The 1152457-nt window shown below is 43.1% G+C and overlaps 10 protein-coding genes, 1 long non-coding RNA gene and 2 pseudogenes across 13 annotated transcripts; 4 read left to right on the top strand and 9 right to left on the bottom strand.

Annotated features, from left to right (window-relative positions):
* Nucleotides 1–37373: 37373 nt before the first annotated feature.
* Nucleotides 37374–73284, bottom strand: PDILT (protein disulfide isomerase like, testis expressed). Its single transcript, XM_040356859.1, has 11 exons — nt 72994–73284; nt 61319–61525; nt 59516–59649; nt 57371–57508; nt 54081–54191; nt 53841–53966; nt 50353–50550; nt 48244–48364; nt 45473–45654; nt 38757–38843; nt 37374–37478 (listed from the first exon to the last, which is right to left on the bottom strand). Exons 1-11 carry the CDS (start codon nt 73190–73192, stop codon nt 37422–37424), a joined length of 1560 nt encoding a protein of 519 aa, XP_040212793.1. The 5' UTR covers nt 73193–73284; the 3' UTR covers nt 37374–37421.
* Nucleotides 73285–91562: 18278 nt separating this feature from the next.
* THUMPD1 (THUMP domain containing 1) lies at nt 91563–101815 on the bottom strand. Its single transcript, XM_040356857.1, has 4 exons — nt 101518–101815; nt 95512–95698; nt 93246–93494; nt 91563–92035 (listed from the first exon to the last, which is right to left on the bottom strand). The coding sequence occupies exons 1-4, from the start codon at nt 101716–101718 to the stop codon at nt 91731–91733; spliced, it is 942 nt and encodes a 313-aa protein (XP_040212791.1). The 5' UTR covers nt 101719–101815; the 3' UTR covers nt 91563–91730.
* Nucleotides 101816–101856: 41 nt separating this feature from the next.
* On the top strand, nt 101857–172111 carry ACSM3 (acyl-CoA synthetase medium chain family member 3). 2 transcript variants are annotated; one of them, XM_040356855.1, is made up of 14 exons: nt 101857–101896; nt 127577–127809; nt 128245–128455; nt 128623–128830; nt 128906–129049; nt 131823–131979; nt 136226–136305; nt 138184–138307; nt 158542–158622; nt 165000–165101; nt 165520–165647; nt 166064–166163; nt 170171–170290; nt 171953–172111. In XM_040356855.1, exons 1-14 carry the CDS (start codon nt 101872–101874, stop codon nt 172037–172039), a joined length of 1800 nt encoding a protein of 599 aa, XP_040212789.1. In that variant the 5' UTR covers nt 101857–101871; the 3' UTR covers nt 172040–172111. The 2 variants fall into 2 exon arrangements, with proteins under 2 accessions (XP_040212789.1, XP_040212790.1); XM_040356856.1 differs by lacking the exon at nt 101857–101896 and adding an exon at nt 122348–122455.
* Nucleotides 172112–181121: 9010 nt separating this feature from the next.
* Nucleotides 181122–221553, bottom strand: ERI2 (ERI1 exoribonuclease family member 2). The gene is made up of 10 exons (XM_040356852.1): nt 221467–221553; nt 216968–217023; nt 204476–204546; nt 204313–204393; nt 199679–199806; nt 197805–197961; nt 195466–195566; nt 191153–191234; nt 183224–183312; nt 181122–183052 (listed from the first exon to the last, which is right to left on the bottom strand). The coding sequence occupies exons 2-10, from the start codon at nt 216988–216990 to the stop codon at nt 181721–181723; spliced, it is 2064 nt and encodes a 687-aa protein (XP_040212786.1). The 5' UTR covers nt 216991–217023; nt 221467–221553; the 3' UTR covers nt 181122–181720.
* Nucleotides 221554–221599: 46 nt separating this feature from the next.
* On the top strand, nt 221600–314351 carry REXO5 (RNA exonuclease 5). The gene is made up of 20 exons (XM_040356850.1): nt 221600–221722; nt 224537–224670; nt 226750–226862; nt 229465–229591; nt 234086–234209; nt 247922–248059; nt 249887–249975; nt 252121–252236; nt 264118–264256; nt 264337–264431; nt 269724–269826; nt 277363–277496; nt 280256–280376; nt 287155–287259; nt 291523–291660; nt 293725–293817; nt 302862–303081; nt 306357–306523; nt 310219–310325; nt 314247–314351. The coding sequence occupies exons 2-20, from the start codon at nt 224554–224556 to the stop codon at nt 314302–314304; spliced, it is 2304 nt and encodes a 767-aa protein (XP_040212784.1). The 5' UTR covers nt 221600–221722; nt 224537–224553; the 3' UTR covers nt 314305–314351.
* LOC120943513 lies at nt 239590–241989 on the bottom strand. 2 transcript variants are annotated; one of them, XM_040356853.1, is made up of 2 exons: nt 239841–241989; nt 239590–239674 (listed from the first exon to the last, which is right to left on the bottom strand). In XM_040356853.1, exon 1 carries the CDS (start codon nt 241834–241836, stop codon nt 240172–240174), a length of 1665 nt encoding a protein of 554 aa, XP_040212787.1. In that variant the 5' UTR covers nt 241837–241989; the 3' UTR covers nt 239590–239674; nt 239841–240171. The 2 variants fall into 2 exon arrangements, with proteins under 2 accessions (XP_040212787.1, XP_040212788.1); XM_040356854.1 differs by lacking the exon at nt 239590–239674 and having other exon boundaries at nt 239715–240558; nt 240623–241989.
* LOC120943514 lies at nt 245877–246840 on the bottom strand. The gene is made up of 2 exons (XR_005750291.1): nt 246503–246840; nt 245877–246334 (listed from the first exon to the last, which is right to left on the bottom strand). It is a non-coding gene; the product is annotated as an uncharacterized LOC120943514 (long non-coding RNA).
* Nucleotides 314352–348110: 33759 nt separating the features above from the next.
* On the bottom strand, nt 348111–384271 carry DCUN1D3 (defective in cullin neddylation 1 domain containing 3). The gene is made up of 3 exons (XM_040356848.1): nt 384129–384271; nt 351279–351809; nt 348111–349174 (listed from the first exon to the last, which is right to left on the bottom strand). The coding sequence occupies exons 1-3, from the start codon at nt 384155–384157 to the stop codon at nt 348691–348693; spliced, it is 1044 nt and encodes a 347-aa protein (XP_040212782.1). The 5' UTR covers nt 384158–384271; the 3' UTR covers nt 348111–348690.
* A 65-nt stretch (nt 384272–384336) lies between these two features.
* Nucleotides 384337–420606, top strand: LYRM1 (LYR motif containing 1). Its single transcript, XM_040356849.1, has 4 exons — nt 384337–384456; nt 394992–395169; nt 415502–415594; nt 419529–420606. Exons 2-4 carry the CDS (start codon nt 395011–395013, stop codon nt 419643–419645), a joined length of 369 nt encoding a protein of 122 aa, XP_040212783.1. The 5' UTR covers nt 384337–384456; nt 394992–395010; the 3' UTR covers nt 419646–420606.
* Nucleotides 420607–423443: 2837 nt separating this feature from the next.
* On the bottom strand, nt 423444–906935 carry DNAH3 (dynein axonemal heavy chain 3). Its single transcript, XM_040356847.1, has 61 exons — nt 906700–906935; nt 856265–856363; nt 844384–844606; nt 841744–841804; nt 833377–833560; nt 818102–818291; nt 800490–800685; nt 799093–799218; nt 797027–797222; nt 784427–784606; nt 778473–778609; nt 776188–776293; nt 772731–772909; nt 768494–768678; nt 755508–755631; nt 749852–750005; nt 740372–740516; nt 735305–735516; nt 729411–729502; nt 717579–717693; nt 700508–700624; nt 695535–695714; nt 683877–684013; nt 678429–678630; nt 671521–671613; nt 668147–668257; nt 659248–659362; nt 620852–621050; nt 620406–620514; nt 618658–618771; nt 615502–615678; nt 613003–613094; nt 600090–600309; nt 595422–595556; nt 586892–587003; nt 582992–583233; nt 582165–582265; nt 581942–582047; nt 576010–576139; nt 573857–574093; nt 573533–573636; nt 572151–572445; nt 568688–568867; nt 559430–559553; nt 553085–553241; nt 552595–552738; nt 547912–548578; nt 545546–545711; nt 539922–540138; nt 518288–518470; nt 506906–507104; nt 502412–504553; nt 498505–498730; nt 488473–488717; nt 484518–484634; nt 466200–466354; nt 459022–459189; nt 449635–449777; nt 445806–446010; nt 427292–427429; nt 423444–423961 (listed from the first exon to the last, which is right to left on the bottom strand). Exons 1-61 carry the CDS (start codon nt 906730–906732, stop codon nt 423608–423610), a joined length of 12195 nt encoding a protein of 4064 aa, XP_040212781.1. The 5' UTR covers nt 906733–906935; the 3' UTR covers nt 423444–423607.
* A 38652-nt stretch (nt 906936–945587) lies between these two features.
* Nucleotides 945588–1094361, top strand: LDAF1 (lipid droplet assembly factor 1). The gene is made up of 5 exons (XM_040356846.1): nt 945588–945799; nt 981246–981386; nt 1052692–1052860; nt 1069775–1069913; nt 1093917–1094361. The coding sequence occupies exons 2-5, from the start codon at nt 981294–981296 to the stop codon at nt 1094014–1094016; spliced, it is 501 nt and encodes a 166-aa protein (XP_040212780.1). The 5' UTR covers nt 945588–945799; nt 981246–981293; the 3' UTR covers nt 1094017–1094361.
* Nucleotides 1094362–1113481: 19120 nt separating this feature from the next.
* On the bottom strand, nt 1113482–1113588 carry LOC120944509 (annotated as a pseudogene).
* Nucleotides 1113589–1137815: 24227 nt separating this feature from the next.
* LOC120944522 lies at nt 1137816–1137946 on the bottom strand (annotated as a pseudogene).
* Between the last annotated feature and the right edge of the window lie 14511 nt (nt 1137947–1152457).

The following is a 1152457-nucleotide window of genomic DNA, read 5'->3' as shown; positions in this document are numbered from 1 at the left end:
TGTTGATGTTGGCCATGTTGGGCCTGGAAATAAAGCATTTGAAAACCTTCTTTTATTGACTGGACATTCGCTCACTAGTACACCCCTTGACAACACTGAGAGGTAACTTAAATATGCTGATTCCCAAATCAACCAGCGGCCCCTGAGGGGGTATCGCTACACTACTATTTTCCATAGCCCTGTAATTTGCGCTCGCAAAGAAACACATCTACATCATGTTCGTAGAGAAAAACTATCCCATATTTTACAAGTGTCATCATAGCATGTGATTAGACTCAACAACAAAGAGTGTCTGAATCCTTATTTTATTTATTTTTTTTTTTTTTTTTTTTTTTTCACGTCAGACTCTGCTCACATATAGCCGAGAGGCTAGCTCACGGTTCGCCCGCCCTTAGCGTCTCTCTTGCGGCTTCGCATCATTCGTGGGTTTTTTTTTTTTTTTTTTTTTTTCCTTTTTTTTGACATTACGGATTTAACATTTTTAAACTGTTAGGTTAATATTTTCACGCTTAACGAATCTAACTGCGTTCTTTGATAGCATATCATAATTAGCATATCATAATTAATCCCCCCCTTTTTTTTTTTTTTCCCCTCCTTTTTTCCCCCTTTTTCCTCCCCCCTTTTCCTTTCCCCCCCCCCTCCTCCCCCCCCCCCCCCGATCTGTGTGCCATGCAATCTTCTTTATGGTTTCTCAGCTTTCTGCTTCTATCGTTCCCTGGACGAACTTTTCTGTGGATTTAAACACTTTCCACTTTTCCCAAACCATCCTGTTTCTGTCCTCTTCTCCTAACTCTCTGCAGGCAAGATACTCCATCTCTTCTATATATTCCACCCTTTCTATCCACTCTTTAATTGATGGCCTCTTTGGGTGTAGCCAATTTTTGGGGATCAGAGCCTTAGCTGCGTTTAACAACACTGGAACCAGAGTTGTTCCATATTGTTTTTTTGTTTTTTCAGTTCCGTGAAACAAACAAGTCAGCGGGCTACATAGAATCGTCTCTCCTGTTATTTCTACTATATATTTCAAAATTTCTTTCCAAAATTCCTGCATTCTCGGGCAGTCCCACCATATATGTAGCGTTGTTCCTTTTTGTTTACAGTTTCTCCAACATAGCTCTGAATTTCTAGGGTGGATCTTATTCATTCTTGATGGGGTCATGTGCCATCGCACCATACATTTATAGTTTGCTTTTATGGTGGTAATGTCCGCAGCATGGTTATATACTGCACCTATCATTTGTGTTTTATCAATTTTTTTACCAATGTCGCTTTCCCATTTTTCTAAGAAGGGCAATGCTTCCTGGGTCTCGAGTTCTGTTAGTATCCCGTATACCTTTGATATACCGTGTATCAGGGGCTTGTCCATGCTGCATATTTTTTCTATTGGATATAGTGTCTTGTCTTCCCTAATTGGTTGTGGTAGTGTGCTCACAAAATGTTTTAACTGCATATACTCCCATTCACTCATGCTTTGTTCCCCTTCCCCTATTTTTATCTCTTGTCTAAGTTTAATTTTTCCCCGTGTAACAATATCTTTTAATTTTTTCTCCCCTAAGTGTTTTCCAAAACGTGTTCCGTTACCTGGTGGAAAAAAATTTGTGCCTGCTAATGGGATTAATGGGGAGTTATACTCCCATTTTTCCCGTCTAAATATTGTGTCCCATATCCTAAATACGTTCCTTGTTATGTTGTGTGTGTTCGTGCTCAGTTCCCTCATTTTCGGTGGTATCCATACGTTTCTATTTAATAGTGTCCTACTTAATATTTCTTCCATACGTACCCATTTTTTTTGTGTATGTGCGTTTGTCCATTCTACCAGCCTGGCTAAGTTTACAGCAAAATAATATCTTTTTATATCAGGGAGCCCCAACCCCCCTCCTTTTTTTTTCATGCTCAACAATGAATAGCTTAATCTAGCCTTTTTACCTGCCCATATATATTTCAAAATTACTGTTTTAATTACTTTAAAGAAGCTTTGCGGTATTTTTATTGGGAGCATTTGAAGTTTGTATGTTATCTTTGGTAAAATCATCATTTTAAACGCGTTAATCTTGCCTATCCAGGAGATATGTTTTTTTGCTAGGTTTTTCAGGTCTTGGTTAATGTCGTTAATTAAGGGGACAAAGTTGGCCGAGTAGAGTTTTTCAACTTTAGATGTAATTTTTATACCCAAGTACGTTATAGCTTCTTTTTCCCATGTAAATGGAAACTCTTTCTGTAGTTCTTCTGCTTCTTTTTTTTCTATCCCCAGATTCAAGATTACCGTTTTTATCGGGTTTATTTTAAAATTTGAAAGTTCTCCATATCTTTTTATTTCCTTTATAACATTAGGGAGAGATACTCTAGGTTTGGTCAGATATAGGAGTATGTCATCCGCATACGCCGCCACCTTGTGTTCTTCATCTCCCACTCTCACCCCTCCTATCCCCGGGTTTTCCCGGATTTTTGCTAACAACGGTTCCAAGGCTATTACATATAGGAGAGGTGAGAGCGGGCACCCCTGTCTGGTTCCGTTTTCCATGTTGAACACAGATGACACACTCCCATTGACCTTCACCCTTGCCGTCGGGTGGCTGTACAGGTTCTTTACCCATTTCATGAACCTTGGTCCCAGGCCTATATTTTGTAAAGTTTCCATCATGAACCCCCAGTCGACTCTGTCAAATGCTTTTTCGGCATCTAAGGACATGAGTACGACTGGGGGTTTCTTTTTTGGATCTTGTTGTAACAGTAACAGGGTCCTTATACTATTGTCTCTTCCTTCTCTGCCTGCTACAAAGCCCGCCTGATCTGAGTTTATTAATTGCGGCATTAAACCTTTTATCCTGGTTGCTAATATTTTCGAGTATACTTTCAGGTCTGCGTTTAACAGTGCTATTGGACGATAGCTGGAACACAACGTTCCATCTTTTCCCGTTTTAGGGATAATAGAAATATTTGCCAAAAGAGATTCTTTTCTTATTTCTTCTTCCTCTCCTATTTTGTTAAAATAGTTACACATCTCTGGGACCAGGAGTTCGCTAAATGTTTTATAATATTTGATCGGCAAGCCATCGGGGCCTGGACTTTTCCCGCACGGGGTTTCCCGGAAGGCTCTATATACCTCTTCTTGAGTTATTGGGGCCTCTAGGGATTCAATGTCGTTTTGAGAAATTTTAGGTAATTTCGCTTCTTCTAAGTATTCCCTGATTTTCCTTTTTCTCATCTTTTCTTGCTCTTGTGTTTCCTTGGTTCTTATTGAATATAATGAACTATAAAAAGTCCGAAAGGATTCCGCTATTTCAGACGTCTTATATTTCATAAGGCCGTCTTGATTCTTTATTTTTTCGATGTAGTTTTTTTTTTTTTTTTTCCCTGGATATTCTGGCTAAATGTTTCCCTGGTTTGTTCCCCCATTTATACCTCTCCTTTCTAACATTTTTGAATATGTCTCTTGTTTCAACCTTCATCAGATCTCTAAGCTGGGTCCTCTTTACAATAATTTCATGATATATTTCATTTTCTCCTCGCTCTTTATGCTTTTGCTCCAGTTCAAATAGCTCAGTTGTTAATTTTTTCATGTTTAATTTCCTTACCTTTTTTTTCCCTGCTCCTATTGAGATTAATTTCCCTCTGATGTATGCCTTATGGGCCTCCCAAACGGTAGCTACCCTTACTTCAGGTGTGTTGTTAAGGGTGAAATATTGATCCAGATCCATTCTCACTATGTTGTTTACCTCTATATCCTCTATAAGTTCTTCATTCAAGTTCCATGATCCTTTTCTTTGCTCTATTTCTTTGAATCTAATTTCCGCTATTACAGGAGCGTGATCTGAGATTGTAGATACCCCTATTGAAGTTTTAACTACCTCTTCCAATAACTCATGGTCTACCAATATATAGTCCAGTCTTGAGTATGTTCCGTGCACGGAGGAATAGTAGGTATAGTCTCTTTTATTTGGATATGTAATCCTCCAGGGATCTATTAAACAGTAGCTATGCATTTTTTTTCTTAATATTCTAAGCTGTTTAATATTTCGCCTCTGAGCCCCGGATGTACTATCCAGTTGATAGTCCATTGAGAGATTGAAATCTCCTGCTAGTATTACATGTCCTGATTTAAAGTCCATTAAGGCATTCAAAATCCCCCTCAGATATTTATATGGTTGGCTGTTTGGGCAGTAAATATTTGCTAACGTGTATTTTTTCCCTTGGAGTACTCCTTTTAGGAACAAATAACGACCTTCCGGGTCTACTTTCCTATCTTCTACTGTAAAGGAGATATTCTTCCCTATTCCTATGGCGACCCCTTTTGCTCTCTTCTTTGGGGAGTCCCCATAGTACCAAATAGGAACTGCCCGAGAATACAATCTAACATTAGAGTCCAGTGTTATGTGTGTCTCTTGCAGGAAAACTATTTCAGCGGAATACCTTTCAACTTCTCTTAGTACCATATGCCTTTTTTCAGGGCAACTGAGACCTCTTACATTGTATGTTAAGAAATTTATGTTTGTCATGTTTTTTTTTTTTTTTTTCCCTCTGTCTTAGGTATATATGTTCTTTCCTGCTGCATGACACACAGATCTGAATCCCTTTCCCCCCCTCTCTAATCTTCCCCTCTCCCTTCCCACCCAAACTCCTCCCCCCCCCTCCCTTCTCCCTCCCCCCCCTCCCTTCCGTTTGTACCTTGCCCCCTTGTTCTTCTTTTGGGGCTTTCTCCTCCCCTCCCCCCCCCCCATTCGATCCCTGACCTTCTGGTCATTTTTAGAGCTTTTTCTATTTGGCGCTCCTGGCGCTCTTTTGCTCCTCAGGCTGAGGTGGAGTTCTATTTTAGCCCGGTCTCCTGTCCCCCTATACTAGGGAACTGGTGAAGAAGCACTCTCTGGGTCTCCCTTCTCCCTGGTCCCACTCCGATAGCTTACTATGTTGGCCCGCCCCATTTCCCTCCCACCCACAACCCCCCCCCCCCCCCACAATTCCCCCCCTCCCCGGCCGATCAACACTAATAATTTTTTGGTATTGGGATGCCTAAACTATGACAAAATTCTGGTATTTCCTCCAAAAACCTCAGTCTTGCCGAAACACCATTTTTCCTGCCTATTAGGCACGCTGGAAACCCCCAATTATACTGAATTTCCTGCTCCTGCAGAACACCTAGCAATGGTTTTAAACTTCTTCTTCGTTTTAACGTCTCTTGTGACAGATCTTGATAAATTTGAATATTATGTTGATCGTATTCTAACGGCGATTTCCCTCTCAGTTTTCTCCATAGCTGGTTTTTCTCTTCCCAACTTTCAAAACGCACAATAATGTCCCTTGGGTAATCCTGTGCTCTCTCCCTAGGACGTCTTATTCTGTGTGCTCGTTCTATTCTGAGCGGGGAAGTTGTTTCTCTCTCTAATATTGGATTGCAGATTTTTCTTATTATTTCTGGGAGGTCCTCGGCTTGTGTCGTTTCCGGAACACCGCGTATTCTTATATTCTTTCTTCTATCTCTGTTCTCTTGATCTTCTAATTTATACGCCTGTTCTCGTTGGTTTATTTTTAATGCTTTTATTTCATCTTCTAGTTTTTTAAATGCGATTACATTGTGGTCAACTTTTTTCTCCACTTCTTCCACTCTTTCCAATATATGCCCCATGTTTTTCTCCATTTTTTCCATTTGCGTTTTGAGTGATCTTTCTAAAGCAGCGAACATTCCTTCCATCTCCCTTTTTGTTGGCAAAAGTGTCATATCCTGCGTTTCTTCCTTATTTCTCTGTTCTAGATCTATTTCTTTGTCTGTTTCCCTATCTTGGTCTGTTCTGCTCTCTAGGAGTGATTCTGAAAATGTTTCTGAGTCCGCCAAGGTATTAGCTGGCCCCTTTTTCTTATCTTTTTTCTTTTCTTTTTCTGCTTGGCCTGCTCTGCCAATCGATGGTTTTTCTATGTGCTGGTTGTCGCCATTTGTCCCATGGGTCACAAATTTACACATCGGGCCTGGGCTTTGACTTAAACGGGGTACCTTTGGGGTTGCCCCGCCTTTCACTATTTTTCCCCTTGTGGTCATCCTTGCCCCTAAGTTGTAACTACGTCACTTTAGAGCGGTTCCGAGGGAAATCCGTTTGCACTTGTGATAGGTGTGTACTCCCCTCTCCTCCCCGTCTCCAGCGCCCGTATATCTTGGGAACCTTCTCCTACGGGTTTTCCTGGCTCTGTAGTCAGATTACCCACAATGTGTATAATACTTTTACCGGTACTTTTACCGTTATGTTATGGCTTTTAATGTTTCATTTATCGCAATTTAAGGTTATAAGGTTGTTGTAATATTTCTGTTCTTTATCTTTAACTTTATATAAAGATATTCAGAGCCAATCAGAGCCATATACATGTATACTGACCCCCCTCTTCTATCCGACTCCAGTGTCCATCTACCAAATATAGTACAAAAAATTCCGTGTATCTTGTTCACTTATTGATCCCCATAAGAAGAAAGAAAGTATCAAGAGGGGGCCACAGGAGAAACTATGGGGTTACCGACCTCCTTACAGGAACACAAAAAAAAAAAAAAAAAAAAAAAGCAGTGCTGAACTCGTGGCTCTCATGTCACATTATTCCATGTTATCATCACAGTCCCATCCTTTTATCATTCTCCACAGAGAGCAGTGTCCCATTTATATATTTCTTTTTAATACTTCTTATATATTTTTTAATAAGGAGTTTGTACTCACCACTTCAATGGTTGAAGTGCACTCGTAGTGTGTACTCACCGGTCCAATGGTTGATAGGGGGGCTTACCAGCTGTTGTAGTAGGTTCCAGGATGGTTCCCCACCTACTATTGTGGCTGTGATGGTGAAGCCAGCTGCAGACTACGTCCTCTTAGTCTAGGACTGGTGCTCCATTTCACTGGGCTGCAGGGCTACGGAGCTTACAGAGCCTTACAGAGCCTTCCCAGCACTGCATGTCAGTCCCCCCCCCCCGAGCCCCCCTCCCGGAGCCGCGCGGCGCGCCTCCACAGCGCGTCCACTCGCACGCTCCGGGGGTCTGGGCGGACCAGGGAGATGTAGCACCTGGACGCAGCACTGCTGCTATCAGCCAGGAGAATCAGGGGGGACGAGGGAGACGCAGCGCCGCCACTAGCCTGTCAGCCGGGAGAGACAAGGGACCCGGAGAAGCCGCCCACGTGTCAGGTAAGCCGTCCGGGGGAGACCCGTGCAGATCTGCCCCGAGCGGCCGAGCGGCCGGCCAGGAGCTATGTTCCGGAGAGGGAGGGAGGAGGGAGGGGGGCACCCGCGCCTAGTGGAGGAAGCGGAGGGAGCGGAGGGAGCGGGGGGTCCGGCTCTCACTCAGTTCAGCGTGGGTTCGGAGCATGGCTGGAGAGCGGGCGTCCCATCTAGCTGCTCCTCCACACTGACCGTACCATCTCCAGACTCCTCCCTGTAATTTGCGCTCGCAAAGAAACACATCTACATCATGTTCGTAGAGAAAAACTATCCCATATTTTACAAGTGTCATCATAGCATGTGATTAGACTCAACAACAAAGAGTGTCTGAATCCTTATAGCACAATCTGTCAATTGGCACTTTGACAACCTCCTCAGTAATGGTTGTGTCTTACTCAGGGCCGCCATCAGGGGGGTACAGGCAGTACACCTGTAAGGGGCCCGGAGGTTCTCAGGGGCCCGAAGGCCCACAGGGCCCCAGATGGCAACCCCCCTTTTTTTATTTATTTTTTATATATTTATTTATATTTTTTTATTTATTTTATTATTAAAGAAATTAAAAAAAATATTTTATTTCTTTTTTTTTATATATATATCTTTTTTATTAAAGGGCTCAGAGGTCCCCAGGGCCCCATGTGGCAAACCCCCTTTTTTTTACTTTATTTCTTTTTTTTTATATATATATTTTTTTTTTTATTAAAGGGCTCAGAGGTCCCTATGGCCCCATGTGGCAAACCCCCTTTTTTATTTTTTTTTATACATTTTTATTTTTTTTATTTTTGTTTATATATATATATATATATATATATATATATATATTATTAAAGGGCCCTTTTTTTATTTTTTATAAATGTTTATTTATTTATTTTTTATATATTTTTATATATATTTTTATATATTTTTTTAAAAAAAATTTTATTAAAGGGCCCAGAGGTTTCTTTTTTTTATTATTTATTAAAGAGCCCAGAGGTCCCGGATGGCAACCCCCCTTTTTTTGTAATTTCTTTTTATAAAAAAAAAAAATAATTTGTGTGTATATATATATATATATAAATGTTTATTTATTTATTTTTTATATATTTTTATATATTTTTTAATTTATTTTTTTATTAAAGGGCCCAGAGGTTTCTTTTTTTTTTTATTTATTAAAGGGCCCAGAGGTCCTGGATGGCGAACCCCCTTTTTTTGTAATTTCTTTTTATAAAAAAATCAAATAATTTGTGTGTATATATATATATATATTATTATTAAAGGGCCCAGAGGTCCCCAGGGCCCCAAATGGCAACCCCCCTTTTTAAAAATAAATAAATATATATTTTTTATTTCTTTTTATTAAAGGGCCCAGAGAGCTACCCCCCTTTTTTTATATATATTTTTCTTTATTTCTTCTTTTTTTTGTAAAGGGCTCCCCCTTCTCAATTCGCGACAGCACCCCTCCCTTCCTGGAGGGCCCATGTCTGAAGCTGTGTAAGGGGCCCCATAATTCCTGATGGCCGCCCTGGTCTTACTTGTTAAAGTTTCTATTAGGTTACTCTAGCCACTCTTCTATGTCCGTAATACTAATCAACTTAATTATTAGGTTTTAGTCCAACTGAGGATAGACCCCTATAATTATGCTCTCTTAATAATGCAGCGCTGTGTCACAATAAACCATATTTAAAAAAATAATTATATTAATTGATATATATATATTCCTAAATCAATGTACATTGTGCAACCAAACTATATAAAAATTCAATCAAATTATAAAAAGAAAACAGTTTGTCTGTATCAGTGCTTCCAGAACAATCACCACTGTGTATTTTCGTCCTCAAAAGGATCGATATTCTATGTACACCTCCACCAGCTAAAGTGCCTAGTCACCTCAAAGATGAGTATAATACTCATAAATGAATCACTCCTTGTATCCTCCACGATCATTTTCCTTTACTTCCTAATGGTGGTAAATCCTGCAGTCCACAGACTGCACATCTATATTGGTAATTCCATTTGAATTGCATCCAAGAAACACCTTCCTTCTCACACTCCTTAATGCTTCGCTCTGCTTTTAAATCAGTTGGTTAATGACATGCAAAAAACAAACACAGGTACCATAGTTGGAATCCCCTCAGCACCCTGAGCGTCCATGTGGCCGTAAAATCATGGCCATATAAAGCCAGGGCACACCGTGTAGCAGGGCCCCTCCATCTAATTGGAAACAAAGGTGGGGTCACTCAGAAAAGGGATTGCGGGGGCAGCCAACCAGCAAAGTGTGACCCGCAGATCATGGTGAGTAGGACAACAAGAGAATTCATATATGACACAAAGACTAAAGTTGGGAACATTACATCCCAATACAATAAATGACAACATATGTACAGTAGCATACACACCTTTAATATAGAAATAATGAAATACAAAATACATACAAAAAACAAATAAGGAAAAATAGTATAAGATCAGAAGGGAAGAGTGAACAGGGAGGGTAAAAAAACAATGACAATGGATGTTAAAGCTAAAAAAAAAGGTTTGAAACTTAGTGTTTCATTAAAACCTGGGTATTGTGTGGCCTTCAGATTATAAATCCATCGGGCATCAAGTTGTAGTAATGTTTTGTCAGTACTGCCCCCTCTTACATGTGTAGGAATATGTTCCAGGGACACAAACCTGATCATGTCAGGGTTGAAATTCTGGTAAAGGCCTACATGCCAACTGATAGCTGTTTCCATTTTGGCTTTAAAGGGGTTGTAAAGGAATTTCTTTTTTTCCCCAAATAGCTTCCTTTACCTTAGTGCAGTCCTCCTTCACTTACCTCATCGTTTGATTTTGCTTTTAAATGTCCTTATTTCTTCTGAGAAATGCTCACTTCCTGTTCTTCTGTCTGTAACTCACCACCGTAATGTGAGGCTTTCTCCCTGGTGTGGAGAAAGCCTCTTGAGGGTGTAGGGGGCGAGCAGGCAAGTCAGGACACTCTCTACTTTGCAGATAGAGAAAGGAGCTGTGTGTTAGTGGGCGTTCTGACACTCCTGCTCACCCCCTACCCCCTCAAGAGGCTTTCTCCACACCAGGGAGAAAGCCTCGCATTACGGTGGTGAGTTACAGACAGAAGAACAGGAAGTGAGGATTTCTCAGAAGAAATAAGGACATTTAAAAGCAAAATGGAAGGATGAGGTAAGTGAAGGAGGACTGCACTAAGATAAAGGAAGCTATTTAAGGGGGGAAAAAAATCCTTTACAAGCCCTTTAAATATTGGTTTAACATGATCACGAATACGTTTCTAGAAAGGATGTTTAGTTTTTCCAATATAAAAGCCACCACAGTGGCAGCTAGCTTTGACAGGTTTGAGAAGTGATTCTATGTCTCAAAAGGTGCGTACGGCCATAAGGTAGAAGAAAAGTAATACTATTAATTAACCAGAAAAGGGCAAATATTGCAGTGCCCACATGCAAAGGTCGTGGGTTTGAACACTCAACAGGGTTAGAGGTTTCGAAATGACTGTGGACAAGGCGGGATGGTGAGAGAGGGTGCTCGTTTAAACGTGATTTCAGGATAGTCCCTACATACTTATTAATAATAGGGTCAGCTGACAGCAATGGCCAAAATGTATCAACAGTTTTTCTAATTTCATGATGTTCAGAGGAAATATCGTGTAATTATTCTCAGTTTCCATTCATTTGGTTGTTTATTGGAAAAGATTAACAAGCTTCTATCTTTTTTAGGGCTGTTACTGATTAAAATTTTCGTGTTCGATTAATCATTTTTTTTAATCGATTAATTATAATGAACATACATTTTTCGGATCACCACCATATATAGTCCCCACTGTAATATCCACAGACATCTCCCCCACTATAATATCTACAGACATCTCCCCACTGTAATATCCACAGACATCTCCCCCACTGTAATATTCACAGACATCTCCCCCACTGTAATATCCACAGACATCTCCCCACTGCAATATCCACAGACATCTCCCCCACTGTAATATCCACAGACATCTCCCCCACTGTAATATCCACAGACATCTCCCCCACTGTAATATTCACAGACATCTCCCCCACTGTAATATCCACAGACATCTCCCCACTGTAATATCAACAGACATCTCCCCCACTGTAATATCCACAGACATCTCCCCCACTGTAATATCCCCAGACATCTCCCCCACTGTAATATCCCCAGACATCTCCCCCACTGTAATATCCCCAGACATCTCCCCCACTGTAATATCCCCAGACATCTCCCCACTGTAATATCCACAGACTTCTCCCCACTGTAATATCCACAGACTTCTCCCCACTGTAATATCCACAGACTTCTCCCCCACTGTAATATCCACAATCTCCCCCACTGTAATATCCACAGACATCTCCCCTACTGTAATATCCACAGACATCTCCCCCACTGTATTATCCACAGACATCTCCCCACTGTAATCCACAGACATCTCCGCACTGTAAATATCCACAGACATCTCCCCCACTGTAATATCAACAGATATCTCCCCCACTGTAATATCCACAGACATCTCCCCACTGTAATCCACAGACATCTCCGCACTGTAAATATCCACAGACATCTCCCCCACTGTAATATCCACAGACATCTCCCCACTGTAATATCCACAGACATCTCCCCCACTGTAATATCAACAGACATCTCCCCACTGTAATCCACAGACCTCTCCGCACTGTAAATATCCACAGACATCTCCCCCACTGTAATCCACAGACATCTCCCCACTGTAATCCACAGACATCTCCCCACTATAATATGGTTCACATCTCCCCCACTGTATAGGAAGATTAGTGCTTGCTTAGTCTTACTAGAGAAGCCGGGCGAACACGAGCAGTTGTATTGGGTGGAATTGGTGGACGGTAGGGGGCGCTAGTGAAAATTAAAAATAATAATGCTACAAATCATACATACAGTGAAAATGACATAAACAATATATATATAATATGACTTGCAATAGTCACAAAGTGTGAAATATAAGTCCATATATGAATTCAACATAAAGTGATAATGCAATGAAGGTGCACTATCCCAGTGATTGCACCAATCCTTATTCAAAAGTCCTCGGTAGTGAATACATAAATAAAATATTGCGTGCTGAAAACAAATCCACTGTGTAAAGGGTCCACCTTCACCCGCTGCAAACAAAAGGATCACCCAATGTGCTCAGAATATGGATGGCACCTTACCAACAGTTGTTGACCCTTTTGGTTAGAAAGAGGTCAATTATAGCTTGTTTACACAAAGTGTATTGCTCCATGCAAATCGGGGATTCCTTATAAATCGATCGTAATCCAGTGGAAAAACCATAGGACATAGCATGAAAGAGAGGAAGGACCGCAATAGTATAATTCTGATTTATTAAATACATTTAAAAACAAAACTGCCAAGTGGCTCCTTACTATTTGCGGTGCCTGTATCCCGCCACTGAGGCTGCTGAGCGTGTAGTAAGGAAAGATGGCCCCCGTCGCTGGAAGAGCTGGCGTGCGCTCCACCACCAGAAACCAGCTGGACCGGAAGTACGTGACTGTGCGTGACCAAGTTGCGCCTCGATGTACGTTTCGTGTATTACGTCATCAGGAGGCTCCTTCACCGCTCCAAAGATGCAGTTAGCAGGACTTTTTTTACCGACCTGCTAGCACACCACTCCAATGTGAAAGCCCTCAGGCCTTTCACACTGGAAAGACAGCAGCGGCTGTTTAGGGTCGGTTTGCAGGCGCTATAGCGCCTGCAAACCGCTCCAGTATGAAAGGGGTCTAATGCAGACTCGATGGATGATTAGTAACGCTCTATTAATTACCTGTAACGGCTCAAGTGGCATATCTGAACTTGTAGGCTTCCTTGGGTTGCTTGGTCAATAGTTATGGGGAGAGGGGGGAATGTGAATGTGTATATGTAACGTGTACTTAATTTCTTTTCATAAATAATTAAAATAAGCTACAGTATGTGGAGTATCTGTGGAAATAGAAGAATACTTTAGATAATCTGCACAGGTGGTTGAGTGTACAGTAGTTCAGTTGTTTATTATTATTTTAGTTTGTGCGTGACTGAGCCTGGGTATGCCCAATAGGCTCTGTATTGAATTTTTTTTTTTGACCATGAAAATTACAATAAATACAACTTAAAAAATAAATTAAAAAAAACACTATCTTTCAAAGTCTGTGGGCCGGATTCAGGTAGATTTGTCTATCTATCTGCGGGCGTAACGTAGCTGCGATACGTTATGCCGCCGTAACTTAGGGCGCAAGTTCCGTATGCAGAAACAACTTGCGCCCTTAGTTACAGCGGCGTAACTTATGTGTGACGGCGTAAGCCCACCTAATTCAAATGGGGATGATGTGGGCGTGTTTTATGTAAATTCACTGTGACCCCACGTAATTGAATTTTTTCCGTCCGTGGAATTTCCCAGTGTGCATTGCTCCAAAGTACGCTGCAAGGGCGTATTGGTTTCGACGTGAACGTAAATTACGTCCAGCCCTATTCGCGAACGACTTACGCAAACGACGTAAAATTTTCAAAACTCGACGCGGGAACGACGTCCATACTTAACATAGGATACCCCTCATATAGCAGGGGTAACTTTACGCCGGAAAAAGCCTAACGTAAACGACGCAAAAAGATGCGCTGGCCGGACATACGTTTCTGAATCGGCGTATCTACCTGATTAGCATATTCATCGCGTAGCTATACGGAAGCGCCACCTAGCGACCAGTGTAAATATGCAGCCTAAGATACGACAGTGTAAGACACTTACGCCGGTCGGATCTTAGGGAAATCTATGCGTAACTGATTCTCCGAATCAGTCGCATAGATACGACGGCCCGCACTCAGAGATACGACGTCGTATCTCCTATCTGAATCCGGGCCCTTATCTTTAAAATGTGGATTCTGTAGTACCTATATTATTATTATATTTGAATAACCTATATTGTGTCACATAATGCTATACCTTTTGTACCCTTTTTTCTTTTTTTATAAAATTTGCTAATAAAGAATGTATGTCAATTAAAAAACATAAAGCTGTTAAAACCTAGTGAACCACACAGGTCTTGTAACCACACTATTGCTGAGTAAATTAGATAAAGAAAAATAAAATTGAACCACATCCATTTCCTGTGCATCTATGCTGCAACCTCAGAGGAAAAAAACTCTTAGCAGATGGCAATGTTTTATTCCACAATCCCTTATGTTAAAGAATGTTAAAAATAGCTCTGTTGGTTTTACAGTGTCTGCCTAATTTAACATTGACTGATTAATTACAAGCTCGACCTTTAAAAGATTATGGTTAGATGAAGCAATGTGATTATCTTCTCCAAATGTAGTGTATAAAATAAAATGATTCAATCGTCTTAGAATTCTGAATGAAATTTAATCTGCTATTCTAAGGATTCTGCATATGATTTATAATAATATAATTACACAATCCCTGCAAAAAATTAATCTTTCCAATGATCTACACTTTACAGATATCCTCACAAAATAAATATAAAAGTATTTTTCATTCCAAAGCTATTTTTATGAATATTTAAATAGGTAATATTTCTGCTTATACTCGAGTCTCTCCCGGCGCTGTACCCATCTGCAGCCTAATCCCCCGGCACTGTGATACATCTTTAGTCTTGTATCTCCCAGCTCTGTGCCCATCTTCAGACTTATCTCCCGGCGCTGTGCCCATCTTTAATCTTATTATGTCCCGGCGAGGAGGAGGCGGCGCTTGGTTACACTACGCAGCTTACACTGAATGTATCACAGCGCCGGGACATAATAAGATTAAAGATGGGCACAGCGTCGGGAGATAATAAGACTGAAGATGGGCACAGTGATGGGACATAATAAGATTGAAGGTGGGCATAGCGCCAGGAGATAACGCTGATCAAGGTACCGTACTTGGGACACAGTGAGGCTTGGGCACAGTGAGGCATGGGCACAGTGATGCATGGGCACAGTGAGGCACAGTGAGGCTTGGACACAGTGAGTCATGGACACAGTGAGGCATGGGCACAGTGAGACACAGTGAGGCATGGGAACAGTGAGACACAGTGAGGCAAAGTGAGGCATGCACATGGACAAAGTGAGGCATGCAGATGGACACCCTAGGCTTATACTCGAGTCAATAAGTTTTCCCATTTTTTTGTGGTAAAATTAGGTGCCTTGGCTTATATTTGGGTCGGCTTATACTCAAGTATATACGGTATATAGGTTCAACACTATTGTATAAATATGTACATGCTTTAACATACATACCGCAGTACAGCCTTTTTCAACCAGGGTGCCCAGTCACCCTGGGGTGCCTTCTGTGTTCTTCCGGGCTGCCTTGGAAAAATGCTTAAAAATTGCCCAAAAATTGTCAACAAACTGGCGTGTGGATAAAACTTTCCTTTTTGTTACAACGGGACACAGGTTTTTATTGTGCAGCATCACAATCTTGGACACTGCTTGGGCCAGTGTTCTAACCACCAATAATGTCATTGGTTGATAAGGAGGACTTCTGCACAACATCCTTGTTTGCTCCTCTCTATCAGCACTGGGGTCACTTTAGCTGAGGGAGGGAGAGAAACTGAGGGTGAAGAGTAATGCTGGAATTCTAGTCAGTACCAGTGTGCAAAGGTATTTGCTTAATAATAAATCACCTCTAATGTTGGGTGCCCTACATGTGTGGATGGTGCTGCAATGTGAACTATTAGTTCCGTTTTTAATTTTTAATGGGGCCTTTCAAGATTGTGCATAATTTTAAAGGGTGTCGCGAATGAATAAAGTTTGAGAAACACTGCCATAGTATATGCATGGGCTTTTTTGTGATAGCATAGGTAAGCGTTAAAACCCCTGTGTTTTTTTTTTTTCCTGTCTGTTTGCTCCCTGAGGAGAATACCCTTCACCTTCTGTACTGGAAATGCAACAGGGAATGAAAGAAAATTCCCTAAAGCAAGGGTAATTCCCATCTTAGACAGTTGACACCCAAACATTTTCCCCAACTGGATGATTTAACTTTACACTTTTGCTGTGGTGACAATTTTAGATTTACTTTCACTTTCAGTCTTAGTGACAATAGGCTCTGTGGTGGGACTGGGGGCACTTTGGGCGGAGGGGCATGGGGAACCCAGCTTCCCTTGGAGAGGCTGGGAAACCCTTGTTTCAGCTCTACATGTCTCTCTTATGTGTAAGAAACCCTGGGCCGGATTCACAGTGAGAGTACGCCGGCGTATCTACTGATACGCCGGCGTACTTTCAAATTTGCCGCGTCGTATCTTTATTTTGAATTCTCAAACAAAGATACGAAGGCATTTGGCTAAGATCCGACAGGCGTACGGCTTCGTACGCCTTCGGATCTTAGGATGCAATACTTCAGCGCCCGCTGGGTGGAGTTTGCGTCGTTTTCCGCGTTGAGTATGCTAATTAGCTGTTTACGGCGATCCACGAAGGTACGAGCGGTCGTCGCATTCTCTTACGTCGTCGCTAGTTGGCTTTTCCCGGCGTAAAGTTACGAATGCTATATCATGGCTTATATTTAGACCAGCCATGTTAAAGTATAGCCGTCGTTCCCGCGTCGAATAAACATTTTTTTTTTTGCGTAAGTCGTCCGGGAATAGGAAAGGACGTAACGCACGTCGCCGTTCAAAAAATTACGTCGGTGTGACGTCATTTCGCGCACAGCACGGCGGGAAATTACAAAACGGAGCATGCGCAGTACGTTCGGCGCGGGAACGCGCCTAATTTAAATGATACACTCCCCATTACGCTACAAGTTTACAGGCAAGTGCTTTGTGAATCAAGCACTTGCGCTTAAAACTTGCGGCGGTGTAACGTAAATGACATACGTTACGCCGCCAGAATTCTATGTGAATCTGGCCCCCTGTGTCTATTAGGGGCACAGGGTGACTGTGAAAAGGATGGACAACTACTTAATGGATATTGAGAATGTGGTTTGAATTACTTCAGATGGGACAGTAATATTTATTAACTATATTTCTCAAGAAATATATGAAGACTATTCCTGGTTTGTTGATTCTGTTGATTCTGAACTATACATGTTCATTGAAAGAACAGGTCACATTTGCCTCTGCTCCATGTTGGTGCCGGACAGTCTGTAACTGGTGGTCTCCTGCTATTGTCTGTTTATTAAAGTGGAGGTTCACCCGAAAACTTAATTTTTAACATTAGATTGATGGTCATTTTGTCAAGGGGAATCGGGTAGTTTTTTTAAAATCGAAGCAGTACTTACCGGTTTAGAGAACGATCTTCTCCGCCGCTTCCGGGTATGGGCTGCGGGACTGGGCATTCCTATTTGATTGACAGGCTTCCGACAGGCTTCCGACGGTCGCATACATCGCGTCACGATTTTCCGAAAGTAGCCGAACGTCGGTGCGCAGGCACCGTATAGAGCCGCATCGACGTTCGGCTTCTTTCGGCTACTCGTGACGTGATGTATGCGACCGTCGGAAGCCTGTCAATCAAATAGGAACGCCCAGTCCCGAAGACCATACTCGGAAGCGGAGGAGAAGATCGCTCTCTAAAACGGTAAGTACTGCTTTGATTTTAAAAAAACTACCCGATTCCCCTTGACAAAATGAGCCTCAATCTAATGTTAAAAAATGTTTTTCGGGTGAACTCCCGCTTTAAGCGGTTATGTTTTCTGCAATGCATGTCTGTCAATTAACTCACCTAATGTCTCTGTCTGCTAGCAAATCATTGTGGGTTGTGTTTATACTTGTAATAATGTGTATTGTTTTTAGTGAGCTAATTGTTAGGTGGCTAATTTAGGTAATGTTTATAGTATATGTCAGTTGTTGTAATTATTATTCTGTGTGCAGTTTTTATTGTTAGGGTAAAATGATCAGGAGGGGGATGTCCTCCTGTGGGGTATATATTTTGTGTGAGTTTGTTCAAATAAATCAGTTCCAGGTTCATACAAGCTATTATCGGCTAGTCTTGTAAGGTTAGTTATAATATCTGATGTCTATATTCAGACTGGAGGAAGCGGTGTACTGAAGGAAGCACTCAAGCTGAGTGTGGGATGGGATTCCGTTACAGTCTCCATGACAGATAGAATGGTGAATCTCTCAAACATGGACACAGACAGCGATAAATAAGAGACAGGGGTCTAACCCTTCCTTACTCTATACAAAACAAAACATAAAAGACCTGCCTTTACATACAATTTAAGTATTGCTATGGAGTCTGTGCATACAAAAGGTTGGGCTAGTCACCAGATTTACCTGTGGTCTCCTTGCAGCTGATTTTGTCCCTACTACTCCATTTACCTTGTTCTGCACGGTGTCCTTATGTGGAGGAGGCCAGCTATTTTTTTTTTTTATCAAAAAGGTTTTTATTGAACAAGTAAAGATACAACATTCTCTAGTGCACAATTCAAGAAAGGGGTTTTTCAACCATACGCATAAACAGAATAGCCCTACAGGTACCACACAGCTGTAAAGTCCAGGCAATTACAAGACACCACTCCATCCCTCCACCAATCACATCAAGTATATAGACTTTTTACTTGTGAAAAAAAAAAAGTATATAGACTTTAAAGGCTCGTTTGGCCCTACTTCTCCTGTGACCCAAATTCAGCTGACAGCGGGTTAATGTCCGCTGTCGGCTGACATCACTCAGCTGGACCCTGTCCTGGAGAGATCCTGACTTTAATGTTGATATCCACCCAGATCCCTGACCGGCAGCTGGCTAAGCCTCTCAGCGTGCTGCTGAGAACTGAGCCAGCTGCCCCCGTCCCTGAACAGCCTGGTGCTTAACCACTTAACGCCCACCGCACGCCTATTTACGTCCACAGAATGGCACGTACAGGCAGATGGGCGACGGCGCGGCTATTCGTTTATAGCTGCTCCGTCGCGATCGCTCCCCGGAGCTGAAGAACAGGGAGAGCCGTATGTAAACACGGCTTTCCCGTGCTTCACTGTGGCGGCGTATCGATCGAGTGATCCCTTTTATAGGGAGACTCGATCGATGACGTCAGTCCTACAGCCACACCCCCCTACAGTTGTAAACACACACTAGGTGAACCCTAACTCCTACAGCGCCCCCTGTGGTTAACTCCCAAACTGTAACTGTCATTTTCACAATAAACAATGCAATTTAAATGCATTTTTTGCTGTGAAAATGACAATGGTCCCAAAAATGTGTCAAAATTGTCCGAAGTGTCCGCCATAATGTCGCAGTCACGAAAAAAATCACTGATCGCCGCCAATAGTAGTAAAATTTTTTTTTTATAAAAATGCAATAAAACTATCCCCTATTTTGTAAACGCTATAAATTTTGCGCAAACCAATCGATAAACACTTATAAACACTTATTGCGATTTTTTTTTTACCAAAAATAGGTAGAAGAATACGTATCGGCCTAAACTGAGGGAAAAAAAAAATTTATATATGTTTTTGGGGGATATTTATTATAGCAAAAAGTAAAAAATATTGAATTTTTTTCAAAATTGTCGCTCTATTTTTGTTTATAGCGCAAAAAATAAAAACTACCACCAAAAGAAAGCTCTATTTGTGGGGAAAAAAGGACGCCAATTTTGTTTGGGAGCAACGTCGCACGACCGCGCAATTGTCTGTTAAAGCGACGCAGTGCCGAATCGCAAAAAATGGCCTGGCCATTTAGCTGCCTAAAGGTCCGGGGCTTAAGTGGTTAAGTGAATGCTGGAGGGGCAGAGCATAGAGTCTGTGACTGACAGTTATTTTAACGCAGTGAATTACCGGTAATTTAAGTAAAAAAATTATATTTTTATGTCAGAGTTTAGAACTTTCCTGTGTACTGTGCCTACTTCCGGCTTTATCTCAAGGCATCTAATTTGCCCTCCTATTATATAGAATAATTTGTGTCTATATTATAGATAGGCGAATAGGACATTTGGAGTAGTTTAACCAAATACAGCTGGCGGAGCTGACACCATTTAGCCTTAAAAATTTGTGTTTTCAGCCCAGAGCTGTCTGGTGTGATTCTTATTAACTACTTGCCGACCAGCCGCCACAGTTATACGGCGGCAGGTCAGCTCCCCTGCGCGAGAGCACGTAGCTCTACGTCACTTCGCGAAGCGGCCACTAGGGGCACGTGCCCCCCCCCCCACTCGTCCCTGACGCGCGTGCCCGGCTGGTGCGATCACCGCCAGGCACCCGCGATCGCTCGTTACAGAGCGAGGACCGGGAGCTGTGTGTGTAAACACATAGCTTCCGGTCCTGTCAGGGGGAGAAATGCCTGATCGTCTGTTCATACAATGTATGAACAGCGATCAGTCATTTCCCCATGTCAGTCCACCCCCCCTACAGTTAGAACACACCCAAGGAACATACTTAACCCCTTCCCCGCCCCCTAGTGTTGACCCATTTTGTTGCATTTTTTTTAGCACTGATCGCTATAAAAATGCCAATGGTCACAAAAATGTGTCCAAAGTGTCCGCCATAATGTCGCAGTACGGAAAATAAAATCGCTGATCGCCGCCATTACTAGTAAAAAAAAAAATATTAATAAAAATGCCATAAAACTACCCCCTATTTTGTAAACACTATAACTTTTGCGCAAACCAATCAATAAACGTTTATTGCAATTTTTTTTAACGAAAAATATGTAGAAGAATATGTATCGGCCTAAACTGAGGGAAAAAATTGTTTTTTTTATATATATTTGGGGGATATTTATTATAGCAAAAAGTAAAAAATATTATTTTTTTTCAAAATTGTCGCTCTATTTTTGTTTATAGCGCAAAAACTAAAAACCACAGAGGTGATCAAATACCACCAAAAGAAATAAAGTGAAAGTGATGAGCGCAAACTGAAAATCTAAAAGTGAATATAAAGACGGTCAAAAGACTGATACCATCTATAGATCAACGAAAATTGGCAAAAGGTGAACCATAAATAAATTCCAAAACTTAAAACTTAGGTAGACGTGACCGGAAGTGACGCAATACCCTGACCGTCCACCGGAAGTGCCGCTGTTTTTGGCGTTTTATTTGTTTCTTTGATGTAAGCACATTTTATCTTCATAAAATTTCTTTAAGTGCTTACTTACTTCACGATGAGAGTTTTTTTATCTCCATTTTGCTCCTGTTAAATACTTGTGGCCACCTGTGAGCTGACTCTCTTGGAAACCATCCCAACATCTCAAGGATTTCGTTGACACGCATTATCCTCTTATTGGAGGTAAGCGCTCTGTGAGCTCAATCATTGTGAAGTTCCATACAGATTGTCCATATTGATGTCCAAGGGCAGAAGCTTTTACACAAGTTGATTCACTGGATTTATACACATTGGACTTTATCCATATGTTTTGATACATTAGTTATTTGGTTTTAAGTTTTGGACTTTATTTATGGTTCACCTTTTGCCAATTTTCATTGATCTATAGATGGTATCAGTCTTTTGACAGTCTTTATATTCACTTTTAGATTTTCAGTTTGCGCTCATCACTTTCACTTTATACCCTATATTTGTTGTTAGCACATTTTAGATTTGAGCAGCATTTTGAGTTATTGTATTGGTCACTTATCATTTTCACTGTTGGCTAGCGCTTTAGTTAATCACTTTTTTTGCACCACCAAAAGAAAGCTCTATTTATGGGAAAAAAAGGACGAAAATTTTGTTTGGGAGCCACGTTGCACGACCGCGCAATTGTCAGTTAAAGTGACGCAGTGCCGAATCGCAAAAAGTGCTCTGGTCTTTGACCAGCAATATGGTCCGGGGTTAAGTGGTTAAGATGTATTATTCGCCAGTAATGATATGTTAACTTATGTAATGTTTCTTTTGTCATACAAGTAATTTTTTGTGCTGATAACAGAATTTGTAGCGATTAAATGTATATATATATTTTTTGAAAATATCTATATATATATATATATATATATATATATTGTGACAGGAAGTCAGGTAAATCTGTGGGTGTTGTCACAGACAGGACATACATTTCTGCCTTGTTAGACAATACACCAATTGTTATTAGGCGTCGGCTGCGAGAAATAGCCAGAAAAGGTTGGAGGGCCTTGGAAGACTTCAGCTGTTTTAGAATGAGACAATTAAGGCCTCTATAAGTAGGGTTTATTTTATGTTTGATTTTGTTTATGCTGTTTGGATGCTTGCACTTGTTTCCAGCAAGATCGAAGAATAAACCAAAATCTTTGTTTTCAACCGTCTACGACTGCCTGTCTGTATAAATTCAGTGTGTGGTGAACCCATCCAAGGGGTCACACACCCCGCTATCGAGCTAACCCCTTACAATATATATATATATATATATATATATATATATATGTATATATATGTATTTTATTTATGTAAATTCTTATGCATTTTTTATTCTAACATTGATGGTCAGTGGAGAAAAGCTCTCTTACATTGACAGTCAGTGTACAGTGCCTTGAAAAAGTATTCATACCCCTTGAAATTTTCCACATTTTGTCATGTTACAACCGAAAAGTTAAATGTATTTTTGGGGGATTTTATGTGATAGACCAACACAAAGTTGCACATAATTGTGAAGTGGAAGGAAAATTATAAATAGTTTTCAACTATTTTTACAAATTAATATGTGAAAAGTGTGGCGTACATTTGTATTCAACCCCCCTTAGTCAATACTTTGTAGAACCACTGTTTGCTACAATTACAGCTCCAAGTCTTTTTGGGGTTATTTTTACTCTCCCCCGCTATGTGTGTTACGATTGCACATCTAGAGAGTGAAATTTTTGCTCTTGTTTGCAAAATAGCTCAAGCTCTGTCAGATTGGATGAAGAGCGTCTGTGAACAGCAATTTTCAAGTCTTGCCAAAGGTTCTTATTTGGATTTTGGTCTAAGGTCCAGCAGGTGTTCACCAGAGCCTCTAGTGGTAAGGATGGCCTTCGCTGCAGCTGAACCCAGGTCGCGACCCCTGGGGTCCCCCAGGTCAAGCGCCGTAGGGAGAGAGGGGAAGCAGCCACCGAGAACACAAGGGATAGTGATGGGTAAGCCGAGGTCGGGGCAACAGGCTGACAAAAATAACCTGGGGACAGGCCAAAAGGTCAGGGTCACAGGCAAACAAGAGTAGTCAGGGACGAGCCAAAATCGGTACACAGAAAGGTTAACGTATCACACGGAAGACAGGAACAGCTAACAAACAAAGTTGAACAGCAAAGCAGACCTGCAGTGCAACATATAATATAGACTTCCTGGGATGGCCTGGCATGGGGCCATACAGGAAGGAGAGATGATAAAAAGGCAGCCAGAAGAGAGTCAGGCCTCTAATGGAGACATGAGGAGAAGGTAAGCTGCCAGACATTATTGCATGTCCATGACACTGAGCCATTCTAACACATGAATATGCTTTGATCTAAATTATTCCATTGGAGATAGTTACATAGTTAGTCACATACAGAGATCTGGCTGTATGTTTAAGGTAGTTGTCTTGCTGGAAGGTGAACCTCCACCCCAGTCTCAAGTCTTTTGCAGACTCTAAAGCCGCGTACACACAACCATTTTTAATGTCCTAGAAAAAACGACGTGATTCTTGTCAAGCCTGCCCTGCATACACACGATCGTGAAAAAAAAAAATGCTTGAGCAAAGAGCGGTGACACAACACATACGACGGCACTATAAAGGGGAAGTTCCGTTCATATGGCGCCACCCTTTGGGCTGCTTTTGCTGATTTTGTGTTAGCACATTCGGCACGCTCACCAAACTTTTACTATCGCCATTACAAATGCTAGTTTTACCAGAACAAGTGCTCCCGTCTCATAACTTGCTTCTGAGCATGCACGTTTTTTTTCACGTCGTTAAAGCCTACACACGACCATTTTTCACGTCGTGAAAAATGACAACGTGCAAAACGACGTGAAAATTTAGAGCATGTTCTAAATTTTTAATGCCCATTTTTTATGTTAAGAAAAATGCTCTGGAGCCTACACACGATCGTTTTTAATGACAATTTAAAAATGTAATTTTTCACATCATGAAAAACGGTCGTGTGTACGCGGCATAACAGGTTTTCTTCTAAGATGGCCCTGTATTTGGCTCCATCCATCTTCCCATCAACTCTGACCAGCTTCCCTGTCCCTGCTGAAAAAAAGCACCCCCACAACATGATTGTAAGAGAACTGTGACCCTACGTTCAAGGCGCGCTTTGGCGCACATAGGCGCCCGGAGACGTTTGGTGCACCAATGCGCATACGCACGCACATGCGCACACGCGCGCCAATGCGCATGCGTGCGCACAACGAACGGCGTGCACGCAACAGATGGCGTGCACGCGCAGGTACGCGCCCATAGCGCTAATTGGCGCCAGACTGCCTATATTAAGAAATGCCTGACACCAGACTCTTGCTGATCGGTCTTCAGCTAGTACCCTGATACCCGGAATCCCTGCTATTTGCCTGCTTACTTCCCGTTGCTGAACCTGGCTTGACCTGACTCTGATTCTGAACTCTGTTATTGTCTGACTACCGGTTCCTGATCCTGGCTTCGACTTGACGTTTCTTCTGCCTGCTGCTTGGTACCCTGCTGCCCGCCTGTTACCGGACCCGGCTTCCTTATGACCCGCCTCGGCTGTCTGAACCTTCACCTGCAGGCACTCGTGTTCCTCCTGGCCCTTGGTGTCCTCTGTTCCATCTCCAACGGTACCAGGGCTGGAGATACAAGAGAGGCCGACCTCGTCATCTCAGTCTCCCATCAGGTACGTTACAATGATGCTGCCACCACCATGGTGTGTTCATGATGATGTGCACTGTTTGTTTTCCACCTCACAAATTGTTTTGCCTTTAGTCCAAAAAGTAAAATTTTGGTCTCATCTGACAGAACACCTACTTCTACATGTTTGTTTTGAACTCCACATGGCTTCTCACAAACTGCTTATCATGGCTTTCTTTCAACAATTGCTTTCTTCTTGCCACTCTTCCATAAAGACCAGATTTGTGGGGTGCACAACTAATAGTTGTCCTGTAGATAGATTCTCCCACCTGAGCTGTGAATACCATGTCTTGATAGATTTGCAGCTGTGCCATACTCTTTCAATTTTTGGATGATGGATTGAACAGTGCTTCATGAGATGTTCAAAGTTTGGGATATTTTTTTATAACCTAACCCTGCTCTAAACTTCTCCACCACTTTATCTCTGATCTGTCTGGTATGTTCCTTGGCATTCATGATGCTGTCACTAAGATTCTCTAACAAACATCTGAGGGCTTCACAGAACAGCTACATTTATACTGAGATTAAATTACACAAAGGTGGACTCTATTTACTAATTAGGTGACTTCTGAAGGCAATTGGTTCTACTAGATTTTAGTTAAGGGTATCAGAGAAAAGGGTGCTGAATTCAAATGCACACCACACTTTTCAGATCTTTATTTGTAAAAAAAAAAAAATATTGAAAACCATTTATCATTTTCCTTGCACTTGGCAATTATGTGCCACTTTGTGTTGGTCTATAACATAATATCACATATTTTTGGCTATAACATGACAAAATGTGAAAATTTGTAAGTGCTCCCTTACAAACTGTATGTGGTTAGTACAAAATGCCCTCTTTACTGTGGTGATCAGTGGAAAAGTGCTTTCTTACATTGGTGGTTAGGTATTGCCCCATTATACTGGTGGTCAGGAAAGAAATCTTTCCTTACATTTTTGGGTTGTCAAGAAATGTTCCTCTTAAATTTGTGGCCAGTGTCATAAAATGAAACCAGAGCTCTCCGCAGAATGCTGGAGGTGTGGTGTCTCCCCGGGGGAATTTACACATATTTTCTGGGCTTGTCCTAAGATCCAGCAATATTGGACTGAGGTGCTGGATCTGATTAGCCTGGTCGCCCCCGTTTACAGTGCCAATGACGATGAAAGTGTGTCTTTTGGGCCTGATAGGGACACTGGTGCCAACTGCTGCAGGGAGAACTTTGATTGGGTTATTACTCTTTTATGCTCGGAAAAATATAGTTATGCATTGGAAGAAACCCACGATGCCTTCTATGGCTCAATCAAGGGCGGATCCAGAGTCTAGTCTCGGGAGGGGCACTGCCAGAAAATAAGGTGCTGCTTACAGAAATCAATTAGGTGTCCGGTGTGTCCGCTGCAATGTTGCAGTACCGCTAAAAAATCAATGATTGCCGCCATTACTAGTAAAAAATATTTAAATATAAATACCATAAATCTATCCCACAGTTTGTAGACGATTGTCAGGGACTGCAGACATGGTACAATCGATGGTCAGAGACTGCAGACGTGGTACAAGAGATGGTCAGAGACTGCAGACGTGGTACAAGAGATGGTCAGAGAATGCAGACATGATACAGGAGATGGTCAGAGACTGCAGACATGGTACAAGAGATGGTCAGAGACTGTAGACATGGTACAAGAGATGGGCAGAGACTGCAGACATGGTACAAGAGATGGTCAGAGACTGCAGACATGGTACAAGAGATGGTCAGAAACTGCAGACATGGTACAAGAGATGGTCAGAGACTGCAGACATGGTACAAGGGATGGTCAGAGACTGCAGACATGGTACAAGAGATGGTCAGAGACTGCAGACATGATTGATTGATTGATTTAATGGATTTGTAATGCGCCAAATACTGACCCATCAGGGAAGCGTCTAAGCGCAGAAGACATACCTGTAAATAGATAAATCAAGTCAGGGAAAGAAAATAGAAGGAAAAGAAAAAAGGAGAGCACAAAAAAGCAAACTACCAAGGAACAACAGGGAAAACTAACGTGACTCAGCCTGCTTTTCCCTCAAAAAAACAAGTTTTTATCCTTTTACGAAAGGCCATAATGGAGGGGAGAGACCGGATAGAAACAGGGAGACTATTCCATAGGGCCGTTGCTCTCACAGAAAAGCGTCTACCCCCGAAGGTAAGCAGGCGAGCAGATGGACAAGTGACGAGACCAGCTGTAAGTGATCTAAGTCCTCGTGCAGGGGTGTATCGCGTTATCAAGGAATTCAGGTATTGTGGGCCCGTCCCATGATAAGCGCGATAGGCGAGACAGAGAGCCTTAAACTCAATGCGATCTACCACAGTGAGCTAGTGCAGTGATCGCAGGGTAGGGGTAATATGCTCCCGCCTATTTAAGCCAGAGATTAGTCTAGCGGCCTGATTCTGGATACATGGTACAAGAGATGGTCAGAGACTGCAGACATGGTACAAGGGATCGTCAGAGACTGCAGACGTGGTACAAGGGATGGTCAGAGATTGGAGACATGGTACAAGAGATGGTCAGAGACTGAAGACATGGTACAAGAGATCAATGCAGCCTCATCAGTGCCCATAATTGCAGCCTCACTGTACATATGAACGCAGTCCCACTTTTGTATATAAATGCAGCCCCCCTTTTGTATATAAATGCAGTCCCACTTTTGTATATAAATTCAGTCCCACTTTTGTATATGAATGCAGTCCCACTTTTGTATATAAATGCAGTCCCACTTTTGTATATAAATGCAGTCCCACTTTTGTATATAAATGCAGTCCCACTTTTGTATATAAATTCAGTCCCACTTTTGTATATAAATGCAGCCCCACTTTTGTATATAAATTCAGTCACACTGTATATATATAAATGCAGTCCCACTTTTGTATATAAATATAGTCCCACTTTTGTATATAAATATAGTCCCACTTTTGTATATAAATGCAGTCCCACTTTTGTATATAAATGCAGTCCCACTTTTGTATATGAATGCAGCCCCACTTTTGTATATGAATGCAGTCCCACTTTTGTATATAAATTCAGTCCCACTTTTGTATATAAATTCAGTCCCACTGTATATATAAATGCAGCCCCACTTTTGTATATAAATGCAGCCCCACTTTTGTATATAAATGCAGCCCCACTTTTGTATATTAATGCTATCCCACTTTTGTATATAAATGCAGCCCCACTTTTGTATATGAATGCAGTCCCACTTTTGTCTATGGATGCAGCCCCATTTTGTCTATGAATGCAGCCCCATTTTGTCTATGAATGCAGTCCCACTTTTGTCTATGAATGCAGTCCCACTTTTGTATATTAATGCAGCCCCACTTTTGTATATGAATGCAGCCCCACTTTTGTATATAAATGCAGTCCCACTTTTGTATATAAATGCAGCCCCACTTTTGTATATCAATGCAGCCCCACTTTGTCTATGAATGCAGTCCCACTTTGTCTATGAATGCAGTCCCACTTTTGTCTATGAATGCAGTCCCACTTTTGTCTATGAATGCAGCCCCACTTTGTATATGAATGCAGCCCCACTTTGTATATGAATGCAGCCCCACTTTGTATATGAATGCAGCCCCACTTTGTATATTAATGCAGCCCCACTTTTGTATATGAATGAAGCCTCACTGTGCATGGCACTCACCATGGCATTGCCTCGATCACACACAGCAGGTATCTCCTCTCCCGACGTGTGTCATGGAAAAAACAGGAGCTGTAGGTCTGTGTTCGGCAGGGCAGTGTACTCTAGCAAGGTCCCCCCCCTAGACAGGCTTGTGTGATATTCAATCAGTGTTCCATCTCCATCTACTATCACATGAGCAGGTCTAGCACAGGCAGCACAGCCGAACACAGATCCAGCTCTCACACACAGCGAGAGATGCCCGGTGTCATACACGCAGGAGAGAGGGGGAGCGCTGCAGTCAGCTACAGCTCAAAGCAGCCTCAGGACAGGCAGCCTACCGGGCTGCGCCAGATCGGCCCTGGTGATGACAGAGAGAGAGTGAGAGACTCGGCAGCGGCAGCTGCAGGCACTGCAAAGCAGTTTAAAAAAAAAAAAAATGTAACCTCTTCCCCACCGCGCCATAGACAAAAGACATCTACAGCGCAGTGGAGTTATTCTGGGAGGACGTCCCTGGGACGGAATCATCTGTGAGCGCCGGGTCTAGAAGACCCGGCGCATCACAGATCGCGGTAAATCGCCGCTGATAGCGGCGGTTTACCACGTGATCGCTCCGTCAAATGACGAAGCGATCACTTGTAAACAAACCGGCGTCATGTAATGATCGGTACAGTGTGAGAGGAGAGGGGGAGAGCGGAGGCAGCAGCAGCTGCTGTGGCTGGATCTGTGACAAATGCAGTCACAGATCCAGCCATCCTTCCCTGTGCAATACTCGGCAATAAAATCAATACTCTGCAATACCCCCATACTCTGCAATAGCCCCCCAATATTCTGCAATAGCCCCCCCCCATACTCTGCAATAGCCCCCCATACTCTGCAATAGCCCCCCCATACTCTGCAATAGCCCCCCCATACGCTGCAATAACCCCCCCATACTCTGCAATACCCCCAATACTCCGCAATACCCGCTAATATGACAGAAACAAGATTTTTTTTTACAGAATTGTCAGTGTTTTTTATTTTTTAGCGCAAAAAATAAAAAACCCAGAGGCGATCAAATACCACCAAAAGAAAGCTCTATTTGTGGGGAAAAAAGGACAAAAATTTCAGATGGGCACAATGTTGTATGACTGAGTAATTGTCATTCAAATTGTGAGAGCACCGAAAGCTGAAAATTGGTCTGGTTAGGAAGGGGGTTTAAGTGCCCAGTGGTCAAGAGGTTAAGCCAATGTGACATGATTGTCTCGGGGGGGCAATTTCCCTGTTGCCCCCCCCCTGGATCCGCCGTTGGGCTCAATGGAAGCGTCTCGTAAACGAGAGCCTTCCCCTATATAAGGATACATATGGAAATAGAGGGTGCCCCCTGAAATATGAAAACATCTGGCTTACGTGGCTAGCAGAACCTACAACGGCTTGAAGAAGTTACGGAGTAGTTTGTATTTTTTTTTTTTTGTCAACTTATAGGTACTATGCAAAAACGGGGTAAAGAAGGATTGTGTGCCTGATTGGGGAATAGTTGCTTCTGATGATGGAGGAGACGTCTGACATACTGGGTATCAATCTGTGTCCCGAGTACGCATATTCTTGTCATGAGTTGTTAAGATTGCAAGCTAAAAATACGGAGACTTGTTAAGCACTATCGGACATGCTGTTTATGTCTCTGATGTTTTTTTTTGTTTTCTTTGTTTGTTGTTGTTGTTTATTGTTCAAAAATGCAATAAAAAAAGATTTATCAAAAAAAAAAATGTGTGGCCAGTGGAGAAATGAGCCCTTGCATTGATGGTCAGTAGATAAGTGTTCCCTCATATTGGTGGTTAGTGAAGAAATGCCCTGTTACATTGATGATCAGGTCAGAAGAAGTGTTTCCTTACATTGTTGGTCAGTTATTGCCCCTTTACATTGGTGGTAAGGAAATATCACCTTACATTGTTGGTCAGTCAATAAATGGCTCCTTTACATTGGTAGTCAGTGAAGAAGTGTTCCCTTATATATTTGGTTAGTGGAGATTGGAGAAATTCCCCCTTACATTGGCGATCAGTGGAAAGGTGCATCCTTACATTGGTGGTATTGCCCCATTACATTGGAGGTCAGTAATTACAAATTACCAGTCAGAGCAATTGAGGAAATTAGGGAAACAAAAATAGTCTTATAAATTCAGGCATTAGGGCAACTCTGCATTTCAGATTATTCACATAAAAGTATAGGAACAACACATCAAAAGAAAAGGCGCATAGATGAGTCACTAGCCTGTGTGGCAGAACATGAGCACATGTTTAATTTGAAGTGACTATTAAGAAATGTATGGACTCCAGAGAGAGAGATATCATTTTGCCCCTGTACAAATCATTAGTAAGATCCTCATCTGGAATATGCAGTTCCGTTTTGGGCCCCAGTTCTCAAGAAGGATATCGGGAAACTGGAGAAAGTGCAGAGAAGGGCAACCAAACTGATAAGAGGCATGGAGGAGCTCAGCTATGAGGAAAGATTAGAGAAACTGAATTTATTCACTCTTGAGAAGAGGAGATTAATGGGATATATAATCAACATGTACAAATATATAAGGGGTCCATATAGTGAACTTGGTGTTGAGTTATTCACTTTATGGTCAACACAAAGGACAAGGGGGCTCTCTTTACGTCTAGAGGAAAGGAGATTTCACCTCCAAATACAGAAAGGTTTCTTCACAGTAGGAGCTGTAAAAATGTGGAACAGACTCCCTCCAGAGGTGGTTCTGGCCAGCTTAGTAGATTGCTTTAAGAAAGGCCTGGATTATTTCCTAAATGTACATAATATAACTGAGTACTAACATTTATAGGTAAAGTTGATCACGGGAATATCCGATTGCCTCTCGGGATCAGGAAGGAATTTTTTCCCCAGCTGTAGCAAATTGGATCGTGCTCTGCTGGGGTTTTTTTGCCTTCCTCTGGATCAACTGTGGGTATAGAATTGGGTATATGAGATTGTATGATATTATTATTATTATTATTATTTTATTTTTTTATGGTTGAACTGGATGGACTTGTGTCTTTTTTCAGCCTGACTAACTATGTAACTATTTAGCACACAGGGCCAGACTCATTACTTGGGAACATGCACAAAATGAATCAGCTACGGTAAATATCATGAAAAGGTACACACATTCTAATATTAGCTTGTATACCACTTCATCTCTAAACCTAGTATGGAACATAAAACTGTTATCTTATTCTTGTGTGCTTTCTGTGAAGTTAGTTACCTGGGAGACCATCCCTAATGGATGCAGAGCTGCCAATGATAATGATGAGAATGACCTCAGAACACTGATGCACCTGACAGATTCGACAGCCTGGGATAAACTAGTTTTTCCCTGTGGACACAAGTGTTGTATTACAGACAACCTTTTCTGCAGATTTTAAGCTTGTGGCAAGTAACCTGTTTTCCATGGCTAGAATCTGTACATAATTGCTGTCCCCTTGAGTAATTAAAATCATGCCTGCAAGGAATCTTTTTGTAGTATACTGCTCTGTCAGGCCCTGCAGGCAGTTGCAGCAACGAGGATTGAAAAGCCATAGATTTAGGGAATTAGCATCAACCTTCAGACTATGAATTACACTCCTGTGGAGCATGACTAGACCACATAAAACATCTTTTAGAGAGTGCAAAAATAAAAGAAATATGTGTCATACATTCCTTTTTTTAGGACATCTGCATGAAGTACTAAAAAGAGCTTTGGCCACAGGTGGCTCAAATATGGGCCCCTAAATTAATCTAAAATGTGGGGTCTAAAGTTTAAAAAAGATCTATAATTAGCATTTTTATTTTTGTTTGCAATGTGTTTATTATGACTTCCATGAACAAAAAAGGCAAAGATGGAAAAGTACAATAGATCAGATGGTCGTGGTGTTAAAAATGGTAGTCAGAACACAATAAAATACAAAAATATTAAGAATCCTTGAGTAATGCATAGACTACCATTATTAAAGTCTCCTCCTACTTAACTAGCTAACTCAAGGGGTCCAATATCTCCAAAATTATGCTATTTAAAAGTCAGTATGGCATCAGAGTTTGCCATAGATAATGCAAAGTCTCAAACAACCGTATGTACTGTAGGTCAAGGAGATTCCTCAAGTAAACAGGGATCTAGAAAGCCATAGTAGTGAAAGAAGGAGAGGAAAGAAGGTAGCAGGTGCAGGGGAGATGTTTCTAGTTCAACTCAACTGGTATCATCTGTCAAGTGTTGGATCCAGGAATCACATGTGTTTTCGAACAACGGAAGTTTATAATTTAAGAGCGCTAAAAGGCATTCGTTGATCATGGCCCAATACAACTTTGTCTTCAATAATTCAAACTGAACTACTGGAGACTTCCAGGATCTTGCAAAAGTGATACGTGCCCCTATAAATATAAATGTTATCGATCCTCTTATGGGTTTCGAGGCTCCCTCCACTGGACGACCCAATAGTAGGGATGAGCTTCGTGTTCGAGTCGAACTCACGTTCGACTCGAACATCGTATGTTCGACAGTTCGTCGAAATACGAACATTACGGGCCGTTCGCACCAAATTCGAGTGGCGTGTCACGGCCCATAATTCACTGTGGCATCGCAGTGCATTGCTGGCTGATGATTGGCCAAGAATGCACTATGACCCGCATGCTTGGCCAATCACAGCTTGCAAAAAACGGAGAGCCATAATTGGCCAAAGCCAGGGTGGCTTTGGCCAATTATGGCTTAGGGGGTTTAGTACACGCCCCACACTATTAAAGGCCGCCTGCAAGTCGGCCTTGTGTAGTGTGTTGCGGTAGTTAAGAGAGAGAAGACAGAGAAAGAGAGTGTCATTTTTTGTAGGTAGATAGAGCAGGCAGGCTAGTCAGTTAAAGTTACAGTGTGTAGAGGATATATATGCATCCCAGGTGTTGTATATATATTTATACACTGTATAGTTTAGCTAGATCCGCTCTTCCTAATTTACTGGCAGGCAGGTGATTGTGCTAGCTGCAGTATTCTCACGTTGTGTACTGCCTGTGTCCTCTGCAGTGTGCACCTAAAGCTATGTGGTGTGTGTACTGCCCGTGTCCTCTGCAGTGTGCACCTAAAGCTACGTGGTGTGTACTGCCTGTGTCCTCTGCAGTGTGCACCTAAAGCTATGTGGTGTGTGTACTGCCCGTGTCCTCTGCAGTGTGCACCTAAAGCTACATGGTGTGTGTACTGCCTGTGTCCTCTGCAGTGTGCACCTAAAGCTACGTGGTGCTTGTACTGCTGCGCTGCTCTCAATCCATCCGCTCTACCCAATCAGCGGCCAGGCTGAGCGGCGAAAAGGATCGCGGGACTTTCGAGGGGTCAGGTAAGTATAACGGGGGCTCGGGGGGGGGGGGGATGGCATAGATTGCATTAAGGTAAAAAAATTATTTCTTTACAACTCCTTTAAGATAAAAAGCCTTCTGTGTGCAGCAGCCCCCCCTCAACCCTTCTAATACTTACCTCTAATACTTAACTGAGCCCCGTCTCTAACCAGTGATGTTGTAGGAGTGTCCGGGCTGTCCCGGCTCATTGGCTGAGACAGCAGCACGCCGCCATTGTCAAAGTCAGTCAGCCAACGAGGAGAGAAAAGCGGTGGCTCAGGTGCCTCCATAGCAAGCTGCTTGCTGTGGGGGCACTCAACAGGAGGGAGGGGCCAGTAGCACCGAAGAGGGACCCGAGAAGAGGAGGATTCGGGCTGCTCTGTGCAAAACCACTGCACAGTGCTAAGAATGACATGTTTGTTATTTGTTAAAACAAGACTTTAGTATCACTTTAGGGTCATCACAAAGGACAAAAGGCACTCTCTACGTCTGGAGGAAAAGAGTTTTAATCTCCAGCTATGGAAAGGCCTCTTCATAGTAAGAGCTGTAAAAATGTGGCATAAACTCCCTCAAGAGCTGGTTCTGGCCAGCTCAGTAGATTGTTTTAAAAAAAAAGGCCTGGGCTCTTTCCTAAATGCCCATATCATAACTTGTTACTAATATTTATATATTTAAATCTGGGAGGAAGTCTACCTTATCCAGAAGGTTTTTCAGTTGGTCTCCCACCGGTATAGCCAGTGATTTCTTATGTGCCCTTTCTAAAGGATAGATTTCCGAAAGTAGGGAGTCAATCTGGGAGTTAAGATGATCAGAACTCCCCCCCCCCCCCAGCATTTCCACTGATCCCTAATCCCCACTATCAGTGCCACTCATCCCATTCCCCCCTTACCCCCCCCCCACCCCCCATCCCCCACCAAGGAGTAAGAGAAGGAATACAAATAGAGAATACATGGAAGGGAGAGGAAAAAGGGGGAGAAACAAAGAAAAAGGGGGAGAAATAATAAGAAAGACGGATGAGGGAAAAAAAAGAAATTAGGTTAGAGAGAGATAAAGGGGAAAGAAAGGAAAACAAAGAGAGAGTGGTACATCCTAAAATGTACCACAAGGGGGTTCAATACTGTTTGAGTGGAAGGGACTCAGGGAGGGAAAATTACTTGTCTTGCCTTGGGTGCTGACAACCTATGCTACAAAAATAATTTTACTGTTAGGGGTCCCCACACCTTGGGAAATTTTATCAAGGGGTCACAGCATTAGAAAGGTTGAGAACCACTGCCCTAGCTTAAGGAAGCAATGTGTGAGGGCATGGTCCAACATTGTGAAAGAGCCAATAGTGTCAGTAGAGAGCACGGAAGGGGTACGCTGCAAAATAAAGATGTAATCAATTCTGGTATACGTCCTGTAGAAAGTTTAGTCCTTGACATGTGTATTGAGAGTCCTCCAGCTATCCACTAATTGATGGTCATGAAGTAGCTTTTTAGGCTTCTGCAATGTTGAGGTAAATGAGAAGTTCCCTTCAAAACCTCCAATAGGGGATCCAACGCAAGTGGTCTTTTGATCGTACAGAAAGGACTACAAATCCCATAGTACTTTGCTGCCTGCAAGCTGTGATTCATGTATTTGTTGAAAAACCAACAGCTTAGTAGCTTTGTATACTGTGAACTATACATATGCATTATACCTATCTATACCAGCAGGTGGCGCTGCAGTATTATATTGTGTATCTATGACATGATGTAATGGGAGGAAGTACTGTTTTTCCTCTGTGTGTTCTTGTTTGTGTTTCTGTTCCTGTCTCGATGCTGAAAAGATATGTTATGATATTTCTCCATAAAAGTAAAGCTGTATGCTGTATACAAGAAGCTTCCAGTGCATTATTTCAATACTCTGCACAACAGTATTGACTCCGCCTCATGAAACGCCTCCTTTTAACACCTCTGTAGTTGAGAAGGCATGCTCTGTGAATTCTTTGATAAAGCAGTGCCAACTCACAGGACACCGTAAATACAGTATCTTTTTCAGAACTCAAGGAAGTAAATGTGTAGGGATCTTCACAAAGTAAGTTTTCAAACTTCAAGATCATTCAGGTTTATAGAAGTAGGCTAGAGATAATTGAAATGCATAAATTGCCATATAATTTTACATTTTGACCATAGATACATTTTAACAAAATTTCTTAGGCGTTACTCTCTAAGGGCTGGTTCACACCATGAATCGCACAGGAACACACTGTGTGCTCTTGTGCGTTTCACATGCGATCCAGGTGCAGTGTGATTTCAGCACATTTATCTGGAAGGGCTGAAACTACAGCAGACTGCGCTAAAAGTAGTGTATGCACTACTTTAAAAAACTCACAGCAACTGGATCACATGGTACTACTGTACCATACAAGCAAGCAAGCAGACACACTGGGAGTTATTTACAAAAGGCAAATCCACTTTGCACTACAAGTGCAAACTACAAGTGCAAAGTATACTTGAAATTGCACGTGCTGTAAATCTGAGGGGTAGATCTGAAATGAGGGGAAGCTCTACTGATTTTATCATCCTATCATGTGCAAGCTAAAATGCTGTTTTTTTTTTTTCTTTGCATGTCCCCCTCGGATCTACAGCGACTGCACTTCCAAGTGCACTTTCAGTGCAATTTCAAGTGCACCCCCACTGTGTTTAGGCCTCCATTTGGCATGTCATTAAGTTAACACTGACACCCACTACAGATAGCAAGTGCAGTGCACTTTAAACACTGTGCAGTAAATGTGGGTTTCCCACACCACGCCACACCACCCACACCACGTTCTGGCGGGAACTGTCCCTCAGGCCCTGTTCACATGTATCAAGTGTATTAGTAATGCATGTAAAAGTGTGCAAATTCACAAGGTGCATACAAAGTCATGTACCTACAATGCATCTGAAACTTGCAGAAGCATAGTGGCCCTAATACTGTAATGGAAGAAAAAGTAGAATTAAGCCTCATGCACACAGGTGTTCATTTCAAAACATTTGTTTAGTTAAGAATATGAATGCATGTGTATTGTTTTTAATGGGGACATGCACACCGGTTTGTAAGCATGCTCTACATTCAGGTCCTTAAAGTGGATGTAAACCCGAAAATTCAGTGTAAGGGGAGTGTAGAGGAGGGCGGGGAGTCTACTGACATCACGACTCCACCCACTGAGCTCCAGACAACAGATCCACCCACAGAATCTGCAGTTTTTCAGTTCTTATAACAGACAGAGGGGAGACATTTGAGAGGTAAGGATACATGCAGGAGGCATGTATATCCTTATAGATCAGCACTATATCAGTCGTTTGGAAAGAATGAGAGTGGGTTTACATCCACTTTAAACCAAGATCAAAAAATCTGCATCTGAGGTCATGTATTTTAGGTGCTTACAAGTGTAAATGTGTACAAATGTATATATACTGTACATGTATACCCGATGCAAAAAGTGCATTATTTTGAAAAAAGCCGGAGGAAATATAACAACATTTTTACGCATTTAAAACACGTATATAAAGGCAAGCATTTTACACGGGTTGAATAATACATACAAGGGAACAAAGATTATAGTTTGACATTTAATTCAAAAGTTTGAAGTTTGAATCTTAAAATAAATTGGGGCATTAGGAAAACAGATACACAGCTACAACTCTTCCTTAATCTTCTTTGCATCATCATCGCTGCTTGTTTCTGAAGAGTCCTAAAAAAGTGTGAGTTGTTAGAAGTTGTTTTCAGGCAATACAGTATGGATTGTAAAATACTATAATATAGTAAATAAAGGAAAAATGTCATAGCAATATTAAACAAAAAATTGTTAGAATGTGGTGGCTGCTTTTTGTTCTCTTTTTTTGGGCTTTCTTCTCTGCGTACACTTCCACCACTGTGTGTAACTTCACCACGTTCTGTACACTTCCTCCACTCCATGTACTTCCTCCACTCTGCGTACACTTTCTTCACTATGCGTACCTCAACCACTTTCCGTACCGTTCCTCCACATTCTGTACACTTCCTCCACTCTGTGTACCTCCACCACTCTCCGTACACTTCCTCCACTCTGTGTCCCTCCACCACTCTCCGTACACTTCCTCCACTCTGTGTACCTCCACCATTTTGCGTACACTTCCAACACTCTGCGTACCTCATCCACTCTCCGTACCCTTCCTCCACTCTGCGTACCTCTGCCACTTTCTGTACACTTCCTCCACTCTCCGTACACTTCCTCCACCACTTTCCTTATGCTTTCTCCACTCTCTGTAACTCCACCACTCTCCGTACACTTCCTCCACTCTGTGTACCTCCGCCACTCTGCATACACTTTTCTCCACTCTGTGTACCTCATCCACTCTCCGTACCCTTCCTCCACTCTGCGTACCTCTGCCACTTTCTGTACACTTCCTCCACTCTCCGTAAACTTCCTCCACCACTTTCCGTATGTTTTCTTCACTCTCTGTACCTCCACCACTCTCCGTACACTTTCTCCACTCTGTGTAACTCCACCACTCTCCGTACACTTCCTCAATTTTGTGTACATTTCCACCACTCTACATACACTCCTCCTTTACCTGCCCATTATGAAAGCTAGCACTAAGCACCTTCCTATTATACACTTGGCTGTAATGATTTTCTCTTTTTTTATATGTAATGCTGGTTTTGTCAACTATCAAAAAAGGATATTTTGTAGCAACAGTGGCAGTTTCTTTTAAATGGTGTGAAATATTTGTGTTTTTGCTTGTTATATGTCCTAGGCTCTCCATTGGTGAGTTGTGGGTGTGCACACCTTCTATGGCCATTATAATGGGGTTCTTCGTGTGTAGCACATTATTCCAATGGGTTGCAGACTATAGACTCCCTTGACATTATACTTATAAAGATTTACTATTGTATGCAAATCAGTGATATTGGATGATGGGAGTTTGGTGATTACATACATTTTTATAACAATATCTGTTAAAGATCATAAAATATAGATGTACGTTACCTCCTCCTTGGTGTTTGATGACCTGAGTTCATTTTCTAAGAACTCTGTGAATGCCGTGATTGTTTTGTCTCCTGTATAGCGCACAGACTTTAAAGAAAAGGAAAAATTAGCTAGTGGAAGTGTTTTCCCAGCCAAAAGAACATACAGGGTATCATAACTACCAACTGTTCCTGATTTCAAGGGACTGTACCTGATTTGGAACAAAGTCCCTCTTTCCTCCTCATCTGTCCCTCATTTTAGTCTGAGCTATATACTATATAGTTAAATATTAAAAGAGCTGTAGTTAAAAGTGTTTTTATTTGAATGCATTTAATGCATTAAGATTAAAAAAAACTTCTGTGTAGCAGCCACCCCAGCACCCCCTAATATTTACCCTGAGCCCCTTCTCTATCCGGCGATGTCCACAATTTCCTCGGCTGTCTGGGACTGTCCTCTTGATTGGCTGGGGATCAGCCACGACGCCATTGGCTCCAGTGGCTGTCGATTAAAGTTAGTTAGCCAATCGGGGGGAGAGAGGGGATGGGACCGGGCCGGGGGTCCGTGTCTGAATGAACATACAGAGCTCTGAATCAGCTTGGGTGCCCCCATAGCAAGCTGCTGTCTATGGGGGCACTAATAAGGAGGGAGGGGCCAGGAGCAGCAAAGAGGGACCCAAGAAGAGGAGGATGCAGACTGCTCTGTGAAAAATCAACTGCACAGAGAAGGTAAGTTTAAAATACCTGCTTCCTCCAGGTTCCTGTGGCACTGCATAGGGCTGGGCTCTCGGCTGCTTCCATCCAAATTCATATTTTGCCGGCAAATGCAGGCGATAGCACATTTCACCACCAGCACTAGATCAATCCGCTACTGATCCAGGCTCACCACCCAACCCCTGCCAAGTTTAACTGATCATTAATGGCGTATTCGGCTGTATCCTTCCACTTTACAAAAGAGTCCCTAGCCTCTTGCACACAGGATTCACAGCAGTTCAGATTAATAATGGAGGAATAAAAATTCACTGGTGAAACAGAGAAAGTGACCGGTGAAAGGCTGTATGGACATAGTCAGCTTTATTGATATTTTTTGGAGCAGTTCCATTGTGCCCTCCAAATCCCTATAGGGGTCTTTCTCAACCTAAACTACCTCAACAACCCATTGGAAACAGGGTGGATACCCTGTGAGCTCTGGTCTGTTCAATCGATCCAGGACACCATCCATCCAGGGTCTTCTGTTGAGGATTATTGGGTTCCAACCATCAAGTTTGTGGTTTCAACTGCACAGAGCCTCCAATTAAGTTAAGCCGATTTGCTTTGAGATTTCCTATGCCTACATAATCTGCTGTCGCTGACAGGTAGATCCATTAGTTCTGGTAAGCGCAATTCAACTGTTTATTTAGTCAGAAGGAATATTATTTCCCATGATAATCTACGTGGCTGCACGTTTAATTTCTTCACCGTTTATCCACAAGTTCTGTTGATGGACATTTTTTTTTTCTTCTTTTTCACATGTGGACTTATTAGCATATTTATTTCACATATTTTTGGTTGTTTGTTTATATTATCACTGTTTACAGTATAGTGATCACATATGAGATATTAATGTTTCTCCTCATTTACCAGCGCTACATTTTATATATATCAAGTATAACATGTTTTTTTTTTTTTAAAGCAAGACTTTAGTATCACTTTAAAGGCACTTTTATCTTTTAAAAACTGTTTTCCAGTGCTAAACCTTTCCTCCAATTTCTAATTTGCTGCATCTGTCAAAGCCAGTATAAAGTAATAGTAAAAATAGGAGCCAGTAAAAAGCACTTGTGGGTTTATCTAATCATTTTTTTTATTATTATTATTATTATTATTCTAACAGGGCGTGACGGGGAGGGGATGTGATATGCCTACATAAATTTGCTAATAGATGGCCATCGTTCCCATCCCAAAAAGTTGGGAGGTATGGGGTATGACAGAAACATGCATCTCAATAACAGCATGCAAACACCACCCACATGTATTAAAGCGGATGTCCGCTGAAAAAAAAATATTAAAAACCAGCAGCTACAAATACTGCAGCTGCTGACTTTTAATATTAAGACACTTACCTGTCCTGGAGTCCAGCACCGTCCACAGCAGAGGAAGAGCGATCGCTCGTCATTCTGCTAACCCCCCCCCCGCCATCCTCGGTGAGGGAACCAGGAAGTAAAGCGCTCCGGCTTCACTACCCGGTTCCGTACGGCGCATGCGTGAGTCGTGCTACACCTGCCGATTGGCTCCTGCTGTGTACTGGGAGCCGAGTATTCCCAGAACACAACGGGGGGACGGGAGGTGACGTCATGCCCGCAGTCTGCCCGAGACTGTGTGGCCGGCAGTGGGTGCAAATACCTGTCTTTAGACAGGTATCTGCACCCCCCTCCCCCCTGAAAGGTGTCAAATGTGACACCGGAGGGGGGGAGGGTTCCGATCAGCGGGAGTTCCACTTTAGGGTGAAGCTCCGCTTTAAAATAGAAAACAAATTTTTGTCCAGACATTGCTGCAGATTGAGGTTACCCCGTTATGTTTTGTTGGTAATCAGGTTATCTAAAGCTGGCTATACACTAGTAGAATTTACTTTAAAAATGTTTGTTTTAGGAGTGTTTTTTGGATTTAATTAATAGTGAGGCCAAACTGACGTCTGGTTTAGACTGCAGTAACAAAACATTTGAAGAGGCAATATGGAAATTTGTTCTTCAACGAACAAATTTCAACATGGTTTTCATTTGAAAAAGTCCCTTCATTCCAAAACCAAATGTTAAAAGCAAACAATTTTTTTACTTTTGGATGACATTCCTCAATGTACGCAAGTGTACTGATCAGAATGTTCATACGAATATTCATACTAGTGTTTGTTTGAAAATCTACTACTGTATGGCCAGCTTAAAGGGGTGGTTCACCCTTAAAACTATTTTTTTTTATTACACTGGCCCCCCACATTACAATACGATTAAGGCTATTATTATTTTTTTGATGCTGTACATACCTTTGTACAGCATATTCACCCGTGGCATCCGGCTTGCGAGTCCCGCGGGAGTGGGCGTTCCTAACATGTCTGTGATTGACGTTTTGACCAAAAACGAGCTCCCCCCCGTCGCGTAAGCCGCGTCACGATTGGCGAAAGGAGTCGAACGTCGATGCGCATGCGCAGTATAGCGCCGACTCGCCGTTCGGCTCCTTTCGCCAACCGTGACGCGGCTTACGCGACGGGGGGAGTTCGTTTTTGGTCAAAACGTCAATCACAGACATGTTAGGAACGCCCACTCCTGCGGGACTCGCAAGCCGGAAGCCACGGGTGAATATGCTGTACAAAGGTATGTACAGCATCAAAAAAAATAATAATAGCCTTAATCGTATTGTAATGTGGGGGGCCAGTGTAATAAAAAAAAGTAGTTTTTAGGGTGAACCACCCCTTTAATGTGGAACTAAATTCCAACTAACAATTCTACTCTGTCCCTCCCTCTTACAAAATTGCTAGAATTTTTCTATTTTATTTCTTACTTTATTTTTGTGCTGCAAGGCAGTTGGTTTCCGGCCTAGGTTGGTTCCCACTGCCTCCTGGGATTGTAACATCACAGCTATCCCAGATAGCAGTGGGGTACTAAGTGGTGAATCTGTGCACACACACATCAGATTTCTGCACATGTGCACAAATGATGCTGGGCGCTATATTGCCTATCCACCAGAAGTCGTTGCCATTTGTGTGCATGTGTGGAAATCCACTGCGTGTGCACAGATGCACCACCAGCCTCTTCCAGCTCCCAATCCTGGAAGAGACCAGTGGTGTATCTGTTTTTTTTATAAATGGTGGTACAGAAGAGGAGTAGTGGGAAGTACAGTGGAACCTCGGATTGCAAGTAACACAGTTAACGAGCGTTTCGCAATACGAGCACTGTATTTTAAAAAATCCTGCTCGTTTTGCGAGTGTTGTCTCGCAAAACGAGCAGGATTCAGACCAAAGCGGTTTGCAGTACCGCTTAGGCCTGAGGTGAGGGGGCGCCGGAGCCGAGCGGAGCCGATCCCAGCCAATCGGTGCCGTTCGGAACTGTTTGAAAATGTTCGGAAAGACACGGAAATACTCCGTTCCCGAGCCTTTCTTATGTTTGTTGAGGTCAGCCGAGCTGTCCTCTGGCCTTTCCGGCTGTTTCCGAGGCTGTCCGGCGCCCCCCCCCCACCTTTGGCCGCATACAGTATTGCATGCCATTGAAGTCAATGCGTAATCTATTAATAAAGTGTAGCTTCAGCTGAAAAAAATCAATTTTTAAGCTTTTTGAATAGCATAGGGAAGGGTTATCACCCCTGTAAAATTTGTTTTGCAGTCGGTGCCCCTGTTCTAAAATATTTCACCTCACTTCCTGTCCCAATGACAATTGGATTTAGAACATTTTGGATTGTTAGGGAAACACGGACTGGTGATAAAGCATCAGTGGAGACACCTTTTTCCCTAAAATAAATCTTAGGCCCCATGCACACGATAGAATCCATCCGCTGAAAAATCCCAGCGAATGGGTTTCAGCAGATAGATCCTATGGTGTGTACACTCCAGCGGATCGGTTTCCGCGGATATTTATCCCCTGGGATGGATTCCAGCAGATCGAATATTCGCTGACATGCTAAACAAATCCATCTGCTGGAATCCATCCCAACGGATGGATCCGCTGGTCTGTATAGACTCACCGGATCCATCCGTCCGAAGGGATCCCCCGCATGCGTCGTAATGATTCGACGCATGCGTGGAATTCCTTATATGACAGCGTCGCGCACGTCGCCGCGTCATAATCGCGGCGACGGCGCGACACGTCATCGCCAGAGGATTTCGGCGCGGATTTCAATGCGATGGTGAGTACACTCCATCGCAGAGAAATCTGCTGAAATCCTCGAGAGGATTTATCCGCGGAAACGTTCCGCTGGAACGTATTCGCGGATTAATCCTCTCGTGTGTATGGGGCCTTACAGGAAAGAATTTCCCTTCCTAGGGGTAGATTTCCACTCATTTCCTGTTGTCTTCTTCCGTTTGTAAGTAGGAGTTGTTTGTAAGTCAGATGTTTTTAAGTATGGGACCGCTTGTACTATATCAGAAACTGGAGATGCCCAGGAGATTGTCCTGACAAGTCTATGAGGGCTCACTACATAAGCACAGCCAGCAGTAAAGATTTCTGCTGGAGGAACTAGTTCATGCTGTCCTACTCAGGAAAGTTAACATGGGGGGGTGATTAGTTTACATCATGAGGTATGGTAGGTAAGTGTACTTTTCTGAAAATCTTTTCATCTTCAATAGAAAGTTAGGGGAATATAAATGAACTGTCAAGTTTGGTATTGTTATTGTATATTGATATTTCCATAACATGGCAGCCTGGGTTTGGTGGATCCTGCAATGCTTTAAAAAAAAAAAAAAAATGCATGCATCTCAACCTACATAAAAAAAAAAAAAAAAAAACTTACATGAGAATCTTGCTGTTAATCTGGCGATGCATGGTTTGAAGTTTGGCTGGTCCAGCTCCCTACTCGCAAAATGTTGAATATTTAATCAACTTCTGTCGAAAGGGACACAACGGAAAATGTTCCATTGATCAGAGGCTGCATCCAATCAGCGCATGTTTTGACCGTGGTGGTTGCTGCTCTTATGATACAATGTCCCAGTAGGTGGATGATGGGATTCCTCCATCCGTCTTTTTTGGATGGAGAAACCTGCAAGTTTTTTTTATTTCAGGCTGAACAAAATTAAAACTAAAGCCGGCCATAGGTTGGAATCTTGGCGGGTTCAGCAGGGACTGGCCAAGACTTTAACTATCTAAGGGCATGCTGAATGTATCCGGATGATATATCGACTTGGGTACAACCAGCACGCCAAATTTTTACATGTGATTACTGCCAGTGGCTATAGCCACCAGCAATATTCATTATATTCTCCCGGCAGTGACAGCTCCCTCTCTAGCTCCACAGGAGGGATTCCCCCATCAGCACTGATGCCCTGTACACACGATTGGTTCATCCGATGAAAACGGTCTGATGGATTTTTTCAGCAGATATCCGATGAAGCTGACTTTCATCAGTCTTGCCTACACACCATCAGTTAATAAACTGATCGTTACTGTAGTGTAATTGTGATGTAATGCTGATTTGTCTAATAAAGTTTTCCCTGTTAAAAAAAAAAAAACTGATTGTGTCAGAACGCGGTGACGTGCTGAGAAAAATGAAGTTCAATGCTTCCGAGCATGCGTCGACTTGATTCTGAGCATGCGTTTTTTAACCATCAGATAATTTTAAAACAGGTTCTATGTTTTTTCACCGATGGGGAAAAAAAACGATGGGGCCCACACACGATCAGTTCGTCTGATGAAAATGGGACGTTTTCATCAGACGAACCGATCGTGTGTACGCGGCATGACTATGTTGATGGGGGAATCAAGTGATTTTCTTTCTTGCAACCCGTGGACGGCTTTAGGCAAGCCATAGATGATTCAATTTTCTTTCCTGCAGCCACTGGTAATCGCATTCCAAAAATCCAACAGGCGGGTTGTGCTGAAATGGATCAACTTCAGCAACCAGCCTTCTCATACGTGGATTGAATCTCAGCCGGCCTCTGCAGAACCGGCTCAAATTAAATTCATCTATGGCCGGCTTAATTGTTTGTGGCCAGCAGTAGTTTCAGAGGACAGGTTCACTTGAAACAGAGGTCTCTGATTGTGTCACATTCTCAGATTGTTTCCTTACCCTGTTATCTGATCCTGCAGGGAAGAAACGGACATAGGGGTAGCGATCCAGCACTATAAGCTGAATGTCATTGGCCGTACAATCTATTTTAGCAATTGTCACATTTGTATTATTCATATATCTTTTTCCTAATTCCTCCCACACTGGTAATAGCTCTTGAGATTCCTTGTTCCAGGGAGCATCTGTAATGGGGAAGAAGAAATAACAGTCATACTAAATGAGCAAGTTATTTATGTGTACACGGATGTTAATGCGATGCCTCCTCCATGTTTTATTCCTGTTTCCAGCTTCCTTCAGAGGTAAGGAAAAATATAGCGGGTAGGTGGAAATTAGCAGCACAGCCCAGTATCCATTTCTAATGTATACCATAAGACGAAAAAAGCTATGAAATAGACATTTCTACTTCGGATTGCAAGCTAGTCAAGTGTACAGGGCTGCTTTGGTGCCTAAAATCCTAGGCCCAGATCCACAAAGAAATTACGCCGGCGTATCTATTGATACGCCACGTAATTTCTAAGATGCCCCGTCGTATCTTTGTTTTGTATCCACAAAACAAGATACGACTGAATGTGGGCTCGATCCGACTGGCGTACGTCTTAGTACGCCGTCGGATCTTAGGTGCATATTTACGCTGGCCGCTAGGTGGCGCTTCCGTCGATTTCCGCGTTGAGTATGCAAATTAGCTAGATACGCCAATCCACAAACGTATGTCCGCCCGGCGTTTTTTTTTTACGTCATTTACGTAAGGCTTTTTTCGGCGTAACGTTACCCCTGCTCTATGAGGCGTTCGCAATGTACGTCGGGCCAGCGTATAATTTTCTGTTGTGTACGTCGTTTGCGTAAACTGTTTGCGAATAGGGCTTTGCGTAAATTACGTTCACGTCTTCTAGGCATTGAGCGGGCGTAATTTAATTTGAAAATCCGACGTGATACTGAGCATGCGCCGTACGAAAAAAGCGTCATTTACGTGGGGTCAGGCTTGTTTTACATAAAACACGCCCCCCTGTTCATCATTTGAATTCCGCGCCGTTACGCCGGGAGATTTACGCTACGCCGCCGTAACTTTAGAGGCAAGTGCTTTGTGAATACAGCACTTGCCTCTCAAAGTAGCGGCGGCGTAGCGTAACTACGATACGCTACGCCTGCCTAAAAATACGCCGCCCTACGTGGATCTGGCCCCAAATGTTTCTATCTAAGCCTTATTTATATCCCCATCTTTGAATGTGGAAATAATTATAATATTTATTTTTTGTTTTTATAATAATCATTTATTTATTTTTTATTTGAGAATTATCTAGAGTTGGGCTCATGGGACATAAACTGAAATTCTAACTTTTGTGGTGGTCAAGCCAGTCAGTGTTTGTGTGGCGCATTATAGACAGATATAGACCCTGAACCATTACACAACATGTTGGAGAATAGAAAAAGTGGTAAGGCTAAAGCCTCATACTCACGATCGGATTATCTGACAGGAATTGTATGATGACAGGCTGTTGGCGGAAAATCCAACCATTTGCACGCTCCATCGAACAATTGTCGGATTTTCCATGGACAAATGTGGGATAGCATGCTTTAACCACTTAATGACCGCCTCCTGCACATATACGTTGGCAGAATGGTACGGCTGGGCACATGCACGTACAGGTACGTCCTGTGCTAGTGCCCAGTCGTGGGCGGGGGCCCGCCACCCGGTCCGAAGCTCCAGGACCGTGGGACCCGTGGACCCGATCGCTGCTGGAGTCCCGCGATCAGTCCCCGGAGCTGAAGAACGGGGAGAGCTGTGTGTAAACACAGCTTCCCCGTTCTTCACTGTGGCGGCGTCATCGATCGTGTGATCCCTTTTATAGGGATACACAATCGATGACGTCACACCTACAGCCACACCCCCTACAGTTAGAAACACATATTAGGTCATACATAACCCCTTCAGCGCCCCCTTGTGGTTAACTCCCAAACTGCAATTGTCATTTTCACAGTAAAGAATGCATTTTAAATGCATTTTTTGCTGTGAAAATGACAATGGTCCCAAAAATGTGTCAAAATTGTCCGAAGTGTCCACCATAATGTCGCAGTCATGAAAAAAATCGCTGATCGCCGCCATTAGTTGTAAAAAAAAAAATTAATAAAAATGCAATAATAAAAAAATAGGTAGAAGAATACGTATCGGCCTAAACTGATGAAATTTTTTTTTTAATATATATTTTTGGAGGATATTTATTATAGCAAAAAGTAAAAAAAATTGAATTTTTTTCAAAATTGTCGCTCTATTTTTGTTTATAGCGCAAAAAATAAAAACCACAGAGGTGATCAAACACTACCAAAAGAAAGCTCTATTTGTGGGGAAAAAAAGGACGCCAATTTTGTTTGGGAGCCACGTCGCACGACCGCGCAATTGTCTGTTAAAACGACGCAGTGCCGAAAGCTGAAATTTCGCCTGGGCAGGAAGGGGGTATATGTGCCCAGTAAGCAAGTTGTTAATACAGGATACAGAGAGATGGTTTATACTTTTTTCTGTAGACTGTTTATTTGTTTATAATTTTTTTGCACATATACAGCACTGCATATATTTTATGCTTATTTTGGGGGTTTTGGTAAATTACTTTTTTTGCTAGCAGCTGTGTAATAATGTACATAATGCTCACTATTTATATTTTATAGTGAAAGTCCTTTCCCATGAGAGACCCAGCATCTTGTTAGATAATGAACTAAATGCTATTTAAGAGGACCTAACGTCTCTGTACTGTAATGGAGGAAAAAATAGCTATACTTACAAAACATGACAAAGGCATCATTTGATTTATTGAAAGCAACTTTGTTGAAATTCTTCCCAACCAGCACTTTAACAGGATGTTTGTCCCAGTCGCTGGGGATCTCTTCACTATTTGTTTGCAGCTGTTTTAAGAAATAAAGTTGTTTATTACACTTGCCGAAATAATAATACAAGAGTGCCAGTCAAAATATATAAATACCATTAGGCTTCACTCACACAGCCATAAAAAAAAAGGCATATACAAGTGTTTTTTAATTATGGATCTGAATGCAGCTGCATTTTTTTCAAAGGGGTGATTGACACAGGTGCGTAAACATGAGCTGCTTTCAGATATGTAACACAGAATCCAAAAAATCTGTGCCTAAGAACATGCACTTTATGTGCTTGCGTGTATAAACCTATGTATATGCCCTTGTAGGCGCGTAAATTAAGTCTAACAAAGTTATCAGGAAAACAAGTTATGTACACATTTGCGTCTTTACATGTCTTTAATTGCATTTAAAGACATCTATACGCATACTATAAGTATTTTACTGATCACTAGGCAGAAACTTTTTGCCTAGAAAACACACGTAGAAACCCCAGTAAAATATTTACGTCCTTGTAAATGAGACTTTATACTAAAAACTGTGTCCCAAAGAATATATGAAAGTTTGCCGACACTCTGAAACAAGAGATAATTGGGTTATTTATAACAACCAATCAGGTGCTTCCTTTCATAATCTCATACTGCATTAAGAGAATAACAGTAAAATGTAATTGGTTATTATTAGTATCTTAGACAGTTCTTCTTTCAGACTGTCTGTCTGTCTGTCTGTCTTATTGGAATGTACAGACCAAGTACTTGTACTCTAGACTAGTACTCTAGACCAGTGGTCTCCAAACTTTCTAAACAAAGGGCCAGTTTATTGTCCTTCAGACTTTAGGGGGGCCGGACTGTGGCCAGCAGGAGTGGAAATTTTCCTTGCATCAGTGGGAGTAAACATTGCCACATTTGGTATAGGGTAGAGGAATAGTGCCCCATCATTTGGAGGCCCATTGTTGGGGTCAATGAGAAAAATGGTGCCCCATTGTTGTCAGTTGGCAGAATAGTGTCTCGTATCAGTGGGAGAATAGTGCCTCAAGGGCCGGATAATGGCAAGCAAAGGGCTGCATTCGGCCCTCGGGCTGCAGTTTGAAGACCGCTGCTCTAGACCCAGATAGACTTAAGCCTCATACACATGATCGGACTTCCATCAGACTTTTCTGTGGATTTTGCTCCGAAGGGTGTTGTCCGTGGAACTTGGTATGCATACACACGGCAGGACTTTTTCAGCCAACAAACACGAGCGTAGTGACGTAATAGACATATTATGTTTTTCTTGCTCTTTAAGGCCCGTACACACGATCAGACTTTTTGACAACAAACCTCCGATGGACCTGTTTTTGCAGATCGTGTGTATGCTCCATCGGAAAAACTTTTTCGCCCCCTTTTTTTTTTTTCCAAAGGTGTTTATTAATTTTTTAACAGAAGCAATCGTTAGAACAATTTGCATAACAAGTGACAGAGCAGTGTTCACAGACACACAGTGCAAAAACCTGCGGGCGCAGCTGCTACACGGTACATAGGTTTTTCGTCCTTTTATCAGACAAATGTTCGCTGTGTTTCGCAGACAAACTTTCCGGCAACATATGTCCTACGTCGGCTAATCCGATTGTGTGTACCCAAGTCCATCGGACTAAAGTCCAAAGTACAAATACGCATGCTCAGAACCAATGTGAAAGATCAGACAACAATAGGACAAGTTGCCCAAGGGGTGGCAGTAGAGATCAGAAAAACCACGTCTATTACGTCACTACATTCATGTTTGTTGGCTGAAAAAGTCCTGCCGTGTGTATCACAGACATCGCCCTTCGGAGCAAAATCCACGGAAAAGTCAGATGGAAGTCCGATCGTGTGTATGAGGCTTTATTGTTCATCACACAGAAAAGCAGGAAAGTTACACAATTATGTGAATTATAAAGAAGCATAAATCAGAAGGGGTTTAAAAACGTTAAATTGAGTGTATTTCTTTTTTATATTAGCAGAGCAGTGAATTATTTAATAAGAAATCCTAAATCTGTATATTACCTTGGCTTTTCCATCCAAATAACTTTGACAGAAACTTCTAACATTTTCAAAGGTTACATCATCAGCGGGCATTCTGTATTTGGTATCACTTGTTATGTTTAGAATACGAATTGCTGGAGTGTCAACTTCTGTGATGCGGAAATATTCAAAGAGCCGACCGTTACGAGTTTCATCCGTGTCGACCAAAATAAAAATGATCTGAAAGATCAATAATGGGCAAGCTTCTGTAAATATTTTCTTATAAAAAAAAATGCCATAGCAAACCTATACTACTTACTATACAGACTTCTTTATCCATAGTAAAGTGGTGGGTGTACACCACACCGTCCATTAGTATACCTACTCTAAGTTGTTGAATGATAAATTTATTGGTGAACATCTTTTTTTTCTTAACACTACTGCTGTTTAAATTCTGATAATCTCCGAAAGCTCTAGCTCTCCCCCATCCTAATATAGAAAAACATTTTTGATACCATTAGGATTCATTTACTCAAGGCAAATAGACTGTGCACTCAGTCCAGCCTTAGAGCCGGTTCACACTAGGGCGGCACGACTTCGGGGGTGACTCTGCAAGTGGTCCTGAAGACGACTTCAGAGGCGACTTGCAAAATGACTTCTGTATAGAAGTCAATGCAAGTCGCCCCAAGTCGCCCCCAAAGTCATACAAGAACCTTTTTCTAAGTCGGAGCGACTTGCGTCGCTCCTATTAGAACGGTTCTGGTGAATAGAATGGGACGCGACTTGTCAGGCGGCTGAGTCGCCTGACGAGTTGCCCCAGTGTGAACCAGCTCTTACTTCAGCTTGTTCAATTAATCTCTGACAATAAGGCTATGTTCACACTGTTCTGACATGGAAGTTGCATGACTTCTGATCTGACTTTGCTCTGCAACTTCCTGTCTGACTTCCATACAACTTCAATGAATAGTGAACAGGATCCAACTTTGAGTCTGGTATACATCTTGAGGGGGGAACCCACAGCAAAAAAAACAAACAAACGTGTCCCCCTCAGATCATAGCAGACCGAAGTGGTATGGAACTTAAGGGAAACCCCTATGCCCAAAAAACAAACAAACAGCGTAGGTCCCCCAAAAAGTCCATACCAGACCCTTATCCAACCATGCAGCCTGGCAGGTCAAAAAAGGAGGGGGGGAGGAGTGAGCGCTCCCCCTCCTGGACCATACTAGACCACAGGCCCATAAAACGACACTATAGGTTAGTTTTTTATTTTTTTTTAATAAAAAACATGTCATACTTACCTCCACTGCGTTTTGCACAGTATAGCCCCAAACGCCGTTTTTTGGGGTCTCCCAGGCGGCTCTCTCGGCTCCTCCCCGCATCAGATAACCCCCTCTGGGAAGCGTTCTTCCTAGGGGGTTACCTTGCGGGTGCGCTCCTAAATCCTGCATTCGCGTCCATAGCTGCCAAATGCAGGACTCGGCTCCGCCCCCCGGAGCCATTGGATTTGATTGACAGCAGCGGGAGCCAATGGCTGCGCTGCTATCAATCTATCCAATGAAGAGCTGAGATCCCTGGGCAAAGATCCAGCGTGTTCTCGACACAGGATTTTCCAGGGCTCAGGTAAGTAAAATGGGGGGGGGGGGGCCAGTCAGAGTCAGATGTTTTTTAAGGTGAAAAAACAGGAAGGTTTACAACCCCTTTAAGGCTCGGTTCACACCTAAACCAGCCGCAGATCACACAGAAATGCTATGCGTCCCTGTTCTCCGTTTCAGGGATGAATCTGGGACAAATCTTTGCCTGAATTTGGCCCTGAAACTGAACCAAAGACACACAGTGCAGTGCACTCCGCAGCCGCCCCGGAAATATGTGAACCGGCTCCGAACCGGCTCCATAGAGAGCCCGTCACATTCTCTTGCTATTCAAATTCAATACAGGGAAACCTGAATCCAATTCGCATAGGTGTGGACCCAGCCTAACATGGGGGTGGGTGCTTTGGGGCTCTGCACCCCCCACCCTAAAGCACCTTGTCCCCGTGGGGACAAAGACCTCCTCCCGACAACCCTGGCCGGTGGTTGTGGGGGTCTGCCGGCAGGGAGTTTATCGGAATCTGGAAGCCCCCTTTGACAAGGGGGGCCCCAGATCCCTGTCCCCCCATGTCAATGAATATGGGGTACATTGTACCCCTACCTATTCACCCCAAAAAAAAGTGTAGTGTTATAAAAAAATAAGGGACAATTTTGGAAAAGTCCTTTATTAAAAATTAAGAATTTTCCTGCACGTGGCTCTGTGTCTTTTTCCTCCGGTCTTCTCCCTCCGCTTCTTCTCCCTCCACTTTTTTGCTGCTAGCGGGGCGCTTTTAACCCCCACTAGCGCCGAAGAAAGGATTAAATGCGCCCAAAAAAAGCCGCTGCCGAAGCCCTTTCCAGGGGCTTCGGCAGCGGTGCCCATTCATTTCAATAGGCAGGGTTGGTGGGGGAGCGATGTATACACCGCTCCAAAGATGCTGCTTGCAGGACTTTTTCTAACTCCAGTGGGAAAGCACTCAAGCTTTCACACTGGGGCTGCAGGGGAGCCATCTTTCAGGTGCTATACAGGGACCATTTTTAGCCCTTTAGCGCTTGAAAAATGCCTTCAGTGTGAAAGGGGTCTAACTTTCCCCACAGATCCTTGTGCGACAGATACAATGCATTGGGACCCTTCTCTCATCCATTAGCATGCAGCAACAGGTTGGTGGTAGAATACTAGCAACCATTTTTATTATTTTTTATGCCTCTTTAACACTACACTTCTGAATGCCAGTTAACAATAGACATATATATTGATTTTATCTTCATGTTTACTTTTATTTTTATTTCATTTGGCAATGTGTTTCTGTATCGATACTCAGTTATAGCATCTGATCAGCAAATTTAGACATATGTATATTTGTTCTGTACAGCCCTCATTAGTTTTATTGCATTTTACCTTTTGGCATATAACTATCTAAATTATGTTTTTAGCTGCTACTTTTCCATTCCTACAAGTTTATATTGTTCCATATATATGTTCTTGTTTACCTCTTTGTCGAATAGTCTTAAGAAGAGAGAGTCACTGTTCTCCTGAAATGCATTGGCTTGATTATACATGTTACTACCTTCAATAAACGGCTTTAAAACCCATTTTCAAACTCATATTTACTGGATACCAGACTCTCCTCTTTATCTACTTTCCAAGGGCAGAGGACAGGGATCGCCATTGGCAAGGCATAGGACAAGGGGCACCGCTGGCAGAAGGTAGGACAAGGGGTCACCAATGTTGGGGTAACAAACGCATAAAGTTACTTTATGAAGGGATCAAATTAGAGTGAACTTTCTTCAAAAATGAAAAACTACTTTACATAACGTCTACAACTGTTTTGTGAAACCAAGAGTATATAATACCAGCCTCCTTTATGGGTCTGTACAGTATTGTCCTGATTAGTGTCAATGATAGTTACACAAAATACTAACACTTGTATATCTTTTGAGTAATTACCGTATTACAATACATACCTGTCCTCTAAATTCTAAAGCAGCGGATTCAAAACTTTCATATATTGGATTAAAGTTTTCTGATGTTTTTGATGTGAAGAGCAGAATGTGATTATTAACAGGAGCATCAAATATAGTCACAGATGTCTGGAAAACAAAATCAGTAATCTAGCCAGAGGCATTTCTACTTAAAAGACTCCTTATACATCGTAGTTGCAATGTAATTTAATCTAAAAATGCAAACTGTAGTAGGTCAATTACCTCCAAGTTATACTCTGTTACAACATCCATGATGTAAATTCTTATTGATCGAATTAGGTCCAGTTTGCTTTTAATTTCCTCTTCTGATAATAAATAACGGACAGGTTTTTCCTTTAGTAACAGACAATAAAATAAAAAACATATATTTTAAACAGATATAATTTCTATCAATTACACGAAAATCTTTTCTCATAAAACACAGTTATTGTGAGATCCAAAGTAACGTTGTGTCCATTTAAAACAATATTTAACTAAACAAGCAAAAGGTGAACAATCATACAATTCAGAATGCTGCAGCTACCATTATTTTACACATAAATCTTCATTGTGGAAAAGCAATGCACCACTATGTAGTTTTTTAATGGACCTGAAGCATAATTTCAATGCAGCACACATTAATTGTTTCTACTGTCTCCCACTTCTCACCCAACACAGGCTCCAGCTCACTTAAACAAACACTGCCTGTGGGTCCTTCTCTAAAGCAGGAGGTCTACTCTACAGATGATCCTGAAAATGCCTTGGGACCCACCCTGGCGCATATGCTGTATGTTGTCAAAGAATGTAAAATCCCTGCTAGCTTCACAGGTAGAGGGGGTGAACATAGACTTATCATTGCTCAAAAAGGATTTGAACAATTTGGGGGATAGAGCCAAGGAAAAGGAGGGGAGAATCACTACACTCACGCAGGTTACTCAATTATTTAAAAGGGAACTCTCTGGCATAGAATCACGTAGGACGGCGTAAGGGAAGGAAGAGGTGGGCGTGTTTTATGTAAACTAATCATGACCCCACGTAAATGACGCTTTTTACGAATGGCGCATGCGCGCGCATGCTCAGTATCACATTGAATTTTCAAAGTAAATTGCGCCCGCTCAATGCTTAGTCGACGTGAACGTAACCTACGCCCAGCCCCATTCACGGACAACTTACGTAAATAACGTAAAATACGACGCTGTTCGTACGTTTCCGACGTCCATACCTAACATGACTTACCCCTGCTTTATGAGGGGTAACTTTACGCCGGCGTATGTCTTATGTAAACGACGTATCTTGATAGGCCAGGCGCGCACGTATGTTCGTGAATCGGCCTATCTAGCTATTTTGCATATTCTTAGGCCGAAATCTACGGAATCGCCACCTAGCAGCCAGCGGAAATATGCACCCTAAGATACGACGGCAACTGTGAGGCAACTAGGCAACTGTGAGGCGTATCTGATTCTATGAATCAGGGGCTGAGTTGCGACGGCCCGCATTCAGAGTTACGCTATTCGTAACTCCTTTGTGAATCCGGGCCTCTGTGTGTAAACTTAAACTTTATGAGTGAGAAAATCATACCAAGAGAAATCATTTCCCATTGATTGGTTTTCTAGAGAGATCTGATGGCAATACTCCTGAACCATTTCTTTAACATGGCTTCAAAAATACCCTGGAAATTCCCTTCAACTTCCTCCACCCAGAACAACTACACAAGGGGCTAACCCATGCCAACCCATAACCCCTGACTGTAAAGTCTTCAACATAAGAGACAAGGCTGCAATATTGTTGGTAGCTGACATTGGTTATGATGACTTACAAAACCTTTATCTTTCCTGGCTTTTTGTCCAAAGTGCAGAAGCAGATAGCCTTTAGAAGTTAAAAAGAGAGGAAAATATATAATATATACCATTGCTATATCCAGTCAAGCTGGGAATAATAGCCAATGGCAAATCTGCATTCTTTGCCAATCAGGGCCTCAGACCAGTTAGATCAGGGGTCCTCAAACTACGGCCCTCCAGATGTTGTAGAACTACACATCCCATGAGGCATTGTAACACATTGACATTCACAGACATGACTAGGCATGATGGAAATTGTAGTTCCTGAACAACTGGAGGGCCGTAGTTTGAAGACCCATGAGTTAGATGGTAAAGACCTGCCTTGGCAGAGAAAACATAGGTTCAGAAAACATTATCTACACTCCTAGCTATACTCTACAAGCAATGCAGAGGTGACCCCCTTCTTCAAAACTTGTGTAAATATCAAGCCCCCACATCTGTTTTTGTGGAATTATGGGGCTTACCCCCTTTCCCCTTTTCTTACTTAAGGTCTTCACTTAAGGGACTAAAAAGGGCACATTCTCCCTCAACCCAATTGCAGGTGTTTTATATGGATAGGGTTATTCCAGCTTTGACAGTCCATATGATGCTTCCTCCATGATATGTGCCTGTTTTTAATTTTCCTGCTACAACAGGACAAAATTGTTTTACTTGTGATGTCTCTTTCCACCTGATGTTACACCACCTAAATGGCCATGTCTTATTCTAATATGACACTGAGCTACTACCATTACAAATCTTGGATGGGCAACCTGAACCTCCAAAGCAAGAATTTATTACATTACAGCTAACCAATTCTTAGGCCTCGTACACACGGCCGAGGAACTCGACGTGCCAAACACATCGAGTTCCTCGGCCAGTTCAGCCCTGAAGCCGCCGAGGACCTCGGCGGGACGAGAGCTCCCATAGAACAACGAGGAAATAGAGAACATGTTCTCTATTTCCTCGCCGAGCTCCTCGTCGGCTTCCTCGGCCGAAAGTGTACACACGACCAGTTTCCTCGGCAGAATTCAGCCAGAAACTCGGTCGGAAGCTGAATTCTGCCGAGGAAACTGGTCGTGTGTACGGGGCCTTAGATGTGGTGGTTGGATTTAGGCCTTCTCAGAGTCCTGGCACTTGGTACAAACTAACAGGGAGGACAGAGGAAAGTGAAGCACAATCACTGGCAGCCACAACATACATACCACATGTAGGTGACAGAACAGCAGATGGTGGATGGACATCAAGGAACAGCTCACCTCTCCTGGTCCTGATTGGGCCCCCCTCTCCCCTGGGCTCCATAGAGGCTGCATGGCTGGCTGTGGCGGCAGTTTTTCTCCTGATTGGGAACCAATTCATCCCAACACCCAAACTAGGACAAGAGCAGTTTTGATTGTAGAAGAGATGTATTGAATCTCTTCTGCAATGACTGACTGCTAGCAATTTTTGTTTTTAGCTTTGTTTAAAAAAGAAAGAAAGAAAAAGAACCAAATCAATGCCTTAATCACATTGTGGTTTCCAAAGGAGCTTAGAAGGCTGATACCGATATTTATGCAAAGCCAGCCACTCAGATATATTCTGGCTATGCCGTTTACCCATATGCCTGTGTGGGGTTATCACTATCCTCTCAAAGAGCAAGCTCATGTTTTTAAATCTGAATAGGTATCTTTTAAAAATTGTAGAGTACACTTTATAATAGTATAAAGGGCTTCTTACCTTTTTATGTATAGCAACCATGTTCCCTGTAATGCCAACGTATGACAAAATGTCTTCATTACTAACAAATCCAAAAGGAAACTCAGAGACATCTTTGGCTGCTTCTGTGAAATGCTGTATCAGATTACTGTTCAGATCCTGTATAAAACAGTGGATTATGTAAAGAGACATAATCTCTTGTATTCTTATATATGACACTTATATGAGCATATGCAATAAAGCCATGTAAGGAGTAATGCTCATGTGCAAACAGAACCAGCCTTATGTTATATGGTGCATGTTGCAAAAACATTAGTATGGTCCTCCCATGTGCACTTCAAAAGCAATGTTACCATTTTCTGAAGCCATGTACACACGACCGGGATTCCTGTCGGTATAAAGTCCGCCGGGAATCCCGACGGGAAAAAACCGAGAACCTGTCGTGAAAACTGGGGGGAGAGCTTTGGCCGGGAATCCCGGCCGTGTGTATGCTCCCTCGCAGTGTTTCCCCATAGGAAAACTGCCAGGTTTAAAACTGCCCGGAAAATAGAGAGCAGGTTCTCCATTTTCCCGCCGGGATTCCCACCAGTTTCCCTGTCGGGAAAACTGCGAGGAAGCATACACATGGCCGGTTTTCCAGGCCAAAAGCTCTCCTGGCAGTTTTTCTGGCAGGAAAACTGGTCGTGTGTATGAGGCTTGACGCTAATATCAAGAAAATAACAGCCAAATCAGGCCAATAGAGCAGAAAATAAGGTCCCCCAGTCCTACTAGCAGCTTGTAGTGTTGCTTATATGTTGTAATTGTCTTTTGGAATGGTAAGGCACGAAGACATCATTCTAGAACAGTTAAACACATGGGCCTAGATTCAGGTAGCAATTACGCCTGCGTATCCATATATATGCAGCGTAATTGCTAAGTAGCGCCTGCGTATCGACTTTCTGTATTCAGAAAGCTTGATACGCCGACTGCAGCCTAAGATATGACTGGCATAAGGCTCTTATGCCGTCGTATCGTAGGCTGCATTCTTACGCTGGCCGCTAGGTGGCCTTCCCGTAGTGGTCAGCGTAGAGTATGCAAATTGCATACTCACGCAGATTCACAACCGTACGCGCGCCCGGCGTTCGCATTTTACGTCGTTTGCGTTTGTCGGTTTCTGCGTAAGGCTGCTCATGCTATTAGCAGGAGCAGCCAATGCTAAGTATACCCGTCGTTCCCGCGTCGCGATTTTTTTAAATTACGTCGTTTGTGTAAGTGAATCGTGAATGGCACTGGACGCCATTTACATTCACGTTGAAGCAAGCATGTTTCCCGACGGAGCATGCGCACTACGTTCAGCGCGGGAACGCGCCTAATTTAAATGATCCACGCCCCCTACGGGATCATTTAAATTACGCGCGCTTACGCCGGCCAGTTTTACGGAGAGCGCGCGCAAATTACGGAGCTACTGCTTCGTGAATGAAGCGTAGCGCAAGTAATTTACGGAGGCGTAGTGTTAAAACGGTGCGCAGCCCTACCTGAATCTAGGACATGGCCTTTTTTTTATTTTAGCTCCTGCCCTTGAAGAATTTCCTTCATATCCCTGCTGAAATTAGATTTTTTTTTTGGAAGTTTTTAAAAAAGTTTATCTTTTTATTGTTTCCATCCCTGCTTGAAAGGGCTAGCAGAATTTGTAAAAACAACTCTAAAAGGCATAAACATATCCAATGGCCATTAAGAGCTTCAGAAGACATGTGTAGATGCACATGTTCAAAATGTGAAGCTTTCAAATATACTGCTAAAATTTCCCAAAAAGCCAATCTGTTACAACAACACAAAGTCTATGAGGAACAGAATCTTAGGTCATATGGACCAAGCTCTCCATGGTAAAGGCATTTCCATACTACAGGCCTATGTAGCTGATAATAAGTACAGTTTATAAAGTGTTCACAGCCATGAGCAACTAACAACTGTTATATGGTCTAAACAAACTATTTAAAGTTAAATGAAATCTTCAACAAAAATCAACATGTGTGGATACATGTATTAGTGGTATGATTAGAACCTAATACAACAGTTTTGTGCAATTTATAATCCCTGAACATCGCATACTGATTTATTATAATGAATAGAACTATAACTAGGTTCTATCTGCCGTATATTCCACATAAAAAATTATTTTGTTCATACCTTAAAAAATCCAACCACACTAACTGTATCTGACTGAATAAAAGATTCATACTGTTCAGTAGTGTTGAGTAACACAAAACTATGTCCAATTCTTCTGTTTATCCACGTCACAAAGGCTGCGCCTGTTCTGACACCTTTTGGAGAAAAAAATACATTGAAGCATATTAAGAAGCCGGTATTGTAATTTTTATATATAAATTAGGCAATCAAAAGAAGTATAGTAACTGTCATTTTACATAATAGGTCAGAATACAAAAGCCTCAGCTGCTGGGCACTAAAAAAAAACTCATCAGGATAAAAGTATGGGAACTGCAGGGCTAAATTGTCTTTGAATGTCTACATTATAGTATAAAGTTTAAAATAGACAGTCTGATTTACATAAAAGAGAAGTATCCACCTAAGTGGATGCAGCATTGGTCTGATGCTGCATCTGCCCCCCGCCGCCTCTAAGACTGATGCCGCATACACACGACCGTTTTAAACATCTAGAAAAAACAATGTTTTTTTTCAACGCACGATCGTAAAAAAAAAATGCTCGAGCAAAGCGCAGTGACGTACAACACGTACGACGGCACTATAAAGGGGAAGTTCCATTCAGATGGCGCCACCCTTGGGGCTGCTTTTGCTGATTTTGTGTTAGTAAAAGTTTGGTGAGAGACGATTCGCGCTTTTCAGTCTTCGTGCTTTTCAGTCTGTTACAGCGTGACGAATGTGCTATCTCCATTACGAATGGTAGTTTTACCAGAACGAGCGCTCCCGTCTCATAACTTTCTTCTGAGCATGCATGTTTTTTTCACGTCGTTAAAGCCTACACACGACCGTTTTTCATGACGTGCCGGGACAAGGGGGAGGGGCTGTATATGACGCCGCACGGCGGGGAAACACACAGCTATTGTAATGAAAGCTGTTACGTTCCCCACTCCCCAGCGCTCTAATCAGCCAGGTGGCGGCTCTCCTCTCTCTTCCCCTACGATTGCTGGGACAAAGGCTCCCATACAACCCGGGCCGACGGCGGTGCTCGCCCGCTCCCAGGCCGCCCACACTCGCCCCCCTCAAAATCCACTCGCAAAATGTGAGCAGGCGAGTTTATTTTTTAAGGGCTGGTTTAAATGTTTGTATAAAATGATGCCTCTAAATACCTCATCTCAGATCTTTTCTGACCGTTCACATGACCTCCGGCCACTCTCCTCCTCCGATTTAAGGGCTACAGCGAGAGGGGCTGAGCGAACAGCATAGTGGAAGGGGCTGAGCGGACAGCACAGCAGTCACGTGACCATCCTGGCTAACATCAGAAGGGAATCTTGGCCCCTCCCACTGTAGCCCTTAGATCGGAGGGGAGAGCGACTGGAGGTCACATGACCAGCCAGAAAAGACCTGAGATAAGGTGGTTAGAGGCATTGTTTTACACAAATATTGTTTTGACCACTTTAAAGTGATTGTTAACCTTCGTGTGTAAAAAAATTAATAAATAACAAACATATCATACTCGTCTTCTGGGGTCCCCGGTGGTGCTCTTGGCTCCTCCTCGCATCGGTAAATATAGGGAGAAGCGATCTCGCTTGGGCTTACCTTCCGGGCGTGCTCCCGAGTCCAGCATTTGCGTGCAAAGACACAGAATGCCGGACTCTGCACCACCCCCGGTGCTAACGTCACTGGATTTGATTGACAGCAGCAGGAGCCAATGGCTGCGCTGCTATTAATCTATTCAATCAAGAGCCGAGAACCCCGGGCAGAGAGGAAGCGCGCATAAGATGCATTAAGGTGAAAAAACACAAGGGTTAACAACACCTTTAAGTCACTTACCTTTGCAGTCTATAGGCTGTTTCCTGTCACCATTAATAAACAGTTTGAATGTTGGGAAATCTTGGATTTTAAATTCTTTACCAAGATTTTTTTCCTGAGTGATGTCAACTTGGCCAAGCTTAACTTCAGATTTTTCTCTCTTGAGCTGTCCAGCAGCTATTGAGAACTCTTCTTTCACTGTCTGTGATGGTGCAGACAAAGCAACATCTAGAATTAAAATGGAAAGCAATTACTAAAATAAATATTTTAAATATTACTTGGATATTATCTGTTCTACAGAGAAGCCCTAAACCATATGTATAGTTCTTTCAAATCTGAGTCAAGCAAAGTTCTACTTTGGTCCAGTGGTTGCTCGGAGTACATCTGTTCTCATAGGGATGAATTGGCTGCAGTGCAGAATTCAGATGAGCCAGCCAGGACCAGGTCAGTTGCTGAAGGCAAGTATAAGCTTGAGCTGTCTGCATCCATGGCGGTGGGGGCTTTATTAAATGACAACTCCAAGGTGAAATTGTCCTTAGGAGCATCTACTAGGACTGTTGAATTACAAAGTGCAGTCACACACGACCACAGATTTCTGTTTAGAAGTCAGAGCATCGAAAAGTGAATTCTGATTAGTTGCTAGGAATTTCTGCAGTTTCTACAATATTGCTACTATACATAATTGTTTATGGGAACATCCCAGCTATCTGAAAAGGTAACATTTAGAGCTGGTTCACACTAGGGCGGCACGACTTCGGGGGCGACTCGGCAAGGCGTCCTGAAGACGACTTCAGAGGCGACTTGCAAAATGACTTCTGTATAGAAGTCAATGCAAGTCGCCCCCAAAGTCATACAAGAACCTTTTCATAAGTCGGAGCAACTTGCGTCGCTCCTATTAGAACAGTTCTATTGAATAGAATGGGACGAGTCGCCCCAGTGTGAACCGGCTCTCATTCTACATATATATATTAAAAAAACTATTGTGGTGTGTAACACTCGTAAGCAGGAAAGAAAGCCTGTAAATAGCAGGGCACATGTTTGCAAATGTACAGCTTTCCTTCCCATACACGTTAATATGAAGACAAAATCATCACAAGGCAACTTAGAAGCAAAGTTAACAAAAATAAAAGCACATCAGAAGCAAGTTCAAAGAAAGTGAGAGCAACTCAAAAACAAGGCATTTTCCACTTAAATAGTGCACTTGAGTCTGATGCCCCTTGCACAAGCTCTCAAAGTACATATATGTCTGCCTCCATTTATTATAAGTATATACCGTATTTAGAGTATCTCACAAAAGTGAGTACACCCCTCACATTTTTGTAAATATTTTATTATCTTTTCATGTGACAACACTGAAGAAATTACACTTTGCTACAATGTAAAGTAGTGAGTGTACAGCTTGTATAACTGTAAATTTGCTTTCCCTTCAAAATAACTCAACACATTGAAACTGATGGCAACAAAAGTGAGTATACCCCTAAGTGAAATGTCCAAATTGGGCCTAATTACATTACTTTCCAGACCAGCACTGCCTTAACCCTCTTGGGCATGGAGTTTACCAGATATTCACAGGTTGCCACTAGAGTCCTCTACCACTCCTCCATGACGACATCATGGAGCCGGTGGATGTTAGACACCTTGCTTGGCCAGTCCATCACCTTTAACCTCAGCTTCTTTAGCAAGGCAGTGGTCATCTTAGAGGTGCGTTTGTGGTCATTATCATGTTGGAATACTGCCCTGCGGCCCAGTCTCCTAAGGGAGGGGATCATGCTCTGCTTCAGTATGTCACAGTACATGTTGGCATTCATGGTTCCCTCAATGAACTGTAGCTTCCCATTGCTGGCATCATTCATGTAGCTCCAGACCATGACACTCCCATCACCATGTTTGACTGTAGCAAGACACACTTGCCTTTGTACTCCTCACCTGGTTGCCGCCACACACGCTTGACACCATCTGAACCAAAAAAGTTTATCTTGGTCTCATCAGACCACATGACATGGTTCCAATAATCCATGTCCTTAGTCTGCTTGTCCTCAGCAAACTGTTTGCAGGCTTTCTTGTGCATCATCTTCAGAAGAAGCTTATATTCTAGGATGACAGCCATGCAGACCAATTTGATGCAGTGTGCGGCGTATGGTCTGAGCACTGACAGACTGACCCCCCCACCCTTCAACCTCTGCAGCAATGCTGGCAGCACTCATACGTCTATTTCCCAGAGACAATCTATGGCTATGATGCTGAGCATGTGCACTCAACTTCTTTGGTCGACCATGGCGAGGCCTGTTCTGAGTGGAACCTGTCCTGTTAAATCCATTTTGGTAGCTTTATCGACACATGCGGCAGATTTGGGTAGTTCTTCAAGTGGTGGTAAAGGCAGACTTTTTTTAATGTAATGCATTCTATGCATTTAGATACAAAGCCTTCTGTGTGCAGCAGCCTTAGGGATTTGTTCTAACTGTAGGGGGGATCACTGTTCCTGATGACAGGGATGTCAGGGACGAAATCAGAGAAGAACTGGCAGATATGCCAATATCCGTTATGGACGCGCTAATTCACACATGCGCATTCGCAATTGGCGCGTAACGGCGAACGTACGTTAGCAACGGCTAACGTTAGTAGGCAAACGTGCTAATTACCAGTGTTTTGCTGGCCTATTTAAGGACATAAATCGCTGGATTATCAACAGCTCTGTATGCTGTGTTCCTTGCTCCTGTTTGATTACCTGTTACCGACCCGGCTTACCCTGAATGGCTTACTCTGGATGGCTCCTAGGTTCTGAACCCTGCTTGTTTCACGGACCTGCTCCTTGCCTGTTCCAGATTGACTTCCCGTGTTTGCCCCCCGGCTTGATCACAATTACACCTCCTGCCTCTGCTTCGGACTGCCTTCCTGTGTTTGACCCCCGGCCTGTCTTTTGACAACGTCACTGCTTTTGCACCTGCTAAGAACCGCCAATACCTCCAGGGAATCATTGGCTGTAACCACCGTCTCTGCTCCGGTGTGTCTGCTTCTGGAACCATCAGACGGCTTCATCGCCAGGCAATGAGGCATCTCTGGGCAGAGCATCCTCTGTCTCCAATTCTAGGGGTACTCTGCTCTCAGCCGCAAGGAGAGTCCTCTCGTCGCCTCAGCCTTCAGCCTGGTACATTACAGGGAGCTGTAGATCCCTGTCATGTTGCTAGGCAGAACAGGGAAATGCCTTGTTTACATAGGCATCTTGCCGCTCCGCGTCACGGTCGCAGGCCCCTGGCGGACATCGAGTCCGTAGGACCCGCGGGCGCACTCACGGAGTACACGGCACGCACCCACTAAGGTGCGATTTAAAGGGGACGTACAGGTATGCTCATTTGCCCAGCTGTGCCATTGTGCCGACGTATATCGTTGTGCGCTGCTCGGCAAGGGGTTAGTTGGATTACTGTTTAATTAGGTTGTTGTCAGCCACCTGCTGTTCATTAGATGCACTGTTAAGCCTAGTACACATGGGCCGAATGCCGGGCGACATTGTCAGGCTCAATAGAAACTGGCTGACATTCCGCTTGTGTGTATGGCAGCTGGTTCAACAGTTCGGCCGGCTTCTGTCGGACGAGCATGCTGAAAAAACAGCAGCCGACTGCCTCCCGATCAGCTCTTTCAGCCAATGGCAGAGAGCGCTGACCAGAGTGTTCCAGCAAGAACACAATTGCTCAGTGGAGGAGATCGCTGTACCGATGTTGGATTGTTAGTACAGCGGCTCCGACCTGAGCTAAAAAAATTGACAGTGTGTACTAGGCTTTAGATGTACTGATGATTTTACTGTTTAAAGTTTGCATTGTTTAGGATAATGTGATCAAGCTCTTATATCATTTTGCGTGGTATAAATTACCTGTGAATTTTCATTAACCACTTGCCTACTGTGCACATACACCCCCTTCCTGCCCAGACAAAATTTTAGCTTGAGTCGCTTTAACTGACAATTGCGCAGTCGTGCAACGTGGCTCCCAAACAAAAGTGACGTCCTTTTTTTCCCACAAATAGAGCTTTCTTTTGGTGGTATTTGATCACCTGTGCGTTTTTTTTTTTTTTTCCGGCTATAAACAAAAAAAGAGCATACATTTTGAAAAAAAACACAATATTTTTTACTTTTTGCTATAATAAATATCCCATTTTTTTTTTTTACATTTTTTTTTTATCTCATTTTAGGCCGATACATATTCTTCTACATATTTTTGGTAAAAAAATAAATAAATAAAATCGCTATAACCATATAGTGACTGGTTTGCGCAAAAGTTATATTGCCTACAAAATAGGGGACATAATTATGATTTTTTTTTTTACTAGGAATGGCGGCGATCTGCAAATTTTTTTTGGGACTGCGACATTATGGCGAACACATCGGACACTTTTGACACATTTTTGGGACCATTCACATTTATACAGTGAACAGTGCTATAAATATGCATTGATTACTGTATAAATGTGACTGGCAGGGACGGGGTTAATCACTAGGGGGCGGGGAAGGGGTTAAATGTTTAGCCTAGTCAGTGTTCTAACTGTAGGGGGAGGGGGTGACTGGGGGAGGTGACCGATCTGTGTCCTTATGTACAAGGGACACAGCATCGGTCTCCTCTCCCTGACAGGACGTGGATCTCTGTGTTTACACACAGAGATCCACGGTCCTGCTCAGTTACTGGGCACGCGCATTGTGTTCACGGTAACGCGACGGGTGCGCGTGCCCCCTAGCGGCTTTAAATGACAGGACGTCATATGATGTCCTGTCAGAACAACAGGGTATTCCGCCCGCCGTCATTTGACGGCGTGCGGGTATAAGGTGGTTAAAAAGAGTTGCTGTTTGAAACCTAAGCTAGTGTTGTCTAATTCTTGGGTGCAATTCCCAGCTATAATACCTTGTTTCTGTGTTCCAGTGGCAAAAAAACACTTCTCTGGCAGAGATACCCTGTCAGACACCCTTCCAGAACTGTGGCCGCCTTTTGGCTATAGCGTAGTCGGTAAGGGGTTAAAGAAGTTTAGAGTGATATTTTGCTCAAAACCATATAATATGAGGTAAAATCTTAAAGCGGGAGTTCACCCATAAAAAAATGTTTACCCTTAGATTGATGCTCATTTTGTCAAGGGGAATCGGGTAGTTTTTTTAAAATCGAAGCTTCACTTACCGTTTTAGAGAGCGATCTTCTCCGCCGCTTCCAGGTATGGTCTTCGGGACTGGGTGTTCCTATTTTGATTGACAGTCTTCCGACAGGCTTCCGACGGTCGCATCCATCACGTCACGAGTAGCCGAAAGAAGCCGAACGTCGGTGCGGCTCTATACTGCGCCTGCGCACCGACGTTCGGCTACTTTCGGAAAATCGTGACGCGATGGATGCGACCGTCGGAAGCCTGTCGGAAGACTGTCAATGAAAATAGGAACGCCCAGTCCCGCAGCCCATACCCGGAAGCGGCGGAGAAGATCGCTCTCTAAAACGGTAAGTACTGCTTCGATTTAAAAAAAACTAGCCGATTCCCCTAGACAAAATGAGCAGGAATCTAAGGTTAAAAAATGTTATTTCCGGGTGAACCTCCACTTTAAGAGATTCATTTTGTATGCAATCAGGAAGGCCCTTGCTCTAAATCAGTGGTTCTCAACCTTTCTAGTGTTGTGACCCCTTGATAAAATGTCCCAAGTTGTGGGGACCCCTAACAGTAGAATTTTCGTAGCTTTGGTTGTCGGCACCCAAGGCAAGACAAGTAATTTGCGCCCCTAACCCACGGACATTTAGGACTCGCTTACACTCGTACAGTATTAAAACCCTTCTGGTACATTTTAGGATGTACCACTATGTTCTCCTTATTTCCCTTTTATCTCTCTATCTTAATTTCTTGTTTTTTTCCCCCTCCCTGTTCTTTCTCTTATTTTTTCTCTTCCTTGTTTTCTTTGTTCCTCCCCCTCTTTTCCTCTCCCTTCCATGTATTCTCTATTTTTATTCCTTATTTTACTCCTTGGGGGGAGAGAAAGAGTTGGGATCAGTGGCAGTGTTGGGGGGGAGTTCTGATCAGCCAGCTTTGGTGCTCTTGATCAAGGTCATCTGCTGATCTGAGAAATGTAGTGGGGACTTTAAATGGCAACTCTAATCACAGGTAGTGTTACTCACTGTGTCTCCAGCTCTGTGGTGTCTCGCCACAAGTGACACCTATGCCGAAATCAGGAGATAGGGTCTCCTCCAGCCCCTCCCACTTCACATTTCTCACCAGTCAGCTGACCTCTAGTGTCTGCCCCACAGCCATGCTGTGAACTGAATGGGCGGCCACAGGCTCCAGGGACTGCCCTGCTGGGCGGCTGCGAGTGCTGCAGGCTTCAGGAACAGCCCAGGATTCCGTGACCCCTGGCAAATCGTCATTTTACCCCCGAGGGGGTCCCGACCCCCAGGTTGAGAATCACTGCTCTAAATGGTTTTGGTAAATCTGAAGAAAAAAATCTGCAGAAAATCTAATAGTGTGTATGGGGCTTAAGGATTGCCACATATAGGGGTACAACTTTTGTTACAATTTAAAAAAAAAAATTATACAGATTTTAATGTTAAATAAACCTTTGAGCATAATCCTTGTGCAATTTGCAGTTGTTTTTTGCATGTATCTGCGTTTTTGCAAGCAGTATCATCATCTCTGTGTTTATTTCTATGACTAACTGCTAGAGACGCAGGTAATTCCTTCATGGGATAGTGAGAAACAAAATCTGTGAATGCCCAAATGTCTAAGTTTTTGGTAAGTCTGCACTTTACTTACAGTGGAGATTGGAGAAAGTTTATCCTGAGCAAGAAGTGTTGCACTCACAAATGGCTTAAAACTCACAAAGGGTAACTACTTTCCTGGAGAAATATAATATTTCCCTATGGGTGATCTATATACATTGCAGGGATATTAACAAACACATTTCTACCATTTGTTATTCTGAAGAAATAGCTGTTTGTCTGTCTGTGTCCATGTGCCAAGTGAATCTGTATGGGAGAGGTTTTAACATTTTCAATCGGCTGCTACACCTGCGGGGCTCCAATGAGTAAATTGGCGAGGTCTGCATCCCTTTAGATGTGGTTTTCGTTTGGGAGGATCTCACCAAAAAATGTAATTTTGTTATAGGGGATGCCAGAATGCTGACTTCTTAGGCCCCGTACACACGGTCGGACAAAACCGCTGAGAATGGTCCGACGGACCGTTTTCATCGGTTCACCGCTGAAGTGGCCTGATGGTCTGATGTGTGTACACACCATCAGTTCAAAATCCGATCGGGTCAGAACGCGGTGACGTAAAACACACGACGTGCTGAATAAAACGAAGTTCAATGCTTCCAAGCATGCGTCGACTTGATTCTGAGCATGCGTGGGTTTTGAACCGATGCTTATCTGTACTAACCATCGGTTTGGACCGATCGGGCAGCGGTCCATCGGTTCGTTTTTGAAGCATGTTTTAAAATTTTGGACCGAAGGAAAACAGACCGATAGCCTATACACACGGTCGGTTTGGTCCGATGAAACTGAACTTCGGTTCATTCTCATCGGACCAAACCGACCGTGTGTACGGGGCCTTAGTGCAGTCTTCTGGGAAAAGCAGTATGCCAACTTCTGTGGAGCTTTTTGTACACCACCTGTGTACAGAAAATTAAAGTTCAATTACAATATGACTTGATTTTCAATTGTATACGCTATCTGATTTAAAAAAAAAAAAAAATGTATATATTTTTTTCCCCATGAAAGTGAAGTTACCCTTTAAAAACACTTAAAAATAAATATATGACATTGTTGCTTAAAATAGCAGTTTACACAAGGTTAAACAAGGGGAAATCATCAAAGCACTTTTTGGATGAATGCCTAAAAACGTATCACCTATTAGCGGAATAAAAGAAAATAAGAGAACTTAGCAAATATTTGTATAGGAAGGCTATGTAAACTATGTGTGTTAAAATATGATTGGTCTAACACATTGTGAAAATAAAACAGAATCAGTTTAATCGTAGTTCTAAATTTAAATGTCACATTTTGTTAATCATTTTATAAATGTGGTTTGGATATAAAGGGCATTACAACCATCTATTGTACAAAGATAACATACAACATAAAAAAAATACCCAATGTTATCTGTGGCAGAAATAGTCAGTCCACACAAATTGAGATTTAGCCCAAGTTCACACTGACAGCGGGAATGAAATCGTGCTGAACTCGCACAATTTCATTCCCGCCTGTCAGTTCCGACTTCGGAGGAGAATTTCAGAGACATCTGTGCGGGTTTCTGCACAGATGTCTATTGAAATCGCACCCAGAAGTCGCCAAAAGTAGTACAGAAACTACTTTTGGGAATCGGTGCGGTGCCGCAAATCCTATTCAGACGGTGCCATTGCCAGCAATAACTGTCGATTTGGTGTAAAACTTGACAAATCGCTGCAGTGTGAACCAGGTCTGAGGCCCCATACACACGATAGAATTTATCCGCAGATACGGTTCAGCGGACCGTATCCGCGGATAAATCCTCTCTAAGATTTCAGAGGATTTCAATGCGATGGCGTGTACACACCATCGCATTGAAATCCGCGCTGAAATCCTCTGCCGATGACGTGTCGCGCCGTCGCCGCTATTATGACGCGGCGACGGGCGCGACGCTGTCATATAAGGAATTCCACGCATGCGTCTATTCATTACGGCGCGTGCGGGGAATCCCTTTGGACGGATGGATCCGGTAAGTCTGTACAGACGAGCGGATCCATCCGTTGGAATGGATTCCAGCAGATAGATATTCTGTGCATGTCGACAAATATTTATCTGCTGGAAATCCATTCCAGGGGAGATTTATCTGCGGATAAATATCCGTTGGCGTGTACACACCATAGGATCTATCCGCAGAAACCCATTTGATGGGATTTATCTGCGGATAGATTCTATGGTGTGTATGGGGCCTTAGAGTGGAACTAAACCCAATAATTTAACAAATTCCCAAAACAGTTACAGTAAAACCTTGGATTGCGAGCATAATTCTTTCCAGAAACATGCTTGTAATCCAAAGCACTTGTATATCAAAGCAAATTTCCTCATTAGAAATAATGGAAACTCTAATGATTCGTTCCACAACCAATATAAAATGATTATAGCAATGTGACAGGTTGTGTAACCATAAAATGTCCATCCACAAATGGAGGCCTCCACAAGGGGATTAGAAGCAAAATCCAGCAGGAGCTACAGAGTATAAAAGAGAAGAAAGGCGCCTCCAAGTGTACCAATATGTTGCTAAATGTTGTACCTTCATTAAAAAATTAACCATATTGCTACACTTAGAGGCGCCTCTCTGCTCTTTCATACTGAGTTGTGACTTGACACTACTTGTATATCAAGACATCACTTGTATATCAAGTCAAAAATGTATTAAAAAATGTTGCTTTTCTTGCAAAAGGCTCTCAAACCAAGTTACTCTCAAACCAAGGTTTTACTGTATATTCAAAGCATTCCATGAATCATAATGGCCACAGTTGCTTGTACTCTCAGTCGAACTATTAAGCCATCGAATGGCTGGTGGCATACTTGATTACATGGCAGCTGTAGATCACACAGAGGCAGCTTACAAAGTTTAAAATAGCCGATCCAGGTGAGTTGAAAAGAAACACAATATGAAAGTGGTGCAAGGGTGCCAGCATAGCCCGTCTATAGATTCACATCAATGAAAGGTTCAGGAATTGCTGCACTCTTTGATATCCTTTATGGTAGTACCTTGTCTGACCTTCAATGTGCGGTCTTAAGGCCCGTCCGTACACATGATATGAAAATCGTATGGAAAAATTCATACGACAAGCTGTCTACTATTTTCGGATCGTTAGTATGATGCTTTCGACAGCCGATTCGCTTTTTCGGCAGACAAAAGCTGGATGTGCAGACTATACAATTTTTGTCAGCTGTGAACTCAACGTCTGATTTTTGTTTCATTAGTAGGGTTTTTAGTACAAAAAAAACGTAAGAGCAAGACTACGCATGCTCATAAACTAGAAACGAAAGAATACATACAAAACTTTTCAACGCATTACGTCACTTCTGACATTGTATTTTGTCTTATGAAAATGTTTGTATTGTCAGTAACCTCTTCACTTTCGACATGCCACAAAAAAACGGACGTTCGGTTGTCCGAAAATCTAAGCGTGTGTACGAGGCTTTAGGTTAGCTATGAGGTCAGACAGGGTACCACTCCTCCCTCCGTGGCCATTTAATAACGCAGCCAGCAAGGAGACAGCTGCTTTAACAGATGGCATGAAACAAGAAAAGCTGCACCAGATGAGTGAGTCTCTGGTTAATCCCCACACACACTAGTCAGGTGCTAGCCCAGCTTGCATGCTGTGTAACATAAAGAAATAATTCCAGGCGGCTGCATCTCCAAGAATCCTTTTATTGAAGCTTCATATGACAAGTGGTTGACAGATGGAGCAGGGGACAAAGAGGTAGACGCGTGGAGCAGGGGACAAAGAGGTAGACGCGTTTCGTGCAAATGTCAACGCTTAGTCATTACCTAGGTGATGAATAAGCACTGATATTTGCGCGAAACCCGTCTACCTCTTCGTCCCCTGCTCCAACTGTCAACCACTTGTCATATGAAGCTTCAATAAAAATATTTTTGGAAGTGCAGCCGCCTGGAATTATTTCTTCACATTTAACAGATGGCACTTTTCTCCATCTGCAAGCACTTGCCTGGTTGCCTGCAAATTTTTTTTTAACAAGTCAGCTATTGCCTGGAACATTTTAGCTGAGAAGTCCCCTTCCCACTACATTCCTTGAAAGACACTTGTCTCTGGCTAGTGCTTGGAGTTGGAGAAACGAGACATCTGTCAAAGCAACCATCTCTTTGCTAGCTGAGTTGTTGGACAGCCATGGAGGGATGAAGAGTGCCATGTCCGACCTGGCAGCTAGCCTTAGCCAGTACATAGGCAGATGGGACTACATGTATTTTGTCCCCTGGGTAACAGAATACATTAATGACAACCAATGAGGGACTTCTTTCAACACAGTCTAAGCACATAAGGTATGCTTTTTTACATCTTAGACATATTCAATACTTACATTACTAAAGGCCCAAACCCAGTAAACCAGTATAGCTTATAACTTGAGAACACCAAATAAAATCTTGGGAGCCAAGTACAGAGAATTTATACATCATAATATATGGCATTGGGTAACAAAAACAGAACCAAAGCAGATCAAACAGAAGCTCAGAGAGGTTATTACTTGTCTTTCCTAAAAAAGAGGAACTGTGAACCAAAAGCATGTGACTGTTACAGAGCACTGTATATGTGCAGATTCAAGTGCATTTAAAACTATTACAAATTACAGTAAAACCTTGGTTTGCAAGCATAATTCGTTCCAGAAACATGCTTGTAATCCAAAGCACTTGTATATCAAAGCATTTTTTTTGTACAGGGTATAAAAGAGAAGAAAGGCACCTCTAAGTGTAGCAATAAGTTGCTAAATGTTGTACCTTCATTAAATGTAACCATATTGCTACACTTAGAGGCGCCTCTCTTCTCTTTTATACCCAGTTGTGACATGACACTACTCTTATATCAAGACATTGCTTGTATATCAAGGCAAAATGTATTAAAACATTTTGCTTGTCTTGCAAAAAGCTCTCAAACCAAGTTACTCTCAAACCAAGGTTTCACTGTACTTGTATAATATTGAAAATAATTCCATTGTACTTACAGAATTTGACCAACAAATACTTATTTTCCTTGAGTGCCCTAGAGAAGTTGGAGCCTGTAAGTACAAGAACATTGTCCTCCTCCTTGAACTTTGGTGCCTTGTGCTTCTTTGTTTTGGGCCCTATTCCCGCTTTTTGTTCCTCTGCTATGATGAGAGCTGGTAAGGATACAAGACAACATACAAGCAGCAGAGTCTTCATTCTGGCTGGACACTTAGGCAAAGAAGAAAAGTAAGTACATGTGTTCAGCCTCGTGGTGACATTCCCAGTGAAGGAGAACAAGTGGTAGTTTCACACGTCACATTAACTGATTAAATCATTGCCAGGAAACAATGCCAAAAAATGCCACTGCTTTCCGCATTAATCACTATCCTACAAAGGGACAAAAAAGGCAGCAGCCTAAAGCTGTGTATGACCTGTACCTAAAGGCGTCTTGCCCACTGCAGCTATTTTTTTACTGAGCTAAAATTAATTGTAAAATGCCTATGCACACAGGCGCATAAACAAGCGCCGTATATTCTTCAGTAAAAAAAAAAAATAGAAAAATCTGCATTTTCGGTTAGTAATTTACTAATGCGCATTTGCGCACATTTCTGTGCCAATTCGCACAGTTTTGTCCATTTACTTTGCAACGCGAGAACAAGCTTCCACGCATATGCACGGAAATGCGTAAAAATGCATACAAAAAGACATCTGAGAAAGTAGATGCTCAAACAGGAGTATTGGGCCAGATTCACCAAAGAGATACGACGGCGTTTCTCCTGATACGCTGTCGTATCTCTGTTTCTATCTATGCGACTGATTCATAGAATCAGTTACGCATAGATATCCCTAAGATCCGACAGGTGTAATTGTTTTATACTGTCGGATCTTAGGATGCAATACCGCGGCCGCCGCTGGGTGGAGTTTGCGTCGTAAACCAGCTTGGTGTATGCAAATTAGCAGTTACGGCGGATCCCCGACGGATTTTCGCGTTCGCTACGTCGTCCGTAGTCAAGTTTCCCGTCGCAATTTTAGTCGTTATTTTACCTGCCTTAACTTTAGTCAGCAATCGTATTGCTGTCTAAAGTATGGCTGTCGTTCCCGCCACGAAAAAATGACGTCACGGCGCGCAAAGCGCGGCGGGAGTTAGGAAACGGAGCATGCGCAGTAGGTCCGGCGCAGGAGCGCGCCTAATTTAAATGGCACACGCCCATTTAAATTGGCCCGCCTTGCGCCGGAGGCCGCCGGCATAGTTTTCATCGCAAGTGCTTTGTGAATCAGGCACTTGCGATGAAAACTTGCGGCGGTGTAACGTATCTACGATACGTTACGCCGCCGCAGTTCTATGTGAATCTGGCCCTTTGTGTGCAAGAGGCCAAAATGTGTCTCATTCAAGTGTTTAAGGGATCAATGAAGAGTATCTGAGACTGTTAGAAAGTTTAACACCTGCATAAAAAGTCCACGAGGGACACTGATGTCTACCAATTCTTGGTCCACATACTAGTACCAGAACAGTATTATATTATGTTGCCAGTCTTAGGCTCGATTCACACCAATGCGTTTTTTGATGCTTTTTGCATTTTTCAGAAATGCATACATTTTTTACCATGATTTTGCCGCAATTAGCGATTTGTGTTTTTTTTCATACATTCACTGTATATAGCTGGTTGCTAAGGAGCAGGTCGGGAAGCCGCTGCATCCTTAACAACCGATGACAGCTGAATGGAAGAAAAAAAATGACGTGGCCCCCCCCCCCCCATGACCATATCAGACCGGTCGGTCTGGTATGGATTTGGAGAGGACACCCCCACTCCAAAATTTAAAAAAAACATGGCGTGGGGTCCCCCCCAAAATCCATACCAAACCCTAATCCAAGCATGCAGGCCAGCAGGTCATAAAAGGGAGGGGATGAGTGAGCACCCCCCTCTTGAACAATACCAAACCATATGCCCTCAACATGGGGGGTGGGTGCTTTGGGGCGGGGGGCACCCCAAAGCACATTGCCCCCATGTTGTTGGAGACAAGGTCCTCTTCGTGACAACCCTGGCCGGTGGTTGTCAGGGTCTGCGGGCAGGGGGCTTATCGTCCACACCCCCATGTTGAGGGCATGAGGTCTGGTATGGTTCGGGGGGGGGGGGGCGCTCACTCGTCACCTCCCATTCCTGATCTGCCGGGCTGCATGCTTGTGTAAGGGTCTGGTATGGATTTTGAGGGGGACTCTATGGCATTTTTCAAAAATTTGGGTGGGGAGATGTCCTTTTTCTTTTTACATACAGCTGTCAGCGAGGAGGCCCGCTGACAGCTGATGACTGTTGAAAACGTTTTAGCTTTAATCCGTGCCTATGTTTCAGTTTAAGCTGGTGCCATGACTGCTGCCCAGGTTTCCTACCAGTGTCTGTCCTTTCTCTTGTAGATACCCTTACATGCAGGGACTAAAGTTTCATATCTCTGCCCTGTGTGCAGGACAATAAACACATAGCCCCCATAGTCTAGGTTGGCCAGGCACTCCCCTGCTTCTCCCTCATCAAAACTAACAGAATGGCTGGAGACTGCCTTTTTCTTTTGAATACCAGAAGTTCAGGGAAGAAGCACCGATAAGTCATAAAAGTGCTGGAATAAGGATTTTAAGAAATGGTTTACTGGGGGGTGTTCATTTTATTGTGCTCATTGTGTTAGAACATGAAGTGCTAAGGGTTTAATACTACTTTACTTTTGCATCAGTACTATTTTAGAGAAGCAGAGGAAAAAAAATATGAATCAAGCTGCAATCCTTTAGTAAATCTGTCTCACAGCTCCTGTTTAAGATAAGCTTGCTGTTCATCGGATTTAATATTTGAGTCCTGGGTTGCGCACTAATAGCAATTGACCAGGTTTGTGCCTTTTTTTTCTTTACAAAGCATCCAAAGGAACTCACTATTGCAGGTTCTGGATCGGCTATTTACCCCTTGCCTCTGAGATGCAGTAAACCACAGAAGCATTGCTAGGAAATATCTCTCATGGTCAGAGGTTGCAGGGCCGCCAGGGGCAGTGCACAGCTGCCCACTTATGTTGCCATCTGGGTAAAATAAAAGGTTCCAAATTGCAGCCCTGCCTGCCAGTGTCATCTGGCTAGGTCCTCATTGTCCTGGCACAGCATGTTTGTTGGTGCAATAGTATATTGTGTGCTTACATTTCCCCAATCTGGGTCCTCACACCTAGAATAGAATTTACAGGTGAAACTCGAAAAATGTGAATATCGTGCAAAAGTTCATTTATTTCCCTAATGCAACTTAAAAGGTGAAACTAATATATGAGATGGACTTATTACATGCAAAGAAAGATAGTTCAAGCCGTGATTTGTCATAATTGTGATGATTATTGCTTACTGCTCATAGAGTTTATTGGCTTTTTTCTGAACACCCGAAATTTGCGTTCAAAGTGCCGTTTTTTGGCGGGGAAAAACGCTCAAAAACGCAAAACGCTCAAAAACGCCGGTGCCAGTGTTTTTTAATCCATCGAAAAAAAAAAAAAAAAGCTACACTTCAGTGTGCATGGAGCCTAAGCATGCAAATGTGCTCAGTACTTGGTTTGGGCCCCTTTGAGCCTGTGGCACTGCTGAGGTGTTATGGAAGACCAGGATGCTTCAATAGCGGCCTTCAGCTCTTCTGCATTGTCTCTCATCTTTCTCTTGGCAATGCCCCATTTTCTATGGGGGTTCAGATCTGGCGAGTTTGCTGGCCAATAAAGCACAGTAATCCCACGGTCATTGAACCAGGTTTTGGTGCTTTTGGCAGTGTGGGCAGGTGCCAAGTCCTGCTGGAAAATGAAGTCAGCATCCCCATAGAGCTCGTCTGCAGAAGGAAGCATGAAGTGCTCCAAAATCTCCTGGTAGACGGCTGCGGTGACCCGGGACTTATGGAAGCACAGTGGGCCAACACCAGCAGATGACATGGCTCCCCAAATCAACACAGACTGTGGAAACTTCACACTGGACTTCAAGCATCTTGCAGTGTGTGCCTCTCCATTCTTCCTCCATACTCTGGCTCCTTGGTTTCCAAATGAGATGCAAAATTTGCTCTCACCAGAAAAGAGGACTTTGGACCACTGAGCAACAGATCAGATCTGTTTTTCTTTAGCCCAGGTAAGACGCTTTTGACGTTGTTTGTTGTTCAGAAGTGGCTTGACAAGAGGAATACGACATTTGAAGCCCATGTCCAGGATCCGTCACGTCACGTCCCCCAGTCCATTTGGATGCTATTTATCGCTGCTGGTTTTAATTTTATGCATGTAAGCGCATATATTTTTTATTGAATTGGTTTTATCTCTGCATACTTCATTATGGGCATTTTTTTCTTTGTTCTGGTCTGGTCTGCTCACCATTTGATCCGTTTGGGAGCCTCCATTTTACTGAAGCCCTCTACAGCCTGAGTTTGGAAATTTGTACACAGAAGCCACCACTTGCCTGAGAGGCTGAAATTCAGCCATTTAAAGCTGTTATAACCCTGCTTCAAAGTAAGTGCTCTGTGAGCCCATCCACCAGGAAGATCTGTATTTGAAACTCTCTCTTCTTCTTTTAATTCAAGCAATTATATCATGGACTGTTGCATATGATGTGATTTCATTGATCATACTGTTATTTGGGTTTCATCAGCAGTCAGTGATCTGGATTTGTGTATTTGCACTGTTACTTTTTGTATTGGCCACAGTCATTGTTTCAGCATGCATAAATTCTTATATGGTTCTTTAAAAAAAAAATTGTCCATATATAGGGCCGGATTCAGAAAGATCAGCGGATCTTTCTGCTGGCGTAACGTATCTCAGATACGTTACGCCGCCGTAAATTTGGGCGCAAGTTCCGTATTGAGAAAGAACTTGCTCCCTAAGTTATGGCGGCGTAACGTATGTGGGCCGGCGTAAGCCCGCCTAATTCAAATGGGGATGTTGTGGGCGTGTTTTATTGAAATTTAACATGACCCCGCGTATTTTAAGTTTTTTGTGAACGGAGCATGCGCCGTTCGTAAAAGAATCCCAGTGCGCATGCTCGAAATTCCGCCGCAAATCGTCAATGCTTTAGACGTGAACGGAACTTACGTACAGCCCTATTCGCGAATGACTTACGCAAACGACGTAAAAATTTCAAAATTCGATGCGGGAACGACGTCCATACTTAACATTGCGTACGCCTCATAAGAGCAGGAGCAACCTTACGCCGAAAAAGCCTAACGTAAACGACGTAACAAAATAGCGCCAGCCGTACGTACGTTTGTGAATCGGCGTATCTACCTAATTAACATATTCCTTGCATAAATCGACGGAAGCGCCACCTAGCGGCCAGCGTAAATATGCAGCCTAAGATACGACAGTGTAAGACACTTACGCCAGTCGGATCTTAGGGAAATCTATGCGTAACTGATTCTATGAATCAGGCGCATAGATACGACGCCGCAACTCAGAGATACGACGTCGTATCTCCTACCTGAATCCGGCCCATTGAGTTTTGGACACAGTGTTGGATTCCACAGATTTTATCAATTTTTTGGGACACATTTAAAGGCACACACACTGTTTCACAGTGATTATATCTGACACATTAGGTGTAAATGAGATTGCGCTCATCAACCTTTTTTTACTTTACCATATTCACAGTGATTTGTATTCACATAGATTTGAGCAGCATTTTCATTTATTTACACATTATCTTACAAGTTATTCACATAACACTTCTCTATTGTTGGCTTTCCCATTTATTCACTTGGCCAGCGCAGAAGATTCCCTCACATATTATCATCTCATATATTAGTTTCACCTTTTAAGTTGCATTAGTGAAATAAATGAACTTTTGCACGATATTCAAATTTTTCGAGTATCACCTGTATAGCAGGGCAGAGTGGCAATTTGCAATAATATTTTACTCTGTAACTGATGGTATGTTGCTACTTTGTGGTCCGAACACCGTGCCTGTATTCTGCTGTAAGATAACATTTTGTGCAGCACTCAAAAACTCATGATGATACAAATTCATATGTATACAATCTAATATATACTGTGCAATGACCACAAAATAAATGTGATGTGAAATTCACACCCAAACTAAAGTCCAATAGGTAGATTCAGGTAGAGTTATGCCGGCATATCAGTAGATAAGCCGACCTAACTCAGAATCTACGCCGACCTATGTTTAAGCGTATGCTAAAACAGAGATACGCTTAAACATATCTAAGATAGGACGCCTTGCGCCGTCCTATCTTAGATTGCATTTTTCGGATGGCCGCTAGGTGGCGCTTCCATTGCGGTCGGCGTTACCGCCCGGTTACTTTTAATGTAATGTGTCTTATGACAGTACTGATTGTTTTCGTTAATTTATATGCTTTGGTGGTGGGTTGGGGCCCTTCCCCCGGCTGCATTGTGGCCTGGGGGAATGGTCCGGGGCTCCTATGTTTGCTTTATCCTCCTGTGAGTTTTTCGCCGGGTCACTATGGCGACCCTTGAAGTCCTCTCCTGGAACACACGGGGCTTAAACTCGCCTATCAAGAGATCCCTTGTGTTTCAATTTATTAAAAAACATGCTCCTCATGTCTGTGTGTTGCAGGAGACGCATCTGGTGGGTAGCAAGACCCTTAGTCTTAAGAAACCATGGGTGGGTCATCACTACCACTCCACGTACTCCAACTATGCTAGAGGGGTCAGTGTCCTGGTGCTCAAATCACTCCCTTTTAAACTGCTTGATTTGGTCTTAGACCCGGATGGTAGGTTTGTGCTGGTGCATGCGCTGATTCATAATCTCCCGTGGGTTCTGGTGGGGTTGTATCTCCCCCCTCCTGCCTCCTTGGGGGTCCTGGGTGTACTTGCGGCCAAATTGGCGCAATTCCCCTGTGACAATGTAGTCCTGATGGGTGATTTCAACCTGGTCCCGGACACTGGTATGGACAGGTTCACCCCGTCGGGTACTACTCGCCAGGGACTGGCAGAATGGGCGGAAACATACGGCCTCACAGACGTCTGGCGGTGGAGATACCCGACAACTCGGGCCTTCACCTGTCACTCGGCCAGCCATAGATCCTTTTCACGTATTGACTTGGCGTACGTGGGGGCGTCGGTTCTACCCAGGGTACGGGACATTACTATTCTTCCCCGCGGGATCTCGGACCATGCCCCTTTGCTCCTTTCGTTGACCTTGACGACTGAACCGAACAGCACCCTATGGAGGCTCTCCAGATTCTGGGTCTCTGACCCGGAGGTGGATCCCAAGTTTAGTGATACCCTGCGGTCTTACTGGGCAGACAATCCGGGTACGGCTGCGGAGGCCACGGTGTGGGATGCCTTTAAGGCCTCCTCCCGGGGCCACTATCAGTCCATTATTTCGGGGGTGAGGAGGGAGCGTAGGGCGGAGCTCACTAAAGTGGAAGGGGAGGCAGTTAGGCAGGAGGCCCTTTATGTTCGTACCCTGTGACTCTAACCACTATTCCCGTCTTCAATCCCTGACGCAACAGGCTGTCCTTTTACGGTCAGTCCCAGCGCATTTTCGAGCAAGGGGAGCGGACGGGGAGGCTTCTGGCCTGGCTGTCCAGGGAACAGTCGGGCGCGTCTGCTATAGCTCAGATTAGGGAGGGGGACCTCCACTCGACTCCACAGGAGATCAACCAATGCTTCACGGATTACTACCAACAATTGTACAGCTCCAAAATGGCATATGATGTGGCCGACCTGTTGTGTTACCTGGAGGAGGTGGATGTCCCGGTTCTCACTCCCTCTTCTGTGCGCAAACTTGATGCCCCATTTAAACTAGAGGAGGTACAGGCAGCTTTAAAAATGATGCAGGGGGGAAAGACCCCGGGACCGGACGGCTTCCCGGTCGAATTTCTTTAAACTCTATGAGGAAGACCTGGCCCCCAGGCTACAGTCGCTTTTTGCTGGGGCATCGGAGTCGGGAGCTCTCCCGGACTCGATGAGCGAGGCAATAATCGTGGTCATCCCCAAACCTGGTAAGGATCCAACCCTGTGCACCTCGTACCGTCCAATATCTCTCCTCAACGTCGATGCGAAACTTTTTGCGAAGATCCTGGCCAACAGGCTCAACACTGTAATCACAGCCCTGGTCCACCCTGACCAGACGGGCTTCATGCCAGGCCGTGGTACTGATATCAACCTTCGTCGACTGCATACCCACCTGGCAGTGGCTGGCCCTGGCGACCTCGGGGTGGTGGCCTCGCTCGACGCCGAGAAGGCTTTCGACTCGGTCGAGTGGGGCTACCTCTGGGCGGTTTTGACGCGCTTCGGTTTTGGTCCCCGTTTCATGTCCTGGATACAAATGTTGTATGCTCACCCTAGGGCGCGTATTCGCACTAACGGGTCCTTGTCTGCCTCCTTTCCCTTGGAACGGGGGACCAGGCAAGGTTGTCCGTTGTCGCCAGCATTGTTTGCCTTGGCCTTGGAACCGCTGGCCCCGCATATTGTCCCTCTATGCCGACGACGCCCTGCTGTACTTGGCGGACGCTTCCGCCTCCTTGCGAAAAGCGTTGTCACATTTTGAGACGTTCGGTCGGTTTTCGGGTGTGCGTATCAATTGGGACAAATCGGTTCTGCTCCCGCTCCACCAGTCGCTGTCCCGGGCAGACTCTCATACTCCTCTCCGATGGGTGGATGAATTCACCTATCTGGGGGTGAGGGTGGGACTCGAGTCGGGGTCATACCTGGACAAGAATGTTCTTCCGATGCTGGATCATTTGACGAAGCGGTGTACGACATGGCGTAACCTTCCCCTTTCACCGGTAGGTCGAGGGAACCTCATAAAGATGGTAATACTCCCCAAATTGCTTTATTTTTTTCATCAGACCCCTGTCATTATCTGTCTGCTCATACAATGTATGAACAGCGATCAGACATTTCCCTCAGTCAGTCCACCCCCCCCCCTTCAGTTAGAACACACCTAGTGTTAACCCCTTCCCTGCCAGTGGCAAGTAATCCAAGGCATTTTTATAGCACTGATCGCTATAAAAATGCCAATGGTCCCAAAAATGTCCGCCAAAATGAAGATAAATGAAATGACGATGACGATGACGATGACGATGATGATGAGTGATCTGTCTATCAAAGTTTCCCGAACAAGGGGGGAGGGGCTGTATATGACGGTGCGCGGCGGGCAACACAGCTATTGAATTGAAAGTTATGTTCCCCCGCGCTTTGAATAACATAGTGGCGGCGGCAGCGACTCTCCTCTCCTCTCCCCTAAGATCACTCCCACACTCGCGGCGGCGGCTCTCCTCTCTCTTACCCAGCACAGGTAGGCTACATTGGGGACACATGGCTGCACTGGGGACACAAGGCTGCATTGGGGACACATGGCTGCAATGGGGACACATGGCTGCATTGGTAGACATGGGCAGGCTGCATTTTTGGGCACGAATAAAGTTGTTGTTAATATTTATAACTTAATTCTGCATAAAACATTTAAGTGTCATTTCATGAGATAATTTAGGAGGGCGGGATTAGGGGCGGGACATGGTAGGGGTTGGGCAGGGTAACTGGTGGCGAGTAACAATTGAGGCCTGGCTAGTAGCTCAGGACTTGAAATTTTGAGCACTGCACTAGTTTATAGTAACCTATTTAGAAAATAAAAAACGAACCTTTACAACCCCTTTAAACACCTTTGCCATCTCTCAGTCTTTTTTTAACCAGATTCCCTTCATCATTCTTTATGGGGCCAATATGATCCGACCTCCCTCTTTTACAATTGATATACTTAAAGAATTTCTTGTGATTTTTTTTACTCTCCTCCGCTATATCCCTTTCGTGTTCTATCTTAGCCGCCCTGATTGCACTAGGGCCGAAACAACTAATCGATAAATCGACAACTAATCGATTATGAAATTAATCGATTCCAATTTTCATAATCGATTAATCGGCCAGTAATATAATGGGATTAAAAAAACTAAAATTAGCCCTTTATAGTACAAAAAAGAAAATCGCTACTGTAAATATTACTTTCACTGTCCCACAGTAAAAAAATGAACCCCTTACAGTAGCGATTATTTGCTCTTTTTGTACTTATTTTTGTGTTTTTTTAACCCCATTATGTTACTAAACATCTCAGGCCCGGGGTTCACACCTGTTTTTTGGTGCTTTTTGCAGAAACACACTACAGTTCATTTACATGGTTTCCTATGGGACACGTTCACATCCATGATTTTTTTTCAGCTGCTGCGTTATTTGGAAAGGGCAAGGACTTTTTAACGCAAAACGGTGGGTCTAGTAACGTATTGCTTTTTTTGCTGTTGGTGCAATTACCATCTGATCAATAAATTGTCCTGAAAGACATTTAGCCGAATGCAGGGTTCCTTCCATCCAGTCTATGTCTGGGTAAATAAAATCCCCCATTATAATGACAATTCCCATCCTTGCCGCCGTTCCAAACTGTGATAGGAGGTCCGCCTCCCCCTCCTCCCTCAGGTTAGGTGGCCTATAGCATACTCCCATTATTACTTTCCCCTTTGGTTTGGGAATGGCCAGATCAAAGTTGGATCCCGTTCATTGAAGTCGCATGAAAAAGCTGGACATGAAGTCATAGGGCAAAGTCACCAAGCTGCTTACTATGGGAGCACTCAGCAGGGATGACAGGGCCAAGGAGAGGAGGATCGGGGCTGCAGTGTGCAAAACCATTACCCAGAGCAAGTATAACATGTTTATTTTTTTTAAATCACTTTAAACCTCTTTGTACTGGCTGCCAGTACTAGGGGGTTGCATTTCACTGCCACTGCAATCCCCAGAAGTGGGAAGGGGTTTAAATAGCACTACTACTGAGTGGCAGTACAAGGGGGGGGGGGGGGTAATAGTACTGACACCAATGCTGGGGGTTATTATTACGGTCACAATGTTCACTTTCTCTTCAAGGTGCACTGTAAAAAATGCAGGTGCAAAAATATTTGTGCATCAATGTATGCTATAGCACTGCTATTGGGCAGTCATCTAGGACAGTGTTTCTCAACTCCAGTCCTCAAGGCGCCCCAACAGGTCATGTTTTCAGGTTTTCCATTATTTTGCACAGGGCATTTGATCCATTTCGCTGCCTTGGTAATTACCACAGCAGTTTCATCTGAGGGAAATCCTGAAAACATGACCTGTTGGGGCGCCTTGAGGACTGGAGTTGTGAAACACTGATCTAGGATCAGGGGGTGAACTTGAGGCACTCAAGTTATAAGTTATTTTGGATTACTTGTTAGCTTCAGCAAGCCTTGCCTTGCCTTACTTAATTGAAAATTGGTAGTACAACAAAATCCAGAAATCAGCCTATACAAAATTGCTTGGATCACAAAATATCCTATTTTATCTTGGCGTCTTTCTTCCAGATCTCTTTTATAATGCCTCAGGGAAGGTATTTCCTGTAATATAAAACAGTGACTGCTGTTCTTTCTCATTGTGCAGTGTGACTGCTCTTGTATTCGCTCCCTTCTGTACTTATCTGCAGGGAACCTCTGTAGGGTTGACCTGCTGGGCCCCTCCGACTGCTTTGCTCTTAGCACAGGCTATGTGCAGCACAGTGATGATGTCACTGCTGCTTTTACAAGGTGACCTAGGTTTTTAACCACTTCACATCCGCAGGATATATATATATATATATATATATATATATATATATATATATATACACACACACACACACACACACATCCTGGGCTTTGTGGTGGTATATCTGAATGATGGGTGCAGCTACAGGCATCATTCAGATATTCCTGGTTTCAGCCAGCGATTCCCTACACCATAAGAACGATCATAGCAGCTGTTCCGCCGCTTGTCCCCGTGTGCTCGCACGCAGAAGCGAATGCATACGTAAGTCCCGCCCACATATGAAACCGGTGTTCAAACCACACATGTGAGGTGTGGCCGAACGTTAGAGCAATAGTTCTAGCCATAGACCTCCTCTGTAACTCAAAACATGTAACCAGTAAAAAAAAAATTAAAGCGTCGCCTATGGGGATTTTTAAGTACTGAAGTTTGGCGCCATTCCACAAGCGTGTGCAATTTTGAAGCGTGACATGTTAGGCATCTATTTACTCGGCGCAACTTCATCTTTCACATTATGCAAAAGAATTGGGCTAACTTTACGTTTTTTTAAAGCATGAAACTTTATTTTTTTTCCCCCAAAAAATGCGTTTGAAAAATTGCTGCGCGAATATGGTGCGAGATAAAAAGTTGAAATGACTGCCATTGTATTCTCTAGGGCAGGAATATGCAATTAGCGGACCTCCAGCTGTTGCAAAACTACAAGTCCCATCATGTCTCTGGGTGTCATGCTTGTGGCTTTCAGAGTCTTGCTATGCCTCATGGGACTTGTAGTTCTGCAACAGCTGGAGGTCCGCTAATTGCATATCCCTGCTCTAGGGTCTTTGCAAAAAAAAAAAAAAAAAAAAAAACACACACACACATGTGGTAAATACAAAAGGGGATTTATATCCTTGGTGACTATTGAGGAATGCATTTAAATGTTAACATTTTTTGGGCCCAGAGTTCAACGTTTTAGAGACAAGTAGTCTTATTTAATTAGGCTGTGCAGTACAGATATCTGAAGGTCAGTAACCCATGGACAACCACATTTTAGATTACTGCAGCCAGCTAAGCGATCGTTTCTACAGCCTTGTACACACACGATAGGACTTTCCGCAGACAAAGTCTCAGACTTTTGTCTGAAGGGCGTTGGCCAGGAACTTGTCTTGCATACAAACGGCAAAGAATTGTAGGCCAACAAACACGAATGTAGTAACGTACTATGTGTTTTTTCAGCTCTTTAGCGCCACACTTTGGATACCTTCTGCTAATGTGTTTGGTGAGCATCGCTTCCGAGCATCCGTGTCTGTACTTTTGTCCAATGGACTTGTGTACACACGATCAGAAAATCCGACGACAAACAGTTGTTCACGGAAAATTTTAAAGCCTGCATCCAACATTTGTCTGCGGAAAATCCGAAAATTGTCCGATGGCGGAAAATCCGACCATTTGTACGCTCCAACAGGCTATCATCACACAATTTACTTTGGAAAATCGGATTGTGCGTACGGGGCTTTACTTTGCATATCCACTGCCCGACTATGGTCTAAGGCAGTGATAGCGAACCTTGGCACCCCAGATGTTTTGGAACTACATTTCCCATGATGCTCATGCATTCTGCAGTGTAGCTGAGCATCATGGGAAATGTAGTTCCAAAACATCTGGGGTGCCAAGGTTCGCCATCACTGGTCTAAGGGAACCTAAAAGAAGAGAAATATAGGAGCTTTCTTTTCTGACATATTTTATCTAGATACCAAATATGATATGATGTACATTTAATGTTCCAGGTCAGTGATGCCTCAATTAAAAATAAATAAATATATAGGTCAACAATGACAGCTTTAATATTTCTGTCCTTACAGATTCATATTAAGGTTTGTTTTTTGTACCTGTAATATATACGACTGTTTGGGGGGCTTATTTACTAATAATGGTGCACACAGAATCTGGTCCAATTGTGCATATTAACCAATCAGCTTCTAGGTTTTATTGTCAAAGCTTAATTAAACAAGCGTTAGAAGCCGATTGACTATTATGCAAAGCTGCACCAGGTTATGTGTGCACCAGTTTTAGTAAATATCCCCCCCCTTTGTGAGAAAACCCGGATCTCAGTTTTGTTTTTTTTAAGATTTTTTTATTGTGCACAAGAGAAGAATAATCATGCAAAACCATCGGACAGGTATTACATAAAAAAAAAAAAAAAAAAAAAAAATTTGAGCAGTAAATACACATTTGTGCAGATAACAGTGCGAGCATCAAGCTGTCGTAACTGAACCATTTGGATCCTGGATCTCTGGTTTACTTTAGCAGTGCCAGTGATGTTGCATTTGTGCACTGCGCTCTTACTTACTTAAGTAAATTATTATAATTTTTTTTTTTTTTTAAAACAAACATGTTATACTTACCTCCACTGTGCGACTTGCTTTGAACACAGTGGCCCCCGATCCACGTCTTCTGGGGGTCCCCCGGCGGCTGTCTCGGGCCCCCCCGCTAAAGCTTTCCACCTTCATGCGAGCGAGCGCCCATGGTTGAAAGCTCTTGCGTGCATGCTCCCATGATACAGCGGCGGCCGTAGCCGCCAACTGCATCACTTAGCCCCGCCCCTGGCGCGCTGCATCATTGGATGTGATTGACAGCAGCGCCAGCCAATGGCTGCGCCACTTTCAGTCCATCCAGTGTAGCCAATCAACGGCCAGGCTAAGAACTGAGGATGACGGGGATGAGCGCGGGACTTTCGAGGGGTCAGGTAAGTAAAACGGGGGTTCGTTACTGTCGGATGTTATTTCACCTTGATGCATTAAGGTGAAAAAACATTTACAACTTTAAGTATACCTTCTAAAATAAATGAGTGAAACAGAAGATTTAAAGCTGGACCACACAACTTAACCACTTAAGGACCGCCTCCTGCACATATACGTCGGCAGAATGGCACGGCTGGGCACATCCACGTACGTCCAGGTACATCCAGGTACGTCCTGTACTAGTACGCGCCCGGTCCGTAGTTCCGTGACCCGCAGACCCGATCGCCGCTGGAGTCCCGCGATCGCTCCCCGAAGCTGAAGAACGGGGAGAGCTGTGTGTAAACATGGCTTCCCCGTTCTTCACTGTGGCGGCTGCATCGATCGTGTCATCCCTTTTATAGGGGGACACAATCGATGACGTCACACCTACAGCCACACCCCCCAACAGTTGTAAACACACTTCAGGGAACACATAATCCCAACAGCGCCCCCTGTGGTTAACTCCCAAACGGCAACTGTCATTTTCACAATAAACAATGCATTTTAAATGCATTTTTTGCTGTGAAAATGCCAATGGTCCCAAAAATGTATAAAAATTGTCCGAAGTGTCCGCCATATTGTCGCAGTCACGAAAAAAAAAACGCTGATCACCGCCATTAGTAGTAAAAAAAAAATGTTTTTTTTTTATAAAAATGCAATAAAACTATCCCCTATTTTGTAAACGCTATAAATTTTGCGCAAACCAAATAGATAAACGCTTGTTGCGATTTTTTTTTTTTACCAAAAATAGGTAGAAGAATACGTATGGCCCTAAACTGAGGGAAAAAAATGTTTTTTTATATATTTTTGGGGGATATTGATTATAGCAAAAAGTAAAAAATATTGAATTTTTTTCAAAAATTTTCGCTCTATTTTTGTTTATAGCGCAAAAAAATAAAAACCGCAGAGGTGATCTAATACCACCAAAAGAAAGCTCTATTTGTGGGGAAAAAAAGGACGCCAATTTTGTTTGGGAGCCACGTCGCACGACCGCGCAATTGTCAGTTAAAGCGACGCAGTCCCGATTTGCAAAAAGGGGCCTGGTCCTTTAGCTGCATTTTGGTCCGGGTCTTAAGTGGTTAAATAAAGTTTTTTTTTTTTTTTTTTAAATAACACAAGCTTAGCAATCCACTACTTGTATTAGAAACGGTTATATTTTTGTGTTACCAGAATATATTTATGTTGCTCCAGATCAAAAATAAAACTAGAAATTCAACACCCATCAATGCAAAGTGTTACATTTTAACATGAAGCAGCTTGCTGTCTAAGCACACTAGAAAATGTACTTTTTAAATACATGTCTTCTTGCATGAGATTTTTTAACATGTCACAGATTTTTATATATATATATATAATCTCTCTACATAAATAAAAAACTGTACCTTTTATTAATAAAAAGCAATCCTTATCTTTTGGATATGTGCCACGAATCTAACAAACTATGGGGCTGATTTACTAAAGGCAAAACCACTTTGCACTACAAGTGCACTTGGAAGTGCAGTCACTGTAGATCTGAGGGGAAGATCTGAAATGAGGGGGAAGCTCTGCTTGATTTTATCATCCAATCATGTACAAGCAAAAATGCTGCTTTTTATTTTCTTTGCAGGTCCCCCTCGGATTTACAGCGACTGGACTTTCAAGTTCACTTGCAGAGCAAAGTGGCTTTGCCTCCGTAAATAACCCCCAATGTGTCAGCTTCTTTTACTCAATCTCAGGTCTTGACCTTCTTCATATTGCTGCGACAGGTTTTGTATTCTTTGTTTATAAGTCTGATATTCAAAAAAAAAACTATTTGAGAAAAAAAAAAAAAAAACAGTCCCTATGCTGCAGGCAAGTGAGTTTTCCTAGGCGGAGGCCATGTCCCAAAGTCAGACTCTGCAGAAGGGGCTGATCTGTTTTAGACATTGTGAATACAACCAAGAACCATAAAGGCCCCAGAATGTACGTAGCTGCATAATCTTTAAACTAGTACATATGCAGGAAGCAAACGCTGACTTTGGACACCTAAACAAAGATTGCTTTTTTTTTTTTCTTTAAAAGGGGGAAAAAAACAGAAGCCAGCATTAGGAGGAACACTAACCTCTGATAAAGTAATAAATACCTGTAAGTTTTCAAAAATACTTAGCATGTATACATTTAAATGTAATACATACATCTGCAAGAACAAACACACATATATATTTCATGAGTAAAAATGACTCTAGATGACCACTAGATGGCAGTAAATACAAAGAAATTACCTATCTGGGTAATTTTAAACACAATTCACAATATTAATCTTCTAAGCTAAAAAAAAAATGGCATAGAAACGTAGAAAGAACAAGCTACCTCAAAATGGCAAGGTTGTCTAAATTAAAAATATATAAAATCAATGCAAAGCTAAACTTTAAAGTAGTAATAAACCGCAAAACATAACTAAAACAAAGTCTTCTCCCTGCAAATGAATGTCATAATGTGCTAGTATGCATCACACACTAGTACATTATGAAAAACTTACCTGAAAACAAAGCCCTCCATTGGTGGGCTGTCACTGCTGACAGGGCTTCCATCTTCACCCGGTCTTCCTTCCGGGTTCACGGGAAGCTGACGTGGGCATGCTAGTGGGGCTGCGGCACGACTCTCTCTATGGAAGGCACGCCGTAAACTAAGAGCGCAGTGCACAAATGCGCCGGTGACATCACCGGCACTGCTAAAGTAAATAAAACCGTGCAGGTTTGGTTTAGGAGATATTTACTTTACCTACAGGTAAGCCTTTTTATAGGCTTACGTGTAGGTACAAAAATAAATAAAAAAAAAAAAAACACAACATGACTAACATATACTAGTAAAGAGAAAACACAGGAGGTGCCAGTGGCCCACTGGCTACAGCAGCTCTGAGTCACAGACCCTGTACAAGTATGCAGATTGGGAAAGTTTGAGAAAAGTCAGAACTTTAGTTCAGATCAGCATGACTGCCAGTCAACAAGCATTTTTAGAAGTCAGAATGGGCAGCTCCCTTTCATAACAGAAACAGGGAAATGAAAGCAAGGAATAAGGAGAGGGCCATCTGTAACACACATGCTATTTTGCATTGCTCTAGTTCACTGGTTGGCGTCTCTCCATTCAGGAGTAAACCTAAGACAAGAAGGTAGACGTCATGGGGCAGATAGAGATACGACGGTTGGATCTATGCGGCCGATTCATAGAATCAGGTTCCGCATAGATCTCCCTAAGATCCGACAGGTGTAAGTGACTTACACCGACGGATCTTAGGTTGCAATCTCCCACTGGCCGCTAGGTGGCGCTTCCATTTCTATACGCGGCGAATATGCAAATGAGGAGATCCGCCGATTCAGAAACGAACGCCCGCCGCTTTTTTTTTTACGTTGTTTGCGTTCGGCTTTTTCCGGCGGATATTTACCCCTGCTATATGCGGCGTATCCTATGTTAAGTATGGCCGCCGTTCCCGCGCCAAGTTTTGCATTTTTTACGTCGTTTGCGTAAGTCGTTCGCGAATACGGATGGACGTAATTTACGTACACGTCGAAACCAATGACGTCCTGGCGACGTCATTTGGAGCAATGCATGCTGGGAAATTTAGCCGGCGGCGCATGCGCAGTACGATCGGCGCGGGGACGCGCCTGATTTAAATAGTAAACTCCCCCTAGCCGCGGAATTTGAATTCCGCCGGGGGATTTACGATCCGCCGGCGCAACTTTAGAGGCAAGTGCTTTCTGAATATAGAATTTACATCGTAAATAAGATAGATTACGCGGATCTAAAGATCCGCTGATCTAGCTGAATCTACCCCCATGTCTCTGTAGGTTTTTTGGGGTCAACAGCAATAAAGTGAGGAGTTTTTCACACCACAGTTAACTTATTCATATAACACTGACCAAAGCTAGACGAATCCTTCAAGTACAAGACAATGGGGTTGATTTACAAAAACTGGAGAGAGGGCAAAATCTGGGGCAGCTGTGCATGGTAGCCAATCAGCTTGTTCAATTAAGCTTTGACGACAAAAAAAAAAACAAACAAACCTGGAAGTGGATTGGTTTCTATGCAGAGCTTCACCAGCATTTGCACTCGCTAGTTTTAGTAAAGCAACCCCAATGTCTCAATATTGACTTGATGGGCTAGTCTTGCAGCCAAGTGTAAACTCCGTTATTTACACAACAGAGCACTAGTAGTTTCCAGAAACGCAGGCAACCGACACCCCAGCTACAGTGCAGTGTGTGTAGGGGGGTGAAGGAAGCAATTTTCTACAAAGCTACAACATAATCTTTTTGCAGACAAGCCTAATATTACCAACGTTTACAATGTTAAATTATCATTTAATTATAGCGACCCATTTCTCCAGACTTGAAAATGGTTGAGTGAGAACAAGGAAAGTACTAAAATGGTCATAGGTCCCAGTCAAACATATTGGAAGGTGGCAGTTTCTTAGCGTTGGGTCCCTCCAGTCCTGAATGCTAGTCTTTTTAGGCATCAGCGGCTGGCACAGGCTCCTCTTTGCTCGGTTCTTGTGCTTTTATCTCATCATTTGCTGGTTGTTGTGGATTTTCCTCTTTGTTCGGTTCTTGTGCTTTTTTCTCATCATTTGCTGGTTGTTGTGGATTTTCCTCTTTAGTGGTCTTGGCTACCTCCTGCAGGTTATATTTCCTGAACAAGTTATAGTCCTTCACTACACTCAGACAACCAACGTTTTTGATAATTTCAACCACAATTGTATACTCTGGGTTGCTGAGGTCCACCTTGTTCTCTGGATTTAGGCTGACAACAATTCCTGAAGCAAAAGAGAAAAGTTAAAGTAGTACAATTACAGTAGTAATCAGTCAGAGACCTCTGACCTCCTACAGCAATATTGAGTTGCATATGAAGTAGGGATGTCCCGATACCACTTTTTTTAGGACCGAGTACAAGTACTGATACTTTTTTTTTTTTAAATGCAGCCATGTGTCCCCAAATGCAGTCTTATGTAGGTCTCCCCTCCATCGTCTAGTTGATGGGCGCTCGGGGAACATACACAGCTTTCATTTGAATAGCTGTGTGTTCCCCGCCACGCGTCATCATATATAGCACCTCCCCCTTGTCCGGGCACTTTGATAGACAGATCACCCGTCCAATCCTGGGATAGGTGGTCTAGCAAAGTGCCCGAACAAGGGGGAGGGGATATGACGACGCGCGGAGGGGAACACACAGCCATTCACATGAAAGCCGTTATGTTCCCTGAGCGCCGATCAACTAGACGGCAGCAGCTCTCCTCTCCTCCAGTGGCATGCTTTACATACCCAATGACTGCTCTGCTCTCCACCTTCCTCTCCGCCCCCTCTCAGGAGGAGGAAGAAAGAAAAGAAAAAAGTATCGGTGAAGCATCGGGAGCATTTGCACGAGTACAAGTACTCCCGCAAATGCTCAGTATCGGTCCCGATACTAGTATCGGGACAACCCTAATATGAAGTATGGAGCTTAAAGTATCATCTAATCCAAATCTTTTTTGTTTGGGGTTGGATGATGGAAAATGTAATCACCAATATTTTTTTATTCCCCTGGAGGGAAAGCATGGAGGGTATGATCCATCAATGAGAGCAAAGTTAGAATTTAACGTATTTTAAAGGTCATTTAGTGAACACAAAGTAGTTAGAGAATATATATATATATATATATATATATATATATATATATATATATATATATATATATATATATATATATATATATATATATATATATATATATATATTTTTTTTTATTTATTTATATATATATTTATTAACAACTCCTCTGTTGTACAATGGAAGGGACAAGATCTTAAACCGCACTAAAAACATTGCGAATGGTCGGTCTGTAGTTCAATCATAATAGGAGCTTTGCAATGCCAAATTTGACCAGTAGCTAACAGTGTCATTAAAAGAACTTAAATTGGCTCAAGGTTTCCCTGACATGCATGACATTTGATAGATCATCAACTGATGGTCAGTTTAAGAGAACAATACCTGCTAAGTCTTTGATGACTTCATCCCGATTCATATGGTTGTTGTTCCTTGCTTTGTACATTATCTGGAAGGTGCCTTTGTTGGGGGCCTTAAACCAAGGCTGAAAGAAAGTCTCTGAATACTTTTTGAGATCTTCAGGAAAAGCTTTGCATGTGCCAGTCACTGGCAGCATACGGAGGATTACACGGGATTTCTTCTTCTTTGTGGTGTACAGATCTTTTAATATGTGGTGCACCAACTTCTCCGGCTCTAAAGCACAAGACAACATCACAAAAACAATAAATACAACACTAAGTTCCTTAAAACAGAGGCAAAACTAGGCAAGATGAGGAGAACTAAAAACCTTACTGTTGAGTGACTGGAATTTTTTACTATACAGCTTTTATAATGTAAACACGTTAGAAAAAAAAATCACAGCAATCTCCCTCCCAGCTCTCTCAGATGGTGGAATCCACAGCACTTTAACAGCAGAGTTCAAAGAGGCAAGGACATTGAGCAGCACATTACTATGTTTGGGGGACAGGTCTGCTTTAATGTGGCATTAACCCTTTCACGCCAAGCGTACACATATATGCAGCCTTGTGTTTAGGGGGTTATACTGGGATGATGCCCGCAGCTGCAGCCATCATACCCGTACCGTTTTTTCTTTTAGAGCGGGCGGTTGGCTTTCCAGGGATAACAACCGATGCGGCTAAAAGCTAAAACTGCTTTGTTACAGTGTCCTGTATGTAAACACGGAAGCGACGTCAACACGTCACTTCTGGTTTACTTGGCTGCCAATAGCGCAGGTTTTAAAAAAAATATAGTATTCATAATCGCTGTTTTCGGTGATCTGAATACTTTGAAGTGCAAAGGAGGGATTTGGAGTCTTTTAGAGGTAAGAGTACCTGTCACCACCTACTACTGTCACAAGGGATGTTACATTCCTTGTGACAGCAATAAAAGTGATTTTTTTTAAACACATGTAACAAAATATAAAAAATAAAAAAAATGAAATGTGAAGAAAAAAAAAAAAAAATTAAAGTGCCCCCGTCCCGCGAGCTTGTGCAGTAAAGACGACGCATACAGAAGTCACGCATATGTAAACGGTGTTCAAATCACACGTGAGGTAACGACACAATCGTCAGAGCGAGAGCAATAATTCTAGCACTAGACCTCCTCTGTAACTCTAACCTGGTAACCGTAATTTTTTTAAAGCGTCGCCTATGGAGATTTTTTAGGTTCCGTAGTTTGTCACCATTCCACGAGTGTGGTGATTTTAAAGCGTGACATGTTTGGTATCCATTTACTCGGTGTATCATCATCTTTCACATTATACAAAAATAACTGGGCTAACTTTACTGTTTTGTTTTTTAAGTCACGAAAGTGTCTTTTTTCTCCGAAAAGTTGCGTTTAAAAGACTGCTGCACAAATACCGAGTACCAAAAAATATTGCAACAATCACCATTTTATTCTCTAGATTCCCCTAAAAAAATAATAATAATAATAATAATAATAATAATAATAATAATAATAATAATAATAATAATAATAATAAATATATATATATATATATATATATATATATATATATATATATATATATATATAGTTTGGGGGTTCTAAGTAATTTTCTAACAAAGAATACAGATTTTAAACACCAAAATATCAGAAATAGGCTTAGCCATGAAGGGGTTAAACCCCAAATCAATAATTTTATATTTTTCAGCTTATCAATCATTAGATGTGGTGGCTGCATTTGTTTTCTTTTTCACCTGGTGATCTGGTCAGTAACACACCTCCTGTCTGGATGAGGGGACACATTTGGACAGCAGCATCATCAGTCTGGGGGGCGGGGGGGGGGAGTGTTAGATGTCCTAGCAGATTTAAATAGACTAATACATTGAAGCCGAATGCTAATACTTTATAAGCAGTTACAAAGTTTATTATTCCATTTGGGATAAAGGCTTTACATAAATAAAAATAAATTGTAAGCACCCCTGTCAGTGTTAAAATTGGTTTGCCTCATCTCTAACTTTATACACCTGCAAGAGAGCTTGTTCCTTTAAAAAAAAAAAAAAACAAAAAAAAAAAAAAAAACAGACTTACTGGTTGGACCACCAGATGAAAATAATTGAAAGCCAAAAAAAAAATAAAAAATAAGAAAAAAAAATAAAAAAAATAAACGAATGAATGTAGCCATTATATCTAAAAAATTGATGAACTGAAAAATAATGATTTGCCTTTGGATTTAATATTGCTTTAAGTGCTGTATTAGAGATCTTACCAACATTTAGAGTCCTTATGAAGACAACATTATTGGCTCCACTCTCCACTGATCGAAACCTGTGTAGATTTTTCTTTGTTGATGTGCGAATCTGATCTACTTCTTTTTTCAATGCTGCTTCAATATCATCTTCATCCACCTCTTCTTCCTCCTCATTGCCTGATGCTTTGTCATTCTTTTCACCTAGCTGAATGAAAAGGAACAGGTTTTTCCTTATCACGGCAATTATTTCTAGACTAATTGGATCAGACATTTTTCAGGACAGTGCAAAATAACACATGAAAATTATTTTCTGGGATGTTGCATATCTGCAACCCCCCCACATAGACATCGGCGCCTGGAATTACTGTAAATATCTCCTAAACCCGTGCAAGTTTAGGAGATATTTCTTGCCTTAATCTAGGCTTACCTGTAGGTGCAAGATGTGTGGTTGGGTTTACAACCACTTTAAAGGGCGTTTGTTGTCAGTTACTGCAATTAGCAAATTATCACCCCCACAACACATCTTTACTTAGTGGGCTCCATTCACAAAGCGGTATCTTATTGCATCCGAGTATGTGGTAAAATACTGTACAAGTTATTGTAGTTTTTAAGTAGTGAAGGTCTGCGTTAAAGGGTTTGTAAAGGAATTTTTTTTTTTTAATCTTAATAGCTTCCTTTACCTTAATGCAGTGCTGTTTTCATGTCCTCATTGTTCGTTTTTGCTCTCAAGTTGCTGTAATTCTTCTCTGATCTCCACACTTCCTGGTTGTCTGTTTCCTGATAACCACAGTACTGGGAGCTTTCTCTCTGTGGTCACTAATCAAGGAGGTATGATTACTGTGTGTCTAAAACCCCTCAGCACCAATCAGTTTCGTTTTCCAAACCATCACTGCCCTGTATTGGCTCTGTGGCTCTGTACAGCAGAGGCAGGAAACATGCAAAAACGAAACTACAGGTACATTATATGATTGATTTTTATCTATTTTTAATCGTTTTTAAAAGAAATCAGTTAACTATTATGTCTCTATACCCTGTAAACAGTAATTTCAGCAAAAAATTACTGTTATTTACAACTCCTTTAATTTACCACCGGCAGTAGGCGGTGTCCTTACCACAGGCTATCACTAGCTGGTTGTTAATCAGGAGCTCCAGGCTCCCCCCAAAAGAATACACAGTCAGCAGCTACAAATACTGTAGCTGCTGACTTAATAATATTAGGGCATTTACCTGTCCAGGTTTCCAGCAGTGTCCTTACCCGAGCCAATGCTTCAATTGGCTATCGAGTCCTGGCGCCACCATCTTGATGAAGGGAAACTAGAAGTGAAGTCCTGGGGTTCACAGCCTGTTTTCTAGTGCGCTGTGCTTTGTGAATGGGCCACAGTCTTCTGCGACTTGTGAAGTGTCCCAGAAGGCTGCAGGGGGGGGGGGGGGGGAAACTTCTGGATCGCTGCAGAGAAATGAGCCGGAAGTGAGAGCGAGTACCTGTCAAAACCAGGTACCTACTCCCCCCAAAAAGTGCCAAATGTGGCAGCAGAGGGGGTGGCGGCTGCCAGTCCTTAAAGTGGTTGTAAACTCTCTCATATACCCAGTGAAGTCTTTTTACTTGTACACCCCAGGAGAAGGAAGTGAGAGATTCTCAAAAGGCAAACGTTTTTTTACCTTGCTATAGGGGAACTCTGTACACTACTTTGTTTAGGCCTGCTATAAGGGCATTCTGATGACAAGAGGAGGTTGAAGCACTGGTGGGGGACCCCAGAATTGGAGCTTCTCTGTGCAAAACCATTACACAAAGCAGGTAGTATGGCAAGTTTAATATCCAATGTTTACAATCACTTTAAGGGCTCCGTGCAGGCAAGATCAGCATCTGAACCCTGATAAGGTGGAGGCTGATGGACTGGATGTAATATAAGGCATTACAATTACATTTAGTGGTAGTTCACACCAAATGCAGTTCCGTTTTTTCTGCACCAATACAGTCAGTTCCGGTCAGTTTCTGCACCGGAAACTGACTGCACTGGTGTGAACTAGAGTCATTGGAACACATGGAAAACACTGTGCATGCATTTTTAGTAGGGCTGTGGAAATTAAAGATTAATTGTCAATTTTTTTAATCGGTACTAGTGGTGCAACGGATCGTAAATGATCCGTGATCCGAACGGGGTCACCATATGCGGATCGGCACACAGTGTGATCCGCTGCTGCCTCGGCCATAGGAAAGGCCACGGCTTCAGCCTAGCTCCTGGAGCGGCGGCCATCTTGGTCCACCCGGCGACGGCCTACAGTGGCGCGCTGACATCATCACCCGGCATTCTTTGTACATAAGACGAATGCTGTTCGAAAATTTCACTTGCTTTTAACATTTAATTTTAAAATCAAAGTAATTTATTAAAGAAAATTACATACACTCTCTGAAAATAAGAGAGGTCGAGAAATTTTCTATTCTGTTCCTCCAGATTTTTCCCATTTCCGCCAATTTTTTTTTTTTTTTTTTTTTTTTAAGGTCAGCAGCTACAAATACTGCAGCTGCTGAATTTTAAAATATGGACACTTACTTGTCCAGGGTGCCTGCGATGTTCTCACCTGAAGCCAACCTGTCACTCGGCTCTCGGGTGGAGGCGCCACCATCTTTGGTAGGGGAATCAGGAAGTGAAGCCTTGCGGCTTCACATCCTGGTTTCCTAATGTGCATCCTCACTGGTCCCTGCTGTCTTCTGGGACATGTATGTTTCCCAGAAGACAGTGGGTGCAGGGGGCGGAGGAGGGGCCAGACATGGCATAGATAGCTGTGCCGATCTTTGCCCAGAAGTGGAAGAAAATACCTGGATTAAACAGATCTGCTCCCCCTGAAAGCGGAAGTTCAATTTTTGGGTGGAACTCTGCTTTAAAACTAAAATTTTTGTAGGATAAATTTGTTTGTGTATGGCCAGCATAAGTGACAGCAGGTGCAGGTAGCTTGTATCAAAACTACCCGTCTATGACAAGGGAGTCTGTCACGAATATTACTATATACCAACCTTGTCTGAAAATCCACAAAACAGCGTCTTTAGGTCTTTTTAACAAAAAATCTTGATGCGAGTCCGATATGTACCAAATTCAACCTCTAATAGTATTTACAGTACATCTCTTCTGTTATCCTCAGAGTGGATTAGATATTTTATCCCCAACAATATAGCTGGTTATTTAATTTATATTTACCACTACATATAGATATTCAAGAATAATTGTATTTTTTTTCAACTTTACACCAATTTCTTTTACTTTTTATCCGATTAATTAAAGCAATAAATCAGCCAACTAATCGATTATGAAAATAATTGTTAGTTGCAACCACAGGGATAAGTGAACACCACAGATATACTGTATGTGCTTTGTTCAAATTTTATGACTGAGGTTTCCAACCACTTTAAATATCGCATGCCAGGACCACTAGTTTAAAAAAAAAAAAAAAAAAAATTGTGACTGGGCTCACTCCTGTTATATGCTGAATTTACAAAGCGTTTTTACCATAATACCACATAAAGCAGTAGTAAATTGACATTTTCTGGATCACATGCCGTATTTGGGAGAACGCCTAAACATGGCATGCGATCAGGTCCTGTGAATGAAGCCCAGTGTGCCTATTATTGTATGAAATTACGTGGCTGTGTAACTGATCACCAGGCCACCTACAAGTATAAAATTAACCACTTCAGCCCCAGAAGGATTTGTCCCCTTAATGGCTAAGCCATTTTTGCAATACGGCACTGCGTCGCTTTAACTGAAAATTATGTGGTCGTGCGACGTTGTACCCCAAAAAAAATAAAAAATTCCCCACAGAGTACTGTCATACATTGCAACTGAGGGCTTATAGTCCTCAATGAACTGCAAGGGCACTGGTGAGCCATTGATTCTTCTTGCCCATATTGGAGGTATGTGCAGACAGCTTACCAAGAGCCTGCAGGATCCAGGCATTGTACCTGAAATCTGCTGATCATGGGTGCAATACTTTACAGGATGCAATGTAAAAAAATAATAATAATAATAATAATAATAATTAATGCACATTTCTTCACCGAAAAGATGTGCATTTATTTTTTACAAAAAGTGAACTTAGCCTTAAATTGAACAAGATGAAGTTAGAAGCAAATTAGTTACTATGCACAGCTGCACCAGATTCTGTATGCACCACTTTTAGTAAATCTCCCCCACACTGTACAATCTACCAATCGAATGGTGGTCATACACAGAACAATCTGAGTAAATCTTATTGAAATTATTCTGATCCATCGGGACAGAAAAATCTGATATGCTTGTTAAAGCGATTGTAAAAGTATATATATATTTTTTTTAACAAACCTGTTATACTTACCTGCTCTGTTGCAGGGGTTTTTCAAAGAGCAGCCCAGATCCTCCTCTTCTCGGGTCTCTCTTCTGTGCTCCTGGCCCCTCCCTCTTGTCGAGTGCCCCCACAGCAAGCAGCTTTCTATGGGGGCACCCGAGCCGAGCTGCAGCTCCCTCCCTGTGTCCAATAACACACAGAACTGCCATTCAGCTCTGTGCCAAGGGAGCCACTGCTGTGAGCTCTGTGTACAATTTTGTACTGGACTAGTTTGTCCCGTGCTGAGACCAGAGGGGAGAAGGGGAAGTCCCACATCTCCCTCCAGTCATCCTCGTCCAGCTCCTGTATATCCCCCATCCATTTCCTGCGGAGGGAGGACAACTCGGGAGCGGCAGCAACCAACAGGGACTCAGAGTTGAAATGTGGGATTCTCCAAGTCTTTTACCCGAAGAGTGGTTTCAAGCTCAGAATACGCCAACTCAACTGGCCGGCCCAAAAACTGACACCTATAGGCATGCACTATTTGGGAGGTACCTAAAGTGGGCCTGTGCTGGCACGCTAAACTTGGCACGTAAAACATGGAAGGGGGAAAGCTCTGCGTTAGTGATCACATGTTCAAGGGTCAGTATTTTATATTTGGCCCAGGATGGTATTGAACTGCGGTAGGTTGGGGTTCAGCCACAGGGGGGGAGTGAGGAGACCAGGAGTTAGGCTGGGGCGCCCTCAGCGCCTCACCCACCTTCCACACCCGCAGAGTGGATCGCATGGAAGGGGTGAGATAGTGAGGCGTCTTAGGCCCCCTAGGATGTCAATTTTGTTTGGGAGCCACATCGCATGACCGCGCAATTGTCAGTTAAAGCGACACAGTGCCAAATCGCAAAAAGGGGCCTGGTCCTTTAGCTGCATAATGGTCCGGGGCTTAAGTGGTTAATATTTTGGTAAAAAAAAAAAAAAAAAACACACAACGCAATACGCGTATATTGATTTTTTTTTTGCGGAAAATTTATAGCATCAACAAGATAGGCGATAGATTTAGGGCATTTTTTGTTATTTTCATTTTTTTTTTTTACTAGCAATGGCAGTGATCAGCGATTTTTAGCAGGACTGCGACATTTCGGTAGACAGATCAGACACTTTTTTTGGCACCAGAGACATTTGTAGAGCAATCAGTGCTAAAAATAGCCACCGATTACTGTATAAATGACAGTGGTAGGGAAGGGGTTAACACTAGCGGTCTCTCTACTCCCCTGTCAGAACGGGGATCTGTTTGTTTACATTGACAGATCCCCATTCTGGCTCTCTGTGGAGCAATTGCGGGTGGCCAGCCACACGCATCAGCTCCCCCGCCGTGCAGCGGGCACGCGCCTGCTATAGCTGTAACACAGACCGTAGTACAGCTACGGCAATTTGCAGGAACAAGCCGACCTGCAGCAGTATAATAATGGCAGCTGGTTGGCAAGTGGCTAAATAAGCGTGTCTTCACCACTTAGCTCAGGTGGGTGAACTCTTGTGTGAACCCACCCATCTCTACTGGCCAGGTAAGTCTCCCATAATGTATAACACACTGGGCACACTAATACATTACGGCTTGAAGCTTCTGGGACTTATTTGCTTTCACTGCTCCTTCCAAATCAATGTAAAATAAGAGTGGCGTTAGATGTAAGAGGTCATATGGTGGTGAAGGTGTAGCAGTGTGTTGTCACTCACCTTCTCAGCTCCATACAGCAGGTCCCCATACTCGCCGAGCAGTCTGTAGGCTTCTCCCACACACTTCCCCTCATTCATGTTGCAGGTAATGAGGATTCCCTGCATGCCCACTTCCAGCTGTCTGCCGCCCCTGTGCCGCTTGGCATTGCTCAGGTACTGAATTTTCCCTCTCTTCCTCCCTTTCTGCATCTCAGAACTCATCCTGGCCTCCACACCTTCAGATACACTCACTCACGTGTCCGCTCCGGCGCTTTCCTATGACGTCAGCACAGGGCGCCTGTGTATTGGATAAGCCACGCTGTTGTGGAAGGCTGTGCTGTGAGTGTGTTTTGTGGTGGAGCAGCTGGAAGTGGGATGGAGGGATTGTGTACTGTAGGCTGTAAGTTCCTTACCAGGGGAGGGGTAAATCCAGTCCCTGAAATCTTAAATGTGACGCTAAACGCTTTTTTAACCACTTGCTTCCCAAGACTGTTCTGACGCTTCTCAAATAGGTGTAAAAAATCAGCTTTCCATCTGATCTCTGTCATGTCACTTGTACCCCCCCCCCCCTGTTAGAATCACTCCCTAGGACACACTTAATCCCTTCCTTGCCGCCTAGTGTTTAACCCTTTCACTGCAAGTGTCATTTACACAGTAGTTAGTGCATTTTTATAGCACTAATCACTGTATAAATGACAACGGTCCCAAAATAGCGTCAAGTGTCCGATGTGTCTGCCATAATGTCGCAGTCACAATAAAAATCGCAGATCGCTACCATTACTAATAAAAGAATAAAAATGCCATAAATCTATCTCCTATTTTGTAGACGCTATGGGCCAGATTCACAGAGCAGATACGATGGCGTATCTGTTGTTCTATCTATGCGACTGATTCATAGAATCAGTTACGCATAGATAGCCATAAGATCCGACAGGTGTAATTGTTTTACACTGTCGGATCTTAGGATGCAGTACCGCGGCCGCCGCTGGGGGGGAGTTCGTGACGTAACTTTATACAGCAATCGTATAAAGTATGGCCGTCGTTCCCGCGTCGAAATTTAAAAAATAACGTCGTTTGCGTAAGCCGTCTGGGAATACAGAATTACGCTATGCGCATCGCAGTTCGAAAAAATGATGTCACGGCGCGCAAAGCACGGCGGGAGTTTGGAAACGGAGCATGCGCGGTAGGTCCGGCGTGGGAGCGCGCCTAATTTAAATGGCACACGCCCATTTAAATTGGCCCGCCTTGCGCCGGAGGCCGCCGGCGTAGGTTTTCATCGCAAGTGCTTGGTGAATCAGGCACTTGCGATGAAAAATTGCGGCGGTGTAACGTATCTACGATACGTTACGCCGCCGCTCATCTACGTGAATCTGGCCCTATAACTTTTGCACAAACCAATCAATATACGCTTATTGCGATTTTTATTACCACAAATATTTAGAAGAATACGTATCAGCCTAAACTGAGAAAAAAATTGCTTTTTTTTAAAAAAAAATGGTGATATTTATTATAGCAAAAAGTCAAAAATATAGTTTTTTTCAAAATTGTTTCTTTTTTGTTTATAGCGCAAAAAAAATAAAATCGAAGAGATCATCAAAAACCACCAAAAGAAAGCTCTATTTGTGGGGAAAAAAGGACGTCAATTTTGTTTTGGTACAGCATCACACGACCGCACAATTGTCAGTTAAGGCGGCGCAGTGCCAATTTGCAAAAAATGGCCTGGTCATTTCAGCAGCCAATTCTTTCAGGGCTGAAGCGGTTAAAAGGTTTTACATTTTTACACTACACAACCAGTGATAGGTGCTCTTTACTGAGATACCTCAGGTCAATTAGACCCCAGATCTCTCCTCTGTACTTAACCCCTTCATGCCGACCGTATGTGGCTTGAAGGGTTTATAGCTGTAGGCATCCCCCGGTACCGTTCCAGTTTGCTTGGCTGGCTGCCAATGGCACCAATTTAAAAAAAATGACAGTATTCAGAATTGCAGATTTTGGCGATCTGAATAGTTTTAAGTGCAAAGGAGGGATCGGGGGTCTTTTAGACTCTCCATAAAGAGTACCTGTCACCACCTATTACTGTCACAAGGGATGTTTACATTCCTTGTGACAGCAATAAAAGTGATCAAAATAAAATTTTATTTTTTTAACCACTACGTTCTGCACTATAGCCGAAAGACGGCTACAGCACGGACCTGAATTGCCAGGAGGGCGTCTCTGGACGTCCTCCCGTGCTCGAGCGGCCTGCGTGCCCCCTGCAGGACGCACGGTGCGCTCTATGAGACTTGGCTGATCACAGATCAGAGTATGGGGTCGATCCTGACCCCTTACCACGTAATCAGCTGTCAGCCAATGACAGCTGATCATGTGCTGTAAGCAGAGCCGGTAATCGGCTATTTTTTCTCCTCGCGCTAATAGCGCAAGGAGAAAAAAAATAGCCGATCACTGGTGGCTATCAGAGGGACATCGGTCCAAATGAAGGAGAGCCACCTGCCAGTGACCACCAGCGCCACCCACCAGTGCCCACAGTGCCACCCACCAGTGCCCACAGCGTCACCCATCAGTGGCCACAGTGCCACCCATCAGAGCCCACAGTGCCACCCATCAGTGTCACCTACCAGTGTCCACTACCAGTGCTCATGAGTGTCACCTACCAGTGCCCATTAGTGTCACCTACCAGTGCCCCCCACCAGTGTCACCCTTCAGTGCCACCGTATCTGTGCCCATCAGTTCCGCCTTATCTGTCCCTATCAGTGCTGCCTTATCTGTGCCTATCAGTGCCCACCAGTTTAGCCTATCAGTGCCCACTAGTGCCGCCTCATCAGCGCATATCAATGAAGGAGAAAAATTACCTGTTTGCAAAATGTTATAACAAACTATGAAACATGATTTATTTATTTTTTCAAAATTTTTTATGTTTTTTTGTTTAGCAAAAAATAAAAACCCCAGCAGTGATTAAATACCACCAAAAGAAAGCTCTATTTATGTGAAAAAAAATGATTAAAATATCATTTGGGTGCAGTGTTGTATGACCACGCAATTGTCAGTCAAAGTGCGTCAGCGCTGATAGCTGAAAATTGGTCTGGGCAGGAGGGGGGCTTAAGTGCCCAGTAAGGAAGTGGTTAATGGGACAAAAAATAAGATAAATAAGAAAAAAATAAAACATTTTAAAGCACCCCCATCTCCGCATGCTTGCGCAGCAAAGAAAACGCACGCATAAGTCGTGCCCCAGAAAATTTAAACAGTGTTCAAATCACACATGTGAGGTATCACCGTGATCATCAGAGAGAGCAATAATTCTAGCAAAAGACCTCGGGGTAGATCCACAAAGAAAGTATGCCGGCGTAATTTCAAAATTCCTGTGTCGTATCTTTGTTTTGAATCCTCAAAACAAGATACGACGGCATCTGGGTTAGATCCGACAGGCGTACGTCTCCGTACGCCTTCGGATCTTAGATGCAATTTTTCGACGTCCGCTGGGTGGCGTTCCTGTCGTAATCCGTGTCGAGTATGCAAATTAGCTATTTCCGACGATCTACAAACGTACAAGCGGTCGTCGCATTCTTTTACGTCGTTTCCGTTTGGCTTTTTCCTGCGTATAGTTAAAGCTGCTATCTGGTGGCGTACTCAATGTTAAGTATGGCTGTCGTTTCCGTGTATAATTTTGAAAATTTTACGTCGTTTGCGCAAGTCGTCCGTGAATGGGGCTGGACACCATTTACGTTCACGTCGAAAACAATGACGTCCTTGCGACGTCATTTGGAGCAATGCACCCTGGGAGTTTTGACGGACGGGGCATGTGCAGTTCGTTCGGCGTGGGGACGCGCTTCATTTAAATGAAACACGCCCCCTACTGGCCGCATTTGAAATCCGCGCCCTTACGCCGCGAGAGATACCCTACGCCGCCGTAACTTACGGCACAAATTCTTTCAGGATTCAAAGAATAGCAAATTAAGTTACAGCGGCGTAGCGTATCTCACATATGCTGCGCCCACGCAGATGTATGTGGATCTGCCCCCTCCTCTGTAACGCTAACCTGGTAACCATTATTTTTTTTTAAAGCGTCGCCTATGGAGATTTTTAGGTACCGTAGTTTGTTGCCATTCCAAGAGTGTGCAAAATTTCAAAGCATGACATGATCGGTATCTATTTACTCGGCGTAACATCATCTTTCATATTAAACAAAAAAAAGTGGGCTAACTTTACTGTTTATTTATTTTTTTATTCATGAAAATGTATTTTTTCCCTAAAAATTGCGTTTGAAGGACCGCTGCGCAAATACCGTGTGACATAAAATATTGCAACAATCTACATTTTATTCTCTAGGGTCTCTGCTAAATATATATATATATATATATATATATATATATATATATATATATATATATATATAAAACATGTTTGAGGGTTCTATTATGTAATTTTCTAGCAAATAATACAGATTTTAACTTGTAAGCAACAAATGTTAGAAATAGGCTTAGGTGTGAAAGGGTTAAAAGCATCTGCCTATGTATTTTACAGTGAAACCAGAAGTGACACAATAGTTGTTTCTGGTTTCTTAAGGCCCGTACACACGATCAGATTTTCCGACGGGAATTGTGTGATGACAGGGTGTTGTCGGAAAATCCAACTGTTTGTACGCTCCATCGGACAATTGTTGGATAGCATGCTTTAAAATTTTCCGACAACAAATGTGTGTTGTGGGATTATCCGATCGTGTGTACAGAAGTCCTTCGAACATAACTCCAAAGTACAAACACGCATTCTCAGAAGCAATGCTAACCATAACACAACCTTAGCAGAAGTTGCCCAAAGGGTGGTGCTAAAGAGCTGAAAAAACCCATAGTTTTGTGTTTGTTGGCCGACAATTCTTTGCCGTTTGTGTGCAAGACAAGTTCCTGGCCAACGCCCCTCGGACAAAAGTCCTACACTTTGTCCGTGGAAAATCTGATCGTGTGTACCAGACTTAACACACTGTGGGGCACACATTTAAAAGAGATGTATGGAATTTTTTTCCCCGAATCATATTTACCTAGGTAGATGCAGCATCAGTCCCCTTACGGCTCTAACACTAAAAACAAGCAATCAAACATCGCCGATCGCTTGGTTCTCAGGGCTCTGTGAGCAGAGAGCTGGTGGCTGTCAGCACCGCTCTGGCTCCGCCTCGCTCAATGGAGCGCTGAGCTGTGGAGGGGCCGGGAGCAGCTTGGCTGAGGCCAGCAAGTGTCATTAGTACAGAGACAGTGTATAGCATTAGCACTAATCACTGTATTAGTGTCACTATTGATGTAAGTTAGTGTACCCCCCAGCCAGCATCAGCTAGTGTCAGATTGGCCGCCACACTATCACAGTCCCAATATAAATCGCTGATCACCGCCATTACTAGTAAAATAAAAACAAATTCCAGACACTATACCTTTTAACGCATACCAAAAAAATATACACTTATTGTGACTTTTGTTTACCAAAGACATGTAAAGCAGGAAGTAAAAAAAAAATATATATATATTTTTAAATCTTCTGTGCATATTGCAAAAAAATAAAAAATCCAGCAGTAATCAAATGCCACCAAGAGAAAGCTATATTTCTGATGAAACCTTAATTTGCGTACAGTGTTGCATGACCGCGCAATTTCCAGTTAAGGTAGCGGCGTGTTAAAAATGCTCTGGTCATGAAGGGGGTAAAATCTTCCAGAGGTCAAGTGGTTAAAATCCAGTAAAACACACTGTCACTTTGCTCTGCACATGCTCAGTTGCTCTATATTCCTAGGCACAGCCAAGTTTGTAGAGGCCGATCTGCCCTCCTATCCTCTTCAGCCAAGAAAGCAGCTATCTTAGCTACTGTTTGAAATGCAACTGCCATGGTTCTGTACATCTGATCAGTTATGACATGCCACCAGCCATTTAATGGTTTGTCAGTTTTGTTGAGGACAAAAGCAAATGTGACAGTTTGCAATCTCAGCATTCCAGGAATGTAACAGTTTTTTAAATTCATTAAATCAATGGGTTTTTAGTTCGCTTTATGATTTACTGCTGTTCAGGGGCTCTGGGCTTCAGCAAAATGGCAACCTCCAGCAATAGGAAACAGGAGCAATGCTGGAGGCAATTTACAGCACACACTAACTTTGGTACCGTAGCATAATTATTAATGTGAAATGTATGTTGCTTGCTAAAGAACATTATTTTTTATCAAGTTGTTATGGGTAAAGTTCCACTTTAACCACTTAAGACCCGGACCATTATGCAGGTAAAGGACCTGGCCAGTTTTTGCGATTCAGCACTGCGTCGCTTTAATTGACAATTGCGCGGTCATGCGACGTGGCTCCCAAACAAAATTGGCGTCCTTTTTTCCCCACAAATAGAGCTTTCTTTTGGTGGTATTTGATCACCTCTGCGGTTTTTATTTTTTGCGCTATAAGCAAAAATAGAGCGACAATTTTGAAACCATTTTTGGGACCATTGTAATTTTCAGAGTAAAGGGGGCTGAATACAAATGCACACCACACTTTTCATATATTTATTTGTAAAAAAATGTGGTCAATTAGATAAAAATCCCAATAAAATAATTTTTTTGATTGTAACATGACAAAATGTGGAAAATTTGAAGGGGTATAAATACTTTTTCAAGGCACTGTAGCATCAGAACTGGACCACTGAGCAGTGAATTCAAGTATGGTTTAAGGAGCACAACGTTTTTTTTTGGTGCTGACTTGGCCTCAAAATTCTCCAGATCTCAATCATGCATCTTTGGGATGTGCTGGAAAAACAAGTCCAATCCATAGAGGTCCCACCTCGCAACTTACAGGACCTAAAGGATCTGCTAGCGATGGCTTGATGCCAGATACCATGGCATAGCTTCAGAGGTCTAGTGGAGTCCATGCTTCAGCCGCTTATGGTGGGTGGTCATAATGTAATGGCTGATCAGTGTATGTTAGTAGGAGCATGTATAATGCTTTGTGGCAGAGCATGGGGCTAATAAGCCCACCAGTGAAAAGCGAAACTCTTTAACCACTTCCCGCCCGGTCAATATACAATTAACGTCCGGGAAGTGGTTGTGAAATCCTGACCGGACGTCTATTGACGTCCTGCAGGATTTCATGCCGGCGCGCACCCGTGGGGGCGCGCAGCGCGGCGATCGGTGATGCGGGGTGTCAGTCTGACACCCTGCATCTCCGATCTCGGTAAAGAGCCTCCGGCGGAGGCTCTTTACCACGTGATCAGCCGTGTCCAATCACGGCTGATCACGATGTAAACAGGAAGAGCCGTTGATCGGCTCTTCCTCACTCGCGTCTGACAGACGCGAGTAGAGGAGAGCCGATTGGCGGCTCTCCTAACAGGGGGGGTTTGCGCTGATTGTTTATCAGCGCAGCCCCCCCTTGGATGCCAACACTGGACCACCCGGGAGTGCCCCCCCCCCCCCGGTTGCCAAATGGGGCAAAAATAAATAAATAAAAACAATCGATGCCAATCAGTGCCCACAAATGGGCACTGACTGGCAACATGGGCACTGACTAATGATGCCCAGCAATGCCATTAGTGCCCACCTATCAGTGTCCATCTGTGCCACCCATAAGTGCCCATCAGTGCCGCCAAAGAGTGCCCAGTGCCGCCTATGAGTGCCCATCAGCGCCGCCTATGAGTGCCCATCAGTGCCGCCTATGAATGCACATCAGTGCAGCATACCAGCGCCACCTATCAGTGCCCATCAGTGCTGCCTATCGGTGCCCATCAGTGCCACCTCATCGGTGCCCATCAGTGCCGCCATATCAGTGCCCATAATTGAAGAAGAAAACATACTTATTTACAAAATAAATGTACAGAAAAAAATAAAAACTTAATTTTTTTCAAAAATTTCCGTTGTTATTTAGTTGTTGCGCAAAAAATTTGAATCGCAGAGGTGATCAAATACCACCAAAAGAAAGCTCTATTTGTGGGAACAAAATGATAAAAATGTCATTTGGGTACAGAGTAGCACGACCGCGCAATTGTCATTCAAATTGCGACAGTGCTGAAAGCTGAAAATTGGCCTGAGCAGGAAGGTGCGTAAGTGCCTGGTATGGAAGTGGTTAAATACCAAAGGAAGTACATTTCTGTATCATCTTCAATGGTAACTAAAAATTGACAGGTTAACAATATACTGTGTATTTTTTTTTTTTTTTATAAGCTCCTTATTGCATCGGTTTGGAAAGTATCTAGCTCTTTTTTTAAACAATATTGTATCTGCTAGGGCCATTTCCTGTAGAAGATCATTTTACATTTTCCCAGTTGGTACCATTAGGAACCCTTTCTGAAACTGGAGATTAACCACTTCAGCCCCGGAAGGATTTACCCCCTTAACGACCAGGCCATTTTTTGCGATACAGCACTTTGTCGTTTTAACTGACAATTGTGCAGTCGTGCAACGTTGTACCCAAACAAAATGAATGTCCTTTTTTTCCCACAAATAGAGCTTTCTTTTGCTGGTACTCGATCACCTCTGCGGTTTTCATTTTTTGCACTATAACAAAAAAAGAGCAACAATTTTGAAAGAAAAGCAATCTTTTTTACTTTTTGCTATAAAAAAATATCCAAAAAAAGGAATTTCTTCATCAGTTTAGGCCACTATGTATTATTTTACATATTTTTGGTAAAAGAAAATTGCAATAAGTGTATATTGATTGGTTTGTGCAAAAGTTATAGCGCCTACAAAATAGAGGATAGATTTATGGCATTTTTATTATTTATCTATTTTTTACTAGTAATGGTGGCGATCTGCGACCTTGATCTGTACCCAGCGTTCCAGTTAAAAAAAATATAGACTTCAATGAAAAGAGGCGAGGAGGGTTAGAAACCTTTCGTTTTTTTTGTTTTTTTTCTGCGGTCTCCTCATTAGGGAAATTCATATGCCTTTTGTCACTAGGAATGAAAGTGAAGGAAAATCCGTAATTTTGAGTTAAAAGATAAGTCCGGTCTAACACTAAAATCGCTACATCTACAGACATGCACAATATAAGCCTAACCTATCTAGCCCTATAAAGACGAAATCAGTATACTTACCTTTTTTAACCACTTCCATACTGGGCACTTACGCACCTTCCCGCCCAGGCCAATTTTCAGCTTTCAGCACTGTCGCACTTTGAATGGCAATTGCGCGGTCATGCTACACTGTACCCAAACAAAATTGGCGTCCTTTTTCCCCCACAAATAGAGCTTTCTTTTGGTGGTATTTGATCACCTCTGCGATTTTTTTGTAAATAAGTAAGTTTTCTCTTTCAATTACGGGCACTGATATGGCGGCACTGATGGGCACCAATGAGATGGCACTGATGGACATTGATGAGGTAGTACTGACGGACACAGATGAGGTGGCACTGATTGGCGGCGTTTGTATGCGGCACTTATGGGCACACATAGGCGGCACTGATGGGCACACATAGGTGGCACTGATGGGCACACATAGGCGGCACTGATGGGCACACATAGGCGGCACTGATGGGCACTCATGGGCGGCACTGATGTGCACTCATGGGCGGCACTGGGCACTCAAAGGCGGCACAGATGGGCACTCATGGGCGGCACTTATGGGTGGCACTGATGGCTACTTATGGGTGGCACAGATGGGCACTGATAGGTGGGCACTGGGCATTGATGGGCACTGTGGGGTGGCACTGATGGACACTGTAGGGTGGCACTGATGGACAATGTGGGGTGGCACTGATTTACCTATGTTGCCAGTCAGTGCCCATTTGTGGGCACTGATTGGCATCTTTTTTTTATGTTTTTTTTTATACAGACTTTCTGTTTTTTTTTTACAGACTTTTTTTTTTTTTTTGGGGGGCTTTTTTTTTTTATCTGCCCTTCCCTGGTGGTCCAGGGTGGGCTTTCCTGGTGGTCCATGTGGCGATCCGAGGGGGGGGGCTGCGCTGATAAACAATCAGCGCGAACCCCCCCTGTCAGGAGAGCCGCCGATCGGCTCTCCTCTACTCGCGTCTGTCAGACGCGAGTGAGGAAGAGCCATCAACGGCTCTTCCTGTTTACATCGTGATCAGCCGTGGTTGGACACGGCTGATCACGTGGTAAAGAGTCTCCGTGAGAGACTCTTTACCGAGATCGGTGTTGCGGGGTGTCAGACTGACACCCCGCAACAACGATCGCCGCGATGCGCGCCCCCGGGGGCGCCCAGCGGCTCAGAATCCTGAGGACGTCATATGACGTCCAGTCAGGATTCTACAACCACTTTGCCGACGTCAATCTGTCATTGGCGGGCGGCAAGTGGTTAAAACCGATCTGGTCTCTAGCGACAGAAGCTCTGCAGAGGACACAGCCGACAACTGCTTTGTAATGTATGGGGAGTGACGTCACCCATAGAATTACTATGGGGCTTCCGTTGTCGGCTGCCTCTTCTGCACCAACCTCCACAGCGAAGCCGCAGCTTACAGCTCAGTGTGGGACCAGATCGGATCGGCTTCAGATTTATTTTTTATAGGCTTAGATAGGTTAGTGTTAAATCATGTCTGTAGATGTAGAGATTTTAATTTTAGGGTGCACTTATATAACCAAAACAGGAACAGGGGAACATTTTAATTGCAGTTTATGGGGCAGATCCACAAAAGGATTATGCCGGCGTATCTATTGATACTCCGGCGTAATTTTAAATTTCCTGCGTCGTATCTTTGTTTTGTATCCACAAAACAAGATACGACGGCATCTGGGATCGATCCCGACAGGCGTACGTCTTAGTACGCCATCGATCTTAGATGCAATTTTCGGCGGCCGCTAGGTGGCGTTTCCGTCGAAATCCGCGCGAGTATGCAAATTAGCTATTTACGGCGATCCACGAACGTACGTCCGGCCGGCGCATTTTTTTAAACGTCGTTTTCGTTCGGGCTTTTTCCCGGCGGTATAGTTAAAGCTGCTGTTCTGAGGCGTACTCAATGTTAAGTATGGCCGTCGTTCCCACGTACAATTTTGAAATTTTTACATAGTTTGCGTAAGTCGTTCGCGAATAGGGATTTGCGTAGAATGACGTCACCGTCAGAAGCATTGGCTTTTTCCAGGTTCATTTCGAGCATGCGCACTGGGATACCCCCACGGACGGCGCATGTGCAGTAAAAAAAAAACTTTGTTTACGTCGGGTCACGACGTATTAACATAAAACACGCCCCCATTACATCCATTTGAATTCCGCACCCTTACGCCGCCAGAGATACACTACGCCACCGTAACTTATGGCGCAAATTCTTTTTGGATTAGAAATAAAAAAAATAAGTTGCGGCGGTGTAGTGTATCTTAGATACGCTGCGCCCGGCGGAAGATTACGCGCAGGTACGTGGATCTGCCCCAAAACCTATATGCACTGTTGCTGCCTTTTCTGATTTATGTGTTAATTCCAAAATAATGGACTTTATTCACTTTGGCATATCGATTATTCCGTCTAGCAGACTGTGTCTCAACCTACCTTCTGTATGCTCATTCATGCTCAGCCCATCATTTACTCTGATCCATACCAATACACTGAGTTCATTTACCACTAAATGGTCTTGTGTCTGTTTTCTGGTACTAATTCACAGCCACTTTAAAGTTATCTATGCTCCATGTTCTTATAAGTACTTGCAGTCATTTTCATTCAACCAGATGTGTCAGAGGGGCTGAGGTTGTTCTTGGAGTCAAGGCACAGAACAGAGAACCCAAATTACCAAGCGGCTTCTGCGGGGATAGCAATACAATACAATAGCTAGTTTTAACTTGGGGCTCAAACACCAGCATGGGCTAGAGCTAGGCATCCAATAGCCACTTCTGGTAGTTGGGGGTCCAGTTGCATGACATTAGAAGCTACTAGAGACTAAGACACAGAGGCTGACTGTGAGTTCCAGTACCACACCACATTTTCTACTGGTGAGAATCTGCATTCCAGGCTGGTTAAACGATGGTTGGAAGATCTCCCCATCACTGTTATTGTGAGGAGAGTCTAATCCCCACAACCCTTGTCTGGTGGTTGTTAGTGTTGAGCAGAATATGCCATATTCGATTTCGCGATATATCTCGAATATATATTCGAATATTCGAGATATATTCGCTAATTCGAATATTCGTGATATTTTATCGAAATTAAATGATTGCGATTTTTCGCTATTGCGAATGCGAAAATAATTGCGATTTTTTGATAACTGCGGTAGGAGCACTCTGATTGGCTCAGAATATTCGTGATATTTTATCGAAATATCGCAACATGCGAATGCGATATTTATTGCGCAATTTCGAGAAATGCTGGAGGAGCGCTCTGATTGGCTCAGAATATTCGTGATATTTTATCGAAATATCGCAACATGCGAATGCGATATTTATTGCGCAATTTCGACAAATGCTGTAGGAGCACTCTGATTGGCTCAGAATATTCGTGATATTTTACAATACAAAATAATTGCGAATATCGGCAAATGCTGTAGGAGCACTCTGATTGGCTCAGAATATTCTTGATATTTTACAATACAAAATAATTGCGAATATTCGGCAAATGCAGAAGGAGCACTCTGATTGGCTCAGAATATTCTTGATATTTTACAATACAAAATAATTGCGAATATTCGGCAAATGCGGAAGGAGCACTCTGATTGGCTCAGAATATTCGTGATATTTTACAATAGAAAATAAAAAGTGTTTTGCATTGGTGGTGATTCTTTACTCTATCCATCTGTCACAGCCGTTTGTCAATCAAACACCTTGAAGATTGAACACGTTCATGCTGCATGCTTTGGACTTTTTTTCACTTCACATATCAAAGACATTTTTATGAAAGATTATTTTTCTATTATTGGGACTATATTTCTTTATATATTTGTTTCACTGTGTATTTCACAAGTTATTTGCGCTTGCTTATTTTATAATTTGCCCACATGTCTTGTCACTAGACATATTTTTTATTCTTGTAGAGCGACTCCATTTTCTGTCTTCTATTAATTTATGTTGTATAACATTTTTGAGTTGCTGCTGTATTCTCCCCTTTTTTAAGGTATGCGCAATTTTTTCCTTCTTACAAAAAATAATAATATCAAACATACAAATATTCATAACATACACATACACAAAGCCCCCCCCTTTTGCATCAGAGACAATCAGAGTTCTCCTACCACAGTTATCGAAAATTCGCAATCATTTTTCGCATTCGCAATAGCGAAAAAAATCGCAATTTTTTTTTTTTCAATTTGGCAACATAAAAGGATCGCCTCAGCTTAGCTACTCGGCCCAGGGTCTCTAATCATACCAGCAATGCTTTTAGACGTCGATAGGATGTGATCTGTTTTAAAAATCAAATTGAAAAAAATGCGAATATTCGGAATTGCGAATATTCACCGCGAAATTCGAAATATAGCGCGATTTCTCGAATATGCTATATTCGAGTCGAATATTCGCAATGCGAATATTCGTGAGCAACACTAGTGGTTGTGGGGTCTGCAGGCAGAGAGCTTATCAGAATCTGGAATCCCTCTTTAGTATTAGGTGGGACCCCAGATAGCCCCCATGTGAAAGGGTATAGGGTGTAGTATCCCTACCATGCCCGGACTGGCCATAGGGCATACCGGGCATATGCCCGGTGGGCCGGTAGCGGCCCGCGAATGGCCCTTGGCGGGCCGATCGAGGCCCGCGAACGGCCCTGGGCGGCCCACGAACGGCCCGCGGCGGCCCGCATGTCACTTCTACCCAGAGGTGTACCAAGGCCCTTGGAGCGGACTGGGCTGGGTTGCAAGAATGCATTTGCCCCCTGGGCTGCTCTAATGTCCTGCAAAAAGGCCACTGAGCTGGCCGAGTGCGCCACCTGCCACAAGTTGTGGATTGTCCACTGGCCACGTCACCTGCCACAAGTTGTGGATTGTCCACTTGCCATGTCACCTGGCCACGTCACCTGCCACGTCACCTGGCCACATCACCTGGCCACATCACCTGCCACAAGTTGTGGATTGTCCACTGGCCACGTCACCTGCCACGTCAACTGGCCACGTCACCTGCCACAAGTTGTGGATTGTCCACTTGCCACGTCACCTGACCACGACACCTGCCACAAGTTGTGGATTGTCCACTTGCCACGTCACCTGCCACAAGTGGATTATGCACTTGCCAAATCACCTGGCCACGTCACCTGCCACAAGTTGTGGATTGTCCACTGGCCACGTCACCTGCCATGTCACCTGGCCACGTTACCTGCCACAAGTCGTGGATTGTCCACTTGCCATGTCACCTGGCCACGTCACCTGCCACATCACCTGGCCACATCACCTGCCATGTAACCTGGCACAAGTTGTGGATTGTCCACTGGCCACGTCACCTGCCACGTCAACTGGCCACGTCAATTGCCACAAGTTGTGGATTGTCCACTGGCCACGTGACCTGGCCACGTCACCTGCCACATCACCTGCCACGTCAACTGGCCACGTCACCTGCCACAAGTTGTGGATTGTCCACTTGCCACGTCACCTGCCTCAAGTTGTGTATTGTCCACTTGCCACTTCATTTGCCAAGTCACCTGGCCACGCCACCTGCCACAAGTTGTGGATTGTCCACTGGCCACGTCACCTGCCACGTCAACTGGCCACGTCACCTGCCACAAGTTGTGGATTGTCCACTTGCCACGTCACCTGACCACGACACCTGCCACAAGTTGTGGATTGTCCACTTGCCACGTCACCTGCCACAAGTGGATTATGCACTTGCCAAATCACCTGGCCACGTCACCTGCCACAAGTTGTGGATTGTCACCTGGCCACGTCACCTGCCATGTCACCTGGCCACGTTACCTGCCACAAGTCGTGGATTGTCCACTTGTCATGTCACCTGGCCACGTCACCTGCCACGTCACCTGGCCACATCACCTGCCATGTAACCTGGCACAAGTTGTGGATTGTCCACTGGCCACGTCAACTGGCCACGTCAATTGCCACAAGTTGTGGATTGTCCACTGGCCACATCACCTGCCACGTCAACTGGCCACGTCACCTGCCACAAGTTGTGGATTGTCCACTTGCCACGTCACCTGCCTCAAGTTGTGTATTGTCCACTTGCCACTTCATCTGCCAAGTCACCTGGCCACGCCACCTGCCACAAGTTGTGGATTGTCCACTGGCCACGTCACCTGCCACAAGTTGTGGATTGTCCACTTGCCATGTCACCTGGCCACGTCACCTGCCACATCACCTGGCCACGTCACCTGCCACAAGTTGTGGAATGTCCACTGGCCACATCACTTGCCACGTCAACTGGCCACGTCACCTGCCACAAGTTGTGGATTGTCCACTTGCCACGTCACCTGCCTCAAGTTGTGTATTGTCCACTTGCCACATCATCTGCCATGTCACCTGGCCACGCCACCTGCCACAAGTTGTGGATTGTCCACTGACCACGTCACCTGCCACAAGTTGTGTATTGTCCACTTGCCATGTCACCTGGCCACGTCACCTGCCACATCACCTGGCCACGTCACCTGCCACGTCAACTGGCCATGTCACCTGCCACAAGTTGTGGATTGTCCACTTGCCACGTCACCTGACCACGACACCTGCCACAAGTTGTGGATTGTCCACTTGTCATGTCACCTGCCACAAGTGGATTATCCACTTGCCAAATCACCTGGCCACGTCACCTGCCACAAGTTGTGGATTGTCCACTGGCCACGTCACCTGGCCACGTCACCTGCCACAAGTTGTGGATTGTCCACAATGCAATGCAAGCAATTAAATTTTTTAATGTTTTTTTATGGTTTTTCATAATTTGCCATCATTTTTGAGATTTCTAATGTAAAAAAATAGGTCACCTTTAAAAACGCCTATAAACGAAATCGCGGCAAAACGCCGGTACCGCGTTTTGCCGCGTTTAGCAGCGATTTGCCGCGATTTGCATCTGAAACGCTAAAACTTTTGCGTCTGAACCCAAAATTTTGCTTCTGAAAAAAACGAGCCTAAACCCAACTGCTTTAAAACGCAAAAAAATACGAATGTGTGCATGGACACATAGGATAACATTAAATGTGTTCAGGGGCAGTTGAAAAAAATACCCAAATGGCCTGCTGGCCTGCATTTGATGGGACAAAGTGGCTGCATTTGATGGGGCACAGTGGCTGCATTTGATGGGGCACAGTGGCTGCATTTGATGGGGCACAGTGGCTGCATTTGATGGGGCACAGTGGCTGCATTTGATGGGGCACAGTGGCTGCATTTGATGGGGCACAGTGGCTGCATTTGATGGGGCACAGTGGCTGCATTTGATGGGGCACAGTGGCTGCATTTGATGGGGCACAATGGCTGCATTTGATGGGACAAAGTGGCTGCATTTGATGGGCACAGTGGCTGCATTTGATGGGGCACAGTGGCTGCATTTGATGGGGCACAGTGGCTGCATTTGATGGGGCACAGTGGCTGCATATAATGGGGCACAGTGGCTGCATTTGATGTTTTTGTTCAGTTTGATTGCTTCCCCCCAAAAAAAATGTTGAGCACCAGTGTGAGCCAAAAGGCTTGCACTCACAGATACTCCACTGAAAAGTTATCAATTCTCAGGTCACTTTTCAGAGGCATTTGACAGACAGTAAGGAGGTGATACCTAATTTCCTCCATGCCTGTTTTAACCTCAGCCAGTTCCTCCAGATATTTCACTTTGTACTTCACCTTATTTTCATTACTCTTTATAGGTATTAGATGTTCTCTCACCTTATTCTTTGCACATCTAATACATAATGAGAGTTCTGGAATTAAGGTGGAGTTCAAAGTGAATTTCTACACCTAAGTTGAGAACCCCTTTCAGAAGATTTGAGGATATTATTAAACTCAGAGACTGGTGGACTTAGGCCATCATAAATTGAAATTCTGCCAGTTCAGCAGAAATTTCAATCTATCAATGTGCAGACTGGTTATACAGAATCCGATCTATCAACTGACTTCAGTACAACAATGGGAAATGTCGACCGATTTCTCTCTGTTCCAGCAATGTGGAGTGATTTCTCTCTCTGTGCCACAAATGTGGAGCAGTCTCTCTCTCTGTGCGGGCATCCCATCATTAACCCCCGCCGCGTGACCCCCCCCCCCCCCCCCCGGGCTGCTCAGTCTAAAATGCCCGGGCCTATTTTTTGTCCCAGTCCGGGCCTGATCCCTACTCATTCACACACAAAAAAGATGTCGCCTAGAAATAAAGACACCCAAATGTTTGACAAGTCCTTTATTAAAAATATAAAAATTCACCAAAAGGATCCCTTGTTGTAAATTCACTGTCAAAGCCGATGACCCACTACGCAGTGCCAAACCCCTATGGTAAGACTAGCTGAATGACAGCTCCATGAGATGTCATCAACTATATAAATGAAGGGGCAGGGATAGTGGTCACATCAATGTCCAAATATGGCCATGTGACCATTTGTATATATGGCTGGGGTTCCCAACAATGTTAGTAAATGGGATGGGTGACATCAGTGGTTGGTAAAGATGAAGAAGGCACAAGCAGCTGCTGCTTCCTGAACAACCACTGACAGCCAGAAGCTGTCAAGCCATAAACATTCAGACATTTGAACGAACATCCGAATAGCCAGTGTTCGGTCCAAAATTACATTCAGACTGAACACTGAGTTCACCCCTAGTCCAAACCTGACAAATAAATGAAAGACAAAAATATACATTAAGACCTCATTCACACTGCGGTAAAAAAAAAAAAAAATTACAAGTGTTTTTTATTCAGCGCCAGTTTACACCAGATGTAGTTCTGTTCAGTTTTGTGCGCTTTTTTTATGCACTAAAAATGCATGCACAGTGTTTTCCATGTATTTCAATGGCACTAGTTCACACCATGCAGTCAGTTTCCGGTGCAGAAACTGACTGCAAGGCGTGAACTACAGCCATTGGAATACATGAAAAACACTGTGAATGCATTTTGTACAGAAAAAAAGTGCATGGAAACTGAACGGAACTGCGTCTGGTGTGAACTAGCACTTAAAGAGGAAATAAACCCTCTTGAAAAAAAACCCCTGCAAGAAATAGGCATAATGAGCTAGTATGCATAGCATACTAGCTTATTATGTATTACCTGAGATCGAAGCCCCCGCAGCGGTGATCGTTCCTCACCTCCGCCGCCGCCATCTTTCCCCGAGTGTCTTCCTCGCATCGCGGCTCTGGCACTGTGACTGGCTGGAGCGAGAGTTATATGGACAAAAAATAGAAAGCTGGGAACCACACTGTTTAAATACAAATATTAATGAGAGCTTGCATCGACTCACTATCCAAAAGGAAGTGGGACTAAGTGGCCAAAAAGCTACATACAAGGGAGAAGGACTGTGCCAGGGAGAAGGAATTGGTCAAGGTGCCACAAAATAGCACACAGGGATATAGCAATCAAAAAAATAGAAAACAAAAATGATGGGAAATTAAATGACAAAAATGTATTATTAAAACAAGTGAAATACAAAAAGATGCTTTTCCACCTACAACCATCTTAAAAGACAACGTTGTCTAAAACAAAAACATTTAGGCACCGTTATGCATCCACATACCCAAACAATCGTGCAGTAACCATATAACCATGGAATGTATGGCTCGGTATCCCCAATTCTGAGCATAATGCACTCCTGATCCTAGCATTCTGAGCATAACGCACTCCTGATGCTAGCATTCTGAGCGTAACACACTCCTGATCCTAGCATTATGAGCGTAACACACTCCTGATCCTAGCATTATGAGCGTAAGACACTCCTGATCCTAGCATTATGAGCGTAACACACTCCTGATCCTAGCATTCTGAGCGTAAGACACTCCTGATCCTAGCATTCTGAGCGTAACACACTCCTGATCCTAGCATTCTGAGCGTAAGACACTCCTGATCCTAGCATTCTGAGCGTAACACACTCCTGATCCTAGCATTCTGAGCGTAACACACTCCTGATCCTAGCATTCTGAGCGTAACACACACCTGATCCTAGCATTATGAGCGTAAGACACTCCTGATCCTAGCATTATGAGCGTAAGACACTCCTGATCCTAGCATTCTGAGCGTAAGACACTCCTGATGCTAGCATTCTGAGCGTAACACACACCTGATCCTAGCATTATGAGCGTAAGACACTCCTGATCCTAGCATTATGAGCGTAACACACTCCTGATCCTAGCATTCTGAGCGTAAGACACTCCTGATCCTAGCATTCTGAGCGTAACACACTCCTGATCCTAGCATTCTGAGCGTAAGACACTCCTGATCCTAGCATTCTGAGCGTAACACACTCCTGATCCTAGCATTCTGAGCGTAACACACTCCTGATCCTAGCATTCTGAGCGTAACACACACCTGATCCTAGCATTATGAGCGTAAGACACTCCTGATCCTAGCATTATGAGCGTAAGACACTCCTGATCCTAGCATTCTGAGCGTAAGACACTCCTGATGCTAGCATTCTGAGCGTAACACACTCCTGATCCTAGCATTCTGAGCGTAAGACACTCCTGATCCTAGCATTCTGAGCGTAACACACTCCTGATCCTAGCATTCTGAGCGTAACACACTCCTGATCCTAGCATTCTGAGCGTAACACACACCTGATCCTAGCATTATGAGCGTAAGACACTCCTGATCCTAGCATTATGAGCGTAAGACACTCCTGATCCTAGCATTATGAGCGTAACACACTCCTGATCCTAGCATTCTGAGCGTAACACACTCCTGATCCTAGCATTCTGAGCGTAAGACACTCCTGATCCTAGCATTCTGAGCGTAACACACTCCTGATCCTAGCATTCTGAGCGTAAGACACTCCTGATCCTAGCATTCTGAGCGTAACACACTCCTGATCCTAGCATTCTGAGCGTAACACACTCCTGATCCTAGCATTCTGAGCGTAACACACACCTGATCCTAGCATTCTGAGCGTAACGCACTCCTGATCCTAGCATTCTGAGCGTAACACACACCTGATCCTAGCATTCTGAGCGTAACACACTCCTGATCCTAGCATTCTGAGCGTAACGCACTCCTGATCCTAGCATTCTGAGCGTAACACACTCCTGATCCTGGCATTCTGAGCGTAACGCACTCCTGATCCTAGCATTCTGAGCGTAACACACTCCTGATCCTGGCATTCTGAGCGTAACACACTCCTGATCCTGGCATTCTGAGCGGAACGCAATCCTTTAAAAAACACACGTTTTTTTCTGGGCAGAATCGTACGTTTTTGGTCCCTTAGGGCTTATTCAGAGGGATGATCAGTCCCATCATCTGTACAGAGCCGCTGGTAGGTTTAATTCTGTGTTGGCACTTTGAAAGAAATAAGTTGGTTTTGCGTCGCGGTTTGGGCACTCGGGTCCAAAAAGGTTTGCCATCACTGCTCTAGGCTTACCTGTAGGTAAAAGTGGTCTGTAAGGGTTTACAACCACTTTAAGGATCTGAATGCAGCTGCATTCTTTTTAGTGAAAACATTTACACAGCTGAAAAAAAATAGCAGAAAAATGTTATGCATTTAAAAAAATGGATTAAAAAGCAGGTATCATTTTGCCGTGGTGGAAGTTGCTGTCGCCATAGTAGTGATTCAGAGAGCAGGCTCAGCTGAAAATGGTTCCATGTGTTTTTTATATGGTTTATAATCTCCTAAATCTATGATGACAGGAATTCTCTTCTGTCCCAATGAAAGCTACCCCTGACATACAGTATAATTTATTTACCACTAGATGGGAAGTTTTGGTCTAGAGCAGGAGTCTCCTTATTCTCAGTACCACAGGTCCACAATGTATATTTTGCATATATTCGCAGGCCAAAAAATTTCCTGAGTCCCCCTGTAGATTGTGTATATTCCTTTTTGGGGTTTTTAGTCAGTCATTTAACTTTACACATGAACTATATAGTTAATAATACTGCCTCCTAACTTGTGCAAGCTCTGCTCTGACCTCTCCCACAGTGACAAGTAACAAGAATACTTTGAACTGAGTCAGGAAATAGACGGATCACATATCTATGATCTTGGCAGGCGGTCTGTGAGTATTCCAATTAAAATGACCTGTTTTCTCTAAACTCTGAATATCCGACATTGCTTGTGTTGTTTTGTAATTGCTCTAGGAAATTTGTAATGAAATGCAAGAGATCTGTAATTAGCTGCAGGCAGAGTAAAATATCACTTTCTTTGCGGGACACGAACACCACACAAAATAAGGTCTGTTTTTATCAATGCAATGGGCAATGTGCTGGAGGAACCCACAACAATGTTTTGTTGTTCTGACTTCTCGACACTGGTGGAAGGTGAAATATATGCTTTTCTGGAGAAGCAAGCCTGAAAACTTAGGTCTAAAATAGTTAAGAAGGGTGTAAACAACATGTGCTTTCAATGAACTTTTTGTGTCTAGCTGGGGTCATGTTCACCAGACAGAAACTGAGTTGTGTAGTAAATAAAAGGAGAGGACTAGCATGCATGGTCCAACTGCCCCAGGGAAGAGTGCTGCGGAGCTTGCTCTAACGTTACATGTGTGTACAGGGTCAAATCAGGGCAACAAAATTCCACATGCTCTGCGTAACATTTGGTCTATGGTAACTGTGTGTTTCATTGCTACCTGAAGACCCTTCACTAGGGGAGCAATTTGACAGACGATGGAACACTGCTCTGACAATGTGGTTGGTGAATGATTTTCTGCCTGCTAAACCCATATAATTCCATCCTTAGACCCCTTTCACACTAGGCGGACTCTGTCTCAGCGGAGTCCGCCAGCTCCTGCCAGCTCAGTGGGAGATCTCTCTGCTGAGCCGGCGGATGACAAGTCTCTCTCTGCTCACTGAGCGGGGAGGGGTTTGTGCAGCGCTGCTGTCTCCTATGGAGAGATCTGATGAAAACGGACAGCATGTGCGTTTTCATCAGATCTTACCCGATCCGATCCGCCATGGACGGATGGTGATATATCGCCATCCGTCTGATTTTAGGGGATCGGATGTCAGCGGACATGTCTCCGCTGAAATCCGATGCTCCATAGAGATGTATGGAGCGGCCGTAAAGGTCTGCCGACAAATATGACAGGCGGACCTGAACGGTCCGACCGTGTGAAAGGGGCCTTAGGCCGGCTATAGATTGTTCTAATCGTGTATAGGCAGGCTGTATGTAACAAATTGATTGATCAATCAACTTTGGTTAAACCAGTCTGGCAGATTTTACTTGTGATTATTGGTGCCCCCCCCCCAGGAAAATACAATGTCTCGGCAGGAGGGATTACCCTGTCAGCACTGTCTTCCCAGATCTTTACTTGGCAAGCTGCAGGACCCTTGTGTGTTGGAATGAACCTTTGTCACCATGCTGATACCATACACTGCTGTCTGTTGAGCTGGACCTTGTAGTCTGCTTTACTGGTTTGTGTTTTTTTATATACCGTATTTATCGGGGAATTGCGCGCTCCGGCGTATAGCGCGCACCCCTAAAGTGGACCCGCATTCCTGTAAAAAAAACATTTTAGTACTTACAGTTTTGGTGTCTTGCGCGGCGTCCATCGGCGGCCTCGTCGGGCTCGGCGTCCGTCTGCGGCTTCGGTGGTGTCCTCCTCTTTGGGTCCGGCGTCCTTCTGCGGTGTCCTCCCCGCTCGATCCCCGATTCCCGCGCTGAGTTTGAACTACTGCGCCGGCATATACCGAGCGCAGTACACTCGTGAATAGTCGGGCAGGCTCGGCTCCTCTCGCGGTCACGTCCTGTGCGTCCTGTACGTCCAGGACGTGACTGCGAGAGGAGCCGAGCCTGTACGAGTGTACTGCGCTCGGTATATGCCGGCGCAGTAGTTCAAACTCCGCGCGGGTATCGGCGTATATCGCGCACCCACGATTTTGCCCTGAATTTTAGGGCAAAAAAGTGCGCGGTATACGCCGATAAATACGGTACTTTGTCCGTGTTGATGGGGGAATCGTGCAAATGTCTTTCCTGCAACCCGTGGTACAATAAGCCTGCCCATACACGGTTCGAATCTCGGCCGGTTCCTCAAACTGGAACATAGATCAAGAGGAATGTGGTCACGCTTTTATTGTTGCATCTTTAACCACTTGACAACCGGGCACTTAAACCCGCTTAATAACCAGACCAATTTTCAGCTTTCGGTGCTCTCACAGTTTGAATGACAATTACTCGGTCATACAACACTGAACCCAAATGACATTTTTGACCTTTTTTTTCACACAAATAGAGCTTTCTTTTGGTGGTATTTAATCACTGTTGGGTTTTTTATTTTTTTGCGCTATAAAATAAAAAAGACTGAAAATTCGGTAAAAAAATGAATTTTTCTTTGTTTCTGTTAAAATTTAGCAAATTTGTTCTGTTAAAAAAAAAAAAAAAAAAAAAATTTAGCAAATTTGTAATTTTTCTTCATAAATTTTATCCAAAATTTATACTTCCACATATCTTTGGTAAAAAAAAGTACAAACTAGTGTATATTATTTGGTCTTTGTGAAAGTTATAGAGTCCAAAAGCTATGGTGCCAATATCTGAAAATTGATCACACCTTAAAGCGGTTGTAAACCCGCATGGAATTTATTTATTTTTTTCCTCCTGTAAGGGAAAAGTCATAATGAGCTAATATGCACCGCATATTAGCTCATTATGAAATACTTACCTCGGAACGAGGTGCGTAGCACTTACCTTGTTCACGCCGAGCGAGATTTCATCTTGCCTCGGCGTGTCTTCCGGGTATCGCCGCTCCAGCGGTGTGATTGGCTGGAGTGGCGATGACGTCACTCCCGCGCGTGCGGGCGGGAGATTTAAAACTCGGCAAGGTCCGGCGGCTGCCGGTCCTTTCGCCGTAGATCCCCCCTGCGCATGCGCAGCGGCGCATTGCGAGGGGAATATCTCCTAAACCGTGCAGGTTTAGGAGATATTCTCCATACCTACAGGTAAGCCTTGTTATAGGCTTACCTGTAGGTAAAAGTACAAAAAGTGGGTTTACAACCACTTTAAGTACTGATTTCTTGAGACCCTAACATGCCAGAAAAGTACAAATACCCCCCAAATGACCCCTTTTTGGAAAGAAAACATTCCAATGTATTTAGAAAGATTCATGGTGAGTTTTTTGAAGTTGTAATTTTTCCCACAATTTTTTGCAAAAATCAAGATTTTTTTCCCCACAAAATTGTCATATTAGCACTTGCCCTGGGCCCAATCTTTGCTACCTGTGAATTTGGGGCCCCGATGATGGCTTTGCAGAGAAGACACGGGAGGCTGTTTTTCCCGAGCTAGCCAGCTGAGAGGAGGCGGAGCCGGGCGCTCCACTAACGCTCTGACCCCGCCCCACGCAGCCTGTATGCTCAGAACAGTGATGGATTGGGCGCGTCAGTGGAGCTCCCGACCCTGCTCCCTCTATATTGGCTGGGGAATACAAAGGTGTGGGACGGGGCCGGGAGCTTCACTGACATGCCCACTTCGATCACTGTTCTGAGGATACAGACTGCGTGGGACGGGGTCAGAGCGCATAAGTGGAGCTCCCGGCCACACCACCTCTATTCTGGCTAGCTCGGGAATACAGCCTCCCATGTCTTCTCTGCACTCTGCAAAGCCATCATCGGGGCCCCAAATTCACAGGTAGGGCAGGCCCCCCAACAAACGTCAGTGGAGCTCCCGGTCCTGCCCCCTCTATAATGGCTGGGGAATACAGAGGTCTAACCCTGTCCCATGCAGTCTGTATGCTCAGGGTGGAGCAGAGAGTGGAAGCCCCGCCCACAGACCTCTGAAAGTATGTAGAGAGCTTGGCTGGTCAGGTATGTCCTTACACCCATAAAATGTCTGACTGCTTAAACACTGAGCTGTGTTATTCAACTGTAAAGCTGTGCGTTGCTGAAAGTTCTCTGACCGTCTCCTGTAGCATGTCTGTAGTCTTTAACTGTCTCCTGCAGTATGTCCGCAGTCTCTGGTTGTCTCCTGCAGTATGTCCGCAGTCTCTGGTTGTCTCCTGCAGTATGTCCACAGTTTCTGGTAATCTTGTGCAGTATGTCCGCAGTCTGGTAATCTCGTGCAGTATGTCCGCAGTCTAGTAATCTCCTGCAGTATGTGAGAGATGATACCAATCTGAAAACTGCTGATCCCTTGGCTTTGCTTCCATCCCACTAAACCAAAATGGTGCTGGCTATGCACAGGTGCATTGGATAGAAGAAGATCCTGGACTGCCGCACTCCTTAAAACGATATCTTTATTGTACAAATGAAATCCAAAAAACAACCAAAATTATGCAGTCAAAATGAAGTGAACAACAGGAAAAGGATGGCTGACATGTTTCACATCATGTGATGCTTACTAATTATGAGTGATAATGCAGATTATGGACACTCCCATGTGCGCGCACAGGAGGTGCGCGGGAGCGCGATACTGGGAGGACGTTATATAATGTCCTCCCAGAGTTAAGGAACCGCCCTGTAGCCGTTATTCGGCTATGGGCCGGTTATTAAAGCGGAGGTTCACCCTAAATCGAAACTACTGTTTAATCAGAGCAGCTCAGTATGTATATATACAGATTGCTATCCATCATTTTATATACCATTGCAATACCTTTAATCCAGAGTCAATTGCAGGCACTTCCTGGTTTCCCTCCCGCGGGAGTGGGCGTGTCGTTTCATCTCTCAGCGCCCCAGTGTCTGCTGGGACTATTTTGCAACGTCTCCTGGGAGCACAGTGTCACGCTTCCCAGGAGACGATTCAAGAACCTGTGCCTATCGTCACAACGGGGCGTGCACTATTCATGACGCCGGCCCATTCCCAGAAGTATTTGCTTGTGGGGTTTATAATGACCACAAGCAAGATGGAACTTTCCTGCATGAAATTTTAAAGTCATTATTTATGGCCGAATGTCATTGCGAAAGCCTAGAAAATACAGACAAGTGAGTACACGATAAACAATGTTAAAAGCAGTAGATGCACATGTAAAAAAAAAAAACTCATCCAAAACACAAATAGTCCAACAGGCATATTGAGGCAGGATTGCTGACAGCCCAGGGATGAAGGGCAGAACTAGCTTTCTCTCGCTTCCTGGGTTCTCCTTTAAATTCATATAGAGTATAGAATATATAAGAAGGATAGGACTTAGCATATGAAGGACAGGGCTAACTTTATTATTGATTATTTTATTTGTATTTCTTATTTTTCTCTATAGATTCATCGTTTGACAAAGCAATTGTTACCATGAATATTCTTCTTAAAGTCAAGCCATTCACCCACCATTTCACTCCAAGAGTTTGTTGCAGATTTTTCAGCAAGGATAAGATTTATTTTGTCCCTCAAAATTTCACAGACTATGACCATATTCAACAGATCTATAAACCTGAGGTGCCAGAATATTTTAACTTTGCAAGTGATGTCTTAGACAAATGGACAGCTGCTGAGAAGGTAATCTGCTCATTATCCATTACAGTAAAACCTTGGTTTGAGAGTAACTTGGTTTGAGAGCGTTTTGCAAGACAAGCAAAATGTTTTAATAAATTTTGCCTTGATATACAAGCGATGTCTTGAAGCATGAAGATGTCTTGAAGATGTCTTGAAGCGATGTCTTGAGTAGCGTCATGTCACAAATGAGTATAAAAAAGAAGAGATGGTTACATTTATTGAAGGTACAACATTTAGAAACGTATTGCTACACTTAGAGGCGCCTCTCTTCTCTTTTATACCCTGTAAAAAAAATGCTTTGATATACAAGTGCTTTGGATTACAAGCATGTTTCTGGAACAAATTATGCTCGCAAACCAAGGTTTTACTGTATTATTAATATTTTTTTATCTCACTATCAGACACATTTTCTAAATGTTACCACTACTTCTTTCCTAGGATGGCACTAAGAAACCCAACCATGCTCTATGGTTGATAGATGGTACTGGAAAGGAGATTCAGTGGAGCTTTGAAGAGCTGGGCTTCCACTCTAGAAAAGTGGCTAACATTCTTTCTGATGCCTGTGACCTGAAACCAGGAGACAGAGTTATTGTCATTTTGCCCCGGTTACCAGAATGGTGGCTGCTTAATGTTGCATGTTTAAGAGCCGGTATGTACATCGCAGCCTTGGAATTTTTAAATTGCACCGATTGTCATTTAGCATTTTGGATGAGCAATATTGCTGTGATATTTGCTTTACCTAAAGAAAAAGAATACACAGTAAGTATAAATACAATAACTATGAGGCTTTTACGGTGATAATGATTTCCATTACAGGTCTGGTTTTAATTCCTGGGACAACGCAGCTTACAGCAAAAGACATTCTACACAGACTACAGGCATCAGAAGCAAAGTGCATTATTACTCACGATGACCTGGCACCAGTAATAGACAACATTACAGCACAAGCTCCATGCTTGAAAAACAAAATGGTGGTATCTGGAAGTCCAAGGGAAGGTTGGCTGAGTTTCCAAGAGCTTCTCCAGTAAGAATTTTTAATAAGCCTTTTCTGTTGTAACACTAAAACGGTGATATTAAACCTTCTTTGAACTGGTTTTAGGGCAGCTAGTGACACACACACCTGTGTGAGGACAAGGAGCACCGACCCAATGACTATCTATTTCACTAGTGGAACGACCGGCGCCCCAAAGATGACAGAACATAGTCACTGCAGCTTTCCAATTGGATTAACTGTTAATGCAAGGCAAGTAGCGTGATGTTATATATGATTCTTCAATACCTTGCTATCAGGAGAATGCAATATTGGAAGTACCAATAAACAAGTTACCTGACATTACTGTTAAAAATGTAGTGAGTACAGTCTAAGGATATTTTCTGATGTATCTTTTACAGCCATTCTGGATGAATTCTGGTGATTTTCTCACCTAATGCTTTTTCCAGCTATCAATGGAAATGCATTGAATTTTAATTCCAGGTATGGTTTGTATTGTGCTAGACCAATGTTAGTATGCATATTCTATACCCGTGGGATCATTGTGGAAATGGATAACCACTGTTGTAGTCAATACTGCTACAGTGGTTGCCTTGGTCTTCAGAATCCCATGCTCAGTGGCTGCCAATTCAGAGAATTCCTTACTTTTCCCTCAATGAATGCAACATGCTCTCTGATTGATGAGGCAGGATGGTGGCATTACATAATTCAACTGGTACAAGCAGAGAAGGCTTTGCATTCAGTGACAGAAATGCAATGAATATTTGTGGTTTCCTCCAACATATCCAGGAAATGTGACAGTTCAGATACCCTGATCTCTTTAACCCCTTGCCACCCACGCTATAGCCAAAAAAAGGCTACAGTGCGGCTCTCCAGTTCTGGAAGGGCGTCTTCCCATGTGCGCGCCCCCCACGCATCCCCTGTGGCGTGCATCAGGAGCGCTCTGAGTGCTGTATTCTTTGGCAAAGGACCCATAACAGCAGCCCTTTACCCAGAGGCGATTAAGTTTGCATGTGTTGCGCTATATAAGTTTTCATTCATTCATGTGATCAGCGGTGTCCAATCACAGCTGGTCACATATAAACAGACTTGCTGGTTATCAACATTCCTTTCCTCACACACTGGGCCGGATTCAGAAAAGAGATACAACGGCGTATCTCCTGAGTCCGGCCGTCGTATCTATGCGACTGATTCATAGAATCAGGTTACGCATAGATATCCCTAAGATCCGACAGGTGTAAGTATCTTAGGCTGCAATTTTACGCTGGCCGCTAGGTGGCGCTTCCGTTTGTTTACGCAAGGAATATGCAAATTAGTATTTACGACGATTCAGAAACGAACGACCGCCCGGCGTTTTTTTTTACGTTGTTTGCCTTCGCCTTTTTCCGGCGTAAAGTTACCCTTGCTATATGAGGGGTATGTGCGGCGTATCCTATGTTAAGTATGGCTGTCGTTCCCGCGCCAAGTTTTGAAATTGAAAAAAAAACGTAAAATACGCGGGGTCAAGCCTAATTTAAATAAAACACGCCCCCAACATCCCCATTTGAATTACGCGGCCTTGCGCTGCAACACATACGTTACGCCGCCGTAAATAAGGGCGCAAGCTCTTTCTGAATACAGAACTTGCGCCCAAAGTTACAGCGGCGTAACGTATCGGAGATACGTTACGCCGGCCGGACAGATACGCTCAGGTATCTGAATCCGGCCCACTGTCTCTGTGTGAGGAAAGGAGAGGCGATAACTGGGAAGTCTGACAGGGAACAGTGAGTACATTGTTTACACTAATAATCAGGGCACTGATCATCAGCGCAGCCCCATTAATGCCAATTAGTGCCCATCAGTGCAGTCTCATCAGAGCACATCAGTAAAGAAGGAAAACTACTTATTTGCAACATTTTATAGCAAAAACTAAGATTTTTTTCCCCTTTGTTTAGCAAAAAAATTAAATAAAACAGCGGTGAATAAATAGCACAAAACAAAAGCTCTATCTGCCTCCAAAATATGATATAAATGTAAATTGTCATTCAAAGTGTGACTGCGCTGAAAGTTAAAATTTGGCCTGAGCAGGAAGGGGGTGAAAGTGCCCGGTATTGAAGTGGTTAATCAGACTAGGCCAATTGCTTGCAGCAGAAAGTGATTCTCACTGATAAAGACCAAAGACAATGGGAATTATAATATTTTCTCACAATTCTGGGTAACCTGAGGCTATTCGCCACCAGTGTGCATGCCTGGGACACGACTACTGTTTAGGGCTAGAGAAAAGGCAACTGCACAGGCCTATGTACTATAGACATGGTAAGCATGTGGAATTCCTGACATATTTAAAGGATCAGTAAAGGAAAACATTGTTTTTGCTGAAATGACTGTTTACAGGGTATAGAGACATAAAAGTTAACTGATTCCTTTTAAAAATGATTAAAAATAGATAAAAATCTATCATATAATGTGCCTCTAGTTTCACTTTCGTTTTAAAACTGGTTTCATGTTTATGTGAAGTAAAGAGACCCACAGAACAAAAACAAACAAATCCAGGGCAGTGTTTTGTTTTTAAAATGAATCTGATTGGTTCTGTTAAGTTTTAGACACACAGTAATGACAGCTTAGACCACCGTGAAAAGCTCCCAGTATGATGGTTATAAGGAGCCAGACAAGCAGGAAGTGTGGAGATCAGAGCAGTTTTACAGCAACATCAAAGCAAAAACGAACAATAAGGACATGAAACCAGTACTGCAGTAAGGTAAAGGAAGCTATTTAGCAAAAAAAAAAAATTCCTTTAGTGACCCTTTAAGTATTGTCAAAATACTTTTTTGTGATGTTTTGAAAGTCCTATGTTTGGAAAGATTTTGTTTATGCTTATATAACCTGCCATTTTATAATGGTCACACTTTTCTGGTATATTTTTCTCCATGTATTTCCCCATATGTACAGTATATACAGCGGGTAAAATAAGTATTGAACACCTTTATCAATGAATTAGAACTATGTTACCATAAAAATAGTAAGCAGTAGTGGTTTCCTTTTGTAGGTATTGGTTGGACTTGTTACCCTCAGATGTGTTTTGGAATGCTTCAGATACAGGCTGGGCAAAGTCAGCTTGGAGTAGCGTATTTTCTCCTTGGATCCAAGGTTCATGTGTATTTGCCCACAGTATGCCAAGATTTGATGCAGCTGTCATTTTGGAAGTAAGTCTCATGAAAGTAGTGTAATGGAACAGTGATCATTATATACCAGATTATGAATCATTAGTAAAGATATTTTTGAAGAGTAAAAGTTCACATTCCCAAGGCTTTCAACTACAATGGCGGTGCGTCCATAGTGAGCGCAGGAGTGCCGCCCCTTCCCTCCTGCACCTGTCAATCATCGATAGATTCATGCATTGCATGAATCTATTGTCGCCGCTGCCGCCCACAATTCAGGTGTCCGGCCCTATGTCGAGCGGTGGGGGTGTTTTGGAAGTGCCTGATTAGAGCCGTAGGCTCTAATAGGCTTCCTGATTAGAGCCCTTCTAAATCGATAAACAGTGGGCGCACTACTGTGCTTTCGGTGTTTAAACAGTGCTGTGTTAGGGAATCGCTTCCCTAACACTGACCCGCCTCTCAGCCAATCAGGTGCACCGGGTCTGGTTACCTGTCACCTGATTGGCTGAAGCGACAGGCGTCCAATCATAGCAGAGATGACATGAAAAGATCAAGAAGGGAGCGTGGAGTACAGCGTTGACCCGAGAAAGGTCAGTGCCGGGCGGGGGAGCAAACTGGCTGCAATTGATGGGGCGAACTGGCATCATTTGATGGGGCAAACTGGTGGAATTTGATGGGGCGAACTGGCATCATTTGATGGGGCGCACTGGCATCATTTGATGGGGCAAGCAGGCATCATTTGATGGGGCAAGCTGGCATCATTTGATGGGGTGAACTGGCATCATTTGATGGGGCAAGCTGGCATCATTTGATGGGGCAAGCTGGCATCATTTGATGGGGTGAACTGGCATCATTTGATGGGGCAAGCTGGCATCATTTGATGGGGTGAACTGGCATCATTTGATGGGGCAAGCTGGCATCATTTGATGAAGCAAACTGTCGGCATTTGATGGGGCAAACTGTCGGCATTTGATGGGGCCAACTGGTGGCTATTGATGGGGCCAACTGGCATCATTTGATGGAGAAAACTGTTGGCATTTGATGGGGCAAACTGTTGGCATTTGATGGGGCAAACTGTCGGCATTTTATGGGGCAAACTGACAGCTATTGATGGGCACAGTGACTGCATTTGATGGGCACAGTGGCGGCAATTGATGGGCACAGTAGCTGCGTTTGATGGGCACAGTGGCTGGCTGCAATTGATTTTTTTTCTTTCAGTTTTTTGTCCCCCCCCCCCCCCAAAAAAAAAATTTGAGCACCAGCCGCCACTGATAATTAGATGAATGTGTCTGCAAATTTGTTTGTGTTCACCTGATTCGACCCATTTACGCTCTTATCGGGAAACATTCATATGTCTGTAGGCCTTCTGGGTTGACCCTTTGTTTAGAAGAAAGGATTGGGCAAAATAGATTTTACTGGCTGTTTGCCAGTCTTCCCAATTGGCAGGCTGGAACCTGCAGCGCCCCCCATTACCTCCTCCATAGGAACAAACATGCAAGTTTGCTTAAAATGAACTTGTAGGTTTGTACAACAGTCATTTTAATAACAATCATTAGGTGGTTAGCTTGTATATGCACAGCCAGCCGCCTTTTGGTCTTTAGGCACATTTATATGGCGTAGATTCAACAGGAAGCTTGGGAAATGTAAAGCACATAAAATGTTTTCTAAGCTCTTATATGCATTTAGTTTTCTGCTCAAAAACTCTATTTCCTTAAGGGTTAGTCCTGTTTATTGTCCTTTTTTTACCGTTGTCGGAACGCCCCATGTACATTTACTGAGGCAGGGCAGCCCAGGTGCGCAAAATCACATACCTGTACGTGATTTTGTGCACACGGTTGACGGGGCAAGCGTGATTCACGGGGCCTGCACTGCTCCTCCTGTGATTGGACACAGTGGGAGCCAATCAGTGGGTCCGGTGGATAACAAGACCCGCCGATTAATCTCTCATGAAACAAGAAAAGCTGCTCCAGGTGAGTGAGTCTCTGGTTAATCCCCACTAGTCAGGTGCTAGGCTGATTAGCACCCAAACACATTTTGGCTTTAATCTGTTTAGACTACTTGGTGAAAGAATTGTAATTGGGTGCAATATTTGACATATACACACAGTAAACACACCTATTGTCTGCACTGAAACCTTAGGTCTGATTTACTAAAGCAGAACCCTGTTTAAATACAAGAGGCATGTGTATGCTTAGATGAATCTTGGTGTGTTTTATGTATCTTCCAGATATGATATCCAGTGTGAAACTGTACCTCTATGCAAGCGCTTCCTGTAATAAAGACCAGTCATGGCTGATTTCTCTCCATGTGCAGGGTGACTGGTCTTGTATCCTCCCACTTCTGTAGTTTCTGTAGGCAGACTGTAATGGGTGGGGCTTGCTGTATCCTTCCCACAGCTCTGCTTTCTAAACAGGCTATGTACAGGACAGTGATAATGCCACTGCTATTTTTACAAGGTAATAACTGGATGTATAAAGGCATTTGATGTTCACAAAGTGGAGGTATATTCTTTGTGGCTTTTGAAAAATAGAATTCAATTAAAGATTTTGTGCCTGAAGATCTGATTAAAGCGGAGCTCCACCCTAAAGTGAAACTTCCGCTCATCGGAACCCTCCCCCCCTCCGCTTTCACATTTGACATCTTTCAGGGGGAGGGGGGTGCAGATACCTGTCTAAGACAGGTATTTGCACCCACTTCTGGGAGTCCTCTCTGCTGGGATTCTGTGGGCAGGGATGGACTGGCCATTGGGACTACAGGGAGTTTCCCGGTGGGCCGATGGCTCAGTGGGCCGGCTTCAGTGACAGCGGACCGCCGCCCCCCTCCGCTCCTCTGTCACCAAACTGATTATTTGCCCCGGGTGAAATAATGTCTAGCTTCCCCACTGGTACTGCCTATAAGAGTACCAGTATCTAATAAAGTAGAACGGCTAGTGGCTAGTGAAGGGGGAGAGGGGGCTTGGGTGGCTGGGGGGGGGGGGGGGTTCCGGGGTTGTCTGGCCGCCATGGGAGAGACCTGTCAAAGTGGGCCAGTCTGGGTGAAGTCCAGGGCCAAATTTTTGTCCCAGTCCAGCCCTGTCTGTGGGTAGTGCGTCACTTCCCGCCCCTGCCCGTTGTGTTCTGGGAAACACACGGTTCCCAGAACACAGCAGGGACCAGTGAGGATGGCTCTGCGCGACTCGCGCATGCCCTGTAGGGAATCGGGCAGTGAAGCCAGAACGCTTCACTTCCTGATTCCCTCACAGAGGATGGCGGTGGGGGCATTAGATAGACGAGCGATTGCTCGTCTTCTGCTGCTGACGTCGCTGGACTCCAGGACAGGTAAGTGTCCATATATTAAAAGTCAGCAGCTGCAGTATTTGTAGCTGCTGGCTTTTAATATTTGTTTTAACGGCGGAGCTCCGCTTTAAGGAAATAAGTCTAAAAGAAGACTTCCTGTATTACTTCCATCAACAATCACTTGCTCTATTAGGGCCCTTTCACACGGGCGGATCCCGTAATAATCCTCCCCATAAACATCCGCTTGCTAAGCGGGGGTCGCTCCGCTGATCCCCGCTGAGCTGGTGGATGACATGGCGATCCCCGCACACTGTGCAGGGACCGCCCTATCAGATCTACGCTCTCCTCTATGGGGGGATCGGAGGAACACAGAATGTCTGACCGTGTTCCTCCGATCCGTTCTGCAGACGGATGGAAAAATAGGATTTTCCTCCCCTTTTCATCCGTATACGCCTGTGTGAAAGGGGCCTTACTCTGCTTTATTGTCCTTGTTGAGGTTAAACTTTTGAAAGAAAGAGCTGGCTGATTTGTAAAGGAAATGCACACAATTTTCTAAAGTTTTGCAAATAGTAACCTTCAAAAACTAGCCAGTCTTATCTGTTCTATATTTTACTTTGCCTGGCATTGTTTTTTTTTTTTTTGTACACACAAGTAGTAGAATTTAGGCTTTGGTAGGCGAGCGTATTGTTCTATGTAAAGGCAGTACAGTAAATGTATTATGTAAACAAGCTATTTTAATCACAGATGTTATATACTACTGTTGTCTTATGAGTCTTATGAAATCTCCATTAATAGCTGTAAAATATTGTAATTAGGAATATATTTCATTCATTTAGCTTGCATCTATAGAAGGTGTGCAAAATGGCGTCACAGAAGTGCTCTCATTTAACCCACATCATATGTCTGAGATATAAATCTCAAATATAGACATTTAATATTATTGGACGGTTAACACTACATTAAGTAATATATTGTATTTCATGGAAATGTTTTTTATGTTTTTCTTTTTTATACAGACACTTGTCAAGTACCCAGTCACAACATTCTGCTCGGCTCCAACTCTTTATCGCATGATGGTGCTACACAACCTTGATAGGTAAAAATATGTTTTGCACAAGATAGAATAAAAAACGTCACGTGTGAACGCTTTAACGAGGGGGAAAAAACTTGCATGCTCAGAAGCAAGTTATGAGACAGGGAAATTAGTAGGGTTGTCCCGATACCACTTTTTTAGGACCGAGTACAAGTACCGATACTTTTTTTCCAGTACTCGCCGATACCGAATACGATACTTTTTTTTAAATGTGTCCCCAAATGCAGCCATGTCCCCCCACAGATGCAGCCATGTCCCCCCCTTATGCAGCCATGTCCCCACACATATGCAGTCATGTCCCCCCACAGATGCAGCCATGTCCCCCCCATATGCAGCCATGTCCCCCCACAGATGCAGCCATGTCCCCACACAAATGCAGCCATGTCCCCACACAGATGCAGCCATGTCCCCACACATATGCCGCCATGTCCCCACACATATGCCGCCATGTCCCCACACATATGCCGCCATGTCCCCACACATATGCAGCCATGTCCCCCCACAGATGCCGCCATGTCCCCCCACAGATGCCGCCATGTCCCCACACATGCAGCCATGTCCCCCCCCACATGCAGCCATGTCCCCCCCATAAGCAGCCATGTCCCCCCATATGCAGCCATGTCCCCCTTATAAGCAGCCATGTCCCCCTTATAAGCAGCCATGTCCCCCTTATAAGCAGCCATGCCCCCCCTTATAAGCAGCCATGTCCCCCTTATAAGCAGCCATGTCCCCCCTTATAAGCAGCCATGTCCCCCTTATAAGCAGCCATGTCCCCCTTATAAGCAGCCATGTCCCCCTTATAAGCAGCCATGTCCCCCTTATAAGCAGCCATGTTCCCCCTTATAAGCAGCCATGTTCCCCCTTATAAGCAGCCATGTCCCCCTTAGAAGCAGCCATGTCCCCCCTTAGAAGCAGCCATGTCCCCCCTTAGAAGCAGCCATGTCCCCCTTATAAGCAGCCATGTCCCCCCTTAGAAGCAGCCATGTCCCCCTTATAAGCAGCCATGTCCCCCTTAGAAGCAGCCATCTCCCCCCCCATTACCTGCATGCTGCCGCGCCGCATGGTTAAACAGCGTGCGGGGAACATCACAGCTTTCATTTGAATAGCTGTAATGATTCGCGCTGCGTATAGACACTCCCCCTTGCTCGGGATTGGACAGATCACCCGAGCAAGGGGGAGTGTCTATACGCGGCGGCAAACACTACAGCTATTCAAAGGAAAGCTGTAATGTTCCCCGCACGTATTAACCAAGTGGCGGTGTAGCGGCAGCGATGGCGGTTGCGGCGGCGGCCGCTGGGGGGGGGGGGAGCTGTGGGATGGGGTGCATTTGGCTGAGTATTCTATTTAGGCATCGGCAGTATTTGCGGGAGTACGAGTACTCCCGCAAATACTCGGTATCGGTCCCGATACCGATACTAGTATCGGTATCGGGACAACCCTAGAAATTAGCAAAAGCAGCCCAAAGGGTGGCACCATTCGAATGGAACTTCCCCTTTATAGTGCCGTTGTACGTGTTATACATCACCTTGCTTTGCTCGAGCATTTTTTTCACGAACGTGTGTATGCAAGGCAGGCTTGAGAGGAATCACGACAAATCATGTCGAGAAAAACGTTGTTTTTTTGCATGACATGAATAACGGTCGTTTTTACGTGGCCTTAGAGATGAAGAATGTACCTAAGGTGGCACAGGGAACACTAAAAACCTGACAGTTGTTTCATTCACTCTCCACTCTAAGCTAAAAAGTAAAACAAAAGTTTTGCCTTTGGTTATTCCTAACTCTTGTCATTACTGGGAACAAATAATAATGTACTCCACGTTTTATATTGTAAGTGTTTTATAGAACAATCTTAAACAAGAATCCAATATATATTTTTCTTTAGTTATAAGTTCAAGAGCCTTAAACACTGTGTAAGTGCTGGAGAGCCCATCAACCCCCAGGTAATGGAGCAATGGAAAGCCGCCACTGGACTAGACATTTATGAAGGCTACGGCCAAACTGAAACTGTAAGTTACCTTTTCAGTAAAGCTTATTTTTACAGCTAGACTGCTACAATTATTTTTAGGTTTACTGCACTTATAGCTCATCCGATTCAGAGTGGAATTAACAGAGTGTTCCCCACATTGCTATACCAGTTAACCTAGAAAAAAGGTCCCAATTACAATCATACTTTAGTTAGGGCACCCAGTCTTGCATGCAAATTACCCAATGGACCAGGCACTCCCAGAAGTCATGCCAACATACTGCAACAGACTACTCTCAGCAGAGGTTATCATGATAAGATTTTTCTATTCCAAGAAACAACTCAGTTGAGTAATATCTGTGATACGATTACATTATTAGGACAAACATTCACGGGGTACTCCCTTCTTCTAAGGTCAAAGCAATACTAATACGCAAACCATTAGCAAAATGTTAAAGGGAAGTTCCACCCACAATTTCACGTTTTAAATATAAATACCCCTGTAATACACAAGCTTAATGTAGTCTAGTAAAGTTAGTCTGTAAACTAAGATCCGTTTTGTTAGGTTGTTAGAGCATTTAGTTAGTTTATAATCTAGAAATAGACCGTGGCTATCTTAAGTGTGGGCATTATGAAGCCAGACTGTATGACTTCCTAGATTTCAGCCTTGCAGATCTCGCACATGCTCAGTGCTGCACAAGCGATGTAATAGGTTTCAGTCAGGTTTCCATAGCAACGGGAGTGTCAGAGGTAGTTGCCGCCCCTTCTCTATGCAAATAGGCTATTTGCAAGGACTACTGGGATACATGATGCCTATCCCAGAAACCCTTGCGAATAGCCTTGTGACTTAATAGCCTAGGCTAATAAGGAGGAGGAAGTAATGAAGGACTACAAAATAAAGGTATTTACAAGCAACAAAATAAATAAAAATTGTCCATTCTGAACACTATGAGATTAGGGCATGCAGCACAGACAAACATAAAAAATGGGTGGAACTCCACTTTAAGAACAGCAATTTTTGAAAAGATCAAAAACAAAACATAACACATTACATAGTAACTAAAGATGATAAAAGAATTGTCCCAAATGGGGTTATTGCGCAGCTCAAAAACGGAGAAGTGATACCATGTGGTAAAAAATTATATTTATTCATATGTTAAAAATCGAACAATAGTGGACAAGATTGGATAGAATTTGTGTAGCTGAAAAGGAACACATAATGATTAGGCATCTCATGGGGTTACCATGAGATGCCTAATCATTATGTGTTCCTTTTCAGCTACACAAATTCTCTGAAGAAGACCTCTAAAGGTCGAAACGTTCGTTAGACTGTTTATACTACAATGCACATTTTTGATTGTATAAACACGATTTGTGTACCATTATTTATACATATATGTAAACGCTGTTTGTGTACCTGTTGCAACTCATGCTCTATCAAATTTTGCTATCCAATCTTGTCCACTATTGTTCGATTTTTAACATATGAATAAATATAATTTTTTACCACATGGTATCACTTCTCCGTTTTTGAGCTGCGCAATAACCCCATTTGGGACAATTCTTTTATCATTCTTATCGGGGTGAGCAGCCGCATTCTCTCCACCATAGTGTTTTGTCTCTTACATAGTAACTAAAGGGGGAACATTAGTCAGATAAAAAGGAGAGCTATGGAATTGGAGGGGAAGAGAAAGAGTGACTGAGGTCCTAAAACTGTTTTGGTAGTACAGTAAAACCTTGGTTTGCCAGCATGCGTTTATGTTGTTTATGCCTAATTCTGACCCCACCATCTGAATGTCACAGCTGAAATCGAGACTCGTCAGACCAGGCAATGTTTTCTCCAATCTTCTATTGTCCAATTTTGCTGAGTCTGTGTCAATTGTAGCCTCAGTTTTCTGTTCTTATCTGACAGGAGTGGCATCCCGTGTGGTTTTCTGCTGCTGTATCCCATCTGCTTCAAGGGTCTATGTGTTGTGCGTTCAGAGATGATATTCTGCATATCTTGGTTGTAAGGATTGGTTATTTGAGTTACTGTTGCCTATTTATCATTTAGAACCAGTCTCCCTATTCTCCTCTGACATCAACAAGGCATTTTGGTGCACACAACTGCCGCTAACTGGAAATTTTATTTTTCGGACCATTCTATACAAACCCTAGATAAGGTTTTGTACAAAAATCCCAGTACAAAAGCAGTTTTTGAAATACTCAGACCAACCTGTCTGGCACCAACAACCATGCCACGTTTAAAGTCACTTAAATGTCCTCTTTATCCCGAAAGAGGACATTGCAGTCGTGGTGGGAACAATCATCAATTCCAGACTCGACTACGCAAATGCCCTCTATCTAGGACTTCCCAAATACCAAATCACTCGTTTGCAAGTCGTTCAAAATACGGCCGCTCGACTAGTGACTGGGAAAAAACCATGGGAATCAATCTCACCTTCGCTGAGATGCCTTCATTGGCTGCCAGTAAAAGACAGAATCACTTTCAAGGCACTCTGCCTAATACATAAGTGTATTCAAGGCAACGCCCCCCAATATCTATGCGAAAAAATAAAAGCCCATAACTAGGGTTGTCCAGATACCGATACTAGTATCGGTATCGGGACCGATACCGAGTATTTGCGGGAGTACTCGTACTCGCGCAAATGCTCCCGATACCTAAATAGAATACTTTTTTTGTATTTATCAACATGTTCTATGAAAATTCTTTGAGTTTTTTACTACTGCGTGACAAGCAAATAAAACATTTTTATTCATTTTTACTCATTTTTATTCTTTTATAATAATGTCTTGAGTTAGAGTTCTTCATAATTCTAAAGAAAATATCCTTAGTCTGTATTGTGGTTTGAAAACTGTCACATGACATTTAAAAAAAGTATCGGTATTCGGTATCGGCGACTACATGAAAAAAAGTATCGGTACTTGTACTCGGTCCTAAAAAAGTGGTATCGGGACAACCCTACCCATAACCCCAATCGCATTCTGCGATCCACCAATCAAAACCTCCTCCAGATACCCAAAGCCAGATACAAGTCCAAAGGAGATCGAAGATTCGCAGTCCAGGGACCTCGCCTGTGGAATGCACTACCAACCACCATCCGACTGGAGTCGGACCACTTGGCCTTCAGGAGAAAGATAAAAACCCATCTCTTCTGAGGTCAAGGGGTTCCTTACCCATGAAATGGATACAGCGCCCAAAGGCGATTCAGTTCGCATGTGTTGCGCTTTACACGTCTCGCTCTCTCTCCCTTTCTTCCCTATTCTGATGCTCGGTTTGAACTTCAGCAAGTCGTCTTTACCACGTCTAGATGCCTAAATTCATTGAGTTGCTTACATGTGATTGGCTGATTAGCAATTTGTGTTACGAAGCAACAGGTATACCTAATATAGTGGCCAGTGAGTGCATATAATCAGACAGGTTTTGTTAAAATTTTAACACATTTGAATATTTTATTGATGTGAGTTAGAAGGTCTCCGCGTCTTCTTGTACATATATTACATCGGTGTCCTCAGCCCTTCTTTTTTTTTATTTTTATGGCTGTGTGGATCTTTCTACCCCCTCCTTTTAAAACTTGGCACTGTACCATATTTGTTTTCATACTGAAGGCTTTCTCACCCCTTTCCATTTAGGTTAATGAGTGATCTATCGTGTTATATATCTACCTTCCTTAATGTCAAGGGTTCTAGGTGTCCTACTTCAACCTTCAGTTAATTTTTGATCTGGACATTATTTGTCTAGCATTCCTTCACCTGATGTCAAGGTTAGGTATCTTAGAAAACATTCATATTTTTTTCACCACTACAGCAGTTGATCTACATTTTCTACCATCCGTTTTTTTTCCTATGGTTGTTAATTGATTGTTCTCTGCCTGTGTGTTACTTTCATGTTTCCTTTTACGCAGGGCCGGCGCTACCACTAGGCGACGGCCTAGGGCGTCCGACCGCTAGTTATATTACTTCCGCACTGTCCTCCACACAGAGCTTCAAGTTCCACACAACCTACCAGCGCCCTGACATCATGTCAAGCAGCGCCGCTTAGGCAGAATGCGTCTTGAGTTCTCCGCTCTGAGTCTGACATTAGTATCACATGGCATGGATGGATAGGTCCCGGCTACAAGCCCCCCCCCCCCCCCCCAGGGCGCTCTCCGCTGTTTGATGTGTGTATATTACAGTACTGTCCTGTGTGTGTCACCTATCAGCATCCCTGTATGCTCCGCTCTCAGATGTTTTCAGAATGAGCAGAGGCAAGCAGCAGCCCCTCCCTTCTCCTCTCTCTGTCCACACTGACTGTGTGTGACAGGTGTACAGCAGCACCCCCCCCCCCCTAGCCTGGCCGTGTCAGTGTGGACTGGAGCAGACATGGAGGATGCCGCGCGATGCATCATGGGATTAGTGTGGCGCCTGGCAGCGGCTCCCCGGGCTTGGGGGACAGGTGTAGCATTGAAGAGGCACCGTGCCACCGACACAGAGGCAGCAGGCAGGTACACAGCAGAGGTGATGTGAGCGAGGAACAGGCAGCCACCACAGGGTTCACCGTTCAAGTTGGTGTGGTGAGTTAGTAAAACTTTTTTACATTGTGTATGTGATGACAATGACATTTTTTTAAATGTATGTGTATATTAAAATATCTGCCCCCCCCAGAGATTGATTTGCATTGATTGGCACTGATGTAGCAACATTGATGGGCGCTGGTGAGGTGGAATTTGATGGGTGCGGGTAAGGCTGTATTTGATGGGCACGGGTGAGATGGAATTTGATGGGCACAGGTAAGAATTTAATGGGCGCGGGTGAGGCTGTATTTGATGGGCGCGGGTGAGACTGTATTTGGACGAGGCTGTGTTTGATGGGCGCAGGTGAGACTGTATTTGATGGGCGTGGGTGAGGCTGTATTTGATGGGCACGGGTGAGATGGCATTTGATGGGCACGGGTGAGATGGAATTTGGGCGCTGGTGAGGCTATATTTGATGGGCACAGGTAAGACTGTATTTGATGGATGATGGTGAGATGGCATTTGATGGGCATAGCTGAGATGGAATTTGGGCACCGCTGAGACTGTATTTGATGGGCACAGGTGAGACTGTATATGATGGGTGCTGGTGAGATGGCATTTGATGGGCGTGGGCGAGGCTGTATTTGATGGGCGTGGGTGAGGCTGTATTTGGACGTGGGTGAGACCAGGGTTTGACAAATTTTCTTGGAATCTAGGAGCCAGCTAAAAAGTTAGGAGCCAGAAAATGCACCCCGTCCCGCCAAGCTCGCACGCAGAAGCGAACGCATACGTGAGCAGCGCCCGCATATGTAAACAGAGTTCAAACCACATATGTGAGGTATCACCACGATCGTTCGAGCAAGATAAATAATTCTAGCCCTGGACCTCCTCTGTAACTCAAAACATGCAACCTGTAGAAATTTTTAAACATCGCCTATGGACTTGCAGACGCAATTTTGAAGCGTGACATGTTGGGTATCAATTTACTCGGCGTAACATTATCTTTCACAATATAAAAAAAATTGGGATGTACATGGGCAGGGCAAAGGGGGTGGAGTCAGGGGTGGAGCCAAGTGGGGCGGCAAAATTAGGTTTCGCCTAGGGTGTAAAAAAAATCCTTGCACTAGCCCTGCTTTTACGGTACTATCTGCTCTACTCTGGAACACCAGAAAGACATCACTGCCTTTTCTTGTTAGTGGCAATATCTTTATAGCTTCCGTCTCTTTTTCTCTAGCCTTGTTTAGGCAACGATTCCTTTGCACGCTTTATTGTCAGATCTCTATCTACTCGATTTCTCCGATGCTACTGCCCACCCCTCATTTGGATTGCTTTTGGTCACCACATATTCAAATAATTTCTTCATTCCTTTGTCCCTTGATTGATGATAAATAGAATAAGATTTTTGTACTCACTGTAAAAAAATATATATTTGAAGGGTAAGTTCACATTTACAGAATATTCTGTAAGGTGAACTTACACAGGCCCACAGGTGAGGAGGGGGTCCAGTGTAAGTTCACCTTACAGATTTCCTGTAAAGGTGAACTTACACTTTAAGTCTATTGAGGGACACAGGTCCTGCCCCTTCATATTTTTGGTGTTAAGTACTGCTTTCTTACAATAGTCAGGGTTATATGGGGCTGGCTTAATTCTATTTGTTTGTCAGTCAGTGTCCAAACCTCCTGGAGGCAGCAGTATAACGCATATGTCATGAAAATACTTCATTCCTGTGTCCCTCAAACGTTATGAAAAAGATTTTATGGTAAGTACAAATATATTTAAAGCCCTGGTCCGCAGCGATTTGGCATGCGATTTGACAGCTACTGCCGGCAATGGCACTGTCTGAATCAGTGTGCCACCGCACTGATTCCCAAAAGTAGTTTTATTACTACTTTTGGCAACTTCGGGGTGCAATTTCAACAGACATCTGTGCAGAAACTCGCACAGATGTCTCTGAAATCGCCCCCAAAGTCAGGACAGACATGCGGGAATGAAATAGTGCGAGTTGAGCTGAACTTGCACGCTATCATTCCCGCTGTGAGTGCGAACCTAGGCTCAATTACTCACAATATTTCTTGGTGGGAATGTATACTTCTGAGGAAATAACAGATAAAGACAAGTCTCCTGCGCTCCGGAATTTTCGAGAGGTGCTATGGGGTGGTGTAGTTCAATTCAAAGCTATCTTCTAGAATCTTGCAGCCCTCCTCAGAATCGTGGGAATTCATAAAACTAGGAAAAAAGAAAAGAGCGGAGGGCGCACCGACCTAGTGTGATATTGCTAAAATGAATTTATTCAAATGTAAAAATCAATCATTGTACTCACAATGTGAAAATTAAAATCAGGCTTTCAAAGACAGCAGCAATCCAGCAACATCAGTGGAACACGACAGTCTCTTGAACCAACGATCGATGTTGAAGCTGACGCGTTTCGGGGGCGAACCCCTTTTTTCAGAGCTAGGTGGTCTGCAGTGCTCCTGCACTGCAGACCACCTAGCTCTGAAGAAAGGGGTTCGCCCCCGAAACGCGTCAGCTTCAACATCGATCGTTGGTTCAAGAGACTGTCGTGTTCCACTGATGTTGCTGGATTGCTGCGTCTTTGAAAGCCTGATTTTAATTTTCACATTGTGAGTACAATGATTGATTTTTACATTTGAATAAATTCATTTTAGCAATATCACACTAGGTCAGTGCGCCCTCCGCTCTTTTCTTTTTTACTTCTGAGGAAACACAACTAACATCAATGTGTTCACCCCAGGCCAAGAAATGAAGACCATGGCCCGGATTCTCGAAGCACTTACGCCAACGTATCTTTATATACGCCGCGTAAGTGCACAGATGCGCCGTCGTATCTATGTGCCTGATTCCTATGCTAGATACGCCTGAAATGGTGGCTCCATCCGACCAACGTAGGTTTCCTACGCCGTGGAGCCTGTGCGCATATTTACGCTAGCCACAAGGGGCGCTTCCATTGATTTACGCGGCGAATATGCAAAATGACCGAGATACGCTGATTCACGAACGTACTTGCGCCCGTCGCAGTAGTATATGCCGTTTATGTAAGGCGTACGTCCGGCGTAAAGTTATTCCACCTATAGGAGGCACATCCCATGCAAAGGTATGGACGACGGAACAGCTGCCGTATTTTACGTCATTTACGTAAGTCGTACATGAATGGGGCTGGCGTAGGTTACGTTCACATCATAGGCATTGAGCCGTCGTATCTTAGGGAGTAAATTTGACGTGATTGTGAGCATCGGCACGCATACGCCGTTCGTTCGGCCCATCATTTGCATGGGGTCAAGCTTCATTTAAATGGATCACGCCCACTTCCTTCCTACTTTTAATTAGGCGGGGCTTACACCGGACAATTTACGTTACGGCCGGCGCAACGTTGGGAGTGAGTGCTTTGTGAATACTGTTCTTGCCTCTCAATGTTACGTCGGTGTAGCACATATGAGATGCGCTACGCCCGCACAAATGTACGCCGCTCTACGTGAATCCGGGCCATAGTTTGAGATGATTAGAGCTACTTAGGAGTTACTTTCCAACTACCAACCAACAACTGTTGAGACCACTGACCCAGCATGTTCTCCATACTAAATGGAGGATATTCTCATGAGCACAGTTACTTGTGAGGGAGAAATCTGAAAATTCCTTAGCAGTAGTAAACCGCTGCAGAATAATACAAAGGCATAATGTGCTAGTATGCATCACATACTAGCACATTATGAAATACTTATTTAGAAATAAGCCCTTCCAGCCACTGTGTTCCCCTAGCCTTTTTTCCCAGGTTCGCTGGTTCCAGCGTTGTGAGTGGCCAGTGCTGCGGTGACGTCCCTCCCACGCATGCGTGTTGGAGCCCTGCCTGGTATACCGGACCTTCAGAGCAGATGCGCCGGTATTGTTAGCGGCTGCATGCAGGGTGAAAATTTTCTAAATGGTGGAGATATTAATTTTACCTACAGATAAGCCTTATAGCAGGGGTGCCCAACCTTTTTAAGAGCGAGGGCCACTTAAGCGAATTGGTAACAGGTCGTGGGCCACAATGAGCGGAGCGGGAGGATGACTGGTCTGTGTCCACGGACACAGCCCACTCTACTCTATGGGCCCTCTGATCCAATCTGATTCGCCCAGATGGAAGGGAGCAGATCCCTTTCTATTTTTTTTTAGGTAGGCTGGTGTAAGCAGACACAAGTCTGTTTACATCTGCTGCTCCATAGAGGTGAATATTAAGTCTGATTGGGTCGGACCGATCATGTGAAAGGGGCCTAAGGCTGCTTTCACACTGATGCACTGCACTGCGATTTGCCCAAACCACGGGTGCAGCTTAGTGCACCTGTGGATTTTCTGCGGGTTAGCTGCACTTTGCCGTAAACTTCTTATATCCTGCAGGTATGGCACACTTTTTAAAAGCGCAACAAACCCACAAGTAATAACATAAGTCAATGGCTCAGGGCTTGTTTCCTCTAGCAGCGGCTTCATTCACAAAACTGCTGCTCTGGGATGGCGGGTCAGCAACCCATGATCTGGGCTTGCCACCTGCCATCCCAAAGCAGGAGGTTGAGGGCCACGTCAGAGGGCTCCGCGGGCCACTGGTTGGGCACCCCTGCCTTATAGGCTTACCTGTTGGTACAAATAATAAAATGGGCTTTACTAGAGATTTAAAAGCGGATGTGCCACGGGAAAAATATATTAAAAGCCAGCAGCTACAAATACTGCAGCTGCTGACTTTTAATATAAGGACACTTACCTGTCCTGGAGTCCAGCGGTGATCGCAGCAGATGACGCGCCGAGTCGCATCGTCACCCTGCTGCTCCCCCTCCATCCTCGGTGAGGGAAACCAGGAAGTGAAGCGCTCCGGCTTCACTGCCCTGTTCCCTACGGCGCATGCGCGAGTCGCGCTGCGCCCGCCGATTGGCTCCCGCTGTGTGCTGGGAGCCGAGTGTTCCCAGCATACAACGGGGGGACGGACGGGAAGGAAGGAAAAAACCCGTCCTTTGCCCGTATCGTAGGGCCGGAAGTGGGTGCAGATACCTGTCTGTAGACAGGTATCTGCACCCCCCTCCCCCCTGAAAGGTGTCAAATGTGACACCGGAGGGGGGGAGGGTTCCGATCAGCGGGACTCCACTTTAGAGTGGAGATCCGCTTTAAGGCCCACATGCAGCATTGGTTTAAACTAAAATGAATTGTTAATCAGAGGCAAGGCTGACCTGTATTCTTTTCACATTGTCTTCTGTTTATCACACCAGAACTTGGCTTGGAAATGTATTGTCCCTATAGCTTCACGTGAGTTTAAATTAAATAGTAGCAAGTAAAGTACAATATGGATAGGGACACAAATACACGTTGAGACAACAAAAAACAAAAATTTATCATATTGCAGCTTACCATTTCTTAGGTGTGGAGGCTGTATTAGCTTTCGTTTTTTGGTGTTTTTTTCTTTTTTTTCACCTGTGATCATGCAGCAAGTCTTTTGTTCTTCACCTTCTGTGGCACCGTCTTCTAGTTAGGCTGCTAGGTTCAGTTTAGTATTTGGCTCCACTGTAGTGATGAACAGTAGTTGATTGTTTTGGTCTGAGCAGGGTTTTCTGAGCTTAGAGTTCGATTCCTCTTACCTGCCTCTGAAAGAAGTTTTCAGAGTATAGAGCAGGGAAAATCAAATGATCAGTTGAATAATTATCATGCCCCAGCCAATCCCTGAAAAGGAGGCATTCAGAAGGTGTTTGGGAGGTGATAAATGTGCAGGAGGCCTGAACAGAGAGATCTTTTTCCTCCAAGAGGGTTCAAGCTCACTTGGGGGCTGCTGATCCTCGAGGCAGCTCCACTAATTAAGAAACTGCAGTCTGGGCTTCAGCAGCTGCTGGCTGAGGGCCTGGAGAAGATTGCCGGGGGGTTACATTTGCTGAGGGTTCTGCACTGAGGTCTTGGAAGTGATGCAGCGGAAGTCATGGAGGGGACAGACCGAGTGAGACACTGATCATTAGGCATACTTGGCAAGGCTGCACCTGACTGTTTGCACTTGAATACTTTGATGGAACACTTCGGATATGTTTTTGCTTACAAGTAAGATTTTAATTGCATGTTCATAAAGCCAAAGTGTTAATGGTACTACACTATTAGAATGTCTTTCTTTTAATGTGCACTGCTTGAGAGACCCTGGACGTCTGTGAGTATGGAGTACTTATATCCCAAATGCGATATTGCCTATCAGTAAAATGACAGACATTGTAATCGCAGTTATTTGAGTGTTTGAGGAGTGGTGTGCACGTAACACAAGGTGAAGTGGCTTGCATCACCTAGAAAAGGAATTTCTGAAGTGTACTTATAAGAAGTTTAATGAACTTTAAAGAGGAAGTAAACCCTGCCCGCAATGTCCCCGCTGTGGAAGCATCCATCTTTGCCTTTCTTCTTTCCGAGACCGTGTACTCCGGCTCTGTGACTGGCTGGAGCCGTGTGACGTCACTCCCGCACATGCGCATGGAAGCCGCCAGTCACAGCACACGCTGTGGAAGAACGGCACGGAGGCCATTTTTTCACACACATGCTTGATGACGTCATCGACACACTACAAGGTAAATGTCTCCTAAACGGCGTATGCTTAGGAGATATTTTTAGTAAACACAGGTAAGCCTTATTATAGGCTTACCTATATGTAAAAATGTCTCGGGGGTTTACAACTACTTTAACACTGTGTCACTGGTGGAGTGCACTGCACTTACAATTTTGGACTATTTGATTTGTACCTATTGTTATTAATATACACAATTTATATAGCGCCAACAGTTTATGCAGCGCTTTACATGTAGATTGGGGGACAGCACAATTACAGTACAGTTCAATACAGAAGGGACAGGAGAGCCTTACTCGTAGAGCTTACATTCTAAAGGGAGGGGGTGGTGGTACAAAAGGTGAATGATTTGATGGGGGTGGCTTGCGGACAGTTGTTAGGTTGGTATGGGATATAGTTATGCAGTATTTATATTTAGTATTTTTTTTATATTTCTTAGATACATATATTATGTATTTATATTTAGTATTTAAACTTTAGTTTTGTAGTATTGTAAATTATTTCTATGTATCACTACAGTTGTAGTATGTGTATATATTAATAACGGCGCTACCTCATTTCTTTAATGCTTGGAGCATCAGGTATGTTGGTTGGGATTTGTATTTGTGATAAGGTAGCAGCAGTGAATATATAGATACACATGGTGTGTGTTCTAAAAATATATATTTTTAACCACTTGCCGACTCGCCTCACGACAATATATATCGGCAGAATAACAGGGGCAGGCAAAGTAACGTACCTGTAGATTACCCGCCTCCCTGCAGCGGGGGGGCGCAATCGCACCCCCCCCGGTACCTGAAGGCAGTCGTATTAGTTTCAGGAGCGATGGCCTGCCCCTCTTGACGAATGATATGCTTCCCTTGTCTGTGAAAGTGTAAACATAGACAAGGGAAGTAAGTCATCTCTCCTCGTTGCGTTCTTTTCATTCCGGAGAGATGACATCCCATAGTAAGTGCACCAACACTACACTGACACCAGTACACATAGGTACACTTTTTCCCCCCTCTGATCACCCCCCCACCCCCAGTTAACCCCTGTGCTCCCTGTCACAGTGTCACCAATAGCAGTTTTTTTTTTACTGATCACTGCATTGGTGTAATTTGTGACTGTAATAAGCGTTAGGGCAATTAGTGGTAGGGCCCCGTTAGGTTTAGGGTACTCCCTAACCCCCTTAATAAAGGTTTAACCCCTTGATTGCCCCCAGTTAACCCTTTCATCCCCTGTCGCCAGTGTCACTAATAGATCTTTTTTATATTGCCGTATTTGTGTCACGGGTGATGCTAGCTAGCCAGTTAGTTGATTAGTTTCACCGTCAGATTTTTATAGCCTCTGGTACCCCCATATACTACCTAATAAAAGGTTTAAACCCCTGATTGCCCCTAGTTAACCCTTTAACCCCCTGTCACCAGTGATCACCGTATTAGTGTTACGGGTGACGCTAATTAGTTAATTTGTTTTTTATAGCATCAGGGCACCCGCCGTTTATTACTCAATAAAGGTTTAACCCCCCTGATCGCCCGGCGGTGATATTAGCGCACTCCATGCAACGCACCATACACCTCCCTTCGTAGAATAGTATCTGAACGGATCAATATCTATCAGATCTATACTAGCGTCCCCAGCAGTTTAGGGTTCCCAAAAATGCAGTGTTAGGGGGATCAGCCCAGATACCTGCTAGCACATGTGTTTTGCCCCTCCGCCCAGCCCACCCAAGTGCAGTATTGATCGATCACTGTCACTTACAAAACACTAAACACATAACTGCAGTGTTTGCAGAGTCAGGCCTGATCCCTGCAAACGCTAACATTTTTTTTAGTAGCGTTTGAATCAGTCCGCTGACAGTCGGGAGCTTTTTTCCTGCGAGTCTCACTAGTGTACCAGTAAGTTTAGAGACCAAAATTCAAATCGAAGGTACACTGGTAAAGAGGCATACCCGTTTTCTGAGCATGACCGATAGTGAAGAGGAAGTCACCCATCTGTCAGATTCAAGCTCAGAATACGATCCTATGGACAGCAGTGGCACCCTGAAAGATAGCTCTGACAACGGAGTTGTGGTCCCTGCCAAAGGTGAGGCTTAACCAACCTTGTTATTCTGTCTTTGTCGAGTGTGCAAGAACGCATGGCTCTCGTATGGAGCAGGGAGCCAGTACTAGTGCCGCTCATCCTTCTGGTGAACTGGCAAGCACCAGTGGCCTAGTACACCCTGGTCGTACACCCAGCACTGCAGTATCCACATGATGACGTGCGAGTCCCATAAGTGCAGTTCAAGCTGGTGAGGTGGCTAGCACGAGTTAGAGTCCCGCAGCCACCAAGAAGACAAAGACAGGCCCATCGTGCCCTTCCTGCAGAATTTGGCCAATCCTAATTGGGAGCCCACCACTTCTGCAAGCACCCATACTTCCCCCATTCACTGGCCAACCCGGAATCCAGGTGGAAACAGTTGATTTTATGTCACTTGATTTTTATTCACCGTTTTTCAAAGAAGATCTCTATAGATCTATTGTGGACCAAAGCAATTTTATGCTGGTTAATTCATCGCTGCTAATCCCCAGTTGTCCCTTGCCAGAGAACGGAAACCAATTACGGTTTATGAATTTAAGACCTTTCTGGGCCTATCCCTCCTCATGGGCATAACTAAAAAGAGTGAAATTCAGTGATATTGGTCCACTGACCCAATTCATCATATGCCCCTGTTCTCTACCTCCATGGCCAGGGCATGATACGAGCAGATCTTGCAGTTCATGCACTTCAATGATAATGACCTCTGTCGTCCTCGGGGTGATCCTCGATACGATCGGCTCTACAAAATTCGGCCCCTCGTAGACCACTTCAATCAACGTTTTGCAGCCTTGTTTAATCCCGATCAAGGTTGTCTGTATTGATGTGTCCCAGGTTAAGTTTTCTGGCCACATGTCTTTTCAAAAATATCTTCCCAGTAGACATGACACTACTGAAAAATAATTTTTTTTTCGTTTTATTCTTTTTTTGCTTTTTTTTCAGGAATCCGATAATTCGTAACTTCAGATGAATTTGTATTCCTTACATTCACTAACAGCCAAATTTGAAAGGAAATTTCAATACCTTATCTCCAAATTTCCAAAATATAGAATTTTGAATTTCCGAAATTTTGAATTTCCTAAATGTGTTCATTTCCTGACTTAGTTGGGGTAGGCGGTAAAATTTGTTGGGGGTGGGTCAGCCATGCCTTGTGACCATTGACCTCTGACCATTTCCTGAGTCCTAGCCTTATTCTTCAAGGGGAAACCCTAACCCTATCCCTTACACCTAACACCCAACCTTAACCCTAACCCACAACTCCTAGCCCCAAGCCCCTAACCCTTTAAACCTAACACCCTAACTACTAATCCTAAGCCCCAACCCTAAATCTAACACCCTAACTACTAACCCTAAGCCCCTAATCCTTACCCCAACCCTAGCCTTAACCCTCTAACCCAAACCCCTAACCGCTAACCCTAAGCCCCAGCCCTAACCCTAGCTGTAGCCCTAACCACTAACCCCAACCCTCTAAACCTAACACCCTAACCTCCCAACCCCCTAACACTAACCCTCTAAACCTAAATCTAACACCCAAACCCTAACTACTAACCCCAAGCCCTAAACTCCCAACCCCAACCCTAGCTCTAACCCTAACTACTAGCTCTAACCCGAAGCCTTACCCCCTAACCCTAGCTGTAGCCCTATCCACTAACCCCCAACTCTCTAACTCTAAACCTAACACCCTAACCCTAACTGCTAGCCCTAACCCCCCAACCCTAGCCCTAACCCCCCAACCCTAACCCCTAGCCATAACCCTAAGCCTCTAACCTTAACCCTCTAATCCTAACCCCCAACCCTAGCCATAACCCTAACCCTCTAAACCTAACTCCTAACCCTAATTCCTAACACTAACCTAGCCATAACCCTATCACTAGCCCCTACACCCAACCCTAACCCTCTAACCCTAAACCTAACACTCCCATCCCTAACCCTAACTTCTAACCCCTATCCCCTAACCCTCTAACACCCTAAACCCTAAGAATTTCCTAACTTCAAATTTCCGAATTTTGAATTTTCTAAATTTGCAATTTCGAATTTTCTAAATTTCCAATTTTCAAATTCGAAATCCGAAATTTCCAATTTTCAAAGTGAAAAAATTCGGAAATTTCAAAATGAACTAATTTGTTAAAAAACTTATTTCAAAACTAAACAAATTTGCAAGCGTGTCAGATATGGGGTCAAGATGTATAAGCTCTGTGACAGGGCAACAGGCTATACATGAGTTTTATGGTTTACAAGGGAAAGATAGTTACGTAGAGCCGAGAACTGCCCAGACTACATAGGGAGTGCTGGCAAGATTGTTTGGGACTTGGTGTCACCCATATTCAAGAAGGGTACCACTTGTATGTGGACAATTATTACATGAGTGTGCTACTTTTTAGTCACTTGTTTGATCATCAAATTGGCGCATGTGGCACAGTGCGATCTAATTCTGGGGCTTACCCCAGTGGCTTGTAGATTCCCGTCTTAAGCTGGGGGAGAGAGCCTGCTTGAAGTGTAATAATTTGCACACTGTGAAGGGATATTAAGAATGTTTTCGTTCTGTCCTCCCTTCACGCAGACACGACGGTTCAAATTCCTACGGCAAATATAACCTTAATATGGGAGGAGTGGACCTCAACGACCAGTTGTTGGCGCTGTACCCAGTTGCCCGTTAGGGCCAGATGCTGGTACAAAAAAGTGTCTGTATACTTATTTCAATTGGCTTTGCTGAATGCTTATGTGCTATACAAAGCTTCAGGACAGACTGGATCCTTCCTTAAACCCACCTTCTCAACGCAAATGTAGTAAGCTGGCTGCAGAGAGAAGCATTTTCCGGTATTTCCTTCCTGGTACCGCACCTACCCAACGAGCCCCCAAAGAAGATTTGTGTCTGTAGCAAGCGCGGATATAGGCGTGAAACCCCGCTATTATTGTCCCTCCTGTCCTGACAATCTTGGTCTTTTGCAGTGGTGAATGTTTTGAACGCAGACCATAACACTAGTGGAGTATTAGGGTATGGTACAGCCCTGCACAGACTAGGACACACTAACAGGGTCTCCCAAAATGCCATCGCATTTTGAGAGACCCGAACCGTTACAGTTACAAATAAAAGTGTAAAAAAAAAAAAACACATAACAAAAATTATAAAATACAAAAAACTCTAATAGTTGTCGTTTTATTGTTATCTCTCTATTGTTCTGCTCATTTTTACTGTATTTTATGCGTAACTGCACTGTTTTATTGTTGTTTGCTTTTCAGGTATATAATTATTTTATACTTTACTGTTTACTGTGATTTATTGTTAACCATTTTTTTGTTTTCAGGTACGCCATTCAGCTGCAGCACTGATTTATTTATCTTGACAGCAACAGCGTTTGCTCCCTTGATACATGAAGCCGTGACTCCAGCACTGTGGTGATTTCACCACCACAGTTAAAAGAGCATATATGCCAAAGCATGGGGGCAGGAGTGGAGGGAGCAATTGCTCTAACATAGGGGGGATTGCCCCCATGCTTTGGCATATATATATTAGTTATGGCACAGATTGCGTTAAAAAATGTATTTTTATACTATGTTTTTTTTTGTATTTGCTTTGTAGGTATGGTATGTCTTACTGTTTACACTGTAATGTTACTTTGGTTTTATTGTTAACCATAATTTGCTAAGCAGGTACGCTATTCAGCTGCAGCACTGATTTATTCATCTTGACAGCAACAGAGTTTGCTCCCACATACGTAAATCAGCGACTCCAGTGCTGTAGGAGGTGATTTCACCACCACAGTTAAAAACAAAATGTGTGAATGTATCCATCATAGAAATGGGTGGATGAAGGGCGGTATTCCAATGGTGGGCATACCCATGATCAGATCTCTTTTTTTGTGCAGCCCACAGGCTGCACGAAATCGCTGCGCAAATTACTGTATGAAAAAAAAAACAAGCACCAATTTTAATTTGTAAGGCCTTGGCTTTAAAAAAAAATTATATAATATTTGGGGGTTCAATGTATTTCTTAATAAACTTCTAAATGTTTGCATAAAATTGTCAGGACAGTTCAAACCCCCCCAAATTGAAGCCCATTTGGAAAGAAGACACCCCAAGCTATTTGCTGAGAGGCATGGTCGAGTCATGGCATATTTTATATTTGACACAAGTTGCGGGAAAAATATTTTTTTTTGCACAAAGTTGTCACTAAATTATATATTGCATCAAACATGCCTTGGGTATATGTGGAATTACATCCCAAAATACTTTCTGTCACTTCACCTGAATATGGGGATACCACATGTGTGAGACTTTTTGGGAGTCTAGCCGTGTACAGGACCCCGAAAACCAATCACTGTCTTTCAGCTTTCTAAGCTTTCTATTGGTGAATTTACACTTCCTCACTACCTATCACCAGTTACAGAGCCATGAAATGTCAAGATAGCACAAACACCACCCCCCCCCCCCAATGACCCCATTTCGGAAAGAAGGCACTTCAAGCTATTTGCTGAGAGGCATGTTGAGTCCATGGAATATTTTATATTTTGCCACAAGTTTTGATTTTTTTTTTTACAGAAAGTTGTCCACTAATGATATATTGCTCAAACATGCCATGAGCATATGTGAAATTACACCCCAAAATACATTCTGCTGCTTCTCCTGAGTACGGGGATACCACATGTGTAAAACTTTTTGGGAGTCTAACCGCATACAGGACCCCGAAAACCAAGCACCGCCTTCAGGCTTTCTAAGGGTGTAAAATGGTAATTTTACTCCTCACTACCTATCACAGTTATGGAGGCCCTGAAATGGAGGCCCTGGTGTAATTCCACATATAACCATGCATGTGTGAGCAATATATCATTTAGTGACAACTTTGTGTAAAAAAAAATTCTTGGGGTAATTTTTTTTAATCACTTGGGACAAAAAAATTAAATATTCAATGGGCTTAACATGCCTCTCAGGAATTTCCTTGTGGTGTCTACCACAACGGGGTAATTTGGGGGGGTTGTACTGCCCTGCCATTTTAGCACCTAAAGAAATGAGATAGGCAGTCATAAACTAAAACTGTGTAAATTCCATAAAATGTAACCTAGTTTGTAGACGCTATAACTTTTGCACAAACCAATAAATATACGCTAATTGACATATTTTTACCAAAGACATGTGGCTGAATACATTTTGGCCTCAATTTGAGTTTATTGGATTTTTCTTATAACAAGAAGTAGAAAATATATATTTTTTAAAAAAAATTCTGTCTTTTTCCGTTTATATCGCAAAAAAAAAAATATTGCAGTGGCAATCAAATACCATAAAAAAAAAAGCTCTATTTGTGGGGGAAAAAAAGGATGCAAATTTTGTGTGGGTACAACATTGCATGACCACGCAGTACCAGTTACATGCAGACGCAGTGCCAAATTGTAGCCTAATCCCATTTTGTAACCAGGTTTTAGTTTATATAGCACTATAGAGGGTGAAGGTACGCAACTTACCAGCTACGACCCCCTGAGTGCTGTGTTTTTATAGTATATTATTATTTTGAGGTTACATCTAGCACTACCACCAGCTACCCACTCCCCGAGATTGACAATGCTGCATGTTCAATGGGTGCGTCAATTGGGCCTTCTCCATCCAGAAGGGACATACCTTAAATTAGTTATCCAGTCCATAGGAGAAAGTAAACAGGGGTATTCTTTTCTAGATGATTGGATATTTGAATAAAATCCTCACAGACATTTTATACCTTTAGTAAATTAGGCCTCAAGTAAATTCTATTAAGGTTTATGAAGATGGGACAAATGCATTTAAGTTGCTGTGAACTTTGGGGTGTTGTTTAGGCTCTGCAGGATTAAGTGCGTAAACCGTTAACGTTGAACCAAAAAAAGGGTTTTATTTGTAACCAAAAAACAACGCTCCATTCAGCACACGGGGAAAAATATAAAGTAAAAGTCCACTTGTCTTCAGCAGAAACAAAAAAGTCTGCTTGTCTTCAGCACAGCAATAAATCAAAGCAAAGGCACATACTGTTTTTTAGGCAGGTCTTCACCCCAGAACTTTCCAGTCCTTGCTGAACCTTTATCAGCTTCTCATGCTGATATAGTACACACGTACACGTAAAGTACACACGTACACACGGGTCGTTTTTATCATGAAAAAAAATATGTTTTTTCAAACTTTATTTTAAAAAACGACGTTGCCCACACACCATCATTTTTTGAAAATGCTCTGGCAAAGCGCGGTTATGTACAACACATGACGAGCGGCACTTCTGTTCCATTATCAAGCTCGCGTCATAACATAACTTGCTTCTGAGCATGCGCGGGTTTAAAAACGTTGTTTTAGAGCCCACACATGATCATTTTTTATGACACAAAAAACGACATTTTGAAAAACGACATAAAAAATGACACGCATGTTCGAATTTTTTTTGGTCATTTTTTTTTAAAAAACAAATACTATGTGAAGCCCACACACACGATCATTTTAAATGACGTTTTAAAAACGTTGTTTTTATTTCATCACAAAAAACGACCGTGTGTACGAGGCCTTAGAGATACACAGCTTCTTCAGACAGGTGCACTCCCATACTCCTCAACACTTCCTCTATCAGGACTTCCTGTCTTTTAATCTGTTCTTCCGGAAGTTCTTAACTCCGTGGGTGCTGACTGCCTGTGGTCAGGAGAGGAGGCTCTTTCCCTCCCGAACGTCACTTTAGAGCCTCCGAAATTCTGGGCCCCAAATGACACTCTAACAAGGACAGAGAGGAATGTACCCCCATCCTCTCTGGATTAACTTTTATTGCCTGGAATTTCTCACCCCCTCTGGATGACCCCCTGAACACTATACCATTGCTTTAAAGGGACCACAATCCAAATATTGGTGCAATATAGCGTCCATCCAGGACCCAACCCTGGCGTCCTGTACAGTGCACTCAACTTGTGATCAGTTTTTGATGCTTTTTTTTGGGGGGGGTTGTTCCGATTGCCGAATAGACTACATCAGGCGTTCATTTATTTCCATTGATTTGTGTGAGGAGAAAAGCAGTTATGATATGAACAAATGCCCATGCTCTTACCAGTTCAGCTAAAGGTTTTCTCAACTACAAGCAAGCAGATATACTGCTTTCTATTCTATATACACATTGACATATTGCAGGTGCTGGACACATATTGTATGACAAATCTTGTTACTCTATAGGTGCTGATATGTGGAAACTTCAAAGGAATGAAAATAAAACCTGGATCTATAGGGAAACCTTCGCCAGCCTATGATGTCCAGGTACTCACTGAAATAAAATATTTTGTGTTATTATTCTGCATAACCTAAAATAAAATTATTTTATAGCCTTGTATAAAACATATTTTAGAGACTTTGTTAGCCTGTGACAACCTGGGCACGTGCCACAGATCATCCTCAGAGTACACACGGGTCTGACAAAAGAATACAGAGACATACATATGAAACTAACTTAAAGGAGTTGTAAAGGCATTTTTTTTAATCTTAATGCATTCTATACATTAAGATAAAAAAAAACTTGTGTGTGTGGCAGCCTCCCCGGCAACCCCTAATCACTTACCTGAGCCCCTTCTCTCTGCAGCATTGTCAACAAGTGTCTTAGCTAGACCAGACACTCCTCCTGATTGGCTGAGACGCAGCAGTGGCGCCATTGGCTCCCATGGCTGTCAATCAAAATCAGTCAATCAGGGGAGAGAGGCGGCAGGGCCATGTCTGAATGTATAATACACGGAGCTCTGACCCGGCTCAGGTTCTGCCTGTAGCTAGCTGCTGGCTGAGGGGGTACCCACCAGAAGGAGGGGCCAGGAGAGCACAAGAGGGACCCAAACAGAGGAGGATTCGGGCTGCTCTGTGCAAATCTAACTGCACAGAGGAGGTAAGTATAACATGTTTGTTATTTAAAAAAAAAAAACAGCTTTACAATTAACTTTAACATTTCAGTTTAAATCAGTCAAACAAACATAGGCCAGATTCACAAAGACTTACGACGGCATATCTCTCAGATACGCCGTCGTATGTATGAGCCTGATTCATAGAACAAGTTCTGCATAGATTGGGCAAGATACGAGCGGGCGTAAGTCTCCTACGCTGTCGTATCTCGGGGTGCATATTTACGCTGGGGCCGCTAGGTGGCGCTTCCGTGATTTCCTCTGTTGAATATGCAAATGAGCTAGATACGCCGATTCACGAACGTACGTGCGCACCGTCGCATTTAGTACGCCGTTTTACGTAAGACATACGCCGGCGTAAAGATAAAGCATGGTCTCTAGTGGCGCAGCCCATGCAAAGTATGGATGTCGAACAAGCGTATCTTTTAGGTCTTTGCGTAAGTCTTACGCAAATAGGGCTTGCGTAAGTTAGTTCACGTCGTAGGCAGTGTTCGACGTATCTTAGGCATTCTATCCGACGCATGCACACGGTTAACGTCTCGGACGGCGCATGCGCCGTTTGTTCAAAACATCAATCACGTCGGGCCACGATTCATTAGCATAAAACACGCCCACCTCTTCACAATTTGAATTAGGCGCGCTTACGCTGGCACATTTATGATACGCCGCCGTAACTTAGGACGCAAGTGCTTTGTGAATACAGCACTTTCCTCTCTAAGTTGCGGCAGCAAGCGTAAATACGATACGCTACCACCGCCCACACTTACGCCGCCCTACGTGAATCTAGGCCATAGTGCATCAAAATGTGCAAATCTTTTTTTCTTCGGGAAAGCAGACAGACCCCGAATAGAATAGGCTGCTTCCTACCAGCAGACTGTTAAGAAGGACCTTTGCTGTCTGTGGAAAAACTGGTCTTTCTGCTGACGTTTGACTTGCCCTTTACTGAGTTAGACCAATGGCTATGCAATCGGCAAAGCTCAGGCTCCCTGCAGATTCCAGGTCTAGCTCAGCAAGAAGTGTTTTGAAGTTCTGCAGAGAGGACACTGCTTCCACACAGCGGTCTTCTACACCAGGGGTCTCCAAACTTTTCTGTACAAAAGCCACATTGCATTTTTTTGTTTAGCACCTACCTAGCGTATGATGCTAGGTAAAGTTAGTTGTTGGCTCCTTCTGTAATCAAGGGAGTAGTATTTGTTAAGCCTCGTCTACTCCAGGGTTGAACAGGCTGAGAGATTGATTGCTCTCCTCTCCACATGGTGTCAGTTGTTTGATAAATTACTATCATGTAATGTATTATGCAAACTATGTGGGTTATACGCCACCTATAGGTGAATGGACACTGGTACACTCCAACGACAGGAAGTCCCCCTTCCATACAGGGAGTACCTCAGTTTTTTCAACAGTGTCTAAAGTGTTGGTCACAGTTAATGAAGTACTAAGAAGAGCTCCGCAGGTGATCCTGGATAGGATCAGGAGGGGCTATGCAATCTGATGCATTCAGAGAGCCAGAAACAAAAAAAGGCTAAAACGGATGATACCCGAGCCTCGAAACAGAAGAACATACTTGGACCCTGGGACCGAGCGCCTTGGTCACATTTCCATACCGCAGGTTTGCTTCGGCAGGGTGCTGTACAGGTCCAAGGGAGTGGACCCTATATGCAAAGGGAACCCGATCCTTGAAGATCTATCATGACACAAGCTATCCGTGATGAGTGAAGATTGGACTGCAGTGAGGAATGGTAAGTCTGCATTTGTTTGCAGTTTCTCTTTTAAAAAAGAGACCTGACTGTCTGTTCTCCCGGTGGCCACTGGTAGCAGTGTGCTGTTCAAGCATGCTATGTGCTCTTACTCATGCGGGCTGATGTTTCTCCCCCAGCCACTAGAGGATGCAGGTTTGCTGAAGTCTAGCTTATTTTTTATATAGCCAGGAAGAGGAAGGGCGGCCATGCCATATGGTGACAGGTTCAGATAAGCCTTGGAGACAGAACGTCGCCCCATGACTGTGCGAGTACTTGCTTGGGGGAACTGGGTGCAGACAAGTCATGATTACATGCTGCATATTTTCTGCCTGTCCGAGGGGCCTTTACATCTGTAAGTAGATACACCACTGGATGATTAGCAGTTCACTTTAAAAGTGTTATATTATGTTGTTCCTGCCTACAAGCAGATAATAAGTGCTTGCAAATTTATTTCATGTTTTAAAGTACGATTGAAAAAACATGAGCATGGGTGCATTTTAGGGAGTTGCATCTCAAATATAGTGCATATGTGCTTGGTACTTAAACTTTTTATACAGTCTGCACCCAGAGGCGCTTCCTGTTCTTGTGTTTTTCCAAGTATGGGACCAACTGCAGTTGAGCAGGTGCTTGCTTACAAACTAGCTAAAACGCACAACTGCTGGAATGCACAGTTGCTGGAGCACACAGTTGCTGAAACGCACAGTTGCTGATGATAACTGTTTTTACCAGTTCACATGTTTGCATAAATATACATGATCATAGGTGTACAAAAGGCATGTTTGGACATGTTTGTGTACAAACAAACAAAACATGTTTATTATTGATCACATAAAGACGTGTGATCGCATAAGGTAACAGGATCACTTAATGATACATTGTCACATAAAGATGCATGTTTGTTTGTATAGACATACATGGTTTTTACATAGTCGCATAAAAAAGCTTGATCACATAAAATGCATAGTCGCATAAAGATGCTTGATCGCATAGTTGCATAACGAGGCATGTTAATACTTATGATGGCCACAGGACAAGCCTGAAGACTCCACACATTCTGCTATCTTCACTTCTAAGCAGCCCATGGATCCGGGACGAGGACTACAGGATGTTACAGATGAGCCTTCTTTCCTTACCTTCTTGTAAGTGTGTTTTGTACAATGTGTCATTAAAAGAACCTCTTTAATACTGCACTTAGGTGGCGCTTCCTTTCTCTACCCCTCTATAGTTCTATTAGCGACCAGGTTCAACAGAAAGGGATCCACTCGCATACGGGACAGATGCGTTAGTGACCCTGTGGGATCAGTTTTCACAGATTTATGCATTCCCCCCAGTTCAGCTGCTACAGCAACTTCTTCGTAGAATCATAGAGGAATGGAAACCGGTATTTCTAGTAGCCCTGGCATGGCCCAGAAGATCCTGGAATTCAGAGATCGTAAGGATGACAGGGAGTATATGGACTCTTCCATATCGCCTGACCCTGCTATCTCAAGGGCCAATGTTCCTTCCTGTCTTATAATCGCTAAAATTTAACGGTTTGGCTATTGAAGCCTACGTTCTAAAGAATCTGGGGCTTTTCAGGTTCAGTGGTAGCTACCCTGATTAATGCAAGGAAGCCGGCTTCCAGGACCATTTATTATAGGGTCTGGAAGGCCTATGTTTCTTGGTGTTAAACCAAAGGATGGCATCCTTGGAAATTTGTCATAGGTAGAATTCTTGCCTTCCTACAGTTGGAGGTACCGGTATAAATAAAGCTGACCTTGAGTACAATCAAGGGTCAGACTTCGGCCTTGTCACTGTTTTTTTTTTTTTTTCCCAAAGGGCCGCTTGCTTCGCATTCTTGGTCTGGGCCCTTTATACAAGGGGCTCTGCCGGTTAGGACACCCTGGTGCCCATGGGATGTGAATCTGTTCTGTCAGACAGCTTTGAGCGTATGCGCAAGATTTCCTTGGTTCTCTTAAACAAGGAACTAGTGTACTAAGTTGCGGTATCTTGCGCAAGAATGGTGTCAGAACTGTCAGCTTTCTCTTGTAAAGAGCCATACCTAGTTGTTCATAAGGATAAGGGGGTGTTGTGTTCTCACCCAACCTTTCTGCCAAAGGTAGTGTCAGGTTTCCATCTGAACAAGATGTTGCCCTGTCCTTCCTTTTTCCAAAACCTCATTCTGCGGAAGAAAAATTGTGACTCTCTCGAGGCAGTGAGGGCAGTAAAGGCTGCCAGATGGCCCCAGGAAAGAGCAGGCAGCATCAAAAGCGACTATGTTCAAAGTGGATTTGTCAGGTTGTTATTCAGGCCTATGGTCCTGAAAAGGAAGTGTTCACCTTTCAGATTAAGCACACCCTACCAGGGCAGTCAGTGCTTGCACCAGGTTTCTGCCAACTCAGATATGCAAGGCTGCCAACTTGGTCGTCGGGCATACATTCACTAAATTCTATCAGGTGGATGAAGGATGGCAAGGGGATGCAGCCGTGCTGCCAGGCAGCAGTATAGGTCTTTCGCGCTGATGGCGGCCTGCGTTTGAGTTGTGTCTCCCTCACCCTCAGATGGCATTGCTTTGGGGACAATCCACATAGTTATTACTATGGCTGCTCTGTGTCTCGTGTTGTACGATGAAGAAAATAGGATTTTTTTAACAGCTTACCCTGTAAAAAATCCTTTTTTTGAAGTATATAATGGGACACAGAGGTCCCGCTCCTCTTATTGGAATATATATATATCTATATTTTTCTACAAAAACTGGAGGTACTCCCTATATGGGAGGGGTTATATAGGGAGGAGAGGACATCCTATCTTGGAGCGTACCAGGTCTATTCACCTATGGGTGGCATATAACCTACATAGTTATTACTATCGCTGCTCTGTGTCCCGTGATGTACTCCAAGAAAGGATTTTACAGGGTAAGCTGTTTAAAAATCCTATTATTCTCCTGCAAAGTCCCTCAAATACCAGTCAACCTAATGCAGCTTTCAGCCTTTTTTCCTTCCCTGTGCTATGAAAGCGGTCATCATGAAACAGTGTCGAATACTCTGTAATCTTATTAATATATACTGTATTGCCTATTCCTTTTGAATATGGTTTAATTAAACACAGATTATGTAAAAGTACAGTTATCCCTTGATATCCTTCCTCACCCTGGAAGTAACACATCTGTCCTCACTTGCCTCAAATAGTGGGGCCTATATAATACCACAGCTTTTCTTGAACATCTTCACTGCCAGGTCCTGCTCTTCCCATGCATGCATATTGTGATCTCTGTTCACCTGGATGAAAAATCCACATTCTGAAGTACAGAGGAGTACAAACTGTCTATTAAAATGAATGGCGATCTTGGCATTCATATATCCACTAAGTATAAGTCCACTAAAAGTGGACATTTTAAATCAACCATAGGATAGAGCAGTGTTTCCCAACTCCAGTCCTCAAGGCACACCAACAGGTCATGTTTTCAGGCTTTCCATTATTTTGCACAGGTGATTTGATCAGTTTCACTGCCTTAGTAATTACCACAGCCGTTTTATCTGAGGGAAATCCTGAAAACATGACCTGTTGGTGTGCCTTGAGGACTGGAGTTGGGAAACACTGGGATAGAGGGTATGTTGCTACATTCCTAATAGCAATGTAATCTCTCCCTTTACACTTCCATGCATGCAGCTGGGGTTTTGATGAAGAGGCAGCAGCTTCCATGTTCCTCACTGGATGTATTTAGTAGCCATTTTTTGATGTAGGCAGGGGGAGTGTCTAATCAATGGGCTGCTCTCAAAACTAAGGCCTGGTTCATACCTATGCATTTTTAGTGCTTTTTGAATTTTGCAGATTTGCACTGCAGCCCATTTGACATGGTTTCCAATGGAACACATTCTGTAGTGCAAAAAATGCAGAAAGCACTAAAAATGTGTGAGTGTTAACCAGGCCTCAGTGAACAAATGGTTATTCATGTTAACAGCTTTAAAAGCATTGTCACTGTTCAGAGAAGCATAAAATGTCTTAACTTTTCAGTGGCACTTTATCATTTTAGATTGTTGATGGTGGTGGCAATATTTTACCCTTACATCAAGAAGGTGATATTGGAGTTCGGATATCACCCCAAAAACCATTTTGTCTCTTTTCGCAATACACGGTAAGAAAGCTTGACGACAGCATTGCATTCATTTTGAATGTTCTCTATGAAAATCTAAAGAATGCAGTAAGTTAGAGCTTTATATAAAGTAATGTCTAGTAGGGATGAGCTCAGGCGTGTCTGTCTTCTCGTCCGAACCCACCTGAGTGAGCCCACCAGGAAGTGGTCATTTGTATGGGCTAGTCGTGTGCCTGGAACATTCCCCACCCTGCAGCCCCACATATAAAAGGGGCATGTGTACATGCAGCTGTGAGTGAGGAATGCCTTGGCTGCTTATGACTGGCCAATACAGTGACAACTTCCTGGCGGGCTTGCTCAGGTGGGTTCAGGCTAGGATCTGAACACACCTGAGATTATCCCTAATGTCCAGTCTGAGCACTATACAAAAGCTATATGATAAGATGTTCAATGTCAATAGGGCGAACCGGAAAAAACAGCTTCAACACAAAGGGGAGACTTTTACCTTACTGGAGACAGAGCCATAAAAGATGAAGATGGCTATTTTTGGTTTGTTGGACGATCCGATGATATTATATTGTCCTCTGGGTAAATATATTTTTCAAATAGATAAAGATTATGTCATTGGTCTTTTACAGCATTATTTGTTCACTATAAACAGTAGATTTTAATGCCTGAAGTAAAAAAAAATCTTAATGCCAAAACTACTTGGTGTATTTAATGATATATTGGACCTTCATTTGGTAGTAGATATTAATGGCTATTTCCGTATTATTAAAGCAAAACTGGCACACAATAGTAATTAGAAAATAAAATGGAAAATATGGCTCCGATAGAAAAGTTGTTAAACTAACTTCAGCCAAAACTTTTTTTTTTTTCCTTTCTAGTTTTTGATAGAGGGGGAGGGTAACAACATCTGTTGAGTTTTTTTGTTGTCTGTGCCCTCACTGGGGAGATAACTCTGACTGAGATTATGATTTAATAGTTACATTTCTGTTATTTAGGTATCGTATTGGGCCATTTGAAATAGAAAGTGCTCTCATAGAACACCCCGCCGTTATTGAATCTGCAGTGGTCAGCAGTCCAGACCCAATCAGAGGAGAGGTATATGACAATACTTTCACAATATACTAATAATATAATTCACCTTTATAATAAAGTTGATTCACATACGTTTACAAAACCTCATAGTGAACCTGCACAGGACCAAAAAGTTGACTTTGAAGAAAACCGACTACTTGGATTGCCCAACTGTTCATTGTTTAAGGAGACCCTGTCACAAGACTGAGAATATTTTAATTTGTAAATAGAATAGTGCTTTTTTTGTACACACCATTGGCCTCTCTGAGCAATGATTTTTATTAACGTATTGCAGAGTTAGTTGATCAACAATTAGAAAAATTAGAATTTCTTACTGGTAACGTCTTTTTTCAATATCGTCTTTCAGGGCAGCAACCTATGAGAGGATAAGCGAGCACTTACCCTTATGGTGTGACTACAGCTTACAAGACTCTGTGTCCAAAGAGCCTGATCCCTTTGCTGACAACAAGATCAGCCTCTAGTGTCAGGTGAAAGGTAGGAGAGCTGAATCACGTTGCCACTGCACAGATCTGGCATGGAGTAGCATCAGCTTCTCTAAGATCTCCCTACATATAGGCTTGTCCGATTGTTAGCTAATGTAATCTTGCCCAGGTACTGCTAGAGATTTTAACCCTTACTTTTAGTCCCTGCGAAACAAGGAAGGAAACCCCATATTGACACATGAACCTAAGTTCAAAGGAAGATCCCACAAGGGCCTACAATGAGTAAAGTTTGGTCCTACTTGGAAAACTGCAGACCTAACACTTGTCCAGCTGCAGTAGTGCCTCCAAATCTCAGGTAAGCGGAGCATAAAATATAATCTTAAGGGACTCCTCTTACCATAGTAGCCAGCCCACCAGGTTCCCAGAGCCTTCAGGAAAGAAAACTGTGGTCCTTTAAGCCAGTGTGATACAGACCGAAGTGTTCTATGCCCACCGGTAAGACTGGGTGGGCGAGATGGCATAGCACCTGGGGAAAATGCCAGCTCTGAACAACAGCATCTACCCAAGAGTGCCAACCCTTTACTGGTTTAGGCCCACAGAGGAGGTTTTATGGGAGGAAACCAGAGTTCCCTGAGGAAACTAGAGATCCCAGGGTTACCCCCTCCCTATAGACAGTTCCTATGGAAGTGCCTGTAACTGCAAGAAGAGAACTCCACTCAGTTTAGTCATAACTTCCGTCACCAGATGAGATCGGGTGCATTCAGGGTGCTGTGCCCATAGCTCAGCCTTCCTTCCTGGGTCACCCTTTTATTTCACAGGAAGGGCTCTGTTCCTGTCTGCTATGCAATTCAAGAATCGCCTCTGGCCCAGGACAAAAAACAGGTCCCCTCTGGGAGGGATATCACACAGTCTTGGACATGCTGTTTGTCACCCACCACTTGGGGGGCTGCCTGTCCTTTTACTGACCGTGCATCAATGTGTGTCTGCAATTGTGTCAGAGAATATTCTGAGATGCGCGACACCCCTTTCAGAAGAGAGTTCATTCTCTTGAGCATGGAATCCAACAATACCCCTACGTCTCCCAGGACTAGGCTGGCAAGTCTGGATCTGGAAAAAAAAAAACAACAACTGCGTCTGGAGGGAGCAGAGGGTACTGAACCAAAGCCTTCCGAGAAGCTGGACCCTAGACTTCCCCGGCTTCCATTGGACCTAATGAACAGGAACACCCTTTTCCACTGCTCTATCCCTGGTCATGGAGCAGGGAGTGTTTTTTCATGTCCTCCTGCAACCACCTCCTCCAGAGAAATTTTGTAATGAGGGGGGGTCTACTGGATTCACCATCCAGGCCTTCTCCCACTTCTTAAGTGTTCTAGAAACATGTGCATCTTACTAGGGTCTGGTCACCTGAAAGCCTTTAACCCTCCGTGATGCCATACATGGGGCCACACCCTGATATTGGGCCTTGGTCACCAGAGATCCCCTGTTTAGTTTCCTATATCAGAAGATGTGGCCATCAGGCACTATCCGTCCGGCAATCCTGTAACATCAAAACACTAGTGAAACATGTAGGGTGCTAGCTTAGTTGGGATTCAAACTCATGACCTCAGTATTTAAGGCACAGCTTGGGTGCAACACCTTTAATGCAAGCTCTTTTTCTTCACGGTTTGAGAGTCGACCAGGAGAACCTGAAGACCCCTGCCTGAAAATTTTAGGCAAGCTGGTTTGCTGGTCCTACACAGGCAATGTTTTCACTGCAGTGCCTATAGTGCACTCTGTATGAGCTGACCCATCATGAGTGCACTTTACCCAGCCAATGTGTCAGGTATATCAAATGCCAGCCTGAGTTTGGGGCATGTAAGATATCTCACACAAACACAGGGAGAACCCACGAATTGATACAAGTACTAGAATGTTGGGGGATCTTAACTAACCACCCCAGTGTTGCCAAGCAGAAGTGTCAACTACCCATGCCTTTGCCCCTGGCTAGACATGCCCAAGTCACCAGGAGACTGCTCAGGGAACCGATTTTCAGCCCCATCAAATCAGGGACCCAGAGCTGAAGTGTTAACTGCTGAGCCACTGCATAAAATGACTTGTAAAAGGTCAGAAGGAGCGGACATGAGGACAAGATCCTATGTCTCCAGGCAGACTCCCATGGCTGCACTGATTGTGAGCCATGACTTGTCTTTCTGCGACTAGCCTAGTGTTTTACCACACAGTGCGATTTCAGCCATACCCACTCCATACACCTCATGCAGGAGGGAGAAAAAAAAAAAAAAAAAAAAAAAAAAAAAAAGATTCCCCTTCACCCAGTCCCTGCCAAGGGGGAACACTCAAAGGATAGGCATGGAAAGTACAACCACTTTAGGCTTACCTGTGAGGTGCCGGTGCCCGCTTCAGCTGCCTGTGCAGGTGTTGCAGAAGAGTCCATTCCCCCCTTTTGGTGGTCCGCAGCCACTGCTGGGTCTTCCCCTTTTGAAAACCAGACCAGCAGGGATGCGAAGCCAAAGTTCTCACCTCTAGGCCACAGAGCTGCCACATGTCCAGCAGAAGGTGCAGGTGCAGTACAGTACCTAGGATACGAATGGCTTTCCCTCATTGGGATTTGAACTCAGGTGCCAGCAGACCAATCAGAGCCCTTAAGCCTCTGAGCTACCATCCATGTTCCCTGTTTGTGCCACATGGAGACTGTAACCAGCGTCTTCGATGCCCCGCTCATGACATCATACGCCCGGAAGTGACCCCGCTGGATGCCTCCTGTGGGCCAGCTTGGAGCGCAATAGCTCCGCCCCCTGGCACGCTGCGGTTTCCTTCTTTCCCCTAGACATACCAGCCATGCTGTCGGAAGGGAAAAGTACACCGACATGTTGTCTATGCGATCGCGCTAATGGGGCCGGTTTGTATGTAACCAAAAAGGGAAACCTCCGGTCCCCCCGGAGGGGGTGACTGGAACAAAAGGGTATGGTACCCTACTACCGCTGGTGAGGTACAGTCTGGATACAAAGACAAAATAATTGAGCGCACTCCTGATATGTACCAATGTACCAATTGGGGAAGGGAGGGGGAGAAGGCACAATTCACAAGAAACGATTGGTAATAGGGTTAATGGAAATACACTAGTCCATGATAAATGTCCATTAAAATCAAGAAATGTTTAAAACTTCCGCTGAGTGGCAGCCAGCTGTCAGATGAAGTGGTCTGAAGAGTAAAAAAAGAAAGAAAAAAGCGGCGCCTTCTAAGCGTAGCAGGTAAGTGTTTATTCTGGTAAAAACATAAGTAAAAATATTGTACTCAAAAACAGAGCTACAAGTATGGCTTCATAAAGTGTATGTTCGTCCGCAATAGTCCCGGGAAAGGCTGTTGTCACTCGTTTTCCTAAGGACTGGATCAGCTGGTCCCTTGCCTCGGATGGCGGCGACGGTGGGAGCCGAACGCCCTCGGAACACAAGGCCGTTTTCAGGAGTTATATTACCTTTTAATTTACCCATTTTCTTTATCAACTGATTTGATTTTCCTTTTCGACAGCATATTATTTTGTGCAATCAAAAAGAACACAATAACGTCTAAATCGAAATGTTCATCCCACAGGTTGTGAAGGCATTTATTGTCCTTTCTCCTACATACAGTGGACAGGATCCAGGGAAACTCATATCAGAATTACAGGAACATGTCAAACAAGTGACTGCCCCCTACAAGTATCCAAGAAAGGTAACCTACAAATACAAAGAGAATGTTCACCCTGAACCGATATTTGAATGATTGGTAGATGCTGGAGTGTTAAACTACCTATTGGTTAGATCGGTTGCCAGGTCTGCAAACCTATTGTAACCATTATGAGGGTTACCCACAATTCTTGTATTTATTTTTTACCATAGAGAATGCAACAGGATGTGCTTTATCACCCAACACTCACAGATCTACTGGAATATCTCAGAGAAATCTGACCTACAAATAAACATACTAAAATGTCACATTGGGTGAAAGAAAAATATGCTGTTATAATACTTTTTTCAATTCTATATATGAGTAATCCAGAGGTAAAGGATTACTGCTGTACTCCATAATCCTCAAAAACACCTTATCTGTAATGATGGTGTCCCAGCATGCATGGCATGACTATTGTTATTTGCATAAGATGCCCATGATGTGAACTTTGTTAGGTGCTTTAACCTGCTGGCCATTTTTTTACATTCATTTCTGCACTCATTCTAGTTCCAGACATACTCCTTTATTAATGGAGCGATGCAAGCTACCCACCAAGGAAGTACATGCCAAGGTGAACCCCTGACTCTGTGAAGATGCACAGTAGTCTTTAACAAGGCACTTGTGCACTACCATGTAGTAATGTATGTTGAAAGTTGGTAGTTTGGTCAATCGGTGACAAAGCAGGTCAAAAGGTGATGTAAAGTAATATTTAAACAATACATTTATAGTCACCATTAGCTCATTTACTGTTAGTTTTAATGTGTGCCTGAAATCCAGCTTCAAATAACAAGCTTTACCTTTTAATACGAAAACCTGTAAAACATTACACCAACGAAACTATACCAAGTGAGGCATCCATGTAAAAGCTTTAATTCAAATCTGGTTAATTTAAACTTTATTTGACATTTCCCTCTACAAGAGACTTTACAGTATAAAATACATCAGAATATGATTGCATTCTAAATAAAACGTCCCACATACACCATAGGGTGGAAATACCCTGAGGGATCCAGATTTAAAAGGGTTTTATTATTTATTCTTATTGAGTATTGAAGGACCCAGGCATGGTATTAGGAGTACATCAATGTATCCAGGCCTTTTGTTAAGAGTGCACTGAGGGATCCAGACATGGTATTGTGAGTACATCAGTGCCGTGAAAAAGTCCCCACCAAAATCCCCACCCCCTTGTTCCCTTTTGACCCACAAGTTTGATGTACATTGGTCTCAAGCAGCCAATGATATTCTAACAATCAGGTCTCACCATTTTACATACATCAGTGCTTCACAGGATTTTGTTGTGAGTGCAATGAGGGATCCAGGTATAGTATTACAAGTGCACAGCTTAGTAAAGGTAATTGAGAACAGAGGAGGAGAGTTGTTATACTTTGCACAATATTACAATATGTTATAATATAAACGACATGTGCAAGGCACTTTTTTTTTTTTCTTCATATATATATATATATATATATATATATATATATATATATATATATATATATATATATATATATATATATATATATATATATATATATATATATATATATATATATATATATATATATATATATATATATATATATATAATGCTTACTAAGCTGCCATGTGTTTTATTTATTTTTTAATAATTGCTTAATTTGTCTTTGTGAAAAAAAACAACAGATTGAATTTGTTCAGCAACTACAGAAAACAGTCAGCGGGAAGATTCGAAGAAATGAACTTAGAAACAAAGAATGGGGAAAAGCCTAAAAAAACAGTAATCACTTTTACAAAAAGTTTTAAGCTTAAAAGCGGACAATAAATTAGCATTTTTTTCACTTTCATCATTACCACACGGATTAGACAAATTTACTGCACGCACATTGCCTTTTAATTTCTTTCAAGTGTTTTGGTTGTTTCTTAAAAATGGGTATGATACAATTATTTACCCTTAAAAAAAATAAAGAAGAAGTATATTTATTGTAAGATATCAATAAACATTTACAACAAAGCTTCCAGTGTGGTTGCTTGTACAGTAATATACAGTACAAAAAAAAGTGTATATATACACCTAGGTACAGCAGTAAAAACTAAGTTACTTACTGGTAACGTTCTTTCCTAGAGTCTCAGGACAGCCACCTGAGAGACCTTGGCTCCTCCCCTCTGTAGGAAACACCGCGCCAGCCTCCTATAAATTTCCTCCTCCCCTGCTGGCTCCTCAGTTCTTTCAAGAGCACCTCCAGTTGCTAGGGAGACACAAGAATATACGATACACACAGTTAACTATATCACATTTCCTGTAAGAAAATCTCAATACACGTTCGGGTGGGTACCCAGCTGTCCTAAAAAAAACACCGGGAAAGAACGTTACCAGTAAATAACTTCATTTTTCCCCTAATCGTCTTTCAGGACAGCCACCTGAGAGGATAACCGAGCACTTCCCCTTAGGGCGGGACCACAGCTTATAAGACCTTGCGTCCAAAAGGTCTGATCTTTAGCTGACCAAAGATCCACCCTATAGTGTCTTACGAAGGTGGCAAAGCTGGACCATGTCGCCGCTTTACAAATCTGTTCCGGCGTTGCTCCAGCTTTTCTGCCTGTGAGGCTGCCATTGATCTTGTGGAGTGCGCTCTGATACCCTCTGGGATCTGTATGCCTCCTAATTTGTAAGCCTGTTCAATGGCTTCTCTTAGCCATCTCGCTATGGTGCATCTAGTTGCTCTGTGCCCTTTCCTAGCTCCAGAATGTAAAATAAATAAGGAATCTGTCTTCTTTAGTGTCTTAGTTACCTCTAAATAATGCAAGACGCATCTCCTGATGTCTAAATTATGAAACTTTACTTCCTGTTCTCTAGAAGGGTTCGAACAGAATGAAGGTAACACGACCTCTTGTTCCCTATGGAATCTCGAGATTACTTTTGGCAGGAATCCCGGGTTCATCTTCAAAATGATGCGGTCTGCAAAGATCTGACAAAAGGGGGGTTCTGATTGATAAGGCCTCTATCTCACAAACCTTTTGCTGTGGTGATTGTTACCAGGAAGACTGCTTTTAGCATCAGCGTCTTTAGGTTGCAATTTTCTAGTGGTTCAAAAGGGGTCTGCTGTCAAAGTTTGCAGCACTAGTGACAGGTCCCACTTTGGAAAAACTGTATTCTGTATAGGTCTTTGTCTGCTCAGGGATCTGAAGAGCTTGATTATCCATGGATCGGATGCTAATCTTTTTTTCTTGAAAAACTAAAAGTGCTGACACTTGACTCTTTAAAGTGCTAAGGCTTAGCCCTTTCTCTGCAAAAACTCTAGGACGGCCACTGAACTCTGTGGGCCAGATTCAGATAGGTTACGTGGATCTAAAGCTCCGTTGACCTATCTGGTTTACGTTACGTCGCCACAAGTTTTTGAGGCAAGTGCTTTATTCAGAAAGCACTTGCCTCGAAAGTTGCAGCGGAATTCAAATTCTGCGGCTAGGGGGGCGTGTAGAATTTAAATCAGGCGCGTCCCTGCGCGGATCGAACAGCGCATGCGCCGTCCGCTAATTTTCCCAGCGTGCATTGCTCCAAATGACGTCGCAAGGACGTCATTGGTTTTGACGTTAACGTAAATTACGTCCGGCCATATTCGCGAACGACTTACGCAAACGACGTAAAAAATTCAAAACTCGGCGCGGGAACGACAGCCATACTTAACATAGGATACGCCGCACTTACCCCTCCTATAGCAGGGGTAACTTTCCACCGGTAAAAGCCGAACGCAAACGACGTAAAAAAAAAGCGCTGGCCGGTCGTTTGTTTCTGAATCGGCGTAAATGATACGGAAGCGCCACCTATCGGCTGGCCAGGAATTGCAGCCTAAGAGCCGACGGTGTAAGTCACTTACACCTGTCGGATCTTAGGCATATCTATGCGTAACCTGATTCTATGAATCAGGCGCATAGATACGACGGCGTATCAGGAGATACGCCGTCGTATCTTCTTTCTGAATCCGGCCCTGTGTGTTGAAGGTCTTTTTTGTGCACCAATTGTTAAAGCACTTACACACTTTCTGATAGATCTTACGCGTCTCCACTTTCCTGCTTTTTAGCAGAGTCGTGATTAAGCGGCTCGAGAACCCCTTTGCTTTTCGCAGCTGCTCCTCAGATACCATGCGGCTAAGCTCCACCTTTTCACTTGGGGGCAGTATATTGTGCCTTTGGGAGAGTAGATCTTCCCGGACTGGAAGTAACCAGGGGGGGGGGCTATATAGCGAGTTCTTTCAGCATAGAGAACCACGGTCTCCTGGGCCAGTGAGGTTGTGTTCTCTATGCAGAGTTTTCTTATTACTGCTGGAATTAGCACTGGTGGAGGAAAAGCATAACATATCTTGAATGTCCACCTCTGTGCCAACACATCCACTCCTAGTGCTCCGTCTTCTCTTTTCAGCGAAAAGAACGCTCTGACTTTTTTGTTTTCTCTTGATGCAAATAAGTCCACCTGAGGTGTTCCCCATTTTTGTGTAATTTGTTTGAACACCTCTAGGTTTAACGCCCAGTCGCCTTCTTTCACTTGTCTCCTGCTGAGAAAATCCCCTTTTAGGTGGAGTTGGATGATCTCATTCTCTCTTCCTTTTCCCACGTCCCTTGTGTTATCTGGGAGCCTAGATGTGCTCCCCATCCTACGCCACTTGCGTCTGTGGTAAGGGTCTGGGAAATGGGAAGTCTCGACAGCCGACCTTTGGTTACATTTTCTACTGTCCTCCGCCACCATAGGGTTCTTTTTACCTTTGTTGGTATTAGAACCTGAGTGTCCAAGGACTCCTGCTTGTGATCCCATATTTTTAATAGGAACATTTGCAGTGGCTGAAAATGTAAGGCTGCCCATTGTACTGCTGGGATTGCAGACATTAGTAACCCCAGCGTTGACATCACCTTTCTGATGGTGCATGGTAAGTTTGCCTGGATTGCACTTGCTTCCTTTTGGATTTTTTCTATTTTATCTTTGGGTAGAAATATTTTTTGTTGGACTGAATCTATTACATATCTCCAAGTATGTTATTCGCTGAGTGGGTTGTAGGTTGGATCTTTCCACATTTATTAGCCAACCCAGATTTTTTTTTAGAAAAGTCTGCGTGATTTTGAAGTTCTTTTGTAACCTTTCGGGAGATTCTGCAAACAGGAGCAGATCGTCTAAATAGGCGATGATGGATATGCCTTGGACTCGCAAGGGTGCCAGGGCTTCCGCCAGAATCTTAGTAAAGATTCTGGGTGAAGAGGAAAGGCCAAAGGGTAAGGCTCGGAATTGTAGGTGCATGGTTTTGTTTTTTGTTTCTATTGCTATCCTTAGAATTTTTTGACAATCTCTGTGTATTGGGACGTGTAGGTATGCGTCCTTCAAGTCTAGGGAAACTAGAAAAAACAGTTTGGGGGTAGTAAGGCCTTGACTGAATATATTGAGTCCATCCCGAATCTTTTGTAGGTTATGGACACATTCAGGGGTTTGAGGTTTAGGATTGGTCTGACCTTCCCCGTGTGTTTTTTTTTTCTCCGAATATGTGGGAGTAAAAACCTTGTCCTCTTTCTTCCTTTGGCACCTCCGTGATTACTTCCTGTTTCCTGAGATCCTCTATGGCTCTCATTAACCCTTCGGCTTTTTCTTTGTTTTTTGGAAGTTTGGTTAAGTACAATCTGTTTGGTGGTGGTTTTAAGAACTCCAGGTGATATCCTTCCACTATTGTTCTCAAAATAAAGCGATTGGAGGTTATCTTTTCCCATTGCGGGAGGAAGGCCCCCAGTCTTCCTCCTACTGTAACCATTTTGTCATTTCTTGTCGTAGGTTTGTTCAGGACGACGAAAAATCACTCCTCCTTTGCCTTTCCTCTTCGGGACCCAGGGTCTTTTCTGGTTATCTGCCTTGGGTGATGTATAAAACGGGGACCTTTTGGAACCCACTTTTTTGCCTCCTTTTGCTCTGTTGCGGCTGACTCCAGGGCGCTTTGCATTTCAGCGGAAAGGCTTTCTTTTCATCCGCTGTACGATCTAGCACCTTCTCCAAACCTGGCCCAAATTGCAAGTCCCCTGTAAATGGGATGCCACATACAGTGCCTTGCAAAAGTATTCGGCCCCTTGAACTTTGCAACCTTTTGCCACATTTCAGGCTTCAAACATAAAGATATAAAACAATTTTTTTTTTGAAGAATCAACAACAAGTGGGACACAATCATGAAGTGGAACGAAATTTATTGGATATTTAAAACTTTTTTAACAAATAAAAAACTGAAAAATTGGGCGTGCAAAATTATTCAGTGCCCTTAAGTTAATACTTTTGCTGCGATTACAGCTGTAAGTCTCTTGGGGTATGTCTCTATCAGTTTTGCACATCGAGAGACTGAAATTTTTGCCCATTCCTCCTTGCAAAACCGCTCGAGCTCAGTGAAGTTGGATGGAGAGCGTTTGTGAACAGCGGTTATCAGTTAGTTCCACAGATTCTCGATTGGATTCAGGTCTGAACTTTGACTTAGCCATTCTAACACCTGGAAATGTTTATTTGTGAACCATTCCATTGTAGATTTTGCTTTATGTTTTGGATCATTGTCTTGTTGGAAGACAAATCTCTGTCCCAGTCTCAGGTCTTTTGCAGACTCCATCAGGTTTTCTTCCAGAATGGTCCTGTATTTGGCTCCATCCATCTTCCCTTCAACTTTAACCATCTTCCCTGTCCCTGCTGAAGAAAAGCAGGCCCAAACCATGATGCTGCCACCACCATGTTTGACAGTGGGGATGGTGTGTTCAGGGTGATGAGCTGTGTTGCTTTTACGCCAAACATAACATTTTTCATTGTTGACAAAAAGTTTGATTTTGGTTTCATCTGACCAGAGCACCTTCTTCCACGTTTGGCGTGTCTCCCAGGTGGCTTGTGGCAAACTTTAAACAACACTTTTTATGGATATCTTTAAGAAATGGCTTTCTTCTTGCCACTCTTCCATAAAGGCCAAATTTGTGCAGTATACGAATGATTGTTGTCCTATAGACAGAGTCTCCCACCTCAGCTGTAGATCTCTGCAGTTCATCCAGAGTGATCACAGGCCTCTTGGCTGCATCTCTGATCAGTCTTCTCCTTGTATGAGCTGAAAGTTTAGAGGAACGGCCAGGTCTTCGTAGATTTGTAGTGGTCTGATACTCCTTCAATTTCAATATTATCGCTTGCACAGTGCTCCTTGGGATGTTTAAAGCTTGGAAAATCTTTTTGTATCCAAATCCGGCTTTAAACTTCTCCACAACAGTATCTTGGACCTGCCTGGTGTGTTCTTTGTTCTTCATGATGCTCTCTGCGCTTTAAAACGGACCTCTGAGACTATCACAGTGCAGGTGCATTTATACAGAGACTTGATTACACACAGGTGGATTCTATTTATCATCATTAGTCATTTAGGTCAACATTGGATCATTCAGAGATCCTCACTGAACTTCTGGAGAGTTTGCTGCACTGAAAGTAAAGGGGCTGAATAATTTTGCACGCCCAATTTTTCAGTTTTTTATTTGTTAAAAAAAGTTTGAAATATCCAATAAATTTCATTCCACGTCATGATTGTGTGCCACTTGTTGATTCTTCCAAAAAAATGAGTTTTATATCTTTATGTTTGAAGCCTGAAATGTGGCAAAAGGTCGCAAAGTTCAAGGGGGCTGAATACTTTCGCAAGGGACTGTAATTTGACTTTAGACGCGCAGTCCTCCTGCCATGTCTAACCATAGGGCCCGTCTTGTGGAGTTGGCTAGTGTGGATGATCTAGCTGCCATCCATACTAGTTCAGCTGAGGCATCTGCAATATAGGCTATGCCTCGCAGCAGTGTGGGAAAGGAGGATAGGATTTGCTCTTTCGCAGTTCCTTCCTCAATGTGTCTGGATCTGGTTTAACCAGAACTCCATATTTCTGGCCATCACCGTGTCTGCCATTGCTGGTTTTAAACTTCCCAGTGTGGAGTCCCAAGATTTTTTTTAATAATGAATCTATCCTTTTATCCATTGCCTCGGATAAGATGCCCATATCCTCGAAAGCTAAATCTGTATGCCCTGATACCTGTGAGAAGGCGGCATCTAGCTTTGGAGTTTACTTCCATACTGAGGATGGGTCATCTGAAAATGGAAAACGCCTCTTTAAAGCTTTAGAAAAAAAATGGTTTTCTGCCATTCCTTATTAATTGCTTCTATTAACACCTCGTGAACTGGAAAATTCCTCTTTTCCTGTTCTCCCAATCCCTCATACATCTGGTCATGTAGGGATCGGGGCTTTGTCTCTGTCTGTATACCCAGAGTGGTGTATATGGCTCCCAAGAGGTGATCGACATCCTCTAAATGAGATGGCTTCCTGGAATCACCTTCCTGAGCCGCCTCCTCCTCTTGGTAACCAGACAGTGTGCTGTCAGGTTCCACTTCTGCCTCCTCTCTAGGAGTAACTAAAGGGCCTGCACTGGTGGACGGTATTAATCCTGCCGACTGAAGCTGCGGGATTTGAAATCCTTCAAAAAAGGTTTTAAAAGATTTGGATAAGTGTTGGATAACTTTTTAACAGATGATGCTAGCTCATTCTGTTCTGTTTTTGAAATTTGCGGCCAGAACCGGAAGCCGCGAACCCGGAAGTGCATGCCCCCGTCTGTCGGACATGACGTCACCCGCCGCCGGCTCCGTGCGGTCCCGATACCTGGCGTGGTGGTGCTCTGGAATCCCCATTCCTGCTACACACACTGCTTGATGCATGGGACGCCGGCTGTGCACTCCTCTCCACCGCACTCAGTGTTACAAAACAGAGCCGTCCCGACCAGCACTCAGGAATGTGAGGGCGGCAATCTTACCCAGGTTGGTGATCTGGCCTGTCCCGAGAGCCCCTGCTCCCTTTCCAGACTGTCTGCCTGAGCCTCCCTTGGCTCTCCCTAGCTGGTTCCTAACTGTGTCTCCCCTCTGGAGGAAACATAAATAACTGAGGAGCCAGCAGGGGAGAAGGAAATTTATAGGAGGCTGGCGCTGTGTTTCCTACAGAGGGGAGGAGCCAAGGTCTTAGGTGGCTGTCCTGAAAGACGACTAGGGGAAAATGTTAACTTTAGAGGACAAGGAAGGTGCTCATCATTGTAAATACTGTACCTAGTATGCCAGAGTTGGATTCATCAGTAAGGCAAGTTTCAATCTGACATTGTTAACTCAGAAGACCCTTGAGCAATATGCCTGTAGGTGCGCACATGTCCAAAACTCCTGTAACAATGTTCCAATTTCTGTAGTGCATCTGGGCCATATGTTGGAGGGTAGATCTGTTGCAATCTCTTTGTATTATATTCCTTGTAGGCTTTGCATATTCTAAAGTTCTGGCTAACAGATTTTCAGTTTACTTACCTCAAAGATGAACAAATGATTTCTTGTAGAGCTGAAGAATACACAAAATCCGTCACACTTTAAGGTGTGCAAGATGCCTGGTCCCTTCCACAGACATCTATGTCAATACAGGACACATAAGTGATACAGAGGCTAGTGTATAGAACCACAGCATGTACCAGGGAGACACATGCAGCCAACATTTTCAGAAGGGTTTTAAATGCTGAAAAATTCTTCAGCTGTCCTAGCATCTCAAGATAGAAATCACCATACACTGAAAAATGTATTTGTCATCTGTGTTTGCTAAATGAGCTGCTAATATAAGAACTTGCATGCTTTTAAATTTATAATTTCTTATTTGAGCCCCCCCCCCCCCCCAAGCTGTGTTGCCTTACTCCAGTCCTGTGCCTGCCAGGACCTATGGAGTCTACAGTACACGCTACTGGCTCCCTCTTGCTACTAGTCTGATGTGCAGCAGTTCCCAAGAGGGACAAAGAGCAAGAGCTACACCAACTTGGGAGCCCCATAAATCATTGCTATTGAGGGGAGGAGAGGCATGGCTTTGGCTCAGTGTCCCATTCCGTCGGCTTGTGTCTAGCGCTGGAAATGGGGGTGCATGAAGGCATATAGTTATAAGCAGGAGATAGTGGAGACTTCAGTAAGGCCCCAAAAGGTACCCACATATCTGGAATCAGGCAGTACAGCCAGGTGGCATAATGAGGTGGAAGCCATGGGCATTGGTCCTGCAATAGCACCTGACCACCAACACAAATGCAGTAATGTTGTATGTTAAAAAAATATTCATGATATCAAGGAACAGTCTGCTTAAGTGATGCTTCTTACTTAATGGCGTATATTTCAAAATTGAGGGCAAAATAGAAAAACATTTTTTGTTTGGAGGACTTTTGTATTGTACCAAATTAACATATTTGCTTAAAAACAATTAAAGTTTCTAGAAAATGGCCAGATGCTCTTGAAGGAAACATGAAATGAAAAAATATGAAAGCTGCTATTGCTGATCTTGTAAGAAGAATAATTGTCAGATTGTCTCTAGTTTCTATACTTTGAGCCACTTGGGTGGAATGAGCATGCAGGTTAGAAAATTATAAACTGTTGCAGGTCTGTGCTCAAGACTGGCCCCTAGCATTTTCAGTGGGAGAGAACAGTTTTAAAAATAGGGAGTGATTCCCTACTCAAGAATATATAAAAAAAAATAAAGAGGGGGGGGGGGTATATAGACACACTTTAGTAGTCTGAATTATTGATCTGAAACTAGAAGGCAGAGAAAAGTTATTTGGCTGCATGCTTGCTTTGGTCAGTGACTCAAAAAACAAACCCAGAAGCGAAAGTGTCACCAAGACAGACAACTCATGATTTCAGGAGAGGTAAGATGTTGAAGACTCTCAGCACATTTTTATTTGGGGCCCCAAAAAGTCTGGCACTATTAACATGTATCAAGTGGATTTTAAGATTAACCAGTCATTTCATAATGCAAGCTAGAAAAAAAAAAATTTTTATTTTTTTTTTTTTATATAAAAAACACAAATGGGAGTGCAGGAGAACATTTCATTCATACAGACATTTCATGTTAAAAACTTCAAAACACATAAAACATAGATTTCATTTAATGTATTACTGTTAAGACCGAGTTAAAAAAATAAAAATAATCTATGTCATGCTGTAAGTCCTTCCAATAAAATCATCAGCATAAACATTCTGTAATGTATAATTTCAAAGATATGGAGTAACATGTTTAGAGCATGGCAAGAATTTTTTTTTTGCTTAACACTTTTCATGACCTGGCAGCCATGCCCGAAGCGGATATTTCATGGTAATCACATAATATATTAGGTGTAAAAAAGTAGGAGCAACAGACTGCTTCAAGAATTGTAACAGAATTATCAGGCATATTCAATAAGGCAGTGCAAGGAGCATTAATCAAGTACAAAGTGTAATAACTCACAGCGAAATGATAAACACTGACGTATAGTTGCTGTGAAAGCTTATAACTTGGGCCCTACACAGCATAAATAAAATCATCATTTAAAATATCAAAATCAGGAGTTCAACATTATTCTGACTAAAAACAGTCCCACAGTGTATCCTTAAATATTCTTTAAAAACTACGTTCTTAATGATGGTCTTAGCTTAAGGGTTTTGTGAGTCTCAGAACATGCTGAAGAAGCTAGACTTGTATTTGAAGTAACGGATATCCTACTGGAGAATAAAATGGATGAAGAGTGTAGAGACTTTTCCTTCAGAAGTGTATCTTCCCATTTGAAATAGCTACAGCCTTTCCCATCCTCATCTCTCTTTCGTACGGCACAGCTGTAGAAGACCCTATCTTGATTTGGACCTCCATTAGACACAGTAAGTTTCTTTGACCTTCGGCCACAGTTGCACATTGGAGCAGTAATACCGGTACGTTTTGTTGGCCTACTATTACTACTCATATTTACAGTGGAGTTTAAGACTGTTTGAGGCACTTTACGAGAAGGCCCGCTAACAAATGGTAATGTCTTGTTACTCTGATCTTCATGGATGGTAAAGGGTAGTTTCTTTGGTGGTGAAGAGAAGCTTACACTAGAAAGTTTCCTCTTTGGAAAGTAATCCAATACTGAAGGGGTTTTACTTGGCTGCCTGGAAGTTTGAGGAGTCACACCAGGTTTGTTTAGAGCAGTGGGGAGTTTAAATGTGGAGTTATTGGACACTTGCTTCTTCATACTGACATTATAAATTGTGGTGTCTGGACTTCTGTACACAACTGATTTAGAGTTCAGAGTGGATGGGCGACACTGAATACTTTTGGTATGGGGCTGCAGATTTAGTTTATTGTCATTAGGTCTTAAAACACTAGCTGATAGCGAATCAACTTGTGGTAAAACGGATTCTTCATTCTCGCCAGAGCCAACACTTTGTTCTTCTTGGGAATCTGCTATTACACCTGCTTCTTCCCAGTCAGCCAAAATGGACAAATCTGAACTGGAGTCCACTTCCATACCTGACACATCATTTACAGACACGATAGTGGTAGAGAATAACACATGACTGGGACACTGGGGTGCATTGTTGACAGGTGTAGATGTAATAGTGCCAGTTTGTATTCTATTTTGCAAAAGGCCCAGAGAATTTTGGTTTGAGTGTCTGTATTTACTTCCAAATCCAAGTATAGTAGTAGAGAGTCCATTGAGTAGATTTTGTGGTGGCTGTACATCCACACGCGCTACTCCCAACGTGCCATCTTGTTGTCCACCATTGATTTTATTATTGATTTTGCTTGGAGGAACAAATGGAGTAAATCGGACTTCATTAATAGTATTTGAATGTGCAGAAGTTGGATGTCTTTTAAAATCTTGCTTGTCATCTGAAATCCCATTGCCGTCTTCTTGAACAGATCGATTGGTTTGCTCGATCAAAACCATCCCATTTTGCTCTGAAGGTTTGTATGGCCGTACCTAATTTCACAAACAAAACCCAGAACCTTTCAAAATAGATCAGCACAGCAACAAGTCTGAGAAATTCTGGTTTTATGCAACCAATGGTTCAGATATTTATTTGTATCTTGAACATTAAATATCAGGATGAATGGACTGGAGGAAAAATGGAGACCTAAAAAACCAACTGACCTTATCTAAAGATTTGGTAATTTTCATTACACACCCATCACAAATCATTCTCCAAGCAAGTGTTGCTGTGTTTCGGGAATCATCCAGACCTAGAAGACAATTTTTTTTATAGTATTTAGGCAACATGCAACTCTAAATGCAATCAAATTCTAAAATAAGAGATGGCAGATGTAAAAGTTCCAGTCAGTCGTCCATTTTTCAAGAGGCTGAGAGAATTTTGGTTTGAGTGGCAGTATTGATTTCCATAGCCAGATATAGTAGTAGAGTGTTCATTGAGTAGATTATGTGTGTCTGTACATCTACACTCAATGCACTTCTGACAAACACAATCTTGTAATCTGCATTTTAAAACAAGCCATCATTCTCTGCATCTACAAGCATTGTGAATACATTTTCAAAAAATGTCACAACATAGGCAGTGAGTTTTTCTATGATGATATCTTGGCACCATGCCAGCTCTCGAATTTAAAGCTGTTAGAAACCAACTGAAACAGACTTTTGCCTCACGCATAAAATATGCCCATTATAAAAATTACCTAACGCCAGAGTAAAATTCGTTAAACAAAAGCGAAAGTAAATGCTTTGTTACTGCTTTGTGTGGATTGCTAGAGAGCTGTGACATGAGAGCTTAGAACAAATTTGATGCACATATACTGCAAGGACTTGTTTACACTTGCATTGCCCCTCTGAAGAGCAAGCTGTGGTATGACAGGCAGGGAGGATGTGTTAGGTTTTGTTTCCTCCTCACTGCCTGCTTCAACCCCTTAAAGCCTGCAACCACATGCATTGCAGGAGCTTGTGGCGCAGCCCAATTCACTTAAATAGATCACATTGCTGGGCCATTTGGTGGTAGGGGTAAGCTTAAATACATTCCCCCAACTGCAAGTGTAATCTAAGCCTTTGGTGAGAAATCAAGAGGAATAACAATTTTCTTTAATGTAGTGTTAAACACCGAAAACAATTATTTTTTATATTGCAACTTACCAATTCTTAAAATGTGATGGCAGCATTCGTATTCGTTTTCTTTTTCAGGCTCTCATCCCTTTATTGTCACCTGGTGATCTGGCCAGCAAGTCTTGTTTTACAACAGAAAAAGATGTTCTGCAGATGTAGCATTTAGAGCAGGGATATGCAATTAGCGGACCTCCAGCTGTTGCAAAACTACAATTCCCATGAGGCAAAGCAAGACTCTGACAGCCACAAGCATGAAGCCAGAGGCAGAGGCATGATGGGACTTGTAGTTTTGCAACAGCTGGAGGTCCGCTAATTGCATATCCTTGATTTAGAGGGTTGAGACTAACCATTTACTAGTGACGGAGGTGCTTACAATGATTAGCTTTTATTTATGCAAGACCTTTATCCCAAAAGTTTGCTGTAACTGCTTATAAAAAGTGTTGTTAGCTGGAGCTCAGCTTAAAATTGCTACTGTATCCAAATCTGCTATTACATCGAACACCCCCCAGACTGTTAATACTGCTGTCCCCCTGTGCTCCTTCATCCAGAGTGGAGGCACTCTAATATAGGTGGTGTGTTACGGGCTAGATCACCAAGTAAAAACAGTGGGGAAAAAGGCCTAACACAAGAAAACGAATGTAGCTACATCTAATGACTGGTAAGCTGAAATATATAGAATTTGATCTGGCCGACTTTAGTAAAAAAGAGAGATTGATGACAATGGCTGAAATGTCTATGCGGTGACATCACTTGTAATTGACTGTCCCTCCTCTACACTGAAGCCGGTGATGGAAGCCAATCATGTGACCAGACCTGAACACCCTCAGCATACACAAGTATAGACATCTTTCCTTTACAGGGTCGTTCGAATAGGCTTAGCATGGGCGTGGGAACAGGTTTATGTATAGTTAGAATTTCACCGGACTTTCACTTTAACCACTTCCCCTCCAGGGTACGTCATATGACGTCCTTGACTTTCAGTGGGGATATCTGAATGATGCCTGCAGCTACAGGCATCAGATATTATCTTTACATATAATGTTTGGGGGTTCCGAGTAATTTTCTAGCAAAAAAAAAAGGATTTTTGTACTCACCGTAAAATCCATTTCTCTGAGTTCATAGACGGACACAGCATCCTTTGACCTTCGGGTTATGTTCTTCCTACCAGGAGATTTTAGGCAGAATTTCCACAGCACTCAAGGTGTTAAAACTTTCCCTCATGCCGCTCCTCCCAGGGGGCGTGGCTCCCCCAGGCATAACCCACACCCTGCTCCAGCAGCTTCAGTTCGTAACAAGCAGTACAAACCAAGGAGGGGTGGGTGCTGTGTCAGTCTATGAACTCAGAGAAATGGATTTTACGGTGAGTACAAAAATCCTTTTTTCTCTTTCGTTCATAGACGGACACAGCATCCTTTGACCTTCGGGACGTCCCCAAGCAGTGTCAAAAAAAAAACGAGGGGTGGGAAAAATAACACAGCAAACAACAGGTTACACCCCAAACAAAACCGGAGTTACTCAACGGAGGAACTCCAACCTTAAACTGCCGCCTGTAACACCCTGCGGCCGAATGAGGCATCAGAAGATGCACTCACATCCACCTTATAAAACTTTGAGAAAGTGTGGACCGACGACCAGGTCGCAGCCTTACACACCTGTAACACAGAGGCTTGGTGTCGGAAAGCCCAGGAGGCTCCAATCGCCCTGGTCGAATGCGCCGTGACCCGAAAGGGAGGCGCCCGCCCCTTCAGGGCGTAGGCCTGAAGCACAACCTGTCGGATCCACCTGGAAATGGTGGCCGACGAGACTGCCAGGCCCTTACTGGGACCGGACACAGACACGAACAGCGAGTCCGACTTCCGGAACGGAGCTGTCGCCGACAAGTAAACTCGAAGGGCCCGAACCACATCTAGAGAATGTAAAACGGCTTCCTTCGGGTTCTTCGGCTGAGGACATAATGATGGAACAACAATGTCCTCGTTAATGTGAAAGGCCGAAACGACCTTCGGAAGAAAAGAAGGTCGCGGGCGCAGCACCGCCTTATCCTGATGGATGACCAAGTAGGGGGCCTTGCAAGACAAGGCCGCCAGTTCAGACACTCGTCTGATAGAGGTAATAGCTACCAGAAAGACCACCTTCTGCGACAAAGTCAGCAAGGGGATCTCCCGAATGTCCTCAAAGGGGGCACGCTGAAGCGCCGAGAGGACCAAGTTCAAGTCCCAAGAAGGTAGCGGAGGGCGCACCGGGGGGGCCACATGCCGGACCCCCTGCACAAACGTGCGAACCAAAGAGTGCGCTGCCACGGGACGCTGAAAATAAACAGCCAGAGCAGAAATCTGACTCTTGATCGTGCTCAAGGCAAGAGCCTGGTCCACTCCCCGCTGTAGGAACAGCAGGATCCGGGACACCACGTAAGTACGGGGGTGCCACTTCATCTCCTCACACATAGAGATGTATGCTTTCCATGTACGATGATAAATTTTTCGAGAAGTGGACTTCCGTGCACGCATCATGGTAGAGATTACCGGACCCGACAGGCCCCGGTCCTTCAGTACCTGGTTCTCAACAGCCACGCCGTTAAAGCCAGTGACCGTAAAGCAGGATGGAAGATCGGGCCCTGAGACAGGAGATCTTCCCTCAGAGGCAGGCGCCAGGGGGCGTCCGCCACCAGACGTACCAGGTCCGCGTACCAAGAGCGACGCGGCCAATCTGGGGCGATCAGGATCGTTGGAATCCCTTCGGCTTCCACCCTGCGCAGCAGGCGGGGTAGGAGCCTTAGAGGAGGGAAGGCGTAAATCAGGTGATATTGACCCCAGGGAGCCACTAACGCGTCTGACGCGTCTGCCCAGGGGTCCCTTGACCTGGCCACAAACCGTGGTACCTTCCGATTGAGACGGGACGCCAGAAGGTCCACGTCTGGAGTGCCCCATTTTTGGCACAGGATCTGAAAAACCTCCGGGTGGAGAGACCACTCCCCTTGATCCAGAGTCGTGCGACTTAGGAAGTCGGCTTGCCAATTCAGAACTCCCGGAATGTATACCGCTGACAGGGCCGGAACGGACCTTTCGGCCCACCGAAGTATGTGAGCGACCTCCGTCGCCGCGGCCGAGCTCCTTGTGCCGCCCTGATGATTGACGTACGCCACGGCCGTGGCGTTGTCGGACTGGATCCTGACAGGACGGCCCTGCAGCTCCAGGGACCACCTGACAAGGCACAGCTTGATCGCTCGGAGCTCCAGGATATTGATCGGCAGGCGGGACTCCTCCTGAGTCCAGCGCCCCTGGGCTGACTGGGTGCCCCAGACGCCCCCCCAGCCGAAGAGGCTGGCATCCGTCGTGACCACTGTCCAGCGGCACGGAAGAAAAGACTTCCCGGACCGAAGCACCGGAGACGTCAGCCACCATGCCAGGGAAGACTTGGCCAGATGGCTCAACCGAATCTGGCGATCCAGCGAAGATGGGACCCTGTCCCATCGTGACAGAACCTCCTTCTGTAGTACCCTGGTGTGGAATTGGGCATACGGAACCGCCTCGAAGGAGGCCACCATCAGACCCAGAACCCGCATGCAGAAGCGAAGAGACGACCACTTCTGGGTCGACAACTGTCTCACTGCAGATTGCAGGGTCCGCAGTTTTTCCGATGGGAGGAACACTTTTGCCTCCCCCGAATCCAAAACCAGCCCCAGGTGTTCCAGTCTCTGGGACGGAACCAACACTGATTTTTTGAGATTCAGAAGCCAGCCGAACTCCTGCAGAGTCCGACACGTGATGGACACGTCCTCCTCTAACTCTGAGCTTGAAGAAGCTCTCAGGAGAAGGTCGTCCAGGTATCCCACGATAGCGATCCCTCGCTGCCTTAGCAAGGCCAGGATCGGGGCGAGCACCTTGGTGAACACCCGTGGTGCCGACGCCAGCCCGAACGGGAGGGCCACAAATTGATAGTGGTCCTCCCCGATCGCAAAACGCAGATATCTTTGGTGGCTTGTGCAAACGGGGACATGCAGGTATGCGTCCATGATGTCCAAGGACGCCATGAAGTCCCCCTGGTGGAGGGCCGCTATGATAGAACGGACCGACTCCATCCTGAATCGCTGCACCTTGACAAAGGAGTTGAGGGCCTTTAGGTCCAGGACAGGGCGAACCCCTCCCTTCTTGGGAACCACGAACAGATTGGAGTAGAACCCCCGAAACCGTTCCAGCGAGGGAACCGGCACAACCACCCCTCTGTCCAGAAGATCCTGGACAGCCCCGGATAGGGCTAGCCGCCGATCCTGAGGAAGCTGGAGGTTGGATGGAAAAAATCTGTTTGGGGGACAAGAGAGGAACTCTATCTTGTACCCCGAGGCGACCACCTCGCAAACCCAACGGTCGGTCAGAAGAGAGTTCCACCGATCCGCGAAGTCGTGAAGCAGTCCCCCCACCCGAGACCCGGGCGGGGGCAGACCTTCATGCGGAAGCAGGCTTGTCCGCAGGCTTGTTTGGTTTGTTAAACCAGGGGCGCTTACGCCCGGCAGCAGGGGCTTTTGCCCCTTGCGGACCTTTTCCAGCCGCGCTGGGCGCACGAAAAAACCGCTTAGGGGTAGTAAAAGTAGGACCTTGCTTGCGGCGAGGTTCCTTACCCTTCCCCGACTGAGGGAGCAAGGTGCTCTTGCCTCCAGTGGCATCCTTAATGATGTCATCCAGGGATGCCCCAAAGAGCCGTCCGCCCTTAAAGGGCAAATCCACCAAGGCCTTTTTCGAGGACTGGTCAGCCGACCAGCACTTCAGCCATATAAGGCGGCGCAGAACCACTGCGTAGACAGAAGCCCTGGAAAGCAAAGGAATCGAATCCATAGCCGCCTCACAGAGAAACTTCTGACCCTGAATCAACTGCTCAGCCAGGTCCCTAGAGGACTCGGAAGCACCCTGGACCTCCAGATCCTGCAGCAGGAGCTTCGCCCTTTCAGTTAGCGTCTGAGCAACCAGGGCGCCGGCCAGAGCCGGCCTTACCGCCGAACCCACCACCGAGAACAGGGAGCGGGCCACGGCCTCCACTCTCCTATCAGCGGGGTCCTTGAAAGCAGGAGCCCCCTCCACAGGCAACGTAGTAGCCTTACTCAGTCTGGACACAGGAGGGTCCACCGACGGAGGAGTGACCCACTTTTTTAAAAAGTCCTCCTCCAGGGGGTAACGGGTAGCAAAGCTTTTAGGAACAGTAAAAGCCTTTTGCGGTGTATCCCATTCCTTATACAACAAATTGTCCAAATAAGGAACACAGGGGAATACCTTAGCGGTACGCGGTGGTTTGCGGAATCCAAAGGGGACCGACACCGCTGGTGTCTCCGCCACATCCTCTAAATGAAGAGTCTCACGTACCGCAGTAATAAGAGCTCCAACAAATTCCTTGTCAGCAGACTCCGCAGCAGAGTCATCCTCGCTGTCCATGTGGGTTAAGCCCGCATCCTCTGACATGACAGAACCAGAAGCAGCAACAGCGTTATCAGATTCTGCGTCAGAGATATCCCCAGAAACAGCCTCCGGGGGGGGGGCGCTTTTTACCCCCCAACCGAGCACTGGCAGCTTCAAACCTGGTGAGAAAAGACTCCAGGACAGCCGACACCGATTCAACAGATGTGGCAGGGGGAGGGGCGCTTAGGGTTAATTCCGGCATTGTGAGGAATGAGGGGCCTGATTCAGGCTCCATATTGCAGCTGCCGTGTCACCCCCACTGCCAATGGCAGGAAAAAAGTCCCCCACAGGTCACCTCCCGGCCGCTAGAGCACAGTCTGGGGCCCCCTGAGACTCACCACCCCCCTGGTACAGCGCGGTCTGTGAAGGACAAGTGTGTGCTGAGGAGAAGCTGCAGCGCTGCGTCTGTCCCCTCAGATGATTCGCGGTCTTTTTTCCCCGCCGAAACGGCCACTAGAGGCCGAACTAGTGCTTAAAACGGCGCCGGCCACAAGAAAATGGCCGCCGAATAATACAAGCGCGGCTCCGGCAAAATGGCCGCCGTTGTGCAGTTTTAAAAAGACAGTGTACCCAAAAATGACAGTACACCAAAACAGCACACAGCACACACAAAAATGCCCAGAATGTCCACCACAGTCCCCTGCAGTGACACAGAACAGCCCCAGCCATACCCGAGTGAAAAAAATATGAGCCCCAGGGAAAAAACCCCCTGCACAGCCGTCACCCAAAGGGGGAAGAAGGGAGAGGAATAAGGGAGAGAGGAAAGCAGGGGAAAACCCTCAGTCGACCTCCCAAGGGAAAACATTCCAGCCAGACCACTTACCTGAGTAAGGGGCCACTACTTACCTGTCCTGCGACTACCCGGCTGGAGGTATCCCAGACAGAACCAACGTCCGCGAACGGCATGGCTGTCGGCCAGACACACTGTGACAAGGCCATAGAGACCGGTCATATGTGTGCCCTAGAACCAAAGTTCCCCGGCCGCCCCTGGAGCAATGGGGCCTGTCGTGGACGTCCCAAAGCGGAGCTGAGGGCCGGCACACGCTCGAAGGCCGAACCTGGGGGGACTACAAGGGTCGAGGACCCAGCCTGTCACCCAGTCGGCTGTTGATAGAAGAATCGCAGGATTCAAAAATAAAAATAGAATAAAAAAGCGAGGAAAAAACTCGCAAAATGCAAAAAAATTTGCAAGAAAAAACTCCAGAGTCCAGGACTCCAGAGAGAGCCTGACTCTCCTGACGGTTAGGCAGAAACAAACTGAAGCTGCTGGAGCAGGGTGTGGGTTATGCCTGGGGGAGCCACGCCCCCTGGGAGGAGCGGCATGAGGGAAAGTTTTAACACCTTGAGTGCTGTGGAAATTCTGCCTAAAATCTCCTGGTAGGAAGAACATAACCCGAAGGTCAAAGGATGCTGTGTCCGTCTATGAACGAAAGAGAAAATATGATTTTTACATGTAGGAGAGAAGGAGTGCCAAAATAGGGCCGGACAGGAAGTGGTTAATACAGAAACATAATTAAAAAAGTATGTGAACCTGAATGTTCTCTTCCAGAAAATTCGATCCCCACATCCTGTAAAGCTCCATTTAAGCCCTTTGGTTTGCGATTGTAGAATAGCTGAAACAAGATATAATGAAACATAATTATCCATAAGAGACTGAACTCAAATAGGTCCCAACATATTATATATTGTATAGAACATATCGTACCCTGAATGGTACAAAATAGGAACTATTCACCTTTGTCATAGATACTTGAGGGATAAAGAGAATCTAATCCACTACTTACGGCAATGCCCAAAATGTGTTTTAATATCGGTATGATAATAGATCAGTAATACCGTGAGTGCAATCACCGATAGGCTAAAATCATAAAAAATTTTTATAAAACGTATCCAGTTGCATAGGGAAAGGGAATAGCAGCTCCAGGTGAGAACCCAGATGAATATCCTCCGTTGCAGACAACTCAGGTGCAGGCAACGCACTTAGCAAAGCAGGAACAAATCGTCTCTGGCTAGCCGCACTCTGAACAAATTGTAGCCTTTTATTGAAAGAAAGACAGCACTACAAGTCACAGCAAAATAAAATCTGATGCGTTTCGCACTGAAACTAGTGCTTAGTCATAGCTCTAAGACTAAGCACTAGTTTCAGTGTGAAACGCGTCAGTCAGGTTTTATTTTGCTGTGACTTGTAGTGCTGTCCTTCTTTCAATAAAAGGTTACAATTTGTTCAGAGTGCGGTAGTATCCAGTTGCATACCTTGGGCCTCTTACAAAACATCCATAAAAACCCCTCCCCTGTACAAAGGATCTTAACGCCTCCAGCTCAGCTAATGAGCACAGCCTGTGAAATCCTATGACCAAGAGCTAGTCAGAAGTCTTCCTCACTGAATGATCACTCTGATAGTCAATCTCAGTGAGAATTCAATGTAACATTTTAAGCCAAAACAAAAAAAGTAACATAGTAGCCATCTTATCTCCTGCATTCCATCAGACAGATTTGTGAGTGAGAAAGCTGCAGCTGACAGAGAAACGTTTTTATTGTGTGCACAGGGAGTTAAAGTGGAGTTCCACCCATAAATATAACATTACATCAGTAGTTTTAAAAAAATGTCATTAGTCCTTTACGAAAAAAAATTTTTTTAGATGACTTCAAAGTGTTGTTGCTAGGCAGAATAGTTAATATTCCCACTTCCTGCACCTAGGTGCTTAATGCTTCCTAACCTACACCGCACAGACTCCTGGGAATGTAGTGCGTGTAACTTTCCTCAAAGAATCATGTGACTTGGACAGCACAGGTGCTGAAACCTGATCTGACACTGCTTGTGCAGCACTGAGCATGTACGAGATCTGCAAGGCTGAAATCCAAGAAGTCATACAGTCTGGCTTCATGATGCCCACACTTAAGATGGCCCCAGTCAATTTCTATTTTATAAAAAGTGTCTAAATGCTGTAACAACCTAACAAAACGGACCTTAGTTTACAGACTAACTTTACTAGAATACATTAAAGCTTGTGTATTACAGGGGTATTTATATTTAAAAAGTGAAATTGTGGGTGGAACTCCGCTTTAACTCTTAACCAAGACATGCTTGTTTTTCTACTACTTAACCCTTTCATTTTAACCTATATTTTAACTATTTAACAGTTACATCTGCTGTTCCATGTTTCCGTTTTAAATTATTTGCTGGAAACATTTTTATTAAAGCACATATATACATGATCTTTAAAGATTTACTATTAAGAATACCTGGTTTAGGGTATATCTGTTTTGTTTTAAAACGGTAAGAATTATAAAATTACTGATGCATTATGAGAAAAATTAAATGTATGAACATTTATTTTTAGAGATGCACATCAAGTTTAAACGCAGGGGGGGACACTGTATTTCTGCCATTCTTATTTATTTTTGTATATTATTTACTTAAGGGGAACATATACACATTTCCTAATTATGGTGTATATAGTTTTTATGTATAGATATATTTTACATTATCACATGACCGTTTTGTTTGAGAACTGTGCGGCACGGTTTACATATTTTCTAATATTGAGAAGTCAATCAACTTAACATTTGATACTGGTATTTGAACCCCTTGATATACGTCTTGGGCTGGTTAGAAAGCCCTGAAGACAATCGATTACCAACTATCGCCAGGAAGCTACTAAATTGGCTCTCAGCTGCCCCTCCTACAGTTGCCCAAAGACTTAGAGAGGTTAACACTATTCTGCGATTAGAGATACTGACCTATCAGAAGATGGGGTGTCTGAATAAGTTTCAGAGAATGTGGGGGGCTTAGACGGGAACTCCCAGTGTGTAGCTACAACAGTTCGCAAAAGTTAATAGATGGTTCAGCTTTGCATTTTATTACTGAACTGTTACTGTACAGATGCCGTCATGACACACATTATTGAACTATTAACCACTTAAGGACAGAAGGTGTTTTTCAGATTCGGTGTTTACAAGACTAAAACAGTTTTTTTTGATAGAAAATTACTTAAAACCCCCAAACATTATATATATTTTTTTTCTAACACCCTAGAGAATAAAATGACGGTCATTGCAATACATTTTGTAACACCGTATTTGCGCAGCGGTCTTACAAGCGCACTTTTTTTTGAAAAAATGCACTTTTTTTTAATTAAAAAAATAAGACAACAATAAATTTGGCCCAATTTTTTTATATATTGTGAAAGATAATGTTATGCCGAGTAAAATGATACCCAACATGTCACACTTTAAAATTGCACCCGCTCGTGGCATGGCGTCAAACTTTTACCCTTAAAAATCTCGATAGGCAACGTTTAAAAAATTCTATAGGTTGCATTTTTTGAGCTACAGAGTAGCTCTAGGGCTATAATTATTGCTCTCGCTCTAACGATCGCGGCGATACCTCACTTGTGTGGTTTGAATACCGTTTTCATATGTGGGCGCTACTCGCGTATGCATTCGCTTCTGCGCGCGAGCTCGTCGGGACGGGGCGCTTTAAAAAATTTTTTTTTTGTTTTCTTATTTATTTTTATTGATTTTATTATTTTTTACACTGAAATAAAAAAAAAAAAATTATCACTTTTATTCCTATTACAAGGAATGTAAACATCCCTTGTAATAGAAAAAGGCATGACAGGTCCTCTTAAATATTAGCTCTGGGGTCAAAAATACCTCAGATCTCATATTTAGACTTAAAAGCAAAAAAAAAATAATAAAATTTGTCATTTAAAAAAATAACAAAAAAATTGTCTCTTTAAGAGGCTGGGCGGGACTGACGTTTTGACGTCACTTCCGCCCAGCAGAGCTATGAGGACGGGTGGGGGCCATCTTGCCCTCACTCAAGTCCTCACACACAAGCTGGCAGCATCCGATCTCCTCCGCCGCTACCGACGGCTCCGGTAAGGGGCGGAGGGCGCGGAAGAGCGGCGGGAGGCCCTCTCCCGCCACCGATAATGGCGATCTCGCGGCGAATCCGCCGCGGAGACCGCCGTTATCGTTTACACGGCCGCCCACTGTAAAGATGGATACCTCAGTTGTGGCAGCAGCTGCTGCCGTTACTGAGATATCCATCTTTAAAAACAGGACGTATATATACAGTGGGCAGGCGTTAAGTGGTTAAAGTGGTTGTAAAGTCTAAACTTTTTTTTTATCTTAATGCATTCCTTGCATGAAGGTAAAACATGTTTAGGTATCAGAATCCCCCCCACCACCTTCTAGTTACCCGAGCCCCTCGTCTGCAGCTCTTGGCTCCCAGTGCATGCATGGGGGCACTGGAGAGAGAGGAGGGGCCAGGAATGACAGCGAGGGGACCGAAAAGGGAGATTCATGGCCACAATTTCATTGCAGAGCGGGCAAGTATAGACAGGTTTGCGATTTTTTTCTTTAATTTTTACCTTTACAATCACTTTAAGTCTGTTGCCTATCTGCACACAGTAATGAGTCCTGTGTCTCCGTGCGCCCCCACCTCCCCTGCCACGCGTTTGTGGCGGGCCCGCCGGTAATTGAGGCCGTGGCTTTGCAGCCTTCTGCAGGCCTAAGCTTCCTTCCGGCGGTCGCAAGTGCCAGGTCACAATTGCGACCGGGCACCTGGATTTTGTCGAGCCCTGGTTTATACCATGTACAACATATATTTGATACTTTGTGTATACAGACATTTCCATGTCATCTCCTCTGTCTTCGATCAATGATTGATGTGCAGCGTGATTCAAAAATGTATTTTTCCAATAAAAAAAAAAATATCAGATTATAAAAAATAAAAATAAAAAAAACACCACACACAAAACATTTCCTTATATAACAATGTTTACTCGCAGACCAAGAAAGCAACACAAGGTTTGTCTTAATGCTGGGTCAGCATACCTTGTAAGTTAGCCGGAGATCAATCCACGAGTTCAGAATTTCTGTTTTTCTCAACTGTTTCCTTTTACATTCGTACAATAAACAAACGCCCAGATCCCAGTCTGAAAAAAATTGGAAGCTCAAAAAAAGGGGACACGTACCATATATCAAAGAAACACATCAATACTTTTATCTACAGAGAAGTGTAATAATCTGACCTTAACGTGCAACTAAAACTCTCTCAATCAACATTATGTATATTTATTCCTTATGCCATTAGCAATAGTAAAAAGAAAAAGTATATCATATTTACTTTTTAACCTTTTTTACTTCAGTCGCTTCCTGGTTTCTGGCCTAGGCAAAAATGTTGTCATCCCATGAGTCTTCATAGGCATTTGTTTTCCTTTTATCTTGGGGGGGGGGGGGGGGGGTTTCCTCAGCCAAGCACACCCTCCTGCCAGCATGCCTGAGCTAAGGGTAGTAGGGATTCCAGGAAGTAAATGCTACATGAATTATCTGCCCTTACTTAAGATGGCTGTGGCCAACCATTCTAGGGGTGTTTTTCAAAGTGATTTCTCGACAAAATAAAACATTGAGAAAGAGATGGATCGGCAAGTTTGCTTTGATTATTAAAATTAATTTAAAAGCATTTGTGGTGCTTGGATTGTATTACTTCAGCCAAAGCTTTAAAAGCTGTGGATAGAGTGGAGCAACTACAACCTCTGCCAACATTAGATATTTTTCTGTGAATCCCTTGGGGAACAATAATGATATGACAAGAAGTGAGAGAAAATATACCGTTGACATTTAAATGGATAAGCGCACTTTTTAGGGGAAATAAAAAAAAACATTAAAAGCACATCATTTTTTCCTGCAGGCGCCTGGAAAGCACTGTACCAGTAATCAGTGGATCAGGGGTGCAATGTCATGCTTCTGAGACAAGCCCTGCTGCTTTCTGCCTCCAATATGGGTTGACAGTTTACAAGCTGCAGAATGTACAAGCTGCAGAATGAACTATGAAAGTGCTCACCAGTGCCCTTGCAGTCCATTCAGAACCACAAGTCAGGGGCGACAGCTGAGGGTAGTCGTGAATGAATGATGTGTCCATGTAGAAAGAGTCTTGCATGGCCACAGCGTTTTTAATTGCTTCAGCGGGTACAGGAGAATATATCCCATCTGCAGTCACACTGGGGCAAGAAGCAGGGAGGGGGGGGGGGGGATTTGTTTAGGCTGTAGGAGCTGGAACATGTTACATTTTTTCTCTTGCAGTTAGGGTGGAACATGTAACATGTTCCAAAAGGTGAACTTGGCCTTTAACCTTTGATATACTACTCTGGTCACATTGCAAACTGAAAAATTTAGGATTTCCCCTCACATTCTGTCCTGAAGACAGTTGTTACCAGGACGGATAGTGGTTTTCCCTATGGGGCAACAGACTCAACAAGTGACAAAAATGCATATATAACCAATTGTAACCCCCCCCCCCCCCCACTTAAGGAGTCACCATAACACGTGCATCCACCACCCAGAAGATAGAGCAAACACTCTTATCAGAATGTAGGTACTCAGAGACAAACAAGCAGGAAGTTGAAAGTGTCAGAATGGTGGTCAAGGAGGGACTTATGTTCCAGCCTGACAGCTTCACTTCCTTCAAGAACTCTGCTTCAACCAGCCACAAGCCTGCTGAGCTCTGCAGCCTCATGTAGGTCTATACGAGTCTACGACATGCCTTGATCTACTATTATCTACCATTCATGACATATGAAGAGAGTTACTTGGTGTGGAGAGTCACAGTATCAAACCCTTAACGATCCCTCTTCGACCACTATTCTGACATTTTCAACTTTATGCTTGACTCTATTGAGTCCATACATTCTGCGAAGAGTGTTTATTCTCTCTTCTGGGTGAATACACGCGTTATGGGGAACTCCTTGAGTTGACATGGATAGTTCTTTTTGAACACCATTAAAACTGACATTTTCTATTTTTATTTGGACTGTCCCACCACACAGTGGTTATATTATATTCACATTTTCTCCATGAAGAAGGTTTTACTTCTAGATTTATTGCACATATTCACGTATTGCACTTTATTACCTGCATTGTTTTATAGAAATATTTAGAATTGGTTATATATTTCCAGCACTGCATTTTTGTCACTTGATACGTTTTGCACAATTCTCTGTTGGGTTGTGGTATTTTTACATATGACTTTAGCCCAGTAATTTTTATGATTTGTACACAGCAATAAGAACTCTCTAAATGCAAAACTAGAAAATAAATGGATTAAAGATTTACATTAAAGTAGCTTTGCTATGCAATCATTTGCAGGACACTTGTCAATAAGAGCTGTTCCCTACCTGACCATGTGACAAACGCGCACATCTTTTGCTCAGGGCAGGGCTGGTTTGGGAGGACATTGGGAAAAATGATTCCTCTTTCCTTCTGGAGTTTTTGAATCCAATTGGAAAACTGAGATAAACAAATCTTTAAAGGAATTCCATCATCTACTTGTTGCTAAAAAAACAGAAAAGTATTAAACAGCTTTTTAAACCAAAGTAATGATTAGCTTTTAAAAGGGATTGAAACAGTTATGTTTTCTTTTTATATAAAATACAAAAAAAACAGGAGATAGGACAATGGCACTGTACAGGAAGCAGGCGAGGGGGATAAAAAAAAAAAAACAAACACACACAAAAAACACAATTTTGACCCCAGCCAAAAAAAAAATAAAATAAAAAAAAAGACATATGGTTTCAGGAATTGAGTGGGAGGCATGGCTTTTTTAAGAACATTTCCAACAAGTACAGTAAAAGTCCAATAATGTTGCCAGATATGCCACGTCACTTCCTGTGAACTGAACTGAAGAAACAAACAATGTTATATTTCTTCTGTAAACCATTACTCCCCATTAAATTCACAATGTATGGTGAATAAAAAAAAGGCAGACATGTTGACATCTATACCTTTGCCAGGCTGTCACTTATGAAGAGATATTTGTTGTTTGAGTACTGTAAAATGTAACCCTGGTATGAATCTTTAAAGTGTATCCACAAAAACAAAAATTTTAAATATTGCAGTTTACCAGTTCTTAGATGCGGTGGCTGCATTATTTTCTATTCTCAAGGCTTCCCCCCGCCCTTTATTTTCACCTGTGATCCTGCCAGTAACACTTTCTGTCCTAGGCTATTCCACTGGGCTGAACTACAAAACACTTCCCCCTCATTCAATTATGTAGAAAAGGAGGGGTTTTGCACCGTACAGGAACTGGGATGACATATCATTTGATATTTCAGTTCTGTGCATAGGAAGTTACAAGGGCACCAGATTTCTGGCAGGATCAATTTTTTTTGCAGTACTGTAAAAACGTACTTCGCCTTAAAAAGAATAAAAAATAAATAAATAAATAAAGTGTACTTCATATGAAAAAAGAAAAAACGAATGCAGCCACCACATCCAAGGACTGGCAATTCGAGAAAGTGAAAATGCATTTGGGTTTAATTTCAAGGAGAAGTATAGCCAAAGCTCACAGGAGTACAGTTATTTATGCATTCCTGTGACCTAAAACCTGCTGTCTGCTCATGTCACAGGGCTGGCCCAGGCTCTGAAAAGAAACAGAACATATGATTAGGCTCCACCCAGATGACTAGAAGCTGGCTCAGCCTCTCAGTATGCCGCCAAGAGCGTGAGCCAGCTTGCTCTTGCCCCCTCCATAGCACAGCACTCCAGTGAGCACTAGAGGGACAGAGAAGTACCGGTGACTGACAGTCACCAGCTCTCTGCAGGCCGAGGACTGAGAGCTGAGCGTTTGATTGCTTAGTTCTTAATCAGGAGCCAGAGGGGGGCCGATGCTGCATCCACCCAAGTATAATTTTTTTCATGAATCCTAAGCTTCTCTTCTAAAGTAAAGGAGCGGTGCCAATTTGCTAATTTAGATATACACAATAAAAGATGTGCCAACAATGTTTTGTTACTGTGGAGAAATGGGGGGGGGGGGGGTTACTACAATTCACACCAACTACCTGTAACTCACATGAAATGTATTATCCTATATAAAGAATGGCCCAATGCCTTGAGGGGTGCAAACAGGTCATTTTGTTGGCAATCTCATATTTGAAGCACTCCATGTGTGTGAAATTCAATATTAGAGAGTGCATGCCTGCTTTCTGTGTGTCAATTCCTGAAATCAATAAAGTAAAAAAGTGCAATTTTTCAACTTTACCAACAGATATACCTGATTTATTCCTGTCAGCTCTGTACAAAATTCAGAAAGAATTGGGTGCTCTTGTGGTTGTACATAGGTGTGAAACTCGGATTCAATCTCTCCACTGGATGTATTCAATAAAACTGCAGGAAATTCAACTGAAAAACAAGACAGTCGTTCAGTGAGCATCATTTACAAAGTTTGCCGAATATTTGGTAGGAGTAAAAAAAGGGAGATAACAGAAAATTCAAATATTCCTAAGAGAACATTGTCATTCTGCTTCATTTTGTTTGGTAGCCACTGTGTAATTTCTGTTGCAGAAATATCTCAAAATGCAATGAATGTCAATTTAATTGCTTAACCACTTCCTTACTGGGCACTTAAACCCCTTCCTGACCAGAGGACTTTTTGTGATTCGGCACTGCGTCGCTTTAACTGACAATTGCGCAGTCGTGCGACGTGGCTCCCAAACAAAATTAACGTCCTTTTTTCCCCACAAATAGAGCTTTCTTTTGGTGGTATTTGATCACCTCTGCGGTTTTTATTTTTTGCGCTATAAACAAAAATAGAGCGACAATTTTGAAAAAAAAAAATTTTTTTTACTTGTTGCTATAATAAATAGCTCAATTTTTTTTTTACGTTTTTTTTTTATCCTCAGTCTAGGCCGATACGTATTCTACATATTTTTAGTAAAAAAAATAATAAAAAAAAAAAAAAAAAAAAAAAATCGCAATAAGCGACTGGTTTGCGCAAAAGTTACAGCGCCTACAAAATAAGGGACAGAATTATTATTTATTTAATTTTTTTACTAGAAATGGCGGCGATCTGCGATTTTTATTGGGACTGCGACGTTATGGCGGACACATAGGACACATTTTTGGCGCCATTCACATTTATACTGCAATCAGTGCTATAAATATGCACTAATTACTGTATAAATGTGACTGGCAGGGAAGGGGTTAACACTAGGGGGTGAGGAAGGGGTTAATGTGTACCCTAATATTAGTGTTCTAACTGTGGGGGAAGGGGGGGTGACCGATCTGTGTCTCTATGTACAAGAGACACAGATCCGTCTCCTCTCCCCCCTGACAGCACCGCTGTCTGCGAGAGCCGGGAATGAGAGATGATCTCATATGTAAACATATGAGATCATCTCTCATTGGCCGCACAGATCGCCTAGGAAACGGCCGCTCCGATTGGCCGTTCACGGCGATCTGTGACTGGCTGTGTCCAAGGGACACGGCCAGCACAGCAGTTCCCCGCTGCGCGCTCGGGAGCGCGCGCGGGGAACCTGCAAAGGGGCGGACGTAAAAGACGGCCTGTTAGAGATTGGGAGCCGCGCTGCGGCCGTACAAAGTCGTACGGCCGTCAGCAAGTGGTTAAATGATGTATTAAATAATGGAAATCTGTTCTATTTTACCAACTTAAAATAGAAGTATGGGAATACTTTTTATAAATCATACTTACCTAGGTGGATGCATCGGTCCGATGCTGCATTTGTCCTCCGCCAGCTCCAACATTGAGAGCCGAGCGATCAAACACACAGATCCATGAGCAGAGAGCTGGTGCTCTGCCTCCCCAAGCTCACTGTAGTGCTGGGCTGTGGAGGGGGCATGAGAGGCCAGCTCAGGCTCTCAGTGGCTCGCTGAGAGGCTGAGCCAGTCCAGGGATGTGGGGGAAACCCCAACCATATGGTCCCAATCTTGCCCGAGCCTGGACCGGCTCTGACATTAGGCGACAGCAGGTTTCAGCCCGCTGAAAAAGCATCACAGGAGTGCATAATGAAATGAGCTTTGGTTGCACTCTTTTAAAATTACAGAAATTAAAGTCAGGGCTATAAATAAATTTCAGTGCCGTTCCAAAATTATGAATACGTGATGGTGACTACATGGCTCTGTTGCTCCATGCTCACCACCTGATTAAATTATTAATGACATGCAATTGCGCAATTGGATTCTTTCTCTTCGTCGTACCTCTACTTTTCCTTTTCGAACGACTTCTTTTGAGCACACTTGTCTACATTCTCCGGGGTCCCCAGGTCTTATTTCTTTGCTTTATGCATCTCTTAATAGTAGGTCGTCCTTATCGACCCTCTCCTATGTGACTCAATGGGAGCGAGACCTTGGTTCTAGTGTTGAGGGAGAGGACTGGAGCAAAGCTTGGACGTCAATTGCGAAGTGTTCATTTAACACTTCCATTCTAGAGGCCGCCTATAAAGTACTTCTGCGGTGGTACTGGGTTCCAGCTAGACTAGCCCACGCTTATCCTGGTAGCAGTGACAGATGCTTTCGGAATTGTGGTCAACGTGGGGACGTCTTACATGTATGGTGGTCGTGCCCACGCTTGATCGGCTTTTGGTCAAGGGTCTTTGGCCTATTACAGACATTATTTCATGTGACGGTCCGTAGGGATGCCAGACTGGCTCTTTTACACTGCCCGATACTGGGCCTATTTGCGCCCCAACAGAAATTGGCCACGTATCTTTTTATTTCTGCCAAAAGGACTATTGCTCAGGCCTGGAAGACTCCGTCGGTTGCTTTCCAGGGGGTGAGATCCAGAATGACGGCTATGATGATTAATGAGCAGATGTCCAGTATATTGAAGGATTCGCATGCAAAATTCTTGAAAGTGTGGGAACCATGGATAAGTTATGCTTTTCCATCCCTGCCCCCGACCAGTTATGGTCGGCTTTAGGAAGACTTGCTCCGGCGGGTCCCGTGTCCGTGATACTTGCCCTCTTCTGGGGCTTCTCTTTCTCTCTACTCTTTCGTTTTCCCTTCTCCTTCTTTCCTGTTTGCTTTCTCTGTCATTATTCTTCGTTATGAGGACCAACAATGCAAGCTGCTGTACTCCTAGGTACAGAAAGATATTTGTGTTTATGACATAGGTCTATGTTTCAACCTGGTCCTTTATGGCCTGGGTTATAATTGATCTTGTTGTCTATTATGTGTTCATGCGCTATTTCTTACATTTTTTATATTTTTTTTTGTTGTATGTTCTATGTCGCCCCTGCGTGGGCAAACCACGGCTTGTTAAAATTTTTTTAAAAATTTAATAAAAAATATTGGACAAGAAAAAAAAAAAAAATTATTAATGACATTGCTGTATTACATATTAATGCAATTGTGTATAAATCTAATTGTGTAGTTCAGCCGTTCTTAACCCTTTTAACATGAAAGAACCCTTGAAATAACTTTCACTTACATTCGCTTAGTGGTAACTGAAAAGAGTGCTTCTTCAATTGGTGGTATATGGGAAGAATGCCACGTAAAGAGTTGAGTAAGTGGTTACTTATATAAGCAGATATTTCTCACTGCTTAAGAAACCCCTAGTAAGCTCTGGGCGACAAAGCTGCTCTGCTTGGATGCATAAAACTACCCCCCCTCCACCCTTGGCATGTACTCCATGGCCCCATTCATTCCACACACTTTGGAAAGAAGGCTGTACAGCTCTATGCAGAGCTTGTACTATGCTTGTCCTAATAGAGAATGAACTCTTCATAGGACTGCATAGAAATAATGGGACCTGAATATCTTCCAGCAGGGTGCACAGTGAAAATCTGTGCAGAACAGGGAAATAATGCTCCCCTTACAGATATCTAAAAAAAAAAAAAAAAAAAAAAAGATAATAATTTTTATTGATGTCAATGGTTACTTATCTGAAAGGCAGAAATTGCTCAACGAACCTCAAGGTTCCACAGAATCCTAAATGAGGATGTCTGGCGTATATAGTGCAGAAATAAAATCACACTGATGTACCACAATAACATTCAGGGTATTTTCTTTGCTACCATATAGGCTTTCTTGTAGCTGTATCTGGTTCCTTGGAAATCACACAGGAATTGTGTTTATTTAGGACTTTTTAACCTCCTCTCTATAGCCAAATGACAGCTACGGCGCAGACCTACATTGCCGTGACGCCGTCAGAGTACGTCCTCCCCTTTGCACGCGTTCTGTGATCACTGAGGCAATGAGGCGCGGCTGATCACAGATCGGAGTAAGGGGCCGATACCAGCCCCATAACACATGATCAGCTGTCAGCCAATGAGAGCTGATCACGTGATGTAAACAGAAGATCGGTAATCATTTTTTTTTCCTCTTCACGCTGACAGAGTGAGGAGGAAAAAAAAAAAAGCTGATCAATGGCTTCTGTGACAGGGACATCGGTCCCAATAGGAAGAGCCACCACATCTGTGCCCACCATTGCCACCTACCAGTGCCTCATCAGTGCAAAATATAAAACTTTAGTTTTTTTGTTCAAAATTTCTGTGCTCTTTTAACAAAAAAACAAAACAAAAAAAAACCAGCAGTGATTAAATAACACCAAAATAAAGCTCTATTTGAGAAAAAATAAAATGACAAACATTTCATTTGGGTACAGTGTTGTATGATCGCGCAATTTTCATTCAAAGTGTGACAGCGCTGAAAGCTGAAAATTGTCCAGGGCAGGAAAGGGGTTTAAGTGCCCAGTAAGCAAGTGGTTAAATACTCAAGTTATTAAACAGCCCAAATATTTTAAATGTATGGCTCCATCTGAAATGTGCAGAGACTGGACGTTCTATGCAGTCTTCACATTTACTTGCGGTGTTAGAATGAGAAGGTGTGTGCTCTATTACAGTATAAACCACTGATGGCCGATGATGTAAATACAAACATATTACTTACTGATTTCCTGGCCATAGTGCTTGATGTCCTTCCAGCATGTGGACTCAAAATCAATGATAATCAAGTATTGAAAAAATTGTTCTGCAAAGCATAAATACAAGCATGAGTGTGGAAAATCTCTTGTTCCCTTATACAGAAATTAGCTACAGAGAGATATACTTACTAGATTTGGGGCTGCTGCCATTCTTACAGTTCAGAGACAACTTAGAGCTTCTTCTGATCAGACCCAGCTGCCTGTAGAAACATCACTTAACATCTGTAAATTTGTCTTTTATCACCAGTTGGCATCAGTAGCTGTGTCATTATTTACAGTTAGCTACACATTTTTCAATGTACGGTTAATTATTTCTATTATAATCATTATATGCTTTATATAGGCCACAACTGACACACACTAAAAAAAAAAAAAAAAAAAAAAAGGTGAATTTACGAACAGCCTGCCAACATAATGCGTATCTGTTTCAGTGTCGTTACTACCCTGGATTTTTATTTTATTTTTAACACTGAGACAAGTGATCCATAGGGATTTTAATATGGACAGTCTGCATACAAGCCGTGTGAAAAATGTTTTGGCTGGGAGACTTCCGTTTCCGGGGACGGTAGCGTGAGCATGGAGGAGTGAGAGCGCGCTAATTCTGCATAGGTCCGTGGTGCACCTCGATAGGAGAGCGGAGGATTTGAAACCCCGACCAGCACTGGAGACGACAGACAGGGAGAGCGGCTTCCGTAGCGCCAGCTGAGAGCGGCTGCAGTAGCTTCACCTGAACAGCTGATGCCGCGGCGGGGAAGGAGAGCTGGAAGCTCGGGAAGCATACAGACGCCTAGTCACACGTACATAACGAGGTATATGACGGTGAGGAGGGAGAGCACAGAGCGGGCAGACGCTGGTGGATACAGCACTCTAAAAAGGAAATCCCTCATAGAAAGCTCCTACCAAGCCGCCGCTGTGACACTTGGAGTAGCGGCAGAGGTGAGAGCTGAAGGAAAAAGGCTGGACGCCGGAGCGGTGAGGTCCATAACATCTATAGCCCCAACTACAGCTCCAGGGGTTACAGCGCAGAGCTGGGAGACGCTGAGAGAGACAGTCGCAACAGGAAGCTCTACAGTACCCCCTGAGGTGGAGACAGAGACGGAGGAACAGCTCAGAGGAACCCCATACCCCTCTGCAGAGGTACAGATAGTATCAATAAGTAAAGCATTAACTGTACAAGATACACGAGACCTGGCAGGGGACTATATTGTAATGCCTATGGAAATACGTCCTGTAATAAAAACACTTGAAGCCAGGAGTGGGGGTATGGACAATAAAGTGGATAAATTAAAGCAGGATGATGGCCTGGTGGGGGGGAACATGCAGCCGGATCCCCAGAGGGCAGGAGGGATGACGGAGGTATGTGAGCAAGGGTTACCCCCTGATATGAAACAACTAAGTAGGCTTATCCAGGCCCTCCCATCAAAAGAGGACATACAAAAAATGCTGATGGATATAACTGGCATGTTGAAGGAGGAGATGGAGGAGGTGCGGGTAAGAGTATCCGCCGGTGAACAAAAAATATCGGTCTTAGAGAGCCAGCAAGCCACAGGGGACTGTAGATTGGAAGCACTGGAAAGAAAAGTCCAAATACAGCAACAGCAGCTGATCAGATTGCAATTAAAGACAGAAGAAGCTGACAATAGAAGCAGGAGAAACAATGTTCGCATAAGAGGCATACCGGAAAGCTGCGAGGGGCTGGCATTAAGGGAGGCTGTCCCAGCAATCTTTAATAAAATCTTAAAAAAAAGCCCAGGATCACCAATAGAGCTGGATAGAGTACATAGGATTCCCGCAGCAAGGAATCTGGATCAGAGTGACCCTCGAGATGTACTGTGTCGGATACATTTTTTTGGAATAAAGGAGGATATTATGAGGGAGACCTGGAAAGCTGGAGAGGTGGAATGGGAGGGGTCGAATATACAGTTGTTCCCAGATTTATGTTGGCAAACAAAGGCAAGACGCCGCTTGTTACGGCCGTTGCTTGAGCACATACGCTCCCAAGAGGCCACATACAGATGGGGGTACCCGCTGGCTATTAATATTAAAAGGGGTGGCAGAAATTTTAATCTAAGAGAACCATCACAGCTTCCAGCACTTTTTGAATTTCTTGGTACAATGCCCATAGAGGTACCAAACTGGTTGGACTTGACGCCAGCCGAGAGTGGCTTCGAAAGGATATGAGATGAGACGAGAATAACAGTGTGCATTCCCCCTTCCCTCTTCCTCAAGTCGCGGACCCTGGACCTCTCTCTCTCTTTTCTCCTTTCTCTAAGGGAAGGGTCCTTTTTCTTTTTTTTTTAGGACTCTTTTCCTTATATAAAAGTTTTTTCTGCTTTTTTTGAGAGAGATATCTCATATTTTGAGTAGAGAAGGGTAAAACCTGAAACCTGAAAGCTGGAAGTCGCTGGTTTTGGATTAGGAAACCCTTTTTCTTTTTTTCTTTTATCTCTTCTCACCCTTTAACCCGGAAAGGGCATAATTTTGTGATTTTCGCATAGATATTGAATAAGAAGTTCTATTGATGGCGTAATAATGATATGCAAGCGTTTTGGGTTTAAGAGTTGCGGATATGATTGGTCTTCTTGCCCACTGTAGGGAGGGAAGGGAAGGAAAGGGGGAGGGATGGGTGGGAATGGGTGGGAAGGAGGTGAGGGTTTGGTGTATTTTGGGGTTTGGGGGGGGAGGGGGAGGGATATCTATGGGTTTCTCTCCCATTTTTTAGGATTTTCTTGTTTGGGCGGTTGTAATTTTCTTTTTTGGGGGGGTTCATGTGTGGTATTTTTTTATGCAGGGGGGCGAGGATAAGGGGGGGGTGGATGGGTGGGTTAGGGCGGGGGGGGGATTAGGGGAGTTCACTATTTCACTATGACACTAATTCAATCATAAGGGGGGCCAACACTATATGATTAAGGTAGAAGGGATCCAGGGGTGCATGAGAGTAACCCCTCACAAGGGTACTAATTAGAGGGATATAGGGAATGTCCAGTATTATTTAGAGACACTAAAGACACTAAAGACAAGGGGTATATAAGGCCTTTATAGGGTCAATTCACAATTCACTGAAGTAACAGGGGGGGGGGGATAGGGAATGTTAAACCTGGAGGGAGGGAGAGGATGGGGGACTGGGATAGGAGGGTAGGGGGGGGGGGATCGATGGGCAAGGAGGGGGTAATAAGCAATCACCAAAGCGAATGAAAGGAGAGGACGGGATTAATGGGAGCTAAAGAGTGGAGGGAGGAGAGAGAGGGGGAAGAATGGGGGTGGAGGGGAACGTTATGTATAAAAAATTTATGTATAATATTGTATAATACTGTGATCATGGAGAAGCGGAGGTTGCTGTGGGTGGATGAGCGGGGGGGGGGGGCGGGGCGGGTGGTCAATTGGGGGGGGGGTATGCTCCCTCCAGCACCCGGTTCCTCCCCATTCCCTGTTTGGGCCCTACTCCTTCCCCACCGGATAGATTGGAGGAGGGGGGGGGGTTTACAAGAGATAATTAGATGAGGTGCACCCGGTCCTATGCGAAGGCGTGACTCGCCTCGGTGCTCATATACTGATCCCCATTTTTAGCGCCTCTCCTCCGTGTGGAGGGAAGTCAGAGACGCTAGGGGTTTTTTTTTTCCTAGGGGACTATTCGGTGCGGGCCTTTTTGTTCCGGTGGTTTTTTTTTTTTCTCTTTTTCCTCTATCTCTCCTCCTTTGCTCTCTCTCTCTCTTCGCGCGCACGGCGCTCCCTCCTCTCCCCGCCCCCTACTCCCCTTGTGGGACGGGCGTTCTCGCAACTGAGGGGACCGAGGGGAGCCTCCTCTCCCTCGATCCCCAGCTTAGGGGGAACACGGTAAAATTTAAAGGGAGAAGAGAGGAAAAAAAAAAAAAAGGGGGAAAATGTCAATCACAGTAATGTCCTATAATGTCAAAGGACTGAATAGTCCGGAGAAACGATCTAAACTAAGGGCAGAATTATGGAGAGCGAAGGCACAAATAGTATTTCTCCAAGAGACTCACTTTAAAAAAAACAAAACACCAAAACTAGAAAATTATAGATTCCCAAAGGTGTATCATAGTTCTTCAACTCTAACAAAAACAAAGGGAGTATCAATATTGCTCTCTAAAAATATCTCATGGAAAGAATTAAGCGTAATACAGGAAGAGGAAGGAAGGCTCCTTATTGTGAAAGGATACATTGACGACCGGAAGGTGACCCTGGTAAATGTATACTTGCCCAATGAGGGTCAAGTTGGGGCATTAGAGAGATACATAAACAGGATACAACAGAATATGGAGGGGATTTTAATAATGGCAGGAGACCTAAATATTGCCTTGGATCCAATTCTAGATACATCGAGGGGATCCTCACACCTGGCATACAGTAAACTAAGCAAAGCTAATAGACTCTTGCAAGAGATACAGGTAGTAGATTGTTGGAGAACCAATCATCCCTATGAGAAAGATTACACCTTCTTTTCAGCTAAATATAGAAGCTATTCTAGAATAGACTATATATTTATATCACAAAATTCCCTACAAAGTATAGAAGAGGCTTCCATTGGGTCATTTTCAATATCAGATCACGCACCGACAAAATGTACATTAAAATGGGGGAGTACTGAAGCACGGGAATGGCAATGGAAAATTAATGAGTCCCTTATAAAAGACCCAGAATATGAAGGAAAGATAATCCAGGAGATGAAGATGTTTTTTTCCAACAATGTTGCAGGAGAGGTGTCCCCAATGTGTATTTGGGAAACACATAAGTGTTTTGTTAGAGGAATCCTGATATCTTTGGGGTCCCATAGGAAACGTAAGACAGAAGCACAGATGGAAACCTTGCTAGGAGAAATTCGAAGATTGGAAAAAATGCATAAAAAATCATTAGCTATACAGGTAGAGAAGAAGTTGAGGAAGACACGAGAGGAACTGAACTTATTGCTAACGGATAAAGCAAAAGCATCGCTGAGAAGGTGTAGACAAGCTTTCTACGAATTTGGCAACAAACCAAGTAAAATGTTAGCAAGAGCTTTAGGAGAGGTAAGAGCGCAAAACCATATAGAGGGTATAAAATCAACAGGAGATAAGATAATAAAATCCCCACAGGAAATGGCGGAAGTATTTAGGAACTATTATGTGGATCTGTACCAGTTGAAGGGGGAGCAGGAGTCAGAAAAAACTGGGGAGAGGGAGAGAAAAATAAAAGAGTATATAGAGAAGTCGGAAATGCCAAAGCTATCAGAAGAAATAGGAAGAAGTTTAGAAAACCCAATAACAGCGGAAGAAGTTAAAAATACGCTAAAGCAGTTAAAACCAGGTAAAGCCCCAGGACCAGACGGTTTCAACCTCCTGTACTATAAGACATATGTAGAAGAACTGATGCCGAGATTCTTAGATGCATTTAATTCGATACGGGAGGGACAGGAGATGCCAGAGGAAACTCTAATGGCACACATAGCGGTCATAAAGAAAGAGGGTAAAGACCCAGCGCAATGTGCCAACTATCGCCCAATTTCATTGCTGAATGTCGATCTAAAAATCTTTGCAAAGATTCTTGCTAATAGAATAATACCATACATTCCTGGGCTGGTACACCAAGATCAGGTGGGCTTCACGCCAGGAAGAGAAGGCAGGGAAAACACCCAAAGAGTAATAAATGCTATCCACCTCTCGCAGACATATAAAATGCCCTTAGTACTAGTATCTACCGATGCTGAAAAAGCATTCGATAGGGTAGATTGGAAATTTTTAAAAGCAATTATACAACATATAGGTCTGCGAGAGGGGATGCAAAGATGGATCACGAGCCTTTATTCCAGACCCAAAGCGAAAATTAAGATAAACAGCATGATGTCCAAACCCTTCGAAATACGAAACGGAACGCGGCAGGGATGCCCCTTGTCACCATTGATTTTTATTTTGACGTTAGAACCTTTTTTGAGGACAATAAGATTATGTACAGATATTAGAGGTATAAAAGCGAAGGGGGGAGAACAGAAACTAGCGGCATTTGCTGATGACTTAATGTTTTTTGTCTCGGAACCAGCACTATCTCTACCCCCACTGTTAGCTGAGATAGATAAGTATGGCAAACTTTCAAATTTCAGGGTGAACTACAACAAATCGGAAGCGATGGGGGTAGAGATAAGCATTATACAACAACAACAATTGACTAACTTTTTCCCATTTAGATGGACAAACTCGCATATAGGTTACCTGGGGACTAATATTCCAAAGAAATTAAGCAGAATACATGAGTTAAACCTAGCACCTTTGGTAAGACAATTGAAAAAGGACCTACAGAAATGGGATAAGGAGGTGTTTACCTGGTTTGGTAGGATAAACATTATTAAGATGAATGCAATGCCGAGAGTGCTATATTTATTACAGACACTACCAACAAAAATATCTCAGGGAGTCCTCAAAGAAATCAGAGGGAAGTTTGTAGGATTCATATGGGCAGGGAAACCAGCTAGAGTAAGAAGAGATATCCTTACATTATCTAAGGAAAAGGGGGGAGTAGGATTTCCAGACCCGCTAGCCTACTACGAGGCAGTACATTTATCGAGAGTGCTAGACTGGTGTGTAAGGCCAAAAAATAAACCTTGGATTCTACTAGAACAAGAAGTGACAGAGATTCCACTGGAGGGACTAATATGGCTCTCGAAATCGGTGATACCTCAGACAGTGAAAAGACATCCGATGATAGGGACGACAATTAACATTGTGAAAAAAATATTTAAAAACGTAACAGATGAAAACGGAGCGAACCCGATGACTCCAATCCTAGGGAACCCAGCGTTTGTACCGGGTATGAAGGACTTAGGGTTCGCGAATTTAAAAAATAGCGGACAAACCAGACTGATACATTTCCAGAGAGAGAATCGGATAATGACAAAGGAAGAAATAGAAAGAGATTTATCAGAGTACATTGATCCCTACAGGAGGAGACAGTTAGGGGGATTTCTTCGATCTATACGGGGACATATTAGGATGAGAGAAATACCAACAGAGTTCGAGAAAATGTGTCTTAGGGGAGAATCGGTGAGGCATTCACTTTCCATATTCTACTCCTTGATAAATGAAATGAAAGCACCGCGGGAGATAGGCTTTATTCAGAAGTGGGAAACAGACTTAGGAGTTAGATTTACGGAAATTCAGATTTACGGAAATTCAGAAAAAAAAAATCTTCCAATTTAACCATAAAGCATCAATAGCGTCCAAATTTCAAGAAGGAGGATATAAGATACTGAGCCGATGGTATAGGACACCGGAGGTATTAAACCAGATTTACCCTCAGGTGTCAAATACCTGCTGGCGATGTCAAAAAGAAGAGGGAACACTCTTACATATTTTTTGGAACTGTGAGGGGGTTAAAGATTTCTGGAAAATGGTATCTGAAGTGATAGAAGAAATAACGGAGACAGCACTAGGAGAGGAACCGGCGACTTATCTGCTATTAGACATACCTATGTCAATAGAGAAATACAAAAGATCCCTTGTGAGACATTTAGTGGTTACAGCTAGATCGTGTATCCCGATACTTTGGAAGAGCACATGCTATCCAAGTAAGGCACAATGGCTAGCTAAAATCAAGGAAATGCAATGCATGGAGAACCTTACGGCATCTCTAGGGGAGAGGGAGGAGATAGTGAGGGAGACATGGGAACCCTATGTGAGATGGGAGCGGGGAGAGGACTAGGGAGGGATGACGGGGTGTGGGAGGAGGGGGAAAGGAGAGAGAGGGAGGTTTTTTTTTTTTTTTTTTTTTTTTCTGTTTGGTGTTTTTTTTGGGTGTTTTTTCTCTAAGCCCGGAAGAAGAGCTTGGGGGCAAGGGGGGGAGGGGGGGGATGTGAGGTTTTGAACCAGGGGAGAACACGAGTAAGGGGACGATACGATAGGATGAAGTGGGATAGAAAGGAATAACAGTTCTTGGAAATGCAAGAAACACAGCAATAGAAAACTGTTTATATTGTGTGTATTGATACTAAACTGAGTTCAAGACAATGTAAAGGTGAAAAATGTAAAATAAAGAATATATAAAAAAAATGTTTTGGCTGTGCCATTACCTTGGTCCTGTAAAACAGCTAGGGGGTAATCATTTGTAGCAATACATGAAGGGCTGGTTCATACTTTGTGCACGTTACAACATTTTTTTTTAACCATTAAGAAAGTGTCAGTCCTGACTGGCACCGTTTACATTTTATTTTATTTTTTTAAACTTTAATTAAATGTGTGACATTTGCCTCATTTCTATGCACTGCAGTGTCTGTTAAAACGCAGGGAGAAACAGCTCACCCTAAACCTTCCTTCAGGTGTGAACAGGCACATGGGGAGGTGACAAGTTTAATGCTAGTTAGGTGTAAGCTGGAATTCCTTAAGACTCCCTAGTTACATTCTTGTAGTGCATTTGTGTTCTGTGTGCCCTTGAGGAGATGCGTCTCTGCACAGGTGTTATATGGTCCGTTCACACTATGTGCTGTCACTGGCATTTTTTTGCACTGGATAAAACGCCAGTCACCGCCCCTCCTAACACCTATGCGAACTATTATTTTTTAAATAAAATAAATATACAGTGCTTTAAAAAAGTATTTATATCCCTTGAAATGTTTCACATTTTGTCATGTTACCAGAAATGTAAACGTACTTTATTGGGATTTTATGCGATAGGTCAACACAAAGTGGCACATAATTATGTGGAATTAAAGGGGAAATGGTTTTATTTTTTTTACAAATACATAAATATATGGCGTACATTTGTATTCAGCCCCCTTTACTCCGGTACCCCTAACTAAAATCTAGTGAAACCAATTGCCTTCAGAAGTCACCTAATTAGTAAGTAGAGTCCACCTGCATGTAATTTAACCACTTGCTTACTGGGCACATAAATCCCCTTCGTTCCCAGGCGAAATTTCAGCTTACGGCACTGCGTCGATTTAACTGACATTTGCGCGGTCGTGCGACGTGGCTCCCAAACAAAATTGACGTCCTTTTTTGCCCACAAATAGAACTTTATTTTGGTGGTATTTGATCACCTCTGCGTTTTTTTTTTTTTGCGCTATAAACAAAAAAAGAGCGACAATTAAAAAAAATATATATATATTTTTTTACTTGTTGCTATAATAAATATCCCAATTTTTTTTAAAAAAAAAAAACATTTTTTTTTCTCAGTTAAGGCCGATACGTATTTTTCGTCGTGTTTTTGTAAAAAAAAAAAAATCGCAATAAGCGACTGGTTTGCGCGAAAGTTATAGCGCCTACAAAATAGGGGACAGAATTATGATTTTTTTTTTATTATTTTTTTTTTTTTTTACTAGTAATGGCGGCGATCTGCGATTTTTATTGGGACTGCGACGTTATGGCGGACACATCGGACACTTTTGACACAAATTTGGCGCCATTCACATTTATACAGCGATCAGTGCTATAAAAATGCACTAATTACTGAGTAAATGTGACTGGCAGTGAAGGGGTTAACACTAGGGGGTGAGGAAGGGGTTAAATGTGTAGCCTGGGTGTGTTCTAACTGTGTGGGGTGACCGGGGGAGGTGACCGATGCTGTGTCTCTATGTACAAGAGACACAGATCGGTCTCCTCTCCTCTGACAGCACGTGGAGCTCTGTGTTTACACACAGAGCTCCACGTCCCTGCTGTCTTACCGACGATCGCGTGTACCCGGCGGACATCGCGGCCGCCAGGTACACGCATCGGCTCCCGAGCGATGCGCCGGGACAGTGTTTACCCGCTGTGCGCCCCCCAGTGGCGCGCGGGTAATGCTTTCAAATGACGTCCAAAGACGTCCAGTTGGCACTTGAGAGCCGCGCTGTTGACGTATTTTGTCAATAGCGCGGGTCTCAAGTGGTTAATCTCAGTAAAAAAAAAACCACGGCTGTTCTGTGAAGCCCTCAGATGTTTGTTAGAGAACTTTAGTGAACAAACAGCATTATGAATACCAAGGAACACACCAGACAGGTCAGGGATAAAGTTAAGAGGTTTAAAGCAAAATTAGGTTAAAAAAAATATATATATATTAAAAAAAAAAAAAAAAAACCCACACACACAACATCCCAAGCTTTGGACAACTCACAGAGCACTGTTCAATCCATCATCAGAAAATGGAACGAGTATGGCACAACTGCACACCTACCAAGACATTGCTGTCCACCTTAACTGACAGGCCGGACAAGGAGAGCATTAATCAGAGAAGCCAGACAAGAGGCCCATGGCAACTCTGGAGGAGCTGCAGAGATCCACATCCACAGGTGGGAGAATCTGTTCACAAGACAACTATTAGCCGTGCAATCCACAGATCTGGCCTTTATGTAAGAGTGACAAGAAGAAAGCCATAGGAAGTCCCATTTACAGTTTGCGAGAAACCATATGGAGGACACAGCAAACATGTGGAAGAAGGTGCTCTGGTCAGATGAGACCAAAATGTAGCTTTTTGGCCTAAAAGCAAAACGCATTGTGTGGCGGAAAAGGAACACTGCACATCACCCTAAACCCCACCCAACGGAGGAGAACAGTTTTAAGGCTAGTTAGGTATAGGTTGAAATTCCACTTTAAAGCAGAGTTCCACTCAAAAGTGGAACTTCCGCTCATTTGTCTCCTCCCCCCTCCAGTACCACATTTGGCACCTTATCTTGCTCCCACTTCCGGGAGCCCGGGCTGCTGTGAATTAAGTCACAGCTTGGCTCCCTCCTCCTCCGGGCCAGTAGGAGAGCGCAGCCGTGCCTCGTGCATGCGCAGTAGGGACCTGGTGTAAAGCCGTAATGCTACACTGCCGTGTTACTTTATCCGCAACGGCAGTACCCGACAGCTGATTGAAACATCAGCTGCGGTGCCGACATCGCTGGACTCCAGGACAGGTAAGTGTCCTAATATTAAAAGTCTGCAGCTGCAGTATGTGTAGCTGCTGGCTTTTACATTTTTGCAGGGGTGGGCAGACCTCTTTAAATAAAACCCTTTTCCCATATTAGCTTCCTGAAATACCCTGTACAGTAGGCTGGGAGAGGAAGGTTGGCATTTTTGGCCAACCAGTTCTAACATATGCACAGTGCTGTCAGCCTTGGTGCTGACAAGAGAGTCAAGCATAAAAGATCTCACTGTGCAGCTGCACCTTTATATTCCAGTCAGAGACTGGAGAGAAGAAGTGGTGGCCAAGAAAGACCTCCGCAGCCTTTTTTTTTGGTCACCTTTTAGAAGAAATTAATACTGTTCCCAGGATTTAATGGGGGGAGAGTTTTTGAACTGTGTGGACACATGATATTTACAGCTATAGTAAAGGAGGGAAAGACCTTTGTAAACTGAAGTCCAATTTGGTTAACATGGACTGCTGCAAGCTGTACATTATCACTGTTTCTTTTCAGTTATTTTTTCAGAAAACATATCTGGCCTCCCAGAGTAAAACCGCCTAAGCACATTGGCCCGGATTCACAAAGCACTTACGCCGACGTATCTCGAGATACGCCGTGTAAGTATGCGCCATCATATCTATGCGCCGTGCCCATAAACTGAGATACACCTGAAAATAGGCTTCATCCGACCGACGTAACTTTCCTACGCCGACGTATCGTGGGCGCATATTTACGCTGGGCGCATTTGCCGCTCCCATTGATTTTCTATGCACATATGCAAATGAGGGAGATACGCCGATTCACGAACGTACTTGCGCCCGGCGAATATACGCGGTTTGCGTAAGTCGTACGTCCGGCGTAAAGTTATTCCCCATATGGGAGGCGCAACCCATGCAAAGGTATGGACCAGGGAACACAAGCCGTCGTATCTTTTGTCATTTACGTTGTACGTGAATATGACTAGGTGTATGAGCGTAAAATGAAGGATGGATGGCCGCACTCCAAACCAAACAGGTTGTCTTTATTTAAACGAACAGCAAAACATACCAGATCACAGCAACAGAAACAGGAGGATAACCGACGTTTCGCACTGACTTAGTGCTTATTCATTCAGCCATGAATAAGCACTAAGTCAGTGCGAAACGTCGGTTATCCTCCTGTTTCTGTTGCTGTGATCTGGTATGTTTTGCTGTTCGTTTAAATAAAGACAACCTGTTTGGTTTGGAGTGCGGCCATCCATCCTTCATTTTACGCTCATGCTTGCCTAGTGCACTGCCAGCACCCTTGGAATCCTACACCTGTGTATGACCCTATAGCAGACCCACCTTGAGCGGTGATTTTCCTTCTTCTATGACTAGGTGTAGGTTACGTTAACGTCGTAGGCAGTGATCCGTCGTATCTTAGGGAGTAGTTCCGACGTGATTCTGCGCATGCGCACTGGGATGCGGCCACGGGACGGCGCATGCGCTGTTCATTTTAAGTACTTCTATGGCGCTTGCCCCATCATTTGCATGGGGTCACGCCTCATTAGCATGGCTCACGCCCACTTCCACCTACGCTGGCTTACGCAGAGGAAACCCAGCGTATCTTCAAGAGCGAGTGGGAGCAAGTGCTTTGTGAATCCAGTGCTTGCCTCTGTGCGCTGCGCCGGCGTAGCGTATATTAGATACGCTATGCCCGCATAAATATGCGCCGATGTATGTGAATCTGGGCCATTGTTTCTCATTTTTAAAGCATTCTAACATCAGTAAAATGCAGTAATAAAATTGCTCAGAACTTACTTTGCAAGCTGTTTTGTAGTCATTTCTGTATTCCATGCACCTTAAAAATCCTGGAGCTACAAGAGGAAAAAAAAAAAAAAAAAGACATTTTTTAATAACATCAAACATGGTCAAAGTTGAAAGATGCAACAACTATCGGCGTTGAGCCGTTTCCTTTAAATAGCTTGGAGCTCTGCAATTGGCAAAGTTTCTGCTTCCTGGAGAGCTCTAGCTATGACTCTGCAGGGGACATGTTCAAACTCTGCAGAGAGACTGCTGCTTCCACAGAGAACAAGGATTCCTCTCTGCAACATGCTGGCTGGGGACAGGCTTTTCTACTGCAGCTTCCTGTGATGGAGTAACACCACAGCAATGAGAATTAAAAACCAGGCGATGTTTTTCACTCCATCACAGGAAACTGCAGTAGAAAAGACTGTCCTCAGCCAGTGTTCTAAAATTTGAAGGCCTCCTTTACATTTAGACCCCTTTCACACGGAGGAGTTTTTTTAGGCAGTACAGCGCTAAAAATAGCGCTGCTATACCGCCTGAAAAACTCCTGCACTGCATACTCAATGTGAAAGCCCGAGGGCTTTCACACTGAGGCGATGCGCTGGCGGGAGAGAAAAAATCTCCTGCCAGTAGCATCTTTGCGTGTATACCGCTCCTTCCCATTTAAAACAATGGGAAACCGCGGCAATACCGCCCGCAATGCGCCTCTGCAGAGGCGCATTGCGGGCGGTATTAACCCTTTATCGGCCTCTAGCGGGAGTTAATATCGCACCGATAGCGGCCGAATCCCGCGGCAAATCCGACGGTATATCACTGCTATTTTTAGCGGCGCTATACCGCCACCGCCCCAGTGTGAAAGGGGCCTAAGATGCGTTTAGAACATGTTTGCATTGTGATTAAGTTTTCCAGGTGCCTCCTTTGTGTTGCTTTTCTATTGTATGGATTCTTGTACCATCTCAGCTAATAACGCTTTTCAAGGCCTTGTTTACACATGTGTTTGAGGGGGCTGTTAACCCCAATGGTTGAGCTGCATTTGAGCCCCTCAACCGAGGCTGTTTACTTCACTGGGTATATGTGAGGGATTACATCCAAAATTAAGGCAGTTCTAAAGGCAAAGGGGGGGTCCAACCTGGTACTAGCAAGGTTTACCTAAAAATGTGGCTGGCGAGTGTATATTTCAAGTCTACATTGGACTGAGCGACCACTTCACTGAGAAGAAAATTCTTGATGCCCTTCAGTCTGGATTTCACCCACACGCTACAGAAACTGCTCTCCTAAAACTCACAAGTTAATAACCAACAGGCAAAACCAATGGACTGTACGCCAACTCCTGGACCTCTCGGCTGCCTTTGACACAGTGGACCGCCCCTCCCCCTCAAAAAACACTTGACTCCTTCGGTCTTCGCTACTGTACTCGTCGCTGGTTCTCATCCTACCTATCCCACCGCCCTTAACTATCACTTACAACTCTCCTTGCTGTTACTTTCTCCATTGTGTCCCCCCAAGGTTCTGTTCTTTAACCTCTCCTATTCTCTATCTACACCTCCTCTCTGGGTCCCATGGCTTGCAATCCCATTTTATTCTCCTCACACATCACTAGTATAACAGACAGATCAGCCTGGATCTCACACCACTTCCTCCAACTCAATCCATCCAAAACTGAGCTCATAATATTTCCTCCCCCACGTGCCACTTCCCCCTGACTTCTCTGTCAAGATCAATGGCACCAATATCAACCCATCCGCATGCCAAGGTCCTTTCAGCCCCACATACGAATCTTGCTGCCTCAACCTCCGAAACATCTTCAAAATATGCCCCTTCCTAACCAATGACACTACAAAGCTTCTAATGAACTCTCTGGTCATCTATTGCCTCACCAACTGCAACTCTCTCCTCATTGGATTTCCTTTACATAGGCTATCCACCCTTCTGTCCATCATGAGTGATGCTGCCAGACTCATCCACCTTACCTGCTACCATTACTTTGTCGATCCCTCCACTGGCTTCTGCTCTAATTCAAAATACTAACAGCTTATAAGGGCATCCACAGCTCTGCCCTCAGCTACATCACTAGGATTAAGCACCAAGCATGGTGTGAAACACATTAGCTGTATGGACTGTCATTTTTTAAGATTTTTTGTGTTTAAATTATTTTTATTGTTTTCACATAAATAGAAAAAAACTTTACATACTTTCTTAAAAAACATTTTTAAAATCATCACCATTATAAAATTCACAAGTTCTTCATACATATAACATTAACATATACAAACTACATGTTACAAAAATACAAAAAAACATTTGTGTGGGTACAGAGCTAGGTCCATCCTTATAATACTACCTCTATAATGATGTTCTTTAAGCTAGGGCACATTCCCCTCTTCTCTCCCCCTCCCCCCCCCTCAATGAACCCTAAAGAAAAAAAAAAGAAAGACAAAAAAGTGAAAAATGGAGCAGGAGCGAGGGGGTTTTATCCAGGTACTTCCATATAGTCTGTACCTGCTCCCTCACCTGCACCCAACCCATTCCTTCATATATATATATATACCCAAGTGTCTCTTGTCATCAAACCAAGAGAGGAAGAAAAAAAAAAAAAAAGGGGGGGGTTTGAAAATCGCCCCCCTCCCTTTCTTCCCTCCAAACCCTGGGGAGATTATCCCTTTTATAATATAACCCATACCTATCCCTGTGTCCATATATGTGTCATTACTTTTTAAGGAAGTGTCTCTCTATTATTTCATATTGTGCAAAAAAAAAAAAGGGAAAAAAGGGGGGGGGAGAGGGACCAAGAGGAGGAAGGAAGGGAGTGAGAGAAAAAGACAAAAAAAAAAAAAAGGGGGGATTTCTTTCCCTTTCTAAGTACCAGCCCTCGAATTCTCTTCTCTCCCCATAATCTCCAGATAAATCTGGGATTGCTTAAAATTTGTCCATTTTCCCCAAATTTCTTGGAATTTTATTTCTGCCTCTTCTTGAAAGCTTATTAACTCCTCCATTACTCTTATTTTATCTATCTCACTAAACCAATCTTTTATCCTTGGGGGATCCTTAATTCTCCAATATCTCAGGATTAATGCTTTCGCTGCATTTAATAGAAATGGGGTAAGGGATGCTCTATATTCTTTTTTAAGATTTTTTGGATTCAAAGGTGATTTCATTGGAGTACGGCCATCCAGACATCTTTTCTTTACTCCAGACTTTCTGCTACATGCAGGGCCAGCACCCTTTGCTTGTCCAGTGGAGGTGGACCTTTAAGGGTGAAAGCCTTGGGCGGTGTACTACTTTACATCACCAACCCAATCATTCTCTTTGTTCTTAAGAGCTCCTGCTCTGTCCTCAGATCCCTGCCTCTAGGACTTCACCTGAGCCTCTCCCATCCTCTGGGACGCTCTACCCCAATCGGTCAGACTATATCCTACTCTGTCCACTTTGACGATCCATGAAGACCCTCCTCTTCAGAGAAGCCTATCCCGCCCACACCTAACAAATGTACAGTGAAACCTTGGTTTAAGAGTAACTTGGTTTGAGAGCATTTTGATTTGCGAGCAACTTTTTTTTTTTTAAATTTTGGTCTGAGGTACGGGGGCGTAGGAGCCAAAAAAAGCCAAACATTGGCCTGCAGTACCTCATTTGACCTGAGGTACAGGGGTGCAGGAGCCAAGGTGTCCCTTTTTTGGCGCTCTCTGGCGTGGCCCCCCCCCCACCTCTGGCCGCATTCGGTATTGCATCCCATTGAAATCAATGCGGAACAAATTATTTTTGTTTCCATTGACTTCAATGGGAAACCTCGCTTTGATATGCAAATACCTTGGATTACGAGCATACTCCTGGAACGGATTATTCTCGTAATCCGAGGTTCAACTGTACATTTATTTTCTCCATCAATCTATCCCCCCACGGTTATTATCTTGACCTTTCAGATAGTAAGCTCCAATGAGCAGGTCAGAGGGATTTCTTCTGTATTGTAGTCGCAATTCTCTGCCTTTATGTTGTTAAGCGCTGCGCAAACTGTTGGCGCTATATAAATCCTGTATAATAATACAAATATTATGTCAGATTAATTGTGGCGTGATGCGACACAAACACGACCATCTGAACAGCACTGTCCACTGCAATGCACATCATTTAATGCGTTTATGACTCTGAGTTTTTAAAAACACAGAAGAAACGCCTGCTTTGGATACTCGTGTAAACTTAGACTGACAGACAGAAAAGAAAACACAATCTGGCAGCAAAGATTGTAACCCTTCCACATTATCCACAACGACAGACATTCCCTTCCACAACAACAACAGACATTCCCTTCCACAACAACAACAGACATTCCCTTCCACAACAACAACAGACATTCCCTTCCACAACAACAGACATTCCCTTCCACAACAATGCTATGACTCCCTCCGTGCCCTGCCTGCTATCTACAGCCTAACAATCCATGCTGAGACCCGGCTATCCGCTCCATGGACTGGGGAAGCCTAAGTTACAGCAGTGACCGCTCAGAGCCTCCTACTCACCCCCTCCGTACACAGACCGCCGACCCGAGTCTCTGATAGTTCAAATCCCCCGCTGCTACACCACTTCCGCTTCGTCACCACTGTGCGACAGGACGTGAGCCTATCAGAATAGTCTGCTGTACAGTGTGTGAGGGCTCCGGCAGGCTGTGCAATCGATCGCGGCTGGAATGGATGTTGTACGGCACACGTGCGGATGCTTTGCGGATTCTTATTGCTTCTGTCAGTGAATTTCCTGTACGGCCGCTGATATCGTGACGTGAGTGCTTCACCTATGACATCACACAAAAATTATTGATGTGATGATATACCAGGCTCCAATCCTAAACTTCTCCCTGTATGATGACCTGGGGCTCACCAGGAACACTCAGCATAGTTCCGAACTGTCCCTGATCCTCTGTCCTCCTCATTTTTGTCTGATCTGTATAGTTGTATATGAAAAGCACTTTTTATCTTTCTAAAAATGTTTCTCAGTGATAAACCTTTCATCCAAATTCTAAATTGCTGCAGTAGTAAATTTCAAGAGCCGATATAAAGCAGTGGCGGCTGGTGGTATACATTTTTTTTGGGGGGGGGGGGGCGGCAAACAATCAACCTCCCCGGTCGGTCACCAGCCCCACACTTACCCCATCTAGATTGCGGCAGCATCTTCTCCTCCTGCAGCTTAGCTTCCCCTGCATCTAGGATCGCTTCTCCTCTCAGCCAATCGGGTGACAGGTGTCAGGACTCGCTTCCTGATTGGCCGGCGGAGAACCGAGAAATGGCTGATTCTGCGACGTAAATGCAATTGAGTATGCCCCATAACTTTTAGGGCCCATTCTCACTTTGCCCTCCTGGTACATTAAAGACGAGGCCCCCCCCCCCCCCCAAAAAAAATACAAATATATGCTGACTTTTAATGTTAAAGCGGAGTTCCACCCAGGAAAACAACATTTGGCCAAAAGTACTAAAAAAATAAAATAAAATAAAAGTGAAAAAAAAAAAAAAAATTATACTCACCCGAAATACCTGTTGCTATGCGGAAGTCCGTAATCTGCCTCTTCGGCACCGCGGAATGTTTTCTTCTTCTTCTTCTCCTAGTGAATGGGGCGCGCTGCTTTCTGGGAACTGTGTGTGTTCTCAGAGAGCAGCCGCCCATTCACAAGCCGGCGCGAGACTCACACAGGCGTAGTAGGAAATGGGCAGTGAAGCCGTAAGGCTTCACTGCCTGTTTCCCCTAGTGTGAATGGCGGCGCGGGACCTGCATCGATCGTGGGATCGGCATTGGGGGGGGGGGGGGGCCATCAGCGCGGGCACGTAGGACAAGGTAAGTGTCCTTAGTAAATGTCAGCAGCTACACTGTTAGTAGCTGCTGACTTAAAAAAAAATAATAATTGCGGGTGGAATCCCGCTTTAAGGCACTTGCCTGTCCAGGAATCCAGCGTTGTCGTTACTTAAAGCGGAGGTTCACCCGTACAATATACTTTTTCCCCTTAGATGGATGCTCGTTTTGTCTAGGGGAATCGGCTAGTTGTTTTAAAATATGAGCTGTACTTACCGTTTACGAGATGCATCTTCTCCGCCGCTTCCGGGTATGGGCTGCGGGACTGGGCGTTCCTATTTTGATTGACAGTCTTCCGAGAGGCTTCCGACGGTCGCATCCATCGCGTCACGATTTTCCGAAAGAAGCCAAACGTCGGTGCGCAGGCGCAGTATAGAGCCGCACGACGTTCGGCTTCTTTCGGCTACTAGTGACGCGATGGATGCGACCATCGGAAGCCTCTCGGAAGACTGTCAATCAAGAAGGAACGCCCGCTCCCGAAGACCCATACCCGGAAGCGACGGAGAAGATGCATCTCGAAAACGGGTAAGTACAGCTCATATTTTAAAACAACTAGCCGATTCCCCTAGACAAAACGAGCATCCATCTAAGGGGAAAAGGTAAAAAAATAAATAAATGGGTGAACTCCCGCTTTAAGGTACCGCCATCTTGACTAAGGGAAACCAGAAGTGAAGCCTTGCTGCTTTCTCTGCCGGTTTCCAACTGGGCATGTGCGAAGCGCACTGCACTTTCTGAATGGATCGGCTGCGGGGGGTGAAGTGGGCAGATGGGAGCTGTTATGCGTTGAAACCAGAAACCAGGTACCAGCTCCCCCCCCCCCCCCCCAAAGGTGCCAAATATGGCAGTGGAAAGGGGGGGAGGCAGACGAGAGCTTACCCTCTGCTTTAATGTACGCGTCTTAAAGTATATGTGAACTCTTACCTTGTCAAACAACCCATTCGGTTTAAAATAGCAATGAACGGCAACCCATATGTGTATAGATGTATAGAATATATAAATAACTTTTTTTTATACATGATCAGATACAATCTGTTCTCAGCACATATGAGGTGGAAAGTGCATGGGGCGTGTCAGCAAAAGGCAGAGAAAAAGCAGTACGTTGATCTTCCCAGTGAATGGCGTGTCAGCACAAATCTGACCATTCAAGCTGTTCTCCCAGCACAGGATAGAGGGGCATCTATGCCTAGCGTGGTCAGTTTTAAATAGGAAAGCAGTGGAACTGACAGGATCACCAGAAGTGCAAAGAGAATATGATACTTTTTCCATAAGTAAATGGTACAACAGACACACATCAGAAATATGAAATGTTGCGCTAACAAACACTTTAGCATGTTTTCAACAACAAAAACAGATAAAAAAATGTACATGTTGCAGTTTTTCCAAAGCAGAACACCACAGTGCATGGTGAGAAGATTTTCCTTTACTTCCTGCCTTGTACACAAAATGAAGGAAATTCCCTATTAGATAATTGTCACCAAAACAGGTGTCCTTCATTAGTTTCTATTATTTTTCTGGTGTCAGCAAATTTCTGGTGTCACAGCGCTCACTGGGACAGATAGCGTGAATCTCGCTAGTGTAGGCAAATGCTACAATAAAAACCTGGCGGAGGTTCTAACCCCCCTCTATCAAAACTATGATTTTGCTATAGATACATTTTAACTAATATGTATCCTTTTCCGGTCATAATATTTTTGGAGGATTTACATATTCTAGTTCCATTACATCGGATGATAATCTTCATTCTTTTTGCAGGTCTTGGGTGGCTTAAAATGAGTCAGAAAAATGTAAGGAAACACAAGAGGCCACAGAGTGATGAAGAAGAACAGACAAGTAAGAAGAGGAAAATCCAGCTTGAAACATCAGCAATAAATTCACAAATTGCCAAGGTAAAAATGTATTTAATCAAAACATATCCACTGAAATTCAGCCACTTTGTATAATGTGCTGGATTATTAGGGGTTAAGTCCAATGAGGTGCACGCCACCTCGTGGTCTTATCTCTTTAACCACTTGAGACCCGCGCTATTGACAAAAGACGTCAACAGCGCGGCTCTCAGGTGCCAAGTGGACATCTCTTAAAGTGCATTACCCGCGCGCGCCTCTAGGGGGCGCGCAGCGGGTAAACACTGTCCCGGCGCATTGCTGGGAAGCCGATGCGTGTACGTGTACCTGGCGGCCCGCGATGTCCGCCGGGTACACGCGATCGTCGGTAACACAGCAGGGACGTGGAGCTCTGTGTGTAAACACAGAGCTCCACGTGCTGTCAGAGGAGACCGATCTGTGTCTCTTGTACATAGGGACACAGCATCGGTCACCTCCCCCAGTCACCCCCCTCCCCCCACACAGAACACACATTTAACCCCTTCCTCACCCCCTAGTGTTAACCCCTTCCTTGCCAGTCATATTTATACAGTAATTAGTGCATTTTTATAGCACTGGTCGCTGTATAAATGTGAATGGTCCCAAATTTGTGTCAAAAGTGTCTGATACGTCCGCCGCAATATCGCAGTCCCAATAAAAATCACAGATCGCCGCCATTACTAGTAAAAAAAAAAATCATAATTCTGTTCCCCATTTTGTAGGCGCTATAACTTTTGTGCAAACCGGTCGCTTATTGTGATTTTTTTTTTTTTTTTTTACAAAAATACGTAGAAAAATACGTATCGGCCTTAACTGAGAAAAAAAATAGTTTTTTAAAAAAAAAATTGGGATATTTATAATAGCAACAAGTAAAAAATATATATATATTTTTAAAATTGTCGCTCTTTTTTTGTTTATAGCGCAAAAAATAAAAACCGCAGAGGTGATCAAATACCACCAAAAAAGGACGTCAATTTTGTTTGGGAGCCACGTCGCACGACCGCGCAAATGTCAGTTAAAACGACGCAGTGCCGGAAGCTGAAATTTCGCCTGGGCACGAAAGGGGTTTATGTGCCCAGTAAGCAAGTGGTTAATTACTTCAGGCAGTTTCACCCCCCTTCCTGCTCAGGCCAATTTTCAGCTTTCAGCACTATCACACTTTGAATGACAATTGAGCGGTTCATGCAACACCGTACACATATTACATTTTTATCATTTTTCTCACACAAATAAAGCTTTCTTTTGGTGATATTTAACCACTTGCCGACCAGCCGCCATTATACTGTGGCAGGTTGACTCATTTGCCCCGAATCGCCATAGCTGTACGGCTGTCCATTTTTACAGCCATAGAAGCGCTGCTTGATGGGGAAGCTGATGCCCGTGGCTGGCGGCCACAATGTCAGCCGGCCACCCGCGATCACCCCACATAGAGCCGGAACGGGGATCTATCAATGTAAACAAACAGATCCTCGTTCTGGGCGGGAAGTACAGTGTGATCGTCTGTTCCTAGTGATTTGGAACAGCGATCTCTCTCTACTCCCAGTCAGTCCCCTCCCCCCACAGTTATAAACGCCTCCCAGGGAACACATTGAACCCTTTGATCACCACTAGTTAACCCCCTCCCTGCCAGTGTCATTCATCAAGTAATCAGTGCATTTTTATAAATGTCACTAATGCCAACAAAAAATGTCAAAATTGTCCGATCTATCTGGCGCAATGTCGGAGTCCTGTTAAAAATCGCTTATCACTGCCACTACTAGTTAAACAAAAATGCCATAATTGTATTACCCCTGATTTTGTAGACGCTATAACTTTTGTTTGTGCACACAAGTCAATATACGCTTATTTTTTTATTTATTTTTTACCAAAATTATGTAGCAGAATACATATTAGCCTAAACTGATGAAGAATTTATTTAATTTTTTTAATAATTTTTTATTACAATTATTTTGCAGCGGTCAGCAAGTGGTTAACGTTGCTCTTTTGAACATATTTACAGCATATTTAAAAAGTTGATGAGATTGTTCAGTGTGTTTTAGGAATTGATTGATGTTTTCTAATATGCTCGTAGGTTTAATATTTATGTTGTGTTTCATTTCCATAAAGGAACCAAGATTATCCCCGGCATTGTTTAGTGATACCTGTGAGATTCAGCACGGATCGTTGCACCAACTTCTAAAATATGCTGTGCTAGGAAAAGCGCACTCAACACAGGCAAGGTACATCCAGAAGCATTTTGATGCTTTGTGCTGAAACATTTTAAATGTAACAATATTTTTGTCATTTTAGAATTTAGTGAGTTCTGCCAGGACAGCTTATAGTAAAGGGAAGTGGAGAGGCGTTTGTTATTTAAAGCGTAGTTCCACCTAAAAATGGAACTTCCGCTTAAAGCGGGAGTTCACCCATTTATGAATTTTTTTTTTTTCTCCCATAAGGTTCCTGCTCGTTCGGTCTAGGGGAATCGGCTATTTGTAGTAAAATATGAGCTGTACTTACCCGTTTTCGAGCTGCATCTTCTTCCGTCGCTTCCGGGTATGGGTCTTCGGGAGCGGGCGTTCCTTCTTGATTGACAGCCTTCCGAGAGGCTTCCGACGGTCGCATCCATCGCGTCACTCGTAGCCGAAAGAAGCCGAACGTCGGTGCGGCTCTATACTGCGCCTGCGCACCGACGTTCGGCTTCTTTCGGAAAATCGTGACCCGATGGATGCGACCGTCGGAAGCCTCTCGGAAGACTGTCAATCAAGAAGGAACGCCCATTCCCGAAGCCCATACCCGGAAGCGACGGAGAGGATGCATCTCGTAAACGGGTAAGTACTGCACATATTTTAAAATAAATAGCCGATTCCCCTAGTAAAAACGAGCAGGAATCTAAGGGGGAAAAGTGCCCTCTAAGGGTGAACCCCCGCTTTAATCCACTCCTTCCCCCCTTACATGCCACATTCGGCATGTAATTTTTTTGGGGGGGTAGTGGGGGCGTCAGGAGGAGGACTTCCTGTCCCACTTCCTCCTTCCGATGAGGGGCTGGTAAGGCGATTAGCTTAATCGCCTTATTGCAGCCCCTCCCTGTAGGCGAGCGCCTGTCCAATCGGACGGCGCCGCTCGCGCATGTGCAGTGCCGCTCGCGCATGCGCAGTGGGTGCCCGGCTGTGAAGCCAAAGCTGTCACTGCCGGGTGCCCACACTAGGAATGAAGACGCCGACGAGGGGGGGCGAGGAGCGGAGCCCCGGCCGGCGCGTCGCTGGAACCGTGGAGCAGGTAAGTGTCTTTTTATTAAAAGCCAGCAGCTACACTTTTTGTACCTGCTGACTTTTAATAAACTTAAAAAAAAGGCAGGAACACCCCTTTAAATATTATAAACCTATGCTGCCGACTTCTGAGACAGGGGAGGGGGGGGGGCAGAGATGAGCCTCTCCACAGCTACACAGAGAAGTGCAGGATCTGGCAGAGGAGTCTGTCCTCCTCTCTGCTGCTAATTGCTGAGACAAAGTTGGGGCAGAGATGAAGGGCTACCACAGGGGAGGCGCAATATCCTGGAGGGTTGGCTTCAGCCCACTAGCCTTGCATTTGACACGTGTGCATTACAGCAACAGTTTTTCTACCTTTTTGGGATAAAGTTTTTGCATAGATGAATAAAAGTTGACCATTGTAAGCACCCGTGTCTATGAGAAATGGGTTGTCTTCACCATGTAACTGCCAGTTTTGTTAGACAGTTTGGTCTGTTAATGGAAGTGGGAAAGTAACAGACTTACTGGCCAGATCACCAGGTGAAAACAAAGCAAAAAGGCCTAAAAAAAGAAAACCAATGCCTACTACCACATTTAAAATGGTACTAAAGGCAAAATGAAAATGATGTATTATGATGCAGTGTTACCAGCATTGCCAGAGCAGTCTTACTAGATTCTTTTTTTTACCTGTTCATCCTGTCAGTAAGTCTGTTATTTTTTAATTTCCTTTAGCAGACTAAACTGTGAAGCAAAAGTGGCAGTTAAAGGGTTGCAACAAATCTTTTTATATTGACGTGTGCTTACAGCGGTCAGCTTTTATTAAAGTGGGGTTCCAACCACAATTAGCATTTTTTAAATGTATGTCCTTTCATCCTGCGTTTTTATAATATAAATAGGCTTCATCCGACCGACGTAGCTTGCCTACGCCGGCGTAGAGTGGGAGCATATTTACGCTGGACGTATTTGGCGCTCCCATTGATTTCCTATTCAAATATGGAAATGAGGGAGATACGTCGATTCACGAACTTACTTGTGCCCGGCACATAATATACGCGGTTTGCGTAAGTCGTACGTCCGGCGTAAAGTTATTCCCCATATATGAGGTGCAACTCATGCTAAGGTATGGACCAGGGAACACAGCCGTCGTATTTTACGTTGTTTACAAATTACGTGAATAGGGCTGGGCGTAGGTTTACGTTCACGTCGTAGGCAGTGATCCGTCGTAGCTTGGGGAGTAGTTCCGACGTGATTCTGAGCATGTGCACTGGGATACGTCCACGGGACGGCGCATGCGCCGTTCGTTTTAAGTACTTGTATGGCACTTGGCCCATCATTTGCATGGGGTCACGCCTCATTAGCATGGCTCACGCCCACTTCCACCTACGACGGCTTACGCCAAGGGAATCCAGCGCAGTTTGGGAGGCAAGTGCTTGGTGAATTCGGTGCTTGCCTCTCTGCGCGGCGTATATTAGATACGCTACGCCGGCATAAATATGCGCCAATGTCTGTGAATCCGGGCCATACTGTGTATATTTTCTACATTACGTTGTTAGTCAGTAAGGATAAGTATATTTACACAAGTTTTCCTTTCTTCAAGCTGGTGCAGCATTCATCATCAAAAGCGTCTTCGAGGTGTTGTTGTCATTGTCTTGGAGGACCTGAGTCAGCACCACTTTTACCAGTTTTATATGCACTTTGTCTGTCTTCGGGGACTGTTCCAGCATGTAAGTACAGACCTGAAATTGGCCTGCACACTACTTGTACACAACTACAAAATATGGTAAAATTAAAATCCAGGCAAACAAATGTTTACTTTATGAACAGTATTTACAAAATGTTTTACCTGCCAAAGGATTTGTAGTTCCTCTCAGTCAATTTTTCAACCCGACTACCACTGCCAGGCACAGACTAGAGTAGTTGCAAAACTTGGTTAGCAAGTCTGTTGACACTGAAAAAATAAAACGAGCGTTCTGTCAAAAAAGACGATTTGTACTTTCTAGCAGATGATGAGTGAAAGCCGAACTCTAGGATTCCAGTTATGCTTTATGTGTATTTTATGTAAATAGGTTGTTCTAAATCAGGGCTCGACAAATCCCGGTCGCCATGGCGACTAGAAATAGGGTCCTGGCGACTTGGCTTGTGAGCTGGCGCCATCTGGTGGTGAGCCGTTGGTATTACAAGTTATTACCACCAGATGTGTAAGCTGGCGCCATCTGGTGGTGGCCGTTGGTATTACAAGTTAAGCATTACAAGTTAAACAGCAATTCTAATGTTATTTTTCACTATTTTGACTGCCATCTTCTTCCCTCTAATTAGAACCCCCAAACATTATATATATTTTTTATCCTAACACCCTAGAGAATAAAATGGCGATCGTTGCAATACTTTATGTCACGCCGTATTTGCGCATCGGTCTTACAAGCGCACTTTTTTTGTGAAAAAATTACTCTTTTTTTAATTAAAAAATAAGACAACAGTAAAGTTATCCCCATTTTTTTTTTATATTATGAAAAATAATGTTACGCCGAGTAAATTCATACCCAACATGTCACGCTTCAAAATTGCGTCCGCTCGTGGAATGCCGTCAAACTTTTACCCTTTAAAATCTTCATAGGCAACGTTTAAAAAAATCTACAGGTTGCATGTTTTGAGTTACAGAGGAGGTCTAGGGCTAGAATTATTGCTCTCGCTCTACCAATCGCGGCGATACCTCACATGTGTGGTTTGAACACCGTTTACATATGCGGGAGCTGCTCACGTATGTGTTTGCTTCTGCGCGCGAGCTCGTCGGGACGGGGCGCGTTTTCTGGCTCCTAACTTTTTTAGCTGGTTCCTAGATTCCAAGCAAATTTGTCAACCCCTGTCCTAAATATATAGCAGTGGTCATCAACCCTGTCCTCAGGGCGCACTAACAGGCCAGGTTTTAGGGCTTGGGGAGATGCAGACTAGAACACTACAACCACTGAGCAGCAAATGATATCACCTGTGATGTATTTCAGTTATCTTGCAAACCTGGCCTGTTAGTGGGCCCTGAGGACAGGGTTGATGACCACTGGACTATAGCATGTTTCTTGTGCGTCTAGGAATTTTGCATTACAATGTAACATTTTCCTGCATGGACCACCACTTTCTCAGTGGCTGTTGATGTGTAATGTACAGCTGGGTGTAATAGGTGGAAAAACTTGTAGTATACTCTGTGCTAAATACACCTCAGATTACATTTCTAATGCCTTGTACACATGGTCAGATTTTCTGTCGGGTTAAACTCAGATGGATTTTTCCGACTGAATTCCGCCCAAGCTGTCTTGCATACACACTGTCGCACCAAATTCCGACTGTCAAGAACGCGGTGACGTACAACACTACGACGAGCCGAGAAAAATGAAGTTCAATGCTTCTGAGCATGCGTCGACTTGAACCCGAGCATGCATGTTTTTTTTCTCCGTCGGAGTTCCCTACTTGCGAATGGAATTTCCGTCAGAAAAAAAGAGAACATGTTCTCTTTCTAAATTCCGACGGAAAAAAATAAGTCGGAAATTCCGATCATGTGTACAAGGCATAATAGATCAGCCTTGATGGAGATACATAGGAGTAGTGACGTTCCACGTGTGTTTGGTCTAATGTTTGGCCCTAATGTGGTGTGAGTTATAACATCTACCTGAACTTCATTTTTCTCTGCACGTCGTTGTGTTTTACGTCACCGCGTTCTGACACGATCGGATTTTTAACCGATGGTGTGTAGGCAAGACTGATGAAAGTCAGTTTCATCGGATATCTGATGAAAAAATCCATTGGTTTTCATCAGACGAACCGATCGTGTATACAAGGTATAACAGTCCGATGAAAAGATACAGTATAGAAACTCTATGGAAGAATTTATAACCCACACAACAAACTTTGTCAAGACTTGCTATACAGGAGAGGAGCCCATTCTTCACTGACGCACCTTCATACTGTATCTTTTCATCAGACTGTTATGCCCTGTACACACGATCGGTTCGTCTGATGAAAACGAACCAATGGATTTTTTCATCAGATATCCGATGAAGCTGACTTTCATCAGTCTTGCCTACACACCATCGGTTAAAAATTCGATCGTGTCCAACGGGGTGGCGTAAAACACAACGACGTGCAGAGAAAAATGAAGTTCAATGCTTCCGAGCATGCGTCGACTTGATTCTGAGCATGCGTGGATTTTTGACCGATTGATCTCCCCACAGACGATCGTTTTTTTCTATCGGTTTTTTAACCATACGAAAATTTTAAAACGGGTTCTATTTTTTTTTCACCGATGGAAAAAAACCTGATGGGGCCCACACACGATTGGTTCGTCCGATGAAAACGGTTCATCGGCCTGTTTTCATCAGACGAACCGATCGTGTGTACAGGGCATTAGTTGCATCAAGTTATGATAATACAAAGATGGGGTTTGTTTTCTCTTGTTACATACCGGTATATGTAGTACAATTTTTGTGGTAAAGAATTAATTTATTTTTACATATACCGGTATATTTAAATTTAATGTGAAGGATGTGTCTGTTTTCGAGAGCAAATCAGATTGAAGCGAGGTTCAGTTCACAAGGCTTGACAACAGATTTTCACTTCCTACAAAGTTGTCAGGGTGTTTGGAAGGTGTCTATTGAGAGGGGCATAAAATGGAGTAATTTGAGGTGGAGATACAATACCAGTTATTCCATGCAAAGAAATAAACAGTATATTGCTATATAGATTTGTGAATTGGATGTTTTGATCATAAAGTTATCTTGAGGTAAAATAAACTTGGTTTACTCAGCAAAATAACAGCATAATAATAGCATAATAGTCAATTCATTTTTATTGCCAGGGTTCTGTTTGGGCCTAATGTTGCGCAGTTTGTTAATGATACAGACATACTTACTGTAGAAGGTGGTTCTGGTGAAGTTGGTACAGACAGAGGTTGGTACACAGGTACAGGGCATGCGCTCTCTTTAGAAAGGAACGTTGCAGCCTCTCTAGTATGGCCTTCTATTGCCCATGCTCTAAAAAAAAAATTGCCATTTCCTCTCGGTGATCCACTTTCTGGCAGGCGATGCGTTTCACGCTGCGCTCCAACCATTGCAGACGGCTCCTCGAAATATCCCACGGCATATAGAGCTGCACAATTAATCGTTAAAGAATTGAGATTGCGATTCAATTCTCTTCAAGATCTTAAAACGGCATTTCCTGATTCTACGTAACAAGTGCAGAAAGTTCTCTGCTCACTTCTGACAGCTGGCTAATATCAGAGATAAAGAGAAACATTGTAACATGTAGTTCTTAAGATCAATGGGATGAACTTCAGTCTCTAAATGAGGGCCAGATTCACAAAAGGGATACGACGGCGTATCTGCTGATACGCCGTCGTATCCCTGTTTCTATCTATGCGACTGATTCATAGAATCAGTTACGCATAGATATTCCTAAGATCCGACAGGTGTAATAGTTTTACACTGTCGGATCTTAGGATGCAGTACCGCGGCCGCCGCTGGGGGCATTTCGCGTCGTAAACCAGCGTCGGGTATGCAAATTAGCAGTTAGGGCGATCCACGAAATGTTTTCCCGTCGTTACGTCGCCGCAACTGTTAGTTAGCCGTCGCAAAGATAGGGCTGCTTTTACAAAGTGTAAACTTAGTACACCATGTAAAAGTATACCCGTCTTTCCCGCGTCGCTTTCAATTTTTTTTTTAATTTTTTATTTTTCCCGGCGCAAGTCTTTTTTTACCCGTCGCGATTCACAAAACGTCTGCGCGTCGTAACTTCGCGCAAAGCACGTCGGGAAATTTGCGACGGGAGCATGCGCAGTACGTCCGGCGCGGGAGCGCGCCTAATTTAAATGGGACTCGCCCCATTCGTTTGGGCCCGCCTTGCGCAGGACGGATTTAGGATACAGCGCCGCAAATTTCCAGGTAAGTTCTTTGTGGATCGGGCACCTAGCCAGAAAATTTGCGGCGGTGTAACTTAAATCGGTTAAGGTACGTTGCGCCCGGGCTACGTGAATCTGGCCCTTTGTTCTTTCATTACAGTGGGTGTAATAGGTGAAAAAAAAAAAAAAAAAAGCAACTATTATCATTGTACGAGATATTTTATAATGATGTGTGATTGGAATAAACTGTTGTTTCACATAAAAAGGCAAATATAACAAGAACAATCCAAAGATTTTAAATTGTTTCTATTTTCTTTCTGCTTGTATCACCATAAAGAGGTTCAGCTTGCCGCCTCCTCCCACTGACTTCATTTCTTCCCTTGTTGGGCTGGATCTTGATGATGACAAAGCCAGGACAGAAGCACGAGCCGGTTCAAATCATTTGCACAGGAGGCTAAATGGTAAGGCATGCTGTAATAATCCCAAACATTATAAAAACATTGGGCCAGATTCACAAAAGGGATACAACGGCGTATCTGCTGATACGCCGTCGTATCCCTGTTTCTATCTATGCGACTGATTACGCTGGACGGGTTTAGGATACACCGCCGCAAATTTCCAGGTAAGTGCTTTGTGGATCGGGCACTAACTTGGAAAAATTGCGGCGGTGTAACTTAAACCAGTTACGTTACGCTGCGCCCGGGCTATGTGAATCTGGCCCATTATCTTTTCCTAGGAGTTTCTCATGTATTGGTTGAACTAGATGGACTTGTCTTTTTTTTCAACCTGACTAACTATGTACTGTGCAAAAGTCTTATTCATCGGATATTCCGACCGTGTGTGTACCCCATCTGACTTTTTCTGTCGGAAATTCAGACAGAATTAGAAAGAGAACATGAACTCTTTTTTTCCGCATGCTCGGAAACAAGTCGACACATGCTCAGAAGCATTGAACTTCATTATTCTAGGCTCAACATAGTGTTGTACGTCACCGCGTTTTGGACGGTCGGAATTTGGTGTGTTTGTGTGTATGCAAGACAGCTTGAGCGGAATTCCGTCGGAAAAACCGATCGTGTGTACGCAGCATTAGAGAGGTGTGGAAAAAAAATGCCGTAAATTAACCCCTTCCCGACCGCCGCATGTACATATACGTCGGCAGAATGGCACGTACAGGCACATTGGCGTACCTGTACATCCCTGCCTAGACGTGGGTCGGGGGTCTGATCGGGACCCCCTCCCCCCCGCGACTTGCGGCGGTCGGGTCCCCTCGGGGAGCGATCCGGGACGATGGCGCGGCTATTTGTTTATAGCCGCTCCGTCGCGATCGCTCCCCGGAGCTGAAGAACGGGGAGAGCCGTGTGTAAACACGGCTTCCCCGTGCTTCACTATGGCGCTGCATCGATCGAGTGATCCCCTTTATAGGGAGACTCGAGCGATGACGTCATTCCTACAGCCACACCCCCCTACAGTTGTAAACACACACACAGTGTACACCAAATCCTACAGCGCCACCTGTGGTTAACTCCCAAACTGCAACTGTCATTTTCACAATAAAGAATGCAATTTAAATGCATTTTTTGCTGTGAAAATGACAATGGTCCCAAAAATGTGTCAAAATTGTCCGAAGTGTCCGCCATAATGTCGCAGTCACGAAAAAAATCGCTGATCGCCGCCATTAGTAGTAAAAAAAAAAAAAATTAATAAAAATGCAATAAAACTATCCCCTATAAATTTTGCGCAAACCAATCGATAAACGCTTATTGCGATTTTTTTTTTTTACCAAAAATAGGTACAAGAATACGTATCGCCCTAAACTGAGGAAATTTTTTTTTTTTTTATATATATGTTTTTGGGGGATATTTATTATAGCAAAAAGTAAAAAATATTGCATTTTTTTCAAAATTGTCGCTCTATTTTTGTTCTATTTTTGTTTATAGCGCAAAAAATAAAAACCGCTGAGGTGATCAAATACCACCAAAAGAAAGCTCTGTTTGTGGGGAAAAAAGGACGCCAATTTTGTTTGGGAGCCACGTCGCACGACTGCGCAATTGTCTGTTAAAGCGACGCAGTCCCGAACTGTAAAAACACCTTGGGTCTTTAGGCAGCAATATGGTCCGGGGCTTAAGTGGTTAAGAATGCTTTCAGAAATATAAGTGTTAAAAACCTGCGCATGCTCAGAATCAAGTCGACGCATGCTTGGAAGCATTGAACTTCATTTTTCTCTGCAGGTCGTTGTGTTTTACGTCACCGCGTTGGACTCGATCGTTTTTTAACTGATGGTGTGTAGGCACATCGGACCATCAGTCCGCTTCATCGGTTAACCGGTCCTTTGGACCGTTCTCATCGGATGGACTGATCGTGTGTACAGGGTTTCAGAGAACTAATCACAGATCTTCTGTGCATGTAGGCTTCCTCATATCCTTCTGTTTTATGTAATCCCAGACGGACTCCATGATGTTGAGATCAGGGCTCTGTGGGGGCCAAACTATCCATTTCAGGACTTCTTCTTGTTCTTTATATCAAAGATGGTTCTTAATGACTTTGGCTGTATATTTGGGGTTGTTGTCCTGCTGCAGAATAAATTTGAGGCAAATCACACTCCTCCCTAATGGTTTGGCATGATGGACAAGTATCTGCCTGTATTACTCAGCATTGAGGACACCATTGATCCTGACCAAATCTCCAACTCCATTTGCAGAAATGCAGCCCCAAACTTGCAAGGAACCACCACCATGCTTCACTGTTGCCTGCAGACACTCATTATTATATAGCTCTCCAGCCCTTCACGAATAAACCGCCTCCTGCTACAGCCAAATATTTCACATTTTCCCTCATTAGTCTGGTGCAGTGTTTCTCACTCTTGTTTCAGACAATACACCCTTTAAAATTATGGACAGCCTCGAGGCACCCTATTTTAAAATGTAAAAAACTATTCTAATAGTTTTACATTCTGCAGCAGCATCAACACATGTGGGAACACCCAAAGTTAGAGGTGATTTATTCTTCCAAAGCAAATACACTTTTTCAGACTGGTACCGACTATTATTCCAGTGTTTCTCCTCTCCCTCCGTTTCTCTCTATCACTCAGCTAATGTGATCCCAGGGTTGGCAGAGAGGGGCAGAGGAAGGAAAAACATTTGTTGTTAGGCTGCAATAAATCCTGTGGCCAAGTGTAACTAAAAGGCAGGCTTGATCCACCTACTGGCTTGTATACATTTTTTGGGCAATTTTTAGGCATTTTGCCAAGGAACCCCTGAAGAAACCCCAAGGCACCCTGGTTGAAAAAGGCTGGTATCTCGCCAGGGCTGTCCCGTTTCTCCCATGCTTTATGCCTTTGCTGTAGAGCCCCTCACCATAGCTCTGCGCCGTCATCTCGGGATTAATGGGCTGCACTGCGGCCGGGTTACTGAGCTTCTCGGTCTCTACACTGACGACATGCTCCTCTACCTCTCGGATGCAGGCCCTTCACTCTAGACAGCCCTTCAAGTTATAACACAGTTCGGGAAATTCTCGGGTTTACAGATAAACTGGACCAAGTCCCATATCCTCCCCTTGGATCTGGGCCCCCCTACTGCCGCTCAGGCTGCCCTCCCTCTGGTATGGACAGATGTCATCAAATATTTAGGTGTCCACATTTCTAGATCCCCCCTAGATTACATACAACTTAACATCGAGCCCCTGTTTAATACCCTGAAAACCAAAACGCAAACATGGTCCCGCCTCCCCCTTGGAGTCATGGGCCGCATAAGCCTGGTTAAGATGATCCTCCTCCCAAAGCTGCTGTGTGCCTTCTGGCATGCTCCGCTGTATATCCCCCCCGTATTTTTAAAGCCATGGAGTCCATCATTAATTCATTTATCTGGGGCCCCTCGCGGCATAAACTGTCGTGGCGGGTGCTGAAGTGCCCAACCGGCCAGGGTGGCGCCTCGGTTCCAGACCTCTTCCTTTACTACGTTGCGTCCCAACTCTCCCACTTTTATTACTTTCACCACTCTGACAGGGAGCGTTACCTGGCCATGGTGTGCTCTCGGGCCCCTGGCCCCGTCTCGCATCCCTTCCAGATCCTGTTCTGCGAGCCTCGCGGTTTGCGACGGGCGGGTGACAGAAATCAGCTGCTCTTCCATCACCGCAAAGTTTGGCAAATTGCCATGTCTGTTGGCGAAGCGCCGTCCCCACAATCACACACACCCCTTTGGGATAACCCTCGCCTGCCCGAGCTGGCCACGGTCCCTGACCACGGTATTTGGATTAGGAGTGGAGTCATTTATCTCACACAGGTCATTGCACATGGTTTGGTCAGGTCCTTCCAGTCCCTTAAAGATACCCACACCCTGCCTAATCACATGTTTTTTCGTTACCTCCAGCTTCGTCACGCACTCAATACACAGTTTGGTGCTAATATCCCCATCCTTGAGATCCCGCTGCCTGTTGACATCGTCTTGGGCAAGGACCCCAAGAGACTGATCTCCCAATTCTATTCTTACCTTCTGGTACCCTCGGCGGCTGCTACTATCCAGCAGGTGAAGTCCTGTTGGGAGCCTGATCTGGGTGTGGTGCCGGCGGAGGACTGGGACGAGGCCCTTGTCAACTGCAAAATAGTTTCTCCAAAAATCTCAGATCGCCTCACCCAACTCTATATCCTACATCGCTCATACCTAACGCCACACCGTATTTCAAAGTTCAGACCGGGAAGCAGCCCCAACTGCCCAGGCTGTGACTACCCCGACGCTTCCTTTTACCACCTCATCTGGGAATGCCCCTGTGTGCAGGGTTTCTGGACCCAGGTGGTCCGGTTCCTTCACGACCGCATGGGATCCCCACTGTCCCTATGCCCCCGTCAGTGTTTGCTCTGGCTCCTTTCGCTGTCTGAGGCCGAAAAATACCTCAATACCTTTCTGTAAGAGACGTTATTCCTCGCTAGGCTTCAGATAGCTAGAAATTGGTTGAGCGGCCCCCCTCCTACACTGCAACAGTGGATTAGAGCTGTTAATACAACTTTGCCCTTCAAAAAGCTACTTTATGTTCACAGGGGCTGCCCCAATAAATATCATAAGGTTTGGGATAGATGGTTGGGGGAGGCCTCCACCTGTGTTGCTCCTGACGAGTAGTGCTCCCTAGTGCGCCTTTCGGGTGTTCCTATATGCCTACCTGCAATCTCATTTTGTTTTCATATGTTATTTTGCCTTCGCCCATGTAACATGCCTTCCCTTTTTTATGTGTCTGCTGTGTCTGTATACTTGACATTGTTATGTATCCTTGTTTGTGGTGCATGTTGCACCGGTTATTCCCATGTATGTAAATCCTTTTTTTATGCTCATTAAACGTCGTTTTTTCGTGTATAGCTGAGTTTTTCCGTCTTGTTCTCTCCACTTCATCCAAAACTTAAAAAAAAAAATGCCTTTAGATATACTTTCATTGAGAAGCAGCAGAACGATGAGGTCTTCTCTCTGTCACTCTGATTGTTCCTACTATCTCCAAGCTCCTTGTTGGCACTGCAGCACAACTGTCTGCCTCTTTGGTGCTACCTTTCCCAGTCCAAGTCCAACTTTACAAGAAGTTGCCAGAGTCCAAATCAAATACATGTAATTTCAATGCTTTTATACATTTTTTGTGTGATTTTATGCATAAATACCGAGCTGCCTTAATTTGTCACTTTTATATCTGGGGTTCAACTTTAATGTGTCAGTGTCCTTTTTGTTTATCAAAATATAACCAAAGTCCTCTGAACATCAAGTGCATACAGTCTTTTCTTAGATGAGGAGTGTTTTTTTTTTTTCCCCTATGACTCCTATACTGTCCTCATACACGTTAGCACGGTGTGTAATCTGACATGTAGCTAAACCGATCCCGTATTCATGAAGAGAAGAAATTGTACTGCTTTAACTTCCTCTTTTATTGATAGTAGAATGACAGGAAAGCGGTGAAACTACAGAATAAAACAGTAGCATTTAGAACATATCTGGTACATGGCCTAAGACACAGAATATATCTGCAATGCATGCAGCACATGGCAATACGAATAATAGCAACTAGCTATGAGAGACTAGTAACACATTTAGGCTAAGATAAATGTCACAAGATAGTGACCTTACCGACTATGCTTGAAAACAGGCTCAATAACTGGCTGATGAGGTAGGAACCAAGGGATGAGGATTAGGCTCCTGAGACAAGATGGTGACTGCATGCTGTATAAGACAGGACTGAGGAGAAGAAGCAGGAAGTTCCCACAATACCTCTGGAGGCTCCCACAATACATTGCAAAAACGAGACTAAATGCAATTCTGAACTGGTCAGTAGATGGTGCTGTTGCCACACAATAATAAAGTAAATGAATTATAAGACAGGTAAAAAGAATGCAATGTCAACTAATAACATACAAACAACTGGACCTGTATCTAGGGACAGAACACTCCCCGCTTGACGTCAACCGACGTCATTATTGTATTCGTTGGGTGTAAACAGTAGAACGAGTTCTCCTACTGGTCTGAGAAACAATTTGGTTTCTCCCTGTCTGCGTATTTTCAGTTCTACTTTACGTGTAATTCCGTCCTTACTTGGGAATGTCTTAGTCACAAGACCTAACGGCCACTCGTTTCTTCGTGACTGGCAGTCTTTCATTAGGACTACATCGCCGGGCTGGAGGTTAGGCTTGCTGGTTTGCCACTTTCTCCTTGGTTGCAGAGTGGGAATGTATTGCTTTTTCCACTTATCCCAGAACGAGTTTGAGAGACTCTGTACTTGTCTCCATCGATTTCTGTAAAGATCTTTGGAATTAAATTCTCCAGGAGGAGCACAAATTTGTTCAGTCTTTTGTGTAAGCAGTGTGGCAGGTGTAAGAACTGTTGGGTCATCAGGATCGCTAGAAATCGAAGTTAGCGGTCTAGCATTTATGATAGCCGATACTTCCGCCATGAAGGTAGTCAGGCTTTCATGAGTCAACTTTGAAGATCCTTCTTGTAAGAAGATTGAGTCAAGGATTCTCCGTGCGATGCCTATCATCCTCTCCCAAGCACCTCCCATGTGTGAAGAGTGTGGTGGGTTGAAGGTCCAAGTGCAGCCTCGCTCACTGAGGTATCTTTCTATGTTGTTGACATCTAAGTTGGAAGAGAGTTGTAGTTCTCTCGCTGCTCCGACGAAGTTTGTGCCTCGGTCAGAACGAATGTGTTTGACAGGTCCCCTGATGGCGATGAAACGTCGGAAAGCATTAATGAAACAGGGAGTATCCATCGATTCAATTACTTCAATATGGACAGCTCTGATGGACAGACAGGTGAACATAATCGCCCAACGTTTTCCATGCGCACGGCCTCCTCTGGTTTGACGGACAACAACAGGCCAAGGACCAAACACGTCTAAGCCAACATTAGTGAAGGGTGGATCCGTACTTAGTCGGTCATACGGGAGGTTTGCCATCTTCGGTGGTTGCGACATACCACGAAGTTTCCGACAGGTAACACATTTAAATATGAATCTGCATACACATCTTTTAGCTCCAACAATCCACAGTCCAGCCACTCTTAGAGCTCCTTCTGTGAACAGCCGACCTTGGTGCTTTGTCTGTTCATGGTGGTGTTGCACGAGCAGAGTGGCTATATGATGCTGTCCAGGAACTATCACAGGGTGTTTCTCTTTTAGGTCCACATTGGCTTCCCTAAGACGTCCACCTACTCTCAAGAGCCCATCTTCGTCAATCACTGGGTCAAGTTTCCTTAAAACACTTCCTTTGGGCACGGATCTTTGGCTGACTATACAGTCGATTTCCGTTGCATAGGTTTCACGCTGTACAGCTCGGATGATTACATTCCTTGATCGCTCTAGCTCAAGAGCTGTGTAGACACGTTTACAATGATGCCAGCCTCTACAGGTATTTTTATCTGCCGATGAGGTCGCTTTGTACGACCGAACAATATGAGTCAGACAAGTGATGGCATGGACAAGAGATATCCAAGTAGAAAACCTATTGAATCTGTGGGATTTCAGGTCGTGGTCCAAAGTCTCTGTATGTAGCGCAGACACCTGAGGACGTATCTCAACATCGGTATGCGGGTCTACTAGTTCAAACATGGCAGTTTCTGTTGTGTTGGGCATCGGCTTATACAAAAAGGTGGGGCCTGTAAACCAAATTGTATCCTTGAGATGGTCAGCAGCGACGGATCTAGTTGCTAGGTCCGCAGGGTTGAGATGTGTAGGTACATGTTTCCATTGTTCAGGAGAGGTAGATCTTCTGATCCTTAGAACTCTGTTGTTAATGTAGACATAGAAGCGTCTAGCTTCATTACAGATATATCCCAGTACTATCTTGCTATCTGTATAGAACTCTGAGTCTTTAATCTCTAGGTCCATTTCTACAACGATGAGTTCGGCCAACTCCACCGCTAACACAGCGGCACATAGTTCCAGGCGTGGTATGGTGTGTTCCTGGAGTGGCGTTAGTTTCGCTTTACTCATGACGAATCCTACATGACAATGTCCGCTACAGCTGCAATTGCTTTGATTGAAGCATCGCAGAAAACACACAGTTTTTGAGTCTTAACCTTGGTAGTTGGTACAGAAACATATGGACGAGCTATGTGAAGATTGGATAAGGCTGTAAGGGAATTCTTCCAGGCCATCCACGTGGTTCTTTCCTTCATGGGAAGAGGAGTATCCCAGTTCGACCCTTCTCTGGTGAAGTCTCTTAACATAGCTTTACCTTCGATGAGTATAGGAGCTGCAAATCCTAGTGGGTCATATAAACTGCTTATGGCTGACAGTACTCCTCTGCGAGTAAAGGGTTTTTCTTCTCTGTTAACCTGGAAAGTGAAGGTATCAGCTTTTATATCCCAGAGTAGGCCAAGGCTCCGTTGCATCGGAGGCGAGTCAAAGCCTAGATCTAAGTCCTTCAAGTCTTCACAATGGTCTTGAGAAGGAAAGGCTTCCATCAATTTCTGGCTGTTAGAAGCGATCTTGTGTAGCCTCAGGTTAGACAGAGAGAACATCTCTTGGGTTCTTTTGAGGAGACTGATTGCAGTCTCATCTGAGGGCATTGATTTCAGACAGTCATCCACATAGAAGTCTTTCTCTACAAAGAGTCTGACATCCGCTCCATACTTTTCTTCTGCTTTCTGAGCTGCGCGTCTCAATCCATAGATGGCGACTGCAGGAGAAGGACTATTGCTGAAGATGTGAACTTTCATACGATACTCTGTAACATCTTTAGAGGGATCGTTGTCCTTGAACCATAGGAATCTCAAGAAATTTCTATGTTCTTTCTTAACTAGGAAGCAATGGAACATCTGTTGGATATCAGCTGTGAATGCAATGGAGTCTCTGCGAAAACGGAGAAGCACTCCTATGAGCTTGTTGTTTAGATCTGGGCCTGACAGCAAAACGTTGTTCAATGATACGCCTTCATACTTGGCGCTTGAGTCAAACACCACTCTGATCTGACCTGGCTTCTTCGGGTGATACACCCCAAACATGGGCAGGTACCAGCGTTCTTCCGATTCTTGAAGTAAATGTGCTAGTTCTGCATGACCATTCCGGAATATCTTTTCCATGAAGGTAAAGAAGTGATCTCTCATCTCAGGTTTGTTTCTCAGGTTGTGCCTGAGAGAGACAAATCGTTTGAAAACTTGCTCTCTATTATTGGGTAAGCGCTGTCTTTGAGGCTTAAAGGGTAGAGGTGCAACCCAGCTTCTTGCTTCGTCCTGCACCATACCGTGCTCCATTATATCTAGGAACAGTCTATCTTCGAATGACATCGCCATACGATTGTCCTCTTTAGTCTTGCGGAAGACTGTGGATCCTAGGTGGTCTTGATTGACATCCCAGATGAAGTCATCGTAGGCAGGACCTGCAAGAGCACCTAATGATGAAGTGCTTTGAGGCAGTTCCTTAATGAAAAGGTGATTTTCACATGGTTGTAGGAGAGATGGACGTCCATTCTCAAGTGTACTGGTAAGCATGCTGTTGACAGTTGTTGGTCTGTGTACACCTCCCAAACATACTTCTCCTACAATGACCCATCCTAGGTCGAGCCTCTGGGCGTATGGAGCATTGTGAGATCCATTGATCTGCTGTCTAACTTTGTGGACCTGTAAGATATCCCTCCCGAGGAGTAGGACTATCTGAGCTTCGGGATCAAGGTTCGGGATCAGGTGTCTTATACGCTTCAGGTGAGGGTGATGCTCTGCTACTTCTGGCGTGGGTATCTCAGACCTGTTGTCAGGAATCTGGTTACATTCTAGGATAGTTGGTAAAGGCAGACGCACTTGACCATCACTGGATTCAATTATGTAGCCGCTTGCCCTCCTTCCGGCTGTTTCCACAGTACCAGCACAAGTTCTTAGAGAGTAGGGGGCACCGGGTCCTCTGATGTGGAAGCTATCAAAGAAGGCAGACTTCGCTAACGACTTGTTACTTTGATCGTCTAGAATTGCGTACACTTTGATGGCTTTGTCTCGGTTGTCTTCTGGGTAAACCCTCACTAGGGAGATTTTAGAGCAGGATCTGCCTCCTCTGAGGTCTCTGCAAACCTCTGTACATTTAGAAGTAACTGCCAAAGTGTCAGTATTCTCTTCTTTTCGCTCCCCGCTTTGCTCTTGGGTTTGGGGTGAAGCCCACGGTGGTGGCCCAGGGTGTAGAGCTGTGTTATGATCTGTGCTGTCACATTTTGCACACTTTGCACTAACCTCACAGTCCCTGGCGAAGTGCGAAGTTGAAGAGCAGCATTTAAAGCAGATGTTGTTCTCCTTGAGGAAGGTCTTGCGGTCTTCCAATGACTTTGCTCTGAAGGTTCTGCACTTAAGTAGGGAATGAGGCTTCCTGTGTAAGGGACACTGACTGCTCGGGTCCTTGGGTTTGTCTCCTCTTTGATAAGAGCTGAACCTTTTATGGACTGAACCTGTGGAAGAAACGTTAGTTTTGTGGACCTCTATCATAGCTCTACGTGGTTTACTGACTGAAGGGGTGGCACATGACATCATGAAATCAAAGCTAGGATCATTCCTAATTTTTGCTTGTTCAGAGACAAAATCTACAAACACATTAAATGGAGGAAATGGTACATTATAAGTCTGTTTATACCGAGAACCATGCATGACCCACTTCTCCTGCAGGTTGTATGGGAGCTTCTGGACTATGGGATTCACCCCTTTAGCAGTGTCAAGGAATGCCAATCCTACCAGATCCCCTTCTGCCTTTGCTACACTCAGCTCCATTAGTAAGTCACTTAAATCTCTAAGCTTTGAATAGACTTTGTTTGCTATTTTGGGAAAGTCCTCAATTCTCTTGAATAAGGCATTTTCTATAACCTCTGCTGCGCCATACATCTCATCAAGTCTATCCCAGACCCTTTGTAGACCAACATCTGGATAATTTACATTGATGTCTCTAATCCTTTTAGCGTGTTCGGCAGACTCATTTCCCAGATAACTCACCAAGACATCCAGTTCCTGACTATATGACAGATTTAAGTCTCTCATGGTATTTTGGAAGGAAGCTCGCCAAGCTCTATAATTCTCAGCGCGGTCGGTGAACTTTACAAGTCCCTTGATGACAAGCTCATGTTGAGCAAGGAACCTTGCAATGTCCATAGTGGCTTGATTAGCGCTGGGACCGGCTGGTGTTGTGTTGTCAGAGTGAATGTGTGGTGCACGGCCATACCTGTTGGAAGTCTCTGGTTTAACCGGATCTGTGTAATAACGTTCTGAAGCGAAAGGCATCTTTCTTAGCAGGGGCCGATTTCTGATTCTCTGTTCTGGAGAGACTTTGATGTAGCTGGTTTCACTCTGATGAGTATTCTCTAGTTTGGTGCAAGGAGACTGATAGTCGACTTTCTGATGATCCGGATAAGCATGTTGGCTTGGCTCGTCAACAGACTGCTTTGTATTAAGCTGTGGAGCTGGGTTGTCATCTGGCTTGGAATGCTGATAGACGTATTGTGAAGTTCGCTGTTGTGGATCTTGGGATTCAAGTCCTGGATGGACGATGCTGCGATGACTCTTGGTTTCCTGAAGTTCCGTGGCTTCCAGAAATTCTGCTTCTGCGATGGCGGCTGCTGTTTCTTTATCTGCAGCGAGTTTTTCTAGAGTAACTTCAAGTTGCACTTTCTCCATATCCAGAGAAGCTTTCTCCATCTTTAACTGCATCTCTTGTTCTGTGAAGCTGGATTTTGCCTTTGCAGCTTCTGCCTTTGCACGGGCAATGGCGGCGGCTTCTCTGATTGATGTCCTGCTAGAGCCACTTATCTGAGACCTTGTCTTGAGTGAAGATGCCCGACTACTAGACATGTTGCGACTGTTAGGAGACCGCTGCGACATCCGTATGCAGGCTCTGCGTGGATAATGGTGGGCTCCGTGTTGTGACTGTTAGGAGACTGCTGCGATATCCGTATGTAGGCCCTGCGTGGATAATGGCGGGCTCCGTATAGTCTAATCGTCTGAGCTTATTCTCAGCAGTCGTTTCACTATACTGTCCTCATACACGTTAGCACGGTGTGTAATCTGACATGTAGCTAAACCGATCCCGTATTCAAGAAGAGAAGAAATTGTACTGCTTTAACTTCCTCTTTTATTGATAGTAGAATGACAGGAAAGCGGTGAAACTACAGAATAAAACAGTAGCATTTAGAACATATCTATGGTACATGGCCTAAGACACAGAATATATCTGCAATGCATGCAGCACATGGCAATACGAATAATAGCAACTAGCTATGAGAGACTAGTAACACATTTAGGCTAAGATAAATGTCACAAGATAGTGACCTTACCGACTATGCTTGAAAACAGGCTCAATAACTGGCTGATGAGGTAGGAACCAAGGGATGAGGATTAGGCTCCTGAGACAAGATGGTGACTGCATGCTGTATAAGACAGGACTGAGGAGAAGAAGCAGGAAGTTCCCACAATACCTCTGGAGGCTCCCACAATACATTGCAAAAACGAGACTAAATGCAATTCTGAACTGGTCAGTAGATGGTGCTGTTGCCACACAATAATAAAGTAAATGAATTATAAGACAGGTAAAAAGAATGCAATGTCAACTAATAACATACAAACAACTGGACCTGTATCTAGGGACAGAACAACTCCCCTCAGTTCACCTACATCTTCTTACCTCATGTTTAGAGGGAAGGTAGAAGGTCATGAACACATATGGAAAAGGCACAATAAACTGCAGAAACTTCAGAAATATATACCATTGCCCTAGCCCAGGGTTGGCCAACCAGTGGCCCACGGAGCCCTCTGATGTGGCCCGCGACCTCCTGCTCTGGAATGGCGGGTTGGCAAGCCCAGATCTCAGATTGCCGACCCGTCATACCACAGCATCAGTGTTGTGAATGAAGCTGGTGGTAGAGGAAGAAAGTGGCTGCGGAGCAGAGTCCCATAAGCCAATGTTTCCTCTACAGCGCTGGCTTTTGCTACATGAGGAGTCTATGGCAAAGTTCAGCTAACCCGCAGGATAGACACAGGTGCACTACGCTGCACCCGCGTTGTGGGTAAACCGCAGCACATCAGTGTGAAAGCAGTCTTAGGCCCTTTTCACACAACCAGCCTGGCCAAATGGGACCCTCAATTCACCTCTTCAGAGAGTCAGGTGTCCGTTTACGCCCGCCTACCTCCAATCCGAAAAACAGAAGGGAATTCATCCCCTTCCATCAGGGCGGATCAGAGAGCCTATAGAGTAGCCGTGACCTGTCACCCGCCCGCTCCGCTCATTGTGGCCCGCGACTGGTTACCAAGTTGCTTAAGTGGCCCTCGCTATTCAAAAGGTTGGGCACCCCTGCCCTAGCCAAAGTCTGCTGCAGTGTTGCTTCTTGTTACGGCTTACCTGTTATTAGTAATAGTAAGTAATCACATGACCATGACTTTGTCCTCAGAAGCCATTGAAGAACATGGAAGTTTTTCCAATGGGGGACATCTCTTCCTGTGACAGCTTTAGAAAGTGAGATTTCCCTAAATTTGGAGAGATTTTCTGTGTTTTTCTCTGGGACAGGAAGTAAAGGGAAAGTTCTCCAGTGGTTTCTACACTTCACCTCGCTGTCCAAACCTAGAAAAACAATGTTGGCTTGAGTTGTTTTCACGCTTCAATCTGCCTGCCATTCCTCTTGATGAGATGTATAGAGTTGGATATGACCAACTTATAGTGTTGACAATATTTGATTAACCAGAACTTTTCTTTCTTCTAGATCCAATTAACAAGCGCAATAGTTCTTCAGCAACCAAATGTAACCCCATCCTACGAAAATATGGAAAGGAAAGGCTTGGCCTGACAAGGTATCTACTTTCTGAGGAAGAGATGAGGACAAATGATTATCCATGTGTAGGTCAGTCTTCACCCCTAAACGTCATCAAATCCAGTTCCAGTGTACATAATACATGAATGAACATAAATCCAAAATAATCTGTGAATGGAGGGAATGGGCCTTCCATTAATCTGCCCTTCCTCCATTCATAGAGCCCCTTTTATTCATTGAAGCTATAGTAGAGCTTCTCTGAATGGAGGTGGTGGGTGGAAAGGGCAAAATCGACACTCAATGATGAGAAATCTTGTGTTTTTTCACCTTAATGCAGCAGGGTTGCCAACCTCACCCAGCATTTTTTTATTGACAAAACATGGGAAATTTACTGGCGGAGCACATTTTTTACTGGCAACCAGAGAAATTACAGAACTCCTATTGTAACAGTAAATATTTAATTAGTATAAACATGATATGAAAACGCTGACACTACATATAACAAAGTAATTTGCTTGATTTACACTTAAAAAGTAGGGCTGTGCAAATTAACTTTTAATAAATCGATTAATCTTAAATTTTTTTTGATCGATCAAAATCTTTTTGATTGGTACTCACCTCTCCGCCGGCTTCTGGGCCTTCAGGGAGTTCCGTCGGAGATCCAGTAACGTCACGGACACCGGCGGGGCATGCCGTGTCCATCTGAAGGGCTCCTTTGCTGTGCTTTCATATCTGCATGCCGGCGGGACCTTACTATCTGCCACACACAAGGGCTGTTACACTTCCCTCTATCACCCTGGGATGATACAACCATCCACTGGGAGTTGTGATAGTTCTCTTCATGGGACATCTACATGCCGACGGACTGATGTTAACCCCTCCTCATCTGGATTCAGCAGTGGTATCGTTGTACACATTTTTATACCAGTATCATACTAGGCTACATGTTTTTATGACTGCTTTTGCTACCGTTTGGTATTACTCGCACCATTTTTACAGTTTATGTAGCTACATCGTTTTGATCTCCAGTGAAATATTTATTTGGTTACCTACTTGAAGACTATAAAAGTTTTAATGCTATTCCCATCGAGCGCTGCCTTTGTGTGTTTTTTGTATCCTGCTATCCATGTTTCCAGTGGTTGGTAGCTGCACTGGGAATCAGCCTGCAAGGAGATCAGCTAAAAGTAGTTGGATCTGTATGTGCGTTATAATTAATCAAAATTAATCGATTAATCGATAAAAAAAAAAAAAACGATGAATCGAACAGAAATTTTTTGATCAGTAACAGCCCTATTAAAAAGTCAACACAGCATGAAATTATCAGCCCCTGATATTTACTGGCAGTTGTAAAAAAAATCACCGATTTTTACAAACTGTCAGTAAATTTACTGGCGGTTGGCAACCCTGGCCAGAAGGCTTTGCCCGTCCTTCAGGTTTTGGTAGGTTTTGGTAGAGCCCTTCGGCACATCTGTGCATGCGTAGGTAATTTTCCATGCATCTGCTAACACAGTGAAGATTTGGGACTTCCCTAATAGCTGTCATTGCGCGTGCATGGGAAACCTTGTGTGTGCAGATGTTTGGGGGAACCCACATAGAGTTGCCTCAGACCTCACTATTGATCTGAAGCCTTGGGTCACACCTGTGCCACACTCAGGAGAGCAGGGGACAATAACATAATTCTCTCCTAGGTAAAACATGCTTAATTGCTGCTTTGCAGCACAAATACATGGCATCAGTTAAATGTGTCTTATATTTCCATTTGTAAGAGAGGAAGAAAGCAGGGCAACATAACATATATTTTGGGGGAAGGTCTGCTTTAAATTAGTCCACTGAGCCCTGTATTAGTCTTATTAGCTACTGAATTATGCATTCATTTGTTTTGTTGTATGTTATATGATCTAAGTATATTCTTTGCAGGGTCCCCAGATACAGAACACTTTGTACACTCCAACTGCATGGAAGACCCTACTGATAGTAGCTCATTATTTGGGTTGGACTGTGAAATGGTAAGTGACAAAACCACCATGTACAAGTAAATCTGGAACTGTGCATCCTGATTGGTTCATACCCCTATTACTACTATATACACTGTTGCCTCTACTGCTGTTTAACTAGTTATTATGGCAGTAGATCTGTGCATTGTACTTTGCCACTGGCACTTGTGCCTGATCAGTATAGGAACATTTTATGACTTCTGTTACTCAGTTGGTATTACAATTGTTTACTAAGGCTGGCCATACATACACCATTTTCTTTGGTTCAACCATCGGGTTGAACCAAAGAAAATTACCTAATTCCCCCATCCACACACTCGGGGTGGATGAGGGAATCCATCCTGCGGAGCCTTTGTATTCTGACAGAGGAGAGACTTTCCCGCTGTCACAATACACTGATCAGCATAGCAGACTTCCAATAACTTGTCTATAACCAGCCTGCCTACAAATGGATTGAAATTCGTCTGGTCCCTGCTGAACCGGCCGATCTATCCATGTATGGCTGACTTAACTTTGTTTTGGGGGATCACTAAATGTATGTGTCCATTGAATATGATGTTAAAGCAGATCTAAACCCTAAAACAAAAATGTAATATATGGCAGCTTAGCAGTCCTTAAAGCAGAGTTCCACCCATTTAAAAGTCAGCCGCTACAAAAAGTGTAGATGCTGATATTTAATAAACAGACACTTACCTGTCCCACGGTCCAGCAATGCGGCCGCCCGAAGCCTCACTTCTCTCCCTCTCCTCTCTGCAGCGCTGGCTTTGCAAGTATGGGCGCCCGGCTGTGATGTTTTCCAGAAGATTGCAGGGAGGGAGAGGTGAACTTTCTTCTGGCATAGCGGCGCCAGGAGAGAAAGTGGGAGCTATGTACCCATGAAAACTAGGTACCTGCATTTTTTTTTTTTTTTTGCATTTTTGTCTAAATATGAGATCTGAGGTCTTTTTGACCCCAGATCTCATATTTAAGAGGACCTGTCATGCTTTTTTCTATTACAAGGGATGTTTACATTCCTTGTAATAGGAATAAAAGTGACCCATTTTTTTTTTAAATAACAGTTTAAAAATTAATAAAATAAATTAAAATAAATAAGAAAACCCCCAATTTTTTTTAAAGCGCCCGTCCCGACGAGCTTGCGTGCAGAAGCAAACGCATACGTGAGTAGCGCCCGCATATGAAAACGGTGTTTAAACTGCACAAGTGAGGTATCACCGCAATCATTAGAGCGAGAGCAATAATTCTAGCCCCAGACCTCCTCTGTAACTCAAAAGATGCAACCTATAGAATTTAAATAAACGTCGCCTATGGAGATTTTTAAGGGTAACAGTTTGACGCCATTCCACGAGCGGGTGCAATTTTGAAGCGTGACATGTTGGGTATCAATTTACTCGGCATAACATTATCTTTCACAATATAAAAAAAATTGGGCTAACTTTACTGTCTTATTTTTTAAATAAAAAAAGTGCGCTTGTAAGACCGCTGCGCAAATACGGTGTGACAAAAAGTATTGCAATGTCCGCCATTTTATTCTCTAGGGTGTTAAAAAAAATATATATAATGTTTGGGGGTTCTAAGTAATTTTCTAGCAAACAAAAATGTTTTAATCTTGTAAACACAGAGTCTGAAAAACAGGCACGGTCCTTAAGTGGTTAAAGCGGAAGTTACATTTTTGGGTGGATGTGATGGCTGCATTAGTTTTCTTATTAAAGCTTTTTTCCCTTTATTTTGACCCGGTAATTCTGCCAGTAACACATTTCTGTCATTAGGTGACCACACTTACTCACTGCACTGTATCCATGGAGGAGCAACCGATCACCCTAGGCTGCTGTCCTAATGTGGACTACAAGCCCCTTCCTCTCTTCTCACCTCAATTATATAGGGAGGATGGGTTTTGTAGTCTACAGAAGATAGCTGGAAATGCTGTTAACATTGTTTGAGATTTCAGTTCAATGCACAGAAAATTACATTGATACTTTAAGGATATACAGATTTTGTTTCTGCCCTTGAAGAAAATGTACTAGCCTTAAAAAGGAAAATGAATGCGCCCATTACATCTAAGGACTGCTAACCTGGAATATATTTACTTTTTGTTCTTTGGGTTTAGTAACTTTAGGAGCCATTTTTCTGAAACTAACACATGACTTTATCTATTTGCAGTGTTTGACCACTCAAGGGAGCGAGCTGACCAGAGTCTCCTTGGTGGATGCCAGTGGTTGCTGTGTTATGGACGAACTAGTAGTGCCTGACAATCCCATTAAAAACTACCTAACCAGGTATTTTTATCTCAGATGATTTCTAAACTTATGTTACAATAAGTATATATATATATATATATATTTATATAAACATTGCTGTATACTAAATTAGAAGTATAAAATACCAACTTAAAGGGGGAGTATACTTATGCAGTCACCTTTTTTGTATTTTTCCATTGTAATAATTTAAATCATCTTGTTGAAATCTGTTTTCATTTTGTCATGGTAATCTTTGTCAAAGAAAAAAAATTAAATGCACGGGATTTAATAAATCGCTAAAATCAAAGCAGGTGAATATTTTTGATAGGAACTCTGGGCCAGATTCACAGAAGAGATACGACGGCGTATCTCCTGATACGACGGCGTATCTCCTGATACGACGGCGTATCTCCTGATACGACGGCGTATCTCCTGATACGCCGTCGTATCTCTGAGATACGCTTGTCGTATCTATGCGGCTGATTCATAGAATCAGTTCCGCATAGATAGCCCTAAGATCTGACAGGTGTAATTGACTTACACCGTCGGATCTTAGGATGCAATTCTAGGCCGGCCGCTAGGTGGCGATTCCATTGCGGTCGGCGTAGAATATGCAAATGACTAGTTACGGCGATTCACGAACGTGCGCTTTACCCGTCGCTCTAACTTTACTAAGGCTGCCCTCTAGGTGGACTAGCCAATGTTAAGTATGGCCGTCGTTCCCGCGTCGAAATTTGAAAAAACACGTAGTTTGCGTAAGTCGTCTGTGAATGGCGCTGGACGCCATTTACGCTAACGTCAAAACCAATGACGTCCTTGCGACGTCATTTAGCGCAATGCACGTTGGGTAATTTGACGGACGGAGCATGCGCAGTACGTTCGGCGTGGGAATGCGCCTAATTTAAATGGTGCCCGCCCCATTTGAATTAGGCGGGAATTAGGCGGGCTTGCGCCGAGCGGATTTACGTTACACCGCCGCAAGTTTACAGGTAAGAGCTTTGTGAATCAGGCACTTACGCTTTAAACTTGCGGCGGTGTAACGTAAATGGGATACGTTACGCCGCCGCTGCGCAACGTAAATGTACCTGAATCTGGCCCTCTGTTTATATACACTACTGGTCAAAAGTTCTAGAACACCTACATTTTTTTCAGTTTAAATTATTATTTATGCAGTTTATTGTATTGGGTAGCCTGTAATCCAAAAATATAAAAAATTTGAGAAAAAAAAATAGTCATTGTGCTGGACAAATTTTGAATCCTCAAAGTAGCCACCATTTTCAGATATAATAGCAGAACATAAGAAAAATATAAATTGCGCTACCTCAAACACCCTGCTTGCTATAGACACAGGCGTGTGCAAGTGGGTGATCTACAATGATAGAAGTGAAAAGGCGGCTGCTATGTTAAGAGCGACTTCTAATGGCCACTAGGGTGCAGCATGCAGCCACCTCAAAATCCCACACCAGTGATATCATAGTAATTTACAAGTGAAAACAAAAAAATTTAAAATATTAATAATATAACAGACACTAGATCAAAAAGACATTGCCTAAATGTGAACTTTGGCTATAAATGAGTTAATAGTCCAAAATATTAATAGCAAAAAGTCAGTTAAACAGCAGATAGTGTGTCAAACACCCGTGCATCTGTGCCACATTACAGATTGGTTGTAAATGTGTCCAAAGGAAAACGTGATATCTCCTCCACCAAACTTATAAATTGGCCTCTTACCGAATTCCCATGATCCTCTATTACAGGGGATCAGAAACAGCATATAATAGGTCCCAATCTCACAGTTTCGGATATACGGTCCTGTTGGATCTTGTTCCTCAAGAAAATGTCAGCAGTAACATTGTCCACCATGTAAGAAACAGTGACCGCTCCACATAGTGCGTTTAAATGTGTAAAAAATGTATTTAAAAAGATAAAATTGCACTTACAATTATGCAGTTTAAGATTTGCCTTGAATCTAATGTGCCGGCCGGTACACAAAACTCTCAGGCTCTCGTCCACTGGGGGAACGTCGGGAGCTTCTTGGGTGACGACAGCGCGCTGCTCGCCCTACGTCCGTTTCGTAAAAAACGTGTACGTTGTACAAGCAGGGCCGCCATCAGGGGGGTAAGGCAGTACACCTGTAAGGGGCCCGGAGGTCCCCAGGGACCCGGATGGCAACCCCCCTTAAAAAAAAAAAACATTTTTTTTTTTTTTTGAGGTCCGGAGGCCCCCAGGGCCCCAGATGGCAACCCCATTTTTTTTATTTATTTTTTATAAAAAATATATATTTTTTAATATATTTTTATTTTATTTTTTATCAAAGGGCCAATTTTTTTTTTTTTTTTAGGGGTCCAGAGGTCCCCAGGGCCCCAGATGACAACCCCCCTTTTTTTTATTAAAAAAAATATTTTTTTTATATATTTTTTTTTATTTCTTTCTTTTTATATATATACAGTACAGACCAAAAGTTTGGACACACCTTCTCATTCAAAGAGTTTTCTTTCTTTTCATGACTATGAAAATTGTAGATTCACACTGAAGGCATCAAAACTATGAATTAACACATGTGGAATTATACATAACAAAAAAGTGTGACACAACTGAAAATATATTTCATATTCTAGGTTCTTCAAAGTAGCCACCTTTTGCTTTGATTACTGCTTGGCACACTCTTGGCATTCTCTTGATGAACTTCAAGAGGTAGTCACCTGGCGCAGAACCCCATCACTCTCCTTCTTGGTCAAATAGCCCTTACACAGCCTGGAGGTGTGTTTGGGGTCATTGTCCTGTTGAAAAATAAATGATGGTCCAACTAAACGCAAACCGGATGGAATAGCATGCCGCTGCAAGATGCTGTGGTAGCCATGCTGGTTCAGTATGCCTTCAATTTTGAATAAACCCCCAACAGTGTCACCAGCAAAGCACCCCCACACCATCACACCTCCTCCTCCATGCTTCACGGTGGGAACCAGGCATGTAGAGTCCATCCGTTCACCTTTTCTGCGTCGCACAAAGACACAGGGGGTTGGAACCAAAGATCTCAAGTTTGGACTCATCAGACCAAAGCACAGATTTCCACTGGTCTAATGTCCATTCCTTGTGTTCTTTAGCCCAAAACAAGTCTCTTCTGCTTGTTGCCTTTCTTTAGCAGTGGTTTCCTAGCAGATATTCTACAATGAAGGCCTGATTCACACAGTCTCCTCTTACCAGTTCTAGAGATGTGTCTGCTGCAAAAGGTGGCTACTTTAAAGAACCTAGAATATGAAATATATTTTCAGTTGTTTCACACTTTTTGTGTGGTCCCCAGGGCCCCATGTTGCAAACCCCCTTTTTTTTTTATAAATGTTTTTTTTTTTTTTGTATATATATATATATATATATATATATATATATATATATATATATATATACATACATACATACATACATACATACATACATACATTTATTTTTTATTAAAGGGCCCAGAGGTCCCCAGGGCCCCTTTTTTTATAAATGTTTATTTTATTTTTTTATATATTTTTTTAATTTATTTTTTATTAAAGGGCCCAGAGGTTTATTTATTTTTATATTTTTTTATTGGGTCATTGTCATGTTGGAGTACCCATCCACGACACTTTTTCACTATGTTCACTTTTTGCCCGAAGAGAAAAGAAAATAAACTGCGCTAGGAGATTGGAAAACAAATATTGACAAAAGGAAATGCCTGAAGCTCTGGTTATGAGCAGCAACTGACCTGAAAACATAAAACAGTGGATAAATGATAAAAAAAATATATATATAGTTGCGCTAAACCTTAAAGGGGTAGTAAAAGTAAAACATTTTTCCCTAAATAGCTTCCTTTACCTTAGTGCAGTCCTCCTTCACTTACCTCATCCTTCGATTTTGCTTTTAAATGTCCTTATTTCTTCTGAGAAATCCTCACTTCCTGTTCTTCTGTCTGTAACTCCACACCGTAATGCGAAGCTTTCTCCCTGGTGTGGAGAAAGCCTCTTGAGGGGGCGAGCAGGAGTGTCAGGACGCCCACTAACACACAGCTCCTTTCTCTATCTGCAAAGTAGAGAGTGTCCTGACCCTCCTGCTCGCCCCCTCCCCCCTCAAGAGGCTTTCTCCACACCAGGGCGAAAGCCTTGCATTACGGTGTGTAGTTACAGACAGAAGAACAGGAAGTGAGGATTTCTCAGAAGAAATGAGGACATTTAAAAGCAAAATGGAAGGATGAGGTAAGTGAAGGAGGACTGCACTAAGGTAAAGGAAGCTATTTAGGGGGAAAAAATGTTATCTTTACAACCCCTTTTAATAACGTTAATAAAGTGTGTGACTGTTAGCAGTGGGTAATCCTGGCGAATCTCCACTGCCCAAATCCCCAAAAAGTTAAATATGAAATGACACAATTCCAAAAACATAAATAGTGTATGGACAAATATAGTGAAAACGGTGAAGTGATCATCTAAAAATCAATCCATAGAAGAAGTGAATCATAAAGTGCATGAATTATATTCCAAGTGCGACATCAATAAGGTGACCACATATCATAAAGTGCAAAAATAGTTCATATGTTGTAACAATACAGTCCACCCGTAAAGGTATCCAAGTGACTACTGGCTGTTCCGCTGAGTGATTGACAACCAAAGTGCAATCCACCACCATAGAGTAAGTAGATCTGCTTACCAGAACAACTTGGTCCCCTATGACAGAGGACCTAAGATCACATGTAATGAATCCCAATTAGATGATTAACCACTGTGTTTGCAGCCTCAACGATCAGCACCTCTCACAGCGTTAATTGTCAGCACATCTCATAGCATTAATTGTAGAAACATGTAAAAAGAAGGGAGGTGGAGCCTCGATAGTGTAAAACCCTTGGTGTTTATTAAATAAACAATACATAAAAGCACACTCACAAGCACACTCACATTTGTTGAAAGAAAGAAGAGCCTTAAGCCTGTTGCGATGGCCGGCCGCAAACAGGCAAACACGTCTGTGTGGAAATCGAGCAGTGGATGGTGATGACGTCAGCACGCCGCTCGTTCTGACTGCCCCTATCACGAAACGCGTAGGATGGAACTGGAGCAAAATGGACAATTTAACCACTTCCGCCCCGGACCATTTTGCTGGCCAAAGACTAGAGCACTTTTTGCGATTCGGCACTGTGTCGCTTTAACTGACAATTGCGCGGTCATGCGACGTGGCTCCCAAATGAAATTGACGTCCTTTTTTTTCCCCACAAATAGAGCTTTCTTTTGGTGGTATTTGATCACCTCTGCGGCTTTTATTTTTTGCACTTTAAACAAAAATAGAGCGATAATTTAAAAAAAAAAAAGCTATATTTCTCTTATCGTCCATGGACGGACACAGCTCCTTAAATCTTGACAAGTGGGTTATGTTCCCTGTTTACAGGAGAGGACTAGGCAGAAACATGTTAAATAGTTAAATACATGTTACATTAACAGAGTTGAACAGCCCCGCCCAGGGGGCGGTCCCTCCAGACATAACCCTCCTCACTGCAGCTTGCAGCCTCAGTTTCGTTCTGCCTAGCAAAGGAGAAGGACGTATGGCTCCCTTTGGGCCCAGCGCCCTGAGGAGAAATTTTATTTTATTTTACTTTACTTTTTCTTGAAGAATCTTCTTTCAACTGTTGGCTGAGAGACAGGCTGGATATTATAGATCCTTGTAGTCTACTCAGTCCGACCAGCAAGCGTGGGCACACCTTTGCAAAGAGGCTTGGTCTGCCACGCCATACCCCATGACTCCTGGGGGGGCCGGTGAGCTTTGCTCCGAGGTCCACATATGACTGAGCTGTGGTGTTGTCTCAATCACAGTGGACCGGGCCGACAGCTACCTCCATTGCGGTTGTAGGTCTGTCAGGAATGCGTCAGCGAGTCCTCGCTCGGACGGGTAAGTACAGTCCCTCCTGCTTCGGTGGGTTGGTACAGCTGGGCATTCCTGGGGTTCGGGGGTCCCTTCCCCTTACTTCCATGCTCCTTTCCCTTGCTGCATTGCTAACATTGCCGCTGTCAGGGGGGAGGGGGCCTTCCTGAGGGGACTGTTATCTGGCCTGTGTTTTTTCTTTTTTGTATTGGGCTTTCCTGTGAGGTAAAAAGCCCTGTGATGAGCACAGATGTTTATGATTATACTTCAGCAGACGCTGACTGATTGGTGACACCTGTAATGGTTTTGCTTTTTATGCTGTATCTGTGACTTGTCCTTAAATAAAACAGCCCTATGAGGCTTTTCCTGTTTAAACACAGGTCCCTGCAAAAGTTACCTCACGGTTCTTTTCCTCACAGGCAGCGCTGTGCAGTCTCCTCCTGAGGGAGTCCCCTGGTTACCCCTGGTCAGCGCAGCAAGTGGGTGAGAGGCCCTGAATAGGGCTCTAGGAGCTTTTGTCTATTTGTATGGACAGGTGTGCATATTATAATATACACTATATGTAAATATTGGAGTCAGTATCTGGGTCCTTCCCCACATGCTGGTGGTGGCAGCAGGTGTTAGCACCTGTGATTCCCACAGAGTTTTTGTTAGTCCTGGACACAGTTTGTGCCAGGGTGGGGGTGGACTGCGGGCGGGCGGTAAAAGAGTGCCCCCTTCCCCCGTTATCCCCTGGGGAATGCTCTGTTATGGAGCCATGGACTAGGTACCTAGTTAAAAAAAAAAAAAAAAGGCAGAATAAGGCATTTATGGGTGCGCTTTTTACTGCTGCAAGGGACTCTCCTAAGCTGCATAGTGCAGCTGGGTTTCCGCTGAGGGCTCGGTCTTTTTTGGATCACACAAATCAGACCGCTGTGTAGGTTTTTTCCTTCTGTGCCCTTCTTTGATAACTTCTGAGATGCGGAATGAGAAAAGCCACTGAGGGCTTTTGTAGTCCCTCACCGCCGGGCGGGAACCCCTACTTGTATGGATCTGACTGATAGAAGATCCGAAGTACTGACCCGTTCCATGTTTACCATGCTGGGGTCTGGCTTGCGGCCTATTGTGGCCACTACACTGGGGTCTCAGTGGTCGCTGGCGCTATTTTTTTGGGAGATTTTTCAATTACATTGAAAACTCCCATTGGCGCCCATTTTGTCGTAGCCACGCTATGGCGCAGCTTACATTGTGCTGGCCTTTTTCCTGTGGCCGCGTTCTGAACGCTCGGCGGCCATCTTGGAGTAGTCCTGACCCCTAGTGCTGTATACAACTCACAGAGTGAGCATTTTGCACCAGACAGTGGAGGAGCACCGACTCTCTCCTGAGGTTATTAGCCTAGCGGACCAGCTGGTCCAGGGCCTCATATAGGTCTGTGATGCTTCATTGAATGCTGCGCCCTTGTTATCCAGGGCGTCTGTTTCAGAATGGTTTTATGCACACGGTGGTGTAGTGCTTAACTCCATTACTTGGCAGCAAAAGAGTCATTGGTTCAAATCTGCACACTGACGCCAATCTGCCTGGAGCTTGCATTGTCGCTCCCTGTGTCTGTGTGAGTTTCCTCCGGGTACTCCGGTTTCCTCCAAAGACATGTGTGCATACACCTACATAATATACATACACACTATGTGTGTGTATTATTTAGGGGCAACCCTCCCAGGCCGTCAAAGGCCCAGCTGGGGGACTAATCTGTCCCTGGGTGCATAAGCCGATCACGCCGGCACCCAAATCCTGCCAATGTATATAGCCTTCCCTCCCTGTCTCTAGGTGGGAGGGGCGGCTTGCAGGTTCACAATTCAGTGAAACCTCCCTGCTCTCCGACTAGTGGGTCTGCGAGGTGGTCTCTTCGGAGTACTAGATAGGGTTTCCTCCTATCCACAGAACAAAGTTCTGTCCTTGTGTCTTCCCCTCCCGGCACGTCGGTCTGCCTTGGGCAGTGTGGGATTTGCTAAGCTGCAAGGTAATTTTACCTTTCCTGCAGGACGAGAGTTTTGGGGTTTTCTATGGGCCTCAGGCCCTAAATACCTTTGTGAACGTCGGGTAGTTCCGCATGGAATCCATTTGTTCGGTGGTAGCTGCGCTTCATCCGGGGGATGTCCTGACGTCCTCGGACATCAGGGACGCATACATGCATGTCCCGTTTTGCACATGTCAGTGTTTTTTTCTGTGCTTCGTGATGAGAGAAGGGTCTCTGTCAGCCTGTGGCCCTCCCTTTTGATCTGGCGTCAGCACCATGGGTTTTCAGCTAGGAGCTCGCACTTATTTGAATTTTGTTGGGACAGCGAGGCTTTGCCTCATTGGCTACTTTGACGACTTTCTTCTGAGAGCAGCTTCTGTCTCCGACCTAGTGGATAGGTTATTCCCATTCAGACCCTCCGAAGATTCGGGTGGATGTTAAACGTTTAGGCCAGAAAGTGTAGCTCAGTGGCAGCAAGCCTGCCCTACATGTGTGCGACCCAGGGTTCAAATTATGGGCATGCTAGGTTCCGACTCAGCGTTGGAGTATCTAGTGTTGATCCAGACTCCTCAGTGGCAAAGGTCCTTCTTCCCCTGGAGAAATTGCAGACTCTTCAGTCTGCGGAGAAGGTATTGGCATCACGCAATCGGTCTTCTCTCCGGGCGCCTGCTGGTTCAGGGTCTGTGGGTAGCCTCCTTCAAGGTGGTACTGTATGCCCAGTTCCACACCCTGGTTTTCCAGTGGAACTACTGTCCAGGTGGTAAAAATCTCTTGTCTCTGAAATCATTAGATTCCTGTGCGCCACCTAGTCAGAGTCTCTCTGAGTTGGTGACAGAGATTCCCGACTCTTCGGTCCGGGAAGTTGTTCCTTCCTTCCAGTGGTCGGTGTTTTCGACGAATGCCAGCTCACGGGTTGTGAACCTGGAGGTTCACAAAACTGGGGGGTCCAGTCGGCCCTGAGTCGCTGGACTTGCGTGGACCTATGACCACACCTCCTTGAATGTGTCTGGTCTCGGTAGCTACCCAGGGTCGGGCCTGGCTAGTGCCTGGTGGAAGACCGCCTGGGAATACCAGGTGCTGTCTACTGTTCATTGTCCTACTATTTTAGGCGATCAGGCTATGCTTCTCCTTGTGGTCGACCAATCTGGTTTCAGCCGGACAACGCCACGGCCGTGGCTTCAGTCTACCATCAGGTATGCCGGCAGGCAGACTACTGGAGTCGCCAGATGCTGGACCAGGGCGACTGGTCTTTGTGCTTGGGGTGTTTCGGCTCCCTTGCAGGAGGTGAGCCTCACATGGCATGGATCTCCTGGCAGCTTGTCTCCGCCGCAAGGGTGTCAGTTAGTGGCCAGGTCTAGTGATCTTGTACAGACGCGTCAGTCACGCTGGTGGCCCTGTGTTGTCTGTATCGGTGATTTTTTGCCATTCCTCCATGGTAGTTGCTTCCTCGGCCGCTCCACAGAGTGGATGCTGAGGAGATCCCGATGATTCTAATCGCTCCAGATTACTCTCGGCGTCCTTGGTACGCTGATATCGGGCGCCTGGTAGCGGAGGCACCCTGGCGATTGCCAGGGCAGGAGGTTCCTGTCTCAAGGTCCCATACTTCCTCCTGTTGTACAGTCACTGACTTGCTTAACATGGTTATTGGAAGCCAGACTTTAGGTGACCAGGGTCTGTCTGACTCGGTCATCTCAACAGGGCACCGTAGTCTTCTTCCGGAGGATCTACCGTCGCACCTCTCTTGGTGCGAAGGGATGGAGTGACGTCCACGGGCGTACTTTCAATGTCCAGGGTCCTGCTGTTTTTAAAGCTTGGATTGGATCTAAAAATTGCTTAAAGCACCGTTTGGGGGCAGATTTCAGCCTTGGCTGTGTTCTTTTAGTGGCCTTTTTGCGGCCCGTTCCCTGGTGGGTCCCCTTTTTTTGTGTGCAAGGGGTTTGTCATATACTTTCCCCTCTTGGCCCATCTCTTCCCCCATGAGTTTTGACTCTGGTGCTCTCGGTTCTTCAGGAACCTTCCTTTTGGAAACATCAGAGAGATTTTCTCTTGACACTATCTCAGAAGGTGGCCCCTTTAGTGGCCTTTACCTCTGTTAGAGGGGTTTCTGAGTTGGCGGTCTTGTCTTGCAAGCCGCCATGCTTGATCCCCCATAAGGATTAGGTGATGGTGCGCCCGCGACCTTCCCTTCTTCCGAAGGAGGTTTCGGCCTTTCATACTTTAGGCGTGGTACGCGCTTTGCGGGTATACCAGCCTACTACGGCTCCATTTCGGAGCTTCTGACTCTCTTTTGTGTCGGTGTCTGGTCCACAAAAGGGCCTGGCGGTCTCGTCGACCACCATTTCTCGGTGGATCGGGCAGGCCGTCATACAGGCCTATGCTCCTAAGGGCGGGCCCCCCTTTCCGGTCACGGCACTTTCGACCAGGGCAATTGGTGCTTCCTGGGTTTTTTTTTTTTTTTTTTTTTTTTTTTTCTTCCCGACATCATGCGTCGGTCTCACAGGTGTGCGAGGCGGCGATTTGCTCGTCCGTTCACGCTTTTTCCAGAATTTACATGGTTGCTGTGAGTGCATCTTATGATGTTTTTTTCAGCCGCTAGTTTTTGCCGGCGGCTGTTTAAAGTTGCACCTCCTCCGTTGAGGAGCTCTGCTTGTTTTGGGGTGAAGTTAAAATTGTTTTTACTGATATATTTCCCACCCCTCGTTTTTTGACACTGCTTGGGGACGTCCCACTTGTCAAGATTTAAGGAGCTGTGTCCGTCCATGGACGATAAGAGAAAATAGGATTTTTTGTACTCACCGTAAAATCCTTTTCTCTGAAGTCCATGGACGGACACAGCTCCCACCCCTCCTTTTTAGGTTTGTACTGCTTGTTACGAACTGAGGCTGCAAGCTGCAGTGAGGAGGGTTATGTCTGGAGGGACCGCCCCCTGGGCGGGGCTGTTCAACTCTGTTAATGTAACATGTATTTAACTATTTAACATGTTTCTGCCTAGTCCTCTCCTGTAAACAGGGAACATAACCCACTTGTCAAGATTTAAGGAGCTGTGTCCGTCCATGGACTTCAGAGAAAAGGATTTTACGGTGAGTACAAAAAATCCTATTTTTTTACTATAATAAATATCCCCAAAAAAGCTATAAAACAAATTTTTTTCCCTCAGTTTAGGCCGATACGTATTCTACTTATTTTTGGTAAAAAAAAATCACAATAAGCGTTTATTGATTGGTCTGCGCAAAAGTTATGGCGTCTACCAAATAGGGGATAGTTTTATGTCATTTTTATTAATATTTTTTTTTACTAGTAATGGTGGCGATCAGTGATTTTTATCTTGACTGCGACATTATGGTGGACACATTGGACACTTTTGGCGCTATTTTGGGACCATTCACATTTATACAGCGATTAGTGCTATAAAAATGCACTGGTTACTGTTTAAATGTGACTGGCAGTAAAGGTGTTAACCACTAGGGGCTAGGAGGGGGTTAAGTGTGTTTTAGGGAGTGATTCTAACTATTAGGGGGCACGGCTATGAGTGAAATGTCACTAATCACTGCTCCCGATGAGAGGGAGCAGACATGATTGATATGTCACTAGGCTGAAAGGGGAGATGCTGTGTTTACACTGGCATCTCCCCATTCTTCAGCTCTGTGATACGACCCCGAGACACCGGCGGACATCGGGTCCTGCGGGCACGGTCACGGAGCTCGCGGCAGGTGCGTGCTCCAGTGGCGCGCGCACGGCGGCAAATTCAAACTAACATACAGTATATACACGTTGATTTGCCCGTCTGTGCCATTCTGCCAACATATATGTACAGGAGCCAGTCCTTAACCGGTTAATTTTTTTTTTATTTTTTTTGCTGCGTTCCTCTGAATCCGCTGTGGGTTTTGGATAGTGTATATAGAGGTTTTCTATTTGTGTCCTTTTTTCAACCAGATTAACTACAGCATGTAACTATGTATCTGCTCATTATGATTCTTGATATGTTTCTGTAATGGTAACCATAAGTACACGTTTTCCTGTGAGTGTATGCAGCAAAATAAACCAGATGTTTGTGCCATACAGGTTCTCTGGGATTACAAAAAAGATGCTTCTTCCAGTAAAAACAAAGTTAAAGAATGTCCAGGAAAAACTGAAAGAGATTCTACCCAAAGATGCTGTATTGGTGGGTCACTCCTTAAACAATGACCTCCGAGCTTTGCAGGTAAGTAGCGATTTGAAGGTAGCTAATGTATGAAGATCTTGTGTAATCCACCATTTGTAATGCTCATTGTGTTTTTACAGATGATACATCCGAATATTATCGACACGGCACTACTTTTTGCTCGAGATTGTGGAAGGAAGTTTAGATTAAAATTCTTGGCCCAAGAAGTATTACAGTATGTACTTGTATCTAGATATATTATTAGACACTTTCCTCTGTTGTGTTTTCTTATTTAGCTTTGAATGTAATAAGAATCAATGTGTTCTTTATTTCACTTTATATAGCACTAAGAATTTAATAGAGATGACCTTTTTATTTAGATAAAGTACATTTGTCAGAAGCCTCGGTAATTGAATCCAAACATATGATGAAGAAATGCACAAAAGATCAGCAGCTCTAGATCAGAAGTTATAGGAATGTTTTCACTTTTCATGTGACTTAAGCTGTATTTGGGGTAAAAATAAGTACACAACACAAGCTAAAGTGGATGTAAACCCGATTCATGAAATTTGAGCTGGGCACATATATCTGCAGTATTTTGTTATCTCTCTTCAAAGAGCTAAGTCCCATAGTTCTCTGCTGAGCCGTTTTTCTGTTATCAGCCTGATAACTCCTGACATATTCTCGGACACATCAGATAAAAGCAGCCTGAAATTTCAGAGGAGGTTGCTATAAATAGATTAGCAGGGAGCTGGCCCTGTTATAAAACACCTCTGAGAGTCTCTGCCAATGATGAGAGGGGGTGTGTGCCTTTCCTCCAATCGGCTATTTTAGCTATCTTGGCTGTATGCCCAGACATCACACTCTGGGGCAGATTCACAAAGAGATACGACGGTGTATCTCCTGATACGCCGTCGTATCTCTGACTTACACTGGTCGTATCTATGCGACTGATTCATAGAATCAGTTACGCATAGATATGGCTAAGATCCGACAGGTGTAACTGTGTTACACCGTCGGATCTCATTTGTAATTTAAAAATGGCGCGGGGGGCGTTCCCGCTGATTTACGTTGAATAATATGTAAATCAGCGAAATTCACGAACGTACGCGAACCCGACGCAGTGTTGTTACGACGTTTCCGTAGCGGTTTTCCCGGCGTATACTTACCCCTGCTTCTATGAGGCGCAGCCGATGTTAAGTATAGCCGTCGTTCCTGCGTCGATTTTGAATTTTTTTACGTTGTTTGCGTACGCCGATTCAGAAACCAGCGCGTCGCAAGTTACGCTCACGTCGAAACCACGGACGTCCTAGTGACGTCAGTGGGAGCAATGCACGCCGGGAAATTTCGCGGACGGTGCATGCTCATTTAACTCGGCGCGGGAACGCGCCTGATTTAAATAGTACACTCCCCCTAGCCGCGGAATTTGAATTCCGCCGGGGGATTTGCGAGACGCCGCCGCAAGTTTGGAGGTAAGTGGTTTGTGAATTACCCACTTGCCTCTCAAACTTGCGGCAAGGTATCTTAACCTCTTCCATACAGGGCAGTTATACACCCTTCCATACCAGGCCTATTCTGGCACTTCTCTCCTACATGTACAAATCATAATTTTTTTGCTAGAAAATTACGCAGAACCCCCAAACATTATATATTTTTTTTTAGCAGACACCCTAGGGAATAAAACGACAGTCATTGAAACCTTTTATCTTGCACGGTATTTGCGCAATAATTTTTCAAACGCCTTTTTTTTGGAAAAAAATTGTTTCATGAATTAAAAAAATTAAAAAACAGTAAAGTTAGCCCAATTTTTTTGTAAAATAGGAAAGATGATGTTACACCGAGTAAATAGATACCTAACATGTCACGCTTTAAAATTGCGCACACTCATGGAATGGCGCCAAACTTCGGTACTTAAAAATCTCCATAGGCAACGATTTGAAATTTTTTACAGGTTACCAGTTTAGATTTACAGAGGAGATCTAGTGCTAGAATTGTTGCTGGCACTCTAACGCACGCGGCGATACCTCACATATGTGGTTTAAACGGCGTTTACATATGTCGGCGGGACTTGCGTGTGCGTTCGCTTCTGCGCGCAAGCTACCGGGGACAGGGGCGTTAAAAAAATAAATTGTATTTCTTTTTTTCTTTTTATACATTTATTTCTTTTTTTACACTTTTTTTTTTATTTTTATTTTTTTTGATCACTTTTATTCCTATTACAAGGAATGTAAACATCCCTTGTAATAGGAATGTGTGTGACAGGTACTCTTTATGGAGAGATGCGGGGTCAATAAGACCCCACATCTCTCCTCCAGGCTGGAAAGCATGAAATCGGTGAAAAAAAATTCACCGATCTCATGCTTGCTATTGCTTAGCAGCCGCAATCGCGGCTTTGTTTACTTACGGGACCCGGGCGTGACGTCATCACATCGCGCCCGGGTCCTCCGACGGTCATAGAGATGACTGGTGACCATCTGGTCACCAGTCATCTCTATGCTTCCTGCGAGCGCCGGACGATTCGTTCTCCGGGCCCCCGATGGCACGGGAGAGCCCGGAGAAGCACCGGATGGCGGCGGGAGGGGGGGGATGTCCCCTCCCGCCGCCTGTAAGAACGATCTAGCGGCGGAACCGCCGCTATGATCATTCTTACGTTGTGCAGAATCGCCGGCACAAGAGAAGGATATCTGAATGATGCCTCTAGCTCCAGGCATCATTCAGATATCCCCCCCACAAAGCCCAGGACGTCATATGACGTCCACTCTGAACGGCAGAGGTTCTTTGTGGACGTCATTTCACTATGGGCCGGTAGGGAAGTGGTTAAATCAGATAGATCACGCGGATCTAAAAATCCGCTGATCTACCTGAATCTAGCCCTATGTATTAAGCAGGAAGAGAACATTTCCTAATGCGATCTAAACTTTCTAAACAGTATATAAATTTGAAGACAGCAGATATACATGTAAAACCTATGTAGGGAGATTTAGTTGATCTCTGTGTATCATCTGAGGCTGTTTACTTCACTGGGTGTATGGATGGTTTACATTCACTTTAAAGCTTAACCCAAATAAAATAAAAAATTGCATATTTCCCTAAAATTTGTATCCCCAATTGTGTCATCTCGTTTATTTAAAATTCTGTAGGCAATTAAAACCCATAAATACCTTTAGAATCATTCTAGAGATCACTGCCTGCATCCATTTCCCTAATACCCGTGTCTACAATTAATTCTGCTCTCTCAATATCTTCCTTTGTTATTTACACATTCAGATACACTGAGAACAGAGTGTAAGTGATGATCAGGGATGAGCTTCAGTGAAATAGCACATCCTTGGCATCCCTTTAGATCAGGGGTGTCAAACTCAATTTCATTGCGGGCCGTACCAGCATTATGATTGCACTTAAAAGGGCCGATTATATCTGTAAGATTAGATGTCCAGCGCATCCCCTTCACTATTTTAGATGTCAAGAGCCACCCCACCATCAGAAGTTGAGTCCCCCACTCTCCCTTGCATCACAGTGCACCCCTCTTTTCTTTATGCTGCTGCTGGGAAGAAGCTGGATGCATTGCTTGAAAGCAGAAAGTAAGGGTCTGATGGAGGACCAGAGGAGGGCTGGAGCTCTCCTGCAGCTGCTGGAGAGGTGCAAGGGCCACATGAAATGGCCTGGATGGCCGGATTCAGCCCACGGGCCTTGTGTTTGACACCTGTGCTCTAGATTGTTCCTCTCTGCTGGTTTTTGGATGGTGCAGACTTTAGGTGTGCTGATCAGTTGCTCGATTACTGTTCAAGAAGCAGGTCTGAGAATGTAATCAAGCAAATGATAGGCAGATTGCATAGTGAAAGTCTACACCATGCAGTGTCCAGCTCCCTATCTGGAACATACATGTCTTTTAGGGGGCCCAGGGATGTTTTCTTTCACTTTTGCCATCAGCTAGAATCATAGGCGTGCGCACAGGGTGTGCCCAGGCACACCCTAATCACCCCGTGCAGTACAACTTCCCCCTACCGCTCCTTCCCTCTGCAACACTACCGGCATCCCTCCTCTCCTCTCGGTTTTTGCGGGAGAGATGTTTTAGGTTGAGTGAGGGAAGGGGCTGGTAAATATGTATTTAATAGCCTCTTGCCGCTTTGAATGAACACAGTGAGTGATCGGTAGTGTGTGTTTGAGCTTTGGGGTGCACACCCTAATGCAATAGGCTGTGCACACCTATGGCTAGAATTAATGTCCCTGCAGTCTGTTATGAAGAGCTGCAGCTACAGGGATTGACTGAGGATATGCTGATATTTCAATGTAAGAAAGTATACAACCAAACTAATACAACATTTTGTGTCAGTGATTGTTAATACTTAATGTAATGAATGCCACTTTAGTACTTGATTGCTTTTGTCATGTTATCACATGATATTCTCATCAAAACATTCAGCTCATACTCAAATATTTCATAGGCGTGGATTTGGATTTTTCTTTTCGTACTAAATTTACCTCTGAATCCCTTTCTTTCTCCTGAATTGGTATTTTATCTGATGAAAAGTAATTTAAATTACTCTATTTCTAATTTCCTAATTGGACACCTTGTGGAACCTCACAGTTAACTCCAGCCAAAAGGTAGAGGAATTTTAGCACATGAAAACCGATGGGTTGGTCTTTAGAGTTGACATTTCCATATACAACACCAAAGAAAATCTATATGCATGTGATAATATTTTTCGATGAATGTAATAAAATCTTTACTGAATTGAAATTAAAACTTACAAAAGTAGTAAGCAAGATATGGTAATTAAAATGTATGCATTGGTAAATGCACATTTTCTCTGGATCTGCTGAATATTTTGACAAATAGGGGTTGATTTACTAATGGTAAACAAATGCGGTGACATCATCGACTACGACGAGCATGCGCTCGTCACATTCGATGCCGTCGCCGCCATCTTGCTACACCCTACCTATGCCTAGGAAGCTACCGCGCATGCGTCAAAGTCATTTTGAGCATGCGCGGGTTTCCACGGCGACAGGTAAGTAAACACACTCTCGGGTTTCTCGGCAGGAAAACACTGCCGAGAATCTCACAACGAGAAAATAGAGAACATGTTCTCTATTTTTCTCATCTAGATTCTGGGCAGTTTTCTTGTCGAGAAACCTGAGAGCCTCGTACACACGCTCGGTTTACTCGGCAAGAAAGCTCTGCCAGCAGTTTTCTTGCTGGTTCTTGCAGAGTAAACCGAGCGTGTGTACGAGGCCGAAGGGAAAAATTCTATTGCAAAGCGAACAGTCAGTTTGCCTTTAGTAACTTTTACCCCCATATCCTTTTACTTTTAGATTATTTTTTTTCAGTTGAACTAGCTCTTGCTTGTGCCAGGTTTTCTTTAACTGAACCAATGCTGACCATGTTAAGCAAAATTGTCATAGGACAAGGTATAGTAGACAAGGAGCATGAGATGATGTGGACATCAATATTGTGCAGTAAAAGCAGCTTAGGTGTAAAGAATACAGACTGTACTTCTTCTATTTAATCTCATTGTATTCACAGGATCGACATTCAGAATAAAGATTTGGATGGTCACATGCCCATAGAGGATGCTGTTGCTGCTTTGAAATTGGCGCAGTATTTTATTGAGTTTGGTCCAGAGAAGGTATATGGCTTTTTGTAAATGTCCCTTTATTTTTCAGTAGTATGCCCAAAGGTTTGGACCCTCGTGCACTGCCATCACAACCTCTGCAATGTCTAAAGAACACCTATACCAGTAAATGACACTTACATACTACTATTCACTGACTTATTCAAAAACACTTATACAAATGTATTCTTGTCAAACTCTTTTGGAATACGTTGCTTAAGTGTATGTCCAGTCAAAAACGTGTTTTCTTCGTTTTCAATAGAATAAAGTAGGATTAGAACCCCTGTCAGGCTTTTATTGCTAGCCAGGGCTCCTATTGATAGATTTTTCCTTTTCTTTCCACAATGTCTCATCCAACAGGTAGTGAGAAATTCTTCAATAGCAACGCAGAGAGAAAATTACAATGTTTTTATAGAGTAGGGGAAGGCTACAAACCTTGTAATATGATTTTTTTTTTTACTTTGTGCTTTTTGCAGGCCCACATTGCCTGTTTGGTGAAACATTTGTCATCCGGACAGAATTGAGGGGGAATCTCTTTAACAGAGCTCTGGATAGTACAGGCATATCCCACTTTTAAAGTACACAATGGGGATTATTTACTATCGCTGGAAAGCGCAAAATCAGGCTCACTTCTGTATAGAAACCAATGAGCTTCTAAACCCAGCTTGTTCAATTTAAGCCTGGTAATAAAACCTGGAAGCTCATTGGTTTCTATGCAGAAGGGAGCCTGATTTTACGCTTTCCAGCTTTAGTAAATAAACCCCATTGTGTACTTAAAATGGGGTATGCCTGTAGTAAAAACTGAGCTTCTGGATAGTAGTAAAAACCATGCATAAGTTTTTATCCTTCCTCACCCTACCAAAACTAGAAAAATAATTGCCAATGAGCTGCACTTTCAGAAAGTCAGTATCCATTTAAGACATTACAGCCTTCCAAAAGTGCCACAGTAGTGTACCTACACACAATTTTGGTCTACACCAGTCTGTTTCCTCTAATGTTGCCATCACTGAATTAACCATATTTTCTTACGAGGCAGTCCTAGGTATACATTTTGAGCTCCATTAGTTACACTAAACTCCAAATGAAAAAAAAAGTATGTTTTATTATTTTTAAAATACCCTCAATTTAATATTAAATCAGCTAAAGTGTGACGTCATCGGAATGGAACTTCCCCTTTATAGTGCCGTTGTACGTGTTGTACGTCACCGCGCTTTGCTAGAGCATTTTTTTTTCACAATCGTGTGTAGGCAAGGCTGTTTTAATTTTAAAGTTGAAAAAAAACGTTGTTTTTTCTAGAGCCTGAAAAACTTCGGGCCAGATCCACAGCCAGCCGCCGTAACTTAAATATTCCCATTTAAGTTACACTGCCGCAAAATTTCTACCTAAGTGCCCGATCCACAAAGCACTTACCTAGAAATTTTCGGCTGTGTAACTTAAATCCGGCCGGCGCAAGGCGTTCCTATTCAAATGGGGCGAGTCCCATTTAAATAAGGCGCGCTCCCGCGCCGGACGTACTGCACATGCTCACGACGTCATTTTCCCGACGTGCTTAGCGCGGCTTTACGTTGCGCCGGGTTTTGAGAATCGCGACGGGCGTAAAAAAAAAAAATACGAGTTGCGGCGGAAAAAAAAAAAAAAAAAGACGGTGACGCGGGATAGAAGGGTCTACTTTTACAAGGCCTAACCAGTTTAGGCCTTGTAAAAGCAGCCCTAATTTAGCGTTTGCAAACTAATACTTACGGAGAAAAAACGAAGCGCAAAAGCTTTGTGGATCTCCGTAAGTGCTAATTTGCATACCTGAAGCGGCATTTCGACGAGAAATGCCCCCAGCAGCGGCCGAGGTACTGCATCCTAAGATCCGACAGTGTAAGTCCCTTACACATGTCGGATCTTCTGCCTATCTATGAGAAACTGATTCTGTGGATCAGTTCCATAGATAGAAACAGAGATACGACGGCGTATCAGTAGATATGCCGTCGTATCCCTTTTGTGGATCTGGCCCTTCGTTTTTTACAACCCGAGAAATGATCGTGTGTACGCAGAATTAGTCTGTCCAAAATTACAAAAAAAGGTTTGCCTTTAATATGTAAATAATAAATGTGGATAACATGTATACATTATAAACCCAAATGGAAAACAATCATTCAAGCACACCACGTGTTACAGCTTGATTGGTAAGATGTGTGCCAGATACTGAATGTGATTTGTTTAAAAGGTTCAATCGCATCTGATCTAAAGCAGCATCGTATGCAGTCACAAAACAATTGACTTTGAAACAGGAAACCTTGTGATCATTGGAAGATGTGTGGACACCTTCGTGTGCATCTTTTGTCTTTCTTTACTTTAGTCGCCATCATTCAAATTTCAGAACTCGGTCTACCAGTTTTCAATAGAAACCATTGGGTTAAAATGCCCTGTGAAACCCCATGACTTATGAACATAGCCAAATGTGTGGATCCAAGATCCTAGGTGTTATTAAAAGCGTCACCCTTAAGCCGCGTACACACGATCAGATATCTGATGGAATCTAATCCGATGGATTTTTTCGTCGGATAACTGACGAATCTGACTTTCATCAGTCTTGCCTACACACCATCAGTCCAAAATCCGACCCTGCCAAAACGCAGTGACGTAAAACACTACGATGTGCTGAGAAAAATGAAGTTCAATGCTTCCGAGCATGCGTCGACTTGATTCTGAGCATGCATGGATTTTTCTCCTATGGACTTCCACACAGACGATCGTTTTTTTTCTATCAGGTTTTTATCCATAGGAAAAATTTAAAATATGTTCTAGTTTTTTTACACCGATGGAAAAAAGACAAATGGGGCCCATACACGATCGGTTTGTCCGATGAAAACAGCCCATCGGTCTGTTTTCAACTGACAAATCGATCATGTGTACAGGGCTTTACCTGTTGTTTTTCGTTAATTCTTTTAAAATTAAACACAATTAAACGGGAGAAGTGGGACTAATTAGTAAAGGTCAGAGGTGGAAACTCTAGTAGAACGGAAAACCTTCTTCTGTTTGTCCTTTTTATTTATTATTATTATTATTATTATACAGGATTTATATAGCGCCAACAGTTTACGCAGCGCTTTACAACATCAGGGAAGACATTATAGTTACAGTACAATTTAATACAGGAATGATCAGAGGGCCCTGCTCGTTAGAGCTTACAATCTAGAAGGGAGGGTGAAGTGGAACAGAGGGTAGTAGATGTGGGGGGTGATCAGGTGGGCAAAGTTAAAATACAGTTGTTAGATGTGGGTAGGATAGGCTTCTCTGAAGAGGAGGGTTTTCAGGGATCCTCGAAAAGCTGAAAGAGAAGGAGATAGACGGATAGTTTGGGGTAAGGAGTTCCATAGGCTTGGAGAGGCTCTGGAAAAGTCCTGTAGACGAGCATGGGAAGAGGTGATGAGAGAGCTAGAGAGCAGGAGGTCTTGAGAAGAACGAAGAGAGCGATTAGGTTGGTATTTGGAGACAAGGTCAGTGATGTAGCAGGGGGCAGAATTGTGGATGGCTTTGTAGGTTGTAGTTAGTATTTTGAATTTAATTCGTTGGGCGAGCGGAAGCCAGTGGAGGGATTGACAGAGAGGAGTAGCAGAGACAGAGCGGTTGGTAAGGTGGATAAGTCTGGCCGCGGCATTCATGATGGATTGAAGGGGGGTTAGAGTATGCAGCGGTAAGCCAATGAGAAGGGAATTGCAGTAATCAAGGCGAGAGATGACCAGGGAGTGAATTAAGAGCTTTGTGGCGTCATTGGTTAGAAAGGGGCGTATTTTGGAGATGTTGCGGAGGTTGAGGCGGCAAGATTTGGACAGTGATTGAACGTGAGGCTTAAAGGAGAGTTCAGAGTCCAGGACTACACCTAGGACCTTGGCATGTGGGGATGGGCTGATAGTTGTGCCATCAATTTTGACAGAGAGATCAGGGGAAGAGGCACGTGGGGGAGGGAAAATGATAAGTTCGGTTTTGGATAGGTTGAGTTTAAGGAAATGACGTGACATCCAAAGTGATATATCTGATAGTAAATTAGTGATACGTGAGGAAAATGCAGGAGTGAGTTGAGGGGCAGAGAAATAGATTTGAGTGTCATCAGCGTAGAGGTGGTATTGGAAGCCATGGGAGGCTATCAGCTGACCCAGGGAGGAGGTGTAGATTGAAAATAGGAGGGGTCCAAGAACAGAACCTTGGGGGACCCCAACAGAGAATGGTAGAGGAGAGGAGGAAGTAGAGTTGTAAGTAACACTGAAGGTGCGGTTGGATAAGTAGGTAGAGAACCAGCGAAGAGTAAAGTCACAGAGACCAAAGGTGTGGAGTTTTTTGAGGAGGAGTGGGTGGTCAACCGTATCGAAGGCGGCAGAGAGGTCCAGGAGTAGGAGCACAGAATAGTGTCCGTTAGTTTTGGCCGTTAGTATATCGTTTGTTAGTTTTAGGAGAGCAGTTTCAGTGGAATGTTGAGGACGAAATCCAGACTGAAGGGGATCAAGAAGGTTATTGTCAGCAAGGTGGACGCTCAGTCGGTTGTAGACTAGACGTTCAAGGAGTTTGGATAAAAAGGGGAGCAAGGAGATGGGGCGTAGGTTGTCAAGATTGGATGGGTCCAGTGAGGGCTTTTTAAGTATGGGGCTGACTAGTGCATGTTTCAAAGAGTTAGGGAAGATGCCAGAAGAGAGGGAGAGATTGAAGATGTGGGTAAGAGAGTGTAGAATAGAGCAAGAGGGTGAACGTAGCATTTGTGAGGGAACAGGATCCAGAGCGCAGGTGGTAAGATGGACATTGGTTAGTAATTTAGCGACCTCCTCTGTAGTGGTGGGGTTGAACGAGGGAAGTAATGACTGTACCTGTGTGCATGAGGTGTGAGGTTTGGAGGATGTCTGAACAGTAGAGATCTCCTTGCGAATTGTATCAATCTTCTGTTTGAAGTGATTGGCAATCTCCTGGGCGTTGATTGAGTTAGTGGGTGGAGGCAGTGGAGGACGAAGGAGAGAGTTGAAGGTAGAGAAGAGTTGACGGGGACGGGATGATAGGTTTTTAATGAGGGTGATGAAGTAAGTCTGCTTGGCAGCGAGAAGGCTGGAATTGTATTTTTGGAGGGCAGATTTATACTGGACGAAGTCTTCCTGGGACTTAGTCTTGCGCCACTGGCGCTCGAGAGCACGGTTGTGTTTTTTCAGACTTCTAGTATCATCAGTTTGCCAGGGTTGAAGGGGGCGGGGTCTTATTCTGCGTGTGGTGAGGGGGGCCAGTCTGTCCAGTGATGCTAGAAGTGAAGTGTTGTAGACAGAAGTGGCTAGGTCGGTGCAGGACAGGGGTGCAATTTTGTCATAGAGGTGGTCAGTCACAGAGTGTAGAAGAGAAGGGTTGATATGCTGAAGGTTTCTACGAGTGACTGTTAGGTATTTGGAGGGAGAGGAGACGGAGGAGAGGGAGAGAGTGAAATTAATAAGGTGGTGATCAGAGAGGGGGTAAGGATCGATGGAGAGGTTGCATGGAGTGCATAGGTGGGAAAAAACAAGGTCAAGGGTATTGCCTTCAGAGTGAGTAGGAGCATGTATCCATTGCTTCAGGTCAAAAGAGGAGGTTAGACTGAGAAGTTTGGAAGTTGCATGAGTGTTAGCATTAGTAGGGATGTTGAAGTCGCCAAGAATAATTGTGGGAATTTCAGAAGAGAGAAAGTAGGGTAGCCAGGCAGAGAAGTCATCAAGAAAGGAGGATACTGGACCGGGGGGGCGGTAGATCACAGCTATCCTTAGAGAAACTGGGGAGAAGAGACGAATGCAATGCGCCTCAAATGAGGAGAGTGACAGAGAGGGAGGTGGGTGAAGTACCTGAAAGGTGCTATGTGGGGCTAAAAGGATTCCAACACCCCCTCCTTTGCGTCCACTGGGTCTGGGGGAGTGAGTCCAAAGAAGACCACCATGGGATAGAGCAGCAGAAGAAGCAGTGTCGGATTTGTGAAGCCAGGTTTCAGTGATGGCGAGTAGATGAAATGAGTTTGCAATAAAGAGATCGTGGAGGGATGTGAGTTTGTTACAGACGGAGCGAGTGTTCAAAATGGCGCAGGAGAAAGGGAGTCTGGTCATGGGAAGAAGAGAAATGGGAACTAGATTGTGTGCATTGCGGCTGCACCCAGAGGGTGTAGGGTAATGGGTGCGTTGAGCACAGTTGGATGAAGGAGGTCCAGGGTTTGGGGAGATATCACCAGAGGATAGGAGAAGCAGGAGGGTGAGGGAGGTAATGTGGGAGTGCGATTTATATGAGTGGACCTGCCCCAGTGATTTGGAGCATTGGGCGTTTGACTTTAGAATTAGCATGAGTTGGTGAGTGCAGTAATAAGGAGAGGACAGAAGTGAGGGCGATATATAGAGGGTGTAGGGTGGACCAGAGGGGTGACTGGAAGAAAGTTTGAGGATAGAAGACACAACTGTCAGAAGGAGTGGTAGAGAGTGCATTTTCGAAGGGAAAGAATGTGAATTTAAACAATAAAAATAAAAAAAATATATATATATACCTGGATCATCAACAGCAAACTAAAAGTTTGTTTTGCTTTGTGCAACCGCTGAAGTGCATAGGCAGAAGTGTTTCCACTTATAGAATAGCCCCACTTGAAGAAGAGCCCCAGGCGCAATTGATCATGGTTTCCCATTAATGCCAAATGTTTAAAGGCTAACTCAACATTTAACATGTTACACCTGTATTTAGGGTGTAACATGTTGCTAAGCACCCCCCTGACAGGGGGGCAAGAGGTTTACTCAACTGTGGGGTTTTACTGTCCCCCCAACCACTAGTGTAAACAAGTCTTAACTCAAAGGGTATGGACAAGAAGCTGGAGGAAGAATTTGCAAAAGCCTGACATTCCACTGATCACCGGTGCAATGCTTTGCAGGCTCATGTGGGAAAAAATAATAAATGCACATTTTTTCCTGCAAAAATATGTGCATTTATTTATTTATTTTCATGGGGGAACATAGCCTTTAATTTCCCAAACATAATGGTTAGATGCCAACCCTGGCTAATCACCACCAGGGGGAGCTCTTGTTGGGCAGGCAGGTGGAAACCTGGTAGGTTAGTTCCAAAAGTCAGGAAATTCAGCCCTAGGTAATAGCTCAGAGGGAGGCAAGATTTTAATTGAAAAGTTTTTAAATGGTTGTCAGGTTCACATTACAGGTAATATGTGTTTGTGGTATTTAGGAAAAAAAATAGGAAGTTCTGCTGCTATACAATCTCACTATTTTATGTGTATCCTGGTGTGCAGTCTTAGAGCCGGTTCACACTGGGGCGGCACGACTTCGGGGGGTGACTCGGCAAGGCGTCCTGAAGACGAATTCAGAGGCGACTTGCAAAATGACTTCTGTATAGAAGTCAATGCAAGTCGCCCCCGAAGTCGTACAAGAACCTTTTTCTAAGTCGGAGTGACTTGCGTCGCTCCTATTAGAACGGTTCTATTGCATAGAATGGGACGCGACTTGTCAGGTGTCCGGCCCCCTGATGAACCGGCTCTAGTGGTTGCCTGATGTACTAATAGGTATGTAATTTTCTTTTCAGGTAGCTCATCTTAATCTGGAATCAATGTTTAAAGATGCATACAAGGTATTAAACACAGAAGGTGATAAAATCTCAGAGATCAAAGAGAATGGGGTTGCTCCTCACCTGCAATCACAGCACACAGACAAAAGCAGGTAAAATCATGGCATATGAATATAAAAGTGGATGAAACAAAACTGTCTGAATTTCCATTACCAAGTAGAGCTCAGAGAACAGCTATTATATATAATATATATGTAAAATATATATATATATATATATATATATATATATATATATATACATACACACACACACACACTACATCCCAGTCTTAGTCCGTAGGGTTCAATATTGAGTTGGCCCACCCTTTGCAGCTATAACTGCTTCAACTCTTCTGGGAAGGCTGTCCACAAGGTTTAGGAGTGTGTCTATGGGAATGTTTGACCATTCTTCCAGAAGCGCATTTGTGAGGTCAGGCACTGATGAGAAGGCCTGGCTCATAGTCTCCGCTCTAATTGATCCCAAAGGTGTTCTATGGGGTTGAGGTCAGGATGCTTTGTGCACTGGGGCGCAGTCATGTTGGAACAGGAAGGGCCATCCCCAAGTTGGGAGCATGAAATTGTCCAAAATGTCTTGGTATGCTGATTCTTTGAGTCCCCCCTCACTGGAACAAAGGGGCCAAGTCCACCCCCTGAAAAACAACCCCACACCATAATCCCCCCTCCACCAAATGATTTGGACCAGTGCACAAATCAAGGTCCATAAAGACATAGATGAGTGAGTTTGGTGTGGAAGAAATTGACTTGCCTAAACAGAGTCCTGACCTCAACCCGATATAACACCTTTGCAATGAATTAGAGTGGAGACTGCAAGCCAGGCCTTTTTATACCACATCAGTGCCTGACCTCACAAATGTTCTTCTGGAAGAAAGGTCGAACATTCCAGTAGACACACTCCTAAACCTTGTGGACAGTCTTTCCAGAAGAGGTGAAGATGTTATAGCTGCACAGGTTTGGCCAACTCAATATTGAACCCTACAGACTAAGACTGGGATGCCATTAAATTTCATGTGCGTGTAAAGGCAGGTGTCCCAATACTTTTGGTAAGTGTGTGTGTATATATACAGTATATATATTTATATATATATATATATATATATATATATATATAATTTATTCATCCACCTACATTGTCCCTAGTCACAAGGGGGACAAGCAACTTCTTGATTTGGGTCACATGCGTGCCTAGCAGTGGCGGCCCATCCAAAGGGGGCGCACGTGCGCCGCCTCCCCTATCCATGCGTCGGGGCCCCCTGATCTACAAATCGGTGGTGCCGAACCATGGATTCCAATGCAGTGGGATGTTTTTTTTTTACACACCTGATTAGAGACAGAGGGCCTAATAGGCTTCAAAAAACGTTAGGCTCGTAGCGCAGAGCATTGCGCTCCTAGCCCACCCAGTTGTGTGAAGATAAGCAAATTAATTTTTTGCTATTATCACACTAAAGTTCCTCCCTGCCAATCAGGAGACTGGTCTGTCAGACATGTTTCGCTATTGGCCAAAGCGTCAGGCGGTCCTATTGGATGCTAAACGCTTTGGCCGAAGAGGAGACACCCGACGGAGGAAGCTGGAGGATCAGACACTGGAGCCGTTGTGCCGGCCCTCCGGGAGAGGACACCACAGCCACGCTCTGGTTCACCAGCATGCTAAGCTCTGTTAAGTGCTACACCAGCACTAGACTGAGGGACCCAGGGATTGTGGGATATGAAGTTTCTTCACAGAAAGTGTCAGTTCTCAGACTACAGAGTTTGTGCCTCAGAGTTTAAACATAATATTTGACACAGTAATGGAAAGATTTACTCTATAGGATGTGTGTACCAGCCAACAAATGACACCAAGAAAATACACGATCAATTCACAGTCCTCTACAAGGTGCAGGTAGAAAGGCCCATGATGCCTTTTAAATATTTATGTTTTGCGATTATTTAAATAGTGTCCCATTTATGTTGTCAGTGGAAGAAATTTTGCCCCTTTATTGGTGTCAGTGGCAGGAATAGTGCCCCATTGTTTGTTTCAGTGGCAGGTATAATGCCTCAAGGGCCAGATAAAGGCAAGCAAAGGGCCGCAGTTTGGAGACCACTGCTCTACTGCAATGTTACAAAGTTTTTACATTCCTAAACTAAAGGCATAACATGTCCACATCGATACATCATTTAACTTACTGGCCACTATAAAATTCCCCCTCAGGGTCTATTCATACCACATGTGATGGGACTGTGTTGGGTGGCTATTCCAGTGCAGTGCCACCGCATAACAAGGTCAAATGCCATGTCTCCCTATCTGCCCTGTGGATTCCTCCCCCCCTCCGGTGTCACATTTGGCACCTTTTGTGCAGCCCAGTGCCAGTGCAAGGCAATCCACTGCCCTTAAACCATGCAGCCGGCAATTGAACATTATGAGATGTCTTTGTGTCATCTCAATAAAGTTTGGCTAAAAGACAGAAACCGTGCGATGCACTGATCTTGGCTGGACCGCCCTGCACACCAGCCTCTGGGTTACGACTCTCAATGGTATTTTGTACACTCCTAATATATTGATTGCCTACACCATGAGATAAATAACAAATTTGTCTTTCTCTAAACTGTTTGACTTTATTGATTTATCTCAACTTTTATGTAATATTTAATTCACATTTCTCTCAAATTTGCAGTGTTCACTGCAAATTCAATATTTTAATTTGCATTGACTCTTTTATCATCTTTTATTATCACATGCGATATAAAATATATATATTGAATGCAATAACAGTTAGTGAATAGACCCCTTAGTGATCTCCCATGTCATTTTACTTGTCATAAATGTTTTAACTTATTGAATTATTCTATTAGTAATATTGCACATGTATTTTCAGTCTGGTGGATTCGCTGCAAAAAGTTGGACAAAAGATTAGTTATGTAACCCGAATGGACGCAGTGAACAGCCCTACCTGTTTAGCACAATTTGAGAATGTTTTGTGTGCATCAAATGAGGAGGTGAGTGAATTGTTGTGTACTGATACCTGAGCACCAAAGTAAATTAAATCTCTTTTGCGGGTAAGGGAACCCGGCAATATAGCCTTTTGGCTTCACGCCGGGAACCCTACTGCGCATGTGAGAGGCTCTGGTCCTCTCTCCTACTGGCCCGGGGGAGGAGGAGGGAGCCCCAGCCGTGACGTCAATATCCGCGGCTGAGGCTCCCAGAAGTGGGAAAGGATACCTTTCAAAGACAGGTATCCTGTCCCCCCTCCTCCCCAAAAGGTGTCAATTGTGGCACCGGAGAGGGGGAGGAATCAGATGAGCGGAAGTTGCACTTTTGGGTGGAACTCCGCTTTAAGGCCCAGATCCACGAAGAACTTACGGCGGCGTATCTATTGATACGCCGCGTAAGTTCTACGATGCGCCAGCGTATCTTTGTTTTGTATTCACAAAACAAGATACGCCTGAATGTGGGCTGGATCCAACTAACGTACGTCTTAGTACGCCGTCGGATCATAGGTGCATATTTACGCTGGCCGCTAGGTGGCGCTTCCATTGATTTCCGCGTAGAGTATGCAAATTAGCTAGATATGCTGATTCTCAGAACGTACGTCCGCCCGGCGCATTTTTTTACGTTGTTTGCGTAAGGCTTTTTCCGGCGTATAGTTACCCCTGCTCTATGAGGCGTACGCAATGTTAAGTATGGACGTCGGGGCCAGCGTCGAATTTTCCGTTGTTTGCGTAAAACGTTCGCGAATAGGGCTTTGCATAAATTACGTTCACGTCGTCTAGGCATTGAACGGGTGTAATTTAATTTGAAAATTTGACGTGATACTGAGCATGCGCCGTTCGAAAAAAGCGTCATTTACGTGGGGTCATGCTTAGTTTACATAAAACACACCCCCCTGTTCCTCATTTGATTTAGGCGCGCTTACGCCGGAACATTTACGCTACACCGCCGTAACTTTAGAGGCAAGTGCTTTGTGAATACAGCACTTGCCTCTCAAAGTTGCGGCGGCGTAGCGTAACTACGATACGCTACGCCCATTTAAAGTTACGCCTATCTACGTGGATCTGGCCCTAAGTGTACACAAATCCCCATATTGGGAATACAGGCCTGGTCGGTTATTATGTGTGACTGATAACCATTTGTGGTAAATATTGTCTAGTTTAGCTCAAGATTTCTGATCTGCTTCTGAGCTGTTAATAGTGTTCCTCCAGTCAAATATAATGTTATTGTAATGTACAGTGTCCAAAAAAACATATGATCTAGAGCAGTGGTCATCAACCCCATCCTCAGGGTCCACTAACAGGCCAGGTTTGCAAGATAACTGAAATACAAGACAGGTGATATCATTTGCTGCTCAGTGATTGCAGTATTCTAGTCTGCATCTCCCCAAGGCAGTACATTAAACCTGGCCTGTTAGTGGGCCCTGAGGACAGGGTTGATGACCACTGATCTAGAGGGATGTACAGTGCCTTGTTCATATTTGATTTCCAATATTGCTTCAGATTTTCTGTTCAATAAATTTAAGTTAAAGGTATGTCAAAAAAGGTTTATATTACAGTACTTTACTGGTCACCAGTGGGGAACCTGAGACAGCTGAGATAAAAAATAATCTACAACAGTAATGGCGAACCTTGGTACCTCAGATGTTTTGGAACTACATTTCCCATGATGCTCCACTTTACTGCAGAGCGCATGAGCATCATGGGAAATGTAGTTCTAAAACATCTGGAGTACCAAGGTTTGCCATCACTGATCTACAATAATGATGAACCTAGAAGGTTTTAAAAAGGCTTATTGTAGCCTCAAGGTTCTGGTGGGCTGTAACCAGGAGATACAATACTCTTTCATTTGTTAAGTATCCTAAGATTGCATCAGTCCGTTTTGGGTGAGAAATGTCCAGTGTTCTAGTGTGGTAGAAGCAGGGCTGTCTTAATAGCATCATGGGCCCTTGGGCAAAGTAATGCTCTGGGGCCCCTACAATGATGACAGTGTAGGTAAACCTACATCAAGTAGGTAGGAGGCAGACTACCTCCCCTGTGTATCTATCACTCTCAGTGCCATCTTGGGGCCCCCAATTTCGGGGCAGGGTGGGCTCAAGGACCAGCTGCTTTGGGGAAAGTGCAGGGGCCCCCTATGTAGCTGGGGCACCTGGGCAGTGCCCAGGTGTGCCCTCTCATTAAGACAGCCCTGGGTAGAAGAGGTGAGGAGCTATCCTTACTGCAGTGGAAGGGTATTATGTGGGGAGGGGTGCAGGGAAAAGAGACTAAAAGATATGAGGATGGAAAGGAAATGAGAATGGACCCCATTTTAAAGGTCTTTAAACAAAATGTGTGGGTAAGTATAATTTGTTAAACTTATATTACTTTGCTGAATTAGGATGGCTAAGCAGCATCAACCAGCACTATGTGAAAGATGGCTTGTCTCTATCTGTTAGAACCTATGGATTCAGCCAGGCCTGATTACAGACAGCCCAGTTCAACATATAGAGCTAGATTCAGGTAGCTCGGCGCATAGTTTTGCCGGCGTAGCATATCGAATATACGCTATGCCGACGGCGCGCACAGAGCCCAGAGCAGTATTCACAAAGCACTCGCCCCGTACGTTGCCGCGGCGTAGCGTAATATGGTCGGCGTAAGCCCGCCTAATTCAAAGTAGGCTGGTAGTGGGCGTGTTGTATTGAAATTAATTGTGACCCCATTTAAATGAAGCGCCGTACGAACGGCGCATGCTCAGAATCACGTCGCATATACTCCCTAAGCTACGTCGGCTCAATGCTTTCGACTTGAACGTAGCCTACGCACAGCCCCATTCCCGTATGACTTACGTAAACGACGTAAAAATCGACACTTGTTCCGACGTCCATACCTTAAAGGGGTTGTAAAGACAAAAATAATTTCCTCTTAAATTAAAGTCTGACAGTGGCTGATAAAGTAAAAAGTAATGTTTTGCATTATAACTAGTTTGATACCTGTTGAAATCGAGCTGTTTTATTCACCTCTGTCACTCCTGAATCGTTATTCTCACGGACTTCCTGGTTTGCGGTGCGCATTCATTTTTGCTACATCACGGCCTAATGGGAACTACAGTTCCCAATAGGCTTAGCCTCCATGCCTGTGAGGGATAAGAGAGCATCTTCACGCAGGGCTGTAGTCATAGGGAGGGGGTGAGCACATTCTGCTTTCCACCATGCAAAACGGCTCAGATGCTGGTGGAAAGCAAGAAGAGGAGTGACAGGAAATGACATTTTCAAACCTGGATTACTGTATTTTGGAGGTCAAAAGGAAAAACGAGGTAAGTGATATTTAAATGCTCTAGCTTACAGCAATCAATTGATCTAATAAAAAACAAACCTTTAGTGTTCCTTTAACATTATCTGCGCCTCATATAGCAGGGATAACTTTACGACGGACGTACGCCTTACATAAATGGCGTGGATTACAGCGACGGGCGCAAGTACGTTCATAAATCGGCGTATCTAGGTCATTTGCATATTCGACGCGTAAATCTACGGAAGCGCCCCTAGCGGCCAGCGTAAATATGCACCCAAGATACGACGGCGTAAGAGACTTACGTTGGTCGTATCTTGGACAAATTCAGGCGTACCTGATTCTTGGAATCCGACGCATACATACGACAGCTCACATTCGGACTTACGACGGCGTATCAGTAGATACGTCGGCGTAGTCCTTTGTGAATCTAGCTCATACTTGGCAGATAAAGGTGAAGACATGGTGGTATCTCCCTGTCTTTGCGGGAGATACTCCAGTGCCCTAATTCAAGTTTTATTCCCACTTAATGCTAATAGCATCACAACAACCAGTATTTTTTATCCTCCTCTCTGTCCCATAACAGCGGACAGGACCAAGCCTGATCACTGAAAGTTTTTCCACGGGGTTGGAATATTTCTCTGTTCAACAGCAAGCTGTCTATGGCAACTTTTACTATTTCAGCCACATTACAAGCACATACCAAAATCAAAGGAATTTTGAGAAAAGATCAGAAAAGGTTAGTTAGTGCTTTTTACAGGGCGCTATCTTCTGAATCAAGCCTTACCAGTTTTCATTCCTCTGTCCATTGACAGTAACATTAAAGTGGCTGTATAGGCTCTAGGTTTTTTACCTTCATGCATTCTAGGAGAGAGAAGGGGTGGGGCCGAGCTTTGGCTCTGTATGTGAATGGACACGCAGAGCAGTGGCTCGGAAGCAAGCCTGATTGGGTGCCCCCAGAGCAAACTGCTTGCTCTGGGGGCACTTGACAGAAAGGAAGGGCCAGGAGCGCCAGCGGAGGACACGAGAAGAGGAGCATCGGGGCTGCTCTGCAAAAACACTGCACAGAGCAGGTAAGTATGACATGTCTGTTATTAAAAAAAATGCCTTTTAATAACACTTCTTTCTCTATTATCAAATTAAAGCCCTGTGTTGTATACTTGTCATTCAGTCAGGATACATAATAAGTAAGGAAAACTGCATTATTTTTTACTCTGTGTGTATATAATATATACAGCAGCCCTCAAAGGAGGAGCAGGGATCGACCAGTCTGACAGCTTCCTGGCTGATCACTTCTGGAGGCTTTTTTTTACAGGACATCAGAGCGGCCCGGAGGGGGATTCCCTGATCGATACTGCCCCCCCGCCTCCGCCGCCGCTCTGATGTCCTGTACAGAAGCCTGCACTGCTTCTGTCAGAAGCGATCAGCTGGAGGACACAGAGCAGAAGGACCTGACTGAACTGGGGCCACTTTGAGTGGAGGCTACAGCGCTCCCCTCCCTCTCTCCTCCGTGTGTCACGGAGATGCATGCTGTTTATTTCAGAGCGCGTCTTCCTGATCGAGTCCGCCGCCGCCGCTCTAAATGTCCTGTACAGAAGCCTGCACTGCTTCTGCCAGAAGCGATCAGCTGGAGGACACAGAGCGGCAGGACCGGACTGAACTGGGGCCACTTTGAGCGGAGGCTACAGCGCTCCCTCCCTCTCTCCTCCTCCGTGTTTCACGGAGATGCAGGCTGGCAGGCTGTGTGTTACAGAGCCGGTGTTCCGGGTCTGTGTTCGGCGACGCTGTAGCAAGGTCGAGCCCCCCTAGACCATCTCTTGTGATAGTGGGTTAAATCAGTGTTCCGCCTATCGCACGTGCCGGTCTAGGGGGGTGGGACCTTGCTACAGTGCCGCCGAAAACACAGACCCGGCTCCATGACACACACCATGGTGAGTGCTTTACTTACCTAATATATAATAGCCAAGATGCCTGGTCCATGATGCCTCACTCAGTATCATGTGTGTACCAATGTGTCTCTATGCACTGTCAAATGTGTTTTGTCACCTGGACTTGGCTTCACCTGCATCTCCACTGATGGACCGAGTGAGGATACATTTAGTGAGCAGTATTCATGGGCACAGTGTGTCTTCGTTTATGGGCACAGTGTGGCTATGGTTATGGGCACAGTGTGGCTATGGTTATGGGCACAGTGTGGCTACGGTTATGGGCACGGTGTGGCGAGTAACTTTCAAGGCCTGGCTAGTGGCTCGTGACTTCAAATTTTGAGCCCTGTATACAGTATATTGGTGTATGCATGTATTTAAGTGTTCTAAGCTGTCCTGTGTCAGTAGCATGCTAGAGAGCTGAACCATTGCTCTCATACAAAGCGCTATGGTCCTATACACCACTGAAAGAGTGCTTCATTCAACAATGCTCATGCTCCTTGAGCAGCATTTATTCATTGGAGTTTGGCTCAGGGGGTTTGTTGGATCACTGGAGACATAGCCCTCTGCGCTCTGTGTGAGAGTAGCAGTCCAGTTTTTCAGTATGCTGCTGACGAAGTACAGCTTAGTACTGCACACCCTTATACATACATGCAGTAAACATAATTTAAAATAATGCAATATTCTTTTTTGTTATGCTGCCTGATTTTACCCATAAATCTGTACCGTCAGTTGGGCTTTAAGGCTACCTGAGCTTATTTGATAGGAGGATTGCAGTTGGCACAACCTGGACGACCAGGACCTGGAAGTCTGGGAAACCATTCCTGTAAATACAAAAAAATGTAAAACATTAAAAAATGTAAAAGCCAAAGAAATTTCAGAGGTAAAAAATAAGGGTTTCTTGCTAACAAAAGTTAATCTTATCAAGAGTGCCCAGCTTTCCTGTAGGTCATCAGGGAAGTCACAGAAGTGATTTTTTTTTAATAATTAAGGATATGAAAAACAAATGCCTTTTCGTAGCTCAGCTGTATACTGTATTCTCTTAGCAGTTTAAACAGCTAAATAAAGATTTTTATTGCTGAAGGGTAAACCTTTATTGCACATTGTAAAAAGCTGATAAGGAAGGTGGGGATGTCTTTGGATTTGGCACTGGAGCTGGGTGTAGGTAGAAGAGTCTCAGGTATATTGTATGGGGGGGATCGGTTGTGCTCTGACCCATATCGTCATTTCCATCCATCCTAGCCCGTTCAGCACCTGCTGACGGGGCTCAATGTGAGCATTTTGGTCCCCCCATTCCTTTCCCCCCCCCCCTCCCCCCTTCCCCCCCCCCCTTTTTTTTTTTTTTTTTTTTTTTTTTTCTCCCCCCCCCTCAGTTTTTGTCATGTTTGGGTTCTGTACACCGGTCTCTGTGTTTTCACCGGTCAATGTTGGTCACATATGTGGCCTGTTATTGTATATGTGTTTTGAAAACTTAATAAAAAATAATTTTACAAAAAAAAAAAAGGAAGGTGGGGATTTCCATTTAAAACTGAAAATTCACATTTATATAATAACCTATTCCTCTATAATGAAAACCTCCCTTTTTTTTTTTTAAGGTCCTGAAAAGAGCTAATGAAGTAGTACCTCTGTCTCCACTTACTATTGTTAATTATCAACCTGGAGACATTTTCAGGAGACACAATGTGGGCACTAATGAAAAAGTAAGTTGATGAACTGTGTATTGTGGGGCCATTGCTGTACCTTTCATCAGGTCCTGGTGGAAAGCACCCACAATTTCCATGGCCAACATTATAGATGTACAGTTGTGCTGATAAGTTTACATACCCTGGCAGAATTTATGATTTCTTGGCCATTTTTTAGAGAATATGAATAACACAAAAACTTTTCTTTCACTCATGGTTAGTGTTTGGCTGAAGTCATTTATTATTAATCAACTGTGTTTACTCTTTTTCCATCAAAAAAGCTTTTATTGAGCAAAACAACAACGCACAGGGAATACAAACGGCGTACAATTACAGTAAGCATCAAATGATCTCAAATAGAATGCATATATGGGCAAGACAATAAAAAGAAACGGACAATGTGGCAATGCTTACGTGTTTACTCTTTTTAAATCATAATCACAACAGAAACTACCCAAATTACCCTGATCAAAAGTTTACATACCCCAGCTCTTAATACCATGTATTGGCCCTTTTAACATCAATGACAGCGTGAAGTCTTTTGTGGATAAAGCACTTTATCTACTCAGATGGTAAAGCTGCCCATTCCTCTTGGCAAAAAGCCTCCAGTTCCTGTAAATTCTTGTCTTGCATGAATTGCACGTTTGAGATATCCCCAGAGTAGCTCAATGATATTGAGGTCAGGAGACTGAGATGGCCACTCCAGAACCTTCACTTTATTCTGCCGTAGCCAATGACAGGTCGACTTGGCCTTCCTGAGTGATGAATGCAAATGTTCCTCCAGCATTTTTTGATAACATACTGCATTCATCTTGCCAACAATTTTGACCAAATTTCCTGTGCCCTTGTAGCTCACATATCCCCAAAACATCAGCGATCCACCTCCGTGTTTCACAGTAGGAATGGTGTACCTTTCATCATAGGCCTTGTTGACTTCTCTCCAAATTTAGGGGCAGATCCACGTAGATCGGCACTTCTCTCCACCGGGCGTAGCGTATCTAAGATACACTATGGCGCCGTAACTTTTTTTCAAAGAATTTGCGCTGTAAGTTACGGCGGCGTAGTGTATCTTTGGCAGCGTAAGGGTGCGGAATTCAAATGGCTGTGATGGGGGCGTGTTTTATGTAAATACGTTGTGACCCGACGTAAACAACGTTTTTTTTTGAACGGCACATGCGCCGTCCGTAGGGGTATCCCAGTGCGCATGCTCGAAATTAAACCGAACAAGCCAATGCTTCCGACGGTGACGTCATTCTACGCAAATCCCTATTCACGAACGACTTACGCAAACAACGTAAATAATTCAAATTTCGATGCGGGAACGACGGCCATACTTAACATTGAGTACGCCACCATGTAGCAGCTTTAACTATACGCCGGAAAAAGCCGAACCCAAACATGTATTGTAAGCAAGATACTTTGTGGCAGTTGTGTAGTAATGGCTTTCTTCTGGCGACTGGACCATCCAGCTCATCTTTCGTCAAGTGCCTCCTTATTGTGCATCTTGAAACAGCCACATGACATGTTTTCAGAGAGTCCTGCATTTCAATTGAAGTTATTTGTAGGTAGTTTCTGTTGTGATTATGATTTAAAAAGAGTAAATACAGTTGATTGATAAGAAATGGCTTTAGCCAAACACAAACCATGAGTGAAAGAAATGTTTTTGTGTTATCATTCATATTCTCTGAAAAATGGCTAAGAAATCATAAATTCTGCCAGAGTGTGTAAACTTATGACCACAATTGTTTAAAGGCATCTGTCGTTTAAAATTCTTTTATAATTAAGTATCCGTTGTTGTAATGGTTTGGACTCATACTCCACATACAGCTTCAGGGTTCTCTTCTCACCCACTCCTGATAAAACTTCTCTGGACTACAGATGGGTTTTTTAGGATTCATGATTTTGCAGTTCTGAGCTGACAGCAATGCTGGACATTTTCTGGTTTCCATTAATTTCTTATCTGCTGCACCCAGTTTCAATTCAACCACAGCATTGCCGGTCAACCTTCTATCAGGTTACTGTAGATCCCAACATTCACTGTCTGAGCACAAAAATAAACATTATAATGCAGAGTTGGTAAAAGTTGTATATGTGTATTATAATGTTAATCACCTGATATTTGTGAAATGGATTCAATAAATCATTTTCAACAGATCCAGGAGTATAGGTCACGCAAACATTTCACTTCTGAGAGAATAACTAGGAGAGGTGTGGCTGGATGCTCTTTCTGTGAGATGAAAGGGAGAGTTTCCAGCAAGAAAACAAGAACACTTGTGCTTGTACATCAGATCCTAATCAATGCAGGTGTAAAATAGTGCATCTCCATAACATAAAGTGTTCTACCCAACCAGTGTTAGCCTTCTTTTTTTGTAAAAACCCTGTTGTTAACAAAGCTCAATAGCTCAAGTTGAAATTAATACACACAAGTGATTCAAGTAGGGTTGAGACTAATTGCTTATCTGAGGAGGTTGGAGGTTTCCGTTAAAGTGAGCCATAATTTATTGCTTTGTTGCCTCTTTAGATGACCCACTCTTTAGATGACTCGAGAGCGAGAGCAACAGATAAAAATGTAACATATAAAACTTCCTTTAAAAATATTTAAACTTCAATATTTAATAAATGTAAACATTTTAAATAAAATTGACCCCAAACCCACCCAATTTTCCTTTTTAGTATTTTAGTAATTAAGTATTTCTCACAGAAAAGTATTGCAGTAACACATGTTTTGCTATACACATGTTTATTCCCTTTGTGTGTATAGTAACAAAACAAAAAAAGGGTGGAAAATAAGCAAATTGGACATAATGTCACACAAAACTCCAAAAATGGGCTGGTCAAAATTCTTGCCACCCTTTCAAAATTGTGGATAAATCAGATTGTTTCAAGCATGTGATGCTCCTTTAAACTCACCTGGGGCAATATAAAAATCACACCTGAAAGCAGATAAAAAGGAGAGAAGTTCACCTAGTCTTTGCATTTTGTGTCTGTGTGTGCCACACTAAGCATGGACAACAGAAAGAGGAGAAGAGAACTGTCTGAGGACTTGAGAACCAAAATTGTGGAAAAAATATCAACAATCTCAAGGTTACAAGTCCATCTCCAGAGATCAAGATTTGCCTTTGTCCACAGTGCGCAACATTATGAAGACGTTTGCGACCCATGGCACTGTAGCTAATCTCCTTGGGCGTGGACGGAAGAGGAAACATTTATGAAAGGTAGAAACGCAAGACGGTGGATAAGCAACCCCGAACAAGTTCCAAAGAAATTCAAGCTGTCCTGCAGGCTCAGGGAGTGTCCGTGTCAGCGCCAACTATCCGTCGACATTTAAATTAAATGAAACACCATGGCAGGAGACCCAGGAGGACCCCACTGCTGACACAGAGACCTAAAAAAGCAAGACTACAGTTTGCCAAAATGTACTTGAGTAAACCAAAATCCTTCTGAGAAAACATCTTGTGGACAGATGAGACCAAGATAGAGCTTTTTGGTAAAGCACATCATTCTACTGTTTGCTGAAAACGGAATGAGGCCTACAAAGAAAAGAACACAGTACCTACAGTGACATATGGTGGAGGTTTAATGATGTTTTGGGGTTGCTTTGCTGCCTCTGGCACTGGGTGCCTTGAATGTGTGCAAGGCATCATGAAATCTGAGGATTACTAAAGGATTTTGGGTCGCACTGTAGAGCCCAGTGTCAGAAAGTTGGGTTTGCGTCCGAAATCTTGGGTCTTCCAGCAGGACAATGTGCTGGAGAGTTCTAAAGTGGCCAGCGATGAGTCCAGATCTAAATCCCATTGAACACCTGTGGGGAGATCTTAAAATTGCTGTTGGGAAAAGGTGCCCTTCCAATAAGAGAGACCTGGAGCAGTTTGCAAAGGAAGACTGGACCAAAATTCCGGGTGAGAGGTGTAAGAAGCTTCTTAATGGTCATAGGAAGCGACTGATTTCAGTTATTTTTTTCCAAAGGGTGTGCAACCAAATATTAAGTTAAGGGTGCCAAGAATTATGACCAGCCAATTTTGGAGTTTTGTGTGACATTATATCCAATTTGCTTTTTTTCCTCCCTTTTTTTTGTTTTGTTCCAATACACACAAAGGGAATAAACATGTGTATAGCAAAACATGTGTTACTGCAAAACTTTTCTGTGAGAAATACTTGATTTTCTGAAAAAAATCTGGGGTGCCAACAATTTCGGCCATGACTGTATCTAAGCATATGTAATATACAAAATAAAAGTGCGTATTGTGTTTTGTTACTGTGAGTTGTGTTCATATCACCTAGGTTATACGGAAGTATGAGGAGATGATGACAATATTTGCTGGACCATTCAAAGAGCCCGTGTGCCTAAAATCTGTGAAGGTGCATTTCCAATCCTGTGGCCCTATCCACTCACTAAATATTATACTAGACACTTGTCAGGTAAGACTGTGATTTATCTTGGGAGACTGTAGGTGGGAAAATGTTTACACTACAATTGCGCATTCTGGCTCTTACTATGATATGTACCATATCCCCTTGCCCAGTGAAAATGAAACTAGTCAGGATCACATTTAAGGGATTTTCCAGAATACTATGTAATTTCATCAACTGCTTCTGCTCTTTGGTTTTGATCATACTAATATATTGACCTATTTTAATTGACTTTTTCTTACTTTAAATGGGTTTATAAGTCTATAGAAATGTAAAACCTGCTTGCAGCAGATCAAATGCAGGTAATAAATAGTTTAGATACACCTGTCTGTAAACTCTGAATGATCTCAGAAGCATCTCAGTCTGGTGGCATCGACACAGTGCAGGCCTTTTAAATGATCGAAACAAGGCTTATAGCTTGAAAAACGTACTAGAACATTTTTACATAGAGACCACCATTATCGTAAACCGGACCGCCCGCTGAAAAGATGGATACCTGGGTTATAGCAGCAGCTGCTACCATAACAGAGATATCCATCTTTAAATTGCCGACGTATATATACAGTGGGCGGTCCGGAAGTTGTTAACCACTTCCAGACCTGCTCATGTACATATACGTCCTAATTTTAAAGATGGATATCTCGGTAACAGCAGCAGCTGCTGCCACAACCGAGGTATCCATCTTTAGTGCCAACGGTCCTGTACACGATAACGGCGGTCTTCGCGGCGGATTCGCCGTGAGCTCGCCGGTATCGGTGGCAGGAGAGGGGCCCACCCCTCCCGCCGCTCTTCCGCGCCCTCCGCCGCTTGCCGTCGGTAGCGGCGGAGGCGATCGGGACTGTTCGGCAGCTGACTGGGGTTGCAAGTGAGGGAAAAATGTCCTTCACCCGTCCCCATAGCTCTGCTGGGCGGAAGTGACGTCAAAACGTCAGTCCCGCCCAGCGTCTTAAAGAAACATTTTTTTTTTTTGTCATTTGAAAAAATGACAATTTCAATTTTTTTTTTTTTTTTGCATTTTAGTCTAAATATGAGATGTGAGGTCTTTTTGACCCCAGATCTAATATTTAAGAGGACCTGTCATGCTTTTTTCTATTACAAGGGATGTTTACATTCCTTTATAATAGGAATAAAAGTGATCAAATTTTTTTTTCAGTGTAAAAAGTAATAAAATAAATAAAAATAAATAAGAAAACAAAAACATTTTTTTTTAAAGTGCCCCGTCCCGACGAGCTCGCGCGCAGAAGCGAACGCATACGCGAGTAGCGCCTGCATATGAAAACGGTGTTCAAATCACACAAGTGAGGTATCGCCGCGATCGTTAGAGCGAGAGCAATAATTCTAGCCCTAGACCTACTCTGTAACTCAAAAAATGCAACCTATAGAATTTTTTAAACGTCGCCTATCGAGATTTTTAAGGGTAAAAGTTTGACGCCATGCCACGAGCGGGCGCAATTTTTAAGCGTGACATGTTGGGTATCATTTTACTCTGCGTAACATTATCTTTCACAATATATAAAAAAATTGGGCCAAATTTATTGTTGTCTTATTTTTTAATCCAAAAAAGTAAATTTTTTCCAAAAAAAGTGCGCTTGTAAAACTGCTGCGCAACTACGGTGTGACAAAAAGTATTGCAATGACCACTATTTTATTCTCTAGGGTGTTAGGAAAAAATATATATAATGTTTGGGGGTTTTAAGTAATTTTCTAGCAGAAAAAACTGTTTTAGTCTTGCAAACACCAAATCTGAAAAACACCTAAGGTCTTTAAGTGGTTAAAGAGCAATGCCTTTACCTTTTAACGTCCACATGTTTATTTAACAAAACAACATAATAGCCATTACCAAAAGCAACCTTCACTTGAAGATAGTTTCTGTTGCTTTCTGTAGTTTTGCATTTTGGCAGTTTGCTTATTAAATCAAAGCCTGGAACTGTATCAGAAAATAAAATCGCAAGATGTGAAAACGTTTGCTTATTACTTTGAATGCACTCTCATATAGTTACATATATTCGTTAGGTTGAAAAAAGACGTCCATCTAGTTCAACCAATATAATAGCCTAATTTCTTTTTCCTCAGCCTTACGTTTGTATTAAGTACAGTGTCTTGGAAGCTGCTCAACTTGCTGTAAAACATTTGGATGGCACATATGTTAATGGATGCTGTATTAAGGTAAGAGGCCAAAGACATGGGCACAAACACACTGAAGCATCCCAAAAGTGCTAAAAATCATAGCAACCAATTATTATAATTATAGTAGAGTTTAATCATTTTACTCACCAGCTAACTTTACTACCTCCCAGGTTTAACCAGTTGTGCTTGTCTAACTTTCTAAGCATATGTAACCATAAGTTTAAAAGTATTTTGAAAAAAAAGGCTATGCCCTCCAATACCTTTATTGGGTGAAAGAGGTGAAAAGGGGAATGAGATCAGAAGTACTGCACTGTATTTCTTGGTAGCAGAGGAGGCCTGAAATAATACACTTATAAGATAAGTCAGTGGTCATATTTTATAGCCCCAAGGGCGGCGTGGCCGGGATGGCGGACTGAGCAGACGTGTTCTCTGAGCTCTGCTGGAGTGAGATCCGAAGCACCTATCCGCAACTAGTGACTGAGAGAATTGGAGAGGCCCTGAAGGCTGGATGCCTTCTAAGTCCTCCGGACTTCTGCTGAGGGTTAAGAGGCTGAGATTCCCCCCGTGTGACCCGGTGGAGGCCAGCCCGGTCTCCCATGCTTCAGGATCACCTGCGCGCCTTTGCAATATGGCATCGCGAACAGGACCGTTAGGGGGACTCTGTCTGAGCACCGCCCGGCATACCAAAGGTCATGGCAGCTATTAACTTCTAAAAAAAAAACGTGAAAAAAAGGGAAAAAATTGCGCTTGTCTAAATCTAAAAGTGAGCAGCTACACCGCAATGTGACAAAAATTGAAAAAGTGATGTGAATATAAATGTAGCGCTTGTAATAGTATAAAGCACTTAGACTAAACTGAGTGACTGAAAACAAGTAATGAAAATACAAAATCCATATATGTGAAATATATAAATGAATGGGTGACAAAAAATGTCCATCAATGTGAATCGTAGATAAATGCTGCATGGATCATCATGGAACAAACATCCCTTCCGGCTAGGTAAAGTAGATTAAATACTCTTACCGAATCCAGAGGATCTACCTGTCAGCGACAGCAGATTGTAAAAGCATGGGAGCTCCCAGAAGGATCGATTTGGCTTGTCTGACGGCTCTGAGGAACCACACACTTGGCCTAGTAGGACTGGAGAACTCTTGATAGGTGAAAGGCGATCCAAAAAGGAAGGAAGTGGCCCAAACGAAAAGGAGGGGGGAACCCCTTGCTTCCAAACGATGTCGAATTGTATGACAAAACAACACCCACAAGGAGTGTAACAAAGCACAATGATGCCCCAGTTGAAGTCCCTTCGGACGAAACGCGTAGGGCTTGGTATGCCTACTCTCCTTATTGCTTTTATTCTATTTTTTATCATATTTTGTGATCACTTTTATGTCATTACCTCCAAAAAAGCTTTAAATCCAGCAAGTCATGCAAAGAAAAACAGTGATCCATAGTGCAGGTCAAAAATAATGACATGGGTTTTATTGTAATAAAACCAACAAGGTAATGACATAAAAGTGATCACAAAATATGATAAAAAATAGAATAAAAGCAATAAGGAGAGTAGGCGTACCAAGCTCTACGCGTTTCGTCCGAAGGGACTTCAACTGGGGCATCATTGTGCTTTGTTACACTCCTTGTGGGTGTTGTTTTGTCATACAATTCGACATCTTTTGGAAGCAAGGGGTTCCCCCCCTCCTTTTCGTTTGGGCCAATTCCTTCCTTTTTGGATCGCCTTTCACCTATCAAGAGTTCTCCAGTCCAGTACATTCGGGTTCCTACTAGGCCGAGTGTGTGGTTCCTCAGAGCCGTCAGACAAGCCAAATTGATTCTTCTGGGAACTCCCATGCTTTTACGATCTGCTGTCGCGGACAGGTAGATCCTCTACTTTACCTAGCCGGAAGGAATGTTTGTTCCATGATGATCCATGCAGCGTTTATCTACGTTTCACTTTGATGGACATTTTTTGTCACCCATTCCTTTATATATTTCACATATATGACTTTTGTATTCTCATTACTTGTTTTCAGTCACTCAGTTTAGTCTGAGTGCTTTATGCTATCACCAGCGCTACATTTATATTCACAGCTATTAACTTCTGCCAGACTGCCTTAACATCTAAGATTGAGGAGGTCCAGCTAGATGTGGGCTTAATTTGACAGGATTTATACAAAATGCGCTCCAGGGTTGCTGAGACTCAGCGGCATGTGGGGGAGTTGGAGGACACGGTAACTAACCACGCAGGTTAAGGTCCGCCTCCTGCACATATACGTCGGCAGAATGGCACGGCTGGGCACAAGCACGTACCTGTACGTCCTCTTTAAGTGCCCAGCTGTGGGTCGCGTGCCCACGACCCGGTCCGAGATGAAGAACGGGGAGAGCTGTGTGTAAACGCAGCTTCCCCGTTCTTCACTGTGGCACTGTCATTGATTGTCTGTTCCCTGATATAGGGAAAGGCGATCAATGATGTCACACGTCCAGCCCCGCCCCCTGCGGTTAGAAACACATATGAGGTCACACTTAACCCCTTCAGCGCCCCCTAGTGGTTAACTCCCAAACGGCAATTGTCATTTTCACAGTAATCAGTGCATTTTTATAGCATTTTTGGCTGTGAAAATGACAATGGTCCCAAAAATGTCAAAATTGTCCGATGTGTCCACCATAATGTCGCAGTCACGAAAAAAATCGAAAATCAAAATTGTCGCTCTATTTTTGTTTATAGCGCAAAAAATAAAGACCGCAGAGGTGATCAAATACCACCAAAAGAAAGCTCTATTTGTGGGGAAAAAAAGACGCCAATTTTGTTTGGGAGCCACGTCGCACGACCGCGCAATTGTCAGTTAAAGCGACACAGTGCCGAATTGCAAAAACTGGCTGGGTCCTTTACCTGCATTTTGGTCTGGGTCTTAAGTGGTTAAACTTGTTCTTTAACTACTTGCCGACCAGCCGCCGCTCCCCTGTGAGAGGTCACGTAGATCTCCGTCACCTCGTGAATCGGCCACTAGGGGCGCGTGCGTCCGCTCGCCCCTGGTCCCGACGAGCGTGCCCGGGGGGTGCGATCACCGCCGAGCACCCGCGATCGCTCGTTACAGAGCGAGAACCGGGAGCTGTGTGTGTAAACACACAGCTCCCGGTCCTGTCAGGGGGGGAAATGACCTATCGTCTGTTCATACAATGTATGAACAGCGATTTGTCATTTCTCCATGTCAGTTCCACCCCCCTTAAGTTAGAACACACCCACGAAACATGGGTCCCAAAAATTTGTCAGAAGTGTCCGCCATAATGTCGCAGTACCGATAAAAATCGCTGATCGCCACCATTACTAGTAAAAAAAAAAAAATATTAATAAAAATGCCATAAAACTACCCCCTATTTTGTAAACGCTATAACTATTGCGCAAACCAATCAATAAACGCTTATTGCGATTTTTTTTTTTCACCAAAAATATGTAGAAGAATACGTATCGGCCTAAACTGAGGAAAAAAATAGTTTTTCTTATATATTTTTGGGGGATATTTATTATAGCAAAAAGTGAAAAATATAAATTTTTTTCAAAATTGTCGCTCTATTTTGTTTATAGTGCAAAAACTAAAAACCGCAAAGGTGATCAAATACCACCAAAAGAAAGCTCTATTTGTGGGGAAAAAAGGACGCCAATTTTGTTTGGGAGCCACGCCGCACGACCGCGCAATTGTCAGTTAAAGCAACGCAGTGCCGAATCGCAAAAAGTGGTCCGGGCATTGACCAGCAATATGGTCCGGGGCTGAAGTGGTTAAATAGTGCGTATTTTGAAAACAATATCTAAATTCTTTTGTATAGAAACTCATGATGTCGCAATTTTTATTGCTCATAATTTAGTCTTTATTATGGGTGCAGCTGTAGTAAAAGAGACTAACATTGTGTCCTGTCATTTCTTAGAAAGAGTGATCATAGTGCATGACTTTGTGCTGAGAAAATATATTTTATTTGGTAACATCTGGAGATTCAGCAATTCAGAGTAGAGAGAAAAAAAACTTTGCTCCCCTCCATGTTAAGTGTTGCATATATTGAACCTTTTATTAATGAGATACTGACTGCTATTCTAAATGACCCACATGATGGGTTCCTCTCGACTTGGCAGCCATAGCTCAATTATTCCTCACCCCCTCAACATACTGCACGGCTATCCCAACTCTGTAACAGGCTCTTTGAATCATGTCACGTATTCTTGACAGCCTCTGGGGACTTTCCATGTCCTTTCTTTCCCTTTCCTCTTCCTTACAGAGCATTGATTCTTATCCCCTTTTACAGTCAATACTTACAGTTCCGTGATTGAGGGACAAGCTGTGTACAAAGACTGACAAATTCTCTTTTGCAACAATCTTCTAACATCCTTTAAAGGGTTTATAAAGGTTAGTTTTTTATTTTCTAAATAGGTTCCTTTAAGCTAGTGCGTTGTTGGTTCCAGGGCTGTGGAGTCGGTAGATAAATGTTCCGACTCCGACTCCTCAGTTTTATGTACTTCCGACTCTGACTCCGACTCCCCGACTCCGACTCCTCTGTATTAATATGCGAATGTATTTTATACATTCCCTGAGGGAAAGAAACGCAACCTACCACAGGACTACTGGCTGGGAAGCCAACAGTCTACTGTATTGCACAGTTTAAGCAAAAGACAAACACAATGAAAACAACGTTTTTTTATTCTAAAACATGATTTTCCTAGGAGAATCCCATAGTCATGTTTAAAGTTTAAGCTAACAATCGGAGTTTACAAGTTTTTATAGCCTTCGCTAAATGACAGCAGTTTTTCCAATGGTTTACAGCTTCAGTCTTGAACTATTGGCCCTCCATTCCCTTCACTTATACAAGTGTCTCACTCTCTAGTCCTGCAAAAAACATATTTATTTAATCCCTTATCAGTGAGAGGCTAGGTTACACATGGACGCTGCGTTCCCTGTAAAAGCAGAACACAACACTATGGAAAGTATAAGTATTGCAGCTCCTAATTGTGCGTTGCGTGCCATATAGTGAAGCACATGAAAAGCATGCTTCTTAACGGTCACTTAACGTGTTCGTTTTGCGGTTACGTGAGGCACTGCATGCATTGGTCTTTATTCTTACAGTAGAGAAGTCATTAATTATAACTTTTTGTGAATTGGGACATTTAAACTTGCTTTTTTTTATTTTGTATTCCAATCTAAATTTAGTAGGAGTCGGAGTCGGTGCATTGTTTGCCGACTCCGACTCCAGGTACCCAAAATTTCCCCCGACTCCGACTCCGACTCCGACTCCACAGCCCTGGTTGGTTCACTTACCTTTTCCTTCGATTTCCCTTCTAAATGTTTTTTTTATTTGTCTGAATTTCTCACTTCCTGTTCCTCCTCAGTAAGCTTGCCCCCATCATCCGAGCCGTTCTGGCTGGGGGTTAGTCAGGGAATACATCCCTGCGGGGAGACGCTGTGCTTACAGCATCTCCCCGCAGGGTTGTAGTCCCAACAGAGGGGGAGAACACGCTGACTAACCCCCAGCCAGAAAGGCTCGGATGATGGGGGCAAGCTTACCAAAGAGGAACAGGAAGTGAGAAATTCAGACAAAGAAAAAAAACATTTAGAAGGGAAATCAAATGAAACGTGTAAGTGAACCAACAATGCACTAGCTTAAAGGGTCACTAAAGGAATTTTTTTTTTTAGCTAAATAGCTTCCTTTACCTTGCTGCAGTCCTGGTTTCATGTCCTCATTGTTCGTTTTTGCTTTCATGTTGCTGTAAATCCTCTCTGTTCTGGACACTTCCTGGTTGCCTGTTTCCTGATAACCACAGTACTGGGAGATTTCTCACGGTGGTCACTAATCAAGGAGCTGTGTGTAAAACGAAACTGGATTGGTGCTGAGGAGTTTTAGACAAAGTATCACTGCTCTCTATTGGCTGACTGCCCTCTAGTGGCTCTCTGTACATCAGAGAACCAGCAAACAACAGCAAAAACGAAACTACACTGCAGGCACATTATATGATTGTTTTTTTATCTATTTTTAATCATTTTTAAAAGGAATCAGTTAACTATTATGTCTCTATGCCCTGTAAACAGTCATTTCAGCTAAAAAATTTTTTTCCTTTAGTGACCCTTTAAAGGAACCTATTTAGAAAATAAAAAAACTAACCTTTACAACCTCTTTAATATCAACCTTTTAACGAGGACTTATGCTTTGAGACACGTACTGACTATCCTCAATGGGTAAAGTGATCTTGTTCTTTAACTATGATAATACCCATATCTCATGCTCCAATGTTTAACTTTTATTTATGGTTGGAGCCCTACGGCCGATACGAACATGGACACAGACTGACTAGGACTCACAACATACAATGGGCCTGAAGTGTGCGCTGGCCCTGATGGACGGTACGCCAAAATAAGGGGGCATACCCTGTTAAATGATGGATATTGTGGAGAGGAATAAACCTGGGAATTCCTGTGCAATGGGATGGGGGGGGGGGGGGGCGAAGTGCGCCGGAAGCCTGTTGTGAAGCAGGAAGCCTACGGAGCCCGGAAGCAGATGAGGGAGTTATATAGGCTGCCAGGCTCCTCCCATAAACACAGGCCGCTGCTTGGCCTTCTTACGTATTTGAATATCTGTATCATTCTGTACATGATTTACAATCAGATACTAGATCCCCCCCATCCTCAGCCAAGTTTGTCAATGTCTCATCAACATAACTTTTGGTAAAAGAAACAACCTTTGCTCTGTGTCTTCCCCATCTCCTAGTAGAGTTCAGTTTTGTGGGGCCCACTGTATTTTGCTGTTTGTTCTTATGTAAATTATACATGATGCACTTTACAAGAGGTTGGGATGAATTTACAGGCTTCTGGTGCCTCACTGCCCAAATTGACTTCTGGAGTAAGATGGTGTGAAGAACCCGGGTCTGCTCCCCCCCAATTTTGCTGCTCAGTTTAGCCCCTAGTAGGTTCTGAAGGCTTTCCAACAGTAGTGAAGATGGCAATGTCTGCTTCAAACTCTGTGGCATTAGTTTTATTCTACTATATGAGGCGTCAAGAGTCTTGAAAGATAGACGTTGACCCTGGCCAACTTTATTGCTGCTGCATGGGAAAAGATGGACCTTGTGTTACATCACATAAGGCCTGGGCAGGCTTGGCTTTTTTTTAAGTGAGATTGATGGAGGCCCTTGCATCTCACACCATACATTTTAATATGTTCTGGTCATAAATATTTCATAGGAAATATGATAGTCCTAATTCTCTTTGATAGCTTCTTCTAGAGATGAAAATATTCTGGATTCCTTTGTATTATCCCTGCTTGTGGCTAGCTACATGCTTGAATATTAACCACTTGCTTACTGGGCACTTAAACCCCCCTCCTGCCCAGTCCATGTTTTTCCCACAAATGCAGCTTTCTTTTGGTGGTATTTGATCACTTCTGCAGTTTTTTTTTTTTGTTAAAAAAAATTAAAATAACTGAATTTAAAAATAAATATATATATATATTTTTTATACAATTTTGCAAACAGGTAATCTTTTGTCCTTCATTGATGTATGCTGTTGAGGCTGCACTGATGGGCTGCACTGATGGACACCGATAAGGCGGCACTGGTGGGAACTGATAGGTGGCACTCAGAGGTGACACTGATGGGTGGCACTGAAGGGCATTGATAGGTGACACTGAGAAGTGGCACTAATAGATGGCATTGATAGGTGGCAGTGATGGGCACTGATGGGTGGCAATAATGGGCACTGGTAGGTTACGCTGATAGGCAGCACTGCTAGGTGGCACTGATTGGCACCAATGGAGGGCATTGATAGGTGGCACTTGTGGGCATTGATGGGTGGCACTGGTGGGCACTGTGGACACTGGCAGGTGGCACTGGCTCTCTTTGGGACTGTCCCTTGCCGGTGATCTGCTCTTTTCTCCTCACGCTGTCAGCGTGAGAAGAAGAAAAAATTATTACCGAGCTTTGTTTACATTACGTGATCAGCTGTCATTGGCTGACAGCTGATCACATGGTAAGGGGCCGGGATCGGCCCCTTACTCGGATCTGTGATTACCCGAGTCTCAGTGACTCGGGTGATCACAGGGCGCGCGCGCGAAGGGGAGGACGTCTATTGACGGCCTCCCGGCAATTGGGGTCGGCGCTGTGGCCGTCATTCGACTATAGCGTGGACCCCTAGTGGTTAAATATATCTTTTTGAATGTGGTTCACCAGCCAACATGTTATTGGAAACCCCTAAGTTCTGGGATTTACCTATCAGAAAAGATTTGTCTATGAAAAAAAAGGAACTAATTTGGAAAGTTTTATTCCTTTGTGACCTTTCTAAAAAACCTTGGAGATTCCCAACATCTGAGGTTGTAAGACCTAGGTGATTTGAGAAGAAAACATAAACAATTCAGGTATTTGTAAGGCTGGGTTCACACTACGATTTTCCCGTCCGTCAGCCGCATACGATTTCAGTATTGAAAACGTACGGGCCCGGACGGGAAAACGTATAGATAGACAATGCATTGCAAATCGTATGCACTCAGATGCATCCGGGTGCGTACGATTTGCTGGCAAAACGTTTTTTAAACGTACGCAAAACCGTGTTCAACCACGGTTTTGCGCCCGTTTTTGAAACAGTATGGCAAACGCATACGTTTTTTTTAACATTAATGTCAATGGAAAACGCACATATGTGCGGTTCCATACGTTTACGTCCGTTTCAGCCGCATACGTTTTTTCATATAAATCGTATGCGGCTGACGGACGGGAAAATCGTAGTGTGAACCCAGCCTAAGCAATGACTATACTGTGAATCGAGTTTAAAAACAATTCGCATGTTATCCCTTCAAAAGTGACACTGGCAGAACCAAGTATCGGCTGCCCAAATATTTTATAGGCAGGCAATGCCAAATGTAAAGATTTTAAAATCGTTTTTGATGCTTGTTCCTCTTTAAATTTGCACACCTTTACACCAACATACATTTAGAAATAACTTATCCAATTTCTAGACATGCATTTATAGATTTTGGTACAAGTTCATAAATATATCAATAGATGCATCGTAGAATGCCATGATATTTCAGGGATCATTTTGACCATGTGTTTTCCTGTTTGACAGGTTCAGAGGCTGATAACCAGGATGACACTTGATTATGAGGACATTATAAAGGAGATGGAGGAAGATCCAGAAAACAGGGATACTATATATGTCTCTGGATTTATGAAACACTTGACTGAAAATTTTCTTCAACAGCAGTTCGGTCATTTTAAAGAAATTAAAGCAATTTTTGCACCGAAGAATCAAAGAAGCCAACAAAATGAAAAATACTGCTTTATAAGTAAGTAGCTGGTAGCAAGTAATAAAGTGAATTTTAAGGTTTTTGGCCTAAAGAATGAATCGGATGCATTTTAACTATACACAAAAATAAGGTAATTTAGTGCTTTACAGAAATACAGTATTCATGTCTTCTGTACTGACAGAATGGAAATCTGCCTTGTTTACATAGCAAGACTGCAATTCTGTCAGTGCACCGAACAGTCAGCGGGTGCCAGCGGACATCTGGTCTTCAGGACCTGCTGTGTAAAATCACACTTGCACCCGATACCCAGAAGTGCAGGATCACTTATATAGAGTCAATCCAGAAATGATTTACAGCGCTTCACTTTTTCCACATTTTGTTGTGTTACTGACTCCAAAACCAGAATGCTGTCACCACCATGCTTCACTGTAAGGATGGTATTGGCCAGATGATGAGTGGTGCCTGGTTTCTTCCAGACACGACGCTTGCCATTCAGACCAAAGAGTGCAATCTTTGTTTCATCAGGTCATGGTGGGTCATCATGTGCCTTTTACTGAGGAGTGGCTTTCGTCTGGCCACGCTACCATATAGGTCTGATTGGTGGAGTGCTGCAGAGGTGATTTTTCTTTTGGAAGATTCTCCTCTCTCCACAGAGAAATGCTGGGACTCTGTCAGAGTGACTATCGGGTTCTTGGTCACCTCCCCCGATCGTTCAGTTTGGCCAGTGGTTCCATGCTTCTTTTATTTATGGATGATGGAGGCCATTTTGCTTATTGGGACCTTCAATGCAGCAGAAATTTTTCTGTACCCTTCCTCAGATATGTGCCTCGATACAATCCTGTCTCGGGGGTCTACAGGCAATTCCTTGGACCTCATGGCTTGGTTTGTGCTCTGACATACACTGTTAACTGTGGGACCTTGTATAGACAGGTGGGTGCCTTTCCAAATCATGTCCAGTCAACTGAATTTACCACAGGTGGACTCCAATCAAATTGTAGAAACATCTCAAGGATGATTAGTGGAAACAGGATGTGCCCGAGCTCAAGTTTCAGTGTCATGGCAAAGGCTGTGAATATTTTTTTTTCTTTTTTTAAATTTGCAAAGATTTCAAACTTCTTTCACATTGTCATTATGGGGTATTGTTTGTAGAATTTTGAGTAAAATAATCCATTTTGGAATAAGGCTGCAACATAACAAGATGTGGAAAAAGTGAAGCGTTGTGAATTCTTCCCGGATGCACTGTATACATGATCCTGCGCAGCGCAGCCGCCCTGTAGCAGTAAATCAGCTATGGGGCGGTCGGGAAGTGGTTAAATTAATTTGTTTTAGTAGAACCACTTCTGCCGGAACATAGACTGACTGGCATGATACCATTGGACCCGATATGGTGCCTATATGTAAAAAGAGATCAAAGTCTTTACCAAGTAACTACAGACTTCTATAGTTGGGAAGATACTGGGAAGTTGAATAAAAGAGCAGAGTAGGTTTTGTTAGTAAATAATATTTTAAGCAACAGACAACAAAGATTCACAAAAGATATAAGTTGTCAAACAAATCTGATTTCTTCTTGTGAGGTAAGCAAAACCTTAGACAAAGGAGTGGCTGTGGTCGTAGTACCATGTTTCCCTGAAAATAAGACCTAGCTTTACCACTTGCCACCCGCCCACCGCCAAATGACGGCTGGGCGGTGCGGCTCTCATTTTGGGTGGCCGTCTTATGATCACCACCCAGAACGGGCGCGCCATGTTGCTAGGACACGGCGTGACCCTAACACCCTTAAAGAGCCTAGGCTCTTTAACCATGCGATTGGCTGTGTCACATGTAAACAAAGAGATTCCAGTAATCGGCGCTCCTTGCCTCACACAAACGGTGTGTGAGGAAAGGAACTGACGATCAGCGGCATATCTTCCCAGGGGGACATCTAAGGCCCCGTACACACGAGAGGATCGATCCGCTGAAATTGATCCGCGGATCGGTTTCAGCGGATAGATCCGCTGGTGTGTACGATCCAGCGGATATTTATCCGCGGATATATTTCGGGCCGACCGATTTCCAGCGGATAAAAATTTCTTAGCATGCTAAGAAATCTATCCGCTGGAATCGGCTCCAGCGGATCGATCCAGTGGTCTGTACAGACTCACCGGATCGATCCGTCCGAACCCATCCAAATCATTACGACGCATGCGTGGCATTCCTTATATGACAGCGTCGCGCACGTCGCCGCGTCATCATCGCGCCGACGGCGCGACACGTCATCGCGATGGGAATTCGGCGCGGATTTCGATCCGATGGTGTGTACACTCCATCGGATCAAAATCCTCAGAGGATTTATCCGCGGAAACGGTCCAGAGGACCGTATCCGCGGATAAATCCTATCGTGTGTACTAGGCCTTAGTATGTAATCAAGGCACTGATCATCAGTGCCCTGATTACAATTAAGTGTCACCAGTGCCCACAATTGCCAGCCATCAGTGCCCACAATTGCCAGCCAGTGGCCATTAGTAATGCCAGTCAGTGCCAGTTAGCTATCACTGCTCCCCATCAATGCCACCCATCAATGCTGCCTATCAGTGCCCACCAGTGGCACCCATAAGTGCGGCATATTCATGCCACCCAATTAGTGCCCATAAGTGCCGCCTCATCAGCACCCATCAGTGAAGGATAAAAATTACTTATTTACAAAATTTAGTATTAATGGCCTTTCCCCCCAAAAAATCACATACACTGTGCATTCTATGCATTAAGATAAAAAAAATTGTGTGTAGCAGCCCCCCTATCTACCTACCTGAGCCCATCTGTATCCAGCGATGACCACGAATGTCTAAACCATGACTATGTCTGAATGGACACACAGAGCTTTGACTCGACTCCAGTGCCCCCATAGGAAGATGCTGACTTTGGGGACACTCAATAGGAGGGAAGGGGCCAGGAGCAGCAAAGAGGGACCAGAGAAGAGGAGGATACAGGCTGCTCTATGCTAAACTAACTGCACAGAGGAGGTAAGTATAACTTATTATTATTATTTTTTTAAAGAGACTTTACAATAACTTTAAGCCTGGCTTTCTGTCTTGCCCTTAATTCTTTTAATAGAGATATGTGGAACAGTGCCTAATTATTATGCTTTCCAACCAGCATCACTGAAAATCTGCTGAATCTAGATGTAATGGGAAATTGCGTGGACTAGTTAACTTATGCACACTGGAAATGTTTTCTGTGAAGCATTGCTTGTTGCCTGAAATCCCTCTTCAAGGACTGTTAATTTACAGGCTGTAAGACCGTTGCAGATTGTAATGATGTTTTCTGACTTCTTGCAGAATTCCAAAGCCCACGTAGTGCTGCTGTAGCTGCTGCCGATATATGTACCCATGGTGGATTCATGTGTCAGAAGGCAGTCACCTCCAGTCACTTTCTTCACTGGTTTCAAGATGCAGTGCTTAGTACTCCCTTACACACAGAGCTTATGCTTGAAAACAACCCTAAGGTAAGAAATGTCCTGTAATCCTAAGAGCAGCAGCTTATCTGTACCCATTTGACCTCATGTTAGAAACGTAAATGGTTCTGCATACCTAGCCTATGACCACATCTTTTATTTTAAAAAACAAAACAACAAAAAACAAAAAAACTTAATGGATCACAGAATTGAAATCAGACCTATGAAGGAGCTGCAAATTTAGCATAAAATACTCGACACAAGAGGGTAGATGCCACCCGGAAGGGTTTGCCAAGAGTATGTCAACTAAAACCATTAAAGGAGAAGTCTAGCCAAAGCTTGTTTTGCATTCCGGTGACCTGTTTTTAGCAGACAGTGGACTGAAGTCCGTGACATGAAAGACGTGACCAATCACAGCATGAACCAGGTAGTGCCGGTAAACGACTTTCCTTGGTTTGCGCTGACAGGAAGAGCCAATCCCTGTCAAAGGAGGGGGGGGGGTCTGTGCTGATAATCAGCACATTGATTATCAGCACAGTACCCATCAATTGTACCCATCAGCTGCCAATCGGTGCCCAGTCTGTGCCCAATAAAGTGCCAATTAATGCCCACCATAGTGGCAGTGTCCATCACAGTGCCAATCAATGCCCAGCATTAACACCTGTCCAGTACCTGCCCAATCAATGCTGCCCATCAATGCCGCCTGTCGGTGCCCATCAGTGCCGCCTGTCAAGGCCACCTATCGGTGCCCATCAATGCTACATATCAGTGCCACCTTATCAGTGCCCATCCGTGAAGGAGAAAGCAACATTTTATAACAGAAACAAAAAAAAATTTGGTCTTTTTTAGTTTGTTTAGCAAAAAATAAAAACCACTGAGGTGATTAAATACCAAAAGAAAGCTCTATTTGTGGGAAAAAAATGATAAAAAATGTTGTTTGGGTACAGTGTTGCATGACCTCACAATTGTCATTCAAAGTGCGACAGCGCTAAAAGCTCAAAACTGCTCTGGAAGGAAGCTGCAAAAGTGCCCGGTATTAAAGTGGTTAAAGGATTTGAAGATTTCTTGTTAAAAAAATAAAAGGAAAAAAAATATTGTCTTCAAGCCTTCAGTTTGCCCAAAAAAAACAACATTGCTATTGTGAATGGGCTGCACAACCTCTTAACCTTGCTTGAAAGTATTTTGTTCTCTTCTAGTACCAATATTCCACCATTATTGTAATTGTACCCATTATGGGTATACCAAGTTTAACATACATACTGTATACTGTAGATCTTGCTGCCAAAAATGCAATAGAATGAAATGTTAAAACTTGTACCGACCCCAGGGGCGTACCTACAGCGGTCGCAGGGGGCCTGTGTGCCCCCCCCCCCCGCGCTGTATGCCTGGATAGGAGGAGGGGGGCTGCATACAGTGGAACCAATTTCTCCATTGTCCTGCATCCACTGAATGCCTGCAGGAGGGAGAGGAGAAAAAATGACATTCAGTGGCTGCCGGAGGAAAATGGAGTGATCACTTCCTCTCTATGCAACAACCCCCTCCTCCTATACAACTTCCTTCTGCTGCCCCCCACGAGGAAGGGGGTTGTAAATGTGTTATATACCGGCCCCTTCTTTTTCTGAATGGTGAGTCAGTGATCCGTAACGATCACTGACTGCCGATTCATAACCGAGTCATAGTAAACTGTTTACTATGCTTCAGTTTGTGATTAATGGGAAGCTCTGCACAGAGCTATTCCTGTCCATTCATTTTGTGCAGCTGAGGCTGCAGAGAAAAAGATTGAGGGGTATGTCCTCAATCTCCTTTCTCTGTCTCAAAGGTGGATCAGGGTGAGGTGAGGTTAGACCCCTCATATTTCACCAACTGGGCTACTAAAATTTTTGAAAAATAAATATATTATTGTAAAAATAGAAAAAAAAAGTAAAATAAATAAAAATAAGCTACTGACACCAGTGGTGGAACTTCCAGGGTCACAAGGGTCCCACTTGCGCCCGGGCCCTGGTGTTCCACCACCGAGCTAGGAGGGAAGGGCCCTGTGTCCCCGAAGGTTCTAGTTACGCCACTGACCCATCTTACTTATACAAAGTTATTATCTTGTTACTCTAATATACATTTCTCCCTCTTCTGAGGCTCTGTGGATAGAGGAAGGAACATGTCACTCTGAAGATTATCCATCTTCACTTCATATGGACCATTTTATATGCTTTGATTTCACTTTTATCACAAGTGGTTAATTTATAATATTTTGATATAAATGTATTTTAGTTTTGCGCCAATAGGAGTTTCTCAAGATTATTGTTGTGCATGTAACAATTATTGCTATTTTTCATCTAGCCACTGGGTGGCACTATTTTTATTGATAAAGCATCACCTCATTTATTCATTGTATGTTAATATAGGTAGCGCTTCACTTTTATATTTATAAATTATCATAGTTATGTGGATACAGTTTTTGTGTTAAGCAGCCGCCAACACGCACATTTTACATTTTATTGATTTTGATAAATTCACAGTAGTGCAGAAGCCCTTTTAACCACTTGGCACGTAAACCCACTTAATAACCAGACCAATTTTCAGCTTTCGGTGCTCTCACAATTTGAATGACAATTACTTAGTCATACAACATTGTACCCAAATGAAATTTTAGTCCTTTTTTTCACACAAATAGAGCTTTCTTTTGATGGTATTTAATCACCGTTGGGTTTTTTATTTTTTGCGCTATAAGAGAAAAAAGACTGAAAATTCTGTAAAAAAAAATGAATTTTCCTTTGTTTCTGTTATAAAATTTAGCAAATTTAGTATTTTTTCTTCATTCTTTTGCATAAATGTGAAAGATGAAGTTACGCCGAGTAAATAGATACCCAACATGTCACCCTTCAAAATTGCACACGCTCGTGGAATGGCGCCAAACTTTGCTACTTAAAAATCCCCATAGGCGACAATGCAGGGTATTGTGGGGTATTTCAGAGTATTTTGGGGTATTTCAGAGTATTTTGGGGTATTGCAGAGTATGGGGGGGTATTGCAGAGTATTGCACAGGGAGGGATGGATGGCTGGATCTGTGACTGCATTTGTCACAGATCCAGCCCACAGCAGCTGCTGCTGCATCCGCTCTCTCCCCTCTCCTCTCTCACACTGTACCGATCGGTACAGAGAGGGGAGGGAGGAACCAGCGTCATCACACGACGCCGGTTTGTTTACAAGTGATCGCTCCGTCATTGGACAGAGCGATCACGTGGTAAACTGCCACTATCAGCGGCGATTTACCGTGATCCGCTGGGTCCGGAGGACCCGGCGGTCACGGACATTCCTGTGTGCGCGCGGGAGCGCGATTCTGGGAGGACGTCCATGAGAGGACGTCCCAGAGTTAAGCAACCCCCTTGTAGACGTATTTCGTCTATAGGGCGGTTGTTAACTGGTTAATATTCTTAGCTACCATTCATATGATGCAAAAAAAAAAAACAGTACAGGCAAAACACTTTCATGCCCCCCCGCCCTTTTTTTTCTCTTTACAAAGAGAAGATTTACATAGGATTTAATGGGAAATAGTTTTCATGCGCTTTTGTTGCCATGGTAAAGCACGGCTAAAGCGCACCAACATGAAAATGGGTATTCACTTTTGCTGGATACATACTTGAGATCTTATCCCTTTAAAAACAAATCCGCATTAGTAGTTGTGATATTTCTGTTCAGAGTCCTCATTAATAGATGTTTTGATAACCCTGTTCTTTTATTTGTTTTCTCAGGCTTATCTTTCAGAAATAATAAAGAACACGGATATGAAAATGAATCAGATTTATAAGAATCTTCCAGGGAACACCCTGTGTCTTCTCCTTTTCCCTGGTAACAATAGGTGAGAAAAATGTGTCCGTATCGGGTCAGGAGTGTTGGCTTCTTTTACTATCAAATCACAGTCTAAGAAGCTAAACTGGGGAAAACTGGCTGAACAATTAGGGCCAGATTCATAGAGAATTACGTTACGCTGCGGCGGCGGCGTAACGTATCCCATTTACGCTACACCGCCGCAAGTTTACAGCGTAAGTGCCTGATTCACAAAGCTCTTGCCTGTAAACTTGCGGCGGTGTAACGTAAATGCGCTCGGCGCAAGCCCGCCTAATTCAAATGGGGCGGGCACCATTTAAATTAGGCGCGTTCCCGCGCCGAACGTACTGCGCATGCTCCGTCGGGAAAATTACCCGACGTGCATTGCGCTAAATGACGTCAAACGGACGTCATTTGCTTAGACGTTCACGTAAATGCCGTCCAGCGCTATTCGCTGACGACTTACGCAAACGACGTGAATTTTCAAATTTCGACGCGGGAACGACGGCCATACTTAACATGGGTTAGTCCACCTAGAGGGCATCCCTAGTTTTACGCGGCGTATCTCGATGGAAACGACGTAAAGTTAGAGCGACGGGTAACGCGGACGTTCGTTAATCGCCGTAACTAGTGATTTGCATATTCTGCGCCGACCGCAATGAAATCGCCACCTAGCGGCCGGCCTAGAATTGCATCCTAAGATCCGACGGTGTAATTCAATTACACCTGTCGGATCTTAGGGCTATCTATGCGGAACTGATTCTATGAATCAGAGATACGACGGTGTATCAGGAGATACGCCGTCGTATCTCGGCTGTGAATCTGGCCCTTATTCACTACTCTTTATAGCAAATTGCACCATTTATCTACACTTGCACTATAAAGAAACCCTACAGATAAATTATAGCCCTGAACTACTTCACCACCAGGCTAGTTTTCAGATTTCTGCGCTGTTAAGTTTGATACATAATTACTCAGTCCAGGGGCATAACTAGAAATCACAGGGCCCCGTAGCAAAATGTTGTATGGCCCCCCTCCCCCCCATTTGCCACTACTGTGACCCATCAGGTGCTGCCCGGCACTTACCTGTCTACCTGAATTCCTTCGCTTTGCTAACACACAGCTGAGTGAACAGCGAACGCCCACCATGGAGCCTGCTGTGCACATTTTTGGGTGCCTACTAGAACCTATGGCTCTAATCAGGCGCCTCCAAAAAAAACACCCCAACGACCATAGATAGATTCATGCAATGCATGAATCTATCTATGGTGATTAGAGCGGTGCAGGAGAGAGGGGGCAGCGCTCCTGCGCCCTTACATTCCTTATCCTCACCGGGTCCCATAGCGCGCGTGTGTGGGTCGCTATGGCGGTAGTTCTGCCCCTGATTCAGTCATACAATATTGTACCCAAATGCAGTATTCTAATACATTTTTTTAGATGGATAGAGATTTTACTTGGTGGCATTTAATAGCCACAGTTTTTTTTATACTATGTGAAGAAAAAAGTATCGAAAAAAATAGGATTTTTGTACTCACCGTAAATTCCTTTTCTCCGAGTCCATGGACGGACATAGCCTTAATCTTGACAAAGTGGGTATTGGCCTTCCTTTAGGAGTGACTAGGCAAAAAGTGTTAACAACTTCAAAGCTGAACAGCCCCACCCAGGGGGTGGTCATACTGGCTATTTCCCCTCAGCCTGCACTAAGCAGCTCAGTTCGTCAAAATCAGTACAAAAAAAAAAGAGGGGTGGGTGCTGTGTCCGTCCATGAACTCAGAGAAAAGGTTTTTCACGTGAGTACAAAAATCCCATTTTCTCTTTCGTTCATGGACGGACACAGACTTAATCTTGACAAAGTGGGAAGTCCCAAAGCAGTATCAAAAACGAGGGGTGGGAACAGCATAAAATTAAACTTCACCCCCAAAAAAAACAGAGCTCCTCAACTGAGGAGTTGTAACTCTAAACAGCCGCCTGCAAAACCTTGTGGCCGAAAGAAGCATCTGAAGATGCACTCACATCAACTTGTAAAGTTTAGTGAACGGGCGACCAGGTCACCGCCTTACACACCTGGGAAACAGACGCTTGATGTCAGAAAGCCCAAGAGGCACCAATTGCCCTGGTCGAATGCATCGTGACAGGAAAGGGGGGCGCCCGACCCTTTATGGCATAAGCCTGATCACGATCTGTTGGATCCACCTCAAAATGGTGGCCGATGAGACCTCTGGGCCCTTCTTGGGACCAGCCACCGAAACAAACAGTCTGGAATAAAAAAACCTCCAGGCCTATGGGCCCAAAGGGAGCCATGTCTTCTCCTTAGCTAGGCAGAAAAAAACTGAGCTGCTTAATGCAGGCTGAGGGGATATAGCCAGTAGGACCGCCCCCTGGGTGGGGCTGTTCAGCTTTGAAGTTGTTAACACTTTCTGCCTAGTCACTCCTAAAGGAAGGCTAATACCCACTTTGGCAAGATTAAGGTTGTGTCCGTCCATGAACGAAAGAGAAAGATAGATATATTTCGGTTGAAAAACACATCAAATTAAAATTCTGGAATAGACAGGAAAATGTTGCACCTTTTTTGACAGTCCAAGACACTCCAAAATGTTATAACAACTCACAAAGTAAATATGTAGTCAAATCCATATCTACAGTGTCCGCGTCCCGCCAATGATGTACCCCGGCCACTAGAGGTGCTCACAGGGTTGGAGGAGATGTCAGGCATCCTCCCCCCCCCCCCTCAAGCTGCCCAGAACCCCACTTTAAGTGCCAATCAGCACTGCCTCATCAGTGCTCAACAGTGAAGGAGAAAACGTGCTTATTTACAAAGTTTTATAACAGAAACACCTTTATATATATATATATATATATATATATATATATATATATATATATATATATATATATATATATATATATATATATATATATATATATTTTTCGGTCTTTTATTATTTATAGTGCAAAAAATAAAAACAATTGTCATTCATAATGCGACCACGCTAAAAGCTGAAAATTGGACTGGGCAGGAAGGGGGTAAAAGTGACCTTGTTAGTGTTAAATGGTCGGTCTCATCCCTGTAACTGCACAAGAGTTTTTCTGTTGAAAAACAACAGACTGACTGGTTAGATCACCAGATGAAAAAAGAAAACCAATACAGACATCACAACTAAGAATTGGTAAGTAAATGTTTGCTTTGGGGTTTAATACTGCTTTAAACATAGTAGTAAAAGGGTAAAAGACTGGAGCTTATTATAGAAACTGAGAAGGTGTCACTAAAGAGAATTAAAGAGCATTTGCACTCAGTTGTAACTGAGCTCAACCAAGAGCATCCCTGTGTGTGCATAAAACTTCACCACTGAGGCCTTGTACACACGGTCGGACCATACAGATGAGACTGGCCCGACGGACCGTTTTGATCGGTTCACCTCTGAAGTGGCCGTACGGCCTGATATGTGTACACACCATCAGTTCAAAATCCGATCGGGTCAGAAGGCGGTGACGTAAAACACACGACGTGCTGAATAAAACTAAGTTCAATGCTTCCAAGCATGCGTCGACTTGATTCTGAGCATGCGCGGGTTTTGAACCGATGCTTTTCTGTACTAACCATCGGTTTGGTCCTATGGGGCAGCGGTCCATCGGTTCGGTTTTGAAGCATGTTTAGAAATTTTGGACCGAAGGAAAACAGACCGATATCCTATACACACGGTCGGTTTGGTCCGATGAAAATTAACTTGGCTTTATTCTCATCGGACCAAACCGACCGTGTGTACGGGGCCTAAGGCATTGCCCTCTCTGAATAAGTGTAACAACGCTTTTAATCCAAAGAGATTGGTTCTTTTTTTATATAATCTCTTTTGGGGGGTGGGGGATAGATCATTTTGATAGTTTTCAGTCATAAAATCATTAAATATTGACAGTGCCATAGTTTAATGAATATTTGCTTATATTTCCATTCTAGGGACGGTGGAGTCCTTCCAGGCTTTGGTTTGATGGGAATAAAAACTGACCACATGTAATTTATAAATATTATTTTTATCATTGTACATTTTAAATTTTTATCATGTAAAAATAAAATATCTTTTTCAAACTGGTTTAGGGATTACTGTTTTATTATATGGTACAGTTGTTAACTGGTTGCCGACCAGCCGCCGTAGTTTTACGGCGGCAGGTCGGCTCCCCTGCGCAAAAGCACGTAGCTATATGTCAGCTCTCGCGCAGGCCACTAGGGGCGCGGGCGTGCGTGCGCTCTCCGACTCCCGTGCACATGCCCGGCGGGCGCGATCGCCGGCCGGGCACACGTGATCGCTCGTTACAGAGCGAGGACCGGGAGCTGTGTGTGTAAACATACAGCTCCCGGTCCTGTCAGGGAGAAAAATGCTGATCTTCTGTTCATACAATGTATGAACAGAAGATCAGTCATTTCCCCATGTCAGTCCACCCCCCCACAGTTAGAACACACCCAGGGAACATACTTAAAGGATCACTAAAGGAAAATATTTTTTTAGCTAAATAGCTTCCTTTACCTTACTGCAGTCCCGATTTCATGTCCTCATTGTTCGTTCTTGCTTTGAAGTAGCTGTAATTCTGCTGTGATCTCCACACTTCCTGCTTGTCTGGCTCCTTATGAAAAATATCATGGCAGCTTTTCACTGTGGTCTAAGCTGTCTGTCTAAAACTCCTCAGAACCAATCAGATTAATTTTAAAAACAAAACACTGCCCTGGATTTGTTTGTTTTTGTTCTGTGTCTCTCTCTACTTCACAGAAACATGAAACCAGTTTAAAAGTGAAAGTGAAACTAGAGGCACATTTTATGATTGATTTGTATCCATTTTTAATCATTTTTAAAAGGAATCGGTTAACTTTTATGTCTCTATACCCTGTAAACAGTAATTTCAGCAAAAAATTGTTTTTCCTTTAGTGAACCTTTAACCCCTTCCCCGCCCCCTAGTGTTAACCCCTTCCCTGCCAGTGGCATTTTTATAGTATTTTCTAATACATTTTTTTAGATGGATAGAGATTTTACTTGGTGGCATTTAATAGCCACAGTTTTTTTTATACTATGTGAAGAAAAAAGTATCGAAAAAAATAGGATTTTTGTACTCACCGTAAATTCCTTTTCTCCGAGTCCATGGACGGACATAGCCTTAATCTTGACAAAGTGGGTATTGGCCTTCCTTTAGGAGTGACTAGGCAAAAAGTGTTAACAACTTCAAAGCTGAACAGCCCCACCCAGGGGGTGGTCATACTGGCTATTTCCCCTCAGCCTGCACTAAGCAGCTCAGTTCGTCAAAATCAGTACAAAAAAAAAAGAGGGGTGGGTGCTGTGTCCGTCCATGAACTCAGAGAAAAGGTTTTTCACGTGAGTACAAAAATCCCATTTTCTCTTTCGTTCATGGACGGACACAGACTTAATCTTGACAAAGTGGGAAGTCCCAAAGCAGTATCAAAAACGAGGGGTGGGAACAGCATAAAATTAAACTTCACCCCCAAAAAAAACAGAGCTCCTCAACTGAGGAGTTGTAACTCTAAACAGCCGCCTGCAAAACCTTGTGGCCGAAAGAAGCATCTGAAGATGCACTCACATCAACTTGTAAAGTTTAGTGAACGGGCGACCAGGTCACCGCCTTACACACCTGGGAAACAGACGCTTGATGTCAGAAAGCCCAAGAGGCACCAATTGCCCTGGTCGAATGCATCGTGACAGGAAAGGGGGGCGCCCGACCCTTTATGGCATAAGCCTGATCACGATCTGTTGGATCCACCTCAAAATGGTGGCCGATGAGACCTCTGGGCCCTTCTTGGGACCAGCCACCGAAACAAACAGTCTGGAATAAAAAAACCTCCAGGCCTATGGGCCCAAAGGGAGCCATGTCTTCTCCTTAGCTAGGCAGAAAAAAACTGAGCTGCTTAATGCAGGCTGAGGGGATATAGCCAGTAGGACCGCCCCCTGGGTGGGGCTGTTCAGCTTTGAAGTTGTTAACACTTTCTGCCTAGTCACTCCTAAAGGAAGGCTAATACCCACTTTGGCAAGATTAAGGTTGTGTCCGTCCATGAACGAAAGAGAAAGATAGATATATTTCGGTTGAAAAACACATCAAATTAAAATTCTGGAATAGACAGGAAAATGTTGCACCTTTTTTGACAGTCCAAGACACTCCAAAATGTTATAACAACTCACAAAGTAAATATGTAGTCAAATCCATATCTACAGTGTCCGCGTCCCGCCAATGATGTACCCCGGCCACTAGAGGTGCTCACAGGGTTGGAGGAGATGTCAGGCATCCTCCCCCCCCCCTCAAGCTGCCCAGAACCCCACTTTAAGTGCCAATCAGCACTGCCTCATCAGTGCTCAACAGTGAAGGAGAAAACGTGCTTATTTACAAAGTTTTATAACAGAAACACCTTTTTATATATATATATATATATATATATATATATATATATATATATATATATATATATATATATATATATATATATATATATATATATATATATATATATATTTCGGTCTTTTATTATTTATAGTGCAAAAAATAAAAACAATTGTCATTCATAATGCGACCACGCTAAAAGCTGAAAATTGGACTGGGCAGGAAGGGGGTAAAAGTGACCTTGTTAGTGTTAAATGGTCGGTCTCATCCCTGTAACTGCACAAGAGTTTTTCTGTTGAAAAACAACAGACTGACTGGTTAGATCACCAGATGAAAAAAGAAAACCAATACAGACATCACAACTAAGAATTGGTAAGTAAATGTTTGCTTTGGGGTTTAATACTGCTTTAAACATAGTAGTAAAAGGGTAAAAGACTGGAGCTTATTATAGAAACTGAGAAGGTGTCACTAAAGAGAATTAAAGAGCATTTGCACTCAGTTGTAACTGAGCTCAACCAAGAGCATCCCTGTGTGTGCATAAAACTTCACCACTGAGGCCTTGTACACACGGTCGGACCATACAGATGAGACTGGCCCGACGGACCGTTTTGATCGGTTCACCTCTGAAGTGGCCGTACGGCCTGATATGTGTACACACCATCAGTTCAAAATCCGATCGGGTCAGAAGGCGGTGACGTAAAACACACGACGTGCTGAATAAAACTAAGTTCAATGCTTCCAAGCATGCGTCGACTTGATTCTGAGCATGCGCGGGTTTTGAACCGATGCTTTTCTGTACTAACCATCGGTTTGGTCCTATGGGGCAGCGGTCCATCGGTTCGGTTTTGAAGCATGTTTAGAAATTTTGGACCGAAGGAAAACAGACCGATATCCTATACACACGGTCGGTTTGGTCCGATGAAAATTAACTTGGCTTTATTCTCATCGGACCAAACCGACCGTGTGTACGGGGCCTAAGGCATTGCCCTCTCTGAATAAGTGTAACAACGCTTTTAATCCAAAGAGATTGGTTCTTTTTTTATATAATCTCTTTTGGGGGGTGGGGGATAGATCATTTTGATAGTTTTCAGTCATAAAATCATTAAATATTGACAGTGCCATAGTTTAATGAATATTTGCTTATATTTCCATTCTAGGGATGGTGGAGTCCTTCCAGGCTTTGGTTTGATGGGAATAAAAACTGACCACATGTAATTTATAAATATTATTTTTATCATTGTACATTTTAAATTTTTATCATGTAAAAATAAAATATCTTTTTCAAACTGGTTTAGGGATTACTGTTTTATTATATGGTACAGTTGTTAACTGGTTGCCGACCAGCCGCCGTAGTTTTACGGCGGCAGGTCGGCTCCCCTGCGCAAAAGCACGTAGCTATATGTCAGCTCTCGCGCAGGCCACTAGGGGCGCGGGCGTGCGTGCGCTCTCCGACTCCCGTGCACATGCCCGGCGGGCGCGATCGCCGGCCGGGCACACGTGATCGCTCGTTACAGAGCGAGGACCGGGAGCTGTGTGTGTAAACATACAGCTCCCGGTCCTGTCAGGGAGAAAAATGCTGATCTTCTGTTCATACAATGTATGAACAGAAGATCAGTCATTTCCCCATGTCAGTCCACCCCCCCACAGTTAGAACACACCCAGGGAACATACTTAAAGGATCACTAAAGGAAAATATTTTTTTAGCTAAATAGCTTCCTTTACCTTACTGCAGTCCCGATTTCATGTCCTCATTGTTCGTTTTTGCTTTGAAGTAGCTGTAATTCTGCTGTGATCTCCACACTTCCTGCTTGTCTGGCTCCTTATGAAAAATATCATGGCAGCTTTTCACTGTGGTCTAAGCTGTCTGTCTAAAACTCCTTAGAACCAATCAGATTAATTTTAAAAACAAAACACTGCCCTGGATTTGTTTGTTTTTGTTCTGTGTCTCTCTCTACTTCACAGAAACATGAAACCAGTTTAAAAGTGAAAGTGAAACTAGAGGCACATTTTATGATTGATTTGTATCCATTTTTAATCATTTTTAAAAGGAATCGGTTAACTTTTATGTCTCTATACCCTGTAAACAGTAATTTCAGCAAAAAATTGTTTTTCCTTTAGTGAACCTTTAACCCCTTCCCCGCCCCCTAGTGTTAACCCCTTCCCTGCCAGTGGCATTTTTATAGTATTTTACTAATAAAAAAAAAAATTAATAAAAATACCGCCTATTTTGTAAACGCTATAACTTTTGCGCAAACCAATCAATAAACGCTTATTGCGATTTTTTTTTTACGAAAAATATGTAGAAGAATACGTATCGGCCTAAACTAAGGAAAAAAATGTTTTTTATTATATTTTTGGGGGATATTTATTATAGCAAAAAGTAAAAAATATATATTTTTTTCAAAATTGTCGCTCTATTTTTGTTTATAGCGCAAAAACTAAGAACCGCAGAAATACCACCAAAAGAAAGCTCTATTTGTGGGGAAAAAAGGACGCTAATTTTGTTTGGGAGCCACGTCGCACGACCGCGCAATTGTCAGTTAAAGCAATGCAGTGCCGAATCGCAAAAACTGCTCTGGTCTTTGACCAGCAATATGGCCTGGGGGTTAAGTAGTTAAACTGATTGTAGAGTCGTGTTTATTTTTTCTCTAAAAATAACAAACATGTTATACTTGCCTGCTCTGTGCAGTTGGTTTTGCACAGAGCAGCCCGGATCTTCCTCTTCTCGGGTCCCTCTTTGGCTCCCCTAACTCCTCGCTCCTGTCAAGTGCCCCCACAGCAAACGGCTTGCTATGGGGGCACCCGAGCTGAGCCACAGCTCCCTGTGTCAATTCAGACACAAAGACACAATTTGGCCCCGTCCCCTCTCTTTTCTGATTGGCTAACTGACTTTGACAGCAGCGAGGAGCCAATAGCGCCACTGCTGTGTTTCAGCCAATTAGGAGGGAAGTCTCGGATGGCCAAGGAACTCGTGGAGAGAGATGGAGCTCAGGCAAGTATTAGAGGGGGGGGCTGCTGCACACATACGTTTTTCTTTTTTATCTTAATGTATAGAATGCATTAGGATAAAAAAAACTTCTGACTTTACACCCCCTTTAAAATGTTTTCTTTCTCTTGTTTAATTGGAAATTAATCTGCATGAGGTTTAATCTACCTGGATGATTTGAGATTGTACTAAACACCAGACATAAGGAGGTAAGTAATACAAAGACATGAATATGATGGAAATTCATGCCAAAAACCCTTTTCAGAGGGCCAGTCTGTCTAAACATTCTCCAGACCTAGCCTTGGCCACCAAACCCTACAGTGCCTTGAAAAAGTATTCATAGTCCTTGAAATTTATGTGATAGACCAACACAAAGTGGCAAATAATTGTGAAGTGGGAGGAAAAAGGCCCCTTTCACATTTGTACGACTTCAAAGTCGTGCGACTTTGCAGCGATTTCGCAGCTGCGATTTTGGATCAGTACAACTTTGGCATTAACCAATGAAAACATACATAGTGTGAGGTAATTCCTTTTCCTGCCATAGTTGTTTCCAGTTCCTGTTTGCTTCCTGGTTGTTGTGGTGTGGTGTGTTGTGACAGAAAATGTTTGCTACTCACTATATTGCCACAGTCATTGCTGCTGCAGCAGTACATGAGGAAGAAGAGGAGAACAAGGACGTCTTTTTTTTGGGGCTGTTTGGAGCACATTGTTCCTGAGGGAATAACCAGGAAGTGAATGTGTGCTAGAAAAATGTGCTTGGGAGGGGCTACTATGTTGAAAGGATTGGGTGGGACAAGGGTCAAAAAACTGCCTGTGCTTACAAAGTCGTACTGAAATCGTATCTATATTATTCAGGTACGATTTGCATGCTACTTGAGGGTTTTTACATTGAGGTCTAGGGACATCAACTCGCATGGAAGTTGGACCAAAGTAGTGCAGGGACTACTTTGAAGTCGGCACGACTTAAAGTCGTGCCAATATGAATGGAAGTCATTGAAAATCATGGAGAATGACTTGCCATGCGATTTTTGCAGTCCAAAATCGTGGTATAAGTGTGAAAGGGGACTAAATGGTTTTCAAAGTTTTTTTACAAATATCTGAAAAGAGTGGCGTGCATTTGTATTCAGCCCCCCTTAAGTCAATACTTTTTGCAAATGCCAAGCCGACTTTCATGTGTTCACTGAGGAGAGGCTTGTGTCTAGCTACTCTGCCATAAAGCCCAGATTGGCAGAGGGCTGCAGTAATGGTTGTCCTCCTGGAACTTTGTCCCATCTCCACACAGGATTTCTGGACCTCAGTCGGAGTGACCATCGCGTTCTTGGTCACCTCTCTTACTAAAGCCTGGTACACACAATCAGTTTTTTTCCCATTCAACCCAGCAAACTGAGTGAAAAAAAAAACTGAGGTGTTTGGGAAGAGTTCCTGTAGTAACGATTCCGATGTTAGTACAGCAATTTCTCCTGTTGAGCTACTTCTGTGTTCCCCCCGCGCCAGAACACACCGGTCAGATTGGATACCGATCTGTAGACCTTTTTCAGTCAAAAGCTAGACTGGCTGCCATACACGCTGGCCGAATGTCAATAGAAAGGACTGATACCGCCCTATATTTGGCCCCTCCTGTAAGAGTCCTGGTTTTGACAAACTTCTTCCATTTGAAAATTATGGAGGCCACAGTGCTCTTGGGAACCTTCAGTGCAGCAAACTTTTTTGTAGCTTTCCCCAGATCTGTGCCTTGCAATAATACTGTCTTTTAACCACTTAAAGGCCACCATCGTACATTGGATGTTTGAAGGGGAATACCGTTGTTATGGCAGCAGCTGCCAATACCCCGGTATTCTCTTTAACAGTGGGCGGTCCATTTTCAGATAAAAGTGGTCTCGGCTGCGAATTCGCCACAAGATCACTTTTAATCTGCGCCGTTGAAAGCGGTGGAGACAATCTGGTCGTCTTCCCTCACAGGCTGGATACCAAGTGAGGAAAAGATGGCCCCCGCTCGGCTCCACACCATTGGATTGTGAAAGTGACCTCAAACGTCACTTTCGCCCCATTGATCTTAAAGGGTCACTAAAGGAATTTTTTTTTTTAGCTAAATAGCTTCCTTTACCTTACTGCAGTCCTGGTTTCATGTCCTCATTGTTCGTTTTTTGCTCTGATGTTGCTGTAATCCTTCTCTGTTCTGGACACTTCCTGGTTGTCCGTTTCCTGATGACCACAGTACTGGGAGATTCTAGTTTCATTTTCCAAACCATCACTGCTCTATGGCTCTGTCTAGCACAAAGGCAGGATAAGATGCAAAAACGAAACTAGAGGTACATTATATGATTGATTTGTATCTATTTTTAATCAATTTTAAAAGGAATCGGTTAAAGGGACACTAAAGGTATTTTTTTTTTTAGCTAGATATTTTCCTTTACCTTACTGCAGTCCTGGTTTCATGTCCTCATTGTTTGTTTTTGCTGTAATCCTTCTCTGTTCTGAACATTTCCTGGTTGTCTGTTTCCTGATGAAAAAAGTCATGGGAGCTTTCTCTCTGTGGTCACTAATCAAGGAGGTGTGATTACTGTGTGTCTAGAACCCCTCAACACCAATCAGTTTCGTTTTCCAAACCATCACTGCCCTGTATTGGCTCTGTGCAGCAGAGAAGCAGGAAACATGCAAAAACGAAACTGAAACTGTAGGTACATTATATGATGATTTTTTATCTGTTTTTAATCATTTTTAAAAGGAATCAGTTAACTATTATGTCCCCATACTCTGTAAACAGTCATTTCAGCAAAAACAAATGTTTTCCTTTACAACTCCTTTAATTGCAGCAGTGGAGAATAGCAGGAGATTGATTATTCTCAATAGCTCTTCTGTAAATGAGTGAGACCAATGTTTGGAGATAGGAGTTGCTGACCTGCAGCATCAGAGGCTCCTAATCCCAGAACACAGGGTTACTTGCAACCATAGAACATTTACAAAGCTAAAATGGGAATCCAGAAGCCTTGGGCAGGGGGAAGGTTATTTTCCGATTTACAATGTAACATGAAAAGAGATCACTCACTGTACTGTTATCTTGTGTTCTTTGACACAGGGTTTCAGCTAATCCGATATTTCTGCAGTCAGAATTATTTTGTAGGCCAATTACTGCAAGATCTGACATATGAAATAACACAGGGCATGGGAGTAGCTAGAACTGCTTTGTACTAGTCTGACATTCTTTGTTCAAAGCTCAACAATAGAATTATTTTCTCTATACACAGCAGAAACTCTGAATCCTCCCAGTTTATTGGCCTGATACTGCAGTGAATGAATCACTTGCTCACTTTGCTGCTGATAGCATGGAAAGCTACAGCAGAGTAAGCAGAGCTAGATCAGTTCAAAAGGCAAACTGTTAAAGAAATAATCCAGATGTACCTGTATATGCAAAACATTCTTCCTTTTGAATTTTCAAAATCATTATGAACATATTTTGCAAGTTCAACTATATAAGGGCCCTTTCACACTGAATGCAGTTGGCTGCATTTTGAACTGCACTCCAATTGCATAGATATACAGCCCAAAACCAAGGTAATCCTATGGGCATAGTTCACATCCTTGCATTGCAGTTAAAAAAAAGCAGAGCATGCTGCATTTTTCTGCACTGTAAATGCAGGGAACACGCTACAAATGCGTTCAGATACATCACACTGTAAGCCAAGAAAGCCTACTGTATTTGCCGGCATATAAGACGACTGAGCGTATAAGACGACCCCCTAATTTTGCAGCTAAAATGTTGGTTTTGGGATATACTCACTGTGCCATCTCTACATGCCTCATTGTGCCATCTATACATGCCTCACTGTGCCATCTCTACATGCCTCACTGTGCCATTCCATTCCCTGCCTCGACGATCTCCCTGCCTTCTCCTGTTTGCAGATTATGTCAGACGGCGGCGATTCCATTATTCAAAAGCCGCGCCTCCTCTTCAGGCTGTTCTGTGATAGGTGGAACACTAATTTTCCCAGCAGAGCCTCTGTTCAGTGTTCCGCCTATCACGGATGTCCTCTCATCCGAGGCTGAAAAGGCATCCGTGATAGGCGGAACACTGAACAGAGGCTCTTCTGGGAAAATTAGTGTTCCGCCTATCATGGAACAGTCAGAGGAGGAGGGCTTTTGAATAATGGATGGCCGCCGCCTGACAACAGGTACCCGGCGTATAAGACGACCCCCGACTTTTGGGGCATGATTTTGGATGCAAAAAGTCGTCTTATATGCCGGAAAAGTATAAAAATGCATAGGAAAATGCACTGCAAAACACATTCAAGCGCACGTCAAATGCATGTGAACATGCAGTCAAAAAAGCGCAGTTATGTGCAGTTTCTGGTGTTAATGGGCCCTTACCACATTTACTAAGCTCTGGGAAAAATGAGCGCAAATGCACTTTCAAAGCGCACTGCAAAAGTGCATTTTCCTTTAACCACTTAAGGACCCCTTCACGCCGATATAAGTCGGTAGAATGGCACGGCTGGGCATAATCACGTACCTGTACGTGTCTCTTTAAGCCCAGCCGTGGGGTCCAAGCTCGTCAGCACGTTACTCGGGAATAGCCAGCTGACATCCTGAGGGTACTGTCTCCCTTCAAACCACACGCCTCTGACGGAACCTTTGCGGCCACCTGACTACACGTGGAGCCTTATGCACGGCCGCTGCACGGCACTGATCACACAGTGGGGAAATCGTCTCTTGCTGTGTGTGCAACGAGCAGCCTACTGTGAGCCTTGCACCTTGCTGTAAGAACTGTGGGGTCCAGAGATCTTATCAGGAAGACTGCAACCGAGGATGCGGTGAGAGTATACAATTTTACCCACCGCTTGTTGAATATGGACGCGTCAGTCTGACCTGCAAACATCATTCTCTCCCCACACTTGCCTCTGGACCTGTGATTTCCACGTGTTATTCAGAAGTTAATACATTTAGAGCCAATCGTTCCTTGCTGTGTGGTTGATTCCCTGTATTGTGCAGATCTGCCCTAATCACTTATGTGACATTTCATGGATCATCTTTAAATATTATTGTCACTGTGATTTGCCAGCACCTCTTTAATATCTGGGACAGTCATACCCTCACTCATCCACCCACCCAACACCCATGTTCAGGAGCAACCTTTTTTGAATAATAGCACATATAGCCCATCAGGAACGTTACTACAGGACTGCATGAATTATTATTTAATTTAGCCCCTATTAACGAACTATATTAGTTCCTGCGGTACCTCCTCGATTTGTGCTCTACTGATAGTACCTGAATGTGTTGAGTGTGCTGATTGGGTTATGAATGTGAGATGCGCAGCTGCGATTCCCCTGGTTTTTAATCAATTAGACAACGTTGTCTTCTTTTTAACTGTTTAACCACTATTTATCTGCCAAGTTTTTTGCTGTATGTGTGCGTTTTCTTTTTTCTACTTAATAAAATTCATTGTACTAAGAGTGCTCTGGTTTTGGTCTTCTTTGAGAGAATCTCAGTCTCCCATGTTTTTGTTATATACAACCTCAGTCTCGGATGACACTTCCTCAATTAAATCATTCCTCTCTCAGATCCATTTTCCTCAACTTACTGCGGAGCATGTCGCAGAATTAGAGGCCCCACTGACGGCAAAAGTAGTTTGCCGGGGCCATAGCTGTAATCCTCAGATCCAAGTGACTGGGATCGGATGGCTTACCTATAGAATTTTATTCAACATACTCAAAACTCCTTGTTCCAAAGCTTCTCTTGCTGTATAACTCTGTACACGAAGACTCAAAATTTACCTGCCTCCATGGGAGAAGCATTAATCCCCAAACCTGGCAAGGACCCAAAACTCCCAGAATCATATCACCCCATTTCTTTACTCCAGGTGGATGTCAAGATTTTGGCAAAGGTTCTTACCATCCGCCTCAATAAAATCATTTTATCTTTGATACACAAAGACCAGTCAGACTTCATGCCAGGCAGGAATACCTTGTTCCAACTCAGACGGCTATTTATAAATCTTTAGACATCCCATGAAAATCCAGGATCCAGGGTGATTGTAGCCTTGGACACAGCCAAGGTGGTCGAGTGGCATTATCTATGTACCTGCCTGGGAAAATTTGGCCTAGGGCCCAGATTTATAAAATAGGTGCAACTACTATATCAGGCTCCAGTTGCTAGGGTACTGGCCAATGGGTGGTCCTCTAAACAGTTCCCTCTTACTAGGAGGTACACAACAGTGATGCCCTCTATCTCCACTGCTCTACACCCTGGCAACAGAACCACTGGCGATCGCAATACGTGCATATCCTGCCATAGTGGAACTGAGCAAAGGGCCTATTATAGAGAAGATCGGCACCTATGCATATGACACCCTGCTCTATCGAGACGACTCAGTTAATTCCCTACCCACGGCCCTGGCCTTGATGGAATGTTTCCGTTCCTTCTCAGGTCTTCAGATCAATTGGGATAAATCCCAAATACTCCCTCTGAACAGTTTCCCACCGCCAAAAGACGGAGCCATGTTAACTTTACAGAGAGTAGATCACATCAAATACTTAGGACCCAGCTGACTACGTCCTGCTTAATATAATACCATTCTTTGAGATACTTAAACAGAAAACTCACATTTGGACCGGACTCCCTCTAGGAGTAAAGGAACAAATAAATCTTGTGAAAATTGTAATATTGCCCAAAATATTATACAGTATATGATATGGCGCTCACCAGTGTACTTGGTGCTTAGGTATTTCAAATCTATGGAAGCAAATACTTTTTTTATATGGGGTAACAGTAGACAAACTTCCCTGGAACAAATTAAAAAATCCCACTGACCTCGCCGGAATGGCTTTACCAGACTTCAACATGTTCCTGATCTTTCTATGACCTAAATGGTCACATTCAACCATAGATCCCTTTGTTGCAATAAAGGGAGGAATAAGGGGTGCAGAGAGGGTGGGTGACCGCAAATTCTTGCTTTACCAATTCAGACGGGTATGGAATATCGTATCGGACAGACTCAAAACATGACTTCACTCCTCTGTGGCATAATACAGCTCTCCCAGAATTTTACTCGATCCCAGACCCGTAGTTGTGGAGCTACAGGTGAATAATTTATTTGTCTCACATTACATAAAATGGGGAATTAAAGACTTTTAACAGACGGAAATCCGAATCTAGGCTACCAAACCAGATGTTTTTCAGGTACCTACAAATCCGCCGCACCTTTAGAACACAATTCCCCTCTGGCAACCCTTCCCTAGAAAATAATCCTTTAATGGAAGCGATCAAAAGCACTGACCCCAAAAAAAATGATTTCTCACTTTTATAACACGCTGTCACTCCCCCAGGCATCTACTTCAGCTTGTGCATGAAAGACTAGATGGGAGGGAGATTTAGGATCCACAGAGGATGAGGAGTGGAGCGAAGCCTTAGATACCTGCAAACTAGTTACACCCAAACTCTCTGATCGCTTGACTGATCTTTATCATGCACCAATCATACCTTACGCCACTTAGAATTTCTAGGTATAAACAAGATCAATCCACTATATGCTCAATGTGCAATCAAGAAACAGGAACATTCTATCACCTAATCTGGAGATGCCCAAGAGTTCAGGGTTTCTTGACACAAATAGTGCAGTTTCTACATTATACCATGGGTCCCCCTCTGACACTAAACCCCAAGCCGTGCCTTCTGGGTATTTTCCCAGAACCAGATATGGATAAATGTATTAACATCTTCTTAAACTAAACCCTCTTTTCTGCGAGAAAAGTCATTGCCAGGCTATGGATGAGACCTAACCCACTGGAGCTCACCAACTGGATAGTAGAAATGAACAATCTGTACTATAAAAAATAATCCCATCGAGGATGCCCTTCAAAATACAATAAGATAAGGGACAGGTGGCTACAGACCCCTGAAACCTGCACCCAATAGGGAGTTACTACACTATAAACCGTCGGACCTCCAATGTCCTTACTAGCATTGTGTGGAGAAATTGTGTGGTTATATAACTTTGAAAGTTATATAACCTGACATAGCTTAAATGTCAAAAAGTGTCTGACGTTTATGTCTGAAACATCATGGGATGTGATAGTTAGTGATAGTTGCTTATAATATTGACGAATGAATGAATGAATGAAAAACTTATAAAGCGCGGCGCATGCGAACTGAATCGCTTCTGGGCGCTAGTTGTTCGTGTCTCATGACATCAAAAGAGCAGAGTTTTGATCTGTCTTCTGAAAGTCAGGTGGTTTTCCTCCAACCGAATGCTAGTTGGTAAAGCGTTCCATAGTCTAGGACCCTGAAAAGCAAACCTTCTTTCTCCTTTGGACTTGTATTTGGTTTTTGGTTCCCTGACCAGATTTTGGTCGGTGGATCGCAGAACGCGATTCGAATTGTGAGGTTCTATCTTGTCGCAAAGATATTGCGGAGCCTTCCCATGGATGCACTTATGTGTCAGGCAGAGTGCTTTAAATGCAATTCTGTCTTTTACTGGCAGCCAGTGAAGGGTTCTCAACGAAGGTGAGATTGATTCCCATTTTTTTTTCCCAGTCACCAGTCTGGCGGCCGTATTCTGAACGACTTGCAGACGGGAGATTTGGTACTTTGGGAGTCCGAGGTACAGGGCGTTAGCATAGTCCAGTCTGGAATTCACGATTGTTCCCACCACGACTGCTACGTCTTCTTTGGGGATAAATGGAATAAGTCTGCGTAGTAGGCGCAACAGATGGTGCGCTCCGTTGACTACTGACCCTATTTGTGCGTCCATTGTCATGAAGGTGTCGAAGATGACCCCGAGACTTTTGACTTTGGAGCTAGGGGTGATGATTTGGCCCAGAATGGGCGGGGGTGTCCAGGTTGTTGCCAGTTGACTCTTTCGGCTGGCGTGAAACATAAGGAGTTCTGTTTTTTAACTGTTGAGTTTAAGATAACTCTTTGTCATCCAGTTTTCTATCAAAGAGAGACATTTCTCTAAACTGGGATGATGATACTTTTTGTTGCAGATGCGAAAATACAGTTGCGTATCGTCTGCATAAGAGTGATAGAGTAGTTCTTGGCTACTGATAATATCAAAGAGAGGGCGAAGATAGATGTTGAAAAGCACCGGTGACAGGGGGGATCCTTGGGGGACTCCACATGACACCGTGCGCTTTTCCGACGTGAAAGAACCCAATTTAACTGTTTGTGATCGGTTTTCAAGAAAGGAAGAAAACCATGGTAAATCACCTTCTGCGACTTCTGCTACCTTGGCTAGTCGCATCAGTAACAGTTTGTGGTCTACCGTGTCAAAGGCTGCGCTTAGGTCCAGCAGAACCAGGAGACAAGATTCTCCTTCGTCTGCGGCCTCGAGGGCATCGTCCCATATTTTGAGTAAGGCCGTTTCTGTCCCGTGTCCGGGACGGAAGCCTGATTGTAATGGATCCAGTAGATTGTGGGTATCTAGATGCTGTTGCAGCTGTTGTACCACTACTTTCTCCATTATCTTGGAGAGAACATTTAGGCCTGTTATGGGACGGCGGTGAGTTGGGTCCTTGGGATCCAGGTTAGGTTTTTTCAAGATGGGCTGGATTGTGCCCTCTTTCAACAGGGATGGCACTGTGCCTTCCTTAAATGACTGGTTTATAAGCTGTGTGATGGGTGGTGCCAGGATGTCGGCACATTCCTTCAGCAGTTTGGTGGGGATGATATCATTGGGCGATGTGCTGTTCCGCAAAGCACCAATGATATTTTTTGTGGTATCGATGGAGATCGGTTCCAGAGTGAACTTTGTTGATTGTAGAGCGTTTCTGTGGGTGTTTTGTGGTTGATTGACGGTGGGGTTGAGGGGGGTATTGTTTTGCAAGATGCTTTCCCGGATTCTTTTAATTTTGTTGATGAAGAAATCCGATAGTTCATTACAGAACTCTTGGGTGTCTGAGTTGGGGACTTCAAGACATCCTGGATTCATGGTCTGGGTGACCATCTTGAAGAGTTTGCGGGGGCGGTTTAGAGCGCTGTTAATCGCCATAGAAAAATGATGTTTCTTGGCTTTGAAGATTTCTTTATGATATCGTGTTGTTATTGCCTTGTAGATGATGAGGTTATCCTCTGCAGGGCTTCTTTTCCAGGCGGCTTCCGCCCTTCTGCGCTCTTGCTTCAGAAGCGACAGCTGGTTGTTGAACCAGCCAGACTTTCTTTTTCGGATGCAGGCTTTGCGTTTCGGTGCTACTAAATCGGCTGACTGTAGCAGGGCTGCGTTTATGGCATCCAGTGTATCTGCGGCTGTTTGATGTGGATGGATTGTTTTGATTCTGTTTCCCAAGGTAGATTTAAAGAGTTCCGAATGGAGCTTCTTCTGAGATCTAGCCCAGTGTATTGTCACCGGCTTGGGTGCTTTTATCACTGGGGGAATTTTGGAGATTATGAAATTGATTGCATGGTGGTCTGTCCATGGCAATGGTTCATTTTCTAAAATGCTTATTTTCAGATTTTGTCTGAAAATTAGGTCGAGTGTGTGACCTGAAGCATGTGTTGGCCCGCATATAAGTTGCTGTAGCCCTAATCCCTCCAGGTGATCGATGCAGGCGTCCGCAATGGGATCCTGTGCGGAGTTGGCCCACAGATTAAAGTCCCCGAGCAGCAAAAGGTGTTTGCTGTTAAGGGTATAAGTGGATATAAACTCCGTTAAAGATGGCAAAAACTGCGATTTTGGCCCAGGTGGCCTATAGCAGAGGAGAATGTGAACAGTCTCCTGGGGGGAAGTTTGAAGTTGAAGAGTAAGGGTTTCCATGAATGGAAGAGGATTTTGAAGGGCTGGCTTAGTGATTGTAATGTGATTCTTGTGGATCACCGCCAGGCCTCCTCCTCTTTGCCCTATTCTGTTTTCCGTTATAATGCGATAGTTTTCTGGCACCAATTCTCCAAGAATGGTGTTGCAGTCGTCTGAGAGCCAGCTTTCTGTAATAAAGAGGCAGTCTAGATCGTTTTGTAGTAATAAATCGTGGATTTCTAATCGGTGTTTTACTGCCGATCTTGTGTTGATCAAAGCATATGATATGTGCTTGAGCTGGGTTAAATAGTTTACATTTTTGATGGTCGATCGTCGATCGAATCTCAAAATTTGCTCTATTTTTAAGCCCTGGTTCACACTGGGTACGATTTGGAACAATTTGAGATGCGATTTGACATGTCAAATCGCATCTCAAATCGGCGGCAATTATCGGCATTGGCACTGTCCTAATCAGTGCGACGCCGCATCTGCGATTTCAAAAAGTAGTTCCTGTACTACTTTTTGCGATTTCGGGCCGCGATTTACATTAAATTGCGGCCGAAATCGCGGCCGCATCGCGCATTTTACCGCGATTTTGAATTCGCAGCAGTGTGAACCTAGGCTCAGGCCTTTTTTGTGACGGCTGGTAATGCTGTTGCGAATTGTCTCAGACCCCGAATAGAGTCCGCAGAGTATCGCAGATTAGCCATTGTCGCCAGTCACATTGTCGTCAGTCTTTCCTAATTGCGGCGGCCGCGAATGAGGCCTGGTCTGGCGCGGATGCGGGAAGAGCCGCGAGACGCCGGACGTGATGGGTGGAAGACTGTCCAAGTGAGCCGTCACTCGTTGAGTCTTCTCTCCCCGATTGGTCCAGAGGAAGGCGAAAAACCCCAGGCGTGCAGCGATCGGGGGAAAAAATTCCTTCCTGACCCCTTAACGGCGATCGGTGCAACCCTGGATCAATTGGCTAGGGGGGTCTTAGTCCTGTTTTTTTGAGCTGTGTCTGCAGCACCTGAGAGCTGGGAGGACCCTGCCTGGCTGCACTATCCCTGGGGAGAGCCGACTCGTTTGAGAGCGTCCTGCTCTCACTATCCCTGGGGTGAGCAGACTAAGATGAGAGCGTCTGCTGCACCGCTGAATCTATATAGCAAGAGTTCCAACTTTATTAGCTGCAAGCTTGTTCTGGATCAGTGATTGAAAAAAAAATAATGAAGACTCCTGTCTTACCTCCTGTTAATTGGGAGCCAGCTCCTCTGGGAGCTTGTACAGCCACTTTATACTCACCTGTGAAGACCTGTGAACAAACACACACCTGTGAACAATTAAACCCTCCCCTTAATTAGCAGAAAGGAAAAAGAAAAAAAGCTGTTTAAAAAGTGTCAGAGAAAAAGAGGGGGAAAAAAATCTGCAAGCAGAAGCAGATAATAGCCAACTCCTGGTTTTTAACTCAGGCACTTTTGATCAAAGAATGCACTTCTGATCAGAGAGTCCACATGTGAAGCCACCATCATTGGGAGCCAGCTCCTCTGGGAGCTTGTACAGCCACTTTATACTCACCTGTGAAGACCTGTGAACAAACACACACACTAACATATTGTACATTTGTTATGCACATTTTATATATGTATATTTTATTTTTTGTTCAATAAAAACAGTTTTAAATGAAAAAAGAAACCCACGTGACAGAATCTGGATACCCTGTTGGGTACTTCCGCTAAAGAAGCTGCTTCCCAAGTCCTGGAACACCAGACCAAAGGATCTGGCTATAGTAACCCCAAGGACCAGACTCATTATCTCAGACAATTGTCATCTTAGACAGTAGAGATAATCCTAGTATCATAACAATGACCACCCCAGACAGCCCGGTTCTCCCACAGGACTAACTTTTGCATAAGAAGCTCAAAGCAATTAGTTACCAGCTCTGCCTGGGTAACTTAAGAACACATTAAAACAGTTCTCCATGCAATGGTTCTCCTGCAGCCCAAAGTACATGAAAATACTCCCCTCCTCTGTTCCATAGTCCTTCAGACCTGGCTAGATTTAATACGGGTCAGCTTGGGGATGTCCGATAGGTATAGTACAAGCAAAGTTCAGTTTGCTGTGAAAGTCCATCTGCGTTGCCCTTTTGTCAGCCCATACTGCACAATAAAGTTGTAGCGTTGCAGGGCAAGACTCAATGTTAATAAAGCATCCCTTTTCCCCAGATACTCGATTTAACCAGATCAAAGGTTTGTGGTCAGTGAGCACCGTGAAGAATCGTCCATAGGAGATACGGTTGAAGTTTTTTCAAGGCCCACACCAGTGCCAAACATTCTTTTTCTTTGGTTGCATACCCCACCTCCTGGGTAGTTCCCTTGATGAAAACCACGGTGAGTGGTTGAAACATGTCGGGCAATCAGTCCTTCCGTGACGACATACTGTTACAGTCTGTCTACACGACCGGATACATGCGCCTAGCACTGGAAATGGCTTGTTATTAACGAAGGAATGTAGCTGGAAAAGCAGTTTTTAGCAGCAGACCAACATTCTGAGACACATTGATTGGGAGCACCTGGATCCCTCCACACAAGAGATACCAACGGAAGCTTCAAATCCCCAGGGACGGGGGTGAAGACTTTCCTGGCTACATTACACTGCACATGGCAGTAAGCCATCTCTTGATTCTCTATTAGAAGAGAGGAAGACTGCAACATCAGATGATCTCCACATACAACCTGGTTTGGTGAGCGGACTTAATAGTCCTGTTTTCATCCGTGTCTCCTTTCTTTGATTATGTTGGTACCTTGCACATAACCACATTGCTTTGTGACTGTTGCTGCATTCAGCTGATCATCCAATTACCATGCTGATGAACTTGATCTTTAAGCTGCTATTTTGCTGACCTGATTTCTGCTCATATGACTTGGCTGCAGTGTCCTTGACCTTCATGAATGCTATACCATGATAGCCCTCTCATACTGAATTGTGTGTTATTGAGCTGTGATATTCAGGTCACGACATCATTCATTGGTCAGCCACAGCGCATAGCTAACTTATCCAATTTTACTCTGATATATGTCCTGTTTGGACTTGATCAGCTTATAGGCTGATCATCCAATCATATGCTGAATAGTCGGGTGGACAAATTCCAGCTGATTTTTCCAGTCTGAGTAATTTGCATGCATGCATCCCGTAGGTAGTCAGTGTCTATTTAAACAACGTTATCTAATTATTTAAATTTTTATATTGGGTGTTGGTGATGGGTGTCAAAGTGTCTGATTTATGTGATTGCTAAATTTTTGTATCAATAAACCCCTTTTTTTTATGTGGCACGGCCCACTTTTTGGCATCTTTATCTCCGGGGGGATGCACTTTTTTGTTTTTTCACCCCCGGGGGGGGGGGGGGTTCTTTTTTTTATTGTTCTGTAATCTGCCAATGGACACCGCACCTTAATTGGTGAGTCCGCAACTAACGGGTTGCTGTGACAGAAATAATATCCTACACAGTTAATTAACATAGTGAGCATAGGACCTGCTTCCCCCCTTCTTTTCTTGTGCATACCCCACCTCCCAGGTAGTCGCTTACAACTGATGTAGGCAACAGGGTGCTCACTGCCGTCGGCTCCCACTTGGCTTAGCACTGCTCCCAACTCGAAGGTAATAGTATCTGTATGTACACAAAAAAAACGTTTGTTTGAGTCGGGAGCAGCCAAAACTGGGGCAGAAATCAAAGCATTTTTCAGGCACTGGAAAGCATTTTCACACCCTGGGGACCACAGGACCTGGTGGGGAAGATTATTTCTGGTCAGGGGTTTAGCTATCGTGCTATAGTCGGGAACAAGCTTTGCACACTGCAGTGCATCTAAAATGCTGTTGTGCAATTTTAGTAAAGAGTTTTGAAATCACAGGCAGAATCATGGCAATGCCACCCATGATTCAAAATGGCCAGGTGTAAATGCAGTCCTAAAGTGATACCAAAATCTTAATATTTTTGTTATACTGACCTGCTCTGTGCACTGACTTGATTGACAGCAGCGGTTGTTCACACACGTCCGAGTACACAGAACATGGAAATGTACTGGGTTAACTCCATCTGATTGTGAGACCTGAATAAGAGGATATTGGAGACAGGATTGGCATCCATCCTATCTTCTCGTCTGGGCTTTACAGTACTTGTTGATATACTCCGTCTGGTAAGTTTGAATTGCATGTGGTGATGGCAGAGTAACACACGGATTCAATTTATTGCTACCATCACGGGTGATTCTCCAAACTTTCCCTTCCAGATGAATATATCCACTATATATATATATATATATATATATATATATATATATATATATACACACACACACACACACAATAAATAAATATATATATATATATATATATATATATATATATATTTATTACACACACTGCACTATGATGCATTTTTTTTTTTTTTACTATGGAGGTAACAACGATTGACAACATTTAAAGATCTGTTTACAATTTTTTTTTGGCATAATGCGTGCACGCCGTTCTCTTGATTAAGACAGCATTTGGATCTGATGAGTAGTCATTTCTCCCAGTCTGTTTATTCAAGGAAGCACTGCATTTTTTTGGACTTCCACTGTGGACTTTAACACACCATTTGATTTTGATTTAGTTGTTTTAGGAAGGATTTATCAAATTCCTTCCTTTTTGATTTTCATTTATTACTTTTTTAGGTTATTAGTTTATTTAGTTGCAAATCTTTTTGGGGATGTCTCCAATAGCTTTTCACATTGACATTTTTGCCCATTCCTCTTTGCAAAATAGCTCAAGCTCTATCAGATTGGATGGAGAGCACCTGTGAAGAGCAATTTTCAAGTCTTGCCACAGATTCTCAATTGGATTTAGGTCTGGACTTTGACTGGGCCATTCTAACACATGAACACGCTTTGGTCTAAACCAGGGTAGGCAACCTAGGGCCCTCCAGCTCTTGCAGAACAAGTCCCATCATGCCTTGGAGTAATAGTAACTGCCAGCTTTGCAATGCCTCATGGGAAATATAGCTCCACAACAGCTAGAGGTCTCGAGGTTGCCTACCCCTGGTGTAAACCATTCCATTATAGCTCTGGCTGTATGTTTAGGGTTTTTGGCCAATTTCTTGTTGGGCAGATTAAAGAAAAAAAACAAACACACACAACATGCTTTTCTGCAGCTTCTCCTTTGAAGTATATTGAACCAAAAAAAGCACCATTTTGCATTGAAAAAAATAAAAAAAAATAAAAAAAAATAAGTCCTTGACCCTTTCCAAATACACAGCGGCTGAAAAAAGCATAGATGTGAACGTGTCCCATAGGAAACCATGGTAAATGAACTGTAGCGTGTTTCCACAAAAAAAAAAAGCGCATAGATGTGAACCAGGCCTAATGGGGCGTACAGACGATCATTTTTCAGCATAAAAAAAAACAAAAAAAAAAAAAAAAAACAATGTTTTTCGGCATGTAGAAAAAAACAAAATTTTTCTAACTTCATCATTAAAACGACATTGCCCATACACCATCGTTTTTAAAAAATGCTCTAGCAAAGCACGGTAACGTACAACGGCACTCTAAAGGGGAAGTTCCATGCGGATGACGCCACCCTTGGGGCTGCTTTAGCCGATTCCGTGTTATTAAAAGACGATTCACTCTTTTCTGTCTGTTACAGCGTGATGAATGTGCTTACGCCATTACAAATGGTAGTTTTACCAGAACGAGCGCTCCCGTCTCATAACTTGCTTCTGAGCATGCGCAGGTTTTTAACGTCGTTTTAGCCCACACACGATAATTTTTTTACAACCCGAAAAACGACATAGCTTAAAACGACGTTAAAAAATGCAGCATGTTCGAATTTTTTTTTTTTTTTCGTTTTTCAGAAGCCGAAAAATGATGTGAAGCCCACACACACACACACACGATCATTTTAAATTACATTTTTTTCATGCTGAAAAATTATTGTGTGTACGCGGCATAAATACATTTAGTAACATAATGGGGTTAACAAGAATAAAATTAGCCCTTTAGAGTACAAATAAGAGCAAATAATCGCAACTGTAAGGGGGCAATTTTTCTGCCGCCCGCATTTTTCTTTCCCCGCTACACGATGCCCAAAAACAAATGCCCTACACCTAATTATACGACTACATACAAAAAAGTGCCCCAATTTTTTTTTACAATGTTGGCAACAATGCATCTAAATGATTCAGAGAAGGATTGAGAGAAAATGCTGTGGTCAGACAAGGCCAAAATTGAGCTCTTTGGCATAAACTCAACTTGCCATGCTTGGAGGAAGAAAAATGCTGACTATGGCCCTAAGAACACTATCCCTACAGTCAAGCACAAAGGTACAGGCAGACTTTGCCACATTGCAGGGACATGTATTGTAAAATCTTGCATGAGAAGTATCCTCCCTCAGCCAGAACACTAAAGATGGGTCATGGATGAGTCGTCCAGCAATGACCCAAAACATACCACCAAGGCAACAAAGAAGTGGCTCAAGAAGAAGCACATTACGCTCATGGAGTGGCCTAGCCAATCTCCAGACCTTAATACTATATAAAGTGTATGAAGGGTGCTGAAACTTCGAGTTGCGAAGCGACAATCAATGAAACCTTAAGGATTTAGAGAAGATTGAGTGGACCAATATCCCTCCTGAGATGTGTGCAAACCTGGTCACTAACTGCAAGAAACTTCTTACCTCTGTGCTTGCCAACAAGGGTTTCTCCACCAAGTACCAAGTCATGTTTTGCTTGGGGATCAAATACTTATTTTATGTACTGAACTGCAACTCAATTTATAACATTTGTATCATGTGTTGTTTTTTTCTGGATTTTTGGTTGATATTCTGTCTCTATCATTTGAAATACACTGGGTGATAAAAACCATATACCCTTAATTTCTTTGTAAGTGGGCAAACTTACAAAATCTGCAGGGTATCAAAATAATTACTGTTTCTCCACTGTATATAAAAGGATTTTTTTCCTGTGATATTTGCCTCTATACCAACACTTTGGGGTTTATAAAAACAAAAGGATGGATAGACTGTATAAACAATCCTCGGGTCTGTCACTTGTTCTTGCCTAAATTAATCCTGGTACTTGCTTCCAGTTAATCTCAGATTGTTGAAGATTTTGCAAATTCTAAAGGGCAGAAGCCTCAACAGGAAAACACAACCTTAAAGGAGTTGTAAAGGAAAATTTTTTTGGCCTAAAATTAATGTCTGCAAGGTAGACAGACAGAATAGTGTAATGATTCTGTTAAAAATGAGTAAATACCTATTAAAATTACTTCATCTATATCACCTCCGGCATTCTAGTTTCTGTTCTCTCATTCACTTCCTGGTTTGCATCGCTCGTTTATGTAAGAACTACATTTCCCAGTATGAATTGCGGCACGCCCAGTAATTCTCACCTACTTGAGGTCTCTAACACGTAGAGAGCGTCCTGCCACACAGATGTAGTTCCCAAAAGGGGGGTGAGCACGTAAACCCTCCCGTCACGGTGGTCAGTAAAATCAGACAAGCAGGACGTGAACAGAACAGAGAAGAAATAGAGCAACTTCTGAGCAAAAACGAACAATGAGGAAGTGAAAAGAGGAATGTCTGCAGGTAAAGGATGCTTATTAATAGGGTTGTCCCGGGACCGATACCGAGTATTAGCGGGAGTACTCGTACTCCCGCTAATACCGCCGATGCTAAAATAGAATACTCCCCCCCAACACAGCGGCGCGGGGAACATTTCAGTCAGCTTTCGTTTGAATAGCTGTTTTCCCCGCCGCGCATAGACACTCCCCCTTGGACGGATCTGTCCAATCGCGAGCAAGGGGGAGTGTCTCTATACACAGCACGGCGGGCAAAATAGCTATTCAAACGAACGCTGACTGTAATGTTTCCCGCGCGGTGATTAACGCGGCAGCGGCGGCATCACAACAGTAGGTACGGGGGACGTGGCTGGATATGTTTGGGGACGTGGCTGGATATGTTTGGGGACGTGGCTGGATATGTTTGGGGACGTGGCTGGATATGTGGGGGACATGGCTGGAATATGTTTGGGGACATGGCTGGAATATGTTTGGGGACATGGCTGGAATATGTTTGGGGACATGGCTGGAATATGTTTGGGGACATGGCTGTGTATGTGGGGGACATGGCTGCATTTGGGGACACATTTAAAAAAAAAAAAAAGTATCGGTATTCGGTATCGGCGAGTACATAAAAAAAAGTATCGGTACTTGTACTCAGTCCTAAAAAAGTGGTATCGGGACAACCCTACTTATTAAGAAAACCTTTTTTTTCCCCTTTACAACCCCTTTAAGGGCTCATTTCAATGGATACAGATGTGCTCCAATGGAAAACGAATTTGACAAGAAAAAGGTCAATTTTTTTTTGCTTTGTCTATAGTGCAAACACACCTCAATAGGAAATACTTCATATATAAAATGTAGTGCAATGCAAAGCAAGTCCAATGAGTCCTCTGAACAGTTATGTGTACTGTACAGTTTAAATCAATGGAATTTTGCAAACCTGCATTTGATGTGGTTCAAAAACACAGCACACGTGTACATCAGCAGTCTGCACACGTGTACATGAGCCTTAAACTCAAAGTAAAAAGTACTCCCTTTTAAAATTTCCCAATAGTCACATAGGATTTAAACTCACTGTGTGCACCAAAATGCCTTTGTAAACTCGGATATTAAATTGTAAAAGTTAGTGGTGACAATCGCTGCTCATAGCCTGTGCAGAGAGCCTGGCTGGCTGCCTGCAGGAGGGTGGATACAAAACCAGTCACCGTGCACAAGGAGGGAGAGCAGAAGTCACCAATCTATAAACAAAAGCAAAGTGCAGGAGTTGTTCCAAGCTGGAATTCTGTACAGCTCTAGAAATACAAATACAAATGACACCAAGATTCAAGTACGAATAGACATGGCTCTTTTATTTAGACAATATTTGTTTTGCCCGGATTCAGCTTTTTAAAAAAGAATGCTGTACTGAGAAAAAATACAAGGGCAGTCATAGCTTAACCTCCAAATTTTAGTTACCTGGTTTCCCTTGGCTTCAATGATTTCGGAGTCACTGACCCAGAAAAAGAATACAGTTAGACACCAAAGAAAACGCTGAAAACTTGTTCGGAGTTAGTGATTTAGAAAGCATAGAGGTCTTCACGTCAAAACACGTCAGGCAGCTAGCGTTTACCAAAAAAAAAAAAAAAGTTTAACAATGGCAGTCAATGTATTTTCTCAGTAGGAGGAGGAAATTCAAGATAAAATGCACACCAGGATCAATGTATTAGTATTATCTATAGCCTTGAAATCAGATCTGATCAAGCCCTCATCCATTTAGCAGCTTGCAATGTTAAAGCCCAACTTGAGACAGCCAATATTCCCTTCTACAGAGACGGGAAGGGGTAGAAGGGACAGCAGCAAAACTATTTTTCTTATAATACAGCATGTGAGGTAAGGAGGATGACCATTTGTTCTTGTATCACTTGCACTCCAATTTTCATTTCTGGTGTCACCAACTGCAATACAAATTATTTAACCAAAATGCTAAATGTTCCCCTCTATATAAATATAAAATATTGCTCATTTTTGGCCAATGCTTTGTTTCCCCATAGAAATTGTGTTGCGTTTGCCTTTCTGGTATCTTTTAGAACAGAATTTGAAAGCAGAGAGGGAGGAAAGTTGCTGTATGACCTGGACTCATGACACGCTTGGCTCAGTACTACCAACTCCACCATGTTTTGCCCTGTAATAGGTGCTTAAAGTATTACTAAACCCACAAAAGTAAAATCTGCCTGTATATGCAGAATAGCATGCGTGTTATACTTACTGTGGAACTTAGAGGGTTAATCCTTTAAATTGTGTAAAAAGGCTCTTTGATCCTATATGGACAGATCCTTCCCTCCTGCACTGTCTCTCGTGGCAGGACAGAAAATACATCGAGTCCTCCTGCACATGCTTAGTTTAGGCTCTATTGCTGGAGAGAACATTTTTGTTCTCAGAGCTAGCCAGGTCACATGATATTGACATCACATATGTGGGTGTGAATACAGGCCATAGTGGAAATCTCCTCCTACCTGAACACACTGTGGATTATCATGTGACCGTGGTCTACAGATCAGCCAAAAAGGTATATAGTAGCAGTATTGTAAGAATATTTATAAGCTGTGGGCACTGAGTGGGCAGATGAACTATTTTCATATTACTGGGTTTAGTAACACTTTAAAGTGAAATATAGTATGACAATATGAATTCTCAGGCCCCATGCACACGAGACGCTGGTAAACTCGAGTTCAGAGGCATTTGGGCATTTTTTTCAACTGCCTCTCAACACATTTAATGTTATCCTGTGTGTCCATGCACACATTCACGTTTTTTGGCGTTTTAAAGCAGTTGGGTTTAGGCTCGTTTTTTCAGCCGCAAAATTTTGGGTTCAGACGCAAACGTTTTTGCGTTTCAAAGCTTTGGGAGGGTCTACAATGTCTTTGTTATGAACGCTGATAGACGCAAACGCTGTAAAACGCCGCTAAACGCGACAAAACGCAGCAAAATTAGCGGCAAAACGGGGGTTTTAAACGCCGGTTTTTGCCTTTGAAAACTTGAGTTTACATGTGTTTGCATTTGCTTCTCGTGTGCATGGGGCCTAAATCAACTGAACTGCATACATTTTAAACTAGCAAATGGTTCACATGGATAAATCTACCCTCTTCTCTCCACGTCATCCTGTTCATTAAATCTTTTTGGCAAAACAGATGAGCAACAGGGACAGATGCTTTCCCCTCACAGACTGCACTAAGCCTATGTAAATTAGTTCCCCCTTAGCATGATATCTAAACCACAGTTTTCAAAAAAACTATAGAATACAAAGGGGGCCCCCTTCTAACTTTTCCCACATGCATGCTTAATACAAGCAAAATTAAGCTTTATTTAGGGCCCATAAAACGTCATCCAGCACCTGTATGGCTCTAGGACACATTCCACAATGCTTGTAAATGCTCTTGCTGTGGGAACAACATTAGTATACAGGTCGGCAGTGTTGCATGCAGCCTAGACACTGCAGACAATAGTCCTGCTGACATCCCAACAGTGCAAAGCATAGCTGATCTTTCTCCAAACCCTGGTGTGTGACGACTTTCATAGCTTTATATATTAGCTAGGAGACCTTACAGTATGTCTAAGGGCACACTATGCATTTAAAACATATGCCAAATGCCCCCTTTTAAAACTCATACAAGATCTAGGACCACATCAGTTGAATTAAAAGAAGTTTGTCCTGAAGACACATACCTGTATGAGAAGCCTCTGGCAGCAAGAGGCCCTCTAAGGCAGTGGTTCTCAACCTTCGTCCTCAAGTACCCCTAACGGGCCATGTTTTGGGAGCTTCCCTTAAGGTCCATACACACGATAGGACTTTTTGCCAACAAACTTAAAAAAATCCGACCGTGTGTGCGCTCCATCGGACAAACACTTTCTGTTTTCATCGGACAAAAGTTTGCTCTGCAAACAAACTTTCTGCCAACAAAAAGTCCTATGGTGCAAAGTCCTGCTGTGTGTACAGAAGTCCATCGGACTTAAAGGGGAGGTTCACCCTAAAAACGACTTTCTAGTATTACATTGGCCCCCCACATTACAATACAATTATGCCTATTATGTTTTTTTGTATGCTGTACATACCGTGGTACAGCTAATTCACCCGTGGCTTCCGGGTTGCGAGTCCCGCGGGAGTGGGCGTTCCTAACATGCTGGTGATTGACGCGATGACAAAAAACGAGCTCCCCCGTTGCGTAAGCTGCGTCACGATTGGCGAAAGGAGCCGAACGGCGAGTCGGCGCTATACTGCGCACCGCCGTTCGGCTCCTTTCGGCAATCGTGACGCAGCTTACGCGACGGGGGGAGCTCGTTTTTGGTCATCACGTCAATCACCAGCATGTTAGGAAGGCCCACTCCCGCGGGACTCGCAACCCGGAAGCCACGGGTGAATTAGCTGTACCACGGTATGTACAGCATACAAAAAAACATAATAGGCATAATTGTATTGTAATGTGGGGGGCCAATGTAATACTAGAAAGTCGTTTTTAGGGTGAACCTCCCCTTTAAGTCCAAAAACGCATTCTCAGAACCAATGCAAAAGATCAGACAACAATACAAAAGTTGACCAAAAGGTTGGCGGTATAGAGCTGAAAAAACACATGATTTTGGGAAAGTTCGCTGAAAAAGTCCTGCCGTGTGCATGCATACCAAGTTCACGGCCAACGCCCTTCGAGCAAAACTCCACGGAAAAGTTTGTTTGAAGTCCGATCGGGTGTATGTGGCTTTAGATTAAATAGCTCTTATCAATACCATGTCATTGATATTGATTTAAAGCAGCTGTGCAAAGTAAACAAAAACATGGCCCGTTGGGGGTACTTGAGGACTGAGGTTGAGAACCACTGTTATAAGGCACCAGTACCTGTATGAAAGGTCCATGGCAGTAACCCCACAGTACATCTGAACACGTGCTTTAGTGCACTAAAACTAGTATACACCTTGGTTTTGACTATAACTTCCATCAGAGTCTTCTCACATACAGGTAATATAAATTCAATGCAGATTTGTTTTGTCAGAACAGGTAGTAAAGAAAAAAGAGTTTACTGCAAAAGGTTGTACTGATGAAGACATAACTATTCAAATAAAAATTTGTAAATCTTAGTTACAAATATTATTTAGCTAGTTATAAGCCATCCAATGCTGAATTTTCAGGTTATCGTAATCCTTAAAATCCACATTTTAATGGCAATTATAGGTAGTAATGCTGTAACTAACCCATGTTAATTAGATTACAGTCCCCACCACTATTTTGTTATTATTACAACTCCAATTATTTTACCAAATACAACATGAAGGATTTATTCTGTTACATATAACCCTTTTTTCCTTGAGGGACACTTCCGATAAGCACTTCCTAGTAGAATGCAAAGTTTTGCCATTTTTTCCTTTTTCCTCAGAGCAAACATTCAAAACCTGTAATAAGCTCCACACCACAGCCTTACACTACAAAAGGCATTTAAAAAACACAACCAAAGTGGAGTTATATTTTAACATGTGGCTAAAATAGCTATGCTCAAATCAGATCCTCGACTGTCCCTGCGATAACCATGTTCAGTGTAGCTCTGCAATAATGTACACAGGCTTTTAATTTTAAGTGTGATCATAGCTGAAAACAAAATCTGTTTATTTCTTGATTGTGTTGTAATGCTGGTGTCACTAGCTGTACAATAACAACTAAAGTACGTTCCGCTGATTCCTTCTACCAGTCGAGACATCAATTTTTTTACATCTCGCATTTGCAGTTTTATGCTGGCCATACAAGTATAGATTTTCATTTAAAAAATATTTGTTTTAAGAACATTTGATTTTCTAATTATTAGGAGGGTCAAATCAAAGTTTGTTCTCAACCACAGTCACAAGAAGGTTTGCAAGAGCAGAATGGAATATTTCTTGAACAATGAATTTACGGACAGCATACATGGTTTTCATTCAGGAACTACATTCAATTTTAAAGTCGAATTTGGTTGAACTAGACGGACTGTCTTTTTTTTTAACCTGACTACCTATGTAAAATATGCAACTATGAATTTTAAAAGAAGCAATTTTCAAAATGACATTCATTCATTGAACGTACAAAGAATTTTCGTACGAATGTTAGTCCGAAATCCTACTAGTGTATGGCCAGCATTAAAGCGTACCTCTAGCCAAAACTTTTATTTTTGGCTTTTAGTTTTGAACAAAGTGGAGTAAAAAACACATTAGCTGTCAGGTTTCTATTGTTTTCAATAGACCAAATGGGAGACTTTGCGTCACTTCCTTTCCTTCTGAATAGGACAACAGTGGAACAGGAAGAGGGGTGTTCTTGTCAATGGCTGCAATGCAGTGAAATCGGAAAGTAGGTTTGAATTCTTTAGCCAAACCTAAAACATTTTGGCTCAAAGTTCCACTGCCTCAAAAGTATATTTGAATGGGCAATGACAAAACTAGTAGGATAACTGAAACGCGGCAGGCATCAAGCTAACAAACAATGAAAGAAATAAAGGTTTCACTGCAAAGAATTCATGTTTGGTATGTCAAACCTGAGCTTACGCTTTAATATTAATGCAAAGAGCAATGGTGTGCACCACACAGGCCGCAAAGGCAGATCACTTTCAGAAGGAACTAAAACTAGTCACATTCTTATTGGTTGGTTGTCACAGGAGATCATTACGGCCCGCAGCAAGTTATTAAATAACATCCATTCTAAAATTACAAGGGTCATGATAAACTGCAATAAAAACAGATTAGGATGCCAAAAAGAACCCCTCAAAAACGTATGGAGTGCACAGTCTGACTGTTAATCTGTTAATTTCATCATGCACAAGTTATTTGCTTGCCGAGACATTAATACATGGCAGCCAAATTGATAGCCAAGACCGACACGACATCAGGAAATGCAAACAAATATTAAACATACAAGGGATAAGGGGGCAAAGTGCAATAAGTTAAAAATAAAAACTTTGGGAAAAAAGTAAAAAAGTTTTTTCAAACTCTGATTGGGACCCCATCTAAGCTACAGGGTCAAATTTCCTCTTCACATTTGCTCTACTGTCCAACAAAGCTGTATTACAGTGCTCCTAAATCAAGATTACAAACTTAAAAGTTAGACAGGGATGCCAAATTTTGGTCAATATTAGGACTGAAATCTGAAATAATGCCTTCCACATTTTATGAACTGAAGGTGAGGCAAGTGCAGAAGGGAGGAATTTTCTAGGTTACAACAGGGAAGTCAAAAGCAGAAGTGAAACGTTATGTTGTCTTGGAAAACCCCTCCACAGCATCATCTCTCTGATACATCTATGCAGAGATTACTTGAGAGTTATGGCATTAGAACATTTATCCATGGGGTCCAAAAAAAGTTCACGCCAATATAATTCTTACATTTCTGCTTTTCCAAAACACGGCATCAAAACCATTTCATACAAAGTAAACATGGACTTGTGAATTAAAGTGATTCCAAATGTTTTTTCCTTAAAATAACAAACATGTCAATACTTGCCTACTCTGTGCAATAGTTTTGCATAGAGCAGCCTTGATCCGCCTGTTCTGGGGTCCCCCACTTGCGTCCTGGCTCCTTCCCCCACCAAGTGTCTACAGAGCAAGCCGCTCTTATGCCTTGCTGTCTGAGTCTATTGATACCTCACAGCCCATGGCTGTGATTGACAGAAGCAGGAGCCAATGGCTTACGCCGTTTCTGAGCTAATGAAGATGGAGAGTAGCCTCTGCTCTCATGAACAGTGCTGGATCGAGATTGTGTTCAAGAAATCTGTAGTGTTTTCGTATCTCTCTCCAAAAGCACCAAGTCCCAAAATTTGTGTTGAGGGAGGTTGCTATAAATAGATTAGCAGAGAGCATGCCTCGTCAAACCACAGCTCTGCAAGTCTCCGCTTATGTGGAGGGGTGTGTGCGCGCCTTTCCACTAATCAGCTGTCTTGGCTGTATGCCAAGAATCCACTCCCAGTGCCGAACAGGAAGAGAAAATCTTTAACACGATGTGCACTTTCAAAAGGATATAGAAATCTGAAGACAGCAGATATACAAGTAAAACTTGTATAGGGAGATTGGTTTAATCTCTGTGTATCATCTGAGGCTGTTCACTTCACTGGGTATTTGTGAGAGTTTACATCCACTTTAGAAAGGGTTGCAAAGGTTTTTTTTTTTTTTTTTTATTCATGTCACTCTTACCTTTGTGCAAGGGTTTTGCACAGAACGACCTATATCCTCCTCTTCTCGGGTCCCTCAGCGGCGCCCCTGGCTCCTTCTCTTCTCAGATGCCCTCAAAAAGAGCAGCTTTTAATGGGGGCACTCCAGAGTCCTGCTGCTGCGGCCATCGACACAGACACAAACTCTTCCCCGCATCACTGGATTTCATTAACAGCAGCAGTAGCCATACAGTATCAATCTATCCAATGAGGACCCAAGACAGCGGCTGTGCTCACCTCCGTTGCTGGAATGATCGGGTTCAGATAAGTAAAAGAGGGGCTTTGGGGGGCTGCTGCACTACAGAAGGTTTGCATTAAGGTGAAAAACCTTGTGGGTTTACAACCCCTTTAAGGGGAAAAAAAAAAAACATCTGCCTTTAGAACCACTTAAAAGCTAGAGGGAAGGGAAACAAAAATAAACAATGATCATGCCAAATTGGTTCTCTTAATTAGAAGAGAAAAATACTAATTTAGCTGGCTTGGCAAATTATGTTCTTCCCCCAGTTTTCATACAAGGCTTAACCGCTTAAGGACCGCCGAATGACTAAATACGTCGGCAGAATGGCATATGGACGGCCAGCGGCTGGCCATGACCCGGTCCTGTCCTCAATGACCGCGCCCGCGGGACCCGATCGCCGCCGGTGTCCCGCGATCGGGTCACAGAGCTGAGGAACGGGGAGAGGCAAGTGTAAAGTGCTTCCTAGTGAGCCTGTCACTGATCGTCTGTTCCCTGTCATAGGGAACGACGTTCAGTGACATCACACGCCCAGACACGCCTCCCTACAGTAAGAAACACTCATTAGGGTACACCTAACCCCTTTAGCGCCCCCTACAGGTTAACCCCTTCACTGCCGTTTTCACAGTAATCAGTGCATTTTTATAGCACTGTTTGCTGAAAATATGACAATGCTCCCAAAATGATGTCATTATGGCGGACACTTTTGACACCATTTTGGGACCATTGTCATATTTACAGCAAACAGTGCTATAAAAATGCACTGAATCGCAAAAAAGGACGTGGTCCTTTAGCTGCATAATGGTCTGGGCTTAAGTGGTTAAAGTGGTTGTAAAGTTGTAAGGCGTTTTATCTCTCGAAGATAGAAAGCCTTCTGTGTGCTGCAGCTGCCCCAGCACCCCCTAGTACTTACCTGAGCCCAATCTTCCTCCAGTGATGTTCACAAGTTCGTCGGCAGTCCGGGGATCTCCCGATTGGCTGAGACACAGCAGTGGCACCATTGGCACCTACTGCTGCCAAGCAAAGTCAGTTAGAGAGAGGTGATGGAGTAGAAATGGGACTCCGTGTTTGCATGCACACAGGGAGCTCTGACTCAGCTTGAGTGCCCCCATAGCAAGCCACATACTGTGTAGACAATCAACAGGAGGTATGGGTCAGAAGAGAAAAGAGGGACCCAAAAAGAGGAGGATCTGGGCTGCCCTGTGCAAAACCAACTGCACAGAGCAGGTAAGTATACATGTTTTTATTTTTTTCCCTAAAAGTAACAAAACAAGACTTTGCAAATTACTTTAAATAAACCTGCACATCTGTTAGGAGGAAGCCATCGGAACTACACTTGCTCGACTGGGAAGCCTGCAACTGAAAAAAATCTCCATTAATCCCTGGACCACATTCTAATCCCAGACCAGTCACATCAGCTAAACTGAAACTTTACTACCTCTAGTACACAGCTTGGGGGGGGGGGGGGGCTCTTTTCACTAGAGAATTCTCAAAATATTGTGACGATAGATTTACTTTAATAGAAAAACCATGTCCTTTTTCTGTTACGATTGCAAATAATGCAAATATATTAATGCTCCAATATAGGTTTGAAGGAAACGTGTTTTTGATCCAACCCCACTAAAGAGTGTCACAACTCAAACACCAACAATGTAAACACCACTACACACTGTACACAACTGTCCTGATAAAGGATCTGGGAGGGAAAAACAATCCTGGCGCTCTTACTGAGAACTGCATTATTTGTTTTTGATCCAATCCTGCATGTGCCAAACTGACATGTGTTGCAGGCCTCTTTGGCACTGGAGGGGTTAGTATAAAATATTTAGCTTAAAAAAAAAAAAAAAAAAAAGAAATAGGCGCAGGACACTGCAATAAGCAGAACAGTCACCACCTGGCTGCCCATGTCCTACAATGCTAATTTTCCCATTTCCAACCTGAAACGGTCAATTGGGTTTAATTAAATAAACTGGTCACAAACCCTGCCCCCCCACCCTCTTACCCAAGCTCCCATTTAACTTAATTGGAGCCAGATAAACCTGAAATATAAGGTGAAACACTTTCTGGCACTATACGATAAAATATTCCTATTAAAAAAAACAAACAAAAACAAAGAAACAAAGAACTAAAATAACCAAATAGTAAGAAAGTGCCTGAAACATGTTACCAGCATTTAGAGCCCTTTCAGATACAAGGCAGAAATAGGTGTAAAGTAGTTTAAGAAACCAAAACAGAACAAAATATATGGATTTTCCATTAAAATTTCCAGGGAAGGTCCATAAATGTATATTAATGAAGGTCAACCGGGTCCGATGTTCGCACTGCGCTAAGTCTGTTCATCTATACTCAGATGATCTGTGTCTGAAGATCTTAAACATTTGGTTTCCTCTTCCTTTCTCCGTCTTTCTAGTTCCCATTCAACAAAGGTGTCAAAGAGGCTGGGCCAGGCCTCATCCTCACTGTAGTTGCTAAGGTCGGGTCCAATCACCTGAGTAAAGTTTAGGAACATGTTCCATGTGTCTCGGGAGATTCCCTTGATTCCTGAGGGGTTCTCAGTTAGGAAGTCTAACCAATGGTCCAAAATGAGGGGTTTGTTCTGGGTGAATACTAACTTCCAGAGGGCGATGGCTATTTCCCGGTGAAGCGACCGCTGCCCTTCTTCTGAGTCCAGGCCAAATTGAAAAGTGAAGCGATAAAGATCTTTAAATTTATCTTCTTGCTTGGCTTCATTTAGGAGGCTGGAAAACCTGTTGCATATTCCTTCAATGCTGTCTGCGTTTATTGCCTTGCATCCTTCAAAAAACTCTTTCCTGCAAGGAAGCAAGAGAAAAAACAAATCTGAAAGGAGTTCAATTAAAAACGATTTTTTTGGGGGGGAAAATACCAACTGTATAAGGATAGACAAATATTGGTTAGCAGGGAGGAGGGGGTGGCACTAGGCAGTTAGGAATGGTACCCTTGTAGCAAGCTTTGCTGAGGACATTTCTACTGTTGCATTCAGGAGTCGCAATTTATACACAGTCCTCAATGAAGTAATGACTTATTTTCTTCTATACAGATTAATATACTGGAATAGCAATTATAGCTGTTCCTGTGGGCAATAGAAGGACAATGCTTTTCCCCTTCACTACACTGAAGTATGCTGGGGGAGCATTTTAACCACCTCAAATCTGGGCACTTTTCACCAAAAAAAATGCAATAAACGTATATTGATTGATTTGCGCAAACGTTATACCAGCTACAAAATAGGGGATAGATTTATAGCATTTTTATTTTACTAGTAATGGTGCCGATCAGTGATTTTTATTGTGACTGCGATATTGTGGCGGAAATATCTGACACTTGACACCATTATGGGACCATTCACATTTATACAGCTTTAAATATGCATGGATTACTGTGTAAATGTGACTAGCAGGAAAGGGGTTAACACTAGGGGGCAATCAAGGGGTTAAACGTGTACCCTAGGGAGTGATTCCAACTGTAGGGGGGACCGATTGGTGTCCCTATGTACAAGGAACACACCATCGGTCTCCTCTCTCTGACAGGACGTGGATCTGTGTTTACTGGGCAATCGCAAGTGCACATTGCGGCCGCTGGGCACACGCATCAGGGTCACAGTGACGTGGCGGGTGCACGCGCCCCCCTAGTGGCTCGGGAAGGCGGAGACGTCATATGGGTCCGCCCAGAACGAGAGGCTTATCGTCTCGCCGTCATCGAATGGCGGGCGGTAGGCTAGTTATAGTTTGGGGTGGTTGCGATTTGTTTGTATAGTTGATGAATTGGTGGTCCTGGGGCACACTGGATACCTTTGCTGCCATTTTACTATTACTGGATGACCAGTGTGTCCCTGTAGCTTTGAGGGGAGGGGTGGGCTCCCTCTACAAATGCCTGCCCTTAAAATCTATACATCATTATATGTGCTCCAACTTTAGAGACTCCAAAATTATAGAGTTAGGACTGCAGTACACTGGGGTGCTGCAACGTGGCTTCTGCAGGTTAGACATGCATTTGCAAATTTGAGGAACTAAACCCCTTGTTTTTAATGTGAACTGTTAGACAGGGTCTATTTGGTTTGTTGCAGGCTGGCAAGTGAGCTGGGAATGTTTTTTTTACAGCTTCGTATATTATGACCCCCCCCACACTTCACCCTCCCTCCTCCAGCCGCAAATTTCTCAATCTTATCTCGATCTCCCCCTGCTCCCAAAAACCACCCTCCCCTTCTCATGTGCCCTCTAGAATGCCCGCTCTGTCTGCAATAAGCTCACTTCTATCCATGATCCTTTTGTCTCCTACTCCCTTAACCTTCCTGCAATCACGGAAACATGACTTCAAGAGACAGATTCTGCCTCACTTGCAGCCATCTCACATGGAGGCCTCCAATGGACTCACCCACACCCAGTGGATGGAAAGGAGGTGTAGTTGGTTTGCTTCTATCCCCACTGAGCACCTTTCAAGTCCTGTCTACCCCTCTCCTTCTCCTCTTTTGAGACACAATCACTTTTATAAATTGCAATTTCAAGAAACTTTTACAAGTACTAAAAATACCTGCTGATCTTTTCAGAAATGTCCCTGCCACCACCTGTGAGCTCAACTGCAAGCAAAATAATATCTTTATTTTGTAAACCATTTCATTCCTCATGTAATTGAGATTAACAAAGACATATTTGTAGTTACACCCAAGTGTCAACTAAGGCTGCCTCCATACAGTGCATTACTTGGGAGTACCACCCAGGGACAGAGATTGTGTTATTTACAGGACCATCAGGTGAAAATAAACAGAAACAAGCATGCAAGACTAAAACGAATGCAGCCACAACATCTAAGGACTGGTAAACTGCAATGTATTACTTTATTGTTTCTGGCTTTAAATTGACTGTCATTATGTGATGTTCTTGCATTAAGTACACGTACCTAGTAAACTTGCACATGGTTGCAGCCTGAAATTTCCAAGCCAGAACTAACACTCTGAACTCCGTCGGGTCCACACTCAAATCATTACAAAACCGTTCCATGCCTTCTTCTAAGATGGCATCTTCCCTCTCATCCTTGTATCTCCGAAATAAGTCTTCAATCCTTTGCAAGGATGACGCTTCTGCTCCCAACCCTGGTTCTTTCTTCTTTCCATCACCACTTGGTGCCTGAGGAGGACATGACTCTACTGTGGCATCCTGTGCTTTCTTTGTTCCATTGACCAAGATGTCCCCTGAGGCCTTACCACCAGCAGATGTGTGTTCTTCCTTGTGTCCTGAGCTTCTCTTATGTGACTTGTTGGAGTCCCTTTCACCGTTTTTACTGCCTAGTGTGGATGATGGATTTTTACACTTGGTGACACACTGGCCCATGTTGAGTGTGTCCAGTTTTAGAGCAGTCTGTCTTGTACCAGACGCTGTCTCGGCCAATGTGCAATACACGTCAACATACCATCCTGAGAAGCTGTCTAACCTAGAAAAAAAAACAGAAGTAAAATGTTAGCCAAAGAAAATACACATTATACTATCAAAACACACCATTTGGAACCATCATCTGTTCCATTCTTCTAGATGCTACAACTAGAGAAATAAGAAAAATAATGTTTATAGATACTGTGTAACAACTCTGTGCACTGTACAATGATATCACTTCATCCATGTGCAGTTTGAGCCTAGGCTCAGACTAGTGCGATTTCAGATATCGCATGTGATTCGCACCCCCACCGCAGGTGCCGATCACATGTGATGTCTGAGCAACGCGAGTTCAGTCATACAATTGTATGGCTGAACTCAGATTGGATTTGTACTGAAAAAGGTGCAGGGACTTTTTTTCCCCCACATTGGAATCGGATTGCATGGGTGTTCTCACCTATGCAATCCGACTCCTGTACGAATCCACAGGTCGCACTGCAATCTGTGAATCGTTCTGGGTGTGTCATTAACATTGTATTGACACCTGCAGCAGCTCACAGAGGGCAGTGTGAACTGCCTGCGGGAGAGAAGCGATGCGGGAACTGGCGCTGTAATCGCGCAGGTTCCTGCATCGCATTAGTCTGAACCTAGGCTGATAGTAAAGCCTATGTGCACGGTAAAGAATCTACACACACACACACATACATACATACATACATACATATACACATATATATATATATTACACACACACACACACACACACACACACACACACACAAATCACTGTAGGCATTTTCCACAGAACACAATCTGAATCTGCTCTAAGGAGTTATAGTTGAAGTGTGCTCCCTCTCATAATACTGCAACTGTTCAAGAATGGACCAATGGCTGGTATATTAAAAACAAAGAAGATATGCTACAATCAAGTTGCTCTATACAAAGGAGTGTCAAAATAACACACAAAGCAAAATGGTGCATGCTTTGATTTTAATTTGGTGCAATTAGGTTGCACCGATGCTAAGCATTTGCACGAATATCGATACTCGTGCAAATGCACCAATACCTTCAGGTACGGTTCTTTCATCCGTTAGCGGGATTCCACTGCTGACAGATAAAATGTACACAAAAGAATATGGCAATTATCGGTAGTTAAAGCGGTGTTTCACCCTAAAAAACAAGTTTCTAGCATGCCATCAAGCATAGTAGCGCGAGCTACAGTATGCCTTTCTTTTTTTTTGCGCCGTACTCACAGTTTAATCCTGTAGTGAAGTTTCAGACTCCCCGCGGGGAATGGGGGGTTCCTATGCAGAGGGAAGATGATTGACGGCCGGCTATGGCGCGTCACGCTTCCCGAAGATAGCCGAAATAGGACTTGCCTCTTCGCGGCGCTATACGGCGCCTGCGCACAGACATCGGAGCTGACTGCGCAGGCGCCGTGAAGAGGCAAGTCCTATTTCGGCTATCTTCGGGAAGCGTGACGCGCTATAGCTGGCCGTCAATCGTCTTCCCTCTGCATAGGAACGCCCGCGGGGAGTCTGAAACTTCACTACGGCAGTAAACCGAGTACGGCGCCAAAAAATAAAATAAAGGCGTACTGTAGATTGCGCGAGTATGCTTGATGGCATGCTAGAAAAAAAATACGTTTTTTTTTTAGGGTGAACCCCCGCTTTAAGGAGCGGGGCCGCTGCGTCCTTAACAACCAATGACATTTTAGCTGCGAGTAGGATTTTCCTTCCCCGCCTCCTCCGTGACCAGTCCCTGGAGTTCCTACTGATCCTATTCTACTGGAGGTAAGTGGGTTTATCCCCAGGCAGGAGACTCTGTACGGAGCCAACAGATGAAGGGGCAGGGAGCCATTCACTTTCTTGGGCCAGTGCCAAGCCTGGAGTGGAAGGGAGCTTGATCGGAGGGGGAGCACGGCGCTGGAGGGCGGCAGGTGGGAGAAGAAGTAGAATGGCCCCTGTGGACTACGGAGCTCTGAATTTTTCTGTGGAAAATAATGAAGAAGCATTGTGTGGTGCGCCATGACTGTCTGCTTCACCAGGAGCCTGCCGGAGCGGTGCTAAGCGCTGTAGTCCAGGAGGGGAGCCTTCTGATGAAAGGAGTCAGCAGGAATGGGGTGAGGAAGGGCAGAGTGCGGACCATTCTCTTCATACCGCCTGGTAGAGGGAATTTAGGGTGAATGGATGACCGAGTCATCAGCTTGTCACAGGGGACCAGGCTCACAGCTTATGACAGGGCATCGGGCCCCAAGGTGTGACATGTAGGAGTTTTTAACCCCCTCCTACCTACCCACCCACTGTTGCCCTTTAAGCAGAACTAAATGCTTCTATCCTTTACTATAGTGGTGATCAGGGATTAGCACTGGTGTGTTCAGACATGAGTCCAAACCATCCTGAGCTATCCCAGTAAGAAGCTGTCACTTCAGACATTAAAAAAAAAAAAACACACACACACACACACACACAGGTAAAATCGGTAATTGGTATCAGCAAGTACTTGACGAAAAGTATCGGTATTCGTTCTTAAAAAATACTGGTATTGGTGCTTCCCTAATGCAAAGGCTTAGAACATTAAGTGTTCTAAACAGACCACTGTACATAACTGGTCCCCTTTAAAAAAGAAAACTTCCCCAAAAAACAGACATGTTTAATTGACCCACAGAAGTCCCCAATTAGGAAAACAAGCAAATGATTTGTGAAAGAGATAGCCATTTTAAAACTGCACCAATCAGTATGGCTTTAAACCATAAAATGAGCCATAACCATGACTGTGAGAACAAGCAGCTGTCACACCTTCATTTAACAGAGCAAGTTATTTTAACAAGGCCCTTGTGACCTTGGCACAGTTGAACAGCAGTCTGTTTATGTCAGGCCACAGCAGAATTGATACCTGAATACCAGGCTTAAAGTGGAACTATAGGCAAAATAAAAAACACATATGATGCAGTCGGTCAATAGCCTTAACACAGCAGTCAGTTTTTTGTGTCCCACGATAATATGGTTTTATTACCCCCTTATCCTGCTGGCAAAGGCAATGCATGCTGGTTCCTGAGGAATCGGACATCGCAGACTGGCCTATCAAGTGGCTGCAGGCACGGGACCCAGAAAGAAAGACCAGCGAAAGTGCTGGGGGCCCACCAGATCGGTGCCAGCGCTGTGCTGGGAGGACACCATATGACAGGTAAGTATGCCATAATGTACTAACATGCTGTGCACACTAGTACATTACGGCATAACTCACCTGGGGGCCTTGAAGAAAAAAGGGGGGAAGATACAGCGGCCTTTACTTCCATTTTAACTGAAACAAACGGCTTTGTAGGCTTAAAACTGGATGAGGAACAGCCAAACTCTGCACTCCATACTGAAAATGATCACAGTGCCATCTTATAGATGCTATTCATATCAGAAGTTATATCAAGTTTATGTCTGAAGGTGGCCATACAAACTTTGATTTTATTATCCCAAAGTGCAATTTGATAAAACAATTGAATGGGCAAACAAATAAAATAGGCATAACTTCCTTTCTGAATAATTTAGATAAAATCTGGTCAAACAGTGCATTGGTCAGGGTGGAAAGCAGCAATGAGATGCTCCGTTCATGAATTTGATCAATACGATCATAAGATTGCATGGCGATAACCAGGGCTTTTTTTTTTTAGCCGGAACTCGGTGGAACTCGGTTCTGCCACTGGCAGAAGCTCACTGCTTGAGTAACTCCTCTCTCCCCAATGTCCCCTAGCAGTGCACTCCTGAACCCTGCACCCTGTATGCAGTAAACTCCTGAACTCTGCCATAGGGCACTCCTGACCTTTACATAGTGCAAAGATCAAGATTGTACTATGTATATAGCACACTTCTGATCTTTGCACGCTGAATGTTGAGCAAAATGCGCTAATGGCAGTTAACAATGCCCCATTAAAACCCTCCCACTGTTAGGCGGTGGGGCCTGGTTAAGTTCCTGCACCTATTGTCAGAAAAGAAGCCCTGGTGACAACAGAAATGTGATTGGTAACCTAATCGTATATTACAACTTCTATTTGAAATCCAGTTTCTAGTATGTGTCATTGACCAAACGAGTTGACAACTATAGAGCAATTGGAAAAGGAAATGATCTTTTCATCACCGAGTGTATGGGCCTCCATTACAGGTACAAAAAAAAAACCAGACACAGGAAAGTCTATACAATTCCCTTTACGTGCCCAGGCTGCCTGGAGGACTCTGTTCGGTGGCACACAGCCAGCACAAACTAACAATATAAAGTTTATCAGCTGAAAGCCTAAGGTTGCAAAATAATGTACATAAAGTTCTTTACAAACCAAATTAATAATTGGCCTCCTAAGAGCCGGTTCACACTGGGGCGACTTGCGATCCGACTTCATGTCGCCTCAAGTCGTCCCAAGTCGCGCTGTAGAGAAAAACAATGGAAGTGAATGGGAGCTGTGTTAATACACACGACTCAAGGCGATCCGACTTCAGAAAAGGTTCCTGTACTACTTCAATCCGACTTGTAGGCGATTTGTACCCATTGATTTCAATGGAAGTCGCCTCAGAAGTCGGATCACTGTCTTATCTGAAGCTACTTTCCAGGAAGATAACATACATTTCTCAGGCAAATCTCTCCTGCCCCCTTCCCTCTTCCAGAGCTGATTGTTGTTTTATTGGCCACTGGAAAGTCTCCTGTCCTGGAGACGACTTCAAGTTGTGTTGTAAATCGCCCCAGATCACCCTGTGGTTCATGTTCAAGTCGTGTCGGAGTCGCCTCTGAAAGTCGTGCTGGAAGTCGTGTCGCCCTAGTGTGAACCGGCTCTAACCCTTCCTAGGACTAGAAACGTTTACAGGAAAAACAAAGCAATTGTGTAAATTCACTTCCCACTTTGAGTCTGCGGTTCTCTATATTCCTAGCGACTGAACATAGTTTGTCTCATGAATCATACTCTCAGAATGGTACAATCACAGCTGCTCTTGGACCATGTATTGTGCATTGAACACAATATGTGTTCAGAGGCCAGAAATAAAGTAACATATTTTTCCCGCAGACACACTGAGAACCTGGGGTGCAACACAGACAATGAGCTTTACTGGCAGTGTATTGTCTAACTTGCTAGACTGACAGCACTTGTAGTAACAAACTTTACACACACACACACACACACACACACACACAGGGCTTAATTTACCAAAACTGGAGTGTGCAAAATCTGGTGCACCTCTGGACAGAAAGCAATCAGCTTCAAAGGTTTCTTTGTTGAAGCTTAAAGTGATTGTAACCTTTCATTTTTTTTATTAACCACTTTACATCCTGCCCATAGTCATATGACATCCACTGATGGGATTTCTCATCCTAGGTGGGCATCATATGACGTCCACAGATCCATTTCCTGTCAGGGGAAAGGAGACCGATCGTGTGTTCCTTGTCCAAAGGGACATCAATCAGTAACCCCCACAGTTAGAATCACTCCCTAGGTAACGCATTAAACCCCTTGATTGCCCCCTAGTGTTAACTCCTTCCCTGCCAGTGAAATTTATACAGTAAGCAATGGCTATTTATAGCACTGATCGCTATATAAATGTCAACAGTAAAAAAAAAGTCAAAAGTGTCTGATCTGCCCACCGCAATCCTGATAAAAATCAATAACTTTTGCGCAAACCAATCAATATACGCTCATTGCGATTTTTTTTACCAAAAATATGAAGAATATATAAAATCGCCTTAATTATTTTATTTGGGTAAAACGTCGCCCAACCGTGCAATTGTCAGTTAAAGAGACGCAGTGCCGTATCGCGAAAAATGGCCGGGCAGGAAGGGGGTAAATTCTTCAAGGGCTTTAGTGGTTAAAAAAACAAACAGGTTATACTTTCCTCCTCTGTGCAGATGGTTTTGCACAGAGCCACCTGGATCCTTAACGTCGCTGCTCATGACCCCTCCCTCCTATCGAGTGCCCATCAGCCAGAAGCTCTCTATGGGGGTACCTAATCTGTCAGAGCTAACCTTATCGATTTGTTACTTTTTAATAATAAAAAAAATCGCGTTTGTAAGAACGCTTCACAAATACGGTGTGACAAAGTATTGCAATGACTGCCATTTTATTCTCTAGGATTATATATAATCTTCTAGCAAAAAACAAACAAACCTGATTTTAAAGTTGTAAACACCAAGGGCCAGATTCCTAGAGGAGATACGACGGCGTATCTCCAGATACGCCGTCGTATCTCTGCGTCCAGCCGGTCATATCTATGCGCCCGATTCTTAGAATCAGTTACGCATAGATATCTATTAGATCCGACAGGCGTAAGTCTCTTACGCCGTCGGATCGTAACTGCATTTTAACGCTGACCACTAGGGGCGAGTATGCCGATTTACGCGTCGAAATATGTAAATCAGCTAGATACGCGAATTCGCGAACGTACGCCCGACCGAGGCAGTACAGTTACGCCGTTTACGTTAGGCTTTTCCCGGCGTATAGTTACCCCTGCTATATGGTGGCATAAGTGCGGCGTACCAAATGTTAAGTACGGCCGTTGTTCCCGCGTCGAAATTTGAAAAAGTTACGTCGTTTGCGTAAGTTGTCCGTGAATGGGGCTGGACGTCATTTACGTTCACGTCGAAACCAATGACGTCCTTGCGGCGTACTTTGGAGCAATGCACACTGGGCAAAAAAGTCAATCACGTCGGGTCAAGCCTGTTTTACATAACACACGCCCACCTCTTCACAATTTAAATTAGGCGGGCTTACGCCGGCCTATTTACGCTACGCCACCGCAACTATTTTTTGAGAATACAGCACTTGCCTGTAAAAGTTGGAGGCGTAACGTAAATAGGATAGTTCACCCCCCCCCCCCCCCCGACACATTTTACCATCGAGACAGGCATTGTAGCGCGAGCTACAGTATGCCTGTCCCGATTTTTTTAACCCCGGACTCACCTTGTAATTGGACATCGTAGATTTCGGCTCCCGCGGGGAATGGGCGTGCCTATGGAGAGGGAGGATGATTGACGGCCGGCCCTGGCACGTCACTCTCCCCGAAGACAGCCGGAGTAGGTCTCGGCTCTTCACGGCGCCTGCGCACAGGCTATGCGCACGCGTCGTGAAGACCAAGCCTATTTCGGCTATTTCTGGAGAAGCGTGACGCGCCAGAGCCGGCCGTCAATCATCCTCCGTCTGCATAGGCACGCCCATTCCCCGGTATCTTCGATGTACGACTACAAGGTGAGTACGGGGGTAAAAAATTCGGGACAGGCATACTGTAGCTCGCGCTACAATGCCTGATTTTAAGGTAAAAGAAAAAAAAAATTTTTTTTTTCGTCGATAGGGTGAACCCCCGCTTTAAGTGGTTAATGGAACAAGCTGATTGGCTACCATGCACAGTTGCACCAGATTTTGCACTCTCCAGTTTCAGTAAATCAACCCCCAATGAATTTAACTATTCTAGAAGTGTATTAAAAAATCAGCTTACATACTCTCTGCAAGCTACATACAGTTGAATAAATACTGGGAAACTCTGGCTGACTTTGCCGTTACAATGTGATCACCAATACGTGGATTATATACGAGTGCTAGTCATTACCATCTTGGTCTTTCAGTCTTTGTTATAAATAGAAGTAGTACAACTGGCAAGCAAAATGAAAAACATGTCTTTTTGTTCAATAGTGCCCATTAGGTTAACCAGGCTGTGAATTTAACTGAGAAGTATGGGTATTTTTTTTTCCGATTCACACTTACCTAGGTGTATGTGGCATCGGTCTGATGCTGCATCTGTCCCCCAGCGCCTCCAACAATGAGAACTGAGCAATTGAACATCGCTGATCGCTCAGGGCTCCCCAAGCAGAGAGCAGCTATCTGTCAGTCACAGCTCTCTGCTCTGCCCCCGCCTTGCTCACTGGAGCGCTGATCTGTGGAGGGGGCAGGAGCGGCTGGCTCAGGCTCTCAGCGAATCTGGGCAGATCCCGACTCAGTGGTCGTGATGACACCGAGCCTGGACTAACATCATCGGAGAGCAGACTACATCCCGCTCTGTGCTCCTGTGATCCGCAGAAGTACAGCCAAAACTAGCTTTGGTTGTACTTCTGCTTTAGGCTCGGTGCACACTGCAAATTTCCACATTGCACCCGAATCGCCATCGGGTCACACTGTCCTGCGAACTGCTGCGGGTGTCAATACAAAGTTAATGACAGCCCCAGATCGTTTCCCAGATCGCAGTTTGAACAGGAATGGTGCGGACAAAAAAAAAAAAGGGTCCCACACGAGTTTGGTCTGAATGCGATGCAAATGAAAAAAAAGTGTTGCCATTCCTTATAGGTTATTGACTGAAAGTAATGAAGCTAACGCATTAGTAAGATAGATCAGGCAGTCAACAACTGACTTACCATTGTTGATAAACATACTGTAAACTTTTAAAAACCAGCCTAAAGGAGTTTGCTGCAATTGAAGACTTGAGATTAATCGAGAACAAAAATAACTGAAAGGAGAAGTACAGCCAAAGCTCACATGGCTGTACTTCTCCTGTGGATAACAGTAGTGCAGTTTGTTCTGCACTCCTGGGACTCATTTTTAGCAGACAGTGAGCTGAAGTCCACTGTTTGCTGACATCATAGAGCCAGTCCAGGCTCGGGCAAGATCGTGACAATGAAGCCGGATTCTGCCCACATGCCTGGACAGCCATCCAACTTAGCCTCTCAGCAAGCTGCTGAGAGTCTGAGCCAGCCGCTCCCGCCCCCTCCACAGCCTTGCAACTCTAGTGAAAATCACCAGCTCTCTGCTCTGGGAGGCAAGAGAACAGATTCCCCCCCCCCCTCCGCCTCCTTTCCCCCCCTTCCCTTCCCCCCCCTCCCCCCCCCCCTCCTCCTCTCACCCTGCTTTTCCTTCCTCCCTCACTTTCTTCCCCTTCCCTCTCTGCACTCACTACCTCACTTCCACCACTATACAAAATCCCCGATTTTTTCACGCGTGTTCACGATTCACTTCCCTCCCTTGCATCAGGCTAGTTCAGTAGTCTTAATCTATATTCTATATCACACACATTAGACTAGCAGGACATTCCCTCCGTGTGTCCACCATGGCTACCGCATGGGACCCTATAGGGCTACGCACGCTGATTCCATCTTGGTGGGACCTGTCTAGGTGAGCAGCTCAGCCCGATACCTCCCCATTTAAATGATGTTTGTTATTGTATATGTATCTCAATTATTAATTGACTGTTTAATAATTTTTAGAATTTCTCCTGAGGAAGCGGAATATTCCGCGAAACTAGTTGAGACCGTCATAACCCTCAACCCATTGTGTCTTTCTCCTTATCGGGGGTTCCTCAATATGGTGTTGTCATAGGTTATGAGTATTTTAATTGTGTGATGATGTATGTCTATGTTTTCAATAAAATTTATTTTTTGTTCTTTTAAAATGTACCCTCACTTGTTCCTTTCTTTATCTGTACCGCGATAGTCCTAATTGGCCCATTCCTCCCCCCTTGGTTCTCTGGTTCGGGGACCTCAGACCTAAAATATCTTAAGAGAACAGATTCAGCAGTGTGCCATCGCTCGGTTATCAGTGTTAAGCACCAGAAGGGGACCGATGCTGCATCCACCTAGGCAAGTATGATTCTGCAAAAACAAACCACCATGCTTCTCTTTGATATATTAATGTACATGGATAGATCAAAGCCTCGGATATCACAGAGCCTTCAAAATGACGTTAGCAAAAAAATACAGGAAGTACTGAGGAAAGACTTAAAGCGGAGTTCCAACGACAGACATATAATGCCACTCCTTCTTATACACTGCGCCGCTACATTTACTATTTTCAAACAAAAATTACCTTATATTTTTCTTTGTTGGCAGTTCCCATCTTGCTTGTGGGCATGTGATGCCTACAAGCATAATCTTATGGTGCTGCTAAATAACGAGCATGCACCGTCTGTACTTGCGCATGTGCAGTATGGACAGCTCGCAGCGCAGGAAATGTCTTTGGTTGCCATCACAACGGATGGCAGAGTCGGAAGTGCCCACCCCCGTTGTGATGGCAACATCTTGCGACGATGAGCGGCGGCGATCAACACTAACTCCTGGGAATTAAGACACAAAGCTCCCAATAGATCGTGCGCCACTGGATATGATGGAGATATCCGTGGGTGGGAGAAGGCAGAAGCGATATGGAAAAGCTTATAATCATGGTAAGCTACCTGAAAAAAAAAATGCCCATTGCTGAAAACATGGCCAGCAATATATAGATTGAGAAGAAGTTTATAAAGTGGGTGGAACTCTGCTTTTAAAAAAACAGGGATTTGCCGTGGCAGAAAAGAAGGATACAGAGAACCAAAAATATATGAAAACAACTGTACCTATCTCTCTCTCTCTAAGACCAGCATATAAACCTGGGGTTTAACTGGGTGTAAATCCGCTCCCATGGGCCACAAGTGGTTTGCATAATGCTGATAGTCAACTGAGGCATAATACTGCATATTATTAGTATCACTGAAGGAACACGGGGGGACAATCTATATACAGGCCTCAACTGATATTGGACTGTATAGGACGACCGTATAGGTCGATACTAAAGTCGGATTATAAAAACTCCCACACACATAACAACCCACAGTGGATTTATCCGTATGGGAAGCATTGGAAAAACCTACCCAGCTCTTTAATATAAATACATCGGCTGTTATAGTGGAGAACTATTCCATCCCAGGTTAAGGATACTAAGATATACTGGGGTATACAGGGGGCATCTGGGATACCAAAGGAACACATTCCCAAACTACTTAGAGCAGGGATATGCAATTAGCGGACCTCCAGATGTTGCAAAACTACAAATCCCATCATGCCTCTGCCTCTGGGCGTCATACTCGTGGCTGTCAGAGCCTTGCTATGCCTCATGGGATTTGTAGTTCTGCAACAGCTGGAGGTCCGCTAATTGCATATCCCCGACTTAGAGGGTCAAGATACCCGCCGAGAAACCGCGTCTGAAGAGTGGAAATAAGCGGATTGTGAAACTGGGCAAGCGAATAAGACAAAACCAAAAAAAAAACAAAATGGAGTAAAACTACAAGTAAAATTACGAAGGGTGCAACCCCAAAAACCCCTAAAAAAAGTTCAGCAGCCAGTACAATCAAACAGTATATGACACAGGATGCAAGTCCAAAGAACTCAGGATCGATCACACAACAGCAAGATGAGAACGATAAGAAAATAGAAAAGAAAAAGAGTGCAACAAAAAAAGAAGCAGGAGCCGACCAATCAATTGACGATCTAACAACAGAAAGTGAACAAGAAACTAGCAGATTGGAAGAACAAAGGGCAGACGCACAAATCCCAACAAAGGGAGAAATTAACAAGATGCTGATGAGGCTGGAAAACGCGATCAAGGCAGAAATTAACACCCTCAGATCCGACCTGGGACACCTCCTGACTAGGGTCGAAGCGACGGAAGAGATAACGGAAAAACATGATCAGGATTTAAGTAAATTAAAGGAGCAAGTTAAATTAACACAACAAAACCAGAGGATGATATTATATCGATTAGAAGACCAAGAAAATAGAAACAGAAGACAAAACTTAGGAATCAAAGGGGATTTGTGAGAAAGTTAAAAAAAAAAAAAAAAGGGTTTATATATGGATAACTAATCAGTCGCCCAATATTGAAATATGTTTTTTGTCTTAAAATAAAAATAAATTTATATATATATATATATATATATATATATATATATATATATATATATATATATATATATATATATATATATATATATATATATATATATATATATATATATATATATATATATATATATATATATATATATATATAATATCACACACACATACAGTACAGACCAAAAGTTTGGACACACCTTCTCATTTAAAAAGAGTTTTCTTTATTTTCATGACTATGAAATTTGTACATTCACACTGAAGGCATCAAAACTATGAATTAACACATGTGGAATTATACATAACAAAAAAGTGTGAAACAACTTAAAATATATTTCATATTCTAGGTTCTTCAAAGTAGCCACCTTTTGCTTTGATTACTGCTTGGCACACTCTTGGCATTCTCAAGAGGTAGTCACCTGGGGCAGCACCCCATCACTCTCCTTCTTGGTCAAATAGCCCTTACACAGCCTGGAGGTGTGTTTGGGGTCATTGTCCTGTTGAAAACGAAGTGATGGTCCAACTAAACGCAAACCGGATGGAATAGCATGCCGCTGCAAGATGCTGTGGTAGCCATGCTGGTTCAGTATGCCTTCAATTTTGAAAAAAATCCCTAACAGTGTCACCAGCAAAGCACCCCCACACCATCACACCTCCTCCTCCATGCTTCACGGTGGGAACCAGGCATGTAGAGTCCATCCGTTCACCTTTTCTGCATCGCACAAAGACACGGGGGTTGGAACCAAAGATCTCAAGTTTGGACTCATCAGACCAAAGCACAGATTTCCACTGGTCTAATGTCCATTCCTTGTGTTTTTTAGCCCAAACAAGTCTCTTCTGCTTGTTGCCTTTCTTTAGCAGTGGTTTCCTAGCAGATATTCTACCATGAAGGCCTGATTCACACAGTCTCCTCTTAACAGTTCTAGAGATGTGTCTGCTGCAAAAGGTGGCTACTTTGAAGCTTTAAATCACCTATAATCTGCTGACATATTGCACTAATAAAAAAAGTGTTGAATACAAAACCAACACAACTGATATAAGTTAAAAGTATTTATTCTTCCAGTTATTTACCTGTAAAACCCGTTTTATCACTTGCTGAGTATTTTTATTCCCCCGTAGGGCATTTCTAGAAAGTTTTTCAAGTTGCCTGCAGCTTGCAAATAATTCGGAAAGTTGTATCATGCTGTAACTAAACATGGTATCTTTATAGTAGGGTTAAACAAATGTGCATTAGCCCTTATTAACCAATTTGCGTCTACTATAAATTGATGAAAAGGTAAACGCTATTTGTTTGCGAGGTCTTATTGCACAATAATGCCGTTTGCATGGCATTACTTAGAAAAACTAAGAAAAAATTTGCAGACGTTTTTCCCCATTTTGGGTAGAGTAAAAAGGGAGAATTGTAACTTTTAGCCATCTGTGTTCAATTTGGGACATTTCTCTTCACTTCCTGTCCCATAAAAAAAAAAATCACTCTTCTATTAAAAAAGATAGTTCTATGAACCTGAACAGCTTAGAGAGCATGTTTATTCGGAGGTACACCTCCATCAACATGTATTGCAGAAGCCTGCTGGGGACTTGTGATAGCAATATACAGTGCAACCTCAGTGTGGTAAACACTGGAATTTGTGGATCAGGTTGGGCAACACAATGCGTTTCCAGCATTCATTCAAGGAAAGTAAAAGGCAACCAGACAGCCCTTTACTTGTTTTGATGACAATCTTGATAGCCGTACAGCAAAACAAAAAAAAGCACACATTTTAAAATAAAGATATAGACATCCTAGCTGACTCAGATGCAGCAAGCATTCAATTAGCAAAAAGGTATTTATCTGCAAGATCTGGTCCTGAGTGCTGCCATGTTGGCAACGGTACCTGACCCTCTGCTGGACAAAAACTCAGTGCCACATTTCCAGCCACCGGAATGTCAAACTAGAGTTGGCAGCTGGCTTGGCAAGGAATTCTGAATATGGGACATTACTCCCTATAATAAACAGAACATTGGTTTATAAAAAGGTGTCCAATGCAGGGCTTGACAAATTTTCTTGGAATCTAGGAGCCAGCTAAAAAAGTTAGGAGCCAGGAACGCACCCCGTCCCGCCGAGCTCGGGTGCAGAAGCGAACGCATACGTGAGTAGCGTCCGCATATGAAAGTGATGTTCAAACCATACATGTGGAGGTATCACCGCGATCGGTAGAGCGAGAGCAATAATTCTAGCCCTAGACCTTTTCTGCAACTCAAAACATGCAACCTGTAGAATTTTTTTAAACGTCGCCTATGGAGATTTTAAAGGGTAAAAGTTTGTCGCCATTCCACGAGCGGACGCAATTTTGAAGTGTGACATGTTGGGTATCAATTTACTCAGCGCAACATTTTATTTTTTTTTATTGTGAAAAATGTAAATCGGGCCAACTTTACTGGTCTTTTTTTTTTTTTTATTATTAAAAAAATAAGTATTTTTTTTCCAAAAAAGTGTAAGACCGCTGCGCAAATACGGTGTGACACAGTATTGCAACAACTGCCATTTTATTCTCTAGGGCAGGGATTTGCAATTAGCGGACCTCCAGCTGTTGCAAAACTATAAGTCCCATCATGCCTCTGCCTCTGGGTGTCATGCTGGTGGCTCTGAGTCTTGCTATGCCTCATGGGAATTGTAGTTCTGCAACAGCTGGAGGTCCGCTAATTGCATATCCCTGCTCTAGGGTGTTAGAATAAAAATATATATATATATAATATTTGGAGGTTCTAAGTAAAGGAAAGGAGATGGGCGGGCAGTGAAAACAGGCAGGGGAAGCTTCATTAGCATTGGTGGTTGTCTGGTCATACCAACGGCCACCACAAGAGGGCGCCAGATTCCAGAAGGAACCATAGGACTGCAGAAGGCCGCAATTACCGGCCAGCGTGGCCCAACGCGACTGTGCCAGGGGTACTGCTCACGGAGACGAGATACCCCAGCTGTGCCACCCCAGGTCGCCAATTCTAGTCGCAACCTGGTCTAATGGACTATTTCAAGTCGCCTTTTGGGACAGCATGAGAGAGAAAGAGGTTCTTCCAATCAGATAACAACAAAAACCTGGGGAATGCCCAGGGAAAAACCAAGCCTACTTACCGACCAGCTAGCAGACAACCAATTAACCTGTCTAACACTATGCGTTAAAAACAGGGGTCTAGTCCGCACGCATTTGCAAACGCATGCGTGAGCCACAGAGCCGCGCCAAGGCACCCTGCAATATCTGTGGTCCTAACACTAAACAATGAGTGTCCCCACAGTGGAGGCACATGCATTTTAATGGATAGATAGGGGCAGGTGGACTGAGGGGGAGCCACCCCTTCTTAAAGGTACAAGAGCACACCAAACATCCTGCTCTTCCAATCAGAGCAGGAAACAAAAACACAAGAAAGTCCTTCCACAACACCCAGTAATAAAAAAATAAAAAAAATAAAATAAAAATAACCCTGCTGTCATGGAAGACCAAAGGAAAATAAGGGGGGGGGGGGAAGAGTCCAGGTTGCATAGAGGACACCCCAGCTTACACAACCTGACTGGTCTGCGTTTGACTAGGAGCAGCTTCCAAGAACTTCATTGGAAATTAAAAAACAAAAAAGATGAATGGAACAGCACTATCTGCTCTAATGCAAGAATCCCAAAGGGAGGTTAAAAACAAGCGTTTAGCAGATAAGGGAACGACCACAGCTTGGTAGAAATTCCACCTGAATGACTGGTCAACAAAACATACAATAATGTAGTGAGATAAAAGTGGGAAGTTGCACCATATATAAATGAAAAAAAAAAAAAAAAAAGTTTTTGCAGGTTGCATGCAATCCATAACTGCCAATATTATCCAGTTATCAATTCAGAGACTCAGTGGGTTTCTTCTCATCAATTTTGGAGGGATGTCCAGTTCTTGGAAATGTCACTGTTGTGTCATATTTTCTCCACTTGATGGCTGTGTTCACTGTGTTCCATAGTATATCTAATGCCTTAGAAATTCTTTTGTATCCTTCTCCTGACTGATCCCTTTTAACAATGAGTTGCATCTTTTGCACTACAGAGGAGGTCTAGGGCTAGAATTATTGTTCTCGCTCCAACGATCGCGGTGATACCTCACTTGTGTGGTTTGAACACCGTTTTCATATGCGGGCGCTACTCACGTATGTGTTCGCTTCTGCGCGCAAACTCGTCGGGACGAGGCGCTTTAAAAAAAAATAATAATTGTTTTCTTAATTTTTACAACAAAAAAAAAAAAAGACCTCAGATCTCATATTTAAATGCAAAAAAAAGACAAGAAAACATTGCTTTAATAAGCATGGGCGGAAGTGACGTTTTGACGTCGCTTCCGCCCTGCTATGCTATGGGGACGGGTGGGGGCCATCTTGCCCTCACTCTTATCCCAGCCGAGCAGGAGGAAGCACCCGATCGCCTCTGCTGCTGCCGACGGCTCCGGTAAGGCAAAATGAGCTAGTATGCACGCAAACTAGCTCATTATGAAATACTTACCTTGGAACGAGGTGTAGAGAACTTACCTGGTCCACGCCGAGTGAGATGTCATCTCGCCTCGGCGTGTCTTCCTGGTATCACCGCTCCAGCACTGTGATTGGCTGGAGCGGCGATGTCGTCACTCCCGCGCATGCGCGCAGGAGACTTCATTCCGGCAAGGTTCGGCGGCTGCCGGCCCTTTACCCGAGGATCCCCGTTTAGTAGATATATTTCATACCTACAGGTAAGCCTTATTATAGGCTTACCTGTAGGTAAAAGTGGTAGTAAAGAGTTTACTACCACTTTAAGTGGTTAACTGACAATTGTGTGGTTGTGCGATGTGGCTCCCAAACAAAATTGACATCATTTTTTCCCCAAAAATAAATATTATAGCGGCTACAAAATAAGGGATAGTTTTATGGCATTTTTATTAATACTTTTTTTACTAGTAATGGCGGCGACATTATGGCGGACACATCGGACACTTTTGGCGCTATTTTGGGACCATTCACATTTACACAGCGATCAGCGCTATAAATAGTCACATTTACACAGTAATGAGTGCATGTCAGTGAAGAGGTTAACCAGGAGGGGCGCTGAAGGGGTTAAGTGTGTCCTAGGGATGTGTTCTAACTGTAGGGGGCGTGGCTACGTGTGACACAACACTGATCACCGCTCCCAATTACAGGGAGCTGTGATCAGTGTCCTGTCACTAGGAAGAATGTGGAAATGCTTGTCTACATCAGCATTTCCCCGTTCTTCCGCTCCGTGAGACGATCGCGAGTATCCCCGCAGACATCAAGTCCACTCACAGAGCTCGCAGTGGGTGCACGCCCACAATGCATCTCAAAGGCGACGTACAGGTACGTTGATGCATTTTACTAAATTACAGCATTGCAGATTGTAAAGTAAATAATAATAAAATTGATAATAATCTATACGTTATTTTTTTGCCATTTTTTTCTCCCCAAGAAAGTGGAGATACCATGTAAGGCTTAATTTAAAACAGATGAAGATATTCCATTTCATTTTTGTTCATATTCATTGTTTTCACAGTTTGCATCCAGATAATAAATCTTTCCCTGACCTGCAATAATATGACTTGTGACAAATTTGCAACCACAATCCTTAAAATATTATTGATAAAGGCCCCCCTGGTTGCATTTAATACAATGCCTAACATAAGGTTTTATACTCACCAGCTATAGCTAAAGCTCCTTTTTATAATCCAAAATCTAAGAGAACAAATGGAAAAGCTCTGCTAAAATATCAATTATACAAAAAAAGCTATTTAAAAAAAAAAAAAAAAAAAAAAAAAAAAGGAAAAAGACACATGCTCCATGTTGAGTTATTGGAAAGTGAGCAACAGAACTTGTGATGACAAAAGGCCGGTTCTTCCTGCGGGGATTACATAGGAGTTATAGGGGAACAAGTCGTGACATGTCATCACTGAATTTTGGATGGAGGTATCTGTGGGAAAATAAGGCCTTATTGCTTCCGAAATATTAACCCAAGAAATGCCATCAAGTCTAGGTAAAAGATCTCAAACACTGTTTACCATCAACACATTTCTTTTGTTTGCCTTTTCCCTGTATTTTCTACTCGCAGATACAGATTGATCTGAACACATTCCACAATGTGTAAACAGAATAAGTCAATCCTGCTTTTCTGTAAAAAAAAAAAAAAAAAACAAGAAAAGAAAAGAAAAGAAAAAAAGAGATATGATATAGATAGATAGATATTTATTTTTTTATGCCGATAAGCGTGTCAGGGGGCACAAAAAGTTGGGGCACCGTGTAAAATCTTCATAAAAACCAAATGCAATGATTTGCAAATCTCATAAACACAGATTATATTCTCAATAGAAAACATATCAATTCTTTAACCACTTCCCACTCGCATGGCGTCATATGACATCGCTGACTTTGAGTGGGGATATCTGAATGATGCCTGCTGTTACAGCCATCATTTAGATATCTTTCTTTTACAGCCGGCGATTCCCTGCACCGTAAAAACAAATCATAGCCGCTGTTCAGCCTTCTTATTGTTTTTACAGGTAGAAGGGAAAGTTCCCCTCCACCACCGGTGTTTCTACCGACTCGCCTTGTGCGTTCAGCGAGCCGGAGAAGGAATCCGCTGGCGCCGGAAATTCACCATAGAGGATAACCGCAGGCCAGATGGTCCCCGGCAGTCTCCATGACCTCTCAGAAGCCGGGCACAACGTTATGACGTCACCTCTGCAGTTGTAAACACTGCCGTTGCCTCGGCTGAAAGGCCGAGATAGTCCCCACATATCGAAAAGAAAAAACTAATAGACCCCAGATCTCGCAGTAAAGAGGACCTGTCATGCCCTATACCTATTACAAGGGATGTGATCCAAAAAAATGTAAGTTAATTTAAAGCGCCCCGTCCCCGCGTGCAGAAGCGAATGCATATGTAGGTCGCGCTCACATATGTAAACGGCGTTCAAAACTACACATGCAAGTATTTCTGAGCCTATGCAGTGATGTCCATCACAGACTCATGCCTGTTTTTAAGGCAGTACCGTCAAAATTAATGAATATCACAGGCATCCAATTTGGCGTTTTGGCCTTATGCCTTTCATATAGAATTATCTCCAGTTTCTCTTGATATTATGTAGTGTAGATGACAATATATTTATAGCTTTTGCAATTCTACTTGGAACATTGGGCTCCATTCACCAAGCAATATCTTACCTCACATTACCTACACCTACCTTACCTACAAGTTTGCAGTAAGGTACCGTACATCGGTTTTTAAGCATTCACTAAAAAACGCTACTAATACAGACAGAACAAGTTATTTTATGAAGTCATGTAGTATTTTAGTAGTGAAAGCCTGCGGTAATTCAACGCCGGCATCCTTACACACAGGCTGTCAATAGCTGTTTGCTGTGCTATATACCCCATACTCATTCACATGGGGGGGGGGGGCCTTATTAAAGAGGGCTTCCATATTCCGATAAGCCCTCTGCCCGCAGACCCTCACAACCACAGGGCAGGGTGGTGGGGAAGAGGCCCTTTTCCCCATTAACAAGGTGCTATGTGGGGGGGGGGGGGAGGGGAGTGTGTCAGAGCCCCATCTGCCCCAAAGCATTCACCCCATGTTGAGGGCATGTGGCCTGGTATGGTTCAGGAGGGCAGGCTGCATGCTTGGATAAGGGTCTGGTATGGATTTGGAGGGGGCCCCATGCTGTTTTTTCCCCCTTAAATGTACATGTACCGCTTCTTAACAACCAGTTGTTTACTGGTCAAGGATGCCTGCGGCTCCCGGTTCCTAAAATATTGCATGCCGGGACCACTACTTAATTACCACATACATTTTTTTTTTTGTGAATTGACTTTCAATCCTGTTTTAACCGGATCGCATGCAGTATTTAGGCGTTTTCCCAAATACCACATGCAATCCTGAAAATGTCAATGGTTTGTGTTTGAATTTACTTTAACGTGTGAGCTTTAACACCCTGTGCGTAAGCACAGAAACATCAGTCACCCAGTGATGCATACGCACAGGGTGTTAAAGCTCACACGTTAAAGTAAATTCAAACACAAACCAACTATATAAAAACATTTTTTATTTAAAGTGTTAAAGAGTTCCACCCAAAAATTTAACTTGCACTTTTTGGATTCCTCTCAGGGGGGAGAAGATACCTGTGTAATACAGGTATTTGCTCCCACTTCCTGGCATATATCACCGCGGTGACCTACGTCATGTCCGGCGCCTACACTTTCCTCCCCTGCTGTCTTCTGGGAAACACACAGGTCCCAGAAGATAGCGTGGACCAGTGAGGATGTGCAGCGCGACTCGCGCATGCGCGGTAGGGAAACCGGAAAGTGAAGCCACAAGGCATAATTTCCCGATTCCCTCACCGAGGATGTCGGCGGGGGCAGTCGAGAGCCGAGCAATTGATCGGCTTCCGCTGCAGAAATCCTGGACACCATGGACAGGTAAGTGTCAGCAGCTGCAGTATTTGTAGCTGCTGGCTTTTAATATTTTTTTAGGCGGACCTCCGCTTTAAGTCATACCAGAAAACTTTCTCCATAGATACTACCTACCCTAGGGTGACAATGCTTACCTAGTTCAGTCTTAGGCTTCATGTACACGGGACATTGTTCAACCTCTCCTGAAAGATTTAATTGGACAGCTAGAAACCAGCGTCTAAAAACGGCCGTTTAGCCTGCCCCGGCGTCCCCTTAAAATGTGCTCAACACCCAGAGGATGACAAGAATCAGTGATTGTGTGGCCGCTCTGAATGGCTGTCCCCCCCCCCCAGCAACCGCTCATTTGTGGGGACCAAGAGCTGTCTTTGACAGCTCAGTCTCTGTGCTGAGAGCATGCAGTGAGCTTCACTGGGTGACTGATGTTTCTGTGCGCTCACTGCATGCTCTTAGCACAGAGACTGAGCTGTCAAAGACAGCTCTTGGTCCCCACAAATGAGTGGTTGCTGGGGGGGGGGCAGCCATTCAGAGCGGCCACACGATCACCGATTCTTGTCATCCTCTGGGTGTTAAGAACATTTTAAGGGGACGCTGGGGCAGGCAGGAAGGGGTTACAAATCTGTATATTTTACTCCTATCAACATACATTTGGTGACTTCATGACCAGACTGTTTGCATAAAGACAGTTTGACATTTTTTCATGTAAGTGATGCTAATTTTGACGTTTTGTCCATGGTTAAGAAATTATCCGACAGGATTGTTGGTTTCAATCAATGATGAACTGACTGGTGAATGATTTTAAGTGGACCTAGCCAAAAAAAGTGCATAAAACACAGGGCGACTAACTACTGTGAATGCAACTATTTGAGTGTACCAACATCCCAATAATATGGAAGTGGAAATTAGTCTGGACTACTAGAATGGACTTTTGGCGGTACAAGTAATGAATGTAAAAAATCTATAAATATTTATTCATAAAAAAAAAAAAAAAAAAAAAAAAAAAAGTATATAAGAAAAGATATACATAATTTCGTGGGAACAGTACATTATCAGCATATTATCTCAGTACATATTATTAAGAATATAACAAAAAAGCTTATACTTATGCAAATATACTCATGACATGAGACTATATAGCACAGAAGAGTATATATAAACTTTTAATCCTTGGAACTGAGTTTGATATGCGGAATGGTAAGTCTTGCTTTTACTCTCGACATGTTTCGCGTACAGGACGCTTCATCAGGAGCATAGAGTTAGATTAAACAGGTCTTCGCATAGGTTTGTGGAAACGACCGTTAATAATAAAGTATAGTATATACAGCGTTGTTGCCTAAACAGCCTTTTGGGCATGTATTAGGTCCTTTAAAACACTGTTGTATATGACGGTAAAAAGCTTGGGCAAACGCACGCTTGGTTGAAAGACGGTAGTGGAGGGTAGGCAACCGGTTACCCCATCCAAGGTCCCTAAACCATGTCCCTGGAATTGGTGTATCTCCAAATGTAAAGTTGGTTGGACATCAGGAGGAGGGGGGGGGGGGCTGGGGAGGCAGGGTGGAGAATCATAACCCCAGCACAGAACCGGAGATAGTCCTTTGGATAGTGCAATATTATCTTGATATCCAGGGAGTAAGAATCCAGCCAGGACCGGTAGGGAGCATGGAGGGGATACTGTATCCTTGTTGCACTAACGCGTGACTGGTGAATGATGTTATCAGAAGCTGGATTTCATGGGCTCTGCTGCAGGTATAGCGCCCCCAGAGACTGAATTACACATAATAGGACCCTGGGGGCACAGGGAGGCATGACACAGCTGTGTTTAGGATTGTCACTGTTATCAAATAGCCTGCAGTCTGAGAATATCTCACAATAAATGTCTATAGACAAAAGACAAATGTCCGGCTTGACCAACACTGGCTTAAAGCAGCATTAAACCCAAAAACTTTATTATATTGCATCTCACTAATTCTAAGATGTGGTGGCTTCATTACTTTTCTTTTTTAGGCATCCCCCCCCCCCCCCCATTGGTGATCTGGGCAGTCTGTTATTTTTTCACTTCCTTTAACAGGCCATGCTATCCAGACAAAGTGACAGAGGGTTGACACTATGGGCTAGATTCAGGTAGGGGCGCGCATTGTTACGGCGGCGCAGCGTTATCATATTAACGCTGCGCCGCTGTAAGTTAGAGAGGCAAGTGCTGTATTCACAAAGCACTTGCCTCCTAACTTACGGCGGCGTAGCGTAAATGGGGCCGGCGTAAGCGTGCCTAATTCAAAGGAGGATGAGGGGGGCGTGTTTTATTTAAATTAATGGTGACCCCGCGTATTTTATGGTTTTTTAAGAACGGCGCATGCGCCGTTCGTGAAAGAATCCCAGTGCGCATGCTCGAAATTCCGCCGCAAATCGTCATTGCTTTCGACGTGAACGTAAATTACGTCCAGCCCTATTCGCGAACGACTTACGCAAACGACGTAAAAAATTCAAAATTCGAAGCGGGAACGACGTCCATACTTAACATTGGCTGCACCTCCTAATAGCAGGAGTAACCTTACGCCGAAAAAGACTAACATAAAAGACGTAACTAAATTGCGCCGGGCGTACGTAAATTTGTGAATCAGCGTATCTAGGTCATTTGCATATACTACGCCGAAAACGACAGAAGCACCACCTAGCGGCCAGCGTAAATATGCACCCTAAGATACGACGGTGTAAAAGACTCGGATCTCGGAGTTGGATCTTAGGCTAATGTTGGCGTATCTTGCTTTCTGAATGCAGAAAAAAAAGATCCGCCGGCGCAGCTTTGAATTTACATGGCGTATCTATAGATACGCCGGCGTAATTCAATGCTGAATCTGGCCCAAAGCATTGAATACTTATAAAGGTATTCATGTAGGCCCTGTTCACACACATACTGCTGTGACTGGCATTTTACCGCACTGAATGAGCGCAGGTCACAGCTAGAACACGCAGAAAACAATTAATTTTTATGTGTCCTGTTCACACAGCCTGTAGGTGCGGTACAGAGAGAGACATGCTGCATTTTAATTGGAAGGCATTGCATGTCACTGAACCGCAGAGTGCTGTTGTGCGATGACATGAATGAAGTGTCACTTGGTGCACTTCAAATAGATTTTCTCTCACTCTCTCCCCTTGCAGCCCACAATATACAAGGGTTCTGGAAAGTCAGTTTTTTTAGCTTTGCAAATGGTCAGAAGTGATTCCTCATTGAAAACGCCTATAAAAAAACGTAAGTTAATGCGTTTATAAGCTTCAAATGCCTCTGTAATTCCGTCCTTCTAAGAGTTGTAAAAGAAAATGTTTTTTCACCTTAATGCAATCTATGCATTAAAAAAAACATATGCTGTCGTCCCCCCCCCCCCCCCCCCGAGCCCCCGTTATACTTACCTGACCCCTCGAAAGTCCCGCGCGGTCCCGATATCCTCTTCGCCGCTCAGCCTGGCCGCTGATTGGCTAAAGCGGATGGATTGAGAGCAGCGCAGCCATTGGCTGGCGCTGCTATCAATCACATCTAGTGACGGGCGCGCCGAGTAATATAGTAAGCGGCTATGGCCGCTCGCTGTATCACGGGAGCGCGCCCGCAATTAGTGACCACCATGCGAGCTCTCGCATGACTGTGGTGACTAATTGCGGGAGGACCAGAGACAGCCGCCGAGGGACCCCAGAAGACGTGGATCTGGGGCACTCTGTGCAAAACTAACTGCACAGTGGAGGCAAGTACAACATGTTTGTTATTTAGAAAAAAAAAATCCTTTAGTGACCTTTTAAAGCAAATTTTTGCAAAAAAACACGCTTCCAACCTCAACTGCTTCTAAACTAATATAAAACGCCTATAAAGTGTAAATGTACCCATAAAATAACATTGAAGAGAGTTTAGGGGCTGTTGAAAAAACGACCAAATGCTCCTAAACGTCTGTTTGCCATCTGCAGTGTACATGAGGCCTAAAGCTTTATAGCCACGGAAGCTGCAGCCTTGGCCTATGTATGATCTGCACTTTCCAGTCAGGCAAGAATCTGAACCTGCCTGAACTATCCTGCCAGAAAGCAGTCACTGTGGACAGCCAATCATTAGTGGCTAAGGCATTCCCTTCAAACAAAGCTGCTCTCCTTGGATATATGTGGCTTTAGGGCATGCCTCCTCCGTTTACGATTGGCTGTTCACAGTGATCGCTTTCAGGCAGGAGTATGAACTCGCCTGATTTCATCCCTACTATCCAAAAGGTGTCTCCATTGCTTCTCTATCCAGAGTGGAGACACCCCAAGACAGGAATTGTGTTGCTGGCAAACAATGAAAAAACAAAACCGAATTCAGCTACCGGGATAAGCTGAACTATGCGGGGCGTTCAAGTCAAACCAGAATCTTTGAGTTTATATAATAAAAGAACGCATTTTCAAGGAGTGAAAACTGAATTTTTCTCTCCTGTGACATTTCTACACTTCTCCCAGCATAACTAATGCTTGGAAATCTGTCAGTACGCCTGAACCATCCTAGGACAGCCTGCTTACAAAACGCAATTGTTGGAAATTTGGTGGAGAGTCTGCATGCTTTCACTGCTTTGATTCCGGAGTGAAATGATTTGCTCTGGTTTCATCACATCCAGAAAATCCTGGTCTTCCATCACAACGCTCCCATAAAGCAGTAAAGGCTTCAACTCTTCTGTGCCGGTCAAAAACGGAAAGCGGTCCCCAACATGCGCTATTTTCTTTAAACGTTTACACCATTCAAATGTTTTACTGTGGCCAAGCGTCTCATCACTGTGCTTGAAGTCTTCTGTAGATATCTGCGGCTTTTATGCCTTCCTTCACAGGAAACGTCATCACCACACGCTGTTCCACGCACTAACACTGTTGTCTGCCATCTTTATTAACGATTACAGGACTGGCCCGCGACATGTGCGCTGCCTATCAGTAATAAGACACTCTTGCCACTTACTACTGCGTGTAGAACCACCACCATGCTAGAATCCCTTTTTATATCTGTAAAATTAAAGGGGTTGTAAAGGTTTGTTTTTTATTTTCTAAATAGGTTCCTTTAAGCTAGTGCATTGTTGGTTCACTTACCTTTTCCTTCTATTCCCCTTCTAAATGTTTTTTTCCCCCTTTGAATTTGAATTTCTCACGTTCTGTTACTCCTCAGTAAGCTGTTCTGGCTGACTAATCCCCAGCCAGAACGGCTCGGATGATGGTGGAAAGCTTACTGAGAAGAAACAGGAAGTGAGAAATTCAGACAAAGAAAAAAAAACATTTAGGCCCCATGCACATGAGACGCTGGTAAACTCGAGTTCAGAGGCATTTGGGCATTTTTTTCAACTGCCCCTGAACACATTTAATGTTATCCTATGTGTCCATGCACACATTCACGTTTTTTTTTGCGTTTTAAAGCAGTTGGGTTTAGGCTCGTTTTTTCAGAAGCAAAATTTTGGGTTCAGACGCAAAAGTTTTTGCGTTTCAAAGCTTTGGGAGGGTCTACAATGTCTTTGTTATAAACGCTGATAGCCGCAAACGCGGTAAAACGCAGCGAAATTCGCTGCAAAAACTGGGGTTTTAAACGCCGGTTTTTGCCTTTGAAAACTTGAGTTTACATGTGTTTGCATTTGCTTCTCGTGTGCATGGGGCCTTAGAAGCAAAATAGAAGGAAAAGGTAAGTGAACCAACAATGCACTAGCTCAGGGATCCTCAAACTACGGCCCTCCAGCTGTTGTAGAACTACACGTCCCATGAGGCATTGTAACACACTGACATTCAAAGACATGACTAGGCATGATGGGAATTGTAGTTCCTGAACATTTGGAGGGCCGTAGTTTGAAGATACATGCACTAGTTTAAAGGAACCCATTTAGAAAATAAATAACGAACCCTTTTAAACTCCGTGTTTAACTTGAACATTCCTTGAATATTAAGTTTTTTTTTTTAGGGTCCAATATTGGTTTAAAGGAGTTGTAAATAAAAAAAAGTGTTTTGCTGAAATGACTGTTTACAGGGTATAGAGACATAATAGTTAACTGATTCCTATTAAAAACAATTAAAAATAGATAAAAATCAATCATATAATGTACCTGCAGTTTCTAGTTTCGTTTTTGCACGTTTCCTGATTCTGTGATGTACAGAGCCACATAGCCAATACAGGGCGGGCAGTGATGGTTTGGAAAACGAAACCGATTGGTGCTGAGGGGTTTTAGACACACAGTAATCACACCTCCTTGATTAGTGACCATGGAGAGAAAGCTCCCAGTACTGTGGTTATCAGGAAACAGACAACCAGAAAGTGTGGAGATCAGAGAAGAATTACAGCAACTTGAGAGCAAAAACGAACAATGAGGGCATGAAAACAGCACTGCATTAAGGTAAAGGAAGCCATTAAGATAAAAAAAAAATTCCTTTACAAACCCTTTAAGGCAGTTAATTAATAATATAATTGCCAAATTCCAACAAAGATAACACTAAGCAATTTGTATGCACCCAGTAAAAATATAAAAAGCTCAAGCTCTGAGGAAGGAGATGCGTCCTCGAAATGCATCAGTCTCCCGACATTGCCTATCATTCGTTCATCTGTTGCCACGTTTGACCATCAGGGAATGTCATGCGTATTTTATCTGTTTGCGAGTATAAATTTGGCGCATAATCTATGTCCGTACAATCGTAAACATATTCCAATGGCCAGAAGAAGTTAACATTCTGGCCAGTAGAATGCATTTATACGCAACACTAAGGTTGCCCCGATCCCGTACCAGTGCCGACACAAAGCATTTGCATCAGTACTTGTACTGATGCAAATGCTCCGATACCCAAAACTGATAACTTTGCGGTGGGATTGGAGCCCACACAAAATTAATGGGCTCAAATGGCACTGCAAAGAACCGCATGCGATTTGGACAGGATTTGTGGTGCGATTCCTGTCCGAATCACATGCAGTTTCCTCCACCGCTCCTGTGTGAACTCGGGCTGAAGTCAATTTGACAAGCCTGGGTTCACACAGTAGCAGTGCGGGAAACTCAAGCAAGAATCACACACAATTCTTTACAGTGCGATTTCAGCTCATTCATTTTGTATGAGCTCAAATCGCACCGCAAAGGTATCGGTAACTGGTACGCATCGGTAAAAAACAGGTATCGGCGCAACTTACTCAACACCATACTCACATAAATGTGCGTACGTACACATGACGGAGGCATTTCTTTCTGCCAAGCCCCGCAGAAAAAATGCAGCATAAATGAACGTGCTTGAGCTCTCATCTACTCTGTGGCAGTCTTATAGGTTGTCACTGACCTCTGGCATGACACCCGACATCTCCTGCCTCTGACCACCTCCAAGACTGGTACACAGAAGATGAGAAACATGGTCAATTCTTTCTGGTACACTACCTTACATCGCCTGCCTCTGACCACCTCTGTTAGATTGGCACAGAACAGATTATATATGATCATTCCTGTCTGGGATGGCACACATCTCTTGTCCCTGACCAGCTCCTAATAATTGGCACATAGCAGCAAGTGGCATGGTCCCTCCTGTTTGGTTTGATACAACACCTGGCATCTCCTGCCTCCAACCACCTCTGGTAGACTGGCACATAGGAGCGTATATGTGGTCACTGATGTCGAACATGATACACCAGACACAGCCTGACAACTCTTGTCCCTGACCACTCTTGATAGACTGGCACAGAGCAGATTATACGTGGTCACAGATTTCAAGTATGATACATCAGACACACAGCCTGCCATCTCCTGTCCCTGATCACCTCCCATGTACTGGCACAGAGCAGAAAGGGGCATGGTCACTGATAGCCGATATGATGCACCACCTGGCATCTCCTGCCTCCGACCACATCTGGTAGACTGGCACAGAGCAGCGTATATGCGTTCACTGATGTTGAGCATGATACTCCAGACACAAAGCATAACAACTCCTTTGACCACCTCTAATAGACTGGCACAGAGCAGATAATCACTTATGGTCACTCATGTCTGGTATGACAACTCCTGTCCCTGACCACATCCTGGTGTACTGGCACAGAGCAGAAAGTGGCATGGTCACCGATGGCCGATATGATGCACCACCTGACATCTCCTGCCTCTGGTAGACTGGCACAGAGCAGCATATATGTGGTCGCCGATGTTGAGTATGATACATCTGACACATAGCCTGCCATCTCCTGTCCCTGACCACTCTTGATAGACTGGCACAGAGCACATCATACATGGCACCCCATATACACAGCCTGCCCTCCCGTGTCCTGGCACAGAGCACATCATACATGGCACCCCATACACACAGCCTGCCCTCCTGTGTCCTGGTACAGAGCACATCATACATGGCACCCCATACACACAGCCTGCCCTCCTGTGTCCTGGTACAGATCACATCATACATGGCACCCCATACACACAGCCTGCCCTCCTGTGTCCTGGTACAGAGCACATCATACATGGCACCCCATACACACAGCCTGCCCTCCTGTGTCCTGGTACAGAGCACATTATACATGGCACCCCATACACACAGCCTGCCCTCCTGTGTCCTGGTACAGAGCACATCATACATGGCACCCCATACACACAGCCTACCCTCCTGTGTCCTGGTACAGAACACATCATACATGGCACCCCATACACACAGCACATTATACATGGCACCCCATACACACAGCCTACCCTCCTGTGTCCTGGTACAGAGCACATCATACATGGCACCCCATACACACAGCCTGCCCTCCTGTGTCCTGGTACAGAGCACATCATACATGGCACCCCATACACACAGCCTGCCCTCCTGTGTCCTGGTACAGAGCACATTATACATGGCACCCCATACACACAGCCTGCCCTCCTGTGTCCTGGTACAGAGCACATCATACATGGCACCCCATACACACAGCCTACCCTCCTGTGTCCTGGTACAGAACACATCATACATGGCACCCCATACACACAGCACATTATACATGGCACCCCATACACACAGCCTACCCTCCTGTGTCCTGGTACAGAGCACATCATACATGGCACCCCATACACACAGCCTGCCCTCCTGTGTCCTGGCAAATCATACATGGCACCCCATACACACAGCCTGCCCTCCTGTGTCCTGGCACAGAGCACATCATACATGGCACCCCATACACACAGCACATTATACATGGCACCCCATATACACAGCCTACCCTCCTGTGTCCTGGCACAGAGCACATCATACATGGCACCCCATACACACAGCCTGCCCTCCTGTGTCCTGGTACAGAGCACATCATACATGTCACCCCATACACACAGCCTGCCCTCCTGTGTCCTGGTACAGAGCACATCATGCATGGCACCCCATACACACAGCCTGCCCTCCTGTGTCCTGGTACAGAGCACATCATACATGTCACCCCATACACACAGCCTGCCCTCCTGTGTCCTGGTACAGAGCACATCATGCATGGCACCCCATACACACAGCCTGCCCTCCTGGGTCCTGGCACAGAGATCATGCATGGCACCCCATACACACAGCCTGCCCTCCTGTGCCCTGGCACATCATAAATGGCACCCCATACACACAGCCTGCCCTCCTGTGCCCTGGTACAGAGCACATCATGCATGGCACCCCATACACACAGCCTGCCCTCCTGTGCCCTGGTACAGAGCACATCATGCATGGCACCCCATACACACAGTCTGCCCTCCTGTGCCCTGGCACAGAGATCATGCATGGCACCCCATACACACAGCCTGCCCTCCTGTGCCCTGGCACAGAGAACATCATGCATGGCCCCCCATACACACAGCCTGCCCTCCTATGTCCTGGCACATCATACATGGCACCCCATACACACAGCCTGCCCTCCTGTGCCCTGGCACAGAGCACATTATACATGGCACCCCATACACACAGCCTGCCCTCCTGTGCCCTGGCACAGAGCACATTATACATGGCACCCCATACACACAGCCTGCCCTCCTGTGCCCTGGCACAGAGCACATTATACATGGCACCCCATACACACAGCCTGCCCTCCTGTGCCCTGGCACAGAGCACATTATACATGGCACCCCATACACACAGCCTGCCCTCCTGTGCCCTGGCACAGAGCACATTATACATGGCACCCCATACACACAGCCTGCCCTCCTGTGCCCTGGCACAGAGCACATTATACATGGCACCCCATACACACAGCCTGCCCTCCTGTGCCCTGGCACAGAGCACATCATACATGGCACCCCATACACACAGCCTGCCCTCCTGTGCCCTGGCACAGAGCACATCATACATGGCACCCCATACACACAGCCTGCCCTCCTGTGTCCTGGCACAGAGCACATCATACATGGCACCCTATACACACAGCACATTATACATGGCACCCCATATACACAGCCTACCCTCCTGTGTCCTGGCACAGAGCACATCATACATGGCACCCCATACACACAGCCTGCCCTCCTGTGTCCTGGTACAGAGCACATCATACATGTCACCCCATACACACAGCCTGCCCTCCTGTGTCCTGGTACAGAGCACATCATACATGTCACCCCATACACACAGCCTGCCCTCCTGTGCCCTGGCACAGAGAACATCATGCATGGCCCCCCATACACACAGCCTGCCCTCCTGTGCCCTGGCACAGAGATCATGCATGGCACCCCATACACACAGCCTGCCCTCCTGTGCCCTGGCACAGAGCACATTATACATGGCACCCCATACACACAGCCTGCCCTCCTGTGTCCTGGTACAGAACACATCATACATGGCACCCCATACACACAGCACATTATACATGGCACCCCATACACACAGCCTACCCTCCTGTGTCCTGGTACAGAGCACATCATACATGGCACCCCATACACACAGCCTGCCCTCCTGTGTCCTGGCAAATCATACATGGCACCCCATACACACAGCCTGCCCTCCTGTGCCCTGGCACAGAGCACATTATACATGGCACCCCATACACACAGCCTGCCCTCCTGTGCCCTGGCACAGAGCACATTATACATGGCACCCCATACACACAGCCTGCCCACCTGTGCCCTGGCACAGAGCACATTATACATGGCACCCCATACACACAGCCTGCCCTCCTGTGCCCTGGCACAGAGCACATTATACATGGCACCCCATACACACAGCCTGCCCTCCTGTGCCCTGGCACAGAGCACATCATACATGGCACCCCATACACACAGCCTGCCCTCCTGTGCCCTGGCACAGAGCACATCATACATGGCACCCCATACACACAGCCTGCCCTCCTGTGTCCTGGCACAGAGCACATCATACATGGCACCCTATATACACAGCACATTATACATGGCACCCCATATACACAGCCTACCCTCCTGTGTCCTGGCACAGAGCACATCATACATGGCACCCCATACACACAGCCTGCCCTCCTGTGTCCTGGTACAGAGCACATCATACATGTCACCCCATACACACAGCCTGCCCTCCTGTGTCCTGGTACAGAGCACATCATACATGTCACCCCATACACACGGCCTGCCCTCCTGTGTCCTGGTACAGAGCACATCATACATGGCACCCCACACACACAGCCTGCCCTCCAGTTTCCTGGCACAGAGCACATCATACATGTCACCCCATACACACAGCCTGCCCTCCTGTGTCCTGGTACAGAGCACATCATGCATGGCACCCCATACACACAGCCTGCCCTCCTGTGCCCTGGCACAGAAATCATGCATGGCACCCCATACACACAGTCTGCCCTCCTGTGCCCTGGCACAGAGATCATGCATGGCACCCCATACACACAGCCTGCCCTCCTGTGCCCTGGCACAGAGCACATTATACATGGCACCCCATACACACAGCCTGCCCTCCTGTGCCCTGGCACAGAGCACATTATACATGGCACCCCATACACACAGCCTGCCCTCCTGTGCCCTGGCACAGAGCACATTATACATGGCACCCCATACACACAGCCTGCCCTCCTGTGCCCTGGCACAGAGCACATTATACATGGCACCCCATACACACAGCCTGCCCTCCTGTGCCCTGGCACAGAGCACATTATACATGGCACCCCATACACACAGCCTGCCCTCCTGTGCCCTGGCACAGAGATCATGCATGGCACCCCATACACACAGCCTGCCCTCCTGTGTTCTGGTACAGAGCACATTATACATGGTCCCTCCAAGTTGTAATACCCTAGCCCAGGTGTAGGCGCCCCCCTACAGAGAGGATAAAGCCTCACACAGAGCAGTGTGTTGGTGGGAGGAATAAAGCTGCCCTCACCCCATTATCTCACCATATCTGCCGTGTCTGAGTCCCCCGCATCACTTCCTCCTTTCCCACATTGTGTCAGAGGTGCAGGGGGGGGGCTGGGGATCCCAATCAGCTGTCTCTCTGCGACGTCCGCACCTCTCCCTCCTCTTCTCCGCCCGTCGTGACGCCACCGGCGCGACCAGCGCACTCCGGGTGACGTCATTAGCTAGAGGCGGAGGGAAGAGAAAGAAAGTGGCTCCTTTCCTCTGACCCCCGCCTCTCAGCGTCACGCAGGGAAACCTGTCGTGTATGTAAACGAGGTGCAGACGTCGCAGAGCGTGTTGCGTCATCAGAAGTCGGCAACCTTAGAGGTGAGCGCTGCTGTATTGTGCTGGGTCAGTCTGCATGTATATAGAAGACTATACTGTGTCTGAGGTCTCTACTGAGAGAAGGCTGCCATTAGAACTATCACAGCTCTTTATTACTCCTCAGTGGGGCCATATACTGAAATGTGTATGAAGACAAAACTTTGTAATCCTTTTTGGAAAGGGATGAGAAGGGTTAAAAACTACTTTTAATGTTTTTTCAGCATTTGTTACCCCCAATATTTCATATTTGTGATATTTGGCTGCTGAACCATGTAATTAGATGAGCAAATATCCATGTTCTCTTTGTATTGCTTCCCTTGTGTGGAATCTCTGGTGTTCCTGCCAGTCCCTCTGCTTTCCTATTAAAAAAAACTGACCATACTAAGCAGGAGAGCACGGCATAGTCCTCTAGCTGTTCTGGGAAATCGGTATGCTCTCCTCCAATGATCAGAAATGTCCTGACACGCCCCCTCTGCACAGCATTTCACTGGGAAGCTCAGTGCACTGCTGCTTCTCCTCCCTCCAGCTCGTATGCAGCTGAGAACAGAGGGAATGTGATCACTTATGTTTTTTGTATATCTATACGAAAATGGTTTGCCTTTTCATCTCTAATTTAACCACTTAAGGACCGGAGGATTTTACCCCCTTAATTACCAGGCTATGTTTTGCGATATGGCACTGTGTCGCTTTAACTGACAATTGTGCGGTCGTGTGACGTTGTACTAGGGTTGTCCCGATACCACTTTTTTATGACCGAGTACAAGTACCGATACTTTTTTTTTTTTTTTTTTTTCTCAATTACTTGCCGATACCGATTATCTATCTATCTATCTATCTATCTATCTATCTATCTATCTATCTTATACATACATACATTTTTTTAATAGGGGGATCGGGGGGGGGGGGGGGGGGGAGTGGATGGTGTGTGTGGTTTTTTTTTTAAGCCCTGTTGGGGGGCTTTGGTGAGATATCAGGGGTCATAACAGACCTCTGACATCTCAGATTCTCCAGTCCCTTTCTCAGCGGCACTAAAAATGAATGGACAGGAGACAGAGGCTCCTCTCCATTCATAAACTGAAGCATTGTAAATACAGGTTACAATGTTTCGGTTATATGAATGGTCAGTCAGTGATCACTGACTCTGTTCATTCAGAGAAGGAGCCGGGTTTACCGGCTCCTACCCCCGCTCTCCATCCTGACAGATTGAGGTCAGAGGAGGACATGGACGGGGACACTGAGCACAGAGGGGAAGAGCAGCACAATGGAGGGGGACACGGAGCACGAAGGGGGGGACATGAAGTGGAGCACGGAAGAGGAGAGCAGCACAGTGGAGGGGGACACGGAGCTCAGAGGGGTGACACGGAGCGGGGCGCAGACGGCGAGAGCGGCACAATGGAGGGGGACACAGAGCATGGGAGGGGGGGACACGGAGCGAAGCACGGATTGCGAGAGCAGCACAATGGAGGGGGACATGGAGCACGGGGGGGGGGGGGGGGGCATGGAGGACGGACAGGGAGAGCAGCACAATGGAGGGGGACATGGAGCATGGAGGAGGACAGCAGCAGTACGGAGCAGGGACTGGAGAAGGATACAGTCAGCAGTGATCAGTGTGGCTTTGGGGGGAGTTGCAAGCACGATCACCGCTGTAAAGATTTTACTAAAGCAGCTGACAAGGGGAGGGGGGGTCCAGGGAGAAGCTGTTAGGCTTTATAGAAATCTTTACAGGGAGATCAGTGTTTATAACTCCCCCCGGCCGCACTGATCATCCCTGACTGTACATTAATTGAGATGTCGGTAAGGAGCAGACATGAGTCAAAAAGGTTCCTGGATTGGAATTGGGGGCATGATGGGTCATTATGGTAACCTCTGCATCTTGAATAGTACCCAACGAGCAGGAGGTATCTACCAATGGGATCTGCGATCTGTTTAATACAATTTAAAAGGCACCGATTTGGGAAAGGCTATCAGAACTCCCCTCTGGTAAGGCCAGTAGCCAAGAACACCTGGGGGTTTTGCACATCAAAATACTTAGGGCTGGAGGTAGAGGAGAAATGAGTTTCCTGTAGACCAGGGTTTGACAAATTTGCTTGGAATCTAGGAGCCAGCTAAAAAAGTTAGGAGCCAGAAAACGCACCCTGTCCCGACGAGCTTGCGCGCAGAAGCGAACACATACGTGAGCAGCGCCCGCATATGTAAACGGTGTTCAAACCACACATGTGAGGTATCGCCGCGATTGGTAGAGCGAGAGCAATAATTCTAGCCCTCCTCTGTAACTCAAAACATGCAACCTGTAGATTTTTTTAAACGTCGCCTATGGAGATTTTAAAGGGTAAAAGTTTGTCGGCATTCCACGAGCGGACGCAATTTTGAAGCGTGACATGTTGGGTATGAATTTACTCGTCGTAACATTATCTTTCATAATATTAAAAAAAAATGGGGATAACTTTACTGTTGTCTTATTTTTTTAATTAAAAAAAAGTGTAATTTTTTCCCAAAAAAAGTGCGCTTGTAAGACCGCTGCGCAAATACAGCGTGACAGAAAGTATTGCAACGATCGCCATTTTATTCTCTAGGGTGTTAGGATAAAAAATATATATCATGTTTGGGGGTTCTAATTAGAGGGAAGAAAATGGCAGTGAATATAGTGAAAAATGACATTAGAATTGCTGTTTAACTTGTAATACCAACGGCCACCACCAGATGGGGCCAGCTCACATCTGGTGGTAATAACTTGTAATACCAACGGCCACCACCAGATGGGGCCAGCTCACATCTGGTGGTAATAACTTGTAATACCAACGGCCCACCTGCCAAGTCGACCAGGACACTATTTCTAGTCGGCATTGCGACCTGGCGCCCGGGATTTGTCGATCCCTGCTGTAGACATGCTATGTCTATGTGTGTGTGTTTTTTTTTTTTTTTTTTTTTTTTTTTTTTATTATTATTTTTTTACGAAAGGCAAATCCACTTTGCACTACAAGTGCACTTGAAATTGCACTGAACGTGCACTTGGAAGTTCAGCCGCTGTAAATCTGAGGGGTATATCTGAAACGAGGGAAAGCTCTGCTGATCTTATCCAATCATGTGCAAGCTAAAATGCTGTTTATTTTCTTTGCATGTCCCCCCTCGGATCTACAGTGACTGCACTTCCAAGTGCAGTTTGCATTTGTAGTGCAAAGTAGATTTGCCTTTCATAAATAACCCCTATATGTTGCTCTTTAAGGTACTTAAACACTTTCACCCTCTTTTGAGGCGAGTTCATACCCTGAACATTCAATGACAACCAGTGTAGCATAATGGTGGTAGCGTCATATGGTTGAGAGCTTATTAATGTCTCCGGAAGCAACCCCCTTGGACTCAGGAAGGCTAGGGAGAGATGGGAAAGAGAAAAGCACAAAAGGCAGAGAAAATCTCGGGGTAATAAATTTGGATTAAGCAATAAGCAAGTTGTGTTTTTTTGGTTCCATATACTGCAATGGAAATGCAATGGAAACCTAGGCATTGCATTTTTCTCTGCGCTTTGCTTTTTTTTCACCTGCATGACAACCAAGACCTTCCCCCGAACAGCAACAAACTTCCCAGACTGCCCAAAAAGACAGGAAGTTCCTTCCTGCAAGCAAAATGGCGAGGCCTGAAGTATTGATCAGTCTGGGTAGGCCATGACTCTATTTTTACAGTCTTGTGGATCCAGATCATAAACACTATTCCAAATGGGAGTATGGATGGCTGGAGATTGCAAAGGAGATATATCCAGCATGGGGGGAGTCCTCCAAAGAAGCAAAAATAATCTAAATGTAAGTGGTTGTACCTATGCAAGTGCAAACTCTGCAAGTTTAAATGGTGTACTTTCTGTCGCTTTCAATGCATTGATAGTAGCAATCATTTTTTATCATCACTGGTCTCCAAACTACGGCCCCCCCCCCTTTTTTATATATATATATATATATATATATATATATATATATATATATATATATATATATATATATATATATATAATCTCTGCCCCTTGGTGCACTATTTCATCCATTAAGTCCAAAATGCACTCTTTCCTCTACACTAATTCTACCAATGACACCAAAGAAAGGGGCGCTATTCTTCCCGCTGACATCATAGATGAGGCATTGTTTTGTCCCACTGACACCGACGATTTCTACTCTCAATGGCCACAATCTTGCCCCCAAAAAGTATGAAGGAGAGTAAATGGCCCTTTTGTTTAGAAAGTTTGGAGACCCCCTGCATTGCATGCATGCACAATGCCAAGCAAGAAATGTTGTTCATTGCATTCTTTCTAGTACAATGGTAGGGAGGCTAATGAGCTAATGCGTTTCTATCGGGTATATGACTGTGTGGTGCTGGTAATATACAATGTTACTGTTTGTAACATTTCTGTTCCTTGTCCTATACCCTATGGTTTATCTGAAGTATGCTAATACCGCTCTCTGCTAGTTATGACTGCAGGTAGTATAACACCAGCAATACACGGTTGAGGCCGCATATGTTCTTTTTTTGTTGTCATACTGGCCATGCGACCGCATTTTTATTATCATCAGAGATATACTATAGGTGCTAGTATTTATTTTCTGTTGATTAGAAGACTGACTACGGTCAGAGTCGGGAATAGACAACACGAAAGTTGTTCTTGTCCTCCTGTCTTGTATCTATTACCTTGGATCCAAGCACATAAGTGAAACACAGCAGTAGAAGGTGTATGTGTCCTCTGTGTTTAATTACTCAGAAAAACACCAGATTGGCTAGTGGCCTCTCTGTTGGATGTAGGACCTATAACCTATTGAGCATCAGAAGCTCACATTTGGAGCTTCTGTCCTTTCTCTGGGCTTGGGTTATATGGTATCTTATTACATATTAGAAATACACACCTAAGGTTGGTTGTGTCTTCTCTATCCTACAGGTGTCTGTATATCGGAAAACACAGCAGTGAAGGCTGGGGGGTCTTGTTTTGTGTTCCATATTAAGCCTGAGCTTGCTGCCCTTCGGAAATACAAGATTTATGACCTGTATATCGGAGATATTTCGGTCACTTTATTTCAGACCTTATTTTCCATTTACATGGAAGGAACAGGATTTCTGATTACAGGCCTTTACTTCTAGGCATGCTAGAGACATTCCCTAGACCTGAACCCAGTAGGGTTATAGGACACTGGAAGGAGGTCATAGAATCACCTATCATGATTTTTTAGTAGGAAAGGGGTTACGCTGGTTGGAGCTATTTGCTTAAAAATTCAGCATCAGAATTTTTTCTGACTGGTTCTCCCGATCCGATAGGTTTATAGCTCGGTATATGTCCTTCATGTCACCCCCTTGGACGAACTGGATGGGAATAACCAATATTCGTCTTTTACTCCTACTATAGCATTGGTCCCTTTATGGTAGGGGTCTGCTTAACTTAACACTCCTTGGTGCTTGGAGTGGATCATGACCTCAAACACTGGATATTTACAGTTTTTCTTTCCCCGACACCTTTGTCCTTTTCTGTTTTATATACCGATAAATGCAGTGGTTACTCGCAATTTCGTGACAGGCTCCTTTCTGCGTAGTTTAATATATCGACCCGCAGGGCTATAAGGAGCCTGGGGTATATAGAACAATTGCACATCTGACATGTCAGCATTCAGATGGGAAGATACCCAGAAGTTGGGAATGACCAGGATGAGACCTACTTGCCAACCGGCTTGCAGAGGAGCCGTTTTGACCTGTCTAGCAGTGTGCGTTGGAGACAGGAGTTGTCCACGCGTATTGGCGGGCGCATGAATGAGCCACGCCAAGGCATCCTGTGGTCCTAACACTGTCCAATAAGTGTCCTCGCTATAGAGTCGCATGCATTCCGATGAATGGAGGTGGGCAGGAGGACTGAGGGGAGCCACCCCTCCTTGGAGGTGCAGGAGCACACCAAACGCCTTGCTTGATCACACACCTGTCCAGTCATTTGAGTCAAGGGAATAGGCTTCCCTTAATCTAGTAACCTTGAGTGGGTTTGTTTCTTTGTTTCACCATGACTATGGCAAACAAAAAGGGGACCCACAAGGATTGTCCATCAGGAGACCTTTTTTCTTTCTAAACCACTCTCCTGAATAGGCTAGTGGCTTAAAACCAGATGTTTTTTTTTCCTTGGTTGATCAAAGTAGTTCCTTGTTTCACAGAACAAATCTCTGATTAAACTTTTGATGGTCCTATGCAGCAGTTGCAGACATTATCGACCATGATGGCTAGAATTTTGGCACAGCCAACCTTTCTATCTTAAAAAATACTCAGGCTCTCAGAATTATTTTCTTTAAGAGCATGTGCCACCTAGACCTTGCATCCAAAGAGGAGACAAGGGCATAGGTGGAGCAGACCTGCAGGTCAATTACAGGATCCAGCTAGGTTACCTTCATCACACACTAGTGAGTTTAGGTGGTGAAATAAAGTCAGATTCTGACATTTAGCAGAAAGACCTTGCAGGCAAGGATCCCACCCGAAAGTAGGCCTGTTGGTTACTCGATTATCCTCTCAGGTGCCGTCCTGGAAGGTGATAGGAGAAAACCTACGTTAGACTTACCGGTAACGGTATTTCTACGAACCTTCCAGGACGGCAGGCCTACTTCCCGCCCTATGTGGAGGGAAAAGATAAGCTAAACGCTAGGTGGTGAGTACCTATACGGAATAATGTCCCTTGTGAACCAGTTCAGGATTACTTTTATTTATCATGGGAGTCTATGGAAGGGGTACCCAGATGTGAAAAATCGGTGCTCCCCCACCTGTAGGTCCTCCCAATCAACAAACTTTGCATACTTGTAGAGGAGAAATGGGGCTACATGTGCGCCAAGTCCTTCGTCCAGGGGACCTACGAACAGCCAGTACCTGGTCACCAGAGAAATTACCGTTTAACATGGGAGTCTATGGAAGAGGTGCCCGGCTTTGAAAAAACGGTGCTCCCCGGCCGTAGGTTCCTCCGGACAACAAACTTTGCACACTTGTAGAGGAAGAGTGGGGCTACTTTTGTGCCAAGTTTGGTACCAGGTCCCCAAAGTCCGGAAGATCAGGTGCAAAAAGGTGACTCAAGCCCTGGTGACTCAAACACAAATGAGAAACGTTTTACACTCTACTGCTACTGGCTTAATTATGCAGATAGGTTTCCCAAATATCGCTCCCTTGCAATTGGGATAATGGAAGTGCTCTGAGAACAAATCGGCTATCTTGGAATATTCTTCTGCTGTTGGTTTCTTGAAGAGCACACCCTTCAGTAATTCCCAAATGACTGAGCAGGTGTCCTGGACAATATAGCTTGCAGTAGACGAGCACTTTAAAAAAAAACAAAGTGTGAGGAGTGGTTAAGCCGCAAAGACGTTCACTCACTACATGTATGCTAAGGACTTAAAACGAATTCTTGAGATGAGAAGGTAAGCTAGGATCATTCAGTAGCTGTAATCTGTGTATATTTTAAGCAAACTAACTTTTAAAGAATTTTTTTTTTTTCTTTTTGAATTTGCAGCACAGACACCTGACAGGACCGTGATAAACAAGACCATCTGTGCTAATGCAGGAGTTCCTAACTATAGGGTCTCTTACTTCACTGATAGCTGAGATGATGATGATGTGGGAGATGGAGAAGTAGCCCTCCTCTCCTCAATCTAGGAGGAGAGGTGGCTCAAAACACTTGTCAGCTAGGGATATTGACAACATTGTTGACATTTGTACCATATATTGAACAGGTCCCTCCAGAGCTACAGGAGGAGATGCAGATTGCACTGATTCAATGTGTAAAATATTTTTTTTTATTCTTGAGTTAAAAAAAATACTGCTGTATACTGAAATGTTTCATGCAAAGTTTATTAATAAAAAAAAAAAAAAAAACATTTTTTACCTGTGTCTTATTTATTTGTAATATGGTTTTGGGTGGAAAAGTCTTGGCAAAAATAAAACTGCTCACCTCAATGTGATTTAGCCTGTTAACTGGTGGAATACTGTTCCTGAAGAACGTGTCCTTTCGCTCCAGCTTGCCTCTGAGTAAATCCAACAATGTTCTTTTTTTTTTAACTTTGTGGAAAAAATAAATGGCGATTAAAAAATAAATCCCCCCCCCCCCTGTAACTGTATGCGCAGCCTCTATTGTTATCCTATTTCTATTGTCTAGATGCGCTTGTTATTCGCATTGATTTATACGCATGGGGGGTTTACCCCATGAATAAATCAGTTGATGAAACATGTCGGGGTGTGATTGCTAAAGTCACAACCACTACCTTAACCTGCTAGTTTGGACGTGGAATGGTCTATCTTTTGCTACCAGCTTAATTACCTGAGCAGCAGCTCCAGTACTACCTGCATAAGGGCTGTGAGTAATAACTTGGGCTATTCGTTGGTCCGCTGTGACCACTAGTTCACCTGAGGAAAATATTTTCGTTTGTGTGTACACCGTGTTACTTTTGGATTCATTCACTTTTGACAAGAGTTATGTTTGTGAGTGCAACTTTTGGGAGATTTCTAGTGTGTTATTAAAAGTTGTGTTACAATATCACACTATTGTGCTCTCTCTCTTCATTTCATATGGCTGTCATCTTGGAGTTTTCTGTTTGCATCGGATCTTCATCCTTTTAACTGAATGCTCCACTCTACTAAGAAGGAGCTCCATCAATTAAACTGAGTGGGTCAGTTAAAAAGCCTGTGTGCCTAAACACGAGAGTGTCAGGCCATTTGTTGTGGTGAGTTTGCATTTCTGGTGGTGGAAGCACGTAGTCACTGTGGTGTGGTGAAAGCACTCACTGAAGATTGTGAAGGAATTTCTTCTGTTTTCCACTTATGAACTTTATTTATGTTCACCTAGTCAGTTAATGGACTTTTTTGCCAACCTGTTATTTTTGGTGCAATTTTTGCACATATTTTGGACACGTATATATTATCTCACTTAGAGGGTGGATTATTCACACATTTTTCACTGTGTCACTGTACTAATATTATATATGTTGTTTTATTATTTTTCACGTATTAATTTTTGAGCGCTGTTTAATATCACATCTGGTACCTTTTTCACATTAGGTAGCACTGTACTTGCATATTAACAATTTTTGATATTATAGTAAAAAATATTGCTTTTTTATTTTTTTTCTAAATTGTCATGCTGCGTACACACGACCGTTTTTCGGGTTGTAAAAAATGAAGTTTTTAATGGTCTAGAAAAAACGACGTTTTTTTTTTCAACCCGATCGTTAAAACGGCCTTGCCTACACATGATCGTGGGAAAAAAAATCCTTTAGCAAAGTGTGGTGACGTACAAAGGCACTATAAAGGGAAAGTTCCATTCGGATGGCGCTACCCTTGGGGCTGCTTTTGCTGATTTTGTGTTAGTAAAAGACGATTCGCGCTTTTCAGTCTGTTAGCCCCCATTCACATTGTAACGCCGCGTACGCAGCGTATTTTGCCGCGATTAGGTTACTTTTTTTTTCTTCACAAAGAATTGCCATTGATGTCTATGGCCGAACGCCAATGCCGCCTGAAAAAAAGGGTCCGGGACTTGTTTTCAGGCGGCAGGCGTACGGCATTTATGACATGTGAACCATCTCATAGACATCAATGGCAATTCTCCCCTCCAGCGGCACGAGCGTCGGGCGTTTTGTCGCCAAGGTGTGAATGGAGCCTCACAGCGTGATGAATATGCTAACTCCATTACGAATGCTAATTTTACCAGAACGAGGGCTCCCGTCTCATAACTTCTGAGCATGCATGTTTTTTTCACGACGTTAAAGCCCACACACGACCATTTTTTTACTACGTTAAAAACGTTGTGAAACATTTGAGCATGTTCTAAATTTTTAATGGCCATTTTTTTACATCGTGAAAAATGCTCTGGAGCCCACACACGATAGTTTTTAATGACATTAAAAAAAAAACTTCATTTTTTACAACCCGAAAATGGTCGTGTGTGTACGCGGCATCACTCTTTGTTTATAGCGCAACAAAAATAAAAACCGCAGAGGTGATCAAATACCACCAAAAGAGACCTCTATTTTGTGGGGGGAAAAAGGACGTAAATTTTGTTGTCAGATAAAGTGACACCGTGCCGAATCACAAAAAGTGGTTTGGTCTTTGACCAGCAAAATGGTCTGGGGCTTAAATAATAAATAGTGTTGGGAGCTGGATCATAAGCATCTAGTATTTTTATGCTGGTATGGTGATGAGAGTGACCCTCGGGATGTGGTCTATAGAAATCTCCAAAGAACTGATCATTGCTATAGACCAGTTGCATCCTATGCCTGCTGCATTACATTATTGTGTTGACAGACTATATCCAGGATTTTTCCATGGCTTATTAGGACAGTAAGATTACTTAATAGGGACAATAGGTGGGCTTGGTTCCAAAGTCAAGCCTTTAGAAACGGGACACACCCAAGATCAGAGGGTTTTCTGTATAATAACAATAATCACATTTTGATGCCTGCTGGTAGGAAGGAATTTAAGGATAAGTGTAGAAGAAAATTCTGAAAGATTTTGATGCAATTAGGCTGTGTTCAATGTAATACATTTTTATGTTCATCTCTTTGCAGTTATACATGGCTTGCTAAGATGACTGCAAATACACGTCAGCAAGTTCTTGGTCTGTATCGCAAGATTTTCAGGATAGCAAGAAAATGGAAGTCTGCGTCTGCACTGGAGGAAGATACTATCAAAGAAAAACAGTATATAGTTGAAGAAGCCAGGCACTTGTTTCACAAAAATAAAAACGTATGTATCCTACACTTTGGATTGGAAAGGTTACTTACACTATGTGACAATATTCGGGCCTGTTGATAGTTTGCATGTGGATCTCATACTAGGGCTGAAACAACAATCAACATGATCGATTATGAGAAAAGTTGTCAACCATTTTCATTATCGATTAGTTGGTCAGCCGATTTAGTTGTCCTGCATACAGAATGCATTATTTGTTTACATATCAGGAAATGCAGTGCAGCACACATACAGCTCAGTACACTACCCATACTTGTCAGTAAGTGCCTGAGAACTTGTGAATGTGTGGGAATGCAATGCATCATGGTACATGTAGTCCTGGGCAGGAGAAGGAATTGAGTGATTCTAAAGACAGAAGTTTTTTGTTTTTCTGGTACGATCTTCTTTTTTTTGACATGCAAAAGAAAACCAGATTCCCATGCAGGGGATATAAAAACGGGAACATAATACAGATTTTCGCATGAGTAAAAATGTGTTCTAGGATTTAAACTATAAACCAACAGTGACCCTCAGGCCCGGGACCAGGGGCCAACACGAGATGCCCGAGCCTACAGACTCAGGGGCTAAGGTGGACAGGGGAGCGGACCTGTCTGCAATAACTGAGTAAGCAAAAATAAACTAAGCACAGGACACCGAAGTGAACACAACAAAAAAAGGAGGGAGGGACAAAGTGAAGGGCTAGAGGCCCAGAAATAGAGAATAGGGAAAGGGAAGGAAGAGGTAGGTAGGAGAATAGGCGAAGAAGAGGTGGAGAAAGGAAGTTCCCCTAAGATGGGGCCATGGTTATGCTAGTTTGGAAGGCATAGGCTGATTGGGTGTAAAGCTGGAAATGCATAGGACCACCGCGGGGCCCATATCCTGAGAAATCTGGCATGGTTGTCGTGGAGGATACTGAGCATTTTTTCGTGGATCATAAGTTGTCAAGGTACTCTTCACATCTGAAAAGGATACAGCCCCCCCCCCCCCCCCAGGTCCTCGCTATTGTGCACTTAGCCATGATTAACAGGTAGCTAGTTTTTGCTGGTAAGAGAAGAGGCCTGGGATTGGGCAATGGTGAAATGCAAGTTTAGGGTCCTTATGAAAGTGTACATTAAAAAGGGTAGACATGAGCCCGAAGACCCTTGACCAAATCCCATGAGGCGGGGACCACCAAATGTGTATTTCAACTCCTCGCTGACCACACCCGATCTATCATCATGGGATAGGTTTGACTTGGCAATGTGGGCTGAAACCCAGTATCGGCGGAGGACCTTGTAGGCAGCCTCAACCGTGGCTGTGTTAAAGGAACATTTGACTATGCTAGACCAGGCTTTACTCCAGTCTGCGAGGTCAATGTGAGACAGGTCTCGTTCCCATTTTAGCATATCTGAAATGATGGTTGAGGTGCTGTTGGCATGCAGTGAGGAGTAAATGGCAGAAATGGTGCCCGGGGCACCTGAACAGTGCAGACAGATATGTTTGAAGGCAGTCTTTTGGTCGGGAAGGTGTCATGATGCCGGAGCGAAGTTATCCAGTGTCGCAGCTGAAGATGGCGTAAGAGGTCGGCTGGAGGAGCTTTGTGGGTCTCTTGAATCGAGGACCATGTGGGGGAAAGTGCGGGAACTAAGAAAGGGATCAACCTGTGAGAACCTATATGCAGGCCATCACGAAAATACATGCAGCTGTTGCAAGCCTGGTGGGAAGGAGTAGAAGGAACGGAGACATGAGGTTACCGGAGTACTGTATTGAGTCAGTTTACTTTTTTTTCTTGCAATGGGGCACTCAGAAGTTGGGGGACACCAGAAGCACTGGTGGGGCTGCTCTGTGCAAAACCATTACACAGAGCAGTCAAGTATGACTTGTTTGTTGTTGGGGAAAAAAAAATCAATTTACAATCACTTTAAGGGCCCTGTGCAGGGAAGATCAGCATCTGAACCCAGAGAAGCTGGAAGATTTGAGGTAATATAAGGCATTTTAATGAAAAAGTTTACCAGTATTGTGCATTATATTTAAAATGATTTCTATCTATGAAAAACGTGTTTTTCGTACTACTTTAATATAAAAGGTTTATATCGCCCCTCCACCCTTCATATCACTTGTCTGACTCCCAGTTAAAATACTCTATATGTACAACTTCTGTGTATATGTACAACTTCTGTGTATATGTTTATGTATGTATATTATATATTTTAGTATTACCGTATTTTCCGGCGTATAAGACGACCTTTTGGGCTTAAACTTGCCTCAAAACCCGGGGGTCATCTTATATGCCGGTACCAGACCTCGGGCATCCATTATTCAAAAGCTGCGCCTTCTCCTCGTGGTGTTCCGTGATAGGCAGAACACTTGGTTTTCCAGCAGAGCCTCTGTTTGGTGTTCCACCTATCACGGATGTCTTCTCATCCTCGGCTTCAGACGAGAGTACCTCAGTGATAGGCGGAACACAGGCGCCTATCACAGAACAGCATGAGAAGGAGGCGCGACTTTTGAATAATGGACGCCCGCAGTACAGGACTAAAGTTATGGCACAGTGAGGCATGTAATGGGCACAGTGAGGCATGTAATGGGCACAGTGAGGCATGTAATGGGCACAGTGAGATTTGAAAAGGCTGAATAAAGCATGTTCCTGTCAGCGTTTTTTCTTGTCAGCAGTTGTTCTGGCTACCCCCTCAGCTTCCAGACAGACTAGTAGGAAGGGGGTCGTCTTTTACGGCGAGTATATCCCAAAACCAACATTTTAGCTAGAAAATTAGGGGGTCGTCTTGTACGCCGGCAAATACAGTACTTTTTCCATCATTATGATTGATAAACAAAAACCTGCTGCTGCTGCTAAAATGTATGCTGGACAGTGGCCACATGAGTATCAATTTTTTGGCAAAAATATTCGTATGGAAATTCTTTGTACATTCGATTTAATAGACAAATGTCGTTCAAAAATTTCACTTGCTTTTAACATTCAATTTTAAAATGAATGTCATTTCTGAATGAAAACCACATATACTGTCCAAAAACTTGTTGGATTAAGAAGAGTTTTCCATTCTGCTCCTTCAAATTTTTCTTCGACACTGATGGAAAAAGACCGTCACTTTGACTCTAGTAACTATTAGAAAATTGAACAAACATTCTTAAAACAACACATTTCAAAGGAGAAATTAATTCCTATATGGCCAACATAAGTGACAGCAGGCCCAGGTAGCTTGTATCAAGCTCCCTGCCTATGACGAGGGATTGTGTCATTCATAATAATAAATTAAACTCTTGTCTGAAAATCTACAAAACCAGTCTTAATTTTAATATATATAATAGATGATGATGATTGTGTATATATACACTATACATTCCTAACCTGCTCATTTTGGGGTGTGTAATAAGTTGGGAAGATGTGTTCTGACTGTATGGCTGCTTGTGTGTAAAGCATGGAAGTCAAAACTTCCTTCTTCCTCCACAATACTCAGCCAGCTTCGCGCTTCTCTCTCTGATTCTCCACCTCTGAGATGGTGAATCAGAAAGTGAGAATTCTGTCACAGATCGCCAGTGAGGTGCTGAGATCACACCTTCATAAACTGTCCGTTTCTGTGACAGTCAATTAGGCCCCTTTCACATTGAGGAGTTTTTCAGGCGGCACAGCGCTAAAAATAGCGCTGCTATCCCGCCTGAAAAACTCCTTCACTGCAGACTCAATGTGAAAGCCCGAGGGCTTTCACACTGAGGCGATGCGCTGGCGGGAGACAAAAAAATCTCCTGTCAGCAGCATCTTTGGAGCGGTGAGAGGAGCGGCATGTATACCGCTCCTTCACCGCTCCTTCCCATTGAAGACAATGCGAAACCGTGGCAATACGCCTCTATAGAGGCGCATTGCGGGTGCTATTAACCCTTTATCGGCCGCTAGCGGGGGTTAATACCGCACTGCTAGCGGCTGATTCCCGCGGCAATCCTGGCGGTATAGCCCTGCTATTTTTAGCGGTGTTATACCACCACCGCGGCTCCCGCCCCAGTCTGAAAGGGGCCTTACAGATTCTCACTGTGCTAAGGTAATCAGTGGAGAACATGTTCTCCGCTTCATAAACTGTGTATGACCTGAGATCAGCGGTGAGAATCGGGATCACCGCTGATCTCACTTTCATAAAAGGACACCTATATGTGAATTGCTTTTGTTACATTAAAAAGGATGTTCGTGTTTTTTCACCTTAACCACTTAAGGACCTTGCATGTTTTTCAGAGTCTGTTTTTACAAGTTTTAAAACATTTTTTTTTGCTAGAAAATTACTTGGAACCCCCAAACATATATTTTTTTCTAACACCCTAGAGAATAAAATGGCGGTCGTATTTCCAACGCACTTTTTTTTTGGAAATTAGTTTTTTATTTTTTTATTAAAAAATAACACAACAGTAAAGTTAGCCCAGTTTTTTCTTTTTATATTGTGAAAGATAATGTTACGCTGAGTAAAATGATACCCAACATGTCATGCTTCAAAATTGCGTCCGCCCTTGTAATAGAAAAAAACATGACAGGTCCTCTTAAATATGAGATCTGGGATCAAAAATACCTCAGATCTCATATTTAGACTAAAATGCAATAAAAATAAAAAAAAATTGTTGTTTGAAAAAAATAACAGAAAAATTTGCCTTTTAAGAAGCATGGGCGGAAGTGACATTTTCACGTCGCTTCCAGCCCTGCTATGCTATAGAGACAGGTGGGGGCCATCTTGCCCTCACTTGTATCCCAGCAAAGCAGCGTGAAGGACCCAATCACCGCTGCCGACGGCTCGGTAGAGGGGCAGGGGGGGGCCCCCTCTCCTGCCGCCAATCTCACTGCGAATCCGCAGCAGAGACCACCGTTATCGTTTTACAGGACCAGTCACGTTAAAGATGAATATCTCGGTTGTGGCAGCAGCTGCTGCCGTTACTGAGATATTCATTTTTTTAAGTGATAACGTATATGTACGTGAGCCGATCCTTAAGTGGTTAAAATGGAGTTCCACCCAAAAATGGAACTTCCACTCTCCGGAATGCTCCCCATTCCCCCCTCTGGTGTCACATTTGGCACCTTTCAGGGGGAGGAGGGAGCAGATGCCTGTGTAAACCAGGTATTTGCTCCCACTTCCAGGCATAGATCACTGCGATGACCTACGTCACATCCGGCGCCTACATCGTCCCCCACGCTGTCTTCTGGGAGACACACATGTCCCAGAAGACAGCGGGGACCAGTGGGATCACGCAGCGTGACTCGTGCATGCACAGTAGGGAACAGGGAAGAGAAGCCGCATGGCTTCACTTCCCGATTCCCTTCTTGAACATGGCGGCGCCTCCACCTGAGAGCCGAGGGACAGATCGGCTTCGAGTGAGGACATCACGGGCGCCCTGGACAGATAAGTGTCCTAATATTAAAAGTCAACAGCTGCAGTATTTGTAGATGCTGACTTTTTTTTTTTTTGCCGGGACTCCGCTTTAATGCATCCTATGTATTAAGGTAAAAAAAAGCTGTGCAGTGTCCAGCCCCCCGTTTTACTTACCTGAGCCCTGAATTCCCGTGGGCGGGATCCCGTGTCGCTCTTTCCGTGGCTTTTCTGCTTTTTATTGGATAGATTGATAGCAGCGCAGCCATTTGTAATCATTGTTGGTAATCCTCTAATTTGTGATGCATGTATTTCAGTATATTAAAGATAAGATGATTTCCACAAGATGTTGTAAACCATCTCATCTATAGCATGAGTTATCTGTTTAGCTAATTCTGTATCTTTTCCTGTCTGCGGTTAAGTTTGTGCTGTGCATTATTTGACCACTGGGTGGCACTGTTTGACCAGTTTAGAATGCAACTTTGGAAACGTTCAGGTGTTTCATTTTGGCGTCACATTTATGTTACAGGAACGTTTTTTTCCCTCCGTTTATGCACGATGTGTATGTCATGATATAACCACTTGGGAAAAGTGTGTACTGTGATCATAAAATTGATAAATTGATAATAAAATTAGCAGAGCTTTCCCTCATTTCAGATCTACCCCTCAGATCTACAGCGAGTGCACTTGTAATGCAAAGTGCAGTTCCCGTTAGTAAATCAACCCCTATGTGTCCCATAGTACCTTGCTACCTGCAAGCAGTGATTCTTGCACTGGCTCTGCCTCCTGAAACTCCTCCCCTCAGCACCACTGTAGGCTCTAGGAAATGTGTGACACAGCAGTGCCTACCTATCCACAGGGCATAGAAATTGTGTGTCACACAATTTTTAAGGAAGTAAATGTGTGGGTGATCTTCAGATTGCAATGTGAAAATGTAATGTATGATTTTAAATCATACATACGCTTTAAGAACAAGGAGCTATTTTAAGCAAAGCCCTTGGTTTTGATGAATGTGGAGGGTTTCAGGGGACCAGCCTCCCATGACATCGGAGTTTAGCTTAAAGTGGTTGTTTAAAAGCGGTGTTCCTACTAAACATATTAAAAGTCAGCAGCTACAAATACGGAGGCACATAAACTGACCAGGGTGTCTGGTCTTAGCAGTTATGATACACCGTGGTCAGTTTACAGAGGGGTGGGGAGAAACTGTCAGGATCAGCAAGCACTGTGTCATATAACATGCTTTGACCACTTCCATACAGGGCACCTATACACCTTCCCGCCCAGATACATTTTTAGCTTTCAGTGCTGTTGCACTTTGAATGACAATTGCGCGGTCATGCTACACTGTACCAAAACTAAATTTTTATCACTCTGTACCCACAAATAGAGCTTTCTTTTGGTGGTATTTGATCACCTCTGGGATTTTTATTTTCTTCAAAAAAAATAAAAAAAATGACCGAAAATTTTTGAAGAAATTTTTTTTTGTTTGTTTCTGTTATAAAACATTGTAAATAAGTAAGTTTTCTCCTTCACTAATGGGCACTAATATGCGGCGCGGATGGGCACGGATAGGCGGCGCAGATGGGCACGGATAGGCGGCGCAGATGGGCACGGATAGGCGGCGCAGATGGGCACGGATAGGTGGCACTAACGTATGTGTTGTACTAATGGATGCCAATCAGTGCTAAACAATGCCTGCCAATCAGTGATGCCCATTGATGCCTGCCAATCAGTGATGCCCACTGATTGCCATCCATTGCGGGCACTGATTGGCATCAATTATTTCTGTCATTGTCATCCCTGGTGGTGTAGGGTGGCATACCTGTGTTTTGCATCCCTGGTGGTCTAGTGGCATCCCTGGTGGTCCAGTGTGGGCATCCTGGGGGGGGCTGTGCTGATAATCGATCAGCACAACCCCCCCCCCCCCCTGTCAGAGGAGCAGCCGATCGGCGCTCCTCTTCCGGCTTTACCTGTTTACATTGTGATCAGCCGTGATTGGACACGGCTGATCACGTGGTAAAGAGTCTCCGTCAGACTCTTTACCTAGATCGGTGTTGCGGGGTGTCAGACTGACACCTTGCAACAACGATCGCCGTGATGTGGAGCGGGGGCGTGCAGCAGCTCAATATCCTGAGGACGTCATATGACGTCCACTCAGGATGTTGAAACCACTTTGCCGACGTCTTTTTGCATAAGGCGGGCAGCAAGTGGTTAAAGGAGCAGGCTCCATTATTTTTTTGAGGGGTTAACAAACGCTTTAAAGTGGTAGTAAACTTTTTTTTTTTTTTTTTTTTCAATTTTCACCTACATGTAAGCTTGTGTCGCCACTTTTTTTTTTTTTTTTTTTTTTTTTTTTTTTATTATTCCCCCAAACATCAATATCCTCATTCCATATAACTAACTTAGACGGGTGTTTACACATCGATCATCTAACACAGACCTGGGCAAACTACGGCCCGCGGGCCGTATACGGCCCGGCGGACCTTTTAATCCGGCCCACCCCCGCCGCCGAAACCGCCGCCGCTGCTATGTTAATCACCGCGGCGGGGAACATTAGACAGCGTTCGCTTGAACAGCTGTTTTCCCCGCCGCGCATAGACACTCCCCCTTGGACGGATCTGTCCAATCGCGAGCAAGGGGGAGTCACATAGACACTCCCCCTTGCTCGCGATTGGACAGATCCGTCCAAGGGGGAGTGTCTATGGCATAGACACTCCCCTTGGACGGATCTGTCCAATCGCGAGCAAGGGGGAGTCACATAGACACTCCCCCTTGCTCGCGATTGGACAGATCCGTCCAAGGGGGAGTGTCTATGCGCAGCGGGGAAAACAGCTGTTCAAACGAACGCTGTCTAATGTTCCCCGCCGCGGTGATAACAGTAGGCAGGGCCGGGAGGGGTCACACGCAGCCACTTGTGCCAACACACGCAGCCACTTGTGCCAACACACGCAGCCACTGTGCCACCATAAATTGTCGCCACTGTGCCAATCACACGCAGCCACTGTTCCCAAACACAGCCACTGTGCCAATCACATGCAGCCACTGTGCCAATCACATGCAGCCACTGTGCCAATCACATGCAGCCACTGTGCCAATCACACGCAGCCACTGTTCCCAAACACAGCCACTGTGCCAATCACATGCAGCCACTGTGCCAATCACATGCAGCCACTGTGCCAATCACATGCAGCCACTGTGCCAATCACATGCAGCCACTGTGCCAATCACACGCAGCCACTGTGCCAATCACACGCAGCCACTCTGCCCATCACACGCAGCCACTCTGTCCATCACACGCAGCCACTGTGCCAATCACACGCAGCCACTGTGCCAATCACACGCAGCCACTGTGCCAATCACACGCAGCCACTGTGCCAATCACACGCAGCCACTGTGCCAATCACACGCAGCCACTGTTCCCATCACACGCAGCCACTGTGCAATCAATTGTTGCCACTGTTCCCAAACACAGCCACTGTGCCAATCACATGCAGCCACTGTGCCCATCACACGCAGCCACTGTGCCCATCACACGCAGCCATTGTGCCAATCACACGCAGCCATTGTGCCAATCACACGCAGCCACTGTGCCCATCACATGCAGCCACTGTGCCATCACATGCAGCCACTGTGCCAATCACACGCAGCCACTGTGCCATCACATGCAGCCACTGTGCCAATCACATGCAGCCACTGTGCCAATCACATGCAGCCACTGTGCCAATCACATGCAGCCACTGTGCCAATCACACGCAGCCACTGTGCCAATCACACGCAGCCACTGTGCCAATCACACGCAGCCACTGTGCCCATCACACGCAGCCACTCTGCCCATCACACGCAGCCACTCTGCCCATCACACGCAGCCACTCTGCCCATCACACGCAGCCACTCTGTCCATCAAACGCAGCCACTGTGCCAATCACACGCAGCCACTGTGCCAATCACACGCAGCCACTGTGCCAATCACACGCAGCCACTGTGCCAATCACACGCAGCCACTGTGCCAATCACACGCAGCCACTGTTCCCATCACACGCAGCCACTGTGCAATCAATTGTTGCCACTGTTCCCAAACACAGCCACTGTGCCAATCACATGCAGCCACTGTGCCCATCACACGCAGCCACTGTGCCCATCACACGCAGCCACTGTGCCCATCACACGCAGCCACTGTGCCCATCACACGCAGCCACTGTGCCCATCACACGCAGCCATTGTGCCCATCACATGCAGCCACTGTGCCATCACATGCAGCCACTGTGCCAATCACATGCAGCCACTTTGCCATCACATGCAGCCACTGTGCCATCACATGCAGCCACTGTGCCAACACACGCAGCCACTGTGCCAACACACGCAGTCACTGTGCCATCAATTGTTGCCACTGTGCCCATCACACGCAGCCACTGTGCCATCAATTGTCGCCACTGTGCCCATCAAACGCAACCACTGTGCCATCACACGCAGCCACTGTGCCATCACATGCAGCCACTGTGCCCATCACACGCAGCCACTCTGCCCATCAAACGCAGCCACTCTGCCCATCACACGCAGCCACTCTGCCCATCACACGCAGCCACTCTGCCCATCACACGCAGCCACTGTGCCAATCACACGCAGCCACTGTGCCAATCACACGCAGCCACTGTGCCAATCACACGCAGCCACTGTGCCAATCACACGCAGCCACTGTGCCAATCACACGCAGCCACTGTGCCCATCACACGCAGCCACTGTGCCCATCACACGCAGCCACTGTGCCCATCAAACGCAGCCACTGTGCCCATCACACGCAGCCACTGTGCCAATCACACGCAGCCACTGTGCCAATCAAACGCAGCCACTGTTCCCATCAAACGCAGCCACTGTTCCCATCAAACGCAGCCACTGTGCCCATCACACGCAGCCACTGTGCCCATCACACGCAGCCACTGTGCCCATCAAACGCAGCCACTGTGCCAATCACACGCAGCCACTGTGCCAATCACACGCAGCCACTGTTCCCATCAAACGCAGCCACTGTTCCCATCAAACGCAGCCACTGTTCCCATCAAACGCAGCCACTGTGCCAATCACACGCAGCCACTGTGCAATCAATTGTTGCCACTGTTCCCAAACACAGCCACTGTGCCAATCACATGCAGCCACTGTGCCCATCACACGCAGCCATTGTGCCAATCACACGCAGCCATTGTGCCAATCACACGCAGCCACTGTGCCCATCACACGCAGCCATTGTGCCAATCACACGCAGCCACTGTGCCCATCACACGCAGCCACTGTGCCCATCACATGCAGCCACTGTGCCCATCACATGCAGCCACTGTGCCCATCACATGCAGCCACTGTGCCCATCACATGCAGCCACTGTGCCATCACATGCAGCCACTGTGCCATCACATGCAGCCACTGTGCCATCACATGCAGCCACTGTGCCAATCACACGCAGCCACTGTGCCCATCACATGCAGCCACTGTGCCATCACATGCAGCCACTGTGCCATCACATGCAGCCACTGTGCCATCACATGCAGCCACTGTGCCATCACATGCAGCCACTGTGCCAACACACGCAGCCACTGTGCCAACACACGCAGTCACTGTGCCATCAATTGTTGCCACTGTGCCCATCACACGCAGCCACTGTGCCATCAATTGTCGCCACTGTGCCCATCAAACGCAACCACTGTGCCATCACACGCAGCCACTGTGCCATCACATGCAGCCACTGTTTAATCAATTGTTATTGATTTAACAGTGGCTGCCTGTCCCCAGCCTCTGTCCCCCTCCTGTGTCATGTCCCCAGCGTCTGTCCCCCTCCTGTGTCATGTCCCCAGCCTCTGTCCCCCTCCTGTGTCATGTCCCCAGCCTCTGTCCCCCTCCTGTGTCATGTCCCCAGCCTCTGTCCCCCTCCTGTGTCATGTCCCCAGCCTCTGTCCCCCTCCTGTGTCATGTCCCCAGCCTCTGTCCCCCTCCTGTGTCATGTCCCCAGCCTCTGTCCCCCTCCTGTGTCATGTCCCCAGCCTCTGTCCCCCTCCTGTGTCATGTCCCCAGCCTCTGTCCCCCTCCTGTGTCATGTCCCCAGCGTCTGTCGCCCTCCTGTGTCATGTCCCCAGCGTCTGTCCCCCTCCTGTGTCATGTCCCCCTCCTGTGTCATGTCCCCAGCCTCTGCCCCCCTCCTGTGCCATGTCCCCAGCCTCTGCCCCCCTCCTGTGCCATGTCCCCAGCCTCTGTCCCCCTCCTGTGTCATGTCCCCAGCCTCTGTCCCCCTCCTGTGTCATGTCCCCAGCCTCTGTCCCCCTCCTGTGTCATGTCCCCAGCCTCTGTCCCCCTCCTGTGTCATGTCCCCAGCCTCTGTCCCCCTCCTGTGTCATGTCCCCAGCCTCTGTCCCCCTCCTGTGTCATGTCCCCAGCCTCTGTCCCCCTCCTGTGTCATGTCCCCAGCCTCTGTCCCCCTCCTGTGTCATGTCCCCAGCCTCTGTCGCCCTCCTGTGTCATGTCCCCAGCGTCTGTCGCCCTCCTGTGTCATGTCCCCAGCGTCTGTCCCCCTCCTGTGTCATGTCCCCCTCCTGTGTCATGTCCCCAGCCTCTGCCCCCCTCCTGTGCCATGTCCCCAGCCTCTGTCCCCCTCCTGTGCCATGTCCCCAGCCTCTGTCCCCCTCCTGTGTCATGTCCCCAGCCTCTGTCCCCCTCCTGTGCCATGTCCCCAGCCTCTGTCCCCCTCCTGTGCCATGTCCCCAGCCTCTGTCCCCCTCCTGTGCCATGTCTATAACATGTACTCGTACCAGTTTTCCAACAATGATATTTACTGCTTTTTATAAAGAAATACAATTGATTTTATGCAGTATTGAGTTTAGCCTTTTGGCCCGGCCCTCCAAAATATTTTTAGTTTCTCATGTGGCCCCATCGAAAAAATAATTGCCCACCCCTGATCTAACATGTTTCCTGGAACAAGGTCTGCTTTTTTAAGGATGCATGTGCGGATGGCAAATTATATGCAATAAAGAAACAATATAAGTTTCATAAATGTATACACCTTTGTCTCAAACCAATATTGTAAAAGTTCCTCCAAAGATACATCAATATATTATACACACCTCATCAAAAGACATGTGTTTTTTTTTTTCGACACGGCATGAACATAGATTAATTGTTTGATTTTCATGCTGTGCTGAAAAATGTTTAAAGGTTTCTGTTCTATATTGCTGTATCTTTTTAAGACCATGTACAATACTATTCTTCATCTATAGATTTGTATGTTGGACCCTTCCTTTCATTTTGTATTGAGTATTTCTTTTTCAGCAAGATATATTTTGTAATGACGCAATATTTTCTTTATCTATATATCTTATTTTTGGTGTATTGATGTTCTGCGCCTCAATATCTCCTGTTCTACTTCTTTTTCTTTGTGCTTAAACTTATTTGGAGATAAGATGTGGAAAAGAGTGAATGACCTCCTGTAACCACCATCTTGTTTTTTATTCTCGAATAAAGTTTAATTTGATGTAAAAATCATTACATCGCGCATGTGCGCGGCGCCGAGGACGGTCATGAGCTGATCGAGCTCCGCACAGCCGCGGCCCTTCAAGCTATAATCAGCACCTGAGCGGGCGGATCGGACCCTGGCCAGCACACCCCACTACTGGGACTCGGACCATGCAGCGGAGGACCGCCGGCAACAAATTTAATCAGCGCCGACCCTCACAGCATTCCCGCAAGACGCGCTCTCAGGCCCAGCAGCAATCTCCCCAGCCTAAGATGGCGCCGGGCAGGGGAGACACTACACGTGGCGGCTCCCGGGACAGGCCGGAGGATCGAGCGGAGGAGGTGAGGAGGGGAGGGGGAGACGCGGAGCGGGACACTCTGCAGACAGGGGCACAATCGCCCTGGGGACAGATACAGCCTGGCCATACAGCTGGAGGAGGAGGTGGCTCTCCCTTGCATCAGGCCCCCCTAAGTGTGATGGCGCTGGGTGGCAAAGTAGCGCTGACAGGCGGAGGCCTAGACCCAGAGACTGACACTCATGGCCCTGGCAATATAATGTCCATCCAGGCTGAAGTACATAGAGACCCCTTCTCTTCACAGTCACAAATTGGGACCCCCTCCCCATGCTCTGACCAGGGCCTAGGGCCTCACCATCTTACCTTGCCTGGTTCCCCTGATGAAGCACCACTGCTGTTTACCACATCCCCAGCTTCGTCCACAGACAGACAGATGGCTGAATTAGCTGAGATCACATTCAGCCAGGGGAGCTCCGCGCTCCTGATGTCCCCTGCCCATGCCCCTGCCCCTGCTTCCTCATATTCTGGAGACACTGTGCTTCTGGCCAGATTCTCAGCCCTTTTACAACAAGAACTGACTAAAGCATGCACAATGATTACTTCTGGGATAAAGTCAGATTTCCAAAATATTGGAGCACGGCTGGATAGCATTGAAACCAAAATGGACGGCACGGTTAGACGCGTTAATCAAAACTCCAAAATGATCATGTCCTTACAGGACCAATTGGATGACGCTAACGCAAAGATTGAAGATTTGGAGAATAGATCTCGCAGGTACAATTTCCGGGTGAGGGGCCTCCCAGAAACGGTCCTGAACCTGGAGGAAACAGTCCATGCCTTGATGACACAGCTAATCCCGGACATTTCTCCCCACCAGCTAGAACTCGATAGAGTGCATCGCGCTTTAACGGCCCTCAGGCCGGACGGCCTGCCACGGGATGTTATAGTCAAGCCACACTACTACAGGATCAAGGAGAAAGTGATGCTGGAGGCCAGGCAGCTAGGCAACATAACCGTTATGGAACACCCGGTCCAAATCTTTGCGGACATTTCGCAATCCACGATCCAGAAGAGAAGAGCGCTTAAACCCCTCTTGAACCATCTTGTTAATCGTCACATCAAATATCGCTGGTCTTTTCCATTCAAACTCTCGTTCTCATATAAAGGCAGATCCTGCTCTTTCAATTCGTTTCAATCGGGAGAAGCGCTACTCCAAGAATTGGGACTGATCACCATGGATCCCCAGGCTTCCACCAGTGCCCCGGGGGGTGGAGACAGGCCTGTGTCCCCCCTATGGTCCCAGCAGGGCCGCTCCAGGGCCAGAAGGCCCCCTCCGAATACTTGATGATTGGACACAATCCGTGCCTACCTCTTTACCTAAATACCCCCCTGCAGGGCCCCCTCACAGATTTCTGGGGCTGACCCCTCCAGAAGTGAGGGTTGCAATAACGGGGACGAATAGTTCTGACGTGTCTGTTTTGTTATGCTCATTTCGTTATGTTATCCGCATACGAGTTGCCGCGAGAAGGGCCTTATTCTAAATTTTTTCTTCTTCTTTTTCGCGTTCGTTTTTTTTTTTTTTTTTTTTTTTTTATATATATCCTCATGGTCACTTTTGTTTCGCGTTTTTAATTTTTCCGTTGCTACGCGATAAGACCAAGTAATCAGCTTATGTGCTGAGTTGGTCCGGTCCGGAATGGAAGCTAGAAACTGCTTTATACACTACGGGTGTGTGGTTGGCGGGGGGGGCTCCGCCTGCTCGTATCGGGTTGCGAGGGTGAAGGGCCGGGGTGGTAACGCATGCCACGAATAGCGAACTTGCCTCTCCTGGTTGGGTGAGGGCAACTTCGCGCAGGTTAACGGGCAATTTTGTTCTCTTTATGCCCATGACTACGCGCCGTTTTTCGGCGGACCCGGGGGGGGGGGAGGGGGGAGCGTTTATTTCTCGCTCTCCCCTCCTCCTCCCCCTTCTTTCTATTTCGTCATTTTTTGCGCTATGGTTTATTTTGAATTTTTCCTTATTTTTGTTTTGGCAGCGATCGTCTTTTGGGTGGTCTTTGTCGAACTGTAATGTACTGAACTCAGATTTACTTCTTCCATGCCTTTTCTTCTTTAACCAGACTTTCTTTTCTCTCTCCCGTCCTCCTTTTGGTGCATCCCCATCCCGAGATCAGATTCCACTACAAGGTCCGAGACCCTCGGGGACTGAACCCCTGTTTCTCCAGAACCGTGAGTACAGACTACCGAACCAACATGGCGAATAGGTCCCTTACTAAATACACCATCCTAACACACAATGTGCAGGGTATTAATTCCCCTACAAAACGAGCGAAGGCCTTCCAACAGTACCACAAAATGGGAGTTGATGTTCTGCTCCTACAGGAAACGCATTTTTCAAAGACCTCGGCCCCCAGGTATTTAAACGCTAGATACACAACGGTCTTTCTATCAAATGGGCCTGACAAAAAGAGAGGGGTAGCGATATGTTTTGCAAAAAAGGTCCCATTCACGCCAATCACCGTCATTAGAGATAAGGAGGGTAGATACATCATGGTAGTGGGGAAAATCAACGAGAGCGAGGTCACTTTCCTATCGTATTATGCCCCCAATGTAGGTCAATTGGCTTTCTTTCGTTCTATGCTGGAGGTCATAATGCCCCACGTGGCGGGCCATGTGATCCTCGGCGGGGATAGTAACACCTCTCTTGATCGGGTTCTAGATAGATCCAATCCCGGGAAAGCAATACTGAAACACGCTACTAGACGAAGCGGAGTAATGGCGCGTCTTCTACATAGCTATGATCTGGTAGACGTGTGGAGAGACGCCCACTCTACTGATAGGGACTTCACGTTCTATTCCCATGTGCATAAGACATATTCACGCATAGATCATGTGTTCACGTTCTCTCCCCTGCTTTCATTCGTTTCGTCTGCTACGATAATCCCCATGTCTTGGTCGGATCACTCTTCGGTACAAATTGTGTTGACTGACCTCTGGGCAAAGTCAGGCCCACCATCGTGGCGTTTGAACGAGTCTTTACTGAATGACCCTGCCTTCGAAAAGGAAATCGAGCGAGCCATAAAACAGTTTTTTGAGGAAAACTCCTCGTCGGTCTCCTCTCCGGTGACACTGTGGGCGGCCCATAAGGCCACCGTGCGGGGAACGCTTATACAGCTTTCCTCTAAGGTTAAGAGGGAGCGTGAACACACGATTCGGCAGCAGGAAGATGAATTGCGTCGGGTAATGCGTGAACAGAAGTCTAACCCACACCTCGATTTTAGAACCCAAATAGACGAGGCGCGTACGGCTCTGAACCTGAGCCTTACTACAAAGGCGGAGAAATATCTTAGGTGGTCACACCATAGATTTTATTCTTTGGGCGATAAGCCGAACAAACTACTGGCGAGAAGGTTGACCCCTAGGCCATTTAACCCCGCTCTTCCCAAACTGAGACTGAAGAATGGCCAGGTTACCCAGAATCCCCACAAGATCCTCCAAGAGTTTGCCGATTTCTATTCTAAACTGTACGAATCTCCAGGGGACTTTAGCAGGACTCAGGCAGAGGCTTTTTTGGGTAATCTTTCTATCCCCAAGTTATCTAGCGACCACGTGGAATTGATGGAGGCAGAATTCACAACGGAGGAAATTCTGGCGGCCATTAAGTCTCTGAACCCTTCTAAATCACCGGGCCCGGACGGGTTCTCGGGCCACTACTACCGTAAATATGCGGAAATCCTAGCTCCGCATTTATGTGCTCTCTTCAATGGTTTACGCGGAGGCTCCCCCCTCGCGCCACATGAGAATAGGGCGTTTATACATGTCATCCCTAAGCCCAACAAGGACCATAGCGACTGCTCAAACTACCGCCCGATCTCGCTGATCAATGTCGACCTTAAGCTCCTGACGAAAATATTGACCACCCGAGTGAACTCATTTTTAGCACGATACATACACCCTGACCAAGTGGGATTTGTCCCCCATAGACAGGCCCCAGACCAGACTAGAAGAATCATAGACATCATATCTGCGCTAAACTCGGGCTGGGATGGGGGAGGACAGAGAGGGGCTTTACTACTAGGGTTAGATCTGCAGAAGGCGTTTGACTCACTATCCTGGGATTACCTTTTTTTTATTTTAGAGAGATATGGGTTTGGGTCACATTTTCTGACGACACTTAGAACAATATACAACGCTCCCGTTGCCAACTTGGTGGTCAAGGGCTATAGGTCTCAAGACATCCCTATACATAGAGGTACCCGACAAGGCTGCCCACTGTCCCCAGTGTTGTTTATCTTGGCTTTGGAGCCCTTGGCGACCAAGATTAGAGCACATCCGGACATATTGGGGGTCTGCTGTGGGGGACGGGAGCATAAATGTGCGCTGTTCGCGGATGACATACTGATGCTCCTCTCCTCTCCGGTTACCTCCTTGCCAATCCTGAAGGGGGTACTGGGACATTTTGCGACGTTTACGGGTTTGCGGGTAAATCATTCCAAATCCCAGGCTCTCGGCGTCTCCCTGAGGCCCCACATAGTCCGAGCCTTGCAAGGTCAGTACACTTTTAGATGGCAAGAGGAAGCCCTCCCTTACCTGGGTATTTATTTAACACCTACTCTTACTACACTATATAGGAAGAACTATCCCCCCCTGTTCCGCAAGTTGTTAGAGGACCTTCAGAGGTGGTCAACTAAACCCCCGTCATGGTTCGGTAGGCTGTATTCGGTCAAGATGATCATCCTGCCTAAGGTGTTGTACCTATTTAGAACTCTCCCATTAGCCGTTGTGAGTGCGGATCTTAGGAAGTTTCAGACCAAACTACTCGATTACATATGGGACCATAAGAGGCCTAGGGTGAACAGGAAAACATTATACACACCTAAATCGGGAGGAGGATTAGGTGTGCCGGACCTCCTTAAGTATTACCACTCAGCCCAGTTGGCTCAGCTGATCCGTTTTCACACGGGTCGATCCAAACCGCTTTGGATGGGATTGGAGTCTTCCTTGATTCCAGACAGAGAGATCAGCCACCTGATGTGGCTGAGGGGACGGAATAGGCCGTCTGTGATGTGTCCGTCTCTGTCATTCTCCCTGAGCCTCTGGGATCGCCTAGCAAAAACATACCAATTTAAATCACCACACACCCCGATGGCTTCACTATTCCACAACCCCGAGTTCACCCCGGGTCTCCGGCCCCAGGACTTTAATTGGTGGATCAATAAGGGTCTACTGAGGATAGCGGATCTATGCGACCACAAGGGGGCTTTGTCAAAGTCGGTTCTACAGGAGAGGTATGATCTTCCAAAAGCTGAATACTTTCGATACGCTCAGATTGCTCACTTTTTGGGGACTTTGAACCGCTCTTCGGACCTCTCCACATCAACGGCTATGGAACAACTTTGTAGAACCTTTGACAAACACTCCGGTCACATATCAATAATCTACAGCATGTTGTCCTCTAATACTCAAAAGTTGGTTTATATGCAAAAGTGGGAACAGGATCTTGGCACGGCTCTTGAAATGGCGGAGTGGAGCAAGCTGATACAGGGGGCGTCTAGATCCTATATTAACACCTCTTTAATTGAGGCCAATTACAAAGTGTTGTTACGGTGGTACATGGTCCCTGTGCGAATAGCCACCTTTGTCCCAGGGGCGTCTCCGCGGTGCTTTAGAGGGTGCAATGAGGACGGCTCCATGTACCACACTTGGTGGATATGTCAAAAGGTGAGGCGATTCTGGATACGCACCTACAATTTTATCTATTCTATAACCCAGGTGAACCTCGTTAAGTCGCCTCTGCATGCACTGCTGGGACGCCCGGTGGAGGGTACGTCAAAGTACATGAAAAAACTGATAGCTTTTATTTTTGTGGCAGCTAGAATTTCCATCGCCAAGTCATGGAGATCCCCCACTGTCCCTTTTTGCCTCTTGAAGTCTAAGTTGTCATGGATCATGGTGAACGAGAGGTTGTCAGCCATTCTGAATGACAAAGTCAAGGTTTTCGATAAGGTGTGGGATCCCTGGATCACTTACCTCACGAATGTACACTGATCCAACTCGAGGCTGGTGGATGGGGATGCGCCATCCCTCCCCCCCTTTTTTTTTCTTTTTTTTTTTCTTTCTCTCTCGCTCTTCTTTCCCTTCTCCTCTTCTATCCTTTTTCCTCCTCTTCTTCCTTCCTCTTTGCTCTATTACTGATATGTTACCAACTCAGAGGTAGTGGGCTGGGGTATGTTGGCCCTTTGGGCCTGGATAGCGCCACAACTGGGGGATCCCGGGCTAAGTTGACGATTATCCCTGTTGGGAGATGGTTCTGGGGGGAACGTTATGGATTCTGGATACTAGATATGTAACTGTTATGTGTAAATATGCAATAATCTGTATTGGATTGATGGCCCCCCAGATGTGGACTGCGGGTGCATATTTCCCCCCCCCCCCCCCGCTCCTAACTTTCTTTGTATACCCCTCTCCCTGATTTTTATTTCTCTTTGAAAACTCAATAAAAATATTGGAAACATCATCGCGGTCATGTACATTTTTTTTCACAAAGCATTTCAGGCCTCTTCATGCTCTGCTGGGGTTTTTTGCCTTCCTCTGGATCAACTGTGGGTATAGAATTGGATATATGGGATTGTATAATAATAATCATAATAATATTATTCGATTTTTTTTTTTTTTTTTTTTTTTTTATGGTTGAACTGGATGGTCTTGTGTCTTTTTTCAACCTGACTAACTATGTAACTCTTAAGCTGGCCATACACTGATCGATATTTGGCTGTTTCAGCAGGGACCAGATGAATTTCAATCCATGTGTGGTTGTCCCTGTCTGGCAGAAGTTGATTGTTTTCTCAAAGGGACATGCTGGAAAATTGCTGATCAGCAGCTTCTGATCAATGGATTCTGACAGCAGTGGGTCCCACTGATATAATACAAGGTGGTTTTCTCCATCCACCTTATATGAATAATACAAACTAATCATCTATGGTCAGCTACTGTAAATGAAGTCCTGTGCAGACATTCACTACAAAGCCCAGTGTAACTAACTTGGTGCATCTTTAAACCTTTAGAGGCCGTAGTGCTGGTATTTATCAATGTCACTTAATGTCTCTGGATCAAGTTATATCTCTAGACCTTGTTTGAATATTGGTCTTTTATCTTTACTTTGCTTGCAATTTGCCTATTACTATTTGCTGACTTATCACTCTTTTTTTTTTTTTTTTTCTTTTTTAGATAACGCACAAAGAAACTATCGAGCAATGCAAAGAAGAATGCAATGCAAGGATTGAAATTGGTTTACATTATGGAATCCCATACCCCAGACCTGTAAGTTTTATCTACATTGAAATTCACTTTTATCATAACTAGCAAGTGTGCCCTGTCCAGAACTGGAAATGCTGGGGATATAACCGTGCTAAAGAAATATCTTAGGAGGCTATTTGTGCAGAGGATATGACAGCAGGCAGTATGTAGGAAAGTAGTGCGGAGGATATGACAGCAGGCAGTATGTAGGAGAGGAGTGCGGAGGATATGACAGCAGGCAGTATGTAGGAGAGGAGTGCGGAGGATATGACAGCAGGCAGTATGTAGGAGAGGAGTGCGGAGGATATGACAGCAGGCAGTATGTAGGAGAGGGGTGCGGAGGATATGACAGCAGGCAGTATGTAGGAGAGGAGTGCGGAGGATATGACAGCAGGCAGTATGTAGGAAAGTAGTGCGGAGGATATGACAGCAGGCAGTATGTAGGAGAGGGGTGCGGAGGATTTGACAGCAGGCAGTATGTAGGAGAGGAGTGCGGAGGATATGACAGCAGGCAGTATGTAGGAGAGGAGTGCGGAGGATATGACAGAAGTCATTATGTAGGAGAGTAGTGCGGAGGATATGACAGAAGGCAGTATGTAGGAGAGGAGTGCGGAGGATATGACAGCAGGCAGTATGTAGGAGAGGAGTGCGGAGGATATGACAGCAGGCAGTATGTAGGAGAGGGGTGCGGAGGATATGACAGCAGGCAGTATGTAGGAGAGGAGTGCGGAGGATATGACAGCAGGCAGTATGTAGGAGAGGGGTGCGGAGGATATGACAGCAGGCAGTATGTAGGAGAGGGGTGCGGAGGATATGACAGCAGGCAGTATGTAGGAGAGGAGTGCGGAGGATATGACAGCAGGCAGTATGTAGGAGAGGAGTGCGGAGGATATGACCGCAGGCAGTATGTAGGAGAGGAGTGCGGAGGATATGACAGCAGGCAGTATGTAGGAGAGGAGTGCGGAGGATATGACAGCAGGCAGTATGTAGGAGAGGGGTGCGGAGGATATGACCGCAGGCAGTATGTAGGAGAGGGGTGCGGAGGATATGACAGAAGTCATTATGTAGGAGAGTAGTGCGGAGGATATGACAGCAGGCAGTATGTAGGAGAGGAGTGCGGAGGATATGACAGCAGGCAGTATGTAGGAGAGGAGTGCGGAGGATATGACAGCAGGCAGTATGTAGGAGAGGAGTGTGGAGGATATGACAGCAGGCAGTATGTAGGAGAGGAGTGCGGTGGGAATGACACGGGTGCAGCCTGTGTGTAGAGAATTGTGGAAGGTATGACAGTGGGTAATATGTGTAGGAGAAAAGATTGGGGGATATGACCACCGTAAGAACAGTTTATCTTTTGACTCACAAATAGTGGTTACTGATCTTTCCATAAATAACAACAAAAGCGCTAATCATACAGGTACATGACAGGGGTGGAGAAATGTTTACCAATATGTATTTGGCAACCCTTTTACAAAATTGAGTAATTATAAAGGTGATGTCTGATTTGAATGAGGACATTGCCTTTCTTCCCCTATGCCCGCATGCTTTACATGCTAAAGAGGTTGATTTACACGCTAGGATGACCTCCATGCAATTGGGGTGTATCTGTCTGCTACGGATTTTATTCAGAGATCGGATTCTCTTTTTGCAATCACGGATGAGTTATGGAAGGTCTGACAGCCTCCACTGTTTCTAGGTGGATTAGGCAGATGGTGGTTCAGGCTTATACCATTAAGAATGAAAACCTGATTTATGAAATTCGAGCTAAGCACATCTATCTGCAGTGTTTTCTTATTTCTCTCCAAAGCCCTACGTCTCATGTATTTTTTCTGCTGCTCTTTCTTATGTTATCAGCATGATAACTTCTGACAAGTTCTCTGACAACCGAGATAAAACCAGCCTGAAATTTGTGTCAGGGGTGGGTGCTCTAAATAGATTTGCAGAGAGAGGGTGTATGCCTTTCCTCCAATCGGCTATCGCACAGTGTATGCCAAGAGTTCACACCCAGTTTTGAACAGGAAGAAAAAATCTCTAACACAATGTTCACTTTCTAAAGAATATAGAAAGCTGAATACAGCAGATATACATGTAAAACTTAGGGAGATGTGTTTCAATGTAAACATCCCGCAATAGAAAAAAAGCATGACAGGACCCCTTAAATGTGAGATATGGGGTAAAAAATACCTCAGATCCCATATTTACACTAAAATGCAATACAATTAAATAAATTCAATTAAATGTCTTAAAAAAAAAAAAAAAAAAAATCCCCATTAAGATCATTGGGCGGCTGTGACGTTTTGACGTTGCTTCCATTATCCAAAGTTATGGAGCCAAGTAGGTTCCATTTTACCTTCACTCGGCTCCATGCCTGTCAGAGGAGAGGACGCGATCGTCTCCGCCGCCACCGAACGGCTCAGGTAAGTGGTGGAGACAACCGGAGCGCAGCAGGAGGGGGGGTCCTCTCCGCCCCTGATAAGTGATCTTGCGTCTATTCCGGCGCAGAGCCCACCTTTATCCCAAAGAGGACTGCCCGCTGTTTCTGAAAATACCGGGTTATGCTAAGGTACTGGCGTACAGCTACGGCTATTTGCGGCAAGTGGTTAAGGGCCGGATTTCTCCCTTTTCCAAGTAGATGTTCTTGCATCTGTGGATGCTTGTTTGGGCCGCAAAGTGTTACAGGTTTCTGCTCCCTTGTGGGGGGGGTATTTTATTTATTTTGACCGGGCTTGCTTTTACCTGTTTGAGCTATTGTAGGACTGTTCTGGCTCTGGTTTCCCACCCCTCACCTTTTGGAACTGCTTTTGGGACGTGCCTGTGTTTGAGAATAAGAAGCTGTATCCATCAATGAGCAAAGAACATTTTTTTTTTGTTACTCACCGTAAAATCCCTTTCTCTGAGTTAATTAACGGACACTACACATTGTTTTTTATTTTCTTTGTTGGTACTGCTTTATTAATAACTGGTTTGTCTATAGCAGGGGTCCCCATACTTTGGTTCTCCAGTTGTTTAGCAACTACAATTCCTATCATGCTTAGTCATGTCTGTGAATGTCAGAGTTTTACAATGCCTCATGGGACATGTAGTTCAGCAACAGCTGGAGGGCTGTAGTTTGGAGATCTCTGGTCTATAGCTGAGAGGGGGATTTATACCAGCTAGGACTGCCCATATGTGGTGCTCAGTTTCTTTTCGGCCTAGTATTCTACTCCTGTAGGTGGCGCTATAAACGGGGCCGGATTCCAAACAAGGCCAGTCCTCGGGGCGGCACTGCGGCTGAGAGGAGAGGACACTTTCACTTTCATATCGGGAGTTCCCCCCTGTCATGCGGATGGTGAGAGGAGAAAAAATTGAGGGAAGAGGAGGCGATATAGTTCTTGGCAGCAGCAACCCCCCTCCTTCTAAATGTAATTTTGTCATTTTCAGCAGCAGCACTCCCCAATGCTCAATGTCTTTTTTGGAAGCAACACCCCCCCCCCTTCTCAGTGTCCTGACGAAAAAGTCCCCCGGCGGATATTGTCCCCCCCCCCCCTCCGTACTGCGCAGGCGGGGGCGGCATTGAAGGACCCGGCCTTGGGGTGGCAAAGGGAGTAAATCCGGGCCTGGCTATAAACATTATCTTCAAGAATAAGAAGCTGTGTTTTCAATAAACTCAAAGAAAGGGATTTTAGTGAGTAACAAAAATCCCGATATTTACAGTTTTTGATTGTATGGGAAGGCTTGGAACCTCTGTCAGTATTTTATTTCTCAGCCCTAATACAGAGACTTTACCTCACTTTATGTACCTTTTTGATAGCGGTAAATAAATGTCAAGGACTGTAGTTGTTTCGACTCTGTCCAAAAAAAATAAGATGTACTTTTACTTTACACTGCAAACTGTTTAATGTGGTAGCCTCATCTGCGAAATGTTGAAATAAATCTTTGAGTACTTTTATAGAGACTAACCTATCATTTCTTGTATTCTTAGACCCACCTACCTCCCATGGGGCTGTCAATGTCTCACAGTAAAAAACTGAACAAACAAGATAAGCTGAGGAAGCAAGCTAAGCCTCTGTACCTGAAATCACATGATGAGATCTCATAGTGCCTATGGGAAGGGGTAGGGGGGTGGAGGGGCAGAAATCCGGCTGCCATCCTTTTCTGTGGCCCTACTCTTGTATGCATATTATACAAGCCAGACAAATAGAAGTGCAAAATCGCAATACTGGGACTGCAAAAGTAAGCATGAACTACCGTGTGCGGATTATTATATTTGTCATCTTCCTGCACATTGCTTGTAAAAAACAAATGTAACAGCACATCAGTGTATATGTTTTTTTAATTTAACAATATTGTTTACGCTATGCACAATGTGTTGAGATGCCCTGCCGTGCTTTGTAATTTGATTCTGCATTTTAATGCAATGCACACCAAATGACCTGCATGAAACGGGGCACAGAAATATTATTCTCAGTCTTGCATTTATCTGATTAACACAATTAGTGTAAAGTTTGTAGGGCAGTTCATACACCGTTACTGCAATAAAATTCACATTTGTGTGATGCACAGCAACATGTTGTATGTGCTGGTGCAGCGAGTTGCCATTCAGCCTCAATGGCACCCCTGTGCACCCTCTCGTGGACGTATGTAATGATCAGGAGCTGGCAGGTTGAGCTCCTCCTGATCAGCCAATGACTGTGGTCACGTGATCAGGCAGCCTGTCCCACCCCCTGGGTGTGCAGACCCACTTAAAGCGATGCTTGGGCCAAATTTGTTTTATACTGTATGCTAATGTTTTAGAATCCTTGTTGCCATGTGTACTTTATATACATGGATGCGGCCATTTGCAGGCTTCTTATAGTAGCTAATCTACAAATGTCTGCATTTTGTAAACTATGAACATGGAAGGGCAGAAATGTAAAAATGGGAAAGTCATAATAACAAGTTACTGTAAGCACTGCAGTTATATATTTTTTAATTTGTGTTCTATATATATGTATATATTCATCCTTTAAACAAATGCCTTTTATGAAATATATATGAATAAACTGAATCTATTTATGTGACTCTCCTGATTGCTGTAGTAGTTTATGCAGGTTTGAAAGGATAATATGGCTATAATGTTTTCTAATGTCAAATTATCTGTATTAAAGTAAAATTTCTTATATGAAACTATTTCATATCTAAACTTTTTTTTTTTTTTTTAAAGGTGTGACTGGAGTTGTCCTTTAAATAAAGTTATAACCATTAACTGTAGTAATCTGCTGTCAGTGCAGTTTTACTTTTAGCAGCTAGAAGTTATATTGCCTAGAGCGAAAAGCAATGTTGGGATTTACTTTCTCTAATTACCACCTCTGCTCCATGTAGTGTGGGGTCCGGTTTATTTTGATTGAGAGTAGTTTCCTGTCCACTTTTGAACAAGTAGAAGCCAGATAATTTGTCTTCATAGATGTCCCTGAACACAACCTGAAATTTACTTACATCAGCAATAGTGCCTCTTGGAAGGCTCTGTGGTTGTATCCATGGAAACACATTTTTAAAAGAATTTAGCCAAGTTTTTATTTTATATTGGCCTAGTTTCTATTTTAGTGTAGAAATAAAATTATCATGTCTTTAATTTGCAGATTTTAGGTATTGATGTTAAAGTAAAACTATGGGCAACCTATAAGGGAGAGTTACTGCATAACCCCCTGTCATGTTTTTGTTTTGCCATTTGTATCCCATTGGGGAGACTTCTCTTCACTTCCTTTCCCATAGCCAAAACAGGCAGTGAGGAAATCCATGGTTGCCCCCAGAGCTAGTGTCCCCAAAACTTACTTTAAAAAATAAAAATGCCTCTAAACTAGTATCTCAAAAGGAAGATTTTCCCCTCTATACCTACTTTGGTGGCAACCCAAATATTTCTTTTTTTCACTCTTGGTAAACAGGATAAGTAGAGAGAGTGAATTTCCCGAACGGGAATAGATAGCAATAAAAACTGCCTGGTGTTCTAAACCCACTATCCAAGACAAAAAAAAGTTTTGTGTTTTTTCTTATACTTTCTTACCCCTTTCGCACTGCTCGCTTTAGCACTGTTTAAGCAGTGATTTTTGGCCACTAGCAGGTGGCGCTTTTAACCCCAAAGAAGCCTGTGTTGCAGTGCTTCCGAAGCACTTTTCATTCATTTCAATGGGCAGGGCGTTTTGGAAAAGCTAAATACAGCGGATGCCTAAGTAAATAAGCGGGCCCTGCTATATTACTGCAAGATCCACTTTAAAGAGACTAAAGCTGTCCGTAGATGGATTGAAATTCAGCCAACTCAGCAGGGATTGGCCGGATTTCAATCCATCTATGGCTGTTCCCGCTAGAGGGAAGTTGATCTAAAGATTGGCTTCTCTTGAATTGGGAATGTTGGGAAAATTTCCACTTGATCAGCACATGCTGACAATTGGTGTGATTTGACAGTGGAGGAAGATGGAGAAGTCCCTGCTTTCAGAATACAATGGCGCAGTGGGGGGGGGGGATTACTTTATCCGCCTTGATTGTGCACATGGGGTAATCCATTTATTTGTTTGTTTTTTTAAAATCGGCAAAAAAACATCCTCAACTGTTACTAGCCCAGACCCTGACCTTCTTGTGCCTTTAATAGATTGCAGTGTTCACATCTGGTGATTAGCCACACAGGTACAAGTTCAAATGCTCCCAATACCCAGAAGCATTTTGCAATGACACCATTAGAGTGGCTGGGAGCCCAGGAACGTGAGTATGTGGGTTAGGGGTCGGTGAGTAAGAGACTCTGTCCTCTTTCCCTAATGGGTGACATAAGAAAATCTGCTATAAGAAAAATGGTTGGTATACTATATCTGAACTCTGTCTGAAAATAATTACTTGCTTTTACAAATGTTTTAGTTTTAACACCTTTGCGTAACTCATTTGATGCATCCTTGTCTGAGACTATGGTTTGCCAGGAGACTGAAAGTTTTGTGTTATGTTTTATGTATACACTTTGAGGGAAGACTTTGTCCTCAAGTTTGCTGCCAAAGAATAAAACCAAGGGGAAACCACTTAAAGGGGTTGTAAAGGAATTTATTTTTTCCCTAAATAGCTTCCTTTACCTTGGTGCAGTCCTCCTTCACTCACCTCATCCTTCGATTTTGCTTTTAAATGTCCTTATTTCTTCTGAGAAATCCTCACTTCCTGTTTTTCTGTCTGTAACTACACACAGTAATGCAAGGCTCTCTCCCTGGTGTGGAGAAAGCCTCTTGAGGGGGAGAGCATGTGTCAGGATGCCCACTAACACACAGCTCCTTTCTCTATTTGCAAAGTCGAGAGTGTCCTGACTTGCCTGACTAGGGTAAAGGAAGCTATTTAGGGAAAAACGTCTTTTTTTTTTCCTTTACAACCCCTTTTTAAAATAAATTTTCTGTCTTTTGCTATTTGACACACATCTTACATCTGGTAAAACATAGCGAGAATGTTACATATTAAAACACCCTACAACTCTAATACTCTGGCTAAACCTATATCCATAGAGTATACCTTAATCTTTATCTCTTCTTTTTTTCTACGAGAGAAAATCTTTTATTCAAAACTTTACATTACAAGCGATGCAAACAGTGACAAAACAGCAATATTGTTAACCACAGGATCGATGGGATCAAAATCCTTATATCATACAAAACATTGGCGCAGGAGGTAGACATTCCAGCACGATAACCCAGAAGGGCCCGACTTGGGGGGGGGGGGGGGGAAAGGAACTTCGTGCAAGTGGGTAAATTACATACCATGACAGGTCAACAACTCGCAGGAGAACAAACCTAGTGATTCGATCTTTATCTCTGATATGTGGTAAGAAAAGTATGTAAAAGGCTTTGTCAAGCATGTTGCTTATGGGTCAAGAAACAAATTTACCCTGACTACAAAATTGGATTAGGTTCAAATTTATTAAGATTTGTACAACCAATTGTACATAGCAGGCTGGTTTTAGGGCACATACTATGTGACATCTGAAATGTATAAATGTGTATAGCAGTAGTGAAAATAAAAGAACTACTATGAAGAGAGAAATCCTACAGTACTCTGTATAAATTAATCATCCAGCTGGCAGAGGGCTGCCACACCACGGTTAATCCAGTGTTTCTGAGGTTTGTCTGTGGGAAGTTCTATAGGGAGGACATAGTTGGTGGAATGGCCGGTGGTTGAGAGTGTTCCCCGCCTAGCGCTGGTTTTATATACTGGACAGAAATATAAGTTTTTGTGCTCAAATTTTGCGCTTTCTCCTGGTTTCAGCCATATGACAGGTAGAGAATCATACAGGATTTTGGGAAGAGATTCTCCAATCTGCATCTGTTGTCTGTCCCAGCGTGCTCCCTCTAGGAAGAGTCCTCTGATGTACGCACCATCTTCTGGAGAGGTGTCTATGGTGTGTTCATAACTGGTCACCTGAAATGGAAGACAGATAAAAATGTATACAGATTTGTGCAGAATACAATCAAAATGTAAATGAACAACGTTGTGGGTAACCAAAGCAACCATAACAGTACATGTACTTTCAATATAGAAGATATTCTCAATAGCACAGGTACTGGTCAGATAAGGAATCATTCTAACACAACTGGCAAGGTAAATATGTATTTTAGTAGGTAGGATAATGCAAAGGCAGCAGTTGTATTAACATTGTGTATTAGAATAATTTTAATGTCTCAAATAGTGAGGTATTTTGTTTTGGAACATGGGGGTAGTGTGGTAGGTTGCCTGGGTCCCCCAGTGAAAGCTGAGGAGATATGGACAAGAAAGTAGATGGATATGGCAGTTGAAACACAGTTCCTCCCAGGTTTAAATGGCAAACTCCATTCCTATGAAGCACAATCCAAGATTTTTTTTTCCTACTGTCTTTAACTGTAGTGTGTAAGATGTGAACTTTTTTTATTGGAATTCATTTGAAAGATGCTGGATATAATGTATGAATTATTACTATGTAGTATAGAGGTTCTTTTCACAAACATTATAACACACTGTACATTTCCTGTTTGCACATCTAGCCCCATCAGAGTAGGAAACAACCTTTATTTTCTCATGTATTAGAATGGGTAATACGTTAATTGTGCTTGTGTGTACTATTTTGGCAGATGACTCAGAGTTTACTAATCTTTTTATATAGTTAGGCTAAATTCTACTTCTGCTGTATCTACATATAATGATCACTCAACTTTTTCAAATTGTAAAACTATACTCTCATCTCAGTTTATTGCACGTCCACCTAAAGTCGTCCTTTACAGGATAAAAGCAATCAAATTATATATTCCTCAAATTAACTTTTGTAACACATTTAAAGATAATTCTCCAGTTGCCCTCTTCATTGTAGATAAGGCCCTAGCTTAATTCCCTAATGCCCCGTACACACGATCGGAAATTCCGACAGCAAAAGTCTGATGTGAACTTTTCGACTGTATGTATCATCGGACTTTTGCTTTTGAAATTTCCGCCAACAAAAGGTTGAGAGCTGGTTCTCAAATTTTCAGACGGAAAAAATTCCTATTGGAAAATCCAATCGTCTGTAGCAATTCCGACGCATGCTTCAAAACAATTTGACGCATGCTCGGAAGTATTGAACTTCATTGCGTTCTTGACGAAAAAAAGTTCTGAGAACTTTTGTATGAGCGAGTGTATGCAAGCCAAGCTTAAGCAGAATTCCGTCGGAAAAACCCTCCAAGGTTTTTCTGACGGAAAATCCGATTGTGTGTATGCGGTATAAGAGTCATCCTCCAAAGTGAAAAAGGGCTAAATCATACTAACCAACTGAAACAAGCCAAATTCGTGGCCTCATCATGGATTAAACCATTGTAAACTTAGGCCCAAAATGTGCAGCAAATAATATAGAATAAAATTCAAATAGTCGCCACTGGCATGTGCCACCGAGGGGTTATTATATAGCCTACTATTGGCACTTATTGATTAAGTTATGTATATAGTTGGTCTGGAGTACTCCTTCAAGGTGCAGAATGGAAGGTCTGATATGCGGGATAGAGAAGGTTGCACCCACTATAACGGGGGTGGAGGGATGATGAAATCGGATACCATTGAAGGGAATGGCACAAGCACACATATATTCCTGTTTTCCTGAAGCAATAGTTATGGTTCCGACCTGCAGGCGGCCTTTTATAGTGTGGGGCGTGTACTAAACCCCGTGAGCCATAATTGGCCAAAGCCACCCTGGCTTTGGCCAATTATGGCTCTCCGTTTTTTGCGCGCTGTGATTGGCCAAGCATGCGGGTCATAGTGCATGCTTGGCCCATTATCAGCCAGCTATGCGATGCCGCAGTGAATTATGGGCCGTGACGCGTCACTCAAAATTGGCGCGAACGGCCCGTAATGTTCGTATTTTGACGAACGGTCGAACATACGATGTTCGAGCCGAACATGGGTTCGACTCGAACACGAAGCTCATCCCTACTTAGAAATTGTGGTCCTGAACACTAACAGCTCACTAATCTACTTATATTATCCAATCAGATTTTCTTTACGTTTTTGCTACTGTCCTAGCTACTCATTTAGAGAAATATCTATACATTCAGTCTACTTTATCTTTATCTTTTTAAAGCAGGGTTCCACCCGCGATTTTTTTTTAAAAGTCAGCAGCTACAAACACTGTAGTTGCTGACTTTTAATAAGGAAACTTACCTGTCCTACTTGCCCGCGATGTCAGCTGCCCCAAGTCCAATCTCTCGATGCTAGCAGCTCCCGGCGCCCCTATCCACAGTAAGGGAAACAGGCAGTGAATGCTCTTTGTGAATGGCCCGGCTGCTCTCGGGGATACACACAGTTCTCAAAAGGCAGCGCGCCCCATTCACAGGAAGACACCGCAGGAGGACGGAGGAAGAAGACCCACTGCGGACGATGAAGAGACAGATTACAGACTTCCGCATAGCAACAGCTATTTATTTTTTTGGGGGGGGATTTTTGGCTCCAAAAAAAATTTGAGGGTGGAACTCCACTTTAAAATGTAACAGTGAAACCAGTTTATAAAAACAGAAGAAATCGGTTTATGTTTCCACCCAAGATAAAGTCATTTAAATGTAATTTATTTTCAAACCTGAAAAAAGGTGACACATTCTTTTTCTCTAACTGTCGGTAATCAGCCTCGTTGAGTGTTTATTCAAATGTCACCAGGGCTATGAAAGAAGCTGATTGTACAATGTAAAAATTGATTTGGCTCTATCAAACCTAGGTAATGGGAAAGGGACACGTGTGGAAAAGTGTGCTGTGAGGATACATTATGGGTATTGTCAATAAATATACAGGCAGTTTCCATATATTGTATTGTACAAAGACAACTAATCCATGTGCTTTAGTCCTCTTGAGGGAGCCATCCTTTCACCATTTAAGAATGCAGACAATCTTTGATTTAATAATGCTTCTAAACTTATAGTTCCAGCAGGACCAACCCAGAAAGTTTGGGACCTAAAGCAACGGATGAATAATGGAGCAAATTAAATGCATTTACAAACACAACACTGCCTCTAGTATTATGTTATTTAAAATTGTAAGCCTTTGATTTACTCAACCAGCCTTTGGTACCTCTAAATAAATAATGCCATGTACCAATACAGTGTGTGTGTGTATATATATATATATATATCCCCAGATGTTAGAAGATGACTTGTCATTGTTTGCATAGATAATCTCCACCACATTATATAAACCATGGGACCTAAAATCAGTGTATAAATAAATAAATAGCACATGCACAAAATGCTAAATGCATCTACTTACCTTATACTGAAATCCAATATGGTCAATAGGGATTGTATATTTTCTAGCATAATTCTGGGAAACGCCAGTCAAAAATGATTGGGTGAAATAAAATCCTGATATCCAGAATACTTTGGGTGGACCATTGTCTATCCAATCCTGTCCGGAAATAAAAGTTATCAGATTCAGACATTGGCACAAGGAACCACACATTTAAAGCATATAGTGAACCCTTCCCTTTAAATAACTATTTATGTTTAAAACAGAAATGAAAGTCCAATTTTTTGTGTATACATTGGAACCTCGGTTTACGAGTAACTCAGTTAACAAGCTTTTTGAAAGACGAGCAACTTTTTTTAAATAATTCTGACTCGGTTTGCGAGTGTTGTCGCAAAAAGAGCAAAATTCAAGCTAACGGAGCCTGCAGTACCGCATTTGGCCTGAGGTGGGGGGGGCCCTGTAAGCAGAGCCGAACGTCGCCGATCACAGCCATTCGGCCCGTTCGGAAATGCATGAAAAGTCCAGAGGACAGCTCGGCTAACCTCGGAAAATCTCGAGAACCAAGTCTTTTGCCGAGATCAGCCGAAGTGTCCTCGGACTTTTCGGATGTTTTCAAGGCTCTCCGGCGCCCCCTGCCTCTGGCCGCATGTGGTATTGCATGCCATTGAAGTCAATGCCGAACAAATTATTTTTGTTTCCCATTGACTTCAATGGGGAAACTTGCTTAGATATGTGAGTACTTTGGAACACAAGTACATGGTACAACAGACATATATGAGCAATATGAAATGTTGAGGTAACATACGCTTTAAATATATAATGACCCTTCAAGATAAAATTTCAGTACAGTTATACTGGCTTGCAGTATTAGCAAATCTTGAATAGTACATACGACTGTACATTAATTTCTTAAAAGGTTTTGCAAACATTTTAAAGACCTGTGTTAAGCAGTTGCATTTAAACCAAGAATATGGTAAGAACAATTGTAAACCAAGAGTTTTATGGCCAGAAGTTTGTGAACACCTGACTACACCAATGTGTCCCTAAATCATGGACGTTTATATGGAGTTGGCTTTTCATCTGCAGCCTATATCCCCTCTGAAATGTTTTTTTTTCTGTGGGAACATGTGCCCAATGCCCATTCAGCCAAAAGAGAGTACTTGTGAGCTCAGTTACTGATGTCGGACAAGAAGAACTTAGCTCTCAATTGGTGTTCCAGTTCATCTCAAAGGCGTTCAATAGGGATGAGGTCAGGCCTCTGTGCAGGCCACTCAAGTTCCTCCACACAACCCACAATATAATACAAAAGACATAACCATTCTGGATTAAAAAGGTCCTCCCCAAATGTGCCACATGGTTGTTCACAAGCATAAAATTGTCTGAAATGTTTTTCTATTTTGTAGCATTAACCGTACTCCTTACTAAAACCCCTAAACTCAATAAATTGGAGTGGTGTCCACATACGTGTGGTCCATATAACATAATATGAAATATTTATTGGACATTAATCATGCACATCTAAGGCCCCGTACTCACGACCAAACATGTCTGCTGAAACTGGTCCGGAGACCAGTTTCAGCAGACATGTTTGGCCGTGTGTAGGCCCGAGCGGACCATTTTCGGGCGGAACGGACAGGTTTCCAGCGGACAACTGTTTCCTGGACTTGCTTTAAAACAGTCCGCTGGAAACCTGTCCCCCCGACATGTACGGTCGTCTGTACCGCCATCCCTCGCATGCGTCGAATGACTTCGACGCATGCTTGGAAGCATTTTAAAGGCAGGCCACCATTGTCGGGGCGACACCGCGTCATCGACGTGGCGACACCGCGGACACGCCCCGCGTATTGTTTACACGCGGACCTCTGTTCGATGGTGTGTACAGCCATCGAACAGAAGTCCCCGGGCAGACATGTCCGATGAAAACGGTCCGCGGACCGGTTTCATCGGACATGTCTGCTCGTGAGTACTCGGCCTAAAAGTATCACAAAAATGTCTTGACCATGCTTTCTCATGTCAGAACTGATAATAGTTGAGACTGGCACAGCCCGCACACAATAGAGTTGATTTACTAAACCTGGAGCGTGCAAAATCTGTTGCAGCTTTGCAGAGAAACCAATTAGCTTGGCTACTTTGCATAATAGGAATCCCCCCAGCTTTAGAGATAATGTATATACACCATGTGCATGATTATTAGGCGATTAATATGACTAAATCATCATTTTGAATTATATTATCCAACTCCAAGCTGTATAAACTTGAATGCTTATTGGATTTAAGCATTTCAGGTGATGTTTATTTGTGTAAAGAGGGAGGATGTGGCCTAAGGGGATCAAAACTCTATATATCAGGATGTGCATAATTATTAGGCTTATTTTCCGCAAAATGGGCCAAAAAGGAGATTTAACTGACTCTGAAAAATCAAAAATTTACTGGAAGCAACAGAAATTGCTAAGATAATGAAGCGTGATCACAGAACCATCAAACGTTTTGTTGCAAATAGTAAACAGGGTTGCAAGAAACGTGTTGAGAAAAAGAGATGCAATTTAAAGTGGTTGTAAAGGCAGAGTTTGTTTTATCTTCGTGAATTCTATGCCCCCTAGTGTTAACCCCTTCCCTGCCAGTGACATTTACACAGTACTCAGTGCATTTTTATAGCATTGATCGCTGTATAAATGACAATGGTACCAAAAATGTGTCAAACGTGGCAGATCACCTCCATCACTAGTATATACTGTATTTATTGGCGTATAACGCTCACTTTTTTACCCTGAAAATAGAGGGTAAACTGTGCCTGCGTGTTATACGCAGGGTGCTTTGGAAGTTTTTTTTCCCTGAATCTTCCCTCTTAAAGTTAGGGTGCGTGTTATACGCCGATAAATACGGTATATAAAAAAAATAATAAACATGCCATAAATTCAACAGGTTGCATCTTTTGAGTTACAGAGGTGGTCTAGGGCTAGAATTATTGCTCTTGCTCTAATAATTGTGGCGATATCTCACATGTGTGGTTTGAACACCGTTTTCATATGCGGGCGCTACTCACGTATGTGTTTGCTTCTGCATGCGAGCTCGTCGGGACAGGGCGTTTAAAAAAAAAATAGTTTTCTTATTTATTGTACTTGATTTTATTTATTTTTACACGGTTTTAAAAAAAAAAAAAAGTAACTTTTATTCCTATCACAAGGAATGTAAACATCCCTTGTAATAGAAAAAAAACATAATAGGTCCTTTTAATATGAGATCTGGGGTCCAAAAAAACTCAGATCTCATATTTACACTAAAATGCAATAAAAAAAAAATTGTCATTTAAAAAAATGACAACAAATAAATGTGCCTTTTAAGACGTATGGGCGGAAGTGACGTTTTGACGTCGCTTCTGCCCTGCTATGGTATGGAGACGGGTGGGGGCCATCTTGCCCTCACTCGTATCCATACACAGAGGAAGAAGGACCCGATCGCCGACTCCGGTAAGCGACGGAGGGCACGGGAGAGCGGCGGGAGGGGGGGCCCCCTCTCCCGCCATCGATAACGGTGATCTCCATTATTACCATTATCGTTTACAGCACCGCCGCCTGAAGAAATGGATATCTCGTTTGTGGCAGCAGCTGCTGCTGTTACCGAGATATCCCTCTTCAAAAAGAGGATGTATATAGTCGTGCGGCAGGGCTTAAGTGGTTAAATTTGTTTAGCAAAAAATAAAAACCGCAGAGGTGATCAAATACCACCAAAAGAAATCTCTATTTGTGGGAACAAAATTATACAATTTTTGTTTGGGTACAGTGTAGCATGACCGCGCAATTGTCATTTAAACAGCAACAGCCCGGTATTGAAGTGGTTAAGGACTAGAACCTTGCATATTTGCAATTATACATTGTTTTTCTTGGGTTTAGCTTTAACAAGTGCATTGTTAATAACAAATAGCGTCAGAAGGTGGCAGCATGATCCTTCAGGTAATAATCAAAGATTACAAAGTGTAATTTCTCAATTTGCGCAAACATAGCTTTCTGATCTTCTTTATTAAGTAACACGCTAGAATAAAAAGTAAAGCAAGTCTTTGCATGTATACAGTATACTTTTCTTTTCTTGGAAAACAAAGAATTATTCTGCTTTGCAGATGGTTTATCACAATTATCTATTTGCTACAAGAAAATAAAGATTTATCATTTCTAGCCGGATAATTGACTTTAGATTCTAGTACGACTAAAGCACCCGTTTGTTATATATTATCTAGAGTGGTGCTTCTATACTTTGTTCTGTTTAAGTTGTTCAGTATAAAACTACCTCCTCCCCTCTCAAAATAAAATATATATTTTTTCTATAAATCACAAAGCTTTTTATTGTTTGTCAGTGGCAGGGCAGCTAAACCTACCAAAAACCCAGTAATAACACAAACCTGTTCCAAGAAACTAATTACATGCTACAAATAGCTGCTGGAGGATGCTGGACTGTCGTAGATTGTATTTCCCAAGAGAGACTTCAGAGGTCATGTATTACAAATGACAAGCAGAGATGACTTGGTGCTATAGGTGTGTCAGAACCTGCTGATGTATTCCCAAGTTTTACTCTAGAAGCAATGGCTGACTTCACCTTGATATACAGAAAAATGACCCAATAGGACCCTCAAATAACACAATTCACGCCTCCATCCCTGGATACAAAGAAAGAAGAAGAAGGGGTCATGGGACTTTATATGAGGCGAGGATGTGTGTCTGAAAATATCTCAAAGGTCATAAAATGGATCATATGTCACGATCCTGACCAGAAGGTCTCTGTTGCCATATGAGACTGCTAGGTCATCAAATCAATACGAGAAATAACAGTGTGTGCTAAATAAAAAACGAATAAAATGAAGACCATTCAGTGTGCCACAACACTGATGCATATGAAGAGCATAGGGAATAAAAAGTGTGAAAGTGTGTGTGTAGATCAGGGATATGCAATTAGCGGACCTCCAGCTTTTGCAAAACTACAAGTTCCATCATGCCTCTGCCGCTGGGTGTCATGCTTGTGGCTGTCAGTCTTGCTATGCCTCATGGGACTTGTAGTTCTGCAACAGCTGGAGGTCCGCTAATTGCATATCCCTGGTGTAGATGAATGTGTAAAGTAATAAATGAGACAGAACTATGAATGAGTGTGGGTAAGTGAGTGTAGGTGTAGAGAACCACAGTACCTGAAATTGCGATGGGGGCGGGGCCGGACCTCGGCATCATGCCTAGCACGTCGCACCCCCGGCGTCTTTTGACGCCGATCTGTGTCTCGCAGACTTTTCTCCATCCCGCTTGGCTCAGTGATTGGGGTGATTCCCCGCTGAGGTCTCTGTACTGTAGGTGGGTGTTTCTTCCATCCCCTTCCACGGCCTATGCGATGATGCTGGCGGGGGACACGCCCCAGGTTAGTGGTATTTCAGCCGGGATGTCACCTACGCATCACTCTCTTGCCTCCAGACTTGGGAGAGGCTTCCTGGATTTCCATCCACATTTCAGGTACTGTGGTTCTCTACACCTACACTCACACTCACTTACCCACACTCATTCATAGTTCTATCTCATTTATTACTTTACACATTCATCTACACACACACACACACACACACACACACACACTTTCACACTTTTTATTCCCTATGCTCTTCATATGCATCAGTGTTGTGGCACACCGAATGGTCTTCATTTCATTCGTTTTTTATTTAGCACACATTCTTCACATAAACTGCCACTTTTAGGTACATTTTTATATTTTTCATATTATTATATTCATACACTGCTTGTATCCACTTCTTGGATCTCTTGTTTCTTCACTTATTTCTGTTTTCCTTTTCCTTCTTTTTCTTTTTCCATTTTCTTGTCTTGGCACCTTTTTCACTCTTCTGCCTAATGTCCTATCACTCATTCGTTCCTTTCTCCACAAAACCTGTTTTGTGTTCCCTGTTTGCCCACATCCTGGTCTGGTAGTGCATCGGAGCGGTTCGTGCTTATCCTGGGCTGACTTTTCCTGTCACCATAGATTTTGGACTCTTTTTTATCTTGAGAGCCCTTTCTGTGGGGGCCTCAACCACCGCCTCTACCTCGGGGGAGACAGCTCATCCCGGACCGTCAGTTTATTCCCAACTGTGGGACCTCTTGGGTTATCCACTTTGGGCTTTACCACTGGTAATGTATTTAATTACCCACTCTGCTCTCCCATTGAAAGCATGATCCAGCCCACTTAAGACTTTGTTGACCTAATTGTCTATTCATTTATCTATTTACCATTCTAGTTGTCAAGAAACGCGTTGAGTCCACACTCAGGGATGACAAGTCAAGTCTGTCCATTAATGAATTTTTTATTAATCTTACTGTCTATATTTCTCTATATGACAAGCATGTTCATTATATCTCGATGTCCATTTATTGATTGTGACTGCTTTATTAATCATGTATATTCAAGATGATAATTAAATATGTTATTGTAACCACTGTGATTTTAATTATGCCTTTGTTTGCATGATCTGTGTATCATTTAATATGCTACACATTACATAATTTCATGTTTACTACTGTTATTTCTCGTATTGATTTGATTACCTAGCAGTCTCATATGGCAACAGAGACCTTCTGGTCAGGGTCGTGTCATATGATCCATTTTATGACCGTTGAGATATTTTCAGACACACATCCTCGCCTCATATAAAGTCCCATGACCCCTTCTTCTTTCTTGCTGACTTCACCTTATGGTCAGCTTAATTTTATACACCGGATTAATATACCGTATATACTGGAGTATACGCTGACCCGAGTATAATGCCGCGTACACACGATCATTTTTCGGCATGAAAAAAAAACGACGTTTTTAAAAATGTCATTTAAAATGATCGTGTGTGGGCTTCACATCGTTTTTCGGCTTCTGAAAAATGTCGTTTTTGTGTTGTTAAAAATCATCGTGTGTGGGCAAAAACAAAGTTTTAAACCCGCGCATGCCCAGAAGCAAGTTATAAAACGGGAGCGCTCGTTCAGGTAAAACTACCATTTATAATGGAGTAAGCACATTCATCACACTGTAACAGACAAAAAAGCACAAATCATCTTTTACTAACACGGAATCCGCTAAAAGCAGCCCAAAGGCGAATAGAACTTCCCCTTTAGAGTGCCGTCGTACGTGTTATACGTCACCGCGCTTTGTTTATCATTTTGAAAAAACGATGGTGTGTGGGCAACGTCGTTTTTAATGATGAAGTTGGAAAAGGCATAAGCCTAACTTTACCACAAAAAACTGGGAAAACTTATTGACTCGAGTATAAGCCTAGGGTGAGAAATGCAGCAGCTACTGTAAGTGGAAAAGAGGGTCAACAATGCCCATTTGAAGCCTCACTGTGCCCATTTGCAGCCTTACTGTGCCCATCTGCAGCCTCACTGTGCCCATCTCCCTTCCTCACTGTGTCCATCTGCAGCCTCATGTACCTGATCTACAGAACACCGGCACTGTGACATGCAGTCAGTCTAGTCTGCGGCCGTCCAGTGTAACACAGCCCCGCATCCTTGTCCGTGACGGAACACTGATTCAGTTTCCCAGCAGTGAGTCAGTGTTCCGCTTATCATGGACGAGAGAGAGAAAGACTCGAGTATAAGCAGATGGGAGCTTTTTCAGCACAAAAAAAATGTGCTGAAAGACTCGGCTTATACTCAAGTATATACAGTACTCAACGTACTTGAAATTATTCCAATACATTTATGAGATGTTTGCATCTTAGTATTTTATGTAAAGCAAATGTATGAAGCCTCCTGGTTTTATTTAGATGCTAGACTTACAGAACAAGTTCCCATACTTAGAGGTTTAATAATAGACTACAATTACCCATGTACAAAGCAACCAGGGGCTATCTTCTCTTCAGTTCTTTGTTTTTATATATATATATATATATATATATATATATATATATATATATATATATATATATATATATATATATATATATATATATATATATATATATATATATAGGGATTTTTAATACAGCTTACCTGTAAAATCCTTTTCTTGGAGTACATCACGGGACACAGAGCGGCATATTCATTACTATGTGGGTTATATGGAGTACCTTCAGGTGATGGACACTGGCAATCTTAAACAGGAAGTGCCCCTCCCTATATAACCCCCTCCCATAGGAGGAGTACCTCAGTTTTGTAGCAAGCAGTATGCCTCCCAAAAATGGTCCCCATAAGAGGGGTGGGAGCTCTGTGTCCCGTGATGTACTCCAAGAAAAGGATTTTACAGGTAAGCTGTATTAAAAATCCCTTTTTCTCTATCGTACATCACGGGACACAGAGCGGCATATTCATTACTATGTGGGATGTCCCAAAGCAATGCTTTTAATGAGGGGAGGGAGACATCTTCCCAAGACAAAGGATTTAATTTAGAGGTATACTCAAATAATAATAATAAATCCAACTTAGTCGAGAAAAATTAAACTTAAATTTAAATTTTAACTCAAGGGTGCCCCGATTCTGAGGGTCTTAAATCGCAGCCTGCAGCACTGCCTGCCCAAAGGCTGTATCAGCATTCCTTATAACGGCCACCTGGTAAAATTTAGTAAACGTGTTGACTGAAAACCAGGTTGCCGCCTTGCAAACTTGAGCCATAGAGATCTGATGGTGTGCTGCCCAGGAGGCGCCCATGGCCCTGGTAGAATGAGCCTTTACTGACAAAGGAGGAGGCAACCTTTTCAAGCCGTAGCCCTGAGTGATTAACTGTTTAATCCACCTCGAGATGGTGGATTTTGCAGCTGCCTGCCCTCTCTTGGGCCCATCTGGCAAAATGAACAACACATCTGTTTTTCGAATCTTCTCTGTAGCTTTAAGATAGGCCTTCATGGCCCTGACAATATCCAAGGTATGCAGCAACCCTTCCTTTCTGGAAGTAGGTTTTGGAAAGAAGGATGGTAGTACCAAATCCTGGTTTAGATGAAAACTGGATATAACCTTTGGTAGAAAGGAAGGATGAGGACGGAGAACCACCCTGTCCTTATGCAGAATAAGATATGGCTCCTTACACGATAAGGCTGCCAATTCTGACACTCTTCTGGCGGAAACTATTGCGACCAGAAATACTAACTTCCTTGTCAGTAAAACCAAAGGAATCTCAGCCAACGGCTCAAAAGGTTGTTTCTGCAGAGTTGACAGAACAAGATTCAAGTCCCACGGACAAAGTGGTGACTTAACCGGAGGATTAATACGTAAGACCCCCTGTATGAAGGTCTTAACCAGCGAGTGGGTGGCCAGCGGCCTCTGAAACCACACTGACAAAGCTGAAATCTGTCCTTTGATTGTGCTTAATGCCAGGCCTTTATCCACTCCTAGCTGGAGAAAACTTAACACCCGATCAATGGTATACTTGCGGGAAAGCCATTTCTTGGACTCACACCAGCCTACGTAGGCCTTCCAGACCCTGTAATAAATCACCCTGGAGACCGGCTTTCTAGCCCTGATCAGGGTAGAGATTACCTGCCTAGACAGCCCTCTACCCCTGAGAATCAGGGATTCAGCCGCCAGGCCGTCAAATTTAGACGCCGTAATGCAGGGTGGAGGATCGGGCCTTGCGAGAGTAGGTCTGGCCGTAGAGGAAGCGTCCAAGGGTCTCCCACTGCCATCTTTAGGATTAGTGAGTACCATGCCCTCCTGGGCCATGCTGGAGCTACCAGTATGACTGGTTTGTGCTCCACCCTGATCCTGCGCAACAGGCGGGGTAGTAACTGTAGCGGGGGAAAGGCATACAGAAGTTTGAACTGATGCCAAGGGCACACCAACGCATCGGTTCCGCAGGCCATCGGGTCCCTTGTCCGAGACATGAACCTGTCTAGTTTCTTGTTGAACCTTGATGCCATGACATCTACGTCTGGCACACCCCACTTCTGGCAGATTGTCCGAAAGACCTGGGGATGTAGAGACCATTCCCCCGGTGACAGAGTTTGGCGACTTAGGAAGTCCGCCTGCAGGTTGTCCACTCCGGGAATGAATATTGCCGATATGCAGGGTACATAAGCTTCTGCCCATAGAAAAATTAAGCTCACTTCTCTCTGAGCGGCGCGACTCCTGGTTCCCCCTTGGTGGTTTATATATGCCACAGCTGTGGCATTGTCTGATTGTATCCTCACCGGGGACCCCTGCAATTTGGATGTCCATGCCAGGAGGGCTAGCCGAGCCGCTCTGAGCTCCAGGATATTGATGGGCAGCTGCTTGTCCGCCTCTGCCCAAGTACCTTGGCGAGTGCAACCATCCAAGACCGCTCCCCAGCCTTTCAGGCTGGCATCTGTGGTCACTATCTTCCAGGCTATGGGGGTGAAAGATTTTCCCTTTAGCAGATTCTGAGGGTTTAACCACCAGCCCAGACTTTGCCGGACTCTTGATGATAGAGTTAAAGGAAACTCCAAGGCCTGGGCCTTCTTGCTCCAAGCTGTGAGAATGGCTGCCTGTAGGACGCGAGTATGGCTCTGTGCGTAAGGTACCGCCTCGAATGTGGCCACTAGCTTGCCTAGTAAACGCATACATAGGCGAACAGTTGGTTCTCTTTTGCTTAGAACCAATCGAATCAATTCCTTGATAGCTTTGACCTTTACCAGGGGCAAAAATACCTTCTGCTGAGCCGTGTCTAACCTCATGCCGAGATATTCCAACTGTTTTGAGGGTTGAAATGCTGACTTTTCTCGGTTTAGGACCCAACCGAACCTCTCCAGGTACTGAACCGTGAGGGCTACTGCTCGCTCCAAGCAAGGAGGCGAGTGATCTATGATTAAGAGGTCGTCCAAGTATGCTAGGACCGTGACCCCTTGGATTCTTAGATTGGCTAGAATTGGAGCTAGGACCTTCGTGAATACCCGGGGGGCCGTAGCCAGCCCGAAAGGGAGCGCCACAAATTGGAAGTGACGCTGAGCCACCGTGAAGCGTAAAAATCTTTGATGTGGCTGAAAGATCGGTATATGAAGGTAAGCGTCCTTTATGTCTATAGACGCCAGAAAGTCGTCCTTCTGGAGCGCGGCGGCTGCTGACCGAACGGATTCCATCCGAAATGACTGGACCTTTAGGTAAACGTTTAGACTCTTTAGGTCCAAAATTGGTCTGACATCGCCGTTGGGTTTTGGTATGACAAACAGATTGGAGTAGAAACCTAGCCCTATCTCTTGGGCTGGTACCTCTACTATCACGCCCTGGCGAAGCAGACGATCCAATGCCGCTAGCAACAAGGCCTTCTTTGCTGGATCGTTCGGAACCCTTGATTCCTGGAAATGAGGCGGAGGAAACTTTTGAAACTCTAATCTGTAGCCTGTGGCCACAGATGACTGGACCCATTTGTCGGGGATGTTGGCTTCCCAAACCTCTGCAAAGAGACGAAGCCTTCCCCCCACTCGAGTGAGTGGGGGTGCCCCTTCATAAAGCAGACTTAGGGGCTGGCTTTGTTGGTTTGCGATACCATGGCTTCTTGCCCCCAGGGGCCTGTCCCTGCGACTTATTGTTAAAGTTGGATCGCGCAGGAGGCCGTCGATACTGCCTGGAATTTGAGGTACTCGGCATTGGGGAAAGCTGCCTTTTAAAGGCGGGCCCCCGGAACTTCTTTTTTACTGGTAGAAGGGTACTTTTGCCACTTGAAATAGTCTGAATGTATTTATCCAGATCTTCTCCGAAGAGTCGCCCTCCATGGAAGGGGAACCCTGCCAGCAGTTTCTTGCATGGGGGTTCGGCCGCCCAGTTCTTTAACCATAAGAGCCTTCTCATATGCACCAAATATAGAGATAAACGAGACGCCTGTTGGATGGAGTCCTTTATAGCATCTACCGCAAAGCACAAAGCTCTGGGAATATCAGATAACTCCTCTGCCTGCTGGGCAGGAATGTCTTTAAGCATCTGTTTAGTCTGGTCCTTTAAAGCCTGACAGACCCCGATAGCCGCCACCGCTGGCTGTACCACTGCTCCTGCCGTAGCAAAGGAAGCTTTCAAAAGTGATTCTAAATGTTTATCCACCGGGTCTTTAAACATTTGTATGTTTTCCACCGGGCAAGTTAATGATTTATTCACACAGGAGATGGCTGCGTCCACGGCTGGGAGCGCCCATTTTTTGGCAAATTTCTCCTCCATAGGGTACATAATAGAAAATCTTTTAGGCGGCAGAAAAACTCTGTCCGGCCGTACCCAATCCTGGAAGATTAACTCCTCTAACAGAGGATGGACCGGAAAAACTGCGTTGCTCAAGGGCGCTTTTAAGGAGCCCAAAGAAGAAACTGCCGGAACCCGAGGCTCTGGTAAGGGCAACTTAAAGGCCGAGCGGACCATGTCTGTCAAAGACTGTATCCATAAACCCTCCGCTTGGGAGGCTGAAAATGGTTCCTCTACAGTAGATTCCTCAATCTCTGAACCCTCTAGGTTCTGGTCCAATTGATCCTCCTGATCTTCTAACTCCTCCGGGGAAAGAACCTCATTATCCGAGGATACACACTTAGGCAAACGGGATCTAGTCCGCTTCTTGCCTGGCATGGATTTGGTGATCATAGCTGCCAATCTTTCCTCTAGCCCTCCTAGGGAGACGGCTAGCATCTCCTCTGTGATAAACACAGGGTTGGGTGGATCTGGGCCAGCCTCAGCACCAGACCCCCCTAATGGCACAACCAAGGCACCCACCACTGGGTTGACAGGTGGGGAGAGTACTGGCATAGCCTGACTCGTATCCTCAGAATCCGAGGGGGAACCCTTTGGTTTTTTGACCCCTTTTGCCCCTTTTGATCCCGAGCCTTTGGGAGCCATGGTACAATACCGAGGTACCCCTGTATACAACAACTGACTGTTGTGGTCAGGAGATAATATATGTGGTTTAGGGAACAGCAGTACTACTGATGACCAAAAACCTGGTGGGGAGCCCAGTCAGTGCCTTTTTCTTTTTTTTTGTTTTCAAAATTTTTTTTTTCAATTATTATATATATATATATATATATATATATATATATATTTGTTCTTTTTTTTTTTTTTTTTTTTTCAAAGCACACTGTCCCCCACACAAAATTGCTAGTATCCACCCGCTGCCATAAGGATTTTTTGGCTAGACAATTTTAAGCTAGTTCTGAATTCCAGAACTGCAATACTCGCTTGCGCCACCGGGTGTCACTCTTCCTCAGCCGCAGCGCTGCCGCTCTGTGTCGTCCTGTTCCAAGCTCAGAACTGAATGAGCTGTACAGCACAGAGGAAGGGACGCCCCTTCCTGCTATGAACCTGACATCCCCGCCCCCCCCCCCCGCAATGGTGCGAAATTTGGACATATCCTCGTGCACGCGCCCGTGAACACGGGGGGGGGGCAAGCTGGAAGTCACCAGGAGCCCTGCTACAGCCCTGAGCCAGAGGAAGCGTTTTGAGCCTCTTTTCCTCTTCTCGTTACCGGACACAGAGCGGCCTAGATCCTGCAGACTGACACCCAGCCAGGTAGGAACTTTTGGTAAGTTAAAACCTAAGTTCTGGTAAAGGTATAGGCCCACAGCCCCTCCTTTGCTCACCTAGCGCGCAGCCAGATGGTTACCTGCAAACAGACCAGGGAAATCCAATATTTGGGAAGCAAAATACACAGACCATCCTGTCTTTCCTAGACATAGTGGCCCCTATTGCCAATGCTAGAGCACATACAGGCTAACTTCCCCATAGATCTTTCCCTGGAGGGCCTGCTGTCGAACCAAGTCCCGCAGGCCCCCCCTTCTTACCTGCTCCACGCCGCAGGACCTTGCACAGCAAGCGGTCCAACCTTCCCCCATCTCCGTGGGTAGCGTACTAGACCTTCAGGCCCTGGGGTCCTGGAAGGAACCCACTGTCCTGGACCTATACAGCACCCTGGCAAACAGGTTACTTTAGGCACTTTAACAAAAAAGGCTCTAAGTCCTGGGCCCAGGGTCCAGCTCTCTAAAAGAGAAGCGTTATAGGCAAAACCCCTCGGTTTGGGGGCCCGGGTACTGTCCACTTTGGCACTGAGGCACCTTGGACAGATCCGGTTAGCCTGCCTTGATCCCAAGGATGTGGAGGCAAAGCTATTCCATGACCAACACCTAAGACACTGGCGAAAAAACTGAGGTACTCCTCCTATGGGAGGGGGTTATATAGGGAGGGGCACTTCCTGTTTAAGATTGCCAGTGTCCATCACCTGAAGGTACTCCATATAACCCACATAGTAATGAATATGCCGCTCTGTGTCCCGTGATGTACGATAGAGAAATATATATATATATATATATATATATATATATAAAATATAATTTTATTGTTTTCTTACACCAGTCTTTAATCAAAATTCTATCAATGGGTTCTAAGATCTGCCACTAAACCCAGCCCTGCACTTCTTTTCTGAAAAGAAACAGAGACCCACCATCTTAAACAGCACAGAATTTTGGGGCCCTGTTTTTAAAAACTGTGGTCAAGGAAAAAAAGTGGATAAATATTAAATCCCAGCAATTAGTGTTTGTAGGAAGTAGTCTGCAATAGTAGCCCTCTAATTCACTTATGTCAGGGTTACTTCAAAAATTGAATTCTTCTTTTCATTCCTCTTATTGGAGAATACAGTAAGGCCTCGTACACACGATAGGTTAACCAGAGGACAACAGTCTGAAGGACCGTTTTCATCGGTCCAAACCGATCGTGTGTAGGCCCCATAGGATATTTAACCTTAGGTTAAAAAAATGGCAACTTGCTTTAAAATTTAACCAATGGATTGCTAACCGATAGGTCAAAACCGATCGTTAGTACGCACAACCATCGGTTAAAAATCCATGCATGCTCAGAATCAAGTCGACGAATGCTTGGAAGCATGTTTTACGTCACCGCGTTCTGACACGATCGGTTTTTTAACTGATGGTGTGTACGCACGACGGACCATCAGTCAGCTTCATGCTAGGACAACGGTCCTTCAGACCGTTGTCCCCTGGTTAACCTATCGTTTGTACGAGGCTTAAAACCCTGGTTTGAGAGTAACTTGGTTTGAGAGCATTTTGCAAGACAGGCAATTTTTTTTTATAAACTTTGACTTGATATACAAACGATGCCTTGATATAAGAGTAACATCATGTCACAACTGAGTATAAAAGAGAAGAGAGGCGCCTAAAAGTGTAGCAATATGGCTACATTTAATGAAGGTACAACATTTAGCAACATATTGCTACACATAGAGCTGCCTCTCTTCTCTTTTATACTCTGTAGCTCCTGCTGGATTTTGCTTCTAATCCCCTTGTGAAGGTGTCCATTTGTGGATGGACATTTTATGGTTACATAACCTGGTCACATTTCTATCATCTTTTTATATGGACTATAAACTGAAGGACCTATGAATAAATGGTTGTGGAACAAATCATTTGAGTTTCCATTATTTCTTATGGGGAAATTTGCTTTGATATACAAGTGCTTTGGATTACATGCATGTTTCTGGAACGAATTATGCTTGTAATCCAAGGTTTTACTGTAAATGCAAAACTGTAATTGGATGTAAAGTGCAACACAGTGATGCAAGTGGACCAAGACGAAGTATTACTGTACATCTGAGGGACAACGGCTCCATCTACCCCCTTTAATTTCTCTACTATTTCTCTGAGCTATTGCAGTATATGAAATATTCAATATTTTCTCCAAACACCCCCATCTGTGTATCTTTTACAGCAGTAAATGTATGCAAACTAGAAGAGAGAAAGGATATTGCCATATGGATAATCCATGTGGGATTTGCAATTACAGTTAAAGCTGCACACCAGGTAGCTACACAGGAAACTATTTAATGCAGCTCCTTAATTATTTATAGGTCATTAAATATATTTTTAAATACAACTGGTGTAGGAATCTAACATGTGAACAGCTTCTTACAATCCTCTGCACATTAGTACTTCAATTTGGAAATTGCAGGGTAGCCCCAGGAGCCAATCAGGTGTGCAGCAAGCAAGCGTCTGAAGGCAAAAACAGCAGATGTAAAAACATCCAGTGTGCATGAGGCCTAAGAGACAGGAGGAGAGACGGTACTGAGTCTGCTCCTGCTCCTTTATTGTCCAGTCAGCAGGCTGGGATCAGGTAGAGGGCACCATTGTATTCCTTATCTGTAAGTGTTGCCACCCTCCTGGTGATTGTTATGGGATGGGGCTGTGTAAACCACTGGACTAAATGTTGTGATATACAGTGCCTTGCGAAAGTATTCGGCCCCCTTGAACTTTGCGACCTTTTGCCACATTTCAGGCTCCAAACATAAAGATATAAAACGGTATTTTTTGAAGAATTAACAACAAGTGGGACACAATCATGAAGTGGAACGAAATTTATTGGATATTTCAAACTTTTTTAACAAATAAAAAACTGAAAAATTGGGCGTGCAAAATTATTCAGCCCCCTTAAGTTAATACCTTGTAGCACCACCTTTTGCTGCGATTACAGCTGTAAGTCGCTTGGGGTATGTCTCTATCAGTTTTGCACATCGAGAGACTGAAATTTTTGCCCATTCCTCCTTGCAAAACCGCTCGAGCTCAGCGAGGTTGGATGGAGAGCATTTGTGAACAGCAGTTTTCAGTTCTTTCCACAGATTCTCGATTGGATTCAGGTCTGAACTTTGACTTGGCCATTCTAACACCTGGATATGTTTATTTGTGAACCATTACATTGTAGATTTTGCTTTATGTTTTGGATCATTGTCTTGTTGGAAGACAAATCTCCGTCCCAGTCTCAGGTCTTTTGCAGACTCCATCAGGTTTTCTTCCAGAATGGTCCTGTATTTGGCTCCATCCATCTTCCCATCAATTTTAACCATCTTCCCTGTCCCTGCTGAAGAAAAGCAGGCCCAAACCATGATGCTGCCACCACCATGTTTGACAGTGGGGATGGTGTGTTCAGGGTGATGAGTTGTGTTGCTTTTACGCCAAACATAACGTTTTGCATTGTTGCCAAAAAGTTTGATTTCGGTTTCATCTGACCAGAGCACCTTCTTCCACATGTTTGGTGTGTCTCCCAGGTGGCTTGTGGCAAACTTTAAACAACACTTTTTATGGATATCTTTAAGAAATGTCTTTCTTCTTGCCACTCTTCCATAAAGGTCAGATTTGTGCAGTATACGACTGATTGTTGTCCTATGGACAGAGTCTCCCACCTCAGCTGTAGATCTCTGCAGTTCATCCAGAGTGATCATGGGCCACTTGGCTGCATCTCTGATCAGTCTTCTCCTTGTACGAGCTGAAAGTTTAGAGGGACGGCCAGATCTTCGTAGATTTGCAGTGCTCTGATACTTTTTCCATTTCAATATTATCTCTTGCACAGTGCTCCTTGGGATGTTTAAAGCTTGGGAAATCTTTTTGTATCCAAATCCGGCTTTAAACTTCTCCACAACAGTATCTCGGACCTGCCTGGTGTGTTCCTTGTTCTTCATGATGCTCTCTACGCTTTAAACGGACCTCTGAGACTATGACAGTGCAGGTGCATTTATACAGAGACTTGATTACACACAGGTTCATTCTATTTATCATCATTAGTAATTTAGGTCAACATTGGATCATTCAGAGATCCTCACTGAACTTCTGGAGAGAGTTTGCTGCACTGAAAGTAAAGGGGCTGAATAATTTTGCACGCCCAATCTTTCAGTTTTTTATTTGTTAAAAAAGTTTGAAATATCCAATAAATTTCGTTCCACTTCATGATTGTGTCCCACTTGTTGATTCTTCAAAAAAAATTACAGTTTTATATCTTTATGTTTGAAGCCTGAAATGTGGCAAAAGGTTGCAAAGTTCAAGGGGGCCGAATACTTTCGCAAGGCACTGTATGCATTTCATTTGTGTATTTGGATGTGTGCCTGGAGTTCAGGTTTAGTCTAATTGCTTCTCAGCGACAGTTGCAAACACTCTGGAATGGCTCTGTTGTGACCACCTACTGTATCATGAGTCCCTGTGGAACGTGTCATTTAGACAACTGCAGATAGTTACAAAATCCACAATTAAAGCGGTCCTCCACCCTAAAGTGGAGTCCCGCTGATCGGAACCCTCCCCCCCTCCGGTGTCACTTTTGACACCTTTCAGGGGGGAGGGGGGTGCAGACACCTGTCTAAAGACAGGTATTTGCACCCACTTCCGGCCACACGATACGGGCGAAAGACGGGCATTCCGTCACATCCCGTCTGTCGCCCGTTGTGTGCTGGGAACACTCGGCTCCCAGCACACAGCGTGTGAGCCAATCGGCGGGCGCAGCGCGACTCGCGCATGCGCCGTAGGGAACCGGGCAGTGAAGCCGCAGCGCTTCACTTCCTGGTTCCCTCAGCGTGGATGGCGGGGGGAGCAGCAGAGTGACGAGCGATCGCTCGTGCTCTGCTGCGATCGGCGCTGGACTCCAGGACAGGTAAGTGTCCTAATATTAAAAGTCAGCAGCTGCAGTATTTGTAGCTGCTGACTTTTAATATTTTGTTCCCGTGGCACATCCGCTTTAATGGTGTGTCAATTCAATATTTTTTGCCCACAGTTTCTGTGTAGAAAATTACAGCGTAACCAGTGCATTTATGAAAATGGTTTTACCTAATTCTTCTTGAGTCTTACCTGTAGGAACTGCAGGCGGGAGAGCAGGTCAGATACATAGCTGCCCAGGGGTTTCAGTGAGGGGTAGGATTTAGCAGCCCACATGGTAGGTACTTTCCCAACCAGCATACTGTTAAATACATTCTCCAGCTCTGCTGACATCAACACTTGGCCTTTGATAGCTTTACCTAAATTGATCAGACTGCTCCGTACAACATCTGTGAGCCTGGGAAAGGAAACAAGATAGACATTAAGTAAAAATGACAATATATTCTGTTGCCATTAAATTAGATATGACACATGCAGTCTGTTTAAAGTTAGAAGTGACTCTGGTGACACTAATGTCTAAAGCCAAGGCAGATTAAACAAATGCAAATCCAGCAGCAATGCCGCTAATTCCGGTCAGTGCAGTCATTTTAGATTCTTAATATAACAAGGTCAGCAAAGTCACTTGTACACAAATGCTTGTCACTCAGCTAAACTAAAACCTTTCACAACCAACAAATAGCTCTGACTTTTTTTTCTCCAAAACATTAAGGCTCACACTAGTGCCAATTGGATGTAGGTGGTGCTGTGGACAAATATCTTGACTTCGGCAAGGCATTTGATACAGTTCCACATTTTCAGATTTTTCCAGAGATGTTCAATCAGGTTCAAGGCTGGGCCACTCAAGGACATTCACAGGGTTGTCCCATAGCCACTTCTTTGTTATCTTGGCTGGGTTATTGTCCTGTTGGAAGATGAACCTTCAACCCAGTCTGAGGTCCAGAGTGCTTTGGAGCAGGTTTTCATTAAGGGTGTCTCTGTACATTGCTGCATTTATTTATCCCTCAATCCGGACTAGTCTCCCAGTTCCTGCAGCTAAAAAACATCCCCACAGCATGATGCTGCCACCACCATGCTTCAATGTAGTGATGGAATAGGCCAAGTGATGAGCGGTGCCTGGTTTCCTCCAGACATGATGCTTGCCATTCAGGCCAAAGAGTTCAATCTTTGTTTCATCAGACCAGAGAATTTTGTTTCTCATGATCTGAGAGTCCTTCAGGTGCCTTTTGGGAAACGCTAGGATGGCTGTCATATGCCTTTTACTAAGGAATGGCTTCTGTTTGGCCATTCTACTATACAGGCCTGATTGGTGGAGTGCTGCAGAGATGGTTGTTCTGAAAGGTTCTCCTCTCTCCACAGAGAAACACTGGAGCGTCATAGTGACCATCGGGTTTGGTCACCTCCCTGACTAAGGCCCTTCTCCCCCCAACCGCTTAATTTGGCCGGACGGCCCACTCTAGGAAGAGTCCTGGCGGTTACAAACGTCCGTTTATGGATGATGAAGGCCACTCATTGGGACCTTCAATGCTGCAGAAATGTTTCTGTACCCTTCCCCAGATCTGTGCCATGATACAATCCTGTCTCGGAGATCTACAGAGAATTCCTTGGACTTCATGGCTTGGTTTGTGCTCTGACATGCACTGTTAACTGTGGGACCTTATATAGACAGGTGTGTGCCTTTCCAAATCCTGTCCAATCAACTGAATTTACCACAGGTGGACTCCAATAAAGTTTTATAGAAACATCTCAAGGATGATCAGTGGAAACAGGATGCACCTGAGCTCAATTTCTAGTGTCATGGCAAAGGCTGTGAATATTTATGTGATTTTTTTTCAATAAAGTTGCAACGATTTGAAACAAACTCCTTTCACGTTGTCATCATGGAGTACTGTTTGTAGAATTTTAAGGAAAATAATGAATTTAATCCATTTTGGAATAAGACGTGAAGTGCTAAGAATACTTTCCAGATGTACTGTATGTGCATAGAATGTACTGTATTAATTAATGCGTTACAAACCAAAAAGTATAGTGCTTTATCCAATATATGTATGGTGCAAAATAAAGCAATTAATAAAGTGCTTAAAGCTTATACTTCAATTTGCAATGCATAAATACATTTTAATGTGTGCAATAAGTGAAGTAAAAGTGCTATTTTATATGCATACAAAAATGTCCATAGAAGAGCCCATACAGCAAGATAAAAGAGTCCAAAGACATACAAATCCACAGAGAGAGGTGAATCTCTACAAAAAACAATCTAAGTCAGGGATAGAAACCTTTCAGATCCCAAGTATGTATTAATCTGATATTATTTATTGCATTATTTTGCACCATACTTTGTAATATTTGATATGGCACTATACTGTCTGGTTTGTAAATTTTGTATACTGTGGGGCAGATCCACATAGATCTGTGCCGGGCGCAGCGTATGTCAGATACGCTACGCCGCTGTAACTTACTTAGGCTTAGTTTGAATCCTCAACGAATTTGCGCCGTAAGTTAAGGCGGAGTAGTGTATCTCTCGCGGCGTAAGGGCGCGGAATTCAAATGCGGCGGGTAGGGGGCGTGTTTCATTTAAATGAAGCGCATCCCCGCGCCAAACGAACTGCTCATGCGCCGTCCCTAAAATTTCCTGCCGTGCATTGCGCTAAATGACGTCGCAAGGACGTCATTGGTTTTGACGTGAACGTAAATGGCGTCCAGCCCCATTCATGGACGACTTACGCATCCAACGTAAAATGTTCAAAATTAGACGCGGGAACGACGGCCATACTTAACATTGAGTACGCCACCATATAGCAGCTTTAACTATACGCCGGAAAAAGCCGAACGGAAAGACGTAAAAAAATGCGACGGCCGCTCGTACGTTCGTGGATCGTCGGAAATAGCCAATTTGCATACTCGACGCGGATTACGACGGGAACGCTACATAGCGGACGCCGAAAAATTGCATCTAAGATCCGAAGGTGTACGAAGACGTACGCCTCTCGGATCTAGCCGAGATGCCGTTGTATCTTGTTTTGAGGATTCAAAACAAAGATACGACGCAGGAATTTTGAAATTACGCCGGCGTATCAATAGATACGCCGGCGTAATTTCTTTGTGGATCTACCCCTGTGTATCCAAATATTTTGTTAGCTGCTTATTTTTGAGTTTATTTAGGTCCTAGCACAATTTTTTTTTTTCTTTAAGATTAATGAACGCTTGTTTGTATAATACAGTCTGTCCAGAACACTGGGTATAAATAAGGCAATGTACATGAGTATTAATAACTTGATTATGAAGAACAGAGTGAGGTGCTTTGCATCTATATTTATAAATTATATTTACTTCACATTTAAATATATAAAAAGAAAAGTGTTGAGCACTGTAGCTGGTTAAACAACCAAAAGTTTGAGGTGAAATATCAGCATTTGGCTGACAAAAATAATAATTTTAATGTCTGTTGGCTTTTTCTAGTTCATGCAAGGTATGTTAGTAATAATATTAATATTACATACACGTTGTTTTAACCAATATCATTTGTTTTGCTATTTAACAAGCTTAAAGTGATTGTAAAGTCTAATAAAAAAATAATAATAATAAACATGTTCTACTTACTTGCTCTGTACAGTTTGCACAGAACAGCCCGTATCCTCCTCTTTTCAGGTCCCTCTTCTGTGATCCTGTCCCCTCCCTCCTGTTGAGTGCACCCGAGCCGAGTCACGGCTCCCTGTGTCAATTCAGACACAAAGCTGCGACCCAACCCAGCCCCTTCTCTCTCCTGATTGGCTGAATGATTTTGATCGACAGCAGCAGGAGCCAATCGCGCCCATGCTGCTGTCTCAGCTAACGAGGAGGTGAGTCCCGGCCAGCTTAGTCACTCCTGCAATATCCCTGGATAAAGACGGCTTTGGTAAGTATTAGGGGGGTTGAAGCGGGCTACTGCACACAGAAGCTTTTTTTTATCTAAATGCATAGAATGCATTTAGATTAAAAAAAAACTTCTGCTTTTACAATCCCTTTAAATAAATTTCCATTTTACCTGTTAAAGCGAATCAGTTCCTGTCTAAGCACTGTATTCATTGATTCCTCATAGACCACAGGATATTTTTCTATCACTTCATCCAGGTTAAAATCATTTGGCAATTTATTGAGTATATCTCTAGCCAAATCTTCAACAATCTCCTATGAATGCAAAAAGAATAACAAATATTAACAACCAGTTGAATGTCACATGTATCTAAGGTTCACAGACAATGACTAAGGCCCATGTATAATATACAGAATAGTAAAGCATTATCCTATAAATTACATACATGTCTGTATTTGAAAGGACAGTATATTGTCTCGAGCAAACAATCAGTTTCAACTTCTAATTATATTTGACCGAAAGGTACAAAATAGACACTTTTTTTGACGTATAAGACTGCTTGCATTTGCAAACAATCCACCTAAAAACCAAGACCCAACATAAGATAGGTGACCAATGAAATAGCTAAATATAGGCAACTAAGATTTTTATCTCATTTCCATGCAGTATGAAAGCACTTAATGTGCAGTCACACTTCCACCCTATTCATATAGTTTTTTTATTCATATAGTGACACCATAGGTAACACAGGAAAAAAAACAGGTAAAGCTTGTGTTTTCTCATGGATGAGAAATATGAACCTCTAGGAAAAAGGAGGAAGATTGGCCTAAGAAAAGCTGAAGATGTCAACTTGTATCGAGTAGTTAAATGCATGGGAAAACCATAAAAAGTAAGAGTTGTTTTCCTGAAATGATTTACCTTTTTTACAAGGTAATTTGTTTCAGTGGATTTTCCCAAACCACACTGATACAGTGTGATATAAACAACTATATTCCAACAAATATATAGAAATCAGTCTCTGAAATATATTTCAATCCATGGTGTTTGAATAGTGTTAGCAATCACTGGATGTCTAGCTTTATTCTAATGTCCGTTCTCTCTGGGCGAATCTCACTGCCTGGTGAATACAAGCCTCAAATCACAGTTTTGGGAGTAGGAGAGGATCCATCCGCTGAAAAATCTCAGCGGATCGGTTTCAGCGGATAGATCCCCTGGTGTGTACGTTCCAGCGGATATTTATCCGCGGATATTTCCGATTTCCAGCAGATAAAAATTTGTAGACATGCTTACCTCGCATGCGTCGTAATGATTTGACGCATGTGTGGAATTGCTTATATGACAGCGTCGCCGCGTCATCATCGCGGCGACGGCGCGACACGTCACCGCGGTGTAAATTCAGCGCGGATTTCGATCCGATGGTCGGTACACTCAATCGGATCAAAATCCTCAGAGGATTTATCCGCGGATACGGTCCGGCGGACCGTATCCGCGGATCAATCCTATCGTGTGTACCAGGCCTAAGGTATGACAGGAAAGGAAGGGAGAGCATGCAATAGGTAGGTCGAGGGGAGGCATGAGAGGATATGGAAGGCACTAATTAAATAGAGAGATTGAAGAAATATGAGGGCAGAACAGGGGGACCAGGATAGCGGGAGACAGGGAGGGGGCGGGGGATCGCATGTGTTTCACTGGCATTACAATATGGTTAGTTCTTTTTAAAACAAACTTTCCAGCTGAAGAGAGGAACCACCAGCCCAGACTGACACAATTGGCTTAACAAAATGTTGCTGTAGGTGCACTTCCTAGTGCACTTTCAGTGCAATTTCAAGTGCAAATAAAGTAATAAATACTGCGCTCCTCCTAAACCAATGTCTATAGTTGCTGCCAACACAACAAAGGGATAACAAAATGTGAAAATAAAGTGCAGCGTCGCTAAGGCAAGAAAAAAGCAGAACTCCTAACGTGATAGGAGTTCTTAGTAAAGTGAAATGAATCACACAATGGGGCAGATTCATCAAGAGATACGACGGCGGATCTCCTGATCCGCCGTCGTATCTGTGAGAGCCGACGGTCGGATCTGTGAGATCCCACGGTCGGATCTATGCGACTGATTCATAAGAATCAGTTCCGCATAGATCTCCCTTAGATCCGACTGGTGTAAATGACTTACACCAGTCGAATCTTAGGCTGCAATCTCCCGCCCGCCGCTAGGTGTCGTCGCTTTTTTTTAGGTGTCGGATATGCAAATGAGTTGAACAGCCGATTCAAGTCCGTACGCCCGCCCGTCTCTTTTTTTTAACGTCGTTTGCGTTCGGCTTTTTCCGGCGGATAGTTACCCCTGCTATATGAGGGGTAGCTAATGTTAAGTATGGCCGTCATTCCCGCGCCGAGATTCTAAATTTTTACGTCGTTTGCGTAAGTCGATCGGGAATACCGATGGCCGCAATTGACGTACCCGCCGCTAACAATGACGTCCTAGCGACGTCATTTGGAGCATGCGCACTGGGATATTTCGCCAGCGGCGCATGCGCAGTTAAATCGGCGCGGGAACGCGCCTGATTTGAATTGTACACTCCCCCTAGCCGCGGTATTTGCATTCCGCCGGGGGGAGTTACGATCCGATGGTGCAATTTTCGAGGTAAGTGCTTGATGAATCATGCACTAGCCTCGCTAAATTGCACCGGCGGATCGTAAAAAAAAAAGATCGAGCGGATCTAAAGATCCGCTGATCTACATGAATCTGCCCCAATGTGTCTGTAACAGAATGACCCATGACACCCAGAGACTTTTGAAGGATGAGTGGTACTCCTGTGCCAGCGTCACTAATAACTCTTGGGTCTAGGTTCACCCTGTGCCCCTTTTGGGCATAGGGTGATTGAGAACTGATATCTCGGATTACATGAGATGGGACATTAATGATAATTCATATATTGCAGGATATCTTGAGATATTACAAGTTGTTAAAGTCTGACTCCAAATGGAGTGTTTTCATTCAATGGGGGGACATATGCCTTTGAGGTGTTAATTGGGTTTGCTCCAAGACCTTTCATTATGTATGCTAATAACACTGTTTGTGTGAAGATGCTATTGATGATAGATATGTGTTGTGAGTTAGCAATCTAAAGGTCAGTCTTCTTTCAGGGGTAGGGAATTAGCATGTCAATTATGTTTAGTAAAGGAATGTGTTTGTGCGAAAAGTCTATTGATGATACTACGTGATATGAATAACAGGTGAGGGGAACTTGTCAAGCTGTAGTAATTAACCCCTCTAAATGCGGAGACGGGACGTCTAGGGAATGACTAATTAATCAACTCAACTGAATGTCATTGTCTAAGATAGTTTGTATTGAAGAGCCGTGTGGGTGGAGTTGATTCATTGTTCACTTGGGTTCTAAAACTGTATATAAGAAAGCTAACCATTAAAGATTGGTTCATTCATTTGAAACCAGTACCAGAGCTGTGTGAGTCTCAGTTATTCTGGGAAATGGAATGGATCGTGCCTGTCAGATTGTGGAGTGTCAGATAAGCTGACGTGGGCGATGGAATGGGAATATCGTAAACGGTGGTGACCGTTACAGTATCAATAATATGGGGTACCAAAACATTAAAACAAAAACATAAATGAATTTATCAAAGGATGGTGTGTGAACACACTAATCTAATTCAGAAATATAGTGCAAGTGTCCAATAGACCAAATGAAAAAGTTATTCTGGGAATTGGAATGGATCGTGCCTGTCAGATTGTGGAGTGTCAGATAAGCTGACGTGGGCGATGGAATGGGAATATCGTAAACGGTGGTGACCGTTACAGTATCAATAATATGGGGTACCAAAACATTAAAACAAAAACATAAATGAATTTATCAAAGGATGGTGTGTGAACACACTAATCTAATTCAGAAATATAGTGCAAGTGTCCAATAGACCAAATGAAAAAATTGTCCATAAAAAGTGACAGTGAAAAAAAACATCAGATTAAACACGGAGAGTGAGACATGATTCCTTGCGATATCCACGCGGAAGGTTTCCCCTCAGGAGCATAATCCCCATCCGATCAAAGAAAAAATAAGGTACTCTTACCAGATCCAATGGACCCAATACACTGTACGGCGGTGGGTCTAACGAGCATGGACAGCCAAATGATTAGTCTAGTTGATTCTATCAGACTTCTCGCCTTGCTACGGGGTGCAGATCTCCACGATGGATAGTTGTGTTATCCAACCTCAAGGTGGCCAATTCAGATCCACTTGTCATGATGGAATGGGACAACTTCCAACTTTCAATGAACGTGGTACGCTCCAATCATAGGGAAAAAAAGGAACAGAAAGAGCGCCTCCTCATAGTGTAAAAATGGCTAAAAAATGTATTCAAGTAAAAAGTTCCAAGCACAAAGTAAAATTCCATTAAGAAAAACATCCACATCAAAAAATGAAAAGAGATGAAAAAAAGTTTGCGCAGTGTTGGAGAGGCTGGGGCCAGTGTATGTGCCCAAGGGGCACTGCAAATTTTACTTTGTGCTTGGAACTTTTTACTTGAATAAATTTTTAGCCATTTTTACACTATGAGGAGGCGCTCTTTCTGTTCCTTTTTTTTCCTTATGATTGGAGCTTACCACGTGTACTTTGCCCTTGTAGTTTGCACTTGAAGTGAAAAGTGGATTTGGTCTTGCTAAATAACCCCCACTGTATCATGTGAACAGGGCATGCCTTAGCACCGATTTTCCTAAAAGTTAATATTTGCATACTATAGGCACTTCAGGTGCAAGTACCCTGTAGCAACATTTTACTAAACCAGTGGTACCAACTGGAACTTGGTGATGCCTAGACTTTGTAATTTTTTTTATAGGATTTATTTTCAAAGATTAATGAAGTGACAGGTATACTTTAAAGTTAACCTGTAATGAAGGTCATCTGGGGTCAGGCTAGCTGACTTCTGAAGAGAGAGATTAGTTAAGGTAGAATGGGGCACTAGGCAAGGTTGCAGCTTTCAAGTGATCCATAAAACGTACAGGCTGGCAACTCGACAGCTAGGTTGCAGCTTTGGTCTCCTTCATCTATTTAACTGACATTGATTAGGACTACAATAGGCACAGAGAAGCTTCCCCATCTGTATTGTCTGTACAAGCATGGCCCCATCAGACATTAACTGCCTATAGTACATGCCCCCTTGTAGAGTGACAGGTAGGTGCACAGCTTCAACCAAGTACACCAACCTCCTGACTAACTGCAGAAACATAAACTACCTGGTTGAACATCCACTAGCCCTAAGCTCTTTCATAGAATACCCTGTGAATGACCCAACTCTGTCTGAAGATAATAGTTGCCTGCCTGGCTCCATTTTTCAAACACTTTTTAAATACTGACCTGGGCCAAGTATATAACAGGTTAAGTCAGAACTGATCTGAAGACTTGTTCTGGATCACTGATTCAGAAAGTATTAAAACCCTTAGATCAGCATTACTACAATGGCGCCCTACAGATTACACTCAATATAGGTTTCCTTTAAGAAGAATTACACAGAGCAGCTTTTTAATTGTGTTTATATCATATTCAGTCATGGGTGACATGCCAGCAAACACTGTAGTAGAAATGAGTCTCTGGAAGGATCATTAGATGTGCAAAGGGGAAAGTGAATACAATACAGTTTACATGATGACAGTCCAGTAATGACAGGGTGAGAAGGAATACAGATATATGATCCTTCTGCCCCTTTCCTTGCTAATTCCATCAATCCCTGTCTATATCTCATCATAATGTAATCAAAGCCAGAAAGCAGTGGCTGACAGTCATGGTCATTTATGATAAATAGGAGCTTTCTGTTATAGGGTCTTTCATGCATATAAAACAGCTTTGTAATGAATACTTTAATAGTCAGATCAGCAGTTAAAGCTTCAGCAAAACCTTGGTTTGTCTGCTTTATCAGGATGTAGAAAGAAGAAGGAAAAATAAGATGAGATAATAACTGTTATGATGTGCTCCAAATACTGCATCTAAAGTGTATGTATAGGAACGTTTTTTAGTTTTCAATGGAGTAGGGAAGGGTTAGAACCTCTGTCAGCTTTTAAGTGAGGTCCATGTCCCCACTGGGAAAAATCATCCTCTCTATCTGTCCTGCAATGTACCTTCTTCAAATGTCCAGGCTGGAGGCCATAAGGTAAATTGACATATTTTATTATGATAGAATTACATGATCCTGCTCAGCCACATTAGCAGCTTCGATATAAAGAGCTATGTACACCGCCACAGGATGGTGCTGTGGGTGTACCTAAAGTAATACAGTGCCACGCCCTAATCATAAAATATTAAAGATTGAAAGATGGAAAGATTTACTTTGTAGACACCACTGATAAAAACGTTTTTTTTTATTTGTAACAATTCACATATAAGTTCTAAAATAACAATACTGTAGCAGCCTTCAGTTTTGAATACTTGATATCACCAAAATCGGGATATAGGATCAAACCACCCCGATACATAAAACACGGCTGTAGAGATTTAAGCTGTAGCATGAAAACAAGCTCTACATCTTTCACGGGAACCGCTTCTTCAAGAGCTTATATACATTTTCTCCAATAAGGTCAGTAAGATCATAAAAAGTAATATTAGTATTATGGCAGCATAGATGTTGGGTGGGCGGAGATTGTCCGAGGACTATGGAAAGGTAAACGCTAAACTTGCCACCTGAGAGTAATATGTTTAGTGCATAATATTCCATTTGATCATGGTAACATAGATAGAAGGTCACAAAGCCTTTCAGAATATATACCAAACTTTAGGGGTATTTGGATTTCTCCACAGTTGGATAGTATGCACTAGTAAAAGTTCACCAAATGGAGTTGTATCTAGACAATCTAGAGATGTGTGTAAATCCACGACAAGCCCAGAAATCCTGGCTCTCAGAATAGGGAGTCTAATGCCGCGTACACTGGATCGGAAATTCCGACAAGAATACTGTGGATTTTTTCTAACAGAATGTTGTCTCAAACTTGTGTTCCATACACATGGTCACAAATATCTTGTCGGAAATTCTGAACGTCAAGAACGCGGTGACGTACAAGACGTACGACAAGCCGAGATTAATGAAGTTCTATAGGCAGTTTGGCTCTTCTGCTTAATTCTGAGCATGCATGTTTTTTTTGCTCGTCGGAATTGCATACAGACGAGCGTTTTTTTCGATAGGAACTTTTTCCATCGGAAAAATAGAGAACCAGCTCTCAATCTTTTGTTGGTGGAAATTCCAACAGCAAACGTCAAATGGAGCATACACACGATCGGAATTTCCGAAAAAAGCTCACATCGGACTTTTTTTGTGGAAATTTCCGATTGTATGTACGAGGCATTAGGCAGTAGTTGCTGAAAATCGAATTCTGCTTCTACATTTTTGACTAGTGTAAATAAATAATTTAGCATTTTCAAATGAATATATGCTCCCTCAGATGTCTTTTATTTGCGTTACCTGTCATATAGTGACACTTTACACTTCTGCAGAACCCGATTTCCTTCTAGTATTTACACCCCTCACATTTTTGTAAATATTTTATTATATCTTTTCACTGAATAAATTACACTTTGCTACAATGTAAAGTAGTGAGTGTACAGCTTGTAGAACAGTATACATTTGCTGTCCCCTCAAAACACACAGCCATTAATGTATTTTATTGGGATAGACCAGCACAAAGAGGCACATAAGTGGAAGGAATATGATAAATGTTTTTCAACATGTTTTACAAATAAATATCTGAAAAGTGTGGCGTACATTTGTATTCAGCCCCCTTTACTTTGATACCCCTAACTAAAATCTAGTGGAACCAATTGCCTTGAGAAGTCACCTAATTAGCAAATAGTGCCCACCTGTGTATAATTTAATCTCAGTATAAATACAGCTGTTCTGTGAAGCCCTCAGAGGTTTGTTAGAGAACCGTAGTGAACAAACAGCATCATGAAGGCCAAGTAACACCAGACAGGTCAGAGATAAAGTTGTGGAAAAGTTTAAAGCAGGGTTATGTTATAAAAAAAATCCTAAGCTTTGAACATCTCATGGAGCACTGTTCAATTCATCATCCAAAAATGGAAAGATTATGGCACAACTGCAAACCTACCAAGACATGGCCGTCCACTTAAACTGACAGGCCGGGCACGAAAAGCACTAATCAGAAAAGCAGCCAAGAGGCTCATGGTAACTCTGGAGGAGCTGCAGAGATCCACCAGGTAGGAGAATCTGTCCACAGCACAGCTATTGTTCTGGGGATGCTTTTCTTCAGCAGGGAAGCTGCTGTTGATGGGAAGATCAATGGCAATACACGGCAATCTTAAAAGAAAACCTGTTAGAGTCTGCAAAAGACTTGAGACTGGGAAGGAGGTTCACCTTTCAGCAGGACAACGACCCTAAACATACAGCCAGAGCTTCAATGGAATGGTTTAGATCAAAGAATATTCATATGTTAGAATGGCCCAATTAAAGTCAAGACCTAAATCCAATTGAAAATCTGTTGAAAGACTTGAAAATTGCTGTTCACAGGCACTCTGCATCCAATCTGACAGAGCTTGAGACATTTTGCATAGAAGAATGGGCAAAAATGTCACTCTCTAGATGTGCAAAGCTGGTAGCGACATCCCCCAAAAAGACTTGCAGTTGTAATTGCCGTGAAAGGTGTTTCTACAAAGTATTGACTTCATGTTGATCTATCACATAAAATCCCAATAAAATACATTTACGTTTTTGGTTGTAATATGACAAGATGTGGAAAATTCCAAGGGGTGTGAATAATTTTTCAAGGCACTGTACATGGGAGCTGTTTTACTGTAGAAGGATTTGTTTTTGTTCCTCCAGTCCTGAGATCTACACAACTCTGCCCTACAGCACAACTCTGATCTGGTGTACAGAGGTACTCAGAGTGGGCCATGCCTGTGCTGGGAAGCAGTCATATATGTGACAGCTTCCCCCAAAGTGCTGTACCCCCTGCCTCATTTAGCTGTTCGGCAGGTCTTTTGCTGAAAGCTAGATGTAAACAAAAAGGCCAGGGATACAGCTGGTGTCATTATCCAAATATGGCCAATGCCCATATTTTGGAAATGACTTGTCACTGGGTGGGCGGAGTCTGATGGAGAACTAAGAGACTAGTACCCCATCAGGTCCACTTTACTTTTCAGTGTGTACAGCAGTGGGCGGATTGAAAGTTGATATTGGACTGAATAGCAGCTATGGATCTGCCCACTCCCATGCGCTGTAAATCAAAAGTGGAACAGACTTGATGTGATGTAAAATAAAACTCTTTGGCCAAGCGCTTGTCAGGGTCTGTAACGGTTACAAGAATTTAGTGCAAGCACTAACGCTTTCGGTGCTGCGCCCCAAAAGAATTCTAAAGGGTGCCTACTACACCCTTTATGAATTGCCCCATATGTACAGTATGTTAGCATTTCCATGTCTATGACCAAAAAAATGTACTTTGAAGAAGATTAGTGCTTTTCTGGTCTTACCTATGCATGTATAAATATCACTGTATCTAGAGCCTTGTTATCTTTTCTAATAAACACAAATTGTTAAAAAAAAAAATCTTACTTGAGAAGATTTACCGCTCCCTGATGTTTGCCTGGGCAGAGTGAGAAGGACCCCTTCAAACAGCTGGTTAGTCTCCTGGTTATCTTTGGTGATGTCAGCATTCTCATGCAATCCAAACACCTCTGGGTGAGCGATAAGAGGTAAATTTCTTATGTAATCCACAAAGGACTGAAATAAAATAGAATACCTGGTTCAATTTATGAATGAATACCGCAAGTAAGAGGTAATACAGCACCTTAGCTTCACAATCCAAGTTGTATTATCTAACAATAGCTCATCATGGTTGGCTTACAATGAAAAAAAAAAAGCCTGACAATTGAAAGAGCTGCCATCCTATTTATTACAATTCATGAAAGAAGTGCCAGAAAGAAGGCCAAGTCACTTGACCTGTACAACTCTTATGATTCTGTCTCAGCCTTTTTTTTTGCCTTCATAGCTTAATAAAATACTGGTATGATATGTAAAATATAGATATGCAAGTGTTCTAAATAATGCTTTTAAATTAACATATTTATATAAAACATGTGAATCCCAAAAAAAAATTGTTACCATTAAAGTGATACTAAACCCACACTGTTTATATTACGTTGTTCCTTCTATTTCTGTATATGGATGATAGCACTGTAATTATTTTAGTAAAAAATCTCAGTACCTGTTTCCTAATCAATACACAGCTATCACATAACTCACCCCTTTTCCAGCCTGTCTGCAGGAAAACATAAGCAGGAGGAGCTTCTAGTCCTCTGCTGCTGGTCACATGTTTAAAAAAAATCAAAACAGCCTTTGGAATATGTAAAATAAATAATTAATATAAATTAACTTTTTTAAATTGTCATAGAAATATATATTTGAGATAAAATATTTATAATTTTTTTGGCAATAACATGATGTGGGGGGATTTCTGCTAGTCACAGTATTTGTCACGCCCCTCCAGCCTGTGTTTTTAGAATAAGAGGGAGATGAAGCTTGCATCAATCTACATGTAATATCCCACCCCCATTGTGTTTAGCTTGTTAGTGGGCATGGAGGAGGAGGGAGGGAGTGGGCTGTCATTTACCACTGTGTATATGCCCACATTTTTTTAAAATGTTGCTGTGATTTGTAGTGCTGTCCAGAGACAATCTTTGTTCCTGCTCCTCCAATGTTAATGAAAAAAAAAATCACAAAAAATAATACAGGAGTATCTGTACCTTTGAAGTTTCTGAAGAAAAATCCCAGGTGTGCAACATTAAAGTAGAACCAAAGGCATTTTTTTTCATTTTGAATAGAGTAAGGGAAGGTTATACCCCTGGCAGTTTTTTTTTCATCCATCTCCATCTGTGTCTCATTGGGGATATTTACCTTCACTTTCCGTCCCATAACCAAATGAAGAAGGGAGAGGAATCCCTGCAAATTAAGGGAGACAATAGCCCCCAGGTCACCAGAACTAGTGTCCTCATTGGAAGATATCCCCTCTATTACTGTTCTGGGGATAACCCCAAATTTTCTTTTACTTTTGATGATAATGGCAAACAGGACACATGGAGAGGGTTAATCGACTTCGTTGGGGCAGAAGTAGCAATAACAACCTAACAGGGGTTCTAACCCACTACATTCAAAAGAGGAAAAAAAATTGCCTTTAGTTATACTTTAACAAAGAGTACAGAGAGTGTAGGAAAGAGGGTATACAAAAACACCAAGCAATCTACAGGATTAGCAGGCCATGAGTTTGTGAATACCTCATTTTGTGGGTGCTAGTAGCTGTGCTAATTATCAAAGTCACTCTATCATGGCAGGAGTATGGGGGCCTGCCATTGCAGGCCTTCTGAAAATCACCCGGGGGATTTTCACAGGGGGCCAGAGAACTTCCCCAGGGGGGACGAACGAAACGGGGGACGAGAGGGGGGAGGAGGGCCAGGAAGAAAAAGGAGAAGAGTGTAACATTGGCGGGAATTTTCAACTTAAGTTCAGCTGATTTCACCAATGCAGAGAAAGTGGTTTTAGACAAGGGCCTAAAATTTGTCCCGTCTAGAACTCTCAATAAATTCAATACCTTTATTGATGTACAGAAGTTCGTGAGAAAAATGAATATTCAAAGGTATTTTATTTTCAACCCCTGTAGACCGAATCTCCCAGAGGTTTCTACACAGATTATACATACGGGGCTTTCTAACCCTTCCCTCTTTAACCCTTCATGTCCAATAGCACCTAGTATCAAAGTGTTCAGGGATTTGGTCATCAAAGATTTGGAAGAACTTCCTGTCAAAAGGAATTACTCTGACCCTAATATTAAACTTGGTTTACTCCGCATACCCCGCTTTAAATACACTCACTTTACATACACTCGCGAGTAAGGACATACCCGTGAGTGTATGTAAAGTGGCTTACCAGGACTGTACAGACATTTTGCAGCCGCAGTAGAAGGAGCTGAAGCTCAGAGAGCATAGCCCGCCTTGTTCCAGTGTGCCCCTGACACCCCCACTACAGCCCCTGAGACCTTAACTACAGCTCCTAACACCCCAATTACACCCCCTGACCCCCCACTACACCCTATAAGTGAAAAAGGGTATTGTTTCACTTTAAGTACATTTTCGTTTTACATACATGCTCTGGTCCCATTGTGTACTTAAAAGTGGGGTATGCCTGTATGTGAAAGGAGGGATCTGGTGATCCGCCCTGCGGAGAAAGGGGGAGGGATAGTGGTTCTTGACAAAACTGCTTACAATGAAGAGATGTATAATATTCTGGGGGACAGTTCTACATATACCAAATTACCCTCGAACCCCACTTCTAAATTCAAGGTTTCGTTGAAGAAACTCATTGATATTGGGGCTAGAAAGGGAATATTGGATAACAAAGAGAAGAGTTATCTTGTGCCTAAAGTTCCGCGTATACCAGTCATGTACTACTTGCCCAAAGTACACAAAAATAGTACCCGCCCACCGGGGCGGCCTATTGTAAGCGGTATCAACTCAATAACATCTAGAGTAGGGAAGTACATAGACTACCATCTCCAACCGATTGTGAAAAATATCCCCTCCTACCTGAAGGATACCAGACATACCATTGCCAAATTACAAGAGGTACCCTACACGGAAGATCTTTTACTAGTCACAGCCGATGTGGCATCTTTATACACCAGTATTGCCCATCATTTAGGTTTCCAAGCTGTGGACTGTTTTTTGGATAGAGTGGAAACCATTCCTTTGGTACAGAAGTTATTCATCATGGACCTGTTGAGGTTCGCAACTTCTCACAATTATTTCTGGTACGGAGGTGACTTTTATTTACAACAGAAAGGTGTAGCGATGGGGGCCAAGTTTGCCCCCAGCTTGGCTAATATTTTTATGGCCAAATGGGAGGAGGATGTCGTCTATGCTCTAGAGCGACCTGAGATCGTTCTGTGGGCTCGATATATAGACGACATCCTCCTCCTATGGAAAGGCGATCGTACTTCTCTTGATATCTTCATGACTGTCTTGAATGATAATCAAGTCGGGATTGGTCTCTCCTATGAGGCGAATCCCTTAAGTATACACTTCCTCGACCTTGAAATCTTTGTTGAAAACCATCAACTTAAAACTAGAACATACTTCAAAAGCACGGACCGCAACGGGTTTATCCCACAGGATAGTTGCCATCACCTGTCCTGGCTTGGCTCCGTACCTCGTAGCCAGATGCTTAGACTAAGACGGAACTGCTCTAATTTAAATGATTTCAAGGTCCAGGCACAAACTTTGAAAAAAAGGTTTGTGGATAAGGGATACTGCAATCTGGCCATAGAAGAGGAAATCAAGAAAATCTCTACAGTGGATAGGTCCACATTAACCGTGGAAAAAGTCAAAATAGCACAAGATAACAAATTTAAACACTCGTTCTTCACCACTTTCTCTACCCAACATAGACAAATTAAAAGTATTATTCAAAAACATTGGGCAGTTTTGAAAAATGATCCCTTGTTGGGACCAGTTCTTCCTGTACAGGCAGGTGTGATTTATAGAGGAGCTGTCCCTCTAAGAAATCAACTTGCACCAAATATACCAGACCCTCCAGTGAAAATTTCCTTTTTCCCTTTGTCTAAAGGCTATCACCCTTGTAGAAAATGTAAGGTATGCCTACATAATTCTAATAAGAGAAAAACAGTTAGCTTTACATCAACAGTAACTGGTCTTGTATTTCCCATGAAAGTATTTTCCACGTGTGCTACTAAACACGTGGTTTATCTTATTACCTGCCATTGTGGGAAACAATATGTGGGCCGCACTATTAGAAGTTTCACCATAAGGGTAGGGGAACACATAGCCAAAATTAAGAAGGGGTGAACAAAACATACTGTACCCAGGCACTTTCTTGAACAACATAATAAAAGAATCGAGGGGACGACCTTTCAGGTTATAGATCACTTCGTCCCCCACTGGAGAGGTGAGCCCAGTGTTCGGGGAGTATCAAAACTTGAAGTCTTCTGGATCTACCAATTGAAGAGTTACGTCCCCCACGGCCTCAATGTGGAGTGGGACGTTAACTCTTTCATCAATCAGTCCTGATTTATATGACCAATAGCAATATATTAGATATTTATCAGTTATTATTTTTTCTGTTTTTTGAAGAATTTTTCCATTTTTACTTACTCCCACGACACCATCTCTATAATCCAAAAATTAATTATTTTTTGTAGATTTTTGACAGCGTAATAGTATGGGATGAATAGATGGTAATTTTTCCATTTTTGACCACTAGGTGGCGCCTTACATATGAGAATTGTGTTATGTAGCAGCCCATGATTATAGTTGGGATGGCGACTTCTAGTTGCTGTTTCCCACCACTAGGAGGCCCTCCATACACGTCTCTATGTTTTAGCCATCCATTATGTTCCTTTTCCCTGCCATACTCCTATTAACCGCCCTGTGATCCTTCATAGATCAATGAACCTCCTCGGTGCACTATTATGTAGGTGCGGTTGTGTTTACACACGGGCGCAACGTCTGCATATCTCCTTGCTGTGGGGTCGCGTCACGAGGGGGCGGGGTTTGCGTCGGTCGGTGACGCGCTCCGCCTCACTAGACCTACACATACAGGGAGTGGTGCCGATTGGCTCAACCTCCTGGAGGGGAGGGGAGTGGAGGGGAGATCAGGGTGATGGGCGGACACATAGGAGATGTCACTTCCGGGCGCCTGGAGCGCACAAGAAGACCATAGAGAATACAGGGATTTATCAATTGGATTTAATATTTGTCATTTCCGGGCGCCTGGAGCGCACGCAAACCGGAAATGTCAGCAATTGGAACGCACGCCAGTAACGGTGAGTGCCAGTCCTATGGGGGTAAGTAGAGATGTTATTTAAAGCGCAGGAGGGCGAGATGATTCAGATATGCACCCCAGTAGAAGTATTTTGATACGAAACCAGTCGGGCATCTGATCATATCCACCCCAAACTGCGCACAGTTACTTTATCCTTCTCTGAAGTGTGTGTGCCTTGATGCTGAGATTGCTTTTGCAGTGCTGTTCTTTTTTGGTGTGATAATGGTTTACTGAGATCCCCTTTTTGAGACTTTTGGGAGCTTGTCCTTATTTTGAATTTTTAAATAATTTTTTTACGCGATGAGGAGGTGTTTTCTTTTCTCTTTTAATTTTATACTGGTACACTGGATCCCCTGAGAACTCCAACTACCTCCAGGAACATCATCATCATCATCACCAGTTCCAGATTTCTGGTCCAATCAGAATGAAAAGGTCCTACCGGAAAAGCGCTTTAGGAGTGTCTGGAGAGTTACCCCTGTAAGGCAATCGGCCTACGCAAGCCTTGAAGACCCCCCACCGTACAGTGAGATGTGGGTCTACTCCATCCGGTAAGGGCATAATTTATTTATTTCTACTGCTGATTCTTTCTGGAGATAAGACACCGCTTACCAAAAAGATTGATGTTCCTTTGGACTCTATAAACTTTATGAATACAAGCCACTTACATGCAGGAAATGGGACTTTGTGGTTCATGACAATCATTGTCCGTTTCACATATTACTGACACCTTATGAATACCGCAGTCATTTGTTTTTATTCATGTGCACAGTTTTTTGTATTGTGAATTTCACCGTTCCTGCTGATCTGGAATGCTGTTTGGGTTGACACACTCAATATTCACTGTTTTAGTGATCTAGGGACCCACCCTATTGACCTTCAATGTAGTGGAGCCCCTTTTGATCACTCCTTATGTATTCACTGTTCAAATCACATTGATCTTGCTGAGTCTACATTCATTATTGCCCCACAGGGCATTTGTGTTTTTATTGGCGCCGCATTTTTTCTTTATCTTCTGAAAATGTTAGATGCCTGGCTGTGTCTCATTTACAGTCACAAAACAAGCATGTTATAAATAGGTTTCAGAAAATGTTTAAAACTACCTATTTCTTTACTTGTTTCTGGGTCAGCAACTCAGAAAGCATTAAAATCAAAGTATCAGCATAACAGCCAGGGAACCAGTATTCTCAAAGGAAAGTGCAGCAATGGCAGCTTCCATTAATCTCTCATGACATTGTGCCATATATTATACGCACATGCACAATAATTCCTATTGTTCTTTTAACATTTTACACAATACTGTTGTAATTGTGAATGATGAACTATTATGGTTATGTTTTTACTATAATTTACCTATTTCACATTTCCTAAAATGCAATGTTACTTGTACCACATGATTAATTTGTGCATCCTGATCTTTGTAGCTTTGATGAAGAAAATGTAGACATTTAAAAAGCATTGTCTCCTCCCAACTTTTGAAAAAAATATCTCCTACTATCAAGACTGAGACCTCTTCCTTTGGGAATAAGGTTGGCCCTCACAATTGATTAGTTTTCTTGCTATTTGCTATTCTGCTTTGATATGTAATTTCAAACACAAGGAAAGTGGGGAAGTGGTAGGGTGAGACCAATCTAAATTTTTGCAAGAAAAGTCCAGATTTTCATATAGCTTTATTTATCTCAGAATCTGAGCTTTATTTATCTCAGAATCTGAGCTTTATTTATCTCAGAATCTGAGCTTTATTTATCTCAGAATCTGCCGATTGTTTTTTGTCATATGTTTACCAGGACATTTAGAATGCAGAAATAAAGCTATCTTTTCAAGTCCCAATTCTTTCCTACCTGCTTGTTATCTTACCAATTGAATCAATAAGTTAACATTAAGCTCATGTATAATTTCAGTACCTGATATGTGCCGTATGGAGGCATATAATAAAGGTCTCCGGGGGAAAGTCTGTAGTTATCTTGCTGTATATCCTCATTGTAGAATATGGAAAGCAGGGACAGAAGGAGGCGCCTGTCCTTGTCATCGGTTACTCTTCCACCATAGTTACATTCCCCTGCAAAAAAAAAATTAGACTTACACTTTGCAGGTACTTTGTAAACTTGCTTTCTCTTTCCTGCAGCATGTAGCATGGACCTTGGTTCATATACATCATGTTGGTCCATTTAAACCTTTTAACACAATGTTTCTGCTGTTCTTATTATTTTTTTCAGCTAGAAAGCCTCTGAGCACTGAAACCTATGTGAGCACTTCTGTTGCTGGTTTCATTTGGTTATCAAGGGATTGGCATTCCTAATAACGGGGCTAAGAATAATCAGTGCCTCAAAGTCGAGAAAGTCAAACCCTTAGTAACAAAATGAAAACAACTTAGCAGCTATAGGGGATGGTTTTCTAGTTATTAAAGGCAATTGCAGACACCTTTGACACAGATTTTCGTTAATTGATGTAATGTGAGGCACCAAGTATATTTATTTGTAATGGTCTCCAGCTAAGACACTGCAGAAGTCAAAAGCTAATAGCTTTAGTTGAGCCCAAAGACTGAGATTCTTTATATATCCAGTAATTTATGGATACAGAAACTCTGTATGTTTATATTTTCTTAGATGTGCCCGGGTGTTGCAGAGCAGATCTAATGTGCATCTTTGATGACTACACATGAAAATTACAGTGGTTTTACAAAAGTGCACCTGTCATACAGATGGATTGTAACCCACGTAATAAAAAGTGTGAATATGAATTAACAGGTGATTTACACCAGAATTATTGCATATTTTATTTTTGATATATAAAATCAAATGCTTGTGATACCTATCAGCAGGAGTCTTTCCAATGTGCATAACTACACAAATTAGGAATATAGATATGCCGCTACAGCAAAAAGTAGGATAAAAGTCCAAGAATGAGGGAGAGAGATAATGTAATATAAATAAATCGTAACTAATTTATTGAATTTGAGACCCTTTAAAAATATTGAGGCAACAGTATTACTAATCACATTTTTAAATAAAATGTAAGTTAAAATTATGTATTGATTTTTTTTAATCTGTATTAAATAAAACTAACCAAATAGAAGACATTTAGTTATTGTTGGGCTCATAAGTTTACATACCCTGGCAGAATTTATGATTTCTTGGCCATTTTTCAGAAAATATGAAAGAGAACACAAAAACTTTTCTTTCACTCATGGTTAGTGTTTGGCTGAAACCATTTATTATCAATCAACTGTGTTTACTCTTTTTAACCACTTCGTTACCGAGCCTGTTTTTCAGATTCAGTGTTTACGAGACTAAAACAGTTTTTTTTGCTAGAATATTACTTAAAACCCCAAACATTATATATATATTTTTTTCTAACACCCTAGAGAATAAAATGGCAGTCATTGCAATACTTTTTGTCACACCGTATTTGCGCAGCGGTCTTACAAGCGCACTTTTTTTTGGAAAAAAAACACTTTTTTGAATTAAAAAATAAGACAACAATAATTTTTTCCCAATTTTTTTATATATTGTGAAAGATAATGTTACGCCGAGTAAAATGATACCCAACATGTCATGCTTAAAAATTGCGCCCGCTCGTGGCATGGCGTCAAACTTTCACCCTTAAAAATCTTGATAGGCGACGTTTAAAAAATTCTACAGGTTGCATTTTTTGAGCTACAGAGTAGGCCTAGGGCTATAATTATTGCTCTCGCTCTAACGATCGCGGCGATACCTCACTTGTGTGATTTGAACACCGTTTTCATATGCGGGCGCTACTCGCGTAAGAGTTCGCTTCTGCGCGCGAGCTCGGCGTGACGGGTCGCTTTAAAAAATTTTTTTGTTTGTTTTCTTATTTATTTTAATTTATTTTATTACTTTTTACACTGAAAAAAAAAAAATTTGATCACTTTTATTCCTATTATAAGGAATGTAAACATCCCTTGTAATAGAAAAAAGCATGACAGGTCCTCTTAAATATGAGATCTGGGGTCAAAAAGACCTCAGATCTCATATTTAGACTAAAATGCAAGAAAAAAAAAAAAGATTGGAAATGTCATTTTTTCAAATGACAAAAAAAAAATTGTCTCTTTAAGACGCTGGGCGGGACTGACGTTTTGACGTCACTTCCGCCCAGCAGAGCTATGGGGATGGGTGAAGGAGATTTTTCCTTCACTCGTAACCCCGCTCAGCTGCCGAACGGTCGCAATCTCCTCCGCCGCTACCGATGGCTCCGGTAAGCGACGGAGGGCGCGGGACAGCGGCGGGAGGGGGGGGCCCTCTCCCGCCACCGATAACGGTGATCACGCGGCGATCACCCGTCGGCACTAAAGATGGATACCTCAGTTGTGGCAGCAGCTGCTGCCGTTACTGAGATATCCATCTTTAAAAACAGGACGTATTTTGACTATGGGCTGGAAACCAAGTGGTTAAATCATAATCAGAACAGAAACTACCCAAATTACCCTGATCAAAAGTTTACATACCCCAGTTCTTAATACCCTGTATTGCCCCCTTTAACATCAATGACAGCTTGAAGTCTTTTGTGGTATTTGTGGATGAGGCTCTTTATCTTCTTAGCTGCCCATTCCTGTTGGCAAAAAGCTTTCAGTTCCTGTAAATTCTTGTCTTGCATGAACTGCACGTTTGAGATCTCCCCAGAGTGGCTCAATGATATTGAGGTCAGAAGACTGAGATGGCCACTCCAGAACCTTCACTTTATTCTGCTGTAGCCAATAACAGGTCAACGTGGTCTTGTGTTTTGTCATTGTCATGTTAGAATGTTCAAGTACATCCCATTCCTGGCTGATGAATGCAATGTGTTTTACAGAAGGAATGGTGTACCTTTCATCATAGGTCTTGTTGACTCCTCTCCAAATGTAGCATTTATGGTTGTAGCCACAAAGCTCAATTTTGGTCTCATCACTCCAATTTTTTTTTTTTTTTTTTTTTTTAGATTTAATTTCTCTTTATTGTTTTCCGTTTTCTTTTTATAAAAAAAAGGGATCAAATTACATGTGAATGATACACATTATCTGATACACCATATACATGAATAAAGCAATAGTATAATTTATGAATCAGCTAGTTTCATGTGTTCCCTCCCTCCCCCCTCCCCCCCCCCGTCCACCCCCCAATTAACATTATAGACACTTAAAGGAGAAGAGAAAAAAAAAAAAAAGAAAGGAAAGGGAAAAAGAACCTAGGAGGAGGTATCCTCGTCTGGGTTGTCCATTGATCAAACGCAGGAGAGTAGATTAAGAGGAGAGCAGGAGAGAGAAAGCTCGAGGGGCATTGCCAGTAAGCAAGCCAAAAGTATTGGAGAGTGGGGAGACCTTGCTTTTCTTCAGCAACAGTCCATGGCTATAGAGAAGTTTTGGCACCCAATGGGGAAAGAGGATTTTCAGACCCCCTGTACCAGTTATCTATCCAAGGGGAATCCCATTTCTCTTAGCCAAGGTCCCCACACTCTTCTAAATCTACCATAATTTCCCTGCTTAATAAAGGCCACCCTCTCACACCATACCAGAGCATTGATGGTTTCAACCCAGTTCTCAACAGATGGAGGGGCATGCGCTTGCCATCTCTGAGCTATTAACTTCCGAGCTTGGAATAAGCACCTAAGTACACTTTCCATAGCTCCTGGAGGAATTCTATGGTCTTCCATACCTCCTAACAAGCAGGTTATAGCCTCTGGCTCTAAAGAAGTTTTAAAGATTTTGTTAATCCTATTTATCACTTCTATCCAGTATCTAAAAAGCTTGGGGCATCTCCAGAACATATGAATAAGATCCCCCGATGTCTTGCACCTGGGGCATTCATCACTCTGGTTCCAACCTAGAAAAAACATTTTTTTAGGGGTGTGGTAAACCCGGTGCAATAGAAATAAATGGGACAGGCTCTGTGCTGGAGCGATTGACACCAATGTCCCTCTATATAAAATATCGTTCCATTGCTCCGAGGTTAGCAACCCAATATCTTTTTCCCATCTTTCTCGGCTCTTAGAAGCCCCACTTTGGCTTATAGATTTAGTGCCGAGTTGGTCATATAGTGCCGAGATTTGGCCTTTCGTGATATTCGTTTGAATTGTCTTAAGAAGCACGGGGATATGTGTCCTAACCATTGGGTAAGCCTTAAACTGAGTCTGGAGGGCATGTCTGATCTGTAAATAATTAAAAAAAGTTTTATTTGGTACATCATATTCTTCTCTCAATTTCGAAAACGTTTTGATAAGGTTGCCCTCATACATATGTAGTAGCCGTGTTATTCCTTGGATCTCCCAAATTCTGGGGATTTCTAAATCTTTAAGTTCCGTTAAGTTCTTATTGTGCGAAAGGGGAGCAAACTCAGTTATCCCAATATAGCCCAACAAAGCTTTCGTAGTCTGCCACACTTTGTTAATTAGCCTTATAGTCGGGCATTGGTAGACAAATGAGTTTGCCTCCAGGGCTTCTATTAGAATTTTATGTGGGGCCCTTGATAACATTAACCTAAAGCAGTTATTACCAAAATTTAGATTGCCACAGCCCGCTAACTGCTGTAGCTGAGACGCCAGGAAATATGATCTTGGGTGTGGAACCGCCACCCCCCCTTCCTTCACCGGGAGCTGCATCATCTGCAATCTAATTCTGGACTGGCCTCCCTTCCACATTAACTCCCTAAATAATGTTTCAAACCGTTTAAACCATATTTGGTTCAGCCAGATTGGAGAGTTGTGTAGCACATATAGTATCTGGGGGAGCCAGATCATTTTTATCAGGTTGCATCTCCCAGCTACAGAGAGGGGGAGCCGGTTCCAAATGTCTTTTTTTAATTTCAGTTTTAACAATAGTGGAGCTATGTTGTTACTGGTGTACTCCTTAGCCTCGCTAGTAATCCAGACCCCTAAGTACTTCAGTTTTGTTGTAATTCTCAGCTGGGGTATCTCGGCAATTGTCTGTTCACGTATTGGATCTATTGGAAGTAGAGCCGATTTATCCCAGTTGACAATTAGTCCCGAGAACCTTCCAAATTCCCTTACCATTCGAACCACTGGAGCCAGCGATCTATCCACGTCTCCTAAGAAAAACAAGACATCGTCCGCGTAAAGCGATATCTTGTCTTCCTCCGAGCCCCTTCTAAACCCCAGTATGTCTTTGTTTAGTCTAGCTTTAATAGCAAGAGGTTCCATGGCCAATGCAAACAAGAGTGGGGAGAGGGGACAGCCCTGTCTCGTTCCCCTTTCAAGTTTGAATGTATCTGAGGCGTCACCGTTAATTTTTATTTTTGCTCTTGGTTCGTTATATAGGAGTTTGACCCACTTGGTAAATATTGGACCAAATCCAAAACTTTCCAATACCTTCCATAGGTATGGCCATTCGATGCTGTCAAACGCTTTAGCGGCGTCCAAAGCCAACAGTGCTCTAGGCCTATCGATGTCAGTGGGGATCTGGATATTTAGGAAGGCCCTTCTGATGTTTATGCTGGTTGACCTGTTCGGGATAAACCCTGATTGGTCAGAATGGATAAGACTCTCAATGCACCCTTTTAAGCGATTTGCCAAAACCTTGGCAAGGATTTTTGCATCTGTGCAGAGCAATGAGATTGGGCGATAAGAGGAAGGGTCTAATTTATCTTTTCCCTCCTTATGGATTACCACAACCGTTGCCTCCATCATAGAGGGCGGGAGCTGTCCCTCCAAAAACGCGCTTTTCAATGTCTGAAGCAGTTCTGGTAGCAAAATTGCACCATACCGCTTATAGATCTCTATTGGGAGCCCGTCAGGGCCAGGCGATTTATGGTTAGACATCCCCTCCATCACCAGCCGGAGTTCCTCCAGTGTAACAGGGGACTCCAATTTCTCCCTATCGTCGTCTGACAGAGTTGGAACCGGAGTTCCCCGAAAAAAGGACTCCATACCTTCATTTCCTCCCTTAGACTTATAAAGAGATTTATAAAAATCATAGAATACATGTCTTATCTCCCTACCATCAGTGCAAATATCCCCTGCAGGGGCCCTGATTGCTACAATATTGGAAGAGGGAGAGTTGGCCTGTATCAGCATGGACAGCACTCGTCCAACTTTCTCCCCTTCCCCAAATTGGGTTTGTCTCTGGAATATTTGATGATTCTGTGCTTTCCTCATAGTCGCCATTCTATAAACCTCTTGCTTGTCCAGCCACTCTTTTTGGGTGTTTAGAGACGGGGCATCGATAAATCGTTGTTCGGCTACCATCGCTTCACTCCTTAGATCCTCCTCCCATGCCCTGGACTCTCTGCGCACTCTAGCCACACTCTGAATCAACAAGCCCCTTAAGTAGGCCTTCAGCGAGTCCCAGACCACTCCAGGCTTTGCCGAGCCTGTATTTATTTGCACATATTCATTCAGGCTATTGAGAAGTTCCCGTGGTTCGCCCAGTAACTCAAGCCAGCATGGGCTAATTTTCCATTCTCTTGGAGAAGTTCTCATGTTTGTCCTAATAACTAACTCCAAAGGTGAGTGGTCTGAGACCCCCCTTGGCCCGTACTCTACCTTCTCAACCAGATCCAATACCAACTCATTGCCCAGGGCCAAATCGATTCTCGACAAGGTAGAATAGGAACTAGAAAAACAAGAGTACTGTCGGATATCAGGATGGCGAGTGCGCCAGATGTCCATTAGTCCTGTCTCGTCTAGGAATTAGGTCAATCGGCTCACTTGTTCTAGCTTTGGTTCGTGTGTCAGAGGAAATCTATCATAGGCTCTATCTAGAACTTCGTTATAGTCGCCTACCGCAATCAGGGGGGTATCGATTTTATCAAGCATAAATTCGACCAGCCTCTGTAGGATGTCAAATTTAAAGGGGGGGGATATAAATGTTGGCTAGTACAAATGGCCTGTTCCCAATAGAGCAGGCCAAAAATATGTACCGACCTTGATCGTCGATCCAGCTTTTCTCACAGGTAAATGGCACATCCTTTCCCACCATTATGCTCACCCCCCTCGAATAAGAGGAGTGAACTGAATGATAGCGAAATGGAAATTTCCGTGAGCCCAACTGGGCCATTGTATCTTTAGTAAGGTGTGTCTCCTGTAGGCAAAGTATCCCTGGCCCCCTCCCGTCCATTGATGCTAGTACCAAGGCTTTCTTAATGGGGTCCCCCAATCCACGTACGTTCCATGATCTAACCCTCAAAGCCATAGACTGTAGAGAAACAAGCAATTATAAAGAGTAGCAAAAGTAGAGATAGTAGAAAGAAAGCCACCTCTTCTGGTCTCCCCTCTCCTCCCTCTCTCCTGCCCTCCCCCCCTCCCCCCTCCTCCAGACAGCCATACAGGCTACAGCTCCTCCTTTTTCCTGTGTTAATTAAGATAACTCCCTTTCTCAGAACTCCCTCCCAACTTCCTCCCCCCCAACCCCCCCTCCCTCTCCCCCAAACCCCCCTCCCTCTCCCCTCCCCCCCCCCCCTGCCCACCTGGGCTCCCCCGTGGGGCTACACCTGTGGCCTCACCTCTCCCATCTACCCGCAACCATACTCTCATTCTTACACTCATGTGCCTCTTGCCCTCTATTGAGGTGCGAAGATCTCCACCCTCCCTCCCCATCAATTAAATCAAAATCGAATTATGGCTAGGTGTAACATCTCAAGTCAAGTAGAACCTTTAAAAATACAAAGAAACAAACTTAAATAAAATATAAAAGTGTCAATTGATACATAGTGCCCCCCCCCCCCGAGCAGAAAGGAAAAAAAAAAAAAAAAAAAAAAAACCCTTCCTTCCCCTCCCCTCCCCTCTCCTAAAAAAAAAAAATAAAAAAAAAAAAACCCCTTAGTTAATAAAAATTAAGTGCAGTTCATCTTGTAGTGCAAGTTTTCTTGTGCTAATTTTTCTTGTGAGGACAATCTAAAACAAAAAGGGGAGGATGAATAAGTCCAAGTACATGTGCATCTAGTAAGTAAAAGGTAATTAAATCAATATAGTCTACCCCCCAAAAAAAAAAAAAAAGGGAAGGAGAAAAGGGGGGAAGAAAAACACAATAATAAGTAATAAGTGCAATTCATCATGTGGTGAAAATTTTCTTATGCTGAATTTTCTTGTGAAAATGATCTAAAAAAAAAAGGATTCAAGAAAAAATCCATATGGACTTTCTGTGCACCTAACAAGTGAAAAATTGTTAAAGTCAATATAGAGTCTCCCCTCACAAAGGAAGGGAAGGGCGGCCCTCCCCAAAAAAAAAAAAAAAAAGGGGGAGAGAGGAGGGTAAACAACTATGTTAATGTCTATAGGTCCTTGGAGTTTGCTTCCAGCCACTTTATCCCCTCTGCCGGGGAGTTGAAGAAAAAGGTCCTGCCCAAGGCTGTAACCCGTAAGCGGGCTGGGTACTGTAAGGCATATACCACCTTGTGCTGTTGTAGGGTGCGCTTTATTGGCATAAATTCGGCCCTGCGCTTTTGTAGGTCAGGAGAAAAATCGGGGTAGAATGAGATTCTGGCTCCCTTGTACATGATATCTCCCATTCCCCTAGCTTTTTGAAGGAGAGTGACTTTGTCACCATAATAAAAAAGCTTGAAAAGTAATAGTCTAGGCCGCTCTCCTTCCTGCGGGGGTTTAAAGGGCACACGGTGCGCCCTCTCAATAGAGAAAAAAGACGATAAAGTAGCAGGGCCAAAAATTTCCTTAAGCCAGCCCTCCATGAAGGCTATAGTATTGGGCCCCTCGCTCCGTTCTGGTAAACCGATCACCCGGACATTATTCCTTCGGAGCCTATTCTCAATTTCGTCTATTTTTGCTGCTTGTTGTTTCGTTTTCTCCTGTAGACCTCTGAGTTCATTTTCAAATGGATATAAGGTATCTTCAACTGTACTCATTCGTTCTTCAAGGGTGGTAACGCTTTCAACAGTTTTACGCATGTCTTGATGTATTGAGACAAGCTCTTCTCTCAGAGTCTTTAGCTGGTTATCAAAGCCCACCATAAACTCTTTACAGTCATTGACAGCCCGCAGAACATCTTTCAATGTTGGCTCTTCTGCTAGCTCCGGGGCGGGTGGGGTAGTAGTATCCAGTACCACTTGTCCAGCTAATGCAGGCGCAGTCACGTGAGCCCCCCCCGAACCCTTTAATAGTATTCGGGCCTTTGGTTGCATTTGAATTTGTGGGGTTGGTCGGTTTAGAGACTGCTGTCCCCAGACTTTTCCTAGCCCCTGATGGTACTGCAGAGCCCTTGGACTGTGTTGCTGGAGGTGATGGTGATGGGCCTCTTTTAGTAGGGGATTGAGGCATAGTCTGAGAAGGGTGAAAAAAGCGCTCCAGCTTAGCTGCTGCAGCCTGGCTACCCTTATCCTTTCCCTTGGCGGACCGTGTGGTCGGGGCACCCTCTATATGTTGCTGGTCCTCAGCCCTGCGTTTACTAGTCATAGTAAACATATTGGGGAAGAGAGAGGAAAAAATATAAAATGGAGTGACCCCCTAATAGTGAGAGAGAAGAAAAAAAAAAAAAAAAAAGGGGGGGGGAGGGTGACAAGACTCTTAGGAGCCCCTAAGGCTTGTCAATAACCCCCGTATCTCCCAAATCCGCAGCAATATATATGTGAAGACAATACCCCTTAGAGGTTAAATGGGCTGCTAATTATGACAAAATACAGTAAGGAAATTTTTAAGTCCACTTCTCTCTCCTCTCTCTTTCCCCTTTCCTTTCCTCTCCCCCTCTTCCTGGCCAGGAATTGAAGTCCTTAATAGTCACAGTCTGTTGCTACAAACGAGGGGGGAGCCACATCCATTAATCAAAGTCCCAAGTACCAGGATCCCAGGCAACTGGCCGGGAGCCGTGAGATAGATATACTTGCACTCTGGAGCAGACGTCTCCTTACCAGTACCTCCACGCGTAGTATCTCCCCTCTGCTGGCTCCTCTTTTCCCCTCCAGAGATGACGCTGATGGAGCAAGTCCCTTTCCTCCGGCTCTGCGAATCGTCTCCCCCGCTCCGACCAGCTCCGATCAGCGTGACAGGCGCCTTCGTGAGGTTCCGGATTCTCGCAAGATCTCGGGAGTAGCGTCCGGGAGACCCGAGTCAAACACCGCTTCCTCGTGTAGTGGGAGGCGACTCCCCACCTGAGCAGCACTCGGGGAGCCAACCAGGGAGCAGCCGGGGAGCCCGTCCAACACCCAGCAACCTCGGCTCCTCCGATTCCTCCGACCACAGCCGGCCAGTCCCAGCCAGGTAGGTGATAGCAAACAGGGATGGTAATCGTCCGGGGGTTAGGGATCAATGCTTAAACACCATATTTTCCGTCCTGGGGCGGGGAGGTGTAGAGACCTTCACACTCTCATGCTCACACCAGTGCTATCACTCTCACTCCAAATTGACTTTGTGTCAGAAGGTTTGAGGCTTGTCTCTGTGCTGTTTGGTGAATTGTAAGTGGGATACTTTGTGGCATTTGCATAGTAATGGCTTTCTTCTGGCAACTCAACCATGCAGCCCATCTTCCTTCAAGTGTCTCTTTATTGTGACGCTTGAAACAGCGAGGCCACATGTTTTCAGAGAGTTCTGTATTTCATCTGCAGTTATTTGTGGGTTTTTATTTGCATCCTGAACAATTTTCCTGGCAGTTGTGGCTGAAATTTTAGTTGGTCTACCTGACCGTGGTTTGGTTTCAACAGAACACCTCATTTTCCACTTCTTGATTAAAGTTTGAACACTGCTGATTGGCATTCTTAATTTCTTTGGATATCTTTTTATATTTCTTTCCTGTTTTATACAGTTCAACTACCTTTTCCCGCAGATCCTTTGACAATTCTTTTGCTTTCCCCATGACTCAGAATTTAGAAACATCAGTGCAGCACTGGATGAAAGATGCAAGGGTCTGTCAGGCGTCCAGAAACTCATTGACCTTTTATACACACACACTAATTACAAGAAAACAGATCACAGGTGAGGATGGTTACCTTTACTAGCCATTCAAACCCCTTTGTGTCAACTTGTGCGCATGTTATCAGGCCAAAATCACCAGGGTATGTAAACTTTTGATCAGAGTCATTTGGGTAGTTTCTGTTGTCAATATGATTTAAAAAGAGTTTGCACAGTTGATTAATAATATATGGCTTGAGACAAACACTAACCATGAGTGAAATAAAAAAAATTGTGTTATCATTCATATTCTCTGAAAAATGGCCAATAAATCATAAATTCTGCCAGGGTATGTAAACTTATGAGCACAACTGTATGTGTCAAATGTTAGGGTTAGGAAAAAAATGAAAACATAACCACGTTATGCAAAGAGCACTGTATTACTTTTGGTACTTTTCCAGGACAAGAAAAAATACATTACATTTTCATATGTTATGTATCTTCATAGAAATCTGTCAGTATGCTTGTTTTTAAGAACAAAACAGTAATGTAACTATCTCTAATTGCATGTTGGGTTCTATATTTGAACAAAATTGCATGCTCTTTTTATGCACTACAAAATGCATTTTACCGGTGTCCCTTGGAATATAAATCAAACAGTGAAGAATGAAAATGGAACATTTATTATTGTCAGAATGTACCCATTAATGCAGTGTATTTCAACAAAATGTGTTTCAAAAAAATATTTGTATTGTACTCATCTAACATGAACAAAATTATGAAAATCAATCATTTTGAAACAGATTAAGATGTAAAAATGTGGATGAAGGAATATATGCTTATGTAAGCATTTTTTAAATGTTTTCTTGAAAACTGAAGTATTGTTGGCAAACAGAACTGTATAAATAATTGCATAACTCTGGGAAGTAGTGGATGTATCCAGCTTCCATCAGCACAAATAGTAAATTTGATTTGCATACTTTCATTAAAAGATTTATACTTGTTCCATGTTACACATAGTGATCAAACGTAAAGAGTTTTTACACTTTGAGCTACACTATATTGTCAAAAGTATTGGGACACCTGCCTTTACACGCACATGAACTTTAATGGCATCCCAGTCTTAAGCCTCGTACACGCGCTCGTTTTTTTTCGGCAAGAACCAGCAAGAGTATACCGTGCGTGTGTATGAGGCTTTGAGGTTTATCGTCAAGAAAACTGTCCAGAATCTAGACGAGAAAAATAGAGAACCTGCTCTCTATTTTATCGTTGTGATTCTCGGCAGTGTTTTTCTTCTGAGAAACCCGAGCGTCTGTATACTTACCTGTCGCCGTGGAAACCCGCGCATGCTCGAAATGACTTTGACGCATGCGCGGTAGCTTCCAAGGCATAGGAGACAGGGTGTGGCAAGATGGCGGCGACGGCATCGAATGTGATGAGCGCATGTTCGTCGTAGTCGATGATCTCACTGCGTTCGTGCAATTCAAAAGAACGGCGGTTCTTTTGAATGGAGCGGGTGTACACTCGACCGGCAAGAGAATCTTGCCAAGAATCTCATCAGGAAAAACAATGTTTTTTTCCTGACGAGATTCTGGGCCGTGTGTACAGGGCTTTAGTCCGTAGGGTTCAATATTGAGTTGGGCCACCCTTTGCAGCTGTACCAGCTTCAGCTCTTCTGGGAAGGCTGTCCACAAGGTTTAGAAATGTGTCTGAGGGAATGTTTGACCATTTTTTCTGAAGCGCATGTCTGAGTTCAGGCACTGATGTTGGATGAAATAGCCTGGCTCGCAGTCTCCACTCGAATTCATCCGGAAAGGTGTTCTATTGGGTTGAGGTACAGTTCAGACAAGTTTCTCCACCCCAAACTTGCTCATTCATGTCTTTATGGACCTTGGTTTGTACACTGGTCCAAATCATTTGCTGGAGGGGAGATTATGGTGTGGGGTTGTTTTTCAGGGGTTGGGCTTGGCCCCTTAGTTGCAGTGAAGGGAACTCTTAAGGTGTTGGTAACCCCCAAAAAATAAATAGATATCCTGGTCCCTTAACCACTTGCCAACTGGCTCACGCAATATACATCGGCAAAGTGGCACGGGTGCGCAAAACGACGTACCCGTACTTTGCTGCGTCATCGGCGGCTAACGGTCGCTCTACAGGTCCCGCAGGCTCTATGTCCGCCGGTGGCCCGCAATCGTGGCATGGAAAGGCAGAACGGGGAGATGCCTATGTAAACAAGGCATTTCCCTGTTCTGCCTAGCAACATGACAGTGATCCACTGCCCCCAGTGATTGGGAGCAATGATCTCTGTCATGTCCTAGTGAGCCCATTCCCCCTACAGTTAGAACACACTGAGGGAACACAGTTAATCCCTTGATCACCCACTAGTGTTTAACCCCTTCTGTGCCAGTGACATTTACACAGTAATCAGTGCATTTTTATAGCACTGATCGCTGTATAAATACCAATGGTCCCAAAATAGTGTCAAAAGTGTCCGATCTGACTGTCGCAATGTCACAGTCATGATAAAAATCACAGATCGCCGCCACTACGAATAAAAAAACAATTATAATAAAAATGCCATAAATCTATCCCCTATTGTGTAGGCGCAAAATTTTTTGCGCAAACCAATCAATATACGCTTTTTGCAGTTTTTTTTTACCATAAATATGTAGAAGAATACATATCGGCCTAAACTAAGGAAGAAATTATTTTTTTTATATATTTTTGGGGGATATTTATTATAGCAAAAAGTACGAAAATATTGCTTCTTTTCAAAATTTTCGTCATTTTTTTGGTGCAAAAAATAAAAACTGCAGAGGTGTTCAAATACCACCAAAAGAAAGCTCTATTTGTGGGAAGAAAAGGACGTAAATTTTGTTTGGGTACAACGTCGCACCGCCGCACAATTATCAGTTAAAGCGACAGTGCCGTATCGCAAATAAGGGCTTAGTCAGAAAGGGGGTAAATCCTTCCGTGGCTGAAGTGGTTAAAGCAGATTAAATAGCACAGTGCTTGTGCTATGTAATCTGCCCCCCTCTAAACTGTAAAAAAAACCTTCCTGAACCTGCCACTTCCTGTATCCCCTCTCTGCTTTGACCATGAAAATCAGGGCTGCTGAGCCCTGACCATCGTTGTTTGAGACTTCCCTGCGTCATCCACAGCCCTGCTCTGCTCTCATCTCTCCCCTCGTCCCCTCCTCCTCTACACCGGTCAGCTCCTTGTTGTGTGTCTCCGTCTCCGCCCCCCCCCCTGTCGCTTTTAGTACTAATCCAAAACTTTTAAATGGTCACTGGCAGCCCGTCTGTGATACTTAGGCATAGTGCACAGTATATGTATTTTCTAAAAATCAGACTTGTAAATACCTATTTAGAGCTATCTTCAGGCTGGTCATGTGACTCGCGGCCACTCTACTGCTCCAGGACAAGGCTTCTGTGGGAGGGGCTTAGTGGCCACGTGATCTCCCTCACTGATGTCAGAGAGAGATCTCGGCCCCTCCTGCAGTAGCCATGTATCGGTGCTGAAAAGCGACCGCAAGTCACGTGACCAGCCTGAAGATAGCTCTAAATAGTTATTTACAAGCCTCGTTTTTAAGAAAACACATATACTGTGTGTTATGCCTGAGTATAACAGAGGAGCTCTGCTCTCAGTGGGCACATGCCCCCCTCTTTTCTACCCACAGCAGGCTACCATTAGAGGGAGAAGCAGGCAGCTGGACAACAGAGCAGGAGGAGCCTACAGGAAAATCGGACATGTCCAAGAGAAAGACAGTTCTCAGGTGGTGAAGCATCCCACCATACAAAATATCTCCACCACAATCTTTCACATTAAAACACCCCCCCCCCATCCTTATCCCAGCTCTGGAAGTCATCTTAATGAAACACTGCTAGCTGTCCTCTGTCATTTACAGCGGTATTTACTGCTGAGGACTGAAATGATTATCTGTAGTAGTGTAGTATATTGCACCTCTGCGATAAATAAAACAATACAGTAAAACCTCGGATTGTGAGTAATGCGGTTAACGAGCGTTCAGCAATACGAGCATTTTTTTGTTTAAATCCTGACTCGGTTTGCAAGTGTTGTCTCGCAAAAGGAGCAGGATTCAAGCCACAGCGGTGTGCAATACCGCATTTGGCCAGAGGTGCAGGGGTGACGGAGCCGAGCAGAGTGGAGCGGAGCTGTTTGGAAATACTCGGCAATACTCAGAAATACTCTGTTTCCGAACCTTTCCGAGGTTTTCCGAGTTCAGCTGAGCTGTCCCCGAGCCTTTTTGAGTATTTCTGAAGCTCTACAGCGCCCCCCACCTCTAGCCGCATGCGGTATTAAATGCCATAGAAGTCAAAGCGGAACTTTTTATTTTAGTTTCCATTGACTTCTATGGGGAAACTCGCTTTGATAAACAAGCGCTTTGGATTACGAGCATTTTCCTGGAACGGATTATGCTCGTAATCCAAGGTTCCACTGTATTAAAACTAAAACCCCCAAAAAATGTACTTCCTCTGTTTTCCCTGGTGATCTACACAGCAACAAATCTCCTGTATTCAGGGCCGGCGCTAGCGCAAGGCAACAATGGCACTTGCCTTGCGGCGCCGGCGCCGCCAGGGAAACAGGGCGGAAAACTGCAGGATCGTCCGATCTGAGATGACTGCGCGGGGTGAAGTTCACCCTGGAGCCACAGAGATGGGGGCGCTCAAGCGCCAAAGTGCTCACTGCTCCCCTACCTCCTCCTCCTCTCCTTGTCGGCGTCTCTCTGGACACCACAGCCGCTCTCTCCACCAGTCACCGTCACCGTGTCAGTATCTTCTTCTCCACCCAGGCGGCGTGGCTCCACACTGTCCTCTCCAGCGGGTGGTGTTTGTACTGTACCAAACTACCAACGGAGGGCGAGGGGAGGGGGGGTCTGTACTTCTGGAGGGGATCAGATAGCTGTCCATCTGCCAACAGATTATCTGCTACTCATATGTCTGAACTGTGTATGAAGTAATAAAGGGTGGAGGGGTCTGTACTTCTGGAGGGGGTGTCTGAACTGATGTATGAACTAATGAAGGGAGTCTGTAATAATGAAGGGGGGAGGCTGTACTAATGGAGGGGGGAGGCTGTACTAATGGGGGGGGAGGCTGTACTAATGGGGGGGGGAGAGTCTGTACCAATGGAGGGGGGGAGTCTGTACAGATGGAGGGGGGAGAGTCTGTACCAATGGAGGGGGGGAGTCTGTACCAATGGAGGGGGGGGGGGAGGCTGTACCAATGGAGGGGGGGAGAGTCTGTACCAATGGAGGGGGGAGAGAGTCTGTACCAATGGAGGGGGGGAGAGTCTGTACCAATGGAGGGGGGAGAGTCTGTACCAATGGAGGGGGGGAGAGTCTGTACCAATGGAGGGGGGGGGAGAGTCTGTACCAATGGAGGGGGGGAGAGTCTGTACCAATGGAGGGGGGAGAGAGTCTGTACCAATGGAGGGGGGAGAGTCTGTACCAATGGAGGGGGGGAGAGTCTGTACCAATGGAGGGGGGGAGAGTCTGTACCAATGGAGGGGGGGAGAGTCTGTACCAATGGAGGGGGGAGAGTCTGTACCAATGGAGGGGGGAGAGTCTGTACTAATGGAGGGGGGAGAGTCTGTACCAATGGAGGGGGGAGAGAGTCTGTACCAATGGAGGGGGGGAAGAGTCTGTACCAATGGAGGGGGGGATAGTATGTACCAATGGAGGGGGGGAGAGTCTGTACCAATGGAGGGGGAAGAGAGTCTGTACCAATGGAGGGGGGGGGGAGTCTGTACCAATGGAGGGGGGGAGTCTGTACCAATGGAGGGGGGGGGAGAGTCTGTACCAATGGAGGGGGAGAGAGTCTGTACCAATGGAGGGGGGAGAGTCTGTACTAATGGATGGGGGGAGGTTTGTCCTGAGGGGGGGTATGTACTAATGGAGGGGGGGTGGTTTGTCCTGGGGGGCAGGCGGGCAGCAGTATGTGTGGGCTGCCGCTGCGGGCGGCATCTGAAGGACGAGTTCGGGCCGCCCTCACCACACAGGCCGGACACACGCCTGCAGAGCCGCCGCCGCCGCGACTTACAAGGCTTCAGAAACAGGTAAGGGGGATCTGTTTTAAAGTTTCCTGTTTAAAAAAAACACCAAATCCCTGCAATAATATATTAAGCAGCCTGTATTAGAACTATCATTGCTGGGATTTGCAGTCCTATGTAACTGCTGGTCTTCTGCATTGCATTTTATATAATGTGTGTGCGCGTGTGTACGCCGGGGGGGGGGGGGGATGTCAAAATGCACCTTTGCCTTAGTTGGCAAAAATCCTTGCACCGGCCCTGCCTGTATTATACAGACACCATCTCTGGATGAATGAGCACAGGGCACAGATTTGAACAGCAGCATTATCAGTCTAAGGGAGGGGGATGTTGGGAGTACTAGCAGTATTAGATACACTGACAACTCCAACTAATACTTTATAATCAGTTAGTAGAGAAACAGTTTCTTTTCTATTTAGGATAAAGGTTTTACATGAATAAAAGCTGCCAGTGGTAAACGGGCTGTTTCATCCCTGTAACTGCAGAGAGCTTTTACTAAACAAAACAAACTAATGCCGCCATCACATCTAATGCCGCGTACACACGACCGTTTTTTGGGTTGTACAAAATGACATTTTTTTTTAATGTCATTAAAAACGATCGTGTGTGCGCTTCAGAGCATTTTTCACGATCTAAAAAATGGGCATTAAAAATTTCGAACATGCTCTATTTTTTCACGATGTTTTTAACGTTGTCGTTTTTAAGGTTGTAAAAAATGGTCGTGTGTGGGCTTTAATGACGTGAAAAAAACGCGCATTCTCAGAAGCAAGTTATGAGATGGGAGCGCTCGTTCTGGTAAAACTACCGTTTGTAATGAAGTAAGCACATTCATCACGCTGTAACAGACAGAAAAGCGCGAATCGTCTTTTACTAACACGAAATCAGCTAAAGCAGTCCAAAGAGTGGCGCCATCCGAATGGAACTTCCCCTTTATAGTGCCGTCGTACGTGTTGTACGTCACGGCGATTTGCTAGAGCATTTTTTTTTCACGATCGTGTGTAGGCGAGCCCGTTTTAATGATCGGGTTGAAAAAATTTTCGTTTTTTCTAGACCCTTAAAAACTTATTTTTTTAGAACCCGAAAAACGGTCGTGTGTACGCGGCATAAGAATTGGTAAGCTTCAACATAATAAATGTTTGATTTTTGGGTTTAATACTGCTTTAATTTAGTGAATGAAAAATGTGCAGAGCTGTGGATACAACACATTTAACAACACTAGTGAAAAAGAAATGTCCTTTAAAAAGAAAAAATTGTATCCCTCTCCAGTCCCAATTTTTACACAACTACAATGTTAATTTGGAATCCAGTAAAAAATAAAATACTTTAACAACCCAGAAGGTTTTGTGTATAACATGGGAGTGTGAATTGCGCTGGATTACCTGTCAGGTATGTAAGAGCCTCAAAAGGAACCGCTTTATACTCATTGAGGAACATCTGAATCTGTCTCATGCTGATTCTTAGGTCTGATTCATTGAACTCATACGAGATATTCCAACCTGGAAAAATTAGGAAAGAGAAAATGAAAATCACATTAGAAAGCAAGACTTCAAATAGATGCACATATAGAAGACCAAATCTTAGATAACTTATGTAAATATTCATATTATTACACATGTATTGTGTTTAAATAGGAATACATAGAAAGGAACACCCTCAATCCACAAGTCTCCCGGGAGACTGCAGTCTCCCGGGAGACTTGTGGATTGAGGGTGTTCCTTTCTATTACTACCTTAGGACTATCTGGTGTCTATCAGCCAATGCAGGCTATTATTTAGGCATACCGCCAGTCTTCCTCTATATATACACTATAAATCAGGAATGCCATCCTTTGGTGTCTTTCTTCAGCTAAACACCAATTGCTCTCCACTAAGATTGCTTGCCCTATTTTAGGGCTTATTATACATTATTCTACGTCCAACAGCCAGGACTTGGTCAATTAATCCTATATCAGGATTCTACCTTTCCTAATTTTTGCTATCCATGTTTGGATTAGTAATCTGCCTCCAATTCTATCTCTAACCACACTGAGACTCCGTGAGGAAGCGCTATAACAAGCGTGAAACAGGTCGAGTCAACCAAACTTTGCAAACTTCAACATCTCAGACAATCTTCTGTCTGTACCTCCATTACTACGCAGGACTAAGAAACTACACATGGGGTGCTCTTTATGTGAAAGTGTTTCACTCCATTTTCAAAATTTTGTTCGTTACTTTTGATTATTTACAATTTCCTGTCAACAGTTTGGAGGTTTTGCACTGTTCAGTTCAGATGGTCTTGCTGTGTTTGGCAGATAATGCTTTTAACGTGTACCATATCTTCTATGTCTTAATAAATTTGTAATATTTTTTTAGAAAATTTACTCTTTGTATGACTATACTTTGACCAGTTACTAGTGCCTGAAAAGTCCAATCAACTCGCCCCCAGTTATCTCTTTATTCAACTTTTCCCCCCTGCACATGACCGGTTTTCCCAACAGGAAAACTGTCATAAGAGCTTTGGTCGGAAATCCCGGCCGTGTGTATGCTCCATCGCAGTGTTTCCCATAGGAAAACTGCTGGGTTAAAAAACGCTGGAAATCCCGGCGAAAAAAAAAAAAAAGCTGGCTCTCTTTTTTTCCCCGGCAGTTTTCTTGTCGGGAAAACTGCGATGGAGCATACACACGGCTGGTTTTCCTGGCCAAATGTTCTATTGGCAGTTTTCCCTACGGGAAACCCATACACGTGTATGAGGCTTCACACATTTCACTGGGCTTATGTATAGAGATTGCCATGAGTAAGCCCTTTCAGGGGAGATCCTAAAGGTGAGGACTTCATGGTGATTATTTGCTTCAGTAAATCGGATCTATGTGATATCAGAGTGTGGAGAATGTCTGTTTGTTCATTTGTTGGAGCATGGATGGCTTCCTGATTCTCCTGCACCCAGTGCAGAGACCAGAGTGGGGCTTGGGGTGGAGAAGGTTCATTCTATCCATATACCAAAAATAACTATTGTTATGATGTTATAACAAGACTGTTTATGCTGTGAACAAAGATTTAATGTAAACTTTCTTTCTTCACAAAGGATTCTGGCCATGCTACCTGGCAATTCTCCATTCTCTAAAGAGAGCCAACATCTGAATGATCAGACCACACCAGCTACCCATGGCATGTGATATTACACAGCCCCAGTCCAGCTGCTCGTGACACAAGGTAATTCACAGCTTATTCCAACTGTAAATTGTGTGTGTTGGAGTGAAATTCTGATTCATCTTCAGTGTTATATGTGCCACACACCTGTGCAAAACTCTAATTTGGCTGTCCAGAATTGCAGGTGCAAGGGTCACCCATATACCCTTTCTAAACATAAAATTTGTTGTGTAGATTTTACAAATGTATGATTTGTATTCTAGATTATATTGGTACATGCTAATAAATATAAGTCTACAAATAAGTATGTGCTGTATAGATATCTCTAATGCCTTGTACACACGATCGGAATTTCCGATGAAAAAAGTCAGACGTAATTTTTTGTTCGGATATTCCAACCGTGTGTGTGCGCCATCTGAGTTTTTCCTTCGAAATTTCTGATGCAAAAAAATTCTATCAAAAATTCCATTTGTCTGTATGGAACTCCGACGGAGAAAAAAAACAAGCATGCTCAGAATCAAGTCCACGCATGCTCTGAAGCATTGAACTGTGTTCATGGTGTGACAGTGTGTTTGACAGCTTGAACTGAATTCCCTTGGAAAAATCCATCGGAAATTCTGATCGTGTGTACAAGGCATAATAATATGGATACAAAACATAGACGAATATAGTACCATGCTAAAAATTATAATACAACAATTAGTGCAAAATATATAAAATCACAAACAAATCTGTAAAAATTATCTCCAAATATAAAATGCACAAACATTGAGAGAAAAAAAATCCATACAAACCTCCGAAAGGAATCTAAAGCTGGATACACACTAAATTTTCTTTAGATTTGTTCCATTAGATTTACCAAAACCATATAATAGGGGGTCAAACCTAAACACTTTAAATTTGTATGCAATCAGGCAGGCCCTTGCACTACATAGTTGAAGGTAAATCGAAAGGAAATCGAACAACAAAAGTTGTATAGTGTGTATCCAGCTTCATTCTCTCAGTGCATGGAGGTTTGCTCATATAAAGTGATGCTGAGCTAGAGATGGAGGCACAGGGACCTTCCAAAGGACACTGGTACCAAGTTTGGCTTGAGCGTAGACAATGGTTGTTGAAAAGACTAAAGGAAGGGGGGCAAAGAGATATATCAATGTAGAATATGGCCCGGATTCACAAAGCACTTACGCCGACGTATCTCGATATACGCTGCATAATTGTAACTATGCACCGTCGTATCTGTGCGCCGTGCCCACAGAACTAGATACGCCTGAAGCTAGGCTTCATCCGACCAACGCAACTTTCCTATGCTGGCGTATCGTGGGCGCATATTTACGCTGGCCGCCTCATTGCAAATATGCAAATGAGGGAGATACGTCGATTGCGCAAGGCTTACGTCCGGCGTATAGTTATTCCCCATCTATGAGGCGCAACTCATGCAAAGGTATGGACCAGGGAACAGCCGTCGTATTTTACGTCGTTTACGTAGTAGTACGTGAATAGGGCTGGGCGTAGGTTACGTTCACGTCGTAGGCAGTGATTCAACGTATCTTAGGGAGTAGTTTCGACGTGATTCTGAGCATGCGCACTGGGTTGCGTCCATGGGACAGCGCATGCGCTGTTCATTTTAAGTACTTGTCTGTCACTCAGCCCATCATTAGCATGGGGTCACGCCTAATTAGCATGGCTCACGCCCACTTCCACTTACTCTGGCTTACGCCGAGGAAACCCAGCGCAGATTTGGGGGCGAGTGCTTTGTAAATCCAGTGCTTGCATCTGTGCGCTGCATCGGCGTAGCGTATATTAGATACGCTACGCCCGCATAAATATGCGCCGATGTATGTGAATCCGGGCCTATGTTTCTTTTTAATCAGGGGAAATGGTGAAAGAAATGAAAAAGGTGTGACAACATTTTCAGTGTAAAGGCTGGTGTGTTTTTTTTTATTGTTCTTTTTTATTTATTTTTTACATACAAGGACACTTTTACCTTCTACTTCAGTTTATGACTGGTGACTGAACCAACTGACATACTGAGTGGTAGGCTAAAAACTTACATATTTCTATAAGAAGTACAGTATCATTTTGAAACAATGGCAAATCAAGCAAATAAATTAAAGCATGTCAAAAATGACTAATGGATACATTTTACAATACTAGCTTGAAATTAATATTTACTAGAAACACAACACAATTTTGACTAAAACTGTCATACCTAATGGGCCAAAGGTTCTTCTTTCTTGAACTAGAGCATGAAAGAAGCACAGGCCAAATAAGAGTTTTTGCCAAATCCTGGGGTTCTGGCAGCTGCTGAAGAAAACTGGGTCTGATATAGGATTGTTCAGGTATGATCGCAACAGATTAGCCCTCAGTCCTTTAGGGGGTTCATTGGTCATTTTTATACCATTCTGGAGGATGCTTACAGGAAATTTGTCTGAAGGATAACTAGTTAACCAGAGCCTGAAAAAGAAATCATTGATATGCATAATAAAATAAAGACATTTGTATTGATCAATAGTAACCAATCATATTTATATTTGAAATTAATTCTTAGTAAGAGTCGGTTCACACTAGGGCGACACGACTTCCAGCACGACTTTCAGAGGCGACTCCGACACGACTTGAGCATGAACCACAGGGCGATCTGGGGCGATTTACAACACGACTTGAAGTCGTCTCCAGGACAGGAGACTTTCCAGTGGCCAATCAAACAACAATCAGCTCTAGGGGAGGGAGGGGGAGGGAGAGGTTTGCCTGAGAAATGTATGTTATCTTCCTGGAAAGTCGCTTCAGTTAAGACAGTGATCAGACTTGGAGGCGACTTCCATTGAAATCAAAGGGTACAAATCGCCTACAAGTCGGATTGAAGTAGTACAGGAACTTCTTTTGAAGTCGGAGCGACTCGAGTCGTGTGTATTAACACCGCTCCCATTCACTTGTATTGTTTTTATCAAACAGCACGACTTGAGGCGACATCAAGTCGGATCCCAAGTCGCCCCAGTGTGAACCGGCTCTTAAAGCCGGTTCACACTGGGGCGACTTGTGATCCGACTTCATGTCGCCTCAAGTCGTCCCAAGTCGCGGTGTAGAGAAAAACAATGGAAGTGAATGGGAGCGGTGTTAATACACACGACTCAAGGCGATCTGACTTCAGAAAAGGTTCCTGTACTACTTCAATCCGACTTGTAGGCCATTTGTACCCATTGATATCAATGGAAGTCGCCTCAGAAGTCGGATCACTGTCTTAACTGAAGCGACTTTCCAGGAAGATAACATACATTTCTCAGGCAAACCTCTCCTGCCCCCCTCCCTCTCCCAGAGCTGATTGTTGTTTTATTGGCCACTGGAAAGTCTCCTGTCCTGGAGACGACTTCAAGTTGTGTTGTAAATCGCCCCAGATCGCCCTGTGGTTCATGTTCAAGTCGTGTCGGAGTCGCCTCTGAAAGTTGCGATGGAAGTCGTGGTGCCCTAGTGTGAAGCGACTTTTACTGTTCTTGGCAGTTTTTTATTTACGTTATTTCATTTTTTAAACTTGTTTTTCCTCCACCTTGAACTAATGCTTTGTAAGGGATCAGCACACACAGATGGCAATACAGAGACCTCGACATAAAATCTTCCCACACGTGGGTACTTTAAACAGGACACTTTTCTTTGTCTCCTGGCCAGGTAAAAGAAACTTAGAATGAAGTGATGGCAATGGAACCTACCCTCTCCTGTCTTGGCCAGACTTCAAAGCCCTACCTAGACAGAAATACAACTGCCTGTCTATTCTTCTGTCTTCCTCTGAAGCCCTTTAACTTACAAAGCACCAGATGCACGTCCTTTACCACCTATTCTGTCAATTGAGGGCCTTTTGTGACAACCATGAAAATCCAAAAAAAAAATGTGCTATGAGTAATCACCTTCATAATATTGAATTCTTTTACTTCTCTGCATATCAGTGAACATTTTCAATCTCAGATTCCAGTTAGAGAGCCTCTACTGGCTTCTGATCTTAAAAAAAGTTAGATGCCAGTGTGAGTGGCCTACAGATAAATACAGATCCTACAGATAAATCCTACTTCTACAGCCAAATAAAATATGGGTACACTCTTTTTAACATATGTAAGTTACCATAGCTGACCTCTGCCTCTAAAGTTACCAGTTGCTTGGCTGTCATGCTCATGCAATGGCTACAATATTATCTGATTTACTGATTTGTACCAACTACAAAGATAGGAAATCTTAATTTTTCCTTGGCATTTTCTGCTTGCTTTTTTCGTTTTTTTTTAGGAAGTCACACACAGCCAAGTAACTAACATTTTCAGAAGGAGACCCCATATTTATTTCATTGCAGATGTACTTGAATAAAGGTAATGAGACAGAATAAGTGACTTCAAGTGGACTCAGGGACAGTCAATCCATGCCTCTGCCTGTACAAAGATCCCACCTCCCATCATGATTTCCCCAGACTGCCAGCCCACTGGTATTTTTGAGGAAGCCTGAACCTTTTAAGGTATAAGTATTTCCTATGCCAGTAGGAAGCAGTGAAGGGTGTGTAAATTGCTAAACCTCTTCTTTAGACATTCAGTATGTAAAAGAAAAAGATTCACCTGGACTCCACAAAAAAAGGGACTCTGCATACTGTGTGAGCTGGCTGGCTCTTCCCCCGCTGGTGCAGTGTGTAGTAGCTGGAGTGGAGCTGGGCTGCTTTTTTCTCTATTCCCCTCCAGCCAGGCTGCTGTGTTTAAAGACTCCTGTGTGACCGGACAGCTGGGCTGCAGACAAGAGTGGGCCCTGTCTCAATCCCCACTCACTCCTCTGCTCCTCCCTCTAGGCAAATTAATCGAATCATATCAGAGGGCAGGAGAGATGGAGCCAGTGGAAGCATCAGTAAGGACTCACTGTACAGGTACTATGGATGATGAAAATTGTAGTTATGATCGTGGCAGTCCTGGGAAGAGAGTAACAGGGACAGACCTGCTGTTAGGGTATGTGCCTCACAGCCAAGGGGCGGAGCCATTAGAGAGGAGCTAAGAGGACCTGTTACTGTGCCTGTACCCCCATGTCAGGGAGACAGGATGGACCTGCACCTGGGAGTACTAGAGCTGCCCTTAATTCAGAGAGAGAGAGGCTGCATTGTTATGATCCAAGCTGAGAGACTGTGCCCTCTGTGAGGATCTGGGCCCTGATTGCTGGGAACTGCTGATTGCCAAGCCTTTGGGACCAGATTTAACTGAATTACATGTCTTAAACACCTGCCGTACTCTGTTCGCCCAAACTGAGACTGCTCCCACTTAGCGGCTTAGCCTCTGTTATCTACTACAATCTTAAAGGGACAGTACACCACCTAAAAAAGGGCCCCACTGAAAGCTGGCCAATGTTGAATATCAGGCACCAAGTATGTTCAGGTGTACCCCATTCACTAGAGACGCAAACACCCACGCACTATAAAGGTTACATACAGAGTGTGTGCACAAGGACCGTTTTGCCTTTTATTAGCTAGTTGATTTCACTACAGAGATTAGTTGCATCTGTTGTTGTTTAACTTAACGTTGCTATAGACTTTGAGTGCCAGTTAGTGAGTCATTGACCAACGTGCCTTTATGTCTGTATAATTGTCTGTTTGCTGATTTATACCATGTTGGTTTGAATTGCCATAACATTTTTAATTGATTTACCACTAAGCAGTTTGTCACCTTCTTCTTGTGTATTCTAAAAAGGGTGGTCGACTGCTAATCCCCAAGTCAACAGATGTTGATGGCTTTAGTATATGACCAAGTGCGTCAGTGGGGACTGAGTAGTTTAGAGAGTCGTGGCAGAATAGAGGAATCATCATCACTAGCATCTTCTGCAGGGGTCAGCGTTACAATTGAAAAGCACAGAAAAAGTCTAGAAGTAGTTAGCCTAGAGAAGTGAATTGAAAACCAGTACAGAATCTAAGTCCAAGCACCTTTCCTTTTTGCCCTGACCTAAACTGCTCAGCTTTTATATACTGATGATAAACAGAGTAGCACAACCAATAATATATGTGCAAGTTTCACCATATGTAACTGCCAGTTTGGCCTCATGCCCACAGGGTGTTTATACAGCCGATTTTAGCAGTGTCAGACATTTTTTTTACAGCTTAAAAACGCCTCTCCACTTAACCACTTAACGCCCGCCGCACGCCTATTTACGTCCACAGAATGGCACGTACAGGCAGAAGGACGTATATATACGTCCTTGCCTTCTAGCCGGTGGGGGGTCCGATCGGGACCCCCCCCTGCTGCGTGCGGCAGGCGGCTTACCTCGGGGAGCGATCCGGGACGACGGCGCGGCTATTCGTTTATAGCCGCTCCGTCGCGATCGCTCCCCGGAGCTGAAGAACGGGGAGAGCCGTATGTAAACACGGCTTCCCCGTGCTTCACTGTGGCGGCGTATCGATCGAGTGATCCCTTTTATAGGGAGACTCGATCGATGACGTCAGTCCTACAGCCACACCCCCCTACAGTTGTAAACACACACTAGGTGAACCCTAACTCCTACAGCGCCCCTGTGGTTAACTCCCAAACTGCAACTGTCATTTTCACAATAAACAATGCAATTTAAATGCATTTTTTTGCTGTGAAAATGACAATGGTCCCAAAAATGTGTCCGAAGTGTCCGCCATAATGTCGCAGTCACGAAAAAAATCGATGATCGCCGCCAATAGTAGTAAAAAAAAAAAATGAATAAAAATGCAATAAAACTATCCCCTATTTTGTAAACGCTATAAATTTTGCGCAAACCAATCGATAAACACTTATTGCGATTTTTTTTACCAAACATAGGTAGAAGAATACATATCAGCCTAAACTGAGGAAAACATTTTTTTTTATATATGTTTTTGGGGGATATTTATTATAGCAAAAAGTAAAAAATATTGCATTTTTTTCAAAATTGTCGCTCTATTTTTGTTTATAGTGTAAAAAATTATGATCAGGTGATCAAATACCACCAAAAGAAAGCACTATTTGTGGGGAAAAAAGGACGCCAATTTTGTTTGGGAGCCACGTCGCACGACCGTGCAATTGTCTGTTAAAGCGACGCAGTGCCGAATCGCAAAACCTGGCCTGGGCATTTAGCTGCCTAAAGGTCCGGGGCTTAAGTGGTTAAGTGGCATCAGCGTTTTAAAGCTGGAAAAAACCCAGGGCCAGTGCAAAGTAGCTGCGTTACATCTGGAAAAATGACTGATGCATCTAAACGTGTGTTAACACTGTATACTGCGTCAGGGTTTTTTAAATGGTAGTAATTGGATTTGGGAGGGCAAAGAAACGCTGCTAAATGGTAACGCTGCACATTAACTCCAATGCAAATCGATTTTAAAAGTGCGTTTTTACAGCCGCCTTTTCCTGATGTCGGTACTGGCTTTGCAGCTTGTTTTTTTAATGCCCTGTGTGCATGAGGCCTTAGGGGCACAGAATAAAATTTGATCCACAGAAATGGTTACACTTCCTTCTAGGATATAAATGTGCTTATGTTGTGTGGCCATATTAAACATTGATAAACCTCAGAGGATATCCTTTTTAAATGTCTTGTATGATTTGCTTGTGCTGCAGATCATCAGAAGACATCTGTAGTTTAATTAATAAGCTCAAGGCATCCATGTGCTATTACACAAGACTTGCTTAAATCACCAACAAAAGCCTTGAAACAAAATTTGTAAACTAGGCCATACCATTCCTCAAAAAAGCAACACATCATTAAAGTGAAATATAATCCAAAACTTTTTTCTTAGTTTTATATAGAGTAGAAAGTGACAAGGTCCACACAGGGCCGTCTTAATAGCATCATGGGCCCCTGGACAAAGTGATGCTCTGGGATCCCTACAATGATGAAAAAAGATGAAAAAGACGGCAAAAGCCTTAGCTGTGCACGTTTCCTTATGAGACTGTGTGAAGGGGGGTGTTCTTTCCCTCCACTCAGGGCTCAAATTACACTCAGGTCCCTCCTCTATGCTGTGTAGCGTGTAACATCATAACCCCGCCCTATTCCATTTGGAGCCCAGAAATACTTTGCAAACCCTATACTTTTATTGACTGTAAAGGAGGAGACCCTGAAGGTATAGAGGTACAATTTATGTAAGATGATTTGCTTCTTGAATAAAAGTAATCTGTGTTTTTAACTTCTGGAATATTTGATTATTCTACAACTCTACTAAGATTTTTTTTTTGTTTTGGTTTGGAGTTGCAACAAAGTCTATAATGTTGTATTGTTTAACCACTTCAGGCCCAGGCCAATTATGACACTTCGCTCCTACATGTAAAAATCATATTTTTTTTCCTAGAAAATTACGTAGAACCCCCAAACACTATAGATGTTTTTTTAGCAAAGACCCTAGAGAATACAATGGCGGTCATTGCAACTTTTTATCTTGCACAGTATTTGCGCAGCAATTTTTCAAACGTGTGGGGAAAAAACAGTTTCACGCTTTAAAATAAACAAAATGGTAAAGTTAGCCCAATTTTTTTGCATAATGTGAAAGATGAAGTTACGCCGAGTAAATAGATGCCTTACATGTCAGGCTTCAAATTTGCACATGCTCGTGGAATGGCGCCAAACATCAGTACCTAAAAATACCCATAGGCAACGCTTTCATTTTTTTTACTGGCTACATTTTTACAGTTACAGAGGAGGTCTAGGGCTAGAATTATTGCTATCGCTATAACGTTTGCAGCGACACCTCACATGTGTGGTTTGAACACCATTTTCATATGTGGGCGGGACTTACGTATGCGTTCGCTTCTGCGTGCGAGCAAACGGTGACAGGGGCACTTTAAATTGAAAAAAAAAAAATGTGTTCACTTTTATTCCTATTACAAGGAATGTAAACATCCCATGACAGGACCTCTTTACAGTGAGATATGGGGTCAATAAGACCCCACATCTCACCAATAGGCTGGGAAGCCTAAAAAAAAAAAGATCACCGCTTCATTGCCGAATTGGCGCAGTTTTTTTGAATGCAGAGGCCGGGCGTGACATCATAACATCGCGCCCGACCTCCGACGATCATAGAGACTCCGGCGACCATCTGGTCTGCCGGAAATCTCTGTGATCATCATTCGGGGCCGGTGGATCCATTCCCTGACTCACCGATCGCAGCGCTGAGTCAGGAGAAGCACAGGAAAGTGGCGTGGGGGGAACGCTCCCTTCGGCTGCCCGTAAGAATGATCAATCGGCCGAACAGCCGCTATGATCATTCTTATGGTGCAGGGAATCGCCGGCTGAAACCGGCAATATCTGAATGATGCCTGTAGCTGCCCAGAACGTCATATGACGTACCCTGGGCGCCAAGTGGTTAATTATGCAGCCTAGTTAAAGTGAACTAGTGAAGATAGAAATATTGCACCAATACTGAGTTGCATCCAATGAAGTCTGGCAATTCTCTGCATTCTCAACCTATATACTTGTTCCAAAATGGTTAGTCACTAGGTAGTAAAGGCACGATCAGGACGCAAGGCATGATTCCCTCTCCTGCTGATATTACCCAGCTTTTAGATTGCTGAATCATTATTCAACTCAGACATTATTTACAGATGTTTTGGAGAGCTCACTGCACCCCACGTAAACTCACACCTTTCAAATTGATTTGCAGGAAAGTGGAACCGTCTAAGCACATGCTGTCACTCCTATATGGTTACCTGGCAGCGCACACTGATGACCCGTACCCGGCGTTCATGCACCAATGGGAATCAGATCTGGATTCCAGTTCATGGCACAACAAGCTGAAAAAATACTCCTTTTAGCCCACAAATCATCTAATGCAAATTAGTACCAGGAAGTTGGGTACAAAATACTTTCTATATGGTACTACATACTTTACATGCTCCACAAAATGGATAGTAAAGTTCCAGACATGTGACAGCATTGCAATAGGGAGATAGGCAAGATGTTCCATATTTTCTGGTAGTGTTCCAGCTTAATGATTTTTTGGAGGACGTGGAGACCACCATTAAACACTTATGCCGCGTACACATGATCATTTTTCATCATGAAAAAAAACGTAGTTCTTTAGCATGTCCAAAAAACGTTTTTTTTTCAACTTCATCATTAAAAACGACGTTGCCCACACACCATCGTTTTAAAAAAATGATGAAAAAAGCGCAGTGACGTACAACACGTACGACGGCACTCTAAAGGGGAAGTTCTATTCGCCTTTGGGCTGCTTTAGCTGATTCCGTGTTAGTAAAAGACGATTCGCACTTTTCTGTCTGTTACAGCGTGATGAATGTGCTTACTCCATTATGAACGGTAGTTTTACCTGAACGAGCGCTCCCGTCTCATAACTTGCTTCTGAGCATGCGGGGGTTTAAAATGTTGTTTTAGCCCACACACGATCATTTTTTTACAACCCGAAAAACGACATTAAAAAATGCAGCATGTTCAAATTTTTTTTTTTCGTTTTTCAGAAGCCGAAAAATGATGTGAAGCCCACACACGATCATTTTAAATGACGTTTTTAAAAACGCCGTTTTTTTTCATGCCGAAAAATGATCGTGTGTACGCGGCATAAGCCTCTGCTGATTTTAGTGGGAATACAAAAAAAAGGTTAAAAACAAAAACACGATTTTAGTGGGAAGCCGGCTGCCTGCTTCTTCCATTTGATGGAAAGACCCATCCGGAAATAGAAGAGATCTCTCACTATCCACTTACTTAATGCAGAAAAAGCCTATGTTAAGTCTATTTGTAAGCAGACACAAAAACAAAAAAAAAGGGACCCAGCATGTGTGGTAATTAGAAAAGCTTGCGGGGACAGCCCAGTGACTCGCGGTTTAAGTTAAACCCACAGGCTAACATCCGACATTTTTCGTATTGGAACACAGGGACAACCACACTTTATGCGCTGCATACACATGTCTGCCTGACTTGATACGAAAAATTTCAGTTGTTAGCCTGTGGGTTTAACTTAAACCGTGAGTCACTGGGCTGTCCCCGCAAGCTTTTCTAATTACCACACATACTGGGTCCTTTTTTTTTCTGCGGCTGAGCTTTTTGCCCCAACACGGTTCGGGAAATGTGGACAAGGACCTCACTTTCCATATGTGGGGTCTTATGTTGATTTCTTCAGCATTGGCTGGATAAAGAGCTGGCTACCCTGCACTAATTTCATGGTCACAGTGTAACCCCTGATGAAGCCATTTTGGTGAAATATATAGGGAATAACATCATACTTGACCACCTATACTTCAAGTTGGGAAGTCCAGCGACCCAGACAACTCAATATTTGTGTATTAATTCACATGTTTTTAGATAATGTGTCTATCATGTAATATACTAACAATTTCATAAAATTGTTATAAATAATTAAAATTGAATATGATGTTTGTATTCTATTAATTTAGCACCGCTATAATCCCACCATCCTCTCTTCCTATACAACTCTGGGGAACAGTTCATGGATAGTCGAAGACCCTGGAGATACTTTACTTGTACTGATGGCTATCTACAGGAACTGACCTGTTCCGGGTTAACATCGAGTTGAACCACCCATTGGCCTCTTTTTAGTAAGTTGGCATGTTGCTGTAACTTCCTACAGTAACCTGGTTGCTTTTTCTTTATCCATCTATTCCTTTTTGCTTTTTCCCCACATCTGTCCCTTAATAGTCAAAGCTTTCAAAATCTGTTTGTTTTTTTCAAAATCTGTTAACATCTCTTTACCCTAAATGATATACAACGTGTTTTGATAATTACATGCAGCTTGTGTACTGGCTTGTGAACCTTCTCTCTTTTGCTCAGTGTATCACTCTTTTATCACAAGTTCTGTTCTCTCTGATATATCTGGGTTATGGCCATCACTGGTCTTTAGGAAATCTTAGCCTAGCAGACCAAGTGATATGGTGTTTTCTTTGACTTCTCTAATTTTACAATAATTGTTGACGTGCTGCATTTCTATTCTATTGAATTATGTCCATTATATGCAGTGCTGTGACCTATCCACAATAATAAATAAAAAAAGCAGGATCAGGGCAACGATTTGGCATTAACTGCCTATCTTTCCCCATAAATTCAATATGAATGCACTAGGAACTTAATGCAAATCAGGGATAAATTGAAAAGACTCCTTAAGCTCCAGAAAGCATATTGCATTTGACTAGCTTCCATGTCCGAAATGCAGTTTCTCTTTCCATACAAGCCCTTAAAATAAGTCAGGAAAGGCAGCAGCCATACTTCTATCCACAGTTCCCTTTAAATTGTTCCTCCATTGGCCCACAACTGCTTTAACATGGCACAGACTAGGGCTCCATACCTGAACTTCTCATTGGTATTTTCTGGTACAATAGTCTCCTCGCAGATCTTCTCCAGAGTGGGCATCCAGCTGGTGGCAAGGTGACAGTTCTGGAGGACCACCCAGGTCCCATCTTTTATGGCCTGATTGATCATACTTTCTGCTATGGGCCCTTGACCCTGCCCAAGTGATATGGTCTGGATGTTTTCCCCTCCCATGCCAAGGTCATCTGCAAATTTTAACAAGCCTAAGAGAAGAAAAATATTGAGGTTTAGAATAAAATTCCAGTTTTCTTTAACTATGGATACACAATATAAAATTGCTACACAAGTCACTTTGCAATTTAACAATGTTTGCCAGAAAGTCCCTTTCCATTGTTTACAATATTTTCTTTTCCTGGCTTTCTATTTTTCTAGAAGTCTGCACAGTGTACAAATTCAAATCAGGCATCCTTAGCAAAGTCCAAATGGTTTACTGGACAAGGGGTTTAATTGTTTGACAGTAGTTTTTTTTACATGAACTCTAAATTTGTTATAACATTGCAGCCAACATTTGATATAATAGGCCTGTTGTGTTGCGTACTTGTATTCTCACCTGTTAGCCCCATTTCTGGGTGAAAGGAAGCTGACCCGTTTCCTGCCTGAGCTCAATTGGTCTTCTGGGAGAGGCTAAAACTGTCAATTACAGTTTTTTTTTATGTGATTTTAACAGCACTTTTGTATTTTAAGTGTCTGTTATCAGCACTGAGCTTATACTGGACACTAGATAGCCTTATATAGCCTTAAAAAGTTTGCTCTGATAGGGAGAGAAAACAAGTACAGTGAAACCTCGGATTGCGAGTAACACAGTTAACAAGCATTTTTTTTTAAATCCTGACTCGGTTTGCGAGTGTTGTCTCGCAAATAAGCAGGATTCAATCCTCTGCGGTGTGCAGTACCGCATTTGGCCAGAGGTGCGGGGACGCCGAAGCCGATCGGAGCCTTTTGGAAATACTCCGAAACACTCCATTCCCGAACCTTTCTGAGGGTTTCTGATGCCGCGTACACACGATCATTTTTCGGCATTTAAAAAAATTAAGTTTTTAAAAAATGTCATTTAAAATGATCTAGTGTGGGCTTCACATAATTTTTCGGGTTCTGAAAAAACGTCAAAAAAAAAAATTCGAACATGCTGCATTTTTTAACGACGTTTTAAACAGTGTCGTTTTTCGGGTTGTAAAAAATGATCGTGTGTGGGCTAAAATGACGTTAAAACCCTGCGCATGCTCAGGAGCAAGTTATGGGACGGGAGCGTTCGTTCTGGTAAAACTACCGTTCGTAATGTAATGTGAGTAAGCACATTCATCACGCTGTAACAGACAGAAAAGTGCGAATCGTCTTTTACAAACACGAAATTAGCAAAAGCAGCCCCAAGGGTGATGTCATCCGCATGGAACTGCCCCTTTATAGTGCCGTCGTACGTGTTGTACGTCACTGCGCTTTGCTAGAGCATTTTTTTTTTAAGATCGTGTGTGGGCAACTTCGTTTTAATGATGAAGTTGGAAAAAAATGTTTTTCTAGAGGCCGAAAAATGATCGTGTGTACGCGGCATGAGTACAGCCGAGCTGTCCCCAAGTATTTCTGAGGCTCTCTCAGGCGCCACCCACCTCTGGCCACATACGTTATTGCATGCCATAGAAGTCAATGCGGAACAAATTATTTTCATTTCCATTGATTCTATGGGGAAACTCGCTTTGAAATGCGAGTGCTTTGGATTACGATCATTCTCCTGGAATGGATTATGCTCGTAATCCAAGGTCCTGCTGTAATTAAAAATATCAAGTATTCCTGAGAGATAAGTCCCCTGCATTATAACAATTCAAGATTGAAGAGCAAAGCATTTGTAAAAGGCTATTTTTTTAAATTTAGATAGGGTATGATATTTTTGGTTGCAGTATTTGTCCATGTTGGGGATATTAACCCTGCTATTCACCCTGGTCACTATTGTAACTAAGACAGAAAGTCTTTTGGAAATCCAAAACTTTAGTTGGAGATGTTTTGGTGTCTATGGGGGAACTCCACACTTTGGTGAGATTTTCTATAATTTCCTGTTGCTTCCCCAGCACAGGACGCAAATGGAAATCCCCCCTGCAGAATACATAAAAAAATGATCCTGGTTTTTAACAATCCCCTCATCTAATTGTAGCACCCTCTAGTATGTGCTACTAGAAGTGAGTTTAGGAAAAAGCATTTTTCCTGGCCCAGGGATAAACTCACAGAGTCGCAGGGTCTGGGTCAGGGTTATTAGAGGCCAGGTCTGGATGACTTATCCTGGCAGCTATGTGGTGCCTCTCCTGTTTCCTAGAATATTGGAGAGTGTTCTGGAACTAGTTGGCGGAGGATAGGAGGAGCTGCATTGAATATTTATGGGCCCTCAGCCATTCCCCAGGAGTGGGCCTGACAGGGGACTGAGAAACCCATAAATAGACATAGGCCATGTCAGCAGGGGAGTTGGGTGGAAGATGAAGAAGCAATGCTGAGGGAGGCTGTCGTGGCCCTTGAGGGACCCCTTACCAGGGGGGTGATCCATGGGCTGGGAGCAAAGGAAATCTGGCCTAGAAGGATCCTACCACAGGAGGCAGTTGGAGGGAAGCCACAGAGGCAGTGGGAAGGAGCAAGCAGAGATAGTAAGTAGTTTAGCACGGTGCAGGGACAAGACAAGGGGAGGGACGGTCAGCTGTAACAGAGCTCTCTTGGACATCAGCGGTGTGCCAAGTCTTCATCTAACAATGCCCTGGGGAATCTCCATGTGTGTGGCAGTCGGGCAGGACTGGTGCAGAGAGTCAGTCGGTAGGAGTGGGAGAAAGCAGCCAGGTCTGGCTAGTGGCAGCCAGGTCCGCTAACATTCTGCAGGCAAGTGAAACTGGGATCAGTGGCCACATGGAAGCAAAAGGAGAGATGGTATGCTGTTCACTCCATTTGTGGTACTTTTGTCAAGGGACTGCGAGTTCTTGCCTGTAATGGGCCTTTTCTGAACTAGCAATATACTGCTAGTTCCACCAGGAGTGAACAGCAGGTGCTGTAAAGAGGAACCAAGTTTGTGCAGGAGGAAGGAAAAAGAAGATCTGTGTAAATGGGGAGGAAGTTGTCCCTGTGTTTGATAATTTTCAACATTTTCAAGTTGGGCATCCCATAATTTCCTTAACCCATCCAAGTTATCATAATGGTTATCCTGTAATTATCTTAAAGTGTATGTCCAGCCAAAAGGTAATTCTCTTTAAGGGGCATATACTGAATAAACTCATTGTGTTATGTGTTTACTATTTAGGCATGAATGATTGTGTTATGTAATGAACTATATGTATCCTAATTATTATTGAATGTGATTTTTTTTTGTATAAAAAATACCTTTAACTGTATTGTGTTCAGAAGTTTCTCTCCATCACATGGCATGAATACATATTAGTATGTGTCAGTTAATTTATCTAGAATTCTTTAACTATGTGCTTTAAAGTCTGAATGACACTTTAATGGCTTCAGTCTGCTGGCTGCTGCTGTCAAAGTGACGTTCTGTGAGGCACCTTGACAGCTAAGCCGACTTGCTTGTACATAAATGTATATGGTCACATAATCTGGAACTATTCAGAGTGGTTACTGATTATTCAACAGAGCTGTCAGAGTGTGGTTGCAGATTTCTAGTTCTAAAAGAGTGTAGTTCATCATTCCCTTAGCATTAGGTAGGAGTGGAGCATTCATTTTCAGATTGGTGCAGGAAGCAAATAAACTTGTTGTTTATTATTTTGATCTTTTTAATATTTGCTGGCTTTTTGTACTGTTAAAGGTATACAGAGCCTACACAAATTAGAGAATGTAAACATGTCAGCCAAAAACTGCATTATATTACGCTATTATAAATTTGCCTAAACAAGAAATGATGTAAAATCTTTTACCTGCCATAGGATCAGCACCAGGAGATAGCACAAAAATCAATGGAGCACAACAGTTAGAATCATTATAACTTCCTGTAAGGTCAAATGTTGGTGGCTCAATATAAGCTTTGCCCATATTTTCTGCAATGAATTCTTGTATTGCTGGAACCATTTTGTCAGGTCGTAGGCATCTGAGTATCACCATGCGACTTATTCCTGTCAATTCTTGCCATTTATCTGGAAATGTTTCTTCATGAGGTTTAAAGGAGTCATAAATCATCTTCCATTTCGAAATATTTTTTTTAAAATGATCCATTAAGCCAGTAAGTGCTTGAAGGTTAGATGCTCGAACAATTTCTGCCCAGGATTTATCAGACAACCACTGGGGAACTGGGTTTGGGTAAGGGTTGTCAAGTGCTACTCCGCCAGTCAAGAGGAAGCGCCATACTTCATCATCTATTTTATCTTCTCCTTTCATTATGCCAATGGTAAAAAGAAGAGAAAACAAGAGCTTATCTTTTTCAAACAAGGACCTGCAGACATTCTTATAAATGCTTTGAGTAAAATGTTGTATAATATTTGATATTCTGGTGTTTAAGTATTCACTCCTTTCACTATGAGCAACTGAGTGAACATAAAGGTTAATGAACCAGGTAAGTGAATATTGGTACATTGGCTCAATGTTGGCCAGATCAGAAATGCAGAAAAATGCAATGGATGAATGAATAGCAACAGGTTTGTATCCCATTCGGGTCTCATCAATTTCCTTTTCAGTGGCAGAAGCAATTTGCTGTTTCTCTGAAATTTCTTCAGAAAGCAGTTTTGATGAGGACAAAACTTTGATAGCAGTCTCGTCTTCTAATATGTTACCTTTTGAAGATGACAGTACCTCCAATATTTTGTCTTCTATCTCCTTTAGCTGCTTTTTGTTGGCTGCACTTTCAATAATTAGTTGATTCTTTTTTTCTTCTAGTTCAGGCTTTTCTTTTGCAGCTACAATGCCAAGAAGTTGGTCCTGAAGACCCAAAGGGGTAATCATGAAGTTGAGAAGACACACTTTCACAGCCACCTCTGGGAGATAATGCGGGTTTCTTAATCGAGTGGTTATGTAAAGCCTAAAGTCTTTTGAGTATTCTATAATATTTTCACCAAGACGAATATAGTCAACCCCTTGCTGTTTAAAAGTTTGTTTTAAAAGCAAAGGCTCCAAAATGGCATCTATTTCTTCCCCAATATTTTCAATTAAAACTGGATACCCAAACTGTATTGCATTCTCCAATGTTCTCGTGTATGTTGAATCTGACAACTTGATGACAGAGAGTTTGTTGGTTTTCTCCATATTCTTTATCCACTTGTTAGCTTGCCCTTGAGGATCAATCATTAAAGCCCATCTTCTTGAATTTGAAACAATAATTCCATTGTCTATTGAAAAAAAATCAACTGGGAGACCAGCTATCTGCCAAGCACGGATTTTAATAGGCTCGCCCAGGGTGTTACTCAAGCTAAAGTCATTTGTGCAGGGTATTTTCTTCTCTTTGCACAATACATGCCATTGACTTTGACACTTTTGACGATAATCTACAGTGAAAGCACCTAGATAGGCCACAGTTCCCGAAGATAGGAGGACATCTCCAGTAAGATTTATGTACGTATTCCCTAGGAGTCGTGCAGCTTCTGTCCACCTGTCTTTCTCTCCACCAAGTCCACTGATCAGTTTCTCAGCACGGACCAGTTTCTGAGAACAGATTTCAATATTCTTTTCCAGTTCTTCCTTCTTGTTATTCATGGCATTAAAATCATCATTTAAAGCTTGCAGGCGGTCTTCCACAGCCTTTAGTTCAGCTCGCTTGATGTTCAGCTGTTCCATCTGTACAGCCAGCTTAGCCTCAGCTTCTTTAAGACGTTCACGTTTAGGAGCAACTACTTTTGCCACACGATCGTACACCTCCAAAGCTCTGACCCACTTGCACAAACCTTCACAAGCTGATGACACATTCTTAATGACAGATGGCTGAAAGTCTTCATTGTTGATAAATTTCTCACGGATCTTTTTCATACAGGCAGGATCAATGTTGTCTTTATCAAACGCTTTTAAACTATCCAGAAACTTCATGTCTCCAAGTATTTTTTTTGAAGGACCCCAGAAGTCTTCCACCATTTTTCCTAATACAAACAGAAACATATAATGAAAAATGTGGCATGCACATGAACACACCTAAGAAAACGCATACAACACAATCTCAAGAACAAAAATGTCATGTGGTGTCTGCATTTGTTTTCTTTTTCGGGCTAAGTATCTGTTCTGCAAGTAAAAAAAAATACCTACTGATCCTACCAGAAATCTGATGTCTTTGTAACTGCCTGTACACAGAACTGAAATCTCAAACAATATTATCCTTCTCAGTTCTCTTCTGTGGATTACAGAACACATCCCCCTATGTAGCAAGATAAGAGGGGAAGGGGTTTGTAGTCCAAATAAGGAGCTAGCAGCCTAGGGTGAAGATACTGCTAATTTCCCATACATACTGTACATTAATGCCGCGTACACACTAATGGAAATTCTGCCAAGAAAAGTCTGATGTGAGCTTTTGGTCAGAAACCGTGTGTAGGCTCCATCAGAATTTTTCTGTCGGAATTTCCGCCAAGAAAAATTTCCGATCGTCTGTATGCAAGATAAGAGGGGAAGGGATTTGTAGTCCAAATAAGGAGCTAGCAGCCTAGGGTGAAGATACTGCTACTTTCCCATACATACTGTACATTAATGCCACGTACACACAATCGGAAATTCAGCCAAGAATAGTCTGATGTGAGCTTTTGGTCAGAAACCGTGTGTAGGCTCCATCAGAATTTTTCTGTCAGAATTTCCGCCAAGAAAAATTTCCAATCGTCTGTATGCAATTTCGACGTGCAAAAAAAACATGCATGCTTGGAATCAAGTCGACGCATGCTCGGAATCATTGAACTTTGTTTTTCTGGGCTCGTCGTAGCTCGTCGTAGTGTCCGCGTTCTTGACGTTTGAAATTTTGTGTGACCGCGTGTATGCAACACAAGTTTGAGCCAAAATTCCGTCTGAAAAAAATCCACGATTTTCTTGACGGAATTTCCGATTGTGTGTACGTGGCATAAGCCTTGTCAGCCTAAGACAGGATGTTGTGTTACTAACAAGATCACCAGGTGAAAATAAAGGGAAAAAATACCGGACAAGCCTTTAAAACACAGTTTGGACTGGCATCAACATCACTAAAAATGCATCTACCATCTGAGCTAACCAATCCCCATATTACAGTGCCAACAGATACATTTTCAGTACAAGCTTTCGGGGTATCTCCTGCATTGAACTACGAATGATAATTCTGTTTGATACAAGGGATAACCGACTAAATGTGAACCTCAGCCTTTGAAACCACTATAACCAATTTTATGACCATTCTCACCTTTATAGCCCTCTTCTCTACTCCCTGACTGACTTATAGTGTATTGCCTTGTGTGTGTCTGCTTTTTTCCCAGCGTTTCTTGCCTTTGTAGATTTTTTCTTAATCAGTTGCTAAATCTTTGTGTATCAGTACTCTAAGAAGAATGGGACACCTTAAAAGATTCTGCTGAAAATATAACTGGTATGCCCTGTACACACGATCGGATATCTGATGGAATCTAATCCGATGGATGTTTTCATCAGATATCCAATGAAGCTGACTTTCATCAGTCTTGCCTACACATCATCAGTCAAAAATCCGACCGTGTCCAACACGGTGACGTAAAACACTATGACGTGCTGAGAAAAATGAAGTTCAATGCTTCCGAGCATGCGTCGATTTTTGACCGATGGAGTTCCACACAGACGATCGTTTTTTTCTATCAGTTTTTATTTATAGGAAAATTTTAAAAACATGTTCTATTTTTTTTCACCGATGGAAAACAAACCCCCACACACGATCGGTTTGTCCGATGAAAACGGTTCATCAGTCTGTTTTCATCAGACAAACCGATCGTGTGTACAGGGCTTAAGGCTCCTTTCACATTCTCCATTTGAATCACGGGCAGAGTGCTGAGATTCTGCACGCGATTACAAATGGCGGCAAAATGTGGGACACGTTTGTAATGCTATTACTTCCTAATGGCACCCAAATTGCATTGCAATTGTCAAGTGATAAATAGTGCTGCAATCTAAGCAAATCGCAATGCTGTCACCCAAAAGAATCTTCTGCTCCTTTTTGAGTGACAGGCTTTGTGCATTGAAATTTTGCTGCGATTGTAGCGTGATTTATCACAAATGGATTCCATTAAGAAGTGACAGCATCGTAAACGCATACTGGATTTTGCTACAATTTGGAATCGTAGGCAGACGCACTGCGATTCCGCCCACGATTCAAATTGCCTAGGATCATAAACAGTGTTGATCTGTATTTATTGATCATAGCATTTGGTGGTATTTTCGTTTTAGTTGTAGTCTTCTATAAAGAAAAATCAATGAAAGCAATGAGAATAAATCTCATTATGTAGCACACACATTCTCACCTGTTCCAGTTGGGTCAGGCTTCCTCTCAGGCTTTATGCCTTTCATCACACAGATGCTTTCCATGACCAGCTTCACAGGTGCTGGAGGATGCTGCATAGCTTTCACAAGTGTAATATCAGAAGGGTTCAGCGTGTCAAGAGCTGATATTGCAGCTTTCAAAGCTGGCATGGCCTCAGCCAAGTCTCCTTCACATTCATCCTACAGAGATGAAAAGTTTCCACAAATGTGTTAACAGAAAGAACAAAAAGGATTTTTTGGAAGGAATTAGACAGGTATACCAACCAGTTTACTGTAGTCAGATCAGATATATTAGGTTTTTCTGTGATGAATATGAGATCTTGCATTTTTTACACCCTCTATCCAATACAGTGCATTGCAACCAATCAGAAAACAGTTGGCTATGATCAGAGCAATACAAGATAAATTCCGATTGGCTGTTGAGGGTTCTTGCACTTAAAGGAAACCAGTGGGACTTAAGTAAGCAACATATACTGGCCCTTGAGAAAATGGTAGATAACGCGCTCCAGATGACGTCAGATCGACGAAACCGGTAGAGCAGACGCTACTCTAAGCTACAGCACGTTTTTATGTTATGTGTATTAACCTTTCTACCAAATTGTGAGTACCCTGTATAATGTGAATAAAAATTGTTCCTTTTTAAAAACGATATCACACTATTGGGCAATCCATTTGTCTCCTCCTCTTCTGAGCGGTGGAATTTTAGATTCTGGGAAGATCCAGGGATCTGTCAGTATTTATACTGTGAACGCCTGTTACCCCTGTAGGGGTTCAAGTATCTGGTGAGTGCGGGACCATAGGGAGCGAGCACGGTTTTTTTGCACAGAAGATTTATACCTACTTTGCTCTCACGTGGAAGAAGCACACAGCACTTTTAATATTATATTTTATTTATTTATTTATTTTTGCATGATTTTTTGCATAAAGACTCTTTTACTGACAGTATGGAAACTGTTTGTTGAAAGCACACTGCACTATATTTATATTTTTACTTTTATATTTATATTTATATTTATTGATTCACTCAATTTTGCATGAAGCAGAGATGGAATGTTTTTTCAGCACTTGAACACTTTTTGAGTTTTTTGTTTCTTGAATAGTTTTTTGAACAGTTTGTTATTTGGATCACCACGCAACAATTTTGTTGTTTTTGTTTTTGTTTTTGTTTTTGTTTTGGCTTTATTATACCACCCATACAACATTCATTATTTTTTGATATTTAATCTACACTTAAGGTTGGCGCCACCACCTGCTTCCCATATTTCACACTTTTTTCTCCATTCTGTGGGGATTTTTCTGCAGGGGCAGCCCCTCACACTTATTATATTATATACCTTATTTTTAAATATTCTGTAGCGCAGATTCACATTTTTCCTTTTCCGGTAGATAATGATTGTCTGAAAGTTTGCAACAAGTCAAATCAGAGTGTAGTTTTGCATATTTGTTCTGGGTCAATGAATTAAATTAAGGAAATTACTGGATTAGCATAACAGGATTCTTTACTACATATGATTGATTGAATTTTCTTTATACAGACTTAAGCCTGATTTAAAGGTGCAGTTAAATCTCTTTGCCATGGAGAGGTGCAAAGTGTATGAAAAAAATGTTTTTAAAATGCTGTCCCTTTTGGTCCATACCATAGGAAGTGTATTTTTTTTCAAATATAATCTTTATTAACACCAACACTGGGCAGGAAGTGTATATTTTAATTGACCAAAACAAATACATATTGATCCTGTAAGAAATTAACAGCTGGTTCTGTTCACCCTGACTGTGTAATTTCAATGAATCTAACCAGCTCCCCCAGTTCTTCTCTTGAACTACAATGCAATTATACCATATGCTCATATGATGTGGTGATAAGGTGAGGGATCCTCTAGTGTAGTACAAGACAACTGGGCAAAGCCGATACAATTTCTGAATTCAGACAAGAAATTTCATCCACAGTGGAAAAATAGGACCTGGGTGCATTTCTGCTAGGATCAACAGGTATCTTTTGTTCTTGCATGGTCTTTAAATGGATATAACCCTGGGACACGTGTATGTATTGCAGAGATTGAATGCATATATTATTAAAATGTTGACAGTCATCTCATTAGCATGGCCCTGATTTCAGCATGCTGAAGACGAATTGGTTGCCAACATGAAGTTCTGGTAGTAAACGTATTAAATATCTATTAGGACAGCTTATATACATATGAAAAACAATATAGAGTAACAAGAAGAACCCCTACCAGGCAACTAATAACAGTCCATTTATAATATCCAGGTCTATAAAGAAGCCATTTGCTCCCTTCATAATCCAAAAAGAAAGTGTTGGAAATACACTCCAAGAAAGAAACCATGCCTCTCCATTTTAAGCAGATGTCAGGGGAATAATATTTATAAAATGTTACAAATTGAAAGACTGCAAAAGTCAATGCAACTTTTTAGTTTTGGATAGGGAGAGGGGTAAGGTTCGAACATCTGCAAGGTGTTTAAATGTTGTCTGTGTACATGATGGTGGTATGTCCACTCAATTCCAACTTGGTATCACCATAAAAGGTGGCATAATAACAGCAATCTTACCTACTGTGTTTAACCTATAAAAGTTGTCTTTATTGCTGTGGATTATATTATTTGAAAGATTTTTCCCTTAAATTGTGTTCTACTAATAGGAAAAATGTAGCACAGTGCAATGTCCGTTCCCATTGAAAACGTCAGACTGTGACGAAACGTGCATGAGTGCAACGTACTGACGTCACCACGCTGCTTAAGAGGAGGACGGGCTCCTGCATTTGCTGGCCGGCAACATTTTTTATGTGATCATTTATTCTAATTCATGTAAGTGCAATACTTTTATATATTAAAACATTTAGATGGTATCACGCTATGGTCCATATTCTTTTTTCCTTATGTTATCCATCCTACGGTCACGTACACCTATAATATGGTGAGGAACATCTAGCTGGTCATTCCGCTTCCTGGTTCAATCCGGATCCTTCCTACTCTGTGTGCAAGCCAAAGGCAATGGCTGTGCTTGCCTTTTGGTAAGCGGCCATTTAATACAGTGGTGGGCACTTGCAATTGTGTGAATCCCTTGGGTGCTGTTTAGGGAGATTGGATTGAATTTAAGGACTTCATTTTGCATCGCTCAGTATACAGCCTATAGATAATTTTTGGTTGGACATTATCGATTCAAGACATGGGCTTATGTGGAAATCATCATAATAATATTTTTTTGTGTAATATCACTTCATGTGCTAATTATTATTTATGTCATTTTATATATGCCCTTTTTATGGTTAAAGCGGAGGTTCACCCATAATATTAACTTTCAATAATCACGATCTACAGGGCTTATACTTTTGAAAACGACATTTCTTATTTTTAATTTCTATGTAATTACTGAGAAGGTATATGCTGTGACTTCCTGGTATTCTTCCCCGCGGGAGTGGGCGTTCCTTTCCCTTTCCCCGACACCCCAATGTCTCCTGAGAGTCCTGTGTCATAATTCCCAGGAGACGATCTGTAGCACAAATTTTCGAAATCTCACGCTATCTCCCTCGTCACGAGACTCGACAAGCAAGTCACGTGTCTAGGGCGGATCCGAAATCGCCATTTTAAATGAGGGAATACAGGTAGAAATCATAACGGGCACATATTTAAATGACGACACCCGTTGTCATGGTAACCCTGAAGTGTTGACGGCGCAGCTCACCCTGCTACCCGTCAACACGGCGCATGCGCAAAATACTGCGGTGCAAGACAGCGCACGCGCGGTGAATGCTGGGATTACTAGCATCATCCTCTTCCCGGAAGTGTTTGCTTGTGGGCTTCACAATGCCCACAAGCAAGATGGAAAACTCCAGGCTGTTTTTTTAAAAGTTTATATTTCACACGGATATCGATTGGATCAGTTTCAAAGGGGCTAGCAAGTGAGTGTTTTGATTTCATCTGTAACTCTATAAAATGCACATGAAAAGAAAAAATGAGAAACCGCGGAACCTCTGTTTTAATGTGGCTTATTGGCGCAGTTTTCTACTTTTGTTTTCCAATTGATATGTGTGTTTCCCACTTTAAGCTGCTGCCTACATCTTGTTAACAGTCTAGCGCGTTTTTTCTTTTCCTATTACAAAGTCTGTTCCTACTTTACTAGTCCTACTCCCCTAAAATCAGACTCATAGATAGAGTTTCCGAATGCTGGTATTTGCAAAAGAATACACATGCCTGCCCACATGATAGTACTTAGGCATCAATAGTTTGCATAGGCACCAATGCTACTAGCTGTGTAAAATGCTGCTGGAGATAAAGTGCTACTGGATGATCTAGTAAATATACTACTATTTAAGTAGTATAATTCCACATTGAGTGGTATAATATAATTCTATATTATCCAGCCATACTCAGGTTATGTGTATATTTGGGCAGCCTGTCAACTGCTACACACACCTGACTAAGCTCTGTCTTATTTGATGACATATAGCCACATAGCCAGAGCCATGCTGATACCTACTCCCCTCTTTACCCTTAGAGATTTGAAATCTGGAACTGTTCCTTCGAACTGAGGCAGGTTGGAGTTCGGCAATGCACTTTCTAAAGAATCTATGCAGTATATCCTATACTATATTTACAGTACAGTTGTTATAGCTAGTTATAATAACCAAAAATAGTTAGGCCTGTATAATTTTCAAAGCACATTTAAAGTGGCATATCTCTAAACAGGAAAGTGGAAATATTTTTTTTTGTCATTTATATTCCCTCTGAAATATTCTTAAATAACATCTTAAAAGGGCATAGAATGGAAGGCATACAATTCTGACAATAACTTTGGTAAAGCAGCACATTCTATTAAAAAATCATTACAGACATTGGAAACGACTGCTGACACTGGCTGCCTTAAAGGCCAAAGTAATGGCTATTCATAGTAAGTAACAGAGTATATGTCAAAACTGTATTGCTAGGATATAACTTTTTCCCCTTGTATTGCCACACTATTCACTTATCCAAAAGAGGCTGCCAGTAGAAAGGCACTGATCATTATGAAAAGGTTACAGTGTGAATGAGGTATATACTTTACAGGAGGGTTGATCTTAAGGACCAATTTACACCTGAGTATTTTGTAAGTTGAAGCTCCAAAAACACTCAACATATAAAATCACCTATTTTTTAGCTGTGCCCAGTAAGGCCTTGATCACACAGGCACACTTAGGCCGCGTACACACGGTCGATCCATCCGATTAGAATGGTCCGACGGTCCGTTTTCATCAGTTCACCGCTGAAGCAGACCGATGGTCTGATGTGCGTACACACCATCAGTTCAAAAACCGATCGGGTCAGACATAAAACACACGACGTGCTGAAAAAACGAAGTTCAATGCTTCCAAGCATGTGTCGACTTGATTCTGAGCATGTGCGGGTTTTGAACCGATGCTTTTGTGTACTAACCATCGGTTTTGACCGATGGTCAGCCGTTCATCGGTTCAATTTGAAAGCAAGTTCTCTAATTTTTGTCTGAAGGACAACAGACCGATGGGCCGTACACACAGTCGGTTTGGACCGATGAAACTGGACTTCAGGCCGTTTTCATCGGTTTGGACCGACCATGAGTACGTGGCCTTAGGCATACACCTGTGTGAGGGCCATGTTTGCCTGCAAAGGATGCACATGTGTTCTGTGCTTCCTCATGCAGGAAGTCAAATTGGAAGCAGCTGCTGTGCCCGTGTAGCTGTTGCGTCCCAGTTGACATGAATGTGACTGACTGCATGTGGAAGCACAGAACACCTGTGCATCTTAGGGGAAACATAGCCCTCACATAGGTAAATGCTTAACCCTTTCATGATGGAGGGTAAAAGAAATTCTAACGCCTGAACACAGTTTTGAAATTTTGACATGAATTAGTAAAGCTGTACATATCATTGCAACCAATTACCGTATCCAGGTGAATTATACCTTGTCAAATCAAGCTTTTATTTGGTGGTAAATGGTAATGGGTATCTCCTGTTTTTTTGTATCAAATGAAAACTGGCCCAAAATAGTTAAAAAAAATATATATATTTTTTAATTTAGCTGTATATTTCTTGCTATTATTATAGCCTATTGCCAAAGAACAACCCCAAATTAATTCTCCTGCTCCTGACGATACTACATATGTGTATATTCTTTGTTGTTTGTACCTGTAGTAGGGCCCATTTTGCTTTTTTTATCTTACCTAAAACACGCTAAAAAACTAACTGACCCTGATAGTAATCACAGAGTTGGTCAAGGCTCGGGTGTTATCACGACCATAGAGTTAGGATCCACCTAGATCCCTGGACCGACACCCAGCTCAGCCTCTCAGCGAGCGAGGAGGTGGCAGAGCAGAGAGCTTTGACTGACAGTCACCAGCACTCTGCTCGGGGAGCTGTGAGAACCAATCAATCGGCAGTGTTCGATCACTCCGTTCTCAGTGTAGAGGCACCGGAGGACAGCTAGTCGCATGCATCCACCTAAGTAAGTATGAATAATAATAAATAAATAAAAAAACATACTTCTCTTTTAACTGGGATTTTTCAGTTTGGTCAAAACAATGCAGAGTACATGATAGGTGGACAGCATGTGCCAAGGTGCAAACCCCATTCTTTTTTTTTGGGTGTCTCTACTATGCAGAATAGGAAACGATAAGCAATCACTCCAGAAACATAAGCTCATTATACTGTATTAGACAGAGAGGGTTGAACTCGTACAAAAACAAAAAAATAAAATTTGCATAGAATTAGGTTTTAACTAAAAAAAGCTGGAGTTGCAAAGACAATATATGACTGAAGGAACCATGACTGCAGTGCTTTCCTGAGCGTTGTAAGGCCAAACAAGAACTTTTAAAGGCACAAAATAGATGGAAGCATGCAAAGTAATTTCTTGCTGAAGAATGCACGACAGCAGAATTTAACGTATCATTTTGTGATGGGCAGAGATGAAATTCATACATTTCTTTGTTATTTGCTATACTATAGAAAAATCTGGCAATTTTAATAGTGGGATATTACATTGTCAAATGACGAATGGAGAGTTAAAGTTTAAATCTTGGTGGCTGCTGAACATTATTGACCATTCTTACATCACACTTTTACAAACTTCCCTTAAAGCCTCCAGCATATTTGATTAGAGAACACCCATACATACAAGCCTTATATACAGTGCCTTGAAAAAGTATTCATACCCCTTGAAATTTTCCACATTTTGTCATGTTACAACCAAAAACGTAAATGTATTTTATGTGATAGACCAACACAAAGTGGTACATAATTGTGAAGTGAAAGGAAAATGATAAATGGTTTTCAATTTTTTTTTTTCAAATTAATACGTGAAGAGTGTGGTGTGCATTTGCATTCAGCCCCCTTTACTCTTATACCCTAACTAAAATCTAGTGCAAACAAATTGCCTTCAGAAGCCGCCTAATCAATAAATAGAGTCCACCTGTGTGGAATTTAATCTCAGTATAAAAACAGCTGTTCTGTGAAGCCCGCAGAGGTTTGTTAGAAAACCTAAGTGAACAAATAGCATCATGAAGGTTATGTAACACACCAGACAGGTCAGAGATACAGTTGTGGAGAAATTTAAAGCAGAGTTAGGTTATAAATAAATATCTCAAGCTTTGAACATCTCACGGAGAACTGTTCAATCCATCGCCTAAATATGGAGTATGGCACAACTGTAAACCTACCAAGACATGGATGATCGTCCACCTAAAGTCCTAAACTGACAGGCCGGGCAAGGAGAGCATCAGAGAAGCAACCAATAGGTGCATGGTAACTCTGGAAAATCTGTCCACAGGACAACTATTAGTTGTGCACTCCACAAATCTGGCCTTTATAGAAGAGTGGCAAGAAGAAAGCCATTGTTGAAAGAAAGTGTGGCAGAAAACTAACACTGCACATCACCCTGAACAAACCATGCCCACCGTGAAACATGGTGATGGCAGCATCATATTGTGGGGATGCTTTTCTTTTCTAGAAGGAAACCTGTCAGAGTCTGCAAAAGACTTGATACTGGGGCGCAGGTTCGCCTTCCAGCAGTTCAACAGCCCTATACAGCCAGAGCTACAATTGAATAGTTTAGATCAAAGCATATTCATGTGTTAGAATGGCCCAGTCAAAGTCCAGACCTAAATCCAATCGAGAATCTGTGGCTCGGGAGGGGGATGAGGCTGAATACAAATGCATGCCACACTTTTCAGATATTTATTTGTAAAAAAATCTGAAAACCATTTATCATTTTCAAAATGAGACAAAATGTGGAAAATTTCAAGGGGTATTTTTCAAGGCACTGTATTGCTGGCTGCAGACACGTCACTTCCTTTTCTGAATGACACCAACTACCTGGAAAGGTGGTCAAGGGGAATCTCCCTATAGAAGGCACAATGAGGTTCTAACACTTCCCCACTCTAATGCCGCGTACACATGGTCGTTTTTTGTGATATAAAAAAACGACATTTTTAAAAACGTAATTTAAAATGACCGTGTGTGGGGAAAATATCGTTTTATGTCTTCTGAAAAACGAAAAAAATAAAAAAATTCGAACATGCTTCAATTCGTTTTTTGTGTCATTTAAAATGATAGTGTGTGTTTAAAACAACATTTTTAAACCCACGCATCCTCAGAAGCAAGTTATGACGCAAGCTTGAATGGAACAGAGTGCCGTTGTACGCGCTGAACGTAACTGCGCTTTGCTAGAGCATTTTGAAAAAACGATGGTGTGTAGGCAACGTCGTTTTTTAAAATGAAGTTTGAAAAACGTCATTTGTTTCATGATAAAAAACGTTGTTTTATTTTATCACAAAAAACGACCTTGTGTACGCGGCATAAAAGAAACATTGTTTTTTACTCTCTGAGCCTCAGTTTCTAGAGATTTCCTTTACTGTCTTGTCCAAAGAGGAAGAGAAAGGAAATCTCCCAATAGTAATAAATAGATGACAGATGTGCTAACCGTACCACACTCTAAAATGTACGTAAAAACTAAGCAGCATATTTTAAATTTAATGCTATGTGAATGAGTACATGTAACAAATCTAATACAGTAATGGGCCCAGTAAACAAGAGTATGGGGCCTGATTCCCAAAAGAGATACGCAGACTTAACTGCTGTTCAGTCTGTGCCTAACTTTGGAAACGATTCTCAAAAGGCTTTTTCCAAAGTTAGGCAGAAAATCTGACATGTGTAAGACACTTACACGGTCAGATCTTAGGATGCAGTACCGCATCCGCCACTGGGGGCATTTCTCATGGAAATGCAGCTTTGAGTATGCAAATGAGGACTTAAGCAGATTCTCAAAGCATTTCATCCTTGTGATTTCTGCGTAAGTTCCGAATTTGCTTGCGCAAAATTAGGGCTGGTTTTACAATGTGTAAAGTTAGTCACACCTTGTAAAGGCCCATTCAAGCGACGGCATTTGGTATGCATTCCTGAGGGAGAACTCAACGGCAATTTTTAAATTCAAAACCGGCATGGGTTCCCCCCCAGGAGCATACCAGGCCCTTAGGTCTGGTATGGGTTGTAAGGAGACCCCCCCTACGCCGAAAAATCGACGTAGGGGGTCCCCCTACAATCCATACCAGACCCGTATCCAAAGCACGCTACCTGGCCGGTCAGGAAGGGAGTGGGGACGAGCGAGCGCCCCCCCCTCCTGAGCCGTGCCAGGCCGCATGCCCTCAACATGGGGGGGTTGGGTGCTCTGGGGCAGGGGGGCGCACTGCGGGCCCCCCCACCCCAGAGCACCCTGTCCCCATGTTGATGAGGACAACATGGGGACTTCTCTTCGCCGCTCACCGCTGTTGATTTGGCGAACCCCGGTTCTTCTGCAGCTGTCCGGTGCCTTCTTCTTCAGCGCTGGCTGCCTGCTATCTTTGTGTGTTAGCTCAATTTCTAACAGGCAGCCGGCGCGGTCTTCTGTGACGTCAGGGTCTTCTTCTCCCCTCTTCCGATGTTGCCTCGTCGCCTCTTGTCGCTGTAATGATGGAAGCGCGCCTTGCATCCCATTTATATAGGCATCACCGTCCCATCATGCTCCGGTAGGTACCCACGTGGTGGGTGCACGTGGGTAGGCACCCACCACGTGGGTACCTGCCGGAGCATGATGGGACGGGATGGGCAGCCAGCGCTGAAGAGAGAAGAAGACCCCCGGAGAGCGGAGAAGCCCCCCCCGGAGAGCGGAAGAAGAAACCCCCCCCGGAGAGTGGAAGAAGACCCCCGGAGAGTGGAAGAAGAAGCCCCCCCTGGTAATAGAGCTAATAAAGAAGACAGGGGGGTGCCTCCGGAGCAGAATAATAAATTATTTTAAAAACCCTTGTGTTGTGTGTTTACTAACTTTTACTTTTTGCCTCCAGGTGAATGGGTAGGGGTACGATGTACCCCATATCCATTCACTTAGGGTGGGGGGCCGGTATCTGGGGGCCCCCTTATTTGAGGGGACTCCCAGATTCCGATAAGCCCCCGCCCGCAGACCCCGACAACCAACGGCAAGGGTTGTCGGGAAGAGGTCCTGTCCTCATCAACATGGGGACAGGGTGCTCTGGGGTGGGGGGGCCCGCTCGTCCCCACTCCCTTCCTGACCGGCCGGGTAGCGTTCTTTGGATACGGGTCTGGTATGGATTGTAGGGGGACCCCTACGTCGATTTTTCGGCGTGGGGGGGTCTCCTTACAACCCATACCAGACCTAAGGGCCTGGTATGCTCCTGGGGGGGGGGAACCCATGCCGTTTTTTTCTTTGAAAATTGGCATGGAGTTCTCCCTCTCAGGAATGCATGCTGAGCGACGCTGTAATTTTTTTTTATAATTATTTGTTTTCCCGGCGCGTATATTTTTTTTCACCCGTCGCAACTTTAGTGTCCCGTCGCAATTCTCAAAGCTGCCCGGCGTCAATTACGTTCGCGCGCTGCACGTCGGGAAAATGACGTCACACGCATGCGCAGTACGGCCGGCGCGGGAGCGCGCCTCATTTAAATTTTAAACGCCCCCCGGAGAGGAGGACCGCCTTGCGACGGCGGCACTTAAGTTACACGGCCTGAAATTTCTAGGTAAGTGCTTTGAAGATCGGGCACTTAGGTAGAGATTTTAAGTCAGTGTAACTTAACTGCTGAAAGTTAAGTTAGGCAGGTTTTTTGAGAATCAGGCCCATGGTGCTTAGATGATTTACTTTACATCTGGAACAAAATAAGTAGTGCTTAGCTACAAGAAGTGAGTGGAAAAGCTTCTTTGCCTAGATTTAGCCTCAAGTTCAACACTGCCAAAACTGGTAAATTGTGTTACATTTGTAAACTTGTTGACAAAATTGTTTAAAAATCTCAGTTAACAGGTAACCACTAATACAATTAACAACACACTATAACCAAACATTGATCCCGTGATTACCTTAATTGCTTGAGAGGCTGCAGCTGCCTCATTAGCCACCTTCTCGTCAGCAGACACCAATTCTCTTTTAGCGTCAACGTCTACAGTCTCCTTTTCTATTTTAATCATCATCTTCTCTGTGTCTGCTGAAGTTTTAATCAATTCTGGTTGAAGCGCAGTGAGCTCTTTCTGCATAACTGAAACCTAATACAAATTACATCAAGAATAGTACTGATTAGCAAATGTAAGGCTTGATAAAGATCAGAACATAACACAACAAAGGAGCTGAACACAGCTCACTCCCACTGTTACTTCATTCCATTATTTATACATTATAAGTATTTTTTTTCTTTGTACCCATTCCTAAAAGTTGAAAAAAAAAAAAAGCATAGAGAAAAAATGAACATAACAAAAGATATTAAAAAGTTGTCAGATACGTTAATAATTTTTCAGTTTTCAGAATGATATTACATTTTTCTTTTATACTGTCACACTTCACTCAAATCCTTTATTTTATCTTTCAATGTTTTTATTGGTTTTATAAGAGCAAGATTATACATGAGAACGAATACATTGATATTCTGACACCCACCAAATTCATATAATATATACAATTAGAAATGCAAATCTAAGCGATTTTAACTTCCCTCTCCATGTAGTTGTTCCCTGGTTATCCCCACAAATCCTTTATTGGGAAGACATAGTGCAACTTATAGCAATTAAAAGATAAGTTCGCTTTTGAGAACATGTTACATATTACACCCATTTTTTAGGGTGGAACATGTAACATGTTCCAGCTCCTGCAGTTGCTTGATGATCCGACCCCTGTGTGTGGCAGCAATATGGGGAGAAGTTCCCCGCTCTAGCTGTCACTTTTTGTAAAGAGTGCTCCATTTGCTGCGCCAACATCATTTATTCACAGAGTTCTGTGAATGAATGAACTACAAGCACCAGTTGTTGAGTACTGTGGTAGTGCATTGAGTCTTTCTGTCAGTGTGAAACTGCCTGCCAGTAAAATGTATGAATTGACAGATTACACTCATAGGGCTAGATTCAGAAAGAATTTACATCGGCGTATCTATTGATACACCGCGTAAGTTCTAGGATGCGCCGGCGTATCTTTTTTCTGTATTCAGAAAGCAAGATACGCAGAAATTTGGCTAAGATACTACCGACGTAAGTCTCTTACGCCGTCGTATCTTAGTTGCATATTTACGCTGTCCACTAGGTGGCGCTTCCGTAGATTTATGCGTCGAATATGGTAATGAGCTAGATACGCTGATTCACGAACGTAGTTGCGCCCGGCGTAGCGTATATGCGATACGCTACGCCCGCCTAAAGATAGGCAAATCTCTCTGAATCTAGCCCATAAGAGTCCTGCATAGCACCAGCCATTTGCGGATTGTTGGTGCAATGCTTTACTTGCAAAAAAAAACTTTCTTTCTTTCTCTCTTCACTTCTTTCCCTCTTTCTTCCTCCCTTTATCTTGTTCTTTCTACCTTTATCTCTTTCTTTCTCTATTTCTTTTTTACCCTTATAAAATATTTTTAGAAGACAAAAATACTATTTTGAATCTATTCACATCAGATATGTCAGCATGTGTTTATCAATGCATGTCAGCGCATATACATGGTATAAATGTACTTCATTAATGTACTTATGCTACAATAGTAGCATTTTACACCAATGCATGTTGCTCATGGGGAATTGGTATAATTGGTGTTTTTGCAAATATTTATGGTATAAATTGAAATATATTTTGCATATAATGGCAAGGATTTCTGTAGCTGATATGTAAAGACAAGGGATGAACCGAACACCCCCCAGTTCGGTTCGCGCCAGAACCCGCAAACGGAACGAAAGTTCGCGTGAACTTTAGAACCCCATTAAAGTCTATGGGACTCAAACGTTCGAAATCAAAAGTGCTAATTTTAAAGGCTAATATGCAAGTTATTGTCCTAAAAAGGGTCTGGGGACCCGGGTCCTGCCCCAGGGGACATGTATCAATGCAAACAAAGTTTTAAAAAACGCCAGTTTTTTCGGGAGCAGTGATTTTATTGATGCTTAAAGTGAAAAAAGTGAAATATTCCTTTAAATATCGTGCCTGCTGGGTGTCTATAGTATGCCTGTGAAGTGGCACGTGTTTCCCGTGTTTAGAACTGTCCCTGCACAAAATGAAATTTCTATAGGAAAGTCATTTAAAACTGCTTGCGGCTTTAATGTAATGTCTGGTCCCGGCAAAATGGATGAAAATCATTGAGAAAAATGGCATGGGTAGCCCCCCCCCCCCAGCCCATTACCAGCCCCTTTGGGTCTTGCATGGATATAAAGGGGAACCCCGCCCCCCAAATTAAAAAAAAAGAAGGCCCTATATACTCTGAACAGGTAGGTTTGTTCTTAAGTAGAATCTGTTTGTAATTTTGAACTGGTACATTTTTAAAGTGCAGCTCCAGCCAAAAAAATCTATTTTTAGGCTTTTTGGAAAACATTGGGAAGGGTTATTACCCCTGTAACATTTGTTTTGCTGTCTGTGCACCTGAAGATTTCACCTCACTTTCTGTCCCAATGACAGATGTTTTTTTGAACATTTTGGGTTTTTAGTGAAACAAGGATTGGTGATAAAGCATCAGTGGAGAGGAGAAACCTTTTTCCCATATTAACTCTTACAGGAGAGAATTTCCCTTCCTAGGGGTAGATTTCCTCTCACTTACTGTTATCTCCTTCCGTTTGTAAGTAGGAGTTGTTTTTAAGTTGGATGTTTGAAAGTAGGGGCCTGCCGTATATACTCTGCAGAAATTTGGGCCTTAGGTGTTGGCGTTGCCACAACACTGTAAGCCCTCACAGTTAGTCTTGGTGGGCGCTGGAACGGGCCCTGCTGTGAAATATAATATCAATAATTGTAATTACATGCCCCTGTTGAACAGAGGCAGAAAAATTGGGCCTTTGGTGGTGGTGGTGGTGCTGGTGCCACAACACTGTAAGTCCTCACAGTTACACTTGGCGGGCGCTGGAACGGGCCCTGCTGTGAAATATTAGATCAAGAATTTTAATTACATGTCCTTGAACAGGGGCAGAAAAATTGGGCCTTAGGCACTGGTGCTGGTGCCACAACACTGCAACCCCTCACAGATACTCTAGTTGGAGTGCAAGAATGAGCCCTGCTGCAAAGTATTGCATCAAAAATTTTAATTACACGCCGTGGTAAACAGGGGCAGACAAATTGGGCCTTAGCCACTAGTGGCGGTGCCCAGAACCAAAAATGTTCTTTACAAGCTATCAGCATGATCATTGAGGAGGAAGAGGATAGTCACTCAGCTTAACAGGATAGTCACTCAGCATCAGCATAGGCAGTCTTGAAGGGATCTGACATTTAAAAAAAAAAAAATTGGTTACATCAGCATCAGGTGCCTGGTAGCTGGTGGTGATCCATGACTGATTAATTTTTACGAAGGTCATTCGATCGACCCTGTGATTGGTTACAAAGCCTCCAGCAGCACTGAATGTGCGTTCCGAAAGAAGGCCTTCCCGAAGATGTTTCATCCTCTGCTCCCTCTGCGACGGCAAGACAAGGTTCGCAACCTTACCCTTGTAACGTGGATCAAGGAGGGTTGCCAGACAGTAATGATCCCTCTCCTTGATAGCACTAATACAAGGATCCTTCCGCAGGCTTTGCAGGGTAGGTTTGCTGAGGCATTCGGTGCAGAGTCCTCTGGGTTACTGAGGACGACAGGATCCGCAGCCACCTCCTCCCAGCCACGTACAAGTCCATGTGTTTCTTGGGACTGTAATTGACCCCTTGAAGACTGCTGCTGATGCTGAGTGATAGGCTCCACCTCCATGCTGACACAATCTTTCTCCTCCTCATCCTCTTCCTGTGTGATAGGCGGGCCAGCAGGAACACTGTCTGGATTAAGAGGGTCTTGAGAGATAAGGAAGTCCTCCTCTTCCTCCCTCTGTTCTGCCCTTAAGTGCCCTGTCCATTATTCCATGCAGCGTGTGCTCCAACAGGTGGACAAGAGGGACAGTGTCACTGATGCATGCACTGTCACCATCCTCGTGGCCTCCTCAAATGGTGACAGGAAAGTGCATGCATCCCTGATCATGGCCCACTGGCGTGGGGAAAAAAACAAGCTCCCCTGACCCTGTCCTGGTGCCATATTGGCACAGATACTCATTGATGGCCCTCTGTTGCATGTGCAGCCACTGCAGCATGGCCAACGTAGAGTTCCACCTGGTGGGCATGTCACAGATTAGGCGGTTCTTGGGCAGGTTGTATTCCTTTTGGAGGTCACTGCATTATATGACCGTTGGAAATGCACACAGAGTTTCCTGGCCTGCTTCAGGACATCCTGTAAGCCTGGGTACCTGCCCAAGAACTGCTGCACCACCAAGTTAAGGACATGAGCTAAACAGGGCACATGGGTCAGTTGTCCCTGTCGGAGGGCGGAGAGGAGGTTGGTGCCATTGTCGCAAACCACCATTCCTGGCTTAAGCTGGCGTGGCGTCAACCACCTCTGAGCCTGCCCCTGCAGAAGCTGACAGAACCTCTGCCCCAGTGTGGCTCCTGTCCCCCAAGCACACCAGCTCAAGCACCGCATTGCATCTTTTTGCCTGTGTACTTGCATAGCCCCTTGAACGCCTACGGAGCACCGCTGGTTCCGAGGACAAAGCACAGGAAGAAGCCATGGAGGAAGAAGAGGAGGGGGTGGAGGAGAGAGGTGTGTCAGCTGAGCCTGGGTGAAAGAGGATGAGTACGGCTTGGTCATCCACTCTACCAAGTCTTCGGCATGTTGCGGCTCAACACGGCCAGCTGCCAAAAAAAGGACAAGCGTGTCCCACGGCCACGTGCTGATGAGGATGCACCATGTCCACGACCAGCACTGTTGCCTCTAGACGCAGAGCCTGCTTGCCCTCTTATCGGCTCGTGACTGTCTGCCTCTCCTTGTTGTCCTTCCAGACATACTAATGGCCTGCAGGGAGATGTAGCTGCACAAAGCTGGGATGTATATATATATACTGATTAAACTGCAGCTAGCAGACTCGACTGCCTGCTTGTAGTATTTTTAGTAAGAGAACACCAGCAATTGTCTTCAGTTAGCTTTAGTTGCACACTGTGCAAAGGACACAGTACACTAACTGAAAATAGTTGCAGCTCCCTGCCTGTGGTATTATTCTGAGAACACCAACAATTGTATTCAGGTGGCTTTAGGTGCACACTGTGAAAAGGACACAGTACACTAAGGCCCCGTACACAGGACCAAACATGTATGCTGAAACTGGTCCGCGGGCCAGTTTCAGCATACATGTTCGGTCGTGTGTAGCCGCGAGCGGGCCGAATTCCAGCAAACATTTGCCCGCCGGGCCTTTTCCCAGCGGGCAAATATTCGTGGACGTGTTTTAAAACCGTCCGCTGGAATCCTGCCCGCTCGGACATGTACGGTCGTCAGTACAGACCTACCGTACATGTCCAGGCGCCCGCCGTCCCTCGCATGCGTCGAATGACTTGCCCACGTCAGGCTTGCTTAAATGTCAGGCCCGCCCACGTCTCCGCGTCATCGCCGCGTCATCGTCGCGACGACGCGGACACTCCCCGCGTATTGTTTACGCGCGGACTTCTGTACGATGGTGTGTACAACCATCGTACAGAAGCCCTCTGGCAGGCATGTACGGTGAAAACGGTCCGACGGACCGGTTTCACCGTACATGTTTGTTCGTGTGTACCCGGCCTAAGTGAAAATACTTCAGCTAGCACAATCACCTGCCTGCCTGTCAGTATATTAGGAAGAGAATACAGGAACGGATCTAGCTAAACTGAATACAGTGTATAAATATATATACACCACCTGGGATGCATATATATCCTCTACACACTGCAACTGCAGCTAACTGACTCGCCTGCCTGCTCTATCCAACTCAAATGAAATGACAAAGTCTCTCTCTCTGTCTTTCACCACCGCTGCAACACACTACACAAGGCCGCCACGCAGGCGGCCTTATATAGTGTGGGGCGTGTACTAAACCCCCTGAGACATAATTGGCCAAAGCTTTGGCCAGTTATGGCTCTCTTTGCCTATGGCGCTGTGATTGGCCAAGCATGTGCCAGCATCAGCCAGCAATGTACTGTGATGCCGCAGTGAATTATGGGCCGTGATGCGCCACTCTAATTTGGTGCGAACGGCCCATAATGTTTGAAATTTGGCGAACGGCCAAACAGATGATGTTCGAGTCGAACATGGGTTCGACTCGAACTCGAAGCTCATCCCTAGTAAAGACATCTCAGCCATATTTTAATTAGGTATATTTGCTATAACCTTCATGACCAGCTGAGCTTGCAATAAGACTGTTTTCAGGTTCGTAAAGCCAAGATTACAGTAACTGTACGCAATGGAAACAGTTGTAAAGAATTTTCTTCTAAATAAACCTGTTTAGTTAAGCGCCATGACAGATGATCTACAAATTTGAATATTTTAGTTCAATCAGAAACCCATCCAGTGTTAGTGATTGCCATTAAAGCGGAGTTCCGGCCACAATTTCACTTTTTAAATATAAATACCCCTGTAATACACAAGCTTAATGTATTCTAGTAAAGTTAGTCTGTAAACTAAGGTCCGTTTTGTTAGGTTGTTACAGCATTTAGACACTTTATAAAATAGAAATTGACTGGGGCCATCTTAAGTGTGGGCATCATGAAGCCAGACTGTATGACTTCCTGGATTTCAGCCTTGCAGATCTCGCACATGCTCAGTGCTGCACAAGCAGTGTCAGATCAGGTTTCAGCACCTGTGCTGTCCCAGTCACATGATTCTTTGAGACTGGGGAGTGCACAGACTCCTGGAAAGTTACACCCACTACATTCCCAGGAGTCTGTGCGGTGTAGGTTAGGAAGCATTAAGCACCTAGGTGCAGGAAGTGGGAAGATTAACTATTCTGCCTAGCAACAACACTTTGAAGGCATCTAAAAAAAAAATGTTTTTCGTAAAGGACTAATGACATTTTTTTAAAACTACTGATGTAATGTTATATTTCAATGTTATATTATATATATATATATTAATATTTTTTTTTATTTCAAAAAGGCCTCAAATACATACCATAGCCCTACAAATCAAACTTGAATCAATTGTATAGTAACCAATAACAAAAAAAACAACAACTGTTGTATAAATAGAATGTACTACACTTCCACAGTTCAACACTGTAAGCAAAAAAGAAAAACACAGAGCATAACCTACACATTTTACAGTTACTTCCATATTTGAGAGTCCTATTTCTGCATTTGGAGGAATATTATATATTAAAGAGTGTGTGCCTGTGTGGAGAAGAACTTGTTGTAGTATCCCAAAACAGGCTATTATCAAAGGATATAGATTGTTAAAAATGGGTTTATTGCAACAAATGGCAATCTTCCAACAATTGGGAATGCAATTGCAGTCTAAGCTGACAAGTTGTGTAAAATGGGCCCTCTGAAGTAAAATGTAACACACAGTGTATACCAGCACAGAGTAAGTTAAGAAACGTAGGATTCGTATAACCTGGGATAAAGGCTGAACAGCCCAACATAGAAGATAGAAGGAGTCGGAAGTGAAAAAATCTAAGCAATTTTTTTGAGCTACCATACATGTAGGACCAATCAACCGGTGCTTAAAGTGTAATTTCACCTTTACGGAAAATCTGTGAGGTGAACTTACACTGGACCCCCCCCCCCCCCCGGTCCCGTTGTACCCGAGTCCCATGATCACCCACTGTGAGACATCAGGTTGCCACTTCCAGGTCCAGGAATTTGAAATCCCAGTGGCTTTCTCTCCTCTTTTCCAGTGCTGACAGGATGGGCTAGGTGGGTCCTGATTGGTTGGCGCCGACCAATTGGAATGCCTCCTATACGTACCTTTATGAGGCACTTTAGGAGATTAAGCTGCTGGGATTTCAAATCCCCTGACTGGTGAAGCGGCTATCTGATGTCTCACAGCAGGTGGTCGCGGGACTCCGGTGCAGTGGGACCAGGGGGATGGGGTACAGTGTATGTTCACCTTACAGATTTTCTGTAAAGGTGAACTTACCATTTAAGGTTCAATTGAAGCTGTGCTGAGTTCCAAGAAAGGCCAAATTCTTGGATCCAGGGATAAGGGATCCATGGCTAGGAATGAGAAATTTTCCAGTCCAGTATTCTAGCCGGATGAGAGGCGTTGTAAAAATCTTACTGGGTCAGAGAAGTTGATCCCCCCTATCCTATGTTTCGAGGAGCTAAGAATATGGAAAGAAATTATTCTTTTTTTGGCCCAAAAAAAAAAGACTAGAAAAGTGGCCGGTAGGTCTTTGAGGAAGGAGGAGCAAAGAGAGATTGGTAACTTCTGAAAAAGGTATGTTAACCTGGGAATTACATTCATTTTGAGAATACTGTTATGACCAAACCAGGTAAAGGTACCCTGTTGCCAATTGGCAAGATCCCTTTTAATATTTTGCAACAAAGGTTTTAAAATTAAATAAAAAAAATGTAGTTCAAGTTGGCTGGAACATTAATACCCAAGTATTTTAATTATGAAGCAGGCAATTTAAAATAGAAATTGGTTTTAAGTCTGTTAACTGTCTGTTGCAGTAATAGAACACCTAGGACTTCGGATTTGTGAAAGTTTACTTTATAGTTTGATAGTTATAAAATAATTGAAGTTGGGCCATAAGTACCCGCAGTGTAGTTTCAGGTTTAGTAAGATTTAAAATAAATGGTCATCTGCATGGGCAGCCACCTTGTGGTAGCCAGATCGAGTGGAGATGCCTTGAATGTCTGGATTATTACGGATCATTTGCAACAGGGGCTCCATTATGAGCACACAAATTAACAGAGACAAGGTACATCATTTTTTGGCATGAAAAAAACGTTGTTTTAAAAAAATGTAATTTCAAATGATCGTGTGTGGGCTTCACATCATTTTTCGGGTTCTGAAAAACGACAATTTTTTTTCCGAACATGCTGCATTTTTTAACGACGTTTTAAACGATGTCGATTTTCAGGTTGTAAAAAATGATCGTGTGTGGGCTAAAATGACGTTAAAAATCCGTGCATGCTCAGAAGCAAGTTATGAGGCGGGAGCGCTCGCTCTGGTAAAACTACCGTTCATAATGGAGTAAGCACATTCATCACGCTGTAACAAACAAAAAAGCACGAATCGTCTTTTACTAACACGGAATCAGCTAAAGCATGGTGTGTAAGCAACGTCATTTTAATGATGAAGTTGGAAAAACTTCGTTTTTTCTAAATGCAGAAAAACATCGTTTTTTTTTCATGCCGAAAAATGATCGTGTGTACGCGGTATAACACTTTTTCTGCATCAGTAGAAATGGCACTTTTAATGTAGGGTATTATCCCTAGACTCCCTTTAGTGTAAAACCTGTTTGATCAACATGTATTAATGATGACAAGAAGGGCTGTAGACGGTTAGCAAATATTTTAGTGGACAGTTTTAAATCAAAATTTAACAGGGCTATGGGGTGGTAACACAGTCATTAAGATCCTTGCCCTTGGAATCACCAAAATGTGGGCTGATAGAGCATGTCAGAAGGAGGAACCCTCTAAAGCAGGGATATGCAATTAGCGGACCTCCAGCTGTTGCCAAACTACAAGTCCCATGAGGCATAGCGAGACTCTGACAGCATCAAGCATGACACCCAGAGGCAGAGGCATGATGGGAATTGTAGTTTGGCAACATCTGGAGGTCCGCTAATTGCATATCCCTGTTTTAAAGGGAGTTGTATGCTCTCAAAAATACTGGAAACATGTTTTGTTGAAATGTCTTATAATATATTCATTTATAACCATCTGGTCCGGGGGGGGCTTTACCCAATTTCATAGATTTATAAGCAGCCGTCGCCTCTTCTTCCGAGTTGCAGGATTTCAATTTGGCCCTATCAGTCAGTTTAAGTCTGGGAAGGGACGGTTTCTTTAAGTAGGCCTGCATAGTGTTTACATGGGAAGACAATAAATGTTGTGATCTGGACGGATCTAAATTATAAAGAGTTTGATAATAATCAGAAAAAGCATGAGAATATATGATTTGGAGCAGAGTTCCTTCAAAGCTTTTGCCAATAATTTGCCTGGTTTATTGGAATGTTCGTAATAAGTCCTACGACATTTAGCCAGGTTCACTTTGACCTTTCCTAAAAGGGGGCTATTGAGTTTTCCCCTTGATATCAAACTACTTACTCCCTTTGATTTTGACAGAGAGCGCGATAGAATAACGATAATTAAATAATTTGGAAGTCTTTTGAATAGTGAAGTGAGTCTCTTGTAAAAAAGCTATATGAGTTTTCATCTACCACAAGTCATTCAGTAAGCAAGTGCATTTTTAGTGGCACTATTGCTGGCATTATAAAAGGGAAAAAAAACCCTCTTAAGGACCCGCTCATGTACGTATACATCGGTACTTTAAAGACGGATATCTTGGTAACGGCAGCAGCTGCTGCCACAGCCGAGATATCCATCTTTTCTTTGAGCGGTCCTGTAAACGATAACGGTGCTCTCCTCGGCGGATTCACCGCAATATCACCGTTATCGGCGGCGGGATAGGCCCCCCTCCTGCCGCTCTCCCGCACCCTCTGCCGCTTACCGGAGCCGACGACAGCGGCAGAGACGATCGGGTCCTTCACTCTGCTGTGTGTGGATACGAGTGAGGGCAAGATGGCTCCCACCCGTCTCCATAGCATAGCAGGGCAGAAGCGACGTTAAAACGTCACTTCCCGCCCATGCTTCTTAAAGAGACATTTTTCGATTGTCATTTTTTCAAATGACAATTTTTTTTTTATTGCATTTTAGTCCAACTATGAGATTTGAGGTCTTTTTGACCCCAGATCTCATATTTAAGAGGACCTGTCATGCTTTTTTCTATTACAAGGGATGTTTACATTCCTTGTAATAGGAATAAAAGTGACCCATTTTTTTTTCTTTTTTACAACAGTGTTTTTTTTTTTAAAGCGCCCCGTCCCGAAGAGCTTGCGCGCAGATACGAACGCATACGTGAGTAGCGCTCGCATATGAAAACAGTGTTCAAACCGCACAAGTGAGGTATCGTCGCAATCATTAGTGCGAGAGCAATAATTCTAGCCCTAGATCTCCTCTGCAACTCAAAAGATGCAACCTATAGAATTTTTTAAACGTCACCTATGGAGATTTTTAAGGGTAAATGTTTGACGTCATTCCACGAGCGGGCGCAATTTTGAAGCGTGACATGTTGGGTATCATTTTACTCGGCGTAACATTGTCTTTCACAATACAAAAAAAATTGGGCTAACTTTACTGTTGATTTATTTTTTAATTAAAAAAAGAGATTTTTTTCCCAAAAAAGTGTGCTTGTAAGACTGCTGCGCAAATACGGTGTGACAAAAGGTATTACAATGACCGCCATTTTATTCTCTACGGTGTTAGAAAAAAATATATATATAATGTTTGGGGGTTCTAAGTGAAGAAAAATGTTTTTTCATTTAAAATAACTAACATGTTATACTTATCTCCACTGTGCAGTTTGTTTTGCACAGAGTGGCCCCGATCCACATCATCTGGGGTCCCTCGGCGGCTGTCTCTGGTCCACCCCGCAAGTACTGACCACAGTCATGCGAGAGCGCTCGCATGGTGGTGAGTAATTGCGGGCGCGCTCCCGCAATAGCTGCTCACTGTATCACTCGGATGTGATTGAAAGCAGCGCCAGCCAATGGCTGCGCTGCTCTCAATCCATCCGCTCTAGCCAATCAGCAGCCAGACTTTCGACGGGTCAGGTAAGTAAACCTTAATGCACAGAGGTGAAACAACATTTTCCTTTACAACTCCTTTAAGTGGTTAAAAATAGCCAAAAAGAGGCACTTCAAATAAAGTAAGTGTGGAACTCTCCTACGAGGCTTTTGAAAGAAAAAAGAGAAAAAGAAAACAAGGTAAGAAAAAAAAATCAAACAGAAACAAGCATGGTTAGAAAAGGTAAAGAGTCAATAACAGCCATTGATAATGTGGGCAGTAGCATTTGAGAAATAAAAATGTAGTCGATACGCGAGTAAGATTGATGGACACTAGAAACATTTTTTAAATCTTTATCAGCAGGATGAACTGATCTCCAGGTATCAACCAATCTCAAATTATGTAAAATTCCTTTAGCTTTGCATAGTTTTTGATGTAATAAATGCGAGGTTCCCTTAAATGTATCAAGTAGTGGGTCTAAGGCAATTTTAATCTCTCCCAAAATCAGCCCCCCCTTACGTGGAATAATTTTGTCTAGTAGTGTTTCTAGAACGTTGACCTGATTGCTATTTGGCAAATATAGGTTCACCAGCGTGACATTTTATTCAAGAAGAGTGCCCTTGACTATTAATAATCTGCCGGCCTCCAAATCCACAAATCCAGCACTTCAAATCAATTCACTTTCAATTGCCAGGGAACTTTGCGAGATATCAAAATACTTACTCCCTTTGATTTTGACATTAAAAGAGAGTAAATGATAGGAGATAGGATAATGATAATTAGATAATTTGAGGGTCTTTTGAGTAGTGAAGCGAGTCTTGTAAAAAAAAGCTGTATGAGTTTTCATCTGCCACAAGTAATTCAGTAAGCGTGTGCGTTTTTTAGGCATATTCAGTCCTTTGAGAGTATAGGAGGTCACCACTATTGCTGGCATTATAACAAAAAAAAAAAAAACTTTTAAAAATAGCCACAAAGAGGGACTTAAAGTGTGGAACTCTCCTACAGGGCTTTTGAAAGAAAAGAGGAGAAATAGAAAAGAAGTAAAAAAATCAAACAGAAACAAAGCAAAAAACTGTTAAACTAACAAGCCTAGTACCCTGGTGTAATCCCCACTTGCCTCCACCCAAAAATTAAGTAGAGAGTGGGGCGATACAGGGAGGAACCCCAGGTGACCTAAGTGGGGGCAAAGGAAGGCAATGGGGCATATGTGAGATGCATAAGCATAGCCCCTAACATATAATTACAGGGAGTGCAGAATTATTAGGCAAGTTGTATTTTTGAGGATTAATTTTATTATTGAACAACAACCATGTTCTCAATGAACCCAAAAAACTCATTAATATCAAAGCTGAATATTTTTGGAAGTAGTTTTTAGTTTGTTTTTAGTTTTAGCTATTTTAGGGGGATATCTGTGTGTGCAGGTGACTATTACTGTGCATAATTATTAGGCAACTTAACAAAAAAAAAAATATATACCCATTTCAATTATTTATTTTTACCAGTGAAACCAATATAACATCTCAACATTCACAAATATACATTTCTGACATTCAAAAACAAAACAAAAACAAATCAGTGACCAATATAGCCACCTTTCTTTGCAAGGACACTCAAAAGCCTGCCATCCATGGATTCTGTCAGTGTTTTGATCTGTTCACCATCAACATTGCGTGCAGAAGCAACCACAGCCTCCCAGACACTGTTCAGAGAGGTGTACTGTTTTCCCTCCTTGTAAATCTCACATTTGATGATGGACCACAGGTTCTCAATGGGGTTCAGATCAAGTGAACAAGGAGGCCATGTCATTAGTTTTTCTTCTTTTATACCCTTTCTTGCCAGCCACGCTGTGGAGTACTTGGACGCGTGTGATGGAGCATTGTCCTGCATGAAAATCATGTTTTTCTTGAAGGATGCAGACTTCTTCCTGTACCACTGCTTGAAGAAGGTGTCTTCCAGAAACTGGCAGTAGGACTGGGAGTTGAGCTTGACTCCATCCTCAACCCGAAAAGGCCCCACAAGCTCATCTTTGATGATACCAGCCCAAACCAGTACTCCACCTCCACCTTGCTGGCGTCTGAGTCGGACTGGAGCTCTCTGCCCTTTACCAATCCAGCCACAGGCCCATCCATCTGGCCCATCAAGACTTACTCTCATTTGATCAGTCCATAAAACCTTAGAAAAATCAGTCTTGAGATATTTCTTGGCCCAGTCTTGACGTTTCAGCTTGTGTGTCTTGTTCAGTGGTGGTCGTCTTTCAGCATTTCTTACCTTGGCCATGTCTCTGAGTATTGCACAACTTGTGCTTTTGGGCACTCCAGTGATGTTGCAGCTCTGAAATATGGCCAAACTGGTGGCAAGTGGCATCTTGGCAGCTGCACACTTGACTTTTCTCAGTTCATGGGCAGTTATATTGCGCCTTGGTTTTTCCACACGCTTCTTGCGACCCTGTTGACTATTTTGAATGAAACGCTTGATTGTTCGATGATCACGCTTCAGAAGCTTTGCAATTTTAAGAGTGCTGCATCCCTCTGCAAGATATCTCACTATTTTTGACTTTTCTGAGCCGGTCAAGTCCTTCTTTTGACCCATTTTGCCAAAGGAAAGGAAGTTGACTAATAATTATGCACACCTGATATAGGGTGTTGATGTCATTAGACCACACCCCTTCTCATTACAGAGATGCACATCACCTAACATGCTTAATTTGTAGTAGGCTTTCGAGCCTATACAGCTTGGAGTAAGACAACATGCATAAAGAGGATGATGTGGTCAAAATACTCATTTGCCTAATAATTCTGCACTCCCTGTATGTCTACTCCCAAAGCAAAACAAACCATTAAAAAAAATTACTACATATAGACATTGGCCCGGATTCAGAAAGATGAGCGCATCTTTCTGCGGGCGTAACGTATCTCCGATACGTTATGCCGCTGTAACTTTGGGCGCAAGTTCCGTATGCAGAAAGAACTTGCGCCCTTAGTTACGGTGGCGTAACGTATGTGTGGCGGCGTAAGCCCGCCTAATTCAAATGGGGATATTGTGGGCGTGTATTATTTAAATTTAGGATGACCCCGCGTTTTTTATGTTTTTTTTTTTAACAGCACATGCCGTTCGTGAAATATCCCAGTGTGCATTGCTCCAAAGTACACCGCAAGGACGTATTGGATTCGACGTGAACGTAAATGATATCCAGTCCTATTCGCGAACGACTTACGCTAACAACGTAAAATTTTCAAAACTCGGCGCGGGAACGACGTCCATACTTAACATTAGCTACGCCTCATATAGCAGGGGTAACTATACACCGAAAAAAGCCTAACGTAAACGACGTAAAAAAATGCGCCGGCGGGACGTACGTTTCTGAATCGGCGTAAATACCTAATTAGCATATTCCTTGCGTAACTATACGGAAGCGCCACCTAGCGGCCAGCGTGATTATACAGCACTAGACACTTACACCAGTCGGATCTTAGGGATATCTATGCGTAACTGATTCTCTGAATCAGGCGCATAGATACGACGGCCCGCACTCAGAGATACGACGGCGTATCAGGAGATACGCCGTCGTATCTTGTATCTGAATCCGGGCCACTATGTATATGTTGTCAGAGGCCAGTGGAGATGATGATAATAAGCACTAGGGCCGGAAACAGAAAAAAAAAAAAACATTTAAATGATCGTATTATGCATTTGTCTCACAATCCTGGAAACAGGAATTTCCCGGTTCATGGTGATCCATAGTAGGGGCTGCGGATTGTCTAATATAGAGCTCCTATATCGGACGCCTTTATCAATAGGAACATTTAACTACTTAACCACTTGGGATCCGCGCTATGGACGAAAGACGTCCACAGCACGGCTCTCAAGTGCCGAGTGGACGTCTTTGGACGTCCTTTTGTTGACATTCCCCGTGCGCGCAGCGGGGAAACAACGTGCCCGGCGCATCGCTGGGGGGCTGATGCATGTGCCTGGCAGCCGCGATGTCCGCCAGGTACCCGTGATTGGCGGTGACAGCAGGGACGTGGAGCTCTGTGTGTAAACACAGAGCTCCACGTCCTGTCAGGGAGAGAGGAGACCGATCTGTGTCCCTTGTACATAGGGACACAGCATCGGTCACCTCCCCCTGTCAGTCCCCTCCCCCCACACAGTTAGAACACACCCAGGATACACATTTAACCCCTTACTCACCCCCTAGTGTTAACCCCTTCACTGCCAGTCACATTTATACAATAATTAGTGCATTTTTATAGCACTGATCGCTGTATAAATGTGAATGGTCCCAAAATTGTGTCAAAAGGGTCCGATACGACTGCCGCAATATCGCAGGTCTGACAAAAAAAAAAATCGCAGATCGCCGCCATTACTAGTAAAAAAAAAAAAAAAAAAATATCATAAATCTATCCCCTATTTTGTAGGCGCTATAACTTTTGCGCAAACCAATCAATATACACTTATTGAGTTTTTTTTAACAAAAATATGTAGAAGAATACGTATCGGCCTAAACCGAGGGAAATTTATTATTTTTTTAAAAAAAAATGGCATATTATTATAACAAAAAGTAAAAAATATTGTGTTTTTTTTCAAATTTTCTGTCTTTTTATGTTTATAGTGCAAACAATAAAAATCGCAGAGATGATCAAATACTACCAAAAGAAAGCTCTCTTTGTGGGAAAAAAATAATAAAAATATAATTTGGGTACAGTGTTGTATGACTGTGCAATTGTCATTCAAAATGCGTCAGCGCTGAAAGCTGAAAATTGATCTGGGCACGAAGGGGGTTTAAGTGCCCAGTAATGAAGTGGTTAAAAAGTGGATGATGGAAGGGTCTGTTTACTTCAGAATTTGAGGGGGGGCTATGGCCAGTGGGAGTAGAACATGCCCCAGTGTTAGTGGTCAGTCGGAGTAAATAATGTCTCAGGATCAGCAGTCAGTAAAAGTAAAAAAATTATATAGGACATGTGGTTAGTAGACATGTGCACACTGAAATATTTTGTTTTTCGGAATTTAGTTTTCGTCCAAAAAATAAAATTATTTGTTTTGATTTATTTTGTTTTGTTAAAAAATGCATTTGTCCGAAAAATCCAAATTATTTAAGGTCGAGTCTGTCATTGAAGGCTTATGGTGTCTGTCGAATGTTCCAAGAAGATTTGACGAAGCAGCTAAACTGTACGACTCCGCAATCGTACATTTCCGCTGGAATGCTCCGCCCACAAGCTATAGTAGAATTCTAATGCTGTATGACTAGTAATAATTATATTCATTATTATTACTAGTCAACCAACATTAGAATTCTTCTATAGACAATGGGCGGAGCATTTGACTATAAATGTCCGCTCGTGGCGATCGTATGTTTTTAGCTGCTTAGTTGAATCTTTATGCCTCTATAATGTTGAATCTTTTCTCTCTGTCGACTCTTTTCTCTCTATGTCAAATCTTCATGTCTTTATAATGTTGAATCTTTTCTCTCTATGTCGAGCAATCTCGGATTAATAGAGTTAGGTTAGGCATATTCAACTGCAGATTCGACATATACAGATCGCTATTGTCACCGTCATGTCGAATCTTCTATCTATATCGAACTGTTGTCGCAACAAAACGAAAATAAAGATTTTTTTATGTCGGATCTTTCGGATTTCGGACTCTGCACATTCGTTATCGTTTGTTAGAACGAACGCAAAAATCCCTGAAATTCAAACAAAAATGATATGCTGTAAAACGACAAATCCCAGGGTGGGTACAATCGTGTCCTGTATCTGCTGGAAAGTCCTGAATCTGAAAGGAAGCTAGGACAACATATTGCAACTTTGGGGCTCATTCTGTAGAAGCAGTTTTATGAAACCATAGGCCTCAAAGTATGAGACCCAGCGAGAGCCTTGTGTGATTCCTCTTCTCCGCTGCGTCACTTCTTTCTGTCTGCAGAATCTTCTGCAAATTGTTCGCAAACAGCGCCCGGAGTCGGCTCCAGTTTATCCCCAGGCTGCTACACAGTGGCACTTATACTGTGACTGCGTCATACGCCAGGAGGGGGAGAAGAATCTGGTGAGTGCAACTTTGTACAGAGCACGGTGTGTCACGTACAGGGCTGGACTGGGACAAAAATTTGGCCCTGGACATCATCCACTTTGACAGGTCTCTCCCACAGCGGCCGGACAACTCCCGCACCCCCCCCCCCCCGGCCACCCAAGCCACCTTTCCCCCTTCACTAGCCACTAGCCGTTTTACTTTATTAGAGTAGAACGGCTGGTACTGGTACTTTTATAGGCAGTACCAGTGGGGAAGCTAGACATTATTTCTCCCGGGGCAAAGAATCAGTTTGGTGCCCCCCTCCTCATGGGACAAGATTAGGCAGAAGTGAGAAACTCCCAGGCTGCTGTCACTGAAGCCGGCCCACTGAGCCATCGGCCCACCAGGAAACTCCCTGTAGTCCCAATGGCCAGTCCATCCCTGATCACGTACAAGAACAAGATCTGAAGGGTTCACCCAGCAATTTTAAGCACAAAGTCACCTTATCACTTCTTTTTGTTTTCACAATCTTAATTTGATTCAATAGACTATTTTTTTGGACTTTACCTTTGCATTTCTAAAGGTTTATTTGAGCATTCATTTTTATTATTTAATTTTTGATTTGAACACCCGGCTGAGGGTCTAACACCTGGCCAGGGGTATATTCATTTATTCATTCACTGTGTATGATGTTGTACTTTGTTCACTGAGGTCTGCTGTCACATTCACAAACAGCATTAGCCTAGCACCTACTAATACCCGACCGAGGGTACACTGAACTAGCAAACACCCGGCCGAGGGTCTAACACACATACACATATTTTTAAATTAGAATTTTTGTGTCTCATATTATTCATTTTTCAATACTCCACGCTTCATTGTATCACACAATTTTTTCATAGCAGGGGACAACACCACATTTATTCCCCGGTTCCTCATCAGAACAGCGCCATACCAACACCCCCCCTTTTCTCTCGGACGAAAATGCATTCAGACGAAAACGAATGCACATGCATAGTGGTTAGTAGGAGGAGGAATAGTGTCTCATCACTGGCATTAGTGGTATTAGTGGACTGATCAATATTTGAAATACTCCTTCAATGAAAGATATTACTCTAGTTATAACAATAAGGTGCCGTAACCTGTATGTTGCAATTGTAAAAATAGTATAGTCCCTGAAGATGATCTACACTGTGTGTTTTTGAAATACGTTGAATGTTCTGTCGGTTGACAGCTCTCAGGCTTCCTTTTCAGCTGGCTTTATATTTGCCCCAATTTATGTGTTTGTTTTATCATCATCAAATTTTTTGTCTTTCATGTTATTAATACATTTGAATAAATTAGTAAATTTTATATAAATTTCTGCCTGTGGTCCATTTAAATACCCAACTTGAGGAACCTTTCTTTACCATGCGATTTTTTTTTTGGGACTGCAACATTATGGTGGACACATCGGACACTTTTGACACATTTTTGGGACCATTGGCATTTTTACATTAATCAGTGCTATAAAAATGCACCAATTAACACTAGTCACTTGCAATAACCCTCATCCCATCTATCCCCATTCCACCTTTCATTAATGTCTGACTTCTAACTGACCTGTCTGCCCGATTGAATTCTAGTTCACCCTCCCCCCTCAATCCTAGTTTAAATACTCCTCCAACCTCTCCCCCAGTACAGCAGACCCCCTTCCATTCAGGTGCAAACCATTGTTAGCATTAAGGTTGCACCCCAATGAAAAGTCAGCCCAGTGCTCAAGAAACCCAAACCCTTCCTTCTTACACCATTTACCGGAATTACTTTTATTGGTGGCTGCCCCCCCCGCCGATTCCCGGTCAGTCCCGAGCTGTTACTTAACCCAGAAGCGATCCGGTGTAGCCGTGTGGTAGGCAGATAGTCAAGTGAGGACAAGATGGCTCCCACTTGGCTTTATGCCCTTGGAGGACCAGAGCGACCTCTGACATCACTTCCGGTTCCCTGGCATAAACAATTATTTTTTTTGCTTTAAAAAGTAAATGAGACACCCCCAGATCTCTCAATAAAGAGGACCTGTGATGCCTATTTCTATTACAAGCAATGTTTACATAACATTTTAAAGCACCGCTTATGGAGATTTTAAAATACCTTAGTTTGTCCCCAATCCACAAGCGTGCGCAATTTTAAAGCATGACTGGATATGTATTTATTAAGCGTAACATCATCTTTCACATTATACAAAAAAAATTATTATTATTTTTTCCCCAAAAATTGCCATTTTATTCTCTAGGGTCTCTGGTAAAAAAAAATACAAATTTAAACTTGTAAACAAAAAGTTCCAGAAAAGACCTGGTGTGATGGATCAATAGTAATGTTTGTATGTCAGCTTACCTTTCCATGTGTTCAGCTTAAGAAACCAGCCGCCCTTCACCTGGCTGCTTAAAGCGGTAGTTCACCCACAATCCCATGATTTTACCATCGAGACAGGCATTGTAGCGCGAGCTACAGTATGCCTGTCCCGATTTTTTTAACCCCGTACTCACCTTGTAGTCGTCCATCGTAGATTTCGGCTCCCGCGGGGAATGGGCGTGCCTATGGAGAGGGAGGATGATTGACGGCCGGCCCTGGCACGTCACTCTCCCCGAAGACAGCCGGAGTAGGTCTCGGCTCTTCACGGCGCCTGCGCACAGGCTATGCGCACGCGTCGTGAAGACCAAGCCTATTTCGGCTATTTCCGGAGAAGCGTGACGCGCCAGAGCCGGCCGTCAATCATCCTCCGTCTCCAGAGGCACGCCCATTCCCCGGTATCTTCGATGGACGACTACAAGGTGAGTATGGGGGGAAAAAATTCGGGACAGGCATACTGTAGCTCGCGCTACAATGCCTGATTTTAAGGTAAAAAAAAAAAAAAAAAAAAAAGTTCCCGTCGATAGGGTGAACCCCCGCTTTAAGTAATCTCACCTCAAAGCATGGCTCCATCCCAGGTCCTATCAGGGAAGACTATAAGAACCTGTGCACTGCAAGCCAGCCCTGCTGATCAATATTGTGTCTTTGGCTTCCGTGTGCTCCTTGCTGTGTGTTCTTTGTGTGATTCTAGTTACCGATCTTGGCTTGCTCTTGACTGTCCTTGTCTGCTTCATATCCCGACCTTGGCATGTTCCTTGTACCTGCTTGTTGCCCTGACCTTTGGCCATTTCCTGACTATCCTTTGTTGTCGCAGTCTGCTGCTTCCGCTCTACCTACCTGTACTCTACTGTGAGCGTGACCTGGGAGGCCCTGTGGATCGCGACCTGGAGCCAGACTGTAGCTAAATCCATCCCTACCACTAAAGGCTGCTGGCTTTTAGATTCTGTGCCCTGGGAAATCTCAAGCTCTAGCTCCCAGTGTGATCCGTGTTGGTGCTCCAGAATACCTTCTCTCCTGAATCACCCAGATCTCCACCTACAGCAGTCAGCCATAGGGTCCACTACCTTGCGGTGCACTCCTGACCCCAACAGGGTGCATCTGTTACCTGGACTCAGGTGACCTGACACCTGGTCAGCTTAATGGAGAAGCAACATTGTTACCCTAGGGCAGGAAAAGCGTTAGGACTACAGGGCACATCCCCTTTTACTTATCACCCTTATCCTGGGGGAAAGAGTGCTCTATAGCCCACATAAATGAACAAAACAGGACTGATAACTGAAGTTACAAGCTCACTGGATTTCTGCCAGGATTACAAAGTATTTTTCTGTACTTGCAGCATTTTTAAAGAGACAAAACAAAATGTGCTGATATTAGAGAGATGTACTGGATATGATTTGACCCATACATATATTTTCAGTCAAATAAACCTAATCTACCTAAACATGCATAAAGTGTTAGTTTTTAGACCTATTTTAGCCAAGTATATAACCTAACTATATTCTGTTTATTACAGCAATAACAACCGCACATTATCCTGCCGGTTTCTGTGCTTACTTGTGATGATGCAAATTCTAGTTTTTCAAGACCAACAAGGTATCGGTTCCTCATGGTGTCCACCTCATAACGTTTGCGGTTTAGTAAAGTCTTGAAAGTGAGGATCAGCTCCAGGTACGAGGTTGGGGTGACGTAGTTGTGTCTGCGCAGTGTGTTGTAGTAACTGTCTGACAGCTCCTTGACGCTTTCTTGGAAATATTTGCACATGGAAACAACCCTAGGACATTTCACAAAGCAATACATACTATCAATCCTTCTGTTGGAGAGAACTGCATATTACATATACACAGCAGTATATAAAGTACATTGTTGCTTATCATAAAAAACAAATGGTCTGTATAATACATATACACAGCAAGACATACATTAATGCTTGCCACAAGAAGGCCCTGTAAAATATATATGCACAGTGAGACATAAATTAATTCTTGTCACGAGAAACACCTGGATAATACACAGCAATACATATATTGCTTGTCACAAGGAGGGCTGCCATAATACTTCTACACAGCAATACATAAATTAAAGCTTGTCAGGAAGCTTCTATACATCAACATTTCCACAGTGAGGTGTTCCAGATTTAAAGGCTTTTCGACTACATTTGGTTTTCCAACAGGAAAAATACATTTTTTGTTCCTCTTGGTGGTTACAAAAACTATATTGATGTTAAAAAAACTGCTAACATCATTTCAGTTTTTCTATATTATGTTTGGGTTTCTTTTATACATACAGTGCCTTGAAAAAGTATTCACCCTCCTTGAAATTTCCTACATTTTGTCATGTTACAACCAAAAATGTAAATGTATTTTATTGGGATTTTATGTGATAGACCAACACAAAGTGGCACATAATTGTGAAATGGATAGAAAATGATAAATGGTTTTAATTTTTTTTTACAAATAAATATCTGCATTCATTGGTATTCAGCCCCCCTGAGTCAATACTTTGTAGAATCACTTTTTGCTGCAATTACAGCTGCAAGTTTCTACCAGCTTTGCACATCTAGAGAGTGACATTTTTACCCATTCTTTGCAAAATAGCTCAAGCTCTGTCAGATTGGATGGAGAGCATCTGTGAACAGCAATTTTCAAGTCTTGCCACCAGGGCTGGACTGGGACAAAAATTTGGCCCTGGACTTCATCCAGACTGGCCCACTTTGACAGGTCTCTCCCATGGCCGGACAACTCCTGCACCCCCCCCCCCCCCGGCCACCCAAGCCCCCTCTCCCCCTTCACTAGCCATTCTACTTTATTAGAGTAGAACAGCTGGCACTGGTACTCTTATAGGCAGTACCAGTGGGGAAGCTAAACATTATTTCACCCGGGGCAAAGAATCAGTTTGGTGCCCCCCCTTATGGGACAAGATTAGGCAGAAGTGAGAAACTCCCAGGCCATAGCTGTTGAGTCAGCTGTCTGTTCCCTCCCCCTGCTCCTCTGGTCCTCCCCCTGCTTCTCTGTTCACCAAAGGTGAGCATTGCGGGGAGAGAGAGGAGGTGAGCGCTGCGGGAAAGGGGGAGGGACAGAGGAGCGGAGGGGGGGCGGCGGTCCCCTGTCTCTGAGGCTGGCCCACTGAGCCATCGGCCCACCGGGAAACTCCCTGTAGTCCCAATGGCCAGTCCATCCTTGCTTGCCACAGATTCTCAATTGGATTTAGGTCTGGAGTTTGACTGGGCTGTTCTAACACGTGAATATGCTCTGATCTAAACCATTCCATTGTAGCTTTGGCTGTATGTTTAGGGTTGTTGTCCTGCTGAAAAGGTGAACCTCCGCCCCAGTCTCAAGTCTTTTGCAGAGTCTACCACAGGGGTCAGGAACCTATGGCTCGCGAGCCAGATGTGGCTCTTTTGATGGCTGCATCTGGCTCTCGCCTCTCAATCCGCGGATCGCATGGTGTGCCGATCCACGGATTGAGCCCATGGAAAAGGCCGCGGCTTCGGCTTAGCTCCGGAGCGGCGGTCATCTTGGTACACCCGGCGGCGGCCTAGGTGATTGGTGCACTGATGTCATCATCACCCGCCTCAATTGCTTGTGGATCTGCCTGCTTGTGTAGTGGTAAGCAAGCAGACAATCGTATATACAGTGGGCGAGATGTGGATATTACAGTGAGGGGAGATGTGGATATTACAGTGGGGGGAGATGTAGATATTATAGTTTTAAACATATTGTATGGCTCTCACGGAATTACATTTTAAAATATGTGGCGTTCATGGCTCTCTCAGCCAAAAAGGTTCCCGACCCTGGTCTAACAGGTTTTCTAACAGATTGCCTTGTATTTGTCTCTTTCCAACTTCCCATCAACTCTGACCAGCTTCCCTGTCCCTGCTTAAGAAAAGCATCCCCACCACATGATGCTGCCACCACCATGTTTCATGGTGGGGATGGTGTTTTCAGGGTGATGTACAATGTTAGTTTTATGCCACACATAGCGTTTTGCTTTTAGGCCAAAAAGTAACATTTAATGCCGCGTACACACAATCGGTTTGTGTGATGAAAACGGTCTGATGACCAGATGATCAGACCATTGGTTATTTATCCATCGGTTAAAAAATGAGGAACTTGTTTTAAAATTATCTGATGGATAAAAAACCTATAGAAAAAAACGATAGTCTGTAGGCACGTCCATCGGTTAAAAATCCACGCATGCTCAGAATCAAGTCGACGCATGCTTGGAAGCATTGAACTTCATTTTTTTAGCATGTCGTTGTGTTTTACGTCACCGCGTTCTGACACAATTGTTTTTTTAACTGATGGTGTGTAGGCACGACTGATCATCAGTCAGCTTCATCAGATAACTGATGGAAAAATCCATCAGACCGTTTTCATCAGATGGACCGATCGTGTGTACAGGGCATTAGTCTCATCTGACCAGAGCAACTTCTTCCACGTGTTTGCTGTGTCCCCCACATGGCTTCTCGCAAACTGCAAACAGGACTTCTTATGGCTTTAATTCAACAATGACTTTCTTCTTGTCACTCTACCATAAAGGACAGATCTGTGGAGTGCACGACTAATAGTTGTCCTGTGAACAGATTCTCCCACCTCAGCTGTGGATCTCTGCAGCTCCTCCAGAGTTGCCATGGGCCTCTTGGCTGCTTCTCTGATTAATGCTCTCCTTGCTCGGGCTGTCAGTTTAGGTGGATGGCCATGTCTTGATAGGTGTGCAATTGTGCCATACTCTTTTCATTTTCGGATGATGGATTTAGCAGTGCTCAATGAGAAGTTCAAAGCTTGGGATTTTTTTCTTATAAGCTAACCCTGCTTTAAACTTCCCCACAACTTTACACCTGACCTGTCTGGTGTGCTCCTTGGCCTTCATAATAACGTTTGTTCACCAAGGTTCTCTTATGCCTTGTACACACGGTCCGACTTTTGACCGTGCAAAAGTCCGCCATGAGTCAGATTCTCTATCTATGGTCTGCCGGACTTCCGACAAAAAAAGTCAGATGGAGACTACACACGGCCGGACTTTCCGAGAAAAAAAGCTTGTCTGTCTTTTTTTATCGGAAAGTCCGGCCGTGTGTACAAGGCATAACAAACCTCTGAGGGCTTCACACAACAGCTGTATATATACAGAGATTAAATTACACGCAGGTGGACTCTATTTACTAATCGGTTGACTTCTGAAGGCAATTGGTTCCACTCGATTTTAGTTAGGGGTATCAGAGTAAAGGGGGTTGACTACAAATGTACGCCACACTGCAGATATTTATATAAAAAAAAAAACACAATTATGTGCCACTTTTGTGCTGGTCTATCTCATACAATCCCAATAAAATACAGGCTATTAAATGGTAAAATAAAATAAAAAACAGGTTTTATAGTAATATTCCTCTTAAGTCCGCAGCCCTCCCCCTCAGTACTTTACACATAATTTCCTCAGTCTGATGTCCAGCATTATTCAACCTACTTCTTCTGAGCCCAGACTGTCCTAAACCCACCTCAGCCTATGACTGAACTGCAAAAGGAGAAGCAGCACTGTGATAAACTTGTCCTCTGTCACACTGATTTCTCCTCCTATCAACATGCGTGTTGTCCCTACACTCCAACATGGACTTCAAAAGGTTGATACCAGGTCAAATGCAGGTACTTACACTGCTTGTATTTTAAAAAATACAATCGATGATGCATGAAGGATTACAGAGTTTTATGTATGTCTAATATACAGTTGTGCTCATAAGTTTACATACCCTGGCAGAATTTATGATTTCTTGGCCATTTTTCAGAGAATTTAAATGATAACACAAAAACTTTTCTTTCACTCATGGTTAGTGTTTGGCTGAAGCCATTTATTATCAATCAACTGTATTTACACTTTTTAAATCATAATCACAACAGAAACTACCCAAATGACCCTGATCAAAATTTTACATACCCCAGTTCATAATACCAGGAGAATGAGATGGCCACTCCAGAACCTTCACTTTATTCTGCTGTAGCGAATAACAGGTCGACTTAGCCTTGTGTTTTGGATCATTGTCATGTTGGAATGTCCAAGTACGTCCCATGCACAGCTTCCTGGCTGAAGAATGCAAATGTTCCTCCAGTATTTTTTTTATAACATACTGCATTCATCTTGTCATCAATTTTGACCAAATTTCCTTTGCCTTTGTAGCTCACACATCCCCAAAACATCAGGGATCTACCTAACCGTGTTTCACAGTAGGAATGGTACCTTTCATCATAGGTCTTGTTGACTCCTCTCCAAATATAGTGTTTATGGTTGTGGCCAAAAAGCACAATTTTGATCTCATCACTCCAAATGACTTTGTGCCAGAGGGTTTGAGGCTTGTCTCTGGGCTGTTTGGCGTATTGTAAGCAGGATACTTTGGGAATTTGCGTAGTAATGGCTTTCTTCTGGTGACTTGGCCATGCAGCCCATCTTTCTTCAAGTGCCTCCTTATTGTGCATCTTGAAACAGCCACACCACATGTTTTCAGAGAGTCCTGTATTTCACCTGAAATTATTTATGGGGTTTTCTTTGCATCTGAACAATTTTCCTGGCAGTTGTGGTTGAAATTTTAGTTGGTCTACCTGACCATGGTTTGGTTTCAACAGAGCACCTAATTTTCCACTTCTTGGTTAAAGTTTGAACACTGCTGATTGGCATTCTCAATTCCTTGGATTTTTTTTATATCCCTTTCCTGCTTTATACAGTTCAGCTACCCTTTCCCGCGGATCCTTTGACAATTTGTTTGCTTTCCCCATGACTCAGAATCCAGAAACGTCAATGGAGCACTGGATGAAAGATGCAAGGGTCTGTCAGGAGTCCAGAAACTCTTTGTGTCAACTTGTGTGTATGTCATCAGGCCAAAATCACCTGGGTATGTAAACTTTTGATCAGGGTAATTTGGCTAGTTTCTGTTGTGATTATGATTTAAAAAGAGTAAACACAGTTGATTGATAATAAATGGCTTCAGCCAAACACTAACCATGAGTGAAAGAAATGTTTTTGTGTTATTCATATTCTCTGAAAAAGTAATTTTCTTTTTATAATTGACATTAACATATTGCTTTAATGTTTTAATGCAACTGAAAAAAAAACTGTTTATATATCTAAGGAAAATAGTATTCCTAGACAACATAGTTCTAAATGGGGGTATAATGTTATAAACACATAACACTTACTCTTTCCTAATGTCATCATCAAGGTCCACATCTTCCAAGAACTTGTTGGCCACCATCTCTAAAGCATCAGTTGGCCATGTCTGGAACCAATCAATTGTACAGCAGTTTATCAGTGAAGGAAACATGCGCAGTCGATTGCGGAAGGCATCACCAATAGGACTCATAGCTAGTGGGACAGAAACAGAAATGATGTTATCATATTGACTGTACATTGTGAACTGTGAGTTGATAATAAACAATGTCAAGCAAGCAGTGCCTCTAGATCAGGGGATCGCCCCCAATTGTTAACTCCTTCCCTGCCAGTGACATTTATACAGTAATCAGTGCATAAGTATAGCACTGTTTGCTGTATAAATGTCAATGGTTCCAAAATAGTGCCAAAAGTGTCCGATCTGTCCGCCGCAATGTCACTGTCATGATAATAATCGCAGATCACTGCCATTACTGGTAAAAAATTATAATAAAAATGCTATGAATCAATAACCTATTTTGTAGACCCTATAACTTTTGCGCAAACCAAACAATATATGCTTATTGCTATTTTTTTAACCAAAAACATGTACATATCGGCCTAAACTGAGAAAAAAAATATTTTAAGAAAAAAATTGGAATATTTTTTATAGCAAAAAGTTAAAAATATTGTTTTCTTCCAAAATTGCAGCTCTTTTTTTGTTTAAGCGTGATCAAATACCACAAAAATAAAGCTCTATTTGTGGGGAAAACAATAATCAAAATGCATGACCGCGCAATTGTCATTCAAAATGTTACAGCACTGAAAGCTGAAAATTGGCCTGGGCAGGAAGGGGGTGAAAATGCCCTGTATTGAAGTGGTTAAGAACGGTTGGTGTTAGACTTTTCTTCCACTTTAATTCCACGTTTATTCCACTTTTATTGAATGACATTTAGTTTACTAAAATACTGCATATTACAAGCAATTATCATTGAAAAATATACTGTTTTCAAATGTTTGTATCTTAATTTGCCTCTCAGTTTTGTATTATTCAACCCAGAAGTTTGAGCACACACTGCAGGGCATCATGGTTCCTTCCCCTTAGAGTATGTCACCATGGTGCCCTGCACTAACAGTTGTATTACTACAAAGAGCAGCACTAACATCATAACATCCGTGATGCTTTCTGTATCCTCAGGAACCACCAGTGCAGGGAGAATATTACAGAGGATAAGGACCCTGCATGCTCCATGAACAGCCTCAAAATATCTGGAAAAAAGCACAAAGTACTGCCAGGGGCCTCAAGGAAGGAAAGTTTGGAGTTGGGCACCAAGTAACCCGATAGCATCTAAATTTTACACTTTACACCTTTTTCATAAATATGTCCTTCTAAGGCTTCATATACAAGTGACATTTTTACAACTGCTCCTGAACGATTTAACTTGACAGATAGTAACCCACATTTAAAACGTCCGTTTTGCCGCGTGTACATGCCGTGTTTAGCGGTGTTTTGCCGCATTTTTGTTTAGAAGCGTTTAAAAAACATATATATATTTTTTTAAATGGCCTATAAACAAAACACTGCTAAACGCGGGTTACTGTGTTTAGTCGCGTTTGGCATCTGAAAAAGTGGAAATCTTCGGTGTCTGAACCCATTTTTTTGCTTTCAAAGAAACTGTTAAACGCAACTGCCTAAAAACAGCAATAAACAAGACATGGTCACATAGGATAACATTAAATGAGTTCAAAGGCAGTTGAAAAAAGCGGCCAACTGCCTCTGAACGTACGTTTAGCAGCGTCCCGTTTACATGGGGCCCAAGTCGAAGGTTTTACATCGTGCTGCCCTTCTTACTTAGGGAATATGTTATAAAAAGATTGTATACTGTATAATAAAAATCTGGAAAAAGTGTGTTATGCCGCGTACACACGATCGGATTTCCGCTCAAGCTTGGCTTGCATACACGCGGTCACACAAAAGTTCTCTGAACTTTTGACCGTCAAGAACACAGTGATGTACAACACTACAACGAGCCAAGAAAATGAAGTTCAATGCTTCTGAGAATGCGTTGAATTGTTTCCAAGCATGCGTCGGAATTTTGCGCATCGGAATTGCTACAGACGATCAGATTTTCCAGCTCTCAATCTTTTCTTTTCCAGCTCTCAATCTTTTTTTTTGTGTATGCTCCGATGGAGCATACACATGGTCGGAATTTCTGTTCAAGAGCTCACATCGGACTTTTGCTGTCAGAATTTCCAATCGTGTGTATGGGGCATAAGAGTGCACAAAAATCTTGATCAACCTGAACAACATTCATAAAAAAAAAACATAATCTGGAAACATTGTTAAAGTATTTAATTTTAGCATCACTGTACATATTAGATATGTTGGAGTAAGATAACATTGCTGTGTTCTTACCTAACACAATGTGTAAATTGGCCTTGACTCTCTCAATGAAGAAGTTGTACATAGCCATAGGAGTTGCTTCAATTTTCTTCCCCTCTGTCCTTGCGATGGACTGCATTTTGTCAACTATATCTGCCTTCTCATCTGCTGGAAAGATATTAGGGACATCCCCAGTATTCAGCAGCATGTTGATATCTTCTACAAACACTTCATCTTTGATTTGGTTATCGCAGAACAGAAAGACACTGCTCTTGCCCGCCACACCTGCTTGCAACATAACTTTCTTCACATCATCTCTCCATTCATTTAGCGTGTAGTTTTTTGATATCTCAATCTGGAAGAGCTCAAAGGAGTTCATGAAAGTGGCCAGTTTGGTAGCACTCTGCCTCCCACTTCCACCAATTCCGACCAGCAGCAAGTGGCCATTGTCTTGTTTCAACACCCGACAAATTCTTGAGATATGTTCTATAGCAAACTTAAACATTACCAAGGACATTGGTGCTTTGCTGACATTATTAAATTCATCCAGATAGTATTCCATGACATTTGTCAGCTGCTTCAGATCAGTGATTTCATCATATACTCGAACATCACTGTCAGGTTTAAAATAGTCTCCGAAGAAGAGGCTTCTAATATTGTCATCAACCACATTTCCTGTAGGTGCCAAGTGGCTTAGAACCTGGAGAATAAAGATCAAAGCATACAAGTAAATCCTATTAACTGTATACTTTCCTAAAAGTAAAAAAAAACAGCGTCAACCAAATCAGCCTGGATGGATCGGAAATCTGGTTTACAAAAATGTATTACCGTATTTGCCGGCGTATAAGACGACCTTTTACACTGAAAAATATGGCTAAAAAATCGGGGGTTGTCTTATACGCCGGACATCATCTCGTCCTTGGCCTCGGATGAGAGGATGTCCATGATAGGCGGAACACTGAACACAGGCTCTTTTGGGAAACTGAGTGTTCCGCCTATCATGGAACAGCACGAGGAGGAGGCGCGGCTTTTAAAAAATGGAGGCCCGCAGTCTGACTCACTGTGCCAGGCATAAAGGAATAAAGATCGGCGAGTTGAGGTGAGGCAATGGCACAGTGAGGCAATGCCACAGTGAGGTGAGGTGAGGCAATGGCACAGTGAGGTAAAGTGAGGCAATGGCACAGTGAGGCAATGGCACAGTGAGGTAAAGTGAGGCAATGGCACAGTGAGGTAAAGTGAGGCAATGGCACAGTGAGGTAAAGTGAGGCAATGGCACAGTGAGGTAAAGTGAGGCAATGGCACAGTGAGGTAAAGTGAGGCAATGGCACAGTGAGGTGAGGTGAGGCAATGGCACAGCGAGGTGAAAAAGTATACTCCCAACAATCTGGCATGAACATTGCCACCATCCCTGGTATATGAAAAAAGAAAAGTACCTCTTAGAAATAATGGCACAGCGAGGTGAGGTGAGGCAATGGCACAGTGAGGTGAGGCAATGGCACAGTGAGGGGGGAAAGGGGGTCATCTTATACGACGAGTATATCCCAAAACCAACATTTTAGCTGGAAAATTAGGGGGTCATCTTATACGCCCCGTCGCCTTATACCCCGGCAAATATGGTAGGTGTGTTCAGAATGTCCATCCCACTGTCACAGTGCATTAAACAAATCACAAACATCCATAGGATAAAGTACATTTTTTTAGCAAATCATTTACCTGCTTTTGCTAAACTTCAAAACAAATTGTTCCTCATGTAGCTTGGATATGATGCTAGAAAAGACAGCTGTATGCAATTTGGATAAATTGATCATTTAGGTTGTGACTGTGCCATACGCCAGAGGTTCTGAATGCACAGCTGGCCACAGATATACAAAGGGAAGATTTTCATTTCTCTGCATACTCTCACAAAATTATATTTAAAAAAAAACTCTTCTTTGGGGATTTTCTATTGAAGTGATAAAATTACAACAGCTATATCAAGTTTATCACCAGAGGACTGGTTGAAAAACATAATTCTCAACTGTGTTACCTACCAATGGACTTGCAGTCAGACCTTTAAACCAATTTCCCCAGTCACATCACAATGCCAGGTGCTGAATGCCTCTGATTACTAAACTGCAGTTAAAGCGTATCTAAATCCAAAAAGCAAAAAAGTAATATATTGCAGCTTACCAATCTTTAAATGTAGTGGCTGCATTTCTTTTTTTTTCTTACTTATTTGACATTATTTTCAGCAAAAGGGGCCAGAGTGTTGAGACACGCCATTTAACACTGGTAGGGGTGCTTACAATAGTCAGCTTTTAGTCCTTTATGTAAAGCAAAAAATTGTTGCAGTGCTAGTGCATCGTAGGCATGCCATACATGGTCAAATATCTAACGATTTTTTTTTAAAAATCTGAAAATGTGTGCGTTTTGTGATCCGATAGTGCCACCATTTTTCTCCCCATACAAATCAATGGGAATGCAAAAACAGCTTGTAACAGGTTAAAGAAACTATAGGTGAACTGCACCCGACTCTGAATGATCAGAAGTATCTTATGCCGCGTACACACGACCGTTTTTCGGGTTCTAAAAAAATGACGTTTTTAAGGGTCTAGAAAAAACAAAGTTTTTTTCAACCCGATCATTAAAACGGCCTTGCCTACACACAATCGTGAAAAAAAAAATGCTCTAGCACTATAAAAGGGAAGTTCCATTCAGATGGCGCCACCCTTGGGGCTGCTTTTGCTGATTTCGTGTTTGTAAAAGACTATTTGCGCTTTTCTGTCTGTTACAGCCTGATGAATGTGCTTACTCCATTACGAACGGTAGTTTTACCAGAACGAGCGCTTCCATCCCATAACTTGCTTCTGAGCATGCACGTTTTTTTCACGTCGCTAAAGCCCACACACGACCATTTTTTACAACCTTAAAAACGACAACGTTAAAAACGTTGTGGAAAAAATAGAGCATGTTCGAAATTTTTAATGCCCATTTTTTATATTGTAAAAAATGCTCTGGACCCCACACACGATAGTTTTTAATGACATTAAAAAAATGAAATTTTTTACAACCCGAAAAACGGTCGTGTGTACGCGGCATTATACTGCATGCACCTAAAATCTAACTGACTGACTATCAACCTAAGTTTATAGAGCACTGAAGAACTTAACTCACACAGAGCGGTTGCAAAGAGTGGCCAGTAAGACCTGCAGTAGCTGAGACCTAAATGTGTGCCATAAGGGGGTTGTGCAGCACAGAGCAGCAAACCAACAGTCAATATGTTTAATCTATTTAATGATTATGTTTTTTTTTTTTTTTTTTAATACTTGGAGTTGGGAATGTGAAAATGTAACGGATTGTGGAACAAGGGACTTAGGAGGCAGTGAGGGAGCTCATTCAGACTACTGGGAGAATGGTCAAACCAATGCTGTTCATGGATCAAGAGAGAAGAAAGAGTAGACAGAATAGTACCTAGCTGTGGATAAGAGGGGATAAAGTAAACAGAATGGAAGTTGATCAAAGCAATGGGCGGAAGAGGTGTTTAGATCTATGTGGTGTAGTGCAGTGCGGTTTGAAAAATTAGGCATGTCTTATTCTGTGCATTTTAATGCACTATGATTCCCAATAGGATGATGAAAATGCATGGAAACAAGCTACAACGCATGCTACAGTGTGTAGTCTGCTTTTTGGATATCTAACATCATGAAGCCGCATTACTGTGAGACCAAGCACCAAAAAAGGATGCATCCAACCTAGGCAGGCTTCATCGAACAAGAGGCCTACACATATTTATGTATTCACAACCGAAGCAATTAACTACTTAAATGCCAGAGAATTTTGTTTACAATATAATGGCCCAGATTCAAGAAGCACTTGCGCCCGCGCAACCATAGGTTGCGCGGCGCAAGTGCTTACTTGCTCCGGTGTAACGAGTGCTCCTGATTCAGGAACCTCGTTACACCGACTGCAGCCTAGGATCTGACAGACATAAGCCTCCTTATGCCTTCACATCCCAGGCTGCATTCTTGCGTTGGCCGCTAGGGGGCGCAGCCATTGTGATCGGCGTATAGTATGCAAATTGCATACTACCACCGATTCACAAAAGTTGCGCGGGCCCTGCGCACGCAAGGTACGGAGTTTCCGTACGGCGACTTTAGCGCAAGGTTGCTCCTGCTAATAGCAGGGGCAGCCAATGCTAAAGTATAGCTGCGCTTCCCGCTCGTGAAATTTAAATTTCACGTAGTTTACGTAAGTGATTCGTGAATGGCGCTGGACGCCATTCACGTTCACTTAGAAGCAAATGACGTCCTTGCGACGTCATTTGCCGCAATGCACGTCGGGAAAGTTTCCCGACGGAGCATGCGCTGTTCACTCGGCGCGGGAGCGCGCCTAATTTAAATGATTCCCGCCCCCGGCGGGATCATTTACATTAGGCGCCCTTACGCAGGGCTAATTAGCATAGCGCCCGCGCAATTTACGAAGCTACTGCTCCGTGAATCGCTGGGCAAATCGAAATATTTGCGTGGGCGCAGAGAAAAATCTTTGCTCTTTGCCCACGCAAATATTGCTCCAATCTACCTGAATCTGGGCCAATGTATCAGTGATGATGTATTTTAGAAAATTCTGTCCACCATCCACATTTTAACATAATCCTTAGGTCAGATGAGAACCTCGTCAAAAAACAGCGTAATTTTGAAAAAGAATATATAAAAAAAAAAAGTCATAGGTAAATCATACCTTGTCGACGCTTTGTTTAAAGCAATTGGATGTTGTCTCTTTTACCATGTTAAAGAACATCTGTCTGTCTTCGGGGTCAATTAAACGGTCATAAAATACACGGTAAACTTCATGGATCCAGAGCCTGATCAATTTATCATTGTCCTGGAATACACAAAAAAGAAAAATCATCAGTACATCGTTGTTAGTTTGTAATTTTACGTAGTTAAATAGGTTGAAAAAAGACAAGTCCATTGAGTTGAACAGTATGAGTATTTCATGTCTTATACTGTATGTGTATGGCAAATAAATTGTATATTATTACTTTTAATCCTAATTTTAATGTGAGTTTTGAAGAAAGTTAGGCTTTTGAATATGATGCCTAAATGTTAAAATAGTCTCATATTAAGAGAATGGTAATTGAATTAAGTACAGCTATACTGGCATGAGTTGGAAATGATCATTTAAAAATGTATTTAAGGTGTATTTACTCATGTACATCCTATCTTACCTGAAGATGTGTATGTGGACACAGCAACACTCCTCGCACAACCCGGGAGAAGTCTCTTAAATTAAAAACATAATGAGATTTTGATGGAGTTGGCAAGAAGTTTTCGACAGCTGTTTTGTAAATTGCCATGGTGGCCTGTATCATAAGCTTGCCAGATCTGCAAAAAACAACATTATTGGTTAAAAGTACAATTAAAAGTCATGGAAAAGCTGGTCTCCAGACAAAAAAAAAGGCCTAGTTTTGCAAAGTGTTTCTAAGGAGGCATCTATTTTTTGGCGTAGAGACTGGAAACCTCCACTTGCTGACTAGTAACAGTGTGACCAGCCATCTCACTGCCCTTCTGAAATTCTACTGTGGTCAGTGCTGGAGTTACCAATGCAGTGGTAGGATCACAGTTGGAGATGCTTTTCCTTGCCAGCTCTGGCTCTCTGGCTATCGACAACTTCAAACAAGGACTGAGGCTCTCTGTTCCCCTGCCAGTTTCCAAACTGCAGCCCGGCGGCTACCTCACAGGACTGCCCCATGGAACCAAACCGGACTCCCAAGAGTAAGTCACACAGAATGGCCAGTCTATACATCTGACTTTTCTCTGCTTCAGTTACGTAACACAACCTGGTCACCTCTCTGCTGCCTGTGACTGTCACTGGACAGTGAAGGAGCAGAAACAACCTGATGAGGTCATCTCTGCCTTTTTCTCCCTGTCAGTATGCTCCTTGTCAGCACTTGTGAATGCAGGACACCTGACTGGCTTCAAGTATCGCCTATTTCTTTCTGCGTGTGAAAGCTGCTTTATATATAATTGCTACAGGCCTTGTAACCTCTTGTTCTTATAAGAAATGTTCTATAGTCTTAGAAGGGTGGGCTTTAATTTGTTACCACAAAGGGATTCTGAATGACATGGGCATCACTAGCTCTGGGCACTCAGGGCACATGCCTTCCATGTCTTGACTGGTTCTATGGGTCCCCACACTGCTGCTGCCCATGACATTTCTTTACTGCTTGTGACTAACCAACAAGTTGTTGTATAAAGGAGGGTGGCCTTAAACAGGACACCGCCCATCATGGTGATCCTCACCACTGCCATCTGCATGCTTTCCAGATGAAAAGAGAGTGGGAGCATGGGGAACTAAAGAGGCTTGAGGGACAGACAGCCATGTCACCAGAAGGTAAGTGATTGAGTGTGTGTATGTATGTGTGTGTAAGTGTGTGTAACAATGTGTGTGCTTATGTTTATTCAATGTTTGTCTAGGTATGGGTATAAAATGTATGTGTTTATGTGTGTGTGTATGTGTATAATTATATCTACTGTATATAGTGCATGTGCATTTATGTGTTTACAATGTGTATGTCTATACAGGATTATAGGTGGTGCGGTTTTCTGAATTGTATATACTTCTGACCTCTGTATGTTATGCCTGGAACCTGTACTCTGTACATTACATACACCTGACTTCTGCACGCTATACATTTCATATTTCTGACCTCTGCCCTATGCAAATTACAGGCACCTGACCCATGCACTATATATGCTACATACTCCTGAGCCCTGCAGGATCCACATTAAAAATACCTGTCTCCTCTACTCTGTATGCTGCATAAACAAGATGCCTGCACTATGTACGATTCATATTCCTGACACCCTGCACTCAACTCCCAAAGCATCAATTACAGTTGGTGAGGTTGCCTATTTGAGGATCACTTCATCTTGCTGCCATAAAAAATAGTCTACAGCCAGTAAAAGTGTGTGTCACACACACACCAAGTCTCTTCCATGGTTGGGTTTCTGCTCAGCAGAGCATTCAGCAAAACAAACAGGACAATGTGACTTTTTCAGTCTCCTGGCTATGTGCCTTAGTCTAATAAATGTCTGGTGAGAAACACAACTCGTCGTGTTTGGAGGAGAGAGAATGCTGAGTTGCAACCAAAGAACACCATACCTACTGTAAGCATGGGGGGTGGCAACATTATGCTTTGGGGCTGTTTCTCTGCAAAGAGAACAGGACGACTGATCAGTGTACATGAAAGAATGAATGGGGCCATGAATCATGAGATTTTGAGTGCAAACCTCCTCCCATCAGCAAGGGCATTAAAGATGAAACATGGCTGGGTCTTTCAGCATGACAATGATCGCAAACACACCACACGGGCAATGAAGGAGTGGCTTTGTAAGAAGCATTTCAAGGTCCTGGAGTGGCCTAGCCAGAAAACCTTTGGAGGGAGTTGAAAGTCTGTGTTGCCCAGCGACAGCCCCAAAACATCACTGCTCTAGAGGAGATCTGCATGGAGGAATGGGCCAACATACCAGCAACAGTGTGTGACAACTTTGTGAAGACTTAAAGAAAACCTTTGACCTCTGTCATTGCCAACAAAGGATATATAACAAAGTATTGAGATGAACTTTTGATATTGACCAAATACTTATTTTCCACCATAATTTGCAAATAAATTCTTTCAAAATCAGACATGTGATTGTCTGGATTTGTTTCCACATTTTGTCTCTTATAGTTGAGGTATACCTATGATGACAATTACAGGCCTCTCTCATCTTTTTAAGTGGGAGAACTTGCACAATTGGTGGCTGACTAAATACTTTTTTGCCCCACTGTATATTCAACCACGCCCTTCCTGCATGCAGAACTTGTAGCCATGTGACATTATTGCTTTCCTCATAGTGCCCAAGGGTGTCACCGGTCTTTCACAATCATAGCAATGCCCCTGTTGACATGTCATTTATTTTAGAATTAAAATTTAGAAATAGTGGTTTGTAAATGTCAGATATTTCACTGTGGCCTACATCTGCAAATTTACCCCATTATATGCATATAACAGGTTTTAATCATTTATATCAGGTTTTATCATCCACAGTGGGGATCCAGCTAAAGTGGTCCTTTCTGAGACACTTAGTGCAGTTTCCATAGTCATAACATATTTGGTTCCATGTTTTATCCCCTTGGTTTTCTTCTCTTTACAGTATATGCAGGATGTTGACTGCAGAAACGATAAGTAATTTTAGAACTTTTTCCACCTTTAACTTGACCTATAAACTGTACAACTCAATTGAGAAACAAACTGAAATCTTTTGGGAAGGGGGAGTATAAAATAAAATACTAAAATAATGTGTTTGCATTTGTGCGACACCCTCTTATAACTGGGGATGTAGCTGTGTTCAGAATTAAGCAATCACATTGAAATTCATGTTAAATAGGAGTCTATAATAGGAGAATAGAATATCTGGCAAGTACTGGCTGTGTGGTACATGTGACAACAATCTCCCGTATTCTTTATCTGAACGGTGTAGAGTGGCAAGACGGAGGCCTTTTCTTATGAAGAAAAACATCCAAGCCCGGCTAAATGTTGCAAAAACACATCTGAAGTCTTCCAAAATCATGTGGGAAAATGTGTTCTGGTCTGATAAAACTTTTTGGCCATAATTCCAAAAGATATGTTTGGCGCAAAAACAACACTGCACATCACTAAAAGAACACCATACCCACCAGGGAGCATGGTGGTGGCAGCATCATGCTTTGGGGCTGTTTTTCTTCAGCTGGAACAGGGGCCTTTTTTAAGGTAGAGGGAATTATGAACATGTCCACATACCAGATGGCACAAACCCTTCAGGCTTCTTCTAGAAAGCTGAACATGAAGAGGAATTTCATCTTTCAGCATGACAACGACCCAAAGCATACATCCAAATCAATAAAGGATAGGATCTGAGGGGGGCTGTACACAGGTGATGCCCTCGCAATCTGACAGATTTGGAGTGTTTTTGGAAAGAGTGGAAAAATATTGCCAAGTCAAGATGTGCCATGCTGATAGACTCATACCCAAAAAGAGTGCTGTAAAAAAAGAAAATCAAAAGGTGCTTCAAAGAATAAGTTTAAGGGTGTGCACACTTAAAAAAAATTAAGTTCACCAATATACGTCGGCAGAATGGCACGCCTGCACAAACCGACGTACCTGTACGTCAGTCCCCAAAAGCAGGATAGTGGGTGCACATGCGCCCGCCATGCACCGCTAACTCGTTGTAAGTCGGCAGCCCGCAATCACGGTGAGGAGAGGCAGAACAGGGAACTGTAAACAAGGCATTTCCCTGTTCTGCCTAGTAACGTGACAGAGATCTACTGTTGGCTTTGTCAATCCACCCGCAATAGTAGTACGTATGCCTATATGCCTGCAACCTGGACCAAATACTCGGAGGAACAAGACAGCATCAAACACGGCTGCATCAAACACGGCTTACGCATTGTGAGGGGGAACCCTCTTCCTCAGAGCCACAGCAATGATATCAGAACTTCCCCACGACCTTCAATAAGTGCTTGCAATCACATGTCTAGGTGGACCCCCACAGAGCCTGCCACATAGTACATCATACCTTAAACCTTCTACACATCATGGGTCCTAGCCACTCCCCCCACACACATCCACAGTAATGCCCCCCCCCCACAAAAAAAAGGTCATAGGCAGGAGCGCTGGCTGCACTGACACATAACAGTGTGTTTGAGTGTGTGTGGGGGGGGGGGGGGAATAGGCTAGGGCCCATGATGTGTAGAGGGCAGCAAAATTCTAGACAATCCATACTCCTTTAGAAGGCTCTTATACCACTTAGCGACTAAACTCCTGAGTGCAGGAGATTGTTTGTGTTTCAGAGATCTACTGTTCCCTGTCATCGGGAACATCGATCTCTGTCATGTCAGTGGTAGCCCATCCCCTCTACAGTTAGAACACGCTGAGGGAACACACTTAACCCCTTGATCGCCCTCTAATGTTTAACCCCTTCTCTGCCAGTGACATTTATACAGTTAGCTCTGATCACTGTATAAATGTCAATGGTCCCAAAATAGAGTAAAAATAGTGTCAAAAGAGTCGATCTGTCTGACGCAATGTCGCAGTCTCGATAAGAATAGCAGATCACCGCCATTACTAATACAAAAATAATAATAATAATAAAAATGCCATAAATCTATCCCCTATTTTGTAGACGCTATAACTTGTGCGCAAAATATACATTTTTTGCGATTTTTTTTAACCAAAAATATGTAGAAGAATAAATATCGGCCTAAACTGACGTACATATTTTTGGGGGATATTTATTATAGCAGAAAGTAAAAAAAAGTTTCCTTTCAAAATTGTCTGGCTTTTTTTGTTTATAGCGCAAAAAAAAAAAAAAAATCTGCAGAGGTGATCAAATACCACCAAAAGAAAGCTCTATTTGTGGGGGAAAAAAAGGACACAAATTTTGTCAATTAAATCGACGCAATGCCAAATTGTAAAAAGTGCTCTGGTCAGGAAGGGAGTAAAATCTTCTGGGGTTGAAGTGGTTAATTTAAACATCTACAGTTATTGGCTCTAGTTTGCCATATCTTTTTTATTTACTATACCTTGAACATTGGAAAGAATCTAGTAATAAACATGAATTGTGTTTAGATTGTCATTTCTATACCACTGTCTCGAATTATATCCACACACCAGAAAGATAGTGATTTTTATACCAAATGGGAAATCAAACTGCTTCATAGCAAGTGCTTTATGAAATTGTTACAGCATGAAAATAGATTGCTGTGCTTTGAAAAGAGATAAATGTTTGTAGTTAAAGCTCAGGTGTTTGATGTGGACAGGGATTAAATAAGGATTCAGAGAGCTAAAGCTCATTGAGCTCATTGAAAATAAGGTGTTGCATGTTTCTTACATTTTTGTGATATACAGCATAGATAACCACCAAGGTTTACAAACTGAAGCAGATTCTTATTTTCTTTACACACTAAAAAAACTGTACAACCAAGGAACCAACCTGACTTCAACACAGGATTGTGCTAGGACTTATGTAATTGAAATCAGGATAGCACCCATTGACCTTTATAGTGAACGAAGGTTCAGTCCTAGTCTGTGATGGAATGTACTTCAAGAAACTCACCATGCACAAAGGTTTGGTTATGTGTGTACTGAAGTGCATCAATGATCTTTGCTTAATATTTACCTTTATTTACCGTAGATGTGAAAAATAGTCTTCATTCATCCTAGTAAGTCCACGTACCAAGTTTTATGTGGTGTTTCTCATAATTTGGTTTGACACCTACTGTATGTGTCAGTGAGTATATGGGTCCTTAAGTGCAAATTCAAATTACGATATTTTTTTAAAGATTGCACTTGAAAAAGCAATAGAGGGCTCCAACAGCCATTTTATGGGAAACAGATCTTTCCCATGATACTGTAGGAGTCAGCTTATCAGGGTGCAGATCTTCTACTAAACCCTGTCTCTAACACAACCCCAATATCCTTGAAGAGTTAATTACAGTACAACACTATAGAAACAATAACAGACCATATACATATATATTATAAAAGTACCTTAAGAATGCAAAATCAAATCCTTTGCCGAAGTGCCAGTCAGCAATAGAACAAAATATTTTTGTTAGAGTTTCATCATCAAAGGCATTTATGGAGACTACGTTCAAGTGACGCGTGAAACGAACTGCAAAAGGAAGAAAAAAACAGTTAGTAGAGACAAAATGTCAGAGAAAGTACTTGAGAGTTTTCTGAAGCACACAATATCCCATTGCTTCTATACCACACAGGGAACTACTAGAGCTGCTCCATTGGTTTTATCACCAACCGTAAAGGAGAATGACAGAGAGAGAGATACTTATTTCTCAGTACTACAGCACACACGTCAAAGTGAGTGATTGCTTCAAAAGTGTATGAAAGTGGTTAGTGCACACAGTGACAGCACGAAAGTATAGCCATGGGGAGGACATTTTTTTTTCCATACAAAGAAGGGACAAAAACAGAATAAAGTGTAAAAAATGACTGTTCACTGCAGTGTAGAAAATCCCTCTACCGAGCTGCTGTAAAATGACTGAAAACATTTTAGAGCAATATATCCTTATAACAACCTGTCACTTTTGCCTTCTCTTTACATTGTCATATCTTAACAAAAATATAGGAAGAGTAGCCTTCTTAAAAAATATTTAATAAAAAGTCTGTTTAACCACACAGTATTATCTAGTTCACAGAGGTTTCGTTTTATTTAGCAATATTTAATTTATTATATGGCTATGCCATATTCTGCAAAGTTGTTAAGAACAATGTCAAACCACTTAAATCATTCAATTTGCAAAGGTTTCAAACAAATGTCTTTCACGTTGTCATTATGGGGTATGGTTTGTAGAATTTTGAGGAAAATAATGAATTTAATCCACTTTGAAATAAGGCTGTAACATAACGAAATGTGGAAATGGTAAAGCATTGTGAATACTTTCTGGATGCACTGTATAGTCTTTAGACTTCTTCTGAATCCTGAATTTACAGTGTGTAGTGACATGGGACACATGACTAGGTTGGGGAACTGACTTAATATTAGATTTTTCACATGACCACAGTCTCCGCCACGTCCGGGCATTGATGATCGCACTCCGCATGAAAGGTATCCCAATGTGCAGGACAAAGATGAACCTGCCCACACACATAAGCTCAGAAGCAGCTTAAAGATCACAGCAGAAAACCTCAGCATGTAATTTAATTGGTACACAAAGCCAACACAAATGTTACATACACACTACATATACTATAATTAATAAAAATGTAGATGTATTTTATTGGAATTTTATGTGATATACCAACCAAATAATTGTGAAGTGGAAGGAAAATGATAAATGTTTTTCAATTACATTTTTTACAAATAAATATCTGCAAAGTGTGGCATTCATGTGTATTCAGTGAGTGAGCGAGTGAAAAACTTGGTATAGCGCAACACATGCGAACTGAATCGCCTCAGGGCGCTTGATATCCATTCCCTACTATCTTTTGCCTTCAGAATAGATGGGTTTTGAGTTTTTTTCTGAAGGCCTGGTCATTCACTTCCGTTTGGATGCTGGTTGGTAAAGCGTTCCATAGTCCATTCAGCCCCCCTGAAACTTTGTAGAATCACCTTTCACTGCCATTACAGCTGCAAGTCTTTTTGGGTATGTCTCTACCAACTTTGCACATCTAGAGAGTGATATGTTTGCCCATTCTTCTTTGCAAAATAGCTCAAGCTCTGACAGATTTTATGTAGAGCGTTTGTGAACAGCAATTTTTAAGTCTTGAACAAAGATTCTCAATTGGATTTAGGTCTGCACCTTGACTGGGCCATTCTAACACATGAATATGCTTTGATCTAAACCATTACATTTTAGATCTGGCTGTATGTTTATGGTTGCTGTTCTGCTTGAAGGTGAATCTCCACCCCAGTCTCAAGTCTTTTGCAGACTCCAACAGGTTTTGTTCTAAGATTGCTCTGTATTTGGCTACATCAATCTTCTCATCAACGTGGACATTCCTCGCTGAAGAAAAAGGCCCCCTTAGTCTGTCTGCAAAGTGCTGCATCTATGTGATGTGTAGAACAGTGCCGCAACTAAATGACATTCGTAAAGGAAAAATGTAAATTAAACTTGGTCGCAGCTGTAATGTATTTCTGGCTCCTGGCAATATAGATGAAAAATGAATGAAAAAACTGGCGTGGGCCCCCCTCCCCAGTCCATACCAGGCCCTTCGGGTCTGGTATGGATTCTAAGGTGAACGCCATGCCAAAATAAAAAAAAAAAAAAACAGTGTGGGGCCCCCCCCCCCAAATCTATGCCAGACGCTTTGGATCTGACATAGATTTTAACCATTTGCTGACCGCCGCACGCCGATTTACGTCGGCAGAATGGCTCGGGCAGGAAAATGGGCACACCTGTACGTCCCTTTGAATTTGCCACCTAGCAGACGCGCAGGTCCTGTGAACTTGATGTTCGACTGGCAGCCAGCGATCATGACACAGAGAGGCAGAACGGGGAGATGCCTATGTAAACAAGGCATTTCCCGGTTCTGCATAGCAACATGACAGGGATCTACTGCTTCCTGTCTTAGGAAGCAGTGATCTCTGTCATGTTGTAGTGAGACCACCCCCCTACAGTTAGAACACATCCCTAGGAAACACTTAACCCCTTGATCGCCCCCTAGTGTTTAACCCCTTCCCTGTCTGTGAAATTTATACAGTAACCAGTGGCTATTTGTGGCTCTGATCGCTGTATAAATGACAATGGTCCCAAAATAGTGTCAAAAGTGTCCGATGTGTCCGTCATAATGTCGCAGTCCCAATAAAAATCGCAGATCGCCGCCATTACTAGTAGAACAAAATAAATATAAAAAATGCCATAAATCTATCCCCTATTTTGTAGACGCTATAACTTTTGCGCCAACCAATTAAAATATAGACTTATTGCAATTTTTTTTACCAAAAATATGTAGAATACATATTGGACTAAACTGTGGAAGAAATTCTTTTTTTTTATATATATTTTTGGGGGATATATATTATAGTAACAAGTAAAAAATATTGCTTTTTTTTCAAAATTGTCGCTCTTTTTTTGTTTATAGCACAAAAAATAAAACAATGATCGAATGCCACCAAAAGTAAGCTCTATTTGTGGGAAAAAAAGTATGTCAGTTTTGTTTGGGTACAACGTGGCACGACCGCGCAATTGTGAGCTAAAGCGACGCAGTAGAGAATCACAAAAAATGCTCTGGTGAGCAAGGCGGTAAATCCTTTCCGGGGCTGAAGTGGTTAAAGGAAACTCCATGCAAAAAATAATAATTGCCATGGTCCCCCCAAAATCTATACCAGACCCTTATCCAAGCAAGCAGCCTGGCAGACCAGAAAAGGGGGGGATGAGCAAGCACCTCCCCTCCTGAACCATACCAGGCCACTTGCCCTCAAAATTGGGATAGGGTCAAGGGCCTCATCCTCACAACCCTGTCCCGGTGGTTGCGGAGGTTTGCGGTTGGGGGGCTTATCGGAATCTGGAGCCCCCTTTAACAAGAGGGCCCCCAGATCCTGGCCCACCTATGTGAATTGGTATCCGGCACATTGTACCCCTTCCAAACCATTAAAAAAGTGTCAAAAAACACAATATACAGTTTTTAACAATTCCTTAAAACAAAAAAAAAAGTTTTTTTAATTAAATAAAAAACTCTGCCTACATGGGAGGCCTCCTTGTGGCAGCTGTTATATAGGCAAGGGTGGGGCCACCCGCTGATGTAACCAGATGACCCTACCCCCTCTGACATCACATGACAATAGAAGTGCCTGAATAAAGACCCCCACTGCAGGACCAGCAAGTATTAGTTCAATGAAAGCTGAAGACTTAAAGTAATATTATAGATTCATTTTTAAATAACAAACATGTTATAATTACCTTTTTTCTGCAGCATTGAAGGTCCCAATGAGCACAGTGGCCTCCATCATCCATAAATGGAAAAAGTTTGAAACCACCAGGACTCTTCCTAGAGTGGGCTGCTGCCCAAACTGAGTGATCTGGGAGAATGGCCTTAGTCAGGGAGATGGCCAAGAACCCAATGGTTTCTCTGTGGAGAGAGGAGAACTTTCCAGAAGAAAAAACATTTGTATAGCACTCCACCAATCAAGCCTGTATGGCAGAGTGACCAGACATAAGCCACTCCTCAGTAAAAGGCCCATGACAGCCACCTGGAGTTTGCCAAAAGGCACCTGAGGGACTCTCAGATCATGAGAAACAATATTCTTTAGTCTGATGAAACAAAGATTGAACTCTTTGGCCTGAATGGCAAGCATCATGTTTGGAGGAGACCAGGCACCGCTCATCACCTGGCCAATACCATTTTTCAGCAGCAGGAACTGGGAGACTAGTCAGGATCAAGGAAATGATGAATGCAGCAATGTACAGAGACATCCTTGATGAAAACCTGCTCCAGAGTGCTCTGGACCACAGACTGGAGCGAAGGTTTATCTTCCAACAGGACAATGACCCTAAGCACACAGCCAAGGTAACAAAGGAGTGTCTATGGGACAACTCTGTGAATGTCCTTGAGTGACTCAGCCAGAGCCCAGACTTGAACCTAATTGAACTTCTCTGGAGAGATCTGAAAATGGCGGTGCACCAATGCTCCCCATCCAACCTGATGAAGGTTGAGAGGTCCTGCAAAGAAGAATGGGAGAAACTGCCCAAAAATAGGTGTGCCAAGCTTGTAGCATCATACTCAAAAAGACTTGAGGCTGTAATTGCTGCCGAAGGTACTTCAACAAAGTATAGAGCATGTGATTTTTTTTTTTGTTTTCCATTTTTAATAAAATTGCAAAGATTTCAAACAAACTTCTTTCACTTTGTCATTATGGGATATTGTTTCTGAAATTTTGTGTAAAATTAATTTAATCAATTTTGGAATAAGACTGTAACATAATAAAATGTGGAAAAAGAGAAGCACTGTGAATACTTCTTGGAAGCACTGTATTATCTTAGAGCACTGTGTAGAAGGTGACACCGACTGGTTGCTCTGGGCAACAAGTACAATTCAAACTTCAGATACTTTTATTAAAAAAGGCACACGTTGCTGCAAACAAAGTCACATTCAATGTGTTTTTGATGGAAATAAAAATTTTGTAAACTAGGATGCCTTCAGCTTTATACTAAATGGAAATACAAAAGCGCCTCATACCTCTGTGTTTTGTTATACTGTAACTACATAATGTGAATAATAGTAGACGCTCTATTATTTTAGCCTTTCTGTAATTTACATTTAGTATTGGTGTCAAGCACCTGCTGTGTTTTGTTTGTAATGACTACCGTAATTTCATAGTACCTTTGTCTCGTACTCTTCATTTGGTTATTGTATAGGTGTCAAGAAATCTGTAATTACAGTAGTATTACTTTCTGAATTACCCTTTACTCTGACTAATAAAAGTCTCATAAATCTCCATACTGTGTCTCAAAGCTTGATTGGACATATTAATATGTAATAAGACATGTTAGATACCTTGACAGTAAATTGTAAGAGCTGTCTAAATCATACTCAGACAAATAAGTGTTTTTTGTTGCTGGTCCTATGATTTACAAAGTGACAAAGGTGTCGTTTTGGGTAGACGAGGGGAGAGCTAAAATTCCTTTCAGAACATTTGTTATAAGAAATCATAAATTCTGCCAGGGTATGTAAACTTATGAGCACAACTATATATATATATATAGATACACACATATCTATATATATATATATGTATGTGTGTATATATAGATACACACATACATACACACACACACACATACACACAGTGTAAAAGTATTCATACCCCTTGAAATTTGTCATTTTGTCATGTTACAACCAAAAACGTAAATGTATTTTACTGGGGTTTTATGTGATAGCCCAACACAAAACGGAACATAATTGTAAAGTGGAAGGAAAATGATAATTGGTTGTCACATTTTTTACAAATAAATATCTGAAAAGTGTGACGTGCATTTGTTTTCAGCCCCCGAGTCAAAACTTTGTAGAACCGCCTTTCGCTGCAATTACAGCTGCAAGTCTTTTTGGGTAGGTCTCTACTAGGGATGAGCCGAAAATGCGAACAGGCAAAAAATGTTACCATTAAAAGTGTTTGGGGACCCGGGTACTGCTCCAGGGGGCATCAATGCAAAAAAAAGTTTAAAAAAACGGCTATTGTTTTGGAAGCAGTGTTTTTAATAATGCTTAAAGTGAAACAAAAAAAAATGAAATATTTCTTTAAATATCGTGCTGGGCGGGGGGGGGGGGGCGCTTCTTTGACTCCTTAGTCTGCCTGTAAAGTAGCACATCTTTCCCATGTTTATAACAGTACCACAGCAAAATTTTATTTCTAAAGAAAAAAATGTAATTTATAAAACTGCTCGCGGCTGTAATGTATTGTCGGCTCCCAGCAATATAAATAAAAATTTACAAAAACAGCATGTTCCCCCCCCCCCCAGTCCATTACCAGGCCCTTCAGGGGCCTGGTGTGGGGGTCCTCTAGGTCCCCGGGCACTATATACTGGGGGCCTTCACAGTTACTCGTGTTGGGCGCAGGAACGAGCCCTGCTGTGAAATATTATATCAAAAATGTAATTACATGCAGAAAATTTGGGCCTTGGGTGATGGTGGTGGTGCCCTAAGCAAAAAATATTGTTGGAAGCTAGCATCTTCAAGATTGAGGAGGAATAGTATAGTCAGCATAGGCAGTCTTCAAGGGATCCCAGATTTATAGCAAATTCAATCAGTTACGTCAGCATGAGGTGCTTGATAGCTGCTGATCCAAAACTTATACATTTTTATGAATGTGAGCCTATCACCGGAGCCTATAAACCCTCCAGCAGCACTGAATATGCGTTCAGAAAGCACGCTGAATGCAGGATAGGCCAGTAGCTCATTGCTGGTTCAGAGGACAAATCTATAGAAGAGGCCATAGAGGAAGAAGAGGAGGGGTGAAGGAGAGAGCTGTGACAGAATCACCACTAGCATTTTAGAGGCGTGGTGGCGGAACAAGCTCCAACAACACTGAACCCTGTCCTGCATCCTTCCCAGCTACCATCAGAGTTACCCAGTGCACCTTGAAGGAAAGGTAACATCCTTGCCCATACCTGCTGGACCATGCGTCAGCGGTAATATGAACTTACTGCTGACCGCCGTGTCTAACAAGGCCAAAACATTGCCTGTCACGTGCCGCTAGAGAGCCAAAATGGCTATCTGGGGAAAAGAAATGGCGTTTTCGAACCTGCCACTGAGGTACAGCACATTCCACAAATTCACGAAAGGTGGCAGAGTCTATCAGCTGAAAAAACAGCAGTTGCAGTGCTAGCAATTTGGCCAAGCTAGCATTTAGACGCTGAGCATGAGGATAGCTGAGACCGAATTTCTTTTAACGGTTCAGCAACTGGGGTAGGGAAATTTGCCTGCTAAAATCAATTGGTGGTGTACTGCTAGCAGATTGGTTGCAAGTACTTGGGACACCTATTGCTATACCTTCATTCCTGTCAGGGACCTGCTGGTATGGGAAGAAGGCTCTTGCGTGCACGCATGCGCGCTGCTGTGCAGAATAGGCAGCAGCATCTATCGGTGCCTGTGCACCGGTGCGTGTCGAATGCATGCGCATCGGGTGCGCGCATGCACATTAGCTCTACCTGGCGCCATTATGCCTTTAAAAACCCAGCAGCTGCAATGATGCATTGCTGTTTGATCTGCAACTCTGTACCAGTAATCTGCATACCTGTTTATCCGTTACCTGTACCGACCTGGCTCTGCTTGACCATCCGATATCTCCAATCCCGACCTTGGCTTGCTTTGACCCTGCTCAGTCTTCTATTTGCCTACCTGCTGCCAGACCTTGCCTGTACCTCTGACCACGCTTAGTCTCCTGTATCCAACCAACTTATTACCTGCTCCGACCCGGCCTGTCTGACCCTGCTACTGTCTGCTGCTCTGTGTTACACCTAACCCGGCTTGTCTCACCCTGCTCCAACTTCCTGCTGTTCCTGTACCCGCCAGCTCCTGGGTCGCTGACCTACAACCACATCTACTGCTGCCTACAGTTCCAGCCATCCCTGGAGGATCATCATCCTGCCACTGTGCCAGGCTACTACAACTACCCCAGGCACTCCTACCTCGCTGCACTCTCAAGCTCCCTGTCCCCACTCCAGTGACTCCTGAGCCAGGGCTGTAAGACAGGTCTCCTTCTGCAAATCAGGCTCTACTACCAGGTACGCTTTATACCTAACAATTCCTCTCAGTGCAGGTTTTTGAGAGGACTGGAGGTATAGTAGGGTTGGTGATTCCAGATAAGAAGCAAGGAGAAGTCCGCCTTTTTCTAAAATGTGGGTCTTTCAAGTGCTGTTGCCAACGGACTGCATGGCAGGTTGTCATATGTCTGGTCAAGCATGTGGTGCCCAAGTGGCTGCTGTTCTGGCCACGCTTGATGCACTTCAGACAGATTTCAAACAGCAACAGTGTGATCTGCTGCACACCTTTTGAAAAAGGCCCACACCAAGGAACTTTTAAAAGTCAGCGGGGAGTCAGCAGCACCCTGCACCTGCAGAACTCTGCGGTGTGATTCAATAGGGTGGGTACAATTTAGCTGCCTGGTGGCCTACCGGACATGATGTATTTTTTGTTTTGCAACACCACACTACACTGTATTAGATATTGTGTACACTGCCTGAAGTGTATTAGAAAGTATACACCACCAAATGCACTGTGTATATATATAGGCTACACTGAATGCAGAGTATATATATATTTTAGACTATATATATATATATATATATATATATATCTCAATACTCCGCCTGCACTGTATTAGAAACTGTACGATGGCTGCACTGTATTGTATACTGTGTACACCACCAGAGGTGTAGTAGAAACTGTACACACTGTATTAGATACTGTGTACACCTCCTGCACTGTATTAGAAACTGTACAACAGCTACACTGTATTGTATACTGTGTACACCACCAGAAGTGTAGTAGAAACTTTACACACTGTATTAGATACTGTGTACACCACCTGCATTGTATTAGAAACTGTGCAATGGCTACACAATGGCTATACTGTGTAAACAAAGGTTTCAGTTACACCAGGACACTAATGGGTTACGGGTGCATACAGAAATATTTCAGTAATAACCAAAAACATTAGAATCAAATGCTTTTAACATTTCTTTATTTATAATAAAAGTCTTCAAACTGCTATCATGGTAATGTATTACCCCATAAAAACTTTAAAAAGATGTACTATCTTTATAAAAATCTAAGCAAAAAAATCGCTCTTACCAGTAATGTCGTTTCTTCCACCACCGGGGGGCCCCATAGCCGAAATTAACAGGATATCTACAATATCCAACCTTGAAGTGTCTTTTCTATCATACCAATGCCCATGGTCAATCCACTGTCTTAATAGTTCAATGGGTGGTTGGGCTCCATAAACTTCTTTTGCAGGCATATTTAGATCATCTGTCAACATAAGTACAGGGTTTATATAATGTGGTCATGAGTTCGCTATGATGATTATATAGTTGCTAGTATTTTGAATCAGAACCTTATACAAATCACATTCGCCACTCCCAGATACTCCAGTATAACTCACTGTCAGTACAAAGCACTCTGCCCATGAGTGTCTACTTTTTTCTCTGTTAAGTGGACTTAATCAAATTCTTAAGAAGGGTTTGCGGCAACATCAGATAGCATTAAACATAAAGAGACATTCAGAAGAAGATTACTTTATACCAAAAAATATGTTCAAATTACATTAACACAGCAGAAGTAATAAAACACTTGCTGTGTGCCATTTAATGAACATTTTTTGTGTGTCGATTGTGTTTGATAAAGCCTTATAAATCAGTGGCCGCTGGGCTGCGGCCTTTCTCTTTCCTGGCCTCCAGCTAGCTGCAGATCCACATCATTGGTCACAGAATGCATAGTGGAGTCTGTAGATTGTTCTGCAGAACATATTCTTCCTTCTGAAATCTCAGGGCAATTTTGCATCACAAAAGACCTATGTAGCATTTTAAAGGTGTTTTAGATAACTTCCCTGTGGTCCCAAATACAAAGGAAATGTGTCTCAAACCTGGGCAACTGAAAAAAGCACATGGCTAAAAAAAATAAAAATGTGTGGGTAGATGTTATTTTCAGTCAATACTGCGTGTCAAAATGATCTGTAGATACAGATTTATAAGAAACTGAGGTTATATACAAACCCTCCTCCCCTGCAATAATTGCTTCTTGTGCCTTTCTATTGTTCTGTGATGGTTGTCCTCACATTAGAGACCCTTTCACACCACTGTGCTGTGGCAATATGTTATATCTGGTGTGCTGCATTGCCATTAATTGTGAATGGCAACTTGAAGCACCTCTACAATGTGCATTTGTTGATGTACACTGAATAATGCAGTAACACATTGCAGTGTGCTGTGTTAGCAAAATGCAGCAGGTTCAGTTTTTGTGTCCATTGTGGTGCGTTATGGTACATTAAACACAAAGCAATGGATATGACTGGTGTGAACAGCCCCTAAAAGACTGGATAGGAATGCATAGGGGATGGATGAGAAAGGCTAAATGCTATTTTTACAAGGACATTTAAGGTTTGAGCACAATTTATTATTTATCTGTGGGTGTGTTTTGTTTCCAGATTTATTTTATCAAATGCATAGTTTGAACCTTTCAGGTTTGTGGCAGCATAGCTTTTTGTATTTATTACACTCAGTACAGTAACCCACAGCATGTAAATACAAATCTTTTTTCATTGATCTGTAGAGTGGTGAAGTGAGATTTCTATTGCATATTGTATTTGTGACATTATCATTGCACATAAGGCCCCAAAGCTTCAGTCTGGGTTCACACCACAGCACGGAGCGGCTCACCGTAGGGTCCGGTGCATCCCCATTCACTGTTTCATGTCTGATTTTAGCCTGAATCTTTAGCCAAATTCGGATCTGAAACAGACCAGAAGACGCACATGACTACTTTGCAATTCGCACCAGAGCCGCTCTGGAGATGTGTGAACCGGCTCCATAGAGAGCTGGTCACAATATCCTGACATGCGATTCGCAATAGTGTGAACTCAGCCTAAAATAATCATAATAAAATGTAAATTATGAATATTGCCAGAAAAAAATGATTTTTGGATTTTTGTACTCATCCTAAAATCGTTTTCTCTGAGTGCATTGAGGGACAGCTTTGATGATAATAAGCAACGTAGGGTTATACTGCTGCCTGAGAAATAGATGCTAGGCACATAAAAAACCGAAGGCAAGTTCTTTAAGGATATACTGTATACCTGCTCAGTTGTAATAAGCACGCCAAAAACAATACCAAATGAAAAAGGGAGCTGTGTCCCTCAATGTACTCCAAGAATAGGATTTTACTATGAGTGTAATATTTTCTATATTGTTCATTGAGAGACACAGATTTGATAATAATCAATCTGGGAATGTCCAAAGTAGTCAACCAACCCTAAAACTAGAAAAGGAACCAAGGATATTAAACTATTTGGCAGATACTAGCATCTGTAAAGATTTATTACATTGACCTCACATTGCCATCCCATTTTCTAAGGAAATTACTCTTCAACTCAGCCCTTGGGTTGAAATGTGCCAAGGAAGGTGCCTGTGCAGTGGTGTTGGGATCAATAAAGTTAAGTGAAGATTAAGTGAGCGGCTGTCAGTCCTATGAAAAAGACTGCAGATGGTGTGAGCAGAATCAGTACTGTGTAAGTCATCCAAGTATCCATGCTCATTTTTACCAATATTACATCAATGCAATTAATCCTAATATATAGTCAAAGGGCTATATTTTGTAGAAAGCTAAAAACACATTTATTCAGGCCGGGCACCCGCGATCGCTCGTTACAGAGCGGGGATCGGGAGCTGTGTGTGTAAACACACAGCTCCCGGTTCTGTCAGGGAAGAAATGCCTGACCGTCTGTTCAAACAATGTATGAACAGCGATCTGTCATTTCCCCTAGTGAGTCCACCCCCCCTACAATTAGAACACACCGAGGGAACATACTTAACCTCTTCCCCGCCCCCTAGTGTTAACCCCTTCCCTGCCAGTGGCATTTTTATAGTAATCCAATGCATTTTTATAGCACTGATCGCTATAAAAATGCCAATGGTCCCAAACATGTTTTAAAAGTGTCCACCATAATGTCGCAGTACCGAAAAAAAATCGCTGATCACCACAATTACTAGTAAAAAAAAATATATTAATAAAAATGGCATAAAACTACCCCCTATTTTGTAAACGCTATAACATTTGCGCAAACCAATCAATAAATGTTTATTGCGATTTTTTTTACGAAAAATATGTAGAAGAATACATATCGGCCTAAACTGAGGAAATTTTTTTATTTTTTTTTATATTTTTGGGTGATATTTATTATAGCAAAAAGTAAAAAATATTCATTTTTTTCAAAATTGTCGCTCTATTTTTGTTTATAGCGCAAAAACTAAAAACCGCAGAGGTGATCAAATACCACAAAAAGAAAGCTCTATTTGTAGGAAAAAAAGGACGCCAATTTTGTTTGGGAGCCACGTTGCACGACCGCGCAATTGTCAGTTAAAGCGACGCAGTGCCGAATTGCAAAAAGTGCTCTGGTCTTTGACCAGCAATATGGTCCGGGGGTTATGTGGTTAAGCTGGCACCAAAGTTAAGACATCTGGAATCTATCTTTTGTAGCACAACAGTGCCGACTTTGTACCCAATGAAAAAAAGATACTTTAAAAAATGTTTTCCTTACCCACAAACACAACAGCTTTTTTCCCTACTGGGGGGCCATAAAGGCCTTTCCTCCTCCTATCCAGCTTGGAGAATATGATATCCTGGGTCTGGTTTGCAGAAGTTCTTGCTGAGAAATTGATGCAGTTGGCAATATACTTATCTTTTGGAAGTTTTATCAAGAAACTGTTTGTTATTGCAGATTTCCCTGTTCCAGTGGGTCCCACAAACAGTATAGGAACTGAATGTTCCACATATGTATTTAAGAAAAATGATTGTCTGGCAGTTTCAGTTGTTGGTATAATAAGATCTGACACCTAAGGAAACAAAACAGTACTAATGATTAGGTTGCAATAACCACTTTAATACCAGGCATTTCCCCCTTTCCTCTCCAGGACTATTTTCAGCTTTCAGCGCTGTCACACTTTGAATGCGCGGTCATGTAACACTGTACCCAAACAACATTTTTATCATTTTCTTCCCACAAATAGAGATTTCTTTTGGAGGTATTTGATCACAACAGGGTTTTTTATTTTTTGTTAAACAAACTAAAAACAACCGAAAAAATTAAAAAAAGGCTTTCTTTGTTTCTGTTATAAAATGACGGGCACTGACAAGGCGGCACTGACGAGGCTGCACTGACAGGTACTGATGGGCACTGATGAGTTGGCACTGATATGGTGGCACTGATGGGCACTGATGAGGAGGCACTAATATGTAGAATTGATGGGCACAGATAGGCAGCACTGATATGCAGCACTAATGGGCACCGATAAGTGTCACTTGATATTCACTGAAGAGGAGGTACTGACACTCATTACTGATGGGCACTGATTGGCACCTGTGAAGGGCACTGACAGGGCATTATTGATGGGCACTGATTGGCATTTGATGGGCACTGACTGGCATTTTGATGGGCAGCTGTGGTGGGCACCTCTCATGGGGGCTGCGCTGACCATCAATGCACTGATTATCAGCGCACACCCCCCTCTGACAGAAGAGCCACCAATCGACTTTCCCTGTCAGCGCGAACCAAGGAAAGTTGATTACCGGCACTTCCTGGTTACCGCTGTGATCAGCTGTGATTGGTCACAGCTGATCACATGGTAAAGAGCCTACATCATACACTCTTTATGACGATCCGAGATGTGGTTTGTCAGAGTGACACACAGCACCACCGATCGCCACAATGTGTCCTCCCAGGGGCGTGCACGAGTGGCTTATACTTCTGGACCCCCAGTCAGAATAACGGAGCCACATTGCGGTCTTCAATCCTCAATGGGGCGGGCGGGAAGTGGTTAAGTAAATTAAACAGAATCACAGTATGGATGTATAGAAAATGTGTTTTCACTTAAAATAAACAATAAAAAAAAAAAAAAATTATCTCTAGAAGTTAATAGTTACCTTGGCAGTGGGAGAAATGGTCATTTCCTCTTTGGTAATGTAATCAGTCCACATATTCCACTGTCCACTGGCATGTTTGTGAAAATAAAAGTCATATACAGTTCCTGTAATTTGAGATATTTCTATATTAGTAGTGAGCAGTTGGATATTTAAAACAAACAACCCACCAAAAGGTTGGATTAAGATTAAAGACAAAACATAGAACAAACTTCAAAAGCGCTGCATTACATTATATAAACTCAAACATATAAAGACACAACATCTAGAAAATTTAGGAAACTTGTATGTAAAAAAAAAAAAACATTTTTGTAGATTCTAGTTTACCTCTCTCTGGGAACAAGTTGTTTTTGGTCAATTTAACACTCTTTGGTCTAGGATTTTGATCATCCATTCCCATCAGGAGGTTCCGGTAGAAACAATCAAACTTCTTCCTGCTGTCAGCATTTATGGTGCCACCAATGGTCCAAACCAAAGCAAAAAGGAAAAGGCCTTGTAGCCACAAAGTGATCTGCTGACTAGACATGGGCTCTTTACCCTCCTTTCCAGAATTGATGATTTCATCTGAAATATTGCAGAACCATGAACACTAGATGTAACCAATATAAAGCACATGTTTTTAAAGCATACATATACGTGCAATACAGCAAGTACACAAACCTCTTGCAAATCTACCCACTTAACTGGAGTTATATGCTTGTACTGAGTTTCATAGAGTATGAAAAAAATGGCCACTTCTGGTAGTTAGAGGTCTGAGTGCATGACAGATTAGGAGGACTAAGATGCAGAGTAGATAGGCTGATTTCACAGTTTCTGTTGGTGAGAAGCATGCATAAATTACGCATGTAATTTCCTGACTACTTATGATATTTTTGGAGTCTCTGGAGCACCAGGACAGTGGAAACATCCATAAAATTACCACATTTTGGAAAGCAAACACCCCAAGGCCTGGTGAGTCTTTTGAAGACACAATTGGACATTCTGACATCAAAACTGTGGATTTTTTTTCGACGGATGTTTGGTCAAACTTGTCTTGCATACGCACGGTCACACAAATGTTGTCGGAAATTCCCAAAAAGCCAAAAACGCAGTGACGTACAACACTAAGACGTGCCGAGAAAAATGAAGTTCAACGATTTCGAGCATGTGTTAAATTGATTCCGAGCATGAGTAGAATTTTTGTGTGTTGAATTGTGACAACAACTTTTGTTGTCGGAAAAATTGAGAACCAGCTCTCAAATTTTTGTTGTCGGAAATTCCGACAACAAATGTCCGATGGAGCATACATACGGTCGGATTTTCCGACAACAAGCTCACATTGAAAATTTGTTGTTGGAAATTCCGATCGTGTGTATGTGGCATTATTCTTTTGCCACACATTTTTGGAAAATGCAGAATAAAAATGAAACAAATTTTTTTGGTTTATTTAGATATTTCTTACATACGGCATGGGCATACTTAGAATTACAACCAAAAACATGTTCTGTTACTCCTTCTGAGTATGGCGATACCACATGTGTGAGACTATTTCCGTGGTGGTGATGATCAGAGAAATGTGACTGGCTGCACTATTAGGGCTCATTCATTCATGAAATTGGGAGGTGGCAAAACCATGAGGTTGAAGCACAGCTTTATCACCCCTCAACCACTACCCCCTTTAGCTGCAGAGTTAGTGGCTGGAGTGCACACTTGCCGTTGCTCTAATGGTTTGCCGCTGTATAAGGAATTATACCCTCTGCATGCCTGAATGGGGTTACTTGTGAGGGGTCCAAGGGGTTAAAGCAGGTGGTGAGGAGGTGATACAATGCCTCCGTGCTACATGTCAAATGCTCTCTAAAGAGTGAACCGAACATGGATGGTTCTTTAGAGAGCATTGCACATGTAAAGAAATCCTTATGGTGACACAATGGCTGCTGACAGTGATCAGAGACACCGTGACTGCTTTGGCGGTGATCAGATACACTAACTGGTGTGGTGATCTGGGACACTGTAAATGGTGTGGCGGTGATCAGAGACACTGGGCACTGGGGCACGCAAACAGAGGGGCGTACCTATGCGTCTTACTGGGATAACAGGGCACCCGCCCTGCCATTTATGTACACTGGCTGGACAGGAAGCACTTAACTTAGTGAAGATTCTGGTTCTTTTTACCTACAGGTTTAGTGTACTATCCTGTTTAAGGAGAGTCATTATTCATCCCCCCCCCCCCCAATTTTTTTTAGGCTGTATAAAGAAAAATCGATAAGTACATCAACATATACAGATGCTGTGCACTGGTATGAACACGGAGAAAAATTGTATATTTATCAGGAGGAAATTTAAAATAAAGCACCTTTCAGAGTGCGATTTTTAATTTTTATTTACATAAAAAGTTGTCGCAGGAATACCAAACATTAACTAAAGAAACAACTGTTGTTAAAATAATAAAATGTCTTGTTTTATGTAATTATCTTTACCCCAAATTTAATGTACAGCCTTACCCAGAAGGCAGGTGTAGAGTCTCATCATACTGTATGTCAGGTGGATGGAAGACGTCTGTATGAGAAATTTACATTCCAGATGGATAAAATTCAAGCACGGCTGAACGAGCCAGTTAAACATGTCGTTGATCTGAAAGTAAAATCAAGTACAATGTTTGGAAATACCATCACCGTGACTCCAAAGTAAACTAAAAACAAATCAAAAAACTGAACAAAAGCCTTAAATACATGACATATTTGTGAGTAAATCAAAAGCTTGCACATAACTTATGCCATGTTTTTCTATACTGAGACTATATAAAGTATTTCAATGCCACAATTCTTATTTTACATGTCCACGGGGAGCTATAGGAGAGAACTGCTTCATGGATAATTTATATGTGGTTCTTTTTATTTGTCTTGAACAAACTATATTTAAAAAAAGACACATACACAAATATACGTACATACTTACAAACGCACACACATATATTATACTGCAAAAAATATATAGTTTAAAGAACAATGTTTACATACTTAACTACTTGTCGACCAGCCGCTGCAGTTATACGGCGGCAGGTCGGCTCCCCTGCGCGAGAGCCCGTAGCTCTACGTCGCCTTCGCGAAGTGGCCACTGATCCCTACGCACATGCCCGGCGGGTGCGATCACCGCCTGGCACCCATGATCGCTCGTTACAGAGCGAGGACCGTGAGCTGTGTGTGTAAACACACAGCTCCCAGTCCTGTCAGGGGGAGAAATGCCTGACCGTCTGTTCATACAATGTATGAACAGCGATCAGTCATTTCCCCTAGTGAGTCCATCCCCCCCTACAGTTAGAACACACCCAGGGAACATACTTAACCCCTTCCCCGCCCCCTAGTGTTAACCCCTTCCCTGCCAGTGGCATTTTTATAGTAATCCAATGCATTTTTATAGCACTGATCGCTATAAAAATGCCAATGGTCCCAAAAATGTGTCAAAAGTGTCCGAAGTGTCCGCCATATTGTCGCAGTACCGAAAAAAAAAAATCGCTGATGCCATAAAAATACCCCCTATTTTGTAATCAATAAACGCTTATTAAGTAGAAGAATACGTATCGGCCTAAACTGAGGAAAAAAAATGTTTTTTTATATATTTTTGGGGGATATTATAGCAAAAAGTAAAAAATATTCATTTTTTTCAAAATTGTCGCTCTATTTTTGTTTATAGCGCAAAAACTAAAAACCGCAGAGGTGATCAAATACCACCAAAAGAAAGCTCTATTTGTGGGAAAAAAAGGACCCCAAAATTGTTTTTTTGAGCCACGTCACACGACCGCGCAATTGTCAGTTAAACCAACGCAGTGTTGAATCGCAAAAAGTCCTCTGGTCTTTGACCAGCAATATGGTCCGGGGGTTAAGTGGTTAATGTCTGTTCATCTTGTGATTGGTTCTATGCTATTGCACACCACCACAAAAATAGCAATGTTGGCAGAGACCAGCACACATGATGGTAGTCTCCTAGTGTGGCCAAGCTTAAAGGCCCATACACACAATACAAAAATCAGATGGAAAAAATTTGTACGACAAGCTGCCTGACGGTTTTCGGAAACGTTAGTACGGTGCTTTCGACAGATGATTTTGCTTTTTTGGCAGACAAAAGCTGGATGTGCAGACTATAAAATGTTTGTCCGATAGGAACTCAACGTCCGATTCTTGTTTCATTAGTATTAAAAAAATGGTAAGAGCAAGACTACGCATGCTCAGAAACGAAAGAATACTTACAAAACTATTCAACTTATTATGTCACTTCTGACAAAATGTTCATTCTGTGAGTAACCTCTTCACTTTCGACATGGAACTAGCATGCCACAAAAAAACGTACATTCGGTTGTACGAAAATCTAAGTGTGTGTATGAGGCTTTAGACTTACAAGTATAATTTCTTAATGAGTAGTAAGTGACCTTTAAAAAAAGCCTTCTCTGACTTTTTTTTTAAACAAATACATTTTTGGGGAAAAAAAGGGAAAAAAACATACAATGCAACGTAGCAAAACACAGGAAATTAGCAGAAAACATCCACACTGATATAACAATCGCCTGTATATAATATTTCAAAGTTACATAATATAACAGAAAAAAATGAACAAGGAAAATAAAAAAGGAGAAGAAAAACAAAAAATAAAACAGATCAGTATATGGGAACAACATACCAATGGCACACACCTTTTTTATTCTAATGATCCATGGAAGACATACAGTGGGTGACTGCGATATTGTGTCAATCTCGCTCCCTTTCTCGGCGAGATTGAGCACCTACGAGCCCCATCGCGGGAGCCAGCGCCGAGCTGGCTTGCCGCGATGGAGACAAAGCCGTCATAGAAGCGACGGGAGATCCGACTTGGATTCCCGCCAATTCTACACGTGTGCGGCGTTTGTTATGAATCCTGAGGGGGAAGTCCCCGCCGGATTTTAAATAAAAATCCGGCATGGGTTCCCCCTCTCAGGAGTATACCGGGCCCTTGGGTCTGGTATGGGTTGTAAGGAGACCCCCCTATGCCGAAAAAATGGCGTAGGGGGTCCCCCTACAATCCATACCAGACCCGTATCCAAAGCACGCTACCCGGCCGGCCAGGAAAGGAGTGGGGACGAGCGAGCGCCCCCCCCCCTCCTGAGCCGTACCAGGCTGCATGCCCTCAACATGGGGGGTTGGGTGCTCTGGGGCAGGAAGGCGCACTGCGGCCCCCCCCACCCCAGAGCACCCTGTCCCCATGTTGATGAGGACAGGGCCCCTTCCCGACAACCCTGGCCGTTGGTTGTCGGGGTATGCGGGCGGGAGGCTTATCGGAATCTGGGAGCCCCCTTTATTAAGGGGGCCCCCAGATACCGGCCCCCCACCCTAAGTGAATGGATATGGGGTACATCGTACCCCTACCCATTCACCTGGAGGAAACATGTTAAAGTTAATAAACACGACAAAAGGGTTTTTAAAATAATTTATTAATCTGCTCCGGAAGCACCCCCTGTCTTCTTATTAAAGGGGGCTCCCAGATTCCGATAAGCCTCCCGACCGCATACCCCGACAACCAACGGCCAGGGTTGTCGGGAAGGGGCCCTGTCCTCATCAACATGCGGAAAGGGTGCTCTGGGGTGGGGGGGGCCGCAGTGCGCCCCCCTGCCCCAGAGCACCCAACCCCCCATGTTGAGGGCATGCAGCCTGGTACGGCTCAGGAGGGGGGGGCGCTCGCTCGTCCCCACTCCTTTCCTGGCCGGCCATACAACCCATACCAGACCTAAGGGCCCGGTATGCTCCTGAGGGGGGAACCCATGCCGGATTTTTATTTAAAATCCGGCGGGGACTTCCCCCTCAGGATTCATAACAAACGCCGCACACGTGTAGAATTGGCGGGAATCCAAGTCGGATCTCCCGTCGCTATGACGCGCTTGCTGGGATGTGCTTTTACTATTCCAGTGAGTGCGAGATGTCGGCACCCTGTCGCCGAGAATCAGCGCGATGCCGTCGTGCTAAAAACACATTCTCGGCGGCAGGCACTCTAGCCAGATATTCCAATCTCATAATAAAAATAAGAACCCTAACAAATGTCAGTAGGCAGACTCTCGGTCTCTTGGCAGTTAAATCTGCAACACTCTAGTAAGAACAAGCTGTTTGGGTGCCCCTCCTTGGGTGACCAACCAACATTGGCAAATTTTCATATTTTTTTTTTTTGGTGAATGCCTATGATAATAAGTGCTTTTTTCCCTAAATAAGGATAGTATTGACCTATTGGATCTACTGCACGCATTTCGGAGACTTGAAACCATGCTATCAATTTTCTAGCTAAATAAAGCAGCCGAGTAAGAGCTGTATAGATAGGTGTAGATTATAGCTCCTCATAGCTCCTCATCCAAACCTCCCAACAAGCACGTCAGTGGGTCAACAGCCAATTGAACTTGACATATGCGGTCAATAGTTGTCACCACCTGTTTTCAATATCTCACTAGTTTAGGACATTTCCATAGCATGTGTACCCTGACCTTTTTAGCTGCAGTCCCTGCTGGAAGAACACAGTGATTATTGCTAGCTGCTATAGCCAAATCATTATGACTTGTATTATTTGTAAAGTTTTCATTACTTTAAAAATAAAGAATACATTATAAAAAAATCACAGCAGAAACACTTGTGTAGTTCAAAGTGGTTCTAAAGTCAACACATTTTATTTTCCTTAATGCAAGAATTCTAAATTCAAAATCTTTTGACAGGTCACACATTTCACATCTATGTATTTTAAATGTATATTTAGTAGTTTGCCTGGAGGCTAGTTGAAGGTCCAGGAGATCTGCAGTGAAAGGAAAGGAGTTCCTACTTTTTAACTACCTAGATTTCCACGTTCCCCTGAAATATTTGCAGCAGTGTACTGGAGGTCATTATATTGACTATATGACCTCCCATATGTTTTTTTTTTTAACACCTTGTAAGCTGAACAACAGCACAAGCCTAGTATCTGTGAATTATTACTTGTAACAGGATCTGAAATTTGATGGCGTGATTGTTTAAAGCAGGTGTGTGCAGGAATGGTAAGCTCTATAATTTGGGGGTGTAAAAGAAAGAAAATTTGGCTCCCGGGCAACTCTTGCACTTGGGGTCTTATCTTTAAAAATGTTGACAATAATTGGTATAAAGTGTGTTGCAAGTACACATATTTAATTACCTATGCAAACTGGATTTGTTTAGACTTTTTTCTTAATACAAATTTAACATTACCGGCTTGCCTGGACATTTTTAAGACTAAGGCCTCGTACACACGATAGGATAGCCAGAGGACAACGGTCTGAAGGACCGTTTTCTTAGGTTAACCGATGAAGCTGACTGATGGTCCGTAACGCCTACACACCATAGGTTAAATAACCGATCGTGTCAGAATGCAGTGACGTAAAACACAACGACGTGCTGAAAAAAACTAAGTTCAATGCTTCCAAGCATGTGTCGACTTGATTCTGAGCATGCGTGGATTTTTAACCGATGGTCATGCGTACTAACGATTGGTTTGACCTATCGGTTAGGCGTCCATCGGTTACATTTTAAAGCAAGTTCCTATTTTTTTTAACCGAAGGTTAACTAACCTATGGGGCCCACACACGATCGGTTTTGACCGATGAAAACGGTCCTTCAGACCGTTGTCCTCTGGCTATCCTATCGTGTGTACGAGGCCTTAGGTGACCCAAGGCAAATAGTGCCATTATCTTATTTATTTGTGCTAGGCTGTAAAAAAAGGCATAGCTCATGGTTTCTGTATTTCAGGTTACGATTGTGAAGGTTTGGACCCTTTCAGTTCACCATGATATAGCAATTGTTCATAATGGTGAGAAAGGATTTTGTAAAGTGCAAGGTTTATTTTGCTGCCATGTAGTTTAACACCCTCTGCTTGTCCTACAGTATACTGTATAGTCTAACCGTGATTATATTATAAACACTCTACCTGTTTCTAAGATGCAATATTTTTACTGCAATTACTGCATATGCGATATTGATTTATAAATTCTGCTCTGCTACAAATAACTGGCACACTAGCTACCATCTAACTACATACTGTATGTGCATTTATAGCACTAATGAACTCTAAACATTATAAATATGCACAATAGGAGAACAGTAGGAATTTATTTCCTCTTATGTGTCAAATTCTTGAAGTAGCCTTCATGGTGTCTCTAAACATCATAAATTATAAACCAGCAAAGCCAGGATCGATTTTAGATATATGATTCTCTGCAGATCCGCCAACAAGTTTTACTGTTTAAAAATGTATTTTTTCCATATTGATATTTGTAAGGCATGTCACAATTTAATCAAGTTTTGTGTAAGTGTCATCTCCCAATTGCAATAAGAAACAGTTCTGCTGAATACTTGACAGCAAATCACCAAAGCTGTGACCTGTGTAGCTTGTATTGAATTAATTTTGAGTCATTCATTCACTCACCAATTCCTTGTGCTCAGTTGTGAGGCTTTCAGGCAGCGTTTTCATGTAGGAATCTTTCAAAGGTTTCCATCCGAGCTGATGGGGTTCCATATAGATCATTCCACACCTGAATTGTTAAAAAGAGAGGAATGCAACACCTTCAGGCAAAAGATAATGCATGCTGAGCAAAATAAGATAGTTACTACCCTTTTTGACCATCTGAAGTAAAATCTAATTACGGTACCTGCTCACAGTTGCCGGGGAAGCTTGCTCTAAGTCAGCAGGCTCAAAAATTAAGCTCATTTTTGCATTCATCTGAATAATTTCACCACTCATCAAGCACAGCTGAAAAATGAAAAGGAAGAGGGAAAACATGCCAAGGGTATAGATGTAATTATTGCAGTTTGACCATTTTCAGTACATCAAAACTCCTACTTAGTATTTCTTGCCTTCAGCTGGCATTTGTTAAATAAAGTTAAAGTTAAAAACAATCACATTCATTGCATAATAATATATATTGCTAAAGAAAGCGAAGTTCGTGTAGTTTGAATATATTTTGTCACTTAATAGAGCAGTTTCCTAGTCTGGTGAGAAATCTACCTGACCTGTCTTTGAACATGGTACAATGCTAAAACCCTTTCATTTCTGTGACTTTACTATTGGGTGTTAGAACACAAAAGGTGAAACACTTGCTTAATTTTCTCCCTAAAGATTTTCCAGTAAAGTGAATAATATCGGTGTGTGATAACAAGCACTTTTGACAGCTGGAAAACTCACTGAAGCCAATCCTTGCCTGTGATCATTGCTATCAGTTTTAAAGTCGAATATACTGTATCTCATGCCAACATCAAATCTACCGGTATGTATGGCAATTAAGCCAAGACTGAGATTTGTACAGCATAATTACAGTCTTACTAGGGGGTATATTTACAAAGCAGTGAATGTGACATGTGGTTGTAGCTTCCTGGTTAAATTAAGTAATTGATTCATCTGAAGTAAATGTTTGTGAATGTTACATTTTTAAATATGCCTCCTAGGTCTTATTATAAGTTACCACAATGAAGCCATTACCTTCTTATTGTCATCCAGGACAGTGTTCATATTCTCTATCCAGACAGCATCTACAGGGCCATCAAATATAATCCATTTCCTGTCATCTGTAGTGGAAGAAGCTTGTTCTCGAAAAGTAGTTGCCAGTACTCCATCTGTCCACTCATGACTTACTGGGTCAAAACATCCATATAATTGTCCCATAGTAATGGCTTTAGGATTGATCACTTTAAACTCCACTGCATACTCATCCATTGATTTAGCTAGGAAAACAAGAAAACAATTCATTAAGTTTGATCACTTCTAATTTATTCAATATCAGTACAACACTTAGTTTGGAGTGACATTTTTTCAAACAAAATATATTTTTTAAATAAAATATATTTTATAAACTTACACACAATAAAATGTGCCTTTAGAATGAAAATGATTCCCCTAAAAACTGCATGTGTGTTTGTGCTTTTTGACCATAAAGAATATACTTACTGTAGATGTACTCTGAGAAGAAGAAGGAGGATTGTGCCCGTCTTAGCTCAGACCATAGTGAATAATTATCAGCCTTAGACAAACCTCCATTCTTTGGAGTTACGTATCCAGTCCACACTCATTGCTACTGTCATAGTAAGCTCAGAGGAGGTAAAAAAATAGCTGATGGCAATAAAAGGAACACATACCGTATTTTCTGGCGTATAAGACGACTTTCTGGATGCAAAAAAATGCATCCAAAGTCGGGGGTCGTCTTATACGCCGGGTACGGTCTCCGTGCTGCGAGAGCGTCAGTGATTTAAAAGACGCTCCTTCTCCTCAGTGTGTTCTGTGGTAGGTGGAATACAAATCTTCCCAGCAGCGCCTCTGTTCTGTGTTCCTCCTATCACAGATGCCTTCTCATCCTCGGACGAGATGAGAAGACGTCCGTGATAGGCGGAACACAGAACAGAGGCACTGCTGGGAAGTTTTGTGTTCCGCCTAACACAGGACAGTCTGAGGAGAAGGCGCGTCTTTTAAATCATTGACGCGCAGCACGGAGACTGTCACCGCACCGCACCGCCTGAAGTCTATCCAGAAAAAAAGTGAGTGATGGCACTGTTTGCAGTGATTGCACTGGGGGGCAAGCTCAGGCACAGAGAGGGGGCAAGCTCAGGCACAGAGAGGGGGCAAGTGATGGCACAGTTAGGGGCAAGTGATGGCACAGTGAGGGGCAAGTGATGGCACAGTGAGGGGCAAGTGATGGCACAGTGGGGGCAAGTGATGGCACAGTGGGGGCAAGTGATGGCACAGTCGGGGCATGTAATGTAATGGCACAGTGAGGAATGTAATGTAATGGCACAGTGAGATTTGAAAAAGCCTGTTTCTGTCAGCGGTTCTTGCTACCCCTCAGCTTCCAGAAAGACTAGTAGGAAGGGGGTAGTCTTATACAGCGAGTATATCCCAAAACCAAAATTTTTCCTGGAAAATTAGGGGGTCGTCTTATACGCCCAGTCGTCTTATACGCCGGAAAATACGGTATATATTTACAACATGACACCATCCGGTTGCAGGGTTAAAACTAGTTTTAAATCTACAGTAACCATCAGGCTGGGTTCACACTGCCGCATGGTGCGTCTCCCAGCAGGGGTCTGGTGCATCCCTGGTCACTGTTTCAGGTCCGATTTCAGTCTGAATTTTTGGCTGAATTTGGACCAGAAGACGCACAGGACTCCTGTGCAATTTGCACCGAAGACACTCCGGAGATGTGTGAACTGGCTCCATAGAGAGCCGGTCACAATCTCCTGACATACGATTTGGATGCAGTAAAACCTGCATCCATCTGGCAATAGTGTGAACCCAGCCTTAAAGCTTCAAGTCAGCTCAAAATGGTTTGCCAGAGACCATAGGCCATTTAAAGGTTGCCAACCTGTCTAGGGTCACCTTTTTGAAGGTTTATTGCAGTACTTGAACACAGGTGGGTAGAAGAATGAGGGGCAGGATACTCCAGAAACACACACAGGTATCAGAAGACAATTTCCCAAGCAAAGTCCTGTTTATGATTATTTAATCCTTCAGTAGCAGCCTCTGGTAATTCTGGACATAGAGGGGGCAAGTGGTCTGAGACTCCATGTGAGCAGTCTCAGTTCTTGCAGCAACCTCTGGCATCTAACCTTCAAGGTACTTGCACGCCTTGAACCCTAGGAGAAAGGTCCTTCTCACAATGTCCGCTCCCCAACCAGCTGCCCCTCTTCAGCCCAGCTTCTATAGGTGGTGTCTTTAAGCAAGTTTCTTTAGGTCCAGCTTACTCCAAGACCCTCAGCCAAACACATATTGAGGCCTAACAGCAATAGCTCTTCTGTCACACAGGCTGCTTTCCTTGGAAAAGGTCCCAGAAAAGAAAGAGAAAGAAAGATCAGACCCTCCCAAACCTTTATTTTCTCCCCAGCCGCAACTTTTGGGTCCTCCCTCCTAGGAATTGGCTAGGGTCCAATAAACATTTGTAGCCCAGGGATTGATCCTCCCACACTATTTATGGAGTATTCTTCCAGAGACAAGCAGGAGCAATCATCCCCCAGGTTTAGGGAAAGACCTGGAAAATAAATTACAGCTCAGCTGGCTACAGCAGACACAAACTAAATTTAGCCAGCCTAGGGCAGTGGTGCTACATATCTTTTTGGTTATTTTTACTTTATATTGAATGGGTCTGGTAAGTAGGTCATTCTGCCACCATATTTGTTGGCTATAGAAGCTTAAAGCATAAAAGAATTGCAAAACCTTTGGGGCAGTGCTTAAAATTATTGTAAAATGATTGTAAAACAACCTCACTTCAGGTTGTTTAGTTCTGTGTTGAACGTTCTAGGTGTTCTCTCACCTGTGTTAGGTCTGCAGAAGTGAAGATAAAATGGAAGATAAACTGGCAAAAAATGAAAAAAAAAGAGTTTGGGGCCTTGTAAAATCCATGCAGATTTCACTTGCAGAGACACTTGCAGATTTCACTTGAGTTTACATCAGTTTTCATGCACGTTTCAGTGAGTTTTTATGAACGTTCACATCAGTTTTCATGCGCTTTTTTTATGCATAGATGGACATTGCAGAAAACCTCATACACGTTGCAGATTCATGTGCAGAAAATCTGCACGTGAAATTAGTGTTGTGAACAGGGCACAGAGAACAAGTGTTTTCTTTTTGCCCCTCTAGAAGGCATGAAGAAAAACTCATGTTTCTGCACATGGTGTGAATGAGGCCTTAAATTTTCTCTAATCTATCCAAACAAATTTTGGCTTCAGGTAAACATTGAAACTTTTATCATTCATATTTTTTTGTGCTCATTTGTTTTTGTTATTGTAGATAAAATGTCCATATTGTATGTGTCACATTTTTATTGATATTAAAATGAAGTTTCTGGTAGAAAGCATGGTTTTCCTTTAAAAAAAATCATATTCATACAATGTATTAATTTTGGATCATCATGGGAAAATTAGTGCTGAATCAATAGGCCCATATATAAAATATTGCTCTGGTTCATAAGGGATCTAAATATGCATGAGCTGAAAAGGGTAAAGAAAACTATCATCATAATGATTTGCTTAAAAGACAAGACAATCTACGTAACTGAATGACCAACTGATTAGTTTGTGATATAATGTGCCCACTGTAGAAGGCTTCTTATGCCCTGCTGTATGTTTGTCAACATTTTAATATCACTGCAGTATGTGAAGTGAAACTGCCTTTGCAGGGGAAAAAATTGTAGAATTCTGCATGTGGCAAAGTCAGTGTTGATATACAAATATAGTAAATACTGATATAGGAAGCAAGAAAGTGATTACTAAAACTTTCCCATAAATGTTAATTTCTGATGGACTGAACTGGTAATTGTGCATTACAATTCTAATTGTAAATGCTTCACTAATGAGAACCTGGATCAACCAACCACACAATTACTGTCAGCCTTACCTGCATGTAAATCAGCAAGGGCTTTGGCAAGAACCTTATATGCACAGGTCTTTCCCCCCATGGGGTCTCCGACAATCATAAAACCATGACGCACCAGCATCATTTCATAAATCTGCAGTGTTACAAAAAGCAAAGAAAAACTTTTACAACAAAATAATTTGTCTATTTAAAGTGTTAACAGTGGTAACAAAACAGAATTAGTCACCCATAGACAAAGTATAGCAATAATCATTATCCCAAAAATTGTGTATTATCATTATAGTAGACAAACATAAATTAATAGATAATATGTGATCATATGGATCCTTCAGGCCCATGTCAGACACTCGATGCCAAAATCCAAGAAAGCAAATCCAAACATTGGCCGGCATCGGAACAGAAGGCAAAGGCATGCGTGCTGACATCACTATGTAGGCCATGCCCCCTGTGCATTTCGTCATGAGCTGACGTCATCAGGGGACCATTCTGATGCCGGCTGATGTTTGGAGTTATTTGTTTGTTTGTATTTTGGCAACATATGTACGTGTGATACTTGGTCTTTATTAAAAATCATGTTATGGATTTTACACTATGTGTGGGTCTTTCTTCCTTACACACCATCATTCTTGTAAAGGTAAGACTGCGTGAAGTACCTCAGATTTTGTGACACAGAGTCTGACAGCAGCCTGAAGGATCCATATGATCACACACATGATTTCTATGACCGCTCCTAACCAGAGGGTCACAGCTGCTCAGAAGCTCTTTGACATGCGTGGTGGAAGTGGATAGTGGTTTACTTTTTTCCTGGGAGAACACGCTTTGTTATATCTTAATCTAGATACTTTATTTTGATATATTGGAGCACCATTTAGTCAACTGTGGAACTGACTGTGTTTATGTTATGTTTGTGTACTATAACAATAATACACAGTTATAATGATAATGGGATAATGATTATTGCTATATTTTATGTATGGGTGAATTGTTCTTTTCAGTATTGATTGTAAATTAGAGCTGACTTTTTGTTATTATACATGTCTGGTCAGGGCAGGACTTAGGGTGGCTGGGGCCCCTGGGCTTGAGTGTTGAAGGGGCCCCCTGGAGCCGAGAATTGGGGGGATCGAAGTTGTTGAGCGGGGGGGGGGGGGCGAAATTGAAGTTGTTGAGCGGGGGGGAGCGCATTAAAGTTGTTGAGCGGGGGGGGGGGATTTTGCAGTTGTTGAGGGGGGGAGTGCCTCTCACCTGTGCCAACAGCCGGGGCCACAGACTGTCATTAGCCCGGCTCTCGGCTTTCTTCCCTTCAGCAGCCACAGTCCTCCACACACCACTCCGGTTCCTTCTGCCTCCTCTTGCAGTGCGGGAAAATTAACCCTTTTGCGGGACTGCGGGAAGAAGCTGTCTGTGCGGGAAAGTCCCACAGAATCCGTGCGCGTTGGGAGGTATGCGCAGGGCCGCCATCAGGAATTTTGGGGCCCCTTGCACAGCTTAAGGCATGGGCCCCCTGAAGCAGAGAACCTAGGGGGGGTGGGGGTGCTGCCGCCTGAAATTGAGAAGCGGGGGGGCCTTTACAAAAAAAGAAGAAATAAAGAAGAAAACAAATATATATAAATATATGTAGCCATCCGGGGCCCTGGGGACCTCTGGGCCTTTTAATAAAAATAAAAAATAAACCTCTGGGCCCTTTAATAATAATAAAAAAAAAAACATTTATAAAAAAATACATAAAAAAAGGGAGGTTGCCAAACCCGGGGGCCCTGGGGACCTCTGGGCCCCTGGGAACCTCTGGGCCTTTTAATAAAAAATAAAAAAATAAACAAAAATAAAAAAATAAACATTTATTAAAAAAATAAAAAAGGGGGGGTTGCCACATGGGGCCCTGGGGACCTCTGAGCCCTTTAATAAAAACATATATATATATATATATATATATATATATATATATATAAAAAAATGTATTTTTTTTTATAAAAAAATAAAAAAGGTGGGTTGCCATTCGGGGGCCCTGGAGACCCCTGGGCCCTTTAATAATAATAATAATATATATATATATATATATATATATATATATATATATATATATATATATATTTATATATTATATATATAAAAATAAAAAATATAAAAAAAAACATTTTTTTACAAAAAATAAATAAAAAAAAGGGGGGTTGCCATCCGGGGCCCTGGAGACCCCTGGGCCCTTTAATAATAATAATAAAATATATATATATATATATATATATATATATATATATATATATATATTTATATATTATATATATAAAAATAAAAAATATATAAAAAAAAAACATTTTTTTACAAAAAATAAATAAAAAAAGGGGGGTTGCCGTCCGGGGCCCTGGGGGCCTCCGGGCCCCTGGGGACCTCCGGACCCCTAAAAAAAAAAAAAAAAAATTTTTTTTTTTTAAAGGGGGCCCCCTATTGGGTGGGGCCCCTGGGCTTGAGCCCAGTCAAGGCCAATGGTAAGTCCGGCCCTGTGTCTGGTATACCTAGACATTAAGAGATAACTGCTTAAGTATCAGCGTTGGATGTTTTTTTTTTTTAGTGAGTGCAGTTTCCTTTTTTCTTTTTATATTTAAACAAAATAGAATTACTGTCAGGTTTCTGCAGCAAGGATACCAGACATGTAGCTACACATAGAAACTGTGACCAAAGTATATATCCTTAAAAGTGAGATTTATTAACAGTGAACACAGCAATAAGCAAACACAGCAAACAGTAAACATAAACAACCGCAGCAAACAGAACCAATCCCCACTGACAAAATAGCTAAAGAACTAAACTTCTGACTAAGTACAATTATATACAATGTACTGACAAGGGTAAAGGAAATGCAGGGATGCAAGGTAGCGGTGGACAAACTGGGTGAGGACAGGAGCAAGTAAGAGGGGTGCAGGCTGGAACAGGGGGCCAAATTCTCAAAAGAGATATGCAGGCGGAACTGCTGTTCAGCCTGCGTATCTCTGTGCCTAACTTTGGAAACGATCCTCAAAAGGATTTTTCCAAAGTTAGGCAGAAGATCTGACATCTGTAAGACACTTACACTGTCAGATCTTAGGATGCAGTACCGCATCCGCCGCTGGGGGCATTTCTCATTGAAATGCCGCTTTGCGTATGCAAATGAGGACTTAAGCAGATCCACAAAGCTTTTAAGCATTGTGGTTTCTGCGTAAGTTCCGATTTGCTTGCGCAAAATTAGGGCTGGTTTTACAATGTGGAAAGTTAGTAACACCATGTAAAAGCACATTCAAGCGACGGCATTTGGTATGCATTCCTGAGGGAGAACTCCACGGCAATTTGTAAAATCAAAACCGGCATGGGTTCCCCCCCAGGAGCATACCAGGCCCTTAGGTCTGGTATGGGTTGTAAGGAGACCCCCCTACGCCGAAAATTCGACGTAGGGGGTCCCCCTACAATCCATACCAGACCCGTATCCAAAGCACGCTACCCGGCCGGCCAGGAATGGGAGTGGGGATGAGCGAGCGCCCCCCCCCTCCTGAGCCGTACCAGACCGCATGCCCTCAACATGGGGGGGCTGGGTGCTCTGGGGCAGGGGGGTGCACTGCGGGCCCCCCCACCCCAGAGCACCCTGTCCCCATGTTGATGAGGACAGGACCTCTTCCCGACAACCCTGGCCGTTGGTTGCCGGGGTCTGCGGGCGGGGGCTTATCGGAATCTGGGAGTCCCCTCAAATAAGGGGGCCCCCAGATACCGGCCCCCCACCCTAAGTGAATGGATATGGGGTACATCGTACCCCTACCCATTCACCTGGAGGCAAAGTGATAGTTATTAAACACACGACACAAGGGTTTTTAAAATCATTTATTAGTCTGCTCCGGAGGCCCCCCCTGTCTTCTTTAGCTCTAATACCAGGGGGGGCTTCTTCTTCCGCTCTCCGGGGGTCTTCTCCGCTCTCCGGGGGGGGGGCTTCTTCTTCCGCTCTCCGGGGGGGGTCTTCTCCGCTCTCCGGGGGGGGCTTCTTCTTCCGCTCTCCGGGGGGGTCTTCTCCGCTCTCCGGGGGTCTTCTTCTATCTTCGCCGCTCTCCGCTGTTGACTCGGCGCACCCCGGTTCTTCTCCAGCTGTCCGGTGCCGTCCCATCATGCTCCGGTAGGTACCCACGTGGTGGGTGCCTACCCACGTGGGTACCTACCGGAGCATGATGGGACGGTGAGGCCTATATAAATCGGATGCAAGGGGCGCTTCCATCATTGCAGCGAGAAGAGGCGTCGGGTCAACATCGGAAGAAGGGAGAAGAAGAGAAGAGAAGAAGATGACGTCACAGAAGACCACGCTGGCTGCCTGCTAGTAATTGAGCTAACACACGAAGATAGCAGGCAGCCAGCGCTGAAGGAGAAGGCACCGGACAGCTGGAGAAGAACCGGGGTGCGCCGAGTCAACAGCGGAGAGCGGCGAAGATAGAAGAAGACCCCCGGAGAGCGGAGAAGACCCCCCCCGGAGAGCGGAAGAAGAAGCCCCCCCCGGAGAGCGGAGAAGACCCCCCCGGAGAGCGGAAGAAGAAACCCCCCTCGGAGAGCGGAGAAGACCCCCGGAGAGCGGAAGAAGAAGCCCCCCCTGGTATTAGAGCTAAAGAAGACAGGGGGGCCTCCGGAGCAGACTAATAAATGATTTTAAAAACCCTTGTGTCGTGTGTTTAATAACTATCACTTTGCCTCCAGGTGAATGGGTAGGGGTACGATGTACCCCATATCCATTCACTTAGGGTGGGGGGCCGGTATCTGGGGGCCCCCTTATTTGAGGGGACTCCCAGATTCCGATAAGCCCCCGCCCACAGACCCCGACAACCAACGGCCAGGGTTGTCGGGAAGAGGTCCTCATCAACATGGGGACAGGGTGCTCTGGGGTGGGGGGGCCCGCAGTGCGCCCCCCTGCCCCAGAGCACCCAACCCCCCCATGTTGAGGGCATGCGGCCTGGTACGGCTCAGGAGGGGGGGGCGCTCGCTCGTCCCCACTCCCATTCCTGGCCGGCCGGGTAGCGTGCTTTGGATACGGGTCTGATATGGATTGTAGGGGGACCCCCTACGTCGAATTTTCGGCGTAGGGGGGGGGTCTCCTTACAACCCATACCAGACCTAAGGGCCTGGTATGCTCCTGGGGGGGGAACCCATGCCGTTTTTTTATTTGAAAATTGGCATGGAGTTCTCCCTCTCAGGAATGCATGCCGAGCGACGCTGTAAATTTTTTTTTTTTTTTTTCCCGACGCAACTTTTTTTTACCCGGCGCGATCCACAAAACTCGGCGTAACGTAACTTCGCGCATGCGCAGTACGGCCGGCGTGGGAGCGCGCCTCATTTAAATGGGAATCGCCCCCTGATGAAGAGGAACGCCTTACGCCGGCCGGATTTAAGTTACACAGCCTGAAATTTCTAGGTAAGTGCTTTGTGGATCGGGCACTTAGGTAGAAATTTTAAGGCAGTGTAACTTAAATGGGATTTTTTAAGTTGCGCCAGGTTTTTGTGGATATGCCCCTTGATCTCTGGTAACAAGGAGGCGAATAGAATAGTGACGTGACAGGGAAAGGGAGGAGCAGCCTTAAATAGCCACCTAACAGCTGAAAACCAGGTGTGACTGATTATTACAGCCTGCTGGCTTCTGGGGGACACCTGCTGGTAGACACTGGAACTGCAGCAAACAGCCCAGAGCAGCACAGTGCCACTAGCAGGTGAACACAGTCCTAACAATTACATTTTTGACTCACTACTGCATCAACTATTTTTTATGAAACTGTGAAGTAGAAAAAATTCAGATGAAATCATCAGTCTTAATAATGGAAATAAGAAATAATCCTTAATGTAAAATATTCAAATCCTTATGGTAGCCTCCATACCACACATGGCTTTCTCTGTGGCCTTAGTAGTTTAGGGATAACAAACAAATACACCCCAACTGTTTTTCAGCTCATAAGTTACTCTAATTTCCCTACCAAACACTTAGGAAATAATGTATGACCCATATTCCTGGAATTAAATATGGAATTTTGCAATTTATTACTATAATGTCACATTCCGAAGTACCGTCATATTTTTCTGGAATTAAGTAGGTGTGGCCCCAGACACAACGTGGGAATAAATAACAGTCTATTTTGAGAGTAAAGGTGAGCAAATTGATCATTATTGGTATTAAAACATAATATACTGTATAAACATAATTTTTATTTTAAACACCCAGTTGGACCTGTAACTTTTTATTTTCCTTCGTTTTGATATACTGTATATGGTAACAATCCCCTTTTCTCCAAATAAAATTATTAATCTTAATTAGCATAAACACTGTTAACTATATGTGGTCTTGTAACCCTTCTGTTACAGGCATAAATTATAGAAATTTCTAGTCAATCCAATAGTCACTTAACAATCTTGTCTAATAGATTCTCATCTTATCCTGCATACTGGCTAAAATTTTAGACAGGTTAGTCAGGAGAATGTATGCACTGGTTGCCAAAATCAGATTGCTGGAGGGCAGAAAAGAGTGCGTCCTCATACACACGATAGGTTAACCAGAGGACAACGGTCTGATGGACTGTTTTCATCGGTCAAAACCGATCGTGTGTGGGCTCCATAGGTTATTTAACCATCGGCTAAAAAAAAGCCAACTTGCTTTAAATTTAACCGATGGATTCCTAACCGATAGGACAAACCCGATCGTTAGTAGGCACGACCATCGGTTAAAAATCCACGCATGCTCAGAATCAAGTCGACGCATGCTTGGAAGCATTGAACTTCGTTTTTTTCAGCACGTCGTTGTGTTTTACATCACCGCGTTCTGACACAATAGTTTTTTTGATCGGTTTCAGCTTCACCGGTTAACCGATGAAAACAGTCCATCGGTCCGTTTTCATCGGATGGACTGATCGTGTGTACAAAGCTTGACAGAATCTCCAGTCTTGGTAGTCTCATGTTTTATTCAGGGTGGGTAGAACTTATGTAGGACTGCAAGCTTTAAGCATGCCACAAGAAAGGGCTATGATCCCTCACAGAAATAATTTAGTGACAGGAAAGTGTAGTCTTACTCCAGGCTAAAATAGCTATATACTATAAGTTACTAGAAACTGACAGAATCATTTCATATTATAAGACATATAACTGGTTGTAATATACACCAATCTCCAGCGATTGCTTTGCTGAATGGACTAGTACCGCATGCTCATAAGTCTACAAGAAGATTGATATTATTTATCCTAGTAGGAGCAAGGATTTCGATAGCTGCTGCTTGGAAAAAACCGACGGTTTCGATATCATATATGAAAAGGAAAGTGACTTGGATAATGGAGAATGAAAAACGGTTGGGCTTGTTGTTAGATTCAAGTAACCAGTTTCATGAGATTTGGGAACCGTGGATGAAGTACTTGGGTATATTAAATTCAACGTGAATGTAATATGGTGATTCACCATATTCTGTTGTATACACTTGGCAGGTAGGCTATCTACTCTTCTTCCTCTCTGATCTTTAGTCCTCATCTATTCTTCCTTTTTCTTCCTTCCTGTTCACCTCTTGGTTCGATTTCTTTACATTTTCTTTTATTTCAAATTTTTAGATAACATATGGTACTATCTATATGTGAATATGTAGTTAATGACTTGGTACTCTTCTTTATCATATACATTTTTTTTTATCCATTTGGATGCACTCTATGATCAATTTGGATAAACTAGAATTTCTGGATATAATATCTTTTGATTAATGGATCCTGTGGAGAGTATATTGGAGGTGGATTCATTTCCTCAGACAATTTCTAGATATGGTTGTTTGACGATATTTTCTGGTGTCAAAATATTTTTTTAAATAATCCGGAAATATCAATTTGACAAAGTTTATGGTTGTTTATTCAATCTTTATCTTTTCATTTTATCCCTTCCAATTCTCAATATGAAAATATTTTGGCAATGGGGGATGAAATGAATTAATGGGAAACTATACGTTGGTTGAAACGACTCGACTCTAATGTGTTTGAAGGATTAGGGGTGGGAGGTATAGAATTTAATTATTCTTAAGAGGTCAAATGGTACTACTTAAGTTTTGACAAATACTATAGATCGCCATGACTTCGAATTATATTGGGTGATAGTTTGGAGTATATAGTATAAGTATAATTATTAGACCTCCGATGGATCGATTTACAAAAACAGGGGTTTGTTCCTTTGATTTTGTTTTTTATACCTCTGACTATAGAGTAATCCCTTCATTGGAACCTAAGTATTGTTAGAATGTAATGTACTATTAATATATGTACTTCTATATCACAATGTATTGATATTTATCTAATGTATAACATCTGATGTACCATCTACTTTTCATAATAAAATTAAACTTGATTGAAAAAAAGAAAAGAAACTGACAGAATCAGAGACTAACTGAACAACAACAGGTATATAGCGTTGTTATTAAACTTTTGAAATGGAACTTCCTTTAACAAGCATTACTCTAATAACTACACAAAAATAGTTCAGTTAAGCTTCTTAACATTTATAAAAGAAACAGAATAGTTCTATTTTGTGTTATCATACTGTCAGTTACCTGAATTATTTTTTCAATAAACCATGGAACAGGTTGCAAGTTCATTTTTGCAATATTTTCTTTTAGTGCTTCGATAAAAAGGTCATAATCTGGCTTAGGTAGAACCACTCCAGGAAACAGATCAGAAATAATACCCTGACAAAAGAAAATGCATGACATTTATAAACAAAATAAACTGTTCTCATATAAAGTGAACCTTCCATTTTTACTTGAAAGATCATTCAAAACAGCTTTAAAAAAGTATCTTTCCAACTCAACATTAACAGAATTATTCAAGTTCTCTTCGTCCTATAGAGAATACTTATAAATGTTTTCACAAAAAATTCATGCAACCTTCACCCAGGATTCTTCCAATTGAGTCCAATTAGAAAAATTAGTTAATCTCATGAAAGTTGTGTGACTCTTGGGAAAAACATTAATAAACAGTATATTCTTCCCATAAAAATGAAACCCAGTAATATCTGTGATTGTATTGATGGGGTAAATGGAATAGCCATTTCATTCATCAAACATTTATTTATGGTTATCAAAATATGGATGTCTGATTAAGCAGATATATTTGATGCAAATTGTTAGAAGTCATATTGTGTAATAGCCGATGTGTTCAAATGCTATTTACATTTGCTATCTTGGCCTTTGAAGACCTGTTCATCCAACGAGCCTTGGAAATGACAAGCTTACAGTATGTGAACCAAGTATTTTGCATTTCAATCAAGATTTGACTTCAAAGACCCTTTAGCTAGCTAGTACCCACCATTTGGTAAAACATATAAATTGTATTACAAGACCCTAGCCAGACAGAGCAATTATTTTAAAACCAACATGTACTGTGATTGTGCTGCTCTCCCTACCTGTAGCTAAACTACAGGCTTGTATAATAAATACATCTATTTTTCAATCTGGCTTCAGCAGTCAAAATGTTACTGAAACCTATGAGTATTGAGGTTTCCCATACAGTATCTTATTGACGTTGTGCTAACCTTTTTACAAGAATGCCACCTCCTTTTTTTGTTGAGTAGAAATTGTGCATAAATGTGAGGTTTACTTTAAAGGATTGTTATTGCCATATTCTGATAAATGTATGATGTTAAGATATGTAGTGATAGTAATCAGTATAAAAATGACCGACTTCACATGCCGTTATATATATTTTCTGCACAGTTACATGCAATGCAGACCAAGTTGTCCAGCAACTCCCTGCTTATAATACATTCTCCTGGTCTCTCTTCCGGCTGTTCCCTTGTAACTCTTCCTTACATGGTCCTAGCTACCTACAATTACCATAATCCTTTTCAAAAGAAATTATGATTTTAGGCTTGCTGTTATTGAATCATTCAGATTGAAGGACCAACATTTCATTTCATTTTGATCATTATCCCTGGCATGTTTACTAAGCATAACTTACATTGTCATTTATTGTTCTAAACTGGTTAATACAAAATATGTTTTAAAATGTATTACTAAACCTTATAAAGCTTCAGATTTAATTTAAAATATTACCACCAGTAGAAACCAATGGTCTTGGACCAGCAGTTATGCCCTCAAGAATGTAACTCGTAGTTGATTACTTTAAAACCCAAACACAATCCTAACAATAAATTTATGAGCAAAGTATCTAGATTCACTTAACAGAAGCATTAGCCAGTATTCCTTGAATTTTACTCTTCCAGTCCACAATCACTTTTTAAAGGATGGAGTCATCTTAACGGACAGCTTCTAAACCCTATGGTAATGCACCACCCCACTATACCTGAGCATATGCTTTTTGGGGATAACTCGGCCATCTGGCTTGATGCTTCTAATGGCTCAACCAGGTTCTCAAGCAACAGTGAGATGGGTTTTCTGGTTACATGCTACGTAGCTGACCTTATACAACTTTTACAAGGGCCAAAGAACCCACCTGTTTTGTTACTGTAATATTTTGCAGCTGAAAATTGGTCTGAACCTTTTGAAATATGAGCAGTGCTGACTACATTTCCTCTCTTCTCTGAAATCTCTGAGTTCTACTCTGTTCTCTGAGATCTACTCTGATACGAGTACAACTTATTTATTTACATACTAAACAGTGTAAATGTTTTTTTTAAATGCCGCTGCTAAATACTTTATTTCAGATTGCCTTTGTGCGATCACGTGACCTCCAACCGCTCTCCCCACTCGATCTAAGGGCTACAGCAGAAGGGGTTGAGATTCCCCTCTGATGTCAGCTGGGAAGTCACGTGACCACTGTGCTGTCCGCTCAGCCCCTCCTGCTGTTGTCCTTAGATCGGGGACAGAGAGGGGCCTGAGATTACGTGACCACACAGAGGCGATCTAAAATAAGGAATTTAGCAGCATTATTTTATAAAAACATTTACACTGTGTAGTATACCTTATTAGAATAGAGGAGCTGGCATTAATCATACTCTCTGACTTTACTGTGGCAGGAGGGGAGGGGCGCGGCAGGCGGAGATTGTGGGAGAGGGGGGAGAGAGAAGAGACTTCTTCACAGTGAGATGATGAAGGCACGTAAACTGTCCAAGTTATCATGGATCAGTAGCCATGATTACTGTGATCAGTTCACCTAGAGGGACACGGTAACAGGTAGGATCAACCAGATTTTTTTAAAGCATCAAAAGGGACAGATTAGACAGCACTATGCTGTTTAACCTGCTTAGGGTTACAACCTCTTTAACCTACAACAACAGGTAACATAAAGCCATTTGCTGCACAGCAAAAAATATACATTTCAAATGGCTTCATTTATGTACAGTTTAGGAACTGTTAACATAACTGTCTTATGTATGTTACTAAAGCTCTTACTCGTCAAGCTTGTAAACTTTTTTGCTTTATATTTTTGATAAAGTAACACTTTGTCATGTAAATCCTGCCTCATACTTTCATGCTAAAAGTTTTCCCCCATCCCCAGCACTGCCTTATCAGAGTGTGTTAATTAGCTGAAAACTCCCTATGTTTTTTATTCAGAGAAAATCTATCTTAATGTTTTCAACATTTTAGTTCTGGCAGATCACTAACTATCAATGTAATTAGTGCCAGTCAAGGTGATAATGGATAGATGTGTGAGTTATGGATTTTCATTACGTGTTCAGAAAGTATGATAAAACATTACCTTTCATTGCAAAGAAAATCTATCAAAGTATATTAACTAGTGTAGTGTTTTGTTTTGTGTGAAATACATTAATATAGAAAAGCTATACAATTAACACTGGAATATAGACTTGATATGAGTGTCATATTAAAGGTGCACACTGCCTATTGCCGGCAACGGCACCGTCCAAATCGGTGTCATGCCAAATTTGTGGCGCTGCACCGATTTCCAAAAGTAGTTCCTGCACTACTTTTGGTGACTTCGGGGGTGATTTCAATAGACATCTGTGCATGAACCTGCACAGATATCTTTCAAATCACCCCTGAACTCGTAATGAAATGCATGTTATAAATTGTGTGAGTTTAGCTGAAGTCGCACGATTTCAAACCCACCTCCAATGTTAATGAGGGCTTATTGTCAAAGCTTAACTGAACAAGTTGATGTTAGAAGCAGTTTAGTTACTATGCACAGATGCAACAGTTTCTGTGTGCACTAGTTTTAGTAAATTTCCCCCTTTGTGTAACCAGTGGTTGCTTTAAGTCTCCCTAAGGCGTTTCTGGGTCTATGAATTGACTAGTCATCACCAGGAACTTCCTAAGCCACAGTACTCAGCTCTATCACAAAGGAAAATGCAGAGATGCAGGCAGACTACTGAAGTAAAATACCAGTTGGATAACTTTCATTTCAGTGGTCTCATTTAACAGATTCCTCCTCACTTCCTTATAAAAGGTGTCAGATAGAACAAGAATGGAGTGGGAACTTTCACAATAGACATGCAGGTAAAGGCTTTTTGTAGCCGAATAGGGAATGGTTAGGCAGGGTATAGCCAAAACTGTGACCTGTTTCATGACTCAACTGGTGCAGGCTTGGGAAAGATCCAGACTTTACAGTCTGGGAACTACCGAGATTTCGGGACTGGCAGCGGTCTATGGTTTCCACCTCATCCCTTTAAACCAAAAAATGGCATAATTTAATTGTGGTGGGACACACAATATATTGACATGTGTGTCAGACCAAGACAAGAGTATTAAAAGTCTAGGCTGGAAGACTCCGTCCTTTCATGCTAATGGGTCAATGCTGTTGGTAATGTGTTATAGCTTTAATTTCAGTTTTAATGAGTGCTCGCAAAATCTCCTTCAGGTTCTCAGACCTATGCACCATTGACTAGGAAGTGGGAAGATCTAAATTTGTAGCAGCGTGCCCCTGCATCACTGTTTGGTCCCAAACTTCAATCCCAGAAGCCCCAAAAATTATGTGTGCTGAGTACGCACACTATCTGTAGTCCAACTGAGGGTGTGCCCACAGATGGGTGACAACACAATTGCAAGGCAGTGGATGGGCATTGACATCCTACTACAGGAAGTTACTTAATAATAATGTAACTGGCAAGATCTCCAAGTTACTAGAACCAAAACGGTTGGGCTGTGATAGAAAGATTATGCGATCTAGATGAGCAGATGCAGATTGAAACCCATAGGGTTTGCACACACTATAGATCACTGGTTAGGTTAGTTCAACATTACAGTAAAAAGTACACTCTTAAGTTGATGATATTGTGTTGATGTCTTGGTTCATATTATCACCTGAAAAAGAGGCACATCCTGTGCTAAGAATTTAGCCAAGTTGACATCCAGCAGTGCGCGCAGAAGAAGCACACTCTCATTTTGTTCTGGATATTTAAGCTTGAGATTTCCAGCTGCAGTAAGGACAGATTTCACTGCGCGCATCCCGTAGTCATAATGGTGCTGAGATGATAGCTGTTCAGAACACAATCTATATGTAGCGACAATCTTCTGAGCCAAGCTGAAATACAACAGATCCATATTAATTTATATTGTGGGTTGTGTAGCAGAATAGCATGTGCAGTAACTCAGAATTAGAATTCATATGCTGGATTTAGTTCAGTGACTCAGTTTCTGAGATCTCACCTCTGGAGTCCCACAAAGATACAGAAAGCCTATGGCAAATCTAATCTCTATACATTTATCAAAAACGGACAGTGGATTTTTGTAAAATTTCTGACAGACTGACCTTTTAAATGTTGTCTCTGGTTGGTCTCCTTGTCCTGCTTAAAAGGTAGAGCCCAAGTGCTGAAGCTTGTAAAACGATTGTGAAGGGCTGAAATCTGCAATCTTATTAGGCTGAATTCATACCTATGCATTTTTTGTGCTTTTTGCAGATTTGCACTACAGAACGTGTTCCATAGGAAACCACGTTAAATGGACTGTAGTCCAAATCTGCAAAATGCTAAAAGAACTAAAACTGCATAGGTGTGAATCCAGCCTAATGCCCTGTACGGAATTTCCACCTGGAAAAAAGTTGGATGGTTTTTCCGACGGAATTCCGCTCGAGCTTGGCTTGCATACACACGGTCACACAAAAGTTCTCTGAAGTTCAATGCTTCCGAGCATGCGTCAATTGTTTGAGCATGCATGTTTTTTCTAATCGGAATTCCATACAGACAAACAAATTTTCCGATTCCGAATTTTTTCCATCTGAAAAAAATAGAACCTGCTCTCTAAGTCTGTAGGAAATGTCAACGGAAAAAGTCAGATGGGGCATACACACGGTCGGAATATCCGATGAAAAGCTCCCATTGGACTTTTTCCATGGGAAATTCCGACCGTGTGTACAGGGCATAAGGGTCTACATTCAGCACTCACAGATACAGTATAGTGGTTTTGTCTCTAGTTTAACTATAACTAAAGGCAAAATGTTAGTTATCGCTTGGCAATTAGCCGCAAAGAAGCCCTCTCATCAAATTGGCCTCAGACCAGGTACATGAATAAAATGAAAGAAAATCCCAAATATTGGATTGTCCGTAGAACAAGGTAAAATCCTCCAGTGGGGACACTAGTTCTGGTGGCAACTTTGGATGGATTTCCTATCACTTCCTTTTATGGGCATAAAGTGATGAACATCTCCCCAAAGGAACGGAAAGGCAAAATAAAAAATAAATAAAAAATTACTAACAGGGGTCATCCCCCAAAAAGTTTTGCCTTTAGTTCTACTATAATTTATATGGCCAGACAAAAAAAAGAAAAAAAAGACAGGTACATTTAAAATATTGCCAAGGAGTATTATTCAGCCCTCTATTCACTCGGCATGTGAAGCTTTGGATTGCTTTTCACATGTATTTTTCTGTCTCTTTACCACCGGCTATTAAAAACTCAGTCCAAGAAAACTCAAAATGAGTATTCATAATTATGGCATTTTCATATATACCATTAAGGCTAAATGACAGCATACAGTATTTTTTTTTTTAAACGGCAGCTTACAGGAACATACAGGTGAATAAACCTACTGACAATCATAGGAAATATTTAACTGCAATTTGCATGAATTAAAATCCCATAAATGCTGCATGCAAATAAACTGACATAAATTGGGTGGTAAAGTAACAAATCAATTTCAAGAACATCCTTTAATCGAAGGAAGGAGAAATGTGGTAGGGGCCAACGATGAGTGAACTTGCATTCAGTGTAATGACAATTTCCTGTCGACAAAATGACAGCAGCACAACATTTTCTGAGACGCGTTTCATTTGCAGCTGAAATATATAGTGATATTAAACCCAAAGCCAAAAATGTAATATATTGCAGCTTACCAATCATTAGATTTGGTGGCTCTATTTGTTTTCTAGGCTTTTCCCCTGTTTTTACCTGGTGATGTGGCCAGTAACACACAGGCTGTTTTAGAGTGCCCCCACTCTGGATAAAAGCGCATGGGGGCACAGCAGATAGCAGCATTGTTAGTCTGGGAGGTAGGGGAGTGTTATATGTACTAAAGGTTAGATATCAGCAAACTAGAGCCATACTTTTTTTGATAGTCACAGCAGCTGAACCCCAGCAGAAGAAAACACCAATGTATTAAGACAGGGCTCTTCAAAATCCGGGCACCAGGTCGCAATTGCGACTAGAATTAGCGACCTGGCACCCGGGGAAGTTTAGGCCTGCATCCTGTGTCTCCGTGCGCCCCTACCTCCCCTGTAGTGCGATCGCAGCGGGCTGCGCCAGCCAGTAATTGAGGCCGCGGCTTTGCGGCCTTTCGCAGGCCTAAGCTTCCTTCTGTAATCTGGTGCCATCTTGTGGTGGCCATTGTCATGACAAGTAAACCAGCAATCCAGCAATTCTAATGGAGCTTCCCCAGTGTTTTCACTGCCATCTCCTTCCCTCTAATTAGAGCCCCCAAACATTATATATATTTTTTATTCTAACACCCTATAGAATAAAATGGCAGTCATTGCAAAACTTTCTGTCACACCGTATTTGCGCAGCGGTCTTACAAGCGCACTTTTTTGGGAAAAAATACACTTTTTTTTTATTAAAAAATAAGACAACAGTAAAGTTAGCTCAATTTTTTTAATATCCTGAAAGATAATGTTACGCTGAGTAAATTGATACCCAACATGTCACGCTTCAAAATTGCGTCCGCTCGTGGAATGGCGCCAAACATTTACCCTTTAAAATCTCCATAGGCGACGTTTAAAAAATTCTACAGGTTGCATGTTTTGAGTTACAGAGGAGGTCTAGGGCTAGAATTATTGCTCACGCTCTACCAATCGCGGCGATACCTCACATGTGTGGTTTGAATACCGTTTACATATGCGGGCACTACTCACGTATGCTTTCGCTTCTGCGCGCGAGCTCGACGGGACGGGAGTGTTTTCTGGCTCCTAACTTTTTTAGCTTGCTCCTAGATTCCAAGCAAATTTGTCAAACCCTGTATTAAGACCAGCGCCTCTAGATCAGTGTGACTCTTTAGTTAGTCCATTAAGTGTTCCCTCTTAATCAACACAAATGTTATTGAAGAGCATTCTGAGGGAATACTTAATGGACAAATGTAAGAGGCACATAGGTCTATACAGTAAGTGCTGGCTTAATACATTGTTATAGGTACTAGAAGATTTAAATACACTAACAAATTGAACCCAAACTCCATAAGAAGTTACAGCAAACTGTTTTTTTTTCTTTTGGGATAAAGGTTTTGCATGAATAAATAAAACAAATCCTAGTAAGCACCCCTGCCAGTGTCGAAATAGGATTCTCCCAGTCCCACTGGGCTAGGTTGGGAGAATTTAGTTTTTTTTCTCTTTCTACTTGTCTTTGGCCCCCCTCACCCCCATCGTCATCACCGATTTCTAAAGCTAAGGGAGTCAGTATTCTCCTAGCATGGTCTGTTCCATGTTCGCAAGGCACATATTGCAGATGAGCAAGGTAGATTCTTGATCGCTAAAGGTACAAATAGAGACACCAGGGTAACTTTGGTCAATGTGTATTTCCCAAATTCGAATCAGTTGCTTTTTTAAGGTCATTGATCCCCCTGATCTTGGAGTATAGGGATGGTGAATTGATCATAGGTGGGGATTTTAATTTTGCATACGATCCACTCTTAGATGTTTCAAGGGGGATATCTCACTTATTCTCTTACTTTAAGCGACTAAAGACAGAATGAAACCTCCTCTAATTGGTAGATGTATGGCTCCTACAACACTAATGTGTTAGAGATTATACATTTTTTTTCCAGTTCATTCAACATATTTAAGAATCGATTACTTCTTTATTACCCAGATCACCTGGTGAAAATAGAAAGAGAGAAAAAGCCTAAAAAAGAAAACAAATGCAGCCATTGCTGCAATATAACAAAGCTTTACTTTTGGGTTTAATACTGCTTTAAAGAGCGATTGGATTTTTATAGTTTCTGGAGTGCATTACCAGTGACCTGTAATAGAAGAGACACCCCATTTCTAAAAGTTGGCTGTGCAATGGCAGGAACACTGTCTAAAGGAGATCTTACGATGCAAAGGTTAAGACAAAGTGGGTGGCAGGTAGAGTGCCTGATATTATTGCCTATCAATACAGCATAAACCAGTCTTCATCTATAGGTTGGTATCTGGGCACCAATCCCTTCTGTACAGTTTCATAGGATTTATTTCCACTAATGCGCCCACCTCCATAAGAGCTGATTTGTGGAAATAGGAGGTTCTTCTATTGCAGTCACAGATAAACAGTTTTTCACTCCTCTGTACTAAATTATGATTTTACAATGTTTTTTCTAACCAGTTAAAAATGTATTTGAAGCCAATCACTATCACTGTTGTGCTGTAAATCTAAAATAAGATACATATGATTTATTGCCATAAACTTATCTTGCCAGTCAAACTTCACAATAAACCTGCTACTTGCTGGCTTCACAATCCCCAAAACACCATCTTTTTTAATCGGTACAACTATTTGCATTCTTTTTTTATCTGAAAAAAGTTTATCTGTAGCAAAACACATTTTAGGTTCTTTCTGAAGACATGGCATATTTCCAAATGTATTCCTATATTTCCTGAATGTCAGAATATAAGGAGATTATCCAGATAAGCAGTTCTTCTTAAATGTGGTGTATCACAGCGTAGAGTTTATGGTTTAAAAAATGCTAGGAAGTTTAAATGACAGATTAATTGGATATCTTGTGTTACAAAAATAGGGCCCTGAAGCTGTTGCACGATTTATTTGAAACTGCACATTAAAACTAGAGAACATGTTAATTCTCTCAGCTGAATAGATTACTTCAGTCATGGATCAGAACTTTAGTTAATACTCGTACAGAAAAACTAAACTGGATGGAAACGCAGTCCAATATTAAAGTGTTAATCACATTATACATTTTAGGCAGCAAGATAATCAGGGTTGTTCATCTCTCAGCTGCATTATTTAGTGGAGAAATGTAGGGAATGGAGAGGCGCCTTTATTTGATGTGAAGAGGTTTTAATTAAATGGAATAAATGAATCATTTGAATCTGGAGCCTTGTTTTTGTTTTTTTAAGTGTGTTGTACTTGCGTAAAAAAAAAGCTCTTCTGATAAAATATGACTCTTCCTACAATAATTGGGGCTGGCACAGTGTTTACACCCTTCGTCTAACACCACGTACACACGACCGGTTTTCCCGTCGGATCAATAAACAATGGTTTTCCCGACGGAATTCTGGTCAAGCTTGTCTTGCCTACACATGGTCAGACCAAATTCCACCCGTCCAAAGCGCGATGACGTACAACACGTACGACGGCACTATAAAGGGAAAGTTCCATTCCAATGGCGCCACCCTTTGGGCTGCTTTTGCTGATCCTCTTGTTAGTAAAAGTTTGGTGAGAGACGATTCACGCTTTTCAGCCTCGTGCTTTTCAGTCCGTTAAAGCGTGACGAATGTGCCATCTCCATTACGAACACAAATTTTACCAGAACGAGCGCTCCCGTCTCATACTTGATTCCGCAAGCGCGTTTTTTTCCCTTCGGAAAAGCATACAGACGAACAGTTTTCCCGCTAGAATTTTTTCCTGACGGGAAAAAAGAGATCCTGCTCTCTTTTTTCTCCTGGCAGTTTTCCCATCGGAAAAACTGCGATGGAGCATACACACGGTCGGAATTTTTCCAGGAAAACCGGTCGTGTATAAGAGGCATTACAATGCACAGCATGGCCAGGCTGATGGCATTAAGAATAATAGCAGTCTTGATCCTTCACCTTGGTGTATGTACTGGGTGAATTGCCGTTGTTTTCAACAGTCAACCCCATCTACACTGGGGTGTAAAAAGTAAGAAACAGCACCAAATAACTAAACTCTGCACTCTCCCTAGCAGGGGCGTAACTAGAAATCACAGGGCCCCATAGCAAAATGTTGTATGGGGCCCCCCAGAGCCGCCCTAGTGTCAATGCAGCGTGACCTGTGCCCCATACAGCGTGACCTGTGCCCCATACAGCGTGACCAGTGCCCCATAGAGCGTGACCTGTGCCCCCTGCAGCGTGACCTGTGCCCCATGCAGCGTGACCTGTGCCCCATGCAGCGTGACCTGTGCCCCATGCAGCGTGACCTGTGCCCCATGCAGCGTGACCTGTGCCCCATACAGCGTGACCTGTGCCCCATACAGCGTGACCTGTGCCCCATGCAGCGTGACCTGTGCCCCATACAGCATGACCTGTGCCCCATACAGTCTGAACTGCCTGTGCCCCATATAGCGTGACATGTGCCCAATACAGCCTCACCTGTGCAGAGGAAGAGGCAAGCCGGCAGGATCAGCAGAGAGCGGGATTGCCTGCTGTAATAGCTTTCATTTGAATTTCCCGTCTTCCCGGGGCTCATCGTCACATAGACCCACCTCTTAGCCCAACGCCTTTGATGATGTCACATGTCCGACACTGGACCGGCAATCTGTCGATCAATGGTGCCGGACCAAGAGGTGGAGCTATGTGACGATGAGCCCCGGGAACACTGGAAGTTCTAATGAAAGCTATTACAGCGGGCAATTCCGCTATCTGCCGATACGGACAGCCAGGGGCGGACTGACAACTCATGGGGCAATAGGAGATTATGGGGTCCCCAGGCTTAGAGATGGCCGCCATCTTTTTTTTGATGCAACATGAATGTGAGCAAACCCATGCGGAGAGGCACCAAGCTCCGTGACATGCTGAGTGGCTTAGTTGGTGACCCACTAAATTCACCAGAAGCCTCTCATGGGCAAACAATTGCAGCCTCACTGTGCCCCATTAAATGCAGCCACTGTGCCCCATCAAATGCAGCCACCGTGCCCCATCAAATGCAGCCAACTGTGCCCCATCAAATGCAGCCAACTGTGCCCCATCAAATGCAGCCAACTGTGCCCCATCTAATGCAGCCAACTGTGCCCCATCTAATGCAGCCCACTGTGCCCCATCTAATGCAGCCCACTGTGCCCCATCTAATGCAGCCAACTGTGCCCCATCTAATGCAGCCAACTGTGCCCCATCTAATGCAGCCAACTGTGCCCCATCAAATGCAGCCAACTGTGCCCCATCAAATGCAGCCAACTGTGCCCCATCAAATGCAGCCAACTGTGCCCCATCAAATGCAGCCCACTGTGTCCCATCTAATGCAGCCCACTGTGTCCCATCTAATGCAGCCCACTGTGCCCCATCTAATGCAGCCCACTGTGCCCCATCTAATGCAGCCAACTGTGCCCCATCAAATGCAGCCACTGTGACCCTCAGCACCCCCCCCCCTCTGTTGTCTGACCGACACTTGCCCCATCTTGGTGGCAGGTCAGGCAGTGGGTGACGGCGGTGAGATGTGGGACGGGCAGCGGCGAGCTGCTTACTTCCTGCACCTCTTCTTTTCTCCTGCTAGGCGTCCAATAGGAGCGCCTGTCCTTTCAGCCAATCACATGATGGGTATCAGACCCGCACTTCCTGATTGGCGGAGAGTCGGTTCATTGTTAGAAAAGCAAACATTAATTTGCTTTTCTAAACCCACCTAGATGGGCTCTGAGTGCTCTGCGCTCCAAGCCCACCCTAATGTGAAGCCTATTAGAGCCTAGGGCTCTAATCAGATGCTTCAAACCCCCCCCCCCCCCCGCAATTTAGGCACCCAGTGTCCTAAAAGGGGATGGACACCTGAATTGGGGGTGGCCATGGATAGATTCATGCAATGCATGAATCTATACATTCTACATAGAGGGGGTGGTGCCCTTAATGGATGGACCGCCCCCTGGTATACACACACACACACACATGCACTGTATACATGCACAGTGTATATATATATATATATATATATATATATATATAGTGAGAAGTGCCATGCTTCTGGGAGAAGGATGTGCTGAACTTCTCCAATCTCTGCTACATCTCCCTACTCATCACCTGCCCACCAGTACACAGGCACAGCCTCCTCTCCTGTATTACCACATGTGAGCTGCTGGGGCACTACAAGTACCAGCATGGCAGAAGGGGCAGGAGCAGTGTGTTCTATCAGGATGATTTTTGGAAAAAAAGTGCTGGTGTGTGTATATATAGATAAATATTTATCTATATATATATATATATATATACACACACACCAGCACTTTTTTTTCCAAAAATCATCCTGATAGAACACACTGCTCCTGCCCCTTCTGCCATGCTGGTACTTGTAGTGCCCCAGCAGCTCACAGACATAGCATGTGGTAATACAGGAGAGGAGGAGGCTGTGCCTGTGTATTGGTGGGCAGGTGATGAGTAGGGAGATGTAGCAGAGATTGGAGAAGTTCAGCACAGAAGCATGGCACTTCTCACACACAGATAAACGATCTAACAGCAAGAGGAGCCCTGCTGCTACACAGCCTCCCCCCTCCTCACCAGGATAGGTAAGCAGCACTGATAATACAATTCTTCCAGCTTACCTTTTATGAGGCAGCAATCCACCCCACACTGCAGGCTGTCCCCTCCTCCGTCTCATCTCTCCAGCAGTCGGCATCTTCTCCTGCTCGTATGTCAAAAAAGCCGCGCTGGAGAAGGGGGCGTGTACACTGTGCTCCCATTGGCTGAGAAGGCAGTGAAGAGGCGGGGCAGCTACAATCTCGAGATTTGTACATCAAAATGATGTCGGTAGTGGCCAATTCAGTGATAGATGTCATAAAAACACTGATACCAACAAACTGTCCCTGCTTTTACCAAGGCTGGCAACCCTGATGGGGCCCCCTAGTGGCCATGGGGCCCTCAGCTCGCCTCTTCCTCTCCTCTCTCTTCACTTCACCGGGCCCCCCTGATGCTCACTCGGCTGCGGGCCCCATAGCGCCCGCATGGGTTGCTATGGCGGTAGTTCCGCCACTGCTCCCTAGGCATTGAACTGCACTGTCCCTAGGCAATACAAAGACACATTTCTGCTGATCTATAAAAAGTCAGTTAAATGAGGGTTACTAATTTAAAGGCTGGGAATGGGGGAAGGTGGGGCTCACTTATTTTATAATTCTGTAAATTCATCTAGTAAGGGTTGTTAAAGAAGAATCCTAACCAAAATTCAACAATAAATATCTTGGATATCAATTAAACCGGAGCCTGGTCTTTTTTTTTTAAGTGTGCTATACTTGCTTAAAGTGATTGTATACCTCTCATTGTGACTTTTACCTATAGGTAAGCCTATAAGACTACTGTAAATATCTCCTAAACATGCACCGTTTAAGAGATATTTACCTTGTAGTGCGCCAACAACGTCTTCACTAGCAAGTGTTGTGACTGACAGCTCCCGCTCGCACGCCAGAGTCCGCGGCTCTGGAAGAAAGAGGGGCGAAGATGGATGTAGCCACCAGCGGGGACAGCGGATGCTTCAATTGCAGGTAAGTGCCACATAATGGGCTAGTATTCGATGCAGTATCTATACAGCAGTTTTGTTTTTCTGAGTCTCTCCTGAAACATAGTTATCACATGATGATCCTGCCAGTAGATGTGTTTCAGTTCCTTTAACAGGGTGATAATCATGTTTGTTCTACAATAAAATCAATCTGCATCGTTGTCATCGTGTGTGTCCATCTCTAAGGGCCAGAACAATTTTTAAATGCAAGCTATAGGCCGGTTTATTTAGCAATAACTTTGCTATTATTTAAAACAAAGTAACACATATACATAAATAAATGAATATATAAAATACTTTTTGTGTTATTTTGCAATCTAAAGAAAACAAAATGTTACAAAGCTAAAAAAATAAATAAAAAAATAATAAAAACGTGTTCTATTTTGATCCGGATTAATTGTCAAAAATAGTGTTACTGTAGATAAAATGTGTACATTTTATTTCAGAATTTTTCCTATTTACGCTAAAATTATGATTCTGGTATGATTTAACTTACCAGTAAATTCCAAATCTTGGCGTACGGAACAGAGTTCAGGACAGAAAATCATAGAGCATGGTTTATATGCCACTACATTCAGGTGAATGGACACTGGCGAAAGCTTTTGCAAAACACAGTTAATTTGCCTGTGCAAAGGAAAAGTCTTTCTAGACTTTACCAGTCATATAGGGCCAGATTCACATAGAATTACGTTGCTCCACGGCAGCGTAACGTATGTGATTTACGTTACACCGCCGCAGGTTTACAGCGTAAGTGCCTGATTCTCAAAACTCTTACCTGTAAACTTGCGGCGGTGTAACGTAAATGCGCTCGGCGCAAGCCCGCCCAATTCAAATGGGGCGGGCACCATTTAAATTAGGCGCGTTCCCGCGCCGAACGTACCACGCATGCTCCGTCGGGTAAATTACCCGACGTGCATTGCGCTAAATGACGTCGCACGGACGTAATTTGTTTAGACGTTAATGTAAATTGCGTCCAGCACCATTCACGGACGACATACGCAAACGACGTTGTTTTTTAAATTTCGACGGCCATACTTAACATGGCTTAGAACAACTAGGGCTCAGCCCTAATTTTACGCGGCGTAACTCGACGGAAACAACGTAAAGTTAGATCGACGGGCAGCGAGGATGTTCGTGGATCGCCGTAACTAGTCATTTGCATATTCTACGCCGACCGCAATGGCCTCGCCACCTAGCAGCCGGTCTAGAATTGCATCCTTTAGGCCGGGTACACACGGACAAACATGTATGGTGAAAGCGGTCCGTCGGACCGTTTTCACCATACATGTCTGCCAGAGGGCTTCTGTACGATGGTTGTACACACCATCGTACAGAAGTCCGCGCGTAAACAATACGCGGGGCGTGTCCGCGGTGTCGCCGCGTCGATGACGCGGCGACGTGGGCGGCCCGCCTTTAAAATGCTTCCACGCATGCGTCGAAGTCATTCGACGCATGCGAGGGACGGCGGGCGCCTGGACATGTACGGTAGGTCTGTACTGACGACCGTACATGTCCGAGCGGGCTGAATTCCAGCGGGCTGTTTTAAAACAAGTCCAGGAATATTTGCCCGCTGGGAAAAGGCCCGGCGGGCAAATGTTTGCTGGAATTCGGCCCGCTCGCGCCCACACACGAGCAAACATGTCTGCTGAAACTGGCCTGCGGGCCAGTTTCAGCAGACATGTTTGCTCGTGAGTATGGGGCCTAAGATCCGACAGTGTAATTCAATTACACCTGTCGGATCTTAGGGCTAGCTATGCGTAACTGATTCTATAAATCAGTCGCATAGTTAGGACGGGCGGAGATACGCCGTCGTATCTCTTTTGTGAATCTGGCCCACAGTGCCCTTGGAACTTGTTCAAGATGATGGTGTTTTTCAGTTTTTTCTCAGTGCCATCTGTAGCATGAGTGATATTAGCCCCCTTTTTCCTAAGATCATCTGCCCTTTGTCTCATTAAAGGGACACAATAACAATATACACAACAACATTATATCACATAGTAAAAAAAAAAAAAAAAAGCAAAAAAATAACAAAAACAAAATGTAAAAAATATAAGTTAAGCCCAAGCACTTAAAACCCAGCCCCCAAAATTGTGAGCACACCCTCCCCCATGTATACACACAGAAGCATGTAAATGCATACGTCTCCTACACACAGAAATGTCAAGGTCAAGAAATTTTAGGCCCATGGGCAACTCTAAACTGATGAACTGCAGGGCTTTTAAAGTGTCGCCCATAAAAAGTTTAGGGTAACAAAGTTTGTTGCAGTTTCACAGGCGCATACATTTTTAAGGCTTGACATATTGGCTATCTATTTACACAGTGCAACCTAATTTTTTATATTTTATTAAAAAAAATGGGTAATATAATGCATTTCTGTGCCCTAAAATTTACTTTAATGTATTATTTTAATACAAATTCGTTCTTAAAAAAACATTTCGCTAACATTGTGTTACAAAAAAATTGGAACTATGACAACTTTATTCTCCAGGGTATCTGCTTTCAGAAAATATATAATGCTTTGGGGTTTTATCTAATCTTCTGGCCTAAAATGATTTTTTAAACTCAAAAATGACTCTGGCAGTGAAAGGGTCAAGGAGTAGGAAAATAGGAATTCAGCAGGAAGAATAGCTTTGGAGAGAAAGGGAAGATGGAGTTAATTAGGGCTGTTTACGGCAATTATTATAATAATTGTCAGCTTGCTTTAACAGATATCATACACAGATTGAAACGTATGCCTTTGATCTGAAGAAGAATGGAACAGAGTAAATACAAAAGTAACAATGTTGCTTTGTTACTTTCTATTTCAGTCATAAACAGTCCTATAAACACTGTGCCAGCAGGTCAGTTTTCAAAAGTAGCAGTTTTAGTAGCAGTAACTCCCGGCTGTCATTTCGACAGACAGAATTTGCTGAGGAAGGGGGCATGACTCCGAAACATGTTAGATTTTGTGATGGGACCTACCACCCAAAGCTGAAGAATATGAGTTATAAGCCTGTTGATATTTTATGTTTGTGAGTATCCATTTGCTATTTGGAATTTAATAAATTGTATGGTGGTAATGCACAAAGAGTTGTGCCCTATTGTGTGTTTTTTGCAGACAGAAATTGCTAATAAATGAGAGGAAGGGAGTGGCAACAGGGCAGTAGGATAAGGCCCAATGTCCTCAACTGGTTAAGTAACAAATTAAAGCCCAACTCCAGCTAATATTAATCAGCAGTTACACCAATAGATTTGTTTTATGTTTGAACCATATGAATAAAAGCTATCTGTTGTAAACACTCCCAGTTATGCGGTATGGTTTATTCATGCCTGTCCCTTGCTCTGATTTCATTACTGACATCTTAATATATTGTTTATTTAAACTTGAACTTACCTTCTAGAATCCAAAAAACCCATGGAGTAAAGTGATATTTCACCAATAAGTGCATAGTCCGGGACCATCATGGCCACTGTTCTAAATAATGCCTAGGAAAAAATATTATTATTATTATTCAGGATTCATATACCAACAGCTTAGCCAGAAGCACTTTATGAGATAAAGAAATACAGTACAATTAAAATATGATTCAAGACAAGAGGGTTAGGAGGGACCTGCTTTTGAGATATTACAATCAAATTTGACGTTGCCTTATAAATACCTTAAAGTGGATGTAAACACTCCATACACCCAGTGAAGTGAACAGCCTCAGATGATACACAGAGATTCACCAAATCTCCCTATATAGGTTCTATATGTATATCTGCTGTCTTCACATTTATATACTGTTTAGAAAGCTGAGATCATGTTAGGAGATTCTCTCTTCCTGGTTAACACAGAGTGTGATGTCTGGGCATACAGCCAAGATAGCCAACATTGCTGATTGGAGGAAAGGCACACGCCCCCTCTCATCATAGGCAGAGACTCTCAGAGCTGTTTTGTAATAGGAGCTGCTCTCTGCTACTCTATTTTAGCAACCTCCTTTGACAAAAGATTCAGGCTGCTTTTGTCTAAAAAGTAAAAAAATATGTCAGGAGTTCTCAGGCTGATAACAGAGGAACCATTCAGAAGAAAGCTATAAGACTTAGCTCATTGAAAAGAGATAACAAAATACTGCAGATATATGTGCCCAGCTCAGATTTCATGAATCGGGTTTACATCTACTCTAAGCAACAAGCAGTACATGATTAAAAGATGTTCTCATGCTAAAAATGCTAAAAAGTTTTCATTACTCCAGTGAGAATGGGCATACTACTTTAAATAGCATGTTAAAAATTTAGGCATACACCAGTTAGGCCTATTAACTCTATTTAAAATGGTCCTGGACTGCTGTTGGACACTTTTGCTGTATCCCCTGCAGTATTTTAATTCGTTGTCTCTAAAAATTACAATTGGGCCTAGCTTTGCTCATTAAAATGTCCTGCTGCTGGCTGATATTTTACTGCTGTATTATATGCAGTCTCTTAATTCTTAATAAGAGCTTGATAGAAGTTATCCAGCAGCTGAACAGCTTTGTATGAGTGAGAACAGGGAGAGCCACAGTGAACTATTGGAAAATTTCTATCTAATGGTCAAAGTGGGTCAGATTGAGATGCTGCTGCTATATGTAAGCCAAGCCAATTGTGACAGAAAAACATTAATTCCAGAGCCAAATATATGAGCTGCCAGTGTTTGCTGTCACAGAGACTGTGAAAATCATACTGTTCTGCAACACAACATACAGCTTTAAGGCACTCCAAACATATTATTTAATGGATCTGTGTATTTTCAATAATGCCCACAAAGCTGCATGAATAGACCTTCTCCCGACTGTATGGTATTTTTGTTTTCATTTGTTTCATAGGTACATATCCCCAATTGCTGTGTCCAGCTTCCCATGTCTTTATTTTCTACAGTAGTTTGCCTATTAGCCCTAGCAATAGCCAGAATTTAACATGATTTGCCCCCATATACTTCAATGGGATTCACCTTGCAAAGCTCAGGTTTGCTGAAATTCAAAAAAAGATTCACCATACGCAAAGCTGCATGAATAGACCTTCTCCCGACTGTATGGTATTTTTGTTTTCATTTGTTTCATAGGTACATATCCCCAATTGCTGTGTCCAGCTTCCCATGTCTTTATTTTCTACAGTAGTTTGCCTATTAGCCCTAGCAATAGCCAGAATTTAACATGATTTGCCCCCATATACTTCAATGGGATTCACCTTGCAAAGCTCAGGTTTGCTGAAATTCAAAAAAAGATTCACCATACTCTTGGTGACTTAAACCCAGGTAGATTCACCAATCACTCAGGCCGGGTTCACACTGCTGCGATGTCAGACATCACATGTGATTTGCACCGCTCTGCTGTGTAAATCACATGCGATGTCTGTGCAATGCAAATTCAGCCATACAGATTATATGGCTGAATTTACATTGCCAAAGTCACGCAGGACCCTTTCTTTGGTCCGCACCAGAATCGGATTGCATGGATGTACACACCCATGTGATCCGATTCCTGTCCGAATTGACAGTTTGCACTGCGATATGCGTACCGATCTAGGGGTTTTTATTAACTTTGTATTGACACCTGTACTGGTTCGCATAGGGCAATGTGAACTGCCTGGGAGTTGTATGCGATGCGGAAACCCGTATCGGATTTGCACGGGTTCTCGCATCACAGCAGTGTGAACCGAGCCTAATACTAAACAAAACACAGTACAAGGGTGTCAGTGCTGTTGCAGCAAAGCTTCCCATTGCTAACCAAGGACACATAATGCTCCATAATGTTGTCCAGTAAATACCCTTTATCAATGAGATATTGCCTTTTTGCTCTGACTACATTAAATCAACAAAATAGAACTTCATAATTGTTGCCTTGTACAATGTTGCTTATTGGAAGAAATGATTTCATACTTTTAAATTGTCTGGAAGTTCAGCTCGACCTGCATATCCAGGATTCATAGTGATGAACACACAACAGGTTGGATTGAGGGTCAGTTCTGTTCCTTCAAACATGAAAGTCTTCATGTTCCTTATGATTGCCTGCTGTATGCTGAGAATCTGCTGGGCCACTACGGACAGCACCTCAACCTACATAAAGAGAGACTGTTACAGGCAGCTTGTATTTTACAAAATCAATATTAGATTTGAAAATGTTTGGATTATTATCTTTCCACATTTTATCACATTTATTAAGCATGTTTCCCAATTACATATTCTGTCAGTAAATGCACCCTCAACAGGAAAAAAATATGTAGTCAATATCATTTTTATCTACACTGCAATAATAATAAAAAAAATGCGTTATTCCACCTTTTATCTCATATAGGCCCTGACCCTTTTCTGTCTCCATGGGCAAAGAGACGTCAGTTGTCATCTCTCTATCTCTGAGCTGATAACTTTAGAAGCTTAGAGTGCTAGACAGGTTCCCCTTTATTAGTATTAATAATTATTTACTGCCCATTCTATGCTGACAGTTACAAAGATCTTTACAACAGGATAGCATCAACATTACCAATTTATGACCCATCCAATCAACTTTAATGATGCTCTTTAAGTACAGCCATAGGGTCAATTTTATTTGGCTTAAAGTCCACCAAATACATCAATTGACACTAATGGGACAATGCTTTCAGATGTCGGGAGTGGCTTGGTGAGTAAATATATCTAACACATTTGCTGCCATTATCTTGGTCCTGCATTCTATACTGCTGAGACTTTTGCGTATCCTTGTCATTATGCAAATTCTATTTAGATATTAGATCACCCAGGGACTGCTATGGATCTGCAACTTATGTCTCGTACACATGATCGTTATTTCCAATGGAAAAAGTCTGACTGACTTTTTCCATTGGAAATTCCGACCGTGTGTATGCCCCATCAGAGAAATTCCATTGAAAATTCTGATGAATTCCATCTGAGATTACATAGAGAATATATTCTCTTTTCCTCCGATGGAATTCCATCGATGTGATTTTGGTCGGACAAAGGTCCGAACGTGTGTACAGGGCATACGGCTCCATTCACATTAGTGTGTCTCCAAACTTGCACGATTTATGACTTTGTGACTTTGGAGCAGCTTTTGGTGTGACTTTGATCCGACTTTACATTCTCTGGACCAAGCCACATCAAAAGTTGCACCAAAGGAGTGCAGGCACCGTTTCAAAACTGCTGTGACATTCAAGCGATAGTAAAGCCAGCTTGGTAATTTTTACTTACAGGTAAGACTATAATAAGTCCTACCTGTTTGTAAAATGAATATCTCATTGTTTTTGGTAAGGGGTTAACCTAGCTAGCTGTACACATATGACCAGCTTTAGATTGAGAACCTAATTAATTTAACAGTTCCTTTTGACTTGCAGGAATGTTAGGCGTGTGTGTGTTATGGGAGATGCTCTGCTATTTACCCGTCGTAAATTCAAATGCAAGGAAGAGATACTGTCTGATTTGAATACTATAGTGGAGACTTGACGGGGCTGAATTCACTAGCTAGATCAAGGGTGTCAAACTCAATTTCATTGTGGGCCGCATCAGCATTATGATTGCCATCAAAAGGGCCGGTTGTATCTGTAAGATTAGATATACCAGTGCATCCCCTTACATTAGATGTCAACAGCCACCCCACCATCAGAAGTTGAGTCTCCCACTCTCCCTTACATCACAGGGCACCCCTTACATTATGCTCCCGCTGAGAAGAAGCTGGATGCATTGCTTGAAAGCAAAAAGTAAGGGTCTGGAGGAGGACCAGAGGAAGGCTGGAGCTCTCCGGCAGCTGCAGAATAGGTGCAAGGGCCACATGAAATGGGCTGGAGGGCCGGATTCGGCCTGCGGGCCTTGTGTTTGACACCTGTGAGCTAGAGGCCTTGTAGTCCCTTGTGTTAACCAACCCTTTATACACTTCAAAGGGTGTTTAATATGCTGAGAATATTTCTTTGATCTGTTCAGGAATGGACAAGTTGCCCCGGCTATGACCATGCACAGTTAAGTGCCCCATTCAAGAGAAGGTGATGACCTTCTCTTTAATTAATTTCTCTTCAAACTAATTATCTCCCCAAGAGAGGAGGTGCTAGTGAGGGGCTGAGCTGTGCTAAATTAATGGGAAGGGGAAATTGTCCAATCTTGGAGGAGATACACCCGGAGGGAGGAGAGGGGTAATATAATTACCAATTAGGGGGGCCCAGTTCAAGTCAATGAGAGATGGGCCTATATTAGTATGAGGTACACACAGAGTAGAGGAGTCATGAGTCTGACCTGGGCCCAAACACATCACTACTGGTAAATATCAGGTCAGCTCCCAGCACTTAAGGTATAACTGCTTGTCATATGTTTATTTTGCTGTTTCTATTTTGATGAATATACTATGTACCCTTTTATTTTAACCTAACATTTTCTTCCTTGTTGTAGACTATAGATAGATGATGGTGTCTTTCAACTACTTACCAATAAATGTTGTTTTTGTGTTAAAGCTTTGACTCTTGGTCATAGAACACTCATTTAACCCACATCATATCTTTAAGATATTAAATATTAAATATAATACACAGGTAACAGCGTGAACCCGGGAGAAGAAAGATGGGGGTGAACATGTCAACCCTCTCAGCAGTGAGTTTATTATTATAATATTTTTTTTCACAAGCCACACAGCTGCGGTTTACAACTGCTTTAAATCACATCGATCTGAACAGATGCCATTGCAAACAATGGGCTGTGACTTGTCATGCGACTTATATCCATAGTCGCATGACAAGTCACACAAGTGTGAGTGGGCCCTTAGAGCAGATAGATGGAAACAGACAGCAAGAGAACCCAAACTGCTTAACATCTTGAAGATGATAAAGACTTACAAACTTCACTTATATAAGTAGAGTGTAAGCTCCTTAAGTGCAGGGACTGATGTGAATGTACAATGTGTATGTAAAGCGCTGCGTAAATTGACGCCGCTATACAAGTATCTGAAATAAATAAAACAATAAATACTCTTCACTATTTAAACTGTTCAGTGGACTGCTCCTGTAAATGCAAACCTCTATAAACAAAATTATTTAGCACATTTTCGCAATGAATTTTTACCTCAATTCTGTTGAATTCATCAAAACATGCCCAAGCTCCAGACTGTGCTAGACCTTTAAAGAATTTACCCATAGCTTTATAGTCAAGGCCATCTGAGCAATTAAACACAACGCACTGTGTGGGAAATCAAAAGAAAAGAAGACTGTAATTTTATCATGCTGTTTACTATTGATTAACACCTTATTAAAAAAAGGTGAATAGAACTGTTCTTATCTTTCTATCTGCTATGCCATCTAATTTTATAAAAGCAATTAAAAAAATTAATGTAATGCTATATTGACTTATACATGTCTTATCAATATATTTCTATACTGAGGTGTCCAGTAACAGAGGTGTTAGAGATATTGCATACAGGATACAAATTAAGTGAATTTACAAATTAATATGTGCAATGACAAAAAAAATTAAAATGAGCTATATCCGGCACCTGTCATTGCTCTGACTGATCTAAATGCATGGAAGTTAAAATATGGTTAGCTGGAATGTTTTTTGTACTTGGCATATCATTATTACTCTTTACTAAACAATATACCGGTACTAATGAAAAACAAAAAAAATAAGCCAAATAAGTTCAAACAAAATTGACATGGACTTTCACTGCATTGTTCATTTAACCACTTCCCACCCGTAGGACGTCATATGGTGTCCTGGACTTGAAGTGGAGATGTCTGGAGGATGCGTGCAGCTACAGGCATCGTCCAGAAATCTTTATTTTCAGCCGGCAATTCCCTCTAACGTAAAAGCAAACCTAGGAGCTGATTAGCCACTGTGTTGCTTTTACTGGCAGAGGGTGGGGATGCCCATCGACACCTCTCCGGGCTCTCCCGTGTGATCTCATAGCCCGAGATCCAATTCAGCGGTGGGTTACCACAGAGCTGGTCGAAGAGATTGGCCATCTCTATGATCCCGGGAGGTCATGACATCACTTTCAGCTCCATCAGATGTAAACACTGCCATTTTATTTCCTGGAAAGCTCTTAAAGGGGTTGTAAAGGTACAATTTTTTTTCCCTAAATAGCTTCCTTTACCTTAGTGCAGTCCTCCTTCACTTACCTCATCCTTCGATTTTGCTTTTAAATGTCCTTATTTCTTCTGAGAAATCCTCACTTCCTGTTCTTCTGTCTGTAACTCCACACAGTAATGCAAGGCTTTCTCCCTGGTGTGGAGTGTCGTGCTCGTCCCCTCCCTTGGACTACAGGAGAGTCAGGATGCCCACTAACACACTCTATCTGCAATGTAGAGAGCATCCTGACTCTCCTATAGTCCAAGGGAGGGGGCGAGCACGACACTCCACACCAGGGAGAAAGCCTTGCATTACTGTGTGGAATTACAGACAGAAGAACAGGAAGTGAGGATTTCTCAGAAGAAATAAGGACATTTAAAAGCAAAATCGAAGGATGAGGTAAGTGTACCTTTACAACCCCTTTAATTGAGACAAGTACACACTATAGAATTATATACTTTGTTCATATTTCATGTCTGAGGTTTACAATCACTTTAAGTATATCTCCGACTTATTTAGAAACCCAGCCTATAGGTACATTAAAATGATATTGAAAGAAAAAATATACAAGTTGAATAACCACAAGATGATTACAGAATGACAGAACAGGAAAGTGAAGAGAAGTCTAATTAGCATATAGACAAATATATTTTCTAAAATGTATATGAATAAACATACACAGGCTGCAGGTTGCCCCCTAAACTAAACAGATTGATCTGTAAAGTTACTATTTAAAAAGAGATTACCTGTTTGGCCAGTGCTTTAGCAAGATCTTTTGTAGTTTCTGTTTTACCAGTTCCAGCTGGACCCTCTGGCGCGCCACCAAGATTTAGCTTCAATGCGCCCATTAATGTTCTGTAGCAGAGGCAAGAAATCTTTCATAATAATGAAGTTCTCATCAATGTCATTATCTTTAATAATGATGATTGAAATATCCAAAGTAATATTAGAAAACAAAGGCAAGGAACAGCTAGAGCAAACAAGTGCACATGTCAGAATAAACACAATTAATTGCTCATTGATAGGAGGAAATGGGCTTACAGAATCATTTTAGGCATTGCATATAACTCATTATTAAATCTGTAAAAAGTCTAACTACTTCATAATATAAAACTCAGTTATACTTTTTTTGTTCCAATTACTGGGGTTACTTTAGCAACACAGGACACTGAGTTGTATTTCACATCCATACCTGTAGCAGCGATCAGTTAGTGGAGTTATCACTAAACGCGGGGAGTTACCGAGATACTCGTAACCATACTTGGCTTCAGTAGTGATCATTCTGACCATGACGTCTCGGTTTTCCCAATAGTATCTAAGTTGGGAGATCCACTGGAAATCACTTAGGTCAGTCACTTTATCCTGGGCCAGCTTTTCAACAACATCACGAGCTGTGGAAAATTGCACAATATTATTATGTTACCTGTTTGTAAACCTCATTGAAACTTGTTTAGATTCAGCATATTGTTGCATTTGAATATAGTACCCAGAATTTGCGCACAGGGATTGAGTCCAACTAAGGGCTCATTTATAGCTACATTTTGTGGTAACATGTATTGAAGTGCATGAGTTACCATACTGTGTGGTAACACACCGTACACATGTGGATAAGTTGCAATTCCATTATACTTCAATGGTATCCTAATGAACCTGCACATCACAATGCATGCACTACATTTTTGTATGTTGAGGAGCATCATTTATAGTCTGCACATCCACCTGGCTGAAGTGCACTGATATGGTTGCTGGCTTTAGTGAAGATCTAATACCAACCCTCGGAGGCGACACATCTCAGAGAACTGGGCTTATGATCATTCAGGGCTCAGAAACACCATCTATTTCCGGAATTACTGGCCTTCTGGATCCAATACCTGCTTGCAGAGGAAGGACTTGCAGGATTTTTTGTGAGCGCCTGATTGATTCCATGTGTGTTGGATACATCCCTGGGAGATCCACCGCCATATGGCGAGTTGGGTCCATCACTTCAGGTAAGAGTATCCTTTTCTCTCCCTCATTCCTGGAAGATGAAGTCACTCCCGGGTGCAATTATCCACTGTGCACTATATCCATCTGACACTGGGGTTTAGTAGTCACATATTATACCATTCACTGTCAACACTTTTGGAGATCCTTCTGCGACTTTATATCGCATGAGACCCTTTACATACCCTCACTGTGTATTATTTATGTTGCGTTTCACACATCCATTTCACTTCTCTAAGGTTTAGTTGGAGTCACATACCTAACACATTTTCAGCGCTACACTTTTTTATTTTATATTTATTCATAATTAGTCTTATTGTTGTGTTGGCTGCTCACATTTTGGGTTTGACGCAATATTTTATTATAATTTTTCTTTTATATTCTTTTACATCCAGCTTTTGTTTGAGGAAAAAGCAAAATCGGCTGTCGAAAGCACCGTACTAACTATCTGAAAATCATCAGACAGCTTGTCGTACAAATCTGATTTTGGCATCGTGTGTACAGGCCTTTAAAGGTGATTGTTGTTAACTGCCACCTTTGCTTTTGCTTTCGCAGCATGTAAAAGTGAAGGGGGAAAAAAAAGTGTTAATTTACAGCAGCCCACACACTCAAATGTGTAAAGGTTGGTGGGGGAGACAGTGTTTGCATTGTTCCCATGGCAAGGCACTCTTTACCTTTTTTTCCCCCTTTTTTAATCTTGGGCAGGCCACCAGACAAATGATTGGGGTTGGTCCAACCCCTGCGGAAAGATTGGGTTGTTCAGGAGAGGGAGAAGTGGAAGGAAGGGGGGGCCTTAAATTGCCAGAATAAAGGCCTGAGTCCCAGAGGCGCCAACTATGGGCCATAAGGGGGCTGAGGGAGGAGGGGCATAATTTAGGGGGAGCCACAGAGAAGCCGAAACTGGGATAGGGGTGCAGTTGGGGATTTTTAAAAAACACCCATAAAGGTCACATAAAGCATTGTGAATTGTGAAATGTGCTCAGCCAGGTAGTATTTGGACCCAAATAAAGGCTAGGATCCTACCCTGGAGTGAATGTAGAAATAAGGTGAGTGATTTTTCGTTGGTTCCTTTGTGCTTCTTCAAAACAGCTTGAACAGCACATCTTGAAACCCCAGTCTGCCTTGAGAACTTTGCCTACTTTGTGTCTTGCCATAGTTTATGACCTGTGACATGAGATGGTCTTCCAAAATCTCCACAATCTTCCACAAACAGAGTTTGGCTGTTTCTCACTCAGTTCTAATGCCGCATACACACCATCACTTTATGTGATGAAAAAAAACGACATTTTCTGTGAAGTAAAAAACTACGTTTTTGAAACTTCAATTTTCAAAGACGAAGTTGCCTACACACCATCGTTTTTCTCACAATGTTCTAGCAAAGCGAGGTTACGTTCTCACCACTTTTTCCATTGAAGCTCGCTTCTGGGCATGCGGGGGTGTAAAAACGTCTTTTAAAACGACGTTTTTTGCTACACACGGTCAATTTCTGTGAAGTAAAAAACAACGTTTTGAAAAACGACACATAAAATTGAAGCATGCTTAAATTTTTTTTGGTCGTTTTTTACAAGACATAAAACAACGTTTTCCCCCACACACGGTCATTTAAAGTGACATTTTTAAAAACGTCGTTTTTTTTCATCACATAAAGTGATGGTGTGTACGGGGCATAAGTCTCTTACACAGCTGTTTCTGTTTCCGGTAATGACCGTTTTCAAACTACGTGCGTGGGTAAGCGACCCCTTATTGTTGAAGGATTTGTCCGATTGAGTCGCTCTCCCACGCACCTGGCACTTCACTAGTGATTTTCATGGATTCATATATGCGAGTTGAAATCATCCTTTTTATTTAGTCTTTTTACATCTGATAAGACCATAAATTGTGATAATGGCTCTGCTGCTTTCATGAAAAATCTAACTAGCATTAATGATCCTTATATCTCCTTGTTTTTAAGGTCTTTTGTTATAAGTCAAGAATATATGGTTCTGAAGAAGCAAGAATGCGAAACATGTCAACCACTTGACCTTTACAGTAACAGAGATTGTTGAATTCTATCATGTTCAAAAAATATATATCTATTGATTTTATGTAATAATTTTTTTACTTTTGTTAATAAAAATATTCAGTAATATTTTGTAAACAATTCCTCTCTGGTATCGCGATAGTCCATCATGTCTGTTGGTTAATCATATACCTGACTCCAATCCACCAAAATCCCTGACTGTGTGCAATTGTAAGAATTGATGCTGGTTTGGAGCCAAATTGATTTGATTTCGATTTTTTTTCTGTTTGCTTACTTTGCATTTTATTTTGTAAATTAATAAAAATAAACATTTAAAATATATTTTTGAAAGCATTCTTACTTTACAGCATTTCTGTCAGGAAAGGGTTCACCTGCTGGTGGCACTGTTGGCCCTATGGATTGCAGTACTAGTGTCCACCAGCAAGTGTCTTCTTGCAGCCAGTATCTATGGTGGAGGATCTCACCTGCTGGTGGTACTGTCTGATCCATGGGCCGTAGTACCGGCGTCCACCAGCGGATGTATTCCGGCAGTGTGGGGCAGGCAGCACTTCCTCCGCTCAACTGTTACATGAGGACAATCACTGCAGTCCTATAAATACCCAGCGAGCCCTTACATGCTTGCCTTGGTATCTCTCTCCCTGACATTGAGCCTGCGATCCTGACTGAGCCTGTATCTTACCTGACCTGATCCGTTCTGATTCCTATCCCAAGCTCTTCCTGGACCTGTTTTCCAGATTACCTTGGATCCCTGCCCAGCAGCTTATCCATCCGTCTTCTCCCTGTCCCTGTTGATCTCCCATCCTTACCTATCTGTTGATCTCCCTGTGTATGACCTCGGCCTGGTTTGTTTACGATTACGGTATCTCCCATCATTGTACATATTTGTCTATTGTTATCTGTGGGTCTCTATTTGTGGGTTGGTTATTGTGCTGTGCTTATTTGAGGTGGTTGTGTTTATTTTCACTTACTTTATTAAATCATGATATTTTCACTTGCATACGTTTTGGTTTCCTCTGTGCAGTCTACACAGTCTGGTCTACAAACTTCCTTGACAATTTCTTCCAACCTGCCTAAAACTATTTATATGCCATCACTACATCATCGGAGGATACTAGGTGAGTCACGCAAACAATTCAAAGGGGTTGTAAAGGTACATTTTTTTCCCCTAAATAGCTTCCTTTACCTAAGTGCAGTCATTCTTCACTTACCTCATCCTTCGATTTTGCTTTTAAATGTCCTTATTTTTTCTGAGAGCTCCTCACTTCCTGTTCTTCTGTCTGTAACTCCACACAGTAATGCAAGGCTTTCTCCCTGGTGTGGAGTGTCATGCTCACCCCCTCCCTTGGACTACAGGAGAGTCAGGACACCCACTAACACACAGCTCCTTTCTCTATCTGCAACGTAGAGAGCATCCCGACTCTCCTGTAGTCCAAGGGAGGGGGCAAGCACGACACTCCACACCAGGGAGAAAGCCTTGCATTACTGTGTGTAGTTACAGACAGAAGAACAGGAAGTGAGGATTTCTCAGAAGAAATAAGGACATTTAAAAGCAAAATCTAAGGATGAGGTAAGTGAAGGAGTACTGCACTAAGGTAAAGGAAGCTATTTAGGGAAACAAATTGTACCTTTACAACCCCTTTAAACCTTTGGAAAGAAAAATCTTTCTAGTCCAGCTTTTTCAATCACACAATAGAAAACGACATCTCTCTCATTATCAGCAGGAGTCCATATGACACCAAACTCATCTATTTCTTCCACACCTATCAGTGATTGCCCATTACTACACAGTATGCTGTAATGGAAGCTACAGTTTAAATGCACTGTAAGATGAAATATATACCGGTAGTTCATGAACTGACAGATTCTCCAGGCTTCTGTCTATTAAGTAAACAATATAGAGATAAATTGAATTTTGGGGTTTATATTTCTTTAGGGCATGTTATCTTTTTCAAAATCACAATCAGCCAAAGGTACCTATTTGTACTATGTCATATCCATGCAATAATAAAGATGCCAACTAAACCCTCTTTGTGGACTCTAAATATAGAGCACCTTTCTAAAAACAGAACTTAAAGTGAACACTACATTCAGTAATTGCTCAGTAGGAATACTCATGACTTCTTAAATTTTTTTTTTTTTTTTACTTCTTAGGAAAATATGTACTATTCCACAATGTAATCTCTGTACTTGGAAAGGAAGCCTATACGTTCCTGCTTCTCTGTGCTGTGGACAGTAAACAGGCCATCACATATAATACACTAACCCGGCACGGCCCAAACTCCTTTCTAGCTAGTACTTTGCATTATTATTTAAGTTACCTTTAGATAATCTTGGCTGAAATATACATTTTTAATCGCTTGCTGATGTCACTGGGGGCACCCCATCCCAGGCTTTTACAAATTAGCAGGAAGCAAGTGGTAGGAGTCAATTCTCTACCTTACTAAGAGCGTAAGGATGACAAAAAGGAATAGAATCCTGTCAACAGCCAAGCCATATCGCAAAGACAATAAAGAAGCTAGATGCCGACTCCCCCTGGAAGGCTCACGGAGAGGCTGCCATAAATCTGAGTATGCACAAGTACCGTGTCCATTTCAGTGCAATGAGGATTACCGAAATGCCCTCTATCTGGATCTTGAAAAGCAGGGCAGAATTGTGGGAGAGGATATTTGTCAGAGCACCCACTGCAAAAGACTAGCGGATCATTAGACCTGGAAACAAATCTGCTCCCCAGCAGCCTAGAATTCCCCTTGGTATTCCAGAATCAGAACTTTGACAGATGAATAAGTCCATTTGCCATTTTACCCCACCCAGAATATGTGCGGTAGCCAAGGCTTGAATGAGGTGATCTACCACTCAGCGAGTTGCAAGACCACCGGTTCCAACCTGACGGTTGATGTATACAACAGCCGGGGCATTGTCTGATGCAGACAAGAGGTTGAAACGACAATTGATTTTTAGGGATCTTCCCTAGACCAGTAGGCTGGCATCCATTGCGAGTACCTTTTAATTTAAAAGGAGAAATTATTTTCAAATCTGTGCCCCACCAAGCATGGGGAAGCTTGGTTCTTCTGATCAGGCATACGGACAATCTGGAGCCTGCACCTTCTTGTCCCACTGCAATGGTACGAAGCAAAAATTGAACAATGAAACTGCCTCAAGGGAGGACACCATTTGGCCCAACGCCCACATGCAAAGCGGAGAGTCAGTTGCCTCCAGGACTATACATTCTGAATATGAGAGTGGAAAATCTGGGGCTAAGTCACATCACTTTTCCTGGTTTAGGAGTTACAATTAAAGTGACATTTAACATGAAAGTGGGGAGTTGGGTAATATCAAAGGCAGCAGAGTATCAAGGAGTAGTACATCATAGTACTTTTTATAGAGCTTGGCCACCAGGATATCAGTGCCCAGTGCCTTGTATGTGAGAAGTGAATTCATTGCTTCCTTAAATTCCTTAACCACTTCAGCCCTGGAAGAATTTACCCCCTTCCTGATCAGAGCACTTTTTGCGATTCGGCACTGCGTCGCTTTAACGGACAATTGCGCAGTCGTGTGACTTTGCACCCAAACAAAATTTACGTCCTTTTTTTCCCACAAATAGAGATTTATTTTGGTGGTATTTGATCACCTCATTGTCAAAGCGCCAATTTAGAAAAAAAAAATATATTTTTAACCTTTTGCTATAATAAATATCCCCCAAAAAATATATAACATTTTTTTTCCCTCAGTTTAGGCCGATATGTATTCTTCTACATATTTTTGGTAAAAAAAAAAAAAAAATCGAAATAAGCGCAATTGATTGGTTTGAACAAAAGTTATAGTGTCTACAAAATAGGGGAAAGTTTTATGGTTATTATTTTTTTTTTTACTAGTAATGCAATTTTTATCGTGACTGCGACATTATGGCGGACACATCAGACACTTTTGACACTATTGTGGGACCATTGTCATTTATACAGTGATCAGTGCCATAAAAATGCACTGATTACTGTGTAAATGACATTGGCAGGAAAGGGGTTAACCACTAGGGGGCAAGGAAGGGGTTAAGTGTGTACTAGGGAGTGATTCGAACTGTGGGGGGATGGGCTACAAGTGACACAACAATGATCACTGCTCCTGAAGACAGGGAGCAGTAGATCACTGTCCTGTCACTAGGTCAGAACAGGGAAAGGCCTTGTTTACATAGGCATCTCCCCGTTCTGCCTCTCTGTCACACAATCGCGGGCTGCCGGCGAACATTGAGTTCGCGGGGCCCACCGCACGGCTTCTTAAAGGAAACGTACAGGTATGCCCATTTGCCCACCGCTGCCATTCTGCCGACGAATATCGACGTGCAGCGGTCGGTAAGTGGTTAAAGTGAAGGGTGCATCTAACTTCTCTCTATCGTGGGTAGTAATTACTGGAAAGAAGATCTGCTCTAAGAGCAAGCTGATGATTGTATCAAGCTTTGAAGGTATATACCTGTAAGTAGAAGGAATGGAGTTCATTTAGGATATCTGGAGTATCATGTTGTAAACTATCCTCAGAGGTAAATATAATATGTCCAATAAAGTTGTAATACCTCGGAGTCTGGGTAACCTTGACTAATATATGATCAGTTTGCTCCCTATGAAATACTTCTGGTGAGTAAAGAAGCACCTATGTTCAGCCTTCAACAGGGCCATGTCCTTAAGCAGAACTTGAGCATTCGTCCATTGTACCTGGGTGCTAGAATAAGGATTTGGGACATATTGACATTCAGCATCAACAGTCCATAAATTCAGACTCATATTTCCTGGTACTTGCTTTACAATTTCTTTGATGAGAAAGAAGCCTTGAGTGTGTCCTATACCATTACTATATAAGCTGAACCCTTATTCAGAGAGAAGAATTGGGTTCAATGGCAGTGGGAGTGGGAGCCAAAATAAATATAAATTCCATTCAGTTCTATGGGCAATATTGCTCAAATAGGACATCAGTAACAGGGAAGAGTGATCAGAGAGGCTTCTCGACAAAAGAACATCATGTACAGTCATATAAAACATTTCATTGACCAGAGTAGGATCAATTCTGGATAAGGACATATCTGTCCATGAATATTGCATTTCTCCATATATTTAACAACCCCAATTCAGAGATCACTTATGTGAAGGCGTTCAAGCATGTACTGCCTAGACATTCACCCACTAAATACTTAAATTTGTGTTGCTAAATCACATTTGTCCATTCAGAATGAAATGAAACAATTAAGTACCAAGCAATTGGGTTTCAATGAAATGCACAGAATCATTTCTTTCATGCTGACAAAGTGGACTTTATTCAGTCACAGACCTTTTTCCAAGTTGTCTGTTCTATTGGCATGAATGGCTGGAAGACGATTTGAGGTTATGACATCTCAACGCAATGGTACCACAGTATTCTACCATTTCAGACCTCCTGGTTCTTCCTTATTGCAGCCGGTCATGTGAAATAGCAGCACCACTGTTGTAGGCTAGAGCAGGCATCTGGTACACCTTTTCAGGAGGTCTGTGCCTCGATATGCTGGGCCAGGACTGAAATGATATAGCTGTGAGAACTCTGCTACTTTGCTGCTGCTCACATGGAGGTATAGGCCTCACCATGAGCCAGCATCTCCACAGATGCCAGGAAGTCACCCAGGCAAGGAAAGAGTTGACATATCATGAATCTTCTATGTGGAATCTTTTACCCCAGAGGAAGGTATGGAGAACCTTCAAAACGGAAACAGGTTGGGTGCCCCCTTTAGCTGTGAGGGCAGTTAACAGGTTTTAGCAGAAACCTAGAAACCTATTTTTTCCCGGGACAATGACTTTGACCTCCTGAGATAGGAGCTGCACCAGAGCAGCAGAATGCCCCCTAATCCTGTGAGGACGGAGGTAGAAACCAATATTCCATCTTGTAGCCACTAGATACCACATGCTAAAAGGGAACTGTCCTTTGAATAATTCCCCAACGGTGCATCAAAAGGATAGATCTTTCAATAGAAAGTGGCATATGCAAAACTCACAAACCATCTGCAGAGCAACAGGAATAAATGGCTGCCTGTGATTAGATCACCCACACTTCTATTCAACCAATATGTGAGAGAGTACAAGCATGAGTTACTCACTGACTGACTGCATAGCATAGTGGGTCAATGGCTGCCGCACGTAAAGCCTGCAGACCATCGTACATACAGTATGTGAGTAAAACCATGTGCACACGGATTACTCACAGAACATCTGCAGAGCAGAAAAGGTCAACACATGATTTTAACTAGGGCACCTTAAGCTGCCACACCAGCAGCATGAAGGTGATCCAACACCCATAAGGGTTACTCATAGACCAACGGCAAAACAGAAAGGCTTATAGGCCCTTCATGACTGAGTATACAATAGAGACCATCCCAACATTGACACACTGCAGGGCAGGAAGGGTAATTGTCAATTTTGGCTAGGACACCCTAGACCCCTAATACCAACATATGCAAGTGAGTCAGCATCCTTATAAATCAACTGTAGAACAGAAGTGGTAAAGCCAGTCTGTGACTAGGTCATCATAGGCCCCCGAGCAGGTAGGTGTGTCACTTCAAGAGTGGGAGAGGGAGGAGGGATGCCACGTTGCAAGCTTAGGTGTGGCAGATTGTTGGCCTGTGTACATTTGCAGAACAGAAGGGTTGCAGTCCTGCTACTCAGTCGTGCTACAGATTTAAAAAAGTGTTCTGGCCATGCCATAAAGATGCCTGACTTAAGAAAAAAGGTATCAAGGTTTCTCATAAGAGGGGTCTGTACACATGAAGTGTTGCAGTCCCCTTGCTTTCACTAGCCCTGAAGGGAGAAGTACAGGCGCCATAGAACAGGGCTGAGACCTAGTAACATACCATTGTGGTCGGGAGAGCCCCTGCAGGGTACCAACAAAGCAGTACAAAAAGGCGCCAAAGGAATATAATGTCTATGCAGACAGTCTTTGTTGCTTCAGCAACCCCCTAGGGGGGTCTTCAGGAACAAGGATACAGCAGGCAGTAGTATTACTGACCTGGACCTGTATAGCCTACTATGGCCAACTCAAAGCTTTGCACCATAGCCCTAGGCGAGTGCCTAACACAGGATCCAGTGCCTGAAGTAACGTTACAGGTGAGCCCTGTGTCTTCTTAAAAAAGGGGTCCATGTACAGCTTCCCATGGCTAAGCCGAGGAGTCAACTGATCCAGAAAATCACTGTCTCTACTATGAGAGCCTGCTGCTGGGTGAAAAGGCCACCTTCTGGCAAAACACGTATTGGGGAGCACCCTATCAATCAGCAGATGATATGAGCTAAATTACTTCCTTATACAAACAGAGTTTTTTTTTTTACGCTATGTATTTGCTACCCAAAGCATTACAACTGTTTGTTTGCTGCCTTACTGAAAAAAGTGCAGAAAAAACCTGCTTGAGCTATTCCTAGGTGTTCCTGTCTCAAGCACTGTCTACCGCTGCCAAAACCTAGACCAAGAGACTTAAGATTCTGAGAAAAACAAGTTTGTTTTTTCCATACCATACACAAACTCACATTTTTTTTAACTTTTCTTTAATTGTGTACTACTCTCTGAACTGTGGACTCGTATGGTTTAGTATACAACATAATATTTTAGTGACAAAACTAATTGCTTGGTGAGTGCCTGTTTTAAACAGTCAAAAATATACATCATTACAAAAGATTATTTAATCCTAACATTCACATTTACCCATAATTCCCAAAAGCAAAGTTACTTATAGGTACATACTGCTAAATTTCAAATGGACTTTAATGGCACTCTAGAAGCAAATAATCAATTAAAGGCTTTTTAGCATAGTAAAAGAGGCTTTACATTATGGCAAGGCCATGTTAAAGATCATATCTATGGATTTAATTATTTCAAGAACACATGCAAAAGGAATGGATCATGTAATTTAATGTTATGTTTTAATTATATTCTGTCAAATGTGCTTATATCCACACAAATGTTATCTGCAATCACACCTTCTAATATGTGAAAAAGATCCATCCTGCTTACATAATTTTAAAAGCTGGTTTCTTTCACACATAATGTCAGATTTTAATTAATAGAGTTTTGTTCTCACTTTGTACTTCTTTACATTTTCAATAAAATCTAAGGATATTCTATACTGCATTACATACTTTATTTCTGAAAAAAACTACAGGAAAAAGTATAATGCCCCGTACACACCATCACTTTATGTGATGAAAAAAAAAAACATTTTCTGTGAAGTAAAAAATGACGTGTTTGAAACTTCAATTTTCAAAGTCGAAGTTGCCTACACACCATCGTTTTTCTCACAATATTCTAGCAAAGCGAGGTTACGTTCACCACGTTTTTCCATTGTAGCTTGCTTCATAAGTAGCTTCTGGGCATGCGCGGGTGAAAAAACATAGTTTTAAACAACGTTTTTTGCTACACACAGTCTATTTCTGTGAAGTAAAAAATGACGTTTTGAAAAACGACACATAAAATTGAAGCATGCTTCAATTTTTTTTGTCGTTTTTTACAAGACATAAAACAACGCTTTCCCCCACACACGGTCATTTAAAGTGACGTTTTTAAAAACGTCATTTTTTTTCATCACATAAAGTGATGGTGTGTACGGGGCATTACAGTTGTACGGCTCAAGAGTTGAGTGGAGACAGACATACTTGCCACCCAAGCCAATTCTGGTATTTCTCTCCCACATGTAAAAATCATAATTTTTTGCTAGAAAAGGACTTGGAATCCCCAAATATATATATATATATATATATATATATATATATATATATATATATATATATACCGTATTTATCGGCGTATAACGCGCACCGGCGTATAACGCGCACCCTAATTTTAGGAGGGAAGTTTTAGGAAAAAAACTTTCAATAGCCCCTTTTATATTCCAAAGCCCCCCTGCACATTACACAGATCCCAGCACATTACACACAGATCCCAGCACATTACACATAGATCCCAGCACATTACACATAGATCCCAGCACATTACACATAGATTCCAGTAACTATGCAGGGAGCATCTATTTTTTAGGTTAAAAAGTCGAGTTTTCATTTATTTTTAGCCACTGGGCTGCAAATGACATAAAAATAACTTTTCTGGAAAGCCTGAGCCGCTCCACTCACCCAGCTTCGGCGTCAGCTGATACCCGCTTTCCCGCGCAGAGTTTAAATACTGCGCCGGCATATACCGAGCGCAGTACACTCGCGTATAGTCGGCAATGCTTGTCTACTCAAGCACTCACGTCCTGTACGTCCAGGATGTGAGCGCGAGAGGAGCCGAGCCTGCCCGACTATACACGAGTGTAGTGCGCTCGGTATATGCCGGCGCAATATTCAAACTCGGCGCGGGAAAGCGGGTATCGGCGTATATCGCTCACCCACGATTTTTCCCTGATTTTCAGGGCAAAAAGGTATACGCCGATAAATACGGTATATATATATATATATATATATATATATATATATATATATATATATATATATATATATATATATATATATATATATATATATATATACACACACACACACACACACACACATACACACAAAGTAAAACCTGGATTGCAAGCATAATTCATTCCAGAAACATGCTTGTAATCCAAAGCACTTGTATATCAAAAGTGAATTTCCCCATAAGAAATAATGGAAACTCAAATGATTCGTTCCACAACCATTTATCCATAAGTCTTTCAGTTTATAGTCCATATAAAAACATTATAGCAATGTGACCATTGTGTAACCATAAAATGTCCACCCACAAATGGAAGCTTCCACAAGGGGATTAGAATCAAAATCCAGCAAGAGCTACAGAGTATAAAAGAGAAGAGCGGTGCCTCTAAGTTTATCAATATGTTGCTAAATGTCGTACCTTCATTAAATGTAACACTATTGCTACACTTAGGCCCCATACACACGATAGAATCCATCCGCTGAAAAATCCCAGCGAATGGGTTTCAGCGGATAGATCCTATGGTGTGTACACTCCAGCGGATCTGTTTCCGCGGATATTTATCCCCTGGGATGGATTTCCAGCGGATAAATATTTGATGACATGCTATCAAATCTATCCGCTGGAATCCATCCCAACGGATGGATCCGCTGGTCTGTACAGACTCACCGGATCCATCCGTCCGAAGGGATCCCCCGCATGCGTCGTAATGATTCGACGCATGCGTGGAATTCCTTATATGACAGCGTCGCGCACGTCGCCGCGTCATAATCGCGGCGACGGCGCGACACGTCATCTCCAGAGGATTTCGGCGCGGATTTCGATTCGATGGTGAGTACACTCCATCGCATGGAAATCCGCGGAAATCCTCGAGAGGATTTATCCGTGGAAACGGTCCGCTGGACCGTATCCGTGGATAAATCCTCCCGTGTGTATGGGGCCTTAGAGGCGCCTCTCTTTTATACACAGTTGTGACATGATGTTACTCTTATATCAAGACATCGCTTGTATATCAAGTCAAAATGTATTAAGAAATATTGCTTGTCTTGCATAACGCTCTCAAACCAAGTTACTTTCAAATTAAGGTTTTACTGTATATATTCTGCCAAACAGTGTTATCATATTCTCTGAAAAGTGGCTAAGAAATCATAAGTTTACATGCCCTGGCAGAATTTATGAATTATTGGCCATTTTCAGAGAATATGAAAGATAAAAAAAAACATTTCATTTCTTTCGCTCATGGTTAGTGTTTGGCTGAAGCCATTTATTATCAATCAGCTGTTTTTACTCTTTTAAAATCATAATCACAACAAAACTACTGCAGTAGTGTGGTACCCCAGGGGTGTGGTGACCCAGGGTTCTCAACGGGACGGGTTGAGGGGCTCCAGGGAGATTACAGTTTACAGAGGAAACTGGCGTTTCAGTTTCCTCAATTGTTAATAAAGTCCACTTTGGGACCTGGAGCCCGGGGATTTCGTAGAGATCTGGGTGGGATGAAATCCCCAGTCCTGGGTCCAGATTTTCAGGTTTACCAGCACACTGACTGGTCAGGTGTGTGCTGGCCTTTTTATAGACACCTGACCATGGTTCTGGGCTCCACCCTCCCGAGGAGTCCAGGCTTGGAAGGGAGAACTCAGAGGGCCAGATTCATCAATAGATACGCCGGCAGATCTCCTGATCCGCCGTCGTATCTGTGAGACCCGACGGTCGGATCTGTGAGATCCCACGGTCGGAGCTATGCGACTGATTCATAAGAATCAGTTCTGCATAGATCTCCCTTAGATCCGACTGGTGTAAGTGACTTACACCAGTCGAATCTTAGGCTGTAATCTTCCACCGGCCGCTAGGTGTCGTCGCTTTTTTTTACACGTCGCATATGCAAATGAGGAGAACCGCCGATTCACATCCGTACGCCCGCCCGTCGCTCTTTTTCAACGTCGTTTGCGTTCGGCTTTTTCCGGCGGATAGCTACACCTGCTAATATGAGGGGTAGCTAATGTTAAGTATGGCCGACGTTCCCGCGCCGATTTTTACATTTTTTACGTTGTTTGCGTAAGGCGATCGGGAATCCCGATGGCCGCAATTGACGTACCCGCCGCTAACAATGACGTCCTAGCGACGTCATTTGGTGCATGCGCACTGGGCTTTTTCGCCGGCGGCGCATGCGCAGTTAAATCGGCGCGGGAACGCGCCTGATTTAAATTGTACACTCCCACCTAGCCGCGGAATTTGCAATTCTGCCGGGGGGAGTTACGATCCAACGGTGAAATTTGCGAGGTAAGTGCTTTATGAATCATGCACTAGCCTCGCTAAATTGCACCGGCGGATCGTAAACCAGGTAGATCTAGCGGATCTAAAGATCCGCTGAGCTACATGAATCCGGCCCAGAGAGTGCAGGTGTGCACTGAATTAGCTGGAGAAGCTGGAGAGTGCAGGCTGCACTGTGAAACCCCAAAGACCTGAGTCTAAGGTTGCTGACAGGAGTCAGGAGGGCTCCATGCTGGAGCCTGAGCAGTTGTGCTACTGCTAAAGAGAGCCAGGTGGCTCGGTATTTTCCTATTCACGTGTAAGCCAGGGGGCTGAAGGTATCATTTTGTATGGACAGTGAAAACCACCTGCGTGGGAAGACTGTGTTTGGATTTTTTTTTTTTTGCCTTTTTAATAAAAGTGGGCCAACAAGCCCTTAAACATAGTTCCTGGCTGGCGTGAATCACTTAAAACTGCATATCCCACTTGAGCTAACAACCCCCAACTTTACACTACCCAAATGACCCTTATCAAAAGTTTACATACCCTGGTGATTTTGCCCTGATAACATGCACACAAGTTGACACTAAGGGATTTGAATGGCTAATAAAGGTAACCATCCTCACCTGTGATCGGTTTGCTTGCAATTAGTGTGTTTGTATAAAAGGTCAATGCGTTTCTGGACTCCTGACACAACCTTGCATCTTTCATCTAGTGCTGCACTGACGTTTTTGGATTCTGAGTCATGGGGAAAGCAAAAGAATTGTCAAAGGATCTGTGGGAAAAGGTAGTTGAACTGTATAAAACAGGAAAGGGATATAAAAAGATACCCAAGGAATTGAGAATGTCAATCAACAGTGTTCAAACTCTAATCAAGAAGTGGAAAATGAGGGGTTCTGTTGAAACCAAACCACGGTCAGGTAGACCAACTAAAATTTCAGCCACAACTGCCAGGAAAATTGTTTGGGATGCAAAGAAAAACCCACAAATAAATTTAAGTGAGAGATGATACGGCTCTAAAAACTGCTGATCCATTCTAAACCAAAAGGGTACTGGCTATGCACAGGTGCATTGGATAGAAGAAGATCCTGGACTGCCGCACTCCTTAAAACAATGTCTTTATTGTACAAATGAAATCCAAAAAACAACCAAAACGATGCCACCTTTTTCCTGTTGTTCACTTCATTTTGACTGCATCATTTTGGTTGTTTTTTGGATTTCATTTGTACAATAAAGACATCGTTTTAAGGAGTGCGGCAGTCCAGGATCTTCTTCTATCCACAAATAAATTTAGGTGAAATACAGGTCTCTCTTAAAATATGTTGTGTGGCTGTTTCAAGATACACAATAAGGAGGCACTTGATGAAAGATGGGCTGCATGGTCGAGTCGAAGAAAGACATTGCTACGCAAATGCCACAAAGTATCCCACTTACAATACGCCAAACAGCACAAAGACAATCCTCAAACCTCTTGGCACAAAGTAATTTGGAGTGATGAGACCAAAATTTTGCTTTTTTACCACAACCATAAACGCTACATTTGAAGAGGAGTCAACAAGGCCTATGATACAAGGTACGGAGGTGAATTGCTGATGTTTTTCGGGATGTGTGATCTACAAAGGCACAGGAAATTTGGTCAAAATTGTTAGCAAGATGAATGCAGTATGTTATCAAAAAATAATGGAGAAACCTTTGCATTCATCAGCCAGGAAGCTGCACATGGGACGTACTTGGACATTCCAACATGACAACGAGCCAAAAGACAAGGCCAAGTCGACTTGTCATTGGCTACAGCAGAATAAAGTGAAGGTTCTGGAGTGGCCACCTCAGTCTCCTGACCTCAATATCAATCTGGGGAGATCACAAATGTGCAGTTCATGCAAGACAGCCCAAGAATTTACAGGAACTGGAGGCTTTTTGCCAAGAGTTGAGAGAATGGGCAGCTTTACCATCTGACACAAATACCACAAAAGACATCAAGCTGTCATTGATGTTAAAATGGCAATACATGGTATTAAGAACTGGGGTATGTAAACTTTTAATCAGAGTCATTTGAGTAGTTTCTGTGGCCATTATGATTTAAAAATTAAATTCTGCCAGGGTATATAAACCTCCGATGGTTGGGAAGAGGTTCTGGTCACACAAGTCCAACACTTCAAGAACTGTTTTCGGAATTTCCTTCTATTGTGATAACTCTCATTTCCACTTTGTAAGCCAGATACTTAGTTCTCCCTGCAGTAATGTCTCCATTATCTTCTGCTTACCATCAGCTAGAAGAAGGTGGAAACGCTTTGATAATGATTGCACAGCAACAGGAACCATGGTTTCCATTTTTTTCCAAAAAGTACTGCTAGCATCAAGATTTGAATATGGAAACACTGCATCGAATTTTCTGGAAAAGGAGTTTTTAAACCATTAATAATGTTGTCCAGCAGGGGTATATACAACGATTTCCTGTAGTATTCTTCAGTTAATTCTACATTGTAATTGGATCTGTACACATATCTGCCTACAAGACGTGGCAATTTTAGTTCCACTCCAAGTTCTGATTCCAATTCTGTAGCCTCCATATGCAAAGTGGAAAAAGTGTTATCAGCTTTACATCGCATATTCTCCAGGGTTGCCATGGTATCAGTCAAACAGTCCGATGTGCATGTTAAATCAATTGTTGGGGATTGGAGGAAGCGACTCAGAGGAAGGGTTACTTTCAGAACACTGATGAGTGAAACCAATGAAAATATGAATTCTGCACTGCACAGAGAATGGATGAGAGTAGAGGCTGTTGAGCTAGTGCTTGAGCATTTGCCCTGAGATATTGCAGATAGTGCACTCGCTACTTTTATAATTCCATCTCAAAATCTTATGAGAGAATCATGGCGCTCTACCCATCTAGTTTCACAAAAACTGGTAAGCTGAGAGCCTAACTCTTGCTCTAAAATACAATTATGCTTTGCTACTTTGTTAAAGAATGAAATGGTTGATTTGACTACTGCATTGCTTACTGACACTTATGAGGACTTTGAAATTGAATTGTTCAGAGAATGATTGTAGCAAGGACATCTGCAACTGTTGGGTGCTACACAGAGAATCTCTGATACAGCACTAGCCACCTCTGAAGACATAAAACTGCAACTGTCTCTTCCAATGCCAACACAATGAATAATGTCCATGGAGAGGTCTTTAATTAGTTGGATAACCATCTGGCCAGGGCTGGCCTTTGCGGTGTGCGGGTTGTGCGACCACACAGAGCGCCATGACAACAGGGGCGCCGTGCGGCCTTCACAGCTCGCAGTCATTTTACCGTAAATGATGTGTGCGGGGAGGCCGCAGTCCGAGTCACTGCTCAGCAGGCAGCCAGCACGGCACCCCGGCGCTGCAGAGGGGGGGAGGCGCCGACGCGCCCAAAGTGTCTGACAAGACACTCACACTGGTCCCCTTGGCTGGCTGGCTGGCACGCCCTCCCTTCCTCCCTCCTCCTCCTCTCCTCCGCGTCTTGTTTCAGGTCAGGTGGTACTGTCCTGGGTAGCGCGGCGCCGTTGCGTGCATGCATAATGCATGCAGTTCAAATTCTAACGGCGGGACCAGAACAGGACGGGACTGACAAACTGTACACAGTGTGCTGAAGAAAAGTAACGGTAAGGCCGCCCGTCCCCTCCACCTTATCTAGCAGGCTGACAGGTGTCATCCCTCCTCCCACCTCACCTGTACTCCAATGAGGAGGGCGGGCACCAGATGTGAGCCAGTTTATAAAAAAAAACGTAAAAAAAAAAAAATGGATGTTATATAGCAAAACATAAAATTATATTTTTTTGTCAAAATTGGTCTTTTGTTGAAAAAAAAATAAAAAAAATAAAACACAGAGGTGATCAAAAACCACCCCACAGTTGTCAGCTTAAGTTATGCAGTGCACATATACAAAATGGCCTGTCATGAAGGGGGGGGGGTAAATCACTGATTAACCACGTGACCTCTGGAAGATTTACACCTGTCTACATTCCTCCACCAGAGAATCCAGTCTGTCTCATTCAGTACAGATTACCAGAAGGCCACAAATAAATTTGCGAGACTATTCCAGAACTGCTCAAAGCTCTCTCTTGGCTCCAGTGTTCCCAGTAAATAAACCAGTTGCAAAATGAAGAATAGTTATAGGGATATGTGCAGCGCTAGCACACATGTGACTACATGTGTGACTACAGGACATCTATAGGAAAGCTTACTGGAACTATCGGACCCAAAAGGGCATATGCCCGATGATTCTTTAAGGCTTGTGGTGTATAAACACCAATCAGTTGGAACACCCACGCCTACAGCTTCTGGCTAGAATAGATGATCCCTCCGTCCTTTGGATGGCTCCAAGTCACAGTGCCCAAATGCGGATGGTATTTCTCAAACCAGGGTGAACCATATCTTCCCCATATACTCACATGGTGTGACCAAAAAGAAACAAATGCTGCGCATAGTGTAAACCTGCAGGTATAATAAAAGCTGGAACACCCACATTTGGATGGATAAAAAGCGCTTTTTGGAGTAACAGTATGAGTAACGCAATGGCAACAGCAGGGCACGTCTCTGGGAGTAAGGTGAAATGATGAGCGCAAAAATTGATGAATAGTAAATAAACAATAATGAATATACATAAGATCCCCAATCAAGGGGAAAGAGCCAATGGGTGAATGAATTGTGTCCTCAATAGAAATTATCACTCAAATCACTGTGGCAGTGATAACAAACAATAAAGCAAAATGTCCTGTGTTATAAATAAAAGGAAAAATAAATGTCCCAAAGTAATCCACAATGAACTTGTGCATCCAAATAGAAGTGATCAAACATATGTGTCCCAAAGTGATCGACAATGAACTTGTGCATCAAAATAGAGATGTTAAAACACGATCCCACCGGCAGCTGAGCTCACGGAGCGCTTACCTTTCCAATATGTAAAATTAGCGTGTGGAAACTCGGATGGAGACTTTCAAAACTTCCCTCTACTCAGATGAGTTAATACGATCCTCTGTGATGTTGCTTGGAGAACGTCCGCCCTCACTGTGGGTGGTCCGGGGCTACACCAAAATGGAGGCTCCGTATACGGAGCGTGCACAGGCAATCAACGAGGTGTATAAAAGGAGGAAAAGAAAGGGGGGGCTCCAAATGGTGAAATACTTCTTGGCAAACAGGAATTTATTGGTCCAAATAGTAAAATGCTCAACAGGAGCTTTAAAAATCAAACGTAAAAACGGCAAGTATCGAATGTGCGGACGGGACTAAACGTCACTTCCGGTCACGTCTAAACAGGGCCTTACGCGTTGCGTCACGTCACGTGACTTCATCAGAGGCTCTGACGTGACGTGACGCAACGCGTAAGGCCCTGTTTAGACGTGACCGGAAGTGACGTTTAGTCCCGTCCGCACATTCGATACTTGCCGTTTTTACGTTTGATTTTTAAAGCTCCTGTTGAGCATTTTACTATTTGGACCAATACATTCCTGTTTGCCAAGAAGTATTTCACCATTTGGAGCCCCCCCCTTTCTTTTCCTCCTTTTATACACCTCGTTGATTGCCTGTGCACGCTCCGTATACGGAGCCTCCATTTTGGTGTAGCCCCGGACCACCCACAGTGAGGGCGGACGTTCTCCAAGCAACATCACAGAGGATCGTATTAACTCATCTGAGTAGAGGGACGTTTTGAAAGTCTCCATCCGAGTTTCCACACGCTGATTTTACATATTGGAAAGGTAAGCGCTCCGTGAGCTCAGCTGCCGGTGGGATCGTGTTTTAACATCTCTATTTTGATGCACAAGTTCATTGTCGATCACTTTGGGACACATATGTTTGATCACTTCTATTTGGATGCACAAGTTCATTGTGGATTACTTTGGGACATTTATTTTTCCTTTTATTTATAACACAGGACATTTTGCTTTATTGTTTGTTATCACTGCCACAGTGATTTGAGTGATAATTTCTATTGAGGACACAATTCATTCACCCATTGGCTCTTTCCCCTTGATTGGGGATCTTATGTATATTCATTATTGTTTATTTACTATTCATCAATTTTTGCGCTCATCATTTCACCTTATTCAAATTATTCTTTGTCGTTAGTACATTTTAGATTTGAGCTGCATTTATTTAATTTATTCACATCATTGTTTTATTATCTTTTCCTCACGGTGAGAGTATTGACCAGCGCTTTAGTTTTCCCCTTTACACACGTTTACCACGTCTCTGGGAGTGTTCCAGCTTTTTATAAAAATAATTATTATACCTGATGGTTTACACTATGTGGAGTATTTGTTTCTTTTTGGTCACACCGTGTGAGCATATGGGGAAGATTTTGTCCACCCTGGTTTGAGAAACACCATCTGCATTTGGGAACTGCCACTTGGAGCCATCCAAAGGATGGAGGGATCATTTCCCATTCTAGCCAGAAGCTGTAGGCGTGGATGTTCCAACTGATTGGTGTTTATACACCACAAGCCTTAAAGACTCATCGGGCGTACACCCTTTTGGGTCCAATAGTTCAGGTAAGCCTTCCTATAGCTGGAGGTGGCTATCTTCCATGCTTACTCATTTCCCTATTTGTATTGATGCCATAAGGACTATATCTTCCTGTCTGGATCAAATCACAACACTTGTTTTTTTCACTTTGTGGACTGTTCAACTGTTATGCCCCAGTTGAAGTGTTATCACACGAAACCAGTCGGGCACATACATTGGCCCCAGCCATTCCTTGCTGTGCTATTTTCTTCGAATACAGGGATTTTAATATTTTTTTGCATTTTTTGGTTTTCTCCTTTGCTGTTGTTTTTACGTATTTTTATTTGAGTGTGTTCATGTTTGGCTAAACACCTTTTTGGACAATAAATTTTGTACTTTTTTTACACTATGAGGAGGCGTCCTCTAGTTTTTTTCTTTTCCTATGGTGAGTCCATCCTATGCCGTATAAGGAATAGTGGTTACCACTTCCACGTCCAGGATCAAAGTCGTTTCCGGATCACTACCAACGTGGAGAATCGCGGTCCAGAGCCACTGAGAGAAGTCGTTCCCCATCCACTGGGTTGATTAAGCGTGTCTGACCCACCACCGTACGGTGCTCCTGGGTCCACCACATCTGGTAAGAGTATTTAATCTCTTCTCACCCTGTTGATTGAAAACCTCTTTGAATGGGATCGTAGATACGGTTACATCGGGAAATTAACAGACATAATTTCTCTCATAAGCTCTGATGGCTGGATTCATGTGGATGGACACTATATACACAATTTGATTGTGTTTCACGAGTTTCATTATTCATTAATGAACGTTATTATTTCTTGTGCTATTTTCACATGTCAGATGTGTGCTTGGATACATCGCATTAGCGTTTTATCCTCATAACCTTACCTTTATATGGTTAGGCTTCATGCCGCGTACAGACGGTTGTTTTTTGTGATGAAAAAAAAACGATGTTTTGAATCATGAAATAAAACAACGTTTTTGAAACTTCATTTTCAAAAACGACGTTGCCTACACACCATCGTTTTTTCAAAATGCTCTAGCAAAGCGCGGTTACGTGCAGCACTCTTTTCCATTGAAGCTAGCTTCATAACTTGCTTCTGAGCATGCGCGGGTTTAAAAACGTTGTTTTAAAACGTCGTTTTGCCCACACACTATCATTTTCATTGACACAAAAAACGACGTTTTGAAAAACGACACAAAAAATTCGAGCATGTTCGATTTTTTTTTTTTGTCGTTTTTCAGAAGACATAAAACAACGTTTTCCCCACACACGGTCATTTTAAATGACGTTTTCAAAAACGTCGGTTTTTTTCATCACAAAAAACGACCGTCTGTACGCGGCATCATGCTTGGCGCTGCACTTTTATTTTTATTTTTAATTGTTATCATCAACCATTTTTATATAGACATATTAAGTTTATTACTTATTTTTTTCACATGATTTAAGTATTTATTGTGACATGTTTATCTATTAGCAACTCTGCACTTATCCCTATAACTATTTGTCTGTAATTGTCTCTTGCTGTGCTGGCTGCTGCATAATATTCAGGGTGTCAACGCAATATATATTTTTTCTTATTTTGCAACATGAAGAATGACTGTTGATTAGAGGTTTAAACAAAGTTGCACCTGTATTGGAGAAAGCGGTTTCCTATGTGATCTCCATCATTGAGAGAATTGCAAAAAAGGCAGGAGAATATCTTGCAGGGATAGACCGGACTTTCTTTTCTATCACAACAGACCCAGAGTGTCATGACCAGTTTACCTTTGTGTGGTATAGTTGGCAGTACACCTTAACTTAGCTTCCTGAAAGAAACCTTAATTTGCCAGCAATCTGTCACAGACTAATTGCCTGAGATTTGAGCACTCTAAATTTTAAAGATGCTGTGTTTCACTATGTCGATAGTAATCATGATCTTGGTGACCAAAGAGAATATAACAGCACATGGAGATCAGAGGATAGGCTGTAAACAGAAACAAAATCCAGGGACCTACCACAGAGGTGACATTTCTGAAAATCATAAGGACTGGGTCACAGTGGAAAATGATAGACATTTGTGCAAACTACAATATTCAAAGACATTTCCCCAATTACCAAAAAGGAGGCACAGAATTTCATTGGAGTTGTGGGATTCTGGTTCATCCCACATCTTGGACTGATCATCAAGTAGAGTACATAGATAATGTAACCTGGAAAAGGAGTTATCATGGGGTTCAGAACAATGGACAACATTCCTCGGTGCTAAAGAAGCCATTTTACAGCACTAGGGACTGGAACTTGGGAGACTATGGGTACCATTTTTGCTGAATGTAGAAGAGCAGGATGTTATCATATACTGGAATCTGTGGAAGCCAAAAGAAAAGAAAGAATAGCTGGCAACACCCATTGGAGTTTAGTCCAAGCCACTAAAGTTGCACAGAAAAGATACACTTCTATAGAGAAGTTCCAGTTTGAGAGCATCACAGCACTTTAATATATAGGGACCATTACCGAAAAAGACCCAATCACCATCTGTACTACATTACCAATAGAAGGATGGGTGACAGATAATGGACTGACCATTAGGCTAACTGTGGACCAAAATCAGGCACTGATAAAATAGAAGTGGTACCTTCAGAAGCAAGGCAGTATTGCAGCCAAGAATGTCAGAGATATTTCAAAGAAAATAGCAGAGCTAGTCCCATTTATGAGGTATCAACTATCTCTACCATTTGATTCTCTGTCAAAAGATGAGAATGAGTCAGCATGGTTTACTGGCAGTTCATCCATAGTTACCTTTGTCTGGGAGTCAGTACAACCCAAGTACTGACACTGTCTTTCAGGAGACCAGAATCAGAGGGTTTGGTCAGTATGCAGAGCTAAAAGCTGTAGTAATGACCCTTCAGGAGGATTCTTTTTCCCATGTCACTCTCTACACTGACATCTGGGCAAAAGGAATGACAACTTCGGTGCCCACATGAAGGTCAAATGAATGGAAGTGGTGTGCAGATGCAAGGAAGTTTGGAACTACATCTGAAAGGAAGCCAACTCCCGCACAATAAAAAGTGGGCATGTTGACGCATATGTGCCCTTATTTACAGACTTACAAGAGAGTGGCAGATGAGATTGTAAAGGTGGCTGCTGTTCTGTCGATTGATCCTGCCTTGATGAACTGCCAATCAGGCCCACAAGCAATCAGGATATTTGGGGCAAAAAGCAACATGTGAATGGATGAAAGGATCACCTATAATTATGGACATAATAAAAACTGTTAATAAGAAACTGTGCCAAAATGGCTATTGTAAAAGTGTAAAAGAACCTGCAAAGAGCAAAAACCTGTTTTACTGTGGTTGCCTTATGCCCGATAAGGACATTGTGGACCACCTATAACAAAAGCTAAGTGACTTTTCTTGTATCCCTATTGCATAAAGACTATTCATTTGCTATGAAAGGCTAAATAGTGTATGTCATTTGTAGCACTCTGTGTGTTTTGTATTGCATTCCTTCAACAGTAAATGGTTTGTAGATGCATCGTCCTTGTTAAGTTAAAGAAACATCAATATACTACTGTGTTTGTTTCTTTGGGTTTACTGAAATAATTAGACAGCTGAACAAAAATACAGATGCACTCTGATTGTTTGCTGCTTTAGCCTGTAGACCAGGGGTAGGCAACCTTTTGAGCACAGTGTGGCAAAAAATGTTTTCAAAGAAATTGAGCGTGCCGATTTTATAACAAAAAAAAATGTAAACTTCGCACTCTCAATTACGAAAAGGATTTTTTTTAAGTAAATGCTGTAAACGACTTTAGTAGTGATAAATTTACATCCTGCACTCTCACACCTCAGATCACTGTCCCCCCTGCAAATCTGGTTTATCACTGTAACCCGCTGTACGTCTTCCCCACCACTGTAACCCCATGTATGTCTTCCCCACCACTGTAACCCCCTGCTCATCTGCCCCACCACTGTAACCCCCTGTACATCTGCCCCACCACTGTAACCGCCTGTACGTCACCGTCGACCCATAACAGGCCTTAATGTCTTCTCCAAGGTAATGGAGAAAGAAGTTGTACAACAGCTACAACATCATTTAGACACCCACAAATTACTCGATTCGTTTCAATCAGGTTTCTGTCCTGGTCACGGGACAGAAACAGCACTCCTTAAAATCTGTGATGATGCTCTCGAGGCAGCAGACGAAGGAGAATCTGGTCTTCTGGTACTGTTGGACCTAAGCGCAGCTTTTGATACTGTAGACCACAAATTATTACTGACTCGGCTAACTAAAGTAGCCAGAGTCGCGGAATGTGATTTATCTTGGTTCTCTTCCTTCTTGGAAAACCGATCACAAACAGTGAAACTTGGTCATTTCACTTCTGAAAAATGCACGGTGTCATGCGGAGTCCCTCAGGGATCCCCTTTGTCGCCTGTGCTGTTCAATATCTATCTCCGCCCTCTTTTTGAAATCATCAGTAACCAGAAGTTACTTTACCACTCTTATGCAGATGACACACAACTGTATTTTCGCATCTGCAACAAAAAGGATCATTATCTCAGACTAGAGAAATGCCTTACCTTAATAGAAAATTGGATGAGGAAGAGTTATCTTAAACTTAACGGTTCGAAAACAGAACTTCTCCTGTTTCATGCCAATCGAAAGAATCATCCCGCAACAACATGGACAACCCCGCCCATTCTGGTTAAAACCATCACCCCTAGCACCAAAGTCAAAAGTCTCCGAGTCATTTTCGACTCCTACATGACAATGGATGCACAAATAGGGTCAGTAGTCACCATCTGCTGCGCCTACTACGCAGACTTAGGCCCTATACACACAATAGAATCCATCCGCTGAAAAATCCCAGCGAATGGGTTTCAGCGGATAGATCCTATGGTGTGTACACTCCAGCGGATCTTTTTCCGCGGATATTTATCCCCTGGGATGGATTCCAGCAGATAAATATTTGCTGACATGCTAAACAAATCTATCCGCTGGAATCCATCCCAACGGATGGATCCGCTGGTCTGTATAGACTCACCGGATCCATCCGTCCGAAGGGATCCCCCGCATGCGTCGTAATGATTCCGCTGGACCGTATTCGCGGATAAATCCTCTCGTGTGTATGGGGCCTTACTCCCTTCATCCCAAAAGTATACATAGCAGTCGTGGTGGGAACAATTATCAACTCCAGACTTGACTATGCTCTGCAAGTCCAGTATATGAGAAAAACAGTGCAGCGCAAAACCAAAATTAATTAATAAGTGAAAATCAGTGAAAATCAATAAAGTCCAAAGAGATTGGGGGTCCAATCAGGCACTTCCTAGGATTCTTCACCAAGTGAAATTGAACACACCAAAACTTATAAGTGATCCCTCCACCAGTGAAAGATGGGTACTCTCATCTCAGCAATAGACCACTGTGTTACCAGATGGTCAGAAAAGCAGGTATGTCAACAAAGCAGGCCAAGGAGCAAGATGGTAATTCAATTTCTCATAAGTCAGCCATGCACATGGATCCGGACATGAAAAAAGAAATCACAAATCTAAGAGCTTCCGTTGGACAAGAGTAATTTAATACTGTATAAAATCACACAGGCTACTCACATTTAGCCAAAGAACATCAGGCATTAAAATATAATCAATGCATCGAATCACACAATCGGATAGTTAGGCTCTTCAAACGGCAGCGAGCGTCAGAATTTCAGGCTCCTATCTGTCGCTCGCTGCCGTTTGAAGAGCCTAACTATCCGATCATGTGATTCGATGCCTTGGTTATATTTTAATGCCTGATGTTCTTTGGCTAAATGTGAGTAGCCTGTGTGATTTTATACAGTATTAAATTACTCTTGTCCAGCGGAAGCTCTTAGATTTGTGATTTCTTTTTTCATGTCCGGATCCATGTGCATGGCTGACTTATGAGAAATTGAATTACCATCTTGCTCCTTGGCCCGCTTTATTGACATACCTGCTTTTCTGACCATCTGGTAACACAGTGGTCTATTGCTGAGGTGAGAGTGCCCATCTTTCACTGGTGGAGGGATCACTTATAAGTTTTGGTGTGTTCAATTTCACTTGGTGAAGAATCCTAGGTAGTGCCTGATTGGACCCCCAATCTCTTTGGACTTTATTGATTTTTACAGATTTTCACTTATTAATTAATTTTGGTTTTGCGCTGTTTTTCTCATATACTGTACTATTTTGGATTTTGTGAATGTCCTTTGGTGTCCAGCTAGCATACCGGTGAATTTAAACTAGAATTTTTTTCACATTTATTTAACACATTTATTACTAACATAATAATAATTTACACATTTTATGGTCTTATATTTTTGCGCTGATTGCACCCCTGTTTTTCTAATTTATGCTCTGCAAGTCGTTCAAAATACAGCCGCTCGACTTGTGACTGGGAAAAAAAACATGGGAATCAATCTCACCTTCACTGAGATCCCTTCATTGGTTGCCAGTAAAAGACATAATCACTTTCAAGGCACTCTGTCTATCACATAAGTGTGTTCAAGGAAATGCCCCCCAATATCTATGCGAAAAACTAAAAGCTCACAACCCCAATCACGTTCTGCGATCCACCAACCAAAATCTACTCCAGATACCCAAAGCCAGATACAAGTCCAAAGGAGAACGTAGATTTGCAGTCCAAGGACCTAGTCTATGGAACGCTCTACCAGCCAGCATTCGATTGGACGTGAACCACTTGGCCTTCAGAAGAAAAATCAAAACCCATCTCTTCTGAGGGCAAAAAAAGTCTACTCAGGGAATGGATACTAAGCGCCCAGAGGCGATTCAGTTCGCATGTGTTGCGCTATATAAGTTTCTTACTCACTCACTCATGTCTGCCCCACCACCGTACCACCCTGCTCATCTGCCCCACCAATGTTCCCCCTTTCTCATCTGCCCCACCACTGTACCTCCCTGCACATGTGCTTCACCACTGTATCCCCATGCTCTTCTTTTTCACCGCTGAACCATCTTCTTATCTGTCATAACACTGTACTCCCAGCTCTTCTGCCCATCCACTGTAACCCCCTGCTCATGTGTTCCACCAATGTACCTCCTTTCTTCTCTGCGTCAACTCTGTAACCTCCTGCTCCTCTGCCCCACTGTGGTAACCCCCTGCCCATCTGTCCCACCAATGTACCTCCTTTCTCCTCTGCCCCAACACTGAACCTCCCCTGCTCATCTTTCCCACCACTGTAACCCCCTTCTCATCTGGCCCAACACTGAAACCCCTTCTCATCTCTCCCAACACTTTACCTCCTGCTCATCTTGCCCCATCAATGTACCCCCTTTTCTCATGTGCCCCAACACTGTACCTCCCTGCACATCTGCTCCACCGCCATATGCCCATGCTCTTCTGTCTCACTACTGAATCACCTTCTCATCTGTCCTAACACTGAACCTATCTGCTAATCTGCCCCACCACTGTAACCCGCTTTCTCATCTGCCCCACCAATGTACCTGCTGCAGATCTCTCACCTCTGTACCCTCCTGCTCTCCTGCCCCACCACTGTAACCCCCTGCTCATCTGACCCACCAATACACCTCATTTCACATCTGCCCCACTGTTCCACCCCCCTGCTTTTCTGTCCCAACACTGAACCCCCCTGCTCATCTGCCCCAACACTGTACCCCCCTGCTCTTCTGTCTCACTGCTAAACCCCTTTTCATATCTTCCAACATGAGTAGCTGCTGCTCCTCTCTCCCCTCATTTACATTCAGTTTTTGCTTTGTCTTCTCTATCCTGTCAGCGATCAGCAACTACTTTATCCATGTCTCTGCCAGCCACAATCATCCTTGTCTCTGCCTCCAAACCATAGTCGGCTTAACTTTTCCTATTCTACCAATGATCCATAATAAGATCACGCTTTTCTATCCACTGATTGACTACTATATGTTACTGCATTTAAAATACTAGGCTTTGACATATTAAATAACCCTAAAAGGTATTAAAAAGAGGCTTGAAATCATTAAGTGTAGTCTTGATGTGATTGCCAACACAGAAAATTACTACCTTTTTCCTGCAACTACACTATAATCAATTCATGCTTTGTGAATTTATGATTAGCCCTTTAATGTCATCCTTGTCTTTCTTTGATGTTGTGGAAAATTTCACTTTGCTCAGTGTAGCAAGAAATATACAGTTAATAGAAGGTGCATATCAATTTCAGACTGAGAAAATGCACCTTATTATTTAATAAATGAGACACTGAATAATTTAAATTAAATATGAATAACAATAAATAAGAAAGATATACCAATATTAAATAAATACTTCCAACGCATTAACTTCTGCAAATCCAGTAATTCTAAGTAAGATTGTTTTTTGCATAATTGAATCAATTTTAATTAGGAATTTTAGCTATGCATTAGCAAATACGTAATTTTACACTTAAAGTGACTCTGCAATAAAAAAAGTTAGCGGGTTGCAATTGCGGGTTTCTTTTGTGAAAGGGCTAGTTGTTGGCTCTCTGGCTTTAATGAGTCAGAACCCCATAACAAACAGAACAATGAATGCCAGAAAATTGTCAGAATTAGATAGCTACATAATTACTGAGATTAAAAAAGAGTCTATCTAGTGCAAACAATAGAAAAAAAATGAATATATAGAAAATCTTCATTTATAGGACTTCAATACCCACAGTTAATCCCCAGCAAGGCAAAAAAACATACAAAGCATGGTTAATTTACTCCAGCAGGGGATAAATACAAAAGTCTTCCTGACTCCTCAGAAGGCAATCAGATATTCCTTGGGTCATCAATCTCTGGTGTTATTACCTATAAATGTTAATATCCATTTATAGTTTATGCATTTAGAAATGCATCTAGCGCTTTTAAAAAAAAAAATTTTTTACTGAGCTGGTCTGAACTGGTTCTTGAGAGAGTCTATTACACATTTTCACAGCTCTTACTTTGAAGAAACCATTCCATATGTAGATGTTAAATGTATTTTCCTCTAGACATAAAGAGTGCTCCTTTGTCCTTGGTAACAACTAGGGTTGTCCCGATACCACTTTTTTGACACCGAGTACGAGTACCGATACTTTTTTATAAGTACTCGCCGATACCGATTACCGATACCTATCACCTAGGAAGAGAAGGTAAAGGGGTGGTTTGGGGGAGTTGGATGAGGCTGGGGTGAAGATGTGCTGACTGGTAGACTGAATGACTGGTCGACTGTAGCAGGGCTGACTGGGAGAGTGTAGCAGGGCAGACTGGGAGAGTGTAGCAGGGCAGACTGGGAGAGTGTAGCAGGGCAGACTGGGAGAGTGTAGCAGGGCAGACTGGGAGAGTGTAGCAGGGCAGACTGGGAGAGTGTAGCAGGGCAGACTGGGAGAGTGTAGCAGGGCAGACTGGGAGAGTGTAGCAGGGCAGACTGGGAGAGTGTAGCAGGGCAGACTGGGAGAGTGTAGCAGGGCAGACTGGGAGAGTGTAGCAGGGCAGACTGGGAGAGTGTAGCAGGGCAGACTGGGAGAGTGTAGCAGGGCAGACTGGGAGAGTGTAGCAGGGCAGACTGGGAGAGTGTAGCAGGGCAGACTGGGAGAGTGTAGCAGGGCAGACTGGGAGAGTGTAGCAGGGCAGACTGGGAGAGTGTAGCAGGGCAGACTGGGAGAGTGTAGCAGGGCAGACTGGGAGAGTGTACCAGGGCAGACTGGGAGAGTGTAGCTGGGCAGACTGGGAGAGTGTAGCTGGGCAGACTGGGAGAGTGTAGCTGGGCAGACTGGGAGAGTGTAGCTGGGCAGACTGGGAGAGTGTAGCTGGGCAGACTGGGAGAGTGTGGCAGGGCAGACTGGGAGAGTGTGGCAGGGCAGACTGGGAGAGTGTGGCAGGGCAGATTGGGAGAGTGTGGCAGGGCAGACTGGGAGAGTGTAGATGGGCAGACTGGGAGAGTCTGGCTGGGCAGACTGGGAGAGTGTAGATGGGCAGACTGGGAGAGTGTAGATGGGCAGACTGGGAGAGTGTAGATGGGCAGACTGGGAGAGTGTAGATGGGCAGACTGGGAGAGTGTAGATGGGCAGACTGGGAGAGTGTAGATGGGCAGACTGGGAGAGTGTGGCAGGGCAGACTGGGAGAGTGTGGCAGGGCAGACTGGGAGAGTGTGGCAGGGCAGACTGGGAGAGTGTGGCAGGGCAGACTGGGAGAGTGTGGCAGGGCAGACTGGGAGAGTGTGGCAGGGCAGATTGGGAGAGTGTGGCAGGGCAGACTGGGAGAGTGTAGATGGGCAGACTGGGAGAGTGTAGATGGGCAGACTGGGAGAGTGTAGATGGGCAGACTGGGAGAGTGTAGATGGGCAGACTGGGAGAGTGTAGATGGGCAGACTGGGAGAGTGTAGATGGGCAGACTGGGAGAGTGTAGATGGGCAGACTGGGAGAGTGTAGATGGGCAGACTGGGAGAGTGTAGATGGGCAGACTGGGAGAGTGTGGCAGGGCAGACTGGGAGAGTGTAGATGGGCAGACTGGGAGAGTGTGGCTGGGCAGACTGGGAGAGTGTGGCTGGGCAGACTGGGAGAGTGTGGCTGGGCAGACTGGGAGAGTGTGGCTGGGCAGACTGGGAGAGTGTGGCTGGGCAGACTGGGAGAGTGTGGCTGGGCAGACTGGGAGAGTGTGGCTGGGCAGACTGGGAGAGTGTGGCAGGGCAGACTGGGAGAGTGTGGCAGGGCAGACTGGGAGAGTGTGGCAGGGCAGACTGGGAGAGTGTGGCAGGGCAGACTGGGAGAGTGTGGCAGGGCAGACTGGGAGAGTGTGGCTGGGCAGACTGGGAGAGTGTAGCTGGGCAGACTGGGAGAGTGTAGCTGGGCAGACTAGGAGAGTGTAGCTGGGCAGACTGGGAGAGTGTAGCTGGGCAGACTGGGAGAGTGTAGCTGGGCAGACTGGGAGAGTGTAGCTGGGCAGACTGGGAGAGTGTAGCTGGGCAGACTGGGAGAGTGTAGCTGGGCAGACTGGGAGAGTGTAGATGGGCAGACTGGGAGAGTGTAGATGGGCAGACTGGGAGAGTGTAACAGGGCAGACTGGGAGAGTGTAGATGGGCAGACTGGGAGAGTGTGGCTGGGAAGACTGGGAGAGTGTAGATGGGCAGACTGGGAGAGTGTAGATGGGCAGACTGGGAGAGTGTAGATGGGCAGACTGGGAGAGTGTAGATGGGCAGACTGGGAGAGTGTGGCAGGGCAGACTGGGAGAGTGTAGATGGGCAGACTGGGAGAGTGTAGCAGGGCAGACTGGGAGAGTGTGGCTGGGCAGACTGGGAGAGTGTGGCTGGGCAGACTGGGAGAGTGTAGATGGGCAGACTGGGAGAGTGTGGCTGGGCAGACTGGGAGAGTGTAGATGGGCAGACTGGGAGAGTGTAGATGGGCAGACTGGGAGAGTGTGGCTGGGCAGACTGGGAGAGTGTGGCTGGGCAGACTGGGAGAGTGTGGCTGGGCAGACTGGGAGAGTGTGGCTGGGCAGACTGGGAGAGTGTGGCTGGGCAGACTGGGAGAGTGTGGCTGGGCAGACTGGGAGAGTGGGGCTGGGCAGACTGGGAGAGTGTGGCAGGGCAGGCTGGGAGAGTGTGGCAGGGCAGACTGGGAGAGTGTGGCTGGGCAGACTGGGAGAGTGTGGCTGGGCAGACTGGGAGAGTGTGGCAGGGCAGACTGGGAGAGTGTGGCTGGGCAGACTGGGAGAGTGTGGCTGGGCAGACTGGGAGAGTGTGGCTGGGCAGACTGGTAACTGAGAGAAGAAAAAAAAAAAAGGGAGGGCTGATAAATTGGGGAGGGGAGTCACAATCCTGGCTACTGCTCTCTATTCAAATTAAACAAAACAAAATGTATGGCTGCTACTTAAATAAACATGATTGAACATATTCAGCTGGTGCAAACACCCAGTGTATGTTTCCCACCAAAAATAAGTATACAATATATGTGCTGTGCTGCTGTGTCAAATTCTAATTATATAGTTTTAAATAACAAAACGACTGGCAAAGAACAGTGAATCTAATCACACACTGACCTGCTGCAGTGGTGCTGGCCGTGTGTCTGTGCCTCTGCTTGCTGGAGAGGGGAGATAGGGGGGGGGCTCCACCAGGCTAAGTACGGACACACAGGGCATGGGGAGAAGCCTCGCTGTGTGCAGAGCCATGCAGCTGCCAGGGAAAAGTTAGATCTGTGCGGGGGTCACACAGGACTCACTCCTGCTCACTGGACAGAAAGAGCAGAGCTGAATGTGAGAGCTGCACCCGGCAGAAGACAGTGGAATGGGGGAGCTGGGCTTGCTTACCTCTGCAGGAAGTTTCCACAGACATGCGGTCCCGAGCCTGCTGATAGCTGGTGAGAGGGGAGGAGGAGGTGGGGAGAGAAGGACACGTGATTGGTTGTTAAGGAAGCGGTCAGCCCCGTTCCTTAACAACCAGTAATTGGCAGCATTTTTTCTTTACTTTTCAGCTGTTGGCAGGGAATTCCTGCTGACAGCTGAAAGTACAGAGCCCGAAGGTATCAGTTTTTGGTATCGGGGCATTTGCACGAGTACAGATACTCTTGCAAATGCTTAGTATCGGCACCGATACCAGTATCGGTATCGGGACAACCCTAGTAACAACCTTAACCACTTAACGAATGCCGCATGTACATATACGTCCACAGAATGGCACGTACAGGCAGATGGGCGTACCTGTACGTCCCTGCCTAGACGTGGGGCCGATCGGGACACCCCCCGGTACATGCGGCGGTCGGTAATCGTCTGGGAGCAATCCGGGATGAGGGGGCAGCTATTCGTTTCTAGCCACCCCTCCCACGATCGCTCCCCAGAGCTGAAGAACGGGGAGAGCCGTGTGTTAACACGGCTTCCCCGTGCTTCATTGTGGCAGCTGCATCGAATGTGTCATCCATTTTATAGGGAGACACAATCAATGACGTCAGACCTACAGCCACACCCCCCTACAGTTGTAAACACACACTAGGTGAAACATAACTCCTTCAGCGCCCCCTGTGGTTAACTCCCAAACTGCAACTGTCATTTTCACAATAAACAATGCAATTTAAATGCATTTTTTGCTGTGAAAATTACAATGGGCCCAAAAATGTGTCAAAATTGTCCGAAGTGTCCGCCATAATGTCGCAGTCACGAAAAAAATCGCTAATTGCCGCCATTAGTAGTAAAAAAAAAGAATTTATAAAAATGCAATAAAACTATCCCCTATTTTGTAAACGCTATAAATTTTGCGCAAACCAACCGATAAACGCTTGTTGTGATTTTTTTTACCAAAAATATGTAGAAGAATATGTATCGGCCTAAACGGAGGAAAAAATGTTTTTTTTATATATTTTTGGGGGGTATTTATTATAGGAAAAAGTAAAAAAAAAAATATAGAATTTTTTTCAAAACTGTCGCTCTATTTTTGTTTATAGCGCAAAAAAAAATAAAAACCGCAGGAGGTGATCAAATACCACCAAAATAAAGCTCTATTTGTGTGGAAAAAAATACGTAAATTTTGTTTGGGAGCCACGTTGCACGACCGCACAATTGTCTGTTAAAGCGACGCAGTGCCGAATCGCAAAACCTGGCCTGGGCCTTTAGCTGCATTTTGGTCTGGGGCTTAAGTGGTTAAAGTGAATAACTCTATGCCAAGTTCATTATATGGACCACTAACTGTATGTATTTATACACCTTGATCATATCCCCTCTTAGACCCCTTTCACATTGAGGCATTTGACAGGCGTTTTTGCACTAAAAATAGCACCTGAAAGCACCAGTAAACTTCCTCTTCTGCAGCCCCAGTGTAAAAGCCTGAGGGCTTTCACACTGGGGCGGTGCGCTTGCAGGACAGGAAAAAAAGTCCTGCAAGCAGCATCTTTGGGGCGGTGCGGGAGCGGTGTATACACAGCTCCTCCACCGCCCCTGCCCATTGAAATGAATGGGCACTGCTGCCAAAGCGCCTGCAAAAGTGCTTTGGCAGTGGTGCTTTTCAGGCGTTATTAACCCTTTCCCGGCCTTTAGCGGGGGTTAAAAGTGCCCCTCTAGCAGCTGAATAGCGCTAAAACTAGTGGCGCTTTACCGCAAATGCCCCCGACCCCGAAAGGGGTTTCAATCTCCTCTTCTGAAGAGAGAATAAATTCAGTTCAGCTAATCTTTCCTCATAAAAATGTAATATGTGAAGCGCAGGTCCAAAAATCAGCCTAGAAAGTAGTGTAAACATAAATTAACCTTGTGCTCATAGCATCTAGTGCCTAAATAAAGTGCAGATAAAGTGCAAATGCAAACATATCTGCAAAATTCACAATAACATCATCAATAACATCACTAAAGTGCTTATATGACAGTCCACAAATTAGTAATAAAGAAAAACATGGGAAAAAAAATATAGAAAAATATATTCAAATAGTGTTTAAAAAAGAGTGTTGATAATTGTTTTATAAAGTTCCAAAAGTTCATTGGCCTGCAGTACCTCATTTGGCCTAAGGTACAGGGGCGCAGTAAACGAGCCGAAGTGTCCTCGGGCCCTTTACCAGCTCAGTAAAATGTTTTTTAAAAAAAAGCGCTGGATGCATTTCTAAATGCATAAACTATAAATGGATATTAACATTTATAGGTAATAACACCAGAGATTGATGACCCAAGGAATATCCCTATAAATAAAAACATGGAAAAAAAATATAGAAAAATATATTCAAATAGTGTTTAAAAATGAGTGTTGATAATTGTTTTATAAAGTACCAAAAGTTCTTTGCAAAAATCCTCAAGGTGCTCCACCACAGCGGGAATCCTTCACCATTCTCACTAAATCAAACTCACCAGAGTAATATGCTGGTAAAATTATAAACCAGCAAACAAGCCAAATCTCTCCCCGCGATCATTAGATGTACTCCTCTATCTTCCTAGGCATGGACCAGAATCCCAAGTATTCCACTCATGTGTTAAAAATGCCTACCTGGCACTAGGGAAAACACGCTCATCTGAACATAACTTTGCCTTGGTTATTTGACCAGATATAAGGACCAGAGGCGAATGTTCTATTTAGTTGAGCATGTTTTCCCTAGTGCCGGGTAGGCACTTTTAACATGTGAGTGGAAAACGTATAATTTTTAAATGAAACCTGTTGTTACGTTTTTACACTCTGGAAGCCTCCCTCCTTTTTATTTCCCACACTGGATGCTGAGATTGGGAGTACTGAGAGGACTACATCTTGAAGAGATTTGGTTTATTTGCTGGTTTATAATTTTACCAGCATATAAATCTGGTGAGTTTGATTTAATGAGAATGGTGAAGGATTCACGCTGTAGCTGTGCACCTTGGGGATTTTTGCAAAGAACTTTTGGGACTTTATATTACAATTATCAACACAAATTTTTGAACACTATTTGAATACATTTTTCTATACATTTTTTTCATTACTAATTTGTGGACTGTCATATTAACACTTTAGTGATGTTATTGTGAATTTTGCACGCATTTTGGAGTTGCACAATTTAGCATTTGCACTTTATATAGGCACTAGACACTATGGGCCGGATTCAGAGACATCGGCGCATCTTTGTGCCGGCGTAGCGCATCTCATATGCGCTACGCCGACGTAACATTGAGAGGCAAGCTGAGTATTCACAAAGCACTCGCTCCCATATTTGCGCCGGCGTAACGTAAATGGGCTGGCGTAATGAATCGTGACCCCATGTAAATGCATGGCCGTACGAACGGCGCATTCACGCTCATGCTCAGAATCACGTTGCATATACTCCCTAAGATACGATGGCTCAATGCGTACGACGTGAATGTAACCTACGCCCAGCCCCATTCACGTACGACTTACGTAAAATACGACGGCTGTTCCGACGTTTCCGACGTCCATACCTTAACATGACTTACCCCTGCTTTATGAGGGGGTAAACTTACGCCGGACGTACGCCTTACGTAAACGGCGTAGCTTACTGCGACGGGCGCAAGTACGTTTGTGAATCGGCGTATCTCGCTCATTTACATATTCGACACGTAAATCAATGGAAGCGCCCCTAGCGGCCAGCGTAAATATGCACCCAAGATACGACGGCGTAGGAGACCTACGTCGGTCGTAGGAAGTCAACATTCAGGCGTATCTTGTACTGTGAATTCGGCGCACAGATACGACGGCGCATCCTAGAACTTACGCGGCGTATCAACAGATACGTCAGCGTAAGTTCTCTCTGAATCTGGCCCTATGAGCATAGGGGCATGTATTAATGGTTTATGTTTACACTAATTTTTGCACTTATTTGCATATTAGCACTGAGGACATTCTAGGTTGATGTGCGGACCAGTGCTTCTCTTATTACATTTTTATTTTTTATTGATACTTTCAACAATTTGAACAGCAGCCGTCCAGTAGGTAATTGTATGCACACCCACCTGTGGCGCTGTTACTTTGATATATAGTTTCTGCTCATAGCTGAGCTCCTCTATGCCTCTTATCAGTCTGGTTGCCCTTCTCTGCACTTTCTCTAGTTTCCCAATATTTTGCTTGCTTTATAAATTGCAGCTTGGTATTGCATGCCATTATTAAGTCTATGATCTACCAGACCACCCAAATCCTTCTCCACCATTGCCCCCCCCCCCCCCCACCCAGTTGTTATCCTAAAATGTAAGCTGCATTCATGTTTATAGCTTCCAAATACATACATTTACATTTATCAACATTAAACCTCATTTGCCCCATAGTTGACCAATCAAATAATGTATTGAGGAGTGCACTGAGGTCTGCTTGTTGGTTGGAGACATCCTGTACAGACAATATACCAATAAATAACTTGGTGTCACCTGCAAACCCTAAAATGGTACTTTTAATCCCAAACTCTATTCCTTATCTTTACACTTGTTCCAGGTCAGAAACTTTTAAAGCATTTGAGCCAAAGCATCAGAATCAAAGCTAGGGAACTGGTGTTGTAAAAAAAACTACAATAAATGATTCTGAAATATGTCACGATTCTTTTTTTTTTCATATTTGTACTTTATTTCTCTTTTTCTTTATATGACAGTTTCACAAAAGGTTAACATAACATATATAATGGGAACAGAAGCGTATGTCACGATTCTATGTGCGATTATAGATCAATACAGATTTGCAATTATTGAAAGAAAGTAAATGGCAGCAAGTGGTTTGCAAGATATAAGAGTCTCTCATGTTCATCTATGATATAAATGATCTGGAAAGTAAGCTATACACTCAAACAGCTCTGTGCAATTTGGAGAATGTCACATCTTTTTCCAATCCCTCCAGAAATATGCTTTACGCGCATTCTCCACAGATACTACCCATTTATGAGGTCAATCTTAACAACCTACAGTTCTTTTTATGACACTTTAAAAGAAAGTAATCATACCTAAACAACCTGATGTCTGTTCCAATTTGAAAACAAACCATTATACCTTCAATTTTTCATCAAAGTTATTTTGGCGACAGCTCTTACCGTGCACATCAATAACTGTGAGCGCTCCTAAAGTAGACCGGGCACCACCAGACAATTTCCCTCTGACAAGCTCAACTATCTCACCGATCTGTTTATTACTTTTGTCCAAGAAGCCCTGAAGTAAGAAAAAAAAGTTATATTTCATTGATAAAATAATATTCTTTAGTAAGTGTATCATCTGGTACCAGTAGGTAATCAGTTTGTTGTAAACATTGATTAAGCAAGAAATATAGCTATGTCTCAGTTACCATTTAAAAATGAACTCTGGGTTTGAGAAATTTATCCTCACAGTTGGTCCCACTCCAACTGCAAGGATTAAATGCAATTTTTTTCCAGGGGATAATGGGATACCATACCATAACGTACCTCTTTCCGCTGTCTAACACTCCCAGTATGTGTCCTGGGAGGGGACATGATGATATTGATGGACTGTGACTGATTAAGCATAGAAGAGGAGAGCCTTTGAAGGGAACATCTTACAAATAGGAAGAAGCCATCGGTTGTGAGAAATAAGGTATATCCCCTTTTTAATCATCCCCCTAGACCAGCCCTCTAAAAATCCACTCCCCTGTTAGCATTTTGTGAGTGGATTTTGAAGGCTGGCAAGGAAGGGCTGCCTGGGAGAGAGGGGGGTAGAGCACCACCGGCCTGCAGGTTGTATGGAAGTCCTCCTCCCAGCGCTCGCGGAGGGAAAGAGAGAGAATGAAGGACGGATGGATGATTCAGAACGCAGAGTATTCCCCGCACTCGCTGTCACACAAAGCCCCCCCCCTGGTTCCCGGGGAATTTGATAGACAGATCACATGTCCAATTCCAGCACGAGTGGGATGTATCAAAGATCCCTTGCCAGGGGGTGGGGCTGTGTGTGTCGGCGAGCGGTGGGAACACAGCAATTGAAATCAAAGCTGTTCCAGTAATGTCTCTCAGCGCTCTTATCATCCGGCCGGCAATGCTCTTCCTCTCCTCTGCTCCCCTGCATTATGGACACAGGTAGGCAGCATGATGGACGCAGGTAGGAAGCATGATGGACACAGGTAGGCAGCATGATGGACACAGGTAGGCAGCATGATGGACACAGGTAGGCAGCATGATGGACACAGGTAGGCAGCATGATAGAGACAGGTAGGCAGCATGATAGAGACAGGTAGGCAGCATGATAGACACAGGTAGGCAGCATGATGGACAAAGGAAGGCTGCATTGGTGGACACGGGCAGGGTGCATTGGTGGACACGGGCAGGGTGCATTGGTCGACACGGGCAGGGTGCATTGATCGACACGGGGAGGGTGAATTGGTGGACACGGTGAGGCTGCATTGGTGAACATGGGCAGGCTGCTTTGGTGGACACTGGTAGGCTTCATTGGTGGACACGGGTGAGGATACATTGATGGACACGGGTGAGGTTGCATTGGTGGACACGGGTGAGGCTGCATTGGTGGACACGGGTGAGGCTGCATTGGTGGACACGGGTGAGGCTGCATTGGTGGACACGGGTAAGGCTGCATTGGTGGACACGGGTAAGGCTGCATTGGTGGACACGGGTAAGGCTGCATTGGTGGACACGGGTGAGGCTGCATTGGTGGACACGGGTGAGGCTGCATTGGTGGACACGGGTGAGGCTGCATTGGTGGACACGGGTGAGGCTGCATTGGTGGACACGGGTGAGGCTGCATTGGTGGACACGGGTGAGGCTGCATTGGTGGACACGGGTGAGGCTGCATTGGTGGACACGGGTGAGGCTGCATTGGTGGACACGGGTGAGGCTGCATTGGTGGACACAGGTGAGGCTGCATTGATGAGCACGGATAACGTTGCTTAATTCTGGATAAAACATTTAAGTGTCATTTCATGAGATGAGAGAGTTTATGAGGGAGTGTTTAGGGGCGGAATTAGGATCGGGGCAGGGTAGGGGTTGGGTGGGGCAACTGGTGGCAAGTAAACCTTGAGGCCTGGCTAGTAAAGCTAATGATTACAATTTTGCTTGAAATCTTGAGCCCTGCCCTAGACATAACAAGCATTTACTTCTTGCAGGAGCTTAGCTTTAGGAAAACATGTCCAAAGAAAGCATAAAAACTGCCAATGCTGACCTCTCTTTCAAAACATGTTAGTTCTCTTGCTGCTATGGTGAACCAGTGTATTCAGCATTTCTTAGTAGATTCTAAACCACTGACCTAAAATAAGCTTAAAGCGGAGGTTCACCCTTTAAACATTTTTTGACATCACACAAAGTCGCGCCATCCTACCGACACAATGCCTGTGTTTTTTTTTTTTTTTGTCAGCACATACCTCTTAATCCCGATTTTCACCTCACGGCGATCCCGCGGGAGTGGGCGTTCCCAAGCACTGCCTGTGATTGACAGGCTTCCGAACGGCGCATACTGCGCGTCACAGGTTGCCGACAGAACCCGAACGTCGGTGCGCAGGCGCAGTATAGAGCCGCACCGACGTTCAGGTTTTTCCAGGCAACCTGTGACGCGCAGTATGCGCCGTTCGGAAGCCTGTCAATCACAGGCAGTGCTTGGGAACGCCCACTCCCGCGGGATCGCCGTGAGGTGAAAATCGGGATTAAGAGGTATGTGCTGTGCTGACAAAAAAAAAAAAAAAACACTGGCATTGTGTCGGTAGGATGGCGCGACTTTGTGTGATGTCAAAAAATATTTTAAAGGGTGAACCTCCACTTTAAGATTAAGAGTTTTGACTTTACTATGGTTTTCCTAAACTGTACATGGACTTTAAAAGGGTTGTAAAGGTAAAAAAAAAAAAAAATCCTAAATAGCTTCCTTTACCTAACTGCAGTCCTCCTTCACTTACCGCATCCTTCGATTTTGCTTTTAAATGTCCTTATTTCTTCTGAGAAATCCTCACTTCCTGTTCTTCTGTCTGTAACTACACACAGTAATGCAAGGCTTTCTCCCTGATGTGGAGTGTCGTGCTCGCCCCCTCCCTTGGACTACAGGAGAGTCAGGACGCCCACTAACACACAGCTCCTTTCTCTATCTGCAACGTAGAGAGCGTCCTGACTCTCCTGTATTCCAGGGGAGGGGGCGAGCACGACACTCCACACCAGGGAGAAAGCCTCACATTACTGTGTGTAGTTACAGACAGAAGAAGAAGAAGAAGAAGGGAGGATTTCTCAAAAGAAAGAAGGACATTTAAAAGCAAAATCGAAGGGTGATGTAAGTGAAGGAGCACTGGACTAAGGTAAAGGAAGCTATTTAGGAAATTTGGGCCTGATTCTCAAAAAAGCTGCCTAACTTAACTTTCAGCAGTTAAGTTACACTGACTTAAAATCTCTACCTAAGTGCCCGATCTTCAAAGCACTTACCTAGAAATTTCAGGCCGTGTAACTTAAGTGCCGCCGTCGCAAGGCGGTCCTCCTCTCCGGGGGGCGTTTAAAATTTAAATAAGGCGCGCTCCCGCGCCGGTCGTACTGCGCATGCGTGTGACGTCATTTTCCCGACGTGCAGCGCGCGAACGTAATTAACGCCGGGCGGCTTTGAGAATTGCGACGGGACACTAAAGTTGCGACGGGTGAAAAAAAATATACGCGCCGGGAAAACAAATAATTATAAAAAAAAATGACAGCGTCGCTCAGCATGCATTCCTGAGAGGGAGAACTCCATGCCAATTTTCAAAGAAAAAACCGGCATGGGTTCCCCCCCCCCAGGAGCATACCAGGCCCTTAGGTCTGGTATGGGTTGTAAGGAGACCCCCCCACGCCGAAAAATCGACGTAGGGGGTCCCCCTACAATCCATACCAGACCCGTATCCAAAGCATGCTACCCGGCCGGTCAGGAAGGGAGTGGGGACGAGCGAGCGCCCCCCCCCTCCTGAGCCGTGCCAGGCCGCATGCCCTCAACATGGGGGGGTTGGGTGCTCTGGGGCAGGGGGGCGCACTGCGGGCCCCCCCACCCCAGAGCACCCTGTCCCCATGTTGATGAGGACAGGACCTCTTCCCGACAACCCTTGCCGTTGGTTGTCGGGGTCTGCGGGCGGGGGCTTATCGGAATCTGGGAGTCCCCTCAAATAAGGGGGCCCCCAGATACCGGCCCCCCACCCTAAGTGAATGGATATGGGGTACATCGTACCCCTATCCATTCACCTGGAGGCAAAAAGTAAAAGTTAGTAAACACACAACACAAGGGTTTTTAAAATAATTTATTATTCTGCTCCGGAGGCCCCCCTGTCTTCTTTATTAGCTCTATTACCAGGGGGGGCTTCTTCTTCCACTCTCCGGGGGTCTTCTTCCACTCTCCGGGGGGGTTTCTTCTTCCACTCTCCGGGGGGGGTTTCTTCTTCCACTCTCCGGGGGGGGTTTCTTCTTCCGCTCTCCGGGGGGGGGCTTCTCCGCTCTCCGGGGGTCTTCATCTCTCTTCGCCGCTCTCGACTCGGCGAACCCCGGTTCTTCTGCAGATGTCCGGTGCCTTCTTCTTCAGCGCTGGCTGCCTGCTATCTTTGTGTGTTAGCTCAATTAGTAACAGGCAGCCGGCGCGGTCTTCTGTGACGTCACCTTCTTCTCTTCTGTTCTTCTCCCCTCTTCCGATGTTGCCTCGTCGCCTCTTGTCACTGTAATGATGGAAGTGCGCCTTGCATCCCATTTATATAGGCATCACCGTCCCATCATGCTCCGGTAGGTACCCACGTGGTGGGTGCACGTGGGTAGGCACCCACCACGTGGGTACCTGCCGGAGCATGATGGGACGGTGATGCCTATATAAATGGGATGCAAGGCGCGCTTCCATCATTACAGTGACAAGAGGCGACGAGGCAACATCGGAAGAGGGGAGAAGAAGAACCTGACGTCACAGAAGACCGCGCCGGCTGCCTGTTAGAAATTGAGCTAACACACAAAGATAGCAGGCAGCCAGCGCTGAAGAAGAAGGCACCGGACATCTGCAGAAGAACCGGGGTTCGCCGAGTCAACAGCGGAGAGCGGCGAAGAGAGATGAAGACCCCCGGAGAGCGGAGAAGCCCCCCCCGGAGAGCGGAAGAAGAAACCCCCCCCGGAGAGTGGAAGAAGACCCCCGGAGAGTGGAAGAAGACCCCCGGAGAGTGGAAGAAGAAGAAGCCCCCCCTGGTAATAGAGCTAATAAAGAAGACAGGGGGGGCATCCGGAGCAGAATAATAAATTATTTTAAAAACCCTTATGTTGTGTTTACTAACTTTTACTTTTTGCCTCCAGGTGAATGGGTAGGGGTACGATGTACCCCATATCCATTCACTTAGGGTGGGGGGCCGGTATCTGGGGGCCCCCTTATTAAAGGGGACTCCCAGATTCCGATAAGCCCCCGCCCGCAGACCCCGACAACCAACGGCAAGGGTTGTCGGGAAGAGGTCCTGTCCTCATCAACATGGGGACAGGGTGCTCTGGGGTGGGGGGGCCCACAGTGCGCCCCCTGCCCCAGAGCACCCAACCCCCCCATGTTGAGGGCATGCGGCCTGGCACGGCTCAGGAGGGGGGGGGGGCGCTCGCTCGTCCCCACTCCCTTCCTGACCGGCCGGGTAGCGTGCTTTGGATACGGGTCTGGTATGGATTGTAGGGGGACCCCCTACGTCGATTTTTCGGCGTAGGGGGGGTCTCCTTACAACCCATACCAGACCTAAGGGCCTGGTATGCTCCTGGGGGGGGGAACCCATGCCGGTTTTGAATTTAAAAATTGCCGTGGAGTTCTCCCTCAGGAATGCATACCAAATGCCGTCGCTTGAATGGGCCTTTACAAGGTGTGACTAACTTTACACATTGTAAAACCAGCCCTAGTTTTGCGCAAGCAAATTCGGAACTTAAGCAGAAATCACAATGATGAAATGCTTTGAGAATCTGCTTAAGTCCTCATTTGCATACTCAAAGCTGCATTTCAATGAGAAATGCCCCCAGTGGCGGATGCGGTACTGCATCCTAAGATCTGACCGTGTAAGTGTCTTACACATGTCAGATTTTCTGCCTAACTTTGGAAAAAGCCTTTTGAGAATCGTTTCCAAAGTTAGGCACAGACTGAACAGCAGTTAAGTCTGCGTATCTCTTTTGGGAATCAGGCCCTTTATTTTTACCTTTACAACCACTTTAAGCTAAAGTTAGCATTTCCTGGGGGGAGGTCAGCAATGGAGGAGGACTACATATTTCTCTCAGTCCAGGTTACCTTTAAAATAGTTTAACCACTTAAGGACCACCCCATGTACATATACGTCCACAATATGGCACGTACAGGCACATGGGCGTATAGGTACGTCCTCGCCTATTAGCGGGTGGGGGGTCCGATCGGGACCCCCCCCGCTACATGCGGAGGTCGGGTCCGCTCGGGGAGCGATCCGGGACCACGGCGCGGCTATTTGTTTATAGCCGCTCCGTCGCGATCGCTCCCCGGAGCTGAAGAACGAGGAGAGCCGTGTGTAAACACGGCTTCCCCGTCCTTCACTATGGCGGCGCATCGATCGCGTCATTCCCTTTATAGGGAAGACACGATCGATGACGTCATTCCTACAGCCACACCCCCAAACAGTTGTAAACACATACTAGGTGCACCCTAACTCCTACAGCGCCACCTGTGGTTAACTCCCAAACTGCAACTGTCATTTTCACAATAAAGAATGCAATTTAAATGCATTTTTTGCTGTGAAAATGACAATGGTCCCAAAAATGTGTCAAAATTGTCCGAAGTGTCCGCCATAATGTCGCAGTCACGAAAAAAATTGCTGATCGCCGCCATTAGTAGTAAAAAAAAAATAAAAAATAAAAATGCAATAAAACTATCCCCTATTTTGTAAACACTATAAATTTTGCGCAAACCAATCGATAAACGCTTATTGCGATTTTTTTTACTAAAAATAGGTAGAAGAATACGTATCGGCCTAAACTGAGGAAAAAAAATGTTTTTATATATGTTTTTGGGGGATATTTATTACAGCAAAAAGTAAAAAATATTGCTTTTTTTTCAAAATTGTCGCTCTATTTTTGTTTATAGCGCAAAAACTAAAAACCGCAGATGTGATCAAATACCACCAAAAGAAAGCTCTATTTGTGGGGAAAAAAGGACGCCAATTTTGTTTGGGAGCCACGTCGCACGACCGCGCAATTGTCTGTTAAAGCGACGCAGTCCCGAACTGTAAAAACACCTTGGGTCTTTAGGCTGCATATTGGTCCGGGGCTTAAGTGGTTAAGTAATTCAATCACTTTTAGAATTTTATAATTTAAAGATTAAATATGCCTAATGATCACAAATCTTTATTGTATTATTTTGTATTCTTACACTAACTCAACCTCCAATTAAATGTTTACACTATTTCTGCATACCAGTGAGCAGGCACCTGAACCAAAGCATCCCTTTTGTTTTAATTCCAAGGGTTTACCATGAGAAAGAGCTCACTGATTAATCAGATCACTCTTTCTAAAAATGATAACTCAATTAGGCTGATTTGGTGGCTGACTTTTATTATTTAAAAAAAGCTCATACCAATGGACAAGTAAACAGCTTCATGTCATATCTCGTTAACACTGTGGGGTTGATTTGCTAACTAGAGAGTGCAAAATCTGGTGCAGCTGTGCATGGTAGCCAATTAGCTTATAACTTTAGCTTGTTAAAGTGGTAATAAAGGTTCAGCTTTAACCACTTCCCTACGGCCGTACGACTATTGAAGGCCGCAGGGTGGTTCTACTTCTCCGAGGCGCCGTCAATTGACGTCCGCCCCTTTGCTCGTTCCCCGCGCGCGCTCCCGAGCGTGCAGCGGGGAACTGCTGTGCTGGCCGTGTCCCTTGGACACAGCCAGTCACAGATCGCCGTGAACGGCCAATCAGAGTGGCCATTTCCTAGGCGATCTGTGCGGCCAATGAGAGATGATCTCATATGTTTACATATGAGATCATCTCTCATTCCCGGCTCTCGCAGACAGCGGTGCTGTCAGGGGAGAGAGGAGACTGATCTGTGTCTCTTGTACATAGAGACACAGATCGGTCACCTCCCCCAGCCACCCCCCTTCCCCCACAGTTAGAACACTAATATTAGGGTACACATTTAACCCCTTCCTCACCCCCTAGTGTTAACCCCTTCCCTGCCAGTCACATTTATACAGTAATCAGTGCATATTTATAGCACTGATTGCAGTATAAATGTGAATGGTGCCAAAATCAGCAGGCACAGCATGACTCGCGCATGCGCCGTAGGGAACCGGGCAGTGAAGCCAGAGTGCTTCACTTCCTGGTTCCCTCACCGAGGATGGCGAGGCAGCAGAATGACGAGCGATCGCTCGTCATCTGCTGCGGACCGCGCTGGACTTCAGGACAGGTAAGTGTGCCGATATTAAAAGTCAGCAGCTGCAGTATTTGTAGCTGCTGACTTTTAATATTTTTCTTTTCAGCGGACATCCGCTTTAAGTTAGAAAGCCTTCTGTGTGCATCAGCCCCCCTAACACTTACCTGAAGTCCCCAACTGTCCAGCGATGTCCACGAGTGTCTCAGCTGTCCGAGATTCTCCCTCCCTACATTGGCTGCCACTGCTGTCAATCAAAGTCAGCTAGCCAATCAGGTGAGAGAGGGAGTGGGGATCCGTGTCTGAATGGACACAGGGAGCTGTGACTCAGCTCGGATGCCCGCATAGCAAGCTGCTTGCTGTGGGGGCAATGAACTGGAGGGAGGGGCCAGGATCATAGCAGAAGGACCTGAGAAGAGGAGCATCCAGGCTGCTCTGTTCAAATCCACTGCAACAGAGCAGGTAAGTATAACATGTTTGTTATTTTTATAGGAAAAAGAAACAAGATTTACAATTACTTTAAGGAAGGCAAGCATAAATAATAGCTATGCTTTGCCTAAAAATATATTTTATCTTTTAACCAAATTATGTTTATATACTGCATATAATCTGCCATTGAACACTGAATGTGAATGCAGATATCCATGGGGTTTTACTTACAGGTAAAGTGCCTTCAGTAATGGCTTCGGATACCTCCTTGGTCCAGTAAATTGAAGAAACACATATAGCTACTTGACCAGGCCACTGTAAGACCCACTGCTTCCGAGGAACCTAGGAGTAAAATATTTATATAATATAGTTACATAGGTAGACAAAAAACATCTGCCCATCACGTTCAACGAGTATAACATATGTGAGGGGTTAGCCCGTCAGCGGGTGTGTGTGACCCCCTGGACGGGTTCAGCACATAAAAACAATTAGGCACAGAAGACGATGGTAGGAGGAAAACAAAAAAAGGTGCAGATTTTATTTGAACTATATACAAAACAAATGTGACAGAAACAAAAGAAATACAAAAAAATAAATCCTGGTCACTTGACCGCTTACTAAACACATTGGTGTCCCTAACGAATGCCTGGGTACAGCTTAGTGCTGCCCCAGTCCCTAACTCCCTGCTGGTTAGAGTTTTGGTAATAGTAGCCACACAGGCTTTGTCTCACCGCACAAAGATCACTCCCAGACTATTCACACAGGTCTGGTTCCAGGTTGGAGCATATCTCTTAGCATGCTGGGAGTTTTTGTAGAGGACCCAATGAGCCCACCTGATACAGCTGGGCTCATCAAGTCCTCCCAGCAGGACTACCAGCACTCCCCCTAGAGGTACAAACTGGCATAAAGCCTGAACCTAGGAGAAATATATACAGCATCTTGGATGCAACCAGGGGATTTAACCTGCCTACTGTCACACATAGTATAACGCACACTAAGGGCCAGATTCAGAGAGACTTACGCCGATGTATCTACTGATACGCCGTCGTAAGTCCAAATGTGCGCCGTCGTATCTATGCGTGGTATTCAGGTAACTAGATATGCCTGAATTTTGCCAATATACGACCGACGTAAGTCTCCTACACCGTCGTATCTTGGGTGCATATTTACACTGGCCGCAAGGGGCGCTTCCGTTGATTTACGCCTCGAATATGTAAATGAGCTAGATACGCCGATTCACAAACGTACCTGCGCCCGACGCTGTAATCTACGTTTACGTAAGGCGTTTTTTTTCGGCGTAAAGTTAAACCACCAAAAAGCAGGGGTAAGTCGTTTAGGGTATGGACGTCGGAAGTGCCGTCCGATTTTACGTTGTTTACGTAAGTCGTTCGTGAATGGGGCTGGGCGTAAGTGACGTTCACGTCGTACGCATTGCGCCGTCGTTTCTTAGGGAGTATATGCGACGTGATTTCTGAGCATGCGCGCGCATGCGCCGTTCGTACGGCCATGCATTTACATGGGGTCACGCTTCATTTTAATACAACACGCCCACTACCTGCCTACTTTGAATTACGCGGGCTTAGGCCGGCCCATTTACGTTACGCCGGCGCACATATGGGAGCAAGTGCTTTGTGAATACAGTACTTACCTCTCAATGTTACATCGGCGTAGCGCATATAAGATGCGCTACGCCTAACTAAAGATGCGCCCGTCTCTCTGAATCTGGCCCAATGTGTTAAAAAAAAATTGTGGTGTCCCAAAGTGCAGGTGTGTTCTTGGTTGCTGTATTGAGGTGGCATTTGCGAATAGGCCCTTAAAGTGGATGTAAACCCATTCTCATATTTTCTAAACTACTGCCATAGTGCTGATCTATAAGGATATAGATGCCTCCTGCATGTATCCTTACCTGTCAATTGTCTCCCCTCTGTCTGTTATAAGAACTGAAAAACTGCACATTCTGTGGGTGGATCTGTTGTCTGGAGCTCGGTGGGTGGAGTCGTGATGTCAGTAGACTCCCCGCCCTCCTCTACACTCCCCTTGTCAACATGCATTTTCTCTTGTGTATTCCTTACACTAAATTCTGCTATGATCTCCAACATCCATCCAAAATCCAGAAAAGTAACCACCTGACTACAGAAAAGGAGTGGGGGTGGGAATTAAAAAATAATGCCCGTCTCCAGGCTAGTGCATGAGATATGTAAAAAAAACTGTCACTCACAGCAAGGGGGCGGAACGGACTAAGGTTTTTCTCTGTAAGTCCGTTTTATTTCACTGAACAATAAAAGAATATTGCTCAGAGCTGGATTAACTCTGTGTGGCAAGACTGGGCACAGATGATAGGAAATCTTATACTGTACATTGTGACATCATTTTTTTTTTCTTTTTTCGAGTTTACGGGACTTTAAGCATTTATATTAAAGGATAACTGTATTGTACTTCATAATACTTTTAGTACAGGTATCCTTTAAAGGGGTTGTAAAGGTTTGTTTTTTATTTTCTAAATAGGTTCCTTTAAGCTAGTGCATTGTTGGTTCACTTACCTTTTCCTTCGATTTCCCTTCTAAAGGTTTTTTTTTCTTTGTCTGAATTTCTCACTTCCTGTTTGTCCTCAGTATGCTTGCCCCCATCATCCAAGCTGTTTTGGCTGGGGGTTAGTCAGCTTACTGAGGAGGAACAGGAAGTGAGAAATTGAGACAAAGAAAACAAAGAAAAAAAACTAAATATTTAGAAGGGAAATCGAAGGAAAAGGTAAGTGAACCAACAATGCACTAGCTTAAAGGAACCTATTTAGGAAATAAAAAACAAACCTTTACAACCCATTTAAGCCTCTTTCAAACATTTGCAGCCTGGAATATCCAAACATCAGGCTGGAAAACAGCTTTGATGAGGAAGTGGAAACCAACAAGATGGTGGAGGGCTTCTCTGGGATGGAGAGCAGACTGGAAGTGATGTCAACAGCACATCAGGGAGCGAAACTATGCATTTCATGACCACCCAAGCCTCTTTCTCAAGCCAAGACTTTCCAGAATGCAAATGTTAGGAAAAGGTTTCCCATCTCTGATGCGTGAGCCAACCACTCACGGATAACATACAAAAGTGCCATTTCTTCTTTTGTGAGTTGTCATTAATGTTTGTCAGTACATTTAAAGCTGCACTTATTTTGGCACCCCCTGGTGTGTTCTCTTGGTCATGTATAGTGTTTCTATCCTGGTCTGAGGTTCCCTGTTGTGAGACGTCCACTGGAAGCTCTTACTATGTGATGAACCGGATTTTAATTGTCAAAATGTGAGTTGCCATTTGTGTTTTCACCACAATAAATACATTAATATACTACACACAGATTTCACCCTACTGTTCTTCTGCAGAACTAGTTTTATAAATGTCTCCTAGCAGCTGCTTCCATGTACAGACAGTAAGCATTCTGGACCACAAAAGTTTGATTAAATTGCTTGTACTATCTGATTCAAGCTTGTCCTGGAAAACAATACTTGGAATTTGAAATTATAACTTTGACCATTGAAGTAATAGAGAATCTTTTCATTTCAGACACACATTTTCAGGAGTTCCAGTTTAATTTAGGGCTTTATTAATATTCTGAACCTTACCTCCACGTATCCGTCTATTCCATCTTGAATGACTCGCCTTATACTGGCCAACATGTTTTCTTCTACTTCCAAAAGCCACTTTTCAACCATTCCCTGAAAACCAAAATCAATTTTTTTGTTTCGTAATTTTCGTCCAAAAAATAAATTTATTTAGTTACTTCCGAAATTCGTTTTTATTTATTTTGTTTAGTTAAAAAATGCATTCGTCCGAAAATCCGAATTAATTAAGGTCAAATCTGTCATTGAAGGCTTTTGGTGTCTGTCGAATGTTCTAAGAAGATTTGACAGAGAAGCTAAACAGTACGCCACCGCAATCGTACATTTCCAGTCAAATGTTCCGCCTACAAGCTATAGAAAAATTCTAATGTTGTATGGCACTAGTAATAATTATATTTATAAATTATTATTACTGGTCAACCAACATTCAAATTCTTCTAAAGCCAATAGGCAGAGCATTTGACCGGAAATGTACGATTGTGGCGTCTTACAGTTTAGCTGCTTGTCGAATCTTCTTAGAACTTTCGACAGACACCATAAGCCTTCAATGACAGATTCGACATTTGTTTTTTGCTGTTTTGTCGTTCATGTCGAATGGTCTACCCCAACACTGTCTCTATAATGTCGAATCTTTTCTCTCTATGTAGAATAATCTTGGACTAATAGAGTTAAGGTTAGTCACATTCGACCACAGGTTCGATAGACACAGATTGCTATTGTCAACGTCATGTCGAATCTTCTATCTATATCGAACTGTTGTAGCAATGAAAATAAAGCATTTTTTATGTCGGATCTTTCGGATATCGGATTCTGCGCATTCGTTTTCATTTGTTAAAATGATAACGAAAATACCCGAAATTCGGACGAAAATGCATTCAGACGAAAACAAATGCACATGTCTAGTGAAGTGAAGTGTTGTACATGTCAGTACAAACCAAATGATAGTTCATATTACGTTTTAAGGGAAGAACATCTTCTGGCAACTTCTCTATATTATGTACAGTATATCACCATAGCTTATACTACAGTATAATTTAGGGAAAATTGAATAGTAACAACTACAGTATATAGTGTGACAATCTGCCTTGGAGGCACAGTATTAGTACTGTCAGGGCTGTCTTAATGAGAGGGCACACCTGGGCACTGCCCAGGGGCCCCAGCTGCATGGGGGGCCCCTGCACTCTCCCCAAAGCATAGATATCTAGGGTGTAGAGGGGTCAGAGTGCTGGGGGGATATCTGGGGAGTAGAGGGGTCAGTGTGCTGGGGGGATATCTGGGGCGTAGAGGGGTCAGAAGGCTGGGGGGATATCTGGGGCGTAGAGGGGTCAGAGTGCTGGGTGGCATCAATCTAGCAGCTTTATCACTTTATGTATGTGGTATTTGCTGTACAGAATGATTGTTCATGTAGTTAATGTGGAGCTCCACCCAAAAGGGAAAGCTCCGCTTGTCTGCCTCCTACCTACTTGATGTCTGTTTACCTGCACTGTCTCCATTGTAGGGGCCCCAGAGCATTACTTTGCCCGGGGGCCCATGATGCTATTAAGACGGCCCTGAGTACTGTACATGGTAAATGTTGCTGTGGTGTTTTTGCAGATAGAAGACAGAGACAAAGACTACTGGAAGGAGGAAGAAAATACTAATTTTATTACGCTTCACCATGAACACCATAGATTTTATTAATAGAGTTATCCAAAGTATATAAATGTAGCAGATCGAATGGTCGATCATATGACCATGTAAACTGCACCATATATTCACATTTTATAGTCATTTGTTTAGTAAAGGTTTAAACTTCCACAGTAATTAGACAGCAATTGGTAATCAGGAAACTCTCAAAATAATGTTTTGGCTCACCTACAAGTATACAAGTTATCATAAGAGAGCAAGTCTATGACCTTTACTGACAGCATTAGGGGAAAAATAAAGGTTGACCAGATTAACACAAACTTGGCACATCTCATAAAAACTCATGACCCACTACCAGTGCTGACCTCCCTAGGGCCCTAAGCAAAATGACATGGCACATGTTGTAAAGGAAAACATTTTTTGCCTAAAATTAATGTCTGCAAGGTAGACAGACATAATAGTGTAATGATTCTGTTAAAAAACGAGTAAATACCTTTTAAATTCCTTCATCTATATCACCTCCGGCATTCTAGTTTCTGTTCTCTCATTCACTTCCTGGTTTGCATCGTTCGTTCATGTAAGAACTACATTTCCCAGTATGAATTGCAGCACGCCCAGTAATTCACACCTCCTTGAAGTCTCTAACACGTAGAGAGCGTCCTGCCGCACAGATGTAGTTCCCAGGAGGGGGTGAGCATGTTACTGACCACCGCAGTAAACCCTCCCCCGTCACGGTGGTCAGTAAAATCAGACAAGCAGGAAGTGAACAGAACAGAGAAGAAATAGTGCAACTTCTGAGCAAAAACGAACAATGAGGAAGTGAAAAGAGGAATGTCTGCAGGTAAAGGATGCTTATTTTGAAAAAAAAAGTGTTTTCCTTTACAATCCCTTTAAATTGAGAAGCGGGGGGTGCTGACTTCTTACCTCTTCTGTCATGCAGCCAGCGAGTTAAGAAGCGTGGTGAGGGGGCGAAAATGACTTCTCACCAGGCGGGGCCTCTAGTAATTTGGGGGGCCCTTCGCAGCTTGGCGGGGCCCTAAGCGCCTTGCATAGTGAGCCTATAGGGCGGATCGGCCCTGTCCACTACATACCAATGAGGATGAAACCATTACCTCTTATTTTACCTTTGCTCATGCAATTTTATGTGTCATTGGTCTGTTGACACAATGATTAAGTAAAGCTGTTATTCAATAAGCAGATCAAATATTTCTACTTGGATACTACAATGTGCACCATCCTTTCTAAGTAATTCAGCAGCACGAGCATTACCCTCATAACTGCATCTAAACACCATGTACATTGTGCCTACTGGATTCCTCAGATACTAGATCTGCAGGTAACTTAAATTGGTTGGCAGTAACTTCCAAATATGGAGGTAATATCAGCCAGTGATCATTTTGATCTACAACAGTTAAGGTCATCATTATAGTAAATGTGAGTGGTGATCATCCATAGGCATGTGCAAAAGGGAAAATTTCGTTTCGTTTCATTTAGTTTTAATTCGTTATTTAATTAATTTCGTTAAGTTAGGTTCGTTACATGTGTTAAATTCGTTTTCGGAACTCGTTCGTTTTCGACCGAATTTCGAAAAATCCGGTCGAATTCGAAAAATTCTCTCTTCGAATATAATTTCGAAATTCGATCGGAATTCGAAAAAAAAAAAAAAAAAAAATTCGAATTCCAAATCGAAAACCCACGGATGAAATTCGATCGGAATTCCAAAAAAAAAAAAAAAAAATTCGAATTCCAAATCAAAAACCCGCGGACGAAATTCGATCGGAATTCGAAAAAAAAAATCGAATTCCGATCGAATTTCGTCCGCGGGTTTTCGATTTGGAATCGAAAAACGTTCGTTCGGATTCGGTAAATTCATTAATATTGCAATTCGAGAATTCGTATGCATCCGAATGTCCGAATAATGAAAAATTCGTCCGAATTTCAATTCGGAACGAAACGAAATGCACATGCCTAATCATCCATTCTTCTCCCAAGTTTGTACTTAAGTAAGAGTATGACATCATACGTCACACCACAGGGGTGGGCCAGCCAGGGCTGTATTTATAATTTGTACTGCACTAGATTTTTTTGAATATTTGTATCTGGATGGATGGTAGTGGTAGATAAGACCATTATAGGGCTAAGAACTTTCAAGTAATGGTTTGATCTAGGTAATGCTTTGTGTGAACTAACTCATAAACTGCATCCACATTTAACCTGCTCTGAGACCCCTTTACGTCAGTGTGTCAATGGCAATGTAGATTCATTATGCTGCTCAAGGCCATATACACTATAATACCAACCGTTTTGGGATGCATGCCTTTACACACACATCCCAGTTTTAGTCCGCAGGGTTCAATATTGAGTTGGCCCACCCTTTGAAGCTATAATAGCTTAAACTTTTCTGGAAAGGCTGTCCGCAAGGTTTAGGAGTTGTCTATGAGAATGTTTGACCACTCTTACAGAAGCGCATTTGTGAGTGCCATGACACTCAAAATTGAGCTCAGGTGCATGCTGTTTCCACTGATCATCATTGAGATGTTTCTACAACTTTATTGAGTCCACATGTGCTAAATTCAGGTGATTGGACAAGATTTGGAAAGGTACACACCATCCTATACAAGGTCCCACAGTTAACAGTGCATGTCAGAGCACAAACCAAGCCATGAAGTCCAAGGAATTGTCTATAGACCTCCAAGGAAGGATTGTATTAAGGCACAGTTCTGGGGAAGGGTACAGAAACATTTATGCTTTGAAAGTCCCAATGAGTACAGTGGACTCCATTATCTGTTAATGGAAGAAGTTTGGAACCACCAGGACTCTCCTAGAGTGGATCGCCTGGACAAACTGAGCGATCAGGTGAGAAGGGCCTTAGTCAGAGAGGTTATAAAGAACCCAATAGTCTATCTGATAGGACTCCAGCAGTTCTCTGTGGAGAGAGGAGAACCTGCCAGAAGAACAACCATCTCTGCAGCACTCCAAGAATCAGGCCTGTATGGTAGAGTCGCCAGATGGAAGCCACTCCTCAGTAAAAGGCACATTACAGCCCGTCTGGAGTTTGCCAAAAGGCTCCTGAAGTACTCTCAGACCATGAGAAACAAAATTCTCTGGTCTGATGAAACAAAAATTAAACTCTTTGGCCTGAACGGCTAGCGTCATGTCTGGAGGAAACCAGGCACTGCTGCTCACCTGGCCAATACCATCCTTACATGGTGGCAGCATCATGCTGTGGGGATATTTTTCAGTGGCATGAAGTAGGAGACTAGTCAGGATCAAGGGAAAGATGAATGCAGTAATGTACAGAGACATCCTTGATTAAAACCTGCTCCAGAGTGCTCTGGACCTCAGACTGGGGCGAAGGGTCATCTTCCAACAGGGCAACAACCCTAAGCACATGGCCAAGATAACAAAGTAGTGAGTATGGGACAACTCTGAATATCCTTGAATGGCCCAGACAGAGCCAAGATTGGAACCCGACTGAACATCTCTGGAGAGATCTGAAAATGGCTGTGCACTGACGCTCCCCATCCAACCTCATGGTGTTTGAGAGGTCCTGCAAATAAGAATGTGAAAAACTGCCCACAAATAGGTGTGCCAAGCTTGTAGCATCATACTCAAAAATACTTGAGGCTGTAATTGGTGCCAAAGGTGCTTCAATAAAGTATTGAGCAAAGAATGTGAATACTTATGTACTGTACATGTGATTTTTTTTATTTTTAATAAATTTGCAAAGTTTTTTCACATTGTCATTATGGGGTGTTTGTAGAATTTTTAAGAAAATAATGAATTTAATCCATTTTGGAATAAGGCTGCAACATAAAAAAATGTGAAAAAAGTGAAGAGCTGTGAATATTTTCTGGATGCACTGTATGTGTATTGGTGTTATATTTAGCGTTGCATCAAACATAGTGGTCAATCTTTAATATTCTATTGATAATTCAGGCACATTTTTAGAATTTTCTTTCAAGCCCATATTTAAAAAATATTGTGGGTCAGTATCGGGCTATAGGGTAATAGGAAACAGACCCAAAGCAAAATACTGGCAATAGTATCTTTCTTTTTCTATCCTTTTTGTGTCACCTGACCTTCTTTGGACATCAAGAAAAACATGAGCACAACTGGCAGTGGATAGGGCTACTGCTAGCAGCAGGAGGAGACACAAGTTTCAAGCTACTCAAGTAGTAAGTCTCGACATTTAAGGAACCATATCACATGAATGTTATCCAAGATTTTAAAACAAATGTGATCTAATGAAGACAGAATGCAGTCTGATGTTTATACAGAACTTTGGGCTACAGTTCACAGATCAGGAACCTGCAAAAAAAAAGCTAATTTGATCTTGCGCTTGTCCTGTGACTCCTTTCTGATAACCTCTGCCGCTATACACCCTTCCAGTTGTGCTGCTGGTTGTACTCAAAAAAAGGTCAAAGACAAATAAAGTAAAAGTACTACTGTACATGTCTTAATATGTTACCCATCACTTGAAAAAGGGCACAGACAATGAGCCAGTTCACACTAATCATTATCCACATCTAATGTTGTACACGATCAGAATTTCCGATGAAAAAAGTCATACGGAATTGTTTCATCGGATATGTCGACCGTGTGTGTGCCCCATCAGAGTTTTTCCTTCAGAAATTCCGATTTAGAAAGAGAACATGTTCTCTTTTTTTTCAACGGAAAAAAAATCGGAAATTCCGTTCGTCTGTATGGAACTCAGACGGAGAAAAAAAACACGCATGCACAAACAAACACATTTGGTGTGACAGTGTGTATGCAAGACAGCTTGAACGGAATTCCGTCGGAAAAATCCGTCTGAGTTTATCCCAACGTAAATTCCTATCGTTTGAACGGGGCATTAGTATCACTTTTGGGCTCCTAACCTTACACTGGTCTCATATATCACTGCTAACTATTCTCAGAATAAGAGTATATTACTAAAACTGCATTGCACCACATTTATGCGCTTTAAGGCTTTACCTCATCTCCTTAGCTAGGATGAAATATAATCTCTTTTTACTTAAGCAATTCTTTTGCTACTTTTAGGTCAGGAATAATATGTTTTATTATGTATAGTAAAAGCTCCTGCATACTTACATTATTTAGCACTCATTCTATGGCATTCTGCCATAAGAAACAGTAAGTATGCTTATCATATGAATTCTGAAAGCTGAGTGTGCTATAATTCAGTATTCGCAATAAAATAATGCATTTCTTTCTCCCAGCGTGCAAGCTAAATAACCACAGCAAGTGTGCTATACATAATGAATAAAATAAAGAATAATTACTTTTGCCTTTGCTGGATAGATCTTCTGTGTTAAGGGGACAGTTTCCCTCTCAGAGCTGATCATTCCAGTGATTTCTAAGTCATCAGTAAACTCCAGTTTGGCGATTCCTTCAAAACATTTCTTTAGGTGAGGCTGCACTCGTAGCGGGTCCTTTGTTTCAGACAAGATTTCCAAAAGTTCATCATTTGAGAGAAAGAAAAACCTGTATGATATCAATAAAGAAATTAGGTGAAAAAAGCCATAGTAGATATTTTGTTTAAGAGCAGACATATAAAATGCCTGACTATGAAAATTGCACTTCAAGCAGAGCTCCAGACTCCTTCAGAACAAATTAAAAGCCAGCAGCTACAAATACTGTAGCTGCTGACTTTTAATATTAGGACACTTACCTGTCCACTGCGCCTTATGAATAACCCAGCTGTGAGGAAAGTAAGAGGGGGGCTGCGGCAAACAAAGCCAGAAGTAGGAGCGGGTACCTGTCAAAACCAGATCCCTGATCCCCCCAAAAGGTGCTAAATGTGACATCAGATGGGGGGGAGGGGGGGGAGGCAGACAAGCGGAGCTTCCCCTTTTGGGTAAAGCTCCACTTCCAGACCCCCCACTGTATATATACGTCCTCTTTTTAAACATGGATATCTCAGTAACGGCAGCAGCTGCTGCCACAACTGAGATATCCATGTTTTCAGCGGGCGGCCGTGTAAACGATAACGGCGGTCTCCGCGGCGGATTCGCCGCGAGATCGCCGTTATCGGTGGTGGAAGAGGGCCCCCCCCCCCCTCCCGCCGCTTTTCCGCGCCCTCCGCCGCTTACCGGAGCCGTCGGTAGCGGCGGAGGAGATCCGATGCTGCCGCCTGGAGAGTGAGGACTTGAGTGAGGGGAAGATGGCCCCCACCCGTCCTCATAGCTCTGCTGGGCGGAAGTGACGTCAAAACGTCAGTCCCGCCCAGCCTCTTAAAGAGACAATTTTTTTTCTGTCATTTTTTTAAATGACAAATTTTCCTTTTTTTTTTTTTTTTTTGCATTTAAGCCTAAATATGAGATCTGAGGTCTTTTTGACCCCAGATCTCATATTTAAGAGGACCTGTCATGCTTTTTTCTATTACAAGGGATGTTTACATTCCTTGTAATAGGAATAAAAGTGATAATTTTTTTTTTTTTATATTTTAGTGTAAAAAATAATAAAATCAATAAAATGAAATAAGAAAACAAAAAAATTTTTTTTTAAAGCGCCCCGTCCTGACGAGCTCGCGCGCAGAAGCGAACGCATACGCGAGTAGCGCCCGCATATGAAAACGGTGTTCAAATCACACAAGTGAGGTATCGCCGCGATCGTTAGAGCGAGAGCAATAATTATAGCCCTAGAGCTACTCTGTAGCTCAAAAAATGCAACTTATAGAATTTTTTAAACGTCACCTATCTAGATTTTTAAGGGTAAAAGTTTGACGCCATGCCACGAGCGGGCGCAATTTTAAAGCGTGACATGTTGGGTATCATTTTACTCGGCGTAACATTATCTTTCACAATATATAAAAAAATTGGGCCAAATTTATTGTTGTCTTATTTTTTAATTCAAAAAAGTGATTTTTTTCCAAAAAAAGTGCGCTTGTAAGACTGCTGCGCAAATACGGTGTGACAAAAAGTATTGCGATGACCGCCATTTTATTCTCTAGGGTGTTAGAAAAAAAATATATATAATGTTTGGGGGTTTTAAGTAATTTTCTAGCAGAAAAAACTGTTTTAGTCTTGCAAACACCAAATCTGAAAAACACCTGAGGTCTTTAAGTGGTTAAAAAAAACTTGCAAGCCAGGGAAACCAATCAGTATATTTGTTAGTTAAAAAGTTAGCAAGTGCTGAAGCCTGAAAGTTAGAGACTTATATTTTAAAAGAAGATGTCAACAATGGCTGAGTTTATTGCTTTTTTTGTAATCTTTTTGTGTTCCAAGGTCATTGGTGCATAGGCCAAATTTGGCAACATTAGCATATGACAATTAACTTAACAAATGACTTCAATACCTGAATAGGTTTAACTTTTTGTTATACATATGTATAGCTTTTTTTTGGTACTGTATTGTATTAAAAAAATACCTCTGTTTTTATTATGATCTGACAAATATTTAAAAATCTAAAAAAAATATCTTTAGTATAATTCTTATATTTAATTCATGTATTTTTTTTAATAACTGTATATGACAGTTAGACCATTAACCGCTTGCCAACCAGCCGCAGCAGTTTTACGGCGGCAGGTCGGCTCTGCTGGGCGAGATCACGTAAATCTTCGTCATCTCGCCAAGCAGCAATAGGGCGAGAATAGCCAATTTGTTGTCGGAATGTCCGATCGTCTGGACGTGGCATTAGGTGCAACAGCAGATTTTTTATCACCACTCAAAACTGAAGCCTAATTCCAACTGACACTTTGTAAGCAGTTACGTCAACAGATTTTTTTTTTCCTTTTGGGATAAAGGTTTTATATTGTACATAAATAAACAAAAGCTGACCAATGTATGCACCCCTGTTTGTGATAAATGGTTTGCTTCAACCCTCCAACTGCTAAATCTGCAGAAAAGCTTGGGCTGTTGAAAAACAACTTACTGTCTGGTTTGCCGGTTGAAAATAAAGGAAAGAGATTGAAAGAATTGGTAAGCTGCAATTTAATAAATGTTTAATTTTGAGTTTAATGGCACTTTAACATATCGTTGGGACAGGGCATCACGCTGGGGAGTGTTAATAAAAGACTGTGGGGGGGAAGAGATAATTAGTCCTTTTAATCTGGCTGCATGCAATGGTGTCTCTGACTGAATATAAATAGAATAGATTGTTTAGGCAAGCACCACTGAGTAGTTGTAGATAAATCTGAACTAGATAATTAATACAGAGACTGTACAATGAGATTGAAGGACTAGTATAGGTATGATGTTTACTTTCAAGCAGAGCTTTTTTTCTCAGAAAATAGGTGCAGGAACTCAACCACGACCCCGTTCAGATTTCACAAACAGTAGAAGGATCTTAAAGGGGCATTAACCACTTCCAGACCGCTGTACGACTATATACGGCCTAACTTTAAAGATACATATCTCGGTAACGGCAGCAGCTGCTGCCACAACCGAGGTATCTATCTTTACTGTCAGCGGTTCTGGTAACGATAACGGCGGTCTCCGCGGCGGATTCGCCGCGAGATCGCCGTTATCGGTGGCGGGAGAGGGCCCCCCCCCTTCCCCGCGCCCTCCGCCGCTTACCGGAGCCGTCGGTAGCGGCGGAGGAGATCGCGACCGTTCGGGAGCTGAGCGGGGATGAGACTGAAGGAAAAATCTCCTTCGCCCGTCCCCATAGCTCGGCTGGGCGGAAGTGACGTCAAAACGTCAGTCCCGCCCAGCCTCTTAAAGAAACATTTTTTTTTTTGTCATTTGAAAAAATGACATTTTCCAATTTTTTTTTTTTTTTTTTGCATTTTAGTCTGAATATGAAATCTGAGGTCTTTTTGACCCCAGATCTCATATTTAAGAGGACCTGTCATGCTTTTTTCTATTACAAGGGATGTTTACATTCCTTGTAATAGGAATAAAAGTGATCATTTTTTTTATTTTATTTTTTTCCAGTGTAAAAAATAATAAAATAAATAAAAATAAATAAGAAAAACAAAAAAATTTTTTTTAAAGCGCCCCGTCCCGACGAGCTCGTGCTCAGAAGCGAACGCATACGTGAGTAGCGCCCGCATATGAAAACGGTGTTCAAACGACACAAGTGAGGTATCGCCGCGATCGTTAGAGCGAGAGCAATAATTATAGCCCTAGGCCTACTCTGTAACTCAAAAAATGCAACCTATAGAATTTTTTAAACGTCGCCTATCAAGATTTTTAAGGGTAAAAGTTTGACGCCATGCCACGAGCGGGCGCAATTTGTAAGCGTGACATGTTGGGTACCATTTTACTCGGCGTAACATTATCTTTCACAATATATAAAAAAATTGGGCCAAATTTATTGCTGTCTTATTTTTTAATTCAAAAAAGTGATTTTTTTCCAAAAAAAGTGCGCTTGTAGGACCGCTGCGCAAATATGGTGCGACAAAAAGTGTTGCAATGATCGCCATTTTATTCTCTAGGGTATTAGAAAAAAATAAATATATAATGTTTGTGGGTTTTAAGTAATTTTCTAGCAAAAAAAACTGTTTTAGTCTTGTAAACACCAAATCTGAAAAACACCCAAAGTAGAGAAGTGGTTAAATACCATGATTGCATTACATACAGAGTGCAGAGTTCAGATGGTTACACACAGAGTGCAGAGCTGTCACTTGTAAACACAGAAACCAGACTTCTGTGTTTACAAGTGATTATGGTGAGCAGGCACCAAAGGGTCTGAGCCAGAAGTGGTGGAACTGAGTTCCCCCAAGTTCCCCCTGAAAAAAAGCCCTGCTTTCAAGGCCTCCAGCACACTTGAATTCAAAAGCGCTGGTTCTTTTTTTTTTCTACCTCTAAACACCCCTTCATGCTAGCCTGTCCATGCACGCTATAGCCATTTACAGGAGTTTCGAGGCAGTGGTATTTAAAGGTAGAAAAAAAAAAAAAATTGCGCACAAAAACTGCCTAATACGCCTAAATGCGGTTAAATGCGTGTAAGCGCTAGGTATGTTTAGCCCTTGAGCGTTTTTTAATTTCAATGTCCAGAATAAGACCCCTTTCACACTGGGGCAGCATGTGCGGTGGCAGTATAGCGCCGATATTTTTAGCGGAATTGCCGCGGTATTCGACCGCTAGAGGTGCGGTATTAACCCCTGCTAGCGGCCGAAGAGGGGTTAATACCGCCAGCAATGCACCTCCGCAGAGGCGCATTGCCGGCGGTATTACCGCGGTGTCCCATTGTTTTCAATTGGAAGGAGGGGTGAAGGAGCGGTATACACACCGCTCCTCTCACCGCTCCCAAGATGCTGCTTGCAGGAGATTTTTTTTCTCCCACCAGCGCATCGCCTCAGTGTAAAAGCCTTTGGGCTTTCTCATTGAGAATGCTAGGACCGGAGTATTTCAGGCATTATTTATGCGCTATTTTTAGCACTAAAACGCCTAAATTACTCCTCAGTGTGAAAGGGGCCTAAATCAACATTCTAATTAATAAAAAAAAATGCCCAGGAGCTTGATGCACCTAATCTCACCTAAATGCATTTGCAAAAAAGTTTTTTAAGCTGCTTTTTGTCTGCCAGAAGGAAAGTGTTTAGAAAAGCCTCAGTGTACATGAAGCTCAATAGTTTAAAATAAATGACAAGTTCCTTTGAAGTAGTCCAATATTTTTAAATCTGAAAAAATATAAAAAAAAAACAGCACAAATGTGGTACATTTTATTTAAAATAACGATCAATGAGGACACATGCTTAGGCTAGGTATGGGGAAAAGAAAAAAGTACTAAGTCTTTGTTGTAGACACAAGAGATTATTTTATGATTTCTTCTCAATAGGCACTTACCTTGGAAAAAATAATCTTTTTTTTTCCAAATAGGAATTTAAACCTTTCTGAATTTCTTCCAAGAGGATATTGGATTCCTGAAGCCTTTCTAACATGTTCTGCTGTTTTGTTGCGATAAGCACTCTGGTATCTTTCACCTGATAAAATGAAGACCCCGATAGTAATGAGAGGTTGTTTTGTGCACTGAAAATTACACATTTTGTCATAAATGGCTTTCAAATGCATCATTACTCAACAGCCCACTAACTTGGCCCTTGGAAGATTAATCACTCAGTTCAGTTGAAGGTGGGCTGGAATTATACAGGATATATATGTGTAAGAGGAAAATAATAAAGGAAATTAATTATTTTATATACAGAATAAATTCATGTCATCAGGGTGTTGTGGCTTATGATGATCATATATTTTAAGCCAAGCTCCAGGCCAAAGTATTTTTTAACTTTGGATACATTGAGGAAAGGTAAGAAATCACTTTGGAGAGACTTTCCCTGACTTCCTATTTTGATATGGGTAAACAGCAGCAATATAGTCCTAACGGTTAAAGCGGAGTTCCGGCCACAATTTCACTTTTTAAATATAAATACCCCTGTAATACACAAGCTTAATGTATTCTAGTAAAGTTAGTCTGTAAACTAAGGTCCGTTTTGTTAGGTTGTTACAGCATTTAGACACTTTATAAAATAGAAATTGACTGGGGCCATCTTAAGTGTGGGCATCATGAAGCCAGACTGTATGACTTCCTGGATTTCAGCCTTGCAGATCTCGCACATGCTCAGTGCTGCACAAGCAGTGTAATAGGTTTCAGATCAGGTTTCAGCACCTGTACTGTCCAAGTCACATGATTCTTCGAGACTGGGGAGTGCACAGACTCCTGGAAAGTTACACCCACTACTTTCCCAGGAGTCTGTGCAGTGTAGGTTAAGCACCTAGGTGCAGGAAGAGGGAAGATTAACTATTCAGCCTAGCAACAACACTTTGAAGGCATCTAAAAAAAAAATTCAGCCTAGCAACAACACTTTGAAGGCATCTAAAAAAAAAATGTTTTTTCTTAAAGGACTAATGACATTTTTTTAAAACTACTGATGTAATGTTATATTTATGGGTGGAACTCCACTTTAAGTGAGCCTTTAAAAAAATAAATGCACATCATTTTGCAGGATTGTTTTTGCATTTATTACTTTCTTTAAAGGAGCCAACAGTTCAGCTCTCTGCCTGTACATCTGTACGGGCTTTTAGTTGCAGAGCTGGAGAAAGTGTCAATGGACTACGAGTGCGCCTACTGGACAGGACTTGTAGGCAGATCCCAGTGAATGAATGTCACGACTGTATGGGTAGAGCCCCGCACCTTTGTGTAAAAGTTAAAAGTAAAATCGACTGTGGAACCCCTGCATATTGTCAGGGGGTTATGGAGGGAATATTGTGAGGGTGGATGGGGTCAATTGTAGCAGGTTACATGTTACACGCTAAATATGGAAATTGTCTATTACAGTGCCTTGACCATAAGACGCACCTAGGTTTTAGAGGAGGAAAACAAGAAAAAAAATATTGTGACCCAAATGGTGTACTAAAATATTTGCTGTGGACATGGACAGGGGCTGCGGACATGGACAGGGGCTGCGGACATGGACAGGGGCTGCGGACATGGACATGGACAGGGGCTGCGGACATGGACATGGACATGGAAAGGGACAGGGGCTGCGAACATGGACAGGGACAGGGGCTGCGGACACGGACAGGGGCTGCGGACATAGTCAGCATCCTATTTCTAATACATTTGCTTACATGTTACATCACTGTGACTGTCCCTCTGCTGAGCAAAGCTGACGTCAAGTCCGACCGCCCAAACATAGCCGAGAACAGCCGAAGTGAGCTGAGCAGGGAACATTTCATTTTTTTGCCTTTATAAATGTCATTATTGCTGCAGCAGGTTATATACACTGTAAAAATTTGATACTTTACAGGAAGTCTAAGGGGACCACCCAGGCACTATAGTTAAAGGAATTTATATTTTTTCACTTTAAAGGGGTTGTAAAGTTATTTTTTTTTTAAATGACAAACATGTTATACTTACCTCCACTGTGCAGCTCGTTTTGCACAGAGTGTCCCCAAACCTGGTCTTCTGGGGTCCCTTGGCGGCTGTCTCGCCTCCTCCACGCAAGAACTGAACACCTTCATACGAGCGAGCGAGCATGGTGTTGAGTTCCTGCAGGCGCGCTCCCGTGATACAGCCGGCGGCTATTGCCGCTCACTGTATCACCTCGGCCTCGAGGGCTGAGGTAAGTAAAACGAGCGCTCGGGGTGGGGGGCGTTATTGTCGGATGTTTTTTCACCTTAATGCATAGGATGCATTAAGGTGAAAAAACATTTACCTTTACAAACCTTTTAAGCATCAGTAAATCATTGCTAATTTAAAAATTATGTTTTTTACAACCTTTTTTTTCATTGATACATGTCCCACAGGGCAGTACCCAGATGCCCATACCCTTTGTATGCCCAATAACTTGCACCTAAGCCCTCAAAACTAGCACTTTTGATTTTTCCAATTCTGGGCTCAAAGGCTTCAATGGGGTTTGATATTCTGCTCCAAATTTTCCTGATGTTCAAGAGTTCTGTCGCGAACCAAACAGGGGGTCATTAGGCCCATCTCTATTATCCAGATATGTGTTGGTTTCTGTTCTTTTTGCAAAATCACTTTATTAAACACTGTTCTTTAAAAAAACTGAAATGGGCATGGTCGGAGGGCAGATCAGATATTAGTATGAACAGTCTTTCCACAAAGAAAACAAACAATATCATTGAACTTGCAAGCAGGTGCACTGTGAGTAGTGTTACCACAACGGTAGCAAGTCGGTGTCCTATTGACAGAAGAATTAGGGTGGCACAGTTTAGGCTGATTTGGGGATGGCCATCTTGGGTGTCAGGTGATAGCAGTGTGGAATATTTCCTCTCCCTGGCTTGCATGAGTTTCAGGTGGTGCCTTCAGCAAGGTAGCATCCCATGTAGCCAACTCCATGACCGTAGCAAGGTCAGTGACTTTCGTCGGAGTCAAGTCGGGTTCTGTGAGTAAACGTTTCTATATGGCTGGGTCGCATGACAAACATGTTGCATAAAGCCGTCTGCAGGTAGTTTCCCACCTGACAAGTGGCAGCAAGTTATGGCACTTCTTAGGTAAAAATGAAAGGTATAGGGGTCTGTCTTTATGTGAGAAGTGACCTCAAAGCAAGCATGAAAGAGGACCTGGTTGATGGAGAGTGTGATGAGGCTGAAGCATTATGGGTGGAACTGCATACAGATGTGCGTAGTTCAAAGTTAATCATTGGAGTTTGTTATAGACCACCCAATGTTAATGAGGAGGATTAGACTCGGCTCCTTGCACAGATGGAAAGGGCTACAAGGGCTGGGACGGTGATAATAATGGGGGATTTTAACTACCCAGAAATTGACTGGAATAATGGCACTGCTGGGACAGTTAAAGGACAAAAATGTAAAAACCTATTGCAGGACAATTTTATGGTCCAGTTTATTGAGGCCCCAACTAGGAATGATGCTCTGTTGGACATGGTAATCTCAAACCATGCAGAGCTTATTACTAATGTTTAGATAAAAGACCACCTGGGTAGCAGTGATCATAACATGATTTCATTTAATGTTCACTATAAGCAAGAAATACATACAGGAAAGATAAAAACACTCAATTTCAAGAGAGCAAATTTTCCAAGGATGAGGGCTGCTCTCCATGACTTGGACTGGGAGGGAATATTGGCATTGATGAACACAGAACAGAAATGGGAATTCTTCAAAAAAACTGTTTGGAACCTCACTGCAAAGTATATTCCCATGGGCAATAAGTTTAAAAGACTAAAAATAAAACCTATGTGGCTCACCGTCAAAGTTAAAAAAGCTATAAACAATAAGAAAATAGCTTTTTAAAAATATAAAAATGAAGGAACACTAGTGTCGTTTAAATGTTACAAAGAATATAACAAGATATGTAAAAAGGACAACAACCACATTTTTTTTTAAATATATTAATAGTAAAAAGGTGAAGTCTGAGCATGTAGGCCCCTTACAAAATAATCTAGAGTGGGTGACTGAGGACAAAGTGAAGGCAAATTTATTAAATGCTTTCTTCAGCTCTGTGTATACAATGGAGCATGGGGGAGCTCATGTCCATAATGGGGGTGGGAGTGACACAACCCCAAATGATCCACAATGGCTCAAAAGTGATATGGTCCAGAAATATTTAGACAGAATAAAGGTGGATAAAGCACCTGCACCAGATGGCATCTACCCACGGATCCTAAAATAATTGAGCTCTGTAATTTCAAAGCCACTGTATCTAATATTTAGGGACTCATTAATGACAGGAATAGTACCACTGGATTTGCGCAGGGCCAATGTGGTGCCCATATTTAAAAAGGGAACAAAGTCTTTACCAAGTAACTATAGACCTGTTAGTTTAACTTCTAAAGTTGGGAAGATACTGGAACGTTTAATAAAAGACCACATGGACGAGTTCTTGTCGGAAAAAAAATATTTAAGCAACAGACAGCATGGATTCATGAAAGACGTTGTCAGACCTGATTTCCTTTTATGAAGAGGTAAGTATAACCCTGGGCAGAGGCGTGCCTGTGGACGTGATCTACTTGGATTTTTCAAAAGCGTTCGATACAGTTCCACACACACGGCTCATGTGTAAGGTAAGGTCTACAGGATTGGATATATCAGTTTGTAAATGGATAGAAAACTGTCTGAAAGACAGAATTCAGAGAGTCTTGGTTAATGATTCATACTCTGAATGGTATAAGGTTATCAGTGGTGTACCCCAAGGTTCAGTGCTGGGACCTTTACTTTTTAGTTTATTTATAAATGATATTGGGTCTGAGATCAAAAGTAAAATTTCTGTCTTTGCAGATGACACCAAGCTATGTAGTGGAATAACGTCCTTACAGGATGTCTCCAATTTACAAGCCGACCTCGATGCTCTGTCTAATTGGGCAACTAAGTGGCAGATGAGGTTTAATGTTGATAAATGTAAAGTTATGCACTTGGGGGCTAAGAATATGCATGCATCATACATACTAGGGGGAGTACAACTGGGGGGGATCTTTAGTGGAGAAGGATTATTGATCATAAGCTGCGGTTTCCAAAGCGAGCAAAGTCCTTTCTTGTATTAAGAGAGGTATGGACTCCAGAGAGAGAGATATACTTTTGCCCCTGTACAAATCATTAGTAAGACCTCATCTGGAATATGCAGTTCAGTTTTGGGCACCAGTTCTCAAAAAGGATATCGGGGAACTGGAGAAAGTGCAGAGAAGGGCAATTAAACTGATAAGAGGCATGGAGGAGCTCAGCTATGAGGAAAGATAAGAACTAAATGTATTCACTCTTGAGAAGAGGAGAATAAGGGGGGATATGATCAACATGTACAAATATATAAGGGGTCCATATAGTGAACTTGGTGTTGGGTTATTCACTTTACGGTCAACACTGAGGACAAGGGGGCACTCTTTACGTCTAGAGGAAAATAGATTTCAACTCCAAATACAGAAAGGTTTTTTCACAGTAAGAGCTGTGAAAATGTTGAACAGACTCCCTCCAGACATGGTTCTGGCCAGCTCAGTAGATTGCTTTAAGAAATGCCTGGATTCTTTCCTAAATGTACATAATATAACTGAGTACTAAGATTTGTAGGTAAAGTTGATCCAGGGTAAATCCGATTGCCTCTCGGGGGATCAGGAAGGATTTTTTTCCCCTGCTGTAGCAAATTGGATCATGCTCTGCTAGGGTTTTTTGCCTTCCTCTGGAACAACTGTGGGTATGGAGTTGGGTGTATGGGATTGTACTGTGTTTTTTATTTTGTTTGTTTATTTTTTTGTGGTTGAACTGGATGGACTTGTGTCTTTTTTCAAACTGACTAACTATGTAACTATGTAACTATGATATAAGTCTTTATGTCTTCCCCCCCGGCATGTTGCCTTCTACTGTAGAATTTAAACTGCTCTGCAATTTCTAACAGCTTTGGGTTGTATTGCTCATGTAGCTTCTGAACAAACTCTGGCAGAGGCTTAAAGGCCATCTTGTCTGGAGAAATTAGGTCTCAGAGTGCCATATGCAGCTTGCTTGACCCAATGCTGTGAGGAGCTCCATGATTCAGCAGCAGGGTCAAATGGTTAAATAAACCCTATAAAGGCCATGTGTGCTAATATCCACAATCTTCCTCACCACTGTTATGTCCCTTCGACACAAGGTTTCTCAGGGTGTTGCTAGCAATGCTGCCAGTATCCGCTCAAAAAATTACACACAGGCCGTGGCACTTCTTAACCAGGGAAGGGTTTATTACTCACTCAGAAACATGATGACATTCTTACATGGAGGAGTCTTAATACAACAGGCTTCTGTCATTACCAGATGTACTGTAATCCCTTCTACGTATCATGCGGCCGCTTCCCACACACACTGTGACTAACTTCCTGGTACAGCCCCTCCCCCAGCATACATCAGGAGAAAAGGGTCAAGGGTAACAGTGATCCTGCACAAACATCACAGTAATACACACAAAAAAATGTCAGGCGGCCACAGCACCCTAAGGGAATGCGCACCCACTGTGGACTGCATCCCCATAGTACACCACTGACACATTGGAGAATGAAAATATATATATAACTGAAACCAAATTTAGCAATCAAATAAATGTATAACAAAGTACTACAGCAGTATCTTCTAATATGAAACTCAAATTGGTGATACAGCACTCTATTAAGTTTATTTATTTATTAGTGGCATTACCGTATTTATCGGCATATAACGCACACTTTTCCCCCCTGAAAATAGGGGGAAAATCACGGGTGCGCGTTATACGCTGATCCCTGCCGTCTCCGAGGGAAGAGGAGGAACGAGTGCCACTGAATTACAGTGCCGCGATCTACTGTGTACCGGGCACTCCGTCACTCACAGCCATGCCTCCTGGCCCCGCATTGGGCAACTGTCTATCATATGAGCAGGGCCAGGAGGCATGGCTTTGAGTGACGGAGTGCCTGGTACACAGAAGATCGCGGCTCTGTAATTCAGTGGCACTCGTTCCTCCTCTTCCCTCGGAGACAGCAGGGATCTGTCACTGGGGAGGCTGCAATGATGGCAGTGTTTCCAAGGTCAGTGTTTCCGGAGCAGTGAGGGGGTGCTGTGAAAGACAATATAATGTGTTCGGGGTGTGGGCTTTATCCTAAATGGACAAGGTCTCCTTATTACATAGACTTTATTATACATACAGTAGGTACTTCAAGCTGTTCCTCCAGGAAAAGAATACTAAAGCATTTTGTTTGTATATCACTTGTGGTCTAATTCAGCGGCACTCGCTCCTCCTCTTCCCTCGGAGACAGTTCAAAGTTCTTTATTTAATTTTTTTTTTCTTAAACGTCCCTCCTAAAATTGGGGTGCGCGTTATAAGCCGGTGTGCGTTATACGCCAATAAATACGGTATATAATATCACATCTTTATCATTCTTTCTTCTTTTCTGGGTGTTCATATTTCAGAAGAGGTTTTTTTGCATATAATACCATAACAACCTAATCATCAACATAATTATTAGTAAGCATTAGAAGCACTGCTTTTATTCACATCAGTTACAACTCATTTAAAGATTGCTCCATTATGTAATTTAGCTCACTGAAGTCATATAATTTAGTAAGAACAGAGGTGACTTTATCAAAACCCGCTCTGCCATTTTTCACAGACTGTCACAGACTATGACAAGAATCATAAAGACTTCCAGTTATAGTCAGTGATAGCAATTTTAATGGGCAAAGTACTAACCCACACTTGATAAAAGGGTACGCTAGTAATCAAAAATGTCTTGTTGCAAAGCCATTTAAAAGAGCAACTACTTTTCTACCTTTAGACACTGGCCCACTAGACTTATCGGTATTTAAAAAAAATCAAATGTGTTTGTTTCTCAGAAGAAATGCTTTTTTGAAAGAAGGAAATAAAATGTAGTTCTACATGTACACAAATTATATTGTGTGTGTGCCCTAAACGTTGTTTTCTTAAATTTTCTTTTAGACCTTAAAAATGATAGCTAGAATGTGATTGAATACTCTCAAAATTTTCTCTAGCACTAGTTCAGTGTATTTGTTTCCTGGTATCATAATTTGCAGGCATACTATTCAGTACAATAATTTGTGATGCTGCCATAAAGTATAACCACCTTGTTTCCTCCTCTGATCATTGCAGACTAATTGTGCTTTGTGGAATTGTCTCCATAAGCACTTGTCTACACAAAGTTCACTTGTTCAAAAGACAGCACAAATTGCATTTATTATTTTGGTAAAATTCTTGTGTCTTCATTGCAGAAGCTATTTTTTTTTCAACTGAATTAAGGTTACCTACGTTATCTTTAATTTAATTTCATTAGAACTTATTAAATAAAAAATGATCTCTCTATATTTGTAAAGATGAAGTACAATGATGGTTTGCGCTAATCCTCTGACTCAGTGGGTATTATGTTCTGGTGTCCTATAGTGGGGACAGTTAACATTGCCATACCTTTTTATGTTGAATCTGTTTTATTAAGTTTCAAGCAATTTCAAAACATAGCCAAGAAAAACATGTCCATTGAGTGTACATTAGGATCGGAAGGACACTAAAAGAACATGTATCACATAAGCATAGTCAGGTAGCTATCCTTAAGGAATGTAGAAATAAGTGAAATAAACCAAGTAATAGTAAATCAATTAAGCAGTGGTGTAGAAAACAGAAAAAAAAAACAAGACTCAACACATATGGCCTGAAAGTGTGGTGAATATACCGGTAAGATTACTATAATCTTATAAAAGGTGCGGAAGGAGGAGAAATAAGGAAAGAAAAAAAAGGGGGGCAGGGTATGAGAAACAAAGGGAAGAAGGTATATCATGCTACTCATGAGAGGGCCCAGGGGAAACGGTAAGAGTTGTATCCGCTATAATAAAAAGTCTAAATCAGCAACGGTCCACATAATAGTGTGGGCCTCACTCTTATCAGCATCCCACGCTACCATCCTTTCAATATGTTCGATCCTGTCCATTTCACAGGCCCAATCAGCTAGAGAGGGGACCACTGATTGATGCCAAGATCTAGCAATAATTGAACGTGCAGCTGTCAGCAAATGGCAAATTAAGCTCTTCTTGATAGGTTTGTATGACCCCGGTAACATAGATAGGACCGTTAAGCGGGGTTCTTTGTGAAATGTGTCCCTTTCAAGTTTGTCATATAGCTGGAGAATGTTGTCCCAAAAGGGGATAACGTGTGGGCACGTACCCCAAATGTGTGTCATGTTACCCGGGGCCTGCAAGCATCTCCAACATATGTCCGAAACATTAAGATCAAACTTGTGTAGAATAGAGGGGCAAAGGTACCACCTAGAGAAAATACGGTAATTCTGTTCTTGGCCATGACATGAGATAGATAATTTAAAAGAGAGTAGTGTTTTGCCCTATTCCATATCCTCCAGAGACATATTAATCTCCCTTTCCCATTTTGAAAGGAATGGCAGTGAGTTTAGATAGGAGCCCTGAATCAGTAACTGATATAACAGGGATAGCGAATGCTCTGGTCTGTCCGACAGGGATAACAATGACTAAAAAGGCTGTATGTGGTCTAGTCAAATCATCAATGTTTGGTATTTTGTTCATAAAGTGTGTTAATTGAGTGTGTTCAAGCCAAGCCATAGAAGGGTTGTGGCAGGAAGAAAGCATGTCAGGTAGAGGAATCGGTTTCCAGCATTGAGCATATGACTCAGCAGAGGAGCCTCTGATTTTTGCCACATAAGAAATCTAGATTTAGCTCAAGTCGGAGGGAAAGAGTTGATAAATATTGGAGTCAAGGGGCTGGGTTTCGAGTAGTACAAAGTAGTTGTCCCAAATTCGCAGCGTAGCGAAAGTCACAAGGGGCATTAGATCTGTGTGTCCATGGAAGGGATGTGAGGTCGGGAGATATTCGGTCATTTTCTAATCATGTCCACAATCTAGCGGAGGAACTGTGGTACCAATCGACTATTCTGATCAACGATGCAGCGTGAAAATACAGCCGTAGGTCAGGGAGAGCAACGCCCCCTCTATTTTTAGGTAAAGCTAAAATATAAAAGCCAATCCTGTCGCCATATAAAATCCTGAATAGCCCTTTTGACCGAAGAAACCACGAGTAGGGGGGCATAAAATGTATAAAAATTTAGGCAGAATGTCCATTTTGACGGCGTTCATTTGGTCAAAACAGGAGATGTTCGGTTTATCATAAGATTCAAGGCATATTCGCAATGTTCTTATTAGGGGTGTATAGTTTAGATCTGTCAGGGTGGGTAGAGAGGTAGGGATTTGGATTCCAAGATACTTGACAGCTTTTTGCTGCCATTTAAATTCAAATGAGGATTGAACCTGGGCTACTGTAGATTTGGGTAGGGAGATGTTAAGGGCCTCCGTTTTATCGTAATTTACTTTAAAGTTACTAGCCCATCCAAACTCTGTGAATGCCTCAATGTCTGGTACAGATGTGTGGGGCTTAGTAACATATAATAAGAGGTCCACATATAGGGATCATTTATATTGATGATGGCCAATAGAAAAACCCTGAATATTGGAGTCATGCCGGAGGGCCGTGGCAAGATGTTCCATTGTGAGTATGTATAGCAATGGCGACAGGTGACATCCCTGGTGGGTTCTATTACAAATCCATATTTGTTCAGATAGGCGGCCATTAGATCAGATCCTTCCCATAGGGTTGTTGTAGAGAGCCAGGATCTTGCATAGCATGTTGAGCCAAGGCCTAGAAATTGCAAATGAGCCCGTTTGAAATCTTTTTTAGCGTCGACCGAGGTCAAACAAGCTGTGATTCTTCATTTTTGGGCATATTCCATCAGGGAAATGTTTTTAAGGATGTTATCCATGGCCTCACTCTTGGGGGTGAACCCCACCTGGTCAAGATGCATCAGGTTGGGTATCGCTGGCAGGAGGCGATTGGCCAATAGTTTGGAGTATAAGTGAATGTCAATGTTGGTGAGGGAAATGGGGCGAAAGCTACCCCATAGTGTAGGATCTTTCCCAGGTTTTGGTAAGACTATGATTTGGGCTTCCAAAGCCTGTCTCGGGAAAGGAGACTGCCTGGAGATGTTATTTTACATATTTATAAGAGGTGGTGTAAGGGAATCTCGGAAAGGATTTATAGAAATGGGTCGAGTAGCCATCCGGGCCTGGGTTTTTGTTAGGTTTGAGGGAGAATATTGCCAGCACAAGTTCATCCTCGATAAATGGTCACTCAAGATCCTGCACTAGATCTGTAGGGATAGTCAGAAGTGCTGTGGGAGCAAGGTATTGGTCAATTTTAGATTGAAAGTCCTCAGCTGACATGTTTGGAGGGCGTGAGGGGAGGTTGTATAGTGTGGTGTAGAATGAACAAAAAAATGTGTTAATTTCTTTAGGATGATGGATGAGTTGGCCATCGGGTCGCTTGAGTGTCCATACCTATTTGCTTGCTGTTTTATGGAGTAATCTGGCATAGGCAAAGACAATCTATATTGTTTATAGGTTTATTTTCAGTTTCGTACAAGAAAGGATACTATATTACTCTACCCTTTGTTTCATTGTTTAGCTTTACAAGATTGATCATTTAAAGCAACAGTTTAGTTTACTTACCGCTTCAGACATTAAGTCCTTCCAGGTACTGTCTACAATACCAAATTTCCGTCCTTCTTCTGGCATTTGAGCTATAATGTCTTCAGAGCTGAATATAGGTTCCAGATAGAGCCAGGTCGCTTGACACTTTAACCAGGAATCTAATATATCTTGGATCAAAACAAGTGTCTGTTCCCATTCCTGTAAGAGAGAAAATAATATTTTTCCACAGATTGTAGAAATATGATGAATGAAACTACACAACAGAGTATCTGGAACAGTAAACGTTGGTGAACTGATCGCTCATCAGCGTCAGTCACTTCTATGGACATTTAAACGGTTGATACGGCCTCCAAGTCTCAGTGGGAGGCCGACATGGGTCTCCGGCCTGTGAGGTGGCACTAAGGTGTCTGTCTAAAGGGGGGAGGTAGGAGTTGAGTGTGTGCCCTCTCACCCGACATTCTGTCAATTCTCATTATGCACAGCAACTTTAGCAAGTGACTAACTTGACTGACTGCTGCTGCTTGGCTACAACCTATCCTCAATGTTTTGCTGTGATTGCACACTTCGTTGCTAGGCAGTGTCGTACACAAGGACCAACATGGGATTTAAACCTGGGGTATAGTGAATGGTATAATGTATTTTGTTGGTCAGTAACTTACTTCTCGTCTGGACTGGTAATGCTAGGATTTGGGTGGGTGGTCCTCTTGTTTAGGAAGTGAACCAGAATAGCCTATAGAAATCAGAATATTTGACTGACTAAAATTTTTAAAACAAACTATATCCTGAGGCACAGCAGGAATAGTGTAATATTTCTGGTGCCCTTCTAGTTAGTTACTTACATCTGGACTGGTAATGCTAGGATTTGAGATGCCATCAATTTGACTAACAATTGGAAAATGACTGTACATCTTGGGGCACAGTAAGAATTGTATCTATGTATTTATTTGGAAGTCATTTGCTGAACTGTATTTGTGGGATTCTTGTGGACATTTTTACTAGTAAGTAAAAGAGAAAAACCGAACGTAAGTTTAATAATTTACCAATTTAAAATATAAAAATGATATTGTGTGAGAATGGTAAAATCTATTTTGGGTTCAACTACTTGCATTATGCAAAGCTTTTAGAAATAATTTTTTTAACCACACACCCAGACTCTACTCTTATGTTTGTGAAAATGAGCACAGCCTATACATCATATGACAAGACACATGGAGATCCTTCTGTTGGCTGCATAAGAATTTAACCAACTTTCATTTGGAATGTTGTATGTTCGTGTGACTAAATGTCAATGCTAGTAAATGTTTTAGCTATCGTTTTTTGTCAATTATTTCAACGTTTTGTATTACAATCCTGTTAAATGCAAGTATTTAATCCTGAAATTCTTTTAACTCTAGTGTAATATTTAAATACCTTAGAATTTGCAACAGAATCATTCCTGTGCCTATCTACAAGCAAATAGAACACAACACATAATGTACCACAGTGATTTCCTCCAAATAGCCCATCAGAACTGCTCCATTCCTGATGCCATCCATAATCTAGCATGCACCAGTCAGGATGCATCACAGTGATGTCCTACGGCAGCATTGCTCCATTCCCGATGTCATCCTCAGGTCAACATTCACCAATCAAGATTTAACACAGAGATGGCCTCCAAAGGTTGTCAGCGTTTTTACAGGTAGGCCCGCCAAATTTATCTTACACTGAGCCAAACAAATCTGTAATGTCTTAAAACTTAATTTCATAAAAAAAATATATATATTTTTTTAAAAGGCTGGTCTCTCTAACCCAAGGCCATTACCAGGCTGAAAGCTCTATACTGAGAGGCAAGCATCAACATTTTTTACAAACTTGATACTACACTTGTACACATACTGAACATTTTGCTTAGGCATTTCCATTAATATTAATTATGTGTTACCAATATGTCACACTCACTTGCCTTCAAAAATAGGGTAATCAGCAAGTAATTACGTTAAATGACTGCCTGCAGTTCCAGCTACTTAAAGGCATGCCCCCTTCTCAGACTACAGATGTAAGCACCCAAGTGAATGAGGCCTTATGCATGGAAACTATATGAATATTTGCTTGTCTTATTCTTGTTTATGTAATACTTTGATATTGCTAGTGTATTTGCAAGCATGTAGATGAGATGTTTTACAGGCATTGTAAATGATGGGAAATGACCAAACACCAAGTTATGCTCAGGGATTTTTTTAAAAACTAACTACAATAGTGGAATCATTGGTCACAAAGTACCTTTTAGAGCACTCTGCATGTTAATGCTGCATTTAAAAAAAACATTCACCTAAGAAAAGGCTCTCTGGGGAAAAAGCATATCTAGAGAATTGTAATGGGATAAACTGCTTGGAATGCTTTTATCTGCTGCTTTTCTATATAGTTATTGAACAGCAACAAACAGCCTGTTTGAAATATTCTCCAAAACGAAAATGTAATCCATAATTATGTCCTATTTAGCCCTCACATGATTTAGACAGCTCAAAGTCACATTGCAACAGAGCTTTGCAAACTGTAGCATGGTTGGCTGAAGTGAATGTTGTTTAATCCAACGGGAATTGTGTGATGACAGGCTGTTGTCAGATAATCCGACCGTTTGTATGCGCCATCGGACAATTGTTGTCGGATTTTTCGCCAACAAATGTTGGATAGCATGCTTTAAAATTGTCTGCCAACAAATGTGTGTTGTCAAATTATCCTACTGTGTGTACACAAGTCCGTCACACAAAAGTCCAAACTACAAACATGCATGCTCGGAAGCAATGCTCACCATAACACAACATAGCAGAAGTTGCCCAAAGGGTGGTGCTAAAAAGCTGAAAAACCACAGTGACAAAAGTCCTACGCTTTGTCCGCAGAAAATCTGATCACGTGTCAGAGACTTCCATCTGACTTTTCCGTGGATTTCTGTCCGAAGGGCGTTGTCCGATAATTTGGTATGCATACACACGGCAGGACTTTTTCAGCCAACTTTCACCAAATCATGTGGTTTTTCAGCTCATTTCTGCCACCCTTTGGGCAACTTCTGCTATTGTTGGCTGATCTTTAGCATTGGTTCTAAACATGCGTGCTTGTACTTTGGACTTAAGTCCGATGGACTTGTGTACACACGATCGGATTATCCTCCATCGGACATTTGTTGCCGAAACATTTGTCCAATGAAAAAAAAAATAAACATTTGTCCGATGGAGCGTACACACAGTCGGATTGTCCGATCAAACAGGTCCGCCGGACATTTGTAGTCAAAAAGTCTGATCGTGTGTATGGGCCTTTGGTTTCCAAGAAAATTATCCAGTTTTAAAGAAACCATGACCCCTACACAGAATATCATTGATTATTTAGTTAAAAATGACACTCTCACTGATTAGAAACATATAGTATGTGGGAAAAATCTTATTTATTTCTATAAGTTTTGGTATGAACATAACTTGCAGCCTGCTGCATAAACAAAATGTTTTGCCTCCTATCTCATGGTGTGGAGCCGTCTCCAACTGGGAGCCATGAGGTCTTCCCACACTCTCATTATAAGGGCTGTGCTCACCTGAGCACACACCCTGCTGGTCATCCACAAAATCTGGATACAGGGTTGGAGATCCTGTCCCACCCAAGACACTGTGGAATCTCCAAACTACAGAGCCCCATGACGAAATACCAAAGCCTGGAGAAAGCTGCAAAAGCAGTATTCTCCAGTCCACCAGAGGTGCATTTAGGTTTTGTGCTGCCCTAGGCCTGACTAAACTCATGCGCCCCCTAATTTAAATATGACCCACCCCTTCCTGTTTAAGACATGCCCCATCATCTGTAAACCACACCCCTTCCACTTTAGGCTCCACCTTTTCCTGTTAGAGCTCCACCTCGTCCTCTATGTACATTAGCACACTCACGCACCATTCACTCCATACTTACAGCAATCAGTCCAGTTGGCTCCTGTCTAAATTGTTGCACTTACCATGTGTATGTATGAATGCGAGTTAGGGACTTTAGATTATAAGCTCCTTGAGGGCAGGGACTGATGTGACCTCTGTACCCTCCCCGCACCTCTGTACCCTCACCGCACCTCTGTACCCCCCCACACCTCTGTACCCCCCCACACCTCTGTTTATGTCTGTACCCCTTCCTCTCGCACCTTTGTTTATCTCTGTACCCCCCCACCTCTGTTTATGTCTGTACCCCTTCCTCTCGCACCTCTGTTTATCTCTGTACCCCCCCCTGCACCTCTGTTACCCTCTGATCCCACCACTCCCCCCCCCCCACACACACACATCTGTGTTCCCCCTCTGGACACCTCCTTGTTTATAGCGCAAAAAATAAAAACCGCAGAGGTGATCAAATACCACCAAAAGAAAGCTCTATTTGTGGGAAAACAAGGACGCCAATTTTGTTTGGGAGCCACGTCGCATGACTGTGCAATTGTCAGTTAAAGCGACGCAGTGCCGAATCGCAAAAAGGGGCAAGGTCCTTCAGCTGCATTTAGGTCCGGGTCTTAAGTGGTTAAATTAAACTAACTAGTTAAATAATGCTGTAGTGTGATTTTTGGGATTCTTTGCTGAAGAGTTTTGTATCAACTCAGAATATAGCAGAATGCAGTTCCTTCTTTATTCTACTCTGTATGGGTCAGTTGTAGGAGTTTTACCTCTGGAAGAATATAATTTGAGTTGGGTTGATTGCCTACGTGTATTTTACAGACTCATGTGCGATTGCTATTCTTACACTTCTGGTAAACTTACCAATGCACCTATAACATTGGCATAATAATAGAGTAAGTGATTTAGTAATTTAAAAAAGCAAACTATCATAGTTTTTTATACAGATATTAGGTATAAATAAAATGTGTTTCTTTTCAGTATATGATAGAATACTTTCTATATATAAATAAAACACAAATTATGTATTCAGTGTGAATTGCCTCATTGAGAACAATTAATCAGCACATTAAAATAGATGGGGTAATTACTGTTGAAATTTCCACTTACCTTGGCTTCATTTTCAATCGGCTTAATGAATGGAGAACCGCACATTGTTTGTGTTTTAATAATGTGATCATCAAGCAATAACTGAATGTCATCAACAGCTGATAGGATGCTTGTGCTCTGCAAAACAGTACAACATGTTTTAATTTACCAGTTTCTTGTTAGATTACATTAGAGTTTCATAAATTAAACTCTCTAAAATATTTTAATTCATTTTAAGATCAATTGCAAATGTAATTGGTTAATGGACCTTTTTCAATAAAATCATGGGAGCTACTTTAAATAAATGACATGTGGTATCATAGCCAAAGCCAAGCATTTGTTGGTTTGCACCAAAATGTTAGCACTGGGGTAGATTCAGGTAGCAATTGCGTCTGCGTAACCATAGTTACGCAGCGCAATTGCTTACTTGCGCCGGCGTTTCGAATGCTCCTGATTCAAGAACCTCGATACGCCGACTGCAGCCTAAGATATGACTGGCATAAGGCTCCTTATGCCGTTGTATCGTAGGCTGCATTCTTACGCAGGCCGCTAGGTGGCGTTCCCGTAGTGGTCAGCATAGAGTATGCAAATTGCATACTAACGCCGATTCACAACTGCGTACGCAGTTTACGTTGTTTGCGTTCGTCGGGTTCCGCGTAAGGCTGCTCCTGCTATTAGCAGGCGCAGCCAATGCCAAGTATACCCGTCGTTCCCGCATCACGAAATTTGAAAATTACGTCGTTTGCGTAAGTGAATCGTGAATGGCGCTGTACGCTATTCACGTTCACTTAGAAGCAAATGACGTCCTTGCGACGTCATTTACCGCAATGCACGTCGGGAAAGTTTCCCGACGGAGCATGCGCACTACGCTCGGCGCGGGAACGCGCCTAATTTAAATGATCCACGCCCCCTATGGGATCATTTCAATTACGCGCGCTTACGCCGGGCAGTTTTCCGGAGCGCTCACGCAAATTACGGAGCTACTGCTCCGTGAATCAAGCGTAGCGCAGGTAATTTACGGAGGCGCAGCGGCAAAACGGTACGCTGCGCCTCCAAAAGAAAAGCGCAAAGCTACCTGAATCTGGCCCACTGTATTCAGATTTCTGGAAGCCTCCCTGGTAATGCCTTATATTCACTACTCTCCCATCACTACCTAGCTTTTTGCCACTGTCAGTTATAAAGGGTTGTAAAAAAGTGGTACAGGAAAACAGAGTTGACACACTAAAATTATAAAAAAAATGTAAAAGTGCAGCACTCTACACTTAAGGAGGAACTGCAGTCTGCTCACATGATTTGTAATAAATAAAAAAAAAAGAGCCATTCTGAAGCTTCTCTACAACCACTTTGCATATTATTTTATATATACTGTGATTCTGTACTTGCCAAATATGCTGCATAAATCAGTCTGGCTGCAACCATTTTAACTGTGGACAGCTGAATCTGCTGCCTGTTCACTTCCTGGATTTCCTGGATTTACACAGACACACAGAGGCACACCTCCAGCTTTGCAGCCCTGCAGCTCTCATTGGCGCTCTTATGACACAAGCATGAGAGAGAGAGCTAGGCATTATGTCATACGCTTAGGCTTTTTTTTACCAGACAAGAAACAGGAAGTGGGATGTATAAGGTATTTACTGGCAAAAAAAAAAATGTTTTACTATCCAAAGTAAAAAAAAAAAAAACAAGGGCAGAAGATTTAATAGATGAAAAGTTGAAAAAATGACTGAAGGATCGCTTTCATAACAAGTCTTATTAAACTATAACTTATATCAATAAGATCAACTTTATGGCATATATAAAAAGTGATATACATATAAAATATCAAAAATTATATTGTCAAAATATTCCAGTGCATATATAAATACACCCAAAAAAACTATAAACTGCATATGCAAATAAGCGTGTCTTTATATCAGCGCTTTGTAAAAAAAAAAGATCACTAATGGAGCCACTGTTAATGGAGAGCAATCACCAAAAAACAAATCTCTGGTTATTCAGTCAATATCCCTGTTCTTCTCTTTCCCCACTCAAGAAGACCAGTGATAACGCTCCCTGTCAGGTGCCCCTGCTGTTATACAGGAGGTCTTTAACCTTAAGGACCTTCAAAAGAAGTTCAACTGAGGAGTGGACAAGACAGTAAACAAACCAAACGCTAACAGGTCCAGGAAAAAAACAAAGAGAACTGGAGACTGCTTGAAGGTCCAAGAGCCAGATGAAGGACAAATTGAAATGAATGGAGGTCAAAACATCCACCTTTTAAAACTTAAGCGAATAAGTTAACAGAAAAACAGATAGCAGCCTTGTGAATCTGGGAAACCGTTGTTTAATGCCAAGAATAGTGCCCCGTACACACGATCGGAAATTCTGACAGCAAAAGTCTGATGTGAGCTTTTGAACGGAAATTCCGACTGTGTGTATGCTCCATCAGACTTTTGCTGTTGGAATTTCCGCTAACAAAAGATTGAGAGCTGGTTCTCAACTCTTCTGACGAAAAAAAATTCCTATCGGAAAATCCGATCGTCTGTAGCAATTCCGACGCACAAAATTCCGATGCATGCTCGGAAACAATTCAACGCATGCTTAGAAGCATTGAAGTTAATTTTCTCGGCTCGTCGTAGTGTTGTACGTCACTGCATTCTTGACGGACGAAAGTTCAGATAACTTTTGTGTGACCGTGTGTATGCAAGCCAAGCTTGAGCGAAATTCCATCGGAAAAACCATCCAAGTGTGTATGCGACATAACTTACAGATCTAGCCAAGCGTACCTTGACAGAAAATGGTAGAACCTGGTCCTTGAGACCATAAGTGAACTGGAGCTGGACAGAGGGATGGAAGAACAATGGTCTACTGAAAGTAAAAAGCAGTAACTACCTCATGCAGGAATAAGTCATTGGCTTCAACACCACCTTGCCCCTGTGTAAAACCAGAAAGGATTCTTTGCAGGGAAAGGCTCCCAGTTCAGACACTTGCCTCAGAGAAGTGATGGTTACAAGAAACACCACCTTGTGAGTGAGAGTAGAGAGAAGATTGCGTCCAACATCAATTTATGAAAGAATCAGATGCAGCTCCATAATAGGCAGAGGGGAACAGATGGGGGGAGCTACAGTATATATGAAACCCATGTAAATGGGTCTAATTCAAGCAGGCCAATGGTCTCTGAAACAGAACACAAAGGGCAAAATCTTTATGAGGCTTCATCCAATGAAGAAAATCCTGGGATGGTAGCTCTGAAACTCACACCAAGTGAAATTTGGCTTCCATGACTGATGATAGTCTTTTTATAAAGTAGACCAGTAACCTTTTTTATTTATGACCTCTCTTTAGGTCTGAAGTGAAACTAGGCAAATTGAACGGCCTTAAAAGAGACTACCTACAAGCCCAAGACTCCCATGCAAAAGCAAAGTGGGAATTAGCTACTATACTGGAATGTTTGAATTGTAAGCCAAAGTGTCTGAATTTTTTTTGTGGAAGGAACACTTTGGTCTGAGCTGTATGCGGGACTAGACCCAGGTACTCTAAATAATGAGTCAATTCCAGCAACAATTTGCTAAAAAAGGTAAACCTCTTTCATGTTCTCAGAAGTACAAAGTCATCCTAGTGAAGGGAGGAGATGACAGATTTTACAGATTCCATTCAGAATTTCTGAACCCAAATGAGAACATTCAAAGCTTTTAGATCCAGCTTGGACTTAAAAATGATGAAGAGACTGGGGTAAAACCGCTTAAACTGTTCTGTCACAGAAACCAGAGCAATTGCACCGAAGACCTAAGAGATATCAATAGATCAGTGGAGATCTGCTAATCTGTTTGGTCCCCTCTTTTTTTTTAGAATCAGACATGCTGCAACTGTGTAGCGATAATACAATGTATAGGCTCAGTGCAGGAGGCAAGGGCTCAAGTACAAAACCTGGAGAGCTATTAGAAAGTAAAATTTGGATGACCAGAGAAGACCAAAGTTACTGTAGATTAGTTTATGTTTTATTTATCAATTTAACAATTTTTAAAACATTTTAATTTAACTTTCATATTTATATACCTTTTCATTGGAACACGTTCCGTTCTTGATGTTTTCATGTATTTTATGTGGATTAATGAATACATTTACATATTTGTTATCATGTACTCATTGTAATAACAGGTTGATGGTTTGTTTTTAATCCACTAGATGGGGCTGTCTTCTTTGTAAGCACCCTGGTGGTAATGTAAGTGTTCCACGTAATATTTCACATGAGGGTGCCTGCTTGTTCTAATTATTAATCAAGCCTTTACCAAGCGGCTGTTTCCAGCGGACTGTATACCTGTTGTCTGTCATACAGCCTGTCCCCCAAGATGTCATTGGTGACAAAACGCGTAGCGGGTGGCTTGTCTCATCATGCCCATTTTGCTGTTGTCCACGACTTTGTATTTATGCGAGCCATCAGCCTGCTAGCGCATTGTGACCATTCTGAGATTATGGAGTTTGCATATAAATGTTAAGAATTTAAACGGGCTTCACTATGGCAGTTTGTTTCTTTACACTTTGGTATTACATCGCAATCTGCTGCTGAGTGGCAATTGTCTCCACAGGATGCCGGTTTTTTTATGTTATGACACATGCAAGTTTGACAAATTATAATTTTTGGTCCAAGCATTTGTCAACTCCTGATGCCTGGAGGTGGATTCCTTCTCATTTCCATTGCACAATTGCACTTTCTGGATTACAAAATGTAATTTACCTGTATTTAAATGGTCTGTTTGCACTTTGTACTGACCAAATCTTGCATCTGCATTTTCAAGGGCTTACAATTTATGCACGAATTTGTTGCACGTGTGCACTTTATGTGTGTTTATTCATTTCTATTTTTTATTTTTATTTTGCTTTATTGCACCTATTATTAGTGCTGGTTATTTGTGTGGTATCACAGTTAATTAAGTAGCTGTGAGAAATGTACTACAGCGCTAACTATTAATTAAATTTGAAAGGACAAAAACAACAAAAATACCCAAATGATATCGCTGCATACACACAGGTGTACAAAACCAGAATGATACAGAAAAAGGAAAAAATAGTGATGCGAATATAGTGAATGAACGTGATGAACGTCCGTTGATCACGTCACTAGGCTCTTCCCAAGAGCCTAGTGACGTGATCAACGGACGTTCATCCGTGTGAGGAGATCACTATACTGAGCGGCTTGTAAGGCTATGTTCAAAGGCTGTATCTGAAGAGGGGATTCGTGAGTGCATCTGCCTTTTTTTGCTGTTGTCCATGCTTAATCTGTGATCCACATTATTGCACCATATCTCTTTCCTTTTTTCCTTTTGAGTTATATCGCCCTGAAGCAGCAAGGCGTCCTCATATGCTGGGCCATAAGGAAGCAATTAAGCACCAGTCCACACTTATTAATCTGAAGTTTCAAGGTGTCTGCCTGTATTTTGTTTGAAAGCTCAACACGTCAGCCTGTGATAGCAAGTGGGTGTGGAACCCTTTTGTATTATAAGTACTACTACTCAGAACTGGAGATTTGATACACTTGGGGTTGTTTTTTGCACTTATGGATCATCTCACAATTTATTTGTTTTTTATTGTGGTTTCTTATTGATACCCTCCTGAGTGTGTATATTTGGTATCAATTCTGCACATATTGTACACATATTATCAGCAAAAGTTGATTACAGCGCATCACTATTTTTTCCTTTTTTTGTAATTAAGTAGCTGCTTGCCGTTCAATTGTCATTTGACCTAGTGTGGATTTTTAAGCAATTTATTGACAACTTTATATCTAAAAATCTAAAATATATGCACGTGTCTATCAACCATACAGTGCTAAGGTATGCATCAAAAATAATAACAAATATATACACAATGAAAATATTTAGAACAAAATTAATTTGAAAAATATGTTAGCCATCAAATTATTATTTTTTTTGCACATTTTGGTCCAATTCTCTGCCTATTATAAAAAGATAAAATAGAGGGCATTTAAAAAAAAATTACCAAATGGGGGCCCTAGAAATTTGGTCTGTTAGTGAAAGTTTTGATTATAAAAGGTCATTCATCCTTGGAAAAGATTCTTCCTCAATGTTAACGGGTTTAAGTGATCATCAGCTCTAGGAAGTCTGGTCAAATACATTGAATATGTAATTAATGAGTAATTACAGGCCCTTAAAGATAGATTTGCAAACAGTTTCACACAAATCATCGTTCTCTGGACACAGAGGGAGAAGCAATTTAGAAGAATCCCTGTTGCTATCATCAAATCTTTCCTACTGGAGGCTTTTAGCAGCTTTTATATTGATTCAAAATACAGCAGGCAGTATTCAAATCATATCTATTATGCAAGTTACTACAAAATGTCATTATTTGCAGTTATGATTAACTAATACTGTGCAATTTGCTGCTCTTATGCCGTGTACACACGACCGTTTTTCGGCATGGAAAAAAACGAAGTTTTTCAGGATGTCCAAAAAACAAAGTTTTTCCAACTTCATCATTAAAAACGATGTTGCCCACACACCATCGTTTTTGAAAAATGATGAACAAAGCACGGTGGACGTACAACACGTACGACAGCACTCTAAAGGGGAAGTTCTATTCACCTTTGGGCTGCTTTTAGCTGATTCCTTGTTAGTAAAAGACGATTCGCGCTTTTTTGTCTGTTACAGCGTGATGAATGTGCTTACTCCATTATGAATGGTAGTTTTACCTGAACGAGCACTCCCGTCTCATAACTTGCGTCTGGGCATGCGCGGGTTTAAAACTTCGTTTTTGCCCAAACACGATAATTTTTAACATGAAAAACGACATTTTAAAAGACGACGTGAAAAAAATGCAGCATGTTGTAATTTTTTTTTGTCGTTTTTCAGAAGCCGAAAAGCGATGTGAAGCCCACACACAATCATTTTAAATGACGTTTTTAAAAACGTCGTTTTTTTTCATGCCGAAAAACGATCGTGTGTACGCGGCATTAGACTTAGGCTTGGTTCACACCTATGCGAATTGGATGTGGCTAAAACTGCATCCAATTCGCAGAACATTTTAAAATATATTAGCTTGATTGAATCTGGTTCACATATGTGCATTGCATTCGCACTCTGTATTGTCCAAAAAATTTGTGCATTTTCTAGGCATTGCGGTGCGAATTGCAGGCACATCATCTTCTACGGTAACGCATCTGATTCCCAGATGCTTTCCGTTTTGAACACAAATTCTCTCCCCCTCCTCACTACACCTCCTCCCTCTCCCAGGTCAGCTGATCTGCAGATACAATGGAGAGGCACCGCTGAACATCTGCTTTTTCTCTTTGCAGAGAAATCGGAGCTGGAATTCGAAACCGGACTAGTTTGAACCCGAACTAAAAGTGGGTTAGCCCAGTAGTACTGCTTGACAAAAACTTATACTTCTCAATTCATTATAGTTATGGTATTTCATGGAAGACATCAAGAATATGAGAAATGGGATGAATGGCATAAAAGGGATTGTATTAACAATAGCCCGCCTAATTTAAATGGGGCGTGTATCATTTAATATAGGCGCACTCCCGCGCCGAACGTTCTGCGCATGCTCCGTTAGGAAATTTCCCGCCGTGCTTTGCGCGAAATTACGGCGCCCCGTCGTATTTTTTGAACGGCAACGTGCGTTACGTCATTTCGTATTCCCGGACGTCTTACGCCAAAAAAATAATGTAAAATTCGACACGGGAACGACGGCCATACTTTAACATGGATGGTGTAATTTTACACTACCTAAAGAGGACTCGTAACTTTGCGACGGGAAAAGCCGACTAGCGACGACGTAAGTGAATGCGACGAACGCGCGTACCTTCGTGGATCGCCGTAAACATCTAATTTGCATACCCGACGCAGGAAAACAACGCAAACTCCACCCAGCGGAGTTTTGAGGATTCAAAACAACGCTACGAAGCGCCAAATTTGAAAATACGCCAGCGTATTTCAACTGTGAATCTGGCCCTATGTTTTTAGGCCTCCTTTAGACTTTCTTTGCTGTCTGAGGTGCAATCTGCATTTGTATACCTCTCCAGACAGTAATAGACAGGCAGTAAAAAGGCATTGTATTGCCTCCTCACCACCTGTTTTAAAATAATGCCGCAACCACATGTGTTGTGCATGGCGGTTGCAGTGTGGCCCCATTCAGTACTGCCCGCTGACCACGGCAGGGGTATAATTCCTACTACTGCCAAAGCATATGTACAGTACACCTTAGGCTGCTGCCTCAGCAGTAACAGGGGGAGTTGGTTGAGGGGGCGATAAAAATGTGGTTCAACTGTGGGGTTTTCAACCCCTCAATTAAAAGTGTAAAATAGGCCTTAGCATTTGTAGAACTTTCAGCAAAGTTTTTAAAGCACTTTTCAGCTCCAGTTTGTAAATGTTGAACACAGTGTCTAATGGGAGTGCCGATTTCTACAAGCTGCTAGTAGGCTTCAGCGCTACTCGAAGCTTGTTGAAAGCCTCCTGAAGCCTGACAGCAGCTCTGTATATAACATTTCCAAACAGGAAAGGGGCACTTAAAGGCTTAGAGAAAGCTGCCAAAAGCTTTGCAAAAGTTTGCTGAAAGTTTCATAAAAGCTTGCTGTTTATCCTGCTCTTATATAAGCTGAAGTTGTGTAACAGGCCTTAGGTTGGTCTGGACTTTAAAGAGGAACTAAAGTCTGCAGAAGTCTCTTCTTTGCTCCAGGGATGTGACAGCTGGATACCTTGCCAGCTGTTGAGATCCCCCCAGGCCTCTACCTTGTGTTTTTGGGCTTCTTGACCCATGGAGGTGACATGACCCCTGCACATGTGCAGGTCATTTCTCCTAGCATTCTGATACCATGGCTAGAATGTACAGTAAGCGGCTTAAAGACTGCTTACTTGTACATTCAGTAGAAGACTGAAAAGGCAGGTAAGTTAGTTTCTTCTGCAATAAAACGCTACCTGCTCACAATTTCTTTTTAGCTTTAGTTCAATTTAAAACATTTATTAAAAACAGAATGAAAAGTTCAATTTCCTTTTTAGAAGCAAATGCAATGATTTTACAGCTCAACTAGGAACATTTTAGTTAATAACAGCTGGATGAAATGTCAGGTGAATGTGCACTATTTTCTTAAATATGTCACAGTAAAGACCATTTCCTTTTGAAGAACAGTTGTCAATTGCCAATAAATGTAGTTATTCTTATGCGAATGATGGGTAAATGTTGGATGAATGTCAACTAATTTGCAACTAATTTGCCTTAATATATAGAATAATGTTGACCAAAGAGGTTTTTGTGAATTTTGGATGAATTGGTCATCAAATTTTTTATATAGACCCCCAAGTCTCAATTCAATAAAAAAAAAAACAGGTTAAGGATACATAAGGATTCAGTCCATTAATATTTGAAAATTATAGTCATATGTATATGTGAGTTGGGCCATTATTAAATAAAATATGGCCAGTAATAAAGTTTAGTGACCACCAAGCAGAACCAACCCTGTATTGGCTTGACTACAGAGAATTAATTTTGAAGTAATACTAAAGGCCATTGCGATTTGGCCCTTGGTCTGCATATTGAATAAATGTATAGTGTAGGCTTCTAACTTTGAATAAAAGTCATTGGGATTATAACTTTTGGCCAGGTTGAATTTGAATAACAATTGCCAGAATTCTATAGGCACTGTTCCTGTACCCGTTTTAAAACGTTTATGGAGTAGAAAAATCCTTGAAGATAAGAACCCAACATTTATATTAGTCTAGTGCAGCATGAATCTAAATATTGCATTGTTTTGGGGCCGCCTTATAGTTAAAAGTCAACTTTAACAGTTCTGCCAATTCACTTATTGCACTTTAAATATTTTTTCCCAAAATACTTATGCAATTATAGTTCATCATTCATGCCAATGTGTTCAATTTGCTGTAGCCATGTTTTCTGAGACTTGCTAAACAAAACCCATTGCATTTTCTTTATCTTATTTCCCAGATAATAGAGAAGAGATTAAGTGTATTATAAGGTACATTAGTGTGGACTTAAAAAAAAGATTGGTTGTACTTGGAATTGCCCGAGATTAAAAATGTTCTCTCTCAATGCTAATTTATACAAGAGGTGTATTTTCAGACATAAGAAGAGCTTTTGTGAAGAGCCTTTATTGTGCAAACATCATAATAGCATGTTTTATGCTGTAAATTAAAAAGGTGCAGACCATCAATTTAATAAATTCTAACTGGAAAAAACAGCACAGTGGTGGACGAAACACAGACAAATGACAAAGAATCGATCTTCTTTAACCCTTTCACGTCCAGGGTAATTAAAATCTTTGTGACCAGACCAAATGTTAACATGTATGCCATAAATGGACAAAAAATTGCAAAGTAATACTATTTTAGTTTGCTTAATCATACATATTGGTATGCTATATCTCTCTCTCTATATATATATATATATATACACACAGTGCCTTGCGAACGTTTTCGGCCCCCTTGAACTTTGCGACCTTTTGCCACATTTCAGGCTTCAAACATAAAGATATAAAACTGTAATTTTTTTTGAAGAATCAACAACAAGTGGGACACAATCATGAAGTGGAACGAAATTTATTGGATATTTCAAACTTTTAAAAACAATAAAAAACTGAAAAATTGGGCGTGCAAAATTATTCAGCCCCTTTACTTTCAGTGCAGCAAACTCTCTCCAGAAGTTCAGTTAGGATCTCTGAATGATCCAATGTTGACCTAAATGACTAATGATGATAAATAGAATCCACCTGTGTGTAATCAATTCTCTGTATAAATGCACCTGCACTGTGATAGTCTCAGAGGTCCGTTTAAAGCGCAGAGAGCATCATGAAGAACAAGGAACACACCAGGATACTGTTGTGGAGAAGTTTAAAGCCGGATTTGGATACAACAAGATTTCCCAAGCTTTAAACATCCCAAGAAGCACTGTGCAAGCGATAATATTGAAATGGAAGGAGTATCAGACCACTGCAAATCTACAAAGACCTGGCCGTCCCTCTAAACTTTCAGCTCATAATAGGAGAAGACTGATCAGAGATGCAGCCAAGAGGCCCATGATCACTCTGGATGAACTGCAGAGATCTACAGCTGAGGTGGCAGACTCTGTCCATAGGACAACAATCAGTCGTATACTGCACAAATCTGGCCTTTATGGAAGAGTGGCAAGAAGAAAGACATTTCTTAAAGATATCCATAAAAAGTGTTGTTTAAAGTTTGCCACAAGCCACCTGGGAGACACACCAAACATGTGGAAGAAGGTGCTCTGGTCAGATGAAACCAAAATCAAACTTTTTGGCAACAATGCAAAACGTTATGTTTGGCGTAAAAGCAACACAGCTCATCACCCTGAACACACCATCCCAACTGTCAAAAATGGTGGTGGCAGCATCATGGTTTGGGCCTGCTTTTCTTCAGCAGGGACAAGGAAGATGGTTAAAATTGATGGGAAGATGGATGGAGCCAAATACAGGACCATTCTGGAAGAAAACCTGATGGAGTCTGCAAAAGACCTGAGACTGGGATGGAGATTTGTCTTCCAACAAGACAAGGATCCAAAACATAAAGCAAAATCTACAATGGAATGGTTCACAAATAAACATATCCAGGAATGGCCAAGTCAAAGTCCAGACCTGAATCCAATCGAGAATCTGTGGAAAGAACTGAAAACTGCTGTTCACAAACGCTCTCCATCCAACCTCACTGAGCTCGAGGTGTTTTGCAAGGAGGAATGGGCAAAAATTTCAGTCTCTCGATGTGCAAAACTGATAGAGACATACCCCAAGCGACTTACAGCTGTAATCGCAGTAAAAGGTGGCGCTACAAAGTATTAACTTAAGGGGCCCAATTTTTCAGTTTTTTTTTTAAGTTTGAAATATCCAATAAATTTCGTTCCACTTCATGATTGTGTCCCACTTGTTGTTGATTCTTCAAAAAAAAAAAATACAGTTTTATATCTTTATGTTTGAAGCCTGAAATGTGGCAAACGGTCGCAAAGTTCAAGGGGGCCGAATACTTTCGCAAGGCACTGTATATATAGTATACCACATATTTTCACAAAATTATTTTACCCCAATTAATCACAGATGTATAGGTTTTGATACACACGAATACTGTTTGCTTGGTAAACAAGTATATATATATATGTTAGATTTATAGAAATTAGGCATTTTCTATTACAATACATTTTTCTAAGTATATATTAGGCTAGCTAGCCATAGACAATAGACAATATTCATAAGACTTTCAGAATATATACAGCTTCTCGTGAACAATCTTTCATTGATTAATGATTTAATCTACTTTAAACATTGCATGTTTAAAAAATATAAATTAAGTGACTGCAGACAATATTAACCACTGCCAGGTTAAGCAAGTCACTAGGGGTTTCTTAAAGTGGAACTTTAGGCTCCACAATGAAAATGGCTGGACAGGCAGGAGTTTTAATGTAGAAGAGACATTCTTTGTCTCTTCTGCATTAAAGCTACCTACCTACCTGTACACTCCTGTACAGTAAGCTGCACAAGCACAGCTCACTGCATGTATTCTACAATGCTGAATCTGATGGAACTCCTGCACATGCGTGGGAGTGACATTATCTCTGCCCGACCATTGGCAACAGCCGACGATCGAGACCTGGAAGCCGGCCGTCCGAAGATGCTAGGGGACGGCAGCGAGTTCCAAGGATGTCGCGTCGCTAGATTCTAGGCGAGTATAGTTCCACTTAAGGGTCAAAGTTTTAATGTCTTTAGTTTCTCAATCAGGAGATCACTATGATTGGTTGTCACAGTGATCAAAAGCTATTTCCGCTTGTAAACAGTGGCTGGGAGCTGTCGATGACAAAGTAGCACAAAACAATTGTGTGGACTGTATGTATATATGTGACAGAATTGTGTTAAACTCCACTGATGTGCTACCCCATATATGTGTATGGCCATTGGCTGGTGGCAATAGGTTAAATTGATGCTTTCAGGTATCTAAAACTTATACAATTGCCAAAATCTCAAACAATAAACATGCAAAAACATTATTTGTCCAACATAACATGGCAAAGAAATTTTTTTTTTCCAAGTCTAAAAGTTCTCAGGAGGAGAACATGAGGAACAGGAGGAGACAGGAGAAAAACACAATGTTCAGCTCATGGCAATACTCTGAAAGACACTAGGACTAAATATAACAGCAAAAAATACCTGATAAAAGGAGAGCAAAACCTTCCTCATTTTATCTAAAACAAAATCATTTGGGCTGAAATTTTCAACATTAAAATTGTAGTAAGGTATACATGTTGGCTTGCATTTCTGACCTCCTTTATTGCTATTTTTAATTATAGGTACAGTGGAACCTCGGATTGCGAGTAACACAGTTAACAAGCGTTTTGCAACACAAGCACTGTATTTAAAAAAATCTTAACTCGGTTTGCGAGTGTTTTCTCACAAAATGAGCGGGATTCAGGTCAAAGCAGTGTGCAGTACCGTGTTTGGCCTGAGGTGGGGGGGCGCCGAAGCCGAGCGTAGCTGAACGGAGCGCCGATTGGAAATGCCTGAACACAGGTCGGCTGACCTCGGCTAACTTCGGGAACTGAGTCTTTCTGAGGTTAGCCGAGGTGTCCTCGGGCCTTTCTGGCTGTTTCTGAGGCTCTCCGCGTCCCCCCACCTCTGGCCGCATTCGGTATTGCATGCCATTAAAGTCAATGCGGAACACATTATTTTAGTTTTCATTGACTTCAATGGGGAAACTCGCTCTGATATGCGAGTACTTTGGATTACGAGCATTCTCCTGGAACGAATAAGCAGACAAACTCAATGCAGATTGTGTCCTGCCCAGGATATGAACCAGAGACCCCAGAGCTGCAAGGCATAAGTGTTAACCACTAAGCCACCATGCTGCCCTCTATATTTAATAATTTCAGTTTCTGACCTAAACAAGGAGCAGGATGCTTGGGAGTATCAATGTGAAAACTCCTAGCTTGCATATTGGTCCTTAATCAGTTTACTTACCTTATTCCTGTCTTCTGTACAACAGGGAGTTATGTCACCATCCTATATCCAATGAGGTCCTGGGGAATGCCGGTAACCTGAAATCTTGTGAGATTACACCACAGCACAGTGTAGATGTGTTAGTGTGACTTTGGGTATTCAACATTTCCCCAGCATCTTGACCTAGCCCACGTCTAGGCACCATGGGCGGAAGCTGGGGGAAAGCTTAGTATAATTATTAAAGTGGAGGTTCACCCAAAAACCTTTTTTTTAACATTAGATTTAGGCTCGTTTTGTCAAAGGGAATCGGGTGTTTTTTTTTACAATCGAAGCAGTACTTACCGTTTTAGAGATGCATCTTCTCCGCCGCTTCCGGGTATGGTCTGCAGGACTGGGCGTTCCTACTTGATTGACAGGCTTCCGAAGGTCGCATATATCGCGTCACGATTTTCCGAAAGTAGCCGAACGCCGGTGCGCAGGCGCCGTATAGAGCCGCACCGACGTTCGGCTACTTTCGGCTACTCGTGACGTGGATGTATGCGACCGTCGGAAGCCTGTCGGAAGCCTGTCAATCAAATAGGAACGCCCAGTCCCGAAGACCATACCTGGAAGCGGCGGAGAAGATCGCTCTCTAAGGCCCCATACACACGATAGAATCCATCCGCTGAAAAATCCCAGCGAATGGGTTTCAGCGGATAGATCCTATGGTCCTATGATACTCCAGCGGATCTGTTTCCGCGGATATTTATCCCCTGGGATGGATTCCAGCAGATCAAATATTTGCTGACATGCTAAATAAATCTATCTGCTGGAATCCATCCCAACGGATGGATCCGCTGGTCTGTATAGACTCACCGGATCCATCCGTCCGAAGGGATCCCCCGCATGCGTCGTAATGATTCGACGCATGCGTGAAATTCCTTATATGACAGCGTCGCGCACGTCGCCGCGTCATAATCGCGGCGACGGCGAGACACGTCATCACCAGAGGATTTCGGCGCTGATTTCAATGCGATGGTGAGTACACTCCATCGCATAGAAATCCGCTGAAATCCTTGAGAGGATTTATCCGCGGAAACGGTCCGCTGGACCGTATTCGCGGATAAATCCTCTCGTGTGTATGGGGCCTAAAACGGTAAGTACGATTTTAAAAAAACTACCCGATTCCCCTTGACAAAATGAGCATCAATCTACTGTTAAAAAAAACATTTCGGGTGAACTCCCGCTTTAAGTTTTTTTTTACAGTAATGCTGCTTTTAATGGTGGGAAGAGGGGCCCTAAAGCAGGCCTTGCATTTTTTTTGCAAGGTCCACTATAAAGACCGCTATGGTTTGGAGACTACTGCAGAAAAAAAAATAAAGGGTTGTAGCTTTAAGTAAAATTATAAAGCAAAGGCCACAGTGAAATCTCTAAAAGGAAGACTGTTGCGCTATCCCTTTAAGAGTATCATTGAAGAACAATTCACATTACCAAATTAACATGTGTACAATAATTCATTATATATATATGCTCTATAAGCACAAAATGTCACACAATGTGCATCAGTAAAGTCTACCTTCGAAACTGTGAATTTGTGAAGGATCCAAAAGGCATAAACATTGTTGAAATTGATAGATTGGTTTCCCACTGTTCAGGGAGCAACATTAAAAGGGAAATTTCCGGAATGGAGACCCAGTGGGATTATTGCCATGAAAACATATTGTCCGTTTGGGCTCAATGTTGATTAGGATCTGAACTGCTTTATAAACAATAGCTGAGCTTTTGAGATAACTGTTTGCAGAATTTGTGTATACACAGAATTTGTGTATATTTTCTATGTTTGTATATTCTGTGGTCTCAGTGGAGATATATTTATTTATATTTTTTATATATTGTAGATGTTTTAATTGATTTGACAAACAAAGATTTTCTTTTCCCTTTGATAAAAGTTTAGCCCATAATTAGCCAAATCTGTGGTGGTTTATTTTATTTGACCACTAGATGTGGCTAGGGGGCATTCCTGCTAAGTATTTAGGTAGGTTTTAGTAAAGATTATTATTTGGTTTCTGTTGTATTCTTTAGTTTTTATTTATGATTGCAATCAAGGCCCTTTAATATAAAAAAAAAACTGATTTGATTTATTCCAGCAGCCAACTTGGAAGGGGCAGGCACTTTTTGTAGTCCCTATAATGCAGTATCTGGCGTCAGGCGCTGAATTCAGTGCCCTGATGATATCCCTTGTAATGAAACGCATCAGCGGGGCTTGGCTCTGAGATAATCACACCTGTTGATTGAGGCGGCGTATTGTTTACAGGTTTTCACTCTTTAGTTGTTTGTGAGTACTTTTTGATCTAATAGTGGCCATTTTAAAGTGGTATTAATGGTTCAGCTTAAAAAAATGAATAAAAAAAAAATATCAAACATTTCATGCAGTGTCAACTTGGTGTCAAAATTCGAACGCCCCAGTGTGAAAGGGGTCTAGTGGATAATTAAAAAAAAAAAAAATTGGAACAGTAAGCGCAGATTATAAATTTTACATTGAAATCTCTGCCTGCCTGTAGTGCCACATGTAAAAATATATATATATATATTGGGGAAGATTTAATAAAGCATTTATAAAACTTTTCTGGCCTCATGGGCATATTAAAAAGTCCTGCCCCCAAATTAATAAAAGCTGCAGGACAGTTGTGTTGGTATTTTTGATGCGTGCAGCAAATGTAGATATTTATCATTGGTGACATTTTTACATTCTGACACCGTGGCTATAAACATTTTTTATTAAGAAACACCGCCACATCATTGATAAGAAAAGTTGAGGTAAATGTGGCATCATTCATGTTAAAGTAAATTGCGTCACGTGTAAAATTCTGTCTCCGATAATTCTGAAACAAGTTCATATACTGTATATATTGGGAGATACATTTCTAAACAGTGTCTACAACACTCTTTATGAAATCCAGGGTTTAAAAAAAAGTTGCTTATTTATGAAAAAATTTAAATAATGGGGAGAGACTAGACAGACTAGAACAAAGGAGTGTAACTGGTTGATATGTACAACAGCTATAAAATGTAAAGATCGCATTTCTTAGTTACTATTAAAAAAAAAGCATTGCCAAAAAAAAATGTATTCGGCACATATCCCTCTGGTATTGAATATATTGAGTTACCTACCGTATCTCGATATTGGACAAAGATAAAGCTCATATTAGACCATTCAGCCTTCATCTTTTCCATTGCTTTTTCTAAGGAGTATTCTTTGCTTGCTGCTGCCCCAATCTGCTCCATCCTATAATTACAAATGATATAAGATCATTACATACAGCTGCATCATTCAATCACAGAGTTCCCTTAATGACCAGGCCATTTTTTTGTGATATGGCACTGCGTCGCTTTAACTGACAATTGCGCAGTCGTGTGACGCTATACCCAAACAAAATTGATGTATTTTTTCCCCCCATAAATAGAGCTTTCTTTTGGTGGCATTTGATCACCTCTGTGGATTTTATTTTTTGCGCTAAAAACAACAAAAAAGCGTACATTTTTTAAAAAATTCATGATTTTTTACCTTTTGCTATAATAAATACCATCCCCCCCAAAAAAAAATTCATCAGTTTAGGCCAATGTGTATTCTTCAACATATTTTTGGTAAAAAAAAAATGCAATAAGCGTATATTGATTGGTTTGCGCAAGAGTTATAGCATCTACAAAATAGGGGATACATTTATGGCATTATTATTATTTATGTTTTCTAGTAATGGCTTTTGACACTTTTTTGGGACCAGCGACATTTGTACAGCAATCAAGGGGTTAAATGTGTTCCCGTGGAGGAGTTTTTTAACTGTGGGGGGAGTGTACTGACTGGAGAAAGAGAGAGATCACTGGGCCTGATTCTCAAAAGAGATACGCAGACTTAACTGCTGTTCAGCCTGCGTATCCCTGTGCCTAACTTTGGAAACGATTCTCAAAAGGCTTTTTCCAAAGTTAGGCAGAAAATCTGACATGTGTAAGACACTTACACGGTCAGATTTTAGGATGCAGTACCGCATCCGCCACTGGGGGCATTTCTCATTGAAATGCAGCTTTGCGTATGCAAATGAGGACTTAAGCAGATTTTCAAAGCATTTCAGCACTTTGATTTCTGCGTAAGTTCCGAATTTGCCTGCGCAAAACTAGGGCTGGTTTTATAATGTGGAAAGTTAGTCACACATTGTAAAGGCCCATTCCAGCGACGGCATTTGGTATGCATTCCTGAGGGAGAACTCCACGGCAATTTGTAAATTCTAAACCGCCATGGGTTCCCCCCCAGGAGCATACCAGGCCCTTAGGTCTGGTATGGGTTGTAAGGAGACCCCCCCACGCCGAAAAATTGACGTAGGGGGTCCCCCTACAATCCATACCAGACCCGTATCCAAAGCACGCTACCCGGCCGGTCAGGAATGGGAGTGGGGACGAGCGAGCGCCCCCCCCCCCTCCTGAGCCGTGCCAGGCCGCATGTCCTCAACATGGGGGGGTTGGGTGCTCTGGGGCAGGGGGGCGCACTGCGGGCCCCCCCACCCCAGAGCACCCTGTCCCCATGTTGATGAGGACAGGACCTCTTCCCGACAACCCTTGCCATTGGTTGTCGGGGTCTGCGGGCGGGGGCTTATCGGAATCTGGGAGTCCCCTTTAATAAGGGGGCCCCCAGATACCTGCCCCCCACCCTAAGTGAATGGATATGGGGTACATCGTACCCCTATCCATTCACCTGTAGGCAAAAAGTAAAAGTTATTAAACACACAACACAAGGGTTTTTAAAATAATTTATTATTCTGCTCCGGATGCCCCCCCTGTCTTCGTTATTAGCTCAATTACCAGGGGGGGCTTCTTCTTCCACTCTCCGGGGGTCTTCTTCCACTCTCCGGGGGTCTTCTCCGCTCTCCGGGGGGGGGGTTTCTTCTTCCGCTCTCCGGGGGGGGCTTCTCCGGACTCCGGGGGGCTTCTTCCATCTTCTCCCCTCTTCCGCTCTTGACTCGGCGAACCCCGGTTCTTCTGCAGCTCTCCGGTGCCTTCTTCTTCAGCGCTGGCGCGGTCTTCTGTGACGTCAGGGTCTCCTCTTCTGTTCTTCCGATGTTAACTCGTCGCCTGTTGTCGCTGTAATGATGGAAGCGCGCCTTGCATCACATTTATATAGGCATCACCGTCCCATCATGCTCCGGTAGGTACCCACGTGGTGGGTGCCTACCCACGTGCACCCACCACGTGGGTACCTACCGGAGCATGATGGGACGGTGATGCCTATATAAATGTGATGCAAGGCGCGCTTCCATCATTACAGCGACAACAGGCGACGAGTCAACATCGGAAGAACAGAAGAGGAGACCCTGACGTCACAGAAGACCGCGCCGGCTGCCTGTTTGAAATTGAGCTAACACACAAACATAGCAGGCAGCCAGCGCTGAAGAAGAAGGCACCGGAGAGCTGCAGAAGAACCGGGGTTCGCCGAGTCAAGAGCGGAAGAGGGGAGAAGATGGAAGAAGCCCCCCGGAGTCCGGAGAAGCCCCCCCCGGAGAGCGGAAGAAGAAACCCCCCCCCCCGGAGAGCGGAGAAGACCCCCGGAGAGTGGAAGAAGACCCCCGGAGAGTGGAAGAAGAAGCCCCCCCTGGTAATTGAGCTAATAACGAAGACAGGGGGGGCATCCGGAGCAGAATAATAAATTATTTTAAAAACCCTTGTGTTGTGTGTTTAATAACTTTTACTTTTTGCCTACAGGTGAATGGATAGGGGTACGATGTACCCCATATCCATTCACTTAGGGTGGGGGGCCGGTATCTGGGGGCCCCCTTATTAAAGGGGACTCCCAGATTCCGATAAGCCTCCGCCCGCAGACCCCGACAACCAATGGCAAGGGTTGTCGGGAAGAGGTCCTGTCCTCATCAACATGGGGACAGGGTGCTCTGGGGTGGGGGGGCCCGCAGTGCGCCCCCCTGCCCCAGAGCACCCAACCCCCCCATGTTGAGGGCATGCGGCCTGGCACGGCTCAGGAGGGGGGGGGACGCTCGCTCGTCCCCACTCCCATTCCTGACCGGCCGGGTAGCGTGCTTTGGATATGGGTCTGGTATGGATTGTAGGGGGACCCCCTACGTCAATTTTTCGGCGTGGGGGGGTCTCCTTACAACCCATACCAGACCTAAGGGCCTGGTATGCTCCTGGGGGGGAACCCATGCCGTTTTTTTCTTTGAAAATTGGCATGGAGTTCACCCTCTCAGGAATGCATGCTGAGCGACGCTGTCATTTTTTTTTATAATCATTTGTTTTCCCGGCGCGTCTTTTTTTTTCACCCGTCGCAACTTTAGTGTCCCGTCGAAATTCTCAAAGCCGCCCGGCGTTAATTACGTTCGCGCGCTGCACGTCGGGAAAATTACGTCACACGCATGCGCAGTACGGCCGGCGCGGGAGCGCGCCTCATTTAAATTTTAAACGCCCCCAGGAGAGGAGGACCGCCTTACGACGGCGGCACTTAAGTTACACGGCCTGAAATTTCTACCTAAGTGCTTTGACGATCGGGCACTTAGGTAGAAATTTTAAGTCAGTGTAACTTAACTGCTGAAATTTAAGTTACGCAGACTTTTTGAGAATTTGGCCCACTGTTTCTGATCACTAGGGACAGATCATCTCTCTCTACTTCCCTATCAGAACGGGGATATGTTCGTTTACATTGGCAGATCCCCATTTTGGCTCTCTGTGGAGAGACATCGCAGCCTGCAGGTCTCGCGCATTGGCTCTGGCTATGCACCACGGGCACGTGCGCATGCCCACTGTATTTATTGCACGCACCATCGTACAGCTACGGTGATTCGCACAATAGAGACAACCTACCGCCATATAATGACGACGGCTGGTTGGCAAGTGCTTCATTGATTCTTCCTAGTCTATAGTAACTGTGTGTTGCTATCAGAGCTGAAGAGAGCTGGATGCTGGAAGAACACCTGTTGCCTCAGAGCTGATCCTGCTGGGAGAGCTGTTTTGAGTAGGGGTGAGAGAAACAGCAGCACGCTGTGTAAAAAGGTCCTTTTCTGGATTGTGTACCTGCTGGATAGAGTGTCATCGGCACCCCCGCACCTCTGCAGAGACTTGAATCCTGCTAGTTTTGTGAGACAACATTGGAAACAGAGTCAGAAAAAATAATAGCTTGTATTGGGAAACGCTCGTTAACAGCGTTACTTGCAATCCGAGGTTCTGCTGTACTTTGCAATCTAGCTATATAGATCGATTAGTGAGAAGATTATTTGTTTGGTATTTGTTCCCCTGGTTACTTCTGCAGTTTTTACCGTCCAGAATTAACTTTCAACCACATTTAGTTAACAGGAAATAATAGCAATCTGTCAGGTGAGAACAGAATGAACTCAAATGAAACTCTCAGGGGAAAACATCACTATCTTGGATCGAAGATGCTTGATGAATTGGCACAGGCTATCTTCACTAGCTGTTTACTTAAGAATCGTTCTCCCCTCCACATAGGTAACTAATGCTGGCCATCCCCAACAATATCAGCTCTTTCTCACTATTTACTTGGATACTAAACCACCAAGATAATCTGGGTCAATTGTCCAACTTGAAAAAAATATTACAACAAAAAACACTTTTGGACCATAGACTGCTTTAAATGAAAGAACATGGGCAAAAACATTAGCTATTGGCATTGGTTTGTAAAGAAATCAGTTTTTCTTAAAGATAAATATATATATTTTTTAATGCTGTAAAATGAGAAGACCCATCCAGTTTGTACCCTGTGTGCTTGTTGGCAGACTTAAAGCGGAGCTCCACCCAAAAGGGGAAGTTCCGCTTTAAGCATTTCCCCCCCTCCTATGCCACATTTGGCATGTCATTTTTTTTTGGGGGGGGGGGCGTTTACCTAGTTTTGACAGGTACCGGCTTCCACTTCCAGTCAGACCGCCTAGGCGATCCGATCGGAAGTTCCCTCCTCCTCCCTCCTTGCAATCTTCTGGGACAGGTCACAAGTCGCAGAAGATTGTCCAACCATTAAGGAGGCGCAGTTGTGATGCCGGCAACGGGAAGAGGAGCGGGAGAGAATTGAGGGTTTGGACGGCCACATCGCTGGATCATGGGAAAGGTGAGTGTGTGTTTATTAAAAGTTTTTGTAGCTGCTGACTTTTAATAAACACAAAAAAGACTGAACTTTAAACATCAATTTCCAAGTATTGACCATGCAAAAGTCCGCCGTGAGTCCGTCGGACGTCCCACGGAAAGATAGAGGACAAGTTCTCTATCTAAGGTCCGTCGGACTTCCGACAAAAAAAGTCAGATGGAGGCTACACACAGCCGGACTTTCCGAAGAAAAAAGGCCGTCTGACTTTTTTTCCCCTCGGAAAGTCCGGCTGTGTGTATGAGGCATTAATAAATCCCTTTCACGCCGACGGAACGCATATATGCATTCTCGGCCTTCGGGGGTTATACCGGGATGATGCCTGCGTTGTTTAGAGCCGGCGATCGGCTATCCAAACATAACAACCGATGCGGCTAAAAGCCGTTCGGTTGTTATGCTGGAGGAGCGGAAGGGGACACCCCCCCTCCCGCCGCCTCTCACTGGGCCTCCCATCCCACCGGGAGACCCGATCCCCGATCCGGCGCCTCCATCGTTCAGGCGCACTCTGAAACAAAGCCGTAAACAGCTTTGATTCAGTGTCCGCATTGAAAACACGGAAGCGACGTCATGACGTCACTTCCGGGTTTCTTGGCTGCCAATGGTGCCGGATTTTAAAAAGTACACAGTATTCAGAATCGCCGTTTTCGGCGATCTGAATACTTTGAAGTACAAAGGAGGGATCGGGGTCTTTTAGACCCCCGATCCCTCCATAAAGAGTACCTGTCACCACCTATTACTGTCACAAGGGATGTTTACATTCCTTGTGACAGCAATAAAAGTGATCAAAATGTAAAAAAAAAAAAAAAAAACACAATTTAATATTATACAAATAAATAAAATAAAATAAATAGGAAAAAAATACATTTTTTTTAAAGCGCCCCCCTCCCCGCGAGCTTGCGCAACAAAAAAAAAACGCATACGGAAGTAGCGCCCGCATATGAAAACGGTGTTCAAATTACACATGTGAGGTATCGCCGCGATCGTCAGAGCGAGAGCAATAATTCTAGCACTAGACCTACTCTGTAACGCTAACTTGGTAACCGTAAAAAAAGTTTAAAGCGTCGCCTATGGAGATTTTTAGGTACCGTAGTTTGTCGCAATTCCACGAGTGCGTGCAATTATAAAGTGTGACATGCTTGGTATCCATTTACTCTGCGTAACATCATCTTTCACATTATGCAAAAAAATTGGGCTAACTTTACGTTTTAATTTTTTTTTATTCATAAAAAAAAAAAAAATCACAAAAAGTTGCGTTTAAAACACCGCCACACAAATACCGCGTGACATAAAATATTGCAACAATCGCCATTTTATTCTCTAGATTCTCTGCTAAAAAATATATATATAATGTTTGGGGGTTCTAAGTAATATTCTAGCCAAAAATATGGATTTTAACTTGTAAACACCAAATGTCATAAATAGGCTTAGGCATGAAAGGGTTAAAGGCAATATTTTTATTTTTTTACTTTGGATAGAGAAGTGAGTGGTTAGAAATCAGTCATATTTTTATTGATTGAACCACCTTGAACACTTCAAAGCACCTATCTATACAAAGAATGTTGAGTCCACATTCACTATCCATGTTAAATTTGTTAAGCCATGATGAAGGGCAGAGTCTTAAGCTGGCCATTGATGGATTGCAATGTGGATCCATCTATGGCCATTTCCGTTTGACAGAAGTTGATTTAACGGTCAACTACTGTGGAACAGAAATGTTTCCAAATTTTAATTCAATCAGAGACTATAATCAGCTGGAGCATTTATCAGTGTATTCTGACGGTGGAGGAGACCCTGCTGTCAGAATACAATGGCACAGCAGGAAGGTTTCAACCCATTGGCTGATTGAAAAAATACAACTTATTCAGTTCTTCTTTCACCTTGGTTTTTGTTGCTGTCTATGTTACCATTAGGGAGATTCATCCTTTCTAATTGCCCTCATTATCATTGTGGTTGATAATTAAAGTGAGGACCAACCCTAAATTATTTATTTTCCACAGAAGAGGAATAAAGAGTAAATCTTCCAATAAGACACTTGTTCCCATGACCAGGAGATTTTCTTCACATATAGAAAGATGTCCCCTCACTTCCTGTTGAGTCTACAGGACAGGAGGTAAAGAAAAATCTCCCCTATGAGACACATAATGCAATATATATAACTGAATGTACAGTTTGTATAACAGTGTACATTTTCTATCCCCTCAATATAACTCACACACTCCTTAATGTCTGGCAACAAAATTGAGTACACCCTAATGCCCTGTACAGATCGCCTGAGTTTTTTCGATTACTAGTCACAAGTAGAAATTCAATAAGTTACTAAAGTCACGAAAATTCTCGTACGAAAAATTAAGAAATTGCAAGTGATGTCATGTGTTGTAATGTATTTGTATTGTATTTTCGAATGACAACTGTACTGACTAAACAAAAAACATACCATCTGGTACTGTACGAGAATTTTTCTTGTGCTTGAGCAATTAATATCGGATGAACTGTCGTGATCAGCTCTCAAAAGCTCTGTACTAACGATCGTGTGGAAAGCGGTATTTTTGTCCGATTTTCGGATCGTGTGTACGGGCCATAGGGCTCGTTTACACCTAGGCGTGGATGTCAGGCAGAAAGTCGCACGTTTTTTTGCCGTGATTTTGCCACGTTTTTGCCGCAATTTTGCCCAATTTAGTACAGGTCAAAAGGTCACCAATGTAAAAAGCAGAAAATGCCTGTAATCTGCCAAAAAATAAGCTTCTGTATTTTTTTGAGCTTCAGGTGTTTTTCTTCAGATGATAAAACATTCAGATGTGAACAGGGGCCACTGAAATGAATGGTATTTGTTTTGTTGGGCGTTTGTAGAGCTGAGGCTTACAGCAGAAAAACGCCCAAAAATGCCTAGGTGTGAACAAAGCCCAAGTGAAAATATCCAAATTGGGCCCAAAGTATCAATATTTTGTGTGGCTACCATTATTTTCCAGCACTGCCTTAACTTTCTTGGGCATGGATTTCATCAGAGCTTTACATATTGCCACCAGTCCTCTTCCACTCCTCCATGATGACATCACAGAGTTGGTGGATGTTAGAGACCTTGCGCTCCTCCACCTTCCATTTGAGGATGCCCCACAGATGCTCAATAGGGTTTAGGTCTGGAGACAAGGCTTGGCCAGTCCATCACCTTTACCCTCAGCTTCTTAAGCAAGGCAGTGGTCATATTGGAGGTATGTTTGGGGTAGTTACGTTGGATTACTGCCCTGCGACCCAGTCACTGAAGGGAGGGGATCATGCACTGCTTCAGTAAGTCACAGTACATGTTGACATTCATGGTTCCCCTAATGAAGCACTCACGCAGCCCCAGATCATGACACTCCCACCACCATGCTTGACTGTAGGCCAGGGGTGTCAAACTCAATTTCATCGTGGGCCGCATCAGCATGATTGCCCTCAAAAGGGCCGGTTGTATCTGTAAGATTAGATGTCCAGTGCATCCCCTCACCTTTACATTAGATGTCAAGAGCCATCCCACCATCAGAAGTTGAGTCCTCCCACTCTCCCTTACATCACAGTGCACCCCCCTTTCCTTATGCTGCTGGGAAGAAGCTGGATGCATTGCTTGAAAGCAGAAAGTAAGGGTCTGGAGTAGGACCAGAGGAGGGCTGGTCCTCTCCTGCAGCTGCAGCAGAGGTGCGAGGGCCACATAAAATGCCCTGGAGGGCCGGATTTGGCCCACAGGCCTTGTATTTGACACCTGTGCTGTAGGAAAACACACTTGTCTTTGTATGGTTCACCTGGTTGCCTCCACACGTGCTTGACACCACCTGAAACAAATACGTTTATCTTGATCTCATCAGACCGGAGGACATGGTTTCAGTAATCTATGTCCTTGGCCTGCTTGTCTTCAGCAAACTGTTTGCAGGCTTTCTTGTGCATCATTTTTAGAAGAGGATTTCTTATGGGATGACAGCCATGCAGACCAATTCAATGCAGTGTACGGTGTATGGTCTGAGCACTGACAGGCTGACCCCCCCACCCCTCCAACCTCTGCAGCAATGCTGGCAGCACTCAAACGTCTATTTCCCAAAGACAGCCTCTGGATATGATGCGGAGCACGTGCACTCAACTTCTTTGGTCGAACATGGCAAGGCCTGTTCTGAGTGGAACCCGTCCTGTTAAACCGCTGTATGGTCTTGGACACCATGCTGCAGCTGATTTTCAGGGTCTTAGCAGTCTTCTTATAGCCTAGGCCATCTTTATGCAGAGCAACAATTATTTTTTTCAGGCCATCAGAGTTCCAGCATGAGAGATTGAGAGCGATAACACCAAATTTAACACACCTGCTCCCCATTCACACCGGAGACCTTGTACCACTAACGAGTCACATGACTCCGGGAAGGGAAAATGGCTACATGGGTCCACTTTGAAATTTTTTCATTAAAGGCTGTGTTGAGTTATTTTGAGGGACAGCAAATTTACACTGTTATACAAACTGTACACTCACTACTTTACATTGTAGCGAAGTGTAATTTCTTCAGTGTTCTCACATTAAAAGATATAATAAAATATTTATGAAAATGTGGGGGTGTACTCACTGGTGTGAGATACTGTATACAGTGGGGCAAAAAAGTATTTAGTCAGCCACCAATTGTGCAAGTTCTCCCACTTAAAAAGATGAGAGAGGCCTGTAATTGTCATTATAGGTATATCTCAACTATGAGAGAAAATGTGGAAACAAATCCAGACAATCACATTGTCTGATTTGGAAAGAATTTATTTGCAAATTAAGGTGGAAAATAAGTATTTGGTCAATATCAAAAGTTCATCTCAATACTTTGTTATATATCCTTTGTTGGCAATAACAGAGGTCAAACGTTTTCTGTAAGTCTTCACAAGGTTGTCACACACTGTTGCTGGTATGTTGGCCCATTCCTCCATGCAGATCTCCTCTAGAGCAGTGATGTTTTGGGGCTGTCACTGGGCAACACAGACTTTCAACTCCCTCCAAAGGTTTTCTATGTGGTTGAGATCTGGAGACTGGCTAGGCCACTCCAGGACCTTGAAATGCTTCTTACGAAGCCACTACTTCATTGCCCGGGAAGTGTGTTTGGGATCATTGTCATGCTGAAAGACCCAGCCGCATTTCATCTCTAATGCCCTTGCTGATGGGGGGAGGTTTGCACTAAAAAATCTCACACTACATGGTCCCATTCATTCTTTCATGTACACTGATCATTCGTCCTGTTCCCTTTGCAGAGAAACAGCCCAAAAGCATGATGTTGCCACCCCCATTCTTCACAGTAGGTATGGTGTTCTTTGGTTGCAACTCAGCATCCTCTCTCCTCCAAACACGACGAGTTGTGTTTCTACCAAACAGTTCTACTTTGGTTTCATCTAACCATATGACATTCTTCCAATCCTCTTCTGGATCATCCAAATGCTCTCTAGCAAACCTCAGATGGGCCCGGACATGTACTGGCTTAAGCAGCGTGACACGTCTGGCACTGTAGGATCTGAGTCCCTGGCGGCATAGTGTGTTACTGATGGTAGCCTTTGTTATGTTGGTCCCAGCTCTCTGCAGGTCATTCACTAGGTCCCCCCCGTGTGGTTCTGGGATTTTTTCTCACCGTTCTTGTGATCATTTTGACACCCCTGGCTGAGATCTTGCGTGGAGACCCAGACCGAGGGAGAATATCAGTGGTCTTGTATGTCTTCCATTTTCTAATTATTTCTCCCACAGTTGATTTCTTCACACCAAGCTGCTTGCCTATTGCAGATTCAGTCTTCCCAGACTGGTGCAGGTCTACAATTTTGTTTCTGGTGTCCTTCGACAGCTCTTTGGTCTTCACCATAGTGGAGTTTGGAGTGTGACTATTTGAGGTTGTGGACAGGTGTCTTTTATACTGATAACATGTTCAAACAGGTGCCATTAATACAGGTAATGAGTGGAGGACAGAGGAGCCTCTTAAAGAAGAAGATACAAGTCTGCGAGAGACAGAAATCTTGCTTGTTTGTAGAGGAGACCAAATACTTATTTTCCACCATAATTTTCAAATCAGACAATGCGATTGTCTGGATTTTTTTCCACATTTTGTCTCTCATAGTTGAGGTATACATGATGACAATTACAGGCCTCTCTCATCTTTTTAAGTGGGAGAACTTGCACAATTGGTGGCTGACTAAATACTTTTTTGCCCCACTGTATGTGCAAACATCTTCTTAAAAATCATTTGCCAGACTGTTATGCCGCGTACACACGATCATTTTTCAGCATGAAAAAAAACTCAGTTTTTCAGCATGTCGAAAAAACGAAGTTTTCCCAACTACATCATTAAAACGATGTTGCCTACACACCATTGTTTTTAAAAAATGATCTAGCAAAGCGTGGTGCCATACAACACGTACGACGGCACTATAAAGGGGAAGTTCCATTCGCCTTTGGGCTGCTATAGCTGATTCCGTGTTAGTAAAAGACGATTCGCGCTTTTCTGTCTGTTACAGCGTGATGAATGTGCTTACTCCATTATAAACGGTAGTTTTACCAGAATGAGCGCCTCATAACTTGCTTCTGAGCATGCGCAGGTTTTTTACGTTGTTTTAGCCCACACACGATCATTTTTTACAACCCAAAAAACGACATTGTTTAAAACTACGTTAAAAAATGCAGCATGTTCGAATTTTGTTTTTTGTCGTTTTTCAGAACCTGAAAAATTATGTGAAGCCCACACACGATCATTTTAAATGACATTTTTGAAAAACAATGTTTTTTTCATGCCGAAAAATGATCGTGTGTACGCGGCATTAACCATCATAGGAAGCAATAATTGCAAAACAACCAAGTGGGGCTGGTTTATTTATAAAATAATTTAAGAAAAACTTACTTATCTATGAATTTGGACAATCCATACTCCAACATATTAATGAGAGATGTATTGGGTTCTGGAGTGATATCAAATCCAACAATCTCACTTATCTAGGAAATAAAATAAATAAAATACTATAATTATTAAAGAATATGTTGATGTGCAAGGCAATGACAATTATGGATACAAACTAGTCACAAAGAAAACATTATATTTTCATGATTATGCCGAGATGTTTGATAATTCATCATATTTTTTATCTACCTCTTGTGTAGAAGAATGTTGCTCTACCGAATAAAAAAAATGTTACTGCAGTTTATGCAAAGCTTTAATTACCAATTTCATTGGATGTAATTGTGTCTGTGGATTTGGGGAGATGGAAATAGGATTTTGGTGGATTTTGGTGGATTAGAGAGGAATGATTAGGTCCCCTGATTTTAAAATGTTGAATAATCGTAATGCAACATTATTGGCAAATAACATCATGAAATGCTTTTATATTGTAAGTCATAAATATAAAATGTTGCTTATGGTGGATGCTCAAGACAATACTAATTGCTATGGTCCTCAATATAATGTTGTAATGTAAGAACATTGAGCCACAGCAGTGTCACAGGAAGGATGTAGCATGACAGACATAAATTGTATTGGGGAAGACGGTTAGTGGTAGTACTTCAAGGAGGCCAGGGGGCTTGGGTGGATGCCTGGGATGTCTCTGGTATTTCTGCTGGTTAGTGCTCTGTGAATATTTAAAACAATTTATATTTCTTTACTAAATTGTTGGGCTATTCCATACATGGGGTAGTCATTACACATTGCAATCATTATGAGTTTTCTAAAGAGGGCTTTCTTTGCAGACTTTGTCTCAAATAAATGTTTTGCATAGCAACTTAAAAAAAAGACAAACTCATTTATTACTTTTGTGTACTGATTTCAGCTTGGACTATTTAAAGCGTAATAAAAACAAAAAACAAAAAAAAACACTTTTTTTTTAACACAGGCACATCTACAGTATCTCACATTTTTGTAAATATTTTATTTTATCTTTTCAAAGAAATTACACTTTGCTTTAAAAATCGTGCAGCTGAAATTTCAGTGCGAGTTCAGGATCGATTTGAGGTTCATGCACAGATGTCTATTGAAACCGCTCCCGAAGTTGTCAAAAGTAGTGCAGGAACTACTTTTGAAAATCGGTGCAGAGCTGCAAAGTCGGTGTCTCACTGATTGGGACAGTGTAGTTGCCGGCAAAAGGCTGCATATTGGCATGCGATTTGACATGTCAATTCGCACCAATGTGAACGGGGGCTAAGGGGCACTTGGCCATGTGGTTCATTTGGATTCTGTGAATGGATCTTGGTCAATCAGGCCTTTTATCTTCCGAATGGCAAACTTCACCAAATCAAATATTATGTTGATTGTAAAACTCCAGGGATTGTCTATATCATGCTCTGTGAATTTGGGACCCATTATGTAGGCAAAACTATATGCCAATTTTGGCGAAGAATAAAAGATCATGTCTACTATGCCAGAAATAATTTATTGGGAGACATACAGTGCTTTAAAGTATTCATACCCCTTGACATTTTCCACATTTGGTCATGTTACAACCAAAAACGGAAATGTATTTTATTGGGATTTTATGTAGACCAACAAAAGTGGCACATAATTGTGAAGTGGAAGGAAAATGATAAATGGTTTTCAATTTTTTTATAAATAAATATCTGAAAAGTGTGGCGTGGCGAGTGAATACTTTGTAGAACCACCTTTCACTGCATTTACAGCTGCAAGTCTTCATGGGTATGTGTCTACCCATATCTAGAGAGTGACATTTTTGCCCATTCTTCTTTGCAAAATAGCTCAAGCTCTCTCAGATTGGATGGAGAGCATCTGTGAACAGCAATTTTTAAGTCTTGCCACGATTCCCAATTGACTTTAGGTTTGGACTTTGACTGGGCCATTCTAATACATGAATATGCATGATCTAAACCATTTCATTGTAGCTCTGGCTGTATGTTTAGGGTCATTGCCCTGGTGGAAGGTGAACCTCTGCCCCAGTATTGAGTCTTTTTGCAGACTTTAACAGGTTTTCTTCTAACATTGCCCTGTATTTAGCCCCATCCATCTTCCCATCAACAGCTTTCCTGCTGAATAAAAGTATCCCCAAACATGATACTGCCACCACCATGTTTCACGGTGGGGGATGTTGTGGTCAGGGTGATGTGTTTGTGTTCTGCCACACATAGCGTTTTACTTTTAGTTCAATGTTGGTCCCATATGACCAGAGCACCTTCTTCTACATGTTTTCTGTATCTTTCACATAGCTTCTAGCAAACTGAAAAAGGGACTTTGTGGCTTTCATCCAACAATGGCTTTCTTCTTGCCACACTTCCATAAAGGTCAGATTTGTGGAGTGCATGACTAATAGTTGTCCTGTGGACACATTGTACCATCTGAGCCGTGGATCTCTGCATCTCCTCCAAAGTTACCATGGGCCTCTTGGCTGCTTCTCGGATTGCCTCTCCTTGCCTGAATCCTGAATCTCCTTGCCTGATCCTGATTCTCTCCTTGCCTGGCCTATTAGTTTAGGTGGAAAGCCATGTCTTGGTAGATTTGCAGTTGTGCCATACTCTTTCCTTTTTTGGATGATGGATTGTACAGTGCTCCGTCAGATGTTCAAAGCTTGGAATATTTTTTAATAACCTAACCCTGCTTTAAACTTCTCCACAACTTTATCCCTGACCTGTCTGGTGTGGTGGACTCCATTCACTAATTAGGTGACTTTTGAAGGAAATTGGTTCCATTAGATTTTAGTTAGGGGTCGCAGAGAAAAAGGGGACTGAGTACAAATGCATGCCACACTTTTCAGTTATTTATTTGTAAAATAAATAAAACTATTCATAATTGTCCTTTCTACTTCATAATTAGGTGCCACTTTGTGATGGTCCATCACATAAAATCCCAATAAAATACATTTATGTTTTTAGTTGTAACATTAAAAAATTTGGAAAATTGCAAGGGGTATGAATACTTTTTCAAGGCACTTAGTCTATAGTCCTTAAACACAGGGATGACATTGGTGTCATAAAGTTTGCAGCTCCTGAGCACATTCCTGAAAATCCCAGAGGTAGGGATTGGGACAAGGTGATTCTGTAACGGTAAGCCAGGTGGATTTCTTGTCTCAAGGCCACATGTCCGCCTGCCCTCAATAAGACATTTAGCTTCAAGCTCTTTTTGTGAGGGCCACTCTCTTATTGTGACTGTTTTTACAAATTCCTTATAAGATTCTATGTAAGTTTGGTTACTAATTGATATTTCTACCCTCTTGCACAGTGTGACTGGTTGGCCCCTTCTCTGTTGTGGGTGGCATAAGCATCCTTGGCCTATCCTCCCTATGGGGGGTGTTCGGCCCTGTTTTGTATGGCTTCCGTGATCGCACCTTTGGCATTGGACGGTTGCCATAGACATGTCCGTACGCATGTGCAGCTTTCGGAGCACGTTGCGCGCTGACATCAGCGCTGATTGCCACAGGTTCATAACGCGGGGCACGGCATGGGTGTGAGATGGAGACTAGCTTATTTATATTGATATGTTTTGTGGATTCCAGAGGAACGGTGTTGCATCACAGAGCCATTTGCAGATGGGTAACTTGATGATCCAATGTGATTTATTTCTGACCAATTGTTTTTGAGGTCCATCCTATATACTTGCTCCCATGAGCCTGTTGCATTGTATGACAGCGAGTATTACTCTCTCTACAGGCATTTCCAAATTAGCTTTTTCTGTGAGTCCCCTTTAGTTATACATATATAAATATATATGTGTTTACCTTTAAGATATCCCATTGATGCTGGTAGGCCTCGCTGCCCCTATTTTTTCCTTGCCGCTGCATATTCTATACTGCGTTTTGACCAAAGTAAGTTCACAGCAATGAAGCTGGATGCTCTTTTTTGGCTGGATATATATTACTTACCCATAATTTTAAATTTTTAATTATTTATACATCTTTTCATCTAGGAGTGCAGTCTTTTTTACCATCCGCACTGTGGTGTTGTTCTAGGTAACTTAAAAAAACTAGTCATGTTTATGGGTCCTGAAGAAACCAAGTTAATGGCGAAGCGATGATCGTAGAGACAACATCATATCATACCACTGTATGGACCATGTTAACCTAATCTGTATTTGTTAATTTTTTATTGTATGTATATTTTTGTACCCATTTCCCCTGTAGGGGTACTATAATATCTTTTAAATGGTTTTCTAAAAAATATATGGTGATTTTACTTAATATGTCTCCTTTCTGTGACCGATATAGTGCATCATTGTAGGATACTGGGGGCTTCTCTGGTTAATTTGTAATAGTTTTGTATGTACTGTTTGGATGAGGCCCAAACTGCAAGATGCAAACATTTGGTGTTGTAAACGTGAAGCACTGTGCATATTTTCAAGAAACAAACCTTTATTTTCCCTTGTAAGCAGATTTGCCATATAATTGCACCATTGTGTGATAAAATACAAATATATTTTTTAAATTTCATGTTCTGGCATCAGGATTAAAAACAATGTTGCTTGATGACCACTGTTGTGTTGTTTTAAAAAAAATATATATGATGATTGGACAAGAAGGTTCAAAAACCTAATTTTCTCTGGTGGGCCCCAATGTCCCAGTCCAATCTTATTTATATGTGCCTATGGACATCAACAACCCTCCACTTATGTCAGCAAATTAATCTGCTTGTTCCTGGTCTACAACCCCACCTTCACTTTATGGATATTCAAAAAAAATCTTGGGAAGTGTATTTCTAATACAATATCTAGCTTTAGATGCTGCAATTCTGCAAGGATTTTCTGTGGAAGCACACACTTCTTATTTACTTAAAAATACTGTACATTCACCGTGGCTCCAACATAGATGGGCTGAAGATCCACCGAAAATGTAAGAAAGTGGGCAAATCCAGTGTTTCAAACACACCTTGATTCATAAGTGAGTAATATATAGTTGTGTAAGTATGTTTACTGAAAAGCTGCAACAATAAAAGTCCATTTTGATATATATATGAAGAAGGGCATAGATATAGAGTTTATTCTGAGTTCATACCACAATAATAATTTCACAGTTAGTATAAGCAGGCCCGGATTTCCCACAAGGCCACCAAGGCCAGGCCTCGGGGCGGCAGGGTGCCAAGGGGCGGCAGCACCATGGAATCCCCCCGACGCCTGGAACATACAGTTAATGGCGGTAAGTTGCTTTCTAGCAGGACTAAATGTAGTGTGGGGGAAATACTAAGAAATAATAATTAAATTAATAAAATAAAAAAGTAATTAAAAAGTAAAGAATAAGAAAAATAATATTAAAAATAATAAGAAAGAGTAAATGACAAGCTACAAAAAAAAAAAAAAAAAGTGATTAAAAAGTAAAAAAAAAAAGAAACAAAAAATATTTGAACTAACCGTGCCGCCCCTGCCATTAGGTTGCCATTCTCTGTTGATTTGGGGGCAGTTTGGTTGGCGGGGAGGGGGTGCATTGCGGAACCTGGCCTTGGGGCGGCAGGGAGAGCAAATCCGGCCCTGAGTATAAGGCTCCTTTCACACTTGTGCGAATTGTCCTGTGACTTGGGACTGCAAAGTCGCAGGACAAGTCATACCCCATGATTTCCAAAGAGTACCATTCATATCTGTGCGACTTCAAGTCGCACCAACTACAAAGTAGTCCCTGCACTACTTTGGTCCGACTTTGATATGAGTTGAGGTCCATAGACCTCAAGTTTACACTGGCATTCCCTGAAATCGCGGCCACAAAATTGCAGTAAAATGGCTGAAAAATCGTGCGACTTTCAAGTCGCAGCAGTATGAAAGGGGCCTAAGGTCTATTTCATAGATGGAGCTTCATGTAAACTGCAAACTAGATGTTATACCTCTTCCCAGTGGCGACTTTTCATGCCTCGGTTACAGATGACAGAGATGATAGGAAGATGTACTTTATACTTGTCAATTTTAAGCTTCACATTCTCTGCTACCCTCCTGGGTCCTGGCATGTCAGCAAATGACTTAGCCAGCTTGTACATCGTCCTCCACATATTCCCAACTTCTTCTGAGATGTCCTCTGCATTTAAATCCTGGAATGCACCTGTTCAGGAAATCAAGACAAAGAGGAAAGATTATGATTCTTTTAGGATTATGAGTAAATGGTATTTATTTACAGGTCTCGTCTGAGACCCCTGTATATGTTGGCTTTTTCTTTGCTATCAAAAATCACTGTTATGCCACATTATCATATATTACCGCTAGTAATGTTAGGGTCCTTTCACACTAGCGGACCGTTCGTCCGCTCATTACAAGTCCGTTAACGGACTTGTAATGAATCCCTATGGGAACGCGTCCGTTAGTGGATGGAGCATCCGCTAGCGTCCGCGTCAGTCGGGATCCGCTTTTCCGAACGGAAGAAACCCTATTTTTCTTCCGTTCGGCGGAGCGGAACTGATGCAGAAGGACAGACGGTCCGTCTGCATCAGGTTCCCCATAGGGGACAGCGGAGCAGAGACAGGGCGGTCCCTGCACTGTGTGCGGGGACCGCCCTATCCGCCGACAGCTGAGCAGGGATCCCCGCTGAGCCGACGGAGACACACGGAGCGGACCCGGAAACGGTCCGCTCCGTGTGAAAGAGCCCTAAATCAAATCCCTTGCATACAGTTGTGGTGTATTAATATTTAGTCAGAAGGTTTTCATATTTGTTTTCACAAGCCAGTTATGAATTGCACTAATCTCTACATTAGCAGTAAGCAGCACATTTGCAGTAAGTAAAATATTTTAATATGCTGAATTATAAAAAAAAAAAATCCTTAGAGTAATGCCATGTACACACGGTCGGAATTTCTGACAACAAATGCAAGCTTGTTGTCAAAAAATCCGACCGTGTGTATGCTCCATCGGACATTTTCTGTCGGAATTTCCGACAACAAATGTTTGAGCGCTGGTTCTCAATTTTCCCGACTAAAAAAGTTCTCGTCGGAAATTCCGATCGTCTGTATGCAATTCCGACGCAACAAAAATCCTACGCATGCTCAGAATCAATTTGAAGCATTCTTGGCATCATTGATCTTAATTTTTCTCGGGTTGTCGTAGTGCTGTACGTGACCGCGCTCTTGGCGATCGGAATTTCCGACAACATTTGTTTGACCGTGTGTATGCAAGACAAGTTTGAGCCAACATTCCGTCGGAAAAAAATCCACGGTTTTGTTGTCAGAATGTCCGATTGTGTGTACGCGGCATTGGAGTCATTTACTCCCATAAAAGGTTATTGCCCAGCAAGCAACAAGGCTCATGTAAATGGAGCCAGTGAACAGCAAATCAGTTTAGATTAACTACACCTTCAATGCAGTAACTCGTCAAAATTTAAATGTAGTGAATCAATGAAAGGCAGTCAACTTTTAAAATAATGCACTGTATTTTTGTGTTATGTTACAATACATTCATGCAGGGGCATTTTCAAGGCTTTAATAAGCCAGGGGCACCTATTGGCACATAGATTAAATGTTGAGAGCTGGTAGGACACTATGATGACCTCTATGGATCAAATCTAAGACAAATATAATATTTTTAATCGAACAAAAATGAATTGGTATAAAAACAGTAATGTCACATTATGATAACAAAATAAATACCGTATTTATCGGCGTATAACATGCACTTTTTTTCCTTAAAATCAGGGGGAAATTGCGTGTGCGTGTTATACGCCGATCCCTGCTGTCTGAGGGAAGAGGAGCGAATGTCACTGAATTACATAGAGCCGTGATCTCCTTCCTGTGTATCAGGCGCTCCGTCACGCACAGCCAGGCCTCGCATTGGACCACTGTACTGTCTATCGTATGACCAGGGGCAGGAGGCGTGGCTTTGAGTGACGGAGCGCCGGGTACACAGGAAGGAGATTGCGGCTCTATGTAAGTCAGTGGCGCTCGCTCCCCCTCTTCCCTTGAAGACAGCAGGGATGAGCTGACACTGAAAGGTGAGACTGCAGATGGGCACTAAACAGGCAGGGCATTTTGGTAAATGTATAGGCTGCAGATGGGCACTAATTAGGCTGCAGTGAGGAGCAATGCTGCAGATGAGCACAGATCAGGCTGCATTGAGGCTGCAGATGGGCACAGATCAGGCTGCATTGATGCTCACATACCATTATTTTGCTTCAAAGTGGTTTATTAAAAATAAAAAATAAATTTTCCTGAAACTTCCCTCTTAAATTGCGGTGCATGTTACACACCGGCGCATGTTATACGCCGATAAATACGGTAATAGCTGGATTAAAAATGAGCTAAATATACATTTCAAAATTGCATAATGCATAGAATGTGTCATCCCCATGTTTAAAAGAGACCAGGGACACAGCAAATGACCCAGCCACATGTCCTTGGTGCGAGGATCTAGTAATGCCCCATGCATTCGTATACACTTAAAATATTTTGTTGCGAATATACTTCCTGTAATCGTTCCAAAAACACATAGAGGGACACTCAAAGCATCAGCTTAAAGTGGTTGTAAAGGCACAAGGTTTTTTATTGTAATGCATTAAGATAAAAAACCTTCTGTGTGCAGCAGCCCTCCACATCCCCACTAATACTTACCTGATGTACACCTAGATCCAGCGATGTTCAACAAGAGACTCGGCTGTCCGGAACTCCACTCCTGATTGGCTGAGATAACAGAATGGCGCCATTGGCTCCCGCTCCTGTCAAAGTCAGTGAGCCAATGAGAAGAGAAAGGGGGTGGGTCCAGGCTGTGGCTCCATGTTTGAATGGACACAGGTTGCTGCAACTTGGTTTGGGTCCCCCTTAGCAAGCTGCTTTCTGTAGCGGCAACTCAACAGGAGAGAAGGGCCAGGAGCACCAAAGAGGGACCCCAGAAGAGGAGGATCTGGGCAACTCTGTGCAAAATTGTGGCATGAGCCTATCTGGGCCTGTCCCTGCAGAGCTGCAAAAATAGGTCACAGGGAGATCAGAGCGTAACCACAGATCTCGAGTCTCCATAGCAAAACATTTTAAATAGGGTCCCCCATCGACTACTCTCGGTGGTAGCTACAATTATATAGTAAGAGGGGTGCGTGACTAGCAACAATCCTAATGACTCCTAGATGGCAATCTTTCCCTCAACAACCTCCCACCCCCAGACACCACAGAGTTGCAATACCTATAGTTAAAGCGTTCAAAAAACCTTGCGGTCAGCCACAGTGGCGTCTCCAGCTTTCATATTTAGGGGGGGCACATGGGGGGACAGGGACAAAAGTAGGGGGGCCAACTATAAAATGCAATTAATTATATATATATATATATATATATATATATATATATATATATATATATATATCCTGGGGCCCTTTACTACGATCCCACTATGGGCCCTTTCACATGTTCTGCAGTGAGCTCCCTTCCTACTATACTGGGGCCCCCCAGGGTGGCAGAAAACAAGAGATATATGTCACCAGCACACCAAGAAAATATAAGGGTCCAAAGCAGTGGGAGAAATATCAGGGTTGCAAAGGTTGTCTTGCCCTGGTGTTCTGCCACAGTGGGGATCCCCAGCTGTCCTGTCCCTGCTATTTACAGCGCTGGTCTGGCATCTGTCTCCTTGGCAGCGATGGCAGTCTATTAGGACCTAGTGCTGGTGACATTATGGGTGCATGCAGGGGAAGGCTGGCACTATTGGTTATAGAGAGCAGAGCCCCCAGCTGGTCACCTAGCAGCAGTAATGCTGTATAACCTTCTCTGTTGACATGCTGATCGGCATGTGATCCAGGTGATGCTCCCAGTCAGATCTAATAAACACAGTATTTATTAGCATCAAGAGTACAACCACATAAATATAATCAACCGTATGATCAGCAGCCATGTGGGCTCTATGCCTGTAAAGTGTGGGCTTTGATCAATAAAATCTCTTATATTTATGACTAGGATTTGACTGGGAGCATCACCTGGATTGCATCCCGATCAGCATGTCAGAGAAGGGTCCACTGCTGCTAAGCAACCTGCAGGGAGCTCAACTGTCTACAACCAATAGAGATGGGCTCGGGTGTGTTTGAAATCCCACTTGCCCGATAACGCCAGGAAGCCGACACTCCACAGTGCTAATCAATGTATGAGCTGCCTAAGAGCTAAGACCAGCCATAGACAGTTTAAATCTCAGCTGGTTCAGCAGAAACTGGCTGAGATTTGAACCATTAATGAGCAGATTCTCTTATAATTATCACTAGTGGTTGCTGTATAGTCACTAGTGATAATCACTGTTTGTCGGGAGAATATAATTGCTGGGCAGGAGGGATATTCCCCTGTCAGCACTGTCTGTGTTGATGGGGGAATCATGCAAGTTTCTTTCCTGCAATCTGTGGATGCAGGAAAGAAATTTGCACCGTATATTATCTGCCTAACTGAAAGTGAAAGTAAATTCTGAATGTTTTGAAAGAACAGGAGAGGGGGAGGGAGACAGATGGGGGGAGAGAAGGGATGGAGATAATGTAGTTCAGTGATTACAGTGTACTGCAGTCTGCAGTGCAGCACACTTAAACACGGCCCAGGCTAGAATATCTGGTTGTGTGAGCGCTCGCATTATGCAGTGTCGGCGAGCACAGGGAGGGGGAGGAATCCCCCGCAGAGCTGACTGGGGACGCTCTCCCTCTCGGGGAGCAAAATACAAAAATTGCAAAATAATTTTTTTTTTTTGGGGGGGGGGGGGCACATGGTGGGGCACAGCATGATGTTGGGGGGGTCAGGGCCCCCTCTGGTCCCCCCCTAGGGACGCCTCTGGTCAGCCATGACACCTCCCTCTGAGAAACATCTAAAAAAGTAAGCAATACTTAAAAAAACATTTTAAGGCAAGCAGTGTCAATGGAAACACAACAATCATATAATGGGATTTTCTCAAATTTGACTGCAAAAGTTAAAATACCCTTTAAGCCATTATGAGATCAATTTGTATTGACAAAGCAACAGACTTACCATTCATCCATTCCTCAGATTTACATTGGAAGTTATATGCAGTTACCCAGAGTTGTTCAAAAGGCACCTTGTTTGTTATTGCCACTTGCAATGAAGGGAATTGACTCTTCTCCCATTCCAGTAATTCCTCTTCTGTATTGATAGCCTATAGAAATTTACCATAATTTATTTATTTTTTAATTTGATATAAAATTTTAAAAATACAAGTAATGTAACTGATTTATTAATGTCTGAGGGGGAAAAAGTTATTATAATTTCTGTTCCCTAAATGCTGCTGCTATTAGAGGGCACACATGAAACAGAGTTTGGTTGTGCTTTTGCAGAGAACAATTTCCCTTACAATAGCAATGTTATAAAATCCTCTTCTCTCCCTTTGAGGCAATGGAGAGTCTCCACTATGTTAGTAAAAGAGATGCTGTAAGGACTGAGGCCCATTTATAGAGCGTTCAGCTGTAGTGGCAGGATATACTGCCAGTGTATGCATCAAATAGCATGGATGGTTGGCCATGTCCCCCAAAGTTTTAACCACTTAAGGCCCAGGCCAATTCTGACACTTTATTCCTGCATGCTAGAAAATTACATAGAACCCCCAAACACCATATATATTTTTTGGCAGAGACCCTAGAGAATACAATGGCGGTCATTTTTATCTTGTACGGTATTTGCGCGGGAAATTTTTCAAACGCATTTAAAAAAAATTAAAGTTTCATGCTTAAAAAAATAATGTGAAAGATGAAGTTACACTGAGTAAATAGATACCCAACATGTCACGCTTCAAAATTGCACACGCTCGTGAAATTGCGCCAAACTTCAGTACTTAAAAATCCCCATAGGCGACGCTTAATTTTTTTACTGGTTACATGCTTTGAGTTAGAGAGGAGATCTAGGGCTATAATTATTGCTCTCACGACACTCACATGTGTGGTTTGAACACCGTTTTCATATATGGGTGGGATTTACGTATGCGGTAGTTTCTGCGTGCAAGCACAAAGGGACAGGGGCACTTTAATACATTTTTTGTTAATTTTACTTCATTTTTTTAATTTTGACACTTTCATTTCTTTTTTTTAATTTGATCACTTTTATTTTAATTACAAGGAATGTAAACATCCCTTGTAATAGGAATATGACATGACAGGACCTCTTTACAGTGACATATGGGGTCAATAAGACCCCACATCTCACCAATAGGCTGGGACACCTAAAAAAAAAAAGAAAAAAAAAAAAGAAGAAGATCACCGATTTACAGCCGAGGTGGCGCCGTTTTTTTTAATGCAGAGGCCGGGTGTGACGTCATAAAATCGCGCCTGGCCTCCGACGATCATGGAGACTCTGGCGACCATCTGGTTCGCCGGAAATCTCTGATCAACATCCGGGGCCGGGGGACCATCAATATTAGCATACTGGAAATGTGCCTTTGACATCCACAACCAAAAACCCTTTCTCATTTTCAATAAATTAAAGCTAAAAAGCTCTAAGGAACACCAGCTGCATCTCCTACTATAAATCTTCACTTAGGCTGCTTTCACACTGAAAGCACCCGGGCATCGGTGGTAAACTATGCTATTTTTAGCGGCGCTTTACCATCGTTTTTGCTGCGCTTTTCGGCTGCTAGCGGGTGCTTTTAATGCCTGCTAGCGGCCGAAAAAGGGTTAAAATCGCTACAGCAGCGATTTTCTGGCGGTTCTGCGATGCTGCCCATTGATTTCATGGCTTTAGGAGCCATGTATTCACCGCTCCTAATGTGCTGCAAAGAAGCTGCTGGCAGGAATTTTTCTAATGCCCTGCCAGCGCACCGCTCCAGTGTGAAAGCCCTCAGGTTTTCACACTGGAGTGAATAGAGCAGCTCTTTCAGGGCGCTTTGCAGGCGCTATTTTTAGCTCTATAGCACTTGTGTGAAAGAGGTCTAAAGCAAACACATAAGAGGTGTTAAACCCCTTTGCACCTTTAAAAAATATATTTATAGCCTCCTTCGCTGCATGTTTGAGGATACATTTATCCACCCTTGGTGGTCATGCCCCTAGCTTTTCTCTTTTTGAAGTCATACTTTTATTTGATCAGTTACTAACTCCAACATCCAACCAGATCCAACTATGGATCTACTTCTACTCAAATCTGAGTCTCTGTGTTGAGACCTTCCCTACCAGAAAGATTTGAGGCAGTCTACATCCACAGAAGATCTTTGGTTAGTTCTCCAAGATGCTTGAAACAACCTACCTGCCAAGTTCTTTCAAAAACTGTGTGCAGGTGTACCTAGAAATTTGTTATGTTGTTTTATATATATAATGTTTGTGATGTGGTACCTAAAAAGTCCCATAATTTTGACATGTCATGGTTGCTTGCATATTCTATGCATATTCAATTTGGAATGTGATACCTTTAATATTGAGCCTTGTTTTTTAATAAAAAAAATAAATAAATTATAAAAAAATACTACATAAGCTAGGGACCTCCATCTAGGGCACCCCTGTACTCCCTGAACCCTTTTTCTTTTTTGTCCCCTCCCAATATCCCACCCTTCTTTTATTCTTATCTCTGAAATGTGTTTTTTTCACACATCTGTCCATGTTCTTTGATGTTCCTGTACACAATTTATAACACATGGTCCAAACTCAGTGAATACAGTAGGATGGATATCTGACATGTATAATAAATAAATGTGTTGAATGTTATTACCAAGCTGAGAGCAGCCTCACATGTACACTTATATTCTCCTATTTTTCATTTTCCAATAACACCAAGGGCCCTTCCACGCTGCTGAAGAAATTCATCAAGCACATACTGTATGCTCTTTTAGTGCATTTTGGTTACCTGACTCCAATCATGCACCTGTGAAACATGGACATGTGACTCAAAAAGTGCACCAAAAACGCCACCTTGGGGGGCGTGTCCAAGATGGCGACCGGACTGGACGCTTAGCAGAGGAGCTCCGCTGCCATACCCGCTAAACATCCTGTTTCCCTGCGGATTACCCTGATTTAGGCGACCTGGATCGTTAGCTGAGTGCCCCCTGGACTGGTATGCCCTATAAGCGGAAGAAAACCGCTTACCAGAAGCCGTCTCCACCCCGTGTTAATCCCGGCGGCGGGAAGGCCGCACTCCTCGTGGTGTCCAACATGGCGTCGCAGACCGAGGACGCAGACCCGGCGATCCAAGACCAGGACCACTTTGCTGCCCTGATGCAGGCCATCTCGACCTGCCAGTCCACACTGACCGAAAAAATTGACACCATGCAGCTGGAGATGGGCTTCATCCGGAAAGACATGGACAAGGTCAGGACCCGGCTGACAGAGGCTGAGCGCCGGGTGGGTGATGTAGAGGAAGTGCTGGGAGATCATGCCTCCTCTCTCCGCACCCTTACCACCAAGGTAAGAGCCCTGGAGCATCGTGCGGAAGACGCGGAGAACCGCAATAGGAGAAATAATCTCCGTGTTATCGGCCTCCCCGAGCGAGCGGAAGATCCGGATCCCACTGCCTTTACCGAGCGCCTTCTCCGCCAACTGCTCCCCCAAGCTGCCTTCTCCCCATACTTCGCCGTGGAACGGGCCCACAGGATGCCGGCGGTTCGCGGCCCCCCCGGAGCCCCCCCGCGTACATTCATCCTTCGTCTCCTGAACTTCAGGGACAGAGACGCGATACTGCGGGAAAGCAGGAAGATCGAGACGCTGCGCTTCGAGGGGACCCGCCTGATGATCTTCCCCGACTTCTCTGTGGAGACGCAGAAGCAGCGAAAGTCCTTCGACCATGTGAAGCAAGCCCTACGCCAGCGCGGCTTGAAATATAGCATGCTATTCCCCGCCCGTTTACGGGTCCAAGACGGAGAGACCCATCGCTTCTTCACGGTGCCGGATGAGGCGGCCGCGTGGCTGGAGACTCCCGCGCCACTGATCTCCTGGGGCCGAAACCGTTGTTTTGCTCTTCATTATTCCTATGCCAGCTTAGTCCCCTTACTTGGCTATCCCTGTTCCTGCCTTGTGCACACCCAGCACCCTGTATAGATGGACCCCCCCACCCCCCCTCCTCCTTTTCTGTTTCTGGACGGATGGGGCTGTAGCCTCTGTTCCTGTTGTTGGCTGTGGAGGGGGTGCTGCCTGGATGTCCCCCTCGATGTGGAATGCCCTACATACACTGGGACTGCTGACCGGGACTCACCTGTGAGTATGGGGGTACCTGGGGGGGTAGATGCTTAGGCACCTACTACACCCTGTGCCGGGGATCAGAGATATTTTCCTTTATCCACTTGAGGAACTAACTATGTTATGGCATGATTGTACAAGTTACTGAACCGCCACGCGGCTTGCTGCTATAAGAATGTGCCCCCAGTATCTTCTGGGTGATTAACTTCCCCCGCAGGGAAAACGATAATAATAACTGACTCTCCGATTTTTTATTTCTATACTTTCTGTTTTTTTTTATTTTTTTCACTTGCTTACTGAAGCGGGTGGCAGAAATGCTGGTCCGTTTGGCGAGCATACTCTGCTGGGCCTCCTAGGCGCCCTGTTGGTGCACTGCTTCCCAAAGGCTGATAGTCATGCATTGTTTGGGTTACAAAACGCGCCTAAGTTTTGGGGGTTGCGTGGGGAGGGGGGGAGGGAATTTTATTTTTCATTTTCGTTTTTTTTTCTGTTTTTGGTACAGCTGTGAATTGTTTAATGTTAAGTATGGTCAAATGCACTGCCTTTACATGCTACTGCTGATGGGTGTGGAGTGGCTGCTGGGGGGAGGGAATCTGTTCTTTTCGCTGGGCGGGGGTCCGGGTGACGACGGAGCAATGCCTATTTTCCCATGGTTGTCATGGCCCCCTTGAGAGTGTTGTCCTGGAATGTGCGCGGGTTAAATTCTAAATTTAAAAGATCCCTAGTGTTCTCCTTCTTGAAGAGATACCACCCACACATTTGCATACTGCAGGAGACCCACCTCACTGGGTCCAAGGTCCTAGCGCTTAAGAAACCCTGGGTGGGATCCTATTTTCACTCTACCCATTCTACCCATTCCCGTGGGGTGAGTGTTTTAATTCATAAGGCGCTCCCGTTTGTTCTTCTGGACCTCCGCCTGGACCCGGATGGGCAATATGTCATTATTCATGCTCTCTGTGATAGACTAGAAATAGTAATTGTTGGTCTGTATCTGCCCCCCACGACGGGTATGACAGTACTCCGTAGGGCACAGGCTGTTGTTGCCGACTTCCCCTCTGCAACTGTAGTCTGGGCAGGGGACTTTAACATGGCTCCCAACCCCAGCATTGACAGATTGAACCCCGACCAGACGACTGACTCGGCGCTCTCTCGGTGGGCGGAGATATATGGCTTGAGTGATGTGTGGAGGTGGAAATATCCATACGACAGATATTATACGTGTCACTCTGCAACTCATGCGACCATGTCTCGGATAGACTTGATCTATGCTACCGACCCCGTCTTGTCCAGGGTGGTGGCGGTGTCTCACTTGCCGCAGGGGATATCGGACCATGCACCGGTTATGTTGGACCTCTCCACTGACTCCGCTGCAATGCGGGGGCCTGTGGATACTATCCAGGTACTGGATCACTGACGACAGACTGGAACCTTTAATGCTTACGGAGCTTAGAGACTACTGGGTTCATAATGACCACTCAGCCCCCCCTGAGGTGACCTGGGATGCCTTTAAAGCCTACGCCAGGGGCAGGTATCAATTCAATATAGCCAAAGTACGGAAGGAAGCTAAATTGGAACTATCAGAGGCTGAGAGGCGGGCGGTGCGACTTGAAAATATGTACACAAACTCGCCTGACCAAGGCTCGCACGCTGACATGCTTACTGCCTACAGGGAGTTGGCACTCATCCGTGCTGCCTCATGCCGTCGTTTCCTCCTTGCTCAGACTCAGCGAATATTTGAGCAGGGGGAACGAGCGGGTAGATTACTGGCCTGGCTGGGGACTGAGAGATCGGGTAGCGTCATACACCCTGGATGAGCTAGACACATTCCTGCTCTCCCTAGACTTTCCCTCCCTGACCTCGACGGCCAGTCGGACGCTTGAAGCTCCCATTACGCTGCAGGAGGTCCAGGGAGCTATCAAGTCTCTACAGGCAGGTAAAACCCCTGGTCCCGATGGACTCCCCACAGAGTTCTACAAGTCTAACCTGGAGGTGACGGGCCCCCACTTCTACTCCACGCTCACCGCAGCACTGGAGCGCCTCAGCCTTCCGGCCTCCATGATGGAGGCGGTGATCGTTGTCATACCTAAACCTGGGAAGGACCCGGAACTGTGTTCATCCTATCGGCCTATATCTCTGCTCAATGTGGATGCCAAAATCCTGACCAAGATCCTGGCCAATCGGCTGAACACAGTGATCCTCACGCTGGTGCATGGCGACCAGACGGGATTCATGCCGGGGAAGGGCACGGATATAAATATCCGCAGGCTCCACACCAATATTGCAATTTTCCGCGAGCAGAATACTACCGGGGCTGTGGCCTCACTCGACGCAGAGAAGGCCTTTGACTCAGTTGAGTGGGCCTTCCTGTGGCGAGTGTTGACTAAGTTTGGGTTCGGTCCTAAATTCATTGCCTGGATCAAATTGCTGTATGGGTCACCCATGGCCAGGGTGCGCACGGGGGGCAACATCTCAGCTCCATTCCGTTTATGCAGGGGGACGAGGCAGGGCTGCCCACTGTCTCCGGGGCTCTTTGCCTTGGCCATCGAGCCCATGGCTATCATGCTTCGCTCGACGCACGAGGTGAGGGGCCTGGAGGTGGGACCACTGACCGAAAGGGTGTCGCTGTACGCGGATGACACCCTTTTATACCTTGGTGATGACTCTAAGTCCCTAGTGGCAGCCCTCAAAATTGTTGATAGGTTCGGCGGGTTCTCCGGGATTCGTGTTAATTGGGGCAAATCTAGTCTATTCCGCCTGTCCGACCTTGCCCCCCCCACAGCGGACCTGACGCCGCTGAGTAAGGTCTCCAAATTCCGCTATCTTGGAGTGGACATTGACAACAATCTAGGTCAATACTTACACGACAACCTATACCCGGTCCTACAGGCTCTAATTGCAAAATGCCAAGCCTGGAAGACACTACCCCTTACTCCGGTGGGGCGGGTGAACCTGTTAAAAATGGTGTTCCTCCCCAAGCTGCTCTACATATTCCGTAACACCCCGGTCCCTATCCCCGCCTCTTTCTTTACTAAATTGGATAGCGTAGTCTCCTCATTCATCTGGGGTGGGGGAGCTCCCAGAATAGCGCAACGCAAGCTTCAGCTACCTCTGTCCTCAGGGGGTCTGGCCCTGCCCTCCTTCAAAAAATACTACTGGGCGGCAGTGCTAGTAACAGTCCGGTGGTGGTTCCAGCAGACTAGGTCCAACCCAGCAGTAAACCTGGAGGCCGCAGTCATGGGCTCCTACTCAGCCCTCACCAACCTGGTCTATAGAGGACCCAGGGCCGCCCCACAGGTTACTCTCCCGATGCGCACCACGATTCAGGTTTGGGATAAGGTCACCGCAGCGGTCGCGAACCTTGACTCCATCTCGCCTCACGCCCCGTTATGGGGCAACCCAAGACTCTCACATTTCAGGTCCATCCCGGACCCTAGTGTCTGGGCCAGATATGGAATAGTGAAAATACAACATATTATGCCCGCGGGGGCGCTGCTCCCCTTTCCGGAGCTACGCGCAGCGTTTGAGCTCCCCTCATGGATGCTGTTCAGGTATTTACAATTGAAACATGCGGCGCAGGCACAGTTCTCGAGGACAACTACGGTTGAGCCACATAGGATAGAGAGGTTCCTTATATCCCGTGGAATTGATAGAATAGTGTCCTCCATCTACCTCCGACTTACATGCGACGACTCAAAGAGGGACTCTCCCCTCCACAGAGTCTGGAAGGCGGACATTCCCGACCTCTCGGAAGAGGATTGGGAGTCTGCGCTGGTCCAATATATACCGACAACCATATCTGCTAGAGACAGATTCATCCAATTGAAGTTCTTACACAGGGCCTACTACACCCCCCAGCGCCTTGCCAGGATATTCAGTACCCAGTCAGACCGATGCCCTAAATGTCAGAGAGAGACAGGAACGTTCTACCACGTTGTGTGGGACTGCCCGGTCGTGCGGGGATACTGGGAAGGGGTGGTGGAAAAAGTTAACGCTGCTACTGGCCTCCGAGTGCCGCTGGACTCCAAGATTCTCCTTCTTGGTATCACAGAGGGCGTGACACAGTCTACTCACGCCGGCTTGCTACTATTCTTTCTCTGCTTCTACGCTAGGAAAACACTGCTACGACAGTGGAAGCTGGCGAGCCCCCCAACGGTGGCTCAATGGCTTGCACTGGTGGACTCCGTTCTGCCTCTATACAAATTGACCTACATGGGCCGCAAGTGCCCCCAAAAATTTGACAAAGTTTGGGGGACATGGGTGGCAGCTAGGGCACTGCCTGTTTGAGAATGCTCCTGTATGCTCCGTGAATTCATAGTGCTTCTCCTTTAATCGTGTGGAGGAGGTGCACTCCCCCCCCCCCCAGGGGGTGGGGACATGACTCACCGTCCTGCAGCCTGACTAGCTGACCCTCACCCTATCCAGCGATCCAACCTAGACCCATTCAGATCTATCTCTGGTGTGTTGCCCTGTACCTGTTATGCTGATTGTATGTATGTGCTAATCCGTACAATGTCAAACCATGCTGTACCACAGTTTGCTGATTTACTTTTTGTTTTGTTTCTTTATTTTATTAATAAAACTTTTCTGTTAAAAAAAAAAAACGCCACCTTGATGCATTTTTATGTGTTTTCTATTAATTTCAGGTGTATTTTTGGTGCGCTTTTTAAACATGCACCAAAAATGTAGCATACAGGACTTTTAAAACGCACCATACCAGCAACTTAGTGGTGTGAAGAGTTCCAAAGGATTTAAAGGGATACATTGTTCATGCATTCACTTGAAATTAAATTAAAATAAATAATTCTAGTTTTACGTTTTAAATTTTAATAAGTAAATCTTTGTGAAAGACAAATTCTGCAGTGTAAATGGTTCTCAGTAGGGATCAACACCTTTACTAATGGCCAGCACTAGCTCCATTGGTGTGAACGGTTTGATTTTACCTATATTTCAGAAGAGTCTACTTCTATGATCTCCAAAAAACATTTGGAGAAAAGAACTTTAGGCATTTCTGAATGCAATGACGGGGATGCATGATTGAGAAATAGGAGGCATGAGATAAATCCCTAAATTAATCCAAATACTGTGACAACTAGTACTGCTAAAGTTATTTTCCAAAATTCAAGAAATTAGTAGGCTGTTTAAAATATTTTGTTAGTTTGAATGAACTGTCAAAAAAGGATCTGAATTGTTCAGTTATGGACAAACTGGAGAGGGGTTGGGATAAAACAATTGGGTTTATGCTAGCATATGTGGATGATGATGATGTTTTAATAGTACAATTTGCATAACAGCTCAAATGTTGTAGTGTTCATACAAAGTTTGGGAAAAATTTTATCACACAAACCTCAAATTCTAGAAGTGCCTTATTCAAGTTCTGATCCAGATCATTCAGTTTCTCCATGTTATTTCTCATTTCATCCAAAGTCATCGTCTCTTTTTTTCTAAAAGCCTCAATGTCAGCATTGTAGCCATTAAGTATTTTCTCAAAATCTGAACGTCTGAAAAACAAATAGTAATACGTGTTATTTCATAATTTTTTTTCAAAAGCAATTAGTTCTACAATTACCATTAAAGTTGAACTAAACTCACTCAATCAGTATTAACCATTTTAATCCTTAAAGGGGTTGTAAAGGTTCATTTTTTTTCCTAAATAGCTTCCTTTACCTTAGTGCAGTCCTCCTTCACTTACCTCATCCTTCGATTTTGCTTTTAAATGTCCTTATTTCTTCTGAGAAATCCTCACTTCCTGTTCTTCTGTCTGTAACTCCACACAGTAATGCAAGGCTTTCTCCCTGGTGCGGAGTGTCGTGCTCGCCCCCTACCTTGGAATACAGGAGAGAAAGGACGCTCTCTACGTTGCAGATAGAGAAAGGAGCGGTGTGTTAGTGGGCGTCCTGACACTCCTGTAGTCCAAGGGAGGGGGTGAGCATGACACTCCACACCAGGGAGAAAGCCTGGCATTACTGTGTGGAGTTACAGACAGAAGAACAGGAAGTGAGGATTTCTCAGAAGAAATAAGGACATTTAAAAGCAAAATCGAAGGATGAGGTAAGTGAAGGAGGACTGCACTAAAAGGTAAAGGAAGCTATTTAGGAAAGAAAATGTACCTTTACAACCCCTTTAAGTGCTCCTACCCTTAGTAAATAGATAGTGAAGTATATTATTTATATATTTTTTTAAACTTTTTACATTTCTTCAGTTGCTTCCTGATTTCTGGTCTAGGCCAAAATAATGTCATGCACCCCAGGCATTTTTTTCATCCAGTGGACGGGAGGAGGGGCTTTCTCAGCTAAGCACACCCATCTGCCTGCATGCCTGGCCTAATAGCAGATCAATTCCAGGAAGTAAATGCTACATGAATGATCTGCCTTTACTCAAGATGGCCATGGGCAGAAATGCTAGGGGGAGGGGGGTTTCCAAAGTGATTCTCAACAGAATAAAGCACAGAAAAATTGATGGATTAGTGAGTGTGTTTGAATAGTAGAAATTATATAAAAAGCGTTATCGGTTTGTGGTGTTCAGATACAGTTTAGTTCCATCCTAAGTGGGTCTTTTCAAGGGTGAAGGTTACAGATAAATCAATAAGGGCTTGTCAAGTTTGTCATTAGTCACCCTGAGTTGGAAGGGTTGATCCACAAAAGGCCAAATAAATTAATGGATCTATCATAATCAAGCGATTTATTATTTAAAAAAATGTTTGTGGAACACTCCAATATTACAAGTTGTACACTATGTGATCTACATTTACGTCAAATATTTTAGAATGTTTGACGTAAACATTCAGGGTGGAGAAACATTGGAGGGGGTTCAATATGAGGCAGTGGTTTCATGGAATGAAACCTGGTGGATATTTGAATTAAAAACCATAACTCCCCAAGTAATGAACATAGTGATAGAATTTTTTTTTTTGGAGGATTATTGACTCTTTAGGGGGCATAATAAATCATGGGAATGGGTCATCGCAGTATTAATAGCAACATGGGTTTTGAGGTTAAAATTCAATACAGGCCTTAAACACATACCTTTAAATAAGATAACACATTTGTAAGTAATGTATGTGTCAGGGATGAGCTTACCTGCTAGTGGCACTTGGGTTCACTGGGCCGATGGCTGCAGCTCCAGTGTCCACCAGCAGGTGTCTCCCAGAAGCCAGCAGGTTATGATCAGCCACCCCTGGCTCCAGCTGCCAGGTGGATATTTAAGGCTGCTCCTCCCTTCCCCTAGGGAGTCACTATCCTGTCTGATCGCCTCCTTGCTACAAGTTTGTGCCTGATACCTATCCTGAACCTTCCTGTGTCCTGATCCGTCCTTCACCCCTCTGCCTTGCTCCCTGCTCTTGTACCCAGTCACGTTGCCCTTCCTTGCATCCCTGTTACCTTTATTATAGATATTGCATATAGATAGTAATTAGGTTAATTTGTTAGTTTGTCTTTTTGGGGTTTGTTTTTGCAGTGTTCACTGGTTGCTGTGTATTTTTATTGGTTTGTGTGTTTCACTGTAAATAAATATCACTTTAATGATATATACTTGTTTGGTCTTAGTTCCCTTGTGTAGCTATGTGTCTGGTCTCCGTACCTGCTGATTCCTGACAGTATGGCTGGCACTAGGTGAGGAGTATGGTGAAAACTAGGGATGAGCTTTATGTTCGGGTCGAACATTGGCTGTTTGCCCGTTCGCCAAACAGCGAACAATTTGGGGTGTTCGCGGCAAATTCGAAAAGCCGCGGAACACCCTTTAAAAGTCTATGGGAGAAATCTAAAGTGGAAAAACTGCAGTTTTTAAAATATTTTTTGCATTTATACAGGTTCCCTGGGACAGGACCCAGGTCCCCAAACACTTTTTATGACAATAACTTGCATATTAGCCGTTAAAATTAGCACTTTTGTTTGCGTGTTTGAATAAATTTTTTGCATGTTCTGCTGCAAACCGAACTGGGGTGTTCGGCTCATCCCTATTGAAATACAATGACAGTCTAGTAGGCTTGCTTTGCTGTAACTGGCATACCAGTACAATACTTCGAGTGCCTGCAGGAAAATCTCAACATTGCAGTGATTGAAGAGGTTCTGCTCCCAAAAATAACAGGTAACATGTTTGATGTGTAATAGCTAGTGGAAAAAGAAAAAGAATGATGTTCCATTGAACGAAACATGTCGGAAAGGACTACTGATGCCACTGTTACTGCCATTTTTTATTCCAAAGCGCTCTTTTATCATCACAAATTTTTGTTCATTGATTCCTTGGAGTTTGTATCTGTGGAGGTAACCTGTAATACCGTTAAAAGCTTAATTGACTCAGTGGGTGTATATCCATCTGGGTTCAACCCTTCTGGTAAGCCTTATAAGCATATGGTGGTGGATCTTCTATCAATATCTCTTCACATCTAGTCATGTTTAAGTCTGCATATATTATTTCACTTTTTGGAACACAGTTATCACTATTTTCAAGGACAATTTTATGTAGTGAACATTATTGCTTTTGTTCGCTTCCTATTTCTTAAGTATATTACAGATTACTACTGTCTTATATTATGGTTTATTCATTTTTTGTAAGATTCATTTATGTGGATATATGTGTCACCTATGCATTCTCAGTATTTATCTGAGATCACTTAAATTAGCGCTGCACTTTTTTATTTTTTATAATAGCTAGTGGAATGAATTTGCAGTTTTTCACCAGGCTCTACCTCATGCTGAATCTCTAACCTTGGCTTTCTAAACTAATGGTTTAAGGCGGAGATTACTGTTACTGAGATTGTTGACGCTAAAAAAAAGGCTTTGTACCATAAGTCTGTTAGGAAATTTTAATAAATATAATATATTTTATTTATTAGATATTATATCCTTATAATATTCAATATTCTTTTGTAATATTTGGACAGGAGTACGTATTGCTGTGCACAATAAACAGAATAAAAAGTAATCCATAACCTGCACAACAAAGGAAAATAAAATGTAAAGGTCTGTGTGAGCAACAGTATTTTAAAGCATACAAAGAAACCGATATACGGTATCTCACAAAAGTGAGTACAACCCTCACAATTTTTGTAAATATTTTATTATATCTTATCATGTGTCAACATGGAAGAAATTACACTTTGCTACAATGTAAAGTAGTGAGTGTACAGCTTGTATAACAGTGTAAAGTTGCTGTTCTCTCAAAATAACTCAACACACAGCCATTAATGTCTAAAGTACACATGTGCTTGCAGACTGCACAAATGTGAATGAGGCCCAAAATACTGGTCCAGGAATGACATGTAAATCTCAGTGTGTAAAAATCATTGTACTAGCAAAGCTTTCAACTGTCATGAATGGGTTAAGTTCAGCTGTGAATACTAGTGATCTGTGATTGGCTACAGCTAATCACATAGTACAGGGTACTGTGATTTGTCCAGGCGCCATGTGGTAGCTGTGGCCCAATCACAGCTCACTAACAAAGGAAGCAAAGCTGTTATGAATCATATTGATTCATAAAAGCTTTGTTGATATTGTAAATCATGTGATCGCAATGCAATCACATGATCACTGGGCCCGAGTATCTAGATCTGCTTTCTGCTGTGACTGGTCACTGGGGGAGGGGGTGCCACATGCCCCAGCGGACACGCAGAGCCCCTTGCATCTGTGCAGGCAAAATTATGTACGGGTATATCGCTTTGCCTGTACGTACCGCCTGCCTGCAGTAAATGTACTGTGAGCGGTTGGCAAGTGGATAATGACAATTATACATAAAAACAACATTAGTCCCTATAGATAAGATTATCAACATGCTGATCTCTATTATGTTTAAATAGAAATTAATAAAAAGACAAAATATTTTTTTCAAAGTATATATTAACCCATGAACAAAAATGCAATATGTTTACGTTTTTCTAAGTAGACTTTCTGTTGTTCCTGTCAGAAACCTATTTTTTCTAGCAACCTTCTGTGCACTGAATTGATATTTCAACCAATGTCAGTAGCTTTCCAAGGTATATTCTGTAAACTACAAAACAATACCCCTCTATGTATTGGAGAAGATGAGAGGTGTTGTAGTCAATTCAGGACTGCAGCCTAGGGTGACAACTCTGCTCCACAATATATACAGTGTGGATAGTGAGATTTGTCACCCTAATTTTAGCCTCATACACACGGTCGGCCTTCAAACAAACTTTTCCGTGGATTGTTGTTTGAAGGGCGTTGGCCGTGAACTTGGTATGCATACATACGGCAGGACTTTTTCAACAAACTTTCCCAAAATCACGTGTTTTTCAGCTCTTTTTTGCTCTTTACTGCCACCCTTTGATCAACTTCTGCTATTGTTGCTTGATTTAAAAAAAAATTCTGAGCATGTGTGCTTGTACTTTGGACTAAAGTCCGATAGACTTCTGTAAACACAATAGGACTTTGCACCGTAGGACTTTTGTTGCCGAAAAGTTTGTCCGTTTGCAGAGCGAACTTTTGTCCGATGAAAACCGAAAAAGTTTGTCCGATGGATCATGCACACGGTCGGATTTTTTAGAAAGCCTGCTCATTTTGAAGTTTGTTGTCAAAAAGTCTGACCGTGTGTATGGGCCTTAAAACAGTAAACAATGTTACTAGCTGGATCATCAGGTGAAAATTAATGTAAAAAAATCATAAAAAATGTAAAACTAATGCAGCCATCACATTTTGAGAGTGCGGTTTCCAAAGCAAGCAAAAACCTTTCTTGTATTAAAAGAGGTATGAACTGCTTTACCGTATTTTTTGCCTTCCTCTGGAACAACTGAGTATAGGATAGTGTATATAGAGGTTTTCGATTTATGTGTGTTTTTCTTTTACTTTGTTGGTTGAACTGGATAGACTTTTTTCAACCAGATTAACTATGTGACTGTGTAAATGTAAGCTGATAAGTATTACAGTTTTCTTCTTGGGTTTTGATAAGCTTTAAGTGCAAAGGTACCTGTAAAATCATCAAATGCAATGCATGTATTGTTGTTTATTGCTGGATTTTGCATTACCCACGATATATTAGCATTTAATCACCTTTTCCGCAGCTCATCTTCAGCATGGTCTCTTTTGGCCATTAAACGGTTGTTATTGACTTCAAACACGGTTTCTATTTGTTCCGGCCAATGAAACACGGCACTGTTTAGTTTTAAATCATCATCTGCAATCGGATGCAAATTAAAAAAGGTTATTGCAGTGAGTAGAAATACAGCAATGATAAAATAAACCTTTTTTCAGGCCAAATTAACAAGGGACATTATAGCCATAACACATGCAGGCACAAATAGATCATTTATATTTTAAAATAATATGGTTTATCACAAATAAGTAACATGTAAGTATTTAGTCTATAAGCACTAGAGAAAATAAGGGCACTGTCTATAGCACTTTCTATAGCAACTTATCAGCAGCAAATACAACATAAAATACAAATGTTCAATTAATATACATATTATAAGTTTCGAAGTACTTGTTTTTATGACCAAGGGGACAGAAAGTAATTTTTTCTGGTGGGTGGCAAAGGGATGGGAAACCGTCATACCACACTACGCTGTGTATAAAGACCTCTGTTTATGATGAAACGTGTCGGGAAGTGCCTCCCCCATTTGTTTGTTTGTTTTGTTTGGTAAAGTATATATTCTTTTTCTGTTTGCTATGCACACTAGCTATGATTAAGCATTGTATGACAGTGTGAAACGCGTCAGTTTTTTCCAAATTTTTCCTGTGACATGTTATTTTTGTGACCAGTTTTATTAAAAAAAGGAACCTTTTTTGGAGTGCGGCTGTCCTAGTCTTCGGCCCCATACACACAATAGAATTTATCCGCGAATACGGTCCAGCGGACCGTTTCCGCGGATAAATCCTCTCGAGGATTTCCGCGGATTTCTATGCGATGGCGTGTACACACCATCGCATTGAAATCCGCGCCTAAATCCTCTGGCGATGACGTGTCGCGCCGTCGCCGCGATTATGACGCGGCGACGTGCGCGACGCTGTCATATAAGGAATTCCACGCATGCGTCGAATCATTACGACGCATGCGGGGGATCCCTTCGGACGGATGGATCCGGTGAGTCTATACAGACCAGCGGATCCATCCGTTGGGATGGATTCCAGCAGATGGATATGTTCTGCATGTCAGCGAATATTCGATCTGCTGGAATCCATCCCAGGGGAGATATATCCGCAGAAAAAGATCCGCTGGCGTGTACACACCATAGGATCTATCCGCTGAAACCCATTTGCTGGGATTTATCTGCGGATGGATTCTATGGTGTGTACGGGGCCTTCCTCTTCAGTTTGCATGCCTCCCCCATAACATCATCGTATACAGGAAGTAAACCAGAACTTGATGCAAATATTGCTGGTTTGAATACACTTACAGTATCTCACAAAAGTGAGTACACCACTCACATTTTTGTAAATATTTTATTATATTGTTTCATGTGACAACACCAAATAAATCACACTTTGCTACAATGTAAAGTAGTGGGTGTACAGGTTGTATAATAGTGTACATTTGCTGTCCCCTCAAAATAACTCAACACGGCCATTAATGTCTAAACCACAGGCCACCAAAGTGAGTACACCCCTAAGTGAAAATGTCCAAATTGGGCCCAATTAGCCATTTTCCCTCCCCGGTGTCATGTGACTTGTTAGTGTTACAAGGTCTCAGGTGTGGATGGGGGAACAGGTGTGTTAAATTTAGTGTTATTGCTCTCACTCACTCATGCTGGTTACTGGAAGTTCAACATGTCACCTCATGGCAAAGAACTCTCTGAGGATCTGAAAAAAATTATTGTTTATCTACATAAAGATGGCCTAGGCTAAAAGAAGATTGCCAAGACCCTGAAATTGAGCTGCAGCATGGTGGCCAAGACCATACAGTGGTTTAACAGGACAGGTTTCACTAAGAACAGGTCTCGCCATGGTCGACCAAAGAAGTTGAGTGTACATGCTCAGCGTCATATCCAGAGGTTGTCTTTGGGAAAAAGACGTACGAGTGCTGCCAGCATTTCTGCAAAGGTTGAAGGGGTGGGGGGGGGTCAGCCTGTCAGAGCTCGGATCATACGCTGCACACTGCATCAAATTGGTCTGAATGGCTGTTGTACCAGAAGGAAACCTCTTCTAAAGATGATGCACAAGAAAGCCCGCAAACAGTTTGCTGAAGTCAAGCAGACTAAGGACATGGATTACTGGAACCATATCCTGTGGTCTGATGAGATCAAGATAAACTTATTTGGTTCAGATGGTGTCAAGCATGTGTGGTGGCAACCAGGTGAGGAGTACAAAGACAAGTGTGTCTTGTCTACAATCAAGCATGGTGGTGGGAGTGTCATGGTCTGGGGCTGCATGAGTGCTGCCGGCACTGGGGAGCTACAGTTCATTGTGGGAATCATGAAGCAGAGCATGATCCCCTCCCTTCAGAGACTGGGCCACAGGGCAGTATTCCAACATGATAAAGACCCCAAACACACCTCCAAGACGACCACTGACTTGCTAAAGAAGCTGAGGGTAAAGGTGATGGACTGGCTGAGCATGTCTCCAGACCTAAACCCTATTGAGCATTTGTGGCACATCCTCAAACAGGAGGTGGAGGAGCGCAAGGTCTCTAATATCCACCATTCGCTTGATGTCATCATGGATGCGTGGAAGAGGACTCCAGTTGCAACCTGTGAAGGCAGTGCTGGAAAATAATGATGGCCACAGAAAATATTGCCATTTTGTACATTTTCACTTAGGGGTGTACTTACTTTTGTTGCCAGCGGTTTAGACATTATTGGCTGTATGTTGAGTTATTTTGAGGGGACAGAAAATGTACACTGTTATACAAGCTGTACACTCACTACTTTACATTGTAGCAAATTGTAATTTCTTCAGTGTTGCCACATAAGGTATAATAAAAAATTTACAAAAATGCGAGGTGTGCATACCTGTTTATATTTTGTAGGTGCGGTTTTTATGCTCAATAAAAGGTGTTTTATGCAGTATTTTTTTGTACATTGTTTTCTTAAAATAATTTTTTATTTCATGTGATTCTATATTACTTTATGAAATAGTGCAAAACATAATATTATATTGGAAGTTATTAGAGAGGATATCCTATTTTGTGTTTGCTGCTCACTTTTTAATTTGTGCACAGACTTGCACTGTTTGCATTTTTACATTTTTCTAACAACCAGAGAGTTTGTGTAAAAAGAGCATGTAAAGCCAAGTCATAGGAAATTGTTAAGACCCCTGTCAGGTTTTCTTTTCTGGAAAATAGAAACTAATATAATCAACTCTCCTATTTATTGTTCTTGTAAATTATACATCAGCTAAACTGTACTAGGAACACTTTAAAGTACCACAAGTTCTAACATAGCTGGTATTATACTGCTAGAAAAATGTCCTCAGCCGGGACACTCTAAAAAAAAACAAAAAAACAGCATATGACCAGTCTGCCTAATTTTCCAGTTTCCCTCAACTTTTTCAAGCATCTCAAGGACAATTTTATAAGGCAAAACATCAAATTATAAATGCTTAAGAGAAAATAAATTCCATTCAGTTCACAGCAAAGATTCCACTCTTTTTATGCGTCATACTTTGGTCAGACATGTTCATTGTTTTGTACAAATTTTGAGATAATGGATGACTGCAAAACTAAAAATGTTCAGTAACATACAGCTTACTGCCAAATGTTTTTGACTTTTAATAGCACATTTAACTATAACTTTCTGCACTATAATGGTTATAACTAAATTGACTATAGGGCATCATCCAAGTCCTGGGTAAACTGGTCAAGATTTCAGGCGTTTAGGTAGGTTAGGTGGGTACCATCTGGTCCAGTACCCCGTGTCGGGAGGCGTCTGAGGCCGCTCTGATACAAAATGAGTGCCCGGAAAATTAGCGGGGGTTGAGGCCTAAGTTAGCCAGGAGGATATGAGCATGTCCAATGAACTGGCTAGCACTCAGGAGGCTAGTAGGGATAGACACTAAGGGCCAGATCCACAGCCAGCGGGTGTAACTTAAATATTCGGATTTAAGTTACACCGCCGGAAAATTTCTACCTAAGTGCCCGATCCACAAAGCAGTTACCTAGAAATTTTCTGCGGTGTAACTTAAATCCGGCCGGCGCAAGGCGTGCCCAATCTAATGGGGCGAGTCCCATTTAAATTAGGCGCGCTCCCGCGCCGGACGTACTGCGCATGCTCCCGACGCGATTTTCCCGACATGCATTGCGCGAAATTACGTTACGCCGAGTTTTGTGAATCGCGCCAGGTAAAAAAAGTTGCGTCGGGAAAAAAGAGATGCGGCGGGAAAAAATTTTTTTTTTTAAATTTGACAGCGTCGCGGGAAAGAAGGGTCTACTTTTACATGGTGTACTAACTTTACACTTTGTAAAAGCAGCCCTAATTTTGCGACGGCAAACTAATACTTACGGAGAAAAAACGAAGCGTAAAAGCTTTGTGGATCTCCGTAAGTGCTAATTTGCATACCCAACGCTGGATTTCGACGAGAAATGCCCCCAGCGGCGGCTGCGGTACTGCATCCTAAGATCCGACAGTGTAAGTCCCTTACACATGTTGGATCTTCTGCCTATCTATGAGAAACTGATTCTGTGGATCAGTTCCATAGATAGAAACAGCCGGCGTATCCCTTTTGTGGATCAGGCCCTAACAGGCTAGAGCTAAACTGACTAGGCAGGTGTTACAACAACTGGTCAAGGACTGCTACTAGGCACCAATCATTGTGGGTCTGGAAGAACTTGGTGTCAACCCCGGTGTCGGACTGTTGGTTCTTTGATATGGATAGGTATAGAACGAAATGGTCTTGGAGGTGGGTCAGGTGGCACCTGCATAGAACCTGGCACTGTAGGTAAACTCGCTTGGCCATGGAAGACCGTAGATGGCCGCTTGGATGACCAGGCTGGGCAGTAACCCAAAGGGGACCGTGATAGGATGGCCAACATGTCTTAGAATGTGGCACTTGATATGGGCAAGCACTTGCTACTGGCTATTGGCTGATGTTTCTGGATGGCACGTAGGCTGCAAATAAGGAAGGCTTTCCAGGGTCCTGTAAGGAGAGAAAATGCTGGATGTCAGCTAAATACAGCCTGATAGCGTTGCGGGATAAAGTCAGCTGCATGTGGCAGTATGACACGAAGGCCAGGATGTACTTGATGTCCTCTGTCCCCAACCCGGAGCATGTGGCTATAAACCTGCGATAGGTGTTCCAGGCAAGGTGGTGGGATTTCAGTGTGTTGTGAGACAGTAACCGGTTTATGAGTAGGGTTGCGTTGTGAAGGTGGTCCTTCAGCCCATTGTCAGCTGTGACCAAGGTGGGATAGGTGAAGAAGTTGGGTCAACTCCGGTTTCTGTAGGAAAACAATGGGAAATTAAAGTGGGACAGTGCGTCCGCTGCGAGATTGCACTTGACATTAATGTAGATATAGAGCACATTGAATTTGTAGTGAAGACTTCCTATGCATCAGCCTGCATAGGAAGTACATTATGGCCAGGGACTTGGACCTTCCTTGCTGGTAATTTCAGCTGTGGCCAGGTTGTCTGTGGAGAAGACCACAGCCTGCCCTTCCCAGGTGTGGCCCCAGACCTGAGCTGCTGCAATGATGGGGTAGAGCTCGAATAAAAAGGACATCTGGCTAAACCTGGAGACCAAGATGATCTCTTGTGGCCATGGGCCTGCGAATGAATGAGGGCCAAAAATTGCAGCAAAGACTGTGAAGGCTGCTGCGTTTGTTACTACGTGAGGTATTGAGACTGGCGCCACTGGGATGAACACAGACACGCCGTTTTGATTTTTTGAGGCACTCGTTCCACACTGCCAGATCCTCAGTAGCTGCTTGGTCTAGCCTGGGGACCTGTGCCTGAGAAAGGAAAACCAGGAGGCGTTAAATGAAGGAATGCCATTTTTGTCCCGTCTAGCTTAGATATTGCCCTGTTAGAACTGTCAGATCCCTCCCTTAAAACCCGCAGGCTGGCAAACCAGTAAAAGAGATCCCCGAATCCCTGTCACTACCTGTGTCGGGCGCGGATGAAGAGGCTGGAGCGACTGATCACTGCGGCGGCGGGCCCGACGCGGAGTAACTTGCAGCTCTCCGGAAGATAGCAGGTACACCTGGAATACCCCTGTCTGTCTCTCCCCCTTCCCTTCTCCCCCCCCCCTTTCTTTTCTTTTTTTCTCTCTTTCTATGTTCTATTCTTTGCCCCCTCTTTATTCCTAAGCTCTTACTTCTATGTACGATTAAGGGCTTACATGCACTGTTACTAACTGCACTTCCAACCAATGGGCTATTCAAGGGTCCGAGAGTAAGGCCAGTTATATAGAATTCTGGCGCAATGAGGCTGTCCCCCACTGTTAGAGGGACACTGTTTGCCTCGCGTCGGGACCCAGTCCCTCATGCGGGGTGCCTGTGGCGGGCGAGCGGTGGCGGGGGGTGGAATGATGGAGGCCGTTGAGCCCCCCCCCTGCTGAGCTCGTGGGTCGGGGCCCCTGGTGACGTGACGACCCACACAGACGACAGCTGGGTTCATTTTGGTGACCAGGGTTGTTCGCAAGACCCATATTGACCTTGCTCTCTACAATTGGCTGATATAACAGCCTGCCCTGGTATTATATACCAGACGATAGCCCCCTTTTTCTTTTCTTTTTATTGGTTGACATTATACCACGGGCCACCCGCCTGGGGCCCATTATGTTGCACTGTTTGTCTATGTCTTGTTAGTTCAATGACCCCCCTTGGGGCTTTGAAGCTTAAGAGACCCTGCGTGGTCGCCATGTCTGATTTTTTACAGTTTACCGTTGAACAAATGTATTCTTTATGTTGAAGAAAATAATAAACTTGATTATATAAAAAAATATTTGAAAAAAAAAAAAAAATGAAGGAATGCCCCTGAGGGACAACCCTCATCGCAAAATTATTTGGTCTCATCTGACCAGACAATATTCTCCCAGTATTTCACAGGCTTGTCTAAATGTTGTGCAGTAAACTTTAAGCGAGCTTCAACATGCTTTTTCTTCAGCAATCGAGTCTTGCGTGGTGAGCGTGCATACAAGCCATTGCAGTTAAGTGCATTACTGATTATTTTCTTTGAAACAATTGTACCTGCATATTCCAGCTCTTTCTGAAGCTTTCCACAAGTTTTCCTTGGCTCTTGGACAACTCTTTTGATAATTCTTTTAATTCCTCTGTCAGAAATCTTGCGAGGAGCTTCTGATCATATGGTGAAATTATGTTCTTTGCACTTCTGGATTATGGCCCTAACAGTGCTCATCTCATCAATGTCTTTATGGACCTTGCTTTGTGCAATGGTGCATAGTCATGTTGGAACAGGAAGGGGCCATCCCCAAACTGTTCTCACAAAGTTGGGAGCATGAAATTGTTCAAAATGTCTTGTTATGCTGATGCCTTAAGAGTTTCCTCTCCACCCCATCACCACCAAATAATTTGGACCAGTGCACAAAGCAAGGTTCATAAAGACATGGATGAGCGAGTTTGGGGTGGAGGAACTTGACTTGTCCGGATAGAATCCTGACATCAACCCGACAGAACATCTTTGGAATGATTAAGAGCAGAGAATGCAAGCCAGGCCTTCTCATCTATAATTTTATATATATATAATTTTATATATATATATATATATATATATATATATATATATATATATATATACATACATACACACACACACACACACACACACACACACACACACACACACAGAGTATATGTGTCTTAGCAGTAGTTCAGCTGTTTTAAAGCTGTTTGTCTTCTATTTCATGTGGCGCTAAATCTCATGTACATCCTTCTAGTTGAAATGTAATTTTTAGTTAGAGTGTATTTGAATTTGTAATTCAATTTGTAGGTATGACAGTTTCTACAATTAAACCAGTTTCTGTTAAAGTTTGCAAGGCCATTCAGGCCACCGGATTTTGGTGTACAGCCAATTACCGTGTAAATACTGTTCTTTTGCAATTTTTTTCCTTGCTTTGTCAACTGATATACAATGCCTTAAAAAAGTATTCACACCCCTAAAATGTTCCACATTTTGTCATGTTACAGCTAAAAACGTAAATGTTTTATTGGGATTTTATGTGATAGACCAACACAAAGTGGCACATAATAATTGTTTTGACGGGAGTCACTTTGGGCGGGGGGACCCATGGAACCCGGAATACCTTGGGGAGGTTGGGAAACCCTTGTTTTAGCTCCCCATGCACCTCCTATGTCTAAGTTACCCAGGGTCTATTAGAGGCACAAGGTGACCAAGAACAACTAATCTGATCTGTACTGATCAGACTCACTGTACAACCACACTGGAATGTTGTGTATATATTTTCTTTCACTCATGGTTAGTGTTTGGCTTAAGCCATTTATTATCAATCAACCCTGTTTACTCTTTTTAAATCATAATGACAACAGAAACTACCCAAATTACCCTGATCAAAAGTTTACAAATCCCAATTCTTAATACAGTGTATTGCCCCCTTTAACATCAATGACAGCTTGAAGTTTTTTGTGCCTTCAGTTCCTGTAAATTCTTGGGCTGTCTTGCATGAACTGCACGTTTTGAGATCTCCCCAGTAGGGATGAGCCAAACACCCCCCGCCGAAATGCAATTTGGGGTGTTTGTGGCAAATTCGAAAAAACACCCTTTAAAAGTGTACGGCGCAATGATATTAAGGTCAGGAAACTAAGAAGGCTACTCCAGAATCTTCACTTTATTCTGCTGTAGCCAATGACAGGCTGACTTGGCCTTGTGTTTTGGATTATTGTCATGTTGAAATGTCCAAGTATGTCCCATGTGCAGCTTCCTGGCTGATGAATGTAAATGTTCCTCCAGTATTTTTTGATAACATACTGCATTCATCTTGCCAACAATTTTGACCACATTTCCCGTGCCTTTGTAGCTCACACCCCCCCAAAACATCAACAATCTACCTTTCATCATAGGCCTTGTTGACTCCTCTCCAAATGTAGCGTTTATGGTTGTGGCCAAAAAGCAAAATTTTAGTCTCATTACTCCAAATGACTTTGTGCCAGAAGGTTTGAGGATTGTCTCTGTGCTGTTTGGTGTATTGTAAGCAGGATACTTTGTGGCATTTGCCTAGTAATGGCTTTCTTCTGGTGACTCGACCATGCAGCCCATCTTTCTTCAAGTGCCTCCTTATTGTGCATCTTTAAACAGCCACACCACATGTTTTCAGATAGTCCTGTATTTCATCTGAAGTTATTTGTGGGTTTTTCTTTACATCTCAAACAATTTTCCTGGCAGTTGTGGCTAAAATTCTAGTTGGTCTACCTGACCGTGATTTGGTTTCAACAAAACCCCTAATTTTTAACTTCTTGATTAGAGTTTGAACACTGCTGTTTGGCATTCTCAATTCCTTGGATATCTTTTTATATCCCTTTCCTGTTTTATACAGTTCAACTACCTTTTCTCTTAGATCCTTTTACAATTCCTTTGCTTTCACCATGACTCAGAATGCAGGAAACGTCAGTGCAGCACTGGATGAAAGATGCAAGGGTCTGTCAGGAGTCCAGAAACACATTGACCTTTTATACACACACTACTTACAAGCAAAAAGATCACAGGTGAGGATGGTTACCTTTAATAGCCATTCAAACCCCTTTGTGTCAAATTGTGTGCATGTTATCAGGTCAAAATCACCAGGGTATGTAAACTCTTGATCAGGGTCATTTGGGTAGTTTCTGTTGCCATTATGAATTATACAGAGTAAACACAGTTGATTGATAAAAAAATGGCTTTGGCCAAACACCAACCATGAGTGAAACAAATATATGTGTTTGTGTTATCATTCATATGCTCTGAAAAATGCCAACAGTACATATTCTGTCTGAATGTTTAGGGTAGTCGTTCTGCTGGAAGGTGAACCTCCACCCCAGTCTCAAGTTTTTTGCATACTCTAACAGGTTTTGTTCTAAGATTGTCCTTTTTGGCTACATCCATCTTCCCATCAACTCTGACCATCTTCACTGCCCCTGCTGAAGAAAATCATGGTATGTTCAGGGTGATGTGCAGTATTAGTTTTCTGTCACACATAGTGTTTTTCTTTTGAGACAACAAGTACAATTTTGGTCTCATCTGATCAGAGCACCTTCTTCCACATGTTTTCTCTGTCCCCCACATGGCTTCTTGCAAACTGCAAGAGACTTCTTTTGGCTGTATTTCAAACAATGGCTTTCTTCTTGCCACTCTTCCATAAAGGCCAGATTTGTGACATGCACGACTAATAGTTGTCTTGTGGACAAATTCTCCCACCTAAATTGTGGATCTCTGCAGCTCCTCCAGAGTTACCATGGGCCTTTTGGCTGCTTCTCTGATTAACCAATTAAGGACCCCTTCACGCCGATATATGTCGGCAGAAGGGCACGGCTGTGCACAAGCACATACATCGCCTTTAAGAGCCCAGCTGTGGGTCGCGAGCGCGCTGGCGGCAGCATGCTCGTAACCTGGTCCTGTGCTCCGTGATCGTGCCCGCGGGACCTGCAGACCCGATCTCTGCCGGTGTCCCGTGATCGGGTCACAGAACTGAAGAACGGGGAGAGGTAAGTGTAAACAAACCTTTCCCCGTTCTTCCTAGTGTGACTGCTACTGATCGTCTGTTCCCTGTCATAGGGAACGATGATCAGTGACGTTGCACGCCAAGCCACGCCCCCACACAGTAGTAATCACTCCCTAGGAAACACTTAACCCCTTCAGCGCCCCCTACAGGTTAACCCCTTCACTGCCATTGTCATTTTCACAGTAACCAGTGCATTTTTATAGCACTTTTCGCTGTAAAAAATGACAATGGCCCCAAAATAGTGTCAAAAGTGTCCGCCATAATGCCACAGTCACAATAAAAATATTAATAAAAATGCCATAAAACTATCCCCCATTTTGTAGACACTATAACTTTTGCGCAAACCAATCAATAAACGCTTATTGCGATTTTCTTTACCAAAAATATGTAGAAGAATATGTATCGGCCTAAACTGAGGAAAACATTTTTTTTTATATATTTTTGAGGGATATTTATTATAGCAAAAAGTAAAAAATATTGTTTTTTTTTCAAAATTGTCGCTCTATTTTTGTTTATAGCGCAAAAAAAAGCCATTCACCTCTGCAGCTAGGGGTTCGGATCCCGGTCTCGGCTACATGTGAATTGAGTTTGGTGGTCTCAGCCCGGCTCCCGGTGGGTGTTCTATGTGAGGTAAGCCTGCGCTTAGTACGCCCACCCCCTCCCACAAAAAAACACCACACTTACATGCACTCGAAATTGGGATAACATGCACGCACTTTGACCATGCGGTCTCTAAAAAGAGAGGCGAAGGACTAACGGAGCTGGTTGAGCGGGCTAGATCCTCTCACTCCCTTATAGGGAGTCCCTCTGCCCCGTTGGGCTTCAAAGCGGAGCAGGTAGGGCGGGCTGTGTGGGAGGACCCCCTCACACACCGGCCATTGCCACCCGGGGCATGGAGAAAGGTGGCAGATTGCCTCTGGGGGAGGCCTGCCTACTCCCAACTCCTGCAGTCCGGCTCCTCTCTCGAGTACACGCACAAAAATGCACTTTAAAAAAAATACCACCAAAAGAAAGCTCTATTTGTGGGAAAAAAAGGACGTCAATTTTGTTTGGGAGCCACGTCGCACGACCGCGCAATTGTCAGTTAAAGCAACGCAGTGCCGAATCGCAAAAAGGGGCCTGGCCCGTTAGTTACAAAATGGTCCGAGGCTTAAGTGGTTAATGCTCTACTTAAACTGGCCTGTCAGTTTAGGTGGACGGCCATGTCTTGGTAGGTTTGCAGTTGTGCCATACTCATTCAATTTCCGGATGATGGATTGAACAGTGCTCCGTGAGATGTTTAAAGCTTGGGATATTTTTTTATAACCTGACCCTGCTTAAAAACTTTTCCACAACTTTATCCCTGACCTGTCTGGTATGTTCATTGGCCTTCATGATGCTGTGTGTTCACCAAGTTTCTCTAAGGCCGCGTACACGCGGTCAGTCCATCCGATGAGAACGGTCCGAAGGACCGATGAAGCTGACTGATGGTCTGATGTGCCTACACACCATCAGTTAAAAAAACGATCAAGTCCAACGCGGTGACGTAAAACACAACGATGTGCTGAGAAAAATGAAGTTCAATGCTTCCAAGCATGCGTCGACTTGATTCTGAGCATGCGCGGGTTTTGAACCGATGCTTTTGCGTACTAATTGTCGGTTTTGACCGATCGGTTAGGCGACCATCGGTTCAATTTTAAAGCAAGTTCTAAATTTTTCGACCGAAGGATAACGGACCGATGGGGCCCACACACGGTCGGTTTGGACAGATGAAACTGAACTTCAGTCCGTTTTCATCGGTTTTGTCCGATCGTGTGTACAGGGCCTAATGCCTCGTACACACGGCCGGATTTTCAGAGAAAAAAGTCAGACAGGCTTTTTTTCTAGGAAAGTCCGGCCGTGTGTAGCCTCCATCTGACTTTTTTTTCGGAAGTCCGACGGACCTTATATAGAGAACCTGTTCTCTTTCCTTCCACTAGATTTTAGTTAGGGGTATCAGAGTAATGGGGGCTGAATACAAATGCACGCCACACTTTTCAGATATTTATTTGTAAAACAAATGAAAACCATTTATAATTTTCCTTACACTTCACAATTATGTGCCACTTTGTGTTGGTCTATCACAAAAAAATCCCCAATAAAGCATGTGCGTGGGAGTCGCCTGTTCCAGCCATTTCCGGGTTGATATGTCGGACCTTTGCCGTACCTTCACTGCGCATGCACCGCTGATGTCATAATTTCAGAGGCTAGATTTCGCTTGACATTCAAGAAGCACCAAAAAGTGCCCCAACTTGTTGCGTAAAATGAATGATTTTGGAGCTACTGATTGCCGAATTGCTAACATTGTGCATCATGGATTATCGAAATTATGGAATGGGTTGTCATGGGTTACATCACAAATAATTTGTTCCATAATAATGTGAAAGTATGTAATCACCTCTTACGATTTTACTTACATTGAAGAGTAGCGTAATCCAAAAGGAATGCCAAGCGACTGGCTGCTTCTGAGATCTCATCCTTTAGTTTATAAACTGTAACATCACTTGATGTTCTAAGGAAATTTATCAGTTCAACCAAGTCTGCTGTAGTAGCTGGAACTTCACGAACTCTGTCTGCTATTTTGCTGTATTTGGAACAAATACTACAGGAGAAAACAAATAACCTTAGTATGAACTGTAACTGAGATTTACAGCTGATATTAATCCCAAATTACAAGGATCACAAAAGCATGACATCCATCTCCAGGTAAAAGGCTCCCATATCAATTCAAATCGTAAGGAGTATATTTCCCCAGTGGGCTGAAATGGATCATAAAGAACCAGTCCTCATGGCCTCATAGAATTGCTCTCAACAGGATCATGTATGAGATATATGGACTTTATCAACAGGAACTTTTCATTTAGGTTTATTAAATCTTAATAATACATTGTATTTATTGTAAAATATGACTTTCACATATTTGTTATCAGTGTGTTCAAGTGTATATTTGTGGCTCTTAAGGTCCATATGTTGCTGAAATTTGCACATCCTTTTTTTGGACTTTGAAACTACGGATTGATTTTAGTTTATGGCTAATTGTTTATTATTTAAAAGGGACAGCACACAATTTTTTGTTTATTTATTTAATTTTCAGTTGCACTAAACGCAATAATTTATTTCTATATTATAGCCCCCCAATCCATACCAGGTCTTTCGGGTCTGATATGGATTTTGAACTGAATCCCTCACCAATTATTATTTTTTTAAATGGCATGCCCCCCCCCCCCCCCCCAAATCCATACCAGATCCTTATCTGAGTGTGCAGCCCAGCAAGTCCTCCTGTAGCAAACCAGGCCGCATGCCTTTAACAAGTCCTTCATTTAAAAGAACAAACAAAATAAAAAAATTGGCCCCTGGTGTAGATCCAATGTCAATCACGATGTCTGCCACCACTGCTGACCCCCCCTAAAAAAAGCTCCACCCCCGACAAAGGCTCCTGCCAAATGACAGCTTTGCCGCTTCCCACAGTTAAATAAACTAAGGGGCAGGGCCACCTGGTCACATCATCGGGTGGCCTGCCCCCTTGTGACATCAATGACCCAGCATGTCCTGTCTGATAAGCCCCCACCCACAGACCCCCACAACCACCAGCCAGGGTTGTGGGGAAGAGGCCCTTGTCCCCATCAACATGCGGACAAGGTGCTTTGGGGGGGGTAAGATCCCCTTCCCCAAAACATCACCCAATGTCGAAGGCATGTTGCCTGGTATGGTTCAGGAGGGGGGCGTTCGCTCTTCCCTCCCCTTTCCTGACCTGCCGTGCTGCATGCACGAATAAGGGTCTGGTATGGATTTTGGGGAGAATCCACGCCATTTTTTTTTCATTTTGCATGGGGGTTTCCCTCAAAATTCACCTGTGGCTCTGTACCAAATTCTAGGGACAACCCCTATGTTTATGGATGCATGTCTATATTTAATTGCGCATCCCATTTTATGCCTTTTTTTTAATCATGTTTCCCAAAAAGCAATTTTTTTCACTTTAATTATGTATGCATATAAGGCAACAGTGAAACTGTGTTGACTCAAAATATTGATGTAAAAAATCTGATTTACATCCATTAATAAACCCAATACTGGGTCAAGGTAAAAACAGAAAGTAAAGAAAACACATTTCAAAAATGAAATAGAACAACGTCTCCTACAGATGTACAGTATCTGTGCAAGCCATTTTCAACTAAATGTAATAGTACCATAATGAAAGGGCATGTCATATCAACATACAATTAATTAAAAATAATGAAGTGCTGTCATGTTCGATCAAATAAACAGATACAAAAAGTTAACACATCTGACAAAATTACCATAGTACATGGAACACACATAATGAAAGCAAAACAACTATCACTGGTATAAATATAACCTACTTACTTCCGCAACAGTGTACATCTGCTTTGAAATGTAATAGATAATATATGTACAATTTTAGCTATAAAACTGTGCAATGTGAGTACACATACATTTCTGATGTATGTTTCTATTATAATCATTAAATAACTTACAAGACTAAATAAGTTGGCCTTGAATATGAACAATTTAAAATGGATACTAAAAATACATTTTAGATTGCCTTTTTAGGGAATGAAAAGGATTTTAGCATTTGTTTGGTTAAAAACGCATATTGGGGGACTATTTATGAATGTTTTCAGACATTTTTTCATCCAGGATTCAAACATTTTTCGAATTTAATCCAATTAGAAAACATGTGTATCTTGGGAGAAAACATTTATAAAAATACTTGGTTGTGCATTCATCAAATCATGGAGTAATGCCGCGAACACACGGTCGGAATTTCCGACAAAAAAATGTTCAATGTGAGCATGTTGTCACAAATTCTGACTGTCTGTATGCTCCATCGGACATTTGCTGTCGGAATTTCCGACAAATGTTTGACAGCTGGTTTTTAAATTTTCCGACAACAAAACTTGTTGTCGGAAATTCCGAGCGTGTGTACACAATTCTGACGAATAAAATTCCATGCATGCTTGGAATCAAGCAGAAGAGCCGCACTGGCTATTGAACTTCATGTTTTTCGCCCCGTTGTATGTCTTGTACGTCACCGCATTGTTGGCGTTCGCATTTTCCGACAACATTTGTGTGACCGTGTGTATGCAAGACAAGTTTGAGCCAACATCCGTCGTAAAAAAATCCACGGTTTTGTTGTCGGAATGTCCGATCGTCTGTATGCAGCGTTTCCTAAATGCTACTGCAGCACTACCCCCCGGAGGAGCTGCTGGTTTGTTTTGGGTGGCACGTTACCTTCTGGCTCTTCCACAGTCCTAGGGGTGTATGGTGCATATAGCCGAACCGAAATGTCCACGACAGGTGTCTTTTTCTGTGCTCTTTAATACCCAGCCAGGTAAAAACATTAAAACTTGTGATGAAGAGTAGAGGTGAAGTAAAAGAAGAAGTAGCAGACTCAGGCACAACAATAGGGAAACAGTCCTGCTCCCAACAAATGCTTTGTATTCTCGGCCACTCCAGCCAGAGTGGGTATAGCGTACCTGGACAGGCCCACTCTCACTGACCTGGCAGCCAGGGTATCGCTCGAACTTGAAGGAAAAGTCTCTGCCACAGACCCTCCTGAAATGGACTCAGGGAAAAGCCTCTGCCACAGGCCCTCTCTGTGATTGTGATTATGGAGATGATCCTCCTTGATAGAATTGCGTCTCCTTCAGATAGTTTTCAGGTACCGACTGACAGGTGACCAGCCTCTCAGTGTCTGGCTACCTTGATCCCCGGGGGTTTGTCGAGACCGTGTTGGATCGCCAGCCTCTCATTGGCTCTCCTCAGATGGACTCCCCACTGAACAGCTATCTTGCTTGGGATCTTCAGGATTGGGAACCCAGTCGACTACTGGGCTCCCTGCCACAGCTCAAATGTTCTGGACCAACATGGTCCAGGAACACCGCGTGACACACGCATACCCGGCATGGAAGGCCATTACGCCGGGGTGCTGTGATGCGCAGTCACTCTAAATGTGGGTGCCGCACTCCGAAGAAGAACCCAGAACAATGACGTCTGCCCCATAAATACCCTCCCCCAGCATGCACAGCAAGGCTGAACCCTCCTCATAGGCTGCTGGGGGAAAAGCACCCAAACTTTGACTCCACTGCTGCCACCCATCGCCCTGGAGTAGGAACTACACCCCAGTAACAATAGACAGCCCACAGCACAGCCAAGCTGGGACAGAGACCAGTTTTGAACATAATAACTGGATCAGAGTCAGTTAACACTCCGATTCCTCTCTAAATTTAACTAGCACCGGTACTTTTTAAGTAACCAGGCGCTACACTACAGTAATTCCAATGGTAATGTCATTACAGAATTATTAATTTCTCTTACTAGAAAATTACAGCTTGACTTTTTTATTAAATGCATATCATGCTGTGAACTTGCCAATGAAATATTGTAACACTTAAAAAAAAAAAAAAAAAAGTTAAAATCTTAATAGGCTACTTTTCTCCAGGTTAAAACAATGATGTCAGATGCTGTATTAACACACATTTTACTTTCATAATGTATGACAACTTATTTGGCTTGAGTAGTTATCTGATTGAATAAGAAGTTACTGATCCATGTCTCACATGAAGACTTATATTCTTGTCCGTAGTCTATTAAATCTGATGTTCATAGACTGGTGCAAACAAAAGTACTTGCCTTATATTCAACTCCCTGTTTTCATCTACTTCATACTGGATAAGCTGATCCTTTAACTTTTGAGCTCTGGCACAAAGATCCTCATTAAAGCGTAAAGCATCCAGGCAAAACATGGCAAGAGGCACTGTGATTTGCATGGATGCAATTTCTCCCTGAAGCTGTGATAAGCTTGTGATTTTCTGTGAGAAGAAAATAGACTTGTATTACAGAAGTTCAAACATGGAAAACCAATAACATTTAAAATCAAATTGATTCTATTTTTGGTTAAAGGGGTTGTAAAGGTACCGGTAATTAATTTTTCCCTCACTTCCTGTTCTTCTGTCTGTAACTCCACACAGTAATGCAAGGCTTTCTCCCTGGTGTGGAGAAAGCCTCTTGAGGGGGAAGGGGGCGAGCAGGAGGGTCAGGACGCTATCTACTTTGCAGATAGAGAAAGGAGCTGTGTGTTAGTGGGCATCCTGACACTCCGGCGCGCCTCCTCCCCCCTCAAGAGGCTTTCTCCACACCAGGGAGAAAGTGTCGCATTACTGTGTGGAGTTACAGACAGAAGAACAGGAAGTGAGGATTTCTCAGAAGAAATAAGGACATTTAAAAGCAAAATGGAAGGATGAGGTAAGTGTGAAGGAGGACTGCACTAAGGTAAAGGAAGATATTTAGGGACATTTTTTTTTACTTTTACAACAATATATCAATGTTTAAAAATATGTACTCATCTGATAGAAACCTAAAAGGTAGATAAACTAAAGTTATGCATTTTAGATAAACACAAAATATAGATGGCTTGGATTTCCAGGATTCAAGTACTATAAATAATAGCAAGCATACTAAATCACCAACAAGAACGATGCCCTGTATTACACAATTAGTATAGCATGCATTTTAACCACATAATTTATAACACGTAGAGCATAAATTTGTGTTTATTTCTGTCCAAATATATTCTACAACACATTCATATCTCAACCCATTTATGGTTTGTATTTCACTACGTGATTTGCATATATCATACAACCCCTTGTTAGAAACAAATCAGCATATGTAAATGTGGGTAATAGGCCTTATGGTACACATACAATTTCAATGGGGGTTATTTTCTAAAGGCAAATCCACTTTGCACTATAAGTGCAAACTACAAGCGCAAAGTGCACTTGAAATTACACTAAAAGTGCATTTGGAAGTGCAGTCGCTGTAAATCTGAGGGGGACATGCAAGGAAAATAAAAAACAGAATTTTAGCTTGCACATGATTGGATAATAAAATCAGCAGAGCTTCCACTCATTTCAGATCTGCCCCTCAAATTTACAGCGACTGCACTTCCAAGTGAAATTTCAGTGTACTTTCAAGTGCACTTTGCACTTGTAGTGCAAAGTGGATTTGCCTTTTGTAAATAACCCCCAATGTATCATTAAAGGAAAATAGCAAAATATACCCCATTTTCCTCAACAGATTAGGTGCAGGGATCTCCAACCAATATGAATTAAGTGAAGTTTAATAGGTTGAAAAATAGCCAAAAACACCCCAGTGCAAATACTACGCCCTACTAACCTAATTTTATGTATGTACAGTATACACTCACCAGCCACTTTATTAGGTACACCTTGCTAGTACCGTGTTGGACCTCATTTTGCCTTCAGAACTGCCTTAATTCTTTGTGGCATAGATTCAACAGGGTGTTGGAAACATTCCTGAGATTTTGGTCCACATGGACATGATAGGATCACGCAGTTGCTGCAGATTTGTTGGCTGCACATACATGATGAAAATCTTCCATCCCCCCACATCCCAAAGGTGCTCTACTGCATTGGTAGTATTCATCTATAAGAATTTTTAACAATATAGCGCACACCTCTGTTTTGTAGTTAAATGTAATAAGTTACTATTGTTTTTCAGAAGATTTGTAATGGCAGACCCCATATTTCTTAAATGACAGGTTTGCTTCAAGTAAAGGGAGTACAGTTATATAATGGTTGGAGAGTTTTACTTTAACTTACACCAATGTACTATCCCTTGCGCATGATCACAGGTTTATTAACTTTCACTTTCGAAAGGGCTGGACTGTTTTTTTTCTTTTTTTATCCTTTACTTCAGACTCCACCTCGTAGAGTTTTACTTGGAACGCTCAAGTTCTTTTGCCGGCCCTTTAGCGTCTCTAATTTGGTTTCGCATCATTAGTAAAGGTTGGATTTTATCTCTTTTAATACTTTATTTTATTTTTTTTATTATACTTTTAATAATAAATAAACTTTCCTGTTTCTTCCCCTTTTACATTTTAGCCCCGATCCCTCCACCCTCACCACCCTCCCTTCGGTCTGGACTGGACTGTTTTGATTGTTACATGCATACAATTCAAAAAACACTTTGATTTAAATTTCTCCATCATTTGTAAGACAATTTTCACCTATACCAGATATGACTGCTACATAATGGCATATGAATACAGTATAATCTCAGGCATGGGGAAAATGGGGAATGTAGATTTATTTTACTTAATTGCACGAATAAAGTTAAGCCACTTGAAGGTAATCAATTTTTTTTCCACCTGATGGAAATGAATGCATCTACATCTACATATGATTGCATTGAAATTACTCCCACCTATATACAAAGGCAATTTTCAACACATCAGCAGTGTTGTGACAGAATAACTGGATTGTAGCATGTATTGCAGGCCAAAAAAAAAGCATCTCCCTACAGAAAAAAGTTAGCATGCAGGTCCTTGGGGAGGCTAAAGTCCAGAAAAAAACAAAAATAACATTTGCCTGATCCAGTTATTTTCAGTCTTATGTCTATGAATGTCTCCCAAGCCAGCCAGCTATTTGTTACACCAGTTTCCACTATTTTCCATATATTTTACAGGGGTAACTGCAAGCTCTGCTCAACTGCCTTTTGCTCTATTTGCCTGAGGTCAGGTTTGATCACATTTGTACAACCACACTTATAAATCTGGCACCTGCTCAAGGGGTCTTTTTAGCAAGTTGCCCTTTCTTTTTTTGGCATTTCACATGTAGCGTGGGGCTCCCAATGACTGGGGCGCAATTAAATTTAAGGGGCGTCTAAGCCATAGTTGGGCTCAGACTTCCCCCCTCCGTGCTGCTTTCCATTCATTTTAGCTGAGGCTGCAGAGAAATGGACTGGGGAATCTGTGTCCTTAGTCCCTTTATATGTCTTAAAGGGGAGATGTTCGGGGTCTGTTAAGACCCCTGATACCTCACCAAAGAACACCAACAGTGCTGATTAAAAAAATAAAAAAACTTTGGCTGTCAAAAAAAGGAAAAAATAACAGGCATCTAGGGTGGCAGTGTGTCAGCCACACCTCTACTGCAATCCACCACAAAGGGCTTTTCAGGTAGCAACACAGGTGTAAACCAAGTCTTACAAAGATTTTTTTTTTTCAAATAAAGGAGTATAGCTAGTCTTTAACAAGGCTTGTTCGCAATAGAATGCCCGATCTCATTACCTTGGTAAAGGCCTGCAGAGAATGTTCTTCCTTGAGAAACGCAATTACATCCTGCTGAGCTTTTTGATTTAAAAGGTCACTGTATTTTTTATAAACATTTAAGTACCTAAAAGAGATGGACACAGAGCTTTAGAAATGGCAGTGTACTAAAGATAATTAGTTTTCCCTCAAATTTCAATACTTCAGTGTACAAATATAATACATGATTAAAATGGAAGCCTTCTGACAGGAGTTTAGCTACAAAAAGAAGTACATGGAGTGAAATGTGGAGACAAAAGCCTAGTAGAGTAAAAGATTGATAAATGTGTTGTTCCATAGTAGCTTGCAGAGTTATAGAAAAAACATTTTTTTTTAATAGAATAAGCTTAATGAACTTCCCATTAGTGCTTTTTCCTATAAATTTAAACTTTAAAAAGTTATTTTGTAGCAAATGAACTGCAAATGTTACGGACACCCGAAAGGAACACCTTTAGGGATGCTGAAGATGGTGCGTTCTGTGATCACAGTGTCTGGAGGACACTGGGGATCATAGATTGGGGTAAAGAGCCAATCAGCGGCTCTTTACTATGTGATCAGCTGTGTCCAATCACAGTAGATCGCATATGTAAACAGAAGCAGGTTATCAACACTACTTTTCTCATGCTGACAGCATGAGTAGAGGAGAAGAGAGCCGATAAACGGCTTCTCTAAAAGGGACATGTAAAGTGATAATCAGGGCACTGATTATCAGTGCAGTCCCAACAGTGCCCACCAGTGCTGCCAATCTGTGCCTCCTCATCAGTGTCAGCTATCAGTTCCGCCTACCAGTGCCCACCAGAGCCACCTATCCGTGCCAATCAGGGCCACCTATCAGTGCCTCCTCATCAGTGCCGCCTCATCAGTGCAGCCTAGCAGTGCCCATCAGTGAAGGAGAAACATTTCCTGTTTGCAAAATTCTATAACAAAACTATGAAAAAGTTTTTTTTTTTTCAAAATTTTCGGTCTTTATTCGTTTATTTAGCAACAACTAAAAAAACCCAGTGGTAATTAAATACCACCCAAAGAAAGTTATATTTGTGTGATAAAAAAAATATATATTTCTTTGGGTACAGTGTTGCATGACTGCGCAAATGTCATTCAAAGTACGACAGTGCTAAAAGCTGAAAATTGGCCTGAGCAGGAAAGGGGTGAAAGTGGACAGTAGGCAAGTGGTTAAAGTGTACCTAAACCCCAAAAATGTGATACATTGTAGATTACCAGTCTTAAGATGTGGTGCCTGCATTTTTTATTTTATTTTTTTACATTTTGGCTTTGTTAACTTTATTTTCACTTGGTAATTCTTGTCTTTGGGTGGCTATACTCACTCTCTTCATACTTTGCCGGTAGATGGAGCACCCAAGTATGTCTTACTGTCTTTATCTATATTACTTGGGGGCAGTGGTTAGCAGGAAGATTTTATGAGATAACATTTCAGTTCATTTCACAGGAAGTGACACGTACACTACGTTTCTGGCAACATTAACATATATTTTCTGTTTTTGCAGAAAATATTCTTAGCCTGGACAAAAAAATTAATACAGCCACTACAACAAGCAACTGATAAGCTACAATATTTAACATTTTGTTCTCGTATTTAGTAATCCTTAAAAGGGATTTCTAAATTAAAAAATTAAAAACAATTATATATTAGTTACCGAGCTACCCCAATTACAATAAGGATGGAACTAGTGGAACAACAGTAAACAAAATAGATCACAGTTGTCTGCACACTTTCAAGAATTGCCATTTAGTTGATGCCATTGAATTGTATGTATGGAATCACCAATACGAAAATCATATCTTTACTTCAATGTTATTTTAACCTTTAGGCCCAGACTATACAGAGATACAACATCTGTCCAAGGTGAGCTCTGCAACACCTTGACAAGCCCTACTACGTTTATTCAACTGCTAGCAATATAGGTGCTAACAGACATCAAAGGGGCTGTAATTTAGCACTGTTACTACCTCAGAAAGATTTTAGACCAGTTCAGGCTTAATTTAGAGTCGTCTGAGAAGAGCAGGTGCCAAATTTGAACATAGAATCATACTGGGGTTTATTTAATAAAACTTGAAAGTGCAAAATCTAGTGCAGCTCTGCATAAAAACTAACCAGCTTACGGTTTTTATTTGTCAACGCTTAATTGCACAAGCTGAAGTTGGAAGCTGATCAGCTATCAAGCACAGCTGCACCCGATTTAGCACTTTCCAGTTTTAGTACATCAACCCCACTGTGCGATAGTTTTTAAAAGATGTGAGAAAGTTACTTTTGGGGACCGATTGTGTTCATATTGAATATCTTCCGTGCTTTGTTGACGTAATGGGAGACCAAAGATTCATCTTGTCTTACAGAACTGAGGATAAGTTTATTCATCTGAAGGTCTGGAAAAAGCTCCACTTCTACCTGGAAGTAAAGATCAGAGCAGGCCAAGTGAATGACAGCTTTTTTCCTCGATATATACTAGAAAATTTATATTATCTTTCTGCTATGAAAATCAATGATTTATTGTTATAGTATTTAGGAATGCAATAATAAATCTACCACATTTTAAACAGATATATCTAAGAGGGAATCAGACTTTTACCATTGTGATTTTAAACAAAACAGAAGTTGCAAAAGTATCACTTTGTAAATAATTTATTCAGGAGGCAGGGACAGATTGTACTGCTGGTGGAGTGAAGGATCCTGTAGTGCCCCCCTAATATGTAATAAAAAGAAAACAAAGTATCTAGTGTGGGTCTGTACTCCTATCTGTCATTCCTGTCAATGTCATGTCTGCCTTCTGCACCAATGTGGGACCCACAGCTATATCATTGTCATCAATACTTGCAATCCACCCTCACTCTTCTGCTGTACCTGCATCCTGCATTGCTAGGCAGAGACCTAACTACTTGCGGCCCAGTATCGGACCATCTGACCTCCTTCCATCAGCATCCTCTGCAAATTGATCAATAAAGCATCCTGTACAGGCGCATCTTGGGAGCTGCGGGAGACCAAGCTGCTGAGCTGCTTGGCTGTATGGGAAGGAAGAGACATGTTGCATTGCAGAGGGCATACATCTTCTTTGGTAAGTGAATCAAGAAAGTAATCTGAATAACTGCCTAATTACTTTAATGTTTAAAAAGTATATCCTGGGGCACAGTAAGAATGGTATAATTTATGTTGGGGTCAATTGCTCACTTCTGGACTGGACTAATAATGCAGTTTGCTGGGATTTAGGCTGCCATCTTGTTTAGCAAGTAAATATAGTATTATTTATTCATCTTGTCATTTGTCTATTTGTTGTTTTTCTTAGAAAGTGAACTTACTAGGAAGTTGATGACTAAGCCTTATCTAACAAATGTATTGACAAACAATTGAGTATATTAGAGTCTAATTGGATTAATCGTTTTTGGGTCACTCACATGCGCTATATAGAGCATCCTAGAAAGCCATTTTTCTAGCCACACAGACACTATGGTTTGACCACTTGAATGCTTGTGAAAATGAGCTTAAAGCTTCACTTGCTGGCTTATTATGTAAGCACTGGCACATAAGGAAGGCTGGGGTCTAGCAGGGGTCTCCAAACTTTCTAAAGAATGGGCCAGGGGGAGGGACTACCAGAGGCCCAAGCAGGGGAAACAAATCAGAGGGCAGGAGCCCACCCAGGGCACCACATGTTTGGCCTATTGACCTGTGTGGGGCCATATTGTACATGTGGTACCCTGGGTGATTGGTTTCCTGTGCTTGGGCCTCTGGTCATCCATCCCCGTTTGGTGCATATTCAGGTAACTACAAATGTATGTGATATGCACAAAAGTGCTAGTAAAAAATATGTACTTTATGAACATGCTGTCATTTTATGTATTTTCTATTCCTAGAGTTGTTCATCTATCCCATGTATAACCTCTAAAGAAGTAGATATTCCAGGAAATGTGTTGAGCTTTGAAAAACAATATCTGAATATGCCAGTCTATATTTACTGTATGTAATTAAACTAAGTGTATTTAATACACTACAGGGATTAATGTTTAGCAAATTATCTATTCTAACAAGATTTTATCTTACATGTAATTAGAAATAGTTTTTAAGAGATTCGTGTTGTGTATAAAAAACTTTATGTAATTTTAACGAGAAAAGAAAAAAGGGGTTCCCCTGGGTGGACTTTTAAGGCACTAATAGTATTCCAAAATATACAGGATATTGAGAGTGAAAAAATAGTTTTTTTCACAATTGAAATATTTAATATTGAATTAAAATATACAGTTCCAATGATTGTCACCATATAAGTAAATACATGAAGAACCTTCTTTACACCCGACGTGTTTCGGGGTAAACTTCTTCAGGGGTGTGTAGAGAAGGGCAATTAGTTCATCTAAGCATAAGAATACATAAAGTTAATTACATGCATTTAGAACATTATTAAATCTATACAAAAAGTTTTCTTTGTTATGTGATGTATATACATGTAATCATTCACTTACGTACTATAAAAGATGATAAATATTTCATTGGATACGATTTTTTAAAATAATTGAAAATATAAACGGCATGCTGGGTTCAATCTATGAGGTTGCCAGTCAAGCAATGTAGCTGTGGTTGCTTCTATATTGGGAAGACCAAGCTGGAAATTCGAGCATTCGCGCACTAGGATATGTAATTTGGAGCATGCGCACTAGGATATGAATCGGGTCACGATTCATTAGCATAAAATAAGCCCACATCTTCACAATTTAAATAAGGCGCGCTCAGGCCGGCACATTTACGCTACGCCGCCGTAACTCAGGACGCAAGTGCTTTGTGAATACAGCACTTGCCTCTCTAACGGCAGCATAGCGTATATGGGATACGCTACGCCTGCCTAATGTTAGGCTCATCTATGTGAATCCAGCTAATGGTTTCTACAGGTTTACTAAACCATTACCCCTATGCTCGCATCTACCTGATTCAGGGGACTAATTAGGAGTTCCCTACTATCTTTGTTTCTTGCAGTCAGCGGTTTGCAGTTAACTGTGATAGCTGATGGGAGGGTCTTGCTATACATATAGAGCACCCACACCTTCACACCAGCACTATTTGCTGGAATGTCAAGCTTGTGAGGCTGATCCTGTCAAGTAAGTCCATGTCTATATTACCTGCTTTAATGATATTATGCAACACTATCCTTTAGTGGATTTCTATAGATAAAGCTTTTACGTTTACTAAACCATCACCTCTATGCTTACTCCCTAGTTTGGATTTAGTTACTTAAATGTATTTGTTTATGTTATCCTCTATATGAACAAATACTAAACAGAAAATATCATTATATTGATATATATTTTTTGTTCCTTAACATAATTCAATCCACGTGGTGGGTGCACGTGGGTAGGCACACACCACGTGGGTACCTGCCGGAGCATGATGGGACGGTGATGCCTATATAAATGGGATGCAAGGCGCGCTTCCATCATTACAGTGACAAGAGGTGACGAGTCAACATCGGAAGAAGGGAGAAGAAGAACCTGATGTCACAGAAGACCGCGATGGCTGCCTGCTAGTAATTGAGCTAACACACAAAGATAGCAGGCAGCCCCCCCCTGGTATTAGAGCTAATAAAGAAGACAGGGGGGGCCTCCGGAGCAGAATAATAAATTATTTTAAAAACCCTTGTGCTGTGTGTTTAATAACTTTTACTTTTTGCCTACAGGTGAATGGGTAGGGGTACGATGTACCCCATATCCATTCACTTAGGGTGGGGGGCCGGTATCTGGGGGCCCCCTTATTTGAGGGGACTCCCAGATTCCGATAAGCCCCCGCCCGCAGACCCCGACAACCAACGGCAAGGGTTGTCGGGAAGAGGTCCTGTCCTCATCAACATGGGGACAGGGTGCTCTGGGGTGGGGGGGGCCCGCAGTGCGCCCCCCTGCCCCAGAGCACCCAACCCCCCCATGTTGAGGGCATGCGGCCTGGCACGGCTCAGGAGGGGGGGGGCGCTCGCTCGTCCCCACTCCCTTCCTGACCGGCCGGGTAGTGTGCTTTGGATACGGGTCTGGTATGGATTGTAGGGGGACCCCCTATGTCGAATTTTTGGCGTAGGGGGGGTCTCCTTACAACCCATACCAGACCTAAGGGCCTGGTATGCTCCTGGGGGGGGAACCCATGCCGGTTTTGAATTTAAAAATTGCTGTGGAGTTCTCCCTCGGGAATGCATACCAAATGCCGTCGCTTGAATGGGCCTTTACAAGGTGTGACTAACTTTGCACATTGTAAAACCAGCTCTAGTTTTGCGCAGGCAAATTCGGAACTTACGCAGAAATCACAATGATGAAATGCTTTGTGAATCTGCTTAAGTCCTCATTTGCATACTCAAAGCTGCATTTCAATGAGAAATGCCCCCAGCGGCGGATGCGGTACTGCATCCTAAGATTTGACCGTGTAAGTGTCTTACACATGTCAGATTTTCTGCCTAACTTTGGAAAAAGCCTTTTGAGGATCGTTTCCAAAGTTAGGCACAGACTGAACAGCAGTTAAGTCTGCGTATCTCTTTTGGGAATCAGGCCCACAGTGTATTGTTTGACAGCGGACATTATTAGGTCTGTTGCGGATCTCATATAATCAGGTACATATACATATATAACCTTACATTATACCTTATTAACATATAAACTGTTATTGTAGCAAATTATTACTCTTTCTATATAATATATATACCATTTAGCCCTATTTGGGTACAATTTATTATTTGTATTTAATATCTTATATATTTTTAGGGACCTCTATCCCAGTCCCAGTAGATCTCTTCTGGCTGATCCACCGGCTTCTCGATCTTTGGAATAATTTCTCCGTAACAGGGATATCCTGATACCCATTTCTTGTTTGACTGGCAACCTCATTGATTGAACCCAGTGTGCCCTTTATATTTTCAATTCTTTTAAAAAATCGTATCCAATGAAATATTCATCATCCTTTATAATACGTAAGTGAATGATTACATGTATATACATCACATAACAAAGAAAACTTTTTGTATAGATTTAATAATGTTCTAAATGCATGTAATTAACTTTATGTATTCTTATGCTTAGATGAACTAATTGTCCTTCTCTACACACCCCTGAAGAAGGTTACACTGAAACGCGTCGGGTGTAAAGAAGGTTCTTCATGTATTTATTTATATGGTGACAATCATTGGAACTGTGTATTTTAATTCAATATTTCATTTTTTTTATAAATATGTACAATTGTGAATAAAACTTTTTTTTTTACTCTCAATATCCTGTATATTTTGGAATGCTATTAGTGCCTTAAAAGTCCACCCTGGGGAACCCCCCTTTTTCTTTTCTCGTATATACTGAATGTGGCACAAGCATACATTTGCCATTCACCCCCCTTTCTTTCTAATTCTAACTGTAAGGTTTGTTGTGCCTTGAAAGTCCCACCATGTCAAATAGGTTCTGAGTTTTTAAAGTATTGTTACAACATAAGCTTTGCAAATCGTAACACAGTTGGCTGATATTGATATTGTTCAAATTTGTATTGAAATTTTTGGTTTCAAAGAAAACTATTCATTTTGAAAGAACCCATATCTTCTTAAAAATATAAAAATAGTAGACCTCACTTATCTAAAATGTATAGCATGTAAGGACGGTCTTACTTGTTGCTATAGGATTTTGTATGTGCATAACTTGGACTCTACTGTATATACTGTACAAATCTTATTCTTGCATGCACTCAAGTGTCTTGTGGAAAAGGTTTTCAAATTACATTATATATATATATATATATAAAACCACCAGATTAAAATCTTAAGATTTTTGATTGGATAGGATTTCCTAAGAGCCCTTATTTTATTGAACACTGAAAGGGATATCAGCCAAGTTTATGCTGACATCCTTGATAAATTATCTCATTCTCTTTCACTTATTCATATACTAGGGTCAATTTAGATAAGGGCCAATTAACCTACTTGCTGGTCTTTGGAGTGTGGTAGGAAATTGGAGTACTCCAATAGTGCATGATATCACCATCTTGAATACTGGCCAATGATTTCAGATCTGTAAAACTGGTCATCAGCCTCATACTTGGTGGCATTTGCCTGATCACATAATCAATAAAGTGAAAGCTTCTGCAATTTCACCACTAGAATGTTAGAGGTTTAATAATTGGGTGTATAATCCAAGCTTTAACCAGCAGTAAAAACTAACCATACATACAGTATATCTATATGAGTTTTACAAAATGTAGTTTCTTATTACATACTTTTGGAAGACCTTCCGCGCTCTTAATAACTTCCAGGAAGCAATGCTTTATTAAATTCCAACATTCCTCCAGAACTGGGTCAAATGCAATTTTGGGTTCTTCCACCTTAAGCTTGATGATGAGGATTTGTGGTGTAATGAATTTAATTTCATCATATGTGTCACCAAAGTCATTTCCCGCCTAACCAAAAATATAAAACAATAAGCAATAATCCTTTAATTTAAACCACATGAAACTGCTATCAGGACAGATTTGAAACATCAAGATGTGTACTTTTTAATAATTGTAGTTGAAATATCCAGTCTGAAAAGTTTAAATATTGCAATTAATGAATATTGTAATACGTTAATACATGCATTGCACAGTCAGAAAACGGTCTGCTTTTTTTTCATTTTTCTTTTAGCCAAATACAATAAACTGCATGAAGTCCATCAATGAATGCAAGTTTAATTCTTAGGCAACATTAAATGCTTCCTAAGCAGATGATTAAAAGCAACTATTTTATCAATGCACCACAGAATCCACTGAGTTGAGCCAAAGATCCAGCACAGCATGGAGTACTGCTGTTAAAGATCTTTCACTGTCAAAATGTAGGGCTGCCTACCTCCACATTACCTTTCCAAATGGCAAAAAAAACAGCAGATTGATTGTAGTACAAATTAAGCTTCTAATAATGAATCATCCTAACTTGAAGACACCAAGAAATTCAGTCTGTTAAAAAGTGACCTCTACCCACCAATTAGATTTGACTCTAAGAAATTACTACCTTGTAGTTTTCTCTACTAGACAAACTATTTGTTTCTGCATTAATACATATTTACAGTTTTGAAATCTCGTGTAGCTGAAACACAATTGTGATGCTCTGACATCAGTCAGCATATCATTGGTTAACCAACATACCGTAACTGGGGGTGTAATCATATTGTACAAACAGCTTTTTAAAACCACTATGCTAAACAAAGAGAATATGCATTTGATGAGGATATATTCCCAGTAGGGGATAATTATCTAAAGCTTAAGATGTAAAATGTCCTGGATACCTGGTAGGGCTTTTATTCTGTCTATTCAAATAAATTTATGTAGCAAAAAACATTTAATACCTCCCAGTTTATATTCATAATTAATGCAAAAGACTGTATGGAGAGGTTTATAAACATTATTAACATGTCTAAAATCACTAAAGCATATTTACACCACAATTCTGGTCATTTATGAGAGTTTAAAGGGGTTGTAAAGGTACCATTTGTTTTCCCTAAATAGCTTCCTTTACCTTAGTGCAGTCCTCCTTCACTTACCTCATCCTTCCATTTTGCTTTTAAATGTCCTTATTTATTCTGAGAAATCCTCACTTCCTGTTCTTCTGTATGTAACTCCACACAGTAATGCAAGGCTTTCTCCCTGGTGTGGAGTGTCATGCTCACCCCCTCCCTTGGACTACAGGAGTTTCAGGACACCTACTAACATACAGCTCCTTTCTCTATCTGCAACGTAGAGAGCATCCTGACTCTCCTGTAGTCCAAGGGAGGGGGCGAGCACGACACTCCACACCAGGGAGAAAGCCTTGCATTACTGTGTGGAGTTACAGACAAAAGAACAGGAAGTGAGGATTTCTCAGAAGAAATAAGGACAATTAAAAGCAAAATCGAAGGATGAGGTAAGTGAAGGAGGACTGCACTAATGTAAAGGAAGCTATTTAGGAAAAAAATTATACTTTTACAACCCCTTTTAACCACTTAAGACCCGGACCAAATTGCAGGTAAAGGACCCGGACAGTTTTTGCAATTTGGCACTGCGTCGCTTTAACTGACAATTGCGTGGTCATGTGACGTGGCTCCCAAACAAAATTAGCATCCTTTTTTTCCCACAAATAGAGCTTTTTGGTGGTATTTGATCACCTCTGCGGTTTTTATTTTTTGCGCTATAAACAAAAATAGAGCGACAATTTAGAAAAAAAATGCAATATTTTTTACTTTTTGCTATAATAAATATTCCCCCAAAATATATAAAAAAACATATTTTTTCCTCAGTTTAGGCTGATACGTATTCTTCTACCCATTTTTGTTAAAAAAAAAACGCAATAAGCGATTATCGATTGGTCTGCGAAAAATTTATAGCGTTTACAAAATAGGGGATAGTTTTATTGCATTTTTTTTTTTTGCTACTAATGGCGGCGATCAGCGTTTTTTTTCGTGACTGCGATATTATGGCAGATACATCGGACAATTTTTGACACATTTTTGGAACCATTGTCACAGCAAAAAATGCTATAAAAATGCATTGTTTACTGTGAAAATGACAATTGCAGTTTGGGAGTTAACCACTAGGGGGCTTTGAAGGGGTTAAGTGTGACCTCATATGTGTTTCTAACTGTAGGGGGCGGGGCTGGACGTGTGACATCATTGATCGCCTTTCCCTATATCAGGGAACAGACAATCAATGACAGCGCCACAGTGAAGAACGGGGAAGCTGTGTTTACACACAGCTCTCCCTGTTCTTCAGCTCCGGGGACCGATCGGGGGACTCCGGCGGCGATCGGGTCTGCGACCCACGGCTGGGCACTTCAAGAGGATGTACAGGTACGTGCTTGTGCCCAGCCGTGCCATTCTGCCGACGTATATGTGCAGGAGACGGTCCTTAAGTGGTTAAAGCTTCTTCCTAAATCGAAACATACCTATGAAAATTAGTGTTACATGCAAACAACGGTCCCCCACATCGAAGAGAGTACCTAGAGATGTGCATTTAGGTAATCTATCTGTATTTTTTAAAATACTTTTTGTTTTAAACAGCTGTTTTGCAAAACATTGTTAAATTATGACCAATATGCACCACCTTCCCTTTTAGGATAATAAATATAAAATCAATAAGACTTTTCGTTGATTGCTCTCAGGCCTTGTACTCACGACCGGATCTGTGCGCTGGAAACTGTCTGCCCGACAGTTTCCGGCGTACAAGGCTGATTTGTGTTTTGTTCCGCTGGCGTGTACACACCAGCGGACCAAATTCCCGTCGTACCGGAACGCGTGCACGTAAACTACGTACGACGTCACTATAAAGGGGAAGACCAAAGTTAATGGCGCCGCCCTCTGTTCCTCTTTTGCTAGTTACGTGTTTGCTCGTGTTAGTGAAGGTTTGGTTAGAGCTGATTCGCGCTTCTCGGTCTCCAGGCTTTGACAGCGTGTATTCACGGGTTCAGTGCGTGTGCTTGCGGTAACGTAGTTGTCATTCGGCTATAGGCAAGCAGGTTGTTTCTGCTTTAGCAGTTGCATCCTGTGCGCTCGTATCTGTTTGTCACGCGTTTGTCGCAGGTAGTGCTGGATTTGCGAGTGCTTTCTGTTTCAGTGTGTTCTTGACTGACCAGCCGGCCGGTTTGAAGCCATGATGGAGCAGCAGCGTCAATTTTCGCGAGTTGGTGCTGTTTATGGGATGGCTGCTGGATATGTTCATTTGTCCAGTACTTTGGCCAGAAACAGGGGGCGGAGGCGTTTCTGGACCAAGAATTGGTTGCGCCAGCGTGACCAGTTCTCACATATGCCTCTGCTTAGGGAACTCCAGGAGAATAATCCTAATGACTTTAGGAATTTTCTCCGCATGACGGACCCCGTATTCAACCGTCTGCTGGATCTTCTGTCCCCCTATATCACGAGGCAGGACACTGTGATGCGCCAAGCCATCACGGCCGAGCAGAGGCTTATTGCCACGTTGCGGTACCTGGCGACTGGGAGGAGCCTGCAGGACCTCAAGTTCTCGACAGGCATCTCTCCGCAGGCGCTTGGGGTCATCATACCGGACACGTGTGCTGCCATCATCAAAGTTATGCATGAGGAGTATATTAAGGTAAGTTTCCTGGCTCTAATAATGTGGCCAACTAACTTTCTTTTTATTTTCCCAGATATGCTGTGTGTTTAACTAACGTTACCTTTTCTCCCTATGCATGTTGATATCAGCTTTACATGTTTTATTCTTGGCCTACCTGCATATTTGTCCCTTACCCAATATTAACCTGTCCAGCATGCTATCCTAGGGACAAACCCACCTTGCCATTTTTTCAAACAGGACTTTTTGGTTTTTGTGCCCCCCCCCCCCCCTTCAAACTTTTATTGTCCCCATCAGAGGGCTGTGGAGTCTCTTAATGAAGTGGCCCTATATATTTCATTTCCCAAATTCTCCATGCACATTTTTCTAATGCAATTTTAATACTGTGAACTGTCACAAGGATGCTTGTAGGATGTATTTGTTACAAAGTACTAAATCTCTAATTTTGTTTGTCCCCACAGCTACCCTCCACACCACAGGAATGGCAGTCTGTGGCTTCCCAATTTGCCCAGCGGTGTGATTTTCCAAACTGCGGTGGAGCAATAGATGGGAAACACGTCCGCATTGTGCCCCCACCCCGCTCGGGGTCGTACTATTATAATTACAAGGGTTATCATAGTATTGTGTTGATGGCGGTGGTGTCGGCACAGTATGAGTTTCTATATGTGGACGTGGGGAAGAACGGCCGGATGTCTGATGGGGGAGTGTTCGCACGGACTGATTTCTATGATCGTCTCCAAGCTGGTGGTCTGGCATTGCCACCAGATGAAGATAATGTGGAAGGACTTCCGTTTGTGTTCCTAGCGGACGAGGCTTTTGGGCTTGGTCCTCACCTCATGCGGCCTTTTCCCCAGAGGACCCTCACCTCAGAGAGGAGTGTGTTTAATTTTCGGTTGGCCAGGGCTCGGAGGGTAGTCGAGAATGCCTTTGGGATACTCACCAACCGGTTCCGCCTGTTCAGGACATCGATACATCTGGCGGAATATAAATTGGACACCGTTGTATTTGCCTGCTGCATTTTGCACAACTTTTTACGCAGGCACTCCCAGACGTACCTACCCGACATCGGTTCTGAGGCAAGACTACCCTCAGATCCCCTTCCCGGGCTGGACACTGGTCGCGCTGGCTTGGCCCCCCAATCAGCTCGTGAGGTACGCGACAAATATGTTGAGTACTTCATGGGTCGGGGGGCCATTGCTATGCCAGATCATATTTCTTTCTAATTCGGCCCCCAAAGAAAGGAATATTCTAAAAAATAATAAATAATTAGACCATTGGACTTTATACAGTTGTTTGTCATTAATGCTTTTTCTCTTTTTCTGTCTTCCTGGTTCTCTAACTAACTTCTTCAATTGTAATGCATAATTGATTTCTCCACTTTTAGTAACTAACCACATTTTGCACATTATTCACTCATCTACAAACAGGGTATTGAGTCTAGAAATAAGAAGCAACTCCATTTGTAAATGTTGAGGTCAATTTTTTTTAATTTTTGCTTGTTCATGACCCCAAAAATAATTTTATATTTTTTTCATTACTCCCTGCTTTTGTACTTAGGAGTCTTCAAAATTTTTTTAAAATTTTCTTTTTTTTTTCAGGTAATTCAACCAAAAATATTATGCAGATTATACATTTATTAACAAGTTCACTTTTTTTTTCATCAAATATAGTTAGATTTATTGTTTACATATATATATATATATAGATTATATTTGGTGGGGTGTTTACCGCCTTAATTTTTTTTTTGGCCATATTTTTTAGGCACAAAAAACAATAATTTTTTAACCATTTTTTTTTTTTTTGGTGTGTTTTTATAAAAGAAAATTTTTAGGTGAGAATTTGGAGTCAAATCTCTACTTCACTAAATTCAGTGATTAGAGAGATTTATAATTCTATATATATATTTAAAAAATTTTTTGGCGTTGTTTATTCTTTATGGTCTAAACTTTATAGTATCCCAAAATGTTCAACATGGTCAAAAAGTAACAAAATCCAATTCAAAAAATATAAAAACTCACAACAGCAGTCAGTCATGGTGTGCTTTCACACTGGAACACGCCAAAATTGGAAGATACACACATTCAGTGCAAACTCGCCAAATGTCATTGGTTCAACAGACAAATGGCCACATGTGCTATCTGACATCATGGGTGATCAATGTCTGTGTTTTGTGGGAGCAAACCCTTCCTCTCAACTACTTGAGGATGGAGGAGGGGGTTGGACCCACAAAGCACAGACATTAGATATTCTGTGATGGCAGATAGCACATGTTGGCACACTGTGTGTGTATATTCAAATTTTGGCGTATTCATTATTCAAACTGTAAAAATGTTTGTGGGGGCGGGGGATGGGCGGGGGGTGTTTCAGTCTTTGACACGGCCCATCATGTCAATAATGTTCTTAAAATTAGATTCGATCACCATCATTCTTTGCCGCATATTGTCCATTTCCGTGCTGCATTCCAAAAGGACATTTGTTACATTCTGTTCCATGAGAAACATCCTTTCACGCATATTGTGCATTTCAGTGCTGCACTCCATTACCTGCTGAATAATTATAGCAGCACTTGCACGTGAAAATATTGGCACACCATCCTCCTCCCCTAAAACAACAAAAAAAAATGGCATTTACAATATTATTTTTCAATGAGGCCTATCTACATATGTTTTTTGGAATCAAGCTAGGGTGACACTGACCTGATGGGCTTCTCCTTTCCACCTCTTCGACATCTTCTATCACTCCTCCTTCTTCCACCACCTCCCCATCATCTTCTATCACTCCTCCTTCTTCCACCACTTCCCCATCATCTTGGACTCCTCCTTCATCCATCAATCCACCTTCTTTCAATTCGCCAAATTGTTCTTCCGCCACTTGCCCTTCATCTGCTATGACTTCTAAGTCCAAAATTACTTCTTCCTCCTCTCTTCCTTCCTCCTCTCCTTCCACATCCTCCTCTCCTTCCACATCCTCCTCTCCTTCCACATCCTCTTCTCCTTCCACATTCTCCTCTCCTTCCACATCCTCTTCTCCTTCCACATCCTCCTCCTCCTCCACATGTTGAGATGGCAGATTTTGGCCTTGTCTGGCCCTCTCTGCCTCCTCCAAATGCTGGCGACTTCTTTCCCCTGAAATAAACCAAAAAAAATGTAGACTCATCAGCACACAGATATTGGAGAGCATAAATCGCACACATTGCTTAGAAGAGGCTTTCATTTAGTTACTTTTATCTTTCACCAAACCTACATTTTGCAATTACTTCTATATGGCAAGCTCTGATCCTGCCCCTTTTTAGCAAAGTGACACACATGGATGTCCCCCCTAAACTGTATTTCTGGGAGACCCTACCAAAACCCATTTTTGATTTGGGGAGACACAGGTGCTCTGCATTGCAGATGTGAAAACATCTGCTTTATTACCACTGTTTTTAGAATGAATCCTGTTTGCCTTTCCCATTCTCATACTTTTTTTTTCTAGAACTAGCTTTTACACAATGTTTACAAACAAAGTTTTTGGCCAGTGAGCCATGTCCAGGTGTGTTGTTCCTGTAATAACCGAGCCTTTCTGATAAACTATGTGATGTTACGTTGTTTACTAAGAACACTGTTTGTAAATATGTAGTTATTTATGTTCTAAAAAATAAATAACAACATGTCTTTAAAATTACAAGCTGGCCAAGGAGGCAGATGGTGAAATATACATGGCAACACATTATTGCAGACAATCACCACCCCCCCCCCCCCCCAACCCCAATATATATTTACTTACTTTTACGCAGAATTTTAAGTATTTTCTTCATCTGATGTGGCTCCCTCAATTTTAAGTCTGACCATCGTTTCCTCAGCTGTTCCTTGGACCTGGTGATCCCAAACATCCTCTGCATTCTCCTCGCCACCTTGTCCATAATATGTGCCTTTCGGCGGTTAGGGGTCTTGTATGGCCCTAATTCCCCATCATAGTCCTTCTTTCGCATGATGTAAACTAACTCCACCATTTCCTGGAACCGCATATTAGTGGCTTTATATCTTCTTTTCCTTGATCGGGACGTCCCTGCCTCTGTCCCTTCACTTGTGGCATGAGAGCATCGTGCCCGCTCGTGTGACATCGCCATCTTTCCTTTCCCACAGAGATTATGGGCGTGGAAAAGATGAATTCTTACGCCATGGGCGGAGAAGAGGGCGGCGTTTAATACATACGCGGAGTGTAGAGAATGCAAACAACGTGTTTACGTCCGTTACGCGGAGAATCTTCGAGCGCATCCAGAACATACACAGTTAACGCCATATTTCCTAAACTCATTGATTAGGGGCCTCGCAAAGGTGACGAGGGCGGGGTTTCATAAATACGCGGAGTGTTTAAAAGGTTTACGCCGTGATTACGCATCTTACGCGGTAATTAGGCGACCGTGAGAAACGAGGAGCGAGAGACAGGAAGGTAAGGAAATTAAAAATGTGATCAGCAGAGGCCTTGAAAATGTAGACACATGGGATGGGGGTTTGGGCTGTTGGTTGCACCCTTTTTAAGCTATTCTGTCTATGGGGTACCACAATGTTATTTTGGTATCCAAATGCTTTTGGACACCTCACAAAATAGAGATGTGAACAATGCTGTACCTCATTGACAAGTTTTTGAATGGTGTATTCAGATCAGGCAAAGTATTGTTCAAGTGTTGGTTGTACAGAGGTCATTAGGAAGTGTCTTTTATGTCATCCATTGTCAGGGGCATGAGATTTACACAGGAAAGAGTGCCTAGATGAATACTGTCATTTGTAAGCATTGTTTATTTTTCAATATTAAAAATATTTACTGCAATGTTAACAATGGCTCTGCATCTAGCAAATCAATGTTTGGTACAACCAATGCGGCCGAGCTGACAATCATTGTTTAAACAAGAGAGACTGTGTTTGTAATTAGATATAGGTAATAAATTTAAAGACACATATTATATCAAGGTCAACGCTGATCCTTTTGAATATTTATTTTTCTTTGGTTTATGTTTTTTGAATCTAGACTCAAAAAAAAATATCATATTTCAAAAAGTAAAATGGACCAACTACAAACCAAGGAAGCTATAGAGGCCTTACTACAAAAATATCAGGACACGCCCATCCTGTGGAATTCAAAACACGCATTATATTGTAATAAAGATGTACGAGCGGCAGCACTAGAAGAGCTAGCAAACTATATGCAAACATGGGTGCCAGGATGCACTGCCAACATGGTGAAGGATAAACTTGCCAACCTCAGAAGCACATACAGGAGAGCATACAAAGCTAATAAAATCAAAAAATCGGGAGCAGCAGCAAGACAAGCAAAGGAACCCAAACTGTGGTATTATAAACAGATGGCTTTTTTGCGGGACGAAATGGAAGGCAGGAAAACGATGTCCAGTCTTTCTTCCAACCTTTCCTCCATGCTACCTTCCAGCGGACCTTCCCCAGATGACCACAGCCCTGCAGAGTCGGAGGAAGAGGGCCTGGCTGACAGAGATGCAGATCTGCCACCCTTCGATGAGGAGGTATAGTAGTTTCCTCTATATTTATGGCGTAAATAATTCTTGGTGGATTAATGATTAGATATTGTAAAAATAAAACCAAGCTGGAAAAAAGCAAACAAAAAGGTGTACAGACAAATAGGTGTCAGGGATGACAACTGCAGGGGTCAGAAGTAGAGTGTATTCAAGTAATAATGAACAGAAAATACTGAACGAAAAACATGAAAATGAGTGTGGTTTTATTTAGCGAAATTGTAAAAAAATTCTTTTTTTTTCCACACAGGAAGAAGAGATCAGCCAGGAGGTGGCAGATCCTCAGGTGTCTGTCAGCCAGGAGGAGGCCGGGGTCAGTGGCAGCCAGGAGGAGGCCGGGGTCAGTGGCAGCCAGGAGGAGGCCGGGGTCAGTGGCAGCCAGGAGGAGGCTGGGCCCAGTGGCCTGCAGCAGGTCCACCCGGCCAGGAGAACCACCACCAGCCAGTCTTCTCCCCCCCAGGTGAGGCCATCAGGCCGAAGGAGGCAGTTGAGGCCTGTGGAGGAGGCAAGCCTCCGCATGATCCAGGAGGCAAGCGCCATCATGAGGGCCCCCCTCAACCCCACAGAGGCCTTCAGTGCCTCATTGGCCCATGATTTAAATGAAGGGGAGGAGGACCAGAGAAGACTGGCAAAGGCCCTGATGAACCAGGTCCTTTGGTGGATGCAGAGGGGCCTGCTGACCCCAGACACTGGGCTATGTGACCCGGCCCGGCTTGCGGAACACCATCCTCCTGCTGCCACATCAACCCCACCTGCAAGACCCCGTGTTCGATCCGCTGGAAGGCTGCCTGGAGGGAAGGCTGGAAAGAGGAGGAAACGTTGATTTTCTGCCTTCCATTTCCTTCCACATAAAGGACATCGTGTTTGTACTACCACAGTTTGGGTTCCTTTGTTTGTGTGCTGCTGCTTCATATTTTTGTGTTTGGCTACTGAGGCTTGGAAGTTTATCCTTCACCATGTTGGAAATGCAAGTTTGCATATAGTTTGCTATCTATTCTAGTGCTGCCGTTCTTTTTATTTTTTTGTGATGACATTTGCCTGAATAAAAGGCCTTTTGCTTTCATTTGAAAACATGTCTATTGTTTGATATACTGTGGGGATTATTAGGCAGCAAACCTTTAATAAATATACAATGGGTAATTTACAAAGGACACACTCCTTGGGGGGGGGGGGGGACATTTGGTGTGCCAACATGGTTTAATATTCTCTAATGAAACACCAAAAAAAAAAAAAAAATTTTCAAAAAACATGTAAAAAAAAAATAGTTTAAATGGTGACATAACTAGAAACAAAAAAAAAAATTAAAAAAAAATGCACATTCCTTTACAAAAATGACTACTCTAAATTATGGAGGACCACCAACCAAAACACACGTCTGGCATAGAAAACATTATTAAAGGATTACATCACAAGCAAGAAATGTGACATTTCAGTATGGGACAACTCTATTGAAATTGCATCAGCAAGAGAACGGGGTTATTCTAGCAAGAGAAGAATTAATAAAACGAGGCTTTAAAATGTGGTTTAGTGCGCCTTTTTAAGACATTGTTCTCTTGCTAGAATAAAAGGTTTCTAATGACGAATGTGCCATATCCCAAAGAAACGCGAGTTTTACCTGAACGAGCGCTCCCGTCTCCTCATTTGGACTGAGCATGCGCGGGGTTTTTGTACGCTGCTTTTGTGTACAGACGACCGAACATGTCTGACGGACACGATTCCAGCAGACTGTTTTAAAGCAAGACCAGGAAACAGTTGTTCGTTGGAAAACGGTCTGGCCGACGATTGTTTGCTGGAATTCTGTACGTTACTGCCTACACACGAACGAACATGTCCGCTGAAACTGGTCCGCGGACCAGTTTCAGCAGACATGTTTGGTCGTGAGTACGAGGCCTGAGATGAGCAAAATCTGCTCTTGTATGTGTGTCTGCAGTTTTCACAAGAATTGTAGGTGGAAGTGGCTGGTTTAGCCAATTTTTAACTGATAGACAAAGAAGCAAGTGTGTTTGCATCTACTAGTTAATCAGCCTATTATCTGCTAAAGAGCAGTGTTTTCTGACATAGGTCTATTGCAAACCCATCACTTGTTAGTGGTGGTAGCCTGAGAGAGAGTATTTTTTACTGTGTCAGACTGTACGGCTGTTTTGTCCTGACACATTCTTTCCCCTCTCCCCTCCATTTTTTTTTGTGGGGTGAGATATGCCTTGTGTCAGTGCAGTCTTGATTAAGAAAGAAGCTTTTTTGTGGATATAGTGATATATGGGGCTTGTCCATTAGTGGTTATTTGTGTCCACATGGATCAGTCTACCCGTTTCGCATGTCTGGGAGATTGACATCATCTTACAGGCATATCTATGGTCATACACATACCTTTTACAATAAAAGTTTTAGACAAGTGGCATTTGGTGTGCAGGGCATCACATCCTTGTCTAGTTTTATTAGACTGTAGGGCTTGCATAGAAACATGTCGCAAATGGGGCAACTGTCCCAGGAGACACTTCTGGGGGGGTGGCATTGAAGCCAGAGTGCACATACCGGACAATCCATCCTCACTGCAGCTCAGTAAAAAATATTGGATACTCACGGGAGGGAATGGTTGCCAGCATGCTGTTGGCCATGCCAGAGCATTATTGGTTGCTGTGCCAGCATCCTAGCAACTAATGGGGGACAAAAATGCATTAGGTAGCAAAAATCAGAAGGCACCTGGAATGTCCCTGGCACACAGTGTAGAAGGAGCACTAGAAACATTTTAAATCTGGTAGGGTCTCCAGCTGGGACACCTGTGCTTGTGATTCTGCAATAAGCTGACCAAACATGTAAAGGTATCTCTATCCAGCTAACTGCGTGGATAGATGAATCTTCTGCCATTGTTTTCTGACAACCGTTTCCACCAGCTGTCAGAACACCTGAACAGTGCCCACATCTGATAGACGAATCTCCTGCTGCGGGCCATTGTTTTTGGAATATCTAAACAGCATCTGATTGTGTGAAGGCGATGTCCAGTTGACAATTTTCCTCCAAGCTCCTTAGATTTTTAAAATAAAGGATGTCACCTGGGGTGATGTAGACAGGATCACCCCCACTGATTGATTTTCATCTGGATCATCAGGAATCTAACATAAACATCAAATACCACTTATGTCTGGTCTCTGCATGACTACATAAATGTATAAAAGAAAATATTTTTTAGGAATGTTGCAGTTTTTGGCCTTTATGTATTTAAAGTTCAAGTACCCAATTTTAGACAAACTAAATTTTCTAATTACCTTGTGTATATTAAAAAAAGAAACCAAGTCCTTAAGAGAATTGATGACCATTTCACGTAGCTGTAAAGACATCAGAGATGACACACATGCAAAAAACTCTTGAACCTGGACAGCTGAATCTTCCTCATTCTGGGGCACTAAATGGATCCATTTATCCTTATGTGACATGAACAAGGAAGCACAGGCTGGTATCCACCTGAGATGAAAAAAAATCTGAGACATTATATAGGCTACAGTGACAATACTTTAGACAACCTTTAACAAGATCTTTTGTATCTATGATGCACAGATAATTTGCACTTTAAAAAAATACGGATCGATCTTGCACACATATTTTACTAAGATGAGTGAACAAAATACTGTGTTTAAAAAGACAGAAAACAGTAGAATACCTCATGACAAGCAATCAAAAGTCATCTTTAATTATTTCCAATTGCTCTAAACTGATGGACTCATGTTGTTATGGATAGCTGCTTTATGTCAGTGTTTCCAATGCTTTCATCAGGTCTGTGTATTTTCAGCAGCACCTTTTGTAATAATGGGGTACTATCTGTAATCCTTTCTAATATCCTCCTCATTTATCTGCTCACGCTTCCATTTTGTTGTTATGGACACTGGGCTTAAAAGAACATTTGCTCTCTCAGGAGTAAAAAACTTTCATATAGAGCATTTTTTGTACACAGTTTAGACAAGTTTTTATTTTTTTCTGCTCCAATCAGAAACAAGAACCAGAAGGTTTTTTTCCTGCCTCTAAACGTTAAACTCAAAATATGCCTCTTAACGTCCCTAATGTGCATAGACATATAGGATAACATTGAGATATTTCTACAGGCAGAACTCAAAACTCCTGTAGAAGCAAACATTTTTTAAGCCAGTGTGCATGGATCCTAAGGAATAAATTCCCAGCTTAATTTCCTCCCTCATGATTTTCTCTATCCTCTCGATCTTAAGCTCAAAAATATTCACCTTCTAATGCAGACATTACAGCACATGACATAGTAAACCAATTTTAATTTTATTAATTTTATTAATTTTGTTTGGCTAACAACACTATATGCTGCGATTATTATTTAGTAATTTTTTTGATGTCATATATATTAGGTATTTAGTAGCGCTGTAGTACTATTATTTCATAACAGCACATGACATGACTCGGTTCCCCTCTAAAATAAAATGTCCTCCCTCATGAGCCCCTCTATTTAAAGCCGGTACACACAGGCCAAATATCGACTAATAAACCAGCCCACATTTGGTGTGTACAGCAGCCTGTCCAAAAGAAGCCAGCTTAATGTCCAGCTTCTGTCGAACGGTCATGCTAGAAAACCAGCAGCCGACCATCATCCGATCAGCCAATGAATGCAAGTGTTGATTAGTGTGTAGTGGCAGGGGGCAGCCCCCCGTCAGAACACAATAGCACAGTGGGGGGAGATCACTGTACTAAGATCGCTTGTGTTAGTACAACGATCTGTCAAGTTTTTTTTATTCAGCCTGCTGGGTTGAACAAAAACAAAAAAAAGAATAGTGTGTACCAGGCTTTAGACTCAAAAATACACACCTTCGGATGGAAAAGTTACTGCACATGACTTGCAACTCAATGATTTGGTTTACAAGAAACGGGAGTACTGGAAACCTCCCCTTTGCAAATATTTGGCAAATATGCAGTAGTTGCTATGGATTACTGCACTTAGAGTCTGATCAGTATGGGTACCTTTAGTGACTGGCCACATTAAAATGCTATGCCTAACAGTCATTGATAAGAAAAGAGTTGATAAAATGTTAAAAGAACTGAATTTAAGTGCATTATGCTCAATATTAAATGAATACACAATATTAAGTAAAATGTTCACTATATACAGAGTATTTGGTGTTTTATAATCAATTTGTAGTCAAAAGGGATAATAAAGCATTAGGTATTGCATTCCAGTTTACAGCAGGATTAAAGATTACAAATAATAAGTAGCTTTAATAGCACAAGAGTGTTGTATGTAATTGCATGTTAATAATTGTCATTAACTGTAGACACACAATTCCAAAATGCAACCCACACTGTTTCACAATGAACGTACTTATTTCGTAATGTAGCACGGGCTTCTAAACAATGCTTTTGAACTAAATCCTCAAATTCAGCAGGAAGCAGAGGCAGGTGGCTAGATAGCAATTCATTGGTACGCACAAACCTTACATTCCTGAATCTGCAATAAAAAAAAAACACAGAGAAGAATACTTCTGCAATTATGCATCCAAAACAGATGAAATCTCTGAAATGTATCATATCAAATGTTATGAATGCTGATCTTAGCAAACAGATTTAAATTTAGTTGACTTCACCAAAACATCTATAATCATGAAAGTAAAATTGCATGCAACGAACAAATTGGAAATGTGGGGAGCAGAATTTGCAGTAAACATTTAAGTCCTATTCACTTATATGACTATGAAATAAAAATCCCATTCTTTCCTGTGTGGATGGTTCACATCTACAGTATGTGGTTTAATTTAGTGTGAAAGGAAACGAGAAAATCATATGGGCTCATACAGCCATGTGTGTTACAACAGGTGCACAGAACAGTGTAAATACAGCCGTATGGTATGGAGTTTTTGTAAATCAAGAAAACAATGTATAAAAATGACAGACATATTTAATTAGAAGATCAGTATTTTAAATACCGTATATACTCGAGTATAAGCCGACCCGAATATAAGCCGAGGCACCTAATTTTACCATAAAAAAATGTGAAAACGTATTGACTCGAGTATAAGCCTAGGGTGTCCATTGGCATGCCTCACTCTGCCTCACTTTGCCTCAATGTGTCCATGTGCATGCCTCACTGTGCCCATGCATCACTGTGCCCATGTCTCACTGTGTCCATGACTAGACTGACATTTAACATGGGAGTCTATGGAAGGGGAGCCCGGATTTGAAAAATTGGTGCTCCCCAGCCGTAGGTTCCCCAGACAACAAACTTTGTACACTTGTAGAGGAGAAATGGGGCTACACGTTTGCCAAGTTCTGGGTCCAGGAGACCAGCTGGTACCAGGTCCCCAAAGTCACTGGAGAAATGACCATTTAACATGGGAGTCTATGGAAGGGGTGCCCGGCTTTGAAAAATTGGTGCTCCCCGGACAACAAACTTTGCACACTTGTAGAGGAAGAGTGGAGCTATATGTGTGCCAAGTTTGGTCGGTACTGGGTCCCCAAAGTCTGGGAGATCAGGCGCAAAAAGGAGACTCGAGTATAAGCCGAGGGTGGCATTTTCAGCAAAAAAATGTGCTGAAAAACTCGGCTTATACTCGAGTATATACGGTATGTGAAATATAAAGCTTTTTTTCCAGCAAAAGAAAGGTGCAATGTGTAATGTGTATCAACGTACAGCAATCAAAATACATTTTTGGTTGTTCTAATATCTACCGTGTAAGTGATATTTTGAATTTAATGTTTTTCTTAAACCTTCCCACTGCTTACTGTGTAATCCAGAGCTGTTGTAATTCTAACATCATGGCGTTCACTGTGAACAAGTGGTCTTCATTCCATTTGTGGGCATCACTGTATGAAGAGTGCCATGGAACTTCAGCACGGATCACCCGAAGTGGAAAATAACGAGGTATGTTGCCAATTTGGAGTCTGTCTTTCTCCTCTGGATCCTTCAGGATATAATCAACTGAAAATTGAAATGTCATCAGATGAAAACTCAACCATCATTAAATAATTGACATATCATTTATAAGTGCTACATACATATTTTGTCATTCTTTGCTAATCTTTTATGTCAATCTGAAGCTAGATGATTTTCAAAAACTGCAAAACAAATTAAATGCTTGTTCCTTTAAGACCCCTTTCACACTGAGGAGTTTTTCAGGCGGTACAGCGCTAAAAATAGCACTGCTATACCGCCTGAAAAACTCCTTCACTGCCTACTCAATGTGAAAGCCCGAGGGCGAGAAAAAAATCTCCTGTCAGCAGCATCTTTGGAGCGGTGAGAGGAGCGGCATGTATACCGCTCCTTCACCACTCCTTCTCATTTAATACCGCACCGCTAGCGGCTGATTCCTGCGGCAATCCTGGCGGTATAGCGCCACCGCGGCTCCCACTCCAATGTGAAAGGGGCCTAACTAAAGAGACTATGCCAACATCAGGGGTGTTTTATACACTGTTTGTGCAAAGTTCTTCCCAATTACCTGTAATTACCTACTTGTACAGATAGCTTTTCCAGCAATAGGTCATTAGTTTTGTGGATTGACCCCAAAAGTTTTATAGGTGATACATTTTATTTACATTTTGCATTTGGTTTTGTGGATTTGGGCAAAAACGCAAATCTCAATGAAATACCCCATTTATTTTTTCAGAACAGTAGCCATTCTACAGCTAATTTGAGTATGGATATAGAGGGACCTCATTATTACAGTACAGTGCCTTCAAAAAGTATTCATACCCCTTGAAATGTTCCAATTTTGTCATGTTACAACCAAAAACATAAATGTATTTTATTGGGATTTTATGCGATAGACCAACACAAAATGGCACACAATTGTGAAGTATAAGGAAAATGATAAATGTTTTTCAATTTTTTTTACAACTAAATATCTGAAAAATATGATGTAAATTTTTATTCAGCACCCTTTACTCTGATGCCCCTAACCAACATGTTGTGGAACTAATTGCCTTCAGAAGTCACCTAATTAGTAAATAGAGTCCATCTGTGGGTAATTTAATCTCAGTATAAATATAGCTGTTTTGTGAAGTCCTCAGAGGTTTGTTAGAGAACCTTAGTGAACAAACAGTATCATGCAGGCCAAGGAACACACCAGACAGGTCAGGGATAAAGTTGTATAGAAGTTTAAACATACTTAGGTTATAAATAAATATCCCAAGCTTTGACCTTTCCATGGAGCAAGAAAGATTGGCATAATTGCAAACCTACCAAGACATGGCCATCCACCTAAACTGCCAGGCCAGGCAAGGAGAGCATTAATCAGAAAAGCAGCCAATAGGCCCATGGTAACTCTGGAGGAGCTGCAGAGATCCACAGCTCAGGTTGGAATATCTGTTCGCAGGACAACCATTAGTCGTGAACTCCACAAATTTGGCCTTTAAATCTGGCCTTTATGGAAGAGTGGCAAGAAGAAAGCCATTTTTTAAATAAAGCCATAAGAAGTCTCGTTTGCAGTTTGTGAGAAGCCATGTGGAGGACACAATAAACATGTTGAAGAAAGTGCTCTGGTCAGATGAGACCAAAATGTAACTTTTTTGCCTAAAAGCAAAACACTATGGCCCAGATTCACGTAGGGTGGCGTAACTTTGTGTGGGCGTAGCGTATCTTGTTTACGCTACACCATCGCAACTTAGAGAGGCAAGTGCAGTATTCACAAAGCACTTGCGTCCTAAGTTACGGCGGCGTAGCATAAATGGGCCGGCGTAAGCGCGCGGAATTCAAAGTAGGCTGGTAGGGGGCGTGTTGTATGTAAATGATTCGTGACCCCACGTAAATGACGCGCTTAACGAACGGCACATGCGTGCGCATGCTGAGTATCACATTGAATTTTCAAAGTAAATTACGCCCGCTCAATGCTTAGTCGACGTGAACGTAACCTACGCCCAGCCCCATTCACTGACGACTTACGCAAACTACGTAAAATACGACGCTGTTCGTACGTTTCCGACATCCATACCTAACATGACTTACACCTGCTTTATGAGGGGTAGCTTTACGCTGGTCAGACGCCTTACGTAAACGATGTATCTTGATACGCCGGGCGCACGTACGTTCGTGAATCGGCATTACCTATCTCATTTGCATATTCGACGTGGAAATATATGGAAGCGCCCCTAGCGCCCAGCGTAAATATGCACCCCAAGATACGACGGCGTAGGAGACTTACGCCGCTCGTATCTAGGCAAAATTCATGCGTAACTGATTCTAAGAATCAGGCGCATAGATACGACGGCGCACATTCGGACTTACGACGGAGTACGTGGAGTTACTCCGTCGTAAGTCGTTTGTGAATCTGGGCCAATGTCAGGCGGAAAACTAACACACCATCCCCACCATGAAACATGGTGGTGGCAACATCATGTTGTGGGGATGCTTTTCTTCAGCAGGGACAGGGAAGCTGGTCAGAGTTGATGGGAAGATGGATCAAGCCAAATACAGGGCAATCTTAGAGGAAAACCTGTTAGAGTCTGCAAAAGACTTGAAACTGGGGTGGAGGTTCACCTTCCAGAAGGACAACGCCCCTAAACATATAGCCAGAGCTACAATGGAATGGTTTTGATCAAAGCATATTCATGTGTTAGAATGGCCCAGTCAAAGTCCAGACCTAAATCCAATTGAGAATCTGGCAAAACTTTAAAGTTGCTGTTCACAGATACTCTCCATCCAATCTGACAGAGCTTGAGCTATTTTGCAAAGAAGAATGGGCATTTCACACTCTAGATGTGCAATGCTGGTAGAGACATCCCCAAAAAGACTTGCAAGGTGGTTCTACAAAGAATTGACTCGGGGGGGGGGGCTGACCACAAATGCACGCCACACTTTTCACATATTGATTTGTAAAAAAATGAAAATCATTTATCACTTTCCTTTTACTTCACAATTATGTGCCACTTTGTGTTGGTCTATCGCATACAATCCCAATAAAATACATTTACATTTTTGGTTGCAACATGAAACATGTGGAAACTTTCAAGGGGTATGAATACTTTTTCAAGGCACTGTAAATAAAAGAACTAAAGCCGTGTACACACGATCGGTTTGCCCGATGAAAAAAGACCGATGGACTGGTTTTCATCGGACAAACTGATCGTGTGTGGTCTTTTTTCCCATCGGTATAAAAAAAATAGATAAGGTTTTCAATTTTTCCTATTGATAAAAAACCGATAGGAAATTCCGATTGTCTGTGTGGAACTATCGGAGAAAAATCCATGCATGCTCAGAATCAAGTCAACGCATGCTCGGGAGCATTGAACTTAATTGTTTTCGGCTGGTCATGGTGTTTTTTACATCACCACGTTTTGGCACGGTCAGAATTTAGTCTGATAGTGCGTATGCAAGACTGATGAAAGTCAACTTCATCGAATATCGGACGAAAAAATCCATCGGTTTTGATTCCATCAGAAATCCGATCGTGTGTACAGGGCATTAGTGTCTTGCATCAGCAAGCTATCAGGTGGAATTTCAATGGTATTTACAGGAAAAGTATGCAACTTGTATGGCAGTTTGGCTGATGTCTGTATAAAATGTGAACTCTAGAAAAGAAAATTTGAAAAACCCTTTAAGAGAACTCTTAAAAATATGTGAAAAATAAGTTATTAAAAACAGAATAATACTTCAAATAAGAAACTAAGAAATTGAGTGCCACAACTGCAACATGTAAAAAATAAATAAATATGGGAACTGGGAAAAGATATTTGCCTGGTGTAAATATCCCTAGTTATGGCATGAGAAGGCGTGGCTACACACATCATCATTTTCTGAATTCTTTCACATATGTGTGACTTTTTACTTAATTCCACTTAGACCCCTTTTACACTGAAGTGTTTTTACAGCGCTTTAGCGTTAAAAATAGCGATATTCAAATGCTCATAAAACGCTCTCTCAATGCATCTCAATGGACCCTTTCACACTGAGTCCTACAAGCAGCATCTTTGGAGCAGCTTTTGGCAGCTGAAAAAAACGCCCCTCTCCATTGAAATGAATTAAAAGCGCTATAAAAATGCCTTACCCTTTCACACTAAGGCGTTGCACTGGCTGGGCGTTAAGAAAAGTCCTGCAAGCAGCATCTTTGGAGCAGCTTTTGGGCGCTGAAAAAAACGCTCAAAAAACGCCCCTCTCCATTGAAATGAATTGTTGTAAAAACACCTTACCCTTTCACACTGAGGCACTGCAAAAATGCCCTAAAACGTTAGGGTCTTTACCAGCACATTGGGATTGCAGATGAGGCTTCGCTCGAATAACGCTCGAAAAACGCCCCAGTGTGAAAGGAGCCTTATTCCTAGAAGGTCACTAATTCATAAGATAAAACAGATGATGAGTCAGGGATGTGTAGCAATCACAGGTGAAGAACATTTTTACAGCAATTAGTCAAAATTGTCATTTAGTAAAATTACATCAAACTCTGAGGTGGGTATTGAGGAAAGCATAGTACAAAAGTTCATATCACTCAGTCTTTTTGAAAAGTGTATTGGTTAAGAGCAAGAACATCAAATACAGCCCATACGCTTTGAGAAAAGGCCTTCCTCTTCCTCAGGGCTTGAGCAGTGGGTGTTATTAGAATCATAAGGAGATGCAATAAATCTATGTTAGGGCTTGATAAAGACTGTCAGATCTTAAGGGCACTATGAACTTCCAGCTGGGATTTCAAATTACAATGGAAGGAAGGTTAGGGCTGTTTTTCTTTACCCCATATTCTGAAACATAAAAGGTGTTCATTTGCTCAGCATATAAATAATATAACAGTTGATTAACCATATGTTGCTGCTACAACAGACAGTATCAGTGGAAGAACAAGGTAATAAATTGGGAATTGTTAGAACCATGTGTTGTATTATTTTTCACAGATTCTGTTCAGGATTATAGTATGTGCCAAAATTAAGTATAGAAGGGATTGCAGCTAGCTGCTACTTTGGTACTGGTATTATTTTGCATAGTCTGCAGAAGGCAATTTGCCGGTTTTTAAAATCTCATAAGATTAAATCCACCATTCTCCGATTCATTAGCATTCATGTGGTCAAGAAAACTAGTAAGGAATATATAAATAACTTCTGTTTGAAAAAAATCCTCTTACTCTGCCATTCGTAATAATCCATCAAGGACTTTATTTCTATGACTCACTGAGAATGAGGTTTTAATATTAAAGATGGTACTTTGCTTTCTGCTTTTCTTCCTTATCCTCTAAAATGAAGAGAAAATCCCCTTCATGTTATATGGAGCAAAGTTAGTGTTACATATAATGTATGATAAATTCACTGCATATAAACTCCTCATATATGTATTTATGATATAGATATCACTTCTAATTGTACTTAGGGAAAATTATTTTAAGCATAAGGGTTTGAATGGTAGCAAAAAAATATAGGGCCAGATTCAGGTACAATTGCGCCCGTGTAACGTAAGCCGTTTACGTTACACCGCCGCAAGTTTTCAGTTTTAGTGCCCGATCCACAAAGCACTTACCTGGAAACTTGCGGCGGTGTATTGTAAATACGTCCGGTGCAAGGCGGTCCAAATCGAATGGGCGGGTATACTTTAGACAGCAATACGTTTGCTGTCTAAAGTTAAGGCACCCAAAACGACGACTAACTTTGCGACGGGAAACTAGACTAGTGGCGACGTAGCGAACGCGGAAAACCGTCGTGGATCGCCGTAACTCCTAATTTGCATACCCGACGCTGGCTTACGACGCAAACTACCCCCAGCGGCAGCCGCGGTACTGCATCCTAAGATCCGACAGTGTAAAACAATTACACCTGTCGGATCTTAGGGATATCTATGCGTAACTGGTTCTATGAATCAGTCGCATAGATACTCTGAGAGATACGACGGAGTATCTGAGATACTCCATCGTATCTCCTTTGTGAATCTGGGCCATAGTACTCTGTAGACTGGGATTCCAGCTACTTTGTTCTAAGCTGGTCCATTTTTCGAGATAATGCTGCCCTAAGAAATACAAGATTCTCCCCCAAAAAGTTTTGGCAGATAGGTATTCAATTGCAAATGAGTCACACTGTGACAATTCTGCAATAAAACCTTATTACCTCGCAAACATGTTTTGAATGTACACTCTTGGCATGCCTTAGTACTAAGATAAGTCAAGATGAAAGAACTCACACGTTTATGTGTGTCAACTACATCATCCCATGGCCAGCCAATTAGTTGAAGTTGCCTAATCCAAAATACTGGGCAAAGATTTTTGCTGCAGCGGAGGAGCTTGCAGACATTGCATTGATGGGAGCTGGAGGTAGGTGATGCTGGGGAGTTAAATAAGTGAAAGTTCCAAATTGTCCATATAACTCTATTATGATGGAAGATCAAGACTGTCCCGATGTAGGTAGCCAGGTTAAGTGCTTAACATACAAAAGTACTATTCGATAAACAGCACAGATCACTTAAGCGTAAAAATGAGTTTGCATGTCTTTAACATATAGTAATGTACTTTTTTTCATTCAAATCTGATTCTCTAACATTGTACTTCAATGACATCATAACTGATTATTATAATTTTTTTTGCTAAACATGACATAGACGCTTAAAAATTTGCAGTTGTGAATGCTATGAGCATTTTGAGTCAGAATCATTAACTTTTTTCAGGTGATAATGCTGCTTTTAAAATGTTACATTGGAGTTTACTTTTTACTTAAAACCTCCCCAAAAGGGAGTAGTTGACGTGCTGACGTCATCACGCTCTACAGTCTGAGCGGACAGATGTTCGCCAGCCAGCCAGCCCATTGTTACTATTGCTGTGTTTTAACCCTTATTAAATACATTTTTAATTTGGATTTACGCTATGGCAAGCACTGAATAATCTACCATCTGAACATAGAAGCTGCCTTACAGCAAGATCCCGGATAAAGGCCTGGGCTTTACAACCGCAGCCGCAAGCGCATTCCGCTTGCCATTTGGTAAGCGTGCAATCCTTAAAGGGGTTGTAAAGGTACAATTTATTTTTTCCTAAATAGCTTCTTTTACTGTAGTGCAGTCCTCCTTCACTTACCTCATCCTTCGATTTTGCTTTGAAATATCCTTATTTCTTCTGAGAAATCCTCACTTCCTGTTCTTCTGTCTGTAACTCCACACAGTAATGCAAGGCTTTCTCCCTGGTGTGAAGTGCCATGCTCATCCCTCCCTTGGACTACAGAAGAGTCAGGGCGCTCTCTACGTTGCAGATAGAGAAAGGAGCTGCGTGTTAGTGGGCGTCCTGACTCTCCTGTAGTCCAAGGGAGGGGGCGAGCATGACACTCCACACCAGGGAGGAAGCCTTGCATTACTGTGTGGAGTTACAGACAGAAGAACAGGAAGTGAGGATTTCTCAGAAGAAATAAGGACATTTAAAAGCAAAATCGAAGGATGAGGTAAGTGAAGGAAGACTGCACTAAGGTAAAGGAAGCTATTTAGGAAAAAAAAAATTGTACCTTTACAACCCCTTTAAGGTATCAGCACTCTCTGGTGGTGGATTTTTGTGTTGATGTCATTCACTCTTGCACGATATTCATCCTTGATCTTCATTCAATATTGGACTATTATTTGTCACTTCTTGCACTATTTTATGTCATTTTGATTATTGGCTTATCGGTACTAATTAGCGTTTGGTGTCACATTGTTATTTGTTGAATTTCATTTTTTAAAGGATCATTATCATCCTTCATAGATTTTAGTGATACATTCCACTGCATTTATAGGTTAGGTTAGCGCGGCTACATTTTTTGTTAAGGTTATAGACTAGTCTGAAAAAAGTGACAATAACTATTTGATATAGGGGGAAACACTGCTCCGTTAGGCCCGTTCACACCTGGGCATTTTGGGATTGTGGCAGATTTGCTGCGATTCTACCCACAATCTCAAAACGCACTACAACCGCAAAACACAGGTTCAGGTAAAACCGCAACAAATTGCATTGCATGAAGCTTGTTGTCCTAATAAAGGGGCATGAGCGTCTTTTGTGCGACAAGCTTAACGAAATGCGATTACCACACGACAACCATGACAAAACCGCACACAGTTTTAGGTACCATTGAAAATTTGGGCATCTGAACCTGTGTTTTGCAATCTGCCGCAAACCCAAAATGCCCAGGTGTAAATGGAGCCACCCTGGTTCACACATATGTGATGCTGAATGTTTTAAAACTCACAGCTTCACCTGACAGGCTAGATATTATGGGCCAGATTCACATAGGTTAGCAGGGCTGGACTGGGACAGAAATTTGGCCCTGGACTTCATCCAGACTGGCCCAATTTGACAGGTCTCTCCCATGGTGGCCGGCCAAAGAATCAGTTCGGTGCCCCCCTTATGGGACAAGATTAGGCAGAAGTGGGAAACTCCCAGGCCATAGCTGTTGAGTCAGCTGTCTGTCCCCGTCCCCCATGCTCCTCTGTCGTCGTCCCTGCTCCTCTGGTCCTCCCCCTGCTTTTTTGTTCTCCCCAGGTGAGCGCTGCGGGAAGGGAGAGACAGAGGAGCAGAGGGGGGCAGCAGTCCGCTGTCACTGAAGCCAGCCCACTGAGCCATCGGCCCACCGGGAAACTCCCTGTAGTCCCAATGGCCAGTCCATCCCTGTAGGTTAGCGGATCTTTAGATCCGCGTAACCTATGTGATTTAAGATCCGCCGCCGCAATTTTTTAAAGCAAATGCTAATTCACAAAGCACTTACCTCAAAACTTGCGGCGCCATATCTTAAATCCCCCGGCGGAATTCAAATTCCGCGGCTAGGGGGAGTGTAGTATTTAAATCAGGCGTGTCCCCGTGCCGATTTAACTGCGCATGCGCCGTCCGCGAATTTTCCCGGCGTGCATTGCTCCCAATGACGTCGCTAGGACGTCATTGGTTTCGGCGTGAGCTTAACTTGTGTCTAGCGCTTTTGTGAATCGACGTACGCAAACAACGTAAAATTTCAAAATTTGACGCGGGAACGATGGCCATACTTAACATTGGCTGCGCCTCATAGAAGCAGGGGTAACTATACGCCGGAAAAAGCCGAACGCAGACGACGTAAAAAAAAAGCGCCGGGCGGTCGTTCGTTTCGGAATCGGCATATCTCCTCATTTGCATAATCGTCGCGTAAATAAACCGAAACGCCACCTAGCGGCCGGCCTGGAATTGCAGCCTAAGATCCGATGGTGTAACACAGTTACACCTGTCGGATCTTAGACATATCTATGCGTAACTGATTCTATGAATCAGTCGCATAGATACGACCAAAGTAAATCAGAGATACAACGGTGTATCAGGAGATACAACGGTGTATCAGGAGATACACCATCGTATCTCTATGTGAATCTGGCCCTATGTGTTCCTATTGAGGTGGTTTACACAGGTGCGAGTCACACGCATTGAGCTTTAAGTGTGGTCTTGTGTGGTTTTTGTAGAGAGAGAGCCACAATCGCATCTGTACGGAAATCACACAGAAACTGGAATGACATTGCGATTTCAGTACACATAGATGTGAACCCAGGCATCTGGATGTAATTTTGAGTCACCACTGTGAACTGGCACCTGGGATTTATTGAACCCTGCATTAAGCTGCTGAGGAGTGAGATGGAAACTTTTAGGGAAAATTAGAAAGAATTTTAGCGGCAGAAGGTAGGTCTCCCCTGATTTACAAAACAAGTTCACGATAATATTATTTTGACATTAAAACTACTTAAATATTTATTTACCTTAACATTTTGCATGTAGTCAAAGGCCCCTTTCACATGGGTGGACTCTACCAGCTCAGAATAGAATCTATCCGCTGATCCCTGCTGGGCAGGCGGATGGCTGGTCCATGTCCACTTCGATTATGCAGAGCGGACACAGACACAGCACGCTCTCCTCTATTGGTGGTCATATATAAAAACAGACCGTCTTTTTGCTTACACCTGACTGCCATCCAATCCAATCTGCTAGGCGGATCGGATTGTATGTTGGCAGGTGTAAACGGACACGTCCGTCGCTCCATAGAGGCTAATGAAGGGTCCGATCGGGTCTGTCCTTGTGAAAGGACCCCAAGATGAAGTGACCTACTGTATGTATGGACAAATGTCAGGCATACAAATTTGAACTTACTAAAATGTTAATTCTGTAAGTTTTTCCACCATCTGAGGTTAATCTCCCTGGCGGTATGATTATGTCAGATTTTACAATGTTTTGCATGGAAATTTGGCGTTTTATATTGTAGGCCTGTAATTCTTAGAAATAATTCACTTAAATCTGTCCAAACAAGAGTCTAGTAGACATCCCGGGTATGATAAAGTTTGAAACACGAAATCATAAATTATAATATAATAAATAACTATAAATACTGTATTTATTGGCATATAACGCTCACTTTTTACCCTGAAAATAGAGGGTAAACTGTGCCTGCGTGTTATACGCAGGGGGCTGTGGAAAGTATTTTTCCTGAAACTTCCCTCTTAAAGTTAGGGTGCGTGTTATACACCTGTGCGTGTTATACGTCGATAAATACGGTAATTATAACAAATAATAATAAAATGTATTTAATAATGTAATCAAATCAAAAAACACAAAAATGTTCTTAGTTGCAGAATTGTCGCTGTCATTACTTTCAGTGTTTGATAACGAATTTCCCCACAAATCACTATCGCTCAATTCTGAAAGTGATTCTATTTATTAATCGCTGTTTTCTAGCTTGTCTAAAAGCACTTTTGACGTAAAGGGACACTTTTTGGTTGCTATGGACAATCTCCCGTTTCCAAGGCAGAAAGAACAGGATTTATAATATAAAACTGCATGCAGGGCACTGGACACACCACTAGGGACAAAAGGGATGTGAAATTATTTGATACAGTAATGTAAGAATACAGTGTACTGTATGTATTGTGTGTTTTTCATGGGCATCCATGATTCAAAAGCCGCACCTTCTCCTCAGACTGTTCCGTGATAGGCGGAACACACATTTTCCCAGCAGGGCCTCTGTTCAGTGTTCCGCCTATCACGGATGTCCTCTCGTCCGAGGATGAGAAGGCATCCATAATAGGCGGAATACTTAACAGAGGCCCCGCTGGGAAAATTTGTGTTCCGCCTATCATGGAACAGTCTAAGGAGGAGGCGCGGCTTTTGAATCATGGATGCCCGCAGCCTGACGGAGACTGTCATTGGCGTATAAGACAACCCCCAACTTTGGATGCATTTTTTTTCATCCAAAAAGTCGTCATATATGCCAGAAAATACGGTAGTTTAGTCTAGGGAATATAACAGACAAGAATACTTACCTTATTCCTCACTCTGCTTCCCTCCAGTCTTGGATGGGTGATGAGTGATTGATGAGATTTTTAATCAGCTGAATCAGTTCAGATCTAAAATACTGATGGCCTACATGCACACACAATTTTTCCCTCACTCTCCCTTTCCACGCAAGCTACACATGCAGAAAAAAAAATGGTTCTAAAAAAATACATATTTCTGTTCTTGGGGAATAACAAAAATCAGTTTCTCACATTAATGATGCATTTCAATAATAAAATCATTTAGAAATCACAATCAATCCCAGAACAAAATAATTATGACCCTTGTAGCAAGTTTGCATGTGCAATAAAACAGCACATTTGTCAGGTCACCTGAGGCTAGAGCATAAGTTTCCCCATGGCACGGAGTCCAAGAGCCAGCAGGTGTTCACCAGAGCCTCTAGTGGTGAGGATGGACCGGGCTGCAACTGGCTCAAGGTCGCGGCCCCCAGAGTCTCCTAGCTTACGCTCGCAGTAGACTACAGGAGGATAGAGAGGAAGCAGCAGACCAGGATAACAAGAGATAGTAAGGGGAAAGCCAAAGGTCAGGGCGACTAGCAGACAAGGATAAACATAGAACATGCCAGAGGTCAGGGTCACAAGCAGGCAGGGATAGTCGAGAACAAGCCAAGATCAGTAAAACAGAGACAGACGTGGAGCACACGGCAAGCAGGAAACCAAACACACAATGGCTTAACAAACAATGTTGATCAGCACAGCTAGCTTGCAGTGCACAGGTTAATATAGAGTTCCCTGATAGGGCCTGGGGTGGAACCATGCTTAGAGGAGAAATTACTTAAGCAGCCAGGTGAGAGTGGCTGGCCTCTTAATCTGAGCACATGGAGAGGTAAGCTGACAAACATTACTGCATAACCATGGCAACATTGTTAAAGGAGTTCTTTGGTCACAGAATATACGTTTATTTTTATTTTTTTGTTCAATAAATTTTTATTATAATTTGAAAGATTAAAAGATGGACAAGTGACAATCGTAAATAACAAAATTACAAAGTCATAAGAATATAAGAGCGGTATGCATAGTTGGGCAGTTCCATAACAATGAAACCCTTCAAACGTCATACACCAAAAGTACACCAGGAGCATCCTAGAATATACTGGTAGCAAAAAACAAAAAATAAATAAAAAAAGCACAACAATAGGAAGCCAACAAGCACTGCTTCCGTTAAGTTGCACCCGGTCCATCCTACACAAAACGAAGAAAAGAAGCAAAAGAAAAGAGTGGAGGGGATAAAAGAGGGGATCAAGGTCAGGAAAGAGGGGGGGTTCTCCGCCACAGATAGCTACTAGACAGATAGGACATACCAAGCCATCGGGCCGCTAAATTTTACCCAGGTTGAGACCTAAGATCAGCATAAGCAGAGGTAAATTTAAAGGCAAACCAGTCAGACCATATTTTACGTGATTGGTCAGCTTTATTTCTAATAGAATAAGTAAGATCCTCCATATGATAAGTATGATCCACCTCCTCTAGCCATTGGCACATAGAAGGAATAGTAGCCTGCTTCCAAAATTTAGGTATTCGAGATTTCGCAGCATTTAGTAAATGTGGCGTTAGAGATTTCTTATATGAGCTAACTGGTTTGTCTGTACAGTGAAGCATTGTAACCCAAGGATCCCCAGGGGTCTCAAAGCCCTGGATTTCCTTCATCCAATAAAGGACAGACCGCCAGTACGGACGGATACAGGGGCAGTACCACCACAAGTGTGCGTGTGTCGCACGGTCACCGCAACCCTGCCAGCAAAGAGGGGAAACCTGTGGAAAAATCCCATGAAGCACCACTGGAGTGAGGTGCCATCTAGTGAGCAATTTGTAATTGACTTCTGCAGTCCTCAAAGACATCGAAGAGGTGTGAGCTAGACAAATGATTGTAGATTTCTGAGTCTATGAGAGTTCCTTATGAAGATCTTTCTCCCAATTGTGCAAAAATAAGGGTTGACCTGTGGTGGAAAGGGATTGCAACGCTTTATAAAAGTAAGAGAGGTCTCTCAATCGGCCGGTCTTCCACAAAGGCAACCTCTATCTGCGTTAGTTCCGATAGGTCTCGAAGAGATCGTGGGAGAGCTCGCACAAAAGCTGTGAGTTGGCGATATTTCCAGTGGATACGTTTATTTTATAACCGTAGCAGTGTAAAAGTTATCAAATGTTTTTTTATTTTTGACAATCCAATATCAGCTTTCTTGAAAAATATCCTTTTACGTGTGCTACCTGTCTGCTGGCCAACTCTTTCCACAACTTCCTGGAATCCCTGCATGCATTGCAGCTTCTTCTCTGCTGTTTACTTTTTATTTCTAACACCTATATATCCCATGGTACCTTGGTGCCTGCAAGCAGGGATTCCTGTGCTGACTCCACCTCCTGACATTCCTCTTTTCTGCACCTCTGTAGTGCAGAAGAAGGCAGACTCTGAATTCTGTGACACAGCAGTGTCTACTCACAAGGCATAAGGAATTTGTGTCATAGAATACTAGGAAGTAATTCCTGCTGAAATGCCCAAGATTCGAACCATCCAAGATCCCTTTCACACTGCGGGCATTTTGCAGGCACTATAGCGTTAAAAATAGCGCCTGCAATCCACCCTCCAACAGCTGCACCATTCATGCACCATGGAGCGTTGCGCTAGCATGACGGTAAAAAAAGTCCTGCTAGCCGCATCTTTGGAGCGGTGAAGGAGCGGTGCGTTTACCGCTCCTCCACCGCTCCTGCCCATTGAAATCAATCGGACAGCGCGGCTATACCTCTGGCAATGCGCTGCCGCAGCAGCACTTTGCGAGCAGTTTTACCCTTTCTCGGCCACTAGTGGGGGAAAGAGCTGAGTTTTACCACCGATGCTATGGAAGTGTGAAAGGGGTCTAAGGCTGGGCTTAATCATAGACTGCATAAGCTGAAATCTGCATTTGGTATTTGATAGTATTATCAATAGTTCGCACCTTTTTTGTAGCAGTGGTTTCCCTAGATGTTTGTCTATGTAAATAGTGACTCTAGAAAGGTGGCTGAAGATCTATAGCCAAGACCAGAATAGTTCACTGTGGGGTAGGCCAAGAAAGTACATACATTTCAAAATCTGGTAGTAGAACGAATTTAAGGGTAATAAAATTATCCCTGTAAGGAGACACGTTTTCGGTCTGCTAACAGAGGCAGGTCTTAGATTATGCAGTCTTAATTGCTCACAAGTGTGTTTCAAAGTAAACTACAGTGGCAAAAAAAAAAAAAACTATTTTAACTGCAGTCATATCAATTTCTAATTTACAATCTCCAAATATTTTTTATACAACAACTAGATACAGTTATAAAAGCTCTGAAGTATTTAACATTTCAGACCGTGAGATGTTATCATTAAATTTACCCTTACAAGGAATAAACTTGCAATGAAAAGCAGGTCTTTAATTTGCACACACTGCTCTTCTCAATTTAAATCCAAATAATTGTAAAAACGTCAGGTAATTTTTTTACTTGAACAGTATGAATTCATTAATTATAGTCCTTGAGTTTTTTTAACACCCTACATCCTGTTTCCCTGACTTGGTTTGTAGAAATGTAGATCAGTGCCACTGGCAGGGCATTTACATGCTGAGTGATTTATTGGCCTATCTAGTATCCAATCTAGTAATTGATTCATCCATCAGAATTTGAAGTGTCAGTTTTTATTTTTAAGGACATTCCAGGGGGATTAAACAGTGGCTGAGTATTAACTTGGGCCAAGAAGAAGAACAAATTAACGCATGTAAGCTTGACACATCATGAAATAGGAATCCTTGACGTTTTCAAGAGTTAAGTAAAATTTGATACTAGCATTTAAGTCTATACAGTTATAGTCAAAAGTATTGGTACCCTTCCACTTTTTCCCCAGGAAATTCCAATTTGCGGTGAAATAAATTGAAAATGACACCAATTAATTACATCCACCATTCTTTATTCCATAGAGCAGATGCTTTACTTTTGCTTTATGATGTTATTGTCGCTTGCCATGTCATATGAAGGATCTTTGGGAAAAAATGTAGGAGTACCAATACTTTTGGCCATAAAATGTAGTGTTTGTCAAGTTGAAACTTATTGCAATTAGCAAACTGAAGGCTTTATTTCTCAGATTCTGCTATGCCTGTCTGAAAACAGGACAACCAAATAGCTTTTTCCTTTTGGATTTAAACTGCATTTTCCAGTGCAGTGTTAGGCCTGGTTTACACGTATGCATTTTTTAGCGCATTTTCAGTTTTGCAGAAACACACTACAGTCCATTTAACATGGTTTCACAGGGGTCATGTTCACATCTGTGATCATCATTTTATGGAGAGGGCCAGGAACTTTTTTCTTGTTCTTGGTTTCATAGACTTCAATGGATCAAAAACATGTATTGAAAAAATGCAAAATGCAGGCTGAAATATGCAAAAATAAATAATGAAAACAAATGTATATTTTACATTATATTTATTTATTACATCATACCCTTATTCTTCAGCCTGGCAAAACTATGACTAAACATAGTATTGACAGGCTGACAATACTATGGCTACGATAGATCAAAGATAGAATTATTTTTTTTCAGCCGGCAATACCATGACTGAAGCACACGTTGCACAGACTGTGAGGAGTCATGCAAAAATGTTTTTTTAGCCAGACCAGACCCAGGCTATGATAGATCATGAAAATATAGAATAATTTTTTTCAGCCGGAAATACCATGACTGAAGCACACGTTGCACAGACTGTGAGGAGTCATGCAAAAATGTTTTTTTAGCCAGACCAGACAATAAGGGCTATATCACAGAAGAGCATAACCGCATACACCGGATTCTAGGGACAGTGGTAGTTCTTCTGTTCTTCCAACAGCTTGGTGTTTGTCTACATTCAAACAGCAATGGCTGCTGTCAGCCTTTCAATATTTTGAGTGGCTGCTGCCAGTCTCATGCATCTGTCATTCCAGCTGCAGGAATGTGCAGATTCTGGGTATGTCGTTATGTATGAAGGATGCCTAAGGGCCCTTTCACATGTACGGATCTAGTGAGGATCCGTACAGGTCTCATCCGCTTGCTCAGGCGGGATCGCTCCGTTGATCCCCGCAGAGTCGGCAGATGACAGGGCAGTCCCCGCACACTGTACAGGGACCAACCTGTCAGATCTCCGCTCTTCCCTATGGGGGGTTCAGGTGAACACGGACCGTCTGTCCGTGTTCACCCGATCCGATGACGGATGGAAAAATAGTCTGCAGAATCGGAGCATAGTGGACACCAATGAGATCGGGTGTCAGTGGATGTTCATCCGCTGACACCCGCTATCCCATAGGGATACATGTATGTCCGTATTTCATCCGAAAATGGATGGATATAATACAGACATACGGTCCGCTGGTGGGAAAGGGCCCCAACTGTATCACGGGTTGCAAAGACTGTGACGAGTCATACAAAAGTAACAATTTGTGCTGTAAAAGTTCAACACAAATGTCATGGAAACTACAGCCTGTTGCAAGATGTCTGGGGTAAAAATAAGGAAACTAGAGAGAGAGATAGACCAGGCCCCAGTCATCATTTTTGCCACTGCTCACGTATTGTAACAATATTGGTTTGTTGGTCAAATATAATAATGAGTCCCTGTTTGTTGCCCATATATTGGAATAATTACCCTTTTTTGCCTGCAAATTGTAAGGACAGTCCATATGCTATCCATACATTGCCATAAAAAAAATTGTCCAACCATTGTCAAGTTTGTCCATTCGTAGCCGGTATATTTTCAGAATTGTCATTTTTTGCCAACATATTGTCAACTCAGTGTTGTTTATTTTTTTAACCATATTATTATAATTTATTCTCTTGCAGGCCTTCTACTATCAAACCCTGCCCCTAAAGATGATTATTTTGGCCTCACCCCCACAATTTGCTACATAGCACTACTCACCCCAATATTATGCCCCCAATTTATTGAACATTTATAATACAAACAGGCTTTAATACACTTAATGTTACACTTATATATTTCTTAGCATGCAAACTTTTAGGAAAAAATAAATATAATTGATGTGAGATCAGCTTTAGAAATGAGCATGAACGTGAATTTCCAAGAAGAACCTGACAGAGTTTTCTAGATAATGTGATGTTCTTAAGCTAGATAACAGCATCAGATAAAGGAGCTCTTACCAATACTTTTCCTGAGGCTAGTGTGGTAATCATATGCAGTCTCTTCCTTTATTTCTTTAAGCAGTTTTTCCAGAGCTGGGTTTTTCAAAAGCTGGCTGGGAACATTTGCTAAGATTCTGTCCATCTGTTCCTTCTGTTGGGGAGCCAGCATTTCTTCTTGAATCTTGTGGTGTATGTAGTGAAAATATCTCTAAGAAAACAGTTGTGATTTAGCATAGTAGAGAATTAAATTGTTAACAAACATGAGATGCAAGCAGAATTCTTCTGCGTCTATTGTTCTCGGGGGTTGTGAGGAAAGATAAAGACTGGCTTTTCAAAACTGATTTGGCTGTTCTGACGCAGGAAGAGGTTTTAGAACAAACATTTCGGGGCACAAATGACTTACAGCACAAATCCAGGGCGGATACTGTAATAACATAAAATAATGAGCAACAGTTTGGAGAAACTAAATGCGGTTGTAACTCTAAAAAAGAAAAGAAAAGAAAAAACTCCTATTCCTTCAAAGCATGAACAACATCATAGTGCTGTTGCAGTGTAATTTGTCCCTTCCTTTGTTATAAAATACCTAGTTGATCCTGCCTGTTCGTGTATCCTATGTAAACAGACCACGGTAATCATGGTTGCTGATCCATGATACCGTGGTCAGTTTACATGCCTCTGTCATCCCACAGTCTCTCCCACTCCTTCCCTGCCTGTCAGCTCAGTCTGTGTAGTGAGAGCCGATCTCCCCTGCTGCTATTTTTGCTGCAATACAGAACCTCATTACTTGTATCCTCTCTGTTTTATTAAGGATCTAAAGTACCGGGTGTCAGTTTTTTTTAAAATTATAATCCTAAATATCTCCTTTCACAGCGCCGTTCTGTGATCACATGACCTCCCAATGCTGGCTGGCTGACCTCAGAGGGGAATCTTAGCCCCTCCTGCTGCTTTTCTTAGATCAGGAAAGGAGAGCAAAGGGGGATCACATGACCGCAGAGCAGTGGTGTAAGAAAAGGTATTTAGGGTTATAATTTTCAAAAAACTGACACACAGTACTTTAGATCTTCATAAAACAGAGAGGATACAAGTGATGAGGTTATGTGACTTAAGCACTTTAGGAAACTCAAGTTTCGGCTTTCAATATTCTGCCTTCCCTAAGCTGCCTAAAAGGTAAAGAAGAATTTCAGGTATGGCTATTTATGCAAAGTTACAGTGATCCAGCTTGGACCAATGCAACTATGCAAATACTGTACCTGGGGGTCCATCTGGAAGCTGGAAATTACTGTAGTAAACATTGCTCCTACAGTGGTCTCCACTAGCTTCTGGGTCCTCTGCCAAGCAGCTGCCGTTATGCATTATGAACAAAGTAGGTTGGCAGCTTTGGCACGGGCGCCATTCAGAGACCCCTTTTATTTCTCAATGGATAAAGTATTCTTTGATCGGATAGGGTGCAGAGGTGGGTGGTGACATGATTCCCTTCACCTTGTATAATAAGAAAAATGCTTTGCATTCATTGAGAAAATGCAAAGCATTCTTTAACCACTTGCTTACTGGGCACATATACCCCCTCCTGCCCAGGTGAAATTTCAGCTTCCGGCACTGCGTCGCTTTAATTGACAATTGCGCAGTCGTGTGACGTGGCTCCCAAACAAAATTGACGTCATTTTTTCCCCACAAGTAGAGCTTTCTTTTGGTAGTATTTGACAGGGCCGGTGCAAGGATCTTTGACACCCTAGGCGAATCCTAATTTTGCGCCCTCCCCGCTGCGCCCCTGACATCACTTTACTCTGCCCTTGCAACACATGTGACCTATCTGACACCCCCCTTATCTGACACATACACTGACCCCCCTCACCTGACACAATGACCCCCCCTCACCTGACACACTGACCCCCCCTCACCTGACACACTGACCCCCCTCACCTGACACACTGACCCCCCTTACCTGACACATACACTGACCCCCCTCACCTGACACAATGACCCCCCTTACCTGACACACTGACCCCCCCTTACCTGACACACTGACCCCCCCTTACCTGACACATACACTGTGACTGGCCCACCTGACTCTCACACACACCACACAGACAGAACCCCCACTCGGCACTCCACAGACAGTGTAATGTAGTTCAGAAGGGATCCGTCCTCCTCCTACCTCGACTGTTTTTGGCTTCATCGTCATCGACTATCATCCAGTCTCTGCTCAGGGGCCAGGCTAGCGCCATCCTCCCGCTCCACAGTGTCCCCGCCGAGACCAGGCCAGCGCCATCCTCCCGCTCCACGGAGGTCAGCTGCTCCTCTCAATGCTCCGGGCTCCCATCTCCATTGAGCCCCGCCCCTCCGCTGCACACACAGACACACAGCGCTGCACCAGAGGGACAGGCTAGAGCAAAGGAGTCCCGGAGCAGCGCTGTGTGACCGGTCTAGAAGATGTAACAGTGCAGCAGGGCGCTCAGCGGGACACATGAGGGATTAGTGGTGGCAGCGCACAACGAGCGATTAGGAGAGGAGAGCCGAGCTCACACAGAACAGGGGCTGTGGTTGCGCCCAGGGCTGGCCTTAGGTGTTCAGGCGCCCTGTGCGAGCAAAGCCTGTGGCGCCCCCCCCATCTTCACCGATAGATAGATAAAGAGAGAAAGAGAGAAAAGAAAGAGAGAAAAGAAAGAAAGAAAGGAGAAAGGAAGAAAGAAAGAGAGAAAAGAAAGAAAGAAAAAAGGAAGAAAGAAAGAAAGAAAGAAAGAAAGAAAGAAAGAAAGAAAGAAAGAAAGAAAGAAAGAAAGAAAGAAAGCGAAAAGAAAGAAAGAAAGAAAGAAAGAAAGAAAGAAAGAAAGAAAGAAAGAAAGAAAGAAAGAAAGAGAAAAGAAAGAAAGAGAAAGAAAGAAAGAAAGAAAGAGAGAAAGAGAGAAAAGAAAAGAAAGAAAAGAAAGAAAGGGAGGAGAAAGAAAAAAGAAAGAAAGAAAGAAAGAAAGAAAGAAAGAAAGAAAGAAAGAAAGAAAGAAAGAAAGAAAGAAAGAAAGAAAGAAAGAAAGAAAGAAAGGGAGGAGAAAGAAAGAAAGAAAGAAAGAAAGAAAGAAAGAAAGAAAGAAAGAAAGAAAGAAAGAAAGAAAGAGATAGATAGATAGATAGATAATCTGACAGATAGATAGATAGATAGATAGATAAGGAGGAGAAAGAAAGAAAGAAAGAAAGAAAGAAAGAAAGAAAGAAAGAAAGAAAGAAAGAAAGAAAGAAAGAAAGGGAGGAGAAAGAAAGAAAGAAAGAAAGAAAGAAAGAAAGAAAGAGAAAAGAAAGAAAGAAAGAAAGAAAGAAAGAAAGAAAGAAAGAAAGGGAGGAGAAAGAAAGAAAGAAAGAAAGAGAAAAGAAAGAAAGAAAGAAAGAAAGAAAGGGAGGAGAAAGAAAGAAAAGAAAAGAAAAGGAAAGAAAGAAAGAAAGAAAGAAAGAAAGAAAGAAAGAAAGAAAGAAAGAAAGGGAGGAGAAAGAAAGAAAGAAAGAAAGAAAGGGAGGAGAAATAAAGAAAGAAAGAAAGAAAGAAAGAAAGAAAGAAAGAAAGAAAGAAAGAAAGAAAGAAAGAAAGAAAATAAGAAAGAAAGGGAGGAGAAAGAAAGAAAATAAGAAAGAAAGGGAGGAGAAAGAAAGAAAAGAAAGAAAGGGAGGAGAAAGAAAGAAAAGAAAGAAAGGGAGGAGAAAGAAAGAAAAGAAAAGAAAAGGAGGAGAAAGAAAGAAAAGAAAAGAAAAGAAAAGAAAAGAAAAGAAAGAAAGAAAGAAAGAAAGAAAGAAAGAAAGAAAGAAAGAAAGAAAGAAAGAAAGAAAGAAAGAAAGAGAAAGAAAGAAAGAAAGAAAGAAAGGGAGGAGAAAGAAAGGGAAGAGAAAGAAAGAAAGATAGATAGATAGATAGATAGATAGATAGATAATTAGATAGATAGATAGATAGATAGATAGATAGATAGATAGATAATCAGATAGATAGATAGATAGATAGATAGATAGATAGATAGATAGATAGATAGATAGATAGATAATCAGATAGATAGATAGATAGATAGATAGATAGATAGATAGATAGATAGATAGATAGATAATCTGATAGATAGATAGATAGATAGATAGATAGATAGATAGATAGATAGATAGATAGATAGATAGATAGATAGATAGATAGATAGATAGATAATCAGATAGATAGATAATCAGATAGATAGATAATCAGATAGATAGATAATCAGATAGATAGATAATCAGACAGATAATCTGATAGATAGATAGATAGATAGATAGATAGATAGATAGATAGATAGATAATCTGATAGATAGATAGATAGATAGATAGATAGATAGATAGATAGATAGATAGATAGATAGATAGATAGATAGATAGATAGATAGATAATCTGATAGATAGATAGATAGATAGATAGATAGATAGATAGATAGATAGATAGATAGATAGATAGATAGATAGATAATCTGACAGATAGATAGATAGATAGATAATCTGACAGATAGATAGATAATAGGGAGAGAGAAAGAAAGGTGAAGAGAGAGAGAGAGAGGGAGAAGGGAATGAAGGCCACCCCTACATCAGTGTACAGTGTACTCACTCACTGGATGGATATCACGCTCCTCCATCTTTCCCTTCTGTTTGCTGTGCTTAAAAATTCCCGCCCACATCCCCTGTATGCCGGGGAGAGTGGGCGGGGCAGACACAAGGAGAGGAGGGGAGGAGTAAAAGCAGCTCCTCTCCTCTAACTGGCTGTGTGGGCAGCAAGGGGAGGGGATAGATGTCAGAGCTGGCTGTGATACGCCCAGCTCATCTCTCTCTCTCTGGAGCTCTCAGTGTGCTCCGATCCCCCTGCTGATCTGTCCCACTCGCAGCTGGCACTTGCGCCCTAGGTGGTAGTGCGCTCCAAGCGGCTGCTTACTTCGCCTAGTGGTAGCGCCGGCCCTGGTATTTGATCACCTCTGCGTTTTTTTTTTTGCGCTATAAACAAAAAAAAGCTTAAATTTTGAAAAAAAATGTTTTTTTACTTGTTGCTATAATAAATAGCCCAATTTTTTCTCAATCTAGGCCGATACGTATTCTACATATTTTTGTTTAAAAAAAAAAACGCAATAAGCGAATGGTTTGCGCAAAAGTTATAGCCCCTACAAAATAGGAGACAGAATTATTATTTTGTACTTTTTTTTTTACTAGTAATGGCGGCGATTTGCGATTTTTATCGGCACTGCGACATTATGGCGGACACATCGGACACTTTTGACACATTTCTGGCACCATTCACATTTATACTGCGATTAGTGCTATAAATATGCACTGATTACTGTATAAATGTGACTGGCATTGAGGGGGTTAACACTAGGGGGTGAGGAAGGGGTTAAATGTGTGCCCTGCATAGTGTTTCTAACTGTGGGGTAAGGGGACTGACTGGGGGAGGTGACCAATCTGTGTCCCTATGTACAAGGGACACAGATCGGTCTCCTCTCTCCCTGAGAGGACGTGGAGCTCTGTGTTTACACACACAGATCCACGTCCTTGTCTCTGTAACCGCCGACATCGCGGCTGCCAGGCACGCGCATCGGCATCTCAGTGATGCGGCGGGCACGCGCGCGCCGCCCAGTGGCTGGAGGCTATAGACGGCCTCCCAGAAATTAAGATCCACACTGTGGCCGTATAAAGTCGTACGGCCGTCAGGAAGTGGTTAAATGGCCAAATTCTTGTGTTCACAATATATAGCTACACCTGGAATTCTTCTTTAAGCTGTTATACTTTGGATCATTAACAAGGTATTTCTCTTTGCATTCTGTGGCACCACAGTATATGCTGTGGCATATTAAGCTATAGAGTGGGCTTTTAACATGCCAACAGCAAGAATTATGCTAATGTTCACCCCTTGACAACATGATAGATTTAGAAAGTATAGAGATGTGAATTATACAATTAGACCCAGATCCCACCTAGAAGAATATTTACTGCATGTAAATTGAGCTGATGCAGTAACGCGCAATGCTCTTGTGCTGTGTACAGAGTGATGATCTGCCCTCATTATGTAAATTCACTTACACTCAAGAACTGCCTTAATAATCTAGATTTATCTCTAGCAAGAACCTGTGGATTAAAGAAACTGAATTCTTATAAAAGAGAATTTATGTTCATTAATCCCAATTAAAAGTAAATAACATATATAAACGTACTGTTAAACAGAACAATTGAAAAAGTAATTCAGATAAGAGGTAAACCATAACAATCAATTGGCTTTCATTTCAATGTAGCAAGATCAGAAAAATGTAATACTCAAATTTGTTGCAATGGTTTATTTCACATTGCTCTTTGCTTTAATAATTAAAGCGTTATTAAACCCACAACAGTAAAATCAGTCTGTATATGCAGTAAAGCATGTTTGTTACACTCACTGTGGAACCTAAGGGGTTAATCCTCTGCATTGTGTAAAAAGGCTATTTGGTCCTGTCTTCTCTGATCCTCCCCTTCTTCCACAGTCCCCAATCCATCCGCTAACCCCACAAAACCCTAGGAGGCACTCTGAAAATGCTTGGTTTGGTATGTATTGCTAGAGAGGTTGATTTTTTTTTTATTATTATTCTTAGGGTGCATGTGATCAGCCAATCAGCACTGTCCAGACAGAGGGTCAAGAGTCATGCATTTTCCATTCTAAGATTAGATTGGAGCTACAGAAAGAAAAAGAGGGGCTTTTAATCCCAAACAAGGCCACTGATTTGAATTGGACAAACTGCACTTGGTCCTCTTTATGATTAAATAAAGGTTTCAAGTGATTGTAAACCCTTAAGCCTCGTACACACGTACGGGATTCCCGGCGGGGAAAACTGAGAACCTGTTTGGTAACTTTTTCCCCCTACACAGGAAAACTGCCATTAGAGCTTTGGTCGGGAATCCCGGCCGTGTGTATGCTCTATCGCAGTGTTTCCCACAGGAAAACTGCCGGGTAAAAACCACCGGGAATCCCGGTGGGAAAAAAGAAAGCTGGTTCTCTTTTTTCCGGCAGTTTTCCTGTCGGGAAAACTGCAATGGAGCATATACACCGGTTTTCCCGGGAAAAAAGCTCTCATGGCAGTTATTACCCGACAGGAAAACAGGTCGTGTGCACAAGGCTTAACAAATACCTAATGAGGTAACTGGTCTCAGGTGATAAACAGAGATGAAACAAATCCTCCTGTATAAGTTACACTTGTTCATCTGCAGTCTTCTCTACAGCTGTTCAAAGTCTTGATTTTAGAACGCTTGTCTAAACTGTCAGAAAACAGGGGAGGAGAGCTGAAATTACACACATTACAGAGCTCAGTAAGGAGAGCTCTGAGAGTTAATTGGTGTGAATGGAAGGGAAACCCCTCCCTTCACAGAGCACACAAGAACAGAGCTGAGGCTGTCAATCACAAATTTTGTGCTGGAGCTCCCTCCCCTGTCACCTTTTTTCTCTTGGTAACAGGAAAACTTGTCAGAAGTAACTCATGCTGATAGCAGAGGAGTGAAGCAGCAGACAGAAATGAAACTTAGTGCGCTTAATTTACTGTATTTGCTGGCGTATAAGACTACCTTTTACACCTAAAAAAAATGGCCAAAAAGCAGGGGTCGTCTTATACGCCGGGTCAGCTTCGGCTACATACAGTACGGTATGGAGTTGGGTGTATAGGATTTTACTGTGTTTTTTTATTTTTGTTTTTTGTGGTTGAACTGGATGGACTTGTGTCTTTTTTCAACCTGACTAACTATGTAACTATGTAACTATGTAAGTATATACTGCTTAGCCAATCCCGGTGAGCGATGTATTCAAATGAATACAGAGCTTGCTCAGATTGGAGTAACAACCTCTGCCAATCCAAGCAGGCTACATACAGTAGCCTGCACAGATTGGCTTTGAGAGTCAGAGAGGCGTGGACTGATGATGTTACAGCCTCTGCCAATCCAAGCAGGCTTTGTATTCATTAATAGAATACATCGCTCGCCGTGATTAGCACCAGCTCCAGCAAGAAGGAAGAAGAATATGGCTCCAGAAGGAAGAAATATGAAGCATCGGAAGGGGGGTCGTCTTATACGGTGAGTACAGGCAAAAAATCTTTAAAAAAACTGTAAAATTAGGGGGTCGTCTTATACGCCCGGTCGCCTTATACACCGGCAAATACGGTAGATAAATACACACTATAGAGGCATATGCTTTGTTCATATTTCATGTCACAGATTTACAACCACTTTAATAAGAGATCCTCTTTTGGGTCAACATTATTTTACCTACGCTAAGTTTACTAGAAGAGAAGAATAGAAAAAGAGAATTTAAAGGAGATAAATGTAGATGTTTTTCTCAATATTAACCTTCTTACACAGGACATGATTTGCAAAGGAGTTCCACAATGCTGAATATGCACAGTAGCTTTGCTGATCTGTGCCACTGTGCACTGCATCTTTTATTCTACAGTAGGAAATAAAGTGGTTTACCTGTAAAGAGTTAAAGTCTGTATTTAAGAAACTGTGAGCAGGCAAACTCTCGCAGTACCTGCCTGCTCACAGCCTTATTTAAAATGTACATTGCGCTTCCCATGAATTTGCAGCTCAATTTATGTTCCAGCACAGATCCTGAGTATCAGTATGACCAAACTCCAGTAAATGCACAGAATTGATATCATTCAGCACTGACCAATGAAGATGGCCACAACCCGAAATCCAGGAGAAGTCAGGTAAAAGATGACGGCGAGGGACCTTGGACTGTTAAAGGAGAGGTAACTATTGTAGACTTGTTCTGCTTTAAACCCTTTTCATTTACAGTAATACTTCAGAAACAGTTACAGCAAACAGATGTTTTTCTTAGATAAATATGTAAAAGCTATATGTAAAAGCTGAACACTGTAAGCGCCCTTGTCAGTGTTAAATGGTTTGTCCCATTCCTGTAACTAATACAACCTGGGTGCTGGGTTTGAAAAACAGATTTACTGGCAGGATCACAAGCTAAAAATAAAAGAAAGAAAGCCTAAAAAATAAAACTAATGCACAAATTTAAAGCCCTGTGCACACGATCGGGCTTTTGCCCGGCCAAACTCACATCGGAAATCCGACGGAATTCCATCGGAGTAAAAGAGAACATGTTCTCTATCTAAACTCTGATGGAATTCCTCAGAATATCTGATGGGAAAACTCAGATGGGGCATACACACGGTCGGAAGTCCGTCTGACTTTTTCCATCGTAAACTCTGATCGTGTGTACGGGCATAAGAAATGATAAGCAGCAATATAATAAAATGTTTTCTTTTGGGTTCAATACCCTTTAACAAGGAAAAGAGGATTCATGTCCTTCAGGGCATAAGCCTTAGGCCCCATACTCACGAGCAAACATGTCTGCTGAAACTGGCCCGCAGGCCAGTTTCAGCAGACATGTTTGGTCGTGTGTGGGCGCGAGCGGGCCGAATTCCAGCAAACATTTGCCCGCCGGGCCTTTTCCCAGCAGACAAATATTCCTGGACTTGTTTTAAAACAGTCCGCTGGAATTCTGCCCGCTCGGACATGTACGGTCGTCAGTACAGACCTACCGTACATGTCCAGGCGCCCGCCGTCCCTCGCATGCGTCGAATGACTTCGACGCATGCGTGGAAGCATTTTAAAGGCGGGCCGCCCACGTCGCCGCGTCATCGACGCGGCGACACCGCGGACACGCCCCGCGTATTGTTTACGCGCGGACTTCTGTACGATGGTGTGTACAACCATCGTACAGAAGCCCTCTGGCAGACATGTATGGTGAAAACGGTCCGACGGACCGCTTTCACCATACATGTTTGGTCGTGAGTACCCGGCCTTAGTGTTAACCTACCTAATCCACCTAGAGGTGGTGAAACAGGATGCAGAGCAGCCCTTGCGAGTGTTCGCAGGCAGGACAAACATTGAGGCCAGGTTCACACCGTCCCCGCATGCGGCTCACAGCAGGGGTCCGGTGCCTGCTGGTTCACGTCGGATTTCAGCCTGAATTTTGGGCTTAAATCGAACCTGAAACACACCGCTGCGGAGATATGTGAACCGGTGATCTGCCGATATGATTTCGGCTAACGTGAAAGTTCATGCGCAGGCGCAATCTGATCTGCCGATATGGTTCCGGCTAACGGGCGAGGTTCGGAGATTTCCATCGGCAAGTTTGCGCCTGCACAGTACTTGAAGGATCTTTCTCGTTAGGGGAACCTTAAGGACAAGTCACCGGCTCCATAGAGAGCCAGTCACCTTCTCCTGCTATGCGAAATTAATTACGACGAACGCGCATTCAGTTCGCATAGGTGTGAACCCGGCCTGAATCTTAGATTTGGATTGATGTTGTGGCTCAGTGACAAACTCGCACTGCACATACTACATATAATATATAAGCAATGTAAAGATATCTCTTTGGGGTGCTTTGTAGCAGGGCGATTTTAGGATTAAGGTGGAAGGAGGAAACCAAACCACCTTACAGAGAAATAAGGCTCAAGGCCTTAACACCACCTTGTCTTTATGAAGAACAAGAAAGGGTTGTTTACATGATAGGTGCACCAGTTCTGTGACCTTTCTTACAGATGTAATAGCCAGAGCAAAAACTACTGTACAAGTAAGGTCAACCAAGCAAATATCCAAAATAGACTTAACCAGAGGGCCTAACCCGAGGCTTCTGTAAAGTCAACACGACCAAATTAAGCTCCCATGGTGAAACAGGTGTACAAAAAAGGATAGGAAGGTATGCCACCCCTTGAATAAAGGCTTTTTATCAGAAAAAAAGGCCAGCAGTCTCAGAAAAGGAATGGCCAATGCAGAAACTTGACCCTTCTGGATGGCCAAAACCAAAATATTGCTCCAGCCCTGACTTGGGTTTCAAAAGCCAGGCCAATAAAGCCATTATCGGTAAATGATGGTTATCTCTGGGACAGAAGGTCTGGTTGGTCTGGAAATGTTTTTTTTTCTCTCCTCCTCCTCCTCACTTGATGAGGAGTGTAAGAGGAAGGGATGACATGGGGAGAAAAGGGGAGGGGAAGGGAAAAGGTGAGAAAAAGGAGAGAAAGTACTGAACACAAATAAGCACAAGGGGAATATGGAAATTCCCACAAGCACAATAGATGAAAGGAACAATTTTTAAAATCCTTTTTTTTTTTGGTATAACACAAACATATAAATAAAATAAAGGGGAGGGGGGAGGGAAGAGAGAGAGGTAGTTTGAGAAGAGAAACCTCTATGGTTGGGATTGTGTGGGCAACAAAAAATATATATTCAAAAAGTATAAAAAATATATATATATTTAATACACATAAGTAGAAAAAAATAAAAAAGTACATTGCAATACAATATGATATCATATCCCTGATGAAGATCAAACCATGTAGGTTTTGATTTAAAAACGCATCGGATCAGCCAATTCTCTTCAGTTCAACCGAATGGGGACTTTCTGAAATATGGCATTGTGTCTTTTTGCTATTCATATGTCTGTAATAATTCTTTTATGATATCATATTGTATTGCAATGTACTTTTGTATTTTTTTTCTACTTATGTGTATTAAATATATATTTTTTTTATACTTTTTTATTATATATATATTTTTTGTTGCCCACACAATCCCAACCATAGAGGTTTCTCTTCTCAAATTTCCAAGGGATGATGGCAACCACATGGTCATCTGTATAGGCTGGTTTATTGCAGAGAGAGAGGTAGTAACACATATAATATTAACACAGTAGGGAAAGGAGAGAGGGACTGAACCCACTCCTTTCCCCTTATGAATTTTTTATATATTTTTTCCTATTATGATATAATACAATTAAAATAACAGAAAACACATAAAGCCCTAATACAGTAGGGAAAAGGGAAACAGGGGGGGAGAGGGAAAGGGATAAGATAAGATCTGGGTTTCTCTTCAGTACATAGACCTCGTGGAGGGGGAGGGGGAGGAGGAGGATGAGGAAAGAGGGGGGGGAGGAGGGAATATACTCCCCCACCAACACCCCCCCCCTTTTTTTTCTCCTTTTAAACCCCCCTAATCTGGTATTGGGGAGAGGGAAAAGGGAGAGGAATATACAACATTATGTTTTATTAAGGAGAGGGAAAACAGGGGGGAGACAGGGAGGACCACCTCTCATAACCAAAATATACAAGTTTTATGTATGTCTTATGATTGTATACGTGATTGTAAAGAATTTTTTTTTTTTTTCAAATAAAGATGAATAAAGACAGAAATGAAACACAACAGAAAAAAAATAAGATCACCAGAATGCCCTTACGACTTACGACTGAGAAAGTCCACCTCTGGGAATGTGGACAAGGCTGGAATGTGCCTTTTGGTTCAAGCAAAACTTAGGTCCACTTCTCAGCTTCTACTGCTGCCATGTTAATTAATACACGGTTGTGAACCCTTGTCAGTTTGTGGGTGATTGCAGCGTGGTGCTGTGGCAGTAACATACACATAGTCCAGATGCAATAGAAAGAACTATGACAGAGTATGACAGTTCACAACAAGCCCCGCAGAAAGGCAGCTCAATCGGAAAAACACTCATGGAAGAGCAGCAGATTGTAGCAGATCAGATCTCAGCCATAGCTGTTTTGAGGGGCGGAATGTGGCCTGGCAGTTCCGTGCCCAAGTGGAGAGGTTTCCAGGAAGAGTGGTAGATCTCTAGGCTTTCCCTACACATGCATCTAGAACATTTCCCTGTCACTATTACTGTCGCTGACAGTCCCTACACTACCCACATGCTAAATGTGTGCCAAACTCAGGAGCCAGAGCCTTAAATAGGCTCTGTCTGACCCAAGATGGCCACCAGGGTCCCATGTGCTGATTGCTGCCCAAAACTGATCGCTGACCCAGGAAACCATAGAGGAACCATGTGCCTCTTGACTTCTCCTCCCTCGGTACTGCTTCTGTGGTTGAGCACCATATGCAGTGGAGAAAATAGACTGCATCTGCCTACAAGTTGCCTCTAAAACTGGTTGGTCCAATGTAGCAGAGATAGGTGGATGGCCCTTAGCTTGAGAATGTTGATGGAAAGTCTGGACTCCCTTTAAAGACCGTGTGCCTTGGATCATTGCTGTCCCTAGGACATCTCTCTACACCAATAGTCTGGCATCTGTCATGAGGACCGTCTAGGTTAACAGGAGAAAGAACTTTCCTGAATTAAGTGCAGCACAGATATCCTGACCTTGAGACATAGGACCTGTCCAGAGACTGTGGGAGCTCATCCCATGCTTTCAGCAAATTGAGCTGAAAAGCCCTTAAAGCGGTAGTTCACCCTCCTTAAGAACAATGCAGCATAAAATCCGGCATAGTAGCGCGAGCTACACTATGCCGGTCTTAATTTTTTTATCCCGGTACTCACGGTTATATCGTGCATTGACGATTCCGTCTGCCGTGGGGAATGGGCGTTCCTAGCAAGAGGGAGGGTGATTGACGGCCGGCTCTGGCACGTCACGCTCCCCGAAGACAGCCGGAGTAGGTCTCGGCTCTTCACGGCGCCTGCGCACAGGCTATGCGCAGGCGCCGTGAAGAGCCAAGCCTATTTCGGCTATTTCCGGAGAAGCGTGACGTGCCACGGCCGGCCGTCAATCACCTTCCCTGTCCATAGGAACGCCCATTCCCCGGAATCTTCTATGTAGGATATAACGGTGAGTACGGGGAAAAAAAAATTAAGACCGGCATAGTGTAGCTCCCGCTACTTTTTTTTTTTTTATATAGGGTGAACCCCCGCTTTAAGTAAAACTGAACAAACATCACCGCCTCGATTGAGGCTAACATAAGGCCCAGAAAGATCATTTAAAATCAGACTGCAGGATGATTTTTGGAGTGCAGAGCCTGGACATGAGCTCAGAGGGTCATCACTCGTTCCCAGGGCAGAACACCCAGGCTTGGGGCGTATGCAAGACTTAGCCCAGATACTGCAAGTGGTGGGTTGGATCTAACACATATTTCTGTAAGATGAGAATCTTTAAGCTTTTCTGAAGCTCTTAAGTGTCTGTATTGTCCGCCACACACTTTTTATCTGCGCTGGGGCAGAGTGATCCTTAAAGAGAAGGTAATCTAGATATCTGATAATGTATCTCAACAGACCAATTCCACAGTGGTAGGATCATGTTATCTGACCTCAGCCAGTCCTCATACAGCACACCTGTACTGAAGAATTAACTGGAAAGGACTTATTATGTTGTGGGAAGGGACCCATACTGGTGATCTTAGGTCCAGTAGGTGGAGATGGTTTTAACCTCAAAGAGGAGGACACTTCATCCAGCAAATCCTTTATTGTTTCTTTAAGCAGGGAGAGATCAAGGGTGACTGCCCACCCTCTTGGGATATTTCACTTTCCACTTCCCCATCTTCCTCCCCCTCTTTATTGGGAAGCAGAGCTCCCACAATCGATGTGCCAGACAACAATCACATTCTACTGCTGTACCAAGGAATAGCGGAAAACGCAATCCAGTGTCAGAGGCAATGTTACATGCTGGCTGGCCAATAGCTCCTGTTGCTGTCTCTTAGCCAATGAGGAGGGAGAGAGCAGAGGGAGCCTCTGCTCTTGTGCACAGCTCTGTTTCAGGAGATAATTTTAAGGGGAGGTGGGCTGCATGCAGATGCTTTTTTTTTAAATCTTTTTTATTTTATATGCAACATAGACATACAAAACGTACAACAGCACAGCCAACAGCAGGCATAAAACCCAGCAAGGACCCGCGCAGGGGTCAAAAGGTAGCAGTACAGATCCAAGACATGTTAGCGAATTAGTGACCACCACAATAAACCAACAGCAATAAGGCGGTCCAGCGCATGCTCCAGGGGCAGGATGCTAGTGGACAGGCTCACCTCAGTCGTTATGCCAACAGGGGACGGCTCAGCAAAGCCTCAAGCATCGCTACCAGAAATCATAGGAGCCACCTAATCTGCTGCCGCAGTGGAGGGCTCAGCCAACCATTTAGACCAGACTCTGTCATGTTTTTTCGGACAACCTCTGTGTGCGTATCTCTGTATAAAGGAATCACATTATTAACCAGTGTTTTCCATAGACCCAATGAGGGAGGGGCCCTACGCTTCCAGCACAGGACGATGGACTTCCTGGCATAGAACAGCAAGAGACCCAATAGGGTTCTCTCAGCCACCCTGGGCACCAGGTCCTCCACCATGCAGAAGGCTTTTTACCTTAATAAATAAAAGGCCTTCAAGTAAAAAAAAAACTTCAGCCTTTACACTCTTTAACTGTTCGCTGAATACCCTATTTAAATGGAGCAGTAAAACTGGGTAATAATATCTTTCCAAATAACACGATCTAATGTTATTGTAGTTTAGTGAGCCCTACCTCCAAGTCCCTTTGAGTTGGTTTCCCACATCGTCTTTCCATTTCCTCTTCATGCTTCTTCATCATCTGTAACTGCTCCTCTGGTGTTAATGGTGTGCTGTTTAAAGGAATTATGGAGTCTGTCTGTGGAAGATTTTCTGTCATAGACAATGGTTCTTTAGTGATATCCTTGAGCACTATAGACCTGGGTAGTAAAAAAAAAAAAACAACAATTACTAATTTGCTGCTTAATAAAATTTATGAATATTGTCCCTGGAATATGGGGTAAAGTAGCATTGTTTCTGGGATTAATAGCGGTTACTGAATGCCAAGAACAGTGGTGTGAAAACAAAATGATATCTTGGATTACTGGGGTCACAGTTTTGCCATCATATCCGATTCTCTAGAATTGTTTACACCTACTGTAATGTTAAACTATGTTTTAAGTACCACATGGGGATAAGATGTATCTCAGCGCATGTTTGGACAGAACCTGCTCTACTTGCCATTGATAAGAGGGGTTTATAGGCATTTTAGTACATTACCGTTGTTCTTGAAATCATTAGGAAAAGTGGGAGCCCCACGTGCATGGAAATGGTGGGCCTCAAGCTTAAAGCGATATTAAATCCTAAACTAAAAATGTAATATATTGCAATTTACCAATCCTTGGATGTGGTGTGTCAGGAAAGGCACAGCCAGACACGCGCATTCACGGCGCGTCAGCACGCACATGTGCACCTGTCACTAACATGGGTGCCAAAGGGGCTATTGAAAATTAGTGCATCAAAGGCTCCTTGTTGTTTGGTCTGCAGCTTCTGTGTGTCTGAACCCTGTTACCTGTGCTGACTTCTGAACCCGGCTTGCTCTCACTAACCTTGTCTTCTTGATACCCTGACTTCGGCTTGTTTTGAACTCCTCTTCTGTCTACTGCTCTGCCTGATCCACCAGAACGCTACCGACACGGCCTGCCTGACTCTGAAACTGCTTCTCTGCCTGCTGCAGTTCTGCTCTGCAAATGGCACCAGTTTTTGTCTCTTCTGGGATCCAGCCTGCCACAGCTCTGGTCTACCCAACCCTGCCGGTCTGCCTGTTGCATCACCAGCCAAGAACATCCAGCCATACCAAATACTGGACTGATCCTAGGCACTCCTGCGTCACAGTGATTCTGTGGCTACTGTCTCAACCTCAGGGTCCCACAAGCTGATGCGGCAAGAGAGGCACACATCAGGCTCACGATCCAGGTACGTGACATGGTGGCTGCATTTGTTTCCTTTTTTACGTTATTCTTTCTGTTTTTACCTGGTGATCCAGCCAGTAACACACTTTCTGTATTAGAGTACCCCTACTCTGGACAAAGAAGCACAGGGGCATCTTTGGACAGCAGATTTGTCAGTCTGGGGGAGGGGAGTGTTAGATGTACCAGTAGATTTAGATACACTAAAAAACGGTGGCCAACCTCCAATGTATACTGCATGTACACAAGCAGTTACAGCAATGTTTTTTTTTTTGGGGGGATAAAAGCTTAAGATAAATGACCCGTCAGTGGTAAAGGTTTTGTCTCACACTAGAACGTCTACATTTGCAGGAGATCTTGTTCTGTTGATAAACAACAGACTTACTGGTCAGATCACCAAGTGAAAATAAAGGAAAGAAAGTAAAAAAAACAAGAAAACTAATGTAACCACCACATCTAAAGACCTATACACACGATCGGACCTTTGTCCGACCAAATTCACATCGGTAGGAATTTCCAATGGAAAAAGTCCGTCCATCGGAAATTCCGATCGTGTGTACAAGGCATAAGAATTGGCTGAAATATAATAAATGTTTGCTTTTGGGTTTAATATCGCTTTAAATTTGCTTGAAAGAAAAGTGCTCCTTGTTCTAGAACAACCAATGATATTAATCCCCTTAATTTTCCCAGGAAAGTGTGTGAATTTAAATCGAATCATTGGTTTGTAACAAAAAGCAATTTCCGGTGGGTGAAGTCTCCTGTTTTTATGTACAAAAACATGGTAAGTGGAAGTGAAGGTATACTTTGTTCTCATTTCAATTATTTCTACTGTCAGTGAAACCATGGAAGCTTTTAGTAAGTTAATAAACTGTTTCAATTTGCTTTAGTAGCCTTCTTAGCAAAAAAAAAAAAAAAGAATAAAATGGGCATATGCTGTTTATGATATACGAATAATACATTACATGGATTTATGTATACCAGCTACACTACTGATCTTTCTACCCATGATAAAAATTGGCTAATATATATTATAATCATAAAAACAATTCCAATGCTTTAACCACTTGCCGACCGTCTAACGACGATATATGTTGGCAGAATGGCATGGCTGCGCAAAGTAACGCACCTGTACGTTGCATTAAATTTACCCCCTTACGTGCGCATCTATCTCGTGCTCCGTGACCATGCCCGTGAGACCAGCGGACTCAATGTCCGCCAGTGTCCCGCAATCATGCCACGGAGCTGCAGAACAGGGAGATGCCTATGTAAACAAGGTATTTTCCTGTTCTGCCTAGTGACAGGACAGTGATCACTGCTCCCTGTCATCGGGAGCAGTGATCACTGTCATGTCACTCGTAGCCCAGCCCCCTCACAGTTAGAATCACTCCCTAGGACACTTAATCCCTTCCTTGCCCTTAGTGGTTAACCCCTTCCCTGCCAGTGTCATTTACTCAGTAATCAGTGCATTTTTACAGCAATGATCACTGTATAAATGACAATGGTTCCAAAATAGTGACAAAAGTGTCCAATGTGTCCGCCATAATGTAGCAGTCATGATAAAAATTGCTGATCGCCACCAATACTAATAAATAGAAAAAATAATAATAAAAATGCCATAAAACTATCCCCTATTTTGTATACACTATAACTATTGCGCAAACCAATCAATATACGCTTATTGCTATTTTTTTCAAAAATATGTAGAAGAATACATACCGGCCTAAACTGAGAAAGAAATTTTTTTTTTTAGATATGTTATTTAGATATTTATTATAGCAAAAAGTAAAAAATATAGCTTCTTTTCAAAATTGTCTCTCTTTTTTTGTTTATACCGCAAAAAATAAAAACCGCAGAGGTGATCAAATACCACCAAAAGAAAGCTCTATTTGTGGGAAAAAAAGGATGTTGATTTTGTTTGGGTGCAACGTTGCACGACCGCGCAATTGTCAGTTAAAGCGACGCAGTGCCTAATCACAAAAAGTGCTCTGGTCAGGAAGGGGGTAAATTCTTCCGGGGCTGAAGCGGTTCAAAAAACATATTTTAAGTAAAAGTGTTGAGTGGGAACCTAGCTTTTGGACAACTTTGGTTAAGGTCTGGTTCACACTAGTGTGATTTCTGATGCCACTTGAGTTGTACAGAATTACATGACAATGGGAGTCGTTTTCAATGGTGCATTTTCACATCAATTTCATAGAGTTTAATGGAATCACAGAAATTGCATGTTTGGCCTGGTTCACACTAGTGCAATGCATTTTTGAGGCACTATTACATAGTGCAACTTGTGAGTGATTTTGAAGTGATTTTACTCCTTTGCGATCTTACATAATTAGTTGAAAAAAAAGTCCATCTAGTTCAATCAAAAAAAAAAATAATAATAATAATAATAATGCCATCCCATATACACAATCCTTCACCCATAGTTGATTCAGAGGAAGGCAAAAACCCCAGCAAAGCATTCTCCAATTTGCTACAGCAGTGGAGAAATGTCCTTCCCGATCCCCCTAGAGTACCCAGTTATATTCTGTACATTTAGAAAAGAATCCAGGCCTTTTTTAACCACTTAACCCCCGCACCATATTGCTGGTCAAAGACCAGGCCACTTTTTGCTATTCGGCACTGCATCGCTTTAACTGACAATTGCGCGGTCGTGCGACGTGGCTCCCAAACAAAATTGCCGTTCTTTTTTCCCACACAAATAGAGCTTTCTTTTGGTGGTATTTGATCACCTCTGCGGTTTTTAGTTTTTGCGCTATAAACAAAAATAGAGCGACAATTTTGAAAAAAAATAATATTTTTTACTTTTTGCTATAATAAATATCCCCCAAAAATATATATAAAAAAATGTTTTTCCTCAGTTTAGGTCTACATATTTTTCGTAAAAAAAAACCCGCAATAAGTGTTTATTGATTGGTTTGCGCAAAAGTTATAGTTTTATGGCATTTTTATTAATATTTATTTTTTACTAGTAATGGCGGCGATCAGCGATTTTTATCGGTACCGCGACATTATGGCGGACACTTCGGACACTTTTGACACATTTTTGGGACTATTGCCGATCAGTGCTATAAAAATGCATTTATTACTATAAAAATGCCACTGGCAGTGAAGGGGTTAACACCAGGGGGCGAGGAAGGGGTTAATCATGTTCCCTGGGTGTGTTCTAACTGAAGGGGGGGCTGGACTGACATGGGGAAATTACAAATTGCTGTTCATACATTGTATGAACAGACGATAGGTCATTTCTCCCCCTGACAGGACCGGGAGCTGACAAACCGATCGGGTGTACAGGGCTTTACTGTGAAGAAACCTTTCCATATTTGGAGGTGATTTTTTTTTTCTCTAGACGTAAAGTGTGTCCCCTTGTCCTCTGTGATGACCTTAAAGTGAATAACTCAACAGCAAGTTCACTATATGGACCCCTTATATATTTGTACATGTTGATCATATTGCCCCTTAATTTCCTCTTCTCAAGAGGGAATAGATTCAGTAGCTCTAATCTTTCTGATTTTAATACTATTTAATCTCTAGTAGTCAAGGAGCTGCTGCTTTGCTGGAAGGAGAAATCGCTTTCCAAATCACATCATTGATGTGTGTGACTTCATGGATCATGGGGAAAAATTGTGCTGGAATTGCATGAAAGTAGCAAAGGAGGCTTTTCCAAAAAAATCGGTCCTTGAGTCACTATTAAAAACAATGTGATTCCGCTTGTCATGCAATTATGTGGGACTTAAATCACATCAGAAATCACACTAGTGTGAACCAGGCCTTCATGTTATTCTGATGCAAAGTGGAAAGCGATTTCATGTTTTTGTAGCCCGTGACACCTTTTACTGAATTCAAGCATCTGGGATGTTGCCTGTCCAATTGGTCACAAAACAGACACCCTCATGCTTTAACAAGAAAAGGCCTCCCTTCATGCCATAGAGCAGGTGTTCTCAACCACTTGGCCCTGGACCGGTGCCGGTCTGTGGCCTGTTGGGGGGCAGGCTGCATGGCTGGAGGTGGGCGGCAGGTGAGCTAGCCAGCACAACTTGCACTGCCACCCTCCCCCCACCAGAGGGTGCACCCTTCTCCTAGCACCACTACTCCCTTCCCACTCTGTAGTCTCCTTACCTATGGAGAAGAAGGTGGAGAAGAAAAGGGAGGAGAGTCGAGCCGTGCCAGCCTGGCCCGAAGGTGACAGGCGACACACGCCCACACCATCTGGAGGTGGCAGGTTGCACCAACACATGCCCCATCCAGGTGACAAGCTGCACACACCCCTTCCTTCCCTGGAGGTAAAAAGCAGCACCCACACCTATCTCCCCCAGGGGTGATAGGCTGCAAACCCCGCTGGAGGTAACAGGCAGCACCAAACCATACACCTATCCGGCAACCCCCCAATCTCTGCCATGACAACCCCTGAGGCCAGTCCCTGGTGCTGGGGGAGGTTGGGGACCACTAGCCATAGAGGACTTATTTTCAGAGTCTAAGTGCAAAAAAATAAACTCTCTTTTGCCTCAAAAGGTGTGGGAGGGTGATTTTTTTTTCAGATTGAGGTTCAGGTTACTTCTGCTGGGATAGGTGTCCGGAGCAGCTCTAAAAAGATATTGTTTCTTGAAGGGCATACACAATAAGCACTTATCATATACTTTCTTCACAAGCCAATATTTAAACAAAAAAGTTCTCAATTTCTCAATGTTAACTGATAGGAGACTCATATGTGCAGATGGAGAAAACACAACCCAACTCATTTAGACAGTTGTGCAGGGCTGCCTGCATGAATTTGAAACACGCAATTCCTCAGAGATAATGTGATTTGGCAAAAATTTGTGGGACGCTAATTGGATAGAACATCCATACCCAAAGGCTAATAGGCTGCAGGCAGGTCAGAAAATGCTTCTGCAGGGGAAGACGCTGATGTACCCTTATATCCTCTGGAACAGTGTTAATTTTGTCGACTAAAACATTTTAGTAATCTAAATGACTACTATTTTAGTTACAGAAAAGAGAGACGCTCAGGTGTGAATGTCTTCAAGGTAATCACTTCTCACAGAACCACGGGTGCAGGCAATGCATGTATGAGGCAAAAAAAAAAAAAGACTTCTTCTGGACAGCCGCACTGAATAAAATTGCCTTTATTGTAAAATCCAAAACAACACTACAAGTCACAGCACACCATTCAAGCTGACGCGTTTCACACTATACTAGTGTTTAGTCATGACTAAACACTAGTATAGTGTTAACGCGTCAGCTTGACCGGTGTGCTGTGACTTGTAGTGTTTTGGATTTTGGATTTTACAATAAAGGCAATTTTATTCGGAGTGCAGCTGTCCAGAAGAAGTATTTTTATTTTTACTATTTTAGTTGACTAAAATACGACTAAAACTAAAATGGCTATTTAATCAAAATAATAAAATGGGACTAAAACTAAAATGCCATTTTAGTCAAAAGACTAAGACTAAAACTAAATTGAAATTTGACATCAACATTAACACTAGTCTGAAGTGCATGTTCATACCTCAATACCATAAATGATAACATTAGATTTTTCATTCTAGCAGTATATAATGAGTTTGGAAATTGTAGAGAAATGTTAACTAATGCATTACAATTTAATTACACCCATTAGATTTTAGATGACTAAAATGAGTTTTAGTTGACTAAAATGTACTGAAGATTTAGGCCCGGATTCAGAAAGAAGATACGACGGCGTATGTCCTGATACGCCGTCGTATCTCTGAGTACGGCCGTCGTATCTATGCGCCTGATTCATAGAATCAGGTTACGCATAGATATCCCTAAGATCCGACAGGTGTAAGTGACTTACACCGTTGGATCTTAGGCTGCAATTCCAGGCCGGCCGCTAGGTGGCGCTTTCGTATTATTACGCGAGGAATATGCAAATGAGGAGTTACGCCGATTCAGAAACGAACGACCGCCCGGCGCTTTTTTTTTACATCGTTTGCGTTCGGCTTTTTCCGGCGTATAGTTACCCCTGCTATATGATGCGTAGCTAATGTTAAGTATGGCTGTCGTTCCCGCGCCGAGTTTAGACATTTTACGTCGTTTGCGTAAGTCGTTCGCGAATACGGATGGACGTAAATTTACGTTCCAGTCGAAACCAATGACGTCCTTGCGACGTCATTTAGAGCAATGCACTCTGGGAGTTTTTTGGGACGGCGCATGCGCAGTTCGGTCGGCGCAGGGGAGCGCTTAATTTAAATGATACACGCCCCCTACCCGCCGAATTTGAATTCCGCCGGGGGATTTACAATACGCCGCCGCAACTTTACAGGCAAGTGCTTTGTGAATAAAGCACTTGCCTGAAAAACTTGCGGCGGCGTAACGTAAATGAGATAGGTGAGCGGATCTTTAGATCCGCGTAACCTATCTGAATCTAGCCCTTAGTCGACTAAATACAACTAAAACTAAAACAATTGCAGAAGACATCAGGACACATCAATCTACTAGATCTGAGGCTCCTGATATAGCAGGAGTTCTCCTCTTGTGTTTGCAATCCAACATGTTGGACTTCAAGCAAGGAAAGCTTAGCTCTAATAAAAGGGAAAACCGTGAGCACTAATGAGCTGCTGGAAACAAGACAAGTTTAAATGTCTGGAGGTGACCAGGTCACAGAAGGCAATAAGCATTGACGGGAGGGTGCTAGCGCACACTGAATAACAGTGAAAAAATGTGCACAACTCTTCAACTCATGCATGTAGCTTTCAGTGCTAGGCCCACATGACCTACTAATTTATGAGTCTTTACAAACTGGGTCACACCAGAGGCTGTGTCACAGATCTGGACCTTGCTTTGACGCCAACACTGAACACAGAGGTCTGAAAAGCTTCACAAGTAGAGCCCACTGCCTGAAGGCCACATTCTAGGCAGGTCCCTAATTGTCCAGTCCAGCGGGGTACAGGCTGAAAAGCTGTTTCTGAGGATACGCCATAAAGGTTAGCTGCATAAGAGACCAACTGAAGCAGTGTATAAATACATTCTTGAAAAATAAAAAAATCCTTAAAAAAATAAAAATGGCTAGTAAAAAACAGTTAAAGCAACATCAAACCTCAAAACATTACATTTCTCTGTGGTTTGTATCACATAATATTTCTTTAGAAGAATATGTAGATGCTTAGGGCTTGTTTGAGTGGCAAGCTTTTTTTTCATACTTATTTTTATTCCTGGGAGACAGCTTTGACTTTTTCTGGACGTCTGATGCATCCTTTGAAGCTAAATCCACTAGTTAAGGAAACTTACAGACATCTTGCTACTACAAAAGAATGAACACCTAGAGGGTACTATATGTCTCAGAATTATTACTGTGAACACAGGAAATGTTTTAAAATGCAGGGAAATAAAATTTGAAGTCAACACTTCCTCTAATAAATAACACTAGATTTGAATTAGAATCTTTTATAATGTGTAACGATCGGATTTTCCGTCGAAAAAACCTTGGATGGTTGTTCCGACGAAATTCCGCTCAAGCTTGGCTCACACAAAAATTCTCTGAACTTTCGCCCATCAAGAACGTGGTGACGTACAACACTACGAAGAGCCGAGAGCTGCACTACAACCATAACATTCTTTTTTTGGCTTTGTGTTTAATGTACACTTTATTCTCTTTTTCTTTAACTTGTGAGGGTGGGAAGTGTGATAGATACCATCATTTTTCCAACAGCAGTGGCAAGGTTCACAGCAGGGAGCAGTCCTACCAAAACAAATGTCAGATATCTCCCAGAGGGTATAGCCACCGATACTTCTGCAGCCATCATACAGCCAGACATCGCAGAACCCTTATTGAATTAGGTAACAAGTGTTGGCACACAAGCCAAGAAAGAGTTGCTCCATCTAATGTTTAATTTTACTTGGTTATCTACAGAAGCTCAAACTCTTAGTAAAGTATGAATAAATAATTATTTTTAAATTAGTGTATGTTGCATCTGGTTTAATTAATTTAAGCTATTCTTTCCCTTGATCTTAGTTTTTAAAGATTCGCTTTTGCTTTCACAGGACAATGCATGGCGGAAATAGTCTTTCACAGCAAAATTTTTTCTTTAACAGGAGACAGCAGGAGATTATAATAAGACTCATAACGCATTGTTATGTAAGTGAAGATGTCTTTAAGAAGATTTGCAGCAGATGTTTTGGTTTCTTTCATAAAAAAACATCTTGTGGCAGATAAGCCAGAAATGTATTTGAATAGATTTCCACTTTTCTAACCGATGATGCAATGAAGTTGCCTGAGAACTCAATACTGAAAAAACAGCCTCTTTAATGCAGTCTATAAAGTGAACAAACATGGTATACATAGTATCCCCCCCCCCCCACCATCCAACTCTCACCCTCCAATCCCATCCCAGTCTCACCCCTCTTTCTCCCTCCCCTACCTAGCAGCTGTTTGAGAAGTTGTTCTTCTTTAGGGTGCATTCACACTTGCAAATGCACCACGCAGTCTGATTACATGCAAGATCCCCAGCGGGAGTTCCCTGAATTAGCTGCGAGAGGCAGCCCCATTCTGAAAGCAATGGAAGGCAGCGGTTCTATCAGCCAATGCCTGCCTGCATCCAGGGCCAATCACTTGTATGTGATTGCTGCATGAGAAATTACATGCAAGTGAGCGAGATTAGCTGTGAGTTGACAGCCTCCCATTGCTTTCAATGGGGCCGTCTCTCGCAGCTAATTGCGTGAACCCCTACTGGGGTTCTCACATGTAATCGTACTACGGGTGCTTTCGCACGTGTGAATGAACCTTAAAGTCGAGTTCCACCCGTTTTTGTTTGTTTTTTTCACCAAAAATCATAAAAAAATATATATATACTCACTTCTTCCACCGCGGAGGATCTTCTGCCTTGTCCTCCATCGCGGTGTCTTCTGGTAAATGAGCAGCGCTGCCTTCTGGGAACTATGTGTATCCCAGGAGGCCGGCACCCATTCACAAAGCGCTGTGCGAGTCGCGCATGTAATGTAAGAGTTAATTTTATTTTTTTAATAATGATCCTTTTTACTTTTGTTTATGTGTCCATATGAGATTTTCCCATGTAGCAGAATAATTAGGAGTATTTGGCATATGTGTACAATGTTGGCCTGTGTTACCTACTCCTGAACACTGTGCATTACTTACTCCTGACCCCTACACACTGTGCATTACTTACTCCTGACCCCTACACAATGTGCATTACTTACTCCTGACTCTTCCACACTGTGCATTACTTACTCCTGACCCCTACACACTGTGCATTACTTACTCCTGACCCCTACACAATGTGCATTACTTACTCCTGACTCTTCCACACTGTGCATTACTTACTCCTGATCTCTGTGAGTCACTTACTCCTGACCACTGTTCTCCTTGCATTACTTACTTCTGTACAGTGTAGGCTCAGGTTATATTTAATCATACTCTTTTATGCCCATTCCGATGTTGGCAAAATTTTGACCATACCCAATGTGTTTGGCATCCTCACCCTTCTCGGGGTGCCAAGGTGCATGCTTGAAAGTGTTGAATGCTGAAGAGTCTTATGGAGGCTTTGGCGCTAGAACAGAGGGAAGGTGAGAGGTGTGTATACTACCTTTTCTCCTACAAGGAACTGCCATTGGAAATGATTGAGATCTTATAGGGTTTCTTTACCTTGCTCCATTAAACCTTTGCACTCTGCAAACTATGCATAAACACAGGGTTACTTAGTTTCCATATTGCACAATTCATGCAGCAACCCTTTTTCATTGTAAACCATGAATCCACTGCGATAAAATGGTGTAACATTAAGCCACATTGATAAAGTAATGTGTCACTATCAATCAAAGGATACAATTTAAGGCTTTATGTCTGGGAGATGTTTTAGCTGTGCCTGGTCTTGGAGAGGGCATCTTCTTGTATATTTCTCCAAGCTTTAGGTCACGTGCCGCGGGTGAGTAGTTGTTTGCTATGGAGTTGCTGGGGTTACGGTGAAAACGTTGCTCTTTGAAAGGGGCTGCCAAAGTCCAAGACTGGCTTTGCATCAGTGGAGGGTAGATACTGTGATTGAGGATCAACTGCAAAAGATCAAAAGATTATATAAACAAGTTAAAAACACTTTCTTCAAGTTTATGTATTGATCTTGGATGTCATTACAAATGTTACCCACACTAAAATGATCAGCTTGATATACACAATAAGCATCTACACATACCAAGAATATAAAAAGGCAGGCTGATCTTTTGATATCAAGCATACTACACTAATTTGAAAGGAAGGATTTAATCAGTTTTGCATACGTTAAACAATTTTTATTTATTAGCCATCTTCACAAGCACAGGTTTATGCATTGTCTTGTTTATAAACATGTCAAACACAAGTGAAATAGAATATACAAGCTTTTAATATTATATTATAGTTTTAATATGATATTCTATTCTTTACAAGTTGTGACGTTTCCCCAATGTAAAAAAAGTCCACAGAAAAAACGCTTAATGGACAAAGCAGGCATTATAGGAAAATGTGCAAACATTTTGGTAGCACAGTACTTACATATTTATATAGCAAAACATATAATAATAAACCTTCAATTTAAAATAAATAAACACCCTTAGTGAAAAAATACCCATCAAAAGCCTCTAATATTTCAAACTGTCCATTGACCATCCGTTATCATCAGTGAATGTGACAAGCACCAACACCAACTTTGTCCACCACCTACTGTAGGCTTGATTTTACATTCACCAGAAGTATAAGACCCTACTAGTATATCAGGTCACATTTTTGTGCACTTATTGTATTCTCTTAGGGCCTAGTATTATTGCTCCACCTCCAGCTCACCTAATCCACATTGCATAGTATTCAGACAGCATATGAAAAAGACAACCAATGCTCCAAAATAGTGTTACACCGTTAAAAACACTTTTTAAGTCAAATCAAAACATGCCACTGACAAATGCACTTGCATTTCGTGATGCAACAAATCTGCACCCAAGCATTGGTAATTGTAACTCCGGCGGTGCTGCATATGATCTACCACGCAAGTATTTATTATTTTTAGTTTTTTTACATTTACTGGCCAAGACAGCCCATAGCTTTCCTGGACGGCTTAACACATTAATTACTGCTAGCGTCTATAGCCTCCGACAGTATTTGAATGTAAAAAAATAAAAAATGGATGAACTTGGGTACAATCAGCCTGCTCATACATGGATCGAATCTCAGCTGGTCCCTGGTGAACAGGCCAAATGTTGATCTATGCAGGCCGACTTAAGCATTGCTCATTTAAAAATGGACACTGGGAGGTGAAGCTGATGGGTGAAGACTAATGCCGCGTACACACGATCGGTCAATCCGATTAAAACGGTCTGATGGACTGTTTTCATCAGACCAAACCGATCGTGTGTGGTCCCATCGGTTATTTATCTATCGGTTAAAAAATGTGAAGCTTGTTTTAAAATTAACCAATGGATACCTAACCGATAGAAAAAAAAAACGATTGTTTGTAGGCACGTTTTTTTTAACTGATGGTGTGTAGGCACGACTGACCATCAGTCAGCTTCATCGGTAACTGATGAAAAAATCCATCAGACCGTTCTCATCGGATTGACCGATCGTGTGTACAGGGCATAATAGTTCTCCATCCGACACTTTGGGTAGAGCTGTGAAGTGGAGATCAGTGGTAGAGCATTGGACTGTAGATCAAGAGGTACTTGGTTTTTGCCTTTTGATCGACTTGGCAAAATTGATTGAAAACTCACTCACTAAATCGATCGAATTAAGGGTCTGCAATGGTTTGCAACTATTATGCAATGTGTTTGGTTTAGGTGCAATAAATGATTGATTGAATGATAATATCGATAAAGGTTTGGTCACTATTAGAGTTCATGCATACAGAGCTTACAAAGACATTTTAGATGCCTGGTGCAGTTTCCTGCATGCAGGAAACTGCACATGCTGAATACAGCTTGCAGTACAAATTAATAACTATGACTGTACTTTTGTATATGAACATGCAGAGAAGCATGCGGAGAAGCACTAGCATTTGCAAGCGCATGACCATGTGTAGATATTTACGTGTATGGCAGACTATATGCGGCATGTAAGGGCCTCCCAACATTGGAAAGCACAGAGAAATGATTCTAGGCATCTAAAATGCCTGTGTAACCCTGGTGCATGTACCCTTATGCCGCGTACACACGATCATTTTTCGGCATGAAAAAAACATTGTTTTTAAAAAATGTCATTTAAAATGATTGTGTGTGGTCTTCACATAATTTTTCGGGTTCTGAAAACGATAAAAAAAAATTCTAACATGATGCATTTTTTTAATGACGTTTTAAACAATGTCGTTTTTCGAGTTGTAAAAAATGATCGTGTGTGGGCTAAAACGATGTTAAAATCCCGCGCATGCTCAGAAGCAAGTTATGAGACGGGATCGCTCGTTCTGGTAAAACTACCGTTCATAATGGAGTAAGCACATTCATCACGCTGTAACAGACAGAAAAGCTTGATTCGTCTTTTACTAACACGGAATCAACTAAAGCAGCCCCAAGGGTGGCGTCATCCGTATGGAACTTCACCTTTATAGTGCCGTCATACGTGTTGTACGTCACCGCGCTTTGCTAGAGCATTTTTTACAAACAATGGTGTGTGGGCAACGTCGTTTTAATGATGAAGTTGGAAAAACTTTGTTTTTTCTACAGTCCGAAAAACGTAGTTTTTTTTTAATGCCCGAAAAATGATCGTGTGCATTAGATTTAAGGCACAGGAAGTGCACATATATTTCTCAGAAGGAACTCAATGGAAAGGGTAAAAGTTTTAGGGTAATGCTTAGGCACAATTGACATTTCTAGAACTCTTTATAACAACAATTCTACACTTTTTTGAATTCAGGCCCACTGTAGGCCCCCAGGGTATCCTTTGTTGTCACTTCACTGAGCTATAAAAAGACAAAAGTAGATTATTGATCAAAATGGTACATTCTGAAGGCAAAGGAGCAGAAAAGATCTGAATGAAATACAATGTGGTTTACTTTTCACTTTGATTAAACGTTACCCATTGCTCTTACTGTTCTTTAGAGACCAATTTGGAGATAAATAATTTTAAACTTCTTCATTGTAGATCACCTAAGGCTACAGCTGTATAGAGTTACTCTGTAGTACAAATAAAGTAATTGCCTTTTTTATAATTAAGGGTAATCGTTACCAGATAGTGACATGTCTCTGAGAAACAGAAAGGCAAAGGCTTCACTAAGTTCAAGCTTTAACATTATTCTGATGTGAAAGCAAACAGAAGGGAAATATGCTTTGATTAGATCAAATAAAATAAACAAATAACATGGAGTTACCAGACCAGAGCTGCTCTAGTTTGTAAAAGGTTAAAGGCCAAGTTCACCTATTTATCTAAATACCAGCTTCCCCATATACCAATATATCAACGTACATATATCATATATAGCTACTGTTTGTTAAATGTATCTTTTTTTGATTCTATTAGTTAGGTCTGCCCTGGGCTTTGTAGGTACGGGCTCAATTACTTCCCCTGTTTCCCCAATGACCCTGGGACATAGTGGGTGGGAGGATATGATCCCAGCCTGCATGTTAAAGGGGTTGTAAAGGTTATTTTTTTATTTTCTAAATAGGTTCCTTTAAGCTAGTGCATTGTTGGTTCACTTACCTTTTCCTTCGACCTCCTTCCTTCCTCTAGCTTAAAAGGAACCTATTTAGAAAATAAAAAAATAACCTTTACAACCCTTTTAATATTTCCCCAGCCAATCCCTGGTCAATTTGTGCAGGTGACCAGCAGGGAGCTGAGGGGGTAAGTATGGGCTAGCGTCCAGAGCAGAAGTCTGTTAATTCTGTCTGAGTAAGACCCAGCCTGAAGGATGTGGCATCCCTGGGAAATATGTCTGTAACTGCAAGCAACTTTTGTGGGGTCCCAGCTACTGTTTGGCTGGAGGACCTCTGTGATCAGGCAGGGAACAGTGAGTACTAGGCTTTTGGACCTAAAGGCTTTAGTTGGCTTGTCTGGTTGATCAGCAGGTATTATTTGTACACTCAGGACTGTATTCCAGTTAAGGAATCCTTGTTGTGTACTGTTCATCTATACACTTAAAAGGGGGTGTCTTAGTAAAAGAGCTGCACAGTGTGTTTACTGGCTCAAGTGGGTGGGAAATGTTGTATGCTGCCATGTGCCTATTAGAGAGTTGAACCGGGAATCAAACCACCAGACAAATCTGTGCACAACAGTACCTTTGTTGCGGATAAGAAAAACGCTTTCTTTATATTCTAGAGCAGGCTTAACTTCCGCCTCCAAAGTCTATAGGACATATAGTGGCCTAATTAGGGTTGGTGTCACCTGGTGCAGTAAAACATGTTGTCACTACCCCCCCCCCCCCCCCCCCCAAAATGTTGTTCCCATAGATTTTTACCCTACTGTGTTATCTCTGTACTCACTCTCTATCCATCTTTCTATCTCTTCTTCTCTCTCTCCCTTTTTCTTTGTTCCTCCCCCCCTATACTCCCTCCGAGGCAAGATTTACATCTCTAGAGCCTATAGGCAGAGAATTCTAAAAACATGGAAAATCTACTGAATAATTTTTTTCCCGAGAACATGAAATATGACAGCATGCTGCCCGACATTGTGGTGAATAAAATGAAATGTGCATTTTGTACACTTCAAATAAAGCCTGTACAAAAGAAAAGAAAATGGGAAGCAGTGCAACAAACTGAATTGTGCATCACACTGTCCCCTAGTTGCCACTGCATCCCTTTAAACCTGAACACATATGAATTACATGGGTTCTGAGGCAAATGTAATGCAGATAAGGCACCAAGTGAGTTTAATTACCACCTTAATCAGCCATGGAGCCTGTTTAATGAATATGTGTCCAGGTTTAAAGGGATGAGGTGACAACCCTAGGTGGGGGGTGTGTGAAAGGGGTGGGGGTAAGTGAGGGGTGACAGAGAGAAGGGGTGGGAGGTGAGAAAGAGAAAGGGGGTAGGTGAGGGGTGGTTAGAGAGAGAGTAGAGATGAGAGAGAGGGTGAGACACTCCCCCCTACTCACCTCCCCGTCTTCCTGCATATCCTGTCCAGGCACACACCCGGCTCTGCCATCCTCACTTGGGACATAGACAGCAGAGCTTGAGGCTTTACCTGAAGGAATGGCATGTGCTGTGTGTGTGTGTGCACCCACACCAAGCTGTGTACAGTGTCAGGTATGTAAGGATGAAGGATTACTCACTCGGCTCCACCTGTCCAGTCTCTTCTTCTTTGCTGGGCTCCCGTTCAGCCGCCTCCATGTTTTCTTAAGTCCTTTCTGCCTAAATTATCTCTGCCTCTGACGGAGACTCATTACCACGTGATCAGCCGCGTCCAATCACGGCTGATCACGATGTAAACAGGAAAAGCCGGCAATCTGTTAAGACGCGAGTAGAGGAGAGCCAATCCTCTGACAGGGGGGGTTTGTGCTGATCGATTATCAGTGCAGCCCCCCCGAGGATGCCCACACTGGACCACCAGGGATGCCACTAGACCACCAGGGATGCCCACCACAAGTATGCCACCCTAGACCACCAGGGATGACAATCAGAAATTAATAATGGATGCCAATCAGTGCCCACAATGGATGCCAATCAGTGACCACAATGGGCATCACTGATTGGCAGGCATTATTGTTTGGCACTGATTGGCATCCATTAGTACAACACATTACAGTACATTAGTGCCACCTATCAGTGCCCATCTATGCCCCTCTGTGCCACCTATCAGTGGAAGGGGGTAAAAGTGCCCAGTAGGCAAGTAATTAATCACTATGATACGAGTTGTGTTATTAATAATCAATTGCAGATCCTGGAAATTAAACATAAAATGTCACTGTCTGCAGTCAATTGTAGTTTGGTTTTAATATTTTAGTTGTAGTTCAGTCCTAAGTGATGCACTGCAAAAATACAAAACAAGGGTCTGATCATGTGGGTTAGAAAACCCTAGAGCGTTCTTGTACTTAGAACACACCGAAATTGCATTTGTTCATTTTTTTAAAAGGTAGAACAATACTCCTTTATAATCAAATAAATATGTTACTTAATAAAGCAAAACCACCATACTTCTCAGATTTAATGAAAAAGCCAACATTTTTAAATTCATATTATCATTTTGAGCATCTAGATATTGTGATATTCCTCACACTGTTTATCTATATGTTGCCTTTGGGATGCTCTGTAGCTATTGTGCTAACTCCAGTTGTCTGCACATTTTTAACAATGCCGTTTTATAACTGTCACTTGGCAGTTTCTAGAAGGCGCTGCTTATAAACAATCATCTCTAAAAGGGAATTGTTATCATGTATGCATCACTGCCACCATTGCTTAGCATGATTCAAATAAACCTTCATCATAAGTACCGTTGAGATAGGTAGCAATAGCTTTGTTTCGGTCTACTGGGTGAATAATAAACACATCAGTTTCAATGAATTATTTACACAGCAGTTTTGACTTCCCATTCAGGAGAGTTGCAACTGAATCTGCCTTGATATATGGATAGATAGTGTTTGTTGATGACAGAACCAAGTGCTATTGAGTAGATTTAGGACTTCCTTGCACTGCAATGCTTCAAATGCTGCTTTAGACACTGAACGTTTTAAATAAAAATCAGTTTGCAGATAAGTAATTTACCCGGCAATAAATATCTCATTGTGCTGCTGTTTTGCCAATGTGTTTTTAGACTACTTGAACAAACAATCAAGAAAAAGTACAAATAAAAATAAGGCCAGCCATTTTAGTGGTACTCAGAGGATGGATAGTCAACACCAAAAAAACCTGCAAGACAAAGGCATGATGAGCTAGTATGCATACTAGCTCATTATGAAATACTTACTTTAGATCAAAGCTCCCGCAGCAGTCCCGGCACACTGCTGTGGTCGGCAAAATGTCTCCCAGAGTTATTTCCGGATATTGTGGGCTCCGGCGCTGCGATTGGCCAGAGCCGCAATGATGTCACTCCCGTGCATGCGTGCGAGAGCCGTCCATAACGGCACAGCAGCTGAAGAAACGGCACGAGCGGGACAATGCTGATGCAGTGAATATCTCCTAAACGGTGCAAGTTTAGGAGATATTCACGGTACCTACAGGTAAAACTTATTATAGGCTTACCTGTAGGTAAATATGGTGTGCAAGGTTTTTTTTGGGGGGAAATCTGTCGATCACTAGTTTTGATGATTTTATCAATGACATTTCAAATATATATATATATATATATATATATATATATATATATACACTTACATACATATATATATATATATACACACAGTCCTGATCAAAAGTTTAAGACCACTTGAAAAATGGCAAAAAATCATATTTTACATTGTTGGATCTTAACAAGGTTCCAAGTAGAGCTTGAACATGCAACAAGGAGAAATGAGAGTGAGACAAAAAAAATTTGAGCATTCAATTAATTGAAAACAACTAATTTTTGAGGTGATCAACAATAACGGCGGAGCTACTCATTACTGAGTTCATGTTTGGAAGTTGGATTTCTGTTTTGGGGGGGTTTCGTTTTGTTTTTTTTGGAGGTGTGGTCCTAAACTTTTGATCAGCTGAAAAACAGCCTGTTTCAGTTTATTTGTTGTTTTCATTAAAGCGGTTGTAAACCCTAAATTTGCACTTTTACCTACAGGTAAGCCTATAACAAGGCTTACCTGTAGGTAAAAAGAATATCTCCTAAACCTGTACGGTTTAGGAGATATTCCCCTCGCAATGCGGGCGGCGCATGCGCAGGGGGGATCCACGGCGGAAGATCCGGCAGCCGCCGGACCTTGCCGATTTTAAATCTCCCGCGCGCATGCGCGGGAGTGACGTCATCGCCGCTCCAGCCAATCACAGTGCTGGAGCGGCGCCGCTCCAGCCAATCACAGCGCTGGAGCGGCGATAGCCGGAAGACACGCCGGAGCAAGATGACATCTCGCTCGGCGTGAACCAGGTAAGTGTTGTTCACCTCGTTTTGAGGTAAGTATTTCATAATCAGCTATTATGCGGTGCATACTAGCTGATTATGCATTTTGCCTTGCAGGTAAAAAAAAAAGAAAAAATTATATATGCGGTTTACAACCGCTTTAAATTGAATGCTCGAAAAATTGTTTGTCTCACTCTCATTTCTTCTTGTTGCATGTTGAAGCTCTACTTGGAACCTTGTTAAGATCCAACAATGTAAAATATGATTTTTTGCCATTTTTCAAGTGGTCCTAAACTTTTGATCAGGACTGTATATATATATATATTTATATTTATTATATATAAAATATTTATTATAAGTTTATCCACAAAATAGGAGCTTCTGCCACCTAAAATAGTGTAAAAGTTAAGCTATTTCGTTAGGCAAATTTGTTGTAGCGTTAATATCAAGATAAATCAAGTCTGACACTTTTGGGAAAAGGTTTTCTTTTCTTGTATGTAGGAACCCCCTGCCTCTGATATTCTTCTCTCTTCTACTCTTCTCTGCACCTCTCTGTAGCTCTGTAAAATCCCATGTTCATGCTATGAAGTGAAGTTCTGTACCTGCATGGTCCAGCGCATCTGGTAAGTTCTCATGTGACTGTACTGAAGATAAGCCCTGCTTCCTCTAATATTGCCTGTAGTCTCCTGGCTCTGTGTGAGCATCTTTATGTGTTGCATTGGGTTTTGAATTAATTTTAATAAAATAAATGATATTGTGCTATAAGCATTTCCTGTTTTTATTCAGAATATATCAGAGTTCTGAAAAAGCTCAAATTAACTTGATTTTTTTCTATTTTTGGTGAAGTTAATAAAAAAATATTTTTCCCCAGTGCAAAATGCTAGGATTCTGCCCTTCCACTGCTAAAGCAAACAAGTACTTTAGTAATTATTGATACTGGAATGTGTGGCTAAAAGGTTGGGCTGTGAATGCGATACCTAAATGCGCATACTGACCTGGAGATTTGGTGAGTGTTAATTTTACCAGATGCAGAAAAGGATTTTAGCAGGGACTTGAGAATACAGACACTTAAAGAAGGGATTCACATATTGTTGGCAATTCATGCAGCACACCGCTTTACCAACCTAACCACTTTGGATAATACACAATAACATAACATATACTGTAATATATTATTAATGTAGAACTTAGTGGTTTATGTGACACACACTCATTCATTGTAGATCCTCTATACTTTCAAACTGCTAATCAAATGGAATTATACTAATGATAGTGTCTAATATATAAAGTTAACATTTAGAATGGAATGTAGTGCTCATATTCCAGGTTAAATGACGGCCAGCACTTTTTGTGATCCCAGGCTGCCATAGGAACAGAGCCGAAACTGGGGGGGGGGGGGGCGGTATATGCCCCAAGCGCTGTATTGAGAAAGGTGCCACCTCCAACAAGAGTAGGGACAGTGGTATTACTACTCCTGTGCTCAGGCAGTAGGGAATGTGCAGAGTAAGATGGGGGCTGTGCAGATTGATCTAGGGGGTTGTGCAGACTAAGATGGGGGTCTGTGCAGACTGAGTTGGGGGGTCTGTGCAGAGTAAGCTGGGGGCTGTGCAGAGTAAGCAGGGGGGCTGCGCAGACCGAGCTGGGGGGACTGTGCAGACCAAGCTGGGGGGAATGTGCAGACCAAGCTGGGGGGAATGTGCAGACCAAGCTGGGGGGAATGTGCAGACCAAGCTGGGGGGACTGTGCAGACCAAGCTGGGGGGACTGTGCAGACCAAGCTGGGGGGAATGTGCAGACCAAGCTGGGGGGAATGTGCAGACCAAGCTGGGGGGAATGTGCAGACCAAGCTGGGGGGACTGTGCAGACCAAGCTGGGGGGACTGTGCAGAGGAAGATGGCACTGTGCATAGGAAGATGGCACTGTGCCGACTGATCTGGTAGGTTGTGCAGACTGAACTGAGAGGGTTGCGCAGAGTAAGATAGGGAGGCTGTGCAGACTGAGATGGGGAGGGCTGTGTAGACTGAGAAAGGGGAGGGCTGTGTAGACTGAGATGGGGAGGGCTGTGTAGATTGAGATGGGGAGGGCTGTGTAGACTGAGATGGGGAGGGCTGTGTAGACTGAGATGGGGAGGGCTGTAAAGACTGAGATGGGGAGGGCTGTGTAGACTGAGATGGGGAGGGCTGTGTAGACTGAGATGGGGAGGGCTGTGTAGACTGAGATGGGGAGGGCTGTGTAGACTGAGAAGGGGAGGGCTGTGTAGACTGAGATGGGGAGGGCTGTGTAGATTGAGATGGGGAGGGCTGTGTAGATTGAGATGGGGAGGGCTGTGTAGACTGAGATGGGGAGGGCTGTGTAGACTGAGATGGGGAGGGCTGTGTAGACTGAGATGGGGAGGGCTGTGTAGACTGAGATGGGGAGGGCTGTGTAGACTGAGATGGGGAGGGCTGTGTAGACTGAGAAGGGGAGGGCTGTGTAGACTGAGATGGGGAGGGCTGTGTAGATTGAGATGGGGAGGGCTGTGTAGACTGAGATGGGGAGGGCTGTGTAGACTGAGATGGGGAGGGCTGTGTAGACTGAGATGGGGAGGGCTGTGTAGACTGAGATGGGGAGGGCTGTGTAGACTGAGATGGGGAGGGCTGTGTAGACTGAGATGGGGAGGGCTGTGTAGACAGAAATGGGGAGGGCTGTGTAGACAGAGATGGGGAGGCTGTGCAGACTGAGCTTGGGGGGGGCTGTGCAGAGTGAGATGGGAAGGGGGTCTGAAAACTGAGCGGGGAGCTGTGAGGACTGAGTTTGGAGGGTGGGGGGCTGTTCAGGCAGGGGAGGACTGTGTGAGCCAAGCTGGGGAGGGGGAGCTATGTGGGCTGAGATGGGGAGGGAAGGGGGAGGGGCTGTGTGGACTGAGCTAAGAGGAGGCGGGGGAGTTGTGAAAAATCAAAACATCTATGGCCAGTTTTACACACTCCTGCACTATATAAACTATATTGTACATTACACACTCCTGCACTATATACACTATATAGTACATTACACACTCCTGCACTATATTGTACATTACATACAGTATTTCTCACCGAAGTGGTAATTGTCTCAACAGTTTATAGTAGTTAAGCAGCCCCTTACTATTTTAATGAAGGTCTTCTTTAAGATAGGTTTAGATAAAATGTTAGCTTTGAGTATTTTCAGTGTAAGCAAAATCATTTGTAATGGAAGTTTTATTTTAATTTTGTTAATATTGTGCTGGGGTTTACACAGATCTGTGAGACTATTATTAAAAAATAATAAAATTGTAAAAAAAAAATATATATATATATATGACTTTCCTACTGACACCACCCTCTGCCCTACTGACACCATCCTCTTCTGGTGGGGGAGTCTTTGCCCTAGGTGAAAGAATATCTAGCTTTGCCACTGCCCAAGGGATACCTTCTTACACAATCTGAGCTCACAGAACTACACGTCACTTCCAGGAGGCTGAGATTCTGCTTTAAGTATGTTTTTATTCTTAGTAGAAATGCTCTTTCTACCTTCCACTCCAGAGCTCTATGCTCTAACAGCCACAGCCTCATTACAGGCATCCTTACACAGAATTGTAAGTAAACATGTCTTACTAGGTCTGTCAAAATACATAGTACGCGGGATAAAACTCTGGTGCCTACTGGACTACACAATAAATTCCTAAATTTCTATTTTTGTGACTTTGACTGGCCTTCGAATTTGGAAAAAGTGTAGAACAGTTTAAGTTCTTACAAATAAAATATAACTTAGATTTGCTCTACAGACCTGATATAAGTCTGATGGCTCTTTTGTTATTTCAGGCAAAGGAAGTAACCCTGAGAGTCCTTTGTTGAAGCTCATGTTGTGTTTGGAGTCCATCTTTGGCTGAAAATAAAAATGTTATTTACATTACTACAATATCAGCAAGGTCAAAGAATAATAATGTAAAAAAAGTTATTTAAAAATGAAAAAAAAAAAAACTGTACCCTGGAACAACAAATGGCATTATATATATATATATAAAATAAGTCATATGAGAATAAGAAAGGGTTTAATTAGAAAGAAAGCAATTCCAATATGGCAAGAAAAAAATACTACAGACTAAAACTTAGAGGAACTTCACCTTTTAAAGTTTAAAGGGGTTATAAAGGAAAAATTGGATTTCCCTAAATATCTTCCTTTACCTTAGTGCAGTCCTCCTTCACTTACCTCATCCTTCAATTTTGCTTTTAAATGTCCTTATTTCTTCTGAGAAATCCTCACTTCCTGTTCTTCTGTCTGTAACTCACCATCGTAATGCAAGGCTTTCTTCCTGGTGTGGAGAAATCCTCTTGAGGGGGGAGGGGGCGAGCAGGAGTGTCAGGACGCCCACTAACACACAGCTCCTTTCTCTATCTGCAAAGTAGAGAGTGTCCTGACACTCCTGCTCGCCCCTCCCCCCAAGAGGCTTTCTCCACACCGGGAAGAAAGCCTCGCATTACTGTGTGTCGTTACAGACTGAAGAACAGGAAGTGAGCATTTCTCAGAAGAAATAAGGACAGTTAAAAGCATAAATTTAAGGGTGAGGTAAGCGAAGGAGGACTGCACTAAGGTAAAGGAAGCCATTTAGGGAAAACAAATTCCTTTACAACCCCTTTAAGTCAGCAGCTGCAAATACCATAGTTGCTGACTTTTTAAAATTAGGTACTTACCAGTTCCTGGAGTCCAGCGCCGTCTTCCTGTAGCTGGTTCTTTTTTTTACAACTGGCACTCTACCGCTCATGTGCGAGATCGCAAGGCACCGGGGGACTGGCCATGCAACCTCCTGGGGCGTGTGACATGTTCCAGGAGGCTGTTGGGAGGGGGCAGGGCGAGTGGCATAATTTTTGTCTAAGCAAGAAATTCTGAAGTGGGAGGGAGTGCCTGTCAAAAACACGATGTTAGAATTCTAAAGAATATAGTAAGCTGTAGACAGCAAATATACATGTAAAACTTATGTTGGGAGATTTGTTTCATCTCTGTGTATCATCTGAGGCTGTTCACTTTACTGGGTATAGGAGAGGGTATACATCCACTTTAACCACTTAAGCCCCGGACCAACATGCAGCCTAAAGACCCAAGGTGTTTTTACAGTTCGGAACTGCGTCGCTTTAACAGACAATTGCGCGGTCGTGCGACGTGGCTCCCAAACAAAATTGGCGTCCTTTTTTCCCCACAAATAGAGCTTTCTTTTGGTGGTATTTGATCACATCTGCGTTTTTTCGTTTTTGCGCTATAAACAAAAATAGAGCGACAATTTTGAAAAAAATGCAATATTTTTTACTTTTTGCTATAATAAATATCCCCCAAAAACATATATAAAAACATTTTTTTCCCTCAGTTTAGGCCGATACGTATTTTTCGACCTATTTTTAGTAAACAAAAATCGCAATAAGCGTTTATCGATTGGTTTGCACAAAATTTATAGCGTTTACAAAACAGGGGATAGTTTTAATGGCGGCGATCACATTTTTGGGACCATTGTCATTTTCACAGCAAAAAATTTAGCATTTAAATTGCATTCTTTATTGTGAAAATGACAGTTGCAGTTTGGGAGTTAACCACAGGTGGCGCTGTAGGAGTTAGGGTGCACCTAGTGTGTGTTTACAACTGTAGGGGGTGTGGCTGTAGGACTGACGTCATCGATTGTGTCTCCCCTATAAAGGGGATGACACGATCGATGCGCCGCCATAGTGAAGCACGGGGAAGCCGTGTTTACATACGGCTCTCCCCGTTCTTCAGCTCCGGGGAGCGATCGCGACGGAGCGGCTATAAACAAATAGCCGCGCCGTGGTCCCGGATCGCTCCCCGAGCGAACCCGACCGCCGCATGTAGCGGGGGGGTCCCGATCGGACCCCCCACCCGCTAATAGGCAAGGACGTACATTAACGCCCATGTGCCTGTACGTGCCATATTGTGGACGTACATTTACATGCGGAGGTCGGGAAGTAGTTAAATAACATACATATTGTCGTTCTTTATAAAAAAAATGTCATTAGTCAATCAGTAAGTGTTGTATAGTCCTCCTATGTAGTCTCAAAGAATTAGTGGTGACATATAAATGTTCCAAAGATGTTATTCATATCCTAATTAGTTCATGCAAATTGATCAATTAATGTGCAATCTATGGGGCAGATCCACAAAAGAATTACGCCGGCGTATCTATTGATACGCCACGTAATTTTAAAGTTCCCGCGTCGTATCTTTGTTTTGTATCTACAAAACAAGATACGACTGCATCTGGGATCGATCCGACAGCCGTACGTCTTAGTACGCCGTCGGATCTTAGGTGCATTTTTCCGCCGGCCGCTAGGTGGCGTTTCCGTCTAATTCCGCTTCGAGTATGCAAATTAGCTAGTTACGGCGATCCACGAACGTACGTCCGGTCGGCGCATTTTTTTACGTCGTTTGCGTTCGGCTTTTTCCGGCGTATAGTTACCCCTGCTATTATGAGGCGTACTCAATGTTAAGTATGGCCGTCGTTCCCGCGTCAAATTTTGAAATTTTTATGTCGTTTGCGTAAGTCGTTCGCAAATAGGGATTTGCGTAGAATGACGTCACCGTCGTAAACATTGGCTTGTTCCGGTTTAATTTAGAGCATGCGCACTGGGATACCCCCACGGACGGCGCATGCGCCGTTCAAAAAAACGTTGTTTACGTCGGGTCACAACGTATTTACATAAAACACGCCCCCATCACATCCATTTGAATTGCGCGCCCTTATGCTGCCAAAGATACACTACACCGCCGTAACTTACGGCACGAATTCTTTGAGGATTCCAAAAAAAAAAAAGTAAGTTACGGCGGCGTAGTGTATCTTAGATACGCTACGCCCGTCGCAAAAATACGCCGATGTATGTGGATCTGCCCCTATGTATTTAACTCATGATTGTTGCGCTCTTCCCTTCACTGACACATTTATATACCCACAGTATTTGACCTAAATTAATGTTTGGTCAAAAAATGCGTTTCCCTTTAAACCAGGTAGGTGTGAGTTCAGATGTTTCTCCAGATCCAATTATCTCAGGAATTCAGTCCATCTCCATCCTCCATCATATCATAATTCTGCCACCAAAACTCAAATTCAAGCCTCATACACACGATCGGACTTCCATCTGACTTTTCCGTGGATTTTGCTCCGAAGGGTGTTGGCCGTGAACTTGGTATGCATACACACGATAGAACTTTTTCAGCCAACAAACAGGAACGTAGTGACGTAATAGATTTACCGCCACCCTTTGGACAACTTGTGCTATTGTTGTCTGATCTTTAGCATTGGTTCTGAGCATACGCGTTTGTACTTTGGACTTTAGTCCGATGGACTTTTGTACACACGATCGGATTAGCCGACGTAGGACATTTGTTGCCGGAAAGTTTGTCTGTTCACACAGCGAACATTTGTCTGGTGAAAAAGCGAAAAAGTTTGTTCGATGGAGCGTACACACGGACGGATTGTCTGCAAAAACAGGTCCGTCTGAGGTTTGTTGTCAAAAAGTAAGATCGTGTGTACGGGCCTTAAGATTATCCTGGCGTAAATCATTTTCTCAATCTTATTTTATTTTATTTTATTAAAGTTTTTCAAGTATATAGAACAAAAGTTAAATTTACAGTAGACTAAGAAATGCAGGTGGAAAGAACATTTATAAATATACTCAGGAGTACAGTGTAAACCTATTGTGGACCAAGAGTAAACATTCCCAAACTAATATATACAAATTACTTACATAAATATTTAGTAGGATCTAATATTATAATAATAATTAAAATAGATATATATTCCACATTTGCGTTGGGGAACACATCTACGTGTGTGTTGTCCACATTATACTCGCTAAGTAAAAAATGTCCTGTCAATGCGGCTTGACGTCATCAGCCCCACAATTTACATGAATTTAATTAGGATATGAATAACATCTTTGGCATATTTATATATCAGCACTAATTATTTCAGCCACACAGACTACATAGGAGGACTATACAGCACTCACCGATTGATTAATGGCATTCATTTATAACAAAGGACATTATGCATGTTATTTAAGTGAATATTTTATTGTAAGAATTTGTTATTTTAATATTGGTTTTGTCACGCATTTTATGTTTTGACCACGTTTGATCACATATCATAAGACAGGGCTGCACTGAGATAACGGTATCTTCTTTATTCCGTTATCAATCCGTATTTAGCACCCCAACTATGCTTTTATCGCAGAGGTTTTTACAATTTTTTGATTGTTTACTGTTCTTTTATCTTAGCCCTGAAGAACGGGGAGGATATATCCCCTAAAAAAAAAACATGTTGGCTGTATATTATGCTTCTAATTAATACACACTATAAAACAAATCATCAAGTCACATAACGGTTTGTAGTCGCCCCTCACTTACACAACCAGATATCATACGCTGAACAAAACCCCACCATTATGTACCAACAGAGATATCATCAACATGCATAAATAATCCCCAGGGAAGTTTTAGAACTTTAGAATGCAATAAACATTTGTTAACACAGCAGAAAGTAACATAAGCAGTTTCCTGGATTACGGGTTTAAATATATGTTTCAATAAAATCTCAGGAAGTCAGCATATTAATAATTTATGAATCTCCCAGTGATAAGCGAGTTATTAAATGTCAATATTTGTTAGGTTCTGTAACAAGCTAAGCTTGTAATTACGCATGTAAGTACAGAATGTTGTCTCCTACAGTACATACATTTTTTTATAAACTATAAGAACAATTTGCATAAACAGTAATATTAAAACTCATTAATGTCCCAGGGTCCAAAATAACACTGTAGCAGCGCTTCGATCAAACCCCCGTTTGAAAGATTCTTAGAAGTGTATATAGGAAACAGTAGTGCAGCTGATGGGGATGAATGTGATAGGCCAGAAAGTCCTTACAGCAGTGCTTTCACCAAAGGACTAATCACCACATGGGGGGATTTAAATGCCCTTTTGGGGATGCACTCACCAAAATGTAAATCTACTGAGCATCGAATCACTGTCAGCCTCTGCCGTTAGTGCTGCATTTTCCACCAATGTCACCAGGTCTGCAATGCATGTGAGAAAATAAATGGCCACATAGAGCAGTACCGTTTACTTCCTCCGTCATGTAGTTGCGATGCTGCCGAACGTACGAGAGTGCATCTCACGTCACGCGATGGGCGGGGGCGATGGATACCTTAAGCCGGTTGTCATGGTGGGGAGTCACGCCCTCAGACGAAGTCAGGAAGAGACGAAACGCGTCAGTACGGGACTCCTCGAACAACCGGAAGCGACGCGTGCGCTCCACAGACCGAGAACCAGGAAGATGTTAGAGGAACTGGTAAACCGATGTCTTCAGGGTCATGACAGTCTGAGCATTCACACTCACAATTTTAATTTATTGTGTTATTCAACTTTTTGGTACGCATATTTATAAGGAGGTACTAAGGGTTTTGTCAACAAACTTTTAAACGGTACTGCTCTATGTGGCCTCTTATTTTCTTACATGCATTGCGGACCTGGTGATTATGGTGGAAAATGCAGCAATAGTGGCGGAGGCCGACAGTGATTCGATGCTCAGTAGATTTACATTTTGGTGAGTGCATCCCCAAAGGGGCATTTAAATACCCCCACGTGGTGATTAGTCCTTTGGTGAAAGAAGCACTGCTGTAAAGACTTTCTGGCTTTTCACAATCATCCCCATCAGCTGCACTACTGTCTCCTATATACACTTCTAAAAATCTTTCAAACAGGGGTTGGATCGAAGCGCTGCTACAGTGTTATTTTGGACTCTGGGACATTAATGAGTTTTAATATTGCTGTTTATGCATATTTATGATTTTTTAAGCAGCAGCTATATGTTTTAGATTCACATATTTACGGTTTTATTTACCCAGTGACCACATCACTCTAAGCGCAGAGTGGTGCTTTTAGATAGGGTAGTTTTATTGGTACCTTTCTTGGTTTATAAGAACAGTTTATGAACGTATAGATTTTCTGCATTTTTACAAATAATACCTGCGTAAAAAATATCTATAGATGGAGAAACAAGTAAAATCAACCAAGCCAAAGATACTCTTAGCTAGATTCAGATACACTGGCGTAACTTTGAGGCGGCGTAGCGTATCGCATATACGCTACGCCGCCGTAAGTCAGAGAGGCAAGTGCTGTATTCACAAAGCACTTGCCTCCTAAGTTACGGCGGCGTATCGTAAATGGGCCGGCCTAAGCGCGCCTAATTCAATTGTCAAACAGGGGTGCGTGTTTTAAGTTAATGACTGGTGACCCGACGTGATTGACATTTTTAACGAACGGTGCATGCACCGTCCGTGGCCATATCCCAGTGTGCATTGCTCCAAAGTACGTCGTTTCGACGTGAACGTAAATTACGTCCAGCCCGATTCGTGTACGACTTGCGCAAACGTCGTAAAAAGATAGGCCTGTCCCGACGTCCATACCTTGCATGGGCTGTGCCACCTAGGGAGCAGCTTTATCTTTACGCTGGTGTATCTCGAACGTAAACAGCGTAACTAATTGCGACGGGCGCACGTACGTTTCTGAATCGGCGTATCTAGTCATTCTACGCAGAACTCAATGGAAGCGCCACCTAGCGGCCAGCGTAAATATGCACCCAAAGATACGACGGCGTAGGAGACTTACGCCGCTTGTATTTTAGCCTAATTTAAGCGTATCTGGTTTCCAGAATACGCTTACATTTACAACGGCGTAAATTCAGAGTTACGACGGCGTATCTACTGATACGCCGGCGTAAACGTATCTGAATCCAGCTATCTGACTTTAAGTGTATTGCATGCCTTTCAGAGATCAAAAAATTTAAATATGCAATTAAGTAAAAAGCTTAACCACTTCCCGACGGCCGTACGACTATATACGGCCGCAGGGTGGTTCTAGTTCTCTGGGGCGCCGTCATTTGACGTCCGCCCCTTTCCGCGCTCCCGAGCGCGCAGCAGGGAACTGCTGTGCTGGCCGTGAACGGCCAATCAGAGTGGCCGTTTGCTAGGCGATCTGTGCGGCCAATGAGAGATGATCTCATATGTTTACATATGAGATCATTTCTCATTCCCGGCTCTCACAGACAGCGGTGCTGTCAGGGAGTGAGGAGTGTGACACCGATCTGTGTCTCTTGTACATAGAGACACAGATCGGTCACCTCCCCCAGTCACCCCCCTTCCCCCACAGTTAGAAGACTATATAGGGAATACATTTAACCCCTTCCTCACCCCTTAGTGTTAACCCCTTCCCTGCCAGTCACATTTATACAGTAATTAGTGCATATTTATAGCACTGATTGCAGTATAAATGTGAATGGTGCCAAAAGTGTCCGATGTGTCCGCCATAATGTCGCAGTCGCAATAAAAATCGCAGATCGCCGCCATTACTAAAAATATGTAGAATACGTATCGGCCTAGACTGAGGATAAAAAAAAAAAAATTTAGCTATTTATTATAGCAACAAGTAAAACAATTTTTTTTTTTTTTTCAAAATTGTCGCTCTATTTTTGTTTATAGCGCAAAAAATAAAAACCGCAGAGGTGATCAAATACCACCAAAAGAAAGCTCTATTTGTGGGGAAAAAAGGACGTCAATTTTGTTTGGGAGCCACGTCGCACGATCGTGCGAATTGTCAGTTAAAGCGACGCAGTGCCGAATCGCAAAAAAATGCTCTGGGCAGGAAGGGGGTTTAAGTGCCCAGTAAGGAAGTGGTTAAAATACCATTACATTTGCTTTGCTGTTCTTGGGGAAATTCTTTGTGTCCAGTGCAAAATGCTCCGATTTTGCCCTTTTGCCATTCTAGCGAAAAAGTAATTAGAGCCTCAGCTGTCCAATTATGGCAAGTACTGTAGTCATTACTGATATTGTTGTTTTGTATATTCTTCATCAAATGAACCACAGGCTAGATCTATCAGTTTATTTTTTATTCTTCATTTTGGCATGCATTAAGAGTTGAATTTATAATTCGTTACATTTTAAATAGATGAACAGAAAAGCAAACACATTGCCAGTAAACATTTTCCAGAATACAGTAAAACCTTGGTTTAAGAGCGTTTTGCAAGACAAGCAAAATGTTTTCATAAATTTTGCCTTGATATACAAGCGATGTCTTGATATAAAAGTAGTGTCTCCTCTGCAGTTTTATTTTTTTGCGCTATAAACAAAAATAGAGCGACAATTTAAAAAAAAAAAAGCAATATTTTGTACTTTTTGATATAATAAATATCCCAATTTTGTTTTAAAAAAGTATTTTTTTTCTCAGTTTAGGCCGATACGTATTCTTCTGCATATTTTTGGTAAAAAAAATTTGCATTAAGCGTATATTGATTGGTTTGCGCAAAAGTTATAGCGTCTACAAAATAGGGGTAGTTTTGGCATTTTTATTATTATTTTTTTATTTACTTGTTATGGCGGCAATCTGCGAATTTTATTGTCACTGCGACATTATGGTGAACACATCAGACACTTTTGACTATTTTGGGACCATTCACATTCATACAATGATCAGTGCTATAAAAATGCACTGATTACTGTATAAGTGTGACCACTAGGGGCGAGGAAGGGGTTAAGTGTGTCCTAGGGAGTGATTCTAACTGTTAGGGGGCGTGGCTTACTGTGACATGTCACTGATCGCTGCTCCCGATGAGAGGGAACAGACGATCAGTGTGGTGTCACCAGGCAGAACAGGGAGATGCCTTGTTTACAAAGGCATCCCCCTGTTCTGCCGTTCCATGACCCGATCGTGGGTCACCAGCAGACATTGAGTCTGCGGGTCCCGTGGGCACGGCCAAGGAGACCGCGGCGGGTGCGCCCACTAGGGGGCAGGTTTAAAGCCTGCCTGTGCTATTCTGCCAACGTAAATCTACGTAAGACGGTCAGCAAGCGGTTAATGAAAAGACCAGAAGGTACTTCTCAAAGATGGCGTTCCGCTATTTTCCAGTTGTGGAGTGACATCATCGGCCCCTCCCTACGCATTACACCATTCGATCATGTGCCTTTGTTGTGGCCATATTTGCTCTGGAATTTTTTGGTTGATTCATGTATAAACTGTACATGCTGAAAGCGCATATAAAATACACTCAAGTGTGACTGGTCTTTAACCACTTGAGGACCACCGCACGCAGATATATGTCTGCAGAATGGCACGGCTGGGCACAAGGGCGTACATGTAGGTCCCCTTTAAGAGTCCAGCCGTGGGGCGCGCACGCGACCCGGTCCTCTTCTCCGTGACTGTCCCTGCGGGAACAGCGGACCCGATCGCCACTGGTGTCCTGCGATTGGGTCACAGAGAGGAAGAACGGGGAGAGGTAAGTGTAAACAAACCTCTCCGCGTGCTTCCTAGTGTGGCTGTCTCTGATCGTCTGTTCCCTGTCCCATGTCACACGCTAAGCCACTCCCCCCACAGTAAGAAACACACATTAGGTCACACTTAACCCCTACAGCCCCCCCTCCTGGTTAACCCCTTCACTGCCAGTGTATTTTTTTACAGTAACCAGTGCATTTTTATAGCACTGTTCGCTGTAAAAATTACAATGGTCCCAAAATAGTGTCAAAAGTGTCTAATGTGTCCGCCATAATGTCGCAGTCACGAAAAAAAAAAATCGCTGATCGCCGCCATTACTAGAAAAAAAAATTATTAATAAAAATGCAATAAAATTATCCCCTATTTGGTAGGCGCTATAAATTTTGCGCAAACCAATCAGTAAACCCTTAGTGCTATTTTTTTTACCAAAAATATGTAGATGAATACGTATCGGCCTAAACTGAGGAAAGATATGTTTTTTATATATATATTTTTTGGGAATATTTATTATAGCAAAAAGTAAAAAATATTGATTTTTTTTCAAAATTGTCGCTCTATTTTTGTTTATAGCGCAAAAAATAAAAACTGTAGAGGTGATAAAATACCACCAAAAGAAAGCTCTATTTGTGGGGAAAAAAGAATGCCAATTTTGTTTGGGAGCCACGTCGCAAGACCACGCAATTGTCAATTAAAGCGACACAGTGTCGAATCGCAAAAAGTGCCCAGGTCTTTAAGCTGCATAATGGTCCGGGGCTTAAGTGGTTAAACACAGATGTAACAAGAATCTATTTTTATGCATATGTTATTACCATATTTTGCAGTGTTTTACTCTAACCTATTACAATCAGGTAATGTCCTCACGAGCCGACGTGTGCAGAAATCAATGACCATCCAGTATATTTTTGGATTGTTGGAGAAAACCTTACAGCACTTACAGAAACCAATGTGAGCTTGGAGGGCAAAAATGATAACACTCATTGCAGACGATTCCTTTGGTATATTTCCCTTTTCTTTTTATACTTTTAGAACTCCGAACTTTAAAAAAAAAAAAGCAAACACAGTTTTGGCAGGAAATAAAAACGTTACCATACCAAGTTAATGACTACATTTCAGAGTTAATATACTGAATGCATAACGAGATCAGTTACCATGACTACAGTACAACTGTGTGCTGGTTTATTGGTACGCAATGTATTTTGTATTTTTAATGAGACATTAATAAAAACAACTTTTAGCCTTAACTTTTTAGTTTTGGCAAACTAAGTAATACTTATGCAGCATCATTATTATTATAACTTACAAAGCTTCTTCACACATTTTTTTTTAAATTACCGTTAGGCCCCTTTCACACGTGCGGACCGTATGTCCGCTTTTTCATCCATCCGTTTGCGGATGAAAAAGGGACATACATTGGTCCCTATGAGATTGCGGGTGTCAGCGGGTGAACATCCACTGACACCTGATCTCGTCCGCCTCCGCAATGATCCGATTCTGCAGACGGAAGAAGACCCTTAATATTCTGCAGACCCTATTTTTCCTTCCGTCTGCGGATCGGATGAACACGGACATACGGTCTGTGTTCATCCGATCCCCTCCATAGGGGAGAGCGGAGAAAAGATAGGGCGGTCCCTGCACAGTGTGCAGGGACCGCCCTGTCATCCGCCGGCTCAGCGGAGCGATCCCCGCTGAGCATACAGAGGTGGATCATTACTGATCCACCCTGTGTGAAAGGGGCCTTATTAGTCTGGTCAGGTAGATAGAAAAACTTGTAAACAATTCCTCAATATTGTAGGCAGACGTCTGGCTTTGCCTTCTCAGGCACAGTTACTAAGATCAAGCAGGGTCCATCTGCTTCTGACAATCCACAGAATACACAGCAGCAACACATGGCTAAATATTTGTTTTTAATAGACATTGTTTGAAGAGGAAGCCCCCTAATAGATGTCCTCTTTGATGAACAATAAAAAATACCTTGAACAAAAATAAAAAGATTTAGTAGTGTGTGATAAATCTGCACGATTTTGGCCAAAATGAGAATCACAATTTTTTTACTTAGAATAAAGATCACGATTCTCTCGGTGTAACATCTTCTTTCACATTATAAAAAAAAAAAAATATATATATATATATATATATATATATATATATATATATATATATATATATATATATATATATATATATATATATATATATATATATATATATATATATATATATATATATATATATATATATATATATATATAAATTGGGCTAACTTTACCGTTTAGTTTTATTTTATATTCATTAAAAAAAAAAATTTCAATTGTGTTTGAAAGCATGCTGTGCAAATACGGTGTGACATAAAATATTGCAAAAAACACAATTTTATTCTCTAGGGTCTCTGCTAAAAAAAAAAAAAAAAAAAATCAGGTTTGGGTGTTCCAAGTAATTTTCTAGCAGAACATACAGTAAAACCTTGGTTTGCAAGCATAATTCATTCCAGGAACATGCTTGTAATCCAAAGCACTTGTATATCAAAGCATTTTTTTTTTACAGGGTATAAAAAGAGAAGAGAGACACCTCTAAGTGTAGCAATAAGTTGCTAAATGTTGTACCTTCATTAAATGTAACCATATTGCTACACTTATGCCCTGTACACACGATCGGTTCATCCGACGAAAACGGTCTGATGGATTTTTTCATCAGATACCTGATGAAGCTGACTTTCATCAGTCTTGCCTACACACCATCAGTTAAAAAAACGATCGTGTCAGAACGCAGTGGCGTAAAACACAACGACGTGCTGAGAAAAATGAAGTTCAATGCTTCTAAGCATGCGTCGACTTGAGCATGCATGGATTTTTAACCGATGGACATGCCCACAGACGATCGTTTTTTTTCACCATCAGATCATTTTAAAACAAGTTCCTAGTTTTTTCACCAATAGGTCAAAAACCGATGGGGCCCACACACGATCGGTTCGTCTGATGAAAACGGTCCATCAGACCGTTTTCATCAGACAAACCGATCGTGTGTACGCGGCATTAGAGTCTCCTCTTTTCTTTTTTATACTCAGTTGTAACATGACGCTACTCTTATATCAAGACATCACTTGTATATCAAGGCAAAATTTATTAAAACATTTTGCTTGTCTTGCAAAATGCTCTCAAACCAAGGTTTTACTGTAATGATTTTAAACTTGTAAGCGGCAAATGTCAGAAAAGGTTTGGTCTTTAAATGGTTAAACTTCCTTCATTTACACGCCAGAGATCTTTCACACTTATGATTAAACTTGGTAGGATGCCTGGATTTTTTTTCCAGCTGTGAGAACTCTCTGCACTTCTTCAAAAGAATCGTAACATGCCGTTTTGAAGATCTTAGGCCCAGATTCACAAAGCACTTACGCCAATGTATAACAAGTTTCGCCGACGTAAGTGCAAATGTGCGCCGTCGCATCTGTGCGCCAGACCCACAAACTAATATGTGCCTAAAAACAGGCTACACTCCGCCAACGTATCTTGCTTACGCCGGCGTAAGGGGGGGCGTACATTTAGGCTGGGAGCATGGTGCCGCTCTCATTGATTAGCCATTCAAACATGCAAATGAGGGAAATGAGGGAAATGAGGCGATTCACAAACGTGCGTGTGCCTGGCACATGCTACGCGAGATGCGCGTAAGTTGTACGTCCGGCGTAAAGTTATTCCCCATAAAGGAGGTGCAACCCAGAAACAGACATGCTCAGGTCTGCACCAGGGAACACAAGCTGGCGTATTGTGCGTTGGACATGTGTCTGGCTGGGCGTATGTTATGCTCACGGCGTACGCAGTGATCCGGCGTAGCTTAGGCAGTTGTGCCGGCATGGTTATGAGCAGGCGCAGGGGGGTGCGTCCACATCACGGCGCATGCGCAGTTCGTGATACGTACCTGTCTGGCGCTCGGCCCATCATTTCCATGGGGTCACTCCTCATTTGCATGGGGTCACGCCCACTTCCACCTAAGCCGGCGTACGCCTTCGAAATCCACGCCACACTGGCGCAGCGTTGGGAGCACTGGCTTGCTGAATGCAATTCTTGCCTCTCTGCGCTGCGTTGGCGTAGCGTACAGTGTTTGCTCTACGGCGGCGTAATGTGCGCCTTGCTTTCTGTGAATCTGGGCCTTAATGATTAATCGTGCAGCTCTAGTGTGTGGCTAATGCATATTCTAAGAAGAAAAATATGCTTGAAACCCAGGGAGCACACCTTCCCCTTACATCAGAGGGCCAGTCTAGGAATTCATGCTAAATGCAACCTCATACGCTTGGCATTATTATTAGGCAATGCCCAACAATCAGGGCCTTTCAGGAAAGGAAAACCTTTGATTCCATTATATTTTGTGACAACTAGAATTACTGTATTTATCCGCATATAACACACACTTTTTTACCCTGAAAATGCTGTGCTGTGCAGGGGGTCCGAGTGCTGTGCTGTGCAGTGCTATGCAGGGGTCCATGTGCTGTGCATGGGTCTGTGTGTTGTGCTGTGCAGCGGTCCGTGTGCTGTGCAGGGGTCCATGTCCTGTGCAGGGGTCTGTGTGCTGTGCAGTGCAGGGGGTCCTGTGCTGTGCAGGGGGTCCGTGTACTGTACAGTTCTGTGCCGGGGGTCAGTGTACTGTGCAGTGCTGTGCAAGGGGTCCGTATACTGTGCAGTGCTGTGCAGGGGGTCCGTGTGCTGTTCAGTGCTGTGCAGGGGTCCATGTGCTGTTCTGTGCAGGGGGTCCGTGTGCTGTGCAGGAGGGTGCGTGTCCTGTGCGGGGGGGGGTCTGTGTCCTGTGCGGGGGGGGGGTCCGTGTCCTGTGCGGGGGGGGGTCCGTGTCCTGTGCAAGGGGGTCCGTGTGCTGTGCAGGGGGTCTGTGTGCTGTGCAGAGGTCCTTGTGTTGTGCTGTGCAGGGGTGCGTGTGCTGTGCAGTGCAGTGCAGGGGTGCGTGTGCTGGGCGGGGGGCTGTGGAATTTTTTTTCCCTGAAACGTTCCTCCTAAAATTAGGGTGCGTGTTATACGCCGATAAATACGGTATATGATTATGTTTCTTTTCTTGCATTCCATGGGACACTCTTTCAAGCCCATCTCCAGGCAAGACACAAGTACCTCCTCAATCCTCTGGTGTTTTTTTTATTAATACATTTTGAAGCACTGTTTTGCTCATCCAAGTTTGCCATCCATGTCCCTTGTTGGCATTGTTTCTGGTTGCCAGGCACCTGTATTCCAATGATGCGGATGTGCTAGTCCTCTTTTTGGTGACATCATCTTCTGGATCCTGAGGAAAACCCCTTCAACAGGAAGTGCCCACATAATGCAGGCCCCCAAAGAAAGAACCCTAAGTCCTGTACACAGAAGAAGAAGAGAGCAGGCTTTGGACTTCTAGTTCATGTGACTGCAGATCTAGGAGGGCAAAAAGGACATCTGGGTATGGTTTTTATATGCCAGTGATTAGTTTGAAATGTGTGGGGGAGGGAGTGCGCGAAGCATATAACAACTTTTTTTTTTACACTACAGATTTAAAATAAAAAACACCAGGATTTCTGCTTTAAATCTAAAAATGTTGCCTTCTGAATTCTTAATTAATGTGAAAATGAAATAGCCCAAAACATGGCTTCATAATAGGCAAAAATGTTTGCTTCAAATCAGATGTTTTTAATAGTCTTTGCAGCCTGCTGATAAAACACGTTTTTTTTGCAAATGAACACTAGCTGCATTATGTTGTAGATAGCAAGCTTATGAAAAAGCATTCATTTAGGAGTCCGACGTACAAATTCAATATAACAGAAAACAAAGCAATGTTTTTTGTTATGCCAAGTCTCCTGAAGAAAGATCTTTATCATTCCCTCTTGGTACAATCATTAGATGAGTCAATAGCGGTTTCCCCACTGTTATGTAATTATTAAAATCCACTTACATTTCTAACATGTTGCTAGAGAGAACATTTTTACATATTTGCTTTAAAGTGTAATTAAAAGGCACAACGTTTTACAGTAAAACCTTGGTTTGCGAGCATAATTAGTTCCAGAAACATGCTTGTAATCCAAAGCACTTGTATATCAAAGCATTTTTTTTACAGGGTATAAAAGAGAAGGGAGGCACTTTGTGTAGCAATAAGTTGCTAAATGTTGTACCTTCATTAAATGTAACTATATTGCTACACTTAGAGGCTCCTCTCTTCTTTTTTATACTCGGTAGTGAAATGACACTACTCTTATATCAAGACATCACTTGTATATCAAGGCAAAATGTATTAAAACATTTTGCTTGTCGTGCAAAACGCTCTCAAACCAAGTTACTCTCAAACCAAGGTTTTACTGTGCTTCATTTTGGATAGAATAAGGGACGGTTACAACCCCTGTAAGATTTTTTTTTTTGCTATCTGTGTCCCATTAACCACTAGAGGGCCGCGATATAGACAAAAGACGTCCACAGCGCGGCTCTCAAGTGCCGAGTGGACGTCTTTAGACGTCCTGTTGTTGTGATTCCCCGTGCGCGCCGCTGGGGGCGCGCAGCGGGGAAACAACGTGCCCGGCGCATCGCTCGGGAGCCGATGCGAGTGCCTGGCGGCCGCGATGTCCGCCAGACACCCGCGATCGTCGGTGACACAGCAGGACGTGGAGCTCTGTGTGTAAACACAGAGCTCCACGTGCTGTCAGGGAGAGAGGAGACCGATCTGTGTCCCTTTACATAGGGACACAGATCGGTCACCTCACCCAGTCAGTCCCCACACAGTAAGAACACAATGAGGGAATACATTTAACCCCTTCCTCACCCCCTAGTGTTAACCCCTTCACTGCCAGTCACATTTATACAGTAATTAGTGCATTTTTATAGCACTGGTCGCTGTATAAATGTGAATGGTCCCAAAATTGTGTCAAAAGTGTCCGACATGTCCGTCGCAATATCGCAGGCCTGACAAAAAAAAAAAAAAAAAAAAAAAAAAAAAAAAATCGCAGATCGCAACCATTACTAGTAAAAAATAAAAAAATAAATCATAAATCCATCCCCTATTTTGTAGGCGCTATAACTTTTGCGCAAACCAATCAATATACGCTTATTGCGATTTTTTATAACAAAAACATGTAGAAGAATACGTATCGGCCTAAACCGAGGGAAATTTATATATTTTTTTTTAAAAAATTGGATATTATTATAACAAAAAGTAAAAAATATTGTGTTTTTTTTCAAAATATTCTGTTTATTTTATGTTTATAGCGCAAAAAATAAAAAATCGCAGAGGTGATCAAATACCACCAAAAGAAAGCTCTATTTGTGGAAAAAAAAATGATAAAAATATAATTTGGGTACAGTGTTGTATGACCGCGCAATTGTCATTCAAAATGCGTCAGCGCTGAAAGCTGAAAATTGGTCTGGGCACGAAGGGGGTTTAAGTGCCCAGTAATGAAGTGGTTAAAGTGGTTGTAAACCTTTTAGAATCTTTTTTACCTACAGGTAAACCTAGATTAAGGCTTACCTGTAGGTGCTTGAAATATCTCCCAAACCTCCACGGTTTAGGAGATACTTACAAATGAGATGGGTGCCGATGTCTACGGCGCACTTTAGAAACGTTGAGCGTGTCGTTTCTAAAGGAGATCGTGCTGTGACTGACAGCTCCCGCAGCGCATGGGAGTGACGCCATTGCGGCTCCGGTCAATCACAGCGCCGGAGCCGCGATACCCGGAAGGAAGATGGACGCTTCGTGGAACAGGGGACAGCGTTGACATCGCAGGCTTTGGTTTCAGGTAAGCGACACTTAACCACTTCAGCCCCAGAGGATTTGGCTGCCAAATGACTGGGCCACTTTTTGCGATTCGGCACTGCGTCGCTTTAACTGACAATTGCGCGGTCGTGCAACGTGGCTCCCAAACAAAATTTACGTCCTTTTTTCCCCCACAAATAGTGCTTTCTTTTGGTGGTATTTGATCACCTCTGAGGTTTTTATTTTTTTGTGCTATAATCAAAAATAGAGCGAATTTTTTTTTAAAAACAAAAAGCAATATTTTGTACTTTTTGCTATAATAAATATCCTCCTTTTTTTCTTTTTTTTTTTAACAATTTTTTTCTCAGTTTAGGACGATACGTATTCTTCCACATATTTTTGGTAAAAAAAAAAAAAATCACAATAAGCATATATTAATTGGTTTGCGCAAAAGTTATAGCATCTACAAAATAGGGGGTAGTTTTATGGCATTTTTATTATTATTTTTTTTTACTAGTCATGGCGGCGATCTGTGATTTTTATCATGACTGCGACTTTATGGCAAACACATCGGACACTTTTGTGTATAAATTGTCATTTATACAGTGATCAGTGCTATAAAAATGCACTGGTTACTGTAAAAATTACACTGGCAGTGAAGGGGTTAACCACTAGGTGGCGCTGAAGGGGTGAAGTGTGTCCTAGGGAGTAATTCGAACCGTTAGGATGAGGAGCTACCAGTGACACGTCAGTGATCACTGTTCCCAATCACAGGGAACATTAGATCCCTGACATGTCACTAGGCAGAACAGGGGAATGCCTGGTTTACAAAAGGCATCCCCCTGTTCTGCCTTTGCTGACCACAATCGCGGGCGGCTCAGGAACATCGAGTTCCCAGAACCCACGGGTCCTCCCTCACAAGACACACGGCGGGCGCACACGCTCGCCCACTGGGCAGCAAATTCAAAGGGACGTACAGGTACGCCCATTTGCCTGCCCGTGCCCTTCTGCCGACGTATATCGGCTTGCGGCGGTCGGCAAGTGATTAATGGGCTACTATGCAAAGCTACTATGCATTACCATTGCAGGGAAACAAAGAGGAAGTAAAACCCATCAGGGTTTACTTCCTCTTTAAGGAGATTGGTGGATTACTTTTCAGAGAGAATGTGACAGGCAGCAAGGAGGTGATATATTAAAACACTCTATTTTTACCCTAAAAAGCCTGAACCAATGCGTTACAAGTGAGCGTGTGGAATGCGTGTGGTTGCAAGGCAGTTGCTGCATAGCAGCCACAAAGCAAAGCATCATAGCCTTGGGCAGCTGCATGTCTTTGTTTAGGTTGGTGAAGCTGCTTTTACCACCCCTCAGATGCCCCTGTGAACAATCCCTAAGCATTAAGCACCACAGTGGTGTCACACAACGGCACCCAGCCTGCTGACTGGACAATGAAATTGCCCCAACAATGCTAAATCTGCTCTCATCCTGTCAGCATGCGTATATATAATAGAGTCAGATTGGCTCCCCCTCCCCCACTTAGGCTAGAAAAGTCAGTGGACGAATGTCAGTTAAGGGGATGCTAGAAAGCGTCCTGAAGATAAGATAGTTCATAAAGTCTGCTGCTAGTGAGAGCAAGGAGACCTAACCTCTTCATACATTGCAAGTATGATTGCTTCTACTACTAATCCAGTGAGGTCAAGAGAGAGTTGTCCTCATCCTCTGTGAATAGTTCCTGTTGGAGTATCCCACTCATTCCTTCTTCTATCCAAGTTCCAAATAAAATACAAATAGAAACCCCCAAAACCTTGGACTGTACTTTGAGTAATAAGCAAATAAATGGGATCTAATGCCACGTACACACGATCGGTTTGTCTGATGGAAACGGTCTGATGGACCGTTTTCATCAGACTAACCGATCGTGTGTGGGCCCCATCGTTTTTTTAACCATAGGTTAAAAAACTAGGAACTTGTTTTAAAATTATCTGATGGTTAACTAACCGATCGTTTTTTTTCTATCGTCTGTAGGCACGTCCATCGGTTAAAAATCCACACATGCTCAGACTAAATTAGGGGACAGGAGCGCTCGTTCTGGTAAAACTAGCGTTCGTTATGGAGCTAGCACATTCATCACGCTGTAACAGACAGAAAAGCATGAATTGTTTTTTACTAACACAAAATCAGCTAAAGCAGCCCCAAGGGTGGCGCCATTGGATTTGAACTTCCCCTTTATAGTGTCGTCGTTATGTGGTTTACGCGACCGCGTTCTGACACAATCTTTTTTTTAACCGATGGTGTGTAGGCACAACTGATCATCAGTCAGCTTCATCGGATAACTGATGAAAAAATCCATCAGTCCATTTTCATCGGATGGACCAATCGTGTGTACAGGGCATAAGGGGTGGAACAAGTAGGAGCCCTAACAACAGTGGGAACCCCTAGCAACACAGTGGGAAAGCCTTAGCAACCAAGTAGAAATTTCCCTAGCAACAGCAGAAAACCGCCTGCACCAAAGTGGGAACCATTGGCAACCAGTTACAGGTCCCCTACGGGGACAGTGATACAATGATAAAATGTGCATGCGTGCAGATACACCCACCGCATGCCAAGATACTCAATGGGCTTAAGAGTTTTGCGCTTTCAGAGTTCCTCCTTCTTACATTAGAGGACAAGGACCACCGTTGCAGAATCAGAGGACACGGACCCCTGGCAAGTCACTTGATGGAACTCTTTTCCCATCCCAGCACTGTATACAGCTTATCCCCACACACTACACAGGGCTAAAATCAGTCTGTCAGGCTTCACAGGGTATATATGGCTTTCATGTTGCTGTTCTGACCTGTAAAGTTCTCTGGCCGGAACGGCAGTGTAGTTGCAGTAGGCAGATTCACCTGTGCAGATTGTGGCCGACTGGCTGTGTTGTAAAGGAATGTGATTTCAGCCCTGCAGAGGAGAAGCAGTATAGAGTGCTGTAATGGGAAAGGAGCTCAGCAGCCAGACATGGCATCCAGGGTGGAGGGGTGGTCAGGGGGCGCAACGTAGATCTGGGGTGCACAGCCACGTGACACAAAATCTGTAGCCTTAGGGGCCCCTCAGGATTTGTTTAAAGCGGATGTGCCTGTAAAAAAAAAATATTAAAAGCCAGCAGCTACAAATACTGCAGCTGCTGACTTTTAATATTAGGACACTTGCCTGTCCTGGAGTCCAGCACCGTCTGCAGCAGAGGACGAGCGATCGCTCATCTCTCTGCTGCTCCCCCCGCCATCCTCAGTGAGGGAACCAGGAAGTGAAGCGCTCCGGCTTCACTACCCGGTTCCCTACGGCGCATGCGCGAGTCGCGCTGCGCCCGCCGATTGGCTCACACGCTGTGTGCTGGGAGCCGAGTGTTCCCAGCACACAACGGGGGACAGACGGGAAGTCTGGAAAAACCTGTCTTTTGCCCGAGACGTGTGGCTGGAAGTGGCTGCAAATACCTGTCTTTAGACAGGTATCTGCACCCCCCTCCCCCCTGAAAGGTGTCAAATGTGACACCGGAGGGGGGGGGCGGGTTCCGATCAGCGTGAGTTCCACTTTAGGGTGGAGCTCCGCTTTAAGCAATTTCTGAAGGTTTTCTGTCAGTGTTAGCAGGTGTTGGGGGAAGGTCACCTCCAGGAGGTGCGTCTTTTCCCCAGTTGTCAGGGAAGTGGGGTAAGCGGACATCCCCAGGTAAGGGGGGGGTAAAGAGAATCCCAGATGGAGACATGGAGCAGTGTCTTACCTCACCAGTAACATCAGTCCTATCGTGACTACAGGACAGCGCGCTCCTCTTGCCACACTGGGCTCGGTTACCATTCCATGTTGCCAGCACACAGTACAGACACTTTCCCATCCTGTGCTCCTCTCACATGGCTCACAGTGTGGACTGTGGAAGGCAAAGTGGAAGCGTGGCTCTGGGCCCTTAGGCCCTGTACACACGTCCGAGAAACTCGACGGGCAAAACACATCGTTTTGCTCGTCGAGTTCCTTGTGAAGCCACCAAGGATCTCGGCGAGCCAACTTTTCCCATTGACTAACGAGGAAATAAAGAACATGTTCTCTTTTTGTCCCGACGAGATGCTCGTCGGTTTCCTCGGTGAAAAGTGTACACACGGCCAGTTTTCTCGGCAGAATACATCTCCCATCGAGTTTCTGGCTGAATTCTGCCGAGAAACTAGGTCGTGTGTACGGGGCCTTAGGGCAGATTGGAGCTCTACTTTGTGGAGGATATGATAATATGACAGGAAGGCTGCAGGGGCCCCCTGGAGCTGGGTGCGGGGTTGCAATTGTGACCCCTCCAACCCCTTATGCTACACCCATGGGGGAGTGGAACTTCTCCTTTTTGAATAAAGTTCCGCTCTAGATGCTAGCTGGCTATTTATATAATAGGATGGTATTTAGTTGCGCACTCCGCTTCTTAGGTTTCTAGTTTTTTAAATTCTGATTGGTTGCCATCAGTGGCGAAACCCCACATCTGTGCTCTATGTTTTTATGAATCAGGCCGAGAGACTTGCTTTGTGAAAGGGGAACAGTAACCATTGAATACGGTTACTTCCATGTAGGAAATTCACATTACAAATAACAGTCACGTACACTTTGCAATAGAACCTATTATGTCTGCACGTGTTATGTTATTATATAATACGTAATTATAAATAACTCCTATGTCCTATTCTAGAAATATTTTGCATTTGCAATGTTCCATTAGCTTATTAGTTAGCTCTTTTTTTAATAATTCCCATTTCAGCTTCTAACCCTAGTGCCTGGTGAACAAACAAGACAGAATTTTTTGATAAGAGTTTTTGGCGATAATAGAATAATTGCATTCTTCAATAAGTCAATCATTCAGCAGCTCCATCTCATTTCTCAGTATTAGCATAAAATAGGCACGTCTTTATTTTGGAATCATTGAAGTTGCTTGTTTTCACATGCATAATAAAACTGCAGGCAAGCTACATCTACTCAGACAACCAGTTACAAGCAACACAATAAACATAAAATGCCAGAAAAGAAAATTCAACCAGATTTCAACAGCCTTATATTATCTTCCAATTTTATCTGCCTTTATAAATGTATTTGGTTGCCTGTAAATCAACTAAGTAACTAGACAGGGCCCGTTCTGAAATTAACATTTCCTTCTATGTCAGGCTGAGTATTACCTATGATATATAAAAAGAGCCCAGTGTGCAGCAGGAATACGTCACCCTACAGATGTAATAGAGATTGGGGGATGCTGTGAATTGAAAACATTTAAAGTAGAACTAAAAGCTTTTATTATAGTTTTGTACTGTTTTTTTGGTTTGTTTTTTAACTTTATATGGGCCAAACTACTCATGTGTATAAAACCTTAGGCTGTTTACTAGGCGTTCCGGACAGTACCGTAAGTGCTTCACTATTCAGGACGATATCAAGACAAAAAGGAACATTTTTGCTCAAGCACCATTAATATTTTTTAATATTTAAGTGTGTGTGTGTGTATATATTATATATACATATGTAGCGGCCTGCTCCTGTTGGGCAGGCGCTGCTTTAAATTTAAAGGGGGTCTGAGTGTTAGTTGACTCAGACATGTGTAATTATGGCCAAATTTAGACTCTGTTCCAGCCATGGCTGTGCTGGGTGTAACCACCAATGTTCGCCTGGGGGTGTCATTACCACCCCAGGCCAAGGGTGGCAGCAGCAGAGTCAGGGTGTCCCCCTCGGCAGCTAATCAGTGGGGGGTAAGCATCCCGCTGTGCATGCTGGAGAGGGGTACTTAAGGAACAGACGCCACTGGATCGGTGTCGTCGGTCTGCCATCCCACGCACCTCGTGGCCCGTGGGTGCGTGCTCCTGAAATCCTGGCTCCGGGACCACGTTGGTCCGGGTTGTGATCTATCCAAGTAGGCCCAGTAGTCAGACTGGGTCTGCGCTTTCAAGGGGTTCCTGTGTGTCCTGCAGGAGGAAGCCACTTGATGAAGGAAGCCAGGGGAGGACCTATCCTGGAGAGGACCATGCAAGAGGCTGGCATCTTGGGAGAAGGCCTGGAAACTTCATCGAAGGATGCACCGTACACTGAGAGGCTTGATGGTGATCGCCTGTCAGATCTGAGTTCCACAGAAGTTAATCTGGAGAGATCCGGATGCTGAATCCTGTGTTAGGGGATTCTGGACCAAAAGTGTCTCTTCATAAGGGAAGGTCTGTGGCAGAGACTGTACTTTATTCCGTGCGCCATTCCGGCTGCTAGGCCAGTGAGAGGGACCTATCCGAGGTGAGCAATACCCACTCTGGCTAGAGTGGCGACGAGAACCGTTTGCTGGAATCAGGAGTGTTTCCTAATTGAGTTAATGCACCTGAACCTACTTATTTACCCTTCCACCCCTCCACCAATTTCTTCTTTTCTAACCAAGTTCTGCAAATAAATCTAAGAAAAGGAAGTGCAAAGTGTGGACATTGAACTTTTTCAACTCTCTTCTACTACCCTGGACGGCGAGAAAATAGAGGTAACATGCCGCCCGAAATATTCAGCAGCTCCTCCAGGGGTAGTGCTACATATATATCTCACAGTAGAACCTTGGATTACGAGCATAATTTGTTCCAGGAGAATGGTTGTAAACCAAAGTACTCATACATCAAAGAGAATTTTCCCATTGAAGTCAATGGAAACGAAAATAATTTGTTTCGTATTGACTTCAATGGGATGCAATACCGCATTCGCGCCGGAGAGACTCGGAAATTGCCAAAAAGGCCCGAAGACACTTCAGGTGACCTCGGCAAACCTCGGAATGACTTCCTACCCAAGATTTGCCGAGGTCAGCCATGCTGTCCTCGGGCCCTTCCGTGCATTTCCGAATGGCGCCGATCGGCTGCGATCGGCTCTGTTCGGCTCCAGTGCCCCCCACTTCAGGCCAAAAGCGGTACTGCACACCGCTTTGGCCTGAATCGTGCTCGTGTTTTGCGAGACAACACTCGCAAACCGAGTCACGATTTTTTTTAAATACAGTGCTCATATTGCGAAACGCTTGTTAACCCCAAACCTCTAATGCGAGGTTCCACTATATATATTTTAATAAAATAGAAAATCTTTACTTTTTGAGTTGTAAACCTCTGACATGAAATATGAACAAAGCATATCACTCAAAAGGGTGTACTTGTCTCAATCTAAAGCACTAAGTGTAATTTCTGTCTGCTGCCTTGTTCCTCCTCTATCAGTTTTCCTGACACCAAAAGAAAAAAAAAGTGATGGAGAGGGAGCTCCAGCACACATCCTGTGATTGACAGCCTCAACTCTGTTCCTGTGTGCTGTGTGAAGGGCATTATGTCACTTCCCTCCAATCATTGCTCAGCTCTCCTCACTGAGCTCTTTAGCTCCCTGCCCCCGCTTTCTGAAAGCCCAGACAAGATTAGAAATTCTGGAATTTGAATGGATGTAGAGGAGAGAGGGCTCAGATAAACATGTACAACTTATGTAGGAGGATTTGTTTAATCTCTGCATATCACCTGAGGCCAATCACTTCACTGGGTATACGTAAGGTTTTACAACTACTTTAAGGTGTCCTCAAAGATGTTAGTTTTCCTTTAAAGCCCAAGTCCAGCCAAAGCATTTTATCTTAGAGGAGGTAGCAGTTTTTCCAAGGGACGCTGATTTAAACTTCTAATGTAATGATACATTCACTCTAAGTATGTTAAACAATAGTCTGTAGTGCACAGGCACGGAACAGTGTTCAGAGCTCTGACTCTGCAGCTTTTTGATGAAGAATTAAATAAAGGGTGAGAAAAATTGATTAGTTTTTATTGCAGTTTTCTTGGCAATACCGACTTGAATCTAAAAAGTTAACACAATCTTTGAATGTCCAAAACACAGTGACCGTGCTTCAAATGTGACTAATTTGTTTCAGTGTTAGAAGTTAGGCTTCTCTATTAGAGTACGTTTATTTTTGACATTCTAATAATTGTTGTTATGCAGGTATTCATTAGCTACTATCTTTGGTCTTAAAGATTTCCATACCCTGAGAATTTGGTAAATAATTTGTTTTAGTGCAGTTAAAGGGATTGTAAAAGGTATTTGTTTTTATAAAAAAAAACATACCATACTTACCTCCACTGTGCAGTCCCCCCAGCGTGCCGTGTCATTGATTTGATTGACAGCAGCTGGAGCCAATGGCTGCCCTATTAATCTCCAATGAAGATCCACCTCAATCTGGGGGAAACCATTGCGGGATCGCGCCCACAGAGTTTTGTGGCTCAGGTAAATAAAACGGGGGGCTTGGGGGTCCGAGAGTGCAAGGTGGCTCACTGCTCCCTTTGCTGTTGAGCACGGACATCACATTTTGTTAGGAGGAGCTATGGGTACTGGCAGGGTTTACGTGGCTTCTCTGTGCCAAGCACCATCGCGTTTCCTGTGTGCTTCACATTTGATCCAAAAGTGGTTGAAAGTAGATTGGTAGTCTGATGCTCTGCTGCCTTGCTTTTTTTTTTAAATCAGCAAAGACGTTTATTGAAAAACCATGCAGAGTTACAAATATTCACTTTTCTTGTACAGCAGAAAGAATACAGAGTACAGGCTTTATCGTAAAACATTTTGTTTCTCATACAAAAGGTTACAGAGTAAGATATCCTATACCCATACAAAAATATAGACATTGTCATAAATAGTGCTGTACTATATCTCAATGTCAACATATAGTATTCCAGTTCAAACTACCAGAACTGTAAAAGTCAATACCAGAACATAAAACCGAAAAGAAAGAGAAAAAAAAAAAGAAGGAGGGAAAGGAAAAACAAAAGTGACAGAATAAGGGAACCCCTCATCCTCCTCATAGCATATATATCAAAATGTACCCCCGGGTCTCTAAATAGCTATCATAGCAAGTTCCAATTCGCCCACATCAGCCCAGCTATCAATACTCGAGAATCTACCCGATCACATTTGTAGGAGTCTGTCCTTCACTAGTTGGGGTATCCAACCAGGGTTGCCACATGGAGTAGAATTTTTCTAATGACATTTCTATGCTGGTAAGTAAGTTTTTCACATATCAACATATTATTGACCAGTTCCACCCACCGCTTGGCCGTCAATACTCTTGGAGTAATCCAAAGACCTGCAATCGCTTTGAAAGCTATATATAGCAAACGCAGGACTGCAGTATGGCCATGTGGCTATAGTGACGGAACCTCCAAGGCACCAAGCAGACAAACGATAGGGTCATGAGAAATAGGAAATTGAAAAACCAGAGATATAGTGGATAGTGCCAGTACCAGAAAAGTTTCGGGCATTTCCACATCATATGCAGTAAGTCTCCCTCCTGCCTACAACATTTCGGACATGCATTATCTTCGAATGCCCATCCAGTGGGACATTGGAGAGACATAATTCCCACTGTTCTCCATCTATGGGGCCAAGTCCTTCACCCACCCCCTCCTACAAGGAAGTGTAGCGCCTGTGTACTTATCAGTACAGGTGCTATGGTAAATTTAGTGGGATGAGAGACTTACTTGCTCTCATCTATGTTGATTTATTTAAATTTGGCTGTCACCAACCCTGAACTGTTCTGTGGGTCATTCTGTGTTCGGAGATGTCGTTTCATCTCTGGATGACAGGTGGTGCCAGAGGGGTCCAGTCGAAGCCGCTTTTTCCCCAGCAGCCAATTAAGAGGAGTTTTCCCTCGCGGAGCATGCTGGGGAGAGGTATTTCTGTGGTGGAGGCCATTGCTCGGGGTTCTTCGCAGGTTCCTGGTTCCAGGTGCGGCACCCACCTTTAGGGTGTGCGCACATCACAGGCCCCGGCTATATGGCCTACCAGGCCGGGGCACACGTGCTACGCCGGAGTTCCTGACTCTGGGCCCTCATGGCCCGGAGCAACTGATGCTGCAAAGGGACCCCAGTGATTGACTGGGTTCCCCATCCCTCACCAAGAAGATCCCAAGCGAGTTATACTGTTCGATGGGGAGTCGGTCTGAGGTGAACCCGGAGGCAGGTGATCCAACAGGGCTCAGACGAACCATTGGGGATCAGGGTGGCCGGACACTGACAGGTTGTATGCTTCAAACTGTCAGTCGGTGACTCAAGGTCTACCTGAGGGAGATTTAGACTAATCATTGACGGGGAGGATTCGCTCTACCAATCACGCTCTTGATACACCGGGCCTGTGGCAGAGGTCCCTTACCAATCCTAAAGTTCAATAGAGCTGGGTCTGTGGCAGAGACCTGCTTCTTCTATCCATGGCCTGAATCTGTGAAGTTTATTCTCTTTGAACCAATCTAACCTGTCTACCTCAAGTTGACTGTTGGTCGTGTTGGACCAGAAATAAAGCATTGAAAACGTCAACCAACAGTCTGGACATTCCGTTACTGCTCTCATCACTATCCTACCCCTGGACCCATCACGGAGGTAACTTAAATACGCTGATCCCAAATCTAATCAGCGGCTCCTTCGGGGGTAACACTACAGAAGTGTGGAGGCATCATGCGTGGAACACAGCAATCTAGTGTATACTCTCAAAATCATCCCCTTCCTGTCACTTGCAAGCAACACATCAGACATCAACGGTTGCATGACTGGTGTGAGCAACGATATTCAGTTTTCACTCTGAACCGCATGTCTAAGCTGTAGAAAGCGATAAAATTTAATTCTATCAAGGACGAATTTCCCTTGCAGGTCAGCGAAGGATTTAAATATGTTGCCGGAGAATAATTGAGGAATATAGTGAACCCCTAGATCCTCCCAGGACCTGCAAACCTGTAAGTTTAAAGAGTGTAAAAGAGCATACTCCCTTGATTTTCAGGATGGATCTGGTATATTTCCACAGCTTATTAAGTAAAAGTATCGTGGGGAGAGCCTGCGTTAGGTGCGTGAAACCTGCCTCTAAATGCGATAGGGCTGTTAGTGTGGAACCCTCAGGGATTAAAAGGGACCTAATAGGGTCAGTAATATCTGTTTCCCCCCCCCCAATTACCCAGGGGTTGGATTTGGGCAGCTACAAAGTAATATCTGGCATGAGGGACAGCTAGGCCTCCTTGGTCTTTAGCCTATTGCAATGTACATAAACTGATTCAAGCTGACTTAGTACCCCATATCAAGGTTTCTAAACTGAGCATCAATTTGTGCAAACCATTTATGTGGGATCCATATGGGAGCATTATGGAATACATAAAGCAATTGAGGGGCCCATACCATTTTAATTAGGTTCGCCCTCCCAGTGACTGAGAGGTAGCCTTAATCCGTAGCATACCTTATGCACAGTACATCCGCTTGAGACGCAATTGTACTTTGTTATCAGATTTTCAAAGACAATCTAAATTACTTCAGGCTCGCCTATTGGCGCGGGGCTATAGCAAGAAATTGCTATGCCAGGCATACAACAAAGCAATCAACCAAACTAGGAACACCCTATTATTCACAAACAAAATTAGAGCACCCAACACCACAGTGAAACTCATTACGAAATTTTGTTCCCAACATGAGAGTATCAGATCTATCTTAGAAACTCATTGGCACTTGCTAAGAGAAGATATCACGTTAATGAAATACGTGGGTATTCACCCACAGATAATATTCAGACGAGCTACATCTATCCGTGACAAGCTAGTCAAGAGCTACTACACCAAACCAACTAGAGACCCTATATCTCTTCCCTTAGGGACTTCTCGCTGTGGTGCTTGCTCATTTTGCAAATGGATAGCACAGTGCAAAACCATCCAACTTCCTAATGGTGAAACCTTTACACCCAAATTCTCTGCCAATTGCCGTACACAGGGCTTGGTATATCTCATGACATGTAGATGTGGGGCGTTCTATGTGGGGAAGAGAGTTAGGCAATTTCGCCAAAGGATCAATGACCATATATACTATTCAGGGAATGGGAAAATGCTAACCCCTGTTAGTAGACATCTTGATCTGTATCATCGTTTCGATACATCTTGTATCAACTTTGTTGCCCTAGCTGTGATCCCCCAAAACCCAAGAGGAGGCGAGTGGGACAGAATTGTTCTTCAAAGGGAGACAATCTGGATTGAGAGACTCAATGCTATCCAGTCTCCTGGACTGAACGAAACACAATCGTATAAACCTTTTCTCTAATCCAGATTGCTCCCCTTGGTTTGTCACCATTAGGCAACTGAGGTATTAGTCCTTATCTGTGACACATGGACACATTAGCTATAATCACTTTATTATTCTAGGCACTAAGCGCTCCGGCTATTACTGGAGTGCTTTATGTCCACACCCAGTGAATAACTCACTCACCACTGTTCAGTGGTATATATATTTATTAATTTATTACTCACTTTGATTCATTTTACTCACTCACGCATCTTATTTTCATACACTTACCTAACATACTTTAGCTGTACATTACATATAATTAAGTCACATTATTATTATTCAACATACACATTTTCACTCAGTAATATAATCTTATTACTTCTCTAATTTTTTCTAATTCCATTGTGTCATGGGTTTAGATATACGGCCCTGCCTGATACTATCTGACAATTATTTTAATGATATGAACTGTCTCCCCCACTCTCCTGCCCACCCCTGCTTAATCTAGGACTGGGGTTTTTTCCTCTCCCATCTTCTTTCCCTTCCCCCCCCCCCTTCCTCCCCTCTCATAAGAATATAGCCCTATGAGATTATTATGGTATGGCAATACACCCTAAAAAATGAACTATGACTGGTCTTTTCTTAGGTGTAATCGATTATATATATATATATATATATATTTTTAATACAAGATATATAATGACAGAACTGTTAATGACTATATGACCTTTGCTAAAAGAGTATATTGTATATAACAATCATTTGTCTTTTGAAGGTTGAGAAACGTTTTAATTCTTCATTTGTCTTTTTATTTAGATAAAGATTTTTAACTTTTCATTTAGTGCACCATCCCTGCTACTCATGGGTGATGCGTTCTTTTCATTTATGTCAATGTATTCATCATGTATATGTGGCACAGCATTAGGCTGCGATATGGTTCTGCGGAACCCTGTTCTCATTTCCCCATCTGAGTTGGATTTGCCTTCTCCATCTCTATTTTCTTTCCTATCTCCCAACATTTGTGTATACCCACTAGGATGTTAGAAATCCTGATCACCAGTGATATCCCCCTTCACTAACGCCCTGCCTTTTTCTTTCTATATTGTTTACTGGCTGGTTTTAAAACGTACCCGCCTTGGTGGGCGGATTTTATGATGGACTTTGCTGTCGGAGTGTATTATGTAACGCCGCTGGGCGTTCCGGCCACTGCACACGTGGGGGATGGCCATGTGATGTGGTGATGTCTGTCCATTCTGCGGCGTCTGCTGCCTGTATCACTTCCTGGACCTCTCTCGCTGGACGCTCTGTTAGCCGCGCCCGCCCCTCTGAATGGCCACTCCAGACTGCATCACGTCTGACTCTCCGATCATGTGACGGACGAGCGGTGATGACGTCATGGCGGATGCAACGGTAAAACGCTAACACGGCCGACCGTCTATCTACCATTAATTAGGGTGCTATATAAACCTTGCTATTCAAGACGCATATTTGTATTGGCGTCATTCTCTCCATCGGGGACACGCGCGGATTCTTGTGCTATCTGGGCCTTCAGGTACATATATCATCTTGGACATTTTGATCATACAAGTCGAATTATTATGGCCTTAATGCCACTATTAGTCCTTGTTTTTTTGTGTACTACTCGCCTATATACATATATAAAATAAAAATGTATTTTTATTTTTTCTTATTCCTAGGACTCTGTTTTGCCAGTCTTATATATTTTCCTCTGCTCTATTGATTGAGGACCTATAGACTGCTTTGGTAGATCTACCTATCTACCTATCTACCTACTTGTGCCTAGCCCAGTTTATTTAGCACTGAACCACCGCGCTTGTACACCCCCGGAATCTGAATCCTTTTTGCTTACCAGCAAGTGACTGCTCCAACACCATTACTTTTATAGTCTTGTGTTTATGGTGAGTCATTTTTCCTAACATATTATCTGCGTCTTATCCCTTTTTTTCTGTACTTACCTCTTCCTTGTGAAAAAATGGTAGTATATCATTTTATGTTTAATGCATTAATTCAAATTCAATATTATCTGCAGATAATACCCCTACAACAGGCTGGATCAATACTAACGGTATACCCAGCCACTGTGGGGATAACACATAATCGTCGCTTGTTTACTCCCAACGCGGCCTATTTGTAAGTTTTATACACTTTTTATACATACCTATTATAATTATTCCCCTTTTTTCCTTTTCCTTATTTTCTTTTTCCCCCTTCTTCTCTGTCTCATTTCCTGCTCTGTTCTCTTTCCTTATTCCTTCCTCTCATTGGGGTATTGGTGACATGCTGTCCTTTTGCTCTGCCGCACCCACATTGGCGAATGCAAAAAAACTTTTTTGTATTTTTATTTTCATTTTTATTGTTCTATGTACTATTTTATACTCTGTTACATATATGTTATCTTCGTATGTGTATAATTTATACACTACTACTTTTTTGTTATGTATACTTGTAAACCTAATCTGTTTCTTGTATATGTGTTTCACTAGATGCAATATCTATGCTCCTGAGGAAGCGCTAAGCGCGTAACATGTAGAGAAAGCCCTCCATTAACCTCCGGATTACTACCTGGGATATACAACACACGATTGTATCTTTAACTGTGCTTTCTTAACGAAGCTTGTGTATAATAAGACTGTATAGTTGTTGTTATTACCCTTGTAGTACCAATTACTGACTTAATTTCTAAATTTTGATTTTACGTCTGTTTGATTCTATGATATTTTATACTAATAAATTTCTAGCTTTTTCTATACATATTGTACTGTGTGCCTTTAAAGCCCAATCTAATAGTTTTCACTCAAATTCCTGCAATATCGGGGCGTTGGCACATCTCCAATAGGTGCATTCGCAGTATCACCCTGCGATTCATGCACGTTAAAATAGTCCCTCTTTTTTCATAAATGAGAGGTAATTTTATCCAAGCCGAACATTTCAATCTGAACTTGCGGAGCAAGGGGACCAGGTTCATGGTGAGATATTGGCTCGGGTCCGGGGACACCTGTATGCCCAAGTAGCGAAACTCACTAACCGTGAGTATTTCCCTGGCGCAATCAGGTATGGGTTTTGTTAAGGGGTCTAGAGGCATCAACACTGATTTATTCCAGTTAATGCTGAACCCCGACAGCCCTCCGAAAGTAGCGATCAAACTCATCACATGTTCCAGAGAGCTGCCAGTGTCCCCCAGATAAAACAATGTATCATCAGCATTAAATGAAACAACGTCTTGGGTGGGGCCTCTGCGAAAACCCATTATGGTCTGCGACGCCCTGACATGAATTGCCAGGGGTTCTAGGGCCAAGGCAAAAAGCAAGGGCGACAAGGGGCACCCCTGTCTCGTGCCTCTATACAGACGAAATGGCTCCGAAATGTTCCCATTGATACGCATTCTCGCCGATGGGGAGCTATATAACAGCTGCACCCAACGTAGGAATGAAGGGCCCACCCCAAATTTGGTCAACACTTCCCAGAGGTAGGGCCATTCCACACTATCGAATGCTTTGGCCGCGTCTAAGGAGAAAATGGCCCTATTACCCGGATCATCTGTGGGCAATTGTAAATTGAGGAATAATCTCTGCAGGTTCTGGGCAGTGGACCTTGTGGGAATAAAACCAGACTGATCCCTGTGAACTATTGATTGGATACATTTAGCCAGTCTATTCGCCAGAACCCGTGCCAGCAGTTTAATGTCAAAGGTGAGCAGCGAGATAGGTCTATAAGAATCAGGCGTCAAAGCATCCTTACCCAGCTTTAGTAGTACCACTATAAGAGCTTCCCTCATGGAAAGGGGGAGCTTTCAAAAGCCCTATTATATACTTTCAGAAGGTTTGGGATTAATTGGGTGGTATACGGTTTATAAATCTCTGAAGGCAAGCCATCCGCTCCAGGCGTTCTTCCATTTTGTGCATGAGCCAGCGCCTCTAGGAGCTCCTCCTCAGTCAGAGGAGCATTAAGTAGGCTCGAATACGAAGCAGACAAACAGGGGATGGGATATTTATCTAGAAAAGACCTAAGGTCCTCAGCCGAGGGATGAACCTTGGACGTGTAAAAAAGGCTTTAAAGACATCAATGATGGCTTGTGTAGAGTAGCAAGAATCACCCTGTGTGTTCCTAATTGCTACTATGTGTGAGGGAGGGTGCTGCGATTTGGATAATAAAGCGAACATGTGACCCGTATTCTCCCCTTCCTCAAAATGTTTCTGTTGCAGAAATAACCGTTTATTTTCGGCAAGCTGCAAAGATAAGTGCTTGAGCATGGAATGGGATGCCAACCACGATCGTTTGGTATCGTCAGTGGGATCCACTACATATAAGGGTTCTGAGCGCTGTGCCTCTGCAATAATAAAATTCTCCCATTCTTTAGTTTTTGTTTTAATGTGTGATATCTCTCTGATAAGTTGTCCCCGTAAGTATGCTTTAGCCACCTTCCATACCGTGTCCACATCCGCGTATCCTATATCCTATAAAGGGTTAAGTTTCCACAATCCATTACCCCTAGTCGCTCCCACCCTTAGGTCTATAGAGAGAGGGGAATGGTCAGAAACGTGTCTAGCATGGTATTGTGAAGAGTCTATCATCGGCAACAAGAGATCATTGCTTTATCCCAAATCAATGCGCGATAGACCACCTATCGAGGCCGATTGGCATGAGTATACCCTAACATCTGGGTTATGCATCCTCCACACATCCGTAGGGCCCATTTCCAGAAGAAGGCGTGCAAACGGGGTAGCCCAGCAGCCAGTCGGGCACTCAATTTATCTTTCTCATAGTCCAAATAATTATTAAAGCCACCTAGGACTAGTACAGGTATGCCCGGAAAGCGGGATATAAAATCAGTTTTTAAGGAGGCCGGCCAAGAATGGTGGAGAAATGTATACCCCTGCCAAAATACATTTCGTTCCATAAAGAGAACATAAAAGAAATACATAGCAACCTTCCGGGTCTATTGTACTTTCGATCAAAGAAAATGTGCGCCTCTCGAGTACACTGAATACGTAGCATGGTATTGGTGACAAACCGTCGTTGTACAAATAATATTTGATCAACCTCTGCGGTTTTTATTTTTTGCACTATAAACAAAAATAGAGCAACAATTTAAAAAAAATTCAATATTTTTTACTTTTTGTTTACATAAGCATCTCCCTGATCTATCTCTCCGTGAGACGATCGCGGATCTGTGATTCCTACTAATCCGATACACAGTTGTGTCTTCCTCGAGTCAGTCCATCCCCTATACAGTAAGGAAGCACACCCTGGGACACAGTTAACCCTTTGATTGCCCTTGATGTTAACCCCTTCCCTGCCAGTGTCATTTATAGTGTCAGTGCTTTTTTTTAGCACTGATTTACTGTATTGGTGTCACTGGTCCCCAAAAAGTGTCACTTAGTGTCAGATTTGACTGCCACAAAAAATAAAAAAACAAAAGAAAGCTCTACTTGTGGGGAAAAAAGGACATCAATTGTATTTGAGTACAGCGTCGCACGATGGCGCAGTTGTCAGTTAAAGTAACAGTGCTATATCCCAAAAATGGCCTGTTCAGGAAGGGGGTAAAACCTTCCAGAGCTGAGGTGGTTAAAGCTATTTTACACACAAGGCCCTAAATGGAAAATTTTTATGCAACTTTAAACTCTCTCCAATCATTAACATCAACTGATCAATTAATCAGTCTTGCCAGTGCAAACATTTCTTAAGTAGAGTACACACTATAAGTCTCAAGAATAATTCCGTACAAGGCATGATTGTTTGATTTTCTTAATAGTGTGTACACAACTATCAAAATCCAATTCAGACTTTCAATAGAAAATTTCCAAAAGGGACAAACTCCAGAATTTTTCTCGTACGTGAACAGAACGAACGATTTTTTTTTAAAGCGGAAGAACCAAACAATTTTTTTTTATTGATCCTAGCATTAGTACCAATTTATTACTTACTTAAAAGCGGAGTTCCGGCCACAATTTCACTTTTTAAATATAAATACCCTTGTAATACACAAGCTTAATGTAATCTAGTAAAGTTAGTCTGTAAACTAAGGTCCGTTTTGTTAGGTTGTTACAGCATTTAGACACTTTATAAAATAGAAATTGACTGGGGCCATTTTAAGTGTGGGCATCATGAAGCCAGACTGTATGACTTCCTGGATTTCAGCCTTGCAGATCTCGCACATGCTCAGTGCTGCACAAGCAATGTAATAGTTTTCAGATCAGGTTTCAGCACCTGTACTGTCCAAGTCACATGATTCTTCGAGACTGGGGAGTGCACAGACTCCTGGAAAGTTACACCCACTACATTCCCAGGAGTCTGTGCGGTGAAGCTTAAGCACCTAGGTGCAGGAAGAGGGAAGATTAACTATTCTGCCTAGCAACAACACTTTGAAGGCATCTAAAAAAAAAAAAAATTTCTTAAAGGACTAATGACATTTTTTTAAAACTACTGATGTAATGTTATATTTATGGGTGGAACTCCACTTTAATATATTCTCCCTCCTGTTGTGGCCGTTTCCATCATTATTGTGAGCATGTGAAGCCCAATCGATAGCTCTTCCTGGTTTGCTTTGGAGAGGTGCATGCTGGGCACCTCTCAATCTCGCCCGATTCAACGGCGGCCGTATCGCCAATTGTTTGTAAAGTTGCCATAACAACGGGCGAGGATGTAGGAAGGTCCCGCCCCGTTCTTAAAGCAACATAGATAAAAACATATCTTGGCCCTGTGATCCGCCCTAAATCACGTCATTGATCACAGTACTGCTCATAGACTTCTGGGAAATTATGTGTCATCATTTCCCAGGAGCACAGGCGAAGGAGGACGTGACCTAGGAGTGCTGCAGACCAGGAAGTGGCAGATTAGGAGGACTACATAGCAACTAGGGTGACCACATTTCCCAGATTGCCAGGGACAGTCCCGCATTTTGCAGGTCTGTGTCGGGCACCTTCATTTCAGGACAATACAGTGTCCCGGAATGAAACTGACACAGCCACCCCCCAAGCCCAACTAATGCCCCCAAAATAGGCTGCCACATCACCGCTTTACTCACTGACAGTGAGTGCCCGGAATGCCTAGAGGATCACAGTCCCCATCCCCTACTTGTGATTAGAGAAATCATAAATCCTGCCTCTTGTGTCCAATCACTGTGCTGTGATTCGTTACAGCACAAGCTGATCTTTGGGGGGGGGGGGGGTCCCTGAATGGTAGTTTGGAAATGTGGTCACCCTAATAGCAACAGGGCAATTCTGGCAAGTAAAAATATATTTTTTTTTTACTCCAAATGTTTTTTTATAGGTTTCCACAAACAACGTATATACTCGAGTATATACGGTAGTACAATAGTTCTCAGTAGAGATTATTATGTAAAAAAATACCGATTGAAAAGGAATCTGAGGCAGGGGCGTGCTGGGTGGAAATCCCCCCCCCCCCCCGGCCGCCCACCGTCTATTCTAAACAGCGGCCATCACGGCCGCTGCCTGCTGACTTTTTTTTTCCCTGTGGAGGAAGTCGGCAGCGGCGGCCGCCGATTGGCTGTTACTGGTCGCGCTGCATTTTGGGCTTTGTAGTCTGGAGGCAGAGGCAGGGCACGCATCACGTCAGGGGACAAATGAAGCTGCCTTTGGCCAGACGAGGGAACGGAACCGGGAGCGCTCCGCTGGTGGAAGCTGATGAGGTGGCAGTTAATTACATTGAGCTGTACTGGTGGGCACCGATGAACTGTACTGGTGGGCACTGATGAGCTGTACTGGTAGGCACTGATGAGCTGTACTGGTGGGCACTAATAGGCTGCACCCCACCTTTCCACCCTAGATTTTCTAGGATGAAGGTTAAAAAAAAAAAAATCGGCCAGAGAAAAACCCATATCGGTCAACCTCTAGTTCTCAGTGCTATTTTTTCACTCAGTGTTTATCATTACCACCAGTTAAATCAAAAGGTAGACCAAGGATGCACAAGTCATGTCCTAAATATATGTCATATAATGTACCTAAAATTTGCTACTAGGATGTTCCTCCAAGATACTGTATTGTAATTATCACCAAACCTCAGTGTTCTGATTCCAAGAAATAATGGAGCCCTGAAAACAGAATCTAAAGCTGCTCATAGATACATGCGAAAGGGTTGGTCAGATTTAAAGGCACGATCTGACAGCTCTTGGGGCAGGAAATATGAAAAGCACAGAACACACAAAAAAACTTGAAACAGCTGCAAATTATTTTTATCTTCTTGTCTTGAAAGTATTGGAACCTCTAACTGTGTCCTGGTTGGGGAGTTTCACTCTCTCATTGACCTTTGTCAGAAGTATAAAAGGTGATGGTAAACTTAAAATTTAACAATTGTCATGGGGACATGGGAAACTGATTCAGTGACAGCTATCAAAAGGTGCAGTTTACTTTCACTTTACACAGATTTCTTTAAAATTTTCTGCTGTGTTTTCTAGACAAGAAATGAAGAAAAATGTCATGTTAGGACACAGACAGCAATAAAAACCAAACAAAAGGTTGTAATTATTCCTCCCCAACTTCTTCTGAGTGTCGGTGTCCAGCCCTCGTGATTGACTGACATCATAATGGCACACAGGTACTTTGCCGCTGCTTCATCAGATTAGGCGACTCGTCAGATTTTGTAACAGAAGTGACGTTCACCCACGGCCATCTTGGTACACCACGCACTCATCCGTCGTAAGTCTACGGTCAGAAGGGGGCAAGTGGACATCTTTTTACACCCACCGGAGTCTTGCATTTCACACTTATTTTTACCAGTAAACTGAGCTTATATAGTGACATACAGTATTTTGACATCTGTAAACCTGTTTTGATGTTGAATTTTAAAGCAGCTGCAAGCCTGCTGATCTCACAGGATTACTGATCTGACAGAACACTGCTGCTTTTACAATTCAACATCAAAACAGTCAGATGGATTTCAAAATACTAAATTTCACTATATAAGCTCAGTTTAGTGGTATAAATAAGTGTGAAATGCAAGACTCCATTGGGTGTAAAAAGATGTCCGCTTCCTGCCTTCTCACTGTATCCTGCAGGGTGTACCAAGATGGCCGTGACAGAACATCACATCCGTTACAAAATCTGAAGGGTCGCCTACTCCAACGAAACACCGGAATGTAAACTAAGCTGTGCATGTGCAGCTCAGCGTACATTTTAGGCTGCATTCACACCTAGGCATTTTTACGCCCGACGCTATTGCAGCCTGAAATACGCTGGAGGGGTGATTTAACATTGCCGAAACGCCGTACGCCTGAAGCTCAAAACAAGTCCCGGACCCTTTTTTTCAGGTGGCGTTCGGCATAGCCGACAATGTTAAATCACCCCTCCGGCGTATTGTAGGCTAAAAAACGATGCGTTTTGTAGCGGCAAATCGCGGGACAAAACGCTGCAATTTGTCGCGGCAAATCGCGGTACAATACGCCACGTTCAGGTGTGAATGCAGCCTTAAAGAAGACTGCGAGCAAGCAGGTAGGTTTATTTTTCTGCAGAGATGTTGCAGGTATTTTCTGCAATACAAAGCCTGTTGCTTGCATTTTTTTAAATTGTATACTTTAGTTCCTGAAAAATAAAATGCACTGAGCAATCACCTTATTTTAGATTTGAACACACACCTAAAAGGAACCATGAAACCCTGCTTGGAGAAGCTGAAAGTTAGGTTGTAAGCTTTAATAATGAGTAACCCATCCTTGCATTCATAATTCATGAAGCAATTATAGTTATAAACACCAAAAAAGAAAAGAAAACAACGCAGAGCATAAGAGACCTAAGTTTAGATAATGGTCTGCCTTTGGCTGTTGGACTGAAAGACCGGTGTACCCTAACAGGATCCATGCGGAATACAAAAGGAATCAGTCAGTGGATATAATTTTTTTTTACAGCACGAAACACATCCAGAATTTTCCGTTAGCCCGCTTTTACACTGGGGCGCCGGCGGCGTTGGCGATAAAGCGCCGCTATTTTAAAGCGGCACTTTACCATGATTTTTGTGGAGGTATTTGGCCCCTAGGAGTAGTGTACACACCGCTCCTTCACCGCTCCAAAGATGCTGCATGCAGGACATTTTTTAACATCCTGCCAGTGCACCGTTCCAGTGTGAAAACACTCGGGCTTTCAAACTGGAGTGAATGGGGCCGCTCTTTCAGGGCACTTTGCAGACGCTATTTTTAGCGTTATAGTGCCTGCAAAGCGCCTCAGTGTTAAAGGGGTCTTAGGTAAACTGGAGTCAGATAAAGGGATGTAAGAATATTGTCTTGATGAGGAGAAAGGCAGAACTACATTAAGAAAAAGGAAGTCCTGTCCCTATGCAAAACCAGAAGGGGTTCTGTACGGGAAAAGGCCACCAGTTCAGCCACTTGCCCCTTAGAGGTGATGGCTACAAAAATACTTCCTTGTGGGTGAGTAGAAAGAAATATCTCGAATTGCTTCACACAATCCAAAGAGAGAACCTTCTTCAGATCACATAGAGTAACAGTGAGAGGTACATGGGAACTGACCTGTACAAATGTCCAATATAAGAAGTGGAATACCAACAGCCTCTGAAACAATATGAACTGGGCTGAAACCTGGCCCTTGAAAAAGACTCATCTGCATCGAGAAACTCTAAGGCCTCGTACACACGACCGAACATGTCCGCTGAAACTGGTCCGCGGACCAGTTTCCGCGGACATGTTCGGTCGTGTGTAGGGCCGACCGGACAATTTTTCGACCGAGCGGACAGGTTTCCAGCGGACAAATGTTTCTTAGCATGCTAAGAAACATGTCCGCTGGAAAGCTGTCCGTCGGACATGTTCGATGGTCAGTACGACTCATCGGACATGTCCGCTGGCCCGAGAACCCGCGCATGGCGTCGAAGTGATTCGACGCATGCGTGGAAGCATTGAACTTCCGGGTTTGCGTACGTGGCGGCGTCAACGTCACCGCCATGTCACCGCGCTGTCTGTCCGCGGGGATTTTGGTTTGATGGTGTGTACAACCATCAGACGAAAATCTCCGAGCGGACATGTCCGATGAAAATGGTCCGCGGACCGTTTTCATCGGACATGTTCGCTCGTCTGTACAAGGCCTAAAAGAACAAAAGCCACAACAGGACCTCAACATCCATGCTAGCAATCCTTTTGCATCCAACAGAGCCCATGAAACATTTGCCAGGAGTCTTACTAGGCTGGCGACCACATCTACCTGGGTCAGTCCGACACAATCAGGATTATTAGAATGCCCTTCATCTCAATCCTGTGAAGCAGACATAGTAGTTTCAGGAGAGAAAAAGCATAGATCAGGGTGTGTAGATCCCATGGAGCCACTAGAGCATTCACTGCTTCTGCTAGAGGATGCTGGAACCCGGAGACAAACCTGCCCAGTTTGTTGTTGAATTTAGAGATCAGAAGGTGCACATCTGGCACCCCCACCTAGGACACAGGTCTTGGAAGAATACCTCCAGGTGTAGAGACCAGTACCCTGGGTCCAAGCACTATCTTCTGATGAAGCCTGCATGCCCATTGTCTACATCTGGGCTATACATGGAGAACAAGGTGGGGATGTGAATTTCTGTCCAAATGTTTAAGTTATTCCACCTTGATGGTATTTTCCAACTGAGTCCAAATCTGATTACCAGTAGGATGGTCCAGTGTTACAGAAACAGACAAATTTCCCAAAGGTCCAGGATGTTAAAATAGGAGATTATACTTCCACAACTGGGTGCCTAGGACTCCTCTAAACCAGGCTGACATCTGTTGAGAATTTGCTCAAAATTATGGGAATGAAGGACTTCCAACTTGCAGAGCTAAATTCCTGAGCACAAGGCCAGGGACAACCCGGTCTTTGGTACCAAATTAATTGGTTAGTTAAGGGATTCAATTAACTTGCCCAGTGAAAACAGAATCTTGCATGTTGGTGGTCTGGATTGAAATTGGGTAAATAGGGCTACCTGGAGGAAGGTGGCCATCAGACCCAAGACTCTTAAGCCAAAACAGAGAGTTGGATGACAAGAGGACTGGAGAGCTTGAATCTGACATAGAAGAATTACAATTTTCTCCTGTTAAGAAACATTTTTTCTTCAGCTGTGTCCAGAACTAGACCCAAATAGTCCAAATGATGAGGCAGCTTCAGCAATGATTTCTGAAATTTCCAGATCCATCCAAAATGCTTTGATGTTTGGATAGTCAAAGCCGCATTGTCTTATTGGGCCACAGCATTTTTCCTCTTCAACAGGAGGTTGACATAGTATCCCAAAACGGGGATGCCTGAGAGTACAGTAGGGCTAATACTTAGGCTAGCTCCTTAGTGAACACTAGGTGTAGATGACAAGTCGAAGGGCAGAGTAGAGGTCAGACAGCAAAGCATAGGAAACACGGATGTGCTGGAAAAAAAAACCGTGACATGCACATGTAGTTCAGTATCCTTGATGCTCACAGAAGTCAGAGGCTTGGGTGAAAGCCCTGAATCCATTATTTTACAGCAGCTGGGATCAAGAACACCTTGGTACCGAAGACCTGAGGATCTGTGGTTGGGTTCTATAAGAATCACAAATGGCACAATCATTTTGTGGGCCTAACAGATTTATACATGTTGCAAAAGGGGTAATGACTGAGTCTTAAGTTTGTCTGTGGCCATCAGAGAACTGCTCTAAATTTTGGGGCAGACACGTAGAAAAAGCCAAGAAAGAAAAACACTCAAGTATACATAAATTCAGGAACAGCTGAGCAGAATCCCTGGATCGAAGGTGCAAAGAGGTATGGTTGTGTGACCAAATATCATTGCAGTCAGCAGACCGGAAAACTCCTGGATGCTGGAATGCTGCCAATTGCCCATAAAAAGTAGGCTGCAGGCAATGCGAGGAGGGAGAGCTGAAGAAAGATGTCCTGAATGTGAAGAAACCACTGGGGAAGGGAAGAGATTAGTTTGTGTGTGCAACATCTTTGTGATGTCACCCATTAAGAAAACGGACTTCATCTGCTTTGAGTGAGTTTAGTCTTCTGCAGGCAAGTCAGGACACACTCTACTTTGCAGATAGAGAAAGGAGCTGTGTGTTAGTGGGCGTCCTGACACTCCTGCTCGCCCCCTGAAGAGGCTTTCTCCACACCAGGAAGAAAGCCTCGCATTACGGTGTGTAGTTACAGACAAAAGAACAGGAAGTGAGGATTTCTCAGAAGAAATAAGGACATTTAAAAGCAAAATCGAAGGATGAGGTAAGTGAAAGAGGACTGCACTAAGGTAAAGGAAGCCATTTAGGGAAAAAAATAATTCCTTTACAACCCCTTTAAAGTGACAGTTAATGTGACTCTCAATCTCAGCCCGCGACCAGTTGATCCACTATACATTTTTGCATCGGCTATACCTGACCCCCAGCAAAGATAGCCATAATTTCTGATTCAGTCGCCTCTGCTTGCTGGCGATGTTCCACAAATGGAGTGACTTTATGCATATCTTCTGGGACTGTCCCATAAATATTGGAGGGAGGTTTTGCTGTGTGTGCAGGAGGTGACCACTATCCCGTTAAATCCCTCTATCAAACACTGTCTGCTCGGGATGGTAGATGACCTCTACGATATACGAACCTTACTCACTTTATTATTTTTTAATGCTAGGAAACGCATTGTTTTATCTTGGAAGAGCACTACACCCCCAGTCCGTAGAGTCCTGGAAGGCCTCCGTTAATAAGACCCTGCCCTTTTACAAAGCTACATATTTGAGCAGGGGGGCGCTTCTTAAATTTGATACGATTTGGGGGGGGGGGGGGTTGAAGGCCTCACCTCTCATGGTAACGGATTAAAATTTCACCATTGTATGAAGTTATCCCGTCTCTCCTATTAGCGGCTACAATATGCACCTCACTGCCTGTGAAGGAGCGAGTACACCGTCCCCCTGCACTCAAAGTATGGTGGGTTTCATATATGTCATTCTCTTGCTAGAGTGGGTAGTCCTGTCAAATGAATCCTTATACTTTGGTTGAAGTATGTAACGAGGGGTTGAGGGAGTGGTGTCGGTTGAGTCGACAGGTTTCACAGGCAATGTTTATACTGGTGTTTTAAATGTAATGCACTTTTTATTTATTTTTTATTTATTTATTTTCTCCCCTTTAATATTTTGGGACGGCGCACCGTACTGTTGTGTGTGGTCCTTAATGGTTGTTTGTACATTGTACGTTTTTGAAAACAATAAAAATGATTTTAAAAAATAAAAACTCTCCCGACTCTCTAGACACCTGTAAGATGCATAGCATCAAAAACAAAATGTGCAAGCCACAGGCTAAAGACACAAATACAGAATGAAAAAATATCCCTGATGTGGAAAACATACCAAATGTACAACTTTAAATGGGAAAAAGCACAAGATGCATTACAGACATAAAAAAAAAAAAAACGAAAAAAAACCGAAAACAGACTTTCTAACCGTTCCCCACTCTATTTAAAATGATAACAGAACCGAATAAGAAAATACATTTTTATTTTTAAAGAATGAGATTATATTACACGTGCACTTAGTTCTTCTATGTTAATGGCTGCTGAAAAAGCAGCTAGTAGGAATGAGTCACTGTTTAACATAAAAGCAAAATTAGGTCAAACACAAAAACTGCGATTCATTCAGTACTGTAGGGATTTGATCATCTTCACTCGAAGTGAGGTATAAGACAGATTTAAGAGAATTTCTTAATAATAAAATATGCATTAATATTACGCATATACTTAAATGTGTCAGATAAAGAGCCAAGTTTTGCCTCGGTGGGTAATATGCACTGTGCCCCACTGATACCACCTCAATGCCCAACAAACTTGCATAAGTGGCTCTGCCACTCTGCTCCTTTATGGAGCTATTGGCCATTGTGTAATGCTGCAGCAGGGGCCATTTTTTTTGGAATCCTAGTAAATCAGCTTAATGAACAGAAAACATTCAATTGATTGCCAGTTGTATTTTATTTATTTTATTTTATTTTTTTGAGGGGTACTAGCTTTTTGATCTGTTTCCTACTAATAACACTGGCTAGAAGTTCTAATTTTAGCATGCAGGGCAATACAATACAAGCCAGGTAGCCACCCTGATTGTTGCTCTAGAAGCCATTTTAAAATAGTGGTAGCCACTCTGGCACTGGTGCTGCGGCGCCAGCTCTACCCCGGGCTCCGCATGCAATGAAATGACATCTCCAGGGATATGGATCTGTGGCTGCCTGACCAAGTGAACTGCGGTATGTGAAACGGATGTACATACACAGAGCATCAACGTCTCCCCCACTTAATGTCCTAAATGTTCCTCCTGCCACCGCAATGTCCCTCCAATGTCCCCCCCACTTATCTCTAATGCCTCTCCTCTCCCCCCCCCCTTATGCACAATGCCCCTCCTCTTCTTTCACTTATCCCAGATGTCCCTCCTGTCCCGCCACCTATCCCAAATGTCCCCCCCTGTCCTCCCACGTATCCCAAATGTTTCTCCTCTCCTCTCACGTATCCCAAATATCCCCCACTTATCCCAAGTAGCCCCTCTCTCCCCAAACATGTCCCAAACATCCCCCCACTTGGCACCATTGCCCTCCCTCCCCCCACTTAGAACCAATGTTCCAACTCTCCCCCAAGTTAGAAATTAGCACATTGCCCCCCCCCCAATTTAGCAACAATGCCCTATTAACTTAGCACCAATATCATTGCCTATACCCCCTCATTCTACAAAGTGCATATACAGGGGATTCGATTCACTGAAAACCTGCGGAGGAAAATCATTTATTGATGACTGCTGCATATGCGTGTGTGCCGGGGGGGTGGGGCCGTTGGGGCGGTAAAACGCATCTACGCCTGAGTTCGCAAAAATCCTTGCACCGGCCCTGAGTGCCACCCTAGGGTTTTTAACTATATTCAACACTGAACAGATCAGGAAATGAACTCTGATCCAAAACTAAATATGACTTAAGCAATTGCAGAAGACTAAAATGGGACTAAAACTAAAATGCCATTTTAGCCCAAGACTAAGACTAAAACTAAATTGAAATTTGCTGCCAAAATTTACACTGCTATGGACCTTAACTCGCAACAAAGTCAGACCATAGTAGTACAGGAACTACTTTGAAGTCACACAGACATGAATGGTACTCATTGGGAATCAAGAGGTACAAAATGTCAAGCGACTTTGCAGACCCAAGTCGCAGGAAAAGTCACACAAGTGTGGATGCATGCTATATTTTCAACTTGCCAATTCAGTGTTTGCAGTTAGAAAAAATAATGTTCTGCTTTATTGATTTTTAATGAGCATGTAACATATACCATATATATATATATATATATATATATATATATATATATATATATATATATAACTTTTGTGTGCGTCTGTCCAAAGTAAAGCTTTAAAAACGAAATTGTTTTGGTTTGCTTTGGTTTTCCTTGCTGTTTGTGCCAGCTAAACTACACGGGAGATTTAATTCATTTGCTAATGAGCACTTATCAGGGGTCACTTTATTTTCAAAACACTACTTTCATTGTGCTATAAATTACATGATTACACTGTAGCAAGTAACTAAACTGTCTGGGTCACTTGGCACCAAGGTTACTTACATGGGTGGTAAATGAAAGTGCTTGGCAGACAGTTCTGAATCTTGCCACCTGAACAATGGGGCTGAAATTAACCACACCGCATTGTTCACACTTGTGTTACTTGGAGCAGCACAATGCAGTAGCCCAACAAAATCATGTATATTAGATTACATTGCTCCCCTTGTTGTTGCCCCCCCCCCCCCCAGTATAAGGTTCAATGTGTCCCACACTATGTGGGGGGGTTAAAAAACATTAACGTATACAATTCTTTTTACAAATCATACACATACATACCGTTTGGATGCACATACATATGTAAACACCTATTCAGCAGCTCATATGCTTCCCCAAAATGCATGGGGTAGAAGAAGAAATTTAAGACCCCGCTTTGGGTGTGATCTTAAATCCATTAACTCTAAGGCCTGGTTTACATTTTTATATGTACTTTAAAATGCACAAAAAGCATGTATAATAAAGCACAGGTGGTTGAACCCATCCAGTTGCCTGGGGTTGTACACATGCTGAGGCTGCAAAGCAAAATTATTCCCCCTACCCCCCCCCCCCCCCCCGATTCCACAAATATATTCTACCCCCTATGTGAATAGGATTATGCTGCAATCATGAGCAAAGCACATAAAAAAAAAACCTCATTCAACTGCCATACAAAAAAAAAAAAAAAAGGGTATTCAGAAAGAGAAATTACAAAAAAGGGGGGTTGCCATCCGGGACCTTTGGGCCCTTTAATAATAATAATAAAAAAAAAAAAGAAACCTCTGGGCCCTTTAATAAAATATATATATATATAAATATATATATATATATATATATATATATATATATATATATATATATATATATATATATATATATATATATATATAATAAAATAAACATTTATAAAAAAAAAAGGGGGGGGGGGGTTGCCATCCAGGGCCCTGGGGACCTCTGGGCCCTTTAATAGAAAAAAAAAATATATATATATAAACAAAAATAAAAAAATAAACATTTATATAAAAAAGGGGGGTTGCCATCCGGGGCCCTGGGGACCTCTGGGCCCTTTAATAATAAATATAAATAAATATATTATATAAAATAAATAAATAAATATATATATAAAAAAAAAAAATTATTAAAAAAAGGGGGGTTGTCATCCGGGGCCCTGGGGATCTCCGGGCCCCCCGTACCGCTAAAAAAAAATAATTGGCCCTTTAATAAAAAATAAAATAAAAATATATTAGAATTTTTTTTTTTTTTAGGCCTCCGGGCCCCTGGGGGGTTGCCATCCGGGTCCCTTACAGGTGTACTGACTGTACCCCCCTGATGGCGGCCCTGCTAATAAGATGTTGAAGACGCAGCTGTTGCAGCTGCAAACAGCACTGTGAAATCAGCCGTGCTTCCTCAAGACAAAAAACACACAAAACCAGGAAGCATATTCCCTGATATTACTACAGGAAAATAATTCTTACAACTTAGACCCCTGGGGCGCTTTTCGGGCATTTTAGCGCTAAAAATAGCCTCTCAAGCCTCCCCAGTGTGAAAGCCCGAGTGCTTTCACACTGGGACGGTGCACTTGCGGGACCGAAAAAAAAGTCCTGCAAGCAGCATTTTTGGGGCGGTGCGGTATCGGTGTATACACCACTCCTAAACCGCTCCTGCCATTAAAATCAATGGGCAGCGCTGTCGAAGCACCTGCAAAGCGCTACGGTGGAAGCCATTTGAACCATTTACTATAAGGCTGCATTCACACATGAGCGCTTTGTCGCCTGTAGCTCCAAAACGCTAGGGAAAAAAATACATTATTCTCTATGGAGATGGTTCACATCTCCACTCCAAAACACCTGACGCCGAACACCTGAAGCTCAAACAAGTTCTGGAACCATTTTTGTCACGCGGATTTGGGCATTTTAGAACGTTTGTATTCCCATAGAAAGTAATGGAAACGCTCGATTCAAGCGTCTAGCGTGACAACGAGCATTTCTACAGGCGTTTTGTCGCTTTAATCAATAGAACATTTCACCCAGGCAGAAGATAAAAAAATCTACAGTACAAACATAGCAAGGGATGAAAAGATGATAATTTTTCCTATTGGCTAAAATAAAAAACGTTGGACGACGCTGTATGCAAACGCGTGAATACGCCGGAAAAAAAGACAAAAAAATGCTACGCTCAGGTGTGAATGCAGCCTAACACGCGTAAGGCGCTGCTAAAACTAACAACGATTTACCGCTAACGCCCCCCTCCCCCCCTGCCCCAGTGTGAAAGTAGCCTTAGAGCAACATTTTTCAGCCTTTAATACCCTTTTTAGTGCCCTTATAATAATTTTCATGTCTTGGGAAAACCCCCGCCACCAGGGGTGAACTGACCACTCATGGGGCCCCCGGGCAATAGATTATGGGGCCCCTGGGCAATAGTAGATTATGGGGGCCCCCAGGCAATAGATTATGGGGCCACACAGAATACACACACATACAGTATACATACACAATATACACACACAGTACACACACTGAAAAGGTACTGGAGAGGCGGGGCAGCTATAATCTTGCAATTTTTAAAAAAAACACAGATTTTTACATACTGTCCATGGTTTACTGAGGCTGGCAACCCTGATGGGGCCCCCTAGTGGCATGGGTCCCTCGGGCAGTGCCTGAGTGCCCAAATGGTCAGTCCGCCCCTGCCTGCTGCATTATTGCATCTCTAAAACTCAGGGCATGTTTGCGTGCTCAGTGGTAAGTTATATATATAATAATACATAAAAGAATACAAAATGCAGTGTATCTAGCATATTGGACATCCAGAGCAGATACTTTTTAACACTTCCCTATTCTATAAGAAAAAAATGTTTCAGTAACAATCATAAAATGAAAAATAATATTAATGAGCAGAAAGGAAACACCAACAATGAAAACTGTAGTGCCCCTTACATTGGTGGTCAGTGAAAATGTTTATTTTTTATACTAGCAGTCTGTGAAATGGTTCCATACGTTGGTGACCAAATGTGAGATGGAACCCTTACATTAATAGTTATAACAGGGGTAGGCAACCTGGGGCCCTCCAGCTGTTGCAGAACTACAAGTCCCATCATGCCTCTGGGAGTAATTGTAACTGTCAACCTTGCAATTTTGCTTGTCTTGCAAAACACTCTCAAACCAAGGTTTTACTGTAATGGCATTTAGGGCTCATGTGATTGAAGCGCACGTCAAAACGCAGATCAGCATATTGCCATTGACTTTAGTGGAGGAGTACACGTGACAGTTCAAGGGTTATGCTTGATCTGCTTTGCGTTGCACTGAGTTTTTTTGGGCCTATTAACCGCTTGCTGACCGCCCACCGCAGTTTTACTGCGGCAGGTTGACTCGGCTGCGCAAAATCGCGTAATATAACGTGATGTTGCTCTGCGGCCACTAGGGGAGCACCCCTGATGCCGATGCGAGTGCCCGGTGGGTGCGATCACCGCCAGTCACCCGCGATCACTTGTGACAGAGCAAGAACCGGGAGCTGTGTGTGTAAACAGCAGGCAAAGCAAGTAAAATGTGTAATTTTCTGGTCAAGCGTTACATTTTCAATTTGCGTGTGTACAGCTTAGGGTTGCTAACCTCATCCCTTTAAATCTGAACACATATGAATTACACAGGTTCTGAAGCCAATTTATTGCAAATAAGGCACCAAGTGAGTTTAATTACCACCTTAATCAGCCACAGAACCTGTGTAATTAATATATGTTCATTTTTAAAGGAATAAAGGTGGCAACCCTAGTGCAGTCGCCTTTAAATGGAAACGGCTGCGTATTAACCAGAACGTGCATCAACACAAGCCCTTTGATATGAGATCACTATTACCCCTTTCTCAGCCGCGTTAGCAGTAAACCTCTGCTAGTTTTAGCAATGCTTTACGGGCCGCTAGTAGGGTTGCCACCTCATCCCTTTAAAACAGAACACATATGAATTACACAGGTTCTGTGGCTGATTAAGGTGGTAATTGAACTCAAGTGGAGCCTTATCTAAATTAAATTAGCCTCAGAACCTGTGTAATTCATATGTGTTCTGTTTTAAAGGGATGAGGTGGCAACCCTAGCCGCTAGCTTTTAACCCCCACTAGCGACCAAATAGAGGTTTTGAAACGCTGACGAAGCACTTTGCAGGCGCTTCGGCAGCGCTGCCCATTCATTTCAAAGGGCGATGCGTTTTCGGACGCCCAAAAATGCTGCTTGCAGGACTTTTTCTAACGTCCTGCAAGCGCACCGCTCCAGTGTGAAAACACTCGGACTTTTATACTGGGGAGTAAAGAAGAGCTCAGGTGCTTTCGCAAACCGCACTTGCAAAGCCCGCCAGGAAGTCGGCACTGCACAGCGCTAATCACAGGCAGTGAGACATTTTCCCTATCGGCGGCTGCAGAGGGCCCCGGAAATGTCTCACTGCCTGCGATTAGCGATGTGCAGTACCGACTTCCTGGCGGGCTCTGCACGTGCGGGTCGCAAACACGCCTGAGCTCATCCTTACTGGGTATTTTTTAGGTGCTTACAAATGCTATTTTTGAGGTGTTTTTTCAAATGCTTTTTTAGCACTAAACGCTTGAAAAACACCTCAGTGTGAAAGCGGTTTATAGGTGAAGCAGAAAGTGAACAATAAATTGGTCAGCGACTAATAAAAGGAAGATAGCCTTACCTTGTGCAGCCTCGGATTCAGTGAAGACTGCATTGTAATGTGAAGGTTTCTTGACAGAAGTGCAAAATCTGAGTAAAATCAGCAACTCTTCCCTATCCAATGTCCCATCACAAATCTAGATTTATCATTTACTGCGCGTCTAACTAGCCAGCCTGTGCTAGATACAAGCCTGAGCTGACTGAATGACTTCCAAAGCGTCAGTCTAAACTTTGGTAACTAAGTAACGTGCTATGGGAAGTACAGACCACAAGGTGTGTTTGTGTATCGCTCCCTGCCCTGCAATTAACTCTGTCAATCTCTGTGCTATTCCCCTGACAGAAAAATAAGAAATGGACACTTTCCATACCTGAAAATAGAAATGACTGAGCCCGCTGTGAGTTATGGGGATTATATAAAGACCCCTCTAGCTCCGTTTAGACACAACTCCCATTGGAATTTCACTGGGAAACTTGCTGTGCAGGCATGGTAACCATAGCAACAGACTGCTTACAACTTTCCCCTGACCAACTGATACATCTTCTCTGTGTGAATAGGAAGCTGCTCGGCCTGCTTGGTGGCCGGATTGCTGGGAGGAGATAGCCCAAGTCTGCCTTCCTTTAATGCTTTAGGACTCATTTACATTTGCTTCAGCTTCTGACAGGCTTTGTTAAAGCTCTCTGAATGTCAGTCAAAGCTTCTGTCACTAAATAAAATGGTTAGCTTACAGTCCTGTTTACACCTGTTGCTTTTGCTTTGCTTCAAAAATTATACCCCATGTAGCTTCAGTGGTGCTTCAAAGCGTCTTCAAAGCCTCCATAGAAGTCTATGGCAAAGCTTGGTTGAAGCCCTACTGAAGCCCCATCGAAGGTTCGGATCGGTGTCATTGCTGGAAATAGGGTTTGATTTGGCATGCGATTTGACATGTTAAATCGGCCTAATGTGAACGTGGGCTAAAACCCAAACACATATTAACCACTTAAGCCCCGGACCATTTTGCAGCTAAATGCCCAGGCCAGGTTTTGCGATTCGGCACTGCGGCGCTTTAACAGACAATTGCGCGGTCGTGCGATGTGGCTCCAAAACAAAATTGGCGTCCTTTTTTCCCCACAAATAGAGCTTTCTTTTGGTGGTATTTGATCACCTCTGCGGTTTTTATTTTTTGCGCTATAAACAAAAACAGAGCGACTATTTTGAAAAAAATGCAATATTTTTTACTTTTTGCTATAATAAATATCCCCCAAAAACATATATAAACATTTTTTTTCCTCAGTTTAGGCCGATACGTATTGTTCTACCTATTTTTGGTAAAAAAAATCGCAATAAGCGTTTATCGATTGGTTTGCGCAAAATTTATAGCGTTTACAAAATAGGGGATAGTTTTATTGCATTTTTATTAATTTTTTTTTTTACTACTATTGGCGGCGATCAGCGATTTTTTTCGTGACTGCGACATTATGGCGGACACTTCGGACAATTTTGACACATTTTTGGGACCATTGTCATTTTCACAGCAAAAAATGCATTTAAATTGCATTGTTTATTGTGAAAATGACAGTTGCAGTTTGGGAGTTAAACACAGGGGGCGCTGTAACATTTAGGGATCACTGTGTGTGTGTTTACTAGTGTAGGGGGGTGTGGCTGTAGGAATGACATCATCGATCGGATCTCCCCTATAAAGGGGATCACCCGATCGATGCGCCGCCACAGTGAAGCACGGGGAAGCCGTGTTTACACATGGCTCTCCCCGTTCTTCAGCTCCGGGGAGCGATCGCGACGGAGCGGCTAAAAACAAATAGCCGCGCCGTCGTCCCGGATCGCTCCCCGAGCGGACCCGACCTCCGCATGTACCGGGGGGGTCCCGATCGGACCCCCCACCCACGTCTAGCAGAGGACGTACAGGTACGTACATGTGCCTGTCCGTGCCATTCTGCCGACGTAAATGTACATGAGGAGGTCGGGAAGTGGTTAAGTTGATTATTAAATTCACTTGGCACCTTATCAGCAATAAATTAGCCTCAGAACCTGTGTATATCATATGTGTTTGGGTTTTAGGCTGGGTTCACACTAGTGCGATGCGGGAACCCTGCGAATCCACTGCGGGATCCCGCATCGCACCCGTCTTCACACTGCCATATGCAAACTGTTGGTGAGTGTCATACAACATTAACGACACCCCCATTTCAGCTCGCATATCGCAGTGCAAACTGACACTTCGGATATGAATCGTATCGCATAGGTGTGAACACCCATGCAATCCGATCCTGGTGCGGACCAAAAAAAGGGTCATGTGCGCGTTTGGCTGTATGGCTGAAATCGCATTGCACGGACATCGCATGTGATTTTCACTGCAGCACGGTGCGAATCACATGCGATATTGCACAGCGCACTAGTCTGAACCCAGCCTAAATGGATGAGGTGGCAACTCTATTGTACAGACACAGCCGCAGCTCCTAATTCATCATCCGTGCAGGTGTGGGTGCACACTATCTGCATTTGGGACTGTGCACCCCCGCTAGAGTTGCCACCTTATCCCTTTAGCCCACGTTCACACTGAGGGCGGGTTTGAAACTGTTCAGCTGAACTCACATGGTTTCATTTAGCATTTCAATCTGACTTTGGGGCAATTTGACAGACATCTGTGTGGCTAATTATTGAATGCAGGTAAGGCACGATTCACACTAATGCCTTTTTAGATGCATTTTGCAGAAATGCAGGGAATTTTTTAACATGGGTTCCTATGGAACATGTTCACATCAATGCATTTTTGTGCCTCTGCGTTTTTGGAAAGGGTCGGGGACTTTTTTTCCAGCAAAATGCAGCGTTTTGCATATAATAGAATTCAATGGACCCGCATCCAAACCGCAAGTACTGCATTTTTACCGCAATTTTGCCGCAAATTTTCTGTGATTTGCATTTTTTTTTTCATTTCTTTTTTTTACACTGTATCCAGCTGGTTGCTAAGGAGGGGGCCTGGAAGCCGGCCGCCGCGTCCTTAACAACCAACGAGTCATCAGCTGTCAGCGGCTTCCTGCTGAATGTAAAAACTTTTTTTTCAGATGAATGGGTACCTCATACTCATTCACATGGGGGGGGCAGGATCTGGGGGCTTCCAGATTCCGATAAGCCCCCTGCCCACAGACCCCGACAACCACCGGGCAATGGTTGTCGGGAAGAGGCCCTTGTCCCTATTAACATGGAGGCAAGGTGCTTTGGAGTGGGGGTTGCAGAGCCCCCCCTGCCCCAAAGCACCCATTCCCCCATGTTGAGGGGGTTAATTACCAACTTAACCACTTGTCGCCCGCGTATAGCAAAATGACAGCGGGAAAGTGGTTGTTATCCTGACCGGAAGTCATATGACGTGATAGGGATAACGGAGCCGGCGCGCAGCACGGTGATCGGAGGTGCGGTGTGCCAGTCTGACACACCGCAACTCTGATCGTGGTATGAAGCCTCTGACAGAGGCTTCTTACCACGTGAGCAGCTGTAACCAATCACAGCTGATCATCGCGTGAACCAGGAAGTGCCGTTAAACGGCTTTCCTCGGATTCACGATGACAGGGAGAGCCGATCGGGGGCTCTCTCTGTCAGAGGGGGGGTCTGTGCTCATAATCAGCACATTGATTATCAACACTGCCCCTATAAAAAGGTGCCCATCGGTTTCCAATCAGTGCCCATCACCTGCCAGCCTGTCCCCCTCTATAAACGCCTGTCAGTGCTCATAAAAGTGCCGATCAGTGCCCAAAAAAGTGCCAATCAGTGTCCCATCAGTAATGCTTGTCAGCATAGCTCCCAACTGTCCCTGATTTCAAGGGACTGTCCCTGATTTGGACCAATGTCCCTCTGTCCTCTTTCATCATTTTGGTCTGATCTATATAGTTGTATATTAAATTCACTTTTTTTCTTTCAAAAAGTGTTCCCCAGTGCTAAACCTTTCATTCAATTTCTAAACTGCTGCATTTGTACATTTCAAAATCCAATATAAAGGAATAGTAGTGGTAAAAAAAAGCCCTTGTGGATTTAATTAACCTTTTTTGGGGTTAATTCTCCTTTAAGGGGGCAGGGGCGTATCCTATGCCTACATACATTTGCTAGTAGGTGTCCCTCATTCCCATTTCAAAATGTTGGGAAGTATGTGTCCGTGCCCCATCAAAGTCCTAAATAGTGCCACTCAGTAATGCCTGTCAGTAGCTCCTCATCAGTGCTGCCTATCCAGTGCCCATCCGTTTTATTTTTTTTCAAAATTGTCACTATTTTCTCGTTTATAGCGCAAACATTCGAAACCTCAGAGGTGATCAAATACCACTAAAAGAAAGCTCTATTTGTGGGGAAAAAAATATAAAAATTTAGTTTGGATACAGTGTTGCATGACCGCGCAATTGTCATTCAAAGTGCGACAGCGCTGAAAGCTAAAAATGGTCCTGGGCAGGAAGGGGGGAAGTGCCTGGTATTGAAGTGGTTAATCAGCCACAAAACCGGTGTAATTAATATGTGTTTGATGAGGGGGCAACCCTACTGTACAAACGCTGCGTCCCAGTTGGCATGAATAGGATTGACTACACAGGGATACACAGAACACCTGTGCATAGGCATCCGTGTGCGGGCAAATGTGGCTCTCTCACGGGTATACACTGTAGTGCGCCCCTGTGGATGAGCCCTTACAAGTTACAGATGCTGCAGAACCTCCACTGATTTATGGCTCGTTCACACCATATACATATGTGACGTTTTTTTTACACTGACCTGCGTTTTTTTACACTGACATGCGTTTTTTTACACTGACATGCAGCACACTGGATGGATGGCATAGGTGTGTGCACAGGGTGTGCCAGGTGTGCCTGGGCACACCCTAATCACCCGGTGTGGTGCAGATTCCCCCTGTTTAAACCCTGACATTTCACCAAAGCCCCCTAATGGGCTTTGGTGAAAAAAAACTGTCAAAAATAATAAAAAATAAAATAATGAAAAAATAAAAATACTGACACCATCCACTGCTCTACTGACAATGTCAGTATATATATACACATGCACACACAAGTGTGTTTGAGCTTTGAGGTGCACACCCTAATGCAATAGGCTGCACACAACTGTGGTGGATGGCTAACGCATGTCACCATACAGCAGCCCAATGCACCACACTGCTGTGCAGTGACATGAACAAAGTTTCACTATGTGACAGTGCAAATAAAGTTGAAGAAGATTTTTTTTTAAATAGCCATGTGATATACTGGTACGCATATGGCACAGCTCCATGCTGGTGCTAACAGATTCTATCTATCCTTCATGGTAAAAAGACTTTGTTTTACTGTGCAGACAAGTTTGAATGTAGCCTAAGGCCCCGTACTCACGGCCAAACATGTCTGCTGAAACTGGTCCGCAGACCAGTTTCAGCAGACATGTTTGGCCGTGTGTTGGCCCGAGCGGACCATTTTCGGGCGGATCGGACAGGTTTCCAGCGGACAACTGTTTCCTGGCATTGCTTTAAAACAGTCCGCTGGAAACCTGTCCGCCCGGACATGTACGGTCGTCTGTACAGACCTACCGTACATGTCCTGCCGCCCGCCATCCCTCGCATGCGTCGAATGACTTCGACGCATGCGTGGAAGCATTTTAAAGGCAGGCCGCCCACGTCGCCGCGTCATTGTCTCGGCGACACCGCGTCATCGGCGCGGCGACACCGCGGACACGCCCCGCGTATTGTTTACGCGCGGACTTCTGTTCGATGGTGTGTATAGCCATCGAACAGAAGTCCCCGGGCAGTCCCCGGCCAGACATGTCCGATGGAAACGGTCTGCAGACCGTTTTCATCGGACATGTCCTGCCGTGAGTACAAGGCCTTAAAGTGTGTGTGTATTCTTGATTCTGAGAAGTACCTTTCTATTGCTCTCAGCCTCTTCCAAAGCTCTAAACTATATATTTTATTCCCTTATATTCAAACCAGTGAAGCTGCCCCCTTTAAAGTGAAAATAATATACTGTATAAGCGATATAAAGGAAAGGATTAGGTGCTAGCACAAATCAGCACAAAAAAGCATTAATTCTTAAAAAGTCAATCACAAATGAAAAAAAAAAAAGTCCAGAAAAATGCGTTATCATGCTGGTTTGATGGTGAGTGCCCACTTTTCACAGTGGTTGGTGATTTATGGTGGCACATTCGCAGGGATGTATCTTGGCCTAGGCCGACACTTTGGGGGGGGGCGGCATGGGCACCAAAGCCGCCCCCGCATGAAAAAAAATGACCCCCGATCCGTCCTTTTATTTAATCGGCTCCCACGGCCGACTTCTGGCTCCCTCATAAATTTAGCCCCCGTGCGGCAGCCTGTAGCGTGGCACTTGCGCTAGTAACATACATGGGACATACTTGTACAGGGGAAGGGAGCGACTGACGCCCGCATTAAACGGCCGGTGATTGGCCAGACCGGGTGCATGTCATACCAGAGGCGGACATACAGACGTAAACAGAGGTGCGGGGAGGGTACAGAGGTACGGGGAGGGTACAGAGGTGTGGGAAGGGTACAGAGGTGCAGGGAGGGTACAGAGGTATGGGGAGGGTACAGAGGTGCGGGGAGGGTACAGAGGTATGAGGAGGGTACAGAGGTGAGGGGAGGGTACAGAGGTGCGGGGAGGGTACAGAGGTATGAGGAGGGTACAGAGGTGCGGGGAGGGTACAGAGGTGCGGGGAGGGTACAGAGGTTTGAAGAGGGTACAGAGGTGCCGGGAGGGTACAGAGGTCACATCAGTCCCTGCCCTCAAGTAGCTTACAATCTAAAGTCCCTAACTCGCATTCATACATACACATAGTAAGGGCAACAATTTAGACAGGAGCCAACTGCAACTGGATTGATTGATGTAAGTACGGAGTGAATGGTGCGTGAGTGTGCTAATGTACAGAGAGGAAGAGGCGGAGCTCTAACAGGAAAAGGTGGAGCCTAAAGTGGAAGGGGTGTGGTTTGAAGACGATAGGGCGTGTCTTAAACAGCAAGGGGTGTGTCATATTTTAATTAGGGGGCGCATGAGTTTAGTCAGGCCTAGGGCAGCACAAAGCCTAAATACACCGCTGTACATTCGGAAGATCATTTATTGGCACACAGAAGATCTAAATGAATGGTGGTGGAATCATAAAGCATATTTATAGACTTTATTATTTCATTTCCATTTGTGTTTCACTTTTTTATGAATTATTGCTTTTTGGGCTGCACCTTATTCTTTTCTTTATATATATTGTGGCATTGGGGGTTATTTAGCTTCTGTGTAGAGCATATCAGTAAGCAAAGTCCACGCCAGTTGTGCTTTTTAAGGGCTTGTTGGTCCACTTTTATTAAAGAAAGAAAAACGTCCATCCAGAATTTCCATGCAGGGGATTTCAAGTTGCTACAGCAGTAAAATAATCAACGGAAAATACCAAGCCACCTGGCTCTCTTCAGAAATACTGCCGCTTAGGCTTTACGCTTCAGCCCTCTTGGCCATGTACCAAAGTTCCTGTACAACCACTGTACCTCTTCTCAGCTTTTGTGCTGCTCAGCCCACAGCTTTGGGCCCTCTGACTATACTATGCAGATGTAACACTACCCCCGGAGGAGCTGCTGGTTTGTTTTGGGTGGCACATTTACCTCGAGGCTCTCCGAATTTCTAGGGGTGTATGGTGCATATAGCAGAAGTAAAGTTATTTCCGCGACAGGTGTCTTTTGCTGTGCTCTTTATTACCCAGGTAAAAACAATAAACTTGTGGTGAAGAAGGTAGAGTTGAAGAAAGAAAGAAAGAAAGAAAGAAAGAAAGAAAGAAAGAAAGAAAGAAAGAAAGAAAGAAAGAAAGAAAGAAAGAAAGAGAATAGCAAATTCAGGCGTAGTAATAGGGAAACAATCCTGCTCCCACGTGTAAGACTTCTTGCGACACTCCTGCTTGAGTGGAAATATCGTACCTGGACAGGCCTCTCTCACTGACCTGCCAGACAGAGTTTCGCTCGACCCTTTGACAGGTGACCAGCCTCCCAGTGTCCAGATACCTCGATCCCTGGTGGATTGTCGAGACCCTATTGGATCGCCAGCCTCTCATTGGCTCTCCTCAGATGGACTCCCCGCCGAACAGCTATACCGCTTGGGATCTTCAGGATTGGGAACCCAGTCGACCACTGGGCTCCAAGCCACGGCTCAAATGTTGCGGACCCATATGGACTCGGAACCAGGAACTCTGCGTGGCATGCACGCCCTGGCCAGGTAGGCCATAACGCCGGGGCGCCGTGGTGCAGACACCCTAAAGGTGGATGCCGCACTTGAAGAAGAATACCCAGAACTAATGGCATCTGCCCCATAAATACCCTCCCCCAGCATGCACAGCGAGGCTCAACCCTCCTGATTGGCTGCTGGGGAAGAGCACCCAAACCTTGACTCCACTGCTGCCACCTACTGCCCTGGGGTGGGAAGAACACCCCAGCACAACAGAATGAGCCAACAGCACAGACAAGCTGAGACAGAGACCCAATTTGAACATTTTAACCAGATCAGAGTTTAACTACACTCTGATCTCTTTCTAAATTTAAACAGCACCGGTACTTTGAGACTTGGTAGTTTACAAAGGATATTGCAAAGAGGCAAAAATCAACAATAAGACCCCTTTCATACTGAGGAGTTTTTCAGGCGGTACAGCGCTAAAAATAGCGCCTAAATACCACCTTTTTTTGTTTTTATTAAAGGGCCCAGAGGTCCCCAGGGCCCCATTTGGCAACCCCCCCCCCCCCCCCCCCCCCCGTTTTTTTATAAAAAAAAATATTTTTTATATATTTTTTTTGCTTTATTAACTAGTAGCCGACCGCGCACCGTCATTATACGGCGGCAGGTCGGCTCTCCTGGGCGAGAGCCCGTAGCTATACGTCCTATCGTGCGTGTGTGCGGCGGGCGCGATCGCCGCCGGGCACACGCGATTGCTCGGTACAGAGCGGGGAACGGGAGCTGTGTGTGTAAACACACAGCTCTCGTTCCTGTACAATGTATGAACAGAAAATCAGTGTTTCCCCTAGTGAGGCCACCCCCCCCCCACAGTAAGAACACACCCAGGCATACTTAACCCCTTCCCCGCCCCCTAGTGTTAACCCCTTCACTGCCAGTGGCATTTTTATAGTAATCTAATGCATTTTTATAGCACTGATCGCTATAAAAATGCCAATGGTCCCAAAAATGTGTCAAAAATGTCCGAAGTGTCCGCCATAATGTCGCAATACCGAAAAAAAAATCGCTGATCGCCGCCATTACTAGTAAAAAAAATATTAATAAAAATGCCATAAAAATACCCCCTATTTTGTAAACGCTATAACTTTTGCGCAAACCAATCAATAAACGCTTATTGCGATTTTTTTTACGAAAAATATGTAGAAGAATACGTATCGGCCTAAACTGAGGAAAAAAAATGTTTTTTTATATATTTTTGGGGGATATTTATTACAGCAAAAAGTAAAAAATATTCATTTTTTTCAAAATTGTCGCTCTATTTTTGTTTATAGCGCAAAAAATAAAAAACGCAGAGGTGATCAAATACCACCAAAAGAAAGCTCTATTTGTGGGAAAAAAAGGACGCCAATTTTGTTTGGGAGCCACGTCGCACGACCGCGCAATTGTCTGTTAAAGCGACGCAGTCCCGAATCGCAAAAAGTACTCTGGTCTTTAGGCAGCAATATGTTCCGGGGGGTAAGTGGTTAAAGGGCCCAGAGGTCTCCAGGAGCATGTAGGTCCCCAGGGCCCCGGATGGCAACCCCCTGTTTTTTTTATAAAAAAATATGTTTTTTAATTATTTTTTTATATATGTTTTTTCTTTTTTTGGATATTTTTTTTATTTCTTTTTTTCTTTTTATTAAAAGAGCCCGGAGGTCCCCAGGGCCCCGGATTGCTACCCCCCTTTTTTTATAATTTTTTTTTATATATTTTTTTTTATTTCTCTTTTTTTGTAAGGGGCCCAGAGGTCCCCAGTGCATTGCTGTACTCTGTATTTTCAGAGACTTTCGTATCATTGTCCTCTAGTGCTGCGAAAGACTCTTCCATCAATGTTATGTGTTCCCAGCAACCCAGTGCTGTAAAAGAGGTCAGTGTTCTGTGATCCAAGCACACCAATGCTCCCAAATTCTCTTATTCCCATGTTCCCATTCTCAAGAGGTTCCTTTTTGGATGTGTCAGACGGTCGCAACCTAGGATTCATCAGCAGCAAAGTCCATCACTCCTAGTGAGGTGCTCTTGTGTAAAGCATGTGGCTTCTTAGGGCTCTTATCATCACATACATAACATAGAACACAATAACTGATTGCAGCTGTTATGGCACCCACCTCAAACTTTGTGTTAAAGATGAAATCGAAATAACTAAAAAGTCCCCCCCTTGCACTGGGGCTGCACCCACACTGCAAGGGATAACTGATTGTTTCTGCCAATTGGACCACATAAAGCAGTTTTAATTTCTTGATCCTCCTCCACACTGTAGACTGGTCCCTGCAGCCTCTTCTCCGGTTGCCCTGGTCATCTAAGATCCTCTTACATAATCAAGACCAAAGCAGAGCCCTGAACTAGATATGAGGACACCAAGTGGCAGTCCACCACCAGAATGGAGCAGAACACTGTTTGCTGGGGGAGCGGAGAATTGGTGTTGTAAGAGGCTCTCACGTCAGTATCCTATGATCATCACATGCCTGACGAAGGGGTCATGCGTGACTCCGAAACGTTGCACTCTCCTTGTGTTGTGATCATGCAATAAATTATCAGTTTGGACGCTATTCACGTTGTTCCATGGTGTGCTGGCAAATATCTTCATTGTATCCTATGATCCCAGCGCACCAGTGCTCCCAGATTCTCTTACTCCCATGTTCCCATACTTCCTACTCAAGAGATTCCATTTAGGGTGAGTTGGAGGAAAGCAACCTGGGAGTCATCAGCAGCAAAGTTCATCACTCCTTGTGGGTTGCTATTGCGTATAACAGGTGGCTTCTTAGCCTTGTCTTGGCCCTTCTTAGGGCTCTTATCATCATTGATCATGCAGACACCCTAAGTCCAGTTCCTTCCTACTTTTAAATATTCAGCATCACTCAGTGTCACTTACTTCTGCTGCCACTTGGTGACCCTCAGGGAACCGATACCTTCCAAGTAATTCCTCTGTGGCCTGCACCACCACACAGCCCCAGCTACTACTATCAACCTGTTCCTGATTCCTGTCCTTGGCAGCCTCCAATAACTGAGAAAGTGAGAAGCAGATTAGTAACCAGTTGGAGCACAACTGTAAATTTGCTTAAATATAACATACAACTCAATAACTGATTGCTGCTCTTCTGGAACCCACCTCAAACTGTTTCTCCAGTGTTATGCCTAGTACACACGACCAGGATTCCCGATGGGAAAAGGTCAGTCGGAAATCCAGAGGGGAAAACCGAGAACCCGCTCTCTACTTTTCCCCCGTACAAAGGATCGGTTTTCCCATTGGGAAAACTCAGATGAGAGCTTTTCCTCGGGAATCCCGACCGTGTTTATGCTCCACCCCTTCCATAGACTCCCATGTTAAATGTCAGTCTAGTCATGGACACAGTGAGGCATGGACACAGTGAGGCATGGGCACAGTGAGGCATGGGCACAGAGAGGCATGGGCACAGTGAGGCATGGACACAGTGAGGCATGCGCATGGACACAGTGAGGCACAGTAAGGCATGCAGATGGACACCCTAGGCTTAGGCCCCATACACACGATAGAATCCATCCGCTGAAAAATCCCAGTGAATGGGTTTCAGCGGATAGATTCTATGGTGTGTACAATCCAGCGGATCTGTTTCCGCGGATTTTTCTCCCATGCGATGGATTTCCAGCAGATAAATATTTGAAGACATGTCTTCAAATCTATCCGCTGGAATCCATCCCAACGGATTCTATCCGCTGGAATGCATCCCAACTGGTCTGTACAGACTCACCGGATCAATCCGTCCAAAGGGATCCCCCGCATGCGTCGTAATGATTCAACGCATGCGTGGAATTCCTTATATGACTGCGTCGCGCACGTCGCCGCGTCATCATCGCGGCGACGGCGCGACACGTCATCGCCAGAGGATTTCGGCGCGGATTTCCATTCGATGGTGAGTACACTCCATCGCATCAAAATCCGCGCAAATCCTCGAGAAATCTCGTACGGGGCCTTATACTCGAGTCAATACGTTTTCCCATTTTTTTGTGGTAAAATTAGGTGCCTCGGCTTATATTCGGGAGGGCTTATACTGAAGTATATACAGTAATCGTTTTTGCCAATAGGACTTGTAAAGCAGTTTTACTTTCCTTATAGTTCTCCAGCAGGTTTCTTCACACTGTAGACTGGTCCCTGCTGCCTCTTCTCCTGTGCCCTGGTCATTTTAAGATCCTCTGATATCATCAAGACCAATGCAGGGCCCTTAACTAGACATGAGGATGCCAAGTGGCAGTCCACCACCAAATTGAAGGAGAACGATGTTTGATGAGAAGCGGAGGATTGGGTAAGTTAAAAAGTTAAAGTTAAAAGTAAAAGTTATTTTCATGTTCCCCAGACTAAAGGAGCAGTTATCCCTTGCAGTGCGGGTGCAGCCCCACTGCATGCAGGGTAGGACTTTTTCGTTTTTCCGGAGTTCAGCTTTTAAAATGAAATGTTTGATGGTTAATCCCATACAGACATTTTACTTTCCTTTTCTTCTTGCTTATACAGCTTGATAAGTCTGCACTTTCTACTATTACTAGCTCAGAAGAAAATGCTCTAAATATTTTATATAGCTATAAATGCTATCATGAATATGTATGCCTCTATGGGCACAGTCATTTTTAAAGATATTCAGAGAACATATTTGTCAATATGCTTTCTAGTTTAAAATGTTCTCAAAAAATATTCCAATAAGAATTCAGAGGTGTGCTTAACTATGCTGATGCCTTGGGCAAAATCAGCAGTCTTTTAAATGTTGTGCATTACAAAGGATTGCTTTGATCATTGCTGGATCTGCTAACTTAAAATATATTCTATGGCTTGTACAAGTTATGAATTCAGCAAATAAAACAAAATTACTATATGGGTTTGGATTTTATGCACCTTCTGTGTGAAAGGTGACAAATGCTTGACCTTATGTAAGCTTCTTGTTTATGCTGTTGAAGGCACCTGAAGCTGTGTGCAGGAAAATGTGTATGGACACAGCTGCACATCCTAATTTGACAGGTATGCAGGTCAGTGGCGGTGCGTCCGTAGAGGGCACAGGAGCGCCACCCCCTCTCGCTCCTGCACCGCCACTGAAAACAATACATAGATTCATGCATCTGAATAACGGATGCTGGTTGGCTGTGGAAGTGTCTATGAGCGCCAGGGGCAATTGATGAGCACAGTGACGACAATGGCATGGCACAGTGGCTGGCGTTTGGCATGGCACAGTGGTGACAATTGATGAGCACAGTAGAGACAATGGCATGGCACAGTGGCTGCATTTGGCATGGCACAGTGGCGACAATTGATGGCACAGTGGCGACAATTGATGGCACAGTGGCAACAATTGATGGCACAGTGGCAACAATTGATGGGCACAGTGGCGACAATTGATGGGCACAGTGGCGACAATTGATGACACAGTGACTGCGTTTGGCATGGCCCAGTGGCGACAATGGCATGGCGTGGCAGTGGTGACAATTGATGGGCACAGTGGCGACAACTGATGGCACAGTGGCTGTGTTTTGGCATAGCACAGTGGCGACAATGGCATGGCACAGTGGCGACAATTGATGACACAGTGGCTGCGTTTGGCATGGCACAGTGGTGACAATTGATGGGCACAGTGGCGACAATGGCATGGCACAGTGGCGACAAGTGATGGCATGGCACAGTGGCGACAATTGATGGGCACAGTGGCGACAATTGATGGCACAGTGGCTGCGTTTGATGGCATGGCACAGTGGCGACAATTTTATGGCACAGTGGCTGCATTTGATGGGCACATTGGCTGCGTTTGATGGGCACAGTGGCTGCAATTGATGGGCACAGTGGCGGCAACTGATGGGCACAGTGAGGCTGCAATTGATGGGGGTTTTTTTTTCGTTTGTTTGCGCCCCCCAAAAAAATTTGAGCACCAGCCGCCACTGATGCAGGTGCTGGTGTGTGTCCATTCACCCGCTTCTGGTTACCTGTCAAATTGGGACCTGCATCTGTGTTTGTACAGCTTCTGCATCCCCATCCAGGGAGATCTCGGAAATATGGAGGATCACAAATCTCACAAGAAGATACTACTGCATTGTGCTGCAATTAAGGTGACCAAATTTTTTAAATGAAATCCGGCTGCATTTTTTTTTTTTACTAGTGAGTGAGAAACTTATATAGCGCAACACATGCAAACTGAATCGCCTCTGGGTGCTTGGTATCCATTCCCTGGGCCCTCAGAAGAGATGGGTCTTGATCTTTCTCCTGAAGGCCAGGTGGTTTAGTCTAGTAATGGCTACTACTGGGTGGGGAGCGGAGGAAGATCACTCCGCCAGGGAAGGCAAGGAGATAGGCAGGCGACTTGAGCCAAGGCAGAAGAACATGCAAAAGGAGCTGAATGGGCATGCGCCAGAAACTGTATAAATATTCCCTCCACTCCGACCAGCACATGATCATCAGAAAGGGTCACAGATAATGGGGGGAAAAAACACACTCTCCTAAGCTAGTAGGAGCAGGGGTGTGTAATTCAGATTTTTTTTTGTTATTATCCTGCACTGATTGTCTTTGAAATTTCCCTAGCCCCTGTTCAAATCCAACCCAGGGACAAAACCGGGGGCAGTCTTGGTCCGGGGACAGCAAACTCAATCCGGGGACTGTCCAAGAAAACCGGGGATGTCTGGTCACCCTAGCTGCAGTGTCTTCTTGTAACATATGGGATACTCAGTGTTCCTGTGTTCTTGGAGGAAGGATTGTGATGTCACCATCTCTTGTGGGAAGCTGGGTGTAAGGAAAGTCCCGGGCCCCCAGAGGCCTAATGATGACCTCCAGAGTTAGGGAGAACTGACATCCTTCCTTGTAAAGTGGGTCACCAGGCATGGTGGGTGTAATGCAAATGAAATGATGGGTGCCAGTCACATTTTGAATGCAAACAAGAGATTTATTGTCTCTTAACAAGAACTGGGGAGAACGGATTAGGGCCAAGACACCCTTAGGTAGATGCAATGTTAATTGGCAGACTCCAAAACACTACAGGAAGACAGCTATACAGGGAAAAACCTCCAGCCGGATGCCACATCTGTATAGGTAGGACTGCTGTCTCCTATTGCACTGAATTTGTAACAGTCACTATAGGACCTGTAGTTGTACATAACTCCTGGTCACACAGGACAGTACATTTCTTATCTCACAGTATCCCACTGTAGGTCTTCAATCACTGAGCTCCCAGTCTCTCACTGGACTTCTAGATCCCAGTCATCACTGGATCCTCTGAGCTCTTCCATGTATACTCCTTAAACGTCACAGCCCCCCCCCCCCCCTTTACCTGCTGGGTCCCTGGCTTGGCACTCGCTGAAGTTTCCCACTTCTTCACCATCCTAAGGTGGTGAGAAGACTGCTCTGGTACTTGCTCAAGTTTTCTCACTGTAGTCTCCAGTATCAAGGTGGATGGATCCTTAGTGGCAACTGCTTCCCCTTTACCTCTGACCACAACTGGTTCCCCATCTGGCTGAACCTTCACAACTCGGTTGGACTCCAATCCTGCAGTCCCCACCACTACGCTGCTTCTTCTGCTCCTGGATAGGCCTCAGGCAGCCTAGAAGCCCTGTGTCTCTGGGATAGGCCTCAGTCTTCCGGCCTAGTAGCCCGGGGCAACATAAAACACGTCCACCTAGACAGCCATGCAGGTGGCACAGAACCCCGATCACCTGACTCAACCCATAATATATAGGCTCTCCCAGTAGGCCAAGGGACTTAAAGAAACCCTTGCCTATTGGCTGAGACACCCCATCCATTCATGATCTGTGCTTGCTATGACCTTGTCTATCTAATGTCACCAGCTACAATGCCACCTAGTGACAGAAGAGAAAAGTGCAGCAATTTCAGAATTAGGGGGAAATCAGTTGATCTCATAACAATTAGCCAGGACAATTACTACCTGGTAAACTAAATTTATTAAGTAAAAAGTGATTCAGCGCTGGAAAATAAATAAAAATTAAACTAAATTGCAAGCCAGCACTGTAGATATAACTCAAAAATATCTCAAAGTGAATATGTAGAAAAATAGTGCAGCGCAAATAATACAATAAATACAATAATAAATCAATAAATAAATTTAGTAAAGTCCATAAAGTGCAAAGTGATAAAAGTGCTCCAAAAAATCAATGGTGATCAAAAGTGCAAAAAATCTTCAACAGATCCGTGACCCACAGGAAAGGGTTAACCTCCACCAAGAGTAAGGGTGGCCTCTCACCTCAATACTTCGACCTGTGGCTAGGTCAAAAGGCAAGAAGCAAAATCTCCAAAGAATGGTAATCAGCTTTACATGGGTTCAATTTCCAAAGAATCCACCAGATGGCACCAGCGGGCAATAAGCAAGGCAACACTCTCCCATACAGCAATAACATGGACCTAAAAATCCAGGTAAAAGATTTGGAAACAGGGCAGAACACGATGTGTCATGGACAAGCAGTTGTACAGCATGGATCCGGGTACTATTTGTATCAATAGTCAGACAGACAATATAGTCTATGGAACCAAAAGACCCTTAACAGTCAATGCGAAGACGTGTGCCCCAGGGTATTAGCACGGGCTAATACCCTGGGGCACACGTCTTCGCATTGACTGTTAAGGGTCTTTTGGTTCCATAGACTATATTGTCTGTCTGACTATTGATACAAATAGTACCCGGATCCATGCTGTACAACTGCTTGTCCATGACACATCGTGTTCTGCCCTGTTTCCAAATCTTTTACCTGGATTTTTAGGTCCATGTTATTGCTGTATGGGAGAGTGTTGCCTTGCTTATTGCCCGCTGGTGCCATCTGGTGGATTCTTTGGAAATTGAACCCATGTAAAGCTGATTACCATTCTTTGGAGATTTTGCTTCTTGCCTTTTGACCTAGCCACAGGTCGAAGTATTGAGGTGAGAGGCCACCCTTACTCTTGGTGGAGGTTAACCCTTTCCTGTGGGTCACGGATCTGTTGAAGATTTTTTGCACTTTTGATCACCATTGATTTTTTGGAGCACTTTTATCACTTTGCACTTTATGGACTTTACTAAATTTATTTATTGATTTATTATTGTATTTATTGTATTATTTGCGCTGCACTATTTTTCTACATAAACTAAATTTATTAGCAGCCCTACCTACTGTAAACACCAGGGTGCAACATATACACATATGTGTGTTTTTTCCTCCACATGTGTGTTTTAGGAGGAATTTTACATGGTGATAATTTTACATTGGGATGAGTTCCCTTTTAAGGCCTCATTCACACAACCATAATTATCCACTTACTGACCACCACATAGCACATTTGCTGTTGCAGGGTGGCCACGCTGTGCAGAAAAACATATACAGCGGGGATCGGCGTATAACGCGCACCCACGATTTCCCCCTGATTTTAAGGGGGAAAAAGTGTGCGTTATACGCCGATAAATACGGTATGTGATTCTGCACTTCCAGGTTTTAGGCAGTAGTGTAGATAAGGAAGTAGATGGACAGCCGCACTCCAAGTAGGTCTTTAACGACTTGCCGACCGCGCACCGCCGTTATACGTCCACAAGGTGGCTCGGCTGGGCGAGAGCACGTAATATGACATCCTCTCTCCCAGCCGCCACTAGGGGCGCGCGCGCGCCCCCCGCTCGCCCCGACTCCCGTGCGTGTGCCCGGCGGGCGCGATCGCCGCCGGGCACACGCGATCGCTCGGTACAGAGCGGGGACCGGGAGCTGTGTGTGTAAACACACAGCTCTCGGTCCTGTCAGCAGGGGAAATGCCTGATTGTCTGTTCATACAATGTATGAACAGAAGATCAGTGTTTCCCCTAGTGAGGCCACCCCCCCCACAGTAAGAACACACCCAGGCATACTTAACCCCTTCCCCGCCCCCTAGTGTTAACCCCTTCACTGCCAGTGGCATTTTTATAGTAATCCAATGCATTTTTATAGCACTGATCGCTATAAAAATGCCAATGGTCCCAAAAATGTGTCAAAAGTGTCCGAAGTGTCCGCCATAATGTCGCAGTACCGGAAAAAAAAATCGCTGATCGCCGCCAATACTAGTAAAAAAAATATAATAAAAATGACATAAAAATACCCCCTATTTTGTAAACGCTATAACTTTTGCGCAAACCAAGAAATAAAATGAAGAAAAATTATTTTGCGCAAACCAATCAATAAACGCTTATTGCGATTTTTTTTTTACGAAAAATATGTAGAAGAAAACGTATCGGCCTAAACTGAGGAAAAAAAATGTTTTTTTATATATTTTTGGGGGATATTTATTATAGCAAAATGTAAAAAATATTCATTTTTTTCAAAATTGTCGCTCTATTTTTGTTTATAGCGCAAAAACTAAAAACCACCAAAAGAAAGCTCTATTTGTGGGAAAAAAAGGACGCCAATTTTGTTTGGGAGCCACGTCGCACGACCGCGCAATTGTCTGTTAAAGCGATGCAGTCCCGAATCGCAAAAAGTACTCTGGTCTTTGACCAGCAATATGGTCCGGGGGGTAAGTGGTTAAAAGAAGACGTGATCTTTATTTAAAAGGAAAAATGCACAGCATACAAACAGCATACAGTGGGGAGAACAGCTGACGCGTTTCGCATTAAGAACTAATGCTTAGTCATAGCTACCTAAGCTAGCTATGACTAAGCATTAGTTCTTAATGCGAAACGCGTCAGCTGTTCTCCCCACTGTATGCTGTTTGTATGCTGTGCATTTTTCCTTTTAAATAAAGAGCACGTCTTCTTTTAAAGACCTATTTGGAGTGCGGCTGTCCATCTACTTCCTTATCTGCATAATCTTATGCATTGCCAGCACCCGTGTGGTTCCTGAGTGGACATTGATCACCTGCTTGTGCTCACCTGGAGCGGCGGTCCTTCTACCTTTTGGGCAGTAGTGCATGCCGCTGGTGGCTCACTCCCGCTGTGATTTTACACAGTGGGAGCTGATCAGCGGGTCCCGTTGACCCGATGTCTGCCGGTACCCGCTAATCGTTCAGTACACTGACTTGTAAGCAAGGCAGATTGCCATTCTGTCAGTACAGAAGACATGGATCCTGTGTTTCTGTATAAGCACCTACCCCACTACACATTAGCTAGGCACACAGTTAACCCTTTGATCGCCCCTGGCGTTAACCCGTCCCTGCCGGTGTCATTAGTACAGTGACAGTGCATTTTTTTTTAGCACTGATCACTCTATCAGTGCTTCTGGTCCCCAAAAAAGGGTCAAAAAGGGTCAGTTAGGTGTCCGATTTGTCTGCCGCATTATCGCAGTCCTGCTATGTCACTGATGGCTGCCATTACTTAAAAAATAAAAAAAAAGATCCCATTTAGTGAAGACGCTATAACTTTTGTAGACGCTATAACTTTTGCGCAAACCAATTCGATATACGCTTCAAATTTTTATAGCAGTATACAAATTGTTTTGTTTTGCATTTTATTTCCTCTTAGTTTGAAGTTAAATGTAAATGAACCTGCAGCTACACTGACATTAAATATATACATAAAACATATTTTTTTTATCCGGATAGAATAAGGGAGGGTTGACACCAGCCGACATCCGATCCAATCCTATCTGCTAAAAATAGATGGATGGACATCTGTACCCCAGCCTCTGGCAGTCAGGTGTAAAAGAACAGGCGGTCTGTTTACATCTGATTACCCATAGAAGAGAGTGGGATGCATGTGTGTCCACTCTGCATAAGCAGAGTGGACACAGACCAGCCATCCACCTGCTCAGTGGGGATCAGCGGACAGATTCCTCGCTCAACAGGCGAACCTAAAGCGGAGTATCACCAAAAAAAAAAAGTATATCTGTTGACTTTTAATAATCGGACACTCATGGTCCCATGGTCCAGCGATGCGGGCGTACAAAACTACTCTCCTCTCCCTCTCCACAGCGTCGGCATTCTTACTGTGGGCCGCGCTTCCGGCTGTAAATGGCCAGGCAATCTTCTGGGACCTGTGACATGTCCCAGAAGATTGCAGGGAGGGAGGGGGAGAGGAGAACTTCCTTCCGATTCCACAGAACCCCAGGAGGAAGTGGGAGCTGGATGCCTCTAAAAAGAGGGTAGCGGCCACCCCCCCATAAAAATTAAATGCCAAATGTGGCATGTCAGGGGATCACCTTCACTTAAAGCGGAATTTCCATTTTTGGATGGGGCTCCGCTTTAAATTGAGCCCTCCCTGTGTGGAAGGGGGTTAGGGGAGATTTGTGCATATTTCCAGCAGCCTCTCCAGGAGTGAATCCTACAAAACATTTTGAGAAAATAAATGCTTTCATGTTTTGTAATGTTTGAAAATGCTATTTGGAGCTTGATAATAGAACTTCCTATAATATTTTGTCAGGTTACAACTAGGTACACAATATTGTATTCCAAACACAATAGGTTTTACATATTTATGTCATTTTACATAGATTAGCCTAGCTTGACAAATCTCCAAGCACAATTAATAATTTAATAAAATGGCTGAAGTATTTGCAGGCTCAGCTCTATGAAATTAGCAACTAAAAAGAGCTCAGAAAATACTAATTAAAAAGATGAAAGAGAACAAGCTTGAGTTTCTGCCATAAAAGCAGTTTTTTAAATCATCTATTCCAAATCTAAATATCTATGTCATGTTAGACTAAAAGGTTTCTAGTGGCAAAAAGAAACTGCTTCTATAGTTGGAAATTTGGAATGGCTAAGGAGTCTTACACGAATAACAATAGCAGCCCTTTTGTACATACCATATTCTCATGCTCACTACGTACAATTGACAAAAGCATTGCATAGGCCTCAAGGAATAAGGATTTAAGGGAAGACTGTCTTTCCTAACCATTCATCTGGAAATGATAGTTACTTGTTGTCCATGTTCACCCACTGGCTCGAATGCTTTGCATTACAGACCAGACTTACAGATAAGGAAATTCAACAAAAGTCATAAGTCCTTATCTACATATATGATATATAGCAGGGGTATAGTCCTGGGGAAAAAAGTGTGGGAACTCCCACCAAAGATCCACTCCCCCACCAAAAAACAAAAAAATGATACGCTCATATGCATAATTACTAAACCGCATGTTTTTTTTCGATCCACTGTACCTTAGTAATCCTTTATGTTACTGCCCGCTTCCTGTATATGGATTCATCGGGTAGTGTGCGGGTATTCCGTCACTTCCTCGATTCCGCAATGTCTCCTGGGAGCTTTTGTAATTTTTCCCAGGAGTCATTGCGGAAGTCTTCCGCGAGTTATCGCGGGATTTAGAAAGAACTTTAAGCAAGTTTTTTCTAAATTGCCTGCCCCTGACAGTGACTCGAGCTGGGCATAGCCGCTTAGTGAAGGATTGGCTCAGGCGGCTCGGCTGCTCTCGGCTGCTCTAGTCCTGCAAAGGGAATTGCGTTCCTGCTGTGAAAAAAGTGCAGGGACTCCGTTCCTACGCGTTCCCGCAGGACTTGAGCCCTGATATATAGGCCAGGGACTCTAAAATCGTTGAAGCCAATGTCTCAATTCTACAGCTAGATGACGAGCAATTGTAAAGACAGTTAGCATTGCAAACCATATACTCATCCCCCCCAATATTGCCCCCTTGCACTTAAGGTCCCTTAAAGGAAAAGTCGAGCCTGAACTTTTTATGCTGGGTTTCTCCTATGGGTCGCAGGAGTGCAATTAGTTTTATACTCCTGTGACCCGTTTTTAGCGGAGAACTGTCTGAAGTCTACTCTCTGCTGACATCACTGCTTTCAGTCGAGGCAGTGCGTCATCCAGACTTTCATGGCAGTCTCAGCAAGCCGCTGAGATAGCCGCTCCCTGCCCCTCCACCGCTCCTCGCTTCAATGATCATGGAGGAGCAGAGCAGGAGAGATGCTGACTGACAGGCACTCAGGGAGGAGTGAGAACCAAACCATTGGCGGTGTTTGGTGGTTTGATTTTCAGTGCAGAGACGCTGGGGGACAGCTGCAGTATCGGTTTGAGTATCGGTTTGATGCTTCATCCACCTAGGTAAGTATGAATATTAAAATAAAAAAACATACTTCTCTTATAAGCTTTAGGTTTTTCTATTTTTTTATATACCGTACTCGTGTTTTTCCAGGTCTCCAACTCTTAAGGTTTTCTTCTTCCTCTTCTATTTGAGCATTGTGGTCCTTTAATAATGTAGTGATGTGCTAACCTTACCGTTCCATACCATACCACTGTACCATTTGCTACACTGTTACACCCTGAAGTTGCCTTTTCAGGGATCGTGGCCATGATACTATGCATTCATGCATTCAGAGTCTTTCTTAAAGCGGAGTTCCGGCCACAATTTCACTTTTTAAATATAAATACAACTGTAAGGCCCCATACACACGAGAGGATCGATCCGCTGGAATTGATCCGCGGACCGGCTCCAGCGGATAGATCCCCTGGTGTGTACGATCCAGCGGATCTGTTTCCGCGGATTATTGTCCCCGGGGATGGATTTCCAGCGGATCAAAATTTCTTGACATGCTAAGAAATCGATCCGCTGGAATCCATTCCAACGGATTGATCCGCTGGTCTGTACAGACTCACCGGATCAATCCGTCTGAATCCATCCCCCGCATGTGTCGTAATGATTCAACGCATGCGTGGAATTCCTTATATGACAGCGTCGCGCTTGTCGCCGCGTCATCATCGCGGCGACGGCGCGACACGTCAGCGCGGACGGAAATCCGCAGGGATTTTGATCTCATGGTTAGTACAACCATGAGATCAAAATCCGCCAGAGGATTTATCCGCGGAAACGGTCCCCCGGACCGTTTCCGCGGATAAATCCTCTCGTGTGTACCCGGCCTAATACACAAGCTTAATGTATTCTAGTAAAGTTAGTCTGTAAACTAAGGTCCGTTTTGTTAGGTTGTTACAGCATTTAGACACTTTATAAAATAGAAATTGACTGGGGCCATCTTAAGTGTGGGCAACATGAAGCCAGACTGTATGACTTCCTGGATTTCAGCCTTGCAGATCTCGCACATGCTCAGTGCTGCACAAGCAGTGTCAGATCAGGTTTCAGCACCTGTGCTGTCCAAGTCACATGATTCTTTGAGACTGGGGAGTGCACAGACTCCTGGAAAGTTACACCCACTACATTCCCAGGAGTCTGTGCGGTGTAGGTTAGGAAGCATTAAGCACCTAGGTGCAGGAAGTGGGAAGATTAACTATTCTGCCTAGCAACAACCCTTTGAAGGCATCTAAAAAAAAAAAAAAATTTCGTAAAGGACTAATGACATTTTTTTAAAACTACTGATGTAATGTTATATTTATGGGTGGAACTCCACTTTAATGTAGCACTTACTCCTGTAGGAGCCACTGAAAATTTGCACAGGTTCTTCCCCAGTGGATTGCCCCATGGCCAGGCACACAATCTCAGCCACACTTTTTCTCAATAACCAGTCTGGGGGCGTTGTTATTGTTCTTTTTATTTTTGGAGAACTTGGATAGGGCTGAGGGAACTGAGTGACATACTCCAAAACCAGAAACTATGTAAGTTTGAGGACAGTGAACTCTTTTCTAAAAGGCTGAAGCTGAATTCTTTGCATAGAGCAGACTGTGAACTTTGTAGTAGAAACAGTTAAGCCCCATACACACTATCAGTTTTCCTGTAGGTTTTTCTCTTGAGGTTTACCAAAACCATCTAATATGAGGTCAAACCTTAAGGCCCCGTACACACGATAGAATCCATCCGCTGAAAAATCCCAGCAAATGGGTTTCAGCGGATAGATCCTATGGTGTGTACACGGCAGCGGATCTGTTTCCGCGGATATATCTCCCCTGGGATGGATTCCAGCAGATCGAATATTTGCTGACATGCAGAACAAATCCATCTGCTGGAGTCCATCCCAACGGATGGATCCGCTGGTCTGTACAGACTCACCGGATCCATCCGTCCGAAGGGATCCCCCGCATGCGTCGTAATGATTCGACGCATGTGTGGAATTCCTTATATGACAGCGTCGCGCACGTCGCCGCGTCATAATCGCGGCGACGGCGCGACACGTCATCGCCAGAGGATTTCGGTGCGGATTTCAATGCGATGGTGTGTACACTCCATCGCATGAAAATCCGCCGAAATCCTCGAGAGGATTTATCCGCGGAAACGGTCCACTGGACCGTTTTCACGGATAAATTCTATCGTGTGTATGTGGCCTTAGAGTTTCAATTTGTATGCAATCAGGCAGGCCCTTGCACTACATGGTTTTGCATAGGCGTGCGCACAGGGTGTGCCAGGTGTGCCCAGGCACACCCTAATCACCCTGTGCAGCATAGATTCTCCCTACTGCCCTAGCACCTCCCTCTACCCCCCGCACTGCTGCCGGCTTCCCTCCTCTCCCGCTGGCTGTTGTTGCTGGGATGTTTTAGGATGAATGGGGGAAGGGGTCGATAAATATGTTATTTATTGGCCCCTTCCCTTTCTGAATGAAGATAGTGAGCGATCCGTAGGTAGTGTTTGAGCTTTGGGGTGCACACCCTAATGCAATAGGCTGCGCACACCTATGTGGTTTTGGTAAACCTGAAGAGAAAAACCTGCAGGAAAACTGATAGTGTGTATGGGGCTTTAAATGCAGAGCTGAAGCAGAAGTCCTTGCATATAGCAAACTGAGGACTTGGCTTGTAGTAGAAGCAGTTGAATGCGGGCTTCTTTCTTTTAGACTGAGCAATAAGAGCATAGTCCCTTCACAAGGAATTAGATAAACTTAGATCTTCAGGACACCAGCCAATGTCCCCTTTAGCAAAGACACAGCTGAATCTCAAACACAAGAATGGTGGCAGCAGCCCAAAAGTCTCTAAGAACTTTCAGCAGTCTATACTCACAAAATGTCCAGGGTAAACTGGTTGCCTTCTTTCTCCAGTGATACCTGACTAGATCTTCAGCAGACAGCCAGGTCGTCCACCTAAGGCCTCACAAACAGCAAGCACACGGCAGCATTGCCTTGAGGGGCAGCAAGCCCTCCATGCTGGACTTGTCCTCTGCAGGAAAAGACCCAAAGCCAAGTGTGTTTAGAGAATATACAGTGCCTTGAAAAAGTATTCATACCCCTAGAAATGTTCCACATTTTGTCATATTACAACCAAAAACATAAATGTATTTTATTGGGATTTTATGTAATAGACCAACACTAAGTGGCACATAATTGTGAATTGGAAGGAAAATGATAAATGGTTTTCTAATTTTTTTACAAATAAAAATGTGAAAAGTGTGGCCTGCTCTTGTATTCAGCCCTCCTGAGTCAATACTTTGTAGAACCAGGTACATGCCTATCCGCAGGGAGAACAGGCTACAACATGCCCCTTACCCTAACTATAGAGAACCCTAGCCCCGGTGACACCAGTATATATGTGTTAGCAACATGGATGTCAGGGGGTATAGGAGGACCGCTGGGAAAGTTCCAACTAAAGGGCATGTATAATTTAACAGACAGGCAATCAATCCAGCCAATCGCTAACCCTCTCAGGCCCTCCATCCGTACCCTAGGTGATATGGTAGCAGTGGCAAATCCTACCTTTGAGGACACCAGAGCTGCAGAGACTGGCTTCTTTGACACCAATCTGTGGCTAGAATGGATGAAGTACAGCGCAGACAGACATAATAAGACCAACTGCTATGTTTGTGGTAGTGCTAGGCCACACCTGGGTACTGTTCCACTGTCGATACCCAAAGAAAGCGAGAAGTGCTTCCTTAGCCTGTTCACTAATACAACAACAAACCACTCATCTTGTGATGAGTGGAAAAAGAAGTACCCCATAGTTACCAAAACCCCAAGGCCAAGCGAAGGCATCACCATTTACCCAGGAAACTATACCTGTCACTCAAATTATCAAGAAAAGGTAAGGGTCCTGGGTAATTTCACAGAAAGTTACTGTTCTACCTACAGTAATGTTTCGGGAAGCCAGGTACAGAACCAGGTCCAGTCCCTTGGTGATGTGTATTGGATCTGTGGGGATCTTAAAATTAGGGCAAGGCTAGGAGGGATCTAGAATGAAGAATGTGCCTTGGTTGGCAAAGGTCATTATGCCCCTCCACATCCTCCCATATGACCCATCTTTCCCACACCCTGAACCGTCACCCAACCGTAGGAGAAAGAGGAGTGCTCCTGAAAGTTTTGACCCACATGTGTATATGGATGCCATAGGGGTCCCAAAGGGGGTCCCGGATGAGTTTAAAGCCCGAGACCAAGTAAAGGCAGGTTTTGAGTCTCTGATTTCCATAATCACTGTCAATAAAAATGTAGGCTGGATAAATTACATATATTACAACCAGCAGAAGTTTGTAAATTACACCAAAGATGCCCTACAGGGGATTGCTGACCAGTTAGCCTCCACATCATACATGACATTTCAGAACAGGATGGCCTTGGACATGATTTTAGTGGAGAAGGGGGGTGTTTGTAAAATGATAGAAGGTACAGGCACATGCTGTACATACATCCCTGACAACATCAGTCCAAATGGTAAGGTCACCCTGGCCATAAAAAATATTGGAAAGCTTATCAGTAGAGCCGAAGAAGAATTTGTGTATAGATCAGCCATGGGACCAGTGGTTTGGATGGTTGAGTGGTTGGCAGAAGACCTTGGATCAGATATGTATTGTAATACTAGTTATTCTGATCTTTCTAGCTATTATAGTATGTTGTGTTATCCCATGTGTAAAGAAATTCCTAGGCAAAATAATTGACCAAGCGGCCCCAGTGATGATACACCAGTCATAGGGAACGACGATCAGTGATGTCACACACCAAGCCACACCCCCACACAGTAGTTATCACCCCCTAGGAAACACCTAACCCCTTTAGCGCCCTCTACAGGTTAACCCCTTCACTGCCATTGTCATTTTCACAGTAATCAGTTCATTTTTATAGCACTTTTCGCTGTAAAAATGACAATGGCCCCAAAATAGTGTCAAAAGTGTCCGATGTGTCCGCCATAATGTCGCAGTCACGATAAAAATCAGTGATCGCCGCCATTACTAGTAATAAAAAAATATTAATAAAAATGCCATAAAACTATCCCCTATTTTGTAAACGCTATAACTTTTGCGCAAACCAATCAATATACGCCTATTGCGATTTTTTTACCAAAAATATGTAGAAGAATAAAACTGAGGAAAAAAAAGTTTTTTTTATATATATATTTGGGGGATATTTATTATAGCAAAAAGGTAAGAATATTGCATTTTTTTCAAAATTGACACTCACACTTTTTTAGCGCAAAAAATAAAAACCGCAGAGGTGATCAGATAGCACCAAAAGAAAGCTCGATTTGTGGGAAACAAAGGACGTCAATTTTGTTTGGAAGCCATGTTGCACGACCGCGCAATTGTCAGTTAAAGCGACGCAGTGCCGAATCGCAAAAAGGGGCCTGGTCCTTTAGCTACAAAATGGTCCGGGGCTTAAGTGGTAAATTACTATTTCTATTATGTACATATATATATATATATATATATATATATATATATATATATATATATATATATATATATATATATATATATATATATATATATATATATATACGAAAATCTCTTTACTTAAAATTCGGACTAGACACCCCCTTCCATCAAGGAAAACAGGATTTCTGAGGCCTCAAAAAAACTGGATAAACCTGGATGGATCTGGCTAGAAGACCCTTATGCCGCGTACAGACGGTCGTTTTTTGTGATGAAAAAAAACGACGTTTTAAATCATGAAATAAAACGACGTTTTTGAAACATCATTTTCCAAAACGACGTTGCCTACACACCATCGTTTTTTCACAATGCTCTAGTAAAGCGAGGTTACGTTTCACCACTTTTTTCCATTGAAGCTCGCTTCATAACTAGCTTCTGGGCATGCGCAGGTTTAAAAACGGTGTTTTAAACGTAGTTTTTTGCTACACACGGTCAATTTCTGTGAAACAAAAAACGACGTTTTGAAAAACGACACAAAAAATTCAAGCATGTTCGGATTTTTTTTTTCTCGTTTTTTTGAAGACATAAAACAACGTTTTGCCCACACACGATCATTTTAAATGACGTTTTTTAAAACAACATTTTTTTTCATCACAAAAAACGACCGTCTGTACACGGCATTAGATAAGGAATCACCCAATCCATGAATGACAACACGAACTACACTGTGATGATGCATTACAAACAATGACTCATGCTTTACTATAAAAGGGCTATATATCCAGAGCAATAAAAGGAAGGAAGATCCATTTAGCTGAACAAAGTGTCAGTGTGTTTTCTCCTTCTATGTGCACGTATATTTACACTTGAAATTAAGCCAGGTGCAGATAATAAAAACAGATGCCGCGTACACACGACCGTTTTTAATGTCATGGAAAAAAGTAAGTCTTTCTCGACGTGAGTCTTGTCAAGCCTGCCTTGCATACACACGATCGTGAAAAAAATGCTCGAGCAAAGCGCGGTGACGTACAACACGTATGACGGCACTATAAAGGGGAAGTTCCATTCGGATGGCGCCACCCTTTGGGCTGCTTCACTCCAAGAAAAATGCTCTGGAGCCTACACACGATCGTTTTTAATGACCAATTTAAAAAATTGAATTTTTCACGTCATGATAAACGGTCGTGTGTACGCGGCAAGATACTTGTCTGAATCCAAAACATAAGTTGCTGAAGAATTATTGTATTAAATGCTGAGCTAAAGTCGATGAACAGCATTCAAACATAAGAGTCTTTTTGTTCTAAGTGGGTAAGGGCCAGGTGGAAGGTAGAGGATACTGCATCGTCCGTGGAACGGTTTGGACGGTATGCAAACTGGTATGGGTCCAGTGTGTATGGAAGAATGGACCTAATGTGATGCATGACTAACCCCTTTAAAGCACTTCATCATTATTGGAGTTAGTGCTATGAACGATAGTCATTAAAACAGGACACAGGTGTCTTCTTTGGCATTGGAATTATGGTGGTGGATTTAAGACATATAGGGACAACCGCCTGGCTCAGCGGAATGTTGAAGATATCTGTAAGGACATCTGTCAGCTGTGTAGCACGGTCTCTCAGTACACATCCAGGTATGTCATCAGGGTCAGCAGCCTTCCATGGGTTGATCCTGGACAGGGCCTTCCTTACGTCGGCTGGAGAAAAGCAGAGAGCCTGGTTGTTCTGGAATGTGGGTAGTTTTTTTGCAGGTGTTTGGTTCTGCAGCTCAAACCGAGCATAAAAATGGCTGAGTGCATCTGGGAGGGAAGTGTCATTGTCACTTGCCTGTCACAGGGGCTTGTAGTCTGTTATGGTCTGAGTGGCTTGCCACAGAGCCTATGTATCTTAACTGTTGCTAAAGTGTTTATTGATTTTTTGAGCACATTGTTGTTTTGCCTTCTTGAAGCCATGAGACAGATTGTCTCTTGCTGTTTTGAGAGCTGCTTTATCTCCTGATCTGTATACCTCATCTGTGGTCTTTAGCAGCCATTGCCCTATGGTGCACCCGTGGACTCACTAACATAACTTTCCTGTATCAAGGCAAACCTGGCGAATTCAAGTATTTTTCAAACCTCTCACGAGAATTTGCATTGCTGACATCACACATCTTCTATTAGTAGTATATCAGTACCACTGTAATACAGCAAAGCTTGTTGGGATGCCATTCAGAATAAATGGCACCACATCAAACCAATACGTGAAATGTGAACTGCAGTGCATTAATGCATGCGTTACGTTACCGCAATAGTGTGAATGAGCCCAAGTGATTTAACCAATTTAATCCTAGATAGTTATCAAAGTCCACTTACAGCCGAAACATACTTTTTTGGTTTTAATTAGAGTGGGAAAGGGTTATAATATCTTTTGAGTTTGTATTGCCTCTTGTACCTCTGTTTGGGAGATTGTACCTTTATGGCCTTTTTCACACAGGTGATTAGATGCATAGAGCAGAATACACGGGTAAGAATTAGCTGATTCTTGTAGCTGGGATCACAGGAATATGTGAACAGCTGTGGTAGATTGTGAGCAAGGCTTACTACGCTCAAGTGGGGTCCCGTAGACAGCGTTTGCTAGTGCCCCCAGAGGTGGGCTGAGGATGCCATGTTACACAAGGTTCGCATTAAGGCAGCACTTCAACTCAAAGTGGTTGTTACCACAGAAATGATATTCACTGCCAGGCCTTCTATTAAAATGAGGCATAACACACAGGGTAAATGTTTTTCTAAAATTAAGCTTGTAAATACAGTTGTTCAGTGATCTTCAGGCCAGTCACGTGTCTCCTGGCCGGTCCCCTGCTATTATCCAGGGCTACTGTGGGAGGATCCGACATCTCCCTCTGACGTCAGCCAGATAGGTCACGTGACCGCTCAGCCTCTCCTGCAGTAGCCCTGGATCGGAGTAGCAGACTGACCGGGAGTCACGTGACTGGCCTGAAGATCACTGGAAACCGGTATTTACAAGTTTTGTTTTAGAAAAACATTTATCACGTGTGGTGTGTTATTCTTCACTATAACAGAGGGGGACACAGAAAGTGGCAGGATCAGGCAGGTTTTTTACAGTTTAGAGAGGGGCAGATTAGAACACACAAGCGCTGTGCTGTTTAATCTGCTATAATCTCTTTTTTTTTCTTTTTTAGAGTTACAAACACTTTAAAATCAATTATTTTCTTTTGGAACATAGTTAACTTATTGTAATATGTGACCCAACTTCTGTACTCTTCACATTGTTCACTACACACATCATTTTTTTTTTTCAATTGTTCATGCACTATGGATAACAGTTAATCGATACACTTTATAACTTTTCTCTCTTAGTTGTAAGACTTAAGCCCTGTACACACAATCGGTTTGTCCGATGGAAACAGACCGATGGACTGTTTTCATAGGACAAACCGGTCGTGTGTGGGCCCCATCGGTTTGTTTTCCATCGGTGAACAAAAATAGAACATGTTTTACATTTTTCCTATGGATAAAAAAACAATAGAAAAAAACGATTGTCTGTGTGGAAGTCCATCAGTCAAAAATCCACGCATGCTCAGAATCAAGTCGACGCATGCTCGGAAGCATTGAATTTCATTTTTTTCAGCACGTCGTAGTGTTTTACGTCACCGCGTTTTGGCGCGGTCGAATTTTTGACTGATGGTGTGTAGGCAAGACTGATGAAAGTCAGCTTCATCGGATATCCAAAGAAAAAATCCATCGGACTAGATTTCTTTAGATATCCGATCGTGTGTATGAGGCTTAAGACTGCCCCAACCCAGTTACCCATCACTTCACTCCCAGTGACATCGATCCAAATGTTTCTCATGAATACTAGGAGGTTGAACTCTTGTACTACATCTGTGCTTATTCTTCTCCCATGGCCTCATGGTTTTTTTTTGTTTTATTTTCCCCAGAGGCGGAGTAGGACGTTTTTTTTTTATTCCTTATTTAAGAAAGAGGAGCATACGGAAATACAGAGACATGCGCAAATGCATGTTACAGTAAATTAGATTCTCCCCATACATTAAAACATATACCACATGAGAAAGAGGAGAAATCTGTCATCATAGGGGAGGCCCATTAAATGTCGAGAGAATGGGAGTCATCCGTATCTCGCATTACTGTTTTTGCGGCAATCGCTGTTTTATAGAGGTTGAAAGTAAAGCCTGGCACAGACTGGCTCTAATGGCTCGGCACTCACGTGCCGGCTTCATGAAGAGACAAAGAAAAAGAGAAAGATAGGCAAAGCAGGGAGCATGGGGTAGAGGAAGGAAAGGGAAGAGAAAATAAAGTAAGGTAAAACAACGGGGGGGGGGGCTGTTGTTACCATCATCCAGTCGCACCCACCCCATCTGGGGTGCACTCAGTCGACCCCCAGGGGGACCGGGCCACCAGCTGTCCGTACTCGTTGGAGTAGATGAATTTGTGCCAGTAGAACCATGTTTTGGAGAATTTCTCGTTGAGGCCCCTCTCCGTGGCTACCAAGTCCTCCATTGCGTGGATAGCCTCCACCCTTTTCAACCAACCGGCCACCGACTGGGACTGGGTCTGCTTCCAATTCAGGGGAATGCAGCTTCTTGCTGCCGTGATCAGGAGCGGCAAGTTAGATTTTCCAATAGCGCTTTAAATTGTGTTTTTAATGCCACGTCTCTGAGATTGTGAGTTTGTGAACCCCTCTAAGATTCTTTCTGGAAGTGTGTTGTCATTGAAGATGGCAGATCATTTCTGAAATGGAGCAAAATCATATTGATCAGATTGGTACGTAATGAGGTATGAGTATAAACTGGAGATGGAGTAATCGTCTCTCTGAAGCACTACATCAATGAATGATTTTTGAAGTGGACCAGCTTGAGGTTCACAGCAACACCGTAGATAGGATAGAATTTTCTGATAATAGAAGATGTGTGATGTTGGCAATGCAAATTCTCGTGAGAGGGTTTGAAAAGACTTGAATCCGCCAGGTTTGCCTTGATACAGGAAAGTTATGTTAGTGAGTCCACGGGTGCACCAAAGGGTAATGACTTTATGCATGATTGATGGAAGGAACATAGGGTTGCCCTGAATGGTTAAATGGCAGGATATGCTCAAGGGTAACCCCAGCAGTCTCCACACTTCTCTCCACGCAATAATTGTGTCTTTGATAAGAACACTTATTTTAAGGTGGGGAGGTAGAGCTTGAATATTCAAATGTAGGACAGCTGACAGAGTGTGCAAAGAGGCCAGAGCGCTCTCAAATATATTATTAGAGTAATTTGATTTTCCAGACAACCAGTCAAGACCTTGCTTTAAGGACACCACCACTGGCTTTTCTCCATTTCAGGGCTGGTTTTGCCCACTTTTATTTAAGAGAAAGTTCAAAACAGTTCCATCACAGGGGTATTCAGTATTTCAGTCCTGCTACCAAAGTAAACGATATTCAGCCCTCCTGGCTTGTAAACGCAACTCTCCAGCTCAGGCCTTATGCTTTAGGGCCTTGGTCTGTCTCCCAAAGACCGGACGCTGAGCACCGCAGTGCGTACAGCAAGTAACCTCGTGCTACACTGGCTCCCACCTCTCTCCTAGGTGAAGCCCTACTGACTCCCATGCCCAGACCTCCATTAGTGAACTGGCTGTTTACTAGACCTGAACCTAGGTAGGATACCGCCCTGCTACGACATATAATAGGGAAGTCTGCACCACCCTCAGACTTAGGGAGACATAGTTTTTGTAACAAAATGCATGTTTTTTTGTGTGCTCATATGAAGGGCACAAGTATTTTCTGTACATCAGAGTGCTTTAATAAAAGGGGTATGGTTTGCATTGGATAAGGAAGACGTGCAAACAAAACCATTTTAAAGAGCGATAGGGGAAGGGTTGCACAAGCTTACAGGGTGCAAGTCCGTGAATAGGGCAGAACGGAATATTTGGTTGCCTACAGTGATGCCACTGACTCCGTCAGATGAGTTAAGTGTCCTGGATAGAGGCTCAATAGCTATATTGAAGAGTAGAGAGAAGAGCGGGCATCCCTGTCTCGTTCCTTTTGTCAAAGGGATTGTGTCAGAGACTAAATCAGGAGTGATGAGGTGAGCTGTCAGGGACGCATACATTTGTTGTAGAAAGTGCGCGTTCGGGCCAGAGAAACCAAATACTTCCATCACTTTGAATAGCCACGACAAACTGATATTGTCTAAAGCTTTTTCGGCATCAAGTGAGATAATGGCACATCTTGGTATGGGTGTGATTTAGGTTACTACAGCAGCATCAGAACCTTATGGATGTTCAAGGTGGCAGAACGTTCTGGAACAAAACCAGATTGGGCTGAGTGGAGTAAAGAGGGGAGTAATGGAGCTAGACGTGAGGGTCTTTTACTTTTTTGGAGAATAGTCTAAAGTGTGCATGCATGGGGAGATAAGGGCCACCATCCCACAAAGCGGTGAAGACATGTTTCAGAGTGCCAGGGATAAAGTCTTTTGTCAATTTGTAGAATTACGCTGTGTAGCCCTCTGGGCCCGGGGCCTTGGCAGATGCTAGATATTTAATGATCAGCTGGATGTCTTCTAAGTAATGGGAGCATTTCTAATTGAGTGGAGTTGAGCTTAAGTAGGTGGATCTTAGCTAGTCTTGGGGATTTGATCACTGTAGAAAGAGCCTTTGTCACTTTTGCCAAATCACTGCTTCCTAATCGGCTGGTTGCTTTTGCATATAGACATGGATATGGTAGTCATTAGCAACTGCAATATAGACTCCTCCAAAAAGCTTTACCACATGTTATTCCTGCACATTGTGTAAAATAGCTGTTTGATCCTATCTTCTCTGATCCTCCCCTTCTTCCACAGTCCCCAATCCATCTGCTGATAGTACAGAGCTGGGGAGGAAGTCTGCACATGCTCAATTTGGTGTGTATGGCTAGAGAGATTTTTTTTGGGGGGGTGCGTGATCAGCACAGGACCAAGCAGCACAGTCCAGACAGAGGGTCAGGGGTCATGCAGCCTCATGTAAAAGGGGGAGAATGAAAACTTCTCCTACAAGCTTTAACCAGTGCTTGATAGAAGTCATAAGACTACTATATACCGCTGATGAGAAAAGATGTTTAGCAGTTTGTATTTACTAAAATATTTGCATTTCAATGTTTTGTGCACTGTTAGAAACCAGATATAGTGAATGCCGGGTCCTGGGTTTTGTAACACCATAAAGCATATTAAAACACATAACACAGAGAACCTCTTTGACGCATCTTCTTACATACTCAGCCTGTTCAAAGCAATGACAGGCTGAGAGTAGACATCTCTTTTCTCATGTATCTGCACATCCAGTGGTTACTAAGAAAGAGCTCAGGCGTGTTCGCAAACCCCACGTGCAGAGCCCACCAAGAAGTCAGCACTGCGCTGCGCTAGTCACAGGCAGTGAGACATTTCCCGATCTCTGCAGCTGTGCATCAGGACGATGTCTCACTGCTTGTGATTAGTGCAGCGCCGACTTCCTGGTGGGCTCTGCACGTGGGGTTTGCGAACATGCCTGAGCTCATCCTTAGTGGTTACCGGCAATTAGAGAGAGGTATCCAACCCTGGTCCTACATAAACTGAATTAGAAGTCTATTAGGCCTCGTTCACACAGGCTGATTACATCTGTGCCCCATGCAGGGACATGCTTTACTGGCACAGGGATGCACGGGTGTTCCAAGCATCCCCATTCGTGCTACTTAGGCACCTTAGGCACCTTTCACACTACCGCGTAATTTTGCAGCTTTTAAAATGCAATTTTGCAGCCGTGATTTTGATGCGATTTTGCAGAAATTTCAGGGAATGCCTTGTAACTCACATCAAAGTCGGACCAAAGTAGTACAGGGACTACTTTGAAGTCGGTATGACTTGAAGTCGCATAGATATGAATGGTACTCATTGGAAATCATGGGGTACTACTTGTCATGTGACTTTTCAGTCCCAAGTCGCAGGACAAGTTGAACAAGTGTGAAAGGGGCCTTAGATGTCTATTGGGACGCAGTGGCTGCACAGACCCAGCCGTTGCCCCTGATTAAGTATGAGCTCCGGCGTGTTCGCACAGCCCACGTGCAGAGCCCGCCAGGAAGTCGTCACTATTCACAGGCAGTGAGATATTGTCCCGATGCTCGGCTGCAGAGATTGGAAAATGTCTCACTGCCTGTGATTAGCTCAGCACAGTGCTGACTTCCTGGCAGGCTCTGCACGTGGGCTGTGCGAACACGCCGGAGCTCATCCTTACTCCTGATGTGACATCCATGCAGGTGTAGCTGCACTACCCCAGCACATCCAGTGTGAGTTCAGGGACACGCGTCCACGCGGCTTTCATTTTGGGACACAACAGCTGTATCTATGCGTCCCAATAGACATGTAGCGCCTGTGTACTTTTCAGTCCAGGTGCTATTTTAAATTTAAGGGGGGATGAGAGAGTTAATTTTACTCTCATCCAAGTGATTTATGCAAATTTGGGCCTCTGTTCTAGCTGGGCTGTGCTGTCGGTTCACTCTGTGTTCCTGGGGTGCTTTCCCACCCCGGGGCGGCAGGTGGCAGCAGTGGAGCTCAGTTTGGAGCGCCTCTTGCCAGCAGCCTATCAGGAGGGGTTTTCCCTCGCGGGGCATGCTGGGGGAGGGTACTTCTAGAGCAGGCGCCATTGGGTGGGGTCTTGTTCCGGGTGTGGCACCCACCTTCAGGGTGGCCACGCATCACAGGTCCCGGTGATGTGGCCTACCAGGCCGAGGGGGAACGTGCTACTCAGTGTTCTTGGTTCCGGGACCTTATTGGCCCGGGGCAACTGAAGCTATGGCGGGGCCCCAGTGATTAACTGGGTCCCCAAATTCCTAGAAGAGATCCCAAGCGAGTTGTGCTGTTCGGTGGGGAGTCAGCCTGAGGAGAGCCAGAGAGGCAGGCGATCCAACAGGGCCTCGACAATCCATCGGGGATCGAGGTGACCGGACACTGAGAGGTTGGATGTTAGCAACCTGTCAGTCGGTGACCAGTTGACAACTACCTGAGGGAGATTCGGGCACTAAATTCACTAAGGAAGATTTACTTCATGATCTACGTTCTGGAAAAGGGCCTGTGGCAGAGGTTCCTCCCTGATATTCATTTGCATCAGGTCTGTGGCAGAGACTTGTTCTTATCCAAAGGTTCCGAGTGATACTCTGGCTGCCAGGTCGGTGTGAGAGGCCTGTCCAGGTACACTATACCCATTCCGGCTGCAGTGGCGACGAAAGCAAAGTGCCGTTAGAAGCAGGACTGCTTCTGTATTGTTTAAGCCTGATTCTGCTATTTTTCTCCTCTTCATACATCTCTCCTATCTACCTCAAGTTTATCGTGTACCGTGTTGGTATAAATAAAGCACAAGAAAAGACACCCGCTGTTTGGAGATTCCGTCATTGCTGCTCTCATCAACTAGACGTCGGAGCTATAGAGGTAACAGGCCATCCCTATTCTATCCAGCGGCTCCTGCGGGGGTAGCGCTACAGACATAATTGGGACTGCCCACACGGGGATGCACAAAACACCCACGCATCACCATGCACGTAAACACAGCTCTGCATAGGCATCGATTTAATCACCCTGTGTGAACGAGGCCTTACAAAACTAAAGGGACTGATTGATTTTGTATAAGAAATAATATTTGTTTTTGTCGGGTTCATGATTACGTATGACATTTGCTTATAGTTTCCTTGGTACCATTATTTTTTCTCCTTCAAGGAATACCGCAGCCAAATTTAAAAATAAGTAACTCAGCTCTCTGCAGCTTTATTAGAAGTATAAACCCTGGAGGAGTCACTACTGCCTGCAGCGCAGCTACTGACTGCCTACTGTGCCCGGTGTTATATATATGTAATTCTTCATTGGGTTCGAAATACATTCTGAAATATGCATTTATTATGACATCCAGCCTGCTTTTAACTTCAGCACAATTTATACAGCTGACCCATGGGCAGTGTTGCTAACCTACCAGATTGAAATTTACTGACACAAGATCCAAAATGTACTGGCACAGACAAGTTTTTACTGGCATTTCCAAAAGTTACAAAATTACAGTTTTAAGTGAAAAAAATCTGTATTTAGGCTACAAACAAGTACGATATGCAATAAGCAATGTGATTTAAGGTAGATATTAACTGCTTGCCAATCAGCCGCCGCAGTTATACGGCGGCAGGTCGGCTCTGCTGGGCGAGAGCACGTAGCTATACGTCACCTCGCCGAGCACCCCCCGCTCGCCCCTGACGCCGACGCTCGTGATCACCGCCGGGCACCCGCGATCGCTTGTTACAGAGCGAGAACCGGGAGCTGTGTGTGTAAACACGTGGGGGCGCGCAATGATACGGCGGCGCAGCGTATGGTATTTACGCTACGCCGCCGTAACTTACAGGAGCAAGTGCTGTATTCACAAAGCACTTGCTCCGTAAGTCGCGGCGGCGTATCGTAAATGGGGCCGGCGTAAGCGCGCGTAATTCAAATGTGGAATGGGGGGCGTGTTTTATGTAAATGTATGATGACCTGACGTCATTGACGTTTTTTACGGACGGCGCATGTGCCGTCCGTGTACATATCCCAGTGTGCATTGCTTCCAAGTACGGAACAACGACGTATTGGTTTCGACGTGAGCGTAAATTACGTCCAGCCCTATTCGCGAACGACTTACGCAAACGACGTAAAAAATTCAAATTTCAAAGCGGGAACGACGTCCATAGTGCTGCGCCTCCTAATAGCAGGAGCAACGTTACGCCAAAAAAGCCTTAACGCAAACGACGTAAAAAACGAACGCCGGGCGCACGTACGTTTGTGAATTGGCGTATCTAGGAAATTAGCATATTCTACGCCGACAACAACGGAAGCGCCCCTAGCGGCCAGCGTCAGAATGCACCCTAAGATACGACGGCGTAAGAGACTTATGCCAGTCGTATCTTAGGCTAAAGTCGGCGTATCTAGCTTTCTGAATACAGAAAGTAGATACGCCGGCGCAGATTTGAATTTACGCGGCGTATCTATGGATACGCCGGCGTAAAATCTCTGTGAATCTACCCCACTGGCATTTACTGGCAGAAGAAAAGAACCCATTTTTCTACTGGCTGCCAGTTGGCAACACTGCCCATGTTTTGTTTCCATGACTGACAGTCAGATACGGGGCAGAATCAATTGTTCCCTACACTTTGCAAGTTGGGCATATTTGTGGGAGAAGCAGTAAAACTCTACAACTTCTAGTTCTCTGGGTGAGAATGAGATGAAGATTTTAGCTTTTTTTCCCCTCGCCTTAAAATGTTCAAGGCCATGTGAATGCAAATACATTTTATCAATAGACTGCGTAGTCATCCTCTCATTATTTAACATGCATATAAATAGAGGCGTTGGCAAGGACTTTAATAACAGCATGTGCCTTCATAGGCGATGGAAGGAAAGTGAGCAAAGCCAAATAAACAAAGAAGGAGGACTGATAGGGCAGGCGCTGTTTAAGGAGTTCCCTTTGTAGGCTGAAGGCTGGTCTTGTGTGACTAGGAATACAGGGCGGGGAGTGAGTAGGAAATGCAGCTTGCTCTGGTGTGCTAATGAGTATGGAGGGATCTGACTGTCAGTGCTGAGAGGTAAGAATAGAAAGGCAAGCTCACAGAACTGGAGCAAACTGTTCATTGCTTGTTACTGTCTGCTGCTTGTATACTGTCGCTGTGCAGGATATATGCTGGAGATTTCTGTCAGAGCTGCTAGGCGTTCTACTGCGTGTGCTGGCATAGCAATATACATTTAGGATTATGATAAGCTTTACAATATGCTTATCTTAATAAGGTTTAGTTAGGAATTACGGTAATCTATACATGTATATTGTTTGCCGCAGGTGCACAAAGTCTAAGATTTGGTAAAAAAATTAATAAAATGCAACATATGTCAATATTTACAGCATCTCCCTTTCAGGCTTCATTGGGTTATCGTGTCTCCTATGTTAAAGCTGATTCCCTGAGTTTTCGTTTTTGCACATTTTTGCCTTGTTCATTTGACCTGTGCAGGGCCATGTTTTTACTGGCACAGGGATGCAGGCTAGGGTTGCGCTATAAACAAAAATAGAGCGACAATTTTGAAAATCTATTTTTTTGCTATAGTAATATCCCCAAACATTATATAAAAAATATATTTTTTTCCCCTCAGTTAAGGCCGATGCGTATTCTTCTTGTACATATTTTTGTTAAAAAAAAAATAAAAAAAATCTCAATAAGCGTTTATTGATCAGTTTGCGCAAAAGTTATAGGCTCGGATTCAGATAGGAGATACGACAGCGTATCTCCATTCATAGAATCAGTTACGCATAGATTTCCGTCGTATCTTAAACTGCATATTTACGCTGGCCGCTAGGTGGCGCTTCCGTATAGTTACGCAAGGAATATGCTAATTAGGTATTTACGCCGATTCAGAAACGTACGTCCCGCCGGGGCATTTTTTTACGTCGTTTACGTTAGGCTTTTTTCGGCGTATAGTTACCCCTGCTATATGTGGCGTAGCTAATGTTAAGTATGGACGTCGTTCCCGCGCCGAGTTTTGAAAGTTTTATGTTGTTTGCGTAAGTCGTTCGCGAATAGGGCTGGACGTCATTTACGTTCACGTCGAATCCAATACATCCTTGCGGCGTACTTTGGAGTAATGCACACTGGGAAATTCCACGGACGGCGCATGCGCCGTTCACAAAAAAACGTAAAATACGCGGGGTCATCTTAAATTTAAGTAAAACACGCCCACAACATCCCCATTTGAATTAGGCGGGCTTACGCCGCCACACATACGTTATGCCGCCATAACTAAGGGCGCAAGTTCTTTCTGCATACGGAACTTGCGCCCAAAGTTACAACGGCGTAACGTATCTGAGATACGTTACGCCAGCAGAAAGATCCGCTGATCTTTCTGAATCCAGCCCATAGTGTCTACAAAATAGGGGATAGTTTTCATGGCATTTTTATTAATATTCTTTTTTTACTAGTAATGGTGACGATCAGTGATTACAGGAAGCGGTCACCACTGTCATTGTCACCAGGCAGAGCGAGGAGATGCTTGTTTACATCAGCATCTCCCCGTTCTTCCTTACCGTGAGACGATCGCGGGTATCCTCGCGGCGATCCATTCCGCAGGACCCACGGACAGGCTCACGGAGCTCGCTGCGGGCAAGCGTGTCCACAATGCTGCGCTCTTAAAGGGGTCATATATATACGTCCTCTGCCTGTCCGTGCCATGCTGCCAACGTATATAGTCGTGCGCTGGTCGGCAAGCAGTTAATAACACAGGTTCTGTTGCTGATCAAAGTGGTAATTAAACTCACTTGGTGTCTTATCTTCATTAAATTAGCCGCAAGAACCTGTGTAATGAATATGTTCAGTTTTAAAGGGATGAGGTGGCAACCCTAATGCAGGCAGTGCCAGACATAAAGGGGTATTGGGACACAGCCACTGCTTCCAATATGACATCTGTGTGGGTGCGTGTCTCACCCTGACTGCGGATGTCACATTGAGAACAGTGGCTGTGTTAGGGTTGCCACCTCCATAGCTCCCAACTGTCCCTGATTTGAAGCAATGTCCCTCTGTCCCGCTTTCCTCCTCATTTGGTCTCCTTCGTTAAGCAGCTTCCTCCACTTGGACGGACAGCTTGGGATCCCCTTCAGAATCATAGGCTCCAGCCAGCATAGCTGGGCCTACTGAACAGCGATGCAGCCTCTGACCAACGTGGTCCCAGGGCTGGAATCGCACGCACACACACACATACCTTGCACCAGGAGGGCCACGAGGCGAAGGACCCCCAACAACAGCGTCTGCCCCTTAAGTAACCCTTCCCAGCATGCACATCGGGGCACCACTCCCACTGGGCTGCTGCCGAGAGGGGTCATTCAACACACCATGGTTTTGCCTGTATTCCAACATGGTGTGTAGCACTACCCCCAAAGGAGCTGCTGGTTTGTTTGGGTGGCACATTACCTCGTGGCTCCTCTGCCGTCCTAGGGGTGTATGGTGAATGGATCAGTAACGGAATGTCCACAACAGGTGTCTTTCTGGGCTCTTTATTACCCAGCCGGGTAAAAACAGAGATGAAGGAGAAATAGCAGACTCAGGCGTAACAATAGGAAACCATCCTGCTTTCAACAATACTTTGAATTCTTCGCCACTCTAGCCAGAGCGGGTATAGCGTACCTGGACAGGCCTCTCTCACTGGCCTGGCAGCCAGAGTATCGCTCTGAACTTGAAGGAAAAGTCTCTGCCACAGACCCTCCTGGAATGGACTTGGGGGGGATCTCTGCCACAGACCCTCCCCAGAATTGTGATGGCAGGGGTGAACCTCCTTAATAGATTTTGTTGCCTGAATCTCCTTCGGGTAGTTTTCAGATGACCAGCCTCTCAGTGTCCAGTTACCTTGATCACCAGTGGTTTGTCGAGACCCTATTGGATCGCCAGCCTCTCATTGGCTCTCCTCAGATGGACTCCCCACGAACAGCTTCCTCGCTTGGGATATTTCAAGATTGGGAACCCAGTTGACTACTGGGCTCCCCGCCACAGCTTAAATGTTCCAGAACACCGTGGTCCTGGAACCAGAAACACCCTGGCCTGGAAGGCCATTACGCCGAGGGGCCGTGATGCGGTCACACTAAAAGTGGGTGCCGCACTCTGAAGATGAAGAAGACCCAGACCAATGGCGTCTGTTCCATAAATACCCTCCCCCAGCATGCACAGCGAGGAAAACCCCTCCTGATTGGCTACTGGGGAAGAGCACCCAAACCTCGACTCCACTGCTGCCACCTATCGCCCTGGGCTGGGAACAGCACCCCAGAAACGACAGAGTGAGCCCACAACACAGCCAAGCTGAAACAGAGACCCAACTCTGAACATAACAATTTGGATCAGAGTCAGTTAACACTCTGATCCCCCTCTAAATTTAACTAGCACCGGTACTTGGAAGACATACTGCACTTAGTAGGCGCATTTTTTTTGTTTTGTTTTGTTTTTGCTATTACAGAGTCTTGCTTCAGCCTAGGTTCACACTGCTGCGAATTCAAAATTGCGGAAAAATGTGCGATTTTTACCGCGATTTCGCGGCTGCGATTTTGCCGCGATTTGATGTAAATCGCGGCCCGAAATCGCAAAAAGTAGTACAGGAACTACCTTTTGAAATCGCAGATGCGGCGTCGCACTGATTAGGACAGTGCTATTGCCGACAATTGCCGCCGATTTGAGATGCGATTTGACATGTCAAATCGCATCTCAAATCGTTCCAAATCGTACCCAGTGTGAACCAGGGCTCACTCTCCAAAGTGCTGCCAAGGTGTATATGTCATTTTGAACTGTTTATATACGAACTTTAAATATTGGGACTTTCATTACCATCCTTTTTATTATTATCCAGTTACTGGTCTTTTTGTTTCCCTTCCTCCCCTTCCCTTTTTATAACAATTTATTTATCAACTTTTTGTGGTATTGTGGTATAAATCTCCTTCTTTTGCGCCGTCATTGTGTTTGTTTTTTCACACACAAAACTGAGCATGGGCAGAGAAGACTGGATCAAACAGCTTTTTCTTTATCATACATCACATGACACAGAGTGAGGCTATTAGTCCTTCCTTACTTACTGGGTTATACTTCATTTCCAGGTGAATGGACACTGGTAGACCAAAGTGATCCTCTGTATAACCCCTCCCATACAGAAAGTACTTCAGTTTTTTACCAGTGTCTGCAAGGTGGATGGCCGCATTTGTTTGAGCTCTTTAGAGCTCCAGGTCTTAAGTCCTAGCATGGTTCTAAAATGAATCAAGGGATTGACCGATCGATTTGAAACAAGCTTATACAGAATACACTCATCACATTTTTGTAAATATTTTATTCTATCTTTTCATGTGACAACACTGAAGAATTGACACTTTGCTACAATGTAAAGTAGTGAGTGTACAGTTTGTATAACAGTGTAACATCCACCAGCTCTGATGGTTCGTTCTGCCTTTAAGTTCCCTCTTGCAGAGGTTTCTAAGCTTCCATTGTCCTCTTTGGGGTCCCTGAAGCCTCCTCATGCTTCACAGGCTTTCCCCTTGCACCCGCTGTTGGAACAGGCGGTGAATGCTGGTTGGGAACATCTGACAGGATTTTTGTTCCTCCTAGGAGGTTTTCCCTTTTATATCCCATATAGGAAAAGTTTGTTAACCACTTGACCACTGGGCACGTAAACCCCCTTAATAACCAGACCAATTTTCAGCTTTCGGTGCTCTCACAATTTGAATGACAATTACTCAGTCAAACAACACTGTACCCAAATGAAATTTTCGTCCTTTTTTTTCACACAAATAGAGCTTTCTTTTGGTGGTATTTAATCACCGTTGGGTTTTTTATTTTTTGCGCTATAAGAGAAAAAAGACTGAAAATTCTGTAAAAAAAAAAAAAAAAATTTTCTTTGTTTGTTATAAAATTTGGCAAATTTAGTATTTTTTTCTTCATTCTTTTGCTTAAATGTGAAAGATGAAGTTACGCCGAGTAAATAGATACCCAACATGTCACCCTTCAAAATTGCACACGCTTGTGGAAAGGCGCCAAACTTTGCTACTTAAAAATCCCCATAGGCGACGTTGTGTGGTATTGCGGAGTATTGCGGGGCATTGCGGAGTATTGCGGGGCATTGCGGGGCATAATTGCACAGTATGGGGGCATAATTGCACAGTATGGGGGCATAATTGCACAGTATGGGGGCATTGCAGAGTATTGCACAGGGAGGGATGGCTGGATCTGTGACTGCATGTGTCACAGATCCAGCCCACAGCAGCTGCTGCTGCATGCGCTCTCTCCCCTCTCTCACACTGTACCGTTCGGTACAGAGAGGAGAGGGAGGAACCGGCGTCATCACATGACGCCGGTTTCTTTACTAGTGATCGCTCCGTCATTGGACGGAGCGATCACGTGGTAAATCACCGCTATCAGCGGCGATTTACCGTGATCGGTGATCAGCCGGGTCCGGAGGACCCGGCGGTCACGGAGACTCCCGTGTGCGCGCCCGATTCTGGGAGGACGTACATTGACGCCCTCCCAGAGTTAAGCAACCGCCTTGTAGACGTATTTCGTCTATAGGGCGGTTGCTAACTGGTTAAGAAATGGAGCATGCCAGCCATAAATGCGGCAATCTCTTTCTTAAACAAGAACTTAACTTGGATAACGCACAGGGCTTGAAAGACCTTGTTGACAAACTGGAGTCATTATTAAAAGGCTTCCTTTTCTTTGGCCAGTTCAGCTATTCAGCCCAGCTGTCACAGCAATTGGAGTCTGCCAGTCCTTAAAGTGGAGGTTCACCCTAAAACAATTATCTAACATTACATCCAGCATACTAACGACATGTACAGTATGCAGGTATTTTTTTTTTTCGCCGTACATACCGTTATATTATTGTTTTCCCCCCGGCTTCTGAGTTCTGATTCCCGCGGGACTGGGCGTTCCTATCCCTGGGTTAGATGACTGACATCTGGTGAAAAACTTCCCATGGCGCACAAGGCGCGTCACCTTTTTTCTGTAAATGGCCGACCTGCGAGTCGGCTCTATATGGCGCCTGCACAGTCATCTCTACACGGCGGGCGCAGGTGCCGTATAGCGCCGACTCGCAGGTCGGCTATTTACGGAAAACTGGTGACGCGCCTTGTGCGCCATTGGAAGTTTTTCACCAGACAACAAACATCTAACCCAGGGATAGGAACGCCCAGTCCCGCAGGAATCAGAACCCGGAAGTCGGGGGGAAAATAACAATATAACTATGTACGGCGAAAAAAAAAAAATACCTGCATACTGTACATGTCGTTTAGTATGCTGGATGTAATGTTAGATAATTGTTTTAGGGTGAACCTCCACTTTAAAGGATCAGGTCAGACGGCCTAATAGGCCTAACCAGGAGGATGATTATGCTGAAAAATAGGGCAGATTTTTCTTGAGTGCTGTGTTTTACTGTCGCTGCCTTTAAAGGATTCTATACAGCAAGTCTTATCTGGCTCTCCTGTCTGTACAAATGCGCAGACTTGTGTGGCTTAAGAACTGGTCAGCCAAGCTTCCCTGTAAGAAGTTATTGGCAGGGTTCCTAAGGGGAACGTTTGGTAATCATCTGGACAAATACATCCTAAAGAGTTCTAGACTTACTGTAAGGAGGGCCAGGCGTCCCTTGTTTAAAACCTTGGGGACTTCCTCGGGTATTTCAGCGCCAAGGCAGTTCCACCGCCAACAGGGCAGTAGGACCAAGGGCAAGCTACAGGGTCAGGGCCAGAACTCTTCTAAACCCGGCACCAAGCCCTTCCTTTTGAGGGGAAGCCCCCCCTTTCTATCTGGTGTGGGGAAGGCTGCTGTCAGGAAAGGCATTTCGGTAGTCTGCCTAGCAACAGCAGTGTCAGAAGAATGCCTGTGCGCGGAAGAGCTGTTTGGCGCATGCGCAATGGTGCACTGTGACAGCACTTGGCACCAAAATAGTCTATTTAAAGAGATCAGACACCTTGCTGCCTTGCTGTCCTGTCTACAGTGTTCATGAGACCCCTAGTACCTGTGATTTCTGATCCGGCTCTCCCTTGACTACTCTTGCTTGCTGCCTGTCTCTGATATCGGCTTGTCCTGACTTCGCTTCTGCTTCTCCTTCTAACCTGATTGCTGCCCGCCTTATGAACTGACCCAGCCTGGATTTTGACTATTCTCTGGATTCTGCTCCTGTACCTGATCTGCCCGCCTGTATTTGACCTGGCCTGTCCTCACCTGCCAATCTCCTGTTCCACAAGTGCCGTGCCACTGTCTACAGTTCTCAGCCTGCATCCTGCTTTAGACTACGGTACACCTCCCTGCTGCTGCTTCCAGCCCCCCACACCAGCTTACCTGCCAGGCACTTGTGCCCCGTTGCACTCTCAAACTCCTGTCTACTCTACCAGGGGTTCTTAAGCCAGAGGTTTACGAGAGGCCGCTCCCTGCACGTTGGGCTCTACTACCAGGTACATGACAGCTGCTCTAATTTGTGGACATTTGGAGAACAGTGGTGCAGGACGAGTGGATCACTCACTACAGGCCTTGGAACACAGTGTAGCCTGCACAGTACAGTATTTAGAAAGTCTGGGCTGGGTCATAAATACCAAAAAGTCATCCTTGAGACCAGCGCAGAGTCTCAAGTATCTGTCTGATCCTGGATATGGTCCAGGCAAAGGTATTTTTGCAACCCATAAAAATCTGTGCCCTGAAGGATCAGGTGTGTCAGAAAAGGGGCTCCAGGCTCTTTATGAGTCTTCTGGGAAGGATGGTGTGACAGACCTAGCTGCAACAGAGGCTTTTGGAGAGGACTGAATGCGAGCCTCTTGCCTTCCGATTATGGGCCAGGGCCTCAAAACAGGAAGGCGGATGGGTTATCCCGGCAGACAGACCTGGAACCTTAATACTACTTTTCCAACATCCTCGAGTTGACCCATTCGGGGTCCCACTGTGGCTGTTGGACTGTTTCTCAGGGGGGAGTATTGTCATGGACCTTGGAATGCTGAAGTGTTTGAATATGTTACACAGTGGGAGGTCTTCTGCCCTGTCTTAAGGTTAACCCCCCCCCCCTCCAGACGGCTCCATGGTCTGGAGGAAAAGCATTGTTCTGTGTTTGGCTGTTTTTGTATACTTTGATTGCCCCCTGGGGCTTCTGTCTCATTACACATAGCAGTCCTCCTATTCAAGCTATCGGACCAATCTCTTCTGACCCTGTTTCAAGTCCTCATTTGCATGGCTAAGAGGACCTAATTGAGAACTACAATGTACTTTACAATTGACCAATAGGAAAGCAGTTGGGGGCGGGGTGTTCAAACTGTTGTATAAAAGTGTGTTGTGTGCATCCAATAAGAGTTTCCTGTTTGAACTTGCATCCTGCCTGGTGTTTGTTCTGGTGGATTTCGAACGGCACATAGCTGTAGTTCGAATCCCGGAGCCTTGGATGACCGAACCATCAGACGTTTCCTATGATCAATTCCATTCCAGGCCTAAACAACAAAATCTCTTGTCGGCTTGGAACAGTATAGCACAAGCCCTAGGTTACCCCATGTCCTTATCTTCCCAGGCACACTTAAGCCCAAGCTGGTGGTTGCAGAATCAGAACCTGCGAAAGGGAAGATCCTTCCTCCCTGTGTCTTCTGAAGTACTGACCACAGATGTCAGTCTCTCGGTCTGGGGAGTGATCCTAGAGGGGCTCACAGCTCAGGGAAGATGGTCAAGGCCAGAGCAGAGCCTGCCCATCAACATCCTGGAGTTACTGGCGGTAAGTCTGACCCTACGGTCCTGGACGGTGGAGCTTCAGGACTGCCACATCAGGGTTCAGTCCGACAATGCAACTGCAGTGGCCTTTCTGAAACCACCAGGGTGGTACCAGGAGCTGTTTAACTCAGGGGGAGGTGAACCACATATTAACCTGGGCAGTGGGACATGTGCCGGTTCTATTGGGGGTCCATATCCCGGGAGTAGAGAACTGGAAGGCAGATTATCCAAGCCCCCAGCAGGTATGCCCAGGGAAATGGTCCCTACATCCGAACGTGTTTCCGGAAATCTGTCAGCGTTGGGGATGGCTAGAGGTTAATCTATTGACATTCAGGTTCAACAAGTGTAACGCTACCCCCTCAGGAGCCGCTGGTTGTTGTTGGGATCAGCATATTAAGTTACCTCTTTCAGTTGTCTAGGGGTGAAGTTGATGAGTAGATCAGTGAGCGAATGTCCAGTCAATGAATATGGTTTTCTCTAGGGTTGTCCCGATACCACTTTTTTAGGACTGAGTACAAGTACCGATACTTTTTTTTTCAAGTAGTCGCCGATACCGAATACCGATACTTTTTTTTTTAAATGTGTCCCCAAATGCAGCCATGTCCCCCCACAGATGTAGCCATGTCCCCCCACAGATGTAGCCATGTCCCCCCCATATGCAGCCATGTCCCCCCCATATGCAGCCATGTCTCCCCCCATGCAGCCATGTCTCCCCCCCCCCATGCAGCCATGTCTCCCCCCCCCCCCCCATGCAGCATTTCTCAGCCATGTCTCCCCCCATGTAGCCAGCCATGTCTCCCCCCATGTAGCCAGCCATGTCTCCCCCCATGTAGCCAGCCATGTCTCCCCCCCCATGTAGCCAGCCATGTCTCCCCCCCCATGTAGCCAGCCATGTCTCCCCCCCCCCCATGTAGCCAGCCATGTCTCCCCCCCCCATGTAGCCAGCCATGTCTCCCCCCCCATGTAGCCAGCCATGTCCCGCTTACCTGTCCTGCATCCCCGCTACCGCCGACAGTCAGTGTAATACGCGCGCCGTTCCATTACAGCTTTGAATAGCTGTAATGATTGGCGCTGCGTATAGACACTCCCCCTCGCTCGGGATTGGACAGTTCACCCGAGCAAGGGGGAGTGTCTATACGCGGCGCCAATCATTACAGCTATTCAAAGCTGTAATGGAACGGCGCGCGTATTACACAGTCAGTCGGCGGTAGCGGGGATGCGGCGTAACGGCGGCGGCTGGGGGGGAAGTATTCTATTCTGGTATCGGGGGTACGAGTACTCCCGCAAATACTCGGAATCGGTCCCGATACCGATACTAGTATCGGTATCGGGACAACCCTAGTTTTCTCAATGCTTTATTTCGAGGCCCAACATGGCCAACATCAACATTAGGTATAGAGGAAAGGTTGATGAAGCGATTGAGAACTTTGCAGTATCAGGCCTGGATATGAGCCGAGCAATCCTGCTCTTAGTAGTAGTAATTTCAGTTCGTCGCCACTCTAGCCAGAGTGGGTGAAGTGCCCCCGGACAGACTCCTGCCACAAGCCTGGCAGCCGAAGTGTCACTTTAGATTGCTGGGAGGAACAGGCCTCTGCCGCAGACCTGGCTCTAGGGCCTCTGCCACAGGCCTAGTACTTGAATGAGCCGAACGGATTGAGCGAATCCTCCCAGTAAATTAGGTCAGGGTCACCGGGTGACAGTTGAAGTGTACCTGTCAATATCCCGGTCACCAGATGCCTGATGGTTCGTTCAAGCCCTGTTGGACAACCTGCCTCCGGGTTCTCCTTAAGCCGACCCCCCCCCCCCTTCGAACGGCACACAGCCTGGGATCACCTCAATAGAGCTGGGGACCCAGCAAGTCACTGGGGCCCTTTTGAGCAACATGGAGCTCCGCGTAGCATGCGACCGCGGCCTGGTAGGCCATATCGCCGGGGTCTATTGGATGCGCACACCCTAAAGGTGGGTGCCGCACCTGGAACCCGCGAAAAACCAACAAAAATGGCGTCGGCCACAGATATACTCTCCCCCAGCATGCCCCGCGAGGGAAAACTCCTCTAATTGGCTGCTGGGGAAAAGTGGCTCTGCCAGAACCCCTCTAGCGCCAACTGTCGCCCAGGGATGGGATAGCATCCCTGGAGCGCAGACTGACCCACAGGACAGTTCAGGAATGACAGCAGCCTAGGTTTAGCAAATTATGAATGGGAGCAAAATAACTCTCCCATTCCCCACTAACTTTAGCGTAGTGCCCATACAGAAAGTAAGGGGGCGCTACACAAGCTACAGCAGTTTGTGTCCCGACGCAATCGGAGCAGATGCTCTAATAGTTCCATGGAACCAGTTCTCCCTGGTTTATGCTTTCCTCCCCGATCCCTCTCCTTCCACATTAGTTGCGCAGGATTTGGAGAGAGGGGGTCCCAGTCATCCTGGTGGCACCAGCCTGGCCCAGAAGGCCCTAATTTACTGAGATTGGCAATAGATGGGCCATGGACGCTTCCACCCTGCCCCGATCTACTGTCTCAAGGTCCTATATTCCACCCCAATTTACAGCCTCTAAATTTGACATCATGGCTATTTGATGCCAAGGTGTTAAGGGATCATGCCATTTCGGGACTCATGAATGCCAGAAAAATGTTTACTAGGAAGATCTATTATAAGGTCTGGAAGACTTGTATTGCCTGGTGTGAAGCCAGAAAATGGCATCCTCGGAAATACGTGATTGGGAGAATTCTCTTTTTTTTTTCTATAGTCGGCTGTGGCAATCAGATTGGCTTTGAGTACAATCAGAGGTCAGCTTCTGGACTTTTCTGTATTCTTCCAAGGGCCCTTAGCCTCCCATTCACTGATCCAAACCTTTTATGCAGGAGTTAACTTGTTTGCTTCCCATTAGGTCACCTATGTGTCCTTGGGACTTACTGTAAATTTTGGTGTTGTCTGTGTTACAGAAACAACCATTTGAGCCTATTAAGGAAATTCCATTAGTCTTGTTGTCACGCAAGCTAGCCTCCCTGATGGCCATCACCTCCGCTAGAAGGGTATCGGAGTTGGCGACCCTTTCATGCAGGGAACCATACTTGATCTTTTACAATGACAGGGTCGTGTTACCACCTGTTCCATCCTTTTTGTCAAAAGTAGTGTCGGCCCTTTATTTTTAATCGGTACATTATTTTGCCGCCTTTTTTTCTCTCAGCCTCATTTGGTAGAAGAGAGACGACTGCACCCCTTGGATGTAGTGCAAGCAGTCAGATTTTATTTGTCTAGATCTGGGGAGATCCGAGAAATCGGACTCCTTCTTTTTTGTTTTACCAGAAGGACCCAAGAAGAAGCGGGCAGCTTCCATTGCCAATTGGGTCCGCCAGTTGGCCATTCAGGCCTATTTTTTTTTTTTAAATATAGGGCTCCTCCCTTTAGGGTAAGAGCTCATTCTACCAGGGGTGTAGAAACTTCCTGGGCTTTTCGCCATCAGGTATCTATGGTTCATAGATATGGTTCATATATATATGCTACCTGGTCTTCAGTGCATACGTTCACAAAATTTTATCAGGTGGATGTTCGAGCAGCCGAGGATTCGCCTTTGGGCCGCAGTGTACTGCGGGCTGCCGTATAGGTCTGATGGCTATTGTTTTGGCAGATTGTCTCCCCTCAAGGCTATTGCTCTGGGATGTCCCAGTAAGTATAAGGAAGAATGGCCTCACTCCGTGTCCTGTGATGTTTGATAAAGAAGAAAATAGGATTTTTTTATTTTTATTTTTTCATCATACTTGCCTGTGAAATTATTTTCTTTGAGTACATCACGGGCCACAGATATCCTTCCCCTCTTTTTGAGGATTAAGTGCGTGCTACAAAACTGAAGTACTTTCAGTATGGGAGGGGTTATATAGGGGATCACTTACTGTCTAAAGACCTTTGGTCTACCAGTGTATATTCACCTGGAGATGAAGTATAACCCAGTAAGGAATAATAGCCTCACTCTGTGTCCCGTGATGTACTCAAAAGGATTTTACATAATGCGGAGCATTAACTCCTTAGGTCCCACAGTGAGTATAATTATGCTTCACTGTATACAGACTGATTTTACTGTTGTGGGTTTAGTAACTCTTTAAGAGCCGGTTCCAACCTGAATCAAACAGGAAGTGTGGTGCGATCTTCAGTCCATTCATCTGAATTAGTTGAAATTGAACTGGATAACACCAAAAGTTCACATGCACTACTTTTGAAAAACACTGCACCTGATTGCATGGCACTGTGGTACCATGTGATCTGGTGCAGAAAATGCAGCAATACATTGATACCCACAGCAGATCACACACCCAGTTCCTGCAGCACGTTCTGATTTAAATGAGCCTTAATAGAAAGGTGTTCTGTGAGTAGCAGGAGTGCTGGTCAGTGACCACCTGTCGTCAGTATGCAGAGGGGAAGCAGCTCGGCACAGGATCTGGAAAATGGCAGTTATCGCTGTAGTAGCGCCAACTTCCCCAGCAGAAGTTGTGATCTGTGTGCAGACGGGAAGCTGCTCAGCCAAAGAAAACAAAAGATGACATTTATCACTGTAGTAGTGATTGTCACCTTCCCCTGCAGACAATCAGGTATGAGATTATGCATACTTACATTGGTCCAAGATAGACCAATATAGGTATGCAATAAAGAACATACCTGGACTTCAGATTTAAAACAGATTTAAAAAATGATTACTAACTGAATTTTCCTTCTGTCAACCATAGATAAATATGTAATGCCTCGTTTCCACTGAGCGGATCGGTTTGGTACAGTACACTATTTTGAGTGAGTGTTTCCATTTTGAAAGTGGCCCATACAACCGAACCATACCGCTACATTCTGGGTCCTGCTTCAGATGTGGGGCCATAGAAAGTGGTATGGTTCGGTTAGGGTGGAGCTACAATACATTCCACTGATTGGCGGACATGCTGGTCATTTTTACTAAACCCAGTATGGCCCCTGACGGTCCGACTTGCAGTGGAAACGCTCACCTGAATAGGCCAGACCATTCTAACCCTTCCAAACTGTACCAACCCGAACCGCTCCACTCAGTGGAAACGAGGCGTATGTTTATTTATTCAACTCAAAAAAAGGTGCACAAAATCAAAGGCCCACAGTGCATTTCCGGCACCAAGGAAAGCAATTAACTACTGCAGTTCTAAGGCCCAAAGAATGGGTAATGATTATAGACAAAAGCTGAATCTAATATCACAGCAAAGGATAATAGACAAATACAGAGCAGCTGTTTGAATATAAAATTAAGAAAATCATCCAATATGTAAATATAAAAAATATATACCAATATCTACAATTAAGTAAATGATCACCTGGTAAACAGCGCTATATATGGATAAATGTCCAGTCACATATCTAAATAAATAAATAGGTAAATGATGACGTGGCAAAAACAGTCCAACAGTGTTTAGTGCTTCTAGGGTTAAAGTGGCGGTTCACCCAAAAACTAAATTTTTAACATTAGATTGAGGCTCATTTTGTCAAGGGGAATCTGGTGTTTTTTTTTTTTTTTTAAATCAAAGCAGTACTTACCGTTTAAGCCTAGGTTCACACTGCTGCAAATTCAAAATCGCGGTAAAATGCGCGATTTTACTGCGATTTCGAGGCCGCGATTTCGGCCGCAATTTAATGTAAATCGCGGCCCGAAATCGCAAAAAGTAGTACAGGAACTACTTTTTGAAATCGCAGATGCGGCGTCGCACTGATTAGGACAGTGCCATTGCCGGCAAATGCCGCCGATTTGAGATGCGATTTGACATGTCAAATCGCATCTCAAATCGTACCCAGTGTGAACCAGGGCTTAGAGATAGATCTCCGCCGCTTCCGGGTATGGTCTGCGGGACTGGGCATTCCTATTTGATTGACAGGCTTCCGACGGTCGCATACATCGCGTCACGATTTTCTGAAAGTAGCCGAACGTCGGTGCGCAGGCGCCGTATAGAGCCGCACCGACGTTTGGCTTCTTTCGGCTACTCGTTACGCGATGTGTGTGTGTGACCGTCGGAAGCCTGTCGGAAGCCTGTCAATCAAATAGGAACGCCCAGTCCCGAAGACCATACCCGGACGCGGCGGAGAAGATCGCTCTCTAAAACGGTAAGTACCCCTTCGATTTAAAAAAAAACACCCGATTCCCTTAGACAAAATGAGCCTCAATCTAATGTTAAAAATTAGTTTTCGGGTGAACTCCTGCTTTAAGTGGGTAGTGCACCCTCCACCAACTCCAAATCTTCACCGACAGTGGCACTCGCCTCCTCTGGGGTTCAAACTCACCAGAAAATTGAATCAAACAAGCCTTGAAAATTATTTCCTTTTCCTTCAGAACTCTGTCACCACCTCAGAAAGCAGCCCGCTTCTGATCCAGGAAGGACCTCTACAGTGCTGTGCAGGCATCTTCAATCGCGGCTTCCGGGTATTGTTGAACAGCAGAGATTACACCTCTTTACATGTTCATTATCAAGTGATACAAATGTACGCAGATCAGAAGCGGGGTATTTTGTATAAGGGTTTTTTTCATTCCAGAAGTATTGCACTATTTTTTGGTGTTTTTGTGTTTTATATAAACCAACATCGGGAATTAACCTCTGCTGCTTTATGAGGTGGTGACGGAGTTCTGAAGGAAAAGGAAATCATTTTCAAGGCTTGTTTGATTCAATTTTCTGGTGAGTTTGAACCCCAGAGGGGGCGAGTGCCACTGTCGGTGAAGAGTTGAAGTTTAGGACTGTTTTTGCCACGTCATCATTTACCTATTTATTTATATATGTAACTGGACATTTAGCCATATATAGCGCTGTTTACCAGTTGATCATTTACTTGATTTTAGATGTTGGTATTTATTTATTCAACTGTTTATGTAATTGTGACATATTGCAGCTCACAATTACACTGAACACTCTGCTATTCCTCTCTATATACTGTGTTGTGCATGTGCTGTAGATAATATACTTTACAAGTGTAGACCCCCCCCCCCCCCGAAGATGCTGCTTGGTAATTTGGGTTCTCTGTTCAGCTCCTCAGATCTAATAACACCCTTATGCCCTCTGACATATCTGGATGAGTGATAGTTAGTTACTTACCTGAGGTCCCTCTCTGTCTAGCAATGTCCACAGCCGTCCGCGATTCTCCCTCCTGATTGGCTGAGACACAGCAGTGGCGCCATTGGCTAGCCAATCAGGGGAGAGAGGGGGCCGGGTTGGGGCTCCGTGTCTGAATTAACACAGGAAGCTGTGACTTGGCTTGGGTGCCCCCAGAGCAAACTGCTTGCTCTGGGGGCACTGAACAGGAGGGAGGGTCCAGGATTACAGAAGAGAGACCGGAGAGGAGGATCTGGGCTGCTCTGTGCAAATCCACTGCAACAGAGCAGGTAATATAACATGTTTGTTATTTTTATAGGAGAAAAAAACAAGACTTTACAATCACTTTAAAATTTGTTGTTAAAGCGGGGGTTCACCCTATCGACGAAATTTTTTTTTTTTATTTTACCATAAAATCAGGCATTGTAGCGCGAGCTACAGTATGCCTGTCCCGAATTTTTTACCCCCGTACTCACCTTGTACGCGTAGATCGAAGATACCAGGGAATGGGCGTGCCTATGGAGACGGAGGATGATTGACGGCCGGCTCTGGCGCGTCACGCTTCTCTGGAAATAGCCGAAATAGGCTTGGTCTTCACGACGCGTGCGCATAGCCTGTGCGCAGGCGCCGTGAAGAGCCGAGACCTACTCCGGCTGTCTTCGGGGAGAGTGACGTGCCAGGGCCGGCCGTCAATCATCCTCCCTCTCCATAGGCACGCCCATTCCCCGCGGGAGCTGAAAAATACGATCTCCGATTACAAGGTGAGTCCGGGGTTAAAAAAATCGGGACAGGCATACTGTAGCTCGCGCTACAATGCCTGTCTCGATGGTAAAATCGTGTCGGAGGGGGTGAACTACCGCTTTAATTAGTACCAGGAAATAGACAAATAGTTGTAAATGAACACAATGGGGTTAATTTACTAAAGCTGGAGAGTGCAAAATCTGGTGCAGAAATCAGTCGGCTTCCAGGTGTTTTTTATTTTTATTTTTTTGTCAAAGCTTGATTAAACAAACTGAAGTTGGCAATCGTTCACACTAAACACGGCTTTGAAATCGTGCAAGTTCAGCTTTCAAAGACGCATTTCGGTCCGACTACAGAGGCAACTTGAAAGACATCTCTGCAGGTTCATACACAGATGTCTATTGAAATTGCGCCTGTAGTCGGCAAAAGTAGTGCAGGAATTCATTTTGGAAATCGTCACAAAGTCGGCGTCACATTGATTGGGACACTAGTATTGCCGTCCATAGGTTTCAACTTGACCTGTCAAATCACGCCTAAGTGAACAGGGGCTTTGAAGCTGATTGGCCACCATGCACAGCTGCACCAGATTTAGCACTCCAGTTTTAGTAAACCAACCCCAATGTATTGGTCTGGGTTAGAATAAATGGTAGTTTGAGCATACATGAACACCACAGAAGGTAGGTTCAAACACAGTCCACTAGACAGTATATTCACTATGCCAAAGTAACGTAGAATAGAGTTTTACACCACTAGACTGGAATCAACACATTAATCGGCAAAGTCAGCAATAATCGGATATAAGCATTAGATGCAATGTGAATTATAATACTATAACTAGTTTAGAGTGCATTCTGGTAGAATGGCTAGGATATAGTGTGAGATGCCTCTTGGCATAGACAATAGGAAAGGTCTCTGTGTAGCAGCTATAAAGTGGTAGTCTTTAATCCTAACTCTTTAGACAGCTAGAGTTGGGGCCTGGTTATAACATTGCCACACATGAAATTGTCCCAGTCAAGCCTACTGCAAGCAGCAGCAAGACTGCTAGATGGTCAGTTCCTAAAGGCCTCAGTCTCTCTACCAGCAGTTATTAATTGCCCACAGCAGAAGCTCACTAGTCTCTGCGATATTGCAGGTCACCATTTGGTCACACATAGAGATTAGTCCACTCTTTGCTCTGCACCCAGGTGACTGTCTGTTGGCACACCTAGACCCCACACTCTGGAACCTACACAGGCAATCGTTATACAGCACAGCAGTGATGGTTCCCACTGGACAGCAATGAGCGCTCTCTGGGCTCCCTCATGGCAAGATGAAGCTGTGTCATGTATAGCCTGAGAGAAAATGCAGCGCTTTCTAATCCCCCTGGTAATCTCCCTCTGGGAAATGCAGTTCTTGATTACAGTTGAGTCTCTCATCTGGACTACAGTTCCCACAGTGCAGTGCTGCCTAACTCAGTCTATTGAACGCTTCCTACTCAGCAGCTTTCTCCTCTTGCTGATATACAGTAGTTGATAACCATCTCCGCACCACAGGGCAGCAGCTACAGAGAACACCTGGCTACACACCGTTCCAGTTGGCATACTTGGCTGTACATTCTACACACCAGTTTGTAAGCTGTACTGTATGTTACAATGGTAACAATCACAATTTTCATCTAATATAGTGTAATCGAATATAGTCTGTATGATCAGGAATTTTTGAGCTCTGTTCACACTTATGCACGTGTGTTCTTGCATGCATTACTGTGTGTTATGATGTACACTAATACACAGTCATTTGTGCATTGCCAATTATTATGAGTGACATAACAACGCATATACTGTATACAGTGTAAAGAAAAGCACCTCTCCAGGGGAGTAAGAACGAATTGGGAGCCCCGCAGGGAAATTGTGATGAGGCCCCCAAGCTATCTCTCTCTGTAGGAGCTTGCAGTGTTATCTGTGACAATACATATCATTGATCTTAACATAAATAGCTCTCCTGCTGCCTGACACCCTTTTTTTTAGATATATCAGCATAGTTGATATAGTACAATGGACCAATACTGTGGAAAAAAAAAGTTATAGTTGTAGAAACAATAATGACCATTAACCATGGTATCATCTAGCCAACCAGGTTTAACCTTTTTGGATTTTTGACAGTATTAGGTATACAGGTTTCATTTCGGGCTGTGGCAGAAGGTCAGAGGGCAAGGAATCTACTATAATAAAGCAGGCCAAACATGGATAGAATTTCATAAGAAAAAAAAATTAGTTTGTTCTACTTTCTAAAAGTTAATGGGGTCAAATAAGCCATTCTCTTTTGACCATAGTGCTGAAATTTTTGAAATTCTACCAGTAAATGTGGTTTTCATTTCAGAAATTCCATTTATTTCCAAAATTAAATGTTAAATGCAAACAAAATTGTGAAGTACTTTTGAACAATGTCTTAAATCGCAACATTGAATGTACTGTGATGAGGTTTTTCTTAATCGGTGTGTGTGGTTAGACAGCTAATGGGTATCAGAGAGGGCAGGGGTCAGGTGAGGATGTTAAAGGGAGTTCAGGGGACAGGTGGGGGTATAGCAGAGAGTATGGGGTCAGGAGTGGATATCGCAGAGATTGCATGGATTAGGAGTGGGTAAATTACAGAGTCTAAGGGCTAGGAATTGGTGTTGAAGGGAGTGAATAACGGAGAGAGTGCAAGGCTCAGATGTGCGTAACTTACAAATGGCAGGGTTCAGGAGTGCATGTCACACAGAGAACAGGGGTCAGGAGTATGTAATGCACAGAGTGCAGGGGTTGGGAGTAGATAATGCAGGGGTCAGGAGTGGATGTTGAAGGGAGTGCAGGCAACAGATTGGGAATAGCAGAGAGCGTAGTGTCAGGAGTGGGTAAATGACAGAGTGCAAGAGCCAGCAATGGGTGTTGCAGAGAGTAAAAGGCTCAGGAGTGCATATCACACCGAGAACAAGGGTATCTAATGCACAAATTTCAGGGGTCAGGAGTGGGTAATGCAGAGAGTTCAGGATTCGGCTGTGCATAAAACAGAGTGCAAGGATCAGGAGTATGTGATGCACAGAATACAGGTGTCAGGAATGATGCACAGAATGAAGAGCACAGTAGTGTATAACACACAAAGTGCAGGTGTCAGGAGTATGCAACGTAGAAAGTGCAGGAGTGCATGTTGTGCACAAGTTCAGGGATTAGGAGGAGTTCTGTAGAGAGTGCATGGGTGAGTGTGGAGCATACAGAGTGCAGGGTTCAAGAGTGGGTATTGCGGAGAGTGAAAGGCTCAGGAATGTGTAATGCAGGGCTCAGAAGCACGTAATGCACAGTTTACAAGACTTAAGAGTGTATATTACACAGAGTGCAGTGTCTAGAAAAGGGTACCACACAGAATGCAGGGGTCAGGTGTGTATAATGCACAGAATGAAGGGATCATGAGTGTGTGACGCACAGGTCAAAGCACAATCAAAAATTACCCCTCCTCTGAATACAAATTTCCACCAAGGCCTTATTCCTTCAGTACAGATTTCACAGCACAGCCCTAATGGCCCATACACAAGATCCGAATATCGTACAAAAACTGTCGTCCGAGGAAGAATCGTACGATAATCAGATAGTTAGTACAGAGCCGATCACAACAATTTATCCGATATTATTAGATTGGACAAGCGCGAAAATCTTCCTCATACGATACCAGATCGTACGATTTTCATTTAGTCAGTATAGTGGTCGTCTTAAAATACAATACATTACAACACCTGACATCACTTACGATTTTTTTATTTTTTTTTGTACAAGGTTTTTTGGGACTTTAGTAACCTATTCAATACTACAGTACTTGCGACCATTAAGCGTCCGATTTTCAGATCGCGTGTACGGGCCATTAAGCTCCCCGGTGCAGATTTCCCCCCCCTAAGCTCTACACCTGGACAATCTTCTATGCCATTACACAATTTAATACAGTCTAACAGTGTCTGTGTAATTTAATAAACAGAATATTAGCAATGTCTAATTCAACTTAAAAGGATAGTTCACCTTTACAAAAAAACTGCCTATGCAGGGAAGGGATGTGTATAGATTAAAACAAACTGCAGCTCTGACTAAAGATGAATAATACCCTTGCTATAAGTGTAGGCAATTTACATACCTTGGAACATGTGAGGGAGGGGGCGCTATGTCTAACAAATAAGTAAACATAAATAAACATAGTGATAAATGAATAGTAGTCCATAAATGAGAACTTCCAAATGGTGCTAGTGAAAATAAAATAAAAATTATAAGTGGTCAAAAAATATAAGTATATGAAAAATTGTTGAAACTCTATATGAATGACAAGTGTTCACAAAAGTCCTTCCTGATGACGATTTCACATCGAAACGTACGTCGAGGCGCATACTGGTTACGCTGACGCACGCTACTTCCGGGTCCTGTTGGGAGAGCTGGAACGCACGCCACCTACAGATACACACGCGGACCCGCTCTTTGCCACATTCGATACAATCGATACACGCGCAGTAGCCTCAGTGCCGGGACTTTGGCACTTTACCAAGTAAGAGGCCATTTGGCTGTCCTGTCATTTTTATTACTTTTTAAATAAAAGGATAATATACTATTGCGATCTTTCTTTTGTATTTTGGATGGGATGTGAGATCTGCCACTTGTCTTACTGTTGATCGGGATGTCCTTGCCTATTCAGTCTTCACCTGCTCATTCCATGGTTATTATTGTGTAACAAAGCTGATTTGACCTCTTTTTAACAAAGGGTCCACTCAAGTTGGTAAGGAGCCAATCTATTTATTCACGTCGGGTGAATGTTATTCTATCGGTGGAGGCTTCAACTGTTTTTCTCCAGGCACAGATCTCACTTTAAGGATATATTATTTTCTATGGACTTTTGTGAACACTTGTCATTCATATAGAGTTTCAACAATTTTTCATATACTTATATTTTTTGACCACTTATAATTTTTATTTTATTTTCACTAGCACCATTTGGAAGTTCTCATTTATGGACTACTATTCATTTATCACTATGTTTATTTATGTTTACTTATTTGTTAGACATAGCGCCCCCTCCCTCACATGTTCCATATTGCTTCAGTCACCTGATTTTGGGGAGCAGCTGTATATATATATATATATATATATATATATATATATATATATTTTTTTTTTTGATTGTAAATTATGATTTAATTTGGTCCTACCCTCGAGTAGGTCCAACCGTGGCGCACAGATTTTCTTACCAATTTACATACCTTAATCAAGCCTGACTGGAATACTCCCAGAACGTTGCTAAGTACTCCCGGAAAATTTCTAAGTGAGGCCTAGTCATCACTGCTCACCTCCACCATCACAGGAGTGAGCTCTTTCTCTGATTCAACCCCCCCCTCACATACTCTTTCCCTCCCCCTGATGCAGTAGCTCTGAGCTCAGCATTTGAGAGCTCACTCCTGTGATGGGGGAGGTGAGCAGTGATGACTAGGCCTCACTTAGCAATTTCCTGGGAGTTAGTACTTGGCAACATCCTGGGAGTACAGCGCGAACCTGAATTGCCGGGAGGCCGTCAATAGACGTCCTCCCGTGCTCGAGCAGGGTGTACGGTTCGCTCTGTGATCAGCGAGTCTATGAGACTCGCTGGATCACCGATTGGAGTAAGGGTTCGATCCCGACCCTTTACCACTTGATCAGCTGTCAGCCAATGACAGCTGATCATGTGACGTAAACAAAGACGGTAACCTGCCTATTTTTTCTCCTCACGCTGATTGTGAGAGGAGAAAAAAAAAAGCCGACAGAGGGACATCGGTCCCGATCAGGGAGAGCTGCCCAGCTCATCTGTGCCCATGTGTGCCACCTACCAGTGCACAACAGTGCCACTTATCAGTGTCCCTAATCGGTGCCTCATCAACAGTGTTGCCCATCAGTGCCGCCTTATCTGTGCCTATCAGTGCCGCCTCATCGGCGCATATCAATGAAGGAGAAAAATTACCTGTTTTATCTGAACATTTTATAACAAAATATAAAACAGGATTATTATTTTTTTCAATCTTCTTTTTTTTTTTTTGTTTAGCAAATATCCCCAGAGGTGATCAAATACCACCAAAAGAAAGCTCTATTTGTGTGGGGAAAAAAAAAAAAATTTTCATTTGGGTAAAGTGTTGTATGATCGTGCAATTGTCATTCAAAATGCATCAGCGCTGAAAATCGGTCTTGGCAGGAGGAGTGTTTAAGTGCCCAGTAAGCAAGTGGTTAAGTGTTTGTTTACATACCCTTTTAATGCTAATAAATATAAATCGAGGGCTTGCACACACTTAGGGGGGCATGTTTATAAAGCAGTGAATGTAACTCTGTTCAAGCATTTATTACATATGCATGTTCCTGGTGAATGTGTTTCTGGATTACAGGGTATGATTCACCACCAGTGAATGTGATATTTCTGAACACGCATCTGTTAAGAATGAACTTGTGCAGCCAAAGAGAAAATAGTCAAATCTGCAGCACCTTGTCCATTTTTATTACAAACTCACAAGTTTACAACAGTTTCAGATCTGTCAGGATCCTTCATCAGATATAACGAGCAAGAAAGTCAAACTCACATTGAGGTTCACACTGAGCTGCAGGACTGAAGTTGTGCAAGTTCAGATAGAGATATATATATGCAAAATATTACATTTATTAAAGAGGAGTTCCACCCAAATTTGGAACTTCCTCTTAACCCACTCCTCTCCCTTACATGCCACATTTGGCATGTCATTTTTTTTGGGGGGGGAGTGGGGGCTTCAGGAGGAGTGGGACTTCCTGTCCCACTTCCTCCTTCCGGGTAGACGATTAAGCCTAATTGCCTAGGCGATTAGGCTTAATCACCTACAGGAAGGGGCTGCTGTAGGCGATCGCCCAGGACACGTGACAGGTCCTCGGCGATCGCCTGTCCAATCAGACAGCGCCTCGCCGCGCCGCTCGCGCATGCGCAGTGCCGCATGCGCAGTGGGTGCCCGGCCGCGAAGCCGAAAGCTGTCACGGCCGGGTGCCCACACTGAGCATGAAGACGCCGGCCGGCGAGGGGGGGGCGAGGAGCGGAGCCCCGTCCGGCGCGTCGCTGGAGCCGTGGAGCAAGTAAGTGTCGGTTTATTAAAAGCCAGCAGCTACACTTTTTGTAGCTGCTGACTTTTAATAAACTTACAAAACGGGTGGAAAACCCCTTTAAGTATATTGTGGAATTTGCAGCTCGTTGGTAGCGCCATACAGTGAATTTTTACTCCATGTCAGAAGTACTTTTCATGTGTGTTTTTTTTTTTCTGACCACTTTTTATTTAAAGACAAAGCAAAAAGTTCACACTTGAATAGTATCGCACACAGTTGGTTCTCCCCTTCTATGCGATTAAAACCTAGAATTCAGACTTGTGGCTCGCTTCACTGCTCAGGCCCCAAGTCTTGGTCCTCCAGACCATCAAACACAAAGTCCCAGTGCTTGTGCACAATACACTATACAAACTGTCAGCTTGACGGTTGCTCCTGCAGCTCACACCTGCTACATCCTCACAGGCCCAGGCCTTTGTCTGTCCTTACCTGGACAGTACAGTGTGATGTGCACCTCACAGCTCCCTTCACACAGTGACCCTCCCGGGAAGATGGGGCCACTGAACTCGAACTCTGGCTCTGACATAAAACCAGCACATGCCTGCTTCTCAGAAAACCTGGTCCGGACCGCAATTTAAAGAGTGCCACAGGTTCTTCCTTCAACAGTGTGTATGTGTATGTGTATGTGTATGTGTATGTGTGTGTGTGTGTATATATATACATACATACATACATACATACATACATACATACATACATACAAATTATACACACATTCTTTTGATCACTTGATCTCAGCTGCTTAAAGTGGAGGTTCACCCTAAAACATGTATATACCATTCCATCCAGCATACTGCCGACATGTACAGTATGCTGTTTTTTTTTTTCCGCTGTACATACCCTCATGTAACGAAATGACCCGTGACACCCAGAGACTTTTGAAGGATGGGGGGTACTCCTGTGCCAGCATCACTAATGATTCTTGGGTCACCCTGTGCCCCTTTTGGGCATAGGGTGACTGATAAATGATGATTCATGTTTTGCAGGATATCTTGGAATATTACAAGTTGTTAAAGTCTGACTCCAAATGGAGTGTTTTCATTCAATGGGGGGGACACATGCTTTTGAGGTGTTAATTGCATCTGCTCCTAGACATTCCATTGTGTGATGCTAATACTGTTTGTGTCCATTGTACTAATTAAGTCTGAAAGGTCAGATGTCTCCTTTCCGGGGTAGGGAATTAGCATGTCAATTATGTTTAGTAAAGGAATGTGTTTTTGTATAACAGGTGAGGGGAACTTGTCGTTGCGTGGAGTGTGTCTTTGTTCCTTTGATTACTGTAACATGCTTGTACTGTATATAAGAAAGCTAAGGAACCATTAAAAGTGTTCATTCATACATTTTGAAACCAGAGAACAGAACGTATGTCTCGTTTATTCTGGGGAAATCCATATGGATCGTGTCTGCTGGATTGTCGGACTGTCGGATAAGCTGTCGTGGGGCGATGGAATGGGGATATCGTAAACGGTGGTGACCGTTACACCTCGTATAGCTATTTTCCCCCCGGCTTCCGGGTAGTGCCTTCTGCGGGAGTGGGCGTTCCTGTTCAGAGACTAAGTGATTGACGTGATGACAAAATCTTTCCCACAGCGCATAATGCACGTCACCAGTTTTTCGGAAGAAGCCGAACTGCGAGTCGGCTCTATACGGCGCCTGCGCACCGACGTTCGGCTTCTTTCTGAACCTGGTGACATGCATTATGCACCGGGGGGAAGCTTTTGTCATCTCGTCAATCACTTAGTCTCTGAATAGGAACGCCCACTCCCGCGGGAGCCACTACCCGGAAGCCGGGGGGAAAATAGCTATACAACGGTATGTACAGTGAAAAAAAACAACATACTGTACATGTTGGCAGTATGCTGGATGGAATGGTATATACATGTTTTTTTAGGGTGAACCTCCGCTTTAAGGGCCTTAGAGAGCAACAGCAGGACTCTGAACTTTACAGTGAAAGGCTGTGTAAGGGGCACAAGTCTTGGTTATTGGTGGACAGGCAGACTGCACTCCTAGCATAGTCATAAAACTGACCACGCTGGGAAGGATGTGCTATACCTAGCCTGGTTAGTTTGAAATAGGAAAGCAGGAGGATTGGCAGGATTACCTGGAATTTCACACAGAGGAAGAAATACAAAGAGAACATGATACTTGACATATCAGGAATATGAAATGTTTGGGTAATAAACACTTTAACTCAAAACAGGTGTTGAAAATATGCACATCCCCATATCCAGATTAGGGATATCCCCATTCCACCCCATCACCCCCCCCCCCCAAAAAAAAAAAAAAATATATATATATAGGGGAGATTAACTAAAACTGGAGCAGCTATGCACAGAAGCCAATCAGCTTTTGACAATTAAACCTGGAAGCTGATTGGCTTCTATGCAGAGCTGCACCAGATTCTGCAAGCTCTGGTTTTAGTAAATCTCCCCCATAGTGTCTGTAGTCGTATACATGACACCACATGGAGATGCATGCATTAAGCATATCACATGCATTATTTATAAAGAAAATGCTAATAATCTTATATAAAACAGATTTCTTCTTTAATGAGGCTTATAAGCGTACTGATACTAATATGCATTTGCCTGTCATCACAGCTTCTCTGTTCTTGTTTTTTTTTTTTTTTTTTTTTTTTCAGACTAAAAGCATTTTATGTCAACTGCCTTACTTACAGATACATAAAAGAGTAGATGTTGCAGTTGGTCTATGCCCCTTTAATAATCAGAAAACATGATGAAAAAATTCCGGCGTCATTAAAACGTAAGAGAAACCTGCTAAACTCTGTGAAACGATTACAAGGACATAACGTTTTACTGCCTGCTGGGAAAATAGGACTGCCCTGGAGAGAATTCATATTACAAAAGAGCTGTGTTCTGCCTACAGATAGATGAGAATAATAAGAAAAAAAAAAAAAAATATATATATATATATATATATATATATATATATATATTTCAAGTTCCCTTTGCCCTTGCTGTAAATATAAACTGAGAATTCATGATTATCTATCTATCTATCTATCTATCTATCTATCTATCCTTAAAATGTTAAGTCCTGTGCTACTAGCCAGGCCTTAATACTTACTCACCACTAGTTGTCCACCTAACCCTGCTCCGCTTCCTAATCCCGCCCTTGTAAATTATCTCATGACACTGTTTTATGCAGAAATACGTTACAAAAATAAATATTAACAACAATATAAAAATAAAGCATATTTCATTGTTTTGACTGTGATAAATAAAATATGATTGGCTACTATAGGCACCATGCACATAATTACTGCCTTGTTAAGTAAATATGCGCTACGTACAGACTGCAAGGTTGAGAGGTGCAGTACATACAGAGTACAGGGTTGAGAAGTTTGTCATGTACTGCCTGCAGGGCTCAGGGGATGTGCGGTGTACTCCCAAGTAATCCCCCAGTACAGAGCTCACTCCCCTCCCCCCCATTCTAGTACAAAGCTCTCTTCCCCACACATCCTCTGAAAGAGTGGGGCTGCTGCAAAAGAGCAGCTACAACTTACCCACCCCAGCCAGCAGCCTGCTTGGATAAGAAGGAGCTTCTGCCGTGAAGCTGGCAGGATCCTCTTTTTTTTTTTTCTGCCATTCCCCCTCCTTACAAGCACTTTTATGTAGCAAAGCAGTGTGCACCAGGCTATTGGCTTGCTCCCTCTCCCTGCCCGAGCTGAGCGAACCTAACCCACCCTGCATTCCCCACGGCCCCTTGTCTGAGCCAAGTGGACCCATCCCGTGCCCAAACCAAGCCAGCCAGGCTACTTTCTCGCTCAAACCAAGCGGACCCTCCCCACCAGAGCTGAAAAACTCGCTTTCAGCTTATTCCCACTCGCAAATTTGAGGGGTGTGTGTGTGTATAATAAATATATATAATATCCACAGACCTCTCCCCACTGTAATATCCACAGACCTCTCCCCACTGTAATATGGTCCACATCTTCCCACCTGTATAGGAAGATTAGTGCTTGTTTAGTCTTACCAGAGAATTTGGCGGAACACGAGCAGTTGAGGCCGGGTGATGATGTCAGCACGCCGCTCTAGGCTCACCTAGCGCGCCGCCGGGTGGACCAAGATGGCCGCCGCTCCAGGAGCTAGGCCGAAGCCGCGGCCTTTCCTATGGCCAAGTGGTGGTTTTTCAGGCGCTTTAGCATTAAAAAAGGCGCCTGTAAAGTGCCTGAAAGAAGCTGCATCTGCAATCCCAATGTGAAAGCCTGAGTGCTTTAACACTGAGGCGCTGCGCTGGCAGGGCATCAAAAAAGTCCTGCAAGCAGCTTCTTTGCAGTGCTTTAGGAGCGTTAAATACACAGCTTCTAAATCACGTTTTTTTTAAAGCAAATCGCCTGAAAAACGCCCCAGTGTGTAAGGGGTCTTAGCGGCGCTTTACCAGCGGTTTTCGGGCGCTGGCAGTGTAAAAGGGCTCTGAAAGCACTCTGGCTTTTACATTGGGATTGCAGATGAGGCTTCTTTTAATGCCAAAGCGCCTGAAAAACGCCCCAGTGTGAAAGGGGTCTAAGTGTCTGGTTTTTAAATGTATGTAATAGAGTGCAATGATCGTTAACCTATTGGTTGGTATGTTGTTCTAAATCCCTTTTTACTTTAAGGCTTAATTTCCATGGACGTTTTTACAGCCACTTTTCTGAGCATTTTTTGCAGCTTAAAAATAGCTCTCCATGTTAGTCTATGGCCTCATGCCCACCATGACGTTTTTGAGCTGTAGATGGCTGAGCCGTTTTTAAGCTGCAAAAAAAAAACCAGGACCAGTGCGTTCTGAAGCTCCAGAGTAGAGCTGTAAAAACGCCAGACGTTAAACGCGCAAAAACGCTGCTGCGGCGTTTTTGAGCTCCAGCTAAAAAAAAAAAAAAAAAAACAATTAAAAAAATAAATAAAAATAATAAAAAATAACATGGACAGGCGTTTTTAAGCTGTAAAAAAGGCTAAAGAAAGTGGCTGTAGAAACGTCCATGGAAATGAAGCCTTAAAGTGGGCCTTTCAAAAAAAAAAAATGTCCTGCAAGTAAGTCCTTACCTTAACTTCAGCTTTCCATTCTTCTGAGGTGCATGTGACCTTGCCACACCTCACTGCTGCGTCCTGGGATAGCCAGAGAGATGTGTGTGGGAGAGTGCTTGCAGTAGTATGGTTTTGCTCACCCTATATAGTAGCTGCTATACATCTATGTGTAAAAAAATAAAATGGTAAAAATAGTAGGCTTGTATAGAGAGCTGGCCTTTGATATAAGGCGAGCAAACAAACATGTTTCCTACCATTTGGTTTGATTGAGACAAGCTTGTTTACCTAAGAGTTCCACTGGCGTGTATTGATATGCTGTGACAATTTGGATGAGTGACATTTTTGCTCTCCCAATGAATGTGAGGTATATATACTTTTCTATGGAACTCCTGGTAAGGCTGGGTATCTGAAACTACTTAACCACTACTGCTATTACACCTGTATACCCCTTAGCAGCTTTCAAATTTCTGCTATGAGCCTGTTTTATTCTGCGATAATTTTGTCATTACTTAAGATAACCACATAATACACAGTGGTGGCCCCTCCATAGAGGGCGAATGGGGGCCGACTGCCCCCCTGTCCATGCACCCTGCCCCCTGATCTACATATCGTGGTGCATGGATTCCAATGGGGGGGTGTGGAATTTTGAAGCATGTGATTAGAGCCAGAGGCTTTAAAAAAAGGTGGGCTCAGGGAGCAGAGCACTGCGTCCCGAACTCAAATACATTTTTGCTATTTTCATACTAAAGTTCCTCCCCGCCAATCAGGAGGCAGGTCGCGACTACTGTTTCCCTGGTCTAAACATCAGGCAATTTATTTGGATGCCTAGCGGTTGAGTGGAAGAGGAACAGTACACTGTAGGAGGTGGCGGAGCGGACATCGGGAGAGGGAAGAGAGGAGATTACAGTACTGGCCGCTCCCCGCACCTATGGCCGCCGTGCCTCTGGACCGCTCCTCGCACCTCCAGGCCGCTTGCCACACAGGAGGAGAGGAGATCACAGCCACGATCGCGTAAGTGACACGGCTGCCGTGGGGGGGGGGGGGGTGCTGTCATTGCCGCGCCACCGGCTGCCCTGGTTGGGGGAGGTGCTGGCAAATTAAATTCCCAGAGTTTATTGGGCCTCTTGCCATGCCGAATTTTGAGACTATGGGGAGAACCTTGAATTTTCCTTTGCAGTTGGCAAAATGAATTGTCGCAGTTTTCATGGCCTTCGCTGGTTACTGGTATTACATGAGCTGTTACACAATTTGTTTCAGGTTCCCTTATTCATATCATTAATGTATGGGGTAACGTTGGGCATTAATGGTCTGTAGATTCAATCAATTCCATTAACTGCTTAAGGACCGGCTCACGCATATATACGTAGACACAATGGCTCCTGTGGGCAGATCGACGTGTATATATACGTCCCCTTTAAGATGCAGCATTATGGGCACGTGCGCCCCCTGCGGACTCGATGTCTGCAGGGATACCTGCGTTTGTCTCACGGAGAGGTAGAACGGGGAAATGCTGATGTAAACAACATTTCCCCATTCTTCCTAGTGACAGGACACAAGTCCCTGTATTCGGGAGCGGTGATTAGTGTCGTGTCACACACAGCCCACCTCCCCCCTACAGTTAGAGGCACTCCCTAGGACACACTTAACCCCTTCAGCGCCCCTACTGGTTAACGCCTTCACTGCCAGTGTAATTTTTACAGTAATCGGTGCATTTTTATTGCACTGATCGCTGTATCAATGACAATGGTCCCAAAATGGCATCAAAAGTGTGTCCTCCATAATGTCGCAGTTGCAATAAAACTCATCTTCGCCATTACTTATTGAAAAATATATTTTATTATAGCAAAAAGTAAAAAATATTGCTTTTTTTTCAAAGACTAAGCACTAGTTTCAGTGCGAAACGAGTCAGCAGTCGGAATTTTATTTTTATTTTGCTGTGACTTGTAGTGCTGTCCTTCTTTTAATAAAGGCTACAATTTGTTCAGAGTGAGGCTGTCCAGAGACAATTTTTGTTCCTGCTTTGCTAAGTGCATTGCCTGCAAAATTTGTTTTGGACCCATGTCGCACGACCACGCAATTGTCAGTTAAAACGATGCAGTGCCGAATCGCAAAAAGTGCTCTGGTCTTTGGCCAGCCAAATGGTCCGGGGCTTAAGTGGTTAAGCATGTTATTTCTCAATCTTGTGCAACTTTTACCAATTTGTCGTTTTGATCCAGCATTGTTCCTTGTCTGGTTTGGGTCTGTCACACACTTTTTGTTTTTGTTTGGAGCATTTACGCCACAAGGTGAATGCCCAGGTTTCCAAATTTGTCCACAGGATTGGTGGCATTGTTGCCAGCCACGGGGATCTTGAGATAAGTGTTTTATTGAGGCCTTCTGGGTTTCATTTAAATAATTTGCCTAAATATGTTTACTCTGGCTGCTGTAGGGCACTCGTCAGTGTACCACGGACTTGCACGTAGCGCTTTTGACCTTGCCCACAATTGATGTTGTTTTATGGGCTATGCCCTCAAGTTAAATTCGGGGGTCATTTTAATGCCTGTCTGGCACTGGTAGTAAGAACTGGCCTCTTGGACTATGTGTGTTTTATGTTTAATGGGTGCTCACAGTATAACTGTCACTGGCATTGTTGTTTTGTACATTTGGAAAGTTGTTACATTTGCAAAGATCAATAAAGCTGTGGCCTATTTCAAACTAAATCAGCTTCTGTGTCTTCTTTAGGGGCAAGGTATTGGTTAATTACTTGGTCATAAATGAGCCTATGCTTCTCAGCAGTCATGAACTTCGTATAGTCTCTCTTACAAACAGATCATCAGAACACAAACGGTAACCTCCAATTTGCAGGCTCACATTCTGGACTATTCAGAAGAAAATTACACTGAACTCTCTAGGGATTTAGCAAGCAGGGCTGCCAGATACAGCAGATCAGTGCCAGCATAAAAAATTAGATCGCTGAGTAGGAAGGCTTTATCCCCTATCTCTGTGAAAGTGAAAAGGGAAAATGTTCATGTTTGACTGAAGTGTACCATACATTAACAGGAACTGTGATTTAAGAAGAAATTTGGGTGGGCAGAGATGATTCCTGAATTTTGTTACAAAAGTACAGGTACAACTGGCAGTGCTATTTGAACATGTTCTTAAAGGGGTTGTAAAGTCAGATTTTTATCTTAAAGCGGGAGTTCACCCTAAAAAAAATTTAACCTTAGATTGATGCTCATTTTGTCTAGGGGAATCGGCTAGTTTTTTTAAAATCGAAGCTGTACTTACCGTTTTAGAGAGCGATCTTCTCTGCCGCTTCCGGGTATGGTCTTCAGGACTGGGTGTTCCTATTTTCATTGACAGTCTTCCGACAGGCTTCCGACGGTCGCATCCATCTCGTCACGAGTAGCCGAAAGAAGCCGAACGTCGGTGCGGCTCTATACGGCGCCTGCGCACCGACGTTCGGCTACTTTCAGGAAAATCGTGACGCAATTGATGCGACCGTCGGAAGCCTGTCGGAAGACTGTCAATCAAAATAGGAACGCCCAGTCCCGCAGCCCATACCCGGAAGCGGCGGAGAAGATCGCTCTCTAAAACAGTAAGTACAGCTTCGATTTTAAAAAAACTAGCCGATTCCCCTAGACAAAATGAGCATCAATCTAAGGTTAAAAATTAACAATTAACACTTTAATGCATTCTTCGTGTAGCACTACCCCGAAGGAGCTGCTGGTTTAGATTTGGGCCTGCCGTTACCTTACTGTTCACCATGCTTGTCCTAGAGGTCCTTCTTGAAGAGTTGCAAATGTCCACACCAACACTTGGTTTCCTTTTCTTCAAGCGTTTTTATTTAAACAAGTTCCTTTAGAAGGATAGAGGGTTATGGAAGATTCAGGTACCTTGCTTTGTGGATTGCAGGTACAACATCGGATCCAGAGGACAAATCGTTCCCACACGGATCCAGCAACCACCAGATAGGCCTCTCTCACTGACCTAGCAGCCTGTGCGAAGCTCGTTCAAAAGTCTCTGCTACAGACTTGATGAATGCCCTTGAGTCGTTACACGGTCCTCTGTCACAGGACCATGCAACCACACATGCACTTTGCAAAGTTCCAAAGAAATTACACAGCTCACGGTGCCAGGATCTTTTAGCCGCACTGAGGTAAATTGGCCAGGATGCGTCCTCTAAGTGAATCCTCAATTGTTCGGCTTCTTCCTGTAGAGAAGACAGCACAGGACTATCCCTGGACTAGTAGGCCCCAAAACTTCTAGGCCTACTCTCAGTAACGGAGCCTCGGGCCAGCAGGCCCCGAGACCAAAAACTGCTAATACATCCCTGAGGCCAGGAGTGCCATCAGGTCGGGATCGGAAGACCCCGCCAGAACGGCATCTGCCCTTTAAGTAGCCTTTTCCAGAATGCACAGCGTGGACCACACCACTGAGCTGCTTCTGGCAAGAAGCACCCAATACACCCAGCCTATTGCAGTTACAACCTTGACCCCTGGTGACAGCGACATTCACAATCCAGCGGAAGATGCGCAACACAGCCGAACAGAGACCCATAATTTGGCATAGAATTCTGAGCTAAACTACAGCTCAGATAACTAAATTTACAAATATCGCCTACTCAACAGGAGCAGGGCGCCACATGTGCATTAAGATGAAAAGCCTTCTGTGTGCAGCAGCGCCCCCCCCCCCCTCCAGCCTCCCGAATACTTAACGGAACCCCATCTCTGTCCAGCGATGTCCACGAGTGTCTCAGCCATCTGAGACTCTCCCTCCTGATTTGGCTCAGACACAGCGGTGGTTTCATTGGCTCCCACTGCTGTCAATCAATGCCAGTTAGCCAATCAGGACAGAGACGGGACAGGGCTGAACCGCAGCTTCATGTCTGAATGGACACGCTGTGACTCAGCTCAGGTGCCCCCATAGCAATCTGCTTTCTGGTTTGGTTTGCTGTTGTGCCATGTTCTTTCCATTTGGTTATGATACATTTGATGGTGCTCCTAGGGATCATCAATGATTTTTATTTTTTTATAACCTAACCCAGACTTGCACTTCTCAACAACATTGTCCCTTACTTGTTTGGACAGTTCCTTGGTCTTCATGGCAATGTTTGGTTAGTAGTGCCTCTTGCTGAGGTGTTGCAGCCTCTGGGGCCTTTCAAAAAGGTGTGTATACGTAATGACAGATCATGTGACACTTGGCTTGCACACAGCTGGACATCATTTCACTAATTATGTGACTTCTGAAGGTAATTGTTTGCACCAGAGCTTTTTATGGGATTCATAACAAAGGGGTTGAATACATATGCACATGGCAATTATCAGTTTTTTTTATTTCTGAAAAAGTTTTATGTATGTATTTTGCTAAATTTACTTCACCAATTTAGATTATTGTGTTTTAATACATCACATATAATTTAGATTAAAAAAAACAAAAAACATTGCACTATACGTTGTAATGTAACAAAATAGGTAAAGGGGGTGAATACTTTTGCAAGGCACTGTATAGGCCAAATGCACCTCTCAATGAAATCTGAATGATATTTGAAGCATCTCAAACTGATGGCAAACTATTGTGATTGGCGCAAGCCAAAGCCTGTCAATATAGCCCCAAAAAAAAAAAAAAAAAAAAAAAAAAAAAAATGTCTCAAAGTTTTCAATAACTGAAGATATTTAGATCCACTAATGATGTAATAAACACTTGATAAAGGTACACAATGGAAGCCCCTACTTTACACAATGAGGCCCCTTTTACACTGCTCTCGTGTGGTTTACCTGCAGGGCAGTGTACCCGCAGTTTTTAAGTAGGTTATGCCAGGGGCGAACTGACAACTCGTGGGGCTCCCGGGCAATAGGAGATTATGGGGCCACATAGTATACACACACACATACAGTATGCACACACACACACACACACACACACACACACACACACACACACACACACTGAAAAGGTAATGGAGAGGCGGGGCAGCTATAATCTTGGGATTTTTCGACCAAAAGGATGTCGGTAAGGAACATTTCAGGGACAGATGTAAAAAAAAAAACTGATATTTACATACTGTCCCTGGTTTTGCTGAGGTTGGCAAGCCTGATGGGGCACCCTAGTGGCATGGGGCCCTCGGGCGGTGCCCAAATGGTCAGTCCGCCCCTGGGTTATGCGAGCTTTACCATACACTGCCATTACAGTGGAAATTTTTGGTCGTTTTTCTGAAAGCTTAACAATGCAGGACTTTTGGTGCGCTTTCAGAAAATGCACCCAAAACACCCGACCTAATGGAAGTCTGTGACAAATTGCGGGTAACCTGCACGAAAACCGCAAGTACATTGCACTGCACCTATCCTGAAGGGAAACCGCATCACATCAGTGTAAAAGGGGCCTAGGGGAAAAGGTTGTGCTCTCATATGGTGGATGGCTTGGTGTACCAGACAGCTTTTACCTGTACAGTAATTGGTAATAAATGTTCCAATAATATAAGCTTATTTTCACCATTAATGCAAGACAGAATATGACCTGTAGAATGTAAGAGATATGATTTTAGCAGAGGAATGTTGCATTAGACACCAAAGGCTGTGTGCCTCCCCTGTCTTTATACATTCTTGGCACTCCGCTTCAGATTGCTCATACTGGAAGGCTGCAGGAAGAAGGTAAAAATTATGCTTTTTATTTTGCTATTAGTTGTCTGTCTGCTGCTCGGTATGTCTTATCATATGTCTAGTGCAGTATGAATAAATAAAAAAGTGAATCTAGTTGCTGTAGGCAGCTGATGATTTTTAATATATCATCCCACAAAAAAAAAAAAAGGAAGAAGTAACCAAATGTAATTTTCTTTTATTTCTAGGAGACTGTCACCATTACCTGTACATTGGAGGAAACATAATATAAAAAAATGACTAGTTCAGAAAGCTTCTATGCAGAGAAAATGCAGGAACTACAGAAGCAGCTGAATTCTGTAAAGAAGGCCATCAATACCAACTCCAAGGTGATCCATACATTTTACATTACTGTTACTTAGGTGTAGCTGCAATTGTTTCCAATATTCCTATTCAGATCATGTGAGCAAAACAAGGATTACCGTATTTGCCGGTGTACATGGGCGTCCGCTGAAATTTTTTCAGGGGGGGGGGGGGCGCTTCCCGCAGCGGCAATACACAGTCTCATTTAACCCTTTCTTCAAACCCTAGCAGTGGTTAAAAGCGCCCCGCTAGCGGGCAAATAGCTCAGCTAAAATGATGGTAAAGCAGCGCTTTACCGATAACTCAGCCAGCTGGCAGTGTGAAATGGCTCTTGAGATAATTCAGCTTCACTCCATGCCCATATAAATATAGCCTAGAGAATGTAGAGACCCCCCTTCAGCACAGATAGACCCTCCATTGAGCACAGACCCCTCCATTCAGCACAGACCCCTCCATTCAGCACAGACCCCCCCCCCATTCTGCACAGACCCCTCCATTCAGTACCTCAGATCAGCCATCAGCACGGCATGGGCACAGCAGGTTCCCTGTGTACACAAACACTGGAGGGGGAGGTGGCTTCACTCTGCTCGCTGTGTGACATCTGGCCCGGGACCGCTTAGACAGCCCACAGCCGCGAGACTCTTCAGCACCTTCTCGATTTTCCAGGGGGGGTCAATTGCCCCCCCTTGCCCTATGGAGCGGACGCCCATGCCGGTGTATAAGGCGATCGGGCGTATAAGACCCACTAATTTTACATTTTTTTTTTTTTTAAAGATTTTTTTGCCTGTACTTCTTCCTTCTTGCAGAAAAACGACACAAAAAATTCGAGCATGTTCGAATTTTTTTTTGGTCGTTTTTTTGAAGACATAAAACGACGTTTTGCCCACACACGATCATTTTAAATGACGTTTTTTAAAACGTCGTTTTTTTTCATCACAAAAAACGACCGTCTGTACGCGGCATAACACTTCTTGCGCCACTCCTGCTTGAGTGGGAATAGCGTACCTGGACAGGCCTCTCTCACTGACCTGGCAGCCAGAGTATCGCTCGAACTTTTAAGGAAAATTCTCTGCCACAGACCCTCCTGGAATAGACTAGAACCTTTTGGGAAAAGTCTCTGCCACATACCCTCCTGGAATGGATTCAGAGAGAAACCTCTGCCACAGGCCCTCCCGATTGTGGTTACGGAGATAAACCTCCTTGGTAGAATTACGCCTGGATCTCCTTCAAGTTACTTTCAGGTACCGACAGGTGACCAGCCTCCCAGTGTCCGGATACCTCGATCCCTGGTGGTTTTTTGAGACCCTTTTGGATCGCCAGCCTCTCATTGGCTCTCTTCAGATGGACTCCCCACCGAACTGCAATACCGCTTGGGATCTTCAGGATTGGGAACCCAGTCGACCACTGGGCTCCCTGTCACAGCTCAATCATTCCAGACCAACATGGTTCCCGAACCAGGAACTCCGCGTGGCACGCACACCCCGGCCCGGTAGGCCATAACGCCGGGGCGCCGTGGTGCAGACACCCTAAAGGTGAATGCCGCACTTGAAGAAAAAGACCCAGAACTAAGGTCGTCTGCCCCATAAATACCCTCCCCCAGCATGCACAGCTAGGTCCAACCCTCCTGATTGGCTGCTGGGGATGAGCACCCAAAACTTTACTCCACTGCTGCCACCTACTGTCTTTGGGTGGGAAGAACAAAAGAATGAGCCCACAGCACAGCCAAGCTGAGACAGAGACCCAAATTTGAACACATTAACCAGATCAGAGTTTAACTAACACTCTGATCTCCCTCTAAATTTAAATAGCACCGGTACTTTGAAGTAGCCAGGTGCTACACAAATATATCGTTTTTCCATTATTTATTAAAAATACTAGGCCAAGGAGGTTTTCCAGATGGGGTTGTTAATTGCCGTTTTGGTTTCTAATAATGTGAGAACTCCTTTCAGTTTTGGATTTTGGGTAGAGGTAAGTTTGGGGGTATTAAAATTCCTGAAATATTATTACATTTTCTTAGATCTTATTTTTCTATTTGCTCTGCTGAGGTAATTTTATTGTTAACTAACTTCTTTGCCTATTTTACAATGAGAGGAATGTTTTGTTTTTTTTCTTTTTTCCTTGAAAATGTAAATTTCTCTTCTGTTCATGGACGGACACAGCAGCCTTTGACTGTAGGGTTATATCCGCTACATTCAAAGGCTGCTGTGTCCGTCCATGAACTCAGAGAAATGGATTTTACGGTGAGTACAAAAATCCTATTTTTACTTTCAAAAGGTTTTTTTATTTTCCAAAGAAAAATACATAAAACAAAATGCATACACGATTTTTCAATATGCAAAATATAAAACAAACGTAATAAAATCAGAGAAAAGTAATGACCCGGGAAAAAAAGAAAAAACAATTGAAAAAACATCAAATACTTGACTAAAGAGGATCCAGTGCTAAGGGCACGCCTCAGAAGAGATCAGGAGAATGCTCCGGGCACCCCTGTGGGGGACAAAAATCCTATTTTTGTTGTTGCTTTAAGAAAATTCTGACCTTATAACACAGTCCATCACTAACAGTATATGGTATGCTGGTCATGTGGCATGGATTATCAGCAAACTTCCTTCCTGTCAAGATGGTTATCTATGTGTTCTTAAGTAAAACTGAATCTAAAAACCATAAATGTGATATATTTTATTTTACCAGTCCTTGTATGTGGTGGCTGTATTTTTTTTTTTTTTGGGGGGGGCTAAAATAAATTTTCCAGAAGTACAGAAAAATACATGTTGTTCCTGGCAGAAATATTGAGTTCTTGTAACTTCCTGTGACATTTCAAGCAATGTTATCGGCTATCCTTTATAAACTATAAAACTCCCTCCTCACAAGGTAGAGGAGAGAAGGAGGTGTTTGTAGTTCAAATCAGAAGAGCAGCCTAGGGTGGCAACCCTGCTCTTCTACAGATAGTTTTATTGAGTAAGCTATGCCAAGAGAATTGGTGCAGCTGTCAGGAACAGATAAAAATAAAGGAAAAGGGTCTGAAAAAAGGAAACTAATGCAACCACATCTAAGGACTGGTAAGCTTCAATATGTTTGTTTTTGGTTTTAGACATGGTTTTGTGTTATTTTAGTAATGAGGGGAACGTGAAAAAAGAAGGTGGGGACGATAAATGCTTTTGTGAATTGTTGTGTAGCACACTATGTAGTCTCCTCTTCTATAAATACCAGGATGGATGCAAGGCAAGTGGTTGTACCATCAACATACATGGATGCAATAATTTACTGTGTAGCGCCTACCCTGATTTTCCAAGAGCCTGATGGTGGCTACCGGGAGTAGGGAGGGCAGACATACATTCTCAGAGTGCAGGTTTGTGGGCATGGTGGGTGATGAACAAAGAACATTGGCCGCCAGTCACTTTTATGCTTTAAACATAGTGAAGTATATTTCTTGAACAGGAAAAATGTGGGAGAGAAGGGATAGGGCACAGGTCACCCTTAATATCGATCATCAACAGGCTAATTGGCAGACTCCTTAGACAAAAATAGGTTAGATAGGGTAGACAGCAGTACAAGTAAAAATGGCCTTTAAGCAGAACCAGCACATCTGTACTTTGTAGGAAAGGCTGTCCTCTAGTAACTGAACTTTACTCACAGCTTCATGCACAGATTACCTTGGATGAGTTCTTTCTGAAGTCCTCCCAGCCACTTCATAGCCTCAAGCTCATGAACAGTCTTACCTCTGGTGCTTCCTCAGAACTCAATCCCTCTTGAATAGTTTCCGGATTCTTTGGCAGGTCTTCCTCTGCATAAACTTGAACACCCGGATAGGCCTCGGACAGGCCTTGCAGCCGCCATCCACCTGGACAGGCCTCAAGCTTCAGGCCTAGTAGCCAGGAACTGTACACACATTCACCCAGGCCAAAGCCCTGGGAAGGAAGACTAACCCTGATCACCTGACTTAATTTCCATTAAATAGCTTTTCCCAGCATTCCTAGCTGTGAATCTGATTGGCTGAGAAAATATGTTTATCCATAACTTGGATGTACTGTAGCTCATCATACTAATGTCAAAGGCAACAGTGCCATCTACTGACAAAAGGGAGAAGCCACAACTAAATAGAATTAGAGCAGAAGTCATTTGACCACAAAACACTACAAATTCACCAGGCTGGCTACCACCTAGCATAATTAAATTTACCTGTAGCCCTACTTTTAGGGTGCTACAACTAGTTATTTGCTTTTTAAATTTCCTTAGAATCCATGAAAATTCTGAATACATTTTGTAAAACCAAATTGGTCAATTAAAAAATGATTAGTTGTGGTAGAAAATTGCATTTTAATACTTAACTATAGACTCTGAGATTGCTGGAATAACACAAACACAAATAGGCAGATTCACAGTAGATACGTCGCCGTCGTATCTTTAAGCGTATGCTCAAATTGAGATACGCTTCTCTGTTGCTAAGATACCACCGGCGTAAGTCTCCTACGCCGTCGTATCTTAGCTGCATTTTTACGCTGGCCGCTAGGGGCGTGTACGTCGATTTACGCCGATAATATGTAAATGAGCAAGATACGCCTATTCACAAACGTACGTACGCCCGTCGCAGTAAGCTACGCCGTTTACGTAAGGCGTTTTGCAGGCGTAAAGATAAACCACCAAAAAGATGGCGCAGCAAATGTTAAGTATGGACGTCGGAACAGCCGTCGAATTTCACGTCGTTTACGTCAGCCGATTCAGAATGGGGCTGGGCGTAGGTTACATTCACGTCGAAAGCATTGACTATTTGCGACGTGATTTTAAGCATGCGCACTGGGATACGTCCACAGACGGTGCATGCGCCGCTCGTTAGGCGCGTCATTTACGTGAGGTCACTATTTATTACCATACAACACGCCCACTACAGCCTACTTTGAATTACGCGCGCTTACGCCGGCCCATTTACACTACGCCTTTGTAACTTAGGACGCAAGTTCTTTGTGAATAATGTACTTGCCTCTCTAACTTACGGCGGCATAGCGTATATGAGATGCGCTACGCCTGCCTAAAGTTAGGCACATCTACCTGAATCTGGCTAAAAGTATTTACATTTTTGTGGTCAATTCTTGAACAATTTAGATTGGACTAGTGCAAATATTCATGAATGATAAGTGGGGAGGTTGCAGTCATCTTTAGTGATATTAGTGCAGTAAATGTTGCTAACAGTTGGCTGGCATACAATCAGACTCTGGTGCATAGTGTTTAGGAAGTTGGATTTGATGGATTTGCTTTTAATTCGATGTATGTATGCTGCGACTGGTGTTGGCGCATAGTAAATACCGTGTGGTTATGACCTCTACTGTTAGAAGGAACAGAAAAGCTCATTTGCAGTCCAAGGACCCCGCCTGTGGAATGCACTACCAACCACCATCCGACTGGAGTCGGACCACTTGGCCTTCAGGAGAAAGATTAAAACCCATCTCTTCTGAGGTCAAGGGGTTCCTTACCCATGACATGGATACAGCGCCCAGAGGCGATTCAGTTCGCATGTGTTGCGCTTTACAAGTCTTTCTCTCTCTCTCTCGCAACCATTGTGTTGCACTGCAAAGAAGAAAAACATCCAGAGTATGTACTGAGCAAATATGGCTGCTCCCATGTATACTGTATAAATAGAAATTATAGATTGACCCCTTAATGACCAAGCTGATTTTTGACCATTTGGTATTTGATCACCTCTGCGGTTTTATATTTTTTGTTCTATAATCAAAAAAAGAGCGTAAATTTTGAGAAAAAAGCTATGGGCCAGATCCACAGTGAGAGTACACCGGCGTATCTACTGATACGCCGGCGTACTTTCAAATTTCCCGCGTCGTATCTTTAGTTTGAATCCTCAAACCAAGATAAAACGGCTTCTGGGTTTGATCCGACAGGCGTACAGCTTTGTACGCCTTCGGATCATAGGTGCAATACTTCGGCGCCCGCTGGGAGTTCGCGTCGTTTTCCGCGTCGGGTATGCAAATTAGCGATTTACGACGATCCACGAACGTACGCGCCGCCGTCGCATTTTCTAACGTTGTCTGTATTCGGCTTTTTCCGGCGTATAGTTAAAGCTGGTATTTTTCGGCGTATAGATAGAATTGCCATTATGGCCGTCGTTCCCGCGTCGAAATTTTAATTTTTTTTTTTTTTTCGTAAGTCGTCCGTGAATAGGGATGGACGTAACTCCCGTCCATCCCTCAGTTAAAAAAATGACGTCCTAGCGACGTCATTTAGCGCAATGCACGGCGGGAAATTCTGCGACGACGCATGCGCAGTTCATTCGGCGTGGGGACGCGCTTCATTTAAATGAAACCCGCCCCCCCACCCTGCCGCCGCCAGAAATACACTACGCCGCCGTAACTTACGGCGCAAACTCGCTGAGGATTCGAATATACGCCAGGTAAGGTACGGCGGCGTAGTGTATGTGGATCTGGCCCTATATCTTTTTGCTATAATAAATATCCCAAAAAAAGAAAAAAAAATGTCTTCAACAGTTTAGGCCAATATGTATTCTTCTACATTATTTTGGTAAAAAAAATCGCAATAAGCATATTTTGATTGGTTTGTGCAAAAGTTATAGCATTTACAAAATGGGGGGATATAGTAATGGCAGTGATCAGCAATTTTTAACGGGATTGCGGCGGACAGATTGGACACTTTTTTGGAACCATTGACACGTATACAGTGATCAGAGCTAAAAATGGTCACTGATTACTGTATAAATGTCACTGGCAGGGAAGGGGTTAAAGGGTCACTAAAAGAATTTTTTTGTTGCTGAAATTACTGTTTACAGGGTATAGAGACATAATAGTTAACTGATTCTTTTTAAAATGATTAAAAATAGATAAAAAACAATCATAATGTACCTGCAGTTTAGTTTCATTTTTGCTGTTTCCTGGTTCTCTGATGTACAGAGCCAGAGAGCCAATAAAGGGGAGTTATGCTTTGTAAAACGAAACTGGATTGGTGCTGACACACAGTAATCACACCTCCTTGATTAGTCACCACAGTGAGAAATCTCCCAGTACTGTGGTGATCAGGAAACAGACAACCAGGAAGTGTCCAGAATAGAGAGGAATTACAGCAACATCAAAGCAAAAACGAACGATGAGGACATGAAACCAGGACTGCAGTAGGGTAAAGGAAGCTATTTAGCAAAAACATTTGTTTTCCTTTAGTGACCCTTTAATAGAGGGCGATCAAGGGGTTATGTGTTCCCTAGGGAGGTGTTTCTAGCTGTGGGGGCAGTGTACTGACTAGAGGAGGAGAGAGATCGCTGTTCATGATCACTAAGAACCGGTCACGCGCATCGGCTCCTATGCCATGCCGCGAGCACCCCTATACCCGTTAAAGTGCCCAATGTACAGCTATGGCGATTCGTGCAGAGGAGCCAACCTTAAAGCGGATGTGCCAGTAAAAAAAATTATTAAAAGCCAGCAGCTACAAATACTGCAGCTGCTGACTTTTAATATAAGGACACTTACCTGTCCTGGAGTCCAGCGCCGTCCGCAGCAGAGGACGAGCGATCGCTCGTCACTCTGCTGTTCCCCACGCCATCCTCAGTGAGGGAGCCAGGAAGTGAAGCGCTCCGGCTTCACTACCCGGTTCCCTACGGCGCATGCGCGAGTTGCACTGCGCCGCTGATTGGCTCCCGCTGTGCTCTGGGAGCCGAGTGTTCCCAGAGCACAACGGGGGGGGGGGGGACGGTAGGAGAAAACTGCCTGCAGAAAACCTGAGACTGTGTGGCCGGAAGTGGGTGCAAATACCTGTCTTTAGACGGGTATCTGCACCCCCCTCCCCCTGAAAGGTGTCAAATGTGACACTGGAGGGGGGAGGGTTCCAATCAGTGTGAGTTCCACTTTAGGGTGGAGCTCCGGTTTAAGGACGGCGGCTGGTCGGCAAGTAGTTGGAGTCCACTTGTTCAGACAAATACATTCCCCTCTGGGTGGTTTACAGTGCAAGGATTTCAACATAATTTGTTTGTAGATTCCTATGTTTTGTAATTCTGAAGAAATCACACTTTGTCTGTAGCCATGTGCAAAATAAATAGGAATGGGTGTGATTTTTATAATTCTCAGTTAGCTGTGGCACTTGCAGGGATCTAATACGGAAAGACAATTCTGGGGGGTGCTCTGTACACCATGTGTGTACAGAACCCCTCCAAGGTGCTATATTGCATTTTACAGAAAATGACAGCTCTGCAGATTAAAAACGAGTTGGGGATTTTTTTTATAACATTTACCCCTTCCCCCTGTCACCCAACGGGCAGGTGAAGGCGGGCCAGGGCCGCTGATAGGCCAGTACAGCTGGCCCAGTTGTACCGGGCCCGGCTGGCAGGGGGGGCCCGGGCAGCCTCGACAGAACCAATTAATGTTATAAAAAAAAAAAAACCTCCACAGCCCTGACCCCCCCCCCCCCCCGCTTTCTTCGTTTTATTTTTTTTTGGGCTCCGTACCTGCCTGCTTGTTCCGTTCGTAGGCGGCAGCAGGTAGGGACTATTTCCTCTATTTCGGGCACGGAAGAGTATCTCTTCTCTCTCCCGCGCCCGATCCTCTGCTCTGCTCAGTCTGCAGAATCAAGTCCCGGCCAGCTTGTCCTTCCCTGGCGCCGCGGAGTGATTCTTCTCGCGGCGCCAGGGAAGAGAGTGATATTAGGCAAAAAAGCACAGGCAATTGCAGAAAGAAAAAAAAATTTTTTGTGACACTCCAGGCAGACAGCACAGCAGCCAGCGCTACTACTACAGTCAAGGAGGAAGTGACTCTGTCCTGGGGCCAGGAATCAGGATAACAGGTATGAATGTACTTGTTTGGGGGGGGGGGGGGGTCAAGATCTACTGTCTGCAGGCTCACTCTAATTATTATTTCAGTCCTGGCTACCCCACTGTAGCTGAAAGTACAAGATCACATAGCAGAGACCCTTGAGAACAAGACAGTCTGATCACTGAGTAGTGGTAGCATTTAAAGTGGAGGTTCACCCAAAAAATAAATTTTTAACATTACATTCAGCCGAGTTGTCCTAATGACAATTTTTTCGTACATACCCTATTTCACCGCCGCTTCCGGGTATGTCTTCTGCGGGACTGGGCATTCCTATCTGATTGACAGGCTTCCGACCGACGCATACAGCGCGTCACGAGTTGTCAAAAGAAGCCGAACGTCGGTGCGCAGGCGCCGTATAGAGCCGCACCAACGTTCGGCTTCTTTCGGCAACTCATGATGCTCTGTATGCGACGGTTGGAAGCCTGTCAATCAGATAGGAACGCCCAGTCCCGCAGAAGACATACCCAGAAGCGGTGGTAAAATACGGTATGTACGGGGAAAAAAAACAAAAAAACTGCAGATTGTCATTAGGACAACTCGGCTGAATGTAATGTTAAACATTTATTTTTGGGTGAACCCCAGCTTTAAGGAAAATGTTTCACTGCAAATACATACCTCCCAACCGTCCCAGATTCCGCGGGACCCTCCCGCAATTCCAAGCATGTCCCTGGGTCCCGCGGACTAGACTAGAGTCGCAGAAAACTAGGCCCCAGGCGCAACCTTTAGGGGGGCGACATTCCGTGCCTCCTCCTAATTTTCATTTTCTGTGTCCCTGATCTCACCCGCCATGTTTGGTGTCCGGTGCCCTGTGTTTGGGCGTATGGGGGTCATGTGGGGCTGGCCTGTCTGGGATCGTCTAGAAGTCCCGCCTCCGCACATGACCGCTATACGCCCAATCACAGTGCGACGGGAAATACGGACCATGGTGGCGGGAGACAATCACAGTGTGAGCCGCCGGAGCTGCGGTCTTCCCCTCCGCCTGTCTCTCTGCTCTGTGTTCCTCGGCGGCAGTGTGTCCCTCGGCAGCAGAGGGGCAGGGCGACTCGGTTCTAAGAGATGGGAGCATGGATGATGGAGGTGCAGTCTTACACTATGGAGCGGGCTTCTGGTGGATGGCGCAGGAGGGGATTTGGGACAGAGGTAAGGAGGACGGATTTTAACCGAGCTGTGGGGAGGGGGGGGGGGTGTGAGTAGTGCAGGAAGTAGGACGCTTACTGTAGGAGTCAGGGGGATCAGCGTCTGTGTCAGGTGGGGGTCAGCATAATGTGAGTAGTGCAGAAAGTAGGAGTCAGGTGGATCAGTGTGTGTGTCAGGGGGTCAGATAGATCACATGTATTCAAAACATGGAAAGAGTGCAGCGCTATGTGGTTAAAATCATGTGTGAAATAAATGTTATACCTTGAAATGTAAACAAATGATACGTGAAAAATGTATTAAAAGGAAAACTAATGCAGAGTCCAAAAAGAACATAACATAGTCTGTGAAGAGTTAATTTCAAAAGCACACTACACAGACCACACTGTGGAATCTAGGAGCCAGCTAAAAAAGTTAGGAGCCAGAAATGCACCCCGTCCCACCAAGCTCGCGCGCAGAAGCAAACGCATACGTGAGTAGCGCCCGCATATGAAAGCGGTGTTAAAACCACACATGTGAGGTATCGCCGCGATTGGTAGAGCGAGAGCAATAATTCTAGCCCTAGACCTCCTCTGTAACTCAAAAGATGCAACCTGTAGAATTTTTTAGACCTTGCCTATGGAGATTTTAAAGGGTAAAAGTTTGTTGCCATTCCACGAGCGGGTGCAATTTTTAAGCGTGACATGTGGGGTCAAAATTTACTCGGCGTAACATTTTTTCAAAATACCACTTCATTTATTCATTATTACATATTGATATTAGAGGTCTGTTCTCATCTGAAAACAGTATTTATTTTGGATAATAAAACGTATAACTGGCTGGAGAAAAATAAATATCACTTGTAGACAAATCTGCACGTTGTTTCAAGGCGGGGTCTGGGGAGGGGCCAAGGGCGGGGCCATGGGTGTGGCTGGAGGAGGGATCAGGGGTGGAGCTGAAGGGGGCCCCCGTCAGGTATGCTGTACGGGGCCCCATGATTTCTATCAGCGGCCCTGAGGCGGGCAATCATATTATATGTCACCTGTGACCAGGGCCACTGATAGGGCAGTACAGGCAGCCCTGTAGTACTGGGCCCGGACCTCAGCAGCTCCACAGGGGGGCCCGGACAACTTTACAGTTAATTTCTGTCTATTAAAAAAATACAGCTTTCTAAACTTCACCTCCTTCCCCCGCTACTACTTGCTAAGGGAAGGGGCTGTAATTACACATTCCTGGGCCCCATCAGGTCATCAGAGGGGCCCAGGATGTGAGCGCAGTGGTGGGACTATTTCTTGTTTTTCGGGCGGATGTACATAAAACTGTACCGCACATTACTCTGCTTTTTAATTAGTCCCGGCCACTGCTGCTCACTGCCTTCCCTGGTGGAGTGATATGATGTTGCACTCCGCCTCCTGTCCTCAACTCCTCATGTGCAGAGTGCTGACTGAGATGAGGCTGACAAGGGAGCAAGAACCCGGGCACCATGGCTGCAGAGCACACAGTGAGTGGAGTACAGAGGATAGAATCCTCACACTGTATGGCTTACACACGGCATGGCATGTTACATTATGTTTATTTAAAATTATGATACTTACACAGGCAGCATAGTCAGCATGTGCTCTGTAATGGTCTGTCACAGTGTGTCATATTGCTGTTGGGTGTTTACTTTTGTTATAGCTGTACTGGGTTAAAGTATGTAACGCACAGTTCAGCCAAAGTCAGAACCCAAAAGCCATTTGACACTGACAGATCCATGACAGAACACATGCTGTCTGTGCTGCCTGTGTGATTTTCATAATGCTGGTGAAGATGCAGTGAGATGTTGCTTTACACTTGCATTTGGGGGGGCAGTAAACATGTGCCCCCCAACCACCCCCCTTTAACCACTTCCTGTCCAGCGATGTACTGGTACATTGCTGGATTGTAATAAGGGTGATATCTTGATCATTGCTACAGCGATGATCAAGATATAATTTTTTAGCCCCAGCGATTCTGCACAAAGTAATAAGTAATCTTAGTGGTTAAAAAGCCCCTGGATTACTTTTACAGTCAGTGGAAGGGGGTTCCACCACCATCACGCCACCACCTTTGCTGGGCTCTCCAATGCAATCGGGTCCTGTGAGCAGCAGCATCAAGTTCCTGGGACACAGTGAGTAGAACTGATGTATTTCCTCCCACTGTGTGCTGTCAGAAACCAGGAGCAATGACCGGCTTGAACAAGCAACTGATCAAACCAATCTGGGTTTGATCAGATGCTTTGGAGACCAGAGGATAGATATGGGGTCTAATAGACCCCAGATCTCTCCATAAAGGGGACCTGTCACTGCCCCATGCTATAACTAGGGATGTTGTTCATTACTTCTGATAGCAATGTAGCGCTGACATTCTTGTATATTGATGTGTGTTTGCATACCTTAATACAACGTCTATGGACATTGCTATGTTTAAGTATTTGGAGCCATCTAGTGACCAAATACTGGTAATGCAGAGAGATGTTTTGTTTAGTATTTTGGTTGCCTTGGAGACGAGGAGAGACCCAAATACTGGTAATGCAGAGAGATGTTTTGTGGAGTATTTTGGTTGCCTTGGAGATGAGGAGAGACAGGGAAAAACAATCCTGGTTGTGGGGGGGCAAGTGATCTGAGGGTGCCCGAGGGACAGTGGCCGGATTGCAGAGACCGAGAGACACTCATCCGAGCATCGGAGAACCGGATCCATCCAGCGGAGCTGACGGAGAAGCAAGTTGCAGTCGCAGGACCCTGAACAAAAGTTACGACCCATAGTTTGCTAAGTTTACACGCAGTTAGACTCATATACAGGCCTCACTGGGATTTATAGTTCCACAGAGGAGCAGAGAAACTGACACTGAGAAGGCTTGAGGCCTATCTAATTTGACGTTTCAAGCGATTTTAAAATAGTTGTTGCAGTTACACCAGGAGCATTTTCACTTCAATTTGACTCATCAAAACTGTGTATTACAAATCACTTTAGCTAGCGAAGAAAAGAAGATCCAAGACAAAGTACTTTAAGTGAGATCTCACGCATGGCTAATAAAGTAGGGGGAGCTCCCAGGTATAAAATGTTTATGTATACTGTTTTCAAATAGCTTATGTTTAAATCAATTGTGCTGTCGTCTTACGTTGGGATGACAGCACAATTACTGTAATCACTTCTTTGCATATTTCACAGTAAAATATATCTCTGGTTAAGTATTCAGTTGTTGTGGCGTACTGTTTTTCTCACTCCAAGTGCAGTCAGTGGATCCTGGGGTTATAATACAGGTATTTTGTATTGTCTTACATTGTATTGTATTGTATTGTATTGCATTGCATCACAGCTGTGCCAAGGGAATTGAGCCAAGTTAGTGGGGTTTATTGGTAGAGTGCAGGCCCAAATTAAACCAGCAGCTCCTTCGGGGGTCAGTGCTACAGCAATAAAAGAGATACAAAAAAATGAAAGACACAGTGAAAAATTTTTTTGTTAATAAAATAAAATTGAAAAAAAAAAAAAAAATTAAACCGTCTCTGTCCCCCTGTACTGATGAGCCATAATGATTGTGTGTGCATATGTAAACAGTGAGAAATCTGCAGAGGTGGGGGGAGGGGCCTGGGGTGGGGTTGAGGGCGGGATTAAAGGGGGCCCCGTCAGGTAGTCTGTACGGGGCCCCATGATTTCTAACAGCAGCCCTGCCTGTGACTGGCTGTCACAGCAGTCACATGATAGGAAAGCGCCCAATCGGCAGTATCTAGCGGTAGCTTTCTGGTGACTGCTGGGAGCCCACCCAACGAGAAGCCTCATCTATGCGCCACACCAGCGGGAGGAAATTAAATTGCAATATGACTTGATGTCTTGTGTAGCAATTGTATATGCTATTTTATTTTATTATTTTTTTCATTTGCCGTTTTTTTCCCCTTGAAAATGGGGTTATCGTTTTAAGTGGGCTCTCCTTATTCTGGACATAACCGCTATCTGTATTGTATAATTTCCTGACCCAGCTCTTGCATTCTAAGCTAGTTTTTAAGTATTTCTGTTTCAATATGAAGCACAGAAAATTGTATTCCGAGAACTGCAATCTGATGTGGAAGAACAATTGCCATGAACGGGGTTATAGCCTCAATAGGAAATGTTTGCTATTATCTGTACTACTGATAGCGGTGGAAATAAGATGACAATTCTCCGAATATTTTTCAATATAAGAATGTGTTATTCTTTTATAACCTATAACTATCAATTACAAACGTCATTAGATGCATTACCGCTTCAGCCCTGGAAGAGTTGGCTGCCCAATGACCGGGCCGTGTTTTGCAATACAGCACTGCGTCGCCAAATTTACGTCCCCCCCCCCCCCCCCACAAATAAAGCTTTCTTTTGGTGGCATTTGATCACCTCCTGCGTTTTTTTTTTTTTTTTTTTTTTTTTTGCGCTATAAGCAAAAAAGAGCGACAATTTTGAAAAAAACACTATCTTTTACTTTTTGCTATAGTAAATATTCCAGTTAAAAATGTTTTCCTCAGCTTAGGTTGATATGTATTCTTCTACATATTTTTGGTAAAAAAAAAATCGCAATAAGCGTATATTGGTTTGCACAAAAGTTCTAGCGTCTACAGACTATGGGAAAGATTTATGGCGTTTTTATTTTTTTACTGGTAATGGCGGTGATCTGCGTTTTTTTTTTTTTTTTCCGGTTTTGTGACGTTGCGGCGTACAGGTCGGACACTTTTGACACATTTTTGGGACCATTGACATTTTACAGAGCGATCAGTGCTATAAATGTGCACTGATTACTATGTAAATGTCACTGGCAGGGAGGGGGTTAACACTGGGTTGACCACATTTCCAAACTGCCATTCAGGGATGCCCCCCCCCATCACCTTCCCCAAAAAAAGATGAGGGGGGGCAGGGGGAAATGTAGTCTCTGGGTTAATGGGGAATTTGGCGGCAAGTTATTTGTCAGCTGAATGTGCCACTTGCGACCAGATGCAATGCCGCTTGCCACCCATAGCCTGCCACCAGATGCAGTGCTGCTGTCACTCCCTCTGCATGAGCCACGTGCATTGAAGGAAAAGAGTGGCGTCACTATCCGGAGAGTGAAGATCACACCAGTCCCTGCTGGGTGCCGGTGAAGGAGGAGGTGCTGAGGTGGGTGGAGACAGCAGCGCTGCACTAGGCGCAGGCCTCTCTCCCGGCCTCACTGTCTGAGAGTAAATTGTCACTGGTTGCAAGACGCCAGGCGGTGCTGGCCCTAGCAACCAGTTCTGGAAAAGTAGTTACTAGAGGGTGACTGTGTCCTCCTATTTCATTCCAGGACATTGTATGAATGAAGGTGCCCAGTACCCAGGACAGACATGTAAATTTCAGGAGAGTCCCGGGCAATCCAGGACACATGGCCACCCTAGTTAACACTAGGGGGCGATCAAGGGGTTAACTGCGTTCCCTATTGTGTGTTCTCATTGTGGAGGGGATGGGACTAACCAGGAGATTTGACAGATCGTGGTTTCTACTTTGTAGAAACACACGCTCTCTCGTCTCTCCTCAGACAGCATGGATATTTGTGTGTTTACACACTCAAACCCACGTGCTGCCGCTCGTGCATGAGATCGCGCCCGCGGACACTTGCATCGGGTTCCCGCGCTCTGGTGGCTTTCCTGGGCAAAGCCATATATAATTTCACCCAGAAGAGCCATTCTGCCACAGTATACCTGCGTGAGCCGGTCGGGAACCGGTTAATATACTTTAATTTTTTTTTTTTTTACTGTTTATTAACCGGTTGGCGTCTAGCTCCTGTACATTTACATCAGCAGAATGGCACAGCTGGGCAAAGTAACGTATATTACCTCACTTTGAAATTCCTGCCATGCAGGAGGGCGCACGCTCCGTGACCGTACCCACGGGACTCGCTGACCGCCAGTGTCCAGTGATCGGGTCACAGAGCTGCAGAACAGGGAGAGGTAAGTGTAAACAAGCATCTCCCCGTTCTGCCTAGTGACACTTGTCACTGATCGTCTGCTCCCTCTCATCGGGAGCAGCAATCAGTAATGACTCGTAGCCACGCTCCCTAACAGTTCACTGTTCACAATCACTTTCTAGGACACACTTAACCCCTTCAGAGCCACCTAGTGGTTAACCCCTTCACTGCCAGTGTCATTTTCACAGTAATCGGTGCATTTTTATAGCACTGTTCGCTGTAAAAATGACAATGGGCCCAAAATTTGTCAAGTGTCCGATGTGTCCGCCATAAAGTCGCAGTCATGATAAAAATCACAGATCGCCGCCAATACTAGTAAAAAAATAATAATAAAAATGGCATAAAAATACCCCAATTTTGTAAATGCTATAACTTTTGCGCAAACCAATCAATATACGCTTATTGCGATTTTTTTTTTTTTTTTTTTTTTTTTTTTTTTTTTTACCAAAAATATGTAGAAGAACTAAACTGTGGAAAAATTTCTTGTTTTTTTTTTTTTTTAGAGATTTGGGGAGAGTGATTCTAACTGTGATATGGTGATATTTATTTTTGCAAAAAGTAAAAAATATAAAAAAAAATTCAAAATTGTCGCTCTATTCTTGTTTATAGAGCAAAAAATAAAAACCGCAGTGGTGATCAAATCCCACCAAAAGAAAGCTGTATTTGTGGGGAAAAAAGACGTCAATTTTGTTTGGGAGCCACATTGCATGACCGCGCAATTGTAAGTTAAAGTGACTCGGTGCCGAATCGCAAAAAGTGCTCTGGTCCTTGGCCCGTGAAATGGTCCGAGGCTTAAGTGGTGAATCATGCTTATATCTGCATTCAAACTTTTTCTATTTCTAATAAGTGTCATGGTATTTAAAGTGATTGTAAACCCTTGTTTTTTTTTATTTATTTAAGCCCCGATCCTCTTCTGCTGGGGTGCACCATCGGCTCTTCTATCTGGTGCTCCTATGGAAAGCCGCTTTTCCTGGGGGGCTTCCACGCAGGCTCACTCCCGAGTACCGCTGGTGCATCCAATGACCTAGACAGCAGGACTTGTCCATGCCCCACGCTTCTGTGTCACAGCTTTAGATTGACAGCAGCAGGAGCCAATGGCTCTTGTTGCTATCAATCTGTCCAATGAAAAGAGAGACAGCGGCTGGAGCTGCTGTGCTCATGCACATCGCTGGGTCGGATCGGGCTCAGGTAATAAGGGGGGGGTCTGGAGCAGTGGCTTTGATATAGGAGTGTGGCCCGCACCCAGGTGACACCTGCCAGAGAGGGCCTACCCCATAGGCATGTGCACAGGATGTGTCGGTTCACCCCACGTGCATTAAATCTGTGTCTTGCAGGTGAGCACTGGCTGCCGCCTGCAGCTGTTCAAGCTGAGCTGTGATTTGGGCAGCACAGCTTCCCCTGCGCGAATGGAAGAGGCGGGAAGTGGAATCTGCTCCACTCCCATATTCCCCTGTGTCCGCCCACACTCGAAAACCTGTCATATAGCCCCCGCTGCTGTGCCTGTGTGGGCGGGCAAGTTGAAATGCAATAGTGCTGCTGAAAATATGGAGACTGACCTTGGGAGAACTGTGATTGAACTTGCTGTCCGTGGGCTGTGGGCTTGGGATACTATTGGAGGAGATTCTATGGAGTTCCACTACTGCTGGAGGGCTTGGTATCCCTCACTTCCACTCGCTCTTCTGCCTACATGACATGGTACATAGGTGAGTTGTTGGAGGGATTATGGGTAGGGGGTCGTAGTGTGGAAGGAATGGGTAGAGGGGGCACACTGCAGAGTATTTCGGGGGGAATTGGTAGAGGGGTCACACTGCACAGAATTTCTGGGGGGGGGGGGGAAGTAATGGCTAGAGGGGGTATTGGGTGTGGGGGGGGAAATGAGTAAAGGAATCGCAGTGCTGGATGTATTGGGGTGGGGGGTAAATGGGATGAGGGATCACAGTACAGGGTGTATTAGATGAAATGGGTAGATGGGTCCCATTGCAGGGGATATCGGGTGGAAATGGGTAGAGGGGTCACAGTGCAAGGGGGGAATTAAGGGGAGATGGGTAGAGGAGCACATTCAAGGGGTATTAATGTGGGAGATAAATAAGAAGAGGTATCACAGTGCAGGGAGTATTGGGGTGGGGGATAAATAGAAAGATGGATCACAATGCATGGTGTATTGGGGTGGATTGGGTAGAGGAGTCACAGTGCAGGGGATATTGGGGGGGGAATGGGTAGAGAGGTCAGTGTGAGGGGTATCAGGGGGAATGGGTGGAGGGGTCACAGTGCTGGAGGTATCTGGGGTGTAATAAGGCCAAAATTGCGGGGGTATCAGAAGGGAAAGGGTAGATGGGTCACAATGCTGGGAATATCTGGGAGGTAGAGAGATTACAGCATTGGGGGCTTTCTGGGGTATAGAGGGGTCAAAGTGTTGAGGGTATTTGAGGTGCAGAGGGGTCACAGTAGTACTAGAGGTATTCAGCGTGAATATGGTAACCGTGCAGGTAGTATTTGGGATTTAAAAAGGTCACAGTATTGGATAAATATTAGGGGGTGGATGGCACCATGTTTTAACGCACCAGGTGATACCAACCCTAGTGACGCCACTGGTCTGGGGAGCTGCAGAACAGAAGGTTTTTCACCTTAATAAAAACCTTAATGCAGGGTACACACGGTCGGAATTTCCGACAGGAAAAGTTCGATGTGAGCTTTTGGTCGGAAATTCCGACCATGTGTAGCCTCAATCTGACTTTTTCTTTTTCTTTTTCCATCTGGAACTTCCGACAGCAAAAATTTGAGAGCTGGTTCTCAATTTTTCAGACTTGAAAAATTCTGGTCTTAAATTTCGATTGTCTGTGTGCAGTTCTGACGCTCAAAAAAAAAAAAAAGCATGCTCGCAATTAATTCGACACATGTTGGGAATCATTAAACTTAATTTTTCTCGGCTTGTCGTAGTGTTGTACGTCACTGCGTTCTTGACGGTGTAATTTTGTGTGACCGTGTGTATTCAACATAAGTTTTAGCCAAAATTCAGTCTGAAAAAAATCATGGTTTTCTTGTCGGAATTTCCGATCGTGTGTACAGTATGCGGCATAATGCTTTACAACCACTTTTAAGGTGCATTTTCACACCCTAGGACTTTCTTTGTTATGTACAAACTACCATCTTTGGTTTATTTGGAGAGAAAGAAAAACAAACCACAGTGACCACCTCTTAAGGAGATCCGGACAGTACTTCTGTTCCCACTATATCTCCTCCTAAAGCCCCGTACACACGGTCGGACTTTTGCCCAACCAACTTCAAAATCGGACACTTTTCGTATTTGTCCGACTGTGTGTACGTTCCATCGGACCAACTTTTTTGGCTTTCATCGGACAAAAAGTTGGGTCTGTGAACGGACCAACTTTACGTTCAGAAAAGTCAGACGGTGCAAAGTGCGACCGTGTGTACACAAAACAATCGGACTTTTGGAAAAAGTCAAAATGTGCATGCTCCGAAGTAAAGAGCACCCGGAAGCCATCTGTCTAGTAAAACTAGCGTTCGTATTAGAAAATGCTCATTCGTCACGCGGCAAGTTTAGAAATCTCAAAAAGCAGCGCATATTCTCTTTTTCTTTAGAATGTCATAATATTTACATCTGCTTTGCTGGTGATACGGACGGATTAAAAACAAATGGATTTACTTTGGATTAGTGTATTTTGTTGATATGAATCCAGCAAATTTCTCTATTCTTTTGTGTGTCAACTTATAAAAACCCCATTATCCCCAATTATTTATGCTGGTCAAAGTAATAACTACTCTATTTGTGTCCCTTCAATTTTAGCAAAGGTCCTGCCTACTCACAAACTGACATTTGACTTTCCACACATAATCCAAGACTTTTTAACATCATCCATCATCATTTTTAAACAAATGTAAAAAAGAATGACAGATCCAAAACAACAGGAAGGCAGCAATAAAACAACTGGTTGACTTGGCAAAGCCTCTGTACCCCAGGGCATACATAAATTATGTTTGAATCTCCAAACTTGGGGACCTGAGCATGAAATGAAATATAGGGAGCACAAGAAGATTGTGGTCTCCAAAAGATGGGGAACAGCAGCAGCAGTCATATCTGTGCCCAGGCTGTGGTACTTCACCAGGCTGATATTTTTGCATACCCAACTGAACCACGACCAACACTCTCCACACTTCAATTCCCATCAGCTGAGGCCTTTTATTTTTTTTGCACTCCCAACACAATACAAAAAACAATAATATATTTAATATAAATCTTTTCTGCCATTAATCTGGCATTTTTTGAAAGCCAAACATAAAATTAGACACTCAAATTTCCAAAACCCAAAAATATGTTCCAAATCATATTATTGTTCTCCAAATTAGTATCCCCTAAAATCTGGGCTCTGAGTTGGCCACTGACCCCCATGCTGCTGGGTCGGGTTGGCTTGCTGGGTCGGGTTGGCTTGCTGGGTCGGGTTGGCTTGCTGGGTCGGGTTGGCTTGCTGGGGCGGGTTGGCTTGCTGGGGCGGGTTGGCTGGCTGGTGTGGGTAGGTTGGCTGATGTGGGTAGGCTGGGTGGGCTTGGTAGCTTGTCTGGGGTTGGTAGGCTGTCTGTGGTTGGTAGTAGTGTTGGTCACGAATATTCGTATTGCGAATATTCGGCTCGAATATGGCATATTCGAGTATTCGCGATATATTTCGAATTTCGCGGTGAATATGCGCTATTCCGAATATTCGCATTTTTTCAATTTTATTTTTAAAACAGATCACATCCTATCGACGTCTAAAAGCATTGCTGGTATGATTAGAGACCCTGGGCCGAGTAGCTAAGCTGAGGCGATCCTTTTATGTTGCCGAATATTAAAAAAAAAAATTTGCGAAATTTCGCTAATGCGAATGCGAAAATGATTGCGAATTTTCGATAACTGTGGTAGGAGAACTCTGATTGTCTCTGATGCAAAAGGGGGGGGCTTTGTGTATGTTTCTGTTATGAATATTTGTATGTTTGATATTATTTTTTTTTGTAAGAAGGAAAAAATTGCGCATACCTTAAAAAAAGGGGAGAATACAGCAGCAACTCAAAAATGTTATACAACATAAATTAATACAAGACAGAAAATGGAGTCGCTCTACAAGAATAAAAAATATGTCTAGTGACAAGACATGCGGGCAAATTATAAAATAAGCAAGCGCAAATAACTTGTGAAATACACAGTGAAACAAATATATAAAGAAATATAGTCCCAATAATAGAAAAATAATCTTTCATAAAAATGTCTTTGATATGTGAAGTGAAAAAAAGTCCAAAGCATGCAGCATGAACGTCTTCAAGGTGTTTGATTGACAAACGGCTGTGACAGATGGATAGAGTAAAGAATCACCACCAATGCAAAACACTTTTTATTTTCTATTGTAAAATATCACGAATATTCTGAGCCAATCAGAGTGCTCCTTCCGCATTTGCCGAATATTCGCAATTATTTTGTATTGTAAAATATCACGAATATTCTGAGCCAATCGGAGTGCTCCTTCCGCATTTGTCGAAATTTCGCAATTATTTTGTATTGTAAAATATCACGAATATTCTGAGCCAATCAGAGTGCTCCTTCCGAAATTTCGCCATCAATATCGCATTCGCATTTTGCGAAATTTCGATACAATATCACGAATATTCTGAGCCAATCAGAGTGCAAAATATCACGAATATTCTGAGCCAATCAGAGTGCTCCTTCCGCTGTTGTCGAAATTTCGCAATTATTTTCGCATTCGCAATAGCGAAATTTCGCAAAAATTTCATTTCGATAAAATATCACGAATATTCGAATTTAGCGAATATTTCTCGAATATTCGGCTATATATTCGTGATATATCGCGAAATCGAATATGGCGTATTCTGCTCAACACTAATTGGTAGGCCTGTTGTAGATTTGCTGGAGGTGCGTGATCTAAATCACAGACATGTGAATTAGGGGTTAGCTCCCGTCTCCTGGCCTTGCTAAGGAGCTGTACCATGATCCCCTCACATAGCTCCCTTTGATCGGCATCAATTTCCCTTAACTTATTGGCTATAAAACAGCCAAACCCTTCAGCACTATCGGGTGCTGTGGTGATGACCGATGTGGCCCTACTCAGAAATTCCGCTGTGGCATCATCTAGGTGTTGCCTCTTCTTGGCCCTTTTTCGAGGAGGGTTCAGTGTAGGGATTCTACATTGTGTGGACTGTCTGCTGGGCCCAGCCTCTTCTTGGCTGCCAAGGTCCTGTGTCTGAAAAAGAAGCATCATTTCTTTTTTCTTGCCATCATAACAACACATTAACATCATAGTATATTTGAATGCCCAGATTTTCAATAATACTATACCTGTGTCAAGCTGAGCTCCTCCTCCTCCTCCTCCTCCTCCTCCTCCTCCTCCTCTTCTTCATCCTGTGTTGGTTCAGCCTCAGTATCTGTGGCCTCTGCTGATGCGGATGGAAGTGTGGAAAGATGTTGTCGTGGCTCAGTTTGGTCCTTTAAAAACATCAGGCTGCTGAAGTACCATAGCTTGGGCACATACACATCTGCTGCAGCTCCCGATCTTTTTGAACCCTCAATCTTCTTGAGCTCCCTCAGAAAAGTGCTCCTCAGGCTCCCAATTTTGACTTTGATTTGTGTATCGTTGGCCCTGGGGTATATAGTCTTTGCTTCTGCCACCAGTTCATCAATTGCTGCCTGCCTTTTATTTTTATTGGAGTAATCTTTATGGGTGACCTGCCACAGACAGGTGTGAGATCTATAGAGCTCAATAAAAGCTGTGATGAATGCTCTTGAATTAAGCTTTCCACCCTTTGCTTTAGGCATGTTTTTTTATGAGATATCTGCAATAAAGGATACAATACAACCAATAGGTGCTTGCTTTAACTTCCTAACCTGCTTATACAATCTCGGTTTCTTTCTATAAGCTAAATCATGCATTAACCACTAGTGTCACAATGTATTCACCTACCTTCGTTCCGCGTATACCTTCGGCTGCACGTGGAGTCGTACCGCTGGCTTCGTGCATGCGTCCGTGACATCGAGCGCTCGTTCTTGATTTATATAGCCTGCGCATGCGTGAAGCTCCGCTCTACGTGCGTCATGACGCTGGGGCGGGAACACATTCTTTTTTCTGCATGCCACATTCTGGGATGTGTGAGGGAGAACGTGATGGCGGTAACCACAAAAACGAACAGGCCCCGCAGTGGAGGCGTTTATAGAAAGCACAAGGCCACCCCCATGAGCAAGGGGGAGATGGTGCGCATCTTTGAGAAATACGATTACGATTGTAGGCCCAGCAGCCATAAAGACTGGGTTCTGGAGACGGTCCTCGCGGTACTGGAAGGAGATTATGGGGTCCAACGAACGAAAGACCAAATGCGAAAACGATGGTCAGATTTGAAGCACAGAGAGCAAGAAAATTTGGACTCCATTCACCGCACCATTATCAAAAAAAGTAAGTACATGTAATTATATAATTATTTGTCTGTACATTATAGATGGATGAAATTTAATGTTTTTTTTTTCTGGTGGGGCCTACAGAAGAAGTTAATGCAAGTTTTCATGCAGTTCATTATAATTGTAAAGTTGTTCTTTCTGTCTTGGCTACTTTTTGTCAAATACTTCATATACTGTATTCTAATGTTTTCCACAGGACAAAGGCACAGAGAAAAACACCACAGGGGACAAAGGGAGGCTTCCCTTGGCCGGGCTCCAACAAGGGAGAGAACAGGGGAGACAACAGGCCCAAAATCTGCCCCAAAACGTAAGTTAATAATAATAGTAATGTGATTTTGCCAGTGACAGGGCTGTTTATAGGTAGGACTAAGGCCATGGGCTCAGGGCGGAACTTAAGGGGTACATTACACTTTATGTTAGATGCGTAGCTCATCACTGACCATTAATGACACATTTGCAGGGTAGATATGGGTAGAGGAAAGGCCCTGGGGAACAGAGTCACGCCTGATACATTTCACATCATATATCCTACATTGCCATAGCAAACAAGAGTGATGGGTGTCATCTGCCTGAGTTGTTTAATGTGGCCTATATATAGACATGTATTCACACATTTTAAATGACATCATACTCCTGTTCCCTAGCATTGTGTTTATTTTAATAATGCATAGTGTAGTGCACTAGTGTGTAGCAAACTGGTTTACCAGGGCAAGGTTTGTATACTTTAAAAGCAGCATTAAAAGTGATTCTGGTAATATAATGTAATTTCGGGGAAGATTCATAGATGATTTATTGTTTCATTTTAGAGGATCGTGAGTGTGCTCAGCACCAACCTTTGCATGATTTGGAGGATATCGCCGGACCCAGCAAAGAGCCACCAGTCGACAGCACATCCCCAGACACCAGATATGCTGAGGGTGAAGGAGTGCAAGAAATCCAAGATGAGCCTTTGTTGGCTGTTGTTTGCCCCAGTAAGTTTTTTGAACATGTGCCTTGCAAAATCAACACCTGTTTATTGTTTAGATGTCCACACCAAACACGCCCACAACACACTATAAAATTATGTAGTGTATTCACCATTTGAGCATGTAGAAGGGAGAGGTGGCAGAGTTGTTTAGGTAGATGCATGTGAAGACACATGGATATGCACCTGGCCCAAGATTTACAGAGTATTATCTGTAGTGTGTACATTCCCTAGTAGTGTAGGTGTATTATGAAGAGCAAAAAGGTTGCAAGCAAGAATTGAGTGTCTAGGTTTAGGTACGTATTTTCAGAAACTAGCCCTGAATAATAATGTGCTCCTTTTTTTATTGCCTCAGTCACTTGACCATCAAACCCATTCAAATTTCTTATCTTCTTCCAAGGCCACCAACTACCAGGATGCACTATTGGTCGGATCAGTGCTGATATGCTGCAGGCAATGACAGAGCTGGAAAATCTAAAGGAGGCTGCCACTGGTGTTCAGAGACGAATCAGGGATTATTACGACCTGTTAGCAAAATTTTAGTTTATTTTTTGTCGTACATTTCTAGTTTCACTTGTTCCCTCGTGTTCATTTTTTTTTTTTTCAGGGAAATTATTGCAATTAGCCTTGGTTGCACATGCTCAGTTTGTTATAATTCAAAGAATTTGCACTACTTCTCTTTGCAAAACGCACATTTTTGCACATGTGACTTTTTCTGCCAATTCAATACTGTAATTGCTTGGTAATTCCCACAAAATAACAATCTTTATGTGTGATTTCTGTGTCTCAGCTCAGTGTTTATCCACTCCTCTTCTCCTGGTGCTTAAACATCTCATTATTCCATTTTTTAAGGGCTAGACCTTAAAATATGGAAAAGATGCACATCCAAAAATGCACAATGTATCTAGGCCAAAAGTGGAACATCTTGTCAATATGACCCTGGGATTGCACCAGGAGAAGGAGAGTTGAGAAATACTGTGCTAAGGGTCAGTACGCATCAAACGCAATTCCATTCATTTTGGTGTGCATTTTTGTGTGCGACAAAGATGACATGCACTCCATTATGGTCCGTTTGGCTCTAGCTCACAACATGGTAGTCCGTTTCCGGTGATAAGGATGACTACATGTTGTGAGCTACAGCCAACCAGAACCCACAGAGCGCATGAAGACCACTGTGCATGCCTTTTTGCCCCACGAAAAAATGCTACACAGAATGAACGGAAATGCATCTGGTCAGACATTTACATTAGTAAATAATATTTTGGTGCGTGAATAAAGCTGAAAATGTTTAAATTTCTACTGAAAACACTTGGCAATGTCTATTGCTCTGTTTTAAAAGATGCATGTTTAGCGTTAAAAAAAAACAAAAAAAAAACATTGTGTTATTCCTGAACTACCAATGTTTTTGTATTTTGTAAAATGCCAAAAAGTAACATTGGATTGTGCAGGATTGAACAATTATATTTTTGCTAAAAATGTGTGGCTTCTTATTTATCTGATCACTACTACCAGTATATTTGCATATTTAGTGAAAAAAATGTAGCGCCCAAATTAAATGGATGAACCCTTAAAAGGATATAAATAAAGTGAACCTGATAGTCAAATGATCCGCATCACCGACTAATCTAGTTCCAAAAATATGTGAACCTGTGAGGTGAAACACAAACACATTTCGTCTCTATAGGACTTCAACTGGGGTTCTGTTGAAGTCCTATAGAGACGAAACCGGTAGGGTGATGGTTCTATTGTAACTCCACTGCTGACTTTTTGGAAATTCTCTCATACTTATCCAAAGTGAGAGTATCTGCTGCTATTTTCTCAGCTTGCTGTGGTTTTTTATCTTGGATTTTTTTTAGCTTGCTGTTTACTTTTTACCTTCAGTGTGGCTTTGCAAGCCTTTTCACTATTTTACTTTTGAAACTTGCCTTATGAGTGCAATAAAAAATTTTTTTTACACTATGAGGAGCACCTCTATATGTTTTTTCTTTGCATAACAATTGGGATGTTTGGAGCAATTTTGATGAGCTGATTCCTGCTACAATACTCTGTCCTGGACAATCGACACCACCTAAGGCTATCTTTGGTTCTGACCATCTGAAGGGGAGACTCCCAGATCCAGACGCCAGTCTGTACAAGCTCTAACGACCCTCCCACCGTACGGTGAAGTTGAGGGTCCATCTTTTCTGGTAAGAGTACCCACCCTTTAATCAATGCCCATGTGTGAAGATTGTTATGTGTCTTGAAGATTGTGGCTCCACTCCAACAATTGAAGATCATATGTGTGCTTTCAAAAGACTTTTTTTCCTTTAACACTGTTATGGTGTCACGCTCACTGACTTATTTAGTCATTGAATTATTTAAGGTGTATTTATCCTTTTTTGTTGTTACTTACTAGTACGTTTGGTTTATATATATATATTAAGGATTTGTGTTTTTAGATCACTTGAATGTCATCTTTGCTCACTATCCATTTTTTCTCAGTGACTGACTGAGAAGGAACAGGTGTTCTGTACTCGTACAGACATCATCTTCACTTTTGATCGTAGTATTTTATATATTGACACCAATTTTTTGGCACTACCATATAGACCTATATCTGAGTAATTCTGGTCTATGTGTTTGTGTTTCACCTCACAGGTTCACATATTTTTGGAACTAGATTAGTCGGTGATGCGGATCATTTGACTATCAGGTTCACTTTATTTATATCCTTTTAAGGGTTCATCCATTTAATTTGGGCGCTACATTTTTTTCACTACATTTTCACTTAGTATCCACTTTGTTATGTTGGCAGCCTGATTCACGACACCTAGTGGTTTGCGCAATATTATTTTATTACTGTTTTTCATATTTGCATATTTGTCTAGGGAAAGTGACAGTGTATTATTGGAAAAGGGGTGTAGCAGAACCACAACACATAATAATACTCCACATAGCTGTTTCCAACTTTAGAAAGGGAAAATGCAACATTTGCTTGGTTCAAAAGATTTTATGCAAATCACAGCAAAATTAGAAACAGATTTAAATTAATATTAATAAACACAGATAACAGTAGCTTGAAATTAGGCTTTTCAAGAGGAACATCAGAAAGATTTTACAAAATCTACGTGACATTTTGCTGCCAAGGCACTGCCCCGCTACCCACAAAATATTCCATATACTGCTCCCGCACCAGACGGGCATTCTGGGAGGAGACAGCAGGTCTAGTAAGTTGCAGGGCTGGCATCACTGCGTCTTCAGCTGGCCGTCCACCTGAGGGGTCATCAGTATGGCCGGAACCAATGTAGTTAGCAGCATTCCTCCGTAGAAAATTATGGAGGATGCAGCAGCACAACACCACATGGTTAAGTTTGTATTCAGCCAAGTGAATGGCAGTCAGAAAAAGCCGAAAACTACATGACAAAATGCCAAAGGCGTTTTCAACCACCCTGGCACGAGAAAGTCTATAGTTATAGATCCGTTGCTCAGGGGCGAGGTTCCTCATTGGAAAGGGCTTCAACAGATGTTCCCCAAGAGCAAACGCCTCATCTGCCACAAAAACAAAGTTAAGTCCCTCCACGTTGTCCTGCGCAGGTGGCAAATGTAAGGTGCCATTCGTAAGACGCTGATAGAATTCGGTATGAGCCATGACACCTCCATCAGAATGACGACCATTCATACCAACATCCACATATAGAAACTCATAGTTGGCAGAAACAATAGCAAGCAGAACTATGCTGCTAAAGCCCTTATAACTATAAAAATAAGAGCCTGAGGCCGGTGGAGGAACAATTCTGACATGTTTGCCATCAATGGCACCCCCACAGTTGGAAAAATTCCACTGATTGGCAAACTGGGCCGCAACATCCTGCCATTACTCAGGGTTTGAAGGAAACTGTGGAGTCAAGCAAAGAAAAATTAGTTAATACTTAAGCAGAAAATATTTGCATCAATTTTAACACATACATTATAGGGGCAAGATAACAATAAAACAATTCAAAGAGTTTGTTGAGTAAAAATTGACAATCAGAGCTAATAATATGCTTCCTGACTCCCTCTGGTGGCACATTAAAAACATTTTGGGGAGATGATGTTGAATGGTTAAAGTTTGGCAAGTGTTAAGAACTCTCTCCTTTTCCATGGGACCAATATGGTGAACCAATGAAGGAGGATCATGTTGCAACCCACTTGGTTTTTTGAGATTGTCACACCAGAGGCTATAGAATAACATAATATATACAAAAAATAAAAAATAAATGTTTTAGATAAATCATGAAGTGGATCAAATGTGATATCAAAGAAAATAACTTACCCGAATATAGTCCTTCTGCAGGACTTGAATAATGGCACAGCAAGTGTCCGGAATTATGTGTCCCAGAGCCTGGGGAGAGATCCCAGTGGTGAACTTGATGTCCTGGAGGCTTCTTCCTGTGGCCAAATAACACAAAGTGGCTATGAGCCGTTGCTCTGCAGGAATAGCAGGCCTCATACAGGTATCCTTCTTGCTAATATATGGGGACAGCAAGTTTAGAAGACGCTGGAAGCAGGCATCTGACATCCGAAGATAGTTCCGAAAATCATTCGGATTGTTTTCTTGCAGCTCCCTGAGCAATGACATATGTGAAAATTGTTCACGATGAAGCAACCAATTTTTGGTCCAAACAGTCCTCCTCTTCCTGGTCCTGGTCCGGGCTTGAGCAATAGCCAGAACTCCAAGACCATAAACGGCACGCTCTCTCGCCGGCTTACGCAACATTTCGGAATACAGCGAACGCACGCAAAGGAACGAGCAAAAAGGCACGAACTGGAAATCGGGAAAGCACTCACACGAAACGTCAACTAACTATATAGTAGCTGAAGGAACGCAACGGGTGACGTCCGAGAATTGAACTTCCTCTTTTAATCTCTCGGCAGTACGTTGAAACGTCACTACGTTCGTGTTGGTTGCCGAAAAAGTCAGAGTGTGTGTATGCTATGGGTGTCATCGGACAAATCAATTAAGACAAAAATCCAAGGGAAATTTTGTTGGATGTCCGACCGTGTGTACGAACCTTAAGACCCCTTTCACACTGGGGCGGTTTTCAGGTGCTGGAAATAGCCTCTGCTAAGCGCCTAAAAACTGCCTCCCATTCATTCAAGTGTAACTTTTCACACTGGGGCAGTGCGCTTGCAGGACATTCCACAACATCCTGCAACCAGCATCTTTGGGGTGGGTTGGGAGCGCTGTATTTAGCGCTCTTAAAATGCCCTACCCATTGTAATGAATGGGCAGTGCTTCTGAAGTGCCTGAAAAGTGCTTTGGAAGCTCCGCAACATAACGTTTTTAACCCCTTTGGGGTTAAAAGCGCCCTGCTAGGCTGCTAGTGCCAAAAAAGCACTGCTTAAGCAGCGCAGTAAAACGAGCGGCGCTTTACCGCGAACCCGGCTGCGGCCCCAGTGTGAAAGTTACTTGGAACACACATTGGTGATTAGATAATTAGTTATTAATATCTTTTCCTTAATTGTTCCATTTTTTTTCTACCATACTGTACACAGATTTAAGGCTCGTTTTTTTTTCATACCATATGTGCTCTGTTCATGTGCCTATAACTATACCATAATAAGGTGCTCCTGGGTCTTTATACAAACATGACCTTTTCTCTGTTGTCAGTCCACATTTTGAGCCACTGGAATTTAAGCCGTTGCTATTTATCTGCTAAAACCAAACCTGGGAACCTGCTAAAATAAAGCCCTCACTGTTTTTGGGGTTGCGTCCACTGGCACCCCCATTAAAAACCGTGGCATTATATGCTTTCCACATGGAATCACTCTGATTGGTATGTAGTGTCCTTGTTCATCTGTTATATTCAATCTTGATGGCTGCTACACAGATTTTTATGCCTTAGCTGCCATGCTTGCCCTTATGTTTTTTCTCTGTTATTTTAACAAATTTATGACCTTACTTATTCCCACTATATACCCCTGACAAAGGTGTCAAACTGGAAACGCGTCGGGTACCAGGGATCACCACTCATTGGAGAGTATCAGTGCCATCATATATGTATTGTTGTAACATGTTTTTTTGTTGTTTGGTGCATTTGGCACATGTAGATGTCTGATGTTTTTTAATATGAGATCACTGTGTTTGATCTGCCTTTTTATGTAATAAATACATTTTTTGATACACATCAGTGTTTGTGGATTTTAAAATCCCACCTAAAGGGGGAATATTCTTCTTCTTCCACAGTTTTTAGGGATGTGGCCACTACACTGTTTTTCTGACATGGTGAAAACCTCCTTTCTTTCTATAGCAGGCACTGTACTAGCCATGACAGCATCTGTTTTGGCAGTTTTTCAGAGAACATGAATGATAACACAAAGACTTTTCTTTCACTCATGGCTAGTGTTTGGCAAAAGCCATTTATTATAAATCAACTGTGTTCACGCTTTTTAAATCATAATCACAGAAACTAGCCACGTGACCCTGATCAAAAGTTTACATACCCCAGTTATTTATATTGCCCCCTTTAACATCAATGACAGCTTGAAGTCTTTTGTGGTTTTTTTTTTTGAATGAGGCTCTTTATCTTCTCAGATGGTAAAGCTGCCCATTCCTCTTGGCAAGAGATGGTCGCTCCAGAACCTTAACTTTATTCTGTTGTAGCCAATGACAGGTTGACTTGGCCTTGTGTTTTGGATCATTGTCATGTTGGAATGTCCAAGTACGTCCCATGCGCAGCTTCCTGGCTGATGAATGCAAATGTTCCTCCAATATTTTTTGATAACATACTGCATTCATCTTGCCATCAAATTTGACCAAATTTCCTGTGCCTTTGTAGCTCACACATCCCCAAAACATCAGCAATCCACCTCTGTGTTTTACAGTAGGATTGGTGTACCTTTCATCATAGGCCTTGTTGACTCCTTTCCAAATGTAGAGTTTATGTCTGTGGGCAAAAAGCTAAATTTTGGTCTCGTTGCACCAAATGACATTGTGCCTGAAGGTTTGAGGCTTGTCTCTGGGCTGTTTGGCATATTGTAAGTGGGATACTTTGTGGCATTTGCATAGTAATGGCTTTCTTCTGGCGACTCGGCCATGCAGCCTATCTTCCTTCAAGTGCTTCCTTATTGTGCATCTTGAAACAGCCACACATGTTATTAGAGAGTCCTGTATTTCACCTGAAATTATTTGTGGGTTTTTCTTTGCATCCTGAACAATTTTCCTGGTAGTTGTGGCTGAAATTTTAGTTGGTCTACCTGACCTGTTTGGTTTCAACAGAACCCCTCATTTTCCAGTTCTTGATTAGAGTTTGAACTCTGATTGGCATTCTCAATTCCTTGGATAATTTTTTTTTTTCTTTTTTTATGTCCCTTTCCTGTTTTATACAGTTCAACTACCCTTTCCCGCAGATCCTTTGACAATTCTTTTGCTTTCCCCATGATTTCGAATCCAGAAATGTCAGTGCAGCACTGGATGAAAGATGCAAGGGTCTGTCAGGAGTCCAGAAACTCATTGACCTTTTATACACACACACTAATTACAAGCAAACAGATCACAGGTGAGGATGGTTACATTTGATAGCCTTTCAAACCCCTTTGTGTCAACTTGTGTGCATGTTATCAGGCCAAAATCGCCAGGGTATGTAAACTTTTGATCAGGGTCATTTTGGTATTTTCTCTTGTCATTATGATTTAAAAAGAGTAAACACAGTTAAATTGATAATACATGGCTTCAGCCAAACGCTAACCATGAGTTAATTTAATATTCTCTGAAAAATGGCCAAGAAATCATAAATTCTGCCAGGGTAGGTAAACTTCTGAGCACAACTGTAGAAAGTAAAGCTATTTCTTGAGACTTGGAATAAGGTGTGGCAATGACAGAAGAGCAAATTTGGAACACAGACTCCCAGAATGCTTTGATCCAGGGGCAGGTCCACCATATGTGGAGCATTATGCCTACATCTCTTCCGCAGCACCAACACTCCTCAGCATAAATTGGTGATATTCTGTGTAGCTTCGCCGGGAATCTATACCATCTAGTTAATATTTTATAATTATTTTCTTGCATATTAGGTTGAAGAGCTAGATTTGAACGTTAACAAGAAAGCTTTCTTCCATTCCTCTTCAGTAATCATATGACCCAATTCTCTCTCCCAGTCTCTATTGTAGTACAGGGCTATGGAAAATGCATGAGGTAAGACTATACCATATATCTTGGAAATAGTACTAGGGCATACTGTATGCCCACTGCATAGAGACTGAAATGGGGTTAAGACTCTACGCAGTGAGACCATTTTAGATAGATGTATATAATAATCTTGGAGCTGAAAATAATGAAATCACTGACCCGAATAATTGCGCTCAGTAGTCATTATCGTATTAAGCGTATGTAATCCTTTTGGCGTAAGGCCTTGTATAATCGGGGAGGGAGCTGACAGTGTCCATCGTAGAAACCTATCTGATGGCATACCCGGCATGGCATTAGTTACATTGTTTTGTAGTATCCTGTAAGTCTGAATGTGCCCAAACTTATTTTTTAAAAAGCATGCTATTTAAAAAATAAATAAAAATCTTCTCATTTGTACATTTTTGGTCAGGTTTGTCGCAGGTGCATTGTGGTGCCATTCAATATTAATGACACCGCAGGACACTGCATGTGCAAACATTCATTTGAGGTAACACACATTACCATAATTCATGTTTGTGAAGCTGGCCTTTAAACTACTTGTGTTTGCAGACTGTTGAATTGCAGTAACACATGTTAAATGCGCATTTTATCTAGCATTGCTACAATAGACAGAACCAAGTTAATTGCAATGTTATTCATTTTGAATGGCACCATAATGTGTATACAGAGAGCATTACAATACACATTTTTTTTTTTTTTTTTGCACCACAATAATTATTGGCCTAAATTGATGAAGACATTTTTTTATTTTTTTACTTTTTTTTTTTTTATTGGATGTGTTTTGTAGCAGAAAGTAAAAAATATTTAATTTTTTTTCAAAATTGTCTACTTTTTTTGTTTATAGCGCAAAAAAATAAAAACTGCAGAGGTGATCAAATACCACCAAATAAAAGCTATTTTTGTGGGGAAAAAAGAAAATCAATGCAATTATCAGTTAAAGCAATGTTAACCACTTTCCGCCCGCCTATAGCAGATTGACGGCCGGGAAGTGGTTCAGTTATCCGGACTGGGTGTCATATGATGTCCAGCAGGATAACATGCTGGCGCGCGGCAAACGCGTCAGTCTGACACACCGCATCTCCGATCATGGTAAGAAGCCTCTGACAGAGGCTTCTTACTACGTGATCACTGATCAGTTGTGACCAATCACAGCTGATCATCGTGTGAACCAGGAAGTGCCGGTTAACGGCATTCGGCAGTTCGTGTTGACATGGAGAGCCGATCAGCGGCTTTCCCTGTCGGGGGGCGGGGGGCTTCTGTGCTGATAATGTGCACATTGATTATCAGCACAACCCCATCAACTGTGCCACCACAGTTACCCATAAGCTGCCAGTCAGTGCCCCATAAAAAAGGTGCCCATCACAGTGCCAAATGGTGCCTAGCAGTAAAACCTGTCAGTGCCCATCACAGCTGCCTGTCAGTGCCCATCACAGCCGCCAGTTAGTGCCGCCTATCAGTGCCCATCAGTGCTGCATATCGGTGCAGAGAACAGAAGACCTCAGATAAACGGGTACAACTTGTGTAGGAGGATTTGTTTAATCTCTGTGTATCGCCCAAGGCCAGTCACTTCACTGGGTATATGGAAGAATTTACACCATTTTTTGGTAGGTACAGATAACTTGCCTGCCACTAGATGGTACAGTTGCCATCTAGTATGGTAAAGGGGAATTTTTTTTTATAAACAGGTGTTGGTTCTCCTTTTAGAGCAGTCCCTCCTCTAGTGATGCCAGGGGTGTAGTGAGTGGTCATATAAAGGCCAGATGTGGGAGGGGCCCAAGAGAAGGCATATGGGAGTGAAATACCTCAGAGTTTCTAAGATGTTGCCTCCTGCAGTGCTGATCCCAGGCGAGGTGGTGCAGATCATGGGAGGAATAATTGTAGTCACCCTGTCTCCCCTGACCTTCTGCAGTACCTGCAGTGCGGTGCATAAGGCCTTGGAGGCCTGGACAGAGTCCTCTGGTGTGAATAATGGTGGAAGCCAGGGAATGAGCGTGCCAACTGGGAGTGTGCCTAGTTGGGCAGAGCTATGGTAGGGACATTGGGAAGAGAATGGTTTACTAAAGATGGCATCCTGATTTGCTGACCTTCAGATGGGGGACTTGTGATTTGGTGATGGAATCGTAATGCTGTGCACTGTATACACCTGGAAATGGTCCCATTTCTGTGGTGCTTTCCAGGAGAGGAATGGAGGTGTAGACAGAAGATGGCTCAAAGATGGGTACCTGCGATCTGCTCTTAAATTACTGCTGCAGAATGTTTAACTTTGCTAAGATTCTGCTAATATGTCAATGTGATGTCACAGAAAAGTTACAGTAAATATCAAGGCATATCGAGAGAAGGTCTCAGGCTGGGGATATCGTGAGCAGGTTTCATGCCAAAAGCATGACACAATATGGCAGACCGTTTCTCAACAACAGGTGAATGGTTGTCCTATCTGAGAAGAAGCGGGGGTGGGGGGACTTGCATAGTTTGGCGCATTCACCTGACAAATCGTAGTTCACTTACAAACTGCTGAGGAATTTTATTATGTGCAGATTATGGGTTGCTGAAAATAGTAGAATGGAACAGCATGAATTTAATAGAGAAATAGAATACACCACTTTGTAAGAAAGGCTGATTGGTAACGTTCAACTAAATCCAAACTTGAGAATTGCATATTGTAGAGAAAAATTATTTGTATTCTGAAGCACCGTGGTATGTGTGCACATTGCTTCTTCATACAGAAAATTATATAGCCTGAAAGAAAAGCGCTAGGTATAATCATAAAACACACGTGGAACTGTGGAATCTTATTCAAAAAATATATTTTTAGAGTTCACTGTTGTCAGAAAATACAAAAATGTATCCCGTGATTGTCAGGAGGTTTCTCAAATGGGTTGTTTATTCCAGAAGATGATATGTCTTTGTGAGTGAGACACATGATTTTCACGTTTATGAAATGCTGAATAAATGCACTTTATTCTGCTTTACAAGAACTGTGAAGAAAATTGCCTTTCTACACAGGGAAAAGGGGTTATTTTAAAATATTTTCGTGTTGCATCATGCATTTATTGTTAACTAGTTTAATTCTTGTTGATTTTTCCATTACTTCAAGTCGTTGTCCAACAATTGATAAGAAAACTTACAATGGAAGCACAGACAGGAATGAAAAACAGTCATTCCCTTCCCTTTCTCCTCCTATAGTATGGACCTTACCCTTTTGTTTATATTCTCTCCCCTCGAATCCCCCCCCCCCCCCTTCTTCTTTTTTTTTTTTTTTTTTTTACTTCTACTCTTCTAATTCTACACCCATGAAGCGCCCCCTCCCTTTCCCCCTCCTTGTGTGACTATCCTGGTCTTTTTGTGCCATGTGCATGATGTGACTTTTGATATCAACACTCTGTGTACTGATTTTGTTATTCTTCTCATTGGTCCAAGATATGCTCATGCAACATCGTCACATCTTCACTGATTGTTTTACAGTGTCTATTTGATACCAGCTTGCCTTAGGCCTCATTCACACGAGGCGGAAGGTTGATCCGTTGCCACAGTCCGCCAGCTCAGCAGGAGATCTCTCTGTTGATCTCTGCTGAGCCAGCGGATGACAGGTCCCTCTCTGCTCACGAAGCAGGGAGTGGCTTGTTGAGCGCCTCTGCTTGCTATGGAGAGATTGGACGAAAAATGGACAGCATGTCCGTTTTCATCAGATCGCACCCGATCCGCCAGGACGGATGGCGAACATGGCGCCATACGTCTGATTTTAGCGGATCGGACCGGATCGGATATGGTCACCGCTGACATCCGTAGCTCCGTAGACTTGCATGGATCGCCCGTTCAGGTCCGCCGAAAAAACTGACAGGCGAACCTGAACGGTCCACCCCCGTAAAGGGAGCCTTATTGTTGATCCAAATGTGAGCATTGGGATGGGCCTCATATGTGACGTTATTCTACAAGTCTGGCCTGACCGCTTGGACCTGCTGGGAGTTTGTAACACGTGCTGTCTAATTCCTTCATAATTGTAAGTGTGATAATTGTATTAAAAAATTTGGTGAAATACTACACTATGTGGCTTTTCCTCTGTACTTTAACTTCCTCCATGGAATTTTGGCTTGGGCGATTGTGGAACCTTTGCATGCAAGGTGTATTCAGCAAGGTGTCTGATGGTCTCCTTGTGGGATCAGAGCAGCTGGTAAGGAGCTAATTTAATCAATTGTGGTGATTCCTTTTGAGGAGTACTTTCTTCGGTGGTGCACATTATCATCATTCCTTCACGGCAAAGGAGGGACTATTGAAATTTAGAAAATCTGAGCACCTTTTTCTGTGTGTGTGTAGATAGATAGATAGATAGATAGATAGATAGATAGATAATAAAGTCTTTTGCACATTTTAAATGGAATTTATTTGCACAGATATGTCAATTTAGGATGAGTTGATCATATGTTTAATGCACTTTTATTGTGTCCCTTATGTGATTTATTAACTTACCTAGCACAAGAATAGCACACTTTATTGTTTGGTTGTATACCATAGATGCTAACCAATTTTTTTTGTCCTGATTACAATAAATAAAGTATGTGCAAAACCACTATACATTCCCTTTTAAATTGCCTTTGCTGTAATATCAGGCAAATTAACAGTATCTATGCATGCTTAATGCATCCTGAAAGCTCATCAAGTGTTCTACCGCCTTTCTCCACTGTTTGTTTCCCCCCAGAAATCCATTTTATGCTTCACATGCAAATTTCCACTTTGTTACCGGCATTCAAGGCTGGATTCACACCTATGCATTTTTAGTGCTTTTTACATTTTGCAGATTAGCACTACAGTCCATTTAACATGGTTTCCTATGGAACACGTTCTGTAGTGCAAATATGCAAAATGCACTAAAAATGCATAGATGTAAATACAGCCTATGGGTAAATACATTCTTGCTTTTTGCAGGTTACAGGTGCAGGATTTAAGCAGAGCTGCTAATTATGTTCACTGATATATAGATGGTAAACAGAGGAAACATTTATCAAAAAATTATAAAAAACATGCACATAAAGTGTCAGTCACATAAAAAAACACTTCAGGTAAATGATACTACCCATTATAGTTTTACTAATTAACCTGTTTAGAATCCTGCATTATTTTTTGGGAATTTATAGGTTGATGAATTATATAATACAAAGTTAGACAATTAAAAGACAATTTAAGTATGACTTTTTTATGAAGAAGTTATTGATTTTAAATAATGACTACCATGCAAATGATAACAACTTTCTGGAAAATATAATGTTCTAATATTTGAGCGGGGTTGTATAAGTTATTATTAAAGCTCAGGGGAAATTTTCCTAATGGTAGTAAGCACAATAAGATTACATTCTTTCACTCATAACACGTAGAGCAGTTTTTTTAAATACTAAACTGTATTAAAGATGCAAACTAGACTATAGCTTGTGCATATATGTGTGTGTGTTTGAGTATTTTTGTTTTATTTATTTAATTTTTATGAAAAAAAAAATTGTCATTCTCTGTTTTAGTTCACTTCCAAACAATGTAATTTACCACATAGAAGTTGCACAGAAAAAACAGACAGATAACTAACTAAAGAAAGAGAAAGCAAGTCCAGACTTAAGTTTTTAAGATATATAAATAATAGTAATATCTCTTCAAGATATATAAATAATAGTAATGTATCTTCAATGAACAGATATACTATTTAAAATCATATAGTAAGCTCAAACGTTTAATCCATGAGTCATTGATTCCTTAGGTCTTTCATTCTGCGAACTACAAACCTTAAAATATTCTGTAGCCGTTTTAAAGATTCTCCAAGCCGCTCATATATTGGAATTCGAAGGCTGTTGGTTACACTTTGTTAATTCTTCCAGAAACATTATATGATCTATCTAATTAAACCAAGATATAATAGCTTGTGCTATTAATGATTTCCAGTGGGAAGTCACAATTGTTCTTTGCTGAGTTTAAGAAATGAGGAATTAGACTATTATAATAGTCTTTATATGAAACGTTAGAAACAAAATGTAGACCAGGAGGCTAATTTCCTCATATTTTAGGCTTATAGAGGATGTGTGACTTAACTTTAGCATCTTAGATTTTTGATCATTAGGAATGATGATACCTAAATCCCCTTCCCATTTTCACAAATGGCCTGGAAGATTTGATAAACCCAACTTTAAAATAGCAAGATAGATACGAGAAAGAACATGATCAGGATGGACAGGGCCTGCTAAGAGAACCTCTATAGGGTCTAGATCCAATATCCACCTGATAGAAAGAGTGTATAAAATGCTTGACTGAGCTGTACATCCATAAATCTCCTAGGAAAGATCCTGACTTTATTCTGCCATAGAAAGCATAAAATGACTTGTGTCCATACAAAAAAATATATATATACCAGCGTATAAGACGACTGGGCGTATAAGACGACCCCCTATTTTTCCAGGAAAAATTTTGGTTTTGGGATATACTCGCCGTATAAGACTACCCCCTTCCTACTAGTCTGTCTGGAGCTGAGGGGTAGCCAGAACAACCGCCGACAGGAACAACCGCTGACAGAAACAGGCTTTTTTCAAATCTCACTGTGCCATTCCATTACATGCCCCACTGTGCCATTCCATTACATGCCCCACTGTGCCATTCCATTACATGCCCCACTGTGCCATTCCATTACATGCCCCACTGTGCCATTCCATGCCCCACTGTGCCATTCCATGCCTCACTGTGCCATTCCATTACATGCCTCACTGTGCCATTCCATTACATGCCTCACTGTGCCATTCCATTACATGCCCCACTGTGCCATTCCATTACATGCCCCACTGTTCCATTCCATGCCCCACTGTTCCATTCCATGCCCCACTGTTCCATTCCATGCCCCACTGTGCCATTTCATGCCCCACTGTGCCATTTCATGCCCCACTGTGCCATTCCATGCCCCACTGTGCCATTCCATGCCCCACTGTGCCATTCCATGCCCCACTGTGCCATTCCATGCCCCCACTGTGCCATTCCATGCCCCCACTGTGCTATTACATGCCCCACTGTGCTATTCCATGCCCCACTGTGCTATTACATGCCCCACTGTGCTATTCCATGCCTCCACTGTGCCATTCCATGCCTCCACTGTGCCATTCCATGCCTCCACTGTGCCATCACATGCCTCCACTTTGCCATCCCATGCCTCCACTGTGCCATTCCATGCCTCCACTGTGCCATTCCATGCCTCCACTGTGCCATTCCATGCCTCCACTGTGCCATTCCATGCCTCCACTGTGCCATTCCATGCCTCCACTGTGCCATTCCATGCCTCCACTGTGCCATTCCATGCCTCCACTGTGTCACAAGCCTCTAATGTGCCGGCCAAGACGATCTCCCTACCTTATTTTTTTGCTGCGGACATCCATGTTTCAAAAGCCGCGCCTCGTCCTCAGACTGTTCCCTTATAGGCGGAACACTAATTTTCCCAGCGGGGCCTCTGTTCGGTGTTCCGCCTATCACGGACATCCTCTCGTCCGAGGATGAGAAGGCATCCGTGATAGGCGGAACACTGAACAGAGGCCCTGCTGGGAAAATATTTTATTTTCTCCACCAATGAACAGGAGATTTTCTTCCAGGATAGTATCTCTTATGTCCTGTAAAATTGAACCGTAATTCATTTTAAAGCCCTAAAGTGCAACTTCCGCTCATCGGAAATACCCTCCCCCCTCCGGTGTCACATTTGACACCTTTCAGGGGGGAGGGGGGTGCAGATACCTGTCTAAGACAGGTATTTGCACCCACTTCCAGAGTCCTCTCTGCAGGGATTCTGCGAGTAGTTTGTCACTCGCCCGTTGTGTTCTGGGAAACACTCGGCTCCCAGAACACAGCGGGGACCAGCGACTCGCGCATTCGCCGTAGGGAATCGGGCAGTGAAGCCGGAAAGCTTAATTTCCTGATTCCCTCACCGGGGATGGCTGTGGGGGCAGCAGATAGACGAGCCATTGCTTGTCTTCTGCTGCAGACATCGCTGGGTTCCAGGACAGGTAAGTGTCCATATATTAAAAGTCAGCAGCTGCAGTATTTGTAGCTGCTGGCTTTTAATATTTTTTAAACGGCGGAGCTCCGCTTTACATTTTTTTTTCCAAATGTCCGTTTTTCTTGCTGCCACTGCAATGACAAGTATGAGCCCAATAAAGAGGCTTAGGAAGGGAGAAAACTAATATTTATAACTTCAGATTTAAAAAAAAAATGTTTTTAAACTTTTGTGGCAAAATCATTGACATAGGCTGCCAGATTGTGTTCTTGATGATTAATATGTACACTGCATGTATCAGGGTTTAATCTCACAGAATTCAAGAAAGCTTCTAAGAAAAAACAAATGAAACTGATGATGAGAGTTCTGCCTTGTCTCACTGTGCAAAACAAAACAAATGAGAATGAGAGTAGACTGTTAACTCTAATGCTGCGTACACACAACCGTTTTTAATGTCATGGAAACATTTTTTTTTTCTCTACGTGATTCTTATCAAGCCTGCCTTGCATACACATGATCGTGAAAAAAAATGCTTGAGCAAAGCGCGGTGATGTACAACACGTACAACGGCACTATAAAGGGAAAGTTCCATTCTAATGGCGCCACCCTTTGGGCTGATTATGCAAATTTCCCTTCTCATAACTTTCTTCTGAGCATGCACGCTTTTTCCCCGTCGTTAAAACCTACACACGACAATTTTTCACAATGAGAAAAACGACGTGAAAAACGTTGAGAAAAAATACAGCAGGTTCTAAATTTTTAATATCCATTTTTCTCGTTGAGAAAAATGCTCTGGAGCCTACACACGATCGTTTTTGATGACCAATTTAAAAAATTGCATTTTTCTCCTCATGCTAAACGCTTGTGTGTATGCGGCATAACTCTTGTAGACCGGTGAGAGTAAAGCACACTAATCATTTAAAGGGGTTGTAAAGCATTTTTTTCACCTTAATGCATCCTATGCATTAAGGTGAAAAAACACCTTGCACTCTCGGGCCCTCCGTTTTACTTACCTGAGCCACGAAACTCAGTGGGCACGATGCTTTTCCCCAGCTTGAGGCGGCTCTTCATTGGAGATTGATAGCAGCGCATCCATTGGCTCCTGCTGCTGTCAATCTAATCAATGAGCGCACCCGCAAGCTAACCCCCCTTGGAAGAGCAATTCCCAGAGGGGGTTAGCTCTTGCGGGGAGAAGCCGAGACAGCCGCCCAGGGACCCTAGAACAGCAGGATTGGGGCCACTCTGTGCAAAACGAACTGCATAGTGGAGGTAAGTTATGGTATGTATGTTAAAAAAAAAAAAACCTTTACAACCCCTTTTAACTATTCTTTGCCCAAAACCAAAATGGGATAGCATTACCTTAAGGAACCCCCAAGTAGGCTCGACCAAAAGGCCCTCTATATATAATATCTAGCCTCTCTGCCTGGAATAAAACCCATTTGGTCCATATCAATCAGGTAGCATCAGAGCGCTACACGCTGACGTTTCACAGCCACCTCCATGCTTGAAAATGACGGCTCCCTTTGTGAGTGCACTGTTTTATTTGTCATGGCATTGTTTTTTTGGCGTGTGGATGAAGCCTTTTACTTTTATATGTGGAATCTATGCTTTCTAATAAATATACTACATTATATGTGGTCCCCTGCTTGTGGCTCTGTGTGGTGAGTACTTTTTTCCTCAGACAGTATCAAGCAAACCTTTGAACTGTCCACAGTGGTAAAACGCGCTACTGTGGGGTGTCCCCATTGTGAGAATGGACACAAACACACATTTTGCTGCTTTCCTCTGGCAGCTTTAGCTTGGTGGAGCGGATTTCCATTACATGTGGAAGACTCTTTCCTTGCAGTGATATTTTATCACATATTTTGGGCTCTCTTGCATTGGACTTTTTTCCCACAGATTTATTTTTTCTTATAATTTTTGAATATTGTGGAAACTTTTTTTCACATTATGAATGCTGTGTTGATAGCACAAGCTTTAAGCTTGTAATATTATATATTTGGAGGCATTATTTTCTTTGTTGGTTTGTTTGGGTAATGTATATTTACCTATTACAAGCTGTCCATTTCTTTTCTTTAGCACTGACCCTCTTTTAGGTTTTAATTTCTCTAGAATTGCCTAATCATTTTATACTCCTGTAGTAAAAATCTAATAACATGTTATTATTTATGGTTTTAAGATTTGAACATGCACTACAGACACCGATTTTAGCAATTGTGATATATAACGTCTTTATAAATAAAAATATAAAAGTTTCATGTACAAACTTGCAGTGCAACATTACAATCCAAAAAGGTAAACTCTGTTGGCTGCAATTTAGTTTTAGTGTTTTGACTAAAATGCCATTTTAGTTTTATTTATATTTTTAGTCATCTGCAATTGTTTTCATTTTAGTCGTATTTTAGTAGACTAAAATAGTGTTTAATTGACAAAAGTATTTTCATTGACGAAATGAACACGAAATGGTTCAGTGAGCTCTTTACCTTGTTTAAGAATCAAACAGTTCTTTGCATTAAGTGTTTCAGTTCTAGGACTAATAATGTTGGCTAGATAATTTGATTATGAACACAATTGAGAGAAGATAATATCCTTAAATTCTTTATAGTAAGAGACTGAAATTCATCAGGTCCTGGACTCTTACCGGAAGGCATCCCTGAAAGATTGTGAATTAGTTTTGCTTCAGTAATGTCTTTTTTCTAACTGGGAACAATCGGTTTCTTTTACCCTCCATTAACTTGCTTTATATAGACATGCCTTTATTTTATCCACAGAGGATAACTTATTTATATTTCTCCAGACATTCTATACATTAAATCCTTAAAGTAATTCCGCTTTTGCAAAAAATAAAAATAAAAAAAAAAAACAAACAAAAAAAAAAAGCATTCCCCCTCTGGGTGATCTATGTACATTGCAAGGATTTTAACAAACGTTGTTGCAGATTTTTACCTTTTTGTTATTCTGAAGAAATAGCTGTTTATGTTCATGTGCAAAGTGAATGTGAATATAAGTGATTTTTTTAATTATCAATCAGCTGCTGCATTTGCAGGGTTCTAATGAGGAAAGCTGCAGAGCTTGCATCCATTTAGATGTGATTTCCCTTTTTTGGAGTATCTCTCAAAAAAAAAAAAAAAATTTGTTGCAGGGGATGCCCAAAATTGGACTTGTATCTGGTAAAATCGGTAAGCTAAACACACAAGCAGTACAATACATTTTGTGAGGGCCATTCTGTACACCAAGTGTGTACAGAATGTCTTAAAGAGGAAGTAATCCCTCTCTTTTCGCCCTGAAAGACAAAGGCATGATGAGCTAGTATGCATAGCATACTAGCTCATTATGAAGTACTTACCTGGGATTGAAGCCCCCGCAGCGGTGCTTGTTGCCCTCCTCCGTCGGCGCCATCTCTCCACGAGTGACTTCCGCATATCGCGGCTCCGGCGCTGTGACTGGCCAGAGCCACGATGACGTCACTCCCACGCATGCGCGCGGGTGCCACCACTAACTGCATGATCGCCGTTAGAAGTGGCACGCTTGGTGTGCCTGCGTGCCGTTGAATACGGCACACACGCCATAGACATCAGTGCCTTTTTTTTTTGCAAATAACTCCTAAACCATGTAGGTTTAGGAGATATTTGTTGCACCTACAGGTAAGCTTTAATCTATGCTTACCTGTAGGTTAAAGTGGTCTGTATGGGTTTACAACCACTTTAAGTTTGCCACAATGCAATGAGTTTTACAGATGATTACAGCACTGCAAATTGAAAAGCAAAGAATTTTGAATGACCCTCAGTTACAATATACAATATGGCTTGTGTAGCAATTGCATATGCTATTTTTTTTTCATGTGCCATTTTTTTCCCATGAACGTGAAGTTACCCTTTAAAAACTGCTGCAGTATGAGGTATAAAGTCATTTAACATTTTTGAGTTTAATTGTTAGAAATGAAGGTGGTAGTAAACCGAGTTAAAAAAAAAACAACTTCTAAGGCAATTGCATAATGTGCTAGTATGCATCACTACCTTAGAACGAAGTCCTCCAACAGCGTGCTGTTAACGTTGAGAGGGCTGACATCTTCCCCTTGTCTGTCTTCTGGGTTCACAGGCTCTAGCTGGGTAAGTGGCCAGAGCCATGATAAAATCACTCCTGCGCATGTGCATGGAAACCCTTGGTTCCAGCACAAAGCTCTGAAGGTTCGGCATATCATGTGCACCGGTTGCATCCAGGGTGAATATCCCCTAAACGGTGCACGTTTAAGTTGAAAAATCATTTTACCTACAGCCTTATTTTAGTAAGATGATGTGGGCTGAGGATGAAACCATTAGTGCAGAAAATGTTCTCATTGGCATAATCCCATATAAGTATTTTCGAAAAAAAGAGGGGAAAAACACTGCAAATATGCAGTGCAGGACTGCACTGCAAGAACATAGAGTACCAAAAAATATAATAAAATATTTTTATTGAATTAATACATAAATAAAAAGATGCTGTATAGAATAAAATCACACGTTTGTTTATAATACAAATTTTACAGTGACATGATTATATATATATATATATATAATTTCTTTGGTATGCTTGATCTAGTGACACATTTCAGACTTCCATTTCTTCAAAACCATACAAGCAATAATGTGTGGCTTCAATACATGTGTGTAACTCACACCTGCATCCTTGTAGTAAAATCATAAAATGATGTAGATGGTATATACGTATGTGTCTATAATATAATATAATATAATATATATACACAGCCGAGTTCCGGATCTGTCATTATGCGCCTACTGGCCCATGGGAGCACAACACCAAGGTAATGTAAAGATGGGATATATGTCCGAGAGATCCTATTATAGCTGGAGAGTTAAATGTTCCAGTGACAATTTCAGGATTGAATTCCTATCCCATTAGTGTACTGCTCTTCACGATCACTTTCTATAGCATACTAGTAATGGCTTATTTTAGGCTTGCCTGTAGGTTAAAATCACAAAGTGGGCTTTCCTACCGCAGGAAACTGACAATTTCTCCTTCAATGCATGAGCTAACAGTTTACCTGATTTATTTCACCATTCATAATAGTTTCAAGAAACCAAGAACAGCATATGTCTTGTTTTATGCAGCAGATTCAATGTATTTTTATCCCTTTTATGAGACTAAAATTTGCAAATTGTGCAGCTGCAATTTTTTCCCTTAGGCTACTTTCACACTGGGGCACTTGCCACGGTAAAGCATCGCCAATTTTGGCTGCGCTTTACCATCGTTTTAGCAGCGCCTTTAAGCCACTAGTGGGCCACTTTTATCCCTCGCTTGTGGCCAAATAAAGGGTTAAAAGCACCTGTGTTGCGGTTTTGCCAAATTGCTTTTCAGGCGCCTCAGCAGCGCTGCTCATTTATTTCAATGGGCAGGGCATTTTGGGAGCCAATACACCGCTTCCGAACCACCTCAAAGATGCTGCTTGCAGAACTTTTTCTAACGTTCTGCTAGCGCACCGCCCCAGTGTGAAAACACTCAGGCTCTTACACTGGGGAGGCATTAATGGCATTTTTCAGGTGCTTTACAGGTGCTATTTTTAGCGCTAAAATGCCTGAAAAACGCCTTTATGTAGACTTTCAGATTTCAGTTATGAACTTAAGTCCTGCTATTATTTTCCCTCTTTTTCTAGCACCGTGAGCTAGAAGTTTGCTACAAATAAAGGCCAACCATAAATGTGCCTTTCAGATGGTGGTAGTGAGTATATCTGGACATTGACCTTGATACTGCCACTTAGAGTCCAGTAAGGGATCCAGAGCCAGATTAAAATCCCTGGATAGAACAGGGACCTCTTCCATAAATCCACTGAATTGGGTGCCATTTTGGCTAGCGCAGTAAAAAGTTTCTATAGAAGATTGAAAATGACTTGTTTGCTAAACCCAGTTGCAACACCCTTACTTCAACTTGGTAGAAAAAACATGGAACCAACAAGGATAATTAGTTTGAGGGTAAATGGTAGACATGTGCATTCGTTTTCGTCCGAATGCATTTTCGTCCGAATTTCAGGTATTTTCGTTATCGTTTTAACAAACGATAATGAAAGCACAGAAAACTAAAACCGAAAGATCCGACATAAACAAATGCTTTATTTTCATTTTCGTTGCGTTCGAATGTTATATTATTCTACATAAAGAGAAAAGATTCGACATAGTGAGAACAGATTTGACATTATAGAGACATGAAGAAGAGTTGACATAGAGAGAAAAGATTCGACATAGAGAGACTTTTTTTTTTTTTTTTTTAAGATTCTGTCAAATTTTTTTTTTTTTCTTTTTTTTTTCTTGGAACATTCGACACACACCATAAGCCTTCAATGACAGATTCGACATAGAGACATGGAGATTCGACATAGACATGAATGTAGTAGTATATGTGGTAATATGTTGGGTGTTGTGTATATATAGATATATATGTTTTTATATATATATATATATATATATATATATATGTATATATATGTGTGTGTGTGTGTGTGTATGTGTGTTTATGTGTGTGTGTGTGTGTGTATATATATATATATATATATATATATATATATATATATATATATATATATATATATATATATATATATATATATATATATATAATCTCTGTATTATATAAGTCCAACATATACAGGCCGGATTTCAAACCTGTAATTCAAAGAGACAGGAAGGATCTCAATCAGTTGAATTAAATTAAATGATAAGTCTAGTTTACACATCAGGCCTGTAATTACATGTTGCAAGTCAAAAGAGGTTTGTCAAAAAGGCAGAGACAGGATGGAGTCGTTTTTACATATCAAACCATTACTCAGATCACATGCAATCTAATTACTTATTAGAGGGGGGGCTATTAGTATGCAAGGATGCATACTAATTAGTGACTTTGGCTGAAGTCACATCCTGTCTTTTAGAGTGGCAGGTAAATGTTTCCTGTCTTTCAATTAAAAGATGACCAATCAAATTGCTCAGCTATTCAGAGGAAACAATATATAATGTTGGGAATTTCTGGTTATCAGATAGAGAAGATACCCCTATGTATTCTCTGCATGAACATGTGAAGGCACAGATCTAGAAGTGATCAGAACATGTATTCTCTGAGATGAGACTTTAACACTACATTACTTTGTTGGACTTTTGTATCATCTATGGACTTTGGACTTTGTATGTTATTGGAAGTTAATTAAATTTTGCGTTCTCTGGAGAGCCTGGTGTGTTGCTGCGAAACAACGTAATTTATGGTCCTCATACTAACATCTAAGATATTAATTATCTGACCGGAGTACTGGGCACATATACCTTATCACTACAATGAAGATTCGACATAGAGAGAGGTGAAGATTCGACATAGAGAGAGGTGAAGATTCGACAGAGAGAGGTGAAGATTCGACATAGAGAGAGGTGAAGATTCGACATAGAGAGAGGTGAAGATTCGACATAGAGAGAGGTGAAGATTCGACATGGAGAGAGGTGAAGATTCGACATGGAGAGAGGTGAAGATTCGACATGGAGAGAGGTGAAGATTCGACATAGAGAGAGGTGAAGATTCGACATAGAGAGAGGTGAAGATTCGACATAGAGAGAGGTGAAGATTCGACATAGAGAGAGGTGAAGATTCGACATAGAGAGAGGTGAAGATTCGACATAGAGAGAGGTGAAGATTCGACATAGAGAGAGGTGAAGATTCGACATAGAGAGAGGTGAAGATTCGACATAGAGAGACGTGAAGATTCTGTCGAATCTTCTTTTTTTTTTCTTAGAACATTCGACAAACACCATAAGCCTTCAATGACAGATTCCTTACGAATGCATTTTTTTTTAACGAAAAACAAAATAAATAAAAACACATTTTGGGAGTAACTAAATTTAATTTATTTTTCGGACGAAAACGAAATTACGAAACGAAATATTTCAGTGTGCACATGTCTAGTAAATGGTTTCTTTACAGAGTAACTCCACTTTTGTTGAGGGGAAAAAAAACATCTTTCTCTGGGTGTACATTGCAGGGATTTTAACAAATTATGTTTTAGTTATTCAGAGGAAATAGATGTTTATGTCCATGTGCAAAATGCATGCGTATTGTAGTCATTCCATAATTATCAATCAGCTATTGCACTTGCAGGGCTCTAATGAGGAAGGTGGTCTGTATACCTTTTATGGATGTGATTTCCCTTTGGGAGAATCTCACCAAAAATTGAATTTTTGTTACAAGGGATGCACAAAATCTGACTTGTATCTTGAATATGGAAAACTAGAAAGGTTGGGACTTGTATCTTAGTGGGAAAATAAGTGATCAAATCACACAAGCAGGAATTGACATTTCTGGGAGGCATTCTGTGTACCATCTGTTTGAAGAACACCTCCAGGTTGCCAAATTGCATTTTACAGAAAATTACAGAGCTGCAGATTGAAAAGGAAAGGTAATTTTTAATAACTTTTAATTACAATATAACTTTTATAGAAATTGTATATGCTATATTATATATATATTTTTTTATTTTTATGAAAGTGGGGTTACCCTTTTAACAATAGGTGCAAAATAATGCTTTAGTTCTTGCAAAATCACGTGCCTTTTAACAGGTGAGTTTTGAAAACGTAACAATTATAATAAATAAAAGTTCCCAATAGGATAAACACATACAGTGGCTCTCATATACTATATACACCGATAATTAATGAGCATCTATAAATGTACAACTATTCCAATGTGCAAAAAGTGCTCAGTGCATAAATCAGTCCAAAAGGGGAAAATGTGCATTGTGACAACTCGGATGTACGCTCTCCTCTCTTTCCCTAGTATACACACCACATTCACCTGATTTTTTGACCTCTTAGTAAAAAAAATAAGTCAAACTTTCAGCTTTCTTGTGAGTGTGCCATGCACTGGGTATGCCACCAGGTTGTAAACCAACAACTGAAAAAATAAATAAATGAGAATGCACATATAAAACTTTAACATGTAGCGCTCAAAAAAAAAAAAAAAAATAGTTAACATTGATAAATGTGTCCAACTAAATATAATCACAAATAAATGTCCATAAAAAAGAATGTGAAAATATCTTGCAATTCCACACAAATGACAGTTTTCTTGAAAAGTGCAAAAAAATTATAAAATAACACCAATGCCTCCACCACAGTAATATGTGGGAGTTCAGCTCCCTTATGAAACAGGCTCACCAGATGCTGTTGGCATTCACTTTCATGTTTGGCAAATGAACTCAGAAAATAAATTGAAGAGCCGCTGTTAGATGCCACACTCTGTTTAGATGCTTGACTTTAAACTCCACATATAGGAATACAAGTAGAGACAAAGCCTCTGATAGTGTAAAATCACTTAGGATAGTAGATTTATTAATAGATATATTGCACATGCATCAGATACCAGTAAGGCAAGCCTTCATGTTACATGGTACAAGACATGCCGTGAGGCGCTGTGCTGCAATCTCACTGCTCCTTCACTCGCTAGGCATGAGATTACCTTCACAACCTTTTTTTTTTTTCACAGTAAATACCTTCACAACCTTAGTATACAGTTGCCGTGTAGCCACGTTCCGACGTGTTTCGTCACTTCCGACTTTGTCACGGGGTGGCGAAATGGCACGGTATGGAGACTGCTTTCGATGTTGTCCGTCTGTTTCATTAACCTTGGTACTATTTTCATAGTCAAGCTGAACTATTGCACAACTGATCGTAGAGTATCACATAGACACTCATTAAGATCTGTCATCGCAGTCAAGTGCTGGAGTGAAAACACCCCACAGATCTACCGCAGTTTCATCCATATGTGCAATTAACCCCATAATTGTTAAACCTAAATTTAACTTAATGGCTAAAGACCCAGGCATAGCAATTTAATCCAACACCGGTCAATTCATGGACAAAAGCGATCAATAGTAAACAAATTTAATTTAAGGTAGGAGGAGCGATATTATTGCTTTCACAAATCAGTAAATTTCTATCAACATACTAATAAAATAAATGTATTTAAAAAAAATTATGAATTGGTCAACAATAAATTACAACATATTTAAAACATATGAACCTTCAGTGTGAACCTACCACAAAAAAATATTTTCACTAATAAAACAAATTAAATCGAGGTTGATGGTTAACCCATCAGGGTTCATCGTCTGCAATAAATGCACCCATTTCATCTCCCTCTTGGAGAGATCTCTAACTCTATTACAGGGAGTGCAGAATTATTAGGCAAGTTGTATTTTTGAGGATTAATTTTATTATTGAACAACAACCATGTTCTCAATGAACCCAAAAAACTCATTAATATCAAAGCTGAATATTTTTGGAAGTAGTTTTTAGTTTGTTTTTAGTTTTAGCTATTTTAGGGGGATATCTGTGTGTGCAGGTGACTATTACTGTGCATAATTATTAGGCAACTTAACAAAAAAAAAATATATACCCATTTCAATTATTTATTTTTACCAGTGAAACCAATATAACATCTCAACATTCACAAATATACATTTCTGACATTCAAAAACAAAACAAAAACAAATCAGTGACCAATATAGCCACCTTTCTTTGCAATGACACTCAAAAGCCTGCCATCCATGGATTCTGTCAGTGTTTTGATCTGTTCACCATCAACATTGCGTGCAGCAGCATCCACAGCCTCCCAGACACTGTTCAGAGAGGTGTACTGTTTTCCCTCCTTGTAAATCTCACATTTGATGATGGACCACAGGTTCTCAATGGGGTTCAGATCAGGTGAACAAGGAGGCCATGTCATTAGTTTTTCTTTTATACCCTTTCTTGCCAGCCACGCTGTGGAGTACTTGGACGCGTGTGATGGAGCATTGTCCTGCATGAAAATCATGTTTTTCTTGAAGGATGCAGACTTCTTCCTGTACCACTGCTTGAAGAAGGTGTCTTTCAGAAACTGGCAGTAGGACTGGGAGTTGAGTTTGACTCCATCCTCAACCCGAAAAGGCCCCACAAGCTCATCTTTGATGATACCAGCCCAAACCAGTACTCCACCTCCACCTTGCTGGCGTCTGAGTCGGACTGGAGCTCTCTGCCCTTTACCAATCCAGCCACGGGCCCATCCATCTGGCCCATCAAGACTCACTCTCATTTCATCAGTCCATAAAACCTTAGAAAAAGAGTCTTGAGATATTTCTTGGCCCAGTCTTGACGTTTCAACTTGTGTGTCTTGTTCAGTGGTCGTCGTCTTTCAGCCTTTCTTACCTTGGCCATGTCTCTGAGTATTGCACACCTTGTGCTTTTGGGCACTCCAGTGATGTTGCAGCTCTGAAATATGGCCAAATTGGTGGCAAGTGGCATCTTGGCAGCTGCACGCTTGACTTTTCTCAGTTCATGGGCAGTTATTTTGCTCCTTGGTTTTTCCACACGCTTCTTGCGACCCTGTTGACTATTTTGAATGAAACGCTTGATTGTTCGATGATCACGCTTCAGAAGCTTTGCAATTTTAAGAGTGCTGCATCCCTCTGCAAGATATCTCACTATTTTTGACTTTTCTGAGCCTGTCAAGTCCTTCTTTTGACCCATTTTGCCAAAGGAAAGGAAGTTGACTAATAATTATGCACACCTGATATAGGGTGTTGATGTCATTAGACCACACACCTTCTCATTACAGAGATGCACATCACCTAATATGCTTAATTGGTAGTAGGCATTCGAGCCTATACAGCTTGGAGTAAGACAACATGCATAAAGAGGATGATGTGGTCAAAATACTCATTTGCCTAATAATTCTGCACTCCCTGTAGATCCCCTCCATGATCGAAAAACTTTCTACATACCAAAATTGAAGGGTGGAGGGGTCTCTAGCATGATACCGTCTATAATGTTTTTTTATTTTTTCACAATAATATTCAAAAATACAACTTTTCAGGTGCAATATCTTATTTAACAGATCTACATACTTAACTCATAAACATTTTTATTTTACCTTAATTGTGTTTTACCAAAACAGAACCAAATTCTCCTAACCCATATTACTCCTTTATCGCATTTACACTCAGTCCTGTTTTGGACTATTCTTATCCTTGTCACATTACTATCCTCCTACAGCCCACCCTAATTAACCCCTTCCCCAAGAAATACAACTAAACCAGACTATACCGGTTTAATCTTAGAACAGTCGAATAATAAGAAAAGCAAGAGAGAAAGAAGAAAAATAAATAATAATAAAAAAAAACCAATAATAATATTAATTTTCCCTTCCCTACTACCCCCCTCGCTCCCTAAACGCAACAAAGGGAGCCCAAATCTGTAGGGTATTTGTCCTCCTGTTCCTTCATACTCATAATGAGATTTTCCATTTGTTGGACTTCTATTAATCTCGTCATTCACTGCGCTCTAGTTGGAGATGTATTGGATTTCCATAAAGCTGGAATACATAATTTTGCTGTTGTAAGAAAGTGTCTCAATAGTGAATCTTAATACTTTTCTATCAAAATGGGGATATCCAGTAACAAAACAGCCGCAGGATTATCTCCAAGGGACACGTCTATTACTTGTTCCACTGTTTCTAAGACCATTTTCCAGAAATCCTTTATTCCCAGGCAATCCCAGAAAATGTGTGTCATAGTACCAACAGTGCCTTGACATCTCCAACAAAGGTTGGATACCTGTGGGTATATTCAGTTCAATACATCCGGAGTTCTGTACCACCTACTCAATATCTTATAACTACCTTCTTGATATCTGGTTGCTGTAGATGCCTTATGGGTAAACCTGAATATCTTATTTTTTTGTCCTTCGGAGAGAGTGATCCCCAACTCCCTCTCCCATACTTGTATAAAGCCCAGATTCTGCGGGGCTTTCATTTCCGTCACCATGGCATATAGCATCGATATTGCATGTCTCACTGACTCTCCCTTTAGACATGGCTCTATAAATTTAGAGGGTATAGCAACTTCTCTTGTTTGCTTAGAGAGTGATCTAAGAAATGCTTTTAACTGCATTCTCCTAAATGGGTCCAAAATTTCACAGAACTCACGTCTGTCTCCTCACCCGTCATTACCTGATTGTCTACTGTGCAGTGTATAAGTCTACTTTTACCCTGTTGTTTTAAATTACTGAAACTTCTATCTTTTAAACCGGGTTCAAACATTGGGTTACCCACAATTGGAATCATCGGGCTCAGGAGATTCGACATTTTAACTTTTTTAAGTGTTGGATGTTTCTTCACTGCCTGCGGTACGGCCATATTAGTGAGCCAGATTAACCCTTTTAACGGTAGCTCTGAGATTGCTTGTTCCATGTGTACCCATGGTTTGTCCCTTTGAGATGCACACCAATCCAACACTCTTGTTAAATGTATTGCTTCATAGTAGCCCTCCGGGTCTGGGAATCCCACTCCTCCTTTTTCTTTTGGTAAAACCAAAATATCTTTACGGATTCTAGCAGATTTTTCCAGCCATATAAACTTCGCAAATCTTGCTCTCAGATCTCTCAAGTATCCCAGAGGGATTTTAATAGGTAAGGTCTGCAATAAATATAGGAATCTCGACATTACATTCATTTTTAAGATGTTGATTCTACCAAACCATGTGAACACTTCCTTATCCCACTTCTGTAGGTATAGTTTAATCTGTCGTGCCAGGGGGATAAAATTAAGTTCCAATGTCCTATTTAATTTTTGTGCCCAGATATTCTATGTGGTAGTCTGTCCATTTAAATGCAAAGAAGGTGGATAGCTGCTGTTGCAAAGCTATATTCATCTCCACACCCATTGCTTCTGACTTATTATAATTCACTTTAAAGTTGGACAGTCTCCCATACTTGCCTATCTCAGATAGTAATGGCGGAAGGGGTAGTGCAGGGAGGGTTACAAAAAACATAAGGTCATCCTCAAATGCAGCTAGTTTGTGCTCCTTTCCATTTAACTTAATACCCTTAATGTGTGGGTTAGCTCTTATAGTCCTTAAAAAATGGTTCCAGTGTCAGGATAAAGATAATAGGTGATAATGGACATCCCTGTCGTGTTCCATTACAAATAGAGAAAGACTCTGATAGTACCTCATTTATCCTGACTCTGGCTTTGGGAGAGGAGTATAAACTCATGACCCAATTCTGCATCCCCATTCTCAGCCCTATAATTTGCATATTAGCCCTCAGGAATGACCAGTCTACCCTGTCCAATACTTTTTCTGCATCTGTAGATATTAAGACTAGGGGTTTACAGTAATGTATAGCACTTATAACCCTTTGCGTGTTTTCCCTGCCTTCCCTCTCAGGGGTAAACCCTACCTGATCCGCATGTACTAAAGTAGTTATATACGGCAGTAGTCTAGTTGAAAGTATTTTCGTGAAAATCTTTCAATCCACATTTAGCAATGAAATTGGACGGTAACTAGAACATTGGGCTGGGTCTTTCCCCTCCTTGGGTATGACTGCTTTGTGAGCCATCAAAGTTTCTACTGATGGCTCTTGTCCTTCTTGTATTGAATTGAAAGCCTTCACAAACCTTGGTGCCAATGTTTCTGCAAAAGTTTTGTAATATAACAAAGTATACCCATCTGGTCCGGGGGCTTTACCTGGCTTTAATGTTTTGAGGGCATCTAAGAATTCCTTAACAGTGATTGGGCCATCAATGTCTTTTGCTTCTTTGTCTGTCAATCTAGGCATTTCCGAGTCTGCTATATATTCCCTGATCTCCTCCTCATTACGTACCCTGGAATATTGATCTTGGGCACCCAACTGATATAGGCCCACATAATAGTCTCGAAAAGCCTCCGTAATCTCCTGTGATGAATTTACCAAAACATCCCCCTGCATTTTAATACGTTCAATATAATTTAGTGTCCTCAACGCTTTTAATGCGTTGGCTAACATCCTGCTAAGTTTATTTAAATATTCATAAAAAGCTTGTCTAAACCAGGTCATTGATGCTTTAGCTTTGTCTGTTAACAAGCCATTCAGTTCCTCTTGTAAAAGAGTTAATTCTTCCTCATACTGTCAGGCCTGTGATTTCTTATGCAACATCTCTAGCCTCCTAATCTCCTTAAAGCGGGAGTTCACCCGAAAAAAAAAAAAAAAAACAGTAGATTGGGCCTAATTACAGGAAGCAGAATCGGGTGTTTTAAATAAAATCAATGCAGTACTTACCTTTTTTGAGATAGATGTTCTCCCGCCGCTTCCGGGTATGGGCTGCGGGACTGGGCATTCCTATTTGATAGCCTTCCGACGGTCGCATACAGCGCGTCACCTGTTTCCGAAAGTAGCCGAACGTCGGTGCGCAGGTGCCGTATAGCGCCGCACCGACGTTCGGCAAGTCGTGACGCGCTGTATTAGACCCTTTACAATCAGTAACCGCCCATCAGTAACTGTCTTTATTTATTTTCATGGTATCTGACCAGATATCATGATCGCCACCCCCTTTGCATTCGATGTATGTGATGGACTATGGTACACGGTAGGATATCTATAATTTCCCAACTTTGGAATTTTTTTTTTTTTAAATGTGTCTCTTGGAGAAATAAAATATGCAATTTAATTCTCCCCCAATTCCATATACAACTTGCTGAGTTTTTCTGGTGTATGTAGGCCCCTCACATTATAAGATGTCAAGGTAATTTTAGTCATCCTGCCTCCAAACACAATTTCTTCTAAATATCAAAAGTGCCTGTTCCCTACAGCCTGCCCGTGTACAAGGAGAAAGAGAAGTACGTTCTTCCAAACAATTTATACAGATCTACTCTAGAGCAAAAGGGGGTGAAGGAGCAGAGGGCGGTGAAGAAGAGGAGAAGAGAGGGAAAAAAAGAAAAAAGGAAAAAAAAATTGTACTAATTCTTTCCCTGAGGTCCGGTCTACCCCTGTGACCACAGAGAGAAAACTTATCCTGACGTGTATAGGGTTTCCACCTACATGTGGAAATACCTGTTGCATGTACGGAACATGGAAAAATAGAAATGACGCCTCCGACTTTCTTCCCTTAGGAGGAGAGGCGTATCAGTTAGGGGAAGTGGTTATACGCAGTGCACCCATATTCCCTTTATAGCCGCCCCCCTTTTCTCTTTTTTCCTTTTTTATATCTTATTTTTTTTTACGTTTCCCCAACCATTTTCCTAGAAGATTTTACCCTTATATACCTAATTACCGTTCTATATCTTAGTTACGTTTAATTCCTTCTATACCCCATATCCCCCCCTCATATCCCCACTCAGCGACTATCACCCTGGATGTTTATTTAATCATTATCAATAAACTTTTAACTTCCTCTTTTCCCTTTTTCTCCAAAAAAAAAAAAAAAAAAAAAAAAGCTTGTATTAACACATTAACACATTACACATTATATTCCCTACCCCCTCCACCTGTTGGATACTTTCCTGCTCCCATCTAAATTCCTCCTGACTGTTCTATCGGGTTTCTTAAAAGAAAGGAAAAAAAAGAGGTCATCCTTTTAATAGGGGGTAAACAAAAATAAGAATGTGCATCGTTCCCACATGTAGCAGTCCCTATCCCCCCCTATTTAATTTAATTACACTCTCCCTATACTCTCCCTCTCTATCCTCCCTCCACCCGCCCCACCCCTCCTATGTGATGTATAATTCCCAGTTTCTCCCCTATGTGATATATGTGAGATCTGTGGTATATGGGACCTCTGTCCTTCCCCCTAAGTGATATCCCCTTTTACCTAATTGGATAATCTTAAAGTTATGGGGGGGGGGGGGGTGTCCTACTCCCCTCCTGTACTATAATATAAAAAAAAACTCCATTTAATAATAACCATGTTATCATATGTGATATCATTTGTGTATTATCGTGTATTGTCCCTACATTATCCTCCCACCCCCCCCCTAATTGCTACAGGGGGAATGCCTATATCCTGATTCCTTCACTCCCCCCTTCCCCTTTATACAGTCTATCTTATTACACCATATAACATATTTATTCATAATAGATCCATCATCCTCATCAGGCGGTGTGGTATGGGGAATAGGGAGCAGAGGAAAACCAGGGGTGGAGAAAACAAACAAAAAAAACTACTACATCTATCACCCCTAGTGTATATACCATCCTCTCTCCTTCCCCTAGCCCTTTTTCCTCTCCTTCCTTTCAAAAAAATAAATATCACCAAATTATACTATTCTACTATTCCGAAAAAAAGGAAAAAATATATATGTAATCACATCCATCAGTCAGTTTTTGTTCATTGATTTCCTATCAACCCCAAATATTATGGAGCCTCCATTTTAACCTTTATCCTTCAGTCTTTTCTTTTATCCTCCTGAGTTGGGATTATTGTGGGGCGAGGGGCATGTTCCATCCATTCGGGTAGTCCTAACCAGTAGGGACTTTGAGGGGTTCCCCTCCAAAAAAAATGAAAAATTCAGGGAGCTGTTCCGGTACACATAAATTACAACTCCGCCCCTCTTTTTTCACTAGGACAGCCAGTGGGTGACCCCATCTATATGTCCCTCCATTCTCTATTATATATTCCAGGATCGGTTTCAGCATACGTCTTCTAATTTTTGTTTTTCTACATAAGTCAGGAAAAATTTGTACCGCCCCCCCTCATAGTCCAATGTTCCAACCTGCCAGGCTGCTCTTAGAATATCCTCCTTGACCCGATAAAAATGTATCCTACATAAAACATCTCGTGAGTCACTCTGTGTATGGTTGCTTACAGTGGGGACTTTATGCACACGGTCTATTTCAATCTGGGTCTCTGGAGGGTTTTTTAATAATCTATTCAAAATGTCCAGCCCAGTATTTATTAATTCTAGACCTTCAATATGCTCTGGTATCCCTTTAATGCGGATATTATTTCTCCTGCTCCTGTTTTTATTTTCTTCTGATTGCAACTGCAACTTGGTTAACTGTTGGGTCTGCACTTGTACCTTATCTTCCAATGACTTAAGATGTAGATCCGATACATTTTGCAAATTTTAAACTTTACACAGTCTATCATCCATCCGCCCTACCTGGGTTTGGACCTCCTCAATTTCCTCTTAGTGTACCCGTAATATTAACCATAAACTCTTGTATGTCTTTCCTGGTTGGTAATGCCTGTATACGTTGAAACGGCTTTCTGATATCTACTTCTCCTTCTCCTGCTCCTTTTCCTTCCTGACCTGGATGCATATTATCATATGTATTCATCAGGCATACCTGTGTGTCAGGGTCCACCGTCTTAGGGGTCTTTGAGGAGGTCAGCTGGATATCTTCTGTGCTTTCAGCCATGTTGCTGTAGATGTTGTCACTGGTATCCGGGTTTCCCTCGCCGACCGAGCCAATCTGCTGTCTGCACTTAAGTGAGGATATTGCCTGTGCCACTGCAGATACTTTAGGCAATGCTTCACAGATCAATGCACCACTCTGTCCTCCCTCACTACGCCTCGGGTCCTGTCTTCCAGTCATGTATCGGGTAGGATATGTGTGCCCTGTTGTACACGGTGCTCCTGAGCTTGTACCTCTCTTCCCCCGCCTTCGCATGGACAGCGGCACCTGCTACGCTTACAGAGCTCCCTGTATTGGCAGCCACAGTAATTACAGCCACAGTAACTAGACAGGGCTCCCTGTATAAGTGGCAATGCTGTCAATGTCAAGCAGCAGTTGTAACTATAATAACAGTTCAATATTGACAGTATTAGCAGTGTTGGCAGTGACAGTATTAGCTGTAACTTAATGGCAGGTATGATTGTGCTAGCAGCGCTCCCTGATTAGTAGCTTAGCGGCTGGATTACCAGCATTCCCTGTCGGGCTGTTATCTTTGACGTGCTCCGACAAATATATGTATTGCTGCCTAGCCCTCAGCTGAAACTGGCTCCCTGCATCACACTACAGCCACCCCCCCCCCCCCCAAAGAACGAAGATCACGGAAAGCAGCGGGAGGGGGACAGGCCGGTCAGGGCAGCGGTAATAGCGGAGCCTCCCGGATTAGCGGCGATACTGGCAGCAACTTGCGGCGGCTATGACTGGGTCTGCAGCACTCCCAGTGTTGATGGGAGGGCATCAGCGGCAAAAGTTTAAATCTGTAGCATTCCTGGTCGGTAATTTTGAGGGCTAGCAGCGACGAGCTCCTGGTGGGTGCGTGTATTGCAGCTACACTCACAGCTGGAGCCTGCTCACTCCATTACGATACAACCACTCCCCCTGAGAAACGTAAGTAATGTTGTTATGCCCATCTATAATGTTCTGATACCTAAATCCCTTTAAAATATTCACCACATGTTCTCCAATCCTTACTTTAGGGATTTGTTTGGTACGTCCTATATACATCAGTCCACAAGGACAGACCAATGCATAAACGACATGGGTTGGAATGTAATTTGCCTTGCATGTTGCATTGCATTTACCGCAGGCGAAAAAACCCTTTTAACCAGGCCCAAAAGGTTGGTCTGGTAGGAGGATTAAGGATCTTGTGTACCACACTGTCACCAAAACTAGGAGCCTTCCTGTTAATGAATTGCGGTTTCTCAAGCAATAACGGCTTAAAGGGGTTGTAAAGGTTCGTCTTTTATTTACTAAATTGGTTCCTTTTAAAGGAACACTAAAGGTTTGTTTTTTATTAGATCAATTGATTGCTGTAAGCTAGAGCATTTAAATATCACTTACCTCGTTTTTCCTTTTGACCTCCAAAATACAGTAATCCAGGTTTGAAAATGCCATTTCCTGTCACTCCTCTTCTTGCTTTCCACCAGCATCTGAGCCATTTTGCATGGTGGAAAGCAGAATGTGCTCACCTCCTCCCTATGACTACAGCCCTGCGTGAAGATGCTCTCTTACCCCTCACAGGCATGGAGGCTCAGCCTAATGGGAACTGTAGTTCCCATTAGGCCGTGATGTAGCAAGAATGAATGCGCACCGCAAACCAGGAAGTCAGTGCGAATAATGATTCAGGAGTGACGGAGGTGAATAAAACAGCTCAATTTCAACAGGTATCAAACTAGTTATAATGCAAAACATTACTTTTTACTTTATCAGCTACTGTCAGACTTTAATTTAAGAGGAAAATATTTTTGTCTTTACAACCCCTTTAAGCTAGTGCATTGTTAGTTCACTTACCTTTTTCCTTCGATTTCCCTTCTAAATGTTTTTTCCTTTGTTTTCTTTGTCTGAGATTCTCACTTCCTGTTCCTCCTCAGTAAGGTGTTCAGTAAGCTGTTCTAAATGACTTTCCACCGCTCGGATGATGGTGGAAAGCTTACTGAGGAGAAACAGGAAGTGAGAAATTCAAACAAAGAAAAAACACATTTAGAAGAGAAATCGAAGGAAAAGGTAAGTGAACCAACAACGCACTAGCTTAAAGGAACCTATTTAGAAAATAAGACGTACCTTTACAACCCCTTTAACCTCTTGACCACTGGGCACTTAAACCCCCTTCCTAACCAGACTAATTTTCAGCTTTCGGTGCTCTCACAATTTGAATGACAATAACTCAGTCATACAACATTGTACCCGTCTGAAATTGTTGTCCTTTTTTTCACACAAATAGAGCTTTCTTTTGGTGGTATTTGATCACCTCTGCGGTTTTTATTTTTTGCACTATAAAAGAAAAAAGACCGAAAATTCTGTAAAAATTGCATAGTGTGGGGGGGGTATTGCAGAGTGTGGGGGGGGTATTGCAGAGTGTGGGGGGGGTATTGCAGAGTGTGGGGGGGGTATTGCAGAGTGTGGGGGGGGTATTGCAGAGTGTGGGGGGGGTATTGCAGAGTGTGGGGGGGTATTGCAGAGTGTGGGGGGGTATTGCAGAGTGTGGGGGGGTATTGCACATAGTAGGGGTGATATTGCAGAGTTTTGCGCAGGGAAGGATGGCTGGATCTGTGACTGCATGTGTCACAGATCCAGCCCGCAGCAGCTGCTGCTGACACCCCGCGCTCCCCCCCTCCTCTCACACTGTACCGATCGGTACAGAGAGGAGAGGGAGGAACCAGCGTCATTACATGACGCCGGTTTGTTTACAAGTGATCGCTCCGTCATTTGACGGAGCGATCACGTGGTAAACCGCCGCTATCAGCGGCGATTTACCGCGATCTGTGAATGTATTTTTTATATGGCCAGGTTTTTCCACAAAATCACTATCAACCTTTGTAGCCAAATAATCTTAATATAAATAAATGGTGATTCTGCGCAACATATCACACTAATGGAATAGTGATATCACATAAGCAAGATTAAATGTAAGAGCTGACAAATAATCAGCATATAGTATTAAATGCAAAGAGAATAGTGAGTCCAAATATAAATATATATATACTCAAATAGTGAATAGTGAGTCCAAAATATATAATACTCATAGGGCGAATGTGCAAAAATATATAAAGAATATTGTGCAAAAAAACCGGAATGGAAGTTCAATCCCAATAGTAAACACAAATCAGCTGTCAGGGCAGATATTCTGAATGCACTGGATGAAGGTGAGCACCAGCTCTATGGTGTGAGTGCACGGCCGTGCGATAGAAGATAAACCAGATCCCTGGCTGAGCTCCCGGGACTCTTACCTCTCAGCCCTCCTAAATGGGCATTGATGTACAGGTCACTCGCAGCCTTCTATGGGTGGTCCCTGATGTTTCCTCTCTTGATCTGATGGATCCTTCCTTAATTGGGACAGATGCTCCTCGAAACCAGATGGATGATGTGGGTTATAAGAGAGAGAGAGAGGGGACTCCCATAGTGAGGTAACGTTTGGTGCAGGTAAAATATGTTTATTGAGGAAAAACCTGCACTTACATTAAAAGAAAAATAAAAGTGCAACGAGGAAACAAACAAGCGGCGTTTGAATCGGCAGCTTACGTCACTCCGGGTGTACGTCCTCCAATTCCTACGCGTTACGACACCACGTGTCTTCGTCTGGGGAATCTGATTGGTAATGTGGCTGTTGTTTATATAACCGAAAAACAGAAATAATCTTGTTCCTTGAATACTGTCAGATCTAAAAAAATAATACTAGTGTCACTAAATTGATACTCTAATTTAATATTATTCTTATTGTTATTAAGGTGATTCATAAACTGATGCAAAGATTGCTCCAAACCTTCACAAATAAATAATAGCTTGCCTATGAACTGTCTATAAAAAAGAAGCTCTGATGTTGGTCTACAAAAAATCTATCCTCCCACGCCACCATAAATATATTGGCGAGACTTGGCTCCCATGGCAACACCATTGTTTTGACTGTAGAACTCATTACAGTACCAAAAATAATTATGCTATAAACAAAAGTCAAGGGACTTTTTTTTTTTTTTTTTTAATGTTGTGCATGTAGCAATTCGTCTCTCTGACTAAGCGCCCAATTAAGGACCAACAAAGCATCCTCATAATGGTATACTCCTGTATAATGGTATACAGTGACGAAAACTTCAGCCGTGACCAAGTGATCCTATCCTCGCCTAATTTAAAGTCTTTCAATAATAATAATAAATCTTTTGTATCTTTTTAAATATGCTCTAATTCGCAAAACACTTGGTTATTGGTCTTCAGTCCCTTTTAAGGTCCAGCTATTTTTATTCCCATTGTAATAGTTGTTTACTTATAGATAATATTACACAATGAACAGAGCTATGGAAAAAATGTGCACCAACAAAAATAAATGGATAAGCAGAAAATTGGACCATTAAAAATAAATCTATATTGCAAACCAATTCTGAAAGTGTTACTTTAAAAACTCGATAATTCGTGACATATACAGTCCATATATCAAATACAGATAGTGTATTCCTTATTAGAGAACAGATATGTTCTCCTTCAGTGAAGCATGAATCTTCCTTGTGCATGCGACTACAAATAAGATTCATAAAGGTTCTCCCAACCATGCCAGCAGGGCCAAAACTCGGGGGTAGGGGGGCACACGCCCCGGGTGACGCATTTAGGGGGGGCAACGCTAAGGGTCCTGTCACCCCCCACCTGCACTGGGAGGTCCTGCTCTAAGGGTGTCACTGCCGCCTGATCGAGTGTAAGGGACAGGCAGTGCCCTCTGCATAGTTTGCCAAATACCAGAGAACCAAATAGGAGGGAGAATGCACAGGTGCACTAGCACTGAATCACGCTGCTCCTCCTGCCAGCCAGCACTAAAGAAAGGCATTCCAGAGTGGTGCTTCAGCATGGGAGAGCCTTCGTGGAACTTAAAGGCATTTATTAGGACAAGTGTGCAGAAGACCCTGGACTAGAAAGTTGGGGTTGTTATGGCAAAGTATTGGGGGGACTGGGGGTGCAGAGAAGGCCCTGGACTGGGGGGGTGCCGAGGAGACCCTGGACTGAGGTGGGTGTGGAGGAGGCCCAGGGCTGGGGGGGTGCAAAAAAATGACCAGCCCTATGGGCCAGATGTGCTAGCTAAGCCACTGCGTGCCAGTGCCACATACCCCCTACACACCATGCACTCATTAAAGCCAATGGACCCTAGAGTTAATAGGGTCACACATGCTTTGGTAACCGGTATTAGCTTCCACCACTTTTCTCCAAAAAGTACCAACCCCCTGGTTCCCCTCCAGTCTCCAGGCCCAGAGATCAACCAACAGTGTACAGTACATAAGGAAACCACAAAAAAGTTAATTGCGCACCAAATCTTTATTTTTAAAACTGTACTCCTAATAACATGTCCCCTTTTATTGCTCACACTTATAACCTTGCACTCAGTATTTCCAGCAGTCTCTCTTGTGTGAACGCCGCTGTTCCTGGAACCAGCGTGCGCTCCAAAATCTGGATGTGACATCACCGGATGTGACATTTAGTGGGGAGAAAATTGCCTGTCATCCCAATTGGTGATGGTTACTCACACTATTACCATATATTAAGTTACAAATAATAATGATCCAAATATATATATTAGTGTGTGTGTGTGTGTGTGTGTGTGTGTGTGTGTGTGTGTGTGTGTGTGTGTGTGTGTGTGTGTGTGTGTGTGTGTGTGTGTGTGTAATGTATATAAAAAAAATAATAGGTTAATAAAAAAATATTTAAAACATAAAAAAACTTTACAGACCTAGGTAGGGTTGCCACCTTTTCTTCAAGCCAAACCCAAACGCTTTACTTGCGCAAAGCATTTTTTTTTTTTTTTGTATACACAATAGACAATAGGATTGTAAAAGACTTTGGAGTGGGAGTAGACGGGGTAGTGCGATGGGACACCAACAGACTTTGAGGGATGGGAAGAATGGGTCTGCCTGTTTGCTTTTATGTCAGTGATATTTCAATATTGTGAGTTCTGTTTCTCCTTGATGTGCTTATATGGATTTATATCTGCGAGATCTGCTTGCACTGTCTGTGATGCTTAGTGTGGCAGTTGCCCCATGGTTAGATGCTGAAGCGCTGTATTACATTCTGATCTGGGGGGTCAAAATTATGGGGAGCCGCTGTCTTTAGGTGTGAGGCATGGAAGAACAATTGATCAACTTTAATATTTTGTCACATGAATGGGCTTAAGTTTTTGCACAGTTGGTATATATAGAAATTAATTAAATGTACACTTACAAAATAATTGTTTTATAACTTATTGTGAGTGAGTGAATAACTTGTAAAGTGCTACAATTGCGAACTGAATCGCCTCAAGGCACTTGGCATCCATTTTCCTTCTGTTTATCCCTCAGAATAGATGGGTCTTGAGTTTTTTTCTGAAGGCCAGGTGATCAATTTCTGTTTGGATGTTAGTCGGTAAAGCATTCCACAGTCGAGGTCCTTGGACTGCAAGACTCCTTTGGTCTTGTAGCAGGCTTTGGGGATTTGTAGTAATTTTTGGTTAGTTGATCGAATAACTTGATTGGGGTTTTGGTGTTTTATTTTCTCACTTAAATATTGGGGAGCGTTTCTGTGTACACATTCGTGCGTTAGGCATAGGGCCTTGAATGTGACTCGGTCCTTTACGGGCAGCCAATGAAGGGATCTCAGGGGCGGGTTGATTGGTTCCCAGGGTTTTTTCCCTGTTACCAGTCGTGCCACCGTGTTCTAGACAACTTGGAGACGGGCAGGCTGGTATTTTGGGAGTCCAAGGTAGAGGGAATTTGCATAATCTAACCTAGCGTTAATAATTGTCCCAACCACTACTGCTGTGTCTTCTTTCGGGATGAAGGGAAAAACTCTTCGTAGGAGACGTAGAAGATGCTGGGATCCACTAACTACTGATCCAATTTGTGCATCCATTGTCATGTCAGAGTCAAAAATCACTCCGACTTTTGACTTTGGTGCTTGGGGTGATGGTTTGTCCCAGAATGGGTGGTGGTGTCCAGGTAGTCCTGGCCAGTTTCTTTCGTTTGAATGGAGTTGAAGGAGTTCTGTTTTTGCTCCATTGAGTTTGAGGTGACTCTCCGTCATCCAGTTGTCTATCTGAGTGAGGAATTTTTCTAATACGGGGTATTGGTTCTTTTTGTTGCTGATACGAAAATAAAGTTGCGTGTCGTCCGCGTAGGAGTGATAGAGAAGGTCTTGATTACTAATTATTTTTAGGAGTGGGCGGAGGTAAATGTTGAATAGCACGGGCGATGGGGGTGATCCCTGGGGAACTCGGCAAGACACGCTACATGATTCAGATGTGAAAGGTTCTAGTTTCACTGTCTGGGATCGATTTTCCAGGAATGATGAGAACCATGGTAGATCCGAGTCTGCCACTCCAGCTACCTCTGTGAGGCGAGTTAGCAACAGTTTGTGGTCTACTGTGTCAAAGGCAGCACTAAGGTCCAGCAGTATCAGGAGACAAGATTCTCCGTCGTCTGCTGCTTCGAGAGCGTCTGTCAGGGACTTACCTTCCACGCTACTCCAGCACTCCTACCTTGCTGCGCCCCTGAGCCCGCTGTTCCCATCCCAGCGGCTTGCGAGCCAGGGCTGTAAGAGAGGTCTTCTGCTGCGACTAGGCTCTGGCTACCGGATACGTCTACATAACAGCGTCATCCCATATTTTGAGAAGTGCTGTTTCCGTACCATGTCCAGGACGGAAACCCCGATTGTAGTGGGTCCAGAAGTTTGTGGGTGTCTAAATGGTGTTGTAGTTGTTGTACTACTGCTTTTTCAAAAACCTTGGAAAAGATGTCGAGGGAGGTTAAAGGTCCCCGGTTGTTTGGGTCTAGGTGGGTCTAGGTTATTTTTTTTTAGACGGGGTTTAATTATGCCTTGCTTTAAGGAGGTCAGAACCATGCCTTCTTTAACCTCTTGACCACTAGGCACTTAAACCCCCTTCCTAACCAGACCAATTTTCAGCTTTCGGTGCTCTCACAATTTGAATGACAATTACTCAGTCATACAACATTGTGCCCATCTGAAATTTTTGTCCTTTTTTCCCCACAAATAGAGCTTTCTTTTGGTGGTATTTGATCGCCTCTGGGTTTTTTATTTTTTGCACTAAAAAAGAAAAAACAGACAATTCTGTAAAAAAAAAAAAAAATCTTGTTTCTGTCATATTAGCGGGTATTGCGGAGTATGGGGGGGGGGCTATTGCAGAGTATGGGGGGGGGGGGCTATTGCAGAGTATGGGGGGGGGCTATTGCAGAGTATGGGGGGGGGGCTATTGCAGAGTATGGGGGGGGCTATTGCAGAGTATGGGGGGGGCTATTGCAGAGTATTGATTTAATTGCAGAGTATTGCGCAGGGAAGGATGGCTGGATCTGTGACTGCATTTGTCACAGATCCAGCCACAGCAGCTGCTGCTGCTTCCGTTCTCCCCCTCTCACACTGTACCGATCGGTACAGAGAGGAGAGGGAGGAACCTGGTTTGTTTACAAGTGATCGCTCCGTCATTTGACGGAGCGATCACGTGGTAGACCGCCGCTATTAGCGGCGATTTACCGCGATCCCGGCGCTCACAGATGATTCCGGGAGCGCGCCCCAGGGGGCGCGCGAGTGAAGGATTCTGGGAGGACGTCCCAGGGACGTCCTCCCAGAATAACTCCACCGCGCTGTAGACGTCTTTTGTCTATGGCGCGGTGGGGAAGAGGTTAAATGATTGGTTTATAAGGTGAGTGATCGCGGGTGCCAAAATATCGGCACATTCTTTCACCAATTTTGTGGGAATAATGTCATTGGGAGATTATTCATTGCAAAACTCTTTTGTGTTTCATTTTTTGGAGCTTCTAGGCAGGCTGGGTTCATAGTCTCAGCGACTAGGTTGAATAGCTCTCGGGGGCGATTCCGGGCTTTTGCGAGTACATTTGAAAAATGCTCTTTTTTTGCTTTGAAGATTTCTTTGTGATATTTCTTAGTGATTAATTTATAATTATAATAAAATAGACAATTCGGGAACTAGCAATCACAGGATAGTTACATTCAGTATAAATCATAGGAAAAGGAGTCACAAGGGTAGTCCAAGAACACTACATTTCAAAAAATCCAACTTTTCAAAACTGTATTTCATACTACAAGATATTACATGGGACCAAATCCTAAAAAACACTGAGAAAAATGGGAGTGCTTTAGGAACATATTACATAAAGGTATCACTGAGTGCATTTCAATGGATAATAATTATGGTGAAAAAAAGGTTAAGCCTGGGTGGCTAAACCATAACGTAAAAAGTCATATTAAATAAAAAAAATGGCCTTTAAAATGTATATGGCAGAAGGGTCATGGTCAGTATTTCAACACTACAAGAAATGCAAAGGGAAAAGTAAGAATGCAATCAGGGTGGCAAAAAAAGACTATGAGAGACACATTGAGTGGTATGTAAAAACAATTCCAAGAACTGTTTTAAATATATTAACAGTAAATAAAGTGAGGTCAGGGCACATTGGCCCCATAAAGGTTGATGAAGGTAAGCTAGTTACAGATGACAAGGAGAAGGCAACTGTACTAAATGCTTTCCTCGGTTTTTACAAAAGAAAAGGAGGGCTATAACAACCACAACTGTATTGTTAGTAACATGTCACAGGATGTCCAGAAAAGACTAACACAAATCACCGGAGCCGGACCGTTGTGCCTAATCTTTATGGACAGCATACTGACAGGAATGGTACCAGCTGATTGGAAAAAAGCCCAATATTCAGAGATATATTCCTGGAAATCACAGGCTTGTCAGTCTAACATTGAGAGTATGTAAACTATTTGAGGTTTATAAGGGACCATATCCAAGAATTTTCTGATAAAAAACGTATCATTAGTAGTAATCAGCATGGGTATACGAAGGGTCATTCTTGCCAAACCAATTTGTTAACATTCTACAAAGAAGTGAACTGCCATCTAGATAAAGGTAAGGCTAGTGGATGTGGTGTGTCTGGATTTTGCAATAGCATTTGATACATTCCCCCACAAACGCTTAAATGGGTTGTAAACCCTCAGGGTTTTTGACCTTAATGCATTCTGTGTATTAAGGTCAAGAACCTTTTGTGCTTCTGCAGCCCCCCAGAGCCCCCCTTTTACTTACCTGAACCCATTAGTTTCAGCGACGGGGACGAGTGCAGCAGCTCCAGCCCCTGTCTCGGGTCCTCATTGGATAGATTGATAGCAGCAGGAGCGATTGTCTCCCGCTGTTGTCATATCCAGTGATATGGGAGCCGGGGGTGGGGCTGAGAAGAGGAGAAGCCAGGAGCATTGCAGGGGGACCCCAGAAGAGGAGGATTGGGGGCACTCTGTGCAAAACCCTTGTAAGGGTACAGTATGTATGACATGTTTGTTTAAAAAAAACAAAAAAAAACAAAGCTTTAGAATCACTTGAATCTACAAACTGAGGTACAGTATGTAGGTATAGCCCATACAAAACTGGCTACAGGGGCATGTCCAAAGGGTGATGATAAATAACGTGTACTTAGACTGATCTGGAGTGGTAAGTGGGGTACCCCAAGGCTCTGTCCTGGGACCAATTCTGTTTAATTCTGGTCCAAACCTATGCAGTTTGCTTTTGATCTGTTTCTGCAGTGCTTTTTGCTGTGCATTTTGTGTTTTTTTGCACACGTGATTTTAGATGTGAACGTGTCCCATAGGAAACCATGTTAAATGAACTGTAGTGCGTTTCAGCAAACAGCACAAAAAACGCATAGGTGTGAACCAGGCCTTATTTATTTAACCACTTGCTTACTGGGCACATATACCCCCCTCCTGCCCAGGTGAAATTTCAGCTTTCGGCACTGCATCGCTTTAACTAACAATTGCGCGGTCGTGCGACGTGGCTCCCAAACAAAATTGACGTCCTTTTTTCCCCACAAGTAGAGCTTTCTTTTGGTGGTATTTGATCGCCTGTGCGGTTTTTATTTTTTGCGCTATAAACAAAGAAGTGAGACAATTTTGAAAAAAATACAATATTTTTTACTTCTTTCTATAATAAATATCCCAATTTAAAAAAAAAAAAAACATTTTTTTTTCTCAGTCTAGGCCGATACGTATTCTTCTACATATTTTTGGTAAAAAAAAAAAAAAATCGCAATAAGCGACTGGTTTGCGCAAAAGTTATAGCGCTTACAAAATAGGGGACAGAATTATTTTTTTTTAATTATTTTTTTTTACTAAAAAAATGGCGGCGATCGGCGATTTTTAATGGGACTGCGACGTTATGGCGGACACATCGGACACATTTTTGGCGCCATTCACATTTATACTGCGATCAGTGCTATAAATATGCACTAATTACAGTATAAATGTGACTGGCATTGAAGGGGTTAACACTAGGGGGTGAGGAAGGGGTTAAATGTATCCCTGCTTAGTGTTCTAACTGTAGGTGGAGGGGGGGGTGACTGGGGGGGTGACCGATCTGTGTCTCTATGTACAAGAGACACAGATCGGTCTCCTCTCCAGAGACAGCACCGCTGTCTCTGTGTAAAACGGCAATGAGAGATGATCTCATATGTTTACATATGAGATCCTCTCTCATTGGCCGCACAGATCGCCTCGCGAACGGCCACTCTGATTGGCCGTTCGCGGCGATCTGTAATTGGCTGTGTCCGAGGGACACGGCCAACACAGATTTTCCCCGCAGCGCGCTCTGGAGCGCGCGCGGGGAACGCCCAAAGGGGCGGCCGTCAATTGACGGCAGTTTGGAAATTGGGATCCGCACTGTAGCCGTCAATTGACGGCAGGCGGATCCCAAGTGGTTAAAAAACGATATAGAGGATGGGATAAATGGCTCAATCTCAGTGTTCACTGAAGACAAAAAAATAAGTAGGGCGATTAACATCACAGCATGATCTAGAAACTTTACAAGACCACCTCAATAAATTAATATGATGGGCAACAATTGCAGCTTGTTAACAATTTTTTCTCCAAGAAGGGTTAGAAATCCTTATGATGGGGGAGATCTTCGCAAGCTAGTATTTGAGTATTTTTTAACCTTGAATCAATGAAAGAATAACTTTTTAGCCTTCACTTCACTTAACACTATAAAAACAGCGGGACATCAGCATCAGGTGGAGGCAGACCTTCCTTTATTTTGTAATGGGCTGTTCAGGTTACCTGTTAGCATATGGTTACAGAGTAGAGTAGAGAGATAAACCACAGTAACACCGACATTAAAGAGGTTGTGAAGGTTGATTTTTTTATTTTCTAAATGGGTTCCTTTAAGCTAGTGCATTGTTGGTTCACTTTTCCTTTGATTTCCCTTCTAAATGTTTTTTTTATTTATCCGAATTTCCTGTGTTCACAGCGTCTCCCCGCAGGGATGTAGTCCCAAGGGAGGAGGCGAGCACGCTGACTAACCCCCAGCCAGAACGGCTCGGATGATGGGGGAAAGCTTACTGAGGAGAAACAGGAAGTGAGAAATTCAGACAAAGAAAAAAAACATTTTAGAAGGGAAATCGAAGGAAAAAGTAAGTGAACCAACAATGCACTAGCTTAAAGGAACCTATTTAGAAAATAAAAAACAAACCTTTACAACCCCTTTAATGTAAGTGGGTGATTTTTACTTGCTCGTGATAACATTAGCTGGAAGCAAAATAAACATTTTGTGTGGGTGTAAAAATAAAAACCACCTCAAATATATAGTTGATTTGTTGTCTCTTGTAGTTTTAGTATTTCTTCAATTTGTTACTTTGCTTCACTTAGGTGATCGCCTTCATGAACTCCCCCTTTGGACAATACTTGGAAGAGCGCCCATACATATCCCTCTCACTTCTGGTCTTTGTAGCACTGTCTGCAGTTCCATGTGGCCTGTTTCTGATTATGATCGTTGGGACAGCAGTAATTGCATGCCTTGGGGTCATAATAATTGAAGGTAATGAATAAATATTTGAAACGTTACATGATTTATAACTACTATATATTGTGTTTTACATCAAACAGCTTAAATATATGTATAAATAACAGTATGTATAAATGTTTGACCACCTTTCAATGTGTGTATGTATGTGTGGCCATAGCCGCTCGCTGTATCACTCGGCCCTGTCCCTCTGCGCGCCGCGTCACTGGATGTGATTAACAGCAGCGCCAGCCAATGGCTGTGCTGCTCTCAATTCATCCGCTCTAGCCAATCAGCGGCCAGGCTGAGCGACGAAGAGGATATCAGGACCGCGCGGGACTTTCGAGGGGTCAGGTAAGTATAACGGGGGCTCGGGGGGGGGGGGGGCCCGGCAGCAGCAGATGTTTTTTCACCTTAATGCATAGATTGCATTAAGGTGAGAAAAAATTTCCTTTACAACGCCTTTAAATGTAGGCACATGGGCATTCGCATGGGGGGAGGTGTCCACAGTGTTGCCAACTGCACGTAAATTTCAATCGGTTTTTGAGCTGTCCATAAATCCCTCTTGCGAATGGCGGCTGCCCATAATAAATATGACTGCGGGCTGACATTGGAACTGCCCATGTGCAGTTCCAAAGCCTGCTGGGCTTGGGCAAGCTCGGACATGCTCGTCCACTTTCGACCAAGCAGGTGCATGCGCAGTGAGTTATTGACGTAATGGCGCTGACTGTCGCCATTTTTGAATGGACAGCAGTTGGCACTCCATGATGGATGGTGCAGGGGTCCGGTCTCCATGGATATTGGAGGGAGACTGGACCCCTGCACCTTCCATCCATCCATAGCTGCTATATCTACAGTATGTGATGTCCTCATCCTCCAACCACATCCTGTTTCATGCCTGCAGCCTCCAACGACCTCTTGTACCATGTCCGCACTCTGCAGCCTCCAACCACCACCTGTATCATGTCAGCAGCCTCCAGCCACCTGCTGTATCCTGTCCGCAGCCTCTAACCACCTCTTGTACCATGTCCTTACTCTGCAGCCTCCAACCACCTCCTGTATCATGTCCGCAGCCTCCAGCCACCTGCTGTATCCTGTCCGCAGCCTCTAACCACCTCTTGTACCATGTCCTTACTCTGCTGCCTTCTGTACCATGTTCAAAGCCTCCAACCACCTCCTGTATCATGTCCGCAGCCTCTAACCACCTCTTGTACCATGTCCGCACTCCACAGCCTCCAACCACCTCCTGTATTCTGTCTGCAGCCTCTAACCACCCCTTGTGCAATGTCTGCACTCCGCAGCCTCCAACCTTAAAATTATGCACCCCCTTGGGGGGAAAAAGTTCTGCGGACGCCTATGTATAGGCACCACTTTGGCCTTGACACCAATATAGTGGTACTACGTGAATCATTAAAAATGAGACAATGGATTTGAAATAACAAATCTCAACTCTTTGACACATAGGTGTAAGACATCTGGTCCAGGTGCTTTATTCACCTTTGTTTAGTCTAAATGTTTCTGGACCATATCAATTGTGAGCCATTGCAGATCATTTTGGGCTATATGAATGCTATCCTCGCTATTGCCTTGAGGTCGTCTATTTTTCCCATGTACACACAGAGTTGAAGATGGTATTTAAAGTGGAGGTTCACCCAAAAACTTAATTTTTAACATTAGATTGAGGCTCATTTTGTCAAGGGGAATCGGTTGTTTTTTTTAAAATCAAAGCAGTACTTACCGTTTTAGAGATAGATCTTCTCCGCCGCTTCCGGGTATGGGACTGGGCGTTCCTATTTGATTGACAGGCTTCCGACGGTCGCATACATAGCGTCACGATTTTCCGAAAGTAGCCGAACGTCGGTGTGCAGGCGCTGTATAGAGCCGCACCGACGTTCGGCTTCTTTCGGCTACTCGTGACAGGATGTATGCGACCGTCGGAAGCCTGTTGGAAGCCTGTCAATCAAATAGGAACGCCCAGTCCCGAAGACCATACCCGGAAGCGGCGGAGAAGATCTCTAAAACAGTAAGTACTGCTTTGATTTAAAAAAAAACACCCGATTCCCCTTGACAAAATGAGCCTCAATCTAATGTTAAAAAAAAATTTCGGGTGAACTCCCGCTTTAAATCTGCCTTCTCTTTGGCCCCAGTCTCCAACTCAAAATTATCATGTAAAGAGCCTATATACTCAGACTTTCCCTTTTTTTACTATTAATGTATATGAGTTATTTTGGGGTTTTTTCCTACTCTCTTTTGCAACCCATCATTGGTTCTGAATTTGTGCTGCCTTGATGTTCTTTACATATTCTGTTATAATCTTGGTAACTTGTAAATTATTATAGTGTACAAAATACTATCTTTTAAAATGATAGACTCTGAGAATAACCCTGCACAAAAGTTGAGAACCACTGCTATAAAGGAATAGACTTTACCTCTATGCTCTGGTGTCAATCTGTTTATTCTGCCTTCTATTTTAGGGAATCTTCACATACAACACACTACCATTCGAGGTTAATGCCTACGCCCTCCACTGTAGTTCCATTTCTGGACCCCTAAATCGAGGATCAGTTGGAGTAACCACTGTGTTAACGGGGGAGGCAGGCATTCAACTGTCCTGGAAGCCTACTGGATGTGATCATGCTTCAAGATGGTGTAGCTTTGTAGCAGAGGGAAGCTTCAATAAATGACTGATAGGAATTTACAATTCTGCCAGGCTGCTGAAGCCTAATCAACTAATAGTGTTATCAGCCCTCAAAATTCCACTCACGTGCTCGCATTCTGCGAGTGGATTTTGAGGGCTGGCGAGGAAGGGCTGCCTGGGAAGCTGGGAGGCAAGCACTGCCAGCATGCGAGGTTGTATGGGAGTACTTCTCCCAGCGCTCGTGGAGGGGAAGAGAGGAGCAGGCGGCTGAATCATCTTAGCGCAGGGAACATCACTGGCGGCTTTCATTTCAATTGCTGTGTGTTTTCTGCACTCGCCGTCACACACAGCCCTGCCCCCTGGTCCCGGGACTTTGATAGGTATCAAAGTTCCCTGGCCAGGGGGCGGGGCTGTATGTGACGGCGAGCGGCGGGAACACACAGCAATTGAAATGAAAGCTGTGATGTTCCTCGGTGCGCTCAGCATCCACCCAGTAATCAACTTCTTCTCCTCTGTTCCCTGCATGAAGGGCACAGATTGGCAGCATGTTGGGCACAGATTGGCAGCATGTTGGGCACAGATTGGCAGAATGAAGGACAATGGCAGCATGATGGGCACAGATTGGCAGAATGAAGGACACAGGCAACATGATGGGCACAGATAGGCTACATCGGCGGACACGGGCAGGCTGCATTGGCGGACACGGGCAGGCTGCATCGGTGGGCACAGATAAAGTTGTTAATATTTATTTTTAGAACTTAATTCTGCATAAAACATTTAAGTGTAATTTCATGAGATAATTTATGAGGGCGTGTTTAGGGTGGGGCATGGTAGGGGTTGGGTTTGGCAACTGTTGGCGAGTAACCCTTGAGGCTTGGCTAGTAGCTCAGGACTTGAAATTTTGAGCCCTGGTGTTATTACTGTCTTCTATAATTCTCACCCAGTGTACAGGCGAGATGTCTGTACACTGTATACGGATATGACATATGGCCTATTTTTATTTGTAGATGTCTTGGAAACCTTTATGCCTCAGCATAAAGTGAATAAACTTTATAACTCTTAGATGTTAGTTTAAACCTATGATACTACAACGAGCCAAGGTCAAGTCATGGTAAAGATAAGATTTAAGTTTAGAAGTTTCAGTTTTTAGTATTTGCATAAGGGTGGTTAAAGCATATCTAAACCCAAGGACTGAAAAATTATATATTGCAGCTGAACATTCTTTAGCTATGATGACTGCATTGGTTTTCTTTTTTCATTTACTGAAAGAAAAAAATATATATCCTAGTATTCTTGTGTCATTTGAACTTTTTGTGAAATTTCAAAACAATGTTAAGTGTTATTTTATAAACCAGCAGTAAATGCATTTTATATTTCACAAATTCAGAAAATATAGTTGCGATTTTGTTTATCAGGGGTAATAGTGAGTTATTTAATTACCCCGGCTCTATAAATATTCAGTTTAATCCAAAAATTACTGTCTAGGTATAGCTAAACAGATGGCTCTGATTTGATTCATTGTCCAAGTGTGTGGAAACCAGGGCAAGAATAATGGAATTCATTCAAATTCAGCACAGTGTGTTCATGAAATTATCTTGAGAGCAAAAAGCAAGTAAGTGCACTTGCTAGAGCAACAACCTGATTGCTTTTGGTCAACTGAACAGCACATGATATTTAATCCTCTTTGTCCTTAACATAAGGAGATGCATTCAGTTGGAGATGTTTTCTTTTTGCTTCTACTCAACACAATCCTTTTATTTGTTTCCAATAATTTTCTCTGGCAGCCAGTGCTAATACAATATTCAGTCTCTTCTGTCTTCAATTTTTCAGGGAATATTATTATTTATAAGGTATGAGAAAAGATGGCTCACATAAATTGATGACACTGTTTTGTTATTTTTAAGCTATGGCAGAAGTTACTTACTTTTAAAACCTTTTCTATTCACCTGATATAGTAAATGTTATTTCTAGATTATTTCCAATGTTACCAACTGAATTTTAAATATTTGGAAAGCTCTTCTGGTTTTACACAGCATTTGACAGGTATTCAGTAGGGCTTTTACTGATTAAAATTTTCGTGTTCGATTAATCGATTAATCGACTAATTTCAATTAATTATAATGCACATACATTTTTAGGATCACCACTATATATACTCCCCACTGTCATATCCACAGACATCTCCCCCACTGTCATATCCACAGACATCTCCCCCACTGTCATATCCACAGACATCTCCCCCACTGTCATATCCACAGACATCTCCCCCACTGTCATATCCACAGACATCTCCCCCACTGTCATATCCACAGCCATCTCCCCCACTGTCATATCCACAGACATCTCCCCCACTGTCATATCCACAGACATCTCCCCCACTGTCATATCCACAGACATCTCCCCCACTGTCATATCCACAGACATCTCCCCCACTGTCATATCCACAGACATCTCCCCCACTGTCATATCCACAGACATCTCCCCCACTGTCATATCCACAGACATCTCCCCCACTGTCATATCCACAGACATCTCCCCCACTGTCATATCCACAGACATCTCCCCCACTGTCATATCCACAGACATCTCCCCCACTGTCATATCCAAATGGTGACTTGTTCGGATCACGGATCATTTACGATGCACCACTAGTACCGAAAAAAAGAATTTTGATCGCTCAAAAAAATTAACTATTAATCGAGAAATTCATCTTTAATTTCCACAGCCCTAGTATTCAGATATTATATTGTCTATTCACTTTTTTGTTGACAGAAGATAAGAAAGAAATGTTGGTGTTTTGCATAAGCCATCTTCCTCCTTAGATTTTTTAATTTTGTTGTGTCACAACAGGAAATTAAAAATAACATTTTTATTTATTTGGGATTTTATGTTGCTGATCTACCAAAAAAGAGTAATAGCATTGAAGTGAAAAAAAATAATTATTGTCCAAATGAACATCAAGTCTGCCCCCTCTCCCTGCTCCTTTTTTGCCTTTACCGTGGAACCTTTCCTCTGTAAGAGCAGACTTAAAGTGGTTGTAAAGTCTCCACAATAAACTTCCATGACGGGCTCTCTTATGGGCCAATAGCAATAGTTTTTTTTTGGTGGGGGGGGGGGGGGAGATGCCGAGACTGCAAAGAGAACAGGATGATGGAAAATCAGTTTACTGACAGGAACAGGCAGGCTCAACCAGGTATTCTACTGTATGGAAAAGAATAAAAACCTTTGCAAAATATTAGCACAAAAATTTATGAGGGAAGGATCAGAGGTAGGAAGGAAGAATTGGTCACAGGAAGGATCGGTCAGTCGATCGCAGACAGGATCAAAGTAAGGATTGGCCGACCGATTGCAGAAAGGTTCAAAGTAAGACAGGATCGGTCAATCAATCTATGATTGGATTGGTTAAAGGAAGAATCGGTCAGCCGATCACAGGAAGAACTGGTCGTTTGATTGCAGTAAGGATCCTTGTGAAAGTAACAAAGTTGATAAAAAAAAAGTTGAAGACCGTGTAAACAAAGTTTTGAATAAAATAAATAATAAAAATCATTAAAAAAAATGTAAACCACCCCTCCCCCAGTGCTTATGTGTAAACAAGAATGCATGCGTACGTTGCGTACACGTATGTAAACGGTGATCGAACAACACATTTGAGGTATCGCCTTGAACGTCACAGTGAGAGCAGAAATTCTAGCACCAGACCTCCTGTGCAACTCTAAATTGGTAACATGTAAAGGCTTTTAAATGTAGCTAATGGAGGTACCGTATTTTTGGCGCCGTTCCACAGGTGTACACAATTTTAAAGCGTGACATGTTTGGTATCCATTTGCCCAGTGTAACTTCATGTTTTATATTTTAACAAAAAATCGGGTATTTTATACAGTAGTGTTTGTGTGCAAAAAAATTAAGTGTATTTTTTCCCAAAACATTTTGTTTGGAAAAACCGCTGCACAAATACTGTGTGACCTAAAAAGTTTCAACACCCACTATTGTATTTTTTAGGCTGCTGATTATATATATATATATATATATATATATATATATATATATATATATATATATATATATATATATATATATATATATATATATATATATATATATATATATATACACACATACAGTACAGACCAAAAGTTTGGACACACCTTCTCATTCAAAGTTTTCTTTATTTTCATGACTATGAAAATTGTAGAAAATTGTAGATTCACACTGAAGGCATCAAAACTATGAATTAACACATGTGGAATTATACATAACAAAAAAGTGTGAAACAACTGAAAATATATTTAATATTCTAGGTTCTTCAAAGTAGCCACCTTTTGCAGCAGACACATCTCTAGAACTGTTAAGAGGAGACTGTGTGAATCAGGCCTTCATGGTAGAATATCTGCTAGGAAACCCCTGCTAAAGAAAGGCAACAAGCAGAAGAGACTTGTTTGGGCTAAAGAACACAAGGAATGAACATTAGACCAGTGGAAATCTGTGCTTTGGTCTGATGAGTCCAAACTTGAGATCTTTGGTTCCAACCCCCGTGTCTTTGTGCGACGCAGAAAAGGTGAACGGATGGACTCTACATGCCTGGTTCCCACCATGAAGCATGGAGGAGGAGGTGTGATGGTGTGGGGGTGCTTTGCTGGTGACACTGTTGGGGATTTATTCAAAAATTAAGGCATACTGAACCAGCATGGCTACCACAGCATCTTGCAGCGGCATGCTATTCCATCCAGTTTGCGTTTAGTTGGACCATCATTTATTTTTCAACAGGACAATGACCCCAAACACACCTCCAGGCTGTGTAAGGGCTATTTGACCAAGAAGGAGAGTGATGGGGTGCTGCGCCAGGTGACTATCTCTTGAAGCGCATTCTCTTGATGAAATATATTTTCAGTTGTTTCACACTTTTGTTATGTATAATTCCACATGTGTTAATTCATAGTTTTGATGCCTTCAGTGTGAATTTACAATTTTAATAGTCATGAAAATAAAGAAAACTCTTTGAATGAGAAGGTGTGTCCAAACTTTTGGTCTGTACTGTGTGTGTGTATGTGTGTGTGTGTGTGTGTGTGTATATATATATATATATATATATATATATATATATATATATATATATATATATATATATATATATATATATATATATATATATATATATATATATATATATAGTTTAGGGAGTAATTTTATAGATTTTTACATGTAGGAGAGAAATTACAGAATTGGCCGGAGTGGAAACTGGTTAACAAAGAGGAGGGGAGGAGTAGCTTCAGGGGATTAGCATTGCCCTACTGTATCTTGCAGGAGGAGGGGTGGGGAGGAGATCGTGTTCGCACACAGACTGCACACTAAGAAAATGACAGGGTGAGAGGGGGAGATACAGAGCTGCACAGGAGAGCGTTGGAATGATGGAGGCACATAACCTGACCAAACTGCCATGGCTCAGCAACTATGATAAACGTGGTGAGCTTACAGAAAAACGGGAACAGGCAGGATCAACCAGGTACTGTAGAAGATAGAAAGGGACAATTGACATGGCAAAAGCATTCTGCTATAGCTCCTGCCTTAAAGGGTTACAACCTCTTTTTAGCACGGATATCAGAGGCCTATTCCTCTGCAATAGCCAGCATAACTGTTGTGCGTATGCAGATAACCTCTTATTCTCTTTAATCCTAATGTTTCACCCCCCAACCTTCTGTCAGAGTTTGAACTCTATGGTGTCCTTTCCACATTGAAGATCCGTCTTTTCAGTCTTTCGAAAATTGGAGGTGATGGGTGTAGCCATGCTGCCCTATCAAATGGAACAGGGGTTCTCAACCCTGTGCTTAAGTACCCCCCTCTGGTCATGTTTTGGGAATTTCTCTTAGATAAAATAGGCCCAATCTAATATTCTGCTCAGAAGAGCCCCCTAGTGTTTCAAAGACCTACTCCCACGACTCAAAATGCTCCTGACAACTAATTCCACATTGAAAATATGCTCTCATAAATGCTCTAAAACGTACTTGTCTTCAAAACACTCTCCCTTATACCCAATTTTAGGGAACCCACGATTTACTTATGGGCTACAGGAAGGACCTTTTCATACACTCCTTGAATATCACCCGCGTCCAGGTTTTACACTTTCTTACATTGGATCATTGTCCCTCGATTACATAGTTAGTTAGGTTGAAAAAAGACACAAGTCCATCCAGTTCAACCACAAAAAAATAAACAAACAAAATAAAAAACATAGTACAATCCCATACACCCAACTCCATACCCAAAGTTGATCCAGAGGAAGGCAAAAAACCCCAGCAGAGCATGATCCAATTTGCTACAGCAGGGGAAAAAATTCCTTCCTGATTCCCCGAGAGGCAATCGGATTTACACTGGATCAACTTCACAATGTCACTGGCGGGACCTTTTTGCCTAGACTTCTAGAGAGCACTACAGGCCCACCATTTTCTCAGATCACTCCCCATCTCTTTAGTGCCCTCGAACCACACTTGGAATTCTTTCTTCTGAAACTAGCCCACTTTGGCACGCCCCCTCTCTCAGGGTTACTTTCTACTGGCCTCTCCAGCTGACTACAAACCACCATTTCTCCAGAAATGAGAAACTGAATTGCATAGATCCTTCATGGCAGAACTATCTACCATTTCACATTAAAATCCTCCATTAGCACAAGACTGCAAGAAGCTAATGTCAAGATCCTTACCAGGTTGTAGCGCACACCTACCATTCTGCAGAAATATGGCCCTGGAGTCGCGGATCACTACTGGAAATGCCAGGAGGGGAAAGTGACACTGCTTACACATATTGTGGTCCTTTCCAAAATTAAAATATTTCAAGAAAGAACTCCCAGAAGACCCCTCGCCCCTTCCTTCTCCATGTCACTGAGCCAAAACTTACAAATAATTGATTTAATGCTGCCAAGTCATGTATCCCTTTTGTGAAAGAGGGACTCTAACCCCCACATCTTATTCACTTTGGATCAGAAAAGTAGAAGAAATAAATGTGGTGGAAGACTTGATACTCACCGCTCGAGGCAAACACAAGACATATTGCAAAGCTTGGACTCCTATCTTCTGACGAGGGTAATTCCCCCTTAGAATCAGTTCAGTAAAATCTTGCACACCTCCATGCATCCTGCTTCTCCATCAAACCTCACTCAACCCCCCTTTTTTTTCTTCTTCTTTTTTGCTATTCCCTTCCTCCACACCCACTGTTCCCTCTTATCCTATCTCGCCTCACCTTCTCTTATCCCCCAATATAAGAGAAAATTCAGTGTCCTGTTTGCCAATATCTTGGCTGACAATGACACATTCTGTTGGCGCATTGTTTGGATACGACGGCATCTGGCTTCGATCCGACAGGCGTACAGCTTCGTACGCCTTCGGATCGTAGGTGCAATACTTCGGCGCCCGCTGGGTGGAGTTTGCGTTGTTTTCCGCGTCGGGTATGCTAATTAGCATTTTCCGTCGATCCATGAAGGTACGCGCGGCCATCGCATTCTCTTACGTCGTCGCTAGTCGGCTTTTTCCGGCGTATAGTTGGAGCTGCTATTTTGTGGCCTATATTTAGACCTGCCATGTTAAAGTTTGACCGTCGTTCCCGCGTCGAATTTAGAATTTTTTTTTTATTTGCGCAAGTCGTCCGTGATTAGGAAAGGACGTAACTCACATCGACGTCATTTTGCGCAAAGCACGGCGGGAACTTTCAAAACGGAGCATGCGCAGTACGTTCGGCGCGGGAACGCGCCTAATTTAAATGATCCACGCCCCCTACCCGGATCATTTGAATTAGGCGGGCTTGCGCCGGAGGGATTTACGCTACGCCGCCGCAACTTTACGGGCAAGTGCTTTGTGAATCAAGCACTTGCCTGTAAAACTTGCGGCGGTGTAACGTAAATGCGATACGTTACGCGGCCGCAGATGTACCTGAATCTGCCCCTTAATGCTTAAGTATTCACCCCTTAACTTTTCCAGATCCATTACAAAATAGTTTTTGTAATAGAATGAGAAGAAAGAAAAAAGAAGAAACCACTATTAAACTTTTTGGTATTCACATTGGTGAATCTAATCAGATTGTTACATGTATGATCAGCTTTAGAATGGCCCAGCCCAAGCCTGGACCTCCTTTCAACTAAGGATCTGTGCTACCAAATATTGACTCAGAATACAACCCTGCTTTTTTGATTTCTCTTTTGAATCACTATAAAAATAAATATGCGCACATTAAAAGTATTTTGTGTGAATCAAATAGTAAATTTGCAAATACATTAATTTTAATTATAAGTTGAAGTCATGCAAAATGTAGAAAATGGCTTATGCAAAGAACTGTAACTAATACTTTTTGCAGCTCCCAGTTTTAGAAGCACTTATCTCTGAATCCATAATTTAGCTTAGGGTAAAAGCATGGTGCATAGGTAATGAAGAGTTACAGAATAGAAAGCTGATGTGCCACCAATGGCAACCAGTTGAAAGATCAATTTGGACTGAACATACTTTGGCCTTAGGAAAACATATTGCATAGGGAGAGAGAAATGTGCAGGTTGTTTTTGCTTTCACTACTTAGTTTTGAAGTTTCATCAATTTCCTTTCAATGCCCCTCCTGGCTCTGTTTGTAAAACTGCTTGTCAACCCTACTGACAAACAAAGGGAAATCCCACACACTGCAAGTAGGAAATTAAAAGCTCAAAAGGGAAATCTTCTCACACAGTATTGATCGGAGCAGCAGGTAAAAAAGACTGACAGAAAAACTTTATAGCTGTGAGGCTTCAAAAGAAGACTGTATTAAAAAATTATAAACACAAGGGCCCAGATTCACAAAGGACTTACGAAGGCGTATCTCCATATACGCCGCCGTAAGTCCGAATGTGAGGCGTTGTATCTCGGCGAAAGAATCGGATACGCCAAAATTTCTCTAAGATACAACTGACGTAAGTCTCTTACGCCGTCGTATCTTAGGTGCATACTTACGCTGGCCGCTAGGGGCGCTTCCGTATAGATTTCCGCGTTGAATATGCAAATGAACTAGATACGCCGATTCACGAACGTACTTGCGCCCGGCGTATTAAAATACGCTGTTTCCGTAAGGCGTACGACCGGCGTAACTTTACCCCTCATAAAGCAGGGGTAAGTCATGTTAAGGTATGGACGTCGGAACATCGTCATATTTTACGTTGTTTGCGTAAGTCGTCCGTGAATGGGGATGGGCGTAGGTTACGTTCACGTCAACTAGAATTTGAGCCAGCGTAACTTAGGGAGAAAATTCGACGTGATACTGAGCATGCGCGTGCATGTGCCGTTCGTTAGGCGCGTCCTTTACATGGGGTCACGATTCATTTCCATACAACACGCCCCCTACCAGCCTTCTTTGAATTAGATGGGCTTACGCCGGCCCATTTACGCTACGCCCTTGTAACTTAGGGCACAAGTTCTTTGTGAATACGGTACTCGCCTCTCTAAGTTACGGCGGCGTAGCGTATATGAGATGCGCTACGCCCACCTAAACTTAAGCCATTGTATCTGAATCTGGCCCAAGGTTCTTTCAAATCATCCTATTATTTAATTCCTAAGTTATACTTTCACATTGCCACTGTGCAAATCAACCTCTTCCTGGTCCTTTGATTCCACCTCTAGCACACAAATTTGTCTTTTCCCAATGAGATCCTACCTTCCAAACACACACATTGGTACTTCTCCAATGATATCCCACCTCCAGTGCACTTGCACATGCACTGACATACACACATTGGTCTCTCTCCAGTGAGATCCCATTTCCAGCACTTATATACACATTCATATACACATTTGTCTTTTCTTGGTGTGATCCCACCTCCAGCGCACAGATTGGCCTTTCTCAGGATGATCCCACCTCCAGCAATTTAAAGTGGTTGTCAAGCCTCAAGGTTTTTCACCCTAATGCATTCTATGCATGAGGGTGAAAAACCTTCTGTGTTGCAGCTCCCCCCAGACCTCCCTTTTTTCTTACCTAAACCCGATCTGGGACAGCGATGTGCACGAGAGCAGGCGGCTCCAGCCACTGATTCTCACCTCATTGGACAGATTGATAGCAGCAGGAGCCATTGGCTCCCACTGCTGTCAATCAAATCCAGTAACACGGGTGCAGGACGCAGTAGCAGAATGCAGAAGTGAGCCTGCACGGGTGCCCCCAGGGAAAGCGTTTTTTTGTGGGGGTGCCCGATGAAGAGGAAGGACCTGGCGCACCCCAGATAAAGAGGAGGTAAGTATAGGCATGTTTTTTATTTTTATTAAAAAAGGTAGTTTACAACCCCTTTTAATATCACTTTAACCCCGTAATACAAAAAATGTTGTGCATCCATCTCTCAGCGATGAATATTCAGTGTGTGTGCATTAACCCCTCAGTGACCTGTTGTAAAGGAAGGGAATATCAATAAACGAGATGGCTCCTCTGGACGAACTTCTGTGCACAGGTAATACATGTTCCCTTTCGTGCTTGCAGAAGTTGGACACTTGCTAATGTGCATACCCGTGCAAGGTTGCATACTCGCGCATTACGGCGCTCATGTGCACTTTTGACAGATGTTGCTGCCAAACAGTCTATTTAAACTGGGCCAGTGCTCAGGATCAGAGCTGCTTTGCCCTCAGCCTCCTGTGTATTCTGTGATTTCTGTTTTCTAAATCCAGTTGCTGAACCGGCTTGTCTTGACTACTCTCTGAACTCTGTCTGCACTGACCTCAGCTTATCCCCTGACCCCCCGCCTCTGTCTGCTCCATTGATTCATACTTCTATGATCAGTTCCAGACCTAGTGTCAGGGCCTTGACTTGAACCTGGGACCTCTGCATTGCTGCTTGCTGAGCCACCTGGAAAGCTGGAAAGTTCTCCAGACAATTCCTTAAATGATCCTGCCTTGAATCTTGTTTTGTCTTAAACCTTGAACACTTTGCTCCTCCCATGAACGTCCTGGTTTAAGCCATGTCTCTGCATGTTGTGTTTGCCAGATTATTGTGCTCTCTCCAGCGAATATCTAACTTTTCTCTCCTGCTGCCTACGTGAACTGGGTTCTGGGTGCCAATCATTCTGTACCAAATAGATATGTTTAACCTTTCAGCATTTCCCAGTCCACCTTTCAGCATTTCCCAGTCCACAACTCATATGCAATTTTCCCTAACATATAATCAGTACACCACGCCAAATATCAGTATCCACTCCACTGGCTCTTGACCAGTGACCCTATTTTCTATTTAAAAAATTCCCAGCAACAGTATCATGCACCAGCTCCCATGTCCCCAGCAATTTTTCCACTGTTCTTAGACTCCGTGAAACGGTCCCTGCTAATAACTTGATTACAATTTGATGCTTCCTTTTTTACCCACCATTGTTCCCAATTCTATTGAAACACTTTAGTATCTTCCACACCAACTTCACAGTCTATAGTGCTGCTGACACAATCCTCACCACCTCCAATGTACCAGAATAATCTGCTTTAACTTTAGTAGGCCAGTTTCCTGGAAATTGATTTTAACCTTTTTATATCTCCTCCTGTAAAATTCTCTGTGTGAATTGCTTGGCTTCCATGCCACTGCTGTATACAGGGCCGATCCTATGGGTGTAGTCATCTTACTATCTCCTCCCCTTTACACATGTTTCTATGGCTACGACTCAAACACAGAGATGCTCCCCTAAGAATTCTTCATTAGTGTCCCCCATCAGAGCCCCCCCAGCAGGTGTCCCCCCATCAGAGCCCCCTGAGCAGGTGTACCCCCATCAGAGCCCCCCACAGCAGATGTCCCCATCAGAGCCCCTCACATCAGGTGTCCCCATAGATCAGTACTTGTCCATTAGATCCCTGTAGCTCGGGCGTGCTGGGAGCAGAAGCACTTTACATGGGGCGGGGCATACGTGGCATCTTTGGTTACTAGGTGGGTGGCACTCGGAGAGCATTTCTGGGAGTGCACAGGATGATTGGCAGCAGCTCCAGCCAACCCAGAAGCCTCTCATCACACCGCCTATGGGAGAAGAGCCGACACATGCAGAGGGGGCGGGGCAGACAGGAGACTGCTCAATGCACACTGGACAGAATTAATTAGTGGAGCCTAGTGCCGGAACGTGTTCCGGTGCTAGGCTCTGTTGTGGTACCCAACCCGGATTCCGGGGACAGCGGGAGGTATGCACTCTTGTCAGTTGCCAGTGGAGAGAGCAAGGGGGATGGGGAACCGCAGCACCCGCTACATGCGCTCCGCCTCTGGACACAGACAAGGAGGAGAGAGGGGAGCACTTTGGAGCTTCGGCGCCCCCATCTCTGCGGCGCCTGGGTGCGGAGCTGCCCATACACCCTGCCTAGGATCGGCCCTGGCTGTATAATTACTTATGCAAATTGGTGAAGAATGCATGAGTCACATTTCTCCATCCCTGCCATTCACCTGTATGGCTATGACCATACTGTTTAGTGATTTTTTGTTTGCTAAATAGCGACTATCATTTGTGAGCTGAAAGACAAACTGTTCTTCCTGCTGTCATATCCTCTACTCCCTTCTGCTCGTATAACACCTGCTGTCATAATGCCACTATTCTCTCCTGCATCTTGACATCTGTGTTATTTTGTTTGTGTGCCAGCCAGCCACTTGTTAACAGCACATGTGCACTCCTAGTCTGCTTCCTGCTCTGGGTTTCTGCTCCCTTTTGGGTGTTTCTGTGCACACCTGCATATCTGCACTCATTGCTTTGGTGGGTCATCGGGCTGTTAACTGGAAATCATCTGCAGCAAAACGAATCTCCACCATCAGAAGACCTGGTAAAGGCAAGGGAACTCCTTAGATTCTGTACCTTGACCCTTCTATAGGGTTTCTGATCTTTGCTGTGCATGCGGACAAGCTCAGCTTTCCCATCGGTGCCAACAGGCATCCTACCTCTCCAAGAGTCCTTGTAGCTCTGTGTCTTCTCTGTGGTCAATGTCACTGCACATACCAATTTGCTATCACAAATTCTAGGTTAACTAGTCTGCCCTCTAGTGGGAATGGTCCTCCATCTGTGACCATTTGTAAAGTTTGCGTGGAGTATGCAAGAGTAAGTACCTTGATTGGGTTTTTGTTACGGTCTGTGTTCCCGCTTGGGAGATTTTCTCTCGCTGATACAGGATACACAGTCAGCAGTTTTATTTTGGTGAGAAGGCAGTTTTTGTTTGTTCATTAGGTGGTTTTCCTCAATCCCTGCATAGTCACAGAAATGAAGGAAGCACCACCAAAATTCTGACATGTTCACTTTACAACTGAAAGTTTTAATAAGACAATGCAGCAATCAATTGCTATAAGTAACATACAGTAAGGTGACCAGATTTTTTAAATGAAATCCTGGGACATATTTTTTACTAGTAATAGCGGCACTCATCGATTCTCTGCCCATCACTGTTACTGAAGCAGGAACAAATTTTTTTTCTGGACAGCCGCACTCTGAACAAATTGTAGCCTTTATTAAAAGGACAGCAGTACAAATCACAGCAACAAAAAAAACCCGACTGCTGACGAGTTTCGCACTGAAACTAGTGCTTAGTCAATTTGTTCAGAGTGGGGATGTCCAGAAACAATTTTTGTTCCTGCTTTGCGAAGTGCATTGCCTGCACCTGAGTTGTCTGCAACGGAGGATATTCATCTGGGTTCCCACCTGGAGTGGCTACTCCCTTTCCCATCACTGTTACTGCCCGCCTCACAGCCTGTGAAGTCTTACTGTCCGGGCCCCTGGTATTACTGGGTGGGGAGCAGAGAAAAATCACTCCGCCACGGAAGGAAAGACGATAAGCCGGCAGGCGGTTGGCCAGGACTTGAGCCAAGGCAGAAGAACATGCGAGTGGAGCTGAATGGGCACCTGAAACTGAATAAATATTCCCTCCGCTCCGACCAGCACATGATCATCAGAAAGGGGCACAGATAATGGAAAAAAATACACTTCCCTAAGCTAGTAGGAGCGGCGGAGTGGAGGGGGGGGGGGGGTGTAATTTAGATTTTTTTTTTTATTCCTTGCTGTCTTTGAAATTGCCTCAGCACCTGTTCAAATCCAATCTGGGGACAAAACCAGGGACAGACTTGGTCTGGGGACAGTGTGTCCCCGGAAACCGGGGATGTCTGGTCACCCTAACATACAGCAATCAGTTAGATTTTAGAATCATGTATTTAGAACAGTGAAAAAATATTTATGACTGTCTGTGTTAGATGTGTACTTTTAAAAGTGCATTTTGTGTCTTGAATGTGTTGAGGGTTTTTTTTTTGTTGATTTTTTTTAATATGTTTGCAGTTATGCTGTTGTCAGTGCAGTTCTGTTTGTGCTACTTCATTGTTTTTGTCTTGTTTCTTAGGAATTGTTGTAGCAGTGGGAGGAGTAACATTACTTTGTGTCCTGTGTGGACTCGTGATTCTGTCGTTTGGGGTATCAGGAGTGCTTAGCGTCTCTTACTTTGCCATATCTAGCATTTTAAACTACATGCACAAAGCCAGGTAAGCCATTTATATGCTATAAAACTTTATTTTTCGAACAATTCATTATTAATTTTGTTTTTACAATTTTTTTCACATTTTGCAGTATTTAAAGCTGTAAGAATTTTGCAGTCTTACTTCAGGAAGCAATTCTTTCCCTTTGGGGTATTTATATAGTATTTGAGAGATAGGGAAAGAGCTGATGCATGAACAGAATAAATTAACCTGCTATAAACAAGAGAACACTATTCCCCATTTTCTTTATAAAGGGAAAAAAAAGAAAAACACAGGATAGGGTATATGAATTTAGTATGCATCAGTAGACCCCAGAGATCTTCCATGGATTATGTTCTAGCAGTTCCACCTTCTTTACGTTGTAGAAAATTACATATTATAAGGAATAGGATTAATTCCTTCAAATCGATTTCTCCGATGGATGAAATTGCAGAATGCATGAGAGGGCACTTAGGTTGTATAATTATAGAGGAGTAATGATACTGTTGTTTGAAGTTATAAACAGACAGTTTTATCTCCATTAAGCCATTTAGCTAAAACAACCTGTAAGGCCTACAGTATTTGACTTCATGTATGCTAGCTTGGCTTTAAAACATGGATAAACATAATGGCCCGGATTCACATACCTCGGCGCATCTTTAGGCGGGCGTAGCGTATCGAATATACGCTACGCCGACGCTGCGCAGAGCAGCGAGCACAGTATTCACAAAGGAAATGCTCCCAATGTTGCGCCGGCGTAACGTAAATTCATAGGCGTAAGTCGGCCTAATTCAAAGTAGGTGGAAGTGGGCGTGATCCATTTAAATGAACCGTGACCCCATGTAAATGATGGGCCGAACAAACGGCGCATGCGCCGTCCCGTGGACGCATCCCAGTGCGCATGCGCAGAATCACGTCAAAACTACTCCCTAAAATACAACGGATCACTGCCTACGACGTGAACGTAACCTACGCCCACCCCTATTCACGTACTACTACGTAAACTACGTAAAATACGACGGCAGTTCCCAGGTCCATACCTTTGCTTGAGTTGCGCCTAATGGTGGAATAACTATACGCCGGACATAAGCCTTACGCAAACCGTGTATATTATGCGCCGGGCGCAACTACGTTCGTGAATCGGCATATCTCACTCATTTGCATATTCGATTCGTAAATCAATGGGAGCGCCCCTTGCGGCCAGCGTAAATATGCGCCCAAGATACGACGGCGTAGGAAACTTACGTCGGTCGGAAGAACCCTATTTTCAGGCGTATCTAGTTCTGTGGGCAAAGCGCACAGATACGACGGCACACATTTACACTTACGCGGCGTATCTATAGATACGTCGGCGTAAGTGCTACGTGAATCCGGGCCAATGCCTATACAGGAGGTGATATGTTTTTTTCTGTGTATGGCTCACTTGACAGTTTACTTCCATAGGTGTGCATGGGGGGGGGTCCCCGGGTATGCCTGGGCACAACCTAATTCAGGGGCAGCTCCAGGGGAAGTGCTTGAGTTCACCCCCGTCTCTGCGACCATCCTGTCACTGGGTCTGCCTTTGACTTTCTCTACTGGCTGAAATGTTCCTGACACAGAGCATTCTGAGGCTCGCAGCCGGCAGGGACTCTCTGCAATATCCCCGGGCTAAGGAGGTTGTGGGTGTGTGGCCAAGTTCCCCTCTTCATTCACTTGTGGCTGATCGAACAGCTGAAACTGGGAAGTAAGCAAAGCATAGATGGCAGCCTGGGAATCCTTTACATTCAGCCATGTGGTAAGCGGCTGGTAGGGAGGGGTTTTCCCTGCAGGAATTACCTCCATGCTCCATCTGTATTGCTTCAACTTTTATACTGCACGCAAAGAACTGGAGAACTGCTCCCAGCCCTCCCACTACAAACTGCTCACTGACTGGCTGTCCTCACCACACACTGCTCACTATTTGTGTGTGTGTAATATATATATATATATATATATATATATATATATATATATATATATATATATATATATATATATATATATATATAATATGTGTGTGTGTGTTGCTACCCTTCTGAGGGCCGCTGGTAGAATCTGTACCCCACTGGTTGCCCCCGATTCTGCAAGTCCTCTGACCCTGGGTTTAGTCATTGTAAATTTTCTGTCCTCTCAAATTAACTCCACACACATTGAGCATGTTGGTGGGAGTGTCATGGTCTGGGGCTGCACGAGTGCTGCCGGTGCTGGGGAGCTACAATTCATTGAGGGAACCATGAATGCCACAACATGTACTGCGACATACTGAAACAGCGCATGATTCCCCCCTCGGAGACTGGGCAGTATTCCAAAATAACGACCCCAAACACACCACACCAGGAGCGCAAGGTCTCGAACATCCACCAGCTCTGTGATGTCATCATGGAGGAGTGGAAGAGGATGCCAGTGGCAACCTGTAAAGCTCTGGTGAACTCCATGCCCAAGAGGGTTAAGGCATTGCTGGAAAATAATGGTAGCCACACAAAATATTAACACTTTGGGCCCAATTTGGACATTTTCACTTAGGGGTGTGCTCACTTTTTGTTGCCAGCGGTTTAGACCTTAATGGCTGTGTGTTTGAGTTCTTTTGAGGGGACAGCAAATTGACACTATTATACAAGCTGTACACTCACTACTTTACATTGTAGCAAAGTGTAATTTTCTCAGCGTTGTCACATGAAATTATATATTAAAATATTTACAAAGATGTGAGGGGTGTACTCACTTTTGTGAGATACTGTATATTGTACTGTAAATGTCGCTGATTTTAAAAATAATGTAAAAAAAAAACAGAACCTTGGAAAAAACCTTTGGCAATGCCACGATCAACTGTGTCATGGTCCGCTAGTCCCATATATGGTGATGCAGTCAACTGTGCTTATGCATTACCATGTGTAAACAAGAGATATAGAACCATGAATAATTGATAGTTTATTGGCCATACAGTGATGTCCTTTAAGGTTTTTTTTTCTTAAATGATATTCAACATGTGTTGATTTGTCACTTTAGAGCATTTACAGTACTTCAATATCGTTGAGGTGGTCTGTGTCAGTCATAGATAATTGTTTGATATTTCATTTTTGATAACCGTAGATTGGCACCCAAAAGGAGTTTGCGAGAAGAAGCTGGCACCAGCAAGGTACATAGTACGTGATCCGAGACTTCATGCATGCTGTCGGTGGACTGCTCCCGCTGTGATTATACACAGTGGGAGCTGATCTGCGCGTATCGCGGACTCCATGTCCACCGGCACCCATCAATCATCCAGCACTGAGGCAGCTAGGCCAGCCTCTAAACAAGACAATTTGCTGTTCTGTCAGCAAGGAAGCCATGGATCCTGTGTCCCTGCAAAGTAAAAGCACCTCCCAAAGTACACTAAAACACTGGTCAGGTTCACAGTTAACCCTTTGATCGCCCCTGATGATCAACCCCTCCCCAGCCAGTCTCATTAGTACAGTGACAGTGCATATTTTTAGCACTGATCACTGTATTAGCGTCACTGGTCTCCAAAAAGTGACAGTGTCCGACTGTCCGCTGCAATATCGCAGTCCCGCTAGAAGTCATTAATCGCCGCCAGTAAAAAAATAAATAAAAATATCCCTGTAGACGCTAAAACTTTTGTGTAAACCAATCAATATATGCTTTTAGGGATTCGTTTTACTAAGCATATGTAGCAGAATACATATTGGCCTAAATTGATGAAGAAATTCGATTTTTAAAATTTCTTTATTAGATATGTTTTAAAGTAAAAAAATATGTTATTTTCTTCAAAGTTGTCGGTCTTGTTTTGTTAATACCTGCAAAAAAAAGCTCTATTTGTGGGGGGAAAAAAACATAAATTTTATTTGGGTACAGTGTTGCACGACCGCACAATTATCAATTAAACTAATACAGCGCTGTATCGCAAAACATGGCCTGGTCATGAAGGGGCAGGGGGGAGGGGGTAAATCTTTCAGAGTCAGAGGTCAAGTGGTTCAGTGTTAGTGTGAGGCAAAGCATATAGTGGACAGAGTGAGGATAGGTTAGATGTTTCTATAAGTTTTTTCAGTTAAGATGCCCTTTAAAATGATGCAAAATTTTTTCTAAAATGTTGACCTAATAGTTTTACATAATGAAGCAGCATCTATACATGTAGGACACTCAAAATAAGAGGTGATATATATACAATGCAAATATACCTTTTCACAATGGTACTAACTAGTATTCCTACATTTCTCTTCTCCATCAGTTTCTTTCCATCACTCAGCTAATTTGACCCCAGTACTGATGCAGCGGGGCGTTGTGGGGGGGAAAACAAGGATGTTGTGCAGGTGCTCCTTGCCAAATGATGATGTCATTAGTTGTTAGAACAAGGACATCTGGTTTGCATGTTCCTCAAGGTTGTAATGCTAAACAATAAAAACATATGGCTTTGTGAATCAAAAAAAGATACTTGATTCACCTGCCTGCTTTTTGGCAATTTGTTTGGCATTTTGCCACAGCACCCTTGTAGAACCCAGACAGCATGTCAGTGTGCCATGGCATGGTTAAAAAACAATCTCGGTAAGAACATATACCAGGTTTTTATTGCTGTTGGTGTTCCCATTGTTAAAGATTCCTTTATCCTTCTGCCAAGATTACCAAACAGTACAGCACTTCAGTGTTGCTGATGAGCCAACAGTACAGCACTTCCTGTCATAATCGCCAAATGGGAAGTGAGGAAAAGTCCAAAAGGAACAAGATAGAAGTTATGGTCCTTCCCCACTCTATTTAAAATTAAAGGGATTTTAAATAGAGTGGGGAAGGACCATAACTTCTATCTTGTTCCTTTTGGACTTTTCCTCACTTCCTGTTTGGCGATTATGACAGGAAGTGCTGTACTGTTGGCTCATCAGCAACACTGAAGTGCTGTACTGTTTGGTAATCTTGGCAGAAGGATAAAGGAATCTTTAACAATGGGAACACCAACAGTAATAAAAACCTGGTATATGTTCTTACCGAGATTGTTTTTTAACCATGCCACGGCACACTGACATGCTGTCTGGGTTCTACAAGGGTGCTGTGGCAAAATGCCAAACAAATTGCCAAAAAGCAGGCAGGTGAATCAAGTATCTTTTTTTGATTCATAAAGCCATATGTTTTTATTGTTCAGCATTACAACCTTGAAGAACATGCAAACCCGATGTCTTTGTTCTAACAACTAATGACATCATTTGGCAAGGAGCACCTGCACAACATCCTTGTTTGACCCCCCCCCCCCCCAACGCACCGCTGCATCAGTACTGGGGTCAAATTAGCGGAGTGATGGAAATAAACTGATGGAGAAGAGAAATGTAGGAATACTAGTTAGTACCATTGTGAAAAGGTATATTTGCATTGTAAATATATCACCTCTTATTTTGAGTGTCCTACATGTATAGATGCTGCTTCATTATGTAAAACTATTAGGTTAACATTTTAGAAAAAATTGTGCATCATTTTAAAGGGCATCTTGACTGAAAAAACTTCTAGAAACATCTAACCTATCCTCACTCTGTCCACTATATGCTTTGCCTCACACTAACACTGAACCACTTGACCTCTGACTCTGAAAGATTTACCAATGAAGAGCGGTCCAAGAAGAGCCAAGAAGCAAGCGCGTTCTCGACGCAGGACTTTTGAGGACTCGGGTAAGTAAACAAGGGCTGGGGGGGCCGGTAAGTAGCAGATGTTGTTTCACCTTAATGCATAGGATGCATTAAGGTAAAACATGAAGGTTTACAACCCCTTTTAAGCTTACCTGTAGCTAACGAGGATATCTCCTAAACCTATACGGTTTAGGAGATCTACCCTGTCACCTGCATGTGCCGATATCATCGGCACATGCGCACTGGGGAAAACTAAAGCAATGGCACCTATGTGCCGTTGCTGCAGTCTCTGTGCCGTTACTGGCGGCTCCCGCACGCATGCGTGGGAGTGACGTTATTTAATTTGAACCCCTTTAATCTTACCCCTTTAATTTTAAATAGAGTGGGGAAGGACCATAACTTCTATCTTGTTCCTTTTGGACTTTTCCTCACTTCCTGTTTGGCGATTATGACAGGAAGTGCTGTACTGTTGGCTCATCAGCAACACTGAAGTGCTGTACTGTTTGGTAATCTTGGCTCCGTCCAATCACAGCCCCGATACCCAGGAGTAACTCTGGTACCACATGTTGGCGGCTGAAGGGGGAGACGAGGACCGCTGCGGGGGCTTCGATCTGAGGTAAGTAATGCATAATGAGCTAGTATGCTATGCTTTTTAAGAGGGTTTACTTCCTATTTAAGATAAAAAAACCTTCTGTGTGTAGCAGCCCCCTTCAGCCCCCCTAATTACTTAACTGAGCCTGTCTTTATTCAGCAGTGTTGCAGGAGTGTCTTAGCTGTCTGGGACTCCTCTCCTCATTGGCTGAGACAGCAGCGTGGTGTGATTGGCTCCTGCTGTTGTCAATCAAAAGCATTCAGCCAATCAGGAGAGATAGGGGCAGGGCTGGGTCATGGCGCCTTCTCTAAATGGACACAGGGAGCTATGGCTTGTCTTGGGTGCCCCCATATCAAGCTGCTTGCTGTCGGGGCTCTCAACAGGAGGGAGGGGCCATGAGCACCGAAGAGGGACCCAAGAAAAATAGGATCCTGGCTGCTCTGTGCAAAACCAACTTCACAGAGCAGGTAAGTATAACATGTTTGTTATAAAAAAACAAAACAAAAAACAAGACTTTACAGTCATTACTTTAAACCAGCCATCATTAATTGATGGCCCACAGGACACTTCTGCCTGGACCTCCAGGCAACCAGTGCAGCAATAGTCATTGGTTTGCTGGGGCCGCGGGTTTCCGAGCAACCAATGACGTCACGTGTGTGTGCCCCGCCTCCTGCTCCTCACCACGGCTCTCGCTCTCTCCGGCCGTGACGTCACACGCGCCCCGCCCCCTGCTGTATACAGCTGAAGAACTCCTTCTCTGCGATTTTCGGCGGCTCTGTTTGCGAATGCGCCAGCCCGGGCATTATCCGACGGGGGACCCATCTTAACAGGACACCGGCTCCCTGCTCCTGGCTCTCATGCAAGGTTTATCTCGCAGCTTCCGCCCCCCTGCAGCTCGCAAAATGTGCTCTCTTCTGGCCTCAAGGTATGTGGGGCATAATCTGTTAAAGTGCATACCGATAGGCAGAATTTGTTAAGGTGCACACGGATGGGCACATTTTGTTGTGCCCATCAGAGTGTCCCTTATCATAAAATGTGCCCCCCAGCACGCCCCTCATTTTATGTTAAGGGACATGCTGACAGGCACATTTTATGTTAAGGGTCTTTCTGATGTGGGCACATATTATGTTAGTGGGGGTATGCTGATGGGCACATATTATGTTAAGGGGGCACTCTGCCAGGAACACCTGATGTAAAGGGGCACTCTGATGGGGAACGTTGATGTAAGGGGGCACTCTAAAGGGGACCCCTGATGTAAAGGGGCACTGTAATGGGGACACCTGATGTAAAGAGGCACTGTAATGGGGACACCTGATGTAAAGGGACACTCTAATGGGGACACCTGATGTAAAGGGACACTGTAATGGGGACACCTGATGTAAAGCATACCTCCCAACCGTCCCGTGTTTCGCGACAATGTCCCGCTATTCGCTGTAAATCCCGTGGTCCCGCGTGCAGTGCTATTGTCACACGATTTCGCGGCACCACCCCCCCCTGCGCGATTACCGCGGTAAACCCCCCCGCTCAACAAATGGGGGGTATGCTCATTTGTCCCTCATTCTGAAGTTGAAAAGTTGGGAGGTATGGTAAAGGGACACCTGATGTAAGGGGGCACTGTAATGGGGTTCCCTGATGTAAAGGGACACTCTGATGGGGAAACCTGATATAAAGTGGCACTCTGATGGGAACACCTGATGTAAAGGGACACTGTGATGGGGACCCTGATGTAAAGTGCCACTCTGATGTAGACCCCTAATGTAAAGAGGCACTCTGATGGGCACACCTAATGTAAAGGAACACTCAGATGGGGACACCTGATGTAAAGGGGCACTCTTTACATCACCTACTGTAAGGGGACACTCTGATGGGGACAAATGATGTAATGATGTAAGCGGGCACACTGATGGGAGACACCAGATGTAGGGGAGCCGTCTGATGAAGAAACCTGATGGGAATACCTGATATATAAGGGGGTATCCTGACGGTGGCAACTGATTTATGGGGGTAGTCTGTTGGGCACACCCAATGTAATGAAATACTCTGGTGGGGGTACTTGACGTAATGGGAAACACTATTGGGGACATTTACATTCACAGAGACCAGAGTTTGTGGAGGAAACCGTAAGAAAAGCACAAGAGAGTGCGGCTTGCGCCAAAAAAGGGAGGAAAGATGCATACAATCGTTAATGGTACAGACTTGTGATTCGGACCTCGGCGTAAAAAAAAAATTAGTGACCGGACCTCCTTGAATTTTAATTCACTACCCCTGCTTTAAAGCAACTGTTGCTAAACTGAATATGTAAAATGATGTTGTACCTGTAAAGAAGAATGTAAATATCTCTCCTGCTCCTCTGATCACGAGGAGTCACTAAATTCAGTCCAGAAACCAACTTCTAGGAGTGTCGATCTCTGCTGTCCCCTACCGCTTGTATTATGTTTAGGAAGTTCCATTATAACAGCTGTTGGCTACACCTAGAATGTAGGGAGTAGGTGTACGATGCCTAATGCCTAGTACACACAATCGTTTTTCACGTTGGGAAAACTGCTGTTTTCCTTTGGCCGGGAAAACCGGCCGCGTGTATGCTCCTTAGCAGTTTTCCCGACAGAAAAACTGCGGTTTAAAAAATAAGAACATGTTCTCTTTTTTTCTCGCAGTGAATCGCGGCGTGTGTATGCTCCCTCGCAGTGTTTCCCATAGGAAACCGATCGTGTGTACTAGGCATTAAACATTTCATACATACCTTGGATTATGAGCATAATCCGTTCCAGGAGAATTCTCGTAATCCAAAGCACTTGCATATTAAAGCGAGTTTCCCCATAGAAGTCAATGGAAACAAAAATAATTTTGTTCCGCATTGACTTCAATGGCATGCAATACCGCATGTGGCCAGGGGTGGGGGGTGCCAGAGAGCCTCGAAAAGGCCCAGGGACAGCTCGGCTGAAAAGGCTCAGAAACACCTAGGAACTGAGTATTTCCGGACGGCTCCGATCGGCCCTACCCGGCTCCGGCGCCCCTGCACCTCAGGCCAAATGTGGTACTGCATACCACATTATCTTGAATTCTGCTCGTTTTGCAAGATAACATTCGCAAACCGAGTCAGAATAAAAAAATAAAAAAAAGTTGCTCGTCTTTCAAAATGCTCGTTAACCACGTTACTCATAAACCAAGGTTAAACTGATACTGAGGGGCAGATCCTCAAAGGAAGTACGCCGGCGTATCTACTGATACGCCTGCGTAATTTCAAATTTCCCGCGTCGTATCTTTGGTTTGAATCCTCAAAACAAGATAAGACGGCATCTGGTTCTGATCCGACAGGTGTACGTCTGCACGCCTTCGGATCTTAGATGCAATTCTTCGGCGCCTGCTGGGTGGCGTTCCCGTCGTATTCCACGTCGAGTATGCAAATTAGCTATTTCCGACGATCCACGAACGTACGAGCGGCCGTCGCATTCTTTTACGTCGTTTCCGTTTGGCTTTTTTCGGCGTATAGTTAAAGCTGCTATTTGGTGGCGTACGCAATGTTAAGTATGGCCATCGTTCCCACGTCGAATTTGAATTTTTTTTTTTCGTTTGCGCAAGTCGTCCGTGAATGGGGCTGGACGTAATTTACGTCCACGTCAAAACCAATGACGTCCTTGCGACGTCATTTAGCGCAATGCACGGTGGGAAATTTAGGGACGGCGCATGGGCAGTTCGTTCGGCACGGGGACGCGCTTCATTTAAATGAAACACGCCCCCTACTCGCCGCATTTGAATTCCGCGCCCTTACGCCGCAAGAGATACACTACGCCCCTGTAACTTACGGCGCAAATTCTTTCAGGATTCAAACCAAAGCCAGGTAAGTTACGGCGGCGTAGCGTATCTCAGATACGCTGCGCGGGTGCAGATCTTTGTGAATCTGCCCCTGAGAATATAATGACTAATACAATTACTCATTTGGAGCCGCACATAGATTACTATAGAAGAGCAGGTACACTTTGCAACATAAATTACAAGATTGTATGCTTGTCCACTGTATTCACGTTCCAGTTTTTGTATATGTTGCTAACAATATATTGTCCAAAAAAACATTTTCTTTTCCAAAAAGATGATGCAGGTAGGCACAGAAATGTAAAATGTTTGCAGAGGTAATACATCACAAACGATCAAAAGGTGGAAGTTGTTTGGAATTGAATCAGTTGTGTTGCCTGCTAAAGTTTTTATCTCCTCTCTCTTTGTTACTCAGAAGATGAAAATTCCTGCTGTGCAACACAACCAACACTATTAATAACATACTGATCTCTAAAAGGAAATAGAAGTGAAGGCAGGAAGGCTATTACCATGCAATACATACTCTTGTCATTGTTTGTGTGAGATCATTTATGTAAGATTGTGCTACATAGAAAAAATTGTAACATAAAAATAAATTCTATGCTACTCCGAACTGATTGTCAAAACAATGAGACATTCATTCTTTTAAAATTTTCCTTTTCTACAAAATACCTAATAAGAATACGTTAGAAAAGTGTAGCATTAGTTTTCTAATAGAACTGTATAGTATTAACTTTTGATAAAATAAATACACAATGGCTTAATACTTCAGGTTTGTCAAATATAAAAGGAGTATATAGTAGTAAAGACTGGAGTAAAAAATAGTTTAGTTTTTTTCAGCAAAAATGATTTTTCTGATATGCAGTGTAATGGAAGCAGACACGGAATGCACAGGGTGCAATCTCCCCAATGGGGCAATTTCCAAGGGTTAGAACTTCCCTTATTCTATCCCAAAACTAAAAAAAATCTTTTGTTCGAAGTATGTGTATTTACCTTTATCAAAAGATAAGACAAACCTGTGCTTAAAACCAGTTAAATAAAATGTGAAAAAGTAAAAGAATAGTACAAGCTGCAACTCTATTGTGAGACATATAAACAGTTCTAACATATTCAGGCCATAAAGATTTGCGCTATACATACTTTGGACTAGATTCATATAGCCCGCTGTAAGTTTGTGAGGGCGTATCGTATCTCAGATACGCTACGCCGCCGTAACTTGGTGAGGCTGGGGCTGGATTCACAAAGAACCTGCGCCCTAAGTTACGGCGGCGTAGCGTAAATCTGTCGGCGTAAGCACGCCAAATTCAAATTGAGAAGAGGTGGGCGTGTTTTATGCAAATAAAACATGACCCCGCGTAAATGACGTCTCTAACGAATGGCGCATGCGCCGTCCGTGAACGTATCCCAGTGCGCATGCTCCTAATCACGTCACAAATAGTCAATGCTTTCGACGTGAACGTAATTTACGCTAAGCCCTTTTCGCAAACAACGTAAAATTCGACGCTGTCCTGACGTCCATACTTAACATTGGCTATGCCTCATATAGCAGGAGTAACGTTACGCCGGAAAAAGCCTTATGCAAACAACGTAAAAAAATCTGCCGGGCGCACGTACATTTCTAAATCGGCATATCCAGCTCATTTGCATATTCTACGCTGAAATCGACAGAAGCGCCACCTAGCGGCCAGCGTAAATATGCAACTAAGATACGACGGCGTAAGAGACTTACGCCAGTTGGATCTTAGCCAAATTTCGGCGTATCTTGCTTTCTGAATACAGAAAGAAGATACGCCGGTGCAGCTTTGAATTTACGTGGCGTATCAATAGTTGCCAACGTAAATTCTTGCTGAATCTAGCCCTTTGTGTACAAAGGTACAGTACATCAATACTTGCAAAGATATGTTCCAGTGAAGCCAAAATTGAAAGTCATAAATTGTAGATAAAAAAAAAATGAAAAAGTGTGTGTGTGTGTAATATATATATATATATATATATATATATATATATATATATATATATATATATATATATATATATATATATATATATATATATATATATATATATATATATATATATATATATATATATATATATATATATATATATATATAATATAATTCCTCCACACATGTGACCAGAATGTTGAGATAGTTGAATAAAGTCACTATCCATCACCGAAATGAGAAATCTTGACTAGGACGCCACCACCTATTTATGGTAAAATTGCTGCTTACCAGCTAAAAGGGACCTTCTAAATCGGAAAGCGTCTATACACCCAGCCAGGTCCTTTCAATATGGTAATCTATGTAATATCCTCTGGGCCAAAAGTGCAGGTCATCCAGATATTGCCTCCATAATTGTGTTCCAAAAATATATAAATAAGCTACACGTAGTGTAAAATCTTAAGTTTGCTTTATTAAAAAAGGTAAGATATGCACTTGCATCAATATAGAAGTTACACGCCTTAAACAATCTCGCCAGCCAGCAAAGCACAAGTAACCGCACTTCTGGGAAATGAAGAACGCAATGACATCAGCATGTCGCTCCGCCCTACGCGTTTTTGTCACAGAGTGACGTCTGGGGCACGGAATCGGTATAAATACCTCACAGGGAACCAAACCTCGATCGGAGTCTCAGGTTGCCCACATCTAAGTAAAACCAAAACTCTATTCGCATACTACATGAGTAGATAGAGGGTCGAAAAGTTTCCTAATAAATAAAAAAACTCTATGCCCTGATATTTTGCCTGTTTAACCACTACCTTCAAAAGAAGAGGAATCTACTGCTCCAGGTGTGTGCAGTACCTTGATTGGAACCAAGTACGAGTCTAGCCCCGGCCCGCATCCGGCTTGAGAAAAAGAAGAAATGGCTGCACATTCAAAGTTTCCAAAAGTGCCAAAATGAAGACGCGTTTCACACATCTGATCTGTGCTTAATCATAATGATTAAGCACAGATCTGATGTGTAAAACGCGTCTAACACCTGGTTTCCCTGGTGTATTTTGACCGTCTGCAATAAAAGGCACTTTTGGAAACTTTGCATGTGCAGCCATTTCTTCTTTATAATCACTACCTTGCCTGTAGCATTTTTACCTTCTTTCAGGCGTGCTGGGGCCCTTGAGGGGGAGTCAATAGCAGAAAAACCCGTAATTCCTTGCCGAGTGCTTTGGCAAACACTGGGCAGCTACTTAGACCTTGGCCTTCTTTAGGGTCTACATTTCACTAGGGGGCACAGAGGGTCCACTACCCTAATAACAGCTGTATAACAGTCCTAATCCTGTCTGATAGATAGAAATAGATTCAAATCTCAAAAACTGGTTTAAATGTGACTGGTGTTTGTAAAAAAAAATTCTCTATGATGCATTAGGCTTCCTTGTTATGTGGGAACAAACAAGAAACACCTGACAAACTGCTAAATACACAATTAATGGATGGATACATATGAACTGTTTTAACTGCCAAAGGATTTATTCTGTTCAGCCAGTCTTGTAATCCAAGCATTCCTGCCATACAGAATTTGTGCAATTAAACTGCACTTGTGTTTGTGTGCAAACTTCAATAATGTGCAAAGCAGCAACCTAACTGTGAGATACTTACCACAGTGCAATAAATCATACATTTCAGAGGTGCGCTATCAGAAAATTGATCAAAGGGTAACTCCACTTTCGTGGGGGGAAAAATTACCAACTAAAGAAAATAGAATAAATTGTGTACAGTTGCGATACAAGTCATATTGTTATTAAAAATGACCTTTCCTTTTTCAATCTGCAGGCGCTGTAATTTTCTGTAAATGCAATATGGCTACATGGAGTTGTTTTGTACACAGAATGTGCACCAATCACTACCCAGAAACATAATTTCCTGCTTGTGTGGTTGGCTCACCAATTTTCCCAGAAGTCTGCCTAAGATACAACTCCGATTTCAGGCATCCCCAGCAACAAAAAAAAATTTTTTTTTAGTGAGATATTTCCAATATGAACGGAGATCTGTAAATATAAACAGACAGATCTCTGCGCTGTCAGGGGTGAGGAAAGCGATCTGTTGTTCATACTAAGTATGAACAACAATCGCTCTCGTCACCCAGGCAGTCCCATCCTTCCACAGTTAGAATCACTCCCTAGGTAACACAGAGCAACCCCTTGATCCCCCCTACCACTGTTAACCCCTTCCCTGCCATCAGTGTTAATTTTGGCAGCAAATTTTGATTTAGTTTTAGTCTTAAGCCTCGAAGTGTATGCTTCCTCAGTTTTCCCGACAGGAAAACTGCCGGGAATCCCGGCAGAGAAAAAAGAGAACCCGCTCTCTATTTTCCCGCTAGGATTTCCGTGGCTTTAAACCCGGCAGTTTTCCTATGGGGAAACACTGAGAGGGAGCATGCGCACGGCTGGGATTTCCAGCCAAAGCTCTTCCCGCAGTTTTCCTGACGAGAAAACCTCTCGTGTGTACACAGGGAAAGTTACCGAGCAGGTTCTCGGTTTTCCCGTCTGGTTTCCCGGCGGACTTTATACCGCCGGGAATCCCGGTCGTGTGTACAGAGCTTTAGTCTTAGAAATAAAATGGCATTTTAGTTTTAGTCTTCTGCAATTTTTTTAGTTTTAGTCGTATTTAGTTGACTAAATCTCCAGTACATTTTAGTCAACTAAAACTAATTTTAGTTGTCTAAAATCTAATGGGTGTAATTAAATTGTAATGTATTAGTTAACATTTCTTTCCAAACTCATATACTGCTGGCGTGAAAATTATTATTGTTATTATTTATGGTATTGAGGTATGAATATGCACTACAGACCAGTGTTCATTTTGAAGTCAAATTTCAATTTAGTTTTAGTCTGATGCCGCGTACACACGATCATTTTTCGGCATGTAAAAAACTGTTTTTCAGCATCTAGAAAAAAACTTAGTTTTTTCATACTTCATCATTAAAACGACGTTGCCCACACATGATCGTTTTAAAAAAATTCTCTAGCAAAGCGCGGGGACATACAACACGTACGACGGCACTATAAAGGGGAAGTTCCATGCAGATGGCGCCACCCTTGGGGCTGCTTTAGCTGATTCCGTGTTAGTAAAAGATGATTTGCGCTTTTCTGTCTGTTACAGCGTGATGAATGTGCTTACTCCATTACGAACGGTAGTTTTACCAGAACGAGCGCTCCCGTCTCATAACTTGCTTCTGAGCATGCACAGGTTTTTAACGTTGTTTTAGCCCACACACGATCATTTTTTACAACCCGAAAAACGACATTGTTTAAAACGTTGTTAAAAAATGCAGCATGTTTGAATTTTTTTTTGTCGTTTTTCAGAACCCGAAAAATGATGTGAAGCCCACACACCATCATTTTAAATGACATTTTTTAAAAACGTTTTTTTTACAACCCGAAAAATGATCGTGTGTACGCGGCATTAGTCTTTTGACTAAAATGGCATTTTAGTTTGTCGTATTTTAGTCATCTCAATTGTTTTAGATTTGGTCGTAATTTATTTGACTAAAATAGTATTAATTTAGTCGACTAAAATGTTTTAGTCAACTAAATTAACACTGCCTGCCAGTGACATTTACACAGTGATCGCTGTATAAATTCCAATGGTCCCAAAAATGTGTCCAATCTGTCTGCCACAATGTCGCAATCCCGATAAAAATCGCTGATCACCCCCATTACTAGTGAAAAAAAAAAAACTGCCATAAATCTTTCCACTACTTTATAGACGCTATAACTTTTGCACAAACCAATCAATAAACGCTTATTGTGATTTTTATTACCAAAAATATGTAGAAGAATACATATCGACCTAAACTGAGGAAAAAATAACCTTTTTTAAAAAAGAAAAAAAATTGGGAATATTTATTATAGCAAAAAGTAGAAAATATATTGCGTGTTTTTCAAAATTGTCGCTCTTTTTTTGTTTATAGCGAAAAAAAAAAAAAAACAGAATACATTATCAAATACCACCAAAAGAAAGCTTAATTTGTGGTAAAAAAATTTGGGTACAACGTCAAACCGCGCAATTGTCAGTTAAAATGACGCAGTGCCATATCTCAAAAATTGGCCTGGTCATTGAGCATCCAAATCTTCTGGGGTTAACCACTTCAGCCCCGGACCATTTTGCTGGTCAAAGACCATGCCACTTTTTGCGATTCGACACTGTGTTGTTTTAACGGACAATTGTGCGCTCGTGCAACGTGGCTCCCAAACAAAATTTACGTCCTTTTTTTCCCACAAATATAGCTTTCTTTTGGTGGTATTTGATCACCTCTGCGGTTTTTATTTTTTGCTCTATAAACAAAAATAAACAATTTTGAAAAAAATGCAATATGTTTTACTTTTTGCTATAATAAATATCCCCCAAAAATATATAAAAAAAAAACATTTTTTTTCCCCTCAGTTTAGGCCGATACGTATTCTTCTACATATTTTTGGTAAAAAATAATCACAATAAGCGCTTATTGATCAGTTTGCGCAAAATTTATAGCGTCTACAAAATAAGGGATAGTTTTATGGCATTTTTATTAATCATTTTTTTTTTTTACTAGTAATAGACGGTGATCAGCGTTTTTTTTTTTATTGTGACTGCAAAATTATGGCGGAAACATCAGACACTTTTGACACTTTTGGGACCATTGTCATTTTTACAGCGATCAGTCCTATAAAAATGCACTGATAACTGAAAATGACACTGGCAGTAAAGGGGTTAACCACTAGGTGGCACTGTAGGGGTTAAGTGTGCCCTAGGGAGTGCTTCTAACTGTAGGGGGAATGGGCTGTGTGTGTGACAGGACAGTGATCACCGCTTACGATTACAGGAAGCTGCGGTCACTGTCCTGTCACTAGGAAGACTGGGGAAATGCTTGTTTACATCAGCATCCCACCTTCCTCACCGTGACATGATCGCGGGTATGCCCACGGACATCGAGTCCGCGGCACCCGCAGTTGGAGTCACGGAGCTTGCGGCGGGCCACGCGCGTGTGCACAATGCCTGCTTCTTAAAGTGGACGTTTATATACGTCCTTTTGCCTGCCCGTGCCATTCTGCAGACGTATATCTGCGTGCGGCGGGCAGCAAGCGGTTAAATAATATATCTTCATAATTTATATCAACAGATATCTGAGAAAAAGACTAATATACAAATCTGTGTGTTAAGTAAAGTGTGCAGCCGGCCACGTGCAAGCTGGTGAATTAAAGTCATCTTAATATTTGTTTTTCATGTAAGAAATCCAGATAAGTCCAAAATGGTTTACAGTTGGAGTAATAAAGCTACTCATTATACAAAGACACGTGTGAGAGTGAAGTGGGCAATAGGAGGTATTCCTTGTTCATTTTACATCATCTCCCCTGCTAGTCAACTGTAATCTCAGAAAATTACCTTTAATCCCTCTGTTGTTTACATGAGCAGTTTTAGCAGTTCGGACAACAACAACATTCTGTATCCAACAACGGGGCATTTGCTTGTGGTTTTATTCTGTATACCGAAGGTTGTTTGACATTTAATGTGATATTAGCCTGCAGAGGTAAGCACAGTGTGACACTTTATAAATCTCAGGAGATTGTGAACCTCTGTTTAATTGTGTGACATTTTTTTTGGCAGACCTGTATGTCATGGGTAAAAAAAAATGGCTTGCATAATAAATTCTCTCAGTTCCATAGCTTTCACTTGGCTGGTAACCCTTTCCACATATGATATGGCCCATGAGATTTTACACTTTTAGCACAGATGTAATAGTACTAGTAGCTGGCTCGATGACTTTACTTGCTGCCTGAATATGTGTGTTTTTTTTTTTTTTTTTTAATCCTTTATATTAAATATTGTGCATATTGATACAATGAAATCCTACATTTTATAGTCTATTAATTCTGTACGTTCTTTTGGGTGGAGCATTGTATCTATCAGCTAAATTCTTAAAATCTGTATTGATCGCAATGGACTCCCATGATACATTTTGTTTGGTTTACAAATGTCAGCATGCCAGTTATATATAGTATCTCACAAAAGTGTGTACACCCCTCACATTTTTGTAAATATTTTATTATATCTTTTCATGTGACGACACCGAAGAAATTACACTTTGCTACAATGTAAAAGTAGTGAGTGTACAGATTGTATAACAGTGTAAATTTGCCGTACCCTCAAAATAACTCAACACACATCCATTAATGTCTAAACTGTTGGCAACAAAAGTGGGTACACCTCTAAATGAAAATGTCCAAATTGAGCCCAAAGTATCAATATTTTGTGTGGCCACCATTATTTTCCAGCACTGACTTAACCCTCTTGGGCATGGAGTTCACGAGAGCTTCACAGGTTGCCACTGGAGTCCTCTTCCACTCCTCCATGACCACATCAAGGAGCTGGTGGATGTTGGTGACCTGCCGCTCCTCAACCTTCCGTTTTTGAGGATGCCCCACAGATGCTTAACCACTTGACCACTGGGCACTTAAACCCCCTTCCTGACCAGACCAATTTTCAGCTTTCGGTGCTCTCACAATTTGAATGACAATTACTCAGTCATACAACATTGTACCCATTTGAAATTTTCGTCCTTTTTTTCACACAAATAGAGCTTTCTTTTGGTGGTATTAGATCACCTCTGGGTTTTTTATTTTTTGCGCTATAAAAGAAAAACGACAGAAAATTCTGTAAAAAAAAAAAAAACTTGTTTCTGTCATATTCGCAGGTTATTTCTCACACACAGCATATGCATACCACGAATGACACCCCAAAACACATTCTGCTATTCCTCCCGAGTATGGCGATACCCCATGTGTGCAACTTTTACACGGCGTGGCCACATACAGAGGCCCATCAGGCGTTCTGGAGCACCCAGGCCAATTCTGACATTTCTCTCCTACATGGAAAAATCACAATTTATTTGCTAGAAAACTACATAGAACCCCAAAACATTATATATGCGGAGTATTGGGGTATTGTGGGTATTGCGGAGTATTGTGGGTATTGCGGAGTATTGTGGGTATTGCAGAGTATTGTGGGTATTGCAGAGTATTGTGGGTATTGCAGAGTATTGCCCCAGGGATAGCTGAGCTGGGATGGATGGCTGGATCTATGACTGCAGTTGTCACAGATCCAGCCACAGCACTGCTGACACCCGCTCCCCCCCCCCTCTCCTCTCCTCTCGTACTGTACCGAACGGTACAGAGAGGAGAGGAAGGAACCGGCGTCATCAAATGACGCCGGTTTGTTTACAAGTGATCGCTCCGTCATTTGACGGAGCGATCACGTGGTAAACGTCCGCGATCAGCGGCAATTTACCGTGATCCGTGATGCGCCGGGTCTAGCACGGACACTTCCGCGAGCGCGCCCCAGGGGACGCGCAAACGCGGAAGTGCACGAGGACGTCCCAGGGACGTCCTGTCACACTAACTCGACCGCGCTGTAGCAGTATTTTTGCTATAGCGCGGTCGGCAAGTGGTTAATAGGGTTTAGGTCTGGAGACATGCCTAACCAGTCCATCACCTTTACCCTCAGCTTCTTTAGCAAGGCAGTGGTCATTGTGAAGGTGTGTTTGGGGTCATTATGTTGGAATACTGCTCTGCGGCCCAGTCACTGAAGGGAGGGGATCATGCTCTGCTTCAGTATGTCACAGTACATGTTGCCATTCATGGTTCCCTCAATGACCTGTAGCTTCCCAGTGCCAGCAGCACTCTCACAGCCCTAGACCATGACACTCCTACCTCCATGCTTGACTGTAGGCAAGACACACTTGTCTTTGTACTCCTCACCTGGTTGCCGCCACATGCACTTCACACCATCTGAATCAAATAAGTTTATCTTGGTCTCATCAGACCACAGAAAATGGTTCCAGTAATCCATGTCCTTAGTCTGCTTGTCTTCAGCAAACTGTTTGCAGGCTTTCTTGTGCATCATCTTTGGAAGAGGCTTCCTTCTGCGACGCCAGCCATGCAGACCAATTTAATGCAGTGTGCAGCGTATGGTCTGAGCACTGACAGGCTGATCCCCCCCCACCCTTTTAACTTCTGCAAAAATGCTGGCAGCACTCATATGTCTATTTCCCAAAGACAACCTCTGGATATGATGCTGAGCATGTGCACTCAACCTCTTTGGTTGACCTTGGCGAGGCCTGTTCTGAGTGGAACCTGTCCTGTTAAACCGCTGTATGGTCTTGGCCACCGTGCTGCAGCTTAGTTTCAGGGTCTTGGCAATCTCCTTATAGACTAGGCCATCTTTATGTAGAGCAACAATTTTTTTTCAGATCCTTAGAAAGTTCTTTGCCATGAGGTGCCATGTTGAACTTCCAGTGACCAGTATGAGAGAGTGAGAGCGATAACACCAAATTTAACACACCTGCTCCCCATTCACACCTGAGACCTTGTAACACGAACGAGTCACATGGGAGGGAAAATGGCTAATTGTGCCCGATTTTGTACATTTTCACTTAGGGGTGTACTCCTTTTTGTTGCCAGTGGTTTAGACATTAATGGCTCTGTTGAGTTATTTTGAGGGGACAGGAAATTTACACTGTTATACAAGCTGTACACTCACTACTTTACATTGTAGCAAAGTGTAATTTCTTCAGTGTTGTCACATTAAAAAATATAATAAAATATTTACAAAAATGTGAGGGGTGTACTCACTTCTGTGAGATACTGTAGGTTGTACCTTCAAAGAAAAATATAGGTTATATCCTCAAAGTAAGATAGCTAACAGTTTTCACGCTCGCTTTCATGTTTATACTTGTGTAGCCTTCAGCATTGGAAGATGCCTGGAGAAACCCTCCACCTAAAACAGAATGCCTCTTCCTTAGAAATACCAGCTCAAAAGGTGGTAAGGAAATCAGGCATGTAGTGGATATCTGGAAAGTGGAAGTCTCCTGGGTAGCCAATGCTCTTCCCATCAAACATTCTTCTAGCTCTGTGACCCCATCAGTAAGAAGTTGCCATATTGTCCACAGCAAGAATACATACCTGGAACTTTACTCCACAACAGAGTATTCAGGAACCTTCTGCATTAAGCACAGAGAAAGAGAAGCCACATTGTGTAATATTGCAAAGGAATTTTCATTTATTATAAGAATAAATAGTGCTTACATGTATAAGGAAAAGCATATGCAGTATATAACCCACGGGCACGGGACCATCCGACATACTCGTGCATGATGATGTCGCACGCTAGCTCCACCTGACACGTTTTCCCTCAATTGGCGTCTTCTGGGATTGGAGGCTTTTTCATACCGCATATGTTTTTCCTGATGCATGTAAGTGCATTTTATTCTTATATTAAATTTCAATTCCTTTGCAATATAACGCTATGTGGATTCCCCTTCTCTTTGGTTAATGACATATGGTTGCTGAACAGTTGGAGTAAAGTTCCAGGAGTGTATTCCTGCTGTGGAGGCACTGAGGCTACTTCTTACTGACAGGATTACTGAGCTACCCAGCTGCTTCATGGTGAGAGCGTTGGCAATCCAGGAGATTTTTAGCGCACTTGATCTCTATAATTTGAGATCTCCCCTGTTTGGTAAGAGGCCATCTATACCTGTTTAAAGACCACCCTTTTTGCATCGAAGCACTTTATATTTTTGTGTACGTGTGTATGCTCCATCGGACATTTTCTGTTGGAATTTCCACCAAAAAAAGATTAAGAGCTGGTTCTCAAATTTTCCGACAGAACAAATTCCTATCGGAAAATCCAAACGTCTATAGCAATTCCGGCGCGCAAAATTTGGTAGAATGCTCGGAAGCATTGAACTTCATTTTCTTGGCTCGTCCTAGTATTGTACGTCACCGCGTTCTTGACAGACGAATGTTCAGAGAACTTTTGTGTCACCGTGTTTGAGAAGAATTCCATCGGAAAAACCATCCAAGGTTTTTCCGACGGAAAATCCGATAATGTGTACGCGGCATAATATTGTGTGTGGGGTCTATGTGTGAGGTTTATAAATGTTTTATAACTGTTCAGGTAATGTGAATTAAAAGATCATGAGGCTCGGAGGTAAGGATTCTAGTTATTCAGTTATGCAACACCACCAAAGTGTTCTGTTGTTGCTAGTTGTTTTTTACATATGCAGGACTGTGGCATACAGGGGGAAATTTACTAAAACTAGAACACTGAGTCTGGTGCAGCTGTGCATGGTAGCCAATCAGCTTCTAACTTCAGCTTGTTCAATTTAAAGCTGTGGTGTTATATATATATAATATATATATATATATATATATATATATATATATATATATATATATATATAATTATATATATATATATATATATATATATATATATATATATATATATATATATATAATTATTGTATTGTAGTTTTTGTAGTTTACCTCTATTAGAGTGCTCCAACTCTGGATGAATGAGCACAGGGGCACCTTTGGACAGCAGCATTGTCAGTCCAGGGGTAGGGGTGTATTAGATGTACTAGAAGATTTAGAATAACACTGAGGCCCCGTACACACGATAGAATCCATCCGCTGAAAAATCTCAGCGGATCGGTTTCAGCGGATAGATTCTATGGTGTGTACATTCCAGCGGATATTTATCCGCGGATATTTCCGAATTCCAGCAGATAAAAATTTGTTGACATGCCAACAAATCTATCCGCTGGAATCGGATCCCACGGATTGATCCGCTGGTCTGTACAGACTCACCGGATCAATCCGTCCGAAGGGATCCCCCGCATGCGTCGTAATGATTCGACGCATGCGTGGAATTCCTTATATGACTGATTCGCGCACGTCGCCGCGTCATCATCGCGGCGACAGCGCGACACGTCATCGCCAGAGGATTTCGGCGCAGATTTCGATTCGATGGTGAGTACACTCCATCGCATGGAAATCCTCGGATACGGTCCGCTGGACCGTATCCGCGGATAAATCCTCTCGTGTGTATGGGGCCTTACAAATGAAAGCCATACACCAAGTCATACTGCAGTTACACAATTTTTTTTGGGGGGGGGGATAAATGTTTACATGAATAAATAAATGCTTATTATTGTAAACACCCCTGTCAGTGGTAAATTGTTTGTCTGAACAACTGCTAGGAAAGCTTGTCCTCTTGAAAAATTACAGACTTACTGGCTGGATCACCATTGCCTTAAAAGGAAAACAAACGCAGCCATTACATCTAAAGCCTCGTACACACGTACGGGTTTCCCGTCGGGAAAACTGCCATGAGAGCTTTTGGTCGGGAAAATCGGCCATGTGTATTCTCAATCGCAGATTTCCCGACAGGAAAACTGCCGGAACAAAAGAGAACCAGCTCTCTTCTTTTTTTTTCCCACCGGCATTCCCGGCGGTTTTTAAGCCGGCAGTTTTCCTATGGGAAACACTGCGATGGAGCATACACACGGCCAGGATTCCCAACCAAAGCTTTACTGTCGGGAAACCTGGTCGTGTGTAGGGGGAAAAAGTTACCGAGCAGGTTCTCTGTTTTCCCCGCAGGTTTCCCAGAGGACTTTTTACCGCCAGGAATCTCGTACGTGCAAACAAGGCTTAAAGGGGTTGTAAAGGTTCGTTTTTTATTTTCTAAATGGGTTCCTTTAAGCTAGTGCATTGTTGGTTCACTTACCCTTTCCTTCAATTTCCCTTCTAAATGTTTTTTTTCTTTGTTTTCTTTGTTTGAATTTCTCACTTTCTGTTCCTCCTCAGTAAGGTGTTCAGTAAGCTGTTCTAATTGACTTTCCACCACTCGGATGATGGTGGAAAGCTTACTGAGGAGAAACAGGAAGTGAGAAATTCAAAAAAAGAAAAAAAAACATTTAAAAGGGAAATCGAAGGAAAAGGTAAGTGAACCAACAATGCACTAGCTTAAAGGAACCAATTTAGAAGATAAGACGAAACCTTTACAACCCCTTTAAGAACTGGTAAGCTGCAATATAATTAATGTTTGCTTTTCAGTTTAATACTGCTTTTATTGATGCAAACAGAAACTCAGATTATATAACAGAAAGGGGAGAAAAGTGAAGTAAAATGTGTATATTGTTTTAAACAGAATGATAAAATATTGTTCTATGTGTTCATCAATTCAGGTTATCACGGAATGATTCACATCAATCTCGGCTCGGCTCAACGGTTGCTGAAGAACGTCCTCCCGTGAATGCTTCAAAAGATTCAACTCATGATAAATAGGGAAAAATATGAAATCAAATCCGTATTACCCAGTTTTACACGGACCATGAGTAGATAAGACATTTGTTAATTATACTTCGGAATCGGATTCACTATAAAGATGTCTTTCATTAAGTACACACCCTTTTATGTATGCAGAGACTGTTTTATGGACTGTTACGAGACTGTTTACCTTTATTGCTTTAGTGAAAATGTATATTGTTTTGCTGCACAATAGTTTTGGTTTACCTGAATATATGCAGGCTTTCTTTCGTATTTATTGTTTATTAAAGAGCATACACAACTCAACATGTTAACATGGCTTTACACATTTAACTATGAAAATAAAGACACTTTCCTGTTAAACTGTTTTGGTTTCCGTTTGTGTAAAAATGTTGGTTTGACTCTGTAATATCAAATTTTAAATAATAGTTGTCCCAACCCAATTAGAAGAGCCTGATGAATGCAGATCAACTCTTGTAGATATGAAAAATTCCAAGTCTAATGTGTGTTTCCCTTTAACAACATAAGTCTAATGCCGTGTACTCACGACCGTTTTTCATGACGAGAAAAATGCAATTTTTTTTAATTAGTCATTGAAAACGATCGTGTGTAGGCTCCAGAGCATTTTTCTCGACATGAAAAATGGCCATTAAAAATTTAGAACATGCTCTATTTTTTCTCGTTGTTTTTCACGTCGTGAAACGGTCATGTGTACGCTTTAGCGACGGGGAAAAAAAACGTGCATGCTCAAAAGCAAGTTATGAGACGGGAGCATTTGTAATGGAGACAGCACATTCGTCACGCTGTAACAGACTGAAAAGCGCGAATCGTCTCTCCCCAAACTTTTACTAACAAGCGGTAACACAAAATCCGCAAAAGCAGCCCAAAGAGTGGCGCCATCCGAATGGAACTTCCCCTTTATACTGCCGTCGTACGTGTTGTACGTCACTGCGCTTTGCTCGAGCATTTTTTTTCACGATCGTGTGTATGCAAGGCAGGCTTGACAAGAATCGCGTAGAGAAAAACGTTGTTTTTTTCCATGACATTAAAAACGGTAGTGTGTTTTTCCTCTCCGAACTGTTCTGTCACCCAGTCATCACCTAATCTAACCTGCTCTGTGTTCATGGCTAATTAATGATAGTGCATCTATCCGAGTTATACAGGGTACACACTATACCAGCCCTCAAATATAGGGGAAGATAGAGGAGAGGAGAGTCGCCGCCTGGTTGTTCAGAGAGTGGGGAACATAACCGCTTTCAATTCAATAGCTGTGTTCCCCGCTGCGCGCCATCATATACAGCCCCTCCCCCTTGTCCGGGCACTGTGATAGACAGATCACCCATCCCAGGTTTGGACGGGTGATCTGTCTATCAAAGTTTCCCGGAGGGGGAGGGCTGTATATGACGGCTCGCGGCGGGGAACACAGCTATTGAATTGAAAGCTGTTATGTTCCCGTGCTTTGAACAACCAGGTGGTCTTACCCTGCACAGGTAGGCTCCACTGGAGACACAGGCTGCAATGGGGACACAGGCTACACTGGGGACACAGGTTGCAATGGGGACACATGGCTGCACTGGGGACACATGGCTGCATTGGTAGACATGGGCAGGCTGCATTTTTGGGCACGGATAAAGTTGTTGTTAATATTTATTTTTATAACTTAATTCTGCATAAAACATTGTGTCATTTCATAAGATAATTTATGAGGGCGTGTCTAGGGGCGGGATTAGGAGCGGGACATGGTAGGGGTTGGACGGGGCAACTGGTGGCAAGTAACCCTTGAGGCCTGGCTAGTAGCTCAGGACTTGAAATTTTGAGCCCTGCACTATACTACTTTTCTTTTTTTACCGTTCAACTCGCTTTCCCGCTAAGCTATTGTGTTCTGACAGTGTGACTGCTCCCCCAATCAGAACACACTGATCAGCTTTGGCATCCATTGGCTGCCAGTGCTGATCAGATGCTGGTTTTCCAGCATGCCTGTTCGAAAGAAGCTTGTCGCAACACCGGCTTCTGTCGGACAGGGAGCCGTACACATTCAACCAACTTTCAGCCTGTGTGTACCCAGCCTTAAGTCTCGTACACACGATCAGATTACCCAATGGGAATTGTGTGATGACAGGCCATTATCCGACCGTTTGTACGCTCCATCTGACAATTGTTGTCGGATTTTCCATGGACAATTGTTGGATGGCAGGCTTTAACATTTTCTGCGAACATTTGTCTGTTGTCGGATTTTCCGATTGTGTGTACACAAGTCTGTCAGACAAAAGTCCAAAGTACAAACACACATGCTCGGAAGCAATGCTCACCAAACACAACATTAGCAGAAGGTGTCCAAAGGGTGGAGCTAAAGAGCTGAAAAACGATGTAGTACGTAACTACGTCCGTGTTTGTTGGCCAACAATTGTGTGCCGTTTGTATGCAAGACAAGTTTTTGGCCAACACCCTTCAGACAAAAGTCTAAGGCTTTGTTCGCAGAAAATCCGATCGTTTGTACGAGGTTATAGTTTCATTCTTCTTGGTTTCTGTCTGCAGTTGTTGAATTAGACCATACTTTAAATTGAATTGTCCTGCAAAACAAATCTCTCTGTGCTTTCAGCAGCTTTGGTGAAGACTAGGTGTTCCTGGTCCCCCATTGCAGAACATTTATTATTATCAGGCTTATGATGTTCTGCTGTCTGTCTCCATTGCTTTCCTTTTGTGCCCGTACTGTGCATGTTTCTGTTCCTGCCTTTGATCTCTACGGCATAACTATCATGAAGTTTCCTTGGCTCCAGGATTTCCTTAAAGGGGTTGTAAAGGTTTGTTTTTTATTTTCTAAATAAGTTCCTTTAAGCTAGTACATTGTTGGTTCACTAACCTTTTCCTTCGATTTCCCTTTAAAAAAATGTTTTTCTTTGTCTGAATTTCTCACTTCCGGTTCCTCCTCAGTAAGCTTGCCCCCATCATCCGAGCAGTTCTGGCTGGTGGTTAATCAGCAAGAACAGCTTACTGAGGAGGAACAGAAAGTAAGAAATTCAGACAAAGAAAAAAAACATTTAGAAGGGAAAAAAAAGGAACCTGTTTAGAAAATAAAAAAACAAACCTTTACAACCGCTTTAAACCCCAAAATCTGGCCATTGGTCACCTGTAACATGCAGACTCCTGTAATCTGAGTCAGTCATCTGAGGGATATATTCAGTGAAGAAAGAAATTAACATGAAATTGACATTCAGACAACTCTTTGATTTTCACTGTGAAAAAAGATTATGTACAGCAACACTTTGGCCTCATGCCCACAGACGTTTTTACAGCCACTTTTCTGAGCGTTTTTTGCAGCTTAAAAACGGCTCTCCATGTTAGCCTATGGCCTCATGCCCACCATGACGTTTTTGAGCTGTAAATGGCTGAGCTGTTTTTAAGCTGCAAAAAAAAATCAGGACCAGTGCGTTCTGAAGCTCCAGCGTTAGAGCTTTAAAGACGTCAGACGCTGGCAAACGTGATTTAACGAGGCTTAACGCTGTGTTAAGCCTCGTCCGACATTTTCTTTCTCCATTCAAAATCAATGGTTCCCTATGGGAGCCCATTGATTTGAATAGAGGTCGCAACAGAAGTCGGATCAAAATAATCTGACTTGCGGGGCGACTCATGTGCACAGAATCTCGAAGGGGAACCCCCGTGGAAATAAAAAAAAAAGTTGCGTGAGGTTCCCCCCAGGATGATACCAGGCCCCCTTCGGTCTTGTATGGATCTTAAGGGGAATCCCACACACCAAAAAAAAAACGGCGTGGGGGTTCCCCCAGGATACATACCAGACCCTTATCTGAGCATGCAGCCCGGCAGGTCAGCAAGGGGGCGAGCGAGCCTCTTCCCGACAACCCTGGCCGTTGGTTGTTGTGCGCATCCGGGGAGTGCGGTGCGGAATCTGGGAGCCCCCTTTAATAAGAGGGCCCCCAGATCCCGGCCCCTCACCCTATGTGAATGAGTATGAGGGTACATCGTACCCCTACCCATTCACCGGGAGGAAAAGTGTAAAAAAAATAAACACACTACACAGGTTTTTAAAATCTTTTGCTCTTCCGCTCTCTTCTTCTGCTCTCCGCGCTCCCCGGTTCTTCTCCCGCTCTCCGGTGCCTTCTTCGGGGCTGGCCGGCGCTATCTTCTTGCAGCTCTTTTACTAGCGGCGGCCAGCCCGGTCTTCCTTGTTGCCTTCTGCCTTCTTCCCTCTTCTTTTCTTCCGATGTTGCCATGACGCTCCCTCCCGCTGTAATGCCGGGTGTGCGGTGCGCGATGATTTCTTGTAACCTCTCACATCTACCTGATAGAATTTGGTAAATGTATGGACTGAAGACCTGGTGATGCACTGCCCATGAAGCACCAACTGCTCTAGTCAAGTGTGCTTTCACCTAAAAAAAGGAAGGATATTCTTTTCTAAACCATAGGCCTGAATAATGACTTGTCGAATCCACCTTGCAATAGTGGATTTTGACGCTGCCTCGCCCTTCTTTGGGCCTTGTGGCAGAATGAATAGACAATCAGTCTTCCTTATCTGAGCCGTAGCTTGCAGATAAACCCTTACCGCTCTTACAACATCTAGAGCATAGGTGGCAAACACAAGGCCCGTGGGCCGAATCCGGCCCTCCAGGCCATTTCATGTGGCCCTCGCACCTCTCCTGCAGCTGTAGCCCTCCTCTGGTCCTCCTCAAGACCCTTACTTTCTGCTTTTAAGCAATGCATCTAGCATCTTCCCAGCAGCAGCATAAGGAAAGGGGGGTGCACTGTGATGTAAGGGAGAGTGGGGAACTCAACTTCTGATGGTGGGTTGGCTCTTGGCATCTAATAAAAAGGGGAGGGGATGCGCTGGACATCTAATCTTACAGATACAACCGGTCTTTTGAGGGCAATCATAATGATGATGTGGCCCACGATGAAATTGAGTTTGACACCCCTGATCTAGAGAATGTAGACTCTCTTCCTTCACAGACTGCACATCTGGAAAAAAAGACGGTAGGACTATATCTTGGTTCAGATGAAAACCTGAAACCACCCTAGGTAAGAAGTTCGGGTGAGGCCATAGCACCACCCTGTCTTCATGAATAATCATATACGGTTCTTTACACGAAAGAGCCGCCAATTCTGATACTCTTCTAGCCGAGGATATGGCTACAAGAAAAAACAGTTTCTGTGTCAAAAGACTTAGCGAAAACCTGGTGTAAAGGTTCAAAAGGTAGCTTCTGTAAAACAAATAACACCAAATTCAAATCCCATGGGCACACGGGAGACTTAATCGGCGGATTTAACCGCAGTGCACCCTGAACAAAGGCCCTGACAAGCGTTTTTTTGAAAAAATACAGACAAAGCCGAGATTTGGCCCTTGATAGTGCTCAAGGCCAACTTCATATTTAAGCCCAATAAAAGAAAGGCATCTGGGGTGCCCCATCTTTGACATATGATTTGAAACATGTCGGGGTATAGAGACCATTTTTCTGGACTCAGTTGCTGGCGGCCTTAAAAAATCCACCTGCCAATTTTCTACCCCTGGAATGAAGACCGCAGATAGGCGAGGAATATGCCTTTCTGCCCAGGCCAAGATGTGATTCACCTCTTTTTGTGCATCCAGACTTCTGGTGCCTCCTTGGTAATTGATATAGGCTACGGCCATAGCATTGTCGGACTGAACCCAAACAGGCCAGCCTTGCAAAAGTAAAAAGAAATTAGTGCAGCGCAAAAAATAAATAAATAATATACGAAAAAAGTGCAAATGTCAAAAAAAGCAACTATTGCAATTGCATAATAATATATAATATATGAATGAAGTCCAATGAGTGAAAAAAATCCAAAGATTTGTGTGACAACAACTTCCAAAGATCTTCACCGGTGACTTTTGTTTAAAAATAAAGTGATCCCTCCACCATTAAGAATGGCTACTCTCACCTTACCAGGCAATCATACCAGCAGAAATAAAAACACCAAGGTGATACAATGTATTTGGGACAGGTTCCTCAGACTCAGCAGCATTAGGATCCTGTAATGACACCCCGAGTATGAAAGGGGTTAAAGTCATTTAGGGCATTCCATACCCGAACACAAAGGCAGCTACCGAACACTCCAACCAGCCGAACAAGAAAGCCATACAAATAATTCTCCCAAGTACGAGAAGAGGCTCAGAAAAGATGGACCTCTCTGTGGGAGAAGGTGAGCCTAGCGGGAAAAAAAAAACACACACAGATTTATAGATGGTGCACAAACTATTATAAATACAAATATGTATTATTGAGATCGGCTTCTCTTTGCACAGAGAGAGATTTAGAGAGGGTGGCAATGGTCACAGATGCCTTGTCCTTTCTGTGTTAATATTAAAAAAAAGCAAATCTATGGTGTCAATGCATATTTGTGTATATAATATTTACCTCCATACAGACGAAAGGAGCACGGAGTGACTTAAGAGGGTGAACTAGTCACAGATGCCTTGTTATCTCTGTGTCAAAAATTATCGCTGAAATAGTTATATTCTAGCTATGTGTGTGTAGCTTAATTTTCGTCCAACTGTGTCTGGTCTGTTGAAAAGGAAAAAAGTGGGGTGGGTGAATGATTTCCTAGATCGAACAACAGTGACTCACAATCCCATCAAAATAAAGATAAAAGAAAATAAGGTTATAAGGAAGAGAGAAAACTCTCCTCCAAATGTAGGGATTTTTGAAGTGAGGTGTTGTTCTTAATATTTAAGGTAACCGCACAAAACACAATGGTTTTTAGAAAAATATCAAATAAGTTTAATTTTCATATAAAAATCCATAAAAATATCCATATAAACAGTTTACATGATTGTGACCACAACATTTTGTAAAGAATTGAGAAAGAAAGAATTATAAATGCAGACTGCCAACTAGTTTTGCACTGTTGTGCTTCATCAGGGCTTGCAATTCTTTTTTTTTTTCTTTTTACATATGGTGGTCTGTGTATGACAAAATATACGTCATTAGTACAATTGGTAAAGTGCAACATATTACATTTAACAATTTAGGTCATAAATCAGATAGCAAGAAAGAGTACCTCTGCGCTTACCAATTTCGTTTAAAAACTCGTTTAAAAAGCAAAGATATTTGCCTGAATGCTGACCAATGAGTTCCAGCGTGGTGAGTAGGTGAACTGGTGCACTTGTGACTAGTGGAAGCCACTTAGTCCTAGCAGGTGCGGGCAACGGGATGTTAAGACTTGCAGCAAAGCACAAGATATGTCTGTGAATATTAAATGCAAAGTCTATATCTCTCCTGAATGAGAGCACATGATGTAGAATAGCTATAGTAAATATCAGAGCAATGTATAATTGTGACTGATATATATATACAGATGTAAGAAGCGTAAAGGAGGTGTATATCAGGATATAGACAAAAGAGACTGCTATTGGAAAACCTATTCAATCCAAGCCAATATGGTGCATCCTGGCAGCCAATTAGCATGTTGGCTAATATACATCAAAGGGCTCATAGACAATAAATTAGGGTATTACCTTAATAGTTATATCCAGGTGGAGAGCACTAATGGGACTGCATTTGGAACAAAGGGGAGGACTCCTCTTTCAATCTATGGGTAGAGATAGATATGAAGATGGTTTGGGTCAGGACAGCTAATAAAGCTAAATGTCAGGCCCCACAAGTAAAGTGATAAGAGAGAGAGAGGAGAATACCTTATAGTATAAGGACTAATGGTTGTAGGAGTAGTTGGAGGCTCTCCAGTTAGTAGCAAGTCCTGGCGTCCAATGTATCCATATCGCTGGCTGCAAGTCCCGTCCTTCAGGTCAGCGTCTGACATGTGTATTGTCAGCGCCGGCCTAAATAGCAGCATCCCCACCGGAAGTGAAAGGGCCTGAACTGACCCCTGGCTTCACTTCCACGCGTCCCAACACACTTGCGCGTGCAGATGCTGCGTTCCAACGTGCTGACGCACGCTGGAACGCAAGGAAGGGACGCTCTCCGTCCCAGTCAGACCAGCCCGATGGTATGGCTGGACTGCGCACGCATCCCGTCAGAAGAATAAGACGGGAACGAGAGGCGCAATGAAGGAGGCACGCCTCCCTGTTGGGGCACGTGATCGGCCTGATGAAGCACAACAGTGCGAAACTAGTTGGCAGTCTGCATTTATAATTCTTTCTTTCTCAATTCTTTACAAAATTTTGTGGTCACAATCATGTAAACTGTTTATATGAATATTTTTATGGATGTTTATATGAAAATTAAACTTATTTGATATTTTTCTAAAAACCATTGTGTTTTGTGCGCTTACCTTAAATATTAAGAACAACACCTCACTTCAAAAATCCCTACATTTGGAGGAGAGTTTTCTCTCTTCCTTATAACCTTCTTTTCTTGTGTCTGGTCTGTTGTTTGTTGTATGTTATCAGGTATTGTATGTAAAACTTCATTTAAAGTAACAATCCAAGTAAGTCTCCTGCTCCGTCAGAGTTCATTTCAAGGAACAGTCCGTGTAGCCCTGTTTGCTTTGCCTGCTGGCAGCTTACAAAATCCCCCCCCTTCATCCCCCCTCTCCTGCTGTGTGTCTTATTAACCATGTGTCTGCTGGCTGTTAGAGGCCAAGGGAATAGGGAAAAAGGAAAATAAACATTGGGAAAAATATATATATAAAAAAAAAAAAGACAGACTGGTGAATTGCAACTGTTTCTTTGTTAGCCATGTATATGAGTTTTAACTGTTTCATGTCATAGCAACTGGTAATGTTAATGTATAAGAAGGAATTTTAGTAACTCACAATGCTTATCTTTGAAGCTTATTTTCTTACGCTGAGCTTAATTTAGATGTTGAATGATGACCAGCCTTCACTGATTTCTATCATTTTATCGGTCAGATTGTGTGATCTGTGGGGCCCTGCCTGTATTTATCATTGAGTTCCAGGCCAACCTTCCCTTTCGCAACTTAATGCCCCTGCCACCTCAGCTGAGATAGCCTCCCATGACCTACCTACCCTGATGGTGGTATGTGACCCACGACCTGATACATATATGGCTTGTTGCCTGACTGTTATAATGTAGTGCCCAAGGGCTGTTACTGCGGTTATTGCCCCTTCAAGACCATGTGCCCCTGCTGCTTTTCCTGTTGGTATTACCTACCGGGTGGTGATCTGCCCAAGGTTTAAGCTGCTGTATGTATGCTGAGCAACACCACTGCTATTGTGGAAGCATGGGCTCTGCCCGAATGCTGTTCTGTGCTGGAGGTCCATCCCCCTGCAAACAGGCCTTGCTCCAATCTGTCCCATCCTGCCCCAACCCCATGTGCTCAGTATTGCACTACCCCCTCTATCCCCTGTGTACGCAGATGGCATCCTCTCCTGCCCACCGCCCATTGCCCATGCCGGATTCTGTGCTCTGTAACCCACCAACCCTTCTCTCCTTTGTTTTGTCTCCAGGGGGGGTATCATGCCATGTCTTTGGACAAACACAGAAAGAAGAGAATGATGCAGACCTACATGCTCCTACCCTGGATGAACATGATTGTTCTGAACTCATGAAGGTGGAATCGCTCATCTACCCTCTGTCCTGTGTGCCCCGACCCCAATGCCTTAACTAACCTTGTATGTTGATGGCTCCATGGGGTAACTGAGGTGATAGAGAGTGATCAAGGTCCTGCGTTCACTTCTACAGTTACAAAAGAAATATGGAAGGTCCTGGGTACCACATTAGATGTCTCACATACCTTACCACCCTCAGAGTAGTGGGAAAGTGGCCCCAAGGGGGAAGCATTCATTATCCCCTTTTAAATCTTGTTTGAAACAGTCTCTAGATTAGGTTGTTATTTACCCATGACAGTTACAATTACAGTCTGATACTTTGAGAAATTATGTGACCGCTCTTGAAAAATAATTAACTAATATCCATGTACGAGTATTTTCTCGCATTTCAGATTCTAATTTAGGTACCGATATTCACTGTATACTCCCTGGTGATTGGGTGATGATTAAGAAGTTCCTTCCAAAACATTCTCTGGAGATGAGATATGATGGACTGTGCCACCCGCATCAGAATGAAACTATATATCTTTTTTCATATATTTGATTACTGTACTTTAATCTCCTTCCCTCCATTAGACTGGCAGGGTAATATGTTCAGGAACCATATATATATGTGTGATATAGGTGATGATTGTGACCACTGGGAATTTGTGGGTTGGAATATAGTTGATAAACTGGGGATGTAGGCTCTGATATAGATGCCAGAGGGGTCCCAAGGGGGGTCCCGGATGAGTTTAAAGCAAGAGACCAAGTAACTGCATGCTTTGAGTCCCATAATCACTGTGATATATTCCATAGGGTAATTAGTTAATTAATGTCAGAGTGTAAAGAAGTTCTTTAATGAGGAAATAAAGTTTAATACTGCCTGTAAATGTTTATGAATATTTTAGCCTAAACAACTGAAAATGTGTTATTATATGTCATTCAAAGCACAAAGAGACAATTATTGATTAAGATTGTGTAAAGAGCTGTTTAAAATTCAGATAATGGTAAACAACATGGTATTTAGTATTTAACAGAAAATCCTACAGATTTGGTTGCAAGAATTAATAATAAGTTGAGGATTGAGCAATTTTTACAAAAGATTCTAAACTAGGATTTGGTTGTTAAATTAAGGTAGTAGATTGTTCTAATTTACTTAAGGTTCCCCTTCATGTCTTGGTGGCTCAGGACATGAAGGTGGAGGGTAACAGCGTAGTGTTGGGGTTACGTCGGTCCAAAACGGATCAGGCGGGAAAAGGGGTACGGGTGGTGCTCTATGCACTGCTGGGTTCTGACGTTTGCCCGGTGAGAGCGGTTAAGGAATTTTTTTACGCTCGTCCAGCTGGGGGAGGGGAATGGGGATTCGTTTTTTGTGCATTGGGACATGGCCTGCTTATCCAGATTTCAGTTTGTAACGGTCTTTAGGAAATGTTTAGGCGCAGCAGAGTTTGATGGCAAGCAATTTGCTTCACACTCCTTCCGGATTGGGGCGGCCACTGAGGCTGCCCGGTGCGGGTTGGATTAAGCGGCAGTTTGGAAAATAGGTCAGTGGGAATCTAGACGATTCCGCTCTTATGTGCGCCCACAATTGTTGTCTGATTGATGTGGAGGTTTGGTTTTGGGGCCATCGGAAGGAGGGACTGTGTGTTAATGAGTTTTTAATGAGTTTTTCTATTCTGTGCTGTTGATGTGCATATTACATGGTTGCCAATTTTTCGTTTCAGTTGGAGGTCTTATGCGCCTCGTCTGGATTTTAGGGCATTCGTATGTCTTTTGAGGGGGACAGGAGAGCAGATGTACTTCCGGATGGCAGGCAGTTAGGCATTTCCCGGAGAGAAGCATGTATCAATTGTAGAACAAACAAGCTGCGCAACTAATATAATGATTCAAACAAAAACCAACAACTGCATATATTGCAATACTAGTGCTATGAATATATTGAAATCATAAAGACAAATAGGTGACCCTATTTGAATTAAATGATGAAAAAAGTCCCAATAAAAGGTGAGCAAATCAATGTCCTATATTCAAAAGAAATGACACTTCATATGGTGGTTTGGTAATTGGAAATATACTGCTCTCCCACAGGTATAATGGTGACATCAAACCAAAAAGGAACCACAGAACAGTGATGGGATAGAAAAGAAATCCTCCACCTTCCAATAAAGCAGCCTCTTACCGAAAGGGAAGGTCCCAACCAGAGATCTTCTGTTGGCGTGTGGCTTTCAAACCCAGCCTAGAGGTCTCTGTAACAAGATGTCCTTACCCAGATGTCAGATGGATCTCCAACCACTCACAAATGGTCAGGAATGAGGGCAGCCAAGTGTGGAAGGAAAAAGTCTGACATAGCGTAATCCAGTAAAAACGTTTTAATGTATAAAATAAGTAAAATCGCACTTACAATGTGAAGATATAAAAATCGCATGTGAAAATTTGTAGCCAGTCGGCTAACACAGCCCGTTCACTCCGGGACTCTGTATGCAGTGATGATGTCAGCACGCCGCTTCACCCTGTATTAGGTGGTAGTCCTTAGGTCTATACTGATAACTGCTGAAGGGTGAAAGACGCCCATGCGGTTCAGGTGTAGTCCAGAGTGAAGTTTGGAGAGCATGGGGCAGCGTGGAGTAGGGCAGTGCAGTCACAAACATGTGACGTGTTTCTGAGCGTGCCTGCTGCCAGTGGTATGGCAGGTGTGCTCCTTTTTCAAGCATAGAGAATGGGATGGAGGTGCAGACTTATATAGTGGAACAGGGGAAGGGGTCAAAGAGTGTGCATGTGCAATATAATTTATGGGAACATAAAGTGCATTATATACAGTATAAAGAACACATAAAAATCTCACAGTAGTACTGAACACAGGGAAAGGGGAAGGCACACATTTGGATGGATTGAATAAATAATAAAACTAAAACCGTATTAAATTAATTAATATAGGTGACAGTGGTTAGGTGAAAGGTGATTGTAAACAATTGTCCAGTACACACTACTCTCTCCATAACAGCATACACCCAAATATATTATTTATCAGTGATGCCTATCCGTGCCACCTATCGGTGCCCAAGTAAGACAAGGAAAGGGGCGCCTCTGAATAAAAAGAAAAAGAAAATAGAAAAAAGCAATATCAACTTACATGGGAGAAATTATAGTTGCCTGACACACAGCACCAACGATCGCCACGCTGCAACCCCCCCCTTCCCCCGACGGGCACGCACAGGCTTGTTATCCTGATCACGTCCGGTCAGGATAACAGAACCACTTTCCCGACATCATATTTCATATTTCTATATGGCGGGCGGGAAGTGGTTAAACTTCCACCAGCACCTGTGAAGCTACACCGGATAAAATATGGTTAAAGTCTTTATCAAGGTTCATAGGATGTGTTTTCTCCTTTAACCGCTTTCCGACCGCCGCACGACTATTTACGTTGACAGAATGGCATGGGCAGGCAGATTGGCGTACATGTACGTCCCTTTAAATCTGCTGCCCAGCGAGTGTGGCCGCGGGTCCCGGGAACTCGCTGTTCCCGGGAGTCCCGCAAATTGCGGTCGGCAAGGGAAGAAAGGGGGAAATGCCTTTGTAAACAAGGCATTCCCCTATTCTGCCTAGTGACACTGTCACTGATGACCGTTCCCTGTGATCAGGAACGGTCATCAGTGATGTGTCACATGTAGCCACGCCTCCTAACAGTAAGAATCACTTCCTAGGGAACATTTAACCCCTGAAGCGTCACCTAGTGGTTAACCCCCTTCACTGCCAGTGTCATTTTTACAGTGATCAGTGCATTTTTATAGCACTGATTACTGTAAAAATGACAATGGTCCCAAAATGGTGTCAAAAGTGTCAGATGTGTTCGCCATAATGTTACAGTCCCAATAAAAATCGCTGATCACCGCCATAACTAGTAAAAAAAAATATTAATAAAAATGCCATAAAACAGTCTCCTATTTTGTAGACGCTATAACTTTTTCGCAAACCAATCAATAAACGCTTATTGCGATTTTTTTTTTACCAAAAATATGTAGAAGAATACGTATCGGCCTAAACTGAGGAAAAATTATTTTATATATATATATTTTTTGGGGATATTCGTTATAGCAAAAAGTTAAAAATATAGATTTTTTTTCAAAATGTTTCTATTTTTTTGTTTATAGCGCAAAAAATAAAAATCGCAGAGGTGATCAAATACCACCAAAATAAAGTTCTATTTGTGGGAAAAAAAGGACATAAATTTTGTTTGGGAGCCATGTCGCACAACTGCGCAATTGTCAGTTTAAGCTGCGCAGTGCGGAATCGCAAAAAGTGGCCTGGTCTTTGACCACAAAAATGGTCCGGGGCTGAAGCGGTTAAAGTGGTTGTAAACCCTCGGATATAACATTATTGAAAAAATTAGCACATAACACAAGCAGCTGATCGCTGCATGTGAAAGTTTACTCACCACCGTCATTAGCTGTAAATTATTTTTTTTAGTTTTGATGACGTCACCGCGCTTAGCCCCGCAAATCCGGCCATTTGAAGCCTTGCCGAGTTTTCATCTACATTTCCGGCAGTAAATGTGAGCGAGCTCCATGAGTGAGTCCTCCTGTTTCTGATAACTCCTCCCCCTCCCATGTGACTGAACAACACTGCAGCCTCAGACATAGGAACGAGTATATTGGTTGCCGTGGTAACGGCAATCCAGATCGAGGCTTGGTTACGGCGGTACGATGCATGCGGAAGATTTCTAACAGAGACCCAGTAAGGGCGGAAGTGACATCAGAAAGAGAAGCAATGAACAGGAGCTAGAATGGCGATTTCTATACCCAGAAACAGTGAAAAAAAGAACGCTAGCCAACAGGTATTTGCGGGCCTCGTTTTTTTAAATAATAAATGTAATAAGCATTGCAATGACCTTGGCTAATAGAATAACTAAAAAATAGAAAAAGTAGCCGAGGGTTTACAACCGCTTTAAGTGAAATCAGGCCACTTTTTACTCCAGATCTCTACTTATCTCATCCACACCATTACATTTAAAGGAAAGAGATTCCAAAAAAAGTGCTTTATCCTTTAAAACACTTTATTTGCTTCCAAACCTCCTTTAAAATGACACTTACATTAACCACTTATGTCTCTCAGAAAGAATATTTTGTCAGTCCTGTGTACTAATCCAGTGTTCACCAAGTTTTTGGCATTTTAATAGGTGTGTATGGGGAAAAGAAAAAGAAGGGGGTTGGAGAAAGAGGGACGAAAAAAAGTGGGGAAGAGAAAAAAACAAAAATAAATAAATAATAAAGGGGAAGGAGGGCGATGAGAGGGGAGAGATTTTCAGAGAGCCAAAGATACAAACAACCTGAATACAGAAGATCTTGCTAAGATGTTACAAAATATTGTAGACAATACTTAATGGGTAATGATTTTGCGAAATAATGACCAGTTTCATAAACAGAGGATGTTTTGAGGGATTTGCTGAAGGCATTGTATGGTGTGACATCATGTGTTTACTTGCCAGGGAAGATCAGACAAATGAAAATGAAGGCTTGTTTGAGCTTGCAGATAAAAAAGCAAAAGTGATGAAGTATGAAATGACTGGAAATCCTGGCTTTTAACATGATAGTTTGATCTGCAATGTTACTTGAACAGTGATGCCCTGGAAGGCATTTTATCTGTTAACCTGGCCCATTGTGATCAGAATGAAATTTTGTTAAGAACAAATCATTTGTGGAAAAGAAAGTGCAAAGAGGACAGTTTTGCAATTGTTACAGCCACATATTTTAAGGTGGAGGGACCACAGAATGCACGGTATGGCAATTCTCATTCTTCCCAACTGATTGAGGTTAGTACAGTTGTGCTCATAAGTTTACATACTCTGGCAGAATTTATTTCTTGGCCATTTTTCTGAGAATATGAATGATAACACAAAAACTTTTCTTTCACTCATGGTTAGTGTTTGGCTAAAGCCATTTATTATCAATCAACTGTGTTTTACTCTTTTTAAATCATAAAGACAACATAAACTACCCAAATGACCTTGATCAAAAGTTTACATACCCCCATTCTTAATACTGTGTATTACCCCCTTTAACATCAATGACATCTTGAAGTCTATTGTGATATTTCTGGATGAGGCTCTTTATCTTTTCAGATGGTAAAGCTGCCCATGACCCATGTAGTCTGGATAAACCCCCATCAACACCCATTTCCACATTTTCACAGCCCCACATACCCTTCCTTAAAACCCCCCCCAGTAAAGAGACGACACCTGAGTTTGGAGTATAACTGGCCATAGCAGCCTTTTTATTAACCAAAATAATGAAATAATTACATAATTAATTAAATAATTTCAAATAACATTTTTAACAGGAACATTTTAAACACACACACAGCCTGTTGGTCTTTGACGGCACCCCAAAAACGTAGCTTTACCACCACTACACTGCGTGACCTTTTTCCATACCAGGCCTCCAGCCGCATCACAGCTCGGAGACACCCCTTTTTCCGCAGTGCAACCATTAACAGTATTCCAGCAGACACCGTTCCACTGGAATACCCCAGAGGGGCCCATATCACAGATGGACCCCCCACCACTTCCATCACCATCAAAGACCAAGGACACCGCCACAGCCCACAAGGATAACCCCTTAACCATAAGTGCCATTCCACACCCACAGGGCCCTCTGCATCCCTTCCTGAAGACCCAATGCCCACAATTTAATCCCTACTTCCGACAGGTGCACTCCGTCGCCTCCTATGGTACAAACCCGCATTGACCTCCAACTCAGTGTGTCTGATCGCCAGGCCCCCGTTACGAGCCACGAATCTCCCCACCACCTTGTTCACCTTAATCCTTGCTTTATTCACCATCCCTACGGACCTAGCCATGCGCCAAGATGTCCTGACCACTATGTCCGACCACACCAGGAAAAGCCAAAAGGAGAGTCATGAAATCTGCTTTAATGGCCAACATCAATTCCCCTATTGGCCTGACACCCAAATCATTCCCTCCCACATGAAGGACCAAAACATCAGGCGGTCGATCAAGACGAGCACAGTGCTGCACCTCCAGCACTACCCTGCTCCATACCATCTCCGGAAACCCCAGCCACCTGATACAGGGGAGGGCCATCCATTGGAATTAAGGCTCAGTCCAGTGGAGGTCCCAATAAATTTAGGAGGAACCTGGAAGTTTTATATTTGTCCTGCAGAAGACACAAGCCTGTATGACCGAGTTTTTATATGTAATGTTCAATCCTTCAGGTGAGAGCACATCTGATGGTGGTGGTTGCACAGACAAGGAGATTTTATTTGCACCAGTATAGATTGTTAATAATCCAGCAAAACAGCTGTGTATTTGCCCTAAGGACACAAATATATCACAGGAGTTTCAGACTATATTGTTGGAATGTTGCTGATAATTTTTTCTTTTTCTCTTTTTTGCATTTTTTTTTTATCATTTAAGTTGTTGGAGGACACATAGGATATGATATGATATATATTTGTAAATAGTAGGGGTTAGTATTTTACCAATGACTATATGATTTTGGGTTGTGTGTGTGTCTTTGCACCTTCTCTGCTGTGAGCTGTCAGTCACTGCCCTTGCGTCCTCTATGTGCTTTGGTGTTTCCCACCCCCTTTCCTCTGCGCTGTTACTGGCTGGCCCCATCACAACAAATTAAGTATTCATCTCCTTCCCTTAGCACGGTCTGATAGCGGTGGGTGGGGGCAAGCTGTCAGACCATGCTGCTCGGTAATCACAGAACCAATTAAAATAGCTTCATACAATTTGTTCCCTGGGGGCAGGAGGAACCAAAATGTATCTAGTGAGACTTCTTCTATACCTGTCACACTTGCAGAAAGTAAAAAACTTTTTAAGCACTGTTCTCATGGCAGTGGTGTTCAGTGATGATCACTCATTGCATCCAGTTATTAAAGGCATCTGAATGTTTTAGCCTACCAAAGTATTCCGTATTTGTTATAGGGAGGTAACTAATGAAGTCAGTTGTGTGAGTGGGTCATCCAGAGTTCTTGCTACAGCAAGTGACTACAGAGTAAGATAATGAGAATCACAAAGCAAAAGATGAGAACAACGATAGGGGACAGTATGCTAAATTATTAATTAACTGTTCCTGTTAAAGGCTATAAGAAGGTCATACTTTTTGGAAGACCAATCACATTTAATATTAATTTAAAGCACAAAAAAGTATGTGCTTAATGTACACCAAGCAAAAACCATGTAGTTATATTTTGACCCATTTCCTAATGGTTTCCAATTAAGATAATACATTCTCATGTTATAGTTTAAGATGTGCTATTTTATACAATAGTCAAGCAACTGTGTTATTTTCAGTATAAGGCAGTATTGTTTTTTCTCCTTTGTGATTATAAATAATGGTGTGGGACTACCTGCGAATGTTATCACAGAGGTTTGCCCTTCATAAATGTATAACCTCCCTCCTAAGCCCTACATATATACTCATAAAATAAATACTCGTAGAAAGTAGTTGTTCGAAAAAGAATGTATAGTGGTTTGGTACATATTTTTTCTTTTAATTGTTTTTCATGGTCAGGACCCCTTTTTTATATCCTTTTTCTTTTTATTTAGTCAGACAAATATTAAAAAGTGTAGTCAACTGTGATATCCTTCAGCTTCGTAAACATATGGATAGGTTAACTCATTGTACAGATGCATCAATCTGAGAATGAAACTAGCTAAACCTGCCTGGCTGGAGGTCATATTATGTGTTACTACAAACCTGGACTGAGCATCATCAGCCATCTGAAATTACAGTCTAGATTTCTAAATTGCTACTGCACTACAGGTTGTATACAGTCTATGCTTCTAATGAGTTTTGTAGGAGGTTTATTGGACAGAAAAAATTATAGTCATGGTTATAATTCAGAACTTTTTTTTTAAAAGCCTATGGCGTGTGAAACACACCCAAAAAACTTCACCCGGTGCAGAAAAAATGTGCACACACATAAAGAGTGGTCACAAAAATGTGCAGAAGGGTGCAACGTCAAGTGGTCCTCCTGTAAAAAAGGACCCAAACCCTGATCCCCCGGGGCGTTAGGCTCCAGACGGGGACTGAGGTACTGTGGTCCGAGCAACCGAAGCCGAGACGGACCCAACTTCCTTGGAAGGACTGCCGAAGCAGAACCCTCCCAGTACTAGGTGGGGCTCCCCCGAAGGGAGACCCCATGAGAGCAGGCGAACTAAGCCAGAAGGCCATGTCCACCCACTCCAAAAACGTTCAGGGCTGGCCCGAGGACCCCGCCCCCTACTAGTCACACAGTGAACAAATAACGTGCACAAACAAAAAAAGACAAAAACGTGACAAACATAGTCTAATAAATAAAACAAAGTGGGGGAAAGGGATAGTGGAGAGGAGAGTGAAAGAAGTGGTCATTGTGTTCTACACTGACCAGGCCCTCCGGCCAGGAATAAAAAATTCCTCCGGTCCCAGCCAAAAGGCCCCGCCCAGGAGGCAGGTGCTAAAAAAAGCGTGTATTGGTGCAGTGACCATGGTACCAGTCAAATCAATGTGAAGTTCACTCACAGTGATCTTTCCGGTACCCCTGGACTGCCACTCCAGGGGCACATGCACCATAGGCTTTTCCTGTTCCATATCTAAGCCCCCGACCGGCCAGTGCAGCCCTCCGCCCCTGCCAGCTAGAGAGCCCTTCAAGGTTTTCTTAGGGAGAACTGCCGCTCCAGTTGGCAGCCTCCGCCAATACTAGCCCCTCCAGACCCTCCGTTAACCCGGCGGATTTGCATGGCCCTACCCCGACCCATTACAGGGCAGTACCAGCTCCTCCTACCGGATCGCTGACAGGGAAAGTACTTACACCGGCCAGCCAGAAGACCGGACTAGAACTCGGCAAAAAGACCAGACCAAGAGCAGCCACCCATCCTCACCAGGAGCACCCTTTCAGATGTCTCAGACGCAACCATAGGCCGGCCCCCAGTATCTGTCGGGCAGCATGGCGTAGTCCCTGCTGAAACCATCCTTCCAGGTGCAATGACGTCATTGGATTGCATCCACCCTCCCCATATAGGCGGTGCTTCAGCGCTCCACTGACAACTGATAAGAACAGATACTACACTTGATCTTAGCCAAAAGGCCGAGAAGCAATAATTGGTTGGTTATTGGATTGGTTGGATAATTGGATGGTTATAATTAAGACATTTGAGATGTCATGATAGTTCCACAACCATCCCCTACTTGTCGTACATTGAGAAAAAAGCTTGACCACCCAATCCCCATAAAAGTTAGACTTATGGTGAGGCTTTGGAAGGCAGAAGTGCCCGCTTCTCCCAGTGGCAATGGCCACAAACTTTGAACCTTCCAGAAGAATCTTTGTCAGCCAACTGTTTTTCCTGGCAGCACATGATGCAGGCAGGCAAGAAGATGAGGAGGCTTACTTTTGCTTTCCATGAATGTTTATTTTGATAGGTGGTCTGATAAGGTGAAGGGGGTGAATATAAATGTCCATGTTCAAGGATTCCAATACAAAGCCAAAATAAAATGGATGACCCTTGAATTTCACTCCTTGGCTTGTGCTATCCATTGGAAGTAAGAGTAGTCTGTAATGAGCTGACAACCCAGCAGATAATTCCACCAAGCATGCAGTGCCCACTTTTTTTTTTTTTTTTTTTACTCAGGTGTCAGCTTTCTGCTCAGATAGATCCTATTATTACTTGTTCTGAAACAGCCTCCAGTACCACACTAGAGACAATATTCTGAACAATAATCATTTTCTATAGTCAGGGACCTTGAGTACAGGGTTTCTACACAGGGTTTCTTCATCCCCTAAAAAGCTCTCTCATTAGACCAAGGTCTAGCATTTCTTTAACCTTTTTGGCAATGGCCATGATCTAATAGGACTTAAGGTAGTCCATCTCGTAGAGACACTCCACTCTGTATATCCTCCACCAGCCACACAAACAACTCACCAGAAACTCTGACCATATATTGTATGTGTCTTTCTCACTTTGTTATGAACCCCTCAAGTTACCATCTCAATCCTTAATTCTCAGAGAGTTTCATACACATGAGGTACGAAAGCAAGAACTAACATATCGTAAAACCATTTTATTTAAAATCTGACAGCCTCTCCTATTAGCTGTGAATGGCTGCCCCAAGAGGGATGAGGTCCAAGCTCCATTTATTAACACTTAACAGAAGAGTATATTGATACTAGCATTGTACCATTACTATAAGCAGAAAATGTGAAGGGCCATGTATGGCAAAAGTGCAAACTGCAATTGAACAGTTTAGCAATGTGCAAATATAGGTTTAACAATCATGAACAGGTTCACATACAGTATTTATTATATATTTAGTATATATTTATACAAGTCCCAAAGCAGTTTTTCTCGAAAATCACTCTAGACACTAGTAGTGAAGAAATGTGGCAGACAGGAATTGCAATGCGGATATCATTTATCTGGATCCACCATTAACTAAAGTTGCCAGAACTCCAAAGTCCAGGAGAAACTACTTTACTACACAAATAGGAAAATATGTCTTTGGTACATTCTGGATGGGAAAAAACATAGCTGCTGGAGACAGAGGACATAGGATCAGGGGCGTAACTAGAAATCACAGGGCCCCATAGCAAAATGTTGTATGGGGCCCCCCAGAGCCGCCCTAGTGTCAATGCAGCGTGACCTGTGCCCCATACAGCGTGACCTGTGCCCTATACAGCGTGACCTGTGCCCCATATAGCGTGACCTGTGCCCCATATAGCGTGACCTGTGCCCAATACAGCCTGGCCTGCCTGTGCCCAATACAGTCTGAACTGCCTGTGCCCCATATAGCGTGACCTGTGCCCAATACAGCATTGCCTGTGCCCAATACAGCCTCACCTGTGCAGAGGAAGAGGCAAGCCGGCCGGATCAGCAGAGAGCGGGATTGCCCGCTGTAATAGCTTTCATTTGAATTTCCCGACTTCACGGGGCTCATCGTCACATAGCCCCACCTCTTAGCCCAACGCCTTTGATGACGTCACATGTCCGACACTGGACCGGCGTTCTGTCGATCAAAGGTGCCGGACCAAGAGGTGGAGCTATGTGACATGAGCCCCGGGAACACTGGAAGTTCTAATGAAAGCTATTACAGCGGGCAATTCCGCTCTCTGCTGATACGGACAGCCAGGGGCGGACTGACAACTCATGGGGCCCCCGGGCAATAGGAGATTATGGGGCCCCCAGGCAATAGAAGATTATGGGGCCCCCGGGCTTAGAGATGGCCACCATCTTTTTTTTTATGCAACATGAATGTGGGCAAACCCATGCGGAGAGGCACCAAGCTCCGTGACATGCTGAGTGGCTTAGAGTTGGTGACCCACTAAATTCACCAGAAGCCTCTCATGGGCAAACAATTGCAGCCTCACTGTGCCCCATTAAATGCAGCCACTGTGCCCCATCAAATGCAGCCACAGTGCCCCATCAAATGCAGCCAACTGTGCCCCATCAAATGCAGCCAACTGTGCCCCATCAAATGCAGCCAACTGTGCCCCATCAAATGCAGCCAACTGTGCCCCATCAAATGCAGCCAACTGTGCCCCATCAAATGCAGCCAACTGTGTTCCATCAAATGCAGCCAACTGTGTTCCATCAAATGCAGCCAAATGTGCCCCATCAAATGCAGCCAACTGTGCCCCATCAAATGCAGCCAACTGTGCCCCATCAAATGCAGCCAACTGTGCCCCATCAAATGCAGCCAACTGTGTCCCATCAAATGCCGCCAACTGTGCCCCATCAAATGCCGCCAACTGTGCCCCATCAAATGCCGCCAACTGTGCCCCATCAAATGCAGCCATTGTGACCCTCAGCCCCCCACATGGGGCACAGTTGGCTGCATTTGATGGGGCACAGATGCAGCCACCGTGCCATTAAATGCAGCCACTGTGACCCTCAGCACCCCCCACCCCTGTTGTCTGACCAACACTTGCCCCATCTTGGTGGCAGGTCAGGCAGTGGGTGATGGCGTTGAGATGTGGGACGGGCAGCAGCGAGCTGCTTACTCCCTGCACCTCTTCTTTTCTCCTGCTAGGCGTCCAATAGGAGCGCCTGTCCTTCCAGCCATACACATGATGGGTATCAGACCCGCACTTCCTGATTGGCGGAGAGCCGGTTCATTGTTAGAAAAGCAAACATCAATTTGCTTTTCTAAACCCTCTGAGTGCTCTGCGCTCCAAGCCCACCCTAATGTGAAGCCCATTAGAGCCTAGGGCTCTAATCAGATGCTTCAAACCCCCCCCCCCCCGCAATTTAGGCACCCAGCGTCCTAAAAGGGGATGGACACCTGAATTGGGGGTGGCCATGGATAGATTCATGCAATGCATGAATCTATACATTCTACATAGAGGGGGTGGTGCCCTTAATGGATGGACCGCATATATATATATATATAGTGAGAAGTGCCATGCTTCTGGGAGAAGGATGTGCTGAACTTCTCCAATCTCTGCTACATCTCCCTACTCATCACCTGCCCACCAATACACAGGCACAGCCTCCTCTCCTGTATTACCACATGTGAGCTGTTGGGGCACTACAAGTACCAGCATGGCAGAAAGGGGCAGGAGCAGTGTGTTCTATCAGGATGATTTGTGGAAAAAAAGTGCTGGTGTGTGTATATATAGATATATATTTATCGATATATACACACACCAGCACTTTTTTTCCACAAATCATCCTGATTGAACACACTGCTCCTGCCCCTTCTGCCATGCTGGTACTTGTAGTGCCCCAGCAGCTCACATGTGGTAATACAGGAGAGGAGGAGGCTGTGCCTGTGTATTGGTGGGCAGGTGATGAGTAGGGAGATGTAGCAGAGATTGGAGAAGTTCAGCCCATCCTTCTCCCAGAAGCATGGCACTTCTCACACACAGAAAAACGATCTAACAGCAAGAGGAGCCCTGCTGCTACACAGCCTCCCCCCTCCCCCTCCTCACCAGGATAGGTAAGCACTGATAATACAATTCTTCCAGCTCAGCCAGCTTACCTTTTTCAGGCAGCAATCCACCCCACACTGCAGGCTGTCCCCTCCTCCCTCTCATCTCTCCAGCAGTCGGCATCTCCTGCTCGTATGTCAAAAAAGCCGCGCTGGAGAAGGGGGAGTGTACACTGTGCTCCCATTGGCTGAGAAGGCAGTGAAGAGGCGGGGCAGCTACAATCTCGAGATTTGTACATCAAAATGATGTCGGTAGTGGCCAATTCAGTGATAGATGTCATAAAAACACTGATACCAACAAACTGTCCCTGCTTTTACCAAGGCTGGCAACCCTGATGGGGCCCCCTAGTGGCCATGGGGCCCTCAGCTCGCCTCTTCTTCTCCTCTCTCTTCCCTTCACCGGGCCCCCCTGATCCTCACTCGGCTGCGGGCCCCATAGCGCCCGCATGGGTTGCTATGGCGGTAGTTCCGCCACTGCATAGGATGGTCTTTACTGATTATAATTCCAACATTGAAATTGCCCTGATGTTCCACTCCAGGCCTTTAAAAATTAAGTTTACTAAGATGTTTAGGCTGCTTTTTGGCTTTCTGTAACCTCTCATTATCACTTTACAAAGTTGATTTTCCTGTGAAACAGTTATGCCAGTTGCCAAAAAGATTGCATTATTTGAAACTGTGCTTGCGGAGGTAGAGGCCAGGTGAGCAGGCCATTGGTAGATATAGTGAGAAGGTGCAGCTTTAACATGTTTACCAACTTTGAGTCCACCTGACATACCCTCTTCTGCAGAGTTAAGGCCTGTAAACACGGCCCAGAATCTCATCAGGAAAAAAACGTTGTGTACAGACACTCCATTCAAAAGAACCGTCGTTCTTTTGAATAGCACAAATGCGGTGACGTCATCGACTACGACGAGCATGCGCTCGTCACATTCGATGCCATCGCCGCCATCTTGCTACACCCTACCTATGCCTAGGAAGCTACCGCGCATGCGTCAAAGTCATTCTGAGCATGCGCGGGTTTCCACGGCGACAGGTAAGTATACAGTCTAATAAATATTCTAATCGCACACCTTCCTGGGGAAACGGCTCATAAATACAAAAATGGGTGCTGAAGCGATCACCAGCTGGGTACTGGAACAATCAACCACATGAACATATTCGCCAGCACACCACGGATCATATATAACGTCCAAAAGTTTTATTGCACAGAAAACATCACAAGAAGTGCAACGTTTCGAGGCCACGCAGGACCTCTTCGTCAGGCAAGTGATAAAAAAGTCAGTGCAACACCATTAGGTAAGTATACAGGTGCTCGGGTTTCTTGGCAGGAAAACCCTGCCGAGAATCAGGTTCTCTATTTTTCTTGTCGAAATTCTGGGCAGTTTTCTTAACGAGAAACCTGAAAGCCTCGTACACACGCACGGTTTACTCGGCAAGAAAGCTCTGCCATCAGTTTTCTTGCTGGTTCTTGCCGAGAAAACCGTGCGTGTGTACGAGGCTTTAGAGGTTGAACTCTCAGATCAAGGTCTATTGTGACTGCTTCTACTATCTGGGAACATGTAAAGACTTCTTGCTTTAACCAGTTCTTTGCAAGGTGCATTTGTGAGTGGGATTACTTTTTTTGATTGACATGTTCATTTTACATAAGTTTGGTCAGAAAAAATACTGCAGAACTTCTATGTTTAACATCTCATGAAAATATTCTTTCTGAGGTTCTCACACGTCCAGCACGCATGATGTTTATTTTATGATTATTACTGAGCATTATTTTGATGTCTAGAGGTTGGTAAAATCCATCCAGTTGTTAGATATGTTAGTTACACCACAGATGGTTACTGTACTTTGCCCTGTTCACTTAATTTTGCCTTTATCCCCAAATGCCCATGTATACTATCATTGCAGTGCCCTATAGAGTTTGGCAAACCCTTCAAACTGTGGCTAAAAGTTCATCTACAGCTGCACAAAGCTCTCTGAGCTATTTGCTTCAGACATAGGCTGAAGGAAAAAAGTGCAAGTGGATCTCAAAAGGGCTGTCAAACGGGCTTTGAACACCTGTCTGCATCTGTCAGTCCCTAGGCTGATAAACTTAACAAAGATTCATGAGATGTGTATGATATACAAGACAACAAGTAATGAGAAAAACACTAAAAAAAAATGCAAAACTTTAGGGTTGATTTACAAAATGCAAATAGACTGTTCACTTTGCAAGGGAAGTTGCACTTTTCAAGGAAATTTTCCCCAGAGTTTATTGAACGAAGTGAAGCTCTGCTTGGGCATTCTTTGAAATGTGAATTTTCATCTCATTTACTATTTCATTTGCTTTGATTCCCTTGCATAGTGTGAATTCCCTTGCAAACTTAACAGCCCATTTGCTTTAGTAAATCAACTCTTTTGTGTCTGAACTATTGCCTTCTCCTACTGCAAGCAGCAACATTCCACTGAATGTACAAACAGATATTAAGTATGGTACTTCTGACCTGGTTACATCTGTGATGTCTGCATGTAATAGCTTCAAGGGACATAGTAAACTCTGCATAGACATGATGCATTCTTTATAAAGAGAATTGGGGCACTAGATTGACCTGCACATTGTTTTCATCATAAACCAGAAACATTTTTCTCTGTAGTGCTGGTTCTCAATGCAATATGTGAAGTACCAGAGGCAGATATAATAAAGGTACATCTGCTCGACAAATAATCTCAGAATGCCAGGTTGAAAGTTTAATAAGGACTAAATCTTATCCAAAACAAATTGTATTAATGTTTGAAAACTTGCATTTAAATACAGTATTTAGAGTGTATGGCCATTAAACATACACATGTTGGGGGTCCTTAAAATAAACTAACATACACCAGGGGGTACATATTTATTAACTGCTATGATAATCGGATTCATAATATAATATCTATGGTTGAGAATATGCTGTAGAGCAGTGGCTTGCTGTAGTGCTGAGGTTCAGATGTAATTTCTCATGGATTTGACAAGAATGTAGACACCTGATTGCAGGGCTGGACTGGGACAAAAATTTGGCCCTGGACTTCATCCAGACTGGCCCACTTTGACAGGTCTCTACCATGGCGGCCGGACAACTCCCGCACCCCCCCCCCCCGGGCCACCCAAGCCCCCTCTCCCCCTTCACTAGCCACTAGCCATTCTACTTTATTAAAGTAGAACGGCTGGTACTGGTACTTTTATAGGCAGTACCAGTGGGGAAGCTAGACATTATTTAACCTGGGGGAAAGGATCAGTTTGGTGCCCCCCCCCCTTATGGGACAAGATTAGGCAGAAGTGAGAAACTCCCAGGCCATAGCTGTTGAGTCGGCTGTCTGTCCCCTCACCCATGCTCCTCTGGTCCTCCCCCTGCTTCTCTGGTCCCCCCAGTTGAGCGCTGCAGGGAGGGAGAGGAGGTGAGCGCTGCGGGAAGGGAGAGACAGAGAAGCGGAGGGGGGCGGCGGTCCGCTGTCACTGAAGCCGGCCCACTGAGCCATCAGCCCACCGGGAAACTCCCTGTAGTCCCAATGGCCAGTCCATCCCTGCCTGATTGTAAACCTCTCAGGCATGTCTATTGCATTGACAGACATCCATGTGAAACTTAAAATAATCTTTGGTAATTCAGTCAATACATTTGGCCCTTTTAGACAGTACACAATTATTTTGCTCAGGAATCCAGTATGGTCACAGTTTATCCAACCTATAGGAAAAGACTTGATGTAGTAAGTCTGGTATTCAGTACTAAATATAGAGAGTGTTATTGGTATTTTCTTCTGAGGTAATGTACATAGTTTTTCCCTAAATTAGGTAATATTATAACCACTGGGATTTAAGAGACTCCAGTAACATGGCAGCATAGAGTTTTATGAAGACGTCGTGCTGCTAAACACATTGAGGCGGGACTACAGGCGTCACATCTGGTTTATCCTGGAAGTGACATCACTTCCAGGACATCACTTCCGAGTCTTGGAATGCATGCCGGCTCGGGGGATCGGAGTGGCGGGGGAACATCTGTCTGTATTCAAAGGCTGTCTATATTAGTGCTTGTTTGCGGCACCATTAAAGGTGAGTGGTATATATCATTTTTTTATATTTTACATTTAAATAAATTACTGCACTAAGACAATTCTCTTGGTACATGTTATTTATTGCCTATGAGGATAAAATTCTTACGGCAGCTGTGGACTACTGAGATGTCCAGGGGGACTGCAGCACTTGGGCAATTGTGATATCCATCTTTTGTCTGAACACAGAAAGCGTTTACTGACCTTTTAATAAGGGGTCATATTCATGTGGTGAGTTTGCATTCTACCCACATGTGGTGGCACATACATGTATATTTACATTGGAAGAAAGAAGAGGAATCACCGGTGCATATATATACTTCCTCTGGTGTTGGGATATACAGTGGAACCTCGGATAACTAGCATAATCTGTTCCAGGAGAATGCTATAGGTGTTCTTAATAAAAAGGAATCCTTATATTTGGATCCTAGTGCATGTAGGAGGCCTATCATCTATTTTCTGCCCAAGGTGCACAAAAATGCTTTGACACCGCCGGGCAGACCCATTGTTAATGGGATAGTGTCTACCTGAAGGATACTAGACATGCTATTCAGATTATTGAGTCCACGCCGCCTTGTGAAAAAAGTCTCCTTGTCACAGCTGACGTGAGCTCATTTTACACCATTATAGGCCATCAGGATGCTATTAAATCGGTCAAATGGGCTTTGGTTGCTTCTGATTTACCCATTTCACTACAACGTTTTCTTTTGGACGCATTGGATTTCTGCCTAGCTAGGAACTATTTTTGGTATGACCATAGATTCTTTCTACAAACACTCGGTGTCGCTATGGGTGCACGTTTTGCACCAAGCGTCGCCAATTTGTTTATGGCATTATGGGAGGAAGAGGTCATTTTTAGTGAGAGACCAGCCCAGCTGAAACGTTATTTCCGATATATTGATGACCTTATTATTATTTGGGAGGGTAATTTGACTAGTTTACAATTATTTATGTCTAAATTAAATGGGAACACTAAAAACATTAGATTGACCTGGAGTGCTGACGCTTCTCACGTAGCATTTTTGGATTTAGAAATCTTCCAAGAAGGCCCCTGTTTTAAAACAACATTTTTTTTTCAAACAGTCTGATAGGAATGGTTACATATCCTTAGATAGCTGCCACCATCAATCATGGCTGTGTAACATTCCTAGAGCCCAATTTATTTGTCTAAGGCGTAATTTTAAATCAAGGTCTGACTTTTTGGTGCAGTCAGATATTCTTGCTGAACGTTTTTTTGCAGAAGGGTTATAATAAAGATGAGATCACTGATGAAATTAATAAAGTTTGAGATATGGATCGAGCTCTCCTGGTGGCAGAATCTCAGCCCAAACCTTTATCAAAGACAGATGATACTGAACTTCGGATCATCCTTGACTATAATATTCAGCATAAAAAGTTTGAGAAAATCATTATGAAACACTGGAATATTCTGCAGAAAGACCAGGTGTTGGGTTCCATTATACCACCACGTCCTAGGTTCATATATAGGAGGGCACCCACACTGAGAGATGTTATTGCTCCCAGTGTTGTTGACCCTCCCTCTGCCAAAGTAGGTGGAATATTTCCACTTCTTACTAGTTTCTATGCATGTGGGAGGTGTCCACCATGCAAGAAATGCAGGAAGGATTTCATAGCTCTGACCACTGGGAATTCCTATCCCATTAAAAGTCTCATCACCTGCAATACTGTGGGTGTCGTTTATGTTCTCCAATGTGATTGTGGACTTCAGTACATTGGGAGGACCTCTAGACCTCTGCATGTACGCATTGGAGAACATGTCAACAACATTGTCAAATGTCTTAGGACCCATAATGTTTCCAGACATTTTCGACTATTTCAAATAGGGATCCGAAATGCCTCAAGTTTTGGGGTCTCGAGTTCAACCTCACTGGAGACGAGGGAACTTTATTTGTTTACTCAGCCAACGTGAGTCATTCTGGATCCATGAAAGTCAGGCTCTTGTGCCAGCTTTTTCATTTCGTAATCTAAATTACTCGCATATCAAAGCAAGTTTCCCCATTGAAGTCAATGGAAACTAAAATAATTTTTTTCCGCATTGACTTCAATGGCATGCAACACTGCATGCGGCCAGAGGTGGGGGGGCACCGGAGAGCTTCTGGAACATACGGAAAGGCCCAATGACAGTTCGGTTGACCTTGGCAAACCTTGGAAAGGCTCAGGAACAGAGTATTTTTGAGTCTGAGCATTTCCAAACGGCGCCGTTTGGCTCCGCACGGCGCCGGCGCCCCCCACCTCAATCGCTGTGGTTTGAATCCTGCTCGTTTTGCGAGACAACACTCGCAAACCGAATCAGGATTTTTCCAAATACAGTGCTCGTATTGCAAAACGCTTGTTAACCGCGTTACTCGCAATCCGAGGGTCCACTGTATATTTCACAAATATATGGACTCATGATTGTGGACTTTTAGGGCTATGGTTTGACTAGTATGGCATCAAGTGTATGGATAAATGAATGTGACACACCTTCCTTTTTTATTTTTATGGTTCACAAAAACATTGTAAAAAATAAAATAACAAAAATGAAAAACTACTGACACCATCCACTGTGGTACTGACACCATCCACTGCTCTACCGACCCCATCCTCTGCCCTACTGACAAAGTCCACTGCCCTATAGACTGACACCATCCACCGATCTACAGACTGACACTGTCCACTGCCCTACTGACACATCCACTGTTTTACTGTCACAGTTCACTGCCCTACTGACACTCTCCACTGCCCTACTGACACTCTTCACTGCCCTACTGACATTGTCCACACACTGTCCACTGCTTTACTGACTGACATTGTCCAGTTAAGGTAGGCTAAGTTTATATTTTTACAGTGACATTTGTTTTATTATATTTTTCAAAGCTTCCCTTACTATTTAGTTAGACGATGCTAGTTAATTTCTTAAAAAAAGAGTGCCGAACCCTGGTGATCCTTGGTCTCTTTCATGTTGTTCAGGTAGATCTCCACTTCTCAAAGGTTGCCTATTTCTACTCCAGAGTATTCAAAAGATTTGGAGAGGTACGTCAAAATGTGAACAGTTTTCTCAAAATCTTTTGAATTACCCTCTCAATAGCTCAATAACGATCTGAAATAACTCCTGATTCAACATGTACTAGTGGTTTGTACAAATATGAAGAATATATGATACTGCCTTTTAGACACTAGAGCAGAGATAGGTACATAACATATTTGGAGATACTTTTTTTTTTGTAAAATGAGGAAATAACTTTGTTCTAAAGCAGATTTTCATGTTCTGTATCATGTAACTTACACATTGTTGATCTACTTGGGGAGATTTCACAATATTTTTTTTATTTAACCACTTGCCGCCCCGCCGCAGGCAGATATACGTCTGCAGCATGGCACAGGCAGGCAAAAAGGACGTACCTGTACGTCCCCTCCAAGAAGCAGTTGTTGTGGGCGCGTGCCTGCCCGCCGCAATCTCTGTGAGCGCGCCCACCGGTCCCGCGGACTTGATTGCCATGGGCATACCCGCGATCGTCTAATGGAGAGATAGAATGGGGAGATGTTAGTGTAAACACAACATCTCCCCGTTCTGCCTAGTGACACTGTCACTGATCGTGTTCCCTGTCTTCGAAAACACGATCAGTGAGGTATCACAGCAAGCCACGCCCCCTACAGTAAGAATCATGCCTTAGGGAAGACTTAACCCCTACAGCGCCACCTAGTTGTTAACCCCTTCACTGCCAGTGTCATTTTCACAGTACCCAGTGCATTTTTATAGCACTGAACGCTGTAAAAATTACAATGGTCCCAAAAATGTGTCAAAAGAGTCCGATGTGTCCGCCATAATGTCGCAGTCACAATAAAAATCGCAGATCGATGCCATTACTAGTAAAAAAAAAAAAAATCAATTAAAATACTATGAAACTATCCCCTATTTTGTAGACGCTATAACTTTTGCGCAAACCGATCAATAAACGCTTATTGCATTTTTTTTTTTTACCAAAAATATGTAGAATACGTATCAGCCTAAACTGAGGGAAAAAAAATATTTTTTTAAGGATATTTATTATAGCAAAAAGTAAAAAATATAGATTTTTTTTCAAAATTGGCGCTCTATTTTTGTTTATAGCGCAAAAATAAAAACTGCAGAGGTGATCAAATACCACCAAGCTCTATTTGTGGGGAAAAAAAGGACACCAATTTTGTTTGGGAGCCACGTCGCACGACCGCGCAATTTTCAATTAAAGGGACGCAGTACCGAATCACAAAAAGGGGCCTGGTCCATTAGCTGCAAAATGATATATGTAATAAAATTTACACAAAAATGAATAAATGTGAAACATAAATAAACAGTTTGTGCAACCCTTTGGGAAAAGGGTAATACCAATAAATTAATAATGTAATATACTTGATGTGATATCCAGTGAAAACCAAAGTCCGACAAAACTTAGTGTTCAAAATAATTAATAATGTTGAAGTTCATTATTTCCACATTTCATTCAAGTGAGTGAGAAAAAATGAAGAAGATGCGTGACTTCTAGAACGATAAAATCCCACCACCGATAAAAGTGCAGGCTTACCGGAACTTATTGACCGCTAGTGGCGTATGCCAAGAGAGGTCAATCAAGGCTTATTATGACGGATGTCAGAAAACGATCCTTAGCCGGGAATTGTAGACCCAATTGGATGATGTATCCGTGGATGGAATAGGTCCCCAGAGACAGACTGGAAACTGCACTGGTGTAGGGCTCTCAAAACCAATTGGTTCAGTGAAATGACGGTGCATAAGAAAGAGAAAAGAGAGGTGGCCACATAGCGTAACTCCGTATGGTAAAAAATAGCGAGTTTATTCACAGCTGACAAACTTACATTTGGCTGATGTAAAGATTTCTTGCATGCAAAAATGGGGCGACAGTGGAGTCCTCCCGACGCGTTTCGTGGTCAAAAGCACATCATCTGGGGTGACCCTCCACTGCAGCCCACTCCAATATATATACAGTTCATGTATCCATAGCCAATCAAGTAAAGATCTGACTCACCCTCAACACTTAGCACTCACATGCAGCTGTTCACCTATCCAAGATGGCGCTGCAGCTTGCACTCCAAGCCTCTATATGAAAACTTGTCAGTGAGAACAGGAAGTTGATATAATGAAAAATATTTTGGCAATTAAGTGAAAGGAAACATGTAAAGATGATCACAATGGCGATGAATGGCCAAATTGTTGGAATCTTTATAGTATGTAATCTGACTGTGGAGTTGAATGAAAAGTTATGAACCGCTGCGATCAGTAGCTGGGGAATGCGCGTGCGCAGTATCCAAGCCTCGTTTCCGTGAGACAAGACAAGGAAAGCAGCCTCTATATGACGGTCGTGGCTGATAAGATGTCACCGCGCGTGCGCGGCAACCAAGCCTCGCTCTCGCGGTAACCAAGCCTCGCTCTCACGGTAACCACGCCTCACTTAGAAGGCTGGAACGTGGTGACTTTATGCACGCTCTCAGGCTAGAAAGCGCGCGCGTGCGGGCCAAGCCTCTCTCTGGAGGGGCATGGTCTACAATTCCCGGCTAAGGATCGTTTTCTGACATCCGTCATAATAAGCCTTGATTGACCTCTCTTGGCATACGCCACTAGCGGTCAATAAGTTCCGGTAAGCCTGCACTTTTATCGGTGGTGGGATTTTATCGTTCTAGAAGTCACGCATCTTCTTCATTTTTTCTCACTCACTTGAATGAAATGTGGAAATAATGAACTTCAACATTATTAATTATTTTGAACACTAAGTTTTGTCGGACTTTGGTTTTCACTGGATATCACATCAAGTATATTACATTATTCATTTATTGGTATTACCCTTTTCCCAAAGGGTTGCACAAACTGTTTATTTATGTTTCACATTTATTCATTTTTGTGTAAATTTTATTACATATATCATGGTATTTTGATATTTAACATATCACTTTAAGCGCTACACTTATATATCTTTTTTGTCACTTTTGCTTTTTTGAATAGGCTGTGTTAGCAGCTACCGTTATCGCACTACGGGCAGCGCAGGGTATTCACTTTTCTTTGGTTTTGTCTTTATTCAATATCTACACTGCAGCAGCCTTCTTACCAAAATATCCATAGCGATATGGATATATTTGAGTACAGAGCATCCCGCACTGTGAATTTTGATGGTGTTTTCACAGTTACGGGTAATGATACCGAACTTGGTGGGTTGTTCATGCGGCTAAAAAACGTCATGACTTCAGAGATACATCTCCAATGGGATTTAATTTTCTTGGAACAATACATCTCTGAACACATGGTCCCACGCAGTCTTCGTTGGGAGATCCATCCCCAACAAGGAGACCCAGACTTAGAATCATGGTACAAATATTTCAATGAGGCCGGTACTAACTTTCTGGGCTTTCTTATTTCCAGGAAGAGGAACAGATTACTTGTGTTAGACAAAGAAATCAAGGTACTTAAGGAGAAACTTATGTCACATAAGAACTCTCTGGAATACAATTCCCTGTCCTCCAATCTACAGAGTCATCTTGAGAAGGAGGACAAGGACCAGAGAATAAAAAAACATAAGAAATACGCCAGAGACGTGGGTGATTACAAATCAAACACAGTTTTTGGGTGGCAGAAAACACTCACATCTACCAACTTAATGGATACCGCCCCAGCTGTCAATGCAGGTCCAGCGGTGCCACCAACACCTATAGGTGGTACTACAAGCTTGGCATCTCAATTTGGCGCCAATCCTTTACCCCCATTGAATGTTTTGCCAACCCAAGTATTGCCTCCAATGCCTCAAAGGTTACAATACCAAAGTCCCCGCACGTCCAACTACCCCGCCAGAGGAAGGGCTAACAACAGGGGTAAACGTGGGGGGAAGGGGCATATTAGAGGTAATTCCCATCACTCTGGATCACATCCATCTCGCGATCAGAGGGGTCACTCTAGATGGGCATCTCCAGCTCCATATAGAGAACAATATGATGACCGTCATCTCCATCAATCATATTATAATTCACCTGCAGTACCTGTTCATAACAGATTCTCTCCTCTCAGAGACCATAGAGATTATGTACAACAACAAACACGCGGTGGTTATGAGGAATCACCTCACCGCTACGGTCCCCGCGATACTAATGCCCATGGTGAACAGGGTTTTCGCGGAGACCGTCCTTGGTATTCCAAAGGTCCAAACCAAAGAGAGGATGCAGAGCAGGAAGGCGTATACAGAAGAGAAAAGAGAAGGAGAACATAATTGGCCAAGGAGTATTCAACTTGAGTTCTAAAACACTGACTGTGGCAGAACAGTCCGTGTTAGACAAAGGCCTCAAGTTTGCTCCCTCCAAACCATTAAATAAATTTGGCACGTTTATAGACGTGCAGAAATTTATACGCAAAATTAATATCCAGCGTTATATGGTTTCAAATACATTCTCAACAGATAGCAGGGCAGCGACTTCGGGAACTGTTCATTCAGGACTTTCAAACCCGTCTCTGTTCAATCCCTCCGTCGCTGTGGCTCCTGCCGTTAAAATTTTCAAAGAGCTAGTTCTTAAAGACCTGTCTCAATTAAAAGAAAAACGACATTTCTCGCAGCCATTGTCTAGCCAAGGTGTTCGTTCCTTGTGTGACAACAAGGATTTGATCATTCGGCCGGCTGATAAGGGCGGAGGGATAGTCGTCTTAGATAGGTCACAATACGAACAAGAAATGAATCGTATTCTCAGTGAACCTGGGACTTACCAAGAAATTCCCAGTAATCCCACTGCCATATACAAAAAACAGTTACAAGTTCTGGTTAATAAAGGATTTGATCTTAAGATTCTCAACAAAAAAGAGAAATTGTATTTAGTTCCCAAAGTACCCAGAATTCCGACAATATACTATTTGCCTAAAATCCATAAACACCCTACACAACCACCAGGCCGACCTATCGTGAGTGGCATTGATTCCGTCACCTCACGTATAGGTCGGTACATAGATTTCTATCTCCAGCCCTTGGTCAAACGAACTCCATCATATGTTAAGGACACGGGCGATACTATCCGCCTGTTAGAAGGACTGGAGATACAAGAAGGTTGCATTATGGTTACTGCTGATGTCGCCTCATTATATACTTGCATCCCTCATCATCTGGGCATACAAGCAGTAAAACATTTTCTAAACAGTGAGGTAACTCTTGCTTCATTCCAAAGTGATTACTTAATTGAACTTTTGGACTTCGCCACCAAACATAGCTATTTCTGGTTCGATCAACGCTACTTTTTACAACTAAGGGGAGTGGCGATGGGCGCCAAATTCGCACCAAGCGTTGCGAATCTTTTCATGGCCAAATGGGAGGAGGATGTCGTCTATGCCCAGACAGTCCCGTCTTTGGGCCTATGGGCAAGATACATAGACGATATCCTCCTCTTATGGAATGGTAGCCCAGAGTCTTTAGAGTCATTTTTTGATTCTTTAAACAGCAATGATAGAGGTATCACTTTAACGTATGAGTTTAGTCCAACCAAGATTCATTTCTTGGATTTGGAGATAACCATAGTCGATAAGAAGTTTCATTTTCAAACATACTTCAAACCGACCGACCGTAATGGATATATCCCCATGGGGAGTTGCCATCATCCATCTTGGCTTCGGTCGGTCCCTCGCAGTCAATTCCTGAGACTTCGTCGGAATTGTACAGATGATAATACCTATCTTGCTCAAGCAGAGATTCTTAAAACTAGGTTCCTTGAGAAAGGGTACCTCTCCAGTGATGTAGACTCAGAACTACAAAGAGTCCTCTCATTAAGTAGGAATTCACTAATATCTGTCAAAACGAAACGTCCTATAGACGAGGGTTTTAAATTCTCAATGCTGACCACCTACTCTACTCAGTATAAACAAATTAAGAGTATTTTTAATAAACATTGGAACATACTCAGAGGAGATAGAGTTCTAGGTCCATTATTACCCGAACAGGCAAGAGTGGTTTTTAGAGGAGTACCCTCCTTACAGAGCAAAATTGCTCCTAATATAATTAACCCTCCTGTTAAGAGCTCCTTCTTCCACAACTTAGTGGAACTACAAAAAAATTTTTGGAATTCTCTTCTAACATTACCAATAAGAAGTACAGCATAAAGACCTTTTGTACATGTGCGACCAAGTACATTGTATATTTATTAACGTGTCCTTGTGGTAAACAATATGTCGGCCGGACCATCCGCACCTTCTCCATTAGAGTGAGTGAACACATTGCACTCATAATAGGTGGGGACATTAAACATCCAGTCCCCCGACACTACAGAGAATTCCACCAGAGAAACCCCAAGGGAACACAATTTGTTATTATAGACAAATATACCCCCCCATGGAGAGGTGGAGCCATGACGAGGGGTGTTTCACGCTTGGAAACTTTCTGGATATATGAGCTCCAGACATATGTCCCGTTTGGAATGAATGTCGAATGGGACATAAATTCCTTTATTAATATGTCATGAGTATTCATTCCATTTTTCTTTTTGTATATTGTTTTCTCATATATTCTGGGTCTTTGGAAATTTTACATATTGCGTTCAATGACCATATATGCGCTCAATGCTCTATTTTTATCATTTGGTATTATTATTAATATTGATGTTATGTAGGTCATTACAAGTGACGATCTGGCTCACATCAAACATGAGGCAGTAATCTCAATATATGAGGGCGTATAGGTACATTGTATTTATGTCATTTTATCGCATTAGATTAGTCATTCAGTGACACTTTTGCATTTTTTATTTATTTTTTATAAAATTACCACAGTCTATTTTAAAATATTATATATGAGTCTTATAACACTCATATATATCGTTTTTGATTTGGTGTCCACGTTAATAAATACCTTTCCGGTTCGCAATTGACACTTTTATATTAAAAATTTTTTAATTTTTATGATCGGTATTATAAGTAGTGCCATACAGATATTTATATTCAATTTTTTATTTTACATTGGCTCTGCAACTGTAATACACTCGTTTTTGTGGGCAGCTTTTTTGGACAAGTTCATGGTTTATCATGAACAGATAGGTGTCACAATGCTCATTGTTATTGGACAGCTTCCCCTGTGTATGGGAGCCTCTCCAGGTCCAAATCAGCGTGGTCCCTTGTATAATGCGTTCCGATCTACACGCACGCGCGCTTCCGGTATTCAGTGACCATGCCCCTCCAGAGAGAGGCTTGGCCCGCACGCGCGCGCTTTCTAGCCTGAGAGCGTGCATAAAGTCACCACGTTCCAGCCTTCTAAGTGAGGCGTGGTTACCGTGAGAGCGAGGCTTGGTTACCGCGAGAGCGAGGCTTGGTTGCCGCGCACGCGCGGTGACATCTTATCAGCCACGACCGTCATATAGAGGCTGCTTTCCTTGTCTTGTCTCACGGAAACGAGGCTTGGATACTGCGCACGCGCATTCCCCAGCTACTGATCGCAGCGGTTCATAACTTTTCATTCAACTCCACAGTCAGATTACATACTATAAAGATTCCAACAATTTGGCCATTCATCGCCATTGTGATCATCTTTACATGTTTCCTTTCACTTAATTGCCAAAATATTTTTCATTATATCAACTTCCTGTTCTCACTGACAAGTTTTCATATAGAGGCTTGGAGTGCAAGCTGCAGCGCCATCTTGGATAGGTGAACAGCTGCATGTGAGTGCTAAGTGTTGAGGGTGAGTCAGATCTTTACTTGATTGGCTATGGATACATGAACTGTATATATATTGGAGTGGGCTGCAGTGGAGGGTCACCCCAGATGATGTGCTTTTGACCACGAAACGCGTCGGGAGGACTCCACTGTCGCCCCATTTTTGCATGCAAGAAATCTTTACATCAGCCAAATGTAAGTTTGTCAGCTGTGAATAAACTCGCTATTTTTTACCATACGGAGTTACGCTATGTGGCCACCTCTCTTTTCTCTTTCTTATGCACCGTCATTTCACTGAACCAATTGGTTTTGAGAGCCCTACACCAGTGCAGTTTCCAGTCTGTCTCTGGGGACCTATTCCATCCACGGATACATCATCCAATTGGGTCTACAATTCCCGGCTAAGGATCGTTTTCTGACATCCGTCATAATAAGCCTTGATTGACCTCTCTTGGCATACGCCACTAGCGGTCAATAAGTTCCGGTAAGCCTGCACTTTTATCGGTGGTGGGATTTTATCGTTCTAGAAGTCACGCATCTTCTTCATTTTTTCTCACTCACTTGAATGAAATGTGGAAATAATGAACTTCAACATTATTAATTATTTTGAACACTAAGTTTTGTCGGACTTTGGTTTTCACTGGATATCACATCAAGTATATTACATTATTCATTTATTGGTATTACCCTTTTCCCAAAGGGTTGCACAAACTGTTTATTTATGTTTCACATTTATTCATTTTTGTGTAAATTTTATTACATATATCATGGTATTTTGATATTTAACATATCACTTTAAGCGCTACACTTATATATCTTTTTTGTCACTTTTGCTTTTTTGAATAGGCTGTGTTAGCAGCTACCGTTATCGCACTACGGGCAGCGCAGGGTATTCACTTTTCTTTCATTAGCTGCAAAATGTTCCGGGGCTTAAGTGGTTAAGTAAATTTGTTGATTTCTAAGTTTAACTTAAAATGTGCCATTTAACAGATCTCACTTAACCGCTTCCGGTTATACTGCGGCAGGCTGGCTCACCTGCGTGAGCCGTCGTAGCTGTACGTCGGCTCTTTAAGACGCCTCTGGCGGGCACGAAGCGTGTCCCCGGAGTCGCGATGACCACCGAGAACCCACAATTGCTTGTTACAAAACGAGAACGAGGACGTGTGTGTGTGTAAACACACAAATCACAGTTCTCTCAGGGGCGAGGAGACTGATTGTGTGTTCATACAAAGTATGAACACTGATCTCTCTCGTCCCCTAGTCAGTCCTATGCCCCCTATAGTTAGAACACACAAAAGGGAACACAGTTAACCCCTTGATCACCCCTTAGTGTTAACCCCTTCCCTGCCAGTCTCATTTATACAGTAATCAGTGCATTTTTATAGCACTGATCGCTGTATAAATGACACTAGTCCCAAAAATGTGTCAAAAGTGTCCGATGTGTCCGCCACAATATCGCAGATCCCAATAAAAATCGCAGATCGCCGTCATTACTAGTAAAAAATAATAATAAAAATTACGTAAATCTATTCCCTATTTTGTAGACGCTATAACATTTGCGCAAACCAATCAATATATGCTTTTTGCAATTTTTATTACCAAAAATATGTAGAATAATACATTTCTACCTAAATTGACTAAAACATTTTTTTGAAAAAAAAATTAAAATTGGGGCTATTGGTTACAGCAAAAAGTACAAAATGTTGTGTTTTTTTCAAAATTGTTGCTGTTTTTTTGTTTATATCGAAAAAAATTAAAACCGCAGAGGTAATCAAATACCACCAAAAGAAAACTCTATTTGTGGGAAAAAAAGGATGTAAATTTTGTTTGGGTACAACTGCGCAATTCTCGATTAAAAAAATGCTCTAGTCATCGAGTAGCCACATTTTTTCGGGGCTTAAGTGGTTAAAAAAAAAAAAAGCAAATTAATTGAATGCAGAAATAAAGAACCAAAATAATTATATGCAATTTCCTAACAGAGGTGAAAAAAAGGTACTTCTTGGTTAAACATGATAGAAATCTCGTAAGTGTCAAGATGAAGTTCATTTTGAAAAGGTGAGCACATTTCTCATCACTTTTGTTATTTTAATTGAATGTCCTTTCTGAAGTGTTCATTAATAGGTTATAACAAAAACATTTTGTCAAGATTGTACTCAGTAGGTATATTTGATCCATTAAAATAATGTCCTTTTTTTGTTGCTGTCACCAGTAGAGCAGTTATAAAAAGCACATTCTACTCAGCCTTCTCCTGAGAATAATTATAGCTGTTAAAATGGTTAATTTTATATAGGCTTACCGTACAATCACCTAAGTATACTCAAATATTTTTTTTAATAAAATGTTTTATTAGTTTCCATCTTGGTAGAGCTGCATTTTTTCCTTTTTAGTATTAAAATGATTGTAAAGGCTTGTTTTTTTAAAAAAATAACAAACATGATATACTTACCTGATCTGTGCAGTTGGTTTTGCACAGAGCAGCCCGATTCTTCCTCTTCTCGGGTCCCTCTTTGCTGCTCCTAGCCCCTTCCTTCTTTTGATTGCCCTTCAGCCAGCAGCTTGCTACAGGCCCCCAAGCTGAGGCAGAGCTCCGGGTATCCATTCAGACACAGAGCCCCAACCTGGCCCCGCCCCCTCTCTCCCCTGATTGGCTGACTGACTTTAATTGACAGCCGCACGGGCAAATGGTGCTGCTTCTCTGTCAATTAGGAGGAGTGTCCTGGATGGCTAAGGGGATTGTGGACATCGCTGGAATTAGAGAGAGCTAAGGTAGGTAATTCAGGGGGTGCTGGTGGGGGGCAGCTACATTCAGAAGGTTTTTTATCTTAATGCATAGAATGCATTATGATAAAAAAAACTTCTGCCTTTACAAATCCTTTAAAATAGTTAGCCTCTAAGTCCTTCTATTATACAGTTTTCCCCCCAAAAATAAGACCTAGCATGAGTTTCTGGGATGGCTGCAATATAAGCCCTACCTCGGAAAAAAAGCCCTACCCCGAAAATAAGACCTAGCACGAGTTTCTGGGATGGCTGCAATGTAAGCCCTACCCCAAAAATAAGCCATAGTTCAAGTCCTTGTAAAATTATGTAAGCCATTCTGTGTCTCCTTGTGCAACTTTATTGTGGAAAATACCTTATTTACAGCGCCGCCGGGTGCTCACGTTAGCTTTTCTCTTCTACTCCCTGCTGACGTCACCAGCCCCTCCCTCTGCAGTTCTCGGAGCGCGCTGACATCAGCGGGATCTCGTCTCCTTCCTCTGCAGTATTCGGAGTGGGGAAGAAGAGCTCCGGTGGGTCAAGTGAGCACCCAGCAGGGCTGTATATATGGTATTTTCCACAATAAAATTACAAAAGGAGACACACTGCACATTATATAATCTTTTTACAGGATGGATTACATGATTTTACAAGGATTTTAACTAAGGTTTATTTTTAGGACTACAGCATTTCATAATGCTGACTCCTAAACTGACAGGGGTACTGAAGACAGGGGACACAGGACCTGTGTGCATACCATAAATAAATAAGACATCCCCTGAAAATAAGCCCTAGTGTATTTTTTTGTAGCCACAATGTATATTTATTTGCGAGAAAACACGTTATCTAAACCAAAAAACAAATAAATTGCGTTTTTAATGTACTGGCTGTATTGGTTTCTTTTTTTCCAGGTACATTTTGTGCAAGTACAGAAAAATTCCCACTTATCCTGGTAGAAATCACGTGTCCTTTCTATACATTGGAGTCAAATCCCAAACAATGTTAACAAGTATTACTTAAAATTTTTCAAAAAGCAACATGTGTTAGTTCATTTTAAGGTAGAGTAAAAGTAATTTTTTTTTTTTTTTTTTTTACCATCTGTGTCCCATTGCAGAGATTTCCCAAACAGGAAATGGGCAGAAATCCCTGCAATTTAAGAGAATTTCATGGCGACCCCCAGATCACCAGAAGTAGCGCCCCCGCCCTCCCCCCACGGGAAGATTTCCCCTCTCTTTTCTGGAACAGCCCAAACTTTGGGATTTTATTTTACTTTCACTTTTAAGGAGAATAATCATAGAGCACAGAAGAGTGGGCCAGAAAGAACAGCATACATTGTTGCAATTATAATCCTCATGTTATGAAGTTGACCTAAATGGGGATGAACAAGATGGAACCACAGATCTTTACACTCCAGATGTTACAATTATAGCATTTAAAGAAACCTAGAGCCTTGACTCCTGGCTGTGCTGGCTAATGGAACCACCATTGGCCATGCACCCATCTTGGAAAGGTGGATGAGTCATAGCTGCAGGGCAATCTGTTGTATGCAGGTTTTTCATACCTACCTGATTGAAGTTCCACTGAGAGCTCTTGGCAGGTGGGCATCTGTATAGTGCCACTGGCAAATTAGATATCACTATAAATGAAAAAAAATGGCGGTATTGAGTAATTATCAACTCAAGTCCAGAAATGTTTATAGCACACCTGTTAGCAATAAAGGTAAGTAAATATGCCCAAGACTAATGCCTGGTACACATGGCCAAATGGCAGGAGACATCGGGCGGTTTAATAAAAACCGTCCAACATTCGGCCTATGTGTATGTTAGCCGGTCCGACAGAAGCAGGACCTTTGGCCAACTTCTGTTGAACAAGCATGCTGGTGAACCCCAGCAGCCGAACGACTTTTTTTCTTTTTTGAAAAGCCTGTGGCGTGCAAAACACAACCCAAAAACTCCACCCGGTGCAGGGAAAAATGTGCACACACATAAAGAGTGACATCACAAAAAACTGCGACGGGTGCATACGTCAGTGGTCCTCCGAAAAGGACCCGTCTCTGATCCCCCGGGGCGTTAGGCTCCTGGCAGGGAAAAGAGTAAACTGTGGTCCATACAGCCGAAGCCATATGGACCCATCTTGGTCCAAGCAGCCGAAGCCACAAGGACCCAACATCCTCGGAGGGACTGCCAAAACAGAACCCTCCTCGGTGAGGCTCCCCCGAAGGGAGACCCCATGAGAGCCGGTGAACCTAACCAGAAGGCCGAGTCCACCAACTCCCAAGACTTTCAGAGACCGGCCCGAGGACCAGCACCCTACTCGCCACACATAAAGTGCAAGCACCAACAAAAAGAGTGACAAACAAAACAACACACGGGGAAAAATAATAAAAGAAAGTGGGGAAAAGGAAGATGGGAAGGTGAGGAAAGTGACCAATGTGAAATACATTGGCCGGCCCTCCGGCCAGGATAAAAATTCCACTGGTCCTAGCCAAAAGGCCCGGCCCAAGCGGCAGGTGTGAAAAGTGTGTTGTGGAGATCAGTGACCTGAAGGTGCCACACGATGAGTGCCCCTCAAACACTCGTGCAATGTATGGCACCCCTGGACTGCCACTCCAGGGGCACAATCTCCACGGGCTTTTCAACGGTCCCTAGCCCCCGGTCCGGACCGGCAGCACCCTTCCCAGCCAGGAAGGTGGGAGAAGAGGTTGGGGAGAGCCTACTGACGCAGACTCCACCCACAACCCCTATCTCTCCCACCTAATCACATTCTGGAAGTACTACCCGCTCCATCCCGGTTAAAGGAGAAGCAAGGGTTCCCTCCAGAACAACTGACTGGGGCAGTTACCACCAAATCCAGGCCAACGGCCAGGGACCCGGCCTCTTGGCTTCGACCTCATGCCTCTCTGTCCAAATCAGAAGGCTTCCACCTCCACACCAACAGGCTTAGCGTCCGCCGACTGCCATCCCTTTCCCCCTGCCACAGGGTACCGGGGACAGTCAGCTTAGCACCACCTATTGGCAACTGATAAGAACAGATACTACACTTGATCTTAGCCAAAAGGCCGAGAATAAATGTCTATTTTAACCACTTGCCGACCTGCCACCGTCGTTATATGGCAAGAGGTTTGGCACGCTTCTGCAAATCTCCTTTAAAGAGCTGTAGCAGGTGTGCGCCCTCTGTACGGCAGGGGACCTGATTTGCGTGTGGCCGGCAGCTGTGATGTCCGCTGTCCACCTGCAATTCTGCGATTGAGAGCAAGAACAGGAATCTGTCAAAGTAAATAGACAGATTCCCGTTCTGAAAGGGGAGTTACAGACAGATCTTCTGTTCCTAGTGATTAGGAACAGCGATCTGTCTCCTCCTCCAGTTATCCCAGCCCCCATACAGTTAGAAACACTACCAAGGAACACACTTAACCCCTTGATCACCCCTTCCCTGCCAGTGACATTTACACAGTAATCAGTGGCTATTTTTAGCTCTGATCACTGTATAAGTGTTAATGGTCCCAAAAACAAAAAAGTGTCAAAAGTATCTGATCTGTCCGCCACAATGTTGCAGTCCCGCTAAAAATCGCAGATCACTGCCAGATCATCTGCCATTACTAGCAAAAAAAAAAAAAAATAATAAAAATGCCATAAAAGTATCCCCTATTTTGTAGACGATATTACTTTTGCACAAACCAATCAACATACCCTTATTGCAATTTTCTTTACCAAAAATATGTAAATGAATACATATTGGCCTAAACTGAATTATTTTTTGTTTTAAACATTTTGACAATATTTATTATAGCAAAAAGTAAAAAATATATTATTTTTATCAAAATTGACACTCCTATTTTCTTTATAGCACAAAAAATAAAAACCGCAGGGGTGATCAAATACCAAAAGAGAGCTCTATTTGTGGGGAAATTTTGTTTGGGGACAGCGTCGCACGATCGTGTAATCTATATATATATAAAACTCAACGTGTGTGTGTGTGTATGTATGTATGTATGTTCCAGCATCACGCCCAAACGGCTAAAGATATTAACATGAAACTTGGCACACATGTTACTTATATGTCAGCAACAAACATAGGATAGGTGGTTTAACCCTTACCCACCCCTATTTGCCATGGTCAGGGTTTTTCTTTAAAGTCCCATTCAACTCTATGGGAAATACATGTTACTTCATAACTTCCAAACGGCTGTACATATTTCGATAACACTTGGTCACATGTTACTTATATGTCCACTTAAACTATAGGATAGTTAATTTATCCCTTAACTACCCCCATTTGTGAGGGTCGGGGTTTTTGTTTAAAGTCCCATGCAAATCAATGGGACATGTATGTTCCCACATAACTTCTGTACGCCTGGAGATATTTCAATAATACCTGGTACACATATTACTTATATGCCAAATAAAAATAGATGACAGTTAAATTAACCCTTACCTACACCCTTATATAAAAGATGGGTATATTTATATTACTATGATTTTCCTCCCCAAAAGGTTAAGATAGGAAGACCGGGCAATGCCGGGTATTCAGCTAGTTGTCAGTTAAAGCGAAGCAGTGCCGTATCGAAAAAAATGGCCTGGTCATTAACCGCTTAACGCCCGCCGCACGACTATTTACGTCCACAGAATGGCACGTACAGGCAGAAGGGTGTATATATACGTCCTTGCCTTCTAGCGGGTCGGGGGTCCGGTCGGGACCCCCTCCGCTGCGTGCGGCGGGCGGCTTACCTGCGGGAGCGATCCGACTCGAGGGGTCGGCTGTTCGTTTCTGTCTGCCCCCTCGTGATCGCTCTCAGCCAATCCCGCGAGCATCCGCCGTGTCACTTCCTCTACCTGTAAAATGTAAACATAGGCAGAGGAAGTGATGCAGCTCTCATCTCGGCAGTATTTTCAAACGGCCGAGATGAGAGAAGACTCACACAGTAAGTCGCACCAACACTACACTGACACCACACACAACCCCTTCCGATCACCCCCACCCCCCTGTCACACTGTCACTGAATGCAGTGATCATATATGTACTGATCACTGCATTTAGTGTCAGTGTGACAGTTAGTGTGACAGACAGTTAGTGTTAGGTCCAGGGTAGCCCCGTACCCCCTCTAATAAAGTTTTAACCCCTTGATCACCGCCCTAGTTAACCCTTTCACTCCCTATTGCCAGTGTCACTAAGCGATCATTTTTATGATCGCTGTATGAGTGTCACTGTTGCCGCTAGGAAGCTAATTTTTTTTTATTGGGATTTTTTTTTTACTAAAGACATGTGGCTAAATACATTTTGGCCTAAACGTTTGACTAAAATTTAGTTTATTCAATTTTTCTTATAACAAAAATTAAAAAATATTGTTTTTTTTTCAAAAATGTCGCTCTATTTTTGTTTATAGCACAAAAAATAAAAATCGCAGAGGCGATCAAATACCATAAAAAGAAAGCTCTATTTGTGGGAAGAAAAGGACGCAAATTTTGTTTGGGAGCCACGTCGCACGACCGCGCAATTGTCTGTTAAAGCGACGCAGTGCCGAATTGTAAAAACGCCTCTGGGCATTTAGCAGCATATTGGTCCGGGGCTTAAGTGGTTAAGGATGAAAATCTTCCAGTCTGTAAGTGGTTAAAATAAACAGTATTCATAATCAGATTACATTAAAATAAGAGTTCATTGAGGTCAGGTAATGGGGGAAAAAATTATATATAAAAAAAAAAACGAATGAATGTTTCAGATCTAATTGTATACTATTAACTAGAGCACACAACGGCTTTATCTATTCAGTGCAAAGCTGTTATACAGGGAATGGAGCGGCTGAAATTACTGAGCTCTCCTTCTGAAATATTAGCTTGATCATTATGCTGGCTGTCTTGCTGCAATACTTAGAAGAAAAGTAAAGGATAAAAGCCAATCCACAAATGCATGTCTATATTAATTGTATTATTAGTTGTATCCAAATAAAAGTGTCTTGAATTTCAGGAGTTCTAGAAGTCCCCCTTTATTAGGGTTGGAATATAGTAGGGCTGAAATGTGGACTGAATGATTGATGTATACAGAGGGGAATTCTCACAGAAGGCTAAAGAAGCATCTGTTCCATTTCTTACTTCGGAAGCATTGGCTCATTAGCTGACTTGGATTAAGTATGCAGTTATTCAGAAAGTAACAAAATGAATGGGTCATCACAATAGGCAAGCAACCACCAGACACCTTTTTTTTCTCAAAAAAAAAAAGACTGACTTTGGGCATGTGATCCGTTAGGCCTCATTCACACGAGGCAGACTCCGTCGATACGGAGTCCGCCTGCTCCCGCCAGCTCAGCGGGAGATCAGTCCGCAGATCTCCGCTGAGCTGGCGGATGACAAGCTCCTCTCTGCTCACTGAGCGGGGAGGGGCTTGTGCAGCATCGCTGATTCCTATGGAGCGATCTGATGAAAACGGACAGCATCAGATCTCACCCGATCCGATCCGCCATGGATGGATATGGACGTATCGCCATACGTCTGATTTTGGCGGATCGGGTCGGATGACAGCAGACATGTCTCCGCTGACATCATACGTCCATAGGACTGCATGGAGCGGCCGTTCAGGTCCGCCGTCAAAACTGACAGGCGGACCTGAACGGTCCGTCCGTATGAATGAAGCCTTACTTTAGATCATTGTTTTATTTGCCTGAGCTGTCGGTACTGTATAAAAAAAAAAAAACATACATACTGTATGTAGCGGTACCCCAGTGAGGGCTGCTAGTTGACTCTATACCCCAATGGTTACCTTGAATCTGAAGATCCTCTCTTACCTCTGATACCTTGGGTTCCATTCTGCAATGCTGCGATAGTAATGAGAAACTCATACAATATCACTGAACCATTCAGATGTGTTTACTAAGATGAAATGAACACAAAGAATGGCATGAATAAACAGAGCTTTAGTTTAAAGTGGTTGTAAAAAAATAAAACCTGCAAGACAAAGGCATAATGAGCTAGTATGCACAGCATACTAGCTCATTGTGTAATACTCACCTGGGATCGAAGCCCCCGCTGTAGTGCCCGACACAGCACCGGCCGGCGACATGTTGTCCCAGAGTTACTTTCAGGTATCGCGGCTCCGGCGCTGTGATTGGCCGGAGCCACGATGACGTCACTCCCAGGCATGCCAGTAACGGCACACTCACTGAAAGCAACGGCACGTACGTGCCATTGCTTCAGTGCGCAAATAGCTATGATTAAACACTAGGAATATTGTGAAACGCGTCAGCTGTCCAGTTTTGCTGTGGCTTGTAGTGCTGTTCTATTTTAACAAAGGCAACATTTGTTCAGAGTTCGGCTGTCCAAAAATATACTTTCTTATTCCTGCCCTGTTAAACAGCTGTATGGTCTTGGCCACTGTGCTACAGCTCAGTTTCAGGGTCTTGGCAATCTTCTTATAGCCTAGGCCAACTTTATGTAGAGCAACAATTCTTTTTTTCAGATCCTCAGAGAGTTCTTTGCCATGCAGTGCCACATTAAACTTACAGTGACCATTATGAGAGAGAGCGATAACACCAAATTTAACACATCTGCTCCCCATTCACACCTGAGACCTTGTAAAACTAACGAGTCACATGACACCGGGGGGAGAAAATGGCTAATTGGGCCCCATTTTGTTGCCAGGGGTTTAGACATTAACTACTTAAGGACCAGGCCTATTTTTTAATTTTGTTGTTTACACGTTAAAATTGTATTTATATTTTTTTGCTGGAAAATTACTTAGAACCCACATATATATTTTTTAAGACACCTTAGAGAATAAAATGGTGGTGCCGTTGCAATACTTTATGTCTTTAGTCTTACAAGCGCAATTTTTGGGGATAAAATACACTTTTTTAAATTAAAAAATAAGACACCCCAATTTTTTTTTATATTGTGAAAGGTAATGTTATGCTAAACTAAATTGATACCCAACATGTCATGCTTCAGAATTGATCCCGTTCGTGGAATGGTGACAAACGTTGACCCTTAAAAATCTCCTTAGGCGACATTAACCACTTAAGGACCAAGCCTGTTTTTCAGATTTGACATTTATAAGATTAAAAAAAATGTTTTTGCTAGAAAATTACTTAAAACCCCCAAACATTATATATATATATATATATATATATATATAAATATATATATATATATATATAATTTTTTTTTTCTTACATCCTAGGGAATAAAATGGTGGTCATTGCAATACTTTTTGTCACACCGTATTTGCGCAGCGGTCTTACAAGCGCACAGTAAAGTTAGCCCAATTTTTTTATATATTGTGAAAGATAATGTTACGCCGAGTAAAATAATACCCAACATGTCACACTTAAAAATTGCGCCCGCTCGTGGAATGGCGTCAAACTTTTATTCTTAAAAATCTCCATAGGCGACGTTTAAAAAATTCTATAGGTTTTGAGCTACAGAGGAGGTCTGATGCTAGAATTATTGCTCTCGCTCTAATGATCGCGGTGATACCTCACTTGCGTGGTTTGGACACCGTTTTCATATGCGGGCACTACTCAAGTATGCGTTCGCTTTTGCGCGCGAGCTCGTCGGGACAGGCGCTTTAAAAAAAATGTTTCTTCTTATTTTTATTTATTTTATTAATTTTTACACTAAAAAAAAAAATGGATCACTTTTATTCCTATTACAAGGAATGTAAACATCCCTTGCAATAGAAAAAAGCATGACAGGTCCTCTTAAATATGAGATCTGGGGTCAAAAAATCTCAGATGTCATATTTAAACTAAAATGCAAAAATAAATAAATTTGTCATTTGAAAAAATGACAACCAGAAAATATTGCTTTAAGAAGCATGGGCGGAAGTGACGTTTTGATGTCACTTCCGCCCTGCTATGCTATGGGGATGGGTGGGGGCCATCTTGCCTTCACTCGTATCCCAGCCGAGCAGGGGAGAGGACCCAATCGCCTCCGCCGCTGCGGACGGCTCCGGTAAGCGGCGGAGGGCATGGGAGAGCGACGGGAGGGGGGGCCCTCTCCCGCCGCCGATAACGGTGATCTTGCGGCAAATACGCCGCGGAGACCACCATTATCGTTGATAGGACCGCTCACTGAAGAGATAGATATCTTGGTTGTGGCAGCAGCTGCTGCCGTTACCGAGATATCTATCTTTAAAAAAATGACGTATATATACAGTGAGCGGTCCTTAAGTGGTTAAAACATTTCTACAGGTTACCAGTTTTGATTTAGTCTTGGACAAGAGTTATTGCACTCACTTTAACGATCGCAGCGATATCTCACGTGTGTGGTTTGAACACCGTTTTGATATGCTGACGCGACTTACGTATGCGCTTGCTTTTGCGCGCGAGATCGGCGGTATGGGGCGCTTTAAATTAAAAAAAATCGTATTTATTTTCTTTAAAAAAAAAATGTTTGGGTCACTTTTATTCCTATTACAAGGAATGTAAACATCCCTTGTAAAAGAAAAAAAGCATGACAGGACCTCTTTAATGTGAGATCTGGGGTCAAAAAGACCTCAGCTCTCACATTTTCACTTTAAAGACCTTTAAGACCATTGAGCGGAAGTCATGTTTGACGTCGCTTTCATCATCCAAAAGTATGGAGCCCAGTGAGGGCCATCTTTCCCTCACTCCACTCCATGTCTCAAAGGGGAAAGGACCTGGCAGGAGGGGGGGCCCCTTTCCCGCCGCCGATAAAAGTGATCTTCCAGCAAATCCGCTGTAGAGACCACTTTTATCAGAAAGTAGACCACTTGCTGTTCAAAAAGATACTGGGGTTATGGCATCTATCTGCTGGCATAACGCCCAGTATTTAAAGCGGGGGTTCACCCTAAAAACAATTTTCTAACATTACATTGAGCTCAGTCTCGACATTGACAGTATGCCGATTTTTTTTTTTTTTTTTGCTGTACATACCTCGTATAGCTATTTTCTTAGCCGGCTTCCGGGTAGTGAATCCTGCTGGAGTGGGCCTTCCTATGCAGCAGTTAGTGATTGAGGTGATGACAAAAACGACCCACCCCGTCGCATAAGGAGCGTCACGAGTTGCCGAAAGAAGCCGAACGTCGGTGCGCAGGCGCCGTATAGCGCCGACTCGACGTTTGGCTTCTTTTGGCAACTCGTGATACTCCTTATGTGACGGGGTGGGTAGTGTTTGTCATCACGTCAATCACTAACTGCTGCATAGGAACGTCCACTCCCGCGGGATTCACTACCCGGCAAGAAAATAGCTATACGAGGTATGTACAGCAAAAAAAAAAAAAAAATCGACAAACTGTCAATGTCGAGACTGAGCTCAATGTAATGTTAGAACATTGTTTTTAGGGTGAACCCCCGCTTAAATGTCAAACAGCCGCTGTATAATGACGGCAGGTGGTCCATAAGTAGTTAATGGCTGTGTTATTTTTAGGGGACATCAAATTTACACTGTTATACAAGCTGTACACTCACTACTTTACATTGTAGCAAAGTGTCATTTCTTCAGTGTTGTCACATGAAAAGTTATGATAAAATATTTACAAAAATTTGAGGGGAGTACTCACTTTTATATATATACTGTAAGATTGGGGTGATCAGACTCAAGCAGTGGGTGCGTTTTCAGTTTTCAGTACACCAGTCCAGAACTGAATTTTCAAGGGCCTGGTAGCCCACTTTTATTTAAAATGACAGAAAAGTTCACAAAGGTATCAGAAGCCCACACAGGGGGTTCCACCATTACTGTATCTTGTATACGCAATACTTTAGCCTCCTGGCTTACATTCTTGCCATATGGCTGCTTAAGGCCTTTAGTCTAGGCCAGGGATGTGCAATTAGTGGACCTCCAGCTGTTACAGAACTACAAGTTCCATGAGGCATAGCAAGACTCTGACAGCCACAAGCATGACAACCAGAAGCAGAGGCACGATGGGATTTGTAGTTTTGCAACAGCTGGAGGTCTGCTAATTGCATATTCCTGGTCTAGGCCTTAGGTCTGCTCCTTACAAAAAGGAGAACTTAACGCCACCGTGCAGCAACTTTCATATGTGTCCCATGCTAGTAGTCCTACATGTTTCGCCCTACAGGGGGCTTCTTCAGGGACGCACGGACTTGGAAATTAATCTAAAATAAATAAAGATTTCATAAGCGAACATAGAGAAGTGCGCCGTAGCGCAAATACCCATATACATTTCTCAAAAGTTTAGTACATACAGCAAAAAATGAATGAATAAAGCAGAAAAACAAGAAAGGAGGATATACATAAATATTATCGAATAAGTGAAACAATCACAGTCATATATCATCATTAACATAATCTTCGCATAAACATGAAGCAGGTAAATACCTTCAAAGTGATCATGAATCCTCCTAGTGTGTGAAGTGTATACGTCCCAATCACAACAGGGTAAAATGCTGTGTAGGTGTGCAACAAGCAGTGCATCACAGTAGACCCGGGTGAGCCGCGTCCAACCAATGAACCTGGTGTGAGAGATATATAGAAGGGTGGTCTAAGCAGTCTATTATATGAAGTGAAAGAAATCCCTCTGTAGCTGGTATATGCTCATATTGAAAAATAAAATAAAAAAAATATATATATATATATATATATATATATATATACATACATATATATACACACACTGTATTTGCTGGCGTATAAGACTACCTTTTAGGCCCCGTACACACGACCGAACATGTCCGCTGAAACTGGTCCGCGGACCAGTTTCAGCGGACATGTTCGGTCGTGTGTATGGCCGATCGGACAGGTTTCCAGCGGACATTTGTCCAGCCGACCGTTTTCCAGCGGACAAAAATTTGTTAAGAAATGTTAAGAAACATGTCCGCTGGAAGCCTGTCCGTCGGACATGTTCGGTCGTCTGTACAGACTCACCGTACATGTCCGCTCGGCCGAAAGCCCTTGCATGCGTCAAAGTGATTTGACGCATGCGTGGAAGCATTGACCTTCCAGGGCCGCACACGTCGCCGCGTAATCGTCGCGGCGACGGCGCGGCCACGTCACTGCGTATCGTGTCCACGCGGATTTCTGTTTGATGGTGTGTACAACCATCAGACAGAAATCCGGCAGCGGACTGTCCGCTGAAAACGGTCCGGCGGACCTTTTTCAGCGGACAGTCCGTCCGTGTGAACGAGGCCTTACACTTAAAAAAAATGGCCAAAAAGCAGGGGTCGTCTTATACGCCGGGTCAGCTGCTCGGATATCTGCTGGATGTGCAGTAATACTGTATGTAGCTTCGGCTACATACAGCATATTCCGCTTAGCCAATCCCGGTGAGGGATGTATTCAAATTAATACAGTAGCCTGCTCGGATTGGCTTTGATAGTCAGGGAGGCATGGGCTGATGATGTTACAGCATCTGCCAATCCAAGCAGGCTTTGTATTCATTAATATAATACATTGCTCGCCGTAATTGGCTCCAGCTCCAGCAAGAAGAAAGAAGAATATGGCTCCAGTTCCAGCAAGAATAAGGAAGAATATAGCTCTAGAAGGAAGAAATATGAAGCGTCGGAAACCTCGGAAGGGGGGTCGTCTTATACGGTGAGTACAGGCAAAAAATCTTAAAAAACTGTAAAATTAGGGGGTCGTCTTATACGCCCGGTCGCCTTATACACTGGCAAATACGGTATATATAGATAGATAGAAATTTAAAAATGTATTAATTAATAATTAGGAAGAATAATTGGATACTGAAATTGGCACTCGGTGGAACCGCAGTTCCCTCCGTCGTCCAACTTGATTGGTAACAAACAATTATTGTTACCATCCATGTGTAGTCTCACTCATCTAACGAGGAGAGAAGAAAAAGTATATATATATAGGATATAGTAATAGCAATGCAAAGCGCAAAGTGTTTGAGCAAATATGTGAGGATAATATGAGCCACTTAAATGTGATTGTATAAACTGCTAGGGAGCACTGATGCCGGGGAGAACAGCAGGTGCATAAAATGCACCTGTGGATAGATGCTGCAATCAGCTGCTTTGAATATACCTGGGCATCCACCTAAAAAGTACATTAGATGGAGTAAGGTAAAAAATACTTGGATTTATGTAAAAGGTCTCATGAAGATGAGTATGATAGAAAAGGTTAGGTAGATACCTCTGAATAGATAATTATCCCAGAGGGGAAGTGAGTTATTCCACTGGTTCCTCAAGGAAATGTGGATCTAAAGCTGGGAAAATACAAATATAACAGTACATAAGTACAGCGGTATTGCAATGTCACTGTTCCAACAAATGAGGTACAGGACTTAAGCAGATACCAAAAATTGATTAACCAAGGAGTAATGACGATTACCTTTCTTAGGGCTGTATACGGCGTAGTCACTCCCGTTAGGGCCCGTACAACTCAAAGTGCTGGCGGGCCCTTACATACCATCTTCACATGTGCGATGGAGAGGCAGTGGCGTGTGACGCAGAACTGATGACATTGGGAGGTGCGCAACTCCCCACCGAAGGGTCCCACTAGCCGCGCCAAAGCGCACACTGCCTGTGTGACGCTTGTAGGCGTCACAGAAGGCGGGGTGTATGTAGCAAATTACTGCCCACTAGCGCAGATAGGTGGAAAAGGTGGACGCTTGGTATTGTCATGGAGATAGGGCAAACACAGCATCCATACCTCCACTAGGATTCAGCGCTATGTTGTTTGCTGCTGGTGGTTGCCCCTGGGCGCCCACTTGCCGGGTTGGTATTGGTTGGATACGGGCACTCGGGCCACGATGGTTTATTGGGACAGCATCTTCACTGTAAACACTAATGTCTATATAGGTTAGACATATAAAGTCACCGTGCACCCATCTGGAATTAGATGGGGCTAAAGGTGAGATGTAGATTGAAGTAAAATATCATAATATGAGGAGGATAAACCATCATATGGAAGTCATACGTTCGCCCCAGATCTGCGAAGATAAAAAAGAAAAATACATTTAAATACATAGGGCAAATTAATGCCAAATCAAAACGAACCCTTAATTGTCTAAATTAGATATGTATGCATTGTACAGCAATCTAGGGTAATATAGAAAATATATATAAACAGAAGTTATTATGATACATACATGTATCTTAGATGAATATTAAATGACATATTGCAATGGGTCTGTCTGGGAACCGCATAACGTCACCCGATCGCTAGTGCAGCGAATCGGGAGAGCATAGCTGTGCCCAGGGAGACCCATGGAGGGCATGCCCGACGCGGGATCGATGTAACCATACAGAAAAAAGTGGAGAAGGTATAAAAGGAAGGAAATGAAAATTAAATTCAAGGGGTTCAAGTAGCATGTACAGTATAGATGTTACTGAAGGAAGTCAACAGAACATACCCAATGACCAAGTACAAGATGGCAGTAAGCTTGATAGTTCCTTTAAAAAAAGGTTTGTAGCTAATACTGTCATTTAGGCCTGGATATTTGGTAGCCTTTAAAATGTATATCCATTTTGCCTCAACTTGGAGAAGGCGTTTGTCAACTTCTCCTCCTCTCTCATTGTGGGGAATATGCTCAAGGGCAAAGAAGCCCATCATTTTCAAATTGTGACCGTGAAAGAGGCCCATGTGCTGACTGATCGGTGTTTCTAGTAATTTCTTAGAAACAGCTGACACATGGTCGCGTACACGACAGAAGAAGTTTCTTTTAGTCTTACCGATATAGAAAGCTCCACAGCTGCATTTCATAATATAGATCACACCAATTGTCTGGCAGATAGCTCGAAACTTGGGTATCCAAACATCTCCATTTAGTAGATTAATGCTTGGGCCTTTATTGATGAATCTGCAGAAGTTACATTTTGCACAGGGAAATGTCCCTGTTTTTGTTGGTCTAGGGGTGGTCTGTGTTGCATAGTGGCTTAATACAGCGCTGTCACGTATGGATTGGGATCTCTTAAAGGTAATTTCAGGGTATGTGTCAATAAATTTACTAATCTTCTCACCTGGAGTTAAACTTACTCCTGATCAGCGCCTTGCTGCTCTATCACCAATGAAATCTGCCTCCTGCACACATGCATGTTCTGGCTGTGCCTATGCAGCCTCTGACTCCTCGGGATGGGAGTCCACCTGACTCCCATGCACAGACTTCCTGTCTGTTGGGTGGGGCCCTGAGCCATAGTCAGGTCACAACTAAATAGCCCAACACACAGCTGTGCAATCAGCATGCCGCGATCGGCGATCAGCATACGGCGATCCACGAACGTACGTCCGACCGGCGCATTTTTTTACGTTGTTTCCGTAAGGCTTTTTTCGGCGTATAGTTACCCCTGCTATATGAGGCGTGTCCTATGTTAAGTATGGCCGTCGTTCCCGTGTCGAATTTTGAAAATGTTACGTCGTTTGCGTATGTCGTCCGCGAATAGGGCTTTGCGTAGAATGATGTCAATGTCGTAAGCATTGGCTTGTTGCAGGTTAATTTCGAGCATGCGCACTGGGATACCCCCACGGACGGCGCATGCGCAGTTTAAAAAAACGTAATTTATGTTGGGTCAAGACTTATTAACATAAAACACGCCCCCATCACATACATTTGAATTGCGTGCCCTTACGCCGCCTAAGTTACACTACGCCGCCGTAACTTACGGCGGAAATTCTTTCAGGATACAAAAAAAAACTGTAATGCCCCGTACACACCATCACTTTATGTGATGAAAAAAAACGTCACTTTAATTGACCGTGTGTGGGGGAAAACGTCGTTTTATGTCTTGTAAAAAACGACCAAAAAAAATTGAAGCATGCTTCAATTTTATGTGTCGTTTTTCAAAACGTCGTTTTTTACTTCACAGAAATTGACCGTGTGTAGCAAAAAACGTTGTTTAAAAAGACGTTTTTACACCTGTGCATGCCCAGAAGCGAGCTTCAATGGAAAAAGTGGTGAAAAAGTAACCTCGCTTTGCTAGAACATTGTGAGAAAAACGATGGTGTGTAGGCAACTTCGTCTTTGAAAATTGAAGTTTCAAAAACGTCGTTTTTTACTTCTACAGAAAATGTTGTTTTTTTTCATCACATAAAGTGATGGTGTGTACGGGGCATAAGAGATACGCTACGCCGGACAGAAGAATGCGCCGTGCTATGTGGATCTGCCCATAGTGTGTGAGATTATATATTATGGGCCAGATTCACAGAAAAAGTACACCGGAGTATCTGCTTATACTCCGGCGTACTTTCAAATTTTCCGCGTCGTATCTTTATTTCTAATTCACAAACAAAGATACGACGGCATTTGGCTAAGATCCGACAGGCGTACGCCTTCGTACGCCTTCGGATCTTAGGATGCAATACTTCGGCGACCGCTGGGTGGAGTTTGCATCGTTTTCCGCGTCGGGTATGCAAATTAGCTGTTTACGGCGATCCACGAAGGTACACGCGTTCGTCGCATTCTCTTACGTCGTCGGTTTTTCCCGTCGTAAAGTTTCACTTGCTATTTAGGTGGTGTAATATTAGACAGCCCATGTTAAAGTATGGCCGTCGTTCCCGCGTCAAATTTTAATTTTTTTTTTTTGCGTAGGACGTCCGGGAATACGAAAGGACTTAACGCACATCGCCGTTCAAAAAACACTTTGGGGCGCCGTAATTTCGCGCAAAGCACGGCGGGAAATTTCCTAACGAAGCATGCGCAGAACGTTCGGCGCGGGAACGCGCCTAATTTAAACGGTACACGCCCCATTTGAATTAGGCGGGCTTGCGCCGGACGGATTTACGTTACGCCGCCGCAAGTTTACAGGCAAGTGCTTTGTGAATCAAGCACTTACGCTTAAAACTTGCGGCGGTGTAACGTAAATGACATACGTTACGCCGCAGCGCAAGTACGTGAATCTGGCCCTATATTTTTGTAAACCAAACACTGCACATTTTTGATAGTAGTATAAAATGGAAATATATTTGCAGATCACTTGGTTGTAACTTTGTTTCTGATTACCTGCTTTAATCAAGAGCCGTTTTTTCCAGCTAGCCAAAAAGAGAAATATCAGCCCTCACAGATTTCCTAATAAGACTGCAGAAAAATAAGAGACAAAAAGAGAACAACCCTCCAGAGAATTATGCTGTGAGATTAAACCTGTGCTACTATAAAACACATTTCAATATCTCCTGCCTGTCCCTGCTCCATGTTTGGATAGTCTTTTGGAAGCTCTTATTTCCCTCAGGTAGAATACTAATATAAATAAATGATAGGAAATTATCAAACCAATGAGACAAATGGGCCTGTAGGATAAAGAGCAGGATTAATAAATTGAGACATGCAATATATTGGGACTGTAATCTGCCCACCCATTGTTCAATACTAGACGATCTATAGGCTATATAACTCAATAATGTAAGATTTCTGATATATAACAACGAAATGTAGGTAATTCTTATAGCAGAAGCCTCAGCTGTGTAATAATTTACAGCGGTAATTTTAGTAAATGCCCAAAGGGTTTTGTTTATGTAATGTTTTATGACTGTTGATGTATTATGCTGTCAGTAGAGGCCATTCTTGCTCACATCCAGGCATGGGTACTTCAGATCAGCAACCCTCTTTTAGACAAAAAGACCAATGATGAGATGCACTATTCGTAGTCACAAAAGTTTAATTTCACCTGCTTCAGCCAACCTAATAGAGTAGAATCTGCATAGTTGGTTATTGTGATACA

The sequence above is a fragment of the Rana temporaria genome, chromosome 6 (assembly GCF_905171775.1).
Source record: "Rana temporaria chromosome 6, aRanTem1.1, whole genome shotgun sequence".
In the NCBI taxonomy this organism is placed as follows: domain Eukaryota; kingdom Metazoa; phylum Chordata; class Amphibia; order Anura; family Ranidae; genus Rana; species Rana temporaria.
The sequence above is the reverse complement of the archived record's forward strand: the minus strand, read 5'-3'. Positions and strand labels throughout refer to the sequence as shown.

Bases quoted from the DNA above. Each gene is read 5' to 3' on its own strand.
- PDILT (XM_040356859.1), bottom strand. From the start codon at position 73,192: ATGAAGACTCTGCTGCTTGTATGTTGTCTTGTATCCTTACCAGCTCTC. The intron at 59,650-61,318 runs GTAAGTGACTTA...TTTCTCCAAAAG, and splicing joins ACAGCCTATAGACTGCAAAG to GTGTCAGAACAGGCGCAGCC. The intron at 37,479-38,756 runs GTAACGTACATC...ACACTTTTTTAG, and splicing joins CATCAAACACCAAGGAGGAG to GACTCTTCAGAAACAAGCAG.
- THUMPD1 (XM_040356857.1), bottom strand. From the start codon at position 101,718: ATGAGTTCTGAGATGCAGAAAGGGAGGAAGAGAGGGAAAATTCAGTAC. The intron at 95,699-101,517 runs GTGAGTGACAAC...CTTTTCATTCAG, and splicing joins TGCTGTATGGAGCTGAGAAG to CTAGGTGAAAAGAATGACAA. The intron at 93,495-95,511 runs GTAAGATCTCTA...CTTGTGCTTTAG, and splicing joins CATAAGGACTCTAAATGTTG to AGCCGGAGAAGTTGGTGCAC.
- ACSM3 (XM_040356855.1), top strand. From the start codon at position 101,872: ATGGAGGGATTGTGTACTGTAGGCT. The intron at 165,102-165,519 runs GTAAGAAAGCTT...CAATGTCAATAG, and splicing joins GTCTCTTTTCGCAATACACG to GGCGAACCGGAAAAAACAGC. The intron at 166,164-170,170 runs GTATATGACAAT...TTCATCCCACAG, and splicing joins CAGACCCAATCAGAGGAGAG to GTTGTGAAGGCATTTATTGT.
- ERI2 (XM_040356852.1), bottom strand. From the start codon at position 216,990: ATGACTACAAAACAGCTTGCAAA. The intron at 204,394-204,475 runs GTAAGTATATCT...TATGCTTTGCAG, and splicing joins TGGCAGCAGCCCCAAATCTA to AACAATTTTTTCAATACTTG. The intron at 191,235-195,465 runs GTATGCTGACCC...ATCTTGTTTCAG, and splicing joins ATCTCCGGCTAACTTACAAG to CTATTCTACAATCGCAAACC.
- REXO5 (XM_040356850.1), top strand. From the start codon at position 224,554: ATGAGTCAGAAAAATGTAAGGAAACACAAGAGGCCACAGAGTGATGAA. The intron at 248,060-249,886 runs GTCAGTCTTCAC...TATTCTTTGCAG, and splicing joins AAATGATTATCCATGTGTAG to GGTCCCCAGATACAGAACAC. The intron at 310,326-314,246 runs GTGAGAAAAATG...TTTCCATTCTAG, and splicing joins CTTTTCCCTGGTAACAATAG to GGACGGTGGAGTCCTTCCAG.
- LOC120943513 (XM_040356853.1), bottom strand. From the start codon at position 241,836: ATGCCCAACACAACAGAAACTGCCATGTTTGAACTAGTAGACCCGCAT.
- DCUN1D3 (XM_040356848.1), bottom strand. From the start codon at position 384,157: ATGCGGGGGACTCAGACACGGCAGATATG. The intron at 351,810-384,128 runs GTGAGATAATGG...TTTTTTTTCTAG, and splicing joins ACTCAGACACGGCAGATATG to GTTAGACAGCTTCTCAGGAT. The intron at 349,175-351,278 runs GTACGTGTACTT...GCTTCCTTGCAG, and splicing joins ACCATGTGCAAGTTTACTAG to GAAAGAGTTTTTTGAAGGAT.
- LYRM1 (XM_040356849.1), top strand. From the start codon at position 395,011: ATGACTGCAAATACACGTCAGCAAGTTCTTGGTCTGTATCGCAAGATT. The intron at 395,170-415,501 runs GTATGTATCCTA...TTTCTTTTTTAG, and splicing joins TGTTTCACAAAAATAAAAAC to ATAACGCACAAAGAAACTAT. The intron at 415,595-419,528 runs GTAAGTTTTATC...TTGTATTCTTAG, and splicing joins GAATCCCATACCCCAGACCT to ACCCACCTACCTCCCATGGG.
- DNAH3 (XM_040356847.1), bottom strand. From the start codon at position 906,732: ATGCAGTCTTCACTGAATCCGAGGCTGCACAAG. The intron at 684,014-695,534 runs GTAAGTAAACTA...TCATTTTATCAG, and splicing joins AGGACTTAATGTCTGAAGCG to GTGAAAGATACCAGAGTGCT. The intron at 576,140-581,941 runs GTGAGTGAATGA...TTTTACTTTCAG, and splicing joins CAACTGAGCACAAGGAATTG to ATCAACGACATGTTTAACTG.
- LDAF1 (XM_040356846.1), top strand. From the start codon at position 981,294: ATGACTAGTTCAGAAAGCTTCTATGCAGAGAAAATGCAGGAACTACAG. The intron at 981,387-1,052,691 runs GTGATCCATACA...TGCTTCACTTAG, and splicing joins CCATCAATACCAACTCCAAG to GTGATCGCCTTCATGAACTC. The intron at 1,069,914-1,093,916 runs GTAAGCCATTTA...TCATCAATTCAG, and splicing joins AACTACATGCACAAAGCCAG to GTTATCACGGAATGATTCAC.